Source organism: Drosophila mauritiana, chromosome 3R, assembly GCF_004382145.1.
Source record: "Drosophila mauritiana strain mau12 chromosome 3R, ASM438214v1, whole genome shotgun sequence".
NCBI classification, from domain to species: domain Eukaryota; kingdom Metazoa; phylum Arthropoda; class Insecta; order Diptera; family Drosophilidae; genus Drosophila; species Drosophila mauritiana.
In genome coordinates this window covers 20,456,486-21,455,290 of record NC_046670.1, presented here as the reverse complement: position 1 = coordinate 21,455,290, position 998,805 = coordinate 20,456,486, and the positions used below count along the sequence as shown (strand labels likewise).

The following is a 998,805-nucleotide window of genomic DNA, read 5'->3' as shown; positions in this document are numbered from 1 at the left end:
GGGATTTGGACACGACTTTACTTAAGTTCATAAAAATTCTATTAAAGGCAAAAAACCTCAACATACGGGCACGCCCCTTTTTCGTATCCCGGACGCCCAAGTAGTTAGGCGTTCTGCAATCCCCAATCGCCAAGGTCTACAGATTATAATTATCCGCTCTTAGGAATAAAGTTGTTATTATGGATGTGTATTTTCAAATATTGATATAATATTACTTAGCTACCATTCACAATATTCCATGTAGTATCCAACTGAAATGAAGTCCAATTGAAGTGGTTCCTAAAGCGGTTTCATGTCGGGAACATCCGGTTGATGGAGGACCCTCGTCCATGGCATTGTCCTGTCTTTGGAACAATCAGAGTCGACGGCTTTTAATAACATTTTTCGCTGCGTTCCCACGCCGCCTCCCCTTGCACTTTTCTTCCCCGCTTTTGTCTTTCGGTGTTTTTTGTCGCTTAAGTGGAGGCCCCGGATCCTTCGAGTGCTGGCTGCCACGCCCCTTTCGTCCCAGCCCAGTCGCCCAACATTTTACATGACATTTTAAATTTACGATTTACATTAAATGGCGCAATGCAAGAGCAACAACAGGGCCAACAACTGGCAGAGAGGAAAAAAAAATCTGAAATGGAGGAGGAATAAGTACAACGAGTGGTTGTTAAACGAAATTGCTCAGCCGCTTCAAGAGGCTCAGTTTCCATTGGGCCCCAGCCCAAGTCCCCATCCCCACTTGGCCCGCCCTCTGCGGTTGTCTGCCTGTCCTCGGAATACAGTTAAAAACCAATTTCGTGTATGTAAAATATATCAACTATATATTTAAGTGGCTCTGGCGATGCTGATTCCGTACTTCCCCCGCTTTTCTTCGCTTTCCTCTTTTTACTTTCGGGTATGTCCTTTATTTTTATTCGTTCTACTTGTCGCTTGTCAAGGATAAATGCATTAGCGGGTGTAGCAATTTACACATTAAGGCGTGACAGGGGGGCAAAGGTAATATACGGGCATAGAGAGGGGGTAAAAATGGGGTTGCGTGAAAATACATTAAGGATAGGAAATCTCTTAGCGACTGGAAATGAAATCGTGTTGAACAATCACATAAATTGGTTGAGAAGAGCCCATTGGGAAGGAAGGATATGTGGTATAGAAAATGGTTTTGAAATTTATTTTTGAAGCTAATTTAAAGAATGACAAAGCTAACCATTTCCTTCAACAATTTCAACGCTATTAATACTCACTGCGAATATATTTCTTGGCAATTAAATCAATCTGTAGAATCTAATCAATTTTTTCGTATCTCAGGCACCAACCAAAATAAATCTGCACCAACGGCTAATTAAACTTTTGGCCCATGAACTCTTAATTTATGATGATTCCGCCGCGCTCCACCACCGAAAACTGTTGGCAGTTGAATAAATAGTTGTTTCGTCTTGTTAGCTACACACAAACACGCACAGACAAACTTGAACCACCTGTCCACACACTTGACGTGTATTTCCGTTTCCGTTATGCGAAAACTTTTTTTCAAGCCACCAAGCAGCAGCTAAGACTTTCCCTTTTTCCCAGCCCATTTTCATGTCGAACTTGTCGAGAGGGCGAAAGTTTCACGCTTAACATTTGCGCCGTGCAAAAGTTGAAAAGTTTATCCCGACACACAGACACACACAAACAGGACTAACTAACTAGCGGACACCTAGCCACCAGCAGCGGCACACCTTTTTCCACACACACACCTGCAGGCGCAGCGTGTAGGCCTGTAGACATACACACATACACGTGTGCTGATTAGTGTGGACCGTGATTAAGGGAAAGGGGAGAGGTGTGCGGATAATGGCAAACTGTTGCCTAATTAAATTTAAATGCTGCTTAATTGCACGCCCGCCAGGGGGCGCTGCCGTGCTATTAATAATTTTTGACCAAAAACGCTAATGAGCCAAACTGAACTTAAGTTTAGTTTGAACTGAGGCACGCCTCCAGCTCAAACTCCGCCCACAACTTCGAGTCAAGTTTTTCAATTTTTAAACGAAACGCAAGGAGTGGCCGGGAAAGGTATAAACACTTTGCCAGCAAGCTAACACTATTAAAATTAAATTCTTATTACTTTCAAGTGCAGCTTAAAGTTGTAAGTTTTCAAGAATTGTAAAGTATTCGCCTGGGATAAACAGAGATAAATGTTAAGATTATAGTAGTTTTTTGCTAAGGAACAAACATATTATTTTTAGTGAGTAATGCTTTTGTAGCCCTAAACATTTATTAATAAAGTGCATATTTTCCAATCTAGCCCCCCTTTCACATGCCTAGGGTATAACGCTTTGAAACTCTTCGTTAAAACTTTGACGTAACCTTCGCTGCTTTCATTTATCATGCCGCCAAAGGACTCCGATGGCCGTGTGCCTCCGCCTGAAGTCCTGGCCACCGGCTGAGGCTATTAATTTCGCGTCAATTAAAAATTAAGCCAATTATTTGTGCCAGCCCCGTGGCAGTCGAACTGGCTCAACACCGGCCTCCGTTTTGAGTCCTTTGCCCAGTGGTCTTTCCTTACTTCCATCCTTTCGGGGCCTTCTTCCTGGTTCGGTTCGTCTTCCTGTCCAATGGCCTTTGCTATCCTTCCCCTTGACTGCTTTCGAAGTCCATTAGGGCTTCATTTGTTTTTAATACCGTGTAACCTTTTGTCAGAAAGAAAGAATAACATAAAATAAAATGGCGGAGGAAAAACGCCAAATTTCTAAGTTGGCACTTTCACGGTTCGGCCTGGTTCGTTCAGTTCTGTTTCCGTTTCCGCTTTGCTTCTTGGTATTGGTATTGGTCTCAGGCCGCCCGCCGTTTATTGGCTAATTTAATTTGCATGTCTTGCGTTTGGGCAATTAATCAGCGGAAACAGCTGTCCATCGCCTTAACCCTTGGACGCCCACGTTCCTCATCCTCGTGCTTTTCGCAATTTTTGACCAGTTTGTTTTGGCTCTTATTTTTAAATAGAATGGGACATATACTGTTGAGCGCTGGGAAGAATTATATTTTTAAGCAAAATTTAACTTAATTATATATATATTATATTCGTTGTACTCAACAGCATGAGTACTCAAAATAGAATATTATATATCGAAAAATTAACTTCAGCATAACTAACTTAGAACAGACACCCATTTCACAGTACGTACTTTCGAGTGTCTAAGAAAATTGGAAAACGAATGTAATCCAATGAATTATAAACGAAACAGGATGATTTTTGTTCCGTACATTTGCTTTTTCGGCACTTAATTTCAATCTTCTTCAAGTCGCCTGCCATGCTCTTTGCATTGTGCAATCCAGTCATCCTATTCCTTATTGAATTACGAATCCCCGCAGACCCCTCCCTCATCCCCGCAGCACAGAGCTCCTGCAGATGTCCTGTGCCCTTCGCCTTTTAATTGCATTTTCCGTGAACAGGACTGCAGCTCAAGTGGCTACCTCTCACCTTTTCGCCCCATTCCATCCTATTTCATCCCGTCAAGTTGAAATTAATGCAGCAATTTGTAATGAGTTTGCCTCTTTGCTTTGGTGTCACTATTGTTCCGGATTTATTGTTGTCTCCGGGATCAAGTAAATATACTTCATTTCTTTCTGCAATCCAATTTGCAGGCAGCCCGTAAATATTTTCTGCCGTATTATGATAATTTATTGTACTTAGCCGGCCACTAATTGTGCGCCCAAACATTATAATGAGCCATGGGCCGACGCCTTCTGAATAGTCAAGTGGCATCGAAAGCTGGATTCCGTAAATCAAATTATGCAAAACAGCATAGCTAAACAATTTTTTATTGGGACATTTCCGGTCTCAAGTCCCAAAACGAAAACGAAGTGCGCTCATGTGTCGACTGAATGCTTGACCCATATTTATTAACATCTTGGGAGATATATATTTATTTTAAAGTCTACTTTAAACACATCAGTCTATTTTTTCGGTAGCTGCTTAACAGGACATATAATAAAATGGAAATTTTAATATTTTGGTATATTTTTGCTTACATTCTTCAAAAATACTATAATTATAAGTGAATAAAGGGGTTTTTTCAGCGCATACACTTAAGGAAATAGCTTAAATCCGCCTTTTGCCTGTTTTACGAGCTCCATTTTGACACCTAACATGGGGATCGAGGGAAGGGGACAGCTTGGCGACCCCATTTTTATGCACATTGTCAAGCCATAAATTTGTTTGGCTGCGCAGTATAAATTTTTAAGCAAAGACAAGCCATGTCACGCACCCTTCGCCGAAACCAGCAACGACCATTGGGAAAAAGGACAAACAGGATCGGGATGCGAGTGAAACTATAAAAGCGCCGAAAAATTGAAATAAATTGAAAATTGCAGAAAAATATAACAAAGTGGTGTCCAGCTTTTGAGGGTTAGTGGGTGGAAAAGGGGCAAGCGATTCGTTCTTGTGTGCTGCGAAATTTCCTCTTCTGTAAGTTGAATCCTTTGGTCCTTTGTATGTTTGTATGAGTGACTGTGTGTGTGTGTGCGTGCATATAAATTAAGTTTTAAAAGTAAGCGCTCTTTCTTCTCTAACGTTTTCCCCATTTCACCTTTGTGTTGTATTTGAAAACAAAATAAATGCAGCATCTAGAATTTCGTGGGAATTCGATAGACCAAAGTGCCGGTTGGTACGAGGGGAAAGTTTTTTGAGCTGACTGACTTGGAGAGCTCTGATTTCAGAAGTTTCTCCTTGGCCATCTTTTCAGAGTGCTGAACCAGCCCTTGAGTGGAAAATGCATTAGCATATGCTCAGTATTTAAAGATAAACATGGCATTGACTGGGAATAGTGGTCGGGTTTCAATGGAGATTGATTCTGTTTGGTCCAAGTTCCGGTTCAAGTTTTTATTCGTAATTTACTTAATTTGATTTGTGTTTCCATTTGGCAGCAGTGTGAGCTCTAAACGTCGCAAAGTTTAAGCAACTGCCTTTAAATATGAATCTGTAAAATAGCTAACCCATTGAAGAGCTCATTAAAGTGCGGAGGGTGCTTAAAAGTCACGTCTAAAGTATATTAAAGCAGCTTAAGCGGCATTAAGGATGAGTTGGCTGGCTTCTCTGCGCGGCCAGCATTCATTAACCGAGCTTTCTTTTATCGATGCGAGTGTCAATTAAATGCGAGTTTGCTTTCCAATTAAACCACTTGATTAGCTTTTGTGCGCTGCAAAGCGACGTTCGTGGAAAGGATAGCCCACTGTGAGTTCCGCCCCTTGACCTGCAACCCATCCACTTCCCGTGGGCTTTGTGTGGCCGTGCGTGGGCGTTGACGTTGCAGTGTGACCAGCATTATGCGTGAAGCATGTTAATTGCGCCTAATCAGCGACACGAGCATTGGATTCAGAGTTCGCCACATGGGCGTGGCCTCGCAGCGCTTAATTACGCAAGTGAAGGGAGCAACTCCGCCTGCAGATCCAACGCTGAGTTTTCTGCTGATGCACCAGTTTTCCAATCGCCGTCGCCTTCCGCCAAGATGGCTAAAAGCGTCGGGCACAATTTGTTACTTCACCGCATTCACTTTCGGTTAACAGATTTCTTTTCGTGCAGCTAACTCAATAAACCCAACGTTGTCTTGCATGACAAAAGCAATGACGACAGACACTCAACGGGTTATTAGCGAGGGGTTGTCAAAGGACCAGGGGGCTAAGGTTCGGGGGTCACGGTGATGAGCTGCCGCCCCCTTGTTGTTGCTGATTTCACTGCAGTGAGCTCGGCGCTAAATGGATTTTTAATGTCGTTGGCAATGCAGGAAAAGTTTCCCAAAAGGTTTTTGTCATCGTTGGAGCGAGTATCCTGTGCGACTATGTAGTTGTGTGCGTGTAATAACACTTAAACGCTTAAATTCGGTAATAGATTGGGACATGGCAGGCTCGGAGGTGACTCGATACTCAGATTGGAAAGTAGTCATTTAATATTAGTAACAGCAATAGTACATACAAATTAATTCTTTAAATCAAGACTCATAGCAAATATGTGAGGTGATTCAAAGACCATTTTCTTATTTCACATATTTTTGAGATATTCAAGGATATTTTTGATATAATTGTAGGTTATTCCCTAAGAGTTTCTCTCACTTTTCACGCTGCCATCTCTGTGTATAGATAGCCCACATTCTCGGAGGGAAACTTGGTGGTGCTGCCTCAGCTTCTTTGGAAGGTACGTGCAACAATCAAGTGTCAGCGTAATGAGCTATCAAGCTGCAAAATATGCAATTTGAGCGCGAGTGAATAGTGCGACTAAGAGTGCCGCCCACCCACACACACACACACACGTACACATACTCTCACTTACACAGAGGAACGTGGCACAAAGACAGACACACAAAAATGCGGGTTGAGTGGAGAACAACGACTACGACAACTACAACACCTCGCTATCGCAGGAGCTTTTGCTAAATTTTGCGTGTAAGTGACAAGTCCCGCATAAAAGGGCATAACAACTGCAAAACGCTGATGACAATGTGTGTGTGTGTTTGTGTGTGTGTGTGTCATGCGGCTGTGTATGTGTGTGCACTGGTATGCGATGGAAGATGGCGACGCGTTTTTGTTGCACTTATTAATGAACAAACAACAGAGCGGCTACGTAATCATCGTTGTCAGCCAAGCGCCATCATAATCAAGCACTCAAGCGCATAATTATGCCATGGGTGTGCTGCGATGGGGGCGATGCGGTGTGGCATAGGAGGCGTCGCGACTCAGGGGGCGTGGCCAAGGATTGAGGGATGAGGTGGCGTGCTGCTCTGACGTTCGTTTCGGATTTCGGGTTTTGTGGTCTGACTGTTGTCCTGCGGTTGCCAACTAATGCGGCGCAGAGGCGTCCTGAAAAGGATTAATATAAAATCACTAACTCAGCTGAATAGAAGTATTCAATTAAGTAGTACATCAATGTGCCAAATAAAATATATAAGTGCATACTTCTTAGCACCCTTATACATTTAACCCCTTAGATCTGCGCCCTTGTTGCCACAATCCGAGAAGTGGACACTGACCAGCGCTTTGCACAGGACACTGCGTGGCTTTGGTCTCGTGGTATCATTGCTCCAGTTTGCAGCTCTGCCGCCATCGCCGCTTTATGTTATTTTTGTGTTGGTCCATAACTTACAATTAAAAATCATGACACTTAAATATAATTAAAATATGAAAACGGTTCTGGATGCTGCGCAGCAATAAACTGTAATAAAAGTTAATTAGAAGACGGCCAAAGGCGAGTCCTTAAAGCTAAGCGTCCTGCAAAGCCACTAAATTCAGCAATATCCCAGATCTTAGTGCACCACTCAAAAAGTATTGAGTACTAATGAGTTTTTAATCACCAATGCGGAGGCAGTTGCTGGTTGCTGGCAGGACGAAATGCATTCGCAGCTCTTCGTTGTTTATTATCCTGCCGAATGGCTTTAAATAATAAATGCTGGAAATTCGCCCGGAGCACGATGACCACAAAGTGAGAAGCCAGAACAATGCAGCCATCGGGGTGTTAAATGGTTTTGTCTGCATGTCAAATTACAGGAAGCATAATTTCAAGCCTGGCTGCCTGCTCCTGTTCCCAATCCGCAAACGGACCAACCATCGACCTAACTGGGCCCAAAGTAAACAAAACGTGGCACATTCCAGCCCAAACAAAACAAAAGGTGCAAACTCTTTGAAATTATGCATTGAATTTTTGGGTCTGCCCAGGGTGGCGGATGTGTTCTGGGATCCGGGAAGGAATGGAATTGGAATTTATTGTTGGTCATTAGGCAAAACCATTGGCTAGTCGTCCTACATTAATGCCAGTTTTAAAGGCTTAATCGACACATCGTCTATTGATTTGCAAACAATGCTGAGGTTGCTGCACTAAGAGGTAATTAACTTCAAGTCGTTTTAATTGGCATCGTTTGAATTGAGCTCGATTTGCTTCGATAAATGCTTAAGTAAATTACGCTAAGACAGTATGTATATTTCCGATTGAGGATTTAATAAAGAATTCAACGAGCCATATCATTCCACACTTTGTCCATTATTTCCAATGTACTAGCCAAAAATCAGATCCGAAAATCTTAATATTTCCAATTTCCCGGCTAAAGTTTCCGGTTAAGAATTATATCTTTGAAAATTGGCTAAATGTCCTTCTGCATTTCAGCATCGAATGAACTCACTTCATTCCGCTTAATGGAGTTTCGAGTGCATTATGCACCATATCCTTTGTGCGGTGTGCTATTAATTAGGCTTATTAAAATCGACGCTGACAGCTTTGCGGTTTGGCGGTTCGAGGTTTCGGTTTGGCCTGCACACAGCCGGAGAATCCAGAGCGGGTCTTAGCCATCAAGGATATTTTAATCAGGGCAATTGTTTGAGGACCTGCATAATGCATCGCGCCAGCTGAGTTGAGGCAGCTCAGTTGAGGCTCATTACAAATGAAAATTACCGCTTAATAATGTTTGAGGGCGGCGGCTCTAAAATTCTCATTACTCTCTCCGAAACTCTTTGAATGCACAAAAATGTTTCAAGGATATATTTTATTTACTCCTGGCACATTCGAGTGCATTTCTCCTTTCCGGTCGGCCCGACAATTTCATTTCCCTTCGTATTTTTTTTTTTTTGTGGGTCACAAGCCATTAGCCAGGCCAAACGGAAAACACGCTAAGCCGTCGCGGACACCGAAAGTCGAGTAAAGTCGAGTCGGTTTGAGATGAGACGAGGCGAGTCCTTTATGCATGCAGGATGGGCCGGATTCGCATTCGGATTGGGATCCTGATGCGGCCGAGGCTGCGGTTGTGGCTGAAAATGGAGGAGGTCCTGCTGCGGAGGCCCGCCCGCCACCATGGGCCAAAAAGTTAATTGTAAACATGACCCAGTTTGCCGGGCATCTCGTTCCTCTGTTCCTCTGTTCCCGCTCCTGCTCCTGATCCTGCTTGTTTGCAAGTCACTCATTCAGCTGCAAGAGCGCTTTGTCTGGAGCGGGAAGAGGAGACAGTGGGTCGGTTGGGCGGGATGCGCTGGAAGGGTGCATGGGTGCAGTGCATCCCTGAATGAAGAATGCCGCTCCCTTTATTATGCGACATTGGCCTCCGCAGCCGGCAGCTGCCTCAAAAGGATATTTGTAATGCTCCATTGTGCTGGTGTTGTTGCGAGCTGTGTCCTGTGTGCCTCTGCCGCTGTCACCTAAGTCATTTTGGCTTCACTTGAGTAATGGCAGCGACGCCTTAAAATATGCAAAAGCTCGAAAAATGTTTATAATATCTGCAGTGCAAACAAGGGGCGAAGACAAGGCACTATGGGGCATTTGGCCTGTTTTTTTTGCAAAAATGTGTTTTTCACAAGTATGCAAAATTGAAGTATTTTAGTATTAATACATTGGAAATACGTTAGACTATTATGTTTTAGCCGGCAAAAGTAATTTTAACAGTGTACTGTTATAATAACAGCTGTTAAAGTCGGCTGTTGCGAGCATATACCAGGTGGCTGCAAAACGCGCAAAATTTAGCTTAACTTTCAAAGTGTTAAAATTTTAAAAGAAGATCGTAAAAGAGTAAAATTTGAAATAGATAATCAGTATTCAGGTTTGTATTATGTATATATATTAATATATTGTTTATTGTGTGCGTCTATTTCTAACAATTTGTACATTTAGCAAGTGGTGTCAACATGTAGCTGTTAGAAAAAAATTTCAACTTTGAATAGAGCTATAAAAATTTGTTCAAATTTGTTCAGTATGTGTTTATATCCATGTTGTAGTGTGTTCAATTCCTAACTCATATCAGGTAGTCTCTATGTGCGTTTTTTGCGGTTTTTTGAGAAATTTCATTTTTTAGGGAACAACATCTCGATTGCCAATGCTGCCCTGCTGGAAGTGTGGCGCAAGCAAAAGGGTGTTCGTCAAAAGGAAAATTCTTTTTGCACTTTTATTAGTGGGCATTTTTCTGATAGCAAGCTAGACTTTAATGAATGATTAACGAATAGTAATAATAACGAATGTTTTCAGTCAATCTTTTGCGAAATTGGAGAAAATGCAATCGAAAAATATATGAAAGTTTTTTCAAAGTGGTTAGAAGATCACCTAGTCCTGAAGGTAAAAGAGAAAAATAAAAAGGAAAGGAAATTAGCTGGATGCCCGAAAACGTCATATTATTTTAAAAGTTTGAGTGGCCGAAGACAGCAAGTAGATGAACTCGTATGGGCGCAGAACCACAACGAACGTCTTTTGGGTCAAGCTGCAATGCTATCTGCACGGAAGCGCGGCCTGCTGGATCTTGCAGACATACTTAAAATTCTTTTTTTTAACCCAGCCAAGGCAAATATAAATAATATCCCATAATATCATCAATAAATATAAAGAGGCGCGTTCGAAAACATAAGCGACTATCTCTTCCACCAGAAGTCATTCAAAATTTGAATTTCAAATGTTAGCTTGCGAATTTGAACCTGACACCGATTCTTCAGACTCTATTAATTGTAAAGACGAAGACGATTATGAATTTGTATACAATATTGAAATAAAAAATTAACTTTAAAAATATAAAATTAAAAAAAAAAATAAAAATAAAAAATTGGGGCGGAGTTGGGGGCACGCCCACTTTTCCAAAATATTCCTGGGGGCATATGTAACACATAAAAAAAAATTCATCCAAATATCTCCCATAGTTTAGGAGTTATTAATTTTTGTAAAAAAAACAGGCCAAATGCCCCATAGTGCAAGGGTACGACGTCGGTCGAAGCAGAAGTGTGCACTGCGAGAAATAGATTAAACTAAGCTGGGATTTTTAGGAGTAGAAGGAGATGGTTCTAAACACAGACCATAAATCTATATAGGATTTTGCATACTTGCAAATGTGTTATGCTATAGTATTTGGCCAGCATAGTTGCTCAGTATTTTTTCCAAGTGTATCCAATGCAAGGGGGATTTCCATGGGTGCTGGCCCGATCCGCAGTCGTTCTTGTAGTTGCTTAGCTATCCCGACAAATGTCCGCCGGGCTTCGCTGCAGCACTTTCTTTGGGTCGAGGATGTGGGTGGTTATGGGTGCTGGTGGGTGGGCGTGGTTGAAAGTGGGTGGCAGTGGGCGTGCGTGTGCTGGCTGCAGTTCAAGTTAATTGGATTTGGGCAAAGTGCTGCCACTGGCGGCTTTCGAAGGCTGTTTGCAGTGCAGTGCATGGTGTGAGTGTGTGTGTGAGTGAATTGGGGGTAAATGCAAGTCTAATGGCTGCAAGTGCCTTTTTAATGACACCTGAAGTCATTTGGTAAGCTTAAGCATTTGTTGCCAACTTGCGACCGCCAGACTGGGATCTTCATTTGAAAACCCTTTTTCAACCATCCTGTTTGGGATTTTAAAACGTTGAGATTGCTTAATACTCTCCTTGTCGCCTGTTTAAACATCGTGAACAGTTATCGGAAATTGAATGCGTATTTGTGCTGGTATTTAAGTAAAACGGCTTTCAATTGAATGTAGCTCAATCCCCAGTTTGAATGGAATTTTGAGTAAATAAGATAAAACATTTTTGCTCTACAGCCGATACTTTCACGCTCATGGAGCGAAAACACTTCACTTTTCCCCCTTACTAGGGGGAAAATATAAGTAGAATTTGCCTGAGAGCAAGTCACGGAAGAAGGGGAGTCATTGCTTCTGCCCCAAAGACTCCCCTATGGACATTTACATGCACGCCCACATGAAGTTATGCCATAACAAAGACGTTGCACATAGGACTACTTGGATATGCATAAAACTATGCTACATTGGCACTAAAACAAACAGCAAATGGGGATACGGTTGGGATAAGAGGATGGGGATGGGTATGGCGAAGAGGATGAGGACATGGAACCAGGTGGGGGCGTGTGTGTGTAAAAGATGCTGTGTGACAAGATGATGACGATGCTGATGAAATATGCCAAGGCAAAGGTAAAACCAACTGGCTAAAAACACGCAGGGATGGATAGTTCTCAATGAAATCTCAGTTGTGAACAAAACTCATATAATATATTAAAATAAAACCAGAAAAATGAAACTACGAAAAGATAACACGTTTAAAAACATAAGCTTAAATTTAAAGGTAATTAAAGGTATGAACTATATTTTAAACTTAAATTAGCTACATTTCAACTAAGTGACATCTAATAAATTGCCACATATACCATAAAGCCATGAAATTTGGTTCCGAAAGTAGTCATTTAAAGATGAAAGCTGATAAAGTGAATCAATTTGCGAATGGAACTAGATCAAAGGGTCATTCAGCTCAGGGCCCCGGTTGAACTGGCTTTTCTATCTCCCTGCCTGCACCTGCCAACCGATGGAGCTTCTATGCTGGCTAAGTAAATGTTTAAAATATTTGGGTTGCCTGCTGCTGGTCCTGGTTCTGGTTCGTCCTGCATATCCTGCCACTGCTCCTGCTCCTGCCACTGCTACACGTTCTCGTAGTTGAAGTTTTGCGCCCAAAATTATTAAGATGAGTGGCATAAATTATGAGCAGACCAGCAGGCCCTGCACAGGACTCGTAAAAGCCGCTGGCACATAATCCTTGGGGACTGGGAGTGGGTGGATGGGTGGGTGGATTGTTTGATGAGTGAATGACTAACTGCATGACAGTTTAGCCACTGTGTGGGTGTGGTCGTGTGCGGTATGTGTGTGGTGTGTGTGTGTGAGTGGGCTGTGCTGATCACTTTAAGTATTGACAACGTTGGACTGCATGGCGTATACGTAATGTGGTTTGTGGAGGTCGGGGGCCTGTGGCAGTTAGTTTAATATTTATTTAATTTAATATGCTAATTGGATGTGATCTGAGTGTGTGGATGTGTGTGTATGTGTGTGTGCTGCTGCAACTTTACGAGCGAACAATTCATAAATAAATGAAACCGTCGAAAGTTTTCACATGTCAACGAATTGAGTTTGTGCTTGAGTTTTGCCTGCCAACAACTGCACCAATGACTTTTATAAATCGTTTATAAAATTTGCCACCGAAGACGGGAAATGCTGTCGAGGCAACTTCTGCCGCAAGTCGCCAGCCACAGGCGACGACAAATTGTTTTTGCGATAAAATAAGACAAGTGACACGCGGCCCTAATCGTTTGGGGGGCGTTGGGTGGTGGGTTGGGGATAGTTTATGGTGTCCGAAGGGCGATGGGCGTGGCCAGTTGCAACCTAAAAGGCTGCCACTCCGTTAACGTTAATTATATCAGAGTGACTGAGCCGGAACGACATGGGGAAAAAAGGTTTGGAGGGGGGAAAAGAGATCTAAAACGGAAACGGAAACCCAGAGAATAACATTTGCCGTTGACCGTTCCAGAAATTGCATTTAAAGCGTGGAAAACAGCAAATGCATTTCCCACCGACGACCTCAATGTTTTGCATTCAAGCAATCAAATTGAATTTGTCAGACGACATAAATAAATGGTAAATCAAACGAATTGCAAGCTCTGCTGTCAGCGGGAAATTGCATGCCAAAAAGTATGCAATGAATTATACGTGAAAAAAAGGCGAAAAAAATGCATCAAACTGTAACAACTCAAAAGTGGTAAGCAAAAACTGGAGCTGGGAATAAAAATAAATTCTTAAAATATACGAATGTATACAAAAATTGTGCAGCATTGGGAAATATTTTGCACCAATCGCAGGGTACACTGAATGGATTGGATTGGCTTTGACATGGCAATCAATTTTTGGTAAAGTTATGAAAAAACCCAATTTGTGCCAACAAATTTCGATGAAGAATGAAAATTAAAAGTTCTTCGGACGCAATGCAATTCAATGCTGGGTAGTCTTTAGTATCATTGAGAATGAAAGTTATTAACAACGTATAATAAATCTAAGAAATTCTTTATGATTGTTTGGTCTCAGACAGATGATAGTTGCAGAGCATCCAGCTGCCTCATAAGTCCGACTTTCTTTTTGTTCATCGCTGCAGCTGCCACTTTCCACTTCCATTTCTCGAATTTTTTACATGTGGAGCACAAATAATATGAATTTAAATTGGAGCCGTGAAACAAAACAAAAAAGGGGGCCAGTGGGGATATAAGGGAGAGCAGCTCGCTGAACTGTGAAAAGTAGACGGGAAGTAGCGAAAATGATGCACACGCACTCTCGAAATGCGAAAAGCGACAAGCTGGCAAAGTCACTCAGTCAGTGGGTGGTTTGTGGGTGTGGAGGTGGTGTGGGTGCAGAAGTGGGTGGCTCGCAGCATATTGAACTTGTCAACATGACAGTGGAGCGGAACCGAAGCCAAGCAAAATGAATGAATGAGTGAGTGAGTGAATGGGTGTGTGTGCGTAAAGTTATTCCCGATAGTGGGGAATGTATGCAAAATATATGCGCACCCAAATCCTGCGAAGCTCCTGCGGCACACGGAGCAAGGAGCAGGGATCCCTGGAGTCTAGAGAGCACTACTTGTTGAGCTGAGTCAGCGTTACTCACGCTCGTCATGCTGCTCGCCGCTCCTTTTGTTGCATTTCAGTCAGTAAGAAATTGCAATTGCTTTGCGCAAACTGACATTGACAGCCCCCGGCTGGGTAAGAAAGGGGGGCGTGGCACTGCGGCTGGCCTGCCACTCTGTTGCCCATCAATTTGAATGACATTCACAAACAGGCAGCCAGCTAGCGCAAATGCAAGGGAAATCCAGCATGCACGACGACGACCAAGAAATTGTGACATTTGTATAGAAATAGTTTTGCAGTTGCTGCAAATAGTTTTGCAGACATTTTTTGATTGCCGCATACTTTAAGCCAGCGAGCCAGTCAGTCAACCAGAATGGATGCCTCTAGCTCCTCCACAACTGAGATACTGAAAGATGTGGAAAGCTGAGAAATGGTTTCTGGCTGGATCTGGTATTTTTTGCCCAGATCCTGGGGGCTCGTTTACTCCTTTGCTTTGATGCGGCTTCATGATGCTGCTAGTAATAAATCTCTTTTCATACGAAAAGGGTCTCATCTGTGGCTTCAATATTAATTTTAGTAATTTGTTGGGAATGCCATGCATGGTTGGCTGGTTCTTAACAGTTTTATATGCCAATCCGCCTAGAGGTCTTTTCAATATACCTCAGTAAAAACAAGTACCCTATACCCGAGTCACTTTAAAGTATTTCCCCACCAGTCTGCCGTGAATATGGCTCTTAAGTAGAAGTGCTGAAAAATTCGGGGAATTTTCTCGGAAAAGCGTCATCTTCGGCTGTTCTTATTTTGATAGCCCGACGATTATAGTGGATTACATGCACATACCCTTCATTATCAACTTATATTCCCAGCAGCTCTGTGCCGGCTGCACCGACGTCATCTTTCCCATGAGTTGGCATCCGTTGCCTGTGCATTTGCCGCATTTTCAAAAGGTTAATTTTCCAGTTATCAAATAAAAGACCAAGGCATGCTCTCGTACTTGAATCCATGGAAACCGGGGAGCAGCAGGCGGTGGAGGAGCAGGATGCAGCAGCTGGCTGTTGGATACACATGCTTGGCAAATAGTTTTTGACAGCCACCGGGGAAAGTGGGCGGCAAAAAGGGGGCGTGCTGTGTGTGTGTGTGTGTAGTCGTGGCCAAAGCCGTTGGCATCCTCTTACGTACGAGTATTTTTGCTAGCATTTTTCTTGTAATAATTTTTGCTTTAACCTTTTTGGCATGCAGAGTGAAACGAGCGCTTTGCATTTCAGCATTTTGCTTGGCTGCTTTTGGGGCCAACGTTTTTATTATAGCGTATTTTAATTTTCATTCGCATCAATTTGCTAAAACACTGCATTAAACTAGGGAAAATTGTCTTAAGCCTACGTTCTCATGAATTTAATTCTTCTTCTCGGTTAGATTGTAGATTTGCTTGGCAACATCGGATAGCTGAACATCAATGGCCTTGGTATCGTCATATAGCGACGGAGCCTCGCCAAGGATCACAAAGGTGCCCACCAAGGATGCGATCATGAAGAGCCAGAGGAACAGGCGATCCATGACCATGGCCACAAAGCCCCAGTCCTGATCTTCCTGCAAGAGTTATATGGTCTCAGTAAATTATGCACATTGAGTGCTGAAATAAACAAAATGCTTAAAGTATCCATACGAAATCGGAAAATAAAAATCAGTAAAACTTCAGTAAATTATATACATTTAGTGCTGAGCTAATAAAAGTTATTAAAATATTCATAGGAAATTCGAAAATACGAAAATAAATCAAGAAAAGCACATTATATCTAATAATGGTATATCCAAAATGAATTTATATCAATTATGCACACTTTATATAAAGTTGAACTATTAAACATTGCAATGAAATTTGCTGAATAATGTGTTCAACAAGAGTCAGTCTCGTTTTCATATGAAAATTTTACTTTCTTTTTTGGCTGCCATCCAATTTGAAGTTGCCCGCATGCAGGACGGTTAATTGCGCTTTAAGCCCACACTTTGAGCGATTGGCTTTCATTAAGCACTTCGCTTAATCTACTTATGCCCGGCATCAGTTCGGTTATCAATCAAAGAGCGAAATCGCAGCGCCAGCAAAGCAAAGCCCGAAAAAATAAATGGCTCAAAAGGGCCAAAAGCGAAGAACAAACGGGGCTGTGGGGAAAACCCGTGGCAACCAGACACCGCCGCACCCAATCGCACAACAAAGAACATTCGGGGTTTGATTGAAACGTTTTGCTGAACCCGCTGATGAAGAGATGAAGTGGCTCGATTGGTGGGAGGTTGCCAATTGCCAGTCAATTGAACAAAAGCAATTAAAAGTGGATTTGCCGGGGCGAGTCTTTAAGTGCAAATATGGCAAAAGCTTAAATAAGTCGGCAAAAAAAAAGGAAACCAAGCGCCTTCCAGGAGATCAGTCAGTGGGTGGCCAGTGGCCGCTGAACGAGAGCCTCCGGATAGGACAACATCATCGGCCAAAGCGATTTTTGCGGTTCCTCTTCTCCGGCTACGCCCGTGGACAAACGGAATTTCCAATTAAAAATTCAATCAGCTGCCGGACTCACCGCATTGAACTCGTCCTGCCGCTGCATGTGGTGCTGTATGAACATGACGTTGTGGATGGCCTTTTCCAGCTCGAAAGGATACTTTTTGCGTGCGGCCACATCGCTCAAAGAGTCGTCCAATCCGGATAGCACCGATGGCAGTCCGTTGTAGCCGCTCAGGGTGCTCAGTCCGCCGCCCAAAGCCCCCACCAAGCCGCTGAATCTGTAAGTTCGAGATGAGAGGTCAACACAGTGTCCTTGTGCACAGGATATGCACAGATGCGGGGCTTAAAAGTTATACATTCGTCCATCACAAACTACAACTGTTACTTTGTTTCGGACCGTATGTTAAAAGATATTAAATTGTTACAACATATTCTTAAATAAGTGCCTGTACATGTTGTTGAGACCCAAGTTGGTTTATTTACCCCGAAACTCGTTAGCATAACTCACCTGTTTGTGGCCGTGGTCACGTGCATGCCATTGCACCCACCAGCACCCACACGACCTTGCATCCGCCGCAGGGAGTCTGGACTGGAGCCGCCGGAGTTCATTTGCATCTCGTCCATCAGCGCCTGTCCGAACTTGGTCTTGCTGAACTTGAGGCCGTAGTTGATCTTGTTGGCCGCCAGGTCACGCAGCAGGTCCTTGGGCACACGCATCAGCAGCAGTTTCGGCAATCTCTTGATGAAGAAGGACCTAATCCAGGGTCGCATCTTGTGCGTACTCGGCTTCCGGTAGTGTATGTTCAGTATGATAATCGTGATGACAACACTCAGTCCAACCAGCAACATGGTGAACAGTAGATATTTTCCCAGTAGCGGCAATGCCAGTGAAGTCGATGGTATAATCTCGGATATGAGCAAGAAGAACATGGTTTGCGACAGGAGGATGCTGATGCACAGGGCAATCTTCTCGCCAGAATCGGCAGGCAGGTAAAAGACCAGGACCGAAAGATACGAGATGCCCACACATGGAATAATCAGGTTAACCGTGTAGAAGAGAGTCTTTCGCCTCAGGGTGATGTTGAAGAAGATATCTAAACCGTCCAGCCATTGAAGCAGTTACAAATCCATGAGGTCGCGCAGGAAGTGGGTTACAAATGTGTCGGGAAAAGGGGAGAGAGGGATATTTTTCAGGGGATGAGTTTGGGTAGAGCTTTCGCGTAATTGCTGGCGATGGGAAGCTTTAAACTCCACTAAACTCACCCGGGTACGGTTCGGCACAGCAGGGATAGTACTTCTCGTGCCGCTCAGCCGGAACGCCGAGTATGTCCCACTCCACACTGGGATAGTACTCACGCAGGTCGATGCCTATCTCCACCTTGTTGTCCTTGTCGTTCTTCTGGCTGATGTGCTTCAAATCGATCTGTGAATCGAGAAAAGCCCCGTTGATGGAGCCGTTAAAGTTACGCTCCTTTGCCTCCTTTGTCCGGCTCACTGCCACTTGCCGTGACAACGCCACCTGGCGCATCCCACTCCCTCCAATCTCCGCCAGCCAGACGACCGGCAGCCAAAGTGCAGTCGTTAAAAGAGTAGCGAAATTTAAATGCGTTGACAAACGCCCGGTGAAAAAGAGCTCTGTTCCGTTGCCTGTCCTAAAACCCATCCCAGCACTCAAAAAAAATCTAGTGCCTTTCAAGTGTACTAGATTAACTATAACTAGTCTTTTATCATTCTAAAAATCTTATAAATTCTATGTGCACAGTTCGTCTTTAAGATGTTTCTAATTACAAATGTGCCATGCTTCAACTTAATATTGATTAGATATTTTTCTCAGTGCACCTGTCCCTCTTCGCAGCACTGCGAAGGGTCAGCGGAAACGGAAGCTGCTTGGGTTGGGTGGAAGTCGCACTTTGGCTTAATTTATGGCCGCGCATTTTTATGACAGCGACACACACAGTCGAGTGCCTCTGTGTGAGTTAGTGCCGCTCTCTTTCGGCGCCAGTGTGTTTGTGTGTGTGTCTGCAGCGGTTAGACAAGTTTCAATTACACTTTTACAATTTCTCACATTTTAATCTGCGAGTTGCCAACGACGCCTTTTCGATGTAAGTCGCTACCTCATCTCCTCATCTCATCTCTCAGATAAATGGTGTACCATAAATCGTTGGCCACGCCCATTTATCTGAGGCTCAACTGGCATGGCACTGGCAGCAGATAGAAGACAATGACGCCACCACTCACCTGATCACCGTCGTAGGTCCACGAGCCGAACTTCATGAAGCAGGTCTGCTGATCGAAGGGAAAGTAGCGCACATCAATCTCGCAGCTGGACTTGAAGATGGCCGGCGGAGTCCACACCACTTTGCCGGTGTAGTGGAGGATGGCCTTCGTCATGGTGGTGACCACGTACTCGCCATCGGCACTAGAGGAAAGGGAAGACAAGGCTTTGATTCAGGGCTTCCAAGAAACGCAATTTTAGCATGCAATACAAATTGGGCTTTAAGTGTACATGTCTGTATTCGAGGTCCTGTTGCGACTACTTACTTGTTGTAGAGCACGATGTCGGGCAGCCAGATGTGCTCGGAGGGCACATAAAGCTCTGTGACGCCGCCGTACTCCGAGGGATCCCACTTGAATTTATGATCCTGCCACTCGTGCTCCAGCCACACGTTGGTCGTTAGAATTTGATCTTTGAGATTCTGCAAAAAATTAAACTCGCATATATGTACGGATAGCTTTACAAGCCGCAAAAGTGGGCAAGTGGAGCGATGCGGAGTGGAGTTGGCGGAGTAAGGCCTAGCCATGCATCAAGTGAGATTTGCATTTTATTCATTTTTCCCCACACTTTTTTTTTCTTCTGTTCCCAGGCGCTTCTTTATATCATTTGCACTTCTCGTCCTGGGCACCCGTTACCCCGGCTAATGTGCTTTTTGCTGTCAGCTTACGGCTTCTTTCCCTTTTCGGCTTGTTTTATTACCTTTTAAGCCTTCTGGTGGCAGGGCCAACCATCACCATCACCACCGCCACCACCCAAAGTGGCGGCCCTTGCAGCCGGAATTGCAGTCTCGGCCGGCTGACAAATGACTTGGCCGGGGAACTTTAAGCAAGCGCAGACAACGATCCCCTCCATGTAATGAAATGTTGGAGTGAAATGTTATAAAAATCTAGTGCTCCCCGTTCGCCCGAAGTTTTTTGAGAAATGCCAGCGATTTATCTGGTGTTCCGGTGGTGCAAGGCAACCAGTGCTGACAGGAATAAAGTTGATGTTGCGAATTGAAATATGCCACTTTAATATAGGGTCTACACGGAGAGAAATCTTGCTAGATGTGGGTAATAACACAATTAAGCCATTCCTAATTTACAGCACTCATCCCTCTTTTCTTTGGGGTGGGTGTCATTATGGCCCCATGGATTTCTCTGTTTGCCAGCTCGCGATTCGCCCCATTTGTTGCTGTTTATTGTTTTGCATTTTTTATTTACGAGCTGCTGAAAGTTGCTGGCAACTTTTACGCACTTCTTGTTGTTTTGCCAGCAAATGTAGCGAAACGCGAGCGCTCGAGCTTAATTAAAAAATTCCCCCACCCCACCTAAAGTTCGATGATTATACCAATTAATGTTGCTTACCAAATCGATGAGTTGGGACAGCCGTAGGCCCAACTTGACCAACACCGTGTCCGTGTTATTGCTCACGGGGCGGATGAGGCGATTGTAGTTGCTCAGCAGATCGTCATAGAGTCGCTTGGCATCGGGATTCGCCTGAACGGTTTCGCAGAGGAGCAGTAGCACCAGGAGCAGGCAGAGCGGCTTGCAGTGGCGCCAGATGTGGGCGAGCAGGGCGATGGGGCGGGGTCGCGTGGTGCAGCAGCCAGGAGCCATGGTGACGTCACGGCGGAAAGGAAAAAGGACCTTGACGTTGTGCGGCGTGGGCGGTGTGCCGGTGTTTTATTGATGCACAAAACACGCGCACAGGTTTTTGTTTACCTTTCTGCCCGCCTTGGGTGCTTGGCTGCCCCTTGGTGCTCAATCTCTGACGCAGTTCGTGGGGCAGAGCGAGTAACTGGCTTTTAGCACATGGCCTAAAAGTGTTTACAAGTCTCCAAGTCTCGCTGCTGCTAACTGATTCCCGATTCGGCGCACTGCTTGAGCAGCTGAAGCCGCTGCGCCCAGGCAGCTGATTATGTTTTTGCTCCGGCCGCCTTAGCTTATTTAAAAAGTTTATTTAATTTTCACCAACTCAATTTCGTGCTTAAAAAATTCTACAAAATATTCAAGCTTGTTAACTGATTTTTCAAGATTTTTGTGTGCAGTTTTAAGCGGACTTTCACTAGATTTCAACGAGCCTTTGGGCCCCGCTCCGTGCTGTCCTGCATAGATATTCACAGGATTCGTACTGACGCGCGTTTTGTTTTTGTAGCCTGGCCAGGACCTCTGGCAGCCTCCGTTTTGTAGCTTTGTCGCCGGCGGGATATCATAGGAATGTGGCGTCCGCTGATGCTGCGCAGCGCCTGCGCCTTTCGCATTCACCCTGTTATCCTGCGAGAGCCGCATCCTGTTACACACTGTAAAGCCAAGCCCTAGACGGAGGCTCTCTTCGGTACACACTCTCCGCAGGATGCTCGCAGGACTCTCTCTCAGGATGCGCTCTTCGATGGGTTAATCCCTCAAAGACTCAGACTCCATTACAACTCCGGCCTGGTTCGGTGCTCTTTTGGCCGTACATATTTTTTGGGCTCTCTCCCGCGATTCCGGCGAGCCACAGCCCAAAAAAATTCCCCACAAATACTCCCAGCACACAGTTACGCAGAAAAAAAAGAAGAAATTCGGGGGGAAAAAAGTATGAGGCAAGGCAAGGAAAACTTCAACCATGTACATGTGTACACATACCGCTGCACATTTGGCAAACACTCATACGCCCCGTTGGACCCACATTTCGTTTAACCAGAAACCAAATTTTTCGTAATTGTCAACATTCGTTAAAATCTACGTTAACATGCAGTTCGCCCAGGATCCGCACACACACATGCACATACACACGCACACTTATACATTGAGAGACACACACACAGCTATCAGCACTTGTGCACTTTGCATGTTTAGCGCTGCAATGCTGGCTACACTTTTTGCCTTTTGCATGGGTGTTGGTTCAGCTCGGTTTTGCATTTCGTTTCGTTTGGCATTTTGCAACGTCTGTTCACATATGTGTCATATTGCGATTTTGAGTTGTTTCTATGGTTTTGGTTTGGTTTTTGCCACCCATACTTGTATTTCTATCTGCCGGCTGCTGAATTCCCCCCCTCCCTGCAGGCCCTGTGATGCCTGTAATGCGTTTGCCGTGTTGAAAATCAGCCGAGCCATTTCATCGCATAGCGCAGCTAGGGAGAGACTGACGACTAACTTTGGCTGGCTAAATTTAATTACCGCATATTGAAAATGATTGAATTTAACAGCTTTTTCGATTGGTTAATTGAAATTAACATGTTTTCATCGCCGGTGATTTAAGGGAATTAAGGATTAATCTTTACTGTGTCACATAGTTAGACAAAGAAATGTATGTTGTGCTTGTAGAGAAATGTAACTTCAACGAATTGGTATTTTAACTTAATGGCTCAGAATCAAGGCCCAAACTTTAAGCTGGAGTCCAGTTGGATCAGGCTTTATTTGCCCTGTTGGTCAGTGTTTTGGCTGTAAGTTCCGGCCGAATCCATAATGATACATGAACTCTGTCATTTGGCCGTGCCGCCATTGAGCCGCGTGTGTTTTATGGCTTACGGTCATTGAAGGCATTTTTAGCTGGCATTTGTAGCTTGCTTTTTTCGCTTTTTTTCGGACCAAATTGGTGGCATCAGCGTTTTTACTTCTGCCAAAAGGGAAAGATTCAATGAGCAATTTATGCGCCTGCTGGCGGAACAACTTTAATCTAGTCTATTAGCTGCTTTATTGCTGTTTTCGTGGCCACCCTTTTTATTTATATCCTTTGTTTGAGCCTCATTTGAATGGGCTGCTGATACGGTTGCTCCCTCCGACGGTTGTTATTGCTTTCATTAGCCAACCTATTCCGACGAGTTACACATGTTTGAATTCTCGGATGTTTGCGGGTCTGGAATGGAGCGGAATGAAGGGAATGGAGGGATCCTCACGTTTTATTGCCACCCACACTCGGCACCCACTTCTCCACATAACAAAGCAATCAAAATTACAACAACCAGCGTTTGCCACAATGGCAAACAACAATTTTTAGCTTGTTTGCAACTCAAAGTTTTATTTTTATTTTCCTTTTTTACTATTTGAGTTGATGCTAGATGCTATTTTTTTCTTCTTCGGTATTGCGGTATTTTAGCAACAAGAGCGAGAAAGTTTTGTTCTCTGCACTTCGTCCTGGTAAATCAACAACGAAAATGGGTCGGCAGTGAATTGACTTTGATATACCCTAGATTTAGATATACACAGGTGCCATCAATCTGAGCTGCTGGTTATGTCAATCTCGGTGAAAATTAAATCTTTGATGTCATAACTTATATCAGCATGGCCCGCCATTTTCAATGAATAAGTTAACAAAACATTTTCGATAACAAAGCTCAGCCCATCAGGCGGCGAGGCCAAAGTTCAACCCAACACCTGACTTTCTGACTCGCAACTAGCTCCTGACCTAAGGACCTCAGTTTGGTCCCTCTGCCGCCTGAGTCCCACTTCCTGATTGCAAGAAAACTCAATTAAAATTTAAATTTTCGAACGTAAATGACAAAAGTTTCTCAACTATAAATAATCGGCAGTCGCTCCACTTGGCTTGCTCTTGGTTTTTGGCTTGCCACTTCAAAATCTGACAAAGCCGCGACCAGAGACCCTCTCTCGACCCCCTTTCGAACCCCCTTTCGAGCCCCTGAAAAGCCAGTCGGATTCACCCCTCCATAAAATGCGTGCGTGGCTGCGTGATCGAAAGTTTTTGTCTATATTCGTACCATTTATCTAACTTTTATGGCAGCCACACCAGCGGCAACAACGAACGTTTTCCTGCTTTTGGCCAGAAATTAATTGCAAAACTGTTTGGTGTCTCTATATAAATCTCCCCTAACTGAAACAACAGATATGTACATGCACAGGGATACAAGGGTTCAAAGTTTGCTGGGTTATGACATACTTTTCAGAATATTTTCCAATTATATTAGAGTTGCTTGTGTTACCAATATAGAATATTACAATAATTAGATTTTTAAGCTTATCTATTTAACATCGATATATATTTTTTCTCAGTGCATAACTATGCACATATATACATGTGAGTTTGGTGGCTTGTTTTTTGGCCATGGCAGGCCAATCACAATGAGCGCTTGCCTGCCACTTGAACAACATAAAACTGATTGCGAAAATCTGTCCCGCGCAACCCTCTCCAAAAAAAAATTTGTCAACGTGGTCGGGAAGGGGGTGAATCGGTTGGGGGCGGTATTTGGAGCCGGCACAGTCCTTTGTTCATCAATTCGAGGCTGCTGCGCTTGTCGTGCCCATTGTTGACACGTTTAAGAGCCGTTTGCTTTTATCAGCACTGTCCAGATCGACAGGCGACAAGCGACGAAAGGACGAACGGCCGGGGGGTGGAGCGCCAGGACGAGAGGCCACCAACCTGCATATAACATTTTTATAACGATTTTAATTGTTTCTGTCGACTGTGGAATCGTGCAAGCACCGGCGACCCATCAATTTAATGGCATTTTCGCGTGAAGCGCGCCAAAAACCAAAATAAATAAAATGAAAAAAAAGCCTGGGACCCAGAAAATCAAAGCCCGAGGCGAGAACACTGGTGGTTCTCGAGTCTTTCGGTCAATTAATGAAGATACCGGGTTTTATGATGAGCAGCGACAATTCGTGCTGGAAGTGGAGGAGGAATTATACGCCCATTGGTGGCGTGTTTATGGCGCCGTAAAATTGCCGCTCGACATAAAAATGTTGCATAGTTTTTGGGCCGCTAAGCGGATGTCATTAATTGCGCATTAGTTTGCTTTCTCGCAGTCCGTGTGAATTTCGTGATTTCGCGTTCGCAAATCAAAGGGAATTCGAGTGCAAACGAGGCGTATGCGCAATCTAATTTGCCATTAGCGTTGGTATGCCAGTATGGGTATAGGTGAAAGCGTAACTGTAACTGTGTGTGTGTGTGTAGGTGTGATTTTCGGCCCTTAAGGTGATGACTTGGCGGTTCGTACTTAAATTTCTGTTTGGTTGGCTTTACTTGATTCTTTGGCTGCGTATGTGATTAGGATTTAAGTTGAACCGCCCGTTGAGCATCCAACAAAGTTTTGGCCAGTCAACTCAGCCAGCAGCAAATAATATAATAATAATATTATTATAATATTTTGCAGCAGTACCAGCTGCCGCCACGCCCATCAGCTCAAGCTTATGTACACGCCCACACAGTTTTATCAAAACGAAGAAGGAGCGAGTTGGGTGCACTGAAAGAAAACAGTACGATTAAATTCGAAATAACAAAAGAAAGGGTTCTCATTTTATGGCGAACAACATGAACTTGAAAATATACAAATCTATATACTTTCTGAGTTATTTGGATACAACTAGAACACTTTCATGCAGTTGCATAACGTAAGATGTATATACTTGTTTCTTTCAGTGTCTGAGAAGTGCGAGTGACACAAAGTCATCAGGCTTCTGACTTAGCAACTTTGCAATGACAAGTTTCGCTGTCTCGCTTTGAGAGCGCGTTTTACTATGAATACTTTGTCAAGTTTTTGCTCCAGGACCCGGGACTCATTGTCGTTGTCATCATCAGCACTTTCACCGCCTCGTCGTCTGTGCGAAATGCTCTGCCTGCGATTTGCCAAAGTCGCTGCAAAACATGCAAACTAAATTAACTGGTACAATTGTGGGCGGGCAGTGGGTCTGATGATTTGATGGCCGTAAATCGGGCAGAATAGATATTATACCCATGGAGGAGAGTATCTATCTTTGTCTTAGTCAATTTTGAAAGAAAATCAACAATTTGTCACACTTGCTTCATTATCCGAGGAATATTTAGGGAGCTCTAGTCCGGCAAACTCTTGGTAAATGTTTTGCCAACTTCGTTTGAGCACTCAATTTACCCAGCATTTCATGGCTATCTTCTCTCTTTGGTCCTCCATCTTGGCACTGCCACTTGGCATTTCCTATTTCCGGTTGTTAGCAGCGCCACGTTGTCGACTTTATGGCCGGTCGTACCCCTCCATTGTTTCAGTCTCTCTCTCTCGCTTGTATATATAGTACATTATCTTATGCGACTCGGCTTTTGTCGTTTGCTCTTGAAATATTTGCGCTTCATTATCATAAAAAATTTATACAAATTGACAGAAATCCAAGTAAATGCATAAATCCGGCACAGATCTCAAACTTTTAATTGCGCCGTCTTGGATTTTATGGATGTCAATATATACGGGGGATCCCTTCGCAACTTCACTGTCATCGTCATCAATATGGTTGGTGCGTTGGGTAGATTATTGCGGCCACTCGCTTTTATTGTTATTTCGGCATGGCATTTTCTTTGGGAGGAGCGAGTGGGGGATAAGGCCTGGCTTGACTTGATTGAATGCCATTCGTTTGGCAGGTGGCGCTGCTCAGGTTCCTTCCGTCTCCTTCGTCCTGTTGCTGTTCCCGGTGATTTATGTGCGTACGCGCGTCTTGACGTCAATTCCGCTTATGAAATTGTCTGTAAATTGGCCTGACATTGATTTTGGCTGGCTGCCATCCATTAGTCATCAGCGTATTGATTGACATATGATAACCGCAAGCGGTTGCCATTCACCAAAAGCTTTTATCCTTGCAGCAAGCGCAAAACACCGAAAACAAAGACCGCAAAAAGCCCCGCATGCACCACGAAATATGCTCCAAATTGCATTCAAGCGTTGACACCCATTAGTCGCCGGCAACAAAGGGGGAAAAACTCAAATAAAAACCGAAAACCAAAAAGCCCGAGCAAATGGAAAATGGAAATGTGTAAGGCGGCCCAGCAAGGCCTGCACTTGGCATCAATTTTTATATTTTAAGCCACAGGCTGCCTGCCACTTGAGCCGTGAGAACAATGCGATGCCAATGCAGAATGCCAGATTGCACAAGGCACGAGCTGCAGAAAACAAAACCAGCCACCACACTCGTCCCTCCAACCGAAACACAAAAATAAAAAAAGAAAACACGGATAGCAAGTATGAAAAGATTCTGCCGAAAAACGCAAAATGCAAAACGAAAACTCGAGGATATCCAGTTTTATGCAGATGGGCCAAAAATCCCAAAGACAAAGTCTCTCGCCTTCCAAATGCGAACCTGCCAGAGTAACCCAATGAAAATCAGTGCGAAACGCTTTCCAAATTTTAGCAGCCAGTTTCTGTTTCCTTCTGCGACTTTCCTACCAACTGCTTGGCATCTGTGCACTGCTGGCTTCGTTCCGTGGCACCCGAATCCTTTTGGCCGCTGCATCCTCTATCACTTTGCTGTAAAGCCTCTTGTGCGGATTTATTAGCTGAGCGATCGGATTTGTAACTAATTTCGAATAGGGAATTTCGAACAATAAGTGGTTTTTAAAGGAATAGGGAATGGGAACATGGGATGGAGATGGAAGGAAAGCTTATTAAATCTTTACTTAATTTCTGCGCCATAACAGATACGCTATGTGATCTTTTAAAATAGTTCTTACAAAACTAAAAAATATAATTGTAAAACATATAAAATTATTCGGTTATTTTTAAAGTTTCCTACAGCTTTTTATTTCACTATTCAAATCTTAAAATCAAACTTATTTTGAGAGAAATGGTATTCGGATAATATATAAGTTTCTCTGGAGATCCTTTATTTTTTCGGAGTCTTAAATCTTAAAGTGAAATACAATTTTGGCCAGTGATGAAATACCCGCCATGAGAGTATTCCTTTCGCGACTTAAGGCACATTTGGATTGGATTTTTGATTTTGTTTGCTTTTGCTCGGGTGTCGGAGTGCGTGCTTTTGGCGTTTATGTCAAATGCAGAATTTCCGTTTCATACTTTCTGCACTTGCTGTTTATTGTTTGCCCTCGGTGTGCAGTGGTGCTTTGTGGATGTGCGGCTGTATAGCAGTGTAGCTATATAGCCATATAGCCATATAGCTATTTGCTGTCGCTGCATCTGTGTGTGTGTGTGTGTGCTGTGTATGTGCTGTGCATGGCTGTGCAGTTGCATCTGTATGCCGGCTTGTTCGAGTATTTTATAACTTGTTGGCTTAACTTCCACAGAATTTTGTCTGTTTTGTTTGGTTATGTGCTATTTTCCCTGGCGCCCCTTCCCCACTTACCCCGCCACCCCCTTTCGACCCGACCAAAGTGCCAAAGTGTTTGTGTCTGTGGTTGCGCTTAGTTCGGCAATTGTTTTCCAGAAATTCCTTAAGCTGCAAAATGTTTGTTATCAAACAATTTTTCGTGGCTTTTCCCCTGGGCTCTTGCTCCTGCTCCCCTCTATTCCATTCTACTTCAACTAATTATAACGAAGCCGAGCTGCCGGAGTTGCAGTTCTAATTAGTTTGATTTTAATAGGCGGAGTTGTCGAGCGGTTGGTTGCCTCGAATCCTCGACAATAATTGAAAGCATTGTAGTGGCAGCAGTTCATTTGCATATGGGAAGCGCATTTCCTGGTGCTTCAAATTTATGTTACGTGCAGTTTAAATATTAAATAAAATGTCTTGCAAAAATAATTGAAAATCCCTGCCCTTCACTCCAAGCCCCGAGGAAGTTATGTGCGATTAGTGCAAATATTGCTGTCTCAGATTTCCACACAATGACTGGGCGAATTTCGATTATCAAGTTTTGGCCATATCAATATTTGGACAAGCGTTTGCAATTGATAATTGAAAAGTGTGCGGCCAATGGTACGTATGAGTAATGTACAAAGGCGGACCATTGTTTGAGTTGCCCGATTTGTACACGTGTGTCTGTGTGCGTATGTGCTGGTATGAGCTGGTGTGAGCGGATTTCCGTAGCCGTATCTGAAATGAAAATCAAATAGCAAGTGCAAAACGTGGCTTGGGGAAAAGTGCAGCTGAAAGAAATTAATTTGTGTGCAAATATTTTAGATAGTTCTTTTTTCCGGTTTTCTCGAGCTGCTTTCAGTGCTGCATTCGGTGTGTGTGTGTGCGAGAGTGTGTGAGTGTGTATGTGTGTGTGGCGTTGGCAATTTCAATTTCTTTGCCAAAGTAATGCTTCAACAATTCGCCACGCCAGAGGGCGCTCACGTGCACGGTCGGTCTGCTGATTAAGGAGAACTGCCAGCTGGCAACTTGTCTTGCAATCGCATTTGCTGCATCCACCACGGCGTGTCCTTGCAGCCACTGAGACTCCTTTCCCTGGCAAAACATTAAATTGTATTAGCCTAAAACATTTCATTACCTTCAGCCCTCCGACTGGAGCAATCAGCTTGAAAAAGCATTTGAAGATTTAAGGCAAATCCCTGAGAGCGTCGCTCGGTTGGCAAAGCGGACGAGGTGGAGGCCAGCTTGTAGCATACTTTTCCAAACTGCTCGCCCCTGGCGTGCAGCTAATAAAAAGGAAAATATTATGCAACAAGTAAGCAGGAGTATACACTGCTCTCAATGGCTTCCAGCCAAACAGTACCGAGTGGCGCTTTATTAGCTGACCCATCTTCAGCTGCCACGCCCCTCAGCACCTCAGCACCTCGGCCCTTCAGCCATCCATCCATCCCATCCTCGAATGCGCCCACTCATAATCCAGTGTAAAATTGTTTTCAAGCAGCTGAGTGCAGTTCATGCTGCATGTACTTGTGCAGCTCTAGGGCAGGCCTTCTGCCGGATCTGCTGCTGCCCCTCATTTGTTGGCCCAGGTCCCAAACATACGTACGTACGTACACAAAAATGCACAAGAATGTACAAAAAAGCAGAAAGAAGTACAATATAAGAATGCAGAATGTGTGCTGCACTACACAGAAATAATTTCAATCATGGCACTGTAATTCCCAGGCACACTTACCGCCTCCTGCGGATCCTTGAAGGTTCCGCCGAAGAAAACCACTTGCACTGCGCCCCATTTAATTGCCGGAGTGCAGGTGCTCGAGCAGATGAGCACCGGAATATATATATTCGGGAGTGCCCTCGCTTAAGTAGCCGTGCAGGTGGGGCTATAGTGAGCTGATATAATACATTCAAGGATGCCAACTTGACGCTCTATAATATATAAAATTGGTTTAATCCCTGGAAAATCAATGCATAACTCACAGAACCACAGGAGATTATTGAAAAAACGAAATGCCAACAGAATAAATAGTTGCGCACTTGAGGAAAATGTTTATAGAACAATGCCCATGCAGGGAAATTCGCTGTATTGAGTGCTCACTAACATATTTCCACTAAATAAATTTTAATTTGCTTTAAGGAGGCAGCGCAGTGTTCATGCATGCTCAAATTCACCGGGAACCACACGAAAAGGACGAAGGGCCAGCGAGCGGAGGTTGACTGAACAGGATGTGCCAACACTCGCTATTTATGAGTTAATCAACCATGAACTTTAAAGCCCGCTCTGAAATGCAAAAAGGACAGCAAAGCCACAAACACTAACCGCACTCGAGACCCAATAATGAATTTGCATTTTCTACGGCTTCCCAAAGGCATTTTCCGGCTTGTTGTGCTGTTTGGCACATAGAGCGCAAGACCACCGACCAAAACAGGGAAAAACAAATGAAAACCAATTAAAATTTAATGATTATGCAGTTTTGTATAGTAGCAACATTTTCCACGCTTCAACGGCGAGCCAAAGTTTTTGGCAAGGTTTCTGTTTGATTGAATATGAGTGTATTCACAGTGAGTTTATATAAATTCTGTTGTGCGTTTAATTCCGCTCGAAATAAGTAATTCATGTGGCCAGTGATATAAGCAATCCAGCATGGGTCCTTGGACAGGAGCAAACCTGTGAGCCATAAACCAAAAGAGGAAGCGAATCGGAGACAAACAGGAAATCAAACGCAAACCGCAGCTGAAAGCCAATACCGAGCGATCCGCGGAAATGCGAAGATACCGAGATAAAGACGGACAAAATAAGAATGAAAATAAGAAGTAACTGTAACTGGTGATGGTGGTGGGTGGATGACAGGCAGATTACGTTTCCGGTTGCCGCTGACAAGCGATGCCGAAACCGGAAACCAATGAGCGGCGTATAAATGTATTTACAATACCGACTGAAAATAAAGTCCTGCTTCTCGGCTCGTGACGCCGAAAAGTATGCTACTTACACAAACACTTCGTCACACACTTGGACGGAGAATTGCAAATTAGCAATTGCCCATGTGAAAGTGAAATGAACGGAAACGTGGCCCAAATGGGCCCGAAAAGGGACAGCGGTCGGTTAAGCAAACAGCAAGCGCACTGCAAAAAGTTGAGAGCCAAAGGATGAAGATGAAGGTCGACTATAAATGCGGCCATCAATTAGGGGGCGTGGCAGATCGATGCCCGCCTGGACGGGTTATTTATATACATCAAAGTGCGGGTTTTTGCCTCGTAGTGGACCACTTAACTGGATAGAGCGGGTTCCCAGACGTACTGGCTGGCAAAACTACTGAAGGGTATCCGCTGTTCGCCAGAGCGAACCCTGCCGAACTTACTTTTGTCTATTTCCCCGGACTTACAGCCAATTTAAAGTGCTGGCTTAGAGTGGCCAGGCCGCAACTGAGGTCCTGCCATATGTGTGACCGGAAGCAGCGGCCAACAAGCGGAGCTTAGGCCCTAGAACTCAAGTTGATATTGACAGCACACCCGCACCAATATTAACCCTGACTCACAGTCTCACTAGGGTGACTAGTCCTTTTTCGAGTCAGATATTTATAGCTAGAAAAATATTTTCAAAAATCATTCTATTGTACTTGGTACTTAGCATTTTTCCTATCCATATGGAACTCCAGGAATAAGTTGTTATATATTACTTAAAAATCGAACTACCCTAATCCCTAAAAACGGATCACCTACACCCACGCTAGTTGTGTGCATGTCAATGTGGCTAAGGGTAGGAAATGAGTTTCAAAGTGCTTAAAAGTGGCTGCTGGTGTTTGGCTTTCAGTCCGCTGGCCTGAAGTGCCAGCGTTGCGCTACATTAGATTAAACAGCTTAAGAAGTCAGCCAGTAATTCCAAGGCACCAACACACGCGCACATACGCAACCGAAAGCTGTCAACGTGGCGTATGAGCAATGTTGCCTTTCGCCACTCGCTTGCCGCCTTGAGTCGAATGGCGATGGTGCTGGTGATGCGGTCTTCTTGTGCGATGTGGCAGAAAAATTAGTGACCCTGAATTAAATTGCCATTATTTTCAACTCACTCGAAAAGATGCGCAAAATACACACACTCGCTGGCATCGAGTGTATTTGAGCGGCTGCTGAAAAGCGGATTTAATATGAAAATTCCGCATTACGAGTTGTTTGTCGTTTCACTTTGTGTACTGAACATACATACATATGCACAAGCAATTGCCAGACTGTGCTAGTGTGTGTGAGCGTGTTAGGGTGTGTGCGGGTTTTGCGATTGAAATTCAATTACTTGTGTCCCTTTTTGCTGCCGCCCAAAAAGCAAAAAAAAACTGGCGAGAGCGAAGCAAACTTTTTCGCCAGCAAAAAAAAAAGAAAAATACTCGTAATATTCAGCGTGCATGTGTGTGTGTGTGAGCCTTATATCTGGTGAATGTCATCTGGATATGGCTACAACTACAACAGCATAACTTTGAACAACTGTCAGCCGGGTTCAGAGTGGCCACGTATCTGTGTGTGTTACACGCCCTTTGAGGTTGGTTAACTGTCTCCTGCGTGGTCCGAGTTTTTATCGCCGCACAGTGCGCCAGTCTGTTTGGGTCTGAGTTTGAGTTTCGTTTTGAGTGCGTGTGTAGTTTGGGCCAAAAATACAAAACACTATCAGCAAGCAGGCCAGCACCAAGAGGCCGAGAAGAAATCGAGAGACATCGCCGACATGACACACAAAGTTATGGCCTCTCGTCTGGCAATCGCATAAATCAAACCTTTGTCTTGCAGGTGGCAAGAGGACTTGGCCATCGCTGGAAGCATTTTGGTAGCTGCATCAAATGAGTTTATTATGCCACATCGGAGGCCATTTAATTTACATTTTATGTGGCTGAATTTAAATGTTTTCCAGATTTGTGGCATGTAAATTTGCTGATTAGGCAAATGTTAGGGTTGCCCTCAGTGATTCGAAATAGTTCTATGGCAATTAAAGGAATTCAATTAGCAAAGAGCCCCTTGGTGTTTTTCGATTGAATTGTATTGCGCACATGATTGATGGCAGTTTGAGCCACTGCGCTTCAATCATAAGCCGTCCATTGATTATCCCTATTTTTACTCAGAGGCGAGCAAATAAAATTAATGAGCCGCAAATGCAAAGTAGGGAAATAAATCCACCAAATCATATTTAAAACACGTGGCTTTGTTCTTCGTGCCCGGCATTTCTTTGTTTTTATTTCATTTTATGGCTGTTGTTGTACCTTTCACGTCAATTGGAATGCCATACATTTCAATGATTACGATGCGCAAATATTCAATCAACTGTTCGCCCGTTCGGTTCTATGTGGACCCATACTCCTCAATCTTGGCCCCATTTCAATATCCGAACACACCGATATCGTCTGTTTTTGTTATGGGTTTTGTTGTGGGTTTCGCGGGCCTGATTGCTTCATGTGCGAACAATTTCAGCATTTTTTCACGTTTATTATTTTAAATAATCGATTTTCGGCCAAACATATAAAGGCGTTTATGTACGTGAGGGCCGGGGCTATATCTGCATACATATATATATTTTATGGCCCCAAGCTAAGGACACTCATTATTCGGTTCGGCCTGTAATAATACCGTGAATAAGAAACAAGAGCTGAAAGATTGCTGGCCTAAGCCGACTGTCCAATACGCTTCATATTTAAATCCCGGAAATATATGACTCGCAAGGGTCAGAGTATCTTTCATAATAGTTTCCAATTAGTGGGCCCTCTTTGTAGGGCATACAAATCTAAAGCAATTTGTTTCTGGCCACTAAATTGGCCAGAACCCCGCCCCTTTTCGCTCTGTGTCGCTGTGTGTGTGTGTGTGTGTGTGAGGCGTCACAGCTGCGGTTCATAAATAAAAATAAATACATCGCTTGATTTATATGGCCCTAATGAGCTCAGCGCCCAGTTCAAGCGACTTTGGGCCCAACAAAGACCGAAAAACCGAAAGGAGGCGAGCCACAAAAATAAATAAATAAAATCCGCAAGCACATCATGTAAATGCTGTGCAAATAAAGAGATACATTCGCTGGGGTATGGGCTATGGTGTGGCTATGGGTAAGGGGTATTGGGATAAAAGATGGCTATGCAGTTGGCAAAATCGCAATGTTGCCTACTTTTCGGCTATTTGGCCGCCAGGCAGCGGCCATTTATCCGCTACGTGCGACACACAAACACACACACGTGTAACACACGGCATCGCCATATGTATATGTGTGTGTATATATATATATATTCCCCCAATTCGGTTTATCGTGCTCTACGTTTGATCTGCTTTCAGTGCGTGCCCATCATCATCAGCATTAGGCATGATTGTTGTTGTTATTAGACAAATATATATCTATCCATTGGGATATATGGTGGGAAGGATATCTGGATAGCTGGAAGGCGTGCAACTGTTTCTGGCATAATGACGCTAATTTTGTACGGTCCGATGGCATTGCGCTTACCCCGAGTCCTGTGCGGAGTCGGAAGGACCATAACTTATGAGGCGCATTTTTCAGGACCACGACGTCCTGGCCTAATGTCAGGTGATTTGACAATGGCATTTATTAATTAAAACATGTGTCGCACGCACGAGCGCTCACAGACGGCTGATCCGCCAACCAGCCAGCCAGCCAGACGCTATTGATTCGTCCTTGCACAACAGGGATAGCACTGGAAAAGGTTAACAGGACGAATTGGCAGGGGGCCAAAGGATCAGAATAGAAGCAGACAGGACACGACAAAATCATATTCCTGTGCGAGATGGGGGAACAAGTCAATTGGGTGAGACCCAAAGTTCATGCCAATCCTAATTCGTAGCATTAAAGGCCATGAAAAAGGATAAGCTTTATTTTAGATGCAATCAATTTAATTGAGGGCGATTAAAAACTCAAATTTTGCTAGTCAAGTTAGCTATGGCCCATTAAGTGTGTTTTTATTTTTACATAAATATCGATGGTTAATTTAAATGCATTTTGTTCTATGTTTTTTCCTGCAGTATTGGCGTTTTAAAAATTTGCTTTATTTAAATTATTGATTTGAGCACAAGGAATGGGTTTTACTGCTTTACAAGCTTTAATTATTATTAAGCTCCATAAATAGTTGCAAAATAAGTTGTTTTGTTTTTTTTTTATTATTATTTCGATGAAAGTATTGTTGATAATAATGAAACAATTACATTAACCGATGAAATTTAATCGGTAGTTAAGACCCACTATAATTGCAAATTAGTGGCAAATAATCCGCGGACATCTCGCGGCCTGGCAATCCGACTCGCAGAACCAACGATCGATGGCAACCCTGGCCAAAAAAGGAGGCACAGTGGGAAAAGCAGAGGACAGTAGAGGCCAGAGGCAATGGGACAGAGCTGAGCAAATGAAGTCACGTACGTGCGATTTTTCTTCTGCTTTGGGGCACATATTAAAATACGTGCGTCTCGCTTTTACTATAACTTTTACACAAACACACACACACACACTTTTACGGAGAGAGAGGTGCCCCACACTCACACACATGCACATTAATGGCGGCATGATGAGGCAGCTAAGTTTGCGTGTTTGTTGCTGCTCACAAAAGGGCTACAAATGGCTTAGGCTTTTCCGCTGTCTCTTTGTATGTGTGTGTGTGTGTTTGTTTCATTTTGGGCTCTTATTTTTCGGTTTTATGTGCTGGTGTGCGTGCGTATATATATACTTGTTTCAATTTCAATGACTGCAAAGAACATTTGCACTTAGTAAATAAAATATAACAAACGCAGTGGGTCGGGTTATGCTGTCGGCACTCGGTTCGTTTAAAGTTGGCCACACTCAGTTTAATGTTTTTTGTTCGGCTACTCGCTTTCGGCCCCATTCCCGCTTGGCCAGTAGCCAGCATCCAGTGTCCAGATCCCGAATCAGAATCAGAATCTGAACCAGATCCAGAGTTGCTCATTTGCATTTTGGGCGCTGCAGCTGGGCAACATATAGTAAGAGCGGGAAATGGGCCAATGAACTGGCAGACAAAGGCCGGGGTCCATTCTGGGACTTCGACTCGAAAAGGGAACGCTTGCTCCAATTTTGGTTCATCCTTATTCGTGTATACATACATTTACACCCTGCGGAATGAAGCACCTACTTTGCAGTGAAGCAACAAACGCAATATGCAAAACAATGACAACTCGAGTTGATCACTATACTTTTAGAACATGAAACCAAAATCAATACATATTTACAGCTTTTCTGAATTGCTTTTTGGACTGCTTTTAATTTACAATGTTCTTTTGAAAAGCCGACTTCTGAATATCGCTCAACACTGGCACATTCCGAGTAAAATCAACAGAAACAATATGATGTGCCACGGCTCCCCTTTTCGCCAGAGTCATGTGCCGCGTGTCGCTGGGGGACAGTGGCAGACCCATTGTTGCCTTGATTTGTATTCGCCTTGGCTAAGTACAATGGCCACTTGGTTTTTCGATATGTGCCCGGCCACTCGAAATTCCCCCATGGAGGCAAACTTATTGAATTTCCAGTCATATGCAAAGCAGCGCATCTCAAGACCGTAGATAAGACCTCGACAGCAGGATGCCCAGAATGCCCAGGGCAGCCAGCCAGCCAGCCAAGGGTGAGCACTTGACCACTCCGTTCGAATCCTCATCGCAGATGCAGGAGTGCAGGCAAATCTCGCAGGTGTCCTTCCAGCGCGATTGGTTTTGGTAGTAGATTCCGGCCAATTGCTGGCAGCCCAACTTCGGCGACCACAGACAGCACCAGTCCAGGATCGGACCTTTAAGACGCATTAGTTGCGATGTGGCAGTACAGGGCTAACTCTCACACTTACCCGTAACGTTGTACTTGTGAGGAACACACTCATCCAAAGTGTACAATTTTTGCCCCAAGCTGTTTGAAAACAATATCTTCTCCCTATCCGTTTTATTTTTACAAAATAGGCCAGAATGGGAGACGGTACATTTGCGTTGAATTTTTATGCAGTTTGAGCATAGAGGTCCCGCTATGCGTCCCTCGTTTACGTCCTTCGATGCGCCACCTAGTCCTATGTAGCATAAAGATACAATTAGCCATGCAACCAGACATTTTCCGGTGTGCATGTCTTATATCAAAAATGTAGTGTGTGTAATAAGTGTGATTTTGAAAGATTGCTCTGTGCTAATGTTGTTATTTGATTTATTTCTATTCATATCTTTAATATACATTTATTTCCAACGTGGTAAAAGTATTTAAATTTAGCATTAATTTTGAAACGATAGTAGTCTCACAGCAGTAATTGAATTCAAGGAACTGCGAGATAAAATTGTAATTGCCAAGCATTTCCATTTGACCCAAAAAATAAATTTACCCCAGGAAGTTAAACAGTATTTGTATTTTCGTTTTTTTTGCTTTCTATTTTTCATTTGTGTGAAAATATATCAGCCGCAATTTATCTGCCCCGTCACCTGTCGTCCTACGTGCGTGTTCATGTGTGCAGCAGTGGCAGGAGGAGGAGCAGGGATCCGCCGGATAAGAAGGATAAGGGAGGTGTCGAGGCGACCCCTCCGAACCTGATGAGGGTTAATTTGCCAACGGCTCAACAATTCATCAGCCAGTCCAATTAACTAAGCGCGACCCATTTCCCCAGCGATGCGGCGCGACTTGTCGGCTGTTATAAATTTAAATTTAAAGGCCAAACAAGGCGCGATGCCAAGTGCTTTATCGCTGGCCCAGCAGATTTGCTCGAAATGAAGAAAAACTGCCTGCCCAGGCCAAATCCGAAGTCGAGCAGCCAGACAGGCACTCACAGATGGTTACACCATGTCCTGGCTTGAATTGGCCACCAGGTGGCCAACTACTTGAATTTTCCTATTCGGCCCACTCCCGATGACGGCGTTTGCACTTTATCCTTGTCAGCTGTTATCGTTTGTTGCGCTTCTGAGGCAAAGGACGCGTCCGCTTTGAGAAATTGCCGCACAAAAGTCAACGTGTAACGAGAAAATAATAAATGCCATTAATACAGCAGGCGAACCAGAGACAGTCGGAAAAACAGAAAGGGAAAGCTTCCTAAAAGAAAACGAATCGGGTATGAAATTGAAAACCGAGGAGCATAGTTTAAGCACCTGCTTGGTTACAAAAGTCGAAGATTGGATACTCTATAAATTAGTGAAGTGAAGATTTTTCACTACATTTGACAGGCATTTGACCTGTAAAATTTATTGAATTGTAATATAAAGTATAAATATAACTCTCAATGTTTACAAAAAGTAAGCCCTTTTACTAGAAGAAAAACACATCAAAGATGTAAGCCGGTGAATAACAAACACAGTTTAAACCGAAAAGTCAACTTTTCCAACTGCCTATGTAAACCCTCAAAAGCACTCGCAAGTATAAATGAATGATTCACATTTGATAGGCTGGGAATTATGTTATGATCAATTATTGGGCGACCCATTCGCCGGTTTGTATGTTTTTGAGACCAGGTGCCGATTGTCACGCAATGGGAAGTTGGCCTAAAGGCGGCAGGGTTCTTTACTTTTATTGACAAACTCGACGGGAATTTGTGCGAAATGTGCGTGCGCGACTTGGCCAGGATATACCTTATCCTTTGAGTGTTCTTTTTTCCCTTTTTCCTGTTTTTTTGTTTTTTTTTTTGTTTTGAGGACACCAAAAGGGAACTTGCATGTGTGTGAGTGCGGTTTTGGTTTGGGCGTGGCCGAGGACATGGCATTTTTTTGTCGTAGTTCCTGCTTGTGTCTTTTGTTTCCACCTCGTGCCACTTGACATTGCTTGCGGTTTGTTAGCGGTCCGGGCGAATTCCAGTGTGCAACAATCTCGTACGGGAAATTTTGTTATTCAAAACACGACGGATTACCGTTCATTCCGCTTACTCACACACACACACATGCGTTTCGGTAGGGACAAGAAGGCAGAGCACTGAGAGAAATAATGTGATGCACTTTATTATAACAAAGCTAAGCAAACTAAAATAGTTTGGAAACATTATTATATATTAAATATTAAGCAAACTCGAATATTATTATATTTTCAAAGATTTCAGATATGAATACAAATTTTTCTCAGTGCACATACACGCATGCCTATGTGAAGACCGCAGGCGGCACCTTACCTTGCGACTCTTGTCGCTGGCGTTGTCACACGGCGCACATTTGTTAGACACTAAGCCCGTGTATGCCTCTCCGGTCGGGATAAGAATGTTTATTATGTTTATCACACACACATACACACTCAGTCTCATGACTCACCAACACAGAGAACGCTCACAACTACAAGCCAAACCGCAAAGCAACCGCACGTACAGAACTTAAAGGGCCTGACGGCGAATGACAGACAACAAAACAGCAAAATGAAGCCGCCGCTTCCGTTTCCGCTCGCAGCGGCCATTGTCTTTCGTAACTAACTTCAAAATGGCGATGTGCCGTGCCGCGCAATTATGGCCACGCCTACGACTTTTGGCATTTTCCAGTGCCTTTGGTCCTGCCCGTTTTTATTTCGCATTATTAAATGCTTCAGGTAGCTACTTAAACACGTTTTCGATTAGAGCAGCTGCTGTCATTACTCAAAGTCGCGGGGGGAATGGCGGCAACGGGAGTCCTCACTCTCGTCTGTCTTTTTTGGGGGGAGATTTCCTTTTTCCGTTGCCCCTACCTGCGATTTTCATTCTTTCCTTTCTTTTTTGTATTGTGTACATCTTCAATATTTTATAATAAAGTGAAATTCCAGGAAGAGGAATACAAAAATGTGCAGCTAAAGTTGCGCCAGTGGGCGAGCTGAGACGAGGTTGAGGAGCAGGTTGGAGCAGCTGCTTACTGGAGTGTGCTGATAAGACTCGGGATCAGCTTAAAAGAAAGGGAAACTTGCAGTATTAAAACCGAACTCGGGCGAGAGGGGCAGGAAGTATTATTTTTGTAATCACTAGACTACTTCATTTCCCCTCGCTGATAAGCCAGACTTAAATTTATATTGCTGCAGTTGTGGAGTGTTCTTGAATGTTATCAGCAACTTTAGTTTTGCACAAAGAAAACTTGCTAACTGCAATCTTCAGAAGCGGAAAAGTAAATAGAAAAATTTGCAGTCAATAAATAATATTTTACAAACTGAATCAGTGCAAAAGCAAGTAACTTATAAAGTTAGGTTACTCTTAGGACCCCATATTATTTATATAATTCATGTTCGCTTCTTAAAGTGTAAGTAAATGTATATTTTTAATTTTTAATAGTACTCAAAGGCATACCATCGTTGAGATTAAACTGTATGGAAAAAGACCAACCCTTGTAGTCACTCCCTCGTTTCACTGAGTCTAAGCATCTCGATGTAGCCATGCCAACCAAGCCGAGAAGCTGGGCGAATCCATCATAGAACTGTGGTACGTAGAACTTCTCGGAAACAGCCACAACCTGTCATAATTTGATGTCTTAAGCTGCCAGATGGGCGGCCAGAGCAAAGTGGGGCTGGAGCCTCTTTAAAAATAAATCTGACGGTGCTTTAATGTGGGATCCTGTTATCGCCGGCGACGTGCAGCTGTCGCTATTAGCGTGTGACTGCCGTGGCCTCCATGGCCATTCCCACTTCCACTCGCAACTCACCTCTCCCCTCTCGAGTCCTTTTCGTCCTGCCAAATGGCTGCCGTGTTGTGCCTTCTCCTCATTGCCTGATGCGGCGTGTTGACAGGATATTTACAGGATTTCTATCAATATGCCGGCATTAGCACGTACGCCTGCAATGAACGTGAACGTGAGTAATGCCAGGCAAAAACCGAAATACGGGGAATTCTGCGAAAAAGCCTGAATGAGAGACAATGGAAGCAGCTAAACGGAAGTCGCCATCATTAACTGGCCTTCTAATTTAATCATATTTCAACAAACCAGCTTATTACATTAGTGATTCCAAAAATCACTCTGTTTTTGTATTCCTAACTTAGGTGGCTACTCAATAATTTATTAGTTGTGTAAAGAAAGAATCTTTAAAATACCCCACTGCATTTTTATAGAAGGACCCAATGAAATGGGCTCAATTCAGCTAATTAAATTTACTTTGTTTTTTCTTTTAAACTGACTCCTGATTCATTGTATTCATTGCTCTGATTGCTACGATTTCCCGCTATTTCTGTAGTAAATTGAAAGATCAACAAGACTCAGGTGCTGGCCGTTAAACTTATTCCTCTTAAATTATTTACATTTCATTTGTACCTGCAGTCGCTGGCTTCAATGGGTTAAGAGACGAGGGCCCCAGTCAATTGTTGCCAGTCAAACAAAAACTGGCACAACAACAACTAAAACAAAAACAAGTACAAGTACAACAAAAAGGAGCCCAAGTATGTGTGCTATTTAAAATTTGCTTTACCAAACGTCAAGTGCCTGGCAGCGGCAGTCGGGCCAAAGTGCCACTCGGTTCAACTTAACTCTTGACCCCTGACCCCTGGCTTTTGCCACGCCCCTTCCGACCACCAAGCCCGCCCACTTGGACCTGGTTTATGTGCGTTGGTAACAGAGGGAGAGAGAGAGAGAGAGAGACAGAAGACGAAGGCCTATTGGCCATAAATTATTAATGATTACTAGCCCGAAATTACAGTTAACTCACTTATTTGCTCATTCGCAAATGAAGGCCAATTGCAGCTGGTTGGCAAGAGGGGCGAAAGCGGAGTCTAATTTATTTTTACCACAAGCCGGGCAAAAAGATGAAGAAGGGTTAGTCTCCAGCTAATTGTGGGTCCGATTATGTTTAAATATTTATTTTGATTGCTGAAATTGCGACTGGGTGGCAGGCCGGCATCTATCCAAAAACTTCTCTAATTTCATATTCAAAACAACTTTTTCTTATTTATATTTCATATAATTTTATGCCTGCTGCGCATAAGCAAAATGTATCCTATTTCATGCGAAATTGCGCATTTTTATAAGCCATTTGCTTTTTGTGGACTTCCGCCTAAAATGGTATGCGCCCCCCAATTGATTTTCATTATTCGCGGAGGCAGGACTCAAATCAAAATTCAATTTTTTTGTAGACATTTGCTGATTGTGTTTGATTGTTGTCTTGGCCCCGTAATTCGCTGACTTTATTATGCAGTCTCTGCCTGATTTCCATTTGATTATTCCGAATTGTTTGCTTTATGTTCAAGAGTATGTAACATCAAGTTAGCAGTCTAAACTCGATTCATGGAGTGCACTTTCTAGATATTAGATGGTAGGTGGGTGCTTGTTCATATATTTTTTATTGAATGGTAGAGAAGGGTCTTCATCTATTGTAATCTAGAGCTCAGAATGGTTGCCTTGAAACTCATTTAAAACTTATCTTAAATCAATTAAATTTGCCCATAACCCAAATATGGATTACTATCCTGAATGGCGAACAACTTCGCACTTGAGTTTGCTGTGCTCCCAAAGAGTGGAGATATCCTTTCAGAGGAGCGAACAAAGCGAACGGCTGCCTTGCTGAATGAAAATGGATGGTGAAAAGTCGATGTGCATGTGCATGGAGAAGGAGCGGGAGCAGATTGAAAGAGTGTTGACGGCAAACTATTGAAGAACTATTGAAAAGTATTCAGGCGCGGGAAAGTCTCAGCTGGGGCAGTGGACTAAATGGGCGCGGCACGAGTGGCCGGTGGGCGTGGCAGGCGGGCAGGAGCAGAAGCAGAAGCAGCCTACACAGAAAACACACACGCCAGCAAGAATGTGTGGACAAAAACAAAAATTCTTTCTAAAGCACTCAGCAGCCCAAAAAGCGTGGATATATATGGTACACATACACATAGAAGCACAGACACACAGATACGCATACTGACACCCACACAGCTTCAGTTAGTTGCACTGAAAAGAGGATAAACTGCATTTTTATCTTTAAACACACTTCAAGTGCCGTCATGGGCGTTTTTCGGGCAACGAGAGTGGGAGTGGCAGCTTAACAGGCACGAAACTCACAAACACAAGTGCACGCGCACCTGCTGTCGAAAGTGTGAGTGTGTGTGGGTGTGTGAGTGCACGCTGCTGCAGGTGAGCGTGTCTGTGTGCGGCAGGTGTGCTTTTGTCACAGCTCGTCCTTGTTATTATTATGATTATTATTCAAGTCATCAACGACGGCCATAAAGCAAGTTTCTGAAGGAGCCGCACTTGCACTTCAAAAACGCAGCGAACAGTTATGAAGGATCGTTAGGAACGCGAAGGTGCCTTCGTCACCCATTAAATCTATCTGCTCGGATTGCCGTTGCATTAATCACCGAAAACCCCGCCCAAAAGCGGTCGATCGAAATGGCCAAACTATTTATGAAATCAGGCATTTTGGCCTTTTCGCTTAAGCGAGTTGTGCGATAAACGCTTGGCACCCGGTTGCCATTTGCCAGCCACGCCCATGAAGACATTACGCGATAAGCCCCAAGGTAACGACATTGCAGCAGGAATCCCCCCTTCGTTTTGCCCCTTCAAATTTTTTCGGCAATTTATTGCCAACCTTCAAAAGGCGAACTATGCCAATTTTTGGCTGCGAGCTGGCAGCGAAAAGGGAGTGCGAGCTAGAAGTGCTTTGCATAACGGCAAAAATTAATTTTTTAACACGCACACTGCCAGAATGAGATAAAAAGAGGTGGTGCACACTGAGAAAAAACTTGTCTTTGGGATAGTAATTTTTTAAAAATTTAAATATTTTGATTAACTGCTGCCAAAAGCTTAAAAAGCCAATGGATAGTTGATAGATTAGCCCGTAAAGCAAAACTATATAATCCACACATTTTGATTTTATTGTATCATTAGCATAGCATTGTTATTTATATACCTATTAACTAAATGCATGCAAATTTTCTTGCAGTGCAGGAAGAGATACAGCGAAGGAGAAGCCCGCTGCGCGTTGACACTGATTTTGACGCATTGCTCCCAAAGGATGTGACCCAAAAAGTCAGTGCGGCAAATGAGCAAATGTAGGCGTTGGCAGAAAGGGAAGCGGCTACAGAAACCGGTTAAGTGTTCGCCAGTCTGGAGTGCTGGAAGCCCGCTCACGGAATATGAGAGCTGTCGGGTTCGCAGTGATGTGCGAATCCGGGCACCAAGGATCTAAAAGGTGGGTGCTCACCTAGTCGTTAGCCGTGGTTTTTGATTTGCGACCGACTTCTGGGCGATGGCAGCGTGGCACAAAGTGAGCCCTGTGCAGTGGCAATCAGACAGAAGAGATCCCGCCATTTTAATATGCATATTGTGGGCCTCGAAAGTTATGTCAGTAGCGGCACGGCTGGGCAGGAAGGGAGTCTCTTTGAGCTGGTTCAACACACCCGGATCCGTATTCAAATCCAAATCCCAGAACCTCCAATTGATAGAAACGAACTGGTTCAATGCCAGGCCAAATGCCGAGCAAAAAAAAAAGAAAAGATGGAAAAAGTAACTCGCAAAGGATAGAGAAGGCAAAACACGAACCAAGATGATTCGCTGCGAGCGTCGCACAAGTGCTACACAGTGAAAATGCAAAAGAAAACTGCTGGCTAAAAGGGGCAAAAAGGAGTGGAGCGGGTGTGGGGAGGGGAGGAAAATGCGAAAACGCTGAAAACCATGTCAGTTTCATGCTCGCGGCCGCACTTAACATTATTTCTGCTGCACCAGCTACGAAATTCCACTTCTTTTGTGGAGGAACAACAGAGGCAACGCCAGCGAAAACACTACCCACTACGTTCTTATAACGCATACGCCGCGTGGTACGTGCGCCAGCAGGTCAAACTTAAATATTTAATGAAGCGCTTAATGTGCAACTTCCCGTCCTCTCCACAACTTTAACCCTTAAGCACCCCTAATTGCCGAGCCCCACCGTTGGCCCCCAAGCCCCCACTTTGTTTTTGCCCTTCTTTGGTCAAGCCGGGGAAAAAACCTGCAAATATTTTCAACAAATTTTTGCCTAATGCAAAAAATATTTTATTGTGCTTCTGGCCACTGAAAGGAGGGACAGGTGGGCCTGCTCGGTACCATAAATTTGAGCCGGGGGAAAAACAGTGGAAATGGAATGGGGTGGAATGGGCAAAGGGGCTTCTCTGGCCAAGCAGCCCCGAAATATTTGCGGCGGTCCTCTAAGCCCTGGCATGCGGTTTTCCAGGCATGTGCAGCATTTCAAGCAGCGCACTTCACACAGAGCCAAAACAATAATATACGCACACACACAACCAGAAAAGTACACAAACACACACACACACACACACCCACATTGGGGCGAACAAAGGACACGAAGGCAGGCAGCCAAATCCATTCAGTTTTTCGGACGCCCAGCGAAGGTAACTAGATGCAGGTGCTGGCGTAGTGATGTCATGATCTGGAACTACATCTGATTCAGGATATAAATAATTGGCCAGGAGGCACACAAGAGCTGAAAGGCCGATAAGGAATTGTTAAAGAATTGAGAGCCCATGAATTGATTGAGTGGTAAAACGTTACGAGAAACTTGATCATTTTATAAATATAGTGAATTCTTTTAAGTTTAACTTTTCCAAAGACGAAAGTCTTTAATTATATATTTCTTAACACATTTAACGACTGCTTTCTGACCCATTTTGCAGCAGCAACCTGAGTTGGCCAACACTAAACTGCCTTTGGTGACAAAGCATTAGGACCTTTGTACAAGCCAGCTGGAAAGCGGGTTTCTCCTGCAAGCCCGGCAAGAACAATGCCATGGAACAATGAAATATGCCCAGACAGGCTTGGAATCAGATCCAGTCTGGAGCGCTTTCTCCATCTCCCACTTCCAACCTGGCGCACACCACTTGTATCCCATTAACGTTACCCATACGCCCCCCTGGCCGGGCGATTTACTTATTTACATCAAAGTCCGAGTCAAGGTGTTCTGCACACGATGCAGCCTGCCTACCAATTGCCCACTAAACTTAAACACCCACACATCATCCTGTTCCACCCTTAGCTCACCCACCCACACACACACACACGCACTCAAATGGGGATGCAATAATGGGGGATCCTTGCGACAGCAGTGGGCACAATAAACTTGCTAACGTAACAAAATTCAGTTAACACGATGGCCAAGGCGACGAGCGCGGATGTCTGCGCTTTGGTTTTGGCGCTACTGCCCACATGTGGCCATAATTTTTAAGCGCCAAATGAGCGGCCATCCATTGGCCATGATGTCTGGCATTTGCCGTTCTGTTGCCATTGCCGTTTGCCATTTGCTATTTGCCATTTGTCCCGGCCAGTGCGACACGTATACCTTTGGGTGCTGGCCAAATTGCGAAATGCTGTAGCCACCGGAAGTGCGGGGGATGTGACGACGATATTCTAACCGTAGTTGGTGGCCTGCCTGGGACTAAAAGCTGCACGTTAAAATTAACAACTTAATTGAGAAGAAGCACTAAATCGAGCACTTGTCCGCTCCTTTGGTGCAGAATTACTTTATTCTTCATTGGCCGAACTCATTTGGATTCGCTTCATTTAGATTTCTGAGCACGATTCATGACCTTTGCTCAGCCAAATAATCAAAACTAGACAACCCAGGCAACCCTTTTTAGTTGGCCCAAAGCAAAACGGATACAGTCGGCAGCAATTGTGATTGAATTGTGGAATTGCACGCTTGTCACGCACTGTATGAACAAAATGTGCATGTTAAAAACCTTTAAATGCACACAAGCAATGTATATTTAGGCCGAATCAGTAAAAATATTGCTCAAAAAATGAAATAACATACTTTGTTAGACTCATAATTAAATACACAATCCATTGGAGTTCAAAATGGGAAATTTAATTTTTTGCCATTTTTTGCAAAATTTGATGATGTTACCCCTTACAAAAAATACAAAAATCGAGAAAAATTTTTTTATTTTTATTTTCACCTAAATTTGATAAAAATAATTAGTATTGGCAAAAAGTTGTAAGAAACTGTTTTTATTAGGTCTGTATGACCATTTTTAGCCAAGTTATGCTGAAAATCCTAGTTGAAAATAAAGAATTTCATCAAAAGTTTTTTTGCATTTTTCGTCAAATAATAATCGGATTTTTGGCCTAAACTTTGGAAATAATGGTCCAAATATCGAATGTCATATCTCGATGTGCTTGTAATGAAATACCCAATCGATTAGAGTTTAAATTTGGCAATTTTATTTTTTTGTCATTTTTTGCCAATTTTGATGATGTTACCCCTTACCGAAATTGCAAAAATTGAAAAAATAATTTTTTTCCAAAATTCACATAAAGGTATGAGAAATAAAAATCATTCATCAAAAGCTATAATAATCTGTTTTTATTACGTCTGTATGACCAATTTTGGCTAAGTTATATTGAAAATCCCTTCTGAAACCATAAATTTGAGTCAAAAGTCACTTATGTTGATGTTTTATCAAATGATACAATATAGAAAACGGCCCAAATGATTTTTATTATTTAAAAAAAAAGGCACAAAACACTGAAATATTCCGAAAGCATTGGTCATAGTTAAAAAGTTGTAACATGCTAATAAATACACTCCCAAAATAAAATTGCTAAGCTTGGATCTATTCAATTGTCGCTCGAATTTGGAGCAACAAAAAGGCAGTTGGCATAGGACGAGCTCCGATTGTAAATATTGCCACGTGTTTGAATGCAAATAAATAGGGTAGCTGGCCAATTGGCCCGGCCAACATGCGAGTGGAATGCATTGCAAGTGAGGCAGAAACGGGAACAAAAACCCCAATCGCATGTCGCACAAAGTGCCAGGGCACACATTTTGTCAAAAATTCCCCCCAACACACAGACAAATGAAAGCCAAACACAGAAAGGAGAAACAAAAACAGCGGAGATAAAGAGAAAAAGGTTGTTGGCGAAATGTGGGTTGGAGAAACCACAATCGAGACCATTATCAATTACACGCACAGCAGGACACGGCGGCAGGACAAACAGGAGCTGGAACAGCTACAGAAAAACAGAAACAGGAAGATGGAAAACAGAGGGTGAAGTCGGAGGACGAGCAGCGCAAACGAAATGAAAATACGCATAAAATTGCAATTTACATCAAATCCATTTGCACCCATATGTACAAGCACGCACACATACACACGCGCACGCATATTGTTGCCAAATAAAATTCATTCACACGCATAATGAAACTCGCTCTCTCTTTGCCTTGCTCTCTCTTCCCAGAAAATGCAGAGGGCTAACAAAAGGCATGCCGAAATAAGGACAACAATGTTTCGAAATAAACAAACAAATGCGACTGGACACCCGGGGCGGTGGTGGGTGGCCGCTATGGGCGGCGGGGGTGTGGCAAGGACGGGCGGTGGGTGGCAGCGCTTGCTCTGATTAAGCAGCACACGCATTCATCGCCGCTGGAGAGTTTTTCGGCCGGAGAAAAATCCACGCCCTATATGTAAATTATTAGCCTGGCTGCTTTTTGTCCGCCCAACTCGCGGCGACACAAGTCCCTGGAGTTTCTCGCTAACAATTTGCGGGCGACTGAGAAGTGGTGGCCAAAAAAAAACCCATAAGAGACACCAAATAAAAAAGAAAGAGACACTTTCAAACGGAAGAGTGAGTGTTGGGCGAAGGATGCTCTCGGTTTGTAGACTTTTGCCATGTGGCTCAAAGTAAAACGCCCTTTTGGAGTTGCAGATAAGAGAGTGAAGAAAGGCTAAGAGAAGCTTTTATTTTTATTTTGTTAATAGAACAAAATTACAAAACTAATCCAATGAAATAACACAAATTTCAGCTTCGTAAAGGGAATACATCTAACTAAAATCTTGACACATACTTTCATACCAAAATCTATTGCCTAACTATAATCTATCAACGCATCGCTGAAATTTGTTAACTACTTTCAAGCTAGCCCAAGAAATTACCAAACATGAAGGCTGTGACTGCTTGAGAGCCAAAGCCCATCGCTTACTTACCAGCATGCCACAGGACCTGCCACTCGAAGAGAGCGAGAAAGGTCCTGGTATCTCAGAGATTCAGAGCGAAAAGGGTGGCTGCCCGCTCTTCAAATTTGTCGCTTTGTGGCCCAGCATGCGCAGAGCGGCGGCGAGAGCGCTGGCGAGCGCCACACGGCCACATCCCGAGCAGCATCCACTCCAAAGGACCAGCGGCGGCGGCCCCAGCTGCGAAAAAGTCTGCCGTGCAGCGGCGGCCATCAGTAGTTGCCTCAGAGCCCGCGGGTTGAAGAAATCGTACGCATCGAGCGAGTGACAAGCGCCGCGTCTCACCAAACAAAGAAAAGCAAAAGCAGAGCCCCAAAAAAAGGAGAAAAGAAAAACCAGAAAAACCAAATAAAAAACAACAAAAATCCAACAGAAAAACGTAGAAAACCCGCTACACTGACACAAAAACATAGCCAGTCCAACGAATATTTTGTAGTAAACTCCCGCAACAAAAAACCAAAAAAAAAAAAACAATCGCAACAAAATGCTGCCACGAATCGCAGGCAAATGAGCCCGCTAGCCCGCAACGGCTCCAATCTGCGGCTGCTGCAGAGCAGCGAGTCCGAGCCCGGTCCCGCATCCGCACTCGCATCCGCATACGCATCCGTCTCCGTATCCGCATCCGCATCCACATCCGCATCCGCATCAGCCACTCGCCGCGTCTCCCAGTGTGTGTGCCAGTGTTCAGCCGAAGCGGACCGCCAGCAATTGCAGTGTAAGGCGTCCGCCAATCGCATCCAAGCAGCAAACTAATCTTAACGGCGCCGTGTGTCGCATCTGAAATTGAGTTTCGCTTCCGGTTCCGCCGCGCGTCGCCCACTCCGTTTGGCCAAGTCGGTCGGTTGGTCCGCTCAGAGACGTTCCGTTGCGTTCCGTTCCGCTCCGCTCGGTCTATCGGTCGTCCGTTCAGACAGTTTTTCCTGCTCAAAAATTGATGACAGCAGCAGCCCTGTAATGTAAGTCAGAGTCGCCACTGCCCCTGCAACGCGAGGCATCACCTCCCTGCCCCCCAAAAGTGTGTGCTACATGATTCCTGCTTAACTGTTGCTCCAAACTGCGGCGGCGTTCAACGCCCCAGCCAGGCAGACACACAAAAAGGCAGACAAGCAGACGGACAGACGGGCAAACAGACGGACGGACAGGCGAACAGGGGCATCGGAAATGTGTGTCAGTGTGCGAGCGAGCTCACTGTACTTGAGTATTGAGGCAAAGGCAAGCCTAGTGTTTATGCCAGACCCATGTCATGATAATGCTGAAGAACTATCAAATATAGGATATATATGTATTTCAAGGAATTAGCGTAGTTATTGAAAACTGTGCCACACAATATCATTTTTAAGCATAGAAGAAATTTTATTTATAAAGTTCAGTGACTGCTACAATTTTTCATTAAAATGCAAAATGTTCCATCAGATGGATTTTAAATACTGAGATACATTTAAAAAGTTCACATTGCTACATATTAATGGCATGCCTGCTAATTTAATCACAATTCAGTGACTCGTGTAAACAAATGTTGACTTCGCTAGGCTCACATGTCTGGGCTGCCTTTGTGTGTTGATTTTCTCGTTTTATTATTACCTCAAACGTTTTTCTCGTTTGCTCTAATGAATACGCTCCGACCTGTTATCCCAGTTTCGCCAGTCGCCTCCTTCAGTTGGTTCCCCTTACATAGCCACCATTCCTGCCCCATCCACTTGCAGTCACCTGCTACCAGCAAGGTAGCACATTACCCATACGCCCCGTACGCCAGCCAGCCAACCAGTCAGCCAGTCAGCCAGTCAGTCAGCTAGTCAGCCAGACAGACAGACAGTCTCCTTCGGCTTGCTTTCCCTGCTTTTCTTTTCGTTTCGTTTCTGCTTTTTTGTTTTCGTTGTTATTGTTTTTAACGCAAATTCCCACTTGCTTAGTTGCCTGTTCTGCCTTGTTTTTGTATGCCATTGTCTTTGTCCTGACACACAAATGTTCCTTTATCCATATATATGTATATGTATATGTGTGTACATTTATATATATGCACATATACTATACAGGCAGCGCCATCGTCTTGTTGTTGCGCAAATATTTGCCTTTTTTGAAGTTGATTTTTGGTCTCCGTCTGAGCGCCTTTTGTTGCCATCTCAAGTTCTCAAGTTCCCCAGCTCCTCCAGCTCCACCAGCCCAGAAACGCCCCACACCGCGCCAATATGCTGATGAATCGTTGCTAAATTGAATATCGAGTGTTTATTTATATTGGCCGGCAAGTGTCACGCCCACCAGCCAGCAAGCCATCCAGCCACCCGTGTCCATTGAGTCCGGCAAGCGAAGAGGAGCTCTGCAAATAATTTGAAATTGATGTATTATCTCGGAGGGAACGTGGCACAATTGTCTCAGTCGATGACCCGCTCGTCCTTTCATCCTGCTGCACGCTTAAGTAGTTTGTGCAGCGCAAACAAAATTAAGCAAGTTGCAAGTTGCTGGGACAAAAGTTGCCGTCACAATTGTTATTTTAGCGTTGCACAGTGGAAAAGGAAATTTGAGCAAACAATTTATTAAATAAACGAAGAGCTTGGTGGAAGCTTGGGGGCTACTCTCAAACAAAAATCAATATACGCCCAAATTACTTTGTGCACTCCAGTTGAAAGATATATATTTTTAATCAGCCAGGAAGCGAAATTCGATTGCAGTCAGCGTGGAATTGCCTTGTCGCTGTGGACCACAATTTATAGCATTCAATTTTCTATTTCCGCTGTCTGGCAAAATATTTAAGCCAGCTCATTAGTGGGGATTCCCTGGCGCGTATTCCGCACTTGGCCAGAACGTGCTACCGCATTCAATCTGGGCTTTAAGCGCCAACTCCCGAGTGCATTATGCGCTTCGCTATCTTTCAGCCAGAAATCTGGGCGAATCATTGTGGCCGATGTGGCGCTGCACTTAGCCGACCCGCAGTGCCTACACAAGAATACTGCTCCATCTCCGCGGCATGGCGTTTTTATTTTTAAGCCAACTGCCCGCATTGCCTGTTCCCAGTCCGCTGCTCCTTTATGCTCCACGCACACACACACACACACACAAAGCAGCGAACATGGAGGCGCCCCAGAGATGCCCAGAGATACGGGAACATCGATGTCGCTGGTTTTGCTGGTGCTGCTTTTGGTGGTGGTGGTGGTGTGTGCTGCTGGCTGATGGACATTTGCTGGCAGCTCTTGTGCCTTCTCGGCTCCTTCCCTTTATGCGCCACAAATGAAAATGCAGACAGACAACGGGCGCCAGCCGACGACAGCAGCAGCAAAAGCAGCAACAGCAGCAACAGCAACAGCAACAGCAACAGCAGCAACAGCAGCAGCAACATCGGCAGCAACGACAGCCACGTCTGACGATGACGTCGCATTTCTGGAGACAATGAAACAAACTGGACCCGGCACAGATCCCAGCCGAGTTCGTTGACAACTGTGTCTCGTCCTGGCCCCTCGTCCTTTTGGCCATGCCCGCTTCTGTTTGTTTAACATGCATTTGAGTTATGAGCCAACTGAAAGGCATACTAAAACCCACCAGCACACACACACAAAATAACCAAACAACTTTGGCTTTAATTCATAATTATTTTTATGTCAGCGCACTCATTAAGAGTTGCAAGCTTTTCATTCCATTTCCATTTTCACTTGCAACTCCCTGCTGCCAGCCATTTGGCATTTTTTTACTGCCCACATTTTTGCCATTTTTCCATTTCCCATTTTCCTCTTTTGCACTTTATCCTGGCTTTGTCATTTGCATTCCACATTTGGACTCCTTTTAGCATTTCAAATGTTCCCACTGCACATTTTGTTCGTTTAAATGGCCCAACATTTTCTGCTCCGTTGTGCATTTTGTGACTTTTAATTGCAGTCCTCAATTACTGAATGGAAAGCAATAATAAATTGGACGCCGCATGAACTTTGCTCGTAGCTGCTGCTGGCCTTTAAAGGCTGCCATTTAAGTTTGGCTTAAATCGGTATGGCCAAAGTTTGCGCCAACGAATTCCTTACGAAATTGAGCCCGTTCAGCGTTATTGCAATTTAACAACTGCAAAAAAATATTTAATTTTCCCCTGGCAATTTGTCAACTGGGTGTGGCCCCTCCAAGCCAGACCGAATCAGACCAGACCCGACCAGACCAGATACACACCATGTTGGCACATATAAAAGTCGGTACACATACATATATATATATATAAATTATCATTGCCAGCCAAAACTCAAATGCGATAAATTGCCAGGCAACCGGGCAGCAGCCGAAGCAGCAGAGGAAAAAATCTATAATTTACACAAAATTCGTTTCCGCATCGGAACGCTTTTCCAATATAAATTGTTCCCATTCCGATTTCGCAACGTTTATAACATATTCATGCTGATGCCGCCAGATATGGCCATAATCGCATCAGACTGGACCCCCCTACACCGGCGACCTTAGCCAACTCTCGATAGGAAGTGTGCCAAATGGCCAGGAGACGGCAGTCTAGTCCTCGACAACTTGGCAACTGTTTTTGGTTAATTCCATTTGGCTGCTCTGCTCGTTTTTAGCCTAATTGATAGTACAATATTCATTAATTTTTGGCCATGATTATTATTACTATTTTGCAAACTTGCCAACAGGCACACTCTTAACTTGATTTATTACTTTTTGGTTTATAAATTGAATGTATTTGATGACTTTATATGGAGATGTCTTTTGCCAGCCTTCTTTTAGTTTTCAATTGACACTTTCCATTAAGCTTTCGTCCTGTTTCCTTGCCAAATTTTTGCAGCGACAACAACATTCAAGACTGCTAACTGGAATTGCTTCGAACCATCACCATCAAAAACGAAGAAACAACCACAACAAAGTGCTGCCAGCAACATAAACGTAATCAGGAATTTAAGCAAAACCAAAAAGAAACATCAGGGACAGGAAGGAAGACCCAGGGAGCATGTTTATGGAATTGTCATTCTTAGCGAGCAACTGACGCAACAGCTCAAGGCATGTGGCAACAGCAGCAGCAGCAACAGCAGCAGCAGCAACACTGAGCGGCAGGAGCAGAAACACCTGGCAAGGAAAGCAACAAGGAGCAGGACAACCTCCGCGGACAGGTGGTGTGCTGCTGTAAAGCAGCACCATAGCTGCCATTAAAATAGACGCCGCGGCGCAACAGCAACGCTGCCGTCGTCACAATCAACGCCAGCGACAACACCACCCGCATCATCGCCATCGCAGACGACGACGGCGCAGCAGCAGCAGCAGCAGCAGCAGCAGCAACATCAGCAGCAACAGCAATTGCAACATCAGCAACTGCAGCAGCAGCGGGCTGTTGGGCGCAGTGGGCGTGGCCGGCAGCTGCCCATTGCTCGCCACACAGCAACTAATCGAGGAGCCGGGCAGCAGCAGCAACACTGGCGACGACGACGGCGGCGCAGCAGCAGCAGCAACAACGCAGCAGCAACACTGCAACCTGCAACATCAGCAATTCGGTCGACGGCGACGCTACGACGGCCTGTCATCTGTAGGCAATGCAACGCGCTGTGCAGCAACGGTAAGTGTATATTTAGTACATCAATTATAATTAGTATAATGTTGCAAGAACGCTTAAGATATGAAAATAAGAAAGTGACTAACCAGTATCTAAACGCATTTACTCGCCCATGACGTAGAATTTACACATTTCAAGATTATACAGTTGCCATGAAAACGTTTCCATAATTGTCAATAATTTGTTGAGGAAGTTGGCCCCTCAAGGAGCTGCGAAGATAGCCTCCGACGCGAAACTCAATTATCCCATCTTTACAAGTTACTTCCGAGAATTTCCCACGACCATTACGTGATCTCGTGTCAATCTTGCCAGCCGGAGCCTCCGTATCCGGAGGCCAATGGAAAATGTGAAAATGTGAAAATCTGTGCCTGTGGCTCGGGCCTACGCCTGCCCATTAGCTGTCAGGTTAATGCACCCAAAATGTTAATAAAACACAAACACACACACACACACTGGAGCGTCGCACATATGAATTTATGATAAGCACACGCAGGGGCACAAAAAAATATGTGGGTTGGTTGGGGGTGTGCGAATGGCAATGGACTGGGGAATTGGAATGGGAAACAGGCACTTTAAAGTTGCGACAGCGTGACGTGGGCAAACTTTCAGCGAGAGACGTGCTAATGAATTCCCCAGCACACTCTGTCTGTATTTGTATCTGTGTGTACTTGTATCAGTATCTGTATGTGTATCTGTGTGTAGCTGTATCTGCGTGGCTCTGCCAGCGACAGTCGTATAATTTCTAATGCGATGCTTTTATGATCGCCGCACACACACAAACAAACACTCTGGGAAAAAACACCCACGGGTGTTGCCACGCACGTGTACCAGCCTACTGCTATTTTCCATGTGTGTGTGCTTGTGGAAATTAAAATGCATAAAAGGATAACAGCAGAGTTGTTGCTGCCACCGACAAACCACAGGCGCACATCGAAGCCGTTGGCTGTCAGCAACATTGTCATTGTAGGCAAATTTCGCCAGAGACTGCATCGACACAAAAAAAAAGCTGTGAAAAATACTAGAGGAAAATGGGAGGAAAAGGAGGATTTAATGAAAGCGAAAGCGAACGCAAAGGCCCCTGACAAATTGTACTGCAGGGAAAATTGTGATTTTCGCGCTCATCAACGACGATGACAACAATGGCAATGGCCCAAAGTGCACGTGTTGCTGTACGCAGGCCACGTCTGGTTTAATTTTAGCACCGTCTATGGGTCCCTGAGCCAAACCGAATGCCAGTGGGTTGAATGGGGCACTGGGGCTGAACGTCGAACACCTTGACACTACAAAACGGGGCGTATACGTAATACACACTGCATACTATTAGGCGCTCATAAAAAATGTAACGTTGTCGCATAAAAATAGATGCCAAACTCGAACCCTAAAATGAAAACCCTCCTCGTCGCCGCTGTTGCGGCTTAGCGAAGAATAAACCATGCATAATGCCCCCAATGTTGTTGTCGCCATCATCAGCATTTGAGTTATAAATTTTTATATGATTTCAGCTCGACTTGTATCATAATTACGCAGCTGTATGTCTTTGTGTGTGTCAGCTTAGGTATCGTAATAAAATGTACAACATTTTATGGGCGCACTTAAAGTTTTGTGTTGCTAGTTGCCAGGGCAAACTTGAAACTCCTTATCGCACACACTGAGAAAATGTACTGCATGCCATAAAAAGAAAACAATATGTTAAGCCATGTTAATGATTAAAAGAAGGACTTCAAATACTTTGGTATATCGAGTATCTGATAAAAGGAAACTTAACTTGTCATAGATGATAAATAGATATACTGCACGTTAATGAATATAACCAACGAAACCGCTTTATTTCAATGTGAAAAAGTGGCCAATTTCCCGACTTATTTTATTTTCTTTTGGTGCATCTGCCCTGCTCAAGTGTCTGCCTCTGTGATTGCGACTAACTGGAGGCACGTTTGGGCCAGGAGCCAAGGAAGCAGCGATTATTATTGGCAATCAAGTGGAGTGCCATCTTGCCTTTGGCTAGTTTGATCTCTGATTGCAGTCGGTGCGTCAGGAGCGAGTCGAGAAATTGCTCCGATGGGTGGCTTTCTGGCCAGAGGCACAGACAAGCACACAGCTCACAAAGCAACCCGCTCCGTAACATAAATGGAAATAAAACCAATCCGGCGGGTAGTCCTCGTATCACAGGATGCCGTCTCTTCCGTCGATAAAAGCCATGAATTTGGGTTAAATATTTTCACGTTCGCTTCACTTGGCTGTCATCAGTGGGTAGTCACTCCCGAATTCGCATTACATCCAGCCAAAATCCAATCTACGTTTCAGTCATCCTCGTTCCTGCTGCTTTCTGCCCCACAGTTATGCAATGTACTCGCAACTCGCAACTCGTAACTCGTAATTCATAAGCCAGAAGCACAGCATGTAATATGCCTTCGATAACATTTTGCTCGTGTGACAAATTTTTGTCGCAACCAAAAAAAAAAAAGAGAACAGGGGTAGAAAAAAATCAGGAAAAATGCTGCAGAGTAACAGGAAAAAGTTTGCCAGGAGGAAAGGACCTCGGCTAGCAAAAGGACAAAGTGTTAAATGTTGACATGTCATGACATTCCAAGGAGCAGCGGCCAGGCAGATAGTCCAGGCCTTAGTCCACAGACAAGGGCTAACGAATCTGCAAAAGGACTCGTGAGATGGAGCGATGGGTCCTGGTCAACTAAATCGGAAGCTGGGAGCGGGAGAGAGAGGCAAAGTCGCTCGAACGAGCGGCTTACGTGCTGACAGCTGACAGGCAAACCAATGAACTACGATATGACATGGCCGCCATTTCGACCCGTTCCCAAGATCCTTTTCCTGGAATAACAACCACGGCGTGTGTGTACGTGTTGTGTGTGTGCGTGTGCTCGCTCTGTTTGTGTTTGTGCGGAACATCAACTAATATTGTCAACGCAACATTCGACTTGTTATCCCTTCCGCTCGCCTGACTTCCTCTTCTTAATTTCGTTTTGAACTCCTCGACGTCAGCCATTTTGTCGGCCTTCTCGCTTGCGCTCTCTCTCTCTCTCTCTTTCGCTGTTTCGCTGTTTCTCTGTCTCTGTCAGTTATTTGCAGAAATTTATTGAAATTGTTTGTCAAATTCCGTTTACTTGTTTTTCGCATTTTGCCAAAAATTTCCTTTTTTGCCAGCACCAAATGATGACAAGGACAACCAGACTTCCGTCGATGTCCTCTTGCGCCATTTTCCTCTCTCTCTTTTCTCTATCTTCATCCGCTACGCTTTTTTCTTAACTGTATGTGTGTGCGTGTGTGTGTGCGCTTGGCAGTTAATCTAAGAAGTCGAAGTTGCTATAGGGTCGCTTGGTGGCATATCAACTATAAGTTGGTCCTTGCGAGCCCCCATCCAGCCATTATATTTTTTATAAGTTGGTGCTATAAAATGTTGCGCCATTTCCCATATGCACGCTGCTCCGTTTGTTTTTGCATGCATTTCTCGCATATATATGTATATATATATTTAGTATGGCGTGTTAAGAGGCGAAATAAATAGGGCACAAGCATATATATAAATATATTCCAGAAGCGATCCAAGATTTTATTGATGTTGCTTGAATTTGAATGACATTGTAAAATTATACGCAAATTTATGCAGCCACCGAAAAAAGACAAGTACTCCGAGCGTCTCGTTCTGCATAAAAAAGGAGATATGATGGGAATGGAAAGAGAATTTCGTGTTCCAAAAAGTTTTATGTGCATATCTATTACAACTTCTGAGTTATGTATGCGTGTCATATTGGACAACTGTCTTAAACAAACAGATGCATGGGTACACATATTCATACCAATACGAGCAGCGTATGTCTATGCATAAACCATAATCAAATTGGCCTAAAAGTGGAAGTTTAGTGGGTGCTTCTAAGACCATTGGATTCATATGTCTTATGTAAGCGGAGCCATGAAAATGGAAATATATGAGTTGAGTTATTCTGGGGACTGTAAAAATGATTGACATAAAGGGTTCGCCTTGAGGAAGCATTAAATGAATTTGTTTTAACATTTTTTAATCAATTGCATATGTTCCTTTCAACTATTTTCTAAACATTTTGAACACACATTTCCTCTTCAAATGATTGCCACTTTACAGACTTGCTCTCAATCTAGCTGTTGCAGGCCAAATTCCGGAATTAGTGTGTGTTTTATGGTGTCATGTTTTTTTTTTTCTACCCTTTAAGCCCAAACTGAGTAAATTCCTTCTCCATTTGCGTTGATAAAGTCGCAGAGGAGGGCTGTATGAAAATTGCACGATAACACGGCACCGAGAACACTCATCTAAATATAGGCTATGGCATAATAGGCTCAAGACGCTTTCATTCAACACTTTTTAGGCAGCAGCATGAAATGGCGCCAGCATGAAAGCCATTCACTCACACACAGGCAAAAAAGTGGAACTGGAATGAATGGCCAAAGGAGCAAAGGGAGCGCCGAGAGCAGGCGGAGCAAGGGGAGCAGAAGGAGCCAAAGGACCAAAAGGAGTAATCGAGACACGCACGAAAGACAAAGGCCAAGAGCAGCAAAAAAAAAAAAAGAGGAAATGGGGAATAAAAATGAAACGAACCCCTTTTCAAATTTCCAACGGATTTTCTTTGTTTTTTTTTCCCCACTGCCGGACAAAAGGTGGCAGCGAGTTTTCATTTAGACGAATATTCCGGGCAGGTGGGTGGCAAGCTGAAGGCCCCGAAATTCACGAAACAACTGAAAAAGTATTGTGTGGCAAAAATAAAAATGTCAATTTGCCAAATGTCGGCGAACGGAAGCTCGTACACCCAGCTCAGGTAGAAGGATAACCCATCCCCACCGAACTTCAAAGCCGGAGTCCAGAGTGGTGTCAGCGTTACCACAGCAACCACCACCAGCAGGGCAAAGTAATTTCCGAAATATTGTACTCAGATGCTCACTCATACTCGCACACACACACTCACACTTGCACACCCACCGACTTACACAGACGTAGGAAAGCCAACCCCCAAATCCGAAAAAGAAAACCACTTTAATTTCCTCGGGCTCCGTTTATATAAAATATATATGTATATATCTTTCGCATTCATGCGGGTTCTCGAAATGATTTCGACACGGATACTTTTGCAATGGAAAACCCCTGGACTCACGATTCTTTCGCTTAAGCCTGCCTTTAGTTTAAAGTGTATTTAATTTAAATGACTTAAGGGGTAGCAAATTGCTTCCGAAAGGGTTGGACACGGCCCATCTTGTATATAATGAGTGGAGCTCGTTTTCGGGGATGGCTTTTCCACCCACAGGCAAAAGTTTTCCCGCTGAAGACCAACAAGTTTGGTGGCAGGAGCCTGGGAAGCTGTCAAATTGTATGGCAGCCACTGGTGTAAGGACCTTACGAAAAGTTTATCAAAAATGGTTAAAGCCCAACTGCCAGGGACTTGCAGTTGACTGGTATCGACTGGGGTTGGCCAGGAAGGTACGTTTTAACAGCGAAATATATCCAAAGAATGGGCCAGGCCTTTAAAACGAAGCCTTTAGCCCCTTCGGTCTCAATGGCCAATTTCGCTTTTTGGACTGGATGAATTCGGTTCGTTGGCTGGAAGCAGTGCAATTCGCGCGTGCAACGTAATAAACTGTCTTGAATGCCGAAGGCGCGGTGTAAGCGGGTTGTAAGCGAACGAGGTGGAAAAGCTGGCAAAAGCTGGAGGAAAACTGGGAAAAACACGGGCCTGGATGAGGTGGAAAACCGCAGTCAGCATCACAGCTTCGTGCCCACGGGCGAGTCGGAATCTCTGAATCTCGGCCTGGCTGGCTGCGTTTAAAAACTTACTTCCTTCCGGTTTGTTAGGCGGCAGAAATTGCCGGGTGGCCAAAGCAAGAATGGCAGGGGGAAAAGCGGGCCGAAATGGAAAACGGAAAATGCCAAATGCAGTGATACAAATGCGATTTTCTGGCAACGGAAAGGCGGAAGAGGTGTGTGCCATACAAATATACATATATATCTCTGCCATACAGGCAGAGATTTAAGGCTTTGCCTGCTGACACTTTTTCAAGTTGATGGCGCCTGGCAAACATACACACACATGCACAACTCACGTTACACTCTATTTGGCAGCGTACCCAACTCAAAATGCTGTGGCGGAAATTATTGAACGCACTCACACACATGCGCCGATACGCAGGGAAAATCGGAAAAAAAGGGAAAGGGAGTGGAAGGGATTCGCACACATTAAAAATGCAAAAAGTCAACGACTGCGCAGGAAAAAGCCACTGAAGCTCAGGTGAGCATTATAATGCGAGAAATATATTCATGCGATTACAATAAGAATCGAATAATGCCGCGTTCTTTTTCTCGCCAGTGCGCGTGTGTGTGTGAGTGCGACAAGCTAACGCCTCTGATTCACTCTCAGCTTCGAATTCGGATTCAGATTCAGATTCAGATCCGGATACCGACTCAACCGCGTCAACGATTGAACCGCACAGGAAAGAAGCCATCAGATACGAGAGACTACCTGGGGGCATGGAATCAATGCAAGTTGAAACTCAATTGCAGGGATATGATATTCACGTGATTTATGGTTATTTTCCACTTAATTGAACCGCTGATCATCGCTGTCTCGAGACTCAAAGGTCCGAGCGATAGTCGTATGGAGATACCATAAGTCCATAAATAACGGCGATGGACATAATAGCAAACGGCACTTGGCCCAGTGCCGTGTCTGCATTACGCATACGCCACGTTGAGCGGCGCAAGTGCCATCGATTTGCTGCCACATTTCGATTGCTCTTTTTCTTTTTTTTTTTTTTGGCCGCTTGCCGCTTTTTTCGCCGAACGGCTATAACGAAATATTTATGCGACGTCATTGGGGCATCATTTAAGTCGTTTGTGCTGCGATATTTGCTGCACTGCGCGACAAATCTGGTACTTTTGTTATAGTTTCTGTTTCGATATTTATATTAGCAATATTAGCAATTGAATATATATTTTTTATTATCTTAATAAATTAATAAATTATTTAACAGATCAAGTTTTATGTGTGTGCTCTCATAATATTTTCATAACTAGATATAAATTTTTCAGTGTACATTATTTTTCGTTGCCAGCAAGTGCTGCAAAAATCTCTGCCCATCTGTTTTGGGCTTAGGTCGTGGCTTAATTTGAATTTAATTGAAGCGCCGCTCGAACGAGCGCTGGTTTGGAAGGTGGAAGCTGAAGGTTGGAGGCTAGGAGCTGGGAGCTGTATGCTGGATGCTGGGTGGGATGGCATTGTAACTGGCACATCCAATTAATGGTGGCCGAAACTAGCGCCGAATGTGTGTCGAGTGTTCGCACAGCGACTGTTAAATAAAATATGGAGTGAGCGCCAGTAGAGTCGAGACTCTTGTACTTGGCCCTTTTTTTTCGCTCGAGCTTGTTTGCCAGCCGCTTGTTCGGCTTTCGTTTGCTTTAACCAGCTTTTCCTCCGGTTTTTCGCCCAGCTTTTTTTCAGCTTTCTCCTGCGTTTCGTACACGCATATAAAATGGTTGGAAAAAATGCGTGTGTGCCACTTAAGTTTACATTTCCATTTGCTTGCCCCAATGACTTTCGCCGTTTACAATCATTTTTTCCGCATCCAGCGACGCGGATACCCGAAGGCTTCTCCCGCTGCCCCATGGAAATGGCGTATTAAATTAATTTTCAGCTTGTTTGAAGTTGTGACCCGGCCAAGAGTAAGGGAAAACAGTAAAACCCACAAATGGAACATAAAGTCCTATAGTTTATGCCAACTGCATTTGTATGTGAGTGTGTGTGTGGGACGAACATGGCCATTCGGAAAAAGCCAAGTTGCTCATGGCTATTAGCTTTGGTTTTTTAGTGCGTTCGCCTCCAAAAATGAAAAGCCAGCGACGGCAAATAGTAAAATGTCAGCGTAAACCCGTAATTTATGTGCATGTGTGAGCTGCTTGGGTTCTTGCCGCCCCGAAAATGGCCAAAATGGCAAACGAAACTGATACCTCATGGTACGCCGACTTTTTGGCCTTTTTATGCGCATTCTATGCCGCTCTTTTGATGCCGTTTCGGGTTCCCTTTCGCAACCAGGCGTACATCAATCAATTCATTGACTCCGCTCGGAGCATAAAACCCGAAAGTATCCTCCTCGACAGGAGGAATTCTCACAGCCGTGGTAATAAAACTTTTCGCCAGCCTAGTCAGCCAACCTGATGTACACATTGCAGTAGAATCCGCAGTAGCAGTAGCAGCACCTTCCGATCGATATGGGTATAGTTTTATGTGGCCGACTGTGGCTGTAATTCATGTGCTGCCATCAAAGTAATCCCCCTGGCATAATATCAGTCAAGGGCAGTGTGAGAAACGACAGGCAAAGCCAATAAAACTAACTGAAAGGGGGAATTTTCGGCCAAAAAGGAACAAAGTTTCGGCACACAAACTTTTTTACACAGCCACGATAATTATTGGAGGGCGTATATTTATTCCGGCAACTTGATGGAATTTATTTATACTTTTGAGTTCACTGAAGCGTTCCTGCTGCTGGCTGGTATGGCATTCTTTTTCTCTGAGTTCAGGACCCCTGAATGTCGATGAAAAAACTATTAATCACAGAGAGGCGCAGAGATATGCTCACTGTGGGTTGTAACTCAAGCAAAAGGCTTATTTCAGAGACCCAGTTAGCGATTCGGGCCAGGCGAGGACATATTCACGCCACACTTGTTAGCCAGAAAAGGGCAGAAACGGCAGGAAAAGTGGTGCCAAAGGAACTGGGGACTGGGGCTAGGGCCACGTTTTTGTTGTGTAAACAACAGAAACGAACGTTCGCATAAATTTTTCCTTTTGGAGCCCCATAAAAATTTATATAATTGAGCCGCGGCAGGCGCCTAACTGAAAAACGGGCCGCAAAGAAAAAAAAATAACTAAAAGAAGCAAAACGATGCCGGGACACGCGGAAAGGATGAGCCTGCCTCAAAAGAAAACTCAGTTCATCTTGGGGCAATGGAAAGTCTGGGCTGCTGATGCTCGGGTTGAGGATGTGAACGGAGTGAAAGGAAAGTTGAAGGCAAATCAAAAACTCGGCGATAAGCACGAGTTCAGCCAACAGTCACGCTGATTGGTATTTTCTATCCCTCCTCCAGCTTGGCTTCATCATCGCAGCTCCTTTTTTTATATTTGCTTTCGGGGTAAACCATAAAATATTTCACATTTTCACTGGGCACGAAACCGTCAGAAATTTGTGCTATGCGCGGCAAATATGCTAGAAAGTATAAAATTTGTAGCATACTTTATGGGGCAACATATTATCCCCGTTTTGTGTGTATGTGTGTGTGTGTATGTTGTTGGGGTCCAAACAAAAACTAAGTCCTCGAAGAGCCCACCTGAAGCAAAAGAGCGGTAAGTGAAGAGCGCGGTAAACACGCAATTAAGCTCGAAAATGTCTCAAGGATTAGGCATCTCGCCTGTCGCTGGCTGCTGTCATCGGGAAACCGACACCCGAATCCAGCCAAAACCAAAGCCAGGACCTCAGATCCTGTGACAGCCATTGGCAACAGCTGTCGCCCGCTTATTATGTTTATTATAAATAATTTTGCAGCTGCTCACCGCCATTATTATATTGCATCTGCTTTTGAGTTGAATCCTCCAAAGGTGCAGAGAGAGAAAAAATGGGTTCTGTTGCTAGCCTATCAACAAAATAATAAACAATATTTTACAAAAGAAGCGCATAAAAAGAGAACACTTTTTAATGGGTATCCTTTTTATCATTCGTAAAATTAATAGCTTTGATTAAAGCATTACAGTGTAATGTATTTATTTGATATCCTTTTGTGCTAAGTATTATGAAACTTTTGTGAGTCCTTGCTGCAGCCAGGTGAAAGGGAATCACGGGAATGGATTTTGAGCAGAGGTAATGGCCCAGGAAACCTCTGAGCCCCGAATGTGAATGCGTATGTGTAGTTGCCGCAGCCAGGCAGTAAATAAATACTTGAGCAATGACATGTCAACGTTAATAAATGATTAACTTGTCAGTTGAAGCAGGGTGGAGCGAACGAGTGGGGGGGAGTCAAGTGGGGCGAATGGGTGGTTTGGTTTTTGGGTGGTGCGGCCTTGGTAGTGGAAGGTATTTATATATATGTGGGTAATCTCGGTGGTGTTTGAGAGCAGTCTGTTTGTGCTGAACGTTGTCTATGCCTGTCTTAGATTTCGTTTATGTGCGTACTTAAGTTGTCAGTTTGCATATTAGATACGAGTATCTGCAAATAGCTGCCCCGCCCTCCCCCGTCTCCCCGGCCAAGTGCCCGACCCAATCGCAATCAAAGTTATGTCACATGCGAGTCCAAAGTCTTTGCTCTTGAAGGAAATAAAGTTTTCCCCTCAATCTTCCGCTCCGATTCGGTTTCGAGTGCCGGGTCACATAAATCTTCTAAGCTGGCCTGTGCGCAAAAACGAAAACAGACACGATATTTATGATGTTGGTCCGACAAGCAAAAGCAGAAAACTAGCAGCAAGGAAGTACATAATCATAACGAAACCAATGTCCTTCGACAAGGAAAGTGGTAGCGGTGGGTGAAAGGACTGGGCCAAGATAAACCAACCCGGACACGATGAGGCTGAGGATGAGGAATGGCGGAAGCCCGCCTCGGCAATTGTATCTCCACAGATCAGACCGGGCAATTCCAGCATATTTTCCGGCTTCGTAGCTAATTAATTTCCATGAAAGCGAAATTTAAATGCGTATTTTCACTGCAATCACAAAGGCTACAACGTCCATTTGCCATTCGGGGGCATATTTATGGCGCAATTTAATGGCCACAAAACCCCAAACGCAGTTCGTCTGCCACAAAGCCCCTTCCGTTCCCGCACTTCGCTCTAATTTTAATGTAACAAAAAATAATGAAATACACTGGCGGGGGACAAACAATGGCGAATACCTTCTGGTTGTTCCATTAATTAATGCCACGATTATTATCTGGCTCCTGGAGTAATGACATTGCCACTGCACGTGCCACATGTCGGTTCGTTCACCCGACCAGGTAAACTTTCATAATTAGTTTTACTCGTACTACCGTTGGCCGTTGGCCCTTACTCCTCGAAGGACGAAGGACCACATGCATAAATCTACCGCACCTGCCCACGAACAAATCACGCTATGATGGCGCAAATGAATGGATGAATGACTGGATGTAGTAGTTGCTGCGAGCCAATTATTTACACTGGCCAACACAACTTCCGCTCCATTGAGCATCGCATCGAGTGAACTTACTCACCACACTCACGGAAAATGAGGGAAACTCGTTTGAATAGTTTATACTTTTCATTCTTTTCGTTACACCAGAACTCGAAAATGTTTATAGTTCTATAAAGGATCCTGTTATTCCCATGAAGGAACTATTAATATTCAATGGTTGTATGCAATCTGTGCTGTCCAGTGTTCCTTCTAGCTGGCACAAAGAATTACGAGTTCGAAGTTAGTCGGAGCTGCCATGTTCTTGCAAATTTATAAGCGCCCCACATCCTGTTTTCCTTTTGGCCGCGCATTTTACGACAGACCTGGGCATCCTACTGGGCATCCTGGATCCGGTGGCTCCAGGACTCGGGCGTTAGATTGATGATGCAGGTGAATTACGCGCCGCTCAAGTGATGTACGAGTATGTATGGCCAAGTCAGCTGGCTGGCTTTTAATTGAAAACCGAAATGACTTTTGGCCCGGAAAAAGCGGGCGTGGCTGTATCTCGTTGATTTTATGCTAATCCATGCAGCTCAGGAGCTGAGTGGCGCAAAGTCCGGCGCAAAGTTACCCAAGTCATTGAAATTCTGCATAAAATTAAGCAGCTTCATCTCCCCTCGAAAATGTCAAAGCAAAATAAACAGTCTCTCTTTTTTTTATATTTTGTCTGCTGATAATTATGCGCTGCCAGTCAAGAAGTCCGGCCCAGGTGTTTGGGTCTCGGCTCAGAGTTTTTATCAGGTGCTGCAGCGACCACCGGCTACTGCATTGTTGTAAAATTCAATTAAGATCACAGGGACGTTATTGTTTTTATGATAATTATACACCCTGCCCGGTGCAGCAACGTTTTTCGTGCACAAAGTATGTTGCAAGTATATGCGCTTAAGCGCATCTCAAAACTTGGACCAACAAAGCCGCAAGTTTGGCCAAGTCGAGATGAATTGAGTTGGGCCAACGGACTGACCCACTTAATTGGCTTTAAGGCCAAAATCAATTTATGCACCCAAACAAAAAGGCAGCTTAGTGCCAGTGAGACCAGTGATTGGCATCTGGCACTCGGATCGATTGCGTATACGCAATGTGCACGTTAATCAGGCCAAAGAGCTTTGAGTCGGGCCAAGTTTAAGTTCAGATTCAGGCGACAGTTTTGGATGCGACAACCTAACTTACAGCAGAGTTAGAAATTTGTAATTTTTTAACTTAATTTTTTTGTGGTTTCTTCAATTTTATCTTTTCTTTTAATCGCTGCTGCTGCGGGTGGCAAAACTTTCGGTTCACCCGAAAAACTATCCAACTTTGCTTAATTAATTATTTAAATTACCCGAGATGTGCTAAATAGCGAATGATTTATCTGGATGCAGCCATCGCGCTCGGCTAGAATGTATCTGATGCAGTTTTAATTATTATTCTTTGTGCTTTTTTACGCCTTTCTATTTTCGGAATGGAATTATTTTTCGCTCTAACTTTTGTGCAGTCGAATGAAATATTTTGATTTGCCGCTGCCTGTGGCAAAAGTTCGTTAAAATATTCATAATTACTTGGCGTGTGATGCGGCGCCACTTCAGCCCGCCACCACCCACTCAGCCGCCCACTCTGCCACGCCCTCTGGCCCTCTTGCCCATTTTCCCGCCCACTTGGCTCGCCGAGGAAAACTTGGCGAAGAAAACCGAAATTGTGCTACTTAATGAGCGGCGATGGAAACTTTGGCCAAAACTTTCGCTGGGGGCGTGGCACCTTGGGCACATTTAAAATAATTACGAATTTATTTAAGCTGCTTTATGGCGAAAAAATAATTTACAATAGATGTCGAAGCGAAACTTTTTTCGCTTAACCCTTGAGTGCCCCACGAAATTGGAATTTATGCTTATGTCATAGATGGACAAATTTGCACAATGCTGTGTCGTAAAAAAATATTAGTATTCGCTGCTCTTTGCGGCTCGTGTTGTTTCCTATTTTACATTTTTAATGGCTGCCAGGGCCATTTCATTGCCACACTTGACAGTTCTGGTTGTATATACTATATAGTATATAGATATATATTTATATACATGTGTACTTCTGTGTGCGTCTGTGGAAATGTTTATGAATACACTCGTACGAACGCATGGATATTTGGGCACACAAAGACGCAATTATCTCGGGCAGCCCTACATGTAACTACTGTCCCAGGGATATATAGTACATATATATTATATACTTTGTACTCCAGCCCAAAAAAAAAAAGAAAAAACATGTGTAAAGCGCACACAAAGGACAAGTTTCGCTTTCGCCAAGTCCATTTGCAAATTCTGTGCTGAAAGCGGGTTAAAGTAACACAAAAGCCCCGGAAAAGCCCACACTCACCGGTTTTTCCGTATTTCCAGCTCTGTTCGCAACTCCCTGCCCCCGCTGCCTGTGCAACATTTTTGTGTATTTGTGCGTAAAAGCCTTATAAATAAGTTATACACGTGGCTGGCAATGGGATCAGAAGGAACTGCCCCAGGAATTGTATTGTCATCCGATGGGAGGCGTGTTTAAATCCATATTTCAGCCATAATTTCACAGGGCTTAACTCTTTAGGCCAGCTGGAAGTTCCGCATTGCATTCTGGGCCGTAAATTTGATTGCTTCCAGCTAGTAGATGAGCACTTCAAAGTCATCGTGCTAACAACATCAGCACCGCATTTTATTATTTGTTGCTCTGGCAATTTCTTTGCCCGCCGGCCATTATGGCCGAGTGTGAAATGGCTAAAATCGAAGGGAAAACGCTTGCCATAAAAGCAAAAGTCATGCGGTTAAGGGTAAGAACTTCTACTAGTCCCGATCTCATTTATTATTTACAGTATTTCCCCTTACACATGAGTTCTATTCGAGAGTTTTTTTTTTTTTATTCTGTGGGTAAGGTCGAGATATTTGGTATGGGAGGTGGAATGCCTGCTTTGCATGGAAATTGAAAATTACTCGTCGAGTGACAGTCGAAATTTTGTTATTGGTTGAATGCTGTGAGCAAAAAAAAAAAGAAAAATACCGGGGTAATTTAATGCAATTTATACGGACCGAATCGGAGTGTGCAATTAGCAATCGGCCCTTGCCATATTGATTTGCAATTAAGTGCAGCGAAACCTAGCGAAAAAAACAGGAATAAGAATATTCCTTTCATGCGGTTGCCTTTTTCCGTGCAATCCAACTTAATGATGCGCGAACTATTAAGCGCATTAAGTGCGATTTTTGCCTTTATTTCCTTTTGTCCACCACCCACACCCACACCCTCACCCTTAACCCTTGCGGGCCAAAGTGTAGAACAAAAAATAAAAAGGGGGGTTGGGGCACGCAGAACGAACATTTATTACCTTTGACACGAGCCATTAAATAATTTAACGCGCCGCGCGGTAGATGAAAAAATGGGCGAGGTGAGCTGATGACACCTGGCACACGTGAGTGTTAACCGGAAATTAAATTAATATTTTTTCCTAACTACTTACAAAGCTTTTAGCCGTGCTTTATACACTGCTGGCTCGATTTTCCTTTCTTTTTTTTTTTGTATTTTCGTCTGAGGCGGAGTTTTGGGCGTAATCGAATTGAACTCTCAGACGGATTGGATTAAATTACGCTAGAGCGAAGCGGCTGAAACTGAAATTTAATTTAAAATACATCAAGCGGGCATTAGAGGCGGCCGTCTGCTGGCAGCTGGCTAAATGACAAACAGCGAGCGAGCAGCAAAATAGGGAATAAGCAAAAGGCAAATGGCAGCAGAACGGCTGAAGGGAAACGCACTCACACACGGCTATTGGGGCAAATAGGAGCTGGAAAAGCGGCAGAGAAGAGCTGGAAAACAGAGCGGGAAAAGTTGACATATGACATTTAATTTAGTGTCTTCGGTATGTTGCCTTTGGCTGGCACAATGCCAAAAGCATTTGCTCGCATTCATTAATTTTCATTTTCGCAATGGTTACAAAACACAAAAAAAAAACCTCTCAAGTCCAACGAACCCCGCATACCCTTACGACCACACGCTCATTATCCTTTGGCGGGTGAGTGGAAAATGGAAAATTTTCCGTACCCCTGAACCCATTCGCCATGCCCGTTTTTCGCCAAGGAATTTATGTCTAAGCTGCCGAAAAGAAAAACGCCAAAAAATGCCAGTGTTTGAGTTGAGTGGCACTTTTTTCCGCTGCTGCCGCTGTCGACGTCATTATGTCGAGCTGGAGCTCTTCTTTTTGTTCTTTTCTTTTTTGCTGTATTTTCCTTTTTTCCCTCCAACAAACCCCCACCCCACCCTTCTCGACGAATGCAGTCGCTGGCTAATAAAATATTTTATGCTGGGCTTATCTGCCATATCAAAAGCATGAGTTTTGCAGCTGCGACAACACAAAAAGCCGGGACAACGCATTATTAACAGCCAGGCCCGCAGCCCACAGCCCAAAGCCCCCTTGGCACCTCATCTCACCGCCCCGCACCGCATCCACCCATCAAAGGTTGCCACCCAGCCACCCACCACCGCTCACTAAAACATAAACAAAAACCAAGCGCCGAAAGTATAACAAAAAATTCCCAAAAGCACAGACACACTCACACCCGCATTAGAATTTATGAGAGAAAGCAACAGTCCAAAGTGGCTACACTGAGAAAAAATGTCAAAATTTGATACAAGTTCCATTTAATAGTATATATTACAAAGGTGATTTTAATGTTAGATAAGTATAAGTAGTACATAATGTATTATACAACGGCATCAAATTATTTTCTTGCTTAGAAAAACTTACGCATTTTTTTCTTCAGTGCACTTGCGGTTTAGATGGAGAGTTCTTGCTAATTTGGGGCTCGGTTTTTAGTCAAGTGCAGCTCGGCCAAACATTTTGATGCCCTGATAATAGAGCCACATGCGGTTCCGCATGCGGAAAGTGGAAACTTTCCACCTGCCTGCTGGGTGACAGAAGCGAGTTTTCCAGCTCGTGACAGCTTCCAGCTGCTGTGCACTCCCTTTTGCCCCGCCGACTTTTCATTTCCTCAAACGTCATGTCCATGTTCTTTGGTCAACAGCAATTTTCAATTAAATCCCGAATGATAAGCGCACTTTAAGGCTATCAAACTTCAGCTGGCATTGTTGTTCGAGTTCCTTGGGCTTCACGGCCTTTTGTGCGGAGATAATGTGCAGTACATTTGTACTGATAATCTGCTAAGAGTATCCAATAGTTGTCCGCTCCTTTTTTCCGGATACTTTCACGGCTTTTTGTGTCGCAAATCCATGGAGGCCTTTGTGAACTTGACGTTTGCTTAGGTGGCAACTTAATTATTTACATGAGTGTGACATTTATTAACCATTTGCTAATTGAAATTGTAATTTGTTTGCTTGCAGGTGAGTTGATTAACAAATGCATCTATTGAGAAACACGGGTGAGATGGAAAATTGTAGATAAGTGGCTGAGAAATGTATTGTTGAATTATACTTCAAATGGTACCTAATTGGCCCTAACTACTTACTATTTCCTAGAGCTCTTGCCAACTGCACAGTAAAATGGCAAATTGAATATGTATAGATGAGGTAATATTTTCAATAAGACGGATGAAGATGTATCTCATCCTTATGTCAGCAGGTTATAGCCTTTATAGCCCACTCATATTTATTTATATATATTTTATACTCCACCTTTGGATGGGGATAGCAACAAAAAACAATCACAGGACTTTCAGTGCTCGGCAAAAATCCCGTAAGGATGCTGTAAAAGCCAGTGCCATTGCATCATTTTATCCATCAATTTTATACCTTTTACAATTTTCTCTTTTTTTGTGCCAACCCGCCTGCTTTTGCTACAAAATAGCAATTGTATTAAACGCGCTCGAATCTGAAGGAATCGTAGTGATTCAAGGGGAATCGAGGGGCCATTGGGGGCGACATTGTAGCTGCCATATAGAGTAATTGAATGCACTTGCGACACGCGACAGGAGACAAAGGGCGGCACAAGCCCACACATATATATATATATATCGGGATGAGGGGGTGTGGCAAATCGGGGAGTCTCAGCTGGATGTCGTTGCTTTGATTTCGAGCTCGTTCAATGCTATTAGCGCAAGTAAACTAGAGGCGATGGTGCGCGGCAGATAAAGCCAGACATGAATGAGTTCCTCCTCAACTGATGATTCAGATTATTAGCTTTTTTACTATATTATAAAGTAATACGAACTGAATAAAGGTTGTCCATCTAATTAATGCGTCCCATAGATATAAACACACATTTAAAGCATACATCATTTCTGATCTAATTTCTGAAACTGAGAGGACTCATTGCACGCAGCTCTCGAGAAAACCATTTTATCAAAATTAGCACAAATTCCAGCATTAATTGGAGCGAATTCAGCTGCCGGAACAGTCAGGAGCCTCTCGGCTGCCCCATCCCCGTGCCCATCTCCTGTGCTCCTCGGATCGTCGGGTATTTGCTCAAGTGCTCTGCCATGCGATGGTGTGTGTGTGTGTGTGTACACTACTGGTACTGGATACACTGGATGTATGGTTATATGGGTGGCTGGATGAGCGTGTGAGTGAGAGTTCTGTGTCAATAGTTGGCACACATACACCCGATTGTTCATGGGAGCAACGGCGGTGTGGGGTATGGATAGTCATCGTCTACTTTGCATAGAATTGAAATTTGAAATTGGAAATTGAAAATGGAAAATCGCTTTGCCAACTGTGCCGTCGAAGGGGAGATGAGCAGATGAGCAGATGAGGAGTCTGTCTGGCTGATTGACAATGCATTGGATTTGCATTAAATAATCGAACTACGCGCTTCTGTTGCTTTTTAGCCATTAAGTTGAGCAAATATGCGGGGATCTGAGCCGGCTAAGTGCTACGGAATCACATCATTTCGGTTTTGCCAGAATCTGCAGCGATTTCGGCAATTTATCAAATTGCCTTTGCCCAAAAGTTATGCAATAGTTTAGTTTCCAAGCTGGTGGAATTGAGGGTATTTCTCGATTTCAATGGGAGTTTCGTGGATGTTGGCGTAATCGCTTTTGTGCCTGGTTATGCAGCCGTTATGTGTGCCAGTTTATTTAGTTTTTTTCCCCCCATTTTTCACAATTTGGTCGACATTTTGCAGAGAAATTGAATTTTTTGCATTCTACGCAAGCGAACTTCAAATGAACATGTTGGTTTGCTAACCTTGCGTTTAAATGGGCTATGCATTCCAATGTTTTCCATCATAATTCTGTTCCACCATGTCGCATTTGGTCGTACGTGTTGCTGTGTGTGTGTGTTTGTGACTTTCTACCCGGCCACGCCCACGCCCAATGCCGCCCCCTTTGCCAGAGCTCAGTTGCAGTTGCAAATTCAGTTGCATTTGCAGCAGAAAACTCAATCCAATTCGAGTGGCTGCAGTTTATGCTGTTTGAGTTTTGGTTTGGTTGCTTTTCGTTTTCATTTTCATTTCTGCCTCCAGCTCGCAGCTATGCATATATAGCATGGGCATAGTATTTGAATAATTCATGCGTGGCAATGCATAAGTCAGACCGAATGGAACTTCTCCCAAGCCACCAATCCACCCGCAACTGAGTCCACATCCACATCCAGATGGCAGTTGTTGTGGGTGTTCCAAGCTGTCCATTTTATTTGGGGTCTGAGGTCCCAGTATCTGGTATATAGTATCTGGTATCCAGCCGAGTATAAAGCGACCTAGAGCGACCACAATGGCTGCTAAGTCAATAAAGCTCTCACTTCGGTGAACTTGGCCCGGGGCTATGGCCAATTTGATGCCCCGGAGCGAAACTATGACAACGATGGCTAAAATCGAAATCGATCTGCTGCCTAATTGACAGTGCATTTTATCGCAGGATATCGATGCGCCGTGCCAGTTAAATGCTAATGAATTTTTAATGCTTTCCACTTTTTCGCCCTTCGTGGCGAATGGAAATGCATTTAAAATGCAACAAGGACACAAGGAATGTCCGGGCTGGCAGCATAATAATTATCCGATTGTGTTTGTGTGTGCATGTTTGGATTAATTAGCTGTCATTTATTCATTTATCGATTGCATCGCTCATTTCCTACCTGCGAATTACTGGCGAACTGCGAGAGCGATGGTCAAACATTAATCAAGCGCCAAACTTCGTGTTCCGCTATTGGGGGTAATTAAATAACAATGAAGTGGGAGCGGAAACATCTGTTTTACAATATCAATTTTGCAAATAATGAGCGCCAAACAAACCCATCCATCAATCAATCAATCGTGCATTCAAAAACTCCGCACATAATTAGTCAAAGCACCGAAATGTTGGCGAATAAATCAGATATATTAGGTATACACTTCCACCACGAAAACCTTTATTTATTGTATATCATTTATATACATTTCTGGCTATGTATAGAATATACGTAGCCAAGAAATAGGAATAATTTTATAGCGGACATCTGTTGTCCAAGTTTCAAATGCTGTCTGGCCTTCTTATAGATAAATTTGCAATCGCCTTCGGTCGCCTGTCAGACGGTTTGATTTAAATTTATGACCATGGTTTGTCCAAAGCATGTGGCGCAACAAAAAATAAGTGGAACAGTCCATGGAATGGAAGTGAGTTTCGACGGGAAATATCCTTTAAGTTTTATTCAGCTAGCTGAAAATTCACAAATATAAATTGCTGTTTGAACAATCAAACTCGTCGTTTAATCAATAAATTTAATATCTTTTACGACAAAGTAAGCAAGTATCATAAGTAAGTCATGATTTATTCCTTTAGACATTAAAGTCTCTTTTGCATTAAACAACATTTCCTGACTGTGAAATAAGACTTCCCTCTCAGTTTGTAGTAAAGGGTATATGAATCTTCTTGCCTGGGACAGATGTAGGTTTTTCTCGTCCAGCGATAGAATCGCAATCTTATGACCAGCAGTCCAATATGAATTATGACGCTGCAGTTGGTACGTAAAAGTGTGTGTGTTTGAAAAAAGATACAAACTAGGAAGTCAGTGGAAAAGGTTAAGTGAAACGAGCGATGAAATTCAATTTGAAGCCCAGCTTAAACTTCGCCGATGTGGTATTTTTATGAATTGCCCGCCATTTTGTAGGACATCCGGTGGGCGGCGGCCATCTTGAGGGTGGCCGCCATTTGCTAAGTGTGTCAACTTCCGGTGCAGCACACCGAGTGCAGTGTAAGTGTCCTGAAGCAGCAAGGATAATCAATAAAACCGACGGCAGGCGGCGTGCACTTTTTACCACAGTTTATGTTAAACTATTAACAGGATACTGGCTTCCGTAATGAACCAGCTGCCGCCGCAGTCCGTTGTCCCGAGTCCTTATTCCACAGTCGGTAGTTGGTAGTCCGTAGTCCTCGGCGCCAATGCACAAAAAGCGGGTCGCAGAAAATAGAGAAGCCGAGGAAAACAGCTGCATTGTTCACTCACACACATACACACAAGCAGAGAGATGATGGAGAAAAGCGACACAGATGGCGGAGAAAAGCGGGAAAGTGTGAAAGAGAGACATTGGTGCAATGTCCTGGGCCAGTGTGGTGGAAAATCGACACTCAATATTAGCACCGTTTATGAGCTATGAATGAGTTACGACTACCAAGTGAGGCAGACGCGTCAGCCAGCTGACCCAATTTGATGCACTTTAATGCATACAGTTTACATTGTTGACACTTTAATACTAAAACACCGGTAGCGGCAACAATTGCGTTTCCGCTTCCGGTCGAGACAAAAAACGGCGAGCGCATTAATCATGCTCAACAATGAATGAATGAATCCGTTTCAACGGGCACTTCGCTACATTAATTAACTCATAAATCTTTTGTGCATATCGAATGACAGAAATGGGCAAGGGGTCTACACAAATCCACTCACTGGCCAATGCCCCAGCTCACATATACAGCCAATTATTTCTGCCCAAATCACTCGAAGTACGAAATAGGTGAACGAGGAGGCCAGGACTTGGACTCGTTTGATTAATGTAGCCGCTCCTCTGAAATATTGACAGGCCTTGGCAGCTGTCGGCATTGTTTTTCCTCTGCTCTCCACGAGCATCTCTCTATCTATCTATCAAAATGGGTAAAAGTCATTCCAACAGCCCGTTGTTCTTTGTTTCCTCCAAGTGCTGAAAATCGAACTGGGACTATCAATTTGCTTCTGAAACTGCCTGAAAGATGATGAGTGTTGTCGAAATTTATGAAAGTTTAGTTGGCTCAGATTGCTATTCGGTATTAAAGTGATGTTAGCGGAAACTCATATCTTCTTCTAACCAAATATAATCCTACTTAAACTTTTATATTAGCTATAGACAGAAATTGATGATTGCCCATTAATATGTTTCAAATCTCCTATTGCAATCAAAATTTAACAATGCATTATAAATTTTTCAATCAATTTATATTGATTTTTATTTTTATCAATTTATTTATTTTCAGCTTAATATTACAGGATTTTTATGTTATAATGAATATTATATGAAAGGGAATTCATACGATACAAAAGTCATTGAGATCTAAGAATATTTTTTCTCTGTGTAGCGCTTAGCCCATTTGGCTGAATTAGATGCTTGTTCTTGTAGCAAGGGCGTGCCCCAATTTGTCAGATATTCCTGCTGGCGGCTCTAAAATGTCGTGTGTCTTGATTTTATGGCGTGTCGAGTTGCCAGTCGCGGGTGCCATCGTCATCGCCATCGCCATCGCCATCGCCCTTGCCATCAGCATTTGCAGTTTGTGCATTATTTGTATGCATTAAAGATAAACACGAGGCACTGTGTGTCGGGCAGGTGCGCATTAAATTCGCTGTAGCCACCCCAAAATCAGGGGGATACATTACCATTCCCATTCGCGTTCCCGTTCCCGCTCCCATTCGGATACCCCTCCGTCGCCGGCGGGCGGTTGGTGCGGTAAATGCGACATCAAATGGGTGGGCTGGCGGGTGTTGGCGGTGGCTTGCGGCCTGCCATTGTTAGGCAGCCAACTAGTGGGCGTGGCACGTGGTATATAGAGTACTTATCATGATGATTATAATCAGAGAGCAGCCAGCAGAAGGCAGCAAGCAGAAAGCGGGCCACTTGGCGCTTGTAATGTTGTTTGTTGTTGCTGCCGGCACTTTACGACGGCTTGCTGCACATCAAAGGCGCCGCGTAATGAGCAGCACACGCTTACCGCCACGACGCCCGCTGCTCCCCCAACCGCCAGCCCACTGGAAACTACCCACCTACAGCCATGCCTCCACAAGCATTCCCTTAGCCAAACCATTCCCATCCGCCGGCATGTCCTGTCGTCTGCCAGCGCAAATTGACTTTGTCTGTGTGTTTTTGACACCTGCGGCAATTCGTATCCCAGGCCAGCCCTCAACCACCCACGCTTTTCGCATCAAAGATAATTTAAAGCGAACGCGAAACTAGTTCACGGGTAGCTGCCCCTCAGCGAAAAAGAGGCGATGGAGGAGGTGGTGGCAACCTACATATTTGCTAGTTTCGAGGCGTGGCAGGGCCCCAGCCCCAAACCCCGGCGTCTATTTGCTTTTTGGCATGCTGTTTCATAGCCGCAAGTCCCAACATTCTTTAGTTGTTAGCTGCTCTACCAGCAGCAGCCAAAGCAGCAGCAGTTTCAGTTTTTCTGGCGGCCCCAGAAAGTATGCCACAAATTTTAGCTGCGTGCATGAAACTATTACTCGAGAGATCCAGCGATGCACGGGAATGGAGGGAATCACCCTTTGCCGGAATTACCTAGAGCAGCAAGATTGAACTAAAAAAATAAAATCTTTTTAAGATTTTTAGAGAGTTAGAGCATGTCAGTGTTGTTAGACAGATTTTTGAGAAGATAAGATATTTCCGGATTTAATTGCTCTACAATTTATCTTTCGGTATTCCTAAATGACCTCCTCAGTGAGCTTGTCATCTCGAAATTACTTAGCATAATTGTCCATCTAAAATTGGAATTATGCAAAGGATATCTCGTCTGAGAATTAGCATTAACCGTCACATTTCAGTTCCTGCCTCGGGCACTTCATGTTTTCGTAATTCGTTTATTAAATTAACACCTTGGGCTATTATGCATACATCTTGTTGTGATCCTGAAGTCGGAAATTTTGATGTACCCACAAGTCCAGCGAAGTGGAGTCCACTCGTCTGGCTGCTCTTTCTTATGCAAATGTCATTGCATAAACATAATTAACTCGGCCCGGTCAACAGGGCGTATGAAACTTTTTGATGACCAAATAAAAGCGCTTCAAGAGCTTTAGCATGAACCAACTTTCCCGCCCAAGTTTTGCCGTAAAATACAAAAAAATAAAAATTTCAAAATAATCCAGCACCTGTGTCCCTGGCCAATTGTCGTATCCTTCAGGAGAAATATAGTTTCGCAAGTTTGGCGGCAAAGTGAATTCAACAGTTTGGCACTTATGCGTCCCAGCGGGAACTGCTGTTTATTGATAAGCAGATGGGATAATGCAAGTGCCACACACATATACACAATGACTCTCAAAGTGGAGTCAACGGGCCATGAGTGAGATGCATTTCCAGCACAATCCATATCCATATCCCATTGTGTCGCCGCCATCCAGCTGAGCTGTCACTGCTGCCGATTGTCCTGCTCCCGAGTCCTGGTAAATGTTGCTGAAATTGTTGCCATTGTTGCCCCTGTCAGTCCGGCGTTTAAAGCTCAATTGGTTTAAGTGCGAGCATTTGTGTCCCCCTCACTGCTCACTCGCTGCTTACGACCTGGTTACTCCTGCATGAGTTGCGAATTCACGCTGCAAGTACTTGCAGTACTGCCAGCAATTTGAGTGGCTTTGAGCCAAATTAACCGCAGCAACGCCCTGCTCATGGCCCTGACTGATGAAGCTTGCACTCGAGTTGGACACATCATCTGTTAAGTAATTGGCAGAATAAGTTAGCTAGAGTGGTTCAGAGGGCTTGCATCTATTACCACACTCATGGATGGTGTTTCAAGGGGGCCAGGATTTGATTTTATTAATGTTTGACAATCAGGCAGATGTATCATCATCAAACATCTCATCTTTCCCATTTGTTCTGAAGTAGTTTATAAATTGTTGGCACATATTCATAGTTCATACAATTAATTTAATACTTTGTAAACTCTTGTGAGAAGATTTTAAAGTAGCTAATGGTTTTCCAATATGCCACAGTAACGCTGCGACATTAGCGCCGCTGCTGTTGATGCTGCAGTTTCCGGTTCCCCGACAGGAGTACCAACAGCAATTCACCTGGGATGGGGGCAGCAACCCTTTTGCATAGCACTTAGGGCAAGTTACGACTCCCATTCGGTATTCCATCTCAGCACCCCGCATCCTTCGCATCCTGGCCATCCTGTGCATCCGTCCGCCCCGCCTAAATAGTCCGCTGAGTGCAGAAGGCAATAAATGCTAATATTTTATTTAAAACGCTGATGGTGAAAGCAAGTGCATTTCATGCTTCCCCCCTCACACATACACACACGCTCCCCACACACACACAGACCCGCTCACTCTCTGTTTGAGCGAAAATTAGCTTTGTCTGTGTGTCGTGCGTGTGAGAGCTCGAAGCACTTGAAATTAAATATTGCGCATACGCCGCATTGTACGGTTTCAGTTCCACCATTTGTGTGCGGTTCACGCACATTTGCACATCATTTGCCCTGCTCAAGTGACTGTGCAATGGTAGTTGGTAAGCCTCTTTGGACCTAATGCTCAGATGTTTGAGCTCATTTGCAACCCTTTGGCTGCCGCACACACGTGAGACTACATCAATGTTATTTATGCAAAAATAATTTTCAAATGTTTTGCATATTTCCAAAGGTTTTCGGGACGCATATTCATAGCATATCCGTTGGCCAGAAAAAGCCGCAAAAGCGCGCTACCCGTGCCATCAACCCCGATTTGCCCTTTTCCTTTCACGAATCAAGAATCTAATAAAACTTTGCCCAGCTACCTTGCATACATCTGCTTATTTGCTTATCATATGCAAATTTTCATGTTTCAAGTTGAAGTTTTCCTCTCGTTGCTCAACAAAAAACCAAAAAAAAGCACACCATATACACACGCGTTCATATATATTTGTGTATATGTAGGCAGCCCAAGAATGTTTAACAAGCTACCTGAGGGCGCTCATAAGCAAAAGTTCAAATAACAAAATTTCAGATTTTACTTTTACCCGGCAAAAAGTACACGCAAAAAACTCAGCCAGGTATTTTGGACCACCTTTAGCCAGATTACGGCTGTGTGTGTGCGCTCCTTTGATTATACAACTCTCTTTCTATATCTATCCCTTTGGCTTTCCCCATCACAGCTCCAAGTTTTCCCCATTCGATTTGTGTGCTCACTTTTAGCTTTTGGCTATGAATTTTCCGAGCACAACTACAGAGCTGCACCCTTTAGCATTTGCCCAAGAAATTACTTAAAAATATGTATAAATTATGCATGCATCTGATTCCGCACATAATTCTCAGTTAAATTTGCATAATTTGGGAAAAATGCACTCAGCCAGATAGTCAGCCAGCTAATAACTGGCCAATCAATGCGAAGGACGGACCAACTGCAATTATATAAAACATATTTGAATAAATTAGTCACTCGAATGGATTGAGTTGGCTCGGAACTTAAGCATTAACAGAGTTAAATAAATACTAGTTAGGGAAGTACAGAATTATGGCACCTAATTCAATATGAGCAGTTGAAAAGATTGAAGTGTCAAAGTTAACACCTCTTTTAAGTGCAGTTTTAAACATTTTTTGGTGAGTGCAACTTTTTGTGGCACAGAAACGAGTTGATTCGCATGGGGAACAAACGGATTAAGTGCGATGATGACGGGTCTTTTTCAAAGGGGGAGAAGTGAAATTCAATTACGGGGGCGCAGAGACAAAAGCAATTACAGCAACAATGCCAAAAATGGCAGCTGCCGTTGCGGCCATGTTAATATATCAGCCGAGAAGTATGCAACGAAAAAGGCGGCGAGGGAGCAACAAAGAAATGGGATAAGGGACGAAGTGGCACATGCAAAACAAATAACACGGAAATGAAAAACGAACTCGACTGGAAAATTGCAAGAGCCCCTCTGCCCAGAGCGCACACCCATACCATCATACAGCACCCATAACACCCACACACCAGCACACACACACACACATACAGCTCACATACAGCAAGCGGAAGTTGACTCGCCAGCCATTTTGCCGTCGACGCCGTTTCCGGCAGAGCTTCACTTGGTTATTGTTGCTGCTTTTGCTGCGGTTGCTCTGCGCAGCTCTGCCTACTAAAAAATTTACTGGCGCTTAAAAATGCCAGCGAAAAAAAAGAAACAAAAAAAAAGAAAAAGGGAACAACAAGCCGAACCAAACAAAAAAAGAAAAGTAACAAAAATAAAGCACCCAGGCAACTACAAGTAAGCACACAAAAGACGAGCACAGAAATGACATAAAATATTTACCACGCTGAAAGACATTTTCATTTGTGGCACAACACAGCAACAGCAACAGCAAAAGCGGCAGCAACAAAAGTTGGCCAACAACAAAGAGCCTGGACTTTGGACTCAGCCGCAGCTCATTACGAACAAATTGACGGCTAGCTAACAAATAGTTTCTCTTTCAATATTTGCTGCAATTTCGCTGGCTGCACTCAAACGGGTGAAAAAGCGAATGAAAAAAAATTGAGCAGAGAAAGCGGATACAGTGAAATCCACCCCTCAGCTCGACTTACTCGCCAGTCCACTCTGCCGCACCCCTGAGTCCTGCGATCCTGCAACGTTTACGAGTGTTTTTAATGCCACATTTTGGCTGCTCCTGCTGCAGTTTCAGTTTGCTGGGGAAGTGATTGAAATTATAGCCGCCGTCGGACACGTCGAGTGCATTCAATGTCCGTCTCGTTCTCTTTACGGCCATAGAGCTGGTCAGTTATTGTTGATACTTATTATTTTTATATGCCACCACCCCTCCGGCGACCAACAAGTGCTAATAAAATGGCAGCAAGCAGGAAAACAGGATGACGGTGCTTGCTTTTGTGCGGCACTGTTGCAGTGGATTGTGTATCTAGACTACATATATACATACAAAAAATATATACATCGGGCAATTACATAACAATTTGTTCTGCTGTTGGCGGGGAACCTGAACTGCTGCTCATATTGCTTCTGCTGGACTTAATAGCGGTCGTAGTGGACTTCAATCCCCGCAAATGAGGATGAAGCACCGAGCGTTAATTTCACAGATCCCCCTTTCGAAAAAGCGGAGAATTTGTCCTGCAAGTGCTGAAATCAAGCTCGTTCCGCAATAAGCCGGTCTCTTCTCTTTGTCTATGTTTTTTTTTTTGGTCCTCTTCCGATTGCAATTAAAATTGTGGCCCGCAGTCAATGTCAGTTTTTTGGCTTCATTATCCTGCCAACTCCGTGTAACCAAAATGGAGAAGAAACATTTGTGTAATTAAAATTGAGAACAGTGGTATAACACGGGTGTTTTACATAATCGTAATGGTTGTTAACCAAGATAGAATTATATGATCCGAATCTATAATTTTATAGAAATGGAAATGAAAGGGATTTGGTACGAAACTTGTAAAATATTATGCAGGTTTGATATTCTGAAAACATACTCCACTGTGCAGTCGACCAGCAATCGTAGTCCTTCTAAAACTCTCGCAACAAAAAAAAGCCAGCGAAAATTCCATGAGAAAGTTTTGCAGTTTACATTTTTCATTAATGGCTTTGCGAGCTATTTTCGGGGGCAGGACACGTCATCGTCTGGTTTTTATGGTGAGCTCTATGCTCTAACAAAAAGTTTACACACAAACCCACACCCACCCACACACACACACAGCTGACATACAGTATATATTAATAAATAGTCAGCAAATAATATTGCGCATACGCAGCGTTGACAGACGCAGCAAGCCAAATTGTGGCCAGAAATTGGGTGTGCGTGCGTGTGTGTGTGAGGGAAGTATAAATAATAAATAAATATAAATGGTCATATGGAAATGAAAATGAAATAATCTGCCAACTAAGAGGCGCATAAATAGCCCTCGAAATGACATTCATTTTCGTTGGCGTTGTTTATGCCTGCCATTTTCGTTGTTTGGTTGTTCGTTGTCCTGTCGCCATTTTGTGTATATGTCATGTTGCCTTCCCGGCTAATATTATTATTATTATTTTTTTCTTTCCCTGCTGTTTTTGCTCTGCTCTGCGGTCACTGACACGTGTTTTGTGCTGAATTATGCAGACGTCGGTATGTGATTTGATTTATTTCGGGTCGAAAGAGAGCCGCACTTTTATGGAATCAATGCACAAATTACAAACAATTTACACATCGAATTAGCATAATTAATTTAGCCTCGTTGCCAAACCATCAAATTGATAAATGTAATTGGCCAAGGACATTCTTTTCTCCCTCCATCTTAGTCATCACATACGATTTTCTATGTGCACATCAAATTATGGAAAACTTTTCCAGCTGACACATAAAATCTTTTTTGCGCAAAACTTTTGCGGAGTTCAAGGAAAAAGGCTAAAACTAAGGATAGCAAACTTTTGAGTATACAGTTTTCCAGTTAAAAAAGTTTTAAGTTTTAAGTTACAGTTGCCTTGCTTGGGCAAATCTTGAGTCGGCATAAAACCACTTGGTCAAGTGGCCATTCCGAGTTAGCCGAAGTAGCCAGAATTGATCGAGCTGCTCAAGAATATGTAAATATATGTAAATAAGCATATACTTCGTGTGCAGTGTGATGCGCTTTGTTTGTGCCACGTGAAGTTGCATTGCCAAATATTTCAGTTTTATTTCTGCCCAAGCAAACAGTTATTGCTTTTGTCTCAATTACTTGGGTCAATATTTACTGGTGCACATGTATCGTTTCATTCTTTCTCTGCGCTTCTCTGCTTCTTGGCCACTTTTCTAATTGGCCAGAATGCCCAGGAATTAATAATAATTGCTTGTTTGCGCCTAATGTAGCTGTACACGACAGCACTTGAGAATGTCTGCTGAAATAACGCTGGGATTTTTATGCATAAAATGCAGAAACGCATATTGAGTGGGTGGGTGGTGTATGCTGTGTAGTATATGGGTAATTGTGTGGGCTGGACTCTGGGATTGAACAATAACAAAAATGTCGAGTGCATGGGGATGGCAGCCAGGAGACGCCGGAAACGGAAGCATGTTCCAGCACACACACACACACACAGGCACACAAACTCACACTCAGAAACGTGGACATGCTTGTTTGCGATGGTGTCTTGAGTGTTTGAGCCAAAGATTAAATGGTGTTTATGGCTGCACGATGGTGCTATTGGGGCCCCAAAAGGGAACAAAGCTCCAAGACTTTTGACACTTTTGCAAAATTTACGACTCGCACTCCGCTCTGTTTCCCCTGCACAATTGCAGTGGAAAGTTTTTATGTTTTATACTGAAATAATGCTAATGCAAGCTGAACTAAATCCGCACTGCCAAAAGACATTACCCGCAACTTATTTCCATATTTATTTTTGCTCTATTTCCACCACTTTACAGGGTTGGACCTGGCCTAAGATGGGTAGCGTGCTATTCACAGCTGTATTCATAGCATTACACTTTGCCACCGGCGGCCTGGCCAACCCAGATGCGAAGCGACTCTACGACGACCTGCTGAGCAACTACAATCGCCTCATCCGACCCGTGGGCAACAACTCGGACCGCCTCACCGTCAAGATGGGTCTGCGCCTCTCCCAGCTGATCGATGTGGTAAGTGCCCTTCTGGTCCAAGTTACCCTTTTTTGCAGCCAAAGAAAGTCTGGTAACACGTTTAAGACATAAATCAATGGGGCGTTTATCTGGAAAACTTTCAATTTTATAGTTCTCTGGGGTGTTCAAAGTGCGTTTTGTCCAGGGTAAAGAAGAGTTGCAACTAAGCTTATTCTTTTTGAAATTAATTTCCAAGCTCCAAATGTTTAAAATGCCATTATCTAGTTTGCAATGGTTTCGAATAGTTATTACAAGATTGATGGTTATAATTGGAGAGCAACTCCACCTCCTCCTTGATCCCATTCCAAATCGCGTGCCAATTGGTGGACATTTGTTGCTAACGATGCCGCCCAACTGAGCAATCCATTTGTTTGACAAGTGAGCCCAGCTAGCGGCGTTGTTCCGCGATAAGCTTATCAAATGACAATCATAACAGATTAATTCGCGAAAGTCCCGCAACGCCGGTAAGCAGGCAACGGCATTTGTGTAAGCCGCAGCAAACAATCGGCGCACAATTAATAACTGTTTACCCGGCGATTAAAAAGCCAGGCAACTAAGCCAGCCCACTCCCCATTGTGCCGCCGCTTTTTGTTGTTTGCATAATAAATCAATGGCTTTGGCCCAGTTGATTGTTTTCTTGATTAACTATGCAATTGCCAGTTGAAAGGGGCATCGACATTTGAAATTAAGCAACACGCATACATACATATATCAAACATATATGCATTCGTGGCAATATCGAGGAGCTGGCTTAAATTGCAGCTGGGCCAGATCGGTTGGGGCCAGGCAAATGGAGCACAATCTTCTGCTCGGTGTGGCTGCACATGACAGCCGGAAATGGGTAACCGGCTAACAGTTACGTGCTGTTGGCCACACAGTAGCCCTGTTCCCTGGCTCCCTTTCCGCTTCTGAGCTTTGGCTCCTGCTCTTTGCCTCCTGCCCTGCGATGCCTGTTCTTTGGCTTAGTTTTTTGGCTTCTATTTTTTTGTTTTTTGCCCTGCTGTTATAAATCACGCGCTAAGCACCAGGACCACTAAAGGACATGCCAGGCAGGAGCAGCAGCAGTCAGATGCAGAAGGAGTCAAAGCCATGCACATTGGCACCGATCTTCGCCAAAATCTGGTTTAATTAAAAAAAAAGGAGTAAGATAAATCGTTCTATTAATCTATTGCTGGAATTGAAAGTAAGAATAGAGAATATACAAAACAGAATATACATATATCTTTTTCCATGCTTTATTGGCTAATCGAAGTGTTAGCGTTAATTTACTTTTAGGTATCCTTATTATGTACTTGCAAAAGAGTTCCTACTTCTTTCCAAATCACCAGAAAAGGACCAACATTTTTTGGCCAACTCAACCCTTTTAAGCCATTTCCCCTGCTTCCACGCCACTGTGGCCGAGCATCTGGGCAACTGGGCATCTGGCATAAGGTGCTTATATCGAAATTGCTTTTCTGTGTGTGCGAGCTGCTGCACAGAGAAATATCGCACAGCCGCCCTGTGTGCGCTTGACTTCTGACTGGCTTGAAATATTCGCAGAATTTCTTTTATTGCAATAGTCCACTAGTGGTAGTCCACGCTTTGCACCCACTTCGCCCACTCCGCCCACTTCCCCATTTGGTCCTGTTGTTGTGGGACACACGTGTTGCCTGCTTTTCCTTATTGGCATACAATTGCTTGTAAATTCTCCGCACTGAAATCACTGCTTGTGTACATTTTTTTGTTGTTTTTTCCGTTGTCCTGGAAATTGCAATCAACTGTCAGAAGGACGAGGGAGAAAGAGAGAGAGGCAGCGAGCGAGGGGCGGCTGAAAAGTATGTGGGGGGCAGCAGCAAAGCAGCCGTGCGTTTTGGCCGTAGAATTTGTAATTTGCAATTTTCCATCTGCTTGCTCCTCGGCCACCTGATCCATGCCTGAGTCTGGCTTCAGGTACCTTGGGCTTATTAGTTGCATAACTGCTGCTCGACCAGGTGACAGACATACTGTGCATGCAGGACGAGAAAGGCAATTCCTGTTGGCCATCACAATACCAGCTGCATTGTAAGACCGGCTTACATTTGCCCACCCAAAACGCATTCAAATGGCAAATGTTGCACATTTTCGTGCCAGTTAATTGCATGTTGCCCATAAATTACACATATGGTATTATTGGGGAAATTGAAACGGAGACCGAAATTGGGCTCTGTTCAGCCGGGAAAGCCCAAAGCCTTTTGTGTGCTCCTGTTGCAATCCCAACCAAATTAACTTTTCACATTCTATGCTGAGGTACATAAATGTGCTGCAAAAGGCTTGTGGAATTTACAGAGCTGCAGTTTAATTGGAAATACCAGGAGAAGATATCTTAAGTGCAACCAGAACTAGGTCAATATAAATGTAATTTAAAATGGCACTATATATGGTGTTTTAGGGCTAACAAAAGAATACTTACAACCTTAGTCAGGACTTATTTCCTATTTCCTAGACGCAAGGTACACCTTTGAGTTTTCCCAAGTGCATTAACTTGACCTCTTGCATTTTCCCCCTACTAATTGTCGGAATTAGAAAGGCCTCCTGAAATAAGCCAGTATTTCATGATATTTTCGGAAATTAATTTACTGCTTATTCAGCTTACACCGCCTTTCAAAGGCGGCTCCTGCTGCTCCTGTGGTCACAGGACACTTTTTTGTGTGCCGAGTGGAATGCCTTTTGCAAAGTTTATTTACAGCACACAGGAAATTCGATTTAAATTGTAAACAAGCCCAGTCAGGCAAGTCATGGGCACGGCGCCGGACAATCCTCTTCCTGCCCAGAACTGGGGGATCCGGATCCCTCGAGTAGGTAAACCTGTCACACACACACAGATACCCAGAGGATGCAAATCCTGCTGCAGGACGACTGCTTAAAGCACTTGGCTTAAGCAATTTAAATGCTGCATATCCTGCATCGTGTTAGAGAGGCGGAGGGCAGAGTCCTGTATCCTTGCCCCCGCCTAAGTGCGAATAGGCGAGACGTGCAACAACGACAACAGCAACACCAATTACAGTCCTAGGTGCGAACTGCCCCAGGACCGCCACTAATACGAGTACAACCACTACAACTACTCTGGAAGTCGGCATCCTGATTGCAAATTTCTCAATTTCTTGTGAGATAAGCTGCGGCGCAACCACTGTGCTGATGCGCTTGCCACACGGAAAGAAATAATTTAAAGAAATGAATATTTTTGCAACTCAGTAGTAAACTTAATGAATAATAGAGGACTGTATTGCCAAAGCTTAGCTCGTAAATATCTCGCAGTGGAACATTGATTTTTATTTACTGTCAGTTTAGACCTGGCTACTGATGGTATCACCTCGAAATACAGTATATGCCCATTTTTTAGCGTGCTCCGCTTACTGCCACTGGTTGCAACGGATGTCCCACATAAAGCATAAAGGCTACCGGCTCAGCTTCCCTCCGTATCCTGCGCATCCTCCGCATCCTTCGGCTTTCCCGCTCCCATGATGCCGCATATTTTATCTCTTCCTTATGCCATACTCATCGCCTTTCTTAGTCATTGTGCTTGGTTCTTGGCTTTGTCGTTTTATTGCCGGTTTTCCGCGTCGCCCTCGCCTAATGACCTTTCCACGGGCTGGCTGCTCTGCTCTGGTCTGGTCTGGTCCACAGAAGGACTAAGAGTCCTCGGAGCGGGTGATTACCGGGGGGATACCGGGATAAAGGATCCGGGAGCCGGCTGCCTGGGTTGCGTGGCTGGAAAAATCTATTAACACTGCGTGCCTCGACATATTGCCGCGGTCCCTGAGGTTTTCCACCCCCATCCTCCGAAGATTCCAGGTCCTAACTCTGCGGCGGAAAGAAGTGCGAGAAACGCGTTACGCCGCATCATTATCATTCTGTCGTTAATTACATTTTTCAACGCTTAAGTGATTTATTCCGCAATTTTATCGTTTTCTAATTCTTTCTATTGAGCTTCCCCACATTTAATGAGTTTCGCCCGCCGCGCAACGAAATATGAAGGAGCAGATTCAGTAGCTTCCCTAGAGATTTTTAAGAATGAGCCAGATAATATAAGGATATGTATGTACATAAGTGCTTTCTTCATCATAACTTGAATATAAATGGTCACAAAAATCATACAAACACCACCTTTAAACAATTTTATTTTAAACAATTCATTTTTTAATCAGTACTAATTATTTCTATCACTTTTTGGTTGAATTTGAAAAAAAAATTTTTTTTCAATTTTTGCAATTTTGGTAAGGAGTAACATCATCAAAATTTGAAAAAAATGGCAAAAAAATAAAATTTGCAAATTTTAACTCAAATCAATTGGGAATTTAATTACTAGTACATTGAGATATGACATTCGATATTTGGACCATTATTTCCAAAGTTTTGGCCAAAAATCCGATTATTATTTGACGAAAAATGACAAAAACTACTTTTGATGAAATTCGTTATTTTCAACTGGGATTTTCAGCATAACTTGGCTAAAAATGGTCATACAAACGTAATGAAAACAGTTTCTTAGAACTTTTTACCAATACAAATTATTTTTGAACACTTAGGTGAAAATAAAAGCAAAACATTTTTTTTCGATTTTTGTATTTTTTATAAGGGGTAACATCATAAAATTTTGCAAAAAATTTCAAAAAAAATAAATTTGCAAATTTGAACTCCAGCCGATTGGGTAAACAATTGCGAGCTTATCGAGATATGCCATTCCAAAATTGGACCATTATTTCCATTTTTTGGTCAAAAATCCTATATTTACGTACAGAAAAATATGGGAATCCACATTTGGCTAAAATTTGATATTTTCGATAGTTCTTTTATCATAGCTTTCTTTTTATCATAGCTTTTGCTAAAATTTATAATATAGTTATATTAACAACATTTGGAACAATCCTCCCCACAATCATTTTCCCAATTAGCAATTTTCCGTGCGATTAGCGGCTCACCGCAATGGCCACTTGAGCAAGCGGAAAGTTTTAGCTGCTCTTAAAGCCAAAAGTTTCGCTTATCGACCGGGGGAAGATGATATCCCTAGCATATAAATTGATTAAAACTGAATGGTTATAGGAGACTGGAGCTCACTGCACGACATCCCGAACCCAATTCCACTCGCCCCAGTTGGAGCCACCCTCTTGCACTTTTCGGAGCACTTCGAAATAGATTTGTTAAGCGCCAAGAGCTGCATCGAGGTGGCAGTGGAAGTGGAGCCCGTGCTCAGTTCACTAAAACAACATTTTCCGGGCGCAACGAGTTCCATTTGATGGTCTCTGCCACTCAATGGTGCTTGGCTGTTGGAAAAGCCACCCACGCAGACCTCCCACTCAATTCAGCTGAAGTGGAAACTGTCAGCATTAAATTAATGAAACACTTGTTAACATTCGAGTCTAACAAATCTGTACGCCTTCGTTCCGTTTACTTGCAGAATCTGAAGAATCAAATTATGACAACCAATGTCTGGGTGGAACAGGTAAGTTATTCGTTTATATCACACACGTACATATAAGACTGAAAACAGCACACAAGCTGAAATTGTATAGTATAGTATATTATTGCGCTTGCTCAACTCAACTGTGATTTGGCTTTCGAGGAACATGAATTTGCCATTTGCATGCTTCGCTGGCGTCGAATGCAAAATAATTTGTGCCAGCCAATTTCGACGCGCTCGCATTATGCCAAACTTCTAAGTTGGCCAAGTGGCCGGGCTCCATTTCGCAGGACCAGCAGGACATTCGAGACCGCCAGGACCACTCCCACTCCGAATTCCAATTCCAGTTCCTGTGCGCTTGCCACTCGACATGTCCATTGGCTTTGCACTAATGCGGCGAGCAGCCACAAGCCCAAAAAACAAAAAAAAAATATCAAAAAGAAAAAAGCACGAGCCAGAGGAATATCAATTGGTCCGTAATGCCTCTTTTATCCCAGCTGCTTTTAAACACTCTTCACAGTTTTGTTTTTGGGCTGGGGGAGAGGGGATCGGACTTTAAAGTTTTCCGGTTTTGCATAAAACATGCTCAGCAAATTCCTCGCACACAAATTGCAGTCAATAGTGGCAGCAGCTTAGCCAAAGTATTTGGTTTGACAATTCACTAAAACCGAAAACAATAACAAAAGCGGAATACAAAATGATATATAAATTATGCATTTGCCAAGCAATTTGCGATTGTGTGCATCTGTGTTTGTTTTAGCCAAATGCAAGTGCTCATTTCGGTGCTCATTATGAGCGTGTGTTGCATGTTGAATGGCACATTGTGTTCCCGAATTGCATTTCGCCAGCAATTCAAATAGATTCCATTAGAAGGTACATATATTATTTGATCTGTATTATAAAAATTTTAAAGTTATATCTATTATTTACATATTTAAAGCTTAAAGAATTGGTAGCGATCACTTGTTTAAACTTATTGTTACATTTGTAAAAACATGCCACTTAAACAACCAAATAATTTGTAATAATATGGCCAGATAAGGCCGCATTCAGGAACCAATTGCCATGAATTATACTGCAATTTATTTGTTTTCGCATTTGGTTTCGTGGTGTGCCACGCCCATTCAGAAGTGGGCGGCAGTCTGTCAATAAAGCCACAAACGCTTGCGCAGGTAGCGCCATAAAAGCTTTTGTGTATTTGGCCAACGTATTTGGCAGATGCACTTGCATTTAAGCAGGTGGCCAACCGCAGTTAAATGAGCCATGTATTTCCATAATTATAGTGCGAGAGCAGGGATATCAGGCCTAAATGTGTTATGTTGCTCGAATTTCTTGCAATTAGGAGCAATTAGCACTAGCATAATACTTTTTTAGGTAGTTAAACAGCATAGTAACTCACTCACTTCGCATAATGGCTGAAAGGCATGTAAGGACAATTGACACCCGATTTCGTGTGTAAGTCGGATCAATATTAAACCAGTTGGGAATCCCACTCTGCAATTATATTTGCAATTATCGGGGAATTTCGTGCTTGGTCAGCACGAAAGCGAGCGTGCTCCTGCTCCGTTGACCACCATGAAACCCCAACCCAATATCAACTCTGGTAATCCCCAGTGTGATGGCTCCCACTTGGCGTGGTCGTACAAATATATATATGTATGGAAAGTGGCAATCAACATGATTACAGTTATGCGTATGAGCAATGAAAAAGAAGTTCGATATCAGATGAAAGCGTAGCGACTAACAGATACCCCACAAAACATAATATTTAGCTAATTGGCACTGTATAATTGGAAATTGATTTAAAAATATGAGAATTTGAATCTATTTTGAACTTACGTAAGTTTTATATATTAATGGTAAAACTTGAGAGCATACAAAAAACGTATATACCCCTGGCTTAAATAGTACTCCGTGCTTAAACATTGAAACCCAACATCGAAGCACAATTGTATTATGAAAATGTAATTTAATGCCAACAGCTTAGCGACCAATGAATTAATGCATAATTAATGAAATTGAAATTGCAGCCATACACGAGAGTTAAACGCCCTCAACCGCATAATGAAATATTTATAGATCGAGCAAACGCTGAATAGCCGCACTCAAAGTGCGGATATTTTCTAATTTTTCAACCCGCAAATATACATTTGTTTTTCTATTATTTATGGCAATCGGGCATAAATAATTGCCCATCGCATAGTGACATCTTTTGTTGTGCCGTGTGTGTGCCACTGCTTTACAATGTGCATTTTGCAATTTCAGGAATGGAACGACTATAAATTGAAATGGAATCCGGATGACTATGGCGGCGTGGACACGTTGCACGTTCCCTCCGAGCATATATGGCTACCGGATATTGTGCTCTATAACAAGTAAGTACCAAACTAATTTTCGCCCAGCTCATCGACGCCGGGAGCATCGCAGGCTCCTCCGATAGCCTGGAGCCAGAAGCTGGGTACTGGAAGCCTGGAGCCTCTTGGCCATTTGCATAATTGCCCCGAATGGGCGGCGGCATAAATCAAAGCCAAGCTGTACAGTTCCTGGACTAGGCCATTTATCAGGCGATGATTAACGTATTTTTATTTCAATGTAACTTGAGCATTGCGGTTGCCTTTCGGCTCTCCCTGGAGGCTGGCTAAGTGTCCTGTGGAGGTCCTTTTAGGCCCCCAGTCCACAGATCCGGGGTCCGTAGTGCTCTCAAATTGAACGTTTTCGTTGAGTCGGTATAATTATTATAATTTGCTGGAGTGAAGCGAATTAGTGGACAGGGATCGAAATGTATCCAATGATACAGAGGCAATGGAACAAGCCGAGAAATTAAAGGGAAATTCAAAGTCAAAGTAATTTAACTAATTAGATGAAATTAATTCAAAGCGAAACATACATATTAACTTATAATTTAAAGAGCTTTTAAAACTCAACAGCATTTGCCTTTATATTACATGTGCAAATTGAACTTAATTTTATTGAAATATATCCTAGCCAAGCATATCGATTCCTTGTGCTTTCCAATTTCATTTTGCAATCCTTTTGAGGACTTCGGCCCACTGTAGCCCTTCAGTTCGGTTGCCTGGACACTTGACTTTGTCGATTTGCCAAGCTGCTCGAGTACTCTTCCCAGGACATCGGTCAGGATATCTTGGCCATCGCTGCTGCTGTTGATGTTGTTGCTGCGCCAGATCGGCTTACGCGCTTTATGGGCCCTTTATGTGTGTGTTGAAACGAGGGGGGAGTTGCTCACATTTTGTACTCCAGCGACTTGGCAGCGGCAACTATACGCATTGAATACTTTCGGGGTGTTTCGTTGGCGGCAGTGTCATAAAAAGTCGTAATTTATTGCTTGGAAAAAGCTTAAATTTCATTTGCCATCCAGCCAGCAAGCGACAAAGGCATTGTAACTAAAGAAAGTGGAAGCGGGTGTTACCCGAAGAAGGCCATGGGTGTTATATGGCCAGGATTTTGGCCGTTGGGACGCTTTTTTAAACTGCAAATAATTTGTACGCACCGTAATGAAGCGCTTTCGCTTTGTTGCCACATAAAATTGAACTTGAAGTGTCCTTTGTGTTCAACGCACTTAATTGTGCTGCGTGTTTTTCCTTTGCTCTTCTCCAAAATGTCAATCGAAATGGCCTGGCCAAAGTCCATTTAATTTAGTGTCAAGTTAAGGTGATGGCTTACGGGCCGCTTTATGGCATTCCTCGCATAGAATCTCGGCCGACAATCTGAGCCAAATTCATAAAAGTTAAACGAATGATAGTCGAATATTTATCTTGTAGGCTTTTAATGTTGCCGCAAGGATAATAAACGTAAGTCCAATGTCAATATCAATATCCTGCCTGCTGGGCTCTCTCTCAGTTTGATTTGTTTCCGCTCGTAGATCCTTGGAGCAGACAAGCGGGCATGAAAATTTATGCAGAAATTAAGCGCCAAGTGTTGCAGTGCAAAAAAGACGCGTTTGCTGGCTGTAATTTTAAATGCAAATACATGTGCAGCAGCCGGCGGAGGAAAACGCGTTTATTGTCGCACTTACACATACCAGTACCCATACCCTCACACTCACAACAAGGACGATGGCAATCTATTTTACGATGCAACTTTTTGTACGCGTATGAGTGGCGGAATGGGAATACCCTGCGCCTCGTGCGCCCATTTGTATGCAATGAAAAATGTTTAATTGTCTGCTAAACGCGCAATGGCAGCAAAATAAATAGTTGGCCAGCCTTTGTAAATGGCCCGAATTTGTGCCGGCCCTTCACAACCACCACAGAACAAAAAAAAAATACCTGCGTGCGTTGCGTGCGGCATTTGTGGCACACACAACACACTCACACTCATACATTCATATCCTTGCAAAAACGCGGCACATTCAGGGCCAAAATGCTGGGGAAATGCCACAAAAGAATTCAAAACAAGCGTCAAAAGTTGTTATTTATTGCTCGCGTTCTGGCATTCGGTCTTGTTTTTGGCCAGCGCCGCAGCAAATTGCAACATTTTTGGCAGCATTTTGTTAATTTTTAATTGCAATTACCACTTGCATTTGTTTTCCACTCAGCTTGTAGTGGCCTCCTGGGATCCGGCCTAATTATCCGGCATAGCACTCGCATGTGAGCTCATCAAATGCGCATACAGCCTGCAGACGTGACTACCAAAGCTATTTGACACTCGTACTCCGTAACCAACTATGGAATCCACTTAGAGCCGCCAAAATAGACCGACTGCTTGGAATTACTGCCACCCTAAAGACGGCGAGCACCACCCACTGATTGGGCCACTGTTTGTATTTGTGAAAGCCGCTTAATTCCAGCAATTAATTTTCATGTTGATCCAAGATATTAAAATCGCACTCGACTGACTCAAGAACCCGGTTTCGGTTTTGGCCGTATTCAAGCCGTAACCAAGCTTACTCCGGCCGCACTTAGTGGTTTATTTCGGTTAGCCAGCATGCCACACACATAACGCATATGAGTTTATTTGGCAACCGTCGAATAATTACTGTTTGCCTACATGGAGAGCAAAACTCGGCCACGTTCTGCTCAAAATTGTGTGTCACTTAATCACTTTTATTTGATTTCATTTAATCGTTTCAAATATCTGTGCTATTTAAGAGGATTCCATGATATTATAGCCCGAGCAGATGCCACAGATTATGAATTTATATTCATTCGACACTAAACAAAACATTGGCAACTTCTTTTATATTTTTGCCACTTGATTATATCAAAATATTAAATGTTTGTCTTACTTTCATATGTAAAACAATCCCACGTATAAATGATCGCATTAAGTTTTATTTTCTGTGCGCAAATAGTTCTGGCCAGCGCGTTTAAAACAGATTTAAGACCACGCCCATACATACGTCTGCCCTATTTGGCTGGAAAAATAATCCCACTAAGCCGACACACACACTCACACACACACACACATTCGCACACCAACTCAGTCATGGGCGAAACGCATTACCATTTTGAGATGCCATATTAGCTGAACGCCATAAATCTCCGCCTGGGCATTAGACTCCCCCGTTCGGACGCCCGTTTTGGCCACATTGGGATGTGGATCTGGCTTCGTGCACTCAGCACTCGGCACTCGGTACTATTCCCAAAGTGCTCTGCTTTGGCTTTGTTTTCTTTAATTAAATGAATGTTGTTGACAACTTTATTATCAGCTGAACTTTTGCGAGGCCCGGGCTCCGACCAAAGGGCCACACCCACACCAATACAGTGGAATCAGTGGAACAGGAGCCGCAGCCACTTTAATTCTATTATTGTATGTTGCTAGATGGGCGTCTGGTGGTGACTCTGGTTGCTCCTCAGCCCCCCACCCAACCCCGCCTCCATCCAACCCCGCACCCAGCATCCCCTATCTATGATTCTTTTTCAACTGCTGTTGGCTTTTAGTTTTTAGCATGAAAGCTGACGACAACTGCGTTGAAATCAAAAGAAACGAAATAAAATTTCATTATCTTTCATTAGATTTATAAAAATAAAAATGGCATGGCGAAGTACCAGAAGGACGAAGGGATGCGGATGGGTTGAGCACAAGAAGCAAGACAAAGGCGATGGCGATGGCGGTGGCGGTGGTCAAAGGGAAGCGGTCGGAAAAGGACATGGCCAGGGAATCGGGAGCAGCGGCAACAAAGTCAGCAAAAAGTTTTTCCTGCCCGCCAGCGGGTTGCCAACTCCCTTGATTCCGTGACGGTACAGTGGAGCCAACTGACACGAATACTTTACACAACTAACTGAAGTCCTTTGTGTGTGGAAATCCTCGAACTTCAACTAATCATTCTCTCAAGTTTAAATAACAAATAGTTTGGATATGGTTAACGTTTGCCTTCTAACCATTCTTAAAGTAATACATATCAATGGTTATTTCTGATCACTTTCCAACGCATCTGACCCCACTGTGGACCGCTTCGATTTGTGGCCTGAAAACTTTGACTGGGGGCGCAGGGGGCACAGATACAAAGATGGCGCTCGCTGTGCGGCGCTGAGATTAACGCGCTGATAGACGCGGCAGGCGCCGTCGGCTTGGCCAGGATAACTGCCAGGACCACAGCGATGACACTCATACGCCGCGTTGTCCGACTCTATACACATACACATACACACACATATATATACTTATATCTGTGTGTGGGCTTGTCGCTCGCTCTGTGTGTGAATCACCGTTAAGATAATGGCTGCAATTGCGGTGACCCCCAGGCGTGGTTTTGGCTTTTTTTCGGTTTCGGTTATAAACTTTTGTTCGCTTTGTTGATTTTCTTTCTCTGTCGCCCCAGACTCCTGCTGCTCCACTCCCCCCTTATTCCATCCTTAATCTCCATCTCACTTCCCTGAGCCTGTATGTGTGTGCACTGCCGACAGCCATTTTAAATGGTTTTTAGCCATTAATGGTTGCTGCTGCCAGTGCCACTGCCACCGCCACTGCTGTTGTTGTAATAACATTTTAAAACGCTTTGCTTTCGGATTTAGATTTAGTGTGAGTCTCTGGCCAGTGGCCATAGCCAGAGGATCCGAAAAGGACCTTGCTGCTAATGGACCGTCGTCAGCAGCGGCCGATGCTATATGCCTTATATGGGAGGGGGCGTGGCCTCCTTGGCAGAGGATACAGTACGCAAACAACCTAGCATTAGCCGCAGTTTTTCCCAGTCTAAAATGAATTCGTAATTAGAAGCTAAAATGTATTTTTAATTAGTTCGGCACTTTCAGTCGATTTCGGGCGTAGAAAAAAACGTTCCATCGCCCAACAAAATTCTTTCTTTAAATCCTGATACATATTTAAAAGTTAAATCACTGCAAGATATACACTTTATATACCTTAAATATTAGTTCAATCAATATGGAAATCGCTTCCAAATCTAACATATTTTCCATCGTCTTTCTTCCATTTCAGCGCCGATGGCAACTATGAAGTGACAATAATGACAAAAGCAATTCTTCATCACACGGGCAAAGTGGTGTGGAAACCGCCCGCCATTTACAAATCCTTCTGCGAAATTGATGTCGAGTACTTTCCCTTCGACGAGCAGACATGTTTCATGAAGTTCGGCTCCTGGACCTACGATGGTTACATGGTGAGTTGGGGATTTGATGGCGGGGATGACCCAGAACTCATACACCGAAGGGAGGCAACAGCTGGCAGCTCTGGCCACGAACAGATTATCCCCCGGCCCATCAATCAAAATCGAAGCAAAATAAAACCCAGAACGAGGCTTTGTCTTGATTCTATCTGACTGAGTGCTAATCAAACGTTGCCTTCACTCGATTAAAAAAACATTAATTTAAAGGAAAAGGAAAAAAGAAAGTGGCGCTTAAACGACTATTTAAACATGTTAAAATAATGGCATTGAACGTTACTTTTTTATGATTCACTCGGGTGGATTTTCGTGGTTAAATATGTGCGCGTTTTTCATTTGGAATCTGCCGTTAATGTTTACTTTGTTTTTTTTTTTTCTACTTTTTTTGTACACTTGACACGTTTCACTTGCTGTCATGTGATAAATCAAGTGGGGGACTCCCCCCATCCACGATTTTCCATTTTCCATGCACATGTGTGTGTGTGTTCTTGTGTTTGTGAGATAACAGCTGGCAGCTGCGTTTAATGAACCAGCCACGCCCACGACTTTTTGGAAAACTTTTTGCGTCGGCATATAGAAAAAAGAAGCAACTGAAACACGAAGTTTGAAAGTAAAAAAATATTTAAAAAACTTTTCCCATGTCCTTGACTACCTTAAATTAAACAAACAACCAAGAATAATACTTCTAAAAAACCTAAAATAGATATATTCACCACTTTTCAACCCCGCTTATTTCAAGTGTATGGCTAAAATGATTTGAGCAAAACACAACTGTTGCGCTATATTGCTATATGGCGCCTCTTTCCTGTTGTTATTGTGTTCATTATGGGCAGCAACAAAAGCGAAGGAAAATCGGAAGTTGGGAGGGAAAAATCGAAAAATGACAGCACATTATTCTACATATAAATTTTCGTTTTCCTTCCCTTTACGCATCACAAATTTCGAGCATGCTTCATTGAGTTTCGAATTTCCTACAACTCGTATGGGTTGTGAAATTTGTGGATCGCTTTTTGGGATTTTTATAGTGTCAGCACAAGTGCAGGACGAGGTATTAATGACGATTGTCTCAGAGGAATAGATGCCCTTAAAGTTGTTTTATTTGACCAGTTCGAAACACAGAATTTGGAGGACTTCGATAGATATAGACATTTTTGAAAACTTCAAAGAATGTTAAATACATCAAATACAAGTCTGTGTCCTCATATATATATATATTATATATTAGGGAAAGAAAATAAATTGTTATTATAAGAAAAACACTCCACTGGAAGTACCCACCCACTGGTAAATAAATGAGCAACAGACAACCAATGACAAATCAAGCCAAATGGAAATGAAATAAAGGTAACAAGCGTAAATGTCATTTGTGTTTCGGTTCGCACGTGAGTCGAACTTATCGCGATTCCTGCCATCTGTCGCTGAGTTAAGATCCGGAACAGGAATAGGAACCATTCGCCTGCCGTATCCCCAACTCAATCTCCGTTCACGGCAAATGATTCTCCGTGCAATTGACGATTGTCAAAAATTTGTCAGAAGTACGTTTTTCCATCACCTCTGATTTTCCGATTCTGTGAGCGCGGCACTTGGCCCAAATGTTTCCAAGGAAGCTTCGTCTGGGGAAATGGGCCAACAAATCAACATAAATAGATGTATGATTGGCCTGGTCTGGTGTTGGATCGAGGTGAACAGGTGCAGCAGTTGCCAAAGTTGCCGGCCATAAATCAGCAAGTTTAAAGAAAGACCAGCTGGTCCTGCATATTGATTATCTCACCCTTGAATCGATGTAATCAGTTGCCAGTTGTTGAATTAAAACGTAATTTGTAAACAAAATATAAAGCAGTTTGCAGTGCACTCAAGTAAATAGTTATTTATCGAATCCTTTCCAGGTGGACTTGAGGCACTTGAAACAGACCGCCGACTCGGACAACATCGAGGTGGGCATCGACCTGCAGGACTACTACATCTCCGTGGAGTGGGACATCATGCGGGTGCCGGCGGTGCGGAACGAGAAGTTCTACAGCTGCTGCGAGGAGCCGTATCTGGACATAGTGTTCAACCTGACGCTCCGCCGGAAGACGCTCTTCTACACAGTGAACCTGATCATACCCTGCGTGGGCATCTCGTTCCTGTCCGTTCTGGTCTTCTACCTGCCCAGCGACTCTGGCGAGAAGATCTCGCTCTGCATCAGCATCCTGCTCTCGCTCACCGTGTTCTTCCTCCTGCTGGCCGAGATCATTCCGCCCACCTCGCTGACGGTGCCGCTGCTGGGAAAGTATCTGCTCTTCACCATGATGCTGGTCACGCTCTCCGTCGTGGTCACCATCGCCGTGCTCAATGTGAATTTTAGGTGAGAGGACCAAAAAGTCTCCTGTGTTATTGGATCTTATTTCAATCCTCCCTGTTTAGATCCCCTGTCACGCATCGCATGGCGCCGTGGGTGCAGCGCCTCTTCATCCAGATCCTGCCCAAATTGCTCTGCATCGAGCGGCCCAAGAAGGAGGAGCCCGAGGAGGACCAGCCGCCCGAGGTGCTCACCGATGTCTATCACCTGCCGCCGGATGTGGACAAGTTTGTCAACTACGATTCGAAGCGTTTCAGCGGCGACTACGGCATTCCAGGTACGAACCACTATCTCCTCCATAAACCCAATTCCGTATAACAATGGTATTCCTTCTGGCGGGCGAATCCCATACAAAAGAAGCAAAAGTTTTCCACCCATTTTCCCGCTCCGCTTAAACTTTCTGTGTAGAACTTGGCGTCTTGGGATTCGTGGGCTTCTTGTAGCTCCCCATCCTGCAGCTGAGAAATTTATGAATGTTTTCAACTGGCTTTAGCGGGCACATTACCAACGGTGCATGCAGCGAGCGACGGGAAACTTGCAACTTGCCAGTTTATATTCCATTTTAAATATGCACAACAACATCGAAATTATATGCATTCAGACACACCGCTTTATAATGATGCCGTGTTCGGAGGGCGGGGCGAAATAATTTATGACAATTAACAAGTGCATCTGCAAGGACGCCGGCCAAAAGGGAAAGTTTCGTCCAGGCATAATAAGTTCTAGGAAATGCCTTTCATGCTATTTTGTCGCCCCAAACTGACAGCATTTAGATGGCTCATTAAAATGGAGTCAAGAGTAAAGAAGCTGTTTTTTAATAAAGCGCACACTTGGCGTATACGTAATATTGCGCATACGCCGCGAGGAGCAATAATTTTAAGCTTACGGTCAAAGAATTAAATAATTTCTACTTCAAGTGGCTTTCAAAGCGCGCGAAAAAGAAAGGGAAATCGCAAAAGAAAAGACCTGAAACTTTCAAATGGCCCAACGAAATAAATGGAAAACAGAATGCAGAAAACTATTTATTGAGTTTCCTTATTGTATCCCCGGACCTGAAGTCCTGCTTCTCTGCTTTTGTTGGGCCGCCCTCGAGGTTGAGGGTCCTTTGTCCACTCACTTCCTTCGGGGACATTGTGCCAAGGAGCATGGCGACGGCGAAGACAATGCAGAAAAGTTGCAAATTGCATTTACAACTTTATTTGCCTAATGCTGTTAATGCTGGCAAACACTCGAAAAAAAGTATCTACCCCAAATTGGGCCTTTGAATCTGTAGCAAGTTACGTAAAAGCAGCTTCTGTTCAAGATGGAAAGTGTAGTTAATAAGAAGCTTTACTTACTATGACACACCAGTAATTTTAATTTCAAAGGAACATGAAGGTTATTTCTGTTAAAAGGATTGTGCTTTTTAAGGATTTTAAAGATTTTAATCAGTACATTTTTATCTTTTTTCCCCAGCACTACCCGCTTCGCATCGCTTCGATTTGGCGGCGGCGGGCGGGATAAGCGCCCACTGTTTCGCGGAACCGCCGCTGCCCTCCTCACTGCCACTCCCGGGCGCCGACGACGATCTGTTCAGCCCGTCGGGCCTCAACGGAGACATCAGTCCCGGCTGCTGCCCGGCCGCTGCAGCCGCCGCTGCCGCTGCCGCCGCCGCCGATCTCAGTCCCACGTTCGAGAAGCCCTACGCCCGCGAAATGGAGAAGACCATCGAGGGATCCCGCTTCATCGCACAGCACGTGAAGAACAAGGATAAGTTTGAGAGTGTAAGTAATAACTATGTAGCCATACACTTTTTAACTTCTAAACTTAATTGAATCTTGTTTATTTCAACATTTTATCATAAATTATATTTGCTTTTCAGTTAATTATCATAAAAAATATAAGAACCCTTACTTAAGAGGATTAAATTCATGGTAGACAGAATAATACAAGCAATTAGTAAAAAGCAATTAACAATTCCAGACAAGTTAAAACAACTTTTAAGCCATTTATAAAGATTTTAAGTCCATGACTTGTAGTGTTGGTGTGTCCAACTACCTTTTCCATTGCGAAACAAATCCTTTCTTTTCCGTTTCTCCTTTAAATCCTTATTCACATTTCGCATTTCGTCCCTTTGCAACACCGCGATGTTATTAATTTTCCATGTTGCGAAACGAATCTAATAATCTGTACCACACCTCCGCACCACGCAGCGAATCACACCCGCCGTCGGTGGCCAATCAGCCGCAATCATTGTCTGGCACTCGCAGCTGGAACAGGCAGTCCGGACTCCAAATCCGCTGCTGGCCAGACCCGAAAAGACCTGGCCAGCATGTCTGGTGCAATGTTTATGTCTGCTCTTGATAACCCGCATTAGGACCGTAAAAATCCCCCATTTCTGCACGGCCAAAACGAACCGGAGCCGGTTAAATCGCGTTGCTAGCGTCCTTTCTAATCAGGAATCAAACGAGTGGGCCACTGGCGGATCCTTTTTTGGATCACGTTGGCTCTGGCACCGCCAGCAGTGCCGAGTGAAGGGCAATCGGTCTGTCGCCACCGTTTGGAGTTGAGTGATTGAGTTGTTTGTGCGCAAATACGAAGAGTTTGCAACATGCGGTTCCTGAACTGCAGTTTGCCATTTGTTGGCGAATTGCTGGGTGTGCAATTGGTTGCAAGGGTGGTGTGTGTACATCCTCTATGTGTATGCGTGTGTGCAGATGGAGTGTGCGGTGAGTGTGGGCTTCGAGTTGCAATCGATGTTTGCTCGGGAACATTTCAATTTAACTGGCAAAGCCCGGACCGCAAATCTGATTTGGATGTGCCAAAACCATTTTATTCGAATGGCAAAATGATTAATGAAGATGGTTAGGAGCAATGAAAGACTTATTAGTTTCCTGTCTACTTGTCTTTATTTATATACAAGCAATTACTTTAAATTGAAAAGCTTTGAAGTAGCTATTTGTTAGTATATGTACTTTTGACTATTTTCTTATTTAATTCAATGAAATCCCAACTCATCCTGACTTTAATTCCGCACCTTTCAGGTGGAAGAGGACTGGAAGTACGTTGCCATGGTATTGGATCGTATGTTTCTGTGGATCTTCGCGATCGCTTGCGTGGTCGGCACAGCGCTGATTATCCTGCAGGCTCCCAGCTTGTACGACCAATCGCAGCCGATCGATATACTCTACTCGAAGATTGCCAAGAAGAAGTTCGAGCTGCTCAAGATGGGCAGCGAGAACACCTTATAGCGACCACTTGGGTTCGCGGCTGGCTGGTGGAATCTAATCATCAGCTCGCTGCGGACCCTGTTCGCCGCTCGCGACGATGATCGTGGATAATATACGATGAGCCAAACCATGAGTATTTCCTCGGCGTTGTACAACACTAACAACAGCAGCAGCAGCATCAGTATGAGCAACGCCAGCGACAGTGGCAGTGTCATTGGCAGTGTTGCAAAGGTTATTGTAAGTAGTGTTGGCAGCACCAACGAAACGGATGACTCGTGGAGCCCATCGTAAATGTGCGCGAGGCGAGTGAAGTGAACATTGCGAAATGAATTGAGATACAATCGAATGGAGGCAAGTTTTTGGAGCAGTTGATCAAAATATGTATGTAATGTAATTTGATGGAGTTGTAGTGTTGATTAACCGTGACAGTGCTGGACAGCGACGCAAGCCACAAGATCGCTGCGGAGCGGAGCTTAGTTTGTAAGTTTTTTGATGTACTTGATGTATGATTGTGTGGTCGAAGAAGTTTAGGTGGTTCCCGAACCAGTGTTGTAAAAAGCGTAAGGAGTTTTGTAAGTTATATTGTATTTTTGAGCGCCAAAAAGTTCCTTGTTACATCTTTTAGTTTTAAAGTTCCACACAACACAAAACAACAAAGCAAACAAAAAGAAGCAAAAACAAATGAAAATGTTTTAAAATTGCATTTTAAATTTAAATCTGACTGCATGTGTTCAGTGCGTGAGTGTGGGTGCTTCTGCAGCAGACTGTGTGAGTGTGTGCGTGCCACAATATACATATGAAGAAGAAAATCAATTTTAATGGTTTATTTATTTGTGCATATTTTTCGCATTATTTTTAGCAGAGCAAAAACAAAACACTGAAGAAATGCGCCCACGCAGAATGCGTAAAATTAAATCGCATTGAATTCCAATCTATTTTTAGCATAAATAAGTGAAGTTAATACGATAAACTACATTTAATTAGCCAATAAGTCGTAACTAGTGGTAGCTAAGCAAATCTAGTATTGAATTAAATTTAATATTAAAACAAACACGAGGTCCGACAAATCGGCTCGTAAGAAGCGCGAAATTCTGAAATAAATTTAGTTGAATGTCGATACAAGCGAGTCGTCGTCACATTTTTAAAGTCACACATTTTTACTAAACACACGAGCAACCAACACACACACACAAACGTACATAAATATATATTATACCGTGCAAGCATACATATAAATATATATATAGAGTACGTATACGTATTTATAGGATTGCATCTAGTCAAAACACAGAACAATTTCAATTAAAAACACGCACACAAACAGACAGACACGGCGGTAAACAAGTAACAATAACTAAAGCGAATGGATATTTGTTTAGTTTGCAGCCTTTAATCAATTAAATTATTGCGTTTAATACGAATTCCATTTTCACTTGATTTCGATTTAGATTTTGATTGTTTTCCAACCACCCAACCACCCACTCCGCCCTTGCCGTTTATTTAAGCAGCTCCTTTGTAGTTCTCGGCACTCATTATGCATTCATTGGAGCATACGGAGCGCTCCGAAACCTTTGGCAAGTTCAATTTAAAATAAAAGTTTTTAATTACTTTCAACGGGCCACGCGAGTACCGTTCTGAGCTCCGGCTTCTGGCTTCTGAGGTCTGGGTTCTGGGCTCTGGTTTCTAGCCATTCCAATGGCTCCGGTCGAGTGGCACACAGAGAACACCTTCAATTTAAATGCCAAAGCAAACGAAACTTGCCACAAGGTTGACTGCCACGCCCACTCGCCCCGCTCGCCCCTCATTTATGCCTTTGCATTTTTAATTGATTTTGGAAAAGTTTTCTGCCGCTAGAGCAACAAGAACAGTAAACATTAAGCAAATGCAAGAGCCACCGTTGCTTTTTCGACAGAGGCGGCGCCAAAAGGGGCGGTGTTGGGGCGAAAGAGGGCGTGGCAACGCCGCAAGGCATGCAACAAATTAAGTGCGGAATGCAATTTGCTTTGCTGTGTGCATAAGAGGCTGTGTGCGAGTTAATAAAAAGCCAAAAGTAAACAAATACTTACACTCGCACGATTGGAAGAGCACTGAAAACTAAAGTTTTTCATTTTATAAATATTACATTTAATCTAATTTTCTTTTACTTTTGTTAAATATTAAAAACCAAAACTTTATTTCAATTAAATTCCTAGAATCTTTTCAAGATTCTAGAATCTTTTCAATTCTCTCAGTGTAATCACATTACAGCAACAATAACTTGCCAAGCATAAGTGAAATCTGTGGAAACTATTAGCAAAGAATGTCGCGACAAGCGACAGCGGCAACCCTGAGCTCACTGCCAGGGTTGTCGAGCGGCCTGGGTGTTGCTCATTGTTGCCACGAGAAATGTCTGAATGTTGCCTCTTCTGCTGCTGCGTCAGCAGAGTTGTGCGTGCGAGGCGGCAAAAGTTTAATTAAAATTCCTAATCGAAAATATTCAACATTTGTGAGTGTGAATTAATTAAAATAGTTTTTCAAGCCAACGAATGTGGCACTGTTTAAGCACATTTTGGACTTGTTCTGGGTGGAACTGGGTGGAAATTTAAAAGTTGCAATTATTTTATAATCAACTATTTTATCACGATGCACACAGCCAAAGAAACACACACACACAAGCACACGATAGCGATAAAAAAGAGGAAAACTAAACAGGAAAATCTAAATAGCGGATGCCGTTTTGGGTGTATTAAAATGTAAAGTGCATAAAAATCAACAGTTAACATTTTTTAAATATCTAGCTATTAAACTAAACGTATTATAAAGCCTATAAAATAAACGTCGGAATATCATAAATCAAGTAATTAAATACAAATGCGAGGACTTAAATTAGAATGAAACCAATGTCACATTTAAATTAAATCGATTAAATGAACAATGCAAAGAGGCAGCAACAAAATCCATAAAAATACCCGTTCATTTATAACACAAACAGGAAATACAATTGTGCATCATATATTGAAAGTATTAAACTGAGCTTATAAAATTTAAACTAAAAAAAAATTGACACACACAATGTTGCTAACTGAAATGAAAAAAAAGCGCGTAAACTATTTGACAACATTCTCGACTTCCGTATCGAAAAGCATAAAATAAAAAAGTCTGAAAAATATGAAGTATATATAGAAAAAAAAAACACACACATAAATACATAGAATATGGAACACAACACATGACACCTTTTAAAATGCAAAACTGAATAACCACTGACACAAGGCAAAAAAACTGATTGCAAAAATTATTCATAGAGGACAAAATTGAATTACCAAAAAGTCCGTACACAAGAAATAGTTTAAAGCAAAAGGGCAAACCGGTATTACCAAATGGAAAAATAAAATATATTTTGTACAATAACGATACATTCGGCTCTTAGTTATTGGTTTTGTTAAGATCTAACTTAAACTTCAGAATCATAGGCAAAAAATATCAGCCATTTTTGGTGTGACTTGTAAATATTATATACATTTAAATTAACACTTGCTTAAGCTTTAAATATGTTTGTTTATTAGGAATTATTCAAATAGTTTTAGTGTGCTGATATAAGTTTTGTTTGAATGCATACAAATTGTTGAATCGACTATTTACTGTAAGCTTCTTAATTTTAAACTATTTTGTACAGATTTCCAGCTTAACAAACCTTTTGTTATAGTTTTAGACAATCAACTATTTAAATATATTTAAACGCAGCAAAGCGAAATGAAAACAAAGAACTAATGACAAGTAAATGGCGTAACTTTTCTGTGAATAAAATAAACTAAATGAATAAAACCCCTATAAAACATTTATGCATATTTAAACAATGTCACTATGCAAATATAAAAATGCAAAAAGCGAAAAACACATAAAAATATGCGAGATGCGTGGAAGAACAATTAGATGAAATTCATTTCAACAAAAACCATTTTGTAAATTGTTTCACTTGGGAAATCGACACGCTAAAGCCAAACTAAAACAAAAAACTAAATAAATAGAGAAATAAATGAAAACTCGTTTTACCAAATAATGAAAAACACAAGGAGGAAAAGTGAAAAGTGAAGACACTAGAGAAAACAAAATCGAATTAACGTCAAATACATAGAAGTGTATATGCTCTCATTGGTTGTGTTTTTAGGTTATAAACAAATAGGTTTGGCTCTGTGTGGGTGTGTGGGCGTGTGGGTGTGCCGGTCCTTCGTCCTGCACACACACAAACACACGCACCGCCCAAACAAACAAGCAAGCAGACAAGCAAACAATCGTTCATTCAATCACTCAATCAGTCGGTCTGTCGATCCCACTCACGATCGGTCGGACCTATAGTTGTACAGTTCATTTCAGCATTGATTCATAAATATTAACGAGTAAATTAAATGGAATTAGCGACTATCTGTATATTATGCTAGTAATGTCAAACATTTTGAATTTGCCTTTTTCGAATCGATTCTGTTCAAGTTTTCCCTAGGTTTCTAGCTAAATGTTTAGTGTGCTTGATACGGAGAGTTAAGCAGTTAATTTAGGTAATCGAGAAGAAACCGTGTAATTTAAATACTGCCACAAATAAGACGAAATGAAATGCAAATAGAACATATAGAAAATATACACATATATATGTATCATCTATATATGATATGAGTACGAGTATAATGATATACGAACTAGTTAAGAGCAAACAATTTTCGCAGTGTGTCCACGGAAATGGAAAACAGATCCTTTGCGGAGGAGCTATAGTCACGTAAGGGTCGTAAGGATCATGCAGATCGGGGCTCGAAGTTAACATTGAAGCTAAGTACTAACTATATAGGCAACTCACCAATAACTCTGTATATAACTAAAGTAACCACCACAGGACATACACACACACAACCCCACACCCATACACACACACACACACAGCAATGCATACACAAGAAGCACGCAGTTGAAGCAGTTCATACCTGTATATATAGATATATATTGTGAGGCAACCGCCGATCCATCACCGATCGATCATTCAGCAAGCGAAAAGAATTTAATTCCAGTACAATTCATTTCCCGATTACAGTTACAAAGGACAACGAACTTGTGAGCACACACAAATCTTAGATAAAGCACAGGAGAATACTTGAGGAGATTAGTAACGAAAACTACTCAACAGTTGCCGAGTATAATGCCCTTATAGGATATACTTGAAATAACTAGATATTTCCCAAGAAATTCGATATAATTCGCGTTGCATTCCATTTTAATAGGGGCATTTACACCAGGCAATAATGTGTTTCATTTTAGCAAAACGAAAAACCATTTTAAGGCCAATCACACTTAGCACTAACAATTATCATAATTAGTTAAACGCGAAATAGTTATTAAACAAAAAAATATATGAAATCGAGCAAAATGGGCTAACTGAAGCAAAATAATTACGATGTAAACAGGAAATTGAGGTATTTGATAAATATGCGGCTTGACCCTGAGATTCAAAAAACATAAAATCGTATGTCTTCCAATCAAAGGTCGTCTTTTGTAGCAAACACAACAAGAATCAAAGTCTGCGTATTGCTAAACAAGAAAAACAAGTAAACAAATCGAATTGGAAGCAACTGCGGCGCTGATTAATGCAGAAATGCTAAATATCTGAAGCGCAAACCAACACACACACACACAAATAGAAACACACACCAGCAAACACCCAAGCACACTCACACACACACACACTGAAAGTGCACTCTGCAAGCTCGATTAGCGAATAATCATGGCATTCTTTAGGGTTAACAGGATATTCAATGAAGACACCTTCCACGAAGCATTCTTCGCTCTCACTCTCTCACTTGAACTCTGACCCCATTCGGTTCCCAGCAACTAATCAAGTACCTGACAATAGATGAACAACACTTTTCCAGAATTTCTAGGCACAGCACATCGATCCATTTCCATTAAAGCTCGTCTTGTACATACAGTTGCCGAATTGATAGTATTATTTGGCTAACAAACTTTTACAAAGTTGTCCAGAAGCGAGGCAAATCAAAAAATACATAAATTAATTCATTAAAAACGGTTTCAATGACAGCTAGAAAATTTAGACACCGACACACGATACGCGCGTACACATTTCAGAGCAATTAGAGTTTTACCCATGATTTATAGCAACTACGTATGGAAAACCAGACAACTTTTGTAAAATATTTCCGAGAGCAAGGCCAAAACAATTGGTTTAGTTAGAAACTGGCTTTTTCAATGATTCCAAACTACAAAAGGTTCATCAGAAATCGATAGAGCAAAGAAATCACAAATAAAGGTGCCCAGAAGTATGCAATGTTAGTTTTAGGCTAATAACCCACGAATGCGCCTAAAAGCATGCAATGGTATTTTAGCTGAATCTATCAATTTTTGATGCACCTCCACATATTCGAAAGAGAGGTTTTCAATGGTTGACATAAAAAAACCGCAGATTCGCCCGCAGCACAATACACACACACACACACACACAGCCTTAAGCTAAACACACACCTCCACGAATATACTCGAATATTTTATGCTTGTGCATGTATGCGTTTCGCGTATGAAATTGAGTGAATGGCGTTGCATGTGTGTGTGTGCGAGATAAAGCCAAAATCAAATGTGTAAATTCATAAACTACAAATCCCTCGAGTGTATAAGAATTGTACTAACTATATATTTGAAGGTATATAGGTATTAGGAGGTATGTATACACTATGCATATACACTTGTATGTATATTTTTTGTATTAACAATTAGGTGCCGTTAGGTTTAAGTGCTTCCGTTGCAAGTTTTGTGTAAATTTTCTTTCAATTCGTTCGATCGAGATATGAAAACCAAAATCAATTTTAGCGTCAAGATTTTTAACTCAAAAAAAAAACGAATCAAAGCAAATGGCAAATCTTAAAGTCTTGCAACTCACTGGGGAAAACAACACCACGAATATTAAAGTTAAAGGTAAAGCGCCCACGGGCCAAACTAACGGCAAATTGCTCAACAAAAAAATAAAACCCAAAACCAAATAATTAACGATAAATATACATACATATACGCAGTAAAATAAAGCCAGATATAAATACAAGTATGGAGTAAACATTTAGTTAGGCGTCCCAAGCGCTCGCTAAAAATTCTACACGAGAATCAATTTTGACTAAATTGAAAATTTAGTTAAATGGAATCGCATAACGTAAGTAAGCTAAGTAACGATAATCCGATTTATGTAAAATACTTGCGACTAAGTATAGACTAAGCTAAATTTGACACTGCAAATCAAAGCAAGATCAGCAAAATGCGAACCTAATGAGAAAATGAGATGGTAAAATGGACATTTGTGCATCAGTATAATTCAGATAAATGTGACACGATACTTAAACTTAAACGGAAAAGCGTTGCATTTACATTTCACATAACAAATACGTGCGTAAATATATATATGATTACTATATATATTAAATATATATTCGAAACTCTCTTGAACAACAAAACCGCAAACATATTACATAACAAACCGAAACTAAATTAATTACACTCACGCGCAGCCAGCAAGCAAACAATTGAACATTGAAAATTGATCAAAAATTACCAGATCACACACAAAGAAATCGAAGGTATTAAACAAAATAAACGAAATCGATAGAAGCATAAATACGTTGACTAAAACAACAGTATAAAATGGAAATGCATTAACAACCTAAATGTAAGACACTAATTAACGAACTTAAGCTAACGCAAAAACAAATTGAAATAATAGCAACAATTGCGAAAAAAACAACACTAAAATTGAAAACAATTAAAAAACGACAACACATTAAAAGAAAACAATTACTATATAAATAAATGTTACGCGTTATTAAATAAAGAAGAATGAAAATAATTTGTTTTAAAAAAACCAGCCAGTCTTTTATTTCGAAATGAATCTATAAGTAAGGGGATTTAGTAAATAAATAATAAAAGTAAATAAATTCCACAACTGTTTAATTATTGTTAATCCTTTTTATTTTCTTTTTTTCAAGTAAATCATTTTTTCTTTCACATATAGTTGAATGAACTAAACTTCGTGGTTGTGGCCGCCATATATTTGCCCAATGCCAAAGCCAGCAGTGAAAACTGGCATCCTGGATAGATTTCATGGCACTCCCGTGAGTTCCGCTTGGATCGGCGGTATATGCGATCGTACTGATGATGGGCTTGTGGTTCGTGGGCAGCCACCGGGGAGGGGGGCAGGCTGAAGACAGTCCTGACCAACTCCTGCAACATGTTACCCCGTTCCTCAGACTGCAGCATGAACCTGGCACTTTCGCAGAGAGCACGAGCCACACATGAACGACCATTGAAACCCATGCTGCAAGATGCGATTCATTGGGTACAAAACTATATAAATTTGACTTCATTTTCACTCACTTGTCAAATAAGGACTGCACCTCATCGTAAAATGCTCGCCGGGATCGCCGCTTGATGGTATCCTTGGCCAGGGTGGCGTTCAGTCCATGGGCGTGTTGGATGACCCACTGGTGGTTGGGCAGATCGTAGGCCACGCCCCAGTTGACCGCCCAGCTGAGATAGTCAACATCGGGGTTGCCAATCATGCCGATCGTCATGCAAATGGCGCCCTGCAGGATATGTCTTCCATTAGAGCCGTTTTACTGACCAACTGGCCAACTGGCCATCAACACACTCACACCGAAACCGACGAGCCCTCCGGAAATGCCAGATAACGCTTGTGCCGGCGCAGAACTTTGGTCACCTCCCCTGTCCGGTTGGCATTTGCAGCTGGTGACATCATGGACATCACCTGGGATTGCACCTCGTGCAGCAGGAGGCAAAGTGCCAGCAAACTGAAGTGGCCAGTTCGAGAGAGCCTCATGCTGTCGGTAGAACGTTCCGTTGGTAACTGAAAGCCAAACTGAAAATGGGAACCCGTCGCTATAGCGGCTTATTAGTTCGAGTGCCGTGTTGATTGCACTGATTAGCGGTTGCCTGCAAAGTCCGCTTTTAACAAGTGCCCATTGTTAAATGGTGGTCCTCCTCCTCCTCCACGGAATTGGGATTGGTATTGGGTTTGGTTTTGGGTTGGGTTTCTCTATCTCGTGCCATCGTGCGTCGATGCGGCCAACACTGATTGCTGTAGCATGTAAATTTCTGTCAACAGTGGGAAATACACTTGTTTTGTTTCCACTTCCACTCCAATTGTCAGCATTGTGAAGCGAAAAACAAACAGCACAAATTATGGAATTGGCAGTTCGGCTCCCCGGAGAGTGGGTTCCATGCACTTGGGAATATATCAATGTTTCCATACCCTACTTTAGCTGCAGATATACATTTATGTCACTACAGTTCGGCTACTTAATCTCAAGCGGTCATACTAAAAACATTAATAATTTTAACCAACAAAACGGATGAAGATTCGAACTCATATGCGCTGCAATTTTCGATGAAGCGCACCACAAAGTGGCCAAAAAAATGGTCAATAAAAATGTCGATGTACGAGTATTTACTTAATTTCCATTCAACTTTCTGCTGTGGCGCACAATAAAATTCATTTTTTTTGCTCATCAATTTATGCACTCATTTTTCATTTGTATTTATTGTTTGAACTGTGGAAATATTACACAATTTGTGCGAGCTTAATGCACGAAAGTATTGATTTTTTAACATCGTTACGAGCTTCAATAAACGCAAGAAATTAAAGGCAAAACTGAGCGACAAGTAAATAAGGACTCTAAATACTATATTTATTATATTTTGATTAACCTTTCATGGCTTCTAAAAAATAATTATAATGGATAGTTATTATCAAATAGAAAACATATTAACAATTGAAGTTCAAAAAGTATTAATGCATACCAATTTAAACCTAAAGTTTATGGATATTTCCAAGAATCTGCATTAAAAAAGCGCTGCATATTTACAATTCCGTTTATTGCCTTTATATTTTTATCAAATTGAACATGCAACTCGGTGCATTAACTCTATATAGGGTGTCATAGCAGTTAGCTGAGGCCTTGCAGTTCGATAAATTCATTGGCGTGTTTTCCATATTTTCGCTTTCATTCAATCAACTCGCGTATTTCTCCTGAAACCTCTCGCTGATGAGCAGCAAAAAACTCTGCCGGCAATGTGGTCCATACAAACTGGCGCATTGGTGAATCGAGTGGCCGGCGGTGAAGGCCTCCCGATACTTGGGCTTGTGGGCAATCTCCGGATGCACGTAGCGCAGCATGATGCGGAAGATGTCGTGGAAGAGCGTTAGGCCCGGCGGAGCCAGCAGATGACGTGCCTCGCACAGGGTGCGCATCACGCAGTAGTTGGGCTGGTAATTAAACCTGAAAATTGATATGGGAATGCTGAAAGTCTCCGTACATACTATACAAAGGGTCAATCCTTACATGGTGGCCATTATGGATATCAGATCGAAGAGCATGCCGTGCGGATTCTGTGCCTCATTGATCACCCTCCTTCCCTGGCTCTCCAGTTCCCTTCTCAGCCGCCGGGACATCGCCGATGGTCGGCAGTAGTAGGTTCCGTACATATCCTTGACCAGGTGGGAGGCTGGACATCCCATCTGCATCTGCTGCGAATAGGATTTGCGGCGACTCAGCGTGGGAATGCCTTGCGGGTAGGCGAAGTAGAAGGACTGTATGGGATCTGCGGGATTCAGAGGCACAATCACGGGCTGTGGTGGCAGTGAAACTGGATTGCCAGGAACAGCAGGTGGTGGTGGTGGTGGAGGAGGTGGTGGTGGAGGAGGCGGTGGCGGAGGTGGAGGCGGAAGCTTCGCCTTCGGCTTGCCTACATGCCTGGGTATCCAATCTTCAATGGCAGCAGGTAGTTCATAAAGACTGGTAATCTCTGCCAACCAGATAAGTCCTCTGGGTATCGTATCTAGAATTGCCTTGGCGCAATTTGCAGTCACCTGTGATCAGAAAAAGTAAGTATATAATATATATAATATATATATATGTATAATAACTTCCATTACTTAAAAGTTACATGACTATTTTACTCACCGTTAGAGCAGATCCCAGTTCAAAAGTGAGCCAGCGCTTCTGGCGATGGAGTAGATGTATCTTCTCGTGCATGTAGGTCACTCCCCTATTCCCGGAGTTGGACTTGGACATTAGGGAAGTGGTACCATTTCCTGCGGAAACTAAGGCCACGAAAATGCCCAAAACCGCCAGTCTAAGCCATATTATGTTTTCCATGGCGAAGCTGGCCGAGAACTGAAGAACCAGGCTGCTGCCGGATCGACACTTAACTCCAGATTGAACAAGTAATGTTCCCATTCCGTTCGCGTGGCCATCCAATTTGGTACGCAGCAGCTATTTGGTCAAGGCATTAGTATGGAAAGGGGTCACTTGGCCAGGCTCTAATTCAATTAACAAGTTACCATTTTGATAGAACGCTAAGACAAAGCGCTGGATGGAATATGGTAGAAATCAAGGGCCAAATCATTGATTCAGTTGGAATTATGTCTGCGACTTGGCTGACGCTCTTGTTCACGGCATGGCTTTTGGGCGAATGCCAGAGCAGTTCGCCGGATGAATTTGCTCCGCCGGCGACAAGTCACGAAGCCGGCAAAGTCAACAATGTCACGCTGACTCCGCCAGGACACAGCGTCGTCGCACAGGGGAACGCACAGGACTTCGACCGGGACTTGGACCAGGACCCACTGACACCACATGCGGCCCCATCGTCGCAGCGGAAACTCTCGAGAGGCAAGCGCTTTGTGGCCTTTCCCCAGGGTTCATCAGCATCGGTGAGTCAACGAACCCTCGAACAATGGGACAACATGCCGTCTTTATGCACAGGAAAAAATTATAATTGGAAATGGAAAAACCAATACAAATGAATGTTTAGCAAGCATCATGCAAACAAAATTGTGTCCAGTTGGAATCTATTTAAATGGTACTATGCTAACTTGATTAAATAAAACATTTTGTGGCCGTGTTCCAGGGCGCTGTCTGTCTGACCACCGGTGTTATTGGCAACCCCAACCTGCTGTACCTCAGTTTGGGCATCAATTGGGGCGTTGCCTACGACTTGCCCAATGTCACCTGGGTGCTGCAGAATGCCCACGGGTGGACCACAAAGAAGTCGGCCCAGGCGCAAATCAAGCGCAGACATCGACGTGAGCTCTATGGCCGCCTGGAGACAATGATAGACAGGTGAGTGGGCCGGGATTCATGGATCGGCATTCATGGGTCAAAGGCACTTGACCATCTCAGGTCCATTTGGGTGTGAAAATGGAGGCAGAGCTGAGCAGACAAATAATATTTAAAATGTATTGTGTTCTGTGAATTTGTCTTACCTAAGTGAATAAGCTCATCATTAAGTTTATTAAACAAAACAATTTAGCGAGCACATTAAAGTTCACTTCACAACTGCAAGAAAAGCTTAAGCAAATAATAGAAATAGTTTAAAGTATCAAAGGAAGTGGATAACTATAATTTAAATGTATCCTATCAGTAATAATGATTTATTAGCACAATTAAGAAACGTAAATCATCTCAGTCGCAGTCCTGAATTACTCGCATAAATTCGCGCTGATTAATGACTTTGGGGGCTTTTTATTTGCGAAACGCACTGTACGGCTCTCAACAGATGTAGCCACCCACTCATATGTAGATACTTTGCATGGCTCAAGTGGCAGGACACCCTGCTCGTCGTCCTGTTTGCGCTGCCAAAATCAGCCAAGCCACTTGGCTTATCACGCACAGTGCGACCAAGGGAACTTCGCACCCAAAGTGGTCGTTGTCCCTACCAGGCCACGCCCACCACCCACAAACGCCCATTTTACCGCCCTACTCTGCGATGCGTGCTCATGGCATAATAATAAAATGTTGGTATTTTATATTAGCATTTAAATTGGCTTTTTGTATGCTTCGGAAATAGTTTAATATCCGTTGAGGACCGTGCGTCTGAGTCTCGAGTCTGAAGTCTGCGGTTCCGGCAGCTTTAACTTGGAGCCAATGCGAAAAATGCATAGCAAATTAGGCCGTAATTGGGGCAGAGTTATGTGGCGGGTGGCCGTTAAACTATCTGCAATCTGTAAAATGCCTTATCAACGATCCGCACACCCACACACGCACACATCCGCACATTGGGATACATTCGGTGATGGGCGTTGTCATGGTAATCAAAGGACTTGAGCCCCTTTTCGATACGACTTGAGTTTCTGCCTCAATTCCTGGGATCGACTAAGCTTCAAGTGGTCGTCAGAAAGTTACCATATTTGTCCTTCGACCGGCTGGCTGGCTTTTCCTTTTGCCATCCTCCGCAGGATTTTCCCCTGGCTTTGACCTTAGCTTCACGTGTCGGGAATTCGGTGACTTGTATCTCAAATGTGTGTTGTGTGCTGTGTGCTATGTGTTCGCTCGTCTTGTGTTTCATGATTGTTTTCCCTCGATTGGTTTCGCTTTTCGATTGTCTGTTTTGCTTAGCGTCCCACAATTGATGCCCGGCAATTTTGCCCCTGACTTTTGGCATTGGCTCCTCTGGTTTACGACCGCCTCTCCGTCTAATGGGTCAGCTAAGCGCCTTCCCTGGCCTCAATTGCCTCTATCCGATATGTCGGGATATATATCCGCACATATAGTATACATCTACACTCGCATGTGGCAATGGCACTGGCAGTGGGAGTCCTTGTGTATGCGATGTATGCCCTATGGGGTTAATGAAGTTGTTTGTTTGTTTGCTCGCCTGTCGCCCTGGCCGCAGCATTCAAGTTGACAGCCGCCACTATTTCAAAGGGGGATTTGGCGTTAAGGGGGGGGGCTAAAAAGTTATCCCCACTCCCAAGCTTAAAATCCCCTGGAAATTATAGTTTGTGGTGGAACACTCCTTTAAGCAGTTCATTGTGTGCCAGTTTGTGTGGTGGCCAATATTTAATCAGAGAAAAAGTATATTATATTTCATTTTAATACTAAAAAAGCTTATGTTTAATCACATCAAGTTCCTTTCAATAGCATAGTTTTGCACTTTAGCCATACTCCTCTATCCAGTCGAAACCAAGCTAGCCAGACCCTTAGAGTCACCCAATCACCTAAGGTGTGAACTAATATTGCACTGCACTTTCGCCGCGCAGCAGCGTTGGCAAATATGAACTCCATGGCCGTCCAACCCATCGATCTCTGTCATCGCATCTTTGACTTTGCCCAGGCAGTCCGACCTTTCGCCTGGCATCGACAGGTGGTGGTGGGCATGGAGGTGGATGGGAATGCAGGTGCAGGTGCAGGCGGAGGTGCAGTTGCAAGTGTCGGCACAGGCAATTCAATTAAGTTGAATGCTTGCCGCCCTCCTCCGCCGCCCGTCGACCTTTTGGGCCGGTGCCATGTTTATTGTAAACGTGACTGCTGCAAGTGTCTGAAGAGCATTCTAAACGTTAACGGACAATTGACACATTTGCACTTGGGCCAGTTTCCTTTGGCCCAACCGATGCATTGTCTTGGCCCGAAGTGGAGCTTCCACTGCAGTTTGCAGTCTGCAGTTTTCAGTCGCCTGCTAGAGTGGCACGTGCCACGTTGCTCCTCTTTTCTGCCATGATTTACGCGCACCCCGCATTGTTTAATTATCGTTTAATTGTTGCAAAGTTTTTGATTTACGATTTAATTGCAACGACAAATGCCACGCCCTCGTTCCCCGACGCCGCTGCCTCGTTTTTCCCGGGTAATGTCAGCCGTGATTTATGGTCACCGCCAACATTGATGACTATGATGGAACGTGCGGATGACTCCACGGCATCCACATCCACATTCGCCTCCGCGCCGGAGTCTCTGGTTACATCCTCGCATCTGTTGCACCGCCGGTGGCAGCGAGTGCTCAGTCGTCCGAAGCGCTATCTCAGCTTTCCCGAGGGCTCCTCGTTTTCCGTATGTGTCATGTCCCGCGACCAATCCCCTCCTGCAGTGAGTCCTTTTTTGTCACCGTCTCCTTGATCAGGTGGCCGTCTGCTTCACCGTGGGCATCATTGGTAATCCGTATTATGGCTACAACAGTTTCGGCCTGAATTGGGGAGTGGCTTATGACCTGCCGAATACCACGTGGGTACTACAGAATCTTCACGGATTTGCCACGCATCCTGTGGCTCCAGCAGTCCTGCGTAGAAGGTCGAGGAGCACCATCTACCGGCAGATCGAGGCAGTTGTGGATAAGTAAGGGGGTTTTCGAATTATTGGTGTAGATCTTTTCGTGCTTATGACTTAACTAATGTTTTATTTTAAAGAAATCTAGCATTGAACTAATTTTTGTACTTTTACTATCCATTTAGCATGGGCTATAATGGACGTGACTGCATCTTGAGAACCCTCTGCGAGAGTCGCCAGTACTTTCAGCGCACCAAGATGAGCATGGTGGGCGAGATGCTTCGTACTATATTCAGGTAAGTTCCAATTAATAATACCAGATATCTTCTAATTTCCTTCCATATCCACAGCTTGCCAAAGCAGAGAATTTTCACCCGGGAACTGCACGAGAATGGGGATATAGTGCACTACGATCAGGCATATCGGAATGCCCATACCGACGACTGCACCCAGTACAATTGTCATTTCTCTTTGCTGGAACTGGCATTTGGAAAATATACCACACCGCCGAAAAATTATTACGCCTAATAAATTTCCGATTTCTAAAAGTGTTTCGCATACAATTCCTTTAAAATGTCAACTTGGTATCCAGATGGGGGAAGTGCGAAGAGAAGTGCAAAAGGGCACTTGTTGAGCCAGGTTAAAAAATGACACTTCATGTATCTTCTGGCCAGCTGCAAGTTGGCATGCGACATCCCTCCTCCGGAGCCAAGTGGAATTGATGGTGTCTGTGGGCCGACTTCAGCTGACTGATGTGGAAGTGGGTCTCCAGACACCTTCTGGTCCATCATTATCATCCTGCCAGTGGCAAACGAACCTCAATTGGAGCCAAATAAAAATACATTGGCCAAAGTTTCTTTGCTGCTGCTGTTTCGATTGAAATCAATCAAAAGAAAAGTTGGCATTGTCTTAGACAATGAGTGAAAATTAGGAGACCGGCTGACATATTTACGACTATTGGCCAAAAACAGCCATCATTTGGGCATCGAGAAATATGGGCTGTAATAGATTTAGAGCGTTATAAAATCTGTCAGATTAGTAAATTGACAATTGGAGTTGGCTGAATTGAAAAATGAAAGAAGACATCAGAAAAATAGCCAATTTATATCCAATTTTAACTTTTTATCAACCTATAACGACTGCAATAACCTAGAAAAATATTTACTTATTTAAATCTAGTTACCACTACTACTAATTCCTGCTAATCTGGAGCTCAACCGCGGCCGTAAAGAACCATTTCCAGGTGTTCACACCTCATCCGCATGCTCCATGCTGGCCCCATTTATAATGGTAAACGGGGAAATTGGGGACGTCAACAAGAAGCGGCAGCTCAGCGAAAGATGGAGAGAAAAGTGTTAACAAGTAAACGTCATGTCCAGAAGTAGAAACTAGAATTCCGGAGCAGGATGGAGCAGACAGAATTGACAGAATGGATAGAATGACCAAGACACGAGATGTCACCGAACCACACAGAGCAATAAATAAATAAGCAACGCCAGCAAGAACAAATTCATTGTTTGTTCTTTGTTTGTTTGTTTGCTTCTCTTTTTGGCTCTCGTATTTATGTCAGCCAGATTAAATATATCCGAGCTTATATCAGTAGCCCAGGGGAACTGGAACTGGACACAAGACCCGTCCACGACGAACAATGTGAGCGAGGCAATTAAGCCGGAAAAACGTCAGGAATTGAAGTAGTTTCAGGGCGAAAATCCCTAGCAGTTGAAAGTATTAATTAGTGAACATTTGGAAATTCAGCAACATGACTCACCTGTCAGCGGTGGCATTGCTGATGCTGCACTTGCTCCTGGTGGTGCCCATTCCGGCGTCCGTCACTCAACCCCAACCCGTTGACAATTTCGAGGGGCTCAGAGCACTGTCCAAACATTTCGATAGCCCCATGGCCAGTCCATTGACCAGCAATATTCCCAGCTCCGACTTTGATTCGGCATCCGGCAATTCCACAAGGATTCTGCGTCGTGGCAAGCGTTATCTCCAATTCAGCAAGGGATCACGTATGTCGGTGCGTATATGGTGCATACTCGCATATGGTAGGTTTACGGTGTCCAGTTTTAATTGGCTCCCCTCGATATCCTGCAGTGGCGTACCAACGGCAAGAACAATCTGTGGACAATCAACACTCTGTATGCCTACGGCTATGGCTTCCGTGCCAATTATCCCTTTCCCTCCATCGAGGAGCAGAAGAAGGATAATGCCGTCTTCTTTCGCCTGTTCAAGAGGGACCTCTTCTCAAAACTGGAGACTGCTCTGGATGGGTACGTTTCTATTGCCATTTGTATCACTTTGCATTTTCAGTATACTAATATACTATATTTTATAATTTATTTAATCTATTATGGTTTTTCCTTATAGACATGGCTTCGATGGTCGAGCTTGCATGCTGAAGTCGTTCTGCACTGCCATTAACGATGTGGATAATCCCAAACAAAAGAGCGGAATGCTCTTCAAAATGCTCAAATTGATATTCCGGTAAGTCGATCATATGCTCCGTATTCCCAGTTTGGCCTTTAATTAGCATTATACTCATAAGTCTAAGAAACAAAAAGAAACCTGTTTTGAATTGAATTAAGAACAATCATATGCTTTCCAATCCATTCTTTGCTGTTAGTTGAGTTCTTACATTGGTTACAATGGTCACGGTGCGCTTGGGTCTAGTTCTCACTTTTCTGACCCTGGTGACAGGCCAAGATCGGAATTCCACCACCATCCACAGTCGAGCCAAGCGATATTTGGATATTATAGAGACAACTCGTATATTTGTGGGTAGATCAAGTAGCGCTAACTTAAAAATATTTCAAGTTATAGTCAAATACATATATTAACTCCCCTTTAAAGTTCCGCGTAAATGCCAAAAACAATGTGATCAAATCGCCGATTGTGTGGGCTCATGGCTATGGCTTTCGAGCCAATACGCCGGTGTTGGTCAAAAGGGAGAATAGACCCTTTCGCAGTGACACCTACGAGTTGCTCCACGAGCTAATCGATCGCAGTGGCCTGGATGGACGTGCGTGTGTCCTAAAGGCCTATTGCACCGCCCTGGCCGGGGATCATGGTCAGGGATTTTTGTTTAAGCTCTTGAAATACGTATTTACGTAAGTGCCTGCCAGTCGTATGTACATTAATGCGCCCAACCACACACACTTTACTTAATTGCAGACTGGATGAGCACGACAAGCGGCATATGCCGCATCTGCGGGAGGAGAACTGCGAGCAAATCATGCACAGCCATTGTCCTTTGAGTTTCGACAGCATATCGCCATACACCGATGATGTTTAGCACTAAGCACTTGGAAAGGAGAACAGATTGGCCAAATAAATATGAATAGATATCTATGGATAATGTTAAAAATAAGTATATTCACTTGATATTAAACTAAATGGAACTCCGACGAATTTTTACGAGTATACCGTAGTTTTTCAAACAGAAAACCCTCACTGAACATCTGGCAATTGATAGAATTGTAGATTGAACTGGTTTATTTTTTCGAGCTACATAAAATAAACAAGACACAGATTGAATTGCACATCAAAACAAATAAATAGACACACAAAACTGACGAACTGATTGCCTAAAATAATAATACCGATAGTAATAAAAGCACTTCAAAGTGATTGAAGCCTGGGGTGATTAAATATTGAAGCTCGTACCATGGCACAATAAACCTTAATACGATTGTTAATTCAGCGAATTTTTAATACAAATTTAAAACTTCATTTCAGCACAAGCGTATCCATCTTCATTTGAGTTATGTTTAATACCCTTTGATGGGGTATACATACAAAGGGCTAACTAAAACCTAAACAAAAGTGAAATATATTCAGTTTCAATGATTTAATATGCAAGTTTCACAAGTACTACTACATTTTTATATTCGTTATTAATAACGCAAAAGTTGTGCATTAGTGCTTTGCTATTTTCAAGATTTTCCAGATTTTTGTGGAGATAAGTGCTTGTGGCTGCTGATGATATTTATTCGGTGTTGTTGCCATTTGCAATTTATAATTAACTTGTGTGCCATTTGCAGGTTTTGGATGAGTGTTTCTGTTTTTCCGGCAGCCGCTGATGCTGCGTGTGGCAATCAGCGACATGCATTTAATTGGCATTTTTATTAAACAGCTGAAAATGAGCAGTTGCAAAGAGGCAGCGAACAAAAAACCGAAAAAAAAGGATACCAGGCGGAGCAAGGACTCGCTGGCCATTGTTGACCTCGTTGCATGACAAAAGTGTTCCAGCTGTTTAATGTCACCAGCACGAAAATGCCGAGTGGTGTTAAAATGTTTGCGGCAGCCTTTGATGCACTTGCCACGCCCCCCAAGGAAAACCTGTCGCCCACCGCAGCGGCATTAAGAATTAACTTTAATTAAGTTGAAAAACATAAATTACATGCACGCGTACAAGGGCATTAAATTGCAGTTGCGGGCGGGCGCTCTCGAGTCAGAACTTTGCCACAAGGATACACGTAGCGTAGATGGAGGAGTCCTCCTCCCACCGGGACACTGACCGCAAAACTTTAAGAGTTTATTGGGCCACAACTTTGTGCCACTTAAGCAAAGGTGAAAAATACACATGTAGTTAAATGCACACACAGCAGCGAGTTCCATCCCCAGCCTTAATCAAGTATTAATTATCTTGGCGTGCGTTGAATTGCTGCATCAAGAGGTCAACTGTGCACTGGAAGTGACCTTACTCGATCCACAAACATCCAGCCAACCAATCACTCCCCGTTGCACATTACCTTCACCCGATTTCCTTAAAATTTGTCTAAGAAGCTATAATCCATTTGTACAAAATAATTATTATATGATTAAAGTATTGTGTATTATTATTGAAAACTAGAGAATTCAATCTTCAAGTATAAAAGTATCTTAAGTATCTGCTTACACATCTCAAACTATTTATTTTTTAAGTCTCTTGTAATCTGCTTATTTTAATATTGAAGAAATAAATTGAAGGAATTTAATTTACAATTACTTAATTTACAATAAATTGTAAAATACCCTGGAAATGTGGCAAGTGACAACTAAATAATAGTAACTGCTAAACCATTGTTCAATGGATCAGTAAGCAAATGAAATCACCATAAATGTACAAAGACTTTAAACATTATTGACTGCTAACATGGTAAATAAAAAGCCAATTTATTTGTATTCAAAATGCAATGTGTGAAATCCAGTTCTATAAAAAATAACCATTTTTAATTGCCCCAAATTAAATCTGATAGCCTGGCACTTTGCAATTTTATTTAGTTCTCTTACTCGATCTGCCAATTATATATTTATTTATTTTAATACAATTTGTGACCTTTTTACAATGCAAAGCACTTGCCAAATGTATAAAAGTCAATAAATTGTTGAAAAGATAAAAGCATTTTGCTGTTGCCCAAAATGTGAAATTTATAAAAACTCGCTTGCTACTAAGCGCAAATAAATATTTTAATTGTCAGCATGAAAGCCATTTTAATTACTTAGGAAAATAGGCAATTTACAGCTAAACGGCTATTCGACATCCAAAATTAATATAACCCGACAGGTGTGGTAAGTTATTTCGGCCCCCTTCCCATACAGATACAATGCGATGTATCCGTGGGATTTTGGCCCAAACAATATAGACGAGATTAGAGCTCAGCTCGGGTAATTTATTGGCCGTCAAGGACCTGCGAAATGCGCATCTGGTTTGCCGGACTGGCTCATTATGCATGCGAAAAGGGCTGACGGACTGGGTGGAATGGTCCATTCAGTTGCATTCATCTGCATGCCACACTCATTCATTCATTAATCGAACACGGAGGTGGAGTGACGGGCATGCAAATTGATTTGATGCGTTGTCAATTAAAATGTGCAATTAATTTCATTTGGTTTGCCTCACATTATCGAATATGTAATTGCTTGGTTGGGGCGATGGGCACTTCCGCACTCCCTGCTGGCTTTCCATCCATATCTACATGCCTATCCCTATCGACGGATTGGAGGTGGAGGGCTTTGAGATAGGGACTATGAACCCTGACAGCGGCTGCTAATGAGCTCAGTTAGCCAATTCAGTTTGTGGCCAGGATCGCGTGTGTGTATCTGTGTGTGTGTGTGTCTAAATTAAACCGTCTGTGATACTGCAGAGAGCATGGCGTATACGCAATTAGTTAGTCAAACGCTGATTGCCGCGCTTTAGACAATGCAGGTCATGCGAATAGCAACTGTGGAGCTACAAAACACTATAAATGATTTATGACTTAATTGGTAGTACCAATAAATCAATTATTTTTTAGTTTTTACTGCTATCTTAAAGCACTTCTAGCTTATGCGTTCCTATTCTTACGGCTGGCATTATAAAAACCAATATGCCTAGACCAGACTTAATTTTAAAATCCCAAGACTCTCAGCATCAGCGAATCACTCTCGCTGCCGCCTCCCCAAATTAGTTCAAGGATTAGTGCAATAAAACTAACGTGCCATGGATTTGCGCAGCCCTTTTGTTGACTTAGGGGAACTGGGGCAGAGATTCTGGGCAGGAGCAGCGCACAGGGGTGGCGATGGTGCAGAGCGGGCATGTCACAATTTCCCAATTAGCTACTCATTGAGATAAATTTCTTATGCAAATGATGACAAGGCCAAGACAGGCGCTGGAGTGGCATTGGCATCCAAAATCCCCCGATTACCCCAGATGGCTGGTTGGCTGGTTGGCTGGCAAGGCTGGGGAGTTTGGGACTTTGAGTGGGGCAACTGCGACGGTGGACAACGGCAGAGTGACATTGACTGACTCGCGATGACGAAGACGCAGCGGCACATCCTTTGGCTCACTCCTCCTAATTGGCTGCTGACATTTGCCAGCTAACAACGGCAGAAACAGCAGCGGAAATTACAGAGAAAGAGCTGCTACTGAAATGGCAGCCAGAAGAGCAGCGTAAAGCTGAGTAAATTTGACATAATTAAAATGCTGAATCCAACAGCTGTACACAACCATGGCCATAGCCAGACAGCTCGAAAATATAAATAAAAGGTGTAGCGCACATTTTGCTAATTTCTTTTGAGTGATTAAGCCAAGGTGCTAATTACATTAGCCAACTGTCCCATATTTTCAACTGAAATGGTAACAAACTCATGACGAAATAGGGTTCCCGTTAAGTTCATTGGACTTCTTCACACACAGGTGTGAAATAATTTCAGAGTCAGTGACTCCAAAGGAGAACTGCTAAACCATAGATCATGTTTTAAAGTAGAATTCTCTTGAAGTTCATAATTCTGTACTTATCTGAGATGATGATGCTGTGAGCATCATTTGCTAAAGACCAGCATTTTTTTTAATTTAATTCAAGGACTCGGAATTCTTGGAGGCACTTTTTTTAGATGTCATCTGTGCCTTTGCATTTCCAAAATTTAATTATAACTTGAATTTGCTTAAGGCTCTACCTCGCATACAAATGCAAACTTGTTTTGTTTGCTATCTGGGTGCGATAAAATTCACTTGAGAGCATCGCCTAGAACTTTGTTTGGTCCCCCAAAGGATCCAAAAGGACGTGGCGCAAACAAATGCAAATTGCTCATACGCCGTGTGGACCAGAAGCCAACCAAAAACCAAACGAGGACGACACGGGTAGCAGAAATGGCGCTTATTAAAGTTTGACTTGTACTTTTGCATATTTTTTATCATCATTTTTATTTTTGAATTTTTTTTTTGTGAGTGTGAGTGCAGCGGGGTGGGGGGTGTTGCAAAGTAAAAGTTTCGGATAACAAAAATTAAGCATTGCCTTTTGCGTTCCATGATAATTGCGAACAATAGACGCAAACAGGAGGACGCATCCGTGGAGCAGGAGGGGGTGTGACCATGTTAATGCTTCCGCATTTGCGTTCAGCTGCAACATTGCACCGCCGCCTGAGCATGTGAATGTGCGTGAGTGCACTGGAAAAAATAATGCAGACCATTGATAATACATTGTTAGTTTAATTAGCTAAACTAATCAGTAAAAAGCTATCGTATTCAGTTAATAACCTAAAAGGTGCTACAAATTATTCAAATACATTATACTATAAATTATTAAATATTTCGAACTCACACCTTTATTGAAATGTAATATTTTAATTAATTTTCTCCGCGTGTGTGTTCCGTGTGGTTGTGTGTGTGTGCCCGCACACATGCAGAAGTTTGTGTGCCAGCGACATTCACGCCTCGCTGCACTTTTTACATGCTGCATGTTGCCTGCGGGCATTAAGTGTGATTTTATGCGATTTGTACCAGGCAAACACCCGTTCAGCGCCGCCCCCTTAGCCGCCCACATCCTGCCCCGCCCCCTAATCCGCACCAACCCCCCTCCCCAGTCATGCGACGCCACTGGCATGGGGAAAAACCGCAGAAGCAGCAGAACCTCTTCACCCTCCGCACATCTTTGCTAATTTACATTTGACAAATGTTTTGCATGCTGGAAAATTTTTGCCACTGCTGCGACGACTGCTGTTCGTTAGTGCGAGGAGCGCCTGTACCTCGGCCGCCCCCCACCCGTCCTTGCCCCTCGGTGTTCTGCTAGCTGCATTTGTTTTCATTTGGTTTCTCTGCTGACATTGTTTACAGTTCAACTTGGTTGGAAATTAGTAAAAATCTCACACGAGCACCAGCCACAGAAATAAAAAAAAAAACAAGCGAGACAATAAAAATACCAGCAGCTCGAATCGAAAAGACAAATGCAAAGGAGCACACAGCACGAATTTCGAGAAACTAATTTAAAATAATTTGCTTAACTTTTGGCCGCAGTCAAGGGCGTGGACGATTAAATAATGTACACTAGAAACCATTAAATGAACTAGTTTATGAAGCGAAAAGCCTCTAAAATAATATCAAATACATAGAAGTGGCATTCTTGCTTGAAGAGATTTTCAACCTAATTATTTTTTATTCTACTTAGATAGTTATCCTGGCCATTTGCACGAGTTTATTCCAGAACTCCTGGCTGCAGTCACTGTAAGTTTTCCGGCAATTGGCACCAGCTCTTCCGGCATTCCGGGCATGCAGATACTTTTCAGGCACATTATCCAGGGATGGACTGTTAAATGGTTAAAGATAACAAGTGCTACATTTTGATTAAGCATTTTAAAGGTACTGAAAACTAGACTTACACCAGCACTGCATTCAGTATCTCGCCGAAAATGCTGTTGTGCATAAAGGGGCGTTGGGATATCTCACAGATACTTTTGAGCAGGCAGGCACCTGCATTCCGATCTCCGAGCCTGCAACACGAATAACCCAGTAAAAGGCGATAACAGATGAGCCATCAAATACACACCGCTCCAAGCCCGTCTCCACGACATCGTACAGCCAAACTCGGGTCTCGTCCTGGAAAACCCTGCTCTGGATGCCTCTCCTCCACTCTCTGGCGGTGGACAGAAATGTCGAGGTGTTCCAGAAGCTCCACCAGTAAATTGGGACAGGCGATGGCACGTATTGCGCCTGGTAGTTGACGAATCCCCAAACCGACTGCACCGTATCCGCCTGCTTGATGGGAAACGCCAAGCCAGCGACAATCTGGGGGCGAACAATTAGGAGCCGGAATGCCAAAGTTGGATCGATGGTCAACCTTGTTTGTGCCCTGGCCATTGAAAATGGCCAAGCGTTTGGTGCGACTGAGGCTCAGCCCATGGCTAGCATTTCTATCATTCCCATCTCCGGCAGCACTCGCAGCAAGGACGAACAGCAGCAGGACGGAGGATGGATTCGGCTGGAACTGTTTGCCACTGGAGTGCATGGTCAACTAATTTTGCAGCCGGTGCAACTTGCGGCAGCATTGGGAAACTCAGCTCTTAGTTTGCCAAAGAAATTGACAGACGGAGAATTCGCAAAGTTAATAGAAAACTGCCTTTATGCACTGAGGAAATAAGTGTGAGGAATCTTTGTATTGTAAAATGTCCAATCAAATTGCATCTTAAGCGAGATCTTACCAAAATAACACATGTTTCAAAAACCACTATTTATATGAATATATATGATATTACTTCATTAAACGAATAAGCAGAATCAATACTGAACATCGAAACCCCAACTGATGCTGTGGCGACTCCAACTATCTGGAGCACTTACGTGGCTTAGATCCACAATGCCGCCTCCTTAATTCATCTGCCCTCCATTAATTCCATGACCAGAATGGCATTGTGTGTGTGCCAGGATTCAATCGCCTTTGGTGATATGTATGTCATATGGATGGCACTCCCAATGGAGGATCCTTCCTTTAAGAGGTGTTCCTGGCTGTCCATTATCCTGGCCACCAGTTGTAAACTGATTGGTGTGGCCAATCGAAATATTCAGTTTATATCATAAAATCATAAAGATTTTTATTTACCAATTCATATTAAATAATAGTGTCTTTAAAGTATTTACCCATGAATTAATTAAAAACCTTGCCGTAACATTAATTTTGGTTTTTAATAATAAGAGGTAAAATAAAATAGAGCAGTTAATGTGAAAATTAAAAAGCACTTAATCAAGCTGAGAATTTCACCGAATGCGTGAAACGTTTAATCCATCCGTAAGCAGTAGTGATTAAAATATTTTAAATACTAACCATGAGCTACTGTTTTTTTTATTATTTGACTGGCTTGTCACTTTAAAGATTATTTATTGCGGTGGCTAGCAGGCATTGTTAGCGCGAAAAAAAACCAGCAATCACTGGCCAAATATAGTAATTAAACAATCTGTTGTCGGGCAATTTGACAATGTACGAAATAAATGGGATGCATAGAGTGAAAAATCGAGGAATTAGTATTTTAGCTGCAGGTCATTTCAGTTGGGAGATGGAATGCAAATGGATCGGACTATTTAGCGCCTTCTAAAGAGCACTTGGGATGGCACAGAATCGAGTTAACGACACTCAATTGGGTGCTAATTGTACAATTAAACTTGGACGCACCGAACTGGACCAAAATCGTTGGCCGGAATACACGCGGCATCAGTTTCAGTAGCAGTTCGAGTTCGATTCGGACAGCTAATGGCATCAACATATCGTAAAATAAAAAGTTTAGGCCCGGCCAAAATCGCTCCCAATCGAGAAACCAATTCGCCCCTAATGGTAATTATCTGCTTCATAAATTCGCGTTCAATTCCGACCGGAGTTTTGGCCCCTCGAAAATGGCAGTGTTTTAATTGTACAGCCCGATCGGAACGGATTCAAACTGGACCAGCGACCATTGACTATTGGCCATTGGGATATTGGACATCTCTTGCGCTTCGAATATTGCCGAAAATTGCATTAATTTAACGCATGATTGGCAGTGCCGGCAAATGGAAGCGTCACAGCTAAAGTGAAATTATGCAAATTTCGTCGCCGCTTTTTTCGATGCGAGTGCCCAGGCACGCAGCAATCGGAATGTTTGATTGCTCAATTACACTAGTGAACAAAACCGGGACGCAACTCTTGAAAAAAAAAATAACAAATAAATAAATTCTGAGATTTAGATACTTCTGAGATACTTACATATTCTTTACAAATATCCATCAAAAATACTTTCATTAGAACTCCATGTTGGCTGCTAAGTGTTGACCAAGTGACTTTTGCTGGCTTCCATTAAGGGCAAATGGGGAAAACAATCAAAGTAATTGGATGTGCTGGAGTCGGCACTCTGCTCATATTGCTGCTGCCTCTTTGCCTGATCCAAAATTATAGTGCACCAAGTGGTAATGGTCACTCGAATGACTCGCACACAGTGGTCACCACACCTGCTCCTGCTCCCGCTGGCCCACTTGAATCTGGAAGGGATGCGATGTTGCGACTGCATCGCCAGAAACGGTACCTGCTCTTCCCCGAGGGCTCGTCCTTTCAGCTGGTGTTCGACATCATCATACCCATCATAGACTACACCAACTACGCCATCCTGGGCATCACCTGCTCCGTGGCCTGGGAGCTGCCCAGCAAGCCGCCCAGCGAGCTGATTGAAAACGTGCTCACGCGCATCAACGATGGCACCATCGGCACTGTCCGCCGGAACGGCAGCGTAGCCGATCCAGAGCCTGACCCTCCATCCCAGCCCCAATCCCAACCCCTAACCCACTCGCAGAATCTGGAACTGGACAATCGAGGAGCAGCCACGGCTAATTGGCAGGCAGTGCACGCACCGCCGGCGAATCCACCGGCATATGCGGCCAATGAGCATGACTCCCACTCGTATTACACGAATATCCAGCGCATCCCGGCCGCTTACCCATATGCAAATGCAAATGCGAATGCGGATGCAAATGCAAATGGACAGCAGCGCCAGGCGGCGATTCCTGCTAATTGGCATGCGCGACAGTCGCCCGCCGAGTGGCAGCAGAGGGTGGAGACGGCGGGCGCGGACAACTGGTGGACACGGAATGGACAGCGAGTGCAGCAGAACTGGCGCGAAAAACAGCGCATATGGGGTCCCTCAAAGTGGGAGTAAGTAAAGCTAAGAAAATATACATATTTAAGTTAAAATATTAAATAAAAAATATTTTGCAGCTATGCCTACTCCCAGCGACCTCGAGAAGTGCTGCGAGCACCACCCAAACATCACATATATCCCGTTTTCGCCAGGCGGAGGCGGCGACGCAGTCTGGAGCAGGATGCCCACTTCGAGCGACTCCACCTGCAGCAGCATCTCAGCTCGAGGCAGCTGCTCTTTGGCAAAATCGAACGCCTGTACAAGTCGTGAGTTTAAGACGCCTACTATAAATCATTTCGCTCAGTGGTGTAGTAAACGTGTAATCCCCCAGGCGACGACTAAATGGTACCTCCTGTGTGCTCCGAGCACTCTGCGAGTCCTCCCAAAGGCAACAGCATGTCCTTCGAGGGACGAATGTGGTCAGGCCACAAAGCTTTATAATGGAACTACTCTCGGCCATCTTTCAATTGCCCAGCAGCGATGACGTGGAGCAGCCTGAGGAACTGGAGCTAATGATTTCCCCTCATTATCTGGAGGCACATCGGCAGAAGGGCAACTGTCGGCAAATCTACGGCGACTGCAATCACACGTTCTGGTTGGATTGAACACAAAAACACAATAAAAGTCTGGGAAATTTGTGAATGCTAATGAGTTTTATTCAAAATTATATATTAAATCTAAGGGACACTACAGTAGAAGTCAGTGTTTAAATAACTTTGAAGATTAGCGAGTTATTTAATATCTTTTATAGTTTGTATTGACAACCCACCCAGAAACCTAGTCCGATATTGTAAAGAAAGATTGCACAAAAGTCATTTGGAAGTTTCTTCACTTGCAGCTGAAAGCATTTCCCGAGTCGAAGGCGAGCATTTGAGTTTATCCCCGGAAAAACGGAGACTAGTGATCACATTACTTCAACTTCAACTCCGCAGCACTATCGGAATAAGATGGAAGTGTGCTACTTTCGGGATGGAACGAATAAACCAAAAGTTGGAAGCGTGAAAAAGTAATTTGAACCTCTAAATAGACCAATGAGCACACGGAGCAAAAGGCGAAGGCAATGGAAGCAGCTCCACAAGACAAACTACTTGGCAAAACACAAAAGACGAAAAGTGTGAAAACTAATGAAAGACAAAGGAGGAGGGCAAAAGAAATTTAACGAACGGAGCTCAAGCACAAACTGGAAACTTTCTGGAGGGAAAGCTGCTTGGCCACCACCACTACTCACAATTAACAGCCAACTTTTGGCCAAGAACGCTTCTGCTGCTGCCTCTCTTTGTCGGTTTGGGCCAGCATCGCGATACTTGGCCAACAGTTGCCGCATGGACAACGCTTCGACAGCAGGTTGGAAAAATGTCGACTCGGAAAAAGATGGGGAGCTGTTCCAATGCCATCGAGAAGGGAAATTCCCCAATAGGTAATTGCTGGCCGACCCTCCTGACGCTTCTCATCGTGGCCAACTTGGTCGACGCACTGAAGACCGGGGAATCCATCCAGTTGGCAACCGGGAGCCAGCCATCACTGAGCATAAACAATGCGGACGACAGCAGCCTGGAGCAGCTCATCGAGATGCGGCTGAATGAGTCTGCGTCCGCATCCGTCCAGAACAGCCAGTCAGCCAGCCAGGAGCTGTTGTCCCGGAAACGACGTTATTTGGTATTTCCGGAGGGCAGCTCCTTTCAGATGGGTAAGTCCTCAGTCACGGGACAGTTAAAGGGTATTTTTCATTGAACAGGGGGTGTCGCAATTGCAGTATACAAAGATTAATTAATTAAAAGATTTAAATGTAGAGAAATAATTTTAAAAATTGTGAAAACTTGTCTATTAATACCCCTAACTACGCCACTGTCATAATGCAAATCACATGCCTCAATTACCCCCCATCTTCATCCGTTTAGTGTACGATGAGATTGTGGGAGTGGTGGACCACACGAACTACTTGATTCTGGGCATTACGGTGGCCCTGGCCTGGGAGCTGCCCAGCAAGCCGCCCAGCGAGGAGCTGGACGATCTGCTGACCAAGTTGGAGGACGGCACAATAGACATCAGTCGCAACGACACCGTGTCGAACATAACCTATGTGGATGTGGATGCAGATGCCTCGACGACCACGACGAGCAGGCCGGCGGACTACAAGCCCAACTACATCAATTTGTCGAGTTACGGCTCCTCCTCCTCCTCCTCGAGTGGCAGCAACTCCTACTACAGCCACTCGCCCGTTTTCCGCACTCCGATGCATCCGTCGCATCGATATGCGGATAGTTATTACTCCTCACGTCCAAAGGGGGGCAGGCGGAAGGACAATCACTACTACTACAGTCGGCCCGGGGTCAGCTCCAGCTCCAGCAATCCATTCGCCAAGTGGACGAGACCCTACTCTCACGCGCAGAACTCACGCTATCCCTACTGGGCTCTAAACTCAAGGTAAAACTGCATACTCAGGCATTTTTTTATCTTCATCCTTCTTTGTTGGGATTTGGTATTCAGTTGTTTATAGTATGACCTTATGCATGTTCATATTTTAATTAATTATCTATTTCGTTTGCAGACTCAAAGATAGATACTACGGCTACAAAAGTCAACAGGCAGCACCGCCGGCGGCGCAGCGACGACAGGACAGCACCACCACCACCAGCGCACCCACCACCAGTCGACCCACTCGAAGGCCAGCTCCTCGACATCATCGCATATATCCGGTGTTTGGCAAGCGCAGCATTCCGGATGCAGCCAATCCGCATAAACGCCAGCGACGCAGTGGAGTGGCCACTGAGCACGAGGACAAGATGAGCCGCCTGGAGCAACTCCAGATCAAGCACCATCGCAGAAGCAGGCAGTCCTTGTACGAACGAATCGAGAAGTATCTGGACAAGTAAGTAGGACTAAGTTAAGCATCGATGCTGAGGAACGTGTAGATTTACTCCTCTATTTCATTAAGATACCTTAAAGTTCAGATACAAGTTTGAGGTATACTCCTAAGGGATTTTAGTTGAGAAGTACTTATCCACTAATTAGCGTGCTAAACGACTTACTCCTTCCACAGGCGAGGTCACCATGGCCACCACTGCGTATTGCGAACCCTCTGCGAAACGGGCCAGAAATCGACGGAGGAGGAGCCCGGCACCTTCGTGGGCGAACTGATGCGTGCGGTGTTCACCCTTCCGGAAGCCATGGACAACGAACCGGTTGCCTATCGCGACACCCACTACGACAAAGCACACGCCTCCAAGGCGGACTGTGCCGCCCTCTATCCGGAGTGCAAGCAGTCCATGTGGCAGGCCCAGTTCATACAATAAACACCCAATCCCCGAGTCTGCTTTAAGTTGCCTTTATTCAGTTCCACTTTCCACCCATTAGCCAGGCCAGTAAGTTCAGCTTACACGAGTCGCGAAACTGACGGTCACAGTCGTCCGCATCCATTTGCATTATCCGGGAATAGTCATCCTCTACTCCGGATGCGGTTGGTAGTCTAAGGTGGTTAATATGCAAAAATTAGTCAAGCTGATATCACAGAAATCACATTAAACTTACGTAAACACAAGCCTCACAATATCCTGAATCATCGAGTATCCACGCGGCAGAAGCAGGCGTTTACTATCACAGATGGCTCTCAAAACACAGGCTTTAGCATCGATGCCCAAACTATAGTATTATGTACTAGTTATTCACTAAAGACTTAACTATTAACTGATTCTTACAGCTTACTGAAACCATCAAAGTGCTCAAAAAGCTGCCTGCGATCACGATGTCCGTTGTAATGCCGCATATCCTTGAGATGCGCCAATTCAGGATAGTGAGCCACTTCATGCGGTGTCATGTCGGGATCGTAGGGATCATAAATCGGCTGAGACCGCACATCCTCGTAGGGTTCCACCTCGGGATCATAGTACTCGCCATCCGCAGATCTATACCAGCGTTTTGACCACTTGGGCGACTGCGTGGTCCACTTGCTCCATCTGCCAGGTTGACTGTACTTCTCGTAGTTGTGATTCGCTGGCGACCAGTTCTCGTAACGATTACCATATTTGGACCAATGTGCCCACTTGGCAGGATCTACGTAGGATGGTTTTTGTGGCCTCACATCGATGCGTTGGTGTAGTTTCATGGGCATGGGTTTCTTCAGAGGGGTGGCCTTAAATCTCCAGTTTGTTCCGGGTATCCAAACATAGGTGGGTTCCGTAGTTGTCTTTGGTTTCTCCGTGGTCGTTGTTCTCTGACGATATCGCTTTGGATAGACATCTTCGCGTTTCGAGGGAACGGGATAATAACAAGCCTGCTCGATATTCATATTCACTCCCTTGGGATAAGCAGAGATTAGACCTTTACTCAGCTGGCCTGTAAACTTCAAATTTGATCCTGGAGGAAATAACACGAAACGCTTTCGACGAGAAAAGACTCTATAAAGCACATGATTTAACTCCGTGTGGTTTGAATCCACTTGGCCTAAACTCAAGTAGATAAGTTCGAAACTAAGTAGGATGAACAGATCGATACGCATTTCTGAAGAGTACTGATTGAGATATTCAAAGTGAAGACAACCAGATCCAATTTCAATGTACTGTTTACCATTGTAGTCAAGTGTACTGAGGTGTTAATTGCACATTCAACAATTGAAGAACTTAATTTGAGAAGTCTTGGTCAAAATACGTGACTGATAAATAAGTTTTACTTTATTCCAGTCTGCCACTCAACAGCCAAATCAATAAATTCACATTACACTTCGACTTTAGCTCCGCTGCACATTCATCGGCATCTTTGTCCATTAGGCGACTATATTCATCTTCCAGGCCATCCAAACGGGGCAGACTTTTAAATATAAATTTAAAAAAATATTTTATTTTAAATGAAGATGATTTAAACTTACGTGAATACCACTCGCAACATGTCCTGAAGCATGGAATAACCAGGTGGCAGCAGTAATCTCTTGCTATCACAGATGGTGCGCAAAATGCAAGACTTGACATCAATGCCAATCCTTAAAGAGTTGTAAGATCAGATAAATTTAAAAAAATAAACTATAAGTACGCACAATGAACTGAGCTTGGCGAACCGATCAAACAGTGATCTGCGATCGCGATGGCCGTGGTAATGTTGTGATTGCCATGCTCCACTGTACTTGTTCTGATTCCATTTGGATTCCCACTTCGGAGAAGGTGTGGTCCATTTCGACCACTTTGCCTTGTTTGGATCACTGCCTTTCCATTGGTAAGTGTCCCATTTTTGTTTCTGATTCCAATCTTGCCACTTATAAGGATTGGCATAGCTATCATCATCGATGCGATGAGTTTTCGGAGGTGGTTGTCTCCATTTGGGTTTGGGCAAAGTCTGCGCCTTAAAACGCCAATCGGTGCCAGGTATGTAAATAATGGAATCGGGCAGCTTTTCCGGTTTTTTAGTCGTGGTCTTGGGTCGAAACTTCTTGGGATAGATATCCTCCACAGCTCCGGGAATCGGAAAGTAGACAGCCTCTTCCAAAACAAAAGTTATACCTTTGGGATAGGTCGCCAGAAGTCCAGTAGCAAAGGAACAGGTGAACTTAACAAACGATCCCGGCGGAAACAACACAGCTCTTCTTCGTCGCGAAAAAACTCTGGGCACTACATCTTTAAGTTCCGTTTTCTTAGATTTTCCCTGATATGCATCCAAACTTGGCTCAAAAGCGGCATACAGCACCAACAAGTTAAAGATCTTGGCTCGTAGCATCTTAGCCAACTGAAAAGCCCAAATTATGGATGCTGCCCAAAGAGGCCAGTTATTCTGGCAGTGCCAACCGATTGCCCAAATATTTACTCACAGCTGATTGACGTCTTGATATATTTACGATGATCATGTATCCATTAACCCACCGACCCAATTTGTCCAGTAATTTTGGGAATCGCTTGTTTGTAGACCGATCAGTTCCCCTTCAAAACTCAAGACGAATGGTTCCCAAAATGAAACCAAATTGGCTGACTAAGTGTATCCTAGTTATTTTTCTGATTCATCAATCGAGTTCTCTGCTATGGCCAGCATCTTCTAATTTGGGTGTAAGTAAAGTTTGGTCACAAATCTGGGCTATAAAACTAACTACATCACTTGTAGCTGACACTTTCAGTGTCCACACCCATTGCTGAACTCTATCCAGAACGTCGTATTCTGATCGATTGGTGCTTCGCCATCTCCTACAACTATCCCTATAACCTGACTGAGTTTTATAGCATACCCATCTGGCCAGGATTCGCCAACTACAAAGCGAAGCGAGAGGTTCCCCAACTGGAACTGACGGATGAGAACTTCTATACGAAATATGGACATAATAATGGCAATGGTATGCATCCCAAGGATTTTTCCGCTGGAGAACTCTATGCCTTCCTTGAGGACACTTTAGCGGGATATGGATTCCATGAGACGTGCTTGCTAAGAAGTGTTTGCGAGTTGGCACAACACCCTTTCGATGACAATCATCAGCACTTGCTAAGCGACATAGTGACCTTCGTTTTGAGGTAAGAATATTTTAAGATATCACTTGATTTAGTTCATTTAATTTATAATCTATTTCTGTAGCCCCTCCCAACACGAAGGTTTTCGGGATGACGAAGACGTATACAGAAAGGCCTACGAACTGGCCGAGCAAGATGGATTCCTGGGTCGGGATTGCTTGAGATTATATTCCCAGTGCAAACACGATCTATTACAGCTGATGAGTCAAGTTATATTTCACTAGAACTAATAAAAGATCTAGAAATGGGCCTACATGTAAATTGCAATGTCTGTGCGTTTCATTAGCAGCCACTAATTAAGTGCGTTGAGTTGTCAAGATATCGAGTTGAGATACACATTCTTCTCGCTGTGATGGTCACCAGATCAGAATGTATCTCACTGGCGTCCACTTCGTGGGAGCTTTGCTGTTGCTGTGGAGCATTCTCAGACCCATTCTGGCTGAGATCCCACTGCTCTTTCCGGCATCTTCTGTTTACCAGATCACCTCATCGCTGTCGGTGCCCGTGGTCATTCCGGATCGCAAACTCTTCTGGGATTGGGGTCTTCAGATGAACTATGCCCTGCCGGCTCAACCTTCCTCCTTTTACGCAGCCACCATTTGGCCAGATGAGTTTTCTCGGCGCGGAAAGCGTCACTTGTGGAATGAGACCGCAAAGTACCTGCCAGAAGGTGTGTCCACAATGCATCCGAGTGACTTCACGGCCGGAGAGCTGTACGAGAGCCTGGAGAATATGCTCATCCAGTATGGCTTCGATGAGTCCTGCCTGCTGCGCAGTGTTTGTGAATTGGCGCGGCATCCTTTTAAGGATATGGAAAACAATATGCTCACCGCCCTGCTGACTTTTACCCTGACGTAAGTAAATATCGAAGCTATATTAAATTTAATCTATGGATTTTGTTGTATCTTTCAATTGCAGTCCCTCTTTGCATGAGGCCTTCGCACCTGGGGAAAACGTTTACCGGGAAGTTTACGAACATGCCGAAGAACAAGGATTCCTTGGAATGGATTGTGGCCATCTGTATTCCAACTGCCCCGTGGACTTTCTCAGTGGCATCAGCAGCCTGTTAAGCTAGCAGTGTTTACCTGATCCATTAAACTGATTGTGGACAACCAGTTGGCCAGGAGGCATAATAATGTAGGAAGGCATTTTCAATTCAATGAAGCTTAATTGTAAACTGCAACTGTGTGCCAGTGCAGAAATAATCTAGACCAATTAAATAGACAACAATGATATGGCTAAGATTTTTATTTCATCTGACCAGTCGGGTGGCTAGGTTTATGATATCTGCTTGACAACTCGGATATGATAGATGACACTGACCACCGAGAAAGCCAATTTGCTCGGCTTCTTCGTATCTATCACGATAATGCTGCTCATCCTCGGCGAATCCCTCGTGTTGAGATGGTCTGCAATTAAAAACAGAAAATTACGAATATTTCTATTTTATAAAAAAATAATAATGAATTTACAAATTCAAACATTCAAAGTTCGAAACTTACGTGAGCAGGAAGGTTATAACTTGGGTGACCATTCCATAGAAGTGGTCTTCTGCGAAAGGATGCAGGGCCAGCTCGCAGACACTGCGGAGCAGACAGGATCTATGGAAACCATAAGTCTCGAGCATGTTTTCTATACCCTTGTACAGTTGACCGGCTGTAAAATCGCCGGGATGCATGCCGCCCTCCAGATCCCACTGCTGCAGATTAGCAACCAGGCTGTTGTCCAACTGGCGCTTTTGTCTCCGGGACAGCTCATCGGCCCAGATGGTGGCATTGTAGAAGGCGGACACCGTGGGCGGCAGGTTGTAGTTCATCTGAAAGCCCATGTCCATGAATACTTTGGTGCGGGTGTTGAGGTCGGCGGGAATGGATATGGATGAGGTCAGCTGGAGCACCGTTGAGGTGGGAAAAAGCAGAAGTCCAGGAATGGGTCGAATCAGGGTGCTCAGCAGCAGGCAGACCTGGCTGAGATACCCGACGTTCTGCAGCTTTGAGCGATACATGGCGATGTGATCCACTTGGGAAACATGCAACGAGCCACCCGAAATCCAGAGCACTCCATTGTCTATTTGGGGATTAATTAAGGCGAGCTGTGAATAAGCGGATCAACGACCAGAGCCAGATGCGTGAATAGCAATTAGAAAGGTCCACAAAACACCTCCGAAAGTGGAGCGCATGCTCCATCAATAAGATCCAAATGGCAGCGTGATCTGGCCAATCAAGAGACATCTTCGGCTGACTCCGTTTTCCTCCACAAGAACGTTTCATTACCCAAAGATCTGTCTTTGTTGCTACACAGAAAACAATTCAGGTTGGATCTGAGTATAAAACTTATACCTTCAATATAAGTTGAATACAATTTTTGATTAATAAGTATGAAATTTAAAATACCTTATTATATTTATTTAATAAGTGCAACAAACAACAACAATTCAGTTACATTTTTTTCTCTCTGTGTATTCTTCCCAATCAGAATCTGTCAATTTCTTAGGCAAACACATATGGCGTTCTTTGTGTATCGTGGCTGAGATCCAAGTTTAAACAAAGAACGATTAGTTAGCATTGCACTAGAACACAAACAAGATGGTCCATAGAGTTCTGACCTGGCTTTTGTTTCTCCTCAGTTTGCTATTCACCATTGACTTGGTGCTGAGCTTCACAAAGAACATTTACACCTCAGACGATAGTTTTTTAAGGATTAGCAGAAGTATAAACCATCCAGATGAGGGCGGTAACAGCAGTCTTACTTCTTTGAGTCGCTCCAAGCGCGTGGCCATCTTCAATGGACAGGGCGTTGTCAAGGTAGGATTACAACTTGGTAGATTTGGCACATCTCCAACCATTCCACTTATCCTACCACCCACTTGCAGTTCGTTCCTAGCCTGGCGTATCCTGTGAAGCAGACGGACAAGAAGCAGTCCTTTTGGTGGTTCTTCAACGTGCAAGGCCAGTGGATACCCACCACCATTCCCCTGTACTGGTGGAGCTTTTGGAACACCACCGCTTTCGTGTCCACTGCTCGTGAGTGGCGCAAGGACATGCAGGCAAAGGTCCTGCACGACGAGGCGCGCACATGGGTCTACAATGCCATTGAAGTGGGCATGGAGCAGTGAGTATCAGTTTAGGGATTAGCTACCTATTTTTTAATCCCCCTCGTTTTCTACAGACTAGATGGTGCTTACGGCGGAGTTTGCCTGCTCAGAAGCATATGCGAAATCTCGCAGAAACCCTTTCAGAACAGCAACATCTTCAGTGAGATCGTAAACGCAGTGCTGGTGTATGTGACATTTTACTTGGAATGGATGAGTTATGAATTGTAATTATAAATGAATTTCCAGACCCACCCTGGACAATGTGGCGAGTAAGTATTTACACGCCCGGAACGCGGGACGTGGAGGTGCCGACTGCGAGCGAACCTATAGCGATTGCAATCCGCTGCTCTGGAGCCTCGTGACAAATATGGCCAAGAATCCGTTTCAGTGATCACACATCCTGTATCCGTGCTGGCACTCAGGGCAAACATTTTAATCTCCTCATACAAATAAAAAATGTATATGCTGTAGAATCGTAAAAGCGCTTTATATAATCAGGGCCACGGCTCTACTTGGCAATGGCTCGTCGTCGGAACTCGGCCCAAATCTCACAGAGCAGCGGTTTCGCCAGACAATTGCACTCCTTGAGTGGCGGGGCGTCGGGCTTGAGACGTTGGCACTCTGAGAAAGATGGATATGGCGTCCGGGGCTTCACACACGGCAGGGGTCCCCGTTCCCTTCTGCACGAGGGTGGTCGGCGACCATCGCGATGGCAGCGACGGGGCAGACGGGGACACAGATCCTCCGACGGATCCGGACAAGGCTGCGGGCAGGCGGTCGATGGCTTCGCCGATGGCTTGCGCCGCTTAATAGGAGCCGGCTTGGCCTTGGCGAAACAGCAAATCTTCTTGGGCTTGATCTGGATGGGCGGGCAGGCCACCCATGTCTGCCAGTACTTCCGCTTGGCCTTGTCCGACTCGACGTAGTAGATATCGTCGAAGCGCGGATTGAACGGACAGGCTGTGTCGTCGGGATCACAGAATGGATTCAGCCACATGGACTGTGCCTTGACGATCTTCCTCTTCTTCTTGGGCGGAGCCTGCAGATTGGGCTTGCCGCAGGGGAACTTGGTCAACACCTTGGGGCACCGGCTCGGCCCCTTCTTATCACAGCCAGACGCAAATCGCACACAGCTGTTAACCGCACCAAAAATCATCGCGCTTGGGCGGAACAGTGCTCGGGAGGAATAAACACTCAGTGCCATTTTGGAGCTCTGGAATTTTGAATTTTTAACCGAAATATATTTTCCAAAGGGTTTGGGCCGGAAATTTAGATGGAATTTTGCGAACACGAAACTGGGAGGCTAGAGACCTATCCAGCTCGAGAACGGAATGAGAACTGATGACTCTGGGTTATCCGAAATCACAGTACAACGACATGGGTCGGAAGTTCGATTCTCGGCCCACTATGTTTACAATTTTGCACCACTTTGGGTAAGGAAGTCTAGAACATTGTAGGGACAACTTGGGGCGTAAAATCGGGCACAGTCCTGGTTATCCATGCGATGCCTGTACTTATCGTCGGCCACCTCTTCGGGAACTCTAAAGTATAGTTCATTTAACGGATTTTTATATCACAATAAATTATTTTACTTACGTCAGCACAATTCGCATTAGATCCTCCATGAGGAAACCCTGATCTTGGCCGGCGTTTAACTTGGCCCTTAGTTCACACATAGCTCTCTTGATACAGGACCTTAGGTCCAACTGAAAACTATTAATGGGTTATTTTAAATTATTTTGTGTAAAACCTGAGGCTTACACTTTTCCCATGGCCTCAATCTGATCGAAAATCTCTCTGCGTTCTCTGTATCCACGATGTAACTTCCAACTAGGCACTTGATCCCAGGATTCATAAACTTCATCCTCCGGAGGATATGAGTTTCTCTGATTTGCAGACAAACTCCATGGGCTGTGATAGAATGAGGCCCTATTCAATGTGGGTCTGAAATATTTTAAAGCCACGTTAAAATAAATTTAAAGCCAGTTTTAAAATGATTAATCTGATATTACCTCGATTCATAGAACTCCTTCCTGCGATTAGTGGGCGAGGATAAGTGCCATGGAGCTTGGGAAAATGAATCCCTAGTAAGACATTGAACTTGTAATTATTACCTCGTAAAAGTAATTTATAATAATTTACCTCAATTTTGTTTGGTAGAATGGAACTCTACGACTAATGGCGGGACTAAATTTAAAATTTCTAATTTATTTCTTCAACTAATAGATATAGATACTTTACCTATCGTAATGAGCCTTTCTATGTGGCTCCGCATAGTATTGATAATAGCTTTCAGGTCTTTTGCTATATGACCAATCATATCGGCGTTTTGGCATTGACATTGGCTTTGGCTTCATCTTCTTCAGGATCTTGGGCTGCCAACCCTCAATGGTGTCGGGAACCGGAACGTACATATCAAACTCCAGGCTGTACTGAAGTCCACTTGGTCGTCCGCCCAAAATTAGTTTGGTTAGGGCGGCGGTCATGAGAAGGGAAGCCTTATCGGGAAATACCAAAGCACGCACCCGTCGCGATAGAATGCGATTCTCCAAAGAGGAGCCCACCAGATGGGTTTGATTCCCAAAAGTCGCCCTAATGGCTCCGATCCACAGAAGTACCAAAATCGTAGACCTCATGCCGCCACACTGAGAACTCAACTGATCTGTGTGACAGGTACTAGCCGTGGAAAATTAACGCCAGATGAACAGCGCTAATTAAGAAAGGTGAGCCGGCTTACAGCATCAGGTGTGCCTTGATTCGTACGCACCTTACATGTCACCTCAATTTTTTGGGAGCGGATTCAGTTTGTTACACGCCGCCTCTTTGGAAGCAGGCTACATTTTGGCATTCCAATACTAAAACTTACACAATTCCCTAATTCTTTTTAATAAAATTCCTAAAACTGTAAAAAAAAAGTATATATATCTACCGAGAATGGTTAACATCCACGGTGGCACTCGGATGATGGTGAACCGCTGCATCGAGCTCCTCCGTGCGCGGATCGAATGCGCCTCCACGCGTCACATCGCCAGGCGGTACCAGCGCCCCAGGGTGGGCAGCCCATACCTGCCCGACGATCAGATACTCAGGGAGCGAGAGAAGGCGGATGTGTACAAGAAGAACAAGCGACGCTCCATGTGGGAGCAGGACGATGGCCACGGCGGACGCATCTCCGTCGGGGACGATCAGGAACGCTTCGATAACGAGCAGTACCATCCGCGCGAACTGGAGAAGCGCAACTACGAGTGCACCTGGGTCAATTTCCCGGACAGCGTGGCGACCAAGCAAAACCGCAGACGGGACTTCCTGGAAACGATGGATACTGAGGCTCCTCGACGTCGTCGAAACCAGGTGCTTATTTTATGGGATATTTCAAACAAAAATCAATTTGAAATAATCTTTGTTTGCAGGGAGACAGACCGAGTACGGCAAAACCATGTGACGACGAGGCCCGTGCCTTTATCAACCAATGGGACACCAATGCGGCGATGATCCAGCGCAACAAATTTGCTCGTGCCACTGATTGCTGTCCACCACCCATAGTATCTCTCCGGTTGTCAAACGCCTACAGCACCCGAAAACGTCAGTTCTTATTCTAATCCGGTTATTTTTGACAGTTGTATTCGAATCAGAAATTCTAGCAATTGCTCATTCTTGTAGCCTGATCAAATTGATAGTGTCGAAGGCATCAGATTTTAAAGCGTCCAAATCCGAAAATGTAACTGTAAAGTGCAGATGTGATATTTGTTACTAATAAAATATTTAAATGTATTGTGTCTTCGTCAAGAGCGAAGGGAGAAGGGATTTGAGATGTTCATCATAGCTTGGCTAAAAATGGTCTCAGAGACATAATAAAAACTGATTCTTACAGTTTTTTATCAATGCTTTTTATTTTTACCACCTTTTGGTAAAACTAAAAAAAAATTTTTTTTTCCCGATTTTCACATTTTTTATAAGGGGTAACATCGTCTATTTTTTCAAAAATTGTCAAAAAAATAAAATTGGCAATTTTGAGCTCCAACCAAATAAGGGTTTAATTACAAGTTCATCGAGATATGACATTCGATATTTGGACCATTATTTCGAAAGTTTTTGACAAAAAATCAGATAATTATTTGGCAAAAAATTCCAAAAACTACTGCAGTATAAATTGGAAGTGAATTCTAAAAAATAAAAATTCAAAAGCTCTGTATTATTTATTATGACATTTTCTTGAAATGTCCTTAAAGAAATGTCCTTTAAGGTGGAATATTTTTGAATACGCTCTGCGAGGTGACAAATTCCCCAAAGAGTGGGGAGACAACTTTTTAATTGCATATTTTTCATATTTCTTGAATCCTATACCCTTATTTCGTACATAGATAGTTAGATATTTCTTTTCTTAACATTATTGCAGTTATGCTTTTTGAAATTCACCTCCAATAATGAAAACATATATAAATAAAAAACGTCCCCATGTTCCAAGTCAAATATTTCGGTGAAAATGGTTTGTGTCGGGACTGGAGATTTACCCAAGCTTACCACCACTTCACAAATCTTGATGCACAATCCTTTAGTGTATATCTCCGAGCGGAATGATATATTTTTGTAACGGCCATTCCGCGGTCACACTTAATATCACGTTTAATTGTTTATTATTCGGCGGTTGGGTTTTAATTGTTTTTCGGCGATGGCGCTTCTCCGAAACGCGTCCCAGAGCTTCTTGGGCAGTTTCCGGCGCTTTGCCAGCAGCGGATGCACCATCTACAGCCTCAGTTCCGGTCATGTCAAGTGCGGTGTGTCCGTGATCCGCGTCTCCGGGCCGCAAACAAAGAAGGCCCTCCGAGCAATTGTTGCAAACAAAGAATACGAGCCAAAGGCAAGTCAATCAATATATACGTTTATTATTCGATATAAGAGGGGTCACGACCTGTGCAGTGAATAGTTTCGCTTACTAGTATCCATAATATATGTATGCAAATGAAAAGACCTGTTGCTTATCTATATAAATTTTGGGAGAGGTATGCGCTTTAAAAATAAACCAATTTAAAAAAATTCCTTACTTACATATAGTTGACTAAATAAATTGAAATATTTCGTGAACTGCTTAATTTGTTGTAATTGGCAAGCTGCCAGGTTTCATTCGTATAATTATTCATATTTAAAGACGAGAAACCTCTTTGATAGTGAAACTTATAGTTCCTTTATAAATACTTTTCCAAATAGGCTCGTCAGGCGTATCTGAAATCCTTCTACCATCCCGCCAGTAAGGAGATGATCGACCGTGGGCTCTTACTTTGGTTTCCGGGACCGGCTTCTTTCACTGGCGAGGATTCCTGCGAGTTCCAGGTGCACGGATCCTTGGCAGTCATTGCGGCCATGCTGGATGCTCTGGGAAAAGTGGATGGATTGCGGCCGGCGGAGCCGGGAGAGTTCACGAAGAGAGCCTTCTTTGGTGGTAAACTGGATTTGACTGAGGTGGAGGGATTGGCAGATCTTATCCATGCTGAAACGGAGGCGCAAAGAAAGCAGGTAGGCAGTGGACTAAGGGTCTTATAAATTTAGTTTCAAGTCTACTCTTTCTCCAGGCACTGCTACAAAGTACTGGAGCTCTGGCGCGTCTCTACGACAACTGGCGCCGGCGACTTATTCGCTGTGCTGCCCATTTGGAGGCCTACATAGACTTCGCGGAAGAGGAGCAAATCGAGGGCGGCATCATTCTGCAACTCGGAAAGGAACTGAAGGCGGTGAAGCGCGAAATTCGCGAGCATTTGAGTGACCAGCGGCAGGGAGAGCTCCTCCGCGATGGAGTTCGCACTGTGATCATCGGAGCACCCAATGTTGGCAAGAGTAGTCTGCTCAATCTCCTCTGCCAGCGATCCGTGTCCATAGTGACGGATCAGGCGGGCACCACAAGGGATATTATAGAAACAATGCACAATTTCGGAGGATATCCGGTGGTATTTTCCGACACAGCCGGATTACGCCGATATACTACGGATAGTATAGAGCAGGAGGGTATGCAGAGAGCAAAGAACTGTCTGGTCCAATCCGATTTGATATTGCTCCTAGCAGAAGCCAAAAACATTGCACAGCTGACGCACGATGACGCAGTTGCTCCCTATGTAGATAGCTATCTGGGCGAGCTGGATATACCTCTGGACATGTGCTCAGGGAAACGTCTGCAATTGGTGGCCAATAAAACGGACACTTTGACGGAGGAGGAGCATCAGCAGCTGGACAAGCTGTCCAACGTGTTAGCCATATCATGCCATAAGCCCGATAAGATGCCCGTCTTTCTGGGATCACTGGAGAAGCAGCTGCAAGAACTGTGCGGAGAACCGCGGGCGGAGAATCCACGCATCACAAACACACGCTACCGACAACAACTGGAACGCTGCATTGAGAACATTGACATTTTTCTGCGAGATTACAGACCCGACGTTTACCCGGACATGGCCATTGCCGCGTCCAAGCTCCGCAACTCCGTGCGCTGCATCGAACGCATCACCGGACACATCAGCTGCGAAGATATACTCGACGTGGTCTTCAAGGACTTTTGCATTGGAAAATGAAGAGATAACCATAGTTTATAGTTGTGAGTTGCGAAGATTACACTGCCCCGTTGAGTATTGAATAAAATATTCATTTGTACCTTTAGAGTTTTAATAAGGACAATAAATTAAGATTTCTGCACGTTTAAGGAAGATTGGAATTACATTTATTTCTAAAATTAACATGGGGCTTAGTGAACTTTTTTTTTAAATTTTTCATTGAATCAAAAAATATATTTTCTTTTATTAAATAATTTCTTTTTCAAAATTACGTTACTTTTAGTGTGACCTTAACTTTGGAGGTGACCATTCCGCGGTCAATCGCGATCTGGGCACACAGTGTTATATTGTTTACGTGTTTTGCTCGAAGAGATTTGTTTTTCTTAGAAAAATATGTCATCCTGGATCACAGGACTGGCGGACAAGGCCGAAAACATTTTGAACAAGCTGGACCAAAATGCGGCAACTGCCCTGCAGACAGAGAACGCCACCGGATCAGCGGATCCCATGCGCAGGAGCATGACGAGCAGCACCCAATCTCTGTCCACATCCCTGAAGTCCACTCTGTCGCCAGTGAAGCGCTCGGGAGCCAATAGCGCATCTAGTGTAAAAAGCGAGGGCGGAGGCTCCGTGGTCACTAAGGACCTGCGCCAAAAGATGACCACATCGGCCAGTTTCTCCAACAGTCCGGACATATCCGCCAATTCAATGGACACAAATGAATTGGCTGCCTTCAAGATCGCCCTAAATGAGATCACAGCAGAAAGGGATGAACTTCGTCTGCGCTTGGATGATCTCAATAACGAAACCGAAAAGTTCAATCTGCATCAGCACACCCAGGTTCTGGAAGCTTTGGTTAAAACTCTGTCCGAGGAGCGGGACAAGGCTGTTCATGACCACAATGAGGCCCAGGCGGCAAACATGGCGTATGTGCACTCCATCTCCGAACTGGAAACCAATCTGGCCAAGTTGCAGCAGGAATACATAAGCGCCGCTCACAAATTGCAAATGCAAACAAAGGAAACGGAGCAGCAGCGCCAGGAGCTTCAGGAATACCGCATCAAGGCCCAGCGAGCTCTGCAAGCAAAGGATTCCCTCATCGCAGAGTTGAAGGCTAAGCCCACGGAGGAGGGCGCAGATCCAAACCTGGTGTCCAAGGACAGTGAAACGCGTTTTCTGCAAATTGAACACGAGTCACTTAAGCAAGAACTAGAGCATGCCAACGAGGAACTAAAAAAGGCGCGTTTGCAGTTGGACGATTACGTTACCCAGGAAAGACAACGACAGGTGGAACTAAGCTCTGCCCGCCAACGTGAGGAAACACTTGCAAAGGAGTTGCGACAGGCAAGGGAACACAATGTGACCTCCGAATCCGATCAGCGAGTGCTCACGCAGGAACTGGCCTCACTGCGGCAGCAACTTAGTAACCAAATGGCTGCTGCTGCCACTCGCCTCCAGGAGCGGGAGCAGCAGCTTCAGCAGATGCGTCAGCGGTTGAGCGAGGAAGCCAACACGGGAGCCAAGAACGATTACGAGACTCGGCTAAAGGCTTTAACCCAATCACTGGTCGAGCGGCAGAGTCTTCTGGAAAGAGTTACAAGTGAAAGAAATGCCCTGCGATTGCAGCACGAAAAGGCACAGACGCAGCTACAGCAAAACATGCACTTGGTGGAAATGGAGAGCCAAAGGGGCAGCTCCCGCCATGCTATGCTCAACAGCACAGATGATGGTAAGTCTAACATTCTTCGAGTTCCACAAATCGCCTAAATATGAATTCTACCTAGTCAAAGCACAATTCCCGCTTCTCATGCATCCAAGTCCATTCGACAATCGTGTGGCCCGTCGCTTCAAGCGAGCCCTTCGCCAGGCGGACTCCATGGGCATTCGGGTGGGAACCTTTCTGCGTCGCTATCCCATGATGCGGGTCTCTGTGATCGTCTACGTGGCCCTACTACATCTGTGGGTCATGTTTGTGCTGCTCTCTACTACACCGAACTAATCGAATAAAATACATTTACTTGAGCAATTGTTGTATTTCCATAATATTGTATGTATTGTATTTTACACGCCAAAATTGGATATCTAGTGGTACGAGTATATGTGTCATGTTTGTGGTTGCAACAATTGTATATATCGATAGTATACTTGTGTCTCGCACTCGTTCTAAATTCAATATTCAATAAACATCAACTATGTACAGAAATTGCAATTGATTTAACGCTAAAAACATCAAGCAAACAAGTAACAAGACCGAAAAAATTAGCACTACTAAGTTAGGATTAGAACGACTCCTCACAGTTCAAATATTGCATAAAGAATCCATCTACAGATGCTGTAAAGTTGTTAAGTAAACGTGCATTAGTTTAACATCAGTTTAACTCCAGTTGCTGGGCAGAGCTGATAGTTCTAGCTAAGCGGAAGAAAATAGAGAGTATACGCTTTTGGGACGATTCGCGTAAAACATGCGCTATATGCCCCGCAAGTTTTTATATCAGTCATCGGCATGGTAGCTCACATAGACGGCATCGCCACCGATGCTAATCAGGCACTGGCCCTAAGAATACAAGATTTTAGTGGAAAAACTACAAGGTGAGTAGATCATTGTGTTTGCCTTACCTGATTCTTGTGCTGATTATCGAACAACATTAGTTCGGTGATGTAAAAAGAGACCATGGCATTTCCGCCCAGCGAAGCGATATGTGCTCTCACCACAGCCAGCAGTTCGGTAATAAAGCCATGGACAAATCCGCTGATGCCACCATTTTCCCGGATCGAGGTGCTCTCCCGAATAAAGAAAAAGTTCAGGTTGCCCAAATATTTATCTATACGACCACCAGGTATGAAACTAAGTGGCGTCACATCCACTCCATAACGATCTCGCAGCGGAAACTGTCAAAAAAATAAATTATTAATATAAAGACATCGATGCTATTTTAATGTTCTTACATAACGGCTACGTTGAACCGATCCAACGTTCAAAGGCTTAACTCCGGTTGAAGGCAATCCCGAAACGAGGTTGTTAAGACGTGATGGCGATGTTTTTCTCATTTTAAATGAGCTCATTCCGAATGGCGGAATAGCGGTGCTGGTTGGAGTGGGTGTGTCCACCATCTGATCCTCGTCCAGCGGAAATATGTAATCCTCCTCTTGCAGCATTCGTTTTCCGTTTAACTCTGGCTGAGATTGAGTGGCGTGCACCGTGCCATCATGAAATCCGTTCTGCTGTTGAGGTGCCTGCTGCTGCTGCTGAGCCGGTCGTCCACGTCCGCGGTACTTCATTCTGTTGGCATCGCTTAGGCCCATGGCCATGCCAGTGACTAGCAATTGAATTTGATCCTGCAGTAAAATACGTAAGTTAATCATTCTTGATCAAAGTCCTAACATTTTCCTTACCGTCTCTGGCAGATCTAGTCGGAAGCGAAGATCGCAGATAGCACAGGGTATCATAGTGCGTAGCTTGAAGTAAATGGTCTGCAACAGTCTGGGAAAGCAAATATAATTATGTGCTGATCTCAGTATGAAGTTTAGACCTACCTCTGAAAGTGTTTTGGGAAGCCGTTTACACTTTGGCCCACTTCGAGTCGAGCGCGCCACACTTGTGTGAACATCTGCAGATTCTTAACCGTATCCATTTCCAGCATGCCCGGCACCTGCTGCGTATTGACCACATGGAAGCCTTCCGGCGGATATGGCTCCATTAACAGCGATATGATTTCCAAGTCTTCGATATCGTCCACTTCCAGGACACACAACTCCTTGTTGCCACAGTTCAGGTCGATCTCGTTCATCTCCTCTTCATCTGAATCGTCTGTATCTGATTGTTTATCGCCAGAGGCTCCTGTGGAAGGTACTCCTCCGACATTGGCTGCCAAATCCGGGTCCAAACTTTTCAGCTGATAGATCTCCTGGTTACGTTCAAATGTTTCTTGTAATTTCTTCTGCAACTCATTTAGCTTTTGCTTGTCGGTCCACGAGTTGCCTGCCACGATCTTTGGTACCTGCGGCACCGGTAAAGCTGTGAGAAATAGAGCCGTTCCCGTGGCTATCAAAGCTATCATACGCTCGCCGATGGCAACTTGCGTGCGTAGCCCAAAAATGGCATTCATGCCCTTGGCCTTCAGCTTGTTAATCAGCACTCTATGAAGTTCATACTCCAGAAAGGGCAGACCATCCGATATCTCTTTGGCGTTCAGTTCCGCACGCAGATCTCTTTTGGCGCGCACCACTTGAGCCTGCATGAAGCAACCTCTTCCGGTAACCTGCATAAACTCAGGCACTTCAAGTGTAGCCAGCAGTACATCCGGAACTCTTCCCTTGCGGCACACAGCGCACTTCTTCATCTTCACATTAAACGGAACCGAGCTTAGGTTGTAGGGTATGTGGCAGATGGCACAGGCATTCCGGGGTCCATTGAGTGTGGGCAGTCCATAACGTTTACCACCCGAACTGTTGCCGGTGCCGAGGGAACCGCTGTCCTTGCCAATGCTCGTATCTCCGGCGGTGCTTCCATTTCCGTCCTCCACGGAATTCGTCATGGCTGCAACGCTGGCAGTTGCTTTCGACATGGTGAAGATATCGGTTTGCGATACAGATCGATTAAATACCATGTTAATCACGGCTGCCGTTCCAGTGGCAGATAAAACGCAGACGTCGTCACTAAAAAGCAAAGATAGGGTATTAATTACGCTTATCTTAGCAGGTGTGCGCAGAGATTTCAATATAATAGATTATTCATTTTATTTACGTACGATATGGTTGTGGTCTCCGCATAACCTAGCACTACATTACAGCCCAGGGATCGGGCATGCGATCGGATCTCCATTCGCAGCTCCGTCCACCAGCTGTCTCGGACTTCCGGCTCATCCGGATTGGGCACACGCTCTAGCAGTTTTACGGAACGTGCCGCGACCGTTGCGCCCAAATGAAGAATGAATCCCGTCGGGTATTTTGTCATTGTCAGGAAGGGATACTCCAACATATCCAGACTGTCGGTCGCAGTTCCAGGCTTGGCTCCCACCGTCGGTTGCGTTAAACGCATCATCGCCGTGGCGGCCACCAAGCGCTCACTGGCCACACATATGGAGTTTCCTGTGGATTAAAAAGGGTTCCGAAGGTACTATGAGCATTTCATGCGCATTTGGTTTTGCATATATGTGGCTCTTACACATAGTGATTACATTTATATTTACAACGGAATATCTTAGACCCGTATGTAGTGTTGGAGAGATGACAGAAAACATTGAAAATTTGGGCCAATATAATTTTCAATCAAAACTTGGTTATGATAATTAATTAAAATAAATGTTATATTTAAAATATAACCCACAAATATATCAAATATGGGGGTAATTGAGTAATTCAATTTTGAAAACATCAACTCAGATCCTCAGACCACATCAAGACCCACACGTAATGATGGTGTTGTGTAATATGTAAGGAAAAATTAGATCGGATGAAGCATTCAAGACTTGGCGATACAGAAGAGCAATAACCTGCTTAAGGTGCAGGATGTGAAGAGACAGAAAGGAGCACGCACAGACACACAGAGGTACATCGAGAAAGGACACTGAGAGTAGGCGGAGCATCTACTTACGCTTCCGGTGGAACGTAAAGGCTATGCCTGTTTGCGAGATGTGGCAGCGGACGCAAAGATAGAACGTTGAAAGATACGTTTATGGTTACTCAGAGACGAGACGGTCAGAAAAAGACGCACGTTGACAGCAAACACACAAATATTGACAGCCACTGGTGCTAAGATTCTTATAGTCTATAGTCTAAGCCTAGATATTAACTAAAGGGAATGGGTGTCCCTGAACAGCCATGTTTCCGATATCAAGTAAGAATAAATTTAAGTTTATTCATACTCGAAAACAGGGCTGCTTTCATTAGCTGGCTCCCTTACATACCTTTGGGCGTGACACTAAGATCGGAATCAGAGGATCTGCGACAGATCTCGCCGACGGTGGCCGGCACCATTGTCGTGGCCGTTGAGGCTGTAGAAGTGGATGCGCTATCCGCATTGGTTGTCGCCGAGATGCCGCTCTTCGAGGGACTGGGCGTTAACTTAAGGCGACTGCTGCTCACCGGCGAGGCGAAGCGTTTCAAATTGGGACTGCTACCCTCCACCGTTGTGGGTATGTTGGACGGTCCAGTGCTTGCGGCTGCTCCTGTGGAACAGGGCTGCTGTTGGAGCTCGGAACTGGATCTAATTACGCGTGGTGGTTGTTGTTGTCGAATGGCAAATGGAGCAAGCAATGATGATTCATTATTGTGGTTACTATGGTTAGTACTATTAGAGATATTTACAGATTGATCTAATTGGGTAAGGCAGGGGGAGTTATTGTAATCGAAGACGACTAGATTGGACTGGGTAGGAGTGGGTGTAGATGGGCAGACGCGCAGCTCGGGCGCCTTCAGCAGCAGCGTGTTGGGCGGAACAGGAGTATCGGGAGCCACTAGGTGATTCAACGACGCACTGCGTTGCATTGTCTTCCCGTAACTGGGGAGAAAGTTCAATTGCAGCATAGACGAGGATCCGCTAAGGTTGGATCCCAGCCAATCATTGGAGCAGCTAGGCAGCTCCGGTTGTGAGCTATAGTATGGCTTGCGTTCCAGCGAGGGCACAAACGGATGCTTCTTCTCTAATTCGCTACTTTTGGGGCTCAGATGCATCATCTTTTGCAGGCGACGTGAGAAGCCTTTGAGGTCGTCGAGCAGATTGTGGTGGCTAGGCCCCAAATCCTGCTGACTGTTCTCGCAGCTACGAGTCTCTCCTGGCTTAATCCAATTATCCTGTATATCCTCCTCCTCTTCCGGAGAGTCTTCGGCATTGCTCTCAGGTGGACCTATTTCCAGATCCAACTGCAGAGAGTCTTCCGATTCAGTTGAGTAATTAGATGTTGGTCGAGTCCTGGCTTGAAACTCATCCCCAGGCAAATCAGGTGCCGAGCGGGTGTTCTCTTGATACTCCATCAATCCGGGCACAGTGAGGAAACTCTTGATGGGCATGCGACCGGGACGGACATTTGAATCGCTACTAATGGATCTCGTTATGAAAGGGGGAATCGAGGACTTGGAAGTCGATGCGGCGAAACGAGACTTGCGTCGCCTCCTGAAACTCGAGGTGGCTGCAGTGGCCCCGCCAAAGATGCTGCTCAACGACTGTGTAGCATTCTCCGGTATCTTCGGTTCAATTCGTCGGATAAGTGTGGCGTATTTCTGACTAAAAATCTTACTCGATGAGAGCGTTAGACGCCGCATACGGTGTCGTAGTTTTTTCTCGCGATTTCGATCGCCACGCTCGTCCTCTTGCCTTATGAGATTATGCATCAGTTCCGCATCCTCGGTGTCGCTGCTGGCACTCTCCAAGTAAAACATCGTTGCTCCTGCCGCCGCTGCTGCAGACGAGGGCGCCGACGAGCTGGGCTCCCTATAGATATTGAGACGATATTGGGGCGTGCGTCCCGAAAGCGGCAAACTTGAGCTGCTTGCGCCCGCACAATTGAGGAAGTCTAGATACTTTTGTGTCAGTCTAGCCGTATTTAGAAATGGTGGTACGTAAATGTTTTATAAACATAAACACGACACAAAAACGAAACAACGACAACGATTGGAACGTGCAATACGATACGACAAGGAGCGAAAGTTAAGTATATTGAGGGATGAACATCGTCGCAGAGATTTCGGTGTGGGGAAGAACGTTCAAAAGAAGAAAAGATTCGCTTTAGAAAATATTTTAGTTCGTTTTCTACTAGCACCTACTTTCAGCTACGGATGCTAAACAAATTGTTTGTACAATCAAGGGTAGGTTGGCTTCGGAAACCGAAGTTTCAAATACTTTTGCAGCCTGATAAGAAACAATTTTACTAGCACAGACATGGATTTAGATATTGTTAATAGACTTATGCAATCAGGTAATCGGACAGCTAAAATATGTCAATTACTTTGCAAGAGTATTGTAAATATCAAAAGAAGTAAATAGTTATGAGTAATTAGGCAGCACTAATACTCACTCTTCGATCAGTGCCACATCCGCACTGTTCGGTTGACTTGTGCTGGTGTCCTTGATCAGCGTTACAGCCGTTCCAATGCCTCTTGCCACCACACCCACGTCGCCCTCCAGATCGAAGCACTGGGTATAGCCGATGACGGCATTAGCACCCATATTAATAGCCTTTAGGCCCATTCTCCTCTGCACCTGACCCGACAACTTGAGAAACACCACCTGGCGAGCCTCGTTTGAAGCACGCGGTGTGCGTATTTTGTCGATCCACTGATACTCCGGATCGTCATTCACCACTAATTCCTCGACAAAGCCATGAATCACTTGGGCGCGGTAGCCAAACGGCACACATTGAGCTGTTGGAGAAAAAGGGATAATTATACTAATCCTTGGGAGAATATATTATTGTTTATACAGTGAAAGAAGGGGATGCCGCAGGAGCTCTGACGGAACTTATTGACGTCCGAGAACAGGTCAACCTTAACAATCACATTGATCTCGCCGCGGATACCGTGCATGGTGTCGAAAACAGGAATCCAGCCGGATAGCACGGTGCCCTTGCCGTGCACCGCTTGACTAGAGCTCTCCAGGCACAGAGGATTCAAACTGATGTTGACCTTTCCAATCGCATCGTTCGCAGAGTACGTGTCGTAGTCCATCAGGCGGATTTGCAGGGGCTCATCCTGGAGCTCAGCATCGTCCACCTCAAAACGGAACCTATCGGAAAGCAAGGGTTACAGTATATGTACCTAGTGAATGGTCAGACCTCACCAATCGGTATTCCAGGTGGGATTCAAACTCTTGCGGAAGACATCAGTCTTGTGGGTCACCGAGGCCAGTTTGATCTCCACAAAGGCGTCCGTGGTTTCGCTGCTTTTGTCCATAACGGGCAGGTTGCGCGCCGCCTTAATCTTCACCCCCACCTTGCCCGGCATCCTGTCGCACTAGCCTGTCGTCCCTTTTCACCAGATACCAGATTGATACAACCGAATTTCGACCAGAAGGGTTCACGTTTTATCTTGTGTTTTCCATTTTTCCCAGTGCCTAGTGTGGCCGTGGTCCGTGAATTGCAAATTACCTGCAGATTAGTTACTTGTGCTGGGACTCCACATTGCTTTAATTTGCTTATTTGTATGAGAGTGGAGCAGTTTCTTAAATCATTAAGCAAAAATCATCTTTATTGCTTCAATAAATTCTAAACTAACTACTAGCGAGAACCATTTCAACTGAAATTTGCTTCAACTCATTTCCGCCGGAGTTTGAATATATCTATAGGACATGGTTATTTACTAGCCACTTTATGTTTGTACTATAATTTAAATCATTACGTATTATCTTGTTTTGTACATTAATTTCTGGAAAATGACAATAACAAGTTTTAATAGCTAGATTGTCGCTGAAGGATGACAACACTGGCACAAAAGAGCGACGAGTGGACAGCGCTGCAACAAAAATCAATAGTCGCCGCCATATTTTTTCACTGAATGAAGACCAACGCGCTCCGCACACCGAAAAATGTAAAGTTAAATAAGTTATTTAAGATAAGCTAATGTTGAAAGTGCGCCGAGTGACCAAGTGACCAGTAAGCATCGACAGAACAGTTTAGTCGCTAGCAATAGTTCCCCGAATCGCCAATCTCCGGCATCCTAACGCTGCTTCTTCTTCCTCCGGCTTCAGCAGTCTTAAAATCCGCGTCCGAGTGCGAAGTATACCAGAGCAAGTGGTAGTGCGTGTGATCTAGTGTACGAGAACAGCGAGAGAGGAGCATGGAAGGAGGCTCAGTGTCCTCGCCATCGATGGGCGGCCCACGTGGAGGCGGTTTCCGTGGACGGGGCGGTGGAGCGCCTATGCGCGGTGGCTTCGATCGCGGACGTGGTCGTGGCGGTCGTGGACACTTTATGGGTGGCATGCGCGGAGGCGGCGGTAGCGGAATGGGCGGAGGACCGCCCATGCAGGGCATGATGTCGGGTCCTCCGAGGGGAATGCGTGGTTCCCGTGGTGGAATGGGCTATCAGGGACGCGGCGGCGGCTATCAGCCGCGTGGTGGCGCTCCCATGGGCATGCGAGGCGGTCGCCCACCTTTGTACTCACAACGTAAGTTCCCGCAGACAACCCTCGACTCCCTGCCGCACCTTGTAAATCCAACCCAATCCAATTTAGCTCCCAAACAACACACAGGTGCCGAGAACAACAAGACCGTATCACCAGTGCCCACCTCGGCGATCAGTGGAGAACAGCCAGCGGTTGAAGCAGCCGGTGACGAAGTCACCGATGGCCAGACATCAGCGGTCGTCCCGTCATCGGGCAACTCGCATGGCGGCAGTTCCGCTCCTGGTGGCAGCAACGGCGGAGGACCTCCTCCATATCTGGGCCGTGGACGTGGACGCGGTGGTCCCTTCAGTGGACGTGGACGTGGTGGCGGCGGCTACAATTCGCACATGAACGGAAATGGAGGCGGCAGCATGTACGGTGGCTCCCACAGCCACCACGGCAATTCCATGGGCGGCGGTCCGGGCAGCGAGCACGGTTCGATGCCCAGGCGCGGAGGTCCTCGGGGCAGGGGCGGCTACAATCAAGGTATGAGTCGGCCACCCTTGCATCACCATCAGGCACATAATCCCAATACACAACTTGCACCGGTACCAGCTCTCAAACGCGGCGCTCCCGGTGGTCCTGGTCCCAAACGCGGTCGCTACGAGGGCGGTCCCTATGGCCAGCGGCCCATGACGCCCAAGTACCATTCAACACAGCAGCATATGGGTGGTGGAGGCGGCGGCGGCATGTCTTCGCAGTCCTCCTATGGCTCGCCGCCAAGTCACCATGCGCCACAACAAAGGTAACTCATCGAATTTTCAAAACTTATATAATCTATTTAATCAATATAGTGCACACTTTTTAAATCTGCAAAAATAATTTGTACATCTTTTGACGCTATTCTTTATACAGCCATCACAGCTATCAGACACACGATCAGACCCAGCAAGTGGATCCCTACGCGCAGAGCGGTTACAGCACCCAGACCACCCAGCAGGGATACAATGGCTATGGGCAGAGCGGTAGCAGTAGTTATGCGACTCACACATCGCAGACAAGTGCTCCGGCGAGCAGCAGCTACGGAGCCCACCACAGCACCGAATACGATCAGAGCCAGTATCAGAACTACAAGTGGGTTACCTAATCTTGACCTCTATATCTCTACGTTTCTTGCCTTCAATTGGGCCACGCAAGTGCTAATGTATTGCTTTGTGCTTTCCAACAGCTCGACGGGCTATGCCGCACCGCAGGACACACGGTATCAGTCGTACAGCCAGGACTACAGCCAACAGTACGGCTCGACTGCAGTGGACTACAATGCTACCGGACAAGCGGACTACAGCCAGCACGGAGCGCAAAGCACTGGCTACGATGAGCGTGCCTACGCGGGTTATGGTAGGTTATTTCAGTTCCCTCCAGTTGCATCATCCGTCATCGGTGTCTTCTTGCAGATTCGCAGGCCTACTCGCAGAACTATTCAAATGCAGCCGCCTACTACTAAACAACCACTTCCCACTCCCACCCCTGACGGCACACTAGAGATCAGAACGCTGCGCGTGCTTCGATAGGCCAAGAAACCAAATAAGAAGGGATTAGGGCGAAAAATATCGAGTAAAATGGAAGGGAATATATGTTTAATGCAACAATTAACTTGCTATACATAACACGCAAACACACACATACGCGGTCACTCAAAACATACAATTTTAGTTTTAAGTATAAAGTTCTCTTTTTCTTAGCATTTAAGCAAAACTAGTGTTTCGACGTCTTTCTATATAAACCCCCACCCCAAATTAACATCCCCTTTGTTTCCGTTTCGTCTCCCCATGAGTACTGAACAGATATATTGAAATAATCCGCCTTGCCTGTTGTTTAATGTTCTCTAAATAGACAAACGGAGCTAGCCTGCACTGAGCTCCAGCCTAAGAAAATTAAATGTGCTCCTCCTTAGTTCCATTTACAATTACAAGTCAACTGTGACCAAAGTATGCTACAATCATATTTTTTATATGACAGAAAAATGCGAGTACGTAACATGATCTTTTGAATGAACTAAATTTAAACATTTTGTGAATCATGTATATGATTTGTGAATATTGTATACAAATGAATGCAATGTATATTTTAGTTTTTAAGCTAAAAACCGCAAACGACTCTCGACACAATTATTTTCAATCCCACATGCATCTGAAAGCGTTTATGATTTTGCAAGATTGTGTTATTTTTCTTTATGAATGACAAAAACGTGACGAAAGCGTAACTTATTACTTTTTTGTTTTACAAAAACCTCTTATAGTGACAATTTAAGCAAAAAAAAGTTCGTAATAATGTAACTCCTTAAAATTAAGCTGAAAAAAACAAGTAACGAAATACACAAAGTATATTAGAAAAAGATGCAAAAACCATAACCATAATCAAAGTCAATAAAATAATGTTCAAAAATGTGTTTAATGCATTAAACTTATTTAAGCGTACATATTATTATTTAAAATATTTTGTTTAAAAGAAATCAATCAGTAAAACTGCAAATTATTAAGCAAGACAATCAATCAAAAGACGAATAATAAGTGAAAAATGTGAAAAAAACGTAAGACTGAATATATTCACGAACCGAAGCTGCACTGCCAGCATACAAGTCATGAAAAATGAGAGACCAATGAATGAAAAACAGAGTATTAAGTATTTACGAAACGATTACTACAAATGCAAAGAACAATTAATCGCCAAGCGATTATCAAAGTGCCAAGTATACCTGTTTAACAAAACTCAGGATAAAAACTAAACGAAAATCCAATATACCAATGCGTTATGAAAATGCAAGGACATCAGTCAATCAAATTATTAAGATAGTGTCGCGAAAATATATTATCGAGAATGTTTACCATGATTGAGCTTACACGTACCATAACCATTCAATTAGATAAATATCTAAATTTACAAACCGAAAGCACTGAAAGTACAAAATGCAAATATTAAAACATATTTTGGTAAGTTAAGGTTAATGCCAAAAAACATATATACAAAAAATTTTAGTATATGATGACCTCAGCATGCAAAAACTATTAATCTAATATGATAATTTAAATCAATTTTTAAACAATTCTACCTCCTTGAAGTAATTAAGAAGTTAAGGTAAATAATTATTAATTATAAAGTAAAAGTTTTGAACAACTTATGGTTACTTAAAAAAACAACTTAACATAAAAGCTGTTGAGCTCTTCATACGAGAAAATGCGGCACTTTTGCCGCATTTACCATATATATTGTAGCATTTAGATTTTTTTACAGGAATGAGAAATCAAAATTAACAAAATTAAAGCGATATACGCTTATCAAATCTGAAGGAAACGAACTAAATGGATATGTCAAGGGTGGTAATCTCAAAACAAACAACACGAATTCAAAGAAATCAAAGAGATTATAAATATATGAAATATTTTATTTTAAATGTTGCACTTTTATGTTATTTATATATTTTCGTTTATGTATACAATGATTTTATTTGTTATTGTTAAGCCGAACCAAATACCTTAACTACAGTCTTAAAAAGAATAAACAAGATATTATGCGAATGAAAATTTATTAAAAAGACTGAATGATATTTCAACGAGATACAATCTCTATAAATCCAAAGAAACTAAATATAAAATCAATAAATTTATACAACAAATTTATATAGAATCAAATTCAAATGACAATGAAATGCCTAAGAGACTTTTTTAATTTACTAGTTGAAAAAAATATAAATATTTAACTAACCATTTTGCCACAAGAAAAATGACTTAAAACAAAGTCACATCATCCCATAAAAATGGAATACAAATGAAAACCATTACAAAATATCAGAAAAAGAAGAAGAAAAAAGAATCAGCCAAAGAAACTCATTTTTAAAAGGCATACAATTTTTGATTTGCAAGTCTAGACATCTTATGAATATGCATAGAAACCGAATAACTGCATTATTTCACGTTTTTCTGTCCATTTGATTTACAATATTCTGTTATTTGTTTAATTTTTTATTAATTTAATAAAACCTTTAAGAATGGCAAAATAATTTAATAAAAACATGCAATTAAATGGTAACTTTTAACTTTTTCAGCAAAAGCAAAATATTGAAAATCAAAAAACCCAATGGAGCGAAAAAAAACTGCGTACTATGGAACCCATTGACCATTCTCATACGAAATTATATTTCAAGGATACGAATAAAATTCGGAAATATTTTTCAAGTTTACTCAAATGACGTACAACAAAATGCAAAAGCGTTAATAATCCATTTAGTAAAATTGACATTATTAAAATGATTTAAAGTATAAGAAACCGTCAGCAGTAATAAATTAAAATGTAAAAAAATGTTGGTGCCTTTTTTATTGTTTATTTAATGGTGAGTGAATATATAAACTTGTTAGAAAAGAGCTAAAAAATTAATTATTTATGAAGTTCGCAATGTAACTCACCAAAATCATCGCAATGTTGTTGAATGAGTAGCCCAACTTTCCTATTAAATGTAAACCATTTCAATTGCATTTTTCTATGCATTCACAAATTGAGAGGAAAAGTTTGTCTTTATTAAAGTATACAACGGAAATTAGTGTTTGGATTTGAAAACATTTGTTGGTTATTTAATAATAGTGCTTCATGCTAGGGAAATATGTTTGAGATATTTAAACATCGTTGAAATACGTATTATTATTAGTTCTTTATAACACTCAGCAAATAAAGAGTACGAATTAAATCAAAACCAAGGGTTTAACTTTCAGAACATTTCGAGGGTCTTTGAGTATGTACAAATATGTATGTATTCGATTTTTTTGTTGCATAGAAACATTGGACATTGGATATTTAATGAACTAGAGAGCTTCCAATTGAGTATAGTTCTGAGTTTCCATCGATTACGTTTACATAATTATGCTGAAGACGTCAAAGTAGTGTTGTGCTTTTAGGAAGAACAGAAACGATTCCGCCGCTTGTGGTCAGGGTCCAGTGTCGTTGTCTCAAGTCGGGATTAATTGGTGTTCGGGATGTCCTTGCACGAAAATGTCCTTAACGACGTTTTCCGAAACGCAGGAAGACGTGATCGACATCCGTTCGCTTGTTGTAGTTCTTCAACAGGTCATCAGAGTTGGCCACCAAAGCTGGAGCAAAGATAGAAGTCAAGTAATCTAAGGGTAATGTCCTGGTCCTGATTAACTCACCGGATGCCTCATTGTTGATGTAGGACTTCAGTGCCGACGTCAGTTGATCGGAGTTCTCCAGGGCCTGGCACACCTTGCGGATGTGCGGGGGCATCTCCTCGACGATGCCGGACTGGCACAGAGGTGGTCCCTGGACTGCGGCCCGTGTGTTGGACACGGCCAGGAGGACAATGGCCAGGCAGCAGGCGACAAAGAACTGAGCGAAGGACATGCTGCAAGTGGGTTATGAAACATGATTGCCATCGGAAGCTGGTGTCGAGCTTATTTGATTATCGCCGGCAAAGGTTGCGCGGCAAGGACATCCTGGCTGGAGGGCGACTAAGCCATGCTCCACGCTCCATGCTCCATGCCCCATGCCCTCCAACCCCACTGATTTTGATTAAGTGTAATGATCTTAATGCTACGTGCCTGATTGCCACTCGCTGATGATGGCGTTGCCCCGGCAAAGCATTATGCATAAATGGAGTTGTACTTGGCTTTCTGGCTCGCGGCGGTGTTACCATTTTAAATCGCATCCAAGCAGGCGTCTTAATGCTACCCTAATACGTTTACGCGACACACAATTTGTTTCTATTAGCTGGAAAAGGCGGAGGCTAAGGCAATTTGTTCTGCGTCAACGCCTCTGGATGATGATTTCGCTGGAAGTGATGAAAGTGGAGGCAGCACTCATACGCCCCGTGTTGCAGTCGGCATGCAAACACCTGTGCGAACGTGTTGTCCCCACATCTGTTTAGCTTAGAAAAACCAGCACCGGAAGTCGGGAGGGGGGAGTAGGTGCCAGGCGGTAGTTGGTCATAGGACACGTTCCAAGGATCCAAACTACTGATGCTTGTTTAGGGCTCAATCAAGGTGCACGTATGCAAATCAATTGCCATGTCTGTTTACTCAGGAGACACTATCTATTGCGACTTAGTTGGAACGTCTCTCACTCCTGGTCAAAACTAATAAGTTCTTTAAATGTTAAATTACATATTTTTAGGAAATCTTCTCCACATACTATAGCGTTTTGAAAATCTACAATATTTGCCACTTTATCTGTCTTACGTTTTTATAGTATCTAAAATATTTCAAAAGTTTTACACTTTATTATATTGTAAAGAATGGTAGATTCTTTTAAATACCCAAACAAGTTTTCTAATCATTCTTACAAGACCAGGCAAGTGATATCGTTGGATACTAATTATTATCATCATTATGATAGTTCCATCATCAACTACACACTTTTAATATATGCTTAATCTTTCACACCTTTCGACTGAAACCTCAAAGATTCACTTTCTATGTATTCAGATAGTATTCCTCAAAAGTATCTAACACTCTGCACATCTCAAGACACAAGTACCCACCTGATGAGGGCTTTGAGGTATCGGTGCTTCCACAAAGAAGTTAATGGACAAACTTGTTAGTTGTTAACACCGGGGTTCAGCTGCTGCTCTGTTTGCTGGACTTGTTGAACGCAAGCACTCGAATGATGTCCTGTCCAGCCAGGACATCCGCTTTTATTTACTTCCGCCGAGGACGAGCGCAGATGCCGCGGTGGCCTCTGATTGGCTGACGGGAATATACAGGCAGGATTCGCACAAAACTGGGGGTTGGGGGTCGTGGGACCACATGTTGCGCTCCTGGCTGGATACTTGGTGGGCGTGCTCAAACATCACTCATACGCCACCGAAACCGACCGAAGCACGATGTGTGCATTTGGCAAACGTTGGACGGCAGCAGCGGATGTGGGAATGGAAATGGTAGCCCACCGAGTTTCCCCAATATGTTTATCTATTATATAACTTTATCAGCTCTTAATTATGTTGTAAAAGTTGTCGGCTTTATGATCAGTGGCCGGCAACCATCACCTATTTATGGGTAGTTATAATCATTTATGGCCACCATCGAACATTGTGCTGTCCAACCCACGGGGATCTGCTTTAAGCCGCAACTTTAAAGCCGTTGTCCTGGCCACTGCATTTTGCTCCACGGATGCGTAAGCAGAGTAATCTTCGGTTTATGAGATTGGGATTTGCAGGCGAAGCGTTGCAATTAATTTGAATTTGTGCGTGTTTCGCATGCCAAGTTCCCCGATAAGAATTTCGACTGTGACGTCAGGAGATGAGTATCTCGGAGTGGGATGACCACGATGCACATATAAACTGGGCTTGGACTGGGAAAATTTGAATTAACCAAGAAGGAAATCTAATTTGCCATCCTTTTGTTATAGTCAGCGTGACTAATGCAGTGAGAAGATAGAGAATTTAGAAAATTTACCATAAAAAGCATCATCATAGTTACGAGTGTTATATTTTAATTATATTTAAAACAAAAGAAATGAAATGCATATGTAGGCTTTATTAAACTATATAACTATTTGTATAACTGTGTGTGGCTTAAGATATATTTCATTATATATTATTATATTTGCCTCTAGAAATACCCACACAAAATGTACTTTGCTAATGTAATAAGATAGAATTGGATTTGATTACTTATGGATAATGTGCTCCATGTTGCCCACCAACGTTGAGCCCACTAATTGGGTTATGGTCGGCTGCCTGACATTTGCTGTCCATCTTTGATGTGGACAAATCCTGGCCAAATAATGCAATGCCAGTGCCATATGCCAACTGCGAAATGTGGGTTGTTGGTTATTCGAAAAAAAATCCACACTTTGCTGGCCCAACAATGTGTCGCGAAATTTGCACAAAATTTGAATAAACTGATTGAGTGTCAGTTGTACGCGAATAGTGCGTCAGTGCAGGGAGGAATTGGAAGTGGAAAATGGGCGACTGGGCGCGAATGGGTCACCATGTAGCCCATCGATTAACATTTAAATTATTTTCGCCACTTTGCGGCCTACGCAGATAAACGGAGGAAAAACCCCAGCCAAACTGGCTTACATTTTATTTTACTTCTTGGGAATCGTATCGTACAAGCTAAGGTTCAGGTTGAGGGTCCTTGCAGCCCTTCAGTCGAGTAACTTGGCCACAATCGGATCCGGTGCGGTCATGGCATAGCCCAGCTGGTTCAGAGCCCTCCGGATCTCGACGAACACGCTGGCATCGTCGATGGTCGCTGGCAGGATGACGCGCTCGTTGCGGGCAAAGTCCGCCATCGCCTTGCGCATCGTCTTACCGGATCGAGTGCGTGGCAGGTTGTTGACGGACGTGACCAGCCGGAAGGCGGCGATGGGTCCAACGACGTCGCGAATCAGCTTGATGATCTCCGTCGACAGCTTGGCATCGGTCTTCTTGCAGTTCTCCACCGGAATGTACAGGCATAGTGGCACTTGTCCCTTGGTGGCCTCGGGCACCCCGAAAACGGCCACGTCCACCACGTCCGGATGCCGGAGCACGGCGTCTTCCAGGCTAGAGGTGGACAAACGATGGCCAGCCACATTGATCACATCATCGTCGCGAGCTGTCACAAAGATATAGCCACGTTCGTCCTTGTAGCCCGCATCCATTGTATCGTAATAGCCCTAAGTTTAAGATAAAATAAAGTATCTTTAAGATTTCAGTTACTAACCATCCACTATACTATAGTAACTAAATGATATCTTAAAATTTGAGGATGTTCCTTTGGTGACTCACCGGAAACTTTTGAAAGTATAGCTTGCGGAAGAGCTCTTCGTTCTTATAGAGCGTGGCCATGTTTCCTGGTGGCAGTGGTAGCTTTAGAGCAATCCTGCCCAACTCCGAGGTCTGCGCCTCGCTACCGTCCGCTTTTAGGATCTTGACTGCAAGAGAGATGTCCCAGGACTTAAATCCTCACTCAGCCAAGCTAACTGGTGCATCACTCACCGTCGTAGCCCATGAGGGGCAAGCCCGTGGAGTAGGTGGGCGGACTGAGGTTCTGCTGGAAGCCGAGACATGTGGCGGTGACCGCGGAACCAGTCTCCGTCTGCCACCAGTGGTTGAGCACGGGCACCTTGAAGGTCTTCTCGATCCAGGACTTGGTCTCGTAGTCGCAGTGCTCGCCGGCAATGAAGATGGCGCGCAGAGACTTCATGGAGTACTGTCGTCCATAGCTAATGTCCGGATCAGCACGACGGATAACACGGAAGGAGGTGGGCACCGAAAAGATCGAGCGCACCTGGTATTGGTCGATGATCCTGAACATAAGACGAATTAATAAGTGTAGGAAACAACTTGAATCAAAACCACTCACCTAAAGTACTGACCCGGGTCGGGAGTACGATCCGGTTTACCCTCGTACATGACACTGGTGGCCCCGAGGCAGAGTGGACCGTAGCAGATGTACGAGTGACCCACCACCCAGCCCATATCGGAAGCCGCCCACCAGGTGTGGCCAGGATTGATGCCATAGAGAGTGCGCAGCGTGTACACCAGGGCAACCAGGTGACCTCCGATGGTGCGAAGCACTCCCTTGGGCTTATCCGTCGTTCCAGAGGTATAGAGGATATACAAGGGATCGTTGGCCTCGATGGGAACACAGGCTATGGGCCGCTCGCCCTCCGACATCTTTAGAATATCTGACCAGAGCACATCCGTCAGAGGATCCAGTTTGGTGGTATCTGGCGTAACATTATCCCGCCGGAAGATTATGTTACGCTGCGGTGGTCGCCATCGCGACATGTTAATAGCTGAATGAAGAATGTCCAGGTAGGGCACCACCTTGCCCGGCTCCACGCCCACATTGGAGGCGATCACCAGTTTTGGTTCCACATGTTCGATGCGAGAGCAGAGTTCCCGGGCAGCGAAGCCACCGAAGACCACGGAGTGAATCGCACCCAGACGCACAATTGCCAACATGGCAATGATGGTTTCCGGAATGAGGGGCATGTAGATCACGACGCGATCTCCCTTGACTACGCCCAATTTGGCCAGGCCGCCGGCCAGCAGAACGATCTGGTCATACAGCTCCTGATAGGTAACCCGCCGCACTGTGCCCGTCAAGGGGCTGTCATGGATTAGGGCCACATTGGAGCCGCGGCCGGCCAGTATGTGGCGATCAATGGAATTGTAGCAGGCATTCAGGTAACCACCCACATACCACTTGGTGAATGGCGGATTGCTGTTGTCCAGTACCTTCTCCCATGGCCGATCCCAGTCGAGTAGGTTACCCTGCTCCTCCCAAAAGGCAGCCGGATTCTGAACACTCTGGCGATAGGCCTTCAAGTAGAGGGGATCGTGAGCCTCCACCGGCATGCCGCATACAGATTCACCTGCGGAAAAGGTGGAGCAGCAGGTGAGCATTAGATGGCGGGTTCATTGTTTCCTCTATTGGGTTAATCGCTGCTTCTAATTAGGCAGGCTATCAAACTAAATTACAAACCTTCCACTCAATACCACCTCACACACACACCAGGCACATTGAATTTTAAATTTTCCAAATGTCGCGGTCACTCAACTGATTTCTATATACCCAACCTGGCACCCATGTACTGCTCATATGCGTCGGGTGTGCGGCTCACCCAGACGCCGAGCATAATCCACACGTCATATGCGATGGATATTGGACCTGAAAGCCTCCTTGTTGAATAAGCTAATCGAATTCATTAATATTTAGTGCCGACAGTTTAGGCGCACAACTAAACTCTAATTAATCACTTCAAAGTCGCATCGAAAGTTCATTATTTTAATTGGCGAGCAGTGGTTGAAAACACAATATTTATCACCTTGAATAAAATATCTTTCTATCTACAACTAAAAGAATACAAGAAGATTTTAAACTGTTGAACTGCACTTAGATAGTTTTTGGAAAATTTGAAAATCTTTAGAACTCGTTTAGATATCAACACACAACGAAACTTGCATAATAGTTTTCAAAACACTTCATTTGATGTTCTAAAAGTTTTTTCTTTTAACTGATGTATTCAATATGCGTATTAAAATATATGTAACGAGCTCCGCAAAAATCACGCGATTGAATAACTTTTTAGCCTTTTCGTGTGAATTTCGAAACCTTTTTCGACTTACTGCCTTCGTAGTTCACTGCACTAGGACCGGGTTCCATTGTAATTTTCTATAACTTCCGTTCTTGTATATATTTAAGTCAAGTTTATATATATCTATTTATTATATTCGTTTTGAGCTCAGCACAACCGTCGCACTGTAGTCGAAACTTTGCAATGGGTCTGGAGAATGTAGAACGCAAGTTGGAAACCAAAACCTTAAACAAAACAGCCGATCAAAGGTATGCTTTCGAAATTCTCCGAGATCGGGAGAATCGGAACGATGGAAAAGGTTTACGAAATGGAGCGGAATTTAAAAACCTTACATTTTATTTATACGAAATGATTGTAGTTACACATCTTCAGCGTAGTCTAGTTCCACTTAAGAATTATTTCTTTTTCTTATCCTTTTTGGACTTTTTCGAGGGAGGTGCCGCAGCAACTGCCTGTCCCTCAGTTCCTTTGCTAGTCGTTTCCACGCTGAAGCCCTTGATGTACGGCTTGACCAGCCGGAAGATCAGCTTCTCGTGCTGCACATTGCTGGAATCCAAGCTAAGACGAACGGTGACAGGATCAAAGGAGTGGAACACCACGTCCCCGCAACGCTGTGTATGATCCTCTTCGTTGAAGGTGAAGACAATCTCGCTCTTGACGCGCTCCAGACCGTCCTTGCCATCCTTGTCCGTCTTCAGATACAGGGTGCCTTCCAGGCCATACTTGGGGATTAGCACTTGCAGAGCATTCTTGCGCACAAATAGCACATATCTGGAGATGGGAAATAATTGAAAAGAAAGTTGGCCACTAGTGGTTTATTTGACTTACCCTTCCTCATCCTCCTCCTTGCCGCGGAAAAATAGATGCGTGTTGAGGGCCACCGATGCGCGACCAGCGTACTGAGCCATTTTGTGGCGGTAGTTAAGATTATGACACAGCTCCTCATTTGACTTTCGGTCCAATAGCTGGGCATAGGTGCTATCCGCGCCGATTGAGGCGGCCAGCAGGCGATGTACCATGATGTCGGAGTAACGACGAATGGGAGACGTAAAGTGCGTGTAGATGGGGGCAGCCAGACCGTAGTGGAAGAACTCATCCTTCTGCAGACTGCCGCTGATGAAGTACACTGCTTGCATCATACAGCGTGTGGTGAGGATGCGGATCATTGTGTTAAAGTACGGATTGTCCGCCTTGACACACTTGTCCAGTGAATGCGACAGCTCCAGTCCTGATTCGATGTTCACCTGGAAGCCTTGGTAGCGCGCAGACTTTACCAGCGGATCGAAATTGGTAGGCGGTGGCCGAGGATGGCGACGCAGAACAGCACACTCGGAGAACTCCGTCGCGATATGCTCGGCCACTGTGATGTTGGCCAGCAACATGAACTCCTCCACCATGGAATTAGTCTCCCGCATCTGCTTCACCTCCACCTCGAGTGGTTCGTGTGTCTCGCTGTCCACCTGGAAGCGGATCTCCGGCGAGGCAAGGACAAGGGCTCTGTAAATTATGGATGCATTACTTCACTTGATTAAGAGCTGGTAATATAAACTTACCCATTATCCATTCGTCGCTTTTTTAGTATTTTGGCCAACCGGTTAAGATGTCTCAGGGACTTGGCTATTTCATTCTGTTGCGTGGCATCGTCGATGATACTCTGCGCTTCCTCGTAGGTCATGGCACGCTTCGATTTGATGACGCTCTTGTGGAAGCGTTTGCTTAACACATTTGCCTCGTTGTCCACTTCCCACACGCAGGAGAAGGCGAATCGCTCAACGCCGCCAACCAATGAGCATAGATTTGAGCTGAGTAACTCGGGTACCATGTCGATTCGTTTGCCCACCAGGTATACGGTGGTTCCCCTGGCCGCTGCCTCCATGTCCAGTGCGTTTCCTGGCCGGATAAAGTGACTCACGTCGGCGATGTGAACGCCCACTTCCAGATTGCCGTTGGGCAGTTCTCTGCAGTGCAAAGCATCATCGATATCCGTGCAGCCCGGGGGATCCACAGAGCAAATGAACAGATCCCTCAGATCCACACGCTTGGAGTAGTCCTGGTCAGTAATTGTCCAAGGCATTTTGGGCAAGAAGCTAAGCACTTCGTCCGAGAACTTGCAGTGCGGGACGTCGTGCTCTAGCAGGATAACCTCGTTCTCGGTGGCCGTGTCTCCGAGCGGCCCAAGGGAGCGCACAAAGTGTCCATGTGGGTAGCGTGAGTTGCGCGGCCATGTGTCAATCGTTACGATGATGCGCTGGTTCTGCAGCTTTGCCGCCTGTCTCGTTTCTATACGGATGCGCGGAATCTTTCGGTCGGCGGGCACAAAGATGTGCCGATTGGTATCCTCTATTAAGCTAGGCTGCAGGATGCCGCAATACTGTCGCCACTTCCGTCGCACAATACCGACAATTCGCCCTGTGGGCGTGCGCTCTGCAGATGAGGCAGCGGCACGCACCTGCTTCAACATGTCATATTCATCCTTGGCCTTTTCCTCGCTGGGCACTTCATCGGCATAGACATTCTTCTCCTCCAGCACAATTTCACTGGGCGCTGACCACTCCGATTCGGGCAACAGCTCCACAGCCACTAGGTCGCCATCCACGGCCCGATTAAGAGACTCGCGGCCTTGGATAAGGATCTATTAAACAGGAATACTCAGTTTCGTAAATCGTATGCCCGGGGATGATATTTAGCGTTTTAACTTACAGCCTTTTCGAATTTCTCTACACTGACGCTGCCCTCCAAGTAGTTCTCCCTGGATGCCTGAAAAGGGCCTTGTAGTAGCTTATTTTGGCGCAGTCCTTCCAGCAGCTCCTTCATGCTGAGATGCGGCGGGTACTGGGGCAGACCATTCTTCTCGTTGTCGAATGTTTTGTGCGACAGCTTATCCATCAGAAGTGGAAAATCCTCGAGAGATTTTACGTACTCCGCGGCTGTGGTCACCAGAATACCTTCTGCCTCGGCCTTAGCACGATTGGCAGCATCATCTGTGAGCAGGACAACCCGCATAGCAGCTTTGCCACTGCGCTCGAACTCTTTAGAGGATTGCGAGGCCTGCAGGTGGTCATCGTACCACTTGGTGGCCAGCCGAATGGCCCGGTCATTGCGATCATTGGCAGTCTCATCTGGTTCGCGATCAGCATATGTTTCCCTAAAGAAAGCACTATATTTTAAGGATTCCCCTAGAAAATCCATTAACCTACTTGTGGTGCTCGTTGACGAACACATAAAAGTTCCTGGTGCGGTCGTGGACGATCTCATTGAACCGCTTGTAAATGGAGGAGCTCCTGTGCTTCACTTCATTGAGCACGGTGGTCAGGACGACTACGTTGCGCAAAACATCCTCCTCCAGCACGTCGATCTGGTCCAGAACCACATTCGTGTCCAAAACGAGGTAGTGTGGGAATTTGAAGAGGGTGCTCTGATTCGCGTGCTGCGAGGTGAGCTGGTATACCTCGTTTTGGAAGCACTCCCGGCACAGTTCGGAGCCGCAGCCGATGTCGTCGCGCAGATAGTGCTCCCGCACAATCTTCAGGATGTTGCCGCGCTTGGTTTTACGCGTAAATTCGCGTAAAGTTTGCATTTTGTTAAACCGCGTCCGAATTGTTACACCTCCACATGTGTGCCGTGCCGGAATGGGTAGGCCCGTCCACGATTCGGCTGCGGTATTATCTGCCTAAGACCTGTTCACACTGCAGCCGCAATGGTCACAGTGGTTTGAGTCTGCGGACTCCCCCGTATCTTAAGGTATAATTTAGTACCATTTATTGAACTGATTTTCTATATCGGCGCTTAGCACGTGTAGAACGCACGTTGCTCAAATTTTGTTATTTAAAACGCTAAATTACACAGCTCCCGGATGGTGCCGAACGAGAAAAGCTTTCCCCGAGGCGGGACAATCCACACAGATGCCAAAACCGACGACGTGAGCCTGAATATCGTGAGTTTGGCCAGCGAAATATCCGAGATCTCTGTACATACTTTTCTGTCCCACAGGTTTTCGGTGCCTCGCAGAAGAAGGTGAAGAAGGCGCCGAAAGTAAAAGAGAACTTCCTGAGCTCCGAAACCGAGGAACAAAATGGCCAACTGGAGGCCTTCTCCGCGGAAACGCTCAATATGGACACGCTGCAGGAGGACATGCTGGTCATGGGAGTGGTCAAGGAGTTGACAGCCACCGCGCTGCAGATCGCCTTGCCCGGCCGGATGTTCGCCCGCACTTTGGTGGCGGATATATCCGACGCCTACACCCGTGTGGCCAAGGCGGCCATGTCCGGAGACACCAGCGAGTACCACGACCTTACCGAGCTCTTCAAGGTGGGCCGCATCGTCTACGGCAAGGCCATCAAAACGGAGAAGCTGGACACTGGTCGGGTTAGCCTGCTCCTTTCCCTCAAGCCGGCTGATGTGCACGGTAGTCTGCATCACAAGAGCATCAAGAAGGGTTTCATCTTCTCCGGCGCCGTTGCGGAGGCTTTGGAGCACGGCTATGTCATCGAGTCGGGAGTACAAGGACTTCAGGCATTCGTGCCATGCGAGAAGCCAGCTCAGAAGCTACACGTGGGGCAGTTGGCTTTCCTGAAAGTCAAAACCGTTCATCACGACACCCACCAGAGCACCTGCACCTGTGCCCAGGTGGAGCAGGACCAGCTGCGCATCAAGAGCCAAAACGAGACGAATCTCGACTACATTCTGCCAGGCAGCATTGTAAGATTTAAGGTGGCCAAGCATCTGAAGGATGGCCTCAAAGGCAGCATCATGAACGAATCCTTTAGTGCCTACGTCAACGAACATCACCTGGCCAACGCTTTGGATACTTTGGATGCCTACGAGTTGAATGAGGATTACAATGCCAGGGTACTCTACGTAATGCCTTTAACCAAACTTGTGTACTTAACCCTTAATCTGGATATCAAAACTGGAGCTGCAGTAGCAAAAGATGACGATGAGGAAGAGCAGGAGGTAGAGCACATCAAGGTGGGTTCCGTGGTGGAAAAAGCCAAGGTTCTGCGCCTGGGCAGCGGTGGAGTGGTGCTGCTTCTTAACAAGAAACTAAAGGGCATTATCTCCTACGGTTCAATCCGGGGTAACTTCAAGGGAAATTATGACAAGGACGAAGTATTGTCCAAATACGGAAGAAAAACCAAGCATAAGGTTCGCATCCTAGGATACGATGTTATCGAATCCTTGTACTACTGCTCCGATGATCCCAACGTGGTCAACGAAAAGCTGTTCTGTCTGGAGGATATTAATGCCGGCGATCTGGTCACAGCGAAAATATTCAAGAAGGACGACAAGATCAAGGGCTGGTCGGTGAGGATCGGCAAGGTCAACGGAATACTGGAACAGTTATATCTGGCACCCAATGTCCGCTACGATGTGGGTCAGTCGTTGAAGTGCCGCGTCCTAGAAGTTAATGCCGAGCGCAAGATCTGCTACGTGAGCAATCGTGCCGAGTATTTGGGCAAGGGAATGAAAATTCTGACTGATTATGCGTCTGCTCACGTTGGAAACGTCTATATGGGCACAGTGGTCCGATGTGAGGACACTTACGTCCTAGTGAAGTTCGGCAATGGCATCAAAGGAGTTTTGCACAGGCAGAATCTAAAGGAAAATAGCTCCTTTTTCGAGGGACAAACAACTAAGTTCCGCATCCTAACCCGCAACAAGGACCAAATCACTTTGACTTTGCCGGAGGACAAGTTCCAGCTTGGTGAGATCTGTCCCGTTGAGATAACCAATGCCTTAGATGCTGGACTGGAAGTTAAAATCACCTTCGCCGCCGAAGATGACGAAGAGGATGAAGATGGGAATCCCAAGCTGGAAGAGTTCGTGGGCCTAATTCCACTGCGATTGTTGTCGGATCATCTGGAGCTGCTGCACGCCCAAATGCGTGTCCATCCCGCCGGCTCCTACACCGATGCGGCCTGCATTATGCAGAACATCTTCAGTTTACGAGATGTCCCCTACTTCAGTGGCCAGCTCACCAAGGATTGGCAATCGGTTCAAGTGGGAGACATAATTCGCTCTTATGTGAAACACGCCACCGACCAGGTGGTGGACCTCATGGTGTGTGTTCGCAACTACAATAAGCCGGTAAAGATTCACGTCAAGATGCTTCGTCTGAACGCCGTGAAGAATGCGCCCGTGGAGCTAGTTCCGGAGCAACTGCTATGGGTAAAGGTACTCAGCAAGGAGGTGGAAACTAAAACTCTAACAGTGTCAGCAAAGCTTACGGATGTCTGGAGCGGGGATCTTAGTGATACTGCAAAACTGGTCGAAGGGTAGGTTCAAAATATAATCTCATTGAGTTCATTAATAAGTTTTTCTTTGAATTTCTTTACAGCTATTTAAATGAAGTGGCGCAAATTAAGGCAGGCCTTGAGGAAGCCTCTGCTCCTATTTCAAAATACTCCGTTGGGGAGAAAATCAACGTGGTGTTCAAGGGTATCGATGCGACCACCAATGACTGGGTCTACACAGTGGAGGGCAATGCCAAGGTGTCCGCCCTGCTGCTCTCCAGTTTGGCTGGAACTGCTAAAGCTCCTGAGATGGGAAGCAAGCACGAGGCAGTTATTTTATGGGTTGACTACTCCAGCGATGTGCTACTCATCAGCAACAAGAAAGTGGACATTGCGCATATTTCACCAAGCGGCGAACTATCCACGAATCTGATCGGAAAGGCTGGCATGAAGGCCAAGGTGCTGTTGAAACTAGAGTCCGTAGCAGTGTGCTCGCTTAAGAAGGGCACAAACCCGTTGGTCATCTGTCCGATTCGGTTGCACCCCAACGATATCGAAAATTCTGGAAGTGTCGAGTTGCGACAAGGAGATTTCTGCAATATAGCCTTCATCCATGACAAACTCCATATCGCAGTGCCAGAGACTGTTTGGCGCCTCTGGAGAGGAGTGAAGAGAACGGCGGACACAGAGGTAGCGCCTGTAAAAGCCAAGAAGGCAAAAGTGGAGGAGTCACCTAAACAAAAAAAGGCTACAATTGAGGAGACCTCTGCACAGAAGAAAGTCAAAGCGAAAGTTAAAGTGGAAACTAAAACGGAAGCTAAAGCCACATCTACCAAGCGAAAGGCAGAAGTGGTAGAAAAAATTACCAATGGCCAAAAGAAGACTCAACCCCTGACCAATGGAATTGTGAAAGAGAAACCCAAGCAGAATGGCAAGCTCTTCTTCGAAGATAAAACTCCAGCCAAGAATGCCAAGTCTGAGGCACCAAAAACCAATGGAGCAGAAGGCAAGTCGCGTTTGCCCGGTGTGTCTGGTTTCTGGGAGGATGATGTAAACCAGTCCAAGGACGCATCTAGCGACGAAGACGAGGAGCTGAATGTGGGGGAAACACAAAAAAATGCAGCCAAGAAGAAACGGCTGAGCGCCAAGGAGAAGGCCAAGGCGGAGGTCAAGGAAGAGCAGCGACTGCGGGAGATCGAGGAGCGTAATGCGGATCCCAAGGCACGTCTGGAGACAATCGACCAGTACGAGCGTCTTGTGATTGCCCAGCCAAACAACAGCATATCCTGGCTGAAGTACATCGCTTTCCTTTTGTCCAACACAGAGATTGAAAAGGCTCGCGCCTTGGCTCGCAGAGCGATATCCACGATATCCTTCCGGGAAACACAGGAACTGAGGAACATGTGGAGTGCCTTACTAAACATGGAACTCGTCTACAGCAACAACTTCGATGATGTGCTCAAGGAAGCCCTCAACTGCAATGATCCTTTGGAGATCTACATTAGCGTTGTTGACATCTTAAAGAAGAACAAGCGAAAGGACCGCCTTTCCTCCGTGCTGACCACAGTACTCAACAAGTTTAAAACGGAGCTCAAGGTGTGGCCCGTGGCCGCCGAGGCGTACTTCTGGCTGGGCAAGTCTGACCAAGTTCACAATCTGCTCCAGCGCGCATTGCGGGCCTTGCCAAATCAAGAGCGTAAGTTTACTTAAGTTAAAATGTAACTTGTTTTAATTTTACATAACCATTGCAGACATCCCCTGCATTGTGTCCTTTGCCAAGTTGTATGCAAAGCACGATAACAATGACATGGCGCAGACGCTGCTCGATGATGTAGTCACTTCCTATCCCAAGCGAATCGACATCTGGTCGGTATATGTGGACATGCTAATCAAGGCGGGTCTAATCGATTCCGCGAGGTGAGTTTGATATCTTTGAAATATAAACAGAAAAGATGTCTTATTCACTGAATTATATTATTTTAGAAACGTTTTGGAGCGTGCCGTGTTGCAAAAACTGAAGCCGAACAAGATGCAAGTCATATACAAAAAGTATCTGCAGCTGGAGGAGAATCACGGCACGGATGCAACGGTGGCCAAGGTCAAGCAGCAGGCCGAACAGTGGGTGAAGAACTACGCCAAGACGGTAAAGTAGTTCCATCATGCACCACCTCTTTAGTTTGTAAATTAGGATTAAGATCAAAAGTTACATACAGTGTTTTTTCATGGTACTTTATTCTAAAACTATTTTAAATGAAGTGTGATTCCGAGTGCTACCTTTAAATATATATGTATGATAGTACCTATATATTATAGAAATACATATAAAACGTTGCTTTGGCCATGCCCCCTACACATAGAATGTAGGACTGATGCCAATATTCAACTTAAGACTTGAACATTAATTGAACATATTCTGCCACGGTGTATGATGGATATGGGCTGGCTAACACTTCACGGTTGGTGTTACGGATTTGACGGATCGGGGTGGGTTGGGTGTGGGACATTGACCGTAGCGGTGACACTGACATTACAATGAGAAGTGACGTGATTTACTCTTACATATTAATCAATAATAAGAAATAAGACTCTAGCAAATGTTACAAAGGTTTCTTGATTTAGCAATTAGATTTAATTTATACATAAAACAGTCTGCGGTCACTCCTTGAAGATACCGCGCGCCTTTGCAGACGGCTTGCGCACCCTGCCTCTGCTGCTAACGTTCAACCGCTGTTCATCCGAGTCCACCGAGGTACCGTCGTCGTCTTCCGCCTGGTCCCGCTCGGTGGAGGCCTGTGATCGCTCCTGAGAGCTGGCATGAGCGTCGCCGTTACGGATTCGTTTACTCCGATGGGAATATCCAGCCGCCGCCTCTTCCTCCTCGGACTGCTCATTGTAGCGCGGTCTCTTTTGGTTGCGCCCGGCTCGCTGGTTTCCACCCCGGTTGGCACGACGACTCCGCGGCACAACATAGTCGTCATCGTCATCGTTATCGTTGGCGATGGAGTTATTGGATGGCGGGCGACGTGTGCGGCGCAGCGGACGCTCCTGAGTTGTCGCGGATGAGGAGGAGGTTTTTGCCTTGCGCCTCGGGCGACCATTGCTGGGCGAAACGTAGCTGGTGAGTGGCTGATTGTCTTCCGAGTCGGAGTCTTCATCCTCATCTTCGTAGCTCTGCGAGCTAGAGCCTCCATCAGTGCCCTCATCGGAGGCAGCAGCCTCCTCTTCCTCATGATCCTCGTCGTGCGAGTTCGCCTGGCTAGCGCGACCACGCAGACGCCTTGTGACCACATTGCTTGTACTGTTGCTGTTCGTGGTAGAGGTGGGCCGGCGGTGATTGGCTATGGCTGAGAGCAGACGCGAGTTTTCCAGGACATCCAAACTGGTATCCAACTCGTCGGCATTTCGTTGGTGGCGCGAAAGAATGCGGCGCGGTGCCCTCGATGAATTCACGTTGCCTAAGTAATTGTGATCGTGGGTGGAAACCGCTGGTTGCTGTTCTGCCCGTGATGCTGCGGCCGAGGACGTTGTGGAGGTGGCATGAGAACGGGTCATATGGGTATTCCGTTCTGGCGGCGAGGATAATCGACGGCGCAGGCTCAGCGGATGAGGGGCCACTGTTGCGGTTGAGCTAGATTTTGCAGGTGATTGATAATTTTCTGCAGGAAAAAAAAGTTAGCTACCGCTTATTGAAACGAATTCGAACTTACTTTGCTGATTGTTGGCCAGCGGCTCGTTGTCACTGTCGTCGTCGTCATCGTCGTCAATCTGGGCTGGACGAACGACGGTGTTCCGGTTCGTGCGTAGCTGGCGAGAAGGACCGGCAGCCGCCTGAGCCAAAGCGGCTCGACTGGTAGAGGGAACGTCGTCCTTTGTAGGTGTTGGCAGTATCTAAAAGTTAAGAAAGATGTATTACAAAAATGCACTAAAAGTTACTTAATGTGGCGACTAACCTCCTCGGCTTCCTCGCTTTCTTCTTCCTCTTCCTCCTCCTCCTCCTCCTCCTCCTCTTCAATATCGCTTCCACGACCCCAGTCCATTAGCGCCCTCTTGGCGCTCTGACGCGTGGGTCTGATAACAGGAGAGTCCGTATCGGACTCGATTATGCGCCCGTTGCGCACTGGCAGGTGGTAACTGTGATCATTCTCGGCTCCAAGATGCGAAGAGGTTCTACTTCCGTTCGCCCGAGTGTTCCGTGAAGGACTTTCAAGGCTGGAGTTGGAGGCAGCTGCGGCACTGGTACTCGGTCCATTGCCAATTGGTTGCGATCTGCTGCTTGCCGAGCGTCCCTTTCGACGTCCTATCTGACTATCCTGTGTGCTCTCATCGTGTTGCGAGTGAGATGCCGCCTCTTCTGCGGAGCTGCCTGCTATGCGACGTGTCCGACGTGGCAAACTAGGGCCAGGAGCAGCATTGGCTGGACTTTTGTTCAGACGGCGCCTCTTGCTCGAGTGGCCATTTGTCTGCCTGTTGCTGGACGGGCGTGCGGCACCTGGTCGTCGCCGACTGCTGCGTCCCTCGTTGGGGTTGTAACTGTCCTCGGAATCGTTGATATTGGAGTCATCGCTAAGCCGTTGCCGCTGCCTTGCCCTGCGCGTGCGTGTCTGCTGAGGAGAACTGTCATTGGATTGGGCTCTTTCCTCTTCATCGCTGCTGGCATCTGACGTGGCCTGCGCACTGGTTTCCTCCTCCTCTTCCTCCTCGCTACTGCTGCTTTTGCCTCGACGCTGTTGGGCGGCGGATGAAGAAGTCACGCGGTTGGAGCCAGAGGAACTAGCACTTACGGCCACACCGTTTCGCCGACGAGAGCGCCCCCTCGTTGCTGCCTCTTCCTCATCATCATCATCGTCGTCATCATCATCATCCTCCTCGTCCTCTTCTTCACTGGAGTTAGCGACTGGCAACCTTCTGGCCGCTGCTGTTGGCTTTTGATTGCGGCGCGTGGATCGCTCCTTTTTGACTCGCTTGTTGGGACTGCTGCTGGAACCGCGTCCTCCTCCACTGCTGCCGGACTTGTTTTTATTAGCGCGCCTTAATGCCGCCTTCCAGCTAGTGACCACTGTCTTGATATGCGACTCAAATAGCGCACTGAGTCGCAAGGTCATGGCATAAATCTGAAAAATATTTGGAAACAAACGATCAATTAGTATTGGTTGCAAAGCGGTTGAAACTAGTGCGTGGCAAAGAATGTTAGTATTACAGGCTGGGAGATGAGAAACCTTACCGCTAGATTATCCTACATTAGATGATAGTCACGGAGATCGTCATTCATTTGGTTAGACATTATATTAAAATGTTTTGATGGGTTATATATTTTTTAGATTTTTTTTGTTTTACATTTTTGATGGTCATGAGTTGGGGTGGTTAATTTGAAGATCGAGATTGAAGGCATGTTCACGGAAGGCAAAAGAAACGTAAAGAATAGATGGATGAGCTTGCATTTGTGGCTACGTGAGTGAGTATGGGATGGGGTCACAACATAAACGAAAAGGCAATAGCTGAGAAAAAGGGTGGATATCTCAGTCTTGGAATGCAATAAATGACGATCTGCAACCGATCTGCCAATCTGCTCTCCACTCACCCGTGAGCGCTTGTTGGTGTTGTAGTTCTTGGAGTTTTGGAAGATCAGTCGCACATCCTTGGCAAAGTCCAACGGATCATCGTAGTTGCCGCCCAGCAGATCCTCCTTTACAGTGCGCAGGTCCATTGGAGTAGCTATGATCTCCAGGTAGTCAGGGAAGTCGATGGTGTCAACGGGCTCGCGAAACGGCGCCGAATCTGTCCTCGCCCACATTAGATCAAGCAGTTGGCGACAATCGGCACGCCAGTCCCCTTCCGAGTGAATTCGAGTGGATCTATAGAAGATTGGGTTGTTGAGCCATATTATTATTAGGCATTATATAAATTCTTACCGCCTGGCTGAGGATACTCTTTGCCTAGCTGCTGCTGCAGCTGCTGAAGTAGTTGGTCCTGTGCTGGTCGATGGAACTACATCCGAATCTACCTCGTTCTCCGACTCCGACGAATGGTACACATCCGCAAGCTGATGGTAAACAGCAGCCACATCTATCTCATCCGGTTCCCTAGAAGACGTATATTTTAAAACAACTGCCTTTTTAAAGCTTGAATCCCTTCACGCACCTGATGATCCTCAGACAAAGATCTGTCACAATTCGCGAATGCTTGACGATAATGGCGTGCCGGCGATTGTACTGCTCCGCATTGGTGGCCAGGTAGCGCACATCGAACTGGGCTGAGGTTATTCGGCGGTAGAAGTGATTCTCAAAGCGATACATAATTGTGGTCAGGTCAATGGGATATTCGATCAAATAAGCGTAGTCCGGATATATGTTAAGGTCGACGGGGGCCAGGAAATGTTCCGCTATAGAGAGACGCATAACCTGTAAGAAAATCAATTAATAAAAAATACGATTAATAATATTTAAACCAAATTCTTACCTGCTCCAATCCATTGATAATGCGCCTGCAGGTGCCATCGCGATCCCCTCTGTGCCATTCCTCGGACTTGGGCTGGTATAGAGTGGCGCGAATCTCCTCCGGCAGAACTGGAACAGCACCTCCCACCTCGTCCGGTACTCTTTGCTGATCGATGGGTTCCATGTCCCAGGGACTCATAAACTCATACTCTCCGTTATCCCAGCGCACGCGGAAACACATGAAGGACGAGTCGGGGAAGTCAGCAGAGAGGGCGTGGCGCGATTCAATCTGACCCATCCACCAGCCGTCGACAATCATGCAGCGAAACCGGTCACCAATGCTCCAGTTGCGCTGCACGGCAAGATCGAAGGTCTGGCGCAGCACTAAAAAGTCCAAAACGTCGGGCATGTCGTGGTACTTGATCTTGAACGTTGTCCCCGTCATGTTGCCCTCCTCATCGATGATGGCCAACTTCAAGCAACACAATCGGGGTGGGCGGATTTCGTATTTGATTCCAATCACACGCACCAGCTCGTGGTCGCGCAGTGTGTGAAAGTTCCACGGCTCCGAGCTGTGCGAGAGCTTGTAGACCTTTTTCAGGCGGACTGCATCCAAGTACTTTGCATGTCCTTGCCGGAAGTAGACCACCTCATCACCCATCTGGGGGTAATAGGGTGCCTTTCGTGGAATCACCTCAGATAGCCACTCAGCGGGACGATAAAGCTCTGGTATCTCACCATTTGCATCTGTGGGCGGAAACAAAACAGTTTTACGTCCAACCTTCCGGGCCGTAACCTGCCCACCTCTGGATCTGCCCGCTCGCTCATCATCGCTGCTGTCATCACTACTGCGGGGTCGCCGTGAGAGTGGCTTACGCTTGGATCTTTTTGGTGGTTCCAGATTCGGGCCAGGAGTATCCGCCACCCAGTCAGAGTAATCGGAACTGTCCGTTTCCGACTCATCGCTGCTGTCCTCTAGGTTTTCTTCCACATTCGAGTAGCTGGTGTCGCCGGATGAGTTGCTGGACACTTCTTCCTCCTCTTCCTCGGGTGGCTGCGCTACCTCATCGTAGTGCTCCGGCTCCTGATCCCGAACAGCGCGGGTGCGATAAGCGGGTTGTGGCTGTCCTCCAGCTGGCTGGGGTCCACGTCTTCGTCCAGCTCTTGCGCCGCCGCCATTGGCTCGCGTGTTTCGTGGCCTGCCCACGCTTCCTGGCTGCTGCGAAGATGCTGCACTGGCAGTGTTTATCATGATGGGTCGGCGGCGCATTTCGCGTTTGTACTCCTGCTTTTCAAACTGACCGGCAGAGTAAATAGTCTGCTTAAGGTTTTGCAACTGGGGATACTTCATGGGACGCACATAAGTGCGACGGATGAATTTCAGAGGCAGCGCTTGTTGGACTTGTGCCTGGCCAGGTTCGGCTGCAGGTTCTGCCGGAGGTTGAGACGGCCCTGCTTGATACTCAACTGGCGCGGCAGCTGCAGCACCCCATCCTTGGCGAGGCGTGCTCAAACGACTGCCGAGGACATTGCCACGTGAGGATTGCCTGCCATTGGAATCCGGCATTTGACGATTGGTCAAACGTTCGAACGACTGGTTGCCGTTGGTCGGATTGGCATCATTGGCATTTACATTAACAGACTGCCGATTGGCCAAGGCTGCAATCATGCGGTCGATATGGGAGTAGTTTGCTCCCTGTGGTCCTCCAGCAGCAGCAGGGGGCAACGCTGCTGGTGGAGCTTCAGCCGGTGCAGCGGCCACAACAGCATCTCCACCTGCACCTCCATCGTCGATTACTACGCCATCCACGCCTACCGTAAGATTTGGAATCAATTGGTCCAGGCTACAGCTCTCACGACCAGGCACAAATCGTTGAAACCTTGATGGATGTGGGTTGCCATCTGCATCGACCAGGAAAGGCGGGGGCATTAGGTGCGGCATTATCTGAGTCTGCTCGTCCACCACATGATGCTGCGCATCTCTCAATAAAGGTCGAAAATCCGTATGAAAAAACAGCTCCGTGGGAAGCTAAAAATAAAAAATACATTTAACTTTATCCCTTTGAAAACCCTTTGATTCCTCAATCTACTTACCATTTTGTACTTTTCAATGCACACACCCAAGCCAAAGATCAGGATGTGTCCATGCGAATCGGTGGCAGCTATCATTGTGCCATCCGGTGACCACTTGGCATCAAAGACACTGCCATGGCCTTGGCCATCGATGTCGTTAAGGAAGTTGGCCACACAAACGCCCTGCTCGATGTCCCACAGAAATACCTGGCCATCGTGGCCGGCGGAAAGAAGGACATGCTCATCTCTTGGGTTCGACTCAAGCACATAAAGCTCATCCTTGTGCCCACGCAGAACACGATGCAGCTTGGCTGACTTCGAGTCCCAGATTTTTATCTGTTTTTAAATGGGATTATTAATTATAAGTAACTATTTAGCACGTTTTAAGACGGATAATTACAGTAAAATCGTTAACGGCGGTGATGACATAACGGTCCGAGGCATCCCAGGCTACCATCGTTACCTTTAGCCTCTTTCCCTCCTCTGGTTCCGGGCAGCTGCAATTTAATTACAAAGTTATTAGTTTTCATTGAATTCCTTGCAAGCTAGCAACATTTTAGAGACTAGCACTCACCTGGCCAGACGCTCCGTCATGCATAGTTTGGAACTTTTCCACTGCTGCGACTCAAACGTCCAGATGTGTGCTGTTCCGTCCTTGCTGCCTGATATAAATCTCAGTCCACGATGCGACCACTGCACCGAGTCCACGGCATCTGTGTAAGCTTCCGTCTCCAATATTCGTTTTGGACCGTCCTCGCCCATCATATAGACGCGCACATGGTGATCGGCAGATCCAGCGGCTAGAAAAATGCCTCCCGGCGAAAAGGTGGTACACATCATCTGCGCTTGTCCGGGCCGCAGTTTCTCATGATACTGCGTTGGCTTCGGGGCAAACGTGATCTTTTGCCCGCGCGGCGTTGAGTATTGCCAGAAGGCGATCGACCCATCTGTGCTGGTGGTCACTAGATATTTTAGATCGCTACGTGGCGACGGACAAAAGTTCACCGAAGTTATCATGCCCGTGTGAGCAGACAATACGGCGATGGGTGATGTGGTTTGCATGTCCCACACTCTCAGTATGTGATCCAATGACCCGGCAGCCAGCATCGTATTGTCCAAGTTAATGGCTATGTCTGTAATCTCGGATGAGGCGCCTCGCAGAGTGGCCAGCAGGCGGCCATCTGCCGCTGACCATATCTTTATAAGCAGATCATCGGCTCCGGTGATGATGTATCTCCCTGTGCGATCAAACAGCACACAGTACACCGAGGACAGGTGGCCCACAGTGCGACGGAGCAATTTTGTCCGGCGGTAGAGGTCCGTGGGCACGAGGAGCTTGCGACGTACTTCCCCGCCGTGTTCCCGTCCAGTTAGAACGCGATCTTTGGAAATATAAATGGGTTAGTCTCTGAAATTCGATAAAACTCTACCATATAACTAACCTAAGTTGTGGGTCGGCTTCGTGAGGAGCGAATCCGGCAGCGAGACTCCATTAAGGCGGGTGCAGTAGTCCCTTAAGGAGCGATGGCAGTAGACGGTTTCCTTGGTGCGCAGGAGGTTCTGGCGCCCAGTACCCAACAGCGAGTTGATGCCCGGCACACTGGGCGGAAGCTCGCGATCCACCAGTGGACCCAGACGGCTGCATATTTCAAGCAAGTGATTGGCGCCAATATGCTTGTACTTTCGTTCCTGCAAATTCAAAATCAAAATTTAACGTATTCCTATCGATTAGTCGTGACCAGCGCGATAGCTTCAACAACGTATGCTTGTCTCGTTCACTCGCGCACAAGTCAAGGCAAAGTGGTGGTTGCTTGCATGTGTCTGTGCGCATGGGCATGTGTATGTGTGCGAAAGCAAAATGTCGGCTGGTTGCAGCTAATTGTTAAAACTAAATTACAACGCATTTGTTTAAAAAATTAGGATTTTTCAAAATTTACAATTTTTACGGAGGTTTTAGAATTTTTGCTTTCCACTTTAGCCTTTTACGAATTTTTGCAATTTTTTGTTGTCTTTTTAATTAAATAATTGCTTACTTATTTGTTAATTTAACAGTCAGAATGATTGATGTCTTTAGTTGTAATGTTTTTTTTAATTAACAACTTAATTGGATGGGCAACTTTTTTCTCTATTCCCTCACACGATGACGTCACAAAGGCGCGCGAACGACAGAGACGGAAAATGCCGCAGCGGACACACACTTACGCAAGACTTAAATGCCGATCAAAAGGCATTAAACGATAACTTTGAAAAGCTAATTGATTAATTATGAAAACACTCACCAATTCCTCAAAGGTCTGCTCATGCTCGTTTCCCTGCCAATCGAGACGACGCGGCAAAACCTGGGAATCGAAAGGTGTACGTATATAGAGACGGGTGTAAATATATATGCATGCATGTTTGACTCTTATCACTTGCACTCCGTGACGTCGGCGATGACGTCGCGGGGGCATCCCTATGATTCCATTTCTTTTTTCATGTTTTTCTCTTTTTTTTTATGGACTATATATTCACGTGGCCCCAGCAAATCCACAATTCAGTCTGATTCCCAACTCTGAGACAAGCGGACGTACAAGTGGGTTTTTCGTCGTTCGCTGCCGGCAGCAGAAACAACAACAAAACCAAAACAAAGCGTATAAACAAACGCGGTTTTCTATTTTTTTTTGTCCCCCCCCCTCATTTCGAGTCGGTAATATCTGTGCCAAAAACACAGCAGCAGCCCCACTAAAACTCACCTTCTTCTCCTCGAGTTCCCGGATCAAGACCTACAGTTGGATAGAATTTAGTTTCAGAATTAAAGTAAATGTTTGTAAACAAAACGAAATTGCGCTATTTTAGCGCGAAATCCGATTCCAATGCGATCTCGCGCGAGCGTTGCTTTCAACCCACCTTCGCCGTCTCCTCCAGCGGTCCCGCGGCCAGGAACTTGGAAATGAGGAAGTACAGCTCTGCAAGATAGGGAATTTCACGGGTTTTAGTGCAACAAGTTGTCGGGAACGCGCTCGCTGGGAGTCGCCAATATGCCAGATATATCTGGCCAAAGGGGCCCGTGCATTTCGCTTGGCCAAACGCAGTCGAAAAAACGCAGCCATTCGATTCGAAGGGCGAGCGAAACACAGACACACATTTCACAAAGTCAAAGGGGCTGCGTTTGGTGGCTCTGTTGGGCGCACTCGCTGCGCCACCGGGCGTTACGCACCTGGCTTTAGATCATCACCGGAACTGGGCTGTCTAGTTTCCATTATTCATTGCGAATTGCAGCTCCGATTATGACAAAATTGCAGTTGCTTTCTTCTAAAATTCTTTTCGCAGCTTCTTCTTCCCGTGTGACACTCGATTGCCATTCACAACGAATGACATGCTAATTCGTATCGATAGTTGGTGGCGGGGCTCACGAGATGGCTATCGACTCTCAGCCGAAGGAGCCAATTTTCGTATTTGAATTTGAGATGATGCCCTGAAAGACTTCGCAGGATTCTACAATCTGAGATATTTACATCAAATTGAGAATTTTAATTCTCAGTCAAACATATTCGGAGCCATTGCTTTGGAATTTAAACATTTTATTAAAATAATCTTTAGAAGCTATCTGAATAAATAAACTGTTTGCAATTATTCGCTTTTGATTTTATATTGTAATTTAAAAGCTACTATACAAAATACTGATAACTAGTTTACTGATTTAACTCAACAAACAAGTGAAATCTTATATATTTTCAAATTTTCCCATTGGTATCGATTATTTTCAAGTTATGTTGCACTTCATTCCGTAGCCATGGCCAGAACAATTTTTGAATTTCAGATGTCTTTAATTTGCAATTTTAATTTGAAACGAAATTGCTGTAATAACTACTTATTATTTTAAAGGTGTGTTTATTGAAAATCGATATATTCATTTTTAAACGTGCGAATTAAACGTGAATACCTCTTATGTCAAACGCACACCCCTAGTTATGGATATCGGAGCAGCTGCGATATTTTTTTTAGGGAGATTTTGCCATTTTCTAATGTAACAAAAAGTGGAGTGTAGTCACAAAGTAAGCGTAAATAGTAAATGCTCGCGGCACATAAACAGCGGAAAAGGCGATAGATAAACCAGCGAACATGGAGTGCAATCTGGGCAGCGAGATTGGCCAGAAGATGCGCGTAAGTCATTGGAAAAAAATCAATGAACTCGTTATGGATACCACTCGGATGGGATACTCCAATACTATATGTTTTTCCACTCAATTAATAGAGCGCCGTAAAGGCAAAGCTGCTGGAGCTGGGAACCGGAGGATCGGCCGGTTTTATAGACGATGAATTGCCGGACTACGTCATGGTCATGGTGGCCAACAAGCGCACCAAACAGCAGATGAACGCCGAGCTAAATCTATTCCTAGGCGATCAGACTGACCTCTTTGTCACCTGGCTGCACGAAGTGCTGCAAAAGCTCCAGGAGGTCACACTCCCTACATCCAGTGGTATGTTGGATATCCTCTACTTATGCACCCACTAACTCTAATTTTTTTCAGCTTCCAGCAAGAAGCGCAAGTCTCGCGGCCAGGAGAAGGACAAAAAAGGATCCAAGAAGGATAAGCGACCGCACCGAAAGTCCGGAGATGAGCTGTTGGAACCACAGCCAAGTTCCGCAGATGCCATGCCAATCATCAGTTCCATCACGGATGTTTTTGCCGAAGAGCTACTCGAGAAGGCAAAGAAAACCATGGACATTGATCTCAGTGCCAAAGATGAGATCCTGCACAAAAAGAAAAATCGCAAGTCCATCGAAGATGAGGATGCATCGGCCAGTAGGGCTCTGGATGTGCCCGCTTTCTCAACTGAGATCAACTCAACTACTACCGGTGTTAACCGGCAAAAAGACCTCGCAGAGCTGGCCGAAATCCAAAAGAAAATTCATGCAGCCAAGAAGCATTTACGCCAGATTGGCGAGATCGGGGATGAAAACGATGAAGACGATGAGGATCTGTTGAACTTAAGCGCGCGGGAGGAGTCTGTAGACCAGGAGCCAGAGGAGGATCCCCCGCAATTGGAGGCGCCACCGCGAAAAGCTAAGAGCCCCATTATTTTTAACCGACGCGAGAAGACACCCGAAAAGCGTCCAGAGGCTGAACCGGAGATCGATTCTCGCCAGGAGGAGGCGGAGGAGATAAGCCCCAAAAAAGATTCTTCGGCTGACAAGGTCAAGGAAGATCGGTCCGAAAGGCGATCTGTGCATGACCGTCTTGGTTTAAAGGCCCAAACGCCGGGAGATCGTTCGCAGCGCAACCAAAAGGAGCTCTATGTGCCGGCCCATCGGCGACGAAGCGAGCTCGAGGCCATCAAAGAGCGCAGTCAAAGAGAGCGCTCCCGAGAACGACGCTCCAGCCGCGATACCCCTAGAGACACCAACCAGAGACACCGCCAGCGTCGTTCGCCCAGTCCGGAGGCTCCAAGTACAAAGCAACGCATTGGCTCTCAAGTTATCGTGGCCGTTAACAAGCCACCGGAGCCGTCGGACGATGAAGATATGGCCGATAAGCCAGTCAACTCCGTGATTAAGATCAAGCCCAGACCAAATGTTTCGCCCAGAAGACAGGCCTGCAAGAACCTCCTGTTGCGAGCAGTGGCCGACGCGCAGCGTTCTACAATCCTCGCCAAGACTTCGACACAGAAGGAGGACGAGGATGTGGGCAGGGACACAAGTTCTCTAGGCAAGCGCAAGTCGGTGGATAATAATGATCAGATTCGTAAACGGAATCGCGAAAGGAAACGAAGAAAGAGAAGTGCACAAGGCAACGAACTCTTCCGGCGCACCACTCGGGAATTAGTGGTAAATGTTACACAAAGGGATGGCAAGAGTGCTCGGCGGTCCAACGAGCGTCGCGCCGAGATCAAAGTGGTGGAGGAAGAATATACGCCAAGCCTGATGACTGAGGACGTCGAGACGTATGTGCCGCAATTGCTGACCAACGTGGATGAATTGGACTTGCACATCAGCTCCCACGACGAGCCAAGTCCCAATTCCGGAGCCAAGACTCAGTTTGTGGTCACGTTAAACGGCGACAAAGCTCTCGGAGGTAAGAATGGCAAGGGAGGCGCCTCTCGCAAGCGGCCGAGCAACTCTCGTAAACGCTCCTCCTCACCCGTATCCACGCCACAAGTGTCCTCCTCCAATATTGAGCCCACGTCCACGACGGTCGATAAGCGACGCCGATCCAATCGGGATAGAAGCTTCTCGCCATCGCCGAGACAGAGCAGTGGGTCACCCTCACTGCCGACAACACGCAGCCTCAATCGCAGCGAGGTTCGCCGGCAGCCTCAGGAAGTCAAGAAGATCATCATAAAAAATGACACTGATGAAGATGATGAAATGCACGGGTCACCGAAGAAACGATCACCAAACAAGCGCCAGCCATCGGCGGCAGCTAACACATCGGCCAATGGTCACAAGGACAATAAGTATAAGGCTAAAATCGAGGAAGGCTCGACAACTCCACCGCTGCCAGCCAAACCAAAGGCGCGGGCGGAGAAGAAAGCTTCCAGCAAGGAGAAATCCGTAAGATCAAATTCAGCGGAGACGTCATCGGCCGCCAAATCTGTCAGCGCGTCTTCTTCCGTTTCTACAACTACCAAAGCCAAGCACACGCCCATTCGCTTCACTCTTAAAAGTGAGGACGAGCCGAGTGCGAAGAAGAAGCGTCGTTCTGGCAGCCCCGATCGTGATGTCGCGGCTCCGGAGAGACGCAGGGTATCCATACGCAATGCGGAGGACAGGAAATACGACAACTTGCCGGCGTGTAAGTGCATTCTTTAAATTTAAACAAATTTGAACAATTACTTAAGACCTTGCCCCATTTAGTGAGCGCGGTTAGCGTGGATTCCACCGTGCTGAAGGTGAACAAACCAAAGGAGCGCTGCAAGTATCATCCAAACTGCACAAAGCAGTTCTGTGAATACTACCATCCAACGGCGCCGTGCAAGTCTTTCCCCAACTGCAAGTTCGCGGACAAGTGCATGTACTCGCATCCGAAGTGCAAGTTCGACATGGCCTGCATGAGCATAGACTGCAACTACGCCCATGGCGGTCAAAGGGATCTAAGCCATGTGCAGCTTGCTGCTCCACCACTATGTAAGTGATATCCTTTGTATTTACTTTTACGAACTCACAAATTTTTTTTAATTTACAGCATCTCACGTCATCCCAGTCCAGAATTACAAGTCGATATCGGCTCCTGTTACATCCACGACTGCGACTACGATGTGCAAGTACTATCCCAATTGTTCCAAGCTGGGCTGCACCTTCTATCATCCCAAACCCTGCCGCTTCGGCAAGAACTGCGTAAACAAGCTGGAGTGCATCTTCTACCATCCTGAGATGCAGAGCAAATTCAAGTGGGTGGCATCTTTGGGCTAATGTGGACTGCACTTTCGTTCAAATGATATTTAGCAAATGTACTCTAGACTCCTGGCCATTGGCCACTATTCGATACCCCCTTATTTCGAGTGTATGATTAGGCGAGCTTGGAGTTTTTTCTATCTATATACACCGAGTTGTATACCTTACATATTTAATCTTCATTATTTTTTGCATTCATCCTACTGCTTATAATTATCAACTTGTGTATTAGTCATTAGCAGCTCGCTCACATACATGATAAGCATAACTAAAATTTGTTGGTCTTGCGAATTTGTTTGCATTCAAACCATAAGATACACGTCACAGTAAAGGTGACGAATAAATTTAGCAATAGTTGCTACAAATTGGAAAAAAAACGAATTTTATATATGGTTTGCCGGGTGTCTTTAACTGGATGATTGAATAGGCAATTGATTGGAAAAAGTCGAAATATTTAATATTTATTATATAGTACAGTCTCTTAAGTTTACGCTTAGATATTCTAGAGCAAAATATGTTTTTTATTTGATTTACTTAACCAATACTTTCTCTGTTCTAGTTGTCATTGCTTTTCGTTACTATATTTTTTTTTGTTATAAGGCCACATTTACTGATATATATACTCGCGTATATATAGGCATATAGGATTTTCGGTTTTTAATTTCGATTTTAGCTCAGCTAATTTAGTTTAAGAGTCGGCAAACAATCTTATTTACAAAAATACTCGTACAATACATTTGATGGGCTTCCTTGTGGAATGCAAAGGGGAAATCGACGTCGGAGCTCAACTTTGTTCGCAGCTTTAGGATTACATACCATATACGAGAAATCGAATACTGAATCTAAACTATGGGAACATAACTACATAACGACTATAGGGCGGTACGTATGTCATCTAAACTACTAGAATAAATAGACAACGGCATTATTAACTAACTAAAGCGTAGGCAGGGATCGGGGACGAGTCGAGGTGGAAGCCTGGCTGCTGCTGCTATTGCTTTGAGCACCTTAAGATGTAAACCATAACTAGGGGCCAACTTAGTACAAAACATTGCGTTACTCCTACAGCTAGGTGTATATGGGCGGATTTAAAAATATCGTTTGTTTGCTTTGCTAATCGTCGTTCATGCTCAAAACTCAAAACTAAATAAGTCGCTCTTCCGGCGGTGGCTTCAGCACGTTGTCCATTTCCAGCCGTGGGTTGCAGTACTCTTGCGCGCTCGGGCTGTAGGTGCCCCTGGTGGCCCGCTTGTTCCTGGCCATCACTAGGAAGGTGCCCAGGAGGGCTCCCGCGATCAGCAGCAGCACCACCACTACGGGAATTACAATGATGGCAATGTCTGTGGTCGAGGGTCCGTCCTCCTTGGCCGTAATCTGAAATAGCGAAGAAATCAATATATAGTTTTTCATAAATTGAATTTGTAGTGTATCAAAACTTACCGGTGCTGTGCAGTTCTTGCCCGCGAAACCTTCCGGACACTCGCAGTAGTAGTCCGGTTTGGCGCCGCAGGACTCTACGCAGCGACCGCCGTTGGAGCAGAGGTCCGTAGCGTTGCAGGGATCCGTAAAGTTGCAGTAGGCTCCGCAATAGGGTTTCTGGCAGATGCACTGGAAGGATCCGGGCTTGTTGAAACACCGGCCCAATCCGCCGCAGTAATCTCCCTCCATGTTGCACTCGTCGATGTCATTTTCACAGCGAATGCCCTCGAATCCGGTGCCCTGGCAATCGCACTCGTACCTACCGACGAGGTCCTTGCACTGACCTCCGTTCTGGCATGGATTCGATTCGCACTCGTTAATGTCCTGCTCGCACAGACGACCAGTGTATCCCAGACTACATTTGCACATTGGTACCTAATGAGAATAAAGTGTTCCGATAAAGAAGTTATCAGTGGGGTATTCCATTTGTAGGCCACTTACCGCTCCAGTGGTCAGGCAGAGGCCACCGTTGTCGCAAGGCGTTATTTCACAGAAGGGAATGTCACACAGTGGACCCTCAAAGCCTGGTACGCATGTGCATGTAAAGTTATTGCCAGTAGAAGCATCTGCAAGGCGAGAAGAATAGTAATCGTTGAAAGAAATAATTGTATCATAATGATGTATCATCACTTACTGAATCCATTCTGGCAGGTTGATCCGTTTCGACATGGCTCGTTCTCGCAGGTCATTTGTTTCAGCACGTCGCACTGCGGGCCCATATAGTCCTCCGGGCAGTCGCACACATACGAGGCGATAAGATCCGTGCAGTTGCCACCGTTGTGGCACGGCTGATCCGCACACTCGTCGATGTTCTGCTCACAGTGCTGACCCTCGAATCCTGGCTGACACTGGCAGAAGAAAGCTGCCACCTGGTTGATGCAGGTGCCGTTGTTTAAGCATTCCGTGTTAAGACACTCATCGATGTCCGTGCCGCAATCATCGCCCTCGAATCCAGGCTGACAGGTGCAGGCGTACTCATCCGATGGAGACTGACAGAATCCGTCATTTTTGCAGTCCGACTGGAAGCACAGGATGCAGCCCTCCTCAGGTCGTGTGGCATTTAGACGGAATTGGGCCTTTTGCTGTACTGAAACATTGGTGCGCGAATACAGTTCCGCCATAGAGAAGTAGGGCAGTAACAGATCGCCCACCCTTGCCTCTCCCACACAGCCCTTGAACTGAGAGCCCTGCTGGGCGGACAGAGTGGATCCACGTGCTTGTCGCGACTCTGGCATGCCACCCAAGTAAACCTGGGTACTCGTAGCGATCAGGGACTGGAAGGCCGCTTGGTCAATGTCCGTGGAAAAAGCTGGCGTCGGATCCACCATCGATTCCCATCCCTTCCATCCACCCTCCAGTTTGCTGTTGTGTGCCCTGAGGTAAATGCGACTCCATTCTCCGTCAGTGTTCTCCTTCTCAAATCGTGCAGACTCGCCAAAATGCAGTGCACTTAGCTTCCAGGTGATGGTCACTCGTCCTCCGTTTACTCCAATTTCAAAGAATCCGTCCACATTATCGATGTACAGGAGAGTTCCTCCAGCACGAGTGCGGAAGGCAATATCAATCACCGGTTTAAGGGTCTGCTTGGGAGCCGTTTCACTGACAATATCGTCAGATTGCGGCTCCTGGAAATAGAAGAAGGCGAGTGGACTGCGTTCCTGACCAGTGAATGTGGTGTTAGTAACACACTCATAGCCATCATCCAGATTTTGGCACAAGCTCTGTCCCGGACATGTGACGTGTTGGCAGAATTCTATCTCCTGACAGTTCTTTCCCTTGTATCCGTTGGGGCACTTGCAAGTGTAGTCGTTCCATGTGTTCCTGCACTCGGCATTATGGAGGCAGGGATTCTTTCGGCACAGATCATCGGACACCTCACCAGGTAACACGGAGGCGCGGTCGATGGTTACAGCGCCCAGAGGTTTGGCATTTACTTGGACATCTGTCACGTTCAGGGAATACATCTCCACAATCAGGTTTAGCGAGCCGTTGCTGACCTTCACGTCCTGGATTATGCCTTTAAAGTAGTCTCTGCTGTCGTCCGCCTCCTTGGGCACTGTTGTGTCCTCAATGGGTACTCCTGCTCCCGGAACTGGAATTATTCCTGGTTCTGTGGTCGCTCCCAGAAGAGACTCGCGTGTGGGTGCAGGTCCGCCCAAGTAAAGCACCTGTGCGTCCAGCAGACCCGTCGTGGACAGCGTCTTGCGGAAGTACTCGGTGCCATTGAGCTTGACCTGCACGAGCGTTTGATTGCGCACCACCTCGATCAGGTGGTTATAGCCGTTGTCCAATTTCTGGCCACCAACGGTGTAGGCCTCCGGAGTGCCGCTGAACTGCATCTTAACCAGCAGTTCCCCGCCATGTAATTTGGCCGCCACATATGAGTCTCCAATATCTGTTGAAGTAATAAGAAACAGGATTCATTTATTTGAATTTCGAATAAATTTGTTTAAAGAAGAATAAGTTCATTTCGATTTAAACTCACTTTTAGTGGGGGCTTTTCGTGGATCGGTGCCCAAGTAAAAGACTTGGCCGGTTGGCTCGCGGGTACGAATAAACATGGAAATGTCTAGAATGGATCTAATAGCTCGCCTAGCCACATCTGTGGTCTCCACAATCACAGCCGAGTGGGTGGTATTCTCATGGCCAAAAGTAGCAGCAGTCATATCTAATAATAAGGATCATGATGTTTCAAAATCTGGATGCATTACCTCCATTCAAGACTACTTACTGTGCTGACATGTGTGTCCAAAGAATGGTCTGGGACAATGACAAGCGAAGGTGTGCCAAAGGTCCGTGCATTCACCGTTCGAATGGCAGGGATTCGGTTTACATTGCTCGGTGCGCGGACAACCGCTCTGGACATTTTCCAGCTTGGTATAACTGACATTCGCATCCTGCTCCTCGGGAAAGATCCATTTACCATTAACCATTATGTCTTGCATGCAGCCCACAAAAGCTGATGGTTGGTGGGTGAGGTGGCGCAGATAGGACTTCAGATTTGGAATGGTGCCGCCGAGGTATGTGCGCGGGAATGAAGGCTGGCTATTGTTGGCCGTTTCATAGGAGCCAACCGGAAAGATAGCCTGCTCGTCGTTGGCCGAAAGGACTAAATGCGAAGTGTTTATGGCCACAAACACCTTGTGCCAGTTGCTATCGTTCAGCTTCGATCCGATAAACACGCCCTCCCACTTATTTAGGAGCGAGGAATGTAGATTCAGTCGTCCATTAATCAGCTCCAAAATATAGCTAACTGGTTCATTCTTTTCACCGGTGGTTCCAAAGGCCAGAACTCCGTTGGGCAGTGTGGTCCTAAATTGAAGATTAATGTCGTAGCCCTCCTCGCGTTCCGTGGTAACCGAAATCAAGCTAGTGGCCACCATGGACAGAGTGGTGGTCTTTTCGCACTTATCGCCCTGGAAGCCGTTCTCGCAGGTGCAGTTGTACAGATGAGTTACTTCGTTGATTAAATACGGGAGACAAGCGCCACCATTTAAACAAGGCTATAACAAAGGGATTAAAATAAGTATAAAGATCTATCTTTTTTTGTTTGAGAGACTTACATTCTGGTCACAGCCTTTGAGAAGAACAGAACAGTTTTTGCCTCCATAGTTCGCATCGCAGTCGCAGTCATAGTCATCTATCTGGTCATAACAAGTGCCCCTCTGGCAGGGATTATAGCGATCACACTCATCTATGTTGATCTCACAGTGGGTGCCCTCGAAGCCAGGTTCGCATTCGCAGGTATAAGTTCCAATCTGCGAGTAAACACAAGTTCAATATTAATTCTCATGCTTTAAATATCATAAATTTTATAACTTACCCCGTCATTGCAATTTCCGTGTTTGCTGCATGGATTACTGTCGCACTCATTAATGTTGATCTCGCAGTTCTTGCCAATGATGCCGGGTACACAGACGCACTCGTAGCTGAGGATTAAGAAGGTTAAGCCACGAATTTAAAATGGGATCGCGCTGCAATTGACTTACCCGCTGGCATTCTCAAAGCTAAACGGCTGGCTAAACACCTTGGGCAGATCCGTGATCCTACTCATTTGGTAGAGCGTCATGTTCGAACGCTCTAGGCAGTTACCATTGTACTGGCAGGGATTACTCTCGCACTCGATGATGTCCTGCTCGCAGTTCTTTCCCTTGTAGCCGTTGTGACAATCGCAGAAGTAGTCCTTAACCCTGTCCAGGCACTTGGCACCATTCGTGCACGGATTCGAGAGGCATTCGTCTATGTTCAGCTCACAATTCTCGCCCTCATAGCCGGTGCCACTGCAGTCACAACGGAAGCCACCCAATTGGTCGATGCACTGACCTCCATTCAAGCAGGGATCTCCCACACAGTCGTCAATGTCGATGTCACAGATGCGGCCCGTCATTCCCGGAATGCAGTTGCAGGTGAAGTTGTTGATCCTGTCGATGCAGGTGGATCCGTTCGAGCAGGGATTACTTCCGCACTCATCGATGTCCACTTCGCAGTTCTCGCCCTCATAACCTGGTTGGCAAACGCACTCGTAGGCATTTATCTAAATCATTATAAGTTGATTAAATATTGTTTGTATAATCTTCATTAATAGAGAAAATATTGGTTTCGCTCAAGCACTATCAAAAAGACAAAGCGATTTAATTGGAATTTGGAGGGACAAGCTTACTTTCAATTACATCTAATCGAAAAGAGTTTTGTATATTCTAAGCTCCCACTCACTTGTCTCAAAATCCGATGCTTTCCGAATTTAAAGAAAAACAACTAATTACACTTTAGTAACAAACTAATCCTCAGTCACCAGCGGCAGACTCGGATCCAAGTCCGACTGCCATCTACCTACCTTGTTGTGGCACGTTGCTCCATTGAGGCAGGGAAGGCTAAGGCATTCGTCCACATCGGAATCGCAGTGGACTCCGGTAAATCCAGGTGTACAATAGCACTTGTACGATCCCTTCTCGTTCTTGCAGATACCATTGCCGCAGATCTTTGGATGCAGGGTGCACTCGTCCACGTCGTTGCCACAGGTGCGTCCAGTCCATCCACGGGTGCACTTGCACTCGTAGTCTCCATTCGGTAGGTCCACACATTCTCCGCCATTCTGACACGGTTGTGTGGCGCACTGGTTGCACACCTTGTTCTCCGGGCAGAGGCACTGATTCTGGACACATACCATCGGTTCCTGGCAGTTCAGTGGTGAGCAGTTCTCGGCCTTCTCGCAACGATCGCCCGAATAGCCGACGGCGCAATAGCAATGAGTTCCGTTCATGGAGCAGGTGCCTCCATTTAGGCACTTTCCGTTGGTGGCATTGCAGTTGATGGGTGTCAGGGCCAAAGCAGAAGCTCCATCGCCCGTGCTCGTTTGACAGTTGTAACCTGGGAATAATACTGGAGATTAGTATGCAATAGGACTTTGTTTTACTATTTAAGTAACTAAATAAATAAATATTTAAAGGTATATTTCTGATTTCTTCAAGTGTTTTACCAAATATTAATTGTTTAACAAGATCTACTTTTCTACATATTTAAAGTTAGCTTATCTGGGGTTGCACTAAAAGTTTAGAATTGGTTAGATTTAAACTCGAATCTTGAATGAATCCACAATGTTAATTATTCTGGCATGTATTCTGACTTCATTTAAGATTATTCTTTTGCAAAATAGATTTAATCATTTAATAATTTCCTTTACAATTCTTAGTAAATAACTTTCTAAGTACTGTGGCAGAGTGGATTCAAACAGGACTCCAGTCGAAATCAATATCATTTTAAACCCAAGAACCACAAGGGCCATTAACCGCATGCAAATTAAACTCCCTTAAGTGGATCATCAGTGACATGCACACTTTTAGGACAACCCCGGACAAATGTATGCCAAACCTGTGTATCCACTAGCACAAATACAGGAATAATTGCCACTATAGCCCAGGCAGGTGCCACCGTTCAAGCAGTTTTCTTGGGGACATGCATTCAGGGAGGCCGAGCGTTGGGTCGGAGATTGCAGTGGCTGTTGTGGTGGTTTCCTGCTACCCGTGGTCGTTCCCACCGGTGTTCGGCTGGTTGTTATTGTAGGTATCTTGGTTGTTGTTGTTAGGGTGTTGGGAATAGCTGGGTTAGGGTTTGCTGTTGTTCTGGGCGTTGTTGTTGGCTCTTGTTCTGGTGTCGGTGTGGTTGTTGTTGGCAGGCAGTGACCAATGGGGCCTATGATTATTACCCATCAAACGCAACATGGTTTTATACAATACAAGATTGGGACATTAGCTTATAGCGAATAAAACGGGCAGATATATACATTTAGTGTGGGTGATGGCGACGTGTGTTGTCAAATGAGCTAATGTCTATGGATGTCAGATGGATAATGAAACTCTACAGGAACCCCATTTTAGCAAGCTACTACCGCATACATTGGACCTACTTAGTTTTAGCTCACAACGCTTGCGTTTGAGCCACTCGGGCGATATGTAGCGCTTCTTCTTTTCGCTGGGGCACAGCGTGGCATCGAGAATGTCCAGCTCGAGCGGAGTCAGCGGCTCCAAGTCGGAAGCTTATATATATCCCAATTGGTTAGGTGAAGAAATTAAGACCGTAAAACCCAAAGTAAGCGAGTGAATAGTCATGCAGTACCCAACAAATGATCCCCATAACCGGAAAGAATGGAACGTTGAACTCACCCGATGAGCCTGGCTTACACACGCACTTGCCGCCTACGCACTCCGAATCGATGGGGCACTGCTGGGCGCAACTGGGTGCGATTTGGCACAGTTCACCAGTGTACTCCGGCGGACAGAGGCACTGGAAGCCGATGGGCTTGTCCAGGCAGGTACCGCCGTTCAAACACTGCTGCGTCTGGCACGTCATGGGTCGATCACAAATCTCGCCGCCCCAACCATCCAGACACTGGCAGGTGTACCATCCGTAGGTATCGAAGCATCTGCCACCGTTCAGGCACGGATTCTTGTCGCACTCATCCACATTCGTTTGGCAGAAGGCACCCGTGTAGCCGGTGCCGCTGCAATCGCAGCTGAATCCATTGATACGGTCTATGCAGCTTCCGTTGTTCTGACACGGCTGTGAGGCGCACTCATCCGTATCTACCTCGCACCTGGCACCAGCGTATCCTTTGGGACACTCGCAGGTGAGTGCCCCACTGCCGCCAATCACCACACATGCTCCATTGTTCAGGCAGGGGTTTGTCTGGCAGAGTGGGTGGATGTTCACCTCCGTCTCGCAGTGCTGACCACTGTGGTTGGGATCACAGAAGCACTGGTAATCACCTCGTGAGTTCTCCAGGCAGGAGCCACCGTTCTCGCATGGATTCTTGGCACACGGCGAGCCATTGTCCTTCTGGCAGTTCTTTCCCGAGTAACGTGCCGTGCACCGACATTCGTATCCCTCCGGACTGGACGAGCACGTTCCATGGCCCATACAGGGATCATTCAGACAGAAGTTGTCCGGCAGTCGGGTGAAAAGATCATGATCGCTGCAGGGACCCGGGGTCAAGGGACAGTGACCAAAGACCACATTCTGCACCGTCGAGTTGTTCACAAACTGCAGACCTGGTCCATCCAGAAGGCAGCCGGAGAAGGAGTTTCCCAGTATCAAGATGGCGTCCTTGTAGCCGATGTCCTGGTTCGTCAGGAACTGACTGTTGTACGTGGAGTTGGCTGGAGTAGAAAGAGAAATTAATTATTAAGATTAGCAAACTTTCTTGGTTGGTTTCCTCTATGCATTAACTTCTCGCACGTATTCTTAACAATCGTTTAATTGATTTTTCGAATGAGTTCATCACTGCCCATTTTCTTCCCCTATTCAGTTAGCCAGCACAATTGCATTACTTAACCCTCGTGATGTGATTCACTTCCATGTGCTTTGCTGCATTGCACGATTGTCCACGACTGACCCGAATGAGTGCGATAGAGCCCATTCCGTCTGAAATCCAATTTGGGGCAGCCAGAACGGCATGGTAACTTACCAAATATGCTTGCCGCGCGATCCACATGCAGGTAGAGATTTCCGTACTCGTACTTGAACTGCAGCGTATGCCAGCGGTTGTCCAGCAGTTGGTAGGGCAGCTTGACATCCAGCCGGTTGTTGGGCCCATGGACGGCGGGTCCAGCCAGTGAGATTTGCAGAAAGTCGTTGAGCACTGAGATTACAATGGAGTTCTTGTTGTACTGCTGGGCGAGGATCTCGCCGCCGCGGCACGAGCGGAAACTAATCGCCGAGTGGTCCCAAATGGGCATCGGCGTGGTGAGGCGGAGGTAAGTGGAGCCATTAAAGTACGCCTCCTTCGTCGGCACCGCCACTGAGGCGACATCTGCAAGAGAAGATCAAGATTGCCAGGGTTAGTGGGATTAGCCGATGCACTGGGCAGTACGTGTAATAAATAGTTTGTAATATAAACAGAAATATCTAAGTAGTTCATGTATGTGCAGCTGATTTGAACAATCTATTCTCTAATTACAATTTCACTTGAAATCCAAATTAATTTAATTTAAAACCGGAAAACTGCAGTAATTCAGAGTAACTTTTTCGCTGAATGCATCGGACTGATGGGTGAAATGAATGAAATAAAAGCATGACAAGGCCAGGTCGCTTTGGTTCGGGCCAAGTCAAGTCAAGTCAAGTCGGGCTCTCATTTAACTAATCGCATTTCATTCGCATTTGGCCAACGCATTTGTAACCGTAGACTTCCTCATTTCGCGTATTTGGCACACGGCAAATGGCCAATTGGTTTACTTTGGCTTACATAGTTTCCCAGTGCTGTTCAGTTCAGTTCAGCATTTTCGCCGCGTCTCTGTCCATTGCTCTCCGGCTAAGAAAGTGTTTTCTTCTTTCGACTAGCATTGACCAAATTAGACGAGTTGCCATGGCCCGGCACATGCCACTTAAATGGTAATCAGTTAAAATCCCCCTCCTGTCTGCTCAACTTTCGTTTGCGCTGATCACCAAAGCGCAGAATCAATTTCAGTTAAAGTAGAAAAACAGCCGCAGCCGCAGACCAGAAGACTCCATAACTGACTCCAAGTCGTTTTTCTCATTCACATTTTCTAAACAAATACGTAAAAATGGCCAAATGGCGAAACTAACTAGCTTTTTCTTAGGCCCGAGTGCACAAGGCGTTAAGATCTGCGAAGAGGGAAACTGTGAATATGTACCAAATGTACATACAACTTAAGTAGACTTGCATGTTCATAAGCTGGTTTTCATCAATATAGTCTGCAGATCAAACATGAAAACAAAAACCCAAGCTAAATCTTGAAACGGAAAGAAAGCGGCAAAGGAAAAAGTTATTAGCGAAAGGAAATCGAAACAAAAATCAGCGAAACCTTTCGTTTTTTATAAATACGATTTTTTATACAAACAAATTTCTGTACAATAAGTTAGTTATTAAAAAGCAGGAAGCTTGTTATAATTCAGTGCTCAAATAGCTTATTATGAATAATTGCTTTCACTGGGATGAATTAGGCAACTGTCGATTTATTTTGCATAAATTATAAGCTTTTTTTAACTTTTTAAATATTTTGTACATTTGTATTGATGGTTGCCATTTGCCATTTATGATTTTTAACAGCTTGGTGTCATTTAAAAACTTAAAAGACCATTGCTGTTTCAATGGAACTGTCCACGTTGAGGTTTATGGCTAAAAAACAATATTTACTTAATTTTATTGGCACCTCAACATTGTTGGCACATGTGTACTTGAGTATTTTTGCACTTCCCACACAAAGACGAGATCATTTCAGCACCTCCTGGCTCCGATGAACCCGTCTGTGGTCCGCTGTGCCCTTTGGGCTGCCCTGACCCATGGCAGCCACGAGCTTAGAAGGTGCTCGGGGGACTTGGAAGACTTGGGAGACCTCGACAGAACCCGAACCGTGTTAAAACACAGCGGGCAACAAAATACAATACTTTATGAGGCCATCGATTTTGCTGGCTCTTTTTGCGCGGTCTTCTCAAACATTTTATTTCGAACCTATTTAAAGGCGATTTGTTTCGCTATTTGCATTGACAGCAAGCGCGCTGTTGTTGTTGTCATTTCTGTGATTATGTGTGCCAGGTGAGAAGGGGGCGTGGCCGGGAGGCGGGCAGCCAAGGTGTAGTCAGTGAACAAGTAAATAAGTCGCCAGCAAAGTAGCTCATAATTATATTATACTCACGTACGAAACTATGCAGAAAAGTGTTCAAAAGTTAAACGGCAAAAATGCTATAAAAATCACACATGTACACGGAGAGAAATGAAACACTCAATGTGGAATTAAATTATTATAAAACTGAATTTACTTATGACTTTCCAACAAGTAGGTTCATTTTATATTAAAATTTTGCCCAAATAATGGTATCTTAATATAAAAGACATTTATTATGTTAGTTTTTCATATTAAAACCACATGTACCTACTCGTAAAACCAGAATTTCGTTGGTTTTAGGCTTTTATATAATCTATCCATTGAGTGTTTAGATTGGCCGCAAATAAACGGAACGGAAATTTCATAATCATAACCAGCGGCAAGAATTCTATTTCCATTTTTATGGCATTTTGCCGTTTTTCGAGTTTCTGTTTATTATTTTCAGTTGTGTCATGAATGACTACGGATTCGAGCTGGAACTGCAAAACTCTGGATTAATTCTGCTCCGGAGAGCGGAAGAATTCTTTTTAGCGGTGCCATAAAAGAAACAGTTTAATAGTTTCTTTCGTCTTTTGTCAAAAGCATTCTGGGCATTCTGCTGTAAATGCTTTTTAAGCTTTTAATGATGTCTCGCTTGGAGTTTTTTTGGGGACAAAGATTGTTTTGTGTCGGTTCTTAGAAAGAGGCGTGTCCAATAATCAGAACATACGAATTTTAAATTATCTTTATTGTGACAGCTTTGAGATGGTCAGCTATTTTCGCAGATTAAAGTATTATGAAAGTTCCTATTGTACTCTTCTTGCATAATCTTCTTTTAAATGAATTTGAAAGTATCTTTGTCAAAGTATCTGTATCTTCAATACAGTAGTGGCTAGTTGAGTTTAAATAGTAACTCACTAGTCGTTCATTGAAATTTATAATTAATAGGCTGACCATCATGCTTTTGCAAATTGTTTTGCCCACTAAATGGGTATAAAGTAATTATTTCTTTGAGTAGTTTCCCTAAAAATGTTGAGCCCCTATACTTAAGTAAATCTTTCAATTTAAAAGAGAAAACGCTCTGTTTCTTCAATCCATCGTCGAGATAATCACTCATTTTAAGTTGCTCCATTTCAGGTTTCCCATACTATTTACCACCCGTAAGAAACGAGTGATTTATGCAGCACACAGTATGCGAAAAACGCGCAAAACTTTTCCATGGAGGAAATGAGTACTGCCAATTCCTGTCCCGCCCCCACTCACACCTCATCAAGTTGGCCGAAATGAGAGGCTCTCTCCAGTAGACCCAGTTAACAAAAACATTCAGCCCATTGCAACAGCCAACACAACATAAGTAGATGTATGCAAATTGGCTCAGCTCGCTGCCAGTGCATTTTGCATTTCGGATTTTGCACTGCATTCTGTTGGTATGACTAATCAGCGTCAGCATATGCAAAAAACAATGCCGCACCGAGTGCAATACCAACGTGGAGTGCCTACACACAGCTGCGGTCACAATAATAGCAGCGATAATGAAGTGAGATGTAAATTGTGCAGTTATTAAACATGTAAAAAAAACCAATAAATGGATAATACTTTGGTAGAAATATACAACATTTTAGATGTACAATAATCATCAAAATTAATACCTGTTTTGTACGATTTTTCAACATGCCATCAACACCCTTTATTATTATCTTAGTGGCAGCTGTGCATACATACATCCAAATGCATATTGACTTCGTTTACCAATGTCACCAGAAGCTACTGCATTTGGCTTCTTTTTTAACAAATTTTTCACGATTCTAAAGCTTGAAGAGCTCTTTTGAATAGTTATTCCCCATACCTTCTTCCCCCTGTTTTACGTACATGCAACCCTTATCCCAAGTTGCAGGTCCGATGTTTGGCCACAACAAAACAGGTTGCACGTTGCTAACTGGGCTAAGTTGAGCGGTTGCCGAGGATTTTTTAACTCTCCCCTAAATAGAAAATACCCTTTTAGAAAAATGATAAATTGAGATTATAAAACCACTGTGATTTAAGATAATGCGTACATTTCGATAGAGAAAGTCAACAAAAGTATTGAAATCTAATATTTTTTCCTATGCGAGTATTCTTTTTTTTGTTGATGCGGGCAGCTCTCTGCATTTGGTCATACCTCAATTCTTTTGGCTCGGTTTAAATGGTGTATGACTACTATGTTGCCTCACTTGGCAGCCCACACAAAAAACACGTTAACTGGTGTTTGTGGATTTCAATTTTTGCTCTAAATACTTTTTACTTTTTCCGCAGCTTTTGAGTAACTGAACGCCCACGAAAAATAAATAAATTTCATTTTGCACTCGATTGTTTTGTTGTTTTCATTTCGCTTATCGGATGTTCAGAAGTTGCATAAATTAAATTTGACCGAATTTACTTTTTTCCGTTTCTGTATTTAATTTGTTTGCTGCTGCAACAACAATAACACTGTTTCTGTTTTGTCTAATTAAATTCGAAATTTTTTAATTGCACTTTAATTGTTGAGTTTTCGTTTTCAGTTTTCGGTGTCTGTTCGTTTTTTTCTATTAATGGAAAAGTGAAAACGTGTCGCGATTAAAATTTAATTATAGCTTGTTGATAATACGATTATCGAAAGGGCTTAATTGCACTCGATGTTCAATGATCATGAGAGCTAGAGATATTTTTATATATATATGGGTAAATGATCACAAGGAAGGTCTTAAACAAAGATAAGCGGAAAAATAATGTAAATGTGTTTTTAATAGTGTTTATCGGTGTAAAATTTATGGAAATTAAAATGGTTTTAAAATCAATTTAATTAATTTAAAGAGGAAATTGGAATTTTAATAAAAGTTACCAAATATGGATAGAGTTCCGCTATGAATACTTATGAAGCTAATGTGAGTTTTGATTTCGACTAATTCTTAGGAATTCTTAAGTTATCTAAGCCACTTTGAAATCAAATAGTTATATATTATAGAACGGTATCTTCGCTATGATAAATAGATACAAACTGTATCAAAGATAAGAACTCTCTTTCAAACCGCTTTTATAAACTATTAGCTTCGGCCTACAATTTTTCTGGGGTACATAGAATAATCCCTGTTGAAAATGATTGCTTTGTTGCGTTACCTGAAGTCAACGCCTTTCTTCTCAAGATCAGTTAGTTCCCATGTCCATCGCTCTATTCTATAAGTTACACATTTTCATGTCTGACTGCACTTTAGACCCCCGAAGAACACATTGCTCTAAGCTATCCATTTGTTCCAACACCTCGTTGGCGGGAAGAAAGAGCCCAAACGAAACTGAGATACGAATGCGTTCCCACACTAATTTCCGCTTTGGCTTCCAAGAAATGCGGTGAGGAAATATTTTTAAATATTTAAATAAAACCGCTTCGGCTACACAATATGGTAACAATACATACAAGCGTCCAGAAGCTAATTAGTTTTCATAAATGAACGTTTCCCATGAAAGCTGTAGATTATCAGGCGAATCACACAAAAAATCCGCACCCACTAAAAAGTTCGAGTGCGTCACCAATCCAGTGGATTCGCTCAGGTTACTCTCATGAAATTGTGCACGAAATCAAAATAGAAATGGTAAATAATGGCATTGATATCAAAGCAAATCATATCAAGGTTTCATATCAGCATAAGTGTGAAAAGTTTGAAATAACAATTGAAGTTGAAATGAGTTCATGAATAATTTCATTTCAATGTAGTTAATTCATTTATCTTTTTGTGCCATTTCTCGTTGAACTTGTCTATATTTAACCGTGTGAATAAATCTTTACGTTTAAACAGTTAGCGTTTATTCATTAATATCTTGGTTCTGGGAAGAGCAAGATGACTCTCAAGCGAAAAGACCCCCGAAAATAAATGCTTAGAATGGGGTAAACTCAAAATTAGAGTCGCTTTTTCTCTCCCCCGCTCATTTGGCGCCGTTTAAAATTGTGTGTGTTTTTTTGTTTTGTTTTTTTGGAGCCACCTCTGCGCAGGCGCGCCTGGGAACCAGTTTTGTGGCAGCCAGTGGTGTGTTGTTGCTCGACCGCTTTCTGTGTGTTGCCAACAAGGCGGCCCTTGTACATTCTGTGGGCCTGGAAAAAGGGGCGGCCAGACTCGTTCACAAACTGGCACAAAGCAATGAACTGTTGAATAAAACAAAACCGAAAACACGCCTGAGAATCTTTTCCGGTGCGTCCCCAAAGAGCAGCACCATCACATCCAGCAGAACCACTAGAACCAGCAGATCCACCGGAATGAACCTCTGGAACCTTCGGAACCCACAACCTGGGCAAACACAGACTTCTGGAGTGTAAGCGCAGTCCGTGGGCGTTGCACCGCGGAAAGGTTTTCAAAATAAATTAAGGGCTGTGAGTAATTATGGAAAAAAAGTAAAAAATCATATCAGGAAGTGACTTTACACTTTCAGCAGGGCATATGATGCGCAGTAGAATGAACTTGTAGAAGTAATAATTCCATGTTTATTTACATTATTATGTATAAAATGGCTGCTACCTTATATAAGCTTTAGTTTGTGTGTTGAGCACCACAACATGCAAATAAGTAATAAAACCACGCATGCTGCGTCCGTTAATTGCCTTCAGAACCCAATCTCCAATTTCCCACCTCAATTACCAAACCATTTTTGTTCGATTTTGTTGCGTTGCGGCCCACGGTATCGTTGTTGGTGTGACTCAATGCTAACAATGGAATTTGTTGTTGCTGGCAGTACGCTGCGTATGCAAATAGCGACAGATAAAACGGCACTACGTGATCACCGCGATAAAGACAATCCAACGGACAGCATTGAACAACGCCCACAACTTTTAAACATTTGTTTGCATCGAATAAATTTTTGGAATTATAATCGTGTAAAAGCGAAAGCTGCCACTGTCTTTTCAGTTTAGTATAATGTTTTCTCATATTTGTGGTTTTTGTGCATCGGTAATTTCCCAAGGTGGCTGGCTAATCGATGCAGTCGCAGAAAATGGGCAACATTGCAAGGAGAAACTAGATAGAACTAAGCACTTGTCTCGACTTCAAGTTACCTCTTTAACCTCTTTAAGTTAACTTTGCATGCTTAGTCAAAAATCATCACGAGTCCACATCCCAATTATTTCGGCTTTAACCATAATAGGTCTTAAGATCTGGGCTCTGCATTCTCAATATTGCATTCAATTCCACTTCCGCCACAATTCCCCACTCCCCCGCTAAGTACAGGGTAATGAAGTACGCCCTAACCTTTAAAGGACTGGGGCAAATCAGTTCTTTTTTAGTTATACTCTGGCTATTTTTATAGACCTGGCTAACGACTTGCACTAATGGCCAACGTCAGGCAATGGTCGCGGCCGGCTGCGTAGGCCCACGGAACATGGCCCACGACCCGCGTCACGGCCGATTGCACTTTAACACTTGACCAGGTTGAAACACCGGACACCGGAGAGCGGAGAACGCGGGTGTGTCCAGCGTACACTTTTCATTCCATTCTCGATTTCCATTTATGTACGAGCCAGAGAATTTCCATAAACTCGCGGGGTCACGTGTTTATCGTTAACGCAATGCAGGTAGTTCTGGTTCATTTGTGTTTTCCCTCCACTTTTCCAGCGTGCAGAGTATACCTGCGCCGCGATTTTTCCCCTGAAAATGATGGATTATATCTGTTTAGGGCGGAAATTCAAACGAAAGCCGTACAGAAACCACTCTCGAAGTGAAGATGACGCTGATGATCTTCGCTGTCGGTGTCTGGATTTTACGATGGAAGCTGCCATAAACCAGTTGCTGTGATGCCTTTCAGGGATTTCCCAGCCCAGACATTCATTTTCTCTTTCTTTCATTCTTCGTTTTTCCTTGTCAATCATAAACCAAAGTCATTTGATAAATTCTACGATAAAATGTATACCAGAGTACCGGGCCTATTAAAAAGGTTGGTTCTTACACAAATTAAAAGAAAATGTGTTCATAGAAGTGAATGAATAATAGCTATTTATTATTATTTATTTCCATTTATTTTCAATTTTTAATCAGTTGAGGGACGATGCATTTGCACTTTTGTTATTAAGCTGAAAATTTGTTTACTTTAGCTCCAAGAGCTGATAAACTGGTTTACTATGTTTTCGCTGCACTCCAGGGCTTTCCCTACTTCGAGCTGGAAAACTCTTTCTCTATCTGTGCTCCCTTTTCCTGAGTGTTCTCCTTATCAACCTATCAACTGAATTGCGGTATTGCTGACGTTGAGTTGGCCGCGCTTTTGCAACTGTTGTACTTCACTTTCCGGCCAAAAGATAAGATTGCGCGTAACAACAGTCGGATGGTTGGCCGTTTGGAGGGTTGGTACTCGAATTGTAAATAAATAAACCCAATTTTTAAGGTCGTTTTTGCACAATCCGTTGGAAAAAGGGGGGCAGACAATGCTAAGCCAGCCACACAATTGAGCCGCGGACAACATGTAACAGAAAATTACACATAATGAGTCAGCAAGAGTTGTGAATCAATTATTACGATCGTTATGCGATAAGTTTCACAGATTTCACTGTTGTGATATCGCTAAAAGCGATTTGAAAATGCAGACAAATGAGGTGTTATTACCAAAAGATCGGACCAGTATCAACAAATGCAGAAACAATAATTTGTTACGTTTTTCGTTATTTACTTAAAAATTTCATATCAATTTGTATGCTACAGAGTGTACAAAATGCGGGTCACGTTAAAATATCTCTTCTGGTTTCAGTTATTAATTCTTCTTGGCCAAAATTGCTAGTATTAACCGCCTTTGAAGCTATAATTTAATTAATTATCTCGCTCAGCGACTAAAGTTGTGAAGTTGTACTATACTAAATATAAATCTATACGCAATCGAAGCTAATACATTTCTCAGCATTCCTTTGCTTGAATGATAAGACCGAGCACACAATCATCAACAATTAGAAATGAGTGTAAAATTAACACAATGAAACTTAAGGCAGACCAGCTCCATGAGTCACTTCTTGAAGGAAAACCCGTTGAACGAGTTTTCGTAGGCCCGAAATCATTGGAAATCCAAATTCCTTTTACTCAACATGACTTTTCCTTGGGCCACATCCCAAAAACAGACGAATGCCCCCACTCACACACACATATGACCTGTTGCTCTTTTTTTTCGATTATGAGCTTTTGAAACATCAGCAAATGTTCCGGCTGAAGAATGCATGTGGCTCAGCATATAAACTATTTACAGTGTGACTTCCCTAACTCAATATCATTAACTCATTAAGAATAATTTCAAATTTACGGAATCGTATATGAGGCTTAAAGACAATAACAACATTATAATATACATTTTAAAAATTTAAAACGAGCAAGTTCAATGCAGTGGAGTTATCACTGTAGCTTAAGAACCGTGTAAACACCATGTTGCTCTCTCATGTCCCCATCTTTGCTCTCTCCTCCTGAATGTCCTCGACAGCCTATCGCACTCCCTCTCACTCACTCACTGGCTCCCTCTCAGGGTTCTCTCTCACCTGTTGCTAAGTAAATAAGTATGAAGAGCGGTATCCATTGAGGCGACGAATAAACTGAAATGGCGCGCTTGAGCAAATGGGACGTAATTTGAGCTGCGCTTTTCGTGCGGTCTCGACTTCTTGCTGTTGTTGTTGCTGTTTCTACTGATGCCGCCACTGTTGTTGTTGTGGTCGTTGCTGTTGCTGCTTGCCGCTGTTTTTGTTGTTGCGACAGTGACGCATTGGCGATTTTAGCCATGATCGCTGATTTGTTGGCTCAAGTCGTGTTTTCGTATTGGAAAGGGTTGTGTTTGGCTAGATATTATTGCTATTCAAACGATACTCATTGAGCTTGTTGTTGTTGGTAATTGCATTCTCCCTTTTCTTTCTCCTTTTCTCTGATCCACGCAAACACTCACACGCACACACACACTCGCGCGCAATCGGCACTTGGCTTAGAACAGGTTATTTTTATTTTTTTAAGTTATATTCCTCTCTTTCTGCTAGTTGTATTATTTGCACACTTTCGCACGCGACACTTTCTAGCCTGAATCTGAATTTATATTGAGCACAGAGATTCCGCTTTGAGCCAACTAATTTGCCATTTCTTCCCAGGCCACGATTCTGAATCACACCAACACACACAAACATACGAGCGCTGAAGACTTGGCTTAAAAGAGAGGTGCGCTGTTCTTGTTGTTGTCGCTGCCCTTTTGAACTGCAAGCAGCACACACACACACGCGCGCACACACATTGGCCAAAACGGGGCGAGAAAAAACGTTACGAGCGCGAGCGGCCAATAAAACGCACGTACGAGCAGCAAGAAAAATGTTCGACCGTTTGAATCGCCGATATCCGTTTCGTGGGCTTATATATGGTGCAGTGTGACCAGTCCGTTTGGCTAGGTTTGGCTGGATTTTGATATAGGTCCAGCATGCATGGCCACACTGATATTCAAGCTGCACAGTGGTGCAATATATACATATATACAAAAACCAAATATTTTTTTCTTGAATTGATTTCGAACAAGAATTAAACTTTTAATTAAATTTTTATCAAACTTTACTGATATAACCAATATATAATTTAATCTCGTGTGTATATCTAGGTGAAATTCCATAATACACGAGCATAGTAAAGTTTAAATAATGGCGGGAACATGAAAAGGTAAGCTTCACTTAAATTACCAACGGCAAATATGGGTTTTGTAAGATAAGCTGAATATATTTGTAAGTTGTGACCTAATTTGAGTTTTCATACATAATAATCCAAATAGCATAACGAAACCTTTTATAATACCGCAAATCTTAAGTTGCGAAAATTTAGCACTCCAAGTTGGAATGCATAAAAACAAATTCCCCCATAAATCAAGAAGCCGGCGGATAGCAACTACGTACTTAATGTAAATGTAAACGCTCACAAAGCGCCGACTTATCGTTTTAAAGAGAACTCAGCATAAACAGGCAGCACCGACAACATGTCGTCAATTTTTGGAGGTCTAGGTGGGACTATATAATGTGGGTAAGCCCGGCTAGAAATCACAGCAGTTGGAGAGTTAGCAAAATGGACAAATCGCGAAGTTATACTGGTTCGCTTTTGCTACTGATTCTACTGGGCATTTCGCTGGGAGATTCCATGCCCCTGGAGGATATGGACTCCCAGGAAATGATTGACTTGACAGATCTTGGAGATACTCTGTTCGGTAATCCGGACGTGGAGACCACTGGAGCTTTGGTCGAGGCACTCGATGTGGAATCCCCGCTGAATCCCGAGGAGCTGGGCACCTACCACGAAGGTGACATCCTGATTCCACTGAGCTACAGGGACGCCCGATTCAATGGCACCCGTAATGGCATTTTGGCGCTGAGTTCCCGCTGGCCGGGCGGCGTTGTGCCCTACGAGATCAAAGGTCCTTTTACCAGCCAGGAATTGGGGAATATCAACCACGCTTTTAGGGTGAGGTTTCAGCAATAGACCCTATTCTACTTGAAAATAAGATGTTGTATCTTAGGAATACCACACCAGAACCTGCGTGCGCTTCAAGCCCAGAACCACCGAAAAGGATTACATCTCCATTGGTAGCGGAAAGTCTGGCTGCTGGAGCAGCATTGGGCGCTTGGGTGGTCGCCAGGAAGTGAATCTCCAGTCGCCCAACTGCTTGCGTACATACGGCACTCCCATCCACGAGCTGATGCACGCCCTGGGCTTCTTCCATGAGCAGAATCGTCACGAACGTGACTCCTATGTGCGCGTGATGAAGGACAACATCAAGCCCGAGATGATGGTCAACTTCGAGAAGTCCAGTTCCAGGACACAGTACGGCTTCGGCGTGGAGTACGACTATGGCAGTGTGATGCACTACTCCCCCACCAGTTTCACTCGGAATGGCCAGCCCACGCTGAAGGCACTGCGGGCCACATCCGATGCCAGCCAGATGGGTCAACGCAAGGGCTTCTCCGCCGGAGATGTGCGCAAGATCAACGCAATGTACAAGTGCAAGGTATAGATGACAACTCCATTCGAAGCATTCGCTAACAGTATTTTGACAAACATAAATATTTATCATCAACAATCAATTGTGTTTACTGAAAAAATATGTCTATGGGTACAATATTTGGTTAGATAATTAACAATCGCCTATGTGCGTCGTGTCTTGTACTGCTCCGGGAACTCTCACGCCATCCCATCCTAGTGGTACGGCAGGTTCTTATTTGTCTCAAAGAAATAGTTGCCCTGCATGTTGAGCTCCTTGCAGATCGTGGAGAATCTTCGGATGGCGTTGTAGGTGCCGAGGTTACTTCCATCTTCACGGGGAAACACAAAGCATAACAGAAGATACTATATATACAGCACAGCAAGTGTCCGATTGCATGCATTGGTTGGTTGATTGGTTAGTAATCCGGATCATTCACTCCAGTCAGCGGGTGGTTAGTGGGGACGCGCCTTTTGGATGGTGGCCTTACCTGGGCCCGCGAAACCGGCACCCGTCGCATTCAAATCCAGATTCATGTAGAGAGCCATGTTTCCGGTTGATCCGTGCCGAGATCGATTGTTTAAGAAGTCCCGGATATGTTGAACGATCAAATCGATGGCCACTGAAAGGAAAAGAGCGGACAATTAGTTCGCACTCAGTTTGGAAGTATCAAATCGAAATGCTGCACCATCGTAAGCATTGCAACTCAATGTGGAACAATGCACTTACCTCGCTGCTCCTCCCGAGCTCCGCCGATCCAAGCGGTCTAGTCTAAGCCCAGGACTTATTCTAGCTCTAGTTAGTGGGATCTATTACCTAATCGCATCTAAGCTGGGCGGCATGTTCTGTTAATTGTTATGCTACTGTGTTTTGTGACTGAAGTAAGTGTGCTTTACAATAAACTGGTTGTGTACTTACTAAATGAAACACCGATTTATCTTCACGCCTTGATAGGCTAATCACTGTCTTGCATTAGTATATATTTGAGACTGCATAAAGGTGTTTAAAGGGGACGCGATTTAATAACACTATAGTCGCAGGTTCCGACTTCAAAGATGCCCGGTACTAATCATGATTAATTTATATTAGCCCTTATATTTTATAAGGATATAGGTATTGCTTAAGAAAAATTCATAGGAACATCTAAAAAGTATATGACCAAAAGTTGTGAATTTTCAGGAATGAGATAAATATTACTCCAATATGTTAGTACGGAAAAATTATGCTTAAAGTTTGCAAATCTACTTAATTTCAAAGTAATTAACATATTCTAGTCAGGAGTTTATACAAAGTATTCAAGAAAATGTTGCTTATAAAACATAATAAAGCTATTGCTTACAATAACATTCGCAAACCAGAGATAGATAAGAGTAGTTTTCAAAGTATCGGGCATCATTAAACATAGATACAATAGTTAGATATGTAACATGTGTGGTTTGGTGGATAGAGTGCTTAAATCCTCGGGAGAAAGCCAATTGGGGCACCGGGGTAAAGTTTTAACGAATTTCGCTATAACTTAAGAGTTAGACTGGAATCGCAATCGCAGGTTGGGTTATCTTGATGAACGGAAACGAGCTTAAATACACACTACCATGTATTGTTGAACATATGCAAGAGTAGATACTAAAGATACTTTTCAATCTTAGGACTACGTTAATCGGTTACGATGAGAAGACCAAATGAGAAGCGATGCCGGCGCTCGTTAATGGACATTTGCCTTAGTGTGCTGCGCCGCCACGGGTTTCTATATCATTCTTTAGCGTTTGGACTTTAGTTTTTTTTTTTGGCAATTAGTACAAGCTCAAGACGCGGCGCTAGGACGAGGAATTGACCGCCTCAGAAGCGAGTTGTTTACATTTGCGTTTAGTGATCTCGCTTCATGCTAGACGCCGCTACCCTGACTGTGTTGCTGTGCTGTGCGCTGTTGGTAGTGGCGAGAATCTCCCCGATATGGTGTACAATAAGATCAATGGCAACTGCAAGAAATACAATAAAACAACAGGAACAAAACGAAAACAACAAAAAAAATAGTAACGCAAGAGATACAATTAACAGAGATGACGGAAAAACAAGTAGGGGGTAGAAATGTTGATAGGCATATAGTACTTATATAAATATTTGTAAACATCAAGCAATCTGTGTGATAAGGGTTTGTTGTCCCCAGACGGATTAATAGAACCAGAAACAAAAGAACCATTTCTAAAACTATGGTTATAGGCAACCAACTCAACGAAACACTACAAACGCTTTATGTGTAAGAGTGTGTATTGTGGGGGCGCATAGAAAGTAAGTTAAAGTGAATAGGAGTGTGGGTGCTGCTGCCTCACCTGTGTTGTCGGCGCCTCGTGGTATAATAACGTCAGCAAACTTTTTCGTCTGAAATGGGCACGGTCTATTAGTTCCATTATATGGCACATGTGGTACGGGCACAACTTACGGGCGAGCAGAACTCCTCGAAAGCCGGCTTCACGAAGGTCATATACTGGGTGAGCACAGCATCCAAGTCCCGACCACGCTCATTGATATCACGTGGCACTAACGAAAGGTTTATTACAAGGGTTATTTCAAATCATGCCACAAGCCACAACTTACCTCTCCTGGCCAATCTGGTATCGGAGTCTGTGTCCACGAACAGCTTCATGTGGAACAGTTCGCGTATCTTGGGGAAGTAAAATACCAAGATGCCCTCGAACAAGACCACGTCGGCTGGGTAGATAACCAGAACGTTTTCAAAGTCGCTGCGGGAAAAACAAGTTATTATTAGAACTTATAAAATTGTACTCCAGTAAATGGATTCAGCATGAGTAGTGCTTATAGCTTAAAGAACAAAGAAATCTACATATCCCGAAACTCACAGCGAGTTGGTGCGGTAGTCGTAACTGGGTATCTCCACTTTGTGGCCCTTTAGGATGTTCTGAAGCGTGCTGTACATGAGCTCCTCATTGAAGGCATCCGGATGATCAAAGTTGAAGAGGCCCTTCTGGGCCTTGGCCTTTTCGGCGGGCGTCAGTTCACGGTAGAAGCTGTCCTGGCTGATGGACACCACCTGGCGCTGCGTGTGATCCATTTCCGCCTGCCCAAGTTGCTCCATGATCTTTTTGCACACGGTGGACTTGCCGCTGGCCGTTCCGCCGGCCACGCCGATCAGAAACGGCGACTTGACCTCGTCGTTGGCTGCTGCTCCGTCGCCATTTGGCAGTCGTAGCGTGTCGGCGTTCCTCAAATCTTGCATTTTTCTCTTACAATAGTAAAATCAAATGCTTCTACTTCACCAACAGCTGATTACTTTCGAGATGGGATTACCATTACCAATAGAATCGAAATGTCGATTGTCGTACCCGCCACGGTTATCGATACTCCGGAAGTGAAGCGTTGCCACACAGGCAAAAAATTCAAAAGACGTTACTTTTATCTAATTAAGTTAATTTAAATAATTTTGTGAACCTATAACTTTTTGGCAATTCTAATTATTGCCTGGCCAAAGAGTAAATGGAAAATCTGCACATACATAGACCGTGATGACGCCGGCCCGAGATTTGAAAACAATTTACCAGCGCATTGGAATTGGAAATATTTGCACAGCTTGGCTTTTGTTTGAATGCTTGAGAATGCTTTTTTATACTTGTATTTGCATAGTAACTGTTTCTGTATTAGCAACCCGCTGGCGGTCATATGCCAGTGTCTTTTCCAAGCCCAACTATGAAGGCTGCTTTAGATCTCAGCCCGTGGAGTTGGTTTTACTGGCTTCTCCATAGTTTCTTCATTATTTCTGTGCTTGAATCCTGTCAGGCGGTGCCCATTGTCGGAGGTCGGATCGTGTCAAGCGTGGGCAGTACTTCACTTACAATTTTCAGCGTAGACTTCTAATTTAAAGCTCAATTTCTACTTAAAGGCAGCACAAGTAAATATCCGTTCATGGTCTCATTGCAAGATGTAATCACGGGAAATACCACAAATGGAGTTTCTTATCAGCACTTTTGTGGTGGCAGCCTAATAAGCGATCGTTGGATTCTATCCGCAGCTCACTGCGTTTGGAGGAAGTAAGTTAGGTCCTCTTCATTAATTGCCAATATCAAGTTTGCTCTATCTCAAGAAACATTCACAACATTGCTGCCTTTATTGGCTATGAGAACATTGAAAACATTGGGCAGCTGGAGCCATATGGTCTGGAGAGCGTCGAGTATATTTACTTCCAACCGTGAGTAATCACTTGAGTCAAGTTTAATAATCCCCCCTTAGGGAGATTTATATTTTGGAGAGACTTTTTTCTTAAGATCGTAATAGTACAGATTATCGTTTATGGCAGATCCAACTTTCGGAATGATATAGCTCTGCTTTATATGAAACGTCGATACTGGAGTGATTTCGGCAATGGCTTACAATACGCTCAACTTCCGCCACATGGCATGAAACCGGACCAAAATGGTATGATTAATCAGCATCTGAATTGAGTGCGATACTAATCCCTAGTTTGCATAGAATCCTGTCGCATTATTGGCTATGGAGCAACCCATCACGCTGGACCATGTCAGAAGAAACTTTTCGAGGCGGAAGTTCGTGTGATTGATAATCAAAAGTGCCGCGATATTATAGGACACATCTGGGCGCCACAGAACGGGGCCAATACGGTGTGTGCCCTGGGAAACAATCAGGACTCCTGTCAGGGAGATTCAGGGTAAGCCAGGAATCAGTTTCGAACAGGGTTATTGCTTAATTAATTTAATTCTTTCCAATTAAAAGCGGGCCGCTAATCTGTCCATATGGCGGCAAGGACTATATCTACGGTCTGGTGTCCCACGGACTCACTTGCGGCATCCCAGGCATGCCAAGCATCTATACAGTGACCAGGCCCTATTACGATTGGGTCCAACTACTGATGCAGTCCTAGATCTCTGGCGATCACGTACATATAAATAGTATATTTATTATGCGATATCAAACAGAAACACAATTATGAATATTTACTTAAACAATGCAGGAATAGCAGAAACTAACAAACTTACGCTTAATTACTGTAGGTATATATAGCTAGATTTATATTAGACTAACTAACCATTTTCACGACTTTCGTTATCAGTTTTGTCTTTTCTTTAGAGCACTTCCATTTCAACTATTAATTGTTTTTTTTTAAGTGTTTCCGATTGTAAAACATTTAAAATAGCGAAAGGCAGTTGGAGGTACAGAAGTTTTTGGGTCGTAATACCTATGTTGGTATACCTTAAAAAGTAGTTAATCAGTTTAGTCGTGGAAATGGAACTTAACCTATTGCTGTCATCACTGTTTCTCGGCCGGCTCCGTCGGAGTGGAGGACGCACTGCTCTCAACTTTGTCGGACAGCTTTCCCGTTCCCGTTTCCGGAAGTGTGAGAGTCAGTAGGCCAGCTACTAGAACGCAGCAGCCGCAAATCGTTGTTGGAATGTACCAGCCCAGAGCTCCAAGGACATCGACCACATACGGTGCCGAAATGGAGCCCACATGGGCGAAGGTGGAGCAGGTGCCCAATGCCGAGTTTCTTATCTGGGTGGGATATAGCTCGGCTGTGTAGAGCGTGACCACGGAGTAGGTGGCGCTAATGCCAAAGCGACCCAGCATGGCGAAGGCCACGATCCAGGTGGTGCTGCCGGAGGGAACAGCAAGCACCAGTAGCAAGGACACGCCGGTCCACAGGAACAGGAACATGGTGGTGAGGCGACGGCCCGTGAAGCGCAGCATTATCACAGGGACGAGATAGGAGGGTATATCCACCAGACCGGTGCCTATGATGTAGAGGTATCTGGACACCGACAGATTGGCGGCATTGAGAGCTGCAGGAAAATGAATGAATCACATAACATTCAGATGAGAATCCTTCTAGACTGAACTTACCCGTCACATAGTAACTCAGCGAAGTGACGCAGAACATGAAATACGAGGCAAAGATCATCCTGCGCACCCTGGAGTTGGCGTACAGCTCGATGATGGACTTCAGGGGACCATTCTTGAGTTTCTGTCCTAAGGAGAATCCCTCTTCGGGCTCGAGCTACAATGGTAGAGCATTCCATCAGCACTCACTCCACTTAGCAATCAGATGCACTGATGCAAACATGTAGGTATATGTTTCAGGGACTTTGCACTCACCGACTTCTTATCGCTGGCGACTTGAGATGGGGCTGCAACGGCGGGCTGAATTTGGTAGTGGCTGGGCTGTCTGAAGAGAATCTTGTAGACGCGATCATATCTTTGGTTCGAGATCAGCCAGCGGGGTGACTCACTCATCAGGCTGAGGGGAAAAGTGCTCGGTTACAGGGATTGATGAATACAAACGGGATTAGGATCACTCACTAGCAGTTTAGAATGAGCAGCAGCGAGGGAATGGTGAGAGCCAGTTGCAGATGCCTCCACGGTTGGATGACGTAGCCCACAATGGCCAGGATGATCATGCCCACCGGATAGGAGGCTGAGAAGGCAATGGACATCCAGGAACGATGCTTCAAGCAGATGTTCTCCACGACTAAAACAATAAACAGAAACTAAATAAAGGAATACAGTATAAAGTTACGAACTTACTCATGGTAAATGCTGGATAGAACAGACCAGAGGAGGCTGCTCCCAGAGCGAAGCGTCCTGCCAGGAAGAGGCTGTACCAGGGCGAGAAGGTACAGAAGAAGCTGCCCACAATGAAGAAGGCAGCGCCCAGGGTGAATGAGGTTTTGCGACCAAATCTGCAGGGAAACCAAACATCAGACATTGCTTTAACCCTTATCAAGACGTTATGCAATTACTCACTTGTCGGCCAGGATACCAAAGGAGAAGGATCCGCAGAACTTGCCCAGCGATATGGAAACCTGGGCGGAGGTACGCTGGATGCTCCGGTCGCAGGTGAGATCCCAGTCCGCAACGAAGGTGGTCTCCGGATGGGCGAACTCATGTTGCCCCTTCACACGGCAGGACACCTCAGCCGGCGGGGAAATCTGCGACAGATGGCCGGTGTAGTTCAGAGCCGCCTCGTAGGACATCTCGGCCAGGTGGCCATAGTTCCAGTCCCACACGGTGCAACCGCCCGAATCCAATCCCTTGCCGGCAATCTCACGCTTCTGGGCGTGTGTCCAGTTGGTGTCCTGCAGCTCCGGAATGCCGCACCACTGGTCATCGGGCAGGTGGCCCAGCAGCGTGTAGGATGACACATGGAATCCATTCAGTATATTGGGGGTGACACACAGGAAGAAGATCGCCCTGAGGAGGGATAGGGGATCTAAGTACTTAGGTTGCACTCAGCTATTTGCCAATTACGTATATTTCACTTTACTGCTAATTGGGATATTGTTTTCGCAGATACTCTATCTCGTATCCGGATAAATTGTTTACAACACGCAACTCCAATCGAATTGGTGGCACATTGACACCGCTTGGCTAACTGCTCATCGGAATGCAAATAATGGCACCGATCACAACAACGGAGTAAAAACAAAGCTGTGAAGGTTGTGGGCGAAATATTCGGTAGTTGTGAACTAGCTATGCTGATCACATAATCACTTAATGGCAGTTAAAGATCCGCCGGAGAGCATATATGTATGTTTTGTGCGAACGGCAGTGTCGTCGTTAATCATTATACAAATCGGGCAACCGGAACGTTGTGCGCAATATTTACATATCCATCCGATTTTTTATTTCACGTGACTCCCCCACCCACTAAGCCGCGTAAAGTTCCGCGAATATCATCAGCATTCAAGTCACTTGGCAGTAGGACTTCCTCCAGTGAATCAGTTGAACGTCCTCTACTCAGTCTATCAGATGGGACGGACTGGTTTCATGTCCCCGTAGCGATCTGGGTAATGGAACCGGTACTCAATCGCACATCGCCCGATTTCGATTCACAAAGTGCCTTATCAACCACGATTGAGCCTAGTGGAAATGTATTACTACACATATTCAATGTATATGCACACTGATAGGCCAGATTTCCGACGAGCACTCACATGACCGTTGGCCCCCCGATTGGAAGCTCACACAGCTGGGCGGTGAGTCGTCTTCGATCCCGGCCTAAAATTAACACCAGGAAGCCCCTTTTGCCCAGCATAGCATAGCTTAAACCTAATTGATTTTAGCTGGAATTGTGCTGACTAGTTAGTGGCTTAAAAGGGAGCTACTTTCAACTCGGGCTCAATCAGAGCGATCAATCAAGCAGAAAAACCAATTAAATCTGTATTAGCTAAGTCAGGGGAGAAAAGTGCACCACCCTGAGTAATGTCAACGAATTCTAAAAACTCAGCCTTCTAAAAGCTGGTTCATTGCATTCATTATGAACTGGGTCAAGTGGAACGTGATTCGAGCTGAGTTGCAAAGTGACTTCCTCAACTTGGATCGAATTATGGCAGCAATATGACTCCTTTATTCCATTGATCCGAATAAAAGCGTTGAAAAGTTGTAACCTCAATTATCAGCTGCTCCCATTAAGCATTATTTACTTTTAAAAATGGAAGTACTAAATTTAAACTATATAGATTATAAAGGTTATATATATATTATACCAAATTGGCGGGCATAAGATTAACTGATCATTATAAAAACCACATTTTCAACTAAAGCAGACTCAGCTTAGTAGACTTTTCTCGCAGTGCATTCCACTTACCACACAAATGCCCCGCCACTGCCCACCACTTCCAGCTGCTTGGTGAGCAGATCCTTCATGCTTTCCTCGCTGATCAGCTCGCGATTCTTCTCCGGATTCTCCTTGGATTGAGTCATGATGATGCTTCAACTGGGGCTATTCAAAATTCGAAATCTTTCTCTCTGTCGCAGATTCTGAAGACGATGATGATAATGATGATGATGATAATGGTGTTGTATGAGGCAGACGACTGACCCCACGCAAACGAAATGTTCAGATTGCTCGGTAGGTTCTGCCTCTGCCACTGAACTTGAATTCCTCGGCTGTGCAATCTATTTTTGAACTCGTGCAAAAAACACAGATCTGAATTCACAGATTTGAATTCTGATACGATTCGCGGGCTTAGGAACCTGGTATTGTAGCTCCTCCGGAGTGCATTCACTTTGGGCAGAGGTGAGAGATAAGAGATGTACACTTTCACTTTCGCCCTCGACTGCAGGTCGAAATATATTTATTTATTTTTTATTTTCTTGGGTTGCTTGTCGTTCCTGCAGTGGCTGTGTTTATCTATATATTTTCTATATTCTGTTTCTATTTTCTGTTTATGTTTTTTCAATTGCCAATGCAGCAGCACATGGGAGCGCTTCACTTTTGACGGACGGCGACACGTTTTTCTTTCTCTTTACCAACGCGCCGCTTGTTGTTTGCCGAACCGAATTTTCCCCAAGTTAAAATAAACATGAAAATGTAATGATATATTTTCCGTTGGGATATTCTTTTCACTGCCTTGTATCTATGGTGCTGCCTTTGCTGCAGCAGCGCGTGCAGTTGCGTTTGCCTGCCGGTTTGGGTATTCGCCGATCTTCGCTATCAACTACTTGTCGCCTCGGGAGCGTCTCACAAACTAAGCCCACGGGAGGCCGATCGCCGCGTTTTGTATGCCGCCGATCCATTGGAGGATTGAGAGGGAGCGGTGTGTCTGGCCAGGAGGAGGGGCTAGCGGAGGCCGTGGCGGAGGAGGAGGAGGCACTGGGGCGGTACTAACATCGCACTCGGTCAGCGCCTTAGTAGCGCCGATCCATCCACTCGCGTTCGTTCGGCTCTTGGCGATCCAAATACTCGGACTTATGTTGCTTACTTTTTGGATTCGGGTGCAGGCATTATTAACAAGAAAAAATATTTTAAAAAAATTGAAATCGCAGTCGTTGGGCGTCCAAAGAGAGCAATTCTTAGCGAATGTCGATAAGTGCGCACTCTGCGAACAACCAAAGAAAGCAATGATTTTTTTTGAAACAAGTGAATATTTTTAAAACAAAGCAATTACCAAAAATTTGCATGTTTTTGTGTGGCAGCTGTTGTCAAATTTCCAGAATTAGTATAAATGTATAATTAGACTGCAAATTTGGGCATTTGCACCATACAATAACAACTGTTTGGTCATCAACAATGATGTTATTAACCTTTTTAGGCTACTACAAATTATGTTATTTAAAATTGAAAAACAGCATATAATATGTATAATTTTCCTCACTTTTTTTTACCAACAACGCAACGTTTTCACTCGGATTGCTCATTCGAAATGCGTAGAAGAACATGAAAACATTTAAATACACTCCCGAACACTTGAACACATGGTCGCACTCGTTCCCTCTCCCGAATCCGTCAGATACATTACAATCGCGCTACCCGAACCCCGCGATACATTTACATTAGCAGGCCGTTCAGTGCTGTTGTCTCTGAATTTCATTACCATTTTCCCATTTGCTTTCTTGATAAAATTCGAGAGTCCGTTTAATGTTTACATTTTGTGTTTCGTGTATTTTGTATTTTCGAGTTGCGCTAGTAGCAAGCGGTTGGAAAACTTTTGAATGGAAAGAATGATTGTTTACTATGTGGAAATAATGCCTACTCATATTTTGATATTCCCGCGACTAGTTTGTGAATGAATCCCACCGCCGTTGGCATGGAATAGAGTTTGTTTTGAAACGCTGGGATGGCATGGAACCAGATCTCTCTGAGCAGTGACCCGCTTATCAGGTGATTCGATTAAGGTTAACCTGGCTTATCATCGAGAGTCCTCAACTCTGGCCAAGATCAATTGAGCTCAATCAGTCGATCGATCGAACGACGTCAATATCTTAACTGGCTAACCCAGCGGGAATATATGGAGATTGACATTGAAGGGTGATGGCTTGGGATCGCATTGTGGCATCTACATATAGTACGAGTATCCCGTGCACTTCAATTATGATTGCCCTTGTTATCGCATTCTAATTTTAGCCTTGCCGCAATTGCTGCTCACTTGTTCGGCTTTATTCGCTTCCCAGGCGCATTCTATTCATCCGTAAGTTAGCCGTTCTAGCCGCACTAACGGTTCTAGCCATACCCATTCATATACATTCTAGTCTTAATTGGAGCTTCAGTTGATGGGTCGCTGTGATGCACATGGGCGTGCCGCCAATAGCAATTCGTTTTGGGTCGAACCCCGGCATTATTCCGATTCCAAAACCTCCATTGTTTTCCAAACGCACGTGCAGTTTGGTGCGGAAGTGTACTATTCTGGCTTATTTACTCCAACCTATCCGCTTTCAGGCCACATCAGTCAATCCATTCAGAGCCAATCTAATAATCTACACCCATCCCATCAACGTAATCAGCCAGAATTCTTTATAATGCGATATATTGCAATTTAAGAAGATTCAAGCCCAATTTAAATATAGCACAGCAAATAAAGATAGTAAGCTACTTTATTTTTGCTCTAAAGTGTAATGCTACTTTACACACTTTGTAAGATACATTAAGACGTAAAAGATACACTTACCTATGGAATAAAACGTATCTGAAGCAATAACTGGCTTTATAATTAAATGATTTTGCACAATAAAAATGATCTATTATGTATATTATAATGTGTTCTTAAGTACTTACCCCCACACACACATTGTATGGAAACCTTTGAGATGATAATTTCTACTTATAACGACAGCACAATTTAGCCATCCAGGCGTTGGCGAAGCTTAAGTGAATGATTGCCCGGAATTGTTCACGAATTCATAGAAATCTAGGCGTTGCTAAACTCAATGAGCCCACTTAAGACATTCCACTCGACTTTTGATTTTCGAGACTAGGACTCCGACTAAAGGCATTCAAAAACAAGCATTTAATTTCTATAGATAGGTACATAGGTGTGGTAATTCCCTAGATTGACCTGGCATAACCCAGGTTCAGCAGCCAGATGAGTCCGATCACAAAGAAGCTGTAGAAGGTGACATTGTAGAGATTGAGCCGACTGAGGAGTCCCCTGATTCTGCCGGCGGAGACAACATCCTGGCCATTCTTTGGCCGATCGACGAGCATGTCCTTCCAGCTGACCACCTGCGGTCGCACCACAAAGACGGCATTCACCGCCGCCCGGAAGCCACTCTGCACGGCACCGCCCATCAGGCTGCGATAGCTGGTGCCCACGGCCGAGGAACTGGACCAGATGACCCGATGCCAGGGCTTGGTCTGCGGCTTGTGCTGCGCCACATTCAGCTCGTCCGTGAAGCACTGGCACTCCAGTGGCTGGCGCATCTCCTCGCCGAAGTGTTCGGCCAGCAGATCGACGACATCTTGCAGCACTTCGTCCTGATCCTCCGGCGAGTGCAGCACGTAGCCGCAAAAGCTGGACATCCGACACTCGTGACCACTGACCAGCGGCTGGGAGCTGAGAAAGTTGCCGGAGTAACCGAGATCCGTCCAAACGGACTTGCCGTATCGCAACTGAAACTGGCTGATCACCTGGCGGCGCTTTTGGCCAGATCTGGATGTCGTCCGTGGGAGGAAGACCTTTGGTATGCGCGGCTCGAACTGCAACTTCTGCACCTTGTTCCAGGGAATGGCCAGGATCGCAGCCTGAGCCGTGTGCTTGTTACCCTGATCATCCGTCACCTGGACATAGTTCTTAAAGTGCTCCAATCTGACGGCTCTGCAGTTTAGGATAATCTTGATGAACTGCAGTTGCTCCAAAATGTTCTCTATCAGCATCTGAGTGGATATCTCATCGAAGCTTGTGGGGTAGGTGAAGTAGCTACATAAGGGGTGTAATTATCATTTAAAAAGGTAATTAATTACTTATATGATACATATAACCCCTTTCAGATCTACGGAATCAAATCAATCAGACTGCTGACACATACGTGACCTATATAATGTAACTGTTTCAAGTAATCAATCAATTTTAACTGTGCGCTACTTCAAAGTACTGCCTTTATGTTTTATTTACTGTTTTTAACACCTTTGCTTCTAAAATTGCAATACACAATGTTGTAATCATTCATCATTAAAAACACTTAACTGCCAGAAGCTGAATCATTAAAAGTAAGCAGGAAAATATAGACATCTAATACTCGTAAGGGATAAAATATATATAAATACTTTGTAGCATCTAGCAACTTACAAGTCAATCAGCATTTTGAGACCTCCACAGGAGCTGCAGACGGACATAAAGACATCGTAGTCCACCTCATTGGCAGGAACACCGCAGACCAGCTGCACCAGGTTCAACATGAAGTTCCTCGACTTGCTGAAGAACAAATGGTGGCAAATGTGCTGCTCCATGTTGGACACTCGTTCCCGAAGACTAAAAAATTAGTCGCAAATGAGTGCAAAACTAACAAATTCTTTAATAATCCAACCCACTTGAATCGTTTCGAGCGAAACTTGGGCATCCGCAAGTCCAGCATCTCGATGTATCGTCCTAGTTCGAATTTGGCCGGCAGAGCTGTGAGTCCACGATCCAGATCCCAGCATCTCCGAAGTCTGCCACTGATGCTCCGCCGCCGCCGCGGTGACAAGTGAATGAGGGTGAGGAGGGCCAGCATGTCCTGCTGCGCTGCATCCACCAGTCGGGTGCTATTCTGGCCCATCAGGCCGCCCAAGCCATCGCTAGCCTCAATCATTCTCACCTTCAGGGTGCTCTCCAAGGCCAGGATTTTCAGGGCAGAGGACAGGCCCGAAAGGCCCCCGCCCACAATCAGAACATCTAGTTCGGGGGTCTGTGTGCCAAAGGGCAAATCCATTTAGACCGGCCAACAATTTGTATGCTCACTTCATTTCACTGAGAAATTTGAAAACTCGCGCCAAGACAGTTTGACATGCACAGGCACAGTTTGAAAACTCTGGTTCTGATGTGTGGCATACTTTTGGGCTGCTAGTAGAATAATTAAAATAACAAGAGATTATGCTATAGTCGAGTTTTCCGAGCCCGTTACGGCTTTAGGGCGTTAGAGTGGGCGTGGCAAACAGTTTTTTGTGAAATCGGTAGAAATTTACACGATCAATAAAACTATGCAAAAATGTGGGCGTGGCACCGTTTTGGGCGGTCTAAGGGCGTTAGAATTGTTACACTTTAAAATTGTTTCTCTTTTTCCCCAATATCTATCAATATCCCAAAAAAAATGAAATTTCGCATTCACACTATCTAAGTAACGGGTATCTGATAGTAGGGGAGCTCGACTATGGTATAATCTCTTGTTTTAATTTATAACCCATTTGCAAAACCACATCACGCCACAACTCACATACACGATAAGTTTAATCAAAACTAAAACTTTTTATCGGTGAATTAGTCAAGTAATATAACATTTGGGAAATGTTTTTTATTTCAACGTTTGAGGGGTATCAAATTATTACATGGCTCATAAATATTGGAATTTTCCAGGTTCATATTCAATATCTGTAAGGTCGTTGAACCATAAATTAGATAAACTAGATCAGTCCATTAAATTGAACATGCTAAGGGTTAAGACCATGTGAGTTTTGTGGCTTTGATTTTCTTATCAATGAACAGCGTTGACAGTAATCAGTTTTATCACTCACAACCACTGATATGTGAAGGGAACTTTATTAACTCGATTAATGAGTAGAAATGTTTGAATTTGAATGTTCCGCTGGCTGCACTAGGAGATTGCACTCAATGAGATTATTGCGTTTTCTTATCAGCCGACCATTTAGACCTAATTCTTTTAATGAGCGAATTTATATTATCGTCTCACCGACGGTGAACCGCCTCAATAAACAAAGTTGTCACAAAGTTCGTTGAACAGACTGCGACTTGTGTGCAAATACGATTTAAATATGCTTGACTTTTATTAAATCGCTTGTAAAGGTAAACAAATAGAGCTGAGAAAATGGAATGAATTGTACAATATACATCGCTGGAGAAATGGAAGTGCGCTGAATGCTTAAATTCGTTGAAATGACCAATTGAGGCCATCAGTGTAGATTGAGTGATTAAGTGCTCGCCGTCTCGCAATTAGCTCGACTTTCCGTTGAGCATCCCGGACAGCTCCTGGGTGCCGCCCTCCTCGGCGGCTTCTTGCGGCGCCGGCTTCTTGCCGAAGTTCTCCCCATCCTCGATGGTCTCCGGCATGGGTTTGTTAAGGGTCTCCGGCAGGAGCAGGGACAGCAGGCCAGCGGTGAGGGACAGTGCTCCGCAGATGATCAGCGGAAGCGGTCGCCAGATCTCGCCCAGCAGTTTCAGGTAGGGTGCCAGAATGCCACCCACGCGAGCCACCATGGAGGAGGCTCCCAGACCCACATTCCGCACCACAGTCGGGAACTGTTCCGCCGAGAATATGTAGATGGTTCCATACGACGAGGTAATGGCCAGCTTTCCTATCATGGCGCAGGCAATGATCAGCCAATTCATGTCGCTCGGCACGAAGATGGTGGCCAGCAGACTAACTCCGGCCACCATCATGGTGCCGCACAGGATGGAGCGACGACCCCAACGGTTCAAGGTGAAGAGGAGCAGCACATAGCCGGGAATTTCCACGCCACCAGAGATCAAAAAGTTAACCAATTGGTTTCCACCCAGATTGTTGGTGTTCCACGACAGGCCGTAGTAAACGCCACTGTTCACAAACCAATCGAAGAAGATGAGCAGGGTTTTCCGTCGAAGATTGGGATAGCGCAGGAGATCGAACACAGTGGCCGCTGGTTGGGAGGCGGCCATCTCGTCCTGCTTCTTCTTTTCGGCCACCTCGTCCACCAGCTGCTCGTAGATTTCATTGGGCACCTCCACCTTGTTCTCCTTGGCCGCCTTCCCGATGATCACAAAGGCCTCATCCTTGCGACCCTTCATCAAGAGCCAACGGGCAGATTCCGGAATGATCCAGTAGTAGCAGAGGAAGAGCAGTCCCGGCAAGGTTAGAGCAATCTGCAGCCAACGCCAGTCGTGGATGAAGTAGGCAAAGCCAGCAGTGAGCATAAAGCCCACGGAGAAGAACATCTGCATGGCCACGCCGGCAAAGAGGCGATACGAGGAGCCCACCATCTCCAGGGCAATGACATAGGCAACCAGGAAGACTCCCGAAGTGGTGGCGCCCACAATCAAACGGGAAATCGTGTAGCTAAAGTACTCGGGTGCCACGCCAGCCAAAACGCCGAAGATTAGCTGAAGCACCAGCGAGGCGAAGAAGGTGGGCTTGCGTCCCAGCTTGTCGGACATCTGGCCAAAGATGAAGCTGCCCAGGAGCACGCCCAGCATGAAGAGCGAATCACTGGTGGCACTCAGCAGGCTTCGGCTGCAGACCATGTCCCACTCGGTCACGGCACTATTGAGATACTTGCTCCGATCGTAAACGTAGCTGGAACAGGTCTTGGTTTCGTTGGTGCTCCGTGGAATGCTGCCATTCAGGTATTCCTCCGTGTAATCCACATCGTAGTAGGAGCACCTCTCATTCGGCGGATACGACAGGTTCCACAGGTGGGGCGATAGTTCATAGGCACTGCCATTTTCGTATGGCAGGGCGCATCGGAAGTCGGGTTTGGCCAGCAGGAACACCCCGGCCAGCTTGTGGAAGGCACAGACGATGGCCGGCAGGCAGAGAAGGTAGTAGATGCGCTTTTGATACGGTCCGAATTCACCCAGGTGGGTGATGACGTCGTCGTAGCCCATTGGTGGAGCAGTGCCAGGTGTAACACCTGAGATTCGGCGTTGTCAACCGTCGAGTGTCGTACGATAACTGACTAGCAGCGGTTCAATGGTCGCGGCAACGTGACGTATGCGCAATTTATAAACGCGTATGGTTGCGTATACGCCCGATGAACCCGTTCGATTGTGCAACGATCTGGTTGAAAAACGGAACCAGGTTGCACCAGCACCAGCACCAGCAGTTGCTGCAGCAGTGAATCTCTGTCCAGCGAATCTCGTGCTGAATTGGAGCGCGCGATCAACCGCTCGCCAGCTGCCTCAGTCTCAGACTGAAAACACAAAGAGCATCGAGGGTTCATACGAACCCAGAACAGAACGTCCGCCTATCTGGCCGTGTCTGTGTGAGCGGTACGCGTCTATCTATCTGCCAGTGTGTGTGTGCGTGTGTGTGTGTGGTAGAGCGTTCAACCCCGTGGCCAATATATTGATCAGCGATCCGCATTAGGAAACTCTAAATAGAATCAATAACTTCCCATATCAGAACGGGGATGAAGTCGCGGTGCCGGGCAGGCGGGGAAGTGGCAGCTGCAGCACTGATTTGGACATCGTACGATGTCAATTAGAGCCCGCAGGAACATCTTATTCTGACCAAAGAAAGAGTCCACCGATTGTGGTTCGATTCCGAATTCCAGCGAATCAGAGATTCTTTTATCTCACTTCAAACTAATAAAGGAAAATTAATATAAATAAATTCTGTAAATTTTTTGAAAAATTCAAATTCCAAAATAATTCAACTGTGCTAAACATATGCCAATATTGCGACCGCGACTGTATGTTGATAAGTATATGAGCTCCCCATATACATATGTATGTACGTATGCCTTCTGCTTATAGATAATACACTATACTCTTCCAAAAACTGCTCTTACATTCAGACCGATTTCTCTTAAAAAAAACGTATACTTCCGTTTCTTATCTGAAACATCGACTGGTTTGTTTTAATATTAATTGAAAAGTGCCGAGAACATGTGGCAGTGCACTTGGAAAATAGTGCACCACAAATAGACGACCCACTTTTCGAGCAGCCACGTAGGAAAAGATCAAGGTCAAATTGCTCGCGAGATGTGAATAATGCAACATTATGCCCAAGAATCATACGATTATGATTCGCATTCCAAGGCATATGATGAGTTCGTTCTGCAACTAAATATGATTGTTAATTAGTAGTATAACTAAGCACTTGTTAATCTCGTGATTTATAGTACGGGACCAATTTTTAAATGACAGTCTCGTGTTTTCGGCGCTGATAAGAAGCAACTACGAAAATAAACACAGCGGAAACACGTTTCAAATTTCCTAATGAAATGGCCAGACATTCTGTCCGGGTTTACGAGGGGTCAACCAGGAGGAGGGTTATTTAAAGTTATTTAATCTCTGGGAAAGTACGTTTATTTCAAAATCTTCTACTACATGTATGTGGTAAACTAAAGTTAAATAGATATAGGAATAAATTATGCAGCAACACGGGATATTTTCCAGCTGATTTTCCAGGGAAAAACCTCCCCTAATCTTCGGAATTCGTAACCCTCTTTATAAGACCGCTCCTTACTACCCGGCTAAAAGCTAAAAGAGTTATGATCTATTTGTTGCTACCCATTGTTTTTCATTCATTGTTTTTTGCCTGGTCTTTTCTTTTTTTTGGTTACGTGTGAGATTTCAGAATTTATATAATACTTGGTCTATGTTTTAAAGGTAAATGCCCTGCCTTTGGCGTGACCGAATTCTAGATGCCCTGTTTGTAATTTCTGGAAACTTTAAAGTTCAGCCCCAGCGGCTTACTAGTACTAGTGGCCATTGGCTATGGTTGATCCATTTGTCTCGCCTGATCCCTTGAGTGGCTGCACCTCTGGTGCTCTCAGCTCCTGGCCCGTTTCCAGGTAGACATCTCCCTTGGTCTTCTTGCCAAAGCGCTCGCCATCCGCAATGGTCTCCAGCATGGGCTTGTTGTGCGTCTCCGGAAGCAGGAGGGAGAGCAATCCGGCTGCCAAGGACAGGGATCCGCAGATGAGCAACGGCAGTGGCTTCCAAATGGTGGCCAAGAAGTTCAGGAACGGTGCCATCATGCCACTGATCCGGGCCACCATGGAGGCGGCGCCCAGAGCCACATTCCTCACCACGGTTGGGAACTGCTCGGCGGAGAATATGTAAACGGTTCCATACGACGCCGTGATGGCCAGCTTGCCCAGCATGGCGCACGCGATCATGAGGGTGTGCATTCGCTCCGGAATGATGACCGTGGCCAGGAGACTGAGACCCGCCATCACCAGGCAGCCACACAGGATCGATCGCCGGCCCCAGCGGTTCAAGGTCAGCAGCAGGAATATATAGGCCGGTATCTCCACGGCTCCCGAGATGACGAAATTGAGCAGCACATTGCCACCCAGGTTGTTGGTGTTCCAGGAGAGACCATAGTACACGCCACTGGTCACCAGCCAGTCCAGGAAGATGAGCAGCGTCTTGCGGCGGAGATTGGGGTAGCAGAAGAGATCCCACACGGAGGGCGGTGGTCCCTCATCCAGCTCCTGATCCTCCAGCTTCTGCTTGGCCTTCTCCTCGGAGTTTTCTCCCTCATCGAGCAGCTCACTCAAAGCCTCATCGCTGATCTCCACCTTGTTGAATCGCGCCGCCTTCTGCATGTTGGCAATGGCGCAATCCTTACGTCCCTTCGAGAGCAGCCAGCGTGCGGATTCCGGAATGATCCAGTAGTAGAACATGAAGATGAGTCCGGGAAGCGTTAGAGCAATCTGCAGCCAGCGCCAGTCGTGGACGAAGTAGGCGAAGACCGCAGTCAGCATGAATCCCACGGAGAAGAACATCATGACGAAGATGCCGGCGTAAAGGCGCTTGTCCGGACCCACCATTTCCATGGCCACCACATAGGCCACCAGGAAAACTCCGGAAGTGGTGGCTCCCACCATCAGCCGGGCGAACGTGTACGTGAAATATTCCGGAGCCACTCCAGCCAAAACGCCGAACAGCACCTGGATGACCAGCGAGGCGAAGAGGATGGGCTTCCTACCGTACTTATCGCTCAATTGGCCAAACACAATGCTGCCCAGGAGCACGCCCAGCATGAAGAGCGAATCACTGGTGGCGGCCATGAAATCCCTGCCACAAACCAGGTTCCACTCGGTCACGGCACTATTGAGATACTTGCTCTGATCGTAAACGTAGCGGGAACAGGTCTTGGTGTCGTTGCTGCTCCGTGGAATGCTGCCATTCAGGTACTCCTCCGTGTAGTCCACATCGTAGTAGGAGCACCTTTCATTCTGCGGATACGATAGGTTCAACAGGTGGGTGGGCAACTCGTAGCTACTTCCATTCTCGAAGGGCAGGGCGCACCGGAAGTCCGGCTTGGCCAGCAGGAACACCCCGGCCAGCTTGTGGAAGGCAACTGGAATGGATGTTAGGCAGATGAGGAAGTAGATGATCTTCTGGTAGCGTCCAAAGTCGCCCAGATGGGTGATGGCCTCGTCGTAGCCCATGGCGAAACTGCACACTCAGCACTTTTGTCCAGAGTCCACGAATCCGAATATTAGATTCCGTCCGCGCAGCTGACTTCGTCGAGTGGCGCCGGTATAATGAAACACCAAATCGGAAACGCTATGCTTTTTTGGCACAATCTCGTGATGTCGACGCACTCGCCAGTTCCCGAGAAATAGAGTTGACTCTCTGCTCCGTTGACGTGTACTTTGCTCCCTAGAGACAAAGAGAGGGAGAGCGAGAATTCTCCGTCCCGGTTCCGGCAATTATCGGCCAACACGTGTTGCCGAAATATGTTGGCCAGGGAGAGGAAGTGAATCCGCGGTGGAAACAAGGGCACTTCGCGAAAGAAACCGGCAACCCGCTATCTAGATGCGTCACCACAGGCCAACGAAACCGAACTGACTATCCAAAGCAAACCAAGACCAAACCGAAGCCAGACCGACAGGGCCAACAGCAAAGGCGGCTAGCGGCTATATATCCGACCCTCTCTGGTGCTCGGATATATCCGACTGTTCATATGTTCATATGCGAAACGAAGAACGGCAAACAAACGCCGGCTGCATGCGCACTCTCAGTGGAATCGATGTGGAATCGGGAGAGCGGGTCTCTAATACCAAGATATACCAATACCAGATACCACCACTCCAGGCGGACGAGGAGAAGGTGGAGAAATGACTAACATGGTACGGAGCCACCCCTAGTCGTTTTGGTAGCAAATTACACCGATCCCCGGCCACTTACAGGGAAATCCTCTACCAATTTCCATTTCCATTTGCACAGCCGCTTGCAGCCCCGGGTAAGCCAGGTAAGTGGAAACTCGAACGCCTCATCCGATGGCAGTCGTTCGTCAATCAGGCGATCACGATCACGATCACTCAGAGCTCCGCGCTCTCTTTCACTTCCAATTGAGCTGCGCTCCGACAGACAGACAATTAAGCGGGTATCGCAAAAATACGAAGAAATGGTGGCAGCTGAGGGTAGCGACTAGGAGATACCCATTCTTGTTCGATGAGATTCCACTTTTCCTCAGCTAAAAGAACTTAGTTTCATTTGAACATTATATCTTATATTAAAACATAATACAGTTTAATCTATAAGTTCACTGACTTGAAGTTCTAACTTCAACTTTCAAGTTTAGTGTTACAAAGTTGGGTGGGTTCAACTATATATAGAAGTATATAGTATATGATATAGTAACACAATATACCCCTACAACAATTAATAAACACGCTCTTGAGTGAGTTCAATTAATAAGCGGGGCGCTGACCCATTATGAGAGCGAAAAATCAAAGGCGGAAAATCATACGATACAATGGCTCCTCTTTCACCCTCGTTTCTTGTTCTTTCGCCAGTGTTATTTATCTAAATCTTTGGACAAGGTATCATCTTGCAACAAAGGCTGCTGGAATATTTGATCCGCAGAATGCATCCAGGTGGTGGTAGCGGGTAAAGTTAAGGACAGGAAAGTAATTAGTCACCTCACTTTTTATTCAGTAAACAACCCCTCTTGGAACTTTTACAAAGAGTACGGGCGGTATGTGGGAACCAATTGTTCTGCTCCACGTCACTAAACTTAAAATATATAGGAAAGAAGAATATGAGAACGCACCTTTGTGCAGACATCGAAATCTATATTTTGAAAAGTTGCCAAATCTTCTTGCTCTGCTGAAATAATTATAGTTTAGTACTGAGAACTGAGTACAATCCTCTCCAACATACCGCCGGATAAGCCACTGCGACTGTGGACCAGTCGTGATGCAGGTGTTGTTGAAGAGCGAACCACTTGATAACACCGCATTCTTTACCCATTCCATTCGAACTTGGCCAATTTCGTTTGCATCTTTCTTAAATACACTTAAAAACAGCACGATCAGCGGCGAATCTTTTTGAAGAGTGTACTGATTACACTTACAACTCGAGATTTTTTTTCCAAATTTTTCTTAAGTTTTACCATAATTAGAGAGCATCTTAAAGTGGCGCATCTTGAATAACCATATTCCAAAGTAAAAGCCTTAGGTTACTGAGATTAATATTAAGAATCTTGTTATGAGCTTTAAGTTTAGAACTGATTATTTATTAAGTCTTGGCTGCACAAATGGTTTGATAAGTCCCCCAAAAGAAGTATACAAATCAAACCATTATGGATTTGAAAAGTAACACATATTTAAAATAAGCGCCAAAACTAATCTCTGGTCACACTGCATGGCAGTTTGTGCGCACTAACTATCGGCAATGGTGGTGGCACCTCTAGCGGTCAGCTGTTTTGCGCGTGCTTGTTGTTGTTTCGATGCCGTTGCTTTTCGAAATCGAAAATCCAAAAGTGGATTGTTGTGGATTTGATTTCAGTTCGACTCGACTCTCCAACGCGACGGTACGCGATTCGAAACGCTCGTGCTCGTCGCCTTCCGATCGCCGCTTGAATTTCAAATCTGAACTGTTAAAACCGAGGCAAACAAACACAACACCCAGCTGAAAATACTTCAAGTGTTACAAACTTTTCGGAATAGTTTAGCGTTGGTATAAATTGCAAGTTCTAAATTCGAACCAAACAAAATCCACGGAGGAGATCGATTCCAAGTGGATTGCGCCGTCACCAATGTGTTCGTGTGCGTTCCCGGAAACATAATCCCCATTTGCCAGTAACTCACGCACGTAAAGATCTGCAGCCGTCTTAAGGTAAGTGGCCAATATCTCTCTAGAGGATTAGGGGTTAGGCGAGAACCCCCGACAGCGAGTGGTGGTCACCTGTGAAGGCGGATTTGCTGCCTCTTGCTTTCTGTTGACTTGCGCTTTTCGCTTTTCCGCCTGACATTGGCACATTCTTGTCCACGAAAATCGGTTACCTATGTACATATGTACAATATGCCAGTGGTGCAACCAAGAAATCGATTAGCAATCGCGGAAGTGACTGCACCCTACATATGAGTACTTTCAACTGGGAATCGTCTTTGGTACATAAACTAAACCAAAGTACAAGTAATCATTACCTTTTATTATTTTTTACACCAAGTAGTTACTTAGTTGTAGCTATTTTCTGGTTTTAGTAACCATGACTCATATTGCATTACATTTGTTTGCCCTCCAATATTATTAGTTCTCTATAGAACAGGAGGTTCGAACCGAAAACGTGACCGTAAATCGAACAAAAGGAGTGCGCAGTCGCAACAGCAAATGTCACCACCATTCCTGTAATTCCCACAGCTGTCCTCCTACCACGCATCCTCATCCACATCCCCCGCACCCACAACCGTGCACCCTATTCCATGTGTCCATATGTATGTGTATGTACATAATTCTATTTATAGACAGAGGCCCATGTCAACGTCGCCAGTTCACAGTTGTTGTTGTGTTTTTAAAGCAAACTCAAAGATACTTTTGTGTCCCGACCATTTTAATTGAGTGCGGAAATGAGCAAACATTTCTTGGAGCACCCCCCTCCCCCTGCCAACCAGGGACACAAGTGTCGTTCTCCCCAAACTGATTTCCCATTCGAAGCACATTTCGTTTATTTATGTGGAAAATGGGTGAAGAGCAGGAGCTGGAGGAGCAGGGATGTGGACGCCGCTCCTGCGCATGCGTGTCCATGTTTGCAGACGTGCCCAATCTATTCTGAGCACTTTAAAGCCAATTAAACGGGTTCGTCGATACCCTTTCATGTGGCCAGGGTATTTACAATTCTCTGGGGGGTGAGAAATAGGATTCCTTTTCACAGGAATCGATGGCTAGAAAAGACAAGACTGTTTATATTATAGTGCTAAAACTAAATTACATTTTTGTATTTCTCTTTAATAATACAAATTTGATAGATTTGTTGAGGTATCACTGTATCATTGCACCTAATATTCGCACAAGGGTGAACTTCTACCCTACGGGTCGCGCATATAATTCCACATAATTCGAGATCCTTTGCGGTGCGCTGGAGGAAGTCCTGTTGTTGTCCCTGTGCTGGCTGTCACTCAAGCCCCGTTCAACCCCCTTTCAACCCGACATGACCTCCCCCTCGCCGGGTGGCAGGCAATTCCCAACACGCGCCACACAGCTGACAGGATCGCAGGATCACGATCCTGATCTCCATTGTCAGCGCCGACAGCTGCCCATATGAATTGTATGGAACCTTCGACGGTGTATACAGATATGTAGCCCACAGTTTCTCGGACGGAGGCAACCCAATCTTTTTGGAGTGGCCAGCAGTTGGGCTCGAGATGCGTTAGACCAATTTGCATATAATACAAAAAGAGAAACACTGAAACGGCCGACGATTGTTCAAAGATTCGCAGTGAAAGTCAGCCAGAGTGTGTGGTTTAATTGCAGCTTTTGTTTTGATAGTCGATTAGCATAATTCCAGGTGTATTTTGCTCCTATCCGTGGCATCGTTGATGGATTTTTTATGTACATGCGCCTCTTGTTTTATTCATTTGGCCAACGCAACACGTGCTTATAAAATATTGGATCAATATATGCAATGAAAGTTCCGTTTCAGTTTCCTGTTCAAAAATATATCAAAGACGGTGATTCAAACTAAATAAACTATGAAGTACGGAATGTAGTTGTAACTATGATAAGATTTTTAAACACCAAATAAATAAATTATTTCAAGCTTAAACTTCAACCACCTAAGTAATGTGAATCATTTATGATGATAATGATACGACTATTTTTATAGTTACAAACGACTTCCCTTATTTGTAGTAACATTTAAATTCATAATCCATAATCCCATAATCTGCAACTTTTTGTCAAAAACTGTTACTTTCGTTTGATTAATGACTGCCAGTCTATTTATAACTTTTCAATCATTAAACAATCGTTTAAAACAAAGGAACTGAAAATAGATTTGCATAGCTATAGTTTTCGATGGGAAAGAGGCTCGACTTTCGGCGATTCGCTAGTTGTGGGATTGTGTGGCCAATAAATTTGTTTATATTTTTCGCATTACAACCAAACTGACGAAAATAATTATATTTACCTGGTATTTATTTTTCTGGCGACAATCAAACGGGTAATTGTGTTGGGGAACTGAGATAAGATTAAATGTGAAACGATAACACATATTTGGGAACACATACAGGCCGCCCAAAAAACAAAGGCTGGCTAACACAAAGCCCCAAATGTGACCCAGAATAAACAAAGTGAAGCGAGCAGCCTTCAAAATGGTGCTCCATGCTTTTTCATCCGCCAAGTGCAAAGTAACGACTTGCAGGTCCACACCATATGGAAAATCTGTGAACATGTGTCGTGGAAAATGAGTTATAGGGTCGTCACACAAATCCATCAACGTCTGTGTAAATGACTTTGTTAATGGCAATGGGAATGGAAATGGGATTCGGATCTGGGTCTGGGTCTGGGTCTGGATGTGGATAGCCAGCGGTTAGCATTTGCATTTTAATTGCATCTCCGAATTGTAGGAAACGAGCAGCGTTAATTGCCGTTTGGCTCCCAGTAAAAAACGCTTTTCAATTGTCGGTAGTTTTCCGGCTTTTTCGGATTTCTTTTGACTGGTCCGCATTAATTGGTTCCACTTGCTCGACGTTTAACTATCGACAGTCATTTCTTCGCCTTAAATAATCCCCCATCTCTCCGCTATATCTTTTTTAAACAATTCCAAGTCGTTGAACCCGCACTGCAACTGAAAGCACTCGACTCGGCATTTGTGGGGCACATGAAAAACTTTAAACTAAACTAAAATACGAAAAAAAAAAACAAAAAATTAAAAACAAAATCGGACAGGGATGGCAAATAACAGAGAAAGATTGAAAAACAAAACGCTACGAAAAACTTGTTTCGGTTGTGACTTTTGCGCATGCTCAGCGTTTTGCTTGCCAACGCTTTACGGTACAGTGAACTCTGGCCCCGTCACCGTTGCGTTTCCCGCTGTCGGTTAAGCGAACCAAACTCGTGTTCCTGTGACGTTAGGGCCATAAATTTTACAGCTGCAACTTCTATTGTTGCAAGTGTAATTGCTTTTCGACCAATTTTTTTTTTTTCCCCACATTTTTTTTTTTCGGCTATTCGGATGGGCCAAGTTGGACCATTTAGCCCGAGTGACTCATCACTCTGAACCCATTTGGTAGTGGCCACTGGCAGCTGCAAAATCTGCGGCCAAAACAAGTTCAACTGGTTGCCCAGCGGATGGCTTCTAAATCCGTGCAGTGGCTACAGTTAGGGAAAGGCAGCTACGTACCATAAATCGGGAATAATATGGATTGTCTATCGACTTGACATTTGATTTTCATTATCATCTTCAGAATGTGCTTAATAATATATAGATACCTATTATTATGTATATTTACATATGTCGAGGTCACCTTTGCACTTGATTGGGGTCACCATTATGTTGTCTTCTGTTTAAACTCCTATCTAAACTTATTGAACAAAGTTAGTACATTTTCGATCAGTGCACTGTTGACTTTTGTAGCCCCCGCGCTGCACAATCGCGACTCCGAATACGAACCTGAACCTGTCGCACCGTTAGCGCGTCCCTGTGCCTCCATCCTCGCGGACCCGGTTCCCGGGCTCCTGGATCACGTGAGCAGGCCGTCTTGACTGGTTGAACTTGATATTGATATCGGAAGATGGTCAAGGAACTGGCCGGAATGGCGAACGCAACTGGTTTTGGGCTCATAGGAGATCGGTTCTGGCTGAACAATGCCAATCTGGCCAACAATGTCCATTGGATTCCGATGAAATGCTCATCCACACAAAACTGAACGGGCTGCGAGTTGTGAGCTTCTTTTCTCAGCGCTTTTGGCCTCAAATTGCCTCCAGTTGTTCATGGGTTGTAACCCAGGAAAGTGTCGCAATTATTACACAATTTTCGTGGTACGCCGTCTCGTTTCGACTTTGCTTTAATTTTCCTTTGTGTCTGAGATGTTTTGGTTTTCCACCGTGGTAGAATGGCATACGAGCTGGCTTTTTTCGTTATGAAATGATGGCAATTGTTTCGCTTGCAATGTTATTTTTTGCTCTTCTCGTTTTCCTACTCTTTGTTTCGGGTTTTGTTTATACCGGGAAGTGGCACAAATATGCTATTCCAAAGGGCTCTTAAAGGAAATGGGTCACCGAGCAGAGTCAGCCAGAAAATATGGTAATGGGTTAGATAACAGAAGCGTTTCTAAACTTTGTATGCCAACTGCAAGAAAATCCATAAAGTGAGATGGGCTTGAATTGATAGAGATTCAATGAAACCAAATCATATGGGTTTACAAATTGAAATTTTCTCATAACACTTAATTGCCAACGCTTTGCTTCAGTTTCCCCCAATTATTTAAAATTTTCCTCACAAGTTTCCGCATCCAAATCAATTGATCGTAGATCATCATCTTCTCACATTTCTTAAAGTTACGCCGCGAGACAAATCAAATAAACAACCTGTGTGTTGTTTCCATTAATTACTAGCTTTTCCCTTTTTCAGCCCGATGGCCAACAGCTTGCCCTTAACTGTTTTCCCATTTTGACCATTTCCAAGCAGCATTGCGCAATGCAACAGAATGCATAACAAAGCGCATGCCAAAACAATAGGCGCATAACGAACATGATTATTAATTATTCAGCAAAGGCAACGGCAACAACGGTCATTTATTGTATTTGCTTTGGGTTTAGGGTTGGGGCTTTGGTTTTGGTTTCATTTAGTTTTAGTTTTGGTCACCGCCCGCGGCTCTTTTGGCCAAACCGGAAGCTGAACCTCGTCGCTCGCAACGGTAGAACAGTTTTCCATGACACACACAGAATGACAGGATTTTTTAAACCATTTTGGGCTGAAAATGAGCAGATCAGATACAAAATGTAAAAGGGGAAAATGGTAAAAATTCATATGGTATGAAAGAAAATGTAATTTGAAAGTGATTCATACTTCAGTATGTGCGCTATGCACTTCTTATCGCAATGTAACGCTTATCATCACCTTTAAGGGCAAAGAAACGTATCCTCTACGAGTAATCATATCAATAATTCCCCTATTTTATAGTTCCTTAGTGGACATGTGGTAAAATTATATTTGAAGCAAAACAAGCCGTTTCCACTAAAAACTTTCTAAACTTCTAATATTCCGAATGTTAAACTACTAACTAGGCCATATAATCAACTTGTACGAGTAAAATTCGTGTAAAACTAAGTAATTTATAAAATTAAGTCACTAAAAAAGAACTCAACAATTGTCAGGTGTGGGGTTCGAACCCACGCTCCCTCTCGAGAACCAGAGCTTAAATCTGGCGCCTTAGACCGCTCGGCCAACCTGACTGTGCACAATCGCCGACAAAAGAGCTATAAAAGCGAACGGGGCTGCCTGGTGCCATTTTCGTTCGGTCGTTGAATAAGTGGAAAAAGGGGTGTTTTCCCCCTCTATATATAGAACATGTATGTTGGATGTTGAGTACATGCATACCATTGTTTCATTGTTTATCTGTTTGTTTGCATAGTGATTAGGTATTTTCACTGCCGCATTCAGATGATGAGATTATCTGCTGATCCTACGTCCATTCTAATTTACACCTTCGTACAGTTATTTATAGAATGCTTTGCTGCACTCGTGAATATTTTTTTTTTGCAAATTTCGCTCTCATTTCGCCCTGTTTCGTTTCGTTTCGTTTGTTGGTATTGATCAAGCGATTACAGAACAGCAGATAGGCAAACAATGGACTTAAGTTCCACCTCCCCGCATCACAACCCCCTGATTTTTGAGGTACGTCACAGCCCGCTGATTTGCTCTATCCATTCATCCCACTTGCTTTTTAGAAAGCTCGCAGGAAAAGCTTTTGTGATGCCGCTATCAGATGCATCTCACGAATACGAATCGCTAATCCATCTCGGATTTTGTTTTCCTGCTCCCCCCTAATCGCTTTGTTTACCAGAATTCGTCAAGGAGCTTTGAAGCTTGCTCTTAACCTAACCCCAACCCATGTAGCCCATAAAACCCCTTGTTGAATGCCCCAGTCAAGCAGCTGTTGCGTGTGAATAACTCAATTTGCCAATTGGAGTGCAACATAGCCACGAGCATGGAAAGTATATTCACTTATGCATACATTCTATATGTACGACAATTATTCATAAATACGTCTGCGGTCAGCAAAGTTTCGCTTGATTCTTGCAGTATAGCACTGGGAATCTCAACTTATATATTGTTTTTGTTTCATCACTTTGAATTAGTAAAAAAATATTGCAAAATATTAGAAATTTACAATCATATCTCAAGATCTACGCGCTTGACCCCTGCTGTATGTATGTATGTATGTGCAGTTAAATCCGGAAGTTGTTATTCACGCCGCTGCATTGCCGCGAGGCGACTTCCTGGTGCAACATGGATCGGCTGCCATGACTCCGTCGTCGCACTTGAGGCAAGTGCCACGGGTGCCATTGTTTGGTCCCGCTCCCGAATTGGGGCACAAACAAATAAAACCTTTTCGAGTGCGGGGTATAAAATGCGCCTGGCACACAGCTGGAATTATTACTGTGCCACCCACTCCGTCGTCCGTCGTCATCGGTAATTGCGGATTCGGCGCAGTTGGCAGCTAACGAAGCCGAATGCCGTAAACGATACGATATGCTGGAGAGGCACGATGAGCAGCCACCCCGTGTTTCCATGCGGGGCATCCTGCCCAGAATCCGGCAATCGGCAGTGCATGTCGCGCGTTTGCTGCAGTCGTCACGCCACGTGTGTCCCCGTGTCTCGCCCTCTTATAATTCTCAATCGGTTTTTCTTTTTTTTTTTTGTTGTTTTTCGGGGCGGTTGCCCGAATCGTAGAACTCGGTTACTGGGTGAAAACTGCACGGCAACAGCAGCAGCTGTAGCAACATCATCATCATCATCCTAGCAAAGGCAGCAACAATAACAGTTGCATTTGATGTCAAAAGTTCAGCATCATCGCAAGCGATTTCCCAGTTATATATACAGCATATATCTCGACACGCGTCTGCTTTCGATCCGCCATTGTGTTTACCTCTTAATGTAGGTCAGAAAATGGCATAAATTGTGCAATGGCCGCAAACTAATCGAGAAAACTCAATTAAAAGTGAAATTCTGCATCTCATGGGATAATCCAGCGAATGGGCCAAAGTTTGCCAGCGAGTGGAAAGTGTTTAATCGATAGTGAAAAGCGGCAAAGTGAAAATCAATTGTCACTGCCTGCCTGTGCAGCATTTGTGGTAGTCAACAAATCAGCTAACTACTTACATACTTACCAGTGTTCAGTATTCACTCGCATCCCAAACGGTTTCGCAAACAGTCAACCCCCGTGGTGACTCACCCAGCACCCTTAAACGCACTCCCTTATCCCCTTTTTTGAGTGCCAAAGACTTCGCCCCAGTGCATTGCACTGCAATTAACCTATTGAGGAGTTTGGCCTGCAGTTTGGGGACCCCGAAATGGATTTCTATGCCAATAGCAATCCGGTGCACTCGGCCAGCACGGGTGAGTTCAATTAACTTGGCTTAATTGCCAAGACAATCTTATCGCCAGACATTATTTCGATTAAGTGCTGGCAATGACTTTTTTTAAGCCTATTCTTTTGTGATCTAGAATAAGTGTTGATTGGGTATCGTAATAATTAAAACATTCGTGCGAGAGCGTAATTAAAATGCATTTACTTTGTGCTACTGATTGGTAATTTAATTGATTCGAATATTGAATTTATTTGAGGAAGTGCAACTTTATAACAGCTAGTTCTTCATTTGTACTGCTCATTCTTATGAAATGCACTAACAGTTTAGTGACTTTAGTGGTTACTATGCAACTTGTGATTAATTCTAGAATAGACAATGACGAATGCGCCTGCCCAAAAGTAATGAAAACAAACAGGCACGTTTTCCAAAAGCAGAGAAAATTACAATAATAAAAAGCTGACACGCAACAAGGTTTTCCTTCTTTTTTTTTTCGTCGACGGAAGAGGGCGAGTAAACATGATGATATCACACCCAACAGCACCCACTCCGTCCAATTTTCGCAAGTAAACATTGTCTACTCTCTATTCCTTTCAAGAAAATCACGCAGAGGCGTCTGCTTTGCGGGCTTAGCTCCTGGCTAATTGCTATTCGGACCTGGTTTTGTATGTAGGTTTGGGTTTGGGTTAGGGTTTTGGTTTAGCGGGTCGTGGGTTCATTGCATGTGCTCGGATTACGTATACGCACGGTGGGCCCTGGCCAAAACCAAATAAGCCGGTTAGCTGCAGCAGGTGTCGTCACCCGCCCATTTGGGTGGCTCTTTCAGGCTGCACTTCATCATTTAGGGAGCACAAAAGGTTCGTTTGGTCTGTCCGGCTTCACATTTCATAAGCTTCTTGAACATGACTTGGCTGTTTCTCCACTTCTTCCAGTGCCCCTCCAGCTCATCATCTGCTATTTGGAGGCCTCCATCCGCTGTGTGTTCTTGATTTTTTTCCACACCTTCGCTCGCTTCTGGCCATGTCCATTGTCAATGTCGCCTTGAAGCATTTCCTCCGCCGCCAAGTCATTTGCTGCTTCCACACTTGGTTGCCTGCTCTTCACTCAGAGAAAATCTTGTCCAAAGACAATCGGAAATTAAAGATTTATGATGTATGGTACATAAATGTACCTGTACCATGCTGTACTTATTGTAATAAACTATTGCTGTTTACGTTCCTTAATGAATTTGACTATATTTTGATTAAATATAATGTGGCAAGTAATACAATGTAGAATCCGGAAAGTGCACTTCGCATAGTGCCGCCTTGGGTGGAGAAAAGAATGAGAATCTCGGGGAACTTGGAGCCTGGATTTCCATGCCTGGTCGTCGCCAAGAATGCAGCCGGGCCAGTTCTTCTGCCCCCCATAAACGGCCATCAAATGCTGGCTTCTCTGTTTTCAGACCTCCATCACTTGGTTCCTAGGCAACTTCTCGCTTGTTTTTTTTTTTATTTCATCTTTTGCATGCACTGTGTGTGCTTGTTTTTTGCGCAATTTGTAATTTATGCCGCCATCTCATGCTGGGGCAGCAGTTTCGAGTGGCCCAGCCCATATGGAAAGGCAGAGAGGACTGAAGAGCACTGACTGGAGGAAGGCCCAGGAGGAGAAGAAGGCGACAACGTGGCCGTGATTGTGGCTGTCTTGCATATGGAACAGTGTGTGGAACATGGCCCCAACTCCATCGCCTTGCCAATCATTATTTTTTGCTCTGTGCATAATCAAGATTATGTTAAATTGTCTGAGTAATTGTTGTTAATTTGCCTGGGCGCATTATAAAGCGATTTCAACCATATGTCTGGGGTTAAGCTCCGCTTTCTTTCTTTATGGCCACAAACTGGGCTAATTATGATGGATACATTGCAGCCCATAAATTGTTTACAACACTTCGCTATCAGCACGAGATTGAAGTTTCATTTAATATCCAACCTAATGCTGCTTAAGCCAAATAGTTGGGGCAAAAACTGACCCAACATGACTCACTTCATATGGAACACACAAAACTTGTAGGTCGATAAGACTTCACTAAGTTGTTAATGCAATGTGTTTGTCGTGACATAATTTAAATGCAAAAGTTTGGAACTAAAAGGTAACATGAGTCAGCATATAATAGATAGGGAATAGTACTATCTGTTATACATATGAAGTTTGATGGTTATTTGCACTTAAGAACTTTTTAAACAAACGAATTCATGAGCCAATGGCTCATCAGAAATAACAGTAAAGTTAAATGTTACAACTGTATTGTAAATGAGAAATTATTTTCCTAACAAAACCAATAATTGCACATCTGTTTTACATACATTTGTCTACGTTAAACGTTTCCTAAGTGATCTATTGGAGAAACTCCCACACACAAAAACTAGTATCTCAGCATCTTTAGAATCTCTCTCCCCCTCCCCCTCCCTCTCTCGCTCACTCTCTCTCTCTCTGATTCTCTGTTTTGTTCTCATCTGTCAAAGCAGAGTCGTCCCACCGACCAAACTGACTCATTTCGCAAAACAAACATAGTGGCTTAACAATCATTTAATAATTTAGCACTTTGCGGCAAATTTATCTTGATGAATGCGGGAGAATGAACTGAGAAAGCTATTGTTTCCCCTACAAAATTCGAGAGCATTTTGTCGCCACAATATGTAGGTATGTACATACATACATACATATGTACATTGTTACATGGAAAGAGATCGGGGAAAGAGGGAAAAGGCACCATTAACCTAGCGAGCGTTGAATAAATTGATTTCACCTTGACGCTCTCGTCAAAACAATAATTCCAACGTCACTGTCTCGCTTACCGAAATCAGATATCGGTCGGGAAAGGTATATGCAGATATATGCATATATAGAGCTATAGCTCCACAGCTACACGACTGTAAATGGGAACTTGCGGTTTTCTTATACGTTCGTATATATGTATGTTTATAAGTGATGCTAGTTGTTTGGCAAATCGCATAACAAGGTTATACACCTGAGATCAGTTGGATATATGCAGCTATTCAAAGGTAAATAAAAGAAACTTTTAGAAGTGAGAACTCATGAGAAGTGATATTTAGATGAAGAGAAGGGAGTGCTAAGTGAGCATCATCTAGTTTGCGTTTGCAGGCGCATTTAATCTACTATTACCTCTAAACTGCCAGGCAGTTACTATTATTTTGACCGCGTTTGTGGCCGGGGGGCTTATCAACGGGTCTACTCACACAACGCCCATGAGTCAGAAGGCAGAAGGCAGTGCATGACCAAGAAAGGTAAGCAGCGAATAGACATAAACGAAAGGCGAAATGAGCGGAGGCAGACGAAAAACAGAAACTGCCACAGCGACAGCAGCAGTTAAAGAACAATGGTATCCATATGTCAGGGAGGCGAAGGTACTGCCTAAGCCAGTACCAGTTCCTCAGTTCTCTCAGTTCTCAGTGCTCAAAAGAGAGATTGAGAGAGCCGAAGAGAGGAAGGCAGACAGTTAAAATGACCATAAAACACCGGCACCGGTAGTAGCCCTAATGACTCGCCGAGAGTCAACACACACAAATCTCTCCAGCCAGCCGATCGCTTCACTCCACTCTACACCACACCACTCACTTGTCTTTCCACACTCGACCAGTGCGGAGCGTTGGTTGTACCTGGCCGGAATCCCAGTTCCTCGGTTCTCTCTGTGTTGGCACTGCGAGGTAGATAAGATTTTTCGCATTGATATTGTCCCGCGCCATACGCTTGTACCTGACATAATAAATGTAAAAAGCTAAACCTTTGAAATTGCCCATTTGCTTGATTCGGTATAGTATATAGTGTTTTTTTCTGTTCCCCCTTTGCAGTGCGCAAAATGTTGGAGGACACCCAGCTGGTGTGGGTGCGAGATGCCGCCGAGGGCTATATACAGGGCCGGATCACCGAGATCGGCGCCAAGGAGTTCGAGGTTACGCCCACAGATCGCAAGTATCCGAAGCGCACGTGTCACTTCGATGATATCCACTCCTCGTGCGATGGACCCCAGGATCACGATGACAACTGTAAGTATCCATAAGTTGGCGAAATATTAGGTGACCGATTTGGAGTCTTATCTAGCACGTATTATTATATAATTTGGGCAGGAAAGTTAAAGAACGAACAAAATCTACTGCACTTCATCGCAAAAGAACTTTCCAATTCCACTTGGAATTGGAATTAACTACGTTGCTTTATTCCCTATAAAAAAAAAACATTTACCACGAAGAATCATTTACGTGAGTCTAGAAAGCGAAACCACATAAAGAGTTATGTAGGGTAAAGATAAAGATTTCGAACGTCAGTGATCTTAAATTAATATCAGGGCTATGAGGCACATTCTTAACTGCAACGGGTAGCGATCTTATCTACCAACCCGATAAGATGGCTTTCACATTAAAGATACCACCTATTTAGAGCGAAATTTTTCAGTGAATTAGCTTCAAATTGAGTGAAAGAAACTCAGGGTAATGGCATGGGACAGATCTGGCGAAATGCTGTATATATTTCTTAACCCTAGAGTGGGGTAATCGTTAGCTACGCTTGCTTACCTGACCTCCGAACCCTGCAGACAGGCGGGTGAAAGTGGTCGGGGGGTTCGGGCCATAAAACCCGTACAATTTCCAGCGTTTTACTAACCCAAATGATTTTATGTTGCAGGCGAACTCATGCTGCTCAACGAGGCCACATTTCTGGACAATTTGAAAACGCGTTACTATAAAGACAAGATCTACGTGAGTATCCGAAATTGGAACCAACGAAAATGGAACCATGTTAAGAACTTGAATTGCAGACATATGTGGCCAACATACTAATCGCCGTGAATCCGTATCGTGAGATCAAGGAGCTCTACGCACCCGATACCATCAAGAAGTACAATGGTCGTTCCCTGGGTGAACTGCCTCCTCATGTCTTTGCTATTGGTAACTAGAATTGATATTAGTATATTATAGAAGATAGTAACCGATTCCCTTACCGACCCACAGCGGATAAAGCCATACGCGATATGCGGGTATACAAGTTGTCCCAGTCGATCATCGTGTCCGGAGAGTCGGGCGCCGGCAAGACGGAGTCCACCAAATACCTGCTCAAATACCTGTGCTATTCGCACGACAGTGCCGGTCCCATAGAGACCAAGATATTGGACGGTAAGTGCTTCATATTTGTGGATGCTTGAGAAACAGCTCCTAATGATTGCACTTCCGCAGCCAATCCCGTGCTGGAGGCCTTTGGCAATGCCAAGACAACCAGAAACAACAACTCCTCGCGATTTGGAAAGTTCATAGAGGTGCACTACGATGCCAAGTGCCAGGTGGTCGGTGGATACATATCGCACTACTTGCTGGAGAAGAGTCGCATCTGCACGCAGAGCGCCGAGGAGCGAAACTATCATGTTTTCTACATGCTCCTCGCCGGAGCTCCGCAGCAGCTGCGCGATAAGTTGAGCTTGGGCAAGCCAGATGATTACAGGGTAGGTCTTTCCCATCAATCGTTCTGAAACGTTCTCTTTTCATGGCTTAAACTTTCTTTGGCAGTATCTCTCTGGCTGCACACAGTATTTTGCCAACGCCAAGACGGAGCAGCTAATACCGGGCTCACAAAAGTCGAAGAATCACCAGCAGAAGGGTCCGCTTAAGGATCCGATTATCGATGATTACCAGCACTTCCACAACCTGGACAAGGCCTTAGGTCGTCTGGGACTCTCGGATACGGAGAAGCTGGGCATCTATTCGCTGGTGGCAGCTGTGCTCCACCTGGGCAACATTGCTTTCGAGGAGATACCCGATGATGTGCGCGGTGGCTGCCAGGTGTCGGAGGCTTCGGAGCAGTCGCTGACTATCACCAGCGGCCTGCTGGGTGTGGATCAAACGGAGCTGCGCACTGCCCTGGTGTCCCGAGTGATGCAGAGCAAGGGAGGCGGCTTCAAGGGCACGGTTATCATGTAAGGATCATCGAAGTTGAAGGGATCTTTTGTCATCATTTAATGACTCACAAAACCATCATTCTCGCAGGGTTCCTCTAAAGATCTACGAGGCAAGCAATGCTCGGGATGCATTGGCCAAGGCCATCTACAGTCGACTATTCGATCGCATTGTGGGCCTGATCAACCAGAGCATTCCCTTCCAGGCTTCAAACTTTTACATCGGCGTGCTCGATATTGCTGGATTTGAGTACTTCACGGTGAACTCCTTCGAGCAGTTTTGCATCAACTACTGCAATGAGAAGCTGCAGAAGTTCTTCAACGATAATATACTGAAAAACGAGCAGGAGTTGTACAAACGCGAAGGCCTCAATGTGCCCGAGATCACTTTCACGGATAACCAGGACATCATCGAGCTGATCGAGGCCAAGTCGAATGGCATCTTTACGCTGCTCGACGAGGAGTCCAAGCTGCCGAAGCCCTCGTACTCGCACTTCACCGCCGAGGTGCACAAGTCCTGGGCGAATCACTATCGCCTGGGTCTGCCGAGATCCTCGCGACTGAAGGCCCACCGCACCCTGCGCGATGAGGAGGGCTTCCTGGTGCGTCACTTTGCCGGAGCTGTGTGCTACAACACGGAGCAGTTCATTGAGAAGAACAACGACGCCCTGCATGCTTCGCTGGAGGGTTTGGTCCAGGAGTGCGATAATCCCCTGCTGCAGACTCTCTTCCCCTCGGGAAGTAGTACTTCGGTTCGTGGAAAGCTGAACTTTATATCCGTGGGATCCAAGTTCAAGACTCAGCTGGGCGAGCTAATGGAGAAACTGGAGCAGAATGTAAGCAACACAATGGACTTTTAACCAAAACCGAAATTTAATTAATGTTACCTTTCAGGGAACCAACTTCATACGCTGCATCAAGCCCAACAGCAAGATGATCGACCGACAGTTTGAGGGCAGCCTGGCGCTGGCCCAACTGAAGTGTTCGGGCACAATTTCGGTGCTGGAACTCATGGAGCACGGTTATCCATCTCGTGTTCTCTTTGCCGATCTCTACAGCATGTACAAATCGGTGTTGCCGCCGGAACTCGTTTCACTGCCGGCTCGTACCTTCTGCGAAGCCATGTTCCAGTCCCTCAATCTGAGCGCCAAGGACTTCAAGTTCGGCATCACCAAGGTCTTCTTCCGGCCTGGTAAATTCGTGGAGTTCGACCGCATCATGCGCTCTGATCCGGAGAATATGCTGGCCATAGTGGCCAAGGTCAAGAAGTGGCTGATTCGATCGCGTTGGGTCAAGTCCGCTCTGGGAGCCCTCTGCGTGATCAAGCGTAAGTAGTCCCCTAAACTTCTATATATGACCTTTTGTGTAATGTTCATTACTTCTCTTCCCTAGTGCGCAATCGAATCATCTACCGCAACAAGTGTGTTCTAATAGCTCAGCGTATTGCACGTGGTTTCCTGGCCCGGAAGCAGCATCGTCCACGCTACCAGGGTATTGGCAAGATCAACAAGATCCGGATTAACACCCTCAAGACAATCGAAATCGCAAGTGGACTGAAGATGGGTCGTGAAGAGATTATTAGTGGGGTAAACGATATCTACAGGCAGATCGATGATGCCATCAAGAAAATCAAGGTAAGTTATAATAAATTCCAGTTCTAGTCCCTTACTGAATACTTAATCCAAAACAGATGAATCCACGCATTACTCAACGGGAAATGGACTCGATGTACACCGTGGTCATGGCCAACATGAACAAGCTAACAGTTGATCTGAACACCAAGCTTAAGGAGCAGCAACAGGCCGAGGAGCAGGAGCGTCTGCGCAAAATCCAAGAGGCCCTGGAGGCCGAACGGGCCGCCAAGGAGGCGGAGGAGCAGCGCCAGCGCGAGGAAATCGAAAACAAGCGACTGTGCGTATTAGTTTTAATAAGATATGAGTTGTTAACTAACTTCAAATCCAAAATCCACAGCAAAGCGGAGATGGAAACTCGACGAAAGGCAGCGGAAGCTCAGCGCCTCCGTCAAGAGGAGGAGGATAGGCGTGCCGCCTTGGCGTTGCAGGAGCAGTTGGAGAAGGAGGCCAAGGATGATGCCAAATACCGGCAGCAGCTCGAACAGGAACGTCGCGATCACGAGTTGGCCCTGCGTTTGGCCAACGAGTCCAATGGCCAGGTGGAGGATAGTCCACCAGTTATACGCAAGTATGTGATATAGTCAAAACCTAGTACAAGTTCCAGGGCCAGAAATAATTGGGTAATGTTTTTATTATGATTTTTAAATGGGTTTCGTCCGAATATTGATACAGTAATTGGGATGTAAAAATAATGCAATAATAATTCTGTTTACATATTAGGAAATTATCAGATTTGGCCTGTTAGGTTGTCCATTTATATTGTATATATTATATATATTAATTATTTTTTAAAACTCACCAACTTTTTCCTTTTCCCCCACACGGAATCCACTTCACACTTTCCACAACCAAACACCACCACCCAACACCCACTCCAACCCAACGAACACAACACAGTGGTGTCAATGACGCGTCTCCCATGGGTTCCAACAAATTGATCAGGTATAGCACGCTTTATGAATTACCTATGTCTACCACTCTTGTAAATTTTGTCAATCTTTTCTTGCTTTCCCAAAAACACTAATTGGATATTGAATGAATTGATAAAAAAAAACGAATCAACAAACAATTCTTTACTACTTTAACTTCTTTACTTTCTGTATATTTTTGAACAAGTTTTTCACAAGTTGTGTCAAACATTGCTTCGCGGTACTTGAATAAGTGAGTTGGTGCTGGTTTTGAAAACATTTCATACTAACTAAATTACTAACACCTAAAGTAATAAGCTCGTGCCCACTAATCGAAATCATCTGTAGCCTATACTACTAATAGCAAACTCCCATTGGCTTTTAGTTGTTGCCTTTCGGTTCTCCTACTTATATCCTGTCACTATGAACATTTGATGCCATCAATGACTCACTTTGTTTGCTTGCGCTGAATATATACATTTCATTGTAAAAAGTATTTAATTGAAAATGATGCTAATTGCTCTTGCGATTCCTGTGCCAGATCGGAAAATGTTCGGGCCCAACAACAGGCCCTGGGCAAGCAGAAGTACGACTTGTCCAAGTGGAAGTACTCGGAGCTGCGTGATGCTATCAACACGTCCTGTGATATTGAGCTGCTGGAGGTGAGTCGTCAAGAGGAATTGCTCACCTAACACTTGGATTAATCCTGTGATTTTGCAGGCCTGCCGTCAGGAGTTCCATCGCCGCTTGAAGGTGTACCACGCCTGGAAGGCAAAGAACCGCAAGCGCACCACCATGGATGAAAACGAGCGTGCGCCACGCAGCGTTATGGAAGCTGGTAAGTAAATAGCACTGAAGTCTATATTTTATAATGCTATCAACCATATCCATTGCAGCCTTCAAGCAGCCGCCTTTGGTTCAGCCAATCCAGGAGATTGTGACCGCCCAGCATCGCTACTTCCGGATCCCCTTCATGCGAGCCAATGCGCCGGACAACAGTGAGTGTACCACGCGACTATACAATTAAGAAATATTCAAATGATATATCCCCTGCAGCCAAGCGCGGTCTGTGGTATGCCCACTTTGATGGCCAGTGGATCGCTCGCCAAATGGAACTGCATGCGGACAAGCCGCCAATTCTACTGGTGGCCGGTACGGACGACATGCAGATGTGCGAACTGAGCCTGGAGGAGACGGGTCTGACGCGTAAGCGTGGCGCTGAGATCCTGGAGCACGAGTTCAACCGCGAATGGGAGCGCAACGGGGGCAAGGCCTATAAGAATTTGGGTGCCGCCAAGCCGAATGGGCCGGCTGCTGCTATGCAGAAACAACAGTAGACCCTCAATACGACAAACCGGCACTGCATTGATCAAATACGTTGCCGTTTCGATGGTCAATAGGTCAAAATTGGTAACTAACGAAACTCGAAAATAAGTTTTTGTCAGTCAAATTTTACGGAAAGCGACCACGTCCATAAACATTTTTAGTAAATATAACTATTTGATTAGAAATGTGTAACCTTTAATTTGGATTCCGAGATCCCATTTGCCCAATCATTTTGTGCGCGCCCGGACTGTTTTTGGGGGCCTTATACACTTAGCTATACAAATATATATCTCTAATTAAGTGAATCTTATGATGTAAAAGGAAACGGCAAGTTGTATTTAGTATTTAACTAATTACTATTTAAATTGTGTATTTAGTTCACTGCGATGTATTTACATAATTGAATATATATATATTTTACAGTATTTTAAAAATAAATATTTGAAGTGAATAAATTCAATCAAAATCAAATATTAAATATATGAGAACTTAACCGTAACTCAAAATTAACTCTGAGCTCAGTGTGAACGAGTCGATTTATTTAGCTTTCATCAATTGCTTAAAGTCTCGGTGTGTACAAGCTATTTTATGGAAAATAGTGTGACCCTCCTGCATAAGTCAGGGAGACCATCAAAACATCGCCCATGCGATAGTACTGCAAAATACGGTCACCATAAATTGGCAACACTGGCCCCGGTCTGAAATAAGCCAATTTGTATTTAAGCCCATTTATCTGTGTTAAAAGCCAGCTCGGGATTAACAGGTGATTCATTCAGTATGCCCACCATTGGAGTTAAACGGGATCTGCTCTTCGAGGCGCTCGGCAAGACGTACAGTGAGTTCGAAGAGTCCACGTGTAATCACGTTTTCATCGCTTGGAGCTCCCTAATGTTTACCCCTTTCCCGTAGCCGATGATGAGTTCCAGGATCTCTGCTTTGCCTTCGGGTTGGAGCTGGACGAAGTGGTAGGTGCTGCTGACTATTAAAGAGTAAACACATGTTAAAATCCCGTGAAATATTGCCCACAGACCACGGAGAAGCAGATGCTGACCAAGGAACAGGGCGATGTGGCAGCGGCGGCCAATGCCAGCGAGGAGATCATCTATAGAATCGACATACCCGCCAACCGGTATGATCTGCTCTGTTTGGAGGGTCTCGTCACGGGTCTGCTAGTGTTCCAGGGAAAGTAAGAAACATCGCTTTCATATTAATGAAACTATGCTACAGGACTGTGCCCTTTCAGACTCAAGCCGCCTAAGTTCCAGTTTGTGGAGCCGGCCAAGAGGCAGGTGCTGAAGATTGACCCTTCGACGGCACAGATCCGTCCCTACGCCGTGGCCGCTGTGCTTCGGAACGTGACTTTTACGCAGGCCTCCTACAACAGCTTCATCGATCTGCAGGACAAGCTGCATCAGAACATCTGCCGCAAACGTACGCTGGTGGCTATCGGAACGCATGATCTGGACACCCTACAGGGACCTTTCAGCTACGAGGCTCTGGCGCCGAATCAAATCAAGTTCAAGCCACTTAACCAAACCAAGGAAATGACTGGCAGAGAGCTTATGGACTTCTATTCCACGCATGCGCAGCTGAAGCAATATCTGCCAATCATTCGGGAATCACCGGTTTATCCAGTGATCTATGATGCCAACCGTGTGGTGCTTTCACTGCCGCCCATCATCAACGGTGATCATTCCAAGATCTCGCTGAAGACCAAGAACGTGTTCATCGAGTGCACGGCCACGGATAGAACGAAGGCGAAGGTGGTGCTGGACACCATTGTATGCCTCTTCTCCGAGCACTGCGCCCAGAAGTTTACCGTGGAGCCGTGCGATGTGGTGCAACCCGATGGCAGTGTGATATCCTATCCGGAACTGGAGGTGCGCGAGGAGCGGATATCGGTGAAGCGCGCCAATGCCTATATTGGCATCGATGAGCCGGCGGAAAAGCTCGCAGATATGCTGACGCGCATGTATCTGGAGGCCAAGGTCGATGGCGACTCGCTGGTGGTTAAAATCCCGCCCACGCGTCACGACGTGATCCACGCGTGTGACATCTACGAGGACGTGGCTATTGCCTATGGCTACAACAACATTAAGAAGTCGCTGCCTGCATTCATGCAAATAGCCAAGCAATTCCCACTGAACAAACTGACCGAACAACTGCGCGAACAGGTGGCCCAGGCGGGCTTCACCGAGGCGCTGACTTTCACGCTCTGCTCACGGGATGACATTGGGCGCAAGCTGAACAAGAACATCGACGCCCTGCCGGCCGTGCACATAGGCAATCCCAAGACCCTGGAATTCCAAGTAGTGCGCACGACCCTATTGCCCGGTCTCCTCAAGACGCTGGTGGCCAATCGCAAGATGCCGCTGCCCCTGAAGCTCTTCGAGATCAGCGACGTGGTGGTTGCGGATGAAAGCACGGAAGTTGGTGCCCGCAATGAGCGAAGGGTGTGTGCTGTAAACTGCAATAAGACCGCCGGCTTCGAGGTAGTCCACGGCCTGCTAGATCGCGTGATGCAATTGCTCTCTGTGCCCTGGAAATCGGCTAGCGGCACCAAGGGATATTACCTTCAGGCTACAGAGGGTAAGTTGTCGATGAGTTCTTGTGATCTTGAGTTAACCATGTTCCATTTCATTCCAGATCCCAGCTACTTCCCCGGTCGCTGTGCTTATGTGATGTACGACGGTGTTGTCATCGGCAAGATTGGTGTTTTGCATCCCACAGTGCTGCAAGCCTTCGAGCTGACCACGCCCTGTTCGGCGGTGGAGTTCACCATTGAGCCTTTCGTCTAAAAGATTGAAGCGATTTGCAAAATGTTCAACATTTTCTAAGAAAAGTTCACAAATAAATTATCACAAATTAATAAATAAAGCCAAGGTTTTTTATTTATGAAAGCTGCAATTCCAAGCCAGTTCAAACAAAACAATTTGTTGTAATTTTTTATTTATGCTGTTTAATGTTCTCTTTTATATTTTTCCTTCAATACAATAATAATAATTATAAGAGTAATAATAATCCGTAGTATACTCATATAGTATGTGTGTATTTAATATATGTAGTTTTTTGTTTTTCTTGTTTGCATTTTTTTTGTTTTCATACTTTTCATATTTGAAGTATATTTATATTAATTTTTAAATTAATAAATCTATGTGAATTTAATTTCTTTCGCTTGAAAAAAATTCTATATTTATTCAGTATGCTTTTGTATTTTTCATTTTTATTCCCATCGTTTTGTTTGCGGTTCAATCAAGGATCTCATAATCAATCATCATCTCATAACGGCTGTATGTCCTCAGATATTCGGTTGTATCTTTTTGTTAATCAACAAAATCGAATAAAGGTCCTGTCGGGCATATCGGGCATGTGTTTGGGTTTAGGTGTTTGTGTATGTGGTATATATATTTCTCGTAATTTGTTGTATCAAATAACTTAAACAAACATCTCCACATTCTCATTACATTATTTGCTTGCAGCTAAAACATTGAAAAATAGAAAAAAAGTAGTTTCATGCTTCACTTATATTATCATTTATTTCGTATTTTCATATTCATCATTATCATCGATAAAGTATATCTTGCAATAATCATCGGATTTGTTGTGTTTCTGTGTGTTATTAGATTATGCGTGGGTTCTCTAAGCATTATATATCATCATCTCAAGCAACGTTATCGTTCTCCTCTAGAATTTTACAAAGCAATTGCATTACGACCCCCACCCACACCTTTGACTTGTGTCCCGGGCTCCGGATTTCACTCGTGCCTACTGGAGGATCAGGCAAGAAGGGTTTTTGTTAAGGTTTATCAAGTGTTTTTACATATCTTCTTCGTTAGTTTCACGTTCCGCTCGCGTTCATTGGGTGATCGAAATAAAAGTTCGTGTATCTCATATACAGAGGTGGTCAAAAGTATTTACACAACGAGCTTTTTTTTCAATTAGTTGACAATTGAAAAAAAAGCTCGTTGTGTAAATACTTTTGACCACCTCTGTATATTTTTTATGTACGTCTATGAGCAGTGTCGGAAAAGCATCAAAGATGGCAAGCAAGCGCCGCTTCGTCGTCTCGTCATCTTAATCATCATCATCATAGTATCGTATATCGTTTAATTCTCGTAAATGGAATATTAAAACGTTACTCGACCATTATGTTATTGACGTTTTACTTAGTTATTTAAGCAATTTCAATTTCTACTAACTACATTTTTCGGGGTATCGACCACACCAAGGGTTTCATCATTCACTTCTGACCAAAGAACACCAAGCTCTGTAGCAGCTCCACCTCGGATGTTTCGTTCGGATCGGTTGGTTTGGTAGTATCTTTGAGTTTGGGAGTAGTTTGCGGTATGTATACGTTATAAGTTGAATTAAGTAATTATCTGTCGGCTGTGGTTTTTCGTTTCGTACTTTTTTTGCGATTCATAGCGTATGCATATGCGTTTTCATAGCTTTGTTCTAGTTTCCGGTTTCGTTAGCTTCTTGTTGTTTAGTTTAGTTTGGGGTTTGGTTTTTGTCGTGGAAAAACTGGGGAATATAGAGAGTAGTGCGCGCCTTGAATTTACAGTTTCGACATTCATTTGTTGCCTTTATTAATGTTATTTAATATATAATATAGATGTATTTATGTATAAGTGTTGTAATAAAAGTTTGTGTGTACTTTAACTTTAGCTGGCGCTAAACATTTCAATTTAATGTTTCATTCATAAGACTGACTTTTATCCTAACGTAAATGTATTTGTGTATATGTGGGTGTGTGGGTTTGTGTGTGTGTTGTGTGCGGGGGAGGGGTTAGTGCTTGTATATGTGTGTGTGTGAAGATTTACTTTTCGTTTCGTTTTCCCTATAGCTCAACACACAAAAAGCTACCACTAACTTCATGCTTCTTCAAAAAATATCAATACATTTAAAAATAAATAATATATATTGGACCCAGTTGCCTGGGCACCAGTTTCGAACATGTTTTCTTCTAGCATTTTGCTTTTTTTATCATTTTGCATTTCTTTAGCGTTTTTATGTTTATGTTTGCGGTTAAATTTCACGTTTTGCCTGCGAAGTTAAATAATTACCCGAATTCAAACGTTTTTATATTGTTAAACTAAAGAACAAAGCCATGTAGCAATTTTCCATCTAGCTGTTGCTGTTAGTTGGTTTCCACGAAAGTTGACAGGCAGTTAGAAGTTTTAGGATTGGGGAGAAGAAGCCGAGAATCCGAATAGTAATCGTACAAATACAAAAAATATTATTTCGCTTTGCAAGTTCAAATCAGTGAGATGCTATTGATGGTGACGTTTCTGCTAGGTCCTGGTAATTTGTTTGCAGGAGTTCTCTCAGCCAGAGCTGCTCAGTTCAGGCATCGAAGAGATCCTCCATTTGAGTTTCGCTGGCACATCAGTTGGACCAGTTGGTGGTATAGTTGGTCCAGGGCATCTGTATGAAAAGGAAAGCATTGCGTTAGTGATATGGTTTTTTAACCAATTTCATCGTTCTGATTGCAATTGCTAACTTACGTGTTTGTCGTGGTGATCCCACACCTCCATCTTGTCCGGCATATGTGCGGAGATGTCAACGGCTCCAGGGGCGCCCACAAAATGCTGGTAGCCGTATGAGGGCATCAAGTTGACGTGCTGCTGCTGCTGGCTCATATTTGGAGGTGCCTGCATGTTGTGGTAGTCCATTGGCATCTAAATATATTGAAATATCAAATTAAATAACGCCAATCTTGAAAAAAACATTTCATTGATCTTATCTTACATTCATTGGCTCATGCTGCTGCTGCTGCGGATAGGGTCCGTTGTTGTATGCCCTGTACTGCTGCTGCTGCGGCTGCTGCTTTAGCCAGTTGAGCGGTTGTTGCTGTTGCTGCTGCGACTGCGGCGGAGGAGGCGGCTGCTGCAAACCCGGAGGCTGAGCCTTAAGCTCATGTGCCCATGGGGGCAACACACTGGCTAGAGCATCTTCCATGTTAAGTGACGGGGCTCCCACATTAAAGTAGTTGTTCTTCCATGATGCGGCTCGCTCAGTGCCTATGGGGCGCGGCATCTTGCGAATGTCGTCGTGGTTGGGCGACATGGCAGATGGTGAGCCCATGCCCGCCATTCCGCCGGCACCATTCTCCAGGTGCAGCATATCACGGCCCGTGTATGAAGGATACTCCAGAGTGCCGCCATACCAACGCTGTGCAGCTGCTCCTCCTGGCTGTCTGGCACCCGCTCCAGGTGGTTGTCTGCCTGGATTTCCTCCAAATACATTCGACTGCGTTCCTCCCTGCGGCGGTGGCTGCGGTGGCTTGGTGTTGCCTTGCGGAAAGATGACGCGTGGATTCAGGCGCAGCACGTTATTAGCATCCACGATGAACGACGATGTGGGATCCATTGGATAGTTCAGCTGCTGTTGTTGCTGCTGCTGCTGCGAGGCTCCCACCATCCTTTGCAAATTTTGCAAAGTCTGCATATTCTGCAAATTCTGCTGCTGACGATCGATCATCGCCGAGGCGGCGGCGGCAGCTGCGGCTTGGGCAGCCGCAGAATTGTTACCGCTAGCTGGGTTGGAACCTATCGCTCCAAATGTGGGCGGTGCTCCGGCCTCCGGCGCAGAGATCGGCATGGGCACATGGCGCTGGATGGGAACTGTGGCCGTGGGCGGTTTGATAACGCCTGGTGAATGGGCAGGAGCCGTCTCACCCAGTCCTTGGGTTCCATTGATGGAGGGTTGACCCACTGCGGGATTGCCCTCGTTGGCTGACACCATGGGTGATCTGGCTGGTGCTGTAGCAGGCCCTCCTGGTCCACTGGTGATGATGTTGAGAGCTTGTTGGCTAGATTGCGGTTGTTGCTGCTGCTGCTGCTGTTGTATCACATTACCTACAGGAGGCGAGGTGGAGTGATTCGACGAGGCCTTAGAACTGCCAACGGGCGAGCTGAGGATGTTGCGATTGTATCCTGGTGCCTTGGAAGCATCCGCTTGCGGCAGACCATCGCCCACAGCTCCTGCTCCACCGCCGATGCCTGGATCACCCAACTTGCCCCACTGCGACTGCTGGTAGTCACTAAACAGGGAATATGCACTAGTCAACTTGGCTGCTAGCTGGGCACTGAAGCTATCGCTGGTGGTGTTTGCTGCACTGGCAGCCATCAGATCGTTCAGTAGGTTTGTATTGATCACGAGATTTTGCTGGGACGTCTGTGGTTGCTGGTTTGGCTGTTGTGGCTGCTGCTGAGGCGTTTGTTGTTGCTGCTGCTGTTGTTGCTGCTGCTGATGCGGCTGTTGCTGTTGTGGCTGTGGGCCAGGAACTGGTGCTGCCTGGGGTAGTTGCTGTTGTTGCTGCTGCTGTGTTTGATGCTGTTGCTGGGCTTGGATGGGAGATCCAACTCGCTTACTGGGCGGTGCAATGGGAGCAATGGGTTTCACATTGCTGTTGGTAGCTGCTGCTCCTGCTGCCGCGGCTGCATTCACGGCGGCCACATCCGCTACATTAAAGGTGCCAATTGGTCCAGCCAATATGTTGCTGTTGCTACTGTTGCCACTTACACTTCCGAGCTGGGCAACGTTGGAAGCCGCCGTTGCTGCAGGTCCTACTTGGCCAGCTACAGGCTTGCCACGTCCAAATGGAGCCACCACGCCACTGCTGCGCCCACCGGCAGAGGTGATTACCGCAGATGTAGTACCACCCTCAGCCTTTTTGGGCGAGGACTGTCCAATAGCCGCTGCCTTTGCGAAATTCTGTGCACCCGGTGACACAGTCGATGATTTACCCAAAGTGGTACTGCTCTTTTGTGCAGCTGGCAGGGATTTGGAAGAGCTTTCTGACTTGCTCTTGATCACGCCATTTGAAGAGCCACCTCCGGAGCTGCGACCAGGCTGCTGTTGGGCAAGATAGCTACTGCCAGCCCTGCCGTTCCGCGAACCCGATCCACTCGAGGCCGACACCTTGGTGCTACTGCCATTAGACTTGACCGACGTTGATGACCGTCCACTTGGGCCCTTCACTGACTGCAGCTGCTGTTGCTGCTGCTTGTGCGCATTGCTGTACGAAGCTCCCGCTGGTGTAGTAGAGCTAGCTGACGAGCTGGAGGATGTGGAGGTGGTGGACGCAGCTGAAGAAAAGGTATACGCATTCACACCGGCAGCAGTGCGATTGTCCCAAGTTCCCACGGACATTGGTGTGCTCGCTCCGCCACTAGACGCCTGCTTAATACTGCTGTTAATCCTGGGCAGCATTTGCAATATGTCCACATCGGGATCCTTGATCAGTGCCAAAATGAGCATATGTGCCTGTTTTGTAGCATCGGTTAAGCCCTTGATCGTGATGCAACGCTCTGATTGGTTCTTGCCCTGCTTCTCCACCTCGATGTGAGCACCAGTGGTGGCGCGAATGGCGTTGATGTTGCTTCCACCTCGTCCAATAACCCTGGAGATGGCATTTACGGGCACTTGCACCTTCTTGCAGGTCATCTCGGGAACCGAAGACGCAGCTGTAGTGGTGCTGGTGGCCAGGGAGCTCGAGCTGTTGCTGGAGCTGTTGCCTAGGTGGTGGTGCGGATGGTGCTGCACGCTGGTGGCCGAACTGGTGGCTGTCACAGGCAGTGGGGCTCCACTCGCTCCCACCGCTGTGGTCTGCTGGGCGCTGCTCTTGCGGACTACTTCCTTCCAGCCATCGACTTCGGTGCGCTTTGCAGGATTCAAACTGGTGGCACTCGCAGCTTGTGACACTGGCTTTGCAACTTCCTTCCGAGTAGTATTGGCGCTACTGGTGTTGGTAGCGGTGCTGCTGTTTATGTTGCTCGCTGACTCGCTGCTCTGCAGTTTGCTGGAGCTACTGGGTTGCTGCTTGGCAGGCAGTGCAACCTCCTTGGGCGCAAGATTCTCTTTCTCACGCTTGTTGCTGCTGCTGGACGAGCTGTTCTTCTCTTCCTTCTTCTTGAGAGCAGGTTCCTCCTTCTTCAACTCGAGCTGCCGCTTGAGAGGGGCAGCCTGTTGTGCGGCAGGAGGTTGCTTTACAACTTCCACTGCGGCCTGCTTCTTCGCACAGATGCCCTTGAGGACGGTGTTCGATGTGATTACTGGTTGAGTTGGTTCTACCGATATCAACACCTTGTTTTTCGCCTGCTTCTTGTTCTTCTTTCCCTGGTTGTTGGTGGACACGGAATTGGCTGCCATTTCCGCAGCCTGAGCGGACTGACTGCCACCGAAGCGCGCACCTTTGGTGTCTCCGCTGGAGCACGAGCCCTGATCGATGCCAGAGTCTCCCTCCTCGCGGGCGGCGGCCGGCGCTGCCTCCTCGTCTTCATCGTCCTTGTCGGAATCATCATCCTTGTCACTGACGTCATCGTCATCGCCTTGCATATCATCTCCGCCAGCCCCATTGCCCTGTTGTTGACGGCGTTTCTCTTCTTTCTTCTCCATCTTCTTCTTCTTCTTGCGCTCACGACGACGGGCGGCGGCAGCTTTGCGGCTCTCCTCGCGAGTACGCTCCAAATCCAGCTCCTCCAAAAGGATCGAAGCATTTTTATTGGCCTTGACGGCCTGGGCCTCTTTGGCGCTACGCAGGATCTTCATGCAGTCAAAACACTTGTCTATCAGCTCTTTGTCACTTATGGTACCAATGAAGCGAATCATCTCCTGGTCAGAGGGAAACTGCGACACATACTGTACCATCCACTTCACAATCTTGGTGTGCCCCTTGCGGAAAGCAGCCATCAGACAGGAAACACGCCGATTATCCTGTGAGTCAATGTCAGCATTATGGTCGTACAAAAGCTCAACCACACTCAGGTGACCACCATGGGCAGCCAGCCAGAGTGGGGAGTTACCCTTTTTATTTTTTACCTCTACGCTGGCATTACGAGATAGCAGGAGCTCCACGAACTTTTGATGGCCCTTATCGGCGGCAATTGTTAGAGCCGTATCTCTGGACGTCGGTACCGGAGCAGCATTCACGTCCGCACCCTTGTCCAACAGAACGCGACCGACCTCTATGTAACCGCCTGATGCGGCTTCCATGAGTGGTGTCAGACCCGTCTTAGCTCGATGCTCCACATTGGCCCGTCGGTCGAGCAGCAGACTTACGACCTCGTGTCTGCCCTGGAAGCAAGCCAAAGTCAAGGCCGTATTGCGATTCGTCTCGATCTGGGCATTTATGTCGGATCCCTGATCCAAAAGCAACTTAACCGCCGGCGTATGACCATTCATGGCGGCTAGCATAAGCGGTGAAATGCCCAGCTTGCTGCCCGTTCGCGAGTTGATCTCTGCTCCATGGCTAAGCAACAGTTTAATGATGTTCACATAGCCCCCACTGGCTGCCAAGCTCAGTGGAGTGTAATCAGATACATTGCGGTGCTCCTTGTTGGCACCAACGCTAAGCAGAAGTTCCACCACCTCGTATCGGCCGCCAGAACATGCCAGGGACAACGGTGTATCCTTCGTACGCTCTGATTGAGCCTCCAACTCAGCGCTGTGCTTGAGCAGAATGTCCACGACTTTGTCGTGGCCAGCGGTAGCGGCTAGGATAAGCGGTGTGAATCCCTTCTTATCACGGTGCTCGATGTTTGCTCCCCGATTGATCAACAGTTCCACCAGCTCTTCATGACCGCCGGCACAAGCCAAGGTTAAAGCCGTGTCGTGGTTGGATTCCGTCTCTGAATCTATCTCGATAGTCTTGTCCAAACTCACGGTGGTCGCAACTGCTAACTGGTTCTGCACTAGAACTTGTTGCTGGGCTGTTGCGACCTGAGGCTGTAGATGCAGTTTGGTGTTCTCTGTGAGGGAAATTAATTTAAGTTATTTAAATTTGATGAAATAAAATATGTTATGTGGTTATTTGTAAAGACTACAAATGAATAAGATAGTCATTATGTACGGATGACCCACCTTGAATGCCGGCTGGGGTCTGGCGCACCACGCAACGACGTTCCTTGCGCGACTGCTTGTCAATGGCCTTTTTGGCAATGCCGCCGGGCATCGACTTGTTTGAGCTCACACCGCTGCTGGGCGCGGGAGTAGGCGTGGCCATCGGCCAAATGGAGAGCTCGTTTTGTTGCATTTGCTGTTGCTGGGAGGCCTGAAGAGCGAATTGTGTATATCCCACAGCAGGCTGCGGCACTACAACAGAAGCGGGATGCGTCTGCGTGGCCACCTAGAATAAAATGTATATCGTTTAAGACTTCAATCGATTCTATCGAGTTGTATTAACATACCTGATGCTGGACACAGGTTGGTGGGCACGGCGGCGGATGCAGGTTAAAGTGTTTTTGCTTGAGTGGAATTGCTTGAACACCCACAACAGGAGCTCCTGCCGGCACCTGGCCGCTTCGCTGAAGCAATAGCTCTTGAGCCACCTGCTCTAACTCACTCTGGGTGGGCGGACGCTGACCGCCCGTTCGATGCTGAAAGAGATGCGCCTGCTCAGCGTGTAACTGCTGCTGTTGCTGTTCGGTAAGAGGCTCTCCAACGCCCTGCTGTTGCTGCGCCTGATGCTGGGCCATGTGTGGTGGCAACTGGAAGAGCAATTGCACTGGCGGAGCATTCTTGTCGCCGCTCTCCACGTTGTAAACGAAGTTGGTTGGAGGCTGCTGCTGATGCTGGGCAGCCACAGCTTTAATGATGCGCGCGTTGGAGTACTGTTGAAGCTGCTGCTTTAGTTCTGGATCGTTTTCCAGGGCAAGCTGTTGGTGTTGCTGAAAATCGGATGCATTGGGCAAAGCTTGGTGATGAAGCTGCTGCTGCTGTTCATCCGTAAAGGGCAGTAAGGAGAGCGGTGTTTGCTGGTGTTGATACAGAGAAAAGTAAATTGTATTTTTAAAAATCCGAATCCCGCAGATGGGAAAAATGAAACCAACCTGCAGGTGCAGTTCCTCAGCATCGAGTATCCGCTGCTCTAGTTGGATGTTTTGCTGCATGGGATAGTCGAGGAGGACAAGATTTGCCTGTCGCTGGGCATCCTGCGGAACGTCGCCTGGGTTAATGAGACCCGGCGACCTTACCACGCCCACCAACTGCTCCTGACCAGTCCACTTGCCGGAAGATTGCGCCCAATTTCCAGCAAATCGACCCTTGCACATCTGATTGAGGCTAAACTCGGCAAGCTCGGGATAGTTTAGGCTACTTGCCAATTCCTATAACAAATAGTAACAGTATGTGGTTATTATATGCAACTAATGCTTAAAACAACAAATCAATTAACAGTCATATCCCTATTAGTTAAAATTAACTTGCCTGGAATATATCCTCCATTTCGCCATCATTGGCAAAGTGCTCCAAGCCCGAATATAGATCACTTGTGCTAGCACTGCCGTCATCTTCTGCAAACAGAGATCGTCGTCGTAACCAAATTAGAATATATATATCACAAATATCCGTTTCTGATCTTACCGCATTGCTGATCTCCCTCTCCATGCTGCTGCTTCTGGTGGACTACAGACGCTTTGGCGTGCGCAGCTGCCGCGGAGGCTGCTGCCAACTTCTGCTGGAGTACGCTGTTCAGAGCCGCGTTGCTGTTGGCCGCTGCTTTGAGATTGCTTATTTGGGGCAGGACATGAACCAGATCCGAGTTGCTAAGTTCAGGCGGGAAGTCGCACAGTGTCTGCGAGGTCAGGATTAGGTTTTCCAACCGAGTGGCCATTTTGCGCTGTTTCAATGGCAACGAACTGGCACCGCTTTTGGAGTTGTTATTATTGTTGCCAGTTCCTTGGTCGCTGTCAGGCTCGTCCAAGAAGAACTCGTCATCATCTGCATCATCTTCTTCTTCCTCGCCTTCTCCACCACCTTCGTCTTCGTCGATGTAGTCTACCTCACCATCGTTGTCCACCTCCGCGTCTTCGTCATCATAGTTCAGCTTGTCACCGCTGTTGGTATCCTGCTCTTCATCGTCATCATCCTCCTCCTCGTCATCCTCCTCTTCCTCCACAATTATGCCATCCTCCCTTAGAGCGGCCGCTAATTCAATTGGCTCCGGCGGCAGTGTGTTTTCCTCGCCATCTGCCCCAGCACCACCGTCATCCTCGCATTCGCTCTCAAGATCCGAACTAATCTCAACCTGATCCTTATTAACCGCTGCCACAGCAGCAGCTGCTGCTGCGGCCGAGCAGAGCGTGGCCAAGTTCTTCATCTCGGCAGGAGGCTCGGATCCGAGCTGATCTCCTTCGGTCGGTGAGGACATGGTAGTCTCCTCCATTTCCGGCGGAGTCTCAGTGGGCGACTTTGGCTGATCACCAAAGAAATTGTGCACTCCCACCATATGCCAGCCGTCCTTGAAGAAGTTCAGCTGGGGTGTGTTAAGAGCCAGGTCTTTTCTGCCCCTTGGACCATTTACCGCCGTCTCCAACATGCCACGGAAATCGTCCATGGCCGTCTTGCGCTGTAGAGCTACATCCATGGTCTGCTGTTGCAGCTGCTGATCGACATAGTTGCCGCTGCCAGTGGGCGAGGGAAGTGGAGATGCCGGAGAAATAGAGTAGGCCATGTTGGCGGATGAAGCCGCTGCTGCGGCTGCAGCCGCTGCATTGTCCAGTCCAGCTACTCGCTGGTGATGCAGTTGAAGTTGCTGCTGAAACTGGAGGTGCGGATGCTGCAAGTGCTGCAAATGCTGCGTATTAAAGCGTTGTGTTAGTTGGATGAATAAGAAGGGTGGGCGTTAGCAAAACGTACCAGGTTATTATAGATGGAGACCATTGGGTTCGGCAACACTTGCTGGGCGTGTTGGGCAGCAGCTGCTGCTGCCGCCGCCGCTGCTGCTGCAGCTGCTGCTGCTGCGGCCGCTTGCTTCCGGTTGTTCTTGTTGGTGGCCTTTACCTTTGGCCGGTCGCTGATAGCTGTGCTCTGCAGAACTTCCGAGGAATGGGTTATTGCTCCGCCAGAGTTTCGCTGTAATTGACAATCCAGTTGTTATAGAAATTATTGTATAAGTAGGACAACATGTAGGACTTACCGCTGGGGTCTGAGCGCAGGCGCTATTGTCCAGTGCTGTCGGTACGGGCTGATTGTTGTCGGCTCCTAATTGTAAAGAATAATACAATGAATAAGAACCTTAAGCTGTGTTTTAGCTCACCTTTAAGGGCTAGCTCTTTAGGGTCACTGCTGCTACTCTCCGGCGGAAGTTCACCCTTCTTTAGCTCCGGCATAAAGCCGCGTCTGCGCTGCAACCGTGGATCCTCTCCAGCGCATGCAAACTGAGGGGTCTTTCCATCCTCACCCAAAGGCTGTGTGCGCACCTGCTCGCCATGCTGTTGTTGATCCACCGGGCAGTCAATAAACTCCACTACTTCGGCGGTTTTCAACGCGCGATGTCGGTTGGGAAGCATGGCCTTTAACTTGAGCTGACCTGGCTGAAGTTGCTGCTGCTGTTGCATTACAGGCTGCTGGCAAACGGTGTGGAAGAGTACAGGTGGAGCGGGCGGTGCCTTTTGCGGCGGCTGCAGAGAATTGATGTGCTCCATGTCCAGGTCGAAGTGCTTACATGGAACTAACTGGTGCTGGCCGGCTGCAGGTGGCTGCTGTTGTTGTTGCTGCTGCTGCTGTTGCTGCTGATCAAAGCCGGGCTGCAAATGGAACAATCTCGACTTTGCAATAAGACCCTCCTGCTGCTGAGCGCCAAGAGTAGTCAAGTCAATTCCTCCGACTTCGCCATACTCCTCCATTCCAGTCTCACTGCCCGTGGTACTGGTTCCGGCTCCCGCACTCATTCCCCCAGTAGCCGTAAGTTGCAGATCACCGGCATCCAAAAATTCGCCAGTTCCCATTGCCACGATGTTGGAGGATCCATTGCCGGCACTGCTAAACTGTTGCTGGTGGAAATGTTGTTGATTGGATGCACGTGCCGCCTCAGACAACTCATGCAAGCCAGGGGGAGCGTTCAGCTGCTGCAACTGATGCTGAAGCTGCTGCTTCATGATCTTTTGACGCATCTGATTTGGACCAGGTTGGTTGCTGGTTGGTGCTGCCTGGGTAACATTCGCAGCCGCTGCGTTTTCCGTAGGCGAAATGTTCGGATAGCGGAAGAGTAGCTCGACCACACGAGTGTGTCCACCCTTGGAGGCTTCGATTAACATGGTGCTGTTGTCCTTCAGCTTGTGGAACGGGTCGGCGTTGTTTTTTAATAGCAGTTCCACCACAGACTGATGACCCCCGGCACAGGCTAACGACAAGGCAGTGTGGTCATTACTGGTGGTCTGTTTGTTGACATTAGCGCCCTTTTGAATGAGGAACTTGACTGTGCACAGGTGTCCGGCACGACAAGCTTTCATTAGTGGCGTTCGACCACCCTCGGACTCGTGCTCCAGTTCAGCTCCGTACGATAGCAGCACACCGGCCGCATCTGTGTGTCCGTTCTCACAGGCATGCGTCAAGGCAGTATCGCCCGTCTGGGTCTCTGCATGAACATTGGCCTTCTTCTTCAGCAGGAAGCTTACCAAATCGGTGTGTCCCTCCTGCGAAGCTTCCATGAGCGGTGTGGAAGCACCCAGCTCAAGATTAGCTCCCTCCTTGATCAGGAATGCAGCCACCTCCATGAAGCCACCGCAACAGGCCAGCGTCAAAGCTGTCTCCTGGGTCTCCTCGGTCGTGGCATTGATGTTTGCACCCTTGCTGAGCAAGAGGGCTACCATCTCCTCGTGTCCCTCGCGAGCGGCCTCCATGAGCGGGGTGTAACCCTCGTCGTTCACCTCTTCGATGTTGGCTCCCCTCTCGATCAAGAGTGTTGCCAATTCCACGTGACCACCGCAAGCCGCCAACGTTAGCGGGGACTCGAAAGAGTCCGTAGGCATGTTCACTTGGGCACCGGAGTCCAGCAGCAGGCGAGCAACCTCCACATGGCCGTCCATCGAAGCCTCCATTAGGGCAGTGTGCATTTCGTCGGTTTTGTGCTCCTGATCTGCACCTGCCTGAAGCAGGAATCGCACCATGTCCAGGTGACCCTTGTAGCAGGCTAGTGTGAGGGCGCTCTCCTTGAATTCATTTGAGTGGGTGTTGATGCCGGCTCCATGTTCAAGCAGCACCTAAATGGGTACAAGGATAACCAATATGCAATTAGCTAAGCGATTACAAAGTTTAAAACCAATACATTATTGCCGAATGCATCAGATAAGATCAAACTGAATCACAGAGCTTGGCATCTTGCCTACGCCAATCAGTAACGCGATTCAGGTCGCAGGTGTGCCAACACTCTCAAATCTCGGATTATAATCACTTGCAGTGTACACAGTAAAAAGACTAGTGATTCTCTATATTGATTGCAAGGCATACACTGGTATCACTTACCTTGGCTACCTCCACGTGGCCGGCGGAAGCTGCTTCCATCAAGGGAGTGTGTCCGTTCTCGTTCTGCTCCTCGACGTTGGCACCGTGCTTGAGCAGCACCTTCACCACATCCACCTGACCACCGGCGCAAGCAAACATGAGCGGGGTGTTGCCCGTGGCGCAGTGGGCGTTCACATCGGCGTTGTGGTTGAGCAGCAGTTTGACGATGTCCAAATGACCGGCGGATGCAGCTTCCATTAAAGGCGTTGAGTCCTTTTGCCCTTTGTCCTCCACCTGGGCGGCAGACATAGCCAGCAGAACCTATAACAGTAGAAGATTAGATTAGATGTGTCCTTGAATTGCACCACGTAATGTCTATTTCTTGTTTCGTCTTTTTCGACTCTGTCGGCATTGTTTTGTTAGCTGCGAACTAATTCGGGGCTATTTATCGATCAACCAGCAGAGTGGGCAAACGTTAGTGGCGATGCCACGTCGTCGAAGAGCCCGTTAAAAATGTAGTTACCGAAGTTAGTCAAATAGCAAAACGTTTTGGAGAGATTATAACACTTCATACCTGAGCCAATTCGTAGTAGCCCGCAGAGCAGGCCATGGAGAGCAGGGACTCGCCATCATCCGTGGAGGCGGCGGCATCGTTCAGGTTCACGTTGCCCTTGCAAAGCAGCCGCTTCACCGTATTGACATCATTATCCGTGCAGGCAGCCACGAGTGATCTGGAGAATCCACTGCTACAGCAATAGGTAAATAGATTGCGAGTAAATATACAATGCATTCCCTGGTACAGAACGTCAACACTCACTTCTTATCGCGGGGACTGTTGGCGCAGCGCATCTTTGTCAGCGCCTGCTTGGTCTCGTCGATGGCGTGAGTGGCGTGGCGCAGGACAGGAGCCTTCTCGTTGGCCGCGGCCTCGAGCAGAGCAGAGATATTGCTGGAACGCTTGTTGTTGGCATCCAGGAGGAAGGAACTCACTTCGGGCGCGTCCTCTTCCTCGTCCTCATCGTCGATCTCCTCGTCGTCCGCGTCGTTGTCCTGTAGCACATCTGGAGGGATAGGATAGTCAAGAAATTACTATAACGTGAAGCAAGTATAGAAGCTTATTAAACTTACCTATCTCCTCTTCGTCCTCCTCTTCTTCTTCGCCTTCGGACTCATCAGAGTCTTCCGACTCCTCCTCCGTTTCGTCCTCATCCTCGCGCACCTCACCCTCGTGCGGACAGCTATCTGGATCCGATTCTGGAATATCGTCCTGTAAGGGAGAATACATTTTGATTCATTAGACTCTGGCTGCTGTCAAGTCAAACTATATTCTACTAACGAACTAATATACGAGTATAAGAGTAAAAGCTGGAAGTTACAAATTAAAGAAGCTATTTAATAGTTGATCAGTAGAGCCCATTCTTGTTGTCTAAGGCCAGCAACAAAGTGGTGTGGTTTAGGTGTGTTTAATCATGTGTGCGAGGAGGAAGCGGAGTAATTGGGTTATAGATCGATCAAGTATTCTGCGTAAATTAATGTTTTAGTACAACTGGTGGTATGAAGGTTTAGGAACTTTCGTTTGCCTTTTGCCTTCAGTTAATGGATTATGTTGGGTTTTCTTTTAACTTTTGGGATGCGGATCGGGAAACTGGTTTATAACGCGAAACTGAAACTTACCAGGAGATCTGGCCTTAAACACAAGAATGCCAATAGGATCTACAAATAAAGAGAAACGAAAGAAACGTGTACATAAATAATAAAAATTAACGCAGGCACATAGAGAGAAGAAGACTCTTTTAGGGCTAGTTGAACTATATTGTAGAGGTTACAGCGAATTTACATGGACGATTAAATGCAGCAGATAGTCCACGCTGTATCGGAATCTTCGTATCATTGCTTTGGTAAAGTTTTCAAAAAACGTGCTAGAAGTTGAGCGGTCAACCATTGCTGCCTTGTCCATTTGTTCTTCTCAGATGCGTTGGAATTCGTTTACAACGGAAATTTAAAGAGGTCTATTTTTTTTGTTTTAGGTCTAATTCAACAATTCACAAACTTCAAATATGACAAGGACTGCATGGCGAGCGAGAAACGTTTTAAAACAATCCTACAGCAAAACAAATGACGTTTGAACAGAGTTGCCAATGCGACGAAAAAGCGATGGCAGGGCAGGTTGGCCAAAAATGTAATTATCGATAACAGAGTAGAACGAGGAGAAGACGTAGAGTGAAAATTAGCAGAAAACAGGACAATCATTTTAATGCACAGTTTCTGTTACTCATGTATGTTGACTTTCCATATTATTTCCCAGATCAACAAGGAAAAAACCTTTTCTGACCCCGATTTTTACCGCATTAGCAAGTAGTAGTGGGGAATTTTAAGAGCCGCATGAGTCAGAGAGTGCAGTTCGCACATCGATTTAAATACGGCACACACACATACACTAACACTCTACTTAAATGTGCGAGTGTGTGTGTGTTTACGCCCACGCCTTAAATTATTGACCAAAATTTAAAATAGGGAAAGACATTGCTGAAAAATATTGCCGAAATACATTTTCAACACGAGGCCAAGTGCTGCCTGCTTAACCTTTGATGAATGAACAGAGGAACAAAAAGAACATAACCAAGCTGAGGAGCAGAGAGAAACGGCAGCGGAAAGAAAAGAAAAGCAAAGAGAACCTACAACAAAAATTCATCATGAACGAGTTCAACAGCAGCCGTTCGTTTGTTCTCGTTGCTGCGCATTGGTATGCGTGTTGGCCCGTGTTTGTGTGTGTGTTTGTAAATTTGTGAAAAAGAAAAGCAACCATAAAATGTTTGCACGCTACCGCAGAAAATAATCAGCAGATTGTCTCTCTCTTGACCAAAAAAGTAAGATACCTAAGGTTCATTACACTCTAAATGCGTTATTATTATTATGGCTCTTATTTATTATTGTTTTTTAAGTGTTTGACATACGTTTCACTGCTGCAGCAACAAAAACAAGAGCAGCTAGGAAGAAGCAGAAGCGGCACTGGCGTTGCCAGACCGGCAATTGACATCTTTGTCACGCTGCCCAAAAGAGAATTCGCGAAAGCAGTCGAAAAAAAATTATGTACATGTGTAAGCAGCGAGGAAATTAAACTACTAATTTGCGTGGGAGAGGCGGGGGGTCAATTGCAAGATCCCATCAATGCAATGACCTTTGATTTTAATTGAGTAGCTGCAGCATAAAAGCTTTTACGTTTTTTCTTCTTTCAGCTTGCATTAGCATTTCGCAAACGTGCTTGTTTGCTAGACAAAGAAATACATAGGCATTTACGCATACTATGGCAAGCCAGCGAGCAGTCGAACAGCTGATAAATCATTCACACACACTATCAAGCGAATAGGGCTAGCACACACAAACAGCCTTCCGGTGTGTATGAGAGAAAGAGAGCGACGCTGCAACAACAATTGCGTGTAGCACAAATATGTGCGATCAATTCGATTCGAGGTATTTCTGTGGAGCGGCATGCGTGGATTTAGTTTGAAATATAAATACTTGTTCGTTCAACTACAATAATAAATCACTCGGTTATTCTGATAAGGAGTGTTTGGTTATCACTTGGCCGATAACACTACGCCTTTGAGCATCTGTCTTAGCCAAATTGTTTGCACTATCAATCAAAATTGGCTGAGGGTAATTACATATATTACTTTATTTTTTAAACTATATGTAGGTATATGTTAACACTTTATGTAAACATCCAAAAATAAGATGCCAAGCCTGCAATTAAAATGCTGCTTAGCATTACCATCTTATTTAGACTATTTTGGTTTTTGTGACAAAACTAGTTTTATCCACAGTTCATTGTGTTGCTTGTAACTCTAAGCAACATTAGATGGTTCCTAGTAATAGTAGATGGGCTTATAAAGATGAGTGTAGTATGTGTTTATGACTAAGGCCAAACAAAAGCTATTTCTACTTCTAGAGGCGTCGAGTAACAAGCTTGAGATTTCAAAATAGTACCAAAATGTCAGCTTTCGAAAAGATCGATGGACATGCAGGACAACTTTAAAGCGAATTCAATACTCTTTAAGATGTTTTAGAGACAAGTCTACGTAATGGCTTATATGCAGAGGTGGGCTCACTCACCTCTGAAACGGACTCCTCCTCCGATTCGGACAGGTCTGTGGTGACGGGCTGGGGATAGAACTCGGTGTCGGTGTCCGTATCCGGCGTGATGATGTTCTGCAGCGCCGAGGAAATGGCATTCACGATGCCCGCCGACGAAGATAGGGAGGAGGCGGTTGACGACATGGACGAGGTGGCGGAGCGATTGGAGGCGGAGGCCGAGGCAGCGGCAGCCGCATCCTTTAGCTTTTGCTTAAGCACGACAGCGGCATTGGCCATATCAACGGCGGGATTCAGGGCCATTCTGGCCCCGCCTACCGCTCCTACTGATGATGATGATCCTGATCCTCCTGCGCCTGATCCACCGGTAGCAGCGCCAGCGTTGCTATCGGCGGCAGCTGCGGCGGCGCCCATCAGCAGAGTGGTTGCGGCGAATTTCAAATGCGCCGAATCCTTGCTGGTCAAGTTGGGTGCATTACCGGTAACGGGCTGCTGCTGTTGCAAGGCCACCTGTCGCTTCAGGGCGGCCACTGCTGCTCGGGTCTTCTTCGAGGACGAGGAGCTGGAGGAGCTACTACTGGGGGCAGGAGCAGTTGCGATTGCTGCTGTTGCCGCAGCAGCAGTTGCATTTGCAGGGGCGTTGGTTGCAGGCAGTGCTGGGCTGGGCGCCGAGGCCACGGCGGCACGGAACTTGGCGGCACTTCCAGCTCCGGTGTTGGTTACCGATGCGGGATTGGCAATGACCGTGGTGCTGCCACCGCCACTGCTGCCACTCCCACCGCCTCCGCTGCTGATGTTCGTTGTTGTTGTGGTGGTTGTGCTGCTGCTGGCCGTGGGCGGTGTGGGCGTGGCCGAGGACTGACTGCTACTGGTTCCAGACATCTTGGCAGTGTTATTGGTGTTGTTGTTGTTGTTGTTAACTTTCAATCGACTATTGCTGGGTAAAGGTGTGTTGGTTAAAACGCCTGATGACTCCGTCGTCGTCAGTGGCTCATTCTTGGCCGTCAGGATCTTCCGCCCGCTGTTTTTCAATAGAGCGGCGGCTATCGATTGTCTGGCGGCAGCGATTCGGGGTAAATTATGATTCAACTGTCTGTTGGGGTTTTGATTGGTGTTGTTATTGTTATTATTGGATCCAGAGCCAGAGCCTGCGTTATTCTTGCTCGTTGCTGGTGCTTTCGGTTGATTGGTTGTGGTTTGTTGGTTAAAATACGCTGTGGAGCGCACATTCAAGTCATCGCTTTCATGGTTTTTCGCATCATTATTCATTTTACTCTCTCGCTGGAGGTTCTGTGTTGTTGGGGTTATTCTTTTTGATTTACTTTCGATTCGCGCGTCCTTTAGGGTATCAAAAGAGGTAAAGGTAAAGAAATTAAAATTTTTTGTTTGGGTAAACAGATGTCACGTCCCAAATAAATTTCACTACAAGTGAATTTAACAACTTTGTTGATGTGTTTTTCAAATGTGTGTAGAGGAACGGCGGCGGCACAGAAACACATCAACAAAAATAGGTTCTTGGGTTATATTGATTTTTGGATATTGTGAGGAATCGGTTTATATATATGCGATGGGCAAAGAAACTAACACACACATTCGCACGCGCACACACACACACACGTAAGCACATGAGCCAGCGAGGTGGCAACTCTGCGCATTCTTTCACTTTGCCTTTGCACACTCGTTCGTACATCGTTCGTTCGCATTTAATTCTCCCATTCCAATTCCCCTGTCCACTGATTCACATTTTTACACCGAAAATGGTTCAGGTGCAAGACGAAACAAAAAAATTGCACTAAATCACTCATTTTCCCCACGTTTCGTATCGCCAATTTCGTTTATTCACGGATACAAGACCAATCGATGCGCAATTAGGACTCGGGGCAACGTGCTTCACTATTTATATAATCGCAGAGGGGAGACGCCGCCGAAACGACCAATCGATTGTTGCACTTTACAAGTTTACTAACTTTTGAGAACTTGGAATTGCAATACTTTATTTATAAAACATTTCGCAGCAGTTTCGACTTCGCCCGAACGAACGAAGAAAAAATCACTTTTCGACTTTGGCGTATGCGTTTCTCGCTTGGTCGATAGCCTCGTCTCTCTCCCGCACACGCGATGCCCTGACGCGGCCAGTCGGACCGCTGTCACCATCCCGCTCACACGCGCAGACGAAGGCAGAAAATAGCTGAGCGACTGAGGGAAAATTTTTTTGCCACTATTCCGATGTCGATTTTCACCAATTAAGTGACGTTTGCTGTACAAAAAACTAGCACAATCCACGCCCCACCCGATCCCCAACAATTTGGTGATATTTGCGCGTATTACCGTTTAAAATTTCTAGCAAATTAATCAATTTTTCAGCAGTGTTAAATTCTCTGTCTATCGTCAGAGTTTCGGATCGCCATATTATTCCCGGATATTGAAAGAAAAGGTAGGACCGTACTGCGACTCACGATATGAACTCACATCGATATTTCTCCCTTCACTTTTGTTTCCGGCGGGGTGGTATTTTTGAATAGTCTTGCTGTGGTCCCATTAGTTTTGTATTTGTTTACTAACTTCTCTCTTTTTATATATGAGAGCGCTCATAATATAGAGATATTTTAATCTTCTCTTAAAATCTTGCAAATTCAAAATTTTATGATTTTGATTTTGCGGTTATATAAACGACCTTGTCATGTTTCACTTTTTAATTTAAAACAAATTTTCACTGTTACAAGTGTGCCCATGTAGGAAAATTTGAACAATGCTAAAATTATCATTAAGATTAAGAGTATTTGTTTAAAATAATTAAATACCTGATATTTCCGATTATGAGTATATTAATGATTTACCGCTAAATATTGTGATTTTTAACCATCAAAAGGAAATCTGGTTATTCCCGTTGTTCTTTCGGGCCGAACCGGGAAAGTCATCGATAGTATCGCGTACATCCGATTATCGTGCCAGCTCTAATTTTTTTCCAAACTAACAACACGACGTGTCATTTGCCGGACTCGCAGGAATAAAACGATATTAAAATGCACACGGTTTTAACCCGAGGAAACGCCACGGTGGCATACACGCTGAGCGTGCTGGCCTGCCTCACCTTCAGCTGCTTCCTGTCCACCGTCTTTCTGGACTACCGGACCGAGGCAAACATCAACACGGTCAGAGTGCTGGTGAAGAATGTCCCGGATTACGGAGCGTCCCGGGAGAGACACGATTTGGGCTTCGTGACCTTCGATCTTAAGACGAATCTCACCGGCATCTTTAACTGGAACGTGAAGCAGCTGTTCCTGTATCTCACCGCCGAGTACCAGACACCGGCCAATCAGCTCAACCAGGTGGTACTGTGGGACAAGATCATCCTGCGCGGCGAGAATGCCGTGCTGGACTTCAAGAACATGAACACCAAGTACTACTTCTGGGACGACGGCAATGGCCTGAAGGACAACCGCAACGTATCGCTATACCTCTCGTGGAACATCATCCCGAACGCCGGACTCCTGCCCTCCGTTCAGGCCACTGGAAAGCACCTGTTCAAGTTCCCGGCCGACTATGCCACCTCGTCCATTTAGAGCTTAGGGCTAATGCTAAATAAAGCTGGTTCCGCCCGGGTTTCCTAGCTTGTAGTGTCTATCTAATAAAACCCCAAATAAAATATCTTCGTAAAGATTTCGAACTGTATCCCAAACGAAAGAAACTTTAGAGAAATCCATTGAAAATAATTTATTTTTGGTCCATTTTTATAATGACAATTTTATCTATAGTTTTCTATAGTAATTAACCAGCGAGTGACTGCAGAGCACCAGCACTTAGTTTTCGGTTTTTCGTCTCAAATCGGGGTTTGGCGGTCGAACTAGGGTTCCCATCCAAGTCGGAAGCTGAGGTGTTGAGGGATAGAGCGACAACCAAAATAGCAATGAAGAACTTTCCAAAAATTTAGAAAATATTAAATTTCGGAATGCAGATATTATTAGTACCAATTCACCAATTTTACTGAGGCCATGTTGATATCCGTTGAAGAAATCTAAAACCTTACTAAAAATGTGTAAACGATCTCCAATATATATATGTCTGGTATTCAAGGCCGTATCGAATGAGTTGGTCTCAAATATTAAAACTGAAACAAATTCGTTAACATTTTTTACAAGTCTTTCGCAATCGAAAAGACTAATTGAACTTTGAAAATGTAATCCTTAAGCCGGAGATGATGAACCCAACATGTGGAAATACTCTTTCGGCCAATTCACAACTGTTAAGAATAATAATGGATTTTGCATTCGGAAGATTATTTTTATTTGAGACTAGAAGCATTCATTAGATTACTTATTTTATACAATGGGGTTTTTTAAATGTTATTTAATGCTGCAGCATCTGACATGCGATAACACAGTTGTCCTTGATCTAGTTTTGTACAAAAACATAATAGATGGACATCAAAAATGTTTATTTATAAGATCGGTTAAGTCTTAATATGGCAACGTATGGTAAACAATCGTAATACTTGCGTAAATGCATTCAGGAGTTGGCAGTTTTCTGATTATTTATCAGTTTACATATATTAGCCTTGGTATTTAAATGTTTCCCCACTGGGGACATGCGAGCGTATGTTGATTTAATATTCGTTGGTCTATATTTATAATAATTAAACAGAAATAAATAAACTTATCTAATTTTAAAACAATACATACTTTCTTCAATGGCTATAAATTTGATATACCTAGAGTTCAAATAAATATTTTAAATATACTTTGAGATCGTGTTCTTGAGATACTTGTTTACTATTCGTTTCTCGCCTTTTGGCGATATTCGTCTAAAACTTCCCGCATTCGCTTGACGAACATAGGCTGATCTTTCGGAATAAAGCCCAGAAAAGCGTTCCTCGTGGGCGAATACAGCAGCATGATAACCTTGCAGACGACCTCGGAGGAAAATCGAGCACAGCCACAACTGCCGGCGGTCATCGACGATGCTAGCGAGTCGTGTTCTTCTCCAGGTGTCGATCGGAGAATTATAAGTTTCGAGTCCTTTATAAACTCTCCAGCGAACTGACCAAGGTAAATTGAGGGCATCAAAATCATATTCATATCAGTTGGCCAATCCTCCGCACTGATCCCGGGATCTCCGTTTTTTATAGCGATGTACACTGAACACTCAAGCTTGTGACTAATGCTTGGCTCCTCTGAATTTGCTTGTGTCGACCAATTCAGCGTTCCAGTCCATAGAAGTTCATTTATAATGGCATCTTCCTCCTCAGGAGGCGGTTCTGCTGGCTGTGGCTCTTTGGGTGTTTTGACGCCAGGCTTTCGTTTTGCACCCTGAAGAATCTCCTGGAGTCGTTCGCTAACCGAATCCTCATTGTTGGCTATGAAACCAACCAAAGATTGATGATCGCGCGAGTAGATAAGAATTAGAGCCTTGATGTTGCAGTTGGGATTGGAGAAGTGGATGCAACCAGCGAAACCGGAGCTCATCGCTGTAATCAATGAATTGAGTACCTCTCCTTGGCTGGATCGGAAAACAACCATCCTGGCATCCTTAAGGAATTGTTCGCCAATTTTACCCAGCACTTTTTTGGGTATCAGCTGTGTTTTCAGCTTGTTTGGCCAGTTCTCCGTGTTGATCTCCGGCTGACCTTCTTTAATCATGGAGCAGATTTTGCATTGGAGCGTGTGCAGAGTCTTTGGTTGATCCAATATCTGTGCGTCCTCCCATTCGAGCTCTCCACTCCAAATTGGTTCCTTTGGGTCAGCATTTTCAGGATTTTCCTGGTCTTTTTGCAAAAGCAACGCCCCAATCATATGTGTTAGACAATCGAGCTCTCCTTCGTCATCATCCACTCCTCGGGCTTCCTCTGGAACCGGCTCCATGCCTAATTCAAGATGCAATCTAATTAAATATGGATTTTGTCGGATAGGCAACTTGTCGGTTAAAAATTTGTTTAACTTTTTGTTTATCAGTGATATGCTTCTTCTTCTTTTCTTAGCGGTTTGTTATTGGTATCGCACTATCGGTTGGCTGGTTGGTCGATTGGCGGCCATCGAGATGCAACGCAATGCAACCCTGGCCAATCACTCTCACTTCTTCTTCTGCGTTTGTGTCAAAACAAAATTGAAACTAAAAACTCGCTAAAACCGTCTAGCAGCGCAATTATCTTGGGAATTCGTGTTATTTATGTGTTTGAATGTTAGCGTTGTCACCCCGCATCCCAGTGTTCATGACCCCATGTGTACCACCTAGGTTTAAATGCCACCAATCCCCTGGCAGAGTAGCGCGTCTGAGCGAATAAAAAAACTGGACATGTTTCGCTCCAAGCACTTGTGACTGACCAAATCTCATCTAAAGCCCTGCCATGCTGCAGTACAAGAGTGCCGCCAGTGCGGCTACTAGTGCGCCCTCCGCCACGCCTTCTGCGGCAGGCGGTTCCAGCAAGGCGACTATTCCACCAAATGGAGCTAGTGCAGCAGCTTCACAAACGCAGGTCCAGGGTGCTACCGGGACACCAACCATGCAGCAGATAATCAACATTCACCAAATGCCTCCTCAGTTTGCGGGCGGAGCGATTGCCGGGAACGGGCAGAGCGCTGGCATGCCCCAAAACATGTTCCAGATCGTACAGCCCATGCCCATGCAAACGGTGAACATTGATGGCCAGGAGGCCATCTTCATACCAAACCTCAATGCACAATTGGCCACCGCTCAGGCGGTCAACTTCAACGGACAACAGGCCTTCATCACGCCCAACGGTCAAATTCTGCGGGCTCCCCAGATGGCAGCCAATCCGGCAGCCTCTAACTGCATCCAGCTGCAACAGCTTAACGGCTTGGGCCAGGAGCAAACCCAGCTGATCACCATACCCGGCACCAACATTCAAATACCCGTCACCAATCTCATTCAGCAACAACAGCAGGCACAACAAGTGCACCAGGGTGCAGTGCAACAGCAGGCACAAGGAACAAATGCATCTGGAGCCAATGGAGCGGGAGTTGCCAATAGTGGGACAGCGGGTCAGCTGCCAGGCAGCATCACCATACCGGGCACAAACCTGCAGATACCAACCTCGGTGGCGGCGGCCAATGGATTGCTGGGAAACATCTCCAATATCTCCAACTTACTAGGCGGCGGGCAATCTATAAAGTTGGAGAACGGCCAATTGCAGATGCGGCCGCAACTGGTGCAGTTTCCAGCGCCAGCCATGCCGCAGCAGCAACAAACGGTTGCTGTGCAGATTCCCGTTCAGACTGCCAACGGACAGACCATCTACCAAACTGTTCATGTGCCCGTCCAGGCAGCGGCAACATCGAGCGGAGGACTGCAAAACCTGATGCAGGCGCAATCCCTGCAGATGCCCTCCGCCTCGCAGATGCAAATCATCCCGCAGTTCTCACAGATAGCTCAGATTGTTACGCCCAACGGTCAGATTCAGCAGGTGCAACTGGCAATGCCGTATCCTCAGCTGCCTCCGAATGCCAACATTATACATATCCAGAATCCCCACCAGCAGCAGCAACAACAAGTGCAACAACAACAGCAGCAGGCGCAACAGCAGCAGCAAGCGCAACAGCAACAGGCGCAGGCACAGCAGCAACAACAACAGGTCCAGGCGCAGCACCAGCAGCTCCTTCAGGCAATCAGCGAAGCCTCGGCGGGGGGACAACTGCCGCCCAATCAGCCCATCACCATTACCAATGCCCAGGGCCAACAGCTGACCGTGATTCCCGCTCAACTACGCCCAAATGCGCCTACCGCACCCACTCCTGCTGCAGCTGCTGTTCCCACACCAATGCAGATGCCCAATCTTCAGGCTCTGCCCATCCAGAACATCCCAGGCCTGGGTCAAGTGCAAATCATTCACGCCAACCAGCTGCCTCCTAATCTGCCAGCCAACTTCCAGCAAGTACTAACCCAACTACCCATGTCGCATCCTCAAGTGCAAACTCAGGGCCAAGTGCAGGTGATGCCCAAGCAGGAGCCGCAGAGTCCAACGCAAATGATCACCAGCATCAAACAAGAGCCGCCGGATACCTTTGGACCCATTTCCGCAACCGGTAATCCTCCGGCACCTGCCTCTACTCCAAACACAGCCTCACCGCAACAGCAGCAGATCAAGTTCTTGCATACGGAAAGCAACTCCCTGTCCAGCCTGAGCATACCATCCTCCATTCAGATCACAGCCCTGCCACAGCAAGCGACGAATCCACCGAATACCCCAGCCACACCCCAACCAATACCCGTATCGTTACCTGCAAGAAGTAAAGTCAACGCTGTGAGCACGTCGAGCACCCAGATTACAATTGCGCCGACTGGTGGCCAAGTGGTGTCGGTCACGACGCAGGCTAGGGGAGCAACTGCAAGCATAAGGAGCACGAACACCAGCACGACGACTATAACAACGCCGTCACAGAGCCATCTCAATATGAACATTAGTGTGGCCAGCGTCGGAGGTGGTGCAACTGGCGGCGGCGGTGGAACAGCGACTGGAGAAACCAAACCACGCTTAAAGCGAGTAGCCTGCACCTGTCCGAATTGTACCGATGGCGAAAAGCACTCGGACAAGAAGCGCCAGCATATCTGCCACATAACCGGCTGCCATAAGGTGTACGGGAAAACATCCCATCTAAGGGCTCACCTGCGTTGGCACACTGGCGAGCGACCCTTTGTCTGCTCCTGGGCGTTTTGCGGCAAGCGCTTCACCCGCTCCGATGAACTGCAGCGCCACCGCCGAACCCACACGGGTGAGAAGCGGTTCCAGTGCCAGGAGTGCAACAAAAAGTTCATGCGCAGCGATCACCTGTCGAAGCACATCAAGACGCACTTTAAGACCCGCTCTGGCGTGGAGCTAATTGAGCTGAGCATCAAGCAGGAGGCCAAGAGTGGCAATGCACCCAAAAGCATTAGCACGATGAACGGCATTGTGACGATAGAGATTCCGGGCGGCGGTTCAGCGGCGGCGGGCAGTGGAGCCTCCAGTGTGGCGGCCACGGTTGCAGGCTCAACTGTGACGCCGGGCGGAGCTACGATCGTTCAGCTGCCGACTGTGGAGGCCAGCGGCGGGGGTGATAGTTTCGGCGATGATGAGGACGATGAGGAGGATGAGGAATTGACCGAAGAGGACGACGAAGACGAGGAGCTCGACGAGGACGACATGGATGATTGCGAGGATGAGGAGGATGACGAGGACCCGGAACTGGACAGTGGCGATGAAGTGAAGATGACAATTGCGGTCAGCGAGCCTGGCGACAATTCGTCCAACTAGCATTCGGAGTCGCTGTTCATGGAACAGTTCTTGTTTGACCACTTCCCGTAGCACCCACCGCCCCCTGCCACGCCCCATGGGACCATGGTTTAGCAATATATAAATTGTACATAGCGTAATTATGTAAAATCGAGCATTTTAAATGTTTACCCTTCTTGTACAGCTCCGGTTGCGGATCATCCTAGATTAGTGTACATAGCTTATCGAGCATCGTATTTTAATTAAGATTTTTATTATACATTTTATAACATTTTTAGGGATTACATGTTTTTAATTAATTAACACCAATAAATGAAGAACTTTATATAGTTTAATATGGAAACTTTTAATTGATATATGGACATCAGGCTATTGAGTCGACGTCGATCGGCTCAGACTCTGAATTTTGAAAAGATATAGTTCCTTCCGAATCAATTGACGGTCCAATCGACATGCTTTCCGAATTAATTTGATCACACCGTACCCAGCTCTCATTCATCTCTGTCTCTGGACAGTTTACCTGGTCGTCAGGCTCTTGCGTCGACGTGGGTCGTACTAATGCGCTCAATTGGGTGCCAAATATATAGTAGTCCGGATCAGACTCCGTATTGTTATTTCCTTGTGAATTTATACATCCAGTCCGCATCCTTCCTGAGTTAATTGGATCACATCTCACCGAGTTCTCGTTAATCGCTGTCTCTGGACAGTTGATGTGCTCATCCTGGAATTCTGACTGCTGTTGTTCGTCTTCATCGTCTCCGATGCCGCTAAGATCAGATGACGACACGGCTGGCCGAGCCATCGCGTCCACTTGAAAGTTCATTTGAGACACTGAACTAAGATTGGCGTTTACTTGGTCCTCGTGGGTCTGCACCGCATCAATAAAAGATGCAAGAGCGCCACGAGCTGGAGAGGATTCTTGTGCTGATAAGTTTTGAGTCTTTTTCCTTTGCCATCTATCCAATCGGCTGATGTTGTGCTTCTTAGTCTCGGCGGCAACTACTTCTCTTCGCTGGGCGACAAACTCCTCCGGATACGGTTGGACCATCTTTTTGCGCACCGCTTTCATATACATTCGGTTGATGAATCTCTCAGACTTGTTTACAAAACGTCCTTTTGCTTCGAACCTTTTTTTGGCTTCCCACAGACAATTCCAAGCGGTCATGTCAACCTTCACTTTGGTGCGTAGACACAGCTCCTTTACCTCGTCCTCGGTGTATGGGCGCGCCAAGTCCTCCTCGGTTATTCTCTTCAAATATAGGATACTACACTCATTGCCAGGAATTTTAAAAAGAAATGCGTCTTACCGTTTTTTCGTGCATCCATAGAATCAATTTGTTGTTAGGATCGCTTTCTTTGAATTGCGCACGAATTTTTTTGTCCTCATCGGCTAGATACTGCCTCAGGAAGGCGGACATTTGCGTCCCCGACATTTTAACCTTTGTTTAAAAATACGCAACATTAAATTAAATAAAGTCAAAATTTTTTAATGGCATTCGCGGCTAATGGCGGATCTATCAAAACTCTGTATGGTTATCGATTAGTCAGTATTTAGTATTTAATGATATAGCTCGATTCTAGCTAAATATTTTCGTTTGCTGTCAAAATAAACACATTTTATTTTACAAATTAATATTGCAGAGCTCCTGATTTTAACAAAATTTTTAAAAAATCAGTTCAATAAACAGGGTTCTGAAAAAACTGTCAACAAAATATAGCTTCTTTCTTAATACGCTAGTTGGAGACCCTGCTTGCAAATTCTTTCCGATAGCCGATTAAAAGCGAGTGGACATTTCCGTGTACGCCAAACCAGCGCACAAAAGAGAAATGAAAAACGAAGGAAAGCGACGAACGAGAGTTTACACATAGCAGCAGCACGCTAAATTCACAAATAAATCGTCCATCCAGAGATCTAAACTACATAAAATATATCGCGTCGAAGGCCGGGTTCTCAGCAAAAAACATTGACCGAAAAAAGTGGCTAGTAAAGCAAACAGTACGAAATATCTACGTGTTTTTATTTTCAGCCCTGCACCTCTGTGACCGTCTGTGTGTGTGTGCGTCTTGTGTGTGTGTGTGCCTCTTGTGTGTGCTGTGCTCTTGTTTTGTTTTGACTGAAATCCCATTTGAGTAGTTCTTTTTACAAACAAACGTCATCTCACACTTTATCAGAACACAAGGCCGGACTTCAGTTGGACGAATAAGCACGCATTTTGGCCAAAACTTGCCGTGATACCGTTCACTGATAAAACCGAGTGGCAACTCCGATTGCTCACCATGTATACAAAAACAAGAACCGACGATGAAAGCGAGTCGCGTGATAAATAAATGAAAAGCGGAGGCCCAACAGAAGAAAGAGCGATTCAAAACGAATAGGTTGATTAGCAGAATCGTCGCTTCTGTTCCGACAAACACGAACGGAAAGCAGCAAAATAATAAAATAACAAATATAGGACCCAAATAAAGGCACCAAAAACGATAGAAGTCGCTTAAATTTCACTGTGAATCCTACGAATATCGAATATTGCAGAACCCAGCTGCGTCTTCCTTTTCCTTTCAAAATCCTCGAGTAAGTGCAGGCGGAGAGCGAAAAGAGCGCGCGAAACGTGGAGAGAGGCGACAAGTAAATTTGAGCCAGAATTTCCGATTGAGGTGACTTCCTGGGAAAAGTGAACTGAACCAGGTAATCCTACACAGGTTCCTGGTATCCACGATTTTCAATATGCGACATACGGCTTTCCTTCTTCTTGTTTTGCCCGCCCACGCCATTCTTCTTTCTAACTGTATAGTGTTTCTGTGTGTGCTACGCGTCCGTGTGTGTGCGTGTGTGTTGGTGCTTGCACTTTGCGCGCGCTTACCAAAATCATTTTCGTTTGCATTTATTTATGATTTACAATTTACCATCCGCAGCTGTGCGAAAGCCAATAGCAGTTCCTTAAAGCCTAATATATGTATGTATCTTTGAAAAAAAAAGAAACATTTCAAAATACATATCCAATTCAATTAATCAATAAAATATGAAGATGTTTCCTCAAATCCTATCCAACCATTGAGTTTGGCGGTATTTTCCATATCGACCTTTTACCTTGCACTTAAATTTTACTCGTTGATGTTTAAGTACTGCTATTAGTTTTCCCTGAGCTGTGTATGTAAACCATACCCGGACCTCAGACCCACCTTTGTTTACTAATACAAAATAATAATGGAAACCACTTTATTAATATTTTGCAGAGACGCTTATCATCAGGCGGTTATTATGAAAGGTTATGATTTGATTCCAATACTCCTAGATACATTTAAGCTAAAACTCAAAGCATTCATTTTTGTTGCTAAGCGAGGTTTTGTCTCCTAACATGAGCCCTAACTTCCTTGAAACAATTCCAGATATTAACTTGTTAGCTCTTACATTATACACGTACTAATATAACTCTCTTCTATACCGAACAGGCAATCATTATAAAATGTCTCGTAACAAAGACAAATACGACAGCGCCAATCGGAGGCAGCAGATCTTTCTGTCGCAGGAGGACATAGCTGCGGGCAAGAAGACAAACTGGAGTGGCCTAGAGATTACTGGTGGGTATCGCACACTTAATCCCAACAAATATCATATTAATTCTACAACACCTCTGATTACAGGCTGCGTCCGCAATATCAGCCCGTCGCTGTGGGAGTTTGAGCATCTAACCGCCCTCTACCTGAACGACAATCAGCTGCTGCGATTGCCCGCAGACGTTGGCATGCTGACCAGCCTCCGAACTTTGGACCTGTCCAGCAATAAGCTAAGAAGTCTTCCCGCAGAGCTCGGCGAACTCATCCAGTTGCGGTGAGTTTGTGGACTGGCATAGAATATTATTTAAATCCTATTATTATGTCCCATACTGTACTGCATCCTTAGCAGTTGATCTATTGTGAACTCGCTGTCTGGGCGCAGACCCTATTGATCACTGATCCATGCTTTTCACTAAGCCACTCCATTGTCTTGCCTCCTTTTAGGGAACTGCTGCTGAACAACAACTTTCTGCGCGTACTGCCTTACGAGATCGGCAAGCTGTTCCACCTCGTCATACTCGGCCTCATGGGCAATCCGCTGCAAAAGGAGTTCATGAACATCTACAACGAACCGAACGGCACGCAGAAACTGCTCACCTACATGCTGGACAACTTGTCATGTGAGTCCCCACCATGTCTATCTAAATCCCTGTGTGTATGTGCGCCCGGTGCGTGAGCAGCTCCTGACCAGGTGTGTGTCTGGCTGCGTGTGTGGATGTGTGGGGTAAAAAGGAAAGCACGCGAAAAAGGCTTCCGAAAAGAGAAAGTTTTCGAAGAAACTACGGGCTCAAGGGTATTTTAACTATCTTGCTGGACTTGATGGGATCTTATTGATAAAAAAAAGGAAGCTTAAAGTAGGAGATTATCTTGCCAAGCAAGAATTCCTTATGTAACTGCTCGATATATAAGTTTATTAGGAAATTTAGGGCTAATGACTTGTTGGCAAATTTTGGTTTGGGAGATCAAAAACGATTTTGATGTATTTATATATAGTAGGGTTGTAACAGCGGAAAGATATATTTATTCGTCCATTTTCAAACGCAGATTGTTAGCTAATGTTTTTCCGCACCAGGATAGGTCATAAAATCTGTTGCCAAAGCCATAATTAAAGTTCAAACTCACGGCTGCCCATTAATGCCAAAAAACATAATGCCCGGGCATCAATTAAAAATGTCTAATTGAATGCAACAATTACAACAATTGACGGCGTTGGCCAAAAGAACTGCACGACCTCGACATGCAAAAGCCAAGAGCTGCTCTCCGATGCAAGTTGGCCCAAAAAAGAGAGCCGGTGGCTGAGCGTCAGAGCGTACGTGTGGACCCAGTGTGGAACGTAAGAGACAGAGAGCGAATGAGAGAGAGAGACTTGTCTTAACGGCTTTTACTGTTAGCCGGGTTTCGCTGTCGATCGCGTTAGCAGCTGACTTCAGTCTGCCGCTCGCTTGGCTACGAGGCGGACGCACTAGCTCCACTCTGCTCCCCAGTCTCTCTTCAGCTGGAAACCCGTTCGCGAGCGTCGCGCATGCGCCGTGTGTTTCGTAATTGCGATCGCGTCGTGTCCCAGTTTCTTGGCGTTCGCTTTTCATTTCGTTGCGGTGGAATCGCTCGACTGTTGGCCAACCGAAATGCCTCTCTGAAAGGTGGCTCGCTCAAGTCGAATAATCTAACCAAGCGGCCAAGTGATGTGCAATCGACTCGATCCGCCGACAGGATTCAGTTTGGGACTAAGACAAAAACAGTATGAGATCGCATGTGGCCGTTTACAGGGCGCCAGAATCAGCAGCACCACCACCACCGCCGCCCAACTACGCGTCCCTGCGATACCACCAGCATCCGTTGAGCCATTGGCCGGGTAGCCAGCATCCAGCTCCTGTGTACAGGCTGCATCATGGTCCGCCGTCTGCACCACCGCCCAATTGGGCAGCTCAATCGGCTGGCCAACCACCTCAGCCTGTTGGCTATGGAGTGGTTAACCAGCAGCGGATCAATGAGTGCGCCGGCATACCGCTCATCTCGAATGCCTCCAGTCACTTGTCGCCAGCACAGCGACAGAGATTGCTGAGGAAATCCGCTCTTAAAACATGTCCAACCTGGCCACCTGGAGGGGCCACTATGTCCCAGCTGGCTGTGCATGCCCAGGGCATGCCGCTGCTCCAGCAGAATGGCAAGCAGCACCATCTCCAGCAACAGCAGCTGCAGCACCACCAACCGCAACATCACCATCATCCTGTGGCCAACAACTGGAGTGGCTACCAGCCGATGAGCAGTCAGCCTGCTTTCAAGTTGGCTGACAAATCTCGAGCCCTTCGCTATCAGAATTCGGCACCACCTGTGCTCAGTAGCCAAGAGAAGACGCCTAACAATGCTGCTGGCCAGGATCACGGCACCACACCAGCGGAGACCTGTCTGCCAAGGATCATTAAACCCAGGAAGCGACGCAAGAAGGATCGCAAACCGGGCAATGGGGTTTTGCTCAAAATTGAGACGGATTTGCAACCGAAAATGACCAATCCGCTAGACGGTTACACCGCAAATGCGGGTGGATCTTACCACCTACCATCTGGAATATTTCAGCATGATCATACGCACGGAGTCTGCTTTTGCCGAGAATGTGACCCACTTCGTTCGCTTTGGGATTACCCGCTTCGGCGATCGCTTTCCGATGCCTCTTCCAGCGAGCCAGGAGGCGGAAGCCGAGAGTCCTCCTCCTCAACGTCATCCACGCACTCGGACAGCTCCTGCGATAGCTCCATTTGCAGCCAGAGCCTGCCCAGCTCATTGGCCCTGCAGGAGGAGACCACCGAGGAATTTGCTCCCATTACCGGCGATAGCAGCCGGGCGGAAAAAGTGGGAGTAATCGGATCCCAGCGGAGTCATCCGAGCGCAGTTGCCACACCCTCGCAATGCCTGAGCGATGATTCCGGCTACGGGGATATCCTGAGTGGAATCAACATTGCCAACGATCTGTTTGGAAATTGCTGGCGTGGTGGGAAGCTGGGCAACGCCTGCTCCTCGATTTCCGCCCAGGCGGAGACGCTGCTCGATGCGAGCCTCAATGAGATATCACGCAAGCTGATCGAGACCTGCAATGCGGTAGATCACGCGGGATCGGAATCGGGATCGGGATTTGGATCGGGTGCAGCCAGCGACAGCGGCTTGGATAGCGCTGGCAGCCACAACTGCGGGTCGGGCCTTGTCTTTAACTTTGAGCATTTGAATCTGACGGATGCGACGCCCACAGCCTTGGATTTTCTCGTGGATTGCAACAACAATAGCAGCAGCAGCAGCACCATTGGCAACGGCAACAGTTTGGGTTTGATGTGGCACGGGGGAAGGCAGCCTAGTGGAGGTGGCAGCCACGATGACAGCCAAGTGGCAGCTGCCAAACTGGGCCCAGACAGCCGGGCCACACCCACCAGGCTGATATTGGGCACGGTGGGTAAGCTGAAGCCAGCGTTTTCCACCATCTCGTGACGATGCCAGTGGAAAACTAATCAAATCCAAAGCCATGAAAATGGGAAACGAGACGAGACGATATCGCAGCCCAGAAAGTGGCTCGTTTTGCGACGATTTGGTGAAACGTGAGACGAGATAGCGATGCGTGGGCGACTTCGGATTGGGAAATGTAAATCTCCTCGATGGATTTTTGAATTTCTACCCAACCCAAGTTGCGCAACTCCAGCGAACACGGCGAAGAAAGAAGAAAACCCATTAAATGGATATAACGCACATGTGAGGTGATCATCATCATCATCACATCATCATCATCAAAAACATCGACGTGATCGGAGCGAAAAACAAAAGGCCAACGAGTTGACCAAATGGGCGCAGGCAGGCTGGCAAGCAGGCTGTTGGATACGATCCCCGGCTAAATGGAAACTTATATAGACAGGCCGGGACTGGAAACCATGTACATACGAATCCCAGTCCGACTTCCACTTCAACTTTCACTTTCACTGCGGCGGCGGCGGCGTTTTGTATATCTGTATTTTTTTTAAGACATTTTTCTTTTCTTTTTCTTTTTGCCAAGACCACAGATCCACAGATGACGGAGCTGCGGGTGGGGGTTACGGGAAGGGTGCGACTCTTATGCAGATTTTGTGGCGCAAAAAGAAGAAGAAACTGTAGAAATCGTGTAGATGTACGATGTGAACTCTAGAGATACTTTAACTATACCCCCATACATATCTCCATCTACCTTACACATACAATTAGTTGTTGTTGTTATTTGTGCATTAACGTTATTCCATAGGGCCAAAAAGCCAAGCCACCTGTCCCCAATTGTACTCCCAAAAATCTGGGAATTATATAGGGCTACATATTTAGGGTGTTAATTTTTATCGTAGAGCTTAGGCAACGTTCCTACATGTTAGTTTTGTATCTTTATGTATTTTTTGGGTTCTATTTTATTTTAACTGATTAGTTGGTTTGGATGTTTTTACTTAGTCCGTAATCGAAGCGCTACAACGTGAACTTTTATAGCCGATAAGTTATATGTATATGGGGAAACACAAAAACAGATTGGATCTCTAGTGGTTTATAGCGATGTTCTACTAAAAGCTTATATCTGTGCATGATAATTTATTATAATATAGGGGTAGAGGATTTTTCAACAAGCCTTGTTCGATTGAAAGAAACCAAAACCTTCAGAAGATTCGCTTTGAGCTGATAACTCATTCTCTCCAATTGAATATTCATAAGCCTAAAGTGAGAGTTTCATTCTCTGAGGCGATCATTCAGTTAATTCGTTATCCACATCGCGTTATATCTTCGATATGAGATTCGCAATTTGAGGGGCGCATAAAACAGGCGAACGAAGATCTGGTGCACAATTAATTCCGACTCCGATCGCCTCGCCAAGCATAAAATCTAAATCTGAAAATCGAGAGCAGCCCTAGTTACCTGCTTACTGCTTACTGCTTACTGCTTACCTGTGCTGCAGTTAGTCGGCGAGTAAAAGTTTTCGCCTTATTTTTAATTAAAAGAAACTCACGAACGCGCAGCGCGCACTGAAATTGCTTGAAGTTTTCCGCTCTGCTCGACGACTCGACTCCTCTAGCTCAAACTTGGCTTGGCTGAAATTAACTTGGCTCGAATCGTGTTGGCTGGGAGTAGCAATCGGAGTTGTCTCAGCATCTCGGCATCGCGCTGGAAAATGTCACAGATTTTCCATTGGCAGGTTCCGGGCAGACAGTTTGTGTTACCATTCCCCAGATAGAAATTACCACTCGAAGCTAATTTATTTAATTAATATTTTCACTAGTTCGTATTGTGTGCGCTCCCGCATTCTTATTGTAGTGCTTGTGTTTATTCGTAAGCATCGTTTTTGCACAAATAACAATCCTATAGTTAACCCGACCCATCAACAATACACCGCATTTGTAACCCACACACAATATGGCCAACTTATTTATTTTGATTAAGCCCGAACGACGAGAACCCAATAAAAAGTGTAAACAAAAATGTCAAACAAAAAGAACTTGATTGCTGTTTTGATAGCCCCAAAAAATACCAAGGTGTTGGAAAAAAAAAACTAAGTAAAATGGGGGGAAAACAAAAAATCAAACTCCATCGTCTATAATGAGGCACGTTTGAGCCGCATTCGAAGCCGGAAAAACAAACAGAAGTCGGCGGCTTTTCTGGGCCTACCCAGCACCCAGCGAATTCCCAGACGCACTGCATCGACAGCACTCGAAAATGAACTTTCCAAAACATTAGAAGAAGCTCACCGCTTAGCGGAGGCCGCGCAGCGTCGATTTCAATTACCGAGTGCTGCTGAGTGGGAACCTTTCACCCGGGTGAATCTGCTTCTGGCTGATGAGATGGGTCTGTCTTGCCGGCTTTCGCAAAAAGATTAACCGCTGTCATAACCGTAACCGGCAAATTAATTTCTGGGCATTTTGTGCCCGTCATTAGGCTAATTAATGTCTCCATTTTAGGGCCTCATTTGGAGTTCTGACCAGCTAGCCAGCCAGCTGGGCTACTAACTGCTTGTTAGGTCAGCTTCCAACATCGGCCGGGCTCTTTCGCAATAGCCGGCAAACCTCTGGAGGAGGAGATCCGTGCTGGAGTTCCATGCTCAATGCTCCATCGTTTGCACTGCGGACCCGGACAACGGACGCGCGTTGAGTGGGTCAGTGGATAATTGGGTCATTTGCAACACTGTTTGCGCCATCAGCCGCCATCTAGCACCAGCGAACCACCACCGCACCGCCGCACCACTGAACCACCTGGCAGCCAGCGGTGGCTAATGTGTTTTGGCTACGTCAATAAATGCGTCGCGCTGCTCGGCCGGCTGTCGTTGTTGTTGTTGTGGTTCTTGGTCATAGATGATATGGCCGGTGGCCAACGAAGCGGGGCCATCTTTCTTAGCATGCTAGTTGTTCGCTTTTCCTTCTGTCCCCCCGAAGTTTAATTGTTTTTCCTCACCTTCCCCAGCTGCGGGTATTTCAAATTTGTCGTTCTATTCGCTGGGGTTTCGAAATGACAATCTACTTGAATCTAAAAAATGTTTTTTTCTTTTAGAAAAGCTTTTGGTCTAATAGGGAAATCAAAGTGTTCACTTGAATCGTTATAAATCAATATTATAGTTGAATGTTATAAAGTTAAAATTCTCTTGCTATCTTGTAAGTGTACTAAGGTTCTGCCATTTTCTATTTCTCTCACTTTTTAGTTAGCTTTTTTAGTTAGACTTTCCCAAGTCTTCAATTTCCCCCAAAGTCTTCTACTCAATTCGCTTAGCCGCTTTTCCAGTTGACTTTTCTTTTGGCTAGAAATTAGCATTTCGCCATGAAATTGAAAGTTTAAGTTTCCAATTAACTTGGCCAGTTCAGTGGGCCACGTACACACAACACCGGTGGTTCATCCTCCTCATTATCATCATCATCATCATCCTCTTGGCGTGGAGTTGCCCAAGTTTCTAACCTAACTCCACTTCCTCTGCACAGAGCGGTTAATCGGGATAAAGGCCAAATGTCTTCGAAAAAGGTTACGCAAAATGTCAAACAGTTAAGAATCCAACTTCTAACGGCCACACAAATGTCATTATTACACTCATTCTCCACTTTTAATGCCGTCTGCTCGTTCGCTGGGTCGTCTCAAAGTGGTTTTCTTGCTTTTTGCCGGCACCGCTGTTGATTTTCTTTTCAGCCGTTCTCGTGTTGACTTGCCTGTGGATTTTCACAGACAATTGCCGGTTGCCACTTGTCTGGCCCATTAGCCAAACTATACCCACACTATTCATGAGCCACTCGAAGGGCTCCACTCTTCTTTTTGAATAATTCGGTGGAGTAAATGTTGTGCTCATGTTGGGCAATGTGTAAATTTGATTGTCGGCGTGGATAGCAAAAACAGAAGAAGTCATTAAAAGTCACGTTCTTCTTTTCGATTTTCGCGTTGAGTTCAGAGTGATCTTAAGTATTATATTAATATAAATTATGCTAAAAGTAGGTTAAATGCAACCTAAGTAATTAATCCTTATAATGGAAATATGTTCGTGGGGCCACTGAAGATTGCAAAAAAGCCAATCTTGCAGAACAGAAAGTATGCCAGTATTACCTAACACTAGTTAATTGGGTCACTCTCTTTTTTTCCACACCTATTAAAGATTATCATGCTTGATTAGGTCACCAGTTAGCAGAAGTTGGTCTTAAGAACAAAGAGCAGGCGATTGAGCCCATCCAACCTGACCATTCATCCATTTCATTGTCATATATATTTGTGTATATATATATATAAGACTTGATCTCGCCATGCGTCGCTGCAGCCTCAAATGACGAAATCATTGGTTGAATGGATTGGAGGATGGGGTCTAATGTCTCGCCTGTGTCGTAATCTCCCGGCGAAGATGCATCGTGGCTCGGAGCCCATAAATCAAGTGGACGGAGAACGGCCAAAGGGCCGGTGTTAACTCTTTCAGTCTTTCTCATTTAAGCCTGTCGCATTTGTGACCTACTACTATGCCCTAAAGAAAGGTTTATGCGATCTATATATTCACAATGTGCATAACTAAGATTCTATCTGGTATAATTCATAACACATTATACCAGATAGAATCTTAGAATTCTCGGGAATCAGCGAATCAAAGGATCTACCATAGCTATGCTGTAATATCATTTTATAGAGTATTGAGATATTCGGTCTTTAAAACTGATTATTGCTTCTTGTTGTAACTTATTCTTCCTCATCTTTTTTTTACCTTTTTTTTGTGTCCGCTCACGAAATGGGCACAACATGAATTAATTTTTTTTCTGTTTCTGGCTTTTTTCCGCTTGCCACTCGCAGTGGCCCACCGTTGGTTGTACAAATTTTGCCGCTCTATGTAGGTTTATAACTCGACCCGTCTGAGCTTTATTATTGTTACTACCACTGCCTGCGTTTTTCTGGCCAATGACGATGGTTTTGTGTGTGCGCTGCATACGATGCTGCTGCGATTATGGTTGTAACTGTTACCTAATCGTTTAATTGGCTTAAGTCGCTTGATGATCTCCAGCCACCTCCCGTTCCCTTGGTCATACGTAAGTCTTCTCGTTTTCGGCTTTTATTTAATTTAATTTTTATGACAACTTTTGTGCTTTGTAATGCATTTTAAACGCATCGCGGCGTCATCGATTCCCACAACGTTTGCCGATTTAGTGGAGCACGCCGAATTGTAATGTGGGAAGAGGAAGTGGAGCGAAAATACACTGTGGGGCTGTGGACTTGGGCAGTACCCTGTAAAACCCACTTGATTGCCATTAACGCATTTCTAACACTTAAAGTGTAGGATATGTCATGGTTAGGATAGAACGGAACAGGAAAGGAAAGGGATTTGGATAGGATCAGATAGGATAGAAAAAAATAAATGTATTTTATTTAAGAAAAGTTATAAAAAGTTTAGTTTAATATTATTATATGTATATGCACCAATTTAATTTGTGTTGGCAGTGTTAATAAATTTTTTAGAACCATATAGCATATCCCTTAGGATCTGTATGCTAGGTTCTTCCCACCTAAGCATCATATTGCATGTTTTTTTTATATGTATATATATATATATATATATATCGCTAACCTTTTTGGCCAATATACCCCGGCTTTCGCTCCGTTTAGTATGACAAAACGGCCCCAAACAACCGAAAATGGTTTATTTATATAGCGAAACCGGTATTTATAACTGCAATTGGGAGTGAAGAAGCAGCGATGATGACGATGATGATATTAGTGCCAAAAATTATAATAGTGTGGCGGAGGGCAGTAACAAAAGCGGCTGATCATTTTGGGGCCTCGGCACCGGAGCCACCACGCCCCTCCGCCCTGTCCCGCCCAGTTGTTGTCCGCCTTTGTTAGCGTTAACGGTTATTTCGGTTACGAAATGTGAACTTTTTTTTTTTCTGTCCGGGTTTTATATTATTTTGTGCTTTGTCACTGCGAAGCTTTTTCCGTTTTTTTTTTTGTTTTTTGTATTGCTTGTTGGTTGGTTGTTTCTCTCCCCCCCTCCGCCCCTTGTTTTTTGTGGAGTAATTCGCATAATTGGCCCATATTTCTTATAAATATGCATCAGAAATTGGAAATGTTTTTTGTTTTCTTCGTCTGGTCGCTTCGCCTTTATTGTTATTGTTTTAAATGCGGAAGTGAGCTTACAGCCTGTTTCCATTTCGCTTTGGTTTCGTTTTCGTTTGCCGGTTGTCTCAGTTTTGGCCTGGCTCTTTGGGCTTATCAAGGTTGTTGTTGCGTAAAAGGAAGTGCAAATGATTAGAAAGTTTAATGGCCAGGGAATGGGCCGAACTGCACTGGGAAAAAATCAAGTATTTCCTGCTTAAGGCCCCTCGATGTGAAGAGGAGAAAAAAAGAGAAGAAAAAAAAAACCATGCATCATGGCTGCGATTTCTCTACACAGTCATTTTAAGTATTTAAGAAGCTATTCTTAATTGAAGACCCCACGAGTTTTAGCACTTCATTTCGCTGAAAGAAACTTACTTATCCAATATATAAGTTTAACCAGTACATTTCACCGTCTTCTGGTTAATTTATTGGTTCTTCGCATGGTGAAATGTTAGAAAACAGCGATTTCCCCTTTAAAATTTGGCTATCTGCGCCAAAAATGTGAAATGAATAAAAACTAAATTTACGAGTAAATATATTTGGTTTGTTCAGATATTCAACGGTTTTGGTATTGTGCTATTTTTAAATGCTGCCTATCTGTTAAGAGTAAGATTAATGCCTGCTCTGCATGTATAAATTTATTTATTGTAATAAACAAATTTATTACTGCTTTTAATGGGTATTCCGTTTATTTGAATAGTGAACTCTATTATAGTTGCATTTCTTCAAGTATGAGCAGTAGCACTTCGGCGTTCGGTAGTTAAGGTTTCTAATTATAGTTGAGTTTTTGTTGGCCAACTATGAATGGATTGTGAGACCAGCCCCTGGATGTTTTCTTTGGGGCTTGGTAGATGGCTGGCTGGGATTGGATTGGATTGGATTGGTTTCCAGCAGGAGGCAGGCTGAAGGCTGAAGGCAGAAGGCAGTGTGCAGTAGGCAGTTGTCTCGTCGCCGCTTTCCAACGGCGGGAGAGAGAAAGTATCTGACTGCTGCGACTGCGAGTGCGCGCAAAGATTTAAAAGTGGATCAGCGAAAGAAAAATAAACGTAACCAAGCAGCGTGCGGCATTGTTGGCCGTTGGATCGCGTGAGGCAGTTGCTGCCTCCTCCTACGAAGATGCTGCCACTGCCACCTAGTGCACTGGGAAAAACAAATGTGTACAATATGTGTGCCCTATTATCATGCACCCAAACAACTCTTTCCCATTGTAATTAAAGATAATTTCCCTAAATGCACTTCATAGAATCAACAATGCTCAAAATCAATTTGATTTCTTTACTAATCATTAGATGTTTCTTTTTTTTTTTGTGGTGTGTCTGTGTCTTGCTTCATGGAAAGAAAGCCCACGCCAGTCTGCGAATCCAACTGCTGATGGAGCTGCCCGCGTTGGTGCTGGTGGAGATGGGGTGCTCCTCTGCAGCGGCTGTTGCCACTCGTCATCCGCTTGCCTGTGCATAATCACTGTGCGCGCACATTTTCAATTGATTTTCCATGTGACGCAGCACAATTGGAGTCTTTTGAATATGGCGCTCACGTTCGGGCACGATCTGTGTGAAACCCGGCAAGAAATGCAGCGGCAAATGCTGTCCAACTGGTTTCCCACACGCACATATGCAAGTGAACTGAACCCACAGCTGGGGCCAAAAGAATAGCGATTACAAATAGCAGCCAAAAAAAATACGAAAATATATCGTGTGACTTGTGCTTTAATGGAGGCTAAAAGGCAGCATTTTGTATTGGATCTCTCTAGTATTTCATTTCCTAACTGGTTAACTGGTTTACTAAGCACCATCTCATTCTTTCAGCAAATATTAATTATTATTGCTATTAATTTGACCCCATTTGTAGTTCCTTGGCTGCGTGGAGTGCCTGAAGTGCACCTTAAATTGTGTTTCATTATTATGATTTTAATGCCAGATTGTCTTGAGTGGATGCATCGCATCGCATCGCATCGAATCCCATCGATGGCGAAGGCGACTGAAGTGGACTGACAACCAACCCATACCAGTCAGAAACTGGCAATCAGCAGGCAGCAACTTGGCAACTTGCAACTTGCGATTGCTGAACGCCATTGAACATTGGCAGTCAATTGCTGCTGCTGCGAAAAAAACTGGTGCAAATGAAACAAGTTATCTAATTGCAGTGCTCGCAGAAGTGTGGCAAGTGGCGAGTTGACTTTTGTTTTCTATTCGGAGCGGAGCTGGCCTGGCCTGGCCTGGCCTCCAGTTCGCCACAACTCCGCCGGAGTGGTTGTCCACCTCCTCGCATCCATCGCGTCCATTTGCCAACGTGCTGTGCATACGAAATCGTTGGCTTGGCCAATCCAATACACGCTTACTTACAAAACAGGCTCTGCATATTGGCCTCTTGGCGTTTTTAATCGCACCAAATTTCAATTTGAATTTCACTTTCTTTTTCGATACGCTCACTTGGGTTTTTGCCTTTCGAACTTTTGTTTGTTGTCTTTGGCTTTTTTTTCCACTGCTGCTTCGCTATTGTATTTCATTTCGTTGCTTTTTGTTTTCAAATGCTGCAAGCAGCGACCATGAAAACTTTTTGGATAGAAAGGGCTTTCTAATGGCGCCCGAGGAGGGACTCCAGAAATGAAGATCCAGGGGAAAGGTGGTGCTGTCGTTGCTGCTGGTGGGTGGTGGTGGCGGTAAGAGGAGCCTCGGGATGGATGGGATTGGGAGGATTTGGTGGGTTTGGAGGAGGCGACACGACATGGCGTGACACCAGGCTGCGAGGCGAATATTGAACCATCGAATGGCAACTTTGAGTTAACCGTGTCAAGAGAGAGTAAACATAATTGATATGCATCCATTAGGCAGTAAATAATCTTGATTGTGCGACGTTTGGAAATTTATGACCGATCGAGCGAGCGAGCGAGCTGGTGGATTAAGGAAAGGATCGGAGACTGTGCTCTGCACAGTCCGTAGATGATTGGGAACATTACAATTGTGCTTTCCCAACTCAAAGTCATGATGCTACTTTGCCAGGCAAATTAACATCTGACAGCAGAAAGCCCACAGAATAACGTGCCAAAAAGTGGAGCACCAAACAAACATCTTTCAATTACCATTCGCGAGTTTAGAGAAACGGGTTTCGTTTTCACTTTTATTTTGGCAATGAGAACTGTGATAACGAAGTATTCATAAAGATAGGCGTAAAATAGTCATTATATAACAAGTAAAATCAATATCAAGTGTTAGTATCTGAAATAGTTGAGATCTCTGAACAAATGAATGAAATGCTAAAATAGTTTATACATTTCACTGGCTAGTTAGTAATATAGGTTGTGACTTTCCACAGCAACACTTCCCCCATACCAAATACACACATCTGTGCCAGCAAACAGCAATCCATCTTTCCACACAAGCCGCTTAAAACTGTGGCACGCTTCGCTGGCTGAACAAATTTGTTTTCAAATTTCGTTGAACGCTTTGTTTTGAAAAGTGTTTCCGATGTGCGTTTGTCTTTTGTTACACCTGTCCATGGGGTAATCACTCACAAATTCGGTGAAATTATTTACCATGCGACCCACTCGGCGGCACAACATTGGTGTTTCGAGTGGGTGCGTGGGTGTTTTGAAGTCGGCGGGTAAAAGTTTCATAACTTAACCCAAGCTACCGAACCGAACACCTTTAACCCGCGATGATGATGATGACTATGATGAGCATCCACTGGAGGATGCTATTTATTTGCTAACAAAAGTTGGCATTGAGTTCGCTGTCAAAGTCTTTCGTTTTGGAGTTTTGTAATTCAAGCAGTTTAGTTTATACTTGTGCTTCGCACACAACGATCATTCAAGTACACGCGTTACGTTGCCTTTTCAGACTTTTCTCATTTCGGTGACTCATTTTCGTCGTCTTCTGTAATTTTGTGGTCCGTTCCATTAAATAACCATTTGCATAATTAAAGAGCAGCAAGAGTGCTGAGTCCTAAACACGAATTGCACAATTAAAATGCAATCAAAGCAGTGTTAATGTAGTCAGCAAAGATAATAAAAACAAAAAAAAAGCAACATAGCCGAAACAAAACACAGACAAAAGCAAAATTATTTTAAAAAAAATCACAAAATTTATTAAAAAGTGAAAGTTTTTAGTCGGCGTCACCGCGTGCACAAAATTACCAGAGGGAAAAAAGAAATGCAAAAACAATCAACAGGTCTGCGAAACAAAGCAAAACAAATCGCCCAGAGCCCCCCAGCTACCGCTTCGTGTTCAGAGCGCCAGAGAGGAGTCCGAACCGCTGGCCATCGGTGCGATTAGGTTCCACAGTCCCACTGCCACTGTAACGCTGTACCGACGAGCGGTGCACCCAGTTCCTTTCCAAGGCGCCCTTTGCTGCGGCACAATGTTGTAAGCAACGGCCCAGTCACGGCTACCAATTCGAGAAAAGGTGGCGCGGGTGTGGCTCGCAAGAATTTCCAACCGCACCACCCGCACCACCAGCGCCACCAGCAACATCCGAACCACCCACATCAACCGCATCATCCGAATCATCAGCGCCACCCGCAGCAACAGCAGCTCCCATATCGTTCCTATTACGCTTACCTGCTGCAGCCGACGTTTATCGGTTTCGCCACACCGCAGCATGTTCCTCCCAGCTGGAGGAGCACATGTCCCAGTCGGCAGGCAAGCAGTGCTGCCCCATCACGTAGTAGTAAGTGGTTCCCGCAGCACCAGTGATGGGAAATGTTACTTATTTGCACACTTGGTTGGGGTATACATTTCGCAATATCTTCATAACCTTGCTAATCCTTTACAGAAAACTTATTGCCTAATATGAAAAAAAACGATTAGGTATGTGTACCTAAATCCTAAGTACGAGTACCTTTGAACCAACATCACTTTGGCACCTCAGCGGTTTATGCAAAAAGCGAATCACCACCTGACTTGAACTGGTGGTGCCGCTTTTGCGCTGGGGCAACCCAAAGGCGGAAGCAATTTGATTGCTTGTGCATGTCACTTTCACCGCTTGCAATCTGCACCCAGTGGATGGACGGCATGGGGGATTTCTACGGGGCGTAGATAAGTGGTTGTGGGAGAACGTGGATGGAGCCAGTGCAGCAATGAGTGTGTCAGTGGGGTAGCCGATACGGAGTGCTCGTGTGTGCGGGTGCTAGTTTCATAATAATCTCTTGCCACTTGGCATTTTCACTCGCGCAACTTACTAACCGCACATCCGCTTCTCTTTTTGTGTTTTATCTTTGCAGTTACCGTGAATCCACCGCCCCAGAGGCCCTGGCTACCACTGGCCAAGCCCAACAAAACGCGACCAGCCTGTAAGTTGTAATTAAAGCCTAATGGCCGACAAGCGGCCGACAAGAATTTTCTATTAGCCAGCCAATTGCAGTTGCCCTAGATAGCTAAACAAGACGCTTTTCCGTCGACAAGTCTTTTAGCAGTAATAAGTACTTGAGAGTAATTTAAGAAAATTGTTTATTAAATTAATAATGCTCTTAAATTAAAAAATAACTTCTGCAAAAGCGATACCTCCGCCAACTTAGTAGTTGCCTTTCAAATTTTACGCTTAAGAATGCACTGGTTTCATAGACAGCATTAATAAATACTTTTCCACACCCGTAGGCATTTTTACGGTCATGTGCTATAATGTGCTCTGCGACAAGTACGCGACGCGGCAAATGTACGGATACTGTCCGTCGTGGGCGCTGTGCTGGGAGTACCGGAAAAAGTCCATAATCGACGAGATACGGCACTATGCAGCGGACATTATCAGTCTGCAGGAGATCGAAACGGAGCAGTTCTATCACTTCTTCCTGCCGGAACTCAAGAACGATGGGTACGAGGGAATCTTCTCACCGAAGTCGCGAGCTAAGACTATGTCCGAGCTGGAGAGGAAGTACGTCGATGGCTGTGCGATATTTTTCAGGGCGTCCAAGTGAGTACAGATGTCAATACCTATTTAAATGATAAACTAATGCTGCGATCTCATTACATAGGTTCACGCTGATCAAGGAGTCACTGATCGAGTTCAATCAGCTGGCAATGGCCAATGCCGAGGGCTCCGACAACATGCTGAACCGCGTTATGCCTAAGGATAACATCGGTCTGGCCGCCCTGCTCAAGGTGAAGGAGAACGCATGGGAGCCGATGTCCGAGGTGACGCAGATCTCGCAGCCGCTGCTCGTCTGCACGGCGCACATACACTGGGACCCTGAGTTCTGCGACGTCAAGCTCATCCAGACGATGATGCTCAGCAATGAGTTGAAGACGATCATCGACGAGGCGAGCCACAGTTTCCGGCCGGGTCACAAGAACGACTCCAATGCTGTCCAGCTGCTGCTGTGCGGTGACTTCAACTCGCTACCCGATTCAGGCGTTGTGGAGTTTCTGGGCAAGGGCCGCGTCTCCATGGATCATTTGGACTTCAAGGACATGGGCTACAAGTCCTGCCTGCAGCGGCTGCTCTCGAACGACACCAACGAGTTTACGCACTCGTTCAAGCTAGCCTCCGCCTACAACGAGGACATCATGCCGCACACCAACTACACGTTCGACTTTAAGGGCATCATCGACTACATTTTCTACACGAAGACGGGCATGGTGCCGCTGGGCCTGCTGGGTCCTGTCTCCAATGATTGGCTGCGCGAGAATAAGGTTGTTGGATGCCCACATCCGCATATACCCTCTGATCACTTCCCACTGCTGGTGGAGCTAGAGCTGATGCATACGGCTAGCCAACAGGCGCCTCCTAACGGGCTGATCAATCGCCGGTAGCAATAGAATAGACGCGGCAGACCCACCACCAGCAACAGCACCACAACCAGTACCACCCTGATGACGACGACGACGGCGTCGGCGGCCACGCGCACGTCGGCTGCCAGCGGGGGAGGAAGCGGGAGTGGGATTGGGAGCGGGAGTGGCGGAGTAGCTGCAAGTGGAAGTGGAGGCGGTGCACTCATGATCCCGGGCGGATATAGGGGTCGGAGCTGCAGCAATAGCGGATGCCATCGTCTGACAGCTGCTCTCGGAGCGGCGAGAAAAGTAGTGAATCCACCGCCGCCGCCGGCGGATAAGCAGCAAACCGCCACTCCCCATCCCGCTCCCAACTGACGTGGCGATCTGCTCGCATCAAAATTCAGTTTAAGTTAGATACGACAAACTTTGATTTCTAATCCGGTCCCTCAGCTCTTGTACCCACCATCCCCCCAAGAACCCTAAGTTATAAGCTGACGACGTTGTGGAGGTTCCGCCGCTTTGTGCGCTGGATCGCAAAGTGTGCTCACCAATGCAACACATTAACTAAGATCGTAATCGTAATAGGAAGGAATATAATTTACTTGCTGCACACCTCTTACGCGCTTCTCGTTTTGATTTATCAACTGCACGTTTTCACCATCGAATAAATCCATTATATACAATATGCACATGTCAGCAGTTAAATTCTTGAAACACTCTTATCTAACCACATTGTAAATCTAAGCCGATTTCGTTTAGCCACATTTTCAGCAGCCGTTCGTAAAAAGTTCCCCGAAACCAATTATGCATTAAGTGAAAAGTAAATTACATTGTGTAAAAAGTAAAAGAAAAAGATATCTAAGTAAAAAGAACCTATGCAAATTTATCTGATCAACCCCGTTTTCCAAGTTGAGTCTGTCAGGGTTACAAAAACTACAGAGTTACAACATACAACTAATGTGTATAAAAACTATTTTGGCCAGGCAAGTAAATGCTCCGTATGTGCAAAGTAAAATAGATCTAGTTGATAATGCAGCCGCAGATTCATGTAATGTATGACATTAGAAAGCTTAAAAAAAAAAATTGGTCAACTGACTAATTTGACTGCATTTGGGATAGGTCGTTTTGTGTGGATTGGAATCGGTCATCGGTGGCGAAACTTATTACAATAAGATTCTTCTTAACAATCATGCAACGTGAAGAAAATGTCAATGTATTCATTTCCGCAACTCCGATTCTGAAGGATAAGAAATACACCCACCCTATTGTGCATATTTAGACCTAAAAAGATCTTACAAATATAAACTATGTGTACATACATGCGTGCAGCAAAAATACAAAGTAAATGTCGAAGGAGAAGTATTTTTAAGTATTGAACGAAGATCCGTCATCTATGGAAACGTTTCAGCACACAGAAAAACTTCCTGTCCGGCCCTCATTGTAAGCTCCAAAAAATGTCGAGTGCATCAGGATAATAGAATTTGTAAACTGACGGCATAAACGAGGCGCACATCGGCAAGCGATCTTCAATCACTGAAACCCCTCATCAAACTAAATAAAATCAACAGAAAATCAAATGTCACATATCTACATTTTTTAATTAGGTGTAATCAGGTACTTATTATGGTCGGAAATGCCTCTCCGATGGCATTATTCTCTTTCAAGCGCTTGACAATTGGGCTCCAAATCTTTGGGAAAGAATCCTCCAAAATCGTCATATTACCGACAATGTACAGAGCCCAGCGGGCTCGAGAAAGAGCCACGCACACCCGATTTGCTTGTTGAAGGAAGCCAATTCGGCCGGATAGATTGCTCCGCACCAGCGAGAGCAGCACTATATTGGCCTCAAGGCCTTGGAAACTATCCACACTGGCCACTTGCACAGTTGAGCGATAGTTTTGGGGAAGCTGCAGAAGGAGAAAGAATTGAAAAATTAAATAATATACAATTATATTGCTTACATACCGCGTTCTTGATGCACTCTATTTGGCCATTGTAAGGGGATAATATCACAATATCGCTGTGCTTATATTGGGCCTTCTGGATCAGGAACTCAGTTAATTTAGCCAACACGCCAGCTTCATAAAGATTCTCAACGGACATATCAGAAGTGCGGTGCTCAGGTTGGTTGTGCTGAACGAAGTACAAGTTCTTAGACATCAGGCGGATGTCCTCGTATTCCTTCACTGACTCCGAGCAGAGCAGCTCGTCATAAATGCTGGGCACAAGGAGTTCAGAAATACAGGGTCGCATGCGGTACTGTAGATTAAGCCGTGAATATGGCAGCCCCGCCACAATAAGTCGTTCAAAGAGCGAGATCTGTGGTACCTTACTGCTGCCACTGAAAGGTTGCAGCTGCTTGTGATCGCCGACGAGGATCACGTGCTCTGTGTGCGGCGTTAGGCATGCCACGATGTGTGCCTCCTGGATCTCGGCTGCCTCCTCAAAGAGGACGCACTTTGACTGTAGCAACCTGAACAAGAAGTTATGGCGAGCCGCGCACGTGGTGGTCATGGCCAACAGGTCCTTGTCCCTTGCTAGAAAGAACTGGAAAACCATGCGCAGTGTTTCGATACGCTCGGCAACCTGATTAAGCTTTTCCTGAGCCGCCAGAATGTCCTGGTAGCTTTCCTCGCTGCCATCAAAGTTTGCGTACAGCCCTTGTAGGTTCTGGAATTCTTTCTTGTGCTCACAATTGACTAGCCACCAAATTCGCTTCAGACGCGGTGGCAGCAATTCTGGCTTGATCATGGTACGCAAATTAAACTTTGATATTTGCGGATCTCGCGACTGACTACCAAAGCGAAGAATTTCTTGGGTGTACCGCGAAATTTTTACCAGGAATTTGTCCAGCGAATTGTTGGTATAGGTCAGCACAATGATGGGTCCCGTGCCCAGGGCTTTGGCATTCTGTATCAAGCTGTTAACCAACTGCACTGAAAGGTGTGTTTTTCCGGTGCCTGGAGGTCCTTGAATGATGCTGAACTCCCTGCTTAAAGCTTCCTTGAATGCAGTTTTCTGACTCTCATTTAAGTGCAGATCTTCCGGTAGTTTGTCCAGCGTGAAGGGCTTTATATTGAAACTAAGCTGAACTCCTGGTTTCATGTACGCTGGCGGTCGTATCTCCATCTAAATAGTTGATAATGTAGAATATATTTTAGTTGTTCTCTTACACATTAACTTACCTGCCCGTCTACAATATAGCGACGCATGGAAAACTTCTCTGTGCTGCAAGTGCTCAGGTAATTGTGAACTCTGAGATAAGGTTCGAAAAACACGGGCGCCTGGAACATGATCAGTGGTCGGTTGTAGGCGTTTCCAATATTATATTGCTTGACAATCTGCACACTTAGCTGCGGATTATAGAAATAATATGAACATTAGTCTTTATAATGATTAACACATATCTTACGCACTCCTCCTTTAGTTTTTCTGGCTCAGTATAGCCAACGGAAGCAAGAATTAAATCATCAAAGGCCAGACTCGTGGTAAGACAGAGCAGAGTCCCAGATTTTATAGAATTCAGCCAAGTCTTATAGACATTCTTGGATACTTTAGTTGATTGAACCTTCAAAAAAACAAGGCTATGACGCTGAGCGTTAGCAAACTGTGGATTTAAAGTAAGATGCACATCGGACCATAGAAGGCCCTGTTGCTTCAACTCATCGACATCCGTTCCGCTGCGCAGCTGTTGCACAAACTCAACTAGTGGTGCTAAAAAATCTTCCCTTAGTAAATTCCGCAGTGTATTCACATATTGGACTACTTTGTCGGACACTAAGCGCTCATTCTCTTCTTCATTGGAAGCCTTAGTTGCTTCCTTGCCCAGTAACGTCTCCAGCGTTGGATAAATTAGGCCCTTGACGTTATGTGAAAAGTTACCGGTGAATGCTTCGAGACCATCAATCATATCGCTTTTAAAGGAAGGTGCCAATTTCTTATAAAGTTCTACCAATTCGTAGCCCTGGCGACTAAGGAGGCCATGCTTATGGGCTCGTAGAAGCATCCACTTAACACGGCTTAATATTAGTGCCGACTCCGCATCGCATTTTGCCACAGCGGCTTTGGCCTGCAAAAGATTCTTGATCGTGTCCAGAAGCGCCGTCTGCCGGCTGAATGCGGACAGAAAGACTTCATCAAATCCGCCCAATTCGAGTTCACAGAGCGACCACAGGACATCCACGAACAGGCCAACTCGTTTCACACTGTCATTGGCCAACACTTGATTCACGAAGAGATCTCGCTCTTCGGACAAAAAGTATAAGAACATGTCGATGGCTGGCATTTTTAAGGCATTTGTTAACTCGGTCAGGGAGAACTGTGAAGTTCGCTCCCTCAAAAAGCTTGATGGCTGCTTAACCATACGGTGGTATTTACCCTCAGATGAGGGGCGTTCGATGTACTCCTCATTCTTCTGCAGCTCCAGGGACTTTAAGGACTTTTCCAGGCCCTGCAACAGGTCGTTCTCATCCTGGTCAAACCAATCGTCATCTGAACTTGACATGGTGCTTCGTTTTGATTTCTTGGAAATAAATATCAAATGAATTTCATTTGATTTCGTGGAAATAGAAAATGAAATAGAGGTGGAGAAACGGAAAATCACAAACATCGATGTTTTTAAAGGAATCATCGATGTTTCTCCACCTCTAAAATGAAATTGCAAAAAGTAAAATGCGGAATTTACAGTGAAGATTTCTTATGTGGACCTAAGGTATTTAAAATTAATTAATTAGCCTTAGCATAAATGCAAAGAAAACAAATATGCACGTTATATTTAAATGTGTTTTTAACTATTGAGCAATATAAAATTGCAGTTTGCTAGCATCTATAAAATGAACTTAGTTAAATATTTTTAAATATTAGGCGGTACATGCCAATGAATTTCTACTGCATTGGCAGAAATCGGGATTATTATGTGACGCTTCAAATCGCTTGAGATCTGGTCACTCTGCGCTTGGAACTGGATAGAATGGTTGTGGTGTTATTTCGCGAAATTGTTTAAGATAGTGCGCTTTACATTTCTTTTGCATTATAAATATTGCAATCAACAAGAATTACAATCTCAGGCACATAAAGGCGAGTAAGCTAAGTAAGTATAGTCAGTGCATAACAAGTTGTTAACATTTAAATCAGCCCGCGCTTTTTGCCTTGCGTAGAACAAAACCAAATGGAGCGGAGTCGCAGAGGCAGGATTCGGCGGATGCCTTCGACCGGATCAGAAAGCGATAGCTCAATGGCAGAACCCACTCGCAAGAGGAGCAAACAGCAGTTCGTGGCGGAGGCGGAGCCGGAAATTGTGGCGTATCTCGAAGAGGAAGAGACGGAGAAATATGCGAACGCGTCTACTTCGCGGACGGCAAGGTCTCGAAACAAGCCGACGCGCCGAACAACTTTAAACATGTCCCAGCGCTCCGTGGACTTTATTCTGACGGTAGGATTGAGAGATAAACCATTTAGACCCAGTTTATCTAACCTATATTATCCATAGTCAGAGCTATCGATACCGAACGCATTCGATCGCTGCGGCAAAGTAATTTCCATGCGTCTTACCAACTTCATGTGCCACTCCAATCTGTTTATTGAGTTTGGGCCCAATATTAACTTCCTGGTTGGCAATAATGGCAGTGGCAAGAGCGCTGTAATCACGGCACTGGCTTTGGGCCTGACAAGCAGCGCTAGGGCAACCAACAGGGCCAGCAGTATACAGAGTAGGTAGGAGAAAGGGCCATGCAAATCAGGCAATTATGATATATGCATTTCAGAGCTAATCAAGAACGGCGAAGTTAGTGCCACCATCTCCATAACGCTGTCAAATTCGGGATTGCGGCCCTTCAAAGCGGACGTCTTCGGGCCCCACCTTACCGTGGTGCGTCAAATACGCCACTCCTCTTCGACGTACGATCTTCAGGACGCTCGAGGTAAAAGCGTCTCGAAGAAAGTGTCCGAGATTAGGCGCATGCTGCTCTGCTTCGGCATCAATGTGGAGAATCCCATTTTTGTGCTGAATCAGGAGGCGGCGAGGGAGTTTCTAAAAGAGTAAGAAGATCCGCTATAGCGTTCAGACATGCCTCTTAAGCATGTTTTATTGTTTGCAGGTTGGAGCCAGCATCGAATTACAAACTGTTGATGAAAGCAACTCAACTGGATGTTTGCACCAGCAGTCTAACTGAGTGCCATGCCCAGCGACGTCATTTCACCCAAGACCTGGAACAACTGGCAAAGGTGGAAATAGTTTAGCATTTAATATTTCCTGTCTCTACATATGTTTTTTGTTGTTTTAATTTAACAGAAGAGAGATGCGGTGATCAAGCAGGCTGACGCGGAGGAGGAAAAGGTATTGATGCTTAAAGATAAGGAAATGGTCAAGGTAGGAAATTTCACTTCTTGTAATCACGGTTACACCTAACATCGCTATACTTATTCAGGTAAATCTAGAGCAGTGCAAAACAAAGCTTGCATGGATGGCCGTGACGCATTACCAAAATGAGCTCAATAAACTAGAGCATTCAATTAAACTGATTGAAAACAAGAAGGCGAGTCTGGAGCAGACAACATCCAAAAAGGAGAGTACACAAGCCACCATGAACCAAAAATTGAAGTAAGATTACTAAATAATAATAAATAAAAATAAATAATAAATTTATTTTGTCATCAGAGAGTTTGAGGCTTCTAAAAATCAAATATTAGCAACACAAAAGTTCCAGGATGAAAAACTTAAAACCGCTAAGAAAGCAGTACAGGATCTGCTTCTAGAAGCCAGCCAAGTCAAAGCCCAGATAGGGAACGCAGAACGGCGCATGCGAGAGGATCAGCATTCGTATGATGAATGTGAAAAGCTGATGGGAAACTATCATGCCGACTTTAATCGGGCTAAGGAGCAGCGGGAAGAGCACGCTTACAAGATGGAGACGTTAAAGAAGCAAGTAGCCAAAAACGAGGAGAGCATCGTCCAGTTGCGAGCAGAGCAGCAGCTGATTAATCGAGATTTAACATCAGCCCAGGAAAGGGTGGACGCTTTAAAAAATGAAAGAATACAGCTGCATAAATCAAAGCGTAAGTTGATATCTTCTTTCAAATAAAATCAATTATATGTTTTCCAATTTCTACAGAAAACATCAGTAGGGAGATAGAAACTCTGTCCCGTAACAAGTCCAACAAACTGTCCGTGTACGGTGAGCAAACGATACAGGTTGTTCATGCACTGCGAACTCAGTATGCCGGTTCCAATATGCATAGAATGCCCCGCGGTCCGCTGGGCCAGTATATCAGTGCGCCCAATCCAAAGTACCGCGACCTGATCGAGAACCAGCTCATGCACTGCCTGCGTTCCTTTATCGTTGGTTCAGACCGCGAGCGCCAGTCGCTGCGGGCATTGCTGCAAAACAAGTTCCAAGGCGGCAATATGCCCACTATTATAACCAGTCCGTTTACGGATCGGGTTTACGACGTGTCTAGGAATAAGGTGCGACCCACCACGCCAAATACCACAGTTCTAATCGATGAAATCAGGTAAATGCATTTGCAATTGAAGTATGTGATTCATTTCACTATAAATATTCTAAACATTCAGCTGCGATGATCCTGTGGTAATGAACTACCTCATTGATATTCTGCGCATCGAAACGGTTCTTGTGACGGAGTCCAAGGAAATTGCCGAATTTCTCACCTCTGACACTGAAAATGTGCCGCCCAATCTCACGCGTGTGCTGGTGCCGAACCTGGGACTGGAGTACATACCATCCCCCAACTACGCCGTCTACTCGACTAGAATAACAGACGCCCGCTATATTCATATAAACGTCGATGATCGGATACGCCAGCTTCAAATGGAGCAAAGCGATCTTCAGGAAAAGTATGCTTCATTGGAAATAGACTACATGCAACACACAAAGGTAGTGGAAAACAACCAACAATTGATTACGAAGAACAGTACAATGATTGGTCAGCATCAATCAAGGAATCAGAAGGCGATGCAGCAGATAATGGAGCTGCAAAACTTTGACTATCAAGAGCTACCGGAGTTTGATCGATTGGTAAGTGCTAATTCGCACGTATCCTTTTAGTATTAATTTATTTTATTGCTTTTGTAGAAATCTCATTTGGCTGATAGCGGCGAGAAAATTGAGAAATGTAGGCTAGAACGGGAAATGCTTCAGGAAAAACTTATTAGCATCACAGATCGCCAGGCAGAACTTCAGTCAACTGAAGCCGAAGAGAGGCGAGCCCTTGAGGGGATTAACAAAAAGCTTACCACACTGGACACCGAAGCTTGCGAAGTCGAAAGCAAGATTCGAAGCCTGGACCTCCACTATGAAGAAAACACACGTAATTTCCAAAAAACGTTGCAGTTGGAGAGGAAAATGCTTGGCGAGAAGGAGGCCGTGCTAAACGAATTGGAAAAGGCTCGCAGGGAGGCCGAGAAATTGGGAGAGTTCATAGCGACGACGCAAACGGAGGAGGAAATACGCGAGGCAATCAGTCGTTACAAATCAAAGATCAAACAGGTGGAGCAGCTCAACTACAATCCTGAAGAGCTGGAGAGAGGTTTGGCGGAACTGCGAGACGAAGTGGAGCTTCAATCTCGGCACCTGGACGTGGTTGACTCCGTGATCAAGAAGCTGCGCATGGCCTACCATCAGCGAGCGCAACTTTTTCAGCGATCGCGACACCATTACTTCACAATGGTTCAGTTTCAGTTTGAGGTATATATTGAGTTCTTGTAAACCTATTACAGTCTTACCAATGATTTTCTTTACTTTTCCCAGCAAGCCCTTGCTATGCGAAAATTTAAAGTTAGTTTCGAGACCAGCGACAAGGAGAAGACGTGGAAGATCAACGTATTTCCGCCCAGTGGGAATGAGACTTCCAATACCAGGAGTTTATCTGGCGGTGAACGATCGTTCACGACAGTATCCTTGCTGAAAGGACTTTGGAGCACTTCAGATCATCCATTCTATTTTTTGGACGAATACGATGTGTTTACAGTGAGTTTGTGTTATATTCGCCACTATTTTGAGTATACCGAGACAACGTACCTTCTTTCAGGATGAAGTAAACCGGAAGTTTATCACGGAAATTCTAATCGGCGAGGGTTTGGAGTGGTTGTCGCGTCAGTATTGTTTCCTGACGCCCCAGGATACGAAGGTCGACGCTAGCAATCTGATCACCGTGCACAAGTATGAAAACGAATTAGTCGAATTTGAGCACTACATTAATTGCATTCCATTTTATTCCAGACTTGAGGCTCCTGAACGGTAACATTTTAAAATTCTGTATAAACTTAAAAGTTGCGGGCGACGAATATCAGAGTGAATGAAAACTATTAGATGTGCTAGATGTGCCAGATAAGCTAGATTTATATTGACGAATTAAATTTTAAGTTATGTGATGTTTGTTTTTCGAATAAAATATTTTTCAATATTATTATTGGGATTTGGAAAGGTTTTCAAACTTGGCCTCAAATATTTAATATCCCAAATATTAAGGGTGTTCTTTGATGTGGCAACCTTGGTAAGTGCAGGGTGGCAGCCCTTGCGAATCATATGTTGGCTGCGTGTTTAAGCTGCGTAAAGTAGTATGATGACTTTTTTACATTGTTAAAAAAAAAGTAATTTGTCTAATGTTTTTGAAACCCATTTTTATTCGGGTTTTAAGTCTGACATATTTGGTTAAAGATATATTACTCTGTTAAACCGAACTCATCAAGCAGTCTGACCGTGCAGCGCCCCTCAGCTGTAAGTAACCTCAACGCGGCGGGTACCGGATTTGTCTTATTTGTTTGTTGAAATTGTTAAAGCTATTAAATTTGCACAATGAGCCGCAACTACAAGGAAGATCAGACCAACGAGGTCGAGGCGTTGGACTCCATATACTGTGGCGAAATGGAGAGTAAGTACAACGGCACTTCCTTGAAATCCATATTAATAATTGCTTCTGTTCAGTTCTCGCCACGGAGCCGCACCACAAATTCCAAATTCCCATTGCCACGGAGGAGTACAGTTCGGAGGAGCCCGAGAAAGGTCTCGCCTGCAAACTGGTCTTCACATTCACAGCCACCTATCCGGATGGAGCACCCGTGGTGGAAATCGAGGAGCCAGAAAACTTCGAGGACACGTTTGAAACGCGCCTCCTGGAACACCTGCAAAAGACAATTGAGGAGAACCTGGGCATGGAGATGATCTTTTCGCTGGTGAGCAGCGCCCAGGAGTGGCTGAACGAGCGGTGGGATGAGCACAAGTTCCACCAGGAGGAACTGCGAGAGCAGAAATTGCGGGAAATCGAAGAGGAGGAACGCAAGAAGTTCGAAGGCACCCGTGTGACGGTGGAGTCCTTCCTCACATGGAAGCTCGAATTCGAGGAGAGCACCGGCATTGCCGCCAAGCGGGAGAAGAACAATGTGTCCAAGAAGCAGACCGGACGCGAACTCTTCATGTGCGACACCACGCTCAACGATTCGGACATCAAGTTCCTCCTGGAGGCGGGTGAAAACATTGAAAATGTCAAAATCGATGAGACGCTGTTCCAGGATATTGGCGAATTGGATTTGGATGACGATGATGATGAGGATTGGGTGCCCGGGGCGGACGACGATGAGGATTAAGTTACAAATTGGGTTAAACTACTCAAAGGCAAATTCATGTATTTTATAAAACATTAAATGCCAAGTTCTTTATTAATCTAAGTTGTTTGGGTTTTGCATGCTCATTTCGGAAAGACGGAAACTGGTTTCCGCTTTAATTTCATCCAGGTCGAAGAACTCCTCATCGCTCTCCTCCTGCTTTTTTTTCTCTTCCACCTGGCTTTTCTTAACCGCTGGCAGTTTCTTGTTGGGGAAATTCAGATTGGACCAAGAGCCGGGCTCCAGTTTGGGCAGTGTAATCTCCACTTTGGTGCCATACATATGCGCGCTGGCATTGCTCACATTTACAATCTACAAGGGAATACTATGAGCCTGTTCACCATGGAATTAAGTTGGACTTGAGGCTTACTCCGCGCAATTCCAGGTCCAGGTCAAACCTGGCGTTGTCCTGCTCGGGAAATACCAGGTTGACGTGCAGCCTGATGGGGTTCAGCTCTATCACGCTCTGACTGTAATCGTATTTTTTGGCATAAATGGCCACCACCACATTGGTGGCCGTCTGGTGCCAGTCGTAGCGGCATTGCACAACCTTTTTGTCGTCGTTCTAAAAAGGGGAGTTTTTAAAAGTTCTTCTTGTTTTTTCCAAGTCTCTTGCTTTTTAAGGCACTCACCTCCTTGACCCATTTGTGCTCACCGTAGGTACAGCCCTTTTGCGCCATAAACTGGGCAAAGTCCGAGGTTCGTTTCTGGCAGCAGGACCAGAATTTCAAGCCCTCGTGAAAGATTGGCACGCCCGGATGGTAGGTGCACTCGCCAAAGTCGCTACTGTTACCCGTAAAGGAGTAGGTACAGCCGTTATTCTTGCAAGTGGTTCCCACCTCGATGGCGTCGCTGGACTTTTGAGCAGCCGGCGTTTTGGCTGCAAAAACTATCTCTTTCAAGGCAGGAGCCACGTTGGGCTGTAGAACGGTCAGCGGCGAATCAATTGCCGGACGCGGCAGAGCTTCCCGGATGGGAGCCCGCACCTCAATTACCTCATCCTTGTCGGACTCATCTTTAACAGGTTTCTCCGGCTCTGGTGGCTTCACATTCGAGTGCTTTGCCAAGGTGCAGCCCTTGATGTTGAGGAACTCGGTGAAGTCGACCGACTTCTTGTTGCAGCAGGACCAACCCTTGTAGGCGTCGTGGAAGAAAGGTTCGCCCGGATGGTGCCGACAAGATTCTGGGCGGGATTACGGGGGGTTAAACACTCAGCAGGAATGTGCATTGACTTTAACGCCGGCTGCTTACCATCATTGTTGGTCTGCGGATCGAAGAGTTGGCCACAGCCTCTGTTATAGCATTGTTCCATGATTATTATGTTTTGGTTTTACTAATTATGTTTTGGTTTAACTAAATGTGCACAAATTGCGCTTAAAATCTAGAATATTCCCCTATAAGCAGATGTGTTCCATACGTTTTTACCTTCAGTAGGCGCACCGATATTATGGCGTTAGTGAGTGATGGTCACACTGTGGGGCTAGCGCCAAAATTCAAAATGATTGATTACCTTATTTTCACTACAATTTTTGCGTAATAATGTGTAGAAAGTAATGACTTTAGGTTATTAAGTGTAACTCTTCGAACTTTGTCATGGTTAAATATAGTGCACTTCTTATAGTATAAACGTACCCAGTGACTTAAATGCCTTGAAATATGTGACAATTGGCTGCTTTTTTGCACACCAATAATCGCTGGTGGCTTTGGAAAGGCCAACAGTCGCGAATGGAGAGCAATTAAAAGTGATAGTAAATTTGGAATTATGTTAATTGCTGCCACTGTTTGGCTGGCCAATGCGGTCTTTATAGAATTCGCTAATTGCAAGACGGAATTGAACTGAAAACCATTATTTGCAAATCACCTGAAGGTCAGCAACCGACTGTGTTTGGACTACGTGATTTTCGAACGGAACTGGCAAGCGACATTTTCAAATTAGATCAAAGAATGGGCGGGATACTGGAGTGCTGGTCTCTGGCGGCTTCTAACTGGTTCCCGGAGGCCTCGGGTAATGTCTCCGCCTTGCATGATTGTTTATTTGTCACACTCAGTCATAGACACACGTTTTCGCGGTTTCATTTTCATTTATTGCCCGCGGTGTCAGGGCATAAAGTATACTTGCACACAAGAAAAAAAAATGTACTGCCCCATTGAATACAATATTTTCTGTCACTTAGAACGAAAAATGTATTCAAAACCATCAATCCAATAAATTTTACATTTTATTTCAATTGTAACAAGGAACATTTCAAATATTTTGAAGCATTAACCCTTCGTTTTTAAATCGATATAATTTTTTCTCAGTGCAGTCGTTGAAACTGTCGTTTCGCTGGAAATTCTTGTGGTCAACAAGGTTATCAACACGTTAGCCTGGCTCTGTTCCTGTGTCGCACTTCAAAATATGAAATCAGAGAGAACGCCTTAGTCGAGTTTCTCGACTATCAGATACCGATTACTCAGCTAGTCGGAGTACAAGAAAGATATTCCATCATTTTTTTTATATTGGTAGAAATTGGCAAGATTGTGGGCATGACAATATTCTAAAACAAACTACTTTTCTAGCTTTTAAATTTTCCAAGATCACAAAGGTTTTGCGGAAGAGGCCAGATCGACTTGCCTAGTGATCCTTATCAATAGCGCCTCATTCTGCCTGTTACACACCTACCTAGTATACTCTGCGAGTATATTTATGGTATAATTATGACAAAGTCGGCGTTTTCCGCAGCTCCACAGGCACATTCGCCGCTTTAACTGCGGCTGTGAATCATGCCATGATCCCATTGTTGTGCAACCGACCAAGAATTGTGGACTTTTTCTGGTGCGGTGCAATTCTGGCATTTGGCTTTTGACAATCGCAGAAATGCAACATATAAATAAATAAATAAATAAATATAGCGGACACTGTGGTCGCAACATCGCCAGTGTCAGTGGAAATTAACACCGCCCGTTTTGACTTCGGCTTCGGCTTTTGTCTTTTGCCCCGGCCGCCCGGGCGTATACGTAATTTAGCATACAATGGCGAGCGCGAGCAAGAGCCAAATAACATGCAATTGTGGCGCTGCTGTCATGTCATGCTGTACAGATTTCCCGCAACGGCAACATTCGCAGCATTCCAGAGCCACTGACGATGCCCAAGATGTGCGTGCTGCAAATGCCCGTCTACCATTGCCAATACTTATTTAGGCTACTAATCCTTATCGCCAATTGCCGATTGGCTGCCAATTTCCCAGCTGAAAGCTGAAGGGATGTTGCAATTAGGCCGCCGCAATGCAAATGATCTGTGCGCTGCACGCTCTCAAGTTCGTTTCCCAAGTCTTTTGTTTGCCAATCCAAATTTCAGGTTAAAAAAACAGCTTGGCCGTCAGTTGATTGCTTGTTAGTTTCAATCATAATTATTTCATATTATGACTGAGCTGTTTGTTTGCTAGTAAAGAATAAGTGCATAAATACATAAGGAAAATCATATGTAAATAAAACAGCAGATAGAATATATAATGAAATGTTTGGTAGATGAGATGAGAAATATTTTATTTCAATTACTTAATTAAAGTTGGAGATCCAATTTTAAGTTTGTTTAATAGCTGTAAGTGCATAATCTGGTTTTGCAGCTCCTCCTCATTCAAGTTAAACAATATTCATTTGTTAATAAGAGTTAACACATTTATTTACAAGACAATTGTTTCTAGTCTCCAGCTCTTGCTCCTAGTTCTCCTCTCCGGCGGCAGTCAGTCCACTCCACTGACCACTGAACATGACTCGGGATTTGGTTTTGGCCTCAGCTCCATCCGGCTCAGAAGTATCTAAACCGCGTGGTGTACGGACTTCCGAAGAAGTTGTATGTCGCGTAGGCGGTGTCGGGGGTCTGGAAGGTGGTGCTAAAGTACGTGGACGGATCCCCCGCGGCCGCCACAGCCACAGCCGCCGCTGCTGTTCGAACAAACAAGAGCATTTTAATTGGGTTTCTCACACGACGCGGCGTGATTAATATTGGATTATTAGGTAGAGGTAGAGGTACATATATATTGGGCAAGTGCACTTCGAGGCGGGGTATTTGGGATTTCGTAGTGGTATTGGGTATTGGGTATTAATTGTGGTTGCTGCGGGTGCCAAGTGGTGAATTCCAAGCGTGGGCGTCACCCAATGACACGGCTCGAAGGTCGCGCCGGGGTCTAAAGCTCATTCCGTCAATCACAATCGCCACTGCAATCACGGAGTCGACGTCACAGTCGTCGTTAGCCGATCTAGCCTTTGATTGTCCACCGAGTCGTCCGTCCGTCTGACAACGCCCAGCCACTTTGATTAGAATGTCGGTCACATTTGACCACTTCGGCCAATCGGTATGTACACTGGGGAAATTAATCACCTAAAGCTATAAATTTCATAAGAAAATCCTATTTACTGTCAAACTCAAATATTCAAACAAGGCAAGCAGGAAAGTAGGCAGATAATGGTGGTAGAAACCAAGGTTCGTTTTCTAAGTCTTTTGTTTCCCAATACAATTGGAAGCAACAAATGATCTCGGTCGCTAATTAATGATTAGGAAAAGTATTTATGCAATTATGGCCATTTGAAGAATCAAAGACTGAGATTCCGAGGAAGCCTTTGTGGAAACCAACTTCTCTTTGTGTAATTGTGGTGGGTGGCTGCGGCTGGAGATTGCCCAACTGCACACACCGGCCAATCGCCGCTCGAATTCATGCCTGAAACTAAATCATAAGGGGATCGCGGGGCATGGAGCAGGCGGAATGGGGCGGGGGAGCTGCCATTAATCTACGCCAGTCTTGGGCAATTGTTACGCTGCGGCTTCAGTTGGTCGTCGATTGGTGCTGCCGAAACCATTACCATGGCCTGCGGGCGAGTGGGTCTCCTAGCCGCAGGCAGTCCTCATCAGGAAGCCGAATCCCACTGCGTAACCATTTGGCGTTATGGTTTTGTGGCTCTTGTGGGGTTTGGGGGAGAGAACTTTTGCCATGCAAAGTTAATTACACAATGGCTGGTCCTTGTCGACTCGCAGGCTTTTCAGCTTTTCAATCGTGCATAAATTGTCAAATTGTAAAAATTATCTCAACTTAGCGTCGTTGCCGCGAACGCTTTTAACGCTTTTTGTTCCCAGCGCCAGCTTCATTGTGAAATGTCTCTCCATTCATTGGTACAATGAGTTTGGAATCGAAGTCGGAGTCCTCCGGCTTTGGCTCGCATTCAGCATGGAAAAAGTTGCCCCATTTCTGCATGCTCAAAATCGATATGCAAAAACAGAGCAAGCTGCGCTCGCAAAAAGCGAAAATCAACTGCCGACATATTTTGCATGCGGTAAATGCAAAAGCAGCCAAGTCGCATTAGTTGCGCATATCATTGACTCCGTCTGGCCGGCGTCTGCTCCGTCCCTCCGACTCCATTCCATTCCTCGCCAGACCAGATTCCGCTCCTACTCCGCATCGAATCCGGCACGGGACCGTTTGCGGTCTGAGTTGGAGTCGCGAGTCGCGAGTCACAAGCGGCAATTGTTGCCCCAGCACCTGCTTCTGCTCGGATCGTTAAGGAAACTGCTTATGTTCCCTGCCAGCTAAGGTTATGTCGATTCTTCTATGCTGTTGGTTCTAATAAAAACTAAAAGCTATCGAAAAGCGAAAAGTATTATGTCCTGACCCTGGCATGCGTTATTACTTTACAAGTTCGTTTCCCAAGTCATTTTTGCTTCTTTAGAAGTAATTAACTGCTTAAGTTCGTTGCCTAAGTCTTTTGATTTGTACTTTAACTGGTAATTTTTTCAATTTGGTCAAAAGAGGAATACTCCACAAGTTCTTGCGAGTTTCAATTTGTTGTTTCTCCTCCAAATAAGACAAAGATCACACCTAGCTAGCCAAGCCAAGGGAATCAGCACCTTAACCGGCTTATCTGCCCATTTGCATATGCATCATTTTGTCTGGCTTCCGCAGGAGACCACTAGTCAGCCACCTGTAGTACATGTGTTCCTCTGCGGCCTGCTCCGCCAAGTGTGAAGCTGTGCGCGAGGAGAGAGGCAGAGCATGCCCAGGTCGAGTTGGAAGTGGTCACAGTCGATGGTTTCCCCGGATCCGTCTTCGTCTTCGTTAGAGTCTGCGTTCCAGTCTTTATTTCCCGCCATCCAATCGCGGAGCCGCTGCACTTCAAAGTCGGATCGGAGCTGTTAATTAGGCGCTAGTTTTATGTGCGCTTAAAATAATTGCTACCGCGGTGATTGGTGATCACTGATCAGCCGCTCAAGTGCTTTAATCCAGATACAAAACATAAATACAAGTCAGATGGTGCATTGATAAACGAAAAATGCTGCGAATTTAATTGTGGATTTTTGTTTAATAATATTTTTCGGTTTATTCATAATTTAAAATTTCGTTTTTTGTTACAAATAAAATAAGGTAAAAACAAAAGATAAAATCATAATACAATTCCAATTTGAAACATAAATTAAAAAGAAGAAGCGAAAATCATAATAAAAATTAAAATACAAAACGAAACAATAAGGTGGAAAATAACTCAATAGCGTTTTCAAGCTAATTAAACTAAGTAATGTTAACTTTACATTAAGGGGTGTGGGGATAGGAAGGGAAGGGAAGTGGGGGTGCCGCGTTAGTGGGTATTTTTACTTGTGGGTGGCTGCAATTAGCTAAGAGGGACGCATTTCCGTTTCCGGTGCTGGTGTGCAAAGTGTGTGATTGTGGTGCTTTCGAGTGCTTTGGGTTAATTACTGGTAATCGGTGTGTGGTGTTGTGTTGTATTGTGTTGTGGGGTGGGGAAGATTTGGTATTCGGTGTGCAGAAGATTTGTAACTTTAACCAGAGAGTTTTCCTGCGAATTAGATATTTGTTTTGGGTTGCAAATTACTGGGCAATTGTTTAACAATATAACAAAGAAATAACAAAAACACGACTACATATTGCACTAATAAAGCTTTTCTCTTCTAGGAAAGTGTTTGCGTGTGTGGCTGTTCAAGTGTGAGTGAGATGGAGATGGAGGAGCAGCTATCTCTATCTGTGTTCAGACAGTGCGCTTAAAGAGGTTCGCATTACTTTGCTGGGGCGGCACAAAGCCGTATCCGGAGGCGCCCACGACCACGCCGCTGGACTCGTCCACTGCGTCTGGAGGGGATGGGGGGAAGACCACGGGTCCTGCAAGGAAATCGGTTTCAAATGTTAAGCAAGTGCTAAAATACCTAATTTTACTTGAATATAGAGTTAAATTTCTGTTCTGCCTGCGAATTATTAACAAATAAGAATATCCAGCTGCTACTTACCCCTGTTCTGTCGAGGATCCCGAACCTGTGTGGCCGATGAGGGTCCCGCTAGCGCCACGGGATCGAATCCAAAGCGAGTCCTGCTGGGGAACTGGCCCAGAAAGTATTGCTGGCCCGCGGCGAAGGCCACAAGGAGGCAGAGGGTGGCGATGGTGACTAACTGCAAGTGGAGGTGGACAATGCAAATGGTTAGCACTGGGAGTATTTCGCTATTTGGGTATTTGGGCATTACGAGCGCAGTACAAACACATGGCTGTCGGCATGCACGGGCCAATTGCACTGGTTACACGCTGGCCAAAGCAATTAAGCCGTGGAAATGTGTGCCAATGCCATAAGCCGACAATTAAATACCGAACGCAAGACGCAGAATGCCACATGCTTTTGCTTTTGGCCCGGTCAAGTGCAGTTGCCTTGAGCACGAGCCAGAAAGCTAGGCCAGAAGCCCCGATAGCCAAAAGCCGGAGTGCCAAGTACCAAGTGCCGGATTGCCGGAGTGCCATTAACAGTTCCAGTCCGCCACCGATTTGATTTCGGTTCTGGTCGATGGCCAAAAGGCCTCTGCAATTTGCCACGTCAACTGTAGCAATGGCCCATGACGAATTTATGACAAAAATGGCACAGTTTGATATGCTTGTTAATCGTAACACTCAACGGGAGGACAATAACTTTCTAATAGTTAAGAAACTAACACATTTGGGCATGTTCTTAATTTCTAATAACAAGCTTGTTTCACAACAAATAAACAAATTTAATTGCTACTTTTTTGATCCTTTTTTGCGAAACACTTAACCAGCAGTTATGCCACCGTTCCCCAAATTATAAATGTATTAAAAAGTGTGCGCAGATTGTATATTTAAATGAGCATTTAACCAATCAGTATGTGGCAAGTGCTTTAGAGAAATAAAATCTTAATTACACCCTGGGCTCCAGGAAGTTTCCAACTGATTTGTGTGTCCCAAGGCGCAGTAAATTGAAGCGTGTTCCTTTTATGTTTTTTTTTTCTTCGAACTTTTTTGAAAGCATAAAAAGGCAAGGTATTGGAAAATGTATGCGCTTTATTTAGCTTATTCAATGCACATCACGTTGAGCCGCCACAACTGCGCTGAAGTGTGATAAATTTGTTAAATAGCAATCACGGCAGCGATTATTTTCCCACTGACCCCAATCTGCTCCATCGCCTGGGATGCTAATGGCCCATGGAGAAGGCGAAGGAGACGGAGACGGAGACGGACACGGAGGAGGTGCCTGATCAGGTGGGTGGCTGGCCGCAAAGGGGGCCACATGCAGTGCAAATTGTCTGGCTGACTGGTTCATAAATCCACAACGGCTGTCTTCATGCCCGACCGCAAGTCGAACGTCTTAGTTAAGACCGTCATTCGCCGGCTGGCAGAGTGACTTTAATCATAGGGCAAATTTGACTTAATAGAACGGGTTTTCTTTTGGCACGATCGATTGGACAATCGCCCCAAATGCACCCGTTTTCCATATGAGTGCAACCTGCTAATGCAAATGTTGCCAAAGTTGGTCGGGCCTCATTAATTGCCTAATGGGCCGCACCTTTCGTTTCATTGAGGGATCAAAACGGGCCCTCCTGGGGCCAAAATGCAACAATAACGCTAATTGCTATTAGCCAAAATATGCTACAAAATAATCACAAAATATGCAAACAAGGCGGTCGCAAAGTTGCCAACAAGCCACCGCTCGACTTGTGAAAAAATTTTCGTTTTAATTAATTCTTGTTTGCTGCCGTTTGCCGCCGTTGTTGCTCTTGTTGCTGTCCAGCCAGAAACTAAGCCAAAAACTGCAACTAAAACTGAGACCAAGACTATTGCCACATCCGAGTTTTTTCGAAACAAAATTGAAACAGTGTCGCAGGATTGAAGTTCTCAAGAGATCGTTAAGGGAAATACTGTCAAGTTTACAAGAGTGCAAACTCAACTCAGTTGAGCAGTGAGACTAATGATGCGATCATTGGGATTAGGCTATAGTCTGTTTGTAATTCAATTGCTACCATTACTCCAGAAGCTAAACCTTTAAACAACTTTAGTTTATGGGATTAATGTCATTCATGTAGCTATTAGATTCAAAGCAATATTAATTTAACTAGTTACCTATAAAACAGCTTTTTCATGAGCTAGCGAAATATTTCTTTTCTAAAACTGGTTTAATTTAGTAATCGATGTAAAACCAATCAAACTTCCTACATGAATGGTTTAAACGGATATGAGACACTATAGCCGCCTGTGAGGCAGACTTTCAAACTAGAGGCAAACAAATTAGATTCATCTGTCTTGACCAGTGGTTTTCTGTGTTGGCATCTGTCTGGGTTCGGTTTCGGCATGGTCTCTCCCCCTTCAGCTGTTCCACTGCCAGGCGATCTTGGCCAGAAAGTGCAGCTTGTAAACACATGTAGCCGTCAGAATGTCGTCAGTTGGCTATTTGCATCTGAAATTCCGCAAAGCACGAAAAATCTCAGCCCAACAACAGATGCCGAATTCGAAAGTGAGCGATATGACAAATTTAATAGCATTTAATTGGGATTAATTAGCGGCTTGCGGTGGAATTAGGAACAATGCCTGCGGTCTTCCTGGGCCAGCCACCCACTTGGAAAAAATTCCAACAAATTAGTCGAACAAATGACCTTAGATATGATTTCGTAATTGGGCGACTTGGGCTACGGAGCAGCAGAAACCACACCAGAAAGCACACACAATTCAGTTATCGAGGCACGCTGTTTTTGCATTTTTTTTTTGTATCTATTTAGTAGTAGTTGGCCAACGGCGGCTCATGCGAAAATAAAACCCACCCACCCACAACAATGATTAAGTGCAGCAACATGTGAGCGTGCCAGCGCATATAAAGCCAAATAAAAAGGCAGGTAAAATACGACTTGGAGCTGTAGTGGGAGCACCATGGAGCACCATGCGGCTCCATGGAGCAGCACCTTGGACAGACGACGATAGCTACATTGTCTCGTTAGCTCCGCGCGCTGATAGCCCCTGGATTCGGGCTATAATAGCGCTGTCATGCCACCAGATATGGCCACTAGAAACCACTAGTAAATCCCTGCAAGCCGACATTTGTGGCACTTGAAATTGAATAAAAATTGACTTGTAATTGTAATTTTCGTTGAGCAGTTTTAACCTGTCTGCTGGCAGTTTGGATAGCAAACAAATTAATCTTAAGGATCCCCTTTTTGCTAACAACAAATCAATCTATGGATGCAAATGAATGCTAATTCAATTCTAGCTATTTGTTCGTTTCTTGCTATATTTAAATGCTCTATTTGTTAGAATTCGCCTTTCATTTTCTCACTTTAATTAACTGCTTATTGGCTATCTCTTATCAATATTCATAAATCTTTACTGCGGCTTGTTGTGGTTTCACTTTTCGAGAGTGCTTTACTCTAAGCACTTTCCATGCTAGCTACTCCCTTCAAATTTTCAATTTGTTTTTTCTATTATGCGCTGGCATTTATTGGCGTTTAGTTTTTGATTGGCTACCAATGTGCGGTAAAAGATAAATTATATTTATTGCTCGACCAAAGCAACAGGTAATCGAAACTGCGTTTTCAATGGCTGCGACTTGGCCCACAAAATGCTACAAAAATTTGCATGAGTCACAGGGGGAGCCTGGAAAAGCTGAAAAACTGAAAAGCTGATGGATATCTAGGTGGCAGGCGAGCAGCTGCTAATTAATCTTGTTTATATTTAAACTTTAACCGATTTGTCATTTGGCCAGTTGGTCGCTGGGGCGTAATTAATTTTATGTGAAAACTACACGCAGTTGGAAAAGTGAATGTGATCGCAGCGATTGAACTCGGAACCCCGAACACAAAGTTATTATTGTTATCTTTTGTTAACGATAGCAACGCCCAGTTGCAGAGTTTTTTTTGATTTTTTTTCTTTTATTTTGGCAGAGGGTTCAATGCTCGATTGAGCAACAATTTGGCTGACTTTCAACACGGAAGTTTGAGTAAAGAGCTCAGACTTAAGAGTTAAGCGTTAAGAGCTCCGGGAGCTTGGACTCTCCTGCTCCAAACGCAAATAACGCCGCTTGTCCGAAGCTGGATCGGTGTAAAGTGTTGGATGTAGTAGGTGCAACCAACTTGCAGCCGAACAGCCGCAAGAAAAAAAAAAAAAGGGGAAAAAAACAGAAAAATAATGGCAAGAGCTATGGAAAACCGACGACTGCCGCTTCAAATTACTTTGAATTGTGTTTAATAGGTGGGAAATGGAGTCAGTTGGCGACTTCGTGGCCAGCTGCCCCGCTGATTCGCCGATTCGCTGTTGCCCAATCTATTGTCAATTGTAATTGAATTATTAAACATCAATTTGCCTAGGAAGTGCAAATTGCCAGCGATCGTGCAGCGTGAGAATCGAGCTGATCCAATTTGATTTGGTCTTTTGATTTTCTCGATTCTTGTGATTTTCCTTTTCCTGCCAGTGAAATGGGTTCAAGTTCAAACTGGTTTCCAGCTGCAAGTCGGGCAAATTTGTATCGTTTAGAGTCTGACAAAATGCCAAACACAAACGCCAGACGACGACGCACATGCCTCATAAATATGGTAATGGACCGCGAATATCTGGCCACAAATGCCATACTTTTCGCAACTGGCCGTCGTCGCATGTGGGCAGTTGGTTTTCGAACTCCAGCTGGACATGTGTACGCCATGCACTTGCCATGGATACTCCGCGGACTGACCTGACTGAGTGACTGACTACATGGACAACTAGCTGGCTATCTGGTTATCTGACAATACGATTGCGACAGCCGTTCCAACGCAACTGGAGAGCCCGAAATCCTATGCCTGCCAAATCCTATGCTCCAGCCTCAGCTCCAACGCTAATCGCCGTCCAGCGACAGAAAGGCATAATAAAAATTGTTGAGCCCGCTCCGTCCGATGGGACGATATCGAATGACATGGCCTGGAGGACCAGAAATCGGATTGTTCCACTCCTGGCCAGACTGAAGTGTTCAACGCTCGTTGGGAGCTGACTTAAATGCCTCTACTGGGAAATAATTAAAGAAGACTAATAGCTAGGAGCACTTTTCCAACTTGACGATTCCCAAATGACTATAAATAAATACTAATGTTCTAACAATGTTTTACTTTTCCTTTGACTCACTTTTACCTGCACTACTACTTTATATTTCCTCAATAACTATCTATATCTCTTTTGCAATAGAGTCTGTATCCATTTTGGCCTGACCCAGAGCACAAAACCACATTGTAAAGCAAAAGCCAAAGCCAAATTGCGAGTAATTATGCACGGAGTGGACTTGTCGTCGTCCCCGTACTTGGGCATTGAGCAATCGGCACTTTCCGGCGTGACATCTTCATTAGAGGGAAGCCAAGCGCAGCCGACTACGAATTCAAAAAATAAAGTAAAAAAAACCCAGATCCGAAAACCGAAAAACTAAATACAAAATACAAACATCAAAGTGTACAAGTACGTATGGCAATTAATTTGAATTTCCACACGCAAGCAAAAGAGGCAGAAACTTTGTAACTAGAAATCCGGCGACTGGTCGGACATCTGCTGGTTGGAGCGATTAACTGAGTTGGCTGGGAGCAATTAATAAATCTTGTTCGTGCGCATGGTCGAATCCTAATCGAGAGCGACACTGATTGCGGTTTCCCAGGGTGCCAGTTTTACCTGGAACAGCCACTTCTTAGCCCCCCTTTCAGTGGGCATTGCATAAGCCATTTTCCGATGCAATGCACGCTTGCATTTTTATAATGCATAAGTTGGAGTTAACGCAACGTTTTTTTTCTTTTTCACTTCTTGCCATTTTTCACGCACAGCTTCGGTTCATTTGATTCATTCATGACTGCATCTGGGGTTTGGTTTTCGATTTTATGGCGGCTGGGAGAGCCGGCTTGGGACACGCAATTGGACACGAGAAGTTGGTCAGCCGGCCAACTACCAACGGCCAGAGCAATTGGTCTTGGCTTTGGCATTTCGGCGCTTGGCTCTTGGCCATTGGCCATTGGCGCGTGTGTATCGCACTTTTCAATTAAGTTACAAAACGCATGCCCAAGCACGTTTTCGCCTCGTTTTCTTGTCCAATCTGTCTATGCGTCTGTCTGCCAGCCGTCTGCGAACTCCGGGCCACCGATCTCCGATAGCCAAGCCCCGGATCACAGATCTCCACGGCCTTCAACGTGAACTTGAGACTTGTTTATTTTTTTTGGGTTTTTTGCACGCACGTCGCGATTTTGCGTGCGTTTTCCCATGTAATTGCGGGCTACTCGACTTGATTGCCAACTGCGTGGCGGAAACGGTTTGGACTTCTTATTAAATCTGTTTAGAGGCATATAATTTCGCGTTTCATTGACCCATAAAGTATGATTCAGAATCTGATGGGATTAAAAGCGGCCGTTTATGAAAATTAACCACTTGGCTTTACCCAACTTAAAATAACTTTTCAAATAGCTCGAAACTAATCAATTTATTAGCAGGTGTGGAGAATTCAATACTAATAATATCTGTGCTCAATAAATATTCAAATAATTCAACTCACGGAAACAATAGCAATTTTTATCAGATTAAAAAACAAACTGAGAGTTCCTAAAATAAACTTTGAAATAAGTATTTCTGGGCATAAATTAAACATTGTACAAGCAAACATTTTAAATGAATGAAGAATATTGTTCATTGTGAACCGATAACATTTTGATGAGCTAATAAAAAACAACTGGTTTTGTGATAAAAACAAACGAAGGGGAAAACACATAAATTGCGAAAACTTGTGTGTGAAATTGAAAGAAATTTATAAAATCAAATATTGATTTAGACTAAGAGCTGATGGCCCAGCATTCCAAAAAGCGCGCTCATAAAAGCTGCCTATCAAGATCGAATTATGATAGGAAATATGCATATTTAGGTCATATGCATTCAAATTTTCATCAAATTTCCAGCGCCTTGAACGTGGATGGTCATCGAAAATAATGCACATAAACTTATATGGCTTAGGTGGCTTATAGATTTAGATATAGACATATCGAGGCGGTGGCCTGGCTTTCATGGCCCGCTGACACACGACATTGTGGACCATAAATTAGAGTGCCAGGGCCCAATAAAAATTCTTGCGGAGCAAACAATGACTTGGTCGACCGCAGCAGTCATTTGGCAACTGTCAAACCGAAATAGTTGACTTCATTTGTGGCCTAAACGAGGCTCAAACGTGTTAACAATTACGGTGCATTAGCGACCGATGCAAATGCTGTGACAATTGTCGCGAAAAACGAAAGACTTAGGCAACGAACTTGCCGCAACTAACGAGGAAAACGGGAACGAAAATACTTACGAATTTCATATTTGCTGGCTGATTGAGCTGCGCGGCAGTGTGTGCGTGTGAGTGAGAAGCTGCAATTAGTTAACAAATATTTGAATTATATCTGACTCGAACACTGGCACTTTTCACGTAATCGATGCTTTGCTTGGTATTTCATCAATTTTTTACGTTTGTTTGGCAAATTCTTGGCGCTCCAAGTTTCGTAAACAAAAGGTAGCAATGCGTTATTTTGATGGGCTGTTAATTTTGTTTGGTTTTTTTTTGTTTGTATTTTTTTATTTTTCGTATGTTATTTATGGATGACAACCGACGAGCACGCGAAGCCAGGAAAAAACTGCATCCAAAGGCTGTGAACTGCGGAGTATTACTCGTTGTACTCCAATATACATATTACTGGGGGTCTTACACGGTGGGGCGCTCGGGCTTTTGGATTTCGGATTTTGGATTTGGGATCTCGGATCTCGAACCGCTGTACGTCGGCCTGTGCGGTAAAACGTTTAATGAATTCCAACAGATATGCTCAGTTGATTTTATATAAAGCATGGCCCGATCTCTGCCGCCGTCGACGGCGCAGCCGTGCGTTTGTTTTGAGTGGCTTTTGTTTTGTGTGTTTGGCGGGCGATTTGAGTGAGTTTTTCTTGTTTATGACTCCGCTGGTGGGGCTACGTGCTATTGGCTTTTGCATTCACCCCCGGCCACGTGATGTTTGTTCTCTGCAAGGGAATCGTTGGCATCGGTTAATGTTGATGTTAATGGGCAAATTGCAGTGGCGCGGCAGCGAATTCAACTTTCTAGCGAATCAATATTCATCGGCTTGGTTCCGGTAACCAGTTTTGGGTTTGGGTGCACAAAACGGGTCGATCAGCTGGCGATGCTTATGCAAATCGTGTATCTAGCATATGTAATTGGAAAGCTGGCAGCACCTTGACTTGATTGCAGGTGAAAACATCATAGCAACTTGGCTCGCAGCGCGGCATTTGGCAATTTCTTCCGGCTGGCTGGCTGGCACTTCCACTTGACCGTGAAATTCGCTGGATATTCGTTTGATTTAAATGACAATTTACGCGTTACGTTCGCTTCAGTGATTAAGAGTGGCATTATGCATAATCTGAATCATAATTATGTGCTCACAATACGCTCGTTCTCGGCCGGAAGCGTAGAATTCCGTGCCGCTCAGAATTCCGGCGGCATCTTTTCCATTTTTTTTTTGTTTTCTGAACCCCCCAACTTAAGTGTATCGTTAAACGATTGACATTTGCCGCTGTGTGGCCCTTAAAAAAAATGATATATAACGCGATAAATGTGAAATTCATGAGGAATGCCTGTCATGCTTGATTAGCTTTAATCTTATACGATTTGCACACTTGTTTGCTGCTATGCGAGCAATGCGTTCGTGTTGTAGTTTTTGCGTTGATTTCATTTTAGCAACAAATCGACGGGAAAGAGGCGGGGAACGGAGGGGACTGCAGGCAGCTGAAGCGGCAGCAAGTTCAAGTTCAAATCACAGCTGGCCACAAAAGCTCCTTGGCTAGCTGCAACCGCCAAAGTCGAAGCTATTGACTAATAAACCATACTCTTCACAAGAGGTAATAGTGTCCAAAAGATGGTGTATATAATATATGGTAATTGAATATTCAAAACATGTTAGGAACTTTTAACATAATAGGATTAATAGGAGTATTAAATATTTATAAATTGTTTCGAAAAGATTCTTTTAAATTTATTTAATATTTGTACATATTTGTACATAGCACTGCTTAACTTATTTACGAAAATATTTATAGTGCAAAAACATAGCTACCCTAGCGTGATCTAAGGTAATCCCCTGCAGTCGACTCCGTGATCTACGATCGGCCATTTAGCCAGGGTATTTGGGCATTGTTCAACTGGCCTTCCGTTCTGTTCTCTTCGGTTTTTGCATTGTCTTCACTCCACGGCGAGAGGGTCAAGTTCAGATACAATTGCTGTAAGCGAGGCAATTAATGCGGCTAATTGTTGATTGCCATTGATTTATGCTGCTGAATCAATTAGCCAATTGCCTTGCGCCAGCGTACTGGGATTGCGGATTGGCTTTCTTTGATTCGGCCAGATTCGGCAGCTGGTTATCAATCACCGAGCGGCCTCAGACTTGGCCTGTCTTGACCAGGGACCGGGTTATTGGCACTTTGAGGAATTGAATAGTGGATTTGAAAAGTGCTGCTTGTTTGGGCCTCAACTTGTCCGCACATGACAGCCGATAGCTGTAGTTTTATAAATGAGCATTTAAGCGGACTACTAATTGCCAGATTCGATCTTCTCAGCTATTCTTAAAATAGCAGCTGACGCGATCTTCTAAGCATGATATTAAGCCACATCCTGTTGGGAAACTCGGCTTAGCCATTTATCATTAATCATCTCCAACTTTCATTAGGGAGCTTTTGGGCCGCCACTCCCCGAAATCGAAAATAACCGCCATATCTCACTCCTCGAAACCATGAGGAAGTCGATCCGGCACAGGTGAGTCAAATATCGCGAGGCGACAAGAACGAATGAGATCTCAGCGGAAACTGGCTCGCAAGTTGTTGTTGCTCGAGGGAGGTGAAAAGTGAAATGATTTCATAAATGACTGATATAATTAGGCACGTTATATGCCAATTAGCGGCGTGTTGAGGAAGCAACCTCTGCCGCCTTTCACAGGTGACACATCTTGCACCGTTAGCCGCACACGACTAATTGTGCCCAAATGTGCATTTGAATCGCATCATTATAATTCCGATCCCAATTCGAATCCGAATCCAATGCAGCTGCATGCCAAAGTTCCTGCCGCATTTGCATTATTAGTCGCACATGCTCTCACGACCAGCGACCTTGACAATGACCCCCAAAGGCGGCGTCTAACGCACGCCGAGAAGGAAAACTCTTGGTGCACTGGAACTGGTTTTCCTGCCCGATTTCCACCAGCTGAGATCCATGAGCCGCAAGACCCGAGGCGTGAAGGCGCCAATGTGCGTGTGCAATAAGCCATAAAAACGTCTCGCACCATGACAAACGAGCTGCTCGTGGTTGTTGGCGTTGTAATCCGATCAAAAACTATTAATATGCAAACTGGTTGGACGCGCGAATTATGCGCCAAAATGGGGGGAAGCTGTCCAAAACAATAATTTGCATTTATCAATTTAGCAGTCTTAGCTGCACTTCCGCAGCGTATTTGAAATCTGCAAAATTGTGCCACATTTATTGTCACAAACAATTGAAACATGAAAAAATATCAAGTTATTTATTTTCAAATACATTTGAATAACTGATTTTAATATAAAGAAAATATTTAATTGGTTATTCCTTATACCGAAAAAGAAACATTATTATCTAAAGATAAATGTAACTATTTAAATTTGATAGTCAACTTCGATAACGGTTGATAGTCAGCTTCGATAACAGTTAATCTGCGTAGCGTGACTTAAAATCGATTAGCCACCGATAGTTGCTAGTCACAGTAAGTGACTCACGGTTGCCCACCACTAATAGGCCGGCGAAAAAATTTGTCTGCAAATATTATTTTCCGTGTATGTAGTTTCATCCAAGTGGGCCACCGAATGCAGCCATGACCAAACAGACGCGCGCACACTGTTCCCTGGTCCTGCTGGCGCTCCTCGTCGCCCCGTTCGTGGTGCTCGGTGAGGATATGCCCAGGGAGCCGGACTACATGAAGCGGGAGCACAGTTTGGTGCGTCCATTCCAAGGTGGGTAATTGGTCACTGATGATACGGAGTGTACGTGTACCTCTAACGTGGCTTGGGCTCTATTGCAGGCGTAGGCGTGATCCTGCCACACTGGGACTTCCTGGGTAACACGATGGTGACCAGCAACTATATAAGACTGACGCCGGACTTGCAGTCCAAGAGCGGTGCACTTTGGAACTACTCGGTAAGCTGGAGCGTTCGTCTCTCCCCGCGACTTTTTGAAGTTTAATGGTAATTGTCTTTAATCCAAAGCCCGTGATGACTCGCAATTGGGAGGTGCACGTTGGCTTCAAGGTGCACGGCAAGGGAACTGAACTGTTCGGCGACGGGTTTGCCATTTGGTACACAAAGGAGCGCATGCAAACCGGGCCGGTCTTTGGCAGCAAGGATCACTTCTCCGGACTGGCCATCATTCTGGACACCTATAGCAATCACAATGGTCCACACAACGTATGAACCGCAAGGCATTGAAAGTAAATGTATTAACCTTATATTTGTAGCACCAACATCCATATCTCAGCGCCATGGTGAACAATGGCAGCTGGAGCTACGACCACGATCGCGATGGAACGCACACTCAGCTGGCCGGCTGCGAAGTTCGTTTCCGCAATGTGGAGTACGAGACGCTGGTTAGCATTCGATACGAAAACGACATTCTGTCGGTGTCCACAGATCTGGAGAACCGCAACGAATGGAAGAACTGCTTTGTAGTGGCCAACGTTGAGCTACCCACGGGCTACCACTTCGGCATGTCTGCGACGACGGGTGATCTGTCCGATAATCACGATATCCACAGTTTCAAGTTCTATGACCTGGACTTGAACGTAAATGTAAGTTCACTTTTGTTTGGCAAACCTCGGAAGGGGAGCCAGCATTACTCAGTTGTCTGCTATTCGGCGAACGCGATAAGGAGTGCAAGGAACCCGAAAGCGGACTTAAGTTTCAATAACTGCGTATACGTATAAAGAAAAAAAGAGTGAACTTGTTTTTAATTGCTGCCACTTGTAATAATTAAGCAGCTGGCTTTAAACACATTGTTTGGTGTCTAATCGTGTTAATCTTTATAAACCGAGCGTTATAATATTCATATCATATTACTGAAAACCAGTTTCACTTTCTCGTTGCAATAACCCTATATTTACTTTCTTTCTTGTTTGCAGCACGATGAGATTATCCGGCGCTCCAATATCATACCGAATGCCAAGACTTTCGAGCCCCCGCGCGAGCACAAAGAAGATCCCAAGCCGGGAATGTCCAACGCCAAGATCTTCTTCATCCTTCTCTTCGTGGTTGTCGTGGCGGCTGCAGTGGCCATCTTCGCCATCTCCTACTTCAAGGATCGCAACGCGCGAAAACGTTTCTACTGAGCTTTCTAGCTAGTTCATCATAGTAGCATCATGTTAGGAGTTTCCCGGACCTCAGTTGATCGCAACTTTTATTTATATCTATACCGCGACTGTATCCCATTTCTTATCACCCTTTTTAGTTTCCTTAATTGTTTAGTGAGAGGGTAAACATAATATTACACGTGTTGGAGAGTTAAATTTAAGTGCAAATTTTTAATCTGAACTATAGGAAAATTGAGACCGTGAGAATATTATTGCGTAGACAAGATTAAAAGCCACTAAACAAATGCATGCGCTTCTCAATTAACCAACCAGCCGCAGCTACTGCTGACGTCCGGCCAACATGGACTCAATCTGGCGCACCTGGTTACTGACAAATCGATCCCGGGCACTGATCTCCTGGCGCTGCCCCGGCGACTCACCCTCCGACTCCAAGGCGTCGTTGGACTTATGCATGCCGCTCAGAATGCACTGCTCAAATAGCGACTTGGACCGTGCATCATCGTCGTCGTCGTCTAGCGAGTCATCTGAGCTGTAGTTCGGCTTATCGCCATCCTCCGCCGGCTTCTTTGGCTGCCCATTTTCCCTGCATAGAGTGCTGGTACTAGCGTTCGCCAGGCTGGAGCTGGTACTGGCACCGCTGGGCTGAGGTCGACAACTTCCCGCAGCAATGGCCTATAAAAAGAGGAAACAACTTTATTACTTCTGATTTTAGCGAGAGTTTTCTGACTGCATTTTAAATTTAACTTTTATGAAATATCAACATTCCGATTGCTAAATCTACCAAGACACTTGTTTTTGAGTGAGTGTCCCACAAAATGTTTATAAAGTGAAATATATCAAGTGTTTTGAATGAAGTAACCTTTTCTCACCTGACTAAGAAGATTGCAGTCGTCATCCGAATCCATGGAGAGTGAGCTCAGTGAGTCGCTTTTCTTCGGCGGTAAGCGCGGCTCCGCCTCTCCTTGAACTGCACTGCGCCTGGGAGGAAGTTTGGGTGCCTGAGCTTCTGCCGTCCTCATGGGCAGCTTCAGAACAGGCCCAGCCTTAGCAGAGCCAACAGTGAGATGGGAAAGTCCCGAGATGACCGAAAACGTGCAGGGACTGTCCTCGACATAGTACTTGCTCATTTCATCCGACACTGGCAGATAACTGGGCAATGCATTGCCACCGCAGCGCATCTTAGAGATTGCATCTTCTGCCGGCATCCGAGTGTCCATTCCAGTAACATCAGCTCGCGGAGCAGGCACTGGCTGCGCCTCATTCGCATTTAAATCATTCGGGATGGACAAAATGGACAGATCACTATTGCTTGGCGCTTTGGAAAGCACGGCAGGAGTGTCCTCTGTGCAATAGCTGCGAGGAGCATCCCCATTGCCGTTGATGTCATTTGCACGCTGCCCTCGAATAGCGTTTGCATTAGAGTCGTCCATCATGCTCAGATTACTTAGACTGGTGGCGCAGGAGAAGGCAGCAGGTGTGTGCTCCACGTGGAATCTGTTCAACTTGTCCTCAAACACAGTGCTGGGCTTCTGTTCAGGTGTATCCAAGTTATTTTGAGTGGTCACTTTTCTATCCCTTCTCGGAGATTGAGGCATACTCTGGGTGGGTGAATCGGGCAGCTCTGAGGGGGAAATAACACCACTCTGCATCCGGCTGTATTCACTGATCACGGATCCATTGTCCTCGCAGGCAACCGTTTCGTCGTCGCCCACCAATGAGTCCATAGAGCTGCGTCGCGAAAACATTAGTGGAGTTTCTAGTGCGGAATCGATGTTTTGAGGCGTATTTCCGTCAACTTGTACCGGGAGAGCAGCAGTTTTCGTTGGAGTTTTTGGCGGCATACATTTCTCCGGTTTCTCTGTGAGGCTGTTGAGCGAGTCGAAGCGACTGAAGCTGCCGGGAGTCCCTTCTTCACAGTAGTTTATTGGTCGCTCTGCAGTTTCCGTCTCCGTTTCGGTGGCAATTTTCTGCTTAGCTGCTGAAACCGCCACCAGCCCAGGACTATTACGCAGCTCCGTAGCCGAGGAGGACTTTGTCAGTTGCAACTCCTTACTTCTAATCTCATTAGTCTCCGTCTTCAGCTCCGGCTGTGCCGTCTGAGCGGATCGTCTCTCCTTATATCTAGCACTGAAATCTGTTGGCTGATCCAAGTCGATCTCGAAGGTCTTACTGCTATTGGGTTTGTGCTCCATGTACTTCATGGAGTAGTCAATGGGCTGCTCTTCAGTGGGTGTGACAATTTCGAAGGGATTCTTCGCTCCCTCCGACTTGGTTGAGTATTTAGTGGAATCAGATTTGCCCGAGTAAATGGACTCTCGGCTCTCACACTTTCTGTTCAGAAAGCCAGTTGTGCTGACTGTTGAGGGTCGCACTTTCTTAAGCGATCCCGTGGGATTTGAGCTTAGGCGCAGTGAGCTGAATCTCCGTGGCAGCGTACCCCCATGGCCAGCCTCCTTGTCTAGTGGCAGGGACCCACCATCTCCATTGGGCATAAGCTCCTGAGTGGCCCTGAAATTAACTAGGTTTTTCAAAGCCGAGGCACTGCCCTCCGCAATCATGGAGTTCTTGGAGCTGATTAGGGCCCGCAAGAGCGGGATGGCATTGTGGTCAATGAGGTATTGCTGGTCCTCGGGACAGCGCGCCGAGAGATTCCACAGAGTTCCGCAGGAGTTGCTTACCACGGTTAGGCTCTCCGATTTCAACTGTTGCAACAGAATGGCAAGGCAATTGTACCGTCTTAGGATTTGTCGGTACGGCTCACACACCGCAATGTGGCTCGATACATTTCGAAGAATGCCGCCTGCATTTTCGATGATCTTAAGAGTTTTACTCGGACCCTCGTAGCTAAGCATTCCGACCAAAAAGGCCAGTGCTCCGTCTACTGCACAAAACTCCGCCTTGTTGGTGCTGCAGTGCGCTGAGAGATTCCAAAGGGCTGAAAGTATGGCTTTGAGAGTGTTCTCGTTCTTGTTTTGCATGGCTGCTCGAGCCAAGGAGGTCACAGTACCCAGCTCGTTAAAGATAGTCTTCATGTGTTTGTCGGCGCGCCATGAGAGATTGCGAAGCACACCAGCAAGAACCTGAAGAGATGAACGGTAATTAAATTACGATCTTTTTTTTAATAATCTCTAAGATTAAACTCACCTGTAGCAGTTCATCCGGAGCCGTGTTCAATTGAGCAATGACCACTTCCATGAACTGTCGCTGACCGCACAGATACGATTTGTTGTGGACGTTCTCGTCTCCGAAGGTGAGATTCGTGAGGGCCATGAGGCCGTAGCTCCTGAGCGCGTTGCACTGTTCTCTACCGGCAGCCGGTCCATGGACCGCATGATCAAGGTGGACCAAATTGGGAATCGCCTTGAGGGCTCCCAGTTCGCACATAGTCTGGCGGTGCTCCTCGTCGAAACTGGCTTTCATTAGGAGCTTCATAGCCGCCAGCGGATGACGATCCTCATCATCTGCGATGGCCTCACCGCCGCTCTGCAACTGGGTGTGCAGAAAGTTACAGTAGTCGAGGATCTGGTCCAGCAGGCGCAGCATCTTCACCTCCCGCTGGCGCTCCTTCTCCTCCGGATTATTGTGGACGATGTTGTGCAGCGCCTGGCTGGCGTACTTTCTCGCCGTGGAGAGGCCTTCGTCGTTGGCGTGCAGAATCTGCACCAGAAGCTGGATACAGTCCGAGCTGCGCAGGGCGGTGCATGTTTCCGGATTTCGGGACAGCTCCAGGAAGTTGCGCGTCAGCTCCAGGCGAGTAGCGTCGCTCTCGTTCAGCGTCATTACTTTGAATGTATCCACACCTATGAGTGCATTCAGATACCAGGGATTCTGGGAATAAACCTATGCAGCTTTGCTTCTGGGCGAGTCCTGGTGCACGGTCGCTTCAACAGGTAGTTCCTTTTGATCTGAGATCCTCGATCTTTGTTTGAGATGGCCTGCGTTTAAGCCATTTTCCAAGCGCGCAGTCTCAGCGCTCCAGTGCTACCGATTAAGCTAATTTATAGCTAGTTTTGCCCATGTTCAATGATCAGTCATAGTTCTTTCGAATAAAGGGATTAATACAAAGTTAATTCTATTTCTTAAGGAAGCTTTTAAAATGTTGCTTAAATATTTTAAATAAATGTGCAATAATGTTTTTACATTACATTATTACATTTTCCCACTGACAACTGTTGACAACTCTGCCCCGCATTAAAACAAAATAAAAATCGATTTTCAATCAATTAAATTTAAGAACTAAAATGAGGATTTACACAACTAAAAATTTATCATTCTGTGTTTTTTTAACTACTTCCTTTAATGTTCAAAAACATTACACATTTTACACATTCAAAAACAATAATATCGAATACTTATCTATAAATTTGTCCATCTCTAGCGAACCGTTACGTCACGTCAATCAGCTGTTGCTGGACGCAAAATTGTTTCTGCCGCAAAATAATGAACTTCTTGAAAAAGGTGTGTTAAATAACAACAAATATGACCATTTATATATTAAAATAAGCTAATCTATTGCAGCTGGTGCCCCAGGTGGCGACCGAGGTGCAGCAGCTCAGCCGGTCGGGATTCCACACCAGCTCCGTGTGCTGTCGCGTGCAATCCGGGCGATACCGCATAACCACAAAGCGAAACAGGCCTCTTACCTACGAGATGGCCAATCCGCCGCATTTTATTGGCCACCGCAAATCTTGGAACTCATGGAACACATGTAAGTTGTGACAAAAGTTTATTAAGGAAGCATTTTGATGGCACCCCTCTATCTTAGCAACAATAAAGGATGCCCTGCGTCCGTCCCAGACCGCCATAGAGGATGTGTTCATCCGCAAATTTGTCACCGGCACATGGCATGCCCTCGTCTGCTCCGAGATCATCATCAAGCGGCAGCACAACACTATTAGGATTGCGGCCCTTATTCGGCAGGCGATCACCCCGCGAAAAATGTACTTCCTTATTGGTTACACGGAGGAGCTGCTCTCCTATTGGATGCAGTGTCCCGTGACCCTGGAACTGCAGACGGTGGGCGATAAAAAGGACGTGGTCTTCAAATACATTTAGTTCATTCAGCTATTTACATGTCCAATATAAAAGTGTAGATTTACTTAGTGCGTGTATTCGACTTCGCTGCTGTTGTTTTGTAGCGATTTGATGGCCTTGTTTACGATAATAACACCGTCGAGATCCTTTACCTAAGGCGAATTTTTGATAAGTTATGGCTTAGCACATGGTTTCCTTATTAACTTACCGTTTCTATTAGTCTTTTGACGTCTGCTAAAGATGTTTGCTTTAGTATCGAGGACCTTATGTCTTTAACTAGTTCTACAAACAGGAAAACAACAATCTTCCGGGACCCTCCACAGACTTTGTCCCATATCTTGACCAAATGAGTTGTACAGATTATTCCAGCAAAGCAGGTTATGTACCAGTTATCCAGTAGCGTTGAGTCGCCATCAAACAGGCCCAGAAGCTCCAGGTGACTATAAAGAGTAATCGAAGAAAATTAGTCAAATAACCGGACTAACCGTATGCAAACCCACTTGAGCAAGGACAAATCTTCGCGCTTCAGCATATTCTGCGTTTGCTCCTTCAGCTTGACGCACTCCTTCTTCAGTTCGCGGGTGTACTTGTAGAATCCCTTTGCTATCCAGTAGGTTTCCACGTTGTCGTCAAATATTTGCAGCAACGTGCGCACAATCTCTATGAAGTGCATGTCGTCCGCCTGGAGACTGGTACTAGTATTGCCATGCCACAGTCGATTGGACTCTATCAGCCACATGGTGTGCATGACCTGCGCCTTCTTCTTATGGTCTATCAGCCACATGAAGGGCTCCTTCTGCTTATGGTCGTTAAGCCGGAGCACGGTTACCGCTCGCCTCAGATCCTCGTACATTTCGCGTCTCTGGTCGCGTACGTACGCCGTGGACGCTTTGTGGAGCGGAAGAATACCCATGACCAGGGCCCACAGATAGCTCCTATTGTTGTTCGGCACTGTGTAGTTCATGCAGAACTGCTTCAGCTTGCTCAGGTTGCGGATGTCATCCTGTAGTAGTTTGTTCAGCGACTTTTGTTCCTCGACGCTGTTTATTTGGCATTTTTCATAGTAGATGGACCTGAAGTTTCGCTCGTCAGTATTCATGGTAATTTTTGCGTTTATTATCCAAACAATAGGGATGGCAAACCCACCGCGAAGAATAACTAGTTTCGATTACCGACGCTGGTAACACCCTAGCAAAGTTAATACTATAATTTTAAAACCATTTTGAGAACTTAAGTCAAGTAAAATAATAGGCTTTTAAATATAACAGATATTAATAAACCATTAAATTTAATATCAAATGAATTGTTATTATTATATAAAACTATTCAAATAGATTCCAAAGCATAATACTCTTTGTAGGGTATGCAAATCGATTGGTGGCTTAGAGACTATATCGATATGGTCGTCGATGGCTGGGCCACCACTAGTACTCACTGGATGCAAAAATGTCTTTTCTGAAAAGGTAAACAAAATGTGCAAATCGTGGCGAATAAAGACAATAATACGCTAAAAACGAAGGCGTAGAAGGGCAGTCGGGAGTCCTGTTGTCACGGATATTAGAAGCCGGACTCTATCTATCCAGAATATATGAGTGAACACGAGCTCGAGGCTGTTGCTCGCCAGCACATGAAAATCAATAATTGAATCAGAAAATCAAAACACGGATTCGCCCAGATGCATGCAGGCCCGCGATAAATTATGCAATTGTTGGAGCCATTAACAACCCCCCTTACCCTTCCCATCGTTCCCGTTCTTGTTTTGGCCCCGTTTGCAGTTGATGTATTCAAATTCAAATGGTGAACTCGATTTTGGTCGTTGTCGTTGTTGTCACTACTGCCGTGCACGTTGTTGTAATTGGAGCTGGGAATCGCGATGGAGCAGGAAATCGGCACCTGGGATTCGGTGCTGTTGGAGAACCTTTCCGAGGATAGTTTCATAAACAACATCCACCAGCGCTATAAGCGCGATCACATATATGTGAGTCCTTACAGTTCTCCCAACTCTTCAGATTTCTATACATTTCCTTATATTTTCATTTCCAGACCTACATTGGAACATCTGTTGTGGCTCTGAATCCATATCATCACATATCCGAGCACTCTCTGGACAATGTCCGTAACTATGGCGATAAGGGCATCTTCCAGCTGCCGCCCCACATGTAAGAGATCATTTAGGAGGCTGGCCCCTTATCATTACTTATACAACTTTTTTACTTTTTTTCACCAGATATGGTCTCACAAATCTGGCTTATCAATCGCTCAAAGATCAGAGCGAGGATCAGTGTGTTCTTCTCACCGGTGAGAGCGGAGCGGGCAAAACGGAGACCTTTAAGATGATCGTGAACTTTCTGACCCACATACAAGATCGCTCACACTGCCCCCCAACACCGAATGTTCTGCGCAAGCAATCCTCAACCAGCTCGGCCAGCGGATTGGTGATGCACGCCCACAGGCGAGCCTCCAGCAGCTGCTCCGGCACTGCCAATTTTATTATATGCAAAAACCGGGCGGAAAATCCGTCAGGCAGTGTTTCACGGCGACAAAGTCCTTCGCCAGGACCATCGCAGCGATCGCGGACGCGGGCCGAGAGCATCGAGCGCCAAAGCAGGCGCCACATGCGGGAGAAAATTGTCGACTTTGATTTCTCACACCACAAGAGCAGCGATAACATCAGCGGCCTTCCTGAATCGCACGCCCACCACATGCATCCGACCAAGTCGTGCTTCAAGCACCAGCAGACCCAAGTCAGCGCCTGCACTGCAATGCCCGCGGCAGCCAAGGGATCGCCCAAATACGCGGTACCCACCGTGTACGGCGGTTGCCGCCAGTGCGGACACAGCAAGTGCGTTCGTGCTCAGAGCCTGGAAAAGGAGGAGCGGGATGATCTGCGAGGCAGCAACTGCCGCCTGTCCACCATAGCCACTGCCACCACCACCCCGACACATCAGCATCGCGGCAGTTGCTCCAACCTGATGCGCCAGCACTCGACAGAGAGTCAGCCGGAGCGGGAGCGGGATCGAAGCTCCCTCATGGGGTCCACGCAACGTATATCGCTGTACGATGCACACAAGCTGAGCAAGGTTCTGGGCGATCTGCCGCCGCCTCCGCCTAGTTCTGTTTCGCCCACGCCCTCGGCCAGCTCTTCGCTGCACAGGCGTCACAAATCGCCGACGCAACGAATGCGAGAGTGCGTCACCTGTGCGGATGTGTTCCTGGAGGCCATGGGCAATGCCTGCACCCTGAAAAATAACAACTCTAGTCGATATGTAAGTGAACTGTGTATGTACTGAAATGTGCTAGAATACCTCTGCACTTTTACAGAGATAACTTTAATATGAATTTAATTATAATTTTCTACTGTTTTTTGATTTCAGGGAAAGTTATTTGATATCGAAATTGATTTTAAGGGAGATCCAATGGGAGTGCACATTACCCATTGTAAGTAAAACTCCACCTATTAATTATAAATATGTATTCTGACATTTATTTAATTCGTGCGTACATCTAAGATATGTTGGAAAAGGTTTGGTTGAATTTTAAATAACTTAGTTTAGTTATTATGTCTAATATTTCATCTGTTTACAGACCCGTATAACGGACCCTATCATTGGAGAGCGAAATTTTCACATCTTTTACCAATTACTTTTGGGAGCTGATCTCCAGTTGCTAAGTAAGATGTTTTACTCGTTTTAAACGCTACCTGCTCATCAGTATCTTCTTAGAATCGCTCAAGCTGTATCGAAATGTGGAAAAGTACGAGCTGCTGCGCAACACAACTGCCATGGAGGAGGACCGCATGAATTTTCATTATACGAAGGTTAGATCTTAACCGGATAATTATATAAATGAACAAATAACCGATGTATTTCACTTCTATTCCAGCGATCCTTGGATGTGCTGGGACTTAGTTGTGAAGAGAGCAACTCCATCTTTCGGGTCATCGCAGTGGTTCTAAAGTTGGGTAACTTTATTTTCGTACCCATTACTAACATTGATGGAACTGAGGGTTGTCAGGTGTCCAATGTTTACGGTATGTTTTTTAAGGAAATCACAAGCAACATAATTTATATTATATTCCATTTACAGAAGTTCAAGAAACAGCACAGCTTCTTAATATGGAAGCCCAAATTCTCATAAATTGCTTAACCAGAGCGAATAGCTCGAACAGCGCTCAAGAGGATGTGGGTTGCGAAATGGATGCACGACAAGCAGCCACCAACCGAAACACGCTGTGTCGCACTCTTTACAGCCGGCTCTTCACGTGGCTGGTGAACAAAATTAATGAGTCCCTGAAGTCAACACAGCGCGAGAAGAACCTAGCATTGCTAGATTTTTATGGATTCGAAGTGCTGGACCACAACTCCTTTGAGCAGTTTGCCATTAACTATAGCGCGGAAAAGATCCACCAGGCAAGTACACATAACTCATCCACTTTAGAATTATAGGTCTTTAATATTGTAATTTAATCCTTCTCCAATTTCAGAATTTTGTGTTTCATGTGCTACGTTCGGAGCAAGAACTCTATATTCGCGAGGGACTGGAATGGTCTCGCATTGACTATTTCGACAACGAGTCAATTTGCGAGTTAATAGACAAACCCAGTTATGGTATATTGAGCTTGATTAATGAACCCCATTTAAATAGCAACGATGCTTTGCTTTTGCGGGTTCAGCAATGTTGTGCGGGCCATCCCAACTTTATGACCACCGGCAGCAATTCCATGTGCTTTCAGTATGTAATTTAGCTATGTGATCCCATTCTCAATGATGACTCAATGTGTTTATTTTCAGGATTCGTCACTATGCAAGTGTAGTGAACTACTCAATACATCGGTTCCTCGAAAAGAACTCCGACATGCTGCCGAAGTACATAAGTGCTGCCTTTTATCAGAGCAAACTTTCTTTGGTGCAAAGCCTATTCCCCGAGGGGAATCCCCGTCGACAGGTTACCAAAAAGCCCAGCACGTTGAGCTCGAATATCCGCACCCAATTGCAGACGCTGCTGGCCATCGTTAAGCATCGCCGCTCCCACTATGTGTTCTGTATTAAGCCCAACGAGGGCAAGCAGCCGCACCAGTTCGACATGGCTCTGGTGCAGCATCAGGTGCGCTACATGTCGCTCATGCCGCTGGTCCATCTGTGTCGCACTGGTCATTGCTACCACCTGTTGCACGTTAAGTTCTTTCATCGCTATAAGTTGCTCAACAGCCTGACTTGGCCCCACTTTCATGGCGGCAGTCAGGTAGAGGGTATCGCCCTAATAATCCGTAACCTACCACTGCCCTCAGCGGAGTTCACGATCGGCACCAAAAATGTGTTCGTGCGTAGTCCCCGCACAGTATATGAGTTGGAACAGTTTCGCCGCTTGCGTATTAGCGAGCTGGCCGTGCTCATTCAAACCATGTTCCGAATGTACCACGCAAGGAAGCGCTTTCAGCGCATGCGACACAGCCAGATGATCATATCGAGTGCCTGGCGCACGTGGCGGGTAAGCAGTTTTGTGGGAAATCCATCAATTAGCATGATAAGCTTTGTATTACTCTCATTTTCTGCATGTATAGGAATGTCGATTTGGCATTCCCTTCACTGGTCGTAGGCATTTGTGGAGTTTATATCGTGTCGTAAGCATTGCATGATTTATTCTAATTTATCCAAAAGCAGTTTCTGTTATATATTTATTTATAATTCATTTATTTTCCTTAGGCCCGCGAGGAGTATCGGTCCTTGAAGTACAAACGACAGGTGAGATGGGCCATCGATATTATAGGCCGCTACTACCGCCAGTGGAAGATTAGGCAGTTCCTTCTGACAATTCCCTTGCGACTGCCACCCAACACGCTAAGCCCGCTTTCCACCGAATGGCCAGTGGCTCCAGCATTTCTCGCAGATGCCTCTCGTCATCTTAGGTCCATATACCATCGTTGGAAGTGCTACATCTACCGAAACTCCTTTGATCAAACCGCGCGCAATCGAATGCGGGAGAAGGTCACAGCCAGCATTATCTTCAAGGATCGAAAAGCTTCATATGGACGAAGGTAACAGCTTCTTATTTTTTAAAATTCAAAATAATAATTAAGGGGTATTTCCCTTACAGTGTGGGCCATCCTTTTGTGGGGGACTACGTACGACTGCGCCACAACCAGCAGTGGAAAAAGATCTGTGCCGAGACCAACGATCAGTATGTTGTATTCGCAGACATAATCAACAAGATAGCGCGGTCCAGTGGCAAGGTAAGCTAATATATTTAATTTAAAAGTGGAATATATCAAGTCAAATTATTTTTATTTCAGTTTGTGCCCATTTTGCTGGTGCTATCCACGTCATCGCTTTTGCTGTTGGACCAACGAACGCTGCAAATTAAATACAGAGTGCCTGCATCGGAGATTTACCGAATGTCTCTGAGCCCCTACCTAGATGACATTGCTGTGTTTCACGTAAAAGCGGTATATATACTGTCCAATTCCTATTTCCTTAAAATCATTTTTTATTCGTTTTGCAGTCTGAATTTGGTCGGAAGAAGGGTGATTTCGTTTTCCAAACGGGTCATGTGATTGAAATTGTTACCAAAATGTTTCTGGTCATACAAAATGCCACAGGCAAACCCCCGGAGATACACATAAGCACTGAGTAAGGGCTAACAATCAATGTCCAAAAATCCACTGGATATGAAGCTATTCTGCTCTAGATCCGATGACGATTAAGGCACTTTACCAAAAGTCGTGGCCAACTAATAGTAATTTTTAACCTTACAGATTTGAAGCGAACTTCGGCCAGCAGACTGTCATCTTTTCGTTCAAATACGGCGGCATGTCGGACTTAGCACAAGGCCCACCCAAGGTCACCCGCAAGGCGAACCGCATGGAGATAATTGTGTGATCCACGACAGAATCGAAATCTGATCGTGGCAGCTCATCGAGTCCGCTGCTATCATCTTCTTCGCCTTAGGCAGAACTCGTGTTCGGCGGAACGTATCCAAAAATTGTCGCCAGTCATCATGCAATTGCAATTACCATTGCTTTTTGCGGTGGCCGGGGTCAGTCGACTTTTATATGGTCCCAGGGATCAAAATACAATTTTAGCAATATATTCATACACTCACACAATTTAGTTTCGTTCACAAGTGACAATCAGAGTAACCAATTTGTTGTCAGGATTGTGCCAAAAGCAGGAAACTAGAATTGTGCCAATGGTAAAAGAAAAAAGAGCGAGCTAATTTTAAAATGCACCGTTTTTATTTAAATATGTAAAGTTAAACGAAATGAAACTAACGAAGTGAACAACTGAATTTATTCATCTAATTTGTCGAACTAGGTTTAAGTGTAAATCGTGCACCAAGTCGATTAGCATTGCAACAATAAGTATGTACTGCAAGTAAGCACTGGTAGCCGCGCAGCTCGAAAAGATTGGAAGCAGGATTTGGTCGGGGGTGCGCCGGTGCTGGATGAGCAGTATTTAGGATTTTACACAAACTATGATATTTCCGTTATAGAAACCAAGGCATTTCTCTTACATTTAAGGTTTCATACACAATAATTAGTAAACTAATGCTAGAGACAGACATATAAACCTCTTTATATACTGGAAACACAAATGAACCCAATATATGCAATTTGCTGCGACAAAGCAAGATAGAAACTTTTCCCAAGCAAAACAAAAAATGTTAAACAACTATTTACAAAGCAGAGCAGATGAGTAGTTAAATATTTCAAATAAATATATAAATATATGTATACACCATACGAAATTAATAATGAGTCTATATAAAAGCGACAACAATATGGAAAAAATACAGAAAACATGTTTGTTACGAGTTGAGAACGAATGTATGTAGTTGTTTATATATAACTTGTTATTGATAGTTCGGGCATCTACGTAATTAAAGCTGGAGTTAGTTCTAGAGCTCCAGCGATGTCACATGCTATCTGCGACATGGAAATCCATCAGTTTTTATTTGTATTTAAGTTTTAAGCGAATACTTCGAAAGAAAAGCCAAATATGAGTAAATCGAAACCCAACCAGTTGGTAGTTTATAAAACAAAGTTTAGCAATAATAAAACATACACATAGTAAATTGTTTGTACACACACCCTTAAGGGGAGAAATCCCTTACAACTTGGATTTTTGCTTCTTAAGCATTTCCCGCAGAATGCGACGCAGAATCTTGCCACTGGGGTTCTTTGGAATTTCGTCAACAAAGATCACGCCACCCCGTAGACGCTTGGCAGGCGAGGCGTTGTCGTTGACAAACTGAATGACTTCGTTCTCGGTCAGTTGAACATTAGCCTGTTTGACCACAAATGCCAGCGGCAGCTCGCCAGCCTCCTCGTCCGGCTTTCCAATGACCGCCGCATCCTTAATCTTGTCGTTGGTGAGCAGCAGAGCCTCAATCTCTGCGGGCGGCACCTGGAATCCCTTGTACTTAATCAGCTCCTTGATGCGGTCCACGATGAAGAACTCAAAATCATCATCATAGTAGCCAATATCGCCAGTATGCAACCAACCGTCCTTGATGGCGGTCTGCGTGGACTTCGTATCTCCGATGTAGCCCTTCATGATGCCGTCGCCCTTAAAACAGAGCTCGCCGCGCTCGTTGGCCCCCAATAGCTTGCCGGTGTCGGGATCGATCACCTTGGCATAGATGCCCACCTTAAGAACGCCCACACTGCCTGGCTTGCAGAACTCATCGTTCTGCACCAGAACACTCAGCGTTGATTCGCTGAGGCCGTATCCCTGTCGGATGAATGGCACTCCAATACGCTCCTTGATCTGATCCTCAGTTTCGCGACTAAGTGGGGCTGCTCCACACAGCAGGACCATCAACGAAGACAAATCGTACTTATCCACGATGGGGTGTTTAGCCAAAAAGACCATCAGTGGTGGCACCATGAAGGCCATCATCACGCGATACTTTTCAATGGCAGAAAGGAAGAGGTTTTCCTCGAACTTGGGCAGGTATACCAATCGTGCGCCACGGCAGGCGGTGGTGATAAGGGTGAGACAGCCGAAGGCGTGGAACCAGGGAATGACAGTGAGTAGAGTGATCTCCTCCATTGGAATGAGAGTGGGTTGGCTATTAAAGAAAAATCATTTTAAAGAAACGTTTTCATAGCTTATTATTAAACTTACATTTGTGAGTCGAGAGTGGCCAGCAGGTTCATTTGGGTTAGCTGCACTCCTTTAGGAAGTCCGGTGGTTCCAGAAGAGCACACAATAAGAGACACGTCCTCGTCCTTATTGGCAGCAGGGCTCGTGAAGTCAGGCTGTGTCTTGAACTTGTCGTTCTCCATCAGCTCCTTAAGATCATAGATGTTCTTAAAGTTCTTGGAAGTTCCACTGAGCGCAATGATGCCCTTGACGAACTTATTCTTGCTGGCCACTTTGGCAACACGATCAATGGTAATCTTAGAGGCGAATATGATCTTTGGCTTAGACAAGTTAATGGCGTGGTCCACTTCACGATCGGAATATGTTACGTTAAGGGGAGCAACCGTAGCCCCAACTGCTAGACCAGCGAACATGGCCAGGGCGAAGTTAACGCTGTTTTCGCTAGACAAACCGACGACGTCATTCTGTTTGACTCCCAGTTTTTGAAGGATGTATGCCAGCCGTACAATGGACTTGTGCATGAAACTGGCAGTGTACTCCACCCCATTGACGGCATCCACCAGGACCGTCTGGTCGCCGAAGCTCTTGTACTTGTCGAGGATGTACTGACCCAGGGATCTGCAGTCCTGGGCCTCCCGTTCAGTCACAGGACCTCCGTACACAATATTTCCGGGCAGCAGTTTTGAAGTCATTGTGTCTGCAAATAGAAAGAAACATGATAGTTAATGTTTTCATTTTATGATGAGCTATTATGGAAGATAACGAACTGTAGGTTATCTACCAAAAATATTTCCAATATACATAGGCCTTTGGGGAGTGTGAAGTTTTCCTAGAAAATTGTAAAAGAAAAGTGGTACAGGGGTTGAAGTTATAGCAACCCTTCAAACCATACTTTGAACCCCCCGGACTATCTAATCGCACTCGGCCCGCAGATCTTTTACTTGTGCCGAACATGCCATCGATGTTAACAATGTTCCTGCTATCTGAGATAGTGGATTATAGAAAATCTGCATGTTTGCCAGTCCAGGTTCCAAAGGTCGCAGTTCACAGCGGTTGAAGTGGCTTCTTCCAGCTCCCCTGCGGCCTAACATTTAAATTTTCAAGCGAACACTTGTTAAACCTTGTAATGTTTATGTTTTATACCGCTAATATATTCAGTATCATTCAAATAATCTCGTCAATTTACTTATGTACATACGCTAAAGTTTTCTAGGTTACGATGCGAGCGGGAGCGGCTTCCGTGCGAAACTAACTGTTCGTCGGAGAATGGTAGGGCGGAATGTCAGGCTGCGTTAACGGAACGATTAGATTAGCTTATTTGATAACCCCGGCGTTGCAACTGCGCAGGCGCGAGTAGTGTCACTGACTATTTTTCATTCAAAGTACACCAAAACTGCAACGGAAAATGGGTCAGGGGATGGTGCGGCACGAATTTGCAAGAAAAACAAGAGACAGCTGTTTTAAATACTTATTCGATAAATTCTTATTGAATTGTCAGCTGACGGTCTGGCAACGCCGTTTGTTTATTTTCATTTAAGCGCGCTACACTCTAAATTTTACGGTATATGGGTTTTAAAAATATAATATATTATTTAATTTTGAAAATATTATTAAAAACTAACCAAACTTATTACTTTTAATACCTTTATTCACATTTAAGGATAACGATAAGAGTGGAAAAAGATACTTACTATAGTATTATTTTTATTACCGTGCCAAAAATGATTTTAACAACCTTACATTAATCAAATGTAGCGCATTCGTGTGTCGCTTCTGATCGATCCGATCCACTGACGATCTGATTCATGGATGCCTAACACGCATCGGAATGGAGTAAAGCGAAAAAATATAGGAAAAATGCCAGGGACCAGTACTTAGTTGTTAATATTCTTGGGCGTGGAACAGAGGTACGTACTACTGCTGCAGAGCTGCCTCAAGATAAACGTAATCAGCATGGAATTATCGTTGGCATGACATTTTAATGGTCAATACATATCTCGTTCATAGGCACCATTAACTAAGGTGACGACGCCCTTCCTCAAGCAATACCATGTCAGTGTCCATTACAAAAAAGTTTTACAAGTTGGATATAAACCGAACGGAATGGGAGATCCCGGATACATATCAGGATCTGCAGCCCGTGGGATCGGGAGCTTACGGACAGGTGTCGAAGGCACTTGTTCGTGGCACCAATATGCATGTGGCCATTAAAAAGCTTGCCAGGCCTTTTCAATCCGCCGTCCATGCAAAGAGGACGTACCGGGAGCTTCGACTTTTGAAGCATATGGATCATGAGAACGTAATCGGCCTGCTGGACATTTTCCATCCACATCCCGCTAATGCATCGCTAGAGAACTTCCAACAGGTGTACTTGGTTACCCACTTGATGGACGCAGATCTGAATAACATCATACGGATGCAGAACTTGTCCGACGACCACGTCCAGTATTTAGTCTACCAGATACTCCGTGGCTTAAAGTATATCCACAGCGCCGGAGTGATCCACCGTGATCTTAAGCCCTCAAACATTGCCGTCAACGAGGATTGCGAGCTGCGCATTCTAGACTTCGGGCTGGCCCGTCCAACGGAGAACGAGATGACAGGCTATGTGGCCACGCGTTGGTACCGCGCACCTGAAATAATGCTCAATTGGATGCACTACGACCAAACGGTGGACATCTGGTCGGTGGGCTGCATCATGGCCGAACTAATTACCAGACGCACCCTCTTCCCAGGCACCGATCATATTCACCAGCTAAACCTGATTATGGAGATGTTGGGCACGCCACCCGCCGAATTTTTGAAGAAGATCTCATCGGAAAGTGCACGTTCCTACATCCAGTCACTTCCGCCTATGAAGGGACGAAGTTTTAAAAATGTTTTTAAGAACGCCAATCCGCTGGCCATCGATTTGCTGGAAAAGATGTTGGAGTTGGATGCCGAGAAGCGGATCACAGCCGAGGAGGCTCTTTCCCATCCCTATCTGGAGAAGTATGCGGAGCCCAGCGTCGAGCAGACCTCACCACCATACGATCACAGCTTCGAGGATATGGATTTGCCCGTAGACAAATGGAAGGAGCTGATCTACAAGGAGGTCACCAACTTTAAGCCCCCACCATCGTTTGCTCAGGTTCTAAAGGATGTAAAGTGAACACAAACCATTATGAATTTAAAGTATTACATAGGCCAATTTATTTGTTATAACCTACAAGTTCCAACCACGTCTTTTGTACTCAAATTTATCAATTCTTAGTGTTAACTTTTTATTTTGTTTTTGTTTTGCCTTTTTGTTATGGCATGCCAAAAATACTATACTTTTTAACAATAAATTTGTTTTATAAAACATCAAGTAATTCAACAAAAACCTTATTTTTGTCACCTCTTGGGCGGGATCTTTCATAGTGGTGTATGTCCGGTCATAAAGATGACTGAATCCAACAAGTTCAGTGTTCTTTCTGTCGAATGTGCACTGATAGATAAGGTGTTACGATACGATAAGCTTTGCGGGTGACTAAATGCAAGCTCAGTTTTCTTTCTGTTCCCTTCCGAAGAAGACATATTTTTGCACATTTAATCCAGAATGTCGGAGTTCGTAAAAGTGGCAATTAACGAACGCCTTTGGGAGTTCCCCGACATATACGAGTTCGTTTGTTTTCTGGGTGGCGGTTCCTTTGGCCAGGTGGCTAAGGTGAGACTACGAGGCACCGAAAATTACGTCGCTATGAAAAGGCTTATGCACCCATTCGAGAGGGAGGAGGATGCTAAGGGTGCCTATCGCGAGATCCGTCTGCTGAAGCACATGAATCATCGAAATGTTATCAGCCTGCTGAACGTCTTTCATCCACCAGCGCACAACATGATGGATTTTCAGCAGGTTTACTTGGTGACTCACCTGATGGACGCGGACCTGCACAGGTACTCGCGTTCGAAAAGGATGAGCGATCATGAGATTAGGATAATCCTTTACCAAATACTGCGGGGGCTGAAGTACATACACAGTGCCGGGGTTGTTCATCGTGACTTGAAGCCCTGCAATATCGCAGTTAATGGAAATAGCGAGGTGCGCATACTTGACTTCGGTTTATCCCGTATGTGCGCCGACAATATGACGGACTATGTGGGAACTCTGTGGTATCGAGCTCCGGAAATTATCTTCCTCAGAGGTCAGTACACAAAGGCAATCGACGTGTGGTCGGTTGGTTGCATTCTGGCGGAACTTATCACGGGGCGTGTCCTGTTCCCCGGTGAAAACTATCCAAACCAAATACGATGTCTGATTGACATAATCGGTACTCCGACGAGGGAGTTTATCACCGGAATAAGCATGGAAAAATCGCGTAGTTACCTGGAGAGGTACCCGTTACGCCAAAGGTGTGATTTTCACCATCGATTTATGGGTACCGATGTCCAGGCCGTCGATTTGATGGAAAAAATGCTCGAAATGGTTCCCGAAAAACGCATAACAGCTGCGGAAGCAATGCTCCATCCATACCTTCGGGATCTTATTGAGCCACACCATCATGCCGAAGACACCGCACCAGTCTATGATCAGAACTTCGAAAACCTAGTGCTGCCTGTAAAATGCTGGAAGGAACTTGTTGCCAACGAGATTCGGAACTTCTGACCTAACCAACTTGATGTGCATTTTTAAAATGTCTTAATTATAATAATGTAGAAGAATAAAGAAATTTTATATTTATTAAATGAACAAATTTTTAAACTGGATCGATATTCAGTTAAATTTAAATATTGAAATCTTTGAAATACCCCTATTAAATCTTCCGGATCTGGCAGCGCTGGCAACAGCTGATTTTGCCTTACCGGCTTATTTTTTTTACATTTGATAAAAAAAATAATGTTGAGCTTGCGAAGTGTATTAAAACACTGCCTTTCGGCCAAGAAAACGTGCAGCAGAAACATCTCCGCCCTGTACATAACTGGCGACAAAGCGAACGAAAACTATGTGACTCTGCAGCCGTACATGGACTTCAATGGAACCTTTAGAGAGCGGCAATCTTTGGACCAGAGCATCTCCAGCCGGGGATTGGACATTCGTTTGGAAACTGTGCTCAGCAAGTACGAGAAGTATAAAACACATCACTCTCAGCTGTCCAAGGTGGTGGAGGAACGCGAAAGGGTGACCAAGCGCCTAAAGGAGCTAACGAAATCTGGTGGTAGTGCGGTTCAGCTGGAGGAGTTGAAAGAGCAAGGGAAATCGTTGCGCAACGAGCTAAAGGCTCTAAAGCAGACACTCTATCCCATAGAGGATGACTTTATTCATGACTATCTGCACTTGCCCAACCTGCTGCATGCCCAGAGCCCTGTCGGAGGGGAGGAAAAGCTGCTCTATCGCCATGGGGTGCCCAAATCAGATAATAAGACTACATCCCACTTGGCACGCCAGGAACTTGTAAATTTTGTGGACAACAATCGTTACTACTTGATGGAGCAGGCTGCTTACTTCGACGTAAATGCCATGCAATCCCTGGCCCGCTATTTCGTCAACCACGGGGACTTCATTCAAACTGCCAATCCAGACTTTGTGCGTTGCGTTCTCCTGGAAGCAAATGCGACACCCTTATCCGACTATCATCTGGTTCAGGAAGAGCACCTGCAAAACAAGATCAATACCGCCTATTTAACTGGAGGTGGGTCCTTCGAGAGCTACCTTGGTGCCATGACCAAGCTGTGCGTGTATCCCTCGGTGCTGCCCCTTCGGTATGTCTGCTGTGGTCGGAGCTACAACAAAGCGGAAGCGAAGATGTATGGGCCCATTCCCAGTCTTTATACGGCGACTCAAACGAATGCGGTACAAATCTTTGTGGCAACGCAAACGGCCAACGAAGCGGACACCCAACTAGAGCATATTCTCAATCTGGCTACTGATTTCTACAAAGCTGTGGACATACCCTTTCGGATTTCTTATGCAACAGCAGCAGTTCTAACTCCGGCGGAAAGTATCCGGGCAGTCATCGAAGTTTATGCCCCCTCACTGCAGCGCTACGTGTGTGTGGGACGTATCAGCAACTACGGAGACTTTGTCTCCAAACGAATCCTTTTTAGCACGCGGCGGGAGAAGCACTATGATTTCTTGCACTTGGTGGGCGGACCAGTGCTCTACACCTCGCGACTGATAGCAGCTCTCGTGGAGCATGGCGTGCGCTTGGAAGACTGCAAACTTTTGGGCTCTATTAGTCAGAAACCCAGTCATCAGCAGAATGTGCAGCAGTTTAAGGACCTTTTCACGTAAAAACGATAGGTGTTTAGTTTCTGTTGTTTGTTCTTAGGCCTAACAATAAGTAAAAGTTAAGTTTTACATACAATTATTTACAATCTAATGTAATCTCATGGTCAGCAGTGCGTTGAGCCCATAAACAAACTGCTAGTCAGCGCACTTGATCTGCAGCTTGGGAAATCTCTTGCGGAAATTTTCACATTTAGGCGTGGTGAAGGTAAAGACATTTCTGGAGTCGTCCAGCACGGAATTGGGACTGGAACGGGGAATCCTCAGCACATACGTGGTGTTGTACTTCAGCTTGCTGAACTCCAGCGGGTCCTTCTGCAATCAAAATGAATGTAATGTAGCTAACATACGGCAGCATTCGCTTGTTTGATCTTTGTAGTTTGGCATACACCTATGGCATGACCCGATTCTATTCATCAATATTGGGAAAATTTTGATTGGCATTTGACCACGTACTGCCAATTGGAAAGACGTGTTTTCCGTGTCAAATAGAGGAAACACGATTGCGCCTTGTTAAACAATACCCCATGGTCAACGATGTTCCACTAATTTGGCCTTGCCCGGTGGTCCGGCCAATCGGCACGAAGTATTCCGACATGTGGCTCGTGGCTCCCATCAGAGCATCATCAAGGGTATTACTTACTTTGGCGCGAATCGCGCGGAACTCTCGCTGCTCGCAGTTCGTCTCCTGGGGACACAGTTCATAGACCCTGCAATCGGGGTGATGGCATGAAATTTATGCATTTGGGCAATTTGTTTACAAATAATTACTTCTCCTTGTGTGGCTGGAAGCCCAGAATCTGCACAATCATGCCGAACTTCCGGTTCAACCGGAAACCCACTTCGTACGTGGCGGCGGCCGCTGTCCGGTTTGTAATGGTGGGCGAAACTTCATTGAGGGCAACTGGCTCCGAGGTTGTGGCCCGCTCCCAGCTCATGGAGCTGCTAGTGTGATGATGTCGGCGCCTATTTCCATTCCCGGAGCACTGAAGCGGTGTGATTGGCTCCAGAGGCTGCAGCGTCGTGTTGAACAGCATCGACCACTGCTCGGACTTGAGGCGACGAGAACCCAGGTAGGATATGGCCTGCACCTGGATGTAGTACGAGGAGTTGGGTAGCAGTTCCCTGATCTCGAACTGGTGGGTCTGAAATCATCATAACGAGCGAATTGCTAAGGCGCTACAAGGCACACATCGGGCTCCACTTACATCCTTAACGTAGGAGCTATTGGTAATCATCGAGGCCTTGGCACTGTTTACGTACAACGACCAGGTGATCTTGTACTTCTCGACAGGCAGGTTGGACTTGGAGGGGCACCACACCAGCTTAAGGGTCATGTAGCGCCCATCAAACTGCTTGCCGATGATCTTCGAATCGTTCGGCGCCTTTGGAGGCTTTGGGTCTAAAGAGTTAACAGCAGAGTAAGTGAAGGTTGTTTGGAAGACCAGAACTATACACTTACTGCCCGTAGAGGGAAAGGGATCGCTTGGCTCAGAATATCCTCGGAACCCGTAGCCGTTTACGGCTGCCACTCGAACCTCATACCAGCGACCAGGTCGCATGTGAAAGAAGATGTACGTGCTGTGGAATATAGAGGAGTGATACCATTGAAAAAGAAATATATCATGGAATGAACATACTGCTTGCTGTGTCCGATGTTCTCCTCCATGGTCTTCTCCACCTTCTGCCATTGCCAAGGACCCAGTTTCCTGGCTGCAAAATGCCGTCCTATGTGGGATCTCACCTCCACGTGAAAGTAGTAGACCAGTAGCGAGGACTCGATCTTCAGATCGACAGCATGACCTCGCGATCTCCGGAAGTACAGGATCTTCGGTATGGGCGGAAGCTGCGTGTTGTTCCTAACGCCGAGAGGTTCCACGCACATGGGTCCGCAACTGGAGGGACAACACTTCTGCACCTCGGGGCATTCATGATCGTACTGACAGTTGTCCAGGCAGGAGAGTCTGGCACGCGATTGCCTTCCAATTTTGGGGCAAATGCCGGCTCTGGGTCCCAGCAAAAGCTCCTGGATGCACTTGTTTAGGCACTGTTCCCGTCCAGCTTTGGTTGTGGGATTGCTGCCACACTTCGCCAGGCACTGCAGCTCCAGGATCTTATCCTTAACATCATTGCTATCCCGGAACCAGTGTGCCAGCTTTTGTCGCTGCAGCTGATTTGAAGCGGATGTGGAAGTGGAGCTGTATGATGAGGATCCGTTGGCCACGGCGCTTGGGAATAGCTGGCCGAGAACAAGCAGCGCCAGCAGCGCCACTTGCATGCTGCCCATCTGAACCGCTCCGATCCTCGGTGATTGCAATCTGCAAATGATCATGCGTCAGGTGATCAGCTCTCGGTTTCTGGACATTCCGTGCGTTCGTAATTTGTGCCGATCATCAGCAGCAGCTCGCTGATTATGCTAAAGGATCACCCGCTTCGCCTGCTCCCCGCGATATCGATGGGAGTCGAACCGGTTTCACCCATTTTGCATGACCAACTAACTAATCATTCCTCGCATTTGAGCCGCCCGACCCCGAAGTCGAGGCAATGAAAATGCAAAAAACACATAAATGTATCTCAAGTGCTTGACAGGACTTCAAAGCGCGCATCATAGTGCGTGCCACGAGAGCATCGGACAGACGGCCAGACGAGGCCAGCTATCTTCCTTGCAAGCTGACTCCGTGATGCCCTGTACTGGTCATTTGAGTTGAAAATGTATGCATTGTATTTTTTCTCACTGTACCGTTGGAATCGCAGCAAGTGTGGACTACGTAATAAAACTATTTCCTCTTGTGGATATCTTCGCACCTTTCTAAATCCCGGACAGCACTTTTCATCTTAATTTCGCATCGCACCAATTCTCGGAAGCCTGAAGCAGACTCTCGAAATTCTTCACCTGTTAGCTGTTAACTATCGATGTGCTCGCATCGATTCCATGTAGGGTATTTAGCACGCAAATGGGAAACTAATGTTTTATGGTATGGTCGATGGTCGTCGGTTTATGTTGTTGTTTCGCTTTTTGTTGCTGTTCGACTGCGTGTGAATGTGCAGGCAGCAAAAACAAAATCGAGAAAAATACGACTACGATGAATGTGCGAGAGCTGCAAGTGGATGTCACCACATCCACATCCACAACCACATCCACATCCACAGTTGCAGGGGCTGCAGAAGCAGAAGCAGCAGCCTCATCAGATCAGAAGCCTAGCCAGCAGATGCCGCACATACCAAGGCGATACAGACACTCTGGGAGCAGGAGCAGTTGAGTGGAGAAGTGGTGCAGCGATTCGGCGGCTGGTGGCGGTGGTTTAGCCAGGAGATGCCATGCTCCAACACAGTGGGGCTCAGAAATATATGTAGGCATTACGATTGGATAATAATTAGAATCAATTCACAGCCTTGAAAGTTTTTATATATCTCAAAGTGCTTATTGCTAACATCGCAACATCAGAGGCAACACTGCGTATGAGTAATTATTTTTTTGATAGAGCTGTATTAATATATTTTCTACTTTCTAAAAAACAATTCTGAGTAGAAGTCGCTTGCCAAAAAGTATGCAATGAATTTACTTGCAAAATAATGGGATTGTTATTTAAACCTAGTTAGCTGCATTGTTAGTTATAAAAATTTGATTCTTAATTGGAAGACCTCTTGTGCTGACCGCGTCTGTGGCGACTGCGACTGCCACTCCGACTGGGATGCGATGGCGACTGGGGGCCAAGGAGCTCGGAATGGCTGCGGGGAGCGCAGGCCCGAGGCAGCCTAACTGAGGGACATTAAGCGACAAATGAATGTGCGCGACGATCGACGCAAGAAGATGAAGCGGCGACTGCGACGACGACGATCGCCAAGAGCAGACGAGATGAAATGCACCAAGTTCCGCGGAACGAAAAATTTGCAACAAAATTGGGCAGTAAAGCGTCGGCAATGCGGGGATTGGGTTGGGGTTGTGCTTGTGGTTGTGGTTGGGGCTTGGTGCGGGGTATGGAGTGCGGGGTATGCGGAATGGGGGGGATGAGGATAGCGGCCACGACTCTTCCAGATGAATGGGTTCCTCGGCTGACGCTGATGAGACAGTCGAGTCGCAGCCAGGCTGGCTGCCGTTGCGTAGAGGCGATTAATTGCTTTTAACGATTCAAAAATTCAAAATTACTTTTTATGCTTCACGCACACCAAGGCGCAAAGGCACTTGGCCAGCATAGCACAGCACACATACGATGCACTTGGGGAAAATGCTAATAAATTTTCGGCAATTGGTTGGATAAAATGAAAAAAAAATATGAAATTGAAAAACACTACAAAGTATTCAGCAAAAAAGAGAAGGAGGTAATGGCCATAGTCAAGTTTAAGGTCACGTTTGACCCATATTTTCTGCAAGTGTACACACAGGGGCGTTGCTAAGGAGGGCAGCGGATGGCAATTGGGGGGGATGGGGATGAGGATGGGGGGCACTAAGATCCGGATCGATTTCGTTGACGTCGTTGCTGTGATAAATCGTTGGTGGTTGCTGCTCTTGCTGGAGTGTTGCTTTTGTTTTGCCTCCACTTGCAGTTGCTTCGTCCCACTAGCCACCCCCACCACGATCCCCCATTTGGGGCTTACTACAATGGCAATCCGGCGACAATGGCCAGTAAACTCGAGGCGGCAGCAGCAGCGGCAGCAGCAGCGGCAGCAACTGGGTGTAATATGATGCAAATCGTTTAACACTTTGACCAACAGCTCATCGCATTGTTGCCTCCGCCGCTGCCAAAGTGCATTGGTGGTAAAAAACAAATCGAAAAACTTTAACGTTCGAAGAGGGCACGTAACAAAATACCAGCAAATGGGACGGAGAACAGGAGCAATCATCAGTTTTTGGGGACCAGGCCAGAAAACGGCGAGATCAAACCGAGGAGTTCGATGGACTGACTGGATGGGCAGGGGGGCTAAACATTATCCACGATCATTGCTGAATCACAGTTAGCCATAATGTAAATATCAACCGAATGTTTTCTGTTGTGCATTTAAAGAAACCGTGAAGTCCCCCCTTCTCAAATATCATGAAAATAAAGTATGATTCCATTTTAGTATGCGTCAGATGTCAACGCTTTCGATGCATGCAAATTTATAACCTAAACAATTCATCATCAAGAACAACAAGCTTATGATAATCTTACAAATTCAAGGTCTTAAGCTTGAGCTCTATATTCCTAAGTAGGTAGTCCCTATACCAATTTCACATGATCCAACTATTCTCCTGCTAGAAATTTCGTATCTTTCTCATTGTTGTCAAGCGCGGTATCCCCCGGATCGCTATGGTGACACTTAAGACCGCTAGGAAATCCAAGCGAAACCAATGGAAGCCCATTTATGGGGTTCAAGCACCCAGCTGGGCATGTGCTCAAGCTCAAGCTCAAGCGGAGCGAATCGGAGTAGGATCTGTGTCCATGGCGGTGTCGAGTTCTACGTCAGGTTCTGAACACGAAGCCGTGCTCAAGGTTCAGCGATATGATATGTCGTGTGTGCATTCATACTCGTACTTCCGATTATAGAGTTCTGTAGGAGCTTTTCTTCTGGGATTCCCTTTCTAAAACTCAACTATGTTCTATGTATGTATAAGATTCTGACCCACACATGTAACGATATCCAAAGTCATAGTAGATATTATATATATTAGGTATTGTATTATATTAGTTAGTTTGCCTGATTTGCCCATTTATTTTCTCAGTGTTCTACAGGCGAAGAAACGCCGGCACCACAAGTGTCCGGCTAAGAGAGCTTTTGGGGCCTGAGAAGTGATGTTGCCGCATGTCAGCCGTGCACTATCCGATGGGATCTCAGTCCATCCCCTTGGATGCCCCTATATCGCCACCACCATCCTTACTCGTCCGCAATTAGCGCGAAGACAATCTCATTTACGCCGACGGAATTGCGCAAATGGCGGGCAGTGCGATACATTTTTAGGTACTCACGGTAATGGAAACACTTTCGGATGCACTGGCTCCACGCCGCGTGATCCGTGATCTCGTACTCCCACGCAGTCGGAGCGCCTTCTTTGATCGCTTGCAGCCACTTTAATATTTAATTCGCCGCACTGTTCCGATTTCCGCTCCTGGGAACTGTTGATCTTAAGTAACAAAACCGAAACCGAATCTCAATCCGAATCAGAATCTGAATCTAAATCTCAAGTGGGAGCTCTTTTCGTGCGACCGTTGCGCTGCAGCCCCCAAAAGAGAGTGACACACTGAACGCCACGGACTCGGACTGCAGGGCTCGAGCTCCAATGCTCCCGTTCTCCCGCCGCTCTCTCACCACAGTGGGCATGCTGGTGGATTTTCCGAACATAATATTATTTATAAAATATTCAAAATAATCACACAGTATGTTATGAATCGTAATTACTCGTTACATAACTATTTTAAGTTCAAAATATATATTTTTGTTTTATTTAAATATTATTGTTTATACTCGACTGTTTCCATCATCGCAGAAATAATATAAATTTAAGTGCTATATCAGCGATTTGTACCACTGTGCCGTGCTCCACTTGCTCCCGCTCCCACTCACCGTGTGTGCCGTGCCAAAACAGAGATCTCCACCTCCCGTCTCGCTCGCTCTCCCTTTCTACTACTACGATGCCGCGCCCCTTTGTTTTCATTCAAAATTTCATTAAAGGATGCACACACGTACACCTCCCCTCCCCCACACACACACACAAACGCACTGGTCTGTTGATTTGCATGCACCAATTACTTTATTTTCGTGATTACACATTTACACTGTGATTACAACGGGAACCTGGAAACAGATTAGGTTCTGATCGTTCGCATCCTTGGATTCCCACAACATGCTGCCTTTCATCTGGAACACAGAGAGAAATAATGTTAAATATTTATTTCGAAATATGTATAAATGAATATTAATGGTGAATTATACAGTTTACTCTTAGGGTTATTTACTTACCACCGGCAAAGTTTCGTTCACAAAGATATTGGCCCAATAGGCCTTTCCATCACTCGCGCTCTCTATGCATCCATGATCTCCGTCGCAAGGATCGGGAGTTATGGCCGCCTGGGTCTTGATGTAGTTAAACACCCATCGGACTTCGTGCTTCAGAAAGCTGACGCCATTGCCTGTAAATAAGATACAATAATAAGTTTTACTATAACATAATCCAATTATACCATTACTATTATTTTGGCTTGGCTGTACGTTTTTTTTTATCAAAGCTGAAACTCTAGTCCAATTATCTGAAAATGTTTTGCATGCTCTCTTCAATCTGAATGTTTGGCCAATCTTCGTTTCAGCCCCCTATCGCGAATTAGTACTCCAAATGTTCGATTCGTGCTGAGATCAATCGTTTCGATTTCGTCTCCATTTCTGCTGATTCATCAAAATACCATTAGGCGTTTAATTTATTATTTATGGATCGAGTTTGGGGCGGCGCCTAGGCTGCAATCGAAGTGCATTGAAGTAAACAGTAGTAGCAGCAGCAGCAAATTCGGCCAGTTTTTGTAGATACACAATCTTCACCAGCTTATCATTATTACCACCATCATTTGAGCACGCATATTCAGGTAACTCAGGGGGTTCCAAACACCTTGCCCCACCCGAACATCCGCCATTCACCTGATCGCAATTCTTCGCCCGCACCAGATCTATTTTTATTTCCGACTGACTTTTGCTCAGAACGCGAATCTAGCGAATCTGAGAAATCCCAATTTCGAATGCACGGATCTGCTCTTATCAGCGGAGCACCTACATACCATTATCATCGAAGCGCACAGTAACCTTAATGGTCGCGTTCCGGGCCATGGAGCAGGGCAGTGTCGTACAGCTCTCGATGTCCAGGTAGCTGACCTGGTACAAAGAACCTGAAAGCGGCAAAGGAAACAGATTTAAAAGGTATGTACTTAAAACCAGAAGATATGTATCTTTAAGCTTAAGATCTTATGCCAAAATAGTTCGTAATTATTCCTTTAAACATAATAAGGATGCGATCTATAGGTTGGGCATTCTATCCTGAATGGATTTGGTTACGTGACATAGTACATGCCATTCATTCACCCATATAACTAACACCTGGCAACAAATTAAAAACTTTAGTGAAAAACTTTCCCAGCAACTAAGCCGAATTATCTGCGATCCACACAGACGATCGCCTATACATACTATATACGCATTTCTGAATAATCTATAATCTATGACCAAGTGCACTTCTCAAGGCCGTTAAACAGTTTCTATCATTCAAAAATGAACTGTGTTCAGCATTAGATTACAACGCCCAATTAACTTGGCTCTTAATTGATTACTGTCCCCCCAAAGTGGGCGTTCGCCTGTCTATCAGCGTCATAAGGTAATCCCCCATAAGGGCGTCATATCTGTTTGTTTACAGTTCCTCAAATCTAGAACATAAATCATATATTTACTGTTCACAGTCCATAAATACTCCATTTAATCAAACATCGTAAAAACCAAAATACAATTAATAGCTCGTGCTCTGGGCAACTAAAACTAGTTAACGAAGGTTTAATGCCCTAAAATCAAATAAGCTAGGTAATTAAAAATAGTTAAAAATAGAATTTCCTTTTCCTTGACTCCAAAGTGAACGGCGTAAATCTAATTTTATATTCTGTTGATAATGAAAAATTGGAAACAAGTAACTATATTCGGGTTTTTTGTTGATGTCATTGGAATATCACTTCTTACGTTTATTACGCCCATCTATCTAACCCACTTTCAAATTAAAATCTGATTGTATTTTTCGATTGATTCATTATGGTAATGTATCATAAACTAGATTTATCATGTCACAATATAGTATATAGCAAAGTTAAAGGCGCTACTATCGGGGAATTACCCTTTATGAGTGTTATATATATTCGTTACTCGTAGAGTAAAAGGTATACTAGATTCGTTTTTTGGTATTTCCATACTTCGTTTTAAAAATAAATATATATTTAATCTCGATATTGATTGAATTGTAAGATTGCGAGATTCAATCCTTTGCTCGGACTCCCTAAAGCTGAGTAAGGGGTATTTGATAGTCGAGGAACTCTGTTATATCGTTTTCTCTTTTGTCAGATTGCGCCCTGTGAAATTTACAATATACTTGGTAGAGATCTAATCGGAATTACTTTGCACAAAATTTGATTCATTAAAATTCCCAAAGATGGGTGTTGCGGAAGTAATTCCTTTAAAGTATACTTCGGTAGGTCGATTTTTACCGAAAAACTACATTTTTGTTGAATGACTTCTAATTCTAATATTTTTTTAAGGTTTCTTTTCGAATGCATACCTTTACAAAACCATGGTGTATAAGAAAACTGCTCGAGGTATTTTCTTACCGTTTTTTTCCCCTGTGGAAATCAATTGATTTTATACGTTGTATGAATCGACCCACCGAAAAGCACTGATCCTGAGATATACTTACCACAGTCCTCGAAGGGCAAAGATCTTAGGGAAAGATATTTTTTGTAAACAGCATCCCTGGTAGACTTGAGCGTTCCGCCGGCCAATTCGTGGGCAGCGCAAATAACCAAGAGTATTTTTAGATAGTAATCCATTAGGGCGCCGCGCATGGTTTAATCGACTGTTTGAGATCTTGATCGCGGTATGATTAGAATATCGACGAAACGAATTTTGCGTAGGTGTGCAAATAACAAATGTCAATAACAATAACAAAGCAATTCGTTAATCAGGATCACGGGCTGGCAACGTTTTTTTTTGGCGATACGATTTGCTTGGTGGCTATTGGGTGACTGACACCAAGAATAGTGGGTCCCAGCAAAAGTAGCCGGCCTCTCTTCGATTGGAGTGCTGGTACTCTCCGGGCAAACGTAAATAAATAAATAATTCGCGGACGCCAAGGCAATAAACTTTGATTTATTGACTGGAAGCCGATCGGAGCAAATAACGCTGACTTTCGCTTCAGCTCCAACTGATAAGGTCAGCGAATCACTTTGAAGATTTCCAAACGGGAAGTCCGTGACGTAGTTGGAGGCGTGTGTGGGTTTGGGAGTGGGTGGTTGGGCGGCGGGCACGCGTGTGAGTCGCGCCTATAAATACACGAAAGTAAATCAAGTGACTCGGGCGATGTATTGATAAAAGTAACCAGCCACTTGACTTTAATTGAAAGTTAAAGAACATGGCAAACCATAATTAAATATCATTAGATAATGTCCCCTTTAATAAATCAATTTAATCCGTAGACAGCGAAGGTGGAAAATTTTGGAATGTGAATCATTCTGGACGTCGAACTCCTCACTCAATAATACCCTTCAGATAGTTGGTGTTCTTGATGATCCTGAAATCAGTGCGCAGCTGAATGAATTGCCGCACCACCGACTTGTCCAGATAATTCTAAATAGAGTAGGGTGGATACAGATGGTAACGTAAGACTATCGCTCGAAATCAAAGGCACCGCACACTTACCAGAGTGTCGCCCGTGCAAACTTCTTGAAGGTTTTGGGGCTTAACAAGTAGTAAATTGCACAATGCATGCAGTATGTCAAACAGCTGCGTAACCAGCGGACTATCCAGCTCGCGGATGCACTTGCGATACTCGTTTACGTCGCAGATGGCACACATGGCGCCAGCCGTGTTGAACTGCATGGTCTGCAGGTGATCGTAGATCACTCGGTGCAGCCGAGTTCCAAATTCTGTGAGAACATTCTGCAAATTCTCTCCATCAACACATTTTTTAATCTGCACAATCACTGGCTGCAGACTCTGAACGACTTGCAAGCACGCCTAAAAAAGAAAAATAAACATTTTTAAGCTAATATAAGCTAGAATTAACTAAATTTATATCTTACCGCTGAAGATATTGTATCCACATCGGTTTCCGGCTTGTAGTCCGTTTTCTTTTGTTCATATTGCAAATATACCTTGACCCAGCCAATAACAGCGCTAATGGAGCGATCCAGACCCTGGTCCAGCTTGGTCTCGATTTGCTCCATCAGAATACGCTTTTTGAACACATAGTCCGAGTATTTGGGCGTATTACTAGAAAAGAATACATTATACATTCTATAAAATGTAAATTAACAAAGTCCCAACATACCTCACACAGGGTATGACAGATGTGTGGCACAGCTTGTCCAGTAGATGGACTATGATGTTCGTCTTTTGCACCACATCAAAGAAGTAGAGCTGGGGAAAGACCCTGCCCTCGGCCAGTGGCACTGCCTGCAGACCCAACTCCAGTGCGTAATCTACGTGCTCGTGCATCAAGAAACGGAGAAGGATATCGTTCAGCTTTATAGCATTGCCTGGTAGCTCGGTCTCGTTGGACAGCAGACGACAGCGCTTAAGCGACGCCTTGGCCTCCTGCAGCATGTTGATGGCCAGCTCCTCAGACAGGAACGTCTCCCCGCCGTAGTCCTCGATGGCAGCAATATTTATGTTAGCCCGCGTGGCTATCAGCACCTCCATGTTTCGCCGAAAACCCTTAGTGGTTGCAGTCTTCTGGTGTTTCTTGCTGGCATAGAACTTTTCCAGCTCTGTAGAACATTTGGCTGTGAGGCATTTGGTCTCCATTTCGGCGTAGCCGGCCAAATGCTTCATAAAAATCTGCTGTGTTAGCTTCTGTAACAAGTCGTCGTCGATCGTGGACATGTAGATTTGAAGATCTGTTGACAATTTTAGTGTGCTGCAATGTTGTTGTGAAATGAAAGTAATTGCAAATTTAGAAATTTAACGTAACTTCTGAATGACTCACCGCGAGTATAACTCATAAAGGGTGCGAAGATATTTCTCCTCGTCTTTTTTGTCCTCCAACTTAGTCATGGCGTACTGGTGTAGCTTCAGTTGATAGATGTTAAGTATGAACTTGGACATAACCTGCTGCGGATTGGCAAACACCTTCTGGATAATCTCGTAGTGATGCTTGCACAGCGGTACAATGCCTATAAAGATGTCTTTGCCGCTGTACGGTTGCATTTGGCTCTGCTCGATGTATGCGTCTACACACTGGGCGTAACCCTTGAACTGGGACAGGATCTGGGCCAGTGTCTTCATGCGCTCGATGTCCTCGCTCTTCTGGGCGGTGGCAAACTCTTCGATCAACCGCCGCTCGACTTCATCGTATTTCTTTTCTATTTTTCTTTTGGATTCCGCAAAGTTTCCGGGCGGCAGATCCTGCGAGATAGCGTAGAGCTTTTGTATCACATCTGCGGCCTCACTTAATCTTGTGGCATCCGCAAAAATATCGTTGACAATTACAGGGCCAGCGGCCAAAAACTCGGACATAAAATTAAGTAACTTCTGGGCCTCCACTGAACGACTGCGTGGAGTGTTCACATTCTCCAACTGCTCGCCCAGGTGCATGATCTTGCCGGCCACCGAATTGATTTTTTCGTCCAGCTGGCCGAACACATCAATGGCGGTTTGGTGGCGTTCTTGGAGCTTGGCAATCTTTTTGGCGTGCGACTCCTTCTCCTGGCGCAGCGACTCCTCTAGCCGTTCGCACTTGCTCTGTTGCTTCTCCTGCAGGATCTTCAGGTCCTTAATGGTTTGGATGAAGGTATCGTGCAGGGCCACAGGATGAAATTCCTCGCTATTCTGGAGTTCATTGTTGGTGCGCCAAGTAAGGCGTTCTATGAACTCGCCCACCTCAAAGGGTTCCTGTTGGTTATGATTAATATATTTAGACCAAAATCCATCCCACATGTCATGTGAGCTCACCTGTTCAAACTCCTCCATGTATTGGGATAGCATTTTAATGTATTATTAAGTTTTCGGATTTTAATGATCTGATTTAGTAGGCGTTTCTTTCCTGCTTCTTCTTGCTATATTATTGTTGCTTCCGCTCAGCTGTTGCCTTTGAGGTTGCCACACTGCTCACTTTCTTTCAGCTGGCAATGTCGCTCGGTTTGTTTATGTTTTTGTTTGCTCTCTTAGCCAAAAATTTAAATGTTTGGCGGTTGTTATATAACCAATGGTATGTTCTTTATTAAGTAAAATAAAACAATGCTTTTATGCTTGCTGATCTTAATCAAATGTTTATTATAATATGAATGCGCGTCTTACTTATTGCCTCGTATCAAAACCATTTTTTACAACAAATTGCAATGTGCTAAACAAGTTAAAATTTCAAACATTAATATTTTGTATAACCTTTATAATTATTGCGTGGAGTCAGCGATTTATTAAACCTTAGTTATAGTTTTGAACTGAATATGAAAATATGAAGAACCAATAACTTTTTTTTGTAAATTTTCTGTGCGGGTTTTCCCAATAGACATTTGTTTAGCGAAGGAAAGCTAGTTCTTATTTGTTTTTACAAACTGCGTCTGCTGCTGCTACTGCAGTTGATCCTGTTGCTGCTGCTGCAGGTGCAGGTGCGGATGCGGATGTGGGTGGGTGAGCGTGTGACCGATGCCGCCGGAGGTCGACGGCAAGTCCAAGGCGTGCGGCACGATGTTGATGGCACTGGCGGTGCTGGCCGAGGAGGCCAAATCCACGGCCGGCAGACGCACTCCGTCCTCGAACTGAGCGCCGCCGGCCAGGCTGTTCAGCACATCCGGAATAGAGGGCGTGTCCACTAGCTGGTGCAGGTTCTTCAGCTCCGTGGAGCGCAGGCTGGCGGATAAGCTCTCGCTCGAGGCCAGCGACGTGGATAGCGGTGAGTTGCGTTCAATGGATGATGCTATGTCTGTGGAAGTATGCAATAGTAAGTATTCCTTAGCTTTGAAGCAGCTCTTGCACTCACCAGTTCTGTCCGTGTCCGGGGAACAGGTGTTGTGACCTGTTGTTCCTTGCGGCTGCTGCATCATCATCATCAGCTTCTCCTCCATCTGCATAATAATCTTCTTCTGCACGTCATACTTCTTGTTCACGGACTGCAAGAACAACGAAATTTATAATTTATAACTCTTAATTCAAATTAAAAGTCCGAACTATATGAGATAAGTATACGATTTAAATTTCAGCCCTACCTTAAACTTTTCTTCGTACTCATCCTTGACGGTGCTTAGAAGTCGCTTTTGCTCCGTCATGGCCTTCTCGCTGTTGGCCAGCTGGGCCTGCAGGTCGCTGATCTTGTGCTTCATGCTTTCCAGCTGTGATGTCTTCTCGTCCAGACTATGCCTCAGATCTAAATAAATAAACGGAATAATTAAACATCCGTGTCATATAAACAATGAATAAGCACCCTTCAGTTCCAGGTTGCTGCTCTCTTGTAGCATCTGCAGTTCCTCGTCGCGGGCCCTGAAGTTATCGATCTCAGCCAGACGGTCGCGGCAACGCACTTGCACCTCACCCATGATAATGAACTCGGCCTCCAGTCGTGCCAGCTCCTGTTTGCACTGCAGCCCAATGTCCGCCTGCTGCTGGGTGTGCTGAAGCTCGGTTCCCAGACTGAAGACCTGACCGCGCAGAGACTCCAGTTCATAGTTCATCTCCTTGTGGCGCGCCAATTCGCTGGTGAGTCGCGTCTGCAGGTCATCATTAGCCTGCCGCAGGCACTTCTTTTCCTCCAGTTCGTGCTGGTACTTAGCCCTCATCTCGCCCAGCTCCTCCTGGTGGATGTTCTGGCGCTCGTTGGCCAACCGAATGGCCTGATCCATTTTGTTTGCCAGATCCTTGTTCTTCGCATCGAAGTTCTTAAGCTGCTCCCTTAACCGATCCCGCTCCATTTCCAGGCTGCGCTTGTCCCTGCTTCGTCCCATGAGTCGTCGATTGCGCTCTGCGTGAATGGATCGACGGTAGCTTTCGTATTCCAGCTGTAGGCACATCAGTTGACCTTGCTCGGCGTCAAAGGTCTCATTGGCCTTGATCGCATGCTTAATGTATTCGTCCAGAATATCTTGCGGGTACAGAAGGTTCCTTTCATAGTCGATTCTTTGCTCCTTGCACTCCAGCAGAAGTTCAATAAGCCAATTCTCGTACTGCGCTGGAGCGCTGTCCAGTCCTTCCACCGTCTGGGTGGAGGCATGGGTGCAGCTTCTAGCCGGGTCCTTGGGCGCCGAAATGGCCAGGTTCCGGCCGCTCCTCTGCAAGCGGCTGCCAGTCTTTTGCGTATTTCCATTCTCCCCTCTCTGTCTTTGGCTCGAACAATCGGCCTCGTCATCATTCTCCTCCAGATGCTGCTGCCGCATTCCGGAAAGGGCCGAGCAGGATTTGGTTCGTCGCATTGGGTTCTCTGCCTCAGTACTCCAACTTGCCTTCTTTGCCGCTGAACTTCTGCTGTCCGCACAGGAACCATTTCCACTGTAGCTTGCCATGCGATTGCGGCGCTTCTTTGCCAGCTGGTGCATGGATCGGCTGGTGGGCATATGAAGTCCTCCCACACTGCAGAGGTTCCGGTCCGTCTCGTTGCACTCGCCACAAACTGCAGCGACCTCCTGGCTGACAGATGGATAGACGGAACCGCCAACAAGGGATAAATCGGAGTTAATTTCCGGCAGGCTGCTTGGACAAGGTGCGTTTACAGATCGCTCGACGTTATGCCTGTCCTGGATGACCTGCGACAGGCGACGGTCATAGGCAGTTCCTCTGTTGACCTCCAGATATGAGTGGCTGCTCTCCTCCGCCTCGCGAGAGACATCCGGGAAACTGAACTGACTCTGCTGGTCCTTGCGCATGGGTGAAGAAGGCTGGCTTACGGCGAAGATTGCTCTCACAGCATGAGAATTGACCGCACGTCCCGGCTGCTTGATATCCCGCATATCCTTTAGGGGGGTGGTCTCCGGTGTGGCCTCCACAGCTGCTTCGGGCGGCGAGGAGCCAGTCATGCCAACCATAAGCTGCGAGTTCATAGCCGGTTGAAGTGGCAAAATAAACGACGTGGTGGGTGTAAGCGGTATGCCGCTACTGGTCGTGGCAATCTCGTTATGCGGACTCCAAATGGGACCCACATCACCACCCGAGGCAAACGAATCGAAGCGGTTGTAGACATTTCTCGATTGCTGAAACTCCCTCAGCTGATAGCTGTAGTCCGTATTCGAGGTGTTTGAAGTCATGCGACTGTATCCAGGCGTCATTGGATACGCATAGCTGCCGTCTTCGTTGCTCGTCTCGGGCAAGAGGACGGGCAGCGATAGGTTGGCGCACTCCATAACCACATCATGCGGCTCCATCTCCTTCCATCGCGTATTGTTTACCTCAGTCTCTGGCGTGGCCGTCACCAGCATGGGATGCACTCGCACAGTGTTCAACAGCGGCTTGATTGTATGCTGGAAGATGCCCCCGCCGTTGCCTCGCTTGATGAACTCCACTAAATAGGCAATAAAGCTGCACGGATACATGCCGTACAGGCGGTGAAACAGCATCTGTAGACCCAACTGCAGGTGGACGAGCTTCTCGTCCGGCAGTTTATTGCTATTCTGCAGCTTCCACGAGGCCAAATGCCCGAACACCTCAAACAGATCGTTGAGAAAGTTGGGCACAGAATTCGGTATGATCGGCAGCAGAGTAATTATGCACAACAGGGCGCTCATCAGCGGAACTATCTCCTTCTCGTGCTGCCAGAGAAATGGAAGTGATGCTGAACTCGGACAAAATTGTAAACAACTTCAAACTCACCGTCATCAGCTTGAAAACACTTTTGATCAGCCGATGTTTCTCAATCTTGTACAGCCAAGTAGGGTGATGGCGAACAATGAAGCAGAACACCTGGAGGCTCTGCACTCGGTGTTGGGACTGCTTTAGGCAATCGTCCAGCTTGTCAAAGATGTAACCATCGTGTGGTGCCTGGGCTTTGACCAGTACCTCCAAAATGCGCTGAGATCCGGTTGTAAAGAAGTAGTCTAGCATGAATTTCACCACCCACTGCTCCTTGTCTGTGGGAAATGGTATGTTGGAATAGGTGGCATATTAACCGTAGCGGGCGAGGACTCACTCTGGGATAGCAACTCCACAAGCTTGCGCTTGGCCTCCTCGTTCTCCAGCGTCATGTTGGACTCCAGGTCACCAATGATCTTCTCAATCACCATGGCGGCGGCTTTATTGGCTTCCTGTCGCTATGATTGATTTTTCCGCCCGCCCTCTGTCGACTGTTCCTGCTCCTGCTACTCCGCTCCTGGTCCTTCTACTCCACTCACTCGTCGTCGTGGTTGTCTTTTGCAGAGCTGCGTGTGCTTTTTCTCGTCTTGGTCGCTGTAAACTGAAGAACAAGTGTTGGCATTGAAATTCCGTCTGCGTTCGATACACTGCACTATTGTTTCGGTTGTGGAGTGCTCATTTAAAATGCTTACCTCTGCTAAACTCATATTTTTTTACATGTTTGTCTTGAAATGAAAAAGGTTATTTTTTTGTGATATTCCTCTTGCGCTGTTATCGCCAGCCAATCGATGGTTTTGTCTGGCAACGCCGCTGGTGAATGTCCGGCAGCTTTGGCCGCAATCAAAACAACATCAGCTGTTTTGGCGCAACTTTTCACCGATTCCGGTGCGAATTTTATAATCGATCTAAAATAATGCATTACTCAATAATCCGAAGACTGGCAACGCAACCAAAGCTAGCCAACGTTCCCAAGAGGTAATTATGTGAAGTAATATTATAAGGGTTTATTCCAACACTCTGAATTTCAGGAAATGGAAAAGCGTTGTGGGCTTGGAGGTGCACGCACAGATTGCCAGTGCGTCCAAGCTTTTTTCCGGCAGTGGCACATCCTTTGGAGCACCACTTAACTCTTCGGTGGCGTATTTTGATGCTTCTATACCGGGAACGTTGCCAGTGAGTCTAGGATCTCCCACTTGAGACGCCCTCATTACATTGTATCACTGCTTTCAGGTGCTCAACAGAAAATGCGTGGAATCCGGCATTAAGACATCACTGGCTTTGGGATGTCGGGTAAACGAAGTGTCCATGTTTGACCGCAAGCACTACTTCTATGCAGATTTGCCTGTAAGATTCGAAATTCAGTTTATACCATTCTAAGCCTTATTATTAATAAACTGATCCTCCATAGAATGGCTATCAGATCACGCAGCAGCGCGCCGCTTTGGCCAATGATGGAAAAATGACTTTTCCCGTGATAACACCAGGCAAGAAAGTGTACTACAAGACCGCCAAACTACTGCAGTTGCAATTGGAACAGGACAGTGGTAAATCTCTGCACGATGATTATCTCAAAAGAAGCCTGGTTGACCTCAATCGTGCTGGACTCCCTCTAATGGAGCTGGTTTTTGCACCAGATTTGGAAACGGGAGAAGAAGCGGCATCGCTGGTCAAGGAATTAATACTGATACTAAGGCGTCTGCAGACATGTAGTTGTAAAATGGAAGGTGAGTCAAAAAGGATTTGTGCGGCTTTTTTTTTAACCAAGTACCCTTCATTGTAGAGGGTGCCCTGCGTGTGGATGCCAACATATCCATTCACCAAGAAGGCGATCCCTTGGGAGTCCGCACCGAAGTAAAAAACATCGGCTCGGTTCGAAGCATTTCGCAAGCAATTACGTATGAAATTAATAGACAGCTGGAAACTATGGCAAATGGCGGTGTGATCACAAATGAGACTCGCAACTGGGATGCGGAGAACCGGCGCACAGTGGCCATGCGTGACAAAGAGGTGCTGCAGGATTACAGATTCATGCCGGAGCCGAATCTACCACCCCTTCATGTAAACCTAAAGCCTGGATCAATTTCAACAGAGGATTTACTTTCAGTGGCTGCTCTAAGCGAGGAAATTCCAGAATTACCAGAGGATACGAGGCAACGTTTGGTGGAGCAGTACAACCTAAATGCGGAAACTGCCATCATTTTAGTGGTGCGTATTCTGAATTTTTTTTTAAGTCAACAAAAATTTGTAATTGTATCGCTTCTCGATTTTATTCCAGAACGAACCCATTCTGCTGGATCACTTCTTGAGCATTACCCGTAGTTTAAGTGATTTGCCCAACAAAGTCATTTACAATTTTCTTATAAACGATTTGTTGACCTACTGCAACAAATTGAACTTGGACGTGGAGGATTGGTAATAATAGGAAGTAAAATATCTAATTAATTTTACTAATTTATTGTGTTCATCCGAATGTAGCTCCATTAAGGCTGATGATTTGAAAGATATATTAAAGAGCTTGCATGCCGAGCTGATAAATCTTCAGGCAGCACGTCAGCTGGTTGATCTGCTTAATAATAACCCCAAAGCGAAAGTCAGTGAGGTAAGTTCCGCCCAATATTCCAAATTTATGAGATTACACACATTATCTTCCCATCACAGCTTATTGAACTGCACAACCTGCAGCAGATCTGCAGTCTGGACGAGATCGAGAACCTGTGCCAGCTGGCTATCGCCAACCAGGCCAAGGCAGTCCAACAGTACCAGAAAGGCAAGGCAAAAGCTTTGTTCGCCATCGCTGGCGAAGTTGCCAAACTGTCGTCCCACAAGGCCAACATGAAGCTGGTAGTGCAGCATCTGGAAAAGCTGCTAAATAAGTAAGAGATCTGGTCGATAGTTGTGTTCATTAGAAGTGTGTTTCGCTTGTATATATTTTATAAAAATGCAGTCGACAAACCGCACTGTATATAGGATTAAATATGCTAAGTATTAAATATAGTTGCTTTTTTCGTGCTGACTAGTTCGGTGTTCTGGCCAATGTGTAAATGCAAATGATGTAAATTGTCGTGTGATATATAGTTCGGTGTTCTCCCACGTTCTGGGAGAATCGGAACTCGTGACCCATTAATGCATAGATATTTATGTGGAGATGTAAGGATGGCATCATCGCTGCGACTGGATGGAACGCACTATATTCGATTGTCTAACAGGGCAGACAATGAACAGCTAGAATTGTACTAAGGCAAACGAGTTGAAATGCACGTGATGATTAACTCAGATGCGTCTGGAGGACTCCAGGAAGCCTTTTTCTAAATAAATGCAAATGGCAGTGAGCGTTACGTCTTCTTGGCGGGATCAAATTTAACCAAATCTTAACTTCACATCACTCTAATCGCGATCATAGTCCCGGCAGCTCGATGGTGGCAGGCTCATTGAAACGGCCGAGTCGAGACTGAAATGTATAATGTATTTTAGTTTTGGAAGAACAAATAGGGACATGCAACTCACCGCCGGCTCTCGCTTTCCAAGAGATGGGGATCCACCGGGTGCTGGGAAACATTACGGAGGGAATCTCCAAGGGTGCTCCTCAAATGCTGCATTTCCCTATTGGCCTTCGAGCTGCGTAAAATGTACTGCTGTCGCCGTTTGGCCTCCTGGGCTAACTGCTCGCGCAGCATAGAGATCTGAAAAGTAAGGAACTTGATGTAGATCTTATGCCTTCAAATTTTCATAGGATACCAACCTGGTTCTCCAGGCGCAGCACTTGTTGCCGATGCGACTGCTCCCTGGCATCAAGAAGCTTCTCTGCGTGCATCTGAGCACTGCGATAACGATCTCCATCCAAGCCATCATGGCACTTGGCGCTGTCGTTCATTCGCGCCTTGCAGCGCGCCAACTCAGACTCCTTCTCCGCCAGCAATGTCTCCAGGCGGCGCACCTTGAGTCGCAGATCACGCGTCTCCTGCTCGATGACACTGTGATCCAATCCGCAGTTGAAAGAGCCTCCGCCAGCATTGCCTCCACCGACATCGTAGCGATTGGAGTCAAACTCGCCGGACTCAGCTGCGCCACCATAATAGGAGTTGGACTTTTCAGCCCGATCGTAGGCATTTCCGCCCGAAAACTTGCTTTTCCGGTCGCACTCCAATTGTTTGACCTTGTCCTATGAAAAATTAAAGATAAAGTAAATAATCAAATAGGAAAATACATTGAAACTGGGATTAACTAGAACCGATAGCACTGCGTATACTTAATTTATCACGTATACGCAGAGTGGACAGTATTCCAATAATTAATTTAACAATTAGCTTACCTGTAGGGTCTGCAGCTTGCTGCGTAGCTCCGACTTTTCCCGCTGCGAGGACTTCAGCTGCCTGCTGAGCTCCTCCTCGCCATTGCCGCCTCCATTGCCGTTTGTCAGACCCTTGTCGCCGCCACTCTCCTGGTTCCACTTGGCAATCCGAAGTTGGGACTCCAATGCCGAGCGCTGAACCTCCAGATCGGTTACCTGTTCTTGCAGGCGCTGGTTACCATCCAGCTGGGCCTGTTGGCTACGTCGCAGCTTGTTGAGATTCGTCTGAGCACTATCCAGGCGTTCGGTGAGGATGCGCTTCTCGTTCTCGGCGGTCTGCAGAGACTTTTGCACCAGCTTCAGCTTATCCTCGTTGGCCTGGGAGCAGTGACCCTGCTCGGAAAGCTCCTTCTGGAGCGTCTTTATCTCGCCCCGCAATTGGGTTTCACTCACAGCGGACTTCTGGAGGCGCTCCTTCAGCTGATCGACGGTGGACTTAAGGGCGGTGCAGCGATCCTCCAGTTGGGTCAAGGCACGGTTTTGGTTCTCCAGCCGCTCAGCCATTTGTCGAATGCTGCAGTCCTTCTCTTGCAGTGCCATCTGCAGCCGGGTAAGATCGCCCTCCATGGCAACCCGCTGCAGGTCGAGTTTGCTGGCCCGGCCCTCCACCTTGGCCAATTCCTCCTGCAGCTGGCGCTTCTCATTGTCCAGCTTGGAGCACTGCTGTCGGCTCTTCTCCAGGCGTTCCTCGTTCTGGCCATTCTCTTCGGATGTGGCAGCCAGTTGCATCTCTGTTTGGGCCAAACGTTCCCTTAGCATCTGACACTCGTCGTTGCGATGCTTGAGCTTCTCCTCCAGCGCCTGGATGGCGGAGATCTTCATCTTGCGGTCCGTTTCCAGATTGCTCTTTTCCTCTTGGAGATTTCTTAGCATGGCCTGCAGTTTGCCCAGCTTGGCATCGCATCGTAGCTGCTGGTCAGCAGCATCTTGGAGCTGCTTCTTAGCTGCTCCCAATTGGGATTTGTAGTCATCCTTCTCGCGCTCCAACTGAGCCACCTGATGCATCAGGTTGCGGACACCCTTCCTCACCAGATCCGGGTCCACATCGATTGGTCCATCTGGGCATTGTGATGTGCTTCTGTTGTCATATTCTCCGCAGCTGCGAGACGGACTAAATCTTCGCGAGGGACTCAGCAAGCGATGAGACAGATTCACACTGCCGTCCACTTGGATGCCAGCAATCCGGCGCAGAGTGTGAACCACCGAGGATAGCTTCTGTTCGGTGTCACGCTTGTGTAGCTCCACGCAGGACAACTGCTCATCCAAAGCCCGGATGCGACCTTCGGCGCCGCCCAAACGGGCCTTCAACTCCTGAATCTGCTGGGTGGCATCGGCCAGGCAGACCTCCAGGTTGTGCTTCTGATCCTCCAGGCGCTTCTCCCTACCACGACCCTCCTCCAAGCGCTGGGCCAACTCCTGCTCCCTGGCATGGAAGCGATGCTCCTCCTGGTTGTTCTGACACCGAGCCCTGCCCAATTCCTGGCGAGTGGCACATAGATTGGCTTCCAGGTCCGATAATTGCTTCTTAATCTGGCAGAGCTCCTGCTGTGCCCGCTCCTTCAACTCCACCTCGGCGACCAGCTTGCACTGCAACTCCTTGCCGCCCTCGTCCTTCTGGGCAAACTCCACTTGAGCCTTCTGCAGCTGCGCCTTGGTAGCATTCAGATCCTGGGTGGTCTTTGTAAAGTGATTCTCCGTCTCCTTCAGTATGGTGCTCAATCGAGTGCGTTCGTTCTCCAACGAGTTCTTGGTATCCTCCAGATTGCTGATCTTCTGCAGAGCCTCCTCGATGGCGCGTGCCTGTTCCCGCTTGGCGCTCTCCACGCGCTTCACATGGTCACGCAGCTCCTTGTTGCTGCCGGAATACTTGTCTCGCTCGATGTTGCTGTCCGCCAGTTGGCGGCGACAGTCGGTCAGCTCCTTGCGCAGACTGTCGATGAAGCCCTCACCTGAAATCGAGATTTTATATTATAATTATGATAAATTTCTGTTTAAGATTCGAAGAACTCACCCTCCTTGGACTTGCGCAGCGCATCTTGCAGCTCGTTGTTTGTGCCCTCCATTCTGTCCTCCTTCAGACGAATCTCCATCTTTAGCTCCTCACTCATACGGCACAAGGATTCGCGCTCTTCGCGCAAGCTGCTCAACTGCAGCTCCTGCTTCCGGATGCATTCTTCCAACTTAATCCTGCAGATTATCAAGTATATATGAAATATTTGGAAATTTAATTATATATAGTATCACTCACTTGTGCTCCTCCTCCTTGGTGCGCATCTGCACCATCTCGTCCTTCAGCTGCGCAATGGCAGCCCTCTGCTTCTCATCGCGCGCATTGGCCTCCCGTCTGCTCCGGTCGAGAGACTCCTGTTCGGTCTTGAGATCCCGGGATACGGCCTCCAAACGCTCGGCCACCGCTTGCTTATCCCGGTGGGCAATCAGCAGGGCTTGCTGCTTCTCGCTCTCCGCCCGAATCAGTGCCTCCTCATGCTGCTGGACAAGGCTCTCGAGGTGGGCCTGCAGGGTGGCCAGTCGCTCCTGCAACTTCTCGATCTCATCATCCTTGGCCGTCTGCAGCGCTTGGAGAGCCTGTTGCATTCGCTTTTCCAAGGCATTCCGCAACTGCAGAATCTCCTCCCCATGTCGTTTGGCCGCCTCCTCTGCACAAGCCTGCAGATTGGCGATTTTCTGGTTGAAGTCACTCTCCGCCGCGCGGGCAGCGTTGAGCAACTGCGTCTTGGTCTCCTGGGCCTTGCGCTGACACTGCTCCAGCTCCTTCTGCAAGCGAGCCACGTGATTCTTCAGGCTCTCCTCACGCACCAGAGCCTCCTGCAGATCCCGCTCCAGCTGACTGCGTCGTTCCTCGGTGGCCTCCAGTGAGGTGTTGGTATCGAAGAGCACCGATTCCAGGGATTCCTTCTCCGAACGCAGGGCGGCCAGAAGTTCGTTTAAGCGATGGGTGTCCTTTTCGTGCAGATCGATGACCACCTGCTTCTCCTCCACATCCTTCACCATCTCCTCCAGATTTCTATTCAGCCTGCTGTTGGTCTCGGTGGTTTGCTCCAGACGCTGGCGCGTCCTCATAAGTTCCTCATTCAGAGTCTCCTTTTTGCGACACATCGCCGTGAGCTGATTGTGGATGTCACCACGATCCCGGGTGACGCAGGCCAAGTCCTGCAGGATTTTCTCCTTCTCCAGCTGCAGACACTTGAGCTTCTCCCCAGCCGACAGATTGTCCGTCTCCAGTTCGAGTCGCGCCTTGTCCAGTATCGCCAACTCCTTCTTAAGCTCTCCGATTTCATTGCACTGATCGACGGACTGGATACGGAGCTTCTTGCGCTCCTCCTGCGCCTCCTGAAGGCAATTTTGAACGCTCTTCAGCTCATCACTGGTGGAGCAGCTGTTGTTGGATAGCTTCTCGTGCTTCTCCTGCAGATCGCACTTCTCCAGCAACAGCTTGTCCAGATCGTACTCCAGGTCGGACTTCTGTTTCTCGAGCAGATTGGTCAAATTATCGGACTCGATGCGCTGCTGCTCGAGAAGATCACGATTCAAGCTCACTCGGTTAAGCTCCTCGCGCAAGGATATGGTCTCCTCCCGCAAACGACTGCTGCGATCCTCCTCAGACCTGTTGGGATTACAGATCTTTAGTATGTTTAACTTTAATTATACTGTCATTAATACCTCAAATTCAACTCGGTTATGTTCTTGTCCTTCAGTATACGTTGGATCTCCAGCTCCACTGCCTTCTTGTCCTCCTCCATGGAATCGATACGCTTCTGGAGTTTACCACAGTTCAGCTGCATCTTCTCATAATCACTGCTCAGATTCTCGAACTACAAGAAATTGTGTAAAATTGGTTGAATTCAACAATAAATACATTTCGTTTTTTTTTTACTTATAAATATATAGTTATAGAATGCATTATTGAACGCCATTTTGATATAGTCTAGCTCTATACTATCCCCACATTAAAGCCGATCCCAGCCAACCCCATTAGAGATACGAGATCCCGGTGCTGATGAACCTAGCCTTTTGCCGTTTCCCCTCACGCCGGCTGCAATTGCAATCTTCGCAGCCATAATTTGTAACTCATCGCAGACATGGCATCACCCCGGATTTGAGTTGGAAACATCTTTATTGTATACAATCTACGGCGTAATCAGAGGCAGACGCAGACTAATCGAGTTATCAACGATCCGCCCCCAATCCGCCTTGACATCCACACTCGGAAAAAACCAGATATTTCTTATTAATTAAAAAAATATTCCAAAGAACTTTGGATTCCTCGATCGGAAATGTCTTTAGAATGGAGTACTATATGGTACTTATCCACCTACCGCACTATTGATATCGGCTCGTCCCATCTCGGACTGCTGCTTCTGGACACGGATATCGTCCAGTCCGCGCTGCAGACTCTCCCTTTCCTGCAGCAGTTCCGAAAGCTTGGAGTTGCTGCTGTCCAGTTTCTCGGTGAGCTGCTGCATCTTGGTGGTCAGCAGCTGTTTGGTACCCTCGCTGGTCTCCAGCTGGGACTTGGTGGTGCGCAGGGTCTCGCTGGTGTTCTGGAATTTCACCTGCATGTCGTGCAGGGCCAGCTGGTATTTGTGGAGCGCCGCCTGGACGGCTGAGATGGTGCCCTCGGCGAAGGCTTGAGAGGCGCGTGTCGAATTGCGACGCGGTGATTTCCCTCCACCGCCGGCAGTGCTGCCCGCTCCACCTGCTCCGCCCGCCACGGAGGCGGCGTCACGCGTAAGGTGCATGTGCTGCATGACACCGCCGGTGACCTCGGCGTCTGCCTCGCGATCCGCGTTCTCAGCATCTTGAACGACGGCCTGCGCGATTTCGCGCATGGAATTGTTCAGTCGCTCGATCTCGTCGCTATAGCGACTGGCCAGAGCTGCTTGGGATTCGGCTTGGGCGCAGCGATCCTCCAGCTTCTTCAGCTGATTCATTAGCTCCAGTAGTCGCTGATCCCGCTCCATGATCTCGTGCCGGGCACTCTCGTACTGCACCTTCAGGGTGGCCAATTGATTCTGGAGCTCATCGTTGCTACGCTGCGATTGCTTCAGTTCCTCATCCGCAGCCCGCTTGGCCTGCTGGACGGCAAAGGCGACCGTTGCGTTGGAGCCGTTGATGTCCTTGCCCACGCAATTGATCTCCTGACCCATCTTGGCCACCTCCGCCTTCATGGCCGTCTGCATCTCCTTGAAGGATCTCTTGACGGCCACCACTTCGCGCCACATTTTCAGCAGGCGATTGTGCTCGCTGTTGTAGTAGTCCTTGAAGGCCTGCTCCTCCTCCTTGAACTCATCCTCCTTGATCAGCAGCTCATCCCGCAGACCCGCCCAGTCGTTGGTCAGCTTCTGTAGGTCGTTGGTCAGCGCCTCGTTGGTGCGATTCGACTCCTCCAGCTGCTGACGCAGTGCGCTGTTCTGGGCGAGAATCTGCTCGCAGCGCTGGTGCTCCTCCTCCAGTTTGCGGCACAGTTCCGCCGCTCCTGCTCCGCCTCCGGTGACCAAGACATCGTCGACATAGTCACGACTGCAGCTGGGCGGCGGCGAGTCCAGTGAGGAGCTGCAGGGCAAGCTGCTCTGTCCCAGAGTTAAAGAAGTTGAACACTGAAAAACAAGATGGACATTAGCTACAGTATCCTTGGACTTAAATTGATATACTTGTAAGTATGTACATGGCAATGGAGCAAGTTGGCAATTTTAATGATAACTGCAATCACATTAGCCCCTGATCCCCGAATTATAAATCAAATTGATTAAATCGCGCAAAAAATGTATTACTCATACGCAATGTTGTCCTTAGCATTAGAATACATTCTTACCCAGCATATGAATACTCACCAGCACTTGGTTGGTCGGACCCGTGGTCAGCTTGGGTCCTGTTCCCGCCGTCGGCTTAATGGTCTCGTGCATGCGATCCTCCAGATCGCTACACCGCTGTCGATACTGCTGGATCTTCGACTGCAGCCGGCTGACCAAGTTGGCCTGGTTGTGCTGCGCCTGCTTGTAGGTGTCCAGGCGGCGCCGATAGCTATGCGACTCGTCGGCCAGCCGTTGGCGCAGCTCCTGATTCTGGCGCAACAGGGCCGAGGGATCTCCACCGCCGCCGCCGCCGCTCACTCCTCCTCCTCCTCCGGCGCCCGGCGGACCCGGACTCATCATCCTGGGCGTTAGGCCACCAGCAACGGAGGCGGAAACGGAGGCGCCACTTGCCGAGGTGTCACGCCCACGCTGGCTGCGCGAGAAGGGCAGCCGGGAGGCGGTGGCCGGTGGGTGGGCTTGTCCCGCCGCCTGAAGGTCGACGGCCGATGGGCAGGGCGTTTGCTTGAAGTTATCGCGATACGCCTGCATCTGTGGAAGGAGTTGGTTGAGATGGAGTGAGTTCGGTTCGAATGCTCCAGTGAAATTTCTGTGTTGCGGTTGGCATTGCGTGCAACAGCAAAAATCACCCAAAACTTGGGTAGTTTTGTATTAGAACAAGGTTGTACCCTCTAATCAATTGTTAATATTATTGCACAATTGAAAAAGATAAGTATATTTAAACAAACAGATAAAATGAGATCAGAGTCCCTGATGTCACTCCAAAATTTATGATTTATGTGCTTACACTTATTACTCTCAGCTAAGATTCCACTAGTCCCCATCAACCCTTTTGGTAATTCAAAAAGGGGTATTGCCTTTATGAAGCGGAAACTTTCTGGCCAAAAGTTTGGCGCCTCGCCTACGCTACAGACGGACTCGATAAGTTAGTCCAAATTGATTTATTAACTTGTTCCGGGCCTGGAGTCAGTCGTCATGACAGCTCCACCGAGGTGCTGTTTCCTCGCAAATAAACAAGCTTGGCGCCCCATCTCCACCTGCCCTCATCCCTCCATGTTCATTATCATCCAAGGATCCCATACTTTCGAATGATATTTTTGGGGGCCCACTTGAGGAAATTGTTTTTTTTTTTGGACCCGGACGACACGCATTGCACAGTCTGTCACCAGGACAGCAAGTGTTTGTGCCCACCAACCCCGTGCTCCTCCAATCCGTGGGACAACTGCCATCTCCACTCCCCCCCGAAAGTCATAATAATTTCCTTGTCCTCGTATTTATTTTAATAAACAACATTTCCGCCGTTGTTGAAACTTCCTTCGACACGAATGCGTCTTCTAATTTTGAGCTCCTTATGCTCCGCTCCCCCATGCCACCCAGTGCACCCAATGATTCCCCCATCCCATTGCCATTTTGGTTTATGCTAACCATAAAAATATAATAGCAATATCCTTGATTGTGCGACTATGATTTGGCATGCAATCTGCTCCATGTCGCTTCTACTTTCTATTTTAGTTCCCGATTCGCTATCACCAAGAGCTCAGTCACATGGAGGTCGTTTTTTAAGTTTATAGAGGGGTATATATATAACAGGAATAAGTCATATATAGTAAATCATAGATAAATAGTGTATAATAATAGTGTACGTAGTTAAATTACAAGAATGACAAGACCTTATTTAAACAAATTCATTTACTTCAGGATTTTTGGAAGATCCCAGAAGATATTTTATATATTTTTAAGGATTAAAGCATTAAACACTTTGAGTAACAAATCTTTACCTGAACAATGTATAAACAATAAAAGTGTAAGCTTTTTTCATTCCACTCTTTTATATAGAAGTTTATTGGTAACATGAATCATGATTCCGGAATCAAAAGGATTTAACTTGAAGTTTATTGTTTCAATGATAAATAAATTCGTGTTTATTGTTTCATGAACTTTATGTTAAGTTATTGAGCTTATATTTTTATAAATTATTTATCCCACAGCTAAGTGCAACTTACTTTTCACGGCCAGTGAATGTGGCTAGTATATGTATATATGTATCCCAACTGAATCCTAGAGGCACTTGGTTTCTCCTTTTTTATTATGTCCAAATTAAGACCGCGCACTAGACACTGTTGTTAACTGATTGAGCTCCAATTGAATACTCATCAAGTTATCACGGAATCCTGGGACTCGAGGCGAGGCCTACTCCTTGGCTCCTTGGCTCCTTGGCTCCTCCGCTAGCGTGTCCTGCCTGGTGGCAATTGACACAAATTTGCGGAATGCGGAAGCACTAACGCAAATAACGCTCCACGGTAGGGAAAGTAAATTCGGGCATGCGGGCCTAGTTGGCTGTTTTTGGCCAGGATTCGAACTGCCTGCGGACGCGGAACTGAGCCAACTGAGCGCCCAGTGAACTTTTCGCAAGGTGGAAGAATGGAGCAAGTCGATGGGATTCCCTTTTCGAACTAACCGCCATTAGGGCCAGCTCCGTCTGGGGAGCAACTGCAACTTGGCCGGGGTACATGGGACTGGGGCAGAATAAACATTGAATTAACAAATTCCTGGTTACCACCGGCAACCGCAATTGATTACGGAAAGAGGAGCTAGCAATTATGTTTGGCGTGCGAGCGAGCAACAAATGCAAATCGTGTGTCTCGAAGCATATTGCTCCGAATGCGGTCGGTCAAATCGGGCGATATCGATGGGGTATACTGCAAGGTTTAGCTGGTGGTGGTGGGTGGTTCCTCTCCAGGATCGCCTGCTTTGGCTGGTCACATGCTTCATGCCCAACTGCTTTTAATAAGTCAACCCGCGGCGGGGCAATAAATTGAGATAGTACAGGTGACTCTGTCGATGCGATTAACCCTTTTCATGATTTATTTGCGGTGAATATAAATGAGCTTCCATGAATAGTTCAACCCTTGGTTGTGAATAACATGAATAAATTGGCATTCATCAAAAAATAGTAGCAGAAAAAAAGAACTATGGCTTGCACATAAAATTCAGATAAAATACCTCTGAATAATATTGTTTTGCTGATTTAAGATACTGCAAATGAAACCCTATTATCTTATCATAGTTCTATTCAAACATTACAAAATCGAAGTGTGCAAATCTCGTTGGCATTATCTGCAGTCACGTAAAGTCCGATCGAAAGCAAATGTCAAAATGTTTCCTCCTGGCTCAGGTTGCGCATTCTATTGCGATGGTGGACTCCTGGGGTTATCGCCATCGTTCATATCAGAGAACTGCATACTCATGCGACCCACACCGCATTCGCCATATGTATATAAATAGTAGGTACATAGGTGAGACGGCTATTTCCATGGCTCAGCGACGACGAAATAATGCCAGAAAAAAGTCCGATCGCTGAATTTGAATATATAGTATATATATATGGAAACCAAACACCCTTATCAGGCCCGCTGTGAACCTGATCGGCGACCTTGGGCAGGAGGAGGAGATATCAAAGTGCCAGGTACACAGAATGGCTTCCATTAAACACTCGTGTGTCCTCCATACAGATGTGGAAAATCCGCGACGCGACAACTATGTAGACTCTCAAAGTCCGAAGATTGGTTATGCATTCGGGCATTAAGGTGTTTGTTTGCTTCACTTTCGGTTTTTAATCTAAGGTCTATACTATGTGTAGGTGTGAGATTATTATTACCGAGCATAAGTTTCTTTCTGCGGCCGCGGGGTTCATAGTAGAACCCCTTATCAGCAGCAGTAATGGGATTGAATACCAGGCCAAAGTCCGGCTGGGACCACAAATGTGCCTGGAGATCAGCCTGGGGATCTGCTTGGGGACCTGCAATGCATCGATCGTGCTCCCCCCGAACTGACCATACTGATCTTCGGCTCCGACCGGAGATTTCCCGGCTCTCTTGGCAACGGGCGCCACCTCCGCCTCGCTGGAACCTTCAAGCGGCGACGATGATTTATACCCGATCGCCGAAAATCTCAGACGAACGGAGGAGAGCGGATCATCCCGAGAGTTGGCGACAATAAACATCACGTTCGCCAACACATTGTTCGGCTGATCAGCCAATTTATATGGCTACACTGAGAGAGAGGGTTCCATCATCTGGATGATGGCGACAGTATTTTATAATCGCAGCGAGTTGAGTAATATTTATTTGAACGGTGTTACATAGTTACTAATCCAGTTCAATCAACAATATAATAGTGTCGGCAAGTAGTACTTTAAACTTAGATAGGTTTTTATGACATATGATATTGTTTCGTCTATGGAACTTTGCTTATAAACCAAAAATTCCAAATTCTAGCGCCTGGCAACTAGCAAATCCATTGTGATAAGCCCATCAGCATAGACAAAAAGAAACTGACCTACCAGAAATGAACACATTACTATTAAGGTCACTATTTTGAAATGGGCAGACTTTAAACTTAAGGTTTTCGTGGTGTCTGAATCTGATAGTACTATTTATAAGACTTTCGAAGGAGTACCTGTTGTCGAAGTCTATTTCCAGTGGCCATAAAAGTAGTGCAATTAACTAATCAGTGCGATAAGGTAGCCAACAATTAGACCCAAAATTTGCGTGAGTTTTTCTGGCAGTGCACAAGGTATAGACAGGGATTGGCCGATCCCAGCGCCGATGGACATGTGTGTCTGGGTTGGGTTATCAACGGTCGCGGCTGCATCCCATAGGTTTAAAGTATAGCTCCTATTTAAAACGCGATTTAGTCACAGTTCGGATTTTGCCAGCAGCAGCACGGCAGCTATAATCGGAGATTACACGGCGAAGATAATACGGAATACGCGAGTGAGCGAGTGAAGATGTCCCAGACCCTGGACGATCTGCTGTTGCGCCAGGAGCACGCCCGGCAACTGCGCCAGGCCACGCGCTCCAAGTTCCGGCGCATCAACTCGCTGGATCTAATACCGGAGCACCCCAGTCAATCGGAGGAGGAGGAGGACAAGGAATCCCAGACGGCCCACAAGCACTTTGTCACCCTGAGACGACAGCGGACGGCTGATGGCAATCTGCTGAGGCATCAGTTTCAGACGCAGTCGCCGCCACAACCCAATCTGGGCACCCGAGTCCTGCTCTTCGGACCACAACTGCTGATGCGTCTGGTGCTGACCATCCTGAGATATGTCCTCTACATACCACTGTCCATTGCGGCGCCCAGCTTTTGGTTGTCCGCCCTGCTCTGGATCTTTTGGAAACTGCTGCGGGTGCCCATTGCGTTGGTCAAGTGGCTACTGAGCGGCGAGGAGGAGCTGGGTACAGTGCAGCGACAGAAGACCATACTCCTCAGCTGCGGCAGCACCATACAGACCCTACATCTGGCCAGGAATTTCTACGGATCCGGCGCCCGTGTGGTGGTCTTTGAATTCGAGGGATTGTTCGGATTGGCCAGGTTTTCCACAGCGGTGGACAAATTCTATGTGGTGCCACGGCCAACGGCCAGCAATCCGGATCAGTACATAGCCGCCTTGTGCCACATAGTGAAGAAGGAACGACCCTCTGTCTATATACCCGTTTGTGCCACCAGTCCGGCATACTATGATTCCCTGGCCCGACCCCATCTGGAGGTCCTCGGCTGTGCCAGTTTCATACCCGGAGTGCAGGAGACACTGCAGCTGGATGACTGCCTCCAGCTCTTTCAGAGATGCGAGCAGCAACAGATGGCTCTGCCAGCCCATGTGGTGCTGACTGCTCCACGGCAATTGCAGCAGATCTACGAGAGCGGTTTCGTGGGCAGCTATGTAACGTGCAACGAATAAAGAAATGATGAAAGACTGGAGAACCTGTACTTGCGGGTGCACGCTTTAGAGGCCGGCTCTAGCTCATGGCAATGGGTGTGGTGGTCTTGCTTGTACAGATCTCTTTTCGTCACGGACAACAATTAATAAGATCGAGAAATTGAGCGTGCTTGCAACAACAACAAAATGAAGGAGCTAGGATACAAAAATCGGAGGAAGCAAATTAATACCTTCGGAAGCGGACAGTTCTAGATTGGGAGGAAGGTTTGAGAATTTTTCGCCTGCGAAGCACCGGTGGAATCGTGTTCGCGCATTGCCCTGCCCTACCTTAGACCACTTCCCTTAAGAGCATAGCTCTAGTGGCCCCTTCAGTGCCCTACGTCAGGAGAAACATCAGCCGAGTCAGTATTTAGGTTTTCTTAGAACTTCATATTTTCAAAATCAATCAAGGCTTAATAATTAATAACAATATTTATATTTAAAAATAAGTACATACTAAAGAACCAAGTAAATATACAAATAATATACGGGCTAGTGTAACTCAAAAGATCTAAAGCAAGGTTTATTCACGCAGTTGCGAGATCAGAAAAGGTAGTTCAATTCGATGTTCGAGATCATTACAATTAAAGGTTAAAAATACTAGGGCTAAATATATATATTTTCCATTTTTCATTTAAATCTTTAATAATTTCCGTTCTCTCTATAATCTCTTTCTTAATTTTAATTTTTAATTTTAATTTAATTTATTTTAATTGTATTTATTATTTTTTTTGAGTTTTTATTATACCGAATCTTTAACGAGAAAGAAAGTTAATTCTGCTTGAGAGAGAGCCACTAATAAATTCGGTTAAATTTTCTTTTCTCTTTATATTTCAATTGGCTGCTCTCGCCACTCCATTATCATATATATATTTTTTTAATTGCAGTGTGAATACAACATAAGATGACCTCTAGCAAAATTTATTCGGTTTACAACCGAACATTTCCAATAAGAATAAAATTTTATCAATGAGACTCACTCAACTTTTCACTCCTCGGCGAAAGATCGATCTCCCGGCGCAAATGAGCTGAAACGAAAAGGTGGCTTTTTCCACAAACACTATAAAGAGGCATAATTTTTGGATAACACGACTGCATGAAAAAAAATTTTAAAGATCCCCACTTGAATATTTAAATGAGTAATTTCCGAAAAGGAACTCCAAAGAAAATTTAATTAGCTTAGGTTAGATCACTTACTATTTAAAACTTTAATCACTAATAAGAATTCATTTTTTTTTTAAATTCAAGAAAAATTATTAAACGGTATGACCGAGTTTCCTACTCGTGAACCTATTCTTATGGCTTAACGTTAAACTTAAACTACATAGGAATAATTTTAATTTCTGCCACTCTATGTCCAAGATGGCGATCAGGTGGAATTAATACTCTTTAGTAAGGTTAGGTCTGGCTTTCGGCATATCTCAGCGTACACTTAGAAATTTTGTTCGATTCAACTGGAATTTAATTTAATTTCGACATTCTAGACTGCCGATCAAGCCTAAAGAAAATTCTATTCACTCTAACCTCACTCTAAGCTCTACTTAGGCTGCATTTTTATTTGTTTAAAGATCCCTCCTGGTGGCCCCGATTTAGGGCGGTCGCTGTCCGGCTGCTGCGGCTGGTCCTTTGCTCCGGCTCGCTGGAAAGGCGCTCCACTACTCGGCCTGGCGCAGTTGCCGTCTCTCCTTCTGCCCGCCGGTAGCGGATCCGTAAAATCGTAGGACCCGGGCGAAAGTATAAGACGTCCAGCGAAAACCCACCGGGCTTCAATTTCGGCTGCGATTATATTCCGTGTCAAACTACCGTCCGTCAATATTTTGAGGTTGACTAACCTGCAGTTTGTCCCAGTCGAAGCTAGGATTTGGCGGCAAAGCGGCGGTGAGAGGGCCGTGACAAACGCCGATCTCTACGGCTTAATATCGCCGGGAAAACACACGCCGGACTTATTCCGCGCACCACTATAAGCGAAGGAACGCCGTATTCTCGATATTTCGCACGACAAAAAATTCCGTATGACCGCAAGTTAAAATTTTCGACGCACTTTTACAACTTGACGCGTTGACTGTTCAGATCGAAAAGAAGGCGAACCGGAAACATTAGTCGAGGCGTAGGCCATCGGCGGAAATCACGATCAGCTGAACAACACTTTTTCTTCGATAACCGAATAATACCAAACTTATCGGGTGCAGCTAATAAGGGTTGCATCCAGTCTAGTACATTCTAGCTACTTCGTGCTACATCTAGTATGACCTCACATTAGTGTGTCACAGCTGACCGCCCTATCGATTATTTATCGAGATTTTTTTTTTCACCCACTGCTTCAGTCGCCTCTACAAAACCCCCCCGCTACACTCAGACTAGGGTACTCATTGACACACTAGGCTGAGACCGACTGGAAGCACCTTACTGCCGAATGTCCTTGGCATGATAGGTACCCACAACTCGTCCTTGGAGATCCTCCAGCTCGTAATACACGTTGCCGATCTTCTTCCGAACTCGAGACTTCACGAACGTCGGTCCAAACTTGGCGTTGTAACCGGTTTGGAAACAGCTTGGCTTAAAATTCCGCCGATAAACTTCTTGCCCTTCGACAAATGATACCTCACGAGAACGGATATTATACCGCTTCTCATTCTCGTTATGCTTGTTTCTCATCTGATCGACAGCTTGCTTCCGCATTATCTCGAAAGATTCGTGCCGGTCGAACTTTAGAGAACGATCGTCCAGGAGATTTAGGCGTCTGATCAACGAATACGTCGACCCTGACGTGATCATGTGCTGCCCAAATACCATATAATAGGGACTAGTACCAATGCTAGAATGCACCGCCGACCTCAACGCACAACATATTCGGCTGAGAAACTCATCCCAGTCCTTCTGGTCGAGACGCAGATAGGCCCTGATTGCAGCAATTACTGATCTGTTCACGCGCTCCGAAGCATTTGCCTGAGGCGAGTGAACAGCGGTCAGAGTGTGCTTAACGCCGTACTGCTCCATAAGTTTCTGGAACGTCCTCGCTCGAAATTGGGAACCATTGTCAGACAGTATCACTTCGGGCACTCCGAACGTCATGAACAACTCGTCTTCCAGATACTTTATGACGACGCTGGAATCAATCTTCTTTACGGGTTTCAAGAACACGTATTTCGTAAAATGATCCAGAACAATAAAGATTCCTATGTTGCCGCTCCTTGACCTAGGATACGGTCCGAGAAAATCTATGAACAAACGCTGGAAGAATCGCTGCGATTCAGGCGCTTTTCCCAAAGGCGGTCTGAGAGTGAAATTTGGAGATTTTGTACTCTTACAAACCTCACACGCACTAATATAAGCCCTCACGTCCGAAACGAGACCGGGCCAGAAGTAATATCGCCGTATTCTTTCCAAGGTTTTGTGTATGCCACCATGCGCAGCTAACGGACTATCGTGCGCGCGAGCCAGAATCTTCGATACCAACTCTTTGGGGACCCAAAGTTTCCAGGCGTATTCGTCATGCATTCGTTCTCCAGTCAGGTGCTCGGCTTTTCTATATAAAAACCCGCTCTCCACCTTGAGATCAGGAAAATTCGAGGTATTTTCCTTTACGGTCTCTACCAACTTTACGTAGTCACTAGACTGGAAAAATTCAGAGTCGAAATCAACAATTAAGTCTTCTTGCAAGTCCACCGCGGCTACAATCTCCTCGTTTACACGAGACAATGTATCCGGGACGACATTTAAAGAACCCTTACGGTGTTCAATCTCGAACTTGAATCTTTGCAAAGCTAATGCCCATCGCGCCAGTCGTGAATTTAGATCGTGATTGGACATTAGCCACTTGAGCGAAGCATGGTCGGTTATTATTTTAAAAGGGAGTCCTTCCACGTATGCTCTGAAGTTTTTGAGAGCTACTATTGCGGCCAAACACTCCTGCTCTGTGACGGTATAATTTCGTTGAGCTTTGTTCAGCTTCTTCGAAACGAAAGCGATAGGACGCTCGTCACCTTCTTCGGACACTTGTACTAGCACGGCACCCACGCCTGACTTGCTAGCGTCGCAATGTATGGCAAACGGCTTCGCAAAATCCGGACTACACAGGACTGGAGCTTTGCTAAGACACTCTTTGAGCTTGATGAACGCTTCAATTGCCTCCTTCGTTAGTACAAACTTCCGCTTCGTGGTCATCAAGTCAGTCAATGGTGCAGAAAGTGTCGCGAAGTTTGCCACGAATTTCCTGTACCATCCGCACAATCCCATGAAACTGCGCAAGCTTTTCAAACTTTTAGGCAATGGGAAATCGGTAATCGCGGCCACCTTTTCAGGGTCTGTGCGAATTCCACCGTCTCCGATAATGTGGCCCAAATAGCGTACTCGTCGCATACAAAAGTGACTTTTAGCGACGTTTAGCGTTAAGCCCGCGCGCTTTATCTGCAGGGCTAACTCCCTGAGTACATTCAAATGGCTCTCAAAACAAGAAGATACTACTAGTAGGTCGTCTAGATAGATAAAAACCTCGTTTCTCAAATGAGCCGGCACTACTTTGTCCATTAACCGTGACATAGTGCTCGTGGCGTTACACAACCCGAAAGGCATGACTCTAAACTGATATAACGGTCTACCCGGGACGGTAAAAGCTGTTTTGTCCCGAGACTTAGGATCCAAAGGGACCTGCCAATATGCATCCTTCAGATCTAGGCTCGATATGTACTCAGCTCTCGGCAAACGACTCAGTATCCCGTTTATTTGGGGTAACGGATATGCATCCTTCTCCGTAAAACTATTGACCTTTCGACAGTCAAGACAAATTCTGACTTTGCCTGGTTTAGTCACCATCACGATCGGTGAAGACCAAGCACTCTCAGACTCCTCTATCACCCCTAAGCGTAACATCCGGTCGATTTCCGCATACATTGCTTTTTCGACGGCGGGGGAGACAGGGAAATGCCGTTGCTTCACAGGCCTAGCGGTGCCCACATCGATCGAATGAGAGACCAAATTCGTCTTACCTAACCCTTCCTGGCTAAAGGAAGGAAAACAGTTGATTACATTGGCCAACTTGGCTTTGTCACCTTCACACAATTCGTGCTGATCCACCACCGTTTGCTGGTTGGGCTCAGGCGACGATATTTCAGCTATTTTCAAGTTAGCAGGAAGGAGGTCATATAGTTTCCAAAAGTCAATTCCCAAATAGAGATCCTGTTTTAACGATGGCACGACATACAACTTCAAAAGCTTTTTGATGTCACCGTATTCCACTTCTATCTTTAGCAGTCCTACTATCCGTTGAGAATTCCCGTCGGCTGTCGCAGCTTCTCCTATCAACGACTTAAACTTCTTGTCTTCCATCGCAGCTCGCACTAACCCTCCTCCAATACAACTAATCGATGCGCCTGAATCCAACAATCCGTAGACTAGGCGATTCAATAAGCGAATCGGTAAGAACGGTCGAGGGTCTCGAGGTCCTGTCGGAATAGATCTGATGTAATCCAAACTGGCTTTACATTTTTTGACATTCTTCCAGAACAATTTCAAGCGTCGAGCACTGCGAGGTTTTCGTTTAAGAATTGCTGGAGTTTTTCTGGAATCCGAAATACAGACGTTTCGTAATTCCGAAATCTTGCTGTGAAGCAGTCTAATAGCCGGTTTAATTGGTACGTCAGGGAGGAGTAGAGACACACTTTTATTGGTGTTCTCTACTGATCGGTCATTGTCGACTGATTCCTTGCGGCATTCGAAGTCTTCGGTTTGACTGGCAACTTCGACATGCCGACCTTGAAGTTTTTTGAGCATTTTCTGCAACTTGGTTTGTATGTGTTTGCAGCACCACACCCGTAACAAAACACTCGTCTTTCGGCTATGCATTCTTGGTATCGGTGACCTTCGACTCGGCAATTCCAACACACTAGGGAAAAAGCTTCGATTTCGTTCTCAGCTCCGTATGTTGACTTCACCTCATCTTCACTCTCCTGACAGACCTCGGAAATCTCACGTTTAAACGGGGTATCTTTTGCGTAGCTACTACATCTTCTGACGTCAGCCAGGAATGCCTCCCTTCGCTTACAAATCTCTCTTAACTCCGACACCGTTCGGACATCTAAGTTTAGAATTTCGTGGCGGATCTCTGGACGAAGGTTATTTCTCAGCACGCGGACAAGTTTGTTGGCTGTCCAAGGCTGTTCTAGCTGGTCGACTAACTCGGATACCGTGTCGTAGAAACTATCAAACGATTCATTTGGTTTTTGTTTGGTATTCCGGATCAGTTCTTCTATGTCCCCGTCGTCGCGACTCTGTCGAAATTGCAGGCGTAGGGCTGTGCAAAATCTCTCCCACAGAATTTCACCGTTGGCTTTATGATAGCGCCAAAAGAAGTCGTTCGCCTTGCCTTCAAACAATACACTTATGTTTCTGCATAACAGGTTGAAATTTCCGTTCAACGTCTGCCTTGTAAGCGCTTCGACTCTGTATATAAAGTTGTCCACTGACACTCCTACACCAGAATATTTTATTTTCCAACCATTTAATATGTGGACGACTTTATCTGGCCGATCAAACAAATCGGAAGAAGCGCTTCGCGGAGAAGGAACTGGGTTTGGCGATGCTGTATACTGCCTCTCATATTCGTTTGGGTGATCAGCGGACATTTCACTGGCTGTAACGACTACAGCTGGACTCGGAGTGGGCATTATTCGCTGCATGCTTGAGGTGATAGCGTTCTGTACTAAATCAGCCATCTTCTCTGACAACGTTGCTAGAAGCCTCCGCTCCATGGCTAACAAAGCTGCATTAGCACTTACAGCGCTTGAACTAGCTTCATTTGCGTTAGCACCGCTGGCTGATGTCGAAGGACCCCCGTCTACTGTTGCGGCTGGAAGATTTTTCGTTTTACTGCGAGTTTCTCTCCCTACCCTTTCGGACGCTTCGGCTGGAGGCCTACAGGTTAGTTTGCACCTCGGACAGATCTCACTTTTTTTAAAATGATTGCCAATGCACTCCCTGTGAAATTCATGGTGACAGGTTGTCACATACAAATCTTGTGTGCTGATCTCGGCTGCACATAATTTACAAACAGGGTTTGAGACACTAGGAGATTTCCTAGTTGGTGATCGGTCTAACCCCATCATACTTGCTAAAAATTACCGGTTCAAAATGGCGAGCAAAAAGAAAATAAACTTATACGTAAAAATATCAGCGATAAGGTGCGAAAAAGATAATAAAACTGAACTCTTAGCTTGATGTTCTCCTTTCGTAGGGCTGTCTATTATTTTGGCTCAAAATTCTCACGAAGGCGTAGACGGAGTTTCATTAAAATAAGATATTCCATGTTAGACTAAATTTCAACACCACCAGTAGGTGTATCAGTTAAGTCTCGGATCGTGCCTTTTCCTTGGCACGAATATTCCAACCTATAAGAAACTCTATCTTATTTAAACGAATAGTAAATAGAGGAAAATCGTCAACTATATGAGGATCTTGCATTTCTCTTGAGTAACGCAAAGATTTTCCGTCATGTTGCGTTAATGATTTTTTTTTTTTTTTTTTTTGTAGAATAGCGTTTAGTTAGCTCAAGGAAGTAGATAAAACCGGGACAGAAACCTAACCGAAGTTACTGTTACTCTGTTTTCCTCAGCAAAATCCACATTTCCCTTTGCTACACTTAGGAAAATTTTTGGGATCAGTCTTAGTTATGGCCAGTCAGCAATATTAGTATTGACTTGACGTGTACTCCACAACCAATTCTAAACACAAAAATTTTTGGAAGTGAGACAGAAAATTTAAAGAAAGGATTGAAAATATTAATTCGCGAGTCTTAATGAATTTTAAAAAAAAAACTCACTAAGGCCCCACGCGTTGGGCGCCACTTTATCTTATTCATTATTATTCTTAACTAAACTGTAACGTGCAACGAATAAAGAAATGATGAAAGACTGGAGAACCTGTACTTGCGGGTGCACGCTTTAGAGGCCGGCTCTAGCTCATGGCAATGGGTGTGGTGGTCTTGCTTGTACAGATCTCTTTTCGTCACGGACAACAATTAATAAGATCGAGAAATTGAGCGTGCTTGCAACAACAACAAAATGAAGGAGCTAGGATACAAAAATCGGAGGAAGCAAATTAATACCTTCGGAAGCGGACAGTTCTAGATTGGGAGGAAGGTTTGAGAATTTTTCGCCTGCGAAGCACCGGTGGAATCGTGTTCGCGCATTGCCCTGCCCTACCTTAGACCACTTCCCTTAAGAGCATAGCTCTAGTGGCCCCTTCAGTGCCCTACGTCAGGAGAAACATCAGCCGAGTCAGTATTTAGGTTTTCTTAGAACTTCATATTTTCAAAATCAATCAAGGCTTAATAATTAATAACAATATTTATATTTAAAAATAAGTACATACTAAAGAACCAAGTAAATATACAAATAATATACGGGCTAGTGTAACTCAAAAGATCTAAAGCAAGGTTTATTCACGCAGTTGCGAGATCAGAAAAGGTAGTTCAATTCGATGTTCGAGATCATTACAATTAAAGGTTAAAAATACTAGGGCTAAATATATATATTTTCCATTTTTCATTTAAATCTTTAATAATTTCCGTTCTCTCTATAATCTCTTTCTTAATTTTAATTTTTAATTTTAATTTAATTTATTTTAATTGTATTTATTATTTTTTTTGAGTTTTTATTATACCGAATCTTTAACGAGAAAGAAAGTTAATTCTGCTTGAGAGAGAGCCACTAATAAATTCGGTTAAATTTTCTTTTCTCTTTATATTTCAATTGGCTGCTCTCGCCACTCCATTATCATATATATATTTTTTTAATTGCAGTGTGAATACAACATAAGATGACCTCTAGCAAAATTTATTCGGTTTACAACCGAACATTTCCAATAAGAATAAAATTTTATCAATGAGACTCACTCAACTTTTCACTCCTCGGCGAAAGATCGATCTCCCGGCGCAAATGAGCTGAAACGAAAAGGTGGCTTTTTCCACAAACACTATAAAGAGGCATAATTTTTGGATAACACGACTGCATGAAAAAAAATTTTAAAGATCCCCACTTGAATATTTAAATGAGTAATTTCCGAAAAGGAACTCCAAAGAAAATTTAATTAGCTTAGGTTAGATCACTTACTATTTAAAACTTTAATCACTAATAAGAATTCATTTTTTTTTTTAAATTCAAGAAAAATTATTAAACGGTATGACCGAGTTTCCTACTCGTGAACCTATTCTTATGGCTTAACGTTAAACTTAAACTACATAGGAATAATTTTAATTTCTGCCACTCTATGTCCAAGATGGCGATCAGGTGGAATTAATACTCTTTAGTAAGGTTAGGTCTGGCTTTCGGCATATCTCAGCGTACACTTAGAAATTTTGTTCGATTCAACTGGAATTTAATTTAATTTCGACATTCTAGACTGCCGATCAAGCCTAAAGAAAATTCTATTCACTCTAACCTCACTCTAAGCTCTACTTAGGCTGCATTTTTATTTGTTTAAAGATCCCTCCTGGTGGCCCCGATTTAGGGCGGTCGCTGTCCGGCTGCTGCGGCTGGTCCTTTGCTCCGGCTCGCTGGAAAGGCGCTCCACTACTCGGCCTGGCGCAGTTGCCGTCTCTCCTTCTGCCCGCCGGTAGCGGATCCGTAAAATCGTAGGACCCGGGCGAAAGTATAAGACGTCCAGCGAAAACCCACCGGGCTTCAATTTCGGCTGCGATTATATTCCGTGTCAAACTACCGTCCGTCAATATTTTGAGGTTGACTAACCTGCAGTTTGTCCCAGTCGAAGCTAGGATTTGGCGGCAAAGCGGCGGTGAGAGGGCCGTGACAAACGCCGATCTCTACGGCTTAATATCGCCGGGAAAACACACGCCGGACTTATTCCGCGCACCACTATAAGCGAAGGAACGCCGTATTCTCGATATTTCGCACGACAAAAAATTCCGTATGACCGCAAGTTAAAATTTTCGACGCACTTTTACAACTTGACGCGTTGACTGTTCAGATCGAAAAGAAGGCGAACCGGAAACATTAGTCGAGGCGTAGGCCATCGGCGGAAATCACGATCAGCTGAACAACACTTTTTCTTCGATAACCGAATAATACCAAACTTATCGGGTGCAGCTAATAAGGGTTGCATCCAGTCTAGTACATTCTAGCTACTTCGTGCTACATCTAGTATGACCTCACATTAGTGTGTCACAGCTGACCGCCCTATCGATTATTTATCGAGATTTTTTTTTTCACCCACTGCTTCAGTCGCCTCTACAGCTATAGGAACATACTCATGGCCGCAGGGATGCAGGGAGTGCTGGAGCGGCACAAGTACATACTGCCCAATAGGCGGGCGGAACTAAAGCTAAATCAGCACGAGATCAGCGAGCGGCAGCCGTGGCTGGTCGTGAGGGATCAGCCGGGCTATCACCACTATGTGACCTGCACCACCGTCAAGGATTCGCGGGTGGTGGCCAATGTGAGTTGTCGTGTGGAGCATCATACCAAGAATCTGATCCCAGTGCCCAGGGACGATGAGGCGCAGATAGAACTCTGGTTGCGTTCCTTCTTCGCCAAGGTGCGCTTCCAGAGGCCCATCAATGGGCATATAAGCTTCCGCCTGGTCAAGAGCCCCGCCCATGGTGGTCAGTTCGTGCCCCTGGGCACGCGACTGGGCGTGGCCCTGCCCTACATATGCCACAATCGATCGCATGCCCAGTTGCTGTGCCGTGCGATGAAGTGCATCCACAGGCGGGGACTGCCCGAGGACGAACTGCCCAACTGGAGCTGGTCGGCGCTGGAGAGAAGCACCTCGACCACGGCGCTGGACAAGCGGGAGGCATTGTTCGCCTACTGGGATCCACTGCCCTATTGCGCCTACTATCATTTCCAGCTGCCGCTGGAGAACGTGAAGCTGTTTTTGCAGCGCCGGAATCGCAGCGCGACCAAAAGCTTATCGCCACGCATCACGGTGCCGGTTCATTGAACGGAGCGGCCGGAGCTGGAGCCACTGCATCGGCTTTAAGCATCGAACAGCAGCATCTAGCCTCTGGCATCCAGCATCAGGCGTTTCTTTAGCGAGAGAGATTACACAGACTGATCAATAATGGAATATATAGAAATCTATATAGCATATATATGTACATATATATATATATATATATATTTGCATTCTATACTATTTCTTTTTTTTTTGTTTACGCCATTGGGGTTCAACATCCATCTAAGAAGATTAGGCCGTTAAAAAACAAACGTGTACCGCTCACACACACACACCACACACACACATGCACGAATATAGCTATTATACCACAATATATTGTACAATAAATAATATTTATATTTTAATTGCCCATTTGACTTAATTTTTTACTTGTGCGAACTTTATTTCGTTTGGAACTCAGCTTGTTGTGCGGCACTTCTTTGTTTTGCGATTTGAAGATGACTTGATAGATTAATATAAGCTGGCTATTTGGGATAGTTTCTTCATATATCATGATATATATAATATAGTATTATAGTTGGTTTTGTTTTTAATTTTTTGTTATACACTCTTTCCACTATAGTAAAAATCAAGCAAGTTTCTTTTCACTTAAATATTTCCGTAGTTATTTATAAGTATTTCTAGAACGTAATATCGTTAGATCTGGGTATAGTTTATTTACCCATTTATATTAGTGAACCATTTATAAACTGCATCTGGCTGAATATTTAACACGTAGCACACGTTTCTCCTTGTCTAAATACACAAACCGAACTGACCAGACGGGTTGCAAGGGTTTGTCCTTGGTCCTTCGGTGGTGCCTGCACTCCTGGTGGTGGTTGTTTTGGCCACGTTTCTGCCTCCTGAACGCGGCCAGTTGTTGTGGACACCTTTTGGGTAACCAGGCAACGGCTTTGGGTCAGCTTAATTGCGGTTGCTTGGCGGTAACTGAGCCATTTCCATTATCCTTATCAATGGGCCAACGAAGTGCATAGGAGGGTGGAGGACACTGCACCACGAGGCCAAAAAGAGAAATTTGAAAATGATTTGCATAATTTATGGGGTAGAAAGGCGTCTCTTATTTCTAGTGAATAAATTAACTAAAATTAGTTTAAAAAACTCTAAACAAGTAAGCAAATATTGCGAAGTGGACTGCTATTTAATCTTTTGAAATCAATTTGTTCGGTTATCACAGAAATTCTCCCTTATTAAGATAAGAACAATGCCGTGCTGACTCACGTTCACATGAATTAATTTGTTAAGCTAATACTCTGCCAGGGCAATTAAACATTTTTCCTCATCTTATTAATATTATTAAAAAGAAAAAGAGTCATTCTAAAAAAATCAAATTTTACTCTTGCCAGGTGTGGGGTTCGAACCCACGCTCTCTCTCGAGAACCAGAGCTTAAATCTGGCGCCTTAGACCGCTCGGCCAACCTGGCTGAGGAAACTTGCTGTCAGAAATTAGCATATATCTTCTGCTCGCTAGTTGGAGGTATTTTAATTTATTAAATTTTTGAAATAATGTATTAAATTAATAATAATGTATTAAATTATAACTACATTACTAAGAATACCAAAAGAGGAAAATGTATGTCCTAAAAATATGTAACAACAATATGCCCGATTCTGAAGCACTACTTGCGTCTAGAAATATGTATATGCAATATGCAATTTAATTGCCATCGACACCAATAAAATTTTAAACCCCTCTCTGAAATACAGGTTACCCCTACCTCCATGAACAAATTTATGTTAAAAAAGTAGCTGAGTTTGTTTTTAAAAATCCACAGTCCACACATGTTCCACCCCAAAGTGTGACCGTACATGTCCTATTGCTTAAAAATTATGTTTCAAGATTTTGTGTTGATTTTTTTATCTTAACTAAATCTTATATAAAAATCGTTTTTTTTTTTAATTCAAGATAGTTAGAAGTGTATTGATAATGTTGAATTCGGTTTTAACCGCGTTCATTTTGAGCGAAATTTGGTGTGACCAGCTGACAGCGGAGGCAAAATACGAGAGACTTTGTTAGAAGTATTGGTGTTCTAAGTGAAAAAAGGCCAGCTCCAAGCATTGGAGATTGGATGTGGAACAATGAACAACAGCCCCAAGGATCCCTATCGTGGAGGAGGAGGAGGTTCTGGGCCCCAGGATGGCGCTGGATCGACCGGTGTGTCCATCAACATCGAGAGCGACGACAATGACTCGACGACGGCGGAACACGACTGCCTGCTGCCTGCCTCCTCATCGTCGGTGACCTCTGGTGGTGGCGTCGGCGGAGGAGGCATCGCCTCTGGGGGATCGCCCAACATCAGCGTAAACCTGGAGCACCAACACATACCAACGGCGCGGAGCAGCAGTCTTAGTGGTGGTAATGTCCGTCATGGTAACATTCTATCCACATTTTTGGCCCGTCAGCGCTCGTACACGCCAGCCAGCAACAGCAGTTCTCCGGTGCGTGTGACCACACAGATGAACCGTCGTCTTCAGCAGTCCCGTAGTATGGGCGCCAACACCGGTGGCAGTCTCGAGGAGCCGTCCAGCGCCGGAGCAGCAGGTGGAGCAGCAGCATCGCCAGGAACTGCTGCAGGTGTTCGGCAAATGGGCTTTTGGCGTGTCAACCTCAACGATGTCTTTTCGCTTTCAACGGCCTCGTCGACGGAGGCACTGCGGTCCTTCATCTCACATTCCAATTTTAGATATCCACCTGCAACCGCTGCAGCCCCCGCGGCACCAGGACCTCAGCCAGCCGCCAATCCCGTAGACAACTCGCATATACTGCTCGGCCAGCAGCAGCCAGCAATGCCTGAGCCAGTCAGTCCTCTGCGATACGGGCGCGTTGCGGCCGGATCTGGAGCCAGCTCAGCTGGAGCTATGGGCAGAAGTATTTCGCTGCGTGAGGGTGAGATGCGACACAATCACAGCCTTAACGGAGGACGGCACAATGCCAGTGTCATTGGACTAAACAGCACTCCGGCGACCTTCGACGAACGCGAAGCAAATGAGAGCCAAGACCTTGACGAAAGCGATGGCAACGTGGAGAACGGAGGTGGAGGTGGCAATCCACCAGAGCCCGCAGAGAATAATCCAGAGGACGAACATCTCATCTCGGATGACATGGTGGTCCAGATTCTCAGCCATTTTGTGCGCTATCTGCCGCTTATCTTTATACTGTTTATCAAGTTTTTACACGACCACCTGCTGGGCATTATGGATCTTCTGGTGCTGCAGACTGTGATGTACAATGTTAACCGATCAGTACGCAATCAGGTGGCCCGTCTAGCTCAGAAGAACTACGCCGTGATGGTGCGGGATGCTTTCCTCGTTGCCGTGGTGGTTACAGTGCGTCTATTTTTGGCCACTTCGCCGCCAGATCCGTTTGGTCTGATTGTGCCGCCTCCCAGAAAATCCGTTTTCATAGAGGTCACAGCGCTGCCTTTTCACACTAGCTCGGAAGGCGACAGCCCGACAACATCATCGGAACCCATCAGGGCCAACATGTACAAAGATACGTACAAATCTGTGAATGTGATCCCACTGGGCATGTTGTTTTACTACATTGCTGTGAGCGATCTCATTATCAAACTGCTGACAATGCTGGTCAAACTTATAATTACCATGCTGCCGCACCACTTGATGAGACTTAAAGTGCGGGTGAGTAATGCCTTTCCACAGGGATCAATGTGCGATAAATTCCCAATGCCATAGCAGAAAATTAACGCAATTGATGAAATCTTAGTTTTTGCATTACCAACTCAAAAACATTCTTAATTTTAATTTAATTAAGAGCTTTATCAAATGGGAAATGGAAAGTCACATTTGTAATATACATTTCCATTCATATAAATTGTATTCGCATTTCAGGCTCGGCTTTATGTGTTGGTCGAGTACATTTCTCAGTTCTACCGGGCGATGACACCCATTACCCAGTGGTTCCTATTTCTCTACGAGTCCTACTCCGGCCTGGAGGTGGTCTCCGGAGGACTTTTTTCCGCACTGTACCTGGGTGCCAAGATATTTGAGCTGGTGGAGCGCGGCAAGTCGCTAAAGAAAGCCATTGTGACCTTTAGAAAAAATATTGTATGAATGCCTGAGACTTGAAAGTTATGTACCCATTTCTAATACAAATTTATTCAAGGACTCTGAGCGACCGCCGACCAAGGACGAGCTGGATGCTGCGGGTGCCCTGTGTCCAATCTGCCATGACGCCTTCAACACACCCACTGTGCTGGAGTGCGGCCACATTTTCTGTGATGAGTGCGTCCAGACCTGGTTCAAGCGCGAACAGACCTGTCCGATGTGCAGGGCGAAGGTCAGCGATGATCCCGCCTGGCAGGACGGCAGCACTACCTTCTTCCATCAGTTGTACTAGCTGCGCCACCAAAGAAATTTCCACGGATTTCGCGTGTACATATAGTCGCTAGCTAGCCCTTTGTTTAATTAAACTGACAGTTATTAATTATTACTACAAGTCATGAAATAGCTTAAGATATTTTTGCATTTTTGGTAATTAGCTATTTGCGACGCTTGGCGGCGTTCAGAGATCTGGCTTCGTAGAACTCTCCATCACCGCGGGTGGCCTTCTTGTTGATCTCCAGGTGGCGCTCTTTGGTCACAATCTCTTCCAGCACCTCACTGTCGCCTTTGATGAGCCGGACGCGGCCCGTCACCGGGTCCACCTCTTTGCGGATCTGGCTCTGACGGCGCTGGTATTCCTCTGGAGTTTCCGGGGCATGTGATTTGCTATTCATCAGTGCTTGGGTTTTGGGGTGGGTTCAGAGTGTTCAGCAATAATAAATATATACAGGGGGGCTCTTACGGACCTATTGGTATGGCAAAGTCATCCTCCTCCTCCTGGTTGACCCTTTCAGGCTGTATTGGTGATGGTGAAGCTATCGGCGGGGATTCTTCCTTTTTTCGGCTGTGTTTCTTGGATTTCTTGGACTTGTGCTTTTCCTTGTGTTCCCTGCGCTTCTCCTTGTGCTTTTTCTTTGATTTTTTTTCACTTTTTCCCATTTCGCGGCTTGCAAGTGAACGTAAACAAACCGATTTTTGAAGAATGACAGCAAAAATTCGATACTTTGATACCCTATAACCAAATATGGGGTATGTTGTGTCGAAGGTATGTTGATGCATTCTTATAAAATATTTTGCAATTTATGTGCCCAGTTTTATGGGCATTATTACATTATAATGTAACTTCTTATAATTATTGGAGTTGAAATAAATGTTGGTATTTAAGTCGCTTAAATTCCCTATCAAACAACGAAAATTAACCAATTGAAAAATGAATGAAATAATTTGAAAGGATATACCCTATTCACTAGGGTATGTTATTGCACTACATGCAGTGTTAGCCAATGTCAAAATTCCTCTTCGACCTACAGCACTGGACGATTTTGACAGCGCCGCGTGGAATGTGGATAGCAAGTGGAACCTAATCGGACGCATGTTGTGTTGTGTACAAAAAGAAACGTCAAACTAAAGTCGAGCGAACCAAAACTAAACGGCCAAGAAATAAGCAAACCCACTATAAAACGGAAAGGATAAGGCACAGGAAATACGATTGCTTACCAGAGAGAGCGGCGGACCCGTAGCGAACCGCTCCCCCAAATAGCGGCTGCCCCAAAAAATCGCCCACAAGAGAATCCACCAAAAACCCATTTGCCCACTCACACACACACACACGCGCAGCCAAGGAGCAAAAGAAGAATTGCGCCAGAAGAAGCAGCAGCATAAAGAATCTAGTAGTGCAAACACCCGGATCCACAGGTACTCGTTCCAGAGGTTGGAACAGCGCCACAGGAACAGCCAAGCAGTCAACAGAAGATCACCAGTATCAGCTACCAGTTAGCATCATAATTGCCAGGATGAGCATGGAGAAAGTAGCCAACAAGCAGTACGAGACGTAAGTGGAGCACCTCCACCACCCACGCGCACCGCCTGCCCCACACAACCACTATCCCGGCCAGCAACAAAACTGGGCCAGCACCATCTTTACTTGGCCAATTGTTAGGTTATGTTCTGGGTGCATTTACGTGCTCCCAATCGCTTTATTAATCTCGATCCTCTTCTGACTGGCGGATTAGTATCTCTGCGGCCAGCTGCTCGTCCTTGTCGCAGGCCAGATAGGCCTGAACGGCCATCACACGTTCGAAACCCAGTGCCTCCAAACGCCCTACGGCGGCGGCTTCTTCGGCGGTTAAAGTAATCTCTAAATGTCCCACCTCGTTCGTGCGACGTGCACCGCCTGAAATCATGTTCAGGAAGCCCTGGTTACGCCCTAAGGCTTCGAAGGTAGCCGGATCGGTTTCAGCCAGTCTGTCCATGAGTCGGTGCATTAGTTCTGGATTCTGATTAAGCATCTCATGCATCCGTGTAATGCTAGGATCTGCCAATAAGTGCTGCAATTGCTCACTTGCCTGTACGTTCGGGACTGCAGCTAATCCCTGCTCTGAAGCAACCTCCTGGGGAATCCCATTGATCAAATACTCTATAGCCCTTTCCGGATGATTGAAGCTGGCCCGGAGGGCTGAGCGTACCTCCTCTTCGCCATATCCCATGGACATGAGATCGTTCACCCATTGATCATTGGGAGCTAGTGAAGGCGCCACATCCTCTGTGCGCAAAACAGTTGGGCCAGCGGCCAACGGTGGTGTCGGGGCAACCTGCTTTTCTGGCGGGCTCTCAATAACCTTCTTCTTACCCATCAACACAATGATCTTGTCCTCGGCTATACGATATTCACTGAGGGGCATGGCATCCTCCATAATGCGGCCATTGTATATCAGCTGAAGGTTCTCCGCGGCCATGGCGACTTCGGGTGATTTGCCCAATCTCTGCTTCAGAGCCCTCACCTCCTGCGATTCGTCCATCTCCAAAGTGATGGTGCGTTGGTCCAGCATGCGTATAGACAGCTTCATCGTTTTTTCTTTTTTGTTAAACTTAATTTTGCTGCGAGTGTTTGTGATAGTTATGTGAATGTGCGGCGGTTGTGTCATTTGGTAAACCTAATGTCAAATTTGATCTACATACAGCCTTTGACATACTAATCAAAATCTATTTTGTGTGTCATGTACTCGCGTTACAGGAAAAACTGGCCAGATATCGTCGACAGCGACGACAGCGATGTGGATAACGAGATAGATGTGGACAACCTGCCGCCACTGGAGGTGGGTCCCGGCGAGAACCGGCTGCAGCACACATACTGCCTCTGGTTCTCTCGCAAGGAGACGCAGCGGGCGGCCGCCGACTACAGCAAGTCGCTGCACATGGTCGGCCGGTGCGCCAGCGTGCAGCAGTGGTGGTCGCTCTACTCGCACCTCATCCGGCCCACAGCCCTGAAGCCCTACCGGGAGCTCCTCCTCTTCAAGCAGGGTATCATACCGATGTGGGAGGACCCGGCGAACAGCAAGGGTGGACAATGGTTGATACGGCTGCGCAAGAACAAGGTCGACCGGGCATGGGAGAACGTTTGTATGGCGATGCTCGGGGAGCAGTTCCTCGTCGGCGACGAGATATGCGGAGTCGTGCTACAGACGAAATATCCGGTGAGTTTTAAAGAACCTTTATAATGTCTTATTTGGGGAAACCATGCCAGAATACCTTGTTATCTTGCTTTCTTAAAAAGTGGCATTTTTAAGACCCATAAACAATAGTAAATATCCTTAACAGGTATATCCTAAACAGATGCTTAAAGTATTTGCTTTTTTCCTCGATTAAATCAAATGCTTTTTAAAATTTAATTGTACTAATTTCCTTCTAAGTTCTTAAGTGAATTAGCATGTAAATTTCGTAACTTAAAATTTATAATTGAACAAAGTGAATTTTTGAATGTTTCTGCAATAGGACCAGTGTTGGGCAACGTTCTACAGCGGTTCACTGCCCTTGGTGTTACTTAATTTTAATATTTATTTATAAATGCCGCGTATATATATTATTGCATTTTGCGGCCCATTCCCCAGTTCCTTTTCAGCTCGCGATTCGCTTAAACCAAAGTGCCGGTCGCGATTCATTCATGAAAATTCTCGCGCATGACGTATCTCAGTGCAAATGGGATCCACAAACAAACCTGTGCAGATTGTTGTTGCTGTTGTGTGGGACTGACGTAATGGAACTTATGTGGCGGCATTTTTAGTACATTTCATTACGCGTTTTGCTGGCCTTTTCGCGGCTGTTGACAGCAAAAGTGAAAATACAAAAATGCCGAGCAAAAGGGAAAACAGAATCCACTTGCGGATTGCTTTTACAATCAAAAGTAAAAGGCTTACACATTAAAGTCTTGATTACATCAGCATGAAATTATCTTTCCCACGCTTAGCTTTTAAATATGAAGATGAGCAGATATCAATTAAATTACTTAAAAAGAAATATCCTGTTCTAGAAATAATATAAAATACCGAAATTCATAATATACCAGCAAGAAGGAGATTGCAGGATCCACATCCAAATACACCCACATTGTGAGAATGAAAATGTTCCCAATTGTCAGTGCTGAATTGGTTGGAGTCCCCGCTTAGTCCTGTTTTTAGTCTGGTATTTTAAGCTACTCAATGAAGTATATTTCCAAGGAAATCTTTGCGAACCGGAAGGTATATTCTGGTAGTGACGGCACGGTCACACTCGAAAATTGTTTGCCCGCGCGAGGTGCTGCGTTTCGTTTCGGCTCGCATCGAAAACACAAAAAAAACTCTTGGCCGCCGGGAAAATCGCGAAACAATATTGGGTTTTTTGTGAAAAAATCAAGAAAAATATTGTCAACACATTTGCCTCAGATAACAACAAAGAAATGTGCGTTTGAAACGATTGGTGACAACAACAAATCGTGGAACCTAGACAGCCTGTGTGCGAGAGCGAGAGCGTGGTCGTGCGTCCCTCTCCAACACACACACTGAATCGGCGCCGACGACGCGTACGCAACAAACGAAAATAAAACGCAAGCGAAAAGGAGAGAGAAAGAACAAATAACGCCCACCGTAACACCCCCCGCGAATAAGAAGAAGCAGAGTAGCTAAAGCAGAGAAAGACGAAGAAGCAGCAGCAAAGGCAGACGGCAGAATTGGAGCTTTGCGCAGAAATCGATTTTTTTGCCCATTTTAAGAGATTTTCGGTAGCCTCTCCCACTGCCGAAAATCGTTTATCGCCACTGCTGCGTGCGTGTTTTGTGTGTGTGTGTGTGCGTGTGCCTGTGCGAAAGTGAAACAAACAAATTCACCAAGCAAAAGATTAATATTATATGGTACCAGTGTGAGTCACAAATAACAAGAGAGAAAAAAAAAACAGAAAAAAGAAAAATTAATTCAGCAGCAGCTTTAGCTTTTTAGCTGCTGGCATTGAAGAGGTGCTCTGCCGCAGTCGACGTCTCTGCCGCCGCCCGCAACACGCGCTCTCTTTGCCTCTCTCCGTCTCTCTTGTGAGCGAAATAACACCACACCAAACGACACACACACGAAAAAAGCATAATAATATTAACCAAAACGCCAGCCAAAGTGCCAGTTAAGTTATAATTATACACTAAAAGTAAACCGAGCAAAGAGAGAGCTGCCAGCCAAAAGCGGAAAATCAATAAAAGGTCTCTCGCAAAAGTGGAAAAACGTGCAAACAAGTTAAAAGCAAGGCTGCAAAAAAGAAAAAGGAAAAACTCCGCGCGCGTTTACACGTGTGGTTTATGTGTGTGTGCGTGTTTAACGTTTAACTGCTAATCGCAAAAACGCAATCTGCGAAGACCGCGTAACAAAGGCTTACGTAAAGCTTGGCCAAGGGAAAGAGCCAACTAACAACGAAGCATAAAAAACAATATAAAAAAAATACAACAAATTTGAAAAGTAAACAAGGATAGTCACAGAAATTCGAAACTCCCCAATTATCAAATCGGGAATAACATTCTCGCACAGCCTTCAAAAACCAGGATAATACCCCGACACAAAGATGACTAAAGACAGATTAGCCGCTCTCCATGCCGCCCAATCCGACGACGAGGAGGAGACGGAGGTGGCCGTCAATGTGGATGGCCATGATTCCTACATGGACGACTTCTTCGCCCAGGTGGAGGAGATCCGCGGGATGATCGACAAGGTGCAGGACAACGTCGAGGAGGTGAAGAAGAAGCACTCGGCCATCCTGTCCGCCCCGCAAACGGACGAGAAGACCAAGCAAGAGCTGGAGGATCTGATGGCCGACATCAAGAAGAATGCCAATCGCGTTCGCGGCAAGCTCAAGGGCATCGAGCAGAACATCGAGCAGGAGGAGCAGCAGAATAAGTCGTCGGCGGATCTGAGAATCCGGAAGACGCAGCACTCGACGTTGTCACGGAAATTCGTCGAGGTGATGACCGAGTACAATCGCACGCAGACCGATTACCGAGAGCGCTGCAAGGGAAGGATACAGCGTCAGCTGGAGATTACCGGACGACCGACCAACGACGATGAGCTGGAAAAGATGCTGGAGGAGGGCAACTCGTCTGTGTTCACGCAGGGCATCATCATGGAGACGCAGCAGGCCAAACAGACGCTGGCGGACATTGAGGCCCGCCACCAGGACATCATGAAGCTGGAGACATCGATCAAGGAGCTGCACGACATGTTCATGGACATGGCCATGCTGGTGGAGTCGCAGGGCGAGATGATCGATCGCATTGAGTACCATGTGGAGCACGCTATGGACTATGTGCAGACGGCAACTCAGGACACCAAGAAGGCGCTCAAGTACCAGAGTAAAGCCCGACGAAAGAAGATCATGATACTGATCTGCCTCACTGTGCTGGGCATCTTAGCGGCCTCATATGTTAGCAGTTATTTCATGTAAATCTCGAATGCAATTACTTACACGCCACACACACTCACACCTCTCCACACACCCACACATTATATATCTCATCCAGACCCGATCTATATACATAGGATGTTGCGCAACCCACCCAGAGAAATTGCAGAAGACAAAATCTAAACTTAAACTGTAAGAGACCGCAACCAGTGAACCCCCGATAAAAAAAGAAATGCACACGAAATTAATTAGGGCTCGATTACACCAATTATAGCTATTATGATATATAGAGAAAACATGTATGGTTAGTAAGCAAGAGTCTCAAGTCCCCAGAGTCTATCCTAAATACACATGAAACTCAAGTTATAGCTACCAGAATCTTTAGTACTTGTAAACAAATTGCTAATTGAAAATTTATAAAACCAATGCGAAGAGAGTTAAAACACAAAAACTACAAGACACGTAATTGCAAACAAAGAAAACATGAAATTTTATTGATTATTGTTATAATGCGAAGCAAAAAAAAACGAGAATTGTAATAAAAAGAAAGGAACACTACTCCACTCAAACACACAAGACACACTCATTGCAAATGCTTTGCAGGGAAAAGTGAAAGAAAATCTTGTTGATTTCCTCGTCGTTTTTCCGACTTTGAAAATGCATTTAGTTTTTGTTCGTTTAGCTAGTTTAGTTCTCCTGTTGAAAACTCACACAAAAGTAGCCTCATCACCCACACACTCACAACACCGATGAAGAGGAGAAAGATGCAACAAATCTCTAGTTCACTTTTGAATATTTATGATAAAAAGATTGTTTATTATACGATATAATAACTATATTGACTATTTACTATAATGCTATTTACTTAACATGTTCATATTTATTGAATGCATATGAAATATATAAATTATACAAACACAGCGCATATATATATACAAATATAAACCTAGATAAATAGCTAACTCGGACATTCTAAATGGAGATGATAATGCGAAACGAAAACATGAGAAGTTGAGGAAGTTGATGGAATGCCGATTTTAAAGGGGTAAACAATTCAATCACACTCACATATATAGACAGCTTCAAATTAATCGGCAAACAGTTAAATTTAAAGTTGGTTATTCAGTTTTTTCTTTGTTTTGTTGCGCAAACAATTGAACAAGTTTTTGTATTTGTGGCTTAATCTACCGGAAAAACTAGTTTTCTTTTGTTGATTTCCGCTTTTTTTTTGTAATCGCCAGAAAAGTTAACTGAAATTAATGGATTTTGGTTTCAGCTATGATTTCATTTCTCACACTCACACCGCACCGCACACACAGTTTGTAATACTTTTTCTTTCTGATTAACCTAATTTATTTTTCCTTTCTTTCCTCCCACCGATCCACATCTGAAAAACTAACAATCGGAATTCAAATTCAAAACTATACTACCCATACATAACATCTGGCATGCGGCTGTAAAATCCAATTTAACAAATAAATCAAACCAATCAACTCAACTCTTTCTGCACTCACAATGAAAAACGAACAAAACCATATAGAATCCAAGCATCCAAGTAGCATGCTCATCAAGGCCAATAATCTGCATTATCTACACACGTTTTGTAGTACAATTCGGACAATGCAAAATCATTATAGTTACTAATAACAATAAACGCAATGTGTATGACTTTTTGACAATTATTGTGATTAAGATACACGAAGAAATGCTTTCGCTTCTAAGTAGGAAATGCAAATTTGTTAATGCACCGCCAAACGAACTGGTCGATTTCTGTTTTGATCACACGAAATTACCAACTGCAAATGTCAGACCTGCATTACAAGCACGTTTATTTCTTATTCAATTCGTTAATTCACCTTTTGATCTTTTGAACGAGCAACGAATAAATGGGAAAATGAAAGCCCAAAACTGCAACTACAACAGCAATAGCGCAAATCAGCACGTTTTCACCACAAAAACAAAAGCAACAACAACTGCAAAAAAAAAAAAATAAAAAAAATAAAACACCCAGTTAACCGAACGCGTTCAGTGAAAAGAAAATCAAAAGAAATATTACTACTTCGTATTATGTCAATCAATCAAGCTGCGATTTAATTTCAACCACATAAAAATGCAATCTAAAGGCCCGAAAAAATTCGACAAATTCGAAAAATTATCGAAAAACGCGACTCCGCCCTGCCACGCCCTCACGTTCATTGGGAATTCCAGTCCGGGTTCCAGTGTTCCAGCGATACAGACCCGCAGCTTCCAGTGCGAATAAACAGCTGCATTGCTCCATTCCCACACGCTGAGGTGAGTAATACGATATAATTATTCAACATTTAGCATTCTTTTTATCGGCAATTCCCGCAATTACTCTCTCTACGTTTACGTTTACATTGAAAAATCGCCGAAGGTCGCGTTTCGATGTCCTTTAAAGTCCCCTTTGTCACTCTGCGCCCCTTTTTGTGGCACCCACCGCCCCCTTGAAGTTCCGCCCTTTTTCTATTAATGAATTCGTGCCCTTTGTGTGTTGCGACATTTCGAGTTTCAAGTGTGCGAAACAGAGGGAGCGATAAAGAATCAGCCAAACAAGATCTTGGCAAACGAATGAAGCAAAACAAAAAAGAAACTTTAATTTCTTACCGCTAGGGTACGTGGGGCATATTGGGCTGCGGCAGCAGTGAACATTTTTGGTTTTATAACTTTATAAGCTTCCATAGAAACTACTATATATAAAGTATCTTTGAGCGTATAACTTTAAAAGCTTATATAGAAAATATTCTATATAAAGTATCTTATAGTCAGTCCATTCTATTTGCTAGTTTTTTTTACATATGTTGTGCTCCATTTGTTTTAATCATCGTTACTTTCATTTCTATTTGTCACTCGGCGCTTTTCATCTTGATGTCATTAAAAAGAATACTATCTAATTAATAGGCAGTCTTTCTAACTAAATGGGATATGGACAATTGACGAGATAGTGAATATTTATAGCGCAATAATTGTATAAAAAAGTTATCTTTCTCCTTAATTACATTGTGAGGCTATTAAACAACAAGTTTAGTTTATTAAATCAAGTGAATGCACTGGTTTTGTCATTATAGAAAACGTATATCAAATGTCTCACTCGAATATTTTTTCCAACCTCGTCATACAAATATGTATATTCAAACCAAGTTAAGGCACTTATTTTCTCACTTTTCGCTTTTATTTGTTACTTATAACAAAAGCATCTTGCCGTTGATGATCTCATGCAGCTTTTATCGAGTCATTTGTTGCTCTTTTTTTTTGGGTTTTGTGTATGTTTTTAAAGCTCGCTTTAAAGTAAATATTTCTACAAATAATATAATATCTAAGTAGTTCACATTCATTTATCTTTTGCTTAGCTTATTTTTAAACGATGACCCCAGGAAGAGCACGATATCGTGCCAGTTGCGTGTTTAATTTGAAGGCATTATCCATCTGTGAACGTTTCATTTAATATGGCCCGTTTATCATGTATCATTTCATTTCATTTAGTTTTCCCCATCACACTTCCTGTCAGCGATTCTGAACGAGCTGAACGAATATCGCCATATCGCCGCCCCTCTAATGTGAGTCGAACATGCAGAGAGTTCGCGCCTCCCCCGATTCAAAATGTTGGCTTTGAATTGAGTCATCGTTGTCACCCAGCGACCTTACACTTTTGTTCCCTGCCTTCTTCACCCAGCCGAGTGGCTCACTAATTTATCATAGGCGCTTTGGTGTACTGAAAGAAACAACGTCGTGTTCCATTATACAGTTAATTTACTATGAAGAACTTGAGTCATGTATCCGGATTTTTTGAGTTAATGATGCAGAAGTTTCATTCCAAAGCGCTTGCGTATGGAAAAAGGAATCTTATAACCGAAATACCTTATATTTACTTATTCTACACTTGATAAAATCTTATTTACTTTTCACTCCAATTAGTTATTAAACGGTTTAAAGCAGTTGTTCAAATGTACACTAGACTAAAAACGATGAGCTGTGCAAAGTAACTGATGAATCATCAGTGTTATCACTTGATAATGGTCTATCGGCTGGCATAGATAACGAAGGTGTGTGTGGGCAGCACTTGACTTTGTGCCCATGTCCCGCTCTTTGCGAACTGCCACTGTGGGGCAAATCCGTCTGAAATGTTCGAATGCAATTAAAAGTTTAGCCCTTGAGTGACGTATACTCGCCGCATTCACATGTAACCATTTTTTTTTTTCAAAGTCTTTGCCTTTTCACCTTGTTGTGCTCTATCACATGGCTTTTGTTTGCCTTGTTGTTCTCAAGCCCTCATGTGGTAAAAATGCCCGCAGCATTGTGTACCCATCTTCAAAGGGTATATTGGGCTGCATAGAATTTACTAGCAAGTTCTGGTAACTAATATGTTAAGGGATGTCTAGAAAAGTGAATTATTTCAAACTTTTAGGAGCCAGGATGAGTTGTGAATATTTACAGGGTAGCTGCTGGTGCGACTCCAGCTTTTCGCCCATTTGTTGGCTTTATGTCGGCCTTCTTTTCTGCCAACAGAGTTTGATGACACCACACTGCAGTGCCACGCCCCCATGCAGTATTCAGTATTTGTCAGTCATGAATTCAATTTATATATTTATCTACTTTTTTTCACTTGTTCTCTGCTCTTATTTATGTTTACTTATTTGTCTGACTATCTATTATTTTGATGGCTTGCCAAATTCAGCTTTTTTTTTGCATCGATGTGGGAGTTTTTATTCGTTGGCCTCGTCTTGTATTTTTCCCGTATCTCAACTTTGTCTGGTGAGTCACAAATCTTACCGGCTTATATGAGTACATATATGTTTTGTTGTTAGCTGTCAGCCGACGATTTGATTTATTGATTCACAAGGAGAAGCCATTTTTGCCGAACCAAATGAATATCCAGTACGTGTAATATCTGCTATCAATGTGAACTTGACTGAGTGGGGCACTTTAACTCATCTCATCTCGGATGTGGAAAGTTTTTTAGAATCGTCATTGTCGTGTTAACATTTGAAACTCGTCCGCCAAGATGCTTCTCTCTCAACAAACTTGAAAACTTTTTGATTCGCAGGGCTAAAGTTTCGTTTTCTTCAGGCTCTCTGACCATGTAGAAATTTGCAATGCACAAAGGAACAGGAAGCCTGCATCCTGCATCCTGCATCCTTCATCCCGTTTCCTGCATTTTCCACATCCGAAGCAGACAAAATGCAAGGAATTTATGTGTACAGAGCAGTAAGATAAAGAATTCTCCTAAGAACTTTAGCTCTTAAATATTTTATATTATATGTATATCCATCATATATAGTTTTTTTAAAGTGTAGAAACGCAAGATGGCTTTGGCGTGGAATCAAATTTGCTGAAAATCATAAATTTGTATATGCCCAAGCTCAAATTAGAAGAAAATGGAACGGGTGGCGTTAGGCAAAGGCTTAGCTATCGATTTTTGTCGGCGTTGCGAAACAATTTGTTAATTGAAAACAAATTTTCATGGCACGTCGGATGAGCTTCGGCTCAGAGGTGTGTTGTGAGAAGTGGGCGGCGTTTTGGGGGTGGTTGGATTTCAATATGACCCATGGGGGCCATCCAAAACTGGACAAAGAGCACACACACACACGAAAGTGGGCGTGGATTTTGTTAAGCTAGCAAAATTAATTTAGAGTTTTGTTCGTACAACAACATTTTCATAGGCTATAAAACCAACGTGTAATCCCCAAAAAGTAATTAAATTTTTGCAAAGTTTTTTTTTGTTAAATATGCAAAACAAAAATGACAAACTTGTATATATTGTTGTAGCAAAATAAATTAATTGTTTGGTAATAAGTTGTATTTTATTTTATGTATCTTTTCTTAACATGAAATCAGTTTGTTTAAAATAAAATGTATATAATTTCAACTGAGTAAATCCTGGAATAATACCAAATTAATTCTGATTCGGTCTTAGCCCAAAGGGTATGAAAGTCCTTTAATACATGTGGCTTGACCCTTTTTTTGGGGGGATTTACTTCCTTTTGCGGAAAGAGTTCATTCGCCTACTTTTATGTACTCCCAAAACATCAGATACGCCTGGCTCGTGACCACGCCCACCTGCCCTTCTTTTTTTTTTTTTTTTTTTGCCAAATTATATGTGTATTTAATGCTGCTGCAGTGGCAAGACAAAAAACAAAAAACAAAAACATGAAATGAGTTCTGCTGGGCATTTAACGAGTGGCAGGGAAAAAATAAAATGGGTAGCCCGAGGAAAACCTGACCCAGTAATACGATGTGGGTGGTTTGTTTGGTGTGGGCTCCATTGTTCCCTTAACCACGAAAAGAGCGAAAAAAAGGGTTGAAAGTGACTGCCATTGGCAAGGTTGACCCAGGCTTCTTACGATACGATTTTCATATTTTCCCGCCCCTGTTTTCTTGTTTTGCTGCGAGACAAAAGTAAAATAAAAAGAAACGTGAAAAACTTATATTCTCCACATTTAAATTCCGTGCGCTTCGCTTCATCTCCAATTTCCTTTTTTTAAGTTGGCTCACAAAGACGAAGAAATGCCAGTTAACCAAGCGTGAGTTCAGAAAAAAAAGAGGAAAAGTGAAAAGGTTGAAACCATAAATATTAATGGCTGCGTCGAACGGTTTTACCTTTAATTAAATGAACTTCTACAGCTTGGTTACGTGTTCGTTCGTTCGTTTAGATGGCTCCAAACATTTAATTGTGCAACCCGGTTTTGTTTGAGTGCAATCCAAATGGTTTCAAGTGAATGTTATAGATGATGTGAATAAATCAAGCCTTATCACAGCTGTTGCCTTCAATTGTTGCAGAATAAATAACTTTTAAGATAGCTTGTCAGGCGATTCAACTCAAGTTGTATTGCATCTAAACTGGTGCACATGAACTAGTTTCGCGTAATTTTATTTGAACCCTGATTGGCATCCTTTGCCATTTGCGAAAGTACCTCTAATTAACTTGTTCACGGAATTCTCCTGCCAAGTGCACAAAATTTGCATCTTCGCAGTTGCTGGCTGAGCAAAAGTGTGCAAAAAGTATGTATATATAAAAGGGGCGAAGGAATGGCAATCAACGCAAAGGTGCCGAGTAATTACTGTTGTCAAAGGGGAGGAACTGCAGCAGGATAGCTGGACGAGAACGGAAGCGTGGCAAACCAACGAGTGACTCGAAAAAGAGAAGGAATACAGCATAGTTGTTCCTACGAACGGAAAAGCAACAGTGGCCTAGACCAGCTGGTCAGGATTCCGAGCTCCCAGAGACTGCCAATCTCCTCGGGGGCCAACAACCCAACCCCTCCCTCAACTCAGTGGTTGGCAAAGAGGCAAGAAGAATGCGAAAAAATTCTTACCCAGAGGCATCATCAACTCCTGCAAGTCACTGACAAATGGGCTTGACATTGTTAACCCAAAGCAAATAAAAAGCATTGCAAAGGGGTGAAATGCGTCTGGCCATTAGCAAGGCAAAGCAAAGATACTCTACACCAAATCCAGGTATAAGACAAACCTATGATTTATGAAAGAGTCCCTGCAAAGGATATCTAAATATAAGAGGACTATATAAAGAACTAAACAAAAAAGGAAAATGTCACAGCTTACAGTTAAATAAACGTAAAACTTATCTCTTATTTAAAGGATACTGTGCGAGGTAACTGTGAGCTTTCGCTCCAAGGTTTTTCAACCCTGGAAAATTCCGTTGCACATAATTTCATTTGACGTAATTTCAACTTTTGCACTTTGCCTTTTGCAACACCATCTCCATCTCTGTTATCTTGCTGTTCCTGTTGCTTTTTCTCCTGCTATATAATATATATATATATATTTTTTGCACAGCGGGTAATAAGAAGCAGCGACATCGGCTACGAAGGAGACAGCAACAAAAACATGAGCTACATTAACTAAACCGCATAACGGCAATCAGAAGGATAGAAGCGTTAGTAGCAGCCAGAAGAAAGGGGCGAAAGTGCGGGTATTTCTTATGGTTCTGTGGCTGATTCAATTGCTGGCATAACCTCTCAGTGTGCAGTCGCCAGTTGCTTCCGCTGCTACGCACCCCGCACCCCAAAAACTCTGCTTTCCTTGTTAGTTTTCCTCACTCGCTTTTCCACGCTGCCGTTTTCCATTTTCATCTTGTAGCTGCGGAACAAAGTGCGAGTTGGCTGCGCGGAACGTCTTTCTCCTGAATGAATGGAAGGAAAGCTGCAATGTCGAGTTCACTTTTGATGATATTACTGGGTTAAAGTGGTGCTATCCAGGGATTTGCGGTAGATGTAAAGCTGGAATATAATTGATATCAAATAGTAAGCTAATGGATATGTTCTGTTGTCAGAAAAGTTAAGTAATTAAGAACTCAATATAGTATTAGGATTCTTTTCGAATTATTTTTCCTGCAAAATCTTAAAATATAGTGTTTTTCAATACTGTTTTTTTCAATACTCTCACACACTGTGCTCTTTGGGATAAAAATTTTTCCAGGGTATCATTGCCTTCTGCTTAATGCGCCCCTATATTCCCTTAACATCCTTTGATTGCCCCACAAAAGCTTCAACAGCTCACCACCCTCGACACGAAGCGAGGGAAATTTCTTTCTGGTATCTTTTGGCTATGCAACACCCAAAAACCCCAGCCATCCATCCATTCCCTCATCCGCTTGGTGAATTGCGCACATTTTGCCCGTGCACTTTGGGGGATACTGGTTTAAGAGTTGTGAGTCCATGGGAGCTGCGACTGCGATTGTATAATAAAATTAAATTGCGGATTGCATTTAGGCGACGGGTGTCTGTCTTCATTGCTGTACTTGTACTGCACATCCCACTGTGACTGCAATTAAGCTCGAATGTCCTTGAGATGTCACTGGCAATTTCTGGAGAACCATTTCTCAGCGGCTAATTAGATTGCATTTGAATATTAAATGCCATCCAATGATGATATGATAAACTCCTACCGAGAATTAATTAATTGCTGAGCGCGGTGGTCTTGCAGTTCTCTTATCCTCGGGCAACAAGCCATATCCGTTTCATCGTCCTACTCCACCTCGTCCTCCTCCTCGTAGCCGCAAAATCGTCCTGCTGTGCTGCCTTGTGGGGGGAAGGCTTTTACGAGCTCTGCCCTCGAGCAATTTTGGACTGACCATGGGAAGCTTTTATGCGTCCACAATATTAAAGAATTGTTCAAGGGTATTTCGTTGAGTAGCTATGGTCAAGTGGCCAGTGGTTAAGTATAAAAAAAGGTGATTAAAGGAGCCGAATCTGTTTCGTTGGTTAGAGATAGCGTTAAGCTTACATGAAAAGTATATCCAACGTTCATGTTAAACCGCTAATCAGACTAACATCCTGCTACCCTGCATCATCGCTTTAAATCCCATTCCATACCGCATTGCGTATACGCCTCATTATCCCCGAAACCACAAGGAGCCCCATAAAAGGCATACATTTTTTACAGTAACATTGGTTGTACTCCCGTACCTTTCTTGTTTTTATATAAAAGTTATCTTTTAAGTAATTTTTTTCTTTGCTCCTTGTGTGTTGTTGTGGCTTTAGCCACCGCCCATCCCCCTGCCGACTTGTGGGACAATTTGTCCAAGGCGTTTCCTTTCTGGGGGCGTGGCAGCAGCAGGGACATGCCTGTGTCGACTTCCTTCCTGCCTTTCCTTCGAGTTCTTTGTGCGTAAAATACAAAAAAGTGAACAACAAGGTGGCCAAATGGAGAGGGTCGTGTGGTCAAAACATGATGTGTGTGTCGTGTCAGCGTCTTTTAGTAAAAGGAAGTTATGAGACACACAGTGTAGCCACACTAAGGGATACAAATGGTGGGGATTAGCTAGAGATTTACAGTTGAAAATAATACTAAATTTAATGTTAAATTCTTGAAATTGTCTAGCATTTTTAAAGTGTAAACATTTTTAGAATGTTGAAAAATGATTTTAAAAAAACATGAATATTTTTAATTTTTCTAAACGGACTATCAGTTCTTCAGTTTTTTTCAGTGCACTAATAAGAGAGTAGCTTTTGGTTTTTGCGGCTTACGTCATATTTTATTGTTGCTTTGCATACGTTCATTTCGATGGCGGCCTTAAAGGATTTGGATTTGGGCCTGCTGAAATGCCGTTACCATGTTGTAAAATTCATTCACATGACACACATGTGCGAGCAGTGCGGCGATGGGTAAAGTGGTGAAGGGGTGACGAGGACGAAAGTGAGAGAGGAGAGAGGCTAAGAGGGAGACAGCAGCAACAGCATCATCATCGTCGTCGTCGTCGTCATTTTCAGTCGGTCACAATGTCAAACAGAACTGTACACAACAAACACACAAACATGGGAGCTCCAAATAACAAAAAAAGAAGCGAAGAAATCCGAAATGAGTGAAACAAAAATGGCAAAAACAAGTCCCGCACGCACACATGCACAAAGAGACGCAGACACACACACACTCATGCGCCGCACTTCGCTCTTTTCTTCTTTCCGTTATGTCGTTTTGCGTTTCCTTTTTGTACTGCTCTTCCTTCCTTTCGCTTTGGGGCTTAGGCAACTAATCCATTTCGCTTGCTATTTTTAACAGCGACGCGGCGACAGGCAGCGCAGTCGGCCGACGGCAGAGCTCCCAAGGGTCACAGGATCCAAGGATCCAGGCAGCGCTGCCTGCGTCGCAGCTGTGGCAAATCAAAAGCCGCACTCACTCACACACCCGCAGACACTGACACCAACACGCACCCCATGGGTTAGGCTACAGTATTTTGGCGCTCCCTGCGCACGACGCTCTCTCTTGCGGCCCATTCTCTCTCTCTCACGTCGGACGTTTCTTTCTCTCTTTCTTGGGCCTTTGAGCTGTCACTGTGTTAATTTCCACACCGCATACACTAAGGCAATGTACAAAAGAATTAAATAAATAAACTGAGCAAAACTTACAATTCAAAACTCATCTCGGCTTTAACCGTAAACCACCCTTACCTCTGTTTCTCATTTCTTCCAAATTATGTGTAAAGACATGAAAATAAAGCACGTGTAAATCTTCAACAGGGTTACCACCTTTTTAAAATTGGCCCATTCGCAAGATTGCGTACTTTTAACTTAATATCACAGATGAACCATTAAATGTATTTTAAAAATCGATTTCCTTGTCAAATTTATGGAATCTGGAATCACTGCTGCGATTGTCTAGTTAAGTTGGCCAATTTGTTTGAATCGCCCGCACTTAACTGGGCGGTGATTTCACATGGGTGGGCGTAACCCCGAGCTGTTTACCCATGCCCTTCAATTTCCGCGCAGACAATCGCATTACTGGTCAGCCAAATCGATGCGACCCTGCCCCCTTCCGCCGCCACTTTTGCTGAATTACTCCGGTCTTTCGGCACTAATGTGGCTTCGGATTTGGCTGGAGATTACGACTCCCCGGCATTATCCCATAAAAGTAGATAGAACACAACACTCACTTATCGCTGCAGGCATATCATTTAATTTCAACATTATTTGTCATATACAATGTGAGCGAGTAAGATAGCTGTGAAACGGGATGGCAACACATTTGGCTTGGCCTTTTGGGCTGGCACCAAATGAAACGCGCTATTAATTAGTTTTCCTAACATCTCCGGCTGCCAAAAAGCCTCGGGTTAGATAAGTTTCCCCCACACAAAGGTACACAGAAAAATAATGAAGAAAAGGGAAATTTCGATAAATTTAAAAGTGAAGTTTTTAGATTGCAAAAATGTTATTTTCGGACTGAACGAAGTTTCAAATGCAAATGTGTGATTTTAATTAAAACTCCCTCATAATTAAAGCCAAAGCTGGCTAAGAATTTTTTTTCAGTGCCCAAACACTCGGAAACTTTTTCTGTGCTAACACAAAAGTTGTGCCCACAAGTGCGAGGGAGTTAGGTGCAGTGCATCCATCTCTTTTCGCCGTCGCAGGATCTGTGAGCATTGCGGAAATTTTTGTAGCCTTTTCCGTCGCGTCATTTTAGCTATCTGTGTTCATGACTTGTAATTATTTTTGCTGCGCTCTGTGCTTTTGTTGTTCCTGTTGCCATTTCTGGTTTCTGGGCTTTGCCTTTTTTTCCGTGTCCTTTGGGCGCAATTACTTTTGGCACTAAATTTATTTTTATTTGCCTCGGGGCCGCGCTGTGCTGTGTGCTATTCCATTCGGAATTAATCAAACCCAGAGCGAGCGACCATGTTGTATGCAACATAATGTTTTCTCTGCCAATATTACTCATAGATCACGCCCCTTTCTGATTGGGCCAGATGCCGCATTGTGGATTGCATGTCAGTGTGTAAACTGCAATTGATTGATTGATTGATGGCTGGCTGGCAAGCGGGCAGATGGTGAGTGGGAGCAATACAAGGGATGATTGACCCGTTAAGTCGGCGTTGGTGGGTTAAACATCCTCCCGGCCCACACAATTCTGAATAAAGTTTGCCTCGGGTATAAAGTTGCCTTCACTTATGTATGACGTTGAATAAATCAGTTAGATTGCGGTGCAATTTGTTGAATTGCGATTGCGTCATTCAAAAAGCTGTCTAGACTCAATGCCACAAGTTACCGATATGTATAAAATAACTTGGAAATTTAAATTAAGCTAGTTTGGAGTTGTAATAGCTGTGATTACAGAAGTTCAACTGTGAACCATATATCAATTAGGTGGAATGACTGTAATGCCAACTTGTGGGAAAATAAGTTTCAAACTTTCTTCCGACCCAATGCCAAATTCTGCTCGAAAAGTAAGCCAGTGTTGTTGAACTCTCCTTTTTTCGCCCGCTCTCTTAGTTCAGGTGTAGTTTTGCCCACCGGGCTACGGATTATTGCCCATCACCTGCTCTTTTCGCTCGAGGCCCCAGCCCATTACATAATGGAATTTCACTCGAAATTGGAAGTTCATTTCTGGGTGAGCCCCTCGAGCGGTGGTTACAGTCGGCCGTCATTGTCATAGCTTATCTTTTAACCATTTCTGTTGTACTCCCAAATTTGCATTTATTTCAGGCTAAGAAAGCAGAAAAATCAGAAAGCAAACAGTGAAGCGAGAAATTTGATGTCATAGAGCCGGTTTTTGTTGGCCAAAAAAGTTGGTGTCTCTTTTCGACCGCGTTTCTCTGGCAATCCACGTTTTTAGCTAGCTCTTCAAGGCCAGGCCGTATCAAATTGTTTAACGACTTTTTCTTTATTGTCTGTCACCTTAGACTTAGTTTGTGTTGTTCTCTGTTATTCCACAGTTTTGATAATGTTTGGCGATGACGGCATTGAAATGCTGCTGTTGTTGTTGTTGGTTTGCCCCGATTTTTATGAGCTTTCTCGCAGCCAAATGACTTTCAGTTGTCAGCAAATGTAAATTTACCAAAATGGCCTGATATGAAGCGGCAACAACCGGGAGAATACCCCCACAAGTGGCCTTCTGCACTTACGCATTTTGCTCGTTATAAATGGTTTTGTAAAACCCCTTGATATGCGAGTATATGGAATCCTGAGTATGAATCATTCTGTTGGCTTAGGTTAAGTAAGTTGTTTTCTCATGACAGAGTGGGCCAAAAGCGATTTATATTCATTTATGTAGAGGAGGCTTAGGGGGAGTACTGAGATCATGACTTTATTATATTAAAATATAATAGTTGAAACAAGTTTTATAAAATAAGAAAATCTTGTTATTTCCTCAACCCCGTAGGCTTTCAAGCAAGGACTTTATTTTTCGTGACACCCATTTTGTTTTGTCAACATTTTGTTATTTTTTTCAGACTTCATCCTGTCAAGAAAGGATTGTGCAGCTCGTCGAGTTGGGAGCTCTGTTTATCCTTTGGCTGTTTCTGTTCTTAATGGAATTGTTAATGCTAATCGCACTTGCAGCAGCTGCAGAACGAAATAAGCTGTTTTTCCTTCTTTTTTATTTATTGTTGCCCGTAGTTTCCGCCCGTTTGTTTGCTCAAATTTATGCTTAACGTTAATTTGTGCCAAATGGAATTCAGGGCTTGAAGAGAGTGCCATAAAGTTGCCTCCGAGTGCAGCACAAATTTGGACTAAGGCCAAGAGGCAAGGAGCGGGGATTGCAGAAGGACGACGATGATGGCGTCGGCCATTCCCCTAAAGCGGCGTTTGTGCATCATTTACAATAAACGTCGTTGGGGGCCGTCGTCATCGCCATCATTAAAAGCACAATTCCGCGGCGCTTATGTCCTTTTGAAGGCTTAAGGGAATGGGAAAACGAAGAAATGGAGGAAAGCTGATATTATGAGTATCACTTAAGACTGAATAATCTGCGGGGCAGAACTTTTTCGTTAATTTTTCATGAGAAAAATTCTAAAATATTCTCGGAATATTCTAAAAATATTATGCCCTTTTAAGGTGCCTTCCCTTTTTTGTAAACAATCAAGTTGGCCGCAAAAACGCCTGTGGGTTTTTCTACACGCCATTTAATGAAATCTACAGTCTTATTGAAAAAAGCATCAAAAAAGATCTTAATATAAAAAGCACGCCCACGAAGATAAATGAAATGCAAAGAGATTCGCTCTGCTCTCATCTTATTTACGTATATATTTATTTGTATTATTTGCAGCTTTTGTTTTGTTTGGTTTTGTGGCTGTTTTCTAGGCTCCTTGGCTAAATTAATAAATTAAATTGGCGTGCAAACAGCGGCGCTTTTTATTGCATTTGCATTCGTTATAAATGCTGGATGAAATTGGTCTGTGGGGCGGTGGGAATTAGTGGGTTGGCATCTTGTTACCATGTCAATCATGATTATCGTATTTCTTGCCTTGACTTTGACTTTTGCAATTTGTTTTAATTTAAAGGGAGCACGATAAATCTCAGAAACGAACGTAATTGATGGGTTTAGATAATCGTGAATGGTTAAATACGTACTATTCACTCTTTTATGCTCACTTTTTTTTTCTAGAATATTGGTTTCTAATAACACAAACTTCACTTTTTCCTAGCTCCTATTGCTTTTTTTTTACTTCATTTTATTCCCATATTGAGAGCATTTTTTAACCATAGCTTCAGCTTTCTTATCTGTTTCAAATCTTCTCGAAATTTTCCCCCTGTCGAGTTGTATTCCCACCAATTTGAGTGGCCCTGATTCTTTAATTTGGTTTTCGGGTCCGGGCCAAAATCTTTTCTGGTTGCCTTTTCTTTTTCTGCTGGTGCTGCTGACAACGCCACTTTCGGTTACTCAGGCTGGGCAATAAAAATTGTTTACCCCCCTGTATATATACGTTAGCTGCCACTTTACTCCACCTCTCTGTTTTTGGCCATTTTATGCTAGTCCTGCCACACGCACCGGCCACAGGAACAACAACAACGATAACGGGCAAAAGGAAAAGTGGGAAAGAATTTTCCCTAACAATTATCGCATTGGGTTTTTATAACTGCGCCTAGACCTCTGCGAATGGCTGTGACTCACGCCGCACACACGCACAAAAGTCATAGCTAATAATAAATACATACACATACATACATATATCCGTTTTCTTTTTGGCCAGGAAAATTTTCTAAGGCGCCAGTGTAACCCTGATATCGTTGTTCTTGCTGTTTACTGCTGACGTGTGCATGCCATAAAAATCCAGCAAAGTAAGGCGACCTTGCCTTGGCAACAGAACCCCTCCCCCCACCAAAAAGAACTGTGAGATACTTTTCCCTGGTTTCTGGACAGATATTTTCGAACTCAATTTGCATTACATTTACTTTGCTTCCATAATATTTTATAGATGTACATTTGAGCATACAAATTGGGGATTTTATAACTGGCATATTGGTATCGAATAAGTTGAAAATGCTGGCTAAATAATGCTAAAAGTAAATCTTATAAATGATTAATCTTATAAATGACTATCTTATAAATGATTGACTATCTTTAGCTATGTAATCTGTGCTGCTCTTTTGTTCATTTTTAATTTGTTCATAAATAAAATATGGATAGTACACAGCAGATAGTGTAATTTATCGTTAATTTATTGTTTTTTTTTTATTGTTTGTTTTTGCAAACAATGCCAAAATATGCCTTCATTTTGTGATGATAGTCGCACATGTTTTATGGGATCATATATAAAATTTGATTAGCTGCTGCCATTGGCTATACACATGAACACTTGGCGCCGGTTTAATGAAGCAATCAATCCTGCCGCTCTGCTCCGCAAAACCTCTTTGATTGGGGTTAGCTGGGAAAACAATAAAACTTTCCACTGACCCATCGTAAATCTCGCAGCGGGACTGAAACTGAGAGATGCGTATAATTTTTTGAAGAACCCATTTCTCGATTTTTGTTTTTGCTTCGCATCGGCGGATGAGAAAGAACAAAAGCGGAACCAACCTCCTTCATCCTTGGAAAAAAGTGTTGCCTACATTTGTGGCTTCCTTTTTGCTTTTCGGGCTTGTTTAGATATTGCCCGGAAAACAGAATCCGCCTGACCTTTGACTCACTTGTTGTTTTTGCCACGGCGTGTGTATTTGTATTCGTATCTGTGTGTGCGTGAGTTCGTTTTTAAGGTGACCCAAGCCGTGGCAAAGGAAAAACTCAAACTCAAAGTTCACCGCCGGAGGCGCACTTGTAACTTTCCACATAAATTAACTGTCAAAAAGGGCAGCATCCGCCGAGATGGGAAAGAAAGTATCCTGCCGCCCAGGAATTTCCTTGTAAATTTGTCTTGTAATTACATTTGCCAGTTGTTTTGCCACTGCCTCCGTTTTTTCCCGTTTTTTTTTTTCAGTCTAATAACAATCATAATTAATCAAAAACTTGTAAAACAAATAAAAATATTTCATGTCTTCAGCATTAATTGAGTTGAAGTGTGCAGTACAAAAAAATGAAGTATACGACATGTGTTCCGAATAATGGGATTAAAATACATGCTAAATTGAAACGAGCCGTTTGCTAGACAATAATGGATTTGCTCGAGTATTAAACTAATCTAAATTGCGTTGGCGAGTTAACGAGTTAACACACACACACACATATTGCGCATACGACACGTGTACAGAAGTTTGTGCGTTAATTGCATCAATCAATTGGAATTAATACGATTACTATATTCATGAAATCCCTTGGTTAATACATATTGTGATAGCAGTGGCCAGTGGCATCAATATTTAATTTATGCCAATTTACAAGGAGCAATGGGAATTTAATGTCGAACAATAAAAAACGCTTACAAATGCAATGAATAAATTTGCTGAATAAAATATTATATACTACTGGCATACTATTGTATGGTAATGATATTTTCGTGCCGCGTCATAAATTACACATATGTATGCGCATAAAATATATGACTAGGATATTCGCTAAGGATACCTGTCCTGTTTTGCTTTCCCGCAGTAACAATTTAAGCTCCATTTTGACGGCGACAAGGCCAAATCTATTTGCGTTTCTCTGGATTTTCTTTTTCCTTTGTTTGCTGATGCATAAATAAATCTTCAAATTAGTCAAGTCAAATGGGAAATTTGTCAAGTTTTGGCTGCTCTTGCTTTAGCCAAACGCGTGCGATATAGTCGCAGTTTTTTCCAGGATTTTCTTTGTCTCTTACTGTGTTGCTGCGTCGATAAAACATTTTGATTTATTTAGGAGTTCAGCCAAGGCAACAGTGTTTTCCTTGTGTATATCCGTGTGTGTGTGTGTATTTATCTAGATATATATACCCAGCTATATGTGCACATCCTTCCGAGGTGGATTTAGTGTGTGGCAGCTTTCTTGGGTTTATCCTCATGACGTTGACCTCGCCTTGCAATCGCTTTTGACTATGCAATTAGCTGTGCGTGTGTGCTGTGGGCGTGGCATGTCCTGATATATTCCTGTGAGTGCTTCAAGTTGTTTGCTAATTAGCAACCATTTGCGTCTCGCACACAGGACATAATGAAGGCACAAACACCAAAGTTGATTATGAAAAATGTTCCTCCACTTTTGCGCGATCCTTTTCAAAAAGCATCCTAATGAATAGTCATAAATTTGTTCAACTTATTCCACACTTTTCGCCGTTCTTCCCAATGCCTCCAAGTGTTTGGCTTAATGTTGGGCCAATTTATTGGCAATTTCTTTGCCATCACCTGATGATGCTGTAGCCACGCCCGCGCATAAATTGTCCCTCAATCTTGGAGGTTTCCCTGCCCAAATTTGACATTTCTCATATCAGCCATTTCCTTGTGGGCCTCGACTTTGATTTATATTCGTTATTTGGGCTTATTTATTTGCGATTTTGTTTTTATCAAGTACACACACACGCCGAGTCGAGTTATCAGGCAATTTAGAGCCTGTACAAGTGAATTTGTTTGGCTTGTCAGTCAGTCCAGCAATAATGATAATGGCAAACCGATAAGATTTGCAGCCTAATGAAATTGAAATCGAAATCCAAGTAGGAAATACTTGGCTCATGAGTAATTGTTGCTTTAGGATTTTGGGTCTATCGTTGAGTGTTGTGAATGAAAGCTGAATAGGTTTTGGCCAAAAAGAAACGAGCTTTGGCCATGTATAAGCTAACAATTGTTTGATTATCATGCTGGTTATCAGTATATAAGCATTGCAGCCTGTTAAGATAAGATATTCTAAACTTGAAATTAGGAAAATTACCAACAGTTTGTACTTTATTTAAAGTTAGTATAATATTCTTGTACTTTCTTTCCTTTGAATGCCAACTAAAGCCATTATACCTCCCATTCATGTATTTCCCTCCCCTATTTCCCTACATTTATCATGCACTCTTTTCTTCTTTGTGTGCTGGCAATTTTTCTTCGTCCCGTAAGGAAATTTTCCGCCTGCAGGCGTGCTTATGTGTGTGTGTGTATTTTAGGGCGTGTCTGCATCGATTTGCATTATATTAATGCCATTCTGCTGAATTTTCTATAATTCATGCAGTGAGAGTGCAGCGCAGAAATATTTTTTTGACAGAACCAATGAAAAAAGAGAACTAAAATTGGGGGGAAAAACACAGCAAGTGGATTATTTAATATCCATTTGGCAGCCACGTGATGTTCGCTCTGACCAGCCAAAAAACATTATTTTCCAACTAACTGGGAACACGAAAAATGAACAACTGTGTAGTTTGCTGTTCTCATATAAAAAAAAATGTGGGAAAAGCAGCCAAAGAAGCGGCACAAACCAAAGAAAAAGACGATGAGAAGCAAAAACCATTTTGCAACGGATAGGGGCGGATATGAAAATTTTGAGGGAATTTCAGGGGGGATAAACATCTCTCATTTGTCCGCAAAAAGTTTGGCATTGTGGTCTGGTTTTCTCTCTCTCTCTCTATCTATCGTGCTCCGTCTCATTCGCTCCTCAGCGGCAAGTGAAACAATTTTGAATTTCGATATGAAAAGCCAGTCAGTTCTGCTCCAGTTTTTGCCTCCTCCTTGGGCGCCACTTTGCCCATTTGTCGGTAATTAATTTTGTGAGTGGTTTTCCATTAATTTCGCAAAATTTTAGATCATCGTTCTGGTGATGAGCTTTGAAAATCAATTAATTTCCGTTCGGTTTTCGGATGAGTGTGTGCAACATGTGGCACAGATGAATCGATTTTGCTCTCAAAAGAAGATTTCAGGATTTTGAGTGTCGCTATTGTTAAAGGATATGCTTTTCTACATAGTACAAACTAAATTGAAATTATATGAAGCAGAAAGTTAAATAGATAGCCACATGTCATGAACTTAACTTGCCTCACACTTAAAGCCGTAAAATGCACTTGCCACGCAAATTCCATTTGCTTGACAACATTTTAAACGAAAAGCAGCAGCAAGGAAACCCATTGAAAAGTTTCAATTTTCGAACCACTTTGTGTGTGTTTGGGCATCCGTTTCTCGATAGCAGCCACTACTGCTCCTGTCGCATCCTGTCAAACGGCAACAGCAGCTGTGCCATCCGATCTGTGTGGTGTGTCCTTGTTGCAACTGCGTTAAAAATCACTTGGCATGTCCATAAAATCCTCACCAGATCCCTCGGAAACTACAGCTGACAGGACCTTAATAAATTTCAGCACATAACCACGGCAAATAAGGAACTTTGGTGGCTGTGACAAACATGCGGGAAGCTGAAGCTCTGCAGGGCATTTGTGTGAATCAATCGATGGATTTTCTGCTTGTCTGCTTGTAATTTTCGATGTTCCTTTTATATCGGCGAACAATATTTGATCGCTTGGCTGAATTGCTTGCCTTTTCTGCATTTCTGCATCCTTGACGGCAGATGGTTCAAAAATATTGCCACCCTTGACTGGCTGGCTGCTGTTGAATGTCCTTGTTGTTGGCTGGTTTCAACCTTCGACTGGCTTCGCTTTAGCACTGCACTGTGCTTGGGAATTTGCATAGTTTTCGTTTCATTTACACGCAGTTTGAAACCAAAAATTGAATGCCCTTTGGAGCAGTCTGAAATGGGAAACACATGAAAATTCTTTCGCACTGCGGAAAACGAGTGAATTTGTCGCACTATAAAATGCAACACAAAACTGTTATACCACAACATAAGCTTTTGCAACAACAATAAAATTGATTCATAATCTAAAACGTGGTTTTATCATCCTGCAGGTGAAAATTTGTCGGGAAATGACAGGCACGCCATTTTCCTCCTGCAAGCAATGTAAAATTCATTAAATAAACAACTTTTGCTAATTTGTGTAATTATTTATATTTATGGGACAGCTGCAAATTTCCGCACGTTTCGCGCTCATCCTGTCTGTTGCTTTTCGCACACTCACGCACACCAATGCGCGCACACACACATGCACGCATATCCTGTGAGAGGTTGCAAATTAAATGAGCGCCCATAAGTAGGCAACACATTTCATATATTTTTCAATGATTTTTCGGGTCCTCACGCACAGGCAGTTTTCAATTCCCACCATCTATCTGAGATTTTACCCACTTTTCCCCACTTTTCCACGCTTTTCCACCTTCTCGACGCGCCATTCCTTTTAAATGGCTGCCATTTACTTTCCGTTTCCGTTACATTCTGTGCACGACTTGTGTTGATAAGATATCACGGATATCGGGGTTGCGAGCAGGGACGCCTTCCTTTGTCTGCCTTGTGTCGCTGGTGTAATTTGATTCGCCTTTGCCTTTGCCATCGTCGTCGTTTTTAGTGCAAATATGGGTTAATGCGATTTTTATGTCATTTATTTTACTGATTTCTGGCTGGCGACTGACTGAGTGCGGGCTTTTCTTCGTCCTCCCTTGATGGAAATTTTCTTTGTGAAAAATCAATAGAGCAATTTAACTATAAACTATACGTCTTAGCCACAATGTAGGCCATTGCTACATATTTCCCAATCCGCATTAGATTCAGATCAAAATGCAGTGGGTTGTGAGTAACCATCAATGCAAAAGTAAATTGGGTTTAATCGGTGCACACATATTCCAAAAGCTAAATTTAAACGTATTTTATAAAAACTTTGCAACTTGACAGGTCAAACCATTTAATTGCTTCTTTCTGCCGCAATCAATAAAGTCATAATTGAACATATTTATAAGCTGTCAACATAGAAAATCGGTATTTTGCAAGTTGGTTTTGCTCGGGACCACATGGCGTATACGGGATTTCGGAGTAATAAACAAGACTGTTATCCTGCAACCTCAACAGTTGACACTAGCACGTCAGTTGCATGGCACTCATGCGCCCACATGCTGATGCAACTCTGCACTAGTGTGTGTGTGTGTGTCAAGGACTCGCAAAAGGATTTGGGGGACATCGAAAAAGCAATCCCCACAGTCGCTTAACTGGCATTTATTATTTACCATAATTGAAATGAACAACATAGATTCACACACAAAAGAGCCAATTATAAACAGAACAACAACAAAAAATCGATAGTAATTCATTAAAGTTATTAACGAACGGCGAATGGTGGGAAATCCAGTAAGATTGGAATTGCACTCGTTACGTAAAATTCGCACAGATATCTATATGCATATTATGTACATAAATGGATGTACATATGTATGCATGGGATAGTGGAATGTCGAGCTCGTCACTATATGTGCACGTCAAATGTGCGTGATGGCAACGCAACCAGACGTGACCTCATCCACGGACCAACGCCCACTAAAACCACCCACTTGCCACACTATTGATGCGGCATGTGGCAGAGAGCGTGAAATGTTTGCGCTTGTTTAATATTTGCTAAACATTTCTGATATTACATAGGGTGGTACATAATACACAAGTAGTAAAATATCATATAGTTTTTTTTTTATAAACTTTAAAAGTGCTTTAATCATCTGGGCACGAAATCCAATGAATATTTATGCCGCATTTGACAACAATAAATTCCCATTTCCATATTAATTCTTCCATCGACTGCAGATGGATTACGAAAATTGGCTTGTCACTTACTTTTTTTCACTGCCACTTTTATCGATTCAAATGAACAAATGAAACCAAAAGTATTTTCTTTTTATTTCAATAACAAAACGCTACAGCATGGGAAACTTAATTGCCATGCACTTCGTGTTTATTCATATATATAATGCTTTCTTTTGTGTACGGGCATATCGAATGCAAACTGAAATATCGCTTAAAGCTGGATTTAAGCTGGGATAGCAAACAAAAATTTGAAATTTCAATACATTGTTCCGTTGGCCATGAATATTCTAACAGAATCGCAGCCAATTATTTATTAAACCCATGCACTTTGCCTTTGTTAGTTAGTGTTTATACTGCAGTTAACCGATTGCGTATGCATCTGTTCCTGAAACGATAAAATTTATGCAAATTTGTTTGCCTATCAGCTTTAGAAGGGAAAATTTGCAATGACGTCAAACGGTGTCGGTAGATAATAAATTGATTTATAGCATGTTTTTTTTTTTTGGGTGAGTGTTTTTAAAATATTCACACCTTTCGCTGTGCTAATTGTCGCCTTCCGGTGAATCATTTTCACTCATTCCCAAGCTTTAGAAACCACTAGCAATTGACTTTGGTCATTGTAATTATATTTAGCTAGTTTCAATAACTTGTTGTCTCTACTTTACGTTTGCAAGTCACGCTATCTAGATACACTGAGGAAAAATGTGGCATCTTTTTACTCGCATTGTTTCTGGTCTTGCATGTTCTTTTTCCAGCGTAGTAGTTTATGGTTTTTTAATTTCAGTAAGTGGATAATTTACAAGTAATGAACTTTAATGATTCCTCGAACCCATTGCAATTCATGAGTATATTTCATATTTAGCATGAAATCATCATTCATGGAAATTTATTCTTCAGAATAGCAGTGAAAATGCGCAAACTGGCATTACTCATATGCATATTAATTTAATTCTCTCCGAATTATCCCCTTTTTTTTGCGTTATCCTTCTGGCATTCGAACGATTCATTTAAATTCCTTTGTGCAGCGGACAGTTGGGCGCCAGTTTATGGCAATTTGTGGTAGTTTTCGCTTCTTAATGGCAACTTTTGTGCGGCTCTTTGTTTTTGTGCCCTGTGCAATTTAACGCCAATGCGGGCATATTTGCAGTCTCATTTTAATAATTCCCGTCGGTCGGTACTTTCGTCCTTTCGTCCTTCCGTAGCTTCTGTCATCTGCAAATAATGCGAAAAATGAGCGAAACAAGAGCAATGTTGCCCTGAAATATTTACTACCGCCCCCCCATTTGTGCCAGTGTAAGTGTGTGTGTGTGTGTGTAAGTGGTGTGTGTGCTTGGGTGTGCAAATAAACACTGCATAAATGGGGGCGCGCGTGATGTATTCATGAATGCTGACAACCAGCGAGTGTCTGTCAGTCGCCTTGTCATTGTTTTAGGGTATTTCGCATTCCATATTCTTTTCTGCTAGTCTAAATATTTAAAAGATTGAAGTGAAACATGACTTTAGTATATAATGTCTTGTTTTCCCTGTGCTCCTTTCAGTTTGATAGTTCCATTTCCAACTCCACAATTTTACACTTGCTGACTGACGAATTTGCGCTTTAAATAATTTACAAAGTCGCAGAGGAGTGTTTTAAAATGCTCAGCACATGTTGCCTGTCATCGGAGTAAATGCAGCACTGAGAGAAATTGGAATAAATATATGAATTTAAAACAATTATGTATTTAATAAGAAAAACAAGAATAATATAATATTTAAAGTTAATATCAGAAGTTAATCACATTATATGATATTATGAAACCTTTGAACTTTGAACATTGAACTTGTTTTTGTCCAGTGTAGCCATCTCTGCTGCTCCTGACCAGCAGGCGAGTCAATTAGAGTGCAGTGTAAACAGTCACGTGCAGATAGATTTGGCCATCCGTGCCTCGTGTGTTTGTATGTTTGCACTTTTGTCGGCTTAAATGTCTACGTCACTCATAAAAAGAAAGTCGCTCTAATCACTCTTTTTATAGAACCTTTGAACATGGGATTTGCTGTACTCTAATCCTTTTGATTTCCAAAGCATATAAAATAGTGTAAGCTGGCAAAAAGCACAGGATATAATTCGAGAATTAATCTACGAAAGATTAAATTAGCTTTATGTTCCCAAAGAGATTGTATATTTCAATTTAGATGGCCTTTGTTCGATTCTCTCGATGAATTTCTAATTTTATAAAATAAACCAAATTTATAGTTCAACCGCTGCGGGTAATTGTTAAATTTTCGACGCGCTTTTGAGTTTGACAAGCGTTTGAGATATATATATATATATATTCCCTATCTAGATCCACCAAAGCCCACCCACTGACCTCTTTTTCCCAGCACGGCAGCCAATACAGCGACAATTTTGTGTAGTTTGCATTTCAATTTGTTTGCGGTGACTGCGAAAAAAAAAAGAGTGTTCTCCTGCGTGACGAGGCATCGATTTTTTGTTATTTTTTGCACCAGCTATTTGCTGACCACGCCCACTTGATTGCATTAGCCCCGATCGGCGGGTTGCATGCAAAATGCGATGGGCTGACATTTGCCACCCCCAAAGGGTTTGGAGCGCGCAGAGGTCAGCCATTCAACTCCCTACGGATTTCAGTTGGCCAGAATTTATTTCGCAACGCCGTTGTAAAGATTCACTCTTTTGTTCTTCGGCTGGCTGGGAATTTCACAGTATATGGGTACGAACGTATATCGTAAATGTGTGTAGTTGCCAGCCAGCCTGCTTATATAATACGTGCCGATGTCTGAATGGCAAACACACACAGTCGCCGCAACGCAAATAGCAACAGCTTGGCCTGAAATAAAAAAAAATATATAAAAAAGAAGAGAAGGCGTTGGAGAAGCTGAAAAAATATGTTGTAAATACGTGCGTCTAACATGTGCACTCGACTCGACTACAGTTGGCCATATAGGGATGGGTTCCTCTTTCTCCATGGATCCCTAATAGGGGATGGCCCCAATTCGGGGCACAGATTGTTGTGTACACATCGTAAAACCGAACTGAAACTGAAAAATTGCTTGTCAAACCATCAATGGTGGGAGGAAATAAAACATATACTATATATACTATAGTCAAGTGACGAACTTGTTGAGCCCTTTCTTTACAACCTAAAAAACAACTTTATTTTATGGCAAAACATAAAGTCCCTTCTTATTAAATGCATTCCTAGAATAGTATAATATTTGTCGAGCATCAATTACCTGGCTATTTCTCTCTGTGCAATTCCACGTCTTAGTTCTATGCAGTTAAGCACATTGTGCCAAGGTAATTGAGCCGTAGCTGCTGTTGAATTTCCCACTGCATTTCCACCTTGCCAGTTTGCCAGTTTGCCAGCCAAATAATTGGCCTTTGTGTTTAGAACGGGTCACAGTGGCTTACTGTTTTAGCCATTGTAAAGGATCTGTGGGCGCTGGTGGCGCTGGCTCAACAAAAGGACAATGAACCGCATCCATTACCCCGCAAAACCGCCGACACCCTGGCTTTTGGACGAAGTTTAATGCTAATCAGTCAGTCGATCATTTTGGCATACATCTGAGCTAGGGAATTTATGGTTTGGCTTTAAACAGGGAGATAAAGTGAGTTAGTGAAAGATTTTCATCGCATTTTCTTAAAGATAATTAACTGAGCTCTGTGTACACAAAAAGCCAGTTTATTCGTGGCAGCACTTGAATTTCCTTATTTACGATCTTGCCCCAACATTGATTACGTCAGTTTGGTTTTTATGGTTTTTCTTTCTTTTTTCTGCTGCTTTTGTTTTGTGGTGGTTGGTGGTGCCAAGCAATCAGCTTGAGAATTTCCGTCTTATCCAAGTGTCTAATGAAAGTTTTTCGCCAAAACTTATTCCGATTAACATTCTTCACGTTTCGCTATTTTCGTCTTTGGTTTCTTTTTGTTGAGATGGATTTCGTTACCTTTCAAATGCCTTATTTAACTTTTTTCTGAATCAGCTTGTCCTTTTTCCACACGCAACTTGCCATGGTTTGCATTTGGAAAAATATGTTTTTGAAATCGGAAAGAACTAATTAAAATAGGTTACTTATTTCCGGAACCATAAATATGTAGCTATAACATGCAAATAATACATTAAACCTAGCAAGGCAACCTTAAAAGTATTGCTTAATTTGGTAAAAATAAAAATGTTGAATAATTTAGACTATGTTTGATAAGGTTTCGCTGAATATTGAGTTGAGACCAAAGTTTTTCTCTTCGCATTAACAAAATGGAGAGCAACTGTGGACAAACTGGCGAAGGGGAGGCGCCACCCCACAGTGGGACGTGCTAAATTTGGAAATGGAAATTAAGTTAGCGCCAAAAGCAAGGCGGGGCACACAGGCGCAGGCGAAGGCGAAACTTGGAACAGGCGCCTCCAATATGGCGTCAGGTGGTGGCGGCCATCGAGGAGGTGCTTCCAGCAGGGGGCTCAGCCCAGTGGGTGTTTTGCCTGAGGGTCGTGGGTGGTGGGTGCTGGGTGGTTCGGTGTTCGTTCAGGGCTGAACATAAATTAAACTCCACTTGACAACAAGGAGCTTCGCAGTTGCTGCTGCTGATGTTGCTGTTGCTTTCCCAGCTCCTGTGGTTGCTGTGGTGTTTTTGTTGTGCTTGCTCATTTGGCTGCCACCACCCTGCTGCTCTTGTTGTTGTTGTTTATTGTCACACGCTAAACAAACAAACACTTGACTACACGCACGTACACCCACCCACTGGCCACCACCCGAAGAACCCACATCTCCCGCCATTTTGGGCAATGTGCTAATGCGCACTAAAAGCAAATTTACATTTAGTGCTGCATATTTAAGGGGGCTTCTCGGTCGTCCTTTGTATCCTACAAAATCCTTGAAATCGATTTATGCCATCTGCATTAATCAGTTTATTTTTGGTGACATATATAGCATCCATTCGATTTAGATTTGTTGAGCTGCAAAGTTTGCAGCAACTTCCAGGCATTCCAATTTAAAATAATAAACTCAGGACGAGATTCAGAGAGAGAGTTGCAAACAAAAGTTGGCTCCAGATTGCAATTAAATTTAACTCGGTTAAATTTAGCACACCCACGCACTTGGACTAAATCCAAAGAGCTGAAATACACCCCCTGGATTATATGTGTGTATATTCAGAAATATGTATATATATAAAGCACAGCGTAGGATAGCAGCTTAAATCAGATCGCATAAGTTGGCAGCTTTTAATGAAGGAGCAGCGTGATGAGGAGCCGAGTGGAGGAGCTGGGCTCAAGCTTCGGGAGACGCCTCCGCCGCTTCATCAGGCGCCACTCAAAATCCTCAACTTTAGCAGCAGAGTTAAGTCGCTGCCAGCTTAATCCCAAGTGCCTTCGTCCTTCTGCTCCATTCTAACAATCCCCGCCAACCCGCTGCCCATGTGCCTCCATCAGTCCTTTCAACAACTCCGACTGCTGCTGCTCCCTGTGCGTTTGTCGTTCTGCTCGAGTTGATGAAACGAGCGAGTCCCAGGGCCTAAGTCCATGTATTTATGTGTGCCCTAGGTTTCGTGGAGCCATGAAACTTTTCAGTCCGTGCACAGAGAGAATACAAAATGTATTTAGCAGTTTGTATTGCGTAATGGTGAGCCTATTTAGGATTACGAACTTAGATAAGTTCGCTTGAGGCAGGTTCTTTTTACCCATTGAGCTCTGTAACTTATTACCCAAAAAAAGGGTGAAATATTGCACTAATGTTAGCTACCTCTGCGTTTTATACTCCTTTAAATAATGAGACCCTTTTTTTTGGCTGTGTGAATTCCATTTAGCATAGAATGTGTCCCATCCGAGGAGCAATGAAATCAAGATGGCAGGAAGGGAATTCCAGCCCACACGGTTTGTCTATTTTTAAGGGGCAACGGTGGGAATGGGAAACTGGTTGGTATGGAATGGAATGGGATGGGTTGTGATGTTGTATGTTTGGCTTGTGGGTGGCTTTGAGAATGTCGCTTGTCCCTCCGACCTCGAGTCATAAATTGGGCACAGTGGCAGCATAACAATAAGTCACAAACACACGCCACTGCTTGCTCCTTTTCCTTCTTCGTTTCATGCATAAATTTAGGAGAGCGCCAGAGGGGAAACGCTTGACTTGGCAACGGTCTGGGTGCCCAGATCCCACGTCCAGTCTCAGATCCTTCAGACTGCTGCTGTGTGTCCGAACTGGGGAGCAACTTGGCAAGTTGGCTTGGCTGGCAACGGGCGACGTCGTCATTTGTGCAAACATAGGACCATTGTAAACAAACATGGCCAAACGCTTAATGCCAACACACAAACACACACAAAGGACCCAGGCATAAGCTGTAAGTTAAACCGTTAAAATTGGTTTACACATCCATGGCGAAGGTGGGAGAAACCCACCCACAATATAGGGGGCGCAAATTGCAAAAGGTGTGGGGGGGGTGTGTGCAGAGTGGAGTGGAGTGGAGTGGAGTGTGCCACTGACAGCAGCAACCATTGTTGTCAGATAGTTGTTTTTATACCCGCCGCTGTCGTTGCTCCGGCTATCTTATCTCTGTGTATTGCTGCCCCGTCCTGTTCTGTTTGGTTCCTCTGCCACTTTGCCAACAAACAAGGAGTTGGCCAAGTACTCGAGCACCGCCCAAGTACAGTGGTAATCTGAGCTGGAGACACACACACAAGTAATTGGGGCGGAAGGCAAGTGAAATGGATATTCAAAAGCGCATATCATGAAATCAAATAAAGATAAAGATACATATGCATAAATGGATATGATACATAACATTACGTATACGCACGGTATGACAGAGAATACTTTTGATCAGTTGTGTATTCAAGAATAGGATAGCACTTGGAATGATACAAAGTATCTACTATTACAATGTTTCACTTCGCCATATTTCTTAGCTTAAACCTAGCCAGTATCTACTTTATGTGACCTCCAATGGCGAGCTGTACTCTTGGTACTTGTGTGTACTGCTCTCCCAGTTGAGATCCAACCAGCCATCCAACCATGCTGCTTACTCCTTCGCTGTCACTTAACCGCACGCGCCTATAAGCAGGCAATACATTTTAACGGCCATACGAGACCGAGGATTCAGCAGGATGTGCAGGAGGCAGGGAGGATGAGCATGTGGCAGAAGGTGGGTTGCTCATCACTTATGGCCATTATGTGATTGTCGCTGCATGGCAGGCGCAAAGAAATGTATGTAAATCCATCCACATTCTCTCTGCAATTCCGAAATGTATGTGTTCTGATGACGACAATCTGGATGAGGATGATGATGATGATGATGAGGACAACGTACCTGATGCCTGCTCTAATTTGCATATGTGAGCGACAGAGCGCATCTGCAACCCACACACTTTATTTGTATGCAGCCATAAGCGAAGCTAAATGTGTTCCAAATGCTAAAATACCAGGAAGAGCGTGTTTTGGGAATTATATACATATATATATATGAATATATATATAGTCTTAAAGGACACCTTCCAAAATGAGCAATTAAAGCTATATGAGCAATAGCCAGTGTAGTTTCTGTTGCTACTCTCGCTGCGCAACCTTGTGCACCACCACCACCCACATCACCACCTATTCCCATTGTTGACTGTCGGACGCAATTTGCAATGGGGGCAGAGAGTCCTTGATGGTTCAATTTGCAGCCAGGCATCCATTCTCGCAGCTGAAATCAATGTGTGGCCGTGTGGGTGTGCAGGGGTGTGTGTCCTGCCACGCCCCTGATTGAGTTACATGCTGCATTACCCATGCAACCGCCCCCGTAGTCATCGTCGTGGTTGCAGCCTAGCCGGTGGGCTCCTCCTCTCCGAGGAGAGGGATTTGCGTAAGCGAACCACATAAATAGTGATGGAATCCCAGTGCCGTCACCTGCAGTTCATAGTCAACTGTCCCCCAGTCAGCCCACACACACACACACACACACACAACCCACACCGCCCACCTGAAATGAAAGGTCGGAGACGGGCGGAGACCACAAAATCCCCAGCATGCGCCGAGTCCGGAGGTGAGCGGCACATTGGGCTATGGGTTACAGCACGTGTCCTCCTGTGCCGGCTGCTTTGCCAACATCTCGCTCGTCCAGGCAATTTGCTGGTGCGGTTTGTCCTAATGCTCCGCTCGCTGCTCTCGTGCCCTCCGTCCATTCCATTGCTGTCTCGTTTCGCTGATGGATGACCATCAAAATTCCCACCATTATCGCCCGCTCAGCCTTTTGTGCGCCCTTTTGTTTCGGGCTGCTCGATTGCCAGCCTGAAGTTGACCGATTAACTTGCCACGGCGACACAAAAGTGCCCTGTGCCCTTTGCCAGCTTTTCATTCGGCTCTTGTTTGCAATTCCATAAACAAATTTTAGTTAAAATTAGAAGCAGTGAGGGGGATGAAGGGATTCTCCTGGGATTTCACCACCTAAACTTTGCCTGAGCAATATTTCATTGGAGCTGTGGTGTTCAGGAACTGGTTTGCAATTACCTATTGAAGTTAATAACTGAAATTAATTAATCTATAATAATGAAACAAAATTTCCATCTATCTAATATATATTTAATCAAAACGGAAGTAGTTGCCTGATTTAGGCGACCTTCACTCAACCGAAATCATACATTTTAAATTTTGTCCTGCTTCCCAGAGGAGCTGCTGGCCAGAAAGGCAAACAGTTTCGCACGGACTCCGCTGCGCTTCAATCTCCAATTGCCGGAGATGTCTCCCTGGGAGACGAACTAATTTGCATACATTTTGAACGCGTTGTTGTGCTTCCTTTGTTTTCGAAAAGGGAGGAAACGGGGAGGAAATCGCGGAAGTGGGGATTGGCTTATTGGGTTGGTAGGTGGGTCGGTGGGTAGGTGGGTTGGTTGGTAGGAGCTGTCCCTCAATTAAACTGTCATGTCAAAGTCAGTCGCGTCAGTGGTGGCGGCATTGAGGAATAGCGATGGCCATCGGGGTTATCGGGAAATCTGTGGGGTCTAGATGATGAGGCTGTATAGCGTAGGTTCCATCTTTTCCCGTCTTGTCTGACGCTGCTTTAGCTTTTACAGCCTAGTCGGGCCCGACACGTCACTCGAATTTTAAGTGCCAGCCGTGGGTATAACCCAACCCAACCCAATCCCCTTCTGTTTGGCTCTGGATCAATTCAATTTGCTGCTGGTGGCCCTTGCTATTTCAGGCCTAGTCGCCAAATGGCAGCAGCTCAGCCGCCGTTGCCTTTTGACATTTCGAATTGATTCCCAGCGATTTATGTATATCATTTCCACCCACACATCGCATCCACACCCACATCCTTGTACGTGGCTGTGAGTATGGTTTTGGACCATGCAAATAGCAGCAAATTATCATGATTTTGCGGTATTTATTTCGTTTACATATTGTTGCCTTTGGGCAGATAAATATTTATAATTGGGTAAATCTCTAGACCAGATAAATGCAAAGAGTCGATTATCGAAATACAAGTACTTATGGTACTGTAATTACAATAAATAAATATATATATATATATATGAGCAGCTTTTGTTTCTTACTTTCTGCACATTTTAAGCACTTACACTCAATTGACTTTAAATGCAAAAATCTTCCTTCGCAAGGACCATTAAACCAGGAAAATTCTCTAATGAGCCTTCAGCAGTAAAAGCCAACATAAACGAAAACTAGTTAGACAAGGAACATGTGTGTTTTTGTGCTAACCACACGTGCTCAAACTTTAACTGCCACTGGCAGCAGTTATGAATGAGATGTTCTAGGTCACCAAGTAATTGAATACTTAACCCAGTTATTATGTGTCAAGGTCGTGTTGAATAGTGTTTAATCCAACGGAAATCACCTGCTCCCGATTGCCATGCAATATGAATAAATGAATGAATTTAATGCCTTTCTATTTTTGACTGACTCCTCGTCCTCTTCACAATGAGAGATCAATTGAATGGCGAACTCGTGGGAGGGCAACTATTTTTAAACATTTGTGTGGGTCAGGAAAAAATGCTGTGACGCAAATTACTCGATTTATACACTGCAAGAAAAGGCTTAGGTATTCAAGTACGCTAATGAATATTTTTCAATATTTACTGGATTTTAGAGCAATTATAATAAGTATTGAAAGCGCTTTACTAAGACTTTAGTAAGGAAATCTTTTTGATAATGCTCCGCTTTTTTCTCTGTGTGGGATGTGGCTTGACGACTGGTCAGTGGGTGGCGGGAAATCGCGAATCTAGCTGATGTCATCAGCCAGACGACAAGGACCAGTGGCTTCTGTTTCTCTGACGTTTTCGTCTTGCTTGCCTAACGCCAAATTAAATAAATAGAAAATGTTTTTTTTGTATATATTTTGTTGTTCGCCATCGCTCTAATGAAATTCTACCACGCGCAGCACTTCAAGTAAGCGATGAATGAATGTGTGTCCTCCTGGTCTGTCCTGGTGGGTGAGGTCCACGTCTGTGGTCTGGGTATTTGTGAGCAGCTGGTCATAATGAGCCACTTGAGTGGCGCACACGCATGCAAAAAGCATTCGAGGCTAAAGTCGTTCTCTGGTCGGTCGGTCTGTCGTTATGTGGTTCGGTGATTCCAGCACCATCATCTGGCCTTCGACTAGAGACAATGCCAAGGAGCGCGGACGGAGGTTGTGGCGGCAAGGCCAGGAGGATTCTGTAGGACGGAGGTGTGAATGGTGGGTGGTAGGTTGGGTGACATGAGCTCCACTTCCTGTTGCTGAACCTTTGGCCACATGCACATGGGAAATAACTACTAGGTTATATGGATATATTCGGAAATCCCATTCCACTAAGCCGCTGAATTTACTACGAATTCTAGCTAGAATGACATGTTGTGTTCTTGGTAGCATTTTCTTGGAGTGTACTGCACCAAATACTGTCCCACGCTTCTCGTTTATCGCATTGCCATTGCCAGGACGTGTTTACAACGCTTTCCATTGGAAGACGCGTAGAGAGAGTATAACAATTTGCCGCAGCTACTACAGTTTGATAATCATTTAACACTTTTCCGTGCATTTCTCGCTTTTAGATAAAAACCGAACACAGCCGGCCAATGCATACAAATGAGCGAAGGAGCCCTGGAGTCACGTAGCCACCAGGACGCACCTCATCCCTTGGAGCGGCGGCAAGGCGGTGGCTCTAATTAAGACAGGCCTGGCCTGGTCTGGGCCAAAATTAATGGATCCCACGAGCGGCGGAGGAGCATTTTCGGTGTTCACACAAATTAAATTCCATCAAGTTTATTTGCTGTAAATGAGGCAGTGGCACCAAAGGAGTGGAAGTGCCGGTCCTAATTTAATATGCCCACCCTTAACCCGTTGTGCCCCCAACACGTGTTGCCATGTAACAACCATTTGCCACTTAGAAGCGAAACAATAGGCCTATAGACAACTACACTTGGACACCCAGATGCTAAATCAGATCGTTAGGTTTATATTCGTTGAGTTTTCCATGTAAATAGTCATTATAATTATTATTGTGGTCTACGCTGGATTAAAATTCAGCGGTTATCCCAGGAAAACCGAAAGTTGTAAACATAAATCTAATATTTATTACGAAACTTCATATGTGTGCATCTTGCAAATGCTATGATTGCAAAATTAAAAACGAAATACAAAGCAAAGAGACGAAAGAGCAGAGGGCAAATCTATTAATTAGTAATTATTATAATGTGATGTTATATATATAAATCAATCTTTAACAAGAAACCTAAAGCAAGTAAAGCAGAAAAATGAAAAATATACAAAACTGTTAACCAACGTAACAAATTTCACTAAGTAGATTTTTCGAATTAAATTTAAATTATAATAAATAAAAATTATAGCAAGAAAAGCAGATAAAAAACAAAAGAACTATGCTGTAAACACGATATAAAACTGCGTTTTTCTACTAAAAATGAATATGTAAAATGATTTTTCAAACTTAGATTACCTACCCCATATTCCTAATTATATAAAAACCAATTATACATATATAAATTACAAATTCTATGTAAATGTTGTGCGTATATAAAGCAAAGCGTAGAATCCCACATTCAAAATCTTTCAGTTATTTATTATGTGTGTGCTATATCTTCTCTATGTATACATAAAAGAGCGCTTGGCTTCGACTAGCTAACATTTTGGGCCTTAAACCAACCTACTCAAGCCGGGGCCTTGGTGTTCTTCTTATTACCCAGCATTCTTCAGATCGATATATCTATATACCCCTGGGGAGGGGAGCAACCCACACACTACTCGTTATTCTATATCTACGTGAATGTGTTCGTTTCTAAACTTGTAAAAAAGCACGCACCCCTCCCCGCTCAGACACGAAATGTTTGTAAAATATTGAATGAGAGAAAACGATGGAAAATACGAAATTAACCTATAAAATAATATTAATACGATTTTCGAGAGTAAAGGAAGAAAACATTTTAGTTTTTCTACTTGAATCGCATTTCTTCCACTTTTCACCAATCAAATCAAATTTACATGAAAAAACGATACGAAGAATTGAATTTTGAGTCTCTTCAATCCCCAAGCTCAAAACCCTAACAAAATTAATACAAACTTAAAAATAATGAAGTTTCTAGGTTCTATTATTTAGTTGTCTTGTTATTTATATGTTTAGCTTTAGTTCTTGTCTAATTTATTTATAAGTTTTGGCTCCGCAATAAATACAGACAATTATATATATTTTTCTATAATTTGTTTCATTTTATCATTTATTGATTGTGAACGAAAAAGGAAAAAAAAATAAACTTAGAAAATAATAACAAATGAAATGCTAAATTTAAGCGCAAAAGTTCAATTAATAAAGATTAGAATTTTAATATTAACATAATTTGGACTATTTATATATACATACGCATATATATACAACTCTATATATGAATAATTAGTAACAAATCAAATCAATTTCCATAACAACCGCCAGAAAAAAACCAAAAAAAATATATATATATTCTTAGTGACGAGTGCAACAAAAAGCACTCGTGCAATTGTACTTTAAAATTGAATAAAATTCAAAAAAGAAAAAAATTAACAGTGGAGGTGGAAAAGGAACGAACGGAATGGAATAGAGCGTTACGTGCAACTCTGTTTTGCGTAGGGTTGCCAACGCCAACTTGCAGGCAGCCTTCAGAAGAGGCCAGCAATAGTCGAAACACAAGCAGACGCACTCACACACATGGCTTGAGATCAGGAGAGCGAAAGGGACAGATAGAAAGCAGTGGCTTCAGCGCGATGTTGAATTGATAGATTGATGATTATTTTTGGTGGATGTGTCGTGCATTGGGAGCAGCAATTGCAACAATAATTCCAGGCATATCGAAGCATTTTTACTCAGCACTCAGACGACAGCAATCAGCGAAATCGGCAACCAAAACTGATGGCAATAACAAGCAAAAGAAAACCAATTCGGGATCAGAGAGCGAAGACAAACAGGATGATGGAGAAACCACACACAGAGACACAAACATACACACACAAACACTATCACAATAAAGGACGAACGCATACAAGTAAATACTTAACGGGATTCACATATGTATATTCAAGAAGCAATAATGAAAGTATATTTCCAAGTATGATAAAACAACCAAGAAAGTCGAGAACTAACATGAATAAATATTTATACATATATTTTAATTATAGTTACAAATTAGCATATATATAAATTATACATACATACAAACATATATACCGAAGATAGTCCAAATAATTTAGCAAAGAATGAAACCAAACGAAGTAAAGTTTAATATTTACAAAATATTAAAATATCAATGTGCAATTTAACAAGCGTTTAAAACACCACACTGACACAGCCACACAAAAGTAATGCTACACCTATATATACACACATATGTAAACCGATTATAAACATTATATATGCGTATATATAAACAAAGTCGATACGAACTAACGATCCATTTAAGAACAAGAGAGAAGGCGAGCGACGAACTTTAGTGGCGTAAAACAAATTAGTTTTGTGTGCGCACACGAACACCACAGTAAACCCTACTTAAAAGGAAATCAAAATTCAACTAACAAAACCACACGAAACCAAGCCGCGCTAAATGCTACAAAAAAGCGGTTCAAGTCAAGTTTTTGAGCAAATACTCATAATTGTTAAAAATGTTTAAATAATATAATAACAAAAGCAAAAAAAAAAACCACAAAAAATTAATTAAAAACCAACAAAAATCCGTAACAAAAACAAATTGCATATTATCATATATTTTCTCTCTTCTTAGACAATTTAGTTAATTATGAAAAGTAATGAAAAAAAAACAACATTATACTTAAGTGTTAGTCTTATACATAAAGAAATGTATGATTAATAAATGCAGAAAAAGAAAATCATGGAACAGCAGCCGATGAAAGTAATATGTGAAGAGCACAGTAACAGCAAACAAAGAAGTGAAAACAAATTAAAAATAAAAACCAGCAAAGAAACAAAATCGAAATGAGAAAAACAAAAGTTAAATTAAGAAATTAGATTTGCCTTTGTGTTAATATCAAGTGTGTTTTCTTATTACCATTATTATTATAATTTTTTCATTTCCAATTGGTCAGAAGTGTGAAATGATTTCCTTACATATTGATTGAGAAATAAAAAGTATTAAACAAAAAAAGCTATAAATGGTGTTTTTACTTACTCAATTCTCCCTCGATATGGCATGGTTTGCTCGGATCATTAACTATAATTTAAATTAACTATTTATGACTTATATATTTTGTTTCGCCCGCAGGAGGATAGCTTAGCAGTATGGCACCGGACTGCCACTGATATGACCAGTACAACACGTATCCGTGATACGTTACGCAGGATATTAAATATACCTCTAACAACGGCAATGGAGTATAAGATACACTGTGATAGCCTTAAATATGTTTCAAAGTAAGTATGCGGAAGGTAATACTTTAACTGCCAACTAGACAAGCTTGTAGTTATTAGAGAATTTTCGCTAAATTAACTAATTAACTAATCTGGCAATTCGAATACCACCTGTACCATACGCAGGCAGAGACGTCAAAATCATAAGCTGGGAAACCATCTTTATCGAAATCGATACGGCTTTCATTCAAGATACGGAAAATCATGATACAAAAACCCAACTCGATTATCAAGATATTAGTGGAGTGAATTAAAAGTTAATTAATGCTTTGGGATGGGAAACCAACAGTGGCCATCATACGATCTTCCAATTAAAGAACCAACATTCTTATTTTTCCTTTATTTGCAGTAATAAAGGCCCATTGAAAAGCTGAAATTCAGTGAATAACTATAAACAAAAGAAAAACAAAAACAATAATTACACAAACAGATAATATAGGTCGGTAGTGAAAGCAGCAACAGACACAACAGTTCATCGACAGCACAGGACACGAGTTACACCAACAGCAAGCACAATGAACCATCCTGGACACACTAGAAGAACATCATCATCCCCAACGGAATCAAAACACCAACCATGAATGTCGCATCGAGAACGAGGACAACCCGAAGATCAAATCCACAGAAAGGCAAATTAATATTTAAGCGCTAATGAGACAAATCTTTGTATTTACAAGTGTGTGTGTATATATGAAACGCCATAAACATTTTAGTTCGTATGTATAAAGTATAAATTAGGCATTCCCTATTAAAGAAAATCAGAGTCCCACTAACTGCCCAGAAACCGAAGCCTGAAGCCTGAAGCCTCTCGAATCTGGCTTAATCGATCCTATTTTATTTTTCTTAGTTTTCCAAACCTTATCTCAATCTCCCACAGGCGTGCCCTTGTACCGTAGCCTTATCGATTTTCGCCATAGCCGGCAGGCAGCCAACACACAAAAGTTAATAATGAATCAATGAAACTGACACACTAACTAGCCGATGCAATATTTATCTGTTTGCAATGATCATTTTAAATTAATGATACAAACCGAAACTGAATAATCAAATTGTTTGTTTTTGTTCTTGAAGAAATACAAAAAGTTTTTTACGTGAAGAAAAAAAAGAGAAAAACTAAAAATTGAAACTAAAAGCAAAAACCCAGTTGTTTTACATATACCAAAAACATCCATCCATCAATCAAACCATAATTTCACACATCCGAACATTTAACTTTCTCCGGTACAGTACAACCAACGCAAGCCTAAATAAAGGAAACTATTAAAGTTGCAGAACATATTTTCAAAACATCTAAGTGGTTCCTATCTTTCTTTGAAGTAAGTATAATTGTCGAATTACTAGAGTGCAATGGAATAGTTTGAACATTTGTACGTCTACACATTTACTGGCTTTATTAATTGGAAATCCCGAGATTTACTTTAAAGTTACATCTAATACTTAAAATATATCCGACATATGAACTTTACGTGTCCTCGAAAGTTGTCAAGTCCATTATGTAAACATTTGATACGAGACAGTCGCCTTCCTGGAAGTCAAGAGTAAACCAAATTTAGATTTGCCTAAACTTACACCAGTTGAGTACGTACCCCAGGCGTAATGCCCACAAGAGCATCAGCATGACCATAGAACTCTTCCTTCAGGGAAATGACGATGGTCTGCAGGTTGGTTGTGTGATCCCTTATATACGAAGCGACTTTACCAATATTCGTGTTGTCCAAGGCGGCGTCAATCTCGTCAAGGACAAAGAACGGCGCTGGATGAAAGCTGCATAAAAATATATTAATATTTGCTCTCAACATGTGGCAAGTTATTATATCTGCATACCTGTGGGTGGAGAAGAGCAGAGCCAAGGCTGCGATTGTTTTTTCGCCACCACTCAAGTTGTTCATGGGTTGGAAACGTTTGCCTGGCGCCACACAATTGTAGTTAATACCATCCAGATATGGTTCCTCGGGATTGTCGGGACCGATATAAGCCTGGGCTGCCTCGTTGCGAGCCAATTTCTTGTAGATACCGTCAATGGCGTCCGATATGTGCTGGCAACACGCAACGAAGCGCGAGGAGCGCTCGTTCTTAACCCGTTCAAATGCCGCCTTGGCCCTCTTTGCCTTCTTTCGCGCATTCTCGAACTCCTCATTGGTGGATTGCACTTTTTCCGTTACGGCATCGAGTTTCTGCAGTGCCTTCATGTTGGGCGTCTGTATGCGCTCCAAGACGTCCAGCTTGCTTTGCAGGTCCTTTTGAAGCAATTCGTGGGTCTTTTTGAAAGCGGAGTCATCCTTCAGCTTGGTATACTCTCGTGGTAGAGATGAATAATCCACTTCAATACTGAAAATGAATCAATGAAGTACTTTAGTTCAGTTGTTTTTGATGCTGTAATTAAATAAACTTACATATTTTCCATCGCTGCAGATGTGGATGGGACATCTGGATCGCTTTGTCGCACAGCGTCGTCCAGCGAGCCGCGCAACAGTGGCACCACAATGCAATCGGTCTACATAGTGAATTATATTATAACATTATAATAATAGTTACCAAATAATTACTTCAACTTACTTTGGCTTGCAACAATATGTTCTGACGTTCGTTTTTCTTGGCCTCGATCTTAGACTCTACCGCAGATAAATGACTGCCCACGTTATGGATCTCCTTGGCCAAGTTTGCCACATCCTTGCGGGCTTTAGATATGTCCTCTTCCATGTCATCCACGGCTTGCTTCTTGGCCTGCTTGTCCTGCTTGAACTTTTCCATCTTCTCCTTATCCTCGTCGATTTCCTTCAAATAGCGTGCCTCAGCCAATTTGAGACCCTCTAGGGCATCTTCCTCATCCTGCACGCTGCGCTCCCAGCGCTCAACGTTTTCTGGGAAGGCACGTATTTTAAACACTTTAAATGCATATTATTTTATATACTTACTTTTCGTGTCTTTCTGTTTCTCGAAGTCCAGCTGCGAGTTTATGGAATCAATCTGCTGCTCGAACTCAGCCCGTTTACGCGCTCGCTCTTGCTGCATGACGAGCTCACGCTCCTCGTACTGTCGTATGTTCTTCACGCCCAAGCGACGGCAGAAAGATGCATACACCTTGTCCTCCACGTTGTTCATGTTCTCTTTGATTTCCTGGATGTGCTCCTCGCGGTTTTGCATACGACGCTCGATCTCAAGGATCTTGGGCTGCAAAATTATAATAGCCAAGATAATAAATTAGGTGTAATCTTGTCACTTGAAATGTAAACTCACTCCAAAATCGTCCAACTGCGATTGAACTTGCTGCAACTGATTGTCATACTGACTAATTGACTTCTTGGAGGACTCCAAATCGACCATACTATATTTAAGCCGGTTTTCAAGACCCTTGATCTGCGACTCCACAGTGGCGAGCTCACTCTGCTTACGTGACTTTTTCACCAGCTCCTTGAGCTCTTCTTGGAGGCGCTCCTTCTGCATTTTCAGCTGAGCCATGTGCTTCTCGTCCCATCGCTTGGCTTTGCGGGCCAGATCGTGACTACCGCCAGATATGAGACCCGATTTCTGGTAGAATGTTCCGTCCAGGGCCAGAGCGTCGAAACGTGATCGGTCTATCTCGTAGGCCACTTTCATGGCGTCCTCGGGAGTCTCACAGACGAGAGCATTGCCTGTGGCGAAGAGCACAGCACGTTCGATCTCTTGAGGCTCAAACTTTAGTACATCGAAAACCAATCGCACGTTCCGCGGGTCGCTGATGTTACGAAGTCGTTCCTTCAGAGGCTTCACTTGCAGATAGTCCAAGGGCAAGAAGGTTTCCACTTCCAGCATTTGCTCCTTCAAGATCTGTAGAAGAATTGAAATATATTAATATATATGTAAATCCCAGTTGATCAACAGAAACCCACCTGAATACAGTGTCGAGCCGTCTTCTCAGTGTCCACAATGATGGCTTCCATGAACTTGCCCAAAACTTTGGTGACGGCCACATTGTAGCGCTTGTGCGTGGGCTGACACATGTTAATCATACGGTCGTACACTCCGGGAACTTGTTTTTTGAAGAGCTCCACCACCTCCTGCTTCTTTTTCCTACGAGCATCCTCGTGCTTATCGCTCTTGGCATCGCCCAGTTGATCGCGTACGTCCTCCAATTCGCGTTGCTTTTCGGCAATCTTCTCCTTGGATGTGCCAACATCTCGCCGGAGCTCGTCCTTGATCCGGTTCTGTTCCTCCAAGGCAGCCTGTGATGATTTGATGTGATCCATCAGTTTGTCTCGACGCTTTACAGCTTCCTCGCGCTGTAATGTGAGCTTCTTGAAGGACTCCTCTACGGAGGCGCGACGGTTTGTCTCCCCATCAAGCGTGTCCTGTTCGGATTTTTGCTCCCGGTTTACTGAGTCCAGCTCTGAACGGTACTGCGTAGCTGTGGCTTCCGCCTCCTGCTTCAGGCGATCGTACTCTTGCACAAGGCCCTCTTCCATGTTAACGCTTTTGCCGCGGCGCTGCGACTCGTTCTCGATCTCGTCCTCAAAACGTTTTTTCAGGGCCTCCACATCAGCCAGCTGCTTCTCCAGTTTCCGTATGTCCGACTGATGGGCATTGTCCGCCTCCCTGGCAGTTTCCAAAGTCTTCTGTAGGGAAATGAGCTTCTTCTTGCAGTGGGTAACTTTCTCTTTGGCCTTGATGTAAAGGGGCCTGCGTTTGTTCATCTGGGTTTCAAACTCTCTGATTTCCTGATCGATTTTGGCCAGATCTCGGGTGATTTTTCCGGCGTCTTTCTTCTTTTCGCGCAGGATTTCATCGGCGGCTTCTTTTCGCTGTTCGACTGCTTTAACTTCCTGCTGCCTCACCTCCAAATCGCTCGTAAACTTCCGGATGTCCCTTTCTACGTGGAATAGCCTAAACAGTTGATACTCCACTTGTTTTTCATTCTATAACAATAAGAGGATGTTACTAATTGGATACAGTTGGCAAAATACAGAGTCATACGTATTCGTTTTGCAGGCGAGTGTAGCGATCAGCTTCCATCTTCTCGTGTTTGGCCTCTTTTCGCTCCGCCGCGATGCCCTTCTTCTTTTGGTAAGTAAACTGGGTCTCTTCCTCGGCAACAATCATTTCTTGTTTGAGGCGATTATAGTCGTCCTTAAGCAGGCCAGAACTGGAAAAGTGAACACGGGTTAAAAAATCACGATTTTAGGCAAACAATTAAAATTTACCCGCTAATTTCCTCAAATAGAGCAGTGCGTTCCTTGGGTGTCTTCATGGCTATATTCTCAACAGCTCCCTGAAATACTAAAAAGTTCTTGGCCTTAACATTGATGCCAATTTTCTCCAGCTTGTTCAAGTACGTGCTGCTCGATACGCTCTAAATGGGAGATTAAGGATTAAGTGGCCAATAAGTGGATTGGTGGTTGTCTGGTTGTCAATACGAACCTCTCCATTGATGCGATATTCCGAGGAGCCGCCGATAACAGCCCTCTGGAAGTCCATGTGGCGCTCCTCGTTGAGCACAAACTTGGCGGTCACGTAGCAACTGCGGGAAACGGGCTTGCCAATGGAGGAGCCATGGATGAGGTCGTTCAGGCGCTTTACTCGCAAACTGCTGGTCTTCTCGCCCATCACGAAACTGATGGCATCCATGAAGTTGGACTTGCCTGATCCGTTGGGTCCAATAACAGCGTTGAATTGCTTCAGAGGACCCACAACTATGTGACCGCGGTAGGACTTGAAGTTCTCCATTTCGATGTACTCCAGGAAGGCCGTCTCGTCGTCCGGCTTGCGGACGGGCGCCGTCGCCACCCTTTGGGCCACATCGTCGTCCTCTTCGGTCATTCACACGTTCGGTTGCAACAAATACCCAAGAAAAATAACAATATGAGCGCGAAATAAATTTTTTTCTCTTATGACAGTATGACCGTATCCGGCTAACGCCACCAATATCAGACGCTAGAGATGGCAAGACGTAGAGAACAAACTATCGATGGGATACATCAGCGATAGTCAATTTCCATTTTAAATTAAACACAATCGATTATTATCGGTCGCCTTTGTTTACAAAATGCAATTTGTAAATTGTCAAATTGAGCGTCATAATTGTTTACTCTCAGTGCAGTCAACATGTCGAGTTTCGTGCCGAATAAAGAGCAAACGCGGACAGTATTATTTTTCTGTTTTCATTTGAAGAAAACAGCTGCGGAATCGCACCGAATGCTTGTTGAAGCCTTTGGCGAACAAGTACCAACTGTGAAAACGTGTGAACGGTGGTTTCAACGCTTCAAAAGTGGTGATTTTGACGTCGACGACAAAGAGCACGGAAAACCGCCAAAAAGGTACGAAGACGCCGAACTGCAAGCATTATTGGATGAAGACGATGCTCAAACGCAAAAACAACTCGCAGAGCAGTTGGAAGTAAGTCAACAAGCAGTTTCCAATCGCTTGCGAGAGATGGGAAAGATTCAGAAGGTCGGTAGATGGGTGCCACATGAGTTGAACGAGAGACAGATGGAGAGGCGCAAAAACACATGCGAAATTTTGCTTTCACGATACAAAAGGAAGTCGTTTTTGCATCGTATCGTTACTGGCGATGAAAAATGGATCTTTTTTGTTAATCCTAAACGTAAAAAGTCATACGTTGATCCTGGACAACCGGCCACATCGACTGCTCGACCGAATCGCTTTGGCAAGAAGACGATGCTCTGTGTTTGGTGGGATCAGAGCGGTGTCATTTACTATGAGCTCTTGAAACCCGGCGAAACGGTGAATACGGCACGCTACCAACAACAATTGATCAATTTGAACCGTGCGCTTCAGAGAAAACGACCGGAATATCAAAAAAGACAACACAAGGTCATTTTTCTCTATGGCAACGCTCCATCACATACGGCAAGAGCGGTTTGCGACACGTTGGAAACACTCAATTGGGAAGTGCTTCCGCATGCGGCTTACTCACCAGACCTGGCCCCATCCGATTACCACCTATTCGCTTCGATGGGACACGCACTCGCTGAGCAGCGCTTCGATTCTTACGAAAGTGTGAAAAAATGGCTCGATGAATGGTTCGCCGCAAAAGACGATGAGTTCTACTGGCGTGGAATCCACAAATTGCCCGAGAGATGGAAAAAATGTGTAGCTAGCGACGGCAAATACTTTGAATAAATGATTTTTTCTTTTTCCACAAAATTTAACGTGTTTTTTGATTTAAAAAATTTCATACATTTCATACTTGTACACCTGATAATTGTGTTTCATATTCTGCAGAGGAAATATTCCAATTAGATGAAAAATACATATGTGGATTGGAATATGCACATTTAATTATAGAGACATAAAACAAAAACAGAATCTAAAAATATGAATGGCTTAACGTATCAATACGCAAATCAGCCAAAAATAGCTTGCATACGAATTTAGTTTAATGGCCACTTAGAGTGCTGACCTATGACAATAAAAAAAAATATTGCTCTCGAATATTCCTGAACTTTTATTCCTTTCAACTGAAAATTTCCCCTGCGAAGTACACACTAGTTGACTCGCTCGCACACACACGAACTGACTGGAATGTTCTGGCCCTTTCTCGCAGGGAAATCTCGAATTTTCCCCTCCCGGCGATTGAGTATAAATAGCGGCGCAAATTTCCCAGACGCTTCATTTGAAATCAAACAGCCAAAGTGAAAACACTTCAGCAAACGAAAAATAAAAAAAACAGTTCAGAGTGACAGTTGAAAACTAAAACTTCTTTACCAAGTGAAAAAATAGAAAAGCAAAACACAAAGAAACATACAATTAAGTGAAAACTATCCACAAGAAAACGCATACAAGTTTAAACCACAAATCAAAAGAAATAGCCAAAATGCCCGCCATTGGAATCGATTTGGGCACCACTTACTCCTGCGTTGGAGTCTTCCAACACGGAAAAGTGGAGATCATTGCCAACGACCAGGGTAACCGTACCACTCCATCGTACGTGGCCTTCACCGACTCGGAACGCCTTATTGGAGATGCCGCCAAGAACCAGGTGGCCATGAACCCCAGGAACTCTGTGTTCGATGCCAAGCGTCTGATTGGGCGTCGTTTTGACGATTCTAAGATCCAGGATGACATAAAACACTGGCCGTTCAAAGTGATCAACGATAACGGCAAGCCAAAGATAAGCGTTGAGTTCAAGGGCGCGGATAAGTGTTTCTCTCCCGAGGAGATTAGCTCGATGGTACTCACCAAAATGAAGGAAACTGCAGAAGCCTACCTGGGCACCACAGTGAAGGACGCTGTCATCACTGTGCCGGCCTACTTCAACGACTCCCAGCGCCAGGCAACAAAGGATGCCGGTGCCATCGCTGGCATCAATGTGCTTCGCATCATCAATGAGCCAACAGCGGCGGCTCTGGCCTACGGCCTGGACAAGAATCTGAAGGGAGAGCGCAATGTGCTTATTTTCGATCTGGGCGGTGGTACTTTTGATGTCTCCATCTTGACCATTGACGAGGGATCCCTGTTTGAGGTGCGCTCCACTGCGGGAGACACCCATCTGGGTGGCGAGGACTTTGACAACCGCTTGGTTAACCACTTTGCCGAGGAGTTTAAGCGCAAGTACAAAAAGGATCTGCGCTCCAACCCACGCGCACTGCGTCGCCTTCGCACTGCAGCCGAGCGCGCAAAGCGCACCCTTTCCTCCAGCACGGAGGCTTCTTTGGAGATTGACGCCCTGTACGAGGGACACGACTTCTACTCGAAGGTGAGCCGCGCCAGATTCGAGGAACTTTGCGGTGACCTCTTCCGCAACACACTGGAGCCAGTTGAGAAGGCACTCAAAGACGCCAAAATGGACAAGAGCCAGATCCACGACATAGTCCTGGTTGGAGGCTCTACTCGTATTCCCAAGGTTCAGAACCTGCTGCAGAACTTCTTCGGCGGAAAGACCCTGAACTTGTCAATCAATCCGGACGAGGCGGTGGCCTACGGAGCAGCCATCCAGGCAGCCATTCTGTCGGGCGACGAGAGCAGCGAGATCAAGGACGTTCTACTGGTCGATGTTGCCCCACTCTCGTTGGGCATAGAAACCGCCGGCGGGGTGATGACCAAGCTGATTGAGCGCAACAGCCGCATTCCGTGCAAGCAGTCCAAGACCTTCACCACCTACGCCGACAACCAGCCGGCGGTGACTATTCAAGTGTTTGAGGGCGAGAGGGCTCTGACTAAGGACAACAATGTATTGGGCACATTCAACCTCACTGGCATTCCGCCCGCACCCCGTGGAGTACCCAAGATCGACGTCACTTTTGATTTGGACGCAAACGGTATCCTAAATGTGACCGCCAAGGAGCAGGGCACTGGCAACGCCAAGAACATCACCATAAAGAACGACAAGGGTCGTCTTTCGCAGGCGGACATCGACCGCATGCTCAGTGAGGCGGAGAAGTACGCCGAGGAGGACGAGCGCCATCGCCAACGGATCGTCGCCCGCAATCAACTGGAAACCTATGTGTTTGGTGTAAAGGAGGCGGCCGAAAATGGTGGCGATCGCATCAGTGCAGCCGACAAGAACAGTATTCTGGGGCGTTGCAGCGAGACGATTAAGTGGTTGGACAGCAACACCACCGCCGAGAAGGATGAGTACGAGTACAAACTGAAGGAAATGGAACAGTTCTGCAGCCCCATCATGACTAAGATGCACCAGGGAGGTGGAGATGGCCAGCAGGCTCCAAACTTTGGACAGCAAGCAGGCGGTTACAAGGGTCCCACCGTCGAGGAGGTGGACTAATTCAATCGAAGTCCTCCTATTTTGATCTCATAACCAAAAATACTCAAATATCTAAAAATATAGTTCCAAAATGCTATTAAGTATTAATAAATATTATATATGACTTGCCAAAGCACAAATAAAATTTGTTTATTTTTAAAAATGAGTAATCGGGTTGTTTGGGGGAACTGGAATTATTGTTCCAAAATAATGGATTAACCAGATGGACAATATAAATATTCGCAATGTTATTTACTTGGGCAGGCCTTCTCGTTCGGCCCAATCCAGCCAAGATCCCTGGTAGTTCTTTACATTCTTGAATCCCAATGCGGCGGCAGCTTCTGCAGCCTTAAGGCTCCTTTTGCCAATCTTGCAGTGAAATATAATCTCCGTTTCTGGCTTCGGTTTTTCCCGGCCATATTTGGATTTAAAAAGCTGCTCACTGGCCGCCAATTCCTGACTAACCACGCCCAGAGGAATGTTGATGCTGGCGGGGATTTGTCCGGTTTCCTTCAGCTCCTCCGGCTCCCGGACATCGATGAGCAGTTTCTGTGGTTCGCTGGGCAGTTTCTTGACCACGTCGTAGTCCACGATTCCAATTTGAGGAGCCTGGCTGTAGAAACGCTGGAGAAGATTGCTCTGAGTATTCCTGGCAGTGATGAGCGCGATCTGGGATCTAGCAACCCTCAAGGCCATCATACAGTGTCGCATCATCGTTTTAATCGGCTTTATAAACAATTATATTCAGAATAAATACCAATATTACGTAAAAACACAGAGAACAACAAATAAATGCCGGCTGTCAGCTGTTTAACACAGTTCACCTCGTTTGTACAATGAGGTGAATTTAACTGAAGGTTAATTTATCGAATTGGCGCGAACTTTTAAAAATAAAACTAAAAAAAATTATTTGATAAGTACATATATCGTGTGATATGCAAAAATAAAACAAGTTTCTTATGTGTTTTTTCACAACGAATAGCTTTGAAGAGTTGCAATTCCACGACCAATACTTTTCTTTAAACATTTACAGCACTGCTGGCGCCAAATTCAAAATGCCCTTATTGATTGCCTTTAAGCCGCCGACGCATATGCTCGATTCGCAATCAAATCGGTTGCCATGGCGAATAATTAACACTCACAGACTTCGTGGAGTGTGTGTGTCAAGGCCAGGAACCAAATCACCCGTCACCGCCTGATAAGTTCAACGAACAAGATTCCCGGCGTCCGGGCTTGATTGAATCAATTAAACGGAATGGATTGCGATCCCGGATTCTGCGCTGAAGTAAACACTGGGTGGCGCAAGGCATAGACGACTGGTCATCTTGTCGTCGGCAGCGGCACGCGCTTGTCTAGCCAGAATGGGTTTTGTTTCATTTTCAGGTTCACTGATAGCTTGGACTCCGCAAAGGAGGTGAGTGTGGATCCCCGGAGCGTTATTTGGCCCGATAAGCTGGCCACAGACACAGAATTAGTCTTTCTGAATCCTCAGCAACGAGGGGTTCAACGACTGCGTTTCAGTCTGGTATCTCTTATCAAAACGTTCCCTGATAACGCCCCACCTCAACAATCGGTGTTCTACTTCAGAAGCGCGTGCCTGAATGAGTTAATTGATGGATGGTTTGTTGTTCTCAAATATATTTCGACGTTTATTGTATAAAATATAGCTTAAAACTACTGAAATGGCAACAATACACAGAGTTAGCTTCGCAGGATGTTCACAAAATACATTTGCCTAGGACACGAGCGTCTAATGCTAATACAACAAGTGATGTGAGCAGATGGGGGACAGGACTTTGCACTGATTCGGTACATAATTGTGGCTCCTATTTTCATTTGGAGCCGACGATGTGGCCAAGGGACTCGCCAACGCGGATCTTCTGACCGGCGATAATATCAAATTTGAAGTTCTTTGGCGCCTCGAAGAGCAGGACTATGGTGCTGCCCATGTTGAACTGGCCCACCAGATCCCCCTTGCCGAACTCCTTGGGCGCTTCTGTTAGTTCCTTGTTCAAGACCAGTTCGTCGTACTCGTAGGTGCTGGGCGGATGCTTGCCGACATTGAATCCAGTCCAACGGTTCGTCTTCAGATCGGCATCCATGTAGATTTCGACGGATCCCACGTTAGTGGCACCCACTGCGGTGTAGGAGAAGAATCCGTGCTTCCACTGGCCCATGTACAGCACACGTTCGTTGAGGCAAAACAGACCAGGCAGCCAGCCGGCAACTTTGGGGCTCACGGACAGCAGTTCGCCGGAGAAGTGACGACGAATGGTGGGCTTCCAAGCGGTAGGAGAGTGGAATCGGTGGTAATCTCCGGGAGCCAGATATATCACGCACTGGTACAACTCCGTAGAACCATCGCTATTCTTTTTGAGGGCCTGAGCATAGGAGGCACCGGAATTGGCCTGCTCCACAGGCTCCAGTGGGCCAAGGAAGTCCTCGATGCTGTAGCTAACACCCTTGACCTGCTCTATTAGCGAGTCCGAGGCGCTGCCAAAATGTAGAACCTTACCGTCGGCGGGGGAAACCAGTGGAGCCTGCTGATCGATGACACGAACGCCTTCTTTAAGTGGCCTGGTAAAGAACTCAGCCAGACTATTGTAGTGCTCATACTCTGGATACATGGCCTCGCTCAAATTGACATCAAACGTGTTGGAATACCATCCGTAGACGTAGGGACGCAGACTGGGAGGCAAGTAGCAAGCGGCCAGCCAGCCCCAGCATCGGCTGATTATGCGCAGTGGCAGGGAGCAGTAAATGCGCGACTGGAGCTCGGACGCTGTCCGAGGTTTTCCTTCCCTTTCGCAGCGATTCTTCTGCAACTGCCACTCGATGGCGCCAAAAACACAGATGCCCATGGGAGCCCAACGCAACAGGAAGCCCGTCCACCGTGAGAGTATATTGCGCCGAATCTGAGCTAACTCCTGACTAGGATTCGGTTGCTGTTTATGTTGCGGGCGACGGTGGTGTAATGGTGCCTCCTTGGAGGCTGGATTCGAGGAGAACTGGCGCAAGTGACGGGCCACCGGCAGACTGGCATTCTGAGCCTGCGGCTGTGGTCCTTTAATGGTCTGCAGCTGTAGCTGAGCCGGCTGATGCTGCTGCTGCACCACCTGTCTGAGATTGCCGGCCTTCAGCAGGAAGCGGCCACGAGGTACGAAGTAGGAAACCATTGTTGCTCTCTCTATTGATAAACGGCAGCCCCCGCCGCACTAATCACGTAATCACGTCTGCCTATATGCCCAGATAAAAATGGCACGATGTGGAACTGGTCGCGGCTTCTGTTTTTTGTTTCTGTTTGTTTAATCTGGCGCGATAAATTCGGTTGGCTTCTGAGTGACTGAGCTGCGTAGATCCGCAAATCTAGAGATTCAGCCGGAACCTAGGAACAGTTGTAAATCAAAACACTAGCATTCGGTGAGGGAGATTTTGGTTCAGTGGGCACTCTTGTGTCAGAATTTAAATGCTCGTGGGAGGAGAAGTTCTGGACGCTTCAATTGTTGCTTCCGTATCGCTGTGCCGCCTGCAAGAGACTGAAAGTTTTCCATGGGTCGTCAAATGCGAAGAGGCTACAATGTGACCACCGACAGTGCTGCCAGCTTTTGAAAGCTAGATTTAAAGCGACCAATTTCGGGCTGCCCCATTGCTAGAAATTTCGAGCTTGATAACGGAAACTTTTCAGAAACAACATTATCCTTAGCAATTATGTAGTTATTCAATACATATGTCAGCTTTAAGTGCAAATCTTTATCAGTTTCTCTATTTTAATTATGATTTTACTCCACTCTTGCAATTTCTTTGCTTATCAATGTTCGTGGCTTAACTACAATACAAAGATTGCAAAAGTCAATGTCCTTAACCTTTAATACTTTGTCTATATGTGGGGTGCTAAGTACGTAATTTCAATTTTTTTTAAAGTACTTCCTTCGCACAATTTACCTAATCTTATTAAAACTGACGTGAATAGCTTTTTGGCACATTGTGCTATCATTTTTGGTAAAGGTATGTTTTACGCTAAAGTGAGTTTGAAATGGAGTTGACAAAAAATTTAATAAGTCCTTGGATATCAGGTTTGTCTTTTAGCCCGTTCGCTAACTAAAAACTATTATTCTTAAAAATTGTATGTAGGTTCTTACTCTTTGCTACTATGAAATATTTTCTATAGCTAAAATAGCTAGGTTGGCAGTACTGGCGACGGCACTCCGTCTAATGTTCTGTCGCTTACCAAAACAAACCAAAAGCCAAACCCCTCGAGTTCTCTCTTATCAGCGAGAATTGTGGTCAAGGCCTGCAGCTCCGCGGCACGCTTAAGCCTCTCCGGCGGACACAATTAGGCAATGTTTTTGTTTAAAACTGGTTTTTTGTTATTTCTTTCTTTTTTACTGTCTCAAGTTGTTGTTGGTTGACAATTTACTGTCCGATTAACTGCGCCATTTTTCCACACTCTTTTTCGGATGGGGTGGCAACTCTGGTAGCATTTGCCAACAGCTGATGGATTATTTGTGTTTTTACACTCGGTGAAAGATTTAATTGTATGCAAAAATCGAAGGACAACAAACAGCAACGACAATGAGCGAGGCGGAAAAGCAGGCGGTGTCCTTCGCCTGTCAGCGATGCCTGCAGCCCATCGTCCTGGACGAGCAGCTGGAGAAGATTAGCGTGCACGCAATGGCGGAGTTATCATGTAGGTGATGGGTGATACACTGGAAATCCGTCTAATAATTCACTTCTTCAGTGCCCATCTACGGAGACAATGGTAATACATTGGACCCGCAGGACGCCAGCAGCTTCGATCACTTTGTACCGCCCTACAGGCTTACGGACTCCATAAATGGCACTGGTTTCATGCTGGTTTCTGATGGCAGGGACAACAAGAAAATGAGTGCTGCTTTTAAGCTGAAAGCGGAGCTGTTTGACTGCCTCTCCTCCAACTCTGAGATTGACCATCCGCTGTGCGAAGAGTGTGCCGACTCCATGCTGGAGATCATGGACAGGGAACTCCGCATCGCTGAGGACGAGTGGGATGTGTACAAGGCTTATTTGGACGAACTGGAGCAACAGCGTGTAGCACCCAACGTTGAGGCCCTGGACAAGGAGCTTGACGAACTAAAGCGCAGCGAGCAACAACTTCTGTCGGAGCTAAAAGAGCTCAAAAAGGAGGAACAATCGCTAAATGATGCCATTGCCGAGGAGGAACAGGAGCGAGAGGAGCTGCACGAGCAGGAGGAAAGCTACTGGCGCGAGTACACCAAGCACAGGCGTGAGCTAATGTTCACCGAGGATGACAAACGAAGTCTGGAGAGTCAGATTGCCTACTCGAAACAGCAGCTCGACAAACTGCGCGACACCAACATATTCAACATCACCTTTCACATCTGGCATGCCGGGCATTTCGGTACCATTAATAACTTTAGGCTGGGTCGATTGCCCTCTGTATCCGTGGACTGGTCAGAGATCAACGCCGCTTGGGGCCAGACGGTGCTTCTGCTCTCTGCGCTTGCTCGTAAGATAGGACTCACCTTCGAGCGTTATCGCGTAGTACCCTTTGGAAATCATTCGTATGTTGAGGTGCTCGGCGAGAATCGAGAGCTCCCGCTTTATGGCAGCGGTGGATTTAAGTTTTTCTGGGACACCAAGTTTGATGCTGCCATGGTAGCTTTTCTCGACTGCCTCACCCAGTTCCAGAAGGAGGTCGAGAAGCGCGACACCGAGTTCCTGCTGCCCTACAAGATGGAGAAGGGCAAGATCATCGATCCCTCCACGGGAAATTCCTATTCTATTAAGTAGGTTTAGATATAGCCAAGATTTTTCCTATAATAATGATGGTTTCCTTACAGAATCCAGTTTAACTCGGAGGAGCAGTGGACCAAGGCACTGAAGTTCATGCTGACCAACCTAAAATGGGGATTGGCCTGGGTTTCTTCACAGTTTGTGTCACCGTGATTTTTCTTTCTCTTTAGTCTTTAAAGTGTATATTTATAAATTTCTTAATTATCACCATAGTATTAAATCTAAATCTTTCAAATTTTAAATGAGAAGTATTTATATTTTTACGGACTGCTTTAATTTCAGGTAAATTTAGAGATAAGAACGTCTTAGTTACATACTTAATTCTAAAGTTATTTATCTAGTTTTGTATGGCTTTTTTCTGTGTTTTTGGCTCCTCCTCCTCGCTGTCGTCAGAGTCAGAGTCGGATCCAGAGATGTCATCGCCTATCCAGAGTGTGCCCTTTTTCTTCTTTTTTGCCTTGGTCTTGTCTACGGCGGGGGATTTCCTCTTTGTGCCACTGGAAGTTGCTTCCTTGACGCCTTTCTCCTTGTTCTCCTCGGCCTGCTTGAGTCCCTCCTCGAAGGCGTCGTTTACCTTTTCGGTCAGATTAGCCCTGGCTTCGTCGTACTTATCGTCCTTAAAGTCGTGCTTGGGCACGGCCAGCAGTTTCTCGATCTTTCGCTTTTTACGCTCCTCGGCCTCCCGTTCCCGTTCGCCCTGCTTCTCCAGCCAGGCGCGCACCCGCTTCTCCTCGTTGATATCCCGCAAACGACGACCACTTAGATCGCGGCAAGCCTCGCGGTTGGTTGTCTTTTCAATTTGGGCACCAATGGCTCGAAGCATGGAGCCGAATCCTCCTTTGCCACCGAGTTGGCGGAGAACGCAGTGAACATCTCCAGATGAAAGTTCTCCCTCCAAGCGCTTGCCATTGCTAACTAAGTAGTATTCCTCTGGTTGCAGGTTCTGTAAAAAAAGGCCACATTGCAAAATCCTATGAAACTTTACATAACGTACTCACTGTTTTCTCCGAAATCCGACTGTACAACTCATCATATTTAATGTGATCCCCACAAGAAATTAAACATTTACTGTTTATAAAAATATTTATGCTCATTTCGACGACCTTTTCGATAACGATTGTTATTTATAGTCTGCTTTGTGCTGCATTTGCGCCAGCGGTGCGTGCGTTAGAAAGAGAAAGCGGTGATGCAAGCGTTATCGGCTGCCCTAGGGTTGCCCCCTTTTCGATAACGTTGCTCAAAATGACTTAAACTCGCGAATTAATGTGTGATCCTGGACATATTATCGCTGAAATTCCATTAAATAAGCCTAGGTAAGTAATTTTATAGGAAAATCTTGTCAAATCCATACTTTTCATTGTATTTCCCATCTTGCCGCCATTACGTTTTTATTTCTCAGCAAGTTGGCAGCCCTGGCTCTCGCACACAAAATCTCATTAATTAGTTCGCATTTTAGACGACGAAGGTAAAATTTTAGCGACGCGTTCAACGTAAATTTGCAGCCCCTAAAACATTGAAAGTTTCGCAAAATTAATACAAACCGGTAGCGGCTAAACTTGACCGTCAAATGAAGTGTACGAACAGAGTGCAGAGCATGTAAAATGCGGTAAATTTACAATCGCAGCCACGTCACAGAGAGCGCATTAAAGAAAAAAGAAGAGAGTGCGGATTTTGGCAGCGAAATTCGAGTCTGAACAATGGACATTAAGCGAATGCACTATATTGCGGCAGCGGCGACGGGGACGATAATTGTTAAGCCCAGTTTTCGGCACCGCTGCTGGGCAGCGGGGTCGGGGCGGAGGCGTGGCGGTTGTAGGAGGCGGGGGAGCGGCATTAAAAGATGGCAGCACAAAAGCGAACAAGATACATACATATACGTACATATAGCGGCAAGCTGAAAAGGCAAATGAAAAGTCCCGCATTCAAATCGCCTTGGTATTGGTATATTGGCATTAGTTTAAATACACTCAATAGCCAAAAGCGAAAAAAAGCAAAAGCAAAAGAAAAGTGGAGACTCATGTGAGCAAAACGCAAACAAAAAGACCATCGCAAGACGCCTCTCTGTGCGTGTGTGTGTGTGCGTGTCGGTCCTAATGTGTCAGTGTGTGTGTGCGAAAAAGAGACGAAGAAAATAAGCAGCAAATGAGCAACCAAAACCACCCCGCCATTCCCTTTTCGCCGTCTCTTCAGTTCTGTGACTTTGACTGACATTTTCTAGCGCCGCCGCCGCAGAAATAATCAAAATCAAGTTTAGTTCTATGCAAATTAAAATTTGATTTCGCAAAGTGTGAAGAAGAAGAACACGAATCTAATGCAACCGTGTGTGTCACCCGCCCGCCGGTTTCGCAAAATTTCCCACATCTTTCTCTTCCTTTTTCCTGTTTTTCTTTCTCCTCATTTTGTTATCGACGGTCATTCATCTTCTAGTCGATTTTCGTCGTTCTCCTTTTGCCCTCTTTTCGCTGGCGTGCCTGAGTGTGCGTTTCTGTGTGCTGTGCGTGAGTGGCCCAAAAAGAATTTGGATAATGTGAATACAGAAATATATTAATTATAAACTAAATCATTTTGCAAGGCCCGCAAATTCGTTGCGAATGAATGGCTATTGTCAATTGTTGGCCATTCGCTTTGTTATAAAGGCAGGCAGTCTCTTTCCCCTGCCCTTTCCCACCCGCCTCTCTCTCGCTTCGAAGATAGCTCACTCACTCTCCCCGTGTTTTTCGTGTGCGCCAGTGTGTGTGAGCGTGCGTCTGTGTGTGCGTGTCCCTGCACTGCTTTGCCGCCTTCTTTGTTCCCCTCATGTGAAAAGGGGAGGGGCGGGGTAGTCGATTTATATATCCATATCATTTGCGCCTGTTTTAAGGCCCACCGATCATGTGCCATTAGACCTTGTCCCACTCTTCCTGTTATCAGCCCAAAGCTAACCCAAATTTACCTCTCTCTTTTACAGCAGCAGCGATTCCAGGGGTCAGCTTCGAAACCCAAAAAGTACACTCAGCCTGCGAACTTTCACGCTGTTTAACATAGCTAACTAATTTTTGTACAAGAGCAAGAATAAGTAGTCGCAACCAAGTATTCATATGTACATTTATACAATCCTGTATATTGGAACGGACAACTATTTATAATCACAACAACCACATCCGGATCATCGTAGGATCGAACAATTCTGAAATACCAACTGGTGTACACCAAGAAACCCCAAATCCAAATCCCAGGCCCCCAAGAAAGGAAGTCAACCGATTATAGACATATATATTAGGCGACTAATCGTATATTCCAAAACACTCCATTAGCGTTTAGTTAGGACAGATATATTTATACGTATACATATAGATGTTTAACGAAATTTTCAATTAGGCGCCAGATTAGGAACGAAATAAAGCAATAAACGACGAACCTCAGCGTTAAGCAAATAGATCAACATACCTAGATTGAGAATATATAGTTTATATAATCCAAAAAACTCAAGCCAAGCCGAGAGTAAGTCGAAAGTAGTAGAAAATCAAAGTATTCAAATCTCTCTTGGAGTTTTCTGTTAGCAGCGAGCACCATTTAGATTGCCGCAAATACACCTGTTTAATTAGCAGACACTTATTTAGATTTTGTACGTAGCTAGGAACTTAATCTGCAAATTTTTTATACATCCCCTTCCGATTAATGCGGCCAGGTGCAGTAGTTGCAATTCCGGTCCTAGTGTAGAGTCAGTAGATTGTCGCTGTAGCCTAGTGTATAACCCGATCAAAAAAAGCAACAGTCCCGTGACATCCGACAGCCATGGACGAGTCGCAGCCGAAGACCCTGTACGTGGGCAACCTGGACAGCTCAGTGTCCGAGGACCTGCTAATTGCCCTCTTCAGCACCATGGGCCCCGTCAAAAGCTGCAAAATCATTCGGGAACCGGGCAACGATCCATATGCCTTCATCGAATATTCCAACTACCAGGCAGCCTCAACAGCTCTGACCGCCATGAATAAACGCCTATTCCTCGAAAAGGAAATCAAGGTAAGCTGAGAAGCTTCTCTTTAGTTATCAGGTGGCCAGCGGTCATTTTCATTCATTTTGTTTGAAACTACACTCTTGCCACACACATATTCCCCACGACCAAGCCCTCATGTTATTTTAATTAGGTAGAACTTAATTGATTATTACCTATTAAACGAATGCTCTTCGCAGGTCAACTGGGCCACCAGTCCCGGCAATCAGCCGAAGACAGACATCAGTTCGCACCACCACATATTCGTGGGCGACCTCAGTCCCGAGATTGAGACAGAGACACTGCGCGAGGCTTTCGCCCCATTCGGCGAGATCTCCAACTGCCGCATTGTGCGCGACCCTCACACCATGAAGTCAAAGGGTTACGCCTTCGTGTCGTTTGTGAAAAAGGCGGAGGCAGAGAACGCCATCCAGGCGATGAACGGCCAGTGGATTGGCTCGCGGTCGATACGCACCAACTGGTCCACGCGCAAGCTGCCACCGCCTCGCGAGCCCTCCAAGGGCGGTGGCCAGGGAGGCGGAATGGGTGGCGGACCGGGCAATGGGTCCGGTGTAAAGGGAAGTCAACGACACACCTTCGAGGAAGTGTACAACCAGTCGAGCCCCACCAACACCACCGTATACTGTGGCGGATTCCCGCCGAACGTCATCAGTGACGACCTGATGCACAAGCACTTCGTCCAGTTTGGTCCCATCCAGGACGTGCGGGTCTTCAAGGACAAGGGCTTCTCGTTCATAAAATTTGTTACCAAGGAGGCAGCAGCCCACGCCATCGAGCACACGCACAACAGCGAGGTACATGGAAACCTGGTCAAGTGCTTCTGGGGCAAAGAGAACGGAGGCGATAACTCGGCCAATAACCTCAATGCCGCAGCTGCCGCGGCAGCAGCTTCAGCCAATGTTGCCGCCGTTGCGGCAGCCAATGCTGCGGTTGCCGCTGGAGCGGGTATGCCCGGTCAGATGATGACGCAGCAACAGATCGCCGCCGCAACAGGAGCGGCGATACCCGGCCAAATGATGACACCCCAGCAGATTGCAGCGCAGTATCCATACGCGTACCAGCAGATGGGCTACTGGTATCCCCCTGCGGTAAGTGTTGTATTCTTTAAATGCGCAGTGACCTAAAGATTGACCCTAACTTTGGTGCTTTTCTGCAGGCTTATCCCACAACCCAGATGCAGACGCAATACATGCAGCAGGGCTACTATCCCTACGCCTACCCTACCAGTGCTCAGCAAGCGGGAGGAGTCCGTAAGTTTACTTTTCTCAGCTGCTGAATAATCGTGACCTTGGCTTAAACAGCTTGCATACAATTTTCAGCGGCTGGATACCGCATGGTGCCGCCGAACGTAGCATGGGGCGTGCCCGGAACTGTGGTGCCCGGTGTGACGGCTGCCGCAGCATCCGCGGCCGCTGCAGCGAACGGATCACTTGCCCCCCAAATGATGTACAGTGCTGCGATGCCACAATACCAGACCCAATGAGCTGAGATGTGACGCCAGCTTCGACGCCGTTTGCAGCATCCGGGAAGTCGCCCCCAGCCGCAGCCACAACCACCTCTGCTGCATCAGCTTCCGCACCTGCAGCAGTTGCAAGCGCATTACGCACGTTTAGGTTACGTACAATACCGAGTAGTAACAAAGTCGGAGCCGCTCCTGGCCATGCCGTTGACCAGCGGCAGCAGCCACATTGACGGTGGCAATGTATCTGGAGATTATTAAGGATGCGCGAGTGTCCAGTTTGAAGTTGTGGCTACGGTTGCGGCTGACTGCGGTGGAAGGAAGCGGAAGCGGAATCGGGGGTGGTATAGACCCCCAAAGTCGAAGGTTAAGGCGGTGCGTGGAGCTCAACTTCAAGTGATCCACGCCGGCGACAACTGAAAGAACATCAATTGAAAAGCTCCGGGCGATGGGCGGGTAGCTGTAACAATCTAATCCAATCTAAGTACGTGTTAAAATAATTTAATGATTTCTAATTTAAGCAGATATAGGCGTATAAACGAAACGGAAATAAAATAAACCGAATGAGAAATTCAACAAAAACAAACAAACAAACACTGAACAGAGAAAATTACGCGCGACAGAGTTAAAACAAAAAGAAAACAATCGAAACAAAAACGTGACAAAGCAAATTGTAATTGTAACTATGTGGATCATGTGTCAACGAAAACTGAAGACGGAAAGAGGGTAGTGTCGGTGGGATGAAAGGATAGCCACAAGCAAGCAAGCCGAATGCAAAAACAAGAGGAAAAACAAATTTAGTCACTAAGAGAATGTAAATTCGAGCATACATATTGTATATTTCCAATGTGGAAAACGAAATGCGATATAAATATGTAAAATGTAAAATAAAGAAGCAAAAAAATATATAAAACAAGTGAGAAAACGAACGGACGCTGTTTTTTATATTGAGAATGAATTCAGATGTGGAATTATGCTTTCAAAATTTAATTTATATCATTGATGATAGAAGTGGGGTTACTACTGCTACAAATCTGGTGAAGGTTTCAGCATGAGTCTAAAAAATAGTTAAAAAGTAATTAACTTTTGCAACCGTGCTAAAAAACTTAGTTTAAGGTAAAACTTACATACATGAATGAATTTCATAGCTTTAATATTCTCTAGTGAAACGCAGTTTTTCTGCGAAACTAGTTTTCATGAATGCTTAATTCTTCTGCTTACTTTCTCTTAATTTAAATGCACCTGGTGATGTCAGCACTCGCTCAATTCTCAATACACTACCAATGGTTTCCAATAGCATAGCATTTTCGATGACTGTTGATGATTAAAGGATGCAATTGATGTTTCTTTAAATCGATTTTATTTAGCGTATTCTATAGATTTCTTTATATATATAGTTTTATATGCGCGTAGTTTTTTTGTATCTGTGTTTAGTAACTAGTCAAAGAACTCAAATTCCGGGTGGGCGAGCTGCGTTGAAGCTGGTTCAATGTGTCGCGATAAGCGACGGGCATGTGCGCGGGTGTAGATGTATCTGATCGATCTGATAACACCAGATCCATACGCACCTGCTAGGTACAACATTTTTGGGTGTGTTACTAATAATATAGGTGAATCGGAGACGATTGTATTTATGGCTGTAGGTACATAGATTGAAACAAAGGAACTAAACTAGACTAACCATACGGACAGTGATAACTATTAAAACTTAAATACGATTCTGCGCTGGTAAATGTATCTTTGTGTATAAGTATATCATCGGTCTTAGGTCTACGCTTACTTCTAGATTACATGTAGCTTGTGGATGGGCACTCAATGTACAACAAAAATATGCTCTATAGTTCAAGGATACAATGGAAGTAGTTGTGAACTCCTTGGGCCGCCTGTATTACAAAAAATCACTACGGAATGTTTCAAAAAACTAAACAAACAATGTGGCCTTACTATCATAAACGAAGATAGGGCAAACCTACTATTCTAGCAACTCCATTGAAAAGTACAGACCTTGGAAATATATATCATGTTAAATGAGTATAACGATAATGGAGCTGCATGGCAAATGTTGCACCACATGGACATGGTGGTGAAACGAGGAAACAATACAATACAATGTTCTTAGGCTAAAACACAAGAAATAGCTGGGATACAAATCATATTGAATAACTCACAGGTAAATACAAATGTAACAATGTTTGTGAAACGAAAAGTCTACTGATTGAATAGAACCTTAAGGGCGAAAAATATGGGTCACATAATCAAAACTAGTGCAACGACAATGGGTTGCGCTCTGAGACTCACATCACAGGGAGGGCAGGATCACTGGCTAGAACAGACTAGATGGTGATGTCGCCATAATCTTGCGACCACTTCTCGTACGAGTTGAGGCTCTGCGGCGCCACCGAGCGCCTGATGCGCTTGAGCGAACTGTGAAAGTCCTGCTCTGTGATCGCACGCATTGCACTGATGTCCAGACACTTAACTTGCTCCACATTCAACTCTCGAATGGGCTCCAATGCGGCGTCCTTGGCTAGTGCCGTTAAGTCGGAGCCCGAGTATCCGTCTGTTATCTTTGCCAGGCGACGCAACGCCTCGGTATCCAACGGACTGCCTTGCTTCTGCAGCAGTCGATTGAGGAGCAGCTCGCGGGTCTGCTCGTCGGGCAGTGAGACGTAAACGCGCTTTGTGAACCGACGCAGGGCTGCCTCGTCCAGTTCTTGCGGCCGATTGGTGGCGGCCAGCACCACGATCCTATCTCCGTCTGGATTTCCAGGCAGCCCATCGAACTCCACCAGAAACTCGGTCTTCAGGCGACGCGATGCTTCATGCTCGCTGCTGCTTCGCTCAGAAAGCAACGAGTCCACCTCGTCGATAAAAATAATGGAGGGCTGCATGTGACGGGCCACGGCGAAGAGAGCCCTCACCAGTTTCTCGCCATCCCCCACGTACTTGCTGGTCAGCGAGGCAGCCGAAATGTTGAGGAAGGTGGCACTACATTCTGTAGCCACGGCGCGGGCCAGCAGTGTCTTGCCATTTCCGGGAGGACCAAACAGCAATAAACCCTTGGCCGGCGCACGAAGTCCTAAAAAGGAAGGAGAATTGGTTATGGTGACGGTTGTGGTCGCAGAATAACCAACTCACCCGTAAAGAGTTCCGGTCGGACGGAGGGTAGAATGACCATTTCCTGTAGAGCCTGCTTGGCCACATCCTGACCGGCAATGTCAGTCCACTCCACTTTGGCCCCACCCTCGACGATCTCGTCGAGTATAAGTTGCACCAGCTTCTGTTCCACTCCCTTCACACTAACCACCGGAGTGCTGGCGCCACTGCCACTGGGTCCGTTGTTGTTTATGGGAGTCCGGGAACGCTGTGGCGGCGTATTACGCCCCGAGGACTGTAATATAGTTTAATTAGTATTTTAATTTCTGAGTATTTGCCAAATGTGCATAAACAAATTTAGTTTACTTATCAGATACTCACAAATTGGCGACGAACGGCGGGAGGCGTTGCAGCTGTCTTGGCTGGTTGCCTTTGGACTGCGCCCACAGATGTTTTGGAGCCAAGGTTGCGAGGCAGCGTTTGTGATTTGTTGGCCACGGCCAAGTTGACGGGTCGTTTGGATCCAATTGTCAGTTTGCGGCCAGATGCTGTGAAAGAATTAGCACGTCAGAAATGGATAATGCGGAAGACTATAGTCTTTTACAAGTTTACTATTTGGCCAATCGAAATAAAAATTGTAAGAATCAAGTGCCAAGTGAGGTGATAGGGATTGACTGATCGATCTGCTTTTGGTGGCTTTGCGCTGGCGTGCGAGGATCTTGTTGGGTGCGCGTTAGCTGGTGAGGAACTTACCAGTGGGTTGGGCACTGGTGGTGGCCTTGGGCCCATAGCCACTGCTGCGCACCCTTAGCTTCATGGGTTCGTTGGTCATTCCCGCCAGCATGGGCTCCCTGGTCTTCTGCGGCTTGCTTTGCGCCTCTTCTTTCTGCTTCTCCTTTAAGGAGAGGCGCTGCATTTGCAAATCCTGCTCACGCAGAGCTGCGCACCGGATGAACACGTGCATATGGACAAAACGGAGGGGACAACAAAAAAGCAGGGGAAAACGTGCAAAATGAAATAAACAAAAAATGAGGTAAACAAAAACTATGTTTTAGGGGTATAGGAAAATGACCGGTCACTTACCTAGAAAATGGAGACGATCCCGAGCCATCGAAAGGTTTGTCTGCATCTTGTCGTGCAGGCGCTGAGCTCGATCCCACACATCACCACGTCCACTCCAGCAATCGACAGCTATGCCATCCTCCAGCTCCTTTATACCCTTTCGGTAGAGCTCAATTGCCAGCTCTTTGTGACCTGGAAAAATAGAATAACATTATTATATGCTTATTTTATAACATGAAAAGGAGTTATATCTAGTATATTCAAGGAATTTTATAAATAATTTGTCCACGAACGTATGCTTATATAGCATTAGAATTTAAAAATCACATGTTTGGAAGTCCAATAAAAGTCCATCAAGGCAGACAACCCTCCTCCGGCTGACATTTGGGGCATCCATTGTGCGCGCGTTTTGCCTTATTGATTCTCACACTCGACAGACAACAAAAGCGGCTAGCGGGCGATGACTCATTGAGCATTCGAGCACTCGAACTCGAACTGGAGCTGCCACCCCCGTCGCCATCACTCACCTTCGTTCTCCTCATCAATTTTGAGAGCCTTGGAGATGTACTCGAAGGCGCGTCGATGGTGATGCTTTTGCTTGGCCAGCAAGGGATCGCCGGGACCAGGTGAATACCCTCCTCCCGGACGATTGGCGGACATCTCCAAGGGTTGAATGGGCCTGAAACGCTGGGGCTGATTGGATAACTGCTGCTCCTGTCCGTCGCCTTCACGGTTCAGCTCCGAAGGATGGTTCAACGACTGCTGTTGCTCCTTGGAGGAGTTCTGCACCACGATTTCAATATTACAGTCGCGTCGGTGCGGGCGGTAAATCACCTTTGTGCTCGCACCGTATAGGTAGCGAAAAATACAAAACAGCTGATAAATTAGCGAGCGCAGAACGTTGAAAAGAAAGATTATGGGGAACGAGACGACGTAGAGGTTCTGTTTGTGAACGGAGGACGAGTAGCCGCCGTAGGAATGGTGGTGGCCGCTGCGTGGTGAGCACGTTGTGGGGGTCAGGTCATCTGTGGTGGTGGTGTCGTCGTCGCCGTCGGGTGAGCTGCCTGGGCTACGGCGATTCGATGAGGAGCCTCCACCGGCGGCAGATGAACTACCGGCAACAACGGCAGCAACGTTTGAGGCGCTCGACGAGCGGTGCGTAGACTGGCGACCACCGACTCCTCCGCCGGATGATCCTGCCCCGCTGCTGGACTTTATTGGTGACTTGGTGCTGCTGCTGCTGGCGCTGGAGGAGGACGACTGGTTTTTAGTGCGTACCATCGATATCGATTCCGCGCTGTCTGCGCGTCCAGCACTCCGGCCCCCCCGCTCTCCGTGCCTTAACCCCGTGAAAGTTGCACGGGGATGTTATCCTTGTTAGCCAAATCCGTTGGCCGTGGCACGCGTTGGTATCGATGCCGCACAAAAAAACAAACAAATCTCGAATATTATTGTTGTACGTCGTTCGAGCTAGTGCTCATTTTGCTGATATCCGAGAGTACTGATTTTCTTCCGCACTTACAACTCTCACGACGTTGAAAATTGAAGCTAAGCTCTGGAGTCCCAGCCAGTGCTGCCAAACTATCGATTACCAAAACTAGCGGGCAAAGTTAGGAAGTTTGACTAATAGCCAATTTCAAAGTTCAAATGGTGGAATGTAACGGATGAAATATAATTTGGGAGATTTTCACTGAAGTGCAGTATGGAGACATTTGTAATTGAAGGTTAGTTTGATTTATTGTCTTGTTTATCATTTCCTTTTTCTTTATACGAATATTTTTAACTGAAAACATTTAGTGTCCTTTGCAACATTCTTAACGGTTGGCTGCTTCAGCGGAAAAACGCTAACTTGGCATATCGTAGAGATCCAGCTGTCAATAAAGTTGCCAGACAGTTTCGGATCCGATGTTTTTGGATGGCAATATTAAAATTACCTGATCAATTTTAAACAACTCCGCGAAACAATAGTTTTGATTTGTTAAATTCGAAGGGCTTCCTCTTCTAACACAATTTCCGGAAAATTGGGGGAACACATCCCATTATTTGGCGGTCGCCCGGTGTGGCAGCCCTGGTAGCTGGGTTGCGATATATCGACCTTGATACACCAACTGCCATCCCCATCACTCTGGGTTGTTTTTTTTTTGCGTTTTTGCATAACAAAATCATAGAATTTCGGACTAAACGCCAGCGATCTCTGACCAGGAGAGCACGAGCACAGGAGCGGGACATCTCACTTGGAAAGCGGTCGGAATGGGACAGTACACGGCGTCGCAGCGCAAGAATGTTAGGATCCTGCTCGTGGGCGACGCCGGGGTGGGTAAGACGTCGTTGATTCTGTCTCTGGTCAGTGAGGAGTACCCGGAGGAGGTTCCTCCTCGGGCTGAGGAGATTACCATTCCGGCGAACGTGACGCCCGAGCAGGTGCCCACCAGCATAGTTGACTTCTCGGCCGTGGAGCAGTCGGAGGATGCCCTGGCCGCCGAAATTAACAAGGCGCACGTGGTGTGTATAGTGTACGCCGTGGACGATGACGACACCTTGGATCGGATCACCTCCCATTGGCTGCCTCTCGTCCGGGCCAAGTGCAATCCCTCCCTGGACGGCGAAGGTGATGCCGAAGCGGAGGCGGAAGGCGACGCACAACGGGAGCCCATTCGCAAGCCAATCGTTCTGGTGGGTAACAAAATAGACCTCATCGAGTATTCCACCATGGACAGTGTGCTGGCCATTATGGAAGACTATCCCGAGATTGAGAGCTGCGTGGAGTGCTCTGCCAAGACGCTGCACAACATCTCCGAGATGTTTTACTACGCCCAGAAGGCTGTGCTGCACCCGACTTCTCCCCTGTATATGATGGAAGAACAGGAGGTAAGTGCTTCCAGATTGGATCTAAGGTCCACAACTATATCATTGCGCCGTAATCGGCGGTTTTGCGATAGGTAATCAGCTTGTATTCTTCTAATAAAACTCCGCAATTTCAGCTCACATCCGCCTGCAAGAAGTCGCTGGTGCGCATCTTCAAGATCTGCGACATTGACGGGGACAATCTGTTGAATGACTACGAGCTGAATTTATTCCAGCGACGCTGTTTTAACACACCCCTCCAGCCGCAAATCCTTGATGAGGTGAAGGCCGTGATACAAAAAAATGTGCCCGATGGCATATACAACGATGCGGTCACCCTGAAGGGCTTCCTCTTCCTACACTGCCTTTTCATTCAGCGGGGAAGGAACGAGACCACCTGGGCGGTGTTACGGCGCTTTGGCTACAACGACCAGTTGGAGATGTGCCAGGAGTATCTTAGGCCACCGCTGAAAATACCGCCTGGCAGCAGCACAGAACTCTCGCACCGCGGACAGCAGTTCCTGATTGCCGTGTTTGAGCGCTATGATCGCGATGGCGACGGTGCCTTATCGCCTGAGGAGCACAAGATGCTCTTCAGCACATGCCCGGCTGCTCCGTGGTCCTACTCCACCGACATTCGCAAGTCCTGCCCGATCAACGATACAACTGGATGGGTGACACTGCACGGGTGGCTATGTCGGTGGACCCTGATGACGCTGATCGATGTGGTCAAAACAATGGAGTATCTGGCCTATTTGGGCTTCAATGTTCATGAAAACGACAGCCAGTTGGCGGCCATTCACGTAACTCGAGAGCGCCGCATCGATTTGGCCAAGCGCCAAAGCAGCAGGTCCGTTTACAAGTGTCATGTGATTGGGCCAAAGGGATCAGGAAAGACTGGATTGTGCAGGGGATTCCTGGTGGAGGATATGCACAAACTAATCGGAAAGGAGTTTAAAACGAATGTGGTTAATTGCATCAACTCTGTGCAAGTGTATGGTCAGGAAAAGCACCTCATTCTTCGCGACATCGACGTCAGACACGCCCTCGATCCCCTCCAGCCACAAGAAGTCAATTGCGATGTTGCCTGCCTGGTCTACGACTCATCCAATCCTCGTTCTTTTGAGTATGTGGCACGCATCTATATCAAGTATTATGCGGAGAGCAAGATTCCAGTGATGATAGTCGGCACCAAGTGCGACATGGACGAACGGCGGCAGGACTATCTAATGCAGCCGTCTGAATTCTGTGACAAGTACAAGTTGCTGCCTCCGCATCTCTTCAGCTTGAAAACCAACAAGAAAGAACTGTATACCAAGCTGGCCACGATGGCAGCGTTTCCGTGAGTACACCTTTTGTGATCCACACTTGGGTGCTTCTTTTGTAAGCTAATACGCCTAGCCAAAGGCAGTGAAATACTTTTGGATGCACTTCATGTAACGTTGGTTCATAAACCAACCCTTAAAAGTATTTCACTTTATAGTAGTTTTAGATTGCATCTAACATTCGGGATTAATGGTTACTTATCTTATTATCTTCTCTTCTACCCCTTTTTGTGTGATGGTTGGTGTCTGTTTTCTGTGTTGTTTGATGTTTGTACACGTCGACGGCTTCGCGGATATGCAGTCGCTTCCAGGCCGCCTGGATACTGTTCTACAAGCACAGGTTGGTACAGCTGTGGGAGTCGGCGTAAGTGTTACCATTTAAACTGAACTCGTTACTAATATCAGCCTTATATTTGTTGTTCCATCTGCCACGGTGCCCGTATTACTTCCTTGGGGGCGCACAGATTCCCATCCATAACCGCTTGATTAATGTGGTGTGCGGCAGCATCCCGTAGTTCTTAGTTTTATCGTTACGATACCTTGTAAAATCCTGCCGCTGCTTTGCCAATTCTAATTTGATTTTTTTTCTTCCACAAACAGTCACCTGAGGCAATTCGGCCTGATGACGGAGGACCCCAAGCTGTGGTTAAAGGCGGGACTAGGAGTGGCCGCAGCTACCATGCTGGGATTTATAGTGCTGAAAACGATAAGTGCTGCCGGAGCCCACACCCGCTAGGTGAATCCACTAGGATAAGGGGACGGGCTTAACACACGATTACCCCGTGGTAAACACGTTGAAGTTTGACAAATTCATGTATCTTATTAATTATTTAATTGCTTGGTACTGTAAATCCAAATTTATTGTTACAAAAACTAAAGCAAACAATGAAAGGGACACACGCCGATGCTCTCATTCCTGACTTGTAAATACACTCACCAAGTTCACTCGCAGGAATTGGGCTGGAGCAGTGGCCAGTCGAGCACATTGTGTACGCTGCATTTCTAATCGTATATTAACTTACTTAAACCATGTTCTCTCTGATAAGTCAAATAAGCTATTGTTACCAGCATACTCGAGTAACGAAGCAACCAATATCGTGCATAGCTGATAGTGATATGTACACGTACTGCGTTCTATATAAACCAATATATACGACATATAGAGAATCGCCGGGTTCGGTGATATCGCACTTTTGTAAATACGCGCAAATCCCCTAGTATGAGCAATAAACCTATCTATATGTGTGGATTAACATATAGTGATATTTAATGGCATTCGATGTTTTAGTTATTTCAATTTCCCCAAAAGGACAATTTAACTTTAGTCTGCATGATGGACTTGCCCCCATTCATTATTAAATGTTCCACAATGGCTTATGTTAGGTTTGTAAAAGCTTTAATAATAATTTATCTTACTACAATTGAGTCTGTACACAACTCTGGCTTGTCGAGGTCTCAATTCATACAGCAAATACTATTTTAATCCTACTTTTGTATTCCATTGATCGACGCCGCATTGGCAGAAGCTGGCGACATGCAGTTACCATCTGGATAACGCTTCTGGAACTGCGTAATTAGCTCCGGGTCCACCAGTCGAATGCCATCCAGTTGGTTTCCCAGGGTTATCCAGTTCGGTTGGATGTTGTGCGGACGGCCAAAGAGCTCGATCTTGCGGGTGCCCGGGCTTAGACGCTCGATAATACCATAAATCTCATCCGGCTTGTGAGAGGTGGCCCGCACCTCCGCCACGATCACATCGCAATCGAGTCCGCGGTTCAGGTTTGTGGGATTGCCCTTCATGCCCACCAAACAGTGCTCCTTGCCGTGGTTTAGCCAGTGACCAGTGCGCCCAGTGCGAATAATCCGCTGCAGTTGGTTGGTCTTTACCCAGATGAGTTCGTCTACGCGCTCATAGCCCCACAACTTGAGGCAGTCGCGGCCAAGTTCCATGGCTCGTCCTGTGACCCACAGAAAGATCAAACCGTCATCCTGAAGTGCCGGCACGCCCAGTGCTCTCATTTCATCGTCCGACATTGTGCCGTAGGGCAATTCCATGTGGATATCCCAGGGAGGATCGGCCATCACGACAGCGAACTTTCCCAGCACCGTCATGTCCAAGAAGCGTAGGTCGCATTGAATCCATTGCGGCGGATAGAGCGTGCAACTGGAGTCTACGCTGCGCTTGAGGCTCAATTTGGTTTTCACATCCGTGGGCTTGTTTGTGTTTATATGCGGCAGAGTGTCCACCTCGTAGTGCACGTACTTGCAGGTGGCCATGTGAAAGCAGGTGTTTAGGAAGCTGCAGTCCCCCAGAGATTCGTCCGTGTGAGCCTGGATGATCTTTTTAAAGTGCAATTTGGTGCACTTGTCTGTTGTCTCACTGCCGCAGGTATCGCTGCCATCGGTAGATTCCTGCGACTCGGCTTCGCAATTGTTTATAACTTCCGCGATGATTTCTCCATCCTCGGCTGCAGATTCTGTCTTGGGCACCTTACCGCTGACGCTCTCGCCCGCATCAACATCCGGCTGAAGCTCCTTCTGGTCTCTTCTTTCTTGTTTCTTCTTGGCCGCCATTTCGGCGGTGGCTTGTTGGGCCTTCAGGCACTCGACTTTTGTGCCGTGGGAGCAAAACTCCATGACCTGCGCTCCGCCGTGTGACTTAAACTTCTCAGCCACGGATCGCTCTTTGGCCGTAGGCTTAGTAAGCAGCTCAAGGATCTCCTCGCCCACCTGCTTACTTTGCTTTTCGCGGGTGGAAGGCATGGACAGCAGCATCATAATGTCGTCCGGAGCATCTAGGCTTGTAGACTCTTTCCTCACTACAGTGGACTCCAGTTTTATTGTCTTCTCCTGTGGCTGATCAACATCGTCGACTTCCACTGTAAAATCAACAGCAAATTGTTACAATTATTAGTCTTATGAGAGAAGTAATTTCTGTGAGACCCACACTTCCTCTTGGCCTCCTCCTCCTTTTGCTGACACGTATCGTTGGTGTCCTCTAGGATCTCCTTTAGCTCCTTGGGCTGGACAGAGATGATTTCGCAGCCGGCCTCGGTGCCGATGGTCACGTTCCGAATCACAATGGCACCCTGGTTGGCCAGTTTGCCTAGAATAAAGTTCACCATCTCCAGACTGCTGCCGGCAATCTTTTCCACCACCTGCGTGGAGACAATGGGCAGGGCCAGGGAGCAGGAACTGAGGGCCTGCAGCACCTCCTTTTGTACCTCCAAGTCAGCCTCAACTAAAAATGCGGAAACATATTCGTTTTTGTGGCTCCAACTTGTTGCCATTGCCGGTGCTCACCGAGTTCCTTTTTGGGATTCGTCAGATCCTCCTGAATGTCCGAGAGAATCTCAATGCGCTCCTTCTTGCGCTTTTCCAGCTTCTCGCGCAGCGTGTTCCGCTTTGTCTTGAGTGATTTTATGTCCCACGCATCTGCCATTGTTTATAAAACGCTGCCGGCCTTTGGTAAACAATGAAATTTTTTTTTACAAAGGCTGGCAATGTGACCGTGTTCACAGTGCAGTTAAACACGTTGCATTAAAATACTAAACCAGAGTAATCTACATATACATTTTACACAAGTAAATTTTAAATCACCATGAAGAACATTAAAAAGGCCAGTGTTGGAGTAGGCAAGCATTCAAAATTTAAATTTAAAAACGATGAAAGTATTAACATTGCTGTGCCCCCATTATATTTTGTATTCTTATTTTTATGATTTATTGGAACGCACAGTTATTTATTGATTGGTATATACGATTTTACCTGTACCGCCCAGTTGATATTTTCAAGGAATCCGCTCTGGCCACACTGCTCCGCTTCCCATCGCAAAAAGCGGAAGCTGCGACATAGCTGCTCCGCAACATTTAGCCCAATAAAACGTGCCGAAACGCATAAATATTTGATGAAAACAGCTCCAATCGTAAATAATAACCCAATCAGTTTGATCTGGGATCGACTTGCGATAAAAACGCGCGCGAGTGCTGAATAGAAAGAGAGCGAGTGCCGCCTTTTGACTGCTCCCCGAAATTCGTGGCGTTTTCTTTTTTGTTTATGCGCGCAAGAGAGAGCAAAGCATAAAGTGCGCGCACACCAACACAGTCACACGCGCGCACACAGAAGTGGGGATTTGCGAAAATCTCGTCTATGTGTGTGTGTGCGCATAGCATTTGCACACATTGTTATTGTTGGGACGTGATACAGAGAGAGTGGCGAGAGCGAGAGAGTGAGGCAGCTGAACTGGGGCCAGATTTATAACGCGACATTCGCACTTTTACTCTGGAGCATGACGGTTCTTTCGCGGCACATTCGACGCGATCCAAAGCTGCAGCACAAGCAGCAGCAGCTTCCGAGTCCGTTCCGAATCCAAATCCGATTCCGATTGCGAGTCGCTAGCAGCCGAAGAGGAGGAGCTGTCTAATCCGCAACAGATTCCGCAGCGCGTACATACATATTGATTCAGTGCGAGTGCAGTTGCAGCGCGCGCCCCATCACAACAACAAGAAAGAAAGAACGAAAGAAAGAAGAAAAACACACCCCCACCAACCACCCCTCGTTTTTCACTGTGTATACTACAGCTTTTCGCTTAATTTTTTAAGGCGGCGGCACGCCCTTCCCCAACGTGCGTGTATGTCCGTGCGTGCGTGTGTGTATGTATGTATTGGCGGGCTAACCCAGAAAATCGACAAAAAAAACTTTCGAAATATTGAATTGTGAAAACTATCAGAAAATCTGAAAGCTATGTGCCTGCTCGACATATATTCCCCAGTTTGCATCGAAATAATGTGCACCCCAAGTACATAAACAACAGTTTAGAACACACCTCGTGTACACGAAAAAAATACCTTTCGACGAGAACCAGCAAAGAAACAACATGAAGATGGTCGATAAGTCGTCCAAGTTGGTGGATAAATTTGCCGTAATCAGCGGCACCGGCGGCAGCGGCCCTGGAGGCGGTCCGCTCAACCTGCAAGGCGGCGGAGGAGGAGGCGTCTCCGGCGGCGGAGGAGGAGTCTCCGGATCTGGTGGCTTATCCGGCACGGCTGGCTTGTCCGCCGGAGCTGGCATGACCACCAGCCAGAAACCGGTGCCCATGAAGCTATTCGCCGCCTGGGAAGTGGACCGAACGCCGCCCAATTGCATCCCAAGGTGAGTGTAAACAAATTTCACTCATGTACATACAAAATGCGACGTAGGGACAGTAAAAGCATAGTTTCTTGCCAATTTTTGTTTTGTTTTGTTTCGTTTTATTTTGCTTTGTCAAAGCAAGACACAAAAATGCCAACTGAGGTAACAAGAGTGGTAACTGTTACTTAACTAGTTGGCGGCATAGCTAATTTGTTGTTGAAGCCATCACATTGCCACAAAGGTTAAGCAAGAATATTTTTAGAGCTTAACATTGAATACATATAAATTGAAAAAAATTAAATTGCTTAAATAAGCTTTAACAAAAACATACCCTATCATTACTGTTGGCTCGAAGTAACGAACTTAAAGGTTATACATCTGATAAAAAGATAATACACACCGTCAGTTTGTTTACAGCTTATTGTTGATTTTCTGCCAATTTGGTTTCGTGCCGGGGTTTCCGTTCGATTGGGTTTTGTTTTGTTCCTATTTTTAGTTAACAAAAGCAGCAACTGCGCTAACTGTTATTTAACAGGTATTGTTTTTGCCGCTGACAGCGCTGATTTTTATTTATTCGCCTCGGCACAAGAAATCGAAAAAGTTTTTAAGTGCATTTTGAAAGAGATTGACTTTTTGAAATTAATCGATTTCATGACTTACACTCTTTATAAAGTTTCAAATACGCTTTGCTTAGGAGGGAATTTTAATCTACAATTCCTGGAATACAAAAATGAAAAAAGGTTTACGATCTTGACCCCTTCTAACCATAAATGTAGTAAAAAACAATGCCGAAATTTTTGGACGTGATAGTAAATCTGACCGCAATTAAGTCCCAACCTAACCCAATATTATGTTAGAGATAAGATGGAAGGTTTGAAATTAAAGTGAGGCACACTAAAGAATTGTGAAATAATGAAGGAAGTAACATGTTATTTATATTGTAACCTAAGATCAAGGGGATATTTACAATAAATGACAGCCTGCATAATGGCTGTATAATCAAAAGTATTGTGAAATTTTAAATATTTATTCTAACCCCTACCAATGGGGTATAAATTCGAGAATTTATAATTTCGCAATCTCTGTTGATAAGCTTCTATCTTTGAATGGCGATCCGCAAATAAACCCGTTTGTTTTGCGGCATTGTTTTGCTTGCTTTCTTTCATTCCACACGTCTTGTGCCATGTCTTTGGCCCAGTAACCCCGAACCCGAGATGAGTAATGCCCCATCTCATCTGGCCGCTACTAGTTGGGGTTCTTCTGGTCTGGCTGATAAGAATTAGCGGCCTATTTGCATGCGGATGAGTCAGACCTTGTCCAATTTGGCTCAGATGTTGACTCTGGACAAAGATTAATCTATAATTGGGACAGACACCCCACTGCGTCGCAGAAATTAGAAATTAGCCAAGGCAAGGCGCACTTTTTGGCCGAGTTTAATCGCTTTTGTGTATTTTAAGAGCTCTCAAGGCGATAAACTGGTCAAGTTGTAGACTGGCATTAATATCAAAACAGCCAAAAGCCTTGAACACGCCCATTTCCAAAGAAAGTTTAAGCAAGTGAACAATCTATGAAATACATGTCAAATAAACTTTTAAACTGACACAAGATGAATATACTTTGGATGTTTTGTATGTGTATTAAAAACTGAAGTGATTTACAATTTCTCTGTTATTTCTCGCTGTGTAGAAGGACCATGAGGCGGGCTTGGAAAGTATTTACTAAATATTTGATGGCCAAGGCCAAACGGGCTCCTCTCGCCTTCTTTTGGCACCTCACACCACATTTGGTGGCTCTTTTTTGTCTGTTCGAAAGGTCATAAACCGCTGATGCCGCCTCTGTTTTATCTTTGGGATACACTTTGCGAGTTTGGGTTTGAGTTTTCCGTCTTTGTTTTGCTTTGTTTGTTTATAATTATGCGCTCGCTTGGCTGGCTTATAATTAGAAACTGAAGCTAAGCAAGCAAATTGGGAATTTTTCAGTCACCAACTTTGAACTTTTCGCCCGAAAAGTGAAGAAGAGCGGGAAACTTTCACCAGAGCCCAAAAATGCCAGTAAAGACGGCATATTTTCCAGTTGGCTAATTAAAAATCTCATTCTGGCTAATTGCAGCTAAAAGTAAATGTAATTTGTAGTTATGCCACTGCACCATGTGTCGTCACATTTCCTATTTCCCTGTTTCCCTACGACTGCGCAAATTGTATCTTTATGTTGATTTTATCTACGACCGAATGCGGCACGTAGAGCATATCCAGACTTTGATTAGGACTCACGCGGCATTAGCGCAAGTTTTCCTTGCGGTCGCCAGACGTACGTGACCCGTCTGATCCGGCGCATTTGCCTGACGACGACCCGGCCAATGGCTGATTCATCCGGCTCCGCTTGACCCGTCAGAGCAATCAAATTCAAATGAAATCAGAAAAGGGAATAAAGAGGGCAAACACACGCACACACACTCATCTACTTGGTGGCAATGTCAGGGTCTGAAATGCATTCAAGTTCGAGGCGTAGCAAATTATCCTTGGCAAAGTTTGTATCTGTGTATCTCGTTTTAATTTGCCTGATTTCGTCTGAGGGTTGCGGAAAAGTTGTGTGCCAATGCTGAAATACAGAAATTGCCGCACTGTTAATTCACTTTCATGGAAGGAAGATACGAGTAAATGAAACTTTTTCCATTCTGATTAACAATGCGGCGAAGGGAGGTGAATCACCATATCCTTATCTTCTGTTATACGCGGCAATTTACTTAATATTCTCATAAAACTAGAGGGTTTTGCACTCCATTAATTGGATTGGTTCTTCTTAAGGAATTTCTTTGCTTTACTTTGGTAATTGGAATACTTTTACATACAATTTTCTACGAACAATTTAGATATGACTCGAAATGTTATCTGAGGATCTTGAGAATATTTGACATTTACTGAAAGTAATTGAAACTATGAAGGCTAGATTTTATTAGGGATCCCCTATCTTTATCTTTATTAACATGCCACATTATTTGGAGTGCGTTTATCAGCAGGACACTTTTTGGGAAACATTTTCCAAACTGTTTGCCAGCCTTATCATAAATTTGAGTGGCACTAATCCTTCCCCTTTCGCCTTGGATGCCGCTTATCTAAATTTGGTTTTGCTTGCGCGTTTGTTAATTTCAGTGGTTACCTGAAAATTGAATTGCATTTTCAGCCATTTACAAATCATTTATTTGGCTGCGGTCGGCGTACGCAATAAAAATGCACTTGGGATAGGTTCGGTTAATTTGATGTTTGTGTGTTGCTTGTGATATTTGTTATTTGCGGTTCGCTTCGCTTTATTTTTACACCAGGAAATTTCATGTTTTTCATGTTCCCAAGGAAATGGAGCACGTCGGATGATGGATTGATCGATGGTATTGGCTCCATTATGCGACGCTTTCTTTGCCATTTCACATTGGTTTTTGTTTTTGATTTTTTGCCCAGGTCTGATTGTATTTTAAGTGCCCAGCTCTTTGTTTATAAATAAATGTGAAATGCTTTGCGGCATTTCGATTTGTGATAAACATTGAGGAATGTTTTCCTCATCGTTTTCGTGTAATTTATAAACTGCGCCAATGTTTTTACTAGAAATTAATTTAAAGCCAACCAAAATAGCCGAAGAGATGCGGCCAAAGTTGTCAGTGACATATTTCCCAGGTCCAATTTGTATCTCTGCCGGCCGATCGTGGCAGCTGTTAAAGGTGCGGGGTGCGGCGGGGTCTTGTATCTGTATCTATAAGTAGAATTTATAGCGCGACAAGCGACAGCAGTTGGCTGAATTTTTGTTTTTTCGCTGTAGCGCGTGTTTGCCCACGAAAAGTTAGCCTTGAACTTTTTTTTTTCTCATCTGCTGGCTCTGTCGTTCTTTTATTTTGCACGAGTCCAAACAATATCTAGAGCATCATCGTCACAGCATCACATGTATCTTTTCGTGTGTATCTGTATCCGAGCAGCTGTACCTGCATCTGCATCTACATTGGTGTCTGTGTTTGACAAATTGAATTCTATTCCGTTGGCTATTTCCCTGCATTCAGTGGCAATATTTTTTATCTTTATTGTTTATGCCGAAATGTTATGTCAACGGAATGGTTCGCTCTTTGTTCGACTAGAATTTGATTGCTCAACGCGAATATATCCTCTAGCAAAAGGTTAGGAGTAAGACAATAAGATACATTACAACTTTTTATAACAATTTAGTTAGCTTTGCTTACTTACTGTGTATATCTAATATTGTCTCTACATAACCTAGGTTGTATATACCCCAGTTGTTGCTAATTTTTCCAGGGTATACCAATTTATGCTGATAGCTTTTCGAATTGATTCTGGGTGCAATTTTAATGGGATTTACTTTATTACGGTGTCAGTGCTGCTGGTGCTGCTGCTGTTGCTGCTGTTGCTGCTGCTGCTGTTGCTGATGCTTTTCCGCTGTCCCAACGCCATCTGTGCATCATCGAGATTACCGGCGACGAGTCAGCAGCTGTGCTTTTGGCCATGACCGATGATTCAGGTCTTCGGGCGTGGGGCACGCGGGTGTTTGTGGAAGTGTGTCACTGTGGGAGTTTAGTGCTTTTTGTGGACGGGGGAACCACCTCAGCAATCAGTTTGCCACACGAACAGGAATACATGGTAACAAGATAAGAGTAGGGAAAAGAAAGTGGTTAGGCACTCGAGTTTCTTAACTGTTTCGTTGCGGCTAGACCGAAATTGAACCGAAAACCTAAACTAAAACCCAAACCAATCGATTTCCTGTTGCGTTTGCCGCGCTCTGACCCAAATTCCTCCAAACGAATTTTCCCCTCGGGTGATGGAGAGGCCCCCCTTCAGAGACCAGAAGCCGGGCCTCGACCCAAATTCTCTAGTGCAGCGCGAGGAGGCGGGGAGATCCGAGATGCCCTCCCCTGCATCTGATGGTGGTGTTGGTGGTGGCGGCGGTGGTGGTGGCATTCTCCTCTAAGCGCATTAACCGCGATCCCGAGCCAAGTCGAGTGTCGACTTGAGTTGAGTTGAGCTGGTGGCGTGTTAATGCCCACAGCTGGCAAATCTCCTGGTCATTAGGGTCGATGGAAAAGTGCAGCAGGAAAGTCAATTAAATTCGATGTATGGCAGCATCAACCAGCAGCCAAGCCATGAGAATGTGTGTGTGTGACCAAGTCAGGTGGGGATTAAGCACAGTTTCCCACATTGTGGTTAGTTTCTCCTTACAGAGTCGTTAGATTCCAATCAATTATACAGTATACCATGGCGTTGGAGTACTCAAGCTATTGATTTTCCCTTACAATACTTGCCATCATATCCAAGTTTAAGATCTAGAAACTAAAAGTCAGATCGTCAATCAAAGTGTTTTATATCCATTCTTAATCGGCTGCAAGCCCGAAACCAAACAATGCAAAATTCATTTCCTCGACAACAAAGAGCGAGTGTTGTTGCTTCTGCTGTGGCAGCCATCCTGTCCTGTCCAGCTTTTCCCGACCGTTGACTCATCCAGTGTGTTGGTCGAACTGCTTCTGCCTGCACCGGATTTTCCATTTTCCATTTCCCCCTCGGTTTTTGTTTGCACTCGCGTCCAAGGCGAAGGCGAAGGCGAAGGTGCTGGCATGGAAGCGTGGAAACTTGGAGTACCACGACATTGTCCAGGCATGTCAACGTCAAGTTTGTTGACTCGCCCGGCAACCTGCGCCCAAGTGGAGTTTTGCAGCCACACCAACAACGACCGTATCACCGCAAACAGCGGCAACACGAACGGGTGCAGCAACAACTACACCAACTACAGCCACTACAACAACGCCAAAGACGACAGCAACTGCAATAACAGCCGCAAACAACGAGCAAGTTGGCGAAAACTTCCGCTCCCCCAAGTTCCCAGTTCCCAGTTCCAAGTTCCAGGTTCCATGCTGGCCAAAAGCAGACAGGCCAAACGAGCTACGGATGTCAGCTGCATAAATCGTTCGCCTCCAGACCCCTAGTTGTACCTTCATCCCCGCCTTCGATCTGCATGTGCTCCGGCACAGGGAAGTCCCCTCCAGACGATTCCTATCTTTGCACATATACGTATGTATTACCTAAAAGCTGGGTGGATCGATTACATGCGTTTAGGTTTATGTTGAAATTGAATGGAATTTGATGGAATTTACTAACATAAACATTTTGCAAACTATTAAGTTGCATATTCTCGATTTTGTTGAAAGAAATTGGAGACCCTTACACTTCAAATTCTTTGAGCATTAATCAGAAAGGAAGTTGGGCACATGGAAGCTCTACTGTGTATGCACTAGCACCCAGCTGTGGATAGTGCCTCCCATCGAAAGCTGTTCATAAAAGTGCAATTTATTAGCATACAAAGTACGTCGTCTAGGAAGGCAGAAAGGCAAAGAGCAGAGCCAGGCGTTGGCGGGGCAGGTTTTGGGCATCGAGAGAATGAAAACATTGAAAGTTGCTCCACCTGGTGGAGTGGTTTGGTTTCCTCCGTTGGCCATGAAATGGCCATGTTAGGGAGATTTGTGTGCGGTTCCCAAGCCGTTCTTTCCATGCATTATAAGCTGTTGACCCAGCATTTCATTTTGGCTCTAAACGGGCCAACAGATACATACATACAGATGTGGCATTAGGGAAAGATTTAGAAGATATTGAAAACTGGATTCTAATGGTGTTAACAAAGCTCCAAAAACAACAGGCAACTGGATGTAATCTAATCTAACTAAATGTAAAACAATTGATGGGCTGAGATAGTGTAATCTATTAGATAAAGTAGGGCTTGTTTAATTATTTAACAAAATCCCTGACTCTAGTGAAAATATCGATTGTATATGATGTAACATAACTGGCGCGTTTGCGTACATAATCGATAGTTAACTAAAACATGATTAATAATTTACTTTTATTTATTATAAAATTTGGTGGTATATGCTGGATAAATTGACAGATTTTCAAACACACATTATTCACACGCTTGTGTTAATGAAAAAAATAATATAACAAATACATAACAATGCTTTGCCAGTTTTTAGATAGTGATGTAAAAGAGTTGAGCCAACAAAAATATAATGGAGTGTTGGTAGTAACACGCCCATTCACTTAATATCCAATAGTATCGGCTACATCTAACCGAATCAAATGGCTGATAAAGCCATCACATTGGGCTCTATCAAATATGTATGTGATGGCTTATCAGACACCGGCAGCAAATCGGTCCTCAATTAACCCATTAACGACCCTTCTCTATGCGGTAATCCCATTCAGACAGACTCACCTTTGTATTACGTATGCGTATGATCGGATGTTGGCCAAAGTTGTTAGCCCAAAATGCGATAAAATGCAAATACAAAACACATTGATTAAGCCGAATGTGTGAATCGATTCGACAGCGGTGAGGGTCGGTCATCCAAAGATCTACGGCCAATCTCTGCTCGAAATTGGATTTAACTAGTTGGTTTGGTCTCGTGCCGGCAAACTGCAAAAGTGATTATCGAGTGAGTCACTGGAAGAAAGTCGCAATTCGAAAGTGAAAGGTTTCATTATATCTATTTTCGGGTTTCTTTCGCCAAATTCGTGGCCAAAAAATATATATGTATGTTGTTGAAATAGCTTTTTGAACAATTTGCTGGCACTTTTGCGACAATTATGGAATTGGAGCGACCTGACCAGACTGGCTGAGTATTTAAGTGGGGGCATAAGAGACCGCTTGACACGAATTCCGGCGGATGATATTCTCATATTCTCATTAATAAATACGAAGGAAAGTCGTTTATAGTTTGCGTATTAACATAAAAACTTAGCCAATGTTGAACTTTAACTAAAAAGGGGGACCGGGCCAGCGGTTTAAGAGTAGCAAGCAGCCGAGTGGCAGCTTCACTGCGAGTCACTTGACACAGTTTGTGGCTGAGCCGCAGGGTTGCGGGTGGTTTTTGGGGGCTGGTGGGGTTTGGGCGGTCGGTGGTTGCGGTTTCGACTTCTGCTCGAGCTTAATTCTTCCTACGTAGGAGCTGCTGAGCAACTTTGGCTTTTGACTTGGCCCTTACTTGGCAACAAAGTATTTAAACCGATTTGTGTAATCTTCTGCCGTTAACGAGAAATTATAAATGAAAGTCGAAATACTTTGAGAGCCCGTTGTTTGTGCAGAATGTTTTCACGATATTTGTAATCACTTTTAAGCAAGAAGTTTATCTTTGAAAAGTTTCTACCCCTGTTTAATCCTTGACTTCTTAAAACTAATTGATAATTTGATATCATTCTGTATTACAACTTTCCGCTTTTAAAGATTGGAGAAGCTTAGATATTTTACTTAAACTGACTCATCAATTGGGTAATTCCCATTTCACTGGCTCGCAAATCGCCATGATTAAGACTCTATGGAATGTCGGAGCATTTCAACCTACTTATACTTATTTAGCCTTTGGCAATTAAAAAATGGAATATCTCTGAGGAATTCTTCATTTTGTGGGTGCGTGATATAAACAAAAGGCTTTCATTGTTTATATCTTGTGGCATTATGCCTACATATAGATCGTTGTCTGTGTATCTATCTCACATTTATACGCGAGTGTAAACAAGAGCCAAGTATTCATAAGTCGGAGCACGCTCTAACAGATCATAATTTTAATTTTATGGATATATGTACAGTGCGTTTCCGACGAAACGAACCGTATTCTGAGATTAAAAGAATTTATATTGTAGGTTGAACACATATTGCTTCGATGGGTTTTCTAGAAATATAGCAGTTGCTTGCTAATTTCGAAAATAAAATGTCATTGAACTCAAACTTATCTATTATAAGATGTATAGAGATAGAATAACTAAACTAAATTGACAGGAATTCAAAAGATAACTCTCTTTGGGAAAGCAATTCTGATGTGGCATCTCTTAATTTAATTGAAATGGATAACGAATTTACAAGTCATCGCAATTTGATTAGCCAATTTCCCAGAAAGGAATTCTGTGTTTGCGGTTGTAACACTCGTACTACAACACACTGTAAACTAAAATATTGGCCAGAAAAATGCAATTAAAATGAGAAATGGGCGGGCAAACAAGTTGGGAGGTGCTGCCGTTGTTGGCTTCCACATCCTGCTGGGTTTTTGCGGACCACACGCAGCGTCCAATTTGGATTTATTGGGGGGTGGCGAGGAGTAGGATCGTTCCTCCTTCCTTTTTTGCCCAGTCAGATAGTGTCAGTTGCTGGTTAATTTTATTGGATTGCCTTACACTATCCAGCAGCGAACACTTTAAGTTTCTCGATTCTGGGTGCGCCGGGCTATTAACTCAACGTGGTGTCGTTCGCTTTTTTGTTGACTCTTGGAAAATGTCGTTTAAATCGCTTTCGGCCCTCTGGTCTGGTGCTTCACCTCCAACTTGTCCATTATCTTGGGGATAAATGCCAGTTTCTTTGGCTTTTGCTTGGGTTTGGTTTTGGTTTTGATTTTCCGAGGGCGGAACAAGCTGAAGACATTTCAAATGTATTTATAACACACATAAAATAGGCGTTTCAAAAATAAAACAATTTGCGTCAGCCTAGTGCGGTTTAATTTATTACACATTTGGGATTGTTATAAAATTTGTCCTGAATATTTATGAACTGTGGAGATGTGGTAATACTTACTTATTTTGATAAAAGCATTTTCTGAAGAATGAACAAAGAAAAAAAAGGATAAGTTACATGTATTTTTGTTTCGCATATATGTATGTATTTCGAACCCTCTTGAGGATTCGGAGACGACGGCGAGTGCTTTTGATGGATTCGATCGGCTTATGGCATCAATACCTTATGCAATCAATCGAATGGCATTGGCAAATTGCTTTTCTAACCATGAAGTCGAAGCCAATCTGAAGCCGCAGAAATGCTCGCTGGCGGCGGGGAAATAAAGGGAAAATTGAGAAAAATCGAGTTGTGGCCGAGACTGAGCGGGTCATATGATATATGGGTCATTAACGAATTGTGCGACGACATGGAATATGTTCGAGTAATAAAAACAATAAATAATAAGAGGAATGTGTCACACGATTGCTCGTTAAATTCAAGTTTAGACGGCGGCGGCGTTCGCTCAATTGGAACAACTGCTCGCTAAAGTATTAAATAAATATTTAAAACGTATAAAAGACTCAAATTTTAAGCACTGAGTCATTTGGCGATCGGTAGTCATCCATGCGGCCAAGTGGGAGCTCATCAACCCACACACAACCGGCTTATATGGTTGGTGTTGTATGTCAGCTAATTACCTCGTAAAGGCCACGTCATAACCTCACCAATTATGTCTCAAGTGCAAACACCCAAAATATAAAGATACTGCGGATAAGTGAAATCTTCAAGTTGAGCAAATTATATTACGAACATATTATGTTGCTATAAAGCTGGGAGAAACTGCAGGAAATCTCGGGTTTATTATGAACTTCCTTATGGCAGTACTAAAGGCAAAAATGCAACAGCAAGCAGCCAACTTAGTGAAGCTGAAAATTGTTTATTGCACATATTGTTGTTTTCAATTAAGCGCGGCAAGTGTCTGGGAATTGAAAGTATCTCAAGCAAATCATGTACATTTTTATGATGTTAAGGGAATTTGCAATCAGTTAAATGAAGTAAATGATTGTTAATTTAAGTGGGCGTGAATTAAAATGCCTTAAAAATTATGTTTAAATTTTTCGGTTTATGAGCAAAATGCATGATTTTTAAAAGGTTTTTCGCCAAAACTGAGGTGAAATAAGCTCAAAAACAGTCTGAAACGCCTTTTTATGCTGCTTAAAACATAAGTAATATATTGCATCATTTTTTAGTCAACTTGAAAAAAATAAAAAAAATTCAAAATTTTTTTTAAATTTTTGTAACTTTTTTTTTGTTTTTTTTTTTTTTTTTTTACAAAAATTTGGTCAAAAATTTTTTTTTCCCATTTTCAATGCCAATTGACTTAGAAAATCAGTTTAAAGACCAACGATTGGCCCTTTCTTGTATTTTGGCCCAATTTCGATTATTTTTGGGTTGAATTTTTAAAAAATTAAACTGGGTTTACCTTTTAGTGGTAACCACTTTATATCTGCATTACATACCAAACTTGAACGAATCTTATATAAATCTGTATATCATCTGATCGAATTTCCTTAAGTGCAGCATTAGCATAAGTATTTATTTAATTGTGATTTGTTTGCACATTTGCTTGTTAAATAATTCCTTTATTACTGACCTGTCCTAGGTCACTTCTATTCGCGTTGTGCTGGCCATTTTCCGCACTTTTCCGCCGGTTAAAGGCGCCGGGCCAAGTGCTAACCACACCGCGTATTCAGCGAACCCAACCCCTTGGGGCGAAACTCATGAATGATTCAGGTGTTAAAAGTGGAAAAACGAAAAAGGTGTGAAAATAATTACGTACCGCTTTTAGACACATCGATTGCATTCCACGCCGCTGAAACTCAATCGATGTTTACAATATTTATAGTAAGAACGAAGAAAGCGTTTGCGGCTGCGGGCACTTAAACTATTTCTGTTTTTTCCATTTTTTATGGTACCTCTCAATAATTGATAGACCATAAGTTTCGTGTCATATTCGATCTACGGCTGTGGAGTGAATGAACCGGAGTAACCTTTCCAGCTGGCCTGCAGCACTTTTCCCACATGGGTTAAGGTTTGGGGTGGTGCATATGGAGGAGCGGAGGAGCCACACCCACTTTGGCCGTATGACGTCGCCTTTGTGTTGTTGTTGTTGTATAGTGACTTTGGAGAACGCAAACGTAAAGTGCCATTTAGTTGATAATTGTGGCAAATTACCAACGCTAGTTACATCGATTTTCATACCCTCCTGGATGGGTCGGTTAACTACGAGGGGAGGTTACTGAACTCTCGCTTCTGGAAAGCTTTTGCTGTCATAACACCATTAATTGGATAGTTTGTGCTTTGCATTTTATACATTAGACACGAAACTATATCGGTACAGATACATTTAACTTTTAATTCTTTAACTATGGGCAGAGTATTGTTCGTCTGTATAGCAAATTCCACACATTCGGTTATTAGAATTTCAATGGCAATCTCTGTGGCTGCGTCTGTGGATCTGTCCCCGAAAAACATTCTCATTTAACATTCCGAATTCAATTGCAGCTCGTCTTTGGTTGCCATTGTTTGGGGGCTCCATCCGTTTCCGGGCATTGTCTCGTTCGTCGGTCTGCCACTTTGTCATTATGGCCGTCAGTCAGTCGGTCAGTCAGTTAGTCAGTTAGCCAGTCAGTCAGGGCCTGCGTGATTCTCGCATAAATTAACTAAGCACCCCGATCGGGTACCCCTCTGGTACCCAATGGTGCCCTCTGGTGTCGTGGCAAGTAGTTGGCATGCATAAGTAAGACTCACACTCCGGAAAACTTCGGATGGCAACGCATTCGGCATGCAGTTGATCAATAATGCAATGACCCAGGCCAGCGACAGACGGGCGCCAAGTAATGCCTAGGCTGGAAAGTTTCGGAGCCCTCTAATTAAACGCCCCCAGAAGCCCCAACGTCCTGCCTCTAACTTCGCGCAGCCACTTCTGGCCACTCTCTGTGGCGCCACCCACACATCGGTTTTAACCGGTTTGGCTGTATCGTGCCTCAAATTCATTTAACCAGTGGCTCTAAACTAAAACCAGACCCCGCGCGTCCGTGACTCATGCTCACAATCCTTGCTGAAACTCAACCGAATGGCTACCAGGCGAAATGGAAATGCAAAAAAAAAAATATGTATAAAAAGAAAGGACAACGAATAAAACACGCTTAAATGAAACCGTAAAAGTTGCCCATAAGTCGCGACAAAATGACATAAACTAGCTTAACTGATGGCGGCCGTAGATGAGTTCGAGTTTTGGCAATACCCTGGAGCATTTGGGTGTGTTCTTCTGGGCAGCCGCTAATTAATAATCATCTAAAAGATACTGGCATAGTAGAGCACAAAACTAGATATGATCCATTTTTTTCCTTAGAAAACATGATCTAATTTCTTGCACCTAGAAGTGACTGTGTCTCACATGCATCACTCATACGCCGTGTGTCACTCGTGGGTATAACTCATTCGACCCGTGGCCCCATACTGGTTTACCCACTTGTGGTTATAATCGTACGGCAGCGATTTGCTGATTTGACGGGCTCTTTCGCAGCTTGACATCTTGTCAGTGAATGCGACCGCAGGGGCCTGCTGTCCTTGGAACGGGGCGACTATCCCAGCCAGGTCTCGCTTTGTCTCCGGCTCGATCCGTATGGTGGTCAAGTCAAGTCTTTGTTGTCTACGCAAGCCAGGCACTTGTCGTCGCTGCAGGAAATGCAAAGTGCAATTTGCATACGGCTCTCTGGCGGCAGTAGAGCCATCCACGACGAGTCGCCCCCGCCGGCGGTGACTATCATTGTGAATCATATCATACATGCGCACATCATCCCGTCATCCCATCGTAGTAACTGGTCGCACGCGAATCTACGGATAAGTTAGCGGCGGAAACAAAACTGCAAATTAACATGTTAACAAAATAGCCAGTTAGAGTCGGTATTTCAGTCGGTTTTGCCTATCTGTCCGTTTGTCCGTTTGTCTGGGGGTGTTAACAGCCGCCCCACGGCAACTAGCAACTTACAACAGCTAATCAACGAGAAAGCAAAAATGGAAATGAAAATGGAAAATAGCTCAGCGAGCTAAACGGAGGATGAGCGAGGGTGATGAACGCGATCACGCAATCTGGGGCAACGTTTTTGCGACCAGTGTCGTTTTATTACCGGAATTGTTGTCAAAGGTGCTACTTACGGATCACATCACACATTCCCACATAACCTGTGATGACCGCACGGATATCTGTAGCACTCGCAATGTGATTATGTTACTCACTCCCCAATAATTGTTCTGATGATTTAGATTATTGTTCAAACTGTTCCCTCTTTGCATTACATCCGAATTATGTTATGAATTATGAATAGTTTTACTAAAGCTGTAGCATTATTTTTGTGAATTTTGTTGCTAAATTACTGGGACAATGAGCAGCCATTCATCAACATAAATTCACATTTATGCGGACACACTCGAAAATGTCAAGCAAAATATTTAGTCTTTATTGAGACTGAGACTCTGGACTGGCGGAGGAAGATCATTGCGATGTGATGCCCTCTCTTTCTTCATCTCGAATCTTGCGCCAGTGACACAGTTTCCGTCTCTTTCTGCTGTCTATGTCCGTCTTGCTTATACGCTCCTCACTTTGATTGAGGCGATTTGCGGACTCAATTTGTTTTTATGTAGCATTTTCATTTCGCTCATTTTTCCCCTCTTTTTTTCTGCACTAATCAGTTTCAATTTCCATTTTTTCATATTTTATTTGTGCCATAAAATGTGGGTGCTAAAGCTTATCAAGTACACGCCCGCTATCGCACTCTATTTTTATATGTACCTATAGTAGATGATTAAGTAATTAATACCACGACTCTTGTCGAGTGCTTAACCGGGTAATTGGTCTGATTTCCAATTAAGTCAACTTATTACGGCGTTTTTTGTGCTCTTCTCAAAGTCCCCAGACAGTAGTTTGCTACTACAGCGAAGATTGGATTATCCCCATGGATCAGCCAATCAATCCCCTAGGCCATAATTCATATTCATGTCCAATGTCCGTTGTCCGCTACCTCAATTGGTCATTTATCAAAGCTCCTACCCAACAAAGAAAACATTCTTGGCGACTTGGGTACGATGAACTGGAAAGAAAAGATTGGATAGTCGGGGATGACGGGACGAGGAGGTACTCAGGGAGATAAAGACGCGAATAAAGGCAACAGAAATATATAAGAAAATGCTTTCCGGCAGCATTCGACGTGTGTCATTCATGGGCACAGCACAAAAAAAAAAAAAAAAAAAAAAAAAAAAAAAAAAAAAAAAAAAAAAGCATGACAATCAAAATGCTAAGAAAATAATGGTCAGAAACGTAATGCCAAAATTGTTAGCGGACAAAAAGTAAAACTCAGGGAAGCCACAAGTTTAAACCTAAAGACGAAGCTTTGTTTGCTTTTCAAACTCGACCAGTCAATGACATTGCCCAGACGAAAACAAATATCAAATGCAAGAAAGCCAAATAAACTCAAATCAAAAGCAAAATCGAATAATGTAAAGGCGACGAGAACAAGCGAAACGCGCCCCTCGATTTCTTATAAACATTTAAAAATACACCCAAGTCGTCGGGAACAACAATAAAATGTCAACTTATTTTTAACAAACAATGCGAACATGCCATGTCAAGTGCACGCAAATCAAATTGAATGGAAACCAGTGTTCTTTGGCAATAATACGGGGGTTCCGATTCTATCGAAAACTCATTTCTAATGCTGATCACATTTGATAGTTATTTATGAAATACTATATGATCTACGTGATAGGTTTGGTGATTTATTTATGCCACTTGGAAAGAGCTGTCCAAATGCGGAAATATAGTCGTAATGTTTGAGGAACCTAATATTAATAGGATTTTTATGGGTGCTTTTACAAATTTGAGGATTCATTCGCGAATTGTCATCGGCTATGGGAAATGTTGTTTAGTAATATGTCCATTTATTACCAATTGTTATAGTATCTACCATTCACTTTGCTGTTAGACTTGTGCCACTTTTTTCCGTGAATCGTTTACGTTTTATTTTTGTAACGCCATAACCAAGTCATTGAATTCTTTGAATTGCGTGAACTGTCTGTTCGACTTGCCTTATAAGTGCTGTCCCCATCCCTTCACCCAGTGACCACCTCGTTCCATCCCCCCCCGTAATGAAATTTGCATGGGACAACAAAACGAATGTTTTGAATTATTAATTAAGAAATTAATTGCGCGTTGTCGGCGACTACGCATTCGTACATTCCATTCCAAGCGCTTTCATTTAGCAGTTGCACAGCAAGAAAATGGTATGATAAATCAAATGTAACTAAATACTATGCTGCTATTGAATTTTCCATTGAGCTACATATTTTATAATAAGCTTACATCATTTAAAATAGTTGTATTGTACCCTTTTGAATAGCGTATTTAAATTTCTTTACTCTGTTTCGCTGATGGGTGGTGGTGGTCAAGGGAATTCAATAAGCGACTGCCATTGTCCGGCAATCAATGGCTGGCCATAGTTTCGACCTGATCCCGGCCACCATCTGCATCAGTCCATCGCCCATCGGGCGTCCAATCATTGTCCATTGTCGAGTCATCCGCCGGCTGTCTGTGCTTAGTCAGCTCCATTTGCATATCTTTCACACCCCACCAAGCCGGATATCTTAATCGTACTGTATCGTGTCGATGATGACGATGATGCACCCGTGCTCCAAGATCACCCAACTCCACCCAACGGCCTCGTCCATCCTCGCTGATTTGAGCAGACGATGAGTGAGCAGTGAGCGGGTCCAACAAAAGATGTCCGGAGTGCGTAATCTCCTGCACTGCGAGGGGCATTACCGAGCAGAAATTAATCAGGAAATAAATTATTTATACTCATACTCGTACAATCTGGACTTTGTCTTGTGCTGCCAAAAACGTTAAAAAATGAGATTTTTGTCGGGTTGCCCGCCTGGCTGCTTTGTGACAGTGCAAAAAAAGAAAAAAAAGAAAAAAAAGAAAAACGAAAAACTGAAAACGAAAACTGAAATCCAATTTCCTTTATGGCTTAGTTATAAGCGATTATAATGGCCATTACATCTGACTTTGCTCAAAATGAGAGTGGTTTATTTCCTTTGAAAATCGCACGAGAGAAAACTTTAGTTTTAATGTCTTTCAACTGCACTCAATCTTCATCGAACTCAATTCGGCACATGCATGTGTTTTTCTCCATTTTCATTTGCTTTTCCTTCGGTTTCCATTATACAAAATTTTTGTTTTCTACTTGATTGCATTTTACTTTTGATTTTTCTGCATCGCTTTCCAGGCCTTGCAGCGCAAAATCTCTTGGCGTGAAATTGTTTTTTTTTTCGCTTAGATTTCGATGATCGATTGTTCAGTGCATTGGAAATGCATTTAACGAGGTCTTTTTATTTAATACCTTTTTTATTTTTGGCCATCTTTGCTTGCAACATGTTTTTTGTGGGTTACCTCAGATGGTGCTTATGAATTGAATTCTAATGTTGCTACTCTTTAAATCTCACTGCAAACTCAATAACACAACTACCTCATTTTCCCCTCTTACTTTATCGATTTAATACTAATCCAGGATGTTTGCTCCTTTGCATTTTTCAGACTCTGTTCGCTGACAATAACACGTCTGTCCATCTTGACTCCGCTGCCCGGTGACACCACCTCCTTATCGCTGGCGGTGAAGATGCAGAGCTCAAAGAGAACGCTGCGCAGCCACGAGATTCCCATCAACGGCCTGGCCCTGACTTCATCCGCCTCCCTGCAGGGCAACTCGCCGATGTCGGTGGCCGGAGGAGCTGGTGGCGGTGGTGGTGGTGGTGGCACACCGGGTAGTGCGGGCACTGGAGGCGGACTGGGCATGGCTGTGCCCTTGACGGAAACCGAGCTGGACTTGCACTTCAGTCTGCAGTATCCGCACTTTATCAAGAGAGATGGCAATAGGTGGGTGTTGCCATTACACAGAAAATATCCTTTGTATATCTTATATGTTCTCCTTGTCATCTGCAGACTGGTTATTTTACTGCAACGCCGCAAAAAATACAAATCACGCACCATTTTGGGCTATAAAACGCTGGCCGAGGGCATCATTCGCATGGACGCGGTGCTCCAGAAATCGATGGACATGATCATCGAGCTCACCGCTTCCGGGAAGAATGGCAGACCGGGCACCGTGGTTGCCTGTCTGCGAGCAGAGCGCGTTTCTTCCATTCCAGTTGACCATGACAATAAGAACAACAACAGCGTCCTGCTGGCAGGTGAGTTTGAAAAGATTCTAGGCTGGTTTAAGTATCGCAGGGAACTTAATTCGGATGAGCAGATATCTCAAGTTCATTTGACTATGCAAACGATTCCAAAGTTCATACTTTTCGGTTTACTGTCCCATGACTAATGTCACATGCTTGATGGGCACATTCACACTGATGAGCATTCCCTGAAACGGACTGTGCTAAAGAATTTACCATATTGGTAAATCCATAAAACACAAATAAATGGACCCACGAGTCGCAGGCCCAGTCCAGATTAGAGAAGTGCTAATGACGCAAACTGGGCAATTAATGACCCAAGTGGGGAGGATGTGGAGGTGGCAGGAGATTGGAGCGCACCGACTGCTCCAGCACTCCATGACGGATGAGTGGCTGCCCGAGATCAGATGATGCTCCCAATTTGAGCTGATGTTTATGGTAATTGCTTGTGAAACAATTCAAGGGGGACGAGGGCGAGATGGGCGTTGTAGGAGGAGCACTACGAGGTGCCCACGAGTGACGTCAGCGCACGCATTTCAGAATTTATGCCATGAATTTCCCCATGGCTGCGAATAGTAGGCCCCCACATGGCAACAACAGAATCCTCATCCATGGCAATCTAATTGAAATTATTTTTCAGCTATTTCTGTTTGACAAGAGAATGGCGTGCGAACCGAAAAGAGCGAGCTCCGTCGAGAGGAAATTCAATTATGAAAATAGCGTTGAGCGAGTGGAAAACTCATTTACCATGCGGTTTCCCATCGGCAACATCTGGTGGCCCTACAAAAATAAAAGAGGAAGGGGAAGGGGAAGGGGATGGCGAAGGCGAAGGCGAAGGGAAGAAAAGGGTCTACAAGGAGTGGCCATTTGAGATGAGTTCCAAAAGGGCACCGAGTGCTCCTGTGAAAGTAGTTAAGCTGTTGAGCCCTTCTTCGGGCGGATGGCATGGCATGATGGTATAGAGGGATTTTGCAGTGTTCTCACGTCACTCGGTCAGGGCCAAGGTAAAGGTAAAGGTCAAACCTCCAAGCTCACCTCTAACCAGGCCGGGCTGATGAAATATGTATGACATGCAAAATTGAATCTTTGCAACGTGATTTTCCGGTTCAAACTTTTGCAGCTTCTAATGGCAAACTAATTGCTGACATGGGGGATGCCAAACCAAAAGCATTGCATAAATATTCCCTTTGAAAGGGTATCATTAGTTTGTTAAAGTGTTTTCTATACCACATAGTTAAGTTAATTACTTGGCTAAACAACTTCTTCACTCACCCTTTCAATTTGTAGAATCAAGTACTTCGCTTTAAAAATCGAACTAGAATAGGATATATTCACAGTTCCAACTTACTTTCCCTACCAAACTGAGAACTGTAAATCAACTCGATTTGCCATTAATCATGCCGTTGTCACTGTTCATTTGGCGCTGCAGAGGATTGGCTGGGGAATCCCTACTCGTGGCCAGGGTACGATGAACAACTCGACTGGTGGCCATCAGAAGTTCGCTTCTCGCTGGCCACTTGGCACGGGGCCAAGGTTCGAGAATTTGGCTCCCGTGCGCGCGTTCAATCCGTTCATTTCGTTTGGCAGTGACAGTCAGACCCATATACACTGAGGGTCAGAACTTGAACCCGAGCTAAATGAACTTAGTTATGACCAAAAAGGGCTAGGGGTGGGTGGGGGGTTGGGTACAGACAGCTCTGGGTCTCGCTTTCTAATTTGCAAAAATGGAATTCAAAAGCAGAACAGAGAGCATTGGGCAATGCGAGGAAAACCTTTTTGCCTCAACCTCAATTTGGTGTATTGATTTTCTCTTTATACGGTCCGGCCTCCAAAAACGCTGCTGATGGCACTCGGTTCTTGTTTTTGGTAGCGGATAGCGTTCAGCGGTGGAAAAACGCCAAACATGTGCACTGGGCGAAAATCAGTTTTCAAATGATTCGGTATTACACGTTTTAAAACTTTAATTTCATAGGATATCTCCTTTATATCTGTTGCACCTTGATTTACTCAAGTAAATAAACCAATTTGCAACCATTCTGTTGACAATATGGAACTAATGGTATATATATTTATTTTTCGGTGTGGTTTGGGTTTGGGGCCTGATTGCCGCAGGGCTGTTCGCTGCTTGTTGAATATGCCCCGACCGGCGCACCTCGACCCGTTCCCCGCCCACCGACCAGCACCCACCCTCCGCCTCGTCCAGTCAGACCCACCCACCCACTAGCAACCACTGACAGTCCCGCACCCGTTCGCATCCATGCCCGCAGGTGCCAGGCCGAGCCAGGCACCATTAGCAGTCGGACGGACGCTCCTTCAGCGAGCAGCAAGAGCAGCGGAACTTGTTTTCTGGGTGGACTTTTGAGCGGGGTGTTGGCATGATGAATATTCCATGGCCATAACGGGCTTAAACTGTGGGCCTGCCTGCAAACCGAAAAACAAGAGCCCTGTGTAAGTTGGTAGCACAGTACCCTAGTTTACGAAAAATTCAGAGGACTGTAAGGAATATGTACATATATATATATATATATGTTCTGCCGGTTAAGTACTCATAAATGTTTTATGAGTGTTTTAATCCGAGTGTTCGGCTCATTAATTTTTCATGGCAATAACACTCGTGGTATCAACTACGAATAGAAACAGCTCCGTTTACCATTGCAATGAGCAATATGTAATCATTTTTAATCACTTCTTGTTGGCTGGTCATCTTAATTCGTAGCCCTTGGATGTTTGCCTAATGAAGTCCATAAATAACTCGCAAGGCCGAAGGCGAATCAATCAAAAAACTTGTGATTCCTGGTCCATCATCTGTGTGCCGCCTATTCCCTTCGATTAAGGGCTTATAATTTATGTAGAGGATAATGCCACGCCCACATCCTGCTGAACCTTCCCGTCTTCAGCGTATTCTCGTTCTTATGAAGCTCCTGTTGATGACAGCTCCGACAGCTTTTCTCTTTTTTTTTCCCCCTGTGCTGTTGCCACAACGACAGGAATTAAGTCATTTGTCCTTGAGTGCCAGAGATAAACGCTGTGCAGAAGTGTCATGGCACGAGGAGAGGGAACGGAATGGAATGGGTGATAGGGAGGAGGCTGTATTGCGCCTCTAATGACCGTACAGCCACCCCTATATGTATATAGTGTTCCACCGCCCGTTTACCCCACACCGCAACAAACTTACTGCTTTTTGCGCACCCCAACCATTGAGTGGTTAATGGCGAAATGCGTAAATTATGTCGAGAGTATCCACATTGTTCACTTCCACGCTGCTGCTGCTGTTGCTGCTGCTTTTCCCCTTTCTGGTTATCATCTTTTCAGCCTCCGACCTCCAAACCACCCACCTCCACCCAGTTGGCCGCCCCATTGGCTGTCAGCTAATGACAAGATTCGTGTGCTGGCCAAGGTCAAACCAATGTATTGCCTTTCTGTGCCAGTTTTGCTATTCCTCTTGGCTTGTTTACCCGGCACTTGGATGCTTGGTTCAAGGGTGTATTGTGTTTTTGCAATAACACATTTATTATTTTAATATTTCAGCTGACCTATCTAATGTTTGGAAAAATCATTGGTTGTGTAGAACATTGTAAAAATGTAAGAGATCATTTTATGGCAGCTGTAACAGTCTAAACATTGCTAATGGTTGTATGTTATTCTATGGAAAATAATAGCTACCAAAACGAAGTAGCTAAAAGTCGGAAAATTAGGTTTCTCCTCGCTGTTATTGCGGCTTATCCGAGCTCCCGCATGGATGTACATATGTATGTAGAGAGCACAGATACTAAATCAATGTCGCTCGTCGCTTTTCAATACGCTTTTCATTACTCATACGCAGCGTGGCACCAACAGAGCGTGGGATGAATGTGCGTTTGTGGCGAGGTGGAAATGGGAATCCAAATGGGCTGAGGTGTTTGTTGGTGGCAAGGAATGAGTCTGAATGTAGGGGTTTTGCCCATGACACATCTTTCATAGCTTTCGGCAACACTTTGTCTGCCATTATGGTGTAGTATCTATCTAGCTCGCTCGCTCTCTTAGCCTTTGTTTATTTGCTTTGCCCAGCTCCCATGTGGAAAACACTTTTCGTGGAAATTCCCTGGACCAAAGTGTGCTTGTGCTGAATGCGTTCGCCTTCCTGGAAGCGCAGACAAAGTCCCCAGACAGGGAAAAGGTCGTTAAAGTGTTTAAGAATTGCATGCAATTATAAAGGAATAGATACTGAAAAGAATGGAAAACAGGAAAACAATGCCAGGCAGAGAAGTCATTAACTTGTCTGCGTAATTGCAACAACGAAGACAAACAAAATAATTGCCCTCAAGTAGGAAACTTACATATTCTGCTCTCTGTTCTCCTTTTTTTTTCCTTTCTTCACTTTAACCAACACGCTAAGGCGGCAAATGGGGAATAATAGTCAATAAGCTGGTATGCAGCTTCTGCTTTGGCCCAATTAATCATCCAGTGCCAGCAGTTTTTCCCAAGCACTCCATCCCCGCCTCATTCTTCGTTTACCTTACTGTGCCCGCTTTTTAATCATTCTTACGTACTTATCACTTAACGGCTTTGAGGCTGTCAAAAGTTACACTTAACCGGAGTTTGCTCCGCACCCACACAAACACACACACAGCCGGACGGGAAGCTATAGCTCATCCACTAGCACCGCCCAGCACGCGATAGATACCCAGATAGGAGCCAACCGGAGACGTAGCACCCACTGACACCCACCTTTCCTCCCACTCTCACGATTCTCGCGCAGACAACCGGCTACAGAAACCGGCCGGTGAATAGCTTTGGCTAAATGATAACGACAGCACAACATGCGAGAAAATAAACAAACAAGTCTAGTGGCGGGGTTATGGTGAAGAAGATCGAGTATTTAGTACCCCTTAATGTTCAGTGTTAATAAACGCAATGAAATTGCATCACAGATAATTTTGTTAATGGGCTTAGGTAAATGAATACATCCTAGGATAGGTTGATTAGAAAACTCCACCTTTTTGATAATATCCAACCATATTAAATGGTATATTGTTAGATAAGGTTTTATACATACAAACATATATGGACTTGACTAATAAAACTGATTTAATTTTAAAAACAAAAGTGTTGAGCTCATTTTATCGATTACCAAGAAATAAAACTGATAAGCGTTGGTATCTTCAAATTATTTAAATCAAATTTAAGTGCAATAGTTTGTATGTACGAATATAAAAGTATCTGGGTACCGCATACCCTTAGATGATATGCAGTGCTGGGTATGAAAACAGATGAGAATCGTAATTGAAATGGACTGAAAACGGGAGTGGAAGTGGTAGCCAGTTTTTGAAAATGAAGTGGCAACGGTATGGGAATGGGAATCGGAGTGCAACAAGTGACATCAGAAGGCGATGACACAAATCTTATCGCAAACAATGTAATGGTCCGATATGAGCGAGTGTGTGAAAAGCTCTCTATATATTCTTTATAAACCAGTTCACACGATCAAAAAACATGCTCTATAATTCTAGTTCAACAGGAACGCATGTGTAAATCGAGAAGTTTCAAGCTCCAGATACCCTTTAAGCTCAATTTATGTAATTTATGCACCGTCTTCGAGTTCCTCAATACAAACTTGTGTATATTTTTCATTTAAAATCAAATTTCACACTATATCTTTAGAGCACTTATTTATATGTATGCCGTATGCATTTGGATATATAATCAATGAGCTGATTGAGTGGGTGGCATCGCGCTGCCCCTTTATTATACCCATTTGGGAGGTACCTCACCCCTTTTTATATCCACTTAACACCCACTTCCTACCTAAACTTTCAGTTCAATTGCCCGAGTCGGGCCGTAAAAATAGCTTTAATGAGCATTTCCCATGCAGTGAGCTTTTGACACTTGTTTAGTAATATCGAACAGCGACCCATATATATATCTAAGTCCACGTGTGTCGGCGTGTGTGTTCAGATATAATGGAATATATATCGAGGCGCACGTTCGTCTGCCCCCCAATTGCTCATATTGATTTGAGTAATTTCTCTCGGTGCGCGAGTAGCTCATCTCTCTTTGCTCGCAGGTGTTGCTTTTGTTGTAGCCGCCGCTCTCTCCCACTCTTATCCTACCAGTGCTGACTGAATATCAGTGTAAAAATAGCTAGATTATAAAGGTATTTATTGTTTGTTTGTTAAATTCTTCAAATACCATTTGATATATCATTTATATTCGAAAACAACAAAGTTCCTTTTGAGGGCGTGAATTAGGTATAGGATTGCTATAGGTTTTCATCGGTGTCTCCTATATAGCAGTACAGCCAGCTTTATTTAGCCAGAAACAAGCCAAGTGGGCGGCACTGCACCCCACTCTCCCTCTTCGCTCCCACTGGCCCCACTCTGCCGCGCTCTCTCTCTTTCACGTATCGCAAGTGCACAAAACGTGCGGAGCTGCGAGCAATTCATTCATTTCACTGACAAACGCTCGACGGTTCACACACTCGGCACTCGAGGAGGAGAAAGAGGAGAAAGAGGCGGCGAAAGAAAGCGAAATAATAACAACAATAATACGGCAGATGAACAGATAAATCGGGTGTAGTTGAAACCTTAAAACCAAAACAACAGCAACAGTTAAAAAAAGACAGTCAACCGTGCTATCTGTGATTTATTTACAAAAAAGAAAAAAAAAGCAACCAAAATAACGGTGTGCACTTGCTTAAATCTTAAAATTGATGAGAAACGCACTTAACTGTGAAAAGGTGATTATTAAATGTTTATTAAATGTTGTTGAAAGGAAAACAAACATATATAAATATTTGGTTTACAACTGTTTAAATACCATGAATTCGAATTGTTTTCGAAAAATATAAGTGTATGAATACATCCATATAAATAAGACGAAAGTGTGTTTGTGCATAATTAAAATCCAAATAGATTTCTTAACGGTTCATAAACTGAAACGCAAAAGCCAGCTGCCGCTGAGCGTTTATCTCAGTTTTATCCAGCGATACGAGTTTACCAGCTAACCATTACTTATCCAAAAAATATATATAAATGTACATATATGTTAATCTTGCTCCGCAGATCGCGTTGCTGAGTACTCCGACGAGGACGAGGAGGCCGAGTTCAGTTCGGGCGAATTCAACGACGAGGCCAACGAACTGGGCCTGATCCGGGGCTACGATCCCAAGGATCCGAGGGACTACAACCATCCGGCCAAGCATGATATGCGCAAGTATCGCAACAAGCTGCAGCGCTCCGGAATCGAGGACTGCGCCTTAGTGGGTCATCATCCCGGCAGCATCCAGCACCATCATCCCGGCGTCGTCGTCGATAGCGATAGCGAGTTCGAGATGAAGGACAAGAGCTCGTCACGGGCCAAGTTTAGCCGGGTGAGTCAATTGAATCACATCGTATCATATCGTGTAATCCCGCCCAGCTGTTCCGCGTGGCACCCAAAAACACAAAAATTGTCTCTTACCCAAAAGTATTTTCATTACCGCTCGATATAATTGCGTGGCAACACGTCAGCAGGCGGAGGTCTTCTATTTGGGGGACTCTAAAATTGATTATGCAAAGTGAATAAATATCACTTAGTGGCTATCTATATAGATTACAAGCACACATTCGCACATATAGCGTATGAAAAGGGGTAGAACCCATTCACTAAAGAGCTAGAAACGCAAAAACAGAAACGTTCTTCTTTTTTGGACCTTTTAATCAGATGGTAAAGAATGCAAAACAGATAATAGGGGTATGGCATGATTTAAATATTCACTAAAGTTGACTAAACTAAAACCATGTAAATAAAGCTTTGGATGATCGAATATTTAACTAGATTCAGTCAGATATCTCTTAGGATTACCTTGTTCTAGTTCCTTCTAGCCATGCCTTTTTAGGAATTTCCCAGAAATTAGCATAAGCTAATCTATAAGGCATTTCCATATTATTCACATTTAGCCCATTCTAGTCATCGAAACTATGCTTAGCCTTGTCTAACATTGTTATTACCTTGTTGCTACCTCCTCATTCTTGCTAAGGCATTTGCCAATTGCGAAATATTGTCAGTTCCTTGCTGCTAACCCAGATCCGCAAGCACAGATACAAGATACAAAAAGCCGACCCAAAACAAAGACCCACTACCAGCAACCCGGCGGCCAAATCAAATGAAATATGTATCGAAAATGTTATCCCCATAGTATAGAAGAATAAAGACTGCATATACATACATTTGCACAGATACTTAAGTTCGGGGAAAGGCATGCCCCAAACGGGGTGGCCAAGAATTTCTGTGGCAAATAGTTGACAATTGTTGGGGCGGCGGCCTTGGCATGTCGCTCACTCGACTCAATTTGCTTAGATTCGCCCGGTGGCATACTTTCGAACCTATGACTATATCCCAGGGCTATATATCGGGGTCGTGGATTTCCGCATAAGAATATATCCAAGTTGGGCAAGATAGAAAGGGTTTCTTGCTAAGAAAAAGGCCAAGTAAATCACATGAAATATGAAATGAATGGGGATTATTTTCCCCACTTTCTTTTTAAGGCAAACAGCATATTTAGATATTCCATGCTTTATTTATGCCTTTTTCCCCTTAAAAGCATTCGTACCAATCACAACAAAGACAATTTTCTTAAGCTGCCGCTTAAATATTTAAACAGCATTTGGCTTTGGCTCACTCGGCTCAGCTGTTTGGGCCAATTATGGACTTTTGCCTCGTCCTGGTGCCCGCCCATCCCCTCTCTGCGCCCCTTTTTATCTACGCACCTGGCCGACGTCCGTAGCACAGGTGTAAAATTAGCCTGCGGCTTTTATTGTCATGGCTTTTTATCGCAGGATCATTTTGAATGCCTGGCGTAGACAAAAAGTCGACTAATGACAGGCCGTAGCACAAAAAACCTAAAAAAAAAAAATAAAACAAACAAAAAGAAACCGATGAGCGCTGGGCAATTAAAAAAGAACGATGCATAAATTTTAACAGCTCCCCAAGTCGTCAACGCTGTCGTAGTCCTTGGGATTTCGTTTAATGACCCATAAGCAACTCTAGATTGATCCAGCGGCAATTAAGGGGTATTAATGGGCGAAAGGCAAGAGCAGAGAAAACAATATTTTCAACTTAATAAAAGATCTTGTTTCCTTATGATCAAGATCTTGCAGCTTCTAGTGTGCAACTACTGATGCAGTTTAATATTTTTTATCCTTTTCCTTTAATAGTTACAAAATTGAGGCAATAAAAGCAAATATTATTAATAATTTTTATGCTCTCTCCTCCATTTAGACGATCTCGCTGCAGCAGCGAAACTTCAAGCAGAAGATCGTTGCACTTTTGAAGCGGTTCAAGGTGAGCGAGGAGCTGGAGGGCGAGTCCGGTCATCGAGGCACGGCGGCGCTGCGCGGTGAACGCGACCTGGATGCACTCTTCCAGGAGCTGGAGTCGCTGTCCTGCTGCGAGGGCGACGACTCCGGACCGGACATGGACAGCATATCGGTGGGCTCCACGCCGAAGCCATCGCTGCGTCCCTTCTTCACCAACTCGCGGATTATGCTGCACGACAACATCACCGGAAACGGCGGAGATCTGAGCCAATTGGTGGGCGGTGGCTCTGGGCCCGGAACCGGAAACGCTGGTGAGTACGGGGCGGATGACTTTGATTTTGCATTTTTATTGATGTGCTATTAACTGGAGTTTGACTAAACGACTTTTGTTCTATCAATTTTGTTTGGCTTTCTAATGCGTTGCGTTGCGTTGAGTTTGTGGGCGTTACGTTGCGTTGCGTTGCGTTTTCATTACGTTACTATTTAGCCTAATACTGATACACACTCAATTCCGACTTAAATTCAAGCTTAATAAATCATAATAATATTTCTAATGTTGATTAGTATATATCAGACTTAATACGTATTGTAAAATTGCTTTTAAGTAAACTCAAGTGAGTAGAAATAATATAAACACACACACATTTGAAAATTTTCCGGAAATGTGTAAAATGCTCTGCGATTTTCCATAGTCAACAGTTTAGGTCAAGGTTAAAAAACACGAAAAATAAAGAAAACTTGCGGACAGGAATGTCACATACACACCGAAACGCATACACAACACAGCATACCGACACGCACACAGACACACAGTTGAAAAGGGACAAATTGTTTTTCCTGGAAAATGGAGGCGTGGCATGGGGACACAGACAGTTAATTGTTTTGTTGACCATTACGGACACCACCGCCCACCGAGCAAAAGTGGGCGCGGCATTGCACATTTTCCGGGAAAAACAAGAGCGCAACCAGTGACTTTTTTCGTAGCTTTGCTGAATTAACTTTGAATTGTGTTCAATATAGATGTAAGTCGAGTATTTTCGATCCAAATGCTTAGCTTAACTATACTACTTAGGTATTATATACTTGAACAACAACTCCAAACAAACAACAAACAAACATAAGATACATTTTGCATGGCTTGAACAAATCTCTCTTGCAGGCAACTCTGAGCGCCGATCATCGGATAAGAGCGACCAATTGACCAATTCATCTTACAATCTTGAAAATAACAAAAACCAAAAATGCATTCATTTAACAAACAATAACAATTCGGCAACAACACCAGGTCTGTGTACATTACAGCAAAATCTAAAAAATAAAAACAAAATACAGAAAAGAATACCCCCCAATCAAAATTATAGAAATCTTTCACACCATCACTCCCCAAAAAAATGAGACCACAAACAGTTGTGTGTATCCTATGGACAATGAATATGTATAGCATACTGCAATCTGTGTCCAGTTTGTATATAAATAATGCCAGCCAATGCCCATCCAGAAAATCTTAGCTATTTTCTTGTTTTTGAGGGTTAACGCCATCCTGGAGATATTAAAAGTTACTGTATTACCAAGTTATTCTCATAGATACAAAATTTCGTGAGATTGTACCCTTTTTTCGGATTTTCAAAATCAATGAATCGAAAAAACGAAACAAAGAAGCTCTTGTGCTGTTTTCTTAACAAAAAAACAAGAATATATAATGCGCAGTTTATAGGATTACAGGTTTTTAATATTTAAAGGAGGCGTTCACCCAAATTCCTTGCCTTGCTCCACACTCACGCACAGCCCACACACGCATACAGCTACACAGCCATACACACACTGCCACAAGTACACTGGAAATGTAAATGTATGCCTTGCTCGTATCCTAGTTGTTGTTGCACCACACCGCTCTGCACCTTTGCATGCTCGAAATTGGAGTGGGATTAGGGGGAATCTTTGATTTGTGCGTCAAATCCATTGATCGTTTGTTTTCGTTATACATAGTTGCGGTGCATGCTTGTGGGGTCTTAAAATAAAACTCCCCCGCCCTTTTTGCCACCCAAACAACCCAAAAAAAAAAAAGAAACGGAGTCCACGTCCTCAAAATGTGTGAGATTGTGTGTGAGTCTGTGGTCTGTGGCATGACAACTGAACCTTCGACGCACTTGAAGCGGTTTTCCAATTAGCTCCGACATAGACGTCAGACCCTTGAAAACAACACCCTTAATCACGGGCCTATGCCGCCAGTATCGCCCCTACCACGTGTTAAAGTCTTGGATTTGTTTGCTCCCCCAGTTTTTCCCCTTTCACCGCCACCCCCTTTCCTTTCTTTCACTTTCATTTTATTTACGTGTCGTGCGTTTTTTGATTAATCGGCGCATGGCTTTGAAAATTCAAGCACGACGAGCCGGAAATTTGTGCCTCACAGAAATATGGCTACTTTGCCCCACCTTTAGCCCACCTCCCAATCATGGTCATAAAATAAAGAAAGCTTTAATTATATTTTCGGTCCGTTCTTTTTATTATTTATTTACACGGCGCTCCTTGGACTGGGTAACTGTTCGCAGGGGCGTTCTATTTCGGGACCTACTATTTGTGGCCGCCATTCTGTCTCACGATTCTGTTTTTACTCGTCTTGTTTGGTCTCCGCATGTCTTGTGCCCCCAGTTTCACACCGTCACTCACTAGACCCCTTCCTCCAACCGGGGTCATCCTAATGGCCGTGTCTTTGGATAAATGAGAGGAAGCCTTAAAAAACACTTAATGTTCGAATAAGAATAGAAATGGGCTTTCATCTATATCAATTTTCCACAGCCATTACCATTATGATAGCTCCTGCGTTAGATGATTCCAGACACCCGAATACGTGGTTTAACCCATTTCCTTATCTCTTTTGTGCTCGCCACAGATCGCGGTGGTAATGACAGCTCCGGCAATGAGGGCAACGCTGGCTATACGGATGGCCAGAATTCCGATCCGCAAAACAGTCCGCCCAGGGACAAGGACTACCTGCGCCTGCAGCAGATGCAGCAGCAGCAGTTGACCCCAGTGAGCTCAGTGGCTGCCAGCATGGGTAGCGGGAGCGTGATAACGCCCGCTCAAACGGAAAAGCGTTCACGATTGTTCCGAACTTCCAGCAATACTCCGGCAAACACAGGAAGTGGTGGCAACAGTGTCAGTGCCATTAGCGCATCGGGAGGCGGCAAGAGGAAGCACACCCTGAGCCTGAGTGCCGAGCCGAGATCCGTGCTAGAGACTTGCCTGTCGCCCACCAACGTGGAGCCACGCAAGCTGCTGCTCGACCAGTTGAGTCGCGTGTTCGCCGGCGAGGACAGCGCCATTCCGGAGGTGGTGACCATCATTAGCCCGCCGGAGGCGTTAGGCGGCAGTGCGCTGCTTGCCAAACTGGTCACGCTCTTTGCCAACTCCTTCAAGCCGGCCTTCGTGCCGCAGAACACTGCCGAGGTCAAGGCGGTGCTGCAGGCGCTCATGGCCAAGATCCAGAAGTAGTAAGTGTTTGCTTTCAAATGCAATTTTAATGCAAATATGCAATTTTAATGCATTTCCTCGCCCACGTTTAGTTGTAACTCCAACGCCAAGCCACCGCACACGGTGAAGGTGCTGTTGATTGGTGGAGATTGGCTGCAGGGAGCCACTCTGCGACACTACGTCGAACTGATGGGAGTGCGCCCTCCAGATTGGCTGAATCACCTGCGCTTCTACCTGGTGCCCGTCGGCGGCAGCTGCGGCAGCGTGGCCCGCCATCTCAGCCAGATGGATCAGGCGTACGCGGTGATGTTCGGTTCGGACAACTGGACGCAGCTGTGCGAACGGGCGGCAGCTACAGCGGCAGCGGTCAGTGCGGTGACCACAGTGAATGCCACCGCGCTGACAACCAACCTCGCGGATGCGGCGGGTGTTGCCAAGTCCGACATCGCAGAATTGGTGCAGCGTATTCAGCGATACCTGCTGGCGGCAGGACCCTGCACGCAGATACCCATTGCCGAAGCTATGGTTAACTACAAGGACGAGGACTCCTGCCAGATATTTGTGCCGTTTGTTAGTGTAAGTATATTGCCGAAGAAAATGGTTTCATAAGCCATAACACACTAATCACTATTGTTCCTTATATACAGGATGTTCGCATTGGTTATCTGGACGCCCAGGCCTCGCTGGATCTTGAAGAAAATGTAGCTGGCTCCAACGCGGTCGGCAGTGGACTGGGTTCTGGATCCGCTTCAAGCTCAGCCATCCCCATTGGCAGCCAGAGCTCGCCGAATGTGCACGGCGTAGTGTCTGGCTCGCCGCCCCAGCAGCAGACCTTGGGACGCATCTCACCGCCTCTGCAAACGCCACCGTCATCCGCATCCTCTCATCGGGAGAGAAATACCAGTGAATCCCTTAGTACGCCATCGTCGGTGCAGCAGCAGACTTTCAGTGGAGCTCTTGCGGCGGCCGAAGCAGTGGAACTGCAAGTTGACTATTGGCCCCTGGTGAGGCCGGGCGAAGGTCACGCCAAGGAGTCTAAGGGTGGCTTGTCCAAGGGTAGCGACGCTGGCGGCAAGAATAGCATTAAGAGTACGTTTAGGAACCTGCAGGTGTGGCGTCTGCCACAGCATGCACAGCAATTGGGTGATATGTTCAATGGACTGACTGTTAGTTTCGCCACCAAGGAAAAGAAGCAGAAGCAAAGTGAGTCCTTCCTACTTCGTGTTTAAAAGATTATCCTAAACCCACTGTCCCACCCTTTCAGTTATGCGCTTGGGCAAAAAGAAGGATAAGGAGCGTGATCTCGAGAAGGAGCAATGTGTGGAGGGCGTGGCCCGTTTGATTTGCTCACCGAAACAATCGCATCCAGTGCCACTGCGAGGTAAGAATATCCACTTTTTACTCAGTGAAGTGTTTGACTAATTTTCCCTTAACTTTGGCAGTGTACATTGATGGCACCGAGTGGACGGGAGTCAAGTTCTTCCAAGTATCGTCGCAATGGCAAACGCACGTCAAGAACTTTCCGATTGCGCTCATCGGCTGCACTCCCATGTCCTGTGCTGAATTATCCTAGTCATTTTAACCCCCGACCTCACACGGGACACTCCCAACTCCCACAAACAACACAGATATACGGACACAAAAACTGAAATGTGCTCGGAGCAAGGGAGCCAGTCACTTGCGCGGCAATAAATATTATAAAACTGAAAAGAATGATAATTTATTTATAACTAGTGTTTGTAAATTTTTAGTTAATAAACCGTTAGCCTGTAACGTTCATTTAAGTTCAGTTCATTTCCGCACGCAACTTGTGAATTTATCAGAGATACTTTCGACCCGCAACCAGACACATACAGACAAACAGACACTACTAGTTTAATGATATGCTTAACGTAATTATAAACTCGTCAGAGATGAACAACGCGTATCAAAATATCCTGTACAAGAAGTTCTAGAACTAAAACCAAACTTTGTAGTTACCGTTTCAAAAATTTCTATGGACACGTTGCTCTTGCCTGTTGGCATGTACTAGCATATATAATAAAATATATATATATTCTCTAACCGACAGTTCCCAAGCAATCGGGAGCATTAGGCCCCATGATCTCAAAATCGCCGCTCCCGTTTGGCCAACTATCAAATGAACCTAAAAGTACAGCAGCATACTAAACCTACTTGACAAAAATTTGACATTATACCCAAGCCCGTCGTCTATGTACTACCTAAATCAGAAAAATATCTGTGTGTGAAATTATATACAAAACATACTATATATAGTTACCTATCTTATCTACCATATATACAAAAACATGTGTACTACTCTTATTGTTGTGATTTTTGAAATTTCAAGGCAGCCCAGTCTTATTAGCGGATGTTGGAAAAGCGTAAATTTATACATGTATACATAAATTTATACACAGCTGGCTCTAAAGCAAAAGAAAGTTCGATATATCATTATTGTATATTATATTCTATTCCCCCTAAAATCGCATTCGTGTCCCCGTAGTAGTTGCGAACCGATTAAATAGGAAAACTCTGCGTGTTTCTCTCCCCGTTTGAACTGAATGATGAAATGGAGTTCGAGGTGCGTTGATTGCGTTGCGAAATGAAATATTGTAAGGCGTGTAATTTATAACTGTACTATTAAATATATTAAAGTTAACTACGAAATTATAAAGGTTTTTTTATTGAAAATATTTCGATGCACATATATCTAGGACCAGTGAACATGAATCACCTGCTTTGGCAGGCCGTTGACAAGAATGCAGCGCTCGTTGAGGCCCAGAGATCCGCTTATTCCACCCGGTGGCAGCAGAAACTCATCATCTGGGTAGCCCTTGGGTTGGGCAAACTCTTTTAAATTTTCGTTGCTGTGGCTGAGCGTGTCCATTGGCCAAACGGCTAGGTTACGAGATTTACCATGACGAGCCAGGACATAAAACTGCGTTAAGGCTGAAACATTAATATTGCCCATAAGACGACTAGCTTTTTCCACTCACCCGGTCCTGTGGGTCCACCAGGTAACCCACAATCAAAGCCCAATGGGCTCGGTGTCCATTTTTAACGCATGGCGCATGGTTTACATCGGCATCGTAGCTTTTGAAGTTATAATTGATTAAGGACAACTCATAGAAACAAGTTTAAGCTTAAGTGTAAGTGGTAATCAAAAAGAAACACGGCATTATTTTCCTTTAAAAGACATTTATAAACCTATTTAAATACAGCTTGTATAAATGCAGGTGATTGATTTAAAGCGAAACAAGACCCGCTAACCCACCCGCATGGGTGGCGAAACCAGGATGACTCCATCGCCTCTAACGAATAGCATGGGAATAGTGCGCTTGGCGGTCTTGTACACTTCCTCGTAGGTCTCCTCGTCAATCTCCACTGTGGTCACCGTCTCCTCCGCATCGCCCAGCACCATGTTCAAATGCTGATCAAAGGCCTGGATAAAGGTGTTTATTGAAATATTGCTGGGCAACAGCAAAAAGAGGCATCAACTCACATGAAGACGTCCTCGCAGTTCCCGCTCGTTGCGCATCTTTACGTACACCTTCTCATCCAAACTCAATCGGATGAGATCCAGAGGCTCCTTCACCGGCAAAATCACCTGACTGAGCTGCAAGTACGGAATATAGAGAAAATCCTTTTCGCTTTTATAGTTACACCTACCTGCTCTGTTTCGTCGGCCATTTAATTAAAATATTTGCACTTTTCGTTTACTTACTGACTGAAAATTGTATATTATTTTGCGAAACACAAAACGCTGTTTATAAGTTGTACCACTGAACAAACGCGAGTTTTACAACACTGCCAGACAACAGTGTGCTGTTAACCGTTTACAAGTGCTGTTGGGCGCCAACGGCTTTAAATGCAGGGGAATACCAAACTCAAACCGGGTTTAAACGGCAATATTTTTGGAAAAGGATACGGCACTAGTAGGCAGCCTCCGGCCTTTAAAAGTTCCTTAACTTTTTTGCAGTCCAGAGGACCTACATGCAACTGGCACGCAGCAGGTCCTGGCATATGCTTCCGGGTCAGTTCAAACAAATATTGAGCACTAAATAGTTCACCATTAAGGGTATACTCCTGGTAAATTGCATCCTTTAGGAGATCATCTGCCGTGGGACTGCCACCGAGCAACATGCTTAGGGCCACTAAGCCACAAGTAGGTCCCACCTTCCATACACATAATCGAATAACAAACTGAGAAGTCTTTATTGTTTTCTAACTCACCTGCACTATGCTGTTTATGGAGTAGTATTGACAGTGTTTCGGTGGTGTATATTGGCAGACGCGACTTAAATAGCATCCTTTCTGCACCTCAGGATACTCACATGCCCAACTGCACTCATCGGTGGTTATACTGTCTGCAACTGGACGTTCCTTTGTTGTAGAAGGTGTGCTAGGAGTGACTATCATGGGCGGTGGGGGAGGAGGTGGTGCCACAGTTGAAATCTTCGACATGGTATTTGATTAAATAAATAAATAGACTAAGCAAGTTAACAGACAATGGCCACAGCTGTTTTCGCAGACAAATATTAACAGTGCTGAGTTATCGATAAGCGATATTCTGTGCTCACCTGGTTGCAACTGTTTTACAGTGGGCACAAGTGAATTAAGCCCACATAAAAATATCAAAATCAGCTTATTTGACTTTTATTGTAAATTGTTCAAGTTTATTCTTTAAATTAAACCAAAGAGCATGAGAATTCATAAAATGAATCATTTGAAAAAAATAAATTCAAAATATACGCAATTTACATATATGTATTACCAAAAACAAGGAGCAATTTTACATGGAATACTATTCATAGTTATAGGATATATCGAGTAACGTTATTACTAAACAAAATTCACTCTCGAATGTTATGCATAAAGGAGTTTTGTGGAGCTCAGCCAATTACAATAGAGTAGCCAATTCGATGGTGCAGGAAATTATGTCGTAAATTACATTTAAAAAGTTATTCTTTTATTAAATTTACAATCACAAGATTTTTTGTTTGTTTAGAAGATACTCTGATGTTGTATTCTCAATGTTGCTGTTCTGTTGCAAAAGCCAGCAGCGGTTGCGTGCAAAATTTGACTAATACAATGGCAAAAATAGTACTAGGGAGATAGGCGGGCGGTCGGTCAGAAACATGAATTATTAAATACGAGTACACAGAGCATACTTATTCATTGAACGGTTACTTAGGTCGTAGGAAGTTGGGTATACTGGTTAAGCCTTTGCCAGAGGCCCGTAAGACTCAGCTGATGTTGATCTGAATCTGAACTTTGCATCCTATCAGTTAATTAATTACTATGCTGTTTTGCTGAAATTGTTTTACTTAATCATAGAACACCTTCCTCTATCGTCCTTTGTGTTGCTTGCTTCTCATGTTCATTATTATGTTGGAAATATTATTTAATAATATAGATTGTGTAATTATCCATTTTGCGTTGTTGTTACATTAGCACTGACAGTTGTCAGGATTGCCAGGACGATTGTTTTGCGAGCCCAAGGTAATCTGATCGGGGAAATCGTTGATAACTTCAGCCTGTGCGAAAGTACAAAGTTCGTTTTAGTATGGAAGATAACATTTAAATAGGATTTCTTACCTCCGCCTCCAACTCTAGCGCATTCTTGGCTATAACTTGAAACGCCATCTCCACGTTGATGCCCTCCTTGGCGGACGTTTCGTAGTAGGGTATATCGTTCTTAGATTGGCACCACTGCTGCGCTCGACGCGTGGACACCTGGCGGTTGTCCAAATCCACCTTATTGCCCAACACCACGAAGGGGAAGTGCTCAGGATCGCGTGGACTGGCCTGTATGAGGAACTCGTCGCGCCAGGAGTCGAGATTCTTGAACGAGTTGGGCGCCGTCACATCGTAGACAAGCACGCAGCAGTCGGCTCCGCGGTAAAATGCCACTCCAAGCGACTGGAAGCGTTCCTGACCAGCAGTGTCCCAGATCTGTCATTGAAATTATGCGAGTTAAGTCACTGAAATAGGAGTGTTGAAAGTTCATAGTGCTTACCTGCATTGTGACCACTCGGTCGTTGACCACCACCTCTTTCGTGCAGAAATCAGCTCCGATCGTGGCTTTGTATTGGTTGGAGAAGCGTTTGTTTACATACTGATTCATCAGCGAGGTCTTGCCCACACTGCTGTCGCCCAGAATGATGACTTTCAGCAGGGATTTCTTACGTCCGGACATTTCGATGCAGTGTGTGGCGTTGGCTTACTCGGGGTTATTTCTTTTGGTATTTGGCGCTGAAAACCACAGAATATTATTGATTGTGTGTTAAAAATACCATTGCGGTTTCCTCTAATTCGATTAAGGAGTGTAGGGGTGTGATGTGTTCTTTCCTAAGATAAATGAAAGTGAACTGCGCAAACCTCTAGAGTCTACACCTTTCATGGATTATCTATGTGTAAATGCCAATGAATGCCGTAATCTCTACCAGGACCTGACTGCTTTAATTCTCGAAGTGCAAGCCAGGCGCAGCTGTAAAATGTTTGTAATGACAAACAGTGGTGCTACGCCGTGCTGGGTGATAAACAAATCGGGTGAGTCACTCTGAGCAATCCGCAGTGTGTGATCGCTGTGTGAACGGGCGGTCAGTAGGGGAGGGAGGTGCCCGCATCGAGGCGATAAAGCGTGATCACTGCTGGCGCAGCGGAGAAAGTGCGCTGAGTACAGACAAAGACGAGGTCGAGCTAAAGAAGCGGGTCTGAAATACCAGGAAAAGTGCCTGGGAAAACGCCCATTTCCTCAAAGTCCTCGATGGCAGGGGGAGTCACTATGGTGCAATCGAAAATAGTGCGAAAGTCGACTCTCCAAGGGGAGATAAACTCCCCCGCCCCCTTTTTTTAGACCATGAACAACTTGTTTTTGTGCTCCACCATTACAACTACGCCACTAATTGCGTCGGTGTGCGTGGGTCTTTGTTGTGTACGTTTTTCGTGTGTGCGTGTGTATGTTTGATGTGGGGCTCCACTGGCATTTTCCATGCACTTTTCGCCTGCTGCGTAACACTCTTTTTTCCACTTTGCTTTGCTATTCGCTTAATTCTTTTTGTAGTGGCACTCACTTTGAACACTAGTGAACACTCCACGAGCTGTTTCTTTATGGGGCGCTTCGGTTTTACTAAAAAATATTCAATTAATTACGCAGTGAATTTTGTTGTTGTCTCGCTAGGAGAATCGCTCTCATCTCTACTGGTCAGTACTGGTTATCGATAGTGCAGTCGTGTTACAGCTATCGGTAGAAGTTGACTATCATTAGGGTGTCGTTAACCAACACTTTTTTGTGCCCAATTAACGAATTGTATCCTATTTTTGTTGAAATTATCACTGAAAAATATTGAACAGCCAGGAAAAACCGAAAGCTGCTGAACGCTGGTCACCTGAGCTTACAAAGGAGGCTATAATCGACATGGCCACGCTTCCGCCGCGCAAGAGTCAGACCCCTACGAGGATCTGCATCTCAAAGCAGCACCTGACGCCGCTCCAAACATTGCTCCAAATGGGATTTCCCAGGCATAGAGCGTGAGTTTTCTATGCATAGCGTATTGGCAGTAACCAGCTGCTCTAGGTTCCACCCAAGATATAGTGGCTATGCGTGAAAATGGCCCACTATGTGACTTTGTTTCAGAGAATCAGAGTATTGATTTTTTTGCTTACCTCTCTACACAGGGAGAAAGCTTTGGCTTCAACTGGGAATCGGGGTGTCCAGATTGCCTCGGATTGGTTGCTGGCACATGTCAACGATGGCACCCTGGACGAGTGCGCCCCCAGGGAATATATTATATATGCTTGTCCCACGGGTCCGTTTCTACAGCAGCTGGAGGAGTTCTGGGCCAAGTCGCGCCAAATGTGCGGTTGGAATGGAGCACACAACTACGTGCCTCACATAACCCTGGTTTCGTTTTTTAAAGTGAGCTTAAATTGGATTATACAGACCTAATTTATTCACTTAATCCAAATTACAGGCCCCCGACGAGTGCTCGCTGCAGCTGTCCAAGGCGCTCAAACAGGTGGTGGACATGACGGGCGCCTTGTTGGATCGCCCCCTCAAACTGGAGCCCTACATGAGCCAGAACTTCATGGGTTTTTTCGTGGCCGAGGAGGATGCCAACTATCTGAAACGACTGGCCCTGCAGTACGTGAAGGAGGTGTCCAACTCAAGTACGAATTATCCTTCTGTTGGTTGCACTCTCTTTGGGTTGTTTTGGTTTACCTTTCTCACGTTCTGTTCGATTCGGTTGATGGTTTTCCATTTTTCGGAGTGGCTTACACGGTTATGTTGTTCTCCTCTCTTCCTGCACACTAATACCCGGATATCTGGATAATCTGGGCTATGCTGCACAGTCATTAGCGATACGTATGAGCAGTTGGACGCCATTGTGGCCTGCTTTCCCTGGTGCGGTGCTGTCTCCTCGGGCACCCGCTGCATTCCGCGCAGCAGTCGATGTAAGCAATTAGCTAGAGCCATTAGTTTGCATAAAATCGTTTTTGATTCACCCAAAAGTACACTTTCTTATCACTCTATGCATGCGTTACTTGCACTGGTAGATAACTTACTAATCTACTCACCCTTTTTTCGAAATTCAACATGACGCTGCTAATTGTAGTTAATTATTAGTAAGCACTGTAAATAGCAAGGTGATCGATGTTTTTGGTTGCTACATATTTAATTTGTTTATACCCCGTTTTATTTGTTTGAAAAATATTTTAGTTTATTATTTAGATTAAGATTAGTTAAGATTAGTGTCACTAAATGTCGTTCTACAAAAATGTTTGATTATTAGAAGACCACAATTGTAGTTGATAAACCCGTGACGTTTGGTTTTGCCCAAAGATAACTTTAAGTGACCATAATGCCTTATCGAAAAACATCGATTCACCGTGTTAGATACGAAAGCATATAAGCAGCACCGCCTTCATTTCCATTCAGTAATCGTTTGTTCCGCCTAGCGAAAGGCCACTAATAGCTTCTAACTACCCGTAGCCATCTCACTCGAGCCACACGTTAAGAGCCTGCACCTGACGCTTGCCTACCAGTTCCCGCAGGCACAGTTTAATGCACTGAAAGCACTCGTGGAGACCTTAGACGCCGGCTGCGCCTCCAATTGGGAACTTCGTCTATATTCCCGCGATCCTCGGCTCGCCACCAAACAAGTTAGAGCTTCTTTTAATCGAACGAGGATGAGTTATAATTCCATTTTGTATTTTCCAGGTTCAAAAGGTAGTTTATCCACACAACCCGCACGAGACGGATGAACTGGAGCTCCGAATCGGCGACTACATCTATTTGAATACCGAGGTAGTAGACAGTTCGAGTGACGGTTGGGCCGAAGGCATATCCTGGTTGACCGGAAGCACCGGTCATTTGCCCGTCAATTACACCGAACGCACGGCGGAATCGGACGCCTGGACCCTGCATCGTGTGGTCCAGCTCTCCAAGAGCGTAGCTTCATCATTAACTTCCGCCGAGGACTTGGACATTGTGGACGGACGCAGTATATCAACGGAGCCCGAGGATCGTCAGAGTGAGTCGTATTTTGAATACAGTGATCCTGGATGGAGTTACTTACGTTTCATTTTACATTGCCTATCTCAACAGACACAGCACATCCCGATATAATTGAAGGCTCTTCGTTTGAGGAATCCGAACAGAGCGTGGAGAAGTATTTGAGACAGACTTTGAAGCCCTGCCTGGAACTGCCCTCAGTGCAATTGCTAAACAGCCACAACTTGACCCATCAGCATAACCCTAACACGCCTACGATCGAGATTACGACCAATATGTCTTCTTCCTCCACCTCCGCGTCCAAGCAACCGGTGGACGAGATCTTGGTGGAACCACAAGCAGCCCAGCCTCCGCGTCCAGATGACACACTTAGTGTACACTCGGACCACTCCTTGCATCCCGGATCTCTTGACGCCTCACATGCCAAGAACAGAAAGATCTACATTATGCGGCATGGCGAGCGTGTCGATTTTACTTTTGGAACGTGGATTCCATACTGCTTCGATGAGTTTGGAAATTACATGAGAAAGGACTTAAATATGCCGAAGACGTTGCCTCGTCGAAAGAACAGTCCGGAGGGCTGGCAGAATGATTCTCCGCTGACAAATGTGGGTGTCTATCAGGCCAATCTTATTGGTCAAGCTTTGCTGGAGGCTCAAGTGCAGATCGACCATGTTTACTGTTCGCCTTCGTATCGCTGCATTCAGACTTGTACCAGTGCGCTGGAAGGGCTGAAACTTACGGGTAAGCAAAAAATCAAGCTGGAGCCGGGCCTGTTTGAGTGGATGGCCTGGTATCCGAGCGGAGTACCCGACTGGCTCACTAAGAACGAGCTGACTGAGGCCAAGTACGACGTTGATTTGGATTATGAGCCGGTACAGCCATCGTCTGAGCTAACTGCTCGCCTAAAGGAGTCCACCGAGCAGTTTTATGAACGTAACCATGACGTTATCCTGCAGCTTTTGGAGCAGACAAGTAAATTTATCCAAACGTGGTTTTGAAAAATACTCTAATAGCTAATTTCTTTAATTCCAGCTGGAAATATTTTGGTTGTTGCCCATGCCACCACACTGGACACTTGTTCCCGTCAACTGACCGGCGGAGTTCCACGCAGTACGAACGAATTGCGCCAAGTCATCCACAAGATCCCCTACTGCAGCCTGGCAACGGTGGAACAGGTGGACGGCGTCTGGAAGCTGGTTGAACCCGAATGTCTTCCGGTGACGCACTCAAAGAATCCGCGGTTCGAGTGGAACGCCTTGTCGGCCACCTAGTGCCAGTGCTTAGAGCAGTTTCTGTGCAAGCATTGAGACTGAGACTCGACTCGATTGGGACGAACCTGGAGGTGAATCACACGCTGAAGGAACTTTACGTAAATTTTTTGTTCGCTTAGCTATATGAAATCCGTATTGATTTACTGTTTAGAAATTGGCGTCGCATTAAGTTGATTGTACTGCCATACAAATTGAAAGTAATTTAGATGTACACCTATGATGCAAACCGATGGAATGCGATTTTGCTGCGGTGTATAAACAATCTATCTATTATAATTGCACTGCTTATTGAGAAGCCAGCGCGACGGACTCATACTTTATTGCAATCAATGCGATCTATTGACTATATATTGAATATATACATTTATACCGTATGCCAGTAATTATACTAATTGAGCGCTAGCTCGCCGCTTTAGCCATAGACTAACTTGCCCTGTTACTAGCTTAGTTGTTAGATCGTTTGATTAGCCTTGCTGCGTAACGCAGTTTTTTGTAGCCATTTATCCAAGAGGCAGACTTTTCTTAGCAACTTGTTGAGACTACTCCATACGTAAAGCCCAAACATATATCGATATTATCGACTAGATTTAGTAGTACAAAACCATGTAACAACGCACAACATAATGGAACAATAAACAGTATACATTGAACACGTGTAATGCCAAAACATTGAGGTGTAAACTCCATTTCGCTTCCACGATCCCCAAGAGGAAAGACGGACGATAATTTTGCATTGTCTTGTGGGACTCAGAAGGGGTCGACCTTTATTTAATGCGCATAGAATTAGAATTAGTAATGTAATTGGTTTAGTTGTTAAATCTATAATATAATTGCTGAACATTTTACGTGAATTATATATCTGCATTTTGTATTGTATTGATTCGGTAATATATATCCCCATATATATGCTTGTCTTGTTTTAGTTTGTGTGTGTTTGATTTAAAGAGAAACCAGCAAGGCTGCGGCTACAACATCGATCGGTATATCCGAATACAATGGGTTTCAACATAGCGTTTACAATCTTTTCTGTTTCTCATTCAAAATAGATTACGGATCGCCGCTTAAGTATTTGAAGCATTAAATGGTATATTTAGTAAAAGACGCTCATCTCACGCGCGTTTTTGGAGAATTTTTAAGGGCTTAAAATTAATGCTGGAGATATAATAACTCATAACTCTGATTAAGCGAGCGGCCGCCAAGCTGGGCCGAACTCAAAAGCTAGCAGTAGCAGGAGGACGACGGCCATCAGGCCTGCCCTCAGCCAGGATCATCGCCTCGCCGCCGTCCTGTCCAATTGTTAGCACTGCACCTTGCCGAACTGGGCGCGACGCTCCTGGTACTCGCGGTACTCCTTGTAGTGCATCTGGATCTCCTGCGAACGGTAGCGCGTTAGCTTGATGGACTTCCTCGTCTCCGGAGTTATGGCAGCCCGATAGCCGCCCTTCCGCAGGAGTGAGTCAATGGTCTGCAGCTGGTCCCAGCCCTGTTCGGTAGCCACCTGCGGCAAATAGGTGGCTGTGCGTTTGCAGCCGCGTTCTGTGAGGAACTCGATGCGGATGCCATGGACGCCTAGCTGCCAGTCCAGGTGGCCCTGAGCCTCCTCGAAGTTCTGCAGGATTGAGACCGAGACAGTTAGCCGTGGCAACTCATCCCTAGAGATAGGTGCAAATCTAGAGTCCTTAAAGGCGCTGGTCAAGGCGTACTCCCGAAGACCATGGTGTAGTTCCATTGCACTAAAAGTACCAATGCAGCCACGCAGCCTCTTGTCGCGCCCAATCTTCCAGGTGACAAAGAGTGGGTAGGCGTCGTTGCTAAAGACCGGCACCGATGGACCATCGACGTTGTTCAGCTCACAGTCAAGCACCTCGAAGCAGAACAGGCACATGTCTGGCACAGCGACGCTCTTCATGCCATGGCCGTTGGAGAACCGTTGCGGCTGGTGCACCATCTGCTGGTGCTGGTACTCCGGATCTCCGTTGCTGGAGTGCGGCTGCTGCTGCTGGTAGTTGTTGTAGTGGGAGTTGGACATGCTGTTCCGTATCAGAACTGGTACACTAATTACGTTAGGTAGGTATATTAAGGTTACAACTAATGGCAGTGCACGTTGATGCTCTAAGTTCAATTAACACAACAGAACAGCCCCAGTAGGAGTTGCCACAGAAACGCTGCCGCCAGTCCTCTAATCGTCTTCTGAAAATCGGTGGTGGTGTTTAGAGCTGGGCTCGAATTCCAAGGCCTTGGCTTACCTGCTACTGCGTAAACTAGGTCACCTGCTGCCCTCCAGTCTGCGCTGACCTCTAGCCTCCGATTCCTGGCTCCCTGCTCGCTGATCCAGACCTCGTCCCCGTGTTCCTTGGCTGCCGTCCTGCTGCTAGTTAGCTCATAAGCACCTCATTGAATTGCGTCCGCTGATCCGCTGCTGCGTCTGCAAAGGATCGTGTGGGAGATTGACAATAGAGGAGGGTGCTCTTAAATGGATTTCCGTGTTAGTTCGCCCGAGCGATCTTCACCTTAGGTTTCACAACAGCCTCTATTGGAAAATTCGGGGAAGTGGGGAAAATCGGAGGAGAAAGTCCCCCTCCTCCTATCGCATTAATTGCTCTTTGTTCGCCCTGGCTGTTCCCCCCACCCCCCGCAATTATAAAGGGCTACGCGCCACACATGCACACGGCCCTTTGTCTTTGCTGACCTATCTAGGGGCCAGGGAGCACCGCAGGTACCCCTCAAGAACAATATTTTACCTTTTTTCAATGTAAACAAATTTTACACTTTTTTACGAGTTCAGTTGCGAACTAGAGATGGCTTAACGAGAATGAGGGCCCCTGGGTGTATATATCGATAATTGCGCATACCAATGCAGGCAGCTGCAGCGTGCTGTCCAACACTGCTTATCGATAACACCATTGTACATTGCCGTGTTTGTCTGAATATTGTTGAATTTCAATTGTTTTTGTTCAAATCAAAAGCAAAATGGCTTTGGCCAACGTGCTGCAGCTCAGCCAGATAGCTGGTCATGTCATCCTGTTTATCCTGTCGCTGTGCATCGTCGTGCCATTGTTTATAAACCTCGACCAATTCTGGTAAGTGCGCAGTTTCCCTTTGGTCCCCTGTAAATTATTAAATATCTATATTTTATTTTTCCCACAGTGGCCACTGCCTGCTCTTCACAACTGGCAAATGGCGGGAGGAGGACGGCATGTTCGATGTCCAGTGGGCTTCAAATGGCTTCTGCAACTTTCCCCTGATTACCGGGTTCTTCCTGCTAATCATTTCGGTGGTGCAGATATACAGGTATGTATCTTGTGAGTATTACTTGAATTTTTTGATATCTAAAAAGTGAATTTCTTTTTCAAATAGATACGCCCGCATGAAGGAGGAGGCCTCGTTTATAGCTCTGTTCATCGATGTCGTTCTGGGAATCTGGATGCTGGCCATGTCCATTTTGTCGGCTATTTTCATCACACTGGGCTTCATTGTCTGGTGCGATCGCATGACCGAGAGATTCCCATCCTGTGCCATTTCCGCCGGTCAGAACATTATCCACGGCGATACGGAGAAAATTAACACCTCCGGATTTTACATTGAAATGGGAACCACTCAGGTAAGATGGCACAAAAAACAAAATACCATAAACTCATCTGTTTAATATATTTCTGAAGCAATTCTGAATGTTTGTCTACGTATACGTAATATCTTATCTTTTTATGTAAAACCAAAAATTCAGTTGTGCTTGGGAAATTAAGTTAATTAACTCTTTTGACAACTTCTATTGATTTTGTTATAGTTTGGTGCATGGGGTTCATTCGCAATTTCCGTTGGCATCGGCGTCATCGCACTACTGAAACTGATCGACAACCACCAGGTGCGCAACATCAAGGTTTCCATGTACTTGGAGCGACAGCGGTTGGTGAATCAGCAGCAGTACGACGGCAGGTCAACCCCGCCGATCGTTTCGAACGCATCCTCTGACTCGGAACAAAACAAATAGTTGACGTTTGTGACCAACCAGCAGTTTGTAATTCTCTACGTATTTCTCATCATGTGCGTTATAATCATTGTATGTCATTTGGTCCTCGTCCTTGTCATTGAGGCAGACAGCCGGCAACACACATTATCTTTGTAGTGAAGCAAACTAATGATATTAGTCCTATGTATTAAGCCAACATACGTGATATGTATAGTATATATATATGTATTTAATTAAATATTCCATGTTACAAATATAATAAAACCAAATTATTAATATTACTGAAAGAATTCATTCATAAATGGTTTAGATACTTACGTATTGGGGATCTTCCCCATCAATCCCAAGCCCTCGAAATGAAACAATCAAAGCAACATGTTATGTCAGTTACATTTATTTTGCAGTTATCTTCTGTGTTGTGTGTGTTTTCTTGTTGATGTCATTCGAATCTGTCGTAATGTCAAACGGATTTGGGTTTGGATTTCACGTTTGCATTGCAACAAAATGTTCTTATAGACTTTAAAGCGACGCTATTGTACATTTAATATTAAATTCCGTATTTGCTTGCGTAGTCTGTTACAATTCAATTAAAAATTTCTTGATCGCACGGCATTTAGCCCCTGATCGCTGTATTTTTGCGTCTAAATTCAATCTTTGCCTGCACCGAGTTTGTTTCTTAAATGTGGAGCAAAAATGGTGGAGATTTACTTTTGGTATAGAGAAAAATAGTTACTTGTACATTTACGGGCTTTGCAGCTGAATCTCATCGATACTGTATCTGCATCTACGACTGCTTGGAGTTTGGTATCGGTTTTCTGTTTTTCTGTTTTCTGGCATTCATGAAACAATTTCCTGGGATCTTACAATTAACACTACATCAATGTATGTACTATAATTAGTATTTTTAGTTTTTGCGTTTTTTTTTTGTTTTATGGGTAATCATGTTTTGGATTTCTTTGAATAGCATATTATTTAAACTTACATTCTATTTTTGGTTTTTTCAGTGTTTTGTGTGTTTTCATATTTTGTTTTTCATTATTAGGTTTTGGTTTTTCATTTTGTTTTTAAATACATTCAAAAAACATAACGCAAGGGTGTAAAAAACGATGTGCAGTGTTTCCTTGTTGCGGTTTCTCTTTGTACGAAATGAGGCGATAATAACCAAATCTCCTGCGGGCTGCGATTCAATTTGCTGGGGGCTAATCGATCCAGTGAACGCCAATTTTGGAAGGCGTGCTGGAGGATGGTCCGGATGACGACGCCGCGTCGCCATGGACGCCGGAGGCTACGCAATCTGGGATGATAGTGGGTCGAATCGTAAAGCAAAATCATAGGTTTTTCTTAATGGTCAAATATAAAAATTGGCTCTGGCGCATGTTTCGTTCAATCCATTGCATAGCCCACGACTGGTGGCGTCGGGCGCGCCCTCCGATCTCTGCCGGATTTGGCTAGAGACGTATGTCACGGAAATCGGTCGAGTGTGCTCCGATTAACCCCTGGCACTGAGCCCCTTAATCGCAGCCGGAGGTGATTTGCCGAACGCAAAGGGTGGTGGTGTTTGGTTTGGTTTCGTGTTTGTGTTAAGATCAAACTCCCACCCAGCCGCCCCATACCCCACCCCCACAAGTCCGCATGCGGATTCGCAGGGGGCGAGACCAGGGACGGATTGGGCTTGGATTTGGATTTTGGTGAGCACTGCCATGCGATTTCCGTGACCTTTCCATGGCAGTGCGTGTCTGATGGATTGCGGGAAGAACTCTGGTCTGTTCGTGGACGTGTGCCTCTCGGTGTGACCTTGTTTGGGCGGCGGACCCGCAGCCGAGTGCGTCCCGCGCTCAATGGTTTATCCGGTTTTTGATGCCGGATCCGGCTATTCCCGCACCCAACTGGGCCACGCCGTCGCTTCGTGTAGTGTGCCAGGGATGGGTTGAGTGCGCAGGCGAATAGCCGCTGGGGCAAGGGATCCGCACTCGACCCTTCCCTGGCCGGCGATACTCAACTGCTCCTGGTACTAGCACTACATAAATACATAGTTGGTAGTACCATGAGGCGTGTGGTGTGTCGTTCACATAAGACGTAATGTAAAATTAGTTATAAAACTTTCAAAAATTGTTTTCTTTATAAGCGTTTTAAAGTTGAAATTGTAGTTTTTCGGATTTTGTGTCTCCTCTGTACTCTTCTCATTCCTCTAGGCGGATTTGATATCCAAAATAAGTTGGTTGTTTTTGGTTTTTTCTTTCATTTTTTGTTTCTTGTTTTAGACAAATGCAGGTGAAATACTTGCGATGCCATTGCCTACGCTCGAAAAATGCATTTTCCTATTTCTCGTGGTTTTTCACTTTCTTCTTTCTTTTGGTGGACGCACAGCAGCGGAGAAAATTCATACCAATTGCACAATCCAAAGGTGTTTTTCCCATTTAATTCAATGGCGCACAGAACGAGCTAGGCGCGCCTGTGGATTCCAATTTATTCGTCCCAATTAGTAGTTAGCCAACTATGCAATTTGCAGCTTTTTCCCCACTCAAAAGTTTCAATATCGCGTTTCGATCCACAACATAAAAAAGTTTCGTATAAATTTTCCCGCATCTGCTGTACGTCTGTATCTTGACCTGGCTGGGTTTTTTTGTTATCCTTTTCCCGTTGGTTTCGGAACACTAGGGTTCGCTGGAACACAACATTATTTAGCTACTTGGTAATACATAGCTTTACTTTTTCGATTTCATTTTGTTTGTCGTAGTTCGGGTGTGCTTACTTGGTTTTACGCGATTTCATTTAGTTATAACAAACAATTTTCAACAATTTTGTACTTTTTGTTTTGTTTTCTTGGGTTTCTCTAGCTTTAGCTTTACTCCTTCTTTTCGTTTTCTGTTTCATTCTCCCTGTTTCTTTTTCACTACTGCTTGCGCTTCTTTCTGTTTAACGGTATCACTAATCGGTTTCTGCTGTCGCTTACATAGGAACAAAACGAGAAGGAACATAATTGAACTTGAATTTGATACAACTCGGCCAGACTATTGCTGAGTGTTTTTGAATTAAATCTCTTTTCTTTACTATAAATACCCTCTATTGTTTAACATTTGAGTTGGCTTAGTTTCATGTCTGCCCGCTGCGCATCTTGCTGCTTTCTACACTGTACGAAATGCAAATGGCGGGCGGACAGTGTTGGTTCGAGCTGTTTGAGTTTAACGTACTGATTTCAGACCGTGGAAAGGCGGCCGGGTTCGCTGAGCTGCTTAACTGATCATCTTCATCTAATCCGATCTAATACTGTGGACTGGACACTTTATACAAGTAATTTTGATTACAGCTTTTGATTTTCGAGTTGCCAGCTCTTTGGTTTCTGTGGTGTTTGGTGTTCAGTGTTGGACTATGGACTGCTGAGATGGCTAGTGGCTTCTTCTTTAGCTTCTGCTCCTGCTCCTTATGCTTCTTCTGCTGCTGCTTTTGCTATTGGGTGGGGGGATCGGGTGGGCTTTTCGCGGGTGGGTGGGTCTGTGGTCTGTGTGGGGTGTGGGATGCAGTTTGGTTCTGCGCTGGAATTAGCACGTTAAATCAGACGCTCGCTGTACCATATTCAGAAATCCGTGTTGTTCGTACCGCCGTCGCCCTCGGCGCCCTCCCCAGCCACGCCCACTTCGCCAACGCTGGGCGGTAGGGCCAGGGACAGAGGGGGGGCGGCCGAGCCGGCCACCATCATGGTGGGTTCCGTGTTCCGGCGTTTCATTTTCAGCTTGTTCTTTTTCAACATGGTGGCCTGCGGTTAACGGTATTCATTTGACATTTCATTTTTAACGGTGGTATTTAGATAGAGATAGAGAAAATTCGAAATTTAAAGTTCAAAGCGTCCGGTGCATTAATTAGTTAAGAAATTCGATTTTTTATAGATTTAAGTTGTAGCATTTGTTTGGTATTCGTGTGAATTTGTGTATTTTCATTTCGGTTGGAGAGAAAAAGAGAGTAAGAAAATAGATCGTTAACGTAAAGGAAATAAATTTCGTTTGCCTTAGCTTAGATTCGTTATAAGTGCTTCAAAAGCTAGCTGAGAAATCAGGCAAAATGCAACGGAAGTCAATCAACAAAATGGTTTCGGTTATAGATATTTCGATACTGAATGATGGATTACGAAAGCTTGCAGTTGAGAAACGGAACGGAAACGGAAATGGAACAAAATTCGATCAAGTTCCTCCAAGCGGGGAAATCAAAGAAAATTATCGCATATAAATTAATCAAAAATGTTGTAGACAACTTCTAGGCGCTGTGGCTTGCGGTGTGGTGTGTTCGTGTGGCTTGGTGTGGTGTGGTGTACTGAGGTGGATAGTGGTGGCTTCAGTTGGCTAAGTTCAAGTTCAACAGCGGTGGTCACAGTTTTCTTGTGCAGTGGGTGGTTCTTTGGTTGGTTGGTTGGTGGGTGGTGTGTGTTTCATCTTGGGTGGTGGTTCAAAGTACTTAGAGCTTTACAGCACCAACTTTTATTTACAGCTATTTGTTTTAAGTTTTTACTTTAAATTTTTACTTTTTGTTTGCTTGTTAATGCTATTTCTCGCCTTTGGAAGATAAAGTTTAATTTGCTTGCGCATTGGAGTTTTGCTCTTGTTTAAATATTCGATTTTCGGTTACAATTTGGCCACTTTCTCTGCTGATCTGTTATGGGTCACTTTTCTGATGGTTTGATTATAGAGTTATCTGACTATCTGGTTTTATGGGTTGAAACAGGAGAACCAATATCGCAGGCCGGTAGCCAAGCTCTAGGTGCTGCCAAAGCCGGCAGGTAGAGTCATCGAAGCCTCCTTCTCCCCATTCTCGGCCAGCTGCTGCTGCTGTTGTTGCTGCTGCTGCAGTTGCTGCTGCGACTGGGACTGCGGGGATCCCGATACCGACACGGATCCCGATCCCGATCCCGATCCCTGTTGAGCCACTGAAAGACTCAGAACCGCCGGCGAGATATGAGGCTCCGTGAGGCGGCGCTTACTCTTCGTTTTCTTCAGCATGGTGGCCTAAATATATAGCGTAAAACACACACATGGTCAAATCCGACATACACACAGGCACACGCACATCAAACAGAGAAACATTTTAGAACGCTACATACAGTCCTTCTCTTGCCGATTTCATTAGTTTTTCAATTATTATTTTTCAATATATATATATCTTTTTTTTTTCTTTTGAGCTGTCATCAACAAATGAAAAATGCAGAAAAAAACGTGGCTATTTTACATGGTTAGAGGGGGTGGCTCGGGGTGTTTCAATTGGTGTGTGCTCTATTAATTAATTACGACACAAGGGACGGGATTTACCAAGGGACAAATTACAAAGTTAACATACAAAACACGCATATCCAACGCACACGCAGACAAAATGTTACATTGTTTCAAGTTCGATGACAATCGGATCCGTTTTAATTAGTAATATAAGATCGTTTTCAGTAGCAACTATAAATTTTACTAACTATTAAAGCTCTGAGTCTTGGAGTAATTATTAGTACCGATTGCCATCATATTCTGGTTATTAACAAATACTTTTCGTCTTCATTGCACTAATGAAAATAAAACAACAGGCAATCCTAGTATTATATCCCAATTTCGGTTCTTTTTCTGGTGCCTATATGTATTACTTATAACTAAATTTCAACTGTCATGTATGCTCTGTGGTTTTTCACTAAGTTAGTTCTTGTTAACGGGTGTAATAATTGAAATAAATCGAAACTTAAATGTGTTGCCCTCGAAATATTCAATAAATAGGTAAGAAAAGCTTTTATTTTAGACGTGAACGTAGATGTTTTGTCTGTGTTAACTTAAATATGAAATGAGGATATCTTTTAAGAAGCCAGCATGCCATAGAACAAAGAAACATCAGATACATGCAGGGAATCGGCTAAGTGAAGGCCAAATCCGAAGGAAGCCACTTACCTTGAGGGCCGACTTTAGGACGACCACATCGCCGGGACTCTGGATCCAGGGCTCACCGTCCACCTGGACGGGCATATCGGTATTCAAGTGTATCTTGATGTGACCACCCTGGAGTTAAAGTTCATAAATTAATGATATGGTATCTAATCGAATCAAAAGGTTTTGTGCTTACCTGAGCTATGCGCATGGCCGTACGAATTCCGGATTGGATTTGACCCAAGTGAACCACGCCCGTCACACCGACCACCTCCAACATTCCATCGTAATGGTTGGGCGTTGAGAACTGGTCGTCCTTGTCGGGACCCCAGGGATTGGCACCGCTGCCCCAGCTGAAAAATGGTATTAGGTTGCATTCCAGGAATGTTAAATTATGAAAAAGACTTGACATATACCTCAAAATGTTCAAGATAATGATGCCATCGACGGGTGGCAGTTCGACAATCTTGCCATCGACCTCCAGGCGCAGTTCCTTTTGCAAATCCTTGACAGCCTTGCGACCCACGATCTTGCGCAGTCCCATCTTGACGTAGTAGCCCTTGTTGCGCAGACGCGAATTGAACTGATTGGGATTCTCTTCACGCGCATTGTGGAAGTCCAGGCAGAGGTCCGCATCTATTCCAATGCCAAAGTAGTTGTTCATCACGAAGATCTGAGAGTTATCCTCGTTTTGGGCACCACCTGAATGGAACGCCAAGATCGTTTAGTCATCTCCAATTTGCATATTGCTTGGATTAAACATCGACACAGGACACCAAATATTTAACTGACAACATCGAGGTGTATAATATCCATGGGTTAATTTACCTAATTAATGGTTGAACCTTGTAGTGTCTGAGCTGATCGGTGTTTAGCTTACCTTTCTGGAAGTTTGTGACATGCAAATCCCTACAAGGATATTTTACACATCGAAACTAAACAGCATTTCTCATCAGATACCAAACTAGGCTTGTGGTTTACATAAGGTGGTTTTTTTGGGGGGTATCTTAGGGAGAAACTTTATTTTAGTGCACTGTAAAGACGTACGACTTCTATATCTTGAGAGTTAACAAAAGTATTTGCTATTAAATTTCTATAGCGTCTCTTTGTTCCTGTAACTACAAAGTATTACCAGATAAAGTTTGGATACATCTATCAAAAACAAGTTAGTTAAAGATAGGCTTTAAAAATTTACATATGCTACATTTGTACAGCCTTGAATATGAGTATCTATATTTTGGATTTGCGTGTAATAGGCGGAATATTACAGCCGAATCCGGTATTTAGTCAAAGCACAGGTTTAATCACAACACAAAATATAAGGTTCGGGCGTGGTCAAGGACTGGGGACAGGTACTGGAACGGATTCTTCAAGGGTTAGACACTAGACGGGTTTACGAGTATGTAACGTAGAGAAAGAACACACGAACGAAGTTTTGAAAACACCAAATGACCTGATATATCACTCGATGTCAGAGCCGGTAATTGATGATGCTGATTGGTTTGTTGCGATTGCGATAGGTGTGCTTGGTGTGCCTTCTTCTTCTTACCAGTTGTTTGCGAGGGCGCCTTCATGGCCGGCTCTTCGGGCTTGTCCTCCGGATGGAAGACAACCGTCCAGCGGTCCAGCCGTATCTCCTCCGCCTCGATGACGTCGCGCAGCAGATTCAGCGGATCCTCACCGCCGGTGTAGCCGGAGCCCCAGCACAAAACGCGAGCCAAGTCGTTGCCTTGAGAGGATTTTAATGGAATAAGTTAAGGAATTTTAATATATATGATATTATGCATAGGAATTTAAAAATTATACAAGTACATCTGGTTTAAAAGGAGGATCATGCAGTTGTCACTTACCTGTTCCCAGTGGAACAATGGCGCAAGGTGGGCTGGAGCACTCCGAGTCCTGGCCTACATTGTCCAGGCACTGTAGCACCCAACCAATGGTGCCATCTCCGCCGCAAACCAGAATCTTGTAGTTGGTTATTTGCCGGAATACATACAAGCTAAGATCATGATAGAATCAAAGATAAGTGGGTGAATTACTAACAGGTGTTTGAGTCAAACGTACCCAGGCAAAGGACCGCCATTATCCAGATCGAATACCTGGTAGGGATTCAGCAGTTTCCTGAAGCTGGAGATCAGCTCCAATCCCTGGCAGCCACCGGACTTAACATTGACAAAGACCAGCAGTGGTCTCACATCCGAGGGCACCATGCTGGGCTCGATGTTCGGCAGGAGCAGAACTAGCAGTTTCTTGTCCTCGATGATGGTCTCGCGAAGATTGTAGAAGGCGCGAACCTGCAAGGAATACATCCCATAAGTTAAGTTCCACTTAGGCATTGCTATATTCTGAGATACCCACCGCCTTCATGGAGTCCTCAAAGGTGAGCACCACTGAGCCATACTCGTAGTAGATGGGTCCGATGCTAATAAACTTGTTCTCGTCGGTTACGTACTTGTTGAGGATCTGCTCGTAGTTGCGCTGCGAGAGACCGGTGGGCAGATTGCCCACGAACAGCGCGATATTGGGGCCATGCGGATCCTGCTTGTGCTGCATGTAGAACCGCATGAGCTCCATCTGTCGGATGGAGTCCTTGCCCAGCTGCTTCATAATATCCCAGGGCCTTTCGTTCCACGACAAAATGCGTTCGGTCACGCCGCGATCGAGCAACACTTCCGAGCACCTGTCGAAGATTGGGGACACGGGTTATTGATGGTTTAAAATCAATTGCCAATGTACAACTTACCTGTAGTCCTGTATCTGGTTATCCTGCAGCCCGAACTTGTCCAGGGCGTCGCGTATCAAATCCTTAATAACTGTGCTATTATCTACAGGAACACTGACATAGGGATCCTCCAGCATCGAGCACTGCAGCTTGCCGGGGTAGACGCGCACGTGGCCACGGTCACGGTCATGGAACCGGAGGTATATGGCCGGTCGCTTGCCCTCCAGGTGCACCAGGTTGAGCACGGGCGTGGGATCGAGCATAGGAGTGTCCTCCATGCCGGCGGGTGCATACAGATCGGTCAGATAGAAGGCCTGCGGGTCGCGTGTAATGTGGAATGCCCGCAGCGCGGTGGTCAGCAGCTGCTCCAGCGTATAGGTGCGCTGCACGATGATCACGCGGTACTGCTGGCGTCGGAATGAGTTGTTGCCATCGAACACCTTGATCATCTCTGTGGGATAGAAGAGTTTAAGTTTAAAGTTCTCATTTTTCAGACTCCATTCGCACCTATATCCTTTTCCTCGCGTTCCTTCTCCTTCTTCTCACGATCCTTCTCCGACTTATCCGACTTGTGGCCGGAACCGGAGTCGGGTCTATAGTGCCCGGAGGAGCCACCGGCAGCCGATGCCGATGCACCAGCTGCGGATGAGCCTCCAGCACCGCCACTTCCGCCTCCTCCACCTGCACCACCGCTGCTGGGTCCATGTCCCGATTCGGCCTTGCTGGCCGACTCCTCGTCCTTGAAACGGGGTGTGTCGCCGCTGCTGAACTCCTCGGATATGCTGCGTGCTGGGGATCACAGAGATGGGAGTTAGTACCTGGTCAGATCCTCACTGGGACAGATATTGTTTAGTAGCAACAAAAGCGGCCTTGGCCTGGTGTTAGATACTTATTTACGTTCGGAAAAATGTGCATTAAACAAGTTTATTTTTCAAATAGATTTATTAATTTTTAATGCAATTTTCTGTCTTGAATATATATATTTAATACATATCCTTCCGAGTATTTATCATGCGGTTATGTCGGTGTTAATGATTAGTGGCATTGCAATGTGGGGCGGAATGGTGCGGATGATTAGTGGTTCGATGGTTAGCGATTAGTGGGTTATGGCCAAGTGGTTGAACAGAAAACGGGGACGGGTCAACCAAAACAAAAACCAAAACAGAGTGGTTAGCGCATACTGAGGTCCTTTATGAAACCCAGATCCTTTCGGTTAGCAGGGACTGAGACAAAGACAAAGAGAGAGAAAGAAGTGAAAGGAGTACGGTTGGCTAGTCACCTCTGCGCTTCTGGTAGCGCGGCTTGCGCCAGCCGACGGAGAGGCCCTGCCGCACCTGGCGGAGCAGTCGGCCCAGGACATGACCATCGCTGGCGTCACTGGCCCTCGATCGACTGCTGGCCCCGCCGTCGCTGATGTCGCCGGCAAAAGCCACATCATCACTGGCCCCGCTCGGCCGGTCGTCCAGGTAGAGATCATCGAAGCCAACATCGTCGTCCACATCGGTGGCGTCCAGTCGCCCGGCCAGCATGTGATAGTTGTCGTCGTACGGATGGAAGTTGCCATCCTCGTCCTGGATGGTGATCTCGATATTCTGCGACAGCCTGTCCAAGCTGTAGTTGCTTTTGCCGCCCACACCGACCGCATTCTTAGGCGATCTCTTCGAGCGTCGGCGCTGGAACAAGCCGCGTCCGTACTTCTTATAGCGCGACACAGCCGTTATGGCCGCCGACTCCTGGAAGGACTTGCTCCTGCCCACCGGCGACAGCTGCAGCAGCGTGGCCGGGGCAGAGGGCGATGCCGAGGAGCAGTCACTCGAATTGGAGTTGGACAGCGGAGAGCTGAGGGAGCCGCCCTTGCCCTGCGCCTTGTGCTTGGGCATGAGTATGGGTTTGGGCTTGGGTTTGATTTGGGCCAGAGCCCCAGTCTTGGGTTGCTGGCGTCCGCCCTGGACGCTCAAGGCGTGTCCGGACTTTCCCGGGGCAGTGGTGCTGGTGGTGGCGATGTTCCTGGCGGCGGGTGCAGTTGCTCCGCCAGGAACATTGGAGGCATTGCTATTATTACTACTATTATAGCTAAGGTTGCTGATCAGATTGAGGCTGCTGTCGAGGTCATCGGTATTGGTCAGCTCGCCGCCCGTGTCCGAGGTCTCGTAGCAGCTTTCCCGCGGCACAGTCTCGCCCTCCGCCTCCGCTTCGGCATCCCCGTGGTAGTCCGTCTCGCTGACGTCCCGCGGCTGCCGGCTGCGCAGGGATCGCCGCCGCAGGGCGACGTCGCAGTGGTCGTAATCATCGCTCAGATCGCCACCGCTTATATCACAGACACCGCCGTCCACATCGTCTTCATCTTCGCTGGGCGAGAGGCCACCGCTGCTGATGCCCCTTTTCCGCCTCCGCTTGCCCTGGCCAAGTTTCCGAAAGAGATTCGTGTAGAGCAGGTGCAGCGAGGAGTTGGCCGAGGGCGACTTCTGAAGATTACCAATCACATTCGACGTGGAGGTGGTCAGCTGCAAGGCGCTGTCCTGCTCCGTGTTCTCCTCCTCGGGCTCCTCCTCCGGCTGATCCTGGTCCCGCTCCCGATCTTGCTCCGCCTCGTTGCTCGTCTCGCCGACTGTCAGCGAGGAGGGCGTCGGAGAGTGGCACAGTGAGATGGAGCCACAGGAGGTGGGCGTGGGCGGCGTGGAAAGGAGAAAATGTTGTTTCGATTGCTCGAGCCTTTGCCTGTGGAGCTCGAGCAGCTCCTTCAGGCCCAGGCTCGTTAGCGAACCCGATCCGGCGCCCGGAATCGGGCAGCTCAAATCCGGACTGGCTGCCGGTGGCGCCCACACACACACATAGATAGACACATCATCAATCAACGGAAAACGTATATAAAACGTATCCATAAAACCCAAAAGAGAAAAAGAAAAGAAAAGAAAAAACACAACGAAAACTAAATCAAAAATCAAAAAAGTATTGGGAGAATCGAGGAAAATCGTCGGTGGGATTGGTTGGTGGAGTGATAGATAGATAGATAGATAGAGTGATGGTCTGCCATGATCTGAATGAGCTGGAGCGATGTGGTATCTGATCTTTGGAGTTCTTGTACTTGTTTTAGGATTGGTTTCTTTTTTTCAGTGATCGGAGTGTGCACACAACACAACATCGATAGCAACTTTTTGGGGGAGTGGGTGAGTATTGCTACATCGCTATAGAGGGTGAGTGCACCAGCCTACACTGAGAAATAAAGCCACCTTAATTTGACTTGATCTCGATACGAGCATCAGAACTATTCTCAGTGTAGGATCTGGCTGATTAGGATTTTGGTTTTGATAGGGCCAGACAAATCTGGATGCCAGCATATCCTGCCGGATCAGGACTCTGTACTTACGACACGAGTAGTCGCGCACGAGCGAAGTCTTCGATTTGACCTGGACGCCGATGATGGCCTCGATGGGCACCTCGGTGCGCGGAATCGAGACTGAGTGCGGAGGTAAGTAGATAGGTTGTAGAATACCAAAATTACATTCGGTTGGCAGGTACATGCGACATCCGGCATGGGTCGTCATGCCACACCACTCGCAACGATAGCCTGTTTATGAAGTTTAAACATTAATAAGCATAGTAATGATTGTTTAATTAAAGTTATCTACCAGTGAGACATTCCGAGGACCAACAGGTTTTCTTGCAGTAAGCGCATTTGGACGTTGATGGAAGATTGCCCTCTCGCCAGTGATGCTGTAATTGGACGATATACTCGATTATCCAATGCTGATCCTCACCAGCGTGGCGATTGCACTCACCTGATGCTTCACATTAAGCAGCTCCTTGCCCGGCACATATGTGGCATTCTCGGTGCAATCGGGCACGGCAAAATCTTGGCACTCAATATGCGCGAAATATTCGCAGACTGCGGATAGATATGTATATTATTAGATATATGGAATCTCTAGAGTTACTCAATTAGATATCCTAATAACAAGCTGACTAGAGTGAACTGTTGCGATCCGATGTGACTTGGAACGTAGCATACTTTTATGGCAACACCATTTGAAAATTGGTATGCCATGGGGTTAAAGCATGTGTCCATATAGAACAGAATGCGCTTGATGGCCTGAACAATGGATCGCAGGTGAACAGAAGTGACTGACACGGAAAACGACTGCTGCGAAACCCATTATCAGGGCGGGAACAGAAGGAGGACAGTGGACTGATGTATATATTCTGTCACTTACCTAAACAATGCACCGCTGGCGTTTCATCCAATCGCTTACGGCAAACTGTGCAGAATTTTCTCTTGTGATGAGTTGGCTCGGACCAACAATGGGCAACGGGATTCTGTGCGGAATGGAATGACACATGACAGCTATATTCGTTCGTTCTGAATTGTGAATGCGAGCTCCACCGCCGGCTACGTACCTTTATAATACATGGAGCGATGCCGGAACAGGGCGTTACCACGCTGCTGACACATCGTTCGTGAATGATAAAGTTGCAAACTGAAAGTGGAGGAGAGATGTGGTTATGCAATGTGCTGGCAGAAGTTCAGAAGTTATTTCAATGAGATCACAATGTCGAGTGCTTATCGAAAGGGAACCGGCTGGTGTGACACTTCGTATACGTAATATCCTTCGATATTAGGAAAATATGCAAAAATTGCGTATACGTAGTATTCCAAAACTTGGTTTTTTAATCATTTAAATATTTCTAAAACTCGATTGCAAATAAACCATCCTTATATATAAGGTTGGTATATTTTTGATAGATAGTTTTCAGACCTCCGAGAGAACTGTGTGCTAAATGGGCCCCTGGGACCCCGATTGTGTTCCAGCCCTGCGTGCAACCGCAAAGTCACCGCGTCATTGGTAGCCTGCATGCCATTCATAGTTGCCGAGTTCACGGACGACGGCACATTCATTGAAGTTGCCCGCAGGGCGCCAGAGGGGGCGTGGCAGGGGGCAACGCAAGTGGCAAGCTCTGAGCTAAGTGGCCAAGGTAATGCAACCAGCATGAGTAGAGGGGAGAGGTGGGAGGGGGCACATTGCACAAAGCCCGACTGCTTATCTCCCTCTCTCACTCGTATCAGATAGCTAAGCCCGCTCTCTATCCGTCCCGTTTCTCCTATCACCTGGGCTAAATGTTAACCCTTATTGCACTGAGGGATATAAGATGTTTTTGGAACAAATATGATAATTTTCTATGATGTTATATTATTAGAACCACTTTTGAGGAATGGCAAAGCAGAGCAATATTTAAGTTTTACTAATTTGCATTGATGATTGATCAAATTTGTGTTTCCTAAGAGAATAAACTTTTTTTTATGATAACAGCCAAAAATGAAAACGCACTACTTTCTCCTCCTTCTACAACTGTACATATGCATTTATGCTCTAATTTTGTGTGCAGCAATCTTAACATAGATATCATAGTTCTATTTTTAGCCCGCCGTAAAAGTTGTATTTACACATAGACAAAAGTCGGGGCGGCGTACACAAACAAACACTTGCTGCGTTCGTGTGTATGTAAATGCATAATTATCTTTGTGTGTGCAGGGGGGAGTGGCAGGGGGCGGCGGGTAGTTTGCGTTTGGCGTTCGGCGGTTGGGAAAGAGAGAAAGCAGAAAACTAGGCCGCTGACCTGAGGCGCAGTGCTGACGTCATGAATGAACTCGTGAATGTGCTTTAGTTTTTGGCCCGTTTTATAAATAAAACAGCGGGCAGTCGTCAAGCAGTGCAAGCAGAGCGAAGAAGAGAGACGGAGAAGGACAAACGTGACGCTCGCTGCAGTTGCGAATGCAGAACATAACTGTAGTTAGCCCAGCCAGCTGTCGCTCTAGCCGAGGCTTTTCCTTGTGACTTTCTTTCAACTGTTGTTGTTTTGTTGCACGTGCGATGGGTGGCTGGGCGGTGGGATTGCAGAAGCAACAGCTGAGCGTGTATACGCCCTGTGGGTCAGAGCTTGAAATCGGTGTATTTTTCCCTTTTTCGGTACTTTCCACTTTGTTGCATGCCTGCATTATGTATACCAGCAAATTTTGTGTGCTTTCTCCCGCTCTCTCTTTCTCCTTCTACCGTTTTTTGTGTAGATAAGCATAAGCAGACAAACAACGATGCCAACGCATGGGGAAATTTTCGAAATGCTTTTTATTCTGCCTTCCTTGTGTGTGTGTGTGTGTGTGGGGAAATTTTGGGTTGGAAACTCAACACACTTTTACTTTTGCTTCTCTTCGCATTTCCTTTTTCCCTTGGCCCAAAGCAACAAAACCAAGAATAACAAAGGAGAATGGAGAAGAAGCAGAGCAAGAAGCAGCAGCACAAAGCCAAATTTAAAGCACACACCAATACACATGCATGCGTGGGAAAAGGAAGAAGCAGGAGGACAAAACGGAGCAGAGGGAGTTGGAGGTTAGGGACAATTGAATACGCACAAGTTGACATGCGTAGTGCGTGAAGAGGAAGCACAATTAAAATTGATATTTGCCCAGAGGAGAGTTATACAATTCAATTGAGGTGTAGCCAAAATACACACACACATTTACATGCCGAAAACAGGAAGGGAGGCTAAAGAAGAAGAACTCCTTGAATTAAAAATAGCTGGACATGCTTAATAATAAATAGGCGCACACATAAACACATTCGCAGAAGAGACAGTTGGATGACGCATATCAAACACGCATAAATCAAAATCCCCGAAATGTTTTTGCACAGCGAGAAAAGTGGGTCAAAGCTTTAAAATTCGAAATTAAATGAATGAATAACTTCGAAATAAATCTATTTTTTTCCACAAACTTGTATGTCTATCAGGAGTGCCTTCCGCGGATGAACGTAATATTAATTTAATTTTTTAGTAATCCTTTAGTGACTAAAATATTTTTAGACCGCATAGAAAATGGGAAATGAAAGTTTTCCCATCCTCCATCATATTTCTAGGTATTTCCAGTTTTAAATGACAATTTTCTTAATTTTCACACTCCGTGTTATATCTGTATTTTGCCCTGTCTAACCGACATTTAATCGTTCTTGGCTTGATTTCATTAGCGTCGGAAGTGCTTGCCACTGGAGATTTTTTCCGGCTGGCCTGCAACGTCAGCATTGCCCTTCCTCTTTATCGCTCTTTCGCATTCTCCTACTCCCCCTCGTTCTGTGCGATGATCCAGCCAAGCTGACGACCCCGAAAGTCTGTTTATTATACTCTATCTGAGCAGGGGATATAGGCAAATCAGATGTGTTTGGCATCTACATAACATGTTGATAATGGCCATAAATAGATCACTTTCGGGGGATTTCATTGACGTGTTTAATTAATAATAATATTTTCTATTTCATTTACAACATATACTCTTTTTTATTAATATTTGCTTTGTTAATTATGTATAGAAACCATGTTATAGCGTATTTTTTGATCGTCTCGAAGGGCTGCCCTTTGTGGCTGCGCCCGTTGTTCTCCATTCACTTTGGTTATGAATGAACAGCGTCGACAACGAGGCAATTAACAAGGCAAATCCCCCTTCCATTCATCACCCCCATACCAAAAAAAAAAAAAAACGCCAGCCCCTCACCCCATTTGGTTTTCGGTTCCGCTGGCATCGTCGTCATTTTCCATGGCGGCCATTGATGACGCACTTTTAGCCCTTCGCTGCTATCGGCAGGGGCACCTCACTCGGATTCAGATTCGGGTCCGGATCGGTGGGAAAGGGGTTGCTTTGGTTTGAGTTTGGGGCTCCAGCTTGCATTGAGGTGGATGGTTCATGGCTACAAGCACAAGCTACAAGCTACCGGCTTGTAGATATCCCAAGCTAAGGCAACCAACCAACCAACCAACCACCCACTACCCACTCACACCCCGCCCGCAGGTCATGCATCCAATTTGATTTGGGTGCGCACCTGCTGCTCTTGTTGCAGTCCGCTGCTCCGCTTCCCCTGAAAAACCAATTGAAAATTCGCCTGCGGCCTGCGCTGCAACTGTGTGTGTGCGTGCATCTGTGTGCATGTATATATGTGTGTGTTTTGCACAGTGTAGGAGAGTGCATTTCGCATTTGACCTACTTTCGAGATTCAGAGAGCCTGAGCTCTATTTCTGGTACTTGCTTTTCTGGCCAAGTGCGTGGGCAGCTGCAGTTCCAGCTCCATCTAGAGTCCAATTGGATATGCAACTCATTTATGACGCCACTTCAAATCATCTGCCCACTTCAGAAACGACGCCTCTGCACTATTTTCATTTGGCTGGCCAACGCGGCGTATGCTTGATGAGCTACCAAGTAGCGGCACGCCCGAGGGTATGCAACACCCACAGCACATATTTGCCACTTTCCTCATGCGGTACTCACATATATTATATGGTATGGCTCCTCAATATAAATATCGCATGTTTTGACCGCCATTAAAACACTGCCAAAATGCACTGAAAATGTCATAGGCAAGTGCAAAGAAAACAATGCGAAATTTCGGCATTTTTGACTGCCAGACGGGCAATAAATTCGCCAGCTATATGTTGGCGGGCTAAGCGAATGAGTGCAGTCATGGAATCTCGTTTTGTTCACTTAGAGATAGCTTTTATGATCCCTCGCACTGGCCATTAAAGTGCACAGAACAACAAGTCATGGTCCGCTTAAGAAGACCAAAAAGATGTAAACAGCTTGGGCTATAAATGGGCATTCACGAATATGTAGCTTGTTTTCAAAAACAATTCAGGTATTTCAGAATATATGTCTGCAGTAATGGCAAGTGCTTCATGTGGAAATCACAAACCTTAAGAAGATCAATGAATTATTACAGAATTACTTTTTAAAATCTTAAAGTATGCATCAGAAGCAAAGTAATATGGTTTACATTTCGTTCGTTCCATTTTAATGCGAATGAGCACATTGCATCTAATTAGAGTGTTAATAGTGCTAATATTGACAATAAGAATGGTTTTGAAGAACAGACTGAAAATCTGCGAAGTGGAAAAACTATAAACACGGAGGCCGCATAAAATGGCAAGCGTTAATCGCGATAATTATAATAATAGCAACAACCAGAGCCACAAATCCCGAGAACAAAATTACACAAATAAACACAGAGGAAAAGCGAAGAATATTCATCATGATGCCAGGCGCCTAACACACTTCCCATTGGGAGAGTCGGTTGCCTCAGTTCGGTGGATTCCGCATCCGATTTGGTGCTCCTGCCGCGTTTCATTTCGATCCGAATCGTCCCGATTGGGCGGGACAGATGTGCTCTCTTTCATAGATTTCCATGGCAATGGCACATAGTAAATACATATAGACGAGCCCATATACAAACACACATATCTACACAGCGAATCGGAGCCGTCTATGACGTCGTTGGCGCTCCGCTCACGTCACGACGGACACGGCCAACAGCCACACAATTTGGAAAAGTTCAAACGCGCACACTTATCGGCCGCAAATAGCCCGATGATGCCGCCCCTAGATCTAGATGCTGCCACTGTCGGAGCAAATATACAATCTATACGATCTACACGATCCGTACAATCTACACAAACCGTAGATGACCCATTGGTCATGTGGCGATGACGTCGGGTCTGCCGATCACTCTGCACGAGGAGAACTTGTTTAGTTTCACAGGGAAAACGCAATTGTCGGGCGAGGCACAAACCAATTGCTTTATTTTCGGTTCGGAAACTCTGGTATTTTATCAATAGCAAACCTTTATTTCTAAATGTCAAGATATACTTTCACCCTGTTAAGTTATTAAATCTTTTTACTGGTGCTTTGAACACTTTACTTATACTATCCAAATGATAATAATCATTTCATGATAAGATTCCTATATTTCGCCATTCTGTGCATGTTTGTGTACCCACTAATGCCTCATCCTCATCGACATCAGCGGCCGCATTTCCATTCCAAGTTTATGGCAATTTAAAAAGTATTTTCAAAACTAGACGAAATGTATTTTTACATCTGCCGCTGGCGTTGAAGATGTTCGATGATTTGCGCGCTGCGTTTTCTCGGTTCTGTTTAGTGCTCATTAATTACAACTTATTTCTATTGCGGCCATTGAGATTTGAGAATTGAGAACTGATGGACGAACTCAAATTCGGTAGAATCGAGGAATACTATTGCTAGTTTTTCAAGAAAGATGTTGTTAAAGATACAAGGGAAAGTTTCGACGGAGATAATCCAATGTAAGATATGCCATTCTGATCAAATTGCATACGCAATAAATATGAATAATGATAAGTGGGATATCCTGTGATCTCATTGATGTAAAGTACTATTACGATGCTTACCTTCGCAGATATATCCCTGCTGGATGAGGCCCCAGAGCAGATCCGAGCAGTGGTGACAGTATGTTGGCTTATGAAATGTCTTCTTCACGAATGAATGCCCACCATCCGCCATTTTGTTTGCCTGTGTCCGCAGCCCGCCCCACTTCCTGTCCTTCTGCTTCCGGTCTATCCTGCGCCTCCTTGTGCCTCCTTATGCCCCGTTGCCTTATGCGTAGTGGATTCCTTGTGCGTTGTCCTGCTGGAGGATGCTGTTGCAGCTGCAAGGTCTCTCGATGTTGCAGTTATATGAGCAGTATTCGCGGCTGCTGCGAGTGCACTATGTGTTGCAGTTGCAATATCGCCTGCTGCTGTTGTGTGGATGGGCTATTTCGAAGTGGGATTCTTGCGGTTGGGCAACTTAGGCCGCTGCTGCCGATGCGGGCGTCGACGCCAGCTGTGGCAGCGCTGCCGTACCGACCGAGGGCGTTCGATTGGCGTGGGCGTGGCAGGACTGCTCCTTCTGATCCTGCTGCTCCTTCTGCTGCTGTTGCTGCTCCTGGTGCTGCTGGTGCTTTTCCGACTTTTCCTGTTGCTGCTGACAAAAGCGATGCGATAGTGACGACGGCGAAAGTGACGGCGACGACGGCTGCATTTTCATCCATTGGTCAGGTAGCGGCTCCCTTATCCGGACATTTGCTTGCCGGGATCGGTGTTATTCCTCGCTTTGAACTTTATTTATCCTTACTAGTTTCTATATACATATTGGCTATGTATCATATTTGCTTGGATTCATATTCATGCATCTTTGGTTTGGTTAAGCGTTTTCTTTTAAAACTTTCTTTTGGTGGTAAGTTTTTAACTGTTAATTATTTACAATTTCTGGCGCTGCACTGAACAAAATAAAATTGATAATTGCTCGTTAGAATTTTCGTGTGCCATTTGGAAAATATAGATTCCAGTTGAATTTTGTATATAGCACTGCACACACAGTCGCGGACACACACGTAGGCACACTTTACTCGGCGGGCGGTCTTCACTTTACTACTACCGAAAACGAACAGTCGCAGCAGCAGCAGCAGCTCGGAAAATGTTTTTCTTCGACTTCGCTCGTTCCTTTGCTTTTCCACTTTCCGCTTTCCTGCGCTGATACGTGGGCGCCGCACACCCCAAAAGAAAAAACAGCAGAGCCAAAAAATGAAAGGAAAACGTTTCCCGATAATAAAATCCACAAGAGCGGGAGTTTCCACAGGGAAATGCGAGAGAAAGAGAAAGCTAGAAAGAGAGAGAGATGGGGCTGCGCGAGAGAGAAGGCACGCGTCATGCGTGGTGAGTTGGGTAAAAAAGTTCCCAGTATTCTTGGAGCATCATAAAAAAGTAGTAGACATCAATATAATAATAGAAGTGGCAAAAATATGATATCAACAGCGTGTACCGCTGGGAAAAGGAGAAAGGGAGCCACAGGGAAAAGGAGAAAGAGAGAGTGGCATAGAAAGTGAGAGAGGGAGCTAGAGCAAACTGCATTGCTTCAGTTTCCCCCACCCAAAGCGATTCTATCAATTTCCATAGCTGCGGCGCCCTCAAGTATGCAACATGTTCTGCGACGAACCAATTACCACCGCCACCCACATTCCCAGCACCACCCCCTCGCAGCCAAAGGCCGCCCACCGCCAGCGGGTATGGCCAAGGACAATCCAGTCAAATATTATATCATACAGGTCCTAATAATAGACGGAAACAAAGGTAACGACACTTGAAGTTTTCAACTTGATGACAATAAACGATAGCTAACGGAAGGCGCACAAATCCGCATTGTGTGTATACGCAAAGTTAAGGTCGGCATAATGGCCCTCGAGCACAAGGATCTTAGTCCTTATTTAGTGTATATGACTTAACATGTTCTTAGCATTGATTTTCCATCCAATTATGTCCTAAGCTCATAATTCTATAACTATCTATTGGGACAACAAGATATCAGTTTCTGATTGTTTAAAACCCTGAGCTTTTAGTTCGATTTCCCGTTTCCTATAAAATATTGATATTAACGTATAGTTTATGTGCGCAGAAAAGCACCTACACAAAATTATAGCAGTTATAATGATTTAAAGCAGATTATAGATGGAATCAAGGAATATCTATAGAACTGAAACGAACATATGCATTTACTTTTTATAAATGAAGTTGTTAACTCTTGAAGTAGAAGTACTGCGAACTTGAGCAACGAGTTGTGAACTTGGACTTGACGGTACTATTATTTGCACCGCAACTGTGAGTGTGGAGCCAGCCTGACGACGTGGAATGTCCAGGACCCGTTTCCCGTGTCCATATATCCTGGCCACCAGGCGATGTCCTGGCGACATGCGCACTTCGGAACCCACCACACTCGCTCGCCCGAACTCAACTCTACCACGACGGAGCGTTTCAACGAAAGTGGCCAAGTTTAAGGATAAATCACAACGAGCAATATTTTTGCAACAAATGCGTTGAACGGGGGGCAAGTTAGGGGGTTGGGTGATGAAAACTTTGCGGCTTTGCTTTTCTTAGGGAAATTATTGTTTTGTTTTGGGCTGGGAGAGGCGCAAGCAGCAGAAAAAAACGGAAAATTATGGATGCTAATGGGGGGCCCAAAAAAGCGAGATATATAGATTTCAGAGGCTGTGTATACACACACACTCTACAACTGTAGACAAAGCAGCCGTACTTCGTACCCACTGGGGCCGTGGTGGCGCCCACCCAGCCCACTGACGCCCCCCACCCCTTTCCCCCTCTGGACTTGCCACCCACCACCCACTTTTCCCACCCAATGCTGCGCGCTTCGCTCTTTTCGGGCCGCATGAGCAAATCGCAATAGATAGAGAATTTTTTTCTTTCTTTCTTTTGCTGGCGCGGCTTGATTCCTTGCCACCACATATATATGTATGAATATATATATATATATATATATATGATTGGTATATATATGCGAATATATATGTATCTGGATGGAGTGCGTGTGGCCTTGTCTTTTTCCATTTTCATTGCTAATCACACGAAGGAGTTAATTTGTTAAAACTTTGGCTTCGCCTGGGAAAGTGGGGCCTGGAAAACTCTTAGCACTTGGCACATATGACAACGTAATTTTCACGCGCACACACACACTCGCGATTTTGGAGAGAGAAATTTTATGTACCATACATTTTTGAAGCTGCAAAATTTTGCACATTCGATTTTCACACTGCCACAAATGCTGCCTGCTACTGCTGCTGCTGCCGAGGCTGCTTTTTCTTTCGTTTTTCTTTTCTAGCCGCACTTCAGACTTTTTTTCCTTCACCGGATGGAAAATTTTCACACGCACAGCAATCGAGTTAAAGCGAGTTTTTCGCGAGTTTTCAGCGTGATTTCCCCCGAGTTTTCCACGCGTTTTATGCACTTTTCTGCTGCGAGTGTGTGAGAATTTTCCTGTGTGCTGGCTGTGTGGAAATGGAAATCCAGTGAAAATCCGCAACCGTTACGTACGGAAGAGCACACCTAGCTGCTGTGTGTGCTCCGCTGAAGACGATGGTGCGCTCTGCGGACGGGTCTGCAACTTTCTCGCGGCGCAGCGCCTTTATCGCTGCCTTCGCCGCTGCTCCGCCTGGCGCTCTCGCTGCGTCCCGCTCGCACGCGCCGTGGGGCCAATCGCGCCCTCTCGCTCGACGCTGAGTGTGTTGAGTTCGCCGAATTCCTGTGTGCGTGCGTGCCCAACAACAAACAGGGGGAAATTTTGGGGAGCTCCCGTTAGGGAGAGAGCCAGCTCGCTCTCTCTCTCTCGTACGCAGGCAGGATGCTCTCTGGCGCCCGCCTCCCAAATAAAAATGAAATCAACAATTTGTTGGTCGGCGAGCTGCCAACTTGGCCCCAAAATAAATGTGGCCAAGCTAAGAGAGGAAATTGGCCCAAAGAACGACCATTATTTCAAATTGTGGCTTTATTGAAGGTTAGAAATATAGGTTTTTTGAAAACAAATTAGTTTTACATTAACTTTTAAAATCAATCAATCAGTAAGAAAGTGTATTTTCTTGTATTTTTTAATTCAAATTAGTAAAATCTCATAAAATCGTACTTTTCAAAATCCATTGCCTACTTTCTTGTGCTTATTGCGCGTCATGACCATGACGTACTTTTGTCCCAACAGAAAGGAGTAGTCCTGAAATATAAAAACTCTCACGCTCGATACCATTTTTATTTGTAGCAAAAAATGCATGAAGTAAACAGAGTTGTGATTGGTTACTTTGGATACAGCAATTTTAATATATTTATAGGGCTTTTAACTTACAACTATAGAGTTGAGCACACCGTCGATTAATCGCATCGCTTTACTTTGCTTATCATTAAGTTAATCTTTACAAATATGAATGTGTGTGAGCAACCGATATTGCTGCTTTTTTGTGAAGTAAAATGTGTTGCAAATTGGATTTGCCAAGCGAAATTAGGAATAGGTTTAACAGCACTTTTATACACAATGTTTTATGCTGACACAGGGTGGTTAAATTATAATAGAACCGGTATACTTTTGGGTTACGTTGAATACACAGAAACACGCATACAATTAAGGCGACTTTAAATGGGTTCAATATAGATAATGCCTTTCTGGGTTTACTTTTGCATAGAGCCAACTTAGCCCAGGCCGTGATCGTCGAAGAAACTCTGCGGGGTCTCATCCTGGAAAGGGAGAATGCTTAGCTTCAGTTACGTGATCTATACTTTACAGCGCTTGGGGTAAAAGGAAAACAAATAAAAGCATCGATACTGGGTGCTAACCCTCATAAATAGACTATGAAAACGGGTGGTAAATAGTAGCAACTAAAAACAAAAGTACACCAAACGGGTGCGCTAAGCCAGACAGATAGGTAGATAGACAGTTTGGAGGGAGTGGAGCTCAGAGATCAGATCAGTGGAGGCGAAACAAAGTGGGCGTCAAGAGTCAGATCAGTCAAACTGGTCAGTCACAACAACAGCAAAGACAACAATCAAAACTATACATATAACAAAAACACTAAAAAGAAAACTGAGGTTCACCAGGTCTTACCATTTTCATATAGCATACGAGTACAATTAGGATTTGTTTCAAAAATACTTGGTTTTTATTTTAACTTGTTTTTCTCAGTTACAAAACACAGAAAATTTGGCTAAAACGTACAACACACATACATAAACATATATATATATATACTTGTAGATATAGATAAACTAGATTTTTTATTCGGTTACCACTAGGGGATGATTATTACAATTTTCAATTATATATCGTTCAACATTAAAGCTTACATGTTTCTATTGTAAGAATAGTATTGCATATATTTCCCCACTAAATTAGTTATTGCCCATTTGGTGATTGATTGGAATGATCTTTCGATTATATAATGTAGATAGGAAGAGGAATATTAATTCAGTTCAGGAACCCCAGGTGGAACTACGTGAGGTTGGCTTGTTTTGCATGAACTTTGCTGAATCTATTGTGTCTGTGCGTGAAATTTACGAGATAGAGTGTATGGAAAACCGCATACCAGATGCTCTGATGTTACTATCTAGTATTATTGCTTTTTGGAGCCTCACGCTGCTTGGCGTCTTCTTGCTTATCATTTCTTTCAGCTTTGGTGCTGTACAACAGCCAAATCACACTAGTGTTGAGGAGTGGATGGATCAGTGCTGTAAAGTGCCAAGTGCAGCACACGTTATCGCTGGGGTGTAACTGTAAGTGTTATTGTGTGCTTGTTGTGTCTGGGTGTGCTTGTAATATCAACTACATAAGTTCTAGGGTGTTCTAGTTCTTTAGAGGAGTCCAATGTCTCTTAAAGTGCCCTCAACGGCTTCGTCCTGGAGTACAGAGAATAAGAACAATAAGAACGAGAAGAGTAGAAGGAAAGAGAGTAGTAGTGGTAGTACGAGTAGTAGGTGTAAGTGTAAGTAGAATGGGTCCAAAAAAGAAACCAATTTCGATCTTGTTTTGCTTTTCTTTCATGTACGGCACAACTTGGAAACACGAAATGCATATTATATGGATGAACATCACAGCGCAGCGCGGGGAAGGCAGGGAAATGAAAGCTGGGCAATATACACATATATATACAGCTGGACGAAGGATTGACTGATCTGACCTATCGACTCTCCACTAACTCTTTGCAGATCGGGAATATAACTTTATGTTCTTTACACTGGTTCTTTGGGATGGGTTTTCTTTTCTTCTTGGTATTTATTTGTTTTGATTGATTAGTTGAGATACTCATTGAAGTCCTGTGGTGGTTGTTCGTGGTAGTAGTAGTTGTGTTAACATCGATATATGCAGTGGCGGGTAGGGTAAGCGTTAATAATAACAAGAGAGAGGGTACATGGGTTACACATTTATATATGGCTTATGGTATGGCAAGAATATGTTTAGTTGAACATTGTCTCTAGTTAGTAATTCATCTACAAAGGTCATGCAAAATAATCAAGCCAACTACGATCGACAAATTGCTACAAATCGGGTTAGGAGACTTACAAGAGTTACGGTCACAAAATAAACACAGGCTAAAAATTGTACTATAAATGGCAAACAAGGTTTTAGTTTTTGTTTTAGTTTAACTGCACAGCAACATCTATGGCAAGTTCAATACTGTGGCGATTAAATATTTCCTGGTAGATTCTCACAATTCACAATTTGTTTTCGAGTAGGCAAGTTTCGAAACTCAAGACGGCATGCAAATAAAAAAATCGATTGAGTGCGTGTGTGCCAGCCGAGGTGGTTTACATCAGATTCGGAACTTAAAGATAATGACATCGCTGCTGCAAGGACACACACGCACACTGGACTTAGGATCTATTGCAGCGAGTAAAAGAACTCTTCTTGCTTCGAGTGGTTAGAGGTGTTTGGTTTATAGAGATTAGTTTTGATTGCACAAATTAGAGAAATAAGAACGAGAATAGGTAAGAGTAGAGTATAAAGAGAAAACCGTGATATGATGAGGTATGACATTGTAAACTTTATAGATAGGCATTAAATTATAGATGCAAACAAACACTAACGAGGTAACGAAACTAAAAACCATCAAGTTGAATGAATATATAAAACAATTAACAATATCCGGCATAGGTAGAGTGACACAACCGTTTTAGGCATTACAGATCATATGTCTCGGGTGTACTGACCTCTTGGAGCAGATCCTGCGAGGCAATCGCCTTAAGTACGTTCTTTTTGGACGTCTCCTGGATCTCGCCGCCAATAAGCAGCTCATCCAGGATGAAGTATGCTTTTTCAAAGTTAAAGATAATGTCCAGCTCGCAGACCTGTTCAGCAAATGGGAAATATAACACTCTTTATCGCTTCCATTGCAAAGTGGTGTTAGTAACTTACGCTGCCGAAGTACTTATCCAACAGCTCCACATAGCGATGAATGATCTCTAGTGTCAGCAATTCGTTGTCGTTCTGCTCGATGGCGCAACAGAAATACAAGCTGGCATACCTATACGGCAACAAACGTTAATGTATGTATAAGTATGATATGGCGATCTATAGTTATTCTTAAGCATATTGATAAGATTTTCTTACCTTTTGTAGACAATTTTGCAGTCCTTCCACTCCAGAAAGGAGCACATTTTGGGCTTGCGGGCCAGTATCGTAGTGACCAGTTCCCGGGTGATCTTCTTTTTCACCTTATCCGGATACGCCATGTACCACTTTTGTAACCGCAGTTTGCCCTGCCGACTAAACAGCAGCATGAAAAGCATCTGAAATAAGGTAGCAAGTTCGTAAGTCCAGAACAGTTATTGATTTTACGGTCGTAATGCATTTTTCATATCTTTTAAGGCCAGCGAAGCTCCCAATTTCCACCGACACAGTCATCGAGCAGCCCCACCAACACACCCACACTTGTACACCTGGAGCTACCGCATCGCCAACACACAAATCCCATTCGATAACGAAAAAAATCACTTTTTCTGCAAATTTTTCTTGAGCCTTACCATTTATTTTTGTTTTCCTCTTGTGGTTAAGTTTTTCCGTGGGCTGGGAGTACAAAATATATGGAAAAAACTTATTTTTCCATGCAGTCAGCGAGCAAAACACACATAGAAAGTTCTTCTTCGTGCACTGCTGCCATTCGCACTGCATCTTCCGACGTATTAATGGGAATGGCAAGTACAGTGGGCTTCAAGCAAATAGAGCTAGTTATACAATTGTCCGAAAATGTTTAGCACTTTTAAGGTAGATCCAATTTTTTCGTTAGGTAAGTTGTGTACATTGAAATAATATTTAATATTTTCACAATTATCAAAAATGTTTCACTGTAACTGATCCGTGCGATATTTATCATTCACAGAGAACTATCGCACGGCAACTGCAGTTCTCCTCGTCCATCTCTATTGGACTGTGTGGACGTTAGCAGCTTGCCGTACTCGTGCCGTTTAAAAGGCGAAATTTCATCAATTTGATTTCAATTGCAAACGAACAACCTGCGACCATGTCAATAAAGCTCAAAGCGAACCTCAACAATCCGCCCATAAGTGAGTATCAAAAGGATGCCGGCTGCTGCGACCTTCAGTGCCCGGAGGATTTGCACTTAGTGAGGTTATATCCGCATCGGGGTCTATTTATGTACACAATATATTGGGCATTCCATTCGAACCCTCTTTTATTGCATCAGACCCGGTATCGTGTGATATTAATTGATTCATTCAACTAGGTGGCCTAGCGACGGCGCACCTAATTAATGGCACGGTACCCGTGGAGATAGTGTGGAGCAAGGAGGAGACTTCGCTGCAGTTCCCAGATAATCGCCTGTTGGTGTGCCACTCGAACAACGATGTGCTCCGCGCCCTCGCTCGCGCTGCTCCGGACTACAAGCTGTACGGGGAAACGGCCATCGAACGGACACAGATTGATCACTGGCTGTCTTTCTCACTAACCTGCGAGGATGACATATCCTGGGCTCTCTCCTTCCTGGACAAGTCCATTGCCCCGGTGACTTACCTGGTGGCCAATAAGCTGACTATCGCCGATTTTGCACTGTTCAACGAGATGCACTCGCGCTATGAGTTCCTCGCCGCCAAGGGAATTCCTCAGCACGTGCAGCGTTGGTATGACCTCATCACCGCCCAGCCGTTGATCCAGAAGGTGCTGCAGTCCCTGCCAGAGGATGCAAAGGTTAAGAGGAGTCCACAGTCTTCCAAGGAGCAGACACCCGCCAAAACGGGCGAGCGCAAGCAGGAGGGCAAGTTCGTGGATCTGCCAGGTGCCGAGATGGGCAAGGTGGTTGTGCGCTTCCCGCCAGAAGCCTCTGGCTATCTACACATTGGTCATGCTAAGGCGGCTCTGCTGAATCAGTACTACGCCTTGGCGTTTCAAGGAACGCTGATCATGAGATTCGATGACACGAATCCAGCCAAGGAGACGGTCGAGTTCGAAAATGTCATTCTCGGCGATCTCGAGCAGCTGCAGATCAAGCCCGACGTATTTACGCACACATCGAACTACTTCGACCTAATGCTCGACTACTGTGTCCGGCTGATAAAGGAGAGCAAGGCCTATGTGGATGATACCCCTCCGGAGCAAATGAAGCTGGAGCGCGAGCAACGCGTGGAGTCCGCAAATCGTTCCAACTGTGAGTTTATCTTAATTCCTAAACTATAATGTTCAGCACTTTATGATGAAATTTCAAACGGTTTAATTACTTTCAATTAAAATTCTCACTGGTTTTCATGGTTCCGATTATATTTCACGATTATATTTCACCATGATGTTTGAGCAAAAAATGTTTTTTTACACATACTAATTCTCATTTTCTCCTTTAGCTGTCGAGAAAAATCTTTCGCTGTGGCAGGAGATGGTTAAGGGATCTGAGAAGGGTCAAAAATACTGCGTGCGCGCCAAGATCGACATGAGCTCTCCCAACGGATGTATGCGTGACCCCACCATCTATCGCTGCAAGAACGAGCCACATCCACGCACGGGAACCAAATACAAGTGAGTATAACAAATAAATTGTTATAGAAAATTATATATAACTTTTTTAATTTTCAGGGTGTACCCCACGTACGACTTTGCCTGCCCTATTGTGGACGCCATCGAAAATGTGACCCACACCCTGCGCACCACTGAGTACCATGACCGAGATGATCAGTTCTACTGGTTCATTGATGCCCTGAAGCTAAGAAAACCGTACATCTGGTCATACAGTCGATTGAACATGACCAACACTGTGTTGTCCAAGAGGAAACTTACCTGGTTTGTGGATTCTGGTCTGGTTGACGGCTGGGATGATCCTCGATTCCCAACGGTGCGTGGTATCATCCGACGCGGAATGACAGTGGAGGGTTTAAAGGAGTTCATCATTGCCCAAGGCAGCAGTAAATCCGTAGTGTTCATGAACTGGGATAAGATCTGGGCCTTCAACAAGAAGGTCATCGATCCGATTGCTCCTCGTTACACTGCTTTGGAGAAGGAAAAGCGGGTTATTGTTAATGTGGCTGGCGCTAAGGTGGAAAGGATTCAGGTGTCCGTGCATCCCAAGGATGAATCGCTGGGCAAAAAGACCGTCTTGTTGGGTCCCCGCATCTACATCGACTACGTTGATGCCGAAGCCTTGAAGGAGGGTGAAAATGCAACTTTCATTAACTGGGGCAACATCCTCATTAAAAAGGTAAACAAGGATGCATCTGGAAACATAACTTCCGTTGATGCTGCTCTCAATTTGGAGAACAAGGACTTCAAAAAGACTCTTAAACTCACCTGGTTGGCTGTGGAAGATGATCCCAGTGCCTATCCACCCACTTTCTGCGTTTACTTTGACAATATTATCAGCAAAGCTGTTCTAGGCAAGGACGAGGACTTTAAGCAGTTTATTGGCCACAAGACCCGCGATGAGGTTCCCATGCTGGGCGATCCTGAACTGAAAAATTGCAAGAAGGGCGATATCATCCAGTTACAGAGGCGTGGCTTCTTTAAAGTGGACGTCGCTTATGCTCCGCCCAGTGGATACACAAATGTACCTTCTCCCATTGTTTTGTTCTCTATTCCTGATGGACATACGAAGGATGTGCCAACTTCAGGTCTGAAAGTCAATGCTCCGGATGCCAAGGCGACGGTGAGTTAATTTGTGCCTTACATACATAATGCTCAAAATAGGGTATTCAATATTCGACATAGGAAGTACAATTAACTAGAAAATCAGCTGTTTGGAGCTCTCCGAACTTTTTCACTCTCCCACTGCGGCTCTCTGAAGCTCTTTCACTTTCTCTTAATTATGTGCCGCGTTGGTAGCGACGTAGTCTTCTTCTTGGAAGAAAACCAGTTGTATGCTGAACTACCTAGCGTGTGGATCGTTATCGTCAACCTCAGTAAGGCAAAGAAAACAAATTAAAAGAGAGGCTCGTTGAATAATACATGTAGCCCTTGCTGACGTTGCAAAGAGCTTTTGAAAAATATTAATACATTGCTGCAGTTTTGCATTTTATCACAATTAAAAATATATGTTTTTCTTTTACAGAAAAAGGCATCATCACCTGTAAGTTCTTCCGGCCAAGCTTCCGAATTGGACAGCCAAATTACCCAGCAAGGCGATCTGGTCCGAGATCTGAAATCTAAGAAAGCAGCCAAGGATCAAATCGATGTTGCTGTGAAGAAGCTGCTCGCCCTGAAAGCGGACTACAAATCAGCTACTGGAAAGGATTGGAAGCCAGGACAAGCTGCTGCTCCTTCTGCACCTGCCGCCAGCTCATCCACTGCCAACGACGCCGTTTCAGTTAATGCCAGCATTGTCAAACAAGGCGATTTGGTCAGAGATCTAAAGGGAAAGAAGGCTAGCAAACCAGAGATTGACGCTGCTGTAAAAACTCTTCTTGAACTTAAGGCTCAGTACAAGACTCTCACCGGTCAGGATTGGAAACCAGGCACTGTACCTCCCACTGTCGCTCCATCTCCATCTGCTGCTCCCTCTGCCGGTGCCAACGATTCGGTGGCCCAAATTCTTAGCCAAATCACTGCCCAGGGTGACAAAGTTCGGGAGCTGAAGTCAGCTAAAGCCGATAAGGCCACCGTTGATGCTGCAGTAAAGACGCTGCTCAGTTTGAAGGCTGACTACAAAGCAGCCACCGGCAGTGACTGGAAACCAGGTACCACAGCTCCAGTTCCAGCAGCAGCTCCTATAAAAGTCAAGCAGGAGAAGAATCCGGAGCCAGCTTCTGTCCTTGCTGTAAACACACTGCTCGACAAGATCGCCCAACAAGGTGATAAAATCCGTCAATTGAAATCGGCGAAATCGGAGAAATCCCTTGTTGATGCCGAGGTTAAACTTTTGCTGGCTTTGAAAACGGACTACAAATCCCTAACTGGTCAAGAGTGGAAACCAGGTACTGTGGCACCCGCTCCCACAACTGTAGCTGTGGTCGATCTTACTGGTGGAGATCCAGGCAGTGACGTAGACAGTGTCTTGAGCAAGATTCAAGCCCAAGGTGATAAGATCAGGAAATTGAAGTCCGAGAAGGCAGCCAAGAACGTAATCGATCCTGAGGTTAAGGCTCTGCTTGCTCTTAAAGCTGAATATAAGACGCTGAGCGGTAAGGATTGGACGCCAGACGCTAAGGCTGAACCCGCTGTAGTAAAAAAGGAAGCTAGTCCCGTTTCGATGGCATCGCCTAAGGATGAACTCACCCAGCAGATTAATGCTCAGGGGAACAAGGTACGCGACGTGAAAGGTAACAAGGCAGCCAAGGAGGTCATCGATGCTGAAGTGGCCAAGTTGTTGGCCCTCAAGGCCAAGTACAAGGAAGTCACGGGCACCGATTTCCCCGTAGCAGGTCGCGGTGGCGGCGGCGGCGGAGGAGGTTCCGCCAAGAAAGCGCCAAAAGAGGCACAACCAAAGCCAGCAAAGCCGGTGAAGAAGGAACCTGCTGCCGATGCTTCCGGAGCTGTGAAAAAGCAAACCCGCCTGGGTCTGGAGGCTACCAAGGAGGATAACTTGCCTGACTGGTACTCGCAGGTTATCACCAAGGGTGAGATGATCGAATATTACGACGTGTCTGGATGCTACATTCTGCGTCACTGGTCCTTCGCCATCTGGAAAGCTATCAAGACTTGGTTTGATGCTGAGATAACACGCATGGGCGTCAAGGAGTGCTACTTCCCGATCTTCGTTTCTAAAGCTGTGCTGGAGAAGGAGAAGACGCATATCGCGGATTTCGCTCCGGAGGTGGCCTGGGTCACCAAGTCCGGAGACTCTGATTTGGCTGAGCCAATCGCCGTGCGTCCTACCTCCGAGACCGTCATGTACCCCGCCTACGCCAAATGGGTACAGTCCTACAGGGATCTGCCGATTCGCCTCAATCAGTGGAATAACGTTGTCGTAAGTATTGCCTTGAATTGGCCTAATTTATCGTTTATTAACCACCAATTTATGTTTTATGTTGTAGCGCTGGGAATTCAAGCAGCCAACTCCTTTCCTACGTACCCGTGAGTTCCTGTGGCAGGAGGGTCACACCGCCTTCGCCGACAAAGAAGAAGCCACCAAGGAAGTTCTTGACATTCTCGATCTTTATGCCCTGGTGTACACCCATCTGCTGGCCATTCCCGTAGTTAAGGGCCGCAAGACTGAGAAGGAGAAGTTCGCTGGTGGTGACTACACCACCACCGTGGAGGCATTCATCTCGGCTTCAGGACGTGCCATTCAAGGTGCTACCAGTCATCATTTGGGACAGAATTTCTCGAAGATGTTCGAAATCGTTTACGAGGACCCTGAAACGCAGCAGAAGAAGTACGTTTACCAGAACTCCTGGGGCATCACTACCCGCACTATTGGCGTGATGATCATGGTGCATGCCGACAACCAGGGCCTGGTGTTGCCCCCACACGTCGCCTGTATTCAGGCCATTGTGGTGCCCTGCGGCATCACCGTTAACACGAAGGATGACGAGCGGGCGCAGCTACTGGACGCTTGCAAGGCCCTTGAGAAGCGCCTTGTCGGCGGTGGAGTTCGTTGCGAGGGTGACTACCGTGACAACTATTCGCCCGGCTGGAAGTTTAATCACTGGGAACTGAAGGGCGTGCCGCTGCGCTTGGAAGTTGGTCCCAAGGACCTAAAGGCCCAACAACTGGTGGCCGTGCGTCGCGACACTGGCGAAAAGATCACCATACCGCTGGCCGATGTGGAGAAGAAGATACCTGCGCTGCTCGAAACCATTCATGAGAGCATGCTTAATAAGGCGCAAGAGGATATGGCCAGTCACACGAAAAAGGTGAGCAACTGGACGGACTTCTGTGGTTTTCTAGAGCAGAAAAACATCCTTTTGGCTCCCTTCTGCGGCGAGATCAGTTGCGAGGACAAGATCAAGGCAGACAGCGCCCGCGGCGAAGAGGCCGAGCCAGGAGCTCCAGCGATGGGTGCCAAGTCGCTGTGTATTCCCTTCGATCAACCAGCTGCCATCGCGGCTAGCGATAAGTGCATCAACCCCAGCTGTACCAACAAGCCCAAGTTCTACACGCTCTTCGGACGAAGCTATTAGCCGAAAGTGATCTGGAAAGAAGCCAGGCTTCGTTGTTTCTCTAAATCATATTTTTAAAAAATGAACTCGATTGGTTAGGATCGATGGACCTATATGTACTCTGATTTTCACAAAAGCTTACTATTCACTTTAAATTGATTAAATGTTTAAATTGAAAACCATTTTGCCTTTGTGTATTCATACTAATTTATCATTATTTGCTTGTATTTCTCTTACATAATGCAGATCTTTAACCTACAGCAAGACTAATTTTAATTGGGATTTTCAATAAGTTGTCAAACTATTTAACCTCAGTTGCGCCGTGCAAATATAATTAGAAATGGGAATAACGAGGCGTATATTGCATACATCGCAATACTTTGTTTAGTTCCGTTTATAAAGCATAAATTATTTATAGACTTCTTTTCGATATGGAACACTAGACTTTTGAAAAGGTATCAATCCTATCGCCAGCCAATTAAATACTTAATTACGTGTCAATTAGCTTATATTTTATCGACTTCTTAATACTTACTGATAGTGATCATTAAAGTTTAAATTGTTCAAATATGTTGCTTTAATATAACTAGGGTTTCACTTGTATCATAAATTAAATTTGTTTTAAAAGGAAGCTGTCAATGTGAAGAAATCGGTCATATCCCTCATACCCCCCTTTAATCTTTTAATAACACCAATTAAAAGAAACTTAGCAGCTCCATTTCAATAAATGGATAATTTTTCACCAGTCGCAATCAGTGGATTCCATCTTAAACTGTTTGGAGGTGGGTAGCGATATGACCAGATATAGGAATTGATACCAGAGCCCAAGGCATTCAAATACTCGAGTACTTGCTGTTCAAATGCCGCTCACCAAGATCAGTAGTATAATTGTCATAAATATGAGTAGGTCGCGGGAGGCGAAAAGTGGTTTAGGAATGCACCCTAAGCTGGGTGAGAGTGAGTCCAGCTAATTAAATGCATATCTCATATCTGGCCACTTTGCGTCAGCAGCCGGTGCCGCCGACCTGTTTTAAATGGAAAAATAATGGCCGAGCCCACACGGCGTATGGGTTATATGGACAATATTGCGTGCCGATATGCGTAAACATCAACAATCGCAGAACCACAAATGACAAGCAGTCCCAGTCAACTGAGATAAACAAATATGACTATTTCCATTCGTATTGCCACGACTTGTAACTGGTTTCCCCTGGGAGTAGTGATGCAATTGGAAAATATCACTAGTCTATACCATAATGGTATGGTTAGGACATAACAAAGTTCTTATAAATATGAATGGAATTTTGTATAATATTATGTTATTTATGTAATTTTTATCATTTCCAGCTATATATTATAATTTATTATAGTATTATTTATAGCACTTATTAATCCTTTTCTGAAATTTTGCCACTAGCACATTCAGTTGCGAAACGAAGTTTATAGTTGGTATACCCCATTGGCACGATACCCAGCTCAGTTGCTTGGTTGACTCAGGTCAAGCCTTAGTGTGTTCTACTTAGTCGTTAATCGAATCTCGAACAAATAGCAAATATTTAGTGTTATTTAGTATTCAGCTGCTGCGAAAGCAAGCGCGATTTGCAATTATGTTTGATTTATGGCGGCGGTCCCGATTCGATGGGTGGTGTTGGTTGTTGGGAGTTTTGGATCTCGGAAATCCTATTTATTTTATCCGCAGCTCCAGCTTCACCTCTTAACTCCAGCCCACTTGGAGTAATCAATTGCAAAAAAAATTGCATAATGATGGCCGCGACTGATTGAATGCATGGCATGGCGCATACGTATGTATGTAAGTATCTACTCAAGCAACCTGTTCACAAATGCCGGATTATTCATCGGTATAGTACAATCAAAAAATTTAATGGGGAGTTGGAGTTGGGGTTCTAGAGCAGTTCTAGAGTTCCGGAGGTGAGTCAGTCTGCCTCCGGTATATTTTTAGTTCTTAACTTGATTTTGAAATCGAAATTAGGCTCTCGATTAAAAGAATCAAGATCTAAATATAAGTATTAAGATCATGCGAAATAGATCAAGTCTGTCAAAGTTATCCTAATTAAATTTAGTTGTATTCCACTTCACCTAATGACAATATTCTAACTTAATTCTCACATAGGATTTAGACTTCTTTAATTAAAAACAATAACATTTTGCGTTTTATTTAACAAAAAAATTGCGTCTCTTTATGGATCTTTTGACGTTATAGGAAAGATTATGATAATAGGAAAATTTTATGGTTTTTTGAGTTGTACACTTAAAAATTCTTAATTATGGTATAAGTTACAAGTATCAAGTTCTAAGCATAGCTTATAAACAGCAAAAGTGTGAAAGGCAAATATTAGCTAGTGAGTAACCAGATGGAAGTCAAACAGGATCCAGCTGAGATTCAAGATTATGACATTGTTTCCACATGGAAATCGAGGAATGTAAAAGGCAAAGATCAAAGACATTTTCCAAGGAGTTTCTTAGAGATTCGGGCACGTGTGGTGAATTCTCTTCCGCTTGACTGGAGACGAGACGAAGCCCGGATTGGTCGTGCAATTCGCGGATGGGTGACGAGATAGTTTCCTCGGTTCTGTCGCGTTTACAGAACCAATTAGAGTGGAACTATGAATTGGGCTGGACCAGGGGCGTCCGTCCAACGACTTGGGCTGCCAAAACAAATTATGTCATCAAAGGAAAGGGAAATGGAATACAACAGATGAGCTGCGAAGCCTGTTATTAACCGCAAGGTCCGTGGGCCAACATACCTGGCTGGAAAAAAATGAAAACGTAACGGAGACGTTGCTGAATCACAATTTCAAGGTCGTCTCATCACGACATCTTCTGTTGTGGCTCGTTGTTACCGGATTGTGAAATCCCCAGCGATCCTGTGCTCCAATGTGTCCAATGGTCATGCCCCTCATCCCCACATAACGCCAGCCCACAAACCAACTCACCTGACGGGGCAACTTTTTTTTACCTGGCCATTATCACAGCTTGCAGCCGTGGATCAGGTTCCTCCAAGAGGAAAAAAATCTCTTCTACAGCCAAAAATTGCATGAATGCATTTTAGCGCGGAAATGCGCTGGTATGAGTTGTCTGAATTCGTGCATATACCACTACAGTGGAGACTCAAATAATTGCGATTATCAATTAGGTTTTCAAACCCTAATTAAATTGTTTTAATAGGTTAAATGCACAGGTGTCAAGCAAATGATTTCATTATCATTTTTAATAATTCATCATTTGAGCTAAAGATACTTAACAAACTTGTTTTAGATTAAAGTAAAGAAATAGAAAGATTACTGTGACCAGTACTCGTATATAAAATAGTATTGATGAAACTTTGGAAATTGTTCTTAAAAATGGTGTGCTTGCCTGACAAGCCCTCCAGAGAAAGTTCCTTATAAAGGATCCTCACTGTATGAATGCATCTGTTTCGCTGCCATGGATGACATGCGCTTTTTTAGGGCCACCTCAAGTGGCTGGCCTTGGTTTGGTGCGGCTCCTTTTTTTGCGGTCGAGGGGAATTTTGTTTTGGACTCCGTCCAGAGTTGTCAGGCCATTGCAGTTCGGATGGCCCGATTCCGAAGACGGGGGTTCCATTAGCATTGCCCTCGCTCGACTTGGAGTACTTTAAGTGCCGTTTAATTGGCTTTAATTCGAGTGTTTCGATTCGGTGTGTGTTTTTCGGCTTTATTGCCTGGCTGAGGGCAAGCTCATCTTACGCCTGATACAACCCGGAAAGCAGCGCTGCTCACCTGGCCAGCACACACACAGGCACACACCTGCCTGCGCACACGTTCACACGGAGCGGGCAATTGTGTTGGTGCGGCGTTGGCGAGGCAGCGACGCCGGCAGAACCGAGTTTCCTTTGAGCCGAGTATAACTTCAAGCCAATTGCCCGCTTTCAATTCAGTTGCCGCTGAGTTTTCAACCGATTCAATTCGAGACCGCCAACAACACTCGAAGATTCGCCAGTCACCGTCGCCTGAGAAGTGAGTTTCAGATTCAATCGAGGTGCTAATAACTTGGCCCAATAGTCGTTGGCCATCCTAATCCCCACGTGAACTTTGGCTCCGTGTGTGTTTGCCCTTACAATTGACACGAAAAGCCCCAATGAAAACAAAAGTCAATCCAACAATTGCAAGCGAAATGTGTGCGAATGTCATAATTTGCGTGCCTCAAGTTACGTGAATCTGTCCGTCCGCCCAAAAAGGAGGCGTGAAATGCTGTGTTATAGTGTGTGCTAGTTCAGGAATTAAAAAAACTGAGATCGGATCGGACATAACAATGGGAATAAAATTCAATGGAAATGAATGCAGTTAGAATGGAAAAGAGCAAACTGTTTCGAGTTTGTGTCTTAAGTCTTTTGTTTGGAGACACATATATGCATAAGTGAATGAGATTGCCAAATTATGCATATTTAAGCAGACAATTTCTTGGGACAACACAGTTTTCAACTTTAAGTTTATTATTATAGAAACATATCAATAGTTGTATTTTCCTTATTAAAATATTGAGTGTACTTTTGAGTAAACTATAAGACACTTGTACCGAAGAAAATATAGTACGAGAAACTAGAATTAGTGAATAACTTATAGATGTTTTAATTGGCTTGTCGGAAACGTAAACAATTGTGTTTGAATAACTTAACAAATGCTGCATTCTATAATTTTGCCATCAATCAATGATTCAGTTTTATTCTTAAATGTTAAGCAATGGAAAAAAAGCGGCAGCGCATTTATTACAATGAGAAACATTCCATAAGAGTTTGGTTATTATGTTTCTCCCGATGACTGCATATAAAAGTAAACTACCTTAATCAGTGCACCCATAAAACGAGAGTGAAATGCAGTGGCTTTTTATGGGTGGAAATCGCTTAAGTCATCATAAGCTGGCTAATTGCTTGGACTTCCACCCGCACTCGCATTGCCCAAGAGCCTAATGCACACACTAAAAACTGAAGAGCCGAAAATAAAAACCCAAAATAAAGCAATGGTCCAAACATTAACCCATTGCGGGACGTACACTTTCCAAACATGAAATAAACAAACAGTCGGTGGCCGCTAACAGGTCTTTAAACTTGTCACTATTTACCAACGCAAACAGATGATGTGCGAGGTGTGATGGTATCCCAGGTGGTGATGGGGCTGTGGATGGGGATGGAGATCGGGGGTTCCAGGGGAACGGACACCCGAAATCCCAATTGGCCGCGGCAATTACAAGCGGTTGGTCAACACTCCGCAGTTGTCTCTGCCTGATCGTATTTCACCAGTATCCGCTGCTGACATTGAAATAGAATCTGGCGCGGAGTAGGTTAGACAAACAAACGGCCAGTAAAGCGAACTTGAAAATATAAATATGATAGTAACACGACCTCATCGACACTTCCCTTGCTAAATTTTACAAATTCAACTAAAGCCTTTAAAGCATTACTCTCACAATGAATGCATAGACTTCTTTCCGATTTCAGATCGCTGCTTAACCATGGACATACTGAGGAGCGATGCCGACTGCGGCGAGTCCGATATTTCCAAGTTCTATGCAAACAAAACCATCCTTATTACGGGTGCCACCGGATTCATGGGCAAGGTTCTGGTGGAGAAACTACTGCGTAGCTGTGCCGACCTGAACGTCATATATCTATTGATACGCACCAAAAAGGGGGTCGATCCCAGTGTGCGCAAGGAGCAGTACTTCAAGTGTGTGGTAAGTTTCCAGATTCGCCTCCAACTACCGGAACCCACAGCATTCCATTATTAAATGCTGTAAATTGAATAGTTTATGGCTCGTAAATAAGGCCCAGCCCCCTCGTTTTAAGCAGCTTAATAGCAGCTACTTAGATTGCCATTCTCCGTTGTACCACATGACGTATGCGTAATGGCCATATAAAGTGCAACGAAGTGCATCAAAATTCCATGGAATCGTATAATGGCTATGTTGCCAATTAAAACTGAGAATATTGATTTATGTGATTTGAATTTTCTAATAATTACCAGCTGAAGCAAGAAAAATAACATTTCCGGGGTTTCTCCAAAAAGTATTGAGCAATATTTAATTCTAAACCACCAAGATTATCTGACTGAAGCTAATTTCGCAATTCCCCAATAAATTTTGATATTTCATAATACTGCTTGTGGTTTATTACGACTGAGAACCCCAAAATTTTAGCTTGTACATAAGTATGTAAGTCTCTCATTGCATAGCTAGTATAGTTTTGATACAATTAATCATTTATTTATTATACTTTTATGACTGTATAATGGTTTTCCGCTTATTTTAAAGTGAGATATGTGAGTCAGTCATAGATAGAGACACTCCATTTCAATTCAGCCACATGTCAATAAAGATCTTACAAAATGCGAAGCAATCTGTATTTCAGTATTATGGCCTTGCCCACCGGCCGTTAGCCATAATTTCCACTTCAGACAGCCTGACAATTCCGAATCCGAATCCGAATCGCGACGCACTCGCACGTGAACTCAGATATAAATTCTATGTAATTATACGCCATAACTGAACTAATACCCCGTTTGCCCTCCGGCAAAAAAGGGAAAACCTCAAACGCAACTCCCGCAAATTACCAAATTATCGCACAGCTCAAAGACACTTGGATCCGGTGTTACGCGGAGCCCACAAAGCGACCCACTCAAACACATCCACGGCGTTTATAAGTCAAGGTGATCATTATTGGTAGAAAAAATCCAAAAACTTACAATGACTCTTAATTGTTGGACGTTAAGCTAACGCTAAAACCAGCGACATGGCCCATTAGGCGATTCTAGCCAGTGGAACAGCAGGCCGTTTGGATCCAAATTGCAATTCCAACGCCATGACACTTAACTAATGACCGACCGACCGACTCTTGTTTTCGCTTTCAGATCTTTGGCAAGCTGCTGGAGAAGAATCCCGGCATCGTGGACAAGGTGCGCGTGGTAAAGGGCGATCTGCTGGAGCCGGACCTTGGCCTGAGCGCCAATGACACCAACACACTCGCCTCCAACGTCGAGGTGGTCTTCCACTGTGCGGCCAATGTGCGCTTCGACCAGCCGCTGCGTCCCATGGTCATGATGAACGTGGTGGGCACCCTGAAGGTCCTCCGGCTTGCCGAGAAGATGAGCCAGCTGCAGGCTCTGGTCCACGTGTCCACCTCATACTGCCAGTGCAACGAGAGCGTTCTGGAGGAGCGAGCCTACCCGGCTCCACAGAATCCCTTCTCCATCATCGAGATGGTGGAGACGATGGACGACGAAGCTCTGGCGGAGATTACACCCAAGTAAGTGGCTGGCATTGCTCTTTCTGTTATTATTAACATCCAATCAATTTTGAGCAGCACTTACTTTTGGCAAACAAACGCTTATAAAGATTTGGGCTAACTAAATACTGGCTGTAATATAATAAAGTGCCTATAGTTTCGTGCTCCTTTACAGACGTACCTTGGTGGCACCTAATAACCAGTTTCTTTGGCTTATTTTCAGATTACTAAACGGCTTGCCAAACACGTACGCTTACAGCAAGGCGCTGTCGGAAGATTTAATTTGCAGATACAACAATAAGCTGCCCATAATCATCACAAGGCCCTCGATCGGTGGGTACACCATAGTGTCTACTCTGTTTTTGTGCCTCCTGGCTAATTGCTTTATTAAATCCATTGCAGTGACGGCCGCCATTCACGAGCCATTGCCCGGCTGGATCGAGGGCGTCAATGGACCCACTGGCCTAATGATCGGCGCTGCCCGCGGAGTCATCCGATCGATGCACTGCAATCCGGACTACGCCTCCACCGTGATACCCGTGGACAAGGCCATCAACGGCATGATCCTGTGCGGCTATCAGCGCGGCAAGGCCAGCCAGGAGAAGGGTAACCAGCAGACGGGTGTCGAGTTCTGCAATCTGTGCATCTCCAGCAAGGCGCTAATGTCCTGGGGCGACAGTATCGAGACGGGCCGTCGATTCTTCTACGAAACGCCGCTCAGCTTTGCGCTCTGGTATCCGGGTGGATCCATCAAAAAGAACTACTACCACCACCTCTTCTGCGTCATCTTCTTCCACTATCTGCCCGCCTACTTCATCGACTTTTGGCTGCTCGTTTTTGGCCAAAAGCCATTGTAAGTTAACGCTTAAATTTGGAGTTATCACATTAATACATGGATTATTCCCAACCAGCTTACTTAATGTCCAACGCAAAGTGTCCATGGGTCTGAAGCTGCTGCAGTACTACACAACGAAAAAGTGGGAGTTCCGCAACGAGCGCTTCCAGGAGATGAGCAGTCAGCTGAGCCTCCTGGATCAGGACCTCTTCGACACGTCGGTGGGTCAGGTCAACTGGGAGACATACATCAGCAACTACATCGTGGGCATGCGCACCTATATCCTGGGCGAGAGCGAGGACACTCTGCCGCAGGCCAGGAAGGTCCTGCGCCGCCTGTATATCCTCGACTGGGTCAGCAAGGTGCTGTTCTTCTCCCTGAGCTTCTGGTTCCTGTGGACCCATCTGGATGGCTTCGTGGAGCGGAGCGATGCCTTCATCCGATCCTCGCTCAGCACCATTTACCATGAGCGAAACAGCACCATACATGTATAAACCCTTCTTTAATTATGTACTTCAAATATAGTCCACAAGATTTTGTTTCTTTTTAAGTAAGCTAGCTGTGTTTTATTTCAATTTTAACTAAATAAATGGGTTTCAGCTAGATGAGGTTTAAAAGCAAGAAAACCTACAAGCACAGGAATTTTGTAAAAGATTAATAGCATGATAAACCCCAAAGTAACGGAGTAAATTCCTAAAAGTATGAGCTCTAAATAAAAACGTAGAGAAACACTCAAAAAAAACTAAATCTTAATTGCCGAAAAAATATATAAAATCAAGTGTATCAGTAGGTATTCAAATAATAAACAATTTATTGATAAATACACTATTTGGACATGCTATAGAAATAAAATATAAAATATTACGATGCTTTCTAAAGAAATTCAGTTCCAAATATCCCCCCTGAATTCAACATATAGCCGAAGATGATAAATCATAGCTTAATCTTGGAGTCAAAGAAAAACGTGAACGTGAAACCGATAACAAATACCTAATCTCGCCCTGGCAACGAAGCGAGTAATCCGCCGGCGTCGGTGCCGCGTTTCTAGCGGGCACTCCACCCACAGAGCTTTTCGGTGAAAAGTTTGCACCGCTCTCGCCAGAGAGCCAAAAGCTCGGCTCTCCGAAAAAGCCGACATATATATACATATCTATGCGAGTGCCTCGGCCAGTTTGGTGCGGCGTCGAGTAGCGAGCGGTTGTGCAGAACAGAAAAAAAGAGTTGGAACCCGAGGAATCCAAGCAACTAGCAGCATGTATCACCTGAAGAGTCTGGCCCGCCAGGGCGCCCGCCACCAGCAGGAGCTGGCCACGCTGGCCAAGGCACTGCCCACCGCTGTGATGCAGTCGAGCCGCGGCTATGCCACCGAGCACCAGATTCCCGACCGCCTCAAGGATGTGCCCACCGCCAAGGATCCGCGCTTCTTTGACATGGTCGAGTACTTCTTCCATCGCGGCTGCCAAATCGCCGAGGAATCGCTGGTGGACGACATGAAGGGCAAGCTGACCCGCGACGAGAAGAAGCAGAAGGTGAAGGGCATCCTCATGCTGATGCAGCCCTGCGACCACATCATCGAGATCGCATTCCCCCTGCGCCGCGATGCCGGCAACTACGAGATGATCACCGGCTACCGCGCCCAGCACAGCACCCACAAGACGCCCACCAAGGGAGGCAAGTGTTGATCCAAGATAACCCTAGAAATAAGAAGTGAGAGCTCTGCAAGTAGCTAGTACAAAATGGGACTTTAAAAGGTTTCCAAAGGGGATGCCAACAAAAGTGCCATTATCACTAGATGATTCAGTTTTTTCTTGAAAGTCTGGAACGAAAAAAGCAATTACCTAGCAAGTTTAAAGCTAAAATTTGTCAACACTTAGTTAAGTTTTAAATAACCCTCAGAACAGCTGTTGTTGCTCGATGCAAAATCGATTTTTCCTTAGGCATTTCTGGCATTTCGTCTTGATTTTTCAAGTTATGTAACCCCCAGTATATGAGCACAACAGACCAGACCCCTTTTCCTCACGTTCTGCGCATGTACCGCCGCCGCCTGTTTTGTTTACGTTTTAGCCGACTGGGCTCCCCCTTTCTCCCCATATTTTTCTTTTTTTTTTGTTCTTTGAGGTTTTTAGGCCGCATTGCATAAGGCTCGGGCGTTGGGCACACGTGTTTGCATTAGATTTCCAAACCCTTCAAGTGTGCCACCATTCAAAAACAGTTGTACATATGCTGAATATACTGCCCGCTTTTCGCACATTTCATTATTTTCGAGCTGGCAAATGTATTTTTCGATTCTTTCGCTGCTGTTTGTTTTTCCTTTGGCTGGGTGCTATTTATAATGAACTTTTGCTTGTGTTTTGCTTTCTAATTGAAATGAGAACACACCACTGCACAGTGTGTCAAGTGCTGGGCAAAAAGTAACGCCCCCAACCACCGAAAAAAAAACCCCTTGTTGTCAGGCCACTCAAATTGTTTGTTCCGAATTCTGTATTTTTTGCTTCGTCTCACATTATTAATTATAGAATCAGCTTGGTGCTTATCAAAAAAAAAAAAGAACTAACAAATATGTAGTGAAAAATATTCGACTAGGGAATCTTATCTGACCTTGGTTATGCGCAAAAATAGAAAACAAAAACAGCCGAAAAAACGCTATGTCCCTACAATTTGTTGTTTACGATTATTGCCACGCTTCTTAGCACTTTATGATCTTGTTTTCGATCCATAGATCGATCGATCATGTGGCTTAGTTGGGTCACCAAAAGTTGTAAACAGCCTGTTACTAAGTGAGTTGAATTCACCTTATGGCTCGTCGTTAATGATTCACTCAAATAGAGCTCTGCTATTTCAGTCGAAGGTGCTAAAAATTGCTAGTCTATTTATTTACTTAGTACCACTAGATCAATGGACAGTGTTTAATGGCCACCATTTTGTGCGCTCCATGCTCTAATTAATGCTAATTCCCGCTGATGCATCTGCCATTTAGCTGTTAATTATTTAATACGTTCTGCGTATGTACATATATCAAGTCCGGTCTCGAATTTCGGCAAAAGTGCCCCTTAAAAAAAAAAAAGCCGGCTCATGAATTTCGTTTCGTTTGGTTCCCTGCCCAAATGTTGGGTTGTGTGTGCCTCTGAAGAACTGGTTTCAATTTGTCCGGGGTGTCTGTCCGTTCGGTTTGTTCACGTGATAGTCACGTTGTGCCAAAAAAGAATTGAACAGAAACTGCGAGTTTAAGATATACCATATGCGTCATACCCTGTACCACTGTGCTGGTTTTCATTTTTTTTTTTTTTAACACATGGGGGTCCATTCAAAACCGATTTGATCTGGCCTGCGGCTATGGAACTTTCTACACATGTCGATGAACCGATCTAAATTGTCTAGCCAATTGACGGGTCTGCTCTGCAATTACCCAACTACAAGTACAAGTGATGCATTCAAACTCGAATCGAACGCGACAAAATACAAAACTGATAATGTAAAGCGGCGCCCTATCGCCAGTATATTATTTATACATATTTATTATAGACATGTGGCGACATTTGCACACACATTAGTTCAAGTACTTGGCAGTTATCTTATTGACAAACATGTTCCGATTCTATTTGCTACCCGTCGAGAGTTGCACTCGAAAAATGCGTATGCAAATCGTGTTAATTGTGTTACACTCAAGTTGATTCCGATACTTACCCCCACTGGAAAAAACAAACAAACCTGTCCCCATTATCTAGTTCACAGCTAAATAGTTGATCACGATGGCATCGACATCGAAATGGCAGTTTTCTTAGCACTTAACGTCGCTGGGGGTGCGTCCATATCTGCGTCACTTCCGTTCTTATCGAGCATTGAGATCCCAAGGCCCCCCTGACCAAAGATTTCGGAGAAGTTTTTGCACTCGGCGGCATTCTAATCATATGGCGTAGAATTCTGGTCAGCTGACTTGCTGAGGCAACCGGTTTGGTCTATTCGAAAAACAAAAAGATCGTCGCCTGTTGCCAATGGGGGGATATATACATATGGGCATACTTATAGACGTGGCTATATGGCACACACACACAGCCACACGATCGAGCCCCCAAATGTGTTATCGCACCACCGATTGTATAAGCAGCATGCCCAACTAGACTATATAGGCAGCAGCTATCTGCGGAACCTTAATAGATTCATTATTTCTGTATTGTTTTTCGAAAAGTTTTTGGGCAAAAAAACGAAAAAAAGTCCCCGGTTCAAGCCAGTTGTTGCTGTTACTCTGGCATTTCGTATATCGGCGCTGCTGTTTTTTGTTCGTTTTTTATGGTAAACATAAGCGAAAAGAAAGGCGAAGACTGGAGCTTCGCCAAATAGAGAATGATTCGCTGTCGTCAAGCGCGTTGGGTACAGTCAGCACCATTCTCAGCTGGACTTGGGGTTCGATTCGATATGAGGGCTTAGCTCACTCAGCGGAAAGGCGGAGAGAAGACGCCGAATGGCTGGAAGAAAGGGTTCTGCAGACTCAAAAAGCACTCATTATAAACTGCAAAGGGTCCACGTTCGCTTGACTGAATGATCTCACAATATTATTGTGTCTTGTTTAGTACTAAGAAATGCTACGTGAATATAATCTTCTCAACACCAGCTCACTTATCTAAAAGTTTATTATTAAAGAGCAAAGATTGTGTGCTCCTTAAGATTATAGATTCAGTAACAGCGCAGAAGAAACTATTTTTAGGTTGTTTACAAGCATACCGGATCATAATTCACTTCAGTCGCGACAGGATAGTGTACTTTAAAATCAGACTGCCCCTTGAAAAACAATGATACACCAATAAGTTTCAGTCGGTACATAATGATTGGTAATTTTTGAACTTGTGTACTCATCGTTTTATTTGTTTATAAGTTCCAGTTGCCGGGCCCCAAAAAAATGCTACACAGCTGATAATGTCGAGAACTCATTTCGAGTGCCAAAAGTGAATTCTGAGATTGTTTCTTGTGTGGAGAAATCAAAAGTTCGCTTGATTCATGGTCACTATCGTCCACTTGGCAACACGGCATTTAATTTAATCGCAAGAAATAAGTTAATTTGGGATTTTATAGTCTTGTTTTTTGGGGGCTCGTCCCGGGGTTCTAATGGGTAAGTCATTAATTCACCTAGTTCTGCATACAAATTTACGTATGTATAAAAGCCATTTGGTGGAACTTGCTCTCGCCAATAAAGCAGCATATATATTTATCGATCCATAAAAACGCAATTTTGCGCACTTTGCACTTTCAAGTTCTTACAATTAAAACACGCTTGTTAAATTCGAATTACAAGCAGGAAACTTTGGCTTATCTAATCGCCGCCTTCCCAAAGATATCAAAATTATATGTGCCAAGCAAATAAAGATAAGAACCAAGGAGGGGTTTTTATGGTTTCTGTTCATGGGATTGTTGCGCCATCGGCGAAAGGTTTCCCCACGTCTGCCAGATGCAATGATTTCGTTTTTAGGGCACGTGCTTTAGCAAACCAGCCAAGAAATGTTCGGTTGTATCATCGATTCGAGGAGAACTTTTGCTTTCCGCGAGGAATTCGTGTAGTTTGTCGTCTATTTTTGGATTTGTCTGTTGGATTTAGGCCAAAAATGAAAGCTGCAACAAGGTCGCCTAAAGTTCCGAGCACACCTGTCGTATACGTAATGTGCTTATGCAATTCTTTTCCCTTGCAGGCATCCGTTTCTCTTTGGATGTGTCACGCGATGAGGTCAAAGCCCTGTCCGCCCTGATGACCTTCAAGTGCGCCTGCGTGGATGTGCCATTCGGCGGAGCCAAGGCCGGTCTGAAGATCAACCCCAAGGAGTACTCCGAGCACGAGCTGGAGAAGATCACCCGTCGCTTCACCCTTGAGTTGGCCAAGAAGGGCTTCATTGGACCCGGCGTCGATGTGCCCGCCCCCGACATGGGAACCGGCGAGCGCGAGATGTCCTGGATTGCCGATACTTATGCCAAGACCATCGGTCACCTGGACATCAATGCCCATGCCTGTGTCACCGGCAAGCCCATCAACCAGGGCGGTATCCACGGACGCGTCTCGGCCACCGGTCGCGGTGTCTTCCACGGCCTGGAGAACTTCATCAACGAGGCCAACTACATGAGCCAGATCGGTGAGTGTTGCATCATTTTTTAGTTTTGAAAGAGCATCATCCTAATGGTCATATCTACATTCTTAGGCACCACTCCCGGCTGGGGCGGCAAGACCTTCATCGTCCAGGGCTTCGGCAACGTGGGCCTGCACACCACCCGCTATCTGACCCGCGCCGGAGCCACCTGCATCGGTGTCATTGAGCACGACGGCACTCTGTACAACCCGGAGGGCATTGACCCCAAGCTGCTGGAGGACTACAAGAACGAGCACGGCACCATTGTGGGCTACCAGAACGCCAAGCCCTACGAGGGAGAGAACCTCATGTTCGAGAAGTGCGACATCTTCATTCCCGCTGCCGTCGAGAAGGTCATCACCAGCGAGAATGCCAACCGCATCCAAGCTAAGGTATAGTTTAAATTGTATATAACAAAAATATCCTGTAAAAATGGGAATATATTCCCGTTTATATATAGTTATTTTATAAATTATTAAAATAATTTTCATACATTTTAGATCATTGCCGAGGCTGCCAACGGCCCCACCACCCCCGCTGCCGACAAGATCCTCATCGATCGCAACATCCTGGTCATTCCCGATCTGTACATCAACGCCGGTGGTGTCACCGTCTCCTTCTTCGAGTGGCTGAAGAACCTGAACCACGTCTCGTACGGTCGCCTGACCTTCAAGTATGAGCGCGAGTCCAACTACCATCTGCTCGGTAAGTTTATATCACTATTATTATCCAGAACAATAGGCTCTTGAAGGCACTTGCTCCTCATCTCTCTATCTATCGATCTATCTATCTATCTGAATAAGTATACTTTGGCCCATTGATCATGCCATCTCATTGATCGGTTTATGGATTAGTTATGCTATTTATTTTAGAAAACACAAAACCTATCAGAATAGCGCTTGCTCTTTCGGCATTTGCTCTTCCCATATTGGTTCAGTACTTCCAAATTTCGTTTCTCGTCAATTTACTTTCGATCCTATCCACCTACACCTGAAAATCAAACCATAACCAAGAGACTCTAAGATCGTAATTTAATTTTGAAGTATCATCTAAGTAATTCGTTGTTTATTCTTCTTCTTTTTCCGTTTCTCTATCAACAATGTAGCCTCAGTCCAACAGTCAATTGAAAGAATCATTAATGACGGTACATTCTGATTATTAATTCTTTTCGTTACCACCTATCCATCCTTAAGCCCAAAAAACTATTTCTACCTCATGTTAACCTTTTTTGTAGTTAGTTATGTTCTGTAACATTTATTCTATGCATATATTACTTGTTGTTTCTGCTTTATCCAAACAAAAAACACAATATCATAATCAGACTAATACTAGGAACCATCCAATCCTATGCTTTAAATCGGTATCTAATTATTTGGTGGCTTAATACACCCTGTCATATATGTCTATGTTGTCCATTGAGCATGTGGCACTCTTAACTAATCGCTTTGTCCTTTTGTTTCCCCCATCGCTGTCTCCCTGCAGAATCCGTGCAAGAGTCCCTGGAGCGTCGTTTCGGCCGTGTGGGCGGTCGCATCCCCGTGACCCCCTCCGAGTCGTTCCAGAAGCGCATCTCCGGCGCCTCCGAGAAGGACATCGTGCACTCCGGCCTGGACTACACCATGGAGCGCTCCGCCCGCGCCATCATGAAGACGGCCATGAAGTACAACCTGGGCCTCGACCTCAGAACCGCTGCCTACGTCAACTCCATTGAGAAGATCTTCACCACATACCGCGATGCCGGCCTGGCCTTCTAAGCCCGCTGAGTGTGCTGATTAGCCCCCAGACTCTTAACTAGTTAATTAAGCAATCGAACTCAAGAGCATAACTATTGCTATTGATCCATGCACCGCCGTCTTAGATGAAAAGTCACAAAACCGAAATGCAAGAATCGTAATTTATATCTATGGCAATTGGAGCTGGCCGGAATAACTCTTTTAAAAAACAAAGCAAAACAAAAGCCAACTTTCGCCCGTGTTTCGTATTAAGTTGAACAAGTTGCGAGCTTATTATTGTTGATTTTCTGTAATTTTTAAGTTAATGAGCGTCAAAGTGAAGCAATTGCATTTTCAATTATGTATCGCAACGTCTCGTACCGTCAAGTCGCGTTTATCGTACGATCGCTCCGTTGCCGTAACATTAAAATAATCAAATATACACAAAACTAAACTCTAAACAAGTGCATTTTAATTGTCGATTGCGGTTGGTCACTTAGCTAATCACAATGGAATACAATTGTTAGTCTCAATAATAAACTACTCGTACGCAAAAACGTATATATCGCTGGATCGACTGGAATGTATAAAAAATATATGGGTTCTATAATACTATAAGTACACTTTTGTGATAAAAACGGAGATACAGCACAGCGTACATGTGAGAGTATCCGTGTCCGTATACAAATTGGAAGAGGTTTGATAATCGTTTAAAGAACTAGTGGACTACAAGCTACAGGGAATATATGTCTCCGGGTCCGAGTGCATGTCAACGTGGTGCAATCTTTTGATAGGAGCAGTGAGTCAAAGAACCAACGATTTCGGAAACAATTGCTGCTTCACATAGTCGTCAATCATCTCCATGAGCAGCTCGCGAGTCACTTTCGGATGCTGCAGCACGTAGCCAAAGTCTTTCAGTTTCGTGTTATCCAAGTAGAGGTGCTTATGCTGAAGCTGCTCCTCATCTAGGTACGGTGTCAGCGGGGTGTTGTCGATGCCATTGCGCTGGCAAATCTCGGCCCAGGGTGCCATGTGCTTGTCGTTGATTTCACTGACGGTGTCCGTGGGATAAAGCTGCAAATTCAAGCGTATAATAAACAATAAGCTAAAGCTTAGTGCGCTGATTAAATGCTAACTTACTTTTGCCAAATTCGACATTACAAGGCCGAAGAAATCCAAATTGATGTCGAAAATATCCACTAAAAGATTACTAATGGTGCCCTGCGTCGATGCTGAATCATCGCAGATGTTGTAGATCTGACCGGCGGTCTTGGGACTCTGAGCCAATTGCCAAACGGCAGCGCACACGTCCGATACGTGCACCGTATTCAAACGCATGGCATCGTTCCACAGCAGCTTCATTGTCTCGTTCAGGTATTTGTATATGGCAGCGATTATAATGCGCGGCACTGTGAACGGAAGGCAATGGGTGGTGGGTTCGGGTTTAACCCACGGGCTTTGTCAATTACATCAATTATCGGGTATCAGCGAAGAGGGGACACTCACTCAAATAGCGCTTATCGCCAATGCCATAGACCACGGGCAAACGGACGACCGTGTAACTGAGATCGTCGATGTTGGCCAGTTCCTTCTCCACCTTCAGCTTCTGCTTGGCCACGCCCGTCCAGGGATCCGTCTTGCAGTCCTCTTTCAGCTGCGTCTTCTCGCTGCTGTTCACGCAACCGGAGCTGAGTTCCACGTACCGTTTGACCCGTTGGTTAGCAGCCTCGTTGGCGCAGTTCAAGCTGAGCTTGAGGATACCCTCCTTGTACACGGCATCATCCTGGTTGGCACGCGTCTCGGCCGCACAATTGATGACAATGTCCCAGGCCCGGCCGGTGATGGGGTGTGGCGCAAAAGCCGCCTTGCAAGAGGCTGTAAGAAAACAAAGGGCAGCGTTCTATAACCAGTTTAGGTGCAAATGCATTAGGGTGGCTCGTTACGGGCAGCGATAGCAAGGTGGTACTTGAAAATTCTATATTCGATAGCTCTTTCTTTCTACTAGAAGATTAATAGCGGAGTATGGATCCCCATAGGCGTTGTGATCCGCATCCTGGTGGAAAGAGGCACCCTAATGTAATGATTACCTACCGGCGTTTATTAGGTTGGCGCTGCAGAACTCCACACGATCGCTCTCGAAGACCCGCGTTTGCTCCTCGTTCAGCCATGCCATCTGTGGAGGGGTCTTATCGGCCAGTCGTATTTCCTGCGCCAGTTCATTGTCCAGCAGATAAGTGGCCAAGTTGCGTCCAATGAAGCCGCAGCCTGCGGGAAGAGGAAGAGCAGCGATGCAGTCAGCGATGCTGATAAGCGGAAGTGTGGAGTGGGGAGCGGGGGCAGGATGACGATGGTGAGGATGCAGGGGGGCCACTTACCACCCAAAATCAGAACAGTCGGCTTTTCAGACATGCTGCAGGCGCGACACGGTCAACCGGAATGCGAATGAGTCAAGTCGAAAGATATATATTTCTTAGCGCTCGGAATGCTTTTTGTTGTTTTGTTTGGCTGTATTTCTAGTGTGACCACCCCGTGGTCATTCTTAAAGCAAGAAATACCTTCAATGCTCCGTAAGCTGGTCACACTATGGCGCTGTATTCAAACCTCTTTTAATGCTCCTTAATGAGCTTAGATCGTTTTATTTATTTATAAAAAACCAAATACAGCTGCTCCTTAATTCTTACTTCATAGGGCTTCAGTGTCATAAAATTGTCATTGTTAGTCTACCTTAAGCCTGTCACCAAGGACAGTAGTTTTGCTACATTGCGTTCCTTTCAAAATTTATAGGTTAAGTTTTCGAAAAGAATTGCCAAGCTAACCAAAACTATCGGAAAGTAATCCTTTTAGGGTCAATGACCTGGTCACTCTGTCAAACGTCACTTGTCAATCGTCCATTTTGACTAAAGTCAGCAAACGGACAGGACGCAAAACTTTTTCTTCTCAAAAGGTAAGACTACTTATATGCATACATACATATATCGGACACGTGGGCCTTAAAAACGTGCTTTCAAGAACTTAGAGAGCAACATGCCTGGAGTTACAGTAAAGGATGTTGATCAGCACGTTCTGACCAAAAATATGGCTGCTTTTCTCAAAAAATCCGGAAAAATTGATGTGCCCGAACAGGCCGTCTACGTGAAGACTGGCAAGTTCAAGGAGACTGCTCCTACCGACGACGACTGGTTCTTCACTCGCTGTGCCTCCATCATGAGACACCTGTACCTGCGCAGTCCCTCAGGCGTTGGGGACTTAACCAAGATCTACAGCGGGCGCAAGCGCGACGGAGTTCGTCCGGCCAAGCACTGTCGCGCATCGGATGGCTGCATTCGCAAGGTGAGTGGGAAATGCTTGTGTTTTTAGGTTATGTTAAATATTTCTTGTCATGTATCTAACAAATGAACAGGCTCTGCAAGCCTTGGAAGCTGCTGACATGGTGGAGAGGCACCCGGATGGTGGTCGCAAGCTGACTCCGCAAGGACAACGTAACTTGGATCGCATAGCCAACAAGATTGTGGCCAAGCAGCGAGAGTGCAATGCACCAGTTCCCATGATTATCACTACCTAAGATGCTAATACCAATACCACGATGGAGCGTCTTTGAGTGCCTTGTATTTTCAATACATTCTCAATAAATCGACACCAAAAATAAAATTAAACAACTATATATATAATAAAATAACTTAATACTTGAAATGTAAACGATTTGATACTTTATTTTTGGCACAAACACGCCGAATAGCAAGAACCCAAGTTATAAAATGTTAGCTAGACCACAAATCATCCGAATTTTTGTTGCCAGGAGCTCTGAAACCGCGAACTATGATCTCGGCCTGCCACCAACCGCTGGTTTCATTTGCTGCTTTCAAAAAGACCTGCTCTTCGTTGGTCTGGCTAACGTCTTCCCCAGATTTATCCAGATTCAACACGCCAAGATCGTGGTAAATGTCCATCTCCTTGCAGCAGCGTAATTCATTTGGTGTGTTTTCACTGCAATGCAGTAGATGCAGGTGTATGTCCTTGCAGCTGCGCGGAAGTTGGCTTAATACATGCTTAGGGATTAGATTAAATGAGTCACAATGGGATCCTTGGAGACGATCTGAGTCTGTAAGGAGCTCCATTTCTAGAAACACGTTGGTGACTTTCAGTTCGGTAGAGAAGAGCCTGTACAGCTCCTCGCAGGTGAGCAGGCGGAGCAGCGCCTGGTTGATGCGACCTTCGGGCAGGGCATGGTGCTCGCAATAGTGATCTCTGGATATGGAATCATGTGGTATGTGCACGGTATAGGCCTCCGAGGGCATGAAAATATTGTTGCCAAACAGAAATCGCAGGCTCTTCACTTCAGAGCTCCTGAAGGCTTGTCGGATGACCTGTAGCAGAGAACTAATAAGTAAAGACCAAAGGAGTCCTGGATGTTAGGGGAAACTCACCTCTCTCATGTCACTAATGGATTCCTTGGTGGCCTTTGCCTTGGAGCGTTGCTGGTTCCTTTGGTAGTGGGCAAAGGACTCCTGATCCTTGGATTCCTCCGATTCATCCGCATCTGACCATTTGTCCACATAATATTTGTATGTTTTGTACACAAAGGGGATTTGCCGGCGTTGGTAAAGCAAAAAGTCCAGGATGCCATTCACGAACTCCGCGGTTGTCCCACTGGTCAGAACCTCAATGTTATCCAGTTTGAGATCAACATTCTTGATATTTTGATCCATTAAAAGGTCGCAATATAACAAATTTAAACAAATGCTCTTTTCGAACTAATTGCAAGCGTTGCCAGACTGAAACACTCAGCTTGTTTACAGTAATCGATAAGTATATGAAAACAGTGACTATTAAAATTTGTTATTTCCAGTCTTGAAATCATTTATATTTTGGTTCTTAATCATTACTTTTAATATAATCTGATTGTTTAAGCATTTCCTGCCTATTTTGATTTTCACGTTTTTTAAAAATATTTGTTCACCATTAGAGTTGCCAGACGTTCATATTTGCAGAGTACGGCACCACAGCTAACGCGAATGACTAGTAATTTTGTTGCCGACAATAAAGAGTAAAAAGTTCATCAAACGTTCGGCACAGCAGCAAGCACCAAGACAAAATGGTAAAATATCACCTTCAGAACACCCTGAACCCATTTACAATCGAGAATAATACATTTGCAGGGACAAAACCAATCGGCTCAAGGGGGAGCTGGCGAAAAGAAAGATGACAAGGATAAAAAGAAGAAGTACGAGCCTCCAATCCCAACGCGCGTTGGCAAGAAGAAGAGGCGCGCAAAGGGTCCAGATGCGGCCATGAAGCTGCCCCAGGTCACGCCCCACACCCGCTGCCGCCTTAAGCTGCTCAAGCTGGAGCGCATCAAGGATTACCTGATGATGGAGGACGAGTTCATCCGCAACCAGGAGCGTCTAAAGCCCCAGGATGAGAAGAACGAGGAGGAGCGCTCCAAGGTTGACGATCTGCGCGGCACCCCCATGTCCGTGGGCAACCTGGAGGAGATCATCGACGACAACCACGCCATCGTGTCCACATCGGTGGGCTCCGAGCACTATGTCAGCATTCTGTCCTTTGTGGACAAGGATCAGCTGGAACCAGGCTGCTCCGTGCTGCTCAACCACAAAGTACACGCTGTGGTCGGAGTTCTCAGCGACGACACGGATCCAATGGTCACGGTGATGAAACTGGAAAAGGCCCCGCAGGAGACTTACGCAGATATCGGTGGCTTGGACACTCAGATCCAGGAGATCAAGGAGTCTGTCGAGCTGCCACTGACCCATCCCGAGTACTACGAGGAAATGGGCATCAAGCCACCCAAGGGCGTCATCCTATATGGGCCTCCTGGCACAGGCAAGACCCTGCTGGCCAAGGCAGTGGCCAACCAGACCTCGGCCACTTTCCTGCGCGTTGTAGGCTCAGAGCTGATCCAGAAGTACCTAGGCGACGGACCCAAGCTAGTTCGTGAGCTCTTCCGTGTGGCTGAAGAGCACGCTCCATCCATTGTGTTCATCGACGAAATCGACGCCGTGGGCACAAAGCGATACGATTCAAATTCTGGCGGCGAGCGGGAGATTCAGCGTACTATGTTGGAGTTACTGAACCAGCTGGATGGTTTCGATTCGCGCGGCGATGTAAAGGTGATCATGGCCACCAATCGTATCGAAACCCTTGACCCGGCGCTCATTCGACCCGGTCGTATTGACCGCAAGATCGAGTTCCCGCTGCCCGATGAGAAGACCAAGCGCCGAATCTTTACCATCCACACATCTCGCATGACGCTGGCCGAGGACGTGAACCTTAGCGAACTGATCATGGCCAAGGATGATCTATCCGGCGCCGACATCAAGGCCATCTGCACAGAGGCCGGCTTGATGGCGCTGCGGGAACGCCGCATGAAGGTGACCAACGAGGACTTCAAGAAGTCAAAGGAGAGCGTCTTGTACCGGAAGAAGGAGGGCACGCCCGAGGGTCTTTATTTATAAGTCGAGCGAAGATATACTTTCAAGTTAATTTTGATAATTCCCAAACACATGCATTAAACCACATTAACACTAGAATCGCTCCCCGATGTGAATAAATTCGTAGTTGCCGGGAGTTGCTGTGCCAGTTTTCCTAGGAGGTCGTCCACATAGGTCCTTTGTTTTTCGGATATAACGTTGAGTGGAGCGCCCTGATTCTCCAAATATGTGAAGTGTGCTTTATCTGTTGCATCTGCCAGTTGGAGTTTTTGATAAGCCTCTCGTTCTGCATTCCATTCTAAAGTGTCTGCTACCCCCGCATTACTTATGGTTTCATAGAAGGCACTCAGTTTGGACAGTTCGAATCCGGTTTTGAAGCCATTCTCAAAGCCTTCATCGAAGCTCTCTTGGAAGACCTTTTCCCTGCCATCGGCAACTCCATCTGCATAGCTTATCTTGAAAGGGAAAGGGTATTTAGTAGTCGTGTTTACTCGGCAATGTAAAGCCAGCTGATTTCATCATGAAAGCTGGCCACGCCAAACTCATTTTAAACTTACTTTTGCCACTTTTTCCTGAACACGATGATAATTAGTCGAGCTGATCTCTTTAAACTCAGTTTCATCATCCGAATCCCCAAGTGCCGACATTATTTTTATGCAGAATATTAAAGCAGGCAGAGGTAAAGATTTAATAACAAACAAAACGAGCGTTTTTTGTAACAGGTGTGACCGGGTTTTACATGCCAAATATTACCGATTCATAAACTAAACTGTGTAAACATCTTTCAAGAATCTTTTAGTTGTTAAAAAATAACAAGAAGTTTAAAAAGAGTACAAGTTTTTAAGTGCTGAATTTGGATATCAGAAGATTTAAAGTTATTGCGACTCAAAAATTGAGTTAAATAATAATTTGAAGAACAGATTATTTGAAATTTGAAAATTTTCGGTTATAGGGAGCTTAGGGAATTCAGTCGAAAATTGGAAATTGCACAATGGTTGTAGGCGTCTTTCCACTGGCTAAACTAGCTTTACTTGCCATTAAGCACATTAGTAAGCCCATTGGCAATCTGATCAAGCAAACGGCCAAAAAGAATAAGTCATTCAAAACCCTGGTGGTTGCTCCTCCGGCGAGATGTAAGTTAAATGCGTGGAATGCCCACTAGTTATCATCATAACCAGTATAATGTTCAGTATACCACGTTATTGATGTGCGCTCCAAGATGTGGATGCTGGGACTTGGCCAACCTCGTCTAATTCCTCCCCTCACTGACGCAATGACTATCCAAATGGGTGGCGATATCCTGGGCGAAATGGTCATCTTCATTATTGGCGCCACGCTGATTGTCGGGGAGTTCAAAAGGTATGCAAGCCTCGATTATCACAAAGAAATCTCGACTTATTTCAAATATGCTTTTAGGCAAGCCAAGAATGACAGGTTGAAGCACGAAAAACACAAGATGCATCGGGAGAAGCTGGAGGAAAGAATTGGTGACCTCACCAACAAGGTCACCCGCCAGACCAAGGAAATCAATCAGCTGAGGAGCAAGCTGGGAAGCAGGGAAACCTATACGGAAACCTATACGGCATATAGCAATACAGGGGATTTGGAATGTAACTGAATTGGCCTGGAAATCTCAGTCGCCAGTGTACATATACGTGCCAAATTTTATGTAACGCACAATGGTGATTGGCAGTTTCCCAGTTGGAAAAATTTTCATTCATGGCGTGAAACGGATTAGCAAGCCATTCGGAGACCTTCTGATTTGGATGGGCAAGCATCATCCCTTCATCCGGCGCTACATCATCATTCCGCCTGCCCAGCTCTACAACACCTTTGAGGTTCGTTCCAAGCTTCGTATGCTTCGATTAAAGCAGCCCAGGCGGATTCCATCCCTCTCCACTCCGATCGCCACCAGATTGGGCGCTGATATGCTGAGTGAGGCTTTTGTGTTTGGCATCGGCGCGGGTCTCATATACTATGAGCTTTCAAAGTGTGAACTATTTGAAATGATTTAATAATTTGTATTTCTATAAAATTATTTGTTTTTATAGAACATATGCAAAAACTAAGAAACAGAACCAGGAAATTGAGGATCAGAAAAGAGTTCTAGATGAGTGCGTGGACTGTATCAGTGCAGATGTGGAACGGAACCAAAGGGAAATAAACTGGATTATGGCAGCCCTGAAGAACGTGGGAAAATAAGGATTTATAATTTTATTATGTAAAAAATAAATAAATGAGTAATTTCCAAGTTCGTTTTATCGAGAGTTGCCTATTATTTGCGGTTATATTTCCAGTTTCAAATTGTCATCACTATCGTGCATCGCTACGCACACCGCTTCCTTAAACACATCTCTAATTTTGCACGAATATTTTGTAATAGTTATTAGTAAGAAAAACAGTAGTAAAGAAAAACAATGGTTATTGGCGTCTTCCCGGCGGCCAAGCTCGGCATCTTGGCCATCAAGCAGGTCAGCAAGCCGATAGCCAACGTGATCAAGTCCAATGCCAAGTCGAGTCCCTTCTTCAGAAAGTACATATGCATGCCGCCCGCACAGTGTAAGTGGTGCGATGTGATTAGATGAGATTACGGGCTCTAATCCCACATTTTCAGTCTACAACTGGGTGGAGGTGAAGACCAAGATGTGGGCCCTGAACATGGGTGGTCGCGTTAATGTTCCACCGTTGAACGAGGCGATGGCCATTGAGCTGGGAGCCAATCTGCTGGGCGAGTTCATCATCTTCTCGATCGGAGCCGGTCTTTTGATTTTCGAGTACTCACGGTTGGTAAACAGAGATCCCAAGCCATTCCAGAGCTATATTGATCCAACCACCTTTCAGTCAAACCATCAAGGAGAACAAGAAAAACGAGTTGGCGCAATCGGAGAAGATGGCACTGACCAATATGCTGACGGAGATGAACTTTCGGCTGGAGCGACAGGATGCCCAGATACGAGAAATGACGCGAGTGCTGGCTGATCTAGGTTCCATTTCCTCCAAACCAAAAACAAGTATCACGTAATCATATTCCAACTCCTTTCAGATTCGCGAAACATTTTCCGGTGGCACAAGGAGCCCATTCAGGAATACGTGCCCTTCGATCCCGACACGCCGGACCAGAGTGCCAGCGCCAGGAATCCGAAAAAGTTCGACAGCTTATATGACCCGCAAGGCGGTATGGCCTTCCGCGCCCTGCACTTCCTGGACACGCAAATCTTCGTGGACGGACGCAACCGCAAGGCCAAGGAGGCTCTCCAACACCTGGATGAGGTGGCCGTGCAGCTGGAGCAGTCTCTGGGAGAGGCAGCCACCGTTGCCAGCTCACTGCCTACAAAAGCAGCCGAGCTTTGACCAAAGCGGCAGCTAGAGCAGGATCTGGCCCTGCTCATGATGGCGGTGGCGATGGAGGAACAGTGAGGCTGGCCGCTTGTACACATTCAACCTGCAGACCATTTCATCAGTGCTAGTTATGATCAAATCGCGTGTTACCATTTCGTACTTTAAGTATAAAAGTCAATAGTATTCTATAACTATTGGACGTTTGTAGTTATATTTATTAATTTTTATTGTTACCGCAGACAAACAACTAAAGAGATGAAAAACAGTGTACAAGATGAGTGTATGAAGTGATGGATGGGTTTACTCCTGGCAGACCAGGTCCTGCAGCTGGCGCAGTTCCTCTCCAGGGGGCAGCAGATCATCCAGATAATCGCTAAACCGGAAACATATGGCGTACAGACTGCGGCGCACTGCGCATCGAAGCACGTTGAAGCTGGAGCTGGATGTCCTCATGTTGCCTATCACGCTACTTAGCTTATCCAGCTCATTTCGCAGCTTGTTGATCGCCTTGATGATAGCCGGCAAATCGTTCTGCACCACTCCATATGGATCCTCTTTGAGCGAGGCTGCGCACACCTGAGCCAGAGCCTGCGTCATATACACTACGGGCAGAGAGTTGGCCAGCAGAAACGTGGTCTTGGCACCTTCGGGTTCGTTGAATAAGTAGACAATGCCGGGAACGCGCTGTATCAACCGTTGTAGGGACTGCTCCAACTGCGTGGATACTCGCTCACACCAGTTGGGAAAATGAGGGATGCCATCCGCTGGACGATCTACAGCAACCTCGCGACTGGGCGACACAATGGGTCGAATGCCGTGTTTCTGGTTGTATTGCTGCAGCAACACCTTCTCGGCCATCAAGCTAGTTGTAAGCGATTCGGTTATCTTCGGCATCGGCAGACTCTGGGCGCCTTTGAGCATACTTATCTTCTGCATGGACTCGATTAGCTCTTCGGTAAAGCTGCCGAGAATGCTCAAGCACTGGTCGCAGAGGGAGCGCCAACTTGCTGGACGGTTGCCCGGCTCAGTCAGCTGGAATATCTCTGCCCGTTGTGGCGAGTTCTTTCGCAACGCCATCTTATAGAAATGATGAGCAGCAAGGCACTGCACCGCATACACATTGAAGACTCCGAGACCCGCTACCAAGGTTATCTCCTGTTCATGGGCAAAAGCAGCTCGCGGCTTAGTCACCACCAGTGGAAAATCCTCCGAGAGCAGAATGCCGTAAAAGCAACGCATTAGGTGCATGTTGCTCAGAATCTGTGCGGTCAGCAAATAGCCGTAAAAAAGCAGGCGCACATTGGTGGCTACTCCGAAGAATCCACCCAGTCGCTCGTCCATGTCCACAGAGAGAATGTGACTAAGTCTGTGGCATACCATGGGTCCGAAAAGACAAAATACGGCGGTGTAACTGATCGTAGGCAGCAGCGAACTTACTAAAGATTTCGCCAAACTGGCGTAGAGCAGTTCTCGCATCTTCTCCGCCCGCGACTGCTCCACGATGGGGAATTCAATGGAGATATCCTGGCGCATGTGAACGGAGACAAAGTAGTAGCAGCCGGCGGTCATGCCGATGCCTAGTAGATAGACATTGTAAGCACTAATGCAATCCTGGCCATAGCACTTATATTTCAGGTGTCTGGAAATAAAAGGAAGCATAGGTATTGACCGAATTCAACCAACTGTATGTATACTTACTGATAGTCTGTGTGCAGATAGCCCGTGTATAGCCAGGCGGTCAGCAGGCCGACCAGAAGGTGGGCAAACAGAAAGAGTACCTTGCGTGGACCGTAGTGCAGGAGCCACCGGTAGCGAGTTGGGCAGTATCGTCGCTCCGACAAGTGCTGCTGGCACAGAACCACACCGTAGAGCACGACTGAGGCTACCAGAGGGATGCTGGCAAACCAGGTGTACCAACTGGCTACCAGACGCAGTGTTCCCGTCACCCAGGCGAACGGATGCAACAGTTGGAAGTTCACAAACAGCAGGAACACTGTGAGCAGCAGGAATTGGATTCCCACGCTGAGGAGCACGGCGCGCAGGCAGCGGCCGAGCAGCAAGAGCTTGCAAGCGTTGCTGGAGGAGCTGGCAGACATGTTTGCGATCTGAACTGCTAGACCATCGAGGTATCACCAATAATTTGATTTAATTCTATAATTTTTTAATTGATTTCGCGATTAATTGCAAATATTCGACGGTTGCCGACAACGCGCGCGTTGTTGCACTTTTAGGTGTGACCGCATGCGGAAACTGGAGCTGCCCGTAATCGATAACTCATTTGATGTCAGTAGTGAGTAACCCTAATGTAAAACGGTTTTTTGAAATACATCTCTTTAATTACAAAGCACAATTTTGTAAAACTAGCAAGTTCACTATTAAATGGCCCTTAAAAACGTATGACTAAATTAATATATCTTCAATTTTCGACTTAATTTAAGCTTCAGTTCTTCTTATGCTTCGGCCTGAGGTAGCATTGGAAATAAAAGTTGGCGAACATGATGAACATGATCGTCGCGGAGCAGCTGACCAGAAAGAGGGTTCCCTGCGATGCAGTGCACTGCCGCTGCATGGCGGTTAAGGCGCAATGGCCAAACATGAGGAGGAACTGCAGCATTTGCATGAGGGTCAAGTACCGCTTCCAACGCACCGTATTGCCCTCTATGGCCGCATAGTAATAGGCATACATGAAAATATGAACTAATACATTGAAGGAGCACAGGAAGAAGAGTTGACCTCCGTAGCCATAGAATCGTATGATCAAGTATCCGGCGGATGGCATCAGGACGTGGTGGAAAACGTGCAAAAACGTTATTTGCGAGTACTTCTTGCGCAGCACGCAGAACACGGTGTCAAGCAGGTCAACGATCTTGTTTATGTAGTAGGCATAGCTGATGCAGCGCTCCCAGTTCTTCAGCGGATGATTCTGCTGCAGGACGGTCATGCAGCGAAAGTTGTACGGTTGGAATACCAACATAAAGTAGTATCCCTACGAAGGAAGCTTTTATCAATTGAAAAAAAAGGATGTAGGCTCAAAATTTCGACTCACGGGCAGAAGCATCATTATATTGTAGACGATCTGGAACAAGTTATAGTACTTAAGCACTCCTCGCAGATTATAAGGTTCTCGATGTTCCATGAACTTCCTGCCGGCCTTAAAAACTACCAGTAGGTATCCAATGAGGATAATTATGATGGGACCGGGTCCAGTTGCCAACGGCAGTTGTTTGGAGTCCGCATAGGGCGTTCTAAATATTTCCAACATTTCTGTTGCCTAATTATTGTGTACTTTTCAATTTGACAAATAAAACAACTGTTGAGCCGCCTTGCTGGCTCATGTCTTTGCTAATGAAAACCTAAAGATTTTGTATGCTTACTTTTTAAATGAGTAAGTTCCCTAGGCAAGTTAGATTGAGTTGTGTGCAATACCAAATTAAATAAATTTAAATAAATGTAATTGACACTGTTATTTGGAAAAAGCCCTGCCATACTGTTGGCTGATCGATAAGTCCGCTACCGATTGTTGCATCGATGGCACAATCTGGCATCACCGAACTATCGATTGCACAGGTTGTGGCTTTGGCATATTACAGTCGTCCGTCTTCGGTCACATCACATTTTGTTGTTGTCGCGGTCGGAAAAGTGCACGGAGTTACGGTCGTCGATTCGTCGATTTTCCGTTAAATACAGCATATAAATTCCAAAACAAATGTGCGCACTCGCCGCCGCCGTAAACGCATCGCAATAAGGTGTGTAATGTGTCCAATTGGCCACAAATGAAAGTGAATAAAGTCATAAAATTCGTGAAGTTAAAATACAAAAAAAAAATAAATTTTGTGTGCGCGTTTGCCAATGAGAGTGAGAGAGCAGGCCAGAAAGAGAGAATGAGAGCGAGCCATAATATTGCGTGAATCGAATCGAGCGACACAAAATTGTTGTAATTAATTCATATTTAATTGGCATTTGGCGTAATCCGAGTCTGTGCATAATAAAGCCCAAAGCGAAGTGCAGTCGTCAGTTGGCTGTCGTGTGTTTGTTGTGTGTCTTTTGTAGCGTAATGCGTATTGAGGTCACTTTGTACATATTATAGCAGCAGTAAACCGCAGCATAGGCACGCGTATCGTACATGTGCCTGTGTGTATGTGTGCGATTGCCCAATACCCATACCAGTGCACCGAGATAGCCACCAATGTTCGTTTTCATCCCACTGCCCAAGGCGAACAGCTGCTCTACCCCCTCCCCCTCCTCGGCCCATTACGCTCTGCTCTCGTGTTGTTTGTGTTGTCGCTGATCGCCGGAGCAGAACCGCAGGGCAGGTGGTGGCTATTGCCCACTGTGCCGTATTGTCCACCGTGCAGCAGAGGCAAACAAACAAACAAACGAACGGGCACGCATTAATTATACTACTTAAAATATGGTCTGCAAATTGTGCTAAACTTAACATGGCAGCTGAGAGCGAATGAGCGCGACAGAGAGGGAAAGGTGGATGGGAGGTGGTGTGGGTGATGCCTTCCCCTCGCGCACTCTCTCCTTTCCTCTCGCTCACTGCCTTCGGTGTCTTCACTTCATGCTCCATTCACCTACTTTTACGCGCTCTGCGCTCTCTGCTCTCCACTTTTCACTCGATTCGCCACTGCTGACGTTCGTTTTCTGAATTCCAAATGAAGTCATGAGATTGTACACCAAAAGAAATAATCAAAACAAACACTATTAAGCACTTAATGGCTAATGATTGCACCTTTCTATGAGCGTAGCAGTACGTTACCTTGATAAAGAGCACCTTTCTGTGGTCAAATTGTATGCCACGTAAATTAATTAAACTAATTCAAATATATGAATAAATTTTAAACATACAGATGTTTTCCTACCCGTGTACAAGCAACACAATACGCATCTAAACGCAAACGTCGTTGTCGACGCATTATTACAGCTACAAAAGGAGCAGAGTGGCATACAAAATAATATCGTTGCAAAAAAAAGTGAAATTAAGTGTTTTAAACAAAAGGAAGAGAAACCATAAAAAAACATGAACATGACATGGCCGCGTCTCGTTTACACAATAACTCAAAATTAATTTAATATGCTGGCAAATGAGCAAAGCGAAAAGCAAGCTAAAAGGTGAGCGAATAGCAGAATAAGGGGCAGAAACTTAACAACGCATAAATAACAAAAGGTGCGGCCTACGATTTGTCGTTTATACGATCGTCCAGTTAGCAGTATCTATTTAAGTGCGACTTTGGGTTTACAACCTTGTGGTTTTTCCCTTTCCTGCCGCGCCGCTGGTGCTTGTGCGTGAGATGGCGGATAAACCAGATTTAGGCCACTTCCATGTTCATTACACGCGCAGCGCATAAACCCTGATTGGCCCTCAATTCAGCTACTTTGTAAGGGGTCAACTTGCGGAGCAAAACAAAGGCCGCAACGCAATTCCATTCGATTAAAGTCAATGAGTCAACCGAAAACGCAGAGACAAAGACATGAAGACCTCCACTGAAAATAACAATAGGTTAATTGTTTGAATGCAGAGTTATAATTTCAATTTTCATGCTATCTGCAAATCTGCATAATTGTAATATATTCATGATCTTGTCTAAAGAGAATGGATTTTTCAAATCAATTTTGAAGATTTTAAAGGATTTGTAATATTAAAAGGGTTTTGCTATACGATTGAAATGGGTTCACTTGAATGTGTATGGGGACTTAAGAAAAGTATGATGGAACATATAGTGATTATAATTATTTGAACACAATTCCATATAGATGATTATTCTCTGAGTCCATATATGTTCTATTCTTGGCTGTGACTAATCCGGGAATTCCCTTGAATTCTTTGCAGGCTTTGAATTGCGAAGGAGCTCCTGAACGGCTGCTTTTATCGCCATGGCCGCCGCATCTGCTGGCCAGCAACAGCAGCAACATCAGCACCAGCACAAGCTGAACATAGCTGGGAGTGCTGAGACGGTGGTCAGCGGGATGCATCATCAGCAGCAGCAACATCAGCAGCAGCAGCATCCACAGATCAATATGTTCAAGCAGCAGCAGCAAATGTTGCCTCTGCAGCAGCAACATCATCAGTTTTTCCAGCAGCAACAGACGAAATTTGTATCGCGGGTCGTTACAAGTGCAGCGGTGCATCAGCAGCAGCAGCAGCAACACCACCAACAGCAGCAACAGCAACAGATATTACCAGCTGGCTTTGTAAACGGCAATGGTAGCGGCAACATGATGCAAGTAGCAAATCTGCATCTGCAGCAGCAACAACAGCAGCAGCAGCAGCAGCGAAACAGTCAGCAGCACATATTTGTCTGCCCCACCAGCAACCAGCAGCTCCTTTTGCAACAGCAACAGCAGCAGCAGCAACAACAGCAACAAACCAAACAGCGCCAGGCGCAAATAAAGTTGCCAATAAAGTCAGCGGCAACAACGGGAGTAACGGCGGCAACTGTTGCTGCTGCAACGGCTGCTACTGGGGCAACGCATTGCATGTCGACAACAATTGCGGCGCGTCAAATGAGTCAGAACAATCAGCTCTATGCCAAGAATGTTGCCAAAGCCAACAATGCCAGTAGCAATGGCAATATCAACAGGAAGACGGCCACTAGCTACAATGGAAATTTGGCCCCTGGCTGGCGTCGCTTGACCAACAACAATGAGGTGGCCTATATCAGGTGAGTAGTCGGTTGGATAGTATTTGGGTACATCTGTGGCCACAGGATATCTCCCGGGTTGAGCACTGCTTGTTGGCTCCGTAGCTGGGCTGTGTTGTACTGACATGACACTTACAGCACGTTTGGCCGGGCCGGGCTAAAAGTCAATCTGGTTATTGTCTGGCGAACGCAAACGCATTCGAGAAGCCATAAAAATGTTCAGCGATCCCCTCGCGCTACAGGAAATGCACTGTCCATGGGGGTTAGCGGGGTCAGAGCCGTCAGAAGTGGTGGAAGTGGGTAGGGGGGGGGCGCATGTTGTTTAGTGGGCGTCTGGGGGGTTGCAGTAGTCGTGTCAGAAATGTTTTTGCAACCAGGCACAACAGCACAACATCAACAACTAGCAACCATCAACGGCTCGGGGTAAATATTTACCTGGCATTATCTGCGAGTTATCATCAAGCACACATAATTACAAACGCAAATAAAATGTTTGCTCAGATATGCTGAAAAGCATCGAGTATGTGGATATACATATCTGCTTGCCCGGGTACTTGTAATTGTTCTGGCTGTCCAATCGCCCCCAGGGCCAAAAAAGGGGGGCTCAGTCTCAGTATTTCAGCATTTCTTCTTGTTTTCCGTTTTTTTTTTCGGGCTCTGTGCAAACTGTTGGCGATGTTGGTTTGTGGCTGTTGCCGATGTTGGGTAATTGTTGATTTTATAAGTGGCTGGCACTTCTGAGCGCTTGACTCGTCTCGTTGGGATAGTTTCCCTCGCAGCTGTTGCCCCGGGCTCATTTGCCCAGAAAAGGGTTGCCTGGCTGGCTGGCTGGCTGGTTGAATGGTCTTTGGCACTGGGATAACTGCTTTTCGAACCACTTGTGCGGATTATGGCTGCGATTGCGAATGCCAATGCCTCGCTCAATTGGCAGATTGAAAGCTACCAGGGGGCATGTTGTTTGTTTTTCGAGCCCCGAGCTGAGATTCTCATTATGACAGGCATGATTATGATTATTGGGCCTTGGCACTCGACTCACGTAGTTTGGGGCGTCAAGAAGTTGCAGCTTATCCGACGCAGTCCATTTACTGGCAATGTCACATTTCACTCAACCGACCGACGACCAGCCAGTCAGTCACTCTCTGGGCCATTACCCTTCCAGGACACGCTTTGAGGGCACCGCTGGCTGCCACGTTCACGTCCTCGCCTTCAACGTCCTTTGCCCACTGGTATTTACTTGTGCCCGGCGACGACACGACATCGTGTGTCAAGCGTTGTCATTGTCCACCACCAGCAGAAGCAACTCCAGCAACTACAGCAGCAGCAGCAGCTGCTGCTCATTTCCACGTTGCGTGTTGCTGGTTGCTATTTGCTGTTTGCCCAAGCGGATGGATGGTCGCCATGGCCCCCTTTGCAAGTTTTCGAGTTGAGCATTCTTTTTCGTGTTTCCGTAAGCCAGTTAGCCCCTTCGGTTTGCCAGCGGTGTATTCTGAATTTTGGGTGACAAAAGTAGCTGAAACTCGCAAAAAATATGTGCTCTGTAAGTAGCTTTAAAAAACAGGGGTGAACCGGGAGCAGTTACTCCTTTTATTGTAGTCAAACCGGTCACACAAAATTGAAGTATATATCCACAAAGTACGACGTTAAATATGACGAATTTACTACAATATATAAGATTTCCATGTTAAAATGCTCTAATAATCTGGGTAAACATACCATACCCTATATATTTCTAGAGCCCCAAGTAAGCGAATCCAGCACCTCTGGCTCTATGAATGCCCCTTTTTGTTTAGCTTCCGTCTTTGGCGCGAGTAGCTCGCTCCGTTGGCTTCGTTTTGGCTATTTCTCGGAAAGAATGTTGCACAAATTGTGTACCAAATCAATAATTGTTGCGCAAGCATGTAAATCTTGCTGCCTTTGCCTCTACCGTCGTTGTTTGCACAAGTGCTAAATGGTTTTTTGGCGCAACGTGACATCAGCGGAGGGCGGATTTAAAACTGTGACCGGGTCAGAGTCAAACGAAGTCGTTAGTCGTAGTCGTACTCGAAGTCGGAGTGGCAATGGAAGTGGAAGGCAGGCAGGACGCCCACTGTGCGGCAACGGGCGCATAAATCATAAATCCAAAACGGCAGCTGGAGATCGCCGGCGATCGAATCGAATGGAAAAGAAGGCAGGGAAAAGCGGGTCGAAGCGCCCCGCCAGCCTGAAAAACTGCTAAAGAATGCGGAATAGTTTTTGGCCAGCGCGATTCAGGCAAGCAGTTTTCAATTTTCCTACACTCCGTATGCATGTGTATGTCTACGTCGGTGTGGATGTGCACCCTGCCACGAGGCCTGCTCTTTCATTCCCTCCCGCCACGGGATGAACCTTTCAGCGGCCGCGTAGGTTGCATCAGCAGTTGGTCCCTCCGCCGTTTGCCTGGGCCCAGGCCAACTGCGCTCCGCTCCGCTCCATTGTCAGTTAGCCCAGTCGGGCAGTCATTCAGCCGGAGTGGCAGACAGATAAGGAGACGGACAGACCTTTGAAATGTGTTTATTTTACTCACATTTAGGCATTTGTTGCGAATCCGCCAGCTTAACTCTGGCTCGCTGACTCGTTGACTTTGGTCAACGCCCACCATGCGAATTTGTCGCTGCTGATATCGTGGGAAAACCGCGGAAAGTTTCGCCCCAAGTGCCTTGTTTGGCTCATGGGAGTTGGCCGCTAATGGCGAGACGGAGTTTCGCATTAAACGGAAGATATAATTTGGCTGGATAACAGTTTAATGTATAAGTAATAGTATCTTTGCTTATTTAAACGAAATGTTCTTAGACTTAACAACTTAATTAGTGAAGTCTACAGTCAATTGATTTTAAGCGCATAATAAAACATAACATAGAAGTTGCCTTGGTATAAAAATATATATAGATATATACACATATATTTAAGGAACCTTTGGTATCATATTTTTTCTGCGTGGGCATGATTCATTTTGCGATTGGCCGCATTCGTTCGCTTTGTGGGCTGTTGGATGTTCGCAACTCGCTTTCTTGTGCCCGTTGTCAAGGACATGACGGCACAAGGACAACGGATAAAGTCCTGCCCTGCCCTGCTTGTCTGTCCATCAGTTCCCGGACTGCTGAGTCCCCTCCGCGGGCATTGGACTCCGTCTGGCTGGCTGGCTTTGTGCGATAATTTTTTACAGTTTCATGCGCCACGGCGTTGCTGGCCCACTGCCTTTGGGCCACGTTGGCGTTGCTGTTGTTTGCGCTGTTCGGGATTATTAATTTAGTAATAGGCTCAGTCTCTGCTGGCGGCCAACACCCAATCCCTATCCCAATCCCATTTGCAGTCTCAGCTGTCTGCACTCTCAACTCATTTTTTCTGGGCTCGAGGGTGCACTCAAGGTCACAGGGGCGTAAAACTCTTTCACCTTTTCTCACACATAGCCATGAAGTTGGAGCAAGACGATGGTTGATGGTTTCGTGGCTTCCAGCGAATGGATGGTTGGATGGATGGCTGATGGGCGATGGCCACTCGACAGCAAACTCTTTGGCACTTGGCGTTTTGTGTGTATAATTTATTAAATTATTTTAACTCGTTAGCCCAACGCCTTTCATGTGGCCACAGAGCGGGAAATCCACCCCGAGCTGGCCGGGATTGGTGGCATTGTAGGGCAGGGAGTTCCCGCTGCACCACTCACGTTATTAGCGCATTTTGTGCAAATACCGCACAAAAAAGAACGAGGTAAAGAACAAATTTAATGAGTTGCCGACTTCTTCGTCTGTCACAGAGAGAATAAAATCGGAACTTTATTACTCGAAGCCTTTCAATTTAATTTAAAGTAAATACTAATAATGGGTGCAGTGAGCAAATCAAAGTGCAAGATACATTTTTGATCGGAAATATAAAAGCACATATAACGCTTTTGTTTGATCATAATTTGTAGATAGATAATATGTTCTAAATCATAGTAGTGAGTAGTTAATGAGTTTTGATTTAACCCAAACAATGCCACTTTCCACAATGTTGATGGCATTAATTGGGCTTTAAAGGATTGCAATCATGTGAGCTGCAACGATGTGTATTTAACTGCCCCCTGAATCGCATTAATTTCTCCGCGTGCACGATTCCTGCTGCGTGTTTGCCCTGCTGCCACAACTGCCTGAAAGGCGGTTGTAAGTGGCAAGCGGTGGGCTCTTAAGCCCCTTGCCACGCCAGCTGCATACAAATTGAGCCATAAGCTTTTGGCGTTGATGATTCGCTATCCCTGTCTCGTTCTCAGTGTCCTTCGTGATGTCTGGCAATCGACTTGCCATCGATTTTTCCAATCTCGAACGTGGCTCGGTCGCTCATAAAGCTCTGGCCCTCGTAAGTAGTTAAAAATAATTAATAAAACAAACCAGAACCAGTTTCCTTTTTCCTTTACCCCATTGATGATGATGCTGCTGATGACGCTGCGACTCGCAACTGGTAACTGGGACTTGGATGAAATGCGATGAGATGAGATGAAATGGGATGAGATGCGAAGGCATCTCCTGTTTGGCCAGCTAAAAGGGCTACTCAATTGACAATTCGCATACTCGTTTAACCCGTAACACGATTCTCGATGCTGTTGCTGCTGTTGTATGTTGCTGTCGCTCAATTATATTGTTGTCCCTGCTGTCCTGCTCCTCCGGCTACCGCTCCTAGCAGCTCCTCGAACACCGAGCTCGGAGCACACAGCTCACAGCTCCTGTTGCTGTCGTCGTCGTTTCATTTAATGCCCTTGCCGCTTTCACACTTCATGCATTATTCAGATTTCCCATACGGCTTGAAACGGCAACACGCTGAGAAAAAACGCTTAAGTTCTGGAAATGTTGTTTAATAAATAACCTAATTTATAATCAGTGTATAGGTTTGTTAATTATGTTTTTAACTTTTGATACATTTAAGTTGTACTAGATTTGTTTTGATTTATGGCTAATTTTCTCGCTGTGTTGACCTGCACAGAACTTCAGGGTCAGAGGAAGTGCGGAGCGGCGGCGAACTTGAGCCCTGGCATCAGTGCCCCGAGTTCGAGTGCCTCAGATACAGATTCAGATTCGGATTCGGTTCCAGCTACCGCTTTCCTTGGACGGCGGCGTCATCATGAGCGCCCTTGATTCCTTCAACGTGCTCACACTTTACAATTAATAAGCAGCTACGTTTTTTCCCCCCTGATTTTTGCGTTCTTTATTTTGCGTACGGTACCGAGTGTGTGCTGTTTTTTATGCGCACACACTTAAATCGAAGTATAACCCCCAGCTCATGCGACAACAGCACATTTATGTCGGCAGATTTGCGGTCATGCGTGGCCTGATTGCTGGGAAGGGGGCGATGGTGAGCGGGTTTTTGTAAAGGGTTAACTTGTGTTGCGAAGGGAAAACAACCGCCCATTCCAATCCGCAAAAGGGGCTTGGCATTATTAAAACTGGATTCACCGGGTCTCGGTCTCATTCCCTCCTTTTTGGGCATTAAATGACCGAAATTTAAATCAATTTTTTGCCTTCTCATAATTTTATGGCGCATAGGCGCGTTTTTTTCGAATCGCTAAATATGTGCATATGTATGAGATCGCCTTTGTTCTCGCAGATGCGGAGTTTCCTCCTTTGTCGTCGCTTCTCATGCGCATTTTCTCGAGACAGATATCGAAAGTGCCCCGAAATTCCAGTCGCAGATTCGGAACCTGAATCCGAAGCCCTTAAGGAATGTCAACTGTATCATAAAGCAGAAACGTTTCCCTGCAAAAGGGGTCGCAAATAAGTTTATAACGCATTTAGTTAACTACGCAAACGTAAACAAGTTTTCACCATGTGCGATCGGTTGCGATTGAAACTAATTTATGCGCGAATCACTTTACATTGTCATGCTAATGTCCATTATGGCAACGAGCTGTTAATCAAGCACTCGACGACCATTATCCATTATCCATTGGCCTCTGTAGTTAGTACCTTAACTGCGGCTAATTGCCCCCGGGATATTGGGATAGTCGACTATGCTGGGTTTTTGTGGGTGTCTATCTGGCTGCTCAAAAGCACTGGCCTTCTTTGGTAATTGCATAATTTCCATAAAACAAATTGTGCGTTTAGCTGGTGAATAACGGCATGACTGCCGCCACTTAATTAATCACGCCCGTTCCTCCACTAATGCATTTATCTCCTTAACCCTTTATTTTTCCAGCCCCTCGGGCAAAACGCTGCGCACGCAGTTCCAGATCAAGGACTATCTGCTCACACAGGGTACCTGCAAGTGCGGCCTGCCGTGTCCGCTGCGCCCGGAGTACCTATTCGACTTTAATGCCCAGGTAAGTCAAGTGCGGCAAACTGAAGTGGCTGCTAATGGTGCTGGATAATATATATATAATGCCCAAGTGGGTTGGAAACTAGAGCTTACTCGGACACAATACACTTTCAACAAGATCTATTGAAGATGAGACATGGCAGATAGTGGAAAATCTATTTTCTTTTACTCCATTGCATCTATATATCTTTTTCGTGGGCCTAATTAGAAATCATGGGCCATATATTGGGTCTGAGTCCGCAGTTTTCTGGTTCGCGTCACGCTGACATCGGCCAAACGGCGAACTGGACTTGTTTGTCTCATAATTGGCTGTAAATACCGAGCCATGAATGAGCGCTCTGATGGCAGGAAAGGGGGAAGCCAAGTCATGTCTATACCTATACCTATACTAAATCTAATTGAATGTGCTGCTAGCCAACTGGCTGGCTAAAGGAGGGGGGAGGGATTGGTGGGACGACCACGACGACTGACTGTCGACTTTCACTGAGCTTTACTCGACTGCAATGTAACTGGTGGCGGTGCTGCTGCGCCCCCTTCTTATATGGTATATGGCCTAACCTCCTCATCGCTGCGCTGGGGCTTCCAGATTAACGCAAAATATTTGTAAAACCAGTTTGACAACAAATCGACTGTGACGACGACGACGATGGCAGCGATGGCAGCGACGTCGACTGCATAATCACGGAGCCAAGTGAGCCAACTGAAGCTCCAAACGATACGCCATGACCATCTGCCGCTTTTGCTCTGGAGCAGCTCCAATTTGTATATATCTATATATCTACCATCTATACGCTTTTCGGGCTCTTGTGCGCTGCACTGAGTTGCGGTGCAGTGAAAATCGCAGTGAAATCGCCTGCAATAAGATTAATTTTCAACAGTAACACAAAAAAAAAAAAAACTGTTAACGGTAAATCACGCCCAGAACTCAACTTCTTTGGGCTCTTTTTGGTCTTGGTAGTGCTGATGGCTACTGCTGTTGTTGTTAGTATTATTATTTTTGGTCCGCTGCGGCATTGTTGTTCTTGCTGTTCTTATTGGCTTCTGTCTCGCCTTTCAGCATTTGTCCGTTGTCTCCGACTCGACCCCATCCCTTCCCCATTTGCGGGGCACCCGGCTCCCCCTGCTGGGGTCATTAATTTGAGTTTATGGTTTCCCTTCGGTTTTTTGCGTGACGTTGATGCCGTCAAGCGCCAACGCCAACGCCCGACCATCCCAACCAACCAAGCGACCGAACTGGAGCCCCTTCTCCTCCAGCTTTTGGCCACCAAACATCCCACCCGCGCACATTCAATGTCCTTTTAATATGCTCCAACAAACTTTTGAGCAGTGCTGCACGGTGGAAAAAACAAGATGACGCGACTTTAAGGAATTCAACACAATGAATTTCTGTTCAGTAACTTGTAATCATAAAATGAAATAATTAGTTATATCTCTGCCGAAATGGGATGGCTTAGTTTTTGGAGCCCTGCCGAAATTTTGATTGTAGGGCCAACTATAGAATGTCATTCGTTTTAAAAGCTTTTTCTTTATTTGCTTGTAAATTTATGATTATGGGTTCCTAAAAAGCTTTTAGTGACCCATAAATTATAGGTGCGCAGAATGCTATTTATAAATCTCGTTCCACCTCAGCCGAGAATGTGAAAAATGCCTAATGTTTATTCGACAGACAGTTTGGGTGATTAATTATCATTGAATTGATGTAAGTGCCAAGTGGGCAGCTGTTTTTTCACTTAATGTTATTCTTTAATTTTCTCAAGTAAGTTTTGAAAAGATTGCTCCATTTTTTATTAATTTCTGTATGAATAACAGCAATTAGTTACTTTCACCTTGACTAAACAATTTAATCTCAGTGCACCGCACACGCATTTTAGGTTGAATGTCTGAACCCGCCAGCGTTGATTGTCGTCTTTTGTTGGTGGTGCTGCTGCTCCAGCTGCTGCTCCAACTCTGCTCCGTCAATCGATATTTCGGTGCAATGCACTTATAACTTGGCTCATCCCAGCCACCCACTCCGGCACCCGTCGCCCCAGTGCCACGCCCACTTGGCTGTGCATCGTTTAACTCCCGCCACAAAGAGCTCCTCACAGCTTCCATTTGAGTGCTAAGCTGAGCTGCGTATTATCAAAAGGCAACCGCAATTTGTTTACTAAACACTTCATGGTGCCACCGATAGCCCCCACTCTTTTCCTCCTTCTCCAGCCGTCCCTTTCTCTTGGCCATTCCCACATTTTCTGACCACAAGTCGATGACTCTGTGTGTGTGTGTGTGCTCTCTGTTGGCCATAACTTTTGGGCTTGGGGATATTCGTGCATATATGGGGGTATATATTTAGAGGTAACTGTTTTGGATTTCTTTATTTGTGTGTCTTGTCTGCGACGCGTTTGGCTCATTCAACTCAGCCATCGCGTTTCGTTTTGGCCATGATTGATGGCCCAGCATGATGAAGACTACGTTCGCTGATTTGTTTTGATTACGACCATTTTATGCTGTCGCCTTAACTGCCTTTCTTTCCAGACGAGAGATGTGAGCTGTGAGTTTGTGAGCTTGGAGCTTTGAGGTGTGGTAGGTTAGGGATTTCTTTTCATTTCATTGCCTTTGTTGGCCCCTCCATTTCCCTTCATTTCGTCGCTCGGTGAAAGTCTTGGCCAGAGCTAGACAAAGCGGCTGTCAGTCATTGGAGTTGTGGATTGAACATGGCCATCGCATCGCCTGGCAGGCGCAACTTGTCATGCGCTCGAGGTTGGGCCTGCTAATTATGATGTCGTCTTGGTATGTATATTCATGAAATCGAGGTAGAGATGCGAGGGGGGGGGGGGGGGGGGGGGGGCACGGCGGACGGGGCAACCGACAAACTCGGAGTGTTTTAGTGGCTCCGATTGGAAAGTTGGAGCTGAAAAATAATGCTAAGTGGAGCAGAGAAGCTGTCGGCCGGCAGACAATTGCAGTTGCAGACATAACTAGTTTTGAGTACCTCGACTGAGATTGCCCAAGAAACACTGAAAGATAATATGTTATGTGAAATCAACACTGATTTATTAAACCTCTTTGTTTGCTCTCATTTGAAAGGATACATTTTTCAGTGCATTTTCACGTCTTTATAGTTGGCCAAATTCCAGACATTCGATACCATCTAATGGTCCGAGCAGGCGGAGGAGGAAAAGAAATGCTTTCGAGGGTAGCAAATGCAATCCGATTAGGCCTGACATACTGATTGATGTATAATTTATGTACATAATGGGCTTGTAGACACCAACACGGCGTGTACGTAATATAGATTGCGTATACGCCGTGTGGTTAATTAGACATACGCATCGAGTGAAATACATGGTAATTACATCGCATTTGGCATTTGGCTGCGGGTCTTTAATTATCCCATATATAAAAGCATGCACATATTTCTTCATAACCGCAGTCCATGACTCAGATTTCGGTTTATGGCCTTTTAATGGGTGTCAGTGGGCGGGAAAATCATGGGGGGTGTATGGTTTAATATGACGCAGGCTGGCTAAACGAACGCTTTGTTGTCTGTGTCGACTGAGCGGTTCTCAGTCAGTCAGCTGCAATTGTCGATAATTAAGCAATTATTTACAATTGAAATTTTCAATTGCTAAGTGCAAATGAAAAACCGAAAACAAAGCAAATGCGATTCGACCCGATTCGTACGTACCGCTTGGCAATTTTTCAATTTTTTTTCGATAAGTGCGAGACAATTGAAATTGATTTTCCACAAGGCGTCCCCAATGGATTTCCATTTCGAGAGCATTGCACGCAGCAATTTTTCGAGCGGGGTGGCCACAAGGGCAGGTCCCCACCCAGGCAAGTTGAGCAAACAAATAAAACTTTGGCCCCAGTTCGTTTTCGATATTCGCTCGCATGCAGCAAAAAGCAACAGCAAAGCAAAAGCACAAGCTGAAAGCAAAAGCAAAAGCAAATCAAAAGCTGAGGCTGAAAAGCAGCGCCAGCAAGGCAAACAAACAAACTTGAGAAGGTCAGCGACGAACGATGTCAGCAGCAACGTTGTTGCTTCATTTTGTTGTTTAAATTTACAGCTTACAATAAAAATAAAGGCAATATTAATTGTTGTCGTTGTTGCTGCGCCTGTTGATGATATTTACCGATACACAAACACACGCATTCAGAATGTCAGAGGCGCATGCACCAAATATTCCATTCAGGGGCCGCTTCAAAAATGTTTATTGACCTTTCATTTTTAATAAAGACAAACTTTTGTACTCAAACTGAAAATCTGTGTAGAGTTATTCGTCACTGCGTAAATGCCATTGCCAGGCATAAATGTTCGTTAATCTTAAAACCATAAAAGCTAAACTAGCTACTTTGATATCGTACTATTCCTGTTCAGTCTAGTTTAAAGTTTAACCTCCGTTTTAATTACTTCAAAGATTACACAGAGTTGTAATCCCTTGAATTGCCTGCCCAGATTACGCCCAGCTGACTTGAGCTGAATGTGCGTGAAGGTTGCCTGCCGCCAATCATCAGCAATCCGCTGCAGCTCCGGGCTGTATTGTATATATGCACGATATGCGCTATATATACATACACTATATATGGTACTATATGTATGTATGTGTATTGTGGCGCGGTGTCATGGCCAGAAATCGAAAGTGAGCCGCGGACGGCGGCTATGGCGGCGCATTGTTTGGGTGTCACTCATTCATTCAGGGCTATCCCCGGAGCCAGGGCAAGTCCCCAAAGGCCAGACCCATTCCAGTTCTCGCCTGCTTCTGACGCACACGAGAAATGCAACCAAGCACGTCCGTCATTCGGTCGCAATCCACCTCCTACTGATCCTCCTGCTACGACTGCTCCTCCACTGGATTCTCGACAACTGCCGCTGCACTTTTCGGCCAATTTGCATTTATAAACATTTGCTGAGCGACGGCCACGGATACGGATGCGCCGGATAGTGTGCGAGGGCAAGCTGTAGCAGACAATTTAGCATATTCATGGAACAACAACTAAAACAATTAGGCGGCAGGTGGCAGGTAGGATGGAATGGGATGGGATGGGATGGGGCTGTTGTTTCCACCGATTCGAGCCGCATCTTCATCCACATTTCGCTCTGTTGTTTTTCGTTTTCGGGGGTAATTTGCACGTCACTTCAATGTGAGCAGGAAGACTTGACTTGTCTTGACGGCAACGGCGACTACGACTTCGACTTTGGCTTCATCCCACTTCTGGCTGTCTGCCTGCCTGGGCACTTTAGCAGTTTTGGTGGCAAAAATTGAATTCCAGTCGTTCTCGCCCCGTTCACTTGGCCCGGGCGTTTTTATAGAAACTTCATTAGTCCAAATTAAATGTTGTACGCGCCGTGAGCAGACAGCGTGGCATTGCCGCCAGGACAGGTTCCCGGGTGCAACAGCAGGACCCAGCCGTGGATGGCAGGCAGACAGGTCGAGAGCTTTGCTTCACCGAACCGCCGAAGAGTGGTTCACCGAGCGAACTGAAGTGCAGATACATCCAGGTGGACTGGCAAAAAGTTTTTGGACCACAGCTCAATTGAACGAGGCACGCTGGACTGGGAAAAGTTGTCGTCCATCTCACGAGCGGAGTAAATTGAGTTGCCAATTTAATCCTTTAACTGGCCCGAAAAAAGATTTCTTATAAATCGATATCAATGCCGCAGAGCAGTTTGCGGGTTTCCACAGCAGGTTGGATACTTAAATTGGAATTCAATAGAGGAAATATTGACCACTTCCTTTATAGTATTTTTCGACATTTTACTTTCTCTCAGGCGACTAAAAGGTGCCAGGAATAATCTAAATATTAAAATATTCACTTTAAAGGTAAAAGTGCAGTTATTTAGTGTTGAAAATGTGTGTTTCGTGCACACTTAAGTGCCGTGTCGCCTCGATTTGATTTAATTTCCGCTTTAAACGCGTCCTGCCAACGTGATGCAGTGAAATTTATACATTTTGTGCGCACTGGCAAGGCTTCTTCTGCTTTTCAATTTAGTTTAAATGTGCATCCTGCTGGCTGTCCGTTCGTGCATTTGCCCTGGATAGAGGCACCAACCCATTCCCAGAAACTAACCAGAGAATCGAGCATTAACCAGAGAATTGCACGCGCGCCCGGCGACCGTTGAGCGATTTCCGTTGTGGGTTACGTCATGCACTGCCCTCGGTTGTAGCTGTCCTGCGGGGATGAGATGGTATGGAATGGAATGGAATGGTACGGCATGGAGTAGGGCCGTCGGGGCTGACAGGAAAATCTTGCTGCAGTCCTGCAGGACTTTTGCAGTGCAGGACTGGACGCAGGCGACGTGACTGAGCGATTACTCATATCCGGCAGCGCCGCAAGTTCCTGTTGTGAGTGCGCGCACAATTGCCCGAAGGAGGTCCGTGGCCATGGCCATGTCCATGTCCGAGCTGGGATCCCCGAGAGCTGGGATAGCATGGTATCGGACAAGTCGAGTCCGAGCCACCCCCTCACAAAGGATTAAAGCTGTCGGCCGGCTGCCGCTCGACAGTCATTATGACGTTAATGAAAACCAACACCGACGTTGCACCTGTGCATGCTTCGCACCTGCACCTGCCCTTCTCCTCCTCCTCCTCCCCCTCCAGCTCCTGTGGCGTCTCCTACTTGGCCGCCACCAGCATAAGTCTCGCCCAGCTCGTTTGCATATTGGCCAAGCCAAGCCGGCTCTGGCTGGACACAACGACGACACCCACTGGGCTAAAACCACCCCCTTCCGGGGTTCTGGCAGCAAACCACCTGCCGCCGCCTGGAACCGCCCCAAATCGCTTCGGCTGTCTGGCACACACACACGGTTCGTTTTAATTTTCACAATTATGCATGCAAAAGTGCAATGTTTGTTGGTATTTCGCTGGCATTTTCGTTTGGCATTTTGTTGCGTGTCGCACACACGCCCCCCGTATTCCCACTCGGCGAGGAATAAGCCCAGTTAATACGTCAAAAATGTAAAATGCATGTTTCCCTGCATGGATTGGACACTTTTCGGTTTATGTAAATAATGCAAATATATATATCTCTGTACGTATTTTCAATTATGTATCCGTATGGCTCCGCTCATGTATGTAATGCCCTGTATTCATTAGCCGCACGCTTTGTGAATTGGCGGCGTGGTGTGTGGAGTGAAGTGGAGTGGAGTGGATAGGATGGAGTGGAGTGTCAACGCGTCGCCTCAACGCTTGGCTGGATTTGGTGCTGCTCCTGCTAATAACCATTTTGGTGGCCATTATGCTGGGCCAATGGGATATGCTCGGTTTGTGGCACAGTTGCCAAATGAATTAGGGCTTTTCGAGGACATTTCAGTGACAGGTCAAGAGATGGAGATAAATGTTTGGTGCCATACCATATTAAGGACCTCAAATGGGATGATCTTTAATTAGGAATGATAAATTACTTTTCACATACTATTATTCTTGGGATTTTTAAAAGCAAACAAACTACCTATTGCATTATTCATACTAATAAGTACTTAAACATACAACTTATTACCTAACCGTATAATCTCCAGACGCTTTTATGGGGAAAATAAAACAGACAAGTTATTTACCAACTAAATAGAATTGCTTGCATTTAGTATAATTTACGTTCAAGCGGCAGGTAACAATTTTATTGACTCTCGTCACGTTTCTCATTAGATAATATAAACAATTTGTTGTTAAAAACACAACTAATCTAACGAAGAAGTCTAGTTTCTCTAGCTACCGATGTTAAGAGCACTTTTTAATAAAATATTGGAATATATTGACTAATTGCATTTAACGAGTAATCTTTCAGTCGTTTATCATACTTCTGTTGCAATGTTGCAAGCTGTCGACAACAGAAGCAGCAGCAGCAGCATCAGCACAGCTATTGCTTAATTATTTTTCCATTAAATGCCAATTAAATTTGGATATTATGTTTGCAACTCGCATTGAATTTCCTGCGTTGGGAGCGACAAAAAAAAGATAAAAGTTGGGGGATCCTACGGTTGCCAGGCAACGTTTGATTGCAGTTGCATTTTCGTAATTTTTTGTTTTTACCATTTTATTATGTGTACATAATTTGCCCAGGCAGACAGACACGGATAGAAGGGGCAGATTTCACTGGATGGTGGCCATCCTGGTGGCAGACGATGACGACGACCCAGTTGGCAATTGCAAAATGTTCTACATCCATCCATTTGTTTGTTTGTTTGTTTGCTTTCTCTATGCCAAGAGTGGAAGAGCGGATGAGCTCGGGTTGTCCGGGGGGATGAGCTGCGGTTTTATTGCATTTCAAAAGTTGAAATTATGTTTGCTTTCTGCGGCAAGGCGGGCGCCGACTGCCTTTTGACTAAGTGGCAAGCAAAGCTGCAACAAAACAGCACTTGAAGTTGCCTTTGTGGCAAAAGCAGCAGCAGCAGCCACAGCAGCCCAGACATTTCAGGGGAATCTGGAATGGGTTTGATGTCCTCTAATGGATTTATTTCGACTGGCTGGGGCGTGGTCAATTAATAAACTTGGATCGTGCTTGTAGCATGAATAAATTGATTTTGGCATATTGAATTGATTAAGTTTCGCTTTTATTTACACTACGTGCGCGCCAACTTTAAAGGAAACTTTCAGGCTACTAAATCTTGCGCAGCTATCAAGCAATTACCCCCAAAGATGGCCACCAGTTTCACGTTTCATTATCCCCCGCTTATTTGCCAATGATTCGTTTAATTTCAGCACTTGAACTTACAGAATACATACCACCATTCCGCCGTTGCCATCGTCGTCAGGTTACTTGGGCCACTTTATTGCCTTCTCCAATTGCTCCTTCTTCTCGGTCTGTCGGTCAATGCTATAAAAAGCCAGGGAGCGGATGAGCCGGCGGGGCAGTGAGACATTTTAATGTTTAATAACCAACTTTGGCCTGTGGAATGTTCACTTAAAGCGGGCCCGGTCAGTGGCGGATCCTAAAAGGTCCGTTCCGAGTGTTTTGTACAAATTGCTGACCCAAAATGGTTGCGACACGTTTCCAGCGCTTGGCTGGCCAATGAAGCAATTGCCATCCACTGATTGAAATGGCAGAAAGTGCACGGTCCCAAAAGGGTCGTCCATCATCATCAGAAAATCCGTTCCCCTCTTTGCCCGCCTCATCGTCCGCATGGCCATCATCGTCATGGTTCATAAAGGCGACGGAGGATGAGTCCGTTGTCGGCGGGGGAGACCTGCAAATCGAAACCTTTGCCGGCGATTCATTTGCATAAATTCCAAGCGCACCTGCTGCTAAAAAGGAGGTGGGCACCACCACGATGCGGTCGCCATGGCAACTTTTGCCAGTCTTTTGATCTGCTCAACTCGATAATGATGAATGCGATGCATTTGATTGGATTACATGTGTACTCGGCCGGGGCTTCGTTGGATATTCATTTACGAAATGCTAATTGGACGGGTGCCTAAGCCTTGGGCCAAGGTCGTCGTTCGTATTCCTAAGTAATCAACCCAATGTTTTCACTCATCCCATCAATTTGCACAGAAAGGGAAATGGAAATTTTGTGGAAATCATTTGAATAATGCGACCGAAATTTGATTTCCTACAGCTGATTAAATGGGTGTGCTGTCAAGCATAAAAATCTGTTGAAATGTGATTAAAATAGATATTTAATTATTAAAACCCGCTTAATTGACTTGACATATGCTGCTATTTAAGGGTTCTAGACACATCAAGGGCATTTCAAAAGTGTATCTCATCTACGCCGCCTAATTAAAGGGTATAGAAAAGTTAGTGACAAACGGCGCCTTGGGCGCTTATCTAATTTTTAACGAATGCCACTCACGTTTCCCATGCAAATTAATAGCGCACAACCAACACGAATACATGTGTGTGTGTGTATATATGCATTGCATTTGCGATAATGTGTGTTTAGAGTGGACCTTTACACGCGCCGTTTGGCATTCCAAGCGCGCTGATTATATTTTCGATTTCATATCTGACAGCCAGCGTGGTCGCCGTTTGTGGTGGTTTGTGGATTGTGGGGTTTTATGGGTGTTCTGCGGTCGTCGTTATCGACGATTCTGTCGAGTGGCGGCGCCTAATTTGATTGTTGCATAGCATTTACACTAATTATGCCAATTTGTTGCCTTATGCTAATTGCAGGTGCCCAACCAGCCGCTCAAGTTGCCAACGGAGGCGTCAACGGTGACGCCAACACCTTGCCTGCACCAGCGGCGATTTCTTGAATCTCAGCAGCTTCAGCTGCCACAGCAGCAGCAGCAGCAACAGCAACATCTACAGCATCAGCAGCAGCCACAACAGGCTGTCAAAGATGTATCTGTAGCCGTAGCCGTATCCGTATCTGGGCCAGCAGCTGTCAGCGATGTGTTCTCCACGCTGATGACATCGACAGCGAGAACGGCGACGATGGCGACACCAACAGCAGCAACATCACCAGCCCAGGCGGCAACAACCACCACACATGAAATGGCCAACAAAGGTGAGTGGTAATTGAAGTGTGGGATCAATATCCCAATATCCTTAGAATCGGGGATAAGCAGAAGCCATATTATGGCATCTCTTTAGTTAGGGTTGTGTAAATACTGAATAACTGCACACACAAGTAAAGTCATTGTTTATGATAACAAATTAATGGTAAGCATTACCTTGAATAGTTATCAAAGAGCTCAACTAAATCGTTTGGATTATGTATGAGCATTTGCAAGTAATCAACGTAATGAGTCAAACGCCTTCATTTGCCAAACAAAGCAAATGCCTTTTTAATAATTCGCCATTTCATTTCATTTGTAAGCTCTGGGAGTGACGGACGTTTTCCTGTTTTATCGGCGCCACGGCAACCCTGGCTGTCAAAGCGCCCCTGCGGGTGAACATTTGCTGCGCTCAAAAGTATGCTATGGAAAAATGTGATGGCTGCATTTTTGCGCAACTGCAAAAATAGAAGGGAAAGGCTGGGGGAAAAGTGTAGAAAAACGACGACAGCGACGAGCAAGACGAAGACGACGAACGGATGCAGAGGAGGGTGCAGAAGAGGAGGGGGGAGGGACAGGATATAGCCGGAGGTGAGGTCAGGGCAAAAGGAAAACTAGTGTAGATACGTGCGAAAAGTGCAGGCTGGGCCAAGGAAAATCCTAAGCAAAGCAAAATGGAGCACAGCAGGAACTGCACACAAACACACAATCGCCCAGCACACAGGCACACACCCCATCGCATTTGTGCACACACACACACAGTTGGGGTCAGCTGAATGTCCTTAAAGGATTCCAGATTTAGGAAAAACTTAAGGATTTGGTGTCTTGGTGTCAGTTCTTCCAACTAAGCTGTGCAGTTAAATACAGTTAAGAAGTAAGGAGTAAGTAGCTTGCTGCCTTCTATTCATTTGTTCATTAAGTTTTGGTCGATAGTTTATCCCCAAAAGGTTTTTATTATTTTCTTAATTTTCGTTTTTCTATTTATCACCATCTACTAATTAAACTTGAAAGGTACCTAATCAAAATCAAATTTGGCACTGCTAGTAATTTGACCTCACCTGTTAGCGTACGTGCATGTACTACGTATGTATGTACGTGTGTGATTGTGCAAACAGTTGCAGTGGAAAAGGTGCTCGATGTTGACTGTGGCTGCTGCCAAGTGAAAAACGATGCCTAGACAATGATAAAGTGAAACTGCACACACTGCAGCGGGAGGGGAACTGTAGCGGAAGGGTGGCAGATACAGATGGATATACACCAGGATAGCGAGGACTGGGGAGTTCAAGGAAATAAAAGGATAAAATCGCAAGGCGAGCGAGCGAGCAAACAAGCTCAGCGAAAGCTACGAGTTCAACAAGCTTAAAACAGCACAGTATATAGGTGGTTTCGGGACGCGGATGGGATGTTGATGATGGGATGAGGCGGGATGGGTTTGTTTGAGCATTGGCAGGAAGTGCATTTCGGATGCTTTCCACCCGTTTGTCGTCTGTTTGTTGTCTCCTCCTTGCCAGATTCTCCACCGGCTCCAAAACTTCAGCTTGTTTTGATTTTGTCTTTTGTGTGACCAGTCAAAGGAAGTTAACGCGCACCAAACAAAAACCAGAGCGTTAGTCAAAGACACATGCCACCCACAATTCACTTGTCTTTCCCCAAAACCCACCATCCTCTAGATTTTCCCGGCCAACAGCTGCAGGCGCTTTAAGTCGGACAGAGCAGCATGATAAATAAATGTTATGTTTATTAAAGACCCCCAACTGCTGGGAAACATTTACACTTGAGAACGCCGAGAGCGTTTTGGACAGCTCGCATTTGGAGTGGGATTTCGACGGGTGAATCGACTGGCTAGGGGTTTCGGATATATACACAGCCACAGCTTCTTGAAGGTGACACAAAATGTGGAAAACGGCAAAAGTTCAGCGTTGATTTCAGTGACTCAGGAAGCCAATTAGCAAGATATACAAAACTTTACCCACTGGAAATAGAATTTTGCATTGAGGAATAATGGATTTTTAGGTGGAGCATATCTGTTGGAAGCAAAATGTGGTATTTATGATGAGATATTTGTTTTAATGTTTATTTTTTTTTACAACTGAATAGTTGAATGCTTAACTTTTAGTACAATATGTATACTTTTCCCAAAGTTGTGCTAGGGTATGAATTATTCGTGCCGTATTTGTATTGGATTCACTCTGCAATCATCCGGGAAGCACTTGCAAAAACTTTTATTCTATTGACACCGCACCAATTCAGCATCCGCATCCGCACTTTCCTGCATTCCGACCTGGTCCCTCATATCTGCAACTGCCGCAGGCTGGCGGAGTTTTTGAAAGGGTTTTTCTTCCAGCAATTCAAAGCAATTTGATTTCCATTTGAGATATTTGCCCGCCGAGTGCAAGGAAAAAGGAAAACAACTGCAAAACTGTTGCCAATTTGGGGAAAAAGGGTTCTCTCAGCTCACAACTCGCACATTCATTCATGAATTCGTGGCGTTGGAGATGGAGATGAAGTAGGCGTGGCTGGGGAGAGATGGACAAGGGACACAGCTCAGCAGTTGGGCAAACATTTGGCAAACATTGTTAAAAACTTTAAAATGAAAAGGTTAATTGAAACAAAAGGGACTTGATGGCAAAAGTTTAACCGAGCGCGTCCACTGCGTACCGCCTACCAACCACGCCCACGTAACATTTGCACCACCACCACAACAGCCCCACCATTTGTACTGAAGCAGACTCTTGCAATCCTCCAGGCGGGTGGAAAGTCCAATCAGCGTCGCATTAAAAACCCCACACAAAGCAAAACTTTTCCACGATTTAGAAAATTTCGCGAGCCATCGCAGATAATGGGGGGGGGGGATATCACCAGAAGGTGGCGCTTTGGTGGTGGTGCAAAAGTTGGTCAGACTGCGGTCTGTGTGGGTGTGGCAAGTATTTGCGAATCTTTGCCCTGGGTAAATGAATTTAAATTCCCTGTGGCCAGCTTTTTCGCATTGTGCGTATTTATTTTTTTATTTTTTAAGGGATGCATACTTTTTTTTTTGGGTAAAGCTTTTTAATTATAAGTCTGCCATTATATGCTTTCGCTTGGTAAAAAAAGAAGCAGCCACTGATGATGCCCCACCGAAGCCAATTTTTCGTTTGAGGCACTTGCCGCACGTTTGTGTGTTCTGATTTGGGGATTCCACTGAAGCCCCCACTTGCCCCACCAGCAAACTCGCAGTTTAGAGGACCTTTTGTGGGTGGTGTTTCGCCTGGGCGGGTGAACACGTTGCGGGCACTTTAAGGACACGACGCGCTTTGCATATACAAACCAAGGATATCTTGACCTTTCACTGACTTTGCCTTTTCAATTTGTTGCTCCATTTACAGACGCTGATTGCCACAAATACGGCAATAACAAATTACCTGCCACAAACCGGACGGCGACCACGCCCACGCCAGCTCCAACGCCCCCGCCTCAGCATCCGAATGCGATGCCAACTAGTCAAGCATTAGCATTAGGCGGAATTCCAGTTGGCGGCCATCCCAAGCGTCCAACTGGGGGCCATGTGATAAAGCAACCCGCCACCGTTCTTGGGCCACCATCCACGCCGCCCTTGGCTGTTGGTGGAGCCAACACAGTCATCCAACAGCAGCAGCAGCTACAGCAACATCCAAACTTTAAGGACGATCCTGCTGGCTATCTGCAACAGCAAACAGCACTGTTGCATAACAGCCTTGGAGTCGGTTTGGAGGCAACGAAAACGGCGGCTGGAACTTCCACTGCGAGAGCTCTGCCACAGGAACCCATTGTTCACAGCTCGCAGCAGCAACAGCAGCAGCAGCAGATGCAGCGTCAAAAGATCCGTCGTCTGTCGCTCTTTGGAAAATGGGAAACGGATCCAGCACCTGCCACCAATTCCCAACCAACAAATGGAACACGAGCACTGCAAGTGGATGCTGCCGCCTTTGCACGACCTCAGAAACCACAGGTCACTTGCGTAACGCTGGTGCCACCTCCACAGGAGTCTCCAGTATCGAGTAGTGCAGCCGAGACGCTAGAGAAGCGACCCGAGCAGGTGGGAGCCATATCCACCAGTCTCGAGAGTCCGCGGCAGAGTCTGTCGTCGCCCACGGATTCGGTTGACTCTGCAAAGAGCACGCCTTCAGCTTCACCCAAACCCCAAACACAAGTCCCAATGCAGCCGCAGTTGCTGCAGATGCGCCCGCATCTCCAGGCCAATCTTTCCGCTCAAGCGCCCGTCACCGTGCCCGCCCATGTACGTGTCATGCGTCAGCAGCAGGCTCAGATCATTCCCGGTCAACGATTGCCAGTGGCTAGCAGCAGTGCTGCGATGGCCACGATGACCAGGAGCATAGTGACGTCCACGGCGGGAACGAGTACGATTACAGGGCGGCCTGTGGCCACCACGTTAACCAGCTCGAATCCCACTGTGGCGCAGTTGCAATCCATGGCGAATGCCATGAATGGAGCAGGTGGTGGTGGACAATTGATAATGACTTCTTCGGGACAACTACTGGTCATACCGACGCCCAGCAAGCAGACAACGCAACATCATCGCCCAGGTCAGCCCGGACAAGGTGTCATCATCCAGCAGCAGCAGCCGGCGGAATTGCATCCTCAACCGGGTGGTGGTTATATCGTCAGCCAGCCCTCTCCGGTGGCGGCGGCAAGCTCCAGCAGTAGCAGCAGCACTGTGATCCTAAACTCCGGTGGAGCCAAGTTGCTGCACCACCAGATCATCACCTCGCAGGCTGGACAGATTAATCAGGCGACTTCGGGAGGAGCAGGAAACCAGCCGCAGACGGTGCTGCTCAACACACTGCCCAATGGAGGTTACATCGTCCAGCAGCAGCCGCAAACGCAGTCGCCACAGCAGGCAGAACAGATCCTGGCGATGCCGCAACCGCCTCCGGCGCAAACACTTATCATCAGCTCGCCGGACACCAAGAGGAGAGCGCGGAAGCGAAAAAGTTCTGTATGCCATACACCGCCGCCAAGTGGATCGCCCGCCAAAATCATTTCGCCTCAGATCTCGCCCAGCATCCCAAGCCAGGCACCAGGCACTCTGCTTCACCAGCAGGCAGCTGCAGCGGCGGCTGCTGCTCCTCAATTCCAGCAACAATTCCAATTGAGTCCTAGCATTCAGGGAATTGTGGTAAACAAACCTAATCCTCCTCAGCAACCACAGACGCAGCAGCTTCTGCTCCAGAACGGGCAAATCTTGCAACAGGTTAATCTCATTGGACAGCAGCTTCTCATGCCCGCCGGGTTGGTAATGGGACCAGATGCCACACTGTTACAAATCCAGAATATGCCCGCAACAAGCTTGATGACCCCGCAGGGTCCCGTGATGTTGAGAACGCCATCCCCACAGAACAAGCCCTCTTTCATTTCCCCGAGTGCCGGAGGCCAACAGTACTTAGTGGGTGCCAATGGCCAGTTGAGTCCCATCGGTCAGATCTACTCCACGCCCATGGGTCTGGTCATGCCAACCGGTCAGCAGGGAGGTGCATCCTTTGTGCAGGCTAGTCCCACGACAACAACTATACAGATCCAACAACAGCCAGCCCCGCAGCCCACGCAGATCAGTTTGCAGCCAGCACAGGCCACCTACATGACAGAGACGGTGATGAGTCGCCAGGGAACGGCCGCCAGTCCGCCGGACACAACTACCTGTAGTCCACGAAGTCCGGAGCGACCTTCCAGCCATCGCAGCAGTGGTAGCGATATGGTAAGTTTTTGTGAAAATGTTTCTCTTCTTGATTTGTTCTAAACACTTTTACTTTGGTAGGTACAATGTGTATCCAGTTCGGAGCCGGATGCAGCTGTCTCTCCCCAAAGTACTGAGAGCCGGCAGTCGCCCTCTTCAACGGACTGTGAGAGGAGTAAGTGCATCTTCTTCAATAAGAACCCTCTTAATATTAACAAATTCTGTTTAACAACTAGGCATTTGTAAGAACAATGTGTTTACCCAGCCCAGTGGGATCTACAAGCACTCGGAGCCAAAGATCAGACGCATCCACATCACCTCACAGACGTCGGCGGAGAATGGAATTAGCCTGATGCAGGGACAAGGTATGCGCCTGGCGACATCTAACACAAACTCCACATCTGCATCCATGTCTATAACATCGTCATCGTCGGTACCACTAACCACAACTGCTCTGGCTGGTCAACGCCAGCTTATGCACCGCCAGCAGGCCGTGCACCACCACACTCCAAACATCTCCAACAACCATCCAAACACCTTCCTTCATAGCCACAAAGTAGTTAACTTTGACTACCAGGGTAAGGCCCCATCGCTGACCAGCACTAATTGCATCCACACGCTAACCCACCAACACAACACCACCCATTTGGCTACTGCATGATCGCCTGCACCACCTACAGCACCTGCACCTTTGTTTAGTTTATAATCTCTACCCTTCGTCTGTACTTCGCTGGGTGCTGGGATCACCATTGCCCCCGAGTAACCAAATTCGTAGTCCTAGTTTCTATGAGTGTGTGTGTGTGCCTTTCGTAGAGTCGCCCACGACAACGCAGCTGCTTTCATCAGTTCCAATCGCTCAAACAACGGTCGAGAAGACGTCGGTCAGGACGCCCACGAAACGTTCGCGCCGCCCGCAACGAGGGGCACCGCGTGCGGCGCCCTCGGCGTCCGATAGAAGTTTCCCGCTGCCACCACGATCCTTTGCCATTGGGGAACTGATATGGGGTCCGGCTCGGGGCCATCCCGCCTGGCCCGGAAAGATCGTCAAGATGCCAGACGGAGTGTGCACGCCGTCGCAGCAGTTCGACCACGTCTGGGTTCAGTGGTTCGGCGGCGGCGGTCGTTCGACCTCCGAGCTGATTCCGGTCAACTCATTGCAGAGTCTCTCCGAGGGTCTGGAAGCACATCACAAGGCCCAGAAGGATACGAGAAAGTGAGCATCGACTAAGGGTGGGAATTTCTGGGAGAGATCAGGAGGGGCAGTTATTTATTCAAGTTCATATTTAAAATAGGCAGCATTTCAAGAAATCTTCGGCTTTAAGTGAATTTCAGACCAGCCCCGTAGTTAGTTTTTGTACGATTTTGAAAATATGTTGAATTTAAATTTATAGAATTTTCCTATCTTTAAGTAATGCGTATTTATCTTAACTTTGTAGTTTATTCTTGCATATTGTATGAAAGCAAACGTTGCAATTTAATTTGTTTATTTTTGTATACAAAATATTTTCATTTCTTTTAGATAACTTATTAGTTTATTTATGCAGCCTTACAACCGTAGCTATATTTAGAAAATTGGACACTTTATATTATTAACTGTGCAATTAAGCGATAAATCGGCATTTAAATGCATTATTAATTAGTTTAATCATTGTTTACAATTTGACTTTTAATTTGCTAATTAATATTCTTGTTTCTTTTTTTTAAATGCGCTGAACCAAATCCAAAAATTAAACCATGCCCTGCCAACCCCAACGTGTATAACTCTGTGTGTGTATGCATAATCATCATCATCATCATGACCAACAACAATCCCACTCGAAAATGAAAAACCCAAATCCGAACCCAACCTGAAACCAACCAAAAACTCAACCACATATACACACTCACCATGCGACCACAAAGGAGCCGCAAACTGAACTCGCAGCTCGAGCGGGCCATACAAGAAGCAATGACTGAGTTGGATAACATTTCAGCCTCCTCGACACCCGCAGCCACATCCTCGTCATCAGCAACCATCGCTGCTGTTCCCGCATCAGCAGGACCAGCTGTAATTGGCGGACAACAGCAGTATCAGCAGCAGCAGCAGCAGCAGCAGTCGCCCTCTTCAACGAACAACAAAATAAATGGACTCGCGCGGAGCAAGCGCCAGGCCAACACAAGTGGGGCCAGCATGGTGCTGACCACCAGCACGGCGGCCACATTGAGTGGCCTCTTCAATCAGCAGCGAGCCAAACCCATACGCATTGCTCCGGCTCCACCGGTGGCCACAACGGGCACGGGCAACATTGGGACGATAGCAGCAGCTGGAGCTGCAGCAGCTTCAACTGGAACCGGGACAGCGACCACTCCGGCCCGTTCCGAGATCGTGAAGCTGGCCAAATGACCAGCGCTGTCGACGTTGTCGTCGACAGTGAGCACAGCCAGCTACACCCTCGTTATCGGGCATAAGTAGTGGGCAGCAGGAGGATACATACCGCCAGGCCATACATATAGAGCTATCCATACATATGTGACGATACGAGTATAGAGTTTAGTGTTAGGTGTCAGGCCTCAGCTTTGGAGTTTGTTGTTTTGTATTCTTTGACAGACTCCCCGCTTAGTTGCGTCGCTGGGCGGCGCGCGCCACACTTTCGAAATAGACAATAAAACAGCAAGATGATGTTAATGAAAATCAAGTTACAAAGAGCAGTTCTAACAATTAGCGATAGGTTTTTGGCTTCATAGACAGCGCCTCGGCGCAAATTTGCGTTGTTTTGTATATAGTAAGCACCCCAAGCTACCAAGATGTTTCGTATTAAGTATTTATTTATTGCATATAGATCCTTGGTTTTTATACGTTTTGTTTTCGTTGCAATTTATAGACCTACCGATTATTTGTATAAATAGGTAACCTAAGCTGATACTTAGCCACTAAGTTTAAAGAACATCCACAAACAACAATTAAATTTGCCTTGTCAGGCAAATGATATCAAATCAAAAACAGCTACTGATTTTCATTTATTGTGATTGCACAAATTGTTTTTTAAACTCTAGAAGAACAAATTATTTATGTCAAACACAAAAAGATAAAAATCATGAGAAAATTAGGAAGGGTTGAGAAAAATTATATTTATAAATTGTTATTATTTATTTAGTTGAAACTATTGTAAAATTATAATTGTAAAACAAAAATGAAATCACACTTAGCGAAACCACACGGAGCAAATAAAAAGTAAAAAACAAAAGAAGTCTTTGTTTCATGGCTCAATGCACAGCAATACCCCATTGATCCAATCTCTAAAGAAATACACCCTTGTATACAAACTGGGAATGTTCGGAGTTCCACACGCGATTCCCACTGAAGTGATTCCCATGACTTGATACTGGCATCCGTCCCCGCAGTGAAGAATCAGCAGAGGACCCCCCGAGTCACCATTGCATGTGTCCTTATGGTCCGGAGATCCAACACACAGCTGGGACTCCGCCTTATAGCCTTCCGGCAGATCCTCGTTTGCATCCAACGAACTGACACATGAGCTGCCATAGTTTCGAAGGACTACCTTTCACAGCTCCCTGGACTGATCAAACACTGAGAATGCCTTCTGACCCCATCCGATGGCCGTGAAGTAGTCAGACATGTCTCCATTACTCAAAGGTAGGCATGCAGGCATGCAGGCATCATGTATCGGTTGTATCTTATTTCACCACTCAAACGAACTAGCCCAATATCGTTGTAGAGAGCCGGGTACCCAAAATCCGGATGTGCTTTCGTTTCGGGAACTTCAAAGTCCTCCGGCTGGGCATCGTCCGTGTCTAGATCGCCCGTGTCGCTGCCGAAAACTAGATCGCCCAGGCGCACTATATTTACTGATCCGCTAGGGGAAAATGGTTATCATTAATTAGTCTCATATACGGCAACAGATTATATGTAAGACTGGAAACTCAACTCACACATCTGAGTAAAAGCAGTGAGCAGCCGTTAAAATAACGCGATCATCGAACGAAGATTTAGATATGACTAACATCTGGGCATGCATTTAATGTATAAGCAAGTTTGCAACTGCATCTTTAATTATAAAAATCAAAACCGGTCTGAAAAAAATCTGAAAATCGTATTCATTGGCTGCGTTCAGTATTTGCCAACTCTCCTTTTATCCAATTGCCGAAATAGTGCACCCTTGTGTACAAACTGGGAATGTCTGGAGTATCACATGCGATTCCCACGGACGTGACACCCATTACTTGGTAACGGCATCCATTTGCGGCATGGGGAATTAGCAGTGGACCACCCGAATCCCCATTACAAGTGTCCTGGTGCCCCGGGGACCCAACGCACAATTGGGTCTCGGCATTGTATCCTTGGGGACACTCCTCGTTCGGATAGGTTGTGTCGCTACAAGACCGATTATAGTTTTGCAACTCCACCTCTCTCAGCTCCTTGGACTGTTCGAATTCGTAGGATTTCTTCTGACCCCATCCGATGGCAGTGAAGGCATCTAGCTGCTCTCCACCATTCAAAGGCAGGCAGGCTGGCATCTTGTAAGGTCCAAAGGTTACCTGTCTGCGCAAACGAACGAGGCCAATATCGTTGTAGAGAATGGGATACCGAAAGTTTGGATGAGCCTTTAGCTCAAGAACTTTAATGTCCTCCGGTTCGGCATCGTCCTTGTCGGTGTTGAAAACTAGTTCTCCGAGTCGCACAATGTTCACAATACCACTGCAAAATATATAATAATGTATTATTATTAATTCGTTATTGTACAAGTTGCACTTACACATCTGAGTAGAAGCAGTGAGCAGCCGTTAAAACGACTTGATGACTTATCAAGGTGCCACCACAAAACCACTTCGTTTGATTCCCACTAGAGCTCTGATGTCCCAGCCGAGCAGCCATGGGAAACTTTTTTGGCGGAGCAGGGGTGCCACCAACTACCAAAGTCCCTGAAGTTGCACCTTAGAAAGGAGTATTATCACTCATACTAGACGATTGCTAGCTATCGAATGTTAGCTCACTGTGAATGTCACAAATTTTCACAAGCCCAATGTAGCACATAAAAGTCAGTGACAAAATCCGCGTCGTCATTCTATATTTTCTGCTGTGCAGCTGCTAAACTAACTAACTAAACTAAAATCAATTATTGATTAAGATTTCATGTAAGCGGCTCATCTTATCTATCAAGAAGACGATTAAGTCGTGCTGAGACAGTGACTAACATAGTCTATGCATTGTAATGCAAATGTAAATCACATCACCATAGACTATAGTGTCAAGGGGTATTAGTAGAGAGTGACTCAACGAAGTTCAGTAAAGTTCTGTATTCCGAGCAGAAAGGAGCTGTGAATTTTTGGTTGTACAAAAAGTAAGCATTTGAAATAATTCAGATTAAATGTCAAAAAAAAAACTACTTTTCTTTAGGCTAATATTCCGGGTTGAGTTTACAAACCAGCAATGAATGAACTGAAGTCGAACAACAACCAGCCTCCGCCGCGCAATGAGCCGTCTCTGCAGCCGGTGAATGGCATCGTGCAACCGCCGGTGATTCCGCCGCCGAATCGTCCTGGCCGCCGTACAAACATCCTAGATGATCTCAAGTCCGTGCTGAATTACTTATGGCGCCATCGCTACTCGTATCACTTTCGCCATCCCGTCGATACTGTGAGCCTGGGTGTGCCCGACTACCATACGGTGGTCAAGCGCCCGATGGACTTGACTACGATCAGAAAGCGACTGCACAACAAATACTACTGGCAGGCGAGCGAGGCTCTGGAGGATTTTAAGCTGATATTCGATAACTGCTTGCTGTACAATTTGGAGGGCTCACCGGTTTGTCAGGAGGGCAAGCTAATGAAGGAGGCCTTCTACAAGCGAATGCAGTCCATTGATTTGAGCACGGAGGTGGAACTACGGCCGAAGTCGGAAAAGCGCAAGAGAAAGGCTACCGAATCATTGGATGCAGCCACGACTCCGTTGCCAGCACCTCGACCTTCTAGTCATTATTCTAGTCACTGGGTCTCGAGTAGTTCCTCTTGGCTCTGTCCTCCGCCGATGCCTGGGGGAGTGTCATCATTTGATCCTACATTCCGAAATTTCGTGGGTCCCAGCTTGATTCCATCTTTTATGCCCGATTCTTTAGGGAATCCCTTGACATCTATGCATCCAATGTCATCAATAATGAATCCGATGTTCAAGAATAATTGGGAGACAAATGGAAGAATGGATCCACCGCCCTCAGCGCCAATTTCCAATCGTCCCATTGCCTTGCCACCACCCTTGACGTCCACTCCAATCGAACCCATTACTTTGCCTTGGCCAACCCCAGCATCAGTTGAAGCTCCAGCTCCATCGCCTCCTCCGGCTCCCAAGCCACCCATTAGCATCAGTTACAAGTCCCTGGACCGATTGATTGAAAAAAGTCACTCAGATCATCTTCTGAAGTCGATGGTAAAGCGAAAGCGCAAGCAGGTTACATGGGCTTTTAACCGGGCTGACTACTGGCGTAGGTACTCCCAGAATCCGGACTACGACCACGATCGCGAAGAGAAACTCGATTGGAAGATACTCCGGGAGCGCTTGGACTCTGATAACTTTCAGAGTTTTGATGGATTCGTGAGCTCTGTACGAAAGATGTTCCAGAACGCATTGCGTTGCTTTCCGGAAGATGGATTGGTCAAGATTTCAGTGAAGAAAACCAATGAGATCTTTGAGAAAAGGCTGCCCAAGTACAGGGAGCTAATTGCAACGGCCAAGGAAAAGGGGCGTCAACTGGTGGCCAGCAGGGAACAAGATTTTCGTGACTCACTAAGCGTGATCACTGAAAAAGAAAATACTGATAAGGCCATAAAAGAATGGGTTCCAAAGCCATTTATTATTAAAACGGAGTCCGTGTATGTGCAAGAACAGAGAGTGTACAATATGGAGCCCCAGGATGAACAACATTTTTCAACGGAGCCGCTGGATGAAGAAGCTTATGATAGCGATTAACGTGTGTAGAATTCTAGCACGGAAACATGTTCTGTAAATGTGTAAATGCAAATTCATAAAGAATTGTTATTAGCATAAAATAAAATCCTAATTACGAACAACCGACGTTCTCATAGTTTAATTATACTAATAATGCATGTAGAGTTATAGTGTATATTATATATATTGAAAAGTATGTATGTAAAAGGCAGAAAGAAGTGATTCCGATCAATATCTTGCCAATTTTTATCGGTATACCAAAAACACTGTGGCCACGCCCCTCTTTTACGACCACAGTTTTAAACTATTTTTAATTGTTTTCTCATTTTATTCCCCAATATCTATCGATATCCCAGAAAAATTATGAAATTTTCCCTATTGCATTACCACTAGCTGAGTAACGGGTATCTTATAGTCGGGGCATTTCTCTTGTTCTTATATTCCAAATTAAACAGTCAAGCACCAAGGTGCCACCTTTCGGTTGGCATTGCAACTACGCAGAACTAGGGGACCAGTCGTCTTGCAATCTGGCAGCTCTGTAGCAGAAGTGTTCCAAAGTGTCAAGCTGTCACGTGCTAACCAACACTAATCTGTTGCTTCGCATTAAAAATTTTTGCTTGACTTGACAGGTTCGTAGAAAAGTCCCAGAAAAAAACGCAGTTCCGTCGGAATTAAGGCAGCAACTATGTCGTATCAACTGTACCGCAACACCACGCTCGGCAACACCCTGCAGGAGAGCCTCGACGAGCTAATTCAGGTGAGTTGTGCCCCGCAAAATGGCAGTTCGCGCTGGCGAATTAGAACGCATTGTAATTTCGGGCTTCCATATTGCAGTACGGCCAGATCACGCCCGGACTGGCTTTCAAGGTTCTGCTGCAATTCGACAAGAGCATCAACAATGCCCTAAATCAGCGGGTCAAGGCCCGCGTCACCTTCAAGGCTGGAAAACTAAACACCTACCGCTTCTGCGACAATGTCTGGACTCTCATGCTCAACGATGTGGAGTTCCGCGAAGTGCACGAGTTCGTCAAGGTGGACAAGGTCAAGATCGTGGCCTGCGACGGCAAGAGCGGCGAGTTCTGAACACCACCGACCCGATCTGAACACCCCATGTAACCCCACTAAACACACCATGTCACCCAACAAAACACACCATGTAACCCCACAAAACACACAACAATAACCACTACAAATAGCTGTAAGATTCGTAGGCGATAAGCTGGGTTGGCCAACAAAAACCGACCGTGCGATGCAGCAGGCATTGCAACAAATACACTGTTAATTCACAGTTTAACGAGTCTAGTATGTTTGTTATGTATTCCGGGAAAAAAGGGAATTCTTAGAAACATTGGATATGCAAAAAATTGCGTTACAAAAATCTTTAGGGTACAAAAGGATTCTTTAATGCCTTTACCAAACAGAAGTTATGCATAGAAAGAAATGCAAAATATGTGTACGTGTGAAAACATGTCACATCATGGTAATATACATTTATAAATTATTTGCTAATAATTGTAGTTCATTTAGTTTGAGCGCTTAACAGAGCTCTGTAAGCTAATGGTTCGAGACCCCGCTAGATAGCAGTGCAATGCTATTTTGGTATTTTTTAGTCACACTTTTCGGTGTAGCCATTTCGAGTGGGCTCGCTAGCCTCGCGACCTGCAGTCACACTTGCTCCAACGAACAAAAACCACCGCCCGCATAACCACGCATCGTTTTTTGTTGTTGTCTACGCCGTTTAATCGCTGACAATTAACAGCAAAACAAAAACAGGAACGGCAGGCACTGCCTTTGCTTTGAGAGAAGCCCGCGAATCGAAACTGCCAGGCGATCGAAGTCGAGGCGATTTTAAATCGAAAACGCGCGCGAGATGCGGAAAAGCCAAACGCCGCGAGCTTTGTTTATGTGTATCGGAAAATAACACAGGAAAATCCCTTAGATTCTGTGTGCGGATGAGCCAGTGCGAAAGCAATATAAATATTATCCCAAGCAGATTGCTGAATAAATCGCATTCGAGAGGTAAAAATGCAAAACGGAGTGTGATTTTCAAGAGTCTAGTGCCTAGTGTGTGGTGCGAAGTGACTAAGCGCCGCAACGAAAGTGGAAAAGCGGAAAAGCGGGGCTAGCGGTGGTTGGGGAGGCGAGAAGTGGGCAAGGGAAAAATCTAAAGTGCATTCATATTGCGTGCTAATCTCCGCCGTTTTCCACTGCAGAAACGTGAATATAATTACGGCGAAAGCGGATCAATAAAGTGATTTTTCGTGCAGTCAACGAGAAAAGAAGAAAAAAAAATTGAAAATAAAACCTTGCGTTGGCGTCGCAGCAGCAGAAAAATTCGAAACAAATTCAGCTGCGCCCTGTGAAATATAAATAAATTCCTGTACCCCCTTCCCTTCTTGTTTTTTATGTTTCCAATTGGACTCCTGCTGCGTCTTCATCACTTAAAAAAAATACTTCTCGCCTTCTAGGAAGTAAAAGTCGCGTTGAAAAGCTATTAAAATTAATCCATAATATCCATATCGATTATTTAAAGGTTTAACTAAAAGATCGGCAAAATTAATTTCCGTCGCATTAAAATCTTTACATCAAAACTGGATTATAACAGATCCGTTGATATTGGCACTCAGCAGGAAAACAACTCGGGGGTAACCAACAAAATGGTGAAACGGTAAGTAATCGTCCAATAATCGTAAATGCATTTCAGTTAGACTTATCAGTGAAGCCTATGTATTCCCCGATATCAAGCAATGTCGTTAACCCATTTCGACAGACCAATTAGCGTCTATGTTCGTCACAGGCCTGGTTCTACAGTCAACGCCCCATAAAGCAGATCCGTAAATCAAAAGCAGGGCTATTGCTTAGAATGGGTTTTTTGGAAAGTGAAAACAGCTAAATAATAAAGATTACGATTATCTATAAGTTCAAGTACAATTTTCGTAAAATTCATTTGGATTTATTTTCTCTAGCCGAAGTTCCCTGTACTTCGTATTTAGAATGGGGATTTGCGTTGCATTCGCCGCGCCTGTCGGGTCTATTGAACCCCAAAAGTCTGATAAACAATTTCACATTCTCACCGCATCCATATCGCACCAAATTATAACGCAATTTATAATTGTTTTCCTTGTGAGGTTTCTGTTTTTTTTTTTTTTCTTTTCGGTTTTGTTAATCGCTACTACGTCGCAATGCAAGATTGCTGTTTCTATTTGTGTGCGCATTTTGTCACTGCCTTGCTTTCATTCCCCCAACTTCATGTTTTCCCACCGAACAGCGGCTCCAACAACAACCTACCCCCAAGCTGGGAAAAACACCCCCTTCAGGGTGCATTTCCATCACCCACCACCGCACCACCGAAATCTTCCTGCTTCAGCACTGAGAACTAAGAACTCCAGAACGCAGCGCCGCATAAATTTCGTGTGCGTTTTTCCCCAAACAAAAAGAAATTGTAAAAAACACAACGCATACAGAAGGCGTGTTTTCAAAACCGGATCTTTAGTACCCTTCTATAAAATTAATAATTTGCCTATTAAGAACTGTAAGTTGCAGTCGGCAAATTAGTAAGATCATTATAGGGCCTTTTTATACTAACGTTTAAATCAGGCCTTTTGAGATTTAACGTATAACAATAAAAAGTGATTGATTTCCATGTATAATCGCTACTTCGATTGATTAAAGTAATTTAATTACTGTTTGAAGTTTAATGTTTTTATCAGTTGTACTTTTCTGTTGGCTGTTTTAAAGAAATAAGGTTTTCGATAAAGTGGGATTGTAATAAATTTCAAAGCCAAAGCGTTTTTAAAGATATCTGTTTTGTGTTTTATAGGAAGAGCTTAGCTATAGTCAGTCTCATTACACCCTCTCTATAAAGGGTATGAAAATCTTTAGCCTGCTTAATTCAATTCCTGGGATACCCTTTTTCCAGTTGGGTTAACAGATGATGACTAGTTACCGATAGCTCAATGAAGCTGGGTTCGGAAAAATCGAATTTTTGAAATTTAAAAGCTGGAATCGTTTGCCCATTTTTTGCCCATGTTTGCCCACCAATTAGTTTTTTTTGCCCACGTCCAGTTTTTGAGATATGGATTTTCGAAAAAGTTCGAAAATTTTCGAAGATCAAAAATTTCACTTTTTTCAAAATTTTTTTTTTTTAATCGCAATAACTTCGTTTGCCCACGTTTGCCCACCCTTTAGAATTTTGAAATTTTCAAAAATTTTCGAAGATCAAAAATTTCACTTTTTTCAATTTTTTTTTTTTTAAATCGCAATAACATCGTTTGCCCACTTTTGCCCACCCTTTACAATTTTGAAAAAATGTATACTTTAGAAAATATAAGACATTCAAGTTTACCTAGGTGTCTTTGCCCATCCTTTGAAATTAATTTTTTTCGTTTGCCCACCCTTTAATATTACATTTTAACGTTTGCCCACCCTTCAAAATTATTTTTTTTCGTTTGCCCACTCTTAAAAATAAAAAATTTCGATTGCCCACCTCTTAAAACTAAATAATTTCGTTTGCCCATCCTTTAAAATTAGTTTATTTCGTTTGCCCACCCTTTAAAATTAGTTTTTTTCGTTTGCCCACCTTTCGAAATTTGTTTTTTTCGTTTGCCCACTCTTAAAAATAAAAAATTTCGATTGCCCACCTCTTAAAACTAAATAATTTCGTTTGCCCATCCTTTAAAATTAGTTTATTTCGTTTGCCCACCCTTTAAAATTAGTTTTTTTCGTTTGCCCACCTTTCGAAATTAGTTTTTTTCGTTTGCCCACTCTTAAAAATAAAAAATTTCGATTGCCCACCTCTTAAAACTAAAAAATTTCGTTTGCCCATCCTTCAAAATTAGTTTTTAACGTTTGACCACCACTTAAAATTTGTTTATAACGTTTGCCCATCGTTTAAACTTAGTTTTTTCGTTAGCCCACCTCAATAAAATAAAAATTTTCTGTTAAAAACATTTGCCATTCCTTAAAAATGATTTTTTTTTCGATTTTCCACCTATTAAAACTAAATTTTTACGTAATAGCTGTAAGTTGTACATATCACATCACATATTTTAAAATCGGCGGACGGAAGCACTTATATGATTATGATGAACATACATACGGAGATCGCGACCCGTTACATGGTTTTTTCTTTAATAATTATAATATAATGTTATTCATTCGCTTACAATTTATCAATTCTTCTTAATCATTGATAAATTTCATGCAAGTGTTGATGAACATACATATACATATATATAGTTTTTTTTTGTATATATATATATATATATATATATTTATTTATGTACATACATATGTATATGTGTTCATATATATATTTTTTTTATTAGTTTTTATTAAAACTAAATATAGGTGGAAAATCGAAAAAAAAATCATTTTTAAGGAATGGCAAATGTTTTTAACAGAAAATTTTTATTTTATTGAGGTGGGCTAACGAAAAAACTAAGTTTAAACGATGGGCAAACGTTATAAACAAATTTTAAGTGGTGGTCAAACGTTAAAAACTAATTTTGAAGGATGGGCAAACGAAATTATTTAGTTTTAAGAGGTGGGCAATCGAAATTTTTTATTTTTAAGAGTGGGCAAACGAAAAAAACTAATTTCGAAAGGTGGGCAAACGAAAAAAACTAATTTTAAAGGGTGGGCAAACGAAATAAACTAATTTTAAAGGATGGGCAAACGAAATTATTTAGTTTTAAGAGGTGGGCAATCGAAATTTTTTATTTTTAAGAGTGGGCAAACGAAAAAAACTAATTTCGAAAGGTGGGCAAACGAAAAAAACTAATTTTAAAGGGTGGGCAAACGAAATAAACTAATTTTAAAGGATGGGCAAACGAAATTATTTAGTTTTAAGAGGTGGGCAATCGAAATTTTTTATTTTTAAGAGTGGGCAAACGAAAAAAAATAATTTTGAAGGGTGGGCAAACGTTAAAATGTAATATTAAAGGGTGGGCAAACGAAAAAAATTAATTTCAAAGGATGGGCAAAGACACCTAGGTAAACTTGAATGTCTTATATTTTCTAAAGTATACATTTTTTCAAAATTGTAAAGGGTGGGCAAAAGTGGGCAAACGATGTTATTGCGATTTAAAAAAAAAAAAATTGAAAAAAGTGAAATTTTTGATCTTCGAAAATTTTTGAAAATTTCAAAATTCTAAAGGGTGGGCAAACGTGGGCAAACGAAGTTATTGCGATTAAAAAAAAAAAATTTTGAAAAAAGTGAAATTTTTGATCTTCGAAAATTTTCGAACTTGTTCGAAAATTCATATCTCAAAAACTGGACGTGGGCAAAAAAAACTAATTGGTGGGCAAACATGGGCAAAAAATGGGCAAACGATTCCAGCTTTTAAATTTCAAAAATTCGATTTTTCCGAACCCAGCTTCTTTGAGCTGTTACCGATAACTGCTTTCTACTCCCCACCATCAAGTTCAAAGTGTTTAGGGAAATGAAAACTTGAGTGAAAAGCTCTCAATGAAATAAATAAATAAAAAATAACAAAAAATAGTGTTGCCAACACGGCGACGGAATGGGAATACCCTTCAACTTCAAACTGAAAGGATACAGCGCCATAACATCGTTGAGATGACAGCAAAATAGAAAAGCGGCATTCGGTTTAACGCATGCGCCCTGACGTCACGACTGCAGCGGCAGCAGCAACAGCAACAACAACAACCACGAACAACGACGACAACATAATGTCCAAGTGGAGTTTGGCTTTGCAATTTGATTTTCTACACGATTTTCAGACTTTTCATCTGCGGGCCCCCAAAATAGCAAAAACAAAAAACATGGCAGCGCCTAAATAAATAACTGCATACGTTGCATTCTCTTACTCGCGCTCTCTTTCTCTCGCTCCCACTTCTTTGGGCTTCTCGCTCTCGCTTGCTTAATTATAGACTTTGTATCTAAAAATTTGTATACCCTTACTTGGGCTGCTAAGAAATAATGTTGCTTTTTGTAGTGCTGTATGTAAATTTCAGAAATATTAATATATTTCCACGTTGTTTAATAAATTACTGTCTAATTTTATAAAATTAACCAATACACATATTAATATTACTGATAGGGTGCAGAAAATTCGGCTTTTAGCACTTAACTTCCTCTCTCGTTTTCCATTACTTTGTCGCGTTGTTTTTCGTGTTCTTGTTGCCTTCTCTGTCTTTCGCCGATGTTGTTGTTGTTCTCCAAGCAGGTTCTTCTTGGTGCATTTTTTTTTACAGTTGTTGTTACTCAGTTTTTCTAGATTTTTGGTTTGTTGTTTTCGTTGTCGCGCCCCCTCAGCATCATCATCCCCGCCCTTGTCTGCTTTTCCAGAATTTTCAGGCCTTTTTCCAACTACACTACCTGCTTGCCCCTTTTATCGATATATTTTATCACAGCGGCAGTGGGTCTTATCGATGCTCTCTTGCTCGCACTCGCAAACTTCCTGCCGTTTACCTGAGTCCGCGACCTGTTCCCCATGTTGTTGTTTTTGTTATTGTTGGTTCTCTGTAGCTGTTCGGGTTCCTTGGTTGTTGTTGTACTTGTTGTTGTGGCTCTGGCGATCGTCTCGCAGGGATTTATGTACAAATCCACACAGCCTTCATGCATATGGCCGTGTCTGTTCTGTTCTGTTTTGTTCGGATCGGTGTTTATTAAATTCCACGATGCGTGCACAGACGCGGGTAGAAGTATAGAGTCAGCTCACAGTTTAATTAAATTATTTATAAAAAAAAAAGTGATGTATATTTCCCACGAGTCAACAAATTTCCAGCTATTTAGGTAAAAACAGTATGTAATAATTATGAATTCCGTTGCTTTATTTTGTATTCTCTCTATCATCTTATCATTACACTATGATTTTTGTCGGCCTACTATCTTGGCCACCGCTGTGCGCTTGCATTTTCAGCTTTCAGTGGCTGCAAGGCGGCCGTTTGCCTTCTGCTTGGAAATTTATTTGTCTGCACGCCGATCCCCATTATGTATGTTCATGGGTGTATGTATGTATGAATGTACATATGGTTTGTATGGAATAAGTCGCTTCCTTGTATTTCTGTCCATCTCTTTCTTTCATTCATCCATCTGTTTGTTCTTTTTTGGCGATTAAAATTAAAATTTAATTCCGTCGTTCTGCAGGCTGTTGTAGTGTGTATGTAGTTGTTGTTGTTGTTGCTTGCTCTTGTCTGGCGGCTGCCATTGCCCCGTTTTTTCATTGAGCTTGGCTTTGTTTTACGGACTTCCTTGTTGTTTTCCCACTCCCCTTTGTAGCCCCCCTCCCCCCAAACTGCAATTTTACCACCGCCTGTTGCTGCTGCGCTTAGCAACATTTTGCTTATGTTGCTCATTTGTTAAGTGCAAATTTATTTATGAAATTACCACTACATACACACACCATTTCTGGCTGATTCATATGCACATACGCTCGTACAAACATAATTAACTGATATTATTCATGACCATGACTCCAGTGAATAACGCCGGAATTACCCTTTGTGGACAAGGGTTGAGAGATTCTCACTTTGAGGTACAAAAACCAACTATGTAGGCATTTTTGTTTCATTAAAAAATTTTAAAGACTTCATTTAACGAACATGCAAAGATACTGCATATTTCACCAGTTTCCAAATGTTTTCAAACTGAAATTTTTGTGTGTTTCTAAATCTCACAGCGAGTTGAACCCATTTTTGTTTATCTACTATGTACTTTAAAGCCGACGAACTAAATATTCTTATCAGTGCGACAGCTGAGCTTATGAAGCTGATAATTTACAACGTCTTTATCAGGCAAACGATGAAATGCCAATTTTAGAAAAAGGAATTTCCCTATTTCAACTCAATTAAATGAATGAAATGTGACACAGTTTAATATCTGGGGAGTTCCAAATGTAGAGAAGCTTAGAGTGTCAGTGCTATTTGAATGGGAAATTGTTAGCATCCGCCTCAGAATTTCATGCTCACCTTGACAGTTCTTTAGCTGAAAGCTTAATAAACTGAGATTAACATTTCAGACTGTCTAATGGTTCTATCCCCCCTTTCACAGTCTTTCTTTTTGGTCGTTCTAGATTTCTAGACTTGCGAGCAAACTCTCTGGCAGTTGAGTTACATTTTAAGTTGGCATTAAACCTGTCTCAGCTTTTTCCACATTTCTGCTGTTGCATTTTGCATTTGCCCTTGCTTATCATTTCACTTTTGTTTCAAATGCAGCGTGCACTGATAAGGAGCAGAAAAATCTCTGATTAACAGCAGCCACAAAAAGTGAAAAAAAAGGGAAAAAATTAATCAGACAAATAAATACACGTGACCTGGATCTGGGACTGAAAATCTAAAGAGGGGAACTTAATTAGGACGGTATTTGCTCGTGTGTGTCTGGCTCTGATAAGCTCTCTGGCGGAAAATGTCAAGCGGAAAATGCAAACACAACCAGCAGCAGCCCCATGAGCTGGCTGGATAAACAAACTAAATAAAAATATAAATAAAAATAAAAATAACTTTTCGTACTAATCACCAGTGCGCTGCCGTTGTGGCTCCTACCATTGAATTCCTTCGCATTCGGAGCACAAAGATCCGGAATCATCGGTATCAACAACCTCGTCGAGGTCTCATCCTTCGTCCCAATCCCCGCTTTCCCGCTGCCTATATTTGCTGACCGAAAACCGATTCAGCTGTAATATTTACTGCTGACCGATCTGAGTCGCAGTACAGTGGCCACTCCCTAATGCACATGCGGTTATAAGATGAATGAATTTCAAAAATAGTTTGGAAAGAGCTTTTCAAAAATAACCAATCAATTTGATTGCTCGTTGCAATCTGTAAGATACAATAGTAAGGAAAATCGCAAATTCAACTACATCCCCGATTTAAAGTTTCTAATTCGAGGAAATTCCACTTTGGTCGATTGGGAAAACGAGCAGATCGAATTTCGATAGCTGGGGGCTCTGGGTTCAAAGTTCACGGCGCTTATCAGTGCGCACATCTCGTTCGGACAGCGCCTGAGATTGGAGCCAAATTGCCGTGGCGTGCATTGGCATTTGAACTCGAAGTGTCAAAAGCACGAACCGTTTGAGATTGCCCAAAATGGGAGGCAAGTTTGATGCTCTCGGGCGGTTGACCCACATAAGGAACCAACCAACCAACCCCCTGGTTTCGGCCCTCTTTTCCTAATGGCCAAGTGAAAGTTTTCTCTCTTACAGCTTGGCTCGGCTTAAGTAATTTACAACAATTTACGACAAATTTGCATTGGAGCTGATGAAATTTTCGGGCTGTGGTGTGAAAAAATATGAAAGTGGAAATGAAAATGAAAATGAAAATTGCCCAACGAACGCATTTAACTTTGATTTGCGAGTGGCTGCAGCTGTGCTTAAAGTAAAATGTTTGGGTTATTTTTCAGTATGCAGGTGGGATGGGCTTATTTGCACATGCATACTCGTATGATATCGCTTTCCGCAGGTCCAGACAGGATATGCGCCTCGTCGGGCTGCAGCTGCAGTGCAAAAACTTGGCTACATCCTGCGGGGAAAATGAAACAGTGCTTAATAAAAAAACAAAAAACAACGGCACAAAAAGTGCCACCATTGTCATTGTCGCCTGAAACGTGGCAGAGGAAGTCAAGGGTGAACGACCACAGGGACATCCAGTTGACAGACAGACAGGCGATTCGATTAAACTTTTATGCAAGGTGGAATATTCAGAAAGTCGTAAACTTCGTTTAACCGCCTCTAAGTCTGCTAAAAGTTTCTGAAAGCCAACTAAAATAGTGCAGGCTTTTTGGGAAAACATTCTCAAGAGGGAAAATTATTGTTTGCCACTTAAAATGAAACAGCTAAGTAAGTTGGTGTTATGTTGCAATAGAGAGTATTAGTATATCTTGTTTTAGTATATATAGTATATATATAGTATATATAGTATATATTTGTTTTTATCCCTTCAATTAATAACTAGCATATTCATAATTAATGTGTCATTAGCAAGCCGAGCTTAGAGCACAAAGCCCAGATTCCTGATACCCAGACCACAGACGCTACTAAGCTGGCTAGAAACTGAATGCTGAAAGCGGGCTTAGACCTTTGCAGTTGCTGTTTCTGTTCCTGTTTCGGTTGCCTTAGCCATTCGCCAGACGCCGACGAGCTTTTTGTATATGATTTGACCTTAATTCCCTGGCACATTGCACTTTAAATGCAGGCCGACTGTAGGAAACTGCTCCTTTAAGCGCATTTTGAACTTTGTTTGCGGCTTTCCTCTTTCCTCAACTCGCCAGCTTGTTTTTTGGTTTTGTCGGGCATTTCCGGTTTGTGTGCGAAGACGATGAATAAGACGAAGATGAGGAGCCTGGCTAAGGTCGTACCGGTGAAAGACGCTGGTGGGCCAGGACCTCAAGTGGACAGGGCGGCGGGGAGGTGGGGGGAGGAGCCACATCCTTTGTCTGCCAGTTGGCTTAGTTCGAGCTTCCATGGCACAATGTGCCCGCAGGAAAGTGAGTGTGTGCTAGTCTCTGTTTCTGTCACAAAGGATAGAGGATATTGCTCTCCTCCATGTGAGTGTTGTCTCAGTGTGTGGATGTGTGTGTTAGGTCATTGGCTGCTGTCCTGCTGCCGCTGCATCCTTTTCCCTCCTTGAACAGAACTTTGTGCCAATACATAAATTTTATACTAAAAAATTTGTTTTCTTCCTCTGCTCTTCTCTTGCAGGTAAGTTTCGGTTGAAAACTTTCGGAGTTTAAGGCAACTGGAAACTGTTGCCTGCCCCCGCACATTGCCACTTGACTTTGGCCAAGACCTGGAGGTGGATTCAATTGGTTTCGGTCTGCTTTTTTTCGACAACTTTTTCGACCGACTTATTTATTTATTTATTTATTTTTTCTATGCGGTTTTGTGAACTCATTTGAAATAATTACACGGCTCTAACTCAATGTCTCGCGTTTTTGCCTGGGACGCGTTTATTTTGGTGAACAATTGATTTCCCACACGCGGAGACACAGAAATTGCAAAAATCACAAAGACCAGAAATGGGAAATTCCTTAGTTATTGTTGGATCCGCATAAATACATACATAGGTATCTTAGTTAAGAGTTGAAAATCGCGTGGGCCGATTCCGCGAAGTCAGTTGGAGTTGAGCTCGGTTTTGCAGACCGCGGAGGCTCGTTAGCCTTGTTAACTAAGGCTTTGTAGGTTGGCCAATCCGTTCTGCGAGATTCGTTTCAGATGTGCCAACTGTAATTGGCAAGAAATTAAGTTAGGCCTTAGAACTAAGCTGCATTAGAACTAGAATAGCTTCCCACTTAGCTAAAGTGAGTCGTATTAATTATAGTTACTCCATGCACATATTTGTGGAATTTATTTATGTGGGAAGATCAGCGCCCTGAAAGAACAAAGCTCCAATGAAGTTAGAAATGTATTTATGCAGTTCATACAAAATACAAAGTAGTGATATAAACTAATCATACGTATCATTTTTGCAACGTATATGAATTTTGCCGTATTCCAATGACTAAGCACTTCTAGCTAAAGCAAACTTTTAATGGGTTCTAAAGAGCCGACGGGGGGAAAAGTCGGTACATGCATTATCTATGGGTATATGCATTCCGGCCGAGTCCAAAGCCGCGCTCGTTCCCGTTTTCGTGGCTAAGAGCGCTGCAACCGCCGATTAACTTGGCGGTTGCACATGGCCATTCTGCAATTTCCCGGTGCGTCCCTTCACCCGTCTGAGCCCATTTCGTGACCTAATTAAACTGTTTACTTGCATAATTTCCACGTTAGTTAGTGCGTAATTGCATTAGTTGGGAGTGTTAATAGACCATGCATAACTTTTCGCGCAATTCTCAAATGGCAAACAGACTAAAATTGATGAACAAACTGCCGTGATTATGCTGATGGTGATGATGATGATTAAGGCGCGCCTTCATTTCGGTTTTCTATAGTTGGTTTGGTTTGGCATGGGTTGGGTTGGGTCTGGATCTAGGTCTGGCTCTCTGATTTGTAACTGCAATTGCAGCACACATACTGGCATTCTTGGCACACAATTGCCGTGGCATTTATTGGGTGTTATTGTTGCGGTTTCGCAGTTGACCCACATATTTGCCAATATGTTGCGCAGTTTATGCTGCTAACAAGTCCGGGTGATAAGGGGGGGATAGGTTTCACAGATACCCAACCGACCGATCGAGAGGAAGTTACACCAAAGGTGTCATTATGATTATTATTTATGCATATGTTGTCTGTATCGATTCGTGGGAAAACTGGACCAAAATTAATCTGTCGGATGAAATGCAGAGATGGGAACTAGTTGCCGCACAAACAAGCTCATCTTTCTCTGCGGCTCTTAAAAGCATTAAAATTCGCATAAGTAATTTGTTGTGAGCATAAGTTGGCCCCAAATTGCTTTCAACTTTTGGGGGGCCAAACGTAAACACTTAAATATTCATGGCCAGCTGACGTTGCTATGCAGAAATAAAGGAGCAAAATGAAAACTGTAGGATTCAAGATTTTATAAGATAAAAGATAATTTAGACTGCAATTTCAGTTATGAAGTGAGCAATAAAGTGAATTATAACATCATGTCTTTGTGCTGACCTCTTTTTCGCTGTAAATTGTTAAATGGTCTGCAAAAAAGAATCTGTGGAAAATGCAATGGTAATTGCTGTTATCTTGCTGCCTTCATCCAGCCGCAAAAATGAGAGACAGGCCAGGAATAACAATACCATTTCAGCTGATAAGGCTGCAGGCGGATGAGGCCAAGATGCGGTCGTGACTTGGTGCGCGTTGGCGCTGAAAGAGATTGGGAATCTCTTCATGACTTCGAATGCTAAGTACTGAGTTTGAATGGGACTATGAGTTTTTAGGTACCTTAGTCATAAAGGTTATAAAGCCATTTACCATGATATCTTTTCTAATCTGCCTGAATTTTGATCCTCTTAATCATGGGTCAATGTCTTACCTGCTGAAACTTTCTTTTATCATCTGCAAAACAAGTTACTTCTGGTTTAATTATCTGGATGGCTTATCGTGGGCTTAAGAGGGTTTTCCCAGCAGCAAGCAGATAAGATAAGCGAAGATTTACAGATCTATTGTACTTATTTGAGGCCAGTTGAGATTAACTGGGTTCAAAAGTCGGTATAGGTTTATCTTTAGGATGCTCATTACGTTCTCTTCTAATGCCGTTTACCTGACCCACATTCGATTTATTCGATAACAGCTGTTTGATGACCTCAGCTTAATTAACGCTCTGAATCATTTCTTCTTACGATGCTTTGTTTCAATTGTTAGGTATTTACACGTAATATACCGCTTACTGCCACTCCCCCTTTTCGCCCTCATCTGGCATATGCCACGCCCCTTCGACATCTGCTGCCAATTAGTGGGAAGCTGAAAAAAGCAAAACATCCATGAAATTGCTGCAATTAACTAACAAATTGTTGGGGCAGATCAGTGATTAAAACACGAAAATGCTTTTATTAAGCGAATAAAAAAAACAAAGAAACCAAGGCACAAAAAATGTTTTCAATGCAGCAGCCAATTAACTAAAACAAAAAAACAATTTTCGTGGTTTGTGTGCAAACGTGTTTAATATTAAATACTGTTTAAATTAATAATCCATTAAATGGTGTGGAATAATGCATTTAAATGAAGAAAGGAAGATTGGTTGAGTTGGAAAATTTATGGATTAAGATTGATCATCAGATAAAGTCAATTATTCTGTTGATATAAGGTATCATAATGCAATCTAGCATCAGTTATTGAATTAGACAGAGAGATCAATTAAGACTGTCGTCTGAGGTCAGTTATTGAGTAAGATAAATTACAAAGTTTATTTTGTATCATATTCTATAGACACAAAAGGTCTGAAAATTGCCATAGTGAGAATTTTTAAATGCACATTTTAATGATGATTTTTTGAACACCTTGAGCCTGGATGATCATTACAAAAGTGAAGAACTTGCCCCTGAAGAGCTCACTGCTCTAGTGCAATCTATAAATATTTTCCTTCAGTCATTTTATCATATCATCATAATCATTTTTTCTATATTAAAGTAAACTTTATATAAAAATAATTAGATAAGAGCTTCAAGGGTATGCAAGTGTGGTCGCCTTACATGCAAACATCTCTTCTCATCTAATGAAGCTGCGTATCAGCAATTGTTTGCTCTGGAAAACTGAAGTTCAAACCGATTAAATCACCGATAAAAAACCTCGCAAAAAGCGAAAGAAAAATGAAAACCCGATGGGGTTTTGCTGCCAGCGTCACAGATGGAAGTAAAACTGGTTCCACTTGGGGCCCCACATCATCGATGAGGCAATGTGGCAATGTCGCTGACCAGCTTTTCATTGCACCTTTACTTTATTTTACTTTACTTTACCACACTATACTTTAACTATACTACACTTCACCACACTTACCCCCTGGCGGCTGCCTTTCTCCGCGTGAAAGTAAGTTCGCTTGGCCTTTGTCTTTGGCCGACGGTCGGCGTCTGCGTTTGCACTGATTATGGCAATTGCAATTGCAATTGCAATTGTCGCTGCAAACAATGCGGCATAAAAAGCAAAAGAGTCAAAGAAAATAAAAGCTAAAAAAAAGTAATGAAAAGAAATGCAGCTCGTTGAGCGATATACTCTGGGACGAGGTGTCGTAATTTACAGAAAAAGCTGGCTGAAGAGTTCTGAATATTTATTGAAAAAATTAAGAATAATTGCTGTTAAGTTATAATACTGAATAACTTAAGAATAACTGCATTATCACACTTTCATTACATTTTATAGGTAAAAGATTTTAACTGACTTGATAAAAACGTATCTTTCGTATATTTTTCTGTTGGATTTCTTTGACTTTTCTGACGGAAAAGCTTTAATTTCCTTATGCCTATAAAATAACTGGAATAGAGTATTGCTAGATTCACTAATCCCTGGCTAAATTTCCTTTTGATGTTGATTTTTCTGCTGCTGCTGTCTGTCATTGTCGCCTTGAAACGACATCGTCTGCTGCTGCTGTTGCGTCTTTTGGGTTCAGCGTCTGATTATTGACGAAGTCGACGTCGTCGTTGTCACAATGTTGTTGACATGCCCGCTGTCCCCCGCCGGCGATCCCCAACCCCATCCCCGCCAGCTGCAGCTCCATCGACTCCGCTGTCTCCTCCTCCTCCGATCCGTATCCATAAATCCCAGGCTGCGTCAAGGTGCTCGTGGTGTGCACTGTGTGTGCACTGCACTTGTCAACGCAATTTGTGGTTTTGTTTCAATCTCCGCCACTCTGCCACTCCTGCTCCTCCTGCTCCTCCTCCTCCTCCTCCGGTTTCTCCCCTTTTTGGAGACGTATGCTGGCTACTTGTCATGTATATATATATATATACACGTGTATCTATGGGACTTATATATGTATATGTATGTATATATTACCCGTGTGCGTGTCCATTGCGACCGTGTGTGGCCTGAACCGGGCTTGTCCATATGGGGAGCCATCGCATTTGCATTAAAAATCCATGAGAAATTGATTTTTTCGTTCGGCTTTTCCTCGTGTTGAGATTGTTTTTTGTTTTCGTGCGGCGACTGCGGCTGCTGCAATTAAATAAAAATTATCTGCACGCTTTGGCGATTTGAGAATTCAGTGAACAGATATATATCCAGATATCCAATATGTCGGGTGGCGGGGTGGTGGAGGTGAGTGGTTATATGGATATGGATGGCATTGCATCGGTTATTTGCACTTGTCTGCGATTTGTCCGGGCGCGTTAAATTGATTTGCGCGTATAATGATGACCAATTGACTTTGATTCAGAGGCGATAACTGGGTGCAGCGTTTATGACAGTTTTTCAAGCGTTTCTTTGTGATAATTTTGCAGGTTTTGCTTTCGATATTGTTTGCCATTAGTATTTATAGAATTTATTATGAAGTAAACAAACCATAAATAAAGCCACAAATGATCATTGCGCATTTGCTCTTGAAAATTTCTTTGTTCTAGTCTTATTTTTAGAAGAACAAATATTTGTAGTCTATTTTATGCTTGCAAATATCATTTTTCGTATTTTAATGATATATTTAATAATATTTTCGTCATTAATGAGCATTATTTGCAGAAAGGTTTATTTGTACATTTTATGTAGTATTTATAGTAGTATAGTAGTATAGTATAAATGTATCATTATTTAAATCCATATATATATTGAAATTTTCATGTAGGTGTAAATTCAATGACAATTTGTGAAATAATTTGGGTTAACTGGGTCACCTTGAAAACAATTTGTGAAGGTCGAAAATTAATGGTTTTGCAGCGGTATTTTCTTTGCACAGTAACCAACTTCCGTTGATAAGATCCTACGTGTTTGTAGAGCACCGGAAACGGAATAGAAAACCCAGCCGAAAATTTAACAACTTTGCGAGCGAAACTTATCAGAGTGTGTGTGCATAAACATATTTACTTTTTACATGTGGACGTAAGCACGACTTGGGGCCATAATAAAAGTTTTGCGCCAATATCCGTTCCAAATTGCCGGGGCCAAAAGTAAACGAAAGAAAAGAAAAACTAAAATTGAAAGTGCGCCATGGTAAATTTGACTAATGGGGGTTTTTCCTGCATTATACACTCACTCCCTGATGGATAACCTTTGGCCACTCACTCAACGTAATCGAATCGACAAATTCTTGGCATTTCCAAAATCAGTTGGAGTCGTCGGTGGGCGGAATGGGCGGAATTTGTGGCCCCTTGAAACTTGGAAACTAGAACGGAACTGAGCAGCCTTTGTTGCATTAGCAAAATTGAAATAACAACAGCAGCAATCCTACATATGTATGTGCATATATAGTGTGTGGCATGCCACACAAGGTGGTATATGCCACACAAGGGCACATATAACCCGAATTGGGGTCGTGGTCGTACCATCAGAAAGGGAGGCTCGAAACATTTCTCAACAATTAAATTTCTGGTCTGCCGCTTAGCGAGTTGCCCTTTGACATTTGCATTGGTGCTTGGGATCTGGGATCGGGAGAGATGTCAAAATACAGAGGACCTCGCATCTTTTTTCTTTTTGCCATTAACCCGAGCATTTTGCGATTACGGTCCCGACAGCTCGAAAAGCCATTTTCACATGTCGCTTTTAAGTCGCAAAAGCAACAGCGAGGTTTAAGCCTAGTTAATTGTACAGTGGAAAGCATTTTAAACTGCGTGCTTTATAAAAATATGATTGCTGTAAAATATAAAATATACTTGATATCACTATAAGATACTTATGTATTCCGTTCCGTGTATTTCAAGGCCTTGAAAACGTAAAAAGAATCATTTATTTGGGTTTCAAATATTCGTTTGAAAGATCCAAACTGTCGAGCGCTCGACTTGTCGAAAATAATTTAAATCTCGATCGGTTAGCCTGACAGCTCCATTGCACATTCGCGTTGCCCGGCTCGAGATCTCTCGACATGTCAGCAGAAATAAGCCAGCTTACGAGCCACGACACAGAGAACCCGGTCGAAAGGGGAGAAGCAGGGCAAGAACCAACCAGACGACGAATGCCACAGAACACGTAATGATGATAAACGCGGGATGCAAGAAGTGGCCGAGTGGCTGGCGGAGGAACCTCTGCTGGAATGGAGGGTGAAATGGGAGGCTAGGTGGCTGGGTGGCTGGGCGACTGGGTTTGGTTGGAGGTGCCTGTTCTTTAACCCATACAGCTCGGTGACATAATCGGCACAGTTGGCCTGGCAACAACTGTTTTGCCAGCGCTTGTTGTTACCACACAGTCAGCTGGAGGGGCTTCTCAATGGGGCCGAGTGTGGGGGTGGGATGGCGGGGATGGGGATGGGGATGGGGAGAAAAGGAGCACTTGGTATTAAAATAAACATACACTTATGTGCGTACCGCTTGCGGACTTCCGATGACGAATGGGACATTTTCTCGATTTTGTATACCTTTGTGGGATTTTCGAGAAAATTATACCCTAGTCGGTGCTTAGGAGTTGCGCTGGGCAACGAACGATTTCCAATTAATTATTTGCATAGCTTAGTACCGAGAAATGCGAGCGACAGGTATAATTGGAAGGAACACATTAAATATGATTCAGGCAGCTTGACGGTTAATTTGTATAGGGGGTATAGGGGGTACACAGGGTACAAAGGGAGCCTCTCTATCGATAGGGGCAATCAGCGTAATGATGCTTTTCCCGGGCAATCGATAGCCCTTGGATGATTGGCTTGTATAATGCGGAGAGGTAACGGAAGTTACAATGCTATACCTATGGTTACCAACTGCCAACTGGCAACTGGCAACTGCCAACCAACCAATGTACGAATCAATATTCACGCACACTCGCTTAGTGGCCCCCATCCTTGCTTGGAGCGGGGTTTTCTTTTTCCCTGGAATCGGAGATTGGAGGTCATGCCGTGTCTGACCCAAAACTGCACGCTTTCTGCCCGTTATGTGTTTGCTTTTTGGTCTGTGACCTTTGACATCCGACTGCTTTGGCAGCTACGTATTTGAGCCCGGGTTGATTGACATAATTCGACCGAACGCCTTGATTTGGATTTGAGTTTTTGCGATGGATTGAATGTTATGGAATGGAATGGAATCGATTTCGTTGAAATGTCAATCGAAACTCTGGCGAAATGTCATTGAACCATAGTGGTGTCGATCGGGGGGGCGTACGCTTAGCGTGTGGGCGTGGTCGGGCAAGACATTTGCCTTGGCCATTTTATGGCTTCATTTCAATTTAACATTAATTGGTGAATGTTGCTGATTGTTGCTGCTGTTGTTGTTGCGCCTGCATTTTCATAGTTTCGCCTGCGGCCGGCAATCAACAAGCAGCTGGCATCTCTCCCGCTCTCTTTCTCTGGCTACACTGAGAGAAAAACTGGCTGTGAAGTCATAATTAGTAGTAAGTAGTTGGAACCAAACTTAAAACTAGTGGGAAATAAGAATTGAGACCCATAGTCAGAAGATTGATTAAAGATTAAAGATCTATTTATATTCGGCGTTAACTGATTCTCAAGGTGTAGTTTTCGATTGGTTTCCTTTTCCCCAGGTGTACTGCCTTATTTTCCTTTCGCTCCTCCGCGTCCTGCCCTCCCCTCCACTCACCACACCGCTCCACCATGCCGCCCATGCTCCACTGGCTCGGCTGTGCCTGCGTTTTGGCCATGCAGATTGTTTGCTGGCTGGAACATTTTCAATGCATAATCAACAGCAACAACATCCAGCTACGTGACGAATTACGTGCAAAATTGCTACCCAACAGCCACATCGACGAGCCAAGTGTTGCCCTTTGTGCAGCTGCCGTTGCTGCTGCTTTTGTTGTGGCTGTGGATGTTGCTGTTGCCATGACGTTTCGCTGCTTTTTATTAGTTTTATTTCATTTGCGATTCAAAGACCTTTTTCTAATGCGCAAAAAACATATTCTCTTTGCGCTGGATCACCACTTGGAGGAGTGTCACGTACATTGTATACAAAGTTTTATTGATCCTCCCCTCCAGTCTTTTTTCGGCTTAATTCTCAGCTGATAGTTTTGTTTGGGGAGTTCTTCTTTCTGGTACGCATAACGCATAATTTTTGAATCAAATTGCAATTTTCGTGGCTGCCAGAGGTAACACCCCTTCTTAACTTCTTTTTTTTTTCTGATTTTTCCTTGGGATCCACTGAGTGGCTGTTGCGCTTGCAGGTGAAATTGTGTGCAGCGTAACATATTATTAAATTGCCTTGATTGTGGCCAGAGAGCCATCGCTCGGAGCTCCGGAGCCGGGCTGGTCAGAAAAAAAAAAAAGAAAAAAAATAGCCAATTTGAAACCGCCCGAGTATTTCCTGTCGTGTTGCCGCTGTTCCTCTCCGCTGGCCGGCAATTAAAGTGTGTAAACATGGCCGACAGAGCGGGCCAAAAGTGAGCTAAATCGACTGTCGGAGTGGCAGACGTTTGATCATAAATCTTAGAGTGCTGCCAAAAATAGAGTCATTCTTTCGGAGGGGGGATACAAATGGAATGGACTCGATTCAATTCAATTCGATCCGATGCGAACCGATCCAATGGATGGATGGATGCATGGCTGCCTGGGCATGTTCAGAACAGCAGAACAGGAACGAAAAGAGCGATAAAGACCAAAAATAAACCCGCCACACACATGCAGCAGACAACAAAGAAAACGAAGGAGCCTCAAAAATGGGGAGGTACTGCATTCGAAAGCAAAAGAAAACTATTTTCGTAGCACCGATCTGGAAATACTCTGGGCTATGTCGGGGAGTTCATTAGAGTTCGGTAATTAAAGGTGATTGATATCGTTGAGTAAATAAAGGGCACCTAAAGTATTTTAAGGATCAATATATTTAAACTCATTTTAAGTGGTAAGGGAAATCTTTTAGCTGCAGTATAATCCCCATCTATAGGCAACCCCATATGTGAGCATTTTGGTTCCATTACTAGAGCTCCATTTCATTTACGGGAATACCTTATCGCAGTTATCGGAATTATCGCTTATTGGTAACGCCACAAAGTAAGGGTATCGAAAGGTTTTTGCCGCTCTAATGATTGATCTACGATTAGTTGAGCAAATGGAGGTTCTTCCAAATGCCCTCTGGAGCGGTGGGGATTCGGGTTGGAACCGATCCCAACCGAACTGAACCATTTATATGGGTCAATAGACTGACGATCGATTGATAATGGCTTGTCAGATAATTGTTGTGCCAGTTTTTCCCTTTTCCAATTTAAAATTTACTTCTTTGCCTTTTTCGTCATAAATAGAACTTATAGATAAAGTTTCTTCATCAACTTTCAGGAAAGTAGGAAACCTCTCGCTTAGATTTATTTATTGTTATAAAATAGGCGATAGCTTGGCTTAGTTACTCTATTTCCTTGCTTTTAGTCGATGTGTTTATTATGTCATAACGATTTTAGTCACGCATCTGTGTCGACAATTTTCATAACTTTTTCTTTATTGTTTTGCTTTCTTAGCTTTTCTTTAGCTTTGTTTCTGCTGCGTTTGCTTTCGCACCTGCAATGTAACGCCTTGGTTTTTCTACACACACTTTTCCACTCGCCTTTCATTTGGCCAAATTATGTCACTTGTTGTTTAAATGCTTATTTAAACAGCGCCAAAAAGTTTCAATTTCCGTTTGCTCATTAGGCCGAGGCGTGCTGTGTGTTTTTGGGCCGTTTCGAAGCAGTTTACAGGGGGATTGGGAGGTGGAGGAGGGCCAACATAATTAAGCGCTTTCCGACCAACTACGGGCCGTCAGAGGAACCGCCCACACGCAGCGGCAGAAATAACTTAATGCCCCATCAAACTAGCTGCGATTTCGTTTCGCCTATGCTGCTGCACATGCAAATACCCTGGAGTATGGCAGAAAAGAAGGGGTTATGAACAGTGGGCAGTGAAAAATGCCAAGTGATAATGCTAAAACTAATTTTAAGTGTAAGTGTAATGTAAACTATGCATAAAGAAGTACATTTATACATTTTAACAAGGGTAACATCTAGTCTTAACATTTTTCTATCACTACGAGTATTACCTATTTTCTCTTTGCGGATGATTTATTCTTCCCTTCTAATATTTTTTGGGTGCTAATGAGTTTAACAACCTGTGGCCATTTATGACGAGAAATTCGAAAATGGTAGTTGAAAATGAATTGGGAATACCGAACAATGGTTTAGTCACCGCAAAGTAGATGAATCAGCTTGAAAACCCAGCGAAACTCATTGCTTTCATTTCGACAGCTGAAGATAGATACTAGCATCTTTTAAGTTAACCTGCCTGTTTTCCCCACTGCGCAACTTGCTTCTTATCAAAGTCCAAAAGTGTTATCGCACAATGAAAAAAACAAAAAGTGCATATCAAACTTGTGAACCCATGACATCATATACCCAGAGCTAAAAGAATAGATGATGAAATGGTTATGGCACATGCAGTACTTCAGTGTCTTATTTTTGCTGACCGTTCCCAGATCCATTTAGAGGGGCAGAATAATTAAATGCCATCTATTGAGAAGATGGTGATGTAGATGATGATGATGATAATGGGAGAATGGCTTCTATAGTCGGGCCGGGCAAATATCGTTCCCTTCGTTCTCCACTGTTTATTTCTTTTATCTATAAGCTTGTCATTAGTTTCATAATCACGCATACTGGCAGCAAAAAGTCGTGCCCAGCTCAACCCAGCACTTGGCATTTGTTTATTAAAATTGCTGAAAGCAACGCGAGCGATAATGACGTTTGGCCGTAAAAGCCAAGAAATTAGCATATTCATGCTTTCATTACGATGACAAACTGCAGTGAGGCGGTGATGGAAGCAGTTCGTTTTTTTTATGCCACTAATGCATCCCAGCCAACTAAGGGTCCAAAAGTGAGACAAAACAATGCACCAAATCGGAGCAGACAACTTGGTAATGGAGGCTACCACTGCAGGAATAGAAACACTCCACGAATGAAAAGCGAAATGGGTTGTTGTTTCTCCATCTTGGCACGCCGCGTGCTTTTTTTATTTTTAGACAAAAAACGAGGAGGGTAAAAACTAAAAACGAATACTACTGTCAGTCGGCAAAGGAAAATCCATAAACTGAGGAACATAATGTAGCCAAAGCTTGAGGAAATCTAGCCACGCAAACGATCAAAGGGTTCCGAAAATACTCTTCTTGGCCAATAGAAGTTTTCAGCGCTGGGAACTAACAATAAATAAAGTGGATTCTAAAGAAAATATAAATTGTCGTTATATTTAAAGTTATGATAAGATATAAGCAAAGACTTCCTGACTTACATTCTCTTTAAACGAAATTTTTATTTATGGCATTAGAATGTTGATACGTAGTTTAAAGCAACCAGATATTTGGCAGGCTTACAAATAATCCGATAAATAGATAAATACTACTTATTTATACCAGTTTGGATGACTAGAAATATACCCCTTTTTTTTGCGTAGAGTCTTTGCAAAAAAAGTAAGAAAACGTGCTCAAGAGCAGCTCAGACGTTTGCTTTTTGCCAAGTAAACTAAATACACTTTTTCTGTTTGTTTGTTTAATTTTAGTCAGCTTTGTTTTGGTCGCCTGGGTGCTGGAGTAGTGCAAATTTGTTTGCCAAAAAAGCAGCTGGGCAAGGCGAGCCGATGGCAAAAATATTGTTCGAGACGTGCGGCTGCATAGGCAAACAAAAAATCCAAAAAACTGGCAAGATCACAGGGAGCAGTGCCGGACAAAAAAGTATAACTTCCATTGTTCAGTTTGGACATGTGTTTTGTACAAAAAAAAAATAAAAATACAATACAATATAAGACCAAACTAACAGCGACACCAAACAGGCTGCTTTTAAATGAAATTTCTGCTGATTATGTAACAAACCGAAAGCGAGTGTGGGACAAAGAAAGAGCTATCTTTGTTGTTTTTCCAACCGGGTGCTTAAAGAAAAGTGGTTAAGAAATTGACGAGCGGCAATTTGCATAAATGGAATTAGTGAGCCGCCGCTAACAAGGCTTAAAAAACCCAGCCCAGACCCAAAAACTCTTTGACCCTGCCAGTCGATAACAATAAGTTGTATCTGAAAGATATACAATCCTGCGCTCTGTAGATTTTACGTGTAGATATATATTTTTTACACGTACACGTGTTCTAATGAATTACTTATGTTCTGATTTAAATGCACATCTCCTTGCAGTCCAAAGATCGTTCACGAATGAATGTATCTGAGCTAGTTTCATGGATAATTTGTTGCTTATGTGTATACATTTTACTTGGCTTGCTTATTTTTTATGCTCCGCAATTTGGATGTTCTCTTTTGGCCATTCTTTGTGCTTGAATTTCGCTGGCAAAACTAGTTTTTTTCGTGAATGTTTTTTGAAGTTGTCTCAATGAGAGTTTCATTCTTGAAATGCAAACAGCTGTGTGCCAGAGACATGTGCACAGATACAGATACAGATGCGGATATGGATACAGATACGAATACGAATGCGAATGCGAACACTGAGATACAAGCACTCAGATACAGATACATCCACGGCATGTGAATGGGCATGGGAAGCATGAGGAGAGCCCGGCATTTCGCCCATCAGCTAACCCAGGCACAGACCGCAAATTTAACCATAAAATATGGTAACGAAACACCTGCTCTTACCTGCGCAAAAAAAAAGTGTCGTCTGTCCGCCCTTCTCACCTGAGTGTGTGCGTGTGTATGTGTGTGGCTGCCATTGTTTCCCTCCGGTTTATTGTTTAATCTGCCATTGCACTTTGCTGGTTCTTGCATTTATTTGGCATGACACTCGAGGGGCGACACTGCAGTTTGAATATTCCACTAGCACTTCTTCGCCCTACTCAAATTTCAAATGCTACGGATGAACAAGAAGTGGAACTATCTATTTCTGCACTTCAACTGCACTTCTCCACTGTCGCCGCATGTAAATAGAGCCCCTACTTTGCTCCATTCACTCCTCCCCTGCTGTTGACGACAGGCAAACTCGGAGATTTATGAAAGTTATAAATATAGTGAGCCAGCCAGCCGACCAGTCCCCTGTTGCCACCGAATCTGGAGCAAACGAAGAAGCAGATGCAGCTGCCATTTGTACTGGGAGCAGACATCCGAATTTGATCGAAAACTTTGCCCGCAGAATGTTATTTTTAAAGTTTTGCCATCGTTGTCGCATTGAGTTATGGCCCTACTTTCCTGGTTAACCGCAGCACTGCAAATGATTATGGTAATCTTCATAACGCACTACAATAAGTTGTGTCAACTTAATATTTAAGAAGGTACAGTTCGAATGAAGTTAGATTGATACTAGATACTATAGTTAGATTTCGGCAAAGTTCAAAGTACATCCTAGTACACTTGGTTTCCCCCTCTGCACAATTGATTTCTGTGTTTCCATTCCCGCTGACCTTTCGACTCTCGCTGCCTGTCGCTTGTTGCTCTTCACACATTGGACCCCGTCATCCGCAGACCCCGCGGTAAACTCAATTAGAGGTGCAGCCAGACGCTAAAAGCCTTGCGAGAGCTCATTTGGCGGGCGGCTGTCGCCCACCTGGGCTAATCAAATGAGTGCAACGAATACGTGGGTTACTTTGGTGTAATAATCAAATTAATTTGCATAAGCTGCGATGCGACCCCGTGACATTAAACCGTTGCGGTTGCACTGCTGCCACATCCATAGGCTATGGTCAGGTCACCTCGGTTGCCCTGATTTCAGAGCCCTACCCTTGATGGGGGGTCCTGCTGCAGTTTTTAGCATGCAATCGCGTTGGAAGGGGCGCTACATGTTTGCCCTTTGCGTTAGTTTGAAAATTTATTGTAATGCGATTGTGTTGGCCAACTATGGGTCTCGTTCTGGGCTGTTTGCTAGCATGCAAGGCAAACCGGCGAAAATCGATGCTTTGAGGGCACTGTCATGCAACGGGGAGGTAACTATATATAATGGAACATACTTTTACGCCCATTTCCCCACAAATACCGGCTGCATTTCTACACTTCACAAAATCAGCTTGCCATGTACAGAACATTTAGATACAATTTTTGTAGGTTCAGATATCCTGATTTCTTTGAGTGCGGCGAAAACCTAAATACACAGACACGAAAATTGATTTCCCTAAACAACAGCAAAAGTACAAAACCGAAGCCGGCACCGCAGATACAGATACAGATACAAATGCAAATACAAATACCAGCACAAACTCTGGGGTCGCGCCATCAAAGATATCGTATCTCATGGATGCCTCTTATAGTATCTGTGTATAGCTACATTTTCAATGTACTCCTTTTTTTTTTGCCAGCTTTTTTGGTTGGCCCGTCGTAATGTGCTTGGTTTAGTTTTGAAATTGAAATGTATGCAAATAGTGGCATGTTGCCTTTGAAAATCGATAAATTCTTTGATGGCAGAGGGCACAGCTGATTGCATGTGAAGTAGTCACGCAAATAATGGGGGACATGGGGGTTTTAAAGCCCTCCAAGCTGTTGTATCAAATAATCAAGATTTATGCGATTTGTTAATGAATTCTCGCCACCATGCCCCAAAGGGAAATAAAGTACCAAAAATGGAAAATGTTTCAATTGAATGTTGAGTAATATGATGGCCCTAGATGGGTAATAGTTGTTGGGAGGATGGTGGGACTTTTCTCATGGCTACACGCATATTGTGTAAATATTTACTCCGATTCCAATAGTGATCACATCTCGAATTATTTGTTTGCCTTTGTTTCCCCCCAATGTTTGTTTGTTAATTGAATTCAATTTGGACAGCAGTCAAATGACAAACTTTCATTATTATTAATCAGGCCGGGCTTAATCAATTTAACCCAGTTTATTCTCGGCTGCTGCTAACGGGTGGGTGGTCCCATTGTTCGAGTAGTAAATGTGGCCTAATTAAAGCTACTAATAATTGTATGATAAATGGATTCATAACTAGTAATTCCCTAGTTTTAAGACATTTGATTTAATACAGTTTAGTTAAATACCAAAGTTGTACCCATGTGGGCTTAATATATTTGTCAGTTCAATAAGTATAACTTCGTGTTGGCTAACAAGTCCAAGCTTCAATGCCAAATGATGATGCCAAGCTGTCCAGAGCTCATAGACAGGACTGTACATCAAGCCAGAAGATATGTCTGTACATATCTAAACAAAGTTGCAGCGCTAATTTGAAGCCAGCAAACAGAGAGGCAGACAGGGCGAGAGTGATGAGCATTTGCCATTTCACCTTGCAACGCGCCCAGAGTCTGGGTGGTGCACCACACCACCCAATGGCTGCCACCCACTGCCGCCCACCGCCCCCTGAAATTCTGTCTGCAGTGCACATTTTCAAGAGCCACCCCCTTCGGTTGCGCCCATTCAGCCCACGCAAAAGGGGAGCAAGTTTAAATGCAGCGAGCAAAAATCAATGCAACCCCAGAGCAGCCCCACCATGCAACCCCCCGCCCCCTGGAACCCCTTCGAGCCCCTTTGGCACCTCCGTCGGTAGAGTACATTAAAAAAAAAAGAAATCCATTTGCCATGTTTGTGAGTGGGCGTGGACCGGCGCCATGCTGGTTTATTAGATTGCCGTAAATAAGTTTACGATGTGCCCGAAAAAATAGCCAACAAAACTTGTATTAGTTGTATTAAAAATAAACTACCGGGGTCACAGCACCAAAACCCACATGCTAATGAGAAAATCGTTACTGGGCGCAATTTTCCACCATTTTTGGGATATAATTAACCCTCTAATTATGCGATTACGTACAAGTTGTCGATCTTGGTGCAGTAATTTGAGGCAGGATGGAAGGTGACACGCTCCTAAGACTTCCAAGGGAAAACTAATTACACTTGGAGAAAAGGAAAGCCAAGATAAAGTGCAATGTTTTTTTCACTGCACTGCAGCGGAGACAGAGCGGAGCCATTTCCTCATTTGAAATTCTAGAAAACCAAGAAGTTGCAGAGTAATGTATATATATATATATATATATATATAGAAGAAAAGGGCGTCCCAAGGCAAGTGTGAGCCACTGAGATGTTGGAAATGAGCAATTTCTTTGGCATTTACTTTGAAATTGTTTTGCTTTAGTTTTCTGCTTCTGCCATTTTGCTGCTTGTTTTCTTTGCTTCCCCCCCGCTAACTGAGAAAACTTTTCCTTTATTGTTTTCCTTTACTTGCATAACATAATGGCTGAGCTGAGTTGTAGCCATTTTCAAAAGCATTGTGTGAATTACCAAAAATAGGAAAAAACCGAAACCATAACCATGTGCATTTCCATTAAATATGTAATTTTCAATTCCATTTTCACTTGCAGCACCGACGGCACTGAATCTCCCATACTGGCTGAAGACGGTGGCGATGGTCATGATAAACCGCGATTGCGCTACGGGGAACTAGTGATACTCGGGTAAGTCCAAGTAAATAATAACAATAAGGTTGTTCTTGACGTAAAGTACATTGTTTATACTATAATTATACGGCAGAGTTTGCCGCTTGCCAAGTGCTGAAATGGGCACTTCAAGTCTTTGAGTTCTTTCTTCTTCGATTTAAAGCCTTTTCCGGGGCTATTTAAAATAAAACAAAGGCTAGTTCAATAAAGTACTCAAGTCAATTAAGATATTGCAGTTTTTGCAGCTTACTTTCGCTTTCTCTTAAGTACTTGAAAGGATTTACCCAGTATGCTAAGATCATTTACCTAATTGATGAAGGTTAAACAAAGACTTTAGGTGTATTTAAACATATAAATGCTGCTTGTGGGTTTGATAATCTTATAATTAGCTGAATCAATAGTAATACTCTCGAATTATGTCACTTTGCTGATTAACATCTAAGCAGCTTAAACGGATTACCTACTTTAGCATACGAAGATCAGAGATTTGCTAACCAGTTACATCTGACACCAGCTAGCCAACAATCTTTTGACAACCTATTACCGTCCATCTCGGAATCATAAATTAAGATTCGCTGCACTTTTATGGGATCTTCAGCCGAACCGCGCGCACCTAAAAGACCCACCGATTCCGGCCACCAGCTCCAATCAGTCAAACGCGGCTCCATCCAATCCGCCGCTTACAGAAGTTTAAGTGCTGGCTCTGTAAGCATAAAGCTAGAGACACATAAATTTGATCCACGCAGCGGTCCGCCGGCGGAGATTGATGATTCTGGCCAGCAGCTGGGACGGATGATTGTAAATCTTGTTGGTGGCCGGCGGGAGGGGCCAACCGGCTAACCGCTTGACATTGTGCTGATTGGCAGCGCTTTGGCGCTGACTCACAGCCAAAGAGCGACTCACAGACTCCGGGAATCGGTCGGTCTCCAGGCTTGAGTCATTAGCCGAAAGCGTTCCGAGCTCGAGCTGCAGTTCCAGTTCTTTATGTGCCAGTTGTTGTTGGCATTTGTTATCTTAACACTTTTTAATTGGCCATAGGACAAAGGCGGGGCTGGACAAAAATTAAGGGAGCGGAGACCCTGTGTAGTTCCTCATCAATTCCCCATTTATCACGACAACCATGCTGGTCCCCCGAGCAACATGTGGTCACTCATTGAGGATTCCCCACTCCATGGTCACGATGTGTGTGATATATGATAGACAACCGGACGATGATTGCTGGACAACAAACCTCGGCGAAAGATGCCGGACTCGTATAAACGAACACTTGGATTGTTGTCAGCAAATCTGAAACTCTTAATTGTTGTCATCAAAATGAGACATAACCAATTAACGAACTGAAAAGCACAATGCTGGCCAAATGTGGGCATGAATAAATCCAAAAACCAAAGTAGCCTCACATTTACAAAGCAAAAGGTCAACATGTCCCGAGGGTTCAAACGTGGTGGTGCTGTAAACATGGATTGGATTTATGTTTTTCATTAGTTTCACAGGTACTAACCTTCGGTTCTGGGAACTTTACATCACGCACGGAAAGATGATTGTTCATGGATAGATAGATCAGTTCAAAGGAAAAGATTTTGGAGAATTTCCTAAATTCTTATTTTTATTACCAACACGGAGGAACATGCTTGCTTGTCAATGAAATCACATAAAATATTATTATTGGCATTTTATGTCTGATCATTAAGTGAAATAAAAAGAGGCATTAAGAAAGCTATGAAAGGAACCTAGAAAACAGAATATTTTAGTACAAAAGTACCCTTCTTATAGCTTTATTCTAATTTGGTAAATCATAAAATTAAAAGTCATAAATATGCACTAAATTTTAAGGAGAGAACGACGATGACCATGAGCATATTAACACTTAAATTCATTTAGCGATTAATCTTAAAAGATTAGAATGTAGCCATTAAACCTTATTGTGTGGCTCATTTTGTTTCCTAACTTTTAATGTTTGGACACATCTGCCATGGGGTTTTGTCCCTTAACAAAATGAGACACCTTTTGCAGCCATCAACACTATCGATCCCAGAGTCAATAATATATCCATTTATTAGAACAGACATCCATGGGCAATTGCGTGGTTTGTGGTCTAGCTAATGTAGCAAAAAGACCGAAATAGCCGAGGGAAAACAAAAGCTAACCCGCAATTCTTTGAGTTATTAGTGGCCATTATCTGGGCGAGGCAGGGAAGTGTGCTCTGCCCACTAATTGTGTAAACATATTGCCGACGTAGAACTTGACCCACAAAACCGAACGAATTATATTTGTTGAGCAATAATCCCGCATGCCAGCTCTCTTATCAACTCAACTTGCCCCACATCTGTCAGCAAATGTATCTCACACTAAATCGCTATCCGTCTCGTTGCAGCTACAATGGTTACTTGCCACAGGGAGATCGCGGTCGACGACGCTCCAAGTTTGTGCTCCACAAGCGGACGGAGGCGAGTGGCGTCAAGCGGTCCAAGCACTACATCGTCCAATCGCCACAGACCTCGAAGGCCATTCTGGATGCCAATCAGCATTCAATCTCGTACACACTCTCACGCAACCAGGCGGTAATCGTGGAGTACAAGGAGGACACGGAAACGGACATGTTTCAGGTGAGACAGCCCAAAGGTTTCCGGGCCGCCCGGTCCCCAGAGCTTCGGTTTCACGGTCTGACTTTGATGAATGTTGTTTGGCTAATTAGAGCCGCCAAGGCCCAGCAATAGTGCCCCATTCCTGGAGGTCAAAGGTCTGTTCTGTTGACTACTGGCCTTAGCTGGTCCCACAAAGCGACATTCAATATTCATATCAGTCTGGCCAGCAAAGTATCTCTTCCTGACTGACATCACAAGTGTAATGCCAATATTCGTCATTTATTTACTTTGTGATATATTGCCTAATCATTTCCTCATCCCCCATATTGCTCACACTCGACTAATCATGATTGCTGTTCGCCGCCAGGTGGGACGTTCATCGGAGTCACCCATTGACTTTGTGGTGATGGACACGCTGCCCGGCGATAAAAAGGATGCCAAGGTTATGCAGAGCACAATTTCTCGGTTCGCCTGCCGCATTCTGGTCAACCGCTGTGAGCCTGCCAAGGCGAGAATATTCGCCGCTGGCTTCGATTCGAGCAGAAATATATTCCTTGGGGTAAGTCGCCTGTCCATCCGGTAATCTCCTGCTGATTCTAATGAGATTCGAACTTGATTTTGCACAGGAGAAGGCCACCAAGTGGCAGGACAATGTGGAAATCGATGGCCTGACCACCAACGGTGTGCTGATTATGCACCCCAAAGGATCCTTCTGTGGCGGCAATGCCAAGTGCGGACTCTGGCGCGAGTGCTCCGTGGGCGGCGACGTGTTCAGCCTTCGCGAATCGCGCTCAGCCCAGCAAAAGGGGCAGCCGGTAGGTGAAATTTGAAATCCAATCCAATCAGTTGATTAAAATTCCAACTTTTCAACTAGATCTATGACGAATGCAACATTCTGCAGGATGGCACACTTATTGATCTCTGCGGCGCAACCTTGCTCTGGCGTTCCGCCGAGGGCTTGCAGCATTCGCCGGTTAGTATATCAATTACAAATCAATCATATTGCCTAGAAATTAAATAATTTATTATTTTCAGACCAAACACGATTTGGAGAAACTTATCGATGCCATTAATGCCGGTCGTCCACAGTGCCCGGTGGGCCTGAACACGCTGGTTATACCACGCAAAGTTAACATTGGGGATCAGGTGAACCAGCCTTACGTGTACTTAAACTGTGGCCATGTCCAGGGTATGTTGTAATGATTTAAGATATTGTGGCAAAATGTTCTAACTCTCTCTACTTTGGCAGGCCATCACGATTGGGGCCAGGACGAGAACACTGGCGCCCGCCGCTGTCCCATGTGCCTGGAACTCGGTCCGGTGGTCACCCTGTGCATGGGCTTGGAACCAGCCTTCTATGTGGACGTGGGCGCTCCGACGTACGCGTTCAATCCATGCGGACACATGGCGACTGAAAAAACTGTCAAGTGAGCGATTGAAGCCAGTTGTGGCTAGGAAATGACTCTACTAATTGCGGGTTTATCATTGGAATCTTACAGATACTGGGCCAATGTGGAGATACCTCATGGTACCAACGGATTTCAGGCCGTCTGTCCCTTCTGTGCGACGCCCTTGGATGGAGCGACTGGCTACATAAAGTTAATATTCCAGGATAATCTAGATTAAATATAAATTTAATGGATTAACAAATGTATTTACGTCTATATAGATACTGTAGTAATTGAAAGATGTCCAAGTTTGAAGCAGGCATTAAAACTAGGCTTTATTTATTATCATTAATTAACATTTAACGGCAACAGAAAACGGAAACAATTTCTGAATACTGAATTAAACCAACACACAAGAGGAGAACAAATTTAATTGAAGAAAATGTTGTATTTGTTGTGTCTCTGGCTGCTACAGTTTTGCATTATTCGATTGCTACTATATAATTACTGCATTATGTTTAGCAAAGCAATGCGATTAATTACGAAATGAGCAATGCCGCTTTCATCGCCCCATTATACACCCCATTCAGCGATCGAAATTGCATGTTAATGTTTCATGTTTGGTTTCCCCCACTGTATAATGTAAAAATGATTTGAAATTATGAAAGCGAGGCATACAAACGCAATGATCAGCAGCACACATCAACCATACGAATTAATTGAAATTGCATAATTGTAAAAGTTGAGACCGAATGTAAATCGCAGATATATTTATTGTGTATAATTGTGTAAAAACAAAAACAAAAGATTGAAATGTAATCGTTGAACCTAATTATTCGCAATCAATTGCAAATACCCAACATTTGCTATGGAACGGGCAACCAACCCATGAGCAGCAACATCATTTACGTATTTCTCACCAAATCTAGAGCTTACATTTAGATCGATGAATGATCGAGGAGGAGAACCTAACACACTTATAAACAACAATTAAACTTCAGCAATTGAAAACATGGTAAAGCATTATTCTAAATAACAAATAATAATGAAAAGTAAATATACAAAAACCGTATAAACAACATGTACAGTTTCGAAACTCTGTCAACAAATACGTATAAAAAGCGAAATCACGAAATCGAAAACATTAAGTATGATAGCATCGTACGAATGGCTAGATCTATATAGGTTTAAATATATCTGCAGCGATCTATGTATGTTGATATTCATTTTCTGTCCAAATCGCATTATACATTACTAAGTTAGTTAATATTACACCTTATTATTATACATTACGATTATGTGTATTATTATTTTGTATGCATTAAACACATTTGTGTGTTCATTCAATTTTGCGTTGCGGTGTGTTAACAAATCACAACATTGCAAAACAAAAACAAAACAACAAAATAGTTCATAATAAATACAAAATGTAAAATAAAAACTTTCTAGCAATACATAAACTAAATATGAGTTTTTACTTCTGGTGGATGTTCGAATTTTAATGTGGATACGGAAACTCTTCTATGATTAAACATTCGTTTTACTTTTTTACAATTTGGAAATGATTTTGAATATAATTTATATGGCAAAATCCATTTAGAAGTTCTTTGGTTCCATTGAAATATAGTCTTCATGTGAACAATTAGCTTTTCTTTTTTTAATTCATTACGAACATTTTTCTTTTTATTCCTGAGTTGCAAGTAGATTTTCCTAGAATAGGTTGATCTAAAAAGCATACTTTATTAATTTACGATCCTAAATATTTATTACTAAAAATATATCTGGCCAGAAGATTTGTTTACCTCCTATCGACTCAGCTGGGTCTGAAATGCGAACGTTCAGTGCGCATGCTAGTGAATTTTGTGTGGCATACTTATAGGGGTGCTTTATTTCGCCACGCGTTCGTTGCAATTCCCAACTGGTTTTAGCCGCTTAGGCATGGAAACCTTGCTGCCGAGCAGCGAGAAGCATACTTACCTGGCGTAGAGGTTAACCGTGATCACGAAGGCGGTTCCTCCGGAGTGAGGCTTGGCCATTGCACCTCGGCTGAGTTGACCTCTGCGATTATTCCTAATGTGAATAACTCGTGCGTGTAATTTTTGGTAGCCGGGAATGGCGTTCGCGCCGTCCCGACATTAATAATAAATTTCAACTAAAAATATAAGCAAAATTTTATGAAGGGGTCAGAATGTAGCTTGTTTTGAATAACAGCAAATTGTTGGATGATTTTGATTGTTGTTTTCTAGTTAGATTGGATAGTTGGATTAGAAAAAATCCAGATATTACCGAAAATGAAGGTGTTTTTTTGACATTCTATTCTATTCAAATGTCTTTTGTGGCAACAGCTTCATAAAAAGTCCCAGAAGAATAAAACCCACAGCATTTAAACAAAACATAGCCTTGTTTTCAGAAATTTATTTGTAGAATATTTGTTTTTGATCTTTTTGTTACGCCCTTTGATTTATCTTCAGGTGAAGCTTCTTATTATTGACATCATTCTTTTAATTCTCTACCATTTATTTGAACTGGCCAATGTCGTGGCAAGCTATCGTCAATTGGGATTTTTGCCAGATCTCTAATGCGGTCTGTATATTAACATTTAAAAATGGATTAGTTTGCTCCTCACCCTCTTAGCCAGCGACTCATGCATACATATCTATTTATTAAATTGGAGATTTCGATTTTTATTTTAATGAAATTACTTCGTTAGGTAATGCAGAAAAATGTTGCTATCTAAGTACGAGATGTTAAGTTATAATCGACATGGAAATTTTTATATTCTGGGATATACCTTGAAAGTCATATTCTTGCCTTTTGTTTAATGTATGTATATATGTATTTTTGTATATGTATATCAATTGAATATAAAGGTGAGAGTTAATTTATAAATCGTTTGATTCGCTTATCATTTTCATTATATCTGGACTTTTGTGCGCTTAGCTGCATTAACTATACAAAAATCAATTCGACTTATAAACCTGCTCCAGACCATTCTAAATGTCAATATCAAAACTCTCCACAGTTGTAGTTTATGGATCTTTACACTTTTCTGTATCTTTTTCCGATAATGTACATTACTACAGCATAGTGGCCATCAATGTGAAAACTTATATAGGGAAAGGAAACAAAGGACAGCAAAAATAACAAAAACTTAACAAACTTTAGTGTCCAATAGCTTTTTATACATTCATATTCTTAGGAAAAGTTAGTTCATTTATTTAAATTAGCTCATTTAATGTCGATCTTTTTTACTCCGGCTATACAGTTCATTCTGAATTTTTTCGCTTAAATCAAGCCACTGTCCAAAATGAATGCAAACAACTATCAAAAAGATTTGCCGTGCGTGCATATTTATCAGTTATAATATTACATATTCAATATCTTGCCAAATATTTCTGAAGTACCTAGCTTATTTATTTGTCCACTTCTTATTGTCGTACATCTTAGTTGTGGGTCTTTCTGCTTCAGTTACCATTATAAACATATCGCTTATTGTAAACATATACGAATATATATATATCATGCTTATATAAAAACACCAATTATGCAAATATAGTTAAAAAAGTTACAAGAAAACCATCTGATAACAAAAACTTTATCCCGTCCAAAGGGGGATTCATGTATTCCATTCTAAACGTGGCGTTTGATTTACATACATTTCATCTAATATCGTTACAAGAAGCACCACAGTAGTCAGTAGCATTAAATAACATAGTTCTCTTATTTGTCATTAGTTTCTTAGTACATTCGAATTGTGTAAAAGTATTGTATTGTCTGCGAAACTTTTTCAAAATTCACAATTGTGTAGATTTTATTGTCATACAAATTGCATCGATTTCTGCCCTTCCTATATCCATATAATTCTTATTGTACAATGTCAATGAGCTTCAGTTGCGGCCCAAATAATTAATTTGTTCGATATTTTATGTGTGTAGTTCACACACACTCAATTTCATTTATTTATTGTCGCAGTGTCGCGTTATTATTGTCGGCTTACGCTTTTATAGAACCGCATATTAAACATGATTCTGGTATCTACATGCCTTTGTAGGTTTCGTAGTAGTTGCTAGAAAAATTACAATTTTACTGTACTAGAGATGTAGATGTATAAGTAAATTTAATAAGTATACATGTAAAAAAGTAGAATTCCATACTCGTAAATGTACAAAAAGTTCTCGCTGCCTAGCCACAAAAATCTACAGCCAACAACCGATCAAGTTCCGGCCGTGGCTCAACACCCATTCGACGCCCACTGTAGCAGTACAGTGGGCCCTCACGCATGCACACACAATTTCAACAGTTTTACATCTTACGAATTATTTTCAAGATATGTTTTTCAGATGATATTAGCCTGGTTGTGAAAGTCGCCAAGTGGCCAAAAATTCTCGACAGATGAGTTTCCCAAATGCGTTCAGTGTGAAAAAATATAAATTCGTATCGAGAAGTTGGAAGTTGGATATGCTTGAATTTTGGGCGGGATATGGTAATGTTGATGGATATGCAAAGATCTGGATTCAGATCTCAGGACCTCATCTGTCGAAAATTCCGTCTAGACATCTAGAATTTAATCCACACATTGGCACTATCAGGCAAGTACGTGACCAAAAAACGGGAGGCTTGTCGCAACCAGGCTAAATACTGTGAAAATTCCGTAAATAATAAACTGGTGACTGCTGACTTTGGATCCCCCGGAGGCACCCATGTCCACAACGTTTATTTTCCAGCCGAGATTGTTATGTGTAAAGCACTGAAAAATAAGTTGAATATGGATTATATATACGTTTCGTTTACAATATCGCTCTCACCTGATAGTAAAGCTGATCGGGAGCATTTGTGGGCACCGTCCAGTTGAGATAACCTGGTTCACCATCCTCGCACTTAAACACCAAGGTTTTCATGTACTCCTCGAAGGTATCTATTTCTGCGGATCGATCAATGGTCTGGTGCTCCCATTCGCAATAACGACCACCTGATATAAGTGGGAATCATATAGTTTGGAATGGCACAGTCTGGATGAGGACTCACCTCCTGTTGGAATAGCATTGCCGTCCTCATCGTATTCCACACCAGCATAGGCCTTTTGTTTTCGCGCTTCCAGACCCATTTTCTGACCCAGTCCACCTTCGGGTGAATCCGTGATGTAGAACGGATGGTATCTGTTTTCAAAGAGATGTTTTTTAGTTTATGTGCTTATGAAGTGGGGTTTGCTAACGTACCTAGCTGGTTGACTAGGATCATTGCCGCCCTCGATGATAAACTCGTAGGTCAGGCCACGTTCCACAGTGATTTCAGGGATCAGCAGATCGTTCACATACCAGGCAATGCCCCACGAGGGCACCCCCGTAATGGAGGTATATCCGCGTTTGCCGCCTGTGGGTCCAATGCTGGCACGGAACTTCCTGACACCTTCGATCTTGCGCGTGGGCCATGGCCTGGGTCCACTCTCGTCCTTAACATCGTACAGTGAACTCTGGCAGGCATGATCGTTCTGAAAGATTAAGGTTATTTTTATAAATTTCTTAAATTTTTCGATGGGTGAACATACCCTCGCCGAGAAGTTGATGCGAATGTCGTCCTGGTTGTGATCACTGGCGGTGTGCGAGTGGGCATTGGCCTCCTTACGTGCATTAAGTGGTCCGATTGCTGCAATTACCGACACCTCGCGATCAGTCGGTATCGGAGCATCGTAGATGGCATCATTGGGCTGCAGGAGGCGCTTATACCGAATGCTGGTGACCCCATTCTTCCTATCACCGCTCACTGCAGGAAAAGAAGGGTTTTTAACAGGATTTTATTATGAGTAATTAATTTAATACTTACACACAATCACATCATTGCGTCCTCCGATTCTTTCGTCGGGACACGCACCGCGCTGGCCATCGCACTGGGACAAGTCCGAGATAAAGTAATCTTCTGCCCGGAACACACGGGTCGTGGTGTCGTAGAAGGCCACCACCACGTCGGACTGGGACATCTGGGCTCGACCATTCGCACCGGATAGTCCGAAGGCCATGTACTGATCCTCGGTGATGCGTCCGAAGAGTTCCACCTGCAGGTACTCGCCCTGGAGCTCCCACTTTATCTGAAGCTTATTCGGCAGGATCTCGCGACAGTTGCTGTACACCGGACGCGGAGTCGTCGTGGTCTGAAAATGCGAAATGGAGGCAGAGTAAGTGCGATTGGTCGGCTTGGGAAAGCGGGACATGCATGAGGCTAAGTCTAGTACTCACGGGTGAATACCACCATGAAGGCTAATGCGGCGCGCATAAGTCAAAGAGATATACATTATGAGTTGTGTGCAAATGGGCAAATGCTAGCATATGTATCGGGGCAATGTTCCGGCACTAACTATGTCCGATTTGGACTATCACACTTACCGTTATCTTGGTTTGTCCCAAGGCTGGTGGAACATCCAGATCCCGAGGTATATAGACATGTCCGAAGTTGTGCCTGTACTCCACGCACCACACAGCCAGCCAATCGATGTCGTAAACGGTCAGACTTCCCGGTAATTGGATCTCAATGTCCTCGCCCTGATAGCCGCGCAAGGGTTCCAGCGAACCACTCTCATTGGGAACCTAAGGTACATATATGGTTAAATATACTAGAAAGCTTATTCTTGGAGTCACTGACCTTTATGCCCATGATGTTTGGTTCGCTGCCATTGCCCACCCAAAAGTAGGCATCAGGTCCAGCTCCGTCGTAGTGCAGGTTGGGTCTGGAAAATAAGGAAGTACATTTAGTTAAAGTGTTTAAATTGCAAAACCTCTGACAAATCTCACATGTAGAAAGTCTTGGCATCCAGCACACTGATGTTGCTGGAACGTAGGCCGTGGGCCAGTCGCTTAAATTCGGGCAGTACCCGTGGCTTGGGCACATCCAGATTGGGTGGTATGAACACCTCTCCAAAATCAACCTAGAAAGGGGGTTAAGGTCATTAAACTTCACTTCTTGGGCATATCATTAAAGGTTAACGTGCACATCATGATTGTTGGGTTTTTTTTCTGATAGTTAAGGCGTGGCTGCGTGGTTGTTATTTTTCTACGTACATAATATATGCATACTTTACATCGCATCGCACCGCAGTTATTAGAAACAGCGTTGTCTCGAAAGTTTCAAAAAAGTATTTTAAAGGTTTCAGAGACGTTATTAAATTTATTGCCTAAATTCTTCAATGCTTGAATAGCGCATGTATCGTGTTTTAATAAGACTAAACTAGTCCTTAAAATACAGCTTAACTTTAAGTGAATGTCTTAAATTCTACATGTGATTTTTACGCGACACCGCGTCTACATTCGACGCGGTTCTAAGTAAGCAAACAAGCGCGTTGTTGTTGTATACCCAAAACATTTGTACATAATGTGTGTTTATGTATGCCCCGTGTGGGGCTGTCCCCCAACCGCCCACAAACCCCCAAAAACCCCCACACTCTTGGTAAAAAATCGGGCATGCGCGCTCAAAACTCCACAAACAACGCTCGCACACAGATACACACGGACGCACACAGAGGCAAACTAACCCCAATCTGGGTGCAACTGTGTGGGTGTGCGGCAGTCAGCCCCCAAGAAGTTTTTTGGCTGTCAGTCAATGGAAGGCAGCGTACACCCACACACATACAAAGGCAAACACACACAGTCGCGGAGGAGCACCCTGTATGCCACACAGATACACACGACTCCCCATCCATGTGAGTATCTGTGTGAGGTGGGGGGGCATGGGCATCTGGCTGTGTGTGTGTTTATATGCAACCACTTGAGTTAATCAAAAATGTCTGCTGTAATTTATTTTACTACGGCCGCCATCTTTTATTCGACCGTGCAGCGAACTCCACGGCAGCCCCCACTATTTAGCCACCCCCTCCCCCCTCTCAACTTCCTTGGAAAAACCCGATTCCAATTTTGGGGAATTTATCTGGAAATGCACTTGTTCGCCGCCTCCTCGTAGGAAACTTAAACAAAAGTAATTTTCCCAGGACCAAGGCAAACATAATTGCCAGTGGACGAAGGACATTGGACAGTGCAATTTGCATATTCAGCACTGTAATTAAAATCTAAAACTCTAATGAAAACAAAGTTCCAGGCGGCTGACCCACATTATAGGCAGCACAAAAGGATTAGTTTCCTTGGCAAATCCTTCATTTACTCTTAAACAAACGCGAGCGGAGAAACCAAATAACTGCCCAGCTTCCCATTTAATTTTTTTGAAAAGCTATTAAGACCATAATCGATAGCCGGGCAAAGCACAATGCTAAAATCTTAGTGCAGCTGCAGTTAAATGACAAAAATGTAATTACAAAAAAGGCTCTTGCCCGGCTAAGTACACACACACAAATCTGAGAGGATGGCGCGTGCCATCCGCAAAGAAAAGCGAAAACCGAAAAAAATAGAAAACTGAAAAATAAAGATACGCTGGATGGGAAGAAAGAGCGAGGACTCACCGTGAAGCGTCTGCACCACACTGACAGCCATCGAATGTCCTTAATCCTTTTGCCCATGGGTAAGCGCAGTATGATGTCCGTTCGGTTGTGCGCCTGCAGAATGGGTGGATCCCTGTGGGTGGTTCCGAAAGCGAGACGGATGCCGGCAACGAGAGAGATGCAGAGATACAGAGTTAAATGGGGTCCAGGGTATACTAAAGTAAACTATAAGTACAAGGCAAGCCGAGTGTGTGTGTGTGCTGCCCACCCATATTTGCAGCTTATTAGAGAAAGCAAACACAAAACCATAGCTATATTCCATTGCCAATTAAATGTACAGAAGTATTAGGAATTTAAGAAACCTTTTGGTACTCGGTTAAATTAAAAGGCTAAAAGGGGGAAAAGGCAAATTTGCAATCAGCCAGGAAAATGCTATAGATCGGACTTTGGTCTCGATTGTGAGATATAGTATTTGTATGCATGTTACACTGCGACTTGATGTCATTAAAATTAAAGCAAAAACCCGGCGAGTGACAACAAAACCAAAAACATTTCTCATTTTCGCATATTCGCATTATTTATGAGGCGAGCGCTGATGAAGATTTATGGCTAATGCAGCGAACCGAGGCATTACACACGTCTCATGCCCCACAATTTGCCCTCCTCCCGTTGCGATTTTCATTTTTCCAATGCATGAATTGTTATTGTACTACAATACTACTACTAGATTTTACAACTTTTTGCCAGCGGCTTTAAGCTTTAGCCAATTAGCGCCTTTTTTGGGCTTCGTTTTCAGCATTCAGCATTCAATAGTGCAAGTGCATTGTGTTAATGCAATTTAAATCTTCATTCATCTTCTTCATACATAGTTATATTATTTATTTAAGTTAATAGAACAGATGAAGACCACGAATCCAAGCTCTGCTGGTATATATGTAGAAGATTTATACTAAAGCCACTTAGTTTGGAAACCTATATGATACCTTGGCATTGGAATGAAAATAATCCCTTCGTTGGCTTAGCCAAGTGCAGCGATGGCTTTTGTAATCATGTGGATTTTGCGATGATTACATATCCATTACTGCACTTACTGCATCTCATTTCACTTGCGGGACGGAGCAGCAGCCCCGGGGTATATTAATAATCAACTTGAAGTCTAAGTATGCCAATCCCAAGGGGGCTGAACAGTCAGCGACTGTTTGCCCAGATGAATCTGTATCTGATGTCGCGGATGGCAGAGCCGCATCCTTGGCGGGGATGTGGACGAGCTGCTTGAGGGCGGCGCAGGATCGATTTATCGCAACTGGGCCAAGTGGCGAGTCAATCAGTCAGTTGGGCGGTTAGTCAGTCGCTGAAGTGGAAAGGTCGACGTCTAATGAATGTCGACGGAGGCCACGCAATCCGCATTAGACACGGCTAAGCACTTAGCCAACACCCTTGAACTGACACAATGACAGAGGTCCAAGATCCTTGTTCCCATTTCGAGGTCGTGTCCAGATTTGGTCCAACCAGCAACAGTTGCACCACCGCTCTAATGAGCCAAAACAAATTGAATGGCTCTGTGTCAACAGTGCATCAAATGTATCTGCTGGATACACAAACGCTATATGTCCCGCTCCTGATGCCAGCAATCCCAAGCGATTGGTCCTTTGTCTCCAGTAGTTCGGTCCTTCAGTCCTCCAGCTTCAGTTGCTCGAATTCTGTTTGCTTTCGATTCCTAGTTCCATTACAGTTTCCGCCTGGCAAATATGTTTGTTGCTTTATTTGATTTGCTTGTCCTCCCACTTGGCAAGGACCTCTCCGTTCGACATTTATTGATGCACTCAGGCTGGGTTTTGGGTTCGGATTACTTTGGGGCTGGTTGGCTGGCTGGCTGGCTCGCTCCGAGCATCGATTTTATTTTATTGCTCTCGTTCAGCTGGTTGAACAGCCACATATATGATATTTACATAAGTCCCTGTGCACTTTCACCCAATTAGTTTAGAATTCAGTTGTAGGTTCGTGCAAAGAGCACGCACAGGCGTCTTTTCATGTGTGCTGGCCCATTGACTAAGACCAAACTGGCCAACTTGTTGCGCTTGCTGACTAGCATTTGCATTCCCGCTCGATAAACAAAACGCACAACAATCGAGGCCATTTCGCAGACAATAAAACGCGCCAACTCAGCAGACAGCCCAACCATCCAATCATCCATCCAGCATTCAACCCCATTAACCCGCCAACTCATCAAACCCCCGCCCACCCCAATCTGAGCACAAAGCCCACTGGGAAACCACCACCGAAAATATTCTAAAATTATTATGAATATTTCATGTTTCCGTGACGAAGCGCCGCAGCCAAGCCAACGCCCCCGCATTTTTGTCACTGACACACCGCAGACGGATGGGTCCCCCGGACTACTCAATTAAATTTGTATTAAAGTGCCGTGGTCGGGGGCATTAATCACGACAACAACAATAATAATTAGTACGGCTTTTAGTATTTTAGGAGCGAAGAGCGGCTTGTTGAATAAGCAAAAGGATTGGGGTTCCTTAAGGAGCTGCTGAATATCTAAGTTAGCGGAAAATGCTTGATGAATAGTTATAAACTATTCTTCTTCCCAGATATATATTAAATTATTATTTTATTTTGAATAATTTAAATTTTGAATGAAATTACTGCGAAAAGATCGTAGACAATGCAAACCCCGCAAGGTGTGAAGATGAAAAGCATTGCCTACTTCTGAGCGCACTGAGGGTGAAGTGACAGCAACAGGCGCAACTACTTGAGTTCCCGGGGGATGGGATGGTATGTTGGGGTGTTAGGTTGGATGCCGAATGAATCCGCCAACTTTCTGGTGCTTAATGGAGTTAAAGGCAGTTGGCACATCAGCCAGGGGCGAAATCAGTCGACAGCCAAAACAGTTGTTCGTGTTGCGGCTGCGCTGTCAACGTTGATTAACACAATGAAGGATGATCCGGGTAGTGGGTGGTGGAGCTAAAGAATGGGCTGCCCGCTCGACAATGAAGGACAAAACTAAAACTTCATTTTGCTACTTTGCATGCAGCAAATTTTAATGAAATCTGCATAAATCAGCGCTAAGCGAGAAGGCAAGCGCCAAGGTGGCGGAGGAAGCAGCGGGGTTTTTGTACTGCAGATGCAAATGAGCAACAGCCAGGGGGTGGGGGTTGTTGTGGGCGGTGGGTGGTGGGACGCGGCGGCGGGCGAAGGCAACAGCATCATCCTCATTGTCATGGCAACGGGCGTTAATCAGCGCGGCGTCGCTTTTATGCTTCTCAAAAAATTCTAATTTAATTACTTATGCTCGATGCATCCATTGTGACACATGCCCCATCCAAGCCACCCACTCCACTCCGCTCCATCCCGCCACCCATTCCAGGGGGGAGGTAAAACGAGCGTGAACATAAAAAGAAGTGAGCAGCAGGAAAAGCAAGAGGGCACTCAGAAAAATATAGGCACACTTTACAAGTTTATTACTTAGAAGCTTAAAAAACTTGTTTGAGGAAAATAACAATTAGATTCTTTTTAGATTATATTTTATAATTTTTAAATCAAATGTCTTAATTTGTATATTAACTGGGCAATGCTTGGTTAATTCTAAACGGAAATAGACTTCTAATCGAAATTTCAAGGATACATCCCTTGTACTTTTTCTGTGTGCCGGAAAATCTCGCGATGCAGCAGGATTGGCAGCCCTTCGAGGAAGCCTGCCAGAAGCAGTTGTGATAATTAACGCTGATTGGCCTGCCCGAAAAGCTTAGCAGGAAGTCAGTTTTATGCCTGTCACTTGCCCTTCGTCAATCGGAAGGATGAGGATCGAGCTGCGTTTGTGGTGCTTCGGTTTCCAAACAGCAGAACCTGTCCCAATGCCAATCAGTTGCATTTATCAATTATCGCTCGGCGACGTCATGGCACACACACACATACGTACATACACATACATATATGAAAATCATTAGACATAATAAACGCGCGCAATTTGTTGGCTCAAATGCATGCGATTGCGATAGCAGCGGTGCGCCGCATAATACAGCAATCATCATCGTGCTAACACCAGTCCGCCCCACACCACTTTCCAACCCACCGTCGACCTTCAGCCACCCACCATTCAGCGCCACCCCATCCATCCATACCAACACGCATTTCAGAAGGTGCATGGGCAAACGGGTGGTATGGGTAATGTGTCTGAAAGCGTAAAAGCGTGCAATCGCTACGGCGTTCCGGGCTTCCACATCCCCTCTCCTGGCACAATGTTGCTCTTTGTCAGAAGGACAGGAAGGACGAAGGACTAAGGATGGGAGATGGGAGATGGGGAAATGGAAATGGAGGCGATGGCATCGTTGTACATTGAACTAATAAAGCCCGGCACGTGGCATCAACAATGAAACGCATTAAAGTCGATTACAATATGAATGCCCGTGGTTTGGGGCCATGGATTCGCCTTGGTTGTTTCTTCTGCATCGGATTCAAACCAACCAACCAACCAACACACACATCATCAAACGATTTCTCAAGCGCGAAACCGCGCCGAGCATTTCACATTTTCGCATGGGGAAATCCAGTGCGTAAACATCCTCAGGTTTTTCTTTGCCGCTTTCGTTTTGGGAGCGTGATTTGGGATTCGAAATGGAGACTGCGCACTGGGAATACAAGGGGAGATGGGAATCCGCTTTTCGGGAATCGCTTATGCCTATGCCTCGCACGATGCGCTCTGTTATTCTTGGGCTTGAGGAAATATTTTGCCAAAGATTGGATATGCAAAAATGGGCTAACCATAAGGATATGGTACGTGTTTAGGATGCGCTTTGAAAGAAAAATATTTGCGGCATTCAACGGGATGCCCCAGCCCAGTTGCCCAGTTAAACCATGAATATGAAATACAGCATTCACCAGAGTTAATGTCAATGCCAAGTGGAAAGCCACTTTACCTTTGCCTTGGAATACAGCTGGCGCAAAGTGGTTAGGAATAGACATATGCATGGGGATCTGGGAATTATGATGGGGCGGCGGGATTAGTTTGGGCCTGCATTGTTTGTGATAATGAAATATGCAATGCCCGATTCCTAAGCGGACAAATGACGTCAAATTGTGTGTGCGTGTCTTGGCTGCAACTCGGGATTAGGCCGAAAAGTAGCGGCAAGAGTGGGTGGTGCAGATTTTCAGCGGGCGGGGACCTGGCTAATACCCGCTTAGTGCGTTCAAGTGGCGGCGCAAGGAGACTGGCAAGGTAAATAGTTGAGTTGAGCGGCTTAACCTTGTGGCGACTCAAAGTAAATAGTAGCGCAGCACAGGCTGAAACTTCGCTATCTCTTTTCAACGCCCCACTTTCTCGGCTGCGGCTTTCTTTGTTCGCTGTTTACTGTTGTTGTGACTGTTTTTTTTGGGGGGGGGGGGGGTTTGGGGGAAGGTTTTGGGGGGAACGCCTCCTGCCCCACACTCACATGTGACCGCAAATCTAACGTGAAGAAATAAATGAGTTTTTCACATTAGGAGGCAACGAAGCGACACCACCAACGGCAACTTGCTGGGCCACAAAGGCGCCGGATGGCAAAAGGAATACGACAACGAGCACAAATGGCAGTCGAGATGAAAAATGTTTTTTAATTTTTGAAAGTGGTTTCATTGTCAGCCGTGCGTAACGTAAAGTCTGCAAGGATACGTCGGCAGGGCATACATTTGCCCAAACATTCGCTCACGTTCTGAGGAAATGGCCTGCTGCGCTCGAGTAGCCAGCACATCTCCATCACCATCGCCATCTCCATTTCCATCTTGGACAAGGTCCAGTCCGACCATCGATGGCTAGCCCCAAAAATGAGTGAGTGCCAGTGTGTGGAAACTATTGTATGGAGTGCATTATTGACACTGCGCTATACTCACATGCCCGTGTACTCCTCCGGGTAGGGAATGATGTAGCCATCGGGACTGGGCCGCGGCGTCCTGCCCACCCAGAAGAAGGCGTCCGGTCCGGTGCCGTCGTAGGCAAAGGATTTGACGAACAGCGTCGACTCGTCCACCGCGTAGATTTGACCCTGCGGAGAAAGAGTATGAATCAAATGTTCATAAGAAGAAACTTTTGAATTTGAACTACATATAGTTTAAAGATATATTAAAATACTTTCTAAAGCAAATTACTAGAATTCACCAAAGTTACCAAACAGGCTTTCGTGCAGTTTACTTTGTTAAATCAATTTACTTTTGTTAAACCAAAATAACTGAAGATGCTTAAAACGCTTAAAAAAACATAATATCATTACTTATTACGCAAAATTTCGCAAAGCTTATGTTGCCCAAGCAGGCGGTATTTATATGAAATATAAAACTCACCTTGATGCCATGGGCAAAGTTGGTAAAGTCTCCGATATAGCGACCGTAGTAGGGTTCCGGTGGAGCTCGTCCGGCGGCTGTGGATGAAAGGAACGGGTTGTGAGATCGTTAGTTGCAGCAGATTTAATTGAAACCGAGCGTCCAAAAAATACGTTTTCCACCTCATTCACAAACACAGAGGCGACACCGACGAACGAGACTTCAATGCGTTGCATTTGCAGGTGCTTTGGCTGCAATCTCTGCTAGGGATTCATAATCCGGAGGCTCAAGAAAATCGCTGGACACGGACAAAGAGCGAAGCCCGCTTTGCAAATTAATCCTCAGACGAAAGAACTTTGCCATACAAAAAGTTGCTGCCGTGACGATGTGCCTCCAACCATCCAATGGGCTCTGCCAGTGGATGATGGCTGCGAACGATGAAGATGACTATGATGAACTGGCTCTGTTTGCCAAAACTCTTGACAAGTCCCCGGGGGAGTTGTTGGCATGCCTTTCCCTTTGGGATTGCGCCATGAAATTGATTGAAAACCATGAAATATATTGAAATTCAATGCTAAGCTCGACTTGGCTGCCAGGGAACTTGCCACTAAACAATGCAAATGTATGCCAAATGTTTTAAAAGAACAGGAACAGGCAGACAGCCTCCAATTGATAGGTGTCAGAGCAGAGGTGGGTAACCGGAAGGGATGCAATTTCAGTTTAGTAAGCTGCTCCAATCCACAATCGTTGCCAGGGAATTCCCCAGAATGTCTCAATTTAAGATGGTAGATGGTGGCTGGTGGCTGGTAGCCACGACGACAGAAACAACAAAAGCGTAATATGAATTAAATCAACTAATGCGTGCATTAATCTCTGAAGTCCTGGCCCACCGAGCACGTGGCCCCAATGGCATGTACATATATATATGTATGTACGTGCTCGAGGATATTTATACAAAGTGATGACGAGCACGTTGACAACGCCCCACCACCAATAAATAAAGAGAAAAGCCCTAGGAAAAACCCCGATATAGTCACCGCCTGAGGCTGCCCGGCACACGACCACCGATGGTTGTTGTTAATAATGTTTGGTTGCTGCCTGGCTCGGGTTCATGGATTTTCGTGGAAATCAGGGGAGAGAGGGTGGAACAAATAATACTCAATGGCCATGTCTATCTTTCTGGCTGGCTGAGTGGATGTGTCTGGGGCGTTCGTCTCCTGATATTTCGTCACTGGGAGGCGATAAGATTTCCAGCAGCCGATAAAAAAAGGAAACGGAGCACAGACACAGTTGCCAAGCAGATGGCTTTATTTTTGACTTGTTGCCAGGTTCTCCCAGCAAAATTGATTGGCAACGCACAGCAAAATCAGCAGACATTGCGTGGCTGAGTGTCCAGGCCAGTCACTTTGTCAATTGAATTCGCCAAAAGCCGAAAGAGTCGTCCTAGTGTACCGTCCCAAGGACATCGAAGACAATAAACGCTTTTAATCCACTAATGCCCAGCTAGCAGAGGAAAGGATCGCAGACACATAAGCCCTATAAATTAACGGGTTGCCAAGGATACTTAGCAGGACATCCCCTTTGCCACGGGCTCCTGCCCAAAATCCGAATCTGCATATAACCATCAAATCAGAAAGGGTTGAGCCCGGCCGTCTCGCCCCTTGGTTATATCCCAAGCTAATCCCATCTCCAATCCGCTCGACAAGTGCCCTTGGGGGTGGGTTTCCAGTCCGTGTAACCACAGGCAACCAGTGCATTGCATTCTGTATCTGATTTCCGAGGTAGTAGTCTCGCTAGCTGTGGCGAACAACTGAGATGGATGGACAAATGATTGACTGACTTTCAGGTTGTGGTAAATATTTACACGAATTCATAAGGGGAAAAAGAGAGCATAATCCTCTTGCATATTATAATTAGGAAATATCTTTTGTGTATCAACTTATGATATGTATGTGCCAGCTTACACGCAATGGAATATATTATTAAATTGGAATTCGTATTTATTATTAATGTCGGGACGGCGCGAACGCCATTCCCGGCTACCAAAAATTACACGCACGAGTTATTCACATTAGGAATAATCGCAGAGGTCAACTCCGCCGAGGTGCAATGGCCAAGCCTCACTCCGGAGGAACCGCCTTCGTGATCACGGTTAACCTCTACGCCAGGTAAGTATGCTTATCGCTGCTCAACTCTGGGATCTCCATAGGCAAGCAGCCAGAACCAGTTGGGAATTATAGGCACTGTGTGCGAGTGAAAGGAGAAAGTAGGCACTGCTAGGGGTTGGAAAATTCAGATAGCCGCAGGTAGGCATTTTTCCAACACAGACTCGCACACATTTTCCGCAATTAACCGGGTGCGGAAATAATGTTATTAGAACTGCCGTTTGTATCATCATCATATTTATTCCCTTTATTTACTTAGCGACATCAAAGGAACAAACGATAATTAAATTCGCACTAATCTGCCCGTAATTTATTTTATCACATGCCCATCTTCGACTTTGACGTCGTCATCAACATCATCATCCGCGTCGTTCGGGGATTCGTTCAGTTTGGGTTCATTGGTTTGGGCTGAGATCCTGTAACGCACGCACGCACGACCAGGACACACGAAATTCCAAATCAAATTTTCATTTACTTCCGCAATAGACTCTTCCCGGCGAAAAAGTTAAGGGGACGTTGGGCGGAAAGCAGGTCGTCCTCCCCCTGCGAAGGACTCATTGGTTGGTGGGCCAACCTCATTAAAGCTCGGAAATATTCCTCCCCAGGAATGTTGTGCCCAGGTCTTCTGACGGGGGATGCTGCTGTTGGTACATCTGTATTTGTCTTTCCCACTGCGAGGGTGTGTGTGTGCGCCCCTGTTCGGTGTGTCTGTGTGTGTGTGTGTGGATGGTAAATCGAATAAAATTTAGCTGACTCAATAAAAATCAAAAAGCGTTAATGCTAACGATATGACTTTAACCTGAAACCGAGTAAATTGTTGCTTGTGTCAAAGCCAAGAGAATTGGCAGGGGACGACACCCGCCCGACCCTTCGATTTCACGTTTCTCTCGTCCTTCGCAGCGTGAATTTGGGCGGAAAGTCGGCAGGATATGGCAACTGGAAGCAATATTGCAACGTAATCTGACAGCGACAATTTTTTGTGCCGAACTCGGACCGACGACGACGACTGACTCCTTTCTTGGCATCGGAAACTTGGCAGGCAAGCGAGAGCGTTTAATAAATGATGATAAATAAATAAGGAAGCGCGAAAAAGGAGGCTGGACCGGTTACGTTTGGTTTGGCCACGGAGGAGCAAAAAGGACCAAGGCAGTTAATGGATGGAAGAATGGAATGGGGATGTTGAGGGATTTCTCCTAAAGGCCACATCTTCTTCCCTGCCAATGATCGATGATTGGGAGAAGCGCAAACTAGCTGTTAGTGGTAAAGACATTTGTTTAAATTAACTTACGCACTAACTTCTTCATCAATCTAATTATTAACTAAAACTAAGCGTTTTCTTTTCAATATTTATTTTAAATGTCGGGACGGCGCGAACGCCATTCCCGGCTACCAAAAATTACGCGCACGAGTTATTCACATTAGGAATAATCGCAGAGGTCAACTCAGCCGAGGTGCAATGGCCAAGCCTCACTCCGGAGGAACCGCCTTCGTGATCACGGTTAACCTCTACGCCAGGTAAGTATGCTTTTCTCCGCCCGATTCTGGGCTCTCCTTGAGGGATTTGCCAGAACTGTTTGGGAATTTTTAGCGCAGTGTCGGTGATAGTGCACCAGAAAAGTATGCAACAACTTCAGAATTCTAGGATATCGGTCCTGACCGGACTTCCTTGCCCGTAATTTGTAATTTAAGGACTTTAAGTCCTGTGCGTCCTGTGGTGCGCTATCTGCGCCCGGGTGACGCCAACACTCCTGGGAGATTTGTGTGCTTCCTGCTGCGTGGGCGCCGCCCATCGTCTTAGAAGTGGGCGTGTCCGCTCAGCTGGAAATCAGCGCATTTATATTTATTTCAATTTTATGACTTCATGTTAGCCGAATCCCAGCCACAAACGAAATGAAACTCAAATATGTACACAAAGTTTCAATGTGGCTGGCTGCCGGGGAAGCAATGTGTAAATCCGGCGCGGAGATTAGAACATTTTGCGCGGCAGCATCGCAGTGGGCGTGGCAGCTTTACACCCGCAAGGACATCGTCGCATCTCGCTCTGTCTGCTCGATTCGGCTATGGTGGTGATTTCACATGGGAACCGCACACAGATCCCCCAAAGCTGAAAACTCCACTTCGAGCATTTTGTACCCACTTAATACCTTAGTCCTTCGCCGGCAACAACAGTAACAACAACAACGATAACAACAACAGCTGCAGCAACAGGAGGCCGGATGGGCATCGCTTCTTCAGCGGCACGCTTGAGCTAATTTAATCGCCGCAAATTGCTCGACAATCTGCCCGGCATTAGAACTGCTCCACACACGTGAATTGCGAGCACCCCCGGCGTATACGGTATATGCGATATGGAATGGTATGACGTGGGACACCGGGGATGCGGAATTATGGCGTGGATTTGATATGGCTGCTGGTGTGAAGTAGATTACATTGGCATGGCAGCAGGACCCAAAAAAAAAAACAGTCAGTCTACGGACTGCAAACAGGCGATAAGCTTGTCAAAAACTGCACTTTTCCAGTTCCGCACAAACGAAATTTAATAAACATAAAATTGGTCAGTAATTGTACATGTTTTCCGAGGGTTTATTTAATTTTGTTTTAACTACAATATCTTCCAGGAACATCCTATCAAAGGGCAATTGATGCCAGTCCTTGATCAACGCTAAGCCCCACCATACAGGAACGTACTTTATCTAACTGAATTTATCTAGCTGAATTTTAATCCTAATTCCGCACAGCCAAGTCATGTTCATGTTTCCCCGAAAGCGCAAAGGGAAAGGAAGTGTAGTGATGTAAGCACAGCATTGCACAACCAAATCAGTTTGATATTTTCGCTGTTATGGCTGTGGTCTGTCGATGTTTGCGGTGGTGCCATTGCACCACTGCACCACCCACCGTGGACAATTGAAATTCAATGAACCGCACCACCGCTGCTCCAACTGCCAACTTCAATGGGCCAGCGGAATGTTACCAAAATGGCCAACGACGTTTAATTGGACGCTCCGTTTCCCATATGTGGGTATATAAAGATGCCCCGTTGAAATTGGAGCGAATCACCTATGAATCTGACTATGTGGGTGGATTGCTCAACTTCATTGATAGTCAAATTCGCATGGTATCGAGCAATTCAAAAACATTTGACACTGAGTATCATTTGGAACCGGATCTTGTTCATAAACGAGTGCCAGCGCAAAGCTGACATTAAGTGGAATATAACGATGGAGTTTTTAATTGCTTATTCCATCTGCCTAAGTCCCATGACGATTTCAATAAGTGTTTACTTTACTTTATCATGGTGGAAGCATTCCCCAATGAATACAAATTTAATAGTATCCATTTTTCGCTTCCCAGAGCTTAACATCATTATCAACCGGATGCCTTTTAATCTCATCGCTTTCGAAACAGGGTATCTCATATGTTCTAAGATTTTAAACAACGGAAATCGATTGTTTAAGTTTTGATTCTCCTTTTAACACATTTCCGGAGACCCTCCCAGCTAAAATGAACTCTAGTTAACCAATTCAATTGACAAATATGTGTTTTGTTGTTTATTTTTTGGGGATTTGAAAAAAAAAAAAACGTGTCATTTTAATGTTTCATTTCTCCCTAAAAATACTATTAACCCAACTTCCTGTACTAAAACAATCGATCGACTGTATTGTGCACGCATTCAGCAGCTTCTGTTAAAAAACTGGTTTCATTATTACATATTTATGAGTTTTGTCGCATGTATATATATTTACTGGTAACTGGATTCGCATGCGTAAGACGAGACACGCACTTTTAAGACCGCTCGATTGCAACGATTTCGACACACTTTCGTTTTTTAGCAGGCCTTTTTAATTTACATTGACGGCAAGTCAAGCGTTTCATTGGTTTTTTAACCGGCTGCAGTTCGCATGAATTTCATTTTTATATTCGTTTTTCGTTTTTCATTTTTTTTCATTTTCTTTGAGCTGTAAGTCGGTTACGTAAGTGCGAGACTGGGGCGACAAGATTGCCGCCGACTCACTTCTGTTTGTGTGTTAGTTTTGGGCCAAGACGGTTTCCACCTGGGAACTGTGCGGGCCAAGTACAAAGCTACTTGGTCTGTCAACCGGTTTCCACATTACACCATCACCATGCCCGAATTTTTTGGCAGTACCACTCGGCCGAGATATGAATGATTTACATAGTTCGTTTGCGGTTCATTGGCCCCTCTAATGCCTTATCGCGGTGTTTTGCATAATGCGAAGAGTAATTTCGGGCCATAAATAAGCATTTCCCTGCTCGCCGACAGTTTGCTCTGAATTTATAAGTAAATGTCGCGGGCAATGCCAAATGAATCGAAAGGAAAGTGGGCTCATTAGTCAGCTAGAAGATATGAACAAAGAGCGCGAATTTAAACTGCTTCGCAGGGCGGTAATTGACAGTTTCAACCCACAATGGGTAACTTCAAAACAGCAACCATTCAGCTTTTGGCCAAACTCTCGTTCCCACATTCAAATTGCTAGTACCTCTAGCACCTGAGTAGGTCTGTGTTTTTTTCTTTTTGCGTGACCAATTCTGGTTCATTGAACCCCACTGACATTACGTCACTGGGCAGTTAAGAGCGGACCATCTAATTATGGCAATTAAGTAGTCATAGCCATAGTTTTAAAATATGCAAAACAATGGGTATGCTTTGATTTAGAATCGCTCATTTGCATAATTTATTCGCACGATGCTAAATTTGGGCGAAAAGACAACAAAACTAGTGTGAAGAGCTCGAAAAGAATGCCAATGAATTTCGTTGTATAACTTTCTTTAAGGAATGCCGCATTGGTAATTATGATCTTGACTGTGACGAGTTTTGGCCCAGATTCTGAAAGCGCACAATGTGTCATGTTGCAAACAAACTATCTTGAACGGTGATAATTGATATAATTGGAGTCTTTATGCACTGAAAATCGTGGCACATTTATCTTTTGAATATTTTTTTTTTAGCAAGACAGCCTTAATTTTCTATGACATGAAAACTAAAAACAAACTGAAGGTAAACCTAACTACAACTGAGGTATTTGCTTAAAAAAGTTAAGTACTTTGTATAATAAATCTTGCAAGACGTTTCGTTCGATTTTAATTGCAGCCTCGTGATGGGTGCTAATAGCTTGTACAGGCATTTGTTTTTCAGCTATAAGCCAAGTTTTTTATGGCATTACAAGGAAAACTTAACGTATGAAGATGATGCTACTTTCCTGGTTGAAAACTCATTAAAAGTACATCATGGCCCGGAGCTGAAGTCATCTGCGATACATTCGGCCTTTTATTGAGTTCGCACTCGCCAAGCCTCAATTGAGATTGAGCAACTCTCGAGGGTTTTTGAGGTTCGGCGAAAAAAAGCGGCACTCGAATTAATTGAGGTTTCGTTAAAGTATTCACTCTTAACCAAGTTGCCTAAGGCCAAATTCGTCATACTTGCGACCTGGCTTTGGCACTTATTGAGCCATCTGGTGGATGTGCCGACAAGCCACAAGACAGCATTTATCTCAGCATTCTTAATGAATGCCAACGAAAAAAAAAACCGAAAGTGTTTTGCACGCTGCCTCATCAATAAATTCAATTCGCATGGAAGCTATTCTACCGAAATGTTAAAAATGTTGAAATCCTGTGAATCTTACATATTAAAATGGGGTTGCAAGTTCAAAGAGAGGATTATAGTTGACCTACAGGTCGTATGAGTAATGTTTAATTAAATTGTCACACAGTAAACAGAAAGGAAATTATTGTGAAGCACTGTGCAGGATTACTGAACAAACTCCAATTTTTTTTATTAAATGAATTGGAATAAAAATAGACCAGCATTAATTGGCGACCTTCCCTGCTATTATTATACATCTTCTTTCCGATTCTGCAGAATTAATTGGTGACCTTTCCGCTCCTAATAAGTTGACCCCTCGCTGTCTGATGGACACCCACGGGACACGCGGAAGGAGGATGGGTGCCATTCACTCACCTTGACAGACGTGGCATTGCAGGAGCACTGCAACAGCAGCAACAACAGCGAGCTGCGACCATGTGATGATGATGGGTAATCCGCGGGCAGTCGGCGTGCTCGTCCTGGTCGATGGTTTTATTGTTGCTACTGCTGCTGATGGGGCTTCCGCTTGTCCCTGACGACGCGTTTTCCACGAGGTGGTTTCCCTGACCAACCTGCTCGCTTTCCTCCACATTTTCGGCTGGGCGATTGAAACAAAAGGCGGAATCAAAGCAAAAGTAATTTCGATGGCTCCCAAATTTTTCCACTAGTATCGAACTTTTGGATGCCTCGACGGTTCCCAGAATCCTGCGCTTGCGTGCGTGGGTGAGAATGCCCGGGGTTCTGGTTTTCCGGGCACAGGTGCTGCCAGGCGGGGGGTGGGGCTCAGGTGGGAGTACGCAGTTCCGCGACTTTGTTTCAGATTAGGTTTTCTTAATTTTGGTGGGTTTCCTTCAAGCCAGCCAAAGAGCTTGGCGGCAAAGTGTAGTAATCCGTAGTCCTTGGCGAAGTCCTTGTTTCGAGGTCTCAAAGTGCGCTATATACACACATGCCTTCGCATATATATACATTTATCTGTATGTACTGCAATTCAGTTGGTTATTAATTTTCTGTTTACTTTTTGTATGTTTTAACTTGTAACTTTTAGTTGCATAACATTTGCTTTTTGCATTTGCAAACAACGGAATTTACGAATAACGCACTTATGAATTTCTTTCAGAAATTTTTCTAATTATTGCACAATTTTCACATTAATATTTATTGTAGTCGAGCTTAAACGCAATTTACTTTGAGTAAATCTTGTGTTTGGTTTTATTTTAATTGATTGTGTTAAATAAACGGTACAAAAGAAACGAAAAAGTTTTATTTTGGGCTAGGCCCATTCTCGTTCTAACGGGTTTTCAGTTCGCGCACTATTTTTATTCGTTTCTACATGGATGCCAAACTTATATGAGTAAAATAATAGTTGATTTCGATATCCGGCTTAGGTGCAGTAGTCGCAGTCGGTTGCAATTTCGGTTTGGTGCATCCTCTTCTTGTTGTGCAGATTTTTTCAGCGCCAAAGTGGAGGAAAGTGATGCGGGAAAAAAGCGTTACGCGCGTCAGGGCGAATCAAGCTTCGGACTTAGTGTGACCGCAGCGGGAGCAAAGGAATTCGCTTTTAGTGTGGCTGCACTCGCGTCCCCGAAAGATACCATGCGGTGCTGTAAGAAATACCAAATGAAGTCATTATGGGTTGAAAATATACCGCAAAGCAGAGGCTTTTTTTTAAGGGGGATTCAATTAAGTATACTTTTAATTAAATAAAAAAATTGTCTGACGATATTAAATACATTTTTTAATGAATAACAGGCACTTGAATTTTACAAATCGTAACGTTTTGATTGAAATTTCGGCTTTGTGCTGCAATTTCTTTTTTAAATTATATTTTCAAAACCTGCCGCCCCCAGCGACCGTTAAATTCAAAATGCTTGTGCTGAGAGCAAAATTATTGAAGAAAAGTAAAAGCCTCGTTCATTTGTTCATCTGTTGTCCTCACACTGTCTTTAGTGCAACCGCAAAGGCCACAAAAACATGACAGTACGCACAGGAAAACAAGCATTGCAAATGACTTCGCAACTGTATGGAAAAACGGACTGTCCGTATGCGGTTTTATTGTGCCAAGTTAAAATATTTGCATTTGCGGTCTAGTCTTTTTGCATTTCCAACCACCAAATAATCCCTTCCTTCAGACTCTGTTTGTGGGCACTCTGTGTATATTTTTTTTAAGGCTGCAAGAAGGCACCGAGTTCATTCTTGCAGTCATTTAACTTTAAAGTTTTGGCCATAGTGTATACTGAGATAAGGAATGATAAGTAGACAAGGGTATAGCATTGGAAAAACAGATACTGGAGTGAGGTGAGGGTGAAGAGTAAAGGATTATGTGGGAAGTGGAGGGCGTTGCGCATCCGGCAAAACAGAAAGAGCAAAACTTTTACTACAAGCGCGTAAACACTGCAATTTCTGCACGTGGGGGAGTCTAAGAGCATTAAGGGGAGGTAATCCGGTAGTTGCGAATGGAATGGAAACCGGATTCTGCGCATGTGCTCTTCTACGAATGCGTAAATTATGCACATAGAGGAGGATATCACTCAAATTAAAAAGTAAAGTTAGAATAAGCAATAATAACAGCGAAATATGTATGGTATATATCTTATATTCTGCTTCGTGCACCACAATGCGCATTATTTAATGATTGTTTTTTATTTTTCTGTTTCGAAAGAATAATTATTTTGATGATAAAGAACATTCAAAATATTACGCGCCAAACTTGAATCCAAGTTCTTCGCCACGGTTTGAGGGCGCAGTAAAATGTATAATATTCCTGCGGGATATTTCTGGAACTTTCACAATCGATATTCGCTGCGTAGACATCGATGCTGCCGCCATCGACTTATGTACCATCCCTACGCGCAACGGTCACTCTGATTTCATCAAACGGAACGGACGTGTTTCTGCAGACTATTTACATTACAAAATTGTTTGTAACTTATAGTGAGCCGTGTATACATAACGAGGTGAAGCAGACGATGCACTGATGTAAAGGCGCAGTGCCAGAGCAACTTTTTGGCGTGTTCCCCGCGTGGAACTGCATTTTTTTTTGTTTCCTTCCTCAGTTTTGTGTGTGGAGTGCGAGCGAGAGAGCGTGCTAGCGAGCAGGAACAGAACGGTAAGTACTGACGGCCAGACAGAGACAGAGAGAGCGCAAAAAAAAGAGCGAACGGCGAAAAGTCAAAACGGTAAAAAAACATAAACCAACGCCGCGCCTTTGCAGGAAAAACTATTACCTGAAAAACTGAAAACGTTAGAAACTAAAAAAGACCCCTTGCCATTGGTGTCAAAATACGAATTTGCACTTGGCTGCCCATTTCTCATTCTCAATCCGGGGCTGAGGCTGCTCAGCTGGACAAGGAGAGGGAATAAATTCGTAGCAGGCGCTGCTCGGATGTTCATATTCATCATATTGTAATTTTGATTCCTCGCAATTGCAAAATTTAAGCATACGTTTTAACTTCCTCTGACGCCTTTATTTACAGAACAAATTACCGTGAAATTTTAGCACTAGCCGTACGTTATTTTGTATATTTGTACGCATGTACGTGTACGTGCCACTCGTCCGTCTGCACAAATGCAGATGTACATGTGCATCATAGTGAATTGGAGTATTTTTATACATGGAATATCTGAGCTATTGTAGTATTCCGGATAGAGCCAACAACCACAAAGACGAGGAGTTTCCGCGGGAAATAGGAAAAAGGAACGGAGGAGCAAATAAGCAGCAGCAGGAGGCGTAGAGCTTGACCAGGTGTCAAGGGAAGACGGATAGGCTTAAAGGCAGGTCTACCTTAGGATCTTAGAAATAGGATAAATCGAATAAACTGAGAACCATCACATCTACCAATCGACGCACAGGAAGCGGTAAGTTTCGAAATCTGACTTACAAGTCACTCCCATTATAGTTTTTGCTTGCTTTTACACAATTTGCATTACTTGTTTGTTTATTAGTTAAATAAGCACCCTACTATAACACACTGCCTCCAGTACGAATGCACTCCCAATCAGCGATCGCGATCCCATTTAGAGCAGCACCCACACATACCAACTGGTTTTGTTTACAAACAAACATGAAACAAGTGAGCCTATCTGCCAGCCAGGTTTTCGTTTTCCTCGCCATGGAGTGAAAAGAGCCATGCACGTACTTTGTCTGCTGGAAAACTGGTTTTCTTCTGGCTTGGAGGTGCTTGGCCGCAAACTGCAGCGGAGTTGGTTTTTCTAGGCCAGCAGAGAGCTCCAAAGAGAACAACACAGTAAATACTGGCCAATGTTTGTTTTCATATTCTTATCAATCAGCATTGAACGCTTGCTTAGCAAAACAACAATGAAATTTCGTTTGGTTACTAAAAAAAATCATATCGTAAACAGTTTTAAGTGATCTAGTTCTGGCGGGCTCCACTGTGCCGATGGAAGTGCTGACGAAATGCCAAACTGGTTGTAGCCATACAGACGACAGCAGACCATAGCTCACCTCCTACGCTCGCTGGCAGCTGCTTCTTTGTGGCTGCCTTTGTTTTGTTCCGCTTTAAGGCCAGTACTGACTAATAGAGCCACTTGTTATTACCGTGTGTCACCTATGTACAAGTATTTAGGCTGCGCAAGTGAGCCATCTTCGAAAGCATTTTGGATGTATACACGCCCCGCGAGTGACATCATGCACCACATTCCAATTAAAGAGCTCAATTGATTGAAATCTTGCGAATAAACAAAAGGGTAAAAGAGGGAGTGCATTCGTAAAATAGCCCCTAGTCATAAGATCTAAACACATAATTTGCATGATAATTTTTGGTTGCTTTTGCACACGTTTGTTATAACTCTCATTCGCATGTATTCACGGCTTTGCCTGAAACCCTAATACGCCAAGCATTTTCCACATCGCCAACTCCATTTTCACTTTCATTTCCATCTTACTAACATTACGATTTGTACATCTGTTTTGCTCTGGCCGCGGTTTTCTTAACCCTCCGTGTGTGCCTGTGCGTGTGACGGTGCGATTGTATGCGTGTGCAGATCCTTCGAAGGTCCTCCTATGTTCCCTCAACAGGGAGGGGGTGGGAAGGGAACCAGGCCACAGTCGACACATCAGCAGAACCACAACCATCAAGCCCAGCATCACCAGGCGCCGCACTCGCACCACCATCACCTCCAGCAACAGCAGGAGCAGCAGCAGTCCCACGCAGTGTTCGTACCGAACCACAGCGGCCTGCACCACCACCAGCAGCAGCACTTACTGCAACAGCAGCAGCAGCAACACCAACAACAAGCAGCCGCCGCCGCCCATCTTCAGCAACACATCCAACAGCAACAGCAGCAGGTGCAAGTCCAGGCCCAGGCGCACCACCAGCCGGTCATCTACTACAATACCCAGCCGTCCTACGCCGCCCATTCCGCGGCGGTTAACAACAGTGCCAACGGCGGCGGCGCTACCCTCCAACTGAGCGCCGCCGCCAGTTCCAACACATTGGGACATCCCCTTACTGGTGGTCACCATGGTGGAGCAAATGGCGTGGCGCCTGGGGCGAACATGTCTCGTGCCCTGAGCAACCCAACTCTACCACCCCACTTTCAACAATCAGCTGGCCTGATCGCACCTGCCGGCGGAAATGCGGGTGGACCCTACATTTCCGCCACTTATATACCAATTAATCAGACCGGACCTTTGATGGGCATGCAGCCAGCTGTGACATTTCCCCCTAACGGAGCGGCTGGAGCTCCATTCTATGCGGCTGCGCCACCTCCTCCACAACAGAAACAGCTTCCTTCCACTGCTCAACAACAAGGTCCAGGCGGTGCACCGGGAGCTGGTCAAACGCCGACACTAGCTTACTACCAACTTGCGCCGAACGCTCAGAACACTGCTGGAAACAACGTGGTTAGTGGTGCCAATACACATCGCGGCAATATGCGCGGAGGGCAGAGGTCTACTCCCACCGCCCAACATACCAACTACTTTACCGCATATACCATGGCCCCAGGAAATGCCCAACGTCCCGCTCCGACAAGTGTGGCTCCCATGATGAACTCGCGCAGCGGTGCCCTGAACGGAGCTGCTGGTTTTCATCTGCCCCACAACTTTGGCATTCCTAGTTTGGCATTGGGACCGCCTGCTGGGATGACGACCCCTATTTTGGCTCCGGCTGGAATGCAGGCGCCGCCACCCCAACCACCAGGCGGGCTGCACACATTTGCTCCGCACTTGCAGAGCAACAGCGCCACCACCTTACCTAGTGTCCCAAGTGTGACTGGAGTTCCCGCGGTGGCCAGTGGTTTTTCAACCACCTCGCTTCCAACTCCTTCAGTAACAACAGCACCGCAACTGGGGGCCAACAGCGATAAGGTATGCAAGCGCAAATACGCCATTCCCATCATCCATCCTGACACCATGGAGAATGTGATGGATGGATGGAAAAGATCGGTTTTTATAAAAAAGGACTCAAACTCGACACTAACACAGCACACAGATCTGGACACAGCTCTGGATGACAATAGTACCTTGTGCCTGTACCAGGCGCCCACCCTGATGGACTCTGTCTCGGCGTCATCGGTATTGTCTGGTACAATGGTAGATCAGCAGGTGCAGACTGTGAAGCCGACGACTTCCCTCAAGCAGTCCGTTTCCCTGCCAGAAGCGGTTTACTGCAAAGACGCTGTGGGTCAGGACGTACACCCATCACCTCCATCCAAAACAACGGATAAGGATCAGATCAGCGTAATTGTAAAAGACATACTAGCCCACTCGGGCAACACAGAAGACCATCTAAGCTTCTGGCAGTATAGTGACGGTGAGTTCATAAAAACGTCCAAATTTTCTTTAGAATTGTATTTGTAAACGAAGGGAAGCATCTCAATATCGTTGAGATGTTGAATTGAAGTTAGCCGGGCTTCAAGTGTCAAAGTCTAATGATTCCTCTTGCAGTGGACAATGTCACGGAGACCCACAATAGCCTGCCGATAGTACAGTCGGACTTGCCCGATGCAACCGATACATGCCAGCAACCAGTGCTTTTCCAAGAGCAAGCCAAAAAGCAACGTCCCAAATTGGCCAACAAACAAAGTAAGTACCGTGGCGTTTAATACATTAACGTCGACTAAATTCTTTGCTCACAGGTACAGCTACGCCAGCATCCATAGCGAATGACGTAGCTGAGGCAGCGGCCAGCGGTTGCTCAGGCGTCTCCATCCTGCCCAGAGGCCAGTCGATGGTAACACCAGCTGGCCCATCGACAACCCCGCCACCTTCGCGTGTCGCCCAGCAGAAGCCAACCAAGTCGATAGCTACCACAGCTGTAGCAGCGCCGGTTAAGCCAAAAACGGAATCACCCAACAGGAAGTCGAGTATTCAAGCCGCCACCTCGACTACGACCAGTTCGGGAGCCTCCTCGTCGACAGCCTCGACACCGACCCATGCATCCAGTAAGCCTAAACAGCAGCCTGTTAACAATCTGCAGCATGGAAAGCAGATTCCAGGAAAACTACCAACACAAGCATTACCACCGACTGCTTCACGAATCTCGGCTGCCGTTACCCTGCTTGCCGGCACCGCGAACATAACAACCACTACCAAGAAACAACGGCAGGCCCAAAAACGGGCCAGGGAGCTGGAGAAGAAAAAACAGAAATCCTCGATAACAAGCACTACAAGCACTCAAGGGCAGAACAACAATGGCAAGGGCAATGGTAATGGCAGCGCCGCGCTAGAAATTAACACAAATAGCAACAATGCTGCCACAGTGACCACAACATCAATGAGCACACTGACCACAACCACGGCAACAGCACCCACAACCAAACAAGGAACGGCGGCTGTCGATGACAAGGCGACGGCGCAACCGACGACTGATACGCTTAGTGCAACTAGTAATAATCCTAAAGTAAGTTCTATTCTAAGAGACAAAAAAACTATGCTCAATCCCAAGGAGCAATTGACAAGCAAAAACAACAACAATAATAATGAGGATGGCATCGACGCGAAGGTGGACAGCGATCCTGAATGTAAGTACAAATTACTTAATTTACAAAACTTAAAATTAGTTACGACAAAGCATAGGAGCGTCTTATCTTCTTCTTTTCTGTGCAATTCCATTTTCATAGGAATTGAATTTCCTAAGAACTGATCTTATAAAACGATAATGAGAGTCAAATGAAATCATTTTTTCTTCAGCTGACAACAAAGACGACAGCATGTCGAACATTACCGGAGAGAAGTCAGAGAAGCATTTAGCCAACGAAGAGATTGTGGCCAAGTTCCTGCAGAAGGACAGCCCCGACACATCCGTTGCGCACGCGGAGACGCAACAGCTTCAATTTCTTAACAGTAGTAGCTCAGTTTGCGAGGAAGATGAGCCAGTTCCTGTGATTTCTGGAGGAGTGACCAAAACGGAGGAGAATGCCGAGGCCGAAATCAAGTTCGGTGATTTTCATGAGGATCCACGCAACGACACAGGTTTCATATGCAGCTCCACATGGTCAAGCTCGACGATCAGTAAAGCGGCGGAGGATGACTCATCGCAAAGCAGCAGGAGTGCAGATAATGTGGATTGTGCTCCCAAGGTTGTCGAACAAATTTCTAGAGAGAAGGGCGCAAGTAGCAAGATGAGCTCTCCGGTACCTAAAGCAACTGGCTCAGAACCGGGCTCCCCCAAAACCAGTCGCCAACAAGAAATGAAGTCGAAGAGTCCCAGCCCGAGTCCAGCTCAGCAGGTTCCCAAAAACTATCGCTACAGCATTGAAACTTTACGTGAGCTTGCCAAGCGAAGAGACTCACGTAAGCCACCTATGGTGCCCTGCCAGAAGGGCGACTGCATCTCACAGCTGTTCGTATCGCGCCAGCAGCAACCGCAGCAGCACCAGCACATCCAGCAGTACCAGCATATGAGCTTCAACGAATCATTGGACTATGTGCCCGGGAAGCGAGGTCGTGGTCACGGACCCAACAAGAAGCACCACGACGGACATCAGCAAATGGGCGGTTCCAGTGGTATGGGCAGTGGAAGTAGCGGAGGAGGTGGAATTTCGAACTCCAGTCAGCGGCACATGGACATTATCCGTGTGCAGCTATCTCTTAAGGAGGAGATAAAGCTATCCGAGTGCGCGAATGCGTGGCAGCCAGGTACTCTGCGACGCGTTTCAATAGCCGGTGGTCAGGATGAAGACGACGATGTCGAGGGAGTGCTGAAAAAAGTGCGTGGAATTCTCAACAAACTGACGCCGGATAACTTTGAAGTGCTCCTTAAGGAGATGTCCAGTATCAAGATGGACAATGAGGCTAAAATGACAAATGTAAGTTGGCTTAAATGCATATGTATGTACATATAAGCATTAAACTAAATACTTTGATATACGATTTAAATATGTTTCTTGAAAATTAACAACACGGTATCGATACATTTTTTCAGGTCATGCTGCTGATCTTCGAGAAGACAATTAGTGAACCGAACTTTGCACCCACATATGCCCGCTTCTGCAAGGTACTTTTCCACGAGATCAAGGCCGAAAACAAATCCCTTTTCACCAGCTCGTTGATCACGCGTATTCAGCATGAATTTGAATCAAATGTAAATGATGCCAACGCAAAGTCCAAGAAGCTGCAGCCAACAATGGAGCGCATCAACCAGTGCTCGGACCCAGCTAAAAAAGCGGAGCTGCGCGCCGAAATGGAGGATCTGGAATACCAATTCAGACGACGAGCTTGGGGCACTGTTCGTTTTATCGGCGAGCTCTTCAAGCTGCAGTCGCTTACCAACGATCGAGTTCTCAATTGCGTGGAGTCGTTACTCGAACACGGATGTGAGGAGAAACTGGAGTATATGTGCAAGCTACTGACCACAGTGGGTCATTTGTTGGAATCTAGTCTGCCGGAGCACTACCAGCTGAGGGATCGCATTGAGAAGATATTCCGCCGCATCCAGGACATTATAAACCGTTCCCGAGGTACGTCGCACCGCCAACAGGTCCACATTAAGATCAGCAGTCGAGTGCGGTTTATGATGCAAGATGTGCTCGACTTAAGGCTACGCAACTGGGATCAGCCGGCCACCCATCAGTCAGGACAGCAGGGCGGACGCGGTCAACGACAGAAGCAGCACGATGACTCCAAGGATCAGTCCCACAGTACCGGTGGAGGTCGTGGCGGGGGAATGAATCAGCACCAGCAGTCAACTCATCACCAGCACCAAAAGCATCATAATCAGCACGGTCACGATGGCGGAAACTACTTCATGCAGAAGATGCCAAACAAACAGCATCACGAAAATCAGACCCTGAGCATAGATCCCAGCAAGTTGCGATTTAGCAACAGCAGTGCCACCGACGATTCAATTGCTAAGCTAGGCAACTCTTCGCACTACCAGTGGCGCAATGTCGGCAACCGTCCGGTCAGTTCAACGCAAGTAAATACGTCAAGTGCACCTCCGCCTACATCCTTGTTGAAACGGCCGGGCCAAAACTACAAATTCTTGCCGTACCAGCAGCCTTCGACAGCTGCGGGCACTGCCATTGCACCTGCTGGCGGTAACAAGAGCAATGTGGAAGTAAATGACGCATTCGATGGCAAGCAATGTCAGGGACTCATTGTAAAGCTAGTTGAGGAGGCTCTCTACACGCGCGAATGGCAACCGGAGGTCCTGAGTGCATGGTGTTCGCATAGCGGCTCGCAACAGTCGAAGACTTTGCTCTATTTACTGACGGACTACTTGCACAAGTCTACGGTGAAGCGTCAGCACCGGCAGGCCTGCGGCAATATCTTTGCTTATCTAATGGACAAGGATGCCGTGGAGAAGAAGATTTTTGAAGAGGCGTACTCCCGGTTTGGCGACGATTTTCCTGATCTGCTGGTGGATGTACCAAACGGCTGGGGCTATGTATTCGAGTTCCTGGGGCCTATCATTCACTCGGGCCATTTGGACCTAAAAGATGTTTGGCAGCGGCGCTGGCTTGATGACTTTTTCTTTGCCGAGCGGTTTGTGTACGCCTTTGTTAGTTACTTTGTTCAGGAATTCGGAGCAGCCTATGCCCGCAAGTTGTGGCACAACGACTACAAGCTTGATCGAGGCCAGCTTTTCTGGAGCGACGTGCGCAAGTATCGGGAGTTTGTACAATCGCACAGTTTTTACTTTCTGGACAACGGACCCGGACAAAATCAAGGACATGCCAAAGTTAAGGCGCCCACAACTCCACGTTCGCCGGTGGAGCACGTAGAGCGGATTAGACACCTGTTAGCCATGTCATGTGACATGGCCATCGACTACATAAACACCAACGTGGCCATCAATGACAAGTTTGTGAGGCAGCTCACTAGATTTCTGTGCTGTGATTTCGCCCTGACTGTGATGACAAATACCCACAACAACAACAAGAGCGGCGGCAACTCTAAACCGCTGCAGCTGAACACCGAGAGCTTCCGTAGCTGTTGCACTCCACTACTGCGACTGTGTATCGACGCCCAGGAGGCGCTGGAGATAGCTTGCATAGACGAGGCTGTGGACTCTCTGCAGCAGCACTTTATGACCGAGTACAAGGACGACATGGCTGCCGGCGAAACTATCTGCAACACGTTCAGCGTTCTGTACGAGAGCGAGGTGATACCCAAGGAGTCGTTCGACAAGTGGTATAAGCTAGAGATGGCACATTCGAGAGCATACCGTCGCCCATTCATCGACAAACTGCGGGGTTTCATCGAGGAAATGTAGATGACAAAACACCAACCAGCCCATCGGATTGCAGAGAAACAAATAACCACAACGAAGCAAACAACCAACCACAAACTGATCCACACGGAAACATTGTTTGAAACCATTCCTTAGACTAGGCGCGGTCGTAGGTGTCGAAGTCATAAACAATACGCAAACGATCATTTTAAAATTTCACATGTCAATCTTACAACACATGGGGTGTCTCTCTAACACATTCGTTTGTTAGATACGAGGAATATATCTGGCAAAATTAAGATTTGCAAACACTTATAGGTTGCACCATGAATAGATCAGACGAAATGAAAATTCTTTGTTTTTATACACAGATTTCTTTGGGAACCAAAAACTTATCCATTTCATTTGTATCACAACACGTTCCTTACAAAACTATAAGAATATTCCCTTTGTATGACTTGGTCATAATTCAGATAAACATATTTACACATTACTCGTATCAAAAAATAAAAAAAAAAAAAATAAAAAAAAAATTGAAAAACTATGTAAAACTGAATCTACGATGTCGAAAAATATTTTCAAAAAATCAAATTCTGACAATGCCTTACCCAATGTGAACCGGGTATAGAAATATATTTATGTATATTTACATATGGACTATTCATTTTTGTAATCCCACAGTATTTCGTTAAACATTTAAATTAATGCGGACATCATTTATAGAACTAGGTGCGTAGCTTAGCATACTTTTCTAGACTTTAAACCGAATTTTGTTTATTTTACCTTTCAGTACAAAGCATTATGAACTTCGTTTTGTTTCATTTTTTAAAACGAACTACATTGATTTATCTACTTTCTATGCGAATGGCTCAAAACAAATACGAAACTTACTCTCCTCTTTTCCCAAATGATCTGTATTTCCAATCTCAATTCTGAGGCTTCTTGATCGACTCAGAAATTTCACGTATCAAATATATATAAATAAATTAAAACAATATTAATTTATAAAACATTATACGTACGTATACTAAAAAAAATGTAAATTATAAAATTCGTAAAGACATGTAAAGTATTTAGCACACAAAGCATGATTATCCAAAGATAAATCTTAAAATTAGCTGTAAAAAGAAAAAAAAATACAGTAATATTAATTTCGAAAAAATATAAAACCCAATATATAGCTATTTAAACCAAATTAAAAAAAAAATAATCAAGCATAGAAGCAAACACAAGGTAACGAGTGAAAAAGCAAAAACAAAGAGCTCTAAGCCGCCTTTAATTAGTTATTTTTATAAAATTGAACGAAAAACACAACTAAATTGAAAAACGAAAGCAAATCAATCTCATAAATTTATATATAAAATATTTAAAGCGAGGAAACTAACAAATGTAGCAAAAAAAAGAGTTGTACTAGACTCGAGAATTTGTGTATAAACTTTAGGTTTTTTTTATTTTTACACTACAAGTGACAAAATATGAAATTGATTTACGGCAAAAGCAAAGGAAATTGTACGCATAAGAATTAGCAAAAGAAACAAAAACCATGAAAACCCAATGCAAAAACACAGTTAAATTAAAATAGTTAAGAATTGACAAAAAACAGAAGGAGAAAACGAGCAAAAGGAATAGAATCGCTTCTGCACTAACAAGCAAATATTTCTAAAGCCAAGCTAAACCATTTATAAGCTTAAATCGAGCAGTGGGCGTGGCACTTTAACTAGTTTCGTAGCAACTTTCGGCAGGCATTCCAAATGCTTTCGGCCAACTTCTGGTATTAATTTAACCAAGGCAAACTGGTGTCCTGCATTTTTAGCAGTCGAAGCAGAAGATTGAGCAAAGCAACAGCAGAATCCGAGCGAGTCGAATACAAAACCCGACAGAAGCACACACATGCGGCACCCAGGGCAAAATAGAGAGACAGGAAATGAGGCGTTTAAGGCAAGATTAAACCAGAACAGAAATCAAGAAGAAACTGTAAACAGCAAATAATAAAATCGAAAAGTAAAACTCCAAGGCGTTTCAATGTGGGCCCCATCCCCAGGAGCGCTTGGTCACATTCGCGGCATGCAACACACACTTTCATCCGTAGCAATTCCCATACACCACCCATCCACCCTCAAATCGCATCCAGCACACCTAAAACATTCATCTTTTGGTGATGGCAGCATTAAGTTCCATTTGCATTGCTTAGCATAAGAGGTTAAGGATTTGGCTTTAAGGCTTGTGCGCTGGCAAAACGTAAGCAAAGTTGTACTCATTTTCCTATAATCAGTTATTAACTAGAACTATAATTTACTCTTCCGTCAGGCAATAAATCTTCAGGACTATGGAGCGACGCGGTCGCATACCGGTGGCCAAGTTCCGCACCCAGGAGGCCAAGACACGCAGTAGGAGTCGCGTCAGGGAACCGGACTACAACGAGCAGGACCCAGAGCACGATATGTTTACCTTGCTGGAGGATAACATTGCCCTCCGGGAGGAGAACAAGGCTCTTAAGCTGGAAATCGAGACCCGTGAGTTAACGTTTGTAATATTATTCTAAACAGTCAAAAAGCTAATCCTTAAACTTTTTACAGATAAAACCACACAGGAAGAGCAGCAGGCTCAGCATGAGAAGATGTGTGCTGCACTGGAATCCCTGCAGCAGCAGCAGACCAACTTCGAGACCCAAATTAAGGAGCTGAGCTCCAAGTTCAACAAGGCTCTCAACGAGCGAAACGCTTTAGACAAGTTGCACAAAATGAAGGTCGATCAAATTCACAAGTATGTTTCAAATCTTAAACAAAAGGTTTAAACTTCTTATTGACTTATATATCTCCATTTTTAGTCTCACCAGCGAGCTGGAGCATATTCGCGAAAAGCAGCAGGATTCGGCACCTCCAATAACTCCCCGTTCGGTGCTCGGTTCCGTTGAACTTAAGCGAAAGCTCTTTAAGATCCTGCAGTCGGGCAGCGCAGACAGTGCTGACAGCATCGGAGCTCAGGAGTTGGACAGTCTGGTTGATGCCAATTCGGAAGGGGTGCCCATTACCAGCGGTCTGGTGGAGCGTCTGGCCGATGAGTTTTTGACTCTCAAAAATTCCACCAATTCGGTGGAGCTGCAGTTGTACGAGGCCAACGAAAAGATGGCCGAGCTATTGGAGCAGGTATGATGCGGGAGTACCCAACAACAATTGTTTAACGCGCTTCTAGAGTTTGTTAATATATTGTGATTATTATACAATTTTTACATTTATGAATGCGAGATAAGTAGTGTTCGTTAGAAAACATAAACCCTTGTATGGGCGGAATAGATGACTCAGTTTAATGGTCCACTATAGGTTTTAATTATATTTTTTTCTCATTCTTGTTCTAGCAACATGCGATGGAGGAGGAAAATGAAGCGCTGCGTACGGAAAACAGCAACTTGACCAAAGTGGCCAAGTTGTTGACCGAAAACATGAAGGAGAGCGTGGAAACTAGCCAAAAGTGGGTACATTATTATATTCCTAACAATACTGAAATGTAAACTAAATGGATGGCGTTATAGAATGGAAGCCGCTCTTATCAAGTTAAAGCAGCGCAATGATGAGCTCACTGCGAAGACTCGAGATCTGACCGATGGCCAGCCAGGAACCAGGAGCAGTACGTCGTCCAGCGTGCTGAACGAGCAGGTGGAGTTCGAGCAGATCCAGGACCAGGTGCAGCAGCAGGCCAGGGAGCACAACGAGCGCATTGTGGAAATGGTTAGTCCCAAGTTCTGGTTACACTTCGATTTTGCACTTGATCTATGGCTATCTATCAATCTATCTATTCTGTCCATCTGTCAATCCATTAGCAAACACGCAGCGTGTTTGACATTTTCAAGCCGTTCTCGAATATCTTCAAGAGCAACTGAATCACAACAAGATCAGCTGGTGGAGACGATTCCCCCAATGCACATATATAATACGATCTGAAAAATGCATGGAATGTGGCCAGCTGGGCGTGTTGTTGTTCCCCATTCTTGGTGCCGGGTCAACCTTTCTTCTTTCCTCTACCAAAAAAAAAACCAACCGAGACACGTAAGCAACTCGCTTGCCGTGCGCCGCTTTCCCCCCACTCACGATCCTCTGGCTTTCGATGCACTAACTTGCCCCCTATATGCTTTGATAGATCTACTAATTTTCTTACACTACCACAAATCAACCCAATCTCTTCCTGCTCCTGCTCGCCCGCCCCGTTCTACCCTTGTTCTTGTTTCTTGCATTTGTAGCAAAATCTAATGGATGCGGCTATAGCCAAAACTACTAACGATGAACTAAAAAAATTACAACTTAAGTTGGAGATACTCGAGGAGCAGCTGCGCGAGGCAGTCACGCGTGCTGATCGTGCCGAGGAGCAACTGGCGCACTACCAGCAGTCTGAGCAAAAGTCGCTGGCCGCTCCGCCACCGCCGCCTCCTCCACCACCGCCCCCTCCTCCAATGGCAGGAAAGCTTTTTCCGCCCGGGGGATTTGTGGCAGCTGGCGTTGGCAGCCTGAGTGACCATATTGCCGGACATAGCTTGCGCAAGGGCAGCGGCGACAAGATCATCGAGAATGTGAAACATCAGGTACAGGCCGAGGCTGCAACAGGTATGTAATCCGATCCAGAATCAAACTGCCTTCCAGTTGTCTAGTTTTCAAAAGGATATATAGAGTTTGTGTGTATTTCAGTGGGTGGGCTAAAGTGTCAATGCCACATTGATGGCCCCCAAACACGTTTTCTATCGGCCTTTTTGGTCTACACTTTTACGACAATGTCATTGGTCAGCCTTCCTTCGTTTTCTACTTAAGGGACCTTTCATAGGGGATGGAAATTCAATAAAGTTTTAGAGCTGCTGGCCAGTAACTTTTTACAATTGTTCGAAAGGAGCTCGAGTGCCAGAACTCATCGGGACCCGTGAGTACGAAAAACTATTCTCAAGTTGAACAGACTTTACTTCATGTTCGAGGCCCTTCATGGGCCTGAATCGATTTGAGCAGATTAGTTTGCCTGCATTGTCTGCGTGAATTCGGGAAATTGGCCTGAAAAAAGCTGTCAGCAGGAGATTTTCCATTTTACCACCCCACTCATGTTACCAGCCATGTGTCTGCGGCTAATCCTAACCAGCCGTGCGTTGACAAGTGCCTGCCATTGTCGCCGTGTCCTGGAGATCTGGTTGAAGCGCCCAACTTGTTGCTGTCAATTGTCAGTTACGCCCACGCCACTCATGCATCCGGTGGGGCCCCTGTCCCCGCTCCTCTTCTCCAACCTCCGTTCACGCAACACACAAACCCGTCTGCGATTGTAATTGATTTTACCTACACGTCGGCTTCTTTTACGGCTCAATGCAGGCTTTCACTGGCTGGCTGGCTTTCCGCCGCCTCCTCCACTTGTGCCATTCACTCTCGACTGCCGCAGCAGCAACTTCTTAATTAAGTTTGCAAGTAGCTTTTGGATAGGGTCAGGGATGCGGGAGGCAGCGGAAAGTGATGCCCTAGACATGGTATCAATTGGAATTATTAGCACAGGGAGCACGATGCTCCGTTTTAGCATTTAAATGCTGTACGATTGTATCGTTATCATCAATACATATTTGAATAGTGATGTCACATAAAAATTCAAGAAAATTATTCCTCAAATGTTAAAGCCTTTCTTATGCAATGCTTGAAGTTATATATTTTAAAAATGACATAAAAGTTTGACAAAAGCTTTAATTATATGTCACTCTGGCCGTAATAACATCATTGTACACAAATTCAATTGACTTTCGGATTTTCGATACTCGATTTTGTCCAGCGTTTACCCGCAATGAAAAACTAGTTGAAACTTAATTAGGCTTTAAATTTTACCTCGCTGTAAAGCTGAACTTACTGATTGCTGGTCTATTTGTTCTCACTTTGTAATACATATGGAGGACAATGCGAAGCTAAGGAAATATAACTATATACATATAAGTGTGTACTTCATAGAGGGCAAGGTGTTTACATTGCCACAGCACTTGTGGGCCATCTTTGCCGTTTAATGTACGTCTTTTTAACGGTGAAACAATTGTGTAAACGAATCTATTTGGGTTGCAGGAACATTAAACGATAAACATGTACACACACAACATGCTTTAAATCATCATGTTGTGAATAGAGATATCATACGCATGCAGGGCAGACTTTCTGATAAGCTCAATGAAAATGAAATCAACTCATACACCCGCATCTAATGGTAAATATACCCATGTTCATACATTGTTGCTGAACCTTTTGTGCGTGTGTGCAGCAAGGCAGGATATGCATGATTACATTATATACACCTTTGGCAAATATGTATCTACGTGCTATACAGAGGTGGTCAAAAGTATTTACACAACGAGCTTTTTTTTCAATTAGTTGACAATTGAAAAAAAAGCTCGTTGTGTAAATACTTTTGACCACCTCTGTATATTAAATATTGATCCAGTAGCTAGACCTGAATGTGCAGCTACAGGTTATTGCAATGTGGCGATATATCTTATGCATGTAAAATTAAAATTCGTCACTTACTTGGGGTTAAAACCTCAGATCAAAACAGCAATGTCAGGGCCATGCTAGAAACACATACTCGCTCACTTCAACACTTTCACTGACACTGCACACTGTCACTAAGCACTTCCGTTTCCGTTTTGTTTTGGCGCTGGTTTCATTTCTGTTGCCTACTTTTTGGCGCGCACCACGAGTCGTATGCGTAACGAGCGCACATTCAAATCGAAATCAATCAACGCGCTTATTGTTGGAAGCCAGAAAAACGCAGCCACGAATGTGACGGTTTATACGTAAATATACGTATATATAAATATTCCGATATATATCCACATGTATAGAAAACTTGGCTGTATGCAACTGAGTGGCGTAGCGCCTTGCGAGCGGAGTGGAGCGGTGAACGCGCGCGCGTCTCTTGAGGCACGTGAAGCGTTTGAGCTGGCAACCAGCCGTACATCAGCTTTACGGCTAGGCATCAGCCGCTGCTCGTGTCCTGGCCGCACTCGTCAAGTCAAGCTCGTCGTCCTGCTCGGCGGGGAGGCAAACACAAATGAAGCGTTCCACACCGGAACGAGATGGAGCGAAGCGAGGCGGGGCGAAGCGAAGCGAAGTGAATGGAAATGCTGATATTGTCCAAGCCAGGCTGTGTTGTGTGTATACATAACAACAAGTTGCTGCCTGGCATTGCTGGTGTGGCTGCCATGGCCACCAGATACCTGCTACCAGCTTCACTTTCTACGGGCGACCGACCTCCATGACCTGCCTTTTGCCGAATCTACGGGCTTATGTGTGTGCGCTAGAGTACGGTTTAAACGAATTGTCTTTGGGAGTGGGGGCGCACACATTTGTCAATATCCTGCTCGACACTAAAGCTCTCTGCGCGTCTCTCTGAGTGCCATTTCCGGTTTCATGCGATACATTGAAAACTTAAATTTGATTTAAGTTTCTCCCGAGCCATGCCGAGATTCCGGCGAACTGGAGCAAAAGGCTTTTGACTGGCTTCCTTGGAACGCCACCAAGGAAACCTGTCTGAATTTTGGCTTTAAACGAAGCTCTCGCATTTTTCCTACACTTTGCGCTTGCCTTGCTTTATGTTGGTTCCTGGCCCATTTCCTCCATCCCCGCCCAAAACTGTCAAGCTAGGACCGTATCAAATTCGACGACGATGATGACGATGGCGGAGAGGACGCAATTTATTATTTTTACGAGGAAGGGCCATGGCCATAGCACCGTTCCAGAACCGCAAGCCGCATTGTTGTTACTGGGCGGCCGGGCATGGCTTATTATTATTATTTGTGCGTTTTATATTTCCGTGTTTTATTGCGCCACTTTTCCTGCTCCTGCTCCGGCCAGTCCTGAGCTCTCGTGCTGAAAACCCCACTGAACACACACACACACACATATCTTGAGCAGGAGTAGGAGACCGTATATTTCCATTGACTTGTATCAGGGTCCAACTTCATTTGTCGGCGGTGACAGTTGCTGAGTGCCCGACATGGTGCTCGCATCAACCCGTTTGACTCTGTCCGTGATTTATGTCCAATTGCCACCTAGCCAAAGTCCTTTAAAGTCCCAAGCTTACTCGATTACGTAGGTGAGTATTGACTGCTCCTCGGGACACTATTATGTCAAATCCTATGCTAACATCTAACCGCATGTTCGTTCGGCTTTGGTAGCGACTTATTGTAATTTCGCCGCAAAGCCTGGGTCTCATTGTCTTTCACCTTTTTTGTTTCAGGTCTTGACGCTCTGATGCGTGAGTTTAAGTCGGGAGGCGTGACCCTGCGAAGACGCAATCGCCGCAAGACGGGCACCAGCGAGGCTCTCAAGGAGATGTTCCAAGTACTAGAGATAAGTCAGAAGCAAAATCGCAACTCTAAAATATGCGTGGACCTGCACTCGTCCCGTGGAGTTGATGTTTGATCCTGTTCCCGACACCTTTCTCGCCCACTCTCTTCCACCTTGGTCTCAAATCTCAGGACCCCGCTGTCCCTGAACAACGAACATTCCGTGCATTTTCAAACCGTATTATTGTGTGCCTTTTCAAGGATGAAACTGAAGCCATTTTAAAATTTACTAAACTTAAGCCCCAACTCCAGGATGGATTTTCTCTATACAAATCTGATATCCTATATATTATCTACTTGACAATATTTATTTATAACCAACTTTTAACCGGCCTGGTTTATGTGTTCATTTTGACAGGTTTCGTGTTTTACTAATCAAAACAACCCCAAAAAATTTAATAAACTTTTTTAACCAAAAAAAAAGAAATTGTTTAATCTTTAAAATGTAATTTCCAGACTCAGCTATAAAGAATCGTAGATATTACATGCTTACTTGTATTTTATTATTGCTTAATCTTTGGCCGATACACAGATCGAAAATTACACAGAATCCAGTTAAAACATAATTAAACAGTGATTTTGGCAAAAATTAAATATTCAAACTTTTGTTTAAATAATTGTGCGCTATGGTTTCAGTGCAAGTTGTTCATACATATAATATTCTTAACGAATAAATCTCAATATTTAGTTGCTCTACTTTATGGCTATACGGAATCGTATAAAAACAGTGTAAATAGTTATGCTTTCTTTAAAAAATTGTGTAAAATTGTAGCATACAAGAATTCGTTTTACATTAATATTTCGTAATTGACCCGTTAGTAAATTTGTGCTAAAACCACGTGGCTCGTTCGTAAAATCGAAGATATGGTTGCTATTGCATAAAGACTGTGGCACTTGTTTGCATAAGAGACGTACAACGATTTTCGACAACATTACATAGCCTACATCTAATCGTAGATATCTAAAGTACAACATATATGTGTACAACATTAATTAGTACTTGTGGAAGACAAGCATTTGGGTTCGTTCGAAAACAAATTACACGACAAAAACCTTAACTAAACACAAATGACATGTTCAACATAATATCATTTAAACGTAATTAAACACCTAAACATAGTTATCGGAAATCTGAATTTTACATTCTAATGCGATCGTTTTTAAGACACTTGATTTGGTAGGCGGTCAAAGGTTGAGGCAAAGGTCGTTGCTGATTTTCTGGCTGTGGATACAGGCTCGTTTGCCGGCTATACATGTAGTAACAGGAATATTTGGCACTCGACAACGTTTGAACATATATGGCGCTGCACTGGAAGCTTCTGGGGTTCAAAGATGCCCCTCGCTACCCTATGGAATGTGTTTGCTGTGGCGCGATGGCTTCGGTGGCGGCGTCGGCGGACGCGGTTTGTTTCCATCGATGGCACCCACCAAACTGAAGTTCGTGGTCTCCAAATACTCGTACGTGGTATTGGTAATACTGGTCTTCGTCAGGGTTGAGGTGGTGCTCATGCTGCTGGTGTTGCTAATAGTGCTGAGCATAGCATAACCATTCGGCGTCCAATCCATGTTTTGCGACAGGCTGGTAAAATCCGTTGAGTCGCGTGCCTTGGCGGGCAATGGCGGAGGTCGAATGTCCTCCTCTGAAGTGGAATCGGTGGTTTCTGTGGCGGAATTTATATTAAAGTATGTAGCTAATAACAAATTAATTGTAGCCATCACTTACCAACAGAGTTGCGGTTGCTGCTTTCCGATAGGGAGCGCGTGTCAGGGAAATTCTTGATACTGGCCGTTGGCGTAGCGATGCTGGCAGGACGAGAGAGTCGACGTTCCTTCTCCATTTCCGAACGCAGAGGTCGCTTGGGGGTTAGCTGTTAAATATCAATCGCAGGGATTAGATAAAGATGAGGAGATGAATTTAATTAAAATTTACCTCCTCTGTCAGGACATGAGGATCTGGCGTCTTTGGACCACTTAGAGAACTATTTGATGTGCTCGCTAGCGAGGCTATGGATGTGTTGATCTCCTTCTCCGGCGTCGATGTTATAGTGGACAATGGCGGTGTGTACCACTGGCAGCTGGACAGGCTATGGGCTTCACGCTCCTGTGGTTTTAAATCGTTTTTAGAATATGTTTAATGTCCAGCTAGCACACACTGCTTACCTTCACCTTTCCATCCTTGTTTCTTCGCTTACTCGGAGTCTTGTCCTTGCTCTTGTTGCTCTTGATGCTCGGCGAGTGTCCCAAACTGGGCCTGGACATGTTGGCATAGCAAAGTAAGCGTAGACGATAAGCAACAGAACGTAAATAATTAAACAGAACGAAAGAAAATGCAATTTAAAAATGAAACCAAATCAAAATAATGTTAGAGTCTCAAACTAAAGCCAGCGGTTAGCATGAAGAAAGAGTTAAAAAGAGTTTTGGTTAGGACAAGCATTCCAAACAACTCCAAATCATCAAAAGCACTCACCTTGTGTTGAAACTTAGGCCGGAAAATGGGTTTTTAATAGAATTGGTCTGTGGACGCGGCAGAAACGTTGACTTTGACAGGCCGCTGCTACAATTGGGAATACGAGGGGAATTAGTCAGCACAATCATCAAGAGATTATCAAAACTTACTCTGAAGATCCCATGCTGGTTTCGGAGTGTCGGTTGTTGCTGCCATCGAAAAGCGGAGGCAGAAAGGAGTTTGGACGTCGCATCACCACCGAATCTCGTTCGATTTTGAGGTCGCAGGACTTGCGGCCATAGCGCGACTCCACATGCTGCTGCATGTCGGCGAAGCAGCGTTCCAGGTGTTCCTGCAGTGCTTTCAGACTGTCTGGTGCCCGCAAGCGATGAAGTTGAATTGCTAAATCGAGCAGTGGAATCTGGTTGGCAATCAGTTCTTTGAGCTCTTCTACCAACTCCTTGTCGTCCGGATTCTGCTCCAAGTAGTCCTCGGTGAGGAAGGCTTCCTCATACTTGGCAAAGCCACCCATTACAGCCGGATCCACAATGCCATTAAGTTTCATACTCAGCGGATTGATGTGCAAAGTTTCGTCGCTCTTGTGCAGGATGACCAGTTGTCGAATGTCACGGTTCGTGTCTTTCATAATTTCGACGGCCCGCTCTAGGGGAGAGATTTTAAAAGTATTGGTCTCAACGACGGGGAACCAGCGCAGAATACCCGGGAGAGGGTAGCTGATACGTAGCTCTGTGCGCTCCAGCCACAGATTTCGTACATCGTCCCTGTCGCCACCGTTCGTGCTGTCTCGGAAGGGACGTGAAAACTGAAACTTTTGCACGTTGTTGGCGGTGAAGTATTTGACGATTTCGTTGTTAATGATCTTATCGTTGAACTTGTTGAACGCCTGACCCATTATCGGCTCCACCTTGTTCACCTGTATGTACTGTCCATCACTGTTGGTGATGTCTTCGCCTGGAGCCTCCAGCGTTTGCATGAGCTCAGCCTGTGGATGCTGTACTAGCATCCGGGCGCAGAAGTCACTGTGCCGCTCGTACTCCTTGCCACGGAAGATGTAGACACGGTTCTGAAGAAACCGCGGGAATCCACGCCCGTAGAAGCACACGCGGAAATATTCGGAATTGTGGCGCAGCTCCTTGATGATCTTCTCATAGAACAATGCCATGCGATTCAGAAGTTCCGCCAGCTTGAGATAGTCGAAGATCTCCTCCTCGTACTGGCGGGCCAGCACCCTGCACATATCGATGGCGCACTCCCACTGCTTGCCCTTGTCGAAGTACTCCATGATCTCGAAGTAAAGAGCCTCCTTCAGTTGCCGGTGAGTTCGGCAGTTATTGTGCCGATAGCTGCGCAGTTGGTGCGACAGCTCCGTATCCGTCCATCGCAGCAGTTCTGTGTGCAGCTTAAGTGTGAACGCCGCCTCCGTGTAGTTCTCGAACTCCATGTGCAGAGCGCACAGTTTGTTGACATACCGGATGTACATCTCCTTGAGATCCACCTCCGAATAGAACTGCAATAGAGAGAAGGTGCAAGCCATGCGATTCTCCTTGCTCTCATCTTGGATTATAAAGCGGTACTCCAACAACTTGTCCATCAGCCGGGTTACCATCTGCACAAAGGCAGTGCCATCCACGTTAAGAGTGTTGTGAGCAGCGCACCGCTCTAGCATAATTGTCTCGAACAGATGCTTGTACTCGGCGTCGCCTTTACCAGCTCCAATCAGGATGTCCAACTTCTCAATCATCGCTGTCTTGAAGTCGGAAAAGTTACCCTTGTGGTGGGCATTGTTGAATTTGGTGTCGCCGTAACTTTCGTGCTCCAAGCGCGAGCTGTAGTACTCGCACTGCATCATGTCGAAGAAGATGGGAATGGTCTCCTGGCGCAGCTCCTTCTCCGGTATCATGCTCATTTCCAGTATTGGCTCCACCAACTGCGGCACAAACTTGGGTTTGTGCTGCCCCAGCTGGAACCACATCTTCCTGATCTCCATGGCCGTATCCTTGCGGATGTCACGATATCTTGCGAACACAATTTGCCGTTTGTTATCGTTGAAGTCATTCAATTGCAGCGGGGATTGCACCAGAAAGGCAATAGAGCACTGGAAGAAGTTCGACCAGATCTGCTTCTCGAACGGGCACAAAAAGTAGTCCGTAATGACCACGGTGAGGTGCTTCAGAGCACCAAGGATCACAGTATTCTGGTGCATAATCATGTCCATCCAGTCCCGCGGAAACACTGCTTTCTGGTGCGGAGACACCAGCTCCTCAAATACCAGAAGGATCTCTATGACAAAGTGTTTCAACTCGCCGCGCTGGTGCAAGTCCCTCACGAAGTACTCGTAGTGCTGGGCGTCCATGCGCTGCAGTATACCCAGCATAATGGCAAAGAATTTGCCCACCAATCCCGTGTCCCTGTCCAGGGCGTGAGCTGCCTTCATTACGGTGCGAAACAGGATGATCATAATGTCCCGAATGTCATTGTGCGTGGAACCCACATCCGATCGGAACAGAAGTTTCAGTATGTTGTTCATGATGTTGATGCACTCGGCAATCTAACGATGAAAGGTGATATATTAAATTTAAGCCAAATTATTATTTTCAATCCAAGCAATTTGGGAATGCATTTCGAAAATTCATATAAGATTTGTTTCATTACCAAATTGCCAAAGATTGGAAATATTAATAGGTAATAGGTATCTATTTATTTCTTGAGCTATCAGAGATCCATTGACTATCTGATTGGGTTTCACGGGAAAAAGTTAACGTTAGTGTTCAATTAAATATAAATTAACATTGCAGATTAAAAAAAAACACGAAACCATAGAACATTGCATTGCAAAAAGCTGGAACAACTTAAGCCTAACTTAGCGGTTGTCGATGGCGGGAAAACCAAGTAGCTGGAAAAATCGGCCCATGATTGTCTAGCCATCGACAGCGTGAAGCCTGGAAAGCCAATTGCACGAAGTGGGCGCGGATAACCTGCCCATTTAGCTGCAAGCTTAACAGCGGTACATAATAAAGATCTTAGCAGGTACATCATAATAATACAAAACATTTGGGGTTACAAATCAAGGGATTGATGCTGATCACAGGAGGAACTGGAGCTGCTGATCTGACTGAGATTTGGAGATGAGAGACTTATTTCCTTTACCTTTTTGTTGGCAGTCGTATCACATGTATGCAGTTGGGATTTTTTCTGTCCGAGCACTTTGGCGGCTTTCGAAAGATTCTTTTCTTGCTGCCAGATATCGGTTTTCGAGTCTCCCTAGTTTTTTGTACAAGGCAATTGCGGTGGCAACGACAGAGAAACGATAACAACACATCGGTTGGGTAGTGCGTGAATAAAGATTCGATTTGATTTTTGAAATATTGTACGAAAAACATATAATGATTGTGGAATTAGAGAAGAGTTACAGACAGATAGGTATAGCTGAATAATTGGGTGCCAGTGAGGAGAGATCGCACATTCATATTTGGGTGGGTGTGTTCAGTGTGTGTTTCGGTGTGTGTTTCGAGGTGTGTTTATAGTTAACTATTCCCAGGTGGTTGATGTGGTTTGTTGTATGGTGCTTTGATGAGCTGCCAAATGCAAATTGCTTTCTAACTATGACGATGACGGGTGTTCGGGTGCAGTACTAATGGCCAAACTAAACACTTACATGAGTTCGCTACGCCCCATGGTAGATACAAGGGAAATCTCACTATAGACACACACAGAAAGATCGCTAACTAACACGGATCTATCGTGGAAATAACATTTCTATTTCACTACGTTGTACAATCTGTTTATGGTGCTTAGCACTAGGATATGGACGAACATTGATCTATGACTAGGACACAAGACACATAACAACAGTTGGCAACAAATCGTTCAAGTTGCCAAATCACATGCTAACGTTCTTAAAATAAAAAGCAAATGCAACATGCTTAACACTAAGTAAACATAGCTTGCAAAGATTACGTTCTTAACTAATTTCTAAATAACTCGAACTGGAACTGAGCAAAATTAAGACAAATCACATGTCAAGGATAAAATATTGCTTACAGCAGATTGACCAAGTGTTTAATAGCCTCAATTATTATGAATGCCAGCAATGGAATTGTATTTATTCATTAAATGGTTTGAACTAATTAAAGGTTAAAGGCATCGCCGATGGATGATCTTTATTTTATAAATAGTTTTATAAAGCAATTATGAGAGGAAAAGTATTTTAAAAGATTGATTTTAGTTAGTTACTTGACTTGATCATGTGTTGAGTTATGTTTTAATTTTGCGTCTTGTCGGTGCATTCACAAGACAAATTTCAAGGACGATGCATTGGATTAAGAACAAAATGCAGTTCCCAAATGATAAATTAGTGGCACACGCAATGTAGTTATTGCTCAAGCACATACCTCCTCCTTGCTCTCGAGGTGATCCTTGATGTGTTTGCAGAACACAGGCAGTAGGATGGCCCGACACTTGGGCAACGTAAACAGTTTTGTCTCCACAAAATCTTTGATGCATCCCATCTTAGACTGGGTAAGACGTCGCGGCGGGAATTTCTCAAGGATTTCCACAATGGATACGCTGTTAACAGTAATCATTACTAATAAGTTTCGAAAGTTAATTAAATTTATGTGGTTCAACATACCTTAGGCGCACTTGATCAAAGACCTGCATCAGATCTGTGGCGATGATGTGCAGATTCTTGAGCAGCGCTCCCTCCGATTTAAGCAGATTGCTCGGACAGCCAATCATGTCGATGAACATGCGAAGAAGCTCCTGCAGCCGGGTGGCAAAGTCCACATAGTCTGTGTTGCAGTTCATCTCAGCGTAGAGCACACGCGATCGAATCACGAACTTCATCACATAGTGAAGGTAACGAGTCGTCTTGTACAGGCGGCGCACCTCAGCGCTCTCCTCCAGATCATTGCCATCAGCAGACTTTTCTTTTGGTGAAATCGCTTCACTAATATTCTTCTGCAGCACATCCATCAATTTGCTAGTTAATCGAAAAAACCACATTAGAAACATTTTATCAGTGGTTGAATCACCAAATAAATATAACTTACGTGTAGGCAAGTGTAAACGAGAAGCTTTCATTAATGTACACATCGAGAACAGTGAGAAAGTGTTGGTACTTGAGATCGGACACCGTTTCAATCAAATGTATAATGCTCATGAATACGAGCTGGTCATATTTCTCAGGATGATCATTCTCCACCAGTATATTGAACAAGGCATCGAGTATGTCCTGCAGGAACTTCACCACCTCCTCACCGGGCACTGTGGACAAGGCGTTTAGCGACTGTTCCAGCGTCTCCTTGTGCGCGGACCAATTCAGAAGTCCCAGCAAGCTCACTGTAAGAAAATACAATATTTAAGATGATTTTTAAGTATTTAATTATAAGATCCCTGCTTACCGCTCTGCGTGAGCTTGGTGCTGCACAGGTTAACCCCAATGGATAGCTGATCTTTTGGCAAGAGAGTGAGTCCACCGATAGAAGGCTTTGCACCTTGCAGCTCTGCAACCGTAGCTGGAAGCTCTAAATAACAATTGGCTACCGTTTTGTCGTACTTTTTGTGATCGATTTTGTAAACGGCCAGGATATGTTGACCCTGCGTGATGGTTGTCCCGTTGGCCTGCATTAGACGCAAATACGCGAGGCCGAAGGGCTTCTCAGTTCGATCCTTCTGTTCATTACTGCTACGATGTTTGAGCACAAAGCGCAGATGGCAATGCTTAAAGTCTTCAATTGGCACGTGGATCTTGAAGGTCTCCTGCCACTTGGGCTTGTCATCGTGGTAGTATACAACCGATTTGTACTCATCAATGGGTTGATGTCCAGCTCCGATGCTCAGCACACCGGGCATAAGGTATCCCTGCTCATTGGCCACACACACCGACACCTCAACGTTCTTCTCCGAGGTCTTGGCAATGCGTGCGAATTCTCCACTGCAGATCGTGAGGTACAAATCATTACGCACATCGCCAGGCAATATGACCTCTGGAAATCCCATTTTCCGGGCAACCGGCACATTTGTGTGCATCAAGCGTGGAAATTCTTCCTTTATCTGCTTGATATCGCCCCGAAGCACCTCGATGGTTACAGCCATCTTGGAGTCAATCTTGCCGATATCCTTATTCGCGATTAGCTTCCGCAGCGTTCCGTCCAGCGTTTCCTTTTCGCACATGATGAAGGGCAGGTCTATGTTGCCTCGAAAGTCGTCCGACTTATTGATGAAGGGCGTGAGGTCCTTGCAGGCTACACCAAACGGACGTCGAATGATGTATTCGCCATTGCTGCTGGACGATCCACTGGAGCTCACGGATAGCTGGGAGGCCTTGCGGCTGGAGGCGTTCAGCATACTGTTGGCAATGCTCATGCTGGTCCGTTTCGACTCGGCAGAATCCTTAAACTCCATAGAACCGATTCGGATGGCATAGCACACGAGGTACATTTTGGCAATAGCCAGGTCGCTTTTACTGAGATCCGTGAACAGCACGCGGTTGTTGTCGATCTGGTCAATATCACGCGCGATACCTGTCCGTGACCACTTGACCACATAGTTCTCGCTGATGGGTTTGTGCGTTTCGCCGTCGAAAAGCGTGAAGAGCAGGTCAGAGTCCTCCTGGAACTTGCAAACGAAGGCGTTCACGTGTAGCAGGATGTTGTGCGAGTACTTGTTGGGTGTTCTAGTAGTTCCCCGCTCGCTTGACAGCCGCTAATGGTTGGATAAAAAGAATTAGGATTAGTTAAAGCATGGGTCTTCACTATACATATACGAATTAATGAGTCAAATCTCTCATGAATCATAATTCGTCAAAATAAACTTTTTCACTTTAAACTTTTTCAGCAAGTGCATAGTGCACGTGACACATTTGATGAAATATGAATAATATAAAAGATGAAAGTATAGTTTTAACTGAACTATTATTTTAGCACATACTTAATTTATAATCGTTATAATTATACCATATGTACGCAAATATCAAAAAGCGAATATCATTTATACAATTTGTTTATGACTCGAACTTGAATTTTCCCGCTGCACTTTTAGATACTCACATTGGCCTTGTCGATGCGCTGAACAGCGTGCATATGTTGCTCGTAGAGCTCGGTGGTGCAGATGGCATTGGTGTCCAAGATGTCTCCGCTCTCATCGCGCACCACCATGTCCAGGCCGAGGAGCTTGTTGCCAGTATCGATCTGATTGGTGGCCAGCAGCTTCACCTTTCGCACCTCGTCCAATGGCAGGTTTCCGGAGATCAAAGCCGCCCTATTATTATTTAATTCGTTCATTTTTCGTCGAATTTTGGGAAAGCTGGGATTTGTGGTCTAAAATTGGAAGATATTGAGTTCAAATTGGGATTGTACTTGTGAATAACTGCACGAGCTTACCAGAAAGTAATCCTTGGCTATGGAGCCCCACTCGAGAAGAACTTTAGTGATCTCCTCGACAATATCCGTGCGCTGGATGCAGTACTCCCCATTCACGTTATTATATTCGCATAAGTGTATATAGCTCTTGGGAAATATGCCGCGTGTTTCCTTTGCTCTGAAAGAATACCGAAAATAAAGGAGGGGGAGTCATTAAAATGTGGCAAGCACATGGGATGCAACAGAAAAATACAAATTGCCACTCCGTGCTTCATAAACGCCACAGTACGAACTCGATTTGTGGTTCCCCCTATCTGTTCAGTGAAGAATAAAGCCTCAGAACGACTCTCCACTGTGGACACTTCATATTTACATATATGACACAATTCAACAGCCATTGCGACTGATGAATTACCCAACCCAAGCCAAGAGATAGGGGAACTTGAAGTTTTGAAAAGCGTGCACTTCGGAAATGAAAGTGACATGGATTCTTGGTAAACATAATAATCATATATGATATGTAGGTTTTTAAGAATATTTCCTAAATAATATCGTTTCAAAATAAAGTTCTCTGATTAAACTGCCTTGCCATTACTGGTCTAAAAAATATTCTAAAATATAATTTCCAGTGTGCGAGTCTGCAGAGGAAGTGCGCTCAAAGTGTGACACTGTCGGATGGAATGGAATGCTTTAATTTGGCTCAATTCGCCGCTTGACATGCGGGGTGGCCGCTTTAATTGCTCGAGGCATTCATCACTTATAGAATCAGCAGCCCACTTCCCCCACGTTCCCTACGCCCCTTCCTTTGCTGGGGTCCCTGAACCCCGGTCATAGTTCCACATCCACATCCACATCGATGTTTTTCGGATCAGGTGTCCCGCTCGCTGCGTAACCTTCAAATTGATTAACCATTTCCAATTGATTCCGCTGTTCAGACAGAGGCGTCGTAATTTTTTCGATATTTACGCTTTAAAATCGTGAGAAAATTCACAATTAAAATTGATATTTTTCTATAAACAGAAATAGCCATTTGATGATGGGCAGCCACTGAGCCGAAAGCAAACAGAAACCCGGACCAAAGAGGTTATCAGCATATCGGATAACGTCTCGCCTTGAATTTTTCTTTTTATTGCCGGGAGATGATAAACGCACAGTAGAGTGTGGGAAATGTTCTACGCAATTAAAGCAAATTAACGTCGCCCAAAACTGGATGCGAACTGGTTTCCATAGGCGAGCCCTACTGTGATCGGAGAATTCGTGCTTTTATTTATTTACTTTCTTTGCTGCCCGCTACCATTCGAGATGTCTGGCTCTTGGAATCTCTGGTTCCACTTGGGATGGGGTTGTTTGGGTCAGCAGAAATATGGAAAAGGTCAGCTCCGTCAATTCGGATGGTGTTCTTCTTGTTTTCCTCGTTTTTTTTTCATGATAAGACGTGGTCAGCCGTCAGGCAGATAAAACCCAGAGAGAGATACAAGAAGCATACGAAAATGAAACGCAAACCAAACAAACGGCAGCAAAAGGGTCAAACCCATGTATAAATATTGAATGGAGCAATGGAATGGGAAAAGAAAACTTTATCTCTTCATTGGACGGATGTGCCGGCATGCAACTTTGGCAGCCACATATGGTGGCATCTGTTTGGAGTAAAGGATGAAGGAGCGTTGGGCAAGAGCGCTGGCACAGATTTCCTCGGAATGCCCAGGCAGGCATCTTGAGCGGTAAACAAAGGTCGAGCCAAATGGGCGGCGCTTGTGTACCTGATTTACGATTGCTTCACTCTGAATGTGCCTGTGAAATATCTGTTTCAAGCATTTCCGCTTCTGAACTTTGCTGGTTGCTGGTTGCTGGCTGCTGTTTCTTCTGCCTTTCCGTCTGTCTGTCGATTGTCTGCCACTTTTTTGTCCGCTAATGTCTGGGATGTTTCCCCAACGCTCATGCATATGCATTAGACAAGACGAGATTGCAGTGAAAGTCGGGGGAAAAAGATCTAGCAGATTGTTTGATTAGGCAAGCTACACCGATCAAAATAATAGCAGTGCATACTTTACAAGAAAATTAATGAAGTCTAGTGATTTACAGGTTGTTTTCGCTATCTGTTACAAAGTGATTTTAGGATGGAAACATTTTTTAGTTAGTTAGTAAATCCACTTTTTAACAAATGTGTACAACTTTTTAAAGATTCCCTTAACATTTTGTTTAGTTTGCATAACTACTCACTTTTGTCTGTAGCCGTAGTACCAGTGGGTGGTCTCCTTAAGAATTATGACCGCATCACCCACATCCAGATTGAGGCGATGTGGCTTCGTCTCCTGGTCGAAATTGCACTTGGCTGAAAGGAAGATACATTTTAAACTTAGTATAAAATCAAATGCAATGGGAGCTTAGTCTAAAGCACCTTTTCCAGTTGTCAGCCGCTGCGAACTGAACGAAATCACAGCGAAATCAACGCGAAACAACGGGAGCGGAAGGTTATCAATTAGCCCATTCCATCGTGAGGGGGACGCGCTGATCATCGGAAACTGGGTTGTCGCTATCTGTGCACCCAAGCGGATGGGATATTTGATAAACCCTCGGACGCACCCCCGCCATCCACCAACGTCGTCCCACCGGAATCCCCTTCTTCTAAGCGCTTGTGCAACCCATCCATTTCATACGTGAGATCTAACATACAAATTGTATCTGGCTTTGGGCAACTTCCTCGAAACCCCACTGTCGATAAGACTTGGATGTCTGCCGGGAACTGCAAATGACGCACTTGCATTGTAAATGCTTACTGATATCGCACCAAGAAGTCGGAAATACAGCTTGGCATACCGGAATCTGCTGCTAGTGCTAAGATAAGTGGTCCATTTTTAAATAAGTCGCAAAACTAATAGATGTGACAAGAGGAACAGTATGCAAACTCTCTTGGTTTGATTTTACATTTTTTAAACAAATCGCTATAAGTTGAGGCAGGTTTGGAGCTCATGTATAACAGTCATAAATATTTCGCAAATGAGTAATTACAACACTGCTAGCGCAGCGTATAAAATTGTTTTAATATTTATCATATCAGCCTACAAAAACCCATTACATGCACTCCCCTAGGAGTAGTTGTGTTTTTGCTTCCCCGCACGAGACATAATGGGACATAACCATCGACGCCGACAAACTTCCTTCTTGCCTGATAGTGCAAGTTTGAGATATAAGCAACAGCGTACATATACTCGTATAACACATATAGTTGAGCACACACAAATGTGCATCCCCCAATAAAAAACCCTCGTACTCGTACTCGAGTCCCCATCGCCGCAGTCAAGCACAAAAGATACAAAATCCAAGTTGAGCCGACTTCGCGTGGCACGCTCCGGGTGGTGCTGTTATTGCTGTTGTTGCCGATGGTGGTGCTGATGACTGTGGTAATAGTGGTGCTGCGACTGGAACTGAGACCGGCGGTGGTGCCGATGGCGACTGCGTAACAGAAGGGGAGCAGTGGAGCCGTGGCGTCGGCGGAATGGGATACGGTCCAATGACCGATGCTCGCGATGTTCGCGCTGCCCGATCTCGATGGAAAGCATAACAAGCGAGAACGACCTCCACAGCACATTAAGAGCGACAGCGGCAGCAATTCGCAAAAGGTATTCAGTGCCGCTGCTGCTGTGCTCCAACAGCAGAGGGCAAATTAATAGGGCATTACTGCTGACGAACCCAAATATGGTTCATTCACATGACTGTTTACATATATAAGGCCAATTGGTTTGTAAAATCAAAAGAACGTGGGAATAGGTAATTGGTTCCAAGGATTCGCGTTTGAGTATATTGTACTATTTGACCAAATAGAATAGGCCAGTAATATATACATTTCCTGCTACCATTTCGACCACAAGTGTACTCTTCTACGTGTGAGATGGTTTTGTCTGTTACTTTTTTGCGCTTTGCATTTGATTTCGTCTGTCCAATTGCGTGGAAAGTTAACTTGGAGTGGGACTGGGTCAATTGCGGAAACCAGTTGAGCGAGCCTCTATAGAGAAGAGCTTTCCCAGCTGGGAAAGTTTCGTAAGAAGCGCGTAAATATAGATCTAAGCAATTAAAGACTTATCGAATTAATTGAGTTTATTATTAATATCCAATGCGCAGAGCGATTAAGCGGAATTCACTGCTTTCCACGTCTGGAAGCTATTTATGCCCAAGTAATATAAATACTCGGAAATGGCAATGAATCACCCGACGTCGACGCTGCGGTCAAGCAATCAGTCACAGGGAATGCCACACCTATAAAGAACCTGAACCCCTGCCCGAGTGGAGTTAGGTTGAGGGAGTTGAGTTCAAGAAAAACGATCAAAAACGTCATTAAATCGAGCCCATTTCCTTTCTTTCGGCTTGCCGATAAGCGAAACAAAGCCTATCCCAAGACCCTTTTTCCTTCACTGCTGCAGCAGCGCGACAAACTTGTTGACTAACGGAAACCAGCATAAATAATGAAATGCACAACTTGCTGGACTATAAATACAGAAAGATCGCAGCGCGGGGGAGTCACGGCTCAATGGCAGCGAGAAGGAAAAAGGGTTCGGACCAATATAGAAAACCGTCCAAATAGTCAGTCAGCACTCAACAGGCAGGCAGGTAGAACAAGCAAAGTATACTCGTACAATGAACTAGGTTTATTTTAGAAATGCACGGTGAAAAAATATTTTATATGCGATTCACGATCTGTTCATAAGGTAATATAAACATAACATATTCTTTTCTGATTGTGTTTTCAAATTGTTGTAAAAAGATTATCTGTTAGAAATTCCCTATCAAGATCACCCCCTTTTTGTTCCGTGTACAGCTCCAACGGATGCAGCTGCACCTGGAAAAGGGAGCTGCTGAAGTGCCCCCCAGCACGTGAACAAAGTGTGCCTTCTCCGCGTCCAACCAAAGACCCCTTTCGGTCTATAGTTTGCTTAAAGCTAGATAAAAAGCAAAAGCCAAAACAATAATAAATCGCAGTCCGTAAAGCAACGCGAATATATAAAATAAACCGCAGTTGAGGCGCTTCGTCATCAATTGGTGTCGAAGTTGGCGTCGTGACTGGTGACTGGACAGCATGGAAAAAAAAGAGAAACAATAAAAAACCAAAAAGTACAACAACGTGACAACCACAGTCACAACTTGGCTCATTTCAAAGTTTCTGGTTTAAATAGCACGCGGCTCAGAGAAGATTCTTTATTTCTATATATGATCATACTACATATATGCAAATTCTCTCCATACATTTAGGCATTATATTTTTTTCCTATATAGAAGCGGGTTTGTTTGACGCTCTCAAACGCTCGGTACGAGCTTTTATGAGCTAAGCCCCTAAAGCGTTTTCTATATATATATGTACATATATATATATTCTCCTTTATATATACAGACACGCTTTTAATTGCCCAAAGCGTCTGGGGAACTGTTTGGAGGGTTAATTCTAATGATATTCTCGCTGGTTAAGATGCTCCGGCATTGACTAATTACAAAGTGGAACAGAAGATCTCTGAAATGGGGAGAGGTGAGAATACTATGTTCAGTGTGTGTTCAGCAGATTGGGGGAGTGCACGATGGGAGTTCTATTGTTCACTTGGAATACATCCCAATGCAGTACAGATACATATATAGATAACATATATATGCGGCTAATTGAAGACGCTGGGAGGAATTTATAATTAGCTATTGTGAATTAATTACCTCGCATGAATTCCATAACAATCGCAACAAAATATCAATTACTAGTTTATACTGTTTATGTTTGTATATTTCTTAATTAAATAGACTAAGTGGAAATAAGTACACTCAAAATGAATGTGTGTATTATAAATTGTTAATCGAGTTCTCGGCAAACCTATCTTTATGTAAACCTATCTATTTCCAAAGAACTTTTGGGCTTGCCAAAAAGGAAGTATTCAACGGCATTCCTAAAATCGGATCCCCTACCATCTTGGACTCCTAGATAATATTTGATGGGACATAAAATCATAAAATTACTTGCGCAACCGCTGCGAGCGTCTTGCCCGTTGACAGTTACGGTTAATGTCGTTGCGGTCGTAAAAAGTATCCAGAAACAAATTAGAATTAGTAACCAAAAAGCAGAAGGAATGTTGATAAAAAAAAAGAGCGTTATTATTACGGAGCACGGCCATAAAAAATTGCGGAGCAACAAAAGACAAAAGAGGAAATGTAAACACAAACTTGACCCATTTGGGCCATCCAAGAAAATCACTTAAAAACAATCTACAATTGGTTTTATGACTCTTTGAACATGTGAGGTTAACTGCTGGGATAGAATAATGTTTCCTCAAAACAATCATATCAATATGGGACACTTTTTCTACTTAGAATTCTTTCAAAATAAATGAAACAGCATTCGTTTTAAAATAATGTATTATGGTTATTAAAGTTCGTAGAGCAATAGTTCTTAGAACTAGCGAAAAAAAAAATTTTATATAGATACATGCTATGAAAATCCAAAAATATAAGCAAAATATCTTTTCCTAAACAAAACGCTGCTCTGTTTATGTTTACAAAACATATTTTTAATGACTACCTGATGCGATTAAAAGTCGAAAACCTCCTGTGAAAAATATTTCAATGGAACCTGGTAACCTTTGTAACATTAGCTCACATTTCTCGAGCGGCTGAAACCAGTTTCCACTTACACCGGATGACGCACTGTGCCCCAATGATGCGGCCACCTCCCCCAGCCCCCTTTTCGCTGCCCCGCTCACTTTCCCTGATCGGATTCGATCCCCATAACTGCTCTTTGCGGCAGGCAATTTATGTTTAATTAAGCAATTTCCGAGAGCAATCGAAGATTGCAGTTGGTCAATTAGCATAGAAGGGAAACCAAAGATGCGACAATCTTCGACATTGGCAATCTTCGAAGCGGGGTGGAATGAATAGTTGCGACTTGGAATGGATGAAAGCGATTGAGTTTCCATTTTGATTGCGAAATGGAAAGTGGAGATTCGCTTGCCAAGGGGGAGTGTATTCTGATAGTGGAGGGTTCCTGGGGTGACGATCCAAGTGGAATCAGAATCACAAGTGGATGTGCGAGTCACTTGGGCGGTTGCTCAACTATCCGAAGTTGATGGAGGATGGTGCAAGTGTACATGTGTGAGGGTAAAGTCCGGGGATGAGTGTTCCCCGATCTGAGTCAGCAGCGCAAACAATTATGCAGCCGCCCCGGAGGAAGGGCATCTGCCACGCGATAAGACGAATCGGGGGACTCTTATTCGGTTGAGCAAAATTATCTTTGAAATTACAAAAGGCAGAGACATTAAAGATGGCATCCGATTACAGGGTTAGTTGCTAAGTTCTATATTTCGTTTATAAATAACACTTACAAAATCCTTCACTTTTCGAAACTAGTAGATACAATTTGATGGTAACCCTAGTTTATTAGGTTAGAAATATGAGCAGACCTTTTTTCGGCTCGCTTCCAAATTTGATTAAGTTTTCACTTGTTATGTGTGGAAATGGCCAAGGAAAAATGCTTTCCTTTGAAATTATGCAAATCAAAAGGCGTTTCATGCATCTTAAACTCCAACGAAGTGGAAAATTTTAATTAAATTGAGAAAACCCAGACTCTGAAATCAGAAACCAAATCAACTAGGCCCCTTCTATCCCATCCTCTCTGTATATATATTCTTTTGGCGTGGGTTTCCACTACACTTTTCACTACTCTCAGGCCTCATTAAGTTTTTCGTTTACTTTGTGAGCACTTCCCTTCATTTGATGTTGTTGTATTTATTATTAACGCGGTTGTTGTTTTTGCTATTCAAATTTAAATGTAGAATGCATCTGCGTGGAGTGGGTAAATAAAACCGAGTGTCTGGGTGGAAATGGGGAGCCCTGCAGGTGCACACCAACTAGAGGCAATGAACAGTGGAGTAGTGCAGCAATGAAGTGAAGATGTCGCCGCAGGCAAACTTTTAACTTGGTCGACAGACAAATCATCAAATGCAGATGCGGCACAGTGGGATAATTAAAATAACTAAGTGGTCGTTTTGGAGTAAGACACTTAATAATAAAATTATGCTAGTTTATACTAGTTACCTAAATATATGGCTTTGTTAATTGTAAATTTAAAAAGTCTCGTTGATGAATAGAAAATATCGTTTATGCGTAAACATGCCTTCATTTTGTGGCTATTTGCTTGCTTAACTTTTATATATATTTCAGTTGAATTACAGGAATCATCCCACTGTGCATGGCGGTGAGTGAGCAGGGAGATGCAGCATTCCATTTCACAGGAGAGAGTGAGAACAGCATAAAAATATGTATGTATGCACCAGATCTTTTATATGCGAGTGAGTGTGCTCCAACTACTGCTATGCAGGAGGCCGAGGACTTAACTTTAACTCGCTCACTCACTCGCACTTCAACGGAATTCAATTCAGCTGAGTGCCACCCACAAGCACAGGCACACATCGATAAACGATAACTTGAATGGGGCCCATAAAGTGATAAAGCGATTACTCAATGGCTATTGCCTTCGAGAAACTAAAATATTTCAAAAAATAATACGCAAAATGGATGAGCTGCCAAGCAAATCTTTTGGTTTAACAATTTTTACGAAATGTGGGGCAGCCGGCTGTTTGCTTAGAATTTGAAAATTGAAGCGAACAAAAGGTATGCAAACAGAATGGAAAACAGCGATAAGACAAGAATACATCAAACTTCTATTGATAAGGAGTTTCTTTTGAATTCCGTATATGCTGTAAGTCGTTTTCGCATTACAAAGGCCAAATTCGCCACTCAATGCCAACGACTAACTTATCTGCCGCCCCATATTCCAAATATTATCGCGCTTAATTACATTATACCACCAACCACCACTCACCACCCACTACCCCCGTCCACCTGGCCACGCCCCAATGGTACTATCAGATACGCGTACTCGCAGCGATTTCGACAGCTAGTAAACGCGCAAACACAAAAAAGGGCAGAGGCAGAGGCAAACATGTGTAAATAACAAGTGCAAACACACCGGCAAGCTCCATTCGAGTGTTAACGAATGAGATTCCCAGTTCCACTCGATCTACCTGGACTAGAGGTACCTGTACTTTATGTACCTGTCGTATCTATTGATCAGCGGTGAAAAGGTCAACAAAGCGGGAGCCATAAAAAATTCACACGCATTCGAAGCGGGTCGCGATTAGATATTTCATGGTCACTGCCATTGAATTGGGATTTGTCTCACAGTGTACACAGAAAATAAACATTTCTACAGTCCGTTTGATGCACCTTGCCTTGGGGTTACAAAGACCTGGTTTCAAGTCCCACACCCACACCCAAATGTTGTAGTACTTCAGATTTTAATTTATTTAAAATTACATAAATTGGATAAAATTTCTTTATGTGTACCAGGCCTTTTTTCTGGCAGTGTGTTGCAGTTGCACGTGAGAGAGAGACAGTGTGAAAAGCGAGAGAGACAGTAGAAAACAGGTTTTAGTTTCAAGAGCAAATCTCAGAATTTTATGCTAGTGTTGACTGAGCAGGATGAAATGAAAAGAAAAACGAAACAACACAGTGAGAGCGGGAAAGGAGGGAAAGGGATGATCAACAGCAGCCGAGTGAGCGTGTGCAAGCGAGAAGGTGCAACAAGTTTTACCGTAGCAACGCAGCAGGAGGCACACACATGCGGTAAAATGAGAGAGAGTTAGAGAGAGAGGTGGGGGTGGAGATGAGGTGTGCTCTGGAAAGGAGCGCCCAACAGTTCATAAACTTTTCCTTTATTGTTGTTTACAAAGCACTTTGTTTAAACATTCCTGACTAGCTATATTCTACCTAATTTATCGGCTGAATTGCCGCATTGCCAACTTACCAATGCCGAATTCTGCCTGCTTGGCATTGCAATCGCTCCACACACTCATCTTGAAGGCTTTTCTTCTCGTTGATGTTGCTTCTACTAGTGTTGTTGCTGATATTGTTGCTTTTGCGCCGACTTTTACCACCAACACGGCGACAAACGATCGCTACTCACACATGCAAAGCGATGGACTTTCGTTTGCGAAAATAAAAACAACAAGACATTAAATTAGGCAACGGCAAAAGAGCAACACGTAGTTGAAATTTTGATTTCGTTTTCACAATGCCGCCAACACAAGCATTTCGCCTCCGATTCCGCTACAGATTTCGACGAAAAGCACACCGGTTGGACAATTGCAACCAATCGTCATAAATAATTATTGCACAAAAACTAGCATTCCGCACAAATTGTCGCTCCGCTAATGCATTTTGCGCCGTTTTTCGCTCGTTTTGTTCTCGACTTGGATTTGGGCTGGGAGTTGGCCGCTGCCGCTCAGCTAATTATCACATGTACACGCACTCAAACGCACACACACTCGTGTGTGACAGTTGCCAATTAATCAAATAATCGCTCTCACAAAACAACCCGCGCGTTTCAACTGTTTGTTGTGAATGAGCGTACTCGGTGCCCAGAAGTACCGTACTGTTCCCAATCGAAAATATCAAATACATAGTAGAATGGCGTGTTCACACTATTGATGTCAAATGGTATTTCACTTGGTTCGCAGTACGGTCACATAAAAATGTGAAAATCGAGCTTACCTACAAAATACAAGAAACCAAAGCTATAAAATACATTTTTTACACATTTATAGTAAAATTGCTTCGGAAGCACTAGGCAAACATTTTATTAGTTAGTTAATTTCCTCGACGAGGGAAAAAGTTATGCGCCTGTTAGTTGTATCCTCCTTTTTTACAGTGTATCTTATGCATGCGATTTCACACTCTGGTCACACTTCTGGCTGCATTTTCTTCAACATCGTGAAAAAATCGGCGCGCCATTTCTGTCCACTTTTTGCGTCAGACTCGCTCGACTCCTGCTGGCTTGACAAATTCGCGAGTGTTTATTTGTTTTAAACTGAGCCTGTCCGGTCCCACAACCTTCGCATCCGGCGCAGCCGCCCCAGCTTGCCCAACGTGGTGTAATCGAAGCATTGCTCATCGCGATAGTTGGCATTCCGGCGAAGGACAAAGCAGGGGATCTACCTAGTATATGTTTGTTATCTGAGCAGGAGCAGTGAGCAACATGTTTGGCGGCGCGAAGCCCAGCTTCGGAGCCACTCCGGCGGCCACCAGCTTTGGTGGATTCAGCGGCACCACGACAACAACTCCGTTTGGACAATCGGCATTTGGCAAGCCCGCCGCACCGGCCTTTGGAAACACCTCCACCTTTGCCGCCCAACCCGCGCAGCAGTCACTGTTCGGTGCGGCAGCCACACCAGCTCAGCCCGCCGGAGGCTTATTCGGGGCAAACACGTCCACGGGCTTTGGAAGCACTGCCACAGCTCAGCCCACGGCCTTTGGAGGTTAGACACAATCATTTAAAGTGGTATCATGTTACCAATGAAGTAATTTCTTCTTTGCAGCCTTCTCGCAGCCGCAACAGACCTCGAATATATTTGGATCCACCCAGACGGCGTCGACCACCTCCCTTTTTGGACAATCGACACTACCCGCCTTTGGAGCCGCCAAGCCGACGATGACGGCCTTTGGACAAACAGCTGCGGCCCAGCCCACGGGCTCTTTGTTTGGCCAACCGGCTGCCGCCACCAGTACAACAGGATTCGGAGGCTTTGGGACGTCGGCGCCTACAACCACCAATGTTTTTGGCAGTGGCACCGCCTCTGCCTTTGCCCAACCTCAGGCCACCGCCGTGGGAGCTTCCGGAGTCAATACGGGCACAGCCGTGGCCAAGTACCAGCCAACCATTGGTACAGATACCCTGATGAAAAGCGGTCAGGCCAATAGTGTGAACACTAAGCAGCACTGCATCACGGCTATGAAGGAGTTCGAGGGCAAATCTCTGGAGGAGCTCCGCCTGGAAGACTATATGTGCGGGCGCAAGGGTCCACAGGCTGGCAGTGCTCCGGGAGCTTTTGGATTTGGAGCTCAGGTTACTCAGCCCGCTCAGCCTGCAAGTGGTGGCTTGTTTGGAAGCACTGCCCAACCAAGCACAGGCCTGTTTGGCCAAACGGTGACTGAGAATAAGAGCATGTTTGGCTCCACCGCTTTTGGCCAACAACCAGCGACTAACAATGCGTTCGGAGCAGCGACCCAGCAAAACAACTTCCTGCAGAAGCCCTTTGGAGCCACCACCACCACGCCATTTGCCGCTCCCGCAGCTGACGCCTCAAATCCATTTGGGGCGAAGCCTGCTTTTGGACAGGGAGGAAGCCTATTTGGTCAGGCACCTGCTACCAGTGCGGCTCCTGCTTTCGGACAGACTAACACCGGATTCGGAGGCTTTGGAACCACAGCCGGAGCAACGCAACAGTCGACCCTTTTTGGTGCCACACCAGCCGCCGATCCAAATAAATCTGCCTTTGGCTTGGGAACGGCTGCATCAGCAGCCACGACAGGTTTTGGATTTGGAGCTCCAGCAACAAGCACCGCCGGCGGAGGCCTTTTCGGAAACAAGCCCGCCACCAGCTTCGCTGCTCCAACTTTCGGCGCAACCTCCACGGCCAGCACTCCGTTTTCAAACTTTGGCCTGAACACCAGTACAGCAGCAACGGGAGGAGGGCTATTTAACTCGGGATTGAACAAGCCAGCAACGTCCGGATTTGGAGGTTTTGGAGCCACCAGCGCAGCACCACTTAATTTCAACGCAGGCAACACGGGCGGATCACTGTTCGGAAATACAGCCAAGCCGGGAGGCGGTCTTTTTGGTGGAGGTACTACGACCTTGGGTGGCACAGGAGCTGCCCCAACGGGCGGACTGTTTGGAGGAGGAACTACCAGTTTCGGAAGTGTCGGTGGTTCCTTGGGCGGAGGAGGCTTCGGTATGAGTACAAACAACTCGTTAACTGGTGGTATTATGGGAGCTCAGCCCACACTGGGAATCATGACACCTTCGCACCAGCCCATTCATCAGCAGATACTAGCTAGGGTAACTTCACCCTACGGAGACTCTCCGATTTTCAAGGATCTAAAGCAAAGCAGTGAGGCAGATGCAACAAGAGCTACAAATCCTGCTGCCCAACAAGCAGTTCTGGACCTGACCAGCAACCAATACAAGATAAGTACCAGCACCAATCCTGCTCCTATGAAGGCAAAGGCGCTGGGCAGCACACTTAATAGAAAATCGCTGTTTGATGGTCTCGAGGAGTTTGATGCTTCTGTAGAGGGCTTCAATCTCAAGCCCAGTGCTAAACGATTAATTATTAAACCCAAAGTAAAAAGTGTTGAGGGTGGAAATCCTTCTAGCTCTATTGGCAGTGCTCCCAACACGCCTCAATCTCGCCCCAAAGGCGCAACTCCCAATAAAGAACGCGAGTCGTTTAGCGGAGCCATTCCAAGTGAGCCTCTACCACCAGCTGGAAACTCGCCTGGAGCAACGAATGGACGGGAAAGTCAGGATAACGGCCGCCGTGAGTCATGGCTGCATCCTAACAACCTCGAGAAGGTACGCCAGCACAACATTCAGACTGGAATGGATCAGGGATCGCCCCATAACAGCACCCTCAATGAGCTTGTCCCACGTAAACCTTTGGATACATACCGACCATCCTCCACCGTTCGCCTCTCGGTGTCGACCATCCCAGAGAATCCGTTTGAGGATCAATCCAGCACCATTGCACGTCGCGAAACCTTCACTTCGGAGCAGGCCAATGAGAGCGTGCTTTCGAGCAGATCTAATGAGGCAGAGGACTCTGCAGCAAACCGATCCCGCCTTGCCATTGAGGCAAGTGCTGCAGAGGCAGCAGACAACGAGTCCCACCCCACAGGCATTGTGCTGCGACGTGTGGGTTACTATACAATTCCATCGCTGGACGACCTGCGCTCCTATCTGGCCGAGGACGGATCCTGTGTGGTTCCGAACTTTACGGTGGGTCGGGAAGGATACGGCAATGTGTTCTTCGGCAAGGAAATGGATGTGGCTGGCCTGAACCTCGATGAGATTGGTAAGAGTCTTGTGCATTTTTTATAACCGCTTGGGTTTATTTTATACGTTTATTTAATGCAAAACAATTTGTATCACAGTCCACTTTCGCAACAAGGAGATCATCATTTATCCCGACGACGAAAAGAAGCCGCCCATTGGTCAAGGCCTAAACCGCGACGCCCAGGTCACTTTGGACCAAGTATGGCCGTTGGACAAGACCAAGCACGAAGCCATCAAGGAGCCACAACGCTTGCTTGAGATGGACTGGGAGGGCAAGTTGCGCCGGGTGTGCGATAAAAACGATACGCGCTTTATAGAATATCGCCCGGAAACGGGTAGTTGGGTCTTCCGCGTCAAGCACTTCTCTAAATATGGCCTGGGAGACAGCGACGAGGAGGACGAGTTGCCCACCGACCCAAAAAAAGCCAAAATTGCAACGCTTGAGGCTCAGCAGCGGGCAAACGCAGAAAAGATGACGCTCAATTCGCTGCGCCAAGCGCAGAAGATTTCAGAAGACGCAGCCCGTAACTTGGACCCAAAGGCCTTGGTCGCAGGTGTTGCCAGCGGATTCAGGCCTATGGATGATACCGCCGAGTTCCTTTTAATGGACAAAACACGTACGTCCCAAGTCCATTTTAATAGGTTTAGTTTCATTAATTGTAATTTGCTTAATTTGAATTCGCAGAATTTTTCCAAGCTGGTGGCAACTCCGATTTCTCCATGTTCGATCCTCCGCGTCATCGTCCAACGATTACCAGTCCCACAGCTGTTTTGGCTCAGGAGATGGTAGGCAACGAGGCGCACAAAATGCAGCTAATGAAGTCATCCTTCTTTGTGGAGGACAATGCTGCCGAGGACGAGCCCATGGGTAGGTGGATAATCTCTTGATGGTCTTTCAAATTACTTACAGTAAAAGATTTGTAGATGATTAAATGTTAATCGTTAGTTTTGAGCAAATATGTATTGTTAATTATCAACGATATTTAATGATTTTTGATCGTTGCAAATACTTTCTTATAAATGTTAAACTCTAAAAAGTATTAAATATATACAATTTAAAGATATGTTGTTTAAAAAGGTAGCACAAATTATAAAGTTAATAAAGCTTTCAAGTGTGTTAGTAAATCCAATTCATTTTGCCTAATTTGACAACATTTCATTATCAATTTCATTAAGAACAATTCACTGCTTATCATCCCACGACCACTATACATTTGAAAATTACTCATGAATTTCTACAGAGACTACGGGGCGTCTTCTTCGTCATCGCAAGCTTTTCAACGTGGCACCTAATGTTTGGAAAGATGGTGCCTCCGAGAGCTCCACCAGTCAGTACGATTTTGAACACCCATCGCCCGCTCTCCCGATTTCTTCCTCCGTCTCTGAGGCCAGCCTGATGTGTGATGCACAGTACGAGGAGGTATATCGACGTAACCTTTTACTTTGAAGCCCAATAAACATCCTGATCAATTTCAGACATCGTCGATGGCAACTGGAAGCATTGTTGCAGCTGTAAAAGAAAAGAAGTTTGAAATGCCTGTCACTAAAGCCTTCAAGTTTGTCTGTAATCCCAAAGTGGCTCCGGTTAAGGTGCATGCCACCACGGTTCCCCTACCCAGGTCCATTGCTTATGAGATGCGCGATAATTGGATCGCCGATTTGGGATTCTATAAAGGACGCAGCTTTAAGCTCAGTTTTGGCCCACAAAACTCATTGGTACTGCCCAGCACCTATAATAACATGCAAAACCTAAAAGAATGTAAGAATATCTGAAACAAGCTCTTAGCAGTCAAATTATAATAGTTTCCCTTGCTTTAGTTACTGGACCATCCCTGCCCGCCTCCATGGTATTTGCGCCCCGCTTAGCCACCGATTTGTCGCCCAGCGTAATGCAGTTGGTGGAGTTTAACATGGTCAAAGGCAACGAGGGTTTTCGAGAAAGTATCGTCCCCCATCTTGAGGTTCAGCTTAACGACTGCCTCTCAGTTAATGTGGAGGGTAGTGAGTGCCCGTGTATACATCCCGATAGCGGTACGAAACTAGTTTCCAAGCACTTCTCCGAGTCTCTTAAGCAGAGAAATGCTGGCTTAAAAGAGGACTATGCCGTGTCAGTGTGGTCGCTTTTGTTCGCACTATGGGGCGATCACGATGAGCTGGTGGACCTGGAAAACAACTCTCATTACATGGTCATGTGTCGGCGCAATCTGCTATCTGAGTGGCTTGAGAACACGCTGTTGGGCAAGGATCTACTCTCGAAAAAAGTGAGCACCCACAGCTACCTGGAACACATGTTGGACTTACTTAGCTGCCACCGCGTAAATGAGGCTTGTGAGTTGGCCTTCAGCTACGATGATGCTAATCTGGCTTTGGTGCTGTCCCAATTAAGTTCCGGAGCTGTCTTCCGGCTATTAATGGAGGAGCAGCTCTTTGCCTGGCAGCAGAGCAAGTCGGATAAGTACATCGATCTGGAGCGCCTCAAGATGTACATGCTGGCCGCCGGAGCGCCCATGATGCAGTCTTCACATGGGGCCATCAACTTACTCGAGAATAAAAACTGGCTGACAGTACTGGCCCTGCAGCTGTGGTATTTCACAGCCCCAACCTCGACCATCACCGATGCACTCAATGCTTATAACGACGCCTTCCAAGCGGAAGAGTGCTATGCGGAGCCCCCAAAGCCCAGCTACAAGAACGCACCTAGTGACACCAAGAAACCCGTCTACGATTTGCGCTACCACTTGCTCCAGTTACACTCTAAGCGGATGCATTCCCTGGAAGAAACACTCGATCCTATAACGCATACCGCCGATGTCATGGACTTCCGTTTGAGGTGAGCTTAAAGAATTTTTAGGTACGGTGCAAAATTATTTATATGAAATCATTTTAGCTGGCTGCTCTTGCAAACGCTGCGAGCTCTTGGCTACCGCCACTGTTCGCCCTTAACGGAGGCTCGTCTTTCGGTGGATTTCGCTAGCCAGTTGGAGAACGAAGGCCTCTGGCAGTGGGGTATCTTCGTTCTTTTGCATATTAAGCAGCAGACCCAGAGGGAACGCGCAGTTCAGCAAATGCTACAGAGGAATGTCAGCGTTTCCGCCAAGGTGGTTCTATATGCGGAAGAGCGCTTTATCGTCGAAGAGCTTGGTATTCCGATGTCGTGGGTGGACTATGCGAAGGCGGTAAAGGCGGGAGCGTTAGGAAAGCATCACCTTCAAGCCAAATATCTGCTAAAGGCTAAACATTTTGCTACGGCGCACGATGTCATCTTCCAACACATTGCTCCTGATGCCATCATAAACGGTTGGTTCCTTATGAGAAACATGATTTCGGCGGTATACTAATAATTATCATTGCAAACTTGCAGGTAAAATGAAATACCTGCATAGCCTGCTCATTCAATTCGAGGATACAGAGGGCAGCAGCATCCGAGTGCCCAACTGGGCCAACCAGGGCCAGATCTTCTTGGACTTTATCGACATCAATGCCAAGTTCAAGCAGATCCGCAGTGTGACCAACATCGCTGACATCAATGCGCGCTGGGAGAACTTAAAACCACAATTAAGCGAACTCTGTTCCCGCATCAGTCTGCTCCCGTGCCCCACCTCCAAGCACCGCCTGTGCCAGAGTGAAATCTCGCAGAGCCTCAGCTGCTTGGTGCACGGCATGTGCATTGTCTGTCCCGAGATGGAGTCTTCCACAGTGCTTAGGGTGGCCCTAGAGCGGCTGCCACTGCCGCAGGAGTTCGCCTCAAAGGAGCTGCGCATCTGGCTGGAGGAGCTACTGGACAAAATTCAAAGCCAGCCAACATTTAGCGAGCGGCAGCAAACCACCATGATGGAGATATAGGTGCCGTAACACACAAAGCTTGAAGATACAATGTTTAGTCTAGGGTCAATTTAACTTAGTTATACTCAATTGATTAGCATCCCCCTCGCAAAAGAAAAAAGTCAGCTGTAGGATAGGTTTGAGTACGGCAGCATTTATGTATGATTGCTTAATATTTAAAAAACGTTTCGTCAGAAAAGACCAGAAGAATAATAGTTTTTGTTGATTTGTATAATTGATTTTCATAAATTTCATAAACTTGTAGTATAAGAAAGTGAAAAAAAAACATGTTTTTAACAACGATCGCTGAATGGGAATCATTTCAAATCCGATAGAACTGCGCTGTGCCTATCGAAAGCTTCATTGGCACCTACCTGTTTAGTCCAGTTGTGGAGCGAGATCAGTAGTCATTCGATCGCTGGTAAGACCACAACATATTTACTCTCTGATTAGCTTCTTACCTGCTGTACTTAGCGAAAAGCTTTCCACTAGCCATGGCTGCTGTTGTTCCCCCTGAAACTCCCGCCGCCCCCGCCTCCTGGTGTGGACGCGGTGCCAAGCCCCGAACCTTTGAGAAGGAACCGCCAGTCATCTGCTATGACAAGCCCGCGGCTTCGATCGTTTCGAAGGAGGAGTATGATGTAAGTAACGCGGGCAATAGCAATAATACAATGATAAAATAATCTAATCCGACTCGGCGACTACAGAATAAACGCTATCGGGCCCTGACTGGCGATCTTGTGGAGACACTGATTGTGCCCAAACGGGAGGCACGCACATGGACAATGCAAGAGGGTGATTTGTGCCGCGTCACCGTCCACGAAGGTTCACAGGTGGGCGACATGAACTTTTGGAATCTGGAGAACACCGCCGAGCGCTTCTACTCGGGCAAGACGCGCCAGCTGCACTCGTCGCATCTGCGCGTCTACGATCGTCTGTGGAGCTGCCTGCCCCACCTGCGTCCCATGGCCACCTTTGTGTTTGATTCCCTTGCCGCCTATGGCATCGATGAGGATGGCGGTGCTCTGCACGACGTAATTGGAACACGCTGCGACGACTACACCTACAAGCTAATCACGGGCAAGGATCGGGTGGGCAGTTGCCACAGTTCCCTAGTCAAGGCGGTGGTGGAGGAGCGCGGGCTGACCGAGCTGGATGTACACGACGTGTGGAACATCTTCATGTGCACCGGATTCACACGGGACACGCATCAGTATTTCTGCAAGGCAAGTCCCGCACGCAAGGGGGATTTCATTGAGTTTGTGGCCGATATGAATCTTCTGGTGGCTCTGAGCGCCTGTCCGCAGGGCGATGTCTCCATCGCAGTGGGCGCCGAGGTGCCGGACGACAAGTGCCACCCCCTCAAGGTCGAGGTGTTCCGTCGCAAGTAAGCAGAACCATTTTCATTCCGTGCTCGGAAATCTGGTTCTAAGAGCGTGCCATTTATGTAAACAGTGCCATAGAGATGTGCAAGATCATCTGCCGTATTGATGACGAAAAATCAATAGAAATATATTACTGCAATAATTATTGAGTTTTTGTTTTCTTCATATAAATTCTGGAATTTATTCGTTAAATTTAAAATTATAAAAATACTAACATTTTTTTTAAATATCTGCACAATTTGCACGGGCTGCAATTCGTTACGCGATTGTTTCTCGATTTTTAGGGTGACCAGTCCATCCACATTTTTAGACGACTCTCGTTGACTGTTTTTTTTATTTTGGCAAATGCTAAACAAAGTCATTTTCGCCAGGAACAAACTATTAAAATGAGTGAGATTAGGGGCGAGGATAACCTCGAACGGCTTCGAAACTATATCCTGCGACCGGAGCTGTCCCTCCACAATCCCCTGCCGGATGTCTTGCCTCGCAAATTCGATCCGATGCGCCTGTTGCATGCGCCCCGTTGCCCGGGAAGCACCACGCTGGCTCCTCGCCGGGACCAGAGTGGTCAGATACTGGAGTTCGTGGAATTGGACGTGGAGGTTGTGGGCGCCAATGCCAACAACTCGATGTCCATGCAGCGGGAGCCGGGCTTGCTGGAAGATGCGACGCGTGGCTCCCACTCCAATTTTCCCTTTTGGCCGGGCGGATTCGATGAGCAGCGCCAGCAGATCGCAGCTCTGGATGTCAGCAACATTCAGTTCGGGGACAAACTGCTAACGGTGCCACCGGGCTTCAGCTCTGGCTACGACTTCTCCCAATCGCAATCTGTAACACTGCCGCCCGTGGTCACCGATCCCAGTAACGTCGATCTATTGGAAAACCTAGAGCACGATCTGGACGTCCAGGAGTGGATGAAGCTTACGCGCAGTGAGGGAACAAGCTCCACTGGAACGCCTCAAAGTCCCAAACAGTCGAACGTGCAATCTCCTTCAGATGAGTTCAGAGACGTGGACGATCACATTATGAAGGCTGACCTGAAGCCAGTGCTAAACATTTCCACCACAACCAAGAACTTCAAGAGCGACTGGGCCGAAATGGTGGACATAAGCCATCCCATCAATAACTTCAAAGAGCAGATACCTTGCCCCGCCATGGATTTCCCCTTCGAACTGGATGTCTTTCAAAAGCAGGCCATTCTCAAGCTGGAACAACGCCAGTACGTTTTCGTTGCAGCCCACACCTCTGCTGGCAAGACGGTTGTAGCTGAATATGCCATCGCTCTGTCCAAGAGAGATCTCACCCGCACCATCTACACATCGCCGATCAAGGCGTTGTCCAATCAGAAGTACCGCGACTTCCGAAAGACCTTCAAGGATGTGGGCCTTATTACAGGGGACCTACAGATAGAGCCCACCGCCTCCTGTCTGATCATGACCACCGAGATTCTCCGCTCAATGCTGTATTGCGGCAGCGATGTTACGCGGGATCTGGAGTGGGTGATCTTCGACGAGGTGCACTACATTAATAACCCAGAAAGAGGACATGTCTGGGAGGAGGTCATTATACTCCTGCCCGAGCATGTTAACATTATAATGCTCAGTGCCACCGTGCCCAATACCTTGGAATTGGCGGACTGGGTTGGGAGCACCAAGAAGAGAAAGGTCTATGTGATCAGCACATTAAAGAGACCAGTGCCTCTGACGCATTTCCTCTATACTGGTGCTGGAGGAAAGAGCCGCGATGACATCTTCCTGCTGGTGGACGCCCAGGGAAAATATCTGCAGAGTAACTACGAGAAGGCCGTGGAGCGCAAGAAGGAGATGCAAGGCAAGGCCAAGGGCGGCGGAGGTGGGCCAAGAAACCACTTGAATGCCAAGCAGGAGCAGAACACCTGGATCGGACTAATTGACTTCCTGAGGCGGGGCAACATGATGCCAGTGGTGGCTTTCACTCTGTCCCGCAATCGGTGTGACTCCAATTTGGCCGCTTTGCAGTCAGTGGACCTTAACACGGAAAAGGAGAAGGGTGCCGTGCAGAAGTTCTTCCTGCAGTGTCTGGTAAAGCTAAAGCCACCGGACCGTACAATCCCGCAGGTTCTTATTCTCAAGGACGCTTTGGAGCGAGGAATTGGTGTGCACCACAGCGGCATCTTGCCCATTCTTAAGGAGATTGTCGAGATGCTCTTTCAAAATGGGCTAGTTAAGCTGCTCTTCGCCACCGAAACGTTTGCCATGGGTGTCAACATGCCCGCACGCACTGTGGTCTTCGACTCCTGCAAAAAGTATGACGGACTGGAGATGCGTAACCTGAAACCAGGCGAATACATTCAAATGGCCGGCAGAGCTGGACGGCGTGGGCACGACGAGACAGGTACGGCTATCATTATGTGCAAGGGCAGTGTGCCGCCATCGATGGAGCTACGGCCCATGATCCTGGGCCTGCCGGAGAAGCTGCAGTCACAGTTCATACTGCGCTATGCGGTAATCCTCACATGTCTGCGCATCGAGAGTATCAAGGTGGAGGATATCATGAAGTTCAGTTTCAAGGAGTTTAACCTGAAGCTCCAATTGCCTACGCAGCAGAAGCAACTTCGCCTGGCCGAAGACAAGTTCGCCATGCTCCCAACTCTCGGCGAACATCTGCAACCACTTGTCAACTTTTATGACAAAGCCGTCGAGTATTGGAAGGAAAAGCACCGCATTATGGTATGTTATACATACAATTGCAACTACATTTTATGAACTCCATCATGCATTTCTTTCAGAAATTTGTTGTTACACAACCCAAGATCCAAAAGGAACTGAAGGCTGGCCGCGTCATTGTGATCACGCATGGCAAGCACTACAACAAACTGGCCATTCTACTCAATACCAAATCTGTTCCTGGCAAGGATACCATCTTTAAGGTGCTAGTGCTGGACCATCAATTGAAGGCAAAGGATAGCAACAGCCTCCAGAAAGGCGAGCTCTATCACAAAATACTTTCGCTGACGCCTAGAAACATGACCTTCCAGCCAGAGGGAATTGGGGGACACACTGTTCTAGACATCAAGGCTATAGACATTATCAGTATCACCAAAAGCACATTGAAAGTCGATGCAGATGCGATTATCCGGAATTGGGAGCAGCGGCAGCTGGATCGGTTCAAGGACTCCCCGCCAAGTGGATCGGTGGTCAAGGCTGTGACCGAGCTAAACCAGCTCAATGAGAGTTACATAGACAACCCGGATAACATCAAATACGTTAATCTTTCCAAGGAAATAATCGTGAACGCTGACAGCGAGGTGGCCATGCTGAACTTCGTTGATCACCTGCTTCGTCAGGTGGCCGCATTTCTGCCACATACCAACATTGCCGGATTCGAACAGGAGTTCGAAAAAGTGTACGAGCGCCGAATGCTGGAGATCCACATCGAGGAGTTGCGCTTCATTAACTCCGCGAGAAATTTGACCCTCTATCCGGACTATTGTAACAAATTGAAGGTGCTGCGAGCCCTGAAATACATAGATGATCTGGACGAGGTTACACTTAAGGGAAAAGTGGCCTGTGAGATGGGCCAAAATGAGCTACTAATCACGGAGCTCATACTGTGCAACATGTTCAACGATCTCGAGCCGGCAGAAATAGCCGCCTTGCTCTCCGGCCTTGTCTTCCAGGCGAAGCTGCACGATAAGCCGGTAATACCAGAGGCGTTGAAGGAGTGCGTGGCGGCATTTGAGCAGATCAACGATACAATTCTTGCCGAGGAGCAGCGCTTTCAGGCAACCATCTCGACCGATAATCGCCTGAACTTTGGTCTGCTGGAGGTGGTCTACGAGTGGGCTAGAAATAAGGTAAGCAGCCCTTCATATCTCTAGGACGCAATCTTGCATATCCTCATATCTGTCCATTTAATCCAATTCACAGCCTTTTGCTGAGATTATGAAACTGACGACGGTGCAGGAGGGCATCATTGTACGCTGCATTCAGCAGCTGAATGAAACGCTGCGTGATGTTAAAACGGCCGCCATTCGGATTGGCAATCCGGGACTGCAGTCGAAGATGGAGGAGGCGTCGGCTGCTATCAAGCGCGATATTGTGTTCACCGCATCCTTGTATACAGAACTGTAGTCGGAGGAGATGGTCCAAGCCATCCATTGTGGAAGGAAAGAGGCAAGACGGAAATGTGTTTCTTACATCTATACTTTATGCACGTGTCAATTACAATTCCAAAGGATACTTATAAAAAAAATGTAAAAATATTCATGTGCAACGCGACGCGCGTAGGCGGAGGTGATCTGGCGATAGTGAACGAGCGGCGCCGCGCTGGGAAGCTATATTATCGCGACTCGGGCTTAAATTTTGGTGGAACCATCATGCCGGTCATATGCTTTTGTTTCTTGGCCTTCTTGGACTTGCCGGCACCAGACTGAAAGTCATGCCAGCTGTTCACCCGACTCTGGCGTGACTCTTCGAAGTTCTGCTGCCATTCGCGGTCCGCCTTTATCCGCTCCTCCTCCTCGATTTCCGTTTCGCGCTTTCGCTTTCGCTCCTCCTGGTCGCGCTGGTCGAGCTTTTGCCGTCGACGCTCCATGTCGGCAAACAGTTTCATGACCATAACGTAGATGGCGTGCTTGTACTTGGTGGGATCGTCCTCGGGTATTGGCTCAGTGGGCCGACCCTCTTTTTTAAGCTTTTTGCGCTTTTCTGCTATCTGAAAGGTAACGAACAAATTATTATAATACAGTTCAATAAAGGGAATTTGTGATTGCAATTGGATTTTCAATTATTCTAAAGCAGGACGACCATAAGGCCTAATGATCCGAGGAACTGGAACTCACCATTTGGTCCGTTCGCCCCTTTGCCTCCTCGTACACCTCCAGACACCTTTTGCGCGTGAGTTCGTTTTCGAGGATCTTCCAGGAACGCGACACAATATCGAATGCCATTTGAGCGCGCTCCTGGTTGTCGGGATTCTTGTCTGGATGGACGAGGATCGACAAGGTGCGGTAGCGCTTTTTTATATCCGCCAATTCGACCTCGGGCTCGATTTGGAGCACCTCAAACGGATTGAGATTGAAGTACGTTGAACCTGGACGAAGTAAACGATCAATTTGTTGAGAAGGAGTTAAAACTGAATCACGTTTTTCAATTTCTTTCACCTGCAATATAGGCACAAAATCATTTACTAAAGTGTACATAATAACAATGGTTTAGTTTATTTGGAGCGGCTGCCGTGCAAGGAGCCCAACCCAGTGCAAAAAACTGAGCCTGCGGTTCCGTCCGCTACACTTACTTCTGTGTAGAAGTCCTCGAAGGTGTCATGGGAGGTTCCCGGTTGGTCTCTGGCCGACGAGGAGGACATGCTGCAACAATAACGACGCTTTTTGCGTTTTCCGTACAACAATTTTTGATAAAAATATCAAGTCGACAGAGTGACCGTGTGCGGTTTGTTGGAAATTACCGTTCGCTGCAGTTAAAATGGCTCCAAGTAGTTATCACATAAAAACTTTAACTATAATTACAATTACTTTCGACGTTGTTGGACTGATCTACAAATTATTCTGCAATTATTTGGATATAACATACGGTTCGATTTATTTCGTTCCTGTAATGACAGGAATCCCCCATTCAGTGTTGGACAACGTTCCTGCAGTGTGACCACATGTTACCATGTTATCAAACACATGGTAAAACGGTCGAATATTTAGAAAAAAGAAACCTGCGCTACAGCTATAAATGCTTTCTCACCTTCGACGCGTCGGATTGTCCCTGAACCGCCAAATTCGGAAAAACATCGCATTCAATTCCACTGGCAGAATGAGTAGCACCTGTGGCTCAGACACGGACATCGTGTGGATGGACTTGGAGATGACCGGGCTGGACATTGAAAAGGACAAAATCCTGGAGGTGGCCTGCATCATTACGGACCAGGACCTAAACGTGAAGTCCGAGGGACCATGCTTTGCCATCAACCATCCGCAGGAGGTCTACGACTCGATGAACGAGTGGTGCATGGAACAACATTACAAATCAGGTCTTATTGATCGATGCAAGAGCTCGGATGTGAAGCCCGAAGAAGCCTCCAATCTAGTGCTATCCTATATAGAGAAGAACATACCAAAGGGCGCCTGTCCGCTTGGCGGAAACTCCGTCTACACCGACCGACTATTCATTATGAAATTCATGCCATTGGTAAATGATTACCTGCATTACCGCATCGTGGATGTGTCCACCATCAAGGAACTGGCCAAGCGATGGCGTCCCGAAATCCTGGCTTCCGCTCCCAAAAAAATTTTCACGCATCGTAGCCTGGACGACATCCGGGAAAGCATCAAAGAGCTTGCGTATTACAAAGCGAACTTATTTAAATAAATTAAATCAAGAATTTTAAGCACACTAGGATTGTTAAGCGTGAAGTTAGGCTTATATTATTGTCAAATGCATTATGTTAAAAATAGATGTACAATATCGTTTACTGTATTTTCCGTATATGCACGGAGAAACAGAACTCTATCATGAGAAATAAAAATACGATAGCAATAAAGAATTCAATGCTAGTAGACGCCGTTGATGTTATTGTGGGTGGCTGAATAATGGTTCGGATCCTGCCTCCTCCGCGATGACCTGTGGTTGGAATTGCCGCCATCGCTGCCCGTCACCTTCTCGGCCTCCATGCGTCCGGATAGAAAGCTGGCTACGCGCTCCTGTAGAATATATTTAATATATATATAATAATCTTCCGTCTGACTGCTAGTATCGCATCCTTTCTTACCAGGTAGGTATTGGTCAGGCCCTGAAGGCTACCATAGAACGCCAGCATGCGCTTGAAGAGAGATTCAGCCTCCTCTTTGGAGATGGTTTTAACCTTGTCCAGTCGGGAGATTGTGATGATGCGATGGTTGATATAGATAATATGGTGGGCAACCTCTGTTGTCGTGTGTGCCAGGTTTCTGTAAGGTTTGGTTCGAAGGGGTTCACATGGAAAGATAAGGATTGAAGCGGTATGTACCAACCTGGGTATGTTGGCTGCCACATGAGCACTGAAGTTCACCAGATGCACCACACGCCTAGCCGATTCGCGGGTCAGTAGCACAATCAACTGCTCCAGAGTGGCGGGCCTCGCTTGATTCTCGGGTTCATCTGCACTGAGATAGACCCACAGTTCCTTGGCCTTTTGTACGGCCTGCTTTGGATCGGTGGCAATCTGTGGGATGGCATGGGTATCGGTTAAAAGTGTTATTTGGGTTACTGTTGTACACCAGAACACAAACAAACATTGTTTATCGTAAGGAATTTGAATTGTGGTTAATATAATCTTATGGTTTTTTTACCAAATGATACTCAAAAATGAAAGCAAATTAGTTACTGAATTTTACTGACCAATTCTGCGGCATAGAAGAGCACGTGGATCGCCTCCTTGCTCTGCTTTTTGAGGGCGCGAGCCTCTGCGATGGTTCTTTGGGTGAGGCGGCGCTTCAGTTTGCGGGAGAAGCGCTGACCATGATGGATCGCCTTGATGGCGCCCTTCTCGTCCGGCACGGCATCGTTATCATCCTCCTGTGGGCCTGCAAGGCGGATACTCGGAATAAGTATCTTATACAATTTCGTTGAGCACGAGAGAGCAAATCCCGGCCAGTGCTTATCGCTACTTTCTCTGGCTTCAGGTTTCAAAGAATCCGCCGTTCCCCAGAGATAACCTTCCCGACAACGTGGGCACTTATAAATAAACTATGAGATGAGTGCACCTTGAGGTGATTTGCCTGGATGCTGACTTTTCAAATCACTTGCTTCTGCTTACTTTTTATGTAAAACTGTTGGCAACTAAAGTATCTTGCTTATGATTTTGATTATCTCTAGTTATATGGAGAAATATGTCATTTTGCATACTAACTTTTGTGGCCAAACATTCGGTTTAATTGTTGTCGAATCGGCGAAAAGTTATCATTCAGGGCCGAAACAAATTTTTTCACTACAACAATTTTGAATTATAAATAATTAGTTTAGTAAAAGTGCCGAAATATAAGAACTTCAGTTTAGAATGCAATGTAATAGTTTCCCCAACTGGCGTTTGAAGATTAACCCAGATATGTGAGCCCACTGTGTTGTGAGATACGAGGACTCACCGTCGGTCTGATCCTGATCCGTTTGGATGGGCACCAGGTACTTGTCCACGAACTTATCGCCGGCTGTGAAGGCGCCATCAATGCGCTCGGCTGCATAAGTGGTAAGTGGGCTCTCGAGGACAGCATTACCGATTTGCTTGACGGAATCGGCGCGCTTCAGAACCGGACGCACCAGGTGATCGGACATGTACTCCTTGGTGTTCCAGTACATCTTCAAGCAGAGAAGTATGCCCTTTTGTCAGCGCATGGGGGAGAGTTACCGGCCGACTACTTACCATTTCGGGCGGCAGGTAGACCAGAGGTATGCGCTGCTCCAGGATGTCCAGGCTCTTGCACATCACGTTGTCCAGGCGCTGAATGGATGGCTCGAAGAGCTTGACCGCCGGCTGGATGGTTTCGTAGGCGGCCGAAATGGTGGCCTCCGCCGTCTCAAAGTACCAGGAGAATAGCCTATTGTTGTTCTTCACCTTATCGTAGATGGTCTCCACCCGCTTCACACTGGATTCCACCAGGGGAATGGAGCCGATGCGATCGATGGCCTCCAGATGGAGTCCACTGCCGCTGGTTGCAGTTGCTGGGTTCAAAGATTCAAAGATCGTATTATTAAAGGGGGTTAACACTACCAGGCAGCGCGTGTCACTAACCCATTTGTGTTGGGATTTCTCGAGAAGATTCGGTTAAGATGCGAGAACTGTTGCTGTCGCCGGCTCAATTGATACTGGCAGGCCTCCGATCGAGCTGCTACCATATAGACTTGGCTCCCCAAATCGCCGCTGTCTGATCGCCGATCATGCTCGGAGTCCAAGATGACCTTTGCCAGCAGATAAGGCGTGGATGGAGGCACAAACACCGTTCACCTAGACGCTCCGCCGGACTTATCAGCAAACACGCCATTCGCATTAGTGTGAGGCTCCAAAGTTCGAACGTACTATATGGGGACTGCAGCTTAGGAACTCCGTGCATGTGAATCACATTCCAGGAATATCTGTACAGCGATCATAATCGCACCATATATGACCCGATTAGCGGCGGTAATGGCGAAAATTGCTGTGCTAATTCCGCACAAGTGACGAAAAGGTCCAAACTGCAGTCCGCTGAATAATTGCGGGGGCGTTCTTGCTCGGGTTCGATGTGCTCGTTTCTGGGGCTCCAGACTCCATTGCCATTAACCCTAGACTGCAAACATATATAGAATATATAAAAATATTTTTTATTATAAGTCAAATCTCATATCTAATTGTATTAAACGGCAATATGAATGTAATAGCTCTAATAGTGCTAATGAAAAATATAAACTTGAGGTTCAAGTAATAATATTTCATTACAAGATGTGTGGTTGGGTTAATCTTTTACAGCTCTTTGTTGTCTGAGTACGTGTCATTAAGATTATAGAGTAAGTCTAAAAAGCGTTTTAATAGAAACGATTTTTCTCAAGAATTTTTAAAAGAGTTGATATAATATATATGTATTAGCTATTGATTACAACGAAGTAGTTATGCTTCATAAAAAGTGCATACCGCATACACTTAAGTACAGATTATCCGAAAAAGTCTTAAAAACACATATATATAAGTAATATTAATCTCTATTTTTGAGTTCAAGAAGTAACGCTCAATTCGATAAAGAGTCGATTAATAGTTATCAGCCAGTGCTGTGCAGCTTGCTCTTCGTTAAAGCCAGTGTTATTAAGGTCGGCTTTGCCAATCATTGGTAACTTGTGTTTGTTGCGTGTTTTGCTATTGTTTCGTACTAAAACCGCCTTTTGTTGCTTCCATTTGAAAGTAAATTGTAATAAATATGTTAAGTTGTTAGTTCTGAGGACACCAAACACGCAATGCATTATTACCTGGCTGCTATCTGCCTGGCGGGCTTAATGGGCGCAGGTCAGTGATTCGATTCCGAAGCCACACCCAAGGCTCCAAGTGAATAATGTGAATTGGCCACCCGAAACTAACGCCCATCTATTTTACAGCCCTCGCCCAGTACAACCTGGTGCAGAAGGACAACTGCATCATTCCTAAGATCCTGCAGGGATCGTGGTTCTCCTGGGAAACGGGCCTGCCCACGCTGACGGTGATCGACGCCACCTCGATGTCCAGCCGAGGCTACTGCATCAACTACATGCGCCACAAGGGCGACGAGTACTCATTTGTCTTCAAGGAGCGATCCAAGGACTGCTATCACTGCGTCAGGACCATCATCCGCACCCTCAATGTGTTCGAGAAATTTGAGGGGCCCTGCGTGGGCATACCCGCTGGACAGGAACCCACCGTGGACTATGTGTGTCGTGGTGTTAAGGATGACCAGCAGTTGATAACGCTCTTTAACGAGAACTTTGTGCCCATCAACTGCCGATCGTCGCTGGAGGGAGTGTGGCATTTTACGTACCAGGTAAGATCAATATAGATACTTAGATAACATAATTTGCTCATGCTGTGGTTTAATTATGGGTCTGGAACATATCCATTTTATGCTGATTAGTTTAAATAATTTATCTTGATTCGAATTTTTATTATAGAACCGATTCCGATTCACCGGCGTATGCGATAAGCCTGATGCTCGCATTCAGTCCTGTCAAACGGCGGGAACGCAGTTCCTCATACAGAACCAGAAGTTCAACGTCACCTATCAGCAGTGCGAGGGTATGGAGGGCACATTCACCGGCACCGTGGAGTTCAGCTGCCTGGGCGATTGGTTTGTGGGCAAGAACCACTACTTCGCCGTGGCCAATACAAAGGAGTCGCGTAAGGATGAGAAGTACCGCTGCTTCCTCAAGAATCGTGACGATGATCTTTACGTGGGCGTTTCCATTACGGCCGAATGTAACACACTGAAGACGCCAGAAACGTCACCGGAGCGTCTGAAGCTGACGCCCGTGAAGGCCGAGTTTGTGGAACCCGGTTGCACGCTACCACAAAACTTTAGCGGAGAATGGGTGAACACTGCCAACATTGACGCCGATGTCTCGATCAGTGAGACCCACATCAACGAGACGTACTATCCGGATAAGGCTCGATACCGAAAGACAATCTACGTTTGCCGAGAGCGACGCGGTAATCGTGTGATGATGGCTCGCCTCACCGTCGATGGTTGCCAGAAGGATTACGTGTGCTTTGACTTTATGCCCCGCCACCACAACATCATTCGCTACCGCAAGGGTTTGGCTGTGATCAAAGACGATTTCAGTACAGTCTGCTCGTGGGTTCAGTTCCCCAATTCGGAGGCATGGAAATATGATCTGTTTCTTGCTCGAAATCCTGTGCCTGTTCGTTGCCCCGTTGCGGGAAAATTCAACTTTACGCAGCGAGGAGAGCATCCCTTCAGAACGAGGTTTGTAATGTTTTGCAATCGTAGCATGAAACGTATAATTAATGTGTATACCTCACAGAATTCTTGGTGGTGTCACTCTGAGTCCGCGTCCCGATATTCATTGCAAGCAAAACATCTCGGATTTGTCGGTCTGCGATACAGATCAAAAGGAATTGGCGGTGGATGAAAACTACTGCCTGTCGGTGGATCACTTGGGTCGTCCCGTTGATATCTACAGTGATCCCGATTACCGTATGAAGTGCATTGGCTTCTGGAAGGAGAACCTCAAGTCCTACCTGATTACCTACGACGATCTGGATCCGCTGTCCAAGTATCGCTGCTGGGTCTATCAGCGCGCCGACCTCAACCGTGTCCTCATGTCGCAGGCTGTGGGCGCATTCTGCAAACTGGAGCAGGATGTGACCTCGTGGAACCACTCGGAGGGTGCTGCCGTAGCCATCGATGCCGTGGAGTACGAAAGGGAGCGTGACGACTGTCCCATGTACTTCGATGACGGATTGAACCCTTGGAAGCCGTCGGATGCCTCCAACATCGTATTTGACTGGGACTTTTACCGAGCAGGAGCAGCGACACTAAATTCTCAACTGACTGGCCTCGTTATCGTGGTCTTAGTCCTGATTAGGAGTTTATTAGCTTAATAAGATCAAAAGTATTTTTTAACTATTCCATCCAACGAAATTTACAAAAATTTACAACCAACATAAAGTGACTTTTAGGAGCAATTGCGTGCCTTAGAATGCGAATTTTAGAAAGTTTTAAGCAAATTTTAAACTTAGTTTGTAAGATCATCACAATTTTTACGTGTAACAGCCATTCCGTCCCAAACGAATCTCAAATGTATTGTGCAAATGATTAAAGCAGTTAAATAAATGTCTTGAACTAAATTGTTTATTTATTACACCCTTTAATTGTTTGTTGAATTCAAAATATTTAACGGGGCATCCCTTATTATTGTGTTGCAATATTTTGACCGCTACTGTGTACCGATAACAAATCGATGACAGCTGACTGCACTAGCCCAGTGTTGTGTAATTTTTTAGACAAATCGGCCCAAACCGAACGGAGCTATAGAATATTTATTTTGAGCTGAAAATTCTCAATTTTTACACATCCCAACATGTCCCTCTCGTTGCTCCTGCGTGGCGCTGTCCGTTGCAATGGTAAGGACCCACTGGATGGCGAATTGCCTTATTATTGGCCGCAAAACAGCTTTCATTATATAACCAAACCGTTTGTTGGTATCCCAATTAGCCGCAAATCTTGTTAAGTCGGCTCGCATCACTCCCCTGAAGAGCTACTCCACCCTGGTGGCCAATGTCCAGCGGAAGGCGGTGGTCCAGCCCCTGGCCGTGGCCAAGATGGCAGCGGTAAGTGTTTGGAGTTGAACAATTCAGTGGTGGCTAATCACTAAATGGTAATCCGCGATTGCTTATGCAGCCCGTCGTGCGCGAGATCTCCGTGAGTGCGCCCCGCATGGCTTCCGCCGGATCCAGCCACACCCTGCTCTGGACTGTGGAGCGAATTGTGTCCGCCGGCCTGCTGGCCGTCATTCCAGCTGCCTTCATAGCTCCATCCCAGGTATTGGACGCCCTCATGGCCATCTCTGTCGTCATCCACACCCATTGGTAAGATATCCTTGAGGAAAATTAAACCTTTACTTATATTTTCCACATTAACCAAACGCAGGGGCGTGGAGGCCATGGTAGTTGACTACATGCGGCCATCTGTCGTTGGAAACGTCCTGCCCAAGGTAGCCCACATTGCGCTGATCATCATCTCGGTGGCCGCGCTGGGCGGCCTCTTCTACTTCATCCAGAATGATGTGGGTCTGGCCAATGGTATCAAGCGCTTCTGGGCCATCAAGGGCAAGGATGCCGAGAAGGCTTAAATGTCAAAGGAGCAATCAGTTGATGAACCACGAAACACCAGTTATTTATTCATAGTTTCGCGATAAGCATTAAATAAAGAATTGTAAAAAGTCACAGCTGCACAGAGCGGGTTTTGTAGAAAATTGTATATTCAACAAGAAAATCAGCACTAAAGTAGTTGGGTAACAGGCACCACCTTTGTTACGTATGGTAATCTACTGTAAACAATAAATTTGGGCTATTGTCCGGTTTTGGTCATGACTTGGTCTCCACATTGTTTGTGTAGAACAACCGGAGCGCATCCCATTGTTTGGTGTGCAGCAGAATGTGCGGTCGGCACTTACGCATGTGGTCAACCGCCTGATCCGGAGTCCATCCGTTCTTCTGCAAATTATAAGTTGTGAGATTTTATAGAGAGAGTTACGTGTAAATAGATCATCAACCCACCATCATGAGGTAGCATCCCACCAAAGTGGCACTTCGCGTCCTACCCGCCTTGCAGTGCACATAGACAGAACCCACGTTCTCCGGCTGGTAGGAGGAACTTAGACCGCCAATTCTCTGCTTTAGAGGCAGGAACTTATTTATGAATTCCACGCCGCGGAAGAGCTTCTCCTGGTTGGGCGACTCAAAGATGTCGGTGGTGGCCAGCTGCAGGAACTCAATGCCCAGCTTTCGCCACTTCTCCGTGTTGTTGGAGAAGGCGGTCAGCTCGTAGTCCTCGTTCATCGACACCACCGCCTTCATGTTTTCCTTTTCAATGAGCTAAGCAGTTAAAAAAGGATTTAGAAGGATTTCAAGCTTGGTTTCGCGGGGATACTTACGTCATTGGCCTGGCTGCGGAAGGGCAGTGCTCCCAGTATCACATGCTCATCGATGCGATCGTACCAATTCCTGGCCGATGCCTTTTCCATCAGGACATTGTACAGCAGGGTGGGGTAGAAGGACACGCGTGCGAACATGGCAGCCTGGAATAACAGGTGTCCGCTGGAGGATTAGGAATCGGGGCACAGGTGGCGGGTACTAGGTCAGCGTAGCGAACGCAACAGCTGTAACTTTCACCAGCACTAACGGTTGAGCTCGAAGAGTGATTCGCTGTGCGACTGACTCGGTTGAAGCGCGGGTTGGAACTGGTTTCGGTTTTCAATTTGGTTTTGGGCTGTGACTTTTGGGCCTGGGTGTCTGGCACGCAGGTCGCAGCTTCTACTTACACTCATCTCCATGCCGGCTGCTCAGTGGCTGACTTGGATTGGACGAGATAAAAGTTGGTGATTCACACGGGCGGAAATCTTCCTCGTATTCTAATTAGTCCCGCTCGGAATTATCACCTTCGATCGCGCGTCAACAGTTCCAATTCAGATTTCCTTCTGGTAAAACTCTGCGCGTTCCTTTGCATAACGAAACAACAGGCGGAAAATCCAGGGGCGTAGCTAGCAAGCACCGGGAATTTTTCGGGGTAAGACATTCTAGACGCTTACTATCGCAGTTGCCCGGAAAATAATTGTTGAGCATAACTTTCACATTTTGGTGCATATATGTTTTAAAGAATTGTACAAATATTTTTAAAATTTTATGTTTTACCCCCAGGCTTAGGATAATTGTAATTTTATTATATGTGGCTTGTAATAATAAAAAAGTTGTAATTAAATTTTGATATCGTCGTCACTAAATATTTATAAGCCTACCTCGATTATATGACGACTAAGAATATGTTTTCTAAGTGGTAAATCCGCTCCTCTTCAATTCGCAAAAATATTTTTGGAGACGCCCCTGGAAACGACTGTTTTAGACGCGGTGCTTTGCAGCACTGGCACACAAACCTCGGCCCGTTAGCAGCACTAAACATTGCAACAAAAAAGATTAAAAAGAATCTTACGTGTGAAAAATTAAGGAAAGACAACCAAGGTATTCCAACCACCACCAAGTCGAGGTGGCCAAGATGAGCTACCAGTAAGTCAAACGAATCCACCCAGAAGCAGCAATCAACTCTTTTTGCCGACCCTCCGCCCCAAGAAAACAGTAAATAACACAACACGTCAGAAGTGGTAGAGCACCATATAGACGCAGCAAAGGCGAAGAGCAAAATTGCCGTTGTACATCCACTTTGCCATCGAGAAAGGCAGATAGGCGAAGATGAAGGCCAACAGCTGGATGTGCCTGCTTGCGCTGCTTTTCGCCTGGCAGCTGCGAGCGGAGGAGCTCCAAGGGCCCAACACTGATGGCACGGGCAGCAGTTTGGGTTCGGCCACAGGTACGGGTACGGGAACGGGATTGGGCACGGGAACAGCCACGCCAACGCTGCCCAATGAGCCCTCCACCCAGGCGGAGGCGGAGGAGGTGACCACGGCGGAATCAGAGTCACGGGTTCCGTCGGAAAGCAACGAACGCAAGGCAGCCAAACCCAAGGAGTCCACAAAGTTTGCTCCCAGGACGAAGGTTATGTCGGATTCCATGTTCGAACGCCTGTGGAACGACAGTGTGATCAGGCGGCAAAAGCTGAAAGCAGAGATCGAGCGCATCGAAGCCAAACGCAAATCCACTGAAGTGTTAGAACTTACTCCAGACCAGATAGAAGGTAAGTGGGCATCGTTTTATGTGTTTTGCAGTTGCTAATTGCGATTCTTCCAGCTCAAACCGTGTACGACAACGCAATGGACATATTGGCCAAGCCAAGCACGGATAAGCGGGTAGCCTTTATTTTGCTTAAGAAGGCTGCTGAATTTAATCACCTCAAGGCGAGGGCGGAACTAGCCTGGGCCGCCCTACTGGGTCACTGGATGGACTTTGATTTCAACCATGCTGTCGATGAGTTTGAGAGTCTGGCCAACGAAGGCGTCCCAGAGGCTCACATGGGCCTGGGATTCCTTTATTCGGTGGGCGTTGGCGGTAAAAATGTAAGCCAGCCCCTGGCACTGATCCACTATAGCCTGGCTGCCCTCGGTGATAATACTCCGGCCCAAATGGCCATGGGATATCGCTATCTCTATGGCATCAATGTGCCCATTAGCTGTGAGAAGGCGCTGATCCAATACAAGCGAGTAGCCAAGAAAGTGGCTTCCAAGATAACCTTCGCCAATGGGCCGGTTGTGCATCGGGTGAGACTGCTGGATGACCTAGAGAATCCCGGCAGTCCCGAAACTGAGATTGTCGACTATTACAAACTTCTGGCCGACAAAGGCGACATCCAGTCGCAGGTGGGATTGGGTCAGCTGTACTATCAGGGCGGCAAGGTCACCCAGCAGGATCACCAAAAGGCTTTGGAATATTTCAAAATGGCCGCCACTGCAGGTAATGCAGTTGGCTTCGCGTTTTTAGGCAAGCTTTATCTGGAAGGAAGTGAGCAAATCAAGGCCGATAATGATGCAGCATTTGGGGTGCGCATAATGATAACATTTTTTGATTAATATTTCTAATATGTATTATTATATTTCTCAGTACTTCTCCAAGGCCGCTGAAATGGGGGATCCAGTTGGTCAAAGCGGACTGGGCCTCATGTATCTAAAGGGTTTAGGGGTTCCCAAAGACTCCATCAAGGCATTATCCTATTTCACTCAGGCGGCTGATCAAGGTTGGGTTGATGGGCAACTGCAGCTAGGCAACATGTATTTTAGTAAGTAAACGATACATTATTTTAGTGATTGGGTTTCTAGGAACCATATAATTTAAATTTCTTTTCCAGCTGGCAATGGTGTAAAAATCGACTACAAGTTAGCCTTTAAGTACTTCAACCTGGCCACCCAATCAGGCCATGTTTTAGCCTATTATAATCTGGGAGTGATGAATGCTTACGGTATGGGAATGCTGCGTTCATGTCCAGCAGCGGTAGAAGTAAGTTTATTGCTCAATTAATATGTTAATTATTTTCTAACCCGTTTCATATTGCTCATTCCAGTTCTTCAAGACTGTTTCGGAGCGTGGCCGTTGGAGCAGCCGATTGATGATGGCCTATAGCGACTATAAAAATAACCGCATCGACGAGGCCTACATGCAGTACTCGTTGATGGCCGAAATGGGCTATGAGGTGGCTCAAAGTAATGCCGCCTTTTTACTAGACCGCAAGGAGGTGCATGTGTTCAACGATCGGCACGAAGATCTGATTCGTGCATTCTACTACTGGAAACGGGCAGCCGGACAGGGCTATTCTGCGGCCCAAGTCAAGCTGGGCGATTACTATTACTACGGTTGGGGTACTTCGACGGACTTCGAGACTGCCGCTGCTCTTTACAGGTTAGTTGGATGTGAACTATAAAGTGTGGAAACGACTTATAACCGCATCAATCTCTACAGGAAAGCCTCTGAGCAGCAATATAATGCCCAAGCCATGTTCAATTTGGGATACATGCACGAGCAAGGGCTCGGAATGAAGAAGGACTGGCATCTGGCAAAGAGATTATACGATTTGGCTGCCGAGACCAATTCAGACGCCAAAGTGCCTGTGGCTATTGCGCTTATTAAGCTACAAATGCTGGCCACGATTGAATCAATCAAGGAGGTGATTATCAAACCCTATGGATAAACTGTGTACCAGCTTTTCAATGTTGTTCCCCTTTAGTCGCCTTACAGGTTCATCTTCTACATGGATGAAAATATTGCTGCCAATTGGGACTTGTACATGATCACCGTTCTAACTCTACTCCTAGGCATCATCATGTACATGAGGCGTCCATTCCAGCAGCCGGATCAGCCGGCACAACAACCAGCTGCAGATGACATTGCTGCTGCGCCAGTCAACTTGGCGCCGGTTGGAGCGGAAGCAGCACCTGTAGCCGCGGTGGTCGAAGGTGTGGGCGCCACCCCCGCCGTCGCAGTTTCATCCCACGATGCTGTGGCCGCGTCCTCCTCTACGGAAGCCTCAGCAACCACTGCCGCGTCCCGTGCCGATGCAGCGTCGCAAGTGGGAAGTGGCACGACATCTGCGGCGCCGGATGGCGCTAACACACTCGATCCCACTGGTTAGTCTTAGTAAATTGGTAAATCATCCCTCTAGGTTAATTAGTGTGCGTGTAAATATTTATCATCTAATTTCGCCCGATGTAATATTTTTTATTAATTCTAAAACCGACCTTTTTAGATATTTAAAAAATATCGTACTCAGAATGTAAATGTTGTACTGATAAACGAATGAATCGCTCGACATTTGATATATGTTTTTGTTTATTTTAAAACGGTTTCAATCGTATCATTTTGGGTATTGATTTCAGTACGTCTCCCATTTTAGTAAATGGTTACTTTTAAGGGCCGTTGCGATGTTATTTTAAAGGCGATCTTCAGGGTGCAACTCAGATCGATAAACTGAAATATTTTACATTTTCATGGTTTATTTTAATGGGAGCTGACAATGTGAAGTTAAACTGCAAATTTCTAGTCTAAGCGTAGTAGTTAAGATTAGCCTTCTTCTTCGCCTGTACTTCCATGATGGCGTCCATGAAGTCTTCGTGCGTAACCGAATTGGCGGAGCGACGCAGTGCGATCATACCAGCTTCCACACAAACGGCCTTGCACTGGGCGCCGTTGAAGTCATCCGTGGACCGGGACAATTCCTCGAAATTCACATCATTGCTAACGTTCATTTTACGCGAGTGAATCTGCATAATACGGGCACGGGCTTCCTCGTTGGGATGTGGGAACTCGATCTTACGATCCAGACGACCAGAGCGCAGCAGAGCAGGATCCAGAATGTCTACGCGATTGGTGGCCGCAATCACCTTGATATCTGCAGTGGAACTGAAGCCATCGAGCTGATTAAGAAGCTCCAACATAGTTCGCTGGACCTCACGGTCACCGGCCTTCTCCGAATCGAAACGCTTTGTGCCAATGGCGTCCAACTCGTCAATGAAGATAATGGCAGGCGCCTTCTCCTTGGCCAAGGCGAAGGCATCGCGCACCAGCTTGGCACCATCACCGATGAACATTTGCACCAGCTGGGGACCTGCCAGCTTGAGGAAGGTGGACTTTGTCTGAGCGGCGCAGGCACGGGCCAGCAATGTTTTGCCAGTTCCAGGGGGGCCGTACAAAAGGACACCTGTAAATGGCAAGGATTAATATGGTTGTGTGACATTAGTTCGAGTGAGATACCCACCTTTGGGTGGGTGAATGCCAAGGTTTTTGAACTTCTCCTTGTGCGTCATGGGCAGCACCACAGCCTCGATGAGCTCCTGTATCTGCTTGTCCAAGCCTCCAATGTCGGAGTACTGCTCTGTAGGTCGCTCGTCTACTTCCATTGCCTTTACGCGGGCATCATACTCTGCCGGCAGGGTTTCCAGGATCAAGTAGGAGTCTTTGTTGACTCCGACCAGATCACCTGGCTTTAGTTTCTCGGCATCAACCAGGCCGATGACGGGCAGGAAATACGCCTGTCGAGTGGATGTTTTGATGACGGCGCACTTGCCCTTTCGCTGGTTGTCCAGAACGGTGACGGAGCCGTCGTCCTCCTCCTCCTGTGGATCCACATCCAGCAGCTCTATTACATTGGACACCAGGTAGGGCAGTGTCTTGTTGACCTAATGGGGATGTTCTTAACGAATGAGGCTGTTTGGTTGGGTGGCGTTTCATTGTCATCCCTACCTTGATCTTTTCGGTGTTGTCCTTGATCTTCTCATTTTGCGCCTGAATCTCGTGCGTTATGCGTATCACTTCGCTCTTCATGATCTTGATCTCGTTGTCCATCAGGCGAGTCCTGCTCACAATCTCATCGGTGGACATACGCATCACCTCCTCGCCCAGGGACTCCTCACCGTCCTCCCAGATTGACTTGTCCTCCAGAGTCTGAGCCATGTCTAGTATGATTGTTGATTAGCCGTTGCTGAATGTAATTCTTTGTTGAAATGCTATTATTGCCGATCTTTTTTGGGCAAACACTCTGTCGATGACTTGTAAATTTCTTGTTTTTCAGCGGCAAGTAAGCAACACTGAAAAAGTCAGTGTTGACAACTGAGCGCCATCGCCGGCGCTTATCGATAGTGACAGCGATAACACAGCGATAACAATACGGCAGGCTTTACACAGAACGCTCTATTCTGTAAAAGATTTGGCAATTTATATTTTAAAATTGCAAATAGACTTGTTTGCAATGTCTGAAAATAATGGTAAGCGTAGCAAAACAAGCTGTAGTGCTTGCTATAACTTAAAGTTGCCAAATATCACGAATCTCGTGCCCTTGAAGAGTTCCACAAACTGACAAACGAGTCTTGTTTTTTCCCCCTTGTTTCCAGAAGCGTCAGTCGAAACTAACTGTTTCCGAGGTGGCTTCACCCTGAAGGCTTCTCGCCTGGGCGGTGCTGTCCTGCGCCCGGCAGTCTTGGCCAACAGCAGCGGCTCCAACAATAGTTCCACATCCCCAAGTGAAGGTGAAGACAGCGCCCTGCAAAATAATCCGTTTCTGCGCGAGTCCAAGGACGAGGACGATGACGAGGAGGTGGTGGCCACCGGATCTGCAGCAGCAGAGTCCACTGGCGACAAGGAGGACGACGAGGTGGACGAGCGGCCGGATCCGCTGACCAAGCTGCGAAGCAATGGCATTGAGCGCTCCAACATGTTTGCAGCAGCCAAGAACAACATGCCAAATGTTCAGTCCAGCGGTTTCGTCTTCGGCCAGAATGTGCATGAACGTGTGGTGGCCCCCAATGCTGAACAGGTCACCGCTGAGCCGGATGCAGATACGGCAGCCAGCTCGGTATCAGCCCAGGAGGCTGCCTCCTCCTCCACCGCTGCTACGTCGTCCTCGGCGTCATTGCTCTTCTCAAGCGTCATTCAGAACGCTGCCCAGACCACAGAGACCAGCGAGGCCGCTGCCTCCTCATCCATTTGCAGCAGCAGCAGCAACAACAAGGAGTCCGCCGAGGCCAAGAGCCTGACGGATGTGGCCCGGGAGTACGAGGAGAGCCGCGCTCAGAAACGCAAATACGAAGAGGTCGAGACCTTCACCGGCGAGGAGGACGAGATCAACATTATCGACGTAAGCTGCAAGCTATTCGCCTTTCTTAACAGCAACTGGGAGGAGCGTGGTCGCGGCAGTCTGCGCTTAAACGACGCCAAGGACGGAAGGGGCAACTCGCGAGTGGTGTTTCGCACTTCTGGAAATCTGCGCCTGCTGCTCAACACCAAAGTTTGGGCCGCTATGGTGGCGGAGCGGGCCAGCCAAAAGTCCCTACGACTAACGGCCATCGACAACTCTGGCGTTGTCAAGATCTTCCTGGCCATGGGCCGACCAGCGGACATCGCCCAGCTACACAAGGCGCTCAGCGAACGGATTGCCAAGCGCAAGGCCTCACATCCCGAGGAGTGTTCCGTAGAAGAAGCGAAAAACGGCGTCGCCTCTGAGGCAGCGGCTAGCTTGCAACCGGAGTCGACGACTCACGACGACGAGGATGAGGATGCTGCTCCCGGACCGTCGGGTGCCATTTCAGCAGAGGCAGACAGCTACGGCCCGAGTCCCAAGAAGGTGATCGTCCAGCCCGATAGCAGCGCCGATGTCCCTGTGCCGCCCGTTAAGGAGGGCGACGAGGATGCTGAGGCCGAGGCCAAGGAGTCAACCGATCAGAATTAACCGCCGCTCGCTCTTGTTCTTTTTATACGATTCATACATGGAGAAATACAACACTCACAACAACCACTAATTAATAAAGCGCGCCGTGAATTATTATAAATTAATTATAATAATTTATTAATAATTATTATTATTAAAAATAAAATAAATGAAGTGCTGATTTGTAAACCCGTGAGCAGCGTCGACAAAAGACATTTATCCATTACGCTTTGTGTTTATAATTTTTTGTTAAAAATGAAAACCGAAATTAAGATATCGATATCGATCGTACACGCTCTAATTAAAAGTTTTAATTTAGTCACTATACAAACCCTATGTACTACTTTTCGCTTAGGAAATAATTTTTACAAGTTCAGCGCTTGCACTAGTCCTGGTCATAGCTCCACTGACTTGCATCTGGTGTGGATTCCAGCGGATCATCACTCAGTATTCAGTTATATAGGTAGAAAAAAATAGCGTTACGACGAAAAGTACAATCTAAGTGGAAGTAGCAGCAGCAGTGGATATCGGATATCAACCCATCCATCCTATGCCCACAGCATTGGCTTGGAGCGATTTGCCGATGTGGAGGACGCTGGCTGTTCGGTTCCCTGGCCAGGCCAATCAGGTTATCTATCAAGCAATTTGTGAAACATTCAACTACAAGGTAACACCTAAAGAAATGAGTTGCAACGCCTGGCCTGCACGTTCAAAGAGACTCTATGTACAAAAGGGTAGAAGTCGGCGCCCCTGCAGCGCCCAATCTTAGCTGATGGTGCTGCAGCTGGACACGGTCACGTTGAGAGGATTGTTGGCGCTGCTCACGGCGATGGAGGAGCTGCAAGAAAAGGATCACAAGTTAGAATTTCACTTCAATAACATGTAGTAGATGTAAAACTTACCGATTGTGGCGCATATGACTCTTGACTAGATCGCTATTGACCAACGCCGCCATCAGGCTCAATTCGCCGGCCATAACCGTGGCGCAGACGATCTGTGCAAGCTTCTTTGCGTTGTCTCCTGGCCGCGTGGGATGAGCTCCGCGGACTCCGAGCATTTCCAGGCATGCGCTCTGGCCGGGCAACCCGGTTCCGCCGCCCACAGTTCCCACCTCCAGCGAAGGCATTGTGCAGGTCATGTAAAGATCCTCGCTGTTCTCCGCCCAGCACTCCATGGCAGTAGAGCAGTTGCTCGAGGTGACATTCTGGGCGGGATCCTGCCCCGTGGCCAAAAAGACGGCAGTCACCATATTGGCGGCATGAGCATTGTTGCCACCAATGCTACCGGCCATCGCGCTGCCTCCCATATTCTTCAGCTTGTTACATTCGACCAGTGTCTTGGCATCTGTCCTCAGCACGGAACGCAGTGTTGCTGCCGAAATGGTACACTCGGTGACCACCCGTTTGCCACGTCCCTTAATCCAGTTGATGGCCGCCGGTTTCTTGTCGCAGCAGAAGTTCCCACTCAGCGAGATGATCTGCATGTCGGGAAACTGAAGCTGAATTCGGCGCAGGGCCATCTCAGCGCCCTTGGACACCATGTTCATGCCCATGGCGTCGCCGGTAATGGCCACAAAACGAATATACAGCTGTGGTCCATCCATGGCAATGTGGCAGTCCTTAAGACGGCCAAAGCGCGATGTAGAATCGAATTCAGTTTTCACCACCCGGTAGTTTTCGTCGTTTTCGATCCAAGATTTTGCTTCGGCCGCGCGGGCAACGCTGGGGAATCTTACACACGGAGCACGGGTCATGCCCACGTCCTCCACGACAGATCTAACACCACGAACGGAGAGCGCTTTGCAGCCACGATTCGTGGATGCAACCAAAGCACCCTCGGTGGTGGCCATGGGCACGTAGTAGGTCTCTCCGTCTAACAGCAGGGGTCCTGCGTAGCCGACGGGAATGGGAACGTAGCCCAGAACGTTCTCACAGCAGGCGTTCAGCACTTTGCGGTAGTCAAAGTGTTCATAAGGCAAGACATCCAGTCGACCAACCGGCATCTTGGCACGACCGCTGATGATCATTCGGCGGATTCGCACACCCCTCTCCGGATCATTTAGTACAGATTCGATTCTGTGGAGTGGGCAGTGAGTGCCACCGGCATGGACAATGGATAGAATCTCCTCGTCACTCAAGGACGCTGGTCCACTGCCCTCTTCAGTGGAGTTCAGGATATCAAGGCATTCCTGAATTGGGCGCGGAGGCCTTGTGGGACCCACCAGTCGGTGGCGCAGTGGCAGCAGATCCGTCTGAGTTGAAGCATTGACTGAACTCTGATCTTCAATGGTAAATAATAGTGGGCGGGCTACAGGTGAAATTTCCGTATCCCTTTCCTGTTCAACGTGCTCTTCATCAATTGGTGTGGTTTGTGAAGCCTTGGCGGCGATGGCCACTGGACCTGATTGACGCAACTGATCCGGCAGAGGATCACGATTGTCAAAGCAAATAAATTTAACTACCAAGGCGATGAGAACAATTGAGATTACTATGTGATCGGCACTCATGGTCAGCCACCTGGAAGATATTAGAGTTATGTTATGTTTGGCCAATCAATTGAGTACTGAAGACATTCAAACTCACTTGATGATAATGTCGGCGATTTCACCCGATTCCGTGCGATTATTGCTCACATTCAGGCTTAGCGTGGGCGTCAGCGTCTTGTCCACGGCATCGTAGTCGCTGCCGGAGAAAGCCACCCGGCTGTAAATGTGCACCGCCATCAGGCCTGTGGTCATGATCAGTTTGACACGCTGCAGCACGGGATTGGCCTTCTGCTCCTCCTCTGTTAGCGACTTGAGGAGCAGCGAGCCCTTCGCTTTTTCACGCACCACGGACATATCAACGCCGGAGCGGGAGAGATCGAAGATCAGCGACAGGCAGGCGGGATAAAAGGTCATGAAGACCACATAGTTGACCAGCACCGAGAGCACGGCGAACATGCACAGTACCTCCAGGCGCTGTACACCCGACAGTGTGCCCACGCCCACCAGCAGCACCTCCACAATTGTGTCCAGGGAGATGGCCGGTCCCAGGAGCTCCAGTCCCCTTGCAATGTTCTGCGTCACCTCCGCTTGGTTACTGCCCGATAGCGCTAGCTGTGCTAGGCGGCCAGAGTTGGACAGGTCGATGACCAGCAACAGGAAGAACAGGGCGTCCCTGAAAGTTGGTTGAAAGTGTGTTTAATTGTACATTTAATTAGCACATTTAGTTACATTATAAACTACTGATTTTACGTCAGGGATTTAAAAGCTAATGACCAATATTTTGAATTTTTACTCACTTCAGTTCGGAGATGTCGCTGCCCAAGAACTTGATGATGGCCGTCGTGAAGATGAAGCTGGAGAAGACCGTGAAGAGGCCGGCGATGCCTGAAAGAGACGACGAGATAAGTGGGAGTCACATTACTGGACGGAGGTCGAATCGTTTAGAGCGCACATGAGAAATGCCAGGGAGCTCCGTTTGGCCACCTTCAGGTTGCTACCTGCTGGCTGTCCCACCTCTAAAATCTTGGCCAAACATTCCATGGTTTGCGTTTTTCCCAGTTTTTTTTTTTGTTGAGGTGGGAGGGGGGGGGGGGTCATCAAAATAGTTCGGGGAGGGGACAAACAATGCCGATGGTGTTCTAACCACTTTGGTCAACACACGTGCCCCCCCAAAACGAATCGGGGGCCCACCGAGTGATGTAATTTCCACAGTACTCACCCAGCACATATTTGGATCCCAGGCGGTGGAGGCTGCAGAACTGGTAGTAGCAGTACAGTACGGCCGTGCAGCGGACGATGGTCATCAGGATTACGTCGGCTGCATTGTATTCGGCCTCCAGGCCATCACAGGATTGGCTCCATCCGTGACAGGGCCTGTGCCGGCTGGAAGTGGCCGAGCCACCCATAGACGGTGGTGGTATTGCTCCACTTGCTCCAGATCCAGCTCCAGATCCGGATCCTCCGGCGGCGGCAGCTGAGGCGGTGGCTGTGCCCAATCCGCTGCTCGCATCCAGGGTGTTGTTCTTGTCCACCGTGAGCATGCAGGCCGTGATGGTCAGCAGCGCCACGATGACCTCCCAGGGATGCGAGGCGCAGAACTCGCCGTGGGCGCGAAACAAACGTCCTATCATGGCTGCGGCACGTCCGAATCCCGTCCAGATCTGGCCAATCTTGGCTGGCTGTGGAAGGGAAAAAAAACTGTCAGTTAACACACTTCTCACTGGGTTTTTTCAATTACCGAGAGAGCGGTCACCCTTTTATCTTTGAATTTTAATTGTTCAGCCCAAGGACATTTGAGGCCAGGATGCGGGCCAGGCCAGTCAACTTTTGTGCGCCACATAATCAAGGCAGCAATGGGGAAAAGGGCAGTAGGCAGTCGAAGCAGGAGTGCGAGTTAACTATATCAACAGGGGAAAAACATATCGATTTAACTGTTGACACATTCACAGGCCCGCAGGCTCAGGCGATAAAGACGACCCCTTGGCGAAAAGGAAACGGCGAAACACGTTATTACACTAAGCGGATTTGAACGGGCTGCGTGTCCTTGAGCTTTGGCACGCCTCAGTTCCTCTATACCTCCCCAGCTGCCTCCATTCCCAGGCGATGCAAATCCATGATTGATAGTTTAAGCCGGTCCAAGTTCCGCATGCCGGCAGAGTTCGCGACCGGCTTAATTAAGCCATTGGGCAATCTGGCCGGACGATCGCTCGCCCACCACGTGCCCGGCATAAAAAATGGCCAGCTCCAAGCTGATGCTACTATTATATACAACCACTGCGACTGCTACTGCCCTCCAGTTAGACAACGCGCCATAAATATTCAAAGAGTCCCGCCCAAATGCTGCGCCGGCGCACAGTCTCTTTTTCGGAGCGAGCGCGACTATCTGGCGTCCATAAACAATGTTTTCCATTTTGTTGTAAAAAGAGAAAGACTGCGATAAAATAAACAAATAAATATGCTAAATAAATCAAATGCCACTTTGGCACGCCAAGAGGCGACGTTGGATAGCCGGGGATTTACGAGTGCGAGTACCAGCACCAAAGTGGCTGAGCATTGTGTAATCTGAAGCCTTGGAGGCCATAAACCATCACCAGCACTCAGGGAACAAGCATCCTTTTAAATCTTTATGGGATGCACCATACACTGGCAGGAATTTGCGATACAAAAGTGATTAGGGAGCTAAAAGGGAAAACATTGGGGAGATAGAATAAGAAAGGTCTTGATAGAGATGATAGTTCCAAAATAACTAATTTATTAGATTGTATAAATATGCAGTGTTCTATTTCTTTATCTTTCTCTACTTGGAACCTCTATTATAAATTGATTGAAGATTTCTTCAAAAAATGCATCAGCATCTACCGAAAAAAATTCCACTCTGAAGTTTTCGTTGCAACTCGGAGGCGAACTGAAAGATCAGAGTAATGATTTTTATTGACTCAAAAGTTGCACGTCAAGGGGCCATTTGAGCGAGTAAAGCCTCCAAATGCGATCGTTAAAAGTGCGAAGCATAAACAATTCCTCCATAAACAAAATAGAACAACAAATTTGATGTTTCTTTCCTTTACTCACTGAATGGGGCTAAAATGGAAGACCCGCAAATGCCCGGCAATTGTTGGGTTATTTTTGGTAGGTGTTTTATGGCGAAAATCGGAGCAGGGGTTTCCCGGTGGCCAAAGGCCAGGGCTGAGATTGGGTGCGGATCAAGATCATGTTCGAGTACATGTGCACATGTCAGAAATCGGGTGTAAATCCATCATATGTTTGGCTAAGCAAAATTCACAAGGGGATTTTAAGTAAGCGCCAATTCCGTGGAAGGGATATTCGCCTCGAAAAATAATTGAAATATTCAAGTGTGAAATTTTCGAATGTGGTTTTTTGGATTTTTTTTTCTTGGCGCACAAACAAATTTAAAGAGAATTGGCATGGGGAAAAACTCAGTGTCAAATGCATTCTTACAGAATTACAAAATATTATTCATATTTATAGAACAGTTGAATATTTTCAGTTGAGTATTTTGACCTGACTAGCAATTTCCCAAGAGGTCTTCCTGTTTTTCTCGTCTAATTTTCTTCAATTTCCTGCTTTGGACCCACTCATTGAAAACAATTGAACTGATGAAGTCAAAATGCATTTCGCACCAGAAACAAAGTCACTCCAAAGATGTTGACTATTCGCCATCAAAGGTCCATCAAATGGGTGTGAAAAACACGACAGGAACCGAATGGAGTGGCACTGCGCCTCTGATCTTCCCGAGAAATCTTTTTTCGGGAGCGGGTGTGACGTAAATGCAGAGTTGGAATTGCCAAAGCACAATCGAGAAATTAGACATATTTTTCATTTTCATTCAAATGTTTATTCTCGCTCGCTGTTTTACAACAGAAGTAGCGGGGAACAACAATTAACGAGGGCGCCGCTAATATCTGTTGAATGGCGAAATGTTTAAATTTAGCCCCCAGAAAGCCAGAGCAACCGAAATCCGGAGAAATAGAAGAAAACCGTATTCTTTTCCCTCGTTTTTTTGGGGGCATGGGGCATGTGGCAAGGACGGCGGGCCAAGGGGGCGGCAGACCTTTTCATTTGGCAACAAACGCCACGGCGCGAGTGTGTGCGTAAGAGTATCTGTGTGCCTTGTGCATTGTTTTGCATACTTTTTCGTTTACATTTGAAAGCACTCGCCGAACGGATGTTGCGGCCGACCTCAACCTTATGGCCATAGAAAACAATCGTGGATGATGGGATTTCGGCTGGGGCATAGCTACCAAAATAAATAAATGTATTCCAAAGCGAGAAAATGTCTAAGTAAAACTGAGTAACCGATAAGAAAACACAAATAGTAAGGCAACCGAAATAACAAAAGTATTGTCCAAGCAAATCGCCACTAAAACATTTGTTATGCAAGTAAGTAAGTATCCAAAAATAAATACATGACTTTATTTTTTGTAGCTGGTTTTAATCTAATTAAAACAAAGTTTTTTACCTTCGCTGATATTTGTATAAGATAAATATATGTAGAGTACATATTTTTCACTTATTTTTTCTAAGAAAAACAGCATTATACATGTATATCTTTTCATTTTCTTCCACAAACATTTTTACCAATACGATTTAGCATAAGTAATAAAAGTTCTTAAACTTTCGAGGGCAGAATTTCTTATAGATAGCTATGGAAAGAGGCTTAAGTCTCGGAAGAAATTCTTTGAAAAGAAACGGGCGTAAGCCCCAAGTGCTTGGGGACCTAATAAAACCGAAATTCTGCGAAAATATCGAGCGACGCGTGCAGCATTTGCATTTCCCCAAATTGAACTGGCGGCAGTCACTTCGCCAATCCCAATTAATATGCCCAATGGGTGATGGGTAATGGGTGTGGGTCGTCCAATTGCCGGGCTACCCAGAAATCAGAAAAGGGGAGATCACGATGCGTCATTATTTGCCTGGGTGCCACTCTTCTTTTTTTTTTTTTTTGGGGAGAGGCTGAATGGGTTTTCCTGGAATCTTTGGCATACAGCGTGTTTTCTTATGGTTGCGGAAATTTTCCATATAATTTGGCATTGTTTTTGCACAAATTTTTTGGTAATTAACACGCCAGAATTTAGCACAAAGATGCTAAAAGATAAAAGCCCTGAATCACTTAATTCTATCAAATGAAAAAGACTTTCCCCTTAAGTAGTCAAAATACTTAAAAATAAAGAAGAAAGTATTAAAAGTGTGCCTGTTCTAGAAAACATATATTTTTCTGCCTAAAATTTAAAATATTTGTATATATTTGCGCTGGGCAATTCGATTTCCTTCCATTTATTTTTGACTACTGCACACCATGCAAATTATTGCAATTAACGCCTCTGATTTACGGCTGTTTGTGATTATTTGGCGGTTTCGATTTGATCGACGTGAGTAAAAGTTTGGACTTTGATTTAAACAAATCCAAATTCGAGAATTCTGTGTGTATACCTGCGCCAAAAGTCCAGTACTTTCTCATAGCATTCAATCGCAATTGTTTACGTGCTTTTCCGCCCGATTGAAAAATTCAACAACAGATTGTTACAGTTTGTTTATTATTTGGGCTAGAACAATCAGGCATATAAAATCTGCTCTTAGACCGAGAAAATTTGGCAAACTGGCCACTTGCATGGCGAATAAAGTTGCAAGTGAAGCCGTGTTATAATAAATGTGATAACGATTGGGAAAACGTGGCAGGTTCCAGGTTCCATCCTCCCTAACTTTCCCGGTGCGGAAAACTGGAGGGACAAACGGCGTGGCCATGCATTAATTTATCCAATTAATATTTAGGAGCTTAAACACCATTTTATGGATTAAGTTAAGAGCATTGTGTGCCCTGAAAATATTTATTTTTCACGGCCAAACGAGGAGTAGAATATTTATCATATTTATAGATTTTTTTGAAGAACGCTTTATGGCATTTTTATTAAATACTTTTATTAAATACTTTTTACTTTTACTATTAAATACACTTGGCCATAAATAAATAAATTAACCATCTTGTTAGCTAAAATGCATTTGCTTTTTAATAATTAATGCAATGTCAAGAAGTCGAATTCTGCATTTTTTAAAATCATTTTTTTATGGGATTACTAAAAGTGTTGGTATTGCTCAAATGGTAGTTTACGATACTTCAATTTAAGTATCTAGAAAGACTGCTATGCGACATTGCCAGTTCGCACTATAAAGATACAAGAACTGATTGCCTCACGAACCGGATGGATGTATCTTTTCTGCGTAGCCGTCGTGTCTGGAGATCTTCAATCTTGCAACTAGTTTTCCGCCTCCTTTCTACACAATTCTAGTTGCAATAAAGATGTGTGAGTCATGTGGCCACTTGTCCTACTTGTTTTTTGATCGGACTTGATAGCCCAGTGGCTAATGGTAGCTGGCGAAGATTGTGACTCATCCGGCAGGGCTAAAACCATTTGCTTTTAGTGCAAGTGGCGTGGGATTGGGGGCAACTCATTACCACCGTTTGCCAGTTGATGTTGTAAGATTGATAAGGCACAAATAGATCACAAACTGGTGCACACGAAAAGGGTTTAAACGGGATTGATGGGCCAGTGCTGCGGAAAGTGGCCCCATTCGTGGCGATAAGATAGGAACAAAAACAAGGTCAAAGCCAGAATATTAACATAGATATTTACTATGCAGATCGCACTTTGATATTGACGTTGTTAATTCAGACACTTTATTCGCTGTCAATGGCGAAATTCTTATCAGCCAGTGGCAATCGATGGCATGGCCAACACCCAGATATTCACTAAAAGCCAAATCGAGTCTGAAAAGCAATCAGAAGCACTTGGCACGCAGATTAATGCAGACATCAGATGATAAGAAGGCGAAAACAATCTAAAACACTTTTTAAAGCATTTTTCTTTGCTGTCCAGCCGTTTTTGTGTAATTTACAAGTTGCCAAACAAAAAGTAAAAGTTGTCGCGTGAGGCACAAATAAATAAATTAATAAAACGACAAACTCAAACGGCGATGAGAAGAAAAAACAGTTTTACTTTCTACCAAAAATGCGAATGCTGCTAATTTGTATGCATGTGAGGCCAAAAAAAAAACTTAGGAAGTCTTAAAAAACAGTTGTGTTTTTTTCGAGCGAAACAATGGTAAAGTTAAACAAAGTAAAACCCACAGACTTTGCACATCAAAAGATTTCTTTTCAGCCTGTTCTCCGGCAAAGGGAAAACTTTTACAAGCTGTTGGATTTCGAATTGAAAAAAAAGCAGTACTTAAATCAAAGTTAAAAACATTTCAAATTAATTCCCTGCCCTCTCTCTCCTTCCGATGTTACAACGCTGCGACTGAGACTGACATGTGTCAATAGATTATGTTAATCAGGTGCTCCAGCATCGCGATATCATCGCCATCACCATCAGCATCTCATCCTCTTGGCCAGCGCTTGACATTGACCCACTTAACGGTTGGTCCATCGATTCGCGTTGACCACAACGCCGTTAACCATCCCAAAGAGCTACCAAAAAACCGAAAACCGAACCAAAAACGCTGAGAGGGAAAAACCGGAACCGTTCGCAATGAAATAGAAAGTTTTGTTTTGTATTTCTTTTTTTTTTGGGCTTCAGCCGTCATGGGTTTAAAATGCGTAGAAACCGAAGGCTTTTTGGGGGTTGACTTCGCAAACTATAGAAATTTCAATAAAAAGTTTGATAGAATTCGGTTGAGAAACTATGCGTGAAATTTCAGAAATTTGCTCTGAATTGGAAGGATATGATTTGTTTACATATCCCAATATCTCCTTTTTTACCGCCTTTAAACAATAACAATGCTATCTGCCGAGATAATGTATCTTATCAGTTCACGATACAAAAAAGATTATGTTATTTACACAAATAGATCTTTATTTTGTACCTATTTACTTACAAAGAAAAAAAAGGCCCGCAGATGTAAAGTAAACGACCTTATCGAGGGAATTTAAAATAGTTAATGACTACAAAAATGACTTTAATGGAATAAAGTCAGCTCTTGATCGCGCTTCAGTTTCCCATTGTATTTTAATTGAGGCTATTCAACCGCTTAATTGTTAACATCCCTCGTTAGTCGTCCTTAAGACGAAGTTACTCAATACTATTAATACTATTAACTTCCCAGCCCTGAATACGAATATTATTTCCTGGGAATACACGTTGATGTTGTCAGGGATTAAATGGGAATTCATTTCGTATTCATTTTATGCAAATACTTTCGAAGAATTCAAGACCATCACATTTGAAATACATAGTAATGCATCTGCGTGCCAGCTTCTTTCGGCTGGGCTAATCGACATTTTCGGTGTCGGCACGTGCAGGCAACAACTTGGCATTACATTTGGCGTTAAATCGGTTGCATATATTATTAATATTATTAAGTATTTCAGTGCTTTCAGTGGCCAGCTAATTGGTGAAGCCCGCCAGCGTCGTAGTCGCGATCCGGTTAATTGCCCATTAACATGACTGCTGCGCCTGCGATCGCGAGTCGACGAATAAACCTTTGTTAACAAATTAAGCAATCCAAGCTATTATTAAATAAACCATAATTGAAATGCGCCGCCATAGGCGATGTTTTTGGCCAAGGTTTTGTTTGTTTTATTTGCCAATGCGGCGCATCCCCAGTTTCAGTTGTCTGAGACGCGGCGATTCGCAATCACGCTAAGTAAAGCTGCCTTCATGCTCGGTTTGCCATTTGGCCAAAACCAAAACAAACAAAAAACGTAAGAAAAAAAAGGGGCTAAAAACAAACACGTATGAAAACACGGCAATTCTAATCACGGCAACACCCACATCATTATGTCTCGGATGCACACACATCATCATTAGCATTAGGCCCAATCTGAATCGGAATCTGAATGGGGATGGGGATGGGGATGGGAATGGGTACCTCATCATGGTTGTTGGCGCCTGTCATCTGCCACATAAGCGCTCGTAAAGTGGGCAACTTTGGTTGGCTGCCTCTGATTTCTGGCAGCTTGTTGCAAATTTGAATTTTAATTCGGCCTTCGGCGAAGGGAGAAGGCATTTTTATCGCCGCTCCGCCGGTTCTCTGATGTTTGCCGGATGCAATTTCAATTTCCAATCACAGTCATATTACACGGCTTCATGGATTACATGCTGAGATAGGGGCAAACACGAAAAAATAAGTGGGTGGGCGGGAGTTCTTCACCGCCCACTCATTTCCCCTTCATTTCCCGCCTCCCGATGCCTTTTTCTGGCTTAAACAGAAATTGATTTGAGTTGGTTTGCTGCTCATAGCGTGTGTGTGTGTGATTTTTCGCCATGCGGGCAGTTTGAAGAGTTTCCGACCTTATCAAGCACACTCTACTATCAGTCCTCGATTACCCAAATCAGCATTTTCCCCTGAAGAAACCAATTCGATTAATGCGAAAGCATTTGCAATCAAAAGTTTTCCAAAGTGATTCATTTCCTTGAATTAAGATCGTTTCCACTGAACCGACATTGATGATGAGATAAATAGTAAATAGATCGCTAAGTGCAAATCATCGTGTCAGGGAAAGTGTGAGATATTTAGTGTTGAGTAATGAATTGTAAGGCCAACGGAAACCTTAATGTGTAATAACTTATTGGTACGTGATGTTGGCATTAGAAAATAAGCAGAAAATATCCTCGATTTGGAAAACAAAATAGCATTCCAATGAACTGCCAGAATTATATTCATTCATTAATAATTTCGGTTGCACTACGTCAATCGAATATTTATTATATATTTTGGGTATATATAAGTGTAATTTACCAAATAAGATTGTTATTGATTCTCTTACTTAAATTAAGTAAAAGAGATAGGAAGGCAACCAATGGGGGAATTAATCAAAAGCATCGACTTAGGGAAAAGCAGATGAATTCGAAGCATACATTCCCATCTTGTTTGATTTAGCTAAGCACACATCATTAATTTATAAGTCCTGTCTTGCAGCCGATAATCCATTTATAATCTGATTAATAGCCAGCCCACTTACACTCGCATCCATGTTTGTTTTTACAACCTTATCTGCGAAATATCCGACATCAGGAAAGCAAAACCCACCTCTCCCTCCCTCTCCACACATCAATATATCCGGCAAAATGCGGCGCATTATGGGAATTAATTAAATCCGAGGCACACGTAAAGAATGTTATAAATTGCACAAATATTTTCGTCGTCGGTAAGAAGACCTCGCCTGGCCAACAATAATGGGCTGACTTTGAAGTTTGATTATATACAAAGTGTGAGGGTCGTCGAATGTCTTTCCAAACGGCAGAACTCGTCGAACCAACCAGCTAACAACAAATCAACAAACAAATGCCGAGTGTAGATTCAACACGTTGCGGCTGCGTTTGTGCAATATTTGCCAGACCTTTTGGTAAAAGGCCATTCGCTCCAAGATTGCCTGGTGGTTAGCTGATAGTAGTTTCCTCGGTTCCTCACAGCCGAGAGTTTGGCAAACAAAAGACGATCGGAGAATATGTCGCTTCGGTTAATGTAATTATGGGCGTTTTATTGGATGGACTCTGGGGGAGATCGCATCCAAGTGCCACAGCCCGGCTTCTGCACTGCTCAAATATTTGGCCCGCTTGCAACGACGTTGCTCAAAGTTTGTTTGACCGGCGTAAATAAACAATGTGCCTCTAGTCATGGGTGGCGACAATAAAAATCACGACACACAAGCCAACACAGCCACAGAAACAACAAGCTGCTAAAGCTGCTAGTGCAACACGGCAAGAAATTAAGGTGATAGAAAACCATAAGGAAATCCATAAGTATTACATTCATTGAACCATATGTAATACTCCAACTGCTTTAGCTCTTATCAAATTGGTATGGCTAAGCTAGTAGTTCCTATCACAATGCCAGTATCTTTTATAGCCACTGTATTTGAAGCTTCACATATATTATAGCAAAAGGATTTAAGCCAAAGGTATAGATAGATAGACAGATAGATAGGTGCATATATAGACAGATAGATAGATAGATAGATATGTAGATAGATAGATAGTTATATAGATAGATAGATATATAGAAAGATAGATAGATTAGTTATCTTTTAGATAGCCGTATTATTACAATAGTATTGTCTTTGGTCAGTTTGGCTATCTCCTAACTAGTTTATTAAATTTTGTGCGCAGTGCATTGGCAACATAAGCTTGATGCAAACAGCATGTGACATAGACAACTTGGCAGCGCGAGCTGCAGTTGCATCCGCCCCGAACTTGGCCGGCTGGTATAACTTGGTTATGCCACAAAGCCAATAATACGTAAAGGCAACGCATTTTTCTTGCGTTACGCTTTGTTTCCAATGGATCCGATCGGATTGGCTGATGTTGGTAGTGGTTGCGTCGTCTGGCACCCGTTGCCATTAAAGTCATCAGCATTCAAGGCGGTCAACTACGATTTCGGAGTGCCAATTGCTTGGGGTTCGGCGAGTTTTACGTGCCGAACGAAACGGGTTGCGGTGGGGAGCCAAAGACTCAACTTCAATTGGTTGCAGGTGGGGAAGAGAAGAAGCTGGCCAAAATCGCAGTGGCAGTTGCAACGGTTTACTGGCTGCCACTTCTGAACCCTGAACATGAAAATGTTGACTGGTTTTTCTTCTTCGGCGACCTCATTTTACAACAACAGCACAGAAGTCCTGAGATAAAATGAAAAGTTGTGGCCCCTGTCAGTTTTGATCGAAGAGTTATGCAAAAACCCAGCATGGCTTCATCTTGACTTGTCTTTACATTTTTACTTAATAACCATAAACTTGAGCTGAGTTTCGTTATGATGCAATCTCTCTAATTAATGGGTATTTAAGTGTCTGGAGATAGATCTCTTTAAGATTGTCGCAAGCCAATTAGAAGTAGGAAATCGATTTGTTTCAGTCGTTTTTTTTTTTTGCCAAACGAAAACTTAATTGGCTAGTCGGCCCAAACGCATGCTGGTGCCTCAGTTTTCATTAGCTGCGGTTGCTGCAACATCTTCGCCTTGTTTGCTTCTTTTTCGGGCTCTAATGCGGGCCTAATAAACATAAACTTTGATATGTTTATGCCAGAAGTGCGTGCTGGTTTCGTGAGATGCTGGTTTGTTTGTATTTGCATGCGGTCGGTCGGCTTTTGTTTGCATTTGCGTTTTGTGCTTGAGCCGGAGATATTTGCATTTCAAAGTGAGTCCACAGCCGAGTCTGGGTGACTTTGGGGGGACGCCTTGGGGTACGGACTAATTCGAGCCGATTGAACATCGATTTTATAGCCCCATTTTTTCGTTACGACCATCCGCAACAAAGGGTTCGCATCTGGCCTTCGTTGGAAGTTGGCCTAAAGCAGCGGAAATGTGTAGCCATCAATGCAATGTGTGGATGGCGATGGCTTGGCTTTGCAATACCGCTTGAAGGTGATCGGAAAAGAGGCAACGACGAATTCCAAAGTCATGCTCTCAATACTAGAAATCAATGGGGGTGCAGAGATATGAAATACCTCGATTGCCCGCAGACTACACTCGGCAAAAATAAAGTATCTTATGGATGTAAAAATTTATTTTTTGAAATTCCTATTCCTATATGTTATGTTTTCTGGTAATTTACTTTAGTTCTTGGCTTAAAACCCTAATATTATTTGAATTTATTTCCCTATAAAGGCATTAGAAACCGTTTGTGCGGGTTTACTCATCGCTCGGCGATTTACGATCGCAATTTGCCATAAATAACAACAATTTGCTTGCCATGATGACGATGATGATGAAATTGCAGGCTGAAAATCGCGCACGCGTTTTGCATGCGACTTGGCGCGCGTTTTAGCTAATCGCGCAATCTTTGGACTGGCGGACAGACTCACGTACGCAGGCGGCGGCACATGACCAATTTCTGTTGCCAACACGAAGAGCAGGAGGGGCAGATAGGCCAACCCAGGCGGTGGGAAAGAGATGCCGCACATACAGGCGCGCCGAGCGAACTGCGCATGCGTGCGGTTTAAAACGCGTGCAAGTCGCGCGCTTTTGCAGGTGGCGGAGAAAGTTACCAGCACTGAAACCACTTTTTTTTCGGTCCGTCGATGCCTGACTATTGTTGCTGCGGCTGCCCAAACTACATCGGTTTACATATATATATACACATACTTCTGGTAAAAATAAAAGCAAAGAAAAGAAACGAGAGAGTAAAATGCCAGTCCATAAAGCCGAAAAAGAAGCGCGGCCAGCGTTAAATGAAAATAAATTTGTTTAAAAAACCAAATCAAAGTTGGGCAAAGCCAAAGTCGCACGGCGGTGAGAGCAAGAGTTATGAAATCGCCGCCAATGGAATCCCAATTCGAATTGGTATCAATGAATGTACAGTGTGGGTCATGAAAATAGGAGCAATAGTTGCTTTAATAGTATAAAAAATAACTAAGAGCTAGATTCTTTTCCGAAATTGTGGAACTATAGATACTTTATTATATGTATTCCATCATAGTCAATCAATAGATCTTCTTTGTGTCTCTCTTGAAAGATTCGTGAATGATCATCTATCTATTTAAATATTGACATTGACGAGCAGACTGCAGTTACTATAATTTCGAACTCAGCTGTCTGCGCAAGAGCTTGGCACAAAAATCGAATATGAACATGCGAGAAACCAAGCCGAGCCCAACTCTTTCGCAACTCGGGGCAACTGGATTGGCCTGTAATTGAATAATATTACTACTCCGCTGCAGCAGCAACAAAAACTGAGCAACAAAATACAAAAAAAAAAAAAAATGTAAAAAAATACAAGGAAGCGGCAATGCACTTGACAAAGCTGCTTCACTTGTTGCAGCAGTTTTATGGTTTATGTTTTTCTACATCTTTTTCTTTGGCTTTTGTTTTGTTTTTGTGGCCACTGCATCGGCGGCGACTGTGTGGCATTTTTCACTTTTGCTTTTAATAGCCAGATGCTGTTGCTGTCTGTCGTCTGAGATGGAGATGAAGATGAAGTCGTCATCCGACGGCGTTTTTTCGGAATTTATTTTGGATTTTTGAAATTGCCGCTCTTCACATAACCGTAATACGCCTTCAGCCGGTTTTCATATATACCATACATATCTATATGTATATCTATATATATATATATTTAGTTGTGTATCGTTTCTGTCGCTGCCAGATGTCGCCCATTTCGATTTTGGTAAATTGGTAAAGTGGGGAACAGGCCAAGGAAATCAACTGCCATCGAGAAAGTAGTAGTACTTTCTTTCTACCAAAAACGCACAGTGGCGTCAGGAAATGAAAAGAAATGTTGACAGCGCAGCAGGATGTTACAGTAAACTCCTGCCGATTTGGTTCAAGTGTTTTTTACTAGGAAGGACGCACAAAATAGGTGACATCTGTGCAATATTACTTAAAAAGGAGGCTTTTACTTACTAGAAAATGCAGTACGATTCGGTTGTTATATTTCTTTTCATTACAAAACAATACAAATGTTGAATTTTCTAATTGAATAGTTTTTTGAGCTTCAAATTCTCTATCAGCTCGAAAGTAATCTAATTATCGTTTCTTCACCCAACGCTCCTGTGCTCAAGTGGCTTTTGCTTTTCAAAGAGAAAGTTGTCCAACATGTGTTCCCACTGCAGGCCAAGAACTTTTAATAGACGGCGGCGACGTGGTGCCCACCGAGTGATAAGATTGGGGAGCCCCAATTGCATAACTGTCTACTAACCAAATAGTGGGATACAATGTACAACCAATTATGCAGCTCTCAATGGAACGCGATCGTATCCAATGGGAACCGCTGGCCAATCAGTAGGGCCATGCTGCTTGGAATTTCGAAACCAAAAAGGGGAACCTCATCGGGCAGAGTAGTGACCCCCAAAAAGTCGAAAATAGAACCCAGAACTAACCTTGCTTTTCGACGAGGAATCGATCGGTTGTTTGGAGATCGGTGACAAATGGTTGACACGCGTCTTAATGCACAAAAGAAATGCTAATGAGGATCTGTTTTGGCGGAGTGCGATTTCCAGTTGGAGCGGTCGTTGTTGTCGCTAACTAGTTCTTCTCAGTTTGTCAACTTTCTGCGAACAAATCCACATAGTTTCTTGCACGACGCGTTGTTTGGCTTACATTTATATAACCACTAATTGCGGCACTTTCGTTCGCGAATTTCGTTTGCTACTTTATTTGGCTAACAAATTGTTAAATGTGCAAAACACACCACAGCTTTACTTTTTCTTTAGTTAGTTATTTTTGCTGCAGGGCGCACACTCGAGTTGTATTTGGTTTTGTTGGCAGTGCTGCTGTGGCCCGGTTAAATATCGATATTCTCGCGGATCGGGCTAACTGGCTAGTTGGCTGCGCGACGACTTTCTGCCAATGGGAATCCTGGCGTGCGGAATTATAAACTGTTTCGCTGCGAGCTCCAAAACGAATTGAAACGCTCTGTCTTCCGCGTACACAACTTCATGCAGAAACAGCTGTTTGTTAGTGTGACCAGATGGCGAGTTAAAGGTAAGACCCAGCCCCGCAGCTATAGATAAGTGTTTGCTGTTGTTATCGAATGAGTTATCGAGTAGTTTCTAGGCACTGAAATAAATTCATAGAAAATGTTTTCAAAGTGATATTAAAATATAAAAATAAAAAATACACCTTTTTGTTATTAAGTACGATACCCTTTTTTAATTAATAAATACATTTTTCATAAGAAAGTCGCCCAAAAATACAAAATACCAAAATAAGCTAAAAAACAAACGGCCACACAAGCGAGCTGTCAATGTGACAGCTGCGTCGGCGATTGTGATTTGCAATTTTTGTAGTTTGGGAATACATTAAACATTACATTTGGAATTAATTCAACACAAAGCGCAGTTGCGATGTCCAATCCTCAGCCGAATGTCACCGCTTATCTGGCGACCCAGAAGAAAACCACCAACAAAGAACTCGCCGCCGAATGGACGCTCATCGAGGAGCTCTACAATGAAAAGTTAGTTCTCTGCCTAAAATTTCAATTTTCCTCTTGTAATACAATTATGTTACAGACTCTGGAATGAGCTGACCATCAAACTGGTGACCTTTGTGCGTCACGAATCCTTGCAGGACGAAACGGCGCTGCTGCAGCTGTACCAGAACTTCCTGTCCACCTTCGAGACCAAGTGAGTCGGCTTCTGCAGATGACTCGGCAGTATCTCATGTTTTGTATTTGCAGAATAAACCCCTATGGCCTCATCCAGATTCTCGAGGTGGTGGTGGACAACATCGGTGACAAGAAGGAGGCCATCGAATTCTTGGAGAAGATGAAGGACAAGGTGAAGATCTGCGACGAGGCCGTTTGGGATCTGCAGGTGATGCAGGGTAATTTGTACCTCAGCAACCTGAACGATCTGAATGCCACCAAGAAGATCATTGAGGAACTACGTGATGTCCTGGAGGAAGCGGGTAATGTGACGCCCGTTCATGGCAAATACTACATGCTGGCATCCCAGTATTATCGGCGAGTGGGCAAGCACAGCGACTACTACCGATGTGGCCTACAGTTTCTGGGCTGCTCCTTGGATGAGTACCCCCGTGATCAGTGGGCCCAGCAGGCATTCTTCTTGGGTCTGGCTGCGCTCCTGGGCGATGGTGTCTACAACATAGGTGAATTGCTGGCTCATCCCATTCTGGAGTCGCTTAAGGGCACGGAAAATGAGTGGCTCATGGAGCTTCTTAAAGCCTTCAACACGGGCGATATTAACAAGTGTGTAGTAATAGCAATTTGATATCTGCAGTAACTAACACTACCTATTACTCCTGGACAGGTTTAATGATATGAAGAAAATCTGGTCCAAGATTCCCGATTTGGCTGCCCAGGAGGTCAAGTTGCGCCAGAAGATCTCCCTCCTCTGCCTCATGGAGATGACCTTCAAGCGCTCAGCCATTGAGCGAGCCATCTCCTTCACCGACATCGCGCAAGAGACCAAACTGCCCGCCAAGGAAGTGGAGCTGCTGATCATGAAGGCTCTGGCTTTGGATCTCGTCCGCGGCGAGATCGACCAAGTGGCTGGAGTGGTGAACATGTCGTGGGTGCAACCACGCGTCCTCAACCGCAGCCAGATTGTCGGCATGGCCAGCACTCTGGACACATGGATGGGCGCCATCACGAACATGGAGAAACTGATGGAGAATCGTGCCGCCGAAATCCTCACCAATTAGTTTTAGTTTCGCCTGATCTAGACGATCCCACATATTCCCATTTTGCGCGAATGCTTTTGTATTTAATTAAAAACCCAAATACTGTATTCACTTCTTTTCATATGTAATTTAACTCCCTGACAGTTGCGCGTAAAAAGTTTTTTGTGCTTAATCCTAGCTTATTGGCTAAATCAGATCACTTATGGAGGAGTTGCTGCTTATGATTAGGCCTAGGATTATTTACAATTTAAAGAAATACGTCGAATTTGGCAATAGACTCTGGTTACCTAACATGCTAAAATGTCAATCAATAATTTGGAATTTGCTGTAGCAAAAAACGCGACCTGCATACCACTCGGCCGCCAGCACAGCAGCAATCAAATGTTCAGGCAACGCAGCTTGGTATCGGGCACACGGGATGTGAACTCGAACGATGGCGGGCGGCGGATGTCCTCGTGCGAGTCGCGGCGTATCCTATCTGGATTGCGGCCCATCACAGACGACAGAGGTATTTGGCGGCGGTACAGTTCCCCTAAAACCAATCGCTCCAGCTCGAACAGATGATCGTCCCTCACGCCGGGAATCTCCTCGTGCATGAACAGGGCCAGGCGCAGCAGGTACTCGGCATTGTGTCCGCTGGGACCGCGGCAGGATACGATCTGCTGGGCAATCTCCTCCACGGGGTCATCGCCCAACCAATGGATATTCTCTGGCGTGGCCACATAGACCAGTACCTCGACCGCCTCGCCGCTAAAGGGCGTGTCCTGTGAGGCGACGCGCGGGAAGAACTTGGTATCGATTGTTGCATAGCCACCTGTTGGAGTCATCGTGGGTTAGCTCAAATGTTGGTCCCTACTACTCTCCTGTTCGATTTACTTACCCAGGGTGCACTCGCGCTGCTTGAGATAATCCAGTGCCGTGCTGCCTGTTATTCTGTAGGCGCAGCCCCAAGTGATTCCCTGCAATCAAAAATGGGAAATGTATATTTAATAAAATACACGAAAACATGTGGTTCACATAGATCTAAAAATATTTAAAGCGTTCGCCCAGCGCGGGTTTTGAACTCGTATCTTTCGGATCGGGGGTGTGCTATTCATATCGCGCTCGGTTATGCTTATAATTCCCAACTCGTTTTCCCGCTGATGGCGCGCATAAATAGCGCTGATAGCAGTATATGTCGTGCCGGTTTGAGTCTTCCATGCTTGTCTCTCGGGGCCACAAAACGAGTTCCTGGTAACTCCACTGATAATGCCCTGGGCGAAAGTCCCCGGGCCTAGGATAGAAAGTATCAAGGTGTAAAACGTGCATCCATCATCCTGTGGTGGTGGTGCATTCGCCTATATTCTGCGGAATTTCGCCTGGCGTATGGATAAAGAGGATTTTATCCGAATCCTTACGCGCCAGGTTGTCTGCGGAAATCTGCCAGAGTAAATCTTAGATATGGACGAGTTGGTAGGACTCGCCGGGTTGGTGTTCCACACTTTCTCGGCCGAGAAACCGCCTACACAGAATGGGGCTTACATTGGGAAACTCGGACGGCGCACTCCCTTTTTTATTACATACATATGTATAATGTATATCATATCATATACATACATATGTATGTATGTACATATAACCTCCCCTTTGGAATCATGATCTTTATACTTTACTCACCTCTTTGTCCTCAACGAGCGTTGCAACACGTCCAGGCTGTAACAAAGAATAAAAGTACACATTAGCACTGGGCTGTATTTTATACACTTTCGTTTGTGGAGCTTGTGTATTCATCGCCTGCACAAAGACTTGGGGGCTATTTGTTTACCTTCTGTATATGTGCATTATTTACGACATTGCACATGTATATAACTGGGGTTATACATACATATATGGACCTTGACTTATTTCGAAATTGTTGACATTTGTCGCGATCGCAGGGAAAATAGCCGCGTAAGGGATTTCAATTTAAATTTATTACTATTTATTTTCATATTACATTTTGCCTTCGTTCTTCTTTTTTACTTGAAAATGCTTAGATTACAAGCATGCAAATATTTAATGACCTCAATTAAGCATCAAAAATGATAAATACTATTACTTCTTAATATACGAAAATATTCCCATTTGGATTCCAAACTGGTTCATACTCCGAAACGAATTGATATCTAGTCGAAAGGGGCCTGTCCTGCCTCGATTAGCAAGCAAATCACTTATGTTAATTGAAACACAATCTGTATCTTAATTGGCAGTCGCTCTAGACACTGGTAAATGCTAATTTCACTTGTTGTTCGCCATTAGCCAAACACAACTGATAACGCGCGACGAATAGATAACGCGTGCCTGATCACTTTTTGCTCGAACTGAAAACTGGCAACTGTTCAAAACAAACAGCGGAGGTAATAAAATAATTACCAGATCACCACCACTAGTTGTTGGGTAAACACACGAGAAAAACATCAACAGACGCGGACCAGACGTGTCTAAATCCATGGTTTATCCCACCTACCTTCTCTTCACAGCCGCGATGCGTGACGTTGCCCTGCCAGAAGCGTCGAACATATCCTCGGATATATCCCGTAATGCACTTGGTGTAGTTGAAGCCAGGATGCCAGCACAAGGATCCGTAACCGAAGACCCAGCAGGCGGGCTCCGAAGGTCCAGCATTGTTATTGTTACTGGGACGATTCTCCTGCTCGTTCTGGTCATTGTTGTTGCTCTCCTCCGCCGCCCCCAACTGGCCATTGGTAAAGAGATCTTTGAAATGGGACGGCACCGCCGCCGGCTGGCGATGACCACTGAAGTGAGCCATGTTTGGTAATAAGAAATGCGCTCCGAATTCGAGTCCTTCACTTTTCTGGGCTTTCGATGTGTTATGTCTGCGGCGCCTGGCTGAGATCGGGGCTCCTGAGGCTGCTAGCTGGACATTCTGGTGGCTGTAGTCTCCGGCTTCTAGGCTAACATTGCTCGCCGACCGTTGGCTCCAAGTGCAATTGAGATTCTGTGGATGGCCAGGGCAGAGTGATGATGTTACATAAAACTCGAAATTTTGCTTAACTATCTATAATTAACTATCTGCGATGGGTGCGAAACCCAGGGAATAATTTTTTAGCTCAAGCTGAAACTTGAAACCCGGCTTACTTGTAGGTGGATTTCTACGTATGCCCAGTGTTGTGCTGTGCTGTTTGCAAATTTTCTGTATTCCCGTTTGATCTACACTTATTTTAGCTGGGTAGTGTTTTTGCGCCGTATACGACCAAATAGTTCCGCGAGCCAACGGGAACTAAACCGCCCAACGCGAAAACCGAAAACATTTCCAACGCGCGCCGACGTTCGCGAAGAGGAAGACCGACACAGAGAGGCGGCAAGTAAAAAAAAAATAAAGAAAAAAAATAAAAATGTAAAATAAATATTTATGACGCTCTGTCTGACGACTCCCAAGACTTATCTATAGGTTTGAATGTGGCGAACAAGTATTTAAATCGCCTCTCGCCGCGACGCTCTCACTCTCTTTTTTTGTTCAGTCTAGTTTCACTATCAACCGAGAATTATGGCTAAATCTTGGGGCCTTGTATTAAGGTAAAGGTAAAGGTGACTTGCTGGCCAAACACGTCCATAAATAATGCAACAATTAAATAAAGTCAAATATTTATATACCTTATAAACGGTAAGTAATAACCGATCGTATAATGACCAAGCTGGAAATGAGCTGCGTGACGAGGAAAACCCCTTGAACTGAAGGATCAGCAATAAATTCGAGCATTTAATAATTATAAATATATAAATGCCGCAAATTAAGAAATGATTTTGGAAATTGCCAATCATGGGCCATAAAGATCTTAGTCGCCTTAATATTTATTAACAAAACCATTGAGACAGAAAGAAAAGGCCGCAAAAAAAATCACTTCAACTGATATTTATTGCTATTTGCTATGATGTTTAATATTGTTGTTTTCCCGCATTTTCCTGATTCCAAGGAATAAATCATGTCTGCTTGGTAACAGGCAACTGTTTTAACACCAAATTGTAACTAACTATTACAGCGATTAGATGAAAGCCAACAAGCTGCGACTCATTTTGATAAGATTGTGAATTGATTTATAGCCCTTCTAGGATTGTATTATTGCAAAATAAAGATCACTTTTTATTTATATTATGCTTGGAAGCATTTCCCCCGCGTCCAAAGTCTAGATCCAAGTGCACTTTACGATATTATCGCAAAGTATTTCTATCTGTTGTTATTTTTATTTATATACAAAGCCATTTAACGCGTTTGCACCAAGCGACTTAATCTTTTAAAATGGATTGAAGAATGGTCGTGTCCCAAGATAAAGCTCTATCTGCTTAGCACTATTTTGTTTTTGAGTTCATTCCCCGTCTTAACGTATCTTTATTCTCAGAAGAGCATCTATAGTTCTTCATGTTGAATACAATATCCATTTAAGTTTTACTTTCGCAAGTTCAAAAAGGGGAGAGGAAAGCGGGGTAGCATTTTTATTAAATATGTGTGACCAATCTTCTCGCTTTGCTAACTACGCTGTTGCCCATGACCAAATACATATGTAGAAATATTTTCAAATGGCCCACGGTACGTATACTTGATTTTTATGCTTGCATCAGTGTACACAACGAGAATGTATATCGGTAAAATGTAGTGATATTTTGAAAAACAAATTAATAAATTCAAAACAATCAGTCGCGCTTCAAATAATTTTGTTACCTTCGATTAAATATTTTCTGAATTTCTAATATTTTTGAAGATGTGTGGAATTCGGAATTATTATCTGTGTAGGGCCCTGGCTGCCATACCATCGTATCGTGATGGCTCCCATTAACAAGGCATGCTCGATATATCAGCGTAACAATGTATGTATGTCTGTATGTACATTTGTACTCTCGTGCGCATATTTGTTTGTATTTTTAGCTATTTTATTTCGCGTGTAGCACTTATACTCATGCATATGTATTGGGTACATATATGAATAAACTTAAACATTTCGCACACTTTGTTTTGATTGCCGCCTTTCCGAAATGCCGAAGGAATTTCTAAGTAGTTGTGAGCTTTCTGTTTTCATACGCTGTTTCTAAATACCAGTCTTTTTTGTTGGATTTTTATATTTGCTGGTGTATTTTTAATCATTTCATCTTCTTCTTCGGGTTTCGATATATTTTAGCATAAATAAATTGACCCAAAAACAGGCTGGATGATGGAAAATTACCGAAAACAAGTTCAAAAACCTTAAACGCACATCCCCACGCATACACATGTATGTATGTATGTACGTAGATGCTTACGACATTTCACATCCTCAAAAGCACAAACACACACACACACATACACGTTCACATGAGACTTTTCTTTGCACCACACAACTTGGTTACGTATACGCAGCGTTGGCCACTGCTCGTTTGCCAAATGAAAAACGCTCCGAAATCGACTCGCTACACATTTCTGGGTCCTTGATACTGAACTTTTTTCATTGTGAAAGTTTTTTGCCAACGGTTCAAGGTTAGCAAATTTTTCTCAAAAATTGTTTATACAGCAATCTATAGTTCCTATCGCTCGTGTATGAGAGTGGGGTAGTAGTTGTTGGTCTGCAGGTCCCCAGAAAGAGGGCAAGTTACAGTTTTTTGTTTTTTTTTTTTTTTGCTTCGGGTAACAGGCGCAGAGCACACACAAATTCTGGGCTCCGTTAGCTATGTATGTACATACATAGAACGCCTTAAGCCCATTGATATCACAAGCACATGTATGTATGTATGAATGTACATCACATACGAGTGTACGTTTTTTAGGGGGGCATAAAAGTGTATCTTTGTGGCGACAGAATGAAATTCGTCGAAATCAACAAAGCACACGAACCCACATACACAGAAACACTCCATCCAGATGGGCAAACCAGGCGTTTTTTGGATCAGGGCTTAGCACTTTTGGATGGGGATTTACGTGCAGCTGACTAAATTTCTGTCTGGCTTATCTCATATGCGATTCGCTCATTTAGCTTTCATCACCCGGCGAATAATCACAATTGAGATTGACAGGGTGTTAAATGGACTGAATTAGGTGATCTAAGGTTCTTAATAGTCGGACCTAATTCAAAAAATACAGCATGTTACTTAATAACACGCCCCCTTAATATGCTATAATGTCTCCATCGTTTGTTTCATTAAGCCTTAAACTTATCTATTTATTGGATTCCATATTGCTTTCAATCCTCTAAAAAATACCACTCATAAAAAATCCTTAGTCATTTTATTAATTACATACACTACTTACGTATTATTATCTGGTACTCTTTTAAAATCAAATTTAACACACAAGCCTCCTGAGTACTAATTTATTTTGCTGCCTGATAGAATTCGTACAGGCACTTGAGAACTAAATAATAAACCCGGCTACTTGGCTTAGCACTTCTAATTAAACAATTAAAAATATATTTTATTTTATTGTGCGCTAACGTGGCTAATAATTCCACATCTGTTGCTTTTTCCCCTCTGAAAATTATCAAATTTATTTGACGTGGGCCTAGACTACTTTTTATTGATAAATAACCAACCAAGCAGACTGCAAAAACTCGAGTGTGTAATTTACAATCGCGCGTTGGCGGTTGCTATCGCCATATACTCTTGCTAAAATGATAAGAGTTCATTCCGACTTGGTCTTCGCGACGAAAGGCCTCTGATAAGGGACTATACGGTATGGTACCCCCTCGATAGAGAAGATTAGACGTGTGAACTACAGCCAACCGGCAGATTAAAGAGTTCGCCAGACAGTCCGGTTGAACAAAAGCCCCGAAAGGTAAACAACTTTTCCTGGCGCGGAATTTTGGTATATCAATTAACACATCTGGCCTAATTTTTTCGCTATATGAAGAACCGAGTAAAACCGACCTCCTAATACCTTCTTTTGCGCATTCTATCCCATCCTGTTGGCTAAATGGGCATACACGTGTTGCTCTCTTATTCGCAGATTTTTCTTGTTTATTCAAAACTACAGACTATTTTTAAGCACACAGCTTATATTTAACTTTAATCATGTTTGCTGTATGCATTCAAAGATATATTTAGCAACAAGAAGCAGCATTTGTGAGGAAGTTTGCTCTAAGATGAAGAAGTAAATGATTGAGTGTAAATACGTTCAGTTTTAATCAATATTTGCTATACTTAAGACACTTTTTGAATTTATTTACTTTTGTTTTTTATTTATTTTTTCTAAACACAAAAAAACACACGTCGCAGAATATGTATAGCAAAGCCGAAAGCCCAAAAGACATGCTATTAAAGTTAAATAATTTTGGAATGAATAATGCAATCTAAATATGGAAAAATATTTTAAATTTCGGGTGTACAAGGCACGTGCCAAATACTGAGACTTACTTACTGATAGGGTAACAGGGTATTATAGGGTATAATGCAATAACTAAAATTTTGCAGAAAATCGTTATGTGTTTCAAATATATTACTTTCATATCATAGCAAGTTTAAAATTGGCATTTCTTTAATCATATGTTAATATATGTATAAATTTCACTTGTTTCGCTGATTTCTAAATGCATTTTCACCACTTGCATCAACGGATTGCATGCACAGTGACTGGGCAATAAATTAAGCTATTTAATGTAAATACAAGGAGAGTAAGCAAAGACGAAAATAAATTGAAATACGATTTGAATTAAATGAGAGGGAGGATGAGGGTGTGAGTAGGAGAGAACAGGCTGAGAGCGAGAGAGCGAGCGAATTATAACGGAGCGCAGGAAACAACAACACACATACACACACACACACCGATAAGGCAGAGTAATTACAGCAACAAAGTGTTGTAAGTAAACAGCAAGGTAAATAGGCGCGAACGAGATAGTATATGCACGTGTTGACACTGAAAGCTCCCAACTTGGCACACTGACACACATATGAGCCTACATAGCAGCTATGTTTGTATGCACGTACATCCGATCTCTCCAAATGCAACAATTTGATGCACAATTACCCACCTGTCCATTTAATACCGCTTCCACAGGTGCAATGTTGGCGTTCACGAGCGTTCATTAATTTTATGCTTATCAGTTTCCGTTCAATTTCTTGCACTACCCTCGATTTGTTTTCGGGTTTTATCAGCTTTTTTCATTCCGTTGCGCCATTCAGCGGAGCAACGAAAACACTAGCATTTCGCACTCGTCGCGCGCCTTGTAATGAAAACAATAACAATAACACACGCGCCTTCTCGCTTTCACACTATCGCTGTGTCTCTTTCGCACTGACTGATGGAGCAGTGCGACCGTCTCCACCGACGGATCCAATGTAAATGCGAGAATTGCGCCGTTTTTTCGCTCTCAAATAATGCTCCAAGCTCCCCGTTCGCCGCCACCCCACCCTATCTTCAACTCTTCAGCGAATTTCGCTGAACGAGCATAAACGGTAAAATAATTACAGATTTCATTACAAACCAGTCCTGACAAAAGTACATACATACATACATATCTTATAAACTAGGCAATAAGTGTTTAATACAAGTTTTGAAGAACACAAAGGACATTGATGTTCAACAAATCACACTGAAGAAAATGTTATTTTTTCTTATTTATATGTAATTTAAAACTAGTATGTGTATATATTTTTTGAATACCTATGTAAATTAAACGTAATTGCTTTCTCGCATGATTTGGTTTTTGGTTTAATGCATAATCAGAATAAACAGACATACTTATTATTTTTTGACGGTGTAGTTTTGATATTGAAGCTCCTTGATGCTGCCCCACGCTCTCTCTCTTTCTCTCTGTCTCTACACCTTTCACACAGAAGCGCTCTCAACGCGCAGAGAAGAGATGTGAAGTTACGCATCTCCACTCTACACTCTCTCCACAAACTCACAAACATCCATTGGCTGACGTAATTCATACGCACTGTTGCCGCATGCAGCTCGATTTTATGAATGGAAAGCACGAAATGCAAAAGCAACAACCTCAATTGCCACCTGACAACAGACAAACTGAACAACAGGTGGAATTGGAGAACTTCGATCTTAATTGCTCTAATTGGAAAGTGATGTGCCGCATGTTCGATTGCCAAGCTGCTGACTGATGGCAAAATAACAACCTTCAGTTCAGGTGTTACCTTGGTAAAAATAGACACGCACATACATACAACTGATAAGCGCATGCACTAAATTTCGTTGAAATTGCGTCAGTTGAAAGCTGTGCAACTAATGCGGAGTTTTCATGCATATCCCTTGTATCAGACAAACTAAGTTGCAAACGTACATAAATATATGCCAACTATAAAAAAGAATTAAAACATTACCTTAAAGTGGCCTGATACAACTTAATTTTTTTATTTATGTATACATATAATCATAACGGTTCGTAGGTAAAATGCCTTAATTAATACAATTTAAATTCAACCGCCAGATTTTTTGAAAATAATTATTACGTTGCCGGCCATCCAAATAAAGATTTAAGAGCGCCATCTGTTGACTGTGCTTTCTATACGATTGGAAACACGCCCTCTATGTGTGGTATCTTAAATATTATTTTACAAATTGTAAACAAATCGTCAAACAAATACAAGAAAATAGATTCATCCTTGGTTTAGTTTTGACCAAATGCTCACGAACTAGACTTCTGCATGAACGTACTCATTTCTTGCTTTACAGAACTGCACAGAAGTGCAGTGTTCTGAAAACTATGTTAATGCTCCATATCTGTGTTTTTTTATCTGGTACACAACACTAAAAATTGATCAATTATTAATGTAGGAACAATCCATTTCCAATCCATGGTTTTTATTTATGTATATTTACTTAATGGGTACATTGCCGACGTTTTCACAAATCGGATAAGGACAATCTCATGCTCTGAATCATAAGTCATCAAATACATACTTTAGTTGTTTTGAGTTCGTAATCAGACAGCGCCAGAGATCCGAGTTAGTTGACTGCCGGCAGTGCTCTCGATCATACGCATAATTGTTATTATATATGAGTGAAAAGTTTTTAAATTAAGTACCCGCCATCACTTTGCTTTCCAAAACAATACATTATTCGGAGAGATAATTGACCTTATATGGTCATGTGCCCAAGATCAGTGCTGCTTTCATGATCGAAACACACAGTTAGTGAAAATTTTTGTGTTTAAAATTCTCTTAATAACACGCCAGTCCAGTTTCTCAGCTTGAGCTATGACTCAATTTATGTTTCCCAGAATATATATATATTATACATTTTTGCTGATGGTCTAACTTTCATCCTCAGAACACTCAAAGTTTGAACGTCCACATATTAACATGGTCAAAGTATCTGTTTGCTTTCTCATACAAGGGTTTCTACTGTTGCTGTCATTTGGGCATGGTACGAATAATTAAAAATAGTGTTGAAGTAATTTGTTTTTCAGTCAATTATCATTATTATTATTATCATTTTTAAAGCTCATTAAAGCTCAAAAAACTCAAGAAACTCAAAGCCGCACAAAAAGCGATCTCTTTTATTCTGTGCGCGTATTTCACGGATCATATTTTTTTCAGTTCAGTTACAGTTTTACAATAAATTTTCAAAGTGTCACGTCAATGAGTACTGTACACACCTTCAATCATGCGATCCCTTGAACTACTTTCTGCAATCGGAGGATATAGGTTGGGCCAAAGCAGCAATATTGCGGGACAAAAATTGTGCTTATGAAAGATACTGCTGCCGAAAGAAAGGTAAACGGCTGCCCAAATCGAAGTCTTATGTCTTTGTTTCTAATTTCGAACTTTACCAGCCTATGTAAAATCCAATGAAAAATGCACCATGCTCAATGAGTGTGCCCAGTTTCAAGGCCGGACGTGGACGATTAATATTTTGAAATCAATAATAAATAAAATATGTTATATCAATTCCGGACAGATATCTGTAGGAAAAAGGATCTACGTATACTGTCAAAGGCAAGGTAATAATGCTTTTCGGATAGTAACCGATCTACCAATCACTAATTCTTATCCCTTACAGAGATTTATAATCCTTGCCAATTCGATGAGATATGTAAAAGTCAATATAGCTGCCCTTCTTTGGGGCGTCTTCGGGGAACACAAAAATGGAAAAAAATATTAGCGAGCAGGCAATGCGGCCCTCATGCTTACTGCTGTCCAAGGCAGGGTAAGGAGCTACAAAATTCTTTTACTTAACCGCTTACTAATCGAAATAGTTATAGAATTTCAAGATTGTCCAGCCGATGAAAAATGCACCCGACGGGACAAGTGTCTTCGTATCCATAATACTACGTTGGAAGATGGGGCCCATTTACTGGTCAACAGACAGTGTGCCGTCGATACCGGAGCAGCAGCTTCGGATAAGCGGCACTACACCTGCTGCCCGGAACCAGGTAACGTTCTACCAAAGTCCTGTGGACAAGCTCCGGCTTCTTACCGAATGGCATATGGCACAGTGGCGAGGCCCAATAAATATCCTTGGATGGCCATGCTTATTTACGAGAATCGCAGACTGGAGACCTTGACCAACAACTGTAGTGGCTCCCTGATCAACAAACGCTACGTCCTGACCGCTGCGCACTGTGTGGTCAAGCCTATTAGTGTGCACCCAGACTTGGTGCTCAGGCGAGTGCGGCTGGGCGAGCATGACATCACCACCAATCCAGACTGCGACCTTAGAGGAAACTGCGCCGCCCCCTTTGTGGAGATCGGCATCGAGTATTTCAATGTCCATGAACAATTTTCCAACACCTCGAGCTTAGAAAGCGATATCGCCTTGGTGCGTCTTCAAACGCCAGTTCGGTGGGTATTGCAATATAAGGCATCATTTTCTGACCATTATGAACCAAGGTTCTTATTTCCTTAGATATACCCGAGAAATTCGACCGATTTGTGTGCCGAGAGATCCCATCCCCTTGCAAAAATCCCGATTGGAAATCGCCGGTTGGGGGGCCACGAGCCACGGAACATTTAGTCAGGTGTTGTTGCGCAACACCGTTTTTGAAAACAAGTATTACTGCCAAAACATGATGCCGTTCTTCCGCAATGAATCACAAATCTGTGCTGTTGGCCTCAATGGAGAAGACTCCTGTAAGGGCGATTCCGGAGGTCCCTTGATGATAACCCTTAATATTCAATACCGGGAGCACGTATATCTGGCCGGTATCATTTCATATGGAAGTGAGAATTGTGGAGATAAAAAACCAGGTGTTTACACAAAGACTGGAGCATTTTTCTCATGGATAAAGGCAAATTTGAAGCCTTGACGGAAACTCGAAAGATAAATGTTTATAAAATGTAGACAAGTGTATGGAAAATTCAAACAAGGAGGCAGTGAAATCAAATATGCACATATGTATTTTATTTTATTTATGGTATTTTATTGAGAAAACAATAAATCGAATTTACTCGATGATTTTGGTTTTTTAAACGTTCTGATTCCATTTTCTAACATTTTGCGTTCATAGCCCAGTTGACAGTATACTGCCGAAAAAAACACAGGCGATAATGATTAAATTTACAATTGGGATTATCGTGTGGCACAACAAATAGGCTTTGCCACCAAAATACCATCAGACCGAATCAAAACAAAGCATCCATCAAAGTACGGCAAGTTGGAAAAAAGCGAGCCGAAAATACAAAATGGAAAAAGCGGGGCGGGAAAAGTCGGAAAATGAAGATGGAAAGTGCTCGAGCAAACCACGGTCCTAAGACAAAAGATTTACAATATCGCTGGGGAAGATTTAAAGGTGATTTCCAAAGATATATATTGTGCCTGAGCGGCGATAAATAAACACAATTCTTTGACTATTTTTATTTCGGCCTCTCCTATTTTATTTATTTTTTGCTCAATTTCTCGGTTTTTCTCGGCCGTTGCAACTATAACTCAATGGAAAAGTGGCTGCCATTGATGCGATCTGTGGACGGGGGCGGATTTTCCACTAAATGTGTCACATTAACGAATTGTTCAGCTCCCCCCGAAAGCTAATTTATGCCCCCCCTTACTAATCGCTGGCCAGGTAAAATTCAATTTATTTGATTTGAACTAAGCCTTTCACAAACACGCTTCACATTGAGCGGAAAATCACGTTGAAAAACTCACGAAAATGAAAATGGGGGGCGTGGCCTGCGGCAGCGTCCTTCTGCCTTAGAGAACCGCCAATGTCGTCTTATGGCGGGGCGCCTCTAAAAATAGGAACCACTCGAGAGCCGCCACTCAGCCACTCAAAACGCAGCAGCATCCGCACTCCGAGAGGATCGCGAGCACATCTGGGGGCCGCCGATATCTTGGATTCTTGGATATTGTCACCAAATGTGTTGCGATTGCGACGGAAGGCGGTACACACGCTCGCGTACGGCCCACTAATCGACGTAAAAATATTTTTGAAAATGTCGGAGATTTTTCCAAAACATCATTGAAGTGTAACTAACTAATTAAGGCTGTATTTTAAAACAACTAAAGTGAAACAATTACAAATTAATTTAAATAGAAACACATTTTACTCAAACAAACTCGTGTTAATAAGTGTAACTAAAAAGAAGCTTAAATAATGTTAAAAATGATAATAATCAGCTGACTAAATAAACTGTGCCATCAAAATTAGTATAAGCAATTAATTTCAGCAACTTGTTGCACCAACAAAATTGTTTTGTAAAATATAACAAAATCGTAGTGAAGTGAAAAATGACCAAGTACAATAGTGGCAGTAGTGAAATGCCTGCGGCTCACACCATCAAGCAGGAATACCACAATGGCTACGGTCAGCAGACACATCCTGGATACGGATTCAGCGGTTATAGCCAACAGAATCAGCTATCCCATCCCGGCCAGAATCCACACCAGACCCTGCAGAATTTCTTTAGCCGCTTCAATGCCGTCGGTGATGCGAGTACGGGAAATGGTGGAGCGGCATCCAGCTCAGCCAACGGATCGGGTTCGTCCTGCAACTACAGTCATGCGAATCATCATCCGGCGGAGCTGGACAAGCCGTTGGGCATGAATATGACACCGTCGCCCATCTACACCACCGACTACGATGACGAGAACAGCAGTCTCAGCTCCGAGGAGCACGTCCTGGCGCCCCTCGTCTGCTCCTCCGCCCAATCCTCCAGACCATGCCTCACCTGGGCCTGCAAGGCGTGCAAAAAGAAGAGCGTCACCGTGGACCGACGGAAAGCGGCCACCATGAGGGAACGCCGGAGACTGCGAAAGGTAGGATTTCCATCCCGTTACTCACATTTTTAGATTTTTGATTCATTCAATTCATTTCCAAACTTATAATGGGGATTTGAGTATACAATATACCCTTATACCATATAGGTATACCACTAAGAACTCTGTTCATGAGTCCTTTTCCATCAGCAAGCTTATTAATCCTCGGTCGATCTTAAAAATAGTTTACGCCACAGTTGGCAATTCCCCTGCGTTTAAGGATTGCAACTTTGTAGCAATGTCATTAGCTTGGCTAGCACCCCACAAATTAACACATCGCCACCAGGGAGGAGGATCCATTGACATAACGCGCAGAAAGGGAAACCACCCAACATGCGTAAAACATAAACATTTGCCAAGACCAAGAGTTAAACAGCGGCATTTATGAGTTTGACGGTCGTAAAAGTTTTGGATGAACCACACGTATTTATAGCTCCACATAGAGACATTAGTGAAAGGAGGAGATCGTGGGAGCTCCGGGGAGAAAGGGTATGGGCATGGGGGTGGCTGTCATAAAGAGACAGACGACGGGCGAACGGTTTAATTGTTGAAAATTTTATGCTCTATTTAATTTAAAATATGGTTTATTAAAGAGCCACTTAAAGGGGAACACGCCGCGTGTTGTGTGTTTTTATGGCACGCCTAATGGATTTCCATGATTTCAACGATGGCCATTAATTGATTATTATTCCGTTCACATTCTAGGTTAACGAGGCCTTCGAGATCCTCAAGCGACGCACTTCATCCAATCCCAACCAGCGCCTGCCGAAGGTCGAGATATTGCGCAATGCCATCGAGTATATCGAGAGCCTGGAGGATCTGCTGCAGGTAAATGCGTGATCTCATCTCACCGGGAATAGAATAGCATCTGATTTTCTGACTTTTCGCCATCTTAGGAATCCAGTCCCACACGCGATGGCGACAACCTGGCGCCCAGTTTGAGCGGCAAAAGCTGCCAGTCCGATTATCTGGTAAGTTTTGTCCGCTGAACGCCAATTAATATTACCAGTAAGCCCAGTATATCGTTCCGCAATTATTTTCTCGTAAAATTCTCATGCATGAGCAGCGCTTTCGTACATTTTTCTTTGGCGACGCGCACATTCATCAAAATCTCAGGGTCTGGTCCGTCGCAATGGCGAACATGAAAATAGAATATATGTACGTATGTACGGATGGATCCCCGAAAGAGTCAGTCCCATACGATCCGATATCTGTTGTATCTGCTGACCGGAATTTATGCGCTCGCTGACGTGCTACTTAATAAGCTGCGCCGGCAGCGCATCTCCACTTCTCTGAATCACATTCACCCGAAAACCGGGAATATTATGAGTTATGATCGGGAAAGTTTGCCCAGATGTGAGGGGAGCAAACTTTTATCACAGGAATGAGGAAAAAAAATTTAGAGGACAAATAGCCGGGAGAATTTACGAGAATTCACAGGGAAAGGGTCGTCGTTGTCTGCATTTAGTGAAAGGCAATAAATAAATTTTCTTTTTATAAGCCCGAATGGAAATCGTGTTGTAAATTAATTACAACAAATTCGTTGGAGCAGGAATCGGAATAGGAATCGGCATCGAAATCTTCATCCCCATGTTTGGTGGATGGCGACGATCGCTTTTTCTGTTTCATAATAGCTTCCCTGCGACGTGGAACCAAAACCGATGTGGCAGTTGACAAATTGCACAGGAAAAACATGACAAGATCTCGGGGTGTTCTTCTTCGAAAGGTGTTGCAAGATATGGCCAAGTCTTCGAAAAGTGGGGCAACGGGAGCGGGTTGTACATGCATATACATACTCCCGAATGACAGGGCAACAAATTGTCAACAATTATGCAAACATTTTTGCCATCATCTTCAACGCCCTCTTTTCTTTTCATTTTCAATTTTCCTTTCGGCTTGGCCTGCGCTGAGTAATTTCCATGCAGTTTGTTTAAGTTTTTCACATTTTTAATGTACAAATTTGTTAATTTACCATAAAACTTAGCGTATTTGTATGTTGACTGCGCCCCCCATTGGCAGATATTAATGTGCGGCCATAGTTTGATTAAAAACTGGCATAGCGCCAAACGTGCAGGCATTCAAATGCAACTCAGACCCTGGCAATCCATCCATCTCATCCATATCCATTCATTTGGAGCCCGTGTATTTATAAACCTCGGCGACTTAAGTAGAAGATTTCCTTTTGAACTGTTTCCAACACGAAATGCGCTCGCTAAGTTTGCCCATAAATTTCCTTATCGCCGCCAATAAAGTGAAGTAGTACTTGAGATATAAACGGCGAAGTGCCAGTACGTCTTTATCAGTCAAATTTCTACGTAATGAAAGCCATGGCCATTATCATCTTAAGATAGAGCTTTTGGGTGCAAATGACTCACGGTAAGATGTGGGTAACGTGGGTGCAAGTCAGCCATTGATAAATGTTTGCTATGACAGTGAGTCAGGATTGATCGGATTCCCTGGCATTCAGTTTTTAAACTATTATCAGATACAGATATGCTACCGTTCGTTATCTTTGAATAGCTTTACAGCTACACTATTAGATAGCCAAATATTTTCTAGGAATGGCAAGCAGTTAATAATGATATTGCAAATTATTGAGAAGAAGTAATTCCTGTGATTTTTTTATGGTCTAACAACACAGATAACATTTATCACATGTTTCCGTTCAAAAAGTACTTTTTCAAGTTTCAAGAATGAATGTTTGAAACATGATAAAATTATTTTGAAATTCATCATCAACATTATTTAAATCTTATATAAAATGTAAATATCTAGCAAGTAGTTCTTGCATTTATTTCGGTGTTATTTCCCAAATGGATTATGAGAAGTAGCTATATTTTCCAAGTGGGTTTAGTATATTATGAGCATATTTCATGGTAAAAATTCATGCAGCTTGTGGCTAACAAATCGCATAATGCCGCATATCCGTTACATGCTCACAGATCGGAGGAGGAGGAGAACTTCTAAGGGGAACGCGCCAAAAAGCGGCTTAAAATCTTTACGCAACCGAGGAATCGGAATGCCCAAGTGATAAGTGGCATTTCATTCAGATACAACGCATGATATATGCTCAAAAAAAAATAAAATAAAAAAAAATACACTGAAATACCATAAAGACATGCAAACAAGTACACAGAAAGAAGTCGGGCGTGTCTAAAAATACATTTTGTTAAATTGAGAATTTATTTCGAAAGAAATTATTCAATATTTGGTATTATCTTGTCATATAAATACACTATATTGCTGGTAATCCAGATGTGCTATTTTTGTGTATTTTCTCCCAGTGTATCCGCTTGCTGACTGCGGCATATCGAGCGCAGGCTGTCACTAAACGCTTGAAAAAATGATAAATCGCTTTATAAAAGTGCAGTGTGAGTTCATCTGGCCTCTCGTTCAGTTTAGTTCACTTCACTCGGGTTGAATGCTGTTCTGTTGTTCTGCCACTCCGTACTTTGTTGTCCGCTAAATATAAACGGACGGAGATACATATACAAACGGGATGCCATGCGGGATGCCCTGTATTTGTCGATCCTTGCAGACGAAGTGACGGCACTTTGGTTGCACCAGATGCGGATTTGGTGGGGCAGCAAGGAAACCCACCCAGAAGTGGCAATTATAATTTGCTTAGCATCGGCGTTATAGCGAATTTTTCTTTTTCTAATGAAATCCCGAGCGAATCTCCGGATGCCTTGTCTGTCGTCTGCGTATGCGCAAAATTAATTTAATTGCCTCTAAAGTGCGCTCTGCACACAATGCCCCACAATGTTTGGGGCATGACAATGGTGGTGCGTTCGGTGGTTCAATGCATTTTAATTGGCCTGTGGAATCTCTTTACTGGCATAAATTTTGGCTTAATCTCATCATTAGACTGCATTCTGTATGGCACTCGTTGGCCAAGTTGACAGGACCGGAGCAAATTTGACGTTGTCATTTCGCCGGCGACACTTTTCTGTAATTTATTGTTTCCCCAATTTCGCTTGTGGCCAACTAAAAAAGATTTTTCCATTTTCATTTATTTATTTATGTTTTCCTTTGCAGAGCTCCTATGCTGGCGCTTATCTAGAGGATAAACTTAGTTTTTACAACAAGCACATGGAGAAATATGGTCAGTTTACAGGTAAAAAAGTAATTAAGTATTTGAAATATTTATCTAAAATATATTTTTGCATAGACTTTGATGGCAATGCCAATGGCTCCAGTTTGGACTGTCTAAATCTGATTGTTCAGAGCATCAATAAGAGCACCACGAGTCCCATACAAAATAAGGCCACGACCTCCGCTCCAGATTCCCAGTCGCCGCCCTCAGCCGGAGCAACTGCACCCACTTCACTGCACGTGAACTTCAAACGAAAATGCAGCACTTAGCACTTAAGTATCAGCAAATTAGGCAATTGTAAAGCTATTTTTAAGAGGATACACGAGATACCCAGTGACCCGAATAGGCCTTAAATTATTTGTATAGCATTAGCACTTAATTAAATGGTAATTCAAAACAGCAAATAGAGTCTTTTAACTTAATCCAGCTCCAGTTTGCGGAAGGAACCGCTCATCCCGTCCAGTTCTCCATTGGCCCAGGCACTGGCCAATCCGACGCGCAGTTTCTCATTGGTCCCACACTGGGCATCCTTGGCCAGGTAATCCTTGCTGTCCAGCAGCTTCTGGCGCCAATGATCCACTGCCTCTGCGTGATAGCCATTGGTGCCGCCATACTCGATGGTCATCGCATCTCTGGGCAGGTGCTGGTACAGATCCTCCGACTTTTTGTGGACCACGAACTGTGGAGAAAATTGGGAAGGTTAATACCAAATCTTAACGGAATATAAACATTTTGATGATTGATTCACCTTGAAAGGCAGTTTGGAGGGCAAAAACTTCGTTACAAAATTGAAAATGGTTTGTCCCTCCTTACGCATATTGATCATATGAATCTCAACAAATCGCAGTGGTATACATTGGTCCACCAGCGCAAAAGCCTTCTTCAGCAGGAAGGGATCGTACTGCATCATTTGCTCCATGGTAACATCTCTGGCATCCACAACCCAGACCAAGCCGGAAATCGAGGCATTATCGCACTCCAGAGCCAGTAGTTCCAACATGATGAAGACCAGTTTGAAGGCCTCGCGGGGATTCGACTTCTTGGGATCGATGTTTCGGAACTGCGAGATGATAACCCTTGGCCCCTCGGGACTCACAGGTCGCATGGGTATCACATGGATTCTGTTAATTCGAAATAGAAATTAAATAAAGTATCTTTACCTACTTTGAATAAGGCTTTCTAGTGGTAATGCCTTGAAGTGCTAACATTTCATAACACGCAACTAATTTCCAGCAATGCACATAGATAGTGAATAAATTATCATTGATAATGTTTGTTACGTTTGACACCACTGATTAGAAGGCAGTATTTAAATGGTTTGTGAAATATTTAGCAGCATGGGGCGAAAAGGGTATTACAAACGGAACAGGGAACCCACCCTCGTTGCAGCTGGGTGAGCAGGGCATCGTCCACCTGTCGTGATCCCAGAACCTCCGGGAACTCGCTGCGCAGGGAGTAGTAGTTGTCGAATCGCCGTTTGGTCTCCTCCTGGCTGAAACGGCAGCGCCGCAGAAAGGCCAGGATAAGCTGCTCATCCGTGGGCGCCTTAAGGTGCGGCGACTTGGTGATCCATGTCTGAATGGTGGCGATTATCTCCGCTCGCTGCGCCTGCTCCTCGTTGCACTCGCTCTTGGCCAGAGCCGCCAACTTTGGGTCGAGAGTTCTCAGGGTGTTCGCCATTCCGGCGCTCGGTTCAATGGTAACTGAATGCCAATACCACTGACGCAGCGCCGTGGTAGTGATGGTATTGGCTTTTGCGGCGGCATCGCTATCTAATCGGGGCAACACCTTGTAAACTAGCTGGAACGGCGAGCCGAAACCCGTCGGCAGTCAGTTAGATATAGATACACGAGTGCATAGATAGTTGATAAGTGGGTGTTATCTTTAATTGATCGACTACAGCAGAGTTTGGAATGTTTATATGGATAAACGCTATTGGGCAAGGCAGGGGCTATGTTTCCTGCTTCCGGGTTAGTATCAATCCCAGTTGAGGCGACGGAAGGAGCCACTGGCTCCAAATTCCGCCTCATACGTGGCTATTTCGCCGTGTCGGAGCTCCTCAATGGTCCCGTAGTTGCAGTCCTGCTCGAAATAACCACGATAGCTATTCAACAGGTCCTCCATGTAGGCCACACATTCACCCAAATGGCCATTGGTACCGCCATACTCCTCCGGCAGCGATTCCTTGCCAATGTGCTCGATAAGCTCTTCGCTGTTCTTCAGAACGCGTATCTGGAATAAGATAAACATATCTAGCCTTAATTGGTACTGAACCACTATAAAAGCAATTTTATCACGAAGGTGATGAATTGCTGATTAAGGTATCAATACCCACCGGATAGTTGACTTGCATGCTTAGAACATTGTACAAAAACATGACGGTACCCTGAATATCCTTGGGCATATTTATGATGTACATCTCCTTCACTTTTAGGGGACTGCAGTTGTAGAGCCAGTTCCACCACTTGCGAAATAGGACCCTATCAAAGCGGCGCATCTTATCCGAGTTGACGCCCTCGAGATCAATGATTTCGCAGATTCCCGCCAGGGAGGCATAGTCATTCTCCAGCGCAATCACCTCCATGGCCATCGAGGAAAAGTGATAGATCTCTCGCAGCATGTACAGATTGGGATCGAAGTGGCCAAAACGGGCTATGAACATGGCACTACGGCTATCGCCCTTTGGCATATCCGGATAGAGGCAAACTCTGAAAGCAAAACCAGCGTCTTGAGATACATGACTAACTTCAAATGATGTTTAACCATTTGCTCACCCCATGCGATTGATGTCCAGAAGTCTTTGCGTCACACAGCGGTTATTCATGATCTCCGGAAATAGGTTGTAGTGGGTGAAGTAGCGATCGATCCGGCGCTTGGTCTCCTCCAGGCTGTAACGGCAGCGTCTGAGGAAGGCGATCAGGAAGTCCACATCCGTGCGGGCGCGCAGATGCGGCTGCTGGCGAATCCACACGCGCAGAATGATGATGTCCTGCTGAATCCTGTCGGGCGTCTCGTTCACCTCCTGCTCGGCCAACTTGGCCAATGTCGGCGAGAGCGAACGTCGCATTTTGGTAACGGCTATGCGGTGTTTGATGGCATTTGGGCCATCTAATTTGCCTATCCATGCTCCCCCATCTGGTGGTGGGTGGCCCCCTAATCTAATCTTATCGCGGAGGCGAATCGGATTGGGAAAATACGACCGCTGCATGATGGTCTATGCTTATCTACACGCATTTGTAACTTGCACTTTTTTCCAGCTCGGAAAATGGGATTCGGATATAAGTGTGTTTGGGAGAGAGTGACATGTACTATATATGGGAATATAGCGCACATCCGGCGCCTGTCTGGAGGAGATCTCTTAAGTGCCCATCTCGTGCGCATTTGGGAAATGGATGCAGATGCACTGGGAATAAATTTTTGTGGAATGTTATCAAGAGAGAAAAGAATGAACATACATTCAAATACACATTTTAAGGTTTATAAGTTATAAATCAAATGTGGGTGCTATTATCACATCAATATTTTCATTCAGTTTCAATTCAATATTTTCAGGATTCAGTTTCCTCCCATTTTTGCCAGTGTACGAGTACTGTCTTTTGAAATGCGATCTGCGTTTAATGCCCGAAATAAATCTAACGCTAAATGGTATCCAGTTCGTCGGTCCTCCGTGCTGTGAGCATTGAGCATTCAATTTGAGTGCCTGCCTGTCAGAGGGCATTACACACCGACATCCCGGCTAGGTGGCGATGTGCCGTTGGAGTTGACATGGAACACCTACAGCCGGGCAAATTGCTATGACATGGCGCTGTCAGCTGCTGACAAGCCGGAGAACTGGAGATCTGTGCATTCTGTGCAACTGGCGAACTGGGCTCCCAGGAAGCGGATCATCTACCCACTCCGCCAATAACTCATAACACATTATGTCCATGGGACTGGGAATAGGGAGGATTTGGAGTGAGTACATCCAGTGGTGGCTGTGCTTTGATCTCGCTGCTGACAGGGCAGCGCGTGTAAATTCCCTTTGCAGCCAGCTCATTGCTCATGACGCAAACATATCGTTGCCATATTAATAATGAGCCTCATTAACAGCTCGCTGCACTGCATCATCGCACTCGACACATTGCCCAATGTTGCCACTGCTTTCCTGTGGGGAGAAAGGGTGAGGGTGTGGCGGCATGTAATTGACACACTCATTGCTGATAAGTGTATTTTGTTGTAAACACTTCAGATATGCTACCAAACCCTCGGAATGCATATGCTGCACTTGACGCAAGTGATGGATGCCCCAAGGAATCGCTGAGAATCTTGACACAAAAGGGTATGGAATTAATAACCCAGTGATTGTCTTACTGACGGCTCAATCAGTCTGCAGTAGGACCTTTGTACTTAAGAACTCTGATTAAATAAAGTAATGTATTACTAAATTTTTAATATATATATAATGCATTAAAAATTGTTCATCATTTCGTGTTTATTTTAAGCAATTCTGTGGGGTTAAGATAATTGTGCTTTTGCTCACAATAAAGTTTATATATTGAATATGTCAAAATATAAGTTAAAGTTAATAATCCTTTTGAATATTTTATCAAATCAAAATGAAAGTGCATTGCTGCCACAACCAACAGTCATATGGGTTTATAAGCGTTTCATGTTTTAATTTATAGATAGACTTACATAAAACGCCCCATTTTGTGCGCTAAGTGCGAGGGAGAGAGCGGAAAATGCGGGGAAAATGGGAAAATGCATTTGCTTGGCGCTCAATTGACAATCATATTTATAGAGCATATTGAACAAATAGACCAGACACCGCAGCATCGCTAGCCCAAAGATAATATTCGGATGGCCGTATAAGTTCCCGCTCGACTGCCAGTTGTCACTCAACTTGATCCGAGATATGTTCCAATATACTACATAGAACACGCATGACGTTTGTACTTTGCCGTTCCCCAGCTTCCCCATACACCAAAAATATAAAAAAAAAGAAAATGAAAATTAAACGGCAAATGAAATTTCATTGTAAACAGACGCGTTCCGGCAAATTGAGCAGCTTAAACAAATTTCCGTTGTCTCCGCATATCAGGCATTGCATCCTGGTATTCGAGTCGAGTCCCCATCTCCACGTATCCATTATCCTGCTCATCCTGTTGAGCGCAATTTATTGGCTTCCGTTGCGCCGCCGTCACTTGAGCCTCAATTGGTCCTCTGGGCAGCGGCAGCTGGACCCACCCCCACTACTTCTGGCCTAGTTTAAATTACGACGAGTATATTGTCGGGTTCCGGGAAGGGAACCTCATTTGTAGAGCACCGTGTGCCAGGAGCGCGGCGGCAGGCGGAGCTGGATCGCTCCACGCTGGCTATCATCGAGAGCCACGTCCACCGGCAGGTTCTGGCTGCAAGATTACGGAATCGGGATCTTAGAATATGCTTGATGGAATGGCGTGCGGAGTGCTGGGCCTCCATTAGAGGGATTCATAAAAGTGAATCGCAACGTTGTTGGCAATTAAGTTGACGCACTTAAGCGGCACCGTCGCAGATGCAACTCGAAATAGAAGTGTGCTAGGCACTTGAAAAAATCATTTCGAAATTAAGTATGTACTTAAACTATTTTTAAACGATTGCCAATATTACCGAGATTGAAGTCCAAAAGCAATCTAAATCGATTGGTAATTTTGTAATGAGTTTAACAAGATTGGGCATTTCATATTTGATTCATCATTTCAAAATCAGCGAAAAACGAATTTGGCCAAAATTCAATATCTACGAAAAGTAGTTTTATCATAACTGGACTAAAAATAGTCCTATAGCCAAAATAATAACAGTTTTTTACAGCTAATAACCAATGCTAACCACTCATACCACTTTTTGGTGAAGTCAGAAAAATTAATTTTTGAGTCCATTTTTGCATTTTTTGTAAGGGGTAACATCACAAAATTTTGCAAAAAATTTACAAAATTTTTTTTTTTCAAATTTGAATGCCCATCGATTGGAAATGTAATTTTGAGCCTTACAAGATATGTCACGCCACATTTGCATCAATATTTTTAATGTTTTTGTTAAATTTCGAACGGAAATTGTAACGAATAACACAAAATTTAAATCTTTTCTTCGAGTGCACTTACCCATTGTAGATGATCAACGCCACGCTGCCGTCTGGTCGCTGGAAGCCCACAACACTCAGCTGGGTGAAGGGATTGCTCTGGTTCTCGATACGCGTCTCGATGCGCACGGATTCCGGCGGCAGGAACTTGGAGAAGTGGCCTATGGCATAGAAGATCGGCTGCTTGTATATCTCAGCCCGGCTCGTGGCATTCACAATGATCGGAGCGTCCACGAAGTTCTTAATGTAGTTCGGACCGCCCTGTTCGTCCAGCACGAGATTCCAATCCAGCCAGCCGTTGAAGTTGTGCGTCAGATCCTGGGTGTAGGCCCTCATGTAGCTCTCACCACGCTGCCAGCTGCCCAGCTCGGGACCATGGGTCTGCCATGGCTTATCACCGATGCAGGACTCCGTGTTCAATAGCAGCTTATTGGGCATATCCGTGTGTGCCTGGTCGATCAGTTGTGGAGCTATCAGTTCATCCCAGTACCAGTGAACAGCTAGGCCATCCAAGTAGTTCAGCGAATTGTTGCGTGAGGAGCGCATCTGTAGAATTGCATTTAATTATATTCAAATTCAATATGATTTTCGACATTTTTTTTTTCGCATACCCTCCGGAACCACGTTGGGTAGGTGTACCGCTGATCGTCGTTGCCAAAGATGAGCACCTTGCTCTCCGCCGAGTTCCTGATGGTCGGGCCCAGATTGTCGTTCAGCCAGATAGCCTGGTCGAAAAAATGTCAACATGCTTAATAGCCAGAAACGTGATCGATGGCCAGTGGCCAATTGCAAATGGCTCATACCTGCTGCCAGGGCGTCCAGCCCATGCTCATGAAGTGTACAAAAAAGAAGCCAATGACGCCGTTTAACGGCTCATTGCCAGTGGATATGGCCCAAATCGGCATATTTTTAGCCCGCATAAGTTCGAGAAATCTGCAAGAAGAGACAATCGCTCATGAATGGGAAATGAAATGGCCAGAGTTGTCTCACTTGAGGTGATAGAGGGCCCACGTTTGGTAGTATTCCGATTTCAGCTGCCCGAATCCTGTCCAGCGGTTATTGCTCTTCATCCAGGTTGGAGCACTCCAGGCGGCGCCCATGATTTTCAGAATATCTACTTTAGCGATGGTCTTAAGGCGTTTCAGCTGTTCCACTTTCTGCAGATCCCGCGGATCAAGCTCGGTGAAGTTGCTCAATTTCGGATCATGAAGAGGCAATTCATTGTATGCCCAGGGTTCCATATCAAAGTCGGAGCCCCCAATGGACATTCGTACAGTGTTGTAGGCAATTCCAACCGGATGGAAATAGGATCTGCAAAATAACTAGTTATATATTTTTGTTTATTGCTTAATATTCAGCTCACCTGTAGACATGATCCTGTAGCTCCTCCGGTAGTTCTTTGAGTAAGTACGAGACTGTACCTGTAAAGGCCCCGCCAAAAATGGAGACATTTTGAAAACTCTGCTCTCGTTTCACCGATATGCGATATGTCTTAATGCTGGCATTAATAACTGAAATTATTTAAGAGTTCCTTGGGCATTTAGTTTTTAATAAAGTATTTATAGAGCGTTTTAGTTACAAAGGCTTTGGGGAATGTTGGCCAACTGCAGCCAGGCTCTCTCCTCATCCACCACAATCGCATCTGCCTTGAAGTTCTCATCGGTGAACTGTTTGTCATCTATTGTTATGGGTTTCTTTTCCGAGAGATCCCCTGTTGTCTTCTTGAAGCGCAAGCCATCCTATAAACCAATTATTATATAATTCATTAATTATATGATTATTATATGAGTTCAACATAGAACTAATAAAATTTAAATCCGTTTCGTTTAGCAATAAATTAGACCTGACAAGCCACAGAAGATAAGCAAACTATTCCAAACAGACTTTGAATCTAATCTGAATAATTGACCTAAGCGCGCCTGATGGAGCAGTCAATAGCTAATGTTGTGACCGCGAGTGCGGACAATCCTGCTGACTCACCTTGCTGGAGCTAATCACCACAATCTGCGAGATATCAGTGAGCTGCGGCGGTTCCAGATAGTCGCAGTAGGTGCTGTTGCAGACACACACGCTTCCATGGCTCGTTTCGCGCAAATCGCAGGGCAACTGCCAGTCGGGAGCACCTGCAATGCGTTTCATTTGAGGAGCTGGCTTCATGGCCCAGGTAGGCATGAATTTATTGTTTTCTCACATACCTGCAGAGATTGCGATCACTGCAGAAAGAAAGCCAAGCAGTGGTGTCTTCATGTCTGCACCTGGGACCAAAACAATGCGGCCCGCTCGAAGGCCCGTCCACATCTGAGCTCAGAAATGAGAGTCCGGCCTGCTTTCGAATAATCAAGCCACCGAATTTCACTCAATTTGATGTTTATGTTTTCGAACGCCACTTGACCCGGCTCAGCTGTTGATTTGATAAAGCAGCCGGACCGGCGAATAGTAGCTACAGTCGCCAGTAAGGCGATCCCACTTGGAAATCCGCGCACGCAATCAAAAGAAAAAGTTATGCAAACCCAGTGGCGCAGTGGATACCCCCAGAGGGGGGGCTAAAAAGTTATGAAACTATTTATTTTTTATTAAACATTTTTAAAATATTTAAAACGTGCTTCAAACTTAAATATTACAAAGTTACATTTTGTTTATTCAATTGCATGTTTTCCGGATGACATTCCGAACCAACTTAGGTTTTTTAAGACATATATACCTTTCAGATAGTGCAATACTTCTTCGGTGCGCCATTCGGCCGCGTTGTTTCTACAATTGGGACAATCTCTTTCGCTTGGAAACTGAATCTTTGGGAATTGCGGATCCTCTGTAGAATCGCCGGCCAACTGTTTGTTGACATAATTATGCGCTGCCCAGAGCCACAAAATCTGTTCATCATCATTGGTCACATTTGCAATTGGTCGGAGCCTTTTGAACTCGCTTATCTTCATATCACACTCCTTGCAGTTCATAAAGAATCGCACGTAGCCGAGAAATACTAACAACACGGATCTGGGCTTAAGCTTTTCCGACTCCACACTAAGATAATGGAATAGAATCCAAAGGGAGCAATTGAAGCCGCGCAACGAAGGACGTGAGCCAATGCAACCAACATATTGCTTTCCATCAAACACGTAATTCTTTACTGATTTCAGCAGCAAGTTCTTGAATCCAACTCCGGAAAGTTGCTTCTTCACTCGCAGGGAATAATACAGGTCTGCCAGCTTTTCCCGCGCCTTTGGCTTTAAGGGACTTAAGTTGTATATCAGTTTAACAAAATTTCGCAGGACAACTATTTTAGTTCCGGCAAAGTGCGATGTTCCCGGGAACTCCACGTTAAGGATTTGATCGATAGCTCGTTCCAGATCGGCTCGATAGATTCGAGAGGGATGATGCTTGTGTTGCTCGAGTATCTCATACCTTAGGGCTTCACTTATGTTGGCAGGTGGGGTTTTGGGCAATGCTTTCTGGGGCTTCAGGTCGACGAAGATCAAGAATTGCTTAATGGCAGCCACATAAGCCTTACTGCTATCCATTTCGGGTGTGAGAAATAGGAATTTCCCAGCTCTATTTACCAGAACCACTAAGTTGGGCACGGGTGATATGCCAAATTTGTTGTAAACATCATGATTATCGAAGATCCGCACAACCACTTCCCTGTAGGGCAGCAACTCAAGAAGGGTGTTTCTTCCGATCACCGAAACTATTGGATTATCCTCATTGCAATCGCCCTGGGAGGCATACTTTTCCTCCATGGAGTTGCCTGTTTCCAAGTGCGGCAGAAAGTGGTCTAAACACATTTGGAAAACGAAAGCAACGTACTCAACGTCCTTGTGGGTACGAAATATATGAGTCACATTGTCTTCCTGCTTAAACATTTTGAAGTAATCCAATTTTTGAAGATTTAGGGCCAGATTGGACTGTATTTCTTTGGGTTTTCGATGAGTGATCTCGGTGCCCAGGTCGTCTGGTGCTAGCTTATAACTCGGTGGAAAATATCGTAGTGTTGGCGTTTTACGATTGCTGTAAATGCTACAAATCCCATCGTTCTCATCCTTTCCACAATCTAGTACATGGACTTTCAGTACGCGGTGCCACTTGTAAAGTTTACGAGATAGATTCCTAAACGCTGGTATAAAATTCTGGCTTTCCTCGCAGAATCCGTTAAAGAACTGCACCAGTTTCCCAGTCGTTGGTTCACTAAGTCCGGACTCGAAAGATGCAAAATCCAACTGCTCCACATTGTCATCCGGATTAAAAAGCAGTTCGCCGTGTCCAGCGGAAAGAATCAGGACGCACAAGAGAAGTGAGAAGGCTGATAAAGTATCGTTTGGATACATTATAAAAAGATACACGTTGTGCGACTGCCACTGATGGATCTACATAATTTAGGTGTGATTTGATTCGGTTGGAAAACCAAAAATAAAAGGTGTGAAAATTGCAATTTTCACTTTAACTTGGTTGACTTCATTTTCACAAAGTTTAACATGTTTTTATTTAATTTGTTGTTTTTAACTGTACAGCAAAGTGTGAATGGATTTGGCCGGAACATTGACAACGAACTGACCCCGAATACTATCCACCAGAGTGATGTCCAGATCGGCGCGACCACTATTGAAGAGAACGGCGGCGATTTTGTTGTCCGGTCGCAGGAATGCAACGGAATCCAGATTAACATTACTAGGTACCGCATCTATGCGAACGGATCCCTCTGGAACCAACTTGGAGAAGTGACCAATGGCATAGAACATGGGCTGCTTGTAGAACTCCTCGAATGCTGCAAGAAAATCATATCACTAATCATAAACAGATCAAAGGTATAAAGGTAGTATTAAAATATCCCACTTGTTGTATTCACAATCACTGGGGCATCCACCGTGTTGTCCACGTAGTTAGGACCGCCAATCTCGTCCAGACAAATGTTCCAGTCAATCCAGCCATGGAAGCCCAGCTTAATGTTAAGCAAGTAATCTCGGGCATACTTCTCGGCCCGCTCCCAGCTTCCCAGGAGAGGAGCAGCTGCCTGCCAGGGCTTGTCCCCTATGCAGGACTCGGAAACTATCAAAATCTTGTCGGGGGCATATTCCGTGGTCTGTTCGATAAAGCTGTTGCCAAAAATTTCATCCCAATACCAGTGCAGCGACAGTCCATCGAGGTAATCAATCGAGTTTGGCCGAGTACGGTTCATCTGGAAATATCCGCGATAAGTAATGTGAACTTTGTAGTTTAATTGGTGCTAATTTGGTCATGCAATTACTTACCATTTTAAACCAATGGGGAAAGGTATAGCGTTGGTCATCGTTGCCAAACAGGATGATGTCCTTAAATTCAGAGTTACGGATCGTGGGACCCAGATGATCGTTCAGCCAAATGGCCTGCGTCTGTGGCGTCCATCCCAAGCTCATGAACTTAACGAAGTACATGAAAAGGATGCCATTCATTGGCTCGTTGCCCGTGGAAATGGCCCAAATGGGAATGCCATTGTCCTCCATAAGTCTGAGCCAACGCAGATGGTAATCGGCCCAGGTCTGATAGTAAGCCCGCTTGAGGCGTCCAAATCCTGTCCACCTGTTGTTCGTCTTCATCCAGGGGGGGGAACTCCAGGCGGCTCCTTTGACCAACAGATTCTTCACTCCGGACACCTCAATGAGGCGCTTGATCTGTGCGACTCGCGTCACATCATGCGCGTTCAGTTCATCCATATCGGATAGCACGGTGTCGCCCTCCTCTTCGGCATAGGACCAGGGTTCCAAGTCAAAGTCACAGCCGCCAATGGAAACTCGCATGAGATTGAAGCCCAGTCCATCCTCGGCGTAAAAGGACTTGTACAAATGGTCAGCCAGTTCCGAGCGCTTGAAGTTCTCCACCAGGTATTCCACTGCTCCGGTGTAGCTGCCCCCGAAACCAACCATCTTCTGGTGGGTCTTACTTCTGTCCAGTCGCAGGGTCACCGTGCGAGTTATGGAGCTCTCCCGGGACTCAAAGGTGAAAGCACTGGCCACCACCTTATCGAACAAACGAGACAGGATTGTCGCATTCGCAGTCTCCTGGGTGGGTTCCACATAATCCTGCACGGTAAACTTCTCCTCCTTCCCGAATTTGTCACTAGTTGTGGAGAAGCGTAGACCCTGTTTAGAACTGGAGATCAGGAACCACTCATTTTCGTCCGTCAGGACGGGATTCTCCAGATAGTCACAATAGTCCGCCGTGCAGACGCACACTTTGCCATGTTTGGCATCGATGAGTTTGCAGGGGATCGATTCAGATTGGCCACCTGCGGGTCCAATTTTGGTTAGACTTTCTGTTTATGAGTTAAGTTTATGGCCACTTACCAATTGCCGATACCAGAAGCACTCCCAGCACCAGGATTCCGCTGCTGGCGAACATTTTTCCCATTGACCGTTCACTCCGAACGCTGCCACCTGATTGACACCTGGTTCTTTTGGAAAAACGCAACTGGAGGTATTTGCCGTTTAATCTTACCACTTGACGTTCACTTGAAGACAAGGAGCAGGAAGTTTGGCTGATAAGAGCATTTGACGATTACGTGTCTGGGGCATAATCAGTGTTATTTGTATTTTATTAGGACCTGGCCCTGGAGCCTACAGATTGAGTGTATTCCACTTCTCCAATTTCTTCTAGTAATCGGCCATTGCCGTGCGTGCCGCCTCCTGCCACACGACCTTCTCCTCATCGACCATGGCTCCCCACATCTCACTGCCCTTCACAAACACTTCCTAGGCACTGATCCCGGGATGCATCGCTCTTATGTACTTGCGCCCGGCCGAATTTATCCACATCAAGAAGGCATTCACGGGTTTTTTGGGAGGCGGTCCGCAGTGTGGCATAGTTATAGTAATAATCACAGTTCTCATTTGGCAGATCCTCGAGGGATATAATAGTCCTAGGTAATAATAGTCCTAGGTCCATCACACGCCCTCGAGGATCTACCAAATGAGAACATTTACAGCAATCGTAAAACGCCAACACTACGATATTTTCCACCGAGTTATAAGCTAGCACCAGACGACCTGGGCACCGAGATCACTCATCGAAAACCCAAAGAAATACAGTCCAATCTGGCCCTAAATCTTCAAAAATTGGATTACTTCAGAATGTTTAAGCAGGAGGACAATGTGACTCATATATTTCGTACCCACAAGGACGTTGAGTACGTTGCTTTCGTTTTCCAAATGTGTTTAGACCACTTTCTGCCGCACTTGGAAACAGGCAACTCCATGGAGGAAAAGTATGCCTCCCGGGCGATTGCAATGAGGATAATCCAATAGTTTCGGTGATCGGAAGAAACACCCTTCTCTCATTTGGATCTACCAAATGAGAACTGTGATTATTACTTTAACGATGCCACACTGCGGACCGCCTCCCAAAAAACCCGTGAATGCCTTCTTGATGTGGTTAAATTCGGCCGGGCGCAATTACATAAGAGCGATGCATCCCAGGATCAGTGCCTAGGAAGTGTTTGTGAAGGGCAGTGAGATGTGGGGAGCCATGGTCCTAGGTCCATCCAGTATGGACCCGGCCCAGCAGATTATCATGTGGGCAAAGTAACGCGATATGGACGTCCTGCATCGGAGGACTTCAATGTTTATCGTCGTTGCTAATGGGGTGAAGGAATTTGTTTAAGGAGTAGTACATGACTGTGGTCAAGACTTTTTCGGCTATCTAATCAAATAAATGGAAATATTTACCCGATTAGCCTAATCGGTGTACTAAGCCCAAGTGGGCTTAGCAGTCTCCTGGGTGGGTTCCACATAATCCTGCACGGTAAACTTCTCCTCCTTCCCGAATTTGTCACTAGTTGTGGAGAAGCGTAGAACTGGAGATCAGGAACCACTCATTTTCGTCCGTCAGGACGGGATTCTCCAGATAGTCACAATAGTCCGCCGTGCAGACGCACACTTTGCCATGTTTGGCATCGATGAGTTTGCAGGGGATCGATTCAGATTGGCCACCTGCGGGTCCAATTTTAGTTAGACGAAAGTCTAACTAAAGTTTATGAGTTAAGTTTATGGCCACTTACCAATTGCAATACCAGAAGCACTCCCAGCACCAGGATTCCACTGCTGGCGAACATTTTTCCCATTGACCGTTCACTCCGAACGCTGCCACCTGATTGACACCTGGTTCTTTTGTACATAAGAGCGATGTATCCCGGGATCAGTGCCCAGGAAATGTTTGTGAAGGGCAGTGAGATGTGGGGAGCCATGGTCGATGAGGAGCAGGTCATGTGGCAGGAGGCGGCACGCACGGCAATGGCCGATTACAAGAAGAAATTGGAGAAGTGGAATACACTCAATCCAATCTTGTGCTGGGCAGATTGTAGGCTCCAGGGCCAGGTCCTAATAAAAATGAAATAAAGTTTAACAAGTGGAATTTGTTTAGGATCGGAAGTTTCTTACCAAAAGAACGGTTGCACGACATGTTTACTTCAAAAAGCTTTTAAACTAGCGATTTCCAAAGATTATGGATTATTTATTTTAGAAATATGTAAAATTTTGAAACTCTAAAAAGAGTTGTTTGCCGAACGAGATTCTACTAGAGAATGAACAAACCTTCCCGAACTCCCTTTAACTAAATGGAAAAGTTAAAATCAAGGCCTAGCTGATGATGATGATACAACAGATAAAAATCTGTCGATTCAGATTGGCCACCTGCGGGTCCAATTTTAGTTAGACTTTCTGTTTATGAGTTAAGTTTATGGCCACTTACCAATTGCCGATACCAGAAGCACTCCCAGCACCAGGATTCCACTGCTGGCGAACATTTTTCCCATTGACCGTTCACTCCGAACGCTGCCACCTGATTGACACCTGGTTCTTTTGGAAAAACGCAACTGGAGGTATTTGCTGTTAATCTTACCACTTGACGTTCACTTGAAGACAAGGAGCGGGAAGCTTGGCTGATCAGAGCATTTGACGATTACGTTTCTGGCTAAAAGGGGCATAATCAGTGTTATTTGTATTAGACAGATTTTTATCTGTTGTATTATCATCATCAGCTAGGCCTTGATTTTAACTTTTCCATTTAGTTAAAGGGAGTTCGGGAAGGTTTGTTCATTCTTTAGTAGAATCTCGTTCGGCAAACAACTCTTTTTAGAGTTTCAAAATTTTACATATTTCTAAAAACTAACTTACAGTTCCTGACCTCTCGTAACCCTTGCATGGGCTCATCGATTCCAAAACGTAGCTAAAATAAATAAGCCATAATCTTTGGAAACCGCTAGTTTAGAAGCTTTTTGAAGTAAACATGTCGTGCAACCGTTCTTTTGGTAAGAAACTTCCGATCCTAAACAAATTCCACTTGTAAAACTTTATTTCATTTTTATTAGGACCTGGCCCTGGAGCCTACAACCTGCCCAGCACCTTTGGCTTTAATAACTGCGACAAGAGGATGCAGCGAAGTCCACAGTTCTCATTTGGAAGATCGTCGAGGGCGTGTAATAGTCCTAGGTCCATCCAGTATGGACCCGGCCCAGCAGATTATCATGTGGGCAAAGTAACGCGATATGGACGTCCTGCATCGGAGGACTTCAATGTTTATCGTCGTCGCTAATGGGGTGAAGGAATTTGTTTAAGGAGTAGTACATGACTGTGGTCAAGACTTTTTTGGCTATCTAATCAAATAAATGGAAATATTTACCCGATTAGCCTAATCGGTGTACTAAGCCCAAGTGGGCTGGGCGTTGATTAGCGGCTGCTAATGGCAAATTTGCACAACAGGTGTATTGTGTTCTTATCAAGTCTGTCAGCTATCATCTATTTGGTCACGGATTAGCTGATTTTTTGTTGAGCAATTACTCGGTTATTTATGCCACACGTAGACTATAAATAGGTCAATATCATTGGATGGCTGCCCCACCACACCTCCTTCCATAAAAAAAAATCAATTTTCAGCATAAAGAACAAGAAATTCATCACAAATTGGTCGGGGCCAAATTTAAACGGAAAAAAGGAGATGCAGTGAAACGGAAAATGTGACTAAAGGCTAAAAGGCCATAGCCCGCTTATCAGGGCCGAGGCACACTCGTTTTGCCGGGTCTTTAAGCCATGTCTTTAATCTCCATCTCACCATCCCTTCGCCATCCTTTCCATATCCAGGGGAGTGCTAATAATAAAGAATCCCATGTCATGGCTAAAGCTTTAAAGCCATGTGTGTGCGACTGAGTTTGGTGTTAACAAGAACTATTAACAGTTCAATACAAAAATTGTTATATACAACTAATGAATGCTCTTTCTTTTTTAAATAAAGAATATAAAAACTAGAACCACCTTGATATGTAGAATGGTTCTTAAAAACCCACATACCCTCCTGTAGGTCACCATCGTAGCCATGTTGAACACACAAACAGAATAGAACGGCCTGGAGTGGGATCCATCTGGCCGCCTGGCTGATGGTCTGCCCGCCCGGCTGCCTTCGGCCTCCTGGCCAACTGGCTGTTCGGGCCGCTCACTCGGCTCGGTTCGTCTGGTGTCAATAAAATGGAACGGCAACTTGTCGCCGCCTTTCAATATTCGCACATACGTCGTTGCGGCAGCACCACCACCTGTTGCTACTCCGGATAGATACACTCGGGAGCATACTTTGTGGCGCGAATCGAGAGCCATATGGCAGCCTAATTTGGCGCTATCTGTGTGCCGTCCAATTAGCCATGTCGGAGAAATCGAACCGCGCTCAAATACACTCCAACTCCCGATCGGAATCCCAGAACCAGGCGGCTGTCCAACTGAATGCCTCGGGCAGACGCAGCTCCACTCCATCCGGAGCCAATGGCTCCTCCAATCGCTGCCTGATTGCCGTGATTGTGTACCTGGCCCTGCTGCTAGATAACATGCTGCTAACCGTAATTGGTAATGGCCAAATCAATTACAGATAAGCGCGGTAATAAACGATAATTTTCGCCAATTTCAGTGCCCATCCTGCCGGATTATCTGGCCAGCCTGGAGGCGGACGCGTCGCCCGCGGTTGTGCTGAGTCTGGAGGACACATCGTCATTCTCGAAACTCGGCTACCGGTCTGGAGAATCGCCAGGCGGCGGACATCCTCAGCTGTATATCTCCAAGCATCCGATTCCGGGCAAATCAATGGTTAACTTCACACTCCTCCAGCTGTCCACAGAAGCCACAACCACGACCACCAGCATCACCACAACGGCCACATCCCCGCACAATTCCACGTCCATGCAGTCGCCGCCAAATGGCCAGTCGGGCGGCACTAATGTCACTGAAATTGGGCATGGGAGTGGGCACAAGAGCAGGAACAGGAAGCTGGCCTCCGGCAATCCCCCCAACCACGACAACAACAGCAACAACAGCAGCAACAAGGAGCTGACCTTGACGCAGGAGAATGGCTCCATCGGCCTGTTGCTGGCCATGAAGGCCCTGGTCCAATTAATTTTCAATCCGATTGTCGGCAATGCGTCCAGCAAGTTTGGCTACCGCCTTCCCATTGTGGTCGGCACCTTCTTCCTGCTCATCTCCTCGCTGGGTAAGTGGTCTATTTTGGGGGCATTGATTGGTTTTCCAATTGGGAGACACCATCAGACGGATAAATGAATATAGGAAAAGATAACTTTCCATTTATCAGTTATTTAAACAAATTTTGATAATTCTATGGTACTTTATATTGTATTATATTTCTATATTTTATATTAAATGCGTAATAACGATATACTCAACTTTTTCCAAACTTACCTTTCAGTTTTCACCGTTGGTGAATCCTACTGGGCGCTTCTGGTGGCCCGGGCTGTGCAGGGAGTGGGATCCGCTTGCATCAACATATGTGGCATGAGCCTGGTGGCCCAGCATTATCCGGAGGAGGCACGTCGTTCCAAGGTGATGGGCATCATCCTGGGCAGCATCGCATTGGGTGTGCTACTGGGCTATCCATTCGGTGGAATTCTGTATGACCTGATGGGCAAATCGGCGCCGTTTATCATTCTCTCCACTCTGATGTTCCTGAGTTTGGGCCTCCAGCTCCTGACCATGGATCTGACGGTGCAACCGGAGGTTGTGGTGGAGGATAGACCCAAGTGGCGAACGCTGCTCGAATGCAAAATGATCCTGGCCATTGTGCTGGCCATTTGGTTTTCCACCTCCACAATGGCCATGCTGGAGCCCTGTCTGCCCATCTGGCTAATCCAGTATCTAAAGCCCAACAAGTGGCAGCTGGGCACCGTTTTCATTCCAGACTCTGTTGGCTACTTTGTGGGCACGAACTTCTTCGGCAGCATTGCCTACAAATATGGTCAGGTTAAGGTGTCCTGCATCAGTTTGTTGCTGGTGGGGGTAGCCTCTATTCTGGTGAGAACCCTGTTTTTATAAAACCTGAATTGGAAATATGTTGCATATATATTATTTACTTTGCAGATACCCAGTGCTACAACGGTGGCCCAACTATTGCTGCCCCATTTTGCCTTGGGACTGGGTATTGGAGTAATCGATGCGGCATTGGTTCCACTCTTGGCCACCTTTGTCGATGCAACACTGGCTCAGGAGGATCAGGGTGAGGCCAGCAGTTCCATGTCCAGCTACGGAACAGTCTATGCCATCCAGCAGACCTCTGTCAGTCTGGCCTATTGCTTAGGTAAGTGGATATTGTTTTTTTTTTTTTTTTTCTTAAAAAAAAGTGTATTTTTATCATCTTTATAGCTCCCCTGATTGGCGGTGAGTTGGCCCAGACCTTTGGATTTGCTTGGCTGATGCGCATTGTTGGCATTTTCAATATGATTTATGGCCCAATACTGGTCTACTTGCACCAGAAATACGATCCAAAGGTATTAACATTTTTTATATTGTCCGATTAAACTTCCTCTATTTATATGTTTTTATTTAACAGGCCCTGAGGGAACAGCATAATGATATGCTGCTCCAAAGCAGCGGGCGGGGATCTAGGTATAAACAACTTTACAACTCCATGGATGTGGAATAAGCTGTACTGCCCAGTTGTCCAGCAAAATCGTAAGCAACCTTGAGTGTCCAAATTAGGCGTTCCTTTGGCTCAATAAAGCAATATATCTGGAGCTGATTTTCGTAAACCATTTGTTTTTCCGATAAAATTCGAATCTCCTATTAATAAAATCACTTTGCCATGTCTTGAAGTAACTTAGGTTATTATGATCAAATTTTCCCATTAAAAAGAATTACGTAATTATTATATTAATTTAATTAATTAATTTATTTGTGCTTTATCCCTTATATATATATGTACATTTCATTAAAGCTAATGGTATAATTAGGTATTTACAGTGTTTAGCTAAGGCTTTCATCTGAAATATTTATTAATTATGTCTAGTTGACCTGTTTTTAGTTTTTTGTATAACAATATTTATTATTTATTAAGGAAAACAAGGGAGAAGAAAAACCTTAATTGACTTACAACTAACTTAAAAAAAAACTAAGACTTGAAACAAAAGATTGTTAATATTGTATTTTTTGTTGAACTTTTTGTACACCTACTTTTATATGTAGGTACTTAGTGTTTGTGTAATAAGGTAAGTTCATTATTAATTTTAACAGCTTGTTTTGGCATATTTGAAGTTTTTTGATATGAGTTTGAGCACATCTACCCCAAACAGGTGACCCATACATTAATATTGGATTAAAAATTGTTTTAAAAATTATGATCTTATTGGATATTGATAATTTAGATTTACGATTTATTAGAGGGTACAGTGTGCAAATAATTTTATTAACTTTCATAATTGTGTTGTTGATGTGGTATTTAAATGTTAGTTTTTTATCAAAAATTATACCCAAATATCGAATGTTGTCAACCCATTGTATTGGAGAGTCTAGTATTCGCAACTGTCTATCAGGAAGATAACGAGGTTTCCTTCTTTTTGTAAAAAATATAGCATTCGTTTTATTAGGGTTAATTTTAATTTTCCATTTTTTGTAATATATGTCTAATTCATTTAAGTAACTCTGCATGGATTGATTTATCTCGCTGTACGAGAAACCAGCACTGTAGACAGCGGCGTCGTCAGCAAACAGTGAAAGTACACAGTTTGTAGCTTGTGGAATATCGTGTGTAAAAATATTAAACAATGTAGGTCCTAAGACAGAACCCTGTGGCACACCTGCATTTAAAATTCGTCTAGCAGATTGACTACTGTCCAAATTAACGCTAAAGTATCGATGTGTCAAAAAATTTTGAACTATTTTAATGAGGTATATGGGAGTTCCAATCATCTTTAGTTTGTGCAACAGTCCGTCATGCCATACAGTATCAAATGCAGCCTCAATATCAAGTGTAACCAGCCCTACAGATTGTTTGGATTGGATACTTTCTTTAATATAATTTCTTAGTTTTAAGGTCGGCAGTATGGTATTTAGACCATTTCTAAAACCATACTGTACCGTTGGTAGTGTGTTGTGTATGTCCAAAAATTTCACCAATCTCAATTTAATTAATTTTTCCAGAATCTTGGACAAACCGCTTAATAGGCTTATTGGTCGGTAGCTTTCAGGGTTATCAGGAGGTTTTCCTGGTTTGAGAATTGGAACTATTTTTGCTATCTTCCAATCCCGTGGGAAATAGCCTGCCTGAAGACAGTGATTGGCAATGTTAACAATATGATTAATGGCGCTTGTAGGAAGGTTTTTCAAGGATATATTAGGTATTCCATCAATTCCAGGAGATTTTCTAGTATGGAGAGCTTTTACAATTGAAAAAACCTCTGGATAAGTGACTCTACAAATTTCTGCGATGTTGTTTGGGGTTTCAGCTATAGATTGTAAAGATATTTTGACTTGGTCAATTGTATTTTGGTTTGAATATGAATGTGTCAGATTATGCTTCAGTTGAAAGACATCAGCAAGAATATTCGCTTTTTCTTTTCCAGAAGCGTATATTTCATCAGCTTTACTTAGACACGGAACAATTTGTTTTCTTTTTTTAATTGCTTTGGTTATATTCCAAAAGGGTTTGCTGCATTTATCCAGCTTTTTTTATAAATGGGTTTTGTGTGAGGGAATTATGGTGCTAAACCTTTTCCATAACAAGTGTGCTATGGCTCTGACTTCGAATGGAGCTGCGAGGCTGAGTTCTATGAAAGCCTCATTCTGCTACTGGAATCCTTTCGGCCAACACCTAAATATTAGGTTCTAAATTTTCAAAAAAGGTTTTTCTTTCTAATATTGCACAAAAGTAACTAAAATGGCGGTGCGACCTTTTGGTGAGTGAGATTTCATGAAATTGTAATGTGGTGAATAATGTACTACATGCTTTTCGAAGGCCCCGGACCCGGCGTCTACATGCTGCCCCCCACTGTGGGCTATGATAAGCATGACAACCGCAAACAGCGGTTGCCGCAGTACTCCTTCGGCATGCGCACCCGTGCTCCTGGTGAGGATCTGGGTCCTGGTCCCGGGGCCTACAAGGTGGACAAGTTGACACGGTATGGCACGAGCAAGGGGTTGGAGTTCTCGATGGCGCCCAGAACCAATGTCATCGGTAAGATAACTTGTTAGTACTGAAGATAAGGACGTTTTTGGTTAAATTGCTTCATCGCAGACAAGCGAAGCAGTCCCGGTCCGGGAGCACACGATGTCCATAATAGGCCATTCTTCAAGGGGGTCAATGCTCCTTCCTATTCGATGGGCCTACGAACAGACTTTAACTTCAAGAAGGATGGTCCCGGTCCCAATGCCTACAAGTACGAGGTCAATGCAGTTCGTCCTGGAGTCCCGAGCTATAGCATGTGCGTATTTCAATCCTACAATAGTTATTCCTTTGCTAAGGGGCTTATTTTTGTTTGTATCTGTATCTCAGGGGACTGCAAACCAAGATTTTGAACAAGACGAATTCTCCGGGTCCGGCTGCATATGGCGGTGGTGATATCAATGTCAAACTGACACGTGCTCCGATATACTCGATGCAGCCGCGCACCACTATTCCGGGCGAGAATGTCGGACCTGGACCCAACTACTACGACCTAATGTACTATCGTCCTGGCAAGAGCGGACCGGGCTACTCCTTCGGTGTGCGACACCACCAGTTCGCTCCGCCCATGATAGTTAGATGTGACAACATGTAGACCAAGTGCAATATTAGAAGAAATATGCCTAAATTTTTGTGAATAAACAATTATTTTTATACCAAGTTTCATTGTTTATGGAAAATGCTTTACGGGGTTTAAAATGAGATTGAATTTGTTTAACGCAATGAGTTGCCTTTATTATAAATAGAGGGGAGCATTTTGATGCTAATGCGCCTATAAAAATAACAAGCTTATGTGATCCCTTGGCTCTGTACATGTCTGAAATCCAAGTAGTCCCTGAACAATGTGTCAAATTAGCATTTGAAAATAGAAATTTTTACATTACACTATTATATCAACGTAACGGTGAGTTACTGCCTGCAGTCAACAACACGCATTAATATTTTACGGAATTGAGAGGAACTGATTTTTTATTAACGCTCTTTAAGATTTGTATTTAGACGAACCCTTTTCAATTTCGCGGGCAAATGCTCAGCTGGTTTTCTCTTAACAGAGCGCTGTTAGCAAGATAATGGTTCGAGTGCTCACTAAAAGGCACTGGAACTCGAAACCATTGATTTTATCTAACTCCGGTATTTTTCAGTCACAAAATTCTTTTTTGCCTGTTTTATTTATAGTCTTTCGAAAGAAGTTGGCGAAATTGTCCAAGCAAATTGATAGCTTGCTCCAGTCCGTAAATTATATGTGTTTTTGTGTGTCAGTGGCTCGTCGGGCATATTAAAGCATTTGTAATAATTTGAGAATTCGCCACGGCAAAGTTCTTGCCGTCCATGTTCCCAGCTTACGATTGGTAACATGATGAGCGATGTGGCGGGTGCGGCCGCTCCAGGTGGTACGCCAGGTCAACCGCAGCAGGAGCAGAAACAGTCTTTGGCGGAGTGTGCTCCGCGTACACCGACGCTGGCGAATCCTCCATCCTCACAGGAGCTGGGACGGACCCCCAACCAGGAGTGCCGCCATAACGCAAATTCCCACTCCCGTCGATCGGGTGGTGGTCAGGTGGCATCGAGAACCCAGGGTAACACCGAGTCCCAGTTCTTCTTCGAGGACGAGGTTTTCCGCATCGATCGCCGCGGTCGCGTTCATTTTGGCGTGGTAACCGCAACGACCGAGTTATATTCCTCCTCCGAAGAGGACGATGTCGATTCGCTGTCCAAGGGCGAGGTGCGTGTGGCCTTCTATCTGGATAGCAAGGAGATGGTGCACACGGAACAGTCGGTGAGTAAACTCCATTGAGGTTATGTAAGTCTCAAGGTCTCCAAAAAAATTACTGTTTTCACAACTGTTTTGGGTTTGCTCTTCAAGTTCTTTTGACACGTGTTTGTTTGCTTCTTTTCTTTTGTTCCATCGACATCCCACCATTTGGCATATACACAGATTGGTCTGGCGCATCGCACCCTATTGCCAGGCGATGTGGTCCGGAGGCGTCTGCCAGGAGAAAACGATCTGGCTGGCCAGGCGGGCTACGTGCGGGATGTCAATGTGCGCGCCGATGTTATGGTAGTGGGCTCCAGAATGGTCATTAAAAATGTGCCCGGTGAGAGACTGCGTCCGATATCCGAGTGGAACCTTGATATGCCTGTCTGCATGGACACCTGGTTAGGCACCACCATTGGCGTTGATGAGTGCGCTGTGCTCAAGTATGTTTCATATTCATTTCAATCAACTCGGGCAAACATAATTTTCAATATTTTTTGCAGATCGTCCAATGGTGCCCGTGTGGAAATCACCTCCAACGATTTCCACAAGTTTAAGGATGCTGTGTCCGAATGCTCCCGCGCGGTCTTCAAACCGAATGTCTTCTTTCCAGGAAACATTGTAATCGGTCGCATGCCGCCCCCGGATCGTGTCAAGAATCTGACCCCGGAGATTACCCATCCCTTAACTCGCAAGAGTCGTGCTATGGTAGGAAGATAGAAATCCTTTATAGATTTTTAGTCTCAGATGGACCGATTGTATTACTAGTTAAGCTATTATTTTATGTAGCATTCCTTTGTCATGGTAGATTAATCACTTTTTTACTTAGTAATTTAACTTAAGAAAGCCCTCCCATACTATCGCTAATTGAAAATAACTTTATTTATCCAGTACACCGTGGAGTCTGTACACACTGCATCAATTAATGTGGCTTGGTCCTGCCGTGCAGGTAATGGCACGGGCAGTGATGACACGGACAGCGATCCTCTAAGGGAGCCAAAGACCTTGATCAAGGGTGAGGAGCTGAACAAAGTCGAGCCCATTAGCCTCTATGAGTCCTACATGCATCAAATGCACGAACGATTCTACCTCAAATATTCAAAATGTGATCTATTACTTAAATACGCCGACTGGGAAGATGAACAAGGTAGGATATTAACGGTTTAGGTTTATAAATGTATATATATTGTATTTCACGTATTACAGCGGAGAAGTACATCCCCATTTATCGCTCCCAGAAAAAAATGCAGCGCAAGACCAGCAAACTGAACGCATCTGCTTCCACTAGTGGAAATGCTCGCAGTGTGCCAAAGTTCCGCCGCATGTCCAACAAGTTCAGCGGTATGCGACTGCCTCGACCGTCAAGCGACCAGACTCACAATGCTTGCAAGTCGTCTAAGCGCAGCAAAGAGGATATGTTGACATCGGGGGATGAGGATGAGTTCGAGGAGTTCATGCAGCCACTTGACCATTCGATGACTGCCGAAAAAGAATTGGAGGTTGCTGAGCACGCACTGTCTCCGTCCTCTGCTACCACAGCTGCAGACGGTGCCGCCGTCCAGGCTCCCAGAATAACGATGCGATCTGCTAAGAACCGACACGTAAAGAAAAAAAAGCGCTATGTCAAGAAAACACTTTCTACGCCTTTTCCCAAAAAGGAAACGACTCCCAAGGATGGCGATAAAATCGTTGTGGAAACGCTGGTCATTTACAGCTCGGTGACGGTCGTCTGGCAGGATGGCACGGTGGAGCCAGGCATTAACTCCACCCAGCTCTATCCGATCCATTATTTGGACAACCATGAATTCTTTCCCGGTGATTTTGTGACCAAAGCCAACGAGATCAGTACGGGAGCCACAGACTACGGGGTAATTCAGTGCGTGGACCACGATGCACGCATAGCCAAGGTCATGTGGTTCAATATCTACACGAATGTTGATAATCCAATGTGAGTGCACTTTTGTTTTTAGCTATATAAATTCTAATTCCATGTATTTTGTTTAGTCCTTTATGCAAAGGATTGGAGGAGCTGAGCGTTTATGACTTGAAGGATCACTCAGACTACCAGTACCGACCCGGCACAATGGTGATCCGAGTGTCAAACTTTACGGGTGAGGATGTTAACTCAACTGCTGGTCAGGTGATCGACAACTACCCTGATGGTCGGCTGCGTGTTTGGTGGGCAAAGGGCCATATCACAATGTGCTACCCTCAAGATCTTTTTGAGATCACCCAAAAAGAACTGGATGAAGATGGCTACGGATCAGATGGATCCGTAGACTCGTGGGAGACGGAATCGGAAAACAGCCACATATCGTCAATGGACGACGAGGAGGGCATTCTTACGGGCATTGACAGAGCCACAGACGCATTGAGAATGCTAGAAAAGATGTTCCACGTTTTACATCCCAATCGCAAAGCGGAAGTGTTTAACGATCTGCTGGATGTGTACAAAAATTGCCGAGCCTTAGACCGTTTGCTAAAAACTAACTTTTTCGACGAGTTTCACTTCCAAGGCATTGTAGCTTGCAAGCCTATTACCTCTAAAGTTTGTTCTGACAGTGCCACCCATGACCGTGCGGAATCGACCCCAGAGACGTTGGCTGCCGTTCCCAAGGAGTCATCAACGCTCCAAGCTGAATTGGAACCAGTTCTGATGGATCCGTCTGTTCAGTCATCATCAAGTCCTACTAAGCGAAAATCATCTACGGAGATGGATGAAGTTCTATGCAAAAAGAGCACTGATGAGATCACGGAGAAGCTAGATAACCAGGTGGAGAAAGCAGAGGTAATAGAAGATCCCCCGTTAGTGAGGAAGTATCGCAACGAGTACAACGAAATGTTCGCCAACGCACGTAAAAGCATTGCAAAAGCGATTGAAAATCATACTAAGGTAGGAGTACTGCAAACAATAAAGAATTTTATTTTTTACCCCTTATCCTTTGCTTTTAGAATGATTCTGGCGTACACTCTCGCGGTGAAATCACCTCGGATGAGTCTAATAATCATACAGAGAGCGAAAATAAGGTGGACATAAAGCATCCCACAATAAATGTAATGGATGATTTGGAAATTGAATTGGTTGCAAGTCGAGATGCTGACGTCTGCGAAGTCTTCTGTTATTTGATCAAGGATCAAATGGCCAAAATTCGTAAGACGGTCGCTGTGACGTTGAGCAAGTCAAATGACAATTCCAAGCAGGAGAACGAGCATGTTAGCGATGCAGAGGAAGCTATTGAGGAGCTCAGCCAGGTAGCGGAACCAGCCAATAATGCTGCTACCCAGTGCAATATAATTTCGGAGAACGAAGCTATGGAAGAGCCATTGAATCTCAACGCGCTTTCCGAGTCACTGCCGGCTATTGACCAGCCAGGTCCCATGGCCTGCTCCTCACCATCTTGTTCAATAATTCCAGACACGCCCTCCATTGACGAGAATCGTTTCCAAGTGCTGCCCAATGCACCAGCCGCACATCATTTTATTAGCAACCTGATTACCCCTGCCAACAAGGCGCAGTATCAGCGAGCTGTGCAGCGGGAATACCATATGCTCAAGACCTCGCTCCCTAACGGAGTTGTGGTACGCGCCTACGAGGATCGCATGGACCTAATGTCTGTAATGATGGTGGGTCCCAAGCGCACGCCCTACCAGAACGCTCTATTCTTCTTCGACTTTCAATTTGGACGCGACTACCCGAAGAGTCCGCCGGTGTGCCACTACATCAGCTACTGCACGGATCGTCTCAATCCAAACTTATACGAGGGTGGCAAGGTATGTGTGTCGCTACTTGGCACATGGATGGGACGCGACAACGAAGTGTGGTCAGCCAGCAGCACCATGCTCCAGGTGCTCGTCTCCATACAGGGACTCATACTGGTCGATGAGCCTTACTATAATGAGGCGGGCTACGAAAAGCAAAGAGGTAAAGTGCTGTTTCTATTCAATGCCATAGACTGCACTTAAAATTATTTCGCCATTTATTTTTAGGCACCCAACTGGGCAATGAGAACTCTCGTGTCTACAACGAGATGGCCATCATAAAAATAGCCCACTCCACGGTGAAGCAGTTGACAAATCCACCGCTCATCTTTCGCAATGAACTGATTGAGCACTTCAAGGAGTTTGGCCCTGAGCTATATGTCCGCATGCTGGCCTGGTCAGAGTATTCTCTTGAGGCACAGCGTCAAAATGTAACCAACATGAAGGGTGAGTCCGCCAATTACTCAGTTTTGCGCGATGATTCATAAACCATTCCCTTAGACATGTCTGTGGACCACAAGGTGCCTTGCGAGCTACCCGAATTCCCGCTGCTACCATGCAGTCGAGGCTTTTGCATAGCGGTCAAGCGCGTTTTGAGCCAACTTCAAAGCGAGCTGAATGCCTTGGGAGCCAATCTGGTTACGAGTGAACGTAATGGCATTGCGACTGGAATTGGCACTGCCCCGCGCGCTGCTCCGGAGGAGATCTGAGTGCCACTCGTCCTGCCCAGCGTATGCCTGTGAAAATGGTGCCTATCAGAAGAACCACAAGACTTTTGCCGCCTGCGTTTTGGAAGTCTGATCTGGCCCCAAGTGTTTTATAGCTCCTATCTCGAATCTCGAATTTCTCTCCGCTCGTATTGCTGGCAAACAGCCTTTTAGTTAAACAAAATGTTCTAAGATTATTGGTTATTAGTTCAAAAATCATATAAAGCTGAATTATATATAGCGCGCAACTAAGCATAAATTGTTGAACGGATCCGCCTCATGTAATGTCAGCGAGTTTTACTTTTGTTGTTAGGCCAGCTAACAAATAAAATGTAATGTTTTGTTGCGAATAATGTGAACGCTGGCCTACGCGAATATTTGTAGGCATTCCACTAGAACCTAGCTTAGTTAGTCCAGCCCTCGTCCAATCAGCACCATGTACGTAATATTGTAAGCTAGCCAATGCGAGAAATGTGAATAAACTAGCAATTTTATTTATTATGCCTCCAATTTCTGCTGTATCCAATCGATGAAAGCCCCCGTGCGGGTATAAACGCCTGGCCATCCACCGAGGCCGCACTGCTTCGTGCCGTAGGAGGTAATGCCAGCGATGTAGAATACGTCCCGACCGCCTGTCGATATGGACACCATCAAAGGACCGCCAGAATCACCATCGCAGGTATCCATACCCGCCATGCCGCCGGCACACAATTGGGATTCATAGAGTTTCACCTTGAAGGAGGTGTACTTTAACTGGCAATTCGTTCGATTCATAACATTGACGGTCAACTTTAGCTTGGTCGGACTTGGCTGTCTGTTTTCAGTGAGGCCCCAGCCGGCCACATCCATGCTGTAGTCTACGAAGTTGTTCTGGATCAGATCGACCGTGGGCAGGCAAATGGGGCGCACGTAGTCGGTGTAGCTGGTGAAAGAATAACAATAATGAAGAAGTTGTGGAATACTCTTACATCCCACTCACCTGACACTCCTTCTCAGACGCACCAAAGCAATGTCATTCTGCTGGTCTACGGAATTAGGCACGTATTGGTCATGTACGATGCCCTTCTCCACCTCGATGTCGATGTGGCTTGGCGCGCAGATGCGCTGTCCGTTCATCTGGGTGGTGCAGTCAGGATCGGTACGAGTGTCCCACTCCCCCAGGCGAACGCTGTGCAGGACGACACCGGCCTTCTCCAGCTTCCGGTTCGCAAGGCAGTGGCCAGCTGTCAGGACGTAGAGGGGGTTGAGCAAAGTCCCGCCACAGTTGAAAGTATACTCATTTGAAGATGTCGACTTGTTGACATCAACTAAATTATACAAACAAAATCGTTTATAGAGGAACTGGTACTAAAATGATTAAATTATAACCAGGTATTTTACCTCAACTCACGTTTTCTATACTGCAGCAATACCATCCACGGAAATTCCCAGATGCTAGTGTTGGTGCCCCCGAAAATGCGATCAGCGAAGTGGAATCCACAGACGTCGTTTCCAGGCAGAACATTACCAGGCTGCTGATCATTTCCTGGCAAATGCGATGGCTCCGGCTCCTCGACGTCGATCCGTTTGCTTCGCGGGCAGCAGACAAGGGTGCTGTTCACCTGACCCTCAGCCCGGTTGTCCAGCCCGCATTGACTCTTGGAGAGGAGGAGAAGCTGGGCGGGAGTCTGTGGCTCTGTCGTCAGCAATTCAGCGAGGAAGGGGCAACTGGTGATGTGGATGCACTGGCCATGCTCATCGCTCTCCAGGGGCGTACAGCTGCCAAAGGTGATCTGTGCCGCGTCTGCAAGTGAAAATCGATGCTGTCTTACCGGTTCTCAGCAAATACAAAAAGATAAAGATATTCCTAAAAAGTATCTACACTTTAACTGCTGCACATTGGAGTCATGCGTGTTAAAATATTTCAAAATTTTAAGCGGATCCATTCGAAAACGTAGTTTATGGTTGGCAAGGGCAGCTCACCCACCTGAATGTTGGACCCATTCGGAAAATGCCATGATCACCATTAGCAATACTAGAAAATTCCATTCCGTGGAAGCCATCTCGATACCCCAGAACCCAATCTGATACTGACCAAGCTCTCCGGCACATCTGCTGTCTAGATCCGGCAGTGAATGTGATTGTCAAGGGTATATCTGCGGTTGAGTGCGATGCATATTGCAACAGAGATAAATGAGTTTGAGAGCTTTTCCTCTACTTTTCAATTAGAATATCGGAAACTACGTGGGCTAACTACTACTAGACATTGCTGATCAATTGACAGAAAAGTGGTTCGATATTATTACAACCGGTTGTGCTCGCAAAACTCGACAGTGTCGATCTCATGTGAATTGATTAACCCCCAGTATCACACGGTTATCATGTATTTAAGTATGTATTTATCATGGCTCCAATTTCTCCTTTATCCAATCGATAAAGGCCCCCGTCCGGGTATAGACGCCGGGCCATCCCTTGAGGCCGCAGGGCTTCGTGCCGTAGGAGGTGACCCCGGCGATGTAGAAGACATCCCGGCCGCCTGTTGATATGGGCACCATCAGGGGACCGCCGGAATCGCCACCGCATGTATCCACGCCCAACTGGCCGCCGGCACACATCTGAGAATCGTCCAGTTTCACCTTGAAGCTGGTGTACTTTTCCTGGCAACTCGTTAGGTTCCAAACGTTGACGGTGATCTTCAGCTTGATCGCACTTGGCTGCATGTTCTCGGTAAGTCCCCAGCCGGCCACATCCATGCCGTAGTCCACGAAGTTGTTCTGGACTAAGCCATCCGTGGGCAGGCATATTGGACGCACGTAGTCGGTGTAGCTGTGGGAGAAAAAACAAATAGCATGTCAGTGGAATAATTGAGGGATCTCTGGACCACATACCTAACACTGCTCTTAAGGCGCACCAACGCAATGTCATTACGTTGGTCCACGGAATTGGGGGCATACATCTCGTGGATGATGCCCTTCTCCACCTCGATGTCGATGTGTTTTGGCGCACATATGCGCTGTCCGTTCATCTGGGTGGTGCAGTCAGGATCGGTACGAGTGTCCCACTCCCCCAGGCGAACGCTGTGCAGGACGGCGCCGGATTTGTCCAGTACTCGGCTGGCTAGGCAGTGTCCGGCGGTCAGGACGTAGCGCGAGTTGAGCAACGCACCGCCGCAGTTGAAAGTGTAGGTTTCAGAAAAAACTGAAAGGATAATGAGCGTTTGCAAGGATTGTACTTTGATTAGATATGAATAATAGCATAATAGCCTTGCAAATATTGTATATGCGTTTTCTTATAAAAAGCCACAACTTTTCGATGATCCCAATGTGATTTTCTAACTGATTTGAGTAAGTGATTAAAGAATTATTATAGGTGACCTCGTGAAACAACCTTCCTATAAGAGATTAAAATAGAGCCTGGGTAGGTAATCTACTCACGTTTTTTGTACTGCAGCAATACCATCCATGGGAATTCCCAGAGGGTAGTATTGGTGCCCCCGAAAATGCGATCAGCGAAAAGGAAGCCGCAGACGTCGTTTCCAGGCAGCACATTGCCCTGCTGCAGTGCATCCCCCGTCGGAGGAGTTGGTTCCGAGTCCACGATATTGCCCCGCTTGCTCTGCGGACAGCACACCAATATTCGATTCACCAAACCCTCAACCCTGTTGTCCAAGCCACACTGGCTCTTGGAGAGAAGGACTCGCTGGGCGGGAGTCTTTGGCTCCACCATCAGCAGGTTGGCCAGGTAGGGGCAGCTGGTTATGTGGACGCACTGGCCGCGCTCATCGCTCTGCTGGGGCGTACAGCTGCCAAAGCTGATCTGCGCCGCGTCTGGAAGAGAAGAGCGCGATTTACGATGCAGTCTAACCGGTTCTGAAACCAATCCATTAAAGGCAATCCATTTTACTGATGGACTTCATATCTAATATTTCGCACAACATTTCTTAGTCCGGCAAAGTATATGTTGATATTTTATATATTTCAAGTTTTCAAATACATTTTGAATATTAGTTCTCATGGTTTTTATTCTCACAATCAACAATGTCAAGTATTTATCATAGTTTTTCAAGCTTTATTTAAACTATACGCTAGCTCCATTCAGCGGATTGTTATACTATAAACTTTTGAAAGAAGCAACACTGAATCCAGTTCCTGTGAATATTGTTTGCATAAAGGACAGCTTACCCACCTGATCGTTGGACCAAGCCGGATAATGCGCTGACCACCAGTGACAGCAGCAGAAGATTCCGTTCCGTAGAAGCCATCTCGTCGCTACGGGCGCCAAGCTGATACTAACAAAGCTGTCCGGCAGTTTCGCTGTCACCGATTCTCTCCCGATGCATTGGGCGTGATTAGCAGAGGTTATCATGGGACTAGATTGCAACAAAGGCAAAAGCTAGGTGAATACGGCGGTCTTTCCCTGGCTTTTGAGCTTGGCAAACCCAACGGTGTAGTTCTTAGAAACTCATTTATGCTTAATCTTCTCTCGGCACGTTATATTTTGAACCACACGTTTTTTGAAAAACAATCTTCAGTACTTTTAAACTCATGCGTACGCATACGTATAAATTTAGTTGTGAAATGAAATTAATTGTTGATTTTCTAATCTCTTGGGATTTTCTAGGCCTATTACTTTGTAGTAGTGGGTGGGTGGATGGAACAGATGCGATTCCGACACGACACTTCTATGCGAAGTCACGCATATGCATTTTTTATTGAAATTAGGGAGCCAAATTCGCCTTGATCCATTCCAAAAAGTGGTCAATTTTTGTGTAAACACCTGGAATACCAGCACTGTAGCAATATTGTTGTCCATATGAGGCAATGCCTGCCAAAAAGACGAACTTGTCGACGCCGCTTTCCTTGATGCCCATTAGCGGACTGCCTGAGATGCCCGCACAGGTGTCCCTTTTCCGCTGACCACCGGCGCATAATTGGGACGCGGGGCGAAAGCTGGTATAGCCATTCAAACAATCAACAGGATTCCTTTTCTTGATCGTGCTGGTGATCAGCGGTTGACTGCTTTTAGTCGGATCCCAGCCTGAGACTTGCAAATTCAAGTCGTGTAGGGGAAAGTCGGCGTCCAGTAGACAAATGGGTTGGATCTGTTTCGTGTATCTAGCGGGTTTGTAAAGAAATGTCCATAAGACGAGGAGATCGGAGAAATTTCCTTAAGATGAGGAGATCAGAGTGGAGATCACTGCTACTCACCGCAGTGGGATTCGCAGTCGGAGGAGGGCGATGTCGTTGTGGTAAGTTCCGCCACTCGAAGTGAAACCCTGATGCACTGTTGTCTGCCCCACCTCCACATCCAGATGTGGCCCCCTGCTTACCGAGGTGATGCTGTCGTTATGGGACTCGCCCAGGCGCACACTCTTCAGCACCAGGTCATTGTGCGTCAAGTAGCCACCGATCACGCAGTGGGCAGCGGTCAGCACATAGCGACTGTTGATCAGCGAGCCCACACAACCCGTTCGCTGATTCCACGTCAAGGAGAGCCGATTCTCATATAGCAGCAGTACCATCCAAGGGTACTCCTTGAGCTCTGCGTTCTCGGCACCCCGAAATCCGAGCACTGGAGTCGTTTTTCCACAGGTCTGTTTGCTGGGCAAGACGTCACCCAACTCTGGGCAGCAGACATAAACCATGTGCAACAACTCGCGTCCATTGGGGTCCAGGCCACACTGCCTGTTTGCAAACACATCTTTCTCCGCCTGGGTCATGCCCCGGGGCTTTAGGATGTTCATAAGCGGCGAGCAGCTAACCAGTCTGGTGCATTTCTCCTCTTTTTGGCAGCTTGATAACCGAACTATAAATTACAAAAAGAGGTACATGTAAGCCCCGAATTCTGAGTGTATTGACTTTTACAATAAAGTAAATATTATTTTTTATTTTTATAATTCATGGGGACAATTATAACTTCCCATGCAAAAATCATTTCTTCTGCTTACCACACTCAGCCAAATGGATGAAGAAAATGGCCTGAAGAAGAACCAAAATATAAACTTTATGTCTGTCCGACATGCTAGACGTTTGAATCCGATCTGCCACCAAACATATAGATTTAAATATATCAACGAACCATAAACTGTATGAACTCATAAATTCACAATGACGCACGGAAATACCCTATTTATTTGCGATAATTGAGCTCTATGGCATTCCCATGCTCGGACAAATATTATTTGCTATTCTAACCACATATTTTGATTATTTCATTCGCGTAGTGTACATTTTCCATTGAATCCATTTAATGAATTTGGATGTCCTTGTGTAAGCTGCTGGTCCGGATCCGCACTCACTGTACCCAGTGCCCAGTGTACAGCCTTTGTAGGAAGACCATCTTTAACCGTCAGAGTTCGAACAATGATTAAATCTTAACTAGATGCCCAACACGCACAAAGTCCGCTTATTATCAGAATCCGGGATATGAATCAGTCATTTACGTACAAGACCGCGCTGTTTCAGTGGAAGTGATAAAAAGTACCTGGCATTAGACCTGGACCAATGAAAATTCATGTGTTGTTTCGCCCTCTGTGATTTACTAGGAAATAGCTGAATTTAAATCGAATACAAATGCTTAAGCTAGGGCCTATAACATGACCTTTTCCTTTAGAGGACATCAGTTGTGGTTATTCTTAGCGGGTTGTGGCTGAAGAGCCCAAGACTGGAAGGGATGCAGGAGTAGGGGGCGTGGCGTCTAAATCTTGTTGTGCGCGTAGTTGTAGACCTGCTGGAAACCTTCGTCATCGCCCTCGCCATCGTCCGAATCATCGGAGTCGAAAGTATTGTCTGGGATGTCGTACAGACGGATGATCGGCTTGTTGGGGTCCTTCATGATCAGGTATTTGCCGTCCTTCTGCTTCATCACCAAATCGATGATGCACCTCAGAATTCCCCAGGCGTTGTCCATGCTCAGGTTGATCTGAGTGGCAAACTCATGCGGCTTGAACTGCTGCGTGCCGAGGATGACATGGCGCGAGTGATCTCTCGGATTGATACGCGACACATAGCCAAGCTTTAGCTGATCGGACCCGGCCAGTACGGCCTGCACAGTCCACTTGGCCAGCTTGCATGCGTTGTTCCTCAGCTCGTTGGCGAGCACAGCACCGCGCTGCGTGTCCAACTTTTGACGCCATTCCACGCCATTGGCCAACTTCGAGTCCCACTCGTTGAGTGCCTTGATAGTCATGAACTGCGGCTCGCCGCTGGGCGTCTGCAGGACACCATCGTGCTCGCAACGCGCCACCAGGACCTTCAAGTAAAATACAATAGTTTAACATAATATAGCAAAAGATTCCGGCTTTAAAGTTGGATTATGCAACACTTACAATGTCGCTTCCGAGCTCCCACTTCTTGTAGCGATAGCCCACGCTGGCGACTTGGATATCTTCGTCCTCGCTGATGAAAGGGTTGCTTTCCTCGAACTTGTACTTGGGTTCCTGGTCTCCAGTCTTAAGCACCTGCTGGCTAAAGTTGTGGTTAATGAAAGTGGCCTCGATGGCCAGGTTGCGGGGGGAGTTGCATGAGCTGTCGTCGTCGGTCGGTGGTTCCACGCTGCTCTCGTTCACGGTCAGCAGGTCGAACTCGGTGTGGTCACGCTTGTCCATGAAGACCTTGTCACCTAAAATAAAGTTACAATTATTATTTATTTATATTATTATTATTATTATTATATTTCGTATTTCATTAAACATACCAACTTTCTCGATGACAATATCCCAGGAATAGTTCGAGCGCGTAGAGCACATGATGGTGGCCAGGATGGCGTCCGTGGCGAAGACGTTGCCGACGGTCTTGGACAAACGCCGGATGACGGGATCGTCTGTGGTGGTCACCGTGTGCACGATGCGATCGATCTTCTGCAGCGGCTTCTCGTTCTTCACATTGATGCGGTCGTAGGTCTTGTCGTAGTACTCCAAAGTGCCGCAGGTGACAATATCGACGCCCTCCTTGATGTTGGGCAGCGACAGCTTGATGAGTCGCGGGAAGTCCATCTCCTCGATGGATGCCCAATCGGCGCGCACGGCCACCGAAGATTCGCGCATCTTTGGTGGTGGTCCGCGATGACCGAACTTCTTGCCCATGCCGCGACCATGACGCGGATCGCGGGCCTTCACATTCTTGCCGCTGAGCGTTGTCATGCCGTGGGTATTGAGGCCACCGCGGGCATTCCTGCCGCGACCGGAACGCGAGTTCCTCATGTTGCGGAACCGGCCGCGCTGGTGCGGCGGCTTCTGGACGCGGGCCGTGTCCACCAGGTGGAAGGTCGTCTCGTCCTCCTCATGGTAGTACGAGTACTGGTTGCCCGTGCCAAAGCTGGAGGCGTACTTGTCTGCAAATGGAATACAAACACCAATATGTTAGCAACAATATCTTTGCCACGACACACCTACCTAACCTCACTTTCGGCGGCTAGTATTTTGTGGGTCGGTTTTTGCTGGGGATTAAACTCACTCTGGTACTTCTTGTCGTTGCTCGACGTGTTCGTCCAGTCGCAGATCTTGCCCAGACGATCGTTCTTGCTGAACGGCTGGTACGGCACATCCTTGAACGTATCGGGCAGTTCGCAGGGACCCCAGCCCTTCTCATTGAACTGCACGGTCGGCTTCTCGAAGCTCGGGAACTGCGCCGCGGTGTTTATGGTCTCGCTCATCTCGCGCGTTTTCCTGGTGCTCAGTCTGCAGTCGGCTATTCGGTCTATATACAGCGATTTTCCAGAAATCAACAAAGAAATGTGGAAAATTCGTATCGTCGCGTGTTGCGAAAATAGTTGAGTGGGACCGTTGCCGCGTTGAAATATACCACCGCCTAAGAAAAATACTTAAAAATGTAGCGCATATTTAAAGGTCTGGCAGCATGCTGTCATAGATGGCGCCACTGCTGGGCGGGAAAACTAAAAATTCGATCTATTCCATTTTTAAAACGTGATTTTACGTTTTAATATTTAATGTTTTAATAAAAAATGTATTGTAAAATGAACACAATATTTATTGACAATTATTTAGCTGCTTATTGAACTTTTCCTTATACTTGGCGCAAAAAATGGCATCAAAATGATCAGTTAAGTTGGCTGATAGATCCGCGTTGTAAACCTAAAAACAAAAAAAGTAAAAAGATAGATTTCATGATTTTCTTTTGCATTTAAACTCACGTTATCCAGAGCTACGGCTGGCACTCCCTGAAATGAGACCTTGGCCGTTTCCTTGCCGTACTTCCTCAGAATGTCGTTCACCTGTCGCGTTCTTTTGCAGTTTTTGACATCGCCCACGTCGATTTGATAGTGGTCAGCGCACTTATCCAGCCTGTTCTTCTTGCCCCTCATCATGCAGGCGATCAGCTTGAGGGATTGGGCAATGTCATGGTGCTCCAGTATGCAGGCATGCCACGCATTCAATTCGCACTCCATCACTCCGTGCTGGCACTCCACATTTCCGTCATCGTTCGTCTGGAGGAGATTAAGCGAAGTTTAAGTGCGGATTAACGCTGATTGACACTATAAAACTCCAAATTGAGCTGCTTTTTGCAGTTGTACTATCAACTAGTTTAAGCTACTAAAAATTAATAACTTTATCTTTCAAAAAACTAAAACCCACCATGGCATTTCCATAAGGAACCAGCGTAAGATCAGTGAACGGAAGTCGATCCTGGCGTACCATCGAGGGATTGAGCTGCGTGGTCACGAACTCCATGCAGTAGGGACACAATGCTTCGTAGTACAGGGTGATCGCCAGTCGGTCAGCTTGCGGACCTCGCAAACGCTGCAAAGTCACGATCAATGGAGCGTCGCAATTCGGATTCAGTCCGCTCAACTGGGTCACTTACCCTTGGCGTGGCCACGCCCACCCATCCCAGCAGCAGACACACAAAGACAGCCGCCCCCCTCATGACAAATTCAGTTTAATCCCGAGCTGATCTTGAAATATTCGGCCGCTCAACGCCAGCGAACGCTCGACACTGAAATAATTCCTGGACTTGTTATGCGCAGCATTGTGACTGCGTTTCGTCAAATTCGAAGCGGCCAGTGGCGTAGTCCTAAAATGCTCAAAGGGGGCTCCAAAATCATATTAGTTTGAAAATTGATTGATTTATGTTGGAAAAGAAGGTTGACTTTTCAGTTGTTTTGTTATTTATAATTTTCCTGTAATAAATCCCCTATTCAAAAAATTAATATAAATAATTAGACAGATGCTGTTATTAGTCCCCCTGTTCGACGCCCCTGCTGTCAACAAGCATTTCCCCTTTGTGAGCCGACTGTCCGAAACGAAAGCCATGAAAACCTCAACTGATTACGGAAAACTAACTGAGCAGCGGCGTTTTAATCTTATTTTTAGACCGCCAGACAGCTGTTTCTGATTAGAATCTGTATACAAAAACATGCCTGATAAGCTGATATATATACTATACACATGTAAATTTATATTGGCCCCAGGTGAGTCAGCGAGTAAGCAAACGCTCCAGTTGGTTATAACTATTGGTTTATTGGTCTTGGAACATTGAAACAGTTAAATTACTCAGTAAATTACATGAAAGTTTACAAAATTGCGGAGCAAGTGGGCAGTTTGATGTTGAACTTCTTCAGATACTGCCGACAGAAGTGTCTTTCGAAGTTGTTGCGATTGCTTCTCTGATCGTAAGGATCAAAGTCCTGGGAATTCGAGGGTAGTGTTAAGTTAAGTCTGGTATTTGAGCAGGTAGCTGGTTGGTTACTCACATTCTCGATCACAATGGTGGGCACAAAGGAGATGCCCAGCTTAAGGGTTTCCTTGCCGTAGGGCGCTAGTATATCTGGTGTGGTTCGCGATGCCTTGCACTCCCTGGCCTTGCTGACGTCCGCACCCATGCTCCTCGAGCACGAGTCCAGCTCGTTCGAGTAGGAGCGCAGCATGCAGTAGATCATATTGAAGGCCTTCCGGATGCCCAGGGTCTCAATAATGCAGGCATGGAGCGCATTCAGTTCGCACTCATCCACGCCGTGCTGACAAAATACTTGTCTCTCCCCAGTGGATGTGTTGTTATAGAACTGCAAGCAACAAATGCTGGTTTAAACCTCAAAATATATGAAATATTTCACGGTCTGCTTATGTAAATACAAATGTTTTTTAAAATGAACTGAGCATGAATTTGAAAGGAATTCTATAGGAATGACCATGAAATGTATAACATTCATATCATTTTGATCTTGACTGACGACTCACTCCCGCCTTGCCAAATGGATATAGCTTCAGATCGGTGACCGACCACCAGTCGTTGTCCTGCAGAGCATCGTACAAACGGCGCCGGATGAAGCTCATGCTGTCCGGGCACAGGGCCTCGTAGTGGATGGCCACCAGGAGGCGGGACTCATCCGGCGACTGGCCATTTCCGGGCGTGGGCCAAGCGAGCAGCGGACACAGAGCAAACAGTAGCCCAAATATTTTATTCATCGTCCGCGTTCGTTTTTCGCTCTTGGCAGCCTCACAAACCAAACACAACTGCTCTTTTTGATTTGCCCATTTCACATGCGCCGCTGCTCCATGAAAACATCTGTGACATCCACACAAATACACGCTCGCCTCCTATATATATATACGAGTATGTATATACGAGTATATATATATATATAAAATATTTGTTCTTTCTCTCCCGTTTCTCCCCCCCATCGAACGAACAATTGCTCTGCGCAAATATCGTAGCATCAACTGGTCATATATCTCTAATCTCTGTTCTCTAATCAGAGAGAACTGGCAAACGGCATGGGCTTAACCCACTGAACTCTTGTACTATCGATAAGGCAGGCAGTATGGAGTTAATAACAGTTATTAAAACGTTTGCATATATGTATGTATGTACGTATGTTTTAAGATTTAAGATTTAAGAGCTTTGTTCAGAGCGAATGCAAATAGGTATTATTTCGCTTCAAGCGAAACAAATACCTAAAATAAATATCAGAACTGAAAATTACTTATCTTATGAAAAGTCAAGTGCAGCGAGTTATCAAATGGAGGTACTAATTAAATAATGCCAGCCATTGAACTAATTGAATTAAAATGATATAGCTATTAATTAATAATTAACTATTGCCAGATAATTCTATGAAAGGCATGACTCTGCAACTAAAATAAGGTAATACCTATAGTATGTAGAAACTAAAACCTGAATTAAGCCATGCGGGATAACTTTAGAACCGGACCGGAAAATGGGTTAATGGCCAAAACGGTGCGATTGCCACATTTTGGCTGACCAGTGGCAAGCAATCATAATGAGTGTGATGGTGGGCTTATCAACAATTTAAGCGTAACAAGTTCAGTGCACCGCCATGTCGCCTGCTTGCTAATTGACAGACCGGCAATGGCTCCATTTGGCTAGCGTGCCCCTTGGAGGAGGCCGGTCCAAAACGGTGTTTTTGCTGTGTGTATTGTTATGTAGTTTTTTTTTGTTTTTATTTTGGCCCGCAAACCAGTTGTTTGTGGCGCATATATAGATGTAACTGTCGCACAAGTTGCCGGCCGAATGCCATTGACCATCGCCACCATAGCGGCCCAAACGTGATCGCAAACGTGGCCGTTGAGCAATTTCAATTTCTTACTAATTTTCTTTGGCTCTTAATTGGCCAGGAAAATGTTTGGGATTGTTGGCCAGCACTTTTATGGGCACGTCATCGCATCGCATCGCATCGGGCAGCGTGTTTTTCATGGTCAAGGTTTGCACGCAAGAATGCCTCCGGCCAAGTGCACGGTGAAAAAATGGAAAGGGATCTGGTTCAACTAGATGTGGAGCCATTCCGAGTAACATCACTTTTCATATTTGCCCATGCATATGCAATTTTCATCAACATGGTCGCATTTACATGAATATTCAGAGTGTCCTTTCTAACACTAAACGTGTTGCAGGCAATTTGGTGAAAGATCGTCAAGAGATTGATTGGCTGCATATCGATCAATTTTATTTTGTTTTATTACAATATTTTATTACAAATTAATGTAATTTGTTTGATACCAACATGTGTTTTGGGGATAATGATAATCAGTAAACTATCTAACTTGGTTCTGAGATACATTCAACTATTCTAGCAATGAAGCCGCCTAAGTAACTTTTTTTTTCGGTGCATCCTCTTATTGTTTAATGTGCAGGTGCAATTGCAACCACTGACCATCGCGGAGCTGCAACTTCCCATCAAAGACCGCTCTGCTGAAAGAGAGATGAGAAAAGCGACAGTATTTATGACGCGCCTCGTAGATTTCCGCACAATTAGTTGGCCCGAGTTTTCCGATCGTCGGCGTGTTGCAGCTGCAGTTAACCCAAATCGCTTCTTGGCCAATTGGGCCGGTCAGTCCATAGATCACAGAGACTGGACGCCAACGCTTTTGTGGCCCAGAGGCAATAGCACGGGTAACGTTTATCGACGGCCCCTCTCGATCTGAATCCAAATCGGAGTTTGAGTTGGAGTTGCAGTCTAAGTTCGTTCCAGTTTCTGGAGTCGTTTGTTGGCTTATTTTTTCGCTTCTTCTAATTTGCATTTTTATAGATTCGCCAGTTTTTCGCCGTTGTTTCGTGCTTTTGATGGTGGCGAGAAAGGGGTATTATTAGTCTGTGCAAAAGTGGGCTGCACAATGATTATGGGTTTATTGTGGGTTCTTCCAGGCGAAGCTTATGAAATTGAAGCAACCGATTTCATAGCTCAGTAAACCAAATTTTCAATATAAGTTTCTTAAAAGCAAAGAAAACCTTCCATTAATAACACTTTTTACTTCAGCGTACCTCCAATAATTTTTAATAACTACCAAGTGTATTTAAGCTTCGACTCATTTATCTTACTGCCTTTTTAGTCGTCAAAGTTTTGTGGCACTGCCAGTTCTGGTTGCAACATTTTAACCGCAAAACCAATGAAGCCGTGCCAGTCGTATTTTATTGTTGTCTTTTTTTTTGTTGATCTTGTTTAGTTTGCCGAAAACGCATTGGTCCGCAAACTTAACCCTTGTGTCGATGAAACTTTGGTCAACTACTAATAATAAGTGCTTACAAAGAGCCCATAAATATTCTCATCGAAAACGTTAAAAGAATACGCAACAGCTAATTACGATTTTGCGGAAATCTTATCTTTCTCCTTTGATTGATTTTTTCTTTTCAGCAAAGTGAAAGTTTTGCACATGGTCTAAAAATACAAGTGATGAGTTCTCGATGTATTTTAAACGCAATTAACTGAAAGTTAAAAGTAAACGTGACTCACGGTAGCTTCAGCCCAAACGAAATTTGCAAAGTGGAGATCGGGTCCGTTTGCACCTTTTGGCCCATGTTGGTGTTAAAGTCAGCATTTGGCGGCGGATTTTCGAGTAAAAAAGTAAAGAGTGGCTTTAGTGGGTCACGGTGGACCAGTTTTGCAGTTTTTTACCAGATCCCGGTCCAGGAAGAAATTTGGTTACATATCACTACTTTTCTCTTTTTCCGCTGCCACAGCCTTTCTCCGCCTGTCGTCGACCAAGCAACTGTGGATCGGTCGTATCCAAAGTGGTTCCATTGGGTACTCCGTTTTCAGCTGCATGCTGAGCAGATCCGTTCTACCGACTGCCACTTAAGCTGCCCGGAGTACTCGGCATCCACGTCTGGAGAACGTGTCGGAGCATCTAATTGTGCATCCCGAATCCCCGGCGAGCCGATTTCTTATGCAAATTACGCTGGGGTAATACCCGATTTCCGCCGCCCCATTAGCATAGTCAATTTTTACGAGGTCCCTCCAGAGAGTCGGCGGCGCATCCAAATCTGGCCTATCATAATCCCACTCCGGCTGGCATTGCCTCATCGTTACACATTTCTCGGGTATTACATGATGATGATGATGAAGATGGTATTCATCAGCGCCTTGGCTCGCGTGCAAATGCTCTATAAAGAGTGCGAATGGTTGGCTGGCTGGCAATCGAATGCCAGATGCTCTGCGGTCTGCAATGGGAATCGCTTGGAGATGGTTACCATGAGATTGGACCTCTAAGTTGGTTCAAACTGCCAGTTGAACCACATTTCAATTGTTTTCAGACACTTGGAATGGCGCCTTTTGTTAAATAGACTCATAAGAGGTGGTGATGGCTTTGGAACACCACCATAGCCTTCAAGTAAATTCCTAATTGTCTTTAGTTATATCACTGTGTATATTGATTATATTATATATAAAGTTTCAAAAGGCTCACCATTCCAACTTACTTGCTCAAAAATATTTCTGCCGTGTCATCCAATTCCTCGAATTAAAACTTGTTTTGTATTTTCCTGATGATCCTCTGAAAATTGGTAAAAATTTCAACATTTTTATAAATTTTCCTGTTCAACATTCCTGTTTATATGTCCGGTTCAACTTTCAACTTGACCATCCAACTCTTTGACTTAAGTAATCGGCTTAATAAGTGGTTCAACAAGCTTGGTCAACCAACCAGTTCATACCGTTTACCCTTTCAATTGCCGACTTGCTGACTGAAAGAGTTCCTTTAAATAATGCCAGGTGATTGGCCGCTTAATCAATTTCCTTAATTTATTCTTGTCATAATTTTGTGCCGGCTAAGTGCAGCATAATCGAAATACCTTTCGGCTATTTATAGGGTATCGTCAACAAAGCTCTGCCGCACATGCAACCAAGCATGGACCTTAAAAATGACGCCACAATACCGCGAATGCCGAAAATGCATTTTCACATGCCGCTGCAGGCAAATAAATCTCATAGTTTTCCACTTACCATGCAGTTGTCAACTTTGACATTCCAAATTGCCCGACAGACAGAATTGGGTATTCATAAAAAAATAGTCACAACTTGCCTTTATTCGTATTTTTTTTTGTACAAATCCAGTTCAACTTATATCTGTATCTGGCCGAGAGAGAAGATTATCTTGTATCTTTTAGCGCTTTTTTCGCATGTATCTAGACCAAGTGCCGACAGATGAGTTGAGGGCTAGCTGGGAGGTAAAAACGGGTTCTCATGTGTGCGGTAAAGTTCCATTTTCATTTCCACTCTTTGTGCCACCTGGTAATTGAGTGCAATAGCCGGCCGAAAGGTGAGAGGCAATGATCGCTCCGAAAACAGTTAGTTCCGATGCCAATAACCCGGCAACATGACGCACAGCCCCGTCGGAATCCGGCGAGTGTAACTCGTAAATCTTGGCCGCTGTCCAGATACGGATACATGTAGACGCTGAAAAAGATATCCGCTAGCGGCATCACGACACCTTCTAAACTCGGCCGACTTACGTCGCCGCTAGATAAAGGTATTAGCTACTTATTTATAATTGTCGTATAATTGTGGCGCACACAAAGCGCCCAAAATAACACTTGACTCAAATCGGGGGCAGTTCTACCGGGACAGCAAACGTATTTTTTTTTAGGGCACCAACGACAGATGGTTTCGGCTTTTAATTGGATTGAGCGGTGAGCAGGCGTTCTGCCAGATACAGATACAAATGTGGATAGCAGTGGAAATGGAAAAGCAAACAGCAAATAGAAAACATGAAAAAACACACTTGCAGTTAAGTGTAAACCCTTAGCAGTTAGGCAATGGCATAGATAACCTAACCTACTTTAACAAATAATTATAAATTGTTTTTCCCACTTTTGTCAATTTTCATTTGGTTCAACTTCTTAATTAATGTTAGTTTTGCACTAAGTCCTAATAGGGCAAATGAAATACATATTCAGGAAACCAGTATTCCCAAAAAGTAAATGTCATTCTATTCATAAAGAGTTATGTTAACTTACTGCCTCAATAAATTTGAAAGCAAACCTTGTGACGTAAATCAAAATTTTAGACACATTATACGACATTTTTATTAACACATCTGATAACAAGAAGCGGAAACAGAAAGCGAATAATTTACGGCTCTCGAAACTTCCTTCTGGGCTCTTGGAGGCGTCGAGTTGAGCAACAAGTGGCCAGAACTTGTCCACATCCAAAACAGAACTCGGCATCCAGCGCATCGGCACTTCAGCACATCGGTCTCTAATCACATTAACACAGTGGCCAACAAATTGCCATTGGAGTGATGGTACATAATTGTGCGAGCCATGCAAATGGCCATTGTCTTGGCCGGATTCGTGGCCTAGGGATCGGCGGTATATATATAGTAGCAGTAATATATGGCGGCGTTGGAGTTCCCAGCCCCGTGGCGATGCCAATGGGGCGTTGCGCAAGATTTATGACGCCTCCGAGCGAACAGCTCAGCTTCCGTTAAGCGTAGCTTTAGCTTTAGGTTCTGGCACCGATTTGGTATCTAGTATCTTAGGTCTTGTATCTTATATCTTTTATTCGGCATCTAGGTCTAGGTCGTCGGACTGTCTGACTTGATGGCTGATGGCTCGGCGGCCACATTCGGTGTTCAGTCAACTAGAAATTCTTTGCCATCTATTTCTGTTGCCTTTTGCGGTTTGTGTGTCGTACTTCTATGTGCCTGTACCAGAATATATATGTATATATTCGCATCTATATATACTTGTACTTTTTTTGGGCTCGGCGTTCTATGCTTTCTATTATAGAGCCAATTGCAATTTGTCTGACGCCTCTAGAAAAATTATCTAGACGAGATTGAAATGCTCTAGTGGATCGATCCTCGCATGTTCGATCTTTGACGGGAAACTATATGTTAATGCCTGGGAATAGTTTGTTTATGTCAGGAAGTTAGTGGAATTAATGGGTTAGCGTTGAAGTTTGGAGTGAGTAAGTATGTATCGCACAGATAGAACTAAACAAACTAAAATACTTTTTATAGGTAAAAATAATTATACATTTGAAAATTTAGTTGATAATAATGATTAATGATGGGTTGCGAGTAATTTCTACACCTAATATTAGGATGAAAAATTAGTTTTTAACCATTTTTCATTCGAATTAACTTGTGTTGAGCAATTTATCGCATTCAATCCTAGACTTTAGCTAATAAATTTAAATTAATAGGGTAATAAGTTATCACCTTAAACATCGCATGGTAGAAATTCTGTAGAAATTCTATTTATAACTAGAATTGCCTGTGTACATTTTTCGAATGAATAATAAATCCCCGATTGGGATTTACCCAAACCTTTTCCATGTGGAATATAGCCCTTGTGATCAAGGGTATGCTGAATGTGCCAAACCAAATGGGCTGAAATCGCTGACAGGCAAATTTGTTGACTGCACACCGTGCATTTTCCGCCCTTCACCAGCCAGTTCCACCCCCCTTTGCCAACAAAAGTGCAACAGGGTCTTATTAGAAACTTGTTTCCGACCACCTTGGCTTTGTTTCTTATTAGCTCTTCAGCTTCTTAGTCAATTACTATTTTAATGCAAGCTTATTAAGCGAACACCCCCGCTATTTTTCAAAAGAGCAAAAGCAAAAGCTAAAAGTGAGAGGAGAGGGAGAGCAAGCTTTGGTCTGTTTACATTTTCGAGGCGCAATCAGCTGTTTTAGTTTAGTGAGAGCGCCTAAGCAGCAGAGAAAGAGGGAGAGAGAGTGGATTGAGCAGCGGATGAGAGGATATAACTGTAAAGGCGATACCTTTTTGTCAATTGATTGACAACAACAACGACAACAAGAGAGCAGCGCAGCGACAGCAACAACTGAAGGCATTTTAACTGTGAACGAGAGTATTGCGTACACATAAAGAAAATTTTATAATTTTAAAGTGGCACAGGCCTTTTAAGAATTAGGACCACTCGTATTTCTTAATAAAATACAATCAGTAATCCGTAAGTACGCCCAATGAGATTTAGTTAGTTGATAATTTTTAACATTTTAATGTTATTTTATTTTTTTTTTTTTTGTGTATCACTGCGCTGCCTGCGCTCTGCCGCGATTTGAGATTTCTGCTTTCAGTTTTCCGTTTTCTCCGTTCAGTCGCTATCGGAACTTGGCGCTGTCAAGTTTGTTCGTCCGACGCGGTCGCATTTCGCTCGTTGACTTGGTGGGTTGTTGTTTCTGTTTGCTGCCAAAAAGGCAGCCGCTCTCTCCGGGCGCTCTCTCTTTTTTTGGGGCTCCCACGCGTGCACTCCCCTCAGAATAAATCGTTAATTGGCGATTCGCGAAAAATATCAAGGAAAATGCAAAGGTTTAGCGAAATCATCGCGGTGCAGTGCAATACGCTAACAAGCAAGGAAATCGGCAACAAAAAATATACAGTGGTGCAATCAAGAAGCTTTCCGTGGCTTCGTGTGTGCGTGTGTGTGTGCTCAAGTTCATGGTGTTTGTTTGGTTGTCAGCAACAACAACAATAACATAAACAACAAACACGCAAATTGACCAGGGAAATTCTTAAAAGAAACTAAAACTAAACTAAAACGAAAGACGCATTTTCCAAAGAAAGTGCTCAATGCAATTCATCAGAAAAATATATTGGAAATTTCTTAACCTTAGGCTATCAATCAAAACCAAGGGCTATAAATCCGACTTATCAAATAAAAAAATGTAATTTAAAAAAGTAATATTGAAGAATGCAATAAATGGCAAATAAAATACCCAAATGTACCATATTTCCTAGTATCATGAAAATACAAAAGTCGTCGGGAATTTCCTTGCCAATATAGGGCAAAAATCAATCTTCAGCTGTTATCAATATCGAGAGATGTTCTACAGCGCGCCAAACACGACATACTATGAGATACAGATACACGGCGTGTATCCAAATGTCGAACAAGCTGTTGCTATATATACTCGCATATATGAACAACAGATAAGCCGAAGTTAAAGCCCCGTTTTTCCGGTGATTGCAATGTTGTTCAATTTGCCCCGTCTATCTAGATCTGGGTGTCCAACAGTATCTGTATCTATATTTGTATCTGTATCTCGTGGCGTCATCAGCGGTCGTGTTGATAAGCACTGATAAGCCATCTAATACGCTCCCTATACGGCCCGACTTTTCGCTCTCGCTCTGGGCGTCGAAATCAAGAGCTAAATTTCTGTTTTTATTTTTTCACCGCTTTGTCAGCGTATTTTTCTGCCTGTTTTTTTATGTGTCTGTCTTTGCCGGCGACCTTAGACATCATCAAATCAAAATTTTTTGCCTCCATTTTGCGCGTTTAATTTGCCCCAGCTATAATTTGCATATACCTCATATATAAATTAGATTCCCTCGCTGAACGACGCTAAAATTGCTTTGTGTACGACTCTATCAAATATGCAAAAGAAAACGCGAGTGCATAAATAATTGCCATCTTTATAATTGTATCTATTATGATTGCATTTAATTCAAAGCGGAAATAATTACGGCCATAAAAAGAAAGAGATTTTCACATAACAAGGAGAAAACATCAAGCTATTAAAAAGTAAAAACAAACTACGCAATTATTGAATTTACATACAATACAAAGGCCAGGGTAAGTTTCCATTTAGTTGAGCAAATTAATTAAGTTGTCTGTTATCTCCGTGTATTTCCCATGAAATTGAGTTGACCCCCCAACAGCCCCCTTCCGATTTCCACTCTCTTTTTACCACTAATTTTTTGCTGGCCAACTTACGCAGTTGAAAATCAATAAGCTTTGACTCTTGCTTATCCCTGGCTAAACTCGCCGACGTTTTTCATTAGCAACAGCTGATTGCACAAGCTGCACCCACCTTCGCCCTCTGACCAGTGCCAGCTCCCCACCGCAGCGGACCTGATCCACACCTAACCACCACCCACCCCCCACCACACCTTCACAGAGCAAACGCTTAACCTTGGCACGCCTTCGCACACAGTGAACACACCTAGCGTAGAACAAAAGCTGGGAAACTCGACTCAAAAGCCTCCAATTGAAGACTTGCATTTGAACAAGCCAGGCTGTTACAACTTCCGGTATTTTAGTGATGTTTTATGAAACTAGTACATCATTTATTATCTTGGCCTCTTAAAAGCACTATTCTTCTTCAGTTTGAGTAGTATAATTAAGTGAGGCCAATTATATATTATTTTTGGTACCTAATTACTTAATTATATGTACCTAAGAGATAGAAGTTCCACATCATAAAGAAATCTCCACGACTTAACCTTATTGATATTATGTTAAACTTAATGAGGTTAAAAAAACGTTATTTTCCTATTGCATTTTTGTTGCTTTGTACACCCCCCCGAGGCCACACTGTATCCTTGGTGGGAAACGCTGCTTTCTCCGCTCGAGCGGTTTGTTGGTGTTTTTGTTTTCGCTGGCCTGGCTTCCTGGCGCCTCATTAGTTTGACTCCCGGTCGCCGATTGTTTGCCAGTGTCTCAGGCTGTCGCCCAGATCCACGCCCCGCTGATTGTCTCAAGTGGTGCATTTGCTACTTCATCGTGTCAATCAAAGTTGAAGTCTCCGAAGAGTGCAATGGGAAGTGGGCGGGGTGAAAAGGGGCCAAAAGGGGAGTGGCAGACAGTCGTCTAATCAGGCCAAAAGTTAAGGAATCGGGCCTCAATAACAAACCCACACCCAAGCCGTATTATAATCAGCTTTTGCTTGTTTTGACGTTTCCAGGACATGCGTATCCTTCGGCGCTCTCTTGTGCAGCAGTTCTCACTTGGCGGCTCTCCCCCTAATTGCTCTCCCAAAAGCTCCACCACGTGATTTCGCTCAGCTGTCATCAGCTGTACTTTGACTTTCATTAAACTCCCGCAGGCGCCAAAGGCACAAAGCTCTACTCCATAGCTTTTCCGTATCCTAAAGCTCTTAAGTTCATTCGCCAAATACATTTCCCCTCATGTCTTTGACCACCTGTTGATGTCATATTCTGATGAGGTTCTTCACTTCTTTAGAAAGTTTCTTTTGCGGTAAGAATTTATGCAAATTGTTGATGTTAGCTTGTAGCTATAAAAAGATCTCCGATTGATAGGACCAAAAAGAAACCACGAAAACCATCTTCTCATGAGATGAGCATTCTATCATTTTGGGGCTAAACAAATCATTTGCAACAGTGGGAAAAAAATTGAGGTCGTGGGTTTGCTATTTACGCGTTCAATTAATAAATCAACGCTTAACTTAAACTTAAGAGATAAGCAACAATTATTTTTAATGAATTTTCATGATATGAAATTATCAAGATGACAACTGATTTTCTTCTCCTATGCGTGGGTTTTCCTTTCTTTAAGATTACACTTTTCTCCTTGCTTTCACTTCGATCATTGTAAACGGCTTATCCTCGATGTTCTTAAGTGAAAGGAAGTGTGTGTGAGAGTTGAGTCCGAGATGCTTTCTAAATGATTATCACTTATGCCCAACTGGCACTGGCCATTCATGATTGCCCACGCTGGTGGTGGAGCGTTGGATCTGGTACTATATAGAGCACAGCAGCACCCACGAAAAACCACTGACCGACAACATTCTATTTCAATTAGTGTAACTGACCTATGCCATTTGCTGTTTTGCAATTTTCTCCGTCGACGCCGCCAGCGGAGGAACATTAATCAGCACGATTTCGACCAGTTCGTAGGTTTCTGTTTACACACACTGGCTCCATAACTCCGGTCCAATAATGCCCAATGCCGGAGGCAGTCTGGAGACCAAAACTCCGATAGCAAACACAAACAACAGTCGCTCGAGTACTCAAAACTCGTACTCACACAAGAAGACAGTTTGCCCATAAATATCGCGTGAAACTGCCGCATTGTTTTGGATTTCAGATTTCGATTTCAATTCGACCCGTTGAGAGTTCACAATGCTTGTACTTTTTGTTTGCCATTGCGGATTGCTTTTGTTTTCTCGCCTAATGGTTTTTTAATATGCCACCAAAAAAACCAAAAGGGAACCAAATTATAATTTTCTATATTTAGTGAGTGCAGCGTCCGTAGTCGTGTGGGAAATCTGGGCTTGTCACGCCGTTTGATTCGACTCATGATATAAGGTTACAAAAGTCAACACAGGAAAATGAAACTAGCTTAAACGAAAAAGCATGCGGAACTTACAAATTTAATTTTAAAATCATATGGTAATGAGGTTTAAATATTCATGAAATGCGGTGCCAAATTGAGAATTGCATTACACATCTCTTCAATAAAAGTCATATTTAAATAGTTCGTGCTGCACTTTTCCACTTCCTGCCGAGTATAATTATATATTTGTAGGATACCATAAACATTCGAACGATATATCCTCTGTAAACGTTTTGGCCAACTCATTATCTATTTGAAGTTCATAAATAATACTTAATCACGAAAGGTTTTTATCGTACCATCGATGGGCATCTGTCATACATCCGTCAAAAGATATATGTACATATGTATATATCATTTGATCAATCATAGTTAATGCTTTTGGCCAGCATTTAATTGCATTCAATTTGATGAGTTGTTGGCCGCGATTTATGTAATGGCTGGAAATTTTGTAAATAAAAGGGGAAGCAACGGCATTGTTAACGGCACGCCATATAATATATATAAAAACACAAACTCATCCACATGCTGATATTAACGCATGCATCATGCCAATTATTTAATATTTATTAAACGTCGTCGTTTGAAGACCGATTTACAGTTAGTTTGACCCACCCGGTTTATTACCATATTTTTTCGGCCACACTTTTTTTGTCCCCTTTTTTTCAGTTTTGTTCTGTTTGACTAGTTGTTATTTTTTTATTGCACTTTTCACTACCAGGTTATTATACAATAAAAGGCAAATAAAATGAAATATTTAAATTTAAGGGAGTGAGCGAAACTTTTGCGGTAAAGAGCCAAATTTATGAAAGCCGTAAAAAGTGTGTAATGACGTTTTTTATAAGAGGCTTGCTCATATTTGTTCATGAGTTATCTGTAAAAAAATGAAAAATTATTTATTATATTTAGTCGTGTGCGTCTAATGGGATTTTTATAGCATCTGAACTTTCTATCAGTGGTATAGAAAGTTGCTTATGTTAAATTTGTTCATTCCAGGAGCTTTGCCCAGATGGCGCTAGTGTGTTCAAGGAGCTTTGTTGCGTTTAGAAGATATCCTTTGAAAAGCTCACTTGTTGCTTTGTTTGAGTTACATATAATATTCCATTTATAGCGAGCTTGGGGCTTTGTTTGATTTTTGTGTTATCACTTATTGATAACACAGTTTAAGTAAGGAGTCATAATCACAATACTTAGAAACCACTTTTATTCGCTGACTTGGCTGACTTTACCCGCATTGTAACAAATAAAAATATTTATTAAAAACTGACGTTAGTATTTTGAGAATAACCCATTTAGAATACAAAGTATCAATGTGATGAATGTAAAATATTAAATTGATTTTATAATATAACCTCCAAGCGATCTTACTTTTTTTCGTGCTAAAATGGTATGGAAAATACGTCGCGTGGGACAAAACGTGAACCGCACAAACAATCACAAATAACAACAATAATAGAAAATACAATCACGAGCACAGAAGTCACGCAGTAACCAAAAATAAAAAATAACGAATTGGTTTGGAATAAAATTGCGAGGTTCACAAATGTCACGTTTTATGTAACATTCGTTTAATATAGTTTTGTTTCACCTGCTGCATTTTGGTTAAACAAAATGTATTTGTGCAGTATTAATAATAAATTGAAACAGCTTGCTTGCCAAAAAACGAAATCCAAAATAAAATATACGGAATACAAAGGCAAATGACAATTACTTCTCGTAAAAAATCGACTTTGAAATGACTTTACCCGGCAGCAGGAAATTAAATTTTGAAATTTAAAAAACCCGCTGCGTACATAAGCTCAATCAAAATAAATGTCTGAGGCATAAAAACAATGAAAGTATCGAATGCAAGCGAATAAAACAAAAAGCTTTAATAAACATGAAAGAATGCAAATAATATGTAAACCACATAGAAACGTGCGATCGAAGATTTGCGTTGAATTTAAATGAGTTAATTGATAGAATGGAAATGGGAAATGTTGCAAATATACGACAGTTGAGCGTTAAAAGTTTTTACTTGTTTGTAAACAGAACAACTCGTTTGAAATGAACCCATTAAAAAAAATTAACTATTATTAATGATTTTCGATTCAAATGGTTTCGTGATTAAATTTATCGTTTGGTTATTTATTGAACTTAACAAGAGGGACTTCCCCAAAGGTATCGTCATCAAACCAGTTTCTTTACGAAAACGGCTAAAACACCAAATACAATTATTTTCCGAAACTTAACGTGCCCGTTTAGAGTTCAAGATAAAATAAATAAAAAGCTTACAACAAAGTAAAAACTGTGTCAATGAAATTTTCGTGGGGTACTTGGGGTACAATTGTTGTCCATAAACCTTAGTCCGGAATTTACTAGCCTTCTCTGCCGTTGTGTTCCGAATGATTCACGAACTCGTTTCGCATCTTGGTTCCATGCGATCCATCGCCTCGAGGCCCATTTAGTTGGACGAGCTGTGAGTGTATCTTTTCAATAATTAGTTTGTTCGTTCGCCTCACTAATTATGCTGAAATATTCGATGGAAAACAAGTTAAACTTGTCGCCTTGTCCCTGTGGCTTTGACTTTGGCGCTTATTTGATTGAGCTTAGAGCACACACACCCCGAAGAGTAAATTTTTACGAAAACGGTGTTAAATATTTCGAATAGCTGCTCCCCTGTTCTAGACATTAGTATGCATAGCGTTGTCCAGCGTCTTGGATTCGGGTTTGGTCGGGGTTCTCGACTACCAGGAAGCATTCACGCCCGGCACATGCCACTCGGTTTCCAGATCTGGAGGTGCTATTTGGTATGGATGGTCTGTTGCCAGGTTAAATTAGTTGTGTCATATATGGCCGAGAGAGAGAGTACTTCCAGCGGTGAATTATGTTTGTTTTGATTGCCGCCAGTTATGAGTACACTGCTAGATAATAAATAAACAAAAAGGATGGTCTGCAATGGAACTCTAAGCTATAAACTTATATACATTCTACTTAATACTTATTCTACTTAAAGTTGATATAGAAACTTAGAATTTGTTGAATGAGTGAGTACTTCGAACATTGATATGAACTTCGATTTTCCATTTGTTTGTTTTAAAGCTAATACAATCACATACACTTTTCCCACAGCTATTTAATATCGAGTTTAAGCTTAAGTAGTAACCAAAAACTGACGGGGCTTAAAAAGTGCCATATCACTGGGAGTTTTCTAATCGGTCATTGGCCTGATTTCGTTTCTCGCCTTATTGTAAACTGCACTGACCGTTGGAATTTCAGTTTATATTGTCCGGATTCTTTCATTAACTGGCCATACAAAGTACACATGGCCGCAGTATCGTTTCATTTAAGTGCATGATTAATCAGAAATATCGTTCTAACAGGCCTGATGGCTTGATGGAAAAGTGAAAATCATTGTTCGATGTGTTTGCAGCTTAAGCTAATGAAGCGCATTAAACGAAGCTCGGGAAGATAGAATTCCAGAATGTCTGGGTGTGTTTGTTTGCTTGTATGTACATACGTATCTTGAAGATACTTGGTCAGAATTTGTTGGCTGCTGCCATTGTTCGTCTTGTGTCGGCCTGAAGTCTGTGTTCTCCGAGCCAGTGACATAGAACGCCACACGATGGGGCAAACACTCAAATACTCGAACAAACACAAGAACATCTGGGGTGGAAAGTTCGGTTCTGGTCCGCTCGGAAAGGTTAATGAGTTATAAAACTTATGGCACTTACTTTGCTTAGTGTAAACGATACGCATTATTAAAATGCCTTTATGTGTCTGTGGGTCGACTCGTTGTGTTTGGCTTGGCTTGCAGTGTGTTATTTTCGTGTGTCAGATATAATTTGACTTTGGACGAGATACATATGTATGTAGGTACACACATACGGTTTGTCTTTACGCCCGATACTTTCTTGCGGCTTTTGTTACGCTTTCCAGAACATGACTCCGAATTTTCGGCACAGCTTTCGTTCTTGTCTAGAAGTAGAAGTAGTAGCAGCTTTCTTAACTGATGAATAAAGGCAACAGCGCTAAGAAAAAAACACGGCTTAAATGGCATTTAAAGAGCAGAGCGAAATGGCCCCAGAAACTGTGTCAAATCTTTTTGTAGAGAAGTGCAGAAGTCGAGCAGAAGCAAACGCGGCAGCAGAACTGAAACAGAAACAGAACAATGCCAACGAAAATGGGGGCCAAGAAACGGGGCAGCATTTAGGCAGTCAAAAGGTTGCAAACACAAAAGCGTAACTGTGCAGCCAGATTCTTTAGCTACTCTCTTGTGTTCCACTGTCTTTTTGTTTTTGTTTTTTTCTCGCCCATTTTGCAGGTTGTAATTAAATCTTATAGAATGTCTAGGCGGATGGCTAGATGGTAGAAATAAGCCAGCACTTTTGTGGCTCTCCACCTTTCTCCCAACGTGCGTTTGCTGTCCGATTGCAGCAACATCGTTTTGGCCATGCTTGAGCTGCTCCTACAGTCTCTTTATTATAACTCGCCTCTTTTTTTTTTTAAACATTTTTTGGCTTGAGGTTTCGGTTTTGCTTCCCTGCTATTTTTTCGGTTCTGAAATACCCGTACTTAAAAAGGCAACAGCCCAAGCGCATCACAGCCAAAGCCCAGCCTTAAAATATATCCACTTAACAAGCGCAGCTGCAGCTCAGCCCTAAGTGGGCGTGGCTAGAGCTTTAACCCCTGCCATCCGTCCGCCCACACCTGACCCTACGCTCCCCCCTTCTATCGTTTAGTCTTTTCAGAGTGTGTGGCAACCAGGGGCAGACACGGGGCCACCTTGGGGTGCCACTTTCGGTTGGAGCCAATTCCCCTTGGCTTCGCCTAATGAGTAAGGTTTAAAGGTGTCTTTTTGCATACCCTAACTGGTGTAACTTAAAGCTTCAAAGAAACGAAGTGAGGAGAAAACTTAGAAAAAATCATTTTCTTTCATAAATTGTAGGGTAACAATTTCCCGGCTCGTTTTCGTGTCAAAATGTCAAATTTGATATATGACAGTAGATAGGTAAACGCAAATGTATTATTTTTAGCTTAGGTATTTACACAATTATAACTGGCTTTTACTTATGAGATATTTGTACTTCACCTTATTCATGTCCATGTTAAAATGTCAGGTGATACTACAATACACAAATTTATCACCATTATCCGTTTTTTTGTTGTATTCGTTACTTACACTCAACATGTATTACCATTTTCATTTTTATTCAGGTTCAGGGTATTTAAAGCCAGAGGTTTTTCGAAACTCGTTTTTCCAGGAAACTTAATTGACTTTGACAGTTAACCCGAAACCTGATTGAAATGTAATGAATTTGCGTGGTTGTCAAAATGTTTCATTTTTGGCTAATTTTTAAATGCGGATACTCGATTGAAGTTAACCCAAATTGAATTAATAAAGATGGACAGCACGACAGGGATCCTTAATCCTTTATCGGGGATATAATTAAACTAGAAGTCTCATTTGATAAAACTAGTAACGTATGTCTGACAAATATCTAGACTTTGGTCTAGCTTCAAGCACTTCTCGTTGACTTGTGCATACTTATTTAGCTTTTCACTTTGAATTTCCATCCAGGTGTGGCTTATAGATGCATTTTCGAACTGACATTCGGTTTTGAAGGCCTTTAGGTAACCAAATTTATTGGCCCATTAAAAGCATTGAATTTCAAAGTCAAAATACGATTCGAATTACCTTTCCCTATTGAATGAATGCATTTCGTTAGGTGCACCGAGAAAAATAAATGTTAAATTAATGTGAAAAGTATACCCTATTTTATTTACTCTAGTCTTTTTGACATCAAATTGAGATATTTTTAAATACCACATCTAGGACATTACAATGTTTAATCATGAAATATAATTCAATTAAAATAGATTTTTTTTCTATGCTATCTGTACGTTTGCCGTTTGAATGTTTAGTTAGAAGTGCACTTGGCTAATAATTTGTTTAGCTTTTCAAAGCATTTCTGCCCTGCGTTGATGTAATTATTTCTGTTGTGGCCATTAAATCTTTATTTACAAACAATTCTTGGGCAAAGGCAAGAACTGAAATTCAGACAAATACAAATGAAATTCAATGTTGATCTTTTTAAATTCGGACGATGTATCCGACGCAACAGAAACTATGGTACAATAAAATTTTATTGAGAGATAGAACGGCAGCTAGTAGCTAAAAATGTGTCCGGCTAGCGACACTGACATACAGATATGGCAGTTGCTGTACGAGTATGCTATATGTTGTTATTGGAAATGTACTGGGCAAGTATATCGCATGATATGTCGGGAACAACAAATGTATACGCAAAAAGATGATTGTTTTGCATTGTGTTTTTGTTTGGCTTTGCTGGAGCATGACGCGACCGAGCTTAAAATTAAATTTTGAAAATGCATTACTGCAATTCCATCGAAAGCTGTACAAATTTCTTATAAAATATATTTCATTGCAATTTTCAGTAGCAAGAAAAATGCTGATTGCCTGCAACTTCCGTTGCGGATTTGGCTTGCACAAAATCAACAAAAGTGCAGAATGCCGATAAATGTTGAAAATAAAGTGAAATAAATGCACTTAACTGGTGCTCCAAGCCAACTGAACACATGAACAGCACTCGAAAGGCGAGCTGCAAACTTTTGTCGACTCGAATCCACTCCCGAGTTGAGTTTCATTTCATTTCATATTCGGATTCGTACGCCGATTCGGATCTGGCCTCTTGGCCAATAATCCACATGTGTTGTTGGCCCAAAACATGCCGTAAAATTAATTTTACGCACGGCCTCGAATCATGACCAACTGAACATTATATAGTTTATAGTTGATTTTATTTCGGGCGAAGAAGCTCGAAAAGTTCATGGAGTGATTGAGTTTTGGGGAAGTGGTTGAAGGCAATGCGAAACCCTTTCCACACCAATTAATTTTGAGTATCGTCGTAGGGCATCCAGAAGTAATTGAAAGTTTGCAGAACATGTTTTTGATGAGCTGCCTTCGAAACTGCATTAATTAACATGAAACCAAGTCGAGTTGGCTGTTCATTATGTTGATTATCTGCGTGCCTGCCTTCTTGGTAAATTATTAAAATTAACCGAATTAGAGCTGATTTTGTTTTGGTCTGTTCCAATTTAAATATAGCCGCCCTATTTATAAGGCTGCCCCATTATTTTTATTTTTTTTTTGGTATTTGTTACTGCCACAAAGTTGCTGCAAAACAAATTAATTGAAAATTGAATTTTCGGTTTTGTGGTCAATGGAAACGTATAGATGAAGTGGAAGAGCGGGAGAGTGAGATGGAATAGAATAAAAAACGCAATTGTTTGCTTTTAATTATGAAACCGCCACCAAGGACTGAACCGAACGGAGCTGATAGAGCTCAGGTTACTTATTTCTGTTTTGTTTGCCGTAGCCGCTGTCGTTGTCGTTGCCACTGGTGATTTTGCTGGCGCTTCTGCTGTTTATCAATTTTCAATATTGACCTTTGCCTGTGTTTTGTGTCTGTGTTTTTGCTCCTACTCTGCTCTTTTTTCCTTTATTTTTGTTTTTTTTTTTCGTTTTTGATTTTGGTTTAGTTGAGCTACATTAAATATACACACAACAGCAGCGGGGCGGGCCAGCGATTGCGTTGTGTGTTTGCCTTTGCGGTCGCTCTTGCTCGCTCTTCACACCTCGAAAAGACTACTGGGCCAGCCACCTGGCGGGGAGTCCGGGTACTAGGGCGGGGTAGTTGGATAGTGCGATTGTGATATTGTGCTGTAGGTATGGGCGATAGGAAGAGATACACACAAATATTTGCGCTATGCAAGGTGACATTTTTCGGGGTTTCTCTGGCACTCTCCCCTCTGCTCTTCTTTTTCATTTAGCAGCTATTAATAGGGGCCTTCAAGTCGATTGAACTACTTAGGGCATGGGTATAACGGGAATAGTAAGGGCATTTAGGACTTATGTTTACCTTGTGACTATCTCAACATCATAATATCTATAATATAATTTGATTCAGATAGAAGAATAAAGTTGTTGCAACTATTCTAAATAAGAATATTATAATTCTCATATTTCTTTAATGGGACTTCGATTGATCTTAACGAATGTGTACAAAATAACATGGTATTATGTATTCCATAGCTTGGCATGCTTAGGTTGTTCTATTTTCGTTTAGCTTATGCCAAAAATAAAATTGCCATCGTGTTGTCAATTGAATTGGAGCGTCGATTTCAATTTCTAGACAGTCTGCAGACTCCCTTCCTTCCGCTCGCTATCAAATTTAATTGCAGTGCAATGTCTGCGTATATCTAGTTACATGGGGAAATTCACACAACTGCATTGAGCGAGGGTATTAATGTGTAGATATTTTGCTGATTGATTGGTCACAGGAAGTTTAAAGTCGATAAGCGAAGTGCACTTAACCCAATTAGCTGCACAAAAGGCGATACAATGAGAGCATTTAATTAAAATGCATTCCATTCGCGGAATTGTCAAGTTTTGAATTAGCCTGCCATTTGTCGGCTAACTATTTGTTTCAATTTCCTTTTATCGGCGGGCCGGAAAATCAGTTCTGCTTTTGCTTTCTAATGACTTGCGTTTCAACGAAAGTTCAATTAGTCTGTGCACAGAGCGAAAGTTTTCAGCAACAAAGCGAAGAAAGCGGCAAAAAGAATAAAAGACCAACGCGCAGAAGTAAATATATTTGGTCTCACTTAGGGTCTTTTGTCCTCCGCGGTCATCTCAATTTTCTCCGCTTTTTAGTGCCCTTTTTCTCGCCCAATAGCATCGAATATAGCCAAATTCTTTTTGTCCCTCATTAACATTTATTTGGCCTTGTGGCATGCCACCAAAAAATAATAAAAAAAAAAAACAAAGCACGGATGCCAACTGGTGCAAGTTCAATCTGAGTTTTATTGAATTCATTAAAAGCCTTGCACACTTTCCACTTGATTTTTATTTAATTTTTTCTGTTTCCCCCCCCCATCTTTTTTTATCTATTTTTATTTTTGGCTTTGCCGACACTTAAACAATTAAAATAGGATTGTTGGGCGGGGGAGTGGGTGTGGGTGGGTCCTGTTCCTGATCTGTGCCCATGGCACACATTGCAATTTCGCTGGTGAGCAAAAAATGCACAAAAACTATATGGCATGAATGTATTTAAAATGTAGCCATCTCTTGTCTGTATGTCTGTTTCTCCTTCCAAAATGTCATGTCGTCTCTGTGTGTGCAGATTTGGTTTGCAGATTGTATTTTTTAAATTGGTTTATCCGTTGTTATTGTTCAAATTTTTTGTATTTCATTTTCTCCCCATTGGGATTGGGTGCACAAATGGTGTTCTTTGTCTGGTTTATTTTGTCAGATCTGGCCGTAAGTCGCATGAAATTGTCACACAGGGCGTATGGGTGATATGCAAATGAATTTTTAATAGAGGTTAGTGAGAGCCATTACACAGGTAAAAGCTATAATTGCCATGTTATGTGTTTAGTTAAGCAATAAAGGGTTATTTCGCTTGGCCAAATAGGAGGAAATTCACTCGAAGAAGTATTCTCAGTAGGAACTATAAATAATTCTTTTTAATATAGTGCTTATAATTATAATGTAAATATAAAAGAAGGCACAACAAAGTGATTAACTTAAAGTCTTAAAGCATATCCCAGAATACTTGTGATAAGATTGCGGGTAAACGGCTTACGCAAACAAAGAATAGCTTTATAATTTATCCTGCATTTATTATTATTAAGATTAAGGACACTAAACAAAGAAAATAAAAGCTAGCTTAAGTCAGTTTACCACAAATACTCTGATAAAAATACCGTTCTCCGTTTGCTTTTAATTCTCTAAATCATTTTTTGAATGTAATCAATTTATGGTTTGGCGTTTTTGTGGTTACCTTTGCTGAAACAGAAAAACGTGTCATAAATTGCTGATGTGAATAAAATTTAATTAAAGTGAAAACAAAGTCAGCCCATAAAGTGATTATGATAAACTGCTTGATGAAAAAAAGGGGGTAGAAAAAAATGAAACAACATAAAATTACCGGTAAAACAAATTGAAAAATTATTAAAATTTACCATTTGCCATAATTGGTGGATAACTTTCAAGTGCTTTAGTCAACTCTTGACAGTGGTATTTTAACCCTTCAGCGCATTGCGAATTTATTGATGAACATTTGTGAGTAATTTACATGACATGTTATTGTTTCTTTTTGTGCATATTAAAGTCCACACTTTTTTACTTTTTACTTTTTTTTTGTTTGGCAATGCAAATCAATTCCGGAATGCGCAGAGCAGCGATAAAGCCATTTGCATGGCAATCTTTCCTTTGTTGTTGTGCACTTAAATTTTAATTAATGAATTTGTTATCGTTTATCGCCATGGTGACAGCAATTGTTGCCATTTTCATTTCCCCCGCCCTTTTCCCTGCTGCCACCACTGTCACCACTGATAGCATTTTCTCCGGCCAATCTAATTGTTGGGTAGCACTGAGCTGCCTTTGGTGCTTCGCCCTGTCGCATCAATGCCATTTGCTTGCCACAGCCATTGTCTGTCAGAAAATTGACAAGTCACGCGAATGAAAGATGTGGCAGAATATGGAATATGGGCTAATACTCACCTACGAGTATGTATATATGTACGGCGACTTAATGGACTTTGTTCCATCATAAAGGTGCTGGAAATGATGCCAAAGTTGACAAAGGTTAATTGAGGCCTTTGGGCGAAATTTTAAGGATTAAGCAAATTGTTGTGCAGGGCTTGTAGGCGATTGCGTAATGAAAGTGCTGCCAAAGAAAATCAATTACTGAGCAAATTATACTAAAATGATATAAATAGCTTTAATATTTGCTTAGAATTTCAATTTCTTTTGCCTTCATTGATGCAAAATTGTAATTTGATTAGCCACAGAATACCATTAAAAATGTTTCTTTTTTTTGTCTTTTGACTAACTAGCGTTATATAACTGACTTGTTTTAATTACAAGACACTCTCCAGGGTGCAAGTGTCGCATGTCAAAGGCCATTTGAAATTCCACCGGCCAACTGAGGTAATTCAAGCTCTCTCAGTTGCGCTTAGGCCTTCTTATTATTTTATGGCGTTTTAATGGCTTAATTAAACAATTAACCGGGCGGACCACGATAGTTCAATTATGTAAGCAGTTCGCCAAGATGCCAACAATTAAAAGTTCATTAGAGCGGCAAGCGTTGGGTGGCTGAGAAAAGCCGAGAAAAGCTGCATAAGCAGCAAAGTGAAGTTGTTTTTGCCTTTTGCGGCTACAAAGAATCTAATTGTATATCAAGTGCAAGTGCAATTGTACAAGTGGGTTAAGCGGGCGAAGGGGGTGCTGATGAAAAGTGGCTGGAGGGGCTGCTCTTCTGCCCCAATGAATCGAGCAGAGCCGGCAAATACAAATACAAATACAAGTACAAACACAAGCCCCACGTTGGGCGCTACTTGTAAACTAATTCAATTAACGTTTAAGCCGCTTAACATCATCAAGTGACCCAGTCTGCGTGGCTCTCAGAGCCGCGGAACCTCAGAAGCTCAGAACCTACCCCCCTCATCGGCGCTTAAGCCGCTTTAAAGAGTGACCCACAACTGGTTGAAATTAATACATATTATCTAAATTAGCCAGGTATGCACTTAATGTTTTAAATGTTGTGCAATTCACGATGCCAACCGGTTGGCACACACATCTGCCGAATGCTAAATGAAAACATTAAAAGAAAAAAAAACCCAAACTCAATCTCAGCCTGTCAGCCGGTGTCACATCAAGTGCATTAAACTGGTTTTGCGGTTTCAGCCCGGCTCAATTGTAGGCGGAAGTCGGTGGCGGGGCGTTCGAAACCAAACGAAAACAAACCAAAACTGGGTTAAGCAGTTAATCAAAGCCCCTCTTGGCATTTGCATATTAATCAAGTTTACAATTTCCCTGTTCTCTTTGCAGACTATTCCCCGTTGAGCCATTGAGTTTAAGGTGAGTGAAGTGGGAATTTGCTTTTGATTTGCAACCTCTTATCAAAATATAATACACAAAAAACACGAACTCTGACAGATATTCTCCCCATTATTTACGGCAAATTTTCACACAATCCGTTTCATCAACAAGCCCCTGATAATTGGCCAAAGTCTCGTTAAGGCCTACTCATGTGCCGGGGCTCTAATAAAAAATAATTCGTTAACCCTACACACACTTTTTGTGGGTTCATGGCTGTTCTGTGTGTCAGACGGGGCTTTCCATGTCATCGTCGGAAAATGAAAAACTTCAAATATATTCCAAACTGTAAAAATATATGCACAACGTAAAAAATTGAAAATCCTCTTGTTTCTACACCTCTCGCGCATTGTAAATGCCAAAACCTTACTAAATATTGAAACAAAAAAGAAGCAGTGTTTCTGCCAGCAATCGTTTGTTGGGTAAATGCAAATAAAATACAAAGTAATATGCGCGAATTGTTTAAACTAACAACGAAACAAGATAGAGTAGTGCTTCATTAAAAAACAAAGGTTATTTACGGTAAGCCGTAAATATGCATTCTGAAAATTTAATAGCAATTTCTGGAGTTTTCAGTAGTTCTTTAAAATATTCAGCAATTTGCAAAAATTTTAGATATTTATTACAATAATCATAGGTGTGGTTTTGTTAGTCAATATTAAGTAAGTTGTCTTCCTCAAATTCGTGCTCGTCTGTAACACTCACCAAAAAAAAAATGCTTCATTAACAAATTTCGAAAATTTGAAGAGCAAATAAATGTATCTTTACTTAGCACATTTGCCTAGATTTCTGTGGTTATTTTGTCAATTGGATAATATTTGTTTATAAAAATTTATTTATACATATGCCTTTGGCTGAGCCAATAAAGTGGTTGTAAATTGGGTTAAAATTTGAAGAAAAACCCGTCCACTACAAAGTATTCCATATTCTCTTGCGTATTTGGATCATGCATAATCAATGACAACATTTGTGCCAACAAGAGTCGCAAATAAACATTGTTGAATTTGCCGTCTCTGTTTGGCTTTGCATATTTTAGCAGGGGGCAAGAGCTAAGTAAATGTTTGCCAATGGCTCACAGCCAACCGGATACTGGGTGAACCGAGCACTCTGGATCTTTGTTATCTAATCCGGCGAATTCACATGAGGCCTCCGTAGTTCAAAGCACCGATGAAAGTCGATATCGGCTGCACATTCGTTTGAATTCAGTAATTACCAATATACCAATCGGCCAATAGTATTTACACGTGCTAAGCTATCAATGCAAATTGCTTATCACAAAACCCCTAATTAATGCCACAAATGAACAAATTGCAGCAGTGAAAAAACGAATAAAACCTATTGGATTGAATTTAAATACGATACAATTAATTATTGCTCTTCTAGCTGTGTCCATAGAAATCAATAGAAAACAATTCGGAATTATTCGACGGAATGAATAAACATTTGCTCATTTTATTTGCCATTTGAAATATGGCTGCCATGGCGTATACGCAATGTTGGACAAATGTAAATACGGAAAAAACTATTTTTGATACCAACACAGAGGTGAAATTGAATTTGAAAGCTGTAAACGTTCTTAATTATTATGCACATTTGACCCACATTTTTGGCAACACCGATCGAGTGAGGATACACAGGTGGGTTGACTGGGGTAAAATGTCAAAAAGGAAGTTGGCAATTATGAGCACACAGTAGAGTTTTTGGCAACATTTGCCATGTGGCATTGTCCAGCCAGGTGATTTATGCATGCCATTGTACACTCCTCTCATTATTGTTGTTTGGCTTTCAATTGGTGGGGGCTGTTCGGGATTACCGGAATTCGAAATTAAATTTTCAGAGGTGTGCTTACGAGCTCAGTCAAATTTCAAATGCTAAAACCTTTGCCACAACTGACACGCTTTTGGCTATGCGTGTCTACACTTGAAACATTTTATATGCAAAATAATAAGTCAAATTGAGTGAATTGTACTAATTACTGAGGCTGCTACGCTGTTGTTAATACTGGCAAACTGAAAGTTAATGAAAGTTTATTCAGCTAGTTCGCATTTTTTCTTCCGGTCTATGCACGTTATCTCACACGCACGCATATTTGGCAAATATAACCCCCAACTTGGGCCAAAATTGAGTGGAGCCGGAAACTTTTAGCATTTGCCGAAAATTGAAAACGTGTGCAAGAAAACTAATTTGATGAGCAAATATCGCCTCGCCCGACTACGTAAAAACTTTACTTGTAGTAAATTCGTTACATATTTTTCTTTTTTTTTTCACTTCTAGCTGCTAGCAGTTGGGTGCGATAAAAGATATTTGTTTTCACTCCGGCGGTGGTGCAGTGATTTTCGGGTCAATATGTTTGCAGTGGGGGGAATTATGCTGATTGCCTCGCGTGCAGATTCTGGTTATGCAAATGTTACGTGCAGAATTGCCAGGGAAATGCTATGCCGAAAAATTAAAAACCCAGCCAAATTATGCAAATGAACTTTGTCCCCAAAGGTCAAACAACAACCGGGGAATACAAGGTAATTAAGCCATTTGCTTTGAGCCTCGACACTGCAATTAGCAGCGAGTTTTCTTCTGCTGGCCAACCCCTCGGAGCCCCGCCCCTTGCCCGTATTAAATGAAGGTGTCAACGTATTTGGCCGGCTTAAAATTTTCCTCGAAAATAAAAACAGAAAACAGCAAACGACAAAAAGCAAAAAATCGTACTAAATGAGCGGCAAAAAGCATTGAAATCGCTTTGGCTCGGGAAATATGCAAATTTTATGACTCGACATTGAAACGTGGCCATAATTGGGCCAAAAGTCGGAGAAGTTAAAGTTTGAGGTTAGAGCTTTTGTCTTTCCGAGCAGATTTGGCCTGTTCCTCTTGTTTTCGTTACCAAACCCCTGCAGGAAGCGCATAATTAGCTTGGCCACGTTGGTTGCATTTATTACTGCTTGTTGGCAAAGTTTGCCCAGAGTTTGGTTAATTTTTTGTGCGGGCCATGCCTTTGTTGTCATTGGGTTTTTTGGGTCGGCTAGAAGTTTATTGCTTTCGGTTTCTGAAGGAGTATTTTGTTTGAGTTACTGCATTAAGCTGGCAAACAACCCCTTTATAAAATTAAATGTGTATTAAAGTTTGCGGTTGTAAGGGATTCTAAACTCTCAAATCCAACTAGTGATTTTAAATCTTTATAAGAGTAACAATGAGCAGGTTAACCTATTCTAATAATGGAAAATTTAGTTGCATGACTTTTATGATATCACAAAGTATACATCTATGACATCATTAGTGCTTTTTAAATAACATTTAATGTTAAATACATTTTAGACACTCCATAAGGTTTTCTCGGCTGAGGTAAAATTTGTTAAGCGAGAATATCGAATGATTTGGTAAATATTTCAACGCCCCATATCCTCTAGGCATTCCAATTATCTGTGAAATTGACTACAAAACGTTCCACTTGGCAGTCGTCCCAGGAAAGCAATTTGCGTTCCGAACACTTTACAAGTTGGGCTGTCTATACCCAGCTAACCATCTAGCCATCCTGCAACCCCGACCATATTCCTGTGTATATAACCTTTTAAATCTGCGTTGTCACTAGCCCCAGACACACACAAAGGGAAAAAAATACATAAACTGTCATAAAGTAGCAATAATAATCCTTGAGCCTATGTCGAGAGCGTTTTACTGAATTTTTATTGACTCGACAAGCGGGGGGAGTCAAGAGAAAGGGAAAGTCAGCCAGGCACTCAGGCATTCAGACATCAAGGCATCCAGGCATCCGGGCGGGCCACTTCAGCTGTCAGGACAACAAGAACAAGGACGACAGGAGCTGGAGCAGGAGGAGGAGCAATAGCCGGGGCAGACAATGGCTCTGGGCCCAATAAAGAGTCGTCATCATAATTTCGTTCGGGCTGACACTAAAGTGCCCAGATTCGCCTTGAATGCGGCCCAAAGCCAACTAAACAGAAAGTAAGAGCCCGGCCGTAAATGCCCGCTGTTTCAGTCCCATAATTCGCACATTTTGACACGGCTAATGGGCGTGGTAGAAATCGCCTGGACACCATGGCGTATGCTTAATCATTATTTAGCCTGCGGTTAGGCCAGTTCTTTTGTAACATCATCATTATCATCCACTGGACGAGTGTTGATTTTTATTGTTAGCAAAATTATTTTTTAATTAAATTTTTACGACACGCGTGCCCGCAGAAAAATAAAAAGTGAGAAAAGAAGCCCCAACAAATGGGGAGCGGCGGTCAAGTCTCGAATCTTGCGGCTAAATTTTGTTGTATCTGTTTTTGTTCTGGTTTTAGTTATTTTTTTTTTTATTTCTGTTTGGGGCGAGAATGTTTTTTGCCTGTCTGGTCGCTGCGGGCTACTTGGAGTATTCTCTGCATTTCCCTGCACATTGCCGCAAAACAATTTTCGGGGGGATCGGGAAAGGGGGTGAAGACCCCCACAGGATGCCTCTGTGGATACACCCGACTGTAAATACATTTGAACCCTTTTCCAGTCGCCTCGTTTTCCGACGCTTTTCCAATTTAATTCCTTTTGGGTTCTTTTAAAGGCACTGGCCCTGTTAGGTGGGCGTGTGAAATACTCGGAAAAAGGGACACGCACATTGTTTGATTGTGTTGTGAAATTCTTAGAGCATTTTCACTGCGAAGTGGTTCTGTCAGCGAGGCGAACATTCGAATTTGTGAGGAGAGAGATTTTCTGGAAGAAAATGATGCTTGAATTTAGCGCTCTTCAGACTGAGACGGTTTACAAATAATTAAAGACATTTTTAGAAAGACATTTTTAGAACAATAACATGTGAGTTAACAAAAATAAAGTTAAAAGTTTCTTTAATATGAGTGCCTTGATCGATATTTATATTTTAAATTCGTTAAATGTTTTTTTTTTTGTAGCGCATTTTGAATTCGATATTTTCCGCACTCATATTTAGATTTTCGCCAGTCTGTGTTTGTTTATGGCATTTGTGATAGTTTTTCAGAGCTGAAACGAACCGAATGGAAGCGGCCGTGCCTTTTATTGCTTGTTTCGCTTTTGGATCCTTTTCGCTTCGCTCCCTAACATTTTCACGCAAATCCAACAATTCCTTTTTTTCTGCATTTTATACGTTTTGGAGTTTTGGGTTACTTTGAGGTCACAATGTATGGGTGGGCGGGTGTATCTGTGGGTCTGTGGGTCGGCAGGCCCTTTGACCCAAACAAGATCCCCCACCACGCACTAGCTGAAATACAAATAAATTCTGCAATAATGTTTGTCCACTCCACGACACACCCATTTGGGTGTTGGCATATTCACGTGTCCTGTGTCCTGTTAACCGTCCAATGTCCACTGTCCTCTGTCCTCTGTCCACTGTCTACTGTCCTTTTGTCTGAAGAGGAAGCTTCTTCTTGGGTATCTGCTTTGTCCACTTTTAGTCCACTCGTAATGTCTTCAGCTCAATTCAATGGAAAATAATCGAATTTCGTACACATTACTTTGACATACAGAAAATTATGCAAATTGAAATTCAATTGATTGGAAAATGCGATGTTTTCGAAGCATCTATGTATGTATTTGCGAGTATGTGTATGTGTAGGCACGACCTCACCCACAAGTTGTCCATATGTCTTGCCATTATGGCATATGAATTTGAATTCGAATGCGATTTGGCTGGCGGTCCCATGAATTTTGAATATGTAAATAGGCCCAGAAATTATTTGGCAAAGCGGCAAAAATCTGTTTGCTAGCTATATTCATTATTCATGGGTGCGGTGCTTTCCGTCCCAGCGCTATAACTACATAATGACCACGTTTATTTCTGATGAATTACATCGCTGTCTGTCTGTTTGGTTTGATACCAATGTGGCTTACTTCCATTGAACGGGGAAATCGGTTTACGGACTCTCGGCTTGGCCTTATTAAATCATTTTAATGAGTCAACCAAAGCCGGAGAGTGGGGCAGACAGCCAGAAAACCGCACTTGACAAACATTTCATTAATTCGCCACCGCCAGTCCTTACCAAACGTTCCTTTGAAGTTCAAATAAAGCCGGGACAGAGCTTAATGAAAAGGATGTGCCATTGCATAGATCGTTCATGGGTGGACTCCGTTCATGAACAATGTTTAAACTTACTATTACACTTAAATTAAATATCCAATTGTTAAATAAAAAAACTACTTTAAAGTGAGGCGAGAAATCTAATTAACCTAATTAGCACAGAAGTCAAAAAATGACATTTAAATACAAAACACAGCAAAAAAACATATAAATAAAATAAAATGTATTCTAATTGGCATACTTAATAGGTTTGACATCAAGCCCAAATAAATCAGCTATTTAATTGTTTAACGTCTCATTAAAATGTCCCTTTAATTTACAGCCAATTGTTGAATGAACATTTGCATAAAGCAAATCCATCGCCAGTTTCGAAAATTTGCATAAACAATCGCAATTGCCATTACAAGTCGTATCAGATGTCACATTAATTACCCGCATAAACCTCTTCAATCCTTGGCTTTATCCCTTTTTTCTCGCTTGGCTTCAAAGGGATTAACGCTCGGGCCGAGTGTAAGCTAAAATAATTAGTGGGCCAGCCCCCGATGCTTAATGGTCACCATTCAGTCTCCAATCCTGGTAACGCAAATAACACCCGTTACCCAAAAATCGGGGAAAAAAACCCAACCAAATCTGCTGGGCAAATATTTGCGTGAGCGCACTTGAAACGAGGTGAACCATTAATTTCAATTAATTTGATTTATGGCAAACTGAAAATGCCGGCGCCCTCAAATAGATTTTCACAATTCAGATTCCGATTTTTTCTCCCCCCACGCTTTTTATTAATTGCTTGGCATTTTGTGCGTGTAATTGGTGCGGTTAATTCTTACGGGCCTCCCACGCTTACCCAGATTACCACCCACACCGCCTACCGACTTCGGGAAAACAAAAATAATGCCCTGATTTCCATTGTTAACTAATTAAGGTCAAACTACATAATGCCAATCATTTGTTTGGCGCCAGGCACTTGAGATTCTTCTGTTGGCCGGGAAATTTGCATTTCCAATGAACGTCGTCGCCGCACACAGCTGGGCGACAACTCGATAATTTCCAAATGGCAAAAGGCAAACAAACCGGCCAAAAGGGAAAACAAACTTGGCCAAAACGTTTGCCTAATTTCGCTACGCCTTTTGGTCGTGTGGCAATTACACCTGGGCGGCAAAAGGGGGCGGGGGCAGTTGAAAGAGCGGCTAAAACAAATCATTTGTTTGCACAAGCGCGACAAAGCGAACTCTTGAACTTTTCCGAAGCTGCACAGTGGTACAAAGCGATCATTAAACTTAACTGTGAAAGTTGCATGCAGAAAAAGCTTTCTGCAAATTGCAATTATAATCTTTTAAAGCCAGTACAAACGCAATCTCGCAAGTCCTTAAGAAAGTTGGTACATCCATTTTGGTCGGGATTTCGCAGCACCTGCTACACTGTGCATAGTGGGGCTTATTTTGTCGGCGCTACCGTCTTCTTGTTCGACCGTCCGGGACTGTAATTTTGTTGCAAGTCGCTTGGCACATTAAATGCATTACGTTTTGTGTTTGTTTTGTTTGCTGGCTGGCTGGCTTGGCTTTCGGCTCGGGCTTCGTGCAGCCCTGACAGCTGACAGTTGGCGGGAAATAACAAATAAATTGACAGATGACCTGACAATTGATTTCGTTACGTCTTTTACCGAACTCGGGACTTGGGAGTCCGGACTCTGAAGGACCGGGCATCCGGACCACCATGAAAGGTGGAGCACACTTGCATTGAACGAATGCAATTAAAACACAGCTGCTGGGAAATGTTATCAAAATGCAAATTGCATTTGTTTTGCCGCTGGAAAAAGTCAATAACTGCCAGAGAAAACTAACAGGGGGAAATTGCTCGGTTGAATTTGTCGGAGTGGGTGGATGCGGGTTTGCTGCCGTGCCAAAATGTTTCACCAAAAAGTCTTCGGTGCGAGATACACGAATCGTGGCCACGCTGAGTGGTCATCCCCTAGGGCAACTCAATGGTGGGGTTGGCAACTCTGGCAGCGAAGTTTTACTATTTTTTCTGCAGCCCCCGTGCACCGTCGTCTACCGTCAGCCGCCCCACGAAACAGTCGCCTCAACAAATAACAATTTCAATTTCGCCTATCGAACGCTCAGCGTAAATTCAAATTTTGTAACTTCGCTGCCGCAGGACGAAGGCCGCCCCAAGGATCGATGGCTGGCGACAGTGAGCACAAACAGTTTTCGCACTCGCTCCATTCCGAACAGACCAGAGTTGCCGCCGGGCAGCAAAAAACTAACAATAATGACAGCAAATCAATATCATTGTCAAGGTTCCCCGAGGGCCCGGCAACACCAGCCACAAAGTAAGAGTCTTTATTGTAATGCCTCTATCCCTTTGCTCCCCCTCCCCGCTGCCATTTACCACCCAGTTCCACCTTTTCAGACACTAGACACGGTGGAGGTAAAAAGGTAGTGAGTGTGTGTGATTTGCATTTGCCCGCTTTTTCTGTTTTTTTTTTTTTTTCACGGTTCCGGTCCTTTTCATTTGGCGTTGGCAAACATAACGCGCACTTACGTTTACGCCCTTCGGATACGCTCGCCTGCCACGCCCCCATATTCATTCACTTATATTCACAGCCGCCTCCACTCAGTGATTCCTTTCCCTTTTTCCATTTGTATGACCACACAGGAAAAAAAGTTATTTATTTAAATGCTAGGCATTATGATGTTTAATCTATTTCATTCAATTGAATTATTTAACAAAATATTTAAATATATATACTCTGCACTTGTCAATTGAATTGAATTATTGGTGTTTTATAGAGATATAAAACGAAGCAATTAAAAGTACAATATTTGCCAAACTTTTTTTATCTAAGTTTGATGCTCGAGGCTTTACAAGCATAATTGCTAATTAATGGCATTTTGCTGAAATTTAAAATTAAATAATAATATTAAATGTTGGTTTCCCTGCACTCGAGTCAGTGGGATGCGCATTGCAATGCACTTGAATTGCAGTTGCAGCTGCACAAAAAACTGAGTGCGGCCAGAGGAAAATAAAACCCGACTCGATGCTGCTATTTCAGTTACCGCACTGGTCAGCTAAGAGGGGTCAAAGGGTGGGCGTTGCATCCGAGGGAAGAGGAAGAGGGGTTGGATCCTGGGAGGATCCGGATGGGGGAGCCCCATGGGAAAGCAGATAGTGCGGCTAGCCCCTAGCCCCTCGGACAGCAGATGGGTCCATCGCATATGTGCTGCTATTCAGTCACGCATTCATGCGGCAGAAGGTGCAATTGATTGCAGTTGCAGTTGCTTGTTTGGTTGTTGTTTTGTTTGTTTGCCGGTTGCTGGGATGGGAGGAGCATGTTACTGGGCTTCTGGGTTTGTTTCTGGGTGCTGCTGGTCGTTCTCCCGGCGATAAAATTCCATTCAACAGAGGGTCTCAATGGAAAGTGGGCAAAAAGTTCACTTGAGTTATTGATTATGTTGCTTATCATATGGTTTCGTCGATGAACCACCACTACCCCTTGCCAGCTCAGGTTTCAAATGGAAAATTTATCGAACATAAACAAAACTTGTGGCTTACAAATTTCACTGCTTGTGGCTATGAAAAATTCGTACAAGCACATATTTAAATGGTTACTGCTTGGTATATCTTAAATATATACTAATTTTTTGAAATTTGAATGTAACTTACTTATGGTTTTTCGTGCCAAATGAAGTCGCTGCATTTTATAAAAATCGGAGGCAGTTCCTCTTATATACAAAGTACATATAATTCTACTATAAACCATTGTCTTAAGGATTTTCCTCACATAAGCATGAGTATCAATGGAGATGATCAGGGAACTTTATGGGTCCACTTGAAGTTATCGCATATCAACGAACCTTTTTGCTCTTCCCGACTTTGTTTTGCATTTTTGGATAATTAAGCTCTTCTCCCACGCTCGATCTCGTGGATCGTGGGCTCCTCGATGCCTTGGGGCCTCTTATGCAATGCCTCAAAATTGTTGCCTGATGTTGGTGCTGCTGCTGTTGATGTTGCAGTTGCAGATGCAATTTCCAAAGTTACTGCTGCTTGCAACCTGGTCACGGGGCTCCCAATCCCAGGTTGGCACACATTGTTGCCTGCTTTAAGTGGACACAGTGTGTCGCTTGCACTTTTCTTTAACAACGTTGCATGGGTCTCTTTACTTTTCCTGTTTTACTTCGCCGTTTTCTTTCCGTTGCTTATGACAAAACGCTTTTCCCCTCTGTGTCACATAATGCCAGCTTCCCAGATAAAAACGCGGTGTGCAAGCAAAAAAAGCAGCAGCAAAAATTGTCAAACAGCAACCGAATACCCCACGCATGCCTGAGGGTAATTCAAGACTCAAAGTGTGTCGCCAAAGGTGGAAGAGGAGCCACCGCCGACGCATTGTTGCCCCAGCCGAACAAATTTACAAATGCACGTGCGAGGCAAAGACTCGAGAGGTGGAGACACCAGATGGTGCGAAGAGATATGTGTACTTACAGACAAACCTGCTTAGGTTAAACCGACATTTAAAGCGCTAGAAAATTAAGTTCTATATTGTTAATTAAGTGATTAAGGTTCAACATCCTGTTTTGACTTCAATAATATGAAATATATTATATTTGCTATCATACATGGTTGAATAAATAAGCCAACCTATGCTAGGACAACATTTTCAAGAAGTTTGAACCTATGCAAGCTGCACTGTTTTAACAAGTGTATGCTGGTCCAAGTTAAACATGAAAGTGAAATCTTCGCATGCTGCCGCATCGCTGCTTCCGTCGAGTGGCAGTCATGGGTTTACGTTTATTGTTACCTCTGCCACATGCAGCATTCCGCCTGCAACATTGCACCCAGCTCCGTTCCAAGTTCCGAGTTCCCAGTTCGCAGCTCTCAGCTCCCAGTTCCCTTCACCTTTCACTGGGCCGTCAGTATTTAGTGCTAGGACTGCTATTTGGGAGCCAAGTGCAGTGGCAGTGGCTATAGATGTGGATGTGAATCTGGATGTGGATGTGGAAGCGGCAGCAGTCATCGTTGATGTCGCCTGTCGTCGCCGCTCGTCGGTTGCCAAGTTGCACGTGAAATAAGTGAAATTGCAGCCCGGTGGCAGTCGGTAGTTGGTAGTTGCTAGCTTGCCAGTTTGCCAGCTGGCAGAGTAGCAATTGCTTCTAATTGCCATGGCCCAGGGCGTCCGCAGCAGCATCAGCACCAACAGCAGCAGCAGCAGCATTAGGGGCTGCTGGCATTTGTTGCTCGTTTAAAATATTTAACTTTTTCATTTATTCGGGGCAGTAATTAAATGCGATAACCGCGAGCCGAGTTGAGAGCCTGACAAGTGCACAACTCGATTATGACAAAATGTATGTACATATTTATGTGTGCTTATAAATCTATCCTTTTTAAACGGATTTAATTCGTTGGGATGTGTGCGCGTGTGTTGTGTATGTGCAGCTTTCGGTGCAGAGAACTGCAAAGGTGTACCGTGGTACCGTACGGTGGGGCAATAAAAATAATGTAAATGTAAATTGCCATATTAACAGGGTGAAAAGCGGGCAACGAAATGATTGCGATAAACGCAAATAAAGTATTGACAAACGGACCAAAGGACCAGGGACATCGGTGGTGCGTATGGTGGTGCGGGTGACGCGGCGTTAAGCTCTCCGCTGAGAGCAATTACGCCGAGCGAACCACAACGAGCGGAGCGCTCTGCCAAAGTGTCCTTAAGCGCCGTGTCGCGTTTTGCCTGCCAGGCTGTTTTATTTTCATTTAATGCTGCATTTCCGTTTCCTCCTTGCCACTGCCTTACGTATTGCGTATACGCACGGTGTACTGTGTTGTTGTGCGTGGCGCCTGGCCCGCGTTTTAATAACTGCCCGTTGGCTGTTGGTCGATCTGGAGGCCGAATGCCGTCCATCCGTTCATGTTGTCAGTTGGCCTGCCAATTACATTTTAAATTTCTTCCCGTTAATTTTGATGCTCGCGGCACACGTCCGTTTTGGTCTGATAGGTATCACGAGCACGGTGGCACTGTGCTTTTAAGCAGATTAAGGACACTTTTTGGCCTTGCTCATTTTGAAGGACCTTTTATTTTTTGGCTGGGGAGGTGGCTAGCGTTTTATCAGCATTGCTCTCTGGACGGGCGAAGGTCATTAAATGTATTTTTGTAAACGTCCCGGCGGCCCATTGTGAAATGTTATTTTGTATTTTGTATTTCGTATTTTTATATTCGTCCACGCATCTGATGTCCTTGCCCATCTCTGCTGGCTAAACTTTCAGTGGCCAAATTCATTTCATTTGCAATCAGCCAACGAGGCACGCGGAGAGCCATAACAAATGCTGAAATATATAAATTGGGTCTCTGCATCTCGCTGCGCGGAAAACATTTTTTATCGGCCTCGCCTTGGCCAAGTGGGGCAGTTTTATTTACTTGAGCGCAGTTTCTCTTCTCTTCACTTCGTTTTGTTAATTTGATTTTTATCTGCTTTTTATTTACTTGCCATCCCCGGTCAGCTTTTGCAGCACCTGGCATCTCATTTGCACGTGGCGCATACGCCTCGTTGACGGCTGCTTGATTTTTATTTAGGGTCCTTCATTTTTTTTAACCTGCTTTTGCCAAGCTTTCAATGTGCAAGCTTGTTGGGAAATTGCGCCCTCACTTTGTATACATACATAGTATGTTTGTATATGCGTGTGTTTTCCCAGGCTAATCGCAAGACAAAAGCCAAAGCTTTTCACACCTTTAATCTCTGTTAATTGGGGCTAGGGTCCTGGCTGCCCTGCTCCGTTGCTAAAGCTGCAAAAAGGAAAAAAATCGACCAATTATGCTCTGCAGCCCTAATTGCTTCCTGGCCCAGTGCGTCCGCTTGGCTCCCAACTTGATTTTTATAATAATGATACCGGATATTTAAGTAGATGCCGGCACAAGCTGCTGGCAACTAGCAAAATCACAACAAAAACTACAATCTGTCCCGTTCCATCTCGTTCACTTTTGTGGCAGCCAAAAAAAAACACTATATATACATATATATATGGCCATATCCCCGCAGAAGAATGGGTATAGAAAAGGGACGCACTGTGGCAAAAGGTGGTAGGAAAATGTGGTATATCACGACATAAAAATTTCAGTTACCAATAAAAAGACAATTAATTTGCTTTAACAAGATTTCAGTAACAAGGCTAAAAAGCTACTTATTCAATTACCCGGAATTTCCAATATCAAATGCTTATTTTTAATTGCTTTTTTTATAGCCTGCAAAACATTTTATATCTCTTCTTTAATAACTATTAAATGGTTTGCATTTCATTACTTTCTTGTTTATTTGCTATAAAAATATTGCAAAACAGGGCGTGTTGTTTGATTTCCTCTTTATACCTTTTTTATTGCATAAAAACTATTTAATGTGAATTTCAATTGCAAGTTGTAATTACAAGATTGTTTCTATTCGTGCGCTTCACTGCACATCGAAATAAAATTCTGCAACAATTTACAATTAAATTGCTTCTTGAGTGCCTGTATGCGTATTTCATATTTGTTTTATTACCGCCTAAAGCCAAAATTCGCAACAATGAATTTCAATGGAGGATATCCACTTGCTGGAACAGTGAACTCTGTAACGTAAAGGGTTTAGTATATATGCTCAACATAAATATGCACATTGTAATGGTGACTAGCACTTTTGCCAAATAGTTTCCTCCCCGTGTGTTTATGCTGTCAAAAGTCACCCAATTCTGGACAGCATTTTCCTTGCGGCGTTGATTTGGGTCTTCCTGTTTTGTGCTCGTTCGACCCACTGTGCGAAGTGGGGAAAAAGTGCTCGGAGTTGGCTGGGCAAAAGTATCTTGAAGTCATTTGTGCAGACTCTAATGATTTCCGCTAGTTTCCGTTTCGTTGTCATTGTCCACGTCTCCATTGGCGTATGCACAAGGAACTCAACTGGGCTCCAACGCACCACTGGCACCACCGCCCCACCCCTTTTCACATTTTCCTGCCAAATTAAGGTCTCTCCCCCCATTGTTGGACATGCAACGACCTTCTGCCTTCGGTGGTTCGTGCTGTTATTGTTATTATTGTTGCGTGTCGGTGCGTCGGTTGTTTGGCTTGATAAAGAAATTATTGTAATCTGGCTTGAATTTGAGCTCTGCTGCGACGCTGTCGCACTCTGAACTTAATCAAATTGTATGGCTAATGAAAATGAAGCGGTTATCCACAAACTCACACACACACAACCATCACACCCCGCACACACAAGCCCCCCCCCAAAACCCGGCGGCAATTGCTGTTAATGAAATTGTCTGGCAAAATGCGTTCCACGATGCCGCGAATCGTGTGGAGTTGCTGCCAATGGCATTTATATATAATTGCTTATAACTCAACCAATTTACAGCTCATAAAGCTTCAGACAAAATGTTAGCCAAACAAAATTAAATGTATGAGCACCCTTGGAATTAAAAGCGCAAGGTGCAAATTACGGCGGCAGCTTTATGCATATCTAAATATACTATGAAGGGAGTTAAGTTTGGAAAATACGCTGTATATTTATTATAATATTATATTTACTTATTACTAGTGAATCCTTAAGCTAGTAGCTTATTAATTAAATTACCCACCTATTAGTGATAGCAATCAGAAGTGTTTTCCTGGAATGCCAGCTATTTGATGCCATATATAATTCCATTTTCTATTAACCATACACTCCCGACTTTAATCATGGCAAATTGCTCTCGGGTTAAGCCCATTTTTTTGGTCCCACTATAATCGATTAGATTTAGTATAAGTGATTTATTACCCATACCGTACATTGTGCTTTGGTTTATGGATACATACATTTGATTATAGCATGTCTGAATAGTAGATATACCCCGCAAAACAAAGCCTGTCACATGCAACACGTGAATTACCGTCGCAACAATGACAACAATAACAACAGCCATGACTACAAAGGCAAGCAACAAACAAACAAACAGACGACAACAATCAAACTCGTTTTGAGTGTTTCCCATAATCAACTGCGACAACGTCGTGTGAATTTTATTTTTCGGTTACAAACGAGTTCCGTCTTTAAAGCAGTATTTCTTTTCTACGTGCAACTGCAGTGCACTTAACTGTTGCAAGAATTGAAACGCATGCAAACAAATCATTAATGCAGTGGCCATGTTTTTTCCAAAATAAATACTATGCAGATATCCAAAAAAGTTTGAAAAATTTAACAAGTTCTATGTGTATAGAAGAAATGGAAATGGAAAGGTTACCATTTTTATAATTTCCACTACATATTTTTTCTAAGTGCAATGAGCTGTTGCTGCTGTAACTATTGTAGCAGTGGTTGTTTGCACAATATTTCACGCATACGTGCCTCTTCATAGCGTCAGCCAGAGTGGGTGGTGCTGGGCGGTTGAGTGGGTGGCTGGGCGGTTCGGTGGGTGGCGAAATGCGCTCTGCCGTAAAATTGCGCGCAATTGGGTTTTTTGTTTGTGCGAGTACGAGTATGTTGGCTTAACGACAACAAACTGAACACTTTTGGGCTGAACGCGGGTTCTGGATTGTGTTCAACATAGCAGAAAATTATGAGTTAATGGATTTTGTTTAATATTTCTTTTTTTTATTGTACATCATGAATCGCATTGTTTGCTGCATTATTACGATTTGCAACAAGCCGAAAAGTGTTGACAGCCCCACATGGTTTTTTCCTTTTGCACTGACAGAGCATGAAAGTGTTGAGTGTTGTCACCGCAAAAAGCATTCAACAACAATGACACGCTCGTTGGGCAAATGCCTCCTCCGTTTGGCACCCCATCCATTCCAATGGTCGCCTGCTAAGTCGGCAATTTGTTGCAAAATCAAGTTCAATGTTGCAGCGAAAGTTTTTGGGGGCAAAAAAGAGGTGAAGCAGGAGAGACGTCTGAATGACAGCCAGATTCGCTCCTTGGCTGCATAATCAATGTAATTAAATGCGGAAATTGTTTGGCGCAGTGCAAAACTGATTTGGAGCTTGACGTAAACGCTTCCATTGAAGCCCCATCAACAGGCCCAGCCCCAAGCCTGAAGCTCCAAGCTCCAAGCCACTCGGCCCCCCATTTTGACTACAACTCCCGATCTGCACTCGGAACCGGCGACGTTGTCATTAGGCGAGCCAACGAGTTTAGTTTCGAGGCTATGTCACATGTTGATACGCTTTAAAAAGTCTTGAAAACATACATCAAACGTACATCCATATAGAAACTTTAGAAATCATGATTTAAAGAGTTTATAAATCATATATTTCTACCGCTAACTTTTTCTGCACTTTTGCATGTTTATTTGTAAGCTAAATGTTCTTTTACCAAGTGTTGTTTGGCCTTTAGAATTAATTTACAGGGTATGCAGGAAGAGTACTTTGTGCGAAGAGTTAGACGACGTTGTCTGCCATTCGCAAATACACGGGAATGTGCAATTATTTAGCGTAATTGCTTTCAATACACCAAAATGTTCAACCACATAATTAGAAAATTACAAATTGAATGCCAGAAATTCGGCTGGAAAATTAGATAGAGAGACGGCTAGAGTGGAAAAACTGAAAAAGTAGATTAAGTTTAATTTTGATGCTATCGCTTAGAATAACCATGGGCCACAATGCAAATTTAACAATATAAGCCAAAACGACGAAGCCAATGCAAATCCTATTAAGCGAGTCACTGCCCCATAATGAAATTAAATTCAAACATTGGCCGCCAATGCATTTATAACTGTATATAGCGCACTAATATTAATACGTGAATTAATTATTTCGCATAAAGATCCGGCTTATGCAGCGTTTTTGGCGTTCACTTCAATGGGAGTTTTAAAATATTTATACTATTAATTTGCTCATTTCCAATGCACTCGCAGCTTTGTCCTCGCCACGTTTTTACCTGTATATTTACCTGATGGTTTCGCCTTTTTTTTTTACAACTTTTCCTACTGCGGTTTGATATTGTAAAATAATTTATTTAAATTGAATTTCTTTGCGGTTGATTTGTGGGCAAGCCCAGCTGAATAGAATAAATGAGTATAAATAAACCAGAAATGTGGGTCAGCCGGGGATATCCTAAAACCGATTTGCAATTTAGTTTATGGCATTAAAGACTTGAGAACTGGAGAGTTTTCTTTTGAGCTCACTGGGCCCAGTGGCCACTCAAGGAGTCCTCTATTATTTAATAAGTTTCCTATTCGTCTCACTTATTTGTGTCCCAAAGCCTTTGAAATCTCTTTGGGCGGACTGCTTGCTGCTGCTTAGCCAGCGTTTATTTATTTCGCAGCCAGTGAAAAGCGAAATTGCATATTTGCTTTTATTATAATAAATGCCAATTTGGCCGACTGCAATTCAATTACGTGAGCACCGTGAAAATTTCCCTTTTCGGTTGTTGTTTTTACTGGCTTTTCCTACCGCCGTTGAGCTTGAGTTTTCCCATTGCAAAACGTGCGGCTCTCGAGAGTCTGCGGCCTGAGCCTCATAATCTCTGGAAAACGTGAGTTTCGGCCTGGCCAACTAAATGGCTGGCTGGATAGCCTAGCCCTCAGAGCCGTCATTTTTTTGCTGAGTTTTAATGCACTCGAAAAAGAGTTTGGGAAATAAAAATGTATATTACATGGAGATTTGCATGTAGCAAAAAGTGCTTATCGGATAATGTCTAATGGTTTTCATTGAACAAGGGTGTCCGTATCTTAAGCAATGCATTCAAGATCTCTGATTAGGTATGCTAAGCCATTATTATTTTTTTATACTTTGTGATGGACGATTATAAATTCATCTTGAGTGTAGCAATGAAAGAAATACATGTAATGCTGGGGATGATAGCCAAGGCAATCATGACGACGACGATGCAACAGTCGAATTGGATAATTGCGTATGATTTTAATGGATCGAATTGCAATCGATGTCTGCGAGGAATGGAATGGAATGGTTTACTTGGTTTTCCTCTTAAAGCGCGTTGTGTGTTAATGTGTGGCTTATTATTGTGCCGTCAGATGCAACGTCATCGTATCGCATCCATCTCCAAATGCTTTTGTTTCGCCTACAACCGTTGTGCATTATCAGGGGCCTTTGGGGCATGCCACGTCATGGCATCAGATAATACAATCAATACAAAGCTGCAAGCCTGGCCCAACTAATGATCCACAAGGACTTTGATTTCACATATTCAGGAAGGCCATTTAATTGGAATTCGCTCCACTGCTCACTGTTGTCTTTCAATCTAATTCAAGCCTAATGGCTTGTTGTCTTCGGTTGTCTTAGGTTAACATTTAATTTACTGCTCTCGAGCTTTGATTATGCAAAGTGATTCGATTCGATTCGATTCTATTTCCATCTGCTATTTGATGTTGGCCCATTATAAATGCTCGTTTATCAATTCCGAATGCTAATCAGAATGCTTCTTCCTTGTTTTACAGTTGATGAATGTGCCAGGACTCCACCGGCGGGCCGTTTGAATTGGGTAAGTTCTTGTTATTAGTTCATTGTTTGCCAGTTGGAATTGTTACGCCTATCAAACACACGGGCACGTGTCAGGTCTGTCAGTCAGTCAAGCAGTCATTTTGTCACTTTGTCCTACCAGCATATCGCAGTGTGAGATTAGGATTTGCTTTCTCAACGGGATGGTCACCAGTGGCATGGCCCTTGTGGATGTCCAGTGGAGCCCTGTCATCGGCATGCAAATGTCGCCAGCTCTGTGACATTTGCATTTGCAACGCCCGCAATTAAATACGTGGGCGGTAGGTGGCGGGTTGGTGGACTGGCGGTCTGGTGGGAGGGTGGTATGTTGGTATGGTGGCAATTGCAATAGCAATGCGTCATACCAAAGTGTTGCGTGCTGCATTTTAAATGAATATTTTATGCCAACTTTCCGGCTCACTCCCGCACGCCTTAAATTATGCAATGCAATGCAACGCAATGCACTGCTGCCATACAGCAGGCCCAATGCGTGTCGCATTTTAATGGCTCGAAGCCGAGAGTCGAAGACGAGTTCTCGACGGGATTGCGAGTGGAAATAAAAGTTAAAAATGTCGGGAGTGCATTTTTATGGCCCATATGTAGTGGAATACATTTTCGAATATTTATAGCCGCCTCCCTCACTTGCGGAGCGATGCGTCTAGACGTCAGTCAGTTAAAGCCGAAATAAAAACCTATTAAGACCGATTATACCCTGTAAGCAGGCGCATTTTTAGACCGTATGGGAGAGACCAACTCAATAAAAGGAGCATCGTTCTTTTACTTGCTCTTTTGTGATAATATCTAGCTGACTACAAAAAGTTTCCTTTAAAATTTTTTGTTAAATTTCATTTCCTTGAAACGATTAGAGATTTATTATAGGCTTTATTAAAAAAATGTATCTATTCCATAAAATATTACCTATATATGCTTCAATACCCTTGTTATCTGCGGGTAAAGGGTATTAAAAAAATCCTTGGCCAGGAGCGAGAGAAAGATAGACAGCCAACAGGCAAATGCACTTTACCCGGAATGTGTCAAGTGCGGAGAGCATAAGATGACTCGCATTGAGCTGCCCGGACGGATATATAGACGAATAGATAGATAGATAGATATGTATATAGACAGATAGCTGTACAGACTTAGCTGCATGCCAGACATTCATCTCAATTTATCGTGCTTAGCCGCATATTCCGGCAGATCGAAGTGTCGCCTGCGTATATATCAAAGTCTCAGCCAGGACTCTCAGGACTTGCAGGACTCACAGGGTATGGTTGTTGCACACATGTGAAATGTGAGTGCGAGTGCGAGTGTATGCGTGTGCCAGCGTGTTGTTGTGTGTGCAAGTGCGTGAGTATACGTGAGCTGCAGTTGTCATTCCAAGCCGTATCCTTCGCAACCCTTCTCTATTCCTAACCCGTTTCTCTTTGGCAAACAAGTAATTTCACTTGACATGCAATTTTTTGTGGGCTTCCCCACTCCCCAGTTTTCGTCCTTTTTCCTTCCCAGGACAAACAAAACAGATGTAACGCTGCATCGGATAGGAATCTTCTCCTTTCGCCATCTTCGTGTGCACTCTGTGTGTGTGTGTGCGTGTGTTTGTGAGTCCCAAACCACGTTTGATTATTTTGGCTGAAAAACCACACACAAGAGCTGCAAGGAGAAAAAATGGAAAGTATTCCTGTCTTACAGCTGAAAAATGTCAATGCCAAGGAGCGAGTAAAAAGAGACACGATGCGGGAAGGCAAGCTGGGGAAAATCGTTTTTTCCCAGGGCTGGAAAACTCCCCATGGACAGCCTGGCACAGAATCTAGAATGCATTTTTGCCAGCATTCATCATTAAATCTGCTGTCGGTATGCCACATATGGGCATCAGATGCAGCAGCAAGACAAAAAAGGATGAGTTGATTAAAACTGCTTTTTAAACACACACATTTTAGAATGGCTTCGAAAGAGCTTTAATTTAAATAAAGAATCAAAAGGAAATAATAATTTCTTAGAAATGGCTTTTCCGCAAAAAGTAAAGTATGGCAAATATTTGCGGCGGGTAAAAATATAGCTCTTTATATTTATTATTTATTTGGCACACAAACGCGCGCACATTTTCCGAGATCTACTTTCAGTGACATTGCTGATCCGCCCTGTTTGTCTTTTGCCGAGCGTAAATAGGAAAATATGCAGCCAACACAGTCGAAAATTGTTTGAAAGCTATATTTCCACGCATTTCCATTTGTGACTGCTGTTGGTATTTGGTAAACACGAAATATCTGTGCTTCAAGATATTGCCGGATTTTCCTTTGCATTTCTTTTTTTGCAGTCTCCACTCAGCTGGAAGAAGTGCCGGAGGAGAGCTTTCGTTTTTGGCCTTAGTTTTCCCACCCAGAGTTTTCCTAAACCCACAGCTGCACCCTGCTCCCTCCCCCGCCAGCATCGACCGACTTCAGCACTTAAACGCTTCACACATGCTGTCCGTTTCTCTTTGGATTCCAAAACGATTTTTTCTGCCTCTTTGCTTCTGTTGTTGTCGTTGCCATTGCTGTGTTTTTCTGGAATTATCCGCTTATGCTAATCTGTCTAACGATTTTGAAATTTTGATGCTCCCTCTCTCACTCTTACTCTGGCTATCTGTGGATCCTGCACTTTCCACACACACACCCACACCCACTTCACCGAATAGATTCATCCAGCTTTGAGATACACTCGCCGTAAGGAAAAACGAGAAAAATCGGCAGAGCAAACTCTGCTGGGTGCTGTGTTCCACATCCACTTGATGACCTGAACCTCGGCTGGAAGAGGAAAAGTCTCCTAGCTGGCCTCCTTGAGTCCGCCTCATTCAATGTCACTTGCCTCGAGGACGAGTGTAAGTAGCACTCCACAAATGTTTTCATCCGATTATGAAAGGGCGCCGAGTTGACCGAGCATTGTCCTCTCTGCCCGGGAGTTTTTACTTCGAGTTTGGTTTTTACTTGAGTTCCATTGAGTTGATTTGCGTTGAGTTGTGTTCCGTTGATGGCTTAAATTATTGTTGGTTTGGCACTATCCGTAAGATAACAATTGTTCTGCCCGTTACCCCCGTTCGATTCTACTAACCCCGAAAGATTGCCCCTTGCTTGAGCATGAACACGAAATTGGGCAAGAGCTTTCCATTTACAATTACGCGTCTCTCCATCAAACCAGGTTAAGTCAGGCGGCAGCGAAGTGGACTTAAGGCAACGGAATGCCAGCATCCGGAACCTCTTCGCCCCCTCGCCGGCTGAGTTGGCCAAAAAAAAGGAAGCTCGTCAAAGGAGCCGCAGCCAGAGCAGCTTCTCGCTCCAGAGGGCCAGCAGCCAGGATGACGGGATTGGAAATGGTATGGGCACGGGGTTTGGTAGCAAGATGGGCAGCCAGATGGGCCTGCCCAGTTCCAAGAGCTTCGATGATTACGCTCTGGGCATAAATCAATTGCCAATGACTGCGAATCAATCGGCAGTGAGACAATACAATGGCCAGGACCATAACGAGCTGGGCTCAAGTCCTTATGCACCGGCTTCTACAACGGCATCGGCATTGGTAATTCCCAGGACATCGCACAATGGCTGCCATCAGAGTGCATTTGAATTGGCAATGAGCCGGACTCCATCGGAGCACAAAAACTGGAAGTCGACGAGCCAGCTGGAAAATTTTATTAACAGCAACGAGAAGCTGCAGCAGGAGCAGTGGCAGCAGCACCAGCAGCAGGACACTTCTGTTGACTTTGGTAATGAAATGACCTGGGGCAAATCTGCTGAGAAATCGCTGCCATTGAATCACCTGGTGCAAGAAGAAGGATTTTCCCGAGACGACCAGTGGGATTTGGACTTTCAGACGGAGCAGCGCGAAAGTTTGCACAGCCAAAGGTAAATTGACAAAGGGCCCAAAGCACAGGGAATGAGATAGAGAACAGAGAGGTGGAGAAATAGCCAGAAAGGCAAGGCAACTAACCCAAACTGCGTTTAGCTTTTCTATTTTCCATTTTCCAAACCCTTGCACCCGCCGCAATTTGCTGAAGTTTAGCGGATGCTTCAATGGCCATACGGAGGAGAAGGGAGCCATGTAAATGAGCCAAACGTGTAAGCCAAACTAACCTTGACACCCTCCACTCGACTCGACCGAATTGGCAACACGATGGCTGCAACAGTTTGGCCACCATTTGCATATCGAATGGCATTGCGATTGATTGCCCGTTCGATTGGGTCGATAAGGTGGCGGCTTCGTAATGGCAACAGTAGTTGTAAGCAGCTCAAGTGCAAACCGCTCAAATAGTGTGGCAACAAATCGATCAATAAGTCGGGTCTTTTGTGGCATCGGCACCGCCATCGCTATCGCTATCGCCATCGCCAACGGAATTGGAATCGGATTCGGATTCGTATCCCGGCCAGTGGAATTCTCAACTGCCATCGATGCGTGGCCAAGTCACGCGGGGCAACTGGGTGGATATAGATGTGGATGTGGATGCACTGAGCGTGTCACTTCAAGCTGTTGCACAATCGCTGATTTGATTCGAATCGAGCTGAGTTTCAAGCGGGTTACGCATTGCATTTGTTAACAACAAAATTACAAGGGTATCCCCTCCACTGCAGTGCAATCATGCAGAGCAAATGGGGGGGAAAAACTGGATAAAGTGGGGGTCTCGCAGCTGCGATTCAAGTGCGGCACAACTACTATATAATATCAAGTACAGAGCGAGAGTCCACGGAATGCAGTTCGTTGACCGGCGAAGGCTAATTGAGCTGGAGAAAGGTAGCGGAAAGGCATTTGTCAAGTTTGATTGAAAGGGAGTTTGATTTATTGCATTGCGATAACCCAGTTTAATTCAGAGGGCTCCAATTTGGTTTAAGATTGATTTTCGGGGTCGTCGATTGTCGGAGTGTTTTCTACTCTTTGTACTGTTCACAATATGTTACTTCATATTGGAAAAGTTTATAATTGAAATTGATTGGATTAATAGATTAGGAAGGCCTTAGCAACTTCCCACGATTCTTTCTTATGAGTGGAATGATTAATTTGGCGGAATATTAACATATCCCGCTCTCAACTCAGCGCGATATTGTGCTCTAAATTGTTTTGCACTTTATTGCCCCCAGCTCATTTAAGTACATCATCTCGCCTCATTTCGCTTTCTTTTCTATTTTTTTTAAAATTTTTTTTTGCCTTGCGCGGCTATATGTCTGATTAATAAAAACAAAGCGCAAATTGGAAAGGAAATTGCTGTCACTCACTGGCGATGTTGTTGCTGCTGTCAGCAATTGCATTAAAACGATTGGTGTTGCTGTTGCTGTTGCTATTTTTACTCGACTCTTAGTTGACTCCAGAGCCTCGACCCTCGACGATGCGGCATTTAAATACACCGCATGAGTTTAATTTAATGCAACGCAGCAGTTTTATCAAGCGACAACAAAATGCGACGACAGCAATTGCTGTTAACTGCGTTCGCCCCACTCGCACTCACACTCGCACTTGGCATGTCACTGCCACAGCGCTTATCGCCCTCACCGGCTGGCTGATAGGGAAAACTCGTGTGGATGACGCTTCTCCAGTACTCCAGACCTCCAGCCCTCCAGCCCATCAGTCCACCGTCAGCGCCCACCCACTTTTCCTGGGATTACGTATGTGCTTTGCATTTGACTGCCCATTGATGTTGCCAACGCGCTGGTGACGGCGAGAGATGTGCCATTGTGTTGCCAGGCCAAGTCTCTTCAGCTGAGTTCCTTGTACACGTACTTCATGTACCTAAACCCACCAATCCATGACCCCTAAAACCCTTCCGCCCTTGTCTGGCCTTAACCCCTTGGCCACGCCCACTCTGCAACTGTCAAATCATCTCGTCATGGATATGAGCAATTGCCAGGATCTCATCCTGCTGTACAGAGCTCTGGGGCGAGCCTGCATAGAAAATTGGCATGATATGTGATTTGATTGACATGGCACTACGATCCTGCTGCTGCTCCTTCGCAGCCATTTTCGGCCGCTCTTTGTTTGCCAATTTAGTGCCGCCTCTGTCATTTTATTTCTATCAGACCTGCTTGTAATCAGCATTTTTGCCAACGATTTTGACGTTTAATTTGTGAGCCGAGTTACGTCAGCAACAAATCGGTAGGCCTGTCAATCAAAGGGTTTCGCATTCAATTTGCAGGCCATACATGTATGCACTCAAGAAAATATTGAAACTGAAATTAAACCAAATGTAACCAATATTTTGCTTTCAGTAACTAGCATACACTTTACGAAAATTAGAGTGTTTTAAACACAAATTTGTTCAAAACAATTGACAACTTTTATGATGTATGAAGATTAGCTTTTATTGGAAAAGGAAAATGTTGTTTGATACCTTGAAAATTTCTTCGTTTATTTTCCACTTAAGCCCTATTTTTTCGAGTGTATGTGGAGAACTGGAATATTTTGGTCACATTTAATGCAGTTACGGCATTTGTTGCCCGGGGCAATTCAACATTTCGCCCACAATTTTCGGTTGTCGAACGACCAGGACCGTGTTGACTTTGCATGTGGGCAGAAAACAAGGCAGCAACAAGCTTCGTTAGCTTACCACCACCCGACGGCCAAACAGACAACGGCCACTTTGCAGGTCCTATTCCAGATCCAGATCCTGGCACCGACCAGCTCTTCCTGTTGTAGTTACAATTCAAATTCCGACTGGAACCCGCCACGAGCTGGCTGCCTGCAAAATATGCTTCATGCTACGTGGGCCAGCAAAAACATGAACAATAAAAATGGAGACAATAAAATGGAACTACAACAACTACAGCAACTTGATGGCACCGGCAAAAAGCACTGGCAATAGCAACAACACGCTAGAGCAGCGATAACGGTGGACGGCGACAAAAAAAAAATGGCTGCTGTCGCATTTCCGGTGGCAGTCAACATGGCGGATGCCGTGACGCCGCTTTATGAATAACCAGACACAAAATACGAACTGCAAAACGGCCAAAGGTTCATATTTTTGAAGCTTGACATGGTTAGGGATAGTCCACAACTCTGATATGTGGAGCGGGTGATACGAATTAGCCAATTGAAAAATAAATACAGAGCTTATCACCAAAATAAACAATATCAATACAATGAGGACCTTGAAAAATACAAATTTAGTCATTGAAAGTGGAAAAATAAATGGTTTTAATGAAAAATCAATTCGTGATATCATTTCAAATTGGCAAAGCGAAAATAAAATATTATTCGTTGATAATTGATGTTTTATTTAGCGTCATTTTTGCAGATTTTGATAAATTTTGTATTGTGGCTATCTAGATTGTGCACACTGTTGCTTTTTAGAAAGTGGTCGAAGCTCTAAGAAGGTCATTCAACTACATTTTACATTTACAGCAAATAAATTTGTTTTATTAGCAAAATAAATATTTTATAACCTTTGTTACTTTATTACTCTCCTGTGACTGTAATATTTTTATATCCTTATTTTTCATAAAAAGTTGTTCCAAAAATAAAACGTATCTGCTCTGCTTTAGTGCTATTGGCGGATAGGATTTACTGGCATTTCATTTGTGACTTCTTTGTATTCCTTTTCCGACCCTTCAAGTCATGAAAACTTAATAGAATTTTGATTGCCTATCACCAGAACTACACATCGCACCAGCCGGCACCCTTGAATTCGCATTGGTTTTTAATGTAATTTCCCGCTTTTTTTTTGCAGCTATCGACCGGCGGTCGCAGCGACAGCTCAATCGACGCCGTTGGCACAGCGCCTTCAGCGCTTTCGATATCGCCAGCAATTGCAGTTGCAGTTGCAGCAAGAGCCGCATCAGCAGCAGCAGCAGCAACAACAAACGAGTGCTGATATCGACGTTTACGATAGCCCCTTTAACGGCCAGTTATCAGCTGAACCAATAGGCGTAGCCAATTGGCGGAGGGGGAACCTCGAAGGGCCCGTTGGCGGGAGAGCTCCAGTTGAGGCTGAGCACTCAGCGGAGCAGGAGGAGCTGCCACCGGATCGAGTGCTATATCCAGACTCGGAACCGGAGGAAGAGGAGGCAACGCCACGACGCCGTGTTGTGATCAGGCGTCGCATAGTGCGCCCCAGTCGCACCGCTCCACAAGATCCACAGACTCAAACTCCAGAGGTTGTTCCGAAACCCTTCAACGATAGCTCAACTACTGCCGAGATCAACGGCCGCAATCTTGGCTGGCTGACCAGACTGCGCAGTTTTGGATCGATCAATAGGAAAAGCCAGGAGACCGCGGCACCGGCAAAACGTGGCCAACAAAAAGCCATTTCTGCTGCAAGCAACAACAGTTGCAACACCAATCCCATCATGGCCGTCCTGCGTACTATGAAATTAAAGGAGCGACTGGTCATCAGTCTGGGCGCCACCCTTGTCCTGCTCACCCTCCTGCTCATCGTCGATGTGCAGATGGACTTCGGGGTGGCCAATCGCCACCTCCTTCAGCAGCAGCACCAGAAGATCCGACTGGGCAACGACTACGATGCCACGGGTGGCGGCGGAATGCTGCACGAGTTCAAGCGCAAATTCCTGCAGAAGAGGTAAGTCCGCATTCCCGGTGTCCGTCTAGTACACGAAATCTGACTCATCTATTGCTCCAGTCCCGTCATTAATCAGCGGATACCTTTCGAGTTCGCTTGGAATGTGGGCGTGGATGGATGGCCAGCTAGGATGTTGTAATGATTCCCTGCGAGTATTATAATGAAAACTGACCCTCATTGAATTAATGAAGCATTAGTGCATGTAGCTGGAATTTGGTTATCAGTTATCAGAGCTTGAAACATGGGGAGCATGCTAGATGGGATTTGTTGTTTGTACAGTACTCGAAATTTTGTTATTAGGTAAGTGGAAAGTAAGTCGTCTGACAGGAAATTGTTATCATTGCAATATTTTAGAATTTTACCAATACGGCAAGACCATAAACCATATACACCTAGTTCGATACGTTTCCTCCTTTTTCATTTCGAACTCCTAGGTAGCAAAAAGCAGCGTGTTGTAACTTAGTATTCCCCAGACTGGCCAAAGCAAATGAGCCACCGCTGGCCATTCCGGGGGATTAAAAATTATGCACAAATCGCAAACGGGGTCGGGCCATTGACTCCGGCAAACACCCCACTGTTCCCTCGGGGCGACTGAACACGGCAGGGTACATAATTCAATTTAGCTGAAATGCAACAAAAGTTGCAATAAAACTTGGTTGGCCCCGGCATTAAAACGTAATTTGCTACAAAACATAAACCCAAGGCAGGGCCAACTTCTTGGGAACTACAACGAATACAAGAAAGCGGAACAAGCACAGGAGCGCCATGTTAATGCCTTTGCCATGGAGAATATATACAGACGGACGGAGCCGAGTTGCTTTACCTTTGAACACTTCATTTTTTCATGCTGGCCACTTTTTGCGTTGCGTGCGGTGGGCGAAAGTGGGTGGACTTTAAGGGTCCGCCGCCATTTTGCTGCGGCTGGCGGAAGTCGAGTAATAAAACATCAAAATGACGCAGCAAGGCGCAAGGGAAACTGTTAAGACCATCCTTCCAGCTCCCAGGACTTCCACTTCCTCCCAGGTGCAGTAAACGACTCCGGTTCGCATCGCGCATCCCGTGCTGCTTCGGTTTCGGTTCGTTCCGCTCAAGCTTTCGCTCCCGCTCCCTCTCCGGCAACATAAAACGCCAATGTTTAGCCAGTAAATATTTAATTAATTCATAAGCCGCCTGCCACCAGCCCGTAAAATGAATGCCTTCGGAAACCGTTCCTTCGTATTCGCTGCGTCTGAGGGATACCTCTTCCCAGAAAGATCGGGAGCATCAGGGCGGCCAGAAACGCCGGGCTTGAAGCTCCCTGCTATCTACTTATGCGCCAGGGCAAATGCAAAATTATGATGCCTCCATGCACTGAGTCGTGCAACGCGGCTGTGAAGCGTAATAAATTCTATTTAAGCATCAAATGTTTGCCCGTCTCCGTCTTCAGACGCCCCGAAAAGCCCGTGGAGGAAGCCGCTCCGCTTCCTGATTTCCTGTCTTGTCTCCCTCCGCCCCCCCGCTTCGCCCACCAGCCTTATAATTTTTTAATTATTTCATTAAAAACTGAAAACTGAGGCAGCAACTTGGCAATGCTGCAAATGGTGTTTGCCGTCCACGAAGCAGAGGGAAAATTCATTTTCAGTGATGATTCTCATTTTTTGGGCTGTTATCAATCTTTATTCTATTTTCCTTGTTTTCTTTTTATCGTCGGGCATTTCTTAACCCTTTCAATTAAAGTTGCTGTAGCTGACAGAGATTTTAATTCGTTTCTTTTAATACTTTTATAATTGGATTAAATCAAATAAAAATGTGTTAAGATTCATATTAACTTAAACGATTTCGTAATCTTAAATGCTATTATGATTAGATTTTAATTATTAGGAACTCTGCGTAACAAGTTATAGCCATCCATGAACTATACAAGATGGCATTTTCCATGGATGGCAGGTGGAAATGCCGCACTGAAATCCAATTAGGTCTCCCTTAAATCCATCCATTAACCCCTGACAGTGTCACAGCTTTCGACTTGCATAAACTTTCACCTATCACCTATGATCCTGTGGCTGCGCGTTGTCGCTGCATTTGTTGCAGGGCCGTCTATTGCCATTACAGTTGCAGTTGACTGGTTAATTAACCGCAGCACATGGCCAGCTTATGTGGCCAGCGTTACGCACACCACGTGGCACTTTAATGAGCAAAGTTTCGCTTTTGCCAAAGTGTAATTAAGTGCACGCCACATCGATCAGTGCAGTCGAAAACAATGAGGGTTACTACAACACTACCATATAGAGGCATATCCCCATAGCGGAAGCCATTTTGAGCGAGCGCCATAAATATGAGGACCCTTCCTGCAAGTGGTTGCACAAGGGGCGACTTAAATACTTATTAGCACATAAAGTGGCATTATGCGGCTGCCAATAAAATGCGCGAAACGCGCGAAATCCGCCCAGGCTCATTGCGCCGGAAAATTCTTAATAAGCCACCCCGAGCCGTGGAAAAGGCTCTTTGTCGCCCAGATATTGTCTCATCCGAGCTGGGGAAAATGGCAAATGTTGACAGCTTCTCGGCTGTTGGCCTATCTGCTGTCTCGGCCCAGACATTCTCTGGCAACTGTTAATTGAAAAAGTTTTGCATTCTCACACGGCACACACATGTGTGTGTGTGTGTGCAACACACCTGTCTGCTTGACGGATAAGACAAGGCGCCGACAGACACACAGACAGACAAAGGACTTTCGCCCCAAAAACTTGGGGGTACTCGCACAATTAAAAAAAATATATAAGTATTTTCAGAAAACGACAATTTACGAAAAACTCAAATTTCGAAATTCTGGCCTAATGATGTGCACTCCGCTCAGCCTGTGCACACGAGTGCTGTCATTTGGCTTAATGGTCACACAACTGGCGCATAATTCTCGGTTTTCCGGGACATACATACATATGCTAACGAGGTGGAGAAGGAAAATGGGCCGGAAACGGAGCACCCGGCCAGGCCAGGTTAGATCTCAAGCATTTCGCCGAGAGCTGTTAAGAGTCAAGGCTAGCAAAATGGATGCAACAAATTCAAAAACTTTAATTCATTTTTCAAGCACTCTTTTTGTCTGAAGCAGGCGCTGTCTAAACGGCTGCTGATTACCAGCACAAGCACAGTGGAATAGGCTGGCAAAATGCTGCGCAAACTTTGAGAGAAATATGAATCTAAATGAATACGAATTTCTGTCATCAAAACCGGATTTGAATGGAATAAAATGCCACTTATATGTTAGAGAAAGCAAACTTATAAATTGTGAAGAAATTTGTCTCCACCTTTTTTGTTTAGATTGTCTAAGGAAACTTCTGCAAATAATGTTCGCCAAAGTTTGCTGTATTTACCTGATATTAGAGGCACGTCCCCTAGGTGTCGCCACTGTTCCAACTTGTATGGGTTGTGGTTTTGCCCCCTTGAAGTGCCTGCAATTTCAGTTTATTGCAGTCGAGTGAAGAGTCCCATGTGTGTCTAAAGCTTGTGGGTGTGGATGGGGATCTGGATGTGGATGTGGATGTGGGTGTGTTCGTCTTAGGTAAACGCAACTAAAATCCTGGCTGACAAAGTTTGCAGCTTACCGGCAGCAAGTGCGTGTCTTTGGGAGCCTGGCCAGGGGGCACTTAGCTGTCTAGGCTGCTTCAGTTCAGTGTAGCTCGATGGCTGCCACTAAAAGGCAGTGGGGCACTTGGCAGTTGCAATTAGCAACGAGAGCCACCCAGACCATTGTCAAGAGCACCCGGCTGTTGGGTCTCCGCTAATTATGGCAATTTTTTGTTTTTCTTGTACATTTAACTCACTTTTATGCAGCTCCTTTTTAACAGAGGTACTCTCGCTTTCATTTTGTTTTTATTCCAGCAACTCCTCGGGCTCCAAGGAGGCATCCACCCAGGCGGGGGCGAGCCAGAGTGGCGGGGCGACCAGTGGTCAGGATGCGGCTGCCGGAGCTTCGGGCGGAGCAGCCGGACCCGGCACATCAAGGAGCACATCCACGAGGAAGCCCACACCGCACGATCGCTATGCGGATCTGCAGAAGCACCTGCTCAGCGATGAGTACTCGCATGTGATTGTGGACAATGCGCCGGATGTGAGCAGGGACAATCCCACGCTGGCCGAGATGCTGCACCGCAAGGCCAGGTGAGTGGCACATAAAAACCAGTAGCGAAAAAATTCAATTTCCCTTGAGCGGAAGGACATAATGCTTACATTTTTTTTTTTACTTCGGGCCCCCGAGCCACTTTATCCGGCTACGTGGTAATTGATAGTGAAGGTGGGGGAGGTTTACGGTTCTAGGATGGAAAATGGATAGTAAAAGGAGCGTAGGGTGTGCGGCTAGCAGTTACGGCACTTTTCGGTCTTCAACGGAATTGAAATGATTTTTATTGAAATTTACGCTCCATTTACGTGACACATTTACGTTTTAGACATTTAGCCTGTACACTTGAGGAAAAGTTAACTATAACTAAGAAAATGAGATACTCTTGTTTTGAATGTACAGAATGGTACCAATTTTATGGATACAATCTCTCCAACGAACTAGATAGAATGTTATTACAAGACTACAGTGCATTACCGCACTTAGGATTGATTTTCCAACTCTAGATATATGTTTCGCTGAGTGTATGCCCCCCAGAAAGTTCTCGGTGCCCACATCTTTACGGGCATGTCTCTATCTGTCGCTGGTAAGTGTTGCCTGATTGTTGTTGCCGGTGGCAACTGCTCCACTGCTCCTCCTCCCCGATGCCGACCGCCGATAACGTTGATGAGAGTTTGCCTTGTCTCAACACGGCGTATGCGTAATTTCATGCGAGCACAATCAAATAAAAGTGCAATAAAGAAATCAATGTGGATTTGCACTACCACCCACCCATCGGTTATCTGCGTCACCGTTGGCGGCAACTCTTCCGTTTCCCATCTCGGTTTTCCACCCGCACACACTTGAGACAGCAATGAAATTTATTTCGACGAGTTTTCATTTGATTTTCTTTTTCGGTAATCAGCTTAGTTTTCTCCATCTTCCGAACGGTCCTTTTCCAGCGATTTTCCTTTGCTTTTACAATGCGTTTGGCGAATCGTTTTGCTAGTTTGTATCAAAATTGAATACGTAGCGTATGAGTAATTTCATTTGCTCCAATAGTTGCTCAACATTTTGTCCCAGCTGAAGTTGCACAAAAATTCCGGGAGTTGCGGAGATAGTGAGGCAAATCGAAAATGGGTAAAATGCAAAGTGGCAAAAACTTGTCAAGTTGTTGCTGCCCTTGTTGTTGTTTCACTAGCGGTGTGTGTGAGTGGGTGGTGTGTGGTGGGTGGGTGTTGTCTGGCTTGGCTAAGTGTGGGCGTCGGCATTAGCATAAAATGCTTGATTTTCTAATTTATAGCACATCACCGAAAAGCAAGCCGGAAAGTTTGCTACTTCTTTTTTTATTTTTTTTTTGGTGTGTCGCACGTAGCAAAATGCAAATTTCATTAACAAGCGAAATTGCTGGCAGTAAATGTGCAGGGTAAAAAAAGTTGGCAGAAGGTTTAGGTTTACCTGGCTTAGTCGGGCCAAGAAGTTCGGATGCTCTTGCAAGCAAAGTGCAAATTTTATGAAAGTGATTCTATTAAATTACTTGCTTACTACACAATGGTACTTAGTTTTAAGATGCTCTGTAAGTTTGGGCTTTACAAAATTACGATAAATTTGTTGCGCTGATAGCTAGCTAAAGGTAATCCCATCAAACCAATTTGGGAATGTTCATTCTCAAAACCATTTAAGTACCATATGTGTTTGAGCGCAATCTACTGCTTATTACTAGTCCCAATTGCAGTGAAAAGCTAATCCTTACAACTCAGCCCCCTACAACTAATCAACCCAAAAAGATAGAAGGATCTGAGTTAGCTGAAACAGGATCAAGGCGGCGCCCGGATGCTGTGGCTCCATCTCCTCACGATTCCACCACTCCTGCTGTCGCCTGTCGCTCGTCTCCTGGCGATATCTCATTAAAATTCTGTCGCCGAGCAGCTCCCCACATGCTCGACGTTCTCCCATATCTCTCGTCCCCTTTTAGCTGGCGGCTTAGTCAGCAGTTTTTGGCCCAGAGCTCCGGTAACAATGCAGCCAAGAAAAGACTGCAGGTGGGGTAAAACTAAAAAAGAATGCAATGTGACAAAATGCAAATGTGCCTAAAATTACTAGATGAGTTATTACCAGCGGCAGCTGAAGAGTCAGGTACAAGCCTGTCCGGCATTAGCCGGGTATATAATTACGACAATGTTGCCGCTGAATCAGCCCAAGTCCCCGGGTCACGTTTAATTAGTATGACAAATTTTTAATTAGCTTGCAATTGCGAGCGCCGAGCGGTGGCAGAAATCTTATTTCGAGGGAATTACACCCGGCTAAATAGAAGAAACAGCAGAACTTTTACCAGCTGTCGGTCAGGATGCGAATCCTGAGAATCCAGCGAACGCCGGCTAATAAAAGACTATGCTCAATGTCGACGAGTGTGTAAAACTCCGAGAGCTTGCTGACATTTCTGATGGCGAAGTGGAAATGGAAGTGGAAGTTTTCCAACCTCGACCCACTCCACACTCCACACCCATCAGCTCCTCGCGGATCCCAGCTGCAGTTTGGTCTGCTGTCATTGGTTTTAATGTTCGCGCTCTTGCCGCCGCTGAAGTTTTATCCCCGTCTACAATATAAGTTTAATTTCACTTTCCTTTTGGCCCAGCTCCCCCTCTCACTGCAAACTCGGCTCAAAAGTGTCCGTGCTGCAGTCCCGGGTCCGTCCATTTCGATGGCTCCTCGTTGGTCTTGGCGGCCGCAAAATTTCACACGCACAAACTTTTCCTTCTCTCCATCTAAGCAGCACTTTTGCGGCTATGTGGCTGCGGCCAGGACGCAGCTGCTCCATGCTGGGTAGTCTCTGGATAGTCGGGGAAATCGGGTAGAAAACTGGAGGACTCTGCGCGTTTGCGAAACTTTACTGACATTTTCTTATGGCAAAATAATTGCGGACTTGCGGGGCGGCTGGGGTTTGGTGGGACTTAAGCAAAGGCCAGGACATGCCGGCTGACAGCTGTTATTATAGTACCCACTTCGGCCGGCGGTATAACACCGAGGATAACAGCACCAACAATGGCAGTAGAAAGCCAGTCATTCGGCCAGTCATAATCCCGGGTGGAAAGTTTACCTCAGACGCGAGACTCCCATGGGCTAAGCTCCAATCCCTTGGAAAATGAAATTTAATATTTGGTTAATGAGTAATTGTTAGCAGAGGGAAGATGCCAGCACATCCAACAGGTATTCCAGTCGTGAAAAAAAGTAACCATTCCGTTTGTACGTTACATTTTTTTAAGCTTCATAACTATCAGTTACCTGTAACACAGTTTTCGTTAAACAAAATCCAGGCTTATGGCATCTTTCCACCGCTTTTCACATTTCTCTTTAGCCTAAATTCGCGAAATAATATTAAGCTGTAAGCAAAGTTTATTCGTGGCCATTGCCATGGCAGCGATGCTCTGCATCGGACTTGGCCAGCGGGATTCAGGACTGCGGCACTTGGGAATTCAGGAGACCGCCTGCCCTGTCAAATCGTCAAACCGAGCGCAATTAAGCTGATTAGTGAGCGTCATTCAGAGTGAAGCCCGTCCACGTCCGTCGTCCCATCGCTGACATAAATAAATTTAATTTCCGCTAAACATAACTCAAAGTAAACTTTTGACGCGAGTAACCGCCAGGAACGTGCAACTGTCGAGGGAAGCGGGTCGGCGGTTGCGGGGTACTACCAATTATATGAAAATCTCTTTTTCAATTATTTTTCCTTTTTTTCGTGCATTTCGCAGCGTTTCTGTTTTTGCGCTGCGGTACGTTGTTGTCATCGTCGTTGAGCTGTCAACGCTTTGCATAACAAAGTTTTTCGCGGGCTTAGACCACTGGAATGGTGGGTGGTGGGGGGAGGGTTTGGTGGTTGAAGGACAGTGGGTGGGTGGAGGCGGCCATGGGGCCGTTTTTGGGGGGGCTGGTGGCCGACTGTCACTGCGGTTGTCAGCGTTTGTAAGACCATGTTTGCCGGGATATGTGCTTGTGGGCCACGTGTCACGTGCGCTTTTGGCGTGCTTTTAGCTCCTCCCAGTAGCACACCAACACCCCTCCCCCCCCATCATTTGGACCCACCTTCTTCAGCACTTTCTCTTGTAATGCGATTTCGGGTTTTGTTGACTGCCGGCCGCTGCAACTGATTTACGTGACTCAATTACCCAAGGGATTTGAATTCGGTTCGGGCTGGCGCTCTTTCTTTGTTTCAGTGTTGTTTCGGCCCCGAATATGCAACAGCTGGCCATTCGGAGCAAGCCGCAGACTCGCAGAAACATATGGCCACTCTGCGGACAGTGGCCAGTGCTTAGTCAGTGTCCGGATCGGGCGGCTTCATCAATTACGTAGCTCCTGCACCGGATTCCATTGGCCAACTCTACTCCATGGGCGGGCTGCTCCACCGCAGTTGACAAATGAAGCATGGGCTGAAATTTGACTGTGCCAAGCTAACACGTTGCTTAGCATACTTTGGGGCACACAGCCAAAAGAAGCTAACGAATGAGATATTTAATAAGATCCACCCCAGAAATCGTAATATTATATGATTATAAACTATGTATTATTTCAATGTGTCTTACTTTAGGAAGAACATTCTTCTTTTCGTGTCAAAACTTTATTTGTATGGCAATCGGTACTTATTATAGAAGCAATTATATTCAAATGTTCAACCCTTTGGCTCAGCTTTAATCCTGCCGACTCGAATCGGTTTGCCTTAGCCTGAACCTGATGGAACCTTCGTCACTTCTTTTGGCCCCCTTCCTGACCTGCGAATCCTGGTCATTGTCACCGGATTCCGAGCACTTTTACGCCGCCAGGTGAAAGGGGTTGCTCAACTCTCGGAAGTTGTCACCATTTCCATAGAACGCTGATATATTGAAAGTCATTCGGGGCACAAGAAGGTTGTCTGCCAGACATTTGTTTCCTTCCTGCGCAGAAAGACCATCTCAGGCGGCGAAAAAAGGTTTAGGCGTTGAAGTATAACAGACGTCGGTGGGCAAATTATGAATGGGCTGGGAGTGGGTGGTGGAGCAAGTGGATGTAGAAGGACAATGAGTTATGTAGACGCCAGTGGGAGCAGCATTTGGGGGAGCAGCATTTGGGGGAGCACGGAACGGATATGACTTCATTATCGTGATAAGCTTGCTGCACAATGGAGCTGACAACGCCGCCCGTTTCCCACTTTTTCACTGACCAACGAAGCGAGTTCAGGGTTTTGCATTTCAATTTGTCGTTACTGACTGTGACTACTGCTATAAATTGTTGTGCATTGTGAATTGCAACGGGATAGCTAATGCCGATGGAGAGCACTTTGCAGCTTAAATTCTGGCAGGGCCTGCAGTGCTTAACCAGCACAAATTGGACTAAATCTGAAAGCGTAACTGCCAGGGCTTAAGACAAAAGCATTGGCCATGTGAGCGGCACATGTCAAACGTGGAGTGCAAAGCATAATCGGAGAGGAAAAGATATTTTCCGACAATTGCCAGTCTGTCTGGCGGCAACAGGAAAAATCGACCACCAAAGATTACGGCTGGCTGATGTGGGGGTGTCTTGGCATTTGCAAACCAAATTGTCATGACAGCAGCGGCAAAGAAAGGGAAAAGGAGCACAAGGAGCAGGGCGCATTGCTTTGACAAATCAATGTGAGAAATCTTGATATGCAGCCCAAAGCATAGCATACTTATGAGGGAGCCCCGAGAACTGGCTGCACTGTGCGAAAAGTACACTACTCCCTTTAGATACGAACTATTCGTTGCTACTTACATGACATATGTATCTTGATATCAAACAATTTGGTATAATCATAAATAAGGCAGCACATTCTTACTTCAAATTTTAGAGGAAGCTTTCTTATTATCAGGTATTACATTTACTTCGAGTGTACGGCTCCAGCTTGATTGTCCTTATGGCTTCCTTTTGCTTGCAAACGACAGCTGGCTCTCTTGGCTGCTATGCTCGATTTTTACTTACATTTCTGCCATTTTGTTTCCCTTTTGCCCGCACTATCTCTGAACCCGAACAACTTTCTCATCTCTCTTTGCAGTGCAAATGCCAGCACTTTGGAGCGCTTCCAATTGCGCATCACGAAGAAGGAGCTGTACGGCGAGCAGGACACTCTGGTGGATGCGGTGCTACGTGACATGATCAAGCTGCCAATACAGCATGTTGGTAAGACAGTCTGCTTCCGTTTCATTCAGCCGTTCGGCAATTGTGGGATTGTAAAGTCATAAATACTGGCCAAGTTTGTTGAACCCCAACTCCCCCCCTCCACCGACGAACATTCGAACTTTAGTGGGGTTTACACGAGGCCAAAAAGTGTAAGCGGGGCAAAAGAGACTCAGCTGCGCATTTAACTCAATTATGTAGGGCTTGGCGGCTGGCATTATTGAGGTGCCACTGCGAAACTATTTTCATAGCAAAGTTTTTCCAGCGCATTCATTAAACTCATAATTTATTAATAATAAACTTTTAACAGCGGCTGCACGGAGCTGCGAAAAGAAAACTCATTTGCAGTTAAGGGGAAGCCAAGGGATAGACAGGAGTTGGGCGGCCCGAGCGCAACAATGACACTGTGGCAGCATAATTGCTGCAACTTTGGCTTTGTTCTGCCTGGCATTTATCACGTATACGCCGCGTGTACACTTGCGCACACAAACACAGCCAAACATTCAGCCCTTTGGCGTTAGAACAACTTTAGAGAGATAATTCATAAGTAATATAGGACCAATTTGCATTTGTTTGTTTTAGAATAAATTCCAATGAAATGTGGCGTGTGTGTGGCAGGAGTTTCGGTTTTATTTTCCCTTACGGTCAGTCAGCAGCTTGACTGCAATGCCCAAACTACAATGAGCCAAGTTTTCGGTTCACTACACACACTGAATCGCAAAAGCAAGCCAAGGCGGGTTTTATTTCGGGCTTCTTTGTGCGGTTGCGTTTACGCAATATTTGTGTGCTCTTTGAATGCATTTTAATTGCTATTTAGTCGAGTGTAATTTGTTTATGCAGTCCGCTCGGTACGGTACGGTTTGCCATTTTAAAAGCCGACTGCAGTCCGGTGATCGCTGATGTGAGAATTGCATGAATTTTTGGTTTTTGCTTCAATTAATTCCGAGTGCTTGATTAATTTACATTCATTCCACTGTCTTTTCTCCGTTCGCAGTGCAAAAGGAGGGCGGCACCCAGCTGAAATTGATCATCGAGTACCCAAACGATATCAAGGCCTTAATGAAGCCGATGCGGTGAGTTTGGCCAACGGATGGACGAAGATTTCCCGGTCTGTCGCCGCTTAATGCATTTGTCCCTTGGATTTCCGCGCGCGTAATGAATGCAACTTTCGCCCACTTGTCGACAACACTTTTCGCACAGTCGAGTAAATAAAATTGCGCTTTTTATTCGCTGACTTTCCTGCGGCCTGTCGATGGAAATTCCACGTCCATTGCCGTCGTTTTGCGGTGGCACTTCAAGCTGCTCGCAAATTTAAAACATTCATGCACTTTTTAATGAGATTTAAACGCGTTGGCTTGGTCAGCGCGCTGGCTTCCCATTCCGCCATCTCTGCCATTGCAGCTGCCAAAGTGCAAAGTGTCCTTATAATGCCATTCATTTGCAATTTAAATGAAAGCCCTTCTCCTTCTCTGCTCTTCTTTTTTTTTAAATAAATATATAGGAACATTTCGTTCTTTTTTCGTTTTATTTTTTTTAATAGCACTCCCTTTCGTGTAAGTAATTAAGCTGGCACATAGCACGTAGCAATGCAGGTTCACCGTGGGAAAATTCAAAGTGGCCCCACGCAAATGCATTAAGCTGGTGACAGAAGCCCGCAGTTTCTATTCATTTCATTATGTCGCATCCCCACCTCTGATCCCGCTCATTTGCAATTTGCATTTCCACAGGTTTCCACGGGAGCAGCAAACGCTGCCCAACCACTTCTACTTCACGGACTACGAGCGCCACAACGCCGAGATTGCCGCCTTCCACCTGGACAGGTGAGTTCCGACTCCATTCCATTCCATTCCAATTCGACGCCACCCTGAACTTTCACCGGATGCACTCGAGTGCACAAGAATTCCGTTGTGAAATCGTTCGATCGAATTAAATCTGCCCAGGCATCGTGTAAATGTCTGGCATACTCTTATTTATTTTTAATTTAATTTTCAATTATACGTAAATATTTATGGTGAGCATTGAACGGATTCCCACCGCAGCACAAAGGCGGGAAAATCGGGAAAATATTGTGCAAAATCAATTTGAAATATTCAATTAGGCAAACCAGACTGTGCTCTGCAGACTGGCTGAAAATACCTGAATTTAATTTTAAGCGACTAAAAAGGGATTGTTTTGAATGCAACGAAAAAAATATACATATATGTATATTTATGATCCTTGCACTAAAACTATTAAAATTAAAATGAAAACCACTTTATGCATAAAATTTTTAAAATAATAGACATATTGATAGCATTTTCGGTTCATGCCTGTTAATTAAGCAAATTTTTGGATTTTATTTTAGTGTCCCTATCTAGGTGTTCCCTACAAATAATAGTCACTTCCTTGGCCAATACTCGTAATAGTAAAATTCCGGTTGGCAGTGCTCAAATTATTTTCGCTACCACATTTCAACTTTATGGCCCCTTGAAAGTTATTCCTTTTTTTAGTGCATGACAAAGCAATCAAATTAACCAATTTGTCTGCCATGTGAACCGGTCCCTTGGCCAACATTCGGCCAGGCCAGCATTCAAATTTATAACGCTTTGGATGCCTGACCCTCGGCGATTAGAATCCCAATAATCCACACACACACACACACACACATACTGAGGTCAGACCGCAGTCAATTTATGTTCATTATTTATGATGGCCGGGCGGAATAAAATAAAAAATGTCCATACATTTACCCGTTCGGGGTGGCCAAGGCCAAAACGGTGCCATTAAATGATGTTTAAGAATATATTTTTCAAAAGGGCGAAAAAGCTGTGGCGCCAACTCATGTAAATGATGTGGCCACATAACCCCACTGACTGCCTGGCTATCTGGCTATCTGCGCCCTTTCATGGCTAATTAACTTGGCCAAGTGGCCTGACATGTCCTGCCGTAATTTAGACCGAAATTGTCTGCATAGTTAGCAGCTGCTTGCCTTTGACAAAACTTTGACGGCCAGGTTAATTGCCGGGGGATTTTTGAATTTAGATAAGGCGTCATAACTTGTGTAATTGTTGTGGCTGCCAACCGCACGCACATGCCGCACATATCCTCTAATCGAGTTGGCTCCACTCTCCTCCTGTCGATTGGCTGGCCAAAACTCCCGAGAATTGGACGGCCTAACTTCTGGCAACTCGAGCTGTCAGCCCTCTCTAATGGAGTCACATGTGTGTGATGGAGTGGCTCCGTGTGGCTGATGGAAATTTACGGCATTTTCCCATTTTGACCTCAGTGGCTGCCAATGCCCAGACAATGAAACATGCTTCATGTTGCCAAATAATTTCGATAATATTTTCTGGTCAGTCTGGCCACCACCACCACCATCCCCATCCACCATAAATCCCATGCGAACCCTTTAAGGTCGAAAGAGATTAACAGTGGACTAGGTGAAAAGATTTATGAAATCTTCATTTATTCGTTTCGATGCGAGGTCTATTCTTTACGCTGCTACCATCGTAATTTGATTGATGAAAATAAAGCTAAAGAGGCTCGGATTTCGCAAAATTAGCACAATTGTTGTGCTTGGGCTTGGTTTTCTTAAATAAACAAGGAATTATTTTCCTTATTGTATTACTCCCACCGTCCGTTTCCCTGACAACAGCCCACAAATATTTTTCATGTTCTTGATTACGCATTCCGGTTCACACGCAGTCGCTTTCCTTCGCCCCCACAAACCATTAAGAAAAAGTTTACCCACAGAGCTCTTATTTCTCGTAGGATGTTTCAGTTAATACAGGGTACTCATAGACCATATGGGGTATATTCCACACGTAACTCAATTCAACAAAGGTAATAGGCAGATTTTTACATTCCTAAGATGTTTGTTTTAATAGTATTTAGATTATTTGTGGCAAGATAACATTAAGCTCATATTTATAAGTACATTGCTTACAGGATATCTTCAATTCGTCCACCTTGACTATATTTTTTCCCGCCCGTATTTTTTTTTTTGGCATTTTGTTAACCGCTTTTCTGCACCCCTCTACGGTTTCAGGATCCTGGGATTCCGGCGTGCCATGCCCGTGGCCGGTCGTACGCTGAACATTACGACCGAAATTTATCAACTGGCCGAGGAGAATTTATTGAAGACGTTCTTTGTTTCGCCATCGCTGAATTTATGCTTCCATGGCAAGTGCTCGTACTATTGTGACACCTCGCATGCCATTTGCGGCAATCCGGACATGTTGGAGGGCTCCTTCGCCGCCTTTCTGCCCAACTTTGAGTCGGGCAATCGCAAGGTATGTATCGTATTCCTAGCCACGCTGATACACCGCGTCCACATTGCACAGCCACCTCATCCAGCATCCAGCACGCATGCCAGTGGGTTGGAATTGGGATGGGATGGGATGACATGGTATGGGTATCATGTCTGCGGGCCCGGCTAAGTGGTTTTTGATTAATGCACGGCCAGCTTTAACACTGCTCCAGATTACAATTTATGCTCTGCCCGCTTTCATTACCACATTCGTGCGCCTGGCCGTTCGGGCCAAATAACAAATCACTTTATTTACTTAGTTCGTAAGCTGTTTGTATGTTTGGGTGTCTATGTGGCTCGCAACAGGTGAGCTATGGACTATGGACGATGGACTATGGCTAGGTGTTGGTCAGTTCTTAGAGATACAACTCACTTAAGGCTTAGAGGGAATTTTTAATAGCTGGCTGCCTGGCTGGCCCAAAAAGCAAAAGAACTCACTTTTAATTTGCATAATTTCTGTTGTTCGTATGCCTTTTATCCTTTGTTTGTGCGGATGCCGGACTCGTTTACCTTTTCAGCCAACCCAGCGAGCCACTTCATTGCCATGCCCATTTCATTCATTCGTTTGGCCGTTGAATTAAGAGCAGAAATATTGTATCAGTTCTTCAGCGACTGGTAAAGCGTAAAATGGAATATAAAATGCAGGGACCCGGGACTCAGTCGTTGGCGTTAATAAATTCTACAGTCCACTCCATCAACGTAAAAAAACACGAGCGGTGGGCGAATAAAAAAGAGGAAAATGGCAACAGCTTTTAAATGCAAATTACCGAAAAATTAAAGCCCAGTCTTGTCCACTTCAGGACTTCGGGACTGTCTCCTCGGTTGGCGAGCTGTGGCCATAAAAAGGGTTCAGTTCAGCCGGTGGACTCATCCCTCAGATTTGCCGCAGCGCAGGCATTTTATTTTTAGTCTATTTTGAAAGGAGATATATATATATTTTTAGTATCCCTGCCCCGAAGCCTCAAAGGAATAATTCTCTTTATTTTCCCCCTTTTTTTGCGGCTCGCTCTCCAAACAGTTTACAAGTAGAAAATGGTTAAGTGTATACTTGAGATTTGGCGTAAGGCAAAACTGTAAATTATGCACAAGAGATCATTTTTCTTTCTCCTCTTGCACAGCCCCATTTCTTCACCCTTATTTTTCCCCCTCCCCCTTGTGCTATTCAGGTTTTTCCTACTTTCCTTTTCCGGCCTGGCTAAGTTTTGTTTTCCCTGCGTTGTAAACAACGAGGAAATTTTTGTAACTGAACAGAATTTTAATTAAGTTGCAAATTTGATTTGCACGCTTGTTAAATGCTTTGGGAATTCAGTTAAGGGGGATCTACGGGTAACTAAATTGCAAGGACCTAAAGAAAAAGGGATAAATAATCGTGATAACTAAACAATTGATTAGATTAGAGCTGGGATAGAGTGGAGCTGAAGCATTTATAAATGAATTCTTTCTAATTGAGGAGAGGAGCTGACTTTAATCACAGAAATTGGCTTAAATTCAGGTGCTTCAATATCATCGAACTAAGTTATTTAGGGCATTTATTATTCCTACTAATCTTGTTTTATTTAACATTAAAGTATCGCCTGCAACTTCAACTTCATACACTTGAAATAATAACAAAACCTAGGGCGCATTTCATTTCATTTGAATAACTAAAGTATTTTTGGTCACATTTTTAATTAAATGCTTTTATTATTCGGTTAATAAATGCGGACTGTGATAATTGCATTCCATGAAAGTCCGCCGACTTTGGGGCGTCCATTTACATAAAAGTCATTGCATCTTAAAGCTCTGCCATGGCGTTCACAAACTTATCAAGTCCATTTAACGCGAAGCTAACAAAAATTGCAAATTGCTTGCCTCACATTCTATGTTTTTTGCGCGTTTCCCATTTCCCGCTGCTCTTATAAAATTTAATTTTGCTTGATTTATGCATATTTTTTTTTTAACTTTTTGACTAAGCTAAGGTGAACAGTGGAGCTAAAGAGCGCTATGAGAATCCCCGCTTCGCTGTCACCATGGCAGCGTTAACTTACCTGGGTTATTCGCTTTATGTTTGCTTTTTTCACATATTTTTTTCTCGTAGTAGTTTGTTGCTTTTCCCCAAGTTTGCATTTTCCGCTTTCTGTTTGCCTTGCTTTGCTTTGCGCGCCGCCTGCTGCATTCTTTCCCGCGAAAAGCGGCGGGAAATCCCCCCAACCCCCAAAATGGGCACCCCTGTTTTGGTCCGCGCTTCCGGTCATTACACACTCCGCCGATGCCACGCCCACTCAGCATAAAACGCCCAACGCGCCGAGCTTTTATGATGCATTTTTGTGCGCTCTCCCCTTCTTATTTTTAATTCTTTTCTATACATATATATTTCATATATAATTTGTTGTTTTGCTGCTCCCGCTCCCGTTTCTGCTGCTCCTGTTCCCGATCCTGCTCCTTGTTGCTGTTGCTGTTTCTGTTCTGTTGTTGTCGTTGTTGTTGTCGCTATTGTTGACCCCCTGACCCCGCAACACAGGGACGCAAGGTAAGTTGCGGTGGCCCACAGGAAACGCAGGGGTCGAGACTAAAGTTTTATTGCCCACCTCCAGTTCGAGGCGAATAATTTAATTTAAGCAAAATTAATTTGGAGTTGCAGTTGAAGGAATTCGCAAGAAAGACGGGCAAAGCAGCCATAAAGCAAAATTATTAGTTTTACACTCGTGGAAAACTGAAATTTTGTGTTCTTAAAGTTAATAAACCAAAAAAATTAGACGTGAAAAACTTTTCATTGAATTTAAGGGGTATATGAGAAACAGAAAGGTAACGTTTATAAAACCTTTCATATTTGGAAACAAATCTTTAGGCATTTAAATAAGACAGTGAGAACTAGAAGATGTTACTTTAAAATATTAAAAAATATTAGAAAACTATATTTCTTGCCTTTTGCAACGACAGACATTACTCGGGCGATTGCGTAAGCGGTTTACTGTCGGCCTGCAAGAATGCGAATTGATTTCCGGTCGTCCTTTGCTTTTTTTACCCAACAGCTGTGGCGGCATCCCTGGCGACGGTCCTACCACAAAAGGAAGAAGGCCCAATGGGAGACAGATGCCAATTATTGTGCCCTGGTATGTATACCCCAAGTGCGGCCCGTGCTCGTGCTGCGGTTTCTTTTATTTAATTTGCATTTAAACTCGATTGAAATGCAAATGTTTTTATTGTGGTCGTAGCGGGAGGGCGGCGCTTCTGACTGAAGCTGCTGACTTAATTAAGACATCGCTGGCCGAGCTGCAGCTTAATTTTGCATTTGATTTTCCCATTTTCTCCTCCTCCACCAACTCGCTCCTGTGCACGATGCCCACTTAGGTCCGGGATATTCCGCCCTACGACGATGGAAGGCGACTGTACGACCTGATGGACATGGCCGTCTTTGATTTTCTCACTGGCAACATGGATCGTCATCATTACGAGACATTCAAGTGAGTAGCATTGGAGTGTGGGTGGTATAGGCTATATGGGGCTAAGCCAAGCGGAGGGGGGCGCACTGCTGTCTATGTCTGCGTCTGGGTGTAGTGTGTATCTATGTCCTTGGCATGGTAACTAATGCGATCGGTTTATTTCCGCACACATGGCTTTGTTGGCTTCCTGCCTTCGTATCCTCGGTCTGCCTTTGGCACGTTACGTATGCGCCCTGTGTGCGCCTAAGCGCCTGCATTTGCCAGGGATATGCCAGCACCTGCATGCCAAGCAGCCGCCAATGCCGATGCCGATGCCGGTGCCGTGGCCACAGATGCAGATGCAGCAGCTGGAAAGATATTTTCAGACCGCCTGCAAAAGGTTGCAAAACATCTCCAGGTTGTAAGCCGCCACACCAACGCCCCCGACATCATCGATGCGCCGGGTCTTTGGAGACCAGGTGCCAGGTGACTTGGCTGCGCTGCTGCTGCTAAATTGTTTGTTATGCAAAAGCGTTTGTTGGGCTTACGGCGATGTCATCGCTGGCACCCAGCTAACACCTGGCCGAAATAGTGGCCCCGTCCTGGTGCATTTCTGACTTTCCATGCCACACACTTTTGCCAGGCAATTATCCCCTCCGCCAATCGCGTCCAGGAAAGTCCTTCGAAGGACCTGCCCTGGCTGATTGCCGAATTCACTCTAATTTGGCCCGTCTTTCGTTTGCATTCCAGGGTCTACGGCAACGAGACTTTCCCCCTGCATTTGGACCACGGCCGTGGTTTCGGGCGGCCCTTCCACGACGAGCTCTCCATCCTGGCGCCCGTGCTGCAATGCTGCCTGATACGCAAGTCGACGCTCGTCAAGCTGCTGGAGTGAGTATATACAAATATATATTCTGCATTAAACAGCATAGCATTTTGAACAAGTGCGACTCTTATTTAAAGCAAACTACTAAACTGTACGGCTTAAATAGTTGCGTCTGAAAGTTGTACACTATTAAATGCAATTTAAGCCAACAGAAACCAATGAACTTATCCTATCACCAATTATTATCTTTCGGGTTTGATTTGCTTTAATTAAATTTAGCCATTGAAAGCGATTAAATATCAAATGCTTCATAAGCTAAATTGTAGCATTTAGCTGTAATTGATTATCAATCACTTATGTAATGTTTCCAGTAGTTGAAACACAGAAGTGAGGTGTTAAGCTTATAACGATTATTAAAAGCACTATTCAAATGGCCTATTTTATTTATCTGCTAGGTTCCACAATGGTCCCAAGCCGCTGTCCCAGCTGATGGGCGAGTCCCTGAGCCAGGATCCCGTCAGTCCGGTGCTCTGGCAGCCGCACCTGGAGGCCCTGGACCGCCGGACCGGCATCATCCTGCAAAGCATACGCGACTGCATAAAGCGCAATCCGCCGGGCGACGTGGACGGATCCGAGACGGACGTCTCCTCGTAGCGATGAGGAGGCGACCGGAGTGAGCCCACAAATCATCCTAGAGCATTAGATTAAATCCCCTAGCTGTTAGTCGCGTGTCCTGTGTGTTGAAACTGAAACAAAAAACAATTAGCGTTAATGTGTTGGTGGCAATCGGTCTTTGGAAAAGATCAACGTCCTAAGTGAAGGAATCCCTGTCGCTCTGTCTGCACATACCAAAAAACGGAAATTAGAAAACGAGGCCAAGAGCCGAGGGCGGAAATGAATTCACTCTAATGTTTATACTTTCACCTAGATTGTTTGTCGGGCAGCTGGAAAATGCTTTGATTGGCAATGAAATTTGAGTACCTCCCACCCAATCGCACACCCAAATCAAAAGGAGCACTATCGTACGCTTACAGTGGGTGCCAAAAGTAAACGAAGACGCCATGTGCAAACAACTTGAACGGGAAAGTAAAAACTAAAATATAGGGCAAATCTTGACATTTTGCCAGCGTGCGCCAGAAGGAAACTTGTTCAAAAGACTATAAAACATAAACAACAAGAACTAAAACTGAAAGGATAACTACAAAAAATTGAAACTATTTTCTAAATATTTATTTATAATTTTTGCATACATTTTATGACTTTTACACATGTGCATACACTTTTCTCGTATGCAATGATGCCCCTACCCCCCGCCCATTCTCAAGAAAAGTTGTTGCAAGTTTAGTTCGTAAGTTGACCTAACATTATGATCGATATCAGGCGTAGCTTTATCCGATTCAAGGATCGTCTTATTAGTTAGTCCAATCAGTTCCAGCGAGAATCATGTACTTCATCATGTCGGAAGCAAAACAAACGTGAAACAACTACTGTTAACAAACTAATTAATACTATTATTGAGTACATAGCTAAGTTAAATTTGTTTTTATTATTGTAACGTTTTTCAATTGTACCTTGAGTGGTTGAGATAGAGAGCATTGATTGGCCAAGAAAAGAAGAAGAGACAGGTGAATAGAGTGTGAAAACTATGAGAAAACAACAACAAAAATGTGTTAGACATAGTAAAATTTTAGTGAAAATTTCTGATGTAATTAATAAAAAAGTACCAAAGAAATCTTGTGTGTTTTCATGGAGTGCATATAATAAAAATTCACTTTCCGTTCCTGAAATAGAATCTTAGTGTGGGCACGGCTTAAAGAGCATGGCATACGGCTCTTAATCAAGAGAGAAAATATTAAAAGAGAATTTAGGATTCTCTTATACATAAAAAAGAAGAAGATCGATCGCTGCTCAATTGGGAACAGTATTATCATTGCTGGAGGTTGCCTTATAAAGAAGGCCATTTCGCAGCTGTTGGGGTCAGTTTTTCGCTAGCTCTGAACCGCGCACGTTGTGTAATTTTTTGTTCGCGTAGTTCTATCAATTAGGTTTCCAAGTGAGTTCTCTGGTGGTTTCTTGTTTACTTACGTGGTTTTTTTTTTACAAATTGAATTAAGTCTATAAAGGTTGAATTGAATATATGAGTTCAGCCGAAGATCAAGTGTTAAAAGTAAAGTAATGATTACGCAATCGCTGAACACACCACATTCGAAATCGATTCGAGTGTTTACGCCCGGAAGAGATTGTTTTCATTTGGTGTTGGGTCCCCAACCGCCTATCGTCCCATTGCCCATATCAATTATTTAAGGCAGTGCAACTGACGTGTCTCAATGTAAATGAGTGCGCGATTCCATGGGGGATTCGCTGGCCATAAAGAAGGAAAATCAACATAGCCCACCTTATGCAAATATCAGAGCTAATCAACTTGCAGAAAATGACCACCCACTCCGTTGTTGACCTGCGCTCGGACACCGTCAGCCAGCCCACGGACAAGATGCGGGCCCGGATGGCCGCCGCCGTGGTCGGGGATGACGTTTACGGCGAGGATCCCACCGTCAACGAACTGGAGGCGCGGACAGCGGCCATTTTCGGCAAGGAGGCGGGCCTCTTTGTGCCCAGCGGCACCATGGGAAATCTACTGGCAAGTGAGTGGCAACTGCCAGGAGTCGTAAATAAGCCCGGCTCATTTTCGGTCTCTGCGCTAGTGGGTTTCCGTAGTGGGGAATCGCTTATGTTTATTAGTTTAAACCGAGGCCAGTCTCAGATTACACAAAAGGTGGCTGGGTGGGCGTGGGCCGAGCGAAAAGGTGAAAGAAACAAGAAAGCAGAGCTCATATCATGCATCAGGTACATTATCGTAAAGGCTAAGGGCAGCCATAAACATAACATTAATTTTTATAGACTTTAATATTAGACGTGGACGTGTGCCACACCGTCGAGGTCGAGCAAGGGAAAAGAAAAACTGAAGGATAAAGGACGAAGTCGCAAGGAGCTACCGCTTTGGGCATCGCAATCTGTAGTAATTTATGCATTCGCTCAAATTAATATTTCTAATGGAATTTGAAGTTTGCATTTTATTCAAAAGAAAACTGCTGCACTCAAACTTGTGATTGTGCTAATTTTTCAAGGGGGTTGCTCATTGGGCATGCAGCAATAAAAGGTAAAATTTATATGAGTACTTTCTGGTCTTGATTAAGATATTTCATTGAAGAACTCGAAAATATGGAAAAACCCCACTACGCTCATTATCAAATCATAATAAAATTCTAGTGTTTCCTCTTACTGATAATATAACCTTATCTAAGCAAGATTATGTACATTTAAAGCTAATTAAATATCTATTAAATTGCTGGGTATTAAATCCTTACGGGAGTTATGCAAATTTTTGAACGATAGGAATCATTAACTGAATCTTGTGAAGTAGTATCTATTTAGATCAGAAATAATTAGTAAGGCTGTATTAGTAGTATTAAAGATGTGTTCAGAGCTAAACCGAAAAGCCTATGGTTGAATCCTTGATTATCCCGAGCCAAGCGAATACCCCAATGTTTCCCTTGATAATCCCCCCAGTTATGGTTCACTGCCATCGTCGTGGCACGGAGGCCCTGGTCGGCGATTTATCGCACATCTTTCTGTACGAACAAGGTGAGAACAGCAAACACTCCGCCAGGCCTCAACGACTCCAGTGCGTCTTCATTAATCACGTTTAGGTGGCGCCTCGCATTTGGCCGGAGTCCAATTAGCCACTCTGAAGAACGAGCAGGATGGCACCTTTAGTCTACAGGATCTGCGCCGCAGGATTCGCCACGAAGACTGCCATGAGCCCATCACCTCGCTGGTGGTGGTGGAGCAAACCCACAATATCTGCGGCGGCAAAGTGGTGCCCCTGGCCTTCTTGGATGAGCTAGCTGCTCTGGTCCGTCAGCCGGGCGTGGGCACTGGAAACGCCCGCATCGCTCTCCACATGGACGGAGCGAGGGTCTTTAATGCGGCCACCGCCTTGGGCGTGGGAGTGGAGCGCATCTGCCGCGACTTCGATTCGGTATCCATCTGCCTCAGCAAGGGCTTATCGGCTCCCGTGGGATCCGTGTTGGTCGGCTCCAAGGCCTTCATTACGGAGTGAGTTTAACCCCACCCACGGCATGAGTATCTAATACGCTGCTTGCCGGCTCATATTTGCTTTTTCGGATCCGGTGACTCCAATACTTCGATATAATTACGGAAATTGGTGCTTAGCTGCAGTCCATTTTTAGTTATTGGTAACTATATCTTAGTAATGGAATTATTTGGCACTTTATTTACATATAATAGAATTTGATATTCGATGTTGGCCAATAACAAATAATTTTCCGCGTATAGAGCCCATCGACTGCGCAAAGCTTTGGGAGGCGGAATGCGACAGGTGGGAGTGTTAGCAGCAGCTGGACTGGTGGCTTTGGATGAAGTGGTTCCACTTCTGAGCAAAGATCACGAACGGACCAAGAAAATTGCCAAAGGTTGGTGTCATAACGTCTAACATAATTGCACACTTATAAATATCCATTTCCTCCTCAGCTATTTACGGACTGAATAGTCCCAACATTACCGTAGACTTGGAGTCTGTCCAAAGCAATATCCTTCTGGTAGAGATAACCCAACCCAAACTGAAGGCCAGTGAGTTCTCCACACGGTTGAGCATCGTTGATGCTGGAGAAGTGGAGGCCGGAGTGACGGACAAAAACGGAGCCGGAATCGTGGTGAAGGCCAGTGCCCGGGATTGGGCATTTGCGAGACTGGTGCTCTACCATCAGGTGGACGATGAGCAAGTGGACCTGGCCATCAAGAAGCTGAAGTACGTCATCGGCCAGTACGACAAGCAATGGCCCAGGACGTAGACTTTTGTAATTCTTTTGAATATTACTGGAAAGACAAACACAATTAGATTTTGCATTTTGTCGTTTAATTAAAGACACAGAGGGAGCAAAAGAAGATCTCAAATTTGTATTATTGCCCCTTGAGTGGGTCCGAGCTGCGTTTACATTCACGCATGACCGGGCACCGTTCCGTCGATGCTGATGGACATCCGGCCGGGCTCCAATTCCACCGCCCATTGGGCTGCTGCTCCGCCGACTCCTGTGCTCCATTTCCCCAGAAGTTTTCCCTTGTGTGTCTGCATGAGTGCCCGGCTGAATGAAATAATAAAATTATTTTTAAAATATTATTGTCAATCCAGCGATGTGCTCATCGATTTAAAAGCCTGCAGTACCCAGTGCTCCATCCTCGCAGCCATCGGACAGTTGTGATTTATAAGCAAACTTATCGCCGGCGAAGGCGGAATGCGCTCAAAATGATTGGATCCCGGCATCCGGGGTCTCTGTGTGTTCCCTTACAATGGATTAGAGAGCTGGGCTGAGTGAATAGCAGCCATGCGAGGGGCGGGGCACGGCATTGAAATGTTATATTTTATAAATTATGCTATGCCAAATGAAACGAAATTCAATTAGAGAAATTGCTGAAGCATTTGATAAATTGAAATTGGATTGACTCGGCCAAAGTTGGTCCTTTGTCTGCATTTTGAGCCTCCGCAGATTCTGGACGGGATTAATGTGTAACGAAAAGTCATCTGCCCAAATGGCAAGTAATTATGGAAGGTTGATTTTGCGATCGACTTTCGGAACTGCACCACTGGAACAACAACAACAACAGCAACAACAACGAAGTCGATTTGTGCCCGAAAGTATGCAATGCCCCCATTAAAGAGCCACTTTTCACTCTCACCCCCAAAAGCACACGCATGAGAGCTTTGCGCGAGTGAGATGGGAACACGGCGTACGAGTGTGCTGGGTAGAGGAGGGGCAGTCTATAAATAGCTGCTAGACATGCGACGCTGGGTGTGAAAATGTGTGTTTGCGGTATTGCTTTTTAGCCCATCGCTCCATCATCATCATCATCGCAGCAGTAGAAGTTAATAACCCTCCCGGTAATTCACCAACACCCGAATTTCAACTGCAAACTCACTGCCGCAGCTTATAAGCTTGTTTTTGCACGCTGGCCCGCAACATGTCAGGATGGCCGAGCGGTCTAAGGCGCCAGACTCAAGGCATTCAGTCTTGCCTTTCGCAGAAGGGCGTGTGAGCGTTCTGGTCCTCTCTGAGGGCGTGGGTTCGAATCCCACTTCTGACAAAATTTTTTTTATTTATTTTATATGGATATTTACTTTTCCTATTATTATAAAAATATATTTAATTGGAAATTAAGAAGCAATTATAATTTAAAGCTATATAATTCAAGCAAGGAAAAAGAATTTTAAAATATTTTAAGCATTATACGCCTGAAAATGGTAATTAAATTTATTAAAAAGCCAACTGTAAACAATAAAAATGCTTATTTAAAAAATTAATAAAAAGCCTGACATAGATAACAAATCGTTTTATTCGTAAAAGCTTGCGTTAACAAAATCAGGGGTTTAAATGCAATTATATTTCCACAATTAATTAATAGTTGTATGCCTAATTTCTTTGTATCCCATTTATTTCAGCTCTTTGCAAATGCCAAACCTAGTTTATGAATTTTGCATACTATTTAAGCCATTTTCAAAAATGAGCTCTTGACATAATTGCATGGTCTTTCTGATTTGTAAACATTTAATAGCATTTGAGGCCAATTAACGTAATTACATGGACCGGTAGACAGATGTGCAGCATGTAGTGCATTCAATTATGTGGCACACTCGCTTTTCCCAGCCGTTTAAACAAATGAATTGCTTCTAATGAAGTATTTAAGCGCACCTTTCTGGGCAGCCGTGTGTGCGATTTAGTTAAAGTTGAAGTAATTTAATTATGCATTTACACGGTCGACATGTTCAATTAACTAAAGCCACGTTACGTCGGCGCCGGCATTAATTTCTGGGGATTTTCAATTCAAACTCGCCTCTTAATGGGCATTAGCATGTTTATTATCGCCCCGAACGGCACCGACTTTATTGGCCATGCCGCTTTATGGCACGTGCCACGTCTGCCAGGATCGGATGGGTTGGGGCAAATGGGTTTCATATGCGCGGATACATGATGAATAGCGCAGCTCCTTGGCCCAATAAAATATGATGGAAAAACGCCATTCCCTCATTATGCCAGACGGGGATTGGCGTGTTACACTTTTCGGCGCCCGAAATGACAATCTGTCATGGAATAAAGTCGTAAACAGCGGCAGTGGCAGCCCAAGGAGCTGGCTGGGATTGTTCTGTGTCCTGGCTAAATTGAAATTTGCATGAAGTCCAGCCCCCACAACAACAAAATGATTATTCAATTTCAATAGCCACCTTGAAATCCGGCACAAAGATCTACAATGCTCGCCTTTTCAAAAGGGAAAGGCATACATTTGCAGATAAATTGTCATATCCGATTGATGAATGTAGGTATTTAAACAATGTGATGTGCCAAAAAGAACACAGGCTTTTGAAATATTTAATTGCTGGATCGCAACTTAAAAAACAATTTATTTACAACGACGCCATGCTTGCAATATGTTTTCGATGTGTGCGAAATTTACTTTGAACTCCTTTCATCGAATGTCCCAATTGTTCGATGGTTGTTCGGTTGCTCTAATTTAATTAATAGCATGCGCCTAACTAAAGTCAAACAATTTCCGTATTTAATCAACGAGAAAGCAAACGAATGACTCAGACCCAGCGCGTCAAAGGCAAAAGAAGAGTCGGCCATAAAGGATACTGGATGATAGATGCGGGGTGGTGTGTGGTTGTAAGTCATGCGAACTCATTTCGAAAATTAAGCAAATGTGCTTAAGTATAGGTGCGGTGTGTGTGTGTGTGTGTATGTGTATGCACAGTATGTGTATTTGCTTTTCCCTATTTTTCCTCTTTCCCCGCGTCGATGTGTGTGTTTGTTGGGGGCGTGGCTGGGTGAGCATAACGTGATTGCTGCCAATTTCACAAAGCAGCAAATTGATGATGAGCTAATGCTTTGAAAATTATTGGGAAAAAATATTTAATAGGTTTACGTCGAGCTCAAGCTGCGAACAAAAAACAAGGGACGGTTCGAATGGGTAGAGAAAGTGAGACAACTTGGCTAAAAGGGAAGAAAATATTCTTTAAAGCTTGTGGATGTCATATTAGCTTTGCTGTCAGTGGTTTTTGAACATTTAGTTCCATAAATCAAAGGTTATAAAATATATACAAGAAATTTAAATAATTATTGGGACACAATGTACTTAAGAAGTGGGCAAGCTTTTGGGGAACCCCAAAACATTACCTCCTAGGCAGAAAATTAGGTATGGCTATCTGTAAATAAACGATGGCGTAGCGTATTTTGAGGTATGTTCCCATGAGTACGGTCAGGGTTTTCCTACAATCGACACGCATTGGGATACCCGTTGATAACGCTTATCGGAAGATTACGCCAAGAGGGATGTGGTATATAAGCTTTTTAGCCCGCGCCAAAAGCAATCAAACACAATCGAATTAACATGGTCAACGGAATAGCCATTTTATTGCTTTGCGGACTGGGTCTCATCCATGCGAGCCAGTTAACGGAGGAACTTCACTTGGTTCACCATCGCTTAAGCAGGTTCAAGCAGCCACTATCCCAGGATATTAACCACGAAATCATAGACACTCGAGCTTCTAGTACAAGTGATACCCAATGCCTGGCGGATATAAAGGAGTTATTTGCCGGGCTGAAAACTGGCAGCTACTGGGCACTCAAAAGTAAGTTAAAATCCATTAGTTAATTGTGATTTTTAGGTAATATGTTTTGAAATATTTCAGTGCTCGATTCCTGGGGTTCTTTTCCCTCGGGCCTATTGTACGGAACCTTTTACGATCTGGGCAACTTCGATGAGTGTCTCAATATAAATCAGGAGATCAGCAGCAGCCAAACGATTAAAGGAAAATATTGTTTCATGGCTGTGCCTCTTAGAGATGTTCTTGATACCGGAATCGAGTCCCTAGAAGGCATGCAGATCAAGATTGCCACCTGTTTTCCGGCCTCCTGTTCGGCAACTCAAGTCGAGACCTTTGCTGGGCAATTATACCAAAATAAGGTCAACTCAAGCATGAGTTTTAATATCAGCATCGATGAGGACGGTTGCCAGACAAGCGATCCTGTTCCTTGGGATGGTCTTACCATTTTCACAGTGTAAGTGTAATACATAATTGAACCATGTTTATAACTTATTTCTTATTACAAATGTTATTTACAGTGTTATTCTGTCAGTGCTTACTTTAATAGTGGTTAGCTCAACGCTTTACGACTATTTCCTTTGCACAACTCAACAAAAACCTGCCTTGATCAAGATTATATCGGCCAGAGCGAATTCCCGAGCTCTTTTCCGTCTTGAGGTTAGCAGTTCCAATTCGAATGTCATTGATTGCCTTCATGGAATTAGGTGCATGTCCCTCATATGGGTGGTTTTTTTGCATGAGCATTTGTATTCCCTGATATCCCCAAACATCAATTTCACCTATGCGCTTGCGGTAAGTGTGTGATGCAGTATTTGCAAGGACAACACACTTTAAATTAAATATTTAAATACGTTTACAGTGGCTAGAGAAACCGAGCTCAAGCTTCTTTGTACATGGCTATTTCTCGGTGGATACGTTTCTATTTATTGGTGGCCTACTGGTATCCTTGACAGCTCTGCGAACCATGGAAAAGTGAGTACAAATCTTTAATCATATTAATGGATAATTTAATTAGTAAATTGGCTTCAGGACCAATGGAAAGCTAAATATCCCCAGGATGTATGTGAATCGCATTATTCGCATCCTGCCCGTTCTGGCCATGGCAATCTTGATCTACGTAAAACTAATGCCGGTTGTGAGCGGCGGACCCCTTTTCAAAAGTGGGTTCCATGGCAAAGAGGAGTGTGTGAATGGCTGGTACTGGGACCTGCTCTTCATCCAGAACTATGCAACGAAAACAGTTGTAAGCTCCACACTAAGGCTAGGCCCTTGTTTCGTTGCTAACAATTTGATATTTTTTAGTGTCTTGATCAGTCGTGGTATTTAGCGGTGGACATGCAGCTGTACATCCTCTCCCCTCTACTCCTGATTGGTCTCTACAAATGGGGCAAGAAGGCAGCTTGGGCCATTGTTGGCATTGTGGTTTTGCTTTCAGGTTGTCTGTTTGCCACCCAAATGGTCAATAATTACTCAATGAGTATTAAGTATGTCCTTGTACCGCCATGCAGTCACTTTACTTACTCCTGTTACTTTGCAGAAATGGTGGTGGCGATGATGAAGCCAACTCAAAGCTGTACCTTGCCACGCACACACATGCGGCTCCTTGGCTGATTGGATTCCTGTTCGGATACTTCCTGCACCTGAATCGTGACAGAAAGTTCCAGATTAGCTGGCTGGTACTATGGTCTGGTTGGATCATCAGCTTGGCGATGTTCTTCACCTCGATCTTTGCAACCTATCCGTCTGGGAAGTGGAGTGCTCCTCCGCTCTCCACCTTGGAGGAATCTCTGTACTACACTCTCACTCGGGTTGGCTGGCCATTGGCCATGTGCTGGGTGGTATTCGTCTGCATTCAGGGTTATGGTGGTCTGGCCAACAGTTTCCTCTCCACACCCCTGTGGCAACCACTCTCAAGGTTGTCCTATTCCGTCTTCATCTGGCACATGTTCGTCCAGGAGATAAACAGCCGGAATGTGAGGACCAGCACTTACTTCTCTTCCTACACTGTGGTATGTAATGCACCATTCGACCATTTTAGTTTTGTTTCGTAATTAACATTCGGTATCTTGCAGATGCTCAACTTCTGGTCTGACTTTGGCATAAGTCTGATTATGTCCTATGCTTTATATCTTATTATTGAGGCTCCTATAGGCGGGCTGCATTCACTTTGGAGTCCATCGGGAAGTTCAAAGTCGCCAGCGGCTGTACGGCCTGTATTAACTTCTGTTGTGGAGCACAAGCGTAATGGTGATGAGCCCGAACATAGATAAGCTGTCTGAACTGATAAGTATTTAAAAAAGTTAAGAGCGTTTACATAACTTTTCTGCATATTAGACTAATACAAAGTCAAATAGTATTAACTACGAAACTGCCTTCCTAAATAAGAGATTTTTGCAATATGCACTCCATCAAATTATGTAAAAGTATCTCAGGTCTAAGCCAAATTAAATATAGTTTATCAAAATATGTTTGTGCATTTTTTCTTTCTAACTAATTAATCGCAAAAATTTTCATTTTCTTATGAATATTACTTGTTGGTTGCAGTATATAAACGTTGCCCCAAAAACACATACTTACTAATCGGTTGTCATATTAGCAGATAGCGCTTATCGCTTCTGATTTGCCATATAAAATCACGGTCGATTCCCTCAATGCTCTCAATCGCAAGTCAATTAAAATGGTTAATGTAGTTAGTATTTTATTGTTCTACGGACTGGTGGCCACCAGTGCCTTGGAGCTTACGGATCCTGATGTTTCGAAAACATATGAATACATGGGTCAGTTGCGGCCATTAGGATTGGAATTCGCGGAGTTCTTTAAAAATGTGACTCTGGAGAGCCTGGGCGTATCCGACTCCAAGTTGGCCAGTGCGGAGGATGAGTTATGTTTGGCAGAATTGGAGGCAGTAATGAATGGCATCTCGTTAAGGGAAACTTGGGCTTTAAAGAGTAAGTAAATCCAAATTCAATTGGCCTGCAATACTAATACTATTTTATTGCTATCTATTAGTGATCGATGCATGGGGTTTTATTCCCAACGGACTTCTGACCGGCAATTTATTCGATCTTGGTAACTTCGATGAATGCCTTTCCATTAAAGAAGTGGTCGGTGGTCAGAGAATAACAGGAAAGTACTGCTTTCTTCTGGCCAACAGTGAGAGGATCGCCACTTGTTTCCCTGCTTCATGCTCGTCCACACAAATGGAACCCTTCGTGGAGCAACTGATGGCATTGATCAACTTAAACAGCTCTAGCTTAAAAATGAGGATCAGTGAGGCGAGTTGCCAAACAAGTAATATTGAGCCTTGGAATGGACTGACTATTTTCACCATGTATGATAACTTTTATTCCCAACAGAAGGGTTGTCTTAACCATTTTGATTTCAGAGTAATCCTATCATTGATGAGCGTTATTGTGCTTTCTGTTACGTTATTTGATTACTTCCTGTGCGAGGATCCCAGTAAGTATATTAATGTATTACCTCCCAATGAAGTACATAACATCAATGTCTATTTTCCAGGTAGTATTCCACCTCTGGTGAAGGCTTTTTCAGCTAGAGCCAACTCTCGCGCACTTTTTCGCATCGTCCCAAACAAAAGTAATCCAAATGTGATCGAGTGTTTCCACGGCATCCGCTGCATGACACTTTTCTGGGTTATCTACTGCCATGAATTCATATTTTTTCTGAAATCGCCAAACCTTAACAGGTTTGATTTATATCCTGTAAGGATACTCAACAATCAGATGTTGAAATATTTTGTAATAATGTGCATGTTTTAGTGGACCGTAAAACCATTTTCCAGTTTTGTGCTACACGGATACTTCGCCGTTGACTCTTTTTTCGTCCTAGGAGGTCTTTTGGTATCTATGATTGCCCTACGTTCTATGGAAAGGTAGGTACCTATATCGAGTGTCATTCAAAAACGAAATTTATATGTTAGTTCTTAATAGATCCGGGGGAAGATTAAACCCATTTTTGATGTATCTGCACCGGATACTTCGCATTTTGCCTGTCGTTGCAATCGCCATACTAATCTATATGACAATGATGACTGTAGTCAGTGGTGGCCCAATGCTCAAAAACGGTTACCATGGCATGGAGTATTGTTTAAATGGATGGTTCTGGACTTTGTTGTTCATTCAGAACTATGCAGCGCAGAATATTGTAAGTAATACATTTACGTAATGGCTGTAATCAGATACGATACGGCAACTACATAGATAGATAGATAATTCGATAAATAACGTTATCAAAACGCGGACCCAGGCAGCTTTTTAATTTCCTAATACATATTTATCTAGAACAGCATGAACTTCTCTATTGATTTCAGTGTCTGGATCATACTTGGTACTTGGCAGTGGACATGCAGCTATTTATCATCTCCCCGATCCTCCTGATCGCTCTGTACAACTGGGGCAAGAAGGCAGCTGCTGGAATCGCAGTACTTGTGGTTTTGCTATCTGGCTGCCTTTTTGCCACCCAGATGGTCAACCACTACTCGTTGCTTATTAAGTAGGTTTACTGTTTTAATTTGATATTCTGAACTGAAGTGTAACCTAACTTGATCCGCACAGAATTAACAACGGCGATGACGGGGTTCCCAACAAAAAATTGTATCTAGCCACTCACACTCACGCTGCTCCTTGGCTTATTGGATTCCTATTCGGATACTTTCTGCATATAAATCGCGGAAAGAAATTCCAGCTAAGCAAGCCTATTGTGTGGTTAGGCTGGATTCTCAGCTTAGCGATGCTTTTTACATCGATCTTCGCACTATATCCGGCTTCACAGCTGACTGCTCCTCCTCTTTCCACGCTGAAGGAATCCCTATACTACACCCTTACCCGGTTGGCTTGGCCCTTGGCCATTTGCTGGATAATTTTCGCCTGCATGCAGGGCTATGGTGGTGTGGTCAATAGTTTCCTTTCCACACCCTTGTGGCAACCGCTTTCCAGACTTTCCTACTCCATGTATATTTGGCACATGTTTGTCCAAGAGGTGAATAGCAGAAACGTCCGGACTAACACATACTTCACCAACTACTTCGCGGTAGGTTGTTGTTTGCAACAGTGATTGTAATATTTGTTATTCAATGCTACTTATTTTTGCAGATGGAACGTTTCTGGTATGACCTTGGCTTTACCGTGCTTATGTCCTACATTTTGCACCTAATAATCGAAGCTCCGTTGTGTGGACTTGATAGTATTTTACGGCGACGAAAGGACCCTCCAGCTACCAATCAGGCAAACATCATTTCTAATGAAGGCGACCTGGAGAACAGAGACCCCGAAGATCAAAATGGGACTGAGACGAACCCGATAAATATTTCTGAAATACATAAATAATTTCGGAATGTTCTTCTTTATATTTCAAAAATGAATAAACTAGCTTTTCTCTTCTTCTACTCCGGATGGCATAACTTACTACATTCTTAATGTGGGTTCATTCACCGTATCAAGTTAAACACTTCCACACCTTGCAGCCTGATAGTAAATCAATATGACGATTACCTGATAACAGATAATAGCCCCATTGCGCGGTAATTATTTCTGCTACCCAAAGGTTTTATTGATTGCTCATAACAGCCGTCTAGATGTCTCCTAGAATGTATTCTAATGCTGCGGGCATCTGAACCCGAAGCTTATCTTCGGTACCCTTTTCCCCAGACTACATTGAAGGTAAACGCAGGTGCCAAGTTCAGTTAATCAAAGTCTTTTGCGTCTGGCTACTGACATTTTAAACAGAAGGAAATAGACCCTTTAAACCAATGCCGCCGTCTCACATATCTAGGTTTAATATGATTTGAGTTCGCAGAACACTTTCAAAATGTATTGATCACAGTCCAATACACCGAAAAAAAAACTAAATGGCTTAGCTCCTGCGAATGGTAAATTGTTTTGGGAGAAGGAACAAAATGTACATGTAATCAATGTAACATGATTTTTGAATAAATTCTTTTTGACATGTTGTAGAGGATATTCCCATAGAAACCATGAAAGTCCCCTAGAAAATTTAGGTCTAAGGTACCCAGAAATCCATGTTTACGCTCGATTAGCCTATCAAATTGTCCACCTGCACGACACTTGGACAACTGTAATAGCATTGATTACGTTTTATCAGTGATCTTTTTTATCATTTAAAGAGTATATGTACACCTTGTCCATTTTTTGGTGAGACTGTAAGTGTACGTGTTCATCCAATTGAAATTCTTTGACAACCGTTCATGACTTTTCCCTTAACAATTTATTATATTATATGTAATTCTAGTGCTCGGAAAATACTGGTGCTGTGTAAGAAAGTGCACTTTTTATGTAACAACCATAATTCAATAAATTGATTAAATAGTTACAATTCCTTTAATTTCAATGATACATAAACTGACTACAGATTTCTGCTGAACTCAATGAAAAAGTACCGAATCGATAACAATTTTTGTTCTAATCACTTGCTTGAATAAATTTCTGTTGAAATTATTAAAAGCCTATAAATAAAATTCTGCGAATCCCAGTTAGTCTTTTGCAGAGCGATTATAGTCAAAGCACCATCAATATAGAATCCGTGCAGTATCAATAGTAAGGTTAGGTCACAAAATCATCTCCTAAAGGGCATTTTTGTTAGCATGAATTAGAGATAATACGATAGCGCTATCATCAGAGTTTTTCATCAGAGTTGTACTATTTAGTCTATATTGTTGATTGTCGCACGTATTGTCAAAAAGTTACCACTTGCATTATAAAAGCATTAGATACCTTTTAATTTTCAGTTAAAATTGAAAGATCAGCCTTAGCCGTTATATTAATCCCAAATAAATTACCAATTGGGCCATCGCAGTCGATGCTATGTTTAAATATACAATTTTACTTCCCTGAATTGGAAAAATACTCCGCTCAAAAAATAGGATTTTAGGAATAGAAGCCAGTTGGACACTATTCAGCCACATCTTTGTTAGTCGAATACCTAATAAAATGCGGCTGATAGTATCTTCAGTGTTTATTTCCTATAAAATTGTCGACTATTGTTATTCTCAGCAGGTGCGAGGCACATTCTGACTTTATTTATTTAATTTACAGCGAAAGTCCCGAAACCTACTTCAAATTTATTATTAAGTGTCATTATAATCAGGAAGACACATCTATGAAGACATGTCTATGTTAACCAGGATTATGACCATGTGAACTAAATACTGCTGTACGTGTTTTCAAAGTTAACAGGGTAGTAATATTCGAGCCTCCACTTAAAAAGTCAACCTTGCCCTTATCGCATTCAATACTTATCGCTTGTATATAAAGCCTCACGATTTGGACAGAGACCATTAATAGCAATTCAGTTAGCATGGTTAAAATTCTCAGTTTTATTTTGCTTAGTGGGCTTGTGCTCATCGGTGCCACACAGTCTGAGGACAGAAGTGTCCTGGAAGAATACCAGCGTCTGAGGAAGCTCAAACCGTTGGGTATTGAGTTTGCAGATTACTTTCAAAATGTAACGCTAAATGATTTGAGCCTGTTTGACTCGCGATTGCCCACAGAGGCGGATCTTCTGTGCGTCGATGACTTAAATAAGCTTGTCTCGGCTCTTCAAGGTGGACAATATTGGGCAATCAAAAGTGAGTTAACAGTTCATAATACGAGATTGGAAAGAAGATCATTTGTGATTTACATTCAGTGATTGACGCATGGGGAGGCATACCATCTGGTATTTTCGCGGGTAACGTGTATGACTTGGGAAATTTCGACGAGTGCATCAATATCAAGAAGGACGCCATACGTGGAAAATACTGCTTTTTAGACGTCTCACCCGCGAAAATACTGGGAGTTCAGAGTTCATTAGCCGGAATATTGAAAATGAAAACGGCTACATGCTTTCCGGCTTCCTGTTCGGCCACTCACATGAACAAGTTTGTGGATACAATTTTAAAAAAGATACTGAATGTGAATATGCCCAGTACAGCCATGAGTATCAGCGATGATTCTTGCCAAACAGCCGAACGCGAGCCCTGGAATGGACTAACGATTTTAACAATGTAAGAATGTTGGAAGTTTAATTGATGTGCCTTCTAATCAATTCTGATTACAGAGTCATACTGTCAGTGATGGGCGTAATCGTGGCTATAGCTACGTTGTACGATTACTTTTTGGTCAAGAGTCAGGGTAAGTGTTTATAGTACTACATCTTTAGCATAAAATAATACATTAATGTATCCTTACATCACAGATCAACTTCACACGGCTGTCAAGTTGTTTTCAGCCAGGGCCAACTCTCGTGCACTTTTCCGCATTGTGGTAAACCAATCAAACCCCAATGTAATTGAATGCCTTCACGGAATTAGGTGTATGTCCCTTTTCTGGGTGGTTTGGCTTCATCAGTATGCAAGTATATTTGCTTCGCCAAACATTAATCGATTTGCTATTCTTTCGGTGAGTCAATAATTTCATTTTTAAATGAATATTAAATACATAATAATCATTAAATATTACAAATTTAATTTTCTAGTGGCTTAAAACGCCTATCACCATGTTTTTTCTCGAGGGAACTTTTTCGGTTGATTCATTTTTCTTTATCGGCGGTTTGTTGGTTTCATTGATTGCACTGCGAACAATGGAAAGGTAGGTCGTTAACGTACTTTGAGGAAACCTAAACCTATATTCATTCATATGCACTTGCACCCACTTTCAGAAACAAAGGCAGTCTTAATGTGCCATTGATGTATCTTCACCGTTTAATCCGCATTCTTCCTATTTTGGCCATTTCTATTCTGGTCTACACGCAACTTACAGGTGTTTTGGGAAATGGGCCACTATTTAAGGGCGGATCTAATAGTAAAGCGTCATGTGAAAAATCTTGGTATATGACCTTGCTTTTCGTAGTTAATTTCGCAAATGATATGGTAAGTAGAATCTTATCTTTCACTTTTACCATTTGATATATTAACTAAAACCTGAATAATATAGTGCCTAGATCATACCTGGTATTTGGCGGTGGACATGCAGCTCTTCCTCATATCTCCTATCCTTTTATTTGCTCTTTATAAATGGGGCAAGAAGGCTGCTGCTGCTATCGGCGTTCTAATAGTTCTGCTATCTGGATGTCTGTTTGCCACCATGATGGTTAACCACTATTCTATAACGAGGTAAGCTATTACAATATGGGGTTTCTCCGACAACTAATCTTTTACAATTTTATTTCACAGCCTTGATCTTTCCCTTCAGAAGAAAATGTATTTCTACACCCATACTCACGCGGCTCCGTGGCTCATTGGATTCTTATTTGGCTACTTTGTGTACTTGAGTAAGGGAAGGAAGTTTAAACTGAACTGGATAGCCGTCTGGTCGGGATGGATTCTTTGCCTGGCTATGCTCTTTACCTCGATCTTCGCACTCTATCCGAAACTTGAATCGGGAAAGCCTTGGCTAATGACCACCCTGGAAGTGTCATGTTTTTACACCCTTACCCGTGTGGGCTGGCCCTTGGCAATTGGTTGGGTGGTCTTCGCCTGCATGCAAGGATACGGCGGGTTGGCCAACAGTTTCCTCTCTTCACCGCTGTGGCAACCTATTTCCAAATTATCATATTCCATATACATATGGCACAGTTTCATCCAGGAAATAAACCAACGAATTGTTAGAACAAATACATACTTTTCGAATTACCAAGTGGTGAGTCAACTGGTATTTTTTGCATATTGATGAAAATAATTTCGATATTATTATCTTTTTTAGATGCTTAATTTCTGGTCAACCATGGGATTCACTGTGCTCTTTTCGTATCTCCTGTACTTGCTAATTGAGGCGCCTATTGGTGGACTTGACATCCTATTCCGTCCAAAGAAGAAAGCTCCTGCAGAAATTAAACTGATGACAGATTCAGATAAAGTTTGTGAAAGCCATGGACATGATGTTGACTCAAGTAACCAAAGAGAACTTGAAGGCATTGAGTCAAATGTTGAACAACCAGCTGATAAGTCTCAATTAGAATAGAATTAAATAGTTTTATTGATCTTAACTTTAAAAAGCTAAGTGCACGTGACTAAGGCAATTGTTGTTTTAAATAAAAGAGCAGTCGTGTGCTAAGTCTTACGGAGTATCTATTAGTACTAAGTTGTAATCGCATTGTAAAAGGCTACGATTGGCTTATCATTTTCATTCACTCATTATCAAATGACACATGTCACTTTATGTGCTTCTAGTCGGTATTTATATATTTTTAGTTCTCGAATAAAAGGTGTTCCTAATTCTCCGAGTAACTAAAAATGTGGACCCTCCTGCCACAAATCAAGCGAACATATTTTCTAAAGAAATGTTTAAATAAACTTACTATCTTCCTTAATGTGGGTTCATTCACCGTATCAAGTTAAACGTTTCCACATCTTGCAGCCTGATAGGAAATCAATATGACGATTACCTGATAACAAATAATAACGCCATTGTTCGGTAATTATTCCTGCTACCCAGAAGTTTTATTGATTGGTCATAACAACCGTCTAGATGTCTCCCAAAATTTCTTCTAATGGTGCGGGCATCTGAACCAAAAGCTTATCATCGGTGTTACCCCTATTTCCAGACTACATTGAAGGCAAACGCAGGTGCCAATCTAAGTTAACCCAATCGTTTCTCGATGGAGATTTAGAACAGTAGAAAAAATACCCTTACATCGATTTCATGTTCATTATAAAGTCAGAGACTTATTACTGCGAAGTGAAAATATAAATGGATTAGCTCCCGCTAACTCAAAATTTTTATGAACCATAACCAAATTAATTTTTCTTATGACAAATCAAACAGATCCACTAATTTAAGAAAATGTTCTTCTCTTCTTATTGAAAAAGAGTGCATTATTTAAGAATCGTTAAAAATGATTTTTAAATAAATTTCTTTTAATTATGAATAAAAACCCATATAGCCAATGGTATTCCCCTAGCAAATAAATGTCTAAGCTACCAGAAATCATTTTTTGCGTTCTATTGGGGTATCAAATTGGCCACCTGTTCGTCACTTGGACAACTGTTATGACAAATGTCATAGATTACGTGTTATCAGCGATTTTCGTATCTTTTAAACGGTACACACCTTGGCAATTTTTTCAGCAAGAACGTAAGTGGTACTTGTACTTAATAATTCTTCCTATTGCAATACTTTGACAGCTGTGCGTGCCTTTTACCTTACCAATTTATTATATATTATGCCTCCTTGCTGGGTGTAATAACAATATTTCGATAAATTGATAAAAATTGTTATAGTTTCTCTATTTTCAACGATACAAACTGATTACAGCTTTCTGCCGAACTCAATGAATAAGTACCCAATCGATAACCATTTTAAGTCTAATCACTCACTTGAATAAATTTCTGTTGAAATTATAAAGAGGCCATAAATAAAATCCTGAGAAACGAAGTTAGTCTTTTGCGGAGTCGTTATGGCTTAAACACTAGTAATAATGAATATAATATAAATCAGTTGCTAGGTTAGGTCACTAAATCATCTATTTAAGGGTACTTCCGCTACTACGAAATTCTGATAATACATAGCTATTTTACTATTTAGTGTATGTGGCAGTTTTAATCGGTATGTGGGCGTTTAAGTGGAGGGTGATCCAAGTTAAAGAATAACAGAAGGAAAATATAAAACACATATTTAAAAGTAAAGGCGTGGCAGTTTTGGGTGGCTTGTGGGCGTGTCAGTTTTGGTGGGAATGGAAACTACAGGAAACAAACTGCTGCTTCTATGTCTCAGCATACTTAATCTCAACTTTCTGGATTTATAGTTCCTCAGATTAAGGCGTTCATACTTACGGTCAGATGGACATTGGCAGATTGCATCGGCTAATGCTCTCGATCAAGAATAACTTCAAAAGTTACGAAACGCTTCTTTCCACCTGATACATTCCTTTCATCGGATCAAATATACCCATTTACTTAACGCTTAACGGGTATATTAAAAGATCAGCTCAAATCGTTACAGCTTGGTTTCCTCAAAAAATGGGATTATAGGACTGATATTGGACACCATTCGGCGAAATCTTTTTTGAACGAATTCTAAGTAAAATACGGCTGATAGTGTCTTCAGTGTTTATTTCCTATTAAATTGTCGACTATTGTTATTCTCAGCAGGTGCGCGGCACATTCTGACTTTATTTATTTAATTTACAGCGAAAGTCCCGAAACCTACTTCAAATTTATTGAGTGTCATTATAATTAGGAAGACACATAATGTGTCTATGTTAACCAGGATTAGGGCCATGTGAACTAAATACTGCTGTACGTGTTTTCAAAGGTAACAGGGTAGTAATATTCGAGTCTCCACTTATAAATTCAACCTTGCCTTTATCGCATTCAATACTTATCGCTTGTATATAAAGCATTACGATTTGGACAGAGACCATTAATAGCGATTCAGTTAGCATGGTTAAAATTCTCAGTTTTATTTTGCTTAGTGGGCTTGTGCTCATCGGTGCCACACAGTCTGAGGACAGAAGTGTCCTGGAAGAATACCAGCGTCTGAGGAAGCTCAAACCGTTGGGTATTGAGTATGCAGATTACTTTCAAAATGTAACGCTAAATGATTTGAGCCTGTTTGACTCGCGATTGCCCACAGAGGCGGATCTTCTGTGCTTCGATGACTTAAATAAGCTTGTCTCGGCTCTTCAAGGTGGACAATATTGGGCAATCAAAAGTAAGTTAACAGTTCATAATACGAGATTGGAAAGAAGATCATTTCTGGTTTACATTCAGTGATTGACGCATGGGGAGGCATACCATCTGGTATTTTCGCGGGTAACGTGTATGACTTGGGAAATTTCGACGAGTGCATCAATATCAAGAAGGACGCCATACGTGGAAAATACTGCTTTTTAGACGTCTCACCCGCGAAAATACTGGGAGTTCAGAGTTCATTAGCCGGAATATTGAAAATGAAAACGGCTACATGCTTTCCGGCTTCCTGTTCGGCCACTCACATGAACAAGTTTGTGGATACAATTTTAAAAAAGATACTGAATGTGAATATGCCCAGTACAGCCATGAGTATCAGCGATGATTCCTGCCAAACAGCCGAACGCGAGCCCTGGAATGGACTAACGATTTTAACAATGTAAGAATGTTGGAAGTTTAATTGATGAGCCTTCTAATCAATTCTGATTACAGAGTCATACTGTCAGTGATGGGCGTAATCGTGGCTATAGCTACGTTGTACGATTACTTTTTGGTCAAGAGTCAGGGTAAGTGTTTATAGTACTACATCTTTAGCCTAAAATAATACATTAATGTATCCTTACATCACAGATCAACTTCACACGGCTGTCAAGTTGTTTTCAGCCAGGGCCAACTCTCGTGCACTTTTCCGCATTGTGGTAAACCAATCAAACCCGAATGTAATTGAATGCCTTCACGGAATTCGGTGTATGTCCCTTTTCTGGGTGGTTTGGATTCATCAGTATGATAACGTATTTTCTGCGCCAAACATTAATCGATTTAGTTTCCTTTCGGTAATTAAAATTTCATTTTTTCAAATGAATATTTTATATTTAATTGGTCTTATATATTTTTTTAATATTTAATTGCTTTTATTTTTCTAGTGGCTACAAACGCCTTTCACAATGTTTTTTCTGGAGGGAAATTTTTCAGTCGATTCATTTTTCTTTATCGGAGGTTTCTTGGTTTCATTAAATGCACTGGGAACAATGGAAAAGTACGTTCTTAACTTATCTCCTGGAAAGAAAAATTTAATTATGAATTTGCATACCCTTTCAGAAACAAAGGCAGAATGAATGTTCCAAGAATGTATATACGTCGTTTCATCCGCATTTTTCCTATTCTGGCCACGTCTATTCTGGTCTACACGCAACTTACAGGTGTTTTGGGGGATGGGCCACTTTTCAAGGGAGGATATAGTAAGAAAGCATCATGTGCAAAAACTTGGTACATGACCTTGCTCTTCGTTGTTAATTTCGCAAATGATATGGTAAGTGAAAACTGATGTTTAATATATAGTTATTTGATGACGTCTATGATCCCAAACCGGAATATTTTAGTGCTTAGATCATACCTGGTACTTGGCGGTGGACATGCAGCTCTTCCTCATATCTCCTATCCTTTTATTTGCTCTTTATAAATGGGGCAAGAAGGCTGCTGCTGCTATCGCCGTTCTAATAGTTCTGCTATCTGGATGTCTGTTTGCCACCATGATGGTAAACCACTATTCTTTAAAGAGGTAAGATAACAAAACATAGTTATGTCCGAAAACTGAAAAACTTGTTTACTTTTATATTTCACAGCCTTGACTTTTCCTTGCAAAAGAAAACGTATTTCTACACCCATACTCACGCGGCTCCGTGGCTCATTGGATTCTTGTATGGCTACTTTGTGTTCTTGAATAAGGGAAGAAAGTTTAAACTGAACTGGATAGCCGTCTGGTCGGGATGGGTTCTTTGCCTGGCTATGCTCTTTACCTCGATCTTCGCACTGTATCCAAAACTTGAGTCGGGAAAGCCTTGGCTAATGACCACCCTAGAAGTGTCATCTTATTACACCCTTACCCGTGTGGGCTGGCCCTTGGCAGTTGGTTGGGTGGTCTTCGCCTGCATGCAAGGATACGGCGGGATGGCTAACACTTTTCTCTCCTCTCCCCTGTGGCAACCTATTTCCAAATTATCATATTCCATATACATATGGCACAGTTTCATCCAGGAAATAAACAAACGAATTGGTAGAACAAATACGTACTTCTCCAATTACCAAGTGGTAAGTCAACAGGTATTTTCACACTGATAAGAATTATTTCGATCCCATTATCATTTTTCAGATGCTTAATTTCTGGTCAACCATTGGATTCACTGTGCTTTTTTCCTATCTCCTGTACTTGCTTATTGAGGCGCCTATTGGTGGACTTGACCTCTTTTTACGCCCAAAAAAGAAATCACCAGTGGAGATTAAGGCGATGACGGACTCAGACCGAGTGGGCGAAGGCCATGGACATGATGTTGACTCAAGTAACCAAAGAGAACTGGAAGGTACTGAATCATGTGCTGACCAACTCGCTGAAAAGTCTCAATAAAATCAGCAATAAATATCTTTATTGATTCAAATTCCGAAAAATTAAAGAGTCACATTCTTTAATCCGCGTGCTTAACATTTATTCAAAGGTGCATACAAGCTATTGTCACGTGCACGATAAGGTTGTTTTAAATAACAGAGATTTCGTTTGCTTAATCTTACCAAGTATCTATTAGTACTATGTTTTAAAAGAATTGATTAAAGTTACCTGAAAAGATTGGCTTATCAGGCGTTTTCCATTGAACTTATTAAGCAATGACTAATGTCACTGATGGTGTTTGTAGACGGTGCTTATCTCTTTTTAATTCGCATATAAAAGGGGTTCCAAGTTCGCTGAGAAACCATTAGTAAGAGTTAAGTCAGCATGGCTAACATAGTCGGAGTAATTTTCCTCTGCGGGCTTGCCGTCATCAGTGCCGGACGCGTGGCTGACGAGGATGTCTTGTTAGATTTCCAACGCGTCAGGCAACTCAGAGGACTTGCCCTTAATTTTGTTGGTCAAGTAAAGGATTTTGATGTTAAGGAATTAAGCACCTTGGACTCCCGAGTGCCAAGTCAGGAGGATATGCTGTGCCTAAGTGATTTGACTACGCTTATGACTGGACTTCAAAGTGGCCAGTACTGGGCACTGAAAAGTAAGTGAACTTTGAACCGAAACCGAGTCCTCATTTAATGGCCGTATTATTTGTATTACGCCAGTGCTCGATTCCTGGGGTTCCATACCATCGGGTCTACTTACGGGAAACAGGTTCGACCTGGGAAACTTCGACGAGTGCCTCAAAATCAATCACGGAGTCAGCCTGGGCAGAACTATCCAGGGAAAGTACTGCTTTCTTTCAGTGTCTCCCACCCAAGCTGTGGGAGTCCAGGGCTCGATCATCGGGAGTTTTAAGACTGCCACTTGCCTACCGGCATCCTGCTCGGCAACTCAGATGAACACGTTTGTGAGTATGGTGGCGAAACAACTGCTTAACGTCAGTATTCCCAGCTCGGTCATGAGTATCAGCGAATCCAGTTGTCAAACTAGTGAAAGTGTACCATGGGACGGACTCACCATTTTTATGATGTAAGTGCGCACACATTTTAATCAGCTCTCGGCTAATGCTTCTGATTACAGAGTGATCTTATCGGTGATGGGCTCTTTAGTGGCTTTGTTTACCTTGTGGGACTACTGTCTGGGGAAGAATCAGGGTGAGTAAACAAAATCTTATCGATCCGATTCAAATTGCACAATGCTTATTAAACTTTCCAGACCAGCTTCCCACCATTGTAAAGGTGTTTTCGGCCAGGGTCAATTCTCGTGCTCTATTTCGCATTGTAGAGGTCAACTCTAGCCCAAATGTGATCGATTGCCTTCATGGAATCAGGTGCTTGTCGCTCATGTGGGTGGTCTTCTGCCATCAATATGTTATGGCAGCTCTTGCCTCAAATATCAACCTTTTCCATGCCATATCGGTAAGAATATATAAACTTAAATTAATTTGAATTTCATTTAATAATAAACTAATAATCTGTTTAGTGGGAGGAGACACCCTATGCCAGTTTTATTCTGCACGGCTTTTTCTCCGTGGATTCGTTTTTCGTCCTCGGCGGTCTATTGGTGGCTCTCATTCCGTTGCGTATGATGGATAGGTAAGACGACTATTTTACTATGATTTCGACACTCCATGATGATATTGGATTAAATTCACAGAACCAAAGGTAAACTGAACGTGCCTTTGATGTACCTACATCGCTTGATCCGCATAGTTCCCCTCTTGGCGATAGCCATTCTGATGTATTTGAAACTCATGCCCATCGTAGCTGACGGACCTCGATTTGGCAGTGGGTACTCTGGAAAAGTGGATTGCGAAAATGGTTGGTATTGGACTTTGCTCTTCGTGAATAACTACAACGAAGAAAAGGTAGGTCCTGGTTTGTGCTAATTCCAATCAAAAAGTAATATCTAATCTTTGGACTTCAGTGTCTTGGTCATACTTGGTATCTGTCGGTGGACATGCAGCTGTTCATTATATCGCCGATCATGCTGATCGCGCTCTACAAGTGGGGAAAGAAAGCAGCTGCTGGCATTTTCGTCCTAATCGTTTTACTTTCTGGCTGTCTCTTCGCCACCATAATGGTCAACAAGTACTCCTTGGTGCTTAAGTATGTAGATCATGTTTTTATTTTGCTAACCCAGTTTGAAAACAATATATACATTTGTCTAGGCATTCTTCAATGGATGCACAGAAGGATATGTATTTTGCTACACATACCCATGCTACACCTTGGCTGACAGGATTTCTATTTGGCTACATTCTACACTTGAACAGGGGAAAGAAGTTCCAGCTTAGCAAGGTAGTCGCGTGGTCAGGATGGATTCTTTGCCTGGCCATGATCTTCACCTCGATCTTTGCCCTCTACCCCTACGCAAAGTGGACCGGTCCAGAATTGTCCACCTTTGCGGAGGCTTCCTACTACACTCTCACTAGAGTGGGCTGGTGCATGGCCCTCTGCTGGGTGATCTTCGCTTGCATGAATGGATACGGAGGACTGGCCAATAGTTTCCTCTCCTCCCCGCTTTGGCAACCGCTCTCTAGACTATCCTATTCCGTTTACATGTGGCACATGTTCTTCCAGGAAATCAATACCAGAAGCATGCGAACGAATTCATATTTCTCGAACTACACCATTGTAAGTGTTCAAGTGTTCATTTTGGGGTAATAGTTGATACCTTAAACTGTGACCATAATCTTTCTAGATGCTCAACTTCTGGTCCACCTTTGGATTTGCCGTGCTGTTTGCTTATGTGATGCACTTAGTAATTGAGGCGCCTTTTGGTGGTCTCGATTACTTCCTGAGGCCAAAACAAAGATCTCCCCCTCTGGTTAAACAGAAATCCCAGATAGATGACAACGGACACAATAACCTCGAGGAGCTTAAAGTAACGACTCCAGCACCTGCTGAAAATTAGTTGTAACAACGATCCTGCATTCCTAATAGTCTTAGTAATTTATATCATTAATATACATAAGTAAATAAATGTACATTATTTTTTACCAAGCAACACGGTTGTTTGATTCATTTTCTTAAAGCCGGTTAGTGGTTGGCCAGCTCCTGCCTGAGTAAGACATTTATCTACGACTCCTACGCTTCCGACTGATGGGGCTAGACCCACAGCAGGACCCCTCCCACGCCACTTCTCTGGTTGCATGCCCCGTGTAAATTTAAGCCTGAAAACAAATGGAGAACTTCTTGACTCGCGTCGACTTCGCTTAGCCCGATGCCATAAACTACGTACGACTGCCGTTGCAACTCCAATCGCAACTGCATTCAGGGTTCTGGCCTGGGCCGGCAAAGCGATCTGGCTCCGGATCCGAATTCGAATTCCCACTGCGCATATTTTATGGCAGTTACGCGGCTGGCGGGCAACTTAATTAGTGCCTGCTGGTGCGCTTCGACTCCGGGTCGGGTTCGACTACCATTTCCATTTCCACTTCCACTTGCACATCCACTTCGATTGCGGCAGGGACAGCTGCAATGCACCTGACATTTAACATTATTACGCGGCGCCTCCGTCGAATACCGAATGAGAATGAGAACGCGAATGAGACTGACTTGGCGGCCATTACAGGCAGCGCCTTAAAGTGGCATTTCGGTGGTGCTCGCGTTTAAGCGGCGTTAAGCTTAATGTGCACCACATTGACACCGCCGCCGGCACACGGAGGCCCACGTGGAATATGGAGCATGGCACATGGAGCCTTGACTCCCTACTTTCGGTGACAGTGATGGCAATCCCAGATCCTCAAACATTGCCAGATTTACTGGTCAAATATGTATATTTTGCGTAATAATAAATAAAATAAATAAATATTATTCTGAAATTGTTGTATTTTTAATTAATTCTATTCATTAACAAACTTTAAGTATAGACTATAAAGAAATACAACTGAATTCGAATGTAATGCTCAAACATATTTGATTTTTAGGATGTTTTTAAAGAGTCTTAAGAAGTTGGCAACACTGTGTTCCGTCGGCTCAGTTGCATTAACGTTTTGTGACTGCGCCAAGGGTTGCGTGTTCGATTGCAGTTGCTTGCATTTAATGGTTTAGGGAACACTTCTGTGGGAGGGCGAGGCCACTTACGATTCATTGAATTGCCCCCGAATCCCGACTCCAGTGGGGCACAATTGAAAATCGATCCGCCTTCGTGTCGCTGCTGTTTTCGGTGTTGTTTTCGGTGCATCCCTCTTAATGGACAGACGGACTCTTTTGACCCACAGGGAGGGCGGTATATAGCCGGCCGTAAGTCTCTAAAATAAGCTTTTGTAATATGCTACGAGAAGGACTCTGCCCGAAGAGAGGTGGCTTTTGACAGGACTTCCAATTAGCAGGAGTCAACTGCTCATGTAAACATTTTCCGATTTAACTTTCGGAATTCTGCCGCTTTGCCAGAGCAAAGAACAAAGTACAAAGAACTTTTGTGCACATTTGTGTTTATTATTGTATAAATCAAAAGATAAAGTTGCACACAGAGTTCCTGTTCCGCCCTCCGCCGTCTCTACTCCTTTGGTAAGCCCGGGATTCGCTTGGTTAGGTTCTCCTGGCCGGACGGGGTATCCTCCGGTTGTTCCATGCACTCCGTGTTCTGTTTGCATGCAGAGGCGCAGTACGTAAACTAAACGGAGAGCACACATACACTTGCATGTGGGAGGCGTGCATGTTTGTGGCATTATAAAATATATCTGGGCACCAACAACAATGGTGGCTCTTTGGGGCTCTGCCCAATTCAAAGTTCGTAATGGCAAAATGGCGATCTGGCTACCTCTGCTGCTGCTGGCTGGCCCGTTGTTGTTGTCACATTTAAATGCCAAACTTCACCGGACATGCTTCATAGCTCTAATTATACATGCGCCTTCCTTGGAACGCCTTCCGTTATTCGGGCGAAGGAAAAAATACAATATAGCCAAGGAGGACAACAATGGAGCGCGCAGAGCCAGGACCCTCGTTATTGTTATTGTTGTTGCCATTGCTGTTGTTGAGACTGCATTGTTGTTCGGTTTGTTGGCCCCTTGCCAACAGGCAACGCGCCGTATGCGCAATGTGGCCTGCTATTTTTCTAACCACATCTAAGCACACACAGCTATGCTCAAAATAATAGTAGTGGGATGTTTTAATAAAAATGTATTATTAGAATTGTGAGTCTAGAATCTATTTAGAAGTGATTTTTGACATATATTAATTTTATCAGATACATTATATTTATTATATCTTTTCATTTTCATTTCTATTATTTTGCACATGACTGCTAAGGGCAAGGGTGTATTGATGTAAGTGTATGGGTGTGGGAGGGAGACAGTGACTTTTGCTTGAGTCAAAACCTCTGGAGAAGTTTGCATGTCTGTTTAGTAATTCAGAGAAAGGGGAGAAGCGAAGGCCCGTCACTCTTTTGATTTGATTAGTACCCACACAAACACAATAAATTTATGTAAATTCTGCCAGCATAAAATATGGCATTAAAACGTAATGTGCAACTCCAGGCACGCAAAACCAAATCGGGAAAAAATGAAGACATTATGCTCGAGCCAAGATTATAGACTGGCTAATGTGCCGCTGACCCTCGATGACCAAGGCATTACAATTGTCGGGCTAAAAACTTTCATTAACAGGGAAGCATTAGCATATTTGCTCAGCGCCGTTTTTATAAATCACTTCATTGACATTTTTTACGAGGCGTCAAATCGGCGGTCGGGGAGTTTGCTGGCAAACTTTTCGAGAACAAAACATGTCCAAAGTCTGAGAAAATGTCTGAGCCTGCGGGCGGCGTTTGGGGATCGGGACACCCGACCCATGGCCCAAGACCCATAGCCCTTGGCCAAGATTGACGCGCCGCTTACGTGCCATGGAACCATTTGTCTTAGAGCCGCACTTTGCGTGTCTTAATTAGCGCCCCACCACCTTCCACCGGAGGTTTGCATCTCATCCTCCTTCTCCTCATGACACAACAACCCGAGAAACTTTGCCGACGCCAAGTCTGGAATTTATGTATCCCAGATAAGAGAACACTGATAAGACTATAGATTCCAGGGCCTTGGCCTGTCTTTGCCCTGAGTTATTATTGAAGACGCGACATGCTAATGAACTCGGCTAAGAAATGGGCTCCAAGTGGGTCACAAAGGAAAGTTTTATTTCGGGGCAGGAAAAACTTAATTAGCCGTGTTTGGGGTTTACACTTTCTAATTTACTAGTATACATAGCTGCTTCGATACAGATTGAGTAAGAGATTTGCATTATAAATACAGCTAAAAAACACTTTTAAATAAGGCCAACGAAAAGTTTCTTGAAAGACTAGTTTAAAATGCAGCACTTAGATTACATGCAACATTTAGTCATTAATTTCTTTAAAGATAATAGCATGACTGGCGTTGAAACTTGTAAAATTGGGTCACTCTATACGAAATTCCCGCTTACTGAAAAGTATGGTCTAGCTTTGGTGCCCAGAGAAAAGCCGCCTTTGTGTTGTTAATGAAACTTTAAGCCTTCAGCCGCCATTGTCCTGGCCTTCATTGGATATTCGAGGGGTCAGGTGGACAGCTGCCGGCTGATAAAGCCCCGCGAATGCTAATTAAAGCCTCGCACTGCGCTCGAATGTTCCGCCTCTGGCTGAGCGTATGCAAATCGTGTAAATCAGAGAGTTTAGTGCCACTGGCCACTGGCCGTGTCCCACCATAAGCTGCCATATTTAGTTAAGTAATCAGGATTTTTGTGGGAGGCAGCCTGGAGGTGGCAACTGGCTGCCGTTGGCCAATGGGCGTGGCTGGAAGGGGTTCAAATTGTTGACTGGGACAACAAAAGAGTTTTCTAGTTTTCTGCCCAGGAGACTGGGGATCGGGGCCCCATGTATTTTGTCGATGACTTTGTCCTTTTCCCCCCAGCTGATGTCCGTGTTGGTGCCGGTGGTGGTGTGCTACTTGTAGTTGTGTGTATATTATTATGTCGACAGGACTCCCCCAGTGTCTGAGGACACACTGCCTTGTCCTGCCTTTGTGGCTGGCATGTGGTGCTCGTTAAATGCTAATTGCCGCATACTTGTAACCACTTTATGTGGATGCCTTTGTGCAAGCAACCCCTGTCCCTAACCCCACCCACACCCACACCAGTGAAAAACAAGGCAACCCCGCCTCCAATTGGGTGTCGGGCTAATTGAAACTGTGCACTACCCCTGGGCCCGTCGCCGCATTTGTAGCGAAAACTATTACCACATTTCGCGGCCATCAATCAAAGGCTTAATATCCGCGAGCCTCATGCTCGGTTCCCCTGTCAGTGGAATGAGCTTGTCAGAGCCAGGGAGACGGCACAAAGTGCATCATTCGACCGCTAATTTGGGCCGTAAATAGGAGCCCCACTGCAGTTTCCAGCTGACCTGCTGTTGGCCTTTTCGAAACTCTGGTATTCATAACGTAACGAGTCAGTTTCGCATGCAAATGTCACCAGTTGTGCAGGCCTAAACGGCTGGGTGGGTGTGGGTGGCTGATAGGTTGGCTCAGTGCAGCAAGATCATGCTGCCATATGTGACCTGTGCGAAGACGAACCCACTCGATTCCGGTTGCCGGCAGTTCGAGAGCTAAACCTCATTAGAAGTGGCCCACTCCGCCTCCTCTGAAACTTCTGAACGTGGCAGCTCTCATTTTAGCATTTATCGTTCAGTTCTTCAATGACTAGGCCAACTGGCCATCGGGCCAACGGGCTCTCTTAATTATCGAACATCGGCCAAATGCGTTTTTCTATTGGAAGCTGGTTGAGGCCGGAGTTCATCAGCCTGCGCCTCAATTTGCATAATTTCCAGCCCGGAAGCTCAAGTGCGGCGCTGATTGTGGGGGCTCATGACTTTCATATGCTCGCTGGGTTGGGGAATGCAACGGCATCCATTTACCCAATTTGTTGGCCAGAATTTATTTGTATAGTCCATGTCAAGGATGCTGATGCTGATGTGATGCCATGGCTCGCGGGCATCGTGGCATCGTGGGTGGGCATGAAACACTCGAAATGACATTACGGCCCGTGTTCGACGGTTCGAGGCTTCGAGGCTGGCAAAAGGAATCAATATTATGCAAATAGCCAAAGTGGTCAGCCGACCCACAGCCGACCACCCACAGTTCTTCCAGCCATTTCGTTTCTGCATTTCAATCGACGAGAAAATGACGGCAATGGCATATTATTTTGCTGCATTTCATTTCATTCGTTGTGCAATAAAGTGCATTTTGATTTGCCTTTAACAGGCATCGGGAGTGGCATAATAAATTATGCATGGCAATGCATGGACAGTGTGTTAACCTTTTTATCCAAGTTGATTCTCCAAATCAATGCGGAAAACTTTTCATATATATTTAAATTTTCAGCCCTGGCCATAGTGTTCATAAATCGCCATCTGCCACGTGCCCACTGATCACCATCTTTCAGCACCGCCTTTTTGATTAAGTGTCTGCGGCAGGACCCCACCTGGCTCTCTTGCCACGCCCACTTCTTTGGCGGCAAGTTGGCGCTGTCAGAAAGTTCGCTGCACTCATTAATCAGGCCCCGTGTGGAAACTAATTTAATGCAACTTAAATCAAAAGCAATTGTTGTTTTAGCCCGCTGCAATTTAGTCAGCCACTTCCGCACGCACCTCCCTGAAAAGAGGTTGCTGAACTGGGTGGTGGTTGGGTGGTTCAGCGGTTCAGGGGTTAGACGGTCCTGTTTGCCCCATCCAATTGACGCGTCATAATTTCCAACACCATCGCTGTGAGGCTATGACCGCGCCCAGTTGAGTGCAAACTAAATTTATCAGCTTCGCAATCGCTGGCAATAAATTTCTACCTCCGCCCCTCCAACAATTCACCGCCCTGTACCAACTGACCACGCCCACTTTTCCGACAAGCCCGAACATATGATGGCTAAGTTGGTGTATTTGGGTAAGTGGCAAGTTGTAACACTTCAAAATTCGAAGAGAGCTTGAATTCCGTTTAAAATACACATACTAGTTATATAGGTAAGTCCAAAAATATTTTCAATGAATTTAAGTTTCTTCTGCATTCATTTTCTTTTGAATAATCAAATATTCCTTAAAAAACTTGAAATCCAAGGCCTTTTCTCTCGGTGTAGCAATTCAAACCCAGACATTTAAATGGCGTCGCTTATGCAATGCAAGGCACACATAAATCTTGACCAAACTGGCCAAGTGCAGAAGCAGATTAGATTGACCCCGTGGGTGGTGCTGGGTGGTGGTGGTGGTGTGTGGTTGGTTGGCCAGGTGGTTTGGATTTGGTTCGGAAGAGGCATACGCAAGGTAAACAGGATCGCCTGAATTGCCGCGGGCCACGCATGAATACCATTCTGACCCGAACCATTTGCGTGTGACCGCCCCTCAGTTTGCCCACACCTCCACCCCAAAAAAACAAAAAAATGTTACCCACCTATTCGCGCTTCTCCACTGTTTTTATTTCGGTACTAGCTTTGTGAAAGTTTTTTGCGTGCATTTCTATTTATGTGCCGCGCATAAAGTTTAGTGCGCCGTCAAAATGTTGGCCACGAAGACCAAGAAGGGCAGAAACAGGGTACAATGGCACATAAAAGGGATCCGAGTTGTGTTAGCCGGCAGCGCCTAAAAGGCTGCACGCAATTTTTTCATTCGCCGCCATTCCGTGCGTGTGTATTTGTGGGAGAGAGTACGTGTGTGTGAGATTGGGCGTCTGTGTGCGCGTTGCGGTTTGTTTGCATACAAAATTTGTACGTGTTATTTTAACTTTGCCGCTTTTATGTTCTATATATATAATTTTTTGTATCTTCTGTGTTGGCACTGCAGAGGCAGCCACGATTTTAACACCTCTGCAAACGGGAAGGTGGAATATGGGAGTGGAGTAACTTTGGTCCTTCAGGTGTTAATGGTTGCTGTACGGACCGTGTGCGTGTAGCAGATAACATTTCCGTATCCGGTTTCGTATCTGTGCGGGAATCTGCCGGTAGCGCGGAAAATAAGAAGACAACTTCGTGTTTGCTTTCACATTTATATTTGTTTAAACACTCTGGGGGAAAAAGGGGTCTTGTCGTACTCATTTACTGTATACATATACATATCATCATATATAGTAGTTATATCTTTCGGGAGACTTTATCCTATAGGTATCGCTACATACAGGATGTGGGGAATATTTTCTGGGGGACAGTTCGGCTACAACTTAAACACCTAACTTATAGTTCTAGTTTAGCAAAGGTTCTTAACAATAAGGATATGACACATATCCATGTTCTCTTTTATACAGTTCATACAACTAGGATGTGCGGCAAATCAAAGCTTCTCAACTTTGGAGCCATCGGTAATGCATCCATCAACAATATAATTTAATTTTAAGTTCCCTTCTCCCTTACGGACTTAATTTACAAAACTAAATACAATTGGAAATACTTTTCAGAGTCAGGAAGCAAATACTTTCCAGAATCGTAACTAAAAGAGGGGAAAAGAGCACTTTTCCAGCTTACTTTTCCCCATTTGTTTTTTCTTTTTGTTTTTTGCAATTATGTAGTTTTAGCATCTGTTATGGGAAAGTTTCCAGCTACCATTCGAAATTGATGCCACTCAGACATTATTTGACAAAAGTCCAAAGTTTGCCCTAGACTTTGTCGTTCCATTCAAGTATTTACACAGAAATTACGCACAACGAACCCTCAGCTGGGCTTGATTCGGGAACGATGGGCGGGGATATGTCATATATATATATGGGATTCGAATTTAGTTACTTAACAATTTTGCTAATTGAATTCTGTGCGTCTCTCTGCGCATGAGTTTACTTTTTCGTTCCGAATGGGATCTGTTTTTAATACTATTTAACTCGTTTCCACTCGCGTTGCTTAATGATTTTTACATGCTATAACACATTTACCCAATTTGTCTGTTTTTCATTTCCCTTCTCGTCGCCTCCCGTCGCTTAAGAACTAAGGATATTACACTTAAAGTATACAAAATCACCATTTATGCTCTGCAATTGCAATTGAATTGAATTGAATTGAAATGAATGCTTGTTAATTGAATCGAGTCGAATGGGGTGCCATCTGCCATCTTGGCGGTCCGGCTTAGGTCAGCTCCGCGCCAAGTAGCCACTGCCCAGTTCTGGCCAGGATGATGGCGATGGTTAGCGTTCGCAGAAAACTGCTCTCCGAGTGTCCAGCCGCACCTTTCACTGTGTGGAAGAAATGGGGCCAAGGGACAGCGAATCGAATTAGTTAGGAGTCGGCAATGGCTCCGTGTCAGGTCACTCACCCAGCAGCATGGCCTCGCGGTTGTCGATGATCCCCGGCCGCCGCTGCAGGACACTCTCCTTGCCACCCTTCCACAGCACCGGCGATATGCTGGCCAGGCACTTGACGCGCATGTCGCCCTCGTGGAAGTGGCGCGGCTCCAGCGGCAGCTGCAGGCCCAATGTCGAGGTGATTAGCCCGTGTTTGTGCACGATGTCGTTGTATTTGTGCAGGTAGTGCTCGTCGAGGATCTGAAAAAAGTTGGACGGGGAGCTTAAATGCTGCACTGAGGAAAAGGCTTTATGAAGATAAATGTTTGTTTTGACTCTTTTGAGTCAACTCGTAGTGTTAATTAAAGTCTGTTTGAATTAAATTTATTCTTCAATTCCGTCTGGTTTTGTCTGTCTTAAGTTTCTAATCCTTTTATAGTCTGTTCTAATATAAGAGCCAAAATTCATGGAATCAGACTTAAATGACGTTGCAGTTAAATGCCATTTAATAATTGATTTCAATGGGAAAAGTGATAGATGTCATTAATAAACTTCCAAAATTGCAAGGGACAGGCAATTCTTATTGAAATAAAGACAACTAGTAACTGACAAGGCGAGAGCTGAAAGGCAATGTGAAATGCATTGCTTAATTTACCATGTATATGCTAGGCAAGGTATTAAAAACTGCAAGCCTTGCAAAAGTTACAAGCAAGCGTTTGAATTTTTCGGAGTTAATTCCCAGTTGCTTGCCGTGTACAAGCGGAATTAAAAGTCTGAATCGGGAGTTTCCTGCCGTCAAGTACTAGAGGTTGACACACGCGGCGTATGAGCAACGAAACGGAAACGGGACCCGCAATGGGCGTGTCTGGAACATGTCTGGCGAATGCTTGAGGGGACGCCTTTGTGCTCCAAGCCGGATTCGGAGTTGGAGTAACAGCCTCCGTCTTCGTCTACGCCGCCGTCTCCAAGTCCGACTTCCAAGTCCAATGAAGGTTACAATTACAAGAGCTTGATAATTCCTCCCTTTCTGTGTTTGCTGCTGTCAGCAGAGTGCACTGCCTCCACGAGGGGCGGAAGTGGATCGGTGCTCGGTGGGGCGGTGGGGTGCTCGTGGTGTCGAACAAATGGGAAGGGGGCTGCACTTAAACTTGGCTTGAAAAGAAATAAAATCATTTGCCATAAATAAGAAAAATGTGCAGACCTGATAAAAAATGTGAAACGCTCAAATAAATAACTTGAACTTTTCCCTGCTGCTTTTTTTCGATTTGCTTCGAAATTGGGTTCTGCGAGGGTAATCGGAATGGGAATTCGAATTCGGTCTGTCCTCGGGGTATCTGGGCGGGGGGAATTGGTTAGCACTTTGCCAGCGAAATTGTTGCCATTTGTTAGGCGATTGGTTGCCTTTTCCCGAACGCTCCGCCATTGTGCCTCGATTTAAACTTTAAGGGCATAAATTAAAACTGTGAGGTCCGATTGCGATTCCGGTTCCCTGCTGACACAACAAACATGCTAGAAAATGCCGTCAGCTGTCCACAGTGCCGCTCCCACGCAAAACACTGGGAAATAGGGAGGGCTGGTCATAAAACGGGGCCACTTTGAATGCCCGGCGCATTCCGGAAACTTTCACCCAAGATGCCGCCAAAATTTATTTCCACGCATTTTGCGGCCTGACCAAAGCTCTTATATTAGAAGTTTTTCGTGGAATGGCGAGAATATTCTTGAGCCCCAACTCAAGATGGACACTTTTATTGTAAATTGCAGGAATGCCTTGCAGGGCGGCGCGTATACGACATGTTGTCGTAGACGGCCAGACAAATGTTATTAAATGAGCTCTCCACCATTTCATTGTTCTCCAGGCTGGCCCCTATATACATACGTTTGACGGATGCTCGGGTTGAATATGATAGGGTGGTCTTCATTATTCAGGAAGGGTGACGAAAGAGGGATGATTCCAGCTGCCATTGTTGGAAGGCAAATAAACCGGGAATCGTGCCTAATCGCACTTATTGATTTTTCTCGTATTTATACAAAGCGAACGAGAGGCACGAAGCCTCCGGATTCGAGGATTTGTGGAAGGGGAAGTAAGCATGGTACAATGAACTAACTCGTACCTTAACGCCTCGATTCACACAATTTGAGTGCCATGTAGTCAGCGCCGACGATAAAATGCAGTGCGCCACCCACTCGCCGCCTCTCGATTTTTGTGTTCCGGCCACGGCAGACATGTAACGAGCTTTCGGCCAGATGGATGGCCCAGTACCCAGTACCCCGTTTCAGACCCCCATCCTGAGCCCCACCCCCATTCACCCAATATATATGTATACACCTGACGTAACCTACCCTAAGCCCCCGACATCGGGCCATAAAACATGCCAAAGCCAAAAGGGAAGAAAGACCGAAAAATGTATTCGAAGCCTGCCCGTCTACATGAGTTTTGTTCATGAAATTATTTCAACAACCTGCCCAGCTGAGTCCACTTGACTCGGGGTCCGTTCTCGCTGTCTGCTGCGTTGTTAGAGGCTTAAATATTTACTGTATGCATAATTTCTACATTTTTTCCCCGCTCTTGATTAGCACGGCACCGTTTAGGTGCGGACCCCCAAAAAAAGGGGTGAATGTTGTAACGTTTTATTTGACTAAGGGGGAAACTCACCGGCTGCTCATTGACAAACCACTGCAAATGCGAGGCCGGATGCGACTTGCCTGACGTGCAATTTAAATACAAGTATTCGCCGATCTGATACTGATACTGCTGTCCTCTGATGTGTGGTCCATCGCGCGGCAGAACTGAAATGAAGCGGGATGGGGGATACATCAATTATGGATACAAGATTTGCATAAGTAAAATGGGGGATTAATGCCAGATATTATCCCTTCTGATGTTATCTGTTTTGTTGGCCATTTCCCCATATTCACATGGCCAAAAGTCCCCCAAACCAGTTACCAATAAATATTTGCTGCGGCTTTCGCCCCTTGGTCGAGTAATTTATTAACAATTTTTCGTGTTGCTTTGCCCGGCAAATATTTACCCGGCACACACACTTCGCTTTTTTGGGGGCCTTTCCCCCTTTTGCACAGACGATTTCAATGGGATATACAAATAAATATTTTTTCGCTGCTCAAATAGAACATAAAACACACAGATAAACCAACAGCAACAACTGCAATTGCAAAGAGGATTGCGGGGTGGAGTTCTCTGGGTGTTCGGGGACTACACAAAATATGTTGTAAGCGGCCAGACTGCGGAAATATCCATTAAAATGGCATTTTAACTTATAAATCGCTGGCGTGGCCGCCCCGCAGCCCCCCTTGCCGGTCTACCGTTTTTATATATTCCCTTTTGCCGCTGGCCATTTGGTTTAAGTAAATAAAAATAGTAAAAAACTGTGGGGCAGAGCGGAAAGGAGCAAAGTTTAGCGCGTGTGTAAAACGTTAAAAAATGCTGGGACCCGGCTTGGATTACAAAAATATGCTGTTATGAAACTAAAGCTTATGAATGACTTTTTAAAAGCATTTCCGCCCGCACGGCCCGATAAAGAAAGCCAAAACAAAGCATTAGTCGACCAAAAGCAAAAGCCGGCAGAAGCTGCAAAAATAAACTCGATCCGAATCAGAATATATATATATATATGTACATATGTGTATATGTACTTGTAGTGGGTGGATGTGTGGGCGAGCTTGTGGCGGAAAGTGGACCGCAGAAATGGTAAACAGAGCCACGAAAAGGCTTTTAAATATTCAATTTAAAACAGCTAAAGCTTTTACCAAAAATAATAAAATAATAGAGGAGAGCGAATGAAGGTCACAGCAGGGATAATTTTATTCGATTCAGCTCTTAATGCATTTCTCTCACAGCATGAGCGACAGGTTTTAATTTGAGTTTCATTCATAGGCATATTAAAATCCTATTTGTCTTACTTATTTCAACTAGTAATTCCAATAAAATCCCATATCAATTCCCACTCAAACATTGAGTTCTCTGAGTTCTTAGCCGCTTATTGAAATTCCTTGCAGCTTGAATCAAAAATCTGTGTACAAAATCCATGAATACTATTCACATTGGATTCGGTCTGTATCGAAATGCTGCTGAACAAATAAGCAAACAAGATCCTTCTCTATGATGCCAATAACGACGGAGGTCCTGATTTAAAACCCGCTCCTGCACCCCCCCGCATTTGTCATGTATTTACGCTCCCAATATTTGCCTGTAATTGATGTGAAATTTTTCGAGCAAACATTTGCTCGGTTGTGTGCTGCTTGCGGGGTGCAACAAATATAATAAAATCGGGGCAGGCAAATGCGGAACGTGACTTCGAATAGATTGGCATTCGCATTCGCAATGGCAGTACTTACACACAATGTCCATCCGCCCCTCGCCCTGCACCGATGAGAAGTTGGGCGCCTCGGCGGACACCTCGCAGCGGTACAATCCGGTCGAGTTGAGCGTCAGTCCGCGCAGCAGAACGCGACTCGCGTCCGAAAGCTCCTCCTGAATAAGCAAGAAAATTAACATAGGTAAATATCAACAATGCCTCAAATGTAAATTCTACGGCCAGCAAAAATATACAGTAGCTTAATTTTAGAAAAATAGGATTTAGGAAATGAAATCGGTGCTGAAAATACAATGGCCTTATGGTTTTATTTTGTTTTGAATATTTCTTTTGAATACTTTGGGTGTACTCACAATGACTCGCACACCGTCCACCCGGTAGCTGGTCTTCGGCGGCCGGGCCTTTGGCACGTATCGGTAGAACTCCTCGTTGTCCTTGTACCACTTGATGGCGTACAGGGCTTCGCCTTCCTCGGGCTGCTCCTCCTCGTCCTCGTCCTCCTCCTCCTCGCGATCGTGGCTATCGTCGAAGCTGTCCGCCCGATCGAAATCGGGCATATAGGCCGCCGGACCGCCGTTACTGTTCCCGTTGCTCACGGACACGGATCCGCTGTGGGTACTGGCGCCCACATGGGCGGCGCCCAGATAGCCGGAGGCGGCACTGCCCCGGTAAACACTGTGCCCGTACGGCGACTTCTCCGGCGGAGCTGGCAACTGCTGATGGCTCTGTTGGCTCTGGTACTGACGCATGGCGATGGGTTCCCGCTGCCTGGGCCGCTGCCCATGTTGCCGCTGGCTTTGCCGCATCCTCGAGCGGTACGACGACCGTTCGTCCTCCAGCGCATCGCCATCAGGATAGTGAAACTCTCCGGCGTGGGTGTTGTGTCCGTGGGCATGGTCCGAGTGGCTCTGCAGACCCGTGACCGTGTGGTGCGTCCGGTTCAGCTCATACTGGCACTCCAGAAAAGCGGACTCGCCACGCAGTTTGTAGGCGGGAATGGAGACCTTAATCATGCGCAGGCCAACGGCAAAACCTGTTAAGAAATGAACATAAATACGTATCGCAATGAAAATTTATGCTGTACATATTTCAAATAATAATATAGTAAAAGTTATAGTTATAGCTCAAAAGCTGCGTTCTCCATTCCAGAAAACTTTTACTCAATAATGGTGTCACCAATCAGGCGAAAATATTCACCAAAAATATCAAAATAATTTTCTTTATCGCCCAAGATGAAAACGACAAATATTGAAATCAGCGAGACTGGGAAATCAATAAACTGGCAAGTCGCCCGGGGATGCCGAGCGCATATTTGCATAAGAAAAGGGCGCAGGATGCGGGATGCTAGCAAGGATACTCGGCAAGAGCGAAAGGACAGAGTTCAGAGGACCCGCCGGGCAATCGCCAAGGATTACGCTAGTCGCAACAAGGCCAGAGGAAAATTAAAATATTTTCCGCATTGTCCGGGCCGTCAAGACGAGTCAACTTCTTGTAGCTGATGACGAAGCAAATTTTCCGCCTGCCAGCCTGCGCTGGCCAAGTATTTGCATAATTGATTTGTCCTCTGGACTAGACCACTAGTCCTGCCCGGCTGCCAGCACAAACAATTATTGTTTTAATTAAAAAGGACCCACGGTTTTGATCGTCAATTGCTTATTTATGAGTAGCGATTCTGAAATATGCAGGCGGTCGGAGGCGGATAAATTGCGGCAGGTGGAATGGCCATTGTTCTGGGCGCAGGCTATCTGTTATCCCGTGTCGGCCGGCTCGTAAATATTAATAAATGAGTGCGTAATCGGGCTTAATCCTTTGTGAAATTACAGCACCGCCGAGCCAGGGCCACAATTTATGAAGGCTGGCCGTGTGGCAGCCGAAGGACACCCAGGACGACCAACAGGATATGGGCCGTTTGTACACTTCCTGGCTGTCATTCACCCCCAGAATTAGCGGTTTATTTTGGCGGAGCTGCTCAACCAGCGTTAAATTAGAATCGCAGTCGTCATAAATATTTGAATATCTGGCCATTAGGAGCAGGACTCTGCGTCGTAATTGGCCATTGGCACTGCCATTGCCAGCTGGCAAAACTTTGGCAGCCGCTTAAAGACGTCAGCAATTGAATGGGATTAAACAGATTGACAGTCTCTGATCTGGGACTTGGCGAACAAAACTTTTCCATTGCAGCTGCACAACTTTTCAGGCACCCAGTCTCGCAGGCCCCCGGGAGACCGATTGAAATTGGCAGGACTGAAGCGTGTGGTTGCGGATACTTGATGCTCGTCGAGTGCAGTAAACAATTTTGATTTGCCTAACTCTCATTTAATTACGAGCTGAATTAGATTGCTTTTGATTTGGTCTCGAGAATGCCAGAATTTTGCATTTTAACGTGTTAGCCAGAACTAATTACATTTGGCCATTAATTAGCGCCGGCATTTCAAGTACCTGGCGTGTGGGTGAAGACGTTGTTTAATTGGCCAATTTTTATGACAGCGACTTTGATGGACGAGTTGAGGTGCGTCCGCCCCGTGCCCCACGCCCACCTGCTGATGTCAGTCGGGAAATGGGCTTAATGAAATTAGGCCGCTTGCCGAAAAAACAAAGGCCAGAAACCGACTACTGCAGATGCGATACCATATGCTCGTTTGTATACAAGAAACATGTCAAGACAAAGAGGCCTGTGAAAAGCGGTAAGCACATGCCATTTGGGCAATGCTACGTCATGTCTAAATGTTAATTAAAAAACAGCAAAGTCCCAGTCAAAAAACGATGGCTGAATCGCATGGAGAGGAGCAAACAATGGGTGAAAGTTGCATGAGAGCTGATTAAAATTGCCTGCAGGGCGGGCTCCTTTGAAAGAAATGTAGCCGGGGGAAATAAGAGCATTCCCTTCTCGCCAGACAGTCAACTCTGCATTGATAACAGCCAAGTCGAGTCGAGCGACGAAAGCATACGTATACATTCAGATCCGAAATTAAATTACAAGTTGATGTGCTCCGAATGGAATTCCATTTCAATGAGTTTTGTGGATAAATACACATTCAACTCGTAAATATGCCACAAGCACAGCATCTCAGCATTGTCTAAATGCAACCCTGTGTGTCTATCCTTATGAATGGGGAACCACCACAATTGTACTGCATTAAGTAAGGATTTTGAGGCCTTTTCACATGAAAATAAAAGCTTTTTATGAAAAATCTGTAAAATATAGCCAAAGGGTATGTTATGTATCTTCCTGTCTTACAAATAATATTGGGTATGAAGCACTTTAGTTTGCGTTGAAATTAATTCCTGACTTTCTACTCACTGTTTGGCTAATTAAAGGTTTTATTATCGTAGTTCGTCGTTGGAATGGTTTCCAAGTTTATTTTATTTTGCCAATTTTTTTAATTGATATTTAATCAGGCAATTTACGCTTCACAGCCATTGAGGCCCGGGGCAAAGACAACAAAGAGCAAAAGTTCCAACTGTCTGCCTATCAGCTCGCCTGTCTCAGACTCCCAGCTCGACTTGACTATGGCTTGCTCCTCCAGAACCTCCGAACCTCCGAACTTGCCAAAATAAAGTTCCATATTTAAATTAGTATGTAAAGTATCCGCAAAGCAACGCGGCGCACTTGATGTAAATTGAATATGCATAAGCCGGAGTCGTGGCAGAAGAAGGGAATATCATTCAGTATGCATGATAATTTCGTTCATTAACGCATATTTAAACAGGGCTAGCTCCCCACTCAGCAAAGCGGGGGGCGTCCCTTTGGGTTGCCCCGCAGCTCACCTGCAGGTTAAATAAGTCCTCCCCCGTTCTGGTCCTCTGAACTTTTCTGGTGTTTAGCATAATTCGATAAAATTGGCAAACAGAACGAGCAGCGGAGAGGGAAACGAACCATACCGAACCGAAGGACAGGAAAGTAGAAAGACAAACAAAGGAGGAGCTAAAATCTCCGGAAAGAGAAAGGTGGAAGGATGGTGGCCCAAGGTAAACTGACCCACAGTGCGTTGCCAAATAGCGCATAATGAAGGCCGCCATTAGGAGATAAAGCTGGCAACAAAAATCGGTTGTACCAGCTTAGTTGCTATCAATGATGGGCGGATGGGGATGGGAATCGGAGTAGGTGGTGTAGGAGGAGGAGTGGATCGGTTGAACGGCCCTTAACTTTATACCACTAATGAGTTTGCGCCTTTGCAGCAATTATGCGCCCGCTCGTGGAGGCTGGCAAACTTTGCTATCTGTTAAATCATTTCGCTGGAGAATGTTGGCCCGAACCTGAGAACCAGCCAGAAAGTTGCCGAAAAGTGTCAAAAAACTGGAAGGCACAACAAGGACGCCAGTGAGGCTGCCATTGATAGTGGGCTGCCAGCCAAGTTGGAGCGGCGGCTCATTAAGGGCGTATTTCTTATTTGCGGCGTCTAGACTTCATTAAAAACTCTGACGTTCGCTTTTGGCTCGCACATTTTTCGTTCTGGCGCTAGCCGCTTGCCGTGGTTTGATGAATATTTATTGTGGCATTGACAGCTTAAACTCCGCTTAATGTTGTTCATTAAATGCGTTGAAAAAACAATTATTGCGGCCACGAGTTGCGGGGCTCGGCGGGTGTTGGACGCTAGGCGCTTGGCCTTGTGCTAAATACGCAAACAATTATATTAAAAAAATAAAACATCAAGAGAGAGAAATGCAAACGGGGGTCTGAAAAAAAGAACCTAGACGAAATTGTAATGAAAAAGCCTTTGGGATAGTTTTAGTTTAGTTTGCGCAGTAACCGAGCAACAACAAAGGCTATCCTTGCATCGGGCGAAACAAGAACAATGCGGCGCAAAAAAGTATGCAACAGTTTTTGAAAGGCCTGCAGAGAGAGTGAAAGAGGACGAAAGTACTCATACGCCCCGTTGCCACTGCGCGATTGCGTGTGCACTTTTTTTGTTTCGCTGTTGTTGTTTGCAGGCACCACAAGCGACAACGGCCAACAAAAAACAGAAACAGCATGCAAATCTGTTCAAGCGCTTCTGATGTATTCAAGTTGACACAAATCTGGCGCAAATCCTTGCACACATACACACACATTCTCGCAGGCAAAATGGCCACTCCACCCTAAGCGACACTGACAAGGCGAACTAACACCAACACACACACATGTAATGGTGAGACAGGCAACAAAACATTTATGAATAAAATAGAAACAACACGAGCAGCAGCGACAGCAACTGACGAGCGAGAAACGAGCAAATTAAAATCAAAATAACCGCAGGTGATGAGCCAACAGAAAGGGAAGGGAGGGGCGTAGTGGAAAAGGAAAGTCGGGCAAGGAAAAGGAACACGGGAAATGGAAAAGGGGAGAGCGAGGGAAAAACAGTTGCTGAGCTGGCGTGTAATTGAAAAGAGAAATAACAATGGCGGCAAGGCAAAGGCAATGGCGCAACATGTAAACGGTCGTTGTCCCACACGGCGTATGCGCAATATTTGATCACACGGCCAGGGACTCATTTGTGGCCACTTTGAGTTGAGCGAAATGCAAGAAATATTACGATTGCCAGGAAGCTGGCGGAAGACGTGTGCCTCACGTTCCACAAACAATTTGCCAAAGTTTTCCCTTATTATTTCAGCTGATCGAATCGAATTGCGAGCGTCTGCAGTTTGCCCTTCGGAAATCGATTGCCATGTTTTGCACTCTAGGTGCGATTACATATTTGCAAAATGAAATGGAATTTATGGGGAACACCCGCTGCTTCGCTCCGCTCCCTTCGTGCGTCATTGGCGTTTAATACGTGTGAGTGATTTCCCCGGGGGGTTAGCATGCAGCTGGCAGCCGGAAAACCAGAAAAGCAGCGCCGGAAAAGTGCAGAGCCCAAGAACTGCGTCTGTCAAGTCACGTTCACGCGTCTGCAGTTGACAGATGCATATGCGAATGAGTATGGAAATGGAGCCAACTTCGACCCCAGCGAAAATTGACAGCTCACTCGGCGGGCTGGCTGGGTGCTGAAACCTGGGAAATTAAGCCCCGGGAAATTCTATTAAAAAAATTATCATGTTTATTTAAAATAAAGCGAGAATTGCCGCTCCAAGTGGCGGCTTTATGTCTGTGGGTGCTGTGGGTGGCCTGACCCACTCATTTGTATGCGCTCCGCATGCGGCACACAAGAAAAATAACTGAAATAAGTGAAACGAGCGGGTCGTCAGCGGGGATTCGGATGGGTTGGCTTGGATGGGTGGCTCGGAGTGTATATATGAGGATTAGTGGGCGGTTATGCCCTTTTTTTCGGGCTGCCAACACGCACACAGAGTTACATATGTGCGTTTGGGTGTTAAAACGCCACAAGTGACTTTGTCGAGCAGTTACAATTTGCTTTTTATTGACTGGCAAGGTGTCGACACGCGCAAGCATTGAACTGGAAATGCTGGGGAAAATCACCCATTCAGCTCACTCAGCCCACTCGACTGACTGAAACCAACCCACCCGCCGAATGGCATTGAACACTTTTGCACTCACCTTGCAGCAAACAGCAAATGAACACAATGATTCGTGTATCGTTTGTGTATTTCATGTTTATCGCATAATATGTAATCCTTGGCGAAACAATAACGGAGCCTGGTATGATGATGATGATGCTCGGGAGAATGGAAATCCGCTGGCGGAAAACTTTTCTGTGGATTTCTTCTTCTCTACCGCTCTCTTTCGGTCTTGGCGGTTTCTTGTGCTGATTTAAGCGCTTTTTCCCCGGCGCGTTTTCCCATTTATTGTTGCTTGATGGGACTTAGCTCGGTTTGTGTGTTCTCTGCGTATTACTTTCAGAAACTTTTCGCATAAACTTCCAGCCTGTTGCCATTAATAGTTGGCTCGATCCGTTGGCCAGGGACAAGTGCTGCGGCAGTCTCATGTGTTCCGGCTGCAGGCAGCTCATTAAACTCGGTTTTGTCTCACTAGTGCAGCCTGCAAAGAAGATCACAATAAATGGGATTTAATAAAGTTTGATGGTCCCGGTAAAGGTAAAGTTATCCTAATTGTGGTGGGCCCCCTTCCCGTAGACCTAAATTCCAGCGGAGGCCATCCTTTCATGGTGCCATTTCCCACAAAAAGTTCCCTTTTCAATTTGTCCTGGATTCTGTCTGGTTTATCATTTCTCATCAGGTCGGGGCACAAACAAGGCAGCATAAGAATAATTCTCAATCAAATGACATTGTTTCGCTATCTGTTTCTCTTTCTGCAAATGACAGTAACCTCAATTTGGCCATCAGCAAATGATTTCGGTGACCGGAATCTAGAGACAATTTATTGATTGTGCCCATTGTTTCCTGGTTAGCCATGGAAGTGGAATGGCAAATGCAAAGGGAAATGGGAACTCATTACATAACACTCCCATCAGCATTTGACTGTCATTTATTTTTGCCACAAGAGCTACACGTCAGATGTTTGCATGGAAATAGATTTTCCCCAGCAAAACTTATAAATATACGCTACAAATCGAACGCCGACAAAAGGACGAAGGTTAATGCGTGGCCGTAGTGGAGGGCGTGGGCGTTGACAGCTGTTGTGGCCAAATGACGCAGCTGAGGTCATAGGTCAGGTCGTGTGTTCCGCAAAGCTTAAAAAAATCGAACGAAATTAAGAATTCATATGAAAATCAAATCAGAGCCGAATAAAAAGGCAAAACTTTTTGAAGAACTCACAGCAAAAAGCGTTATAAAAAGGCCATCTTACACCGACTCAATGATGCCCTAGTCAGGAGAATAAAAACAGATTACTGCCTCCCTGGTCCAACAATGCCTCCCAGCTAATGGACACTGCCTAGGCAAAAAAACAATGCTCAAGGACACGTGCCCGGGGCTCCTATTCCGTCGAATTGCTCATGAAATGCGCATAAATCAAGGAGGCCACCAGCTCGTCCTGCGGCTTTGGCACTGCCAGCCCGACTGGGCTCTTAATGAAAAATGAAGCTGAAATAATCATAAAAAAAGATGGAAGGAAAACAACTTCGGGTGGCAGCCGGCAGAGCGGAAATGTAAATGCCAAGTAAACTGTGACGCTCGTCGCGTCTTATTCTTTTCGCATTTGGCAACTGAAACTTTTCCCTCACCCGGATACGGCTACCCAAAAACCCGTATTCCCAGCCCGGATTTTTTGTCCACACTCGGAGATGGATTTGTCTGTTGCGTTGCTTCATTATGCGCAGTGCCAGCAAAGTTTGCTGCCCCCCCTCGCTCCATGCTCCCTTGCTCCTGCTCCACAGGACTTTTGTTTTGCTTGGCCTGGCCCAAAGTGCTGCGCCTGCGATTATGCAGCAAAAACTTTCGGAGCCGCCATTTTGCATTGCAAAGCGCGGGCAACTCAAATTGGGTTCCTTCACAGTTATCCCGAATGACTGACACAGCAACTGGATCCACCGCAAAAAAATCCTTTCCTTAATTCGTTAACAATTAAGGTGGTACCTATGTCGAGTTTATCTTTCGTTTGCTGTTGAAAGAATGTTCCTAAGTGTAAATCACTTATCCAAGGCTCGGCCATTGGAAGCAATACTCTTTTACGTAGGCTTATAGACAAATTCTGTACAACAACAATTACAAACATTAATTTAATTTCTTAATTTTATTCAAAACTTGCAAAATGATCAATATCTTTCTTGCTGTGTGCCTGATGAAGCGTTGGCTGCCAGCATTTGTGCGCTGCATTTTCCAGCTAAGTTGGCTAATTCTTAAGTTGCTTAAATATGTGCAAACATAGCGCGACAAATGTAATTCGTCTCCTGGCATTGTGTCCTGCCCTGGTGGCTCCTTAGTCCCCGAAATCCCCCCTCAACTACTCATCCACAGCCAACATCGCTGCCACTACTGGGTTGGCAACTTTTCTAGTTGCGGTCCCATCATATTAGAATGCAGCTCCACTCTGTGCTGAACTTTTAGCCACTGCTCCGCAGCTTCTGTGTGTGTTTTGCCGAGTTTTCCTTCATCCTTCGTCCTTCCCATCCAGGACCTTCATTCCTTTTGTATTTTTTGTCTCTATCGGGGGGGCTCTGTTTGTTATTGTTGTCGCTCTTGTTGACTGCAGAAGTTATTAAAGCTGCAGCCGCACTTTATTATTGTGAAACAAAACCCGAAACAACAACAGCAGCAAGGAACTGAGTCGCAAGTTTTGCTTGGCTATGAGTGTGTGTATCCTGGCAAGCGCACATACTCACGCACACATACTATCGCATTGTTTATCTTTCACATTGTTGACACAACTTTTGCAGGGTATTCCGAAAATGTATATGTATGTGCACATAGAGAATGCGTGCGTGTGTGAGTGGCCGGGATATCATTTGTATTATGGTAATTTAATATGCATTAGCCAATGTCAGGAACCCAGCCCAAATCGATTATTTTAGCAATTATTATAATTTCCAAACGGCGATGGGCTGGCAAATTAAATTTGCTCCTCCGGCCAGATTTCCATTTCCCCATGTGCCTGCACATATGTATATACGTATGCAAAATGTAGCCACAAGTGACCTAATAATGTCGGGGGCACATTTGAAGGCTCCCCGTTCGTTTTGTCGATGTCAGAATGTCAACCAGCTATTTACATCTCTGTACACATGTTTGTGCCCATATGTGTATTGTGTCTGTAATAGTATTGATTTTTCATTTGACACATGGGTCGCACTTATCACTGCACACACATCTACATCTATATACACACATAAATATATGTGCTCATATACGAAATGGACAGTTCAGGTGTGTTGGTTTTGGACGGACGGCTAAAGTTACATTACCAAAAATCGCATTAAAATTCAACAGGCTAAATTATTGTTGGCACAAAGTCAAAATGTTTGACACTTAATCCAATTTAAAATACATTTTGCATTAGCGCTGGAAGCGAAATCCAAAGCGGACAGCGTTGGCATGCCAGTTAATTAGGTATGAACTAAGTGGTCAGGGCGGAATTACTCGAAATTCTCAGAGGGTTTCATCTATCAGTGGCACTAACTAAGTTAATGTATATTTTTTGAGTTACGTTTAAAAACAAAGTAATAGATATATCATTCTAATACTTTATAATCTAGCTGTTGAACACTTTATACCGTTCAAGTTCCCTTCACTGTAACACTTATGTTGAAAAAATAAATGTTGAAGCCAAATACTTGCCAGTCTCTAAATAACAATCTGTGCGGATAAGCCAAATCAGGCGAGGCTCCTCCCCGAGGACACTTCAGCATCTGTCTTCGTTTTGAAAAATATATTAAATGCCATCTAGCGCCATAAATTCATGTGGCTTTTCTGCGGCTAAGCGTGTGGCAAGGATAAACACACACAGGCACTCGAAAAATCCCCGGTCGCTTGACAGATTAGGAGCTAGGATATCGATGACAATTGATGGCCGTACATTTTATTCGTCCAACTTTTTCGAATTTGTTTCGATCGGAACAGAGTGAGTCGTAAAAGTGTTTCATAAACTGCAGCTGCCGACCTCTAAAAAAATAACATCGAATGAGGCGAATAAATAAGCTGCGCATGATTGACAATGCAAATTCATTGGGGAAATGTTTGCTGATGTTGTAAAATTTATTTCCCCCCGCACAGTACAGCTGGCAGCCCCTGACGAGTGTTTTCTTTGATGGCCTTTTCATTGAGTGCTCAACTAATAAAGTTTCGCATATGTGGACAAATATCACGTGCTGGGAATAAAATGAGTTTATGAGCGAATACAAAAAGATGGAATGACACTAAGAAACATGCAGGGGCGTTGAGGGCAACTAAAAAGTGTTTATGGTTGGCTCTTTTTTATGGTTCTCGGGTTTCCGGGAGTACTTGGATAGCAGGCTCAAACTATTATAAATAAATTATCATTTGCCTAAGCCGACACGAAGACACGTTTGATGGGGCTCATTATTTTTTTGGGCCATCATTTGCCTACCACTTTAAGTTGGGGCTTAAATTAAATCAACATCGCTGCGAAAACACAGTGAAAAATGCCCATAAAGTAAGTCGATGCGGCAAACAAAGGCCGGAACGGAACAAAGGACAATCATCGACATAAAACTTAAATTTTTAATGCCAGCCCTACACGCCCCCCTCTTTTCCAACGCCCTCAATGTGTGTCGTTTCAGGTGCAAGACACATAAAAAATAAATGAGCACAGTACAAGAAAAGCGGCGCGAAAGGAAAGCCAAACAAAAATACAAAGCTGTACGCGTGGAAAATAAGTGGAAAGCCACGGCGTGCCACAATTGTGCGGGTAAGGGATAAAGTCGGCGAGCGGTAGGCGGGAGGCGACACAAAAGGGCGTGGACGCCCCCTGCCACATTTCCACATTTTGTCACCCAGCCGCGTAACTCGCGACAATTTTTTATGGCAAACAAATTTTGTTTTTGTTTCTCGCAGCGCTACAAACAGAAATCGAGCCAAAGGCGAAATCGTAGGGATTCTTGGCGGAAAAGGAAATGAAAAAGTACTTAATATTTCACAAAAGCTGTAGTGAAAGGCAATTTACAGAGAGTAGCGAAATCGAGTGGAATATGACAGACTAATGGAAATTGAAAGGCAAATATTTAAGGAATAGCCAGCAAACAGAATTCAAATTCAATGGTATTTCCCAAAGGGCTTGTGGGTTACCCACCAGGGTTCCGAATTCCGAGTAAGCCAATGCTCATCAGTGCAACTTCCATAAATAGTGGCCTGGTTTGGTCAGCCCACCCACATTTGTGCGGGACACGGTGAAAAATAATCTATTATTATAATAGCTTGGGGACTAGGAAAATGGCTCTGAACATTCCAAAGGGTGCTCAAAAATATTACTTCTAGCTCAAAAGTGTATCGATTACATGAAATAGGTGGTATTTCTTCTACTTACTTCTTGTGATATTTACTTAAATATACAAATACTCTCGCAGTGCACGTATTACCCGCCAACTGGTAGTGCCTGCATTGCCAAGGCAACTTTGTGGCTACAGCTACCGAGCACCTCAAGGACCAAGGAATGGTAACCGCAGCTACAGACGCGACCAAACCCACGAGCGATCCTTGAACGCCCTCTCCTTCGGTGGCATCCAGCCCCGTCCTTCGTCCCCCTGCCATCGCGCCGGGATATGCCGCCCCCACAAGATGCCACCCCAGAGCACCCACAAAAACTGGCGCGTGAGCCGCGAGAGAAGTCAACAAATTAAACGCTGTACACAAGATTTGTTGGCTGCGAATGTGGGACCCACGGGGTCTCGACATTAACCTACAGGCTCGGGCCACCAGTGCGTATGAGTGATGCGCACAAGGAGACGCCTGTCTCTGCCATGCGAAAAATAAATGTTACATGTGAGGCGAATGAACTCCAAATTGATTGGACCTCCCGTGTGTGTGGGTCTTTGTGCGTGTGCCTGGGAGCTGTACTATAAATATTGAAATAATTAAATTGCATTTTAATAAATTAAATGGGAGAGAGCATAAATATTTAAGCAGGCAAAAGTGCGCCTGCCATCCGGATAACCTAATTATGAGAAAACAACTTAAGCTCCTTAATTGCACAAAGGCGAAAAGGGACGCTTGTGACACGTGGGAGTTCTCAAATGGGTGTGGTTAGTCGAGGGGTCTGATAGTTTGTTTACTGACTTCTTTTCTGATTTAAGTTCAAGTCTATCTCGACTGCTGAAAGGCAATGTGCGTGAACTTTCCGACTTCCAGCAGTTGTGGTCCCAGTTTGAATCCTGTCTTATTCTCTACCGCTTCCTTTGTAGACATGACGAGAAATTTAAGGAGCAGGGAGCAGAAGCAGCAGCTAGGTGCAGACCGATCCCTAATCCCATGGCCATCCAACTCCCTCTACGGGGATGCCGATTCGTATTGTTGACTGCGCCGGAAATTAAGCGCACCGGCAGGAGGAAGTCTGCCCTAATGTGCTAAAGTGGAATAACGTGTATGCCATATCTTGAAACATGCGGATGGCAGTAAACACAGATATATACACAGATAGAGACACAGATACAGATACGGATACTCCGATACAGTTGCGAATGCAAATGCCGTTAGCCCGACACCGACAAAAAAAAATAAAAGAAATATCAACAAGTCCCATGTAAATTCTACCTGACTTTTCGCTTGGCCCGAACTGGAATTGCTTTTCATTCGATCCAAACTCCAGACAGTGACATTTATTCAAACTACACGGCTGCCCTGAATTTTGCATTTCGGGAAAATTCACGTCAGTTACGCTGCGATTTCGCTTATGATAACAATTTGCCCGAGGGCAAAACTTTCGGGCCGCCGCGATGCCAATCATATGAGAGAAGGCAATGCCAGCATAATTTTTTCAGCTCGGCGATAAAAACTTTCCCCAGCGAACGAGCGGAAAATAGAGAAATGGTTGGGAGGGGGTGCGGAAAAGCAAATATGAAGCTCGGAAAAACTGTTTGGCGAAAAAAAGGCGACATATAATTGGAAAACTTTCGGTAAAAGGCGATGGCGACAAGGCAAAGTGTGAAGAAATATTTAAGTTCGTTCAAGTGGCGTGAACTAAATAGAAAAAAATCACTAAAAAAGCTCGGTAAATGAAAAAATAGAAGAAAACGGGGTCACTTTAGGGTGAGGGTAGTTACTTAACTATTTATGGAATTATTGAAATGTCGATTACCTTTCTCCGGCCAATCAATACCACAATCGAAAGGGTATCAGGAAAAAAAATAATACCGAGAAAAGGTTAAAATACATAAAATAATGGGTAGTGGGTGGACTGGGCACACAGATTGATAAATATAGCCGAATGCATAATTTAATTGACTTTTATGGGTGCTCCGGCAGCAGCCCCACAATTTACACCATTGTTTGTTTTTGCATATAATTTCAATTGAATTTTAATTGAAATTATGACGACTCCTAGCTCCACTGAGCCAGACTCAACTGGGCGGCGCTGAGCCATTGTTTTCCTAACCGTAGTGCTTTGTTTGCGCGCCCCGGCAATAATTTCGCCAGTGGGTTGTGGCTCGTGGGTTGTAGTACGGTGGGTGGTTGGGTGGTTCGCCCACAATGGCAACCATTTAGCATATTAGAATATGCATTGTTTGCGCCCAACTACGGCACACGCAATGTGCGACCACCCAGGGGGCCCAGTTCACGAGGGGACGGGAATCGAATCCTGTTTAGGGCTCGCCAGGATTTACCCTAATAGCCGTCACTTAATTTCCCAGGGAATTAAATTTTCTTGCGCCCTAACCAAGTGGTTTCTACTAGCTTTTTACTATTTTTATTGTATCCTTGTAGTTTGAATAAGATGAATAAAATCTACAAGATATCTTTTTCCAGCGCCCACGAACTAAACTTGGCAAGTGTTTATTTATGGACTTTGCCACAAAAACTAATCGTTGGATAATCAAAAAATGATTGAACTGATGTTAAATAATATTTTATGGGCAATCATTTTTACTATGTTACCAAAAGTTGCAAGACTAGTGAACATATTTCAGTAATTTAAAGTGCCACACATCTATTGTTCAACATTTGTTTTTATTACAGTTTTTCCCAACCCAGCTGCCGGTGTAGTTTTACTTTTTCCTGTCCCTTCTGCCCCGTAAGTAAGGAAAACAAATAAATAAATTTCAGCTCTGGCCAGGACACTCACTCACACACACATACACACAGCCACATGTGGAAATGTGTGGGTGTGAGGTTGCCTTTCATAAATTTGATATGTATGCGAATTCCTTTCGGTTGTGTGGTTGGGGTTTTGTTTTTTGTCAAGCGAAACCCATTTCCTGGGACTCACATGCTGCCACCAGGTTTCATCTACGTTTGCAATTATTTTATGCTCCGCATTTGCCATTTCGTCTTTAATTAGATTTCCTGCCCAACCCCTAGCACAAATTTGCACTTGCCTTTGATGGGGTTTTCATTAGCCCGGCCTTGCGTGCCGTTTGTCTTGCTGGCCGATAATTCCACTTTGGCGAACAAGGGCTGGCCAAAAAACACTTTAAGCCCTCCTCGGCTGGCTCACATGCATTTGCTATTGGGCGCTCGGTGTCATACTGCGACATGCACTCCTCGCCACGAAAACATGCAATTTGCAATGGCCATTTGCGCGACCATCAGTCAGGGGGACGCTCGAAACTTTAATTGCCCGCACACGGTTTAGCAAGCTAAGAAAGCTCGATGGAAAACAATGAGTATACAACTCGACAAAATCGCACTCGCCGCAAATGTGTTTTCGCGCCTTAGTCTTGGCCAAACTCTGACACACGAACTTCGACCTCAGACACCGAATGCCACTCGATATGATTGCTTTCCTCCACGACGACGACCGCCAAGCACGTCCTTTCGCCAGCTCGTAACGAATTCAACTGAATCGCCACGGCCAGGAGCAGCTCGATTTGTTTATGAATCGTCGTGTGCCCTTCGAGCCGAGTCCTCGGAACTAAATGTTCTGGGCGGTAGAGAGAGAGAGAGCTTTTTAGTCCTGTGAGCGGCGCTGCGAATATCGTAAGCTTAAGAGAAAGGATATTTCTGGTGCTCTGCCCTCTAGTTGCTCAGTTAAAAATTAAATTCTTGGTATGATACTGCATCACATTCGAATTGAAATTCTGAGAATTGTAATAGCATCCTTGCCATTTAACTTGCTTTGTTTTAAAGAAGCATTTACTCCCACAATTTTGAGGGAAATCAACGTTTTGAATTCAGAGTTGATTATTAAAAATAGAAATTCTTTATACAATTTGAGGAAGAAATTTCATATATTTATTTGTGTTCTGTTAAACTTTAAATGACTTGTAAAGTATTAGATGGGGAGCAAAATGTTGGTCGTTTTATTTTTAAATTATAATTTATTATTATATTCTGTGAATATTCTGAACCCCCAAAGCATTGCTTTTGGAATATCAAAATTTTTATTCCATTTGGAATATCAAAATTTGGAAACACCAGCTCCCGGAATACGGGATTGTCCATTCCTTCAGCTCCACATCGATGATCTAAATTGAACAGAGTACGCCTTTCCCCAAGTAGCAGGGGCCCTATTCGTATTCCGGGTCCCCTTCTAGACACAAAGAAAAAACATTCCCAGCAGTCGAACAGACAGCCCAAAGACACTCCCACACCAGCTGTGTGTATGGGGTTTAGTTGGCCAACCGCAAAATTCTTGGCAAACAAAATAAAGAAAACTAACTTGGGCCCAAGCAGAGCAGATCCAAGCGGCAACGGAAATTGTTAACCTTTGGGGATATCAAACATTTACGATTGCGTGGCAGCGGCAGCAACATTTAAGTTTTTATCAGCACAAAATAAAGTTTTGGTTTACGGATTGTGTTCCTGTCCGCCGAAGCCCCTCCCACTATCCACCACTTTTTGGCCAGAGGCAGCTACAAGTGCCCAGGAGCCAGGGCAGGAGCGAAATTCAGGAGCAGGAGCTGGATCAGGGGCTGAAGGTTCGTCCCTGTTGATTCTGGGGCACGCAAAACTTTTATCCTTTTCAATTTCGTTTTTCTTCGCCGAGTACTTTTGAGGGATTTAAATTTCTGTTTGCAGCCGAGCCAACAGCGAAACAACAACCGTGGGAGTGGCTGCGTCGAGTTCCTGGCGACCAGGTGAGTGTTTCTTGTTGGCCTAATCACGGCTTTGCCGACTTGGCCACAATCAAGTGCAGCACAATGCGATTGGCGCTGCTAATTTGAGATGCGATTGAATGATACATATAAAAGTGCACGAAAAAAAATTAGGTTGTCTATATGAAAATGTGATGGTGGAACATGTTTAATAATTATTAAAAAAAGGAATATTTTGTTATCTAATAATTATTTTTTTCAGCCGTCATGAAGAGGAAGGGTCGTATAGATCGGACACCAAAAGTAGTACCACCTAAACCATCGAGAGTTGTCAACACGGAGGCTATTCCACTGAACGTGGAAGCCAAATCCCAAGAGATAGATGATCAGGCTGCGCCATTTATCTTGGTAGACTGTGCAAAATCTGCAGATCGTTCAGATTTGGAAGCAATACTTAGTTCCATAGAAAAGGAACGGATGAAAAGGGTTCAGGCAGATATAGAGCAGCAATGTTTTCCCCTCCTGGAGGATATAGAACCACCACCAGAATTAGATATGCCTATTAACCTAAGCTCTCAGGCATTGGTTAAATTGAATGATGCAGAGAGTGAGCGCCGCTTCAAGGAGGATCTGGAGAGTCTTAGTATTGCTGGACTGGAGTGGGAGGAGAAGGATACATCCATTACCATTACCTCTAATATCCTGTCCGACATGACAATAGAAGACAGCAAACTATTGCTTCGAACTATGGCAGGTATGAAACAGATTTGCTGCACGCTAGAGCAGATGAAAAATGTTCCTGGGAAAATAGGATCAGCAGAACCAACTCCGCAGTCAAATTGCACAAGCTTGATTCCACTTTCAGGCCTTCGCCGACAAGACACCTTCGAAATTGCACCTAAAAAGAACCAAAAGATTAGATATCCTGAGGTTTCCACCAAATCAGCAGTTAGCGAAAGGAAACATCTACCATTAACTGCCAAGGGAGGAAAATGTGAGAAAGTTATCTCAGAGACTGATAAGATTTTCAGCCAGATTGGCGATCTTCTCGTGAAACTGCAGCTCCAACACGAGGGCAGCAAAGTCCTGAAGAAAGGATCCTCTTATTCCTACATGGTGAACATTAAGCCAACTGCCAGTGCATCCAATTGTTCAGTTTATGGGATTACAAAACTAAAATCCCACGAAATAAAGGAGACGCATGCCGAAAATCAAAGAACTTCTCACGCTCCATTTATCAACATTTTATACCGTGGTAATGGTGGACTTGTGGAGACTTCTCCATTGCCCACGACCACACGATGCATCGAAGGAAGCTCCATTGGGCCGATGTCCCTTCGCGAAACGCCGTCCTCCAGGATCAAACCACCACTTGTGCGCAAGAGGCCCTGCTCCTATCTAAGGGTACCTACCCCTGTTAAATTTTGCCATGGTAGGAAGAAAAATTAGGCCGCATGGTAACCATTCCCCAAATTATTTGTTTGAAAGCCATTTATTTTCTATCGACATTGGAATTGCCGATAAATGCTTACAAATTCATATGCTGGCCATTCAAAAGGATCTTGAATGGATATTTTAGGCAAAAATATATCAGTTGCCACAGTCTAATGAACAGTAATAATTCTACAAAAGCATACAATGCGGTCATAATATAAAATATTCAGTGATACAAAACAATTATATTTTTATAAGCCATTAATTAAAATATAACCTACATTTTGGTTATTAATGGTCTCTTAGATTTATTTCCGTTAGGGTCAATTAATAAAATTATAAGTCTGAAACCCAGTTTATAAGATCAATATGCTGTTTTCGATCCCATTTTATTTATATTTTATGAATAAGCACATTGAATTTCACAGCGCAAACAATATTTGTTTTTTCTTTATTCAGCGCAAATAAATAAGTGGTTTCAATTATTTATTTGCCATTTTAAATTCATCACAAAATGCACAATAATTATGTAGATGTTATCGGCATTCACATTTTCAATTACCCTCGTATTTTAATTTATTGTGTTGTAATTAAAGCGATTTAATCATATTCAAGCCCCAGAGTCCTCCAACCTAAGCTCGTGCACCTCTCTGGAGTGCTTCCCTGCATAAAAGTTGCATCTTGTCCACTTCCTGGAGGAGTTGTCTAATTGCATGGCCACGCACTTTCATTGCTCATTTCCGAGTTGGCCTCAAGTGCGTGGTTGCAGCTCATTTTGTTCGGTTTGCACAATTGTGGCCAAAGTGTTTTCAACTTTCTTCTGTCAATGCGCCCGGAGGTCGAATCCGAAGTCCGTGCCGCACCCGAAAAGCCCCTCTTTCGGTTTGGATTTCGTGAAATGTCGGCCAAGTGCTGGGCTTGGCTTGTGCCAGTTGGCAGACGTCCTTAAAAACCTGCCTGCCTCCTGTCATTTGTCGTTGGCCAGAAATTGCAAGATTGACTACTGGGCTGCAGAGGGTGAACAAGTGGTGGGCACAAAAGTTTTCATTAGTTTTAATTAAATCCCAAACAGCATTTCCATGCTGCACTCTTTCGCTCGCTCGTTCTCTGAGGCGTGTGCTCTTTCGAGCCTTTGTCAATGAGTTTTCCCAACAAAACCGAATTAAAAACACATCAAAATTAATGACACTCCGCCCCGGGAAGGCCAGGAGCCGGGAGCTGGTCAAAAGGAAGTTGCCATGGCCTCCACTGCCACTCGAAGTGCGGACAGCATTTGTGCAATTTATTTAGCCGGCTTTTTGCGGCGCTTCTGGACGCGCGCATGTTGCTAAATAAATTTCATGATTTACTGCAGCCATACGGGAAACGCGGACAAGAAAAAAAAACGCCAGTTGCCAGTGGCCACAATGTTTATATAGTTGGCAAGTGGGCGTGGCGCATCGACGGGTGCGAGAGGCGGGGACGTGGGCCATGAGCCGAGGCTACATGAAATTTGCAATTAGATTTGGCGAAAAAGGCAGCCGCAACATCCGCCCGGCGTCCCAGTTCCACTTGCAACCAGCAACCAACTTCGTTGCCGGTTCGGTCCGGACGAAATATTTAATGCGGAAAGTTTAATCGCAACAGCAACGGCAGCTGCAGCGTCGCATTTCCGGCATTTGTTGGTTTTTAGACTGCATTTCCCGCATTCAGATGGCAGTTGCAACGCAGGACATGGACATCGCAGCGACTCATGGTTGACATCATTAAATTTGATGTCCGGCATTTACTGGCCACCGCCTCTTGTCTTCGGGGGCATCCAGGATGCCGGGTCATCGGGATGTCAGAATGCGGACGCACTTTCACTGCGGCCAGCCTTTGAGTGGCCAAGAAATTAAATAAATTTTTGATTAGCCAGTTGGGTCCGTAGCCACATGTATATGTATTCCACTCCGCTTTTTAGTGCAGAGATTTCCCTGGGATTTAGGTGCGCTCAGAGAGTGGTGGCTTAATTTTCTGGTGACCGCTTTGAAAGTGGGCTGATTAGCTTGGTAACTGAAGTTGCACTGGGTTAGTCGGAGCTAATGGAAACAGAATGGGGTCATTATTAAAGTGGAAGATTTTAAAATTGTGTAGAGAAAAAAGATGCCTGTATCAAGCTTGCAATTAAGAAAGTGCAGCATTGACACTCAAATTTCGTTGAAGTGATAATCGGAACATGTTTTCGCTGTCCTCAGCACCGCTAATTGGCGTTCAGTTAATTTGCAAAAAACCCCCGAGCGTGGGAAATGAAAGTCAAATAAATGTTGCACACAATTAGAATGCACAACAATAATTACATAATAAATTCGCCAACGCAACTGGAATGGCAACTGCAACTGCAACTGCCGCAGCGGCATTCAGTGTCTTCCGGCGGCAGCTGCCACAAAATGTAAATGGAAATAAGTGGCAGGACGCCTTCTTCGTCCTGTATCCTTCGCTCTTGTTGGCGACCGCGTTTACAAATGCCTTCGACTAGTTGAGCACTTGATCAGCGGAGAAGTCGGCTGAGGGAGCGGGAGCTTCCTCCATCCATTTTACTCCGCGTGTGGGCGACGGCGAGATTAATAAAATTTATTATCATTGCGATAGTGGCAAAACAAACTGAACGCCCCACACATCCCCCAAGTATTTATGTGCTTGGTGCTAAAACCAGCTGGGAGAACATATCAAAATGAAGTAAAATTCATTTTACAACATTCAGACTGAGCTGAGTGAGCACTGAAACTGTAGCTCTCGAATGCAAACCGAAATTGCAAATGCTTCTGGGCTGCCATCGAGCTGAGGGCTCAGTGCTGAGAGCTCAGTGCCGGGAGATCCTCCAGTCCTCCAGTGCTCCAGCCCACCCGGCATCCCCACTCCATCTGCTCCATTGAAGGGCAGAAAGGAGGAGCGCCGCAGGAGCAAAACGGAAGTTCGACGCCCAAGTGGCAGTCGCGATAATAGCGCCCTGCCATGTGCGCTAAAGTATTAGCATATACACAGGCGCACACGAACGAACCGAGTGCTAGAAGAAAAACTTTTGACTGCAGCGCCGCTATCAGGAGACACATAAATATGAAAACGCAAGCGGAGCTTGAGAAATGCACTCGCAGAAACCCATGCCGGGGCGATAAATACACCACAAGCATATTTATATTTACTGCAAGCCAAATAAAATGGTTCTACTTATGGCTGAGGGGCAAGTAAATGGTTTGGTTAGACTTGGAAACAAGTTAAGATTTAAATGGGTCAAATAGACTGTTTATCTAGGTCTTACACTATTATAGACTACCAGCCTAAATATCTCAAGCAAATTTAATAGATGAGCTAATATAATATGAGCAAAAATAAAGCAAAGTATATAGGCAGTTACAGTCATTAGTCATAACCATTCCCAGATTTTATTTTTATTTTATGTTTTTTATTTACAACTGAGTTAAATAGCTAAGAGACTTCTTGCAGTGCAGTTGAAAGGGTAACCAGGCTAGTGGCGACTTCCTAGGCAGATATATGGAGTGTAAAAGTGTCATTGCCACGCCCAGCGGCCATTACCCACCGCCCACAGCACGCTGGCAGTGGAACTGCAACAGAGTGGAATTTGAATATTATTGTCACCCACACACAACGCACAACCAAACACCGGAACACACACAACCAACACACCCCAAAGACCCAGTGGGCCATGGAGCAGGCACGAACACAGGTTTACTTGGACGGACCTCGACCTGGAGACCAGAAAAGAGATAGAAGCAGGACCAGGACCACAACTGGAACCCAGTATTTAATACTGTTTGTGCAAAATAATAGCTAGGCCCCCCAGAGAGCAAGCTAGAGCGAGCGAGGTGGAGCTAGTGTGCGACAGAGAGGCGAGAGATGCGCCCCTGGCGGTGCCGTAAATTCAAATTAAGTCGCCCAACTTGCTGACAGTTAAAATCTTGGTAACAAAAATGTGCAGAGGAGCCCACAGGAGAGATCAGCACTGCACTGGGCCACACTGCGTATGAGTGTTCCTGGGCTGGTGCTGCCTGCCTCGCTGTGTGTGAGTGTGCATATCGACCCTCTTGACACGTGTGTGAGTGTTTGTGTGTGCATGTTAGTTACCAGTTTGTTGAGCATCATACGCAGTTGGTTTTGAATTTATTGCCGCAAAATGCAGCAGCGAAAGGTATTCCCCTGAAGTGCAGATGGATTAAGTGAGCTTCCTGCATATATGTATATATATCTACATACTGTATATATGGGCATCCCACCCTAAGTGCGGGTGTGATTGCGTTTCATTTTAATTAAATACTTTGCCAAGCTCCCGCAAAATGTCAAGGCCTTCGGCTCGTGTTCACCTTGCTCTTCATCAGCCCCTCCTCATTTCCGCCCACCTGGAATGGCCAAGGCCCCAGCAGTGTGGTCAACTTTCATTGCCGCAATTTGGGGTCATCATCGAAATCAATAAACGCTACCAAAGTGGTTCAAAGTGCGATTTTAAGACTTGGGGAAAGAGAGAAATGGCCAAGCACTTCCCAGCCCCAGACATAGTTGAAAGATTTCCCACCGTCCGGCAAAGTTTGTCTGACCAGGTCAGGGAATTGTGGTCTGAATTATGGGAAAGAGGCAAGGGGAGGTGCAAAGGAGTTATTCCATCGCTGCTTCGATAGCCTAGTGGCAATTCCGCTGGCACTCAAATGAAAACATTTAGGGAAATCTGCAAAAAAAGTAAAACACTTCATGATTAATACACTAAATAAATTTTTACAAAACGAGTGTGCTTCCCAGTAGTGGTGAAATATTCAATGTGACAGAGCCGGTTAAAAAATAAGTATATAGCCGTGGGTGTCTGCTCACCGGGGGTATCAAGTTGAACGTTTTATTGGACGCTTAAGTTTTACAATCAATTCCAGAGCTTATTGCCCGCTACACCCGAGCGCTTAATAATAAAACTCAATTTCATTTTGCTCCTCTTTGTGCCTCGTCTTACTCAGAGGCTCGTCCGGAAATTTGAAGCCAATTAAAAATGCATTCAACGGCAGCGCCAGGAAATAAGCGGCAAAAGAAAAATGAAAAGACAAATTGACAGGCGGGCGCTGGGGGAGTGGGGGCGTGGCATGCCCTGGACACTCGACAGCGAAAGCTCAAGGACAACTGGGGAGCAAAAGTGTCCCCCAGTGAGACCCGTCCAAGATACCGCCATGGACGGGGCTGGTGCATTTTTTATGGAAATAAATATGATTGCTGTGATCCGTGATCTGTGCAATCAGGCAAATGGACCAAATCGAGTATTTTAATCAACGCCAAGGGTCGGACCACAAAAAATATCGCCGGCAAAGGCAAACAAAGGCAAACACTTGACGGGAGCATTAAAAGGATTGCAACGCAAACAAAGGCCGGGCGTGGAAAGCTGGGTGGCTTTTAAATCCGAGGCCCCTTCAGGCGGGGGTGTGAATTTGCCGGAAAAGTGCACAAGAAACGCCACTTTACATGCCAAATCGTAAATATTTTGCCATGAAAACAGCACCGGTGGCTGTCGGCCTGGAGTGGAGTGAAGTCGTTTCATTTCAGCCATTTTTTTTTCCACCCATTTCCAGCTCTTCTTTTTTTTTCCCCTCATAGCCCACCTGTAAAGGCAACTGTCGCCCCAGCCAGTGGCAGTACGCATCGAGTGTGAATGAAGTGCGCTCTTGGGCGCTTTGCGGCGTTTTGCCGGAGTAGGAAATGAAAAACACTGGAATAATACACAGCACGGCAATGCCGCTCCAAATGTGTTTTTTCTCTGTTTTTAGTACACTTCTCTATGACACTTGGTGGCCAGCAGGGTTGTTGCTAGCTGGAGATGATGCTTGTCGAGTAGGTTGCCTAATGGCAAATGTTTCAGGACTTAATTCCATGCGTGGACTGCTTAATACCCAGTAATCCTGTCAAGCCTCGAAGATGAAAACTAAAAATCATTTCTCTAGACTGACTATCGGACTATCGGACAGTCCTCTATTGCACAGCTCAGCTAGAACGTTCTCTATATTATTATACCTTCTACGTAAAAAGCTTACCAAAGTCACCTTCATATGTCCACACCAATCGCTGGCTCTATAATATCCATTAAAGAACGAGTTGCCCAGAAAGTGAGACCTCATAATTATGTGATGCCGTTTTTAGCAGCTAAAAGCTGTGCGTTACCCCGACCCTACAACCGAACGCACTGCCGTTGGCAGTCAAGAGCAGTCGGGTGCAACATAATATTCGAGGTGGCTTAAAGGGGAGGTAGGGAGGTAGCTATGCCAGGGATTGAGCCGGAAAGACTGTCAGCTGCGGTCCAGCTTTAATTGTGGCTGCCACAAAATGCCTTAAGGTGGCTTTGATTCCGAGGAGGTCGGACTTGCAGAGCCCATCGTTGCGTTTTATTTCTCGCTCATACCTTGCCCGTAATCAATTTAGATGGCAGTGTATTTCTTAGCTGCAGCTGTATCCCTTACTATCCGAGGAGGAGGAGCTTCTTGGAACAAAGACCTCCGCCTGGGGACAGGAAATGCATCTTGGCCAGCTGGCTGAGCTGAGCTCCTTGGACTTGGCCAGGCCCTTTCATTCTGTTGTTCATTTTTGACATAAACATTATGATGCATTCGGTTGAGTAATTTTTATTGTATTTTTTCCCGAGTTCACCCGGCCGGCCAGCCTCCTCGGCCCGGCCCCCTTTGTTGAGCTGAGCTACCCGCGGGCCGTTTCAATGTGTACTTTGGAAATTCTGCCCCTTGCCTGCTTTAATATAACCAACAATTCCCCAGAGCTTTTGCGGTCATTTTGCTTTTATTAAAAAGTATGGAAGGCCCCTCTCGTCCGGAATCCGCACTGAGGACTACTGACTTCGGACCCTCGAGTGGCATAGTGGCTGCAGTTGTTTATTATGTGCAAGATTTCTATGGTCGCAACGAGAGTTATTATTATTTTGCCATACATTTATTTATGTCCGCCGATGTCGTGTGTGTTCAGGGTTCCATACGCACAATAAAGAATGCACAATGTGGCCGGGAGCGGGCATATTGTCCGCTTGACTACAAACGTTTGCTTATTCTCTAATCAAACAAAATTCAATCACTCGAAATTCATTGCATACTTTCCAGCGACAAGCGCCCGAAAGGGGGAAGATGATTTACAGTGCCTTTATTATTCATGCATTTTAAGGACTCGGGCGAAGGACTTTGGGGACTTGGCTTTTTTGCGATTTCATTTTGTTTGATTACTTGTTGTTCTTGTCGGGGATTTTGTTGTCGAGTGTGCATGTTATTGTGTATTTCCTTGCCGGCTCTTGCGTATGCAAATCCCCAAAAGCTTCGGCCAACTGGCTTGGAGATAAGTGCATTTGTCAGTCATTCAATCTGTGTCCCGCCCCCTCCATTTCGGAGTACAAGTCCTGGTCCTTGTCGTCGCACGCTTTCCTCCTGGGTGAAACACCAATTGTTTTCATTGATTTTGTTTCAGCAGCTCCCCTTTTTCGATCCCCATGTGCTGACTTGTTGATGGCCAGCTATTTGATGGTATATTGAGCTGGCAGCCAAACGAGTGTGACTAACAAGCTGGCTGCTTATAATTCCCTAACGTTTTCCTGCCAAAGTACCCAAGTATTCGTAGTAAGAAAGAAAAATTGAGAACTTTCCAAGTAAATTAAATAGAAGGCACTCGGGGAAAAACTGATTAAATTGCCATGCTTGTCATAGGGTAATAGGGTAAGAACAGGTTACTATTCTTTATGATTTCGAGCTCCTTAAGCGGGAAGTGCTAATCGAATTTGCAAGACCAAATTAATATTTATTAAACTAATTGTTTCGTAACTACCACACACATTAAAGGTATATTTCTTTTAGTGCAAGGCAGCCTGAAAGTGCAAGGAAAACTGTTAGGGATGCTGGCATGTCATAAGCACCAGCTAATGTTCAACTGTTGTTAAGGATAGCATCCTGTGTGAGCTTAGCTGTGTTTGTGTGTTTGCGTGCTAAGGGGATGCAACACAACTCTAATTATATTTAATGTTTTTCAGTCAAGGACGTGCTGATGCTGCTGGAGGAGCAGGAGCATGTGGGTGGGTGAACTAAAACCCCACCTAAGATTTCCTTCCACCCTGACTCTTCGTGTGTGTGCGAACGTGTTTATGTGCGTGCTTACACATAATACTTTCATGCTTTTATTAGTGGATTAATGTCGACTCCTTGTGGACCGACACAGTTGGCCCTCGCACTTTGGCCAATTGGGTGCGGGCGTCCAATTAACAGAGCATAAATCAAATTAACTCAACTCGTGTCTGGTGGCTCGGAGATTCGACCGATAGGCGCTGACAGGCGGCATTGATTTGCCAGCTAATTGCCAGAAAGGATTATGCGGCTCTTACACTCAGAATCTCAGAGCATCAGGGACTCAGCCCGAAGGACAAAAGAAACGGAGACGGGCTGCCTGAATCAACAGACCAACAGGCAGATAAGAAGCCCACGGACCACATTCTTTGTTTCGGTCGAGAACAAAGGGAATGCCTAATGGCTGATACATGGTCGAGCCATAAATCTTTAATGGATATATGTGCGGACACAAGATTAAAGCCTTTTAGTTGTGGGCGTGGCGGAGCTCTTGGCCTAATGAAACATCAGGTCCTATGTGCTCGATATGACCAACTCATCAATCTTCGATCGAGTAAAATCGGCCAGCTGCATTTCGTAATTAAGCCATCGCCCGGTTTGTGATGCAATATTGGGCAAATATGACGTATACGCACCGTAAAAGGATTTGGAATTTGCGATGCAACCGGAATGGAATCAGTGGCAGCCAGGTGTCGCAGCCTCCGAATATTTGTTCGTTTTGGCAAAGGGGTGGGCGTGCGGTCGAAATGTTACACATGTCAAAGTGCGGTTAGGTGTGTTTATGATATGCGCCATTATGTGAATTTGCATTTTAAATTCGCAGTCAAAAGGGGCGTGCCAGACACACATAATGCGCTTAAGGGTGTGTGCGTGTTTGGTTCATGGTGTGCATAATTAATGCGCAAACAAAAAAGGCTTATATGGCTCTAAAATGTTGGTACTTGTTTAGTAATATCCCAGATATGATTGATGGTAATATATGTATGTGACAAGATATCGTTGAATGCACATCTTGCATCTGGGAAAATGCAATTAGTTGCTTGCTAGACGGTGGAGCGTAAACTTTTTTCAGCAATCTGGCAATGTTTTGTTAACAGAAATTGAGGCAACTTGAAACTTGCCAAAATTGCTTTCATAATGCGCCACTTTCCGGCCCGCGACTAGACTAATAGGGTGTGAAATGGGATGAAAAGGCGGTTGCGTTGGGAAAAATTAAATTTGCACCAGCAAGTATGGAAAATGAAATTCAGTGCATTTTTCAACTGCCTCTGTTGCGGCGCAAATGGCAACCAACTGTCAACGGCAGTGGCCAAAAGGAGCTCTTCCATTCCGCAACACATGGATTGCATAAAGAGGAGCAGGGCTGCTCCTGCTGCTGCAGAACCGCAAATAAATTCAGCAGCAGGCAGTTAGCTCATATTTTCAGGGAACCGCAGGATACACACGTCCACCAACTCACCAACCAACCGCACACTTGCACACACGCCCATTCATCGAGGAGGAGATATGTTAGATGCTTGTTTTGGACTGTGGCACTGACTTCATTCACAGCACTGGCCGTGGAAAATGAAACATTTTCGCTAACAAACGGCATACAAAAAAGGCCAAATTATTTATTCAAATTTTGCCAGCACTGAATGACAAATGTAAGGACTTCATTGAATTAATCACGACCAAAGTTGGCCGAAACTATTCAATCTAGAGCGTTTATGCTCAACCAATGGCCACAAATTCAATTAGATTCATTTGGGCACAAATGAGCAAATCGATAGAGGTTTGGTAAATAATGCCATAATATATATCCAGAGACATGTTTCAATTGCAATTATTTGTCTGCGACATGTCACTTCCAAAGGTCCTTGTTTACCCATAGACAATGTCGGTGATTAAAACTACCAGCTCAGCTCAATTATTGCAATTAGTTCGCCAGGAGGTGCTGCAGGGCAGACCAAAATGCTGACCTACATTGTGCTGGATTCCAGTAGGACAATTAAATCGAAGACAAAGTCTACATAGTCAGGGTCAAGGCTCTGCCGTTCATTATCCTGGCTAATGGGCCTCCCAAGCACTTGGCACTAAGCACGCAGAGAGAGACGAGTTCCTAAAATGGATATTTAAGTGCGGCTATTGCACATGCAGGCCCAAAATATTCACCATAAATCTCGATAACTTGCATTTGCATCTGTTGGCTGCCTGGCAGCATGGCCTTCCACTTGGACGGCTGGCAACTGTGGCAGCCGCGTGCACTCAGCTAAATGAAAACGTGCCCGATTTTTCCAAATAGTTTAGTGCCAGGCAGCATGAAGCGTGTTATTTTATCTCTGCCAGAGTGTGTGTGTGCTGTGCCACAAAACCCAGCCCCTGTGCTCGCAGGCAGCCGCATAAAGTAGTGTACAGTAGCAGCAAGATGCCGCAAAAGTAAAGCAGGTTGCAGCAGCAGCAAAAGTAGAAGACGAGCAGTGCATGCCAAGCAGGAAAAATCCAGGAAACGATGGGGGGAGGGGCCGAAAGGAAAACCGTCCAAGTCTTTCATACACAATTTCTTTGTTGGCCCCAGCGAAAGTGTTGTGTTGTGGCAAGACAACGCCGAGCAGAAGTTTAAAGCAGCTGCTTTCCCGTCTTCTTGCCATGTAGGTCGGCTGTATGCCAGGCTTAATTTGATCATTTATCAACTGCGAGATACATGAGCTGGCTGCCAGAGGCGATTCCCCATCCACACACCGCACTACCAAGCCGTTCCAAAAGGCTGTATGCCCCACTGACAAATCTAAACAGGCATGTAATCATTTCAGCTGAGGTCTTAATGCCGCAACGCAACGCTGACACTGCCTGCAGTCATAGTCAGTTAGTTAAAGTCCACATATTCCTTTGGCTTTCTGCTTTCCAACCACCAGCTTCCAGCCACCAGCTACCAGCTACCAGCTTTCCCCCATCCCGCTGACATTTGTGTGTGCATGCACAACGCGGCGTATGCGCAATATTTAGAATGCATGGCCGCTTTGTTGGCGCTCCAAGGAGCTCTTTCGGAGGGCTTCGGCTTTTGCGGCACTGAGGAATTATAAATGGTGGCGTTGATTAAAATTTATAACAATGCGTGCGTCTAGACATGGCATTCCATGGCTATGAGCGAATGGGGTGCATTAATGAATTGAAATAAATAATTATGTGCTACATTGAACATTGCATTCCAACGAAAGGCACATTAAAGATTTATGGGATGCTCTAATCACGTAATTGGGTTTCGTCGTATTGCAGCAGTTAAAGTATACAAATGTAATTAAAAGATTTTTCAAAAATGTAATAAAAAACTCATATTGCATTTCAAACCTTGAATATCTATAAACACGCAAAATAAGACGAAAGTGAAATTTATGGAAGATTTTATTGAAGGCCATGAGCCACAGGATTTAGAGTCACTAGTGATGACTCCTAGGTGAACTGGCTTTGAAGTGGTGTGGACTTCTGTTAATGGCCTGCCTCGCTCCGCATTTCATTTAATTCTCGGCACTTAACTTGAACTCCATTTCGTCGGCTCCGCCCGAGCTCCTGACCCCCAAAAAGCTGAAAGTGGCCGCCAGCGCGTCAACATAACATTTTTCGCTTTATAAATATTTGAACGCTTAAAAGCTGGTAAGGACCCGTCGGAAAGCAGGATAGCAGGAGAGTTGCAATTGCAGTCGAGAGCTCACAGCTCCTCTGGCTGTTTTTGGCCGTTTTTGCCTGTTTGTTGCCTTGGATGTTTTGGCCAATTTCCCTGTTTTCGCCGGCTTTCCAGTTTGGGGAAGCGGAGGCGATAATCGCATGAGGTTGAGCGCTTTATTGGCCTCGCTTATGCTCATAAAAGTCGGCCAGCCGAATGGACTGAATTCCGGGTGCATTGCATCCGATTCGCAGGCCAGAGATTTCGGGGCGGCTAATTGGAATTTGTAGCCGGCAATTAGAGTCCTCGCAGGCCAGAAACGAGGACAAAGAGCAGCACCACAGCTGACACTTTAAGGCCATTGAGGATTGCACTGGCATTTGCGCTTGCATTTCGCCCGTCCAATAATAATGATGGCAACAAAACAAGCCACTGGAGCCACCGGAGCCACAGGCTCATCCTGTGACCTTTCTGCGGCCAACTCGGCATTAGTTTGCATTATCCTGCAGCGGGGGAGGAAGTGCTTCTGGTGCTGGCGTAATATTGTTATTGTTTGCATTATTGCGCTCAATGTGGCACAAAAGTTGCCTGCCACAAAGTTGGTGCAGAACTTTCAGCCGTGCCTGCTTGACATATAAATTTTAATTTCTTGGGTCGAGTGGAAAGTGGAAAGGCAGCGGAACTTTGCGGCCAGCCGCAGAACACAACACAATGCAAAGCAATGGCAAACACACAATCAGAAGCCCAAACTAAAGTTGCATTGGCCACACTCGAGAGGAGAGCAGCTGGCCCTGCCCGCTGGAAAAAGCCCGGTCGGTAGTTCAAGGCCGTGCGGTCCGAGCCCCAGTGCCAGCATCAATTTATGAAGCAGCACCAGGACCAGGCTCCAACAAACCAATGGAAAAAACCACCGACAGACAGCCCGCCGGCGAAACGTTATTTATTGAGTCTGACGCTTGTCAGCGGCGTGTGAAGTGGCTGCCAGCAGCAGCTGGCAATTTATGTGGGCCAGAACCGACTTCGTTTCGGCCAACTTTACGCTTAGGATCCCTAACCCTTTGACAACTTTTGGGCACGACCGGAAATGAAAGCCAATGGCAAACATTTGCTGAATCTATAGGTGGGGTCGTCAAAATGGCATTGGCTTCATAGTATTATCAAGTTAACAGCTGGCCTTTCAAGCGGCTAATTCCACAGAGAAAAATCTGAAAAATTAATCAATCATTTCGTTTTTTGCAAGGCGTTTAAGTTGTTGGTTGAAAAAAATATTTATAAAATACGTAAACTTAAAGTGCTTATTTAAGTAACACATTTTCTAATGGCTATTTCTTAAATAAAAGAATCAATTTTGCAAAACGTTCAACCAGGAACCACGTTTCATATTCTGATCAATATTCCTTGTGTTAAAAAAATATAAGAAACAAAAAATTGAAGTCTTATTTTCTTATATAAATATTTTCTTTAAGATAATCGAAAGAAGGCACCTGATGGTGTGGCGTTGTATTTTCTCTGTGTCATATTCCGTGGAAAAGAAGAAACCGGAAAAGGAGAACGACACATTAAGGACTCCCCACCTTTCCGGCCCCGTCAGCTGCTATCTTCATCTGGAGAAGGCACTCCCACTTTGGCACATCCTCCAGATGTCTTCTTGCCGTGCAGGGCCCGCAGCCAAGTCGAAAGACAACTGCGGCTTTTATTGTTTCCGCTGTTGACATTATCACGGCAGCGACACCTGCCGGGCGGGCTTGGCGAGCGTTTTATTGTTTTGCGCTTGATGCAATGTGACAGCGAGCCCTTATTCCGGCTCCTTTATATCCTATCACCTAGCGTGCGAGGACAACAGGCATTTGCACGCCGTCAAAAGTCAATATTGCGCATACGCCATGCGGCTCCATTAAGATAATTAAAAGCAGCCGAGTCACGATGCAGTCGGCCAAAGGATCAGTCGATAAGCACACCAAATACAGCAACAAGTCACGGAAAAGGACGGAGGATGGATGGCCAAGACGCTCTATTAACTAACTGCCGTTGAATATTTAGACAGCTTCCGCTTTCGTTTCCGCTTCCGGTGGCGCCTGGTCGCATAAATTACACCCAATATTTAACGAGGCAAAAAAGCGAGAAAGAGACGGAGTCGTCAAGTTAGAGGTCCTTTAAAAAAAATGCGACGCCCAGCTGCTGCAGCGGTTGGTTTTCCCAAGGACAAGGCAAGTCGGCAACCCGGCTTTTGTCATCGCCAGTTGGTGGCAAATTGTGATTTAGTGCGCCGCGGTCCGAATCAAAAGTGCATAAATATTGCCAGCTCGAGTTGCCGCATTGATATCATTTACATTTCCGTCGGAAGCGTTTACACGCCTGTCACTGCACTTATTTATTATGCATTCCACTGCAATTGAAGCCATTTTTCCACACACACTTTTTGCACCGCTCACCATTAAGTATGCGCAGTGTTGTGGGGGCAAAAACGCTAACTGGAGTCCATCTAAATTACTTCGGAACGATGATTGGATGTCGATTAAAGAGATGGCAAATTGAGCACTACAATTTAATTACCAAAATTGACGGCTGCAATTTTGGGCAAACTGGAGTGAATTGCCCGACCGTTACAGCAGAAGTACCCAGCATATCCGACAAATAGAGAACGGAAATGGTAATCCGTTGTTGAGGGTTCGAATCTGTCGTATCGAGCATGAAGTATTGGCCAATTCTAATTAATTAGACTCTGGAAACCTGCAGAAAAGTATCGTTTAAACTGAACTGATACTGAACCACTTTGGCATACATCCATCGCTCAGTGATGGACTATCATCTCGATGCCTCCAGCCTGATATGCCTATTCAAAATGGTTGCAGCCATCAACTCAGCAATGCAAACGGTAGCATTTTACGAGAATTGTTTATTTGGAATGCAACGATGCATTGTTGCCACTCTGATCCCAGTTTCCAATGTACGGGGCCAGCCGTCAAAGGGACAACCACTCCAAAAAAGGAGACCCGAAAAGAGTAGCCATAACCATTTTTTATGCAACGCTTTTTGCGGTCGCCGTTAACGCTGATTTATGAGTGTTAAGTTAATTTGGGCTGCCAGCCCCCGAACCCCATTTCCCCAACTCCGCCGAATCCTTGATTGGACTGCATCCCCCAGTCGCAGTGCATTCAGGTCCCACTTCATCATTCTAGACCCCTGTTCATGCAACTCATGCATGTTTGAACGGCACCACCGCCCACATAAACTCACCCACGCCCCACATCACCACTCACAGCCGCCCAATCGGTGCCTTCCGAACGGGTGCAGGATGCAAATAGAGGCACCGTTGAAATGCACTTTGAGTTATAGTCAAAATATAAAACGCACAGTTGCATTTACGAGGTCATAGCCTGCGTTCGGCGAAATGGGGAGCGATGGCATTTTACACCTTCACCTGCGGGGGCAGTAAAAGGTTAAATGCTGCATTTTCCCACATTCTTGCGGGGTCATATGAATGCCAGGCTGGCCAGTGCCTTCATGAAATATTATCATTTATTTAAAATATTTTCCATATATTCCACTTTCGTTGATTTACTCTGCCCACACAACACTATGAAGTTACCATTTGCACGCTGTAAGTATGCAAAAAAACTATATATAAATTGCAATGTTCCTAGGCAATATCATATACTTTTGAGCTGCCCAAAGGCCAAACAACTATTCATAGTATTCAAACAATTCATACTAGCAAGGAGCAAGTAATAGGTATAGGTTTAATTGCAACGTAAATATTTCCTCAAAATTTGTCACCAATAATACAGAGTTTGGAGAGGATTTCACCTCATTCATTTATAGGAAAGCACTCCATCTTGCCTATAATTGTGTCTAAGATCCATAAAAAAATATGGAATACACGGTACAAACCAAAATGTGGGTATACCGCCCTCTGGTTAAAATTTAGAAAACAAAATACTCCCCCTATTAGCAAATGGAAAAAAAACCCTCTAGATGGCCAATTCAGCGCATGCGGACTGGGGTGCTTTTAGAAGGAGATGACTACATTCCCGATTGAAAAAGAACACACTATAATCAAAAGGGGTAGCTTTGAATAAAATTTCCCTGATGGCGCCAAATCTAGTACATTTTGCGCAGCCAACAAAAATCAACGTGAGCCATCAGTTCCAAAATTCATGAACATATGGGGTTATCAACCAATTTTATAGCTCGTACTCCGACGAACTGGAACTTTTGCGGTTGATCGGTAAAGTATAGATAAGATTGCGTTCACTTTAGGACAGAGATCCGACATGAGCGGACTAACAGGTCCGCTCTTGATAGCTCGCTCTTAAGTAGGTGGTCCAATTGGATTTATATCACCGAGGAGAAGCTCCTGGAAAGTCTTGTTTACCGTCCCGCTCAGGTGCGATTGTTTAAAATGTTCTTCGGATATCCGGCGGAGAAGCTAGATGAGCTGCGGGCCAGATTCTCGGTCATCCTTGTTAATAGCCACTTCAGCATGGGAAGGGTGCGAGCCAATGTGCCAAACATCATTGAGGTGGCAGGCGTGCATCTGAGCGAGCCCCCAGAGCCTTGTGGTGCGGAACTACAGAAATATTTGGACTCAATGGGCCAGGATATTCTGATGGAATATCTGCCGGAAAATATGATGATGATGAAACAGAGGGTGATTTGGAAGAGCGAGCTGTCTATGCTACCCAACAAATCGGAAAACGTATACGTGATGGATAAAATGCCCCAGCGAATGGTATTGGCCCATCCCAATCTCCGGCTTATTATCACCCACGGCGGCTTGCAGAGCGTGATGGAGGCGATTGACAACGGAGTTCCCATGCTGGGACTTCCACTGTTCTTCGACCAGTTCAATAATGTACATCGAGTGCAGTTAGCCGGAATGGCTAAGGTATTGGACCCCAACGACTTGAACGCAGACACATTCATCGAAACTATTAACGAGCTTATTGAAAATCCTAGCTATGCTGAGAGAGCTAAAGCAATGGCATTGTCTTTCAGGGATCGGCCAATGAGTCCTCTGGACACTGCACTCTGGTGGACGGAGTACGCTCTACGGAATCGGGATACTTCCTATATGCGTCTCAATGTGGAGGAGATTCCTCTAATGCGATACTACAGACTCGACAGCATACTAACCTTTGGAGTTCGCCTTGGTTGCGTCTGTGCATCGCTGATCTTTCTGGGCTGGAGATTGTACCAGAAGAATCGCAATAGGCACAGAAGACTTCAGGAAAGGGAAAGAGTGCTTGCGCAGATACAATTGCGCATGAGCGATAATGAAGTAGTATCATAGATTTCTTCGATTTTGATTGTAAGTCCAGGTACGCGCTTTCTTGATCTTGATTGTCTTAAAGAAATGTTAATTTTAAAATTAAAAAAAAATGATTACATATCGACGCTCAGGTTAAATTTAATAAGGAGCATGTCAAAATATGTTTTAATAGGTGCAATAACATTTTACCAATGGTATAGTTCAGAAAAGTTCTTTTCCATACTCTCTAACGTGATTCCGAACCAATGAGCTTTCATTTAATTGTAAAGTGTTCCAATTCAAAATTATCAAACCATTTGATTGTTATTGGTTGTAAATAATGAGGAGCTTTCATGGATGTCGCGGAATACCGATAAGATTTGCGCAGTTGTGGTCAGAGCTCCAACATGAACGAACTGAATCCGTGAAAATGTTCCTCGGATATTGCTGGCTGACTGTCTTCCTTTGCCTGCTTCTGCAACAGGATCTTCACCAGGATCAGGCCGAGGCTGCTAACATACTGGGTATATTTCCCTACCGCCACATTTCACCCTTCTTTGTGATGCAGCCTTTGGTGCGAACTTTGGCAGAGAGAGGGCACAATGTGACTCTTATCACACCGAGCGGATTGCCAAACGATATCGAGGGGGTTCGACATATACGTGTTGCCCAGCTAAACGAACGTATTAAAGGTTAGTCACCTTATTAAAGTCTCTGTTTATTGATTTCTCTATTTTTTAGAAATGCTTGAGTCAGACCAAGTGCTGGACTTTCTGATTAACAAATGGACGGAGAGCGCACTTATGGCAAAGGCGCTGTATAATGCCTCCAATGATATTCTAAGTGATCCTGGCGTTCAAAGGATGCTGCATGACAAAAGCGAAAGGTTTGACTTGATTATAATGGAACCATGTAGTCTAGAAGCTCTTTATGGCCTGGTTGAGTTCTACAACGCCACGCTGATAGGATTGTCCAGTATACGGATTAGCTGGCAAACCGACGAATTGGCAGGAAATCCAGCTCCATCTATATACGAACCCATTTCTCCGGTCGGCTTTTCCGTGGAAACATCTCTGTTCAGTCGCGTATATAACTGGATTCATATAATGGAGGAAAAATTGGTGGACTATTTGATCTTACGACCTGCTCAACTACACTTATTTCAGAAATTTTTTGGCTATTCCGCTCAGAAAATGAATGAGTTAAGATCCAGATTCTCGTTGATCCTAATCAATAGTCACTACAGCATGGGTAAAGTTCGAGCCAATGCACCAAACATAATAGAGGTGGGAGGTCTTCATCTCAGCGAGCCCCCTGAACCAAGTGATGAGGAGCTGCAGAAATTTCTGGACAAGGCCAATCACGGAGTAATTTACTTCTCGATGGGCAACGACGTTCTGATTAAATTTCTTCCTGCAAACATTCAGGAGCTACTGCTGCAGACTTTTGCTAAGCTAAAGGAAAGTATTATTTGGAAGAGCGAACTATTATGTATGCCTAACAAATCGGACAATGTATATGTTATCGAACAAGCCCCTCAGCGACATATTTTGAACCATCCAAATGTCCGACTTTTCATCACAAACGGGGGATTACTGAGTGTGATTGAGGCCGTAGACAGTGGAGTTCCAATGCTCGGACTTCCGATGTTTTTCGACCAATTTGCTAATATGCGTTGGGTGCAATTATCTGGAATGGCTGAAGTTCTGGATATCAATATTCTGAACAAAGATACTCTAACTGAAACTATAAAACATATGCTTGCAAGCGACAGCTATTATCTTAAAGCGAAGGAAATGTCGCAATTTTTCAAGGATCGTCCCATGAGTCCATTGGATACGGCTGTTTGGTGGACGGAGTACGCCTTACGAAAACGGAATATTACTCGGATGCGCCTTAACTTGGAGGAGATTCCACTGATTGAATACTATAGAATTGACAGTATTTTAGCATTTATTCTACGATTTGGATTAGTCGCTGCATCGCTGATCTTTTTGGTCTACACCCTGTTTCTGAAATATCGTTTCTGACTTAGACTATTGCATCCATGAGAATATCCTATATCCGGATACTCGAAAATGTTCTTAGTCACCAATACCACAATCCTCCTCAGCATTCCTTATGCTCATTTTAATGACATTGCAATATTAAATTTCCGATCGTTTTACTCTATGTCTAGGGCGTTATCTATCAGACAGGCAACTAATAACCGATAATAATTCACAAATACTTACACCACCTGGATTCAAAACTTTTATGTTATCAGTAGAGCTTTCTGCCGACACCTTAGATTAGATCGTGTTCAGTTATGGACAGAGCTCCGACATGAGCGGACTGAATTGTGAGAATGCGCCTAGAGTTTTCTTGGCTGGCTTTCGTGCTCTGCCTGTTCCTGCAACAGGATCTGTACCAGGACTCTGTGCAGGCTGCCAACATCCTAGGCATATTTTCTTACCACCTCAGCTCTCATAATCTAGTTGTGCTTCCATTGGCAAGGGCTCTAGTTAAACGGGGACACAATGTCACGTTGATCACACCAGTTGGAATGCCGACAGATATCGAGGGAGTTCGACATATACGCGTTCCCAAGCTAAATCAACGCGTCCAGGGTGAGTCATTTTGTAATTTTAAGTATATTAACTATTATTCAATTTGTGTTTCAACGCAGAAATGATCGAGTGTGACCAACTGTTGGACTTCTTTGGCAGCAAATGGATAGCAAGCCTGATGGCAGTGTCAATGCTCTACAATATGTCATCGGATATACTAAGCGACAAAGGTGTTCAAAAGATGTTACAAGACAGAAATGAACATTTTGACCTAGTTATGCTAGAACCGTCTGCCCTAGAAGCGCTTTATGGCGTCGTGGAGCACTATAATGCAACACTGATGGGTTTTTCAGGTGGTAATGTCAACTGGAGTACCGAAGAAGTCGCTGGAAACTTTGCACCAAGCATCAACGATCCAATCTCATCGCTGGGCTATTCCCGAGGCAATTCTATCCTCAGCAAAATTTACAACTGGGTCCATATCACAGAGGAAAAGCTGCTGACACACCTGATCGTCCGACCATCTCAACTGCGCATCTTTAAGAAGTTTTTTGACTTTTCGGAGCAGAAATTTTACAACATGCGGGACAAGTACTTAGTGATTTTGGTCAACAATCACTTCAGTATGGGCAGGGTACGATCTAACGTACCGAACATCATAGAAGTCGGAGGACTGCATCTCACCGAGCCAGCTGAACCGTGCGATTCGAAACTGCAGAGATTTATGGACGACGCGGAGCACGGTGTTATATACTTCTCAATGGGACAGGAGATAATGGTGCAGTTTTTGCCTGAGGACATGCAGCAAAACCTTATGAAATCTTTAATCCAATTCAAGCAGAGGGTCGTTTGGAAAACCGAACTTTATAATATGCCAAACAAATCGGACAACGTATATGTTATTGAACAACCTCCTCAGCGAGCAGTTCTGGCCCATCCCAATACACGCCTCTTCATCACAAACGGTGGTCTGCTAAGTGTAATGGAGGCTGTTAACAGTGGAGTGCCGATCTTGGGACTGCCAGTGTTCTTCGACCAGTTTATTAATCTGCGGAATGTTAATCTGCGTGGCATGGCCAAGGTCTTGGACGCCAATGAGATGAGCTTGGAAATTCTGACCTCAACTATTCGGGAGCTGCTGGAGAACCCAAAATATGCTCTGAATGCCAAGAAAATGTCACAATCCTTCAGGGACCGACCCATGAGTCCTTTGGACACAGCAGTTTGGTGGACGGAATACGCCCTGCGGAATGGGGACGCCTCGCATATGCGCCTTAAGATGGAGGATATTCCTCTTTACTACGAATGGGATTGGGTTCTCCTGTTAGGTCTCCGCTTTGGTATTGTCTTTGGATCTGTGATTTACGTGGTCTACAAGTTATTTCAAAAAACCAGTGAAGGGCGAAGGCCACTGCAAGAGACAGGAACTGTTTCTCAACATCTTAGCCTGCTTGATCGAAGATCGCAAACACAATAACTTTACAAGTATTGTTTTCTTTTACTGCTGCAAAAAGTCGATTAACCACCTTCCTGTTAATATAGAAGTTTATCTCAAAAGTGTGCTTGGAAAATCGTAAGTTAAGGTCGGCTTTGACCTTAACCTTAAAACTTTAACATTCCGTTAACCGATTTTCCAATACAATTTTTTAAACATTACGATGTTAAATATATTACCATTAAAATTTTGGTTTTACCGTATTGTAAAGATGTAATGAACAAAGTTACTGTAACCGGCGACTCGAAAATGTTTAGATATGAAAATGTTTTATGTTATGAATAGATAACACCACATTGTCCATTGTGTTTATAATGATTAAAGTTCTCTTTGAACTCATAAAGCTTTGAAAATAACTGAGTTATCATTTCTCTTGGTAATCGAACACAGCTTTATTGATTTTGACGACTGTGAAGATTAGATTGCGTTCATTTGCGAGTAGACCTCGGTCATGGACGGAGTACAACCGTGAAAATGCGCCTTAGCTCCGCTTGGCTGGCACTCGGCATGTGCCTGTTTTTGCACCCAAATGTGAACTTCAACCTGGCGGAGAGTGCCAAAATCCTTGGAGTATTTCCATACCACTACAACTCCGCATATCTGGTGGTGAGGCCGTGGATCGAGGCACTAGTGGAACGAGGGCACAATGTTACCTTGATCACACCAGATGGTATGCTACCCGATTTGAAGGGAGTTCGACATATTCGCGTGTACAAGCTGATGGAGCGCATTCGAGGTAATTCAATGTATAACAAATTATTGAAAATTATACCGACTAATAGCGGCTAATTTGTACTTGACTTTTGAACATTTCTAAAAGACTACCAGACTTTTATCAACCTTAAACTTTACGTTTGTGTTCCGCACAGAATTTATTGAGAATGATCAAGTTCTGGACTTCTTGATCAACAAATGGAAGGAGGCCAATTTGGCTGCTACAATGTTTTTCAATATAACCCAAGATATTCTAAGTGACAGTGGCGTTCAAAAGATGCTGAACGACAAAAGTGAGCGCTTCGATCTAATCATAATGGAGGCGAGCAACCTGGACGCACTGTACGGCCTGGTGGAGTACTACAATGCCACTCTAATTGGCTTAACAAGTACAAGCATCAACTGGTTCATTGAAGAGCTGGCGGGAAATCCAGCGCCAAGCCTTAATGAACCGATTTCACAAATAGGTTACTCCAGGGATTACTCGATCGTGAGTAGAATTAAAAACTGGATTCACATCAACGAGGAAAAGTTGATGGAGAATCTAATAATTTTACCAGCTCAACTGCGGGTCTTTAAAAAGTTCTTCGGGTATTCGGCAGAGAAGTTCTATGAATTGCGTGGCAGGTATTCGCTGATCCTCGTCAACAATCATTTCAGTTTGGGCAGAGTGCGATCCAATGTTCCCAATCTCATTGAGGTGGGTGGAATTCATCTAAGCCAACGCCCAGAACCGTGCGATGAGAGCTTGCAGAAGTTTATGGACGAAGCAGAGCACGGTGTTATCTATTTTTCGATGGGTCTGGACATAATGGTAAAATACCTTCCGGAAACCCTGCAGGAAACACTGCTTATGGCCTTTTCAAAGTTAAAGCAGCGGGTTATTTGGAAGAACGAGCTCTTTAACATGCCAAACAAAACTGAGAATATATATGCTATTGACAAAGCACCCCAACGACAAATTCTTGTGCATTCTAAAGTGCGCCTCTTCATTACAAATGGAGGACTCCTGAGTGTAATAGAGGCGGTGGACAGTGGGGTTCCGATGCTCGGACTACCGGTGTTCTTTGACCAATTTAGCAATTTGCGTTGGGGGCAGCTGGCGGGCATGGCCGAGGTCCTGGACATAAACAATCTAAATGCAGATACACTTACTAAAACAATTGTAGAACTGATTGAAAATCCTAAATACGCCATGAGGGCCAATAAAATATCGAAGACTTTTAAGGACCGACCCATGAGCCCATTGGATACGGCTGTCTGGTGGACGGAGTACGCTTTACGGAATCGGAATATATCCCTCATTCGCCTCAATGTCGATGAGATTCCGCTAATACATTACTACAGGATAGACACAATAGTAACTTCCTTTTTTCGGTTTGGATTGATTGCTGTGTCAGTGATATTTTTCGTTTCAGTTTGCTTAAAGAAATACGTGTCAAACGGCTTAAGCTATCGATTGCATTTCAGCTAATCAATAAAGAGATAGTTAGTAATAAACAAACACTGCAGATATATCGTCAATGTTTTTGTTATACCCGTTTACAAGCTCAACTCGCCTTAAGATAGGAGCAATTTTTGTTACCAATACCATAAGCATTCAGCATTCCTTGCGTTCACGTTCTGAGTAATGATATTGGCATAGGATAGATTTCCGATTATTTAGGTATGGCAATATCTATCAGACAAGCAACTAATAATCGATAATAATTTACATACATACACTTACACTCGAGGTACACTCAAAACTTTTATGTTATCAGTAGAGCTTTCTGCCGACACCTTTGATTAGATCGTGTTCAGTTATGGACAGAGCTCCGACATGAGCGGACTGAATTGTAAAAATGCACCTCGAGTTTTTTTGGCTGGCTTTCGTGCTCTGCCTGTTCCTGCAACAGGATCTGTACCAGGACTCGGTGCAGGCTGCCAACATCCTAGGCATATTTTCTTACCACTTTAGGTCACATAATCTGGTTTTGCGTCCTTTCGCAAGGGCTCTAGTTAAACGGGGACACAATGTCACGTTGATCACACCAGTTGGAATGCCGTCCGATATCGAAGGTGTTCGACATATACACGTTCCCAAGCTAAATCAACGTTTCCAGGGTGAGTCATATTATAATTTTGAGAATATTAACTATTATTCGATTTGTGTTTCAACGAAGAAATGATCGAGGGTGACCAAGTCTTGGACTTCTTTGGCAGCAAATGGATAGCAAGCCTGCTGACTGTGTCAATGCTCTACAATATGTCCTCGGATATACTGAGTGACAAAGGTGTTCAAAAGATGTTACAAGACAGAAATGAACATTTTGACCTAGTTATGCTAGAACCGTCTGCCCTAGAAGCGCTTTATGGCGTCGTGGAGCACTATAATGCAACACTGATGGGTTTTTCCGGTAGTAATATCAACTGGAACACTGAAGAAGTCGCTGGAAACTTAGCACCAAGCATCAACGATCCAATCTCGTCGCTGGGCTATTCCCGAGGTAATTCTATCCTCAACAAAATGTACAACTGGGTCCATATCACAGAGGAAAAGTTGCTGAAGCACCTGATCGTTCGACCATCTCAACTGCGCATCTTTAAGAAGTTTTTTGGCTATTCGGAGCAGAAATTTTACAAAATGCTGGACAAGTACTCAGTGATTTTGGTCAACAATCACTTCAGTATGGGCAGGGTACGATCTAACGTACCGAACATCATAGAAGTCGGAGGACTGCATCTCACCGAGCCAGCTGAACCGTGTGATTCGAAACTGAAGAGATTTATGGATGACGCGGAGCACGGTGTTATATACTTCTCAATGGGACAGGAGATAATGGTGCAGTTTTTGCCTGAGGACATGCAGAAAAACCTTATGAAATCTTTAGTCCAATTCAAGCAGAGGGTCGTTTGGACAACCGAACTTTATAATATGCCAAACAAATCGGACAACGTATATGTTATTGAACAACCTCCTCAGCGAGCGGTTCTGGCCCATCCCAATACTCGCCTCTTTATCACAAACGGGGGTCTGCTAAGTGTAATGGAGGCTGTTAACAGTGGAGTGCCGATCTTGGGATTGCCAGTGTTCTTCGACCAGTTTACTAATCTGCGAAATGTTAATCTGCGTGGCATGGCCGAGGTCTTGGACGCCAATGAGATGAGCTTAGAAATTCTGACCTCAACTATTCGGGAGCTGCTGGAGAACCCAAAATATGCTCTGAATGCCAAGAAAATGTCACAATCCTTCAGGGACCGACCCATGAGTCCTTTGGACACAGCAGTTTGGTGGACGGAATACGCCCTGCGGAATGGGGACGCCTCGCATATGCGCCTTAAGACGGAGGATGTTCCTCTTTACTACGAATGGGATTGGGTGCTCCTGTTAGGTCTCCGCTTTGGTATTGTCTTTGGATCTGTGATCTACCTGGTCTACAAGTTATTTTAAAAATTTGGTACAAGGCGAAGGTCACTTCAAGAGACAGGAACTGTTTCTCAACATCTTAGCCTGCTTGATCGAAGACCGCAAACACAATAGGTTATGTGTATTGTGTTTACATGTAGTTATATGTTATTGCTGCAAAGGCTCTGTTAACTAGCTACCTGTTAATATATAAGATGATCTCAAAAGTGTGCTTGGAAAATTACTAGTTAATGTCGGCTTTATAGCATAAGTTCAGTTGTCACGTGAAAATGTTGTGCGATAGTTTCAATTATATCCAACATTCCGTTAACCGATTTTCTTTTTTTAATAACAGTTGTTTTAAAATGTTAAAAATATTATATACAAATGTTTTTCATCTTATTGAAAAAATGTAATGAATTGAAACCGCTACCTTAGTATTATTTATACTTAAACAAATTCCTATTTTAATAAACATATGTTTCCCGTCTTAAATGTGTTTGTTTTATAATCAAACAGCTTCTGCTTTCTTAAGATTCTACACCTGGAATGACGTATTCTGAGACGAACCTATTGACGTCAGCAGTGAAAAAACCTGTAGTTGTCCTTGATATTGGGCATCCTCCGAGAATCCACCGCAGGTTCCGCCTTTCACCAGCATCGCTAACTGTAAATCTTCCCATCCTAAAGGCTACACATCCCGATCTGGTTTCAACATCAGTAAACTCCACTCAAGATATTTCTGCTGTAATTTTCGTAAGTCATGGTAACTGAGGCTTTGTCAAATATTTGGGCCAAACAATAATGACAAATGGTGGCACAGTTTAAGGCCAGAACAACAGACATTCAGACCGCTGACAGAATGCACAAAATATGAATTCATGAACAGAATCGTATATTATTGTGGTTGTATTCAGTTTTTTTTAAATTTTCCATTTCGGGGTTTATTTGCACAGTGTGGCGGCATTCTTTTGTTTACGATCTGCGCTTGGCTAAATATTAAACCTGGCTGCAAAGCACCGGAGTGAGAACAAACGGCAACGAGGTCACCAACCAGCCTCCTCCGAGAACGATTAATCAGTGGAAGATTCCCCCGTTTAATTGTTCCGCTAATATAGCAACTAAATGCCTTGACGATCGAGTTGGGCAATCGCTTGGTTAATTACACGGGCTTCGTGAAAAGTTCATTTCCATCCGGCGTCTACCATTAATTGTTTAACGTTAACTTTAGTCGCCTTTACAGTTGTCATTCCATTGCCATTGGACAGCTTATTTTCCACACCGAGATCGCACTGCCTTGGCTTATTGTGCCACAGATTATTAGTTGCATCCTTGATCTCAAACGGTAAACGAGACCGGCCATCTCTAACCCCAGTGTCAACTGCTTTTCCGCGGTGGCAATAAACGAGTCCAATTTCACGTGCCCGCAGTTGTGGCTACAAACTGAAGTGAGCCGCATTTTAGATATCTGCCTCTGCAAAATGCCCAAAAAGGGGGACGGGCTGGCACTAGAATAAGCTTACTATGGGCAGGCCACCAATTGCCAAAATTGAATTTGATATATAATTTTGCATAATTATGCGTGAGCCGGCGTGACAGCGGACCCGAAATGAGTACGGCCATAATTTCAGACCGCAGAAGCACAGCTATTCAAACAAACTGTTAATCTGGTGTCCATCGTCGGAAATTTTAAATGTATACATTTTCTTGTTGCTAGCCGAGGGAATACCCTTTCAGTCATTAGTTTTATAAGAGGTCTTAACTATTAATTAGTTACTAGAAAGCAATTAATGATTTAGAGGAAAGTGTTTTAAAGTAACAAAGGTGTTTTGTTCTTCATTGCAGTTATTATTACAAATAAGCAGAGACTTGAACAAATAAATTTAATTAAACTTAAAAAACCACTGATAATCTGTGTGACTTATATATAGTGAAATTCATCAACTATTCTCATTTAAAAAAACATAATATTCTAGGAAAAGCGTTACAGTCCGAGAAAGTACTTTAGTTAGCCTAAATGAGGTCTTACGACTACGGTGAGTCCAGAATTTGAACACTAAAAGTTACACTACCAACTACGAATTCCGCTCATGTCGTATAACCATTTTTACCGATCATCCAGACTGCTCGGCATGTTTTGCATGCCACAGCTGGTTAAGGTATAAGCCGCAGCAATTTGACGCTTAAGCGCACCGCTGCACAGTCGCAGCTTCAGTTTGTCGGCGACAGTCGAACGTGGAGCACGAAACATTCCGGTACGCGAAGAGTCCGATATTGAAGCCGAAATCGAAAGAAGTCGAAACGAATCGAATCGAATTAAGTTGAATAGAGCGCAATCGATGTGTCGGGCCAAAGACTCGGGCCACAAACTTGAACTTGCCCAACACACGAAGCCAATTACATGGTGCTGAAAAAGTGTTTTAGTGCTCGAAAATGGTGGTCAAAATAATTCCGAGAACTAATCAAATCTAATGCTGATTGACGCCTAATAGCTTGACACATTTACCGCACAAATCTATTGCAAATCGCACACTGCAGTTGCCGTCTTGTTGAGTCATTGAGCAGGGTTCAAGAAAATATGTGTGTCAAATATTTGTCTGTTTGCTGGTGAAATATTTGCGAGCCAGCTTTTGTTAATGAAACTCCAGACCCGAGCAGATGTGTCAGCATAAGCAGATGCCATTCGAATGGGCATGGGCCTGGCGAATTTGAAAATAGTTTTGAATTAGTTCCGTTTTTGCTGCCTGGCCCCGGCTACCATTTTATATAATGGGTCAAGCGAAATTTACTGTTAAGCGGCGCACGCCAAAAGCCACTGGGCCATCATCTTTTTGGCCAAACTCTCGCTTTCTCACACCTCTCTCATTCTCCTCTCTATCTCTCGCTTTTGGCTCGCTTTATCTCTTCATTTCTTTCAGTCATTGGCTTGGCTTAATTTTTTCATGTTATTTTCTCAGTCAATATTTACCTTTTTTGTTTTGCTCGCTGCTTACGTAAGGCGTCGCAAGCCCGTCTGGCCGGCTCCAGGCCAAGTCTGCATCACCACCGCCACCTCCATCTCGGCCTGAATCCCGATCCCAGTTGCATTTGCAGCTCCCGATCAGCTGCTGTCACTGCGATTTTCCGACCCGTTTAGCTGGCAATTTATGTTGGCTCTCTCTCTCTCTCTCTGACTCTCTCTTACTTCGGCTGCCAGCTCTTCAATTGGCCTGGTCATTACAAAATAGCCACATTCTGCTAATGGAATACTTGGCTTTAGCTCAATCGTTGCCTATGCAGCATTGCGAAAATTCCAAGCCTGATTTGCATATTTTTCTTGTAATCATAAGGCATATTTTTAATAAGCTGGATTTATGGCCAAGAGAAAAGCGCACAGCTGATCGGCAACTCCCTCTCTTTTGGCTACTCTGCATCTCCAGCTGGTCGAACAACTTTCAAGGAAAGTGCAAGTGTTGCCATGGCATTGTGGCAACTACAAATGGCTAAGTGAGACAAGAGGCTAGAGAGGGGAGAGCGGCAATGTCGTGTCTTTTGTAAAAGGAGGAAGTGGCTCTGGGTTACTGGTTTGCTCGTTTGCTGGGGGCGTGCTTATTGGCAATATTGATATATACATATTTGTGTTATGGCCCAGTTTAACGAAACTGTTAAGGAAGCGGAACTATAATTAACACCCCTACTAGCTAGGCCAAAAGGTTTCCATTTCTGGTTGATTAACAGATTTATGGATACCACGAACGAAGTTCGTTAGCTTCTTTGAGACCTTCTCGCCCTGATTTCCGGTCTTGCCATTCAATTAGTCCATTGTCATTGGGTCTTTGTTTTTATGTAAAAAATATATTAAATAAATTTATATGCATACACGCCATAATGTGGAATAAACCTACAGCCGTATGAATTCCTAATTCATCATACGCCCTGTGAGCATGCAAAATATTTAGTGACCTCTCGTAAGAAAAAAATAACACGGCAATAAAAACAGCAGCAGCAAAACAAAATTGAATAATGTCTGTATTAGCCCAAGACAAGCGCTGTGAACAAATTCGAAAATAATCGCAAGCAATTTAAATTGAGACCACCACTGAGTGGCGGTGGAAAAACTGAAAACTGAGCCGAGTTAGTGGCTCTGAGCCAAGTTGAGTGGGGCCGGAGTCAAGCGCAAGAGCGTCTAAAAGCCAAGCCAAGCCGAGCTAGCTGTTGACATTCGCGTCTTTGTCTTGGCCCTGACCAAGAAGTTGGCTCAGAAGCGTTGCGCACTTCGATTCGATATTCGGTTCGGTTCGTTTTCGGCTTGGACATTGACGTTTAGCAAACACATTTGGCCATAACACGGGCCATCGCCTAATGCATTATTCCGATTTGTTTACCCAGACAACAAGCAAACGCACAATGACAACCACTGGACTTCGACCGCTGCTGAGCCTCCTGCTCCTTGGATTGGGTGTGATACTCTTCTGTGATGTCAGCTCCTCGATTGCCATAGCTCCGTCCACATTTGGCACGGCAATAGCACGTGCTGGGAAGATATCCAACCAGCTTAAGGTGAGTTCAAGAACCCGTATTCCTAAATAGTTGTGCGATCTGCGAACAACTTGTATAAATTAAGCAGAGACAAAAGAATCTTTACAAAGCGTGCCAGTTCTGGCCATTTCGGCTGACTCGACCAGTTGTGTGACTTTGACATCGTGTCGCAAATTTGTTGCCGCCCCAAAAGTAATTCAACACCCGAGAAGACGTCGCTTTATGGCCAAGTGTTTTAGCCAAATTGTGTGGCTGCCGGTCACTGCATTTACATGTGCCTGTTAATGGACTTTATTGCTAACCAAACAGCAACTAAGCCTGGCCAATTGCAAATGCCTCGCGGTTCTATTGTTTTATGGAGGTAAGTGAAGCGCGTGAAAAATACTTTTTGGCACCTGCTAATTAGGCAGCCAGTGGCCCAAAACAAGTGGTCAGGGGCAGGTGAGGTTGAGCGGGGGCTTCGAATAACAGTCGGCCTTCTGAGCAGCCCTACTGAAAACGAATCTCTACGGCAATGCAATTAATTCATTAGCCATGCAGCGCATGACATTTGGAATGCAGTAATCTGGCAAGCGAATAACTTACTGAACTTTGGTGCAGCACAATGCCCTTTTATAGCAGAAATGTGAGCACTGAAAGATTAACTATAATAATATATTAAATAAATATTATTAAGGCCATAGCTGATTAATTAGGCAATTAAACTAGAGATACATTTCCGTTTGCCGGTCGGATAACATTGACTGATAAAAGTCCAACATCAACGACAAGCCGGTCCAACTCAAAAAGAATACACGAACGAACAAAGCCTGAAATGTACATACACTAGGCCATTGCGTGCCTTACATAACCCGGCCATAAAAACAATGATTACAAGCACTAAAAACTAAACAAAACAAACCAAAAAATGTATTTAAAACAGCGAACAGCCGACGGGCAGACAGTAACAAGTGCAGATCTAACAAGATGGAAAATTTAATGCTAAAGCATATTCGATCAGGGGATACCCATTAAAAGAGGATAGGTATAGCTGCCAGCTTTATAAATAAATAAGTGAGCTCTGTTTATGCAAACATTAAAGTGTATTATCATGTTATACATTAAGTGGTAAAGTTATACCATCAACTAATGAATTCAGTCCTGGCATACCCGAAATTTTCACAATTCCTACGGTGCTTTTAATGACTGCCATACCGAGGCGAAAAATCGAGGAAAATCGAGGAGCAAGTGGAATTTAATTCAAAAGGCTTCAGACGCTCAAAAGCGCAACAGTTGCTGTCGGAAGAGCGAAGCGTTGATCCCGGGTGTCAGACTTTTAGCGGTGACTGTTCGTTTGACGGTGTCACTCCTCCGTTGCGAGTTCAATAAATCAAAGTTTACGGCTCCGCGTTCCACTGCACTTGTCGGAACGAAGTGCAGCGAGTTTGTGCGGTTGTCAGGCGGTTGCATAAAACAAAAGAGCCGAGTCCACTGCCTTTTCACCCCCGGCTTTTCGTCATGCCCTGTCCCCGGAATTGGCAACGTGGAGCGGCGACCGCAGCTCTTTCGCTAGCCATCGGTCTAATTGTCTTGGCAATTTGTGTGCAGCGACCGAACGAATCCGGCCATCGAATCATAGTCACCGAGCAGAGAAAGTCATCCGCGGAGGAGGCGCGGGATGGTTACGATCCGCATGGCGGTGATTTGCAAGATTTGCGGGGCAAAGCCAGAGCATTTTTTTTAATCGCCACCACCACAACGACGTCGACAACAATGTCGCCGGAAAATGCAACAAAAAGCGAAAACGCTTCCGGGTCACTGGACATGCCGCAAATGGTGGCCCACATGGGCAGTTCTACCGCGGTTCGTATTGAACATGGTTCTTATGCAACAATTGCATCGCTGGCTTTCTATCTGCATTTTATTTCGCATTTAGTTTTGGCTTTCGAGCGTGTAAGCGTGAAAGCGGCACCCATTGCATAATGTTTGCATTGTAAGCGGCGAAAATATTATTATGCGAGATTCGCAATGCAACCAGAGATGTTGTTATTGCCTGTCTGGTTGTCCGGCTCTCACTCATTTGCATATTAGAGCTGAAGCCCAAAAGCCGAATCAAAAGCGAAAGATTGATCGGAAGACTTTAATTATTTTCCCAGCACTCTCAATCGCTTTGCGCGTTGAACAATGACCCACTTCTTAAGCGCCTTTTAAGCCAAAGTGTGTTTGGTTATCGAACACGCAGCCTGTCTGGCCAACGAGCGCATTAAACAGTTATAATTAAAGCCAACATCGATCGGATCTCGATAGGAAACTGTTATAAACCAGCTACACCCACATTAGCATAGCGCCCAGACCACACACAAATATTTCAAAAAACTAAACAAATCGATTTCCGAATACCTTGCCAGCAATTGAACTCGAGCCATGGCTGTGCCTTATAGTCCGACGAATATCCACCAAGTTAGGGTATATGGCACACGTAATTAGCATAACAACAGTGTTAGAGGTGAACTTGAATCTCGGTGCTCCACAGCCACCAACTGACACCCAATTGTGCCATGAATCACAGGCAAATATAAGCCCATTTTAGCCCGGGACACACGCCCAGTTCGGCCTGGGAACAACCGTCAGATCGAGATTGACGTTTCCTCCGGCAGCACGTGACTCCAGTTGTTGGTGTTAGCCATGCTAATACCGCTGCCTAATTGCCGCAAACCGAGCATTTGAGTTATGCAAATGGCATTTCAATTAAGCGGCGCAGTCGGTGAAGGTTGCCCGTTGACAGTTAACGCCGCTTTACAAATCGGACAGCCCCAAAAAATTGTCATCGAGCCCGATGAACTTGGACTGGGCATGGGCTTTTGCATGTTTTTTAAATTGCTGTTAACTGCACTCAAAAAAGATCATTATGATCGGCATAAACATGGACATGGATTTCATATTTCGTATTAAAACCATGATTTTGATAATCTTTGACTTTTAACATAGTGGGAAACCAGATGCGTAAACTTATTTACGGAAGTTTTTTCCTTATTTCTTCTAACAGTTTTTTCCCAGTGCATAGTAAAACTTTTTGGAATTTTCAATTGCAGGAGACGACGGCATGGAAGACCCTGACATCGCATCCGAACTCGCTTGTCCAACTGTTGCCATCGCGGGCCATGCGAGTGGTCCAGGAGGTGGTTAGATCTCTGCGGGTGAGTCTTTTTCGGCCTTGAACCATGGCCGCAGCAAATGCCAAGCGTTTACAGCCTCTTTTGATTGCCGAATTGTAAAGTGGTGTCCAATCAATTTTCAACTTGGACGTGAACATGGACAGCTGCCCAAACATGGATGCAGGTGCAGTTTGGGGCTGAGGTCGACTCAATAGCAAAGAAAGAGGCTGTTATATGCACACACCCCCTAGGTGGCCAGTGAGTCAAGAACTTGGCAGGTGACTGGAGGCGGGAAACTGGCTTTATGGAAATTGACCGAGGAGCTTGCGCAACTTTGGCCCGGCACATGGCATACTTCTTTGCGCCGGTTCTATTCGAGTTCGCACTTCGATGCAAATTGGTTGCGCAACTCAGATTTTTTGCATTCGCAAGTGGCAGCCAAATTCGTGGGCCTTGAAGTTGAATTCTTCACTTAAAACTGACTTTTACAACTGAACTTATCATTGGTGCTATACATAGACTAACATTGTTTGCTAAAATCATTCACAGAAAGAGCGTGAGATAGTGGCCACTACCTCGTTGGGAAAAGTCAGGGGTCGCTATCAAAAGTATCGATCCGGAGAGCGTGGAGGCTACTATAGTTTCAAAGGAATGCGATATGGAGCACCGCCTACAGGAGCAAGAAGGTAGGTTCAAGTCCAAGAATTAGAAGCTGAAAACTAACAAGGTCTTTTATTCAAGATTCCGTGCTGCGGAGCCGGAGAAGCCGTGGTCTGGAATCCGTGATGCTTCACGGGAAGGTCAGAGCTGTCCGCACAAGAACATGATACTGGACACTTTCAAGGGAGACGAGGATTGCCTGTTTGTCAATGTGTTCACAACCCAAATGCCCAAGGATGATGAGTCTGCAGAGCAGCCAAAGCTTCCTGTTATGGTTTGGCTCCATGGAGGAGGTTTCTCCTTTGGCTCCGGCAACTCTTTCCTCTACGGACCGGACTATCTGGTGGCCGAAGATATTGTCTTGGTCACCCTGAACTACCGACTAGGACCACTGGGCTTCCTAACCGCAGGACCTGACGCTCCCGGTAACCAGGGTCTCAAGGATCAGGTGCTGGCGCTAAAGTGGGTGCGGGATAACATAGCCGCATTTGGTGGAGATCCCAATCAGGTTACAATTTTCGGAGAGTCAGCAGGAGCTTCGTCCGTCCAGTTGCTTCTACTCTCTCCCCAGGCCAAGGGACTTTTCCACCGAGCGATTTCCCAAAGTGGATCGGCCCTGAATCCCTGGTCCATGTCAGCCAGTTCGAGCCAGAGAGCTGCTCGGCTGGCAGCCAATTTGGGTTACGTGGGGGCCAATAACACCGAGGATATTCTAGACTTTCTTCGACGGGTTCCAGCCATGAAATTGGTGGAAGCAGCGCCCACAACAATCACGGCGGAGGATCAGCGGAATAACATTGGCTTGCCATTTGTGCCCGTGGTGGAGGGATATTGGAATCAAGACTCTCAGGAGGAACAGTTCTACGAGGAGCCGTTCCTTACTCAGCACCCTAGCGATATGTATCATTCCCAGAATTTTAATAGCGATGTGGCCTATATGACGGGTTACAATACACACGAGGCCATGCTGTTTATAAGAAGTAAGATAAATTGTAAGAACATCTATGAGGATCACTTTAATGGCTCTTATATAATTTAACAGGACTTCGCAAGAATCCCCAATTGCTGGGCATCATTGAGAACGACTTTGGCCGCCTGGTTCCGCAAGATTTGAATGTGACTCAATCTCATGATAGGGTGACCCGTGAGATAAGATCCTTCTACTTGGGAAGCAAGCATGTGGGCATTGAATCAGTGGACGAGATGATTGCGGTAAGTGAGATTTCCAGTGTACAAGACTATAGATAATAATTGACTTTGTATCTTTGGCAGCTCCTCACGGATCTCATGTTCCTTCAGGGCATCCGTCGCACAGCCCGGAATCATGCCAAGTTTGGAAATGCACCTGTCTACATGTACCGCTTCTCATTCGATGGATCTTTGGGGCTGTACAAACGGATGCTGGGTATTCCCCGACCTGGTGTTTGCCACGGCGATGAGCTGGGTTATCTGTTCAAGTTCGGGTTCTTCAATTTGAGCTTGGATCCCAAGTCGATGGAGGTACAGGTCAAGAATCGAATGGTGCGCATGTGGACGAATTTCGCCAAATATGGGTTAGTAGTCAGGATGAATGAAAACGTCTTATAGAATTTAACCAATGGTAATTACAGCTCCCCTACGCCGGATACCGAGGATCCTATGCTGACCACCAAGTGGGCGCCAATCGATCCCACCAATGTGATGAACAGTCTCAACTACATGGACATTTCAGCAAATCTGGCGATGAAAACCAATCCCGAGCCGGAGCGTCAGAGATTCTGGGATGAGATGTATCAGCACTACAATGGGGCTGCCATGTAAAAAGACATCCAAATACCCTCACAAAGACACACACACACCACACACTCTCACCCTCACACAATCTATTTTCGTATTGCCATTTTGTGAAAGATCGCACGAAACCCAGAATATTTAAATGCAAAATTCATTGTACAACTTTCGTAGCTCGTAGACATTGTTAGCTATATTTTTAGCTATATTATTAGCAACTAGTTTGTAAGTGTTCCAGCATTTATCCACACCAACACCTATTCACTTCCATAAACCAACGTTGATATGCCTTTCCTTACTACACGTGTATCCACAATAACCAGGTGTAAATAGTCAGAGTCTATCTAATGCAAACATCCAACACACGATGTTAATGTAAATTAAACATATTATATTTTAGCCGTTGTCTTTGAATTTGTGGCGGAATATTTTAATTTGGGAAAGTAACAATTTGAACAAGCGTAGGGGTTATCCTCTCTCAAAATTAATCCAATTTCAACGATATCAATTTAAACAATCACTTATTAAATTTGTAACTTACATTCGATATACATGTAGAACATAAAAATGTAAAAAAATCCGATTTGTGTACAATCTATCGAAAAGTTAGCCGATACAAGAACCCATGGCATTCTACACATACGCATACATGTATGTTAGCCAGATTTTACATAACAATACTTGAATCCTTGAAAATCAGACTGACGATAACCGACATCCTTAGTTATCAGGATGGAAATGCTAAAAGAATACATGCGATTAAAGTGAAGGTAAGTTAATTTCAAATTCCAATTTAGAATATGCCAAATTGCATACAGCTACAGAACGAATGTTAACAATAAAAAGAGTTTTAGGAAGAAAAATAAATTTAGTTCTTAATTTTTGTGACTTTACTTTACCAAAAAAAATATGAAGTGACTTGTGAAGAAAGCTGTCTTGCATAAATTTATAATCGGACGCCTTTAAATAACCCAACAAAATCGTTAAATTTCTATATATGCCCTCAGAAGCAAAATGCTGTGCATAAATAAAACGTGATCCAGATAAAAACCAGTGGCCTGACGTCCAACTTAATTTTTCGCATCATTTTAACAATAAATATACAAATTTCTCAACAGGTGGTTAATTGAGAAAGTCAACCGAATCGATTTGTTGACTATTACAGAAATAGCCGTTGCGTGAATTTTAAAACAAATTACACCCCAGGATCCCCGTGTGGCACTCTGATGGACTACAAATTTGCACTTGACGCGATTTAAGTGGCCGCCAACGGATTGTCAGGGGGCAGCTGCGAGTTCATCCAAGTATCGGGGGTCGCACACACACTGGGCGACAAAGCTGATTATTCAATTATTCCAGCGGCTTTGGCGCTCTTCATCCGCGTCGAGTCGCTGCCATTCACAATTTAGGGGATCATAAATTATTCTGGGGCAGGGAATTGCGGAAGAGCATTGAGCGAAACATGCCTGTTTCTACCGCATGGAAACGGAGATGGCCAAGCAATCGCCTTCACAAATTAGGGAAGCTAAGCCAGGTTACACAGTACAATTCCAGATTTTACTTAGTATCTCACTATTTTTTCGTATATTTTTTTACACAACATTCATTTTCCAATATTTTTAACGTTTTAACGCGTTATGTCAGACCAATCCACTTGTTCTGCCTCCAGGGGGGTAGGTCCTCCACTACACAAAAGAGCGCTGCGGGTGTGCTTCCTGCGGAACGGAGATAGACACTTCAAGGGCGTTAATATGGTCGTCTCTCAAGCCCGTTTTAAGGACATTTCGGCTCTGCTACAAGAAGTCACCGACTCTTTAAAACGCCATGTGGTTTTGCGATCAGCAATCTCTAATTTCCGCCGGACTGACGGATCGCATTTAAGATCGCTGAGTTGTTTCAGCGAAACCGACATTGTGATTTGCTGCTGTAAGAATGAAGAAATAGTTAGTGTCAATTACAGCATCAACAAGGACTTCCAGCGAATGGTGGATTCTTGTCAACGTTGGCGCCAACGTCGGTCTGACAGTGGAACCCTGGAGTGCATGAAGTCTCTCGACCTGCCCGAAGCCATTCAGCTTTACATTGAGAGCCATATAGAGCCCGTGGTGCAAAACACAAGGACGCTGATATATCGCGGGAAAACCAGGGCCAGCAAGACCAAGTGCATCGTGAAGATGGTGAACAAGCAGACCCAGAGCAACGACTGCGGAGATACCTATATGGAGGCGGAGGTGCTGCGGCAGCTTCAGTCGCATCCAAACATCATCGAGCTGATGTACACGGTTGAGGATGAGTGCTATATGTACTTGGTTTTAGAGTACCTGGACTGTGACATGCAGGAAGTGATTCAGCAGCTCGGTATCTTGTCGGAGGCGTGTGCCAGATCGGTGATGAGATGCACTGTATCGGCACTGGCGCATATGCACCAACTTCAGGTGATTCATCGGGACATCAAGCCGGAGAATCTGCGGGTCTGCTTTTCATCCGGCCAGTGGAACTTTAAAATGGTCAAAGTGGCGAACTTTGGCTTGGCCACTCACTATCGTGGAAGCAAGTTGAACGTCCGTTGCGGCACTCCTTGCTACATGGCACCCGAGATGATCGCAATGTTGGGATACGATTATCAGGTGGACTCCTGGTCGCTGGGAGTTACTCTGTTTTATATGCTATGCGGTAAAATACCCTTTGCTAGTGCCTGTGAAAATGAGAAGAATGTCTATGCAGCGATCATGAGTGGTGGACCCACATATCCCAAGGACATGAAAAGTGTCATGAGTCCGGAGGCCACCCAGTTGATCGACGGACTGCTAGTGAGCGACCCCAGCTATCGTGTCCCCATCGCTGATCTCGGCCAGTATCAGTTCTTGGCCCTATAGCGCTGTTACAAATTTCCAGTGTTATCGGATTGTTTAGAATTTCAATAAATTTAAATAGGTTCAAGTGAGGCCATCACAATAGCTAAAGATTTATGGTGGCAGTGAACGCTTTTAATTGGCTTAATGCCGTCAAAATTAACTACGCATGACCATACCGTTGACTGCACAGCGATGCTTATATGGACATATATATTTGTTATTAACGTCACAATTTATTTATTATTTGTGTTTGCACAATGCAGCCAAAATGCGCGTGAGTCGACGGTAAACACTGAGATATTACGTATACGACACCTTGTACTCGAATCCGAGCCAAGATACAAACGAGGGCCATTGTTTGCGCTGTCTATTTAAATAGGGAGATCCAGTGACAGTCGTATCTGATAAATCAAAACTCTCTGGGCTAACCTATCGATATTGCGACACCACACGGGGGCCCACAGAATATCAAGCAAGCGCCACCCCTTCCCCGACGTTGACTCAAGGTCGCCTGCATTGAGAAGTGTCTCTGCCTTCTGATTTCGTTGATAAGATGAGCTTATCGCACTTATCTTCCGCTTCGCTTTCAATTTACGAATCATTTCAATTGAACTTTTTCCGCGGCACAGCCGCAAGTTGTATCTTTCGGTAACAGTATCTGTGAGAGCATCGTCGATGTGCAGTGTGTAATTTTCTCTCTTCCTGAACATGTATGTGTGTGTCACTTACAGCTCACCGCTTTCTGTTCACAAGTTTTGTTTAGTTGGAAAAATGTTCTTTCAGTCGGCCGTCATTTAATCCATTGGTCGGACTTGCGGATCCGTAGATTCGCTGTGACAGTTGCTCTGTGACTGCGGCTTCTGTGGGAACAGCACCGAGTGCCCTCTGATCTCCAGTCCCCAGATCATCTCATTTCTGGAACGACACGCGTCGGCAAAACATAACGAAACAGAGCTTGTGAAACTAAAACATTGTGTCTATTATCTGTTCGCCACATGCCATCTTAAAGTGCCAAAAGTATGTTGAGGCTCTTTTGCAAAAAAATGGCGATCTAACAAAATTTCGATTTGAAGGTGTCAATCAATTTAATATTTAAAAGGTGATAAAACTACCTAAGCTAAAGCGTGCTGATGTTCAATAATTATTCGACTTACAAGTGCTTGCCTCGAATCTTGTGAAAAGTACAGAAAGGTGCGAAAATCTAAGCTAGCAGCGGAAGCGCTTGAAATTTCAGTAACTCAAGCCTGGATTTTATGCAGCTGCCTATAAAAAATCGTTTAACAATGTGGCGAATATCTGCTATTTTTATGGTTGAATAATGTGGCTAATGTTTGCTCGTTATTCCATAAATAAAATAAACTGATAAAGTATATGGGTTGTATATTTTGCCAGCGGACCTCAAAAATCAGTGTGAATCAGCTGACGACGTTGGCAAAAAAATATATTCTCGCACCTGGGTTGCACTTATCACAAGTTTCTGTTTGCCCACTCGACGCCAAGGGAATTAATTGAAAAGGCAACTCCTTCACCTCAACCTCCCACAGATGCGTTTTAATTTCTCCACCCACTCGGCGGCCCCCACCTCTACGGCCATACCAACAACAACACAGGCAAATGGAGGCGACCAGACCACCCAACCGCTCAAGAAGGCCATCGAAGCGGATCCCGATTCGCTGGACAGTGTGATCAGCAATCCTCAATCCTATCCCATCACAATTGTGCCGAATAGGCCGACCAGCTACTATGGCCTTTCCCAAAATGGCAAGCCCTTCCCCCGCCAACCGAGCTGCAGGTGAGTGGTTGTGGATATTTTCTAAGCTATTTTCCCGGGCTAAGTGATTGGGTCAATAAGTGCCGATTAGTTAGAGCAGCTCTAATTGCTTGGCCAAATTCAGACCACTTTAACGTTGGCCTGTGCTGAATCGTCTGGCGAGGAGCTTCAGTTTCGTTCAGCACCGCGAAGTTAAAACGTCTAGAGAGATGCAGGTTCCGCTCAGCGATGTCCAGGTGCTGCAGGATCCGACCGACGCGGAAACCCTTGTCGGCGGCGACAAGGACGAGACCTTTGCCCACATGAAGGAGTGGAAGCGGCAGTACATGCGGGGCATTTCGCACACGCCCTCGCAGGCGGGAGTCTACTACGAGGCCTTGAAGGGATCGAGTCACTCGCTGGCCAAAGGGTGCGCATGATCCAAATTGTATATATTTTTGTGAGGTTTTTAATAATGCATAGTTCCTGTTACACTACTACGCTAATTAGAGCTCTTTATAAATATTGTAAGAACTTTACTTGCGAAAGTAAAAATAGGAGCTTCGGGCAACAATTACCCAATTACGCAAAGTTCCGCCGGCTTTCCGCCAAGTAATTAGCTCGTCAAGGGGCCTGACATTCAACTTGAACTTGCCGACAAGTTGACTTCCATCATCGCCGTGCGTCCGTGTCACGTTGTCGCATCTTTTGGGCTTTTTGTTTAGCTGATTAGCAGAGTGCCGCTCGCAGTTTGCGGTTGTAATTTATATGGCTACGCCCACGGTTCTAGTTTGCTTTCCTGGCTGCAGATTGCAGTGCAAATGATTTAGATGCGCTCTACGAAAGCGATGCATTAGGCCAGCCTGCCTGGCTTTTGTGCCGTCTCCAAATCTTGACGGCATCTTGTTCTCACACTTGTCACCTGCTAAACGGTTGTCCAAATGATTTCCCATCGGATATAGCTTCCCTTTTCCCAGACACTTTCTTTACTATTTCAATTTTTTTTTTATTTGTTTATTGCGTGGGCCGCTCAAAAATGTAATTAATTAATGCCGACATTCTACAAAGCGGGCCAATGATTCATATGGCACAAATTTAGCCAGCTGAGCTCTAAATTTGATTAGCCGGCATTAATGCAATCGGCACAATGCCAATTAATCGAGTAGTGCGAGTGTCAATGTGGGGTTAAGGTAATTGGCATCCGAGAAATGCCGGGTCACGTGGGTGTAACCATCGACCGGTGCATCCAGCCCTCTTGAAATGCACTGCTGTGACAAGCAGAGGGGTAATAAATCAAACAATTTGTGGGAGAGCTGTAATTAAGTGTTATAAGAGTGGATGGGTCAGATTGCCGTGAATCGTAATTGCGATCTGAATCTGTCCGATTTGTCCGCCTTGCGACATTGGCATTCGCGACTGTGTTAATTAGATGCACTTCTCGTGTATGCAGTCCAAAAACAGACGAGTGCAAAAGCGCACACTTAATTTACGCAAATTAAAAAACACGACGTCGAGACATCCAATTTTATCTGACACTTGCATAAATCATAGAAATCATATTCATTGCCATTTGTAATAGGAAAGATGAATAAGAATCTCCAGGCAAAGAGGGTTAAGGGACATCTACTTATTTTAGATGGGCATATTTTATAATTTCTTTATCCTATATTAAATTAAGGAATAAATAGTTTCAAATTTTAAATGTGGACCATAATGTTGAAGCTACTTAAAATATATATGAAATCCAAAAGATTGATAATACATTGCACACTTTTAGGCTTTATGTATAAATGCTTTGGTTTTCTGTTCACAGATCTCGCAATTTCCGGCCTGGCAGCATGAGACGTGTTCGCCGAAGAGCGGTCTTCAAAAATGGTGACTGCAATGTGGTGCAGAAGCACCTGCAAAGACGCCGAGTTCGATTCCTGCAGGACATGTACACCACCATGGTGGATTGGCAGTGGCGGTGGACTCTCTTGGCCTTCGCACTCAGCTTCATCCTGTCGTGGCTCTTCTTTGCGCTCATCTGGTGGCTGATTATCTACACACACGGAGACTTGGAGGAGCCTCACTTGCCAGAAAACCAAGGTTTGTTAGATATAAAGAACTCAATGATTATATGACAATTTCATCTTTTAGAGGAATCTGGTTGGGCGCCTTGTGTTTCGGCCATCGATGGCTTTACTTCCTGCTTCCTGTTCTCCATTGAAACGCAGCACACTATTGGCTACGGTGTGCGCACCACCTCACCCGAGTGTCCAGAGGCCATCTTCATGATGTGCTTCCAGTCCATCTACGGCGTGATGTCTTCAGCATTTATGGCCGGAATAGTGTTTGCCAAAATGACAAGGGCCAAACAGCGGGCACAGACTTTGTTGTTCTCCAAACACGCCGTAATTTGCCAACGTGATGGCACCCTTTCGCTGATGTTCCGTGTGGGTGACATGCGAAAGTCACACATCATTGGAGCTGGAGTGAGGGCTCAGTTGATCAGGACAAAGAGCACCAAGGAGGGTGAGGTGATGACACAGTACTTCACAGAACTGGAGATCGGTACTGATGACTCCGGCTCTGATTTGTTCTTCATCTGGCCCATGGTCATCGAGCACAAGATCGACGAGAACTCACCGCTCTATAATCTTAATGCCACTGATATGCTGCAGGATAAGTTCGAAATCGTGGTGATCCTGGAGGGCACCGTGGAGTCCACTGGACAGAGCACTCAAGCCAGATCCAGCTATATTAACACTGAGATCCTTTGGGGACATCGTTTCGATCCAGTGGTGCTGTACAACAAGGATCTGCAAGCCTATGAAATCGACTACGGTCGATTTAACGAAACCACTCAGGTGGACACTCCGTTGTGCAGTGCTCGGGAATTGAACGAGATCTACAAGATCCAGGAGGGATTCCGCACACCAGGTAAGAGTTGGAGTGGCGAAATCCATTGTTTTTCATTGTGATTTGCCCAGCAGAAACCACCTTTACCATGCGTCAACTGTCCCACAATCATTCTGATCAGGCCTCCTAGACGGAGATTCCAGTGTTTCGTCCCTCGTGTTGCTATAGTTTGTAATCGTGTTTGTCCTATGTGAGTTAAATGCCTGGCTGCTTGAAAGGTGACCCATAATATTATGAGATATTGTTATTACAGCTTCCCCCTCGACCCAATCGAGGTGCTCCTGCAGTTCCGGCTATCAGACACCTGGAAGGCAAAGCCGCCTGCGCTGGCAGCTCTCGGTGCCCTTGTAATGCTCCTCGACTATCCACGCACTTAAATGTACGAGTTACCCTACGAAAATAAGTTAATAAACGCTTTAGTCAGAGACTACACCCAAATTGCATGTCCCTGGGCTTGGGCTGTGCATACAAATGACACATAATTGCCCCGCTCGCTGCCAGGTAGCAGTTGCATTGGGAACCAACCCACTCATTAGGCATCATTAATAACTCGGGCATATCAATGCAAGAGGTGCCAAAAAAAAGCCCAACACAATCACACACAAACACTCGCTGGGCAAAACAAGTTCGTTGCTGGAGTCTTTTGTTCGTGGGCGACCCCAAAGTGGACTAGGGTGAGTATTGCACATCGAGTGTGTCGAAGTGCGGGGCTATGGCGCTTGCGAGAAACATACATATCCTTTTAATTGAAATTGAATCAATAACTCTTATTTGCGCAAACTAATCAACACTAAATTATAACACTCACAGAAAAACAACTTGAATATTTATTATCGCATTTATCACCGCTCCCAGGGTGGATATCTAATGAAATGTGGGTGTGGGTCAGATGCCTGGTATGCCCCAATGCCCGGGCCATAAATACAATGCCAAATTTCAGCAACTCTATTACAACTCACCCGAAAAAAATTAAAGAAAAATGGCAAAACAAAAAATCGGCATAAAAAACTAAATAGGAACGCAAACGAAATCGAAATGAATGTTGGCTGCCAAAGGCGGGGGCTGTCCCAAGGGGTGGAGTGCAGAATGGTGGTTCAGTGGCTCAGTGGTTCGGTGGTGCAGTAATGCTGAGTGCTGTGCAGCGTCCTTAACCCAGTTTGGGGCACAGTTGTCGTGGTGGAGTAGAACCAACCAGCCAGCCAACTAGGCAGGCACTCATGTGGGGCGCGCTTTATGTTTAATTACTTGTTAAATGTTTTGTCGCTTTTATCAGCTCACATGCTTAAGAGCCCCATTAGCCGGAGTCGAGCACCCACAACTCCCCGTGACATGCGTCGCTTTTGGGCACCTCGAGCACTCTGGGGCTTTTTGGGGGGAGGGACATAAATGTCGATGCCCGTTTGGCTCTTGTGTGATTGGCTTCGACGAACGTGCCGGCTGATCGACAGAATTAAAATATTATTCGCGCATGAAACGTTGCAGGCAACGAGCACCGCATGTGGCACACTATTTTTGCGACTTCAACTGCGACTTTGCCTCCGACTGTGGCACGTTTCGAAGACAAAAGGCGCCACCCAAATGGCTCAACTCCAGCCACTTGGCCCCGCGGGTCATAATTCCCGCTCCAAGCCACCCGAAAAACGTTTGCCAGTTGTGCCAAACAATTTCTCGTGTAATTTTTAATGTGCTGCACAAACACGCGAACAATGCATGAACGTGGTCCGTTTGTCGGGCTAACCAAGTCGAATGCTCCTCCAAGTTGACATGCATCGACGTGGACCCATCTGCAAATAATGGTTGGATATTGGAGCAACTACATTTGATTAACCAAGCCTATAAGAATTCCTTGACAAAGATGGGAAAAAAACAATATTTTCCAATAATGACCTTTTAATATATCAATATGTAGAGCTCAGCGCCGCTGGCCAGCTTTCAAGATTTGACAGCCGAGTAGCGACAGTGACTGCGGCCTAATAAAGACATCAATTGGGAGGATGACTCAGGTGGCTTTTTTTCGTTCAAAGATCTGGAGGAAGGGAGCTGATAAACGAAGTTGCAAAACAAGCTTAAAATTAACTGCGGCCGGCAGTGCGAACAAAACAAAAGGTAGAACATGCTACATAACTCATCCATAATCAACACTGTTTACATAAATTTCAAAAATTATTACACGGCAACGGTGGCCAATGGGGATTCCAGCTCCATCAGGGACTGAGACCCAGACTGAGACTGAGACTGGTCCCGAAACTGAGCTATGGGATCGGGGAGAGCGCGTGATGAATGCTTAAATAATGCGCTTAACCCTGTGCGAACATAATTTATGGTGTGCGGATATGCATGAGTACAGTACAAGCCGGCAGTGGGTACAGCGAATACAGGAGAGTCGGTCAGCAACACACGCTGTTTTCATTGTTATTACACGGACGTTGTTGCCGCTGACCAATCTGTAAGCCCTCTTTGCCGTCCTGCCGGCCCGCTGCCGATCCGCTGCTGGTTCGCTGCCATTTTGGCCAAATTGATTAATTACGGTCATTCGGGGACGCAGCAGCGCTGCATAAGTAGCATAAAATGCCATAAACCGCCGGCCAGGAGTCTCCAAGTCATTTGCCACTAAGGACAAAGCCGCCAAAAAAGCGAAATTACTCAAGCGTAGCGAACAGGCCAAGAGATCTTCTTCATCTTCTTTGGGCCAGGTCGGAGCTTGAGCCTTGCCGCTATATGCCGCAATTGATTTAAGTTACCAGGAGAGTTGGAAGCGGGGCAGTAGGTATGCCAAAATATGGTATGGTATATATGAGAATGTATATATAATTGTGAGTCGCCTCTGGGCGTGCTGCATGTTCTGTTGTAAGTAATAAGCATTTTTATGTCGCAATTGGCCAGGGAGGGGTTAAGGGCAGGCCAAGAGTAATGCTTAACACGCCGTTGCCGCTGACATGCTCAACTTGATGATGATGCTGCAATGCCGGCGGCTAAAAACCACTCTCTGCTTGAATAATATTGAAATTAATTATTTTTGATGGAAATTATTAAGTAATTTTTATGGGGCCAAGTTTCGTTGAGCTCCTCTGCACTCTTCCTCTCTTCCCTCCTAATTAATTGTATTTATTAAATAACATAATAAATTAGCGCTTGCACTTGTTGTTATGCTTGCTCCAATTAAGGAAGTGCCACTCCAAGACGATCAAAATGTCGGGTCTGAAGTCCCGACCAAATTGGCTATCGGGTCAACCGGTTTGCGTTGTTTTTTATTTTGGTTATTTTGCTGTAGCCGGGCTTTGTTGATAACGCGCTTTAATTAAAAATCTGCATACATTTTTGGGCAGTTGCAAGTCTCGCAGCTTTTTTCCCCCATATCGCGATCTTATTTTTTGTTCCCAAAGACCCGCCAAAAATATCAAAATCAAAAGCGGCGCTGGCTCTTTTATGACAGATCTCACTTTAAAGTTGACGTCCGATCTGTCAGAAAATAACACTTGAAGACTGCAGGGAAGATGCAGTTTTCCCCTTCTTCCCTCTTGGCAGTAAATTTCTGTTATATTCGTGGATTCCTGATGTGAAGTGAAGTTAATTTAGCCAGCTTCGACTGACACATAAGAAATGTAACAATGTATAAGCTTGTGCACAAGTGATTTTAAGAAAAAGTATTTTAAAAGGGCAAGCCTCTTTAAAAATGATGAACCCAAAAATCATTTTCCTAATTTTTTGGGAATAAAATATGTGGTATTTTGGTCAAAACATTGCAAATAATAGCCCAAATATGGAATGTCATATCTCGTTGAGTTTGTTTTTTGAATCCCAATCGATTTGCATTCAAATTTGGGAAATTTTGGTTTTTCCATTTTTTCGCAAATTTTAATGATGGTACCCCTTACAAAAAATGCGAAAATTTGGCAAAAAATTATTTTTACGGAGTCCGTCAAAAAGTGATAGGCATGGTTAGAATTGGTAATTAGGAGTAAAAAACGGTACTTCTTTTACGTGTGTGGCCATTTTTGGCCAAGTTATAGTCAAAAAACCCAACTTAAATATTCATATTTTTGCCAAAAATCATTTCTCTCATTTTTTGTGAAAAAAATTTTCGGTATTTTGATCATAACATTGAAAATATGGAATAAGTTTAATGTGTTGTACTTTCAGTGTTCTGGAACTATACTGAATAAAGCCACTTCCAGTTATTGCTTAATTTTTGCACGCTTATCCTTCATGGTTGCTTTAACGGGTTCCAGCTAAAAAGCCGTCTTAATTTTTCAAAATTATAACCTTCATGCTTGATGGTTTTCTGACGAAACTGGATGCTTGACCAGAGAGTTCAAAGGCCCCAAAATCAACTTGCAGTAACTAGGCAATATAAAATATGAATCATTTCGGGCCATTCATAAAAAGTAACATTTACAAGAGGCTTCTATTCAAATGACCAATAACCAAATATGTAATTTTATTTCCCTCCGAACTTCTTGATGGGTTTTTCAACGGTCCCTTTCACATTTGCACATAATAATGTTTTGGGCTTTGGCTTTTTGGAAAGTCTTACTTCGGAGGCCTGTGAAAATGATCTCAGATTTTGGGGAACGAGATGTGATGGGTGGAGATTTGGGCATATTCAAGATGATTTCATATGCTGTAAACAATTTGCAAATGGCTGGGGCAGCTTTATCTTAATGATGCATAATAAAATTATGGCGGCAATCAGCCGAAATCAATAACAAGCCGCAGAGAAAGTAATTATTGGCCGATCAAGTGGCTCCGACACCCGTCAAACCATCGGCCTGGCTCTTATCCGATAAGAGAAGCTTTGGGTTAAGACGCGGCCGAGATGAAAGTCGGGGAGGTGCATGAGTCCATCTGCTGCTTGTTTGCGCCCATCGTCACTTGATTGAAGGCCCAGAATGCAGAAGCGGGCAACAAATCAACGCCTGGACTGCCTTTTGCGCTTTGCAAACTGACCTACAGCAGCAGGAGCAGCAAATGCAGATTGCAGATACCAGTTCCCTGCCTCCAGTTTTATTGATGCAAATTGCATGCCCTGGGCCCTGTAATCAGTCCGCGTCCGAGGGCTCTGTGCGTGCAATTTGAGCGACAAGTCGATAGCCGCCAGCCGGGATGGAATTGGGTCACATTCGGTTGCGTGGAGCTCACTTAACCGCGATGATTGGCCAAATGGGAGAGGGCCAGTGGCGGCGCCACCTAGCGCCCACTGCCTGCACTAAGGCGCTCAGATTGATTGACAGCCCCTTTTGGGATGAACGCCCTGGTCTGCTCCACTGTCCTTGCCATGTAACGAGCTTAAAATAGCTTCAATTACTGGCAGAGATTGCATAATATACGGCTGGGGCTCAAAGCAAGTTCCTGCTCCTTCTTCTGCGGGTTCTCCCCCCTTTGAGGCTTTGAACTTAATACCGGCCGACGGACGGATGGACAGGGCTTGACGAACGACAACGGCACGCCAGGAGGTCATGTCACAAAAATATCCATTAACACATCATAAAAATTAAAAATGAAGAAACCATACGAGCGAGGCAATAAAACCGCAATGCCTGTAAAATAAAATATCTGTACAGTGGAATAAAAACGCCAAGGCATGCCAAGATAATCGCAGACGAGAGAGAAAAGTGAAACCGGTAATTATGCATTATGTATGCACGCCACCAACGCGGCGGATTAAAATGAGGAGCCGAGGAGCTGGGGACCAGGATAGCCAATGTGAGCTGGCCAGTGCCAGAGTCGGCTTACTGTCTGCCCACGCTAAGTAGGAAACACATTTTTGCGTCTCTGTGTTTTTGGCAATTTACGTGCCTTGGCGCGCGACCCGCAAACAAAAGACTCAAGCGACGAACCAGCAGTAACATAAATTTCACTTAATTGCAGAAGGCAAAAACCAGAATGCATTCAATCGATAAACAGAGTGCAGCAAATAAATGAGCTCGGCACGCTGGCAAAATGCTTAATACCGTGCCCTGGCCCTGTGAAAGTATGCAAAGCACATAAAATTAAGTAAAACAAAAGCTGACCAGAACATTTATCTCCACTTCGATTGCGCTTCCATTGAAATGCATGTGGAGCAGGGCAGTTCAACGTCTTCCGCCTGAAGATCGCCGCTTGCAAATTTGTCGCAAGATCGGGCAACCACTTCCCAGTAGCAGTTGCTCATTTTCATTGTGCCGAGGCTTATTTCTCACTCGCAGGCAATGACAGTGAATACTCTTACACTTGGAGAACCTGTATTCACCTGAAATTTTATAAATTTTGAAAAATGCATTTTTTCTAAATCAAAAATATAGAGATTAAGGCTTTCTTGAAGTGCGATTTAAATGTATTAATTTTGTAAATTTGTTTAAAATAATAAAATTTTAACTTCTTTAAGTGTAACCTCGCACTCGAAACTTTTTACGTTGCTTTTTGGTCATTTTTTCCCCTTGCAAGTGTTAAAGTCAACAATCGTGAGAAAAGAATTTTATTGTTGTTTAGCCTGTGTGTGGTGGGGCTGCACTTTTTTTCGTGCCTTTTCAGTCTTTTTGTTTATTTTCATTTTACGGATACTGAAGGTCACACAGCCTTATGCTTTGATTGTCGACCGCGGCTGGGCCAACTTGGAGCTCAAGTTGAATTCGGTTTTCGTATCTGTATCTTTTTGGCCGTTTTTCGACTGCATATGATGCCTGCCAGCCAGCCCAGTCAGCCCAGTAAGCCCCAAAAGTTGGCTTTGTGGAGCTCGGCTTTATGTCTCTCTTTTTCTGGCTTTCTGGCTGCGGCTCATGTTAAATTGTCCGTTTCATGTTTCTGCTTAAATGTCAGTTGTAATTTGTTGTATTAACCCATACCACATGAATTATGTTTAGTTCGAATGTAATTGATTTGAATGCAATTTGAATGGCAACAACACGGCGACTCAGCAACAACAATGGCTATACGAGTAAGTATTAACAATAACAGCCACAGGAGCGTCGTCGGCAAGGCAAATTGAAAATTGCCCTCAACTCTGGCCGAGATTAAATGGAATTATGCAAAAGAGCTGCCTGGGAACGGGCTGCGGCGATCCGAACACGATCTCAATGAGAACTTCATCAAGAACTGGGTGCAGCTGGGATGAAGTGGTGAGGTGTTGCCTTTGCTAACAATGTTATCGATATATGTCGGCATTATGCCAGATTTCGCATCACGACCTCCTGCCAACTCATGCCGAAATTAATCAACTTTTTGGCTCTTTTCCATAGTTAAATATATGAAATTCTATAAGATTGTTCAATAAAAAACTTATTATTGTCAAATGTTGCCAGTTAAGTGTAGTCAAAATCGTTAAATCACAGCAAGCCAGGCGTTAATTGCAAAAGGTCTGGGAAACCTAAAAAATTAGTTTTTTACTAAACAGAGCGTTGTCTACATGTGTGTGTGCCCTTATATTTTGTATCCCACAACCTGTCGAACAATATAAGAGTGACACAAGTGCAGCCAGTACACGAAATCCGGAAATTGGAATTCCGATTTAGTGATCATGACTTCTTACCCGTGCATTTTCTGTTTAGATGAGCAGAGGTATCCGCACCACTTATCCTGCGGTCATTCCTTCTGCGCGGCGTGCTTCAAGGAGTATTTGGCGCTGGGTCGGGATTCACGCTGTCCCCTCTGCAGACGCGACTTCAGGGCGGACATCCAGCCTTCTCCGTCCAATAATTCTGCAGAGGAACTCGAGTCCTTTCCCGAGACTGAAATGGACACGCTTGTGCTGACCCTTTCAGAACAGGAGTGCTGGTTCTTTGAACAGCTCTACCGAGATGTGGAATTGACGAGCAGGCGGGACTAGATTGTATCGTAACGAAGGCTTTGTGATATTTATTGTCCTTATATATTTCTATATATATTTCTATCTCATCGTCAAACATTTTTGTCTGATATTCCTTGGAAAATGCTTCGCAGAAGAAGGATGATTGCTGAAATATATCACTGTTTTTCAGTAAAAAGCAAAAACCAAAAATTATAAATTAAGAACACTACATCAAAACTTTTCAATACAAGTTTGTACAAATTTAAATAAACGCACTTTCAAAACAGATTAATAATTGCTGGTATCGGTATGCCAAAATATGGCAAATAAAAGAAAACCATAAGAACCTAAGCTCTAAGCCAGTCAAGTGCTTAGCCTGGCCAAAAGCACAGCCATGTCTGGCTATCATGAGCAGTCGCCGAAATGGCTGAGATGGCATCTCAGCCATTTCGGCGACTGCTCATCCATCTGCAAGTGCCGAGGCTGCTCCATCGATCAGCATTTGTATCTGCTGGTGCAGGCGCAACTTAATTAGACGCTTAGACTGGCTAATTGCCGCGCAGTCGGGCTGATAAATTGATAAGCCCGACCGCAGATGACCAGCTAACGATGGCCATTAGCCGAAGTGACAGCGGCAGTCGCGGCAGCCAAACGGGCGGCTGAAAAATGGTGCAAAAATGTTTATTAAATGTCCGTGCCTGACCGGCGGTCAGTGGAGCGGGCCTAGCCCAAGTCCGAGAAACCCCAAAAACTGCCCAACTCTGCTGGCTGCATTTGTTGCATTTGTTTGTTTGCCGTTGTCTTTTTTGGCGCTTTATCGCACGAATCATTTCTGGCTGGCCGTTTTGACAGCGTTTTGAGTCAACAACATGGCGCATTCAGCAGATACAAATCTAGGCGGCACATTATGCAACGGCCCGGCGATCGTGCAAATGCTAAGAGCCAAAAACTATCTCATGGATTTGCGCAATTTGTCATCCTGGAATCGGAATCTGAATCTGAATCGGAATCGAAATCAGGGACAAGAGCGGAGGGGAAACGATACGATTTTTGCCTGGGAGTGCGTGTGTGCGGGCGTGGCCGGCAAACTGTTTTATTGATAAGACATGCCAGGCGACTTCGATATGGCATTTAGTTGGCCAATTATTAATGCCCCTTGTCGCCGGGCTGCGTGTAATTTGTGACAGTTGTTCGGGCTGCTGAGCTGCACTAACTGAAATGCGATACACTCCGGCGATTGCTCATTTATGAATGTCCGACGATGGCCGCGATGTGCGATCGTCAATCTTCGAACTTAGCCACGCTTACATGTGATTTAACAAGCTAACAAGCTCTGGCGCTGGCCTTATCGCCGATTAGCAGCTCTCGATAGGACAGCATAGCATGGTTGTGGCCAGATTGGTTTTGGCCACACTCTAGGACCAGGGTTCATTGAACGAATGGTCGGATTTCAACAGATCAACACAGCCGCATGCAGCAGGCAACGTGCCACATTTTCAGCATTTTTATTATCGCAAGTCATTTGTCAAATTGCTAAACTGACATTAAAGCCGCCTTTCCTGTGGGCTGATAAACCAATTTGACATTTTCAGCCGGTTGCGATGATCGATGGCTGCGCGAGATTCCCTCGATCCACCCAATTCCTTCCAACTGGGAGTGCAGGCTGGTGACATTTTTGCGCCAATTTCGGTCGCTGGGCCATCAGTTAAGAGTTAAGAGAGCCAACCAGCCAACAGGCATCAGACATCAGCCATCAGACCTCAAGACCCTCAATTCGCATTTTTCGCTTTCAGTTTTTGCGGGCGAAAAGCCTCGTTTTTTTCGGGGGAGCT

General features: G+C 44.4%; 164 protein-coding genes, 4 long non-coding RNA genes, 6 other non-coding genes and 1 pseudogene across 256 annotated transcripts; 92 read left to right on the top strand and 83 right to left on the bottom strand.

Annotated features, from left to right (window-relative positions):
• Positions 1-13,493: 13,493 nt before the first annotated feature.
• Positions 13,494-21,182, bottom strand: LOC117144325 (acetylcholine receptor subunit alpha-like 2). The gene is made up of 7 exons (XM_033309438.1): positions 20,443-21,182; positions 19,363-19,517; positions 19,060-19,240; positions 18,085-18,244; positions 17,330-17,915; positions 16,898-17,099; positions 13,494-15,917 (listed from the first exon to the last, which is right to left on the bottom strand). Exons 1-7 carry the CDS (start codon positions 20,692-20,694, stop codon positions 15,723-15,725), a joined length of 1,731 nt encoding a protein of 576 aa, XP_033165329.1. The 5' UTR covers positions 20,695-21,182; the 3' UTR covers positions 13,494-15,722.
• A 15,028-nt stretch (positions 21,183-36,210) lies between these two features.
• Positions 36,211-37,182, bottom strand: LOC117144146. Its single transcript, XM_033309174.1, has 2 exons — positions 36,870-37,182; positions 36,211-36,815 (listed from the first exon to the last, which is right to left on the bottom strand). The coding sequence occupies exons 1-2, from the start codon at positions 37,135-37,137 to the stop codon at positions 36,583-36,585; spliced, it is 501 nt and encodes a 166-aa protein (XP_033165065.1). The 5' UTR covers positions 37,138-37,182; the 3' UTR covers positions 36,211-36,582.
• Positions 37,183-54,354: 17,172 nt separating this feature from the next.
• LOC117144738 (acetylcholine receptor subunit alpha-like 1) lies at positions 54,355-102,811 on the top strand. The gene is made up of 9 exons (XM_033310090.1): positions 54,355-54,417; positions 84,036-84,245; positions 89,659-89,703; positions 91,927-92,036; positions 97,057-97,237; positions 99,127-99,587; positions 99,647-99,858; positions 101,037-101,344; positions 102,605-102,811. Exons 2-9 carry the CDS (start codon positions 84,054-84,056, stop codon positions 102,809-102,811), a joined length of 1,716 nt encoding a protein of 571 aa, XP_033165981.1. The 5' UTR covers positions 54,355-54,417; positions 84,036-84,053.
• A 7,993-nt stretch (positions 102,812-110,804) lies between these two features.
• On the bottom strand, positions 110,805-111,641 carry LOC117145186. The gene is made up of 3 exons (XM_033310743.1): positions 111,459-111,641; positions 111,179-111,387; positions 110,805-111,119 (listed from the first exon to the last, which is right to left on the bottom strand). The coding sequence occupies exons 1-3, from the start codon at positions 111,639-111,641 to the stop codon at positions 110,807-110,809; spliced, it is 705 nt and encodes a 234-aa protein (XP_033166634.1). The 3' UTR covers positions 110,805-110,806.
• Positions 111,642-112,832: 1,191 nt separating this feature from the next.
• LOC117145975 (F-box only protein 11) lies at positions 112,833-113,979 on the bottom strand. Its single transcript, XM_033311881.1, has 3 exons — positions 113,785-113,979; positions 113,164-113,690; positions 112,833-113,100 (listed from the first exon to the last, which is right to left on the bottom strand). The coding sequence occupies exons 1-3, from the start codon at positions 113,977-113,979 to the stop codon at positions 112,833-112,835; spliced, it is 990 nt and encodes a 329-aa protein (XP_033167772.1).
• Positions 113,980-114,245: 266 nt separating this feature from the next.
• LOC117144967 lies at positions 114,246-118,386 on the top strand. Of its 2 annotated transcripts, none has more exons than XM_033310428.1 (4): positions 114,246-114,533; positions 117,716-117,927; positions 118,044-118,154; positions 118,209-118,386. In XM_033310428.1, exons 1-4 carry the CDS (start codon positions 114,246-114,248, stop codon positions 118,384-118,386), a joined length of 789 nt encoding a protein of 262 aa, XP_033166319.1. The 2 variants fall into 2 exon arrangements, with proteins under 2 accessions (XP_033166319.1, XP_033166318.1); XM_033310427.1 differs by lacking the exon at positions 117,716-117,927 and adding an exon at positions 114,731-114,942.
• Positions 118,387-119,567: 1,181 nt separating this feature from the next.
• On the top strand, positions 119,568-121,153 carry LOC117145503. The gene is given in 6 exon segments (XM_033311183.1): positions 119,568-119,878; positions 119,956-120,131; positions 120,229-120,345; positions 120,590-120,683; positions 120,685-120,968; positions 121,033-121,153. Coding segments are annotated over 6 exon segments (1,053 nt in total). The 5' UTR covers positions 119,568-119,617.
• Positions 121,154-126,760: 5,607 nt separating this feature from the next.
• Positions 126,761-127,601, bottom strand: LOC117145683. Its single transcript, XM_033311425.1, has 4 exons — positions 127,434-127,601; positions 127,143-127,381; positions 126,976-127,086; positions 126,761-126,902 (listed from the first exon to the last, which is right to left on the bottom strand). The coding sequence occupies exons 1-4, from the start codon at positions 127,599-127,601 to the stop codon at positions 126,761-126,763; spliced, it is 660 nt and encodes a 219-aa protein (XP_033167316.1).
• Positions 127,602-129,423: 1,822 nt separating this feature from the next.
• Positions 129,424-130,853, top strand: LOC117145874. Its single transcript, XM_033311698.1, has 3 exons — positions 129,424-130,262; positions 130,326-130,514; positions 130,580-130,853. Exons 1-3 carry the CDS (start codon positions 129,424-129,426, stop codon positions 130,851-130,853), a joined length of 1,302 nt encoding a protein of 433 aa, XP_033167589.1.
• A 730-nt stretch (positions 130,854-131,583) lies between these two features.
• LOC117145765 lies at positions 131,584-133,541 on the top strand. Its single transcript, XM_033311531.1, has 4 exons — positions 131,584-131,935; positions 132,147-132,672; positions 132,797-133,117; positions 133,289-133,541. The coding sequence occupies exons 1-4, from the start codon at positions 131,602-131,604 to the stop codon at positions 133,539-133,541; spliced, it is 1,434 nt and encodes a 477-aa protein (XP_033167422.1). The 5' UTR covers positions 131,584-131,601.
• A 37-nt stretch (positions 133,542-133,578) lies between these two features.
• Positions 133,579-134,743, bottom strand: LOC117145591. The gene is made up of 3 exons (XM_033311297.1): positions 133,944-134,743; positions 133,777-133,887; positions 133,579-133,714 (listed from the first exon to the last, which is right to left on the bottom strand). The coding sequence occupies exons 1-3, from the start codon at positions 134,741-134,743 to the stop codon at positions 133,579-133,581; spliced, it is 1,047 nt and encodes a 348-aa protein (XP_033167188.1).
• A 172-nt stretch (positions 134,744-134,915) lies between these two features.
• On the bottom strand, positions 134,916-135,948 carry LOC117145864. The gene is made up of 3 exons (XM_033311684.1): positions 135,275-135,948; positions 135,110-135,220; positions 134,916-135,051 (listed from the first exon to the last, which is right to left on the bottom strand). The coding sequence occupies exons 1-3, from the start codon at positions 135,946-135,948 to the stop codon at positions 134,916-134,918; spliced, it is 921 nt and encodes a 306-aa protein (XP_033167575.1).
• A 230-nt stretch (positions 135,949-136,178) lies between these two features.
• LOC117145999 lies at positions 136,179-136,948 on the top strand. The gene is made up of 3 exons (XM_033311916.1): positions 136,179-136,271; positions 136,327-136,727; positions 136,789-136,948. Exons 1-3 carry the CDS (start codon positions 136,179-136,181, stop codon positions 136,946-136,948), a joined length of 654 nt encoding a protein of 217 aa, XP_033167807.1.
• Positions 136,949-137,093: 145 nt separating this feature from the next.
• On the top strand, positions 137,094-137,799 carry LOC117145844. The gene is made up of 2 exons (XM_033311657.1): positions 137,094-137,578; positions 137,643-137,799. The coding sequence occupies exons 1-2, from the start codon at positions 137,094-137,096 to the stop codon at positions 137,797-137,799; spliced, it is 642 nt and encodes a 213-aa protein (XP_033167548.1).
• A 177-nt stretch (positions 137,800-137,976) lies between these two features.
• LOC117145666 lies at positions 137,977-138,729 on the bottom strand. The gene is made up of 2 exons (XM_033311401.1): positions 138,227-138,729; positions 137,977-138,133 (listed from the first exon to the last, which is right to left on the bottom strand). The coding sequence occupies exons 1-2, from the start codon at positions 138,727-138,729 to the stop codon at positions 137,977-137,979; spliced, it is 660 nt and encodes a 219-aa protein (XP_033167292.1).
• A 576-nt stretch (positions 138,730-139,305) lies between these two features.
• Positions 139,306-140,228, top strand: LOC117145488. The gene is made up of 4 exons (XM_033311164.1): positions 139,306-139,528; positions 139,597-139,835; positions 139,893-140,003; positions 140,065-140,228. Exons 1-4 carry the CDS (start codon positions 139,310-139,312, stop codon positions 140,207-140,209), a joined length of 714 nt encoding a protein of 237 aa, XP_033167055.1. The 5' UTR covers positions 139,306-139,309; the 3' UTR covers positions 140,210-140,228.
• On the bottom strand, positions 140,000-141,159 carry LOC117145487. Its single transcript, XM_033311163.1, has one exon. It carries the CDS (start codon positions 141,020-141,022, stop codon positions 140,327-140,329), a length of 696 nt encoding a protein of 231 aa, XP_033167054.1. The 5' UTR covers positions 141,023-141,159; the 3' UTR covers positions 140,000-140,326.
• A 47-nt stretch (positions 141,160-141,206) lies between these two features.
• Positions 141,207-142,454, bottom strand: LOC117145485. Its single transcript, XM_033311162.1, has 6 exons — positions 142,060-142,454; positions 141,961-142,005; positions 141,831-141,902; positions 141,580-141,762; positions 141,415-141,531; positions 141,207-141,359 (listed from the first exon to the last, which is right to left on the bottom strand). The coding sequence occupies exons 1-6, from the start codon at positions 142,452-142,454 to the stop codon at positions 141,230-141,232; spliced, it is 942 nt and encodes a 313-aa protein (XP_033167053.1). The 3' UTR covers positions 141,207-141,229.
• A 168-nt stretch (positions 142,455-142,622) lies between these two features.
• On the top strand, positions 142,623-143,589 carry LOC117143865. The gene is made up of 2 exons (XM_033308731.1): positions 142,623-143,169; positions 143,229-143,589. The coding sequence occupies exons 1-2, from the start codon at positions 142,753-142,755 to the stop codon at positions 143,415-143,417; spliced, it is 606 nt and encodes a 201-aa protein (XP_033164622.1). The 5' UTR covers positions 142,623-142,752; the 3' UTR covers positions 143,418-143,589.
• An 823-nt stretch (positions 143,590-144,412) lies between these two features.
• LOC117144890 (tRNA modification GTPase GTPBP3, mitochondrial) lies at positions 144,413-146,500 on the top strand. Its single transcript, XM_033310311.1, has 3 exons — positions 144,413-144,676; positions 145,024-145,329; positions 145,386-146,500. Exons 1-3 carry the CDS (start codon positions 144,488-144,490, stop codon positions 146,370-146,372), a joined length of 1,482 nt encoding a protein of 493 aa, XP_033166202.1. The 5' UTR covers positions 144,413-144,487; the 3' UTR covers positions 146,373-146,500.
• Positions 146,501-146,682: 182 nt separating this feature from the next.
• On the top strand, positions 146,683-148,373 carry LOC117142712 (golgin-84). Its single transcript, XM_033306871.1, has 2 exons — positions 146,683-148,080; positions 148,136-148,373. The coding sequence occupies exons 1-2, from the start codon at positions 146,745-146,747 to the stop codon at positions 148,348-148,350; spliced, it is 1,551 nt and encodes a 516-aa protein (XP_033162762.1). The 5' UTR covers positions 146,683-146,744; the 3' UTR covers positions 148,351-148,373.
• On the bottom strand, positions 148,370-155,421 carry LOC117142710 (C2 domain-containing protein 5). Its single transcript, XM_033306869.1, has 10 exons — positions 155,125-155,421; positions 154,769-155,070; positions 154,364-154,709; positions 152,258-152,556; positions 151,100-151,439; positions 149,886-151,007; positions 149,745-149,832; positions 149,298-149,687; positions 148,968-149,240; positions 148,370-148,905 (listed from the first exon to the last, which is right to left on the bottom strand). The coding sequence occupies exons 1-10, from the start codon at positions 155,286-155,288 to the stop codon at positions 148,843-148,845; spliced, it is 3,387 nt and encodes a 1,128-aa protein (XP_033162760.1). The 5' UTR covers positions 155,289-155,421; the 3' UTR covers positions 148,370-148,842.
• A 378-nt stretch (positions 155,422-155,799) lies between these two features.
• On the top strand, positions 155,800-158,861 carry LOC117143402 (glycine-rich cell wall structural protein 1). 5 transcript variants are annotated; one of them, XM_033308095.1, is made up of 6 exons: positions 155,800-156,447; positions 156,532-156,930; positions 157,000-157,189; positions 157,300-157,518; positions 157,613-157,782; positions 157,839-158,861. In XM_033308095.1, the coding sequence occupies exons 1-6, from the start codon at positions 156,120-156,122 to the stop codon at positions 157,886-157,888; spliced, it is 1,356 nt and encodes a 451-aa protein (XP_033163986.1). In that variant the 5' UTR covers positions 155,800-156,119; the 3' UTR covers positions 157,889-158,861. The 5 variants fall into 5 exon arrangements, with proteins under 5 accessions (XP_033163986.1, XP_033163983.1, XP_033163982.1 ...); XM_033308093.1 differs by having other exon boundaries at positions 155,801-156,447; positions 156,514-156,930; XM_033308092.1 differs by having other exon boundaries at positions 156,532-157,189.
• A 2,072-nt stretch (positions 158,862-160,933) lies between these two features.
• Positions 160,934-163,061, bottom strand: LOC117143403 (dromyosuppressin). Its single transcript, XM_033308096.1, has 3 exons — positions 162,929-163,061; positions 161,583-161,794; positions 160,934-161,522 (listed from the first exon to the last, which is right to left on the bottom strand). The coding sequence occupies exons 2-3, from the start codon at positions 161,791-161,793 to the stop codon at positions 161,431-161,433; spliced, it is 303 nt and encodes a 100-aa protein (XP_033163987.1). The 5' UTR covers position 161,794; positions 162,929-163,061; the 3' UTR covers positions 160,934-161,430.
• An 875-nt stretch (positions 163,062-163,936) lies between these two features.
• Positions 163,937-167,648, bottom strand: LOC117145444 (acyl-CoA synthetase short-chain family member 3, mitochondrial). Its single transcript, XM_033311103.1, has 5 exons — positions 167,513-167,648; positions 165,741-166,758; positions 165,374-165,684; positions 165,164-165,309; positions 163,937-165,051 (listed from the first exon to the last, which is right to left on the bottom strand). The coding sequence occupies exons 1-5, from the start codon at positions 167,547-167,549 to the stop codon at positions 164,539-164,541; spliced, it is 2,025 nt and encodes a 674-aa protein (XP_033166994.1). The 5' UTR covers positions 167,550-167,648; the 3' UTR covers positions 163,937-164,538.
• A 132-nt stretch (positions 167,649-167,780) lies between these two features.
• LOC117145043 (exosome complex exonuclease RRP44) lies at positions 167,781-171,128 on the bottom strand. The gene is made up of 5 exons (XM_033310552.1): positions 170,679-171,128; positions 170,182-170,626; positions 169,035-170,113; positions 168,310-168,978; positions 167,781-168,252 (listed from the first exon to the last, which is right to left on the bottom strand). Exons 1-5 carry the CDS (start codon positions 171,056-171,058, stop codon positions 167,877-167,879), a joined length of 2,949 nt encoding a protein of 982 aa, XP_033166443.1. The 5' UTR covers positions 171,059-171,128; the 3' UTR covers positions 167,781-167,876.
• Positions 171,129-171,247: 119 nt separating this feature from the next.
• Positions 171,248-176,097, top strand: LOC117145039 (protein RRP5 homolog). Its single transcript, XM_033310550.1, has 5 exons — positions 171,248-171,415; positions 171,472-173,756; positions 173,819-175,410; positions 175,466-175,631; positions 175,698-176,097. The coding sequence occupies exons 1-5, from the start codon at positions 171,335-171,337 to the stop codon at positions 175,864-175,866; spliced, it is 4,293 nt and encodes a 1,430-aa protein (XP_033166441.1). The 5' UTR covers positions 171,248-171,334; the 3' UTR covers positions 175,867-176,097.
• On the bottom strand, positions 175,928-185,569 carry LOC117145038 (bromodomain and WD repeat-containing protein 3). 3 transcript variants are annotated; one of them, XM_033310548.1, is made up of 16 exons: positions 185,418-185,568; positions 185,108-185,166; positions 184,954-184,983; positions 184,501-184,560; positions 183,664-183,910; positions 182,796-183,603; positions 182,622-182,718; positions 182,243-182,557; positions 180,171-182,177; positions 179,853-180,112; positions 179,624-179,794; positions 179,293-179,566; positions 178,496-178,825; positions 177,665-178,438; positions 177,422-177,602; positions 175,928-177,370 (listed from the first exon to the last, which is right to left on the bottom strand). In XM_033310548.1, the coding sequence occupies exons 1-16, from the start codon at positions 185,458-185,460 to the stop codon at positions 176,370-176,372; spliced, it is 6,657 nt and encodes a 2,218-aa protein (XP_033166439.1). In that variant the 5' UTR covers positions 185,461-185,568; the 3' UTR covers positions 175,928-176,369. The 3 variants fall into 3 exon arrangements, with proteins under 3 accessions (XP_033166439.1, XP_033166438.1, XP_033166440.1); XM_033310547.1 differs by having other exon boundaries at positions 177,665-178,825; XM_033310549.1 differs by having other exon boundaries at positions 177,246-177,370; positions 177,418-177,602; positions 177,665-178,825; positions 185,418-185,569.
• Positions 185,570-186,169: 600 nt separating this feature from the next.
• Positions 186,170-189,973, top strand: LOC117145040 (zinc finger CCCH domain-containing protein 14). Its single transcript, XM_033310551.1, has 5 exons — positions 186,170-186,364; positions 186,456-186,681; positions 186,733-188,997; positions 189,060-189,329; positions 189,388-189,973. The coding sequence occupies exons 1-5, from the start codon at positions 186,323-186,325 to the stop codon at positions 189,612-189,614; spliced, it is 3,030 nt and encodes a 1,009-aa protein (XP_033166442.1). The 5' UTR covers positions 186,170-186,322; the 3' UTR covers positions 189,615-189,973.
• Positions 189,974-190,179: 206 nt separating this feature from the next.
• LOC117145037 (protein crumbs) lies at positions 190,180-209,503 on the bottom strand. Of its 2 annotated transcripts, XM_033310544.1 has the most exons (14): positions 208,674-209,503; positions 199,036-199,380; positions 197,735-198,727; positions 196,944-197,264; positions 195,910-196,442; positions 195,065-195,609; positions 194,899-195,004; positions 194,639-194,833; positions 193,807-194,578; positions 193,561-193,743; positions 191,710-193,470; positions 191,517-191,641; positions 191,037-191,450; positions 190,180-190,970 (listed from the first exon to the last, which is right to left on the bottom strand). In XM_033310544.1, exons 1-14 carry the CDS (start codon positions 208,909-208,911, stop codon positions 190,740-190,742), a joined length of 6,762 nt encoding a protein of 2,253 aa, XP_033166435.1. In that variant the 5' UTR covers positions 208,912-209,503; the 3' UTR covers positions 190,180-190,739. The 2 variants fall into 2 exon arrangements, with proteins under 2 accessions (XP_033166435.1, XP_033166436.1); XM_033310545.1 differs by lacking the exon at positions 196,944-197,264 and having other exon boundaries at positions 208,674-209,502.
• A 582-nt stretch (positions 209,504-210,085) lies between these two features.
• On the top strand, positions 210,086-211,159 carry LOC117144341 (zinc metalloproteinase nas-4). Its single transcript, XM_033309454.1, has 2 exons — positions 210,086-210,609; positions 210,665-211,159. The coding sequence occupies exons 1-2, from the start codon at positions 210,169-210,171 to the stop codon at positions 211,157-211,159; spliced, it is 936 nt and encodes a 311-aa protein (XP_033165345.1). The 5' UTR covers positions 210,086-210,168.
• Positions 211,160-211,209: 50 nt separating this feature from the next.
• On the bottom strand, positions 211,210-214,422 carry LOC117144430 (uridine-cytidine kinase). 2 transcript variants are annotated; one of them, XM_033309575.1, is made up of 6 exons: positions 213,982-214,422; positions 213,719-213,864; positions 213,564-213,661; positions 213,454-213,502; positions 211,617-211,748; positions 211,210-211,457 (listed from the first exon to the last, which is right to left on the bottom strand). In XM_033309575.1, exons 1-6 carry the CDS (start codon positions 214,356-214,358, stop codon positions 211,342-211,344), a joined length of 918 nt encoding a protein of 305 aa, XP_033165466.1. In that variant the 5' UTR covers positions 214,359-214,422; the 3' UTR covers positions 211,210-211,341. The 2 variants fall into 2 exon arrangements, with proteins under 2 accessions (XP_033165466.1, XP_033165467.1); XM_033309576.1 differs by lacking the exons at positions 211,210-211,457; positions 211,617-211,748 and adding an exon at positions 212,060-213,102 and having other exon boundaries at positions 213,982-214,421.
• Positions 214,423-214,768: 346 nt separating this feature from the next.
• LOC117144646 (elastase-1) lies at positions 214,769-216,060 on the top strand. 3 transcript variants are annotated; one of them, XM_033309942.1, is made up of 6 exons: positions 214,769-214,958; positions 215,019-215,166; positions 215,220-215,324; positions 215,433-215,551; positions 215,606-215,801; positions 215,867-216,060. In XM_033309942.1, the coding sequence occupies exons 1-6, from the start codon at positions 214,799-214,801 to the stop codon at positions 216,012-216,014; spliced, it is 876 nt and encodes a 291-aa protein (XP_033165833.1). In that variant the 5' UTR covers positions 214,769-214,798; the 3' UTR covers positions 216,015-216,060. The 3 variants fall into 3 exon arrangements, with proteins under 3 accessions (XP_033165833.1, XP_033165835.1, XP_033165834.1); XM_033309944.1 differs by having other exon boundaries at positions 214,770-214,934; XM_033309943.1 differs by having other exon boundaries at positions 214,771-214,955.
• Positions 216,061-216,087: 27 nt separating this feature from the next.
• LOC117144645 (organic cation transporter protein) lies at positions 216,088-220,641 on the bottom strand. Its single transcript, XM_033309941.1, has 7 exons — positions 219,735-220,641; positions 217,892-218,338; positions 217,673-217,827; positions 217,448-217,616; positions 217,244-217,385; positions 216,992-217,145; positions 216,088-216,930 (listed from the first exon to the last, which is right to left on the bottom strand). The coding sequence occupies exons 1-7, from the start codon at positions 219,848-219,850 to the stop codon at positions 216,401-216,403; spliced, it is 1,713 nt and encodes a 570-aa protein (XP_033165832.1). The 5' UTR covers positions 219,851-220,641; the 3' UTR covers positions 216,088-216,400.
• Positions 220,642-222,838: 2,197 nt separating this feature from the next.
• Positions 222,839-224,834, bottom strand: LOC117145686. The gene is made up of 3 exons (XM_033311428.1): positions 224,394-224,834; positions 224,152-224,334; positions 222,839-223,782 (listed from the first exon to the last, which is right to left on the bottom strand). Exons 1-3 carry the CDS (start codon positions 224,771-224,773, stop codon positions 222,912-222,914), a joined length of 1,434 nt encoding a protein of 477 aa, XP_033167319.1. The 5' UTR covers positions 224,774-224,834; the 3' UTR covers positions 222,839-222,911.
• Positions 224,835-225,818: 984 nt separating this feature from the next.
• Positions 225,819-227,749, bottom strand: LOC117145007 (organic cation transporter protein). Its single transcript, XM_033310500.1, has one exon. It carries the CDS (start codon positions 227,653-227,655, stop codon positions 226,009-226,011), a length of 1,647 nt encoding a protein of 548 aa, XP_033166391.1. The 5' UTR covers positions 227,656-227,749; the 3' UTR covers positions 225,819-226,008.
• A 1,315-nt stretch (positions 227,750-229,064) lies between these two features.
• LOC117144673 (organic cation transporter-like protein) lies at positions 229,065-231,624 on the bottom strand. Its single transcript, XM_033309994.1, has one exon. It carries the CDS (start codon positions 231,174-231,176, stop codon positions 229,476-229,478), a length of 1,701 nt encoding a protein of 566 aa, XP_033165885.1. The 5' UTR covers positions 231,177-231,624; the 3' UTR covers positions 229,065-229,475.
• A 732-nt stretch (positions 231,625-232,356) lies between these two features.
• LOC117145045 lies at positions 232,357-233,179 on the bottom strand. Its single transcript, XR_004459681.1, has 3 exons — positions 233,090-233,179; positions 232,897-233,031; positions 232,357-232,839 (listed from the first exon to the last, which is right to left on the bottom strand). It is a non-coding gene; the product is annotated as an uncharacterized LOC117145045 (long non-coding RNA).
• A 342-nt stretch (positions 233,180-233,521) lies between these two features.
• Positions 233,522-251,680, top strand: LOC117142850 (myosin heavy chain 95F). Of its 4 annotated transcripts, none has more exons than XM_033307087.1 (18): positions 233,522-233,853; positions 245,397-245,591; positions 246,226-246,299; positions 246,359-246,488; positions 246,552-246,713; positions 246,774-247,036; positions 247,101-247,507; positions 247,578-248,322; positions 248,381-248,813; positions 248,879-249,120; positions 249,177-249,397; positions 249,458-249,688; positions 250,018-250,062; positions 250,237-250,281; positions 250,570-250,690; positions 250,749-250,866; positions 250,925-251,026; positions 251,085-251,680. In XM_033307087.1, exons 2-18 carry the CDS (start codon positions 245,405-245,407, stop codon positions 251,363-251,365), a joined length of 3,807 nt encoding a protein of 1,268 aa, XP_033162978.1. In that variant the 5' UTR covers positions 233,522-233,853; positions 245,397-245,404; the 3' UTR covers positions 251,366-251,680. The 4 variants fall into 4 exon arrangements, with proteins under 4 accessions (XP_033162978.1, XP_033162979.1, XP_033162977.1 ...); XM_033307088.1 differs by lacking the exon at positions 233,522-233,853 and adding an exon at positions 245,148-245,252; XM_033307086.1 differs by lacking the exons at positions 233,522-233,853; positions 250,237-250,281.
• On the bottom strand, positions 239,329-239,412 carry Trnal-uaa. The gene has a single exon. It is a non-coding gene; the product is annotated as a tRNA-Leu (tRNA).
• Positions 251,681-252,014: 334 nt separating the features above from the next.
• LOC117142682 (phenylalanine--tRNA ligase beta subunit) lies at positions 252,015-254,231 on the top strand. The gene is made up of 5 exons (XM_033306826.1): positions 252,015-252,189; positions 252,264-252,319; positions 252,383-252,540; positions 252,598-253,943; positions 254,001-254,231. The coding sequence occupies exons 1-5, from the start codon at positions 252,132-252,134 to the stop codon at positions 254,150-254,152; spliced, it is 1,770 nt and encodes a 589-aa protein (XP_033162717.1). The 5' UTR covers positions 252,015-252,131; the 3' UTR covers positions 254,153-254,231.
• Positions 254,232-254,588: 357 nt separating this feature from the next.
• LOC117142681 (ankyrin repeat and KH domain-containing protein mask) lies at positions 254,589-274,101 on the bottom strand. Of its 6 annotated transcripts, XM_033306825.1 has the most exons (18): positions 274,002-274,101; positions 271,695-273,011; positions 269,256-269,294; positions 268,710-268,848; positions 268,399-268,642; positions 268,156-268,327; positions 267,603-267,902; positions 265,396-267,340; positions 265,276-265,340; positions 264,996-265,211; positions 263,721-264,933; positions 263,565-263,650; positions 263,189-263,464; positions 262,547-263,113; positions 262,221-262,485; positions 257,106-262,108; positions 256,862-257,035; positions 256,692-256,781 (listed from the first exon to the last, which is right to left on the bottom strand). In XM_033306825.1, exons 2-18 carry the CDS (start codon positions 272,940-272,942, stop codon positions 256,743-256,745), a joined length of 11,991 nt encoding a protein of 3,996 aa, XP_033162716.1. In that variant the 5' UTR covers positions 272,943-273,011; positions 274,002-274,101; the 3' UTR covers positions 256,692-256,742. The 6 variants fall into 6 exon arrangements, with proteins under 6 accessions (XP_033162711.1, XP_033162716.1, XP_033162713.1 ...); XM_033306820.1 differs by having other exon boundaries at positions 254,589-256,781; positions 262,547-263,464; XM_033306822.1 differs by having other exon boundaries at positions 262,547-263,464; positions 263,721-264,924.
• LOC117142687 lies at positions 269,912-271,145 on the top strand. The gene is made up of 3 exons (XR_004459570.1): positions 269,912-270,448; positions 270,524-270,679; positions 270,818-271,145. It is a non-coding gene; the product is annotated as an uncharacterized LOC117142687 (long non-coding RNA).
• A 523-nt stretch (positions 274,102-274,624) lies between the features above and the next one.
• LOC117142684 (signal peptidase complex subunit 3) lies at positions 274,625-275,372 on the top strand. The gene has a single exon (XM_033306828.1). It carries the CDS (start codon positions 274,697-274,699, stop codon positions 275,234-275,236), a length of 540 nt encoding a protein of 179 aa, XP_033162719.1. The 5' UTR covers positions 274,625-274,696; the 3' UTR covers positions 275,237-275,372.
• On the bottom strand, positions 275,373-275,724 carry LOC117142686 (accessory gland-specific peptide 95EF). The gene is made up of 2 exons (XM_033306830.1): positions 275,650-275,724; positions 275,373-275,588 (listed from the first exon to the last, which is right to left on the bottom strand). The coding sequence occupies exons 1-2, from the start codon at positions 275,665-275,667 to the stop codon at positions 275,442-275,444; spliced, it is 165 nt and encodes a 54-aa protein (XP_033162721.1). The 5' UTR covers positions 275,668-275,724; the 3' UTR covers positions 275,373-275,441.
• A 215-nt stretch (positions 275,725-275,939) lies between these two features.
• Positions 275,940-277,648, bottom strand: LOC117142683 (protein PTOV1 homolog). The gene has a single exon (XM_033306827.1). It carries the CDS (start codon positions 277,529-277,531, stop codon positions 276,443-276,445), a length of 1,089 nt encoding a protein of 362 aa, XP_033162718.1. The 5' UTR covers positions 277,532-277,648; the 3' UTR covers positions 275,940-276,442.
• Positions 277,649-277,729: 81 nt separating this feature from the next.
• Positions 277,730-281,231, top strand: LOC117142945 (transcription factor Sp1). The gene has a single exon (XM_033307261.1). The coding sequence runs from the start codon at positions 278,014-278,016 to the stop codon at positions 280,915-280,917; it is 2,904 nt and encodes a 967-aa protein (XP_033163152.1). The 5' UTR covers positions 277,730-278,013; the 3' UTR covers positions 280,918-281,231.
• LOC117142949 (telomere-binding protein cav) lies at positions 281,131-282,425 on the bottom strand. The gene is made up of 2 exons (XM_033307273.1): positions 282,204-282,425; positions 281,131-282,145 (listed from the first exon to the last, which is right to left on the bottom strand). The coding sequence occupies exons 1-2, from the start codon at positions 282,327-282,329 to the stop codon at positions 281,261-281,263; spliced, it is 1,011 nt and encodes a 336-aa protein (XP_033163164.1). The 5' UTR covers positions 282,330-282,425; the 3' UTR covers positions 281,131-281,260.
• A 280-nt stretch (positions 282,426-282,705) lies between these two features.
• Positions 282,706-301,817, top strand: LOC117142948 (CCR4-NOT transcription complex subunit 6-like). 6 transcript variants are annotated; one of them, XM_033307269.1, is made up of 8 exons: positions 282,707-282,892; positions 284,128-284,159; positions 284,344-284,472; positions 284,536-284,722; positions 284,893-285,068; positions 299,249-299,317; positions 299,622-299,934; positions 299,996-301,806. In XM_033307269.1, exons 2-8 carry the CDS (start codon positions 284,153-284,155, stop codon positions 300,771-300,773), a joined length of 1,659 nt encoding a protein of 552 aa, XP_033163160.1. In that variant the 5' UTR covers positions 282,707-282,892; positions 284,128-284,152; the 3' UTR covers positions 300,774-301,806. The 6 variants fall into 6 exon arrangements, with proteins under 6 accessions (XP_033163158.1, XP_033163160.1, XP_033163159.1 ...); XM_033307271.1 differs by lacking the exon at positions 282,707-282,892 and adding an exon at positions 283,363-283,465; XM_033307267.1 differs by having other exon boundaries at positions 282,706-282,892; positions 284,344-284,722; positions 299,996-301,817.
• LOC117142947 lies at positions 285,867-289,924 on the top strand. Its single transcript, XM_033307265.1, has one exon. It carries the CDS (start codon positions 286,189-286,191, stop codon positions 287,920-287,922), a length of 1,734 nt encoding a protein of 577 aa, XP_033163156.1. The 5' UTR covers positions 285,867-286,188; the 3' UTR covers positions 287,923-289,924.
• Positions 301,818-302,306: 489 nt separating the features above from the next.
• LOC117142946 (NFX1-type zinc finger-containing protein 1) lies at positions 302,307-305,329 on the bottom strand. Of its 3 annotated transcripts, none has more exons than XM_033307262.1 (4): positions 304,147-305,329; positions 303,920-304,087; positions 302,700-303,863; positions 302,307-302,641 (listed from the first exon to the last, which is right to left on the bottom strand). In XM_033307262.1, the coding sequence occupies exons 1-4, from the start codon at positions 305,236-305,238 to the stop codon at positions 302,345-302,347; spliced, it is 2,721 nt and encodes a 906-aa protein (XP_033163153.1). In that variant the 5' UTR covers positions 305,239-305,329; the 3' UTR covers positions 302,307-302,344. The 3 variants fall into 3 exon arrangements, with proteins under 3 accessions (XP_033163153.1, XP_033163154.1, XP_033163155.1); XM_033307263.1 differs by having other exon boundaries at positions 305,112-305,245; XM_033307264.1 differs by having other exon boundaries at positions 304,151-304,241.
• A 344-nt stretch (positions 305,330-305,673) lies between these two features.
• Positions 305,674-310,157, top strand: LOC117142944 (structural maintenance of chromosomes protein 6). Of its 2 annotated transcripts, none has more exons than XM_033307259.1 (14): positions 305,674-305,823; positions 305,891-306,165; positions 306,223-306,442; positions 306,497-306,770; positions 306,830-306,956; positions 307,024-307,101; positions 307,160-307,332; positions 307,390-307,787; positions 307,844-308,243; positions 308,305-308,767; positions 308,825-309,436; positions 309,500-309,718; positions 309,780-309,910; positions 309,971-310,157. In XM_033307259.1, exons 2-14 carry the CDS (start codon positions 305,902-305,904, stop codon positions 309,990-309,992), a joined length of 3,381 nt encoding a protein of 1,126 aa, XP_033163150.1. In that variant the 5' UTR covers positions 305,674-305,823; positions 305,891-305,901; the 3' UTR covers positions 309,993-310,157. The 2 variants fall into 2 exon arrangements, with proteins under 2 accessions (XP_033163150.1, XP_033163151.1); XM_033307260.1 differs by having other exon boundaries at positions 305,868-306,165.
• A 207-nt stretch (positions 310,158-310,364) lies between these two features.
• LOC117144544 (RWD domain-containing protein 1) lies at positions 310,365-311,415 on the top strand. The gene is made up of 3 exons (XM_033309780.1): positions 310,365-310,468; positions 310,531-310,622; positions 310,676-311,415. The coding sequence occupies exons 2-3, from the start codon at positions 310,547-310,549 to the stop codon at positions 311,332-311,334; spliced, it is 735 nt and encodes a 244-aa protein (XP_033165671.1). The 5' UTR covers positions 310,365-310,468; positions 310,531-310,546; the 3' UTR covers positions 311,335-311,415.
• LOC117144543 (cysteine and histidine-rich domain-containing protein) lies at positions 311,372-312,762 on the bottom strand. Its single transcript, XM_033309779.1, has 4 exons — positions 312,604-312,762; positions 311,985-312,535; positions 311,723-311,917; positions 311,372-311,664 (listed from the first exon to the last, which is right to left on the bottom strand). The coding sequence occupies exons 1-4, from the start codon at positions 312,662-312,664 to the stop codon at positions 311,407-311,409; spliced, it is 1,065 nt and encodes a 354-aa protein (XP_033165670.1). The 5' UTR covers positions 312,665-312,762; the 3' UTR covers positions 311,372-311,406.
• Positions 312,763-314,966: 2,204 nt separating this feature from the next.
• On the bottom strand, positions 314,967-327,126 carry LOC117145220. 3 transcript variants are annotated; one of them, XM_033310792.1, is made up of 5 exons: positions 326,328-327,126; positions 325,934-325,992; positions 318,620-318,779; positions 318,396-318,494; positions 314,967-315,273 (listed from the first exon to the last, which is right to left on the bottom strand). In XM_033310792.1, exons 2-5 carry the CDS (start codon positions 325,940-325,942, stop codon positions 315,140-315,142), a joined length of 402 nt encoding a protein of 133 aa, XP_033166683.1. In that variant the 5' UTR covers positions 325,943-325,992; positions 326,328-327,126; the 3' UTR covers positions 314,967-315,139. The 3 variants fall into 3 exon arrangements, with proteins under 3 accessions (XP_033166683.1, XP_033166682.1, XP_033166684.1); XM_033310791.1 differs by having other exon boundaries at positions 314,970-315,276; positions 326,328-327,124; XM_033310793.1 differs by lacking the exon at positions 314,967-315,273 and adding an exon at positions 317,812-318,174 and having other exon boundaries at positions 326,328-327,119.
• Positions 327,127-329,405: 2,279 nt separating this feature from the next.
• LOC117142561 (vesicular integral-membrane protein VIP36) lies at positions 329,406-331,273 on the top strand. Its single transcript, XM_033306611.1, has 5 exons — positions 329,406-329,640; positions 329,709-329,824; positions 329,893-330,090; positions 330,141-330,470; positions 330,801-331,273. The coding sequence occupies exons 1-5, from the start codon at positions 329,502-329,504 to the stop codon at positions 331,005-331,007; spliced, it is 990 nt and encodes a 329-aa protein (XP_033162502.1). The 5' UTR covers positions 329,406-329,501; the 3' UTR covers positions 331,008-331,273.
• LOC117142560 (adenomatous polyposis coli protein) lies at positions 331,180-334,972 on the bottom strand. The gene is made up of 3 exons (XM_033306610.1): positions 334,134-334,972; positions 331,859-334,069; positions 331,180-331,661 (listed from the first exon to the last, which is right to left on the bottom strand). Exons 1-3 carry the CDS (start codon positions 334,767-334,769, stop codon positions 331,308-331,310), a joined length of 3,201 nt encoding a protein of 1,066 aa, XP_033162501.1. The 5' UTR covers positions 334,770-334,972; the 3' UTR covers positions 331,180-331,307.
• Positions 334,973-335,344: 372 nt separating this feature from the next.
• LOC117142563 (28S ribosomal protein S24, mitochondrial) lies at positions 335,345-336,087 on the top strand. The gene is made up of 3 exons (XM_033306615.1): positions 335,345-335,447; positions 335,508-335,697; positions 335,755-336,087. Exons 1-3 carry the CDS (start codon positions 335,430-335,432, stop codon positions 336,042-336,044), a joined length of 498 nt encoding a protein of 165 aa, XP_033162506.1. The 5' UTR covers positions 335,345-335,429; the 3' UTR covers positions 336,045-336,087.
• On the bottom strand, positions 335,699-337,166 carry LOC117142562 (TBC1 domain family member 7). 2 transcript variants are annotated; one of them, XM_033306613.1, is made up of 4 exons: positions 336,524-337,166; positions 336,232-336,463; positions 336,062-336,175; positions 335,699-335,996 (listed from the first exon to the last, which is right to left on the bottom strand). In XM_033306613.1, the coding sequence occupies exons 1-3, from the start codon at positions 337,120-337,122 to the stop codon at positions 336,089-336,091; spliced, it is 918 nt and encodes a 305-aa protein (XP_033162504.1). In that variant the 5' UTR covers positions 337,123-337,166; the 3' UTR covers positions 335,699-335,996; positions 336,062-336,088. The 2 variants fall into 2 exon arrangements, with proteins under 2 accessions (XP_033162504.1, XP_033162505.1); XM_033306614.1 differs by having other exon boundaries at positions 336,089-336,175.
• Positions 337,167-337,418: 252 nt separating this feature from the next.
• Positions 337,419-344,093, top strand: LOC117142811 (unconventional myosin-Ia). 5 transcript variants are annotated; one of them, XM_033307021.1, is made up of 18 exons: positions 337,419-337,486; positions 337,799-338,001; positions 338,067-338,182; positions 338,251-339,289; positions 339,398-339,461; positions 339,533-339,546; positions 339,609-339,693; positions 339,746-339,840; positions 339,906-340,053; positions 340,110-340,432; positions 340,507-340,754; positions 340,814-341,510; positions 341,584-341,643; positions 341,726-342,057; positions 342,117-342,252; positions 342,313-342,465; positions 342,522-342,649; positions 342,775-344,093. In XM_033307021.1, the coding sequence occupies exons 2-18, from the start codon at positions 337,897-337,899 to the stop codon at positions 342,896-342,898; spliced, it is 3,867 nt and encodes a 1,288-aa protein (XP_033162912.1). In that variant the 5' UTR covers positions 337,419-337,486; positions 337,799-337,896; the 3' UTR covers positions 342,899-344,093. The 5 variants fall into 5 exon arrangements, with proteins under 5 accessions (XP_033162912.1, XP_033162916.1, XP_033162911.1 ...); XM_033307020.1 differs by having other exon boundaries at positions 337,439-338,001; XM_033307022.1 differs by lacking the exon at positions 341,584-341,643 and having other exon boundaries at positions 337,439-338,001.
• On the bottom strand, positions 344,023-346,556 carry LOC117142812 (4-coumarate--CoA ligase 1). The gene is made up of 3 exons (XM_033307026.1): positions 346,326-346,556; positions 345,149-345,824; positions 344,023-345,092 (listed from the first exon to the last, which is right to left on the bottom strand). Exons 2-3 carry the CDS (start codon positions 345,817-345,819, stop codon positions 344,129-344,131), a joined length of 1,635 nt encoding a protein of 544 aa, XP_033162917.1. The 5' UTR covers positions 345,820-345,824; positions 346,326-346,556; the 3' UTR covers positions 344,023-344,128.
• A 354-nt stretch (positions 346,557-346,910) lies between these two features.
• LOC117144845 (mitogen-activated protein kinase p38a) lies at positions 346,911-348,476 on the top strand. The gene is made up of 2 exons (XM_033310241.1): positions 346,911-347,034; positions 347,135-348,476. Exon 2 carries the CDS (start codon positions 347,178-347,180, stop codon positions 348,276-348,278), a length of 1,101 nt encoding a protein of 366 aa, XP_033166132.1. The 5' UTR covers positions 346,911-347,034; positions 347,135-347,177; the 3' UTR covers positions 348,279-348,476.
• A 197-nt stretch (positions 348,477-348,673) lies between these two features.
• On the top strand, positions 348,674-349,806 carry LOC117144846 (putative mitogen-activated protein kinase 14C). The gene has a single exon (XM_033310243.1). It carries the CDS (start codon positions 348,708-348,710, stop codon positions 349,749-349,751), a length of 1,044 nt encoding a protein of 347 aa, XP_033166134.1. The 5' UTR covers positions 348,674-348,707; the 3' UTR covers positions 349,752-349,806.
• A 143-nt stretch (positions 349,807-349,949) lies between these two features.
• On the top strand, positions 349,950-351,542 carry LOC117143918 (serine--tRNA synthetase-like protein Slimp). Its single transcript, XM_033308833.1, has one exon. The coding sequence runs from the start codon at positions 349,983-349,985 to the stop codon at positions 351,375-351,377; it is 1,395 nt and encodes a 464-aa protein (XP_033164724.1). The 5' UTR covers positions 349,950-349,982; the 3' UTR covers positions 351,378-351,542.
• On the bottom strand, positions 351,390-357,576 carry LOC117143917 (anosmin-1). Its single transcript, XM_033308832.1, has 7 exons — positions 357,317-357,576; positions 353,012-353,689; positions 352,834-352,952; positions 352,580-352,773; positions 352,143-352,516; positions 352,015-352,081; positions 351,390-351,686 (listed from the first exon to the last, which is right to left on the bottom strand). Exons 2-7 carry the CDS (start codon positions 353,656-353,658, stop codon positions 351,510-351,512), a joined length of 1,578 nt encoding a protein of 525 aa, XP_033164723.1. The 5' UTR covers positions 353,659-353,689; positions 357,317-357,576; the 3' UTR covers positions 351,390-351,509.
• Positions 357,577-358,073: 497 nt separating this feature from the next.
• LOC117143994 (NPC intracellular cholesterol transporter 2) lies at positions 358,074-361,346 on the bottom strand. The gene is made up of 4 exons (XM_033308941.1): positions 360,778-361,346; positions 359,111-359,218; positions 358,308-358,477; positions 358,074-358,205 (listed from the first exon to the last, which is right to left on the bottom strand). The coding sequence occupies exons 1-4, from the start codon at positions 360,923-360,925 to the stop codon at positions 358,119-358,121; spliced, it is 513 nt and encodes a 170-aa protein (XP_033164832.1). The 5' UTR covers positions 360,926-361,346; the 3' UTR covers positions 358,074-358,118.
• A 164-nt stretch (positions 361,347-361,510) lies between these two features.
• LOC117143993 (exocyst complex component 5) lies at positions 361,511-364,146 on the bottom strand. Its single transcript, XM_033308940.1, has 6 exons — positions 364,032-364,146; positions 363,067-363,971; positions 362,410-362,997; positions 362,162-362,351; positions 361,779-362,096; positions 361,511-361,706 (listed from the first exon to the last, which is right to left on the bottom strand). The coding sequence occupies exons 1-6, from the start codon at positions 364,062-364,064 to the stop codon at positions 361,608-361,610; spliced, it is 2,133 nt and encodes a 710-aa protein (XP_033164831.1). The 5' UTR covers positions 364,065-364,146; the 3' UTR covers positions 361,511-361,607.
• Positions 364,147-364,452: 306 nt separating this feature from the next.
• Positions 364,453-368,652, bottom strand: LOC117143683 (hamartin). The gene is made up of 7 exons (XM_033308468.1): positions 368,543-368,652; positions 368,188-368,451; positions 367,872-368,128; positions 365,500-367,810; positions 365,285-365,442; positions 365,059-365,188; positions 364,453-365,001 (listed from the first exon to the last, which is right to left on the bottom strand). The coding sequence occupies exons 2-7, from the start codon at positions 368,279-368,281 to the stop codon at positions 364,649-364,651; spliced, it is 3,303 nt and encodes a 1,100-aa protein (XP_033164359.1). The 5' UTR covers positions 368,282-368,451; positions 368,543-368,652; the 3' UTR covers positions 364,453-364,648.
• A 39-nt stretch (positions 368,653-368,691) lies between these two features.
• LOC117143685 (glutamyl-tRNA(Gln) amidotransferase subunit B, mitochondrial) lies at positions 368,692-370,863 on the top strand. The gene is made up of 8 exons (XM_033308471.1): positions 368,692-368,825; positions 368,879-369,023; positions 369,081-369,194; positions 369,259-369,574; positions 369,631-370,055; positions 370,126-370,262; positions 370,326-370,449; positions 370,509-370,863. The coding sequence occupies exons 1-8, from the start codon at positions 368,764-368,766 to the stop codon at positions 370,725-370,727; spliced, it is 1,542 nt and encodes a 513-aa protein (XP_033164362.1). The 5' UTR covers positions 368,692-368,763; the 3' UTR covers positions 370,728-370,863.
• A 94-nt stretch (positions 370,864-370,957) lies between these two features.
• On the bottom strand, positions 370,958-395,502 carry LOC117143682 (rootletin). Of its 2 annotated transcripts, XM_033308466.1 has the most exons (10): positions 395,423-395,502; positions 378,051-378,560; positions 376,536-377,816; positions 375,880-376,031; positions 374,447-375,823; positions 374,210-374,385; positions 372,160-374,147; positions 371,590-372,009; positions 371,355-371,530; positions 370,958-371,298 (listed from the first exon to the last, which is right to left on the bottom strand). In XM_033308466.1, exons 2-10 carry the CDS (start codon positions 378,558-378,560, stop codon positions 371,235-371,237), a joined length of 6,144 nt encoding a protein of 2,047 aa, XP_033164357.1. In that variant the 5' UTR covers positions 395,423-395,502; the 3' UTR covers positions 370,958-371,234. The 2 variants fall into 2 exon arrangements, with proteins under 2 accessions (XP_033164357.1, XP_033164358.1); XM_033308467.1 differs by lacking the exon at positions 395,423-395,502 and having other exon boundaries at positions 378,051-379,921.
• LOC117143684 lies at positions 381,360-395,105 on the top strand. The gene is made up of 2 exons (XM_033308470.1): positions 381,360-383,754; positions 394,039-395,105. The coding sequence occupies exons 1-2, from the start codon at positions 382,819-382,821 to the stop codon at positions 394,741-394,743; spliced, it is 1,641 nt and encodes a 546-aa protein (XP_033164361.1). The 5' UTR covers positions 381,360-382,818; the 3' UTR covers positions 394,744-395,105.
• Positions 395,503-396,098: 596 nt separating the features above from the next.
• Trnal-uaa lies at positions 396,099-396,182 on the bottom strand. The gene has a single exon. It is a non-coding gene; the product is annotated as a tRNA-Leu (tRNA).
• Positions 396,183-396,766: 584 nt separating this feature from the next.
• Positions 396,767-399,214, top strand: LOC117144197 (E3 ubiquitin-protein ligase RNFT1). Its single transcript, XM_033309246.1, has 3 exons — positions 396,767-398,397; positions 398,608-398,823; positions 398,882-399,214. Exons 1-3 carry the CDS (start codon positions 396,838-396,840, stop codon positions 399,113-399,115), a joined length of 2,010 nt encoding a protein of 669 aa, XP_033165137.1. The 5' UTR covers positions 396,767-396,837; the 3' UTR covers positions 399,116-399,214.
• Positions 399,143-399,818, bottom strand: LOC117144198 (ADP-ribosylation factor-like protein 6-interacting protein 4). The gene is made up of 2 exons (XM_033309247.1): positions 399,567-399,818; positions 399,143-399,499 (listed from the first exon to the last, which is right to left on the bottom strand). Exons 1-2 carry the CDS (start codon positions 399,757-399,759, stop codon positions 399,258-399,260), a joined length of 435 nt encoding a protein of 144 aa, XP_033165138.1. The 5' UTR covers positions 399,760-399,818; the 3' UTR covers positions 399,143-399,257.
• Positions 399,819-400,160: 342 nt separating this feature from the next.
• On the top strand, positions 400,161-443,412 carry LOC117142346 (eukaryotic translation initiation factor 4E type 2). Of its 3 annotated transcripts, none has more exons than XM_033306263.1 (4): positions 400,161-400,651; positions 401,834-402,293; positions 442,444-442,592; positions 442,716-442,904. In XM_033306263.1, the coding sequence occupies exons 1-4, from the start codon at positions 400,614-400,616 to the stop codon at positions 442,795-442,797; spliced, it is 729 nt and encodes a 242-aa protein (XP_033162154.1). In that variant the 5' UTR covers positions 400,161-400,613; the 3' UTR covers positions 442,798-442,904. The 3 variants fall into 3 exon arrangements, with proteins under 3 accessions (XP_033162154.1, XP_033162153.1, XP_033162155.1); XM_033306264.1 differs by lacking the exon at positions 442,716-442,904 and adding an exon at positions 442,939-443,412 and having other exon boundaries at positions 400,163-400,651; XM_033306262.1 differs by lacking the exons at positions 442,444-442,592; positions 442,716-442,904 and adding an exon at positions 407,045-407,796.
• On the bottom strand, positions 400,741-401,784 carry LOC117142347 (UV excision repair protein RAD23 homolog B). Its single transcript, XM_033306266.1, has one exon. The coding sequence runs from the start codon at positions 401,742-401,744 to the stop codon at positions 400,800-400,802; it is 945 nt and encodes a 314-aa protein (XP_033162157.1). The 5' UTR covers positions 401,745-401,784; the 3' UTR covers positions 400,741-400,799.
• Positions 403,353-407,113, top strand: LOC117142348 (syntaxin-1A). Its single transcript, XM_033306267.1, has 2 exons — positions 403,353-405,542; positions 407,045-407,113. Exons 1-2 carry the CDS (start codon positions 404,671-404,673, stop codon positions 407,061-407,063), a joined length of 891 nt encoding a protein of 296 aa, XP_033162158.1. The 5' UTR covers positions 403,353-404,670; the 3' UTR covers positions 407,064-407,113.
• A 437-nt stretch (positions 443,413-443,849) lies between the features above and the next one.
• LOC117142343 (structural maintenance of chromosomes protein 1A) lies at positions 443,850-448,492 on the bottom strand. The gene is made up of 11 exons (XM_033306260.1): positions 447,984-448,492; positions 447,767-447,915; positions 447,540-447,708; positions 446,459-447,481; positions 445,827-446,396; positions 445,505-445,760; positions 445,146-445,450; positions 444,983-445,083; positions 444,414-444,917; positions 444,176-444,353; positions 443,850-444,114 (listed from the first exon to the last, which is right to left on the bottom strand). The coding sequence occupies exons 1-11, from the start codon at positions 448,380-448,382 to the stop codon at positions 444,052-444,054; spliced, it is 3,717 nt and encodes a 1,238-aa protein (XP_033162151.1). The 5' UTR covers positions 448,383-448,492; the 3' UTR covers positions 443,850-444,051.
• Positions 448,493-450,184: 1,692 nt separating this feature from the next.
• Positions 450,185-452,410, top strand: LOC117142344 (heat shock protein 68). Its single transcript, XM_033306261.1, has one exon. The coding sequence runs from the start codon at positions 450,400-450,402 to the stop codon at positions 452,305-452,307; it is 1,908 nt and encodes a 635-aa protein (XP_033162152.1). The 5' UTR covers positions 450,185-450,399; the 3' UTR covers positions 452,308-452,410.
• On the bottom strand, positions 452,389-453,089 carry LOC117142349 (rhodanese domain-containing protein CG4456). The gene has a single exon (XM_033306268.1). It carries the CDS (start codon positions 452,998-453,000, stop codon positions 452,539-452,541), a length of 462 nt encoding a protein of 153 aa, XP_033162159.1. The 5' UTR covers positions 453,001-453,089; the 3' UTR covers positions 452,389-452,538.
• An 818-nt stretch (positions 453,090-453,907) lies between these two features.
• On the bottom strand, positions 453,908-456,722 carry LOC117145950 (phosphatidylserine decarboxylase proenzyme, mitochondrial). 2 transcript variants are annotated; one of them, XM_033311833.1, is made up of 2 exons: positions 456,515-456,722; positions 453,908-455,822 (listed from the first exon to the last, which is right to left on the bottom strand). In XM_033311833.1, exon 2 carries the CDS (start codon positions 455,460-455,462, stop codon positions 454,119-454,121), a length of 1,344 nt encoding a protein of 447 aa, XP_033167724.1. In that variant the 5' UTR covers positions 455,463-455,822; positions 456,515-456,722; the 3' UTR covers positions 453,908-454,118. The 2 variants fall into 2 exon arrangements, with proteins under 2 accessions (XP_033167724.1, XP_033167726.1); XM_033311835.1 differs by having other exon boundaries at positions 453,908-455,812.
• Positions 456,723-456,760: 38 nt separating this feature from the next.
• LOC117145951 (beclin-1-like protein) lies at positions 456,761-458,321 on the top strand. The gene is made up of 3 exons (XM_033311836.1): positions 456,761-456,973; positions 457,025-458,072; positions 458,127-458,321. The coding sequence occupies exons 1-3, from the start codon at positions 456,859-456,861 to the stop codon at positions 458,230-458,232; spliced, it is 1,269 nt and encodes a 422-aa protein (XP_033167727.1). The 5' UTR covers positions 456,761-456,858; the 3' UTR covers positions 458,233-458,321.
• A 9-nt stretch (positions 458,322-458,330) lies between these two features.
• Positions 458,331-459,521, bottom strand: LOC117145952 (replication stress response regulator SDE2). Its single transcript, XM_033311837.1, has 3 exons — positions 459,431-459,521; positions 459,078-459,367; positions 458,331-459,022 (listed from the first exon to the last, which is right to left on the bottom strand). The coding sequence occupies exons 2-3, from the start codon at positions 459,171-459,173 to the stop codon at positions 458,417-458,419; spliced, it is 702 nt and encodes a 233-aa protein (XP_033167728.1). The 5' UTR covers positions 459,174-459,367; positions 459,431-459,521; the 3' UTR covers positions 458,331-458,416.
• On the top strand, positions 459,468-464,458 carry LOC117145949 (nucleolysin TIAR). Of its 3 annotated transcripts, none has more exons than XM_033311831.1 (5): positions 459,468-459,544; positions 461,027-462,081; positions 462,253-463,161; positions 463,230-463,323; positions 463,375-464,458. In XM_033311831.1, exons 2-5 carry the CDS (start codon positions 461,854-461,856, stop codon positions 463,554-463,556), a joined length of 1,413 nt encoding a protein of 470 aa, XP_033167722.1. In that variant the 5' UTR covers positions 459,468-459,544; positions 461,027-461,853; the 3' UTR covers positions 463,557-464,458. The 3 variants fall into 3 exon arrangements, with proteins under 3 accessions (XP_033167722.1, XP_033167723.1, XP_033167721.1); XM_033311832.1 differs by lacking the exon at positions 459,468-459,544 and adding an exon at positions 459,582-459,685 and having other exon boundaries at positions 463,393-464,458; XM_033311830.1 differs by lacking the exon at positions 459,468-459,544 and adding an exon at positions 459,582-459,685.
• A 681-nt stretch (positions 464,459-465,139) lies between these two features.
• Positions 465,140-469,253, bottom strand: LOC117142971 (spastin). Of its 2 annotated transcripts, XM_033307318.1 has the most exons (6): positions 468,218-469,252; positions 467,712-467,882; positions 467,382-467,567; positions 467,010-467,176; positions 466,671-466,923; positions 465,140-466,611 (listed from the first exon to the last, which is right to left on the bottom strand). In XM_033307318.1, exons 1-6 carry the CDS (start codon positions 468,969-468,971, stop codon positions 465,866-465,868), a joined length of 2,277 nt encoding a protein of 758 aa, XP_033163209.1. In that variant the 5' UTR covers positions 468,972-469,252; the 3' UTR covers positions 465,140-465,865. The 2 variants fall into 2 exon arrangements, with proteins under 2 accessions (XP_033163209.1, XP_033163210.1); XM_033307319.1 differs by lacking the exon at positions 467,382-467,567 and having other exon boundaries at positions 468,218-469,253.
• Positions 469,254-469,665: 412 nt separating this feature from the next.
• Positions 469,666-473,134, top strand: LOC117142972 (mitochondrial Rho GTPase). Of its 3 annotated transcripts, none has more exons than XM_033307320.1 (4): positions 469,666-470,558; positions 470,672-471,876; positions 472,161-472,223; positions 472,460-473,134. In XM_033307320.1, exons 1-4 carry the CDS (start codon positions 469,941-469,943, stop codon positions 472,593-472,595), a joined length of 2,022 nt encoding a protein of 673 aa, XP_033163211.1. In that variant the 5' UTR covers positions 469,666-469,940; the 3' UTR covers positions 472,596-473,134. The 3 variants fall into 3 exon arrangements, with proteins under 3 accessions (XP_033163211.1, XP_033163212.1, XP_033163213.1); XM_033307321.1 differs by having other exon boundaries at positions 469,667-470,558; positions 472,161-472,199; XM_033307322.1 differs by lacking the exon at positions 472,161-472,223 and having other exon boundaries at positions 469,668-470,558.
• Positions 473,135-473,233: 99 nt separating this feature from the next.
• Positions 473,234-475,364, bottom strand: LOC117142973 (N6-adenosine-methyltransferase MT-A70-like protein). Its single transcript, XM_033307323.1, has 3 exons — positions 475,163-475,364; positions 474,807-475,100; positions 473,234-474,738 (listed from the first exon to the last, which is right to left on the bottom strand). The coding sequence occupies exons 1-3, from the start codon at positions 475,299-475,301 to the stop codon at positions 473,345-473,347; spliced, it is 1,827 nt and encodes a 608-aa protein (XP_033163214.1). The 5' UTR covers positions 475,302-475,364; the 3' UTR covers positions 473,234-473,344.
• A 312-nt stretch (positions 475,365-475,676) lies between these two features.
• On the top strand, positions 475,677-509,328 carry LOC117142969 (phosphofurin acidic cluster sorting protein 2). Of its 3 annotated transcripts, XM_033307315.1 has the most exons (11): positions 475,677-477,010; positions 494,163-494,501; positions 494,568-494,815; positions 501,844-502,151; positions 504,041-504,389; positions 505,238-505,363; positions 506,969-507,569; positions 507,642-508,125; positions 508,197-508,752; positions 508,814-508,930; positions 508,992-509,328. In XM_033307315.1, exons 1-11 carry the CDS (start codon positions 476,736-476,738, stop codon positions 509,120-509,122), a joined length of 3,534 nt encoding a protein of 1,177 aa, XP_033163206.1. In that variant the 5' UTR covers positions 475,677-476,735; the 3' UTR covers positions 509,123-509,328. The 3 variants fall into 3 exon arrangements, with proteins under 3 accessions (XP_033163206.1, XP_033163207.1, XP_033163208.1); XM_033307316.1 differs by lacking the exon at positions 505,238-505,363; XM_033307317.1 differs by lacking the exons at positions 475,677-477,010; positions 494,163-494,501; positions 494,568-494,815 and adding an exon at positions 501,231-501,518.
• Positions 509,329-510,201: 873 nt separating this feature from the next.
• Positions 510,202-512,077, bottom strand: LOC117142974 (UPF0692 protein CG33108). Its single transcript, XM_033307324.1, has 4 exons — positions 511,786-512,077; positions 511,481-511,728; positions 510,549-510,645; positions 510,202-510,490 (listed from the first exon to the last, which is right to left on the bottom strand). Exons 1-4 carry the CDS (start codon positions 512,014-512,016, stop codon positions 510,263-510,265), a joined length of 804 nt encoding a protein of 267 aa, XP_033163215.1. The 5' UTR covers positions 512,017-512,077; the 3' UTR covers positions 510,202-510,262.
• On the bottom strand, positions 510,734-511,361 carry LOC117142975 (U6 snRNA-associated Sm-like protein LSm3). The gene is made up of 3 exons (XM_033307325.1): positions 511,222-511,361; positions 511,055-511,168; positions 510,734-510,994 (listed from the first exon to the last, which is right to left on the bottom strand). The coding sequence occupies exons 1-3, from the start codon at positions 511,240-511,242 to the stop codon at positions 510,818-510,820; spliced, it is 312 nt and encodes a 103-aa protein (XP_033163216.1). The 5' UTR covers positions 511,243-511,361; the 3' UTR covers positions 510,734-510,817.
• A 224-nt stretch (positions 512,078-512,301) lies between the features above and the next one.
• Positions 512,302-514,746, bottom strand: LOC117146121 (ras-related protein Rab-7a). The gene is made up of 4 exons (XM_033312118.1): positions 514,629-514,746; positions 513,572-513,807; positions 513,151-513,507; positions 512,302-513,089 (listed from the first exon to the last, which is right to left on the bottom strand). The coding sequence occupies exons 2-4, from the start codon at positions 513,749-513,751 to the stop codon at positions 513,003-513,005; spliced, it is 624 nt and encodes a 207-aa protein (XP_033168009.1). The 5' UTR covers positions 513,752-513,807; positions 514,629-514,746; the 3' UTR covers positions 512,302-513,002.
• Positions 514,747-514,759: 13 nt separating this feature from the next.
• Positions 514,760-519,197, top strand: LOC117146118 (protein UBASH3A homolog). Of its 2 annotated transcripts, XM_033312111.1 has the most exons (8): positions 514,760-515,085; positions 515,233-515,473; positions 515,529-515,724; positions 515,908-516,009; positions 516,548-516,717; positions 516,776-517,088; positions 517,163-518,044; positions 518,105-519,197. In XM_033312111.1, the coding sequence occupies exons 1-8, from the start codon at positions 514,973-514,975 to the stop codon at positions 518,341-518,343; spliced, it is 2,256 nt and encodes a 751-aa protein (XP_033168002.1). In that variant the 5' UTR covers positions 514,760-514,972; the 3' UTR covers positions 518,344-519,197. The 2 variants fall into 2 exon arrangements, with proteins under 2 accessions (XP_033168002.1, XP_033168003.1); XM_033312112.1 differs by lacking the exon at positions 515,908-516,009 and having other exon boundaries at positions 514,801-515,085.
• On the bottom strand, positions 519,070-521,188 carry LOC117146119 (uncharacterized protein CG5902). 3 transcript variants are annotated; one of them, XM_033312113.1, is made up of 3 exons: positions 521,085-521,188; positions 520,590-520,768; positions 519,070-520,533 (listed from the first exon to the last, which is right to left on the bottom strand). In XM_033312113.1, exon 3 carries the CDS (start codon positions 520,370-520,372, stop codon positions 519,641-519,643), a length of 732 nt encoding a protein of 243 aa, XP_033168004.1. In that variant the 5' UTR covers positions 520,373-520,533; positions 520,590-520,768; positions 521,085-521,188; the 3' UTR covers positions 519,070-519,640. The 3 variants fall into 3 exon arrangements, with proteins under 3 accessions (XP_033168004.1, XP_033168007.1, XP_033168005.1); XM_033312116.1 differs by having other exon boundaries at positions 519,070-520,530; XM_033312114.1 differs by lacking the exon at positions 521,085-521,188 and adding an exon at positions 520,854-521,021.
• A 39-nt stretch (positions 521,189-521,227) lies between these two features.
• Positions 521,228-522,588, top strand: LOC117146120 (transmembrane protein 179). The gene is made up of 4 exons (XM_033312117.1): positions 521,228-521,423; positions 521,491-521,634; positions 521,701-521,944; positions 522,128-522,588. Exons 1-4 carry the CDS (start codon positions 521,314-521,316, stop codon positions 522,329-522,331), a joined length of 702 nt encoding a protein of 233 aa, XP_033168008.1. The 5' UTR covers positions 521,228-521,313; the 3' UTR covers positions 522,332-522,588.
• Positions 522,589-526,886: 4,298 nt separating this feature from the next.
• Positions 526,887-544,693, bottom strand: LOC117143266 (diacylglycerol kinase theta). Of its 5 annotated transcripts, none has more exons than XM_033307838.1 (18): positions 544,619-544,693; positions 541,148-542,016; positions 535,310-535,389; positions 535,126-535,228; positions 534,694-534,800; positions 534,544-534,628; positions 534,282-534,482; positions 532,194-533,720; positions 531,422-531,703; positions 530,936-531,365; positions 530,551-530,872; positions 530,257-530,486; positions 530,043-530,191; positions 529,646-529,921; positions 528,609-528,894; positions 528,389-528,545; positions 528,217-528,324; positions 526,887-527,304 (listed from the first exon to the last, which is right to left on the bottom strand). In XM_033307838.1, the coding sequence occupies exons 2-18, from the start codon at positions 541,257-541,259 to the stop codon at positions 527,056-527,058; spliced, it is 4,704 nt and encodes a 1,567-aa protein (XP_033163729.1). In that variant the 5' UTR covers positions 541,260-542,016; positions 544,619-544,693; the 3' UTR covers positions 526,887-527,055. The 5 variants fall into 5 exon arrangements, with proteins under 5 accessions (XP_033163729.1, XP_033163730.1, XP_033163731.1 ...); XM_033307839.1 differs by having other exon boundaries at positions 529,742-529,921; XM_033307840.1 differs by having other exon boundaries at positions 532,194-533,522.
• Positions 544,694-545,368: 675 nt separating this feature from the next.
• On the bottom strand, positions 545,369-549,228 carry LOC117144216 (AP-1 complex subunit sigma-2). 3 transcript variants are annotated; one of them, XM_033309268.1, is made up of 5 exons: positions 549,083-549,226; positions 548,670-548,848; positions 548,475-548,583; positions 548,270-548,407; positions 545,369-545,803 (listed from the first exon to the last, which is right to left on the bottom strand). In XM_033309268.1, the coding sequence occupies exons 1-5, from the start codon at positions 549,083-549,085 to the stop codon at positions 545,759-545,761; spliced, it is 474 nt and encodes a 157-aa protein (XP_033165159.1). In that variant the 5' UTR covers positions 549,086-549,226; the 3' UTR covers positions 545,369-545,758. The 3 variants fall into 3 exon arrangements, with proteins under 3 accessions (XP_033165159.1, XP_033165160.1, XP_033165161.1); XM_033309269.1 differs by lacking the exon at positions 545,369-545,803 and adding an exon at positions 546,251-546,958 and having other exon boundaries at positions 549,083-549,228; XM_033309270.1 differs by lacking the exon at positions 545,369-545,803 and adding an exon at positions 547,320-547,375 and having other exon boundaries at positions 549,083-549,228.
• A 245-nt stretch (positions 549,229-549,473) lies between these two features.
• Positions 549,474-555,774, top strand: LOC117142813 (bifunctional glutamate/proline--tRNA ligase). Of its 2 annotated transcripts, XM_033307027.1 has the most exons (6): positions 549,474-549,622; positions 549,802-550,719; positions 550,910-551,081; positions 551,139-552,201; positions 552,604-554,457; positions 554,525-555,774. In XM_033307027.1, exons 1-6 carry the CDS (start codon positions 549,580-549,582, stop codon positions 555,611-555,613), a joined length of 5,139 nt encoding a protein of 1,712 aa, XP_033162918.1. In that variant the 5' UTR covers positions 549,474-549,579; the 3' UTR covers positions 555,614-555,774. The 2 variants fall into 2 exon arrangements, with proteins under 2 accessions (XP_033162918.1, XP_033162919.1); XM_033307028.1 differs by lacking the exons at positions 549,474-549,622; positions 549,802-550,719; positions 550,910-551,081; positions 551,139-552,201 and adding an exon at positions 552,378-552,454.
• A 3,711-nt stretch (positions 555,775-559,485) lies between these two features.
• On the top strand, positions 559,486-564,236 carry LOC117142815 (putative fatty acyl-CoA reductase CG5065). Of its 2 annotated transcripts, none has more exons than XM_033307032.1 (6): positions 559,486-559,587; positions 561,066-561,301; positions 562,474-562,868; positions 563,071-563,180; positions 563,250-563,700; positions 563,759-564,236. In XM_033307032.1, the coding sequence occupies exons 2-6, from the start codon at positions 561,080-561,082 to the stop codon at positions 564,174-564,176; spliced, it is 1,596 nt and encodes a 531-aa protein (XP_033162923.1). In that variant the 5' UTR covers positions 559,486-559,587; positions 561,066-561,079; the 3' UTR covers positions 564,177-564,236. The 2 variants fall into 2 exon arrangements, with proteins under 2 accessions (XP_033162923.1, XP_033162922.1); XM_033307031.1 differs by having other exon boundaries at positions 561,048-561,301.
• A 620-nt stretch (positions 564,237-564,856) lies between these two features.
• LOC117142814 (glutamate dehydrogenase, mitochondrial) lies at positions 564,857-571,962 on the top strand. Of its 2 annotated transcripts, XM_033307029.1 has the most exons (6): positions 564,857-565,353; positions 569,361-569,795; positions 569,862-570,181; positions 570,290-570,494; positions 570,895-570,933; positions 571,272-571,962. In XM_033307029.1, exons 1-6 carry the CDS (start codon positions 564,936-564,938, stop codon positions 571,541-571,543), a joined length of 1,689 nt encoding a protein of 562 aa, XP_033162920.1. In that variant the 5' UTR covers positions 564,857-564,935; the 3' UTR covers positions 571,544-571,962. The 2 variants fall into 2 exon arrangements, with proteins under 2 accessions (XP_033162920.1, XP_033162921.1); XM_033307030.1 differs by lacking the exon at positions 570,895-570,933.
• On the bottom strand, positions 571,952-574,015 carry LOC117142818. The gene is made up of 5 exons (XM_033307034.1): positions 573,877-574,015; positions 573,593-573,766; positions 573,008-573,376; positions 572,642-572,910; positions 571,952-572,575 (listed from the first exon to the last, which is right to left on the bottom strand). The coding sequence occupies exons 1-5, from the start codon at positions 573,908-573,910 to the stop codon at positions 572,306-572,308; spliced, it is 1,116 nt and encodes a 371-aa protein (XP_033162925.1). The 5' UTR covers positions 573,911-574,015; the 3' UTR covers positions 571,952-572,305.
• Positions 574,016-574,310: 295 nt separating this feature from the next.
• Positions 574,311-575,197, top strand: LOC117142822 (40S ribosomal protein S19b). Its single transcript, XM_033307041.1, has 3 exons — positions 574,311-574,445; positions 574,511-574,831; positions 574,902-575,197. Exons 2-3 carry the CDS (start codon positions 574,526-574,528, stop codon positions 575,061-575,063), a joined length of 468 nt encoding a protein of 155 aa, XP_033162932.1. The 5' UTR covers positions 574,311-574,445; positions 574,511-574,525; the 3' UTR covers positions 575,064-575,197.
• On the bottom strand, positions 575,186-576,285 carry LOC117142819. The gene is made up of 2 exons (XM_033307035.1): positions 575,926-576,285; positions 575,186-575,865 (listed from the first exon to the last, which is right to left on the bottom strand). The coding sequence occupies exons 1-2, from the start codon at positions 576,205-576,207 to the stop codon at positions 575,260-575,262; spliced, it is 888 nt and encodes a 295-aa protein (XP_033162926.1). The 5' UTR covers positions 576,208-576,285; the 3' UTR covers positions 575,186-575,259.
• Positions 576,286-576,484: 199 nt separating this feature from the next.
• LOC117142817 (26S proteasome regulatory subunit 4) lies at positions 576,485-578,049 on the top strand. The gene is made up of 2 exons (XM_033307033.1): positions 576,485-576,596; positions 576,658-578,049. The coding sequence occupies exons 1-2, from the start codon at positions 576,594-576,596 to the stop codon at positions 577,972-577,974; spliced, it is 1,320 nt and encodes a 439-aa protein (XP_033162924.1). The 5' UTR covers positions 576,485-576,593; the 3' UTR covers positions 577,975-578,049.
• On the bottom strand, positions 577,933-578,695 carry LOC117142821. The gene is made up of 2 exons (XM_033307040.1): positions 578,508-578,695; positions 577,933-578,405 (listed from the first exon to the last, which is right to left on the bottom strand). Exons 1-2 carry the CDS (start codon positions 578,595-578,597, stop codon positions 578,028-578,030), a joined length of 468 nt encoding a protein of 155 aa, XP_033162931.1. The 5' UTR covers positions 578,598-578,695; the 3' UTR covers positions 577,933-578,027.
• Positions 578,696-578,711: 16 nt separating this feature from the next.
• On the top strand, positions 578,712-579,574 carry LOC117142820 (putative OPA3-like protein CG13603). 2 transcript variants are annotated; one of them, XM_033307038.1, is made up of 3 exons: positions 578,712-579,083; positions 579,141-579,309; positions 579,367-579,574. In XM_033307038.1, the coding sequence occupies exons 1-3, from the start codon at positions 578,942-578,944 to the stop codon at positions 579,566-579,568; spliced, it is 513 nt and encodes a 170-aa protein (XP_033162929.1). In that variant the 5' UTR covers positions 578,712-578,941; the 3' UTR covers positions 579,569-579,574. The 2 variants fall into 2 exon arrangements, with proteins under 2 accessions (XP_033162929.1, XP_033162930.1); XM_033307039.1 differs by having other exon boundaries at positions 579,005-579,083; positions 579,170-579,309.
• A 33-nt stretch (positions 579,575-579,607) lies between these two features.
• Positions 579,608-580,152, top strand: LOC117142823 (putative OPA3-like protein CG43998). Of its 2 annotated transcripts, none has more exons than XM_033307042.1 (2): positions 579,608-579,940; positions 580,002-580,152. In XM_033307042.1, exons 1-2 carry the CDS (start codon positions 579,630-579,632, stop codon positions 580,150-580,152), a joined length of 462 nt encoding a protein of 153 aa, XP_033162933.1. In that variant the 5' UTR covers positions 579,608-579,629. The 2 variants fall into 2 exon arrangements, with proteins under 2 accessions (XP_033162933.1, XP_033162934.1); XM_033307043.1 differs by having other exon boundaries at positions 579,608-579,788; positions 580,002-580,087.
• Positions 580,153-580,295: 143 nt separating this feature from the next.
• On the top strand, positions 580,296-581,559 carry LOC117143899 (putative OPA3-like protein CG13603). Its single transcript, XM_033308805.1, has 4 exons — positions 580,296-580,509; positions 580,565-580,733; positions 580,792-580,934; positions 580,994-581,559. The coding sequence occupies exons 1-4, from the start codon at positions 580,368-580,370 to the stop codon at positions 581,299-581,301; spliced, it is 762 nt and encodes a 253-aa protein (XP_033164696.1). The 5' UTR covers positions 580,296-580,367; the 3' UTR covers positions 581,302-581,559.
• On the bottom strand, positions 581,487-583,517 carry LOC117143898 (nucleoporin Ndc1). Its single transcript, XM_033308803.1, has 2 exons — positions 582,988-583,517; positions 581,487-582,928 (listed from the first exon to the last, which is right to left on the bottom strand). Exons 1-2 carry the CDS (start codon positions 583,383-583,385, stop codon positions 581,590-581,592), a joined length of 1,737 nt encoding a protein of 578 aa, XP_033164694.1. The 5' UTR covers positions 583,386-583,517; the 3' UTR covers positions 581,487-581,589.
• A 99-nt stretch (positions 583,518-583,616) lies between these two features.
• On the bottom strand, positions 583,617-584,667 carry LOC117143900 (elongation of very long chain fatty acids protein F). Its single transcript, XM_033308806.1, has 2 exons — positions 584,336-584,667; positions 583,617-584,275 (listed from the first exon to the last, which is right to left on the bottom strand). Exons 1-2 carry the CDS (start codon positions 584,549-584,551, stop codon positions 583,730-583,732), a joined length of 762 nt encoding a protein of 253 aa, XP_033164697.1. The 5' UTR covers positions 584,552-584,667; the 3' UTR covers positions 583,617-583,729.
• Positions 584,668-584,890: 223 nt separating this feature from the next.
• On the top strand, positions 584,891-613,033 carry LOC117142211 (mucin-5AC). Of its 5 annotated transcripts, none has more exons than XM_033306043.1 (10): positions 584,891-585,035; positions 586,217-586,404; positions 587,123-587,954; positions 594,111-594,234; positions 604,323-604,659; positions 608,014-610,379; positions 610,440-610,533; positions 610,595-610,936; positions 611,172-611,571; positions 612,261-613,033. In XM_033306043.1, the coding sequence occupies exons 3-10, from the start codon at positions 587,167-587,169 to the stop codon at positions 612,739-612,741; spliced, it is 4,932 nt and encodes a 1,643-aa protein (XP_033161934.1). In that variant the 5' UTR covers positions 584,891-585,035; positions 586,217-586,404; positions 587,123-587,166; the 3' UTR covers positions 612,742-613,033. The 5 variants fall into 5 exon arrangements, with proteins under 5 accessions (XP_033161934.1, XP_033161935.1, XP_033161933.1 ...); XM_033306044.1 differs by having other exon boundaries at positions 586,143-586,404; positions 610,595-610,723; XM_033306042.1 differs by having other exon boundaries at positions 586,143-586,404.
• A 539-nt stretch (positions 613,034-613,572) lies between these two features.
• LOC117142214 lies at positions 613,573-614,383 on the bottom strand (annotated as a pseudogene).
• A 56-nt stretch (positions 614,384-614,439) lies between these two features.
• Positions 614,440-615,432, bottom strand: LOC117142213 (serine protease snake-like). The gene is made up of 3 exons (XM_033306049.1): positions 615,351-615,432; positions 615,113-615,290; positions 614,440-615,054 (listed from the first exon to the last, which is right to left on the bottom strand). Exons 1-3 carry the CDS (start codon positions 615,418-615,420, stop codon positions 614,454-614,456), a joined length of 849 nt encoding a protein of 282 aa, XP_033161940.1. The 5' UTR covers positions 615,421-615,432; the 3' UTR covers positions 614,440-614,453.
• A 178-nt stretch (positions 615,433-615,610) lies between these two features.
• On the top strand, positions 615,611-617,417 carry LOC117142212 (bromodomain-containing protein 2). The gene is made up of 2 exons (XM_033306048.1): positions 615,611-615,697; positions 615,754-617,417. The coding sequence occupies exon 2, from the start codon at positions 615,787-615,789 to the stop codon at positions 617,317-617,319; it is 1,533 nt and encodes a 510-aa protein (XP_033161939.1). The 5' UTR covers positions 615,611-615,697; positions 615,754-615,786; the 3' UTR covers positions 617,320-617,417.
• Positions 617,418-617,873: 456 nt separating this feature from the next.
• Positions 617,874-618,590, top strand: LOC117145347 (transcription initiation factor IIA subunit 2). Its single transcript, XM_033310962.1, has 2 exons — positions 617,874-618,055; positions 618,133-618,590. Exons 1-2 carry the CDS (start codon positions 617,984-617,986, stop codon positions 618,379-618,381), a joined length of 321 nt encoding a protein of 106 aa, XP_033166853.1. The 5' UTR covers positions 617,874-617,983; the 3' UTR covers positions 618,382-618,590.
• Positions 618,591-619,874: 1,284 nt separating this feature from the next.
• LOC117142904 (protein pellino) lies at positions 619,875-651,168 on the top strand. The gene is made up of 9 exons (XM_033307186.1): positions 619,875-619,966; positions 645,965-646,057; positions 648,414-648,645; positions 648,992-649,183; positions 649,251-649,439; positions 649,499-649,597; positions 649,660-649,813; positions 649,874-650,051; positions 650,124-651,168. The coding sequence occupies exons 1-9, from the start codon at positions 619,956-619,958 to the stop codon at positions 650,248-650,250; spliced, it is 1,275 nt and encodes a 424-aa protein (XP_033163077.1). The 5' UTR covers positions 619,875-619,955; the 3' UTR covers positions 650,251-651,168.
• Positions 651,169-651,981: 813 nt separating this feature from the next.
• Positions 651,982-652,146, top strand: LOC117146137. The gene has a single exon (XR_004459755.1). It is a non-coding gene; the product is annotated as a U1 spliceosomal RNA (small nuclear RNA).
• On the bottom strand, positions 651,996-674,005 carry LOC117144050 (protein Skeletor, isoforms B/C). Its single transcript, XM_033309021.1, has 13 exons — positions 672,871-674,005; positions 664,753-664,829; positions 664,306-664,457; positions 658,450-658,561; positions 656,795-656,928; positions 656,646-656,730; positions 656,390-656,590; positions 655,833-656,157; positions 655,558-655,772; positions 655,229-655,500; positions 655,038-655,168; positions 654,818-654,981; positions 651,996-654,759 (listed from the first exon to the last, which is right to left on the bottom strand). Exons 1-13 carry the CDS (start codon positions 673,085-673,087, stop codon positions 654,598-654,600), a joined length of 2,247 nt encoding a protein of 748 aa, XP_033164912.1. The 5' UTR covers positions 673,088-674,005; the 3' UTR covers positions 651,996-654,597.
• LOC117146148 lies at positions 666,743-666,907 on the bottom strand. Its single transcript, XR_004459767.1, has one exon. It is a non-coding gene; the product is annotated as a U1 spliceosomal RNA (small nuclear RNA).
• Positions 668,255-668,419, bottom strand: LOC117146126. Its single transcript, XR_004459744.1, has one exon. It is a non-coding gene; the product is annotated as a U1 spliceosomal RNA (small nuclear RNA).
• A 2,254-nt stretch (positions 674,006-676,259) lies between the features above and the next one.
• On the top strand, positions 676,260-692,895 carry LOC117142597 (shootin-1). 4 transcript variants are annotated; one of them, XR_004459566.1, is made up of 8 exons: positions 676,260-676,350; positions 686,439-686,644; positions 686,708-686,894; positions 686,959-687,277; positions 687,487-687,599; positions 687,661-687,856; positions 687,949-688,174; positions 692,364-692,452. XR_004459566.1 is itself a non-coding variant. In XM_033306673.1 (8 exons), exons 2-8 carry the CDS (start codon positions 686,458-686,460, stop codon positions 692,546-692,548), a joined length of 1,548 nt encoding a protein of 515 aa, XP_033162564.1. In that variant the 5' UTR covers positions 676,260-676,350; positions 686,439-686,457; the 3' UTR covers positions 692,549-692,895. The 4 variants fall into 4 exon arrangements, 3 of the variants coding, with proteins under 3 accessions (XP_033162564.1, XP_033162566.1, XP_033162565.1); XM_033306673.1 differs by lacking the exon at positions 687,949-688,174 and adding an exon at positions 688,366-688,726 and having other exon boundaries at positions 692,364-692,895; XM_033306674.1 differs by lacking the exons at positions 676,260-676,350; positions 687,949-688,174 and adding exons at positions 686,246-686,369; positions 688,366-688,726 and having other exon boundaries at positions 692,364-692,895.
• Positions 676,261-686,125, top strand: LOC117142595 (eukaryotic translation initiation factor 4G). Its single transcript, XM_033306670.1, has 6 exons — positions 676,261-676,350; positions 677,497-679,268; positions 679,403-679,540; positions 679,594-680,478; positions 680,648-681,765; positions 681,882-686,125. Exons 2-6 carry the CDS (start codon positions 677,516-677,518, stop codon positions 684,171-684,173), a joined length of 6,186 nt encoding a protein of 2,061 aa, XP_033162561.1. The 5' UTR covers positions 676,261-676,350; positions 677,497-677,515; the 3' UTR covers positions 684,174-686,125.
• A 7-nt stretch (positions 692,896-692,902) lies between the features above and the next one.
• On the bottom strand, positions 692,903-712,735 carry LOC117142596 (dedicator of cytokinesis protein 1). Of its 2 annotated transcripts, XM_033306671.1 has the most exons (15): positions 712,130-712,735; positions 704,521-704,632; positions 702,322-702,478; positions 701,989-702,258; positions 700,342-701,644; positions 699,991-700,279; positions 699,570-699,920; positions 699,331-699,505; positions 698,087-698,200; positions 695,089-697,487; positions 694,940-695,026; positions 694,633-694,723; positions 694,403-694,573; positions 694,196-694,340; positions 692,903-694,133 (listed from the first exon to the last, which is right to left on the bottom strand). In XM_033306671.1, the coding sequence occupies exons 1-15, from the start codon at positions 712,176-712,178 to the stop codon at positions 693,820-693,822; spliced, it is 6,027 nt and encodes a 2,008-aa protein (XP_033162562.1). In that variant the 5' UTR covers positions 712,179-712,735; the 3' UTR covers positions 692,903-693,819. The 2 variants fall into 2 exon arrangements, with proteins under 2 accessions (XP_033162562.1, XP_033162563.1); XM_033306672.1 differs by lacking the exon at positions 698,087-698,200.
• Positions 712,736-713,359: 624 nt separating this feature from the next.
• On the top strand, positions 713,360-720,344 carry LOC117142276 (nuclear pore complex protein Nup98-Nup96). Its single transcript, XM_033306156.1, has 9 exons — positions 713,360-713,639; positions 713,700-716,237; positions 716,317-716,835; positions 716,904-717,086; positions 717,460-717,638; positions 717,695-717,977; positions 718,037-719,048; positions 719,106-719,515; positions 719,580-720,344. Exons 1-9 carry the CDS (start codon positions 713,360-713,362, stop codon positions 720,059-720,061), a joined length of 5,886 nt encoding a protein of 1,961 aa, XP_033162047.1. The 3' UTR covers positions 720,062-720,344.
• A 35-nt stretch (positions 720,345-720,379) lies between these two features.
• LOC117142277 (uncharacterized protein C11D3.03c) lies at positions 720,380-721,570 on the top strand. 2 transcript variants are annotated; one of them, XM_033306159.1, is made up of 3 exons: positions 720,380-720,461; positions 720,515-720,681; positions 720,748-721,570. In XM_033306159.1, the coding sequence occupies exons 2-3, from the start codon at positions 720,535-720,537 to the stop codon at positions 721,429-721,431; spliced, it is 831 nt and encodes a 276-aa protein (XP_033162050.1). In that variant the 5' UTR covers positions 720,380-720,461; positions 720,515-720,534; the 3' UTR covers positions 721,432-721,570. The 2 variants fall into 2 exon arrangements, with proteins under 2 accessions (XP_033162050.1, XP_033162049.1); XM_033306158.1 differs by having other exon boundaries at positions 720,441-720,681.
• A 164-nt stretch (positions 721,571-721,734) lies between these two features.
• Positions 721,735-726,180, top strand: LOC117142587 (helicase SKI2W). Its single transcript, XM_033306657.1, has 3 exons — positions 721,735-724,133; positions 724,193-725,260; positions 725,334-726,180. The coding sequence occupies exons 1-3, from the start codon at positions 721,812-721,814 to the stop codon at positions 725,535-725,537; spliced, it is 3,594 nt and encodes a 1,197-aa protein (XP_033162548.1). The 5' UTR covers positions 721,735-721,811; the 3' UTR covers positions 725,538-726,180.
• Positions 725,592-726,865, bottom strand: LOC117142589 (dnaJ homolog subfamily C member 8). Of its 2 annotated transcripts, none has more exons than XM_033306661.1 (3): positions 726,703-726,865; positions 726,248-726,568; positions 725,592-726,120 (listed from the first exon to the last, which is right to left on the bottom strand). In XM_033306661.1, the coding sequence occupies exons 1-3, from the start codon at positions 726,769-726,771 to the stop codon at positions 725,746-725,748; spliced, it is 765 nt and encodes a 254-aa protein (XP_033162552.1). In that variant the 5' UTR covers positions 726,772-726,865; the 3' UTR covers positions 725,592-725,745. The 2 variants fall into 2 exon arrangements, with proteins under 2 accessions (XP_033162552.1, XP_033162553.1); XM_033306662.1 differs by having other exon boundaries at positions 726,248-726,498; positions 726,703-726,795.
• A 198-nt stretch (positions 726,866-727,063) lies between these two features.
• On the top strand, positions 727,064-727,956 carry LOC117142590 (probable oligoribonuclease). The gene has a single exon (XM_033306663.1). The coding sequence runs from the start codon at positions 727,146-727,148 to the stop codon at positions 727,779-727,781; it is 636 nt and encodes a 211-aa protein (XP_033162554.1). The 5' UTR covers positions 727,064-727,145; the 3' UTR covers positions 727,782-727,956.
• On the bottom strand, positions 727,815-730,282 carry LOC117142588 (lipid storage droplets surface-binding protein 1). Its single transcript, XM_033306660.1, has 7 exons — positions 730,177-730,282; positions 729,808-730,106; positions 729,533-729,743; positions 728,790-728,974; positions 728,423-728,613; positions 728,182-728,359; positions 727,815-728,113 (listed from the first exon to the last, which is right to left on the bottom strand). The coding sequence occupies exons 1-7, from the start codon at positions 730,178-730,180 to the stop codon at positions 727,964-727,966; spliced, it is 1,218 nt and encodes a 405-aa protein (XP_033162551.1). The 5' UTR covers positions 730,181-730,282; the 3' UTR covers positions 727,815-727,963.
• Positions 730,283-731,222: 940 nt separating this feature from the next.
• Positions 731,223-733,746, top strand: LOC117144415. The gene is made up of 4 exons (XM_033309556.1): positions 731,223-731,415; positions 731,505-731,923; positions 732,051-732,862; positions 732,921-733,746. The coding sequence occupies exons 1-4, from the start codon at positions 731,367-731,369 to the stop codon at positions 733,498-733,500; spliced, it is 1,860 nt and encodes a 619-aa protein (XP_033165447.1). The 5' UTR covers positions 731,223-731,366; the 3' UTR covers positions 733,501-733,746.
• Positions 733,747-733,888: 142 nt separating this feature from the next.
• Positions 733,889-734,844, top strand: LOC117145078 (succinate dehydrogenase [ubiquinone] cytochrome b small subunit, mitochondrial). The gene is made up of 4 exons (XM_033310595.1): positions 733,889-734,022; positions 734,114-734,229; positions 734,300-734,487; positions 734,549-734,844. Exons 1-4 carry the CDS (start codon positions 733,980-733,982, stop codon positions 734,748-734,750), a joined length of 549 nt encoding a protein of 182 aa, XP_033166486.1. The 5' UTR covers positions 733,889-733,979; the 3' UTR covers positions 734,751-734,844.
• Positions 734,845-734,861: 17 nt separating this feature from the next.
• Positions 734,862-736,158, bottom strand: LOC117145077 (phosphatidylglycerophosphatase and protein-tyrosine phosphatase 1). The gene is made up of 4 exons (XM_033310594.1): positions 735,942-736,158; positions 735,555-735,698; positions 735,178-735,495; positions 734,862-735,114 (listed from the first exon to the last, which is right to left on the bottom strand). Exons 1-4 carry the CDS (start codon positions 735,951-735,953, stop codon positions 734,986-734,988), a joined length of 603 nt encoding a protein of 200 aa, XP_033166485.1. The 5' UTR covers positions 735,954-736,158; the 3' UTR covers positions 734,862-734,985.
• A 705-nt stretch (positions 736,159-736,863) lies between these two features.
• LOC117145074 (protein sel-1 homolog 1) lies at positions 736,864-739,873 on the top strand. The gene is made up of 7 exons (XM_033310591.1): positions 736,864-737,305; positions 737,359-738,104; positions 738,166-738,340; positions 738,410-738,558; positions 738,623-738,957; positions 739,018-739,222; positions 739,283-739,873. The coding sequence occupies exons 1-7, from the start codon at positions 736,864-736,866 to the stop codon at positions 739,685-739,687; spliced, it is 2,457 nt and encodes an 818-aa protein (XP_033166482.1). The 3' UTR covers positions 739,688-739,873.
• Positions 739,874-740,030: 157 nt separating this feature from the next.
• LOC117145076 (26S proteasome regulatory subunit 6A-B) lies at positions 740,031-741,643 on the bottom strand. Its single transcript, XM_033310593.1, has 3 exons — positions 741,295-741,643; positions 740,810-741,230; positions 740,031-740,752 (listed from the first exon to the last, which is right to left on the bottom strand). Exons 1-3 carry the CDS (start codon positions 741,502-741,504, stop codon positions 740,097-740,099), a joined length of 1,287 nt encoding a protein of 428 aa, XP_033166484.1. The 5' UTR covers positions 741,505-741,643; the 3' UTR covers positions 740,031-740,096.
• Positions 741,644-741,697: 54 nt separating this feature from the next.
• LOC117145075 (ran-binding protein 3) lies at positions 741,698-743,467 on the top strand. Its single transcript, XM_033310592.1, has 2 exons — positions 741,698-741,815; positions 741,942-743,467. The coding sequence occupies exons 1-2, from the start codon at positions 741,800-741,802 to the stop codon at positions 743,273-743,275; spliced, it is 1,350 nt and encodes a 449-aa protein (XP_033166483.1). The 5' UTR covers positions 741,698-741,799; the 3' UTR covers positions 743,276-743,467.
• Positions 743,468-743,534: 67 nt separating this feature from the next.
• Positions 743,535-761,137, bottom strand: LOC117145073 (3-hydroxy-3-methylglutaryl-coenzyme A reductase). The gene is made up of 6 exons (XM_033310590.1): positions 760,556-761,137; positions 746,959-747,418; positions 746,537-746,624; positions 745,837-746,412; positions 744,157-745,770; positions 743,535-744,092 (listed from the first exon to the last, which is right to left on the bottom strand). Exons 2-6 carry the CDS (start codon positions 747,368-747,370, stop codon positions 744,020-744,022), a joined length of 2,763 nt encoding a protein of 920 aa, XP_033166481.1. The 5' UTR covers positions 747,371-747,418; positions 760,556-761,137; the 3' UTR covers positions 743,535-744,019.
• A 278-nt stretch (positions 761,138-761,415) lies between these two features.
• LOC117143558 (26S proteasome non-ATPase regulatory subunit 13) lies at positions 761,416-762,925 on the top strand. Its single transcript, XM_033308300.1, has 4 exons — positions 761,416-761,631; positions 761,687-761,800; positions 761,854-762,384; positions 762,446-762,925. Exons 1-4 carry the CDS (start codon positions 761,522-761,524, stop codon positions 762,837-762,839), a joined length of 1,149 nt encoding a protein of 382 aa, XP_033164191.1. The 5' UTR covers positions 761,416-761,521; the 3' UTR covers positions 762,840-762,925.
• LOC117143560 (glutathione-specific gamma-glutamylcyclotransferase 1) lies at positions 762,926-771,082 on the bottom strand. Of its 3 annotated transcripts, XR_004459618.1 has the most exons (6): positions 765,936-766,060; positions 765,304-765,795; positions 764,475-764,510; positions 763,699-763,777; positions 763,106-763,632; positions 762,926-763,048 (listed from the first exon to the last, which is right to left on the bottom strand). XR_004459618.1 is itself a non-coding variant. In XM_033308302.1 (5 exons), exons 2-5 carry the CDS (start codon positions 765,604-765,606, stop codon positions 763,196-763,198), a joined length of 855 nt encoding a protein of 284 aa, XP_033164193.1. In that variant the 5' UTR covers positions 765,607-765,795; positions 770,786-771,082; the 3' UTR covers positions 762,926-763,195. The 3 variants fall into 3 exon arrangements, 2 of the variants coding, with proteins under 2 accessions (XP_033164193.1, XP_033164192.1); XM_033308302.1 differs by lacking the exon at positions 765,936-766,060 and adding an exon at positions 770,786-771,082 and having other exon boundaries at positions 762,926-763,632; XM_033308301.1 differs by having other exon boundaries at positions 762,926-763,632.
• A 1,692-nt stretch (positions 771,083-772,774) lies between these two features.
• On the top strand, positions 772,775-775,095 carry LOC117143557 (spaetzle-processing enzyme). Its single transcript, XM_033308299.1, has 6 exons — positions 772,775-772,900; positions 773,041-773,136; positions 773,546-773,713; positions 773,773-773,919; positions 773,975-774,554; positions 774,619-775,095. The coding sequence occupies exons 1-6, from the start codon at positions 772,885-772,887 to the stop codon at positions 775,016-775,018; spliced, it is 1,407 nt and encodes a 468-aa protein (XP_033164190.1). The 5' UTR covers positions 772,775-772,884; the 3' UTR covers positions 775,019-775,095.
• Positions 775,096-776,146: 1,051 nt separating this feature from the next.
• LOC117145320 (myogenic-determination protein) lies at positions 776,147-781,464 on the top strand. 2 transcript variants are annotated; one of them, XM_033310915.1, is made up of 5 exons: positions 776,147-776,964; positions 777,670-777,792; positions 777,861-777,935; positions 781,003-781,069; positions 781,136-781,464. In XM_033310915.1, exons 1-5 carry the CDS (start codon positions 776,437-776,439, stop codon positions 781,327-781,329), a joined length of 987 nt encoding a protein of 328 aa, XP_033166806.1. In that variant the 5' UTR covers positions 776,147-776,436; the 3' UTR covers positions 781,330-781,464. The 2 variants fall into 2 exon arrangements, with proteins under 2 accessions (XP_033166806.1, XP_033166805.1); XM_033310914.1 differs by having other exon boundaries at positions 776,154-776,964; positions 781,003-781,081.
• LOC117145321 (alpha-tocopherol transfer protein-like) lies at positions 781,384-782,740 on the bottom strand. The gene is made up of 3 exons (XM_033310917.1): positions 782,439-782,740; positions 781,809-782,181; positions 781,384-781,739 (listed from the first exon to the last, which is right to left on the bottom strand). The coding sequence occupies exons 1-3, from the start codon at positions 782,738-782,740 to the stop codon at positions 781,479-781,481; spliced, it is 936 nt and encodes a 311-aa protein (XP_033166808.1). The 3' UTR covers positions 781,384-781,478.
• Positions 782,741-783,037: 297 nt separating this feature from the next.
• On the bottom strand, positions 783,038-784,127 carry LOC117145176 (alpha-tocopherol transfer protein-like). Its single transcript, XM_033310726.1, has 3 exons — positions 783,835-784,127; positions 783,396-783,768; positions 783,038-783,292 (listed from the first exon to the last, which is right to left on the bottom strand). The coding sequence occupies exons 1-3, from the start codon at positions 784,125-784,127 to the stop codon at positions 783,038-783,040; spliced, it is 921 nt and encodes a 306-aa protein (XP_033166617.1).
• A 1,925-nt stretch (positions 784,128-786,052) lies between these two features.
• On the bottom strand, positions 786,053-789,502 carry LOC117145175 (lysosomal acid glucosylceramidase). Its single transcript, XM_033310724.1, has 9 exons — positions 789,353-789,502; positions 789,138-789,280; positions 788,737-788,896; positions 788,521-788,668; positions 788,148-788,468; positions 787,961-788,090; positions 787,769-787,882; positions 787,180-787,703; positions 786,053-786,450 (listed from the first exon to the last, which is right to left on the bottom strand). Exons 1-9 carry the CDS (start codon positions 789,453-789,455, stop codon positions 786,351-786,353), a joined length of 1,743 nt encoding a protein of 580 aa, XP_033166615.1. The 5' UTR covers positions 789,456-789,502; the 3' UTR covers positions 786,053-786,350.
• A 270-nt stretch (positions 789,503-789,772) lies between these two features.
• Positions 789,773-791,500, bottom strand: LOC117143774 (sulfhydryl oxidase 2). Its single transcript, XM_033308602.1, has one exon. The coding sequence runs from the start codon at positions 791,477-791,479 to the stop codon at positions 789,794-789,796; it is 1,686 nt and encodes a 561-aa protein (XP_033164493.1). The 5' UTR covers positions 791,480-791,500; the 3' UTR covers positions 789,773-789,793.
• Positions 791,501-791,596: 96 nt separating this feature from the next.
• LOC117144931 (lysosomal acid glucosylceramidase-like) lies at positions 791,597-793,713 on the bottom strand. The gene is made up of 5 exons (XM_033310384.1): positions 793,623-793,713; positions 793,472-793,561; positions 792,401-793,413; positions 791,985-792,327; positions 791,597-791,916 (listed from the first exon to the last, which is right to left on the bottom strand). Exons 2-5 carry the CDS (start codon positions 793,533-793,535, stop codon positions 791,651-791,653), a joined length of 1,686 nt encoding a protein of 561 aa, XP_033166275.1. The 5' UTR covers positions 793,536-793,561; positions 793,623-793,713; the 3' UTR covers positions 791,597-791,650.
• Positions 793,714-796,217: 2,504 nt separating this feature from the next.
• On the top strand, positions 796,218-796,806 carry LOC117144932 (outer dense fiber protein 3-B). The gene is made up of 2 exons (XM_033310385.1): positions 796,218-796,428; positions 796,489-796,806. The coding sequence occupies exons 1-2, from the start codon at positions 796,407-796,409 to the stop codon at positions 796,710-796,712; spliced, it is 246 nt and encodes an 81-aa protein (XP_033166276.1). The 5' UTR covers positions 796,218-796,406; the 3' UTR covers positions 796,713-796,806.
• Positions 796,807-797,808: 1,002 nt separating this feature from the next.
• LOC117144820 (synaptic vesicular amine transporter) lies at positions 797,809-800,301 on the top strand. Its single transcript, XM_033310202.1, has 6 exons — positions 797,809-798,007; positions 798,069-798,644; positions 798,858-799,459; positions 799,526-799,742; positions 799,808-799,932; positions 799,995-800,301. Exons 1-6 carry the CDS (start codon positions 797,809-797,811, stop codon positions 800,085-800,087), a joined length of 1,812 nt encoding a protein of 603 aa, XP_033166093.1. The 3' UTR covers positions 800,088-800,301.
• A 1,924-nt stretch (positions 800,302-802,225) lies between these two features.
• Positions 802,226-803,261, top strand: LOC117144821 (outer dense fiber protein 3-like protein 2). The gene is made up of 4 exons (XM_033310203.1): positions 802,226-802,335; positions 802,395-802,613; positions 802,674-802,860; positions 802,932-803,261. The coding sequence occupies exons 1-4, from the start codon at positions 802,317-802,319 to the stop codon at positions 803,194-803,196; spliced, it is 690 nt and encodes a 229-aa protein (XP_033166094.1). The 5' UTR covers positions 802,226-802,316; the 3' UTR covers positions 803,197-803,261.
• Positions 803,262-803,955: 694 nt separating this feature from the next.
• Positions 803,956-809,333, top strand: LOC117145825 ((E3-independent) E2 ubiquitin-conjugating enzyme UBE2O). Of its 2 annotated transcripts, XM_033311626.1 has the most exons (10): positions 803,956-804,378; positions 804,538-804,800; positions 804,861-805,065; positions 805,249-805,504; positions 805,564-805,958; positions 806,016-806,305; positions 806,362-807,250; positions 807,310-808,279; positions 808,345-808,563; positions 808,618-808,826. In XM_033311626.1, the coding sequence occupies exons 1-10, from the start codon at positions 803,956-803,958 to the stop codon at positions 808,824-808,826; spliced, it is 4,119 nt and encodes a 1,372-aa protein (XP_033167517.1). The 2 variants fall into 2 exon arrangements, with proteins under 2 accessions (XP_033167517.1, XP_033167516.1); XM_033311625.1 differs by having other exon boundaries at positions 805,564-806,305; positions 808,618-809,333.
• LOC117145827 (spaetzle-processing enzyme-like) lies at positions 809,296-811,180 on the bottom strand. Its single transcript, XM_033311629.1, has 4 exons — positions 810,790-811,180; positions 810,214-810,606; positions 809,803-810,130; positions 809,296-809,745 (listed from the first exon to the last, which is right to left on the bottom strand). Exons 1-4 carry the CDS (start codon positions 810,863-810,865, stop codon positions 809,322-809,324), a joined length of 1,221 nt encoding a protein of 406 aa, XP_033167520.1. The 5' UTR covers positions 810,866-811,180; the 3' UTR covers positions 809,296-809,321.
• Positions 811,181-811,184: 4 nt separating this feature from the next.
• Positions 811,185-813,159, bottom strand: LOC117145828 (spaetzle-processing enzyme). Its single transcript, XM_033311630.1, has 4 exons — positions 812,988-813,159; positions 812,237-812,629; positions 811,691-812,000; positions 811,185-811,628 (listed from the first exon to the last, which is right to left on the bottom strand). The coding sequence occupies exons 1-4, from the start codon at positions 813,061-813,063 to the stop codon at positions 811,205-811,207; spliced, it is 1,203 nt and encodes a 400-aa protein (XP_033167521.1). The 5' UTR covers positions 813,064-813,159; the 3' UTR covers positions 811,185-811,204.
• Positions 813,160-813,508: 349 nt separating this feature from the next.
• LOC117145829 (spaetzle-processing enzyme-like) lies at positions 813,509-814,948 on the bottom strand. Its single transcript, XM_033311631.1, has 3 exons — positions 814,750-814,948; positions 814,010-814,607; positions 813,509-813,916 (listed from the first exon to the last, which is right to left on the bottom strand). The coding sequence occupies exons 1-3, from the start codon at positions 814,898-814,900 to the stop codon at positions 813,520-813,522; spliced, it is 1,146 nt and encodes a 381-aa protein (XP_033167522.1). The 5' UTR covers positions 814,901-814,948; the 3' UTR covers positions 813,509-813,519.
• LOC117145831 lies at positions 813,911-814,698 on the top strand. Its single transcript, XR_004459736.1, has 2 exons — positions 813,911-814,050; positions 814,114-814,698. It is a non-coding gene; the product is annotated as an uncharacterized LOC117145831 (long non-coding RNA).
• A 372-nt stretch (positions 814,949-815,320) lies between the features above and the next one.
• Positions 815,321-817,595, bottom strand: LOC117145826 (eukaryotic translation initiation factor 3 subunit D-1). The gene is made up of 4 exons (XM_033311628.1): positions 817,256-817,595; positions 816,498-817,133; positions 816,130-816,422; positions 815,321-816,053 (listed from the first exon to the last, which is right to left on the bottom strand). Exons 1-4 carry the CDS (start codon positions 817,452-817,454, stop codon positions 815,499-815,501), a joined length of 1,683 nt encoding a protein of 560 aa, XP_033167519.1. The 5' UTR covers positions 817,455-817,595; the 3' UTR covers positions 815,321-815,498.
• Positions 817,596-817,748: 153 nt separating this feature from the next.
• Positions 817,749-818,761, bottom strand: LOC117145830 (GILT-like protein 2). Its single transcript, XM_033311632.1, has 4 exons — positions 818,624-818,761; positions 818,395-818,559; positions 817,953-818,246; positions 817,749-817,893 (listed from the first exon to the last, which is right to left on the bottom strand). Exons 1-4 carry the CDS (start codon positions 818,684-818,686, stop codon positions 817,789-817,791), a joined length of 627 nt encoding a protein of 208 aa, XP_033167523.1. The 5' UTR covers positions 818,687-818,761; the 3' UTR covers positions 817,749-817,788.
• A 498-nt stretch (positions 818,762-819,259) lies between these two features.
• LOC117143298 (GILT-like protein 3) lies at positions 819,260-820,284 on the bottom strand. The gene is made up of 3 exons (XM_033307903.1): positions 819,997-820,284; positions 819,513-819,821; positions 819,260-819,446 (listed from the first exon to the last, which is right to left on the bottom strand). The coding sequence occupies exons 1-3, from the start codon at positions 820,222-820,224 to the stop codon at positions 819,333-819,335; spliced, it is 651 nt and encodes a 216-aa protein (XP_033163794.1). The 5' UTR covers positions 820,225-820,284; the 3' UTR covers positions 819,260-819,332.
• A 1,497-nt stretch (positions 820,285-821,781) lies between these two features.
• Positions 821,782-823,327, bottom strand: LOC117143960. Its single transcript, XR_004459622.1, has 3 exons — positions 823,170-823,327; positions 823,008-823,060; positions 821,782-822,932 (listed from the first exon to the last, which is right to left on the bottom strand). It is a non-coding gene; the product is annotated as an uncharacterized LOC117143960 (long non-coding RNA).
• A 41,456-nt stretch (positions 823,328-864,783) lies between these two features.
• LOC117143762 (extracellular serine/threonine protein CG31145) lies at positions 864,784-890,998 on the top strand. Of its 2 annotated transcripts, XM_033308578.1 has the most exons (13): positions 864,784-864,853; positions 865,171-865,871; positions 869,678-870,526; positions 874,385-874,663; positions 880,642-880,766; positions 881,758-881,836; positions 882,491-882,583; positions 884,791-885,034; positions 887,552-887,560; positions 888,063-888,143; positions 888,382-888,494; positions 889,203-889,343; positions 889,734-890,998. In XM_033308578.1, the coding sequence occupies exons 1-13, from the start codon at positions 864,830-864,832 to the stop codon at positions 889,930-889,932; spliced, it is 2,937 nt and encodes a 978-aa protein (XP_033164469.1). In that variant the 5' UTR covers positions 864,784-864,829; the 3' UTR covers positions 889,933-890,998. The 2 variants fall into 2 exon arrangements, with proteins under 2 accessions (XP_033164469.1, XP_033164471.1); XM_033308580.1 differs by lacking the exon at positions 887,552-887,560 and having other exon boundaries at positions 864,788-864,853.
• A 250-nt stretch (positions 890,999-891,248) lies between these two features.
• On the top strand, positions 891,249-894,245 carry LOC117145071 (probable low-specificity L-threonine aldolase 2). 2 transcript variants are annotated; one of them, XM_033310587.1, is made up of 6 exons: positions 891,249-891,331; positions 891,707-891,920; positions 892,846-892,920; positions 892,986-893,394; positions 893,635-893,771; positions 893,830-894,245. In XM_033310587.1, exons 2-6 carry the CDS (start codon positions 891,710-891,712, stop codon positions 894,147-894,149), a joined length of 1,152 nt encoding a protein of 383 aa, XP_033166478.1. In that variant the 5' UTR covers positions 891,249-891,331; positions 891,707-891,709; the 3' UTR covers positions 894,150-894,245. The 2 variants fall into 2 exon arrangements, with proteins under 2 accessions (XP_033166478.1, XP_033166477.1); XM_033310586.1 differs by lacking the exon at positions 891,249-891,331 and having other exon boundaries at positions 891,383-891,920.
• Positions 894,246-895,316: 1,071 nt separating this feature from the next.
• Trnal-caa lies at positions 895,317-895,437 on the top strand. The gene is made up of 2 exons: positions 895,317-895,354; positions 895,393-895,437. It is a non-coding gene; the product is annotated as a tRNA-Leu (tRNA).
• Positions 895,438-897,735: 2,298 nt separating this feature from the next.
• Positions 897,736-900,222, top strand: LOC117144838 (nose resistant to fluoxetine protein 6). The gene is made up of 8 exons (XM_033310231.1): positions 897,736-897,976; positions 898,037-898,406; positions 898,471-898,744; positions 898,812-898,924; positions 898,982-899,192; positions 899,255-899,436; positions 899,490-899,961; positions 900,025-900,222. The coding sequence occupies exons 1-8, from the start codon at positions 897,736-897,738 to the stop codon at positions 900,220-900,222; spliced, it is 2,061 nt and encodes a 686-aa protein (XP_033166122.1).
• A 407-nt stretch (positions 900,223-900,629) lies between these two features.
• On the top strand, positions 900,630-903,297 carry LOC117144703 (nose resistant to fluoxetine protein 6). The gene is made up of 9 exons (XM_033310032.1): positions 900,630-900,900; positions 900,962-901,283; positions 901,338-901,411; positions 901,472-901,674; positions 901,732-901,844; positions 901,903-902,116; positions 902,283-902,464; positions 902,527-903,001; positions 903,064-903,297. Exons 1-9 carry the CDS (start codon positions 900,630-900,632, stop codon positions 903,295-903,297), a joined length of 2,088 nt encoding a protein of 695 aa, XP_033165923.1.
• Positions 903,298-905,284: 1,987 nt separating this feature from the next.
• Positions 905,285-908,174, top strand: LOC117143845 (nose resistant to fluoxetine protein 6-like). Its single transcript, XM_033308701.1, has 9 exons — positions 905,285-905,555; positions 905,615-905,972; positions 906,026-906,099; positions 906,164-906,366; positions 906,443-906,555; positions 906,626-906,836; positions 906,901-907,079; positions 907,140-907,605; positions 907,669-908,174. Exons 1-9 carry the CDS (start codon positions 905,285-905,287, stop codon positions 907,924-907,926), a joined length of 2,133 nt encoding a protein of 710 aa, XP_033164592.1. The 3' UTR covers positions 907,927-908,174.
• Positions 908,175-910,346: 2,172 nt separating this feature from the next.
• LOC117143549 (nose resistant to fluoxetine protein 6-like) lies at positions 910,347-913,239 on the top strand. 2 transcript variants are annotated; one of them, XM_033308289.1, is made up of 9 exons: positions 910,347-910,617; positions 910,677-911,034; positions 911,088-911,161; positions 911,226-911,428; positions 911,519-911,631; positions 911,694-911,904; positions 911,975-912,153; positions 912,218-912,683; positions 912,745-913,239. In XM_033308289.1, exons 1-9 carry the CDS (start codon positions 910,347-910,349, stop codon positions 912,994-912,996), a joined length of 2,127 nt encoding a protein of 708 aa, XP_033164180.1. In that variant the 3' UTR covers positions 912,997-913,239. The 2 variants fall into 2 exon arrangements, with proteins under 2 accessions (XP_033164180.1, XP_033164181.1); XM_033308290.1 differs by lacking the exon at positions 910,347-910,617 and having other exon boundaries at positions 910,894-910,908; positions 910,962-911,034.
• A 120-nt stretch (positions 913,240-913,359) lies between these two features.
• On the top strand, positions 913,360-915,965 carry LOC117143844 (nose resistant to fluoxetine protein 6). The gene is made up of 9 exons (XM_033308700.1): positions 913,360-913,630; positions 913,695-914,061; positions 914,113-914,186; positions 914,248-914,450; positions 914,515-914,627; positions 914,689-914,899; positions 914,959-915,140; positions 915,203-915,668; positions 915,736-915,965. The coding sequence occupies exons 1-9, from the start codon at positions 913,360-913,362 to the stop codon at positions 915,946-915,948; spliced, it is 2,100 nt and encodes a 699-aa protein (XP_033164591.1). The 3' UTR covers positions 915,949-915,965.
• A 7,048-nt stretch (positions 915,966-923,013) lies between these two features.
• LOC117145081 lies at positions 923,014-935,478 on the bottom strand. Its single transcript, XM_033310598.1, has 6 exons — positions 935,042-935,478; positions 928,920-929,599; positions 928,589-928,724; positions 926,889-927,022; positions 924,268-924,496; positions 923,014-924,187 (listed from the first exon to the last, which is right to left on the bottom strand). The coding sequence occupies exons 1-6, from the start codon at positions 935,094-935,096 to the stop codon at positions 924,081-924,083; spliced, it is 1,341 nt and encodes a 446-aa protein (XP_033166489.1). The 5' UTR covers positions 935,097-935,478; the 3' UTR covers positions 923,014-924,080.
• An 8,970-nt stretch (positions 935,479-944,448) lies between these two features.
• Positions 944,449-946,827, top strand: LOC117145655. Its single transcript, XM_033311385.1, has 2 exons — positions 944,449-945,086; positions 945,307-946,827. The coding sequence occupies exon 2, from the start codon at positions 945,312-945,314 to the stop codon at positions 946,491-946,493; it is 1,182 nt and encodes a 393-aa protein (XP_033167276.1). The 5' UTR covers positions 944,449-945,086; positions 945,307-945,311; the 3' UTR covers positions 946,494-946,827.
• Positions 946,828-961,627: 14,800 nt separating this feature from the next.
• LOC117145654 (UDP-glucuronosyltransferase 2C1-like) lies at positions 961,628-963,519 on the top strand. The gene is made up of 2 exons (XM_033311384.1): positions 961,628-961,665; positions 962,487-963,519. The coding sequence occupies exons 1-2, from the start codon at positions 961,628-961,630 to the stop codon at positions 963,517-963,519; spliced, it is 1,071 nt and encodes a 356-aa protein (XP_033167275.1).
• A 366-nt stretch (positions 963,520-963,885) lies between these two features.
• LOC117145597 (2-hydroxyacylsphingosine 1-beta-galactosyltransferase) lies at positions 963,886-965,522 on the top strand. Its single transcript, XM_033311310.1, has 2 exons — positions 963,886-964,169; positions 964,219-965,522. The coding sequence occupies exons 1-2, from the start codon at positions 963,908-963,910 to the stop codon at positions 965,505-965,507; spliced, it is 1,551 nt and encodes a 516-aa protein (XP_033167201.1). The 5' UTR covers positions 963,886-963,907; the 3' UTR covers positions 965,508-965,522.
• A 1-nt stretch (position 965,523) lies between these two features.
• LOC117145596 (2-hydroxyacylsphingosine 1-beta-galactosyltransferase-like) lies at positions 965,524-967,805 on the top strand. The gene is made up of 2 exons (XM_033311309.1): positions 965,524-966,086; positions 966,146-967,805. The coding sequence occupies exons 1-2, from the start codon at positions 965,825-965,827 to the stop codon at positions 967,501-967,503; spliced, it is 1,620 nt and encodes a 539-aa protein (XP_033167200.1). The 5' UTR covers positions 965,524-965,824; the 3' UTR covers positions 967,504-967,805.
• Positions 967,806-967,995: 190 nt separating this feature from the next.
• On the top strand, positions 967,996-969,709 carry LOC117145645 (2-hydroxyacylsphingosine 1-beta-galactosyltransferase-like). Its single transcript, XM_033311367.1, has 2 exons — positions 967,996-968,257; positions 968,391-969,709. The coding sequence occupies exons 1-2, from the start codon at positions 967,996-967,998 to the stop codon at positions 969,707-969,709; spliced, it is 1,581 nt and encodes a 526-aa protein (XP_033167258.1).
• Positions 969,710-970,079: 370 nt separating this feature from the next.
• Positions 970,080-971,855, top strand: LOC117144140 (2-hydroxyacylsphingosine 1-beta-galactosyltransferase-like). The gene is made up of 2 exons (XM_033309166.1): positions 970,080-970,341; positions 970,401-971,855. The coding sequence occupies exons 1-2, from the start codon at positions 970,080-970,082 to the stop codon at positions 971,666-971,668; spliced, it is 1,530 nt and encodes a 509-aa protein (XP_033165057.1). The 3' UTR covers positions 971,669-971,855.
• Positions 971,856-973,826: 1,971 nt separating this feature from the next.
• Positions 973,827-982,104, top strand: LOC117144720 (esterase B1). 3 transcript variants are annotated; one of them, XM_033310060.1, is made up of 8 exons: positions 973,827-973,878; positions 975,992-976,162; positions 979,213-979,317; positions 979,825-979,961; positions 980,017-980,915; positions 980,978-981,147; positions 981,208-981,488; positions 981,546-981,735. In XM_033310060.1, exons 2-8 carry the CDS (start codon positions 976,010-976,012, stop codon positions 981,733-981,735), a joined length of 1,935 nt encoding a protein of 644 aa, XP_033165951.1. In that variant the 5' UTR covers positions 973,827-973,878; positions 975,992-976,009. The 3 variants fall into 3 exon arrangements, with proteins under 3 accessions (XP_033165951.1, XP_033165950.1, XP_033165949.1); XM_033310059.1 differs by lacking the exon at positions 973,827-973,878 and having other exon boundaries at positions 975,948-976,162; XM_033310058.1 differs by lacking the exons at positions 973,827-973,878; positions 975,992-976,162 and adding an exon at positions 977,639-977,983 and having other exon boundaries at positions 981,546-982,104.
• A 1,126-nt stretch (positions 982,105-983,230) lies between these two features.
• LOC117143649 (serine/threonine-protein kinase GG21441) lies at positions 983,231-984,650 on the top strand. The gene has a single exon (XM_033308429.1). It carries the CDS (start codon positions 983,343-983,345, stop codon positions 984,579-984,581), a length of 1,239 nt encoding a protein of 412 aa, XP_033164320.1. The 5' UTR covers positions 983,231-983,342; the 3' UTR covers positions 984,582-984,650.
• A 677-nt stretch (positions 984,651-985,327) lies between these two features.
• Positions 985,328-989,641, top strand: LOC117145299 (G protein-activated inward rectifier potassium channel 3). 5 transcript variants are annotated; one of them, XR_004459713.1, is made up of 6 exons: positions 985,329-985,659; positions 986,105-986,352; positions 988,124-988,398; positions 988,450-989,232; positions 989,283-989,401; positions 989,465-989,554. XR_004459713.1 is itself a non-coding variant. In XM_033310891.1 (5 exons), exons 2-5 carry the CDS (start codon positions 986,105-986,107, stop codon positions 989,560-989,562), a joined length of 1,404 nt encoding a protein of 467 aa, XP_033166782.1. In that variant the 5' UTR covers positions 985,328-985,659; the 3' UTR covers positions 989,563-989,641. The 5 variants fall into 5 exon arrangements, 2 of the variants coding, with proteins under 2 accessions (XP_033166782.1, XP_033166783.1); XR_004459714.1 differs by having other exon boundaries at positions 985,334-985,659; positions 989,286-989,401; XM_033310891.1 differs by lacking the exon at positions 989,283-989,401 and having other exon boundaries at positions 985,328-985,659; positions 989,465-989,641.
• A 6,932-nt stretch (positions 989,642-996,573) lies between these two features.
• LOC117144587 (E3 ubiquitin-protein ligase rnf146) lies at positions 996,574-997,241 on the top strand. The gene has a single exon (XM_033309865.1). The coding sequence runs from the start codon at positions 996,704-996,706 to the stop codon at positions 997,010-997,012; it is 309 nt and encodes a 102-aa protein (XP_033165756.1). The 5' UTR covers positions 996,574-996,703; the 3' UTR covers positions 997,013-997,241.
• Positions 997,242-998,805: the final 1,564 nt, after the last annotated feature.

Coding starts and splice junctions, on each gene's coding strand:
- LOC117144325 (XM_033309438.1), bottom strand. CDS start 20,694: ATGGCTCCTGGCTGCTGCACCACGCGACCCCGCCCCATCGCCCTGCTC. Junction 19,518..20,442: donor TGTCCCAACTCATCGATTTG/GTAAGCAACATT, acceptor AATTTTTTGCAG/AATCTCAAAGATCAAATTCT. Junction 15,918..16,897: donor GGCAGGACGAGTTCAATGCG/GTGAGTCCGGCA, acceptor TAACTCTTGCAG/GAAGATCAGGACTGGGGCTT.
- LOC117144146 (XM_033309174.1), bottom strand. CDS start 37,137: ATGCACACCGGAAAATGTCTGGTTGCATGGCTAATTGTATCTTTATGC. Junction 36,816..36,869: donor TCACAAGTACAACGTTACGG/GTAAGTGTGAGA, acceptor TGCGTCTTAAAG/GTCCGATCCTGGACTGGTGC.
- LOC117144738 (XM_033310090.1), top strand. CDS start 84,054: ATGGGTAGCGTGCTATTCACAGCTGTATTCATAGCATTACACTTTGCC. Junction 99,588..99,646: donor GTGCTCAATGTGAATTTTAG/GTGAGAGGACCA, acceptor CTCCCTGTTTAG/ATCCCCTGTCACGCATCGCA. Junction 99,859..101,036: donor CGGCGACTACGGCATTCCAG/GTACGAACCACT, acceptor TTTTTTCCCCAG/CACTACCCGCTTCGCATCGC.
- LOC117145186 (XM_033310743.1), bottom strand. CDS start 111,641: ATGAGGCTCTCTCGAACTGGCCACTTCAGTTTGCTGGCACTTTGCCTC. Junction 111,388..111,458: donor CGGAGGGCTCGTCGGTTTCG/GTGTGAGTGTGT, acceptor CATATCCTGCAG/GGCGCCATTTGCATGACGAT. Junction 111,120..111,178: donor GTGCAGTCCTTATTTGACAA/GTGAGTGAAAAT, acceptor CGCATCTTGCAG/CATGGGTTTCAATGGTCGTT.
- LOC117145975 (XM_033311881.1), bottom strand. CDS start 113,979: ATGGAAAACATAATATGGCTTAGACTGGCGGTTTTGGGCATTTTCGTG. Junction 113,691..113,784: donor AACTGGGATCTGCTCTAACG/GTGAGTAAAATA, acceptor TTCTGATCACAG/GTGACTGCAAATTGCGCCAA. Junction 113,101..113,163: donor ATATCCATAATGGCCACCAT/GTAAGGATTGAC, acceptor ATCAATTTTCAG/GTTTAATTACCAGCCCAACT.
- LOC117144967 (XM_033310428.1), top strand. CDS start 114,246: ATGTCTGCGACTTGGCTGACGCTCTTGTTCACGGCATGGCTTTTGGGC. Junction 114,534..117,715: donor CCCAGGGTTCATCAGCATCG/GTGAGTCAACGA, acceptor CTCCTTGATCAG/GTGGCCGTCTGCTTCACCGT. Junction 117,928..118,043: donor ATCGAGGCAGTTGTGGATAA/GTAAGGGGGTTT, acceptor CTATCCATTTAG/CATGGGCTATAATGGACGTG.
- LOC117145683 (XM_033311425.1), bottom strand. CDS start 127,601: ATGCACTCCAGTGGCAAACAGTTCCAGCCGAATCCATCCTCCGTCCTG. Junction 127,382..127,433: donor ATGGCCAGGGCACAAACAAG/GTTGACCATCGA, acceptor GTTCGCCCCCAG/ATTGTCGCTGGCTTGGCGTT. Junction 127,087..127,142: donor GTGGAGACGGGCTTGGAGCG/GTGTGTATTTGA, acceptor TTCGTGTTGCAG/GCTCGGAGATCGGAATGCAG.
- LOC117145874 (XM_033311698.1), top strand. CDS start 129,424: ATGGGGAAAACAATCAAAGTAATTGGATGTGCTGGAGTCGGCACTCTG. Junction 130,263..130,325: donor TGGGGTCCCTCAAAGTGGGA/GTAAGTAAAGCT, acceptor AATATTTTGCAG/CTATGCCTACTCCCAGCGAC. Junction 130,515..130,579: donor ATCGAACGCCTGTACAAGTC/GTGAGTTTAAGA, acceptor GTAATCCCCCAG/GCGACGACTAAATGGTACCT.
- LOC117145765 (XM_033311531.1), top strand. CDS start 131,602: ATGTCGACTCGGAAAAAGATGGGGAGCTGTTCCAATGCCATCGAGAAG. Junction 131,936..132,146: donor GGGCAGCTCCTTTCAGATGG/GTAAGTCCTCAG, acceptor TCATCCGTTTAG/TGTACGATGAGATTGTGGGA. Junction 133,118..133,288: donor ATCGAGAAGTATCTGGACAA/GTAAGTAGGACT, acceptor CTCCTTCCACAG/GCGAGGTCACCATGGCCACC.
- LOC117145591 (XM_033311297.1), bottom strand. CDS start 134,743: ATGCGTATCGATCTGTTCATCCTACTTAGTTTCGAACTTATCTACTTG. Junction 133,888..133,943: donor TTTGATGGTTTCAGTAAGCT/GTAAGAATCAGT, acceptor ATAATACTATAG/TTTGGGCATCGATGCTAAAG. Junction 133,715..133,776: donor ATTGTGAGGCTTGTGTTTAC/GTAAGTTTAATG, acceptor TAACCACCTTAG/ACTACCAACCGCATCCGGAG.
- LOC117145864 (XM_033311684.1), bottom strand. CDS start 135,948: ATGCTACGAGCCAAGATCTTTAACTTGTTGGTGCTGTATGCCGCTTTT. Junction 135,221..135,274: donor TTCGCCAAGCTCAGTTCATT/GTGCGTACTTAT, acceptor CAACTCTTTAAG/GATTGGCATTGATGTCAAGT. Junction 135,052..135,109: donor ATGTTGCGAGTGGTATTCAC/GTAAGTTTAAAT, acceptor TATATTTAAAAG/TCTGCCCCGTTTGGATGGCC.
- LOC117145999 (XM_033311916.1), top strand. CDS start 136,179: ATGAAACCAAATTGGCTGACTAAGTGTATCCTAGTTATTTTTCTGATT. Junction 136,272..136,326: donor CAGCATCTTCTAATTTGGGT/GTAAGTAAAGTT, acceptor CATCACTTGTAG/CTGACACTTTCAGTGTCCAC. Junction 136,728..136,788: donor ATAGTGACCTTCGTTTTGAG/GTAAGAATATTT, acceptor CTATTTCTGTAG/CCCCTCCCAACACGAAGGTT.
- LOC117145844 (XM_033311657.1), top strand. CDS start 137,094: ATGTATCTCACTGGCGTCCACTTCGTGGGAGCTTTGCTGTTGCTGTGG. Junction 137,579..137,642: donor CTGCTGACTTTTACCCTGAC/GTAAGTAAATAT, acceptor TTTCAATTGCAG/TCCCTCTTTGCATGAGGCCT.
- LOC117145666 (XM_033311401.1), bottom strand. CDS start 138,729: ATGTATCGCTCAAAGCTGCAGAACGTCGGGTATCTCAGCCAGGTCTGC. Junction 138,134..138,226: donor GTTATAACCTTCCTGCTCAC/GTAAGTTTCGAA, acceptor TTTTAATTGCAG/ACCATCTCAACACGAGGGAT.
- LOC117145488 (XM_033311164.1), top strand. CDS start 139,310: ATGGTCCATAGAGTTCTGACCTGGCTTTTGTTTCTCCTCAGTTTGCTA. Junction 139,529..139,596: donor ATGGACAGGGCGTTGTCAAG/GTAGGATTACAA, acceptor ACCCACTTGCAG/TTCGTTCCTAGCCTGGCGTA. Junction 140,004..140,064: donor ATCGTAAACGCAGTGCTGGT/GTATGTGACATT, acceptor ATGAATTTCCAG/ACCCACCCTGGACAATGTGG.
- LOC117145487 (XM_033311163.1), bottom strand. CDS start 141,022: ATGGCACTGAGTGTTTATTCCTCCCGAGCACTGTTCCGCCCAAGCGCG.
- LOC117145485 (XM_033311162.1), bottom strand. CDS start 142,454: ATGAGGTCTACGATTTTGGTACTTCTGTGGATCGGAGCCATTAGGGCG. Junction 142,006..142,059: donor AGAAAGGCTCATTACGATAG/GTAAAGTATCTA, acceptor TTTTAAATTTAG/TCCCGCCATTAGTCGTAGAG. Junction 141,532..141,579: donor ATTGAGGCCATGGGAAAAGT/GTAAGCCTCAGG, acceptor ACCCATTAATAG/TTTTCAGTTGGACCTAAGGT.
- LOC117143865 (XM_033308731.1), top strand. CDS start 142,753: ATGGTTAACATCCACGGTGGCACTCGGATGATGGTGAACCGCTGCATC. Junction 143,170..143,228: donor CTCGACGTCGTCGAAACCAG/GTGCTTATTTTA, acceptor CTTTGTTTGCAG/GGAGACAGACCGAGTACGGC.
- LOC117144890 (XM_033310311.1), top strand. CDS start 144,488: ATGGCGCTTCTCCGAAACGCGTCCCAGAGCTTCTTGGGCAGTTTCCGG. Junction 144,677..145,023: donor ACAAAGAATACGAGCCAAAG/GCAAGTCAATCA, acceptor TTTTCCAAATAG/GCTCGTCAGGCGTATCTGAA. Junction 145,330..145,385: donor CGGAGGCGCAAAGAAAGCAG/GTAGGCAGTGGA, acceptor CTCTTTCTCCAG/GCACTGCTACAAAGTACTGG.
- LOC117142712 (XM_033306871.1), top strand. CDS start 146,745: ATGTCATCCTGGATCACAGGACTGGCGGACAAGGCCGAAAACATTTTG. Junction 148,081..148,135: donor GCTCAACAGCACAGATGATG/GTAAGTCTAACA, acceptor AATTCTACCTAG/TCAAAGCACAATTCCCGCTT.
- LOC117142710 (XM_033306869.1), bottom strand. CDS start 155,288: ATGCCGGGCAAGGTGGGGGTGAAGATTAAGGCGGCGCGCAACCTGCCC. Junction 149,241..149,297: donor CGGTTCAACGTAGCCGTTAT/GTAAGAACATTA, acceptor TTTTTTTGACAG/TTTCCGCTGCGAGATCGTTA. Junction 148,906..148,967: donor ATAATCAGCACAAGAATCAG/GTAAGGCAAACA, acceptor TTGTATTCTTAG/GGCCAGTGCCTGATTAGCAT.
- LOC117143402 (XM_033308090.1), top strand. CDS start 156,120: ATGGAAGGAGGCTCAGTGTCCTCGCCATCGATGGGCGGCCCACGTGGA. Junction 156,448..156,513: donor CCCACCTTTGTACTCACAAC/GTAAGTTCCCGC, acceptor AATCCAATTTAG/CTCCCAAACAACACACAGGT. Junction 157,519..157,612: donor AGCCAGTATCAGAACTACAA/GTGGGTTACCTA, acceptor GCTTTCCAACAG/CTCGACGGGCTATGCCGCAC.
- LOC117143403 (XM_033308096.1), bottom strand. CDS start 161,793: ATGTCCTTCGCTCAGTTCTTTGTCGCCTGCTGCCTGGCCATTGTCCTC. Junction 161,523..161,582: donor CATCAACAATGAGGCATCCG/GTGAGTTAATCA, acceptor TCTTTGCTCCAG/CTTTGGTGGCCAACTCTGAT.
- LOC117145444 (XM_033311103.1), bottom strand. CDS start 167,549: ATGGAACCCGGTCCTAGTGCAGTGAACTACGAAGGCA. Junction 166,759..167,512: donor TGCAGTGAACTACGAAGGCA/GTAAGTCGAAAA, acceptor CCTTTTCCGCAG/GTGAATCTGTATGCGGCATG. Junction 165,685..165,740: donor GACCCGGGTCAGTACTTTAG/GTGAGTGGTTTT, acceptor TCTTATGTTCAG/GATCATCGACCAATACCAGG.
- LOC117145043 (XM_033310552.1), bottom strand. CDS start 171,058: ATGCAAACTTTACGCGAATTTACGCGTAAAACCAAGCGCGGCAACATC. Junction 170,627..170,678: donor TTCGTCAACGAGCACCACAA/GTAGGTTAATGG, acceptor TGCTTTCTTTAG/GGAAACATATGCTGATCGCG. Junction 168,253..168,309: donor AAGGAGGAGGATGAGGAAGG/GTAAGTCAAATA, acceptor TCCCATCTCCAG/ATATGTGCTATTTGTGCGCA.
- LOC117145039 (XM_033310550.1), top strand. CDS start 171,335: ATGGTGCCGAACGAGAAAAGCTTTCCCCGAGGCGGGACAATCCACACA. Junction 173,757..173,818: donor ACTGCAAAACTGGTCGAAGG/GTAGGTTCAAAA, acceptor ATTTCTTTACAG/CTATTTAAATGAAGTGGCGC. Junction 175,411..175,465: donor GGCCTTGCCAAATCAAGAGC/GTAAGTTTACTT, acceptor TAACCATTGCAG/ACATCCCCTGCATTGTGTCC.
- LOC117145038 (XM_033310547.1), bottom strand. CDS start 185,460: ATGGAAACTAGACAGCCCAGTTCCGGTGATGATCTAAAGCCAG. Junction 182,558..182,621: donor CCGCCGTTAACGATTTTACT/GTAATTATCCGT, acceptor ATTTAAAAACAG/ATAAAAATCTGGGACTCGAA. Junction 180,113..180,170: donor TTATCAATGGATTGGAGCAG/GTAAGAATTTGG, acceptor ATTTTCTTACAG/GTTATGCGTCTCTCTATAGC.
- LOC117145040 (XM_033310551.1), top strand. CDS start 186,323: ATGGAGTGCAATCTGGGCAGCGAGATTGGCCAGAAGATGCGC. Junction 186,365..186,455: donor AGATTGGCCAGAAGATGCGC/GTAAGTCATTGG, acceptor CTCAATTAATAG/AGCGCCGTAAAGGCAAAGCT. Junction 189,330..189,387: donor GCTTGCTGCTCCACCACTAT/GTAAGTGATATC, acceptor TTTAATTTACAG/CATCTCACGTCATCCCAGTC.
- LOC117145037 (XM_033310544.1), bottom strand. CDS start 208,911: ATGGCTAAAATCGCCAATGCGTCACTGTCGCAACAACAAAAACAGCGG. Junction 199,381..208,673: donor ACTTATTTACTTAGCAACAG/GTGAGAGAGAAC, acceptor CTTCTCTTGCAG/ATGTCGCCTCAGTGGCGGTG. Junction 194,834..194,898: donor ACGGAAATTGCAATGACGGG/GTAAGTTATAAA, acceptor GTTTACTCGCAG/ATTGGAACTTATACCTGCGA.
- LOC117144341 (XM_033309454.1), top strand. CDS start 210,169: ATGTGGGTAAGCCCGGCTAGAAATCACAGCAGTTGGAGAGTTAGCAAA. Junction 210,610..210,664: donor ATATCAACCACGCTTTTAGG/GTGAGGTTTCAG, acceptor GTTGTATCTTAG/GAATACCACACCAGAACCTG.
- LOC117144430 (XM_033309575.1), bottom strand. CDS start 214,358: ATGCAAGATTTGAGGAACGCCGACACGCTACGACTGCCAAATGGCGAC. Junction 211,749..213,453: donor ACGAGGCGCCGACAACACAG/GTGAGGCAGCAG, acceptor TTTTCCTTTCAG/TGGCCATCGATTTGATCGTT. Junction 211,458..211,616: donor TGCCGGTTTCGCGGGCCCAG/GTAAGGCCACCA, acceptor TTCCCCGTGAAG/ATGGAAGTAACCTCGGCACC.
- LOC117144646 (XM_033309942.1), top strand. CDS start 214,799: ATGCCAGTGTCTTTTCCAAGCCCAACTATGAAGGCTGCTTTAGATCTC. Junction 215,167..215,219: donor GCTCACTGCGTTTGGAGGAA/GTAAGTTAGGTC, acceptor CTCTATCTCAAG/AAACATTCACAACATTGCTG. Junction 215,802..215,866: donor TCCTGTCAGGGAGATTCAGG/GTAAGCCAGGAA, acceptor TCCAATTAAAAG/CGGGCCGCTAATCTGTCCAT.
- LOC117144645 (XM_033309941.1), bottom strand. CDS start 219,850: ATGACTCAATCCAAGGAGAATCCGGAGAAGAATCGCGAGCTGATCAGC. Junction 217,386..217,447: donor CTGCTCATTCTAAACTGCTA/GTGAGTGATCCT, acceptor TTTTCCCCTCAG/CCTGATGAGTGAGTCACCCC. Junction 216,931..216,991: donor GCTGAGTTACTATGTGACGG/GTAAGTTCAGTC, acceptor ATTTTCCTGCAG/CTCTCAATGCCGCCAATCTG.
- LOC117145686 (XM_033311428.1), bottom strand. CDS start 224,773: ATGGATTTGCCCTTTGGCACACAGACCCCCGAACTAGATGTTCTGATT. Junction 224,335..224,393: donor TTTCGCTCGAAACGATTCAA/GTGGGTTGGATT, acceptor CTAATTTTTTAG/TCTTCGGGAACGAGTGTCCA. Junction 223,783..224,151: donor CTCAAAATGCTGATTGACTT/GTAAGTTGCTAG, acceptor CCCCTTATGTAG/CTACTTCACCTACCCCACAA.
- LOC117145007 (XM_033310500.1), bottom strand. CDS start 227,655: ATGGGCTACGACGACGTCATCACCCACCTGGGTGAATTCGGACCGTAT.
- LOC117144673 (XM_033309994.1), bottom strand. CDS start 231,176: ATGGGCTACGACGAGGCCATCACCCATCTGGGCGACTTTGGACGCTAC.
- LOC117142850 (XM_033307087.1), top strand. CDS start 245,405: ATGTTGGAGGACACCCAGCTGGTGTGGGTGCGAGATGCCGCCGAGGGC. Junction 246,489..246,551: donor TCCTCATGTCTTTGCTATTG/GTAACTAGAATT, acceptor ACCGACCCACAG/CGGATAAAGCCATACGCGAT. Junction 249,689..250,017: donor AGTCCACCAGTTATACGCAA/GTATGTGATATA, acceptor AACACAACACAG/TGGTGTCAATGACGCGTCTC.
- LOC117142682 (XM_033306826.1), top strand. CDS start 252,132: ATGCCCACCATTGGAGTTAAACGGGATCTGCTCTTCGAGGCGCTCGGC. Junction 252,541..252,597: donor CTGCTAGTGTTCCAGGGAAA/GTAAGAAACATC, acceptor GTGCCCTTTCAG/ACTCAAGCCGCCTAAGTTCC. Junction 253,944..254,000: donor TTACCTTCAGGCTACAGAGG/GTAAGTTGTCGA, acceptor ATTTCATTCCAG/ATCCCAGCTACTTCCCCGGT.
- LOC117142681 (XM_033306820.1), bottom strand. CDS start 272,942: ATGAATAATGATGCGAAAAACCATGAAAGCGATGACTTGAATGTGCGC. Junction 265,212..265,275: donor CCTGCGCTCAGACCCCAGCG/GTAAGTCCTACA, acceptor TGTCAATTACAG/CGAAACTCTGGCGGAGCAAT. Junction 262,109..262,220: donor GACCCCAGCCGGCATTCAAG/GTGGGTCATCCG, acceptor TTTCCCTCACAG/AGAACACCAAACTGCATCTA.
- LOC117142684 (XM_033306828.1), top strand. CDS start 274,697: ATGCACACGGTTTTAACCCGAGGAAACGCCACGGTGGCATACACGCTG.
- LOC117142683 (XM_033306827.1), bottom strand. CDS start 277,531: ATGGAGCCGGTTCCAGAGGAAGCCCGAGGAGTGGATGATGACGAAGGA.
- LOC117142945 (XM_033307261.1), top strand. CDS start 278,014: ATGCTGCAGTACAAGAGTGCCGCCAGTGCGGCTACTAGTGCGCCCTCC.
- LOC117142949 (XM_033307273.1), bottom strand. CDS start 282,329: ATGTCGGGGACGCAAATGTCCGCCTTCCTGAGGCAGTATCTAGCCGAT. Junction 282,146..282,203: donor TATGGATGCACGAAAAAACG/GTAAGACGCATT, acceptor CTATATTTGAAG/AGAATAACCGAGGAGGACTT.
- LOC117142948 (XM_033307267.1), top strand. Junction 284,723..284,892: donor GGCGAACTCATCCAGTTGCG/GTGAGTTTGTGG, acceptor GCCTCCTTTTAG/GGAACTGCTGCTGAACAACA. Junction 299,935..299,995: donor ATATTTTTCAGGGCGTCCAA/GTGAGTACAGAT, acceptor CTCATTACATAG/GTTCACGCTGATCAAGGAGT.
- LOC117142947 (XM_033307265.1), top strand. CDS start 286,189: ATGAGATCGCATGTGGCCGTTTACAGGGCGCCAGAATCAGCAGCACCA.
- LOC117142946 (XM_033307262.1), bottom strand. CDS start 305,238: ATGTCAAGTTCAGATGACGATTGGTTTGACCAGGATGAGAACGACCTG. Junction 304,088..304,146: donor AAAAACTAAAGGAGGAGTGC/GTAAGATATGTG, acceptor TATAATCCGCAG/CTAAGTGTGCAGATTGTCAA. Junction 302,642..302,699: donor TAGAGTGCATCAAGAACGCG/GTATGTAAGCAA, acceptor CTCCTTCTGCAG/CTTCCCCAAAACTATCGCTC.
- LOC117142944 (XM_033307259.1), top strand. CDS start 305,902: ATGGAGCGGAGTCGCAGAGGCAGGATTCGGCGGATGCCTTCGACCGGA. Junction 308,244..308,304: donor GTTCTAATCGATGAAATCAG/GTAAATGCATTT, acceptor CTAAACATTCAG/CTGCGATGATCCTGTGGTAA. Junction 309,719..309,779: donor ACGAATACGATGTGTTTACA/GTGAGTTTGTGT, acceptor ACCTTCTTTCAG/GATGAAGTAAACCGGAAGTT.
- LOC117144544 (XM_033309780.1), top strand. CDS start 310,547: ATGAGCCGCAACTACAAGGAAGATCAGACCAACGAGGTCGAGGCGTTG. Junction 310,623..310,675: donor ATACTGTGGCGAAATGGAGA/GTAAGTACAACG, acceptor GCTTCTGTTCAG/TTCTCGCCACGGAGCCGCAC.
- LOC117144543 (XM_033309779.1), bottom strand. CDS start 312,664: ATGGAACAATGCTATAACAGAGGCTGTGGCCAACTCTTCGATCCGCAG. Junction 312,536..312,603: donor TCCGCAGACCAACAATGATG/GTAAGCAGCCGG, acceptor AATCCCGCCCAG/AATCTTGTCGGCACCATCCG. Junction 311,665..311,722: donor TGGACCTGGAATTGCGCGGA/GTAAGCCTCAAG, acceptor ATTCCCTTGTAG/ATTGTAAATGTGAGCAATGC.
- LOC117145220 (XM_033310791.1), bottom strand. Junction 318,495..318,619: donor GGATCCTCGACAGAACAGGG/GTAAGTAGCAGC, acceptor ATTTCCTTGCAG/GACCCGTGGTCTTCCCCCCA. Junction 315,277..318,395: donor CTTTGTGCCGCCCCAGCAAA/GTAATGCGAACC, acceptor TTGTTCGAACAG/CAGCGGCGGCTGTGGCTGTG.
- LOC117142561 (XM_033306611.1), top strand. CDS start 329,502: ATGACCAAACAGACGCGCGCACACTGTTCCCTGGTCCTGCTGGCGCTC. Junction 329,641..329,708: donor TTTGGTGCGTCCATTCCAAG/GTGGGTAATTGG, acceptor GCTCTATTGCAG/GCGTAGGCGTGATCCTGCCA. Junction 330,471..330,800: donor ACCTGGACTTGAACGTAAAT/GTAAGTTCACTT, acceptor TCTTGTTTGCAG/CACGATGAGATTATCCGGCG.
- LOC117142560 (XM_033306610.1), bottom strand. CDS start 334,769: ATGACGCTGAACGAGAGCGACGCTACTCGCCTGGAGCTGACGCGCAAC. Junction 334,070..334,133: donor CTCCGGATGAACTGCTACAG/GTGAGTTTAATC, acceptor TCATCTCTTCAG/GTTCTTGCTGGTGTGCTTCG. Junction 331,662..331,858: donor ACTGCAATCTTCTTAGTCAG/GTGAGAAAAGGT, acceptor CTCTTTTTATAG/GCCATTGCTGCGGGAAGTTG.
- LOC117142563 (XM_033306615.1), top strand. Junction 335,698..335,754: donor TTGGAACTCATGGAACACAT/GTAAGTTGTGAC, acceptor CCTCTATCTTAG/CAACAATAAAGGATGCCCTG.
- LOC117142562 (XM_033306613.1), bottom strand. CDS start 337,122: ATGAATACTGACGAGCGAAACTTCAGGTCCATCTACTATGAAAAATGC. Junction 336,464..336,523: donor GAAGATTTGTCCTTGCTCAA/GTGGGTTTGCAT, acceptor TACTCTTTATAG/TCACCTGGAGCTTCTGGGCC. Junction 336,176..336,231: donor TCAAAAGACTAATAGAAACG/GTAAGTTAATAA, acceptor AATTCGCCTTAG/GTAAAGGATCTCGACGGTGT.
- LOC117142811 (XM_033307021.1), top strand. CDS start 337,897: ATGGAGCAGGAAATCGGCACCTGGGATTCGGTGCTGTTGGAGAACCTT. Junction 338,002..338,066: donor ATAAGCGCGATCACATATAT/GTGAGTCCTTAC, acceptor TTTCATTTCCAG/ACCTACATTGGAACATCTGT. Junction 339,841..339,905: donor TGAATTTTCATTATACGAAG/GTTAGATCTTAA, acceptor CTTCTATTCCAG/CGATCCTTGGATGTGCTGGG.
- LOC117142812 (XM_033307026.1), bottom strand. CDS start 345,819: ATGACTTCAAAACTGCTGCCCGGAAATATTGTGTACGGAGGTCCTGTG. Junction 345,093..345,148: donor GCCACTCTCGACTCACAAAT/GTAAGTTTAATA, acceptor TTTCTTTAATAG/CCAACCCACTCTCATTCCAA.
- LOC117144845 (XM_033310241.1), top strand. CDS start 347,178: ATGTCAGTGTCCATTACAAAAAAGTTTTACAAGTTGGATATAAACCGA.
- LOC117144846 (XM_033310243.1), top strand. CDS start 348,708: ATGTCGGAGTTCGTAAAAGTGGCAATTAACGAACGCCTTTGGGAGTTC.
- LOC117143918 (XM_033308833.1), top strand. CDS start 349,983: ATGTTGAGCTTGCGAAGTGTATTAAAACACTGCCTTTCGGCCAAGAAA.
- LOC117143917 (XM_033308832.1), bottom strand. CDS start 353,658: ATGGGCAGCATGCAAGTGGCGCTGCTGGCGCTGCTTGTTCTCGGCCAG. Junction 352,774..352,833: donor TCCCTTTCCCTCTACGGGCA/GTAAGTGTATAG, acceptor TTAACTCTTTAG/ACCCAAAGCCTCCAAAGGCG. Junction 351,687..352,014: donor TCCGCGCGATTCGCGCCAAA/GTAAGTAATACC, acceptor TTTTGATTGCAG/AAGGACCCGCTGGAGTTCAG.
- LOC117143994 (XM_033308941.1), bottom strand. CDS start 360,925: ATGCGCGGCGCCCTAATGGATTACTATCTAAAAATACTCTTGGTTATT. Junction 359,219..360,777: donor TTTGCCCTTCGAGGACTGTG/GTAAGTATATCT, acceptor TGCCGCTTTCAG/GTTCTTTGTACCAGGTCAGC. Junction 358,478..359,110: donor TGTGCGCTTCGATGATAATG/GTATGTAGGTGC, acceptor TCTTATTTACAG/GCAATGGCGTCAGCTTTCTG.
- LOC117143993 (XM_033308940.1), bottom strand. CDS start 364,064: ATGCTATCCCAATACATGGAGGAGTTTGAACAG. Junction 362,352..362,409: donor TCTGTCATACCCTGTGTGAG/GTATGTTGGGAC, acceptor ATTCTTTTCTAG/TAATACGCCCAAATACTCGG. Junction 361,707..361,778: donor TTTGCACGGGCGACACTCTG/GTAAGTGTGCGG, acceptor TACTCTATTTAG/AATTATCTGGACAAGTCGGT.
- LOC117143683 (XM_033308468.1), bottom strand. CDS start 368,281: ATGGTGATTGAGAAGATCATTGGTGACCTGGAGTCCAACATGACGCTG. Junction 368,129..368,187: donor TGTGGAGTTGCTATCCCAGA/GTGAGTCCTCGC, acceptor CATTTCCCACAG/ACAAGGAGCAGTGGGTGGTG. Junction 367,811..367,871: donor GTGTTTTCAAGCTGATGACG/GTGAGTTTGAAG, acceptor TTTCTCTGGCAG/CACGAGAAGGAGATAGTTCC.
- LOC117143685 (XM_033308471.1), top strand. CDS start 368,764: ATGCATTACTCAATAATCCGAAGACTGGCAACGCAACCAAAGCTAGCC. Junction 369,575..369,630: donor ATGTAGTTGTAAAATGGAAG/GTGAGTCAAAAA, acceptor CCTTCATTGTAG/AGGGTGCCCTGCGTGTGGAT. Junction 370,450..370,508: donor CCAAAGCGAAAGTCAGTGAG/GTAAGTTCCGCC, acceptor TTCCCATCACAG/CTTATTGAACTGCACAACCT.
- LOC117143682 (XM_033308466.1), bottom strand. CDS start 378,560: ATGCAGGCGTATCGCGATAACTTCAAGCAAACGCCCTGCCCATCGGCC. Junction 376,032..376,535: donor GAGCCGATATCAATAGTGCG/GTAGGTGGATAA, acceptor AATTTCTTGTAG/TTCGAGAATCTGAGCAGTGA. Junction 374,148..374,209: donor GCTGCGCAAGTCCAAGGAGG/GTGAGTTCTTCG, acceptor TCTCGATTTCAG/GTGAGGGCTTCATCGACAGT.
- LOC117143684 (XM_033308470.1), top strand. CDS start 382,819: ATGTCCCAGACCCTGGACGATCTGCTGTTGCGCCAGGAGCACGCCCGG. Junction 383,755..394,038: donor GCGGTTTCGTGGGCAGCTAT/GTAACGTGCAAC, acceptor CTCTACAGCTAT/AGGAACATACTCATGGCCGC.
- LOC117144197 (XM_033309246.1), top strand. CDS start 396,838: ATGAACAACAGCCCCAAGGATCCCTATCGTGGAGGAGGAGGAGGTTCT. Junction 398,398..398,607: donor TGATGAGACTTAAAGTGCGG/GTGAGTAATGCC, acceptor TTCGCATTTCAG/GCTCGGCTTTATGTGTTGGT. Junction 398,824..398,881: donor TGACCTTTAGAAAAAATATT/GTATGAATGCCT, acceptor AATTTATTCAAG/GACTCTGAGCGACCGCCGAC.
- LOC117144198 (XM_033309247.1), bottom strand. CDS start 399,759: ATGGGAAAAAGTGAAAAAAAATCAAAGAAAAAGCACAAGGAGAAGCGC. Junction 399,500..399,566: donor TGACTTTGCCATACCAATAG/GTCCGTAAGAGC, acceptor CCAAAACCCAAG/CACTGATGAATAGCAAATCA.
- LOC117142346 (XM_033306262.1), top strand. CDS start 400,614: ATGAGCATGGAGAAAGTAGCCAACAAGCAGTACGAGAC. Junction 400,652..401,833: donor GCCAACAAGCAGTACGAGAC/GTAAGTGGAGCA, acceptor CTCGCGTTACAG/GAAAAACTGGCCAGATATCG. Junction 402,294..407,044: donor TGCTACAGACGAAATATCCG/GTGAGTTTTAAA, acceptor AAAACCATATAG/AATCCAAGCATCCAAGTAGC.
- LOC117142347 (XM_033306266.1), bottom strand. CDS start 401,744: ATGACACAACCGCCGCACATTCACATAACTATCACAAACACTCGCAGC.
- LOC117142348 (XM_033306267.1), top strand. CDS start 404,671: ATGACTAAAGACAGATTAGCCGCTCTCCATGCCGCCCAATCCGACGAC.
- LOC117142343 (XM_033306260.1), bottom strand. CDS start 448,382: ATGACCGAAGAGGACGACGATGTGGCCCAAAGGGTGGCGACGGCGCCC. Junction 447,482..447,539: donor CTCGCCTGCAAAACGAATAC/GTATGACTCTGT, acceptor TTATTGTTATAG/AATGAAAAACAAGTGGAGTA. Junction 445,451..445,504: donor GAAACAGAAAGACACGAAAA/GTAAGTATATAA, acceptor GTGCCTTCCCAG/AAAACGTTGAGCGCTGGGAG.
- LOC117142344 (XM_033306261.1), top strand. CDS start 450,400: ATGCCCGCCATTGGAATCGATTTGGGCACCACTTACTCCTGCGTTGGA.
- LOC117142349 (XM_033306268.1), bottom strand. CDS start 453,000: ATGATGCGACACTGTATGATGGCCTTGAGGGTTGCTAGATCCCAGATC.
- LOC117145950 (XM_033311833.1), bottom strand. CDS start 455,462: ATGGTTTCCTACTTCGTACCTCGTGGCCGCTTCCTGCTGAAGGCCGGC.
- LOC117145951 (XM_033311836.1), top strand. CDS start 456,859: ATGAGCGAGGCGGAAAAGCAGGCGGTGTCCTTCGCCTGTCAGCGATGC. Junction 456,974..457,024: donor CGCAATGGCGGAGTTATCAT/GTAGGTGATGGG, acceptor TCACTTCTTCAG/TGCCCATCTACGGAGACAAT. Junction 458,073..458,126: donor GGAAATTCCTATTCTATTAA/GTAGGTTTAGAT, acceptor GTTTCCTTACAG/AATCCAGTTTAACTCGGAGG.
- LOC117145952 (XM_033311837.1), bottom strand. CDS start 459,173: ATGAGCATAAATATTTTTATAAACAGTAAATGTTTAATTTCTTGTGGG. Junction 459,023..459,077: donor GTCGGATTTCGGAGAAAACA/GTGAGTACGTTA, acceptor CTTTTTTTACAG/AACCTGCAACCAGAGGAATA.
- LOC117145949 (XM_033311831.1), top strand. CDS start 461,854: ATGGACGAGTCGCAGCCGAAGACCCTGTACGTGGGCAACCTGGACAGC. Junction 462,082..462,252: donor TCCTCGAAAAGGAAATCAAG/GTAAGCTGAGAA, acceptor TGCTCTTCGCAG/GTCAACTGGGCCACCAGTCC. Junction 463,162..463,229: donor GCTACTGGTATCCCCCTGCG/GTAAGTGTTGTA, acceptor GCTTTTCTGCAG/GCTTATCCCACAACCCAGAT.
- LOC117142971 (XM_033307318.1), bottom strand. CDS start 468,971: ATGGTACGCACTAAAAACCAGTCGTCCTCCTCCAGCGCCAGCAGCAGC. Junction 467,883..468,217: donor AATTGATGAGGAGAACGAAG/GTGAGTGATGGC, acceptor CTATTTTTCCAG/GTCACAAAGAGCTGGCAATT. Junction 466,612..466,670: donor CCGACCGGAACTCTTTACGG/GTGAGTTGGTTA, acceptor CTTCCTTTTTAG/GACTTCGTGCGCCGGCCAAG.
- LOC117142972 (XM_033307320.1), top strand. CDS start 469,941: ATGGGACAGTACACGGCGTCGCAGCGCAAGAATGTTAGGATCCTGCTC. Junction 470,559..470,671: donor ATATGATGGAAGAACAGGAG/GTAAGTGCTTCC, acceptor CCGCAATTTCAG/CTCACATCCGCCTGCAAGAA. Junction 471,877..472,160: donor GCCACGATGGCAGCGTTTCC/GTGAGTACACCT, acceptor GCGGATATGCAG/TCGCTTCCAGGCCGCCTGGA.
- LOC117142973 (XM_033307323.1), bottom strand. CDS start 475,301: ATGGCAGATGCGTGGGACATAAAATCACTCAAGACAAAGCGGAACACG. Junction 475,101..475,162: donor GAATCCCAAAAAGGAACTCG/GTGAGCACCGGC, acceptor CCGCATTTTTAG/TTGAGGCTGACTTGGAGGTA. Junction 474,739..474,806: donor GGAGGAGGCCAAGAGGAAGT/GTGGGTCTCACA, acceptor TTGATTTTACAG/TGGAAGTCGACGATGTTGAT.
- LOC117142969 (XM_033307315.1), top strand. CDS start 476,736: ATGAAGATGGTCGATAAGTCGTCCAAGTTGGTGGATAAATTTGCCGTA. Junction 494,816..501,843: donor CAACAGCGTCCTGCTGGCAG/GTGAGTTTGAAA, acceptor CTTGCTCCGCAG/ATCGCGTTGCTGAGTACTCC. Junction 504,390..505,237: donor GCCCGGAACCGGAAACGCTG/GTGAGTACGGGG, acceptor TCTCTCTTGCAG/GCAACTCTGAGCGCCGATCA.
- LOC117142975 (XM_033307325.1), bottom strand. CDS start 511,242: ATGGCCGACGAAACAGAGCAG. Junction 511,169..511,221: donor TGGCCGACGAAACAGAGCAG/GTAGGTGTAACT, acceptor CCGTACTTGCAG/CTCAGTCAGGTGATTTTGCC. Junction 510,995..511,054: donor AACTGCGAGGACGTCTTCAT/GTGAGTTGATGC, acceptor ACCTTTATCCAG/GCCTTTGATCAGCATTTGAA.
- LOC117142974 (XM_033307324.1), bottom strand. CDS start 512,016: ATGTCGAAGATTTCAACTGTGGCACCACCTCCTCCCCCACCGCCCATG. Junction 511,729..511,785: donor CCATAAACAGCATAGTGCAG/GTGAGTTAGAAA, acceptor TGTGTATGGAAG/GTGGGACCTACTTGTGGCTT. Junction 510,491..510,548: donor TGGTGGACCCACAGGACCGG/GTGAGTGGAAAA, acceptor GCCTTAACGCAG/TTTTATGTCCTGGCTCGTCA.
- LOC117146121 (XM_033312118.1), bottom strand. CDS start 513,751: ATGTCCGGACGTAAGAAATCCCTGCTGAAAGTCATCATTCTGGGCGAC. Junction 513,508..513,571: donor ACCGAGTGGTCACAATGCAG/GTAAGCACTATG, acceptor TTTCAATGACAG/ATCTGGGACACTGCTGGTCA. Junction 513,090..513,150: donor CGCTAGAGTTGGAGGCGGAG/GTAAGAAATCCT, acceptor ACTTTCGCACAG/GCTGAAGTTATCAACGATTT.
- LOC117146118 (XM_033312111.1), top strand. CDS start 514,973: ATGGCCACGCTTCCGCCGCGCAAGAGTCAGACCCCTACGAGGATCTGC. Junction 515,725..515,907: donor GAAGGAGGTGTCCAACTCAA/GTACGAATTATC, acceptor TATGCTGCACAG/TCATTAGCGATACGTATGAG. Junction 516,010..516,547: donor CATTCCGCGCAGCAGTCGAT/GTAAGCAATTAG, acceptor AACTACCCGTAG/CCATCTCACTCGAGCCACAC.
- LOC117146119 (XM_033312113.1), bottom strand. CDS start 520,372: ATGTCCAACTCCCACTACAACAACTACCAGCAGCAGCAGCCGCACTCC.
- LOC117146120 (XM_033312117.1), top strand. CDS start 521,314: ATGGCTTTGGCCAACGTGCTGCAGCTCAGCCAGATAGCTGGTCATGTC. Junction 521,424..521,490: donor ATAAACCTCGACCAATTCTG/GTAAGTGCGCAG, acceptor TTTTTCCCACAG/TGGCCACTGCCTGCTCTTCA. Junction 521,635..521,700: donor TCGGTGGTGCAGATATACAG/GTATGTATCTTG, acceptor TTTTTCAAATAG/ATACGCCCGCATGAAGGAGG.
- LOC117143266 (XM_033307838.1), bottom strand. CDS start 541,259: ATGGCGGATGGTGGGCATTCATTCGTGAAGAAGACATTTCATAAGCCA. Junction 535,390..541,147: donor GCAGGGATATATCTGCGAAG/GTAAGCATCGTA, acceptor CTCCACTTTCAG/TTTGCAACTTTATCATTCAC. Junction 528,895..529,645: donor GACATCGAGTGATATATCAG/GTCATTTGGTGT, acceptor CGTTCCATTCAG/GTGGTGCCCAAAACGAGGAT.
- LOC117144216 (XM_033309269.1), bottom strand. Junction 548,584..548,669: donor TGCAAAATTGTCTACAAAAG/GTAAGAAAATCT, acceptor GTTGCCGTATAG/GTATGCCAGCTTGTATTTCT. Junction 546,959..548,269: donor CGCAGGATCTGCTCCAAGAG/GTCAGTACACCC, acceptor TCTGTACTCCAG/GACGAAGCCGTTGAGGGCAC.
- LOC117142813 (XM_033307027.1), top strand. CDS start 549,580: ATGTCAATAAAGCTCAAAGCGAACCTCAACAATCCGCCCATAA. Junction 551,082..551,138: donor CGCACGGGAACCAAATACAA/GTGAGTATAACA, acceptor TTTAATTTTCAG/GGTGTACCCCACGTACGACT. Junction 554,458..554,524: donor ATCAGTGGAATAACGTTGTC/GTAAGTATTGCC, acceptor TTTATGTTGTAG/CGCTGGGAATTCAAGCAGCC.
- LOC117142815 (XM_033307032.1), top strand. CDS start 561,080: ATGGACATACTGAGGAGCGATGCCGACTGCGGCGAGTCCGATATTTCC. Junction 561,302..562,473: donor AGCAGTACTTCAAGTGTGTG/GTAAGTTTCCAG, acceptor TTTCGCTTTCAG/ATCTTTGGCAAGCTGCTGGA. Junction 563,181..563,249: donor CATCACAAGGCCCTCGATCG/GTGGGTACACCA, acceptor AATCCATTGCAG/TGACGGCCGCCATTCACGAG.
- LOC117142814 (XM_033307029.1), top strand. CDS start 564,936: ATGTATCACCTGAAGAGTCTGGCCCGCCAGGGCGCCCGCCACCAGCAG. Junction 570,182..570,289: donor CCAACCGCATCCAAGCTAAG/GTATAGTTTAAA, acceptor CATACATTTTAG/ATCATTGCCGAGGCTGCCAA. Junction 570,934..571,271: donor TGAAAGAATCATTAATGACG/GTACATTCTGAT, acceptor GTCTCCCTGCAG/AATCCGTGCAAGAGTCCCTG.
- LOC117142818 (XM_033307034.1), bottom strand. CDS start 573,910: ATGTCTGAAAAGCCGACTGTTCTGATTTTGGGTG. Junction 573,767..573,876: donor GACTGTTCTGATTTTGGGTG/GTAAGTGGCCCC, acceptor CTCTTCCCGCAG/GCTGCGGCTTCATTGGACGC. Junction 572,911..573,007: donor TGGCGATAAGCGCTATTTGA/GTGAGTGTCCCC, acceptor TTCCGTTCACAG/TGCCGCGCATTATAATCGCT.
- LOC117142822 (XM_033307041.1), top strand. CDS start 574,526: ATGCCTGGAGTTACAGTAAAGGATGTTGATCAGCACGTTCTGACCAAA. Junction 574,832..574,901: donor CGGATGGCTGCATTCGCAAG/GTGAGTGGGAAA, acceptor ACAAATGAACAG/GCTCTGCAAGCCTTGGAAGC.
- LOC117142819 (XM_033307035.1), bottom strand. CDS start 576,207: ATGGATCAAAATATCAAGAATGTTGATCTCAAACTGGATAACATTGAG. Junction 575,866..575,925: donor CCATTAGTGACATGAGAGAG/GTGAGTTTCCCC, acceptor TCTCTGCTACAG/GTCATCCGACAAGCCTTCAG.
- LOC117142821 (XM_033307040.1), bottom strand. CDS start 578,597: ATGTCGGCACTTGGGGATTCGGATGATGAAACTGAGTTTAAAGAGATC. Junction 578,406..578,507: donor TTCAGGAAAAAGTGGCAAAA/GTAAGTTTAAAA, acceptor TTCCCTTTCAAG/ATAAGCTATGCAGATGGAGT.
- LOC117142820 (XM_033307038.1), top strand. CDS start 578,942: ATGGTTGTAGGCGTCTTTCCACTGGCTAAACTAGCTTTACTTGCCATT. Junction 579,084..579,140: donor GGTTGCTCCTCCGGCGAGAT/GTAAGTTAAATG, acceptor TATAATGTTCAG/TATACCACGTTATTGATGTG. Junction 579,310..579,366: donor ATTGTCGGGGAGTTCAAAAG/GTATGCAAGCCT, acceptor ATATGCTTTTAG/GCAAGCCAAGAATGACAGGT.
- LOC117142823 (XM_033307042.1), top strand. CDS start 579,630: ATGGTGATTGGCAGTTTCCCAGTTGGAAAAATTTTCATTCATGGCGTG. Junction 579,941..580,001: donor ATATACTATGAGCTTTCAAA/GTGTGAACTATT, acceptor TTGTTTTTATAG/AACATATGCAAAAACTAAGA.
- LOC117143899 (XM_033308805.1), top strand. CDS start 580,368: ATGGTTATTGGCGTCTTCCCGGCGGCCAAGCTCGGCATCTTGGCCATC. Junction 580,734..580,791: donor TTGATTTTCGAGTACTCACG/GTTGGTAAACAG, acceptor ACCACCTTTCAG/TCAAACCATCAAGGAGAACA. Junction 580,935..580,993: donor GCGAGTGCTGGCTGATCTAG/GTTCCATTTCCT, acceptor AACTCCTTTCAG/ATTCGCGAAACATTTTCCGG.
- LOC117143898 (XM_033308803.1), bottom strand. CDS start 583,385: ATGTCTGCCAGCTCCTCCAGCAACGCTTGCAAGCTCTTGCTGCTCGGC. Junction 582,929..582,987: donor TATCTGCACACAGACTATCA/GTAAGTATACAT, acceptor TTTTATTTCCAG/ACACCTGAAATATAAGTGCT.
- LOC117143900 (XM_033308806.1), bottom strand. CDS start 584,551: ATGTTGGAAATATTTAGAACGCCCTATGCGGACTCCAAACAACTGCCG. Junction 584,276..584,335: donor ATATAATGATGCTTCTGCCC/GTGAGTCGAAAT, acceptor CTTCCTTCGTAG/GGATACTACTTTATGTTGGT.
- LOC117142211 (XM_033306043.1), top strand. CDS start 587,167: ATGGCCGCCGCATCTGCTGGCCAGCAACAGCAGCAACATCAGCACCAG. Junction 594,235..604,322: donor TATTCGACTTTAATGCCCAG/GTAAGTCAAGTG, acceptor TGCTAATTGCAG/GTGCCCAACCAGCCGCTCAA. Junction 611,572..612,260: donor GCCCAGAAGGATACGAGAAA/GTGAGCATCGAC, acceptor GCGACCACAAAG/GAGCCGCAAACTGAACTCGC.
- LOC117142213 (XM_033306049.1), bottom strand. CDS start 615,420: ATGACGACGCGGATTTTGTCACTGACTTTTATGTGCTACATTGGGCTT. Junction 615,291..615,350: donor GAAAATTTGTGACATTCACA/GTGAGCTAACAT, acceptor CTCCTTTCTAAG/GTGCAACTTCAGGGACTTTG. Junction 615,055..615,112: donor CACTGCTTCTACTCAGATGT/GTAAGTGCAACT, acceptor TATATTTTGCAG/TGGTATTGTGAACATTGTGC.
- LOC117142212 (XM_033306048.1), top strand. CDS start 615,787: ATGAATGAACTGAAGTCGAACAACAACCAGCCTCCGCCGCGCAATGAG.
- LOC117145347 (XM_033310962.1), top strand. CDS start 617,984: ATGTCGTATCAACTGTACCGCAACACCACGCTCGGCAACACCCTGCAG. Junction 618,056..618,132: donor GCCTCGACGAGCTAATTCAG/GTGAGTTGTGCC, acceptor TCCATATTGCAG/TACGGCCAGATCACGCCCGG.
- LOC117142904 (XM_033307186.1), top strand. Junction 649,598..649,659: donor AGGGCTTGCAGCATTCGCCG/GTTAGTATATCA, acceptor TATTATTTTCAG/ACCAAACACGATTTGGAGAA. Junction 650,052..650,123: donor GCGACTGAAAAAACTGTCAA/GTGAGCGATTGA, acceptor GGAATCTTACAG/ATACTGGGCCAATGTGGAGA.
- LOC117144050 (XM_033309021.1), bottom strand. CDS start 673,087: ATGTGGAGGAAAGCGAGCAGGTTGGTCAGGGAAACCACCTCGTGGAAA. Junction 664,830..672,870: donor GCAATGCCACGTCTGTCAAG/GTGAGTGAATGG, acceptor TTTCATCCACAG/CCGCCGGACGAGCTCCACCG. Junction 654,760..654,817: donor CCGATCAGCTTTACTATCAG/GTGAGAGCGATA, acceptor CTTATTTTTCAG/TGCTTTACACATAACAATCT.
- LOC117142595 (XM_033306670.1), top strand. CDS start 677,516: ATGTTCCCTCAACAGGGAGGGGGTGGGAAGGGAACCAGGCCACAGTCG. Junction 679,541..679,593: donor CAAATTGGCCAACAAACAAA/GTAAGTACCGTG, acceptor CTTTGCTCACAG/GTACAGCTACGCCAGCATCC. Junction 680,479..680,647: donor GGTGGACAGCGATCCTGAAT/GTAAGTACAAAT, acceptor TTTTTTCTTCAG/CTGACAACAAAGACGACAGC.
- LOC117142597 (XM_033306673.1), top strand. CDS start 686,458: ATGGAGCGACGCGGTCGCATACCGGTGGCCAAGTTCCGCACCCAGGAG. Junction 686,645..686,707: donor TAAGCTGGAAATCGAGACCC/GTGAGTTAACGT, acceptor AACTTTTTACAG/ATAAAACCACACAGGAAGAG. Junction 687,278..687,486: donor TGGCCGAGCTATTGGAGCAG/GTATGATGCGGG, acceptor TTCTTGTTCTAG/CAACATGCGATGGAGGAGGA.
- LOC117142596 (XM_033306671.1), bottom strand. CDS start 712,178: ATGAGTGTGTGGAGCGATTGCAATGCCAAGCAGGCAGAATTCGGCATT. Junction 695,027..695,088: donor ACCAGCATGGGATCTTCAGA/GTAAGTTTTGAT, acceptor TCCCAATTGTAG/CAGCGGCCTGTCAAAGTCAA. Junction 694,341..694,402: donor CTCATGTCCTGACAGAGGAG/GTAAATTTTAAT, acceptor GATATTTAACAG/CTAACCCCCAAGCGACCTCT.
- LOC117142276 (XM_033306156.1), top strand. CDS start 713,360: ATGTTTGGCGGCGCGAAGCCCAGCTTCGGAGCCACTCCGGCGGCCACC. Junction 717,087..717,459: donor TGCCGAGGACGAGCCCATGG/GTAGGTGGATAA, acceptor GAATTTCTACAG/AGACTACGGGGCGTCTTCTT. Junction 717,978..718,036: donor CATGCAAAACCTAAAAGAAT/GTAAGAATATCT, acceptor CCCTTGCTTTAG/TTACTGGACCATCCCTGCCC.
- LOC117142277 (XM_033306159.1), top strand. CDS start 720,535: ATGGCTGCTGTTGTTCCCCCTGAAACTCCCGCCGCCCCCGCCTCCTGG. Junction 720,682..720,747: donor TTTCGAAGGAGGAGTATGAT/GTAAGTAACGCG, acceptor CGGCGACTACAG/AATAAACGCTATCGGGCCCT.
- LOC117142587 (XM_033306657.1), top strand. CDS start 721,812: ATGAGTGAGATTAGGGGCGAGGATAACCTCGAACGGCTTCGAAACTAT. Junction 724,134..724,192: donor AGGAAAAGCACCGCATTATG/GTATGTTATACA, acceptor CATTTCTTTCAG/AAATTTGTTGTTACACAACC. Junction 725,261..725,333: donor ACGAGTGGGCTAGAAATAAG/GTAAGCAGCCCT, acceptor TCCAATTCACAG/CCTTTTGCTGAGATTATGAA.
- LOC117142589 (XM_033306661.1), bottom strand. CDS start 726,771: ATGTCCTCCTCGTCGGCCAGAGACCAACCGGGAACCTCCCATGACACC. Junction 726,569..726,702: donor TCGAGGACTTCTACACAGAA/GTAAGTGTAGCG, acceptor CCTATATTGCAG/GTGAAAGAAATTGAAAAACG. Junction 726,121..726,247: donor AGGGGCGAACGGACCAAATG/GTGAGTTCCAGT, acceptor GTTACCTTTCAG/ATAGCAGAAAAGCGCAAAAA.
- LOC117142590 (XM_033306663.1), top strand. CDS start 727,146: ATGCTTTCTCACCTTCGACGCGTCGGATTGTCCCTGAACCGCCAAATT.
- LOC117142588 (XM_033306660.1), bottom strand. Junction 728,975..729,532: donor GGATCAGGATCAGACCGACG/GTGAGTCCTCGT, acceptor TCCGCCTTGCAG/GCCCACAGGAGGATGATAAC. Junction 728,114..728,181: donor GCCTGACCAATACCTACCTG/GTAAGAAAGGAT, acceptor TATATTCTACAG/GAGCGCGTAGCCAGCTTTCT.
- LOC117144415 (XM_033309556.1), top strand. CDS start 731,367: ATGCATTATTACCTGGCTGCTATCTGCCTGGCGGGCTTAATGGGCGCA. Junction 731,416..731,504: donor GGCGGGCTTAATGGGCGCAG/GTCAGTGATTCG, acceptor TCTATTTTACAG/CCCTCGCCCAGTACAACCTG. Junction 731,924..732,050: donor TGTGGCATTTTACGTACCAG/GTAAGATCAATA, acceptor TTTTTATTATAG/AACCGATTCCGATTCACCGG.
- LOC117145078 (XM_033310595.1), top strand. CDS start 733,980: ATGTCCCTCTCGTTGCTCCTGCGTGGCGCTGTCCGTTGCAATG. Junction 734,230..734,299: donor CCGTGGCCAAGATGGCAGCG/GTAAGTGTTTGG, acceptor TTGCTTATGCAG/CCCGTCGTGCGCGAGATCTC. Junction 734,488..734,548: donor GTCGTCATCCACACCCATTG/GTAAGATATCCT, acceptor AACCAAACGCAG/GGGCGTGGAGGCCATGGTAG.
- LOC117145077 (XM_033310594.1), bottom strand. Junction 735,496..735,554: donor TCCGCAGCCAGGCCAATGAC/GTAAGTATCCCC, acceptor TTAACTGCTTAG/CTCATTGAAAAGGAAAACAT. Junction 735,115..735,177: donor TGGGATGCTACCTCATGATG/GTGGGTTGATGA, acceptor TATAATTTGCAG/AAGAACGGATGGACTCCGGA.
- LOC117145074 (XM_033310591.1), top strand. CDS start 736,864: ATGAAGGCCAACAGCTGGATGTGCCTGCTTGCGCTGCTTTTCGCCTGG. Junction 737,306..737,358: donor TACTCCAGACCAGATAGAAG/GTAAGTGGGCAT, acceptor CGATTCTTCCAG/CTCAAACCGTGTACGACAAC. Junction 738,958..739,017: donor ACTGCCGCTGCTCTTTACAG/GTTAGTTGGATG, acceptor CAATCTCTACAG/GAAAGCCTCTGAGCAGCAAT.
- LOC117145076 (XM_033310593.1), bottom strand. CDS start 741,504: ATGGCTCAGACTCTGGAGGACAAGTCAATCTGGGAGGACGGTGAGGAG. Junction 741,231..741,294: donor ACAACACCGAAAAGATCAAG/GTAGGGATGACA, acceptor CATCCCCATTAG/GTCAACAAGACACTGCCCTA. Junction 740,753..740,809: donor TGGCATTCACCCACCCAAAG/GTGGGTATCTCA, acceptor TGCCATTTACAG/GTGTCCTTTTGTACGGCCCC.
- LOC117145073 (XM_033310590.1), bottom strand. CDS start 747,370: ATGATAGGACGTTTGTTTCGCGCCCACGGCGAGTTCTGCGCCTCGCAT. Junction 746,413..746,536: donor AGCGACATCTCCGAACTGAA/GTGAGTAAAAAT, acceptor ACCAACTTTCAG/GGACGCCCTGTTCTTCCTGT. Junction 745,771..745,836: donor ATCGCCGACATTATCATCAA/GTGAGTTTGAAT, acceptor AATATCTTCCAG/GTGGCTGACCATGAGTGCCG.
- LOC117143558 (XM_033308300.1), top strand. CDS start 761,522: ATGTCCAATCCTCAGCCGAATGTCACCGCTTATCTGGCGACCCAGAAG. Junction 761,801..761,853: donor CTGTCCACCTTCGAGACCAA/GTGAGTCGGCTT, acceptor TTGTATTTGCAG/AATAAACCCCTATGGCCTCA. Junction 762,385..762,445: donor AACACGGGCGATATTAACAA/GTGTGTAGTAAT, acceptor ACTCCTGGACAG/GTTTAATGATATGAAGAAAA.
- LOC117143560 (XM_033308302.1), bottom strand. CDS start 765,606: ATGGCTCACTTCAGTGGTCATCGCCAGCCGGCGGCGGTGCCGTCCCAT. Junction 763,778..764,474: donor CGCTCGTTGAGGACAAAGAG/GTGAGTAAAGTA, acceptor TTTTGATTGCAG/GGAATCACTTGGGGCTGCGC. Junction 763,633..763,698: donor GCAGCGCGAGTGCACCCTGG/GTAAGTAAATCG, acceptor TGACTCCAACAG/GTGGCTATGCAACAATCGAT.
- LOC117143557 (XM_033308299.1), top strand. Junction 773,920..773,974: donor TTACTGCTGTCCAAGGCAGG/GTAAGGAGCTAC, acceptor AAATAGTTATAG/AATTTCAAGATTGTCCAGCC. Junction 774,555..774,618: donor CGTCTTCAAACGCCAGTTCG/GTGGGTATTGCA, acceptor TTATTTCCTTAG/ATATACCCGAGAAATTCGAC.
- LOC117145320 (XM_033310914.1), top strand. CDS start 776,437: ATGACCAAGTACAATAGTGGCAGTAGTGAAATGCCTGCGGCTCACACC. Junction 777,936..781,002: donor GCTGCCAGTCCGATTATCTG/GTAAGTTTTGTC, acceptor TTTCCTTTGCAG/AGCTCCTATGCTGGCGCTTA. Junction 781,082..781,135: donor GAAATATGGTCAGTTTACAG/GTAAAAAAGTAA, acceptor ATTTTTGCATAG/ACTTTGATGGCAATGCCAAT.
- LOC117145321 (XM_033310917.1), bottom strand. CDS start 782,740: ATGGCGAACACCCTGAGAACTCTCGACCCAAAGTTGGCGGCTCTGGCC. Junction 782,182..782,438: donor CTCACCCAGCTGCAACGAGG/GTGGGTTCCCTG, acceptor TCGAATTAACAG/AATCCATGTGATACCCATGC. Junction 781,740..781,808: donor CCTCCAAACTGCCTTTCAAG/GTGAATCAATCA, acceptor TTTTCTCCACAG/TTCGTGGTCCACAAAAAGTC.
- LOC117145176 (XM_033310726.1), bottom strand. CDS start 784,127: ATGCGACGTTCGCTCTCGCCGACATTGGCCAAGTTGGCCGAGCAGGAG. Junction 783,769..783,834: donor CTGGACATCAATCGCATGGG/GTGAGCAAATGG, acceptor TTTTGCTTTCAG/AGTTTGCCTCTATCCGGATA. Junction 783,293..783,395: donor GCATGCAAGTCAACTATCCG/GTGGGTATTGAT, acceptor ATCTTATTCCAG/ATACGCGTTCTGAAGAACAG.
- LOC117145175 (XM_033310724.1), bottom strand. CDS start 789,455: ATGTGGACGGGCCTTCGAGCGGGCCGCATTGTTTTGGTCCCAGGTGCA. Junction 788,669..788,736: donor CAACATTCCCCAAAGCCTTT/GTAACTAAAACG, acceptor AAATAATTTCAG/TTATTAATGCCAGCATTAAG. Junction 788,091..788,147: donor TGGGCCCTCTATCACCTCAA/GTGAGACAACTC, acceptor CTCTTCTTGCAG/ATTTCTCGAACTTATGCGGG.
- LOC117143774 (XM_033308602.1), bottom strand. CDS start 791,479: ATGTATCCAAACGATACTTTATCAGCCTTCTCACTTCTCTTGTGCGTC.
- LOC117144931 (XM_033310384.1), bottom strand. CDS start 793,535: ATGGGAAAAATGTTCGCCAGCAGCGGAATCCTGGTGCTGGGAGTGCTT. Junction 793,414..793,471: donor GCTTCTGGTATCGGCAATTG/GTAAGTGGCCAT, acceptor TTGGACCCGCAG/GTGGCCAATCTGAATCGATC. Junction 791,917..791,984: donor AGTGATTGTGAATACAACAA/GTGGGATATTTT, acceptor ATTTTCTTGCAG/CATTCGAGGAGTTCTACAAG.
- LOC117144932 (XM_033310385.1), top strand. CDS start 796,407: ATGTCGTGCAACCGTTCTTTTG. Junction 796,429..796,488: donor GTCGTGCAACCGTTCTTTTG/GTAAGAAACTTC, acceptor CATTTTTATTAG/GACCTGGCCCTGGAGCCTAC.
- LOC117144820 (XM_033310202.1), top strand. CDS start 797,809: ATGTCGGAGAAATCGAACCGCGCTCAAATACACTCCAACTCCCGATCG. Junction 799,743..799,807: donor CAGTCTGGCCTATTGCTTAG/GTAAGTGGATAT, acceptor TCATCTTTATAG/CTCCCCTGATTGGCGGTGAG. Junction 799,933..799,994: donor ACCAGAAATACGATCCAAAG/GTATTAACATTT, acceptor TTTATTTAACAG/GCCCTGAGGGAACAGCATAA.
- LOC117144821 (XM_033310203.1), top strand. Junction 802,614..802,673: donor GCCCAGAACCAATGTCATCG/GTAAGATAACTT, acceptor GCTTCATCGCAG/ACAAGCGAAGCAGTCCCGGT. Junction 802,861..802,931: donor GGAGTCCCGAGCTATAGCAT/GTGCGTATTTCA, acceptor TCTGTATCTCAG/GGGACTGCAAACCAAGATTT.
- LOC117145825 (XM_033311625.1), top strand. CDS start 803,956: ATGATGAGCGATGTGGCGGGTGCGGCCGCTCCAGGTGGTACGCCAGGT. Junction 804,801..804,860: donor GATGAGTGCGCTGTGCTCAA/GTATGTTTCATA, acceptor TATTTTTTGCAG/ATCGTCCAATGGTGCCCGTG. Junction 805,505..805,563: donor CGACTGGGAAGATGAACAAG/GTAGGATATTAA, acceptor CACGTATTACAG/CGGAGAAGTACATCCCCATT.
- LOC117145827 (XM_033311629.1), bottom strand. CDS start 810,865: ATGGCTTCCACGGAATGGAATTTTCTAGTATTGCTAATGGTGATCATG. Junction 810,131..810,213: donor ATTGCTGCAGTATAGAAAAC/GTGAGTTGAGGT, acceptor TGTATAATTTAG/TTGATGTCAACAAGTCGACA. Junction 809,746..809,802: donor CGTCTGAGAAGGAGTGTCAG/GTGAGTGGGATG, acceptor TTCTTTCACCAG/CTACACCGACTACGTGCGCC.
- LOC117145828 (XM_033311630.1), bottom strand. CDS start 813,063: ATGGCTTCTACGGAACGGAATCTTCTGCTGCTGTCACTGGTGGTCAGC. Junction 812,630..812,987: donor CGGCTTGGTCCAACGATCAG/GTGGGTAAGCTG, acceptor CTTCTCTTCCAG/ACGCGGCGCAGATCAGCTTT. Junction 811,629..811,690: donor CGCCTTAAGAGCAGTGTTAG/GTATGTGGTCCA, acceptor TTTCTCCCACAG/CTACACCGACTACGTGCGTC.
- LOC117145829 (XM_033311631.1), bottom strand. CDS start 814,900: ATGAGTTCATACAGTTTATGGTTCGTTGATATATTTAAATCTATATGT. Junction 814,608..814,749: donor CATCCATTTGGCTGAGTGTG/GTAAGCAGAAGA, acceptor TGTAATTTATAG/TTCGGTTATCAAGCTGCCAA. Junction 813,917..814,009: donor CGACTGCGAATCCCACTGCG/GTGAGTAGCAGT, acceptor CAAACCCGCTAG/ATACACGAAACAGATCCAAC.
- LOC117145826 (XM_033311628.1), bottom strand. CDS start 817,454: ATGAGCGAGACCATAAACACCGCGGCGCAGTTCCCGAGCTTCGAGAAG. Junction 816,423..816,497: donor TATTGTCATCGAGAAAGTTG/GTATGTTTAATG, acceptor ACTTTATTTTAG/GTGACAAGGTCTTCATGGAC. Junction 816,054..816,129: donor GGGAGCTCGGAAGCGACATT/GTAAGTGTTGCA, acceptor TTTTACTTGAAG/GTCCTGGTGGCGCGTTGCGA.
- LOC117145830 (XM_033311632.1), bottom strand. CDS start 818,686: ATGAGGGGGGCGGCTGTCTTTGTGTGTCTGCTGCTGGGATGGGTGGGC. Junction 818,560..818,623: donor TGGGCGTGGCCACGCCAAGG/GTAAGTGACCCA, acceptor GTGACTTTGCAG/CGTTTGCGAGGTCCGCAAGC. Junction 818,247..818,394: donor TTCCTTATGGAAATGCCATG/GTGGGTTTTAGT, acceptor AATCTCCTCCAG/ACGAACGATGACGGAAATGT.
- LOC117143298 (XM_033307903.1), bottom strand. CDS start 820,224: ATGAATAAAATATTTGGGCTACTGTTTGCTCTGTGTCCGCTGCTCGCT. Junction 819,822..819,996: donor ATCCATTTGGCAAGGCGGGA/GTGAGTCGTCAG, acceptor TGTTGCTTGCAG/TTCTATAACAACACATCCAC. Junction 819,447..819,512: donor CCACCATTGTGATCGAGAAT/GTGAGTAACCAA, acceptor TCGAATTCCCAG/GACTTTGATCCTTACGATCA.
- LOC117143762 (XM_033308578.1), top strand. CDS start 864,830: ATGTCACTTGCCTCGAGGACGAGT. Junction 881,837..882,490: donor GCCTTAATGAAGCCGATGCG/GTGAGTTTGGCC, acceptor GCATTTCCACAG/GTTTCCACGGGAGCAGCAAA. Junction 882,584..884,790: donor GCCGCCTTCCACCTGGACAG/GTGAGTTCCGAC, acceptor CTACGGTTTCAG/GATCCTGGGATTCCGGCGTG.
- LOC117145071 (XM_033310586.1), top strand. CDS start 891,677: ATGCAAATATCAGAGCTAATCAACTTGCAGAAAATGACCACCCACTCC. Junction 892,921..892,985: donor CATCTTTCTGTACGAACAAG/GTGAGAACAGCA, acceptor AATCACGTTTAG/GTGGCGCCTCGCATTTGGCC. Junction 893,772..893,829: donor GACCAAGAAAATTGCCAAAG/GTTGGTGTCATA, acceptor TTTCCTCCTCAG/CTATTTACGGACTGAATAGT.
- LOC117144838 (XM_033310231.1), top strand. CDS start 897,736: ATGGTCAACGGAATAGCCATTTTATTGCTTTGCGGACTGGGTCTCATC. Junction 898,407..898,470: donor GGTCTTACCATTTTCACAGT/GTAAGTGTAATA, acceptor TGTTATTTACAG/TGTTATTCTGTCAGTGCTTA. Junction 899,437..899,489: donor AATTACTCAATGAGTATTAA/GTATGTCCTTGT, acceptor GTTACTTTGCAG/AAATGGTGGTGGCGATGATG.
- LOC117144703 (XM_033310032.1), top strand. CDS start 900,630: ATGGTTAATGTAGTTAGTATTTTATTGTTCTACGGACTGGTGGCCACC. Junction 901,284..901,337: donor GGACTGACTATTTTCACCAT/GTATGATAACTT, acceptor TTTTGATTTCAG/AGTAATCCTATCATTGATGA. Junction 901,412..901,471: donor CTTCCTGTGCGAGGATCCCA/GTAAGTATATTA, acceptor TCTATTTTCCAG/GTAGTATTCCACCTCTGGTG.
- LOC117143845 (XM_033308701.1), top strand. CDS start 905,285: ATGGTTAAAATTCTCAGTTTTATTTTGCTTAGTGGGCTTGTGCTCATC. Junction 905,556..905,614: donor ACAATATTGGGCAATCAAAA/GTGAGTTAACAG, acceptor ATTTACATTCAG/TGATTGACGCATGGGGAGGC. Junction 906,556..906,625: donor GCACTGCGAACAATGGAAAG/GTAGGTCGTTAA, acceptor ACCCACTTTCAG/AAACAAAGGCAGTCTTAATG.
- LOC117143549 (XM_033308289.1), top strand. CDS start 910,347: ATGGTTAAAATTCTCAGTTTTATTTTGCTTAGTGGGCTTGTGCTCATC. Junction 911,162..911,225: donor CTTTTTGGTCAAGAGTCAGG/GTAAGTGTTTAT, acceptor CTTACATCACAG/ATCAACTTCACACGGCTGTC. Junction 911,632..911,693: donor GCACTGGGAACAATGGAAAA/GTACGTTCTTAA, acceptor ATACCCTTTCAG/AAACAAAGGCAGAATGAATG.
- LOC117143844 (XM_033308700.1), top strand. CDS start 913,360: ATGGCTAACATAGTCGGAGTAATTTTCCTCTGCGGGCTTGCCGTCATC. Junction 914,187..914,247: donor CTGTCTGGGGAAGAATCAGG/GTGAGTAAACAA, acceptor TAAACTTTCCAG/ACCAGCTTCCCACCATTGTA. Junction 914,451..914,514: donor ACCTTTTCCATGCCATATCG/GTAAGAATATAT, acceptor TAATCTGTTTAG/TGGGAGGAGACACCCTATGC.
- LOC117145081 (XM_033310598.1), bottom strand. CDS start 935,096: ATGAAATACACAAACGATACACGAATCATTGTGTTCATTTGCTGTTTG. Junction 928,725..928,919: donor TGGACGGTGTGCGAGTCATT/GTGAGTACACCC, acceptor TTGCTTATTCAG/GAGGAGCTTTCGGACGCGAG. Junction 927,023..928,588: donor GGGGCGGATGGACATTGTGT/GTAAGTACTGCC, acceptor GCTTCATTTCAG/TTCTGCCGCGCGATGGACCA.
- LOC117145655 (XM_033311385.1), top strand. CDS start 945,312: ATGAAGAGGAAGGGTCGTATAGATCGGACACCAAAAGTAGTACCACCT.
- LOC117145654 (XM_033311384.1), top strand. CDS start 961,628: ATGGCATTTTACACCTTCACCTGCGGGGGCAGTAAAAG. Junction 961,666..962,486: donor ACCTGCGGGGGCAGTAAAAG/GTTAAATGCTGC, acceptor CGTTCACTTTAG/GACAGAGATCCGACATGAGC.
- LOC117145597 (XM_033311310.1), top strand. CDS start 963,908: ATGTTCCTCGGATATTGCTGGCTGACTGTCTTCCTTTGCCTGCTTCTG. Junction 964,170..964,218: donor GCTAAACGAACGTATTAAAG/GTTAGTCACCTT, acceptor TCTATTTTTTAG/AAATGCTTGAGTCAGACCAA.
- LOC117145596 (XM_033311309.1), top strand. CDS start 965,825: ATGCGCCTAGAGTTTTCTTGGCTGGCTTTCGTGCTCTGCCTGTTCCTG. Junction 966,087..966,145: donor GCTAAATCAACGCGTCCAGG/GTGAGTCATTTT, acceptor GTTTCAACGCAG/AAATGATCGAGTGTGACCAA.
- LOC117145645 (XM_033311367.1), top strand. CDS start 967,996: ATGCGCCTTAGCTCCGCTTGGCTGGCACTCGGCATGTGCCTGTTTTTG. Junction 968,258..968,390: donor GCTGATGGAGCGCATTCGAG/GTAATTCAATGT, acceptor TGTTCCGCACAG/AATTTATTGAGAATGATCAA.
- LOC117144140 (XM_033309166.1), top strand. CDS start 970,080: ATGCACCTCGAGTTTTTTTGGCTGGCTTTCGTGCTCTGCCTGTTCCTG. Junction 970,342..970,400: donor GCTAAATCAACGTTTCCAGG/GTGAGTCATATT, acceptor GTTTCAACGAAG/AAATGATCGAGGGTGACCAA.
- LOC117144720 (XM_033310058.1), top strand. CDS start 977,639: ATGCCCTGTCCCCGGAATTGGCAACGTGGAGCGGCGACCGCAGCTCTT. Junction 979,318..979,824: donor AGGTGGTTAGATCTCTGCGG/GTGAGTCTTTTT, acceptor AATCATTCACAG/AAAGAGCGTGAGATAGTGGC. Junction 979,962..980,016: donor CCGCCTACAGGAGCAAGAAG/GTAGGTTCAAGT, acceptor CTTTTATTCAAG/ATTCCGTGCTGCGGAGCCGG.
- LOC117143649 (XM_033308429.1), top strand. CDS start 983,343: ATGTCAGACCAATCCACTTGTTCTGCCTCCAGGGGGGTAGGTCCTCCA.
- LOC117145299 (XM_033310891.1), top strand. CDS start 986,105: ATGCGTTTTAATTTCTCCACCCACTCGGCGGCCCCCACCTCTACGGCC. Junction 988,399..988,449: donor TCACTTGCCAGAAAACCAAG/GTTTGTTAGATA, acceptor TTCATCTTTTAG/AGGAATCTGGTTGGGCGCCT. Junction 989,233..989,464: donor GGAGGGATTCCGCACACCAG/GTAAGAGTTGGA, acceptor TTGTTATTACAG/CTTCCCCCTCGACCCAATCG.
- LOC117144587 (XM_033309865.1), top strand. CDS start 996,704: ATGACTTCTTACCCGTGCATTTTCTGTTTAGATGAGCAGAGGTATCCG.